This window comes from Anser cygnoides, chromosome 3 (genome assembly GCF_040182565.1).
Source record: "Anser cygnoides isolate HZ-2024a breed goose chromosome 3, Taihu_goose_T2T_genome, whole genome shotgun sequence".
Lineage (NCBI taxonomy): Eukaryota > Metazoa > Chordata > Aves > Anseriformes > Anatidae > Anser > Anser cygnoides.
In genome coordinates, this window is record NC_089875.1 from 48225531 (window position 1) to 49378963 (window position 1153433).

The 1153433-nt window shown below is 38.6% G+C and overlaps 3 protein-coding genes, 13 long non-coding RNA genes and 1 pseudogene across 46 annotated transcripts in view; 10 read left to right on the plus strand and 7 right to left on the minus strand.

Annotated features, from left to right (window-relative positions):
- Positions 1–18534: 18534 nt before the first annotated feature.
- Positions 18535–22152, minus strand: LOC136790425 (uncharacterized). Its single transcript, XR_010830309.1, has 3 exons — positions 21976–22152; positions 21359–21491; positions 18535–18971 (listed from the first exon to the last, which is right to left on the minus strand). It is a non-coding gene; the product is annotated as an uncharacterized lncRNA (long non-coding RNA).
- Positions 22153–79180: 57028 nt separating this feature from the next.
- LOC106039521 (uncharacterized) lies at positions 79181–125412 on the plus strand. Of its 3 annotated transcripts, XR_010830317.1 has the most exons (9): positions 79181–79546; positions 103840–103927; positions 106623–106697; positions 110375–110437; positions 113747–113845; positions 117396–117473; positions 118159–118244; positions 120111–121273; positions 122432–125412. It is a non-coding gene; the product is annotated as an uncharacterized lncRNA (long non-coding RNA). The 3 variants fall into 3 exon arrangements; XR_010830316.1 differs by having other exon boundaries at positions 120111–125412; XR_007164835.2 differs by lacking the exon at positions 120111–121273 and having other exon boundaries at positions 79182–79546.
- A 31-nt stretch (positions 125413–125443) lies between these two features.
- LOC136790426 (uncharacterized) lies at positions 125444–132877 on the plus strand. Its single transcript, XR_010830318.1, has 3 exons — positions 125444–126972; positions 128497–128615; positions 131890–132877. It is a non-coding gene; the product is annotated as an uncharacterized lncRNA (long non-coding RNA).
- A 12562-nt stretch (positions 132878–145439) lies between these two features.
- Positions 145440–227389, minus strand: LOC125183215 (uncharacterized). The gene is made up of 3 exons (XR_007164802.2): positions 226966–227389; positions 146440–146533; positions 145440–145721 (listed from the first exon to the last, which is right to left on the minus strand). It is a non-coding gene; the product is annotated as an uncharacterized lncRNA (long non-coding RNA).
- LOC106039517 (uncharacterized) lies at positions 147831–179662 on the plus strand. 6 transcript variants are annotated; one of them, XR_010830312.1, is made up of 10 exons: positions 147831–153151; positions 153742–153848; positions 154740–154844; positions 157062–157166; positions 157862–158084; positions 159153–159239; positions 159323–159429; positions 159615–159693; positions 160354–160755; positions 166116–179662. It is a non-coding gene; the product is annotated as an uncharacterized lncRNA (long non-coding RNA). The 6 variants fall into 6 exon arrangements; XR_010830314.1 differs by having other exon boundaries at positions 147833–153151; positions 159615–160569; positions 160691–160755; XR_010830313.1 differs by having other exon boundaries at positions 147833–152406; positions 153022–153151; positions 159615–160755.
- LOC106039520 (uncharacterized) lies at positions 185691–203641 on the plus strand. Its single transcript, XR_001209318.3, has 3 exons — positions 185691–185793; positions 200557–200674; positions 201918–203641. It is a non-coding gene; the product is annotated as an uncharacterized lncRNA (long non-coding RNA).
- A 5690-nt stretch (positions 227390–233079) lies between the features above and the next one.
- Positions 233080–509442, minus strand: LOC136790427 (uncharacterized). Its single transcript, XR_010830321.1, has 17 exons — positions 503076–509442; positions 496252–496416; positions 440550–440663; positions 427387–427486; positions 348233–348343; positions 319807–319922; positions 318269–318418; positions 312667–317615; positions 312430–312516; positions 308856–308931; positions 307934–308312; positions 302076–302157; positions 299347–299604; positions 286294–286394; positions 285243–285314; positions 283742–283892; positions 233080–237595 (listed from the first exon to the last, which is right to left on the minus strand). It is a non-coding gene; the product is annotated as an uncharacterized lncRNA (long non-coding RNA).
- On the plus strand, positions 261518–295095 carry LOC136790428 (uncharacterized). Its single transcript, XR_010830322.1, has 3 exons — positions 261518–261663; positions 287480–287586; positions 293689–295095. It is a non-coding gene; the product is annotated as an uncharacterized lncRNA (long non-coding RNA).
- On the plus strand, positions 370817–372723 carry LOC106039495 (cytoskeleton-associated protein 2-like; annotated as a pseudogene).
- LOC125183203 (uncharacterized) lies at positions 445293–493420 on the plus strand. Its single transcript, XR_010830323.1, has 3 exons — positions 445293–447295; positions 482558–482661; positions 492252–493420. It is a non-coding gene; the product is annotated as an uncharacterized lncRNA (long non-coding RNA).
- Positions 509443–521125: 11683 nt separating the features above from the next.
- QKI (QKI, KH domain containing RNA binding) lies at positions 521126–681531 on the minus strand. Of its 15 annotated transcripts, none has more exons than XR_010830320.1 (9): positions 680725–681530; positions 643951–644093; positions 620871–620987; positions 596439–596489; positions 576981–577124; positions 543049–543136; positions 540528–540824; positions 537808–538653; positions 521126–523970 (listed from the first exon to the last, which is right to left on the minus strand). XR_010830320.1 is itself a non-coding variant. In XM_066994140.1 (9 exons), the coding sequence occupies exons 1-9, from the start codon at positions 680864–680866 to the stop codon at positions 523960–523962; spliced, it is 1068 nt and encodes a 355-aa protein (XP_066850241.1). In that variant the 5' UTR covers positions 680867–681531; the 3' UTR covers positions 521126–523959. The 15 variants fall into 15 exon arrangements, 13 of the variants coding, with proteins under 13 accessions (XP_066850241.1, XP_066850242.1, XP_066850239.1 ...); XM_066994140.1 differs by having other exon boundaries at positions 537808–537882; positions 680725–681531; XR_010830319.1 differs by lacking the exon at positions 521126–523970 and adding an exon at positions 530025–533177.
- A 387-nt stretch (positions 681532–681918) lies between these two features.
- LOC125183212 (uncharacterized) lies at positions 681919–695107 on the plus strand. 3 transcript variants are annotated; one of them, XR_010830326.1, is made up of 3 exons: positions 682041–682386; positions 683808–683913; positions 684881–695107. It is a non-coding gene; the product is annotated as an uncharacterized lncRNA (long non-coding RNA). The 3 variants fall into 3 exon arrangements; XR_007164789.2 differs by adding an exon at positions 681919–682029 and having other exon boundaries at positions 682241–695107; XR_010830325.1 differs by lacking the exon at positions 682041–682386 and adding an exon at positions 681919–682029 and having other exon boundaries at positions 683808–695107.
- Positions 687526–701248, minus strand: LOC125183213 (uncharacterized). 2 transcript variants are annotated; one of them, XR_010830327.1, is made up of 6 exons: positions 700909–701248; positions 697895–697960; positions 690799–690943; positions 689942–690012; positions 688213–688366; positions 687526–687662 (listed from the first exon to the last, which is right to left on the minus strand). It is a non-coding gene; the product is annotated as an uncharacterized lncRNA (long non-coding RNA). The 2 variants fall into 2 exon arrangements; XR_007164790.2 differs by lacking the exon at positions 700909–701248 and having other exon boundaries at positions 697895–698676.
- Positions 701249–702154: 906 nt separating this feature from the next.
- On the minus strand, positions 702155–703945 carry LOC136790430 (uncharacterized). Its single transcript, XR_010830329.1, has 3 exons — positions 703811–703945; positions 703105–703171; positions 702155–702699 (listed from the first exon to the last, which is right to left on the minus strand). It is a non-coding gene; the product is annotated as an uncharacterized lncRNA (long non-coding RNA).
- A 22463-nt stretch (positions 703946–726408) lies between these two features.
- Positions 726409–948308, minus strand: PACRG (parkin coregulated). 4 transcript variants are annotated; one of them, XM_066994151.1, is made up of 6 exons: positions 948178–948308; positions 947834–948009; positions 894977–895111; positions 830875–830950; positions 819953–820102; positions 726409–726879 (listed from the first exon to the last, which is right to left on the minus strand). In XM_066994151.1, exons 2-6 carry the CDS (start codon positions 947978–947980, stop codon positions 726719–726721), a joined length of 669 nt encoding a protein of 222 aa, XP_066850252.1. In that variant the 5' UTR covers positions 947981–948009; positions 948178–948308; the 3' UTR covers positions 726409–726718. The 4 variants fall into 4 exon arrangements, with proteins under 4 accessions (XP_066850252.1, XP_047923832.1, XP_047923833.1 ...); XM_048067875.2 differs by having other exon boundaries at positions 830779–830950; XM_048067876.2 differs by having other exon boundaries at positions 830779–830950; positions 948140–948280.
- On the plus strand, positions 771557–786919 carry LOC106039544 (uncharacterized). 2 transcript variants are annotated; one of them, XR_007164832.2, is made up of 3 exons: positions 771557–772418; positions 782435–782603; positions 783353–786919. It is a non-coding gene; the product is annotated as an uncharacterized lncRNA (long non-coding RNA). The 2 variants fall into 2 exon arrangements; XR_010830328.1 differs by lacking the exon at positions 771557–772418 and adding an exon at positions 774119–776963.
- PRKN (parkin RBR E3 ubiquitin protein ligase) overlaps positions 948250–1153433 on the plus strand; it is a 758965-nt gene continuing 553781 nt past the window's right edge. The window contains exons 1-3 of one of the 3 annotated variants that reach the window (XM_048067874.2): positions 948250–948359; positions 948453–948571; positions 1097406–1097569. In XM_048067874.2, coding sequence (XP_047923831.1) covers positions 948565–948571; positions 1097406–1097569 — 171 coding nt within the window. In that variant the 5' untranslated portion in view covers positions 948250–948359; positions 948453–948564. Of the gene's footprint in view, positions 948360–948445; positions 948572–1086860; positions 1087015–1097405; positions 1097570–1153433 lie in introns of those variants that run through there. The other 2 variants (XM_066994150.1, XM_013186798.3) reach the window with 2 other exon arrangements.

Genomic DNA, 1153433 nt, shown 5'->3' on the forward strand with positions numbered 1-1153433 from the left:
TCGACAGGCTGGAGGGTTGGGCCAAGAGGAACTTCAGGAAGTTCAACAAGGGCAAGTGCAGGGTCCTGCACCTGGGGAGGAACAACCCCTAGGCATCAGTACAGACTGGGGGTTGACCTGTTGGAGAGCAGCTCTGTGGAGAGGGACCTGGAGATAGTGGTGGACAGCAGGTGACCATTGTGCCATTGTGGCCAAGAAGGTCAACAGTACCCTGGGCTGCATTTGGAAGATTGTTGCCAGCAGGTCAAGGGAGGTGATCCTCCCCCTCTACTCAGCCCTGGTGAGGCCACAGCTGGAGTACTGTGTCCAGTTGTGGGCTCACCAGTAGAAGGGGGACATAGAACTACTAGATTGAGTCCAGAGGAGGGCTACGAAGATGATTAGAGGACAGGAACACCTGTCATACAAGGACAGGCTGAGAGAGCTGGGCACGTTTAGCCTGGAAAAGAGAAGACTGAGGGTAGACCTCATTAATGTGTACAAATATCTGAGGGGAGGGTGTCAGGGTGATGGAGCCAGTCACATTTCTGTTGTGCCCAGTGACTGGACGAGAGGCAATGGGCACAACCTGAAGCACAAGAAGGTCCAGCTGAATATGAGGGGGCTTTTCTTTACTGTGAGGGTGACAGAGCACTGGAACAGGTTGCCCAGAGAGGTTGTGAAATCTCCTTTTTTAGAGCTATTCAAACCCCACCTGGATGCCATCCAGTGCAATGTGATCCTGCTTTTGGCAGGGGAGTTGGACTAGGTGATCTTCCAAGGTCCCTTCCAACCTTGGCCATTCTGTGATTCTGTGACTGTCTTGGAGCAAGGGTTGAGTTGGACAGTATCTTGAGGTCCCTTCCACTATCCGCTACTTTCTGTGATATATCCTTAGAATAAAGTATTAGCTGTTCTTGACTGGTCTGCAAGGCAGTGGTGTTTGTTTTGCTTGTGTGGTTTGTAATACAAAATAAAGTTTGAAAATCAAGAAAATCTACTGAGCATTCTTGTTCATGGTCTCTTAAATTTTGGAGTCAGAAAGCAAACCTGTAAAAGTGTCATAAAATTGATCCGAAGTGTCTTTTTCACTGTTTACTGCAGGAGACATGTCCCATCCTGATTTATATACTGCAGAATTGCATTAAAGCATATTCCATGCTCTGGAGCAAAGCCACTGAGACCGATTAAGTCCTCTGGATTAATGCTGGTACAACTAAGTGGAATTTGGCTCATTGACTTCTCTGGGGCTGCACGAATATGAATCAGGACAAGATTTGCTCATACAAGTGTAGTTGATTTGGATATTTAAATGCGCATGTAGGTGATTACAAAAATATTGTCAGAGCACTAGATACAGGTTATTTCTGTAGAATGACCTAAAAATTACCCCAACTGCGCCCACTATAGGGAGAAAACTCTCAGTAGGTTTGCTTGCTCTTCTTCCTGCAATATATAGTCTTAACTAAATGTTACTGAGTTCATCTTTGTCATGTCCTGCTCATTGTGCTCACCTACAATTCTGTGAAAGAAAAACCTGTATAAAAAAAAAAAAGGCATGGGTCCACAGCTCCTTTAGAGTAACAGTGAAAATGGGAGGGGAAAGGGAGGAGGGGAACAAAAGCAAACAAAACACAAAATAATCCCCAAAGGCAGATTGCTGCTAGTGGTCCAGTCAGGATTAATTAGGTTGGAGCGCTGGATATTGTCCTTAAACTGTAATACTGTGGTTTCTGTATTTGTTGACTATCATAAAGGGGAAGGTGTCAAAGCTTGGTTTGATACAGAAAGGCACATTTGTGACTTAAAGTGTGACACCCCAAAATTAGCAAATCTCCAGCATGGCATGTGGGTCATTAGAGGTCTGCTGTTGGTCTCTAATGCAGGAAAAACTTGTTTGTGACCATTGTAGCTGCTAGAAATTCATGCTAGTCTTTCGAGTTTCCTTGTTGAAAATGTTACGTTCAGGGAATTAATTAAAAATGAACTCATGTACACATATGTGAAAATAAGAGTTATGTGAGACTTTTAGTGTGCATGACTACTAACTTAAGTGTTTGTGTTGATGCAAGGTATGCTTCTGCTCAGTTCCCTGTCTTCTGTGTTGTAAGATCAAGCCTACAAAGAACACTCTAAAACCTTCAGGATCGATTTCTTAGAGATGAATACTTGAGATATGCTGGATATTATTGCCTCCCATTTTAATTGCCTATAAAAAGTAATGGAATTATTTAAAAGTGGATTCATTTTTCTCCTACAGTGGAATTCAAATAGCTAAAACTCTTCCCATCTCTCTCCATTCAGAATTGCCTTATATCTTTTCCCCATATTTTGCTGAGATATGGGCAAAGGCTGAAGCTTTCTTTTGTCGTTGTTGTTTTTTTGTTTGTTTTAAGCAACCTAATAAATTACAATCTCCCTAAGAGCTTATTTGCTGAATTAATTCCAAAGTTTGATATAACAAATAGTGATGCTATGATGGCAAATCCATCGTGGAGAGAAAGGAAATGGGAACTATGCAATCTGCAGTGTTAGCTGATTTCTGCTAGCAGAGATTGAAAGAAAGCAGTATTTAGATTTTGAAGCTGCTTTTCTGCAGTTGCAATGACATTCCTTTGGGTAGTGCAGTCCCTCTTTTTCCACAACACTCCAGTGTTTTGTGAATGGACAAGGTCATGCTCTAACTAGAAGGGTTTCACTTATGGCGTGTCATGCTTGAACAGACACAAGCCAACTGATGAAAATGCAGAATTTTGCATGCCAATCTTAGAGGCATGAGATTGCCTCCTAAATGGTATTTCTGTGATGTACAAGTTCATTTTCTGGTAAGTCCTTCCTTCCTACTCCCTGCTACTACTTTAGTTGTTAATATACCCTAACACTGATTGCAAATACTGTTGTGCTTCTCTCAGGACAGTTATTGTTCTGCCTTGTATTTCTGGGTAACGGTTATAATTGGAAGTGAGTGCAATGCTTTCCTTCTCAAGCAAACTGTATCTACTTCCAAAACTGTATTGTGTCTCTTACCTGGTTACAAAGGTTATGGTGTGGATAGGAAAGCGGACAGGAGTCTCAGAGGTTGAAGGAGGGTATAGATTTATTTCTCAGGTTATCCAGACAGTCTCCTGGCCAATGCAAGGTAGCCCTCTATTCATTTTCTCATATTGGTCCATCTAATTCTAGCAGCCCCCAAAAGATGGGACATCTGCCATTATTGTTATTATAGCAGGTTAATACATCTCACACTGAAGAAGTTTTTCATGATGTTCAGTGTAAATTATTTCACAGATGAAATACAACTCGCTGTCAGGGAGCAGCCTAAATTTTCACTTTCTTAATTTCATCCCATTACTCCTCGTTATATCCCTTGTACCAATCTAAATAATTCATCGCCCTTCTTAATGTTTATACCCTTCAAATATTTATAGGCAGTTATCACGTCTCCCTTTAGTCAGAGCTTAGCTGAGCTGTTCATATTTAGACCTTTTAATCTTTCTTCATAAGCAAATCCTTCTGCACAAGATTGAGAGCCTGATCCTCAAAGGTACGTAGGTGCCTGTCATTGACTTCAATGGAACTGTGGCCTAGATATTACTACTTTTAGGCAGTGCTTTCTTTTCTGCTCTCTGAATTACTAATTTGTCAGTATTTGATACTGAGGAGCACAGAACTGAATGCAATATTCCAGGAACATCTTGGCCCATTCTCTTCACCTTGCTCTGTTGTGTATCATTCTATCAGTCTATGGATTCCCCAAATCGTGGTGTATTACTTGCTAGCATACAACATTGAAAATTTATTCCTAAGGTATTGTTCACTGCTACCCCTACTTTGCCATCTGGACCTCTGTATTCTAGATTTTTTACTAGTGAATATTTGAAAGTAGCTTCCAGTTCAAGAGGTACCATCTGTTCTCAGTCTTTGGATCCTTTTTTAGTATTACACTGGAGTTTACAAGATCTCTCAGTTCATTACTCTGTGTGTGTGAGAGAAAGAATACCTATATTTCTTGTGTGTGTGTATAGGTTTATATATATATTTAAGTATACATATATATATATAGGTACTTATTGCCCATCCCCTGAACACATGAAAATTGAGGCTCTCCATTTCACTATATGGTTTTCCAGCTTCATACAACAACATAAATCATTACTCTTTGTTCACATTTTTTTCAGCCAATTTATTGTCCATGTAACTCTGCTCGTATCTAAGTCAATTTGAATTAAATTTGTAAGACAAAATCCCTATATCAAATGCTAGACTAAAATCCAGCTACAGTAAATCTACTTCTTCATTCTGAGTAGTCTGTTAAGCCCTTCAGGTACAAATTTTTGCTTGAATCTTTCATTTTTAGCTTTTACAGGTATGTGAAGTATCAATTATGGCTACTGATTATGGTTTCTAGAGTACTGCCATTGGAAACATTTTCTTGTTTCAGTCAGAAATGGAAAAAGTCATCCCAAGTTTGCGTTCAGGCTAGACTGAAATTTTATGAAATTGTGAATTTGTACCTTCTGAAGAAGTTTGTATGCACACGCCCAGGTCTGGAACTGGTCAGATCTGGACAGATCAGTCTACCAGTGATAATCACTGTGGGTTTTCTGATGTCATTTAGAAAGCTACTTTTTTTTTTTCTTAACGTAACAAAATAATTTGTAGCTGTCTAAATAATGAAACAGTTTTGTTTATAAAAGATTACTTAGAGGTTTTATTATTTTAGTCCCTTCTACCTACAATAAAGAAATTTTTGAGACAAACATTTTTTGAAATTAAAATCAAATACTGTGGAAATGTGTAGAAGAAACTCTTTTTTTGAGTGGATAACTAAAAATAATGACCAAATTTGAATGAACTTTGCAAAGACGTCTTGGCTACATCAAAGCTCTCTTTGAGTAAATAGCTTTTGCACAGCTCTACTTGCATTTCGCACCTGGCGAACGTGAAACCAAATCCTGGAACCTGATATTGCTATTTTAGATGGCACATTCCTGATGCAGAGTGATGCCACGTCACAGTCTGTATATCACCCACTAGCCTGCCAAACCAAACTGTCTCTCCTTTGCTTGTTTTTCTTTTGGTGTTTGGGTGCTAGATTGAGATTTTTGCTTGAAAGGTCTTGAAGTTTGTCAAGTCTGTAGGAAAACAATACAGACTTAAAATACTACATGATAGTAGTATCAAATATGAATCACTTTTCTAAGACTGACTTATCTCATTTGTGCTGTTTTGCTGTATGACCTTGTTTTATTGTAGGGAGCACATGTCCCTGTTGTGTTCTGGCATTCACTATGATGCATTTACCATCTTTCACGTTTCATGTTTGCTTATTCAAAATCTCATGATACAGATCGTGTTATCATGATACAGCAAAAAGTATTTCACTGAAGACTCATTTAGGTCTTCTATAGAGCTGCTGTGCATTATTTTGAATCTGTTTTGTCATTGCCTTCCAGGGGTACAGGATTTTATCTTCAGCCTTGCCCAACTGTGTTTGGTAGGGTGTTTTTTTTTTGTGTTTTTTGTGTTTATTTATTTTCTGGCATCACATGAATTCATTCTTTGTTCCCTTCATCTACTGCTCAAAAAGCTCTACACCTAAGTGATGCAACTGTGCATATATATTTATGCCCTACTAAAGATACCCATACTCTGCTTTGTGTTGGCAGAGCAGTGCAATGTGAGGAGCTATTTTAAGTCACATTATCAAAAGAAATCTTTTGATAGTATAAAACCCAGTCTTCCCTGGCCCATATAGCTCTGCTGGGAAATTCTTTTAAGTGTACACAAACCAATTCTGTGTGACCTTTAGCTGAATCAAGTGATGAACAATAGGGAAAGCAAAACTCAGATGTCTCTAGGAGAGAGTGAACACTTGGCTGGGTTGCATGCTGACTTGAAACCAAGCAGGATCATTCACATCTGGGGAATGAGGATTATTTAAAAAAAAAAAAAAAAAGTAAGGAAAATGAAAGAAACACCAGCTCCTAAAAATGGTGTACAACTACTTAACGTCTTTTTTCTATTGTAATTTTACATCTCTGCAAATGTGTTATGCTGGTGATTCAAGCCCATTCTCTTCCATGACAGCCTGTAATGAATTTAAAAAAAAAATAAAATTGCCAGTCTTTACCAACTGAGAAAAAGTGCTCAGGAGTTTAGGATATCACACTCCTATAACTGCAAAAAAAACACTAATATAAATATATTGCAAAAAAAAGCTTTTTTCAGTGCTGTAGTTTAAACTCTTTAAAATGTACCATAACTTTACAATATAACAGTAATCAAACGGTCATTTCTTTTCTATGTAGGAACAGAATGTTTCATCTTTTGATTTCATTGTTGTTCAATTTTTGTTGTTTTTTCTTTTACTGATTTGAGTTTGAAACTTCTAAGATTAATAAAATGGGAATGTCAGGAAGTTCATATTCTTTCTTTCTCTCTTACTCAAATAATAGTGCTAGTGTCTTTAGTTCTAGAAAATGAATGATGACACCAATTATTGGTCTTGTGACAGGTTAAGAATATTGTTATAATAATTCATACTAGTCAGCTTAACCTTTTATTGACTTGGCCTTTAGCTTCTTCAAGAAACAAAGTTATTTATTTTAATTTTCTGCTCTGCTATTGTTGACACTAACATGTTTTGGATTACAGTTTGTATATTATTAAAAAATAGGCTAATGATTTGATAGATTACTGTATTGGTAAAATAGGCAAATAGACAGATCTGAGACAGGCTTTGCTCAATAACCAACGAGATTGTTGCATTTTGGGGAGGGGAGTTTTTGTGTCCAGAAAAGAGGACCTGAAAGAAAGAATGAGTAAGCCAGCAGAAAACATAGGCCGACTTTATGTTGACTGAATTTCAGTTCCGTATTCCACTATGACTGAACATATTTGTTCTGCTTTCTTGTGGAAAAGGCTAGTCTTGCTTTGGAATTGTTGCAGCAAATCCTGCTAAACGGACAATTTAATAAAAATATGTTCTAAACAAAGAAATTCAGTCTGCAAATCATGGAGGATTATCTAGTGCAATCTCGAGTATTTTCTCGCAAAAGTGTACCTTACCCAGCAGTACCTGGCTTCCCTGCAGGATTTGTGGGAACACTGAAGTCTTTCTTCATCCTTCTGGTATATGATGAGATGGACATGAGGGGAAAGCAACACAGGGCAAGTGGGGCAAGTAGCACATCTGTCTGTTTAAACAGGAAAATGAAGAGGGTTATGCAAGTAAGCACCTGTCCTTGTAGTCAATGGTTTCTTGAGATCAGCTGAAGGTGTTTTTTAGTAAAGGAATACCTGTGAAACTGAAGTATGAAGTTTCTCCAAACAAGCCTTTCTGGTGCTTGGGAAAAAAAAAATGCTCGACTGTTTTCCATGATATATGTAGACTCTCTTCTACAATATTCAGAGCAGTCAGAAAAATAGTGCTAATGTTATTGTCCTCTAAACTTGATCTGTGTTAACAATGACAGACTATTTCTGCTATCAGCCTTTCATCTAAAACAGCAGAGGTTTGTGTGTCTGATATGAAGGTTACAACCCTACTGATGACCAGTCTGATGCCTTGGGATAAATTCTCTTTCTGAGTTTGCCCTCTTAAAAACCATGGCAACCACACATAGACACACCATCAAGCAAATAAGCTATAGCCAAGTGAAGAGATAAAGAAGTTGGAGGGAAAAAAAATCAACAAACCAAATGTGGAAAAAAAAAAAAAAAAGGAATAACAGAATTAATTCTTTTAAATTTGCATAGTGAACCAGAAAATTTCTCTTCCTGCAGCTGCCTATGGTTTCTTGTGTCATAGCTTTGAATGTCTCCCTGTAAAAGAGGTTTTTCTTCATTCTCGCTATGCGGTATTCCTGCTGGACAAGGGATTTCAAATCATTCTTTTCACAGCTGGTAAGGATTTTTTCTCCATTGTTTCCTGCATGCCATTAATGGTGTCTAAGGTTGGAACTCTTTCAGCTGTAACTGAATTTCTTGGAGCTGTGCTATGAACATAAGAGATGCTATGCAATACTGGGTACTCTGAGGGAAAAAAAATCAGTGTCCAATTCTGAAGTGTAAAGTCAGAGCAGTTTCAGACTTAGCATCTCTGTGCTTCTGATGTCCATCTGCAGAATGGAGAAAATGCTTCTGCCCCATTTACAGGCTGTGAATGTTAACTCCTGTTCAGGCACTGTCATGGAAGTTCTACAGAAAAGCCCAGGAGAAAAATAATCGTTCAGTTTTGAGATCAGTTTGAGTCATAAGTCTCAGACCGCATACTGTGAAGATACACCAGAGTAATGAACAACTGCTTAGCCAGTCCCCATGCTGACTAAAATGTGAATCTTGCAGGAGTTACAGCCCTCTGTCATTAAGAACTGTATCAGAAAAGTTAAGCAATAAGAAGCTGAACAAGGTTATATATAAACTTCTTCTTTTCCCATTTCATGTTTTCATGGTTTTCCTTGCAACCCTTCTACTCAGAATTTTTTTTATAGGTGATGGAGATGTAAACTTGGCAAATGTGTTTCATTCATGGCACATTACCAAAGGAAGAAAAGGCCAGATATAGGTGATTGTCTAAAGACATGACTTCTCCAGGGCTGCTTATAAGCTCTAATGGAGGCCTGAATAACTGGAAGTTTTCTGCTTCCTCCTAACAAATGGGATGCAGTGACAGTTAGAAAAATGAAGCATTATGGATTAGCAGAGCCTAGTTTCTGGGTACTCTGGAGGAATCATTGACGGCCTGCCTCTGTGCTACTTCAGCTAACAGAAGAAAAGCGTTTCATGGAAAGGTTCATTTTGGTATTCAGAGATGTTTTGCAGGCTTATTGTGAATGATGGATGGAAATAAAAGATTACATTTTTACTTCTCTTTTTTTTTAATTTTTTCTTTCTCACCTGCATAACAACAAATCAACCACTCAAATTATGTGACCAGCAAATGGAATTTTTGGAGCTGTGTGTGTAGCAGAGTTGAAGACCTCATAGTTTTCCATATGGCTTTGCATGTCTCTGAGCACCCTACAACTTGGTTATGTAGATTTGTCTGAGAGAAAAATTACCGTCATCCACCACAGCCAGGAGCATTCAGAATTTAATTAGTTCTCCTCCACGGTGAGAGATCTCAAACAGTCAAATTCCAGCCAGAAACAATTGGAATTCATTTCCTATGCAATGCCATTTTTTCCATACCTGTTCACTATGCTCTAAGATCTTCCAACTGTGACAGCTTATCAGCAGGAGTATCCACCAACCCCAGCTAATTAAACACTGTATGGGATATTTCAGCTGTGCTCAGCCTGTGGTGTCCTTACTCTCATGGAGCAACCTTTTACTCTGGAAGTGGTGCTACTGAGTTTGGTCGGCACCCTCAGGCTATGTAAGCTATTTCTGCTTTGGGTCAGCAGAAGTGCCACAGGCTGGGTCTATCCTGTTAAAGGCAAGAATGCTTACCAATCTTTCCCATTATTTCTATTCTGTGTTTTGTTGGCCTTTGGCATTATTTAAATAACAAAAAGAGGTGAGTAGTGCCTGTCTGCCTCAAACAGTGCTTTGTGACAGCATGTAAACTTGGCAAACGTGTTTCATTCATGCCACGTTACCAAAGGAAGAAAGAGCCAGAGATATAATAGCAAACCAATGCGGTAGTGTCTTTTGATGTGGGTTTATGTTCACTGGATATTCAGTGTTCTGGAAAAAGTGGACCTTCGAGAGGTTGGTAATTAGACAAAACAAATAGATTGAGATTTGTGTTTTTCAAATGATTTCAGTTTCTATTAATTGACGTTGGAAAAAGGAAAGGGCCAAAGATGGAGAGTTTATCCAGATCAAGTGCGTGATGATGAACTGTCACAGGAGTTCAGGATTTCTGCTGATACCAGTCAGGAGCAGGAGGAATAAGATCTTGGGTATCTTTGAACAGATACCACTGTAGCCAGGGAGTTATGACAGAATTTTCCTGAACTGTTCTTGGCTTTTGGTGTAAGGAGCAGAGCAATCTAAAAAGAATGGTAGTCAAGTAATGTAAAACAGTGTGTCCTATGGAAATATATAAGCAAACTTTTCATGTTGGGAATAAGCAGTGAGTATATACATCATGAGAGTGATGGAAGATAGATCTAATGCTGCGATTTGGTCAAGACAGCTCACTTTTAACAGAAAGTGGAAATGCCAAGTGACGAACAAGAAAAGAATGCCATCATATGGGACTATCCTAACTTCTGGAACTTATTGCATGGGAATTAGGCACAAAAGTAATGGGTTTGATATCTAGTGGGCTAGTGAGTTGTTTTCTGAAGTAATGAGACCCATGACTAATCTTTTTGAGCATTTCTGTCTCATGAAACATGATCAGTGATGCTGCTTTGATACATGACATTTGGGGGTTTTGATCTCTGTTCCCTCTTCCTTTTTCTTCCTCTCTGCACATCATCAGAAAAGAGTTGCTTTGCTGAACTTAAAAGCATGCTGAACTTTTGATCTGTTATCTAGTGTTGGTCCTCTGATTTCCAAAGAAGGGAATTCAATTTTTACATACTTGTTTCGGTGCTTTAGCCAGACAAAGCAATCATCAACAGTGGTGTGAATCTCTTTGGAAGTTTCCCGTGAATGTATCAGGACATACTTTCACAGGAAATGTAAATACATTACATCCACGTGTGTAAATCACTTAATCTGCAAGCCACTAACTCCCACGTTTACTTCTTGTGTCCCTTATGGTGGGATGCCTTGTAAACTAATTAGTGATTGTACGCAATCTTCAGTGCTGAAGGACTTTGTTTATGTTATTACTTGTGCTATGGTGAATAAGGGAGGATGCTCCTGGATGATAAAATGCACAGGAGCAGAAGAAACACTTGGCAAAAGAAGAAAGCTTCAGTAATGCTTAAACACCCTCTAGTCACATATATGCCTCAGGTCAACCCACAGCTGAATGGATTTGAGAAACAACTACCAGACAAACTTAACATATATATGTGTCTATGTGACATCTCTAACTGCCTCTGTGGGGCTTGGTGGAGTTTTTGAGTGCTCCTGGTACAGCTGTCCGCTGGCACTGAGCCTAAGTACTACAGTACATTGAAAAATGATACCTGCCATGTCTCAGTAATCTAGGTAATAAAATATCAATTGAACCTTTTCCTGAAAAAACACTCCTGAAAACACTAGGTACAGTTGCACAGATCTTTGTCATTTGTATGCCTTTCTCAAAACATATAAGCAAGGATTTAAAAAATAACTTGTCTCTCGTATGTTGGTTTTTCAAATCTATAATGCCTATTTTTCCACTGGGACCACGTTTTGCCTTTTTCTTTCTTTATATCTTATTGGTATTGCTTTTAGTTACATTGCTTTCATTTTGTAAGGTTTGTTTTCCCAGATGCTCCCTAGGCAGTGAAGTCTGGGAAAATACCCATTATTTCAGATCACAGTGCAAGAGGATTAAAGACAAGGACACCTGTTACCGAGTCTCTCCTCTGCACAGCCACAAAATTCTTTGGTGTGACTTGCCCACCGTCTGTACAAAGATTATTCACAAAGCATGCCTGCCTTTGCAAACTGAGACATAAGCACAGCTACTGCATTTTAACATTAGCCCTTGACTGCAGTTCCATCTTTCTTATACTCACTGAAAGATTTTCTGTTTTGATGGAATCTAAAATCCCCTTGGAAAAGGTGGCAGATCAGCAGCCTGGATAAGAATTTTCTTGTTTAAGTAAGAAATAAAAGTAGTGCAGGAAAAGTTGGAGCCACTCACCACCTGTATAACCTTATAACTTTTGTGAAAGAAACACTTACAACAGTGGAGAGGGAAGTTCAGTTCTCAGTTGCTGCTGGACAAAGGGTCTCCAAAACAATGTCCAGTGCAAGGAATTGCCTGAAATCCTCTCCTTGTTTGAGCGTCAATAAGTTAAATATAACATTTTTAAGCTGTAAGCACTGGGGTCTGGAAACAGACAAGTGACTCAAGTAGAATAAAAATCATAGAATAGTTTGGGTTGGAAGCGACCTTAAAGACTGTCTCATTCGAACCCCCCTGCCATGGGCAGGGACACTTCCCACTAGATCATGTTGTTCAAAGCCCCATCCACCATGCCCTTGAACGCTTCCAGGGATGGGGCATCCACAGCTTCTCTGAGCAATCTGTTCCAGTGCCTCACCGCCATCTGAGTGATCAATGTCTTCATAATAGCTAATCTAAACCTACCCTCTGTAGTTTAAAATCATTGCCACTTGTCCAGTCAAGGATCTGGATCCATTGCCAGATTCCTCAGATATTTGGTCTTCACTCTGTAAATCATTTTGTTTGTTTTTTCTCTGTATCAAGTGGTATTCTACCCCATTCCACTCCTCCCTGAGATCCACATGGTTGCCCTTCTGTATACCTCTGCATTCTGCTGAGGCTTCAATGTCTTTGCAAGCTGGTTGTTAAAAGATTTTTCTTGGAATTCAGCAGAGTAATAAAATATCACTTATGAATGGAGGAGGGGAAAGTGAGTTCCACAACACAGAGAGGTGTTTTAAAATGCAGAAATTAGAAATAAATTATTCAAAAGCAATAGTATTTGTATGGCACTATGACCTCTTTTCCTGCTGGGGCTTCGTAGAGAAGCCTGAAAATAACAAAAGGTGTGGGATACAAAAATAACAAAGGCCAGATAAAATGTTCACTAATGAGATGAAAAACTAGGCTTGGAGATTAACTTTCTCTCTGAAACCTCTTTCTTTTTGCAAAAATAACCAATAGCATGTGCTCAGTGGCCCTCACTCTTACTGGAACTGAATAAGTTAGAGCATATTGGGGAAGCATAGCAACATTCCAAGCGTACCCGTGTCAATACAAATTAGCCACTAATTAGTACAAAACTCTGACTTTCTATATCAAAGGACGTGTGGAAGTTTAGCTTACTCATGCCCCTTGTGTATGTAGTAATGGTGTCTCAATTACTCACGTGTATGTGTATCTGAGAGATACATGAACGCTCATTAATGTGCCTATGCACTTGTATTTATGTACAAACAGCATACATTTCTTCCAGTACTTGTTAGTTGTTCATTTATTAACTGGCCATTTTACCTATTCCTGTGCCAGGACTCAACTAATAGTCCATCAGGGGCCTACAGGGTGTTGTTCTGTCTTGGTTACAGATGTAAAGTCAATAGCCTGGAGATGTGAAATGCAATGGAATCCTTTGTGGTGCTAAAAGAAACAAGTAAGGACTGTAAGGAATGGTACTAACATAGGCTTGGTTCATGGCTATTAATTCACCTCTCTTTTTCTTGAGATCACCAGATGCTTTACATTATTTGCATTAGGAAGGCTCCAAAGCCCAGTGTTAAGGAGAATTTTAAGTGGAATGATTTCCCTCTCTACTGGCATGTTCTTTGGGTTGTCCTTGAATGAGGCAGTCACGGAGTATGTCCTCATCCTATTCACCTAGTGTAAAAGCCAGTTACAAGTTAAAAGGTGGCTATCTATTTGATAGGGAAAAGAAGTTATAATGGGAGTCCTCTGCTTCTCTTTCCTGCACCTCCAGTTCTGCTCCCAGCACAGGCCTGTGTCCAAAAGCACAGCCACTTCAGTCCAATTCCCACACCTCTGAAACTGATTTGCACCACAGTATGGGTTGGATTGTTTTCCCAGGCCCTGTCATGTTGTTGCATGTAGTTGAACATCTTCATGTTTCAAGACTAGCTGAAGTGGTTTATAGAGAGGATTTCTTAGTTCAAGTTAGAATAAGAAGCTGAGCAGACTAGCTGAAAATGGTGGGACTGCTGATGTTGAGTATGACCCTATATGCTCTCCTGGGTAAGGTGCTATGGGGCACTGTTTACTGTTTTCCCTGAGAACTAAAGACATGTTTTTGACTCTCTTATTGCATATTGAAAGAAAGAAAGAAAGAAAGAAAGAAAAAAAAATGTTGATGTCATTACTGAGAAAGTTACATAATCTGATCTTTTCCTGCAAAGGAAGTATAAAGATTCAGCAGGATGCTGTAGAAGGCCAAAGTTTGTGCTATGCATTAGACAAATCCTTGCTAAAATTACTGTGTCTTTATGGGTAAAAATTTGCTTGGGCTTAGTTGCAAAATCTGACATGGAGTCTGGATTGCTGAACAGCAACCATTTTTGAAATAATTAAAAAAAAAAACACTTATTGAATGGAAACTAACGGACACATGTCCAATTAGTTTCGTTTTCTCTAACTGCTATAGTGCCTGTAAAATTCTTCTAGTCCCATTTCATAGTACATGTGGGAGCAAAATAATTCTATGTGCAAAATAATTGTATTGTATTCTCTGAGTACACTTACTGTGAGAAATTAATTTTGTTTGTATATTATTATGAAATGTTTGGGTGTAGTAGTAAAATTAAGCATGAGTGAAGGAAGGCCCTAGTAAGTGGATTAGGAAGTCTCTGTGTTTTGTTCTTCCTCTAAAGTCTCTAAAATGCAGTTTCAAGTGACACCTGTACTTGCTCTGTTATTGTGTAAAGTTAGGAAATTATAAAAATCCTCCATATCCAGGTCCTTTAACATTTTTGGATAGTTTTTAATTAAAAATATATTCAAATAATTATTTTCAGATGAATGATTGTACAGTAACAGACAGCTAGGGGGTTCTGCACTTGTACTCCACTAAGACTGTGTGATTTGTAATTAGAAATGAGCTAATACCAAAGCTGATCTTCTCCAAAGTCTGAGTGTGTTCAGAGAGGAAGACTGTTTTAATTAAGCATAGACTGGCCAGTAGCAAAGTTCAGGTGTTCTACAAAGTGCAGTAGCATACAACTCAGCAAAACATAAAATATAGTTAAGTTGCTCCAGCTTGACCATAGTATTTTATATGACCTTTAGCAGTTTTTGAATTCAGTAGGTCTTAAATATATACTTAGAGTTTAAAAAATTAAAGATTTTTGCTGACTTTTGGCATTGGATTTACAATTTTGGTTGTACTTATTTGCATTTAACATAATTATAAATGGGGTAATGTTGAAACTTTTTACTATTTTTAATAGACTCTGGAATTCCTAGATGTTTTATTTATTATTATTGTTTTTTAAATGTGAATTACCTGATATATTTCCAGCAATGAATTTCATGGACTTTGAGCAGTAAATAAGGCATGAATCATAAGACTGACTTAGAACTTTAGTGATTTTGAGTGTCTATGTATAGTGAAAATGAAAGACACCCAAATCATTCTTATATCAAAAATTAGAATGAGAGTAGACGCTGTTAATATTAATAAACTTATTATGGTCTCCTGAATGCACACTTATTCCTGTATCTCTTCAGACAGATCCTAATATAATAACCCCTTTTGATTACAATCTCTCTTCCAATCCAGGAAGTATTTGAATGCATTCAGCATACAGTAGAGAGGGACATATTCATCTGTCATTGGAGTCTAGTCACCTCGGAGGTGAGACTTGGCAGCAGTTCTTACATTAAAGAACTGCTGATAGTCTGATCACTTTTTTTTTTTTTTTTTTTTTTTTAGCAGGGTGAAGCCTCACCATAAATCAAGAACTACCTTTTCCCTTTCTCTTTCCTCGTATGACTTCTTATACTGGAACCAAAGTAGTTCTCTGTCCTTTGTCAGTGCTTGTTTTTGAAAGAAGACTTTGAGTTAATGATGAACATGTTGTTCTGAACTTCAGCAAAGGGTCTCAGTCTGCCATTAATTTTGTGTTACCAGGAGACAGAAAGGGGGAGCAAAGATGCCAGACAGTCTAAAGCTTAATATGTTCCTCACGGCTGGAGGTGACATGACAGTCCTCTCGTCATTTGACAACGAATTTAAAAATATTTGTCTGGAGCCAAAAGCCACCACCATAAAGATTGCTCACTTTGCTGTGAGATTTAGGCCACTGAGGCTGTTATTTTATTAAGGTGTCTCTGAGAGAAACACTTTGTAAACAGCCCTTGTCTTTGGAAAAGACCTTTCCCTACTCCTATATATATATATATATTTTGTGCATTGATGACAGAGCAGGCATTAAATCTGGGCAGAGATAATGCCAGGTGATAAATTCTTTTACTCCTGACCTCATAAATCAATTTGCAGAACTGTACACTGCTTGGTGTAACAATGTGCCATTTTTAATTTGTTACTACTGCAGTGCAAACTAATTTTTGCACCTTAATGCTTGCTCTCTGCTGCAGTTTGCAAAGCAACTCTAGCTTAAAAACAATACGATAAGTAGCTGTATTTATTGGTCTTATACCAACAACTGACAACAAGAAAATCACAGCTGATACCAGTATTAGCGTTGCTGCATCTGGGTACTACTGAAAAACCCAGCTGCATTTTTATTATGATTTGTATCAATTCATAGAATGCTGTTAATGTCTGGTTCGATTGTCAGAAGGTCCTTGCAGATATTTAGGCAAGAGAGGCAGAAAAATCTAGTGTTTCAGTAAATCCCAGTTTGCCCAGGGCAAGGATATCTGATTTTCAGCCAGCATACTTGTAGATCAGGTTTACAGAGGTCTATATGACCAGCAAATCTCCAAATCACTGTCAGACAAGAATATTCAATCAGTTCCCTGGGTTGGGTGGGGGGTGGGGGGGAACTTACATGCATGAACTTGTGTAAATGGTTATATAGATAGTGTCACCTTTGTAACAGACATTAGTGCTCTTACGTTCTTATGGGTTGTGAATGTCTTCCTACAGGCTAATACTAAAACGACTTGTCCATGAAGCACATTCAGCTTTGTTAAGAAAATCTTGGAATAATGTCCCACTTCTGGCTTTTGGGATATCTTAATGATTACAGAAAATCAGGTTTTCAATACCACCTGCATGTGTACAGTTTTTTATGACTTTCTCAAGGGTTGTATGAAAATAAAAGTAATAATAATAATAAAGTGGCTTTATTAAGTATCCAAGTATTTAGCACTTGTAGGTGTTGTATGATGAGCTCTAGCTCTAGTGCAGTTGGTTTAAACTAAACCTGTGGCTACCCACTAGGGTCGCATGTGCAACTCAAGGACTTTTAACAAAAAGGCCACAGCCTCTTCCTTTGTTGATGACAGAATAAATCAGTCTTGAATCCTGCAATTGTTTGCACTTTGTTGTATGTCTCTCTCTGTAATATCTATCTGTAAAATAAGATGTCATAATATATTTGTCTATAACATATAGATATTTTAATATATCATTGCTATAATCTGCATGATCTCTATGGATTATCTATTTATATGGAATATATGTCAAGTGTGATATATATCTATATATCTGGGCATGGTCCTGAACAACCGGCTCTAGGTGACCCTGCTTGAGCAGCGTTGTTGGACCAGATGACCTCCAGAGTTCTCTCCCAACCTCAACTATTCTGTGATTGTGGGAAAACTTTGGTTTTTACTTTGTGGTAAAGCAATGCCCTGAAGGAAGGAGCTGAATGTCAGCTGAAGTGAAAAATCACGGGCTTTTAAAATATGTATTTTAAGAAGAGACAATTTTCCTCTTGCTTTGGCCCACCCCACTATTCATTTTTCCCCAGCTGGCGTATTTTTCCATATAAGCAATCCTCTTCTCTTCTAACTTCCCAGATGTGGGCTGAAGAAGAGAAATAGGAAACTGAGCAGTTAGCTGTAGCGTCAGGGTCAGTGGATCTGTTTTCTCTCCACGTCCCTTTTTTCAGGCTTCACATAAAGTGTTTTGTTGTGCTAGGGCTTGCTTACGAGAATGGACAAACTTCAGTTCCAACATTGGTCATCAGTATTTCAGGGAAAGTAGAATTGTGATGAGGTCATTTCCATGCCAGTGAACCAAATGCTCCATAATCATCTTTCCCAATTAATCCTTGTTCTTTAGGAACAATGAAGAATGGAGTGCCAAGAGCTTGTGTGTTCTTCTGCAGATTTTGCAAAAACTGTTGTTCTGTATTGTTGCTGTTTTAATACAAAATAAAATATCTGTATTTTGCTAGATTTTGTTCCTGTTAATGTACACCAAGTTTTTGGTTTTGACAAAAACGTAAACAGTATCTGACTTGTAAAATAGAGACTTGAGTCTGAAAAGCCACAGTCTGGCTCCGCTAGGTAAGCTCACAAGGCTCTTGAGTACAGGCAGTAGTGGAAATGGCTCTCCAGGAAAGAAAAGATGAGCGAATGGGGGTGGAATGAAAGAGTGCCATTGTTAGGTGAAGCACATGGTGTTTTTTGTGGTTTGGTTTAGTTTAGTTGTTTGGTGTTGTGGTTTTGTTTGTTTGCTTGCTTGTTTTTGTTTTGTTGTTTGTTTTGAAGTAGTTCAGAGGGGGAAATAACAGAGTGATGAACAAATTGAGGACTGAGCTAGTGGGTTGACCGGTGGCAGTGAAGCCTTGATAAACTCCAAAACTATACTAGTGAGGCTTAAATACATTTACTATTCTATGGTACAGGTGATGTCAAAGATTCTTTCCAATAGTTATGATCCAAACTAGATGCATGTCTCATAGATCTCCTTGTTCTTTATCTGTGATGGACCCTGAGTCAGCCTTGATGATGAAGGAAAAGATCTGTCCTTAGCCTCCCTGGCAAGAGGAAACAGGAGTACCCGGTAACAAGACTGCTAATATTTTATTCCAATACAAACTTGTTTTCATAAGGAATAGATAGGGCCTTCTGGGATGTTTTAGAGTGTCAATGTGTTGTGTTTTGTCAATTTACTTATGCATTCTCTGTTATTTTTAGTCTGCAATTTAAACTAAAATTCCAAAAGGTGTTGACACAGGGGAGCAAACAATGATGAGTGATTAATAGTCATTAACATAGGGTGACTTTGTCTTTGTGATTCCAGTTGTATTCTTGAAGTTATGGCTAAAGATCAGGAAATGCTTTTGTTTTCGACCTTGGACTTCAGATGGGTGACTTCAGATAGGTGGCGACTTGATTGGCTTCCTTGGGAACATTTTCCATCTGACATAGAGAGTTGTATAGGATAGAGGAGAGGAAATTCAGGAAAGACAAGGTTTGCCTGTGGTCACTTGGCCTGCAGCTGGAACAAGAAAACAGGACTTAGCATGCTGAAGGGAAGAATAGGGGAACAAAACCCCAGGAAATGAAGACAAATGCAAGAAAGGAAACATCTCATCCAGTACATTTTGTGCTTTACCTCACAAGTGCTTAAGCTCTGAAAACAAATTTAGGAGATGCTTCCTAGAAATGATACCAATTGTGGTGGTTTGCTGAAGCTGTGGATATGGTGTATTCTACCCCAAAGAGTCTAAGAGCACATGGATCTGCTGTACACTTTCCACATGGGGAATCACAGACTATACCAATACAAAATCACCAAATGATTTTTATGTAGTAATCTCTTTAATGGCAGCAATTTACCATTAATAGCAAGCAGGAACAAATTTGCAGATACTCTCCTAAAACTGGCTCTTGCAGATGACAGAGCTTCATATGCTAGAGCCATTGCAATTTGTATGAATATCTTCAAAATGTTTCCTAAGAATATCAGCATACACTGTAAGGTCTATTGCACACTTTCACAAGGCTCTTATAAAAGCATTTATCTACTCTAATCTTTACTCCTTTCCACAAATGATTCTAACTGTTAGCAGGTGAATACCTAGGGTTTTATCTCATTATCTCTGAGAGCTGACTTTGGAGAAAAAAAGGAGAAAAAAAAAAAAAGCCTACCCTCATCATTGAGTAGCCATAGGTATGTGCAACATCCTTGTTGGTGCATCAACGTTCCTGATTGCCAGCTTGTGATTTCTAATGCTAAGTCACTAAAAGAGGCCAGTGTGGGCCCTGATTCCACTGCTTATATTTCAACAGTGTAATTTGGCTTCAGTTTTTGGTCAAATAAGATGTGTATGGAGTTACATGAGAATACCATGCTCTATTTCCTTAGTGGAAAGGAATCCCACATAATCTACTGGGTAGATGACTATTTCTAAAATGGAGTTTAATACTTAACATTTCTATGTATCCTGTTAATAATTTAGTCCTCATCACCAATTGCTTGAAGAACACTTTTTGTTGGAAGATACAAATTCAAATAATTAGTTACTCATTACACTCTCTCAAGCAGAGAAACTTTAGAGCCAAATCTTTAAAAGAGCAACAGAACTCCAACAACTTAGAAACACTTTTTTTGGGCCTGAAAATTCTTTCAGTGCTTTATTTTTATTTTGATGTGGTGTATGTCAATAAATAACCACAGCTTTTTTCTTTTGTAGAAAAAAAGGCTCTTTCTGTTTTCCAGCCAAAGCTACTGTCACATTTATGGAGTGAGGAGTAGAGCTTCTCCTTACATTACGGACCAGTTAACTGGGAATCAATTCAGTTTCTGGCTCGCTATGAACTCCTCAATAAAGAGTTTAGTCCTTCAGCTAAGCTGCCTTACTGTTGATTCTTCACTCCTGGAGCACATGATTTAAAGAAAAGTTACAAGGTAGAAGCTGAGAATCTCTGCAGGTCAGAAGGTGGTTCACAACTTCACTGGTCTTCAAGGGGAATGTGGTCTGGACCACCTATTGTTTCAGGTTCTGAAGCTGTGAAGTCCAAAGAAAGCTAACACATACCATCACAATATGCTAGTAAGTGAAACATACTGAGGACACTGCTGGTACAGTGATCAAGAGAATAAAGCAAAGCTGCATCAATTAGGATTTAAATCCTTTGAAAACATCTTGTTTTCAAGGCCAGGGAACTGATAAATGGTTATATACACAATGAAAGAGAGGTAGCAAATATAACATGAGAGAGATCAACATTTATTTGGCCTTCTTGTTTTCAACTAGGGTAACTCTAGAAACCATATAGCTAGCCAATGCAAGCTTGAAATCAAAGGACAATGAATAAATAAGCACTGATTAGGCTAACAGTGAGTTCATTTTAATATAGGAAGGCGAAAATTTAAATTAGTTAGAAGAGGGCTGAAAATAGCAAATGGGATAAAATGTTTGTTTCATCTGAGGTCCCAAATCCTGCCAAATCACAGGAAGAATGAACCAGGAAGGAAGTTTATGTCATGTTCCTTTAAAGCAAGAGTAGAAAAGTTTACAAATGGCAGAAATAGAAGCTGCAGCTGTGAACATATTCTAAAGAGTGTTAGATAAGCACTTGAGGGGAAAAACACTACAGGGTACAAATGCTAGACTTAATTGGCTACATGCCTTCCTTCCATCCTGAAATGTCACTATGCAACCAATGTGAGCTTCTCCACTCATCTTCTCTCCAGGGGATAATAAACCCAGCTTTTGTACATGTCAAAATTGTGTTCCTTACCATTACTGTTCAGAATAAATCTGCCCATGCAGTTTCATTTTTCTTTCCCTCTTGTTTTTGTTTGGAAGGCTGAAGTTACCCCTAAGCCCTTGTGCAGCCATTCTGTTCCAAGGAAAAAAAAATAAATAAATAAATAACCTTAGTGCTGATGTTGCTCAGCTGTGTTTTTCAGACAGATCACGTGTAAAATAAGAGTGTGTTTTCAGGTGATGTGAACATGCCTCTTGAACTCTGTCACCTGTCTCCTCCTCCTGAAAAACACAAAGCCAAGCTGGAAAACACAAAGCCAGGGGCCTGTAGTTATTTCAGGTTCATGGCAAACACTTTCTTATTTGCAGTATATGAACACCACGAATCTTTGATGTACCAAAAGAAAACAAAAGACAGAAATCAGCGTAGCATCAGTGTAGTATGACTCAGTTCTGAGATTAAGCTGTTAACCTACGTACAGATGAGATTTTTATTTTTAAAATAATATTGGTAGCCATAATGGGTAATAATGTTGGAAATAAGCCCATGTTTTCTTAATGTGATTTTTAAGTATCCGGAAGTGAGTTGCATGTGCATTCATTTTATGAATGGTGCTAAACGTTCCAAGGACTGAGGAGCACTAGTTTACAGCCCCTCAGTAGCTCTCTTACCAACTTCATTTTTGATACCACATGAAACTTGACATATGAGGTATATAGTAAACTCTGGTCTTCACTTTGTTGCAGGAGTGGGAAGAACACAGATATTTACATAAACTCACTCACCCAGTGACAAGTTTCCAGGGAGAATCTTCTTATGTCCATGCAAGGGCTATTGGAGAGGTTTATTTCTTGACAAGAGTGTGACCACCTAGCGAAGAAGTTTGGGTTGATTGCCCAGTCGGCTGGAAATGCTTTTATCAGCAAGGAATAGCGTTATTGGGGTGACTGTAAGTGCTGCAGTTCCTTAGAGAAGCAGCTAAGCTCACGTGTTTTCATGACTATGAAATCATGCTTAGCATGGGCAGGGTTCACCTGAAAAGAATAATTTTCGGTATTACTGCTTCCTTCCTCCTCTCATGGTCTTGCTGGCACTTTGGTCTTCCTGCAAGGAGGGAAAAATGCAGGGTCTAAGAGGCAGGGAGGGAAGGTGGAAAAAGATGAAAAAATGGATCCTGGTGTAACTTTATGATTGTTTCAGAGAGGGGTAGGGGAAAAAAAGTGTTTATTTTTAAGACTGACATTGAGACCCAAGTTTTCTGCTGGTGTATATGGCTGAAAATGAATGCAGTCACTCACACCTAGGCATCTACACACAGCGGCTGGTCCTTAAATTTGGTCTGTAACAGTGTTGCAGATCTGACCAGTGGATCTTTTGCAAGGTTGACTTAATATTGCTCTCATCACGTTGACTTAATATTGCTCTCATATGGATATTTAATATTGCTCTCATATGGATACTTAAGATATTTGTGTTAGTCATTTATTGAACATCAAACTCTTATTACCATCAAACTCTCATTATCATAAAGGAACTTGCTGCTCTAAGGAACCTGCTTTGGCAGGGGGGTTGGACCCAATGATCTTTCGAGGTCCCTTCCAACCCCTACAATTCTGTGATTCTGTGATAAAGATATCACCAACAATTTTTCTTAAGTATTTAAGCAGCTGGCCATAAGACCTGTGATTGCTGTGGCTGCAGCTCCAGGCAGAATTTTCATTCTCCTCGAGGAAAAGGAGAGGACTTGTGAAGGATCCTCTGTACCTGGGCCTTCTCAGATCCAGCTGTCAGACTGGGAACGTGGTTATTAACAGCTGTATCAGAGGTAATAACATCTTTACAAAATCTTGGTTGCCTAATGCCCCAAATGCTAATAATGTGCATTCGAAAAACCCTCATCCACCACTTATTATTATGCATTGAACTTGATAGTAATGATAAGATGTGACCTCTCATCTTCAAAGAGCTGGGTAAATACTGAGGATTTAAAATACTGCTTATTGCTGGGCCATAGCAGGCATGACTAGGGAGCTGCCCTAACACCAGGGCTGCATAGTGGAGAGTGGGCATAAAAGCTAGAGTCGCTTCTCCAAATCAGCATGGAGGATTTGGGAGCACAGAGCTTCCTCTGCTCCAGTCATCTAATCTAATCTACACTTATGACTTGCCATTAACATTGAAGACCAATATATAAGCAATGAATTTTCCAAATCGAAGGATGATTGTTGCCCTTATTCTTCTGGAATAAAGGTTCTCTTTAAGACTCTTAGAAATACGGGGTAATTCAAGTCAGATGGAGAACTTATCATACCATAATAATTCAGAGTTAGGCTAAGCATGCATGGCTGTGATAGTCATAGCAGTATAACTCTGCAGTGATTGCTATGGAGATGACAATATAAGAGTCTGGCTTCAAGGTTGTATTTTTAATCCTCTTGGACCCTTGTCTACACAGCAGTTATTTAAACATAATTCTCATTACTTATTCGTGTCCTTAATCTATTATTACATTAATTATACAATTTTTATGGTTTATTTAAAAAAGAAAAAAGTCCTCTGTTAGGACATCTTAGTACATACTATTTCATTTACATGCATATTTCTGTATTCACAGCCTTTCATAGCTCTAACTGATCAGAAACAATAAAAAATTTATAAACTAAAAATACTCCCTTGGCCTTAATTTACACTACTTTTAATTCAATTTTAATTATTAATATTATAGTTGCTCTTTTCGTTTTTGCATTTTAAAGTGTGTGGGGGCCAGGCTCTTGGCCTTAGTTTTCTATCTCAGATCTAAATGTTTAGTATTTTCAGCCACTGTTTTATCTGTATTTCACTATTTCTCATTGTGCTTGACTAGGATTGTTGGTATTTCTTACAGATGTTGGTGTATTGTTACTATCTGTGATTGGGAAGTGGTGTTGAGGGCTCAAAAAAAAATGTAATTCAGGAATGAACCAGACAAAATCATAATGCCTGAGGGAGGTATTCTCTGTTGTAAATTCTTAAGATGCTTCCTGTATTTTTAAGCTGGAATTTCATGTGCAGTACAGGACATAGATAAGCCAAAGTTTTTTTTACCAGTCAGTCATTGCCTTACCAGTTCACTTGGGCGATGAGCAGGGCATGCCTTTTAGGATGCGATCATCATCTATTGCACCTTACTGATGAGCGGTCAAGGATCACATACTCATAATGCAAATGCCTCCCAGGGAGTACAGACAGTATTTTCAGTGGCTTAGGTGTCTGGATCTTTATTTGACACCCTCCCATTTTGAAATGAGCAGCCTTGCATACAGAAGGAGTGGAAAAAGAGAATAACAGATAACTATGAAAGATACAATACGTGGATTTGTATTTTCCGTAATAGTATGGTTTCTATTTTTGACTCTACTGTCTCCCTGTTCATTGCATATCCAAAAAAAAAATACTTAATTTCATTGAGTACTTCTCTTTGTCACTACATTTAATATATGTTCTTAGCACATTCCTTTTACTGCCTCTTGTTTGTGGAGATGTGTATGTACACACAAATGCACTCACTGTGCATTTGCTGAGCTTCTAGTTATACCTTTTATCACATTGCAGACAGATGCAGCAAGATGCCTGAGAAAGAGAAGCAGAATAAAAAGGAAGGAACGTGGAAGGTTAAAAAAAAATATAGTGTTGGTTGGTTGGTTGGTTGTTACGTTTGTTTTTAAGGCTACGAGTTGTCATTAGATCACCTTTGTTTCAGCTTCAAAGTGCAAGCCAAATAACTGCATTCATTTTCATTAGTATTGAGCCCAACAGCTCATGGAGTATGGACCAGAAATGCTAGCCTTCATGCATCTCACAGATTTTCTGTCCATTTCCTGGAGGAAATGGGGTGAGGACAGTTCTGTAATATCTTTCCCTGGAGTACATAAGTGCTGTCCAGATAGCTTAGGTCTGCATAAGTGGATCCTGCTAAATCTCATGGAGTCTTCTGCTTTTTTGCCTTTCTTCTGCAAGTATTTTTCTGTGTGGAATATGCTTTCCTTCTTTGATTAGAACCTGGTTGTTGTGAAAAGAACAATCAAAAATAGTGATTTTTACTAAAGACATTTGGGTGGGCTCAGGTGAGGAGTTGAGGATCTGACTTGTTTGATCTGTTCTTGGTTGCTGTCTGAAATGGTACCTCCCATGAAAAGCAGTGTCCTGCAGCAAATATTTAGATAACAGCTGAGTTTCACTCTGGCCCTTTGGCAAGCCAGTGGAATTATACTTTGATGTATCTTTTTTTGTAGTATGGAATAAGCTCACATGCACATAAATACAAAAAAGAACGAATGCAGTATGAAGTACTAATGTACCACAAACGGGGAAAAAAAGAAGAAAAAAAACAACAATTAGACACTGTATGTGTTTCCTACAGCACACTCTTGCTGAAATTTATGGCAGCCAGGGTTTTTCATGAGAGTTCAATAGCCAGCAGTCTAGCCTTTGAAATCTTCTATGTATTGTAGCCCAACTTTTTCCCTTGGGAAGGGGAGAGGATCCATGCAGTGAGACTCATCCTCTAAATGATTTAAAATGGCATCTTTTGTTATTTTTAAGACCTGCAAATAAACAGCAGTAAGTAATAAACACAATAAAAATAACCAATGATTGCTTCTGGTCCTCTAATCTCTCCTTGGTTGCTGATGGGCACCATAGTGAGTCCAGAGAATGGAGGGGATACAAAATACATGGATACTATTCATTTTTATGGTATTTTCTATTTATATTGACAACTGCTTCCTATTTGTGTTACTGTCTAACTAGAGAAAGCTTCCTTCTACCATATATTAAAATAATGTCCTACAGAAAGCTGAAATGTTACTATTACTCTAGATTTTTTTACATTAGTAGTAATGAACACATATATATTTTCTATTATGAAGCTGTAATTTGCAATTTCACTGCTTTCTTCTGCTGCGTCATTTCTACCCTGACCTCTGTCTGCTCTCTACTTAGAGCAAAAAGATCCTAACTGATTGCTGTCCACCAGCTTCCCTTTGTCACCATGAGGATACTCTGCTGAGCCTTCTTGAAGTTTAGTACTTCTCTGAGAACACTGACTACATGAAACAGCAGTTTTCTGAAAGGGAAGGTGATAGGAAAAGATCTGTGTGTTTTTGTTGGTTTTTTTTTTCCTTTTTTTTCTCGTTCTTTTTTTCCCCCAAAAAATGTTTGATGAATGAATAAATGAGGGCAAATGCACTCTCTTGGTTCTTACACTGTTTGCTGTTCACTCCCTGATGTGGAAGGGAGACTTTTTGTTGATTTCAGGTGGTTTGGGTGTGAGCTGATGGCTCCAAGCCCCAGAAGAGTTACAGGAACCAGAAACTGTTATTAGCACTACTAATGGCAATGTGTCACAAATATCCTTACTTGTGCTTAACTTTTCAGCTCCTTTTCTTTAAAAAAAGTTACAAATGTTGCTTGTCTTTGTGTGAGAAATGGTGTAATATGCAATTACTAGCTCCAACAACTGGTTGTTAAAAAGCTCTTAATTTTTATAGGCTTAAGGTAAATTCACAAATGCAGTTTAAAAAGAAAAAAAAATACAGGGGGGAGAGAGAAATAAAAGCTTTCTGCAATGTTAACTACCACTAAAAATGTATTATATATCACGTCCATCTTACCCAAGGCACATGAGGAGGCATTGACCCATTACCAATGAGATCATATGTACAGCATTCAAGCATCCATGATGGGAAATGTCTTTGTTCCCCTCACCCTGCTTTATTTCCCATTTTCTCCTTAAAAACAACAACCAAAAAAAAAAAAAATCAAAAAAAGCCTTCCTGCTTATATAGCTTTTCTTTCCTTTGTGACTCAGTCCTCTGTGGGAAGTAGCTCATTTTATTTATATTACCAGCCCTTTATTTTAATCCAGGGCTTGGCAGCACAAGTATCCCAAATGGCAAGCGAGTTGGAGCTGCTCTTCCCATGGCAGGTCAGGAGAGGTTTCTTGCAGGAGGCAGAACATCACCTGGAGGCTGCAAGCACCGTTGTTTCCCTCCTGCAAACCAGGCTGTTCTGGTGGCTGTTGTGCAGTGATAAGCCTAGCTCCTCCTTGCCTTGTTTGCTGTGATGTGTACTGCCAGGGCAATTAGCATTTAACTAATTAAAGTATTTTTAGTCCTCCACTCTGTGGCTCAATCCTGCTGTCATTCAGTGTTTGCTGAGAACAGGACTGGATCCCAGCACTTGATTCTGCTAAGTGCAGAGTGTCCTCATTTACTTCCGTGAAACATAGCCCCTCTCAGAGCAGACCCCAAAAAAGAGGCCCCCTGGAGAGCGTTCACAGTTTTCTAAGAGGAAGAGTTGTTTGTTTGTTTGTTTGTTTTACTAGGTCAAAAATGTTAAAATTATATAGCCATTTGGGCAAAATTTGGGCAAATAATGAAGTTAGGCAGTGGAAGTCCAAGGTGGGAATGGCACCAGACCCATACTGAAGCTTGTAGAACCAAAAATACTTGTAAAAGTTGTGTGTTCTGTGTCCTTCCTTTCTGTCAGCTTAAGACTTCCAAAGGCCATGAATTCACATGGAAAAATGAGAAGGAATAAATATTTAAAAAAAAAAAAAAAAGGAAGAAGAAAAAAAAAACATGTTTTTTTGCTGTAATATAAGTGATAGCTTAACGTATACCCAGTTGTTGTATGTGCCTTGAAGAAAATGTAGTCATTAAGAACCTGAGTTTTGCTGCACTATTTAGCTTTTTATTTAAGCAATGAAGAGTTCAAAAATAACTTGTTTGTAGTGGTTGATTTCTTTCTGAATTCTTCCATCCTTGTTCCTGCTGTACATAAAGTCTTGCTCCTTGAACATTTCATTCACTTAATTTGAATAGGTCAGTTCATCAAATAAGGTGTGAGGCACTGGCAAAGGGGTGCAGAAACTGGCTGCTGCGTTGAGGGTGCAGATAGACCTCTTCTACCATGCTGCTGTTTCTCCTTTGGCATGGGTCTCCACAGCCCCAGAGTTCTGACTTCACACCCATTCAATAAAGCAATGTTTTTCCTTGAGAAGGATATATTGCTAACAACTTGAAAAATCCAGTCAAAATCAAAAGGGGTCTACAAAGTGGTATAAGTAAATCCCTCAAACACCCAAATTAGTCAGCCTTTACTGTAGCTATTTCTTGTTGCTTTTATAAGAACTTCTTGAAAATTCAGTCTCATCTGTTTTTTGCTTATGTAGGTTTTTTTGATTTTGGTTTGTTTGGTTGGTTTGGTTTTGGTTTTATTTTGTATATAAAATTGTCTGTCCCTTTGGAATTCTGGGGTATGCATTTTATTTTTTTTCAATTGATTTTCACTTTTTAAGTTTTTATCACCAGTGTTTTGTGTGATCACATTAGCTCTCTTGGCTGCATTCTCTGGCAGTTTTACAAAATGCTCACTGCTTGTGTGGCGAGCACCTCCCATGGAAACTGACCTGTGCATGGCTGGAGCACTGAACCACCAGTTCAGTGGCACTGGTAAAGCAGATTGTATTCCTGACTGATTTGTGCGACGCCTACAGTGCTTCTTTATCAGTGCTCAGCCAGGGGCAATGGCATGTCCACTTCCCCCGGCCACCGATAGCCTCTGAAGGTAGCGTTGCTGCTCCTTCCTTTCCACTGCGCAGCAGATTTCGCTTTGTGTCTTGAGCTGTGTTTGCTGGCACTGACAGTAGCATCCTTAACTGTGGTCTGGCTGCATGCACCTGATGAGCCTCGATGGTGGTGAGACAGTGAGGGATGTTTCTGATGCCTGTGTCTGAGCAGTGGGGTGTTTTGTAAGTTCCTTGGGCTCACTAGTGGTATCTGCAGTATGCCTCCTCCTCCTCCTTGTTTGCACATTTCAGGACTTGCTGGGGTTTGCCTCATGGTTCCTCGCTTAGCTGTGAGACAGATTGCATTGCAAGAAAATAAGAAATAGGCCTAATGAAATGAATTGAACTTTCGCCAGACCAATTGTTAAGTGGGTAATAAATCAAATGCATATGGGGGCAACTGGCCATCCTTTAGTTGTGGTGAAAGGCTGTCTTTTAATTCCTCAGGTAAGGTACATATCAGAGGCTGGACAGGTGGGGAGGATGAGGGGACAGAAATGACCTTATCTTGAATTCTTTATTTAACACCTGAAGCTTGAATCTCACTTATCAAAGAGAGATGGCTGTGGCAAGATCTTTGCTAAGGTTTGCAATCATAGCATACAAGTGCTCCAAGCTACACACTCAGAAAACCTCAGCTTCATTGTGAGCTGGACAGAAAATAAAGCAGTAAAGCAGAGTTTTGAAACTACTTGCTGTTGCAGGAATAAAAAGAGTTACTGGCCATGTAGTACGTACACTTATGAGAACAGACCTGGCATCATCTCACCTCCAGTCTGTTACCCATTTGGTTAGTCCTTTCACTTCATTACAGGTCTAACTTCATTTCCAGCAGACAAAGCCAAACCATTTAGTAACTTGGGGACCAAAATGGAGACCTGTAATGAGCTCAAATATATGACCAAAGATGTGGAGAAGTGATATTTTATTTTTTTCTTGACTCAGAGTAAAGTCTTTCTACTCTGTTTGGCTGTAGCCTCCTGGTTTATGCTCAGAAAAAAAGTCATATGATATATTGGAGGGGTACATAAAAACAGTGACAAATTATAGCCAGATGAGCTAAATGCATGACCAGCTTGTGGCAATATAAACCCTGTTCTTTTGATTTTGCTTCAAAAGTTTTGATTTGCATAAACAGTCTCCAAAGGGAAGTTACAAATGTTCATAAGACAAGGATAATCAACCCTGCAATCACCTGATCCCTCGTTAAGCATGCTATCCTTTGACTGTTGGCTTCCTGTGGAGACCACTGTCATTTAAGGTTGAAAGATGAAGTTGAGCTTTATTGCTAGCTTTCTTTTAATTTTCTCAGAAAATATTCTTTTAAGCATGAAATTTCCCTACATCTGTTTAAACACACAGAAGACTCGTTTATTTATTTGTTTATTCTAAAGTACGTGCTTCAGAAAAGGAAAGTGTTTAGAATTATATATTGTTTGGGGAAGGAAGTATTAAGTGTTTTATCTTCTAACCTAAATGTGAGTTCGGTCTATGTTGCAGTAAGCTGTGTTTGAAGTAGAAGTGGATTTAAAGCAAAAGAAAAATTCATTCTTCTCTTTGTCTTTCCTTGAAGCTGGGGAAAGAACCAGTTCTTGAAGTCTGCTCACACAGTATCAACAAGCAAAAAGTATTTCTTGGTTAAAACTAAGTATATATACTGAGCTTGTGTCTCAGATTTTTTCTGTATTAGCTGATACCTAACACCTTTTCTCTGCATCAGTTTAGAAAGAGGTTCTGAATTGTTGGCTTTGTTTATCACACTTTTATTCTTCTGTGTGAAGAAGAGAATTTAAAAAGAATCCTGACCAAATGGCAATGCAAGGTAATACTTTCAAGTATCTCTCACAAGTCTTACAAATGTAATAACAGCTCTGCTACAGAATACAGTATATGCAAGAAGTTACAGAAAACAGTGCTTAATAAGGTAACCATTAGAAAAAGTAGGTAAAAGCTATTGTCATTGAATGGAGATTGTGCATTTTTGTGGCTAGGGAAAAAGTCTATGGGCTTGCTGTTTAAAAATATATTTTCATAGCTATTTGCAGAGGAAGCAAGAGTGGCAATGTTTGTACCTTATTTTAAACTTAGGACTCTCTGTCATATAGGTTAAATACTTTACTAGAGATATACTCTTGACCATCACTGAGTTGTGATGTGTGATTTCTTTCTTGGTTAGATTTGGTCTTTCTTTCATCTCTGTAAGAAACTATTGATACCTTGTTTTTCAATGCCTATTCTCCCAAACCTCTCTGTTTGCTTCTACCCTTATAGATATAAAGGAAGAAATGATAAGAGAAAAAAATAGCTGTAGAAATGTCTCTGAAAAAGAATCTTTTTCCAATGTAGTGAAGGTATCTGATGTTTCCTCTTCCTAGCCCAGGCACTGCTATAGTAGAACTCTATTTATCTTCTTGTATGGTCATTGCTGCCATTTCTCTTTTGACATCTTTATTTTGACATCTCTACTGACATTTCTTCATCTGCAAAGTGGCTGTGATGTCAATAGTTCATTGCACACAGTTTCTGAACTCTGGAAGTAGAGAATTTTTCTAGAAGGTAGGCCACCTGTTGATCCTCACGTTATCCTTCGTTTTTCTTGTTTTTAAACTGTTGTTTCCGTGATGTGGCCTTACATATACCTTAACATGACCCAGATTAGAGCTGGGGGGTGGAGGGGAAGAGGAAGTGAAGAAAAAAATAAAGAAAGTAAAAGGCTTTTTTGACTCATCTGAGATAGTTCAGACTCCTGTTTTTAAAAGCTTTCTGGATCTGATTTTCACAGGGGCCTGACATTACTTCTTTCATATGTTCTGCTTGGTTTTTCTTTGTGAGAAATGGTTGCATTTTCTTGAATTTGTTTTTGATTATTTGCTGTATCTCTCCCTTATGGTCAACTGTATATTGTACTACTAGAAATAATAATAATTGATGTTACAAGTGTTGGTGTTTTTGTCATATAATAGTAAATGTCACTGGAATGAAGAACAAGATGTGGAAGATCCTTTTCTTTCCTACTATTGCTAAATCCATGCAGCTTTGAAGGCACTAGTGAAGAGAGGTTTAGAAATTTTTCTTGAAAGCTGGCAGATGAGAAGCTAAAGCAGATATCAGATATCAGTCTTGTTTTAGGGAAGACATCTGTGGTCCTAAGGCCTCTGCAGTCTGGCACGTATCATGCAGTTCCCATCGGATGCTGCACGGATAAATGACCTTGCCATGGCTGTCCTCATCTGATGAACCTGGTAGGCTTGTTGCTCATTACATCCAGTTTACAGACCAGAAACAGAGCTTGAAACTGCTGTTTTGTGATGAATTAGCATGGGTTAATGTTGCAGTTGAGTTTGTGGGTAAGAATTTCCTGGGATGATAACAGCTAGATATGGATGCCTTTCTTACCTTCTTTTCTAATGCTAGTATAAAGTGTACAATGGAAAATAAAATAAATATATTGACTACTTCCTACTACCTATGCTTTGGTGGCCTGGGTGTTTCCAGGGTCAAGTGAGTGAGCTCCTGACAGAAATGATTATGAGTTGTTATGAGAGCCTATCATATTCTTCAAGAAGCAAATCTTTTATTACATTTTTTTTTCTTTTAAAGAAACAAATCTTTTATAAAGTACAGTGTAGCCGTTGTTTTGGTGGCCAGATGCTTTCTGATATGCAGTGAAATGGCAGCTAGGAAAAAAGACTTTGTTCAGAGGTCTCAGACTCGAAGCATCCTCTGACTTTGCCTTGGAATGTTTGCAGCCCAAGATTCAGTAACTAAGATGGAAGAACATCTCTGAGCTATTACTGTGAAGTTTTAAGTCAGTAAACAGACCAAGTATTCAGTTGTAGCATCTGTTTCATAAAGGATATGGTTATTATGGCATAAACAGGAAGGATGCATATACATCTTCAAGGTACTAATTGTCCTGTGTTGGAAGTCCAATCCAAAGACTAAATCTGTAGTATGGTCTGAGCAGTTGAAAGGTACATATTTATGCTGGAAAAAAAACTGGTTTCCAATGTGCAAGATGAAAGACAACTAGATATTGACAAGTGTTTATGTTCTATGGCTGAATGCAGACATGAGGTAGGAAAGTTTACCTTTGTTGCTCCATGAAAAGGACATTGTTTTGATTTGATATCCTTTTAGAGACACAAACCTGTGACTGTCTACTTCTTCCTCCACATGCATCTCCTTTAAAATAGAATTTCTTTATGCTGTTTTGTCATTAACTCACGAACAGTATAATTATGGAGTTATGTATGCTCAAGCCTGGAGCTTCATTAGAATAATGCCTTGTTTTAAAATCATGAAAAAATCACATTGCATGGTTACCAATGGAAAGCCAAAATGACAAGCCTGCTGAAAAAGTGTACTCAAGCTTATGGAACAAAAATGATGTGCAAGTTAAAAACAGGCATTTTTCCCCTCAAGTTCTGATCTCCTAGTTGAATTTGAAGTATCAATCTAATCTGAAGAGATGTATCACGTTATTTATATCCTTTTGATATACCACCAAAATAACCTTTGAAAATCAGATGGCTTGTGCCTTTAACAGCCTTCTGAGACTTTCCCTAAAAATAGTTTACAAAGCAACAGAGTCAAATTGTTGGGGAATTGCACTCAAATGCATTAGAGAGTCTATTCCTGTGGCACTTAAGCCCGCCAAAGTAATAAATATAAAATGGTAATTTTTCTCCATGAGCTGTGCTTGCTGCTCCCACACGATTTCATTCCCACCCCGGAGTAATATAACACTGCCTGCTCAAACAATCTCCTGGATTCATGGAATAAGGCAGCATGTGGCTGCTACTTTAAGGATGCTCAGAGAAGTTGACAATTACAAATAATCTGTCTTTTGCCTGAGAGCATCCCATCATGATTTCCATACCACAAGTGTATCTGGATTTTTAAATTGTAAGGAAATTTAGATCAATCTGTGGATTGAAAGAATACATAGATATATTAAACAAGAATTGAAAACATTGGAAAAATAGGATACATTTTTGTCCTTACCTGTGTATTTTTGACTGATAGCAAAATAAATGGGGTTATAATAAACAAAGTAAATATGGTAGTTAGATATTCAATAGTGTTGAAGTTTACTTCACATCTCTTTTGTCTGCTGAATTAAACACTTCTTCCCAATAATTGTCAACCCTGGGAAATTCTGTTACCTTTCAGATCTGCCACGTACTATTGAAATTCTGTGGACCTCACTCTACTTGCAGGAGATAGCCTGCCTCACTCAGCTTTTCCTTTGTCAAACAGATTTTGGTTTTGACTTGAAGGTCCAGAGGAGGGACACAAAGATGATTAGAGGGCTGGAGCACCTGTACTACGAAGACAGACTGAGAGAGCTTCTCTTCTAAAGAAGGTTCTAGGGAGACCTTGTAGCAGTTTTTCAGTATATAAAGGGGGCCTACAAAAAAGTTGGAGAGGGACGGTTTATCAGGGACCATAGTGACAGGACAAGAGGTAATGGCTTTAAAATAATAAAAGTCAGATTTACATCAGACATTAGGAAGAAATTCCTTACTTGGGGTAAAGAGAGGGTGTTGAGGCACTGGAACAGGTTGTCCAGAGAAGTTGTGCATGCCCTATCCCTGGAAGTGTTCAAAGCCCCATCGAACCTGGCCTTGAGCAATCTGATCTAGTGGGAGGTATCCCTGCCAGTAGCAGGGCGGTTGGAGCTGGATGGCCTTTAAGGTCCCTTCCAACCCAAACTATTCTATGATTCTATGAAGCTATGGTCCTCCTACTGGGGGGACCAAGTCATCAGTGTGGCAGCTGATGGATTGTCAGGGCTGTGGTTTTTTTGTTTGTTTGTATTTCTTCCATCTATATCAGAGGGACCTTGACTGGCTGGAGGGTCGGGCCAAGAAGAATCTCATGAAATTCAACAAGGGCAAGCGCAGGGTCCTGCACCTAGGGAGCAATAACCCCATGCACCAGTATAGGCTGGGGGCTGACCTGCTGGAGAGCAGCTCTGTAGAGAGGGACCTGGGGCTCAATATGAGGAGGCACTTCTTTACTGTGAGGGTGACAGAGCACTGGAACAGGTTACCCAGAGATTATGGAGTCTGGAGCTATTCAAAACCCACCTGAATGCCATCCTGCGCAACATGCTCTAGGTGATCCTGCTCAGCACGGGGGTTGGACTAGATGATCTTCAGAGGTCCCTTCCAACCCTGCCCATTCTGTGATGTGTTTCTGAGATCCAGCTTTTATTTTAAGGTATAATTCCCAAACTCTTGAGAATAGCTTGTAGCAGTCATTTCACTAGTTAATTATCAGCCTATTTTAAAGTATCTGATGATATTTGCTGGTATATGTAAAGTGCCTACGTTAGCAGGTTAATTTTTCTTTCAGGGTAATCACTCTCCAATCCTTTGAAGTCAGAGAGAACTGGAAATGATTATCATCTTTTTGTTAAGGGGCTTAACAGAGATCTTGGCAGCTCAGTCATCATGACTTACTCTTTTCATTCTTTATTTCCCTCATTCAACCAGACTATCTTTTCTGAAGCTTCTTCCATTGCAGTATATTGTAAGAGTCTCATAGCCAGCACCTCATGTGAAATGTAATACAGTCGGGAATACAGTAAGCATAAAAAAACAGAAGACATATACTATTCCATGGAATTAAATTAAGCATACATAGTGCAGTGTTGAAATTGAAGCATTTTTGACCGTAGATGAAAACAAAGGGAGAAATACAGGAAAGTGCTTGCGGACAGTAATTCTGGAGTTTGATACCTGTAGTATTTAATCAAATATCTTAGCCTGATGTCTTTTCAGTAAGTGCTTTTTAATTATTATTATTAGTTTGTTTGTTCTGTGTATGCTTTGTCAAAATCTACTTTGCAGGGTTTCTATTTTTGCCCCGCTTCTCAAATCACAGTAGAAAATCCAAAACACAGTGAGCCAGACATTTTTCCTTGCTTATCGTCTCTTTTGTGATTAAGGGTATGTCTGCCTTGCACAATGGAGTATAGTCCAAAAACCTGTTAATCAGCTGTCTGAATCCTTGAAGTGGTACACCATTTTTGGATTGTGCTGTGGAAAAATTAGTTAAGTACTTGAATGTTAAGACACCTGATCTATCCTGTCTCCCTGAGGAGATCTATTCTGTCTCCCTGTGTGGACAGGGAGTGTAGTACAGTTCCAAGACTAGTACAACTTCTTATGGTCACCCAAATTAGAGTCATGATTCATGTTTGGTGGTAGCTTTAACCACAACAGATAGTGCAGTTACAGTCAATGGATGGCTGCCCATACCATGTCTTCAGGAGCAGGAAAAGCTTAACACTACGTGTGTTAGCTCATGTGCCACACTGTTTTTCAGCTTGTCATGTGCAGGTTATGGTTGGTGATGGTTTATATCAATACAGCAGGCTGAAAATTTCAGCAGGACTTTTTAACCATCTCTGTTCAAGGGTGTTAACCTAAGAATTGGCTAGGCAAAGTCTTACAGAGTATAAACACTTCATCCAAACCATCTATTGAATATTTATCATCACTCTTTCTTTCACTGCCTGTGCCAAAGATGTATCACTTCCTTCCAAAGACAGCTGAGATAATAAGATAAATTGAAATTGTGGTTAGTGGATTTTTTTTCTTGGTTTTGGTGTTTGGGGGGAGGTGTGTTTGCTTTCTTGTGTTTGTTTGTTAGTTAGTTTGTCTGACTTCTTTTTTTCAGTCACTTTGATTCCATTGAAAATTCCAAGGTCTGAATCTTGTAGATGTGTAGTGGGTTTACATGGCAAGGTTTTGGTAGCAGGGGGCTGCAGGAGTGGCTTCTGTGAGAAGAAGCCAGAAGCTGCCCCATGTTAGATAAGGGCCAGTTTCAGCAGGCTCCAAAGGGACCCATCATTGCCCAGAGCTGAGACAATAAGAGATGTCACTTGAGCATCTGTGAGAGCATATTTAAGAAAGGGAAAAATACTGCTGCACCACAGCAGTTGGGAGAGAGTGGAGTGAGAGCCAGCCCTGCAGACCCCAAGGTCAGTGCAGCAGGAGGGCAGGAGATGCTCCAGGCACCACAGCAGAAGTACCTCTGCAGCCTGTGGAGAGGCCCCTGGTGGAGCAGGCTGTCCCCCTGCAGCCCATGGGTCCCACACGGAGCAGATCTCCACGCTGCAGCCCGTGGAGGAGCCCCCGGTGGAGCAGGTGGATGTGGCCTGGAGGAGGCTGCGGCCCATGGAGAGCCCCCGCAGGAGCAGGCCCCGGGCCGGAGCTGCAGCCCGTGGAGAGGAGCCCACGCAGGAGCAGGGGTCTGGGGGGAGCTGCCGCCCGTGGGGGACCCGTGCTGGAGCAGTTTGCTCCTGGGGGATGGACCCCGTGGTACGGAGCCGTGTGGGAGCAGTTCCTGAAGAGCTGCTGCCTGTGGGCAGCCCCTGCAGGATCAGTTCAGAGGACGACATCCTGTGGGAGGGACCCCATGTGGCGCAGGGGCAGACAGGGACCGACCGTGAAGGAGCAGCGGACATGAAGCGCTATAGACTGACTGCAACCCCCATTCCCCCTTTTCCCTGGGCTCCCTGGGGAAGAGGTGGAAGAGGGTGAATGGGGGAAGGTGTTTTTAGGTTGTTTTCTTTGTTTCTCACTTCTCTAGCTTGTTAGTAACAGGCAATAGATTTTACTAATCTCCCTACTCTGAGTCTGTTTTGCCCATCACAGTAATTGCTGGGTGATCTCGCTGTCCGTATTTCAACCCTTGAGCCTTTTTTTTTTTTTTTTTTTGGGGGGGGGGGGTGGGGGAGGAGGGGAATAAGAGAGCTATTTTCTCCCCCTTTCCTTTTGAGGAGGGGGAATGAGAGAGCAGTTGTGGTGGAGCTCAGCTTCCCACCTGGGTAAAACCACCATGGCAGATCTCCTTACTATGTGTGCATCATCAGGATAAGTTAGCAAGCTGCTTAAGGTAAACCATTTCTGTTTCCTGAGCTAGTTCATTTATCAGTGGCTCAGTTATCTTTGCATTCTGCAATGTACATCTGTCTTCAGTCATACGCAATACATGAGTTATTTCACCTAGAGTAGCTGGGAGAGATGAATTTAAAGAGTAACCCATTACACTGTGATTCTTCGTGGTATATATCATAAATGAGCCACCTGTATTTTCTGTGCTGCTTTCTGGACAGAAGGTTTTCCAAAGCACTTATGAAGGAGAACTACTGTTTAGAAGAGCAGCAAACTGGCGCTTTGTCACTGGGGACTTGGCATCACTTAGGGAGTCGCTGCCAAATCTTCAGGCATCACCTTTGTTGCTAAAATACATTTGCTGCTTTACTCTGCAACAAACTTTCTCTCAGCCTGCCGAGATCAGGGACTGCACCAAACAGCTGCGTTGTTACTTTGATGAAGGTGTCACCTCAAAGGGTCTCTGCATCACCTCAGGGGAACACCTTGAGCCACCCAGCTTACAGAACCCTTGTTAAAGACCTCCTCTCCTCCCTTAGGATGATGTTCCAGGTTGTTTTCTGTTCCTGTCACATCTTACTTTCCCACCCTAATCAGTACAGTCAAAGTGCCTGCAGATTTTATATGCCACAACTTGTTTATCTTTTTTTCAAAAGGTTTTTGCCCTGGGCATCAAGAGCTGTTTTTTCCCTTTGCCTATCAAATATGTGTGTCTGAGGGTTGCTGAGGTGATAATAGGCCATTCTGAGGAGCTCTGCAAGCTTTTCACCTGGCTTGTCACTTGGAGCTGCTGTTTTTCTTTGCTGGCTGGGCAAATAGGGAATAGCCTGAAGTCTTTCCTTGGTCTGTTCTGGTTGTGATCCTCCATGATGCTCTGAATTACACTTTTCTATGCATTTCTATATCTGTATGATTTGTATGATAAACATCTAGCAGTAAACTATCTGTTGCGTTTTCTTGATGAATGTAGAAAAACAAGCCACTCATGACAAATTTTTCTAGGGCTCTTCTTCATGTAATCACAGGACAGTTGATTAGAAGGAATAAACAAATGCCTGTTAAACCCTAAAGCATTGTTGTCATCCAAGAGATGTTGTGGCCTTAATTCACTGATGGTTAATTTTTAATTGTGTGCATTGACCTCAAACCCTTGTGGAATTTGCCTTGAGTGACTACGGTTTTTCCTGCAGTTGTCTAGTGGCAAAGCTGTTCCCCTTAAGATACTCCCTGGAACAAAGGTTAAATTATAATATAATCTCCCCCAAGAAAGGAGGGCTGTTTGTAAAGCATATGTGGGTTCAGTTTCATCTGTTCCTACCTGGACACAAATGAAACAATGGTTCTGGTCATTATCCAAGTGTGTGTGTGTGTCTGCTTGCGTATTTCTGGGAAGAGTAGCCTTGATAGGATGGCCTCCATGTCATCCACCAAACCACAGGGAGGGTTTAGTGCAGCCTTCCTAAGAAGGAAGTGAGAACTTTACATCTGCTTGGTTACCTGTGTGCTCTGTGAACATAAGGGCATGTACCAGTCCAGCTGAGTATTAACAAAAACTACTAATTTGTCTTACATTACAAAAATGGTTTACCTATAGGGGATGCTTGGAAATCCCCTAGGCAACTTTTCAGAAAAGAAAATGAACATCAAAGAAAGCTTTCAAAAGTGTCTGTGTTTGGGGTTCATGAAGTCCTTAATTTTCAAGGAGCCAGACTGGTAATTACTTTGTGTTTTCTGAAAAATTCTAGAAAGTTGTATGGAAAATTTTCCACAAATAGTTTAAGTTCTGTGGATAATTATGAATTATTTTATTTAGTAAGGTGTGTTTTTTTTTCTATGTGATACTTTCTAAAACTGACATGAATGGCCTAATAACTGAAAGCAAGCTCTTTAAAAATATGATGCTCCTTCTCAGCCATGCAAAAACAATAGTGCTTCAACAGCTAATGTATTCTAATGGTCTGATTTTGCAAGGAGGTTAAGGTCCTGTGCAGTTTGCATTGACTACTGCTGTGGTCAGTATCTCTGCTGGCCTGGTTTTCTCTGTCACTGGAGTGCTAAGAATTTTTATGTGAAGGGGAGATGTCTCCAGTTCTGGAGTCCCACTAAAATTTAACTTGTGCATAGGACTACGTGTCATTTGATTAAGTTAACAACAGAGCTTCTTCAGAAAACTGTTGGTTTTGAGACCTCTGCATGCTTCCTGTAGAGCGTGACAGTATTTCATTAAAAATTCTGTGTTGCTAGAAAGATAATTTAAAATAACAAAAAAAAAATCCAACCAATCAGCAAACAAAAACCTTCTTTATGCTTCAACATTTTTCTTATCCTTCTTTTCTAACTTTGATTTTAAATTCTGTTATTTGCTCGTAGAGACAGCTGATACCATCTGTAGAGATGGAAGAGATGTCAGCATTCTTGCCCTCAGGATACCCTCTGCATATTAACAAGCCCATAAAAAGTGTAAAAACTTTTGAGACATTCACTAACTTTTACCTGATGAGAAGATCTTAAGGAGAAAGGGCTTCTGTAAAACCAGTGTTTTCACCATTGTCACCAGAGCTTTCATCAAAGTGCTGATTTACAGTGGTACCATAAGCATAGTGTGTTCCAGGTTAAAAGTACATTGCTCAGGCACAATGCTCGGTTTTCAAATATTCCCAAATCCATTAATATCAATGATAATAACACACATTATGGCAGTCCTACTCAGAGAGGGCAATGCCAAAGTGAAGTACCGTACCAATCTGTAGCTGTGTTTTCCAGTTCATAGCTAGATACGAACTTGGTGCCAAGTCCTCTCTCCAGTTAATGTAATTGCTTTACTTCACAGTAATTCACTGCAACTGCTTTGCATCATTATAACCTTTGTGCTGTGCAAATAGTCAGTGTCCATAGGGAAATGAAGCCGTAGGAACACCTGCAAACTAGGAACACCAGACAAACTCTACTACTGAGTTTGTCTTTTTGACAACTTCCTATTTTCTTTTATCAAATATTTTATTCCATCCTTTGCTTAAGGATTACAAATTTTATCTTGGAGCCTTGCACTTGGATATGAATGGGTTGTGGATCTGCCTGGCTGGTAATACGCATCATACCAGGCTGCACTTCAAACTAGACTTTTGAAGAAAGAGTCACTTAATAAAAACTGTGTCCTTGATAATGGGTTTGTACATAGGAATTGCCAACATACTTTCTCTGTAGAGGTGTGTACTATTAAGAAAAGTCTGAAATGGATCTTTTGTAAATTTCAGTATATTCATTCAGCTTAAAACTTCAGTTATTTTTCCTTACCCTACCCAAACTGTGTCCACTGTGCTTGGTTTTTCATCTCAATTTTCTGTGCTTTTTGTGGTCAGGTATAAAAGTCCTCAGATTCAGTTTTGAGGACAAACACTGTGGAATCTGGTTTCTCATGATCACCTTTGCTCAGACAATGTCCTCTGTACCTTACTTGTATTATACAGTCCCTGGGTTTGTGTGTGTGTCATGAGAGTGTAAATATATACATCAATACCTGGGAGATATACCTTCTAAAATGGAAATCAACTGCATAGACATGAAGCGTCCATGCTCAAAAATAAGAAGGTGTGAATAGGTACATTCCTCCTTCCTCCCCTCTTTATAGTGCTTTCTTCAATAATACTCTTTCCAAGGAAGGTGACTAAGGCTAGGTTTTCATCAGCTTTATGCCATGGGAAAAATACATTCAACAGCATGCATCAAAACAAGCAGTGTTTGAGGGAAGAACAGTGGCTATACGCAGTTCTTATATTTTCTCAATCACTTCTACCTGTTGAAAGTAGAAATGCATCAAAACAAGCAGTGTTTGAGGGAAGAACAGTGGCTATACACAATTCTTATATTTTCTCAATCGCTTCTACCTGTTGAAAGTATTATCTGTTAGTAGCTTATTCATTTATTTATGTCTTTATAATAGGACTCTAAAATCATAATGAAAGGAAAAATTTCAGAGATGCATGCAAATATTCAAACGGCTTTCTGTATGTTGTTTGGAACTGCGCTGTTGATCTCTTGCACAGTGGGAGAGAAGAAGCCTCTTTGTGCAGGTTATTGCAAGTCTGTCTTCTGCTAATTTTCTTTTTTCCCCAAGGAATGTCCCGGAGTGAGTTGTCAGCTGGTACCCAGTGCTAAACACTGAGGGACGTGCTCTCTAAAATCTCTGCAAAGAAGCTGATACCATTCATATTGTTCTAAATGCAGGCTGATTTTTCTTGTTATTTATTTATTTTTAAAGAGAGGACAGCTATTTAAGGTGGGCCATAAAATTGTCATGAGTTATAAATCTCTGAAATTAGTACTGTAGAATACTTAATCTTCACAGCTAGCAATATCTGTAATGGGTATAGCCATATTCTATAAGCACCTGCACACACAATTATTTGTGGGACCAGCAGTCACTTACAGCATGGTTCAGGCAACAATTTACTTTGTAAAGACCACTCAATTTCACCTGAGTTCTTATACAAACAGAATCAATACCTTTATTGGAATTTAAATTAGAATGTAACCAGATGTGGGCCTGCAGGTACCTAAATGTATCAACTCAATCACAGTCAGAAATACCCACCCTGCATCTTTTGGAGTCAAATATGACTTTCTCTGTCAATTCCAATAATGTTGTTTTAGGGCCTGAGTTGTCATTTACTCTGTCATCATGCTGTATGGCATGAATAGCCAGAGGGGGAGAGAAATTGCTGCATTTCTTGAAGCTTACTGTTCATCCTTTCAGTCTAAAACAGTTTTTTTGTAGTGCAAAAACCATGATGCCTCACTCACGGTATTTAAGAGCATCTTTTTATTCTGAGTTGTGGGACAGCTGTAATGATGAGTGGGCTTTAACCATGAATCTACAAAAATCCTGGGCAAACAAACTGACAGTGATGATTGTGTACAAATGCATAATATAGATTATGAAAGGCCTTGGCTCTGGAAAAGCTCTCTCTGTGAAGTTACTGCTGCATCCTTAGTTGTGGTTTTTTTTGTTGTTGTTGTTGTTTGTTTGTTTTTTTCCTGCTTCCAACACTGTTGTCAATAAGTCTGAAATCAAGCACTTACATGTTGGCAGGATCATGGCTCTTTCTTTCTTTCTCAGACAGTTGTCACATTTCTCTTTAAATTTATCATTGTCACATTCTGAATGGACTGACATCATAAAATGACCCTGATATTTCTCTTGCCAATAACCCTGGTAGAAAAGCTGCCTGTTCAGACTGCCCTGGTACTTGAGAACAGAGATATTTTTTAAAACTCTATTTGCCCCTGTGGGAGAATTATAGATCAAGCTATAACATTAAACAGATCATAAAACCAGAAGAAAGCAGCAAATTAAAAAAAAAAAAAAAAACAACAAACAAAAAAAAAACACAGCAAATGCAATGGCATTTAGCAGGTTCCTCAGAAAGCCATGGAGGACGCAGCAGCAGCAGGGAAGGCAGTGGCATGGTGAATCCATAGATCAGTGCATGCTCCTAGGTGTTGGCACTGTGCGTCTCTGGCCTGCTGCACCACAAGACGGCTGCTACTAGAGGCTGAAGCTTGACAGGCCAGTCGCTTGAGCTAGTGTGGCAAATCCTATGTCACTGTGCCACAGCTAACATGAAAGTGCAGAATCACCTTACACTGGACTGGCTTCCACTGGGCTGAGTATTCGCTTCCTGCCGTTTACTTGCCATCTCCCACAAAGCGTCACAAGGTGCTAGTTTCAGACATTTTCTTCTCTACCCTTCTACTTTCCCCCACTGCAAAGGACTGAAAAAGAATCTTAAAATACTGTCAAGGCAAGGTTTCAAGACAGGAAGAGAGAGAGTGTTTCCATGTTTCAGACAGATTTTGTAAAGAAAAACCCTTTTGAGGACCCCTGAGTTTTCAGAAGCTAGACGCATCGTGAGAGACTAGGACTGATTCTTGATGATAAAAATCCCTGCTGTTACAGTTCCTGCAGTTGAAAAAGCTTCTTTGAAGAAAATGTACCACCTAAGTATGTATTGGCTGCTAAAATGAGAAAGCTAAACTTGTCCCATCTCTTCATTGGGGTATTCTTATAATTACAATGTCTTTTAAAGTATGAGAGAGAGAGGTGCAGATGTTGCTGCCATTGTGTAAAAGAAAAACAAAACAAAAACAAACAAACAAAAGCTTTGAATCCCAAAAGCAGGGAATTACTCTCAAAAGATCAGATGTTTCTTCCAAGACATTTTTTTTTTTTAATGAAATAAATAGCAGTCGACAGAGTGCACGTTTATTAGCCCATACATATAGCTGTCAAGTCAGAACTGTTATGGTCCATGGGGAATTTGCGATGTCTCCTAAGACAAGTTAATAACACATCTTTGCTGCTTGTAGGAAAGCTTGTGTTGTTTTCAAAACACAGTTTTGATTCTTTTTAACATTAAAACACTGATTCTAAGAAAAGCCAAAGAGTATTTTTACACACAGGGAAGGAATTTGTGTCCTGTACTTTGTAGTGTGGAAACACCACTGTAATGTTGTGATGTGGAAAACTGCAGTTCTTTAAACGGTTTAAGTTGAGCCAGAAGGGGATGGGTAGCACTAGACAAATTTAACTTTCTAACAGTGATGTATTTTACAGTAAATGCCTAAGTATTTTAGCTGAATTCCCTCCCGTGCAAAGTAAAAAAAAAAAAAAAAAAAAAAAAAAAAAAAAATTGAACTTCACTTTTGTTTCATATGGTGTTGCCTTGCTCTTTTGGTAGATGGATCTTCTCACCTTCTCTGTGTGTTGTTTTTTTGTGTTTTTGTTTTTTTTTTTTTTGTAATTCACAGTTTCAGGTATAACCTGTAGATAGGAGTTTGTAATAACAGTAAAGAGACCCATAGGAATGATTATTTCTTTCAATGATGTAGCATTTCATGTCTGATTTGCCCCACCAACATAACCAACACAAGGCAACAATCATACTCCTCAGTGTCTGCTGTAGGCTGATATGAAAAAGCTCCTATACATTTAGTGTACAATTGCATGCAGCTGAGCCCTGGTCTAGCTTTCTGTGCTTGTAAAAAGCATGCTATGGACTTCAGTTGTATGTCAGATAATATTCTTCTGCCTGGCTGGCCCTGTGTTGCCTTCAGAGGGGCTACACGTGTAAAATTGGAAGAGAATTTAGTATGCACTTTAAAAAAGTGGCAGAGGTCAAGAGAAATTAGAATGAGGATTTCCAGCAGTATCTTCTACTGCGTCAGTCTTGTATGTGAGGTTTGTTCTTGGCCTTGCTATTTTGTACTTTTACGTTCTTGTTTATGTCAGTATTTCAACCAAATGTAATTGTGCATCTTGCTTAAGAACTAGCCTCTCAAGGACAGGGAACAGGAAATGGATAATAGATTATTTTTCCATTAGGATAATGAAAAATGTTTTTTTTTTTTGTTGGTGTAGTTTTGGTTGTGTTTTTAATATAGTTTTTGTTGTGGGTTTTTTTTAATAACAAGATGTTTCACTTAGATTTGTAATGTTCCCTATAATTATATAGACATTAAAAGTCTGAACTGAGAAAAGAAAATTAAAAACATTATTTTTTTTAATCTGTGACTAAGAAAGAATGAAAAATAATCCATAATGCTTTTCTCACAAAGGAGGTCGACTTTGTCCTCCCATTTGGCTTTCTTCTTCTCTGCTACCTGATTATTTTCTCCCTGTATCTAACTTTCCTCTTTCATCCATTACTACTTCTAGTTCAAAATCATTTCGTTCAAATCTAAACATAGTACCAGCAAGGATGAAAAGCTTGCTATAATAACTCCATTTGTCCTGGAGGTGATTACAGCCAGCAACAAGGAAAGAAAGAGGAAAGGAGCAGAAAAGGTATACAGTTTGTGCCCACAGTATAAGGAATGATTGTGAAAGAGACTTAAATTAAAATGTTCCTCTAAATAAGATTCTATATTAATATGATTCCTGGAATCCTCATATCCTCATATCTCTTTTCCCCTTGCTCTTGGTGAATACCTAAAACAATGCTGTGAACTCCCTTTGGCAGAAAATAGGAGCCTCAGGCACACTTTCAAAATGCATCATAGTGGTAAATGGATACCGCTGCTTACAAACAGGAAGAAACTTATCCAAGCAGGTACACCAGTTCCTCTCCCTCCACTCAGATTAATGATCTACGTGAATCTCACATCTCTCTAGAGAATGGGATTTAAGCCTCCTACAGAATTACAGAAGAATGGTCCTATACCTTTTTCCCCGAGTTTCTTCAGTTTTTTTTTCCTGATACACAGACTTTCTACCTTTTATTTATTTATTTATTGTGTTTCTATCCTCTTGTCTTCCCGTTTCATGATCTTCCTAAACTATTTCTGCACAAACCTGGAAGTATTTCACATTTCTAGAACTGGCTTCCAACACCACTCTAAAGATTACAAGTAGTAATCTTTGCATTTTTACTTTGGTCTACTTTGCATGAGCTAAAACCAACAATCCCTTTTAACTTTCCCATCTTTTCATTGCTCTTTGCCTTGTTCAGAATATTGCACTATGTAGTGATTTGGTCGGTGTTCTGCAGTCCCACCAGGCAGGGGAATGTCAGCTGTAAAAACAGCTCCCATGTGCGAGGCCTGCATGTACATTTGGGTATTGGAAAGGAAAGCTCTAGCTAGTGGTATTGTATGTGTACTGTATATCAAATGTATGTGTGTATTCAGAAAATGTCATTTTTTAATCCCCTCCTGAAATACTCTTCTTCGCTTTGCTTTTAATTAGCACCTGAATAGCAATTACTGAAATAATAAATCTCAAAGTATATTTAGTTTTCCAGTTAGCAGCATTCACCTCTATTAAGACATATGAAAGGAATAACCTTGAAAACTGCTGCTTTATACAGTCAAACGTATCACAGGGATTTTTCTTGTACTTCATATGGTATCTAAATTATTAACTTTCTTGATGAGGTTCATGGAAATTCTTTTAATAAGTTGCTATGATATTAACCTTTTGTGTAATACAAAAATTTCATTTAATGATATAATTATGTTTAAATGAAACCATTTTTAATTTCTTTGGTTCTAATTTGATGTTGCTGTACTTCAGCTTTGGAATGTGGAAATGGTAAAATGTGTTTGTGAGCCATAGTCATGACTCTTCAAGAGTTGGACTAGATGATCCTTATGGGTCCCTTCCAACTCGGGATATTCTATGATTCAACAAAAACTGATAAACTCACCTTTTAAGAATTGAACTTGTCTTCCTCTTCCAGACCAGAGTTCCTTGCCCTCCTTTTCCTTCCAGAAAACTGAGTATGCTAACAGTCATCTGTGTGCATAGGAATTTCATATCCAAATGCCTCCCATGCAGGTCTCTGTATACATGTGCTTATAGGTTATCACTTATATCCATGTGAAGAAGTGGTAATTAATACAGTGCTCTGCCCATCACAATATCCCTGGCTTCTTGGCTTTGTGTTTAACTCAGAAAACAGCTGCTCAAACTCCTGGGAGAAAAGTCCATGCAGGAGTGTGGAAGGCAAAGATGCCACACTGCCTTGTAAGTCCCTGAGACCCAAATTACTGATGGGTAAGAGTCTATTCTGGGGATGAATTAGTATGCATCTATGGTATTTCCTAGGCTTAAGCTGCTGGCTGCTATTGGGAAGAGGCTAGTGGCCTAAACTGACCTTTGATATAACCCTGTGTGCTCCTTCTATTTAACGTAGCTTTTAGTACACAAGCCAACTCCTTCAAATAGCATCTTGGGTATTTCTGTATGGCACTTTGCCAGGTAAACAGGTGTTAAGTGGAGTGTTCAGCTTGCTGAAACGGGTCAAAGGAGGTTACAACAGGAGACACACGATAGCAAGAGACCTTTCATTGCTTGTAGGTCCACCTTTACTGAGATGGAAGAGAAATGCAATCTGTTCATGAAACTTGATCTTGAAAGAAAGAATTTGTCGTCTTTCTCCCATGCTGCTTGGTATCTGACACAATTCTTCTTAAGGTGCAGGTTTAGAAAGTAAAATAAATATTGAGGTTTACTATCATGATTTTTTGTGATTTTGCACATATTTTTTGTTTCCTTTGTTTCTTAGGTAATTGCCAATGATATCCATATTCTGTAGAGATGTGTGTGAACCAGCATATTAAAAGCTGTGTAACGTTTAGTATCTCTGTCATGTGGGAGACTGAAAACAAGGGAGGATGGATGATTTCCATGTTGCCTGGGGCATCCAGACTCCTTAGAGGCCAGCATGCTGTCCTAGTTCTTCATTTGCAATTTCTACTGACTTCTGCCTCAGAAGCCAAGAGAATATACAACCCAGGAAATGCAACATGAGGGACAGAAGGACTTTTTTGGTAAAATATTACAATACCAGGTATATATATCAATTTGTACTGAAATGGTTTGATTGTAGTTGCTAATATCAAGTGGATAACTGCTTTGTAGTACAAGTTATTATGATGGCAATTATGTCATAGGTATCTCTGCAACTTGATTTATTTAACATAGTTTCTTCAGATAAATGTGATATCTAGATATCAAAGGATTTGTGTATATTATATGTGGAACTTGCGGTAACAATTAGAAATTACATCACAGTTTTTATACTAGAACATGTTTGTCCATTGTTCACAAAATTGCCCAGCCTAGTAGACCTGGAATTTCCTTGGCTATTTCCACCAATTTTTATAGAAACCCTAAAAAAGAAAAGAAAAAAAAGAAGAAAAAAAAAAAGAAAATGAATGAATGGCAGAGGTTCAGTAAATTAAAATGAACATTAGTTTTTGTTGTTTTTGTTTTAGAACATAAACTTTAAAAAAATATATATATATTGTTCTGTGATGGGAGAAGGGGTGATTGGAAACAGTTTTGCAGTCATCTGAAGAGCTGAACAGAAGTCTTATCTTGCTTGAGACTCAAATGTTTTTCTTATGAAAATCTACCCACATCTGACAATCCAAAACAGAGGAGAATCATTGCTTCCTTGCAGTTGGTGGAAGACTCTGAAAGTCTGGATTTTTTTCTGCCTGCCAGACTGGAACTCTGCCTTTACCATAATTTTTTCCTTGCATCTGCTCCTTTTGCCTGGTAGAAGGATCTATGATCCTGGAAATGGGCCTGAGGAGAGTGCTTCTCCAGTGATCTTCTCAGTGCCCAGACAAGCAGTGAGGAAGCAATCTCATTTTAATAAGGAGAGAAGAAGTGCAGTTCTTTTGGGGCCAGTAATATTCTGGGAAAAAAAAAAAAAAAAAAAAGAGCAAAGTCAGATACACAGGATGAGAGCCACATTTTTGAGGGCAGACACAGAAGGTGGTAGTCTGGGAGAGACTTCAGGCATAGCCAATCACTTTCAATTTAAAATAGAAATGTGCTGAAGTTCTTTTTGAATGAATAGGGGAAGAATATTTACCTTGCTTACCTACGGTTATAGGAAGTCAAGTTATGTTTAGGATGAGTGAAAAGAGGAAGTATGTTTGTTGTTGAAGTTTTGTTTGGTTCCCAATCTGTGGCAGGATAAGGAATGAAAGTGGCAAGTTTTATCAACATCTTTCTTGGAAACTAACCACACTATGAGCCATGATACAGTCTGGGAGTTGGGATATGACTGGGAAGGAATGCTAGAAAGACCAAGAATTAATGGACTGAAACATCAGTATTGATGTCTCACTGTTTTCCCCAAGTTGGATGGTCTGTGTAGTGTTACATTATCGTTTATTTGCAAAGAGAACTACTGCTTAGCTCTGTCTTAAATGATTATAACTCCAAAATTTCCCTTTGTTTTGATGCTGCTAGTCCCTGAAAACATGTAAAACGAAACAAAAAACCCTCTGCCCCCCTAAGAAAGCTGTACTGCATATGCAGAATTAGAATGCCACAGGCACAGCTATCCTGCTAGTACGCACAATTGTTTACAGGTACTTGGGGGAAAAAAATGAGCCTGGAAGGTAAGTTAAAATTGCTTATGGAATAAACATCAAATCACTAGCACTGAAGTCTAACAGTGTTAAGTGTATATAACATTAAGTACTAGGATAAGGGGCTGATTATTCTCCACAGGTAGATAATAGTGTAAGACACAGGAGTTAATAAATGCATAGGGAAAATTCAAAGGACTGCTCTGCACTGAAGAAGTCAATGCACCATTCATTGTCCTTGTTTAGCCGTTAACACCCTACCATTGCCAATGAGAATAGACACAAAACAATTGCTTCCACGCATTGCTGAGTTGAAAGTGAGATGGAAAAGTAGATACCTTCTGTAGAACAAGGAGTTAATATACAGTATGTCTGAACAAAAAATGAGAAGTTAAAGTAAAAGAAGAGAAATTGTCTGGAGCCATTCATCCATTAATCAATGGCTGTCATGAGAACCCAGATAAATAATGTGTTTAGTTTCAGCCATTTCCCTAGGTTTGTTATCTGGTTTTCCTCCTTGTTTCAGGGCATGTGGTAAGGTGTCATGAAGGTCATGGAAACAGTGATTATGTGCAATGAAGTGGAAAGTCAGAGGTCTTTTGGGGGCCCTTCAAATGTTCCCAGTTGTTAGCAGGGCATCTGCCAATTTTATTTGGGGTGTAAAAGATTATAGAGAAGAAGCCAGTAGAACTGTCACAGGGAAGTGAAGATGCTGCAACAAGTTCTGCAATCCAGAATAAATGAAGTGAAAAATATTATTACACCTTGTATTAAACTATTGTTACTGTTAGATGTTCAGAAATGAATCGGTACTGTATAAAAAGATTAAGTTACTTCATGCATAAAGGAAGATTAAACTGCTTTATAAGGTTTTATGATACAAAGTTATTGCAATCATCTGAGTTGGGAAAGGGATGCTCTTGATACAATATGTAATTTTGCAGAGTCGCCAGCATGGTGTAAGGTTAATTCATTGTTCCTGTAACATAAAGCAGCTGATAACAGTCACATGTATAATTCCTTGCCTATTAATGCAAGATTAATATCTTCACTGCACAGTTGTTGATACTTAAAGATAACAGAGATCTCAATTTGTCTGCTCGGGAAAGAACAATAGGAATTCTGCTGTTTGAGTCTTGGAGTTGATTATGCACTATAATTTCCAATCCAATTGTTCAGTGCTGCTATTGATTGCAAAACAGAGGTTATTTTGTGTAGGAGTAAATCACTTTGACTGAAAAAGGAAAAAAAAAATGTTGCCTGTGACCATTATTGCCTACTAGCTTGGAGCAGAAATAATCACTATGCATACAATGTAACCAACCAAAAATACATATTAATGCACTATTGGAACCTTAAAAAATGGGTCAAGTTTTGAGACTTGTTGACTGACTAGCTGGACTTTCTGCTTTGTTGTTAATAAGGATCTGGCAGAAATATAGGTGTTCTATACTGCTATGAAGTTCTTAATCTGTAGTTTATAGCTCTTGATTAATTTACAGCCAATGATTTCTCTTCTGTTATTTTAATCTGAGGAATGTATCAAAAATGTTTGAGCAGAGTTTGCATATCTGCCCTCAGATTGTATATAGGGAGTAGTAATGGTGTTTCAAAATGCCAGCTGGTGAAGATCGAGATTAATTTGTTGTTATGGTCTAACTACTGCAAAAGACAAACATGGAGCTTATTTTCTGGAGCTGCACAATGTCCACAGCTCTTTCTTGAAAACTTCAGGAAAAAAAAATATTTTTGAGATCACAGCATATAAATTGGTGTCTGCCTGATTTGGCATCTAGCTTAAAATTTTCTCATTCCTTTATGTGGGATGTCAATTTTGAAATCAGCTATCTTGGAGAGACATAACTTTATTCCAACACTGGAAGGCGTGGAGTTGTGAAGAGCTCTTACTCCTATCATTCCAGCCATGCTGTATTAGGATGGTTGTGGTGGATGGAAAATGTGCAGGCTTCTTTGAGAGTGTTTGTGTTGATTCTATTCAGAGCCCTCAGAAAGAAATGATAGTGGTCTTCTTAGAAAGTGGGTAGTACAAGGAGGGGTATTTGCCTGTTTGAATAGTTGCAAGTGGCTATTCAGTAAGTTTAGAGGCAGAAATATCCCAATTCCCAAACAGCAAGGAGCTGCCATGTGCAGGAAAGGCATTGGGATTGTTTGTCTGGGTTGTGAGTTAACCTGACCCTACCTTCTGATCTAATTGTGCACTGTCCATGAGGTGAAAACTACAGATGCTTATAATTCAACCATGCCTAAAAGCCTGTTTTGTAGCTTCTGAAATTCTATTTCAATTCGAATCACTGAGTTTTGCATTGAATTAGATTTTTAATCCAGAAGATATTTTTCATACTCCAGTGTATTCACACCCTTTAATCTCCCAGCCTTGGCTAATGCTCTTCCAGTGGTAATCATTATCTTTGGTTGTATTTATCTTCTTTCTGCATTCTAATCCCTTCATGCTTTATTTTCCCTTTCTTTTTGTGACCTTTTTTCTTTGCTGAGTTTATTGCATGCTTTCCCCTGGCAGCCTTTGTAAATATGTGCATTACTATTAGTTTCATCTCAATGTGTATGGGATTTATGCCTATACAGCTTGCCCTCCACTTAATTTAATCACAGGTTAATTAGATCCTCCACTTAATTTGATCAAAACGTTTCTTGAGCCAAATCACTTACATTAAGAAGACTAGCAGTACTTTCTACCCTTTAGTTTGATCAATATTGATCGTTTTAAGTAGGTACTTTGGGGTAATTCAATCACTGGCTATGGATATTTTCCATTTAATTAATAATAAAGGACAACATCCTTAATGAGAGGAAAAAATAAAAGTAGTAAATATCTGTAGATACGTGAAAGCAACTAAATATATATATATATATTGAACAGTTTTACTTCAGTTTTCACCTTTGTCCTGAACCAGTGCTTATGGCAGCAAAATAATCAATTCTTCTGCCATGTGTATGTTATGATGGGCAGGTTTCTGGTACTGATGGCAATGTTCATGAATATGCCCAGAAATAACAGTAAAGAATTACAGTATGTTATTGATAATCTGAAAGTCAGGCTGATTAGACAACAGTCTTGTCTTAGTTTTGGATAGCAGAGACTGTGTTAAAGCTTCATACTTCAATATCTTAATTTTGAAGAATGGCATATTCATTGCTCAGTTTTACAACAGTAATTATTTACTGTTTCAAGTATAGCAGGGGACCATTGGGGATCCAAATATATTTTATTGGGTGATTACTAAAACCGTTAGTTCTAAAAAACAGGGAGCAGGAAGTCAGTATGATAATCCATAAACCTGTTATATGTGTAAGTGGGATAGGGAAATTGGTGTTGAGTGAAAGCACCGGTTGTTTTCTGTTTTTAAAAGCAAATTCTATGTTTAATTTCATTTCTTTAGAGTGGTCATTTAAATACCTTAAAATAACCATGGAAACTGAAGGAAGACTAAATGATTAACCTTGCCTTTTGAAAGGTTCTGATTGATAGGTGTCAGCCTTCATGTGTCACGTTGCAGATGACTTATTTTAGCTAAGGTTTGTTCACATTATTACTGCCACTGTTTCCAGGAAGAGTATACACATTATTTCATATGAGTTTATGCTGCCCAATCTGTCTCAGAAGAATATACTCAGATATGTATTATGAGATAGCCATGAAATCTCTCTAGTTGAGCTAGACTTCCAGAGGCTGTTTTTAGCAGGATAAACATGATCACTGAAGTACAAATTCTAGCTCTCCAAAAGAACAGTACATCCGCACTGTCCTCACCAGTGGACTAGACCCTTAATCCCTGGGTTTACTCCTGCAGTTCCATGAAGACTGTAGTACCTAAACCAACACTGCTAATTTCTGTGCTAGTGAAAGTAACACAAGCTTCACAGAAATTGCTCATCTGGCAAGAGAGTGAAGATCCTTACATATTAGTATTTGATATCCAGCTGGGGCAGAAAAATGTAAAAGAATTATTTTTACCTAACTTTATCCATCTGAAAATTAGGTGTCTAGTCATCTAGCCTCATCTAGAGGATGTTTCTTCTCAAGTGCATTTTATTCCAATTTATTTATGTAGGATTCTTTGTTGACTTTAAAGGGTAAAGGGAATTGTGAGATAGATGAAATCAGGTGAGGAGAATCCCCTTCTTCGTACTGGTTGTTGATGTCCAGAACCATTATGACCTGCATTCAAAGAGAAAAAAAAAAAAAAAAAAAAAAAGACTGGGAAGTAAAAGCCGTTTCTGATAAGATGCTGAGAGATAAATAAATATACAAGTGACTTATTTAACAGTATCAACCAGATTTTGCCCTCTTTTTCATCATACTTACCACAGGCTAAGTGCTTACTTTTTTTTTTCTTTTTTTCTAAAGAGGCTTGCAAATTCTTATGACATGATTTTGTTCAGGTGTTTTTGTCTTAAACCATCTGAAATATCATTTCAGATGCTGAAAATCTCCTTAATGGTAGATTGCTCTTTCTTATGTATATTTAAAAACACAAATAACGCTTGTGAGTCTTGTATTAGAGATCAGGAAATCAAAGCAAAGAGAAAAAAAGGAGCTTTAATCTTGATGTCAAGTTTTCGTGAATGTTTTTAGATATCTAGACTAAACTGGAGTAAATTGAAATTTCCACTTGTATTTAATTACCTGAAAGTTTATAAACTGATTTTTTAGGCTGCAAGATAAGTTGCTCACCCATTAGCCTCACTTGGCACTCTGAATTCAGCTATTTCTCAATATCAGGTCCAAAGTTCTGTAGATGAAAATAAAATTATTTCCAAGTTCAGAGAATTGGAGTGCCTGGTCTAGGTTCCTAAGGCCTTTAATCCACTATGCACACTGGATTATTTATTTATTTATTTTATTTGTTTTCATGTTGGGGTAAGCTTGTATGAGGTCTGACCCTTCTCACATAAGATTTTTAAGAGTGAAAAATCTTGCAGTCTTGCATGGAGGTTTAGATTCATCTCCTCTTTTTGATGGAGTCTCTGAATTAGGGATGTGTTTGTTCCATCCTCCTTTTATAGTCAGTAGACAGAGATGATCATGACCAAAGGCTAAGTTATTCCATTTAACTGCTGAACCGTGGAGATGCGCAGGTCTCTCTGTCTTGGGTATGACTGTGTAGCGATGTTGCAGTCTCACTGAGGTCACTGAGATGCCCAGAAGTACAAGGAACTCAGACTAGTGTATGGTTGTATGAGTACAAGTTTCTGTACATATTGGCTTCTTGATTGTGATATTTTATTTTTTTTTACTTGTATAAATGTAAGCTTCTTTTACCATGTCAGTTGAACCAAATAGCTTCTTCATAAAGACAGTACTTTTTCTGAAGCAAGAGCCCGTCACTGATAAATATCTGTTGACCTCATATGAGAGTACTTAAAAAGAGAGAAGGAATAAAAAACAACATGAAAATTGACTTGTGCTTTTGTTTGGGATGAAGGTGAGGTAGTTTGTAATAAGTAGTTTTACATCTTGAAGTGCTTTTGCTGTGATGTCTTCTTAGGTAACAATGTAAGAAATAGAGCACTGAGAGGAAACAATAGATTCAGATTATAAGGGATGTTAGCAGTGTCCTATAATGCTGACTCTTGTGTTGCTGTTGGTCAATGGCTAAACAATGGTCCTGAATCTCAAAAGATTTTGTCATCACTTCACTTCAATTTGCTTTAAAATGAAAACAGGTTTTCTCTGACGGCTGTATTTTTTTACATATATATGGAGAAATTGTGTCATTCCTATGTTAACAGCTCTGACACAAGTGTTTTGTGATTTTCTGGTTTCCATAGAAACATTAAAAACATTTGTAAATCTTTCATTTTCAGGTAAACATGTTCCATTTTATGACAAACCAAATGCTCAAACTGTTACAGCCTACCCCCCCCCCTTTTTTTTTTGTTATACAGTTTCAAAGATTATGAAAAATGGTGCTGGTGTATATACTGAAAAAAGAAATAAATGATGGTATTTTAGGCAGCACATTCAAACAGTTCATTTTGCATTTTTAGTTATGAAGTTATCTGCAAAATCCTAATACTATAAAAATGCCTGTGAATGTTAAGTGTAGGAGAGCACCTTAGGAGGAAATCATATCTCAGTGGATAAAGAACAGGCTTGGTATGTAGGAGACTTGGTGTCTATTACCAGTTCTACTATTAGCCTTTTGGTTTTGTTTAACTAACTCTTTCTTTCCTCCCTGTGGCATCTGAAACAGCGATCTCATGTGATGGCTACTGTTTTACCAAATGGCTACTTAGCCATTTTACCAAATGGATACTTAGGCATCTACAGATGAAAGTGTGATATGTAGCAGTCATGTGTTTAATTGTCATCATCATGCTGCCTAAGTGACCTTGTGCTGTTTTAGCACACGAGAAGATGCTCTCAGTAAGAGTACAGTCCTACTGCACTTTAGTCAGCGGAAAAATTCTTGCTCACCAGAGGGAACGATTAGGCTGATATGAGGTGTGTCCTCTTTCTTGTACTCGGCTTCTGGCAAGAAGCATATTGAAACCTCTGAAGAGGCAGGACGGCTGGATAGAGGAAGTCATTAGTAGGGATGCTGATGGGTCTCTCAGCAGTTGGTTCCATGGGAGGGCACAGACGATGTGCAATAAAGAAAGTGTAACTCAGATTGCACAACAGCTGAGATAAAACTTTATGCTTTGTTTCTTATTGTTTTCTTCACCATGATTGAGACTTTTTTCCCCTTCTACCTCAGCATGAGGAGGATAGAAGAAAAGGTGAGGTATCCCAGGAAATTTAGAGCTGTTAAAGTCAAAGTGCTGATGTGTGATGGAGAAATGCACAATAAGGGGTTTCTGTTGTGGCAAGAATGATCAGATGGTAGCTGTTGAGCTGCATTCAATTTCTGTAAGCTCCTGTGCCAATTTTAAGAGCAAGGCTGTGTCAGACCTGATGTTATTAATAGGATTAATGACCCTGAACAGCATCACTTGGGTGCCAGTTCGTGCGCTCTGTCCTCTTCTCCTCAGCCTGGGGCCATCACTCCTTCCTGAGCTTACGCTGTAGATGTGCCTGCACCAAGTCCTGCCTCTGGTCCTACCTCCTGGATGGACCTCTCAGACCTTTGTTGTAACCTTGTCTTCTGCTACTCCTGGCTGAATTCCCTGTACCTGGCTTGTTCCCTGGCTGTGCCTGGGGCTGTTGATTGACCCTGATACCAGCCCTGGCCCTGCCACCTGCATTCAGCCCCTGCAGGCCAGTACTCGTGAATGAGGGTGTGGCTTGTGTTGGGGTCTCCTCCCCTCCTGGCTTGCCTGCGCCCTGGGAGCAGATGGCCTTCACTTCAGCAAGATGGTCCTCTTGGTGACCACTGTGAGTCAAAAGCCTACCCATGAAAAGAGGTGAGCCAGTAAGAATAGCAGAGGTTCCTGCTGTCACCAGGGTACCTTGCAGCCCAGTGGTGAGCTCGCCCTGCCTTGGGTCCCAGTGGCATGTTGGGAACTCTCAGAAGATATAAAGTACTGTGCACATGAGCCAGCTCCTTCATGTTTGCTGCCCTGGTTCTCCTAGGCTCAGGTTTGTGTTGTCTGGATCCTATCAACAGGAAGACTTTCTGAGTTGGTAAGGTCAGGAAGTTGGGCCTCCTGTGCCATACAGCTTCTGATATCAGTGCTACTTACAGCTATGGTCCCTAAATGTTGCTTTTTTTTTTTTTTTCTTTTTCTTTCCTGTGCATTGAATCTGTCTTAGTACCAACAGAGGAATGAACTTGCTGAAGCAATTGCTTTCATAGCGTCGTGTGCTCTGGAGTTGTCGAGTTTTCTTTTACTAGTGAGCTCCTGATCAGGACTCAGGAACATCCTCCCATAGAGGGCTAGAAAAAGGACTTCTGTGCTCAGTGTCCGATCTGTACTGTTGAGGTGCTTGTTGTTCATGAAGGTCTTTGGCTAATGATTTTAGTCTTCTGCTTGATGGATGTCTGCAGAAATATCTGATTTTGGTGAAAGCAAGGCTGGTGCTTTTGCCCTGTATTAGTCTCCAGCCTGGCAGCAGGAGTCCCAGACTGGGATGGGACCTTTGAGCAAAGGCAGGTGACTTGAGTGGAAATTTAACATACTTGTGACACTGAGCTGGAGAAAAAATTAATAATAGGTTGGAGAAGCACAGAGAAGAAGGGAAAGGGAAGAAAATGAGTGAATGGAGGACGAGGTTGGAGAAAGATGGTTTTGTCTTTATTTCCTTTCCTGTTAAAAGGAAGGACTGTTTTCCTGACTAAAAGTCACTTGATAAATCAGAACATGGGCTGTTCTGTGGTTTTGGGGGGTGGGGTGAGGGGAAAGGGCAGAAAGACAGAAAAGGGAAAACAGAGCAAGGATGCACATGAGGTTCAATAGGTTGCATTTAAAAGAAAGTTGTTGCATAGAATTGTTTGACAATGTTACTGAAGAATCAAGTGTAATATAAACAAGCTATGGTAGTCCTTTTAAACTGCTGGCCCTGTTTTTGGGTGAATGTAGCCAGGGGAGAGATGGAGACACCTTCACGGATAACAGCTATTGGGCTCAGGCTGATACTTATTTCTGAGGTAGAGTCTATGGAAGTCTAGCAAGCCTTCTTGGTTCAGTAAGCTTTCCAATAAAGCCACTTAAATACAAATGTGTTTACCTTCCTTTTGCACTCATAGTTTTATGTCAATCACAGGTACTTCTTTTTTAACGAGGGCTGTCTCCCTCCTAGACCATCTTTTTCCAGCTATTAACATATATCATGCGATGCAGATATGGTGACATTGCAATCTCTTTCATTGTGCAAGTCATTAAGGGATGCAGATAGCAATTTGAAATTTGTAAATATTCTGACAAGTCAATTGCCCCCAGCCCATTTTATACCCATAATCTGCTAAGGTGGGCCTGCCACTACAGCTAACATTATCACTAACCCAGCATGTTCCATCATAGGGTGATGTCTAGCAGTATGTTAATAAAAGACCTGAAGAAAAACAACAAAAAAGCTGCTCAGAATGACAACTATAAACAACCTGCCAGTTGCAATAAAAAATGTTGCCCCTAGAAAATTAAAAATTGTACACCATGGTGTTCATAGCGTATGCCTGAGTACACCCATGCATAGCATAAACATGAGTATTTGACTTTTCTACATTTGAGACAGTCTGAGGTGTGACAGTCCTTTTTGGTTTTTCCTCAGACACTAATGCCTCTAGTAAAAGAAATGCAAATATGCAGTATTCTTGACAAGTGTTGTTTTCCTTATGTTGCATTATACATTTTCAAGTTTGCCTTGGAAGACTTCCCCTCTAATGAAATGTGCAGAAAGACTCTCAGATTCCAAAATACAGAGCGATAGTGTGATTATGCATATTCTTGGTGCTTTGGGTAAAGAGAAAACAGAGCAGATGCTGTTTCATGTAATCAAAACAAATTGCAATCTTAAAAGATCATAAACATACAGTGTATTTTGGTATTATTCAATGATCTCATTGTTGGAAAAGTATTTTAAATGAAATTTTGAATAGTTAACCTTTAAAGTACTTTGAATAATACAACCTTTGCTCTAGAATTCAGCATGAATGTTTACATGGTAACTAATGATTTTAAAAAACTCTTGGCGAGAGATGATGAGATCTTCTGTCCTGTTTTGTTAAGAGGGACACTTTTCTGTGGGCTAAAGCAGAGAAGAAGAGAAAAGGAAAAAGAATGCCCTTCCCTCATCCCAGTGAGCTCTCCCTGCTGGAGGCTCCTTTGCCTTCCCAAAAGCTCATTGGTATTTCATAAACTGGAGACATGGGCTGGGAACAGTGATCTGCTCTTTGATTATTTAGTCTCTACCTTTGTGGAAATTACATATGGAGACTCCAAGAGGTTTTTTTGGTTGGTTGGTAGTTTTGTTTTGTTTTGTTTTTAAATCCTGCTTAACTCTCCCGTTGCGTTCAATGCAATCCAGGCTGTGAAGAGGCCATGAGGAATACCTCCTTCCTGCAGGCCAGAACAGTAGTGATGTTACTTTTGCCTCCCAAAGACAGGTTAAAATCCTGCCAGCTTATTCACTGGCAAGAGATGGGCTCTCAGCCCTCCCAGTTTTGTTTTACTTGTTTTGAGGAGCTCATGTAGACCTTCTGCCCCTTTCTGTCCTGTATTTAGGGATGGACAGGGCTTTGGCTCCTGACGTGCTGGGGGATTGAAACCAGTCACTGGTTTGGTTGGTGAGATGTGGGCTCCCCTAGGCACCTGTAGGATGTGGACTAAATGCAGAAGCCCCAGGCTAAAACAGGCAAGAGGGAAATAATGCTGAAGTGGTACTTGTGCTCTGAAAGTGCCGGTGTTTCTAAGCCCTAGTACTTGAGAAATACTTCCTTCTCTTCAGATTTTTGAACAGTGCACAATCAACATACACAATGTGAACCTGTCAGGAACTTCAGCCCAGAAGCAGTACGCATCGTAGGTTTGTATCACTGAATGTGCTGGAATGCAATCTGTATTGCAATTCCCATGCTGCTTCACTCCAGCAGGCGGGCACTTCTAAAGCGACACCCACTGGCTGGGTCTTGTTCTTAAGACAGCGTTGTGAGGGATTTTCTGCTATAATGGAAATTCTGTGTTACTTGGATATCCCTGTCCAGATTGGCCAATTAAAACAGAAGTCCAGAGGTTGCTTTTCCTTCCAGAGGGATACAGCATGTATTTTGCTAGCAGTACAAGAGACTGAGGGGTTGAAAAACAAGGCATCTGTGACTGTGCTGGGTTACCTTCCAAATCAGTGAGTCCATAGCTTTGGTATACTGTGGAATTAGGTTTAAATACTTGACATCTTCCCTGTAACTCCCTTAAAAAGGACGGTCCTATGGATAAGGCAGTAGAACACACCTTAGCTGTGCTGGGAAGTTACTGAGAATTTAAGTTATCATGTGAATCAAAATCCCTGTAATTATAATGCAGATGTTGTTCTTTTGTGGGACTGGCTCCCCCCCCCCCCCCCCCCCCCCCCCCATTTAGCTTACCACTTTAGTTTGCCTTAAACCAATTTGAAGAAAAGTATTCTCTTTCTGGGGTAAATATTCATCCATAGAGCTACATCAATAACATTTCAACTTTTCCATTCTAATATATTTCTAGAAAAATTGCATGTGAATACAGGCCTTCTAGCTGAGGAGATCTGAACTAAATTCCCTATTCAACTCTGTGGGCTGACTTCTGAAAAACATAAGAAAATTGCTGTAGCTTGTCATCTCAAGTAACTGCACTAAAAACTGCAGTGAGGAACCCAGTGAATAATTAAAGGAAAAACAGGGGCTGCTTCATCTCCTCTTGCTTTTAGCAGTGATGTAGAGAAAGTGCAGGTTCCTAGCTTCCTAATTTATATAGATTTGTTAAGTGCTTCAGGTTAGGGGGGGAATATTTCGTATATTAATCCCTGTGCTTCAATTCCCCTTTATTTCTGCTTATCATATGTTCTGCTTTACGTATAGATACCGTAGGCACTGTCTCACTCTGTACAGTGCCTAGCATAGAGGGGCTTTTTTTCGATCTCAGTTGTCAAGAAACTGTGGTAATTATGAATACAAAATCAATACCATTTAGTAGTCAAATAATATTTCTTTCTAAACTTTTCATTTTTCTGCCTTGCTTTTGTTCATGCCACTAGAGGATTTCACTCTCCCTGTTTTTCACCTCCAAGCTCAAGGTGATGTGAGCTTTTAATCAGCAGGCTCCCCAACTGTAGCTCTTGAATTCTGTGGCCATCAATCAAGTGTCAGAAACTGTCTTAAAATGGAAAAGTTAAAATTTAAAATCTCTTCTGTTGTTTCCTGATTCTTTTTATGAACAGGTAGGAAGACTGTTGAAATGCCCTGTTAGTAAAGGGATAATTTGAAGCTTTCGTAGGTGTAAACATGGTGTGTTTGTTGCCAAAACTCATTGGTATGAATATAAATGGTAATTTTATTCAGAGTATTTAATTGCTTTTTTGAGTAGCCTTTTATGACTGTCACACCGCCAGGTATAATGAGTGACCTCTCTGCTATCACTGCAGAAGAAATTACAAGCAGGGAGTGTCTTACTTCATAACTGGTGAATAATCACCTCGGCTATTTGCCGAAGGACAATGGGGACCCAAGGTGTTGATGAAATCGATGCCTTTGTCAAAGGAAAGCAGTGCTGTTTCGGCAGCTGAAGCCATTAACCTCCCTACTGTTCCTCACAGCAGGAGTGTGTTGGAGGTGGCTGAAACACAAACGAGGACTGGAGGCTGGTGTTTTTCTTTTTTCTTCCCTCTCCCATTTACCACCTGAGAAACCTTGGGTAGGATGATTAATCTGGGTGCTCTGTGCCTCAGCTGACCAGTGCACTTGATGACATGATGGCATTTACTTCTCATGCTCTTCTATTATCTTCTTTTAGTTAGCGATTGTGAAATTCTGAGATCTTGGCAAGGAAGGCATTGTGTATATGCCTCATTACATAGTTTATCATTTTTTCAGTGTATGAAATAAAATCTTCCATGTTTCTAGTGTTCTCCATTTCTGGGCTTTATGATATCTTTAATATATATACATATATATATAAAATATTTTTAAAAGGTATAGTATTAAAGATTTTTGAGGAAAGCATCACCAGAAATTATTTGGAGGTCTCCAATTAACTGTGTTATAAGCTATTACATACAGGACAAAAATAAGAAAATTCCTCTTCCAAAGGAAGTTGAAAGTTCTGGTATTTGTTAATTCCTCTCACAGAGTGATGTCTGCTGTTTCTAGGCCAAAAATATACTTAGGTAAAGAGGGGGGAAAACAAGCTGCCCCTAGCATCAAGATTAATAACTGTCAAGAAAATACTGTTGATAGAATTATTGCCAGAAAAAAAAAAAAAATAGATTTCTGTGAATCCAAGTTTTGCTGAGGTTTGGTTTATACCACTGGTTATAAAAATAAAATAATAATAAAATGTAATAATAATAATAATAATGAAAGAAAGTTCACCAAATGAACACCAAAATAAATATTCTGATGGTGATGGTAGTTTATAATTTATTCTACCAAAACAGTGAATGTAGCTAAGAAGAGCAGCTGTGGTGGGTTTCAGGTTTATTGTAAAGATAATTAATTATATCTGGTCAAAAACTAGGCCAGTCTGTGTCCAGACAGAAATGATGTATTTATCCCTCCAGCTACAGGTACAGTAGTACATCATGATCCATCTTTCATCAGTGATGGGCTGATTTCTCTGAGACTACCTTTCATTTTGGAATATGTAATTGTATTTCTTATTCTGCCGATATGTAAAATGTGAAGATTTGCTTCTGTGTATGGCCAGGTATAGGCTCAATTGCATATGTTGCTGACCTGACCAAATTTAGCGTTTCTTTTGTGTGTGGGTGCACATATACACATTTATTTATTTATTTATTTATCCTCTGTTTCTAGCATTTTCACCTTTGTTGCAAGGGCTGTTTTCTTATTTAGCGTTTTACTTTTTCTGGCATTCACAGAGCAACCAGGAGTCCTGGCTATCTGTAATTTCTTAATGACTTATAGAGTCTTCTGTATGCACTGATGTAGTCATATATCCATTTATTTGACTTTGTGTGTGTGCGGGGGGTGTATTTATTGTATTTATTTTTATAAAAACATACAAGAAGCCACTTACAGCTGTTCTTCTGGGCAGAGAAATGTTGCTTATGTTCTCAGGGCTGGGAGCCCTGGGAACCTTGATTGCAGGACAGACAACAAAGTGAAACTGTCAAAGAGTTGGAGATTTGGAAGATTTGGGTTTCTTAAGGGAATCATGCAAGCTGGCTTGAAGCCTATCAGCCCTCTAGTGGAAATGTCCCAGAGTTTTAGCAGAACCTTTTGAAAACTGAGTTGTGGATACGTTTCCATGATTTGTACTTCTGATGGAAACCTGTTTTATCCTAAGATTCCTGATCAATTCAAATTGTGTACCCACTTCCAAATTTCTACTGCAATTAAAATCCATAGAGATTTAACTTGCTTATTTTACGACCTTATAGCTTCTATGTAGCAGCTTCTGTGTAGATGGTGTACAGAAAGAGGCCTTCCCTGTCCTGACTACTGAGTGATCTGAATTGCCAAAAACAGTTCTGATACCCGGTTTTAGATCCCTTGGTCATAAGTCTGTGCATTCTCATATGGAGAAATCCCAAGGGGCAGGGCTACAGCATGCGTGCAAGAGGCATTGGGAAATGTTCTAGAACTGCTCTTTTCCACAGCTGGAGCCTTGGACTACCATTAACAAGACAAGTGACTTGGCATGTAACAAATAACCATTCTGCGCTGTTAAATAGTGTTTCCATACCTTGCATATATGCACTTTTTTTTTTTTCCACAGAATGACCTATAACCCAATTATTTACTGCTGCTACTAGGGAAGTGTCTGCAGAACTTGGAATTGATTTCTGGAAGCCATGTGACAAGTACACTTGCATCGACACCCAGTGTCATGAATAGATTCTCTTAGTTCCATGGCACCTAATTAGCTCACCCAAATTTAGACAGACGTGACATTTACAGTGTGAGGTTTGCAGTCTAGCTCGATAGGTGAATCAGCTAGCTGAGCCATGACTAAGATTCTAATACAATGTTCTTTCTGAAATGATGCCTCTAAATTGCAGGAGGTCTCAGACTAAAGCATCTTTTTCTCCAGCAGTGTTGTCAGAAGTGAAGTGACAAACACATGTATTATTAAACATACCATACATCTGTTATCTGTTTAAAAAAAAATAAATCTCAAAGACAACAAACATCAACAAATGCATATTCTTTAACTGCTACTGTATCCTGTAGCCCCAGATACACATTTGAAATGGGATATTCTGATCACTTGATTAGCATCCTAGATCTCTGTATTGACTGGCAGTGGATTGAAATAGGCTTTTGTGTTTAGTCCTAGCTAAAGGTTAACTAACCTCTGTAAGATTTTTAGCTCACTCTGTTCTTCACACTTGAACTGATACTTTCTTAGATTTGGAAAAGTACTATTTCACATCTATTTGAGTAGTACTATTTAAAATCTCTGTTGGCGACATGGGCAGTGGGATTCAGTACAACCTCAGCAAGTTTGCAGTTGACATGCTGGGAGGAAGAGATGCCATCAAGAGAGACCTTGACATCCTCAAGACATGGGCCATCTAGTGGGAAGTGTCCCTGCCTATGGCAAGGGGGGTTGGAACGAGATGGTCTTCAAGGTCCCTTCCAACCCAAGCCCTTCTATGATTGTGTGAAAAGCTGCTTGTTTTAGCAACTAGGAAATAACGGTATACAGTGCCTTAAGAATGCTCTCCATTATGGAAATGCTTACATTTGCAATGCATAATGCCAGCATTAAAGAAATAGTAAAGTACCAAGATTGCTACAGAAATACAGTTATAATTTCACTGTCCACGCTAAGCCATCATCATCTATTAAAGAAAGAGACTCTCTTATCCAACCCAGTTCTCTCAAAATTTTTGTTATTATGAAGTTTTGCAGCCAGTTCTAATGTTCCCTGTATTCCTTCTCAGACTTGTATCTTCCCAAATTTAAAAGTCCTCTATTGTCCTGCCTTCCAACAGTACCTCCAAAGCATGCAAGGGAAAAATACCCATTCAAGACATTTTACTTTCTTTGCCACCTTATAGGCATATGGATTTGAAGGAACTTTAAGCATTCAGAATTCCATAATAGATTAAGTAATAATAAGGCAAAAATGAGAACAATGTATTTTATTTTCAGGAGCTGGCACATACAAATCTGAGGGTAAAATACAGAAGATTTTTTTGCACTGGGTCATTTAGAAGTAACTATAAATACATTTCTAATGGGGCAAAATATTTTAAGTTGGTAAAAATGCTTGAGCTGTGTATTCTGCAGTCAGAACCTCCCTTATTTAATAAAGACACACAGGTGGAGTCAGAGCTTTGTTTCATTACCGCTAAATAGCAGAAAAAAATATTTTTCCCTCTAAATCAGGTGTGTGGGAATTGAAGCACTAATGTGATAATTTAAAGCATCTAGCTTTGTTGCAGGAATGAGTCCAGCTGAAGGGAATAGGAAAGTGTAAGGCTGTTCACAGGGAAGCAAACTTTTGTATGGATACCTCAAAAATATTTATTTAGAAAACAAAAACAAACAAAATGCTTCATCTTTTGGGACAATATCTGCAATGTACTTGGAGAAGAACACAGTAAAAAGGTTTTCTTAGCTGGAAACTTATAAACATTTGTTTTTGTTCATACTTTCATTAGCAGAACTGCTCAAAGAGATTGATGTTTCTCTGCTGTTAGTTCCGGGCCAAAGCTGGCATCAGCTCTTCAACTGTTCCAATTTCTTTCCTTAGGAGAACCCTTCATGTTTTATGAACTGTTAAACTTCTGTGGATGAGAAATACAGTAGCCTTCAAATTAAATCAGTCCATGATTTTCACAAAGATGCTTATCATAATGTGGTGGCTACTGATAACTTGGAGAGGAAAGGTGATCTTGCAGTTAATGCTCAGGAGAGAAAATCTTGGTTCAATATGCACCACAGGTGAACTAATTTCAGGCAGGTTACTTAAGGCTACAGCTAAATTGGGGTGTATGGGAACACTTCTTTGGTCCAGATGTATGCTGTAGCCAAAAACTATTTCTCCCTTGATGAAAGTGTTATGCACCCACCATTGCCCCCTTATGTTCTTACTTCAAGAGAAGGAAAAAACAGGCATGCAAGCTAGCTGCTACACTCCATTAGGCTCTCATCAAAAGAGCTGAGGAATGAAGATTCAGGCTTGCATGCATCCATGGATCAGCCTAGAGCTTGTCACCATTTCTCAATGTTCCCCAACCAAGTAAAAATAAATCTTTTACAACGTTGAGTATTTCACTTCTGTAAGACAACAACTGTTCTGCTATACCTTTGTAATATCAGGCTGCAGATCCTTTCTTGTGTGAAGTGGTTTCGTGCAGCGATGTTTTTAGTTTCAGCTTTCTGCTCTGGACACAACTGCTCTGAATCAGTATTGCTTGCTCTGACATTTCTCTTTTTCCCTTGGCCCTTGGTGGGTGGGGATCTGCATGCTTTGGGGTGTTCAGCAGTTCCCAGGAGATGGTAGAGGACATGCACCAGCAGAAGGCCAAGAGCATGTGTGCAGCTTATAGGGTCCTCTGGTATCTCTCCCTCTGGCTGTCAATTTATCCTCCTCTGCTTAGTGTGTTTTTGCTAGCTCATTCAGAGATGCTTAAATGGAAGTAAATTTAATGAAAACTGGTGCAGCCAGGCCAGATTCAGACTGTGGTGTTAGTCATGTCCAATGGAAAAAATTGATTGTATATTATTTTTCTTCTGGTTATATGCAGCAGCAGGACTGGTGCCAACTCTTCCTTTTCTATTTGTTCAGGGGATACAAAGTGGAAATTCATTTCAGAGACTTAGGTCTAGAGCTCAAGCTTTCAGACATCTTGGTGCAATGCTTGGGGCAGAGATCCATGACCCTACATTGCCATCCTTTAAACACGACCTAGTGCAGAAATATGCAAATACAAGACCAGGCCCTCCCAAGCATATTCCCCTAAAACTGAGAAAGTCTGCACAGAGGTGATGTGTGATAAGCACTCCATTGCCAGCACCAGTCTCAGGGGAGTTGTAGCTAGTCTTAGTATGATGATATGAAGTATATATTATTTGTATCTGTGTGTGTCTCTGCATGCATATGTATGTATAGTATACAGTAGTATATACAGTTCATAGATCTAGAAATAGATATTTTGAAAAGGACTGGGGGAAATTCGTAGCATTTGAACTCTGATCCCTGCTAGGTATGTGTGAGCTTGGCAGTCCTTGCCTTGCCTTACTCCTCTCCTTGCCATACCTTACTCCTCTCCTTGCCAATGTCAGACTTTCCCAGAGAGAAATCTGTTCCCTCTATGACTTCTTGCCTTCCATAAGGTACTGGATGCCAAGCACAATCTAGCTGCTGGGTGTTTGAAAATCCTGGAGGTGACCATATGTAGCCAATGAGAATGACTGTGTACAGTCATGTACCTCATTCAGGTACATGAACATCTCTGCTCCGGGGAGGTGTTGCACTTCTTGTTTATAAAATAATGCAATGAGGAATGCCTAAGTGGGGGTGGTAGTTTTATAGCATGAGCAATCATACTGCCATTTATGTTGGTATACAGCAAATACATACATTGGTCAGCACAAAGTCAGTTATCTAATGACTTTTTAACTCTCAGATGAGGTATGTGATAAAATAACCTTACAGCTACCCTGAGCAAGTTCTGCGCTTGCATGCACACAACTCATTTGCTTACATGATGCCTTTGCAGATGGTGAAGGATGCCTACCCACCAAGGGAGCAATTTGTCTGCTCTCATTTGTGGTATTCCACCTATAATCAGAACTTTACTTATGTTCTGGGAAACTCCTACCTTGCTGCTGACAGTCCCTTAATGGGAAGTCTCCCTGTACATTTCTGCTTCCACAACTCAATAAAAAAATGAAATAGTCTGGGTCTCTCCAGCTACATATCCATCTCTACCTCTTTTGCATCTATGTAAAAGGTAGGATGACAAGAAAGGGAAAGGTGAGGAAGACAGCTATTCTCACCTCCTTGAATTTCAGTGGATGATATCCACTGACTATTGCCAGCTGTAGTGCTCAAAGTTACATTTGCATTGGCTGTAATTAATTACCTGTTTCCATGATTTGTGATGTTTGTGGTCTGCTAGAAAACATAGACTGGAAGAGATCAAAGTTTTACCAGTAATACTAATTTTGAATTTTAGGTATATATTTTTAATATTTTATAACTTTTTTCCCAGATAATTAAAGAAATAGAAACAAAGAGATAAGAAAGATCCACAGGAGCCAAATGAACACAAGAGGACAAACTTCCAAAGTTACTAATGTCTGTTTGCGTAAGAGGAACTTCCATAAAATAATAAAAAGCTGTAGAATTTCCCATGCAAACATGTTCATTTATAGCACACCTGCACAGCAGAATATTTGTAGCTGCACTAATGAAGCTACTCAGAAACAGAGGGCAAAATACCCTAAAAGCATGGCATGTTTACAACAGGTTTCAGCACACTCAGGAGGTGTCTGGCTCCAGCAGAACTCTGAACTTTGGCCCTGTCCTTTCTGTCCTGCTCCAGTAATTAAGTCAGATGATGACCTAGGTCTGACTTGTTCCCTCTCAGCAGTTGTTCTGCCCTGAGCTCAATGGAAACTGCTTTCTTACTGTGTGTATTACCAGTGATGGAGAAAATAACATTTGTTCTTATCTAGCTGTTTCCATAGCTAGGTGATGGGAAGGCAAACAGTATTTTGGAAGTTGCTAATCCCAGCTATTACTTTGTTATTGAATGAAGGACATCAAAGGATGATGGCTATTGTCCTTGTTTTCAATCATAAGAGCAGAAAAGTGGAGGAATTCAGATTATGGATATGAACAGAGGCTCCTGACTCATCTGCAGGAGGCATCCTAGGCTGGTATAAATTCTGCTTTTGAGATGTAAAAGAGAAAGAATGCATTTGCCGAGAGCCACATAATGTTCTTGCTTAAACCAAGCTGAAATAAATCCATTACTTAATGGTGCAGAATTGGAATAAAGTGTGACTGGAGTTCTTATTGTATCAAAAAAATTGCCTCAAATTAAAGAACAGTGGGTACAGATATACTTGGATCTGGTCCATCGAATAATTTATTTTTTCTGTATCAACTAAAATGAGGAGGATGTTAATTCTGTTGACTAAAATTGAAGTACATTATGTGTCTGTGAAGACTAAATGATTTTTTTTTTCTGAGGAGAATTCTATTTAGCGTGGCTGAATTAAGACTTGTTCTGCTTTGTTTATAATGTCTGATACCCCAATAGTTGATAGACTGAGAACCTCTTTATCTACACCAATCAATGAGGTTGTTTATTTGGCAGATGTTAGAATTATGATTCTCAGGGGATTTAGCTAACAGGAGAATTTGAGTGTGTGCATGTGTGTGTGACAGTTTGGTGCCAAAAGTATATTGGGTCTAGATACAATACCAAGTGAAGATAATATGATTTGAGAAGGAATATATTTAGTGTAAGATCTGTACAAATAGACAGATGAGGCAAATGTGTTCATCAAGTTCAACACTTCACTAGTGTTTGAAAGGTGGAGGTGGAATTGTTTGGCTGGGTGCATTCAGAGAGGCCTTTCCAAGTATGTGTGCCCAATTTATGGCATGGCAGGGGCCCTGAGGAATTTGATAATTAAAGCCAAAGCTGCCTCTGAGTTATCTAGTGTTAAAATAGATTTAAACATGGATAAACTGTCTTTGCCTGAGTGGAGGAGGCACAAGAGTGCTCTTTCTTGCTTTTGTTATTGTGGTTGGTTAGTTGTTTTTTCTCTTTTTTTTTTTTGTATGTTTGTATGTAATTGTTCTCTCATTTTCCTTCAGTATGATGAGCATAAGAAAAACAGATTAACACCTCATTTTCACCTGCTCAGAGTGAGGAGAGAAAGCAGACAGGCAATAAAATCAAAGGGCAGTAAATCTAGAGCTAATAAAAGGAAATACAATTTTTTGTCTAGTGGGTAGTCATTGTCTTACAGAAAGCAGAGACTTAGGAGGTCAGCCAGCCAAATCTTGTAGATGCATTTTGTAATGGTAGGATCATGAATAATTTTTGCAGCTATGCAAGCTGAAATAATGACTTGAAGCTTCAAGCTTCGTTGCATAAGGGAAATACCCATTGAAAGAGCATGAATTTTCTTATGCATATGCATATATATGCATATACTGTTTTCAGATACTAGTCAGTTTATTTATGGATCAGTTGTCTTCCTTTGAAAATTGTGAAGTGCAAAGGCCAAGTGAAGTAATGATCTCATCAAGTATGGCAACTCTGGTCTACCTATGAACTGTCTAGCTGTTTTTCTCAATCACATCTTACAGGAATCTTCTAAAAGTGAGGACTCCCTGCTCTGTGTCAGACATTGGTATCTCCAGACAGTTCCACACCAGCAGAAGCAGTGGAAATCCACACATTCCATTCCTTCAATTGCTCCCTACAACCTTTCTTGGTTCCCCCACCCACGTTTGTAGTAGTGCTAATATGACCATGAGAAGTGATGGATCAGAGAGCTGATCTAGAGGAAGAAAAAAAAAACATAACAGCAACACTTCCCTCCCCACACTCCAGAACAAATCACTGTATTTTATATTACAGCCATATTAATCCTTCAACTAACTGCTGATGGAAAGGGCTGTCCCTCTCCTCTTTTCTTCTTACTTGCAATGTCTCTGGCACTCACCTGTCTGGTGTGACAGTTTTGGTAGCTAAATGAGCAGAGAATGCCATTAAGATAATTTAGCTATGTCATAAAGCTGCACCCTGAATGGGCATTTCATGTTTCATCCTCACATTCGCTCATCTAATTGTCAAATTAAGGCATGTAAAGTGATGTAAGGCACACATCAGTATGTTAGTTTAGGGCCTTTCAACTTGCTAAGAGACACTTGATAGTTGTAGCAAGCATGAGAAAAAAAAAAAAAAAAAGAAGGTAAAGAATAAACAGGTGCAATGAAGAACAAATAATTTGTCTTTTTACCCAGTAATCTAGAGTAAGTCTTCACATGTCATCTTAGAGAACTGTGTCTCCAATTCCCAATATATAATATCATTGTCTTAGTTGAATACCTCCAATTTTGTTCTGAATGTGACTTATCAGTTTCAAGAAATGAAGCATTATGACTTCCTACAAGTATTGTTCCATTTCTTTTGTAAAAAGCCATCTCAACCTGCTTAGCTAAATTGTATTGTGAGTTCATTATGAAGTGTATATCTGACATCCTTCATAATTTTTGTTACATTTTTCTGCATTTTAGCTCAGATTCTCCTGTTATTAACCATAATTTTGCTAAGCATGGTCATCTTGATGCTCACCATTATTGAATTTAAATGATTCGTTTTTACTTTTCTTGAAATAATTTCTCAGATAATCTCCACAAAGGTCAGAACATCTGGAGTGTAGATTCTTAACCACATTCAAGCAACTTAAAAGAAAAAAAAATCAACATCTTCCCATGATAGTGTTTGAGCTCACTAGTAAAATATTGCAGTTGCTAATGAGATGCAATTAATAAAGAAGCTTTCTCATACAAATAATGGAACTGCAATTTATTGCTATTTTTGTGTAATTATTTATCCTAATGGAGTATTCATGACTGACAATCTCAGTCTTGTTGTCATTAAGACTGGATGTCCCATATACACTGCTGGTATATTCAGATTACATACTCTCTTCAGAACTACAGCGCTTCTGTTGGAGACACCGTAAACATTTGAGATGTTATTTGACATGAAGTGAAGTCTACTGGGAATAGCGTTAAACTATATCTTAAAACTCATTGTTTCTTATTACCTGTAAGACTTGATTCATATACTTTCCCAGAGCCCTCTGTTAGCTTTATTTCTATGAGGAGGCAAGTTTAAAACAGATTATGAGGAAAAGAATATTTAATCTTATTCATGCTTGCCATAATTAAAGCTTGTGCTGCCATCTGTACTGTTTGTAAACCAACAAATACGAGTGCTTTATAGCAGTGTGCTGATTGTAATGCTGTGAATTCTTCCTGATGCAGCCTGGATTACTGCACTTTATTCAACCTCATACTGCACAGCTCGTGTGGCATTTCTTACATGCAGGGGGAATTTGGAAGATGTTACATTGCACTAATCAATTCTGAATCTGTCTGAGCACTGTGATCATCAGAGCTTTAAACTAAGGATCAGGCATATAAATACAGATCAGCAAAACATTTATAGTTGTTATCTGCTAATATTGCTTAGAGAAGACAAATTATAAAGATACTTTTCAGAAGTCCTCAAACCACGGAAAATATAAAGATGGATAAATGTTTATAATATATTTATTTATTTAAAACTGAAAGAAGCTATTCTCTATGCAAAAGAAACAGCTCCATCTGCAACAGTTAATACTTATCCTGTAACCCACCACTGTGCCAGCTGGTAATTCCCAGCAGTCCTGAATCAATGCACGGCATCTATTCAGTAATATCACACTAGCAGCTCCAAAGAGTGTAGCACATGATGTATTACTCAAGAAATGATGTGTGAAGAAAAAAACCTGATGAACACAAAAAAACTGAGAGGTTCTGAAATTCTTATAATGGCAACTACCTTGCTTTTGAAAAGCAAACAAACTCAGAAACTTTCATACCAGTAGATGAAAATAGGTGATAAAGGGCTTGGCCTGGTCAAGCATGTTATTGGATACTGTCCACATTTTCTTTCTTTACATTAGACTTTGTATAGTCTGAACTAACAGCTTGCTTTGTAATGGTGTTTTCATAGCAGTGGTAGCGTTGCTATAGCTGTGGTAGAAGAAAGGCTAGTTTGTCCAAAACTTTGTTGTTTTTTTTTTCCAGTAAGGTTGGCCTTGAAAAGATACTTTTTTTTTTTTTTTCGTCTCCATACAAACCTTGTTTTCTGTATTGCTACAGCACTTTCCCTCTAAACTCTTCCCCAGTGGCTATGAGTCCAACTACACTGCTCTGTGAGGTGGGTGTCTACTAACCATATTTCAGAAGTCAGTAAAGCAGGGTTGTTGACCTGAATATTGCCCCTTGCAGTGCCTGTGGAAGAACTGAGGATGCATTTGCTAGTAACGTTCATGCTCTTTATTGTATGTTTGTTGTTGTTTTTTAAATCAGGTTTGGTAGAATAGTTCTGAGGCACAGAACAGAAAGCAGATACAGATGGAGAGGAAAGCAAACAGTCTGATCAGCTGACAGAAAACAACCTCGGCATATGTACAGTGAATGTTTCTGTGCTGCTTAATACATTCTTTTGCAAATGTGTCATCATTTTCTTTTGTCTTTAGTAGGACTTCTTATGTTCAAAAAGGAAAAGAGAGAGTTAAAGGATCTGTACTATAGGAAAAAATGTCCATTTATTGCTGTTTCCTCTTTCCTGGGGCTCTTCTGAAAACTACAAATTAGAGCCACCCCTACAAAATGTGTGTGGGCACACATATCTGGGGATAGTTTTCCTGTAATTGAAACATTAAAAACAATCATAAATTGTGTACAGTCCTGGTAAACCGAATTCAGCAAAGACAATGTTAATTTGGAGATTTTCTGATTCTGAAATATTTTCATTTAAATTTTATTCTTCTATTAACTGTGTGGTACATATGGAATCTACAATTAATGATACAGATATCAGAACAAAAGAAATCTCAGTATTTGCCTGACTCATCGGCAGGGGTGACAATGGCCAAGACCCGTGCTGACTGAGCTAGTCCAATGGGTGAGCTAGGCAGGGACAGCAGCTGGTTTCAGAGGGAGAGGACAGGCTTGGACACATTGGCACCCTTCCACACTCTGCAGAGGAGTGTGCTCTAATGGACAGAGATCCTCTTTCAGCCTGCTTCAGTCCCCTGCAGTCCCCTAGTACCTAATTTCATCTGCCCTGTCCACCAGTTGTGTTTCCTTTCCCAGCAGATACCACCTCCCTACCTATATCCATCCTTTTGACTGGAAAGTTTACGTACTCCTCAGGTGGTCTACATCCATTCCTGCATTTCTTTGACGTTCTCCTTTCCATTTTTCCAGGATATTTTATTTGCCTCTGCCTCTTGAACTTCCTCATTCTTCCTCAAGACTTGGTTCTTTATCCTCTGCTTCTCAGTACCAAACATTTAGCTCATCCAGGCCTGGTCTTCCAAGCAGATGTCTTATTCAGTATGTCACCCGTGCAGCACTGGATCCTATTTTTCAGTTGCCTCACTCAGATGGTCTCAGTCAGCTCCCAGGCCATGCTTGGTCTGAAATTTATAGAATCTATGTCTATTCCTCTAATTTGCCAGCCTTATTCAGCCAGTCCTCAAATCTCTCTGTCGTGTTCCAAGTTACTCCTTGGTCACTTCTTCCAGTTTCTGTCTCCTCCCCACCTTTATGTTTGTAACACTGGGTGTTCTCTCCAGTTCCCTGGGAACTGCTGGACTCCAGTGCTGGAGGGAGAAGTTCAGGTGTTTGCAGTTGCAGGAGAATCTCCACCTAGCCTAAGGCAGAACATCCCTTGTGGGTAAGGAATTTGAGTTTTGTTCTTATATAAAGGAGAAAGAGTGTTGTTTTTAAACGGTGAGATTCTACCATGTCAAGATATCATTGCAACCTGGGCTGGTTAAATTGGGAGTGGGGGGAGTGCATACATAGTCTGTGCAGGAGTGTTGATTCCTTTACTGTATCTTAGGGAATTGCCTTTCTCTAAGGATTCTCTGTTTGTTTCAGAGGTGGAGGTTGTTCAAATAAATGCACAAATTTAGGCTGTTAGATACCTTTTTGGTTCTGTGTAATTTCTTAACGTTGATGGTTCACCTTGGCTTATTCTATATAACCCTCTGCACCTGAGCCATCACACATACTAGCTTAACCCTGTCTTGCAGAAGAGGTATATCATTATTATAGTGATAGGCAACAAGCTTCATAAATTTAAGTGCAGACACAGTCACAGAGCAGAGAAGATCAGGAATGTGAACCACACATTTGCAGCTCAGGTGCACACCTGCTGATGAAGTTTTTCCACTATGCTTTTGTCCATTGTCGTTCTTATTATGATAGGGCTTATACAGTAATTCGAAGATTCTGTTGACAAGATCAGAATCTTCTGTTTTTCAGGAAAATTTGATTTCCCATCTGTTTCTGATGGATCTCTCTTCTCTGCACACTGAGGAATAGTCTTGTCATTGTTGATGCATGGGAAGTTACGAGCATAACTTTATGCCCTTTTAATGTTCATGGGTGTTATCTAAATAAATCACTGACATTAAAGTCTGTAACCCATTTTTGTCTGAAAATTGACATTTTCAGATCTTAAGATCCTCTGTCTGGCTAATGTTGCACTTGTGCCAGATGCCTGCAATGTCACTCATTTCAAAACCATTTGCACTGTGCCTTGAAATCTATAACATTTTTAAATGGAAGTAATTAGACTTATTCAGGGGCTGTCACTCTCCCTTTGCATGTTTCATCACTGTTACTAGTGGCATAAAAGGGCCAAGCAGATGGTGTTTTTGTTTGTTAGGTTTTGCTAGTTTCTTTCCAGATCCAAATGATCCTCCCTTAATCGTGTCCTAGAGGTTTAGGTGATGAAGTGCAGGTGGTCCAGACAGCACCCTGAATATCAGTGTGTGTCACCTCTGCTTTACTCAACCCTCATGAATTACTACCATAAAGGCTGACACTCTCTAATCAGTTCTTATGATTGTATTTGATTCTTCAATTTTCTCTCTCTCTCATCATTTTTTGAAACCAAAGAAGGGCAATGGGATTACTGGAAGTAGTTTATTATCTTTATTCTGTCCAATTTCTTAATGTTTTATACTCCACATTTATATCCTAAATTTGTGTCTCCCTCTACTCCTTTTCCCACAAATATGAATGGTACTTGCTGTAAGAATTAACCTACTAAATAAAGCATGTTCGTTCAAATTGATAAGTTTAAATGAGCTGAGAGAATCAGCCAAGTTAAGTGAACAAAATTCTTTGCTATTGATTCTTGTCAGAGCTGTCTATGAATATGATGAAGCACAATAGGAATCAAGTATCTTTGGGGGAATGGGCTTTGCAAATCCATGTGAGCTGCACTGATTGTATGCAATCATTAAGGTCTCTATAAATGGTCTTCAGAGCTTACTCATAGGGTACTTTCTCTTTTCCTATCTGATATTCCTTTTCATTATTATTATTAAAGCTGAAGATGTGTCTTAATGTGTGAGGATATGAATCCTAACCTCCAGAACAAAAACCCTGTTGTTATTGAGCAACACCATTTCTAAACATAAGCAAATGAAATCAAGCTGTTATGGGCCATGTAATTATCCTAGTGGGAGCTTAACTTATAGTACACGTTTTATTTTTCACTTCTTAGGAATATGGTCTATGTCTGCATCATTTTACCTTTTGGCTCAGTGTTTATCACCCATCTTGTTAATCAGATGTCTGTGTGCTTTCCTGGGATTTAAAGAATAGAAAAAAAAAAAAAAAAAGTGATTCAGAAGTTAGAATGTTAGTCTAGGGTTAGGGGAATCTGGATTTGGTTTCCTTTTATGCCAACCACCCAAAATGATTGTTAAAGTTTAGGACGCGGATAGGTTCCTAGATCTCATTGCAGTCAGTGAGACCTGAGCTCCTCCAGTTTGCTTAAACAGAAATTGATGATAAGAGCATTCAGCTTTTAAGAAAAAAATTAATCTGTGAAATATGAACAGCATCATTTCCAGAGGGATGTGAAGATAAAGATATTAAATATTTTGAGGCACTGAAGAGTTAAAGTAACAGGTGACACACCAGTTCTAAAAGAGAGGACTTATTTTCTCAGAATGAGAAGATGGAACTTCATTTTTCTGAGAAAAAAAAAAAAATCTACACACTAAGGTTGCCTTGTTCATTGAATTCCATAATATACAATATCATAAACAGAGTATATACTTTAACTGTACCGTCTTCTACTGATACGCTTTTTAGCATTTAAGTCAATATAATATTTCTCTCTCTTTTTACCACTCTCTTTCCTGTTGTACTGATACAATATCAAATACTTTCTTGAAATCCATATAAATTTCTGAACACTCATTTATTTTTATTGTGCAGTCATTCCAGGTTATATATTCCATGTAACCTAAACTCTTTTACTGGCAACATTTGATGCTTGGATGATGTAAGGAGCTCTGCACTGGGTGCAGTCAGATTAGTTGGCCATAGCACTGCTGAATTTATGATTTTCTAAACTGTTCTGTCACTCCTGTTTTCAATTAATGGTTCTAATTTCTGTTGTAGCATATTTCATGACAAAAATTTGGATAAATGTCAAATGTAAATAAAAAAGAAACCTCCAAAATTAATGTTTAGAAAAAGGTTCACAATTCTTGCTATTCCACAGCCCTTTGAGTTATTTGTTTATGTATTTAGTATTTTAGAGAAGCTTCTTCTTAAACTGCTTTTTTCTTTCTCTGCTCTTGTTCTGAGTAGGTCGTATTTTATAGATGCCATGCCCATGTTCTGTGCTCATCCAAAACACTCTTAGGCTTTGTTTTACTTTAGGAGGAAATCAACTCTGCAAAACTGAAGGAGAGATTATAGCAGGCATGATGCATGTACTAGCAACCTCAGGGAATACATGACATCTGTGTTGGATCGCTGCTCTACCAGGACAAGATTAGTCCTGTGCTAGCACCCTTTCACAGCTTTTACTGCCTGCGCTGTCCCAGGTACCTTGTCACTTGCTTCCATCACACTTTTCTTTTGTGATAGGTTTTTTCACCCTTGGTTGCAATGACAGAGCTTAAACCTGTTCAGAAAAATGTTACTGCTTAGAGCAAGAGCTGCACACCTATTTGAAAGCAGGACCTTGCATCATTTTTAATAGCTGCAGGAGCGAAAAGGAAAGACATGGGTTACAGTTTAAGAGTTAGTAGAAAGTGGGGTTGTGGTGGAAAATTCCTGGAATAGTATGTATTTATAACTGAAGGTTTGATCTGTAACAGTTAAAATAAGGCAAAAAGAGATGTGTTATTTTGGTAATCTGTTTTTTGGTGATATACTAAGGAAATATCCTTTGGATATGTACTGTACCCAGACAGCAAGATGGTTAAAGTAAATATTTCTAAAAGTCATCTTCCAGTGCATTTATGGTCTCTGCTTTGGACTTTTGTCCACTGTGCTATTTGTTGTTGGTCTCAGTGTTGTCCTGAATGAGCTCAAGCTGTGTCATCTTCACCATCCTTTCTAACCAAAATCATCTGTACTGTGTCTCCAGCATGGCATTAAGGTACCTCCTGAGCTTTGCTGTACTGCACTAAACAGTGCAATCACTCTGCAGGTGCCTTGTCTGCTTTCCCAAAGTTGCCTCTGCCTTTGGCTGGTAGAGAGTTCAGAAGTGTCAGAGGGGCCATGCAGACTGGAAGACAAAACAGGGAGTTGTGGGGTTGCTGCTTCCTGATTTCCCATGTTGGAGGCCTGCAGGAGGGTGAAAATACAGTTGACGGGGGAGGTTGGTGGTGAGGAAAACCAGGACTGACCTCAGACTTGAGGGCTACTGCAGAGCTTGCGGGTCTGAGTTGAGCTGATGTTAGGGATTGAGATGAGAGGGGTGCAGGAGACTGCAGGTTAGCTGGCAAATGGATACTTCTTTAGGAATGACTGTAACCTGAACCCCTGCTATGACTGTAGGCACCACACTGTAACCAAAAATCTCTCTTGGGATTGCTTAGACAAGATTTAACAAGACATTGCATATTGTTTTATATTATTATAGTTTTGTGGAAAACTATCACAGCATTTACTGGAGAATGTCTATAGGTCATATTCAGTAATTTTAATCAATAGAATTTTACAGTACAGCTATAGTTCTTTATTAATAACACAGGTTCATTAAAATTCTGCAAGAATCATATAATTCATTTTCAGAAGCCTCTTGAACTCCAAAGGAACCCTTTGTTTTCCTCCCTTATTATGCCTTACAGGCTTTTTTACAAGAACAATTTCTGTTTAGCCAGGCTTTGGTGCTGCTGTAGTAGTCTGGCTCTTTATGAGGCCAGGAATCTCAATAAGAGTCTCCATTTATTGTGGACCAGATCCAAAGTCCACTGTGTAGTCAATGAAAGTCTGCACTCGTTTGAATAAATGCTGGCTCAGGCCCTGTAATAGTGGCCAACTTCTTCTCTACCATAGCGGTCATGACAGTGATTTTAAAAAGTCTGTCTTTTTCTTTCTTGGTAAATGTACCATATGCCAGCATCATAATTAGTTTGGGAAACACTGGGTATACGTTCAAAGGGCACTGAGCAACTCTGTGCGTGGAGAGCTACCAGACGTAGGAGGATGTTTCTGCTGAGCCATTAGACACATGCTTACAGTTGGTATTGCTGCTTCTGCTCTCCACTTCCTGCTGTGGTGGTAAGTGCACAGATATATTAGTGTTTCAGTGCTGCTTTTTTAAAGTTGTTTCTCCTTTGGAGCTCAAAACTGCATATCTAAGATTATCTGTAGGAGATGCTGTTTCTGTATATAATTATTATTAATATATATATATATTGACTACCATCTTCATTATTTTTCCAGTCTTTCTTCTGAACACAGTTGTTTAGTCACTTCTGATAATTATATTTTATTTGTCATAAGGTAAATGTAGCAAAATTGGAATGTTCATAGTCTGATTAGGTGTGTGAAGGTGAAGGCTCGGAGTTTTTCTTTGCTCTCATGTGATCTTTACTCCTGTATATGAATTCATCCATTATTTTCTGTGTTTGCTTCTAGTCTGTGCAAAACATTCTGAAGTTAGTCCACCTGATGTTCACAGCCCTAATGTTTATGCAACTTAGGTAGCTTAATTACAGGATTTCTTCAGTAGTGTCCATCATACTAACTGCTAAAGCCATAAAAGTATTAATGTAACAATATATATACCAATCAGAAGAAAATGGCTTCAGTATTTGAACCTCATAAGTCTCTGTAGTCAGAATTTCCCATGTCTGCAAAGTTCAGACATGAATTTCAATACATTTCTCCTAACTACTCAAAGGTAGGACTGAGATGGCCCCAGGTGTATTTAAATAAATAAGGGTAAGACCATCTCTGTCATGAAACAGAACACCATCTGGCCTGGCAGTTTAAATATAAAAAGCTCCCTTATTTTTCCTCTGGTCCAGAATTTGGACAGGTTGATAATGCAAAATAACACTTAGGGTTAAATTAAGGATTTAGACCAGTTGGATCACAAAATATGATCAGATGGTTAAGGAAGCATGTGACTCATGTCTACCTGGATCTACGTTCTCATACAGTTGCGCCCATGCCCGTAGTTAATTAAATTGCTGTTTGCCTTATTATACCACCTGAGAGCTATAGAGAGCCTGCAATCCTGGTTCCTGACTCGGAGAACTTTATGACCTGTGTATAACACCCAAGTATGTAAAGAGAAGGGTAAAAGTAATAAGTGGAGCAAAAGAAAGAAGCAGTATTTGGTCAGTATGATCAGTGGGGTGATAATTTCTACATTCTCACAGTCACCAAAATTTTCCTGTAAACATCATGAGAATTTGAAAGGAGGATAGAGAGGTGTTTCTCCAGATGTACCGATCCCATATGATGTAAAAAGCTAGCTGTAATTAGCTATCCTGAGTCCCCAGAATATTAAGTCATGGTGGTGGTGGACTAATTCACCTTAACAAACCCTTAGTAGGGAATTTGTCCCAAACATTAAAGACCATCTGTGAAGTCCAAAAGTCTCAGTGACACAACTGCAATCCCAGATTAGGCGTTGTTTAATGGTAATGGCAGTCTGAAATACCCATTTGCAGATAGTGCCACCCAGCACATATTTCCTTTCTAAATACTAGAAGGAGACTGAATTAAAGGCAACTGAAGTTCATTCCCTAGCACCTGCCATGTACCACTCAAGTCATTGTAAATTTGAGTACTATAAGTTTGACTATTATATATATGAGCAAATACACAGATTTAAAACGTCTATCAGTGAAACACATCCGATAGAACATAATGTCTTATCACGGTAATATTATAAAATCAATGAATTAGAAGAATTTAAACACCTTACTTCCAAAGAAAGATTGAAATAAGAAGAAATATATGGTGCAGAGGAAGTTCCCCGCCCCTTTTTCTGAGTTAGATGGCAATAAGAATGGATACTGATACAAAATTAACTTCTGATTGATTGTGGTCTCAAACAGGCTATTCTGTTGGTCTGTTTCTTTCCTCTGTCTCACCATTTTAACCTCACAATAAAAGCTGGTATCTGCGAAAAAAATTCTGTATGTAGCATTCGTATCAAGAAAGCATTTAGATGGGCATTATGCTGAAATCATACTACTAACTCCCTGCTGTTACCAAAGGTTAGAAGGAAAAGGTTAGATGAGAATGTGTAAGTATTTACAATGCTCCCAGGCAGTGTTTCATATTAGAGTTTATTGCTCAAAATTAATATCATGGTTTTGGTCCAAGTTATTACTCATAAGTGTTCAGCTTCACTGTTTTACTATAAATGAAGGAAAAACAGTCATCTGAAGTGGAACGGTTTTTATCCCAGGCCACATTGATAGAGGCAATGTGATACTCTTTGCTCTTTCAAAGGTCTTGCTCTCCCTCCATCCTTTCACTTCTCTTCACTTCCAGCTTTTCCTCAAATATTAATGCATGACAATTCCCTGCCTGATGTGTCTAACTTCTTAGAGGTGCAGTCATCACACATAATGGCAGTAATCATAAGAGGAACTGTGTGAGGCTTCAAGCTAGGTGATAGTTGATGGCTGGGATTTGTGGGACAGCTCAGGAGTGCCAAATTCCCCAGTAAGTGCCATGTGCTGCAGTAGCAGTAAGGAAACTTCTCACTTTGGTGTAAACTGATTGCTGCAGAGGGGATTCAGCCCATGACCTCCCCCACTTTCACCCCCACACCCACCACGTATGCTTTGTTGTACCTTCAGAGAGATCTTTTCCAAGTGCTAGGAATTTGCGTCTCTTTCAGAAATCTCCAGTAGTGGTCTAGGAAAGCCCTGAGCTCACTGGTTTCAGTGATTTGATCTGATATGACAAGTACTGTGTACTCACTCCCGACAGCAGCTGAACAGAGAAAAACAAAACTGCTTGGAAGATGCCCTAAATTAAGTTGCATTCTTACGTTAGTAGAAAAAATGTGCCAAGGAAGTGTGCCTTTTGTCAGCACACAGTATGGGTCAATGCTGGCTATCAGCATCGAAGTTCTCTCTAAATTTGGCCCATTAAGCGTGAAATACAGGACCACTCTCTAGCATGAATGAATGTTTAGATTAAAGTTTTTTACTGACAGCTTTTACAAAAATAGATTTCTTTCCCCTTAAATTGAGCCAGAACAGCAATGGTGGGTGACACATTTTGCTCTCATCTGAAAGAGATTTTTAATGCATCTTGGAGCACTGGGGTGCAAAAGTTTGATAGTTTCTTTCCAATGAGTGCACAGAGGAGCAAGAAAACCACTTTTTATTTGCTCTGTTTATTTGCTCAAACTTTGGAGCTGAGGGTTTCACTGCAGCCTTTTCTCATATAATAGCTTACAGATTGCCCAGGCTCCACTCTGTTTAGTACCATGTCTCACTCAATACGATAAACGTGGTATTGCAATTCCAATACACAGTAAGTTATTCATTAATGATAATAAAGTGGTCCTGGAAAAAGAAACAAACAAAAAACCCACCCCCATCTTCTCCCACCCTCAAAATCTGCAATGTGTTCTAAAAGACTGAGCTATTATGAGGTTATAGGAGCACAATGGATGGTTCATATCAGGAAAATTGGAGAACGTAATGTTTGAGTTCACTCAAGTTTTATCTGGCTTGTTTTTTTGCCATCAAAATGTACTATATACTTCAGGAAGGTTTATTAAAGAAATTGTGGTATGATAAGAGCTCTTCTGCAGAATGGTGAGGAAAGGCTTCTAAACTCTTTCTGAATCTAAACTTTCCACACTCATTGTTTATATTGTCTCTTAATTTTATCCATACATTCTCTGCATGTATGCGTGTCCCCATCCTTCTTTTTGGTAATTGCATTGTGATGTAACAGTTTTAAAACCTCCTCTCTGTTGAAGCACCCCACGTGAAGAATGGTTTCAGAAATTTTGTTATATACCTAGTGTTTGTCCAAATTCTTTCATATTTGAAATCTTTTCTTTTTCCAGTACCACTACCCAAACCCGGTATATTTCTGTCAGCTTTACATTCAGCTTGTGTTACAAAATGAAGAAAGATTATTCAAGCATATATTTTCAGGAGTGGGGACAGAAGAGATGGTGACTCATTTTAGATTTAAATTCAGTTCAGGTTGAAGTGCATTGAAATCTTATAGGGTTTTTGTTCCAGTGGTGGCAGTAGTTGCATAAACAGTACTATGTTGAGATAAAAATTGTTTAAAGTATTTGGAAGTTGATTTTCAGTCCTTGCTAGCTTTGGAGAGAACAGTTCTGAACCACGATATTCAAAGGATTACAGGATTATATAGTTTTGTCATATTTGTTATTTACTGACCATGTAATACTGAAACTGACATTTGACTCCAAAAGACTCTGAATTTATAACTGTCTAAAAAAAAAAAAAGTGGTTATCCATTTGCAATTACATGATCATATTGTCTTATCTGTGTCTCATTTCTGACTCCTGTCCTAGTATTAGACTCACCAGCCTACAAAATCTCATGCTTAAAATGTTAACAGAACTTGGGTAGAATTTTTTTGGGCAGAATAAATGTATTTCAATATGTGTAAAAATAATTCTCTAAAGGAGACACAAGAAAACTCTTACTAATATTGTGATGTGAGAGTATTGAGGCCAAAACCAGATACAACCTGAGAGGAATTGGGAATAACAACATTCTACAGAAATGTTATAACTAATGCATTAAAAAAAAAAAAAAAATGCAGTTCTATGCTTAATTAAATCTCTCTAGCCCTTAAAGGGTAGAAAGGGACTTTCACTGGAAACATGTTAGCCTACAATTTCTTAATGAGCATTTTTGATAGGGGTGGTTAAACTAGAAGCAAACAAACATTTTTGACATTCTGAGAAGTAGTCTTGAAATATATATATATATATGCTTTGAAACTTCAGATAAAATGTTTGTCTAGTTTACAGTGTTTTGTGTGTGTGGTAATATATTGACTGTATATTACTTCATATCAAACTATCAAATTGTTTCCTAATACATAAGAAAACAAATTTTGTTGCAGAAAAGAAGATAAAATATTTCCATTTGTACTAAGTAGCTGGATGTAATGATTTTAATGTATTTATTTTGCATCTCCTTAATGCGTATCTGGTCCTACTTATGTATTGTATTACATTAATGCTGTAATTTAAAAATAAAATATTTTTGAAATTCCAAGTAAAATAATGTCCTTCTCTAAAATTGAGGAAAATTTTAGCAGAAAGTATATCTGAAATAAAGTTTTTATTTTGGAAGAATACTAACTGGCCTTATTCCGTGAAAAACTAGTTTTGACAACAACAGATAAATCTATTGGATGCTACCCTGCCCAGACATTATTGCTACCCTTTATTCCTAATGGAAGAGTATCTACTCAAAAATGTGGGCTACCAGTAGTTTCAGATAAAACTATAAGAACTTCTAAAACAGTGCTGAACATATGGATTCACTCTAACCAGTTCTTAGAAATCTATGACTGAAATTCTCCATGTGAGCATGAACACATATGCATTAGCACACACATCCACAGGCATGCAATTAGCCTCCTGCCATCAGACCAGCAGCGTGAAGCCTGGAAGGCCACATGTGTGATGGCTGACTTTATCGTGAGCTGAGCCTTGCAAGTGAAAGCTTCAGGCTGAAGTAATCATCCTTATTTTTAATAATAATGCAAAAGAGTGAGATAATATCAAGAGGAGGCCAAGACATCTATCCTTACCATGTGAACTCTGAGACTTGCAGCTTCATCACCCAAGATTAAATTTCATGTTTTGTTTTTGGTTGATTTTAGCTATCAGGTCACACATCCCTTTAATAGACTTTTAGCACAAGTGTATAATTGTAATTGATCTGCTTTTTTGCTAGATAGCCATAGGGGAGTATAACCAAGAGTAAAATTAATTGACTTGTATTCCAGATGTCATGGCATTCTTATGAAAATACAGCAGCAAGGCTGCTTTTCTGTGGTTATCAATTCAGTAGCCCTTAAAGACAAAATGTAGAACCATCAGTTGCAGGCATCTGCTTCACTATCAACCAGTAAATAAGATTTTTTTAATATTGATATGTCCTTGATCTGTCACAACATAACACTCTCCCTGTTAATTTCAGGTGGAGCTTGTATATGCCATGGCAGGGACAAGCGGCTGAGGGGGAAAGAGAAATATAGATAATTTCTCTAATGTTCTAGTTAAGATAATGAATTTGTTTTCTCAGGGGAAGTGATGGCAAGTTTCCTAAACAGTAAAAGGCAAACTGTGTTGCTATCTGCATATTTTTTGTAATATGTCTCATATGAAGAATTTGAATGTGAGTTACTACTTTTAGATTTTTATACATGTTGTCTGTGTAGATTCTTAGGTTCCATTTGCAATCCTAGGTAAAGACATGAGCATGGATGTAGGTGTTGAAGCGGTCCACATTTAACCTTGGATTGTGCTTACTTTTTAAAGTTCAATTTCAGACCTTTTAATACAGTTGGGCTGAGAGAGCAGTAAGGTGGTGTCGGGGATAATGGACAAATAGGTTGAGGCATGCAGAGAGATGAAAGGATGAAGGGAAGACTAAACCCATAGGAGAATCAAGCAAGCTCACTGATACCTGTGAGGAACTGAGAGAAAAACTTATGGTAGGAGAGAAAAATTATTTGGCCAAGGTTGAGATGTTTGTGTGAAAAGATGGAAAGATCTTTATGTGACTGTGTGGCACAGAGCCAGCCTGGGGCATTAAAATCTAACAGTTTATGTTTGTAAGTGACATGTGCTATTTTCTTTGGGATTTTTACTTCACTGGTGTGGGCCAGACTGGGGTGGACTTGCACTACTTCCTTAGTTCTTAAGTGTCTTTTGATAGATGTGAATAATATCTTTTATTGTCCCTGAATCAGTGAGAAAGTGGAAAGACAGGGGGAAATATAGGAACATAAATGAAATAGGACTTTTATGGAAGCATCAGCTCAAACCACTAAGAGAGATTTGTGTTACTGCATTTAATTTCCTCCAGATGTTCTTGCAAAGGGGGGGATTTGGATTAACCTAGGATGGTCAATGAAAAAGCATGGTTTCCTGCTTTAAAAACTAGGGAAAAGGACCCTTCCTGTTCTAGCTTGACAGTTTTACAACTATCAGAATACTCATTGATTTTACGTACAGTACTGTGCATGCAGAGCCCTCAGAGGAAGGGGGAAAGTTTTTGGAAGAGACACCACCATGACAGCTATTAAAATTCTAGGAACATGACTGCTATTCAGAGTCCCTGAAAAGCTGGGATGGAAGAGGGCCTCTATGTTAGCATTGGAGTAAGAGTGTTTACATTTAGTCTGGGTTTTATGTGACTAAATGTTGACACTGACTGACTAGAAGAAAGAGAGAAAGGAAGAACAACAGCAACAAAAAAAAATGCTATTGCCAGAAATAGCTTTAATTAGCATTCTGGTTGGCAACATCAGGAAAGGCTGAAGTACCTTATCACTCTTAATTGACTGTCTTGCCAAAAGGTTTGTTTTATGTGGAAAAATAGGTCGTGTTAGAAGATTGAGAAGTAGATGCTCTGGATTTAATATGAAGAATGTAGTAGAAAACCTAGATGGCTTACACGTGAAGTCATATGACCTAACATAATGTTAAACATAATTTTGTAGCCTGAGAACTAGGGACAAATTATATGTGTCAGTTGCTTGTCTGACTACTGAAGGTCGAATATATGGCTTTTTCCTATCTTTTGCTGGTTATGTAGTCCATACTTAATATTGGCTGATGATTCTTTTGCCCCTGGCAAGACCAAAGACCCAAAGGCTAATGACAGTACAGGGGGGCAGGAATGTATATAGCTGCTTTCCTGAGCCACCTACACTGAGACAACCTGAAATGTGAGAACACAGACCCAGCAGAACTCGTATGTAACAAAATTACCTTGAATGTCTCTATTATGACCCTTCTGGCCCTCCCTAGCCCTCCACCCAGAAAGCCCTTGAATGAAAATGAAAATAAATACTATATCATAATGAAGAGTTGTGCTGCTGGAAAATATAGGTCATCATGAAATCCTCAGAGGTGTGTGGCTTTCCTGTAAAAGGAGATACTCGTGAAGATTTAGATAATTTTTCAGTAATATTTTCCTCAGTGCAGTTAAGGGGCCAGGGTACAAACATGAAGGTTTACTCATGTTAGCCAATCTTTCCACCAGATTCCTCAACTACAGAGAAATAAGGTTGAAGACCCCATTTTTCTCCAACCTATAGTAGCCAAATTAGCCAGAACAGAGTTTTTCAGATCTCTGTTTGCATATCTGCTATTTTGTGGTCTTGACATGCTTCAGTAAAGGAGTTTACTTAGACAAATATGCATTGATGAAAATAGAAACTTATTTCCTTCTCCTTTAGTCCCCATCTTACACTATGAGAATAAAAATTATCCGTCATTGTTAAACCAAATGGGAAACTGTTTTCCCATGATAGTTTAATGAAGTTTTTATTTTCCCATTTATTTGCTCATGCTTTCAGTTCACACAGTTCTGTATTGCAAATAAGTAAACCCTAAGCTTTACTCATTTACTTTCTACTGCCGGTGGCTTTTCTTTTGCAGATAATATTGTGTTTTCTTGGCCATGTATTGTTTTTGCACCTGTGTCCAGTTGGGACTGGGACCACCTTTCTGAGTTTCATTCAGAAGCAAATAGTGTTGAATTTTTGGTATTCAGTGAAATTCACACTATATTATGTGTGAAAAATCTCAGTGTTTTCAGAAATGTTTATATATATATGTGTGTTTTCAGAAATTATTGAGCAAATAAATATGAAACAACTGTAGACCAAAGACCACTCATGAACAGGAGAAAAAAGCTAAATAAGACAAAAATTTATGTGCTTCAGTAGATGCAATTGAAACCTCTCTAATCTCTTTGGACTTCAGGGATGTTAGATTGGAGGAGCCTGGGGGAGAGGGGGCAGAGAGAGTTAGTAGGATTTGGCAGGCTTTCTGGCAGGTAAGATGGAGAACTGTCATCATATTTATCTCTGCAAGCCTAACTGCCATTGCCACAACATGATGCTGTCCGATTTGTGTTCCAACGTAAGCTGCTCCAAATAGCTTGTTTCAACATGTTTGATTTGTTTGTTTTAATTTTCTTTTGTACATAAAGGTGAACTTGAATGGTCTTTTTCTCAATATTATTCCAAGGTCCAAAACTGATTATCTTGTCACAATGGGCTAAAATGAGAGGCTTCCTACCACATGAATCCATCTGTGGTGGGAAAAGATATTTGAGATCATCCAACTCCCATCTGTGCACTGCAACCCATGCTCATTAGCACACCAGAGGATGTTTTATTCCTTCTGAATCATAACTGCTGTGTACTCCATAGCCTAACTTTTAAAGAGAAGATACTGTAAAAATAAAACAAACCAACTGTAGACATTTTTCCCTCATGAATCAGTCTCTATGTTAGTGCTCAGTGACTTCCGGTCCATCACCTCTTTTCCTCCAAGGATCTGCAATACCCTGAATAAAATGCTATCTTGGTAAGAAACTTAATTAATGCCCTCTGACATCATTATCAGCCCTTTACAGCCTTGCAAACTTGGTCTTTGTGTGGAACCTTCCATTACCAAACCATACTGAAAAAAATTTTCCCCTATGGAAACCTTTTATGTGTTGTGTGTGGCAACAGCTCCATGGAATGGCTTGAGTGGGTGTCTCTGTGGCAGACTAGGTAGGGAAGAGGTAGATAGGGGACAGGAAAATTGAGAAGAACAAAAGCAAAAAATTAAAAGCAAACCAAAGCATGAAGCCTGCTGTGTTGTGCAGAAACCGCATCAGGCTGATGTGAAATGGAGACAGCTGAGAGGTGGCAGGAAGCCTCGGGTTCATTGCTATTCTTTCATTCTTAAATTGCAGTTTTCCAGCAGGTGCCTTCCTGTTGCCTGCAACAGCAAATGATTGGTGATACACAGCTAAGTGTAGCATTTGTTTTTCCTCAGAGATGCTATGCCTTTTTGTGTAGTTGTTAAACTCCACAGTTGGCCATCAAGGGAAAAATGATGACACTTTTAGTTACTTGCTTTGGTTCTCATCAGCATAGGAGAGCATTATAATAACATAACGCAACAGCTTTGTCTTTAGCTGATGTTTTCCCATTAATTTACTTTCTGTTGTTTTCCTGGTAATGTCTTGGGTAGCAATAAGCAGACCATGGTCTCCCCTTTTCTTAACACTAATGTTCACTGAACCGCATTTAATTAAGAGAATGTATATTGACATGCATAACATAATCGGGTCAGGGACTTGAGCTGAAATTGATTGAGTGCAGCTCTCCTACACTTATTTCAATTTACAAATGTTCAGATGCAGATGGATGGTGAAAAGGTTTAATTTCCATTTGTGTTGTTAGCACAATCCTAATAATGTAAGCATTAATTGAACATGCTCTGTGTCGGTGTGGAGCAATCAAGCATGTCCATTTTTCATAAGCGGAGGTCAGAGGTCAATTTTTAACAGGTTCCAATCAGTCTAGTTATGGAAATGTATTTACATTTGGTCAACTATAGTGTTAAAGATTTTGGTCCTAGAAAGTCAGCATTAGACAAAAAACACAGCAAGTCTTTTGGAATAGCAACTCATATAAAAGTAGAAAGTGTCTTTATTTTTCTGAGTTATGGGGATGGAAATGGTTTCCTGCTACATATCACTGCAATCCTTTTATTTTGGTTATTTTGATCATGCATGTCGTTGTAAACCTGGGGCTTCAATTTTAGCATTCATTCATTAATTGTTTTCATAAAAATCTTAATGTACAAAGACATTTTGACGTGGCAGTCCCATGACAATGAGTCACATTGCTTTTGCAATGTAGAAGATGCTATACCTGCTGGTAATATTCTCTGCATCTTCAGTCACAGCAGTACAGGGGGTTGTAAAATCTGTATTTTCTTAGTGAAAATGTATTTTATCCATGTCATTTTTTTTCTTGCACTTTGCATCACGGACTTATGACACATTTTCTATCGTCCTTCTTTTCATTGTTTTCACATACTGATTTGCAAATGTTTAAAGCTTGAATAGAAAGATGCAAGTAACTTTGCATTTTGTCCACAATGATAGTGTGATTTATTTATTTATTCATTTGCTTACTGGGGGGACAGACCATTAAGATACACATCTCATTTCCAATTTAGATACCTCATAAATTCTGCTTGGTTGATAAATTAATGGAAAGGCCTAGGGATTTCAGTCTGGGAATTTCTGTCACATAAAACATTCTGTTTTCCCTTGAGATTTTATTGACCTAGAAAGGAAAATACAACCTCCTGTTTCTGGAAGCCTACCTTAGGAACTAAATGCCATAACTTAAAAGATATTTAGAGTAGTGCAACAGTGTACTATACACTGTACAATACAGTGAATAGTAGTTGATTTCTTAGTTCATCTGTCAAAAAAAAAAGGGCAATTTGTTATGCTTAAGTCAAATAGAAAAGTTTTCATTTTTTTCTTACAAAGACAAAATGTTACAAACTTTCATTTTCTGTCAAAGTCCTCAATTTCCCATGAATCAAAACATTTATTATATTTTTATATTCTTGTAAGGAATGCAGCAAAGGGCTTGAATTCGGTAGTTGCCATTGCCCTTTTACACCAAGAAATTGCTCATAATTGGAAGAAGACTTCTTGGTTCACCATTCCCTTTCTCCTGCAGGCTTTGAGTGTTCCTGAGAGAGTCTGTGGGGCATTCAGGGGACATTGCCCCTCTCTCATTCTGCCTTGCTGAGGCTCATCCTTCCTCCACTTGACAAAAAGAAACACCCCAAAATCAATGTTCTTACTTATGCAGTGAGCATACTAACCAAGCTGAGAGAGAGAATCATTCTTTCTCATATTGACACGTACATTTGATGTCTATCAGATAGGAGACTGAAAAATAATTCCATATCCACAGGTTATCTATCAGACAGCATACTCTCTTGGAAGGTGGAAGGTGAAGCTCAAACAGCTTCAATACACTGTGAAAGTTGAATCCAGATTTTCCATTAGGTGGGTGATCACCTAAGTGCTTTTCTGGGAGAGTTTGGTCACCCAGTTTTTTATTCCACTCCTGAAAAAATAATCAAGAGAAAAATATTTTGCCCAGTTTCTAATTTTTATGCTTTTAAGTGTGAAGAGAAAGCAGGTAGAGGATTTTTTTAATTCCCTGACTGCCAGTTCATTTTGATTCAGAAGATGTTTAGACAGAAGGTGTTTTTAAAGACCTAACAAATGCGTTTGCCATCTGCATAAATATATGTAGTTGTAAACCTTAAATACCACCCTGTAGTATTTGCTTCAAAATGGATTTTTGTGAGGGAGTGGAATGGAACCAGGATGTGAAATAATAACAGTTTCTCCTTGCTGGGGACACATTAAGGTAGAGACCAGGTGAGATTTGAACAGAAACCAAATCAGATATGCATCCGGCATACTTCTCAGTGTTGATCATAAATTTCGGTATCTCTTGGTGATACCTTGTTCCCACCTGTGCTCCATACTTGCATTTTGTGGGTATGTGATATGATCAGTGGAAGTAAAGAGTGCCCAATCTTCCTTTCACATGGCTTGTAGAAATGGAAATTAAAAATTCTTAAGCAAGTGGAGGACAAAAAAGTGAAGGGTCACCCAGCTCCTTCCATTTCCATCTGCCACTCAGTGTAGCTGCCTGGCTAACATGGAAAGATTTGTTTAACCCTGAAAATATGATGCCTCTCCTCTGCACAGTGGGAAGTCATGGCCCCTTATATGCAAAGTATCTTGTGCAGTTTATACATAACTGACAATTACTAATACTCAGTGTTTTTCCTTTGTATGTCCTTTGGTATGAAAGGTGCTATGCAAAATATTAGGGAGCATGCCTGATTCTTCCACAGAATCCCTTGGGCTAACACTGGCTTTTGGTGTTAAATTATTTGAAAGAGAAACAAAAGTTTACCCTATGGTTTAAAAGAAAACAAACATTTGAATGGAAGTGGCATGAAACTATACTTCTGTTGTATAATTGTTTGTGATTGCATCAGAGAGACTATAAATTGCCTTCTGGAGAGATGGCCCTCTGCACCAGGTTGATACTTATTTCTGATGTTTATTGACAAGTGATTATTACTTACCTTGCAGACCTTGTATTTGAAGCTGCTTTCAACCGAAGTCAGACTGACTGCTCAGACTTTCTGGGAAGTGTCTCTGTAAAAGGAATGGTCCCTACGAGAATTACTGAAATATTGTATGCTGCCCAGCTAGTGGTAGTTTCATTCAAGGCAGGTCAGGTAGATGTCTGGATAACCTATTGGATAAATATTCATAAATAAAATGTATTTTTCCTTATTTTTATTAATTTAAATTAAATGTTGCAATTAAATATATTGTGATTATCTCTAAAGCAGTGTTAAGCTTGCCAGATTGTTGATATATTTACAAATACTTAATATATTTTCTGAGGTGTTTCTTACCCAGAACCATTGCATGGAGTAGTAGGAAGCAATCCTTCACCGTGAAGTTCCCTAATGCACTCAGTCTTGGCAGGCTCAGCACTGTTTCATGAGCTGGGCTCTCCTGGGCAAGCAACCTGATAGAACTTTGTTTTTCTACAGGTTGAGAGCTTCCACAGCTTCTCAGTTATCCTAAAAAATGTAAGCTATAACATTTTACTGTCAAGCTCATGAAAAAGCATATCCTCAAATCAGGTACTTATATGGAACAACAGATGCTTCATTTCTCCATGGACTCATCAATATTCCCTTTCATATGAATACCAGGAAAACTACGATGGTCGAAAGATATACAGACATTTGTGTAACTCAGAAGTTGAAGAAAGCTTTTAGTAAATAACAACTACAATGCAGATCTTGTTGTACGAGCTGGCAAGATCAACAGATTGCCTAAGAAAACATTCAAGGCCTGTCACAGAGACAGGAAATTTATTGGAAATTTTTTGATGTAAGGACCATTTACCCTCACATATATCTATATGTGTCTATATCCTTCCTATTTGTAGGGAAAACATAATGATCGTAAGCTGCAACTGTGCTGGCTTAACAGTCTAAAAACAGGCCTCTCTACTGCTATTTAATTTCTAAACTGTGATAATGATGTTTTACAGTATTTTATTGGACTGAATATCACTAAAAGCTGGTTTGAATAATTTTATAATTAAAATATTTGAATTAGTGCAGTGGGCAGATGGGACAGTGCTGTTTATCTTAGAAGTAATAGCCCAAATAGGAAGCCCTACCTAAGGTAAAGAATACATACCCTAGATAACAGGCCTGCTGCTCTCAGGAGAAGCTATAACTCCACAGGCAGACAGATCATCACTGAATTGATGCCAGACAAAACTGTTCACTTAGGCTGGAAAAATAAAAATGTTTCAATTTTAGAAAGATCATAAATTTTGTTTCAATTTTCCTTTGTGAAAATGGAAGAAAAATGTTTTGGTCTGTTTGGCTTATCGTAAATCCCAGTGGGACTGAAATTTTCAAAGTGCTGTGTGTTCTATTTCTGTGTGTGAGGTGGAAAGTCTTGACAGGAAAAAATCCCAGCCTGCTTACAGGCTTTTTATTTTTATTTTATTTATTATTTTTTTCAAAAAGAAGTTAAGTAAATGTAATATGTTTTGTTAAAGAAGTCTGTGATGGGAAAGGTTGTTAGTCAGGCAGAAGCAATGAAGATGAAGGCTGCAGCAGATCTGTGTGCATCCGCTGTTCCAGTGCAGGGCAGGTAAAGGGGGAAATGCTGACAGACTGCTTAGAAACAGTCTTGTGAAGGCTTAAAGTTCAACAAGGCCCACTGACTTTCAGGAAAAGCTGGGCAGGAAAGAGAAGCAAAGCATGGTAATCTGGAAGAAATGGAAAAATTCTGCTAGCTAGCTGGGAGGGTTTTTGTTTTCTCATTAAAGTAAGCAGAAATGGCAGAAGACCAGTCTTGCAACTTGGGTTTTCTAGCCATGTACAAACATGAAAGCCCTCAGCTACTTTGGCTTCTGGCAGCTTTTAAAACACAGAAGATTTACACCAGGGTCTGAAGGAAAAAGTTATTTATAAAGAATACCGCAATGTTCTTAAGTGAAATCCCCAAACCCTGAAGTGTGCTTTCTGTAAGGATATATATGAAGCAATACAGGAAGTCTGACATGCAGAATACAAATTCCCAGGAATCCAGAGGTTTTTCTAGGTTTGTACTGTTTCTGCCCATTTGGGGTATGGGCAGATGGCACCTGAGTCCTACACAGCAGGAGAGGAGGGCTACATAATTAAAAGCTTAAACATGCTTTTCCTACAAATGGATTATCAACTTAAAGCTTTCATAGAACTAAATACTCCATCCTTCCTGCTTCATATTGATCCCCTTTGCAAGGTCTTGCTACAAACATTTCAAAGACTTTTTGAGACATGCACACACACATTATTTCTCTTCATATTGCATAGTCCATTTAGTTTTGATGTAAATATTGAAAAGCTCAAGCAGTATTTTTTTCCTTTTTCTTTTAGATCTCTCTATCATTAATCTTAATTATTTTACAACATTTACACATTTGATATATATCAGTTGGGGGATCTTTGTGTATGTGTAGCTGTGCCTCAAACTAAGACTCAGTATTGCTTCTGCTAAAGTTAGTTAAGAAATCTATGTTGATAGGAATGAGTTGGGGGATGCAGCAGGGCAGGGAAAAAATGGACAGTCAATCTATAGAGCTTGCTGAAGGTAGGGAAGGACAATGCTGGAAAATAATATTTCTACACTCTTCATGTATTTAATAAATATGACGTCTATGAGAACTGGAAGTGATCTTGAATCTTGAATAATGCATCATAAAAATCCAGGCAGTTTACTGAGGAAAAGTAAAAGCGCTTGCTTCAGGAAGATGAACTGTGACAGTTTTATCAAATTTTTAATTTGTGTTTTTAGGAGGTCTAGGTCATTTCAATCAGAAGGTTAAAATACCTACTTATATGCTTTATCATATCTAAGCTAATGCATTTGAACTTGTCCAAAATTATTTAGATTGGAAACTGAGATGGAAATTTCATGAGAATATAATGAGAGAAGCTTCCAGTAGCTCATGACTTGTCTATGTTAGAAAAAATCAGCAGAAAAGCCTTCTTCTAGTTCTAGGAAGCTCTAGGTGAGCTCTTCAAGAATAGTAAAATTCAAATAAAATACATACAAATAATCAACTTGTATAAACTTTCTGAGAAAATGAACAAAAAAATCAGCTTTATTTTAACGTAGTCAATTGATTTCCCCTTTGGTATTGATGTAGTGATTGATATAATCACAGAGGTCAGCTACCCTTTGGTCCGTTTTCCAATCTGTTCGTCTGAGAGATAAAGGCTTTGCTCTTAGTGGGCAAGAATTCGTGTCCTCTATAACTCTAGTGGAAGCTGCTGTATAAAAGCCAAGACAAAATACATAAGCTAAATCTTTAATCACAGACTACAATACAATGATGACAGTGTCTAAATTTAGAATAAAAATCCGATCTCACACTGGTATCTTCTGTTTCAGGAAGCAGAACTGCTAAAAACGTAGTTTAATGTAGTGTTTTGGTACCAGCTGATTTGCTGTGATGTATCAAAACTAACTAGAAGCTGATTAAAATACAGACCTTCAGTTAGATTTAGCAACTCAAGGACAGTGAACATGCACTCTATGTACAGAATTGCTCAAGATTGGTGAGGGTATTCTCACCAGATACATGAGGTTTGTGCGCTCCATTTCTGTTAACATTGTAATTGCTCAAAATGTACACAGAAATGGTAAAATGTAATAACATTTGAAAATTGTCCAGGAGAATTCTTACTGATGTTGTTCTCTCAGAACCTCTGTAGGGAGAAGAGGAGTACATGGATAAAATGCTCTGAAATTGCTTTGTCTTTAATTTTAGATTTTACACAGTGGTGGGACATGCTACCAGGATAAAAGATAAAACACTTTATGTCTAACAGTACAGTAATGATGTCATTACTGAAGTTATTTTTAAAAGGGAAATTAAAACTTCATGAGAAATAATTTTCAACATGGTATCTATAAGACTCCTTTTAAAAATCTATATACAGTTCTTTAAGATGCAAAAGCTTGATACAGAGAATGTAGTTTATCCTTCAGTTACCCAAGAAAGATTAAGAAGTGAACAAACTCAATCTTTTGAAGATGCTGGAAAATTGTTTTCAGCATTTTTCTGTCTTCCAGGAGGAAATAAAGGGGCAAAAAGTCAGTCCTTAGATCTTATGGTTAAGATTAGAAACTTTTTACTGGTTTGATTTTCTCATTACACTTATAGACTTGAGAGTGGAATTCTCCTAGCACTATTTCTGTGCCTTTAAAACCATTTGCTATGAGCAGCAGAATTTGATGAAACCTTTCTTCCTGTAATTTCAGTGATGAAACTTGAAGAGGTGACAAAAGGAATGAGTTGTGCAGGTCATGGTTCAACCTGAGTGTTTCTGGTTACTAACTTTTTCCCAGAAGTTTAAGCTGTCTCTTAAATTTAGAACATTTTTCCAAAGTCTGAAATTCTCAAAAATCATCAGCTTTCCATAACCTCCTGCTATTTAGCAACCTCATTAACTGCAGAAGCCCTGAAATGGCCAGCCAGTCAAAATGCAATAGGACAAACAAGGTCAGAAGCTGAAAGCATCGGGAAAGTTGACACCAGCCAGTGCCTACTGCTGTTCCATACCAAGTCAGTACTGCCTGTGGCCTCATTCATTATCACGTACAAAAATCCTAAGTCCATTGCTTTTGGTAAGGTTTTTAGATTTGATTGGGATCCCTGTAAATGATATCCAAATCTGCCTAATGTGAGTAATATGTGATTAAATCTGGTAATTTGCTCTTAATTGGGCAGATGAAAAAGATGGCATTAAGACAAGGCAAAGTTTCTCACAAAAGGTTATTAAGAAAATTGAGGATTAGAGAGTGAGAAATGGGTGATAACAACTTAGCAGGGAGGCAGAAAACTCATATCAGGAATAAATGATTACTCTTTTAAAATGGTACAAGATCAGAGGAATGATACCTTTCTTAGGATTCTTTCTTAGGACTAGTCCCTGTTCCTGGTGAGTGCATCTAATATCATGCATGAGATTTAGATCTTTTTCATCCAGATTTTGTTATAGAGATCTGGCACATTAGTATTCCCTTGATCAGACAGCCGTTTCAAAGTAAACAGGTAGTTTTCTGTGTAAATGGTTCCAATCCAGCAAAGCAAATGAGTATGGGTGAAATTGCAAACGTGTGAAAAGTTTCAGACAAATGTATTAAAATCGTTTCCACAGCCAGGAGCACACATCAGTGTCTTCTCAGATCTATACCAAGAAAAGTGATGTTTTATAGGATCATGTAAAAATATTGCGTAGGTAAAATGCAGCTACATCTAATCTTACTACTTTTCTGGCACTGGCCACCTTTTTAATAATGATGAACAAATGCTAAAGGGAACATTGTATTTATCTGTCTTTACTAGCCAGATCACTTATCCTTAGGGTACTCAACCTCCCAACCTGGAAGTCTGGGATAGGGAGCAGAAGAAACCCCCCATGTTTCAGGTGGAAACAGTTAGAGACTTGCTGCTCCACCTGGGCTGTCACAAGTCCATGGGGCCAGATGGGGTCCACCCGAGGGTGCTGAGGGAGCTGGTAGATGTGATTGCTGCGCTGCTCTCCATCATCTATCAGTGGTCATGTTCATCCAGAGAGGTCCCAGATGACTGGAGACTTGCTAACATGACGCCCATCTATAAGAAGCGTTGTAAGGAGGACCTTTGGAACGACATGCCTGTCAGCCTGACCTCGGTGCCAGGAAAGGTGATGGAACAGGTCATCTTGAATGCATTCACACAGCATGTGCGGGACAATGGGGGGATCAGGCCCAGTCATCATGGGTTCATGAAAAGCAAGTCCTGACTAACCAAACTCATCTCCTTCTATGACTGGGTGACCCACCTGGAGGATGAGGGAAAGGCTGTTGATGTAGTCTACCTAGACTTCAGCAGAGACTTTGACACAGTCTCCTGCAGTATTCTCCTGGAGAAGCTGGCAACCCATGGCTCAGACAGATACGCTCTTTGCTGGGTTCAAAACTGTCTGGATGGCCGGGCCTAGAGAGTAGTGTGAACGGAGTGAAATCCAGCTGGCTACCAGTCATGAGTGGTGTTCCCCAGGCGTTGGTGTTGAGGCCTCTCCTCTCAGATAACTAACAACAGTACAAGAGGGAATGGCCTCAAGTTGCGCCAGGGGAGTTTTAGGTTGGAAATTAGTAGACATTTCTTCTCAGAAAGATTAGTGAGGCATTGGAACGGGTTGCCCAAGGAGGTGGTGGCGTCACCATCCCTGGGGTGCTTAAGGAAAGGTTGGACCTGGTGCTTAGGGACATAATTTGGTGAGTGATATTGATGGTAGAGGGATGGTTGGACCAGATGATCATGGAGGTCTTTTCCAACCTTGATTCTATGATTCTGTATTTATATAGTTGGTTGCAGTAACTCTAAGATGAAATAATATCTCAGATGCCCTTCCCTTCCTTGTTTCCAATGTTATATTCAGCCTAATTATTGTCACAAAAAAGTTGGAAGTCCAGCTATATCATGTAATTGCACTTGACTTTGTTTTCCATTACAAACTCATGTTGCATAGAAGCAGCATAATTGACACATTCTGTGATGCCATAATACTTCGCAATATACTTACACTGTACACATTCAAGATTTTATTTTTTTTCAGAGAATAAAGTTACTCAGCTTTGTTAAATATATGCTTACACTTTATTAGAATTTTTAACTAACGCAGTGTACTTTGCAAAGATCTCTCAAGTTCCTTTAATTTTCACTATAATCTGTCCTAAGTATTTAATTGCATATTTTCAGCTTCAGTTATTAGTAATGATTTTTTTTTTCCGTTTTTGTTTTTAAGCTGGCAAGGACATGGAAAATATTGGAAAATATCTTTACCTTTCTCTACTCCAGCTCTTCTTTTAGACCATATCCTATATCCTCTATGGTCTAATAGTAGGTACTACAGCACGGCAGCTGACTATTTGGCATTACTAGCAACAAAAATTTGGAGACAACACATACAGATTGGCTCCTTTACATACAAATTGCCTCATGTGGCATGAGAACAGAATTAAGTCTTTGTATGTTCATGTTATTGTACATTAGTAATCAGCTGGATGCGAGACAAAAATGACTCCTAAAGCATTTAGTACTTTTTTATGATTGAGATTTTTTTCACTATGTATGTTCCTGAGTATTAAAAAATGAAGAACAGATAACATTCCGATGACAGGTTTTTCTTAGGAAGGTGGTATTTATATCAGTATGAAGCTATCGTTGCTTGATTAACTTCGATGGAATTATGTTGCACCTCTGCTACCCTAATGAGCAGAAGTTGGTCCCTGGTGTCTGTGTGAATTAATAAATATTTCTAGTGTAAAACACACTGAGAATGCACCAGTAGCGAACACAAAGAGAATATGGTTGCTTCTGATGCAGGAAAGGCTTTATTTTTATCTACATTGTTCCATAATCCACCATTACTTTGAATGAAGTCCTTGTGACCTTTGGACCTCACAGAAGCTTAATTCCTAACAGCCTGCTGCTTTATATGAAATGTTGGAAAATCTTCTCCAGAAGGGAAGGCACAATTCAGCCTTTCCCCATGGAATCTCCTTTTGATCCAAATACAAACAAATAAGGATCTCAACAATCTATCTGAAAGGAGAGAGCAGTTGGTACTCTAGCTAATGTCTGTTTTTTTTTTTCACTTACAACAGGTAAAAATATGTTGACAAGAGTAATTTATTAGTATTCTTGCCATATGTGTTTTTCAGTCTTGAGAAATAATTAAACTGTCCAAAATTCTAATTCAATGTTATTGATATCAGACTGTTTAACACTGTATTTCTTCTGCTTCAAGAGTAGTGCGTTATAACTGTTTCTCCGTCCAAACTCTTCCCTTTTCCTCTGTGTTCTGCAGGATGCCACAATGCCCCCATTGCTTGTGATGAGGCTTTTCATATGTAATATATAAACGTATCTATGTAATATATAGATATTTATGTATATATATTACACATGTATAGATAATATATGCTATATTATATATAACACATAATTATGTTTTTCAAGGTCAAACGTGCAATGTATGTACACCATTAACATTCAGTGTAAACTGTGGTGCGATGTGAAAAACAAAGTCCAAAGAACAAAAGAAGCACATGCCTACCCCAAAATCCTAATCTCTTCCTAGAGAACCTATTAACTGCCATATCTATTTTGGGTCTGGAGAGAGTAAAAGGAAAGAGAGAGCTTTTTGGAGGTCTGGAGTTTGAATCGCAGTTTCCACATCTTGCTGTCATATATGAACAAAGGCAATTAAACCTCTAAGACTTTTCTTTCCACTGAAAATTTTGCATATAGTATATATATAGTATAGGAAGGTTTTTTTCTAATTGTTTCTATAATTATACTTTACTTAAATATGAAATCTGTTGCCTTCATATAGATTTTTCTTCCTTTAAATAGGCTCAACTTTTAGCCCGTTAGTGTAAAGTTGCACAAACGGTCTTTGCTGCCAGCTTTCATTAGTGGTTTAGTTTAAAGGCAGAATTGTGAGTATGTATCATTTTATGATTTTCAAAGGAAAAAGATCAGTGGAGGTCTTTTGAGAGTTTAGGTCCTTTTTGCTTTTTAATGAAAATCTGTACATTGTTTTTCCTACATAACTGACACCTTTACACATACTTGCATCTAAACTGGTGTTCCATGTGTTGTATTTGAAGTAGATCACAGGACTTTTGGTGCCAGAGACCTTGACTTCTACTGTATTTTGTAAAGCATCATTTATGCTTACAGCATTCCCTAAATAATAAATAAAACAGGAAAAAAAAAACCTTTGCAAATCCTTCAAACAAATATAAAGCATATGAGATTTCAGTCCTATCAATATGACAGCACCTCCTGCAGAGGTGTGACTGCAATAAATTATTATTGTGAATAAATAGGGATCTTAGTGTGTCAAAACAGGCCTTCAAAAAACACTTAGAGTGGTATTTTGACAAACTATGGCCTCTAAGCCTTTGGTTGTCATCACTGCAGAAGATGAATGCTGTAAAACTAATGAAATTATAAAAGCCTTGTTAAGCAAGGCAGCACAACAATGTCTATCGTTTGAATGCAGTGGGCCATGAGTTGAAAGACAGATGATGGTTCCTGCTCTGTTTTTTTAAGAGTTACTGAGCGCATAAAGAGTCTGAGATGCTCCTCACTTGTTCTCTTGGGCTGGACCTGTGGTGGACCGCCCCAGGTTGTGCGGAGACGCCGTGGCAGGGTGAGGGACTGGTTAAGTTGCCTTAAGCTCCAGCTTAGCACCATTTCTCCAAAGCAAGATTGATATTGTAGATTACACCAGGGCACAAGAAGCAGCTATTTGTTGTGAACAGCAGCACTTTGAGGTGCTGACCAAGATCAAGGGTCTGTTGTGTTCCACATTGCACAGCAAGAGGTGGCTGCTTAGCTCACGTGAACCTGGGCAAGCAAAAAGCAGCAAGTGGGAGGAAAACCAGAGTCAAGGAGAAGGGAAGTGCTGTCTAAAGATCTCACAGCAAGTCATTGATAGATGTAGATGCACATTTCACACCAGCAGAAGCTGTTTTCCTGCTCTACTGTACCTGTGAATAATTGACCAGCTGAGTAAGATGTCTTTAAACAATTGCCAGCTTAGTCAGATCTTCAGCACACAAGTGGTCAAATGAACTCCAGCTGTGTGAGCTGAATATTGCATCTTATGCTGTGCAGAATTTCTGTATCTGTAGTGTAGAATAGGTGCTGGTTTTTTTGTGTTTTTTTTTTTTTTCTTTAGACTAACAGGATGAGAGAAGATAACTGTAGCAGCTGGTTATACAGAAATAATCAGTGCCTAAAGCTATTATAGCTTTAATTTCTACTAGGAAGCAGACTAATACTGTATTTTTTATTATTATTAAACAGTTAAAAAAAAAAAAGTGTGTTTTTGAATTAGTTAGTTTTGCCAAAAAGAAATCACCGTTACTTCTGCTTGCTTTGCTGGGGGAAAAATAATTACAAGAGAGGATGGCTTTCCCCTTCAAACAGATCTTACTCCCAGCCAGCCTCTTGCCTCAAGATTTCCTGGGTGCAGGCAGGTGATCAGCACAACATGACTCACAACAGCAGAAGACTTGGAGTCAGCAGCATCCTTCAAGAAGATTGGTGGGGGAAAAAATGAAAGGTAACAGGAGTGATATGTGTGGCGAGATTTCCATGTGGTTCTTCTACTTCCTCACATCTACTGCTGCTCTGCTGATGACACAACTCGCAAGTTATTAAAAATTTAATGTTATTCAGAACCATCTTTCCCTACACAATCCAAGCACTTTTCATTTCTCACACCTGTCCTCAAAAGCACTTTCATTCCTCAAGAACAGCAGGGAAATAAAATATATCTACAATGTATATTATGTTTAATATATGTCGACTGATCTTTACTATGTGTACATAAGTGTCACAACAGATCAATTGCTGAGTATTTTTTGTCTCTCTAAGGTACTTAGAGATTTTTTTCTGTTTCCAAAAAAAATTGTGTATGCTGTATGAACACAGAAGCTATGGGAATCTGCCATTTGAAAAAGGGAATGCGCACTGAGAATGTGAAAAATGCCTGCAGTCACACTATGCTGTCAGGACTACAGCAGCAGCTTCTTTCTTCTTCTGCTTACCCTGGGGAACAGTCTGGGAGCAGAGATGTTCGTGCAAGCATTTTGCACCACAGTTTGTGACTTGGCCATGTCTTTGGGTGAAGAATACCTTGCTGTGCAGGAGCCCTGAGATCACTCGCAACTCAAGCAAGGTGAAAGGAAAAATTGTGCAGATCCAATGTAAGCAACACAGTTCTAGAAGAAAGGGTAGAGGAACAATGTGTAAGTTGCCTCACCCAAGATTCAGTCAGAAGGGTCTGTCCCCACCATCCAGCCAACCCACTGTGGCTTTTCGTGGTGTACATACACCTCATTAGGGATCCTGGACTTGTTTGCATTTAACACCTTGGGTTGCATGCTGTAGAGGGAACCCCTTGGGGCATGTTAGTTTTTATAGTCCATCTTCTTTCTAAAGTCTTCCAGGAGGTACATATAGATTTAATCTTCCTGTCCACAATTTCTCCCTTGGCTGAACTAAACATCATTTCATTTCCTGAGAGGTGCCAGTTCTCTCTGTTAGCGTAAGTGCTAGTACTTGCCCCGTGAATTAACAACTCTCTGCTTTAAAAAGATAAAGGTCTCCATTTCACACACGTGCACAACCTTGTGAGCCTGAGACCTGCTTAGTGGTCACCGAGGTTGATCTAATTGAAACTGTCATCGCTCCTTGCTCTCCCTGGCCCTGTAGTCCTTCTGACTTCATTGTGAATGGATGGTTGCAGTTCAGGGAAAGGATCAGCTTGAAAAATCATCTTCTCTTTGTTTTGCAGGACTGTTTTTTTTGGCTGGCTTGGCTCACGGTGCTATTGAAGCAAGAAGATGAAGCAGCGTCCTGTGAAACAGCAGAGGTGGGAGCAGGTCTGTGATGACTTACCTTGCAGTGGAGCCTTTCGAGTTGTCATTTTTCACTAGCAAGTGTATCCTCCACTGAATCTTAGATTTTATGTCAGCGTGTACGTGAACAAATATTTTTCATCTAAGCTGCCAAATGGGATAGATGCATGTAGTGCATTATTAGCTCTTAACTTCTGCCACATACAACAGTAACCAGCCACTTTGAGTTGACAGTAGGATTGCAGTATTGACTCCCTCCTCCCAGTATTTTTCTCCATAGCACTCAGTGGGAGTTATCAAATTTGGAGTTACCCTTTTTCTAGAGCAAAGATGACCGTGAATCACAAGGCAGAGAGTCTTCAGTTACACTTTGTTAATCAAGTGCTTATGGGTAGTTTTGTATCGATATATTTTTTCCTTTAGAAAGCTCAGTTTCTGCAAGCTAAAGAGAAAGAATCAGGCCTTCCAAAAATTTGTTGGCTTTTTGTTTGTTTTGTTGGTTGGGTTTGATTATTTGTTTTCTATCAGGAAAAATGAAATAATTTAGTTTTGGTCATTTTGTATGATGAACAGCAATATTTTGGTTTCTCGAATCAAAGGAAAATAATGAATCAAACCAAAACCTTCACTTTTGAGTCACAGAAAATTTGCCAAGCTCTTGAAATTGCACTTTGGATATTTTATCACTTATGCTTTTCGTCTGCAGTTCAGCTGTGCCACATGCTGGCAGGACATGTGACACCAAAGTAAACAACAGGCTCGCGAAGGGAGGTAACAATGGGGAATAATTTACCCCAAGGATAATTATGGGTAAAGGAAGCATATGAAATTCAATGCTGAGTAGATCTGAAAATAAACATTTGAGTTAGATTCAACAAGCTAAAAGGCTTCTGTACAAAAACACTGGAGTGATTACTTTGTGAATCGTATAGTACAATATTTTGTCATGTTACCTTAGAAACTTCCTGGAACGTCAAAATCATGGAATAGGTAAGCATAAAAGGGACCCTTGGAGGCCTCTTGTCTGAAGCAGGTTTCAAGCTAGAGCTAAGCAGGTAGCTCAGGTTCATACCCGGTTAGGTTTTTAGTATATTTCTCATCAGGATGGGATTCCTGAATCTCTCTGGGTAACCTGTGCCAGTGTTTGACCACTCTCAGAGTATTTTTTTCCTTTTGCTTATGTTTAAGTAGTATTTCTTGTATGTAAGTTTGTGACAGTTGTCTCTTGTTCTCTCACTGGACACCACTGAGAAGATTCTGTCTCTCTCTGTCAGATTCTTTACTTCCATCCTGTCCCCTCACCAGGTATTATACGCAAGTATTGAGATACTGAAACATCCTATGGGAATAATACTCTAGTTTTCATTCAGATTTCTGTAAAATATAAGACTAAGGATAGGAAGGAGGATAGAGGAGGCAGAGGATGAAAGCAGAATTTTCTAGAGATGAAGTAGTTTGCATAAAAGATCTCCTGTCCTGAACTTTTTCTTAGGTTGTGTGACACATATAGCACCACATCGCATCAAAACCCTTTATATTCAGCATCATTTCTATTTCTTCCCTACTGAGACAGACAGATCACTGCAAAAGCCATTAATGTCTTTATTAGGCCCATCTAAATAGCTATGTAAAGGACACTTGGGGCTGCCTTTTAATTTACGACCCAGACAGAGCAGTAAGTTTATGTGGACAAAATTGTCTCTTTCCTTAACTCTAAGAATTAAATATGAGCAGCACAGACATGCAGAGATCATGCACTACTCTTTCCTTGAATTCAGATGCAAATTGTGGAGCAGTCTTTGGTTTGCTTGGCTTTGAAGTGTAGTTGCATATGGCCTAGAGGGCAAGATTATTTAAATGTTAATAATTTGTCCCAAATGATTAAAGCAGTTAATATCCAGAGTGTAATTTTCTCCCTTTTGCTCTAGTGAATTACATTTGAGTCCTTGTTGGAGAGGAACTGCCTCTTACAATGTATGAGATATGCCTGTACCTAGAACGTGTATGGTTGTAATTGAGGAAGAGTTTAAGTACGGATTGTGTACAGAAGGCACGGAAGGAGAGAAAACTCGTGACCGATGCTCTGATTTTCCCTCAGTGATGTCTACTGGCTGCTCTTCAACATGTGGTCGGTGTGAGACCCTCCTAACTGTTTGCTGGGAGCAATGGGAAAAATACTGAGGCACTTTGATATTGTATTCTCAAATGTTTTCCCCCAAATTAAGGCCTTGTCTTTTACTCTCTACTCTTGAGAGATGTCAAAATGCAAGTGTATCTCTAAGGCTGGCTAGCTATGGGAGAAATGAAATATGCCCATGGATCAGTAACAGATACAAGTTTGTCCTGCAGCACCCCTCTGAGTGCAGTGGCACTGAGGGCTGTGAGGCCCCTGTTTTGGACAGAGAATTAAGAGTAGCACAGCTCTGCTGCTTTTGGCCCCATGCTCCTTGCAGCTACCCGTGCTGTGCCAGGGAAATGGCGGGGCAAATGGGCAGGCAGTGTGTGGATCTGTGCATATTGTACATGTACCTTCCTCATTTGACATCCTCCTCTCCTTGCGCAGCAGAACTGTAGTCATTAACATGCTAATGGGTTTTATTTTAACCACGTGAAGCATGCTGAATTTGCTCCTTTTATATATTGTATTTGCTGTTATGTGCCTTTTGTATGAACACTCCTCGCCTTGCTGTATTTAATTGTATTTAATTCTGCCCTTCAGTGTCCTGAGGAAGGAAGCTGAAATGTGAATAGGCCTCTCATCCCATATAAATTGTCTCTTGGCAGGGCTGTGAAGGTAAGTTTGCATTTATGTTAACCCTGTTTTTCTTAGGTGGATTTATATGAGGCTACAGTCATTAGGGATGTCACTTCAGCCTTTAAATGGCAAGACTGTGGTTGTCTTTCACTTCTCAAGACCAAGGGGAAATAGAGGAAAGGGTGCGGAAGAGGTTCCCACACAGAGGTGACTTGGGGATACCTGAGATTAATAAATGTCTTCCAGAAAGTGCTATGCAAGTTACTATAATTTGTTCCATTAAAATTCCTCTATTTTATGAATGCATGCTAAGAAACTTGAATGACGGGCAGAACAATTCAGTGGCTCAAATGAAATTGGCAGCTTTCCATATGCTGTGGTATTTCTAAGCATCTGTATTGGTGAAAGAAATGTGAATAATATTACCGGATATTATGCTAACGTTACAAAGTGCACTCAGTGGTAATTAAGGAATTACGTACATGTAAATGATCTTAAAGCTGGCTTAAAATTAAGCTAAGAAGTCTACAGCAGAATGATGTCATGTTGGATTGGTGCCACTCCTAGGAGATGTTTCCCCAATAACTTCCAGTCTGAAGAATTTCTCCAACACAGTAAAAGGGTTCTTTGTGCTTAAGAAATTACCACATACAAAAATGATCACAAAAAAAGTGATTTTCTTTTCATATGTGATGTATTCTGCCACAGAAAAACAATTGCAGCTGTATTTCTAATAAAAAGCAGGAGTTGACCAGAGTAGAATGTTTGCCATTACCTTTTTAAATCATCACTTAAATCAGCAAAGAGGAAACAGTTTTAAAATATCAGTTTTAAACTTGTTTTGAAATTTTACTTTTTAGTTACTTTCCTAAAGGAATGCTGGACCTCCCTGATTAGTAACCACAGGAGCATGTTGATTTTCTACATTCAACCTTTATGCTAAATTTGGTACTTCTTTTTGTTCATCAGGTGAACATGTTCTATCTGTATATGCATCCATTTAGTCATTATGTAGTCTGATATAACTTTAGTCAGCTTATGACTAAAAAGTAATTTAGAAATTTGATGAACGATACATTCACTGTTTACCCTATTATGATTATCCTCTTGTTTGTGTCTCTTGTCAAGATGCAGTTGAGTGGAATTTGCAACTCAATTAAAAGCTCAAACTCAACATTATAAAATTGTTTGTTTTAGTTAAATTAAACCACATTAAGCAGCTGGTTACTTAGGGAAAGCATCCTTTTATTCAGTTGGGTTTTACAAATAATTGTTCACTAAATAAAAGAAGTATTGTCTATCACTAACAAATTGTATTAATAGTTTCTGATCATCATGTTTTTCATGATTTTAGAACTAGCAGATCTCATCCTGTTACACCTCATTTATATTTATGGATTGTAAGGGGATAATAAGCTATCCAGTTTTTCAGAAGCCAAAAATTTCTCCATTATGAATAAATTAGTCACTGAATTTAAGTAACTAAACAAACAAATGCGGAAAATATCATTCCTGAAGTTGCAGAAGAGGCTCTAGCTTTTTAACTATTTTGGTACATTCACAGGTTTAGATTTGGGACTCGTCATTTCTGAATTACCTGGCTCAGTGATCTGCCTTCAGCAGTTCACACATATTATGGGGTTATTAATTTTATGTAATATAAAAAATTTACTGAATTACAGTGAGGGCATGGGTATGAGTTGTCGGTATTTAAGTTTTAATTTTATGTAGGTTTACTAGATAAAGTACATGAAATTTAAATTAGGAATCTTGTTTGAACATAGGCTTCCACTCCAGGATCTATTTTACAGAGGTATGCAAAAAGTCAGAAACAGTTACCCACCAGACACTAGCTGTTGATCCAGATGTTAATCATCCGGTTGTTGATCCAGATGATTACAAACACCTAGGATGCAGGTAGACTATGAGAGCTACCTTAAGAAAATAATGATTGCATCGTGCTTCTAAGGTATGTTAGAGTTGCCACTGGATTAATACAGAAAAAAAATACTATTAAACGATGCTACATCCATGCGAGAGAGAGTGTCGGTTAGGCATGGAGGTGCAGAACTAGCCTGCTGATTCATCCTGACAGTCAGGTCAGGCAGGCTGGCTCATTAACTCAGAAGTATGAAATACTGAGCTTTTCTTTGAGGCAAGAGAGAGAAAAGAAGGGACAGGAGAGATCCTGCAGGCAGAAGCCATAAGAGCAGTCAGTTCAGGAGGGAGCTTGGAGACTAAAGCTTATGTTTATGAATGTATTTCTGCCTGCAGCCTTTTCCTTTACTGGAAATAGGAAGAAAGTTTATAGACAAACTCTGTGGGAGGGACAGGTATGTAGATGGGACTAAGCAGTCATCACAGCTGGAGAGCTCAGCTGCCCCTGGGCCAAAGTGTGTTTTGGTCAGTGTCAGCTTGGCATTCCTGCTGTCCTCTGCCATTCTTGCTGTCCTCTGCTGCTCTGGGCTGGGACTGGCCACCTCCTGGGGCTCAAATATGCTTGCAAGTCTTCCAAAAGTACAGGGGAGCTGAGGGCTGCACACCCACACCCCTTTAGCAATATAACTAGTGGTGATGCTGTCTTCCTGCAGTTGCGTCTTCAGTTGCCCGTGGCAAAGCATCGCTTTATGGGTTATAGTTGCAGATGCTGATAACTAGCCACACAGCATTTACAGGCTGCGTTCTGGCTTTTCCAGAAAAGGTATTTTTAAAGCATGTCAGATACAGTTGTGCAATGGCAACACAGTCGAGGTGTTCCTCCTCTCTCCCTCCAAAAAAGCAGTCTGGTTTCCTGTATGAAATAAGGAGTCATTTTTGAGAAAAGGCCATGAAAAACAGTGTACGGGATTTCCATTTTGAACCAGACACATTGGTTTCAGAAAGCAACGTGGTGTCTTTCAGCAACACGATCCATAGATAAGGGGCCAGTACAGATGGGGCTCTCTCCTTCAGGCTCGGAAAGGATAAATCCATTTTGATGAAATGCAGCTCTCTGAAAAACAGAGGCATCTAATGCAGTCTGTGGTGCTTTTATTCAAAAGTACTTTTACAATTCTTTGAAGGAGTTTTTAAGGTCCTAAACTAAACTGCCTCTTAGTTAGGAAATGTTTAGCCACTTTTAACTGAACGCTATGTGTCTGAGACAATAACAGAGAGAGACAGAGGATGCCACGCTTTCCTGATTTTAAGCCCTCGACAGTCATTGCTGTGGTATTAAGGAGAACTGGACTTCAAAAATTGCAGCTCTGGGTGCTGCTTCATGAGGCAACTCCATGTACCTAGGGGGTGAAAGGAAGAATGTTCTATCACAGACAATAAGCTGCACCCCAGAGGTATAGCGCAGCAAAGAAGCCGGGGCCACAGTCCTTGTGCTCCTTTGGTTTTTGCAGTCAGGTTTCAATCAATATCGATTGGGGACAGAACAAATGGATGGAAAGAATAAAGCTGCGTATGTCTGACTCATAGATCACACACTTCTCACAGAAATGTACCTTGTTGCTCTAACTCATTTAGGAGGGTATCAACTCCAGAATTGTTTTTAGGAACTTTTTTGTTGCTTCCTGGAAACAAAAATAGGATAAGAGAGATTTTGAAGTGTGTGCTGAGAGTTAAGAGCATTTCAGACCACAGAAGGCTGTTCCCCACTGTAGACTTACATTGATATCCGTAGACGCAGTACAAAAAAGGGATGAAACTATTGACTGTTTTTTTTCCAGACTTCAGCTCTCACCTCAGTCCTACAGCTTTGGAGCTGTCTGGCAGGATTAACAAGGCCCAAGGTATTGATGGATTGCATCTGACACACTGCAAAAGAGATTACTTGTAGTCCTTTTTCACAGTAGTGATCCTACGAGATACTGCCTCGTCCATGGAAGTAACGGGACACCTGATTTCCAAGAAAGATAAATCTTCTTTTAATTCACTGGATCACGAAAAACTCAGAACCAATCACTGTACCAACGTGGTGGTAATCAGTGTTACAATGTTGGTGAGCTGGGGTGCAGGAGCTAGAATTGAGTTGTAAAACCATTCTGGTATTTTATTCAGTGCGTGATCCAGGGCGGGGGGGGGGGGAAATCAAGCCTAACAGGAAAATAACAGAGGTAAGAGAGACCTGAAGAGAAAACAATAATAATAATAATAAAACAATCAAACAAACAAACAAAAAAAACCACAACTTTAAGGAACTGGGTTAGAACTCCAGGATACTGGCTTTTCAGGTAAGTCTTGGTCAACAGAACTTAACTGTGTCCTTTTATCTGATGATTCAATGAGACTAGCTGAATTCATCCAGGGGATTTACAAGCTGGTACATTTTGTTGGACAAGCCCTGTATTCTTATGTGATTTAGAAAACAACATGATTTTCATTCAAATTGACGCACAGCCACATATTGCATACTATATTATTCATTCTATTTTGCATGGAAAATGATTGTTTCAAAATTCTGAAGTAACTGTTAAATCATCCAGATATTTTTGTTAAATTTACTGGACCTTTTTCATTATTTTGTCTGAGCCAGAGAAATTATTTTTAAATGTTGTTCTTCTTTTACATCTCTTGTTTTGATTTTAATGTGCTATAAAATGTCAAATTTAGTATAACCCAGAGATTATTCATTACACATTTATGAGATAAAATAAATGCACAATAGCAAATGATGATTTATGAAAAACTATTAAAATAAATTAATTTTGGCATAGGTCAAATGAATACTAGTATCACAAACTATTCTCAAACCCGGTCATGCAAATTCAGCTTTTTATTTAATAAATGCATCTCAGAAGCCTCACAGGGACTCTGGAGACCTTTCCAATAGGGCATTGCATAGACTAAGCATGTGTTAGATCAAATATACATACCAAACTGAAGAAGAATAAATGATGCTGGATATACCACTGCCCATGTGGATAGAAAAGCAAATGAAAGGCTTTACAGGAGAAGAGCCTACTCAGGAGGAGCTTTTCTGACCTTGCTTGACTGATGGGAGTATTTTGGGTGTAGGTACTGCAAAAACTATAAGCAGAATGAACAAAATGCAGGGTAAAGTAGTTAAATAAATAATGAGAGACATTAAAATGCTTGAAAAAAAGGGATGAATTTGAAAAAAAAGCACATATTTCAGTGTAACAACTGGTCTCCACAGCAGTTCTCATAGCCGTATTGGCAAAGTTACTCCTTTTTCCCCATAGAGACACTGCAAGTAGAAGTGAAGCAAAAGGAGGTCTTGTTTTCTCCTGGCATCACTTCCCTGAATGACATCTTTTGTCTAGCAGGAGTTTTGCCAACATAGCAGAACTTCTGGGGAACATAACTGGTTTCATATTCATCCCTGGAAGCAAACTTTTGTTGTGTGGATTTGGCCTGGGACATTGTTTTTTTGTCATCTTGACAAGCTGGGCAAAAATAAGGCACTCATCCCAAATGCCTTACTCAGGCTTGAAGGCAGCTGGTGTCTTAAAATCTAAGCCTTTGTTATTCCCATAAACTTTCTTCCAAGAAAATTGACTGTAATTTTTGAACTAGAACCAGCATCAGAAACTGTAGTGATTTACAATTCTGTCAAGCCTCTCATCCAGAAGGACTGTTTATTGTAGACTGTTGTATCAGCTGATTTACCACTTACAGGTCAAACACTGAGGTTTTAGAACAAGGCTTCCATTGGTTAACAGGTAGATTTTGGCTGATATCAACACTGTGAGCTGAGCCATTCAGTGCTCATTCTGAACCCTACAGAAGAATACAGCCATGTGACTCAACATGTAGGTTATTTGTCCACCACTTACAACTCTTGCATATCATCTATTTAAGAACAACATTGTCCACAGTATCTGCCAAGGGGAAAACAGTACAAGATATATGTGAAACTGCAAAATGAGTTTTAGTACAGATTATGTAGTTGCCTGCACTAAACTGAATTGGAACACCAGACCTACCCATCTCTTCTTGTGGACAGTGCCACCTTCTCTGCTTTAGGAATAGCACACAGAAGTCCAGGGCCCCCATAAACTATAAAATCAGTGCAAAATGGACCAAATGAAATGACTATATAATCCATACAGAGAGCTCTAGATGTTTTTTGAAGTATCTTATTGCTGACCTTAAAAAAGCATGCAGTGGATGAAACAGATCAGTTGGGTTGGAGTGAGTCTGGGCTTGGAAGCTGGGAACAGCTGCAGCTTCCAGGAGAGCAGTGCTGTGCCCCTGGTGGTCACCTATGCTGGCTCTCCAGCATTCATTAAAGGAAAGGAAAATGTCACCATTAGTATGTATTCAAGTCTTCAAATGCATAAGGTGGCACCATTGACAAAGAAGTAGACATCTTTCTGCTAGAGAAAGTAAAAATTAAAGGGGATGTTTATTCTCTCTGACTATATTCCCCAAAGGGACTGTTGTAAAAAATGGTAGAAAAAGTTCAAATCTGTGTACTTACTGAATACTTTCTTGCATTCATATTTTTCCTCCTCAGGTCTATGGTAGGTGGAAAGGTTACAATGAGCTCTATACAGTGCTCAGGTGTAAATATCAATCATGTTGCCCACTGTAATGGTCAGAGCAAACAGGTAAGTTAGATCAACATTTACTTGGTGTGCAGTGTGGGACACAGTTAAACAGGGCGTAATTTAGGCATAGGCTTAAAACAGTGAAAAAATCTTCTGTTACTCTTCTCCCTAATAAGATGTGACCTTTTTTGTGATTTATAATGTCTCCGTGATCCCCAGTTCCACATCTGTCACAAAGGGGAGTCCTCTGCAGAGAACAGTGGCTGTCTACTGCTGCTTTGGAAGGAATGACTAACAGAAAAGTAGAGGTTCGTTACTCTGCAAAGGAGATGAACACTATCTAAGAAATTAGCTTAGGTAAAGGGCGTTTCTTACAGGTGTCTTTGCTGTCATCATTAATATCATTGGACTGAGGGATGGTGACTTGACCGTTTCCCTGGGCAACCCATTCCAATGCCTGCCTTCTTTCTGAGAAGAAATGTCTCCTAATTGTTTTAATTGTTGAAGAGTAGTGCTCTTTGTTCAATTCTTTGTTTTAATTGTTGAAGAGTTGGAGCATGACATTTCCCTTTTTCCACTCACCAGGGATATCACCCGACTGCCAGGACTTTTCAACTGTGATGGAGAGAAGCTTGGCAATTACATCTGCCAGTTCCCTCAGGACCCTGCGATCCATGTCATCAGGTCCCATAGACTTGTACCTGTTTAGATTCATCAGGTGGTCTCAAACCTGCTCTTCACTTATAGTGGGTGGGACTTTGATCCCCCATCCTCCATGTATGGGTTCAGGGAAATGAAAGACTTGGGAAGCCTGTCTACCAGTGTAGACATAGGCAAAGAAGTTGTTGAGTACCTCAGCCTTCTCTATGTCTGTCGTTACCAATTACTCAGATATAGAAACTCACTCCTAATATAAGAAATTAGCCACCTATAATCGCTTACGCACTACTATTTTCACCCCTCAGTCTATTTTCACAAATGTTAAATGCACATGGTGGCCCTTCGGGACTCCTCCTGTCACCCCAGCGCAGCAGCCCGAAGGAAGCTGGGTCCTCTCTTGTGCTCTTCCTCAAGGCTCTGTGCAGAAGGGATGCCACCACTCACACAAGGGCTAGGGGATGGGAAAGAAGCACTCACACAACCCCTGAAAATTGGCAACAGAGTTCTTTATTGCTGGGACATCTTGCAGGTAAGCCTGCAGGATGTCCATGGTGTTTGTCGGCTCCAAGCTAATGCTTGGGATGGAGCTTGCGCGACGAGTAGGGAGCTCACCGGGCACTCCCGCGATGCTGTTGGTGCACTCGGATGGCAGAGAGTGAAGACATGCCGGGGTAGATGCAGGTCTGATCTGGCTGAGGTGGATCCACTTCCATCCGTTCCTCCACATCTGCTGGTGGATCCACCTGCATGGGCTCCACGGTGTTAAGCAGGACAAGCCAGTCCTTGCCCGGGACTGCCCAAACAGGATGCCTTCCATCAGGAATGTTTTCAGGCCAGGGTGCCAAACCAGGGGGCCATCCACTTCCACCCCTAGGCCCCATGCCACTGTCCGGTTGATTTCCATCTGTGGGTTTGACACTGCCGTCTGCTTTACGGCCATGGCTGGGTCCCATGCTGTGTTCTGGACTACAGGCATGCCTCTGCTCCACCAGGCTGTCTGCCTGATGCTCCTGCCTTCACCCCACATCACCACTGCGCCACTGGGAAGGCCCAGGCCCCTTGTCGCTGTATGGCTGAGGGGGCGGCCTGTTCCCCACGTCGTTGCAGTGCCAATGGTACCACCTGTAGGTGTCTGTGGGCTGCACACCAGAGGTTCCCTGAGCACTGGTGTCTGTTGTGCCGCAGGTGCAATCCATCTGCCCATGACACGTTTCCTTCTTGTTAGGTGCCTTCCTTCTCGGTGCTTCCTTGGACTGCATCTCTGTCCTCTCACACTGAGGAGGCTTGCCATTCATATTACTGCTTCTGGACTTATTCCTGCCGCGCAAACTGGCTGTCAGAGGGCCTAGAAGCTCAGCGAGTGGTGGGCCAGCTGCAGGGGTCTTGTTTTATGTGGCCCGGAGCAAAGGCGGGGCAGCGGTGGACACTGACCTCAGCAAGTCTCTGTGATGCAGTGGCCCATGTGTGGCCAAAGGCAGCTGTGGCTCACCACTGGTCTACCCCAAAATTGAGACCATATGACTAAGTGCACAGTCCAAACGCTTCTTGAATTCTGACAGGCTTCGTTTCATGACTACGTCCCTGGGGAGCCTGTTACGGTGTGCAACAACCCTCTCAGTGAAGAACCTCTTCCTGATATCCAGCCTGAATCTCCCCTGTCGCAGCTTGACACCATTCCTACTGGTCTATCGCTGGTCACTAAAGAGAAAAGATCGGCCCCCTGCCCCTCCACTCCCCCTTGCGAGGAAGCTGTAGACCACGATGAGGTCTCCTCTCAGCCTCCTCTTTTCCAGGCTGAACAGGCCAAGTGACCTCAGCCGCTCCTCATACGTCTTCCCCTCTAGGCCCGCCGCCATCTTCATAGCCAAGGAAAGGTTGAACCTGGTGCGTAGGGACGTGGTTTAGTGGGTGACATTGGTAGTAGGGTGATGGTTGGACCAGATGATCTCAAAGGTCTTTTTCAAACTTAATGTTTCTATGATTCTATGACTGGACTGACAGCTGCTAAAGGCAAGTGTAGGTGGGAGACAAACAATGTATGTGCCTCAAAGCACATTAGTTAATAAAGCTTTTGTTACACCTTGATTCATTGTCTAGTTTGGAGTCAAGACTAGTTATTAAACATTTCAGAGAGAGAAAGGATTGCTATGACAACAAAGTATGAATAATTCATCTGGAGGGGGAAGGGGACATGTAATAACAGAACAATTGTTAAAATTTGTCTTAAAGGATTTGTGTGCATCAAAAAAGATAATAAAAAGGAAGAGTTTCAATCTATGCTATCTTGCTAACTGCAGCTTAAAAAACATTTGTCATCAGTGGTGGCTTGCAGAATACAAGTTAAAGTACAAAATCTGAAGTGTCTTAAGTCTTATAAATAGAGAGCAGGGGCACATAAGGACAGTCAGGAAGCATCTCCAGACATGGAAGTTTTGGGTGTCTGAATCTGGTTAAAATTTTGGATTTTTTTTCATCAAAAATGTTGAGGCACAGAAGTCACTGACATGACCCAGGATGATGTAAAATACTGTGAAACAATGTTCTTTTGATTGTAAGATCTGTTTCTCTGAGCAGTTTCTAGTCTGTCACAGAAGAATTTGGCCAAGAAGGCCAACGGCATCCTGGCCTGTATAAGAAGCAGTGTGGCCAGCAGGTCGAGGGAAGTGATTGTGCCCCTGTACTCGGCTCTGGTGAGGCCGCACCTCGAGTACTGTGTTCAGTTTTGGGCCCCTCGCTACAGGAAGGACATGGACGTGCTCGAGCGAGTCCAGAGAAGGGCGACCAAGCTGGTGAGGGGTCTGGAGAACAAGTCTTACGAGGAGCGGCTGAGGGAGCTGGGCTTGTTCAGCCTGGAGAAGAGGAGGCTCAGGGGCGACCTCATCGCTCTCTACAGTTACCTGAAAGGAGGCTGTAGAGAGGTGGGGGTTGGTCTATTCTCCCACGTGCCTAGTGACAGGACGAGGGGGAATGGGCTAAAGTTGCGACAGGGGAGTTTTAGGTTGGATGTTAGGAAGTACTTCTTTACCGAACGGGTTATTAAGCATTGGAACGGGCTGCCCAGGGAGGTGGTGGAGTCACCATCCCTGGAGGTCTTTAAAAGACGTTTAGATGTAGAACTTAGGGATATGGTTTAGTGGAGTACTTAGTGTTAGGTCGGAGGTTGGACTCGATGATCTTGAGGTCTCTTCCAACCTAGAGAAATCTGTGAATCTGTGAATCTGTGAATTTAAAGAAAGTGGGAAAAAAGTAGTTTTAATGCAAGAATGAAGGTGTGTTCCACATCTTCATTACTTTATTGTTTGTATCCTTGAAATCCCTTCCCAAAAAGGCTTTTGCCTTGCATTCATTTGGATTTTCTTTAACATTCGGTGTGTGCATTTTTTAACAAAGAATGACAAATCTTACTAATTAACTTTTTTAAAAAGCTGTTTTACTTTTTCTTTAAAGTAAATATAGCAATCCAAAAAGGAATTAAATACTAACCTTCCAAAATGCTACCATAGGCTAATGTGCAAAAGCAATCTGTGTAGACAGCAGCAACGGAAGCTTTTATGGCCTGCTTCTCTTCCTCCAGATCTGAACGTGCAGCTATTTTAGAGACTGATCACAATGTCACTTCAAGTCTTTGCAACTCTTCTGGCACCAGAGAGAGGTGTGTACCAGTTGTTACCATGTTTTCGCACACAGGGCAACATGAATGAGATCAGGATGATGTAAGAAACACTCTATAAGCTTGTAAAAGGACTATAGAAGGAATGGAAATTCATCTGCTGTTTTGAAGACAGCAGTATATGAAGGGGGTGGGATAGGATGATTTTTTTTCAGTAGAAACTAGCTCTAAAATATTAAACTATAAGCTTCCTCTATGTCTCTGATTAAATAAATAATTAAAATAGAACATTATAGATTAGAGACTTTAAAATTGCATTTGTATAGCTTGAAGTGGATTTGAGTGATAACACAAATGGGTGATTAGTTTAATAAATTTTGATATCTGGTAATGTTTTGAGAAAATTAATTAAGGTAGCCATTCTCATACAGTATAAAATCTGGTTACTGTGGCTGCATTGCTGTGTTATTATACTCATAAAAATGTCCTTAGGATTTTTAGCATGTGAATTAACTACACACTTCTAGCAGCAAAACTGATGAGAAAGAAGGTCAGAACTCCTTTATCTGCTAAATGATCCAGGCACTGACATAGATCTACACAATGGGCCTGAAAAATCAACTTTGTAGAAAGCCTTTAAGCTTATATTCATGACTTCTAATAGATCAGTGTTTCTCCCTCTCTCTTTTTTTTTCTTTTTTTTTTTTTTTCCAATGTGAACTCATAGAAGCTAATGTGACTCATTCCGGAGAAGCTCAAAATACTCCTATTTAAAAGTCAGATGCAGACTTACTACAGTGGTGCATTCCAGAAGTAAGTTAAGCTTTACCTACCTCAATGTGGCATTTTATGTACATTGTGTTTAACACATTGTTCCTTCACTTTTTTCCCCTCATATTTTGAAATAAGTTCAAAAAAAAAAAAAAGCATAGTCTTTTCCCATTCTCCTTTAACATTTCCACACATTACCTTTCCTTTATCCCTTGTACACTAGCTTTTATATGCTCTTGAATTCTCTAATGATGAATTCATCAGACAAAGTTAGGTTTCATTAAAGAATAAGAGAAAAAAAAAATCTGAGAGGTCTTTTCCACTTGCAAGGCAAGCCTGCCTGAGATCAGGAGTAAGCTGATGCCAGAGTGTCTGCCTGAGCCTGCAGTCACCGCAGGGGTGTGAAGCAAAGTATTTCGGATTGTGATGAGGCAGTCTAACAGGGTTATCTGGCCAGAGAATTGAGCTCCAGTTGGCTATGGAGTTCACAAAACTTCATTTATGATATGGGAGACTCAAGAATTGTTCACATAACAAGATCAGTGTCTGAGCTGCAATTTCTTCGCTCTTTTGTGGAGGCTCAGAGAAAGGTAAAATGTTATTACAGAAAGTAAGTGCATTTTTGCAGCAGCTGATGTAAGACAGAAGTCCCATCTGGGCACAGACTGAGGGAGGGTCACTGTATGGTTAGGTTCCTCTAGGATGGAATTGTAAACTACAATTAGACTATCTGTGTGCTTCAATAGCTACATTTGGCTATGTAGATATTACAGATAGTAGCAGAAATGTGAAACAGGATATCTTTTTTTTTTTTTTTTTCCCCCCCCTCTGCTTTGCCTGTGTGCTCTTAATGAGGAATTTGCTTGCTGGTGGAGTTACAATCACCTTCCTGATTCCAGCCTTCCTGAATCCCCAAAATGCCGATTACCTCTCTGGGAACATTTGTAACTACAGATCTACAATTCCTAGTTTCTGTTGGGAGCAGAAATGCAAGTGTCAAAATGTAAGAGAAAGCTCACTCTAGGGCTGTTTCTGAGCTCAAGGAAGGTGTAAAACTCACACATTTCAATAAGCTGTGAAGGAAAACAACCTATTTGCAAAATGACCAGAAACAGGGAAATGTGAAATTGCACAAGATGTGCTGACTTAATGATATTTCCAGCCCTTTCTTGCTGTCAAAATATTTTGATTGTTCAGTGCAGCATTAGAATGTCATCAGGGAATTTGAAACCAATATCAAATATCTTTGGTTTATTCACTGGTTCTCTGGAAGTGCTGTTGATCTATAGGATTGCTTTATGGGAAGAAATCAGGAAAAAAAAAGTGTCAATTCCCTTTTTGATGTGTTAACTCTAAATGATGTTAGTCAACATTGCATGTAATGCCATGTAATTTTGTAGAAGCCTGCTAAAAATGCCCTCTGAAACTTCAACCCTGAGTAACGCAATAATGAAAAAACAAGTGTCCTCTCTATTTTCTTCATATTCTCTTAAATACAGGGGAATCTTCTTACCTGTTGTGAAGTAGCTGTCTTTTTTTTTTTTTTTTTGCAAATATGGAATATTACAGACACCAGTATATTACAGTATATTTTCAGTTCACTTTTTTCAGTTCACTTTTTTTCTCTCTCTAAGTGGAGACTTCGACAAAGTTTGTCAAAAATAGATACCTATTAGGGTCCTAAATAAAAGGCTTAACTTTGCATCAATGTTAATCCAGCAACTTCTATTAATGTCCGTTAAACTAAGAGTATTCATCACTTAATTCATCATTTACTAATTTGGGTCAGTCTTATTTAGGAATACAGATCTACTCATGTATCCATTTCTTTATCTGAAGCACTGTTTAGAATTCTTGTTTCTGGTTGCTGGAGGTTTTTGTTTGTTTGTTTGTTTGTTTTTTCTTCAGAAGTGAATAAACTGCAAACTGAAGGAAAAATAAAAAAGCTTTTTCTAATTATGAAGGGGAAAACAAGAAGATGATGAGTACAGTGAACTTGATTAAAGGAACGGTAGAAAACCAGAAAGGTTGCAAGGTTTGTGAGTATAAGGGAAGGAAAGGATTAAAATAGGCAATGAGAACTCATGACCTCAGAACCTGTGGGGCCCTTATCAGTGTTCAGTCCTCTGGGGAGCAGAGATGCTCCCTGTGTAGGAAGAGCTCTCACTGTTCTGCTGAAGGTGCTCAGCCTTGTGCAGGACAGATACCTCAGACTACTTCTGTGGCTAGAGATCCACAGAGAACATAGCAGGTACTAAATATGAGGAACTGGAAAAATAAAATTGGACTAATATGTGGTAAACAGCCTATAAAGAGAGGTGGGAACAACTCAGAGTTGAATTTACATGGGAATTAAAAAAAAAAAAAAAAAAGTTTGATTGGAAGAAACTAATAATACCGTATAAATACATAAAGATTACTAATGCTAGGAAATGAATTATTTGGCCTCTGTTACACAACAACAACATAGAAAGCAATGAGCATATAAAAAGGGAAAATCAGATTTAAATTTTAGAAAGGTGCTAATGGTGGAAAAGGACAAATGGACTAGGAAGCATTTTGCCCAAAGTAGTATGAGGCATCATTTCTGGACCCCTGGGTTCTACCTAAGACAGCCATGGGTGGCCAGGGGCTAGAGATCTGGGTCAGCTACCAGGACACATGCTCCACGTGTCAGCACAGGCTCCATGTGTCAGCACAGGCTTTGCCACCTCGTTCTTTGAAAGAAACTCACAGCTATGTTGCATATCTGGAATAGAGAGAAATTCTCAAGATACATGCCTTAGTTCCTCAAAATAACAGAGACTTTGTTCAATGAAATTCAAAAATCTTCCAAACTTCTTCTGTTGGGAAGTCAAACAATTGCATAGCTAAGTCCTCTGAGGGGGAGATGGGGTAGGAGCAACTCCGGGCAAACTTACAGCAGCTCTTGACGTCCTGTGCAGTGTCAACAGGAAACTCATTTGCCATGAATTACGAGAAGCAGAACTGGAAGAAGAGCAAGGTGTTTTTCAAAATCATGCACTGACCAGAGAGGACCATAAGCAAACACGCTTCCCAACCATTGATTAGTAAGTGCTCAGTGAATGTCAGGATCAGTTTTTCTGTGAATATATTTTCACATTTAAGAGTAAATTCAGATTTAATGGCTTTGTTTGCAAGCCATTTGTGTCTAAATTTCACAATCATTTGAGTGCTTGAGGTCTTCTGTTACTGTGTAAGGCAAAAGTCAAGCTGAAATGCACAAACATTTACTGAGATAATACTTCATGTAGTGCAAAATTTCCTATTTAGATTTTGTGCTGGTTTGAATTACATAAATCATCCAGAAACAAAGAGGTTGACCTATGTAGCAAAGCAACAGAGCGTGAACTGCAGATGGGTAATCAGTGAAACAAACAGTTTGCAAGTGATGTGTAGGCCAAGAGCAAATTTGCTGATGGTATTCCTGTGTAATCTCAAACTATTTAATCTGAGATTTTCCTAGTCTGGGTGAGGACAGATTTCCAGTGAAGGGAATGAATGCACGTTTGGAAATACTTTTAGTGATTTATCTGTTAGCTCATGTCTGAAAGCATACAGGGTGACGTTCTACTGAAATATCCTACTAGATTGCAATAGTTGTCTACATCTTTGGAGATATTCAAAACTTCACTGAGAAAGGGCCTGGGAAACCTGCTCTAGCTGATCTGTTTGATCTGTAGTGGACTAGATGACCTTCAACATCAGCACTGTTACCTGTTCTTCAGTTCCTCCCTTTGTTGCCATGTTTAACTTTATTGTGTCAGATCCTTTGCTGATGAGAATCTGCACATCTTTGCTTCTGTGCAACAAAGGCAAGTCAGATCATGGACTGTATCTGCTGGGCCATTGCTAGCAGTCAGACATTTGGTCATCCCACTTTACTCAGTGCTTGTCAGGCTGTACCTGGAATACAGTGTCCAGTTCTGGTCACCACAATTCAAAAAAGAAGTGCACAGACTGGAATTGGCCACAAATAAGATCAAATTGGGGAAAGTCTGAAGGAGTTACAGCCTTTCATCCTGGGGAAGAGAAGGCTCAGGGGGTATCTCATCACAGTTTTCCAGTACTTATAGGATGGCTACAAACAGGATGGAGGCTCTCTCTTCACAAGTAGCTACATGGACAAGACAAGGGGCAGCAGGTACCAGTTGCACTGGGAAAGGTTTCAATGTGTTATGTGAAAGATATATTCTCATTTTTTGCAGAGAGAACAATCAATCACTGGAACATCCTCCCTATGGATGTGGTAGAATCCCCATCCCTGGAAGTTTTCGATATACTTGTGGATAGAGTGCTCGATAATCTCATCTAGGCACCCTTTTGCATGAAAGGTTCGACCAGGTGATCTTTTGAAGATCCTTCCAACCTGCACTGTTCTATGTTTCTATGATCTCTAATCAAATCTGGTAGAGCTACTGCAATGTTAAACCAGAGAAGAATTGTTGGCCTGAATGGAAACCCCTGAAAATAAAGTCTGTGGAGTCTGATCCAGCATTGACCATGATTTTGCATAGTCCCCTCTGTGAACCTAACACTGTATGTGCTGCCAGTTTAAACTGATGATGCTCCCATATTGCACAGGTGCAACGCTAATGACCAAGCACGGATGATAATGGTGGACCTGCCACTACAATGTCACATTCTCCTGCTGGGCAGAGGAGGGCAATGGAAGATTTAGCTGACTCTTTTTAGAGTAGCTCTAGCTAGTGCCCAAACAAGACTGGATTCTATCTATAGCACACATTCAGTTGAAATACACTTTACTTCAGGACATACAAACCTAGCCATTAATCTAGTCTTTCTAGTCATTTTTTACAGGCACAAGCTGAGTTCTTGTTATTTTAATTGTTGTTATTGCAGAAATCTCCTAAGTCATTTTGCCATTTGCCCACTTAAAAAAAGCCATAACCAGAGAGGGGAAATCAAACAAAATGACACATTAATCATGGCCACTCTTGTACGTTTTTAAATTGTGTTGCTATGTCATGCTTAACAAAGCATGCTGTAAGCTAATAAAGGAATACAAAAGAGCTACTTGAGTTAGTAGATCCTTAAAAAAAAAAAAAAAAAGGGCAAGATTTTTAAAGCGGAGAAAGAAAAAGAATTAGCTTTTTAATATCCTGCTTGCATTATGCTACGTGCATCTATCAAAAGAAGAGAGAGGCAACTTAAATCTCGGCAAGTAGAAGCAAAGTCATAGATGTCCTACTGTGATTTTAATTCAGTGTATAAATATCTAAGAGAGAGAAAAGAGAGCTTAGAGGTAATTTAGAGGTACCAAGCTATTGGTACTGTATTCAATGGTTAGCATTGTAGGAAATGATTAGAAGGTAAACCAAAGGAAAGTCAATAAAGAGGGGCAAAAATATTTTGTTTTACCAAATGGTGATATCTACATTCACGGTCTAAGTGCTATTCCAGATCTGTTTACAAAAATACAGCTGTTGGGACTGGAATACCAGACATGATTAAATGCTGTGCCAGATCACTGTTTAATCCACTGTTTCATACTCACCAGACCAAAGGTTTAATGAGCTGAATATGTAGAAGAGTGGGAATGGTAGCCTAAATGGTCAGGTAAGTAAGGTCAGGTAAGTAAGGTACTACTTTTCTCTTCCTTCCCAAGCAGAATTTCTCTGGCTAAAAGTTGCATCATCTCAGTGTGCCATTAAATAGACTACATTCCTGACTTTCTGTTTCAAGCAACCCAGTTTTAAATCCTGTGAAAATAATATTACTGGAAAAGCACCATTATAGTCAATATCTCTTCTAGTACAAAGCCTAGATCCAAGCTCCAGGGATCTCAAACAGTTGCTCCTATCAGACATCTCTTGGAGACTGAATTCTAATTCATCTGCTGCCGTGGATTCTGGGTCATCACTATTTAACTTCTGCTTGCAAAGAGCCTTTAAGATACTATGAGTGAGATATGTTGTATAAAACCAAAGCCTGCTTTTCTCTACTAAGATATCATGGGATTTGTAAGGTGAAAAGAGGTATATAATTTTGCTCTGCCGCCAGTATAGACAGCTTGGTGAAAAATCAGGACTGAGAATATAGTCAGGTTATACTAAGATTTCCCTATATTTCCCCAGAGCAGGACATTTATATCATAAAGATCTTTATAGAAGAGAAAAAAAAGGAAAAAAAGAAAAAAAGCCTGTAAGGTGAAAGCTTTGATCTCAGGTGGGGGCGTGTGTGCTGTTAATGACATCTACATTGTTCACAATAATAACTATGAGCACTCTGCACTCTACAGAAGGGAGCACTTTTCTGTAGTTATTTAAAGGATTGCTATCTTCTACCATTTGTTTTAATTGCAGTCTACAAAATCACAAGCCATTTTGGGCATATTAATGGACATTTATCTGAGCAAGGACCTTAGAAGGTGAGATTATCTGAAAACAAGTAAGAGAGAGAAAAGAAACAATAGAGACTTTGTTTTTTTGTTTTATTTTAATTTTTAACTTTGAAAGAAGGCAAAAATCTTTCAACATGTTTGAAGGGGGTACCCACACTAGAGAAGACACAACACAGGAGAAAAATAAAGTGCTAAGAACTAGTTGCGTTTCAATGGCAGGAACAGAAGAGAGCCACAATGATGAAAAATTATACTGCCAGCTTTTTCAGAGCATTCTCCAATTTCTAAACCAGGAAATTATGGGAAGATTAATAGTACCTTCCAAGCTGATCTTCAGGAAAACTCACAGCAGTTCAGCAGTGAACTATTCTTAGCTCACAGCTTGGTTATACGTGACTGTTAAGCAGGGCACAATGTGGTAATAGTCTCTCTCTAGTTCCCAGTGATCGGCTCCAGTCTGGTCAAATGCATATTATGTCAGTTTAGAGAGATCCTCCGAGAGGCGGAAATTCTGAGTGAGCACAGAAACCAAGCTGCCTTGACACAGCCTCAATATGCATTGCTGTGCTCCATCTCAAGGGTCTTCTATCAGAAGGTACAGGAAACAGTTGCTTCATACTCTTGTTTCGTTGATCCTGCCAAAACAGACTTGCCTGTTTCTTACCTGTAAATTGTTGTTAGTATGATTTCAAAATCCTGAAATGGAATCACCTATTTAAGCTCAAAGCAGTGTTTTTGTTTGTATGTAACTATTCATAATCATATCCAGTTTGTTCTGTACATGCACATATGGCAGTGCCCATTAAGAAGTCATTATCTCCCCATTCTTGCTACACAGTGATGATAGAAATAATACAGCAATTCCCTGCACTATGGGCAATAGGTAGTTGAAGGTTACTGTATAAATATTGACTTTTTTAAAAGGATCACTGTGTGCGTTTGCACATGCATACATGTGATAACCACACAGCTTCCCCTACAAGTCAGACAAAAAAAAAAAAAGTGCAAGAGGGTCATGCTTCTGCTCAGAGTTCCAGTTCCAGTGACCTGAGATGACTATGCTTATGGCATAAAAATTGCCTCTCTGAGAGAAAAGAGAGTGACAATTAGCAAGGTCCTAGACCTAAATTTTTGAAAATTTCCAAGGATGAGTCAGATTCATTCTAGTGAACAGTGTCGTTTGGTCACTGCCTACAAACAGATCCACAGTATGCATCCAGTAATTAGAGTTTCTTCCTAAGTGCCAACTGCAGTTATAGTACTACAACTGTAACATGGCTGTAGGGATGGAGCACCTTGCAATTCAAAACACACAAATTGTTTAGAGACAGCCGTGTGTAAAAGGAGCCTTAAGTCTTAACTAACTAACTTGGAAAGTTTCAAGCAGATTATGGCAATGAAAATGCAATGAATGACAAATGCTTAGGGCCAATCTCTCTGCTGTTATTTTAAGGAGAACTCTCCAAAGAGTTCATTCAAGGACCTACTGCAAAATTTATGGCACAATTGAAAAAAATGCCCCTAAAACAGCAACAAAAAGCAGACCCCCAAATAGCTTTGGGAAGGCTCAGAACCAGAAAAGGAAGTAAAAAATCTTTTTAACAAGTAGTTTGTTGTGGAACATCTGCACTATACCCTTTTGAGTGACTTTTTGTGAGACTGATTGGAAAAAGGCAGTTTGAGATAAATGGGAAATATTTGTCCAGGGGAATGAAGGAAGAAGAAAAGCAAATGCTGATGGATTTGTCTTTGGAAAAAAAAAAAAAAAGATTTCAAGGTGACTTAGAGAAACAGTTCAAAATGATAAAGGACTTGGTTAAAGCTGAAGAAGATAAACAATGTACACCAATGAGGAGTTCAAAACATGGCTTTACAATGGTGCTTGAATGAATTTTGTGTTATTTGGGCTTCAGCTAGGGAAACACGCTTCTCGACAGCAGGAGTGCTTATCAGTAATTAATTTCTAGGTTTAAAGGTGTGACCTACCTAGAAAATCTTTGCTGGTTTTTAATGAAAAAAGTTGTCGTTTGGAACACAGATGAAGGAACAAAGGTTTTTATTTATTTATTTAAATGATGGCCTTGAACAGAGAAATTAAACGCAGTAAGTAGAAATATTCTGCACAGATGTGAATGGATCTTGTATGTGTCTGTGCTGACTTAGGAATGGGCAAACTGGCTTGGATTAAATAGAAAAAAAACCTCTCTTTTATAATGTTCATGGGGAAACTAAAAAGGTATTTAAGAGCCTGGAATATTTTTCACTTTGGCACAATTTTGTGCTTTTGTATTCCAGTTATCACAATTCCTTCAGTAGTGAAAACTCTTGTTACCTGATAATAGTCTTGAAGAAATTTTGGACAGAGCAAGGAAGACCCAAAACCTGGTAAGCTAATTTTTTCATTGTGAAACTTCAAACGTTTGGAAAGTGGTAAAATTAAACATTGTTATAGTAGCCTCTGGCATCATTACAGGAACTTGGAAGATTGATATCCTCAGGACATTCTACAGTCCTCCTTAAACTTACCCTCCAGATATGCCTGTGGGCTGAGTGGGGAGAGTATAAGATTACCTGTATTACAAAGTATAGCAACATAACAGAAGCAAGTTCAGAAAGACAAATGGTTGGAAGTGCGACCTCTGAACAGCACACATTTTCAGAGGTGGGAGGTGGGGGAAGGATTATTTTGCAGTAGCTCTTGTCTAATCTCATGAACAGAATGCTGATCAGCAGCCTTTGATGGCCTCCTGGAGCACGTCTTCTGATTTCCTTTCCTCTGCAGGGGATTCAGGTTGTGCACACCAGAACAGTTCTGTGACATGAAGCAAAACATACTAAGTGGGGGTGGTCTGAAAATTCAATTCAGAAGTGCATCTTGCTCCAAACTAAAACTTTACAATAGACACCCCAGAAGTCACTCAGGACTGCAGCTGAGAAGAGGGTCCAGTATATATTTCTCGGATCATTAACTGGAACTTCTGCCTAGAGCTGAGGAGCATGAGGTCATCATTCAGCCTGATTTGGGTGACCTGGGATGTAGGAGGGAATGGATCCATGTGTGTGACATCTTAGTGGAGCAGGACAAAGCACAGTTTAACGTGAACCCCCACTCCCTTAATTAATTCAGTCTGTAGTGATTATAAAAGTACAAAGTACAGCAAAGTATAGAGGAAACGGGAAATTATCTGTTGTGCAGACTTCTGCACATTGAAACATTAACCATTAAAATAAAATAACTAAATATATCACTTTTATACAGAAAGTAATTATAGCTAGGTTTTACACTGTTTTTCTGTGCTATTGAAGTTGTCGGAAGTTATTGAAGTGCTCCACAAGAGCACTTGCTATGTCTAGCATTATAACAGTGGATTGAGGATGGAGGACTGCTAACTGCATTGAGTTGAACTCTGAGAAGCCGCTCAACAAGCTGGATTTTAAGCTCAACAAATGGATTTTAAGCTGTTATCCTTGAGCTGAAAATAAGAAGAAAATTGAATCAAAATCTCACCATTTATTTCACTGCGGATGCACGTGATTTTGCACAAGGAAATGTGGTTGTTACCTGCAGCTTGACTCCTCTTCCCACAGCAAAGCTCTTGATCTTCTTAAGCCTCATAGAGAGTTGGACTAAGTGACTAGCCCATAGCTGAAAATCCTTGTTTCTAGCTCTCAGCATATAATGGGGACTGACTCTCCCAAGATTTTCTGTTTTAGTCCTACTTCCCAAGGCTTCCTGTTCAGTGGTGACTTTGATCATCTGAGTCATGGATGCTGACAGAACTCTTTTCCAATTAGAAGTTCTCAAAATTCAACATTTTTGTAGTTGCTTATTTGTAATGTAAATAAACTTTATTGTTGTTCAGATTCTCTCTCTGTAAGACACTTAGAAATGTATGCTTTTCATTGCAGATGGAATCATTCTTTCTCCCCCATTTCAAAATTCCCTATGGACAGATCAGATGGTCAAGCTTCTGTGGCTCTTCCTGACTTTGAAGACAGTCACCATCCTTGACTGCTGACCTTTTGAGGTGAGTAGTAAGGCAGGATTATGTCTCAGCAGTGATTTTTGTTTGTTTTTCTCATACCAACAACACACTAATAATTAATGACTGCTCCACAGTTAGAAAGGGCATACCTGCTGTACCCAATGAATTTGATCCCATTGAACTCTCCCTTCATCTATTTATTCCTTATCGTAGATTCTGTGGAGTCAGATGGACCCCTTTCTGGTCAATTGCCAGGGGTTCCCCATTTGTTTTCTATTGATGACTCATTATCAGATTTGCTCAGTCTATGAGTAAAGGGATTATTTTTCTAAATGGGAATTCATCCTGGGCTCTGAAAGTCAAGCTGTGTTCCCTTCTGCTTCTCACATTATCACCACTAATAAAGAATCTGCAGCAGGGGACTCAGTTGACGACTTTGTCAATGATGCATGAAGCAGGCTAGAATCTAGTTGCTCTTCCACATCTGCAGGAGAGCTACAGTATGAACTGAAGGATGTTTTTTTTTGTCACTAAAACAAGCAGATGGGACAGGGTGACTCAACAGAAGCTGAGATATTGAAGCTATTTAAAATACCTTTATGGTGAGGTTTGGTTTCTAAATGCTCACTGCCTCATCTTGACTGTTCTCTTGTTCTACGTATCAAAAGGCATCTCCAACAGTTTTTCACTCCTATTTTTCCCCCACTTTGTAGTTGCTGTGAATGTAATTTAGGACTTCTAGGTTCTTCTCATTCCTCAGTCTGCATACCAATGATTGCTCTTCTCTCAAGTTTTCCAGAACTTCAGCAAAGATGTCTCCTTAAACCTAAAAATATGGCCACTTCCACTGGTCCCTGATGCTTTCTGAGACTTGCTGGGAGAGATTTTTAATTTTAATTTTACCAAACTAAAAAAAAAAAAAAAAGAGAGAGAGAGAGAAAGAGATACATTGTCCAATTGATCAATTTCTTACTTAAATTTGATATCTTTTTTTGCTTGGTGAAGTGGAAGATAAACTATTTGTTACATGAAAAAAGGTCAAAACCTTAGCTGTCAGAAATAATCGATTCTGCAGCTACTGTGACTAACACCATCTTGAGGAACAGTGGTAAAATATTTTGGGAACCCAGAAGTTCTTGTGAACAGACAGAAGATTTTTAGGTTTTGGGTTCTAAATTACCACTCAGATGGGAAAAGAATGGGAAGCTATCTGATGATTAATGTGAAAGTACTTGCTGGTTTTCATCTTACTCTTAATAAAAAAGCATATATCACCAAAAAGAAAACTGCAAACCAACCAACCCTGCATCACAATTGGTAGTGACTGCCATATAAGGAGATGGCATATAGGAGAGGAAAAACTCAACAAATTAGATAGTAAAATATCATCTTAATTTTATTAATATTGACAGTGAAATGTGTGAGTATTGTAGTGATTTTTTTTGTCTGTTTGTTTGTTTGTTTCATTTTTTGGTCATGCATTTTGGAAAGGTTTGACTTATCCTGGTCTTTTAATCCCATGATCCATGCAACTTCTGCAGAGAAAGCAAATAACAAAAATTATTGAGATAGAGGAAGTGTCATCAAGGGAACATTTACAATTTCTGCATTCTAGAATATGTGGAAAAATACAGTCCTAAAGATTGGCTCTTTTCTGACTTGGCCTTATCCAGAATGACATATTATTCTCAGAGGAGTCATCTCTGTTCTCCCATTGCTTTCCATCTTTCCATTCTATGAAGAGATCTCTTACTGCCTTTTCCTTTATAGCCTCAGATCTTTAACTCTGCACATCCAGAGACAATCAAAATTGTTATTCTCTATTTGTTTTAAACTTAACACCATCTAGAAAATCTAGAGAAGTTAATTGGCTTTTCATAGAGGCTCCTGATGGGCGCTGTAGAAGAGTATGTTCTTTGAGAGCTGTATACCTCCACGGTCAAAAGGGAGCAAGATTTGATCATTGGCATCACACAAATTCAAAGGGGAAAAAAATGAATAAAGAAAAATGTAGGGTAAAAATTGAAGAGTTGAGAAGAATAAAGTGAAAATAATTCAGAGTGGGTCTTTGTTCCTATTGTCAGAGGGATGGATCTGAACTCTTCTGGAAGGCCAATGAGGGCAAATGTTCAAGTCATGGAATGGCACAATGTGGCTCTGGCTACTTTCAAGAGAAAGAGCTTTTTCTGTACTGGGAGTTGGTGGAAAGAAGGCATGTAGGGTTTATACGTGCAAAAGGATAGATAAGATTATCTCTTTCCTTTAAGCACAGAACATTCTAGGAGCATTAGGAAGAAGTTGACTTCCACTGGGATCAGTAGGGCAGAAAGAAAAATTACCATGTTTATTTCTGGGCGCTCCCTCCAAGGCTTTGCAGGTGACAGATCCAGTGAAAGCATCCATCTCCACTCTGTGCTCAGTAAGCAGAAAATGAAACAGAAGAGTCAGTGTGACATTGAGTGATTTCAAGCCACTTGTAAAGGCACACATTCAACCTGAGGCCTTCAGCTCAGGGGTCCTCACAACAATAGGGGCAGTTTTTAATAAAACTGCAGCCACGAGAATCCAAAGGGATCTTGAACAAGACAAACAACAAACTCGAAGCTTTCTAAAATGCATGCTGCTCATCAAGGTACAAAAGTTCCCCCAAAGCACTTTGTCAGGATTTGAAGTTACTATAGGTATTCTTGACTGCTCTTACCCACCTTCAAACCACCTCAGCTCAAGAAATGCCTTCCAAAATCAGACTGCAGCAACAGATTACAAATGTTTCTCCTCTTTTTTTTTGTCTTGGGATATCTGGATTAACTGGACAATCCTTTCCCTGTGTCTGGGCTCCCTCTAACACTTTGCTTAAGACTGGACAAGGGAGAGTGACTTACATGAGCTTTACATAGCTTTGCATGATCCTGTTTCTTGGTGAAGGAGCAGTTAATTTTGTATACAACGTGAAAGAGCTGCAAAGGGAGACACTGACAGCGGCTGAATGAGGGAGTCAGATCCTCCAGTTGGCATAAAAGTGGCAGACTCGGAAAGCTGCTGTAAGCAGTCCATCCAGAGGCTGGGTCTTGTGTCTCTCAGGCGAAGGTTGTAAACTTCATCTGGTGGGATGATTTCTCTACTGTCTTTTACTCAGAAGAGAATAAGTTTGAAAGAAAAAAAATTCAGTCTGTTTTGAAAAAGGGAATTCTTGTTTTCCAGCCTGCTCTAATTTTCAACTTTTCTTTGAGTGTATGTGTGAGGATATGCATTCTCCTGTAATAGAGATTAATAGCAAGTGATATCTCTGAAGAGGGGAATTTGATGGATTTTGCAGGAAATCAGAGAAAACAAGACAGAAAACAAGACTATACAAGTGATTGCTTCCTGAGGGTGACCTCACATATTTGATCTTCCTAAGCAGTAGCTAGGTATGTATATCACAAACTAGTGAAGTATAAAGTAAATAGCATAACTTAGTTGATGTTTGTTGTGGTTTAAGCCGGTCAGCAGCTAAACATTACACAGCCGTTCACTCACCCTCCCCCCTCCCTCTCTGGGATGGGGGAGAGAAACAGGAAAGTGAAGCTGGTGAGTTGAGATAAAGACAGTTTATTAAGACAGGAAAATAATAATAATAATGATAATAGTACTACTACTAATAATGTGTACGAAACAAGTGATGCACAATGCAATTGCTCACCGGCCGCTGACCAATGCCCAGCCTATCCCCAAGCAACTGGCCCCCCACCCCGGCCAGCCACCCCTATATATTGTTTAGCATGACGTCAGATGGTATGGAATACCCCTTTGGCCAGTTTGGGTCAGCTGTCCTGGGTCTGTCCCCTCCCAGCTCCTGCTGCACCCCCAGCCTACCCGCTGGCAGGACAGAGCGAGAAGCTGAAAAGTCCTTGGCCTGGTGTAAGCACTGCTCTGCAACAATTAAAACATCAGCATGTTATCAGCGCTCTTCTCATCCTAATCCAAAACATAGCACCCTACCAGCTACTAGGAGGAAAATTAACTCTGTCCTAACTGAAACCAGGACAGTGTTGCACTACCAATGTATTCTGTAGTTTCTCTCTCCTGAATCCCTCCAAATATGTGTGTAAAGGGAACCAGGAATGCAATATACTTTGATATCATGGTCTATCTAATAAGCAGGCAAAACCTTCAATAAATCTTAAGGTATGCAAATGTACTGATGAGAGACTTGGTCCTTTGTGCATCCATTCCTCAGGAAACACTGCCAGTGGGCTCTTCTGAAGGATAAAGCCTCATGGCTGAGATACTGAAAAGTGACATTGTCCAAAAAATCTTGTCATCTTTTGGACATTATTTCTCAAGCAAAGACACGGTGAGAAGGTAGAGCAGGACAGTACCAACTGTGTGCAGCTTCTTGTAGTATATCTATTGCCTTTTTGAAGAAACTCATTTTGCTCATCTAAACCATGAGCCTTTTAGTAAATCTTTTAAGGAGGGGTTCTTCCCTTACAAATTTAGGAAAAGCTGACTGTCCGGTCTAAGCATATCATCACAGCTTCCTCTGTGACCAGTAGAGAGAGACAAGCACCTTTAGAAATCAATTTATCCTTTCTCTCTGGTAGAAATTTCTAAAGTAGGTGGGGTGCAATATCCACACTGTTGCTTCTCTGTCCCAATTGCCAGTAGGGGGAACATAGAAGGAGAATTTGGCGGGGCAGGATATTAGGCAGTCGTGTGAAAAAAGAATGGAAAATTCTCTCTTAATATGCAGACCTTGTTGTATTTCATTTAGAAATTAAGAGGTTTTACTTGCTCTCTGGTCTCTGCTGACTGTTTCTAACTATGCACGTTTTGTTTTTGTTTGTTTGTTTGTTTTTGTTTGTTTGTTTGTTAAATGTTGTAGGAAATGCGTGGTTTGGAACAAATTAACCTTTGAAAGAGTTAAGTTAATCAGGGAGGGAATATAATCAGAAAATGCAGGCCTTGTATCATACACAACAGTCATATAATTACATCCTTAGTACAGAAGGGTAAACTGTAGGTCTGTGGCTTAATTTGTTGACAGGTGCGTGTAAGAGTGTGTACATGTGTGTAGGGAGGGATATGCAGGTAATGGAAAGGTTTAGACTAGATTATAGGACAGTGACTTACCTGAAATAAAGACTCCTGTAAATTGTCTCATTATGCTCTAATCTAGAATGTACCTCAAGGTTATCAGTGCCTTTAGCATCCCCTCGGGTCGTGCAGAGAGTGTTCTGTGCCCTGAGGAGTTGTGGGGTCTTGTCTTAGTTTGCTTCAAAATTGGTCCATCTTTCAGGGAGTTCATGTACTAGCAAGATTTGAGGAAGACAACTCAAATAGATATAATGTACAGTCTTTTTGTTTAAAAAGTGTTTGTTTGTTTGTTTGTTTGTTTTCCAGCAAGTTACTGCCAAAGTTGTGATTTCTAGTGTGACTATCAATTAAGCCCCAAACACTGGTATTTAAGTTTAATGCTTAAATTCCTAAACACCCTAGAAATACATCTGCTTTTCAGTGAGGTTGAGCTAAAGTTACTATGAGAATGTAGATGTGTTCTTTTGTTTTGTTTTGTTTTCCTTTTTTTACTCTCCTCACTATTACATTATACCAATTAATTCTTTTGTATACCTAAGCCCAGTGGGTCAAATTTTCAGCCTGAAGCTACTTAGTGTAGCTCCCTTAGACACTAGCAGAGTGGTGTTATTTTACATTACAGAGGATGTCACCTGCTATGAAAATGCAAGGACTGCCATCTCAAAGCATTTAATAATGCCTAGCAACATGCCATAACAGCATATAAGCTGAAATGAAGAAAACAGCAGATCAGATCAACACCACAGGGGGAAGTAAATGTGGTGCAGTGTCATTGGTTTACCTAAATTGGAATTTGGGATAGCCTATGGCAATAATATATCTTTTACCACGTGGCTATCTTGTCTTGGTATGATCATTAACAAATGATTAAGTGATCAATAGTTCCTTATGTAAGTAAAGATGACTGGTGTAATTTGTGGCTTTTAATTTCAAGTGTTAGTGTATATTGCATTAACATCTATGTGCTATCTGTTCCTTTCAGCACAGCTCCAATTTCAAGTTCCAAGTATAAGAGAATGCAATTTAATATAATTGTGGTCATTTTAATTTCTTCAATAAAAGCAATCATTGCCTATAGCTGGTTTCAGAGTGTTGTGAGCAACTTGCAGCTGTTACTAAATATCTGTTGAAAGGAGTCTCTCAAAACTTGCAAATGTCATTGGAGAGGTTTTTGGTTTTTTTTTTTTGTTTTCTTTTTTTTTTTAATTATCACATTTAGTTTTAAGGTGGAAAAGCACAGACTGTACAGAACACCTGGCAGTAAAATGAGAGGGATTGTTTAGCAGAAATCTCAGGTGAGTGCAAAAAAATAGTCTCTGTTACTGAATCAGCTAAAACTGAGCATGTGCTTTAAGAGCTTGATCTTTATGATATTGAATTTAATGGCAAAACTCTCACTCACTTGAGTAGAAGCAGCAAAATCCAAGATGAAATTGCCCTCTGGATTGATCTGGAAGAACTGTTTCCTTCTAGTTTTTAACTAAGTTATTCTTAATGACAAGAATAATGCTTTGAGCAAAAGACTGGTAATCAGGAGTCCTGTATTCTGTTCCAGTGAACAGAAAGGCACATGGTCAAGTTTAAGGGCATATCTAATTGCCTTGCTGAACAGAGCTGCATTCTGTAGTTAAAATTTGTATTCTGGGCCCTGTCTCTGGGCCTTTGGTATGATCAGCTAGGACACTGCCCACCCACGTCACATACACTGTTTCCATTGGTGTCAGTTGTGCGTCATCTCGGCAACTCGTTACAAGGCCAAAGTCTTTGCAAATATCTTCATCCTTAAAACATGGATAATAACGCCAGGATGATCTGGTGCAGGTGGTGTGAAATTAGATCATTTCATATGGCCTGGGATGTCTGGAGATGAAGTGATACACATATGCAAGGTTTTGTTGTAACATTGACATGTCATTTCCATATGTGAAGGTCTTCTGGCTTGCTAGGGTTCCAGTACTCGTCTTGGATGTTGTTATTGAATTTCCATTGATCTGTTTGATCAAGTGCTAAGAACTTTCTATATGAGTCCCAAGTTTCTTCTTCTCAAGGTGGAGGACAGCTGGAGATTGTTCCAGTGTGATGTTTTACCAGCAGCGATTTCGCAAAGTGTTTAGCAGTCTCTGTCTAAAACTGAGGAGTAATGATACAAGGAGAGGATGATGATTAGTAGAGGAATATTTATGCACCTTAAAGTAAAATGAAAAGCTGGAGCAATTTGTAGACCTCTTGAATTTGCCAAGGTGTTGTAGCCTTGTTCACATTGCTTTTGCTTCCTCAGAGTTTGAAACGTGGTTTCAGTCAACTAGTTTCTTCCAAAGAGAAATAATAGTTCCTACTCTGAAGGAATGCCTTAATTCTGCACACTTGCTGTTGAAATATAGCACAACTTATAAGCTTCCTCAAAACAGCAGAAGTCCTGATTTATACCACCCTGATTCTGATCTCAACCTTTTTGGAAGTTTGCAGGCATGTAATTCAAGGTAAACAGAGCTCTAGACTCTTTTATTTTTAGCTTGGTTTTCTTGCATAAGGTGCTGGACTATGCTTGAAGTGCTCTGTCCGTTCCTTCTACCTAAACACAGTGCTCCTCTTGTATGTTTTCTCCTTTGTCCATCGTGGTTCTTGCATGGTCCTTGAATGAGAGCTGGTCGTAGAGGGGAATCCTTGGGTAGTTGCTGTACTGACTTCCCACTAAGATGTCCAGACAGTTTTCGCTGACTGTGATTCTGACCTTACATTGTAATAATGAAGCAGAGACCCAAATCATAAAGGAAAGTTATAGCATGAGTCTACAACTGGAGCCTGAGGTATCTCTTCTGTTACAATCCTTCAGCTTCAGCAAGGCTCATATATCACCCCAAGGGTTTAACATGGGGCACCAGAATTTGAAAATATTGCCAAAAATCAATTTATGAAAAGTGAGTCTATAATGTGGAACGGTACCTTAGTTTTAGATTCAGCAATGAGCTTGGAGAGCAGCCACAAGTCTGGAATGACCCTGATTTTGAAAGCAAGCAGATTCATATCTGGATCCAAACTCTGGGGCCTGCATGCATCATGACATTACACCTGCCTGATTGACCACTGGAACAGGAACTGACGAAGTTAATAAACTCCCTTATTTATTATTTATTTTTTGGTACTATTACCACATTTAATTTCTTTTCACTGTTTGCATTTACAACACATTTGAAAGTCTGGCATTCTACGAGAGTATAATAAGAGTTGTAATTAGAACATGCTGGAAGCATCCAAGCCAAAGTAAACAGTTACTTTTTTTTTTTTTGAAAGCAGAATCTTGTCAAGTTCAGCAGAGAAATTTTCTTCATTATTGTTTATTACAACAGTCATAAAAACGAGCTAGCAAAAAAAAAAAAAAGGAAAGAAAAAAAAAACTTGTGGCTTCCTTTCTAAAACTGATTTAGCAGGTTGAGAGAGATCAAACTTGAAGGGATTCTATTAACTTAACCCTCCCCCATTGGAAAATATCACTTCACATATGTCTAAAGTGCAAACAAAAACATTAAAATGAGATGATTGCAAATTAGGCTCTGTTCATGTAAAAGAAACTGCCTGATTGTGATTCACATCTCCATGGCTCTTCTGGCAGAAATGGGGCCTTGGGCAGTAACAGCTGTACTGCTCGAGTGTTCACATCCCGGAGCGGTGGGATACAATCAGCCATGGGAAACAGGTGGGCGAGTTATACCTGACAAAGGTGCTAGTCTAATAGATGGAGAACTTCTCAGAATGTTGAATCATGTTGCAAAGTGCTAACACCTAACAAGAAAGCTTATGGCCCTGCACTTCTGCAAACATTAATACAGGCTGTTGTTAGCCAAGGGAGATACTTTGTGAGGCTCATTACTTTAATTGGCCCCTGTCATCTAGTTAAAAGAGAGAGAAGAAGAAACACTCCTGACAAAAAAAAAAAAAAAAAAAAGGCTCTTGGAAAATGGTATCTTGTTGCTGTGGCTATTCAGCACGCTGGCTGGCTGGCATGCTCTCAGGTGGGGTGTGTGCATCCATCACAGCCTCATGCTCCCCTGGCAAATGGCAGTGGCAGGCAACAATACCCTGGCACAAGTATTTGACTAAAGCACTGCAGTTATAACCAGCTAGGATCTGTGTATACCACAGCGTCTATCGCACAGGCTGGAGTGCTGCCAGCCTGAACGCTACAGGCCTTGTCACTACAGGCAGCCAAGGGTTGTTCTCCTGAGCAAGAGCCCTGCCCGCACGTGTGGAGCAGTGGGGTTGAGCAAGGCAGTGCCTGGAGTCGGCCGATGAGCAGGGAATTTTTCCAATTCTCCCTGTTGGTTCCTCACTCTGTATCTAGCTCTTTTCTTCTTGGGGATTTCAAACTTCCAAGGCTAAGGGGCTCACAAAGCTGATAATTTCTAAAATCGCTGTAAGCACAGTTAGGTGGGAATTAAATTTCAGCAGGGACCATTCCTGGAGACTGGTGTGTAAGCGGGAATAAGTCATGGACTTCTACTTCCTTATCTGTGAAGTGAAGCTAATATTTTCTTAGGGCAATGCCTGTTGTGATGCAAATCTGTATGTCAGGAGACCCTTGTAGGAGGGAAAGGCACTGTGCAGGTGATTACTGGTGTCAGATCTCCAGGATTCTAGCTGTGACACTGGCGCCAGCTGGAGCACATAGCAGTGCTGGTCTGTGCTGGTCTAGGCTATTCCCTTCTAAACCCAGATAACAGAAGTTCAGTTGCACCATTAAGATTCATACATATCTATTCCTGCAGGTGTGTTGGTTTCTCATTCACAGCCCTGGCTGCTGCAGGATTTTACTGAAATTTCCTTCTGTTGCAGAGTCTAACTTGAGTCTATTAAGACAAAGTTTGTATTCTGCTTTCTAGATCATTTAAAACCTGTGGCAAAATTAATGATATTGTTTTGGTTAATTGTCCTCATCCAGGAAACATTGGCAGCTCCGCTGGGTCACTGCAGCAATTTCTTTTATGCTGTAAAACACTTTCTTCCCTAAAGTGAAAACGCGTAGGCTGTCATTATATGACTCTCCAGTTCCATACTGATAGAGCCTACCTGTGCATTCTTTTTTAAAAGCTGGTAAGAAACTGTCACACTTATGGAAACAGTTTCAGAAACTTATTCCTATATTTTTTTCACTGTTGTTTTTGATGTGATGTTACAAGATTGATAACAACATTTTTTTCTTTGTGAATCATGCCCCCAGACTGTGCTGGTTAGCCTCCCCTTTTCCACTGAAGAAGTCAGCCAAGCTAAGTCTTTATTTTTGATTCATGCAGGTTCTAAGGTCAGTTCTGGTGGGTATGATTTGCTAATGAATTCATGCTCCATTTCTCAGCTGGCTGGTTCTGCAAGTAGGCCCGAACAAATACACTGACATTTGAATTTAAAGGGACATTCAGAGTCTTAGTCAAGAAATGAGACTAGATTTAGAAGTCTGTACAGTGCAAATGAAATATGAAGTAGAATAAATAAATATACCAATATTAAGAACATTTATACATATATGTGTATATACATGCACATAAATATTTTTTATATATTACAAATTTTATAAAATTTCATATGTCACAATCACTCTGAGCACTCCTATGTACTCCAAAGAAACAAGAAAACTGAAGCACAAGGAAGACAAGGGAGAAGCATCACGTGGCCAGTGGCATTTCCAGTGCCTTCATTACCAATGCCATGGTAAGTGCTGCTGCAGAGGAAAGACAGAGAGACATGGGGCCAGTATTTCATGCTATTCCCTAGGCATACACAGAGGGTGGGATGGAGCATGAGCAGAACTGAGTACGCTGCCCCCCCTGAATGCACCAGCCACACAGGCTGGGTTGTAGCCAAGTGAAATCTAGTCTGGCTAGACTTTTCTACTCTTGAGACAGGGAAAGACCAGAATTTGAATCCTTGGTTGCAGTTTATCCTTTATTTTAGCACAACTGTGCCTGAAAATGAGAAGGGTTAGGAGAGGGCTCTGCCAGTCCTCTGTTTTTTACATGTTTTGTCTGAGCATCAGAAAAATCAGAGAATTTCTTTGGTTTAGAAAAGGTCAGTTCAACAGATGGGGCAAGGGCTAGGGGCTAAGGCACCACCAGGGACTTGAACATTGGATTCTTTTCCCAGTTTTGTCTTATAATTCCTGTGTGAATTTACTCAAGTTGTTTCATATACCTATGTCACCATCCACCCCCCTGTGAAAGGCAAGAGGCAATACCATTTCTTTTTTTTTTTTTTACCCCTACTCAGGAAAAAAGCTGTCTCTCATTATTTACTTTGGCAATTGGGTTGCCGTCCTTAGATAAATTTTGGTCCTCCACAGGGGTAATTAAAAATGATTCATGAACTAGTAACTTTTCAAAGAGTAGCAGCATTGTGTGATCCTCAATATGGAAAAGGCTCTGAGAGGTGGAAGGAAACTAGGGAACTCTATGGGGAAACTCCAAACTTCCCCTCAGCATCCTGAGTCGTTATAACCAGTAGATGATTTCAGAATTCATCTAGCTTTACCAACAGTATTGGCTCCCCCAAAATGCAAAATACAACTTTATTTTAATGGTGACAAGGTAGTGTCTCAGTGGAGAGTTGGCTTCGGTTCACTCCTTGATCAGAGGACATTCAAAACTACATTTGCCACCACTAAGGAAGGCATCCCAAATACCATGTACAAGTGAGAGGTACTCTCCATCTCTCATGTTTCTATTGTGAGAAAGAGAAATCAAGAATGTTTACTGGGACTGAAAGAGTGATAGGGTGAAAGGCAGAGAAAAAGGAATGTAACACTATATTTGAGAAACGGGACATGAGTAGAAGGGGAGAACAAACCTCAGGTATCAGTGTTTACCCTATAGGATGCTTGTGTATTTTACATTAAATGCAAAGTGAATATATGCTGCTGTCATCACCTCCACTGTTACATAATTCACCCTTTTCCTTTTACTAGGCCTTCAAAGGAAAGAAAGATAGAGCCCTGAATGGTTTTTGAGGAAGAAAACTACTGGCTTCTGCTTGAGGAACGTGTTCCAACTGGCCAGTCCCTCTTTCCTACTGGTGCATAGTGCCATGACAAGGGAGGATCCCGTTTTATTTAGACTAAAGCTTCTAGTGCCCCAAGCAGAGATAGGCTATAAGAATCTGGCACTAAAATGTAGATATTGTTGTCTCTAAATTCTAGCCACCAAGGTTAACTATAAACTCTTAATCCATACCATTGGATTAGAGACAAAAATCGGTGTTGTCTGGAAAATCTCCGATATAAAACTACCTTGGTTGTTTACCACATCCCACTTTAGTTATTTATCTTATATGTGAACACCCGACCAAACTGAATTTCCTGGAACAACTGGTAATTCATTTTCTTTGCAATAATCTGCATATAAATAGACATGCAAAATCTTAATTTCAGTTTCTCTAAAATCACAGTTTTCAGTATAGATGCATTAATGAGTTTCAGCAGAGCGTGTGATAAGCTCCAGAAATGTGAAGTCCTTTAGAGTGCCACATTTCTGCTATCACTCAACAGCTAATTCTATTTTTAATGATCTTGCCAAGATGTTCAAACTACATTAATTGTGTCAGATGTGTTGATCAGTATTTAAACTGTTTTCTCTCTGTCAAAAAGGTTGTCATTTTAGCTGCCCAAGTGTAAAATTGCAGAGGAGCTTGTGTGTGGTAGTAAGACACTAATCTTATCTGGCCATTCAATATAGATTCAGATTTCTGTGCCTGAGATTAGTATAATGACACACTCTTGCTTGGATTATGAAGGACTACTGCACCAAAGGAAAAAAAAAAAAAAAAAGCTATATATTGGGAGAGATTAATGTCAAAACTTCTTTTCATTTAGTGGATAATGTCTTGAAGAGAGGGGTCTTAGGTTCAGATTAAGGATAATTGCAATTAATTGAATGTAATTTAGAGAGCAAAGTCTTTTAGGAATGACCGTCAGTTAATGAGTAATCCAATACGTCTGGCAGAGGGGCTGTTCACTGCAGAACAATTAATTTGATATTTCAGTGTCATTTATCTCTGCTTCCTCAAAGCAAAGTGAATGCAGAACCTCAATGACACCCAATGTCAGGAAACAAGAAAGTGCAGGGATTTTTTGATGATTTTACCTTGCTCTGATTGGCTTCTTGAGGCAATTACTCTCAAGGTTTTATTTGCATACCTGCTGGCATTTAACCACAAGACCAAACCTCTTACAAGTAGTGTTCAAACAAGCTTGTTGCCAAAATGAAAAGGTACTTTTAAGCATAGAAATTGTGTATGCATTAATTATTCTGTTTAGCCAGTGCTCATTAACAATAGCCTGGGTGAAATTATCCCCAATATAGCTGCATTCAAGGTAAAGAGAGAAAACCTACTGAAGTTAAAACTGATTTTCTTCTCTTTATGTTGGATCAGCTTTTACTCAGATTCTCTCACTGATCCAGCTTTCTCTGTGGCAGCTTAAGCAGTCTTGCCAACACTTGGGAAATGCTGAAAGTAAGGAAAAAAGGCAAGGTACAGTGTCACTAGTTTCTGTGGTATTGCCATCCTTGTGTTTGCCATCCTTCTCTGTATACAAAATGAAGGTGGTCCAGCCCAGCATAGTCCAGGCTTGATGACAAGGAGTGTATTATTTTTTATGAGAACAAAAGGTTGAACCTGGGCTTCCTACAGCACAGTGGACTAGAGAGCAAGAGGATGAACTGAAACTGTAGAGTATGAGGTGACACAGACCTGTTCACTGTGGAGCTATATCTTTCTTTACAGACAACGTTATAAGCTATCAATAGCAGTTGACTGAGATAAACACTCAAAATAGCCACTAAATAGAAGGCTGGCAGCAATCAGCTGGCTTTGTTAAAAAATAATAGCTTTCTGACTTGCAAGGAGAAGGTGGATTACTTATTAAAGTATCAAACTTAAAAAAATTGGGGGAAATAAAAATTGAGATAGAATTACAAAGCCATAAAAATAGCTGCTTAAGCACTCATTTCCCTAGGGTGCCAACTCTACTGCAAAGAGTACATATCCAAGGAAACTTAGACTATCTCGCTAAAGGAGGTAGTTTTCCAAAGCTCACCCATAACAGAGCCTCTTAGCAATCTGACAAAACATAATCAGAGAGGAAACAGAATAACCCATCAGAAATCAGCTAGTTTCCTGCCTCTTTTTTCTTCCCTATCGTGCTGACCCTCAGGGCACTTTAAAGACTGATGAACAAGATTTCTGGGAGAGGTGAGAGCATGCAACCTTGGCAAGACAACCAAGCATACAAACTTGTGTTTTAGCTCAAGAGCAACAAGATGCTGAGATGTACTAGTAACATCTGACTTTCAGACTGCGTGTCGCTCTTCTCCAAATGGACTGTTCTTCCATTTGGTATGTAAGAATCAGGACATAGCATATTTTGCAGATCCCCAAAGCATTTCTTTTCCTAGTGCGGAGTCCCTCAAAGGTATCTTGACTGTTCCCAGTCAGTCAGGAGATCATTTACAGCCCTTTGATAAGAGAATATAATTGTCTTTGGAGCACAGTCTTTACAGCACCACTCAAATGATTGCAGCTTTTTACACATTCACAGGTGTCCATTTTTTGCTTTTTATGTTTGCTTCCCAGAAAGTACATTTAAGAAACTTTTGTTTGATAATTATTTTATTAACAATCCCAATTAAAAAGAAAAAAAAGAAAAAAAAAGTGCCATTTCCTCTTATACCAGTCAAACACCATATTGTTTACATTTTGTTTTGTTTTTGTTAAGAAAGAAAAAAAAACTGTGCTTTGTGCTGGGGGCTAGTGTTAATTAGTATTCAACAAACTCCACTATTTGGACTTTGTCACTAAGCTGAAATAGAAATATAGATGATCTGCTGTAATATATGTATAAACTAGTATTAATGTCAATTCCATACAAACAGTAAATCTAGACAAGAAATACTGTAAAGATAATTTAATTAATGTTGATGATCTATTTCAGTGTCACAGTACTGTGAGATGTCTCTCTGCGTACTGCCAGAAAGTTCTGCCCTGGGCTAGAAATTCAGTTTGAAATGATGGGTCAAGGATCATTTACCATCTGTACAGACCTGTCTGGAAGTACTCCTCTCTTTCTGCTCAAATCTCCTTTAGACACTAGCCAAGGCCCAAGAATCATGATGATTTGATATTCATTTATATTAGATTTTGGGGAACCTTACATTCTCAATGGGTCCTGAAGTGTATGACCTACTTCACTGGAAAATTTCTACATCCTGCTGAACTGTTTTTATAGAATAGTCTTGCACACAGGCTGATTGGAAAGTAAATTTGAGTAGGTTGGGCATGTTGCTGCTGTATTCTGGTAGGAGGTTGCATTACAATTTCAAATTAGGTTTCACTGAGTTTACAAACCCTCATCTCATTGTGAAAGCCTCACAAATTATGGACTGTTTTGCCCCAGCACAGAAGAAGATGGGGTGCAATCAGGACTGCAGCAACACGAGATCTATGAGGATTCTACAGGGCACAATCCACTGGAGGTTTAAGACCATAAACCATGGAGGCTGGTGGAGGCAGGAGGAGAAGGAGCAATGTGAGAGGGAAGAATTAGGGTCCAGTCTCCTGTTTGGTAAGTACAGGTGTCAGGTACCTTTGAGGTCCCAGACTGGGGAAATGTCATGGTTTTAGGTGGCCAGTGTGGGGGAGTGTCACCAGAAGAGGAGACATGAGCCCTGTTGGCCCCCACAAATATAAACTTTTCTAAATTCAAGTTAGTATATACCAGATGCTCTTTTAGCAAAGAGAAAAAACAATGGGGAAAAAGTCACAGGAAAACCTACCTGAAGATGAAAGTGTTTTGTTTGGTTTTCTTTCCGTTTCTTTTAGACTGGAGACCTGCAGGAATCCAGAGACAACATTAAACTTCCTTTTAGGAAAGGTAATTGAAAAGAAAAAGACAATCAAGGGATGAACAGACGAAGCCTTTTCTTACTTCTGTATGAATAAAAAATGTTATTAATAAGCCCTTTCATTTCAGGCTTCTACTCCGCAGTCACATTTGAATGTATAACCACACAGATGAAGGTTGTTACCTCGTAAGTCCTTCACTGCTCTACAGATGTTTTTGAAAATAGAGAAAGAAACCACAGAAAGCTGGACACAGTGATAGGGGACAGTGGGGATATAGATAATCAAAAACCCTTAAAAAATGTCTCTTTTCCTTCTGAATTTTCAGCGTTTATATTCCATAACCAATTCTTAACTAAGAATAGCTAGTGTCATTCTGCTGTTTTTATTGTATGCATATATAGAGAGAAACTCACACAAACAAACAAACAGATTCTCCATGGGCCAGCAAAACCAAACCATCCAATTAGAAACCTTCTGAGATTCTGCAGAAAGGGGAATAAGTAACACCTACTGCTGAGTGCAGGTCTTCAGACTCCCCAAGACAGGGCAGTTTGCAGGGGGCAGTTACAATACCAGTCTCTTTTGGGGAAATATGAGTCTCAGAGAGGTACTCCATCAGTAGTTCTCCTTCTGTCTCTTGTTGATGGGAGATGGATTCAATTGGAGGTGCATACTCACCTGCAAGAAGTTATCTAGAAGTGAAGGACATGATCCAGGGGGCTGTGAACATCTAAGAGCTGGTGGAAAGGCAAAATGGTTCATCAGTGGTGCTGAGGTCAGTAGGACATTGGAAACTAAAGGACCTAAGGACCTATTACCAGTAAGTTGCTGTTTGAGATTCTCCATTGAGATGTCAGGTGTGACCCTGAAGGACTGGACAACCCAGTTAGTATGGAAGGAGCAGAAACATAAAAGGGAGTTATGAAAGGGAGGATGGGACCCAATATTACATATACGGTTCGTCTGTGATAAGGAAAAAAAACTAGACCAGGTCCTGACTATATATATGTATATATATATATATATGTAGGTGGTTAAAAGGAAAATCTAAATTTTCACAGTTAATTTTCATAGCTAAATATGCAACTGTAATATGTAACTCATAAAGCTAACGAGCATATAAGGAAAGATCCAGTGGCAGGGAGAGCAGCATCTATGTACTGCTGTTTCATATCCAGCTGGAAAGACCTGGAAAAATAAGGATGAGAAAAGAAATAAATGTCCTATACAGTCCACATAATATAAATAAATAAATAAATAATATATATATATATGTCCTATACAGTCCACATAATATAAATAAATAAAATAAATGTCCACATGCAGTCTCACCCTGCCGAACCTTTCCCTCTTTAAGTGCTGTGGGGAAAACATTATTTATATATACATTCATTTTTTGTTATAAATCTAAAGTTAAGTTTTTGCAAGAATATTCTGTGCCTTTCAGGATGTGTTGGCAGTATGAGTTTTGGATAGTTGTAGTACTATTTAAAGATGTGTGTGTGGTGGCAGGGGGGTTCAAACATGATTTGTGTAATGTTCATTTAAGGAAATATTGAACTAATCTGTTTTCCCCTCTTCAGTACCCTCGGTGCAGTTAAAAGGATGCGTTTGAGTGTGTGGCATTGGCTGATGCTAGAATTAAGGTTTAAGAGGGCGGCAGGGTTTCCTCGGACCCCTGCTGGTCATAGTAAGGAAAAGCAAGTTCTGCAAATCCAATTGATTTAACACTACAGAGGGTTTATCGTTATTGTTAATTGTATTAACCTACAAAAGGATTGAAGGATTAATTAGAAGTAAGGGCCAGGAGATGAACTGAAGATTCTCAGGGGAGACACCATTATGTATTATCCTTGAACTGTATAATTATTTGATTTCTTACTATTTTAGAGAGTAGCACACTTACCTGAATGTAACCTTAATTGCCTCTTTTATTCTTAGCTTTGTATTTTTGAACAGCTTGCTAATCATATTCCAAACCTTAACCACCTACTGCAGACCTGCAGAAACAAAAGTGGAAGAATTCTGAGTGTCCTAATTTGAGAGCAGGTTATAGCACAATATCATTAAGATCAAACTGCTGCTTGCCTCAAATCAGGAAGAAAACCACTCTTCTTTGACTTCAGTCAGGTAGGATTCATTTCCTCAGTTGTACTCATGTTTTCCCTTTGGTTAAGCTTTAGTCAAAAGAGAAGTGGTGCCTGATTAAAAGGGTGAGATAAATGAGCTCAAGTGCTTTCTGAAGGGAAAAGGAGAACTCAGGGTGATCATTTTGATGTGTGACAGTAATACTGTACCATGTTGGGCTTGTCTTCCACGCTGGTAATAGAGACCTATCCTAGTCCAGAGCACTACTTGGCTCCCGTCAAAGACTACAATATGCGCCAGCTGGTTATAACCTGCAAGGTGCCAGGGAAAGGTTTGCCATGGAAAGATCAGCTTTCCATCCCTGTCATTTGCCATGGGCTTTTGAAAGCTTTCCTCCCAGTCTGTGGCTGCCTTTTTGTACCACTGTACCTCTAAGTAACATCCTTAGAAACTGATCATACTCCCTTTTAAAAAAAGATGTGTTAAACATAAAAGTAAAAAAAAATCTGAAATACATATTGATAAGCTAAAAAAAGAGAAGGCAGAAAAGTACCTTGCAGGCAGTGTTAAAAAAGCAGTAGAAGAAACATTTAGATCTGTTTCTTTCATCCAAGCTCCATTGAAATGACTGAGAAACCTTTCTCATTCATGTCAATGCAAATATGTGACTGTCATGTTTGAATATCGAACAGCTGGTATTTTTTTTTTCATGCCAACAAGAATCTGATGTATTTTACTACTTCTGAGAAGTACTGTTTGTACTGTATAGCTACAGAACAACAGGAAAATCAAATTCTGACACTAAACCTACGGGCCAGATTCCTCTGTCTAGTTTATATAGGTATCTCTTGAGTCTGGTTAATAGGAGAGAAAGACACTAGCTATCAAGAGCCATCTGGCCTGACAACATCAAACACCCAGTACTCTGTAAGAATCGTCCAGCCATCACTGGTAAGAAGCGTTTGTCAAGTCTGGTCTACTTCATGTTTTCTAAACATATAGAGGATGAAAATAAGTAATGTCCAAAAGCTATGAGGTTCTGCATCCTCTTTCTATTCAAGTGCACCTGCACACTGGAAATCTGGATATTTGAGACCCTGAGCCAACACTTATTTCTCCTTTCCTTATGCTGAGGTAGCATTTATGGCTCATAGGTGGTGACTATTAAGAAACCTGTGGTGGAGCTCCTGTGTGAGGAGAGGCTTTTATTGCAATGCCAGATAAGCAAACAAAATTACAGGAGGTGAGAGTACAATCATGCTTCCCTTGAGGCTATTGTAGCAGAAATGCTTCAGAGTTTGGGGGTTTGTGCGGTAGTAAGGGGCAGGGTGGGGGTGGATTCCAGACCAGTCTTTTACAGTGGACAAGCAAAGCTCTTCCCTTCCCAAGTACTGTGAGTGATCTGTGGGTCTTTTGGACCCCTGGCTTTGGCAATTTCGAAAACACTGGGTACTGAGTTAGGCTATGTGCTAGTCAGACTGCTCTTTGGATGATCAGCTGGCAAGAGGTATGACCTTTTTTTTTTTTTTTTTACTGAAAGCATATATCCAGGTAGCATTTCTGAGTTTTTTCCTACTTTGGCTTTTTGCTTTCATAGAATGATTTGGGGCAGATGAAATGCCACAGTGCACATGACTGAAATATGTGAAAACTTAATTAACAGAATAATTACACAGTAGAAATGTGATCTTCTCTCAGTGAAAATCTGGCAGGAAGCTTGAGCCCTATGGAGTATGAGTGCAAATATTTAGTCAGTGGAAAAGCCACAAAGAAGCTGCATCTGCTGGAAAGAGTTAATCAGGTTCCTAACTTCAAAGAACACAATATGCCTTAAAATACTCCTCTTCTGGCTTCTCAGGCATGCTATAAATGTATATGTGATTTTCTCACAGCTACCTAGGTAAATCTGCATAGCTCAATTAACTTCAGTTGATTTACATAAGTTACACCAACTGGACCTGGACAGAACCTAATAGCATCTATACATCTAATATCTCAGCACGGTGTATGAAAATTGGGCATTATTCTGCCTCAGACATCCCTTTGCAGCAAGAATGAATAGCAGGAGGATTTGTTATTTATTAAATGAATTCCTTTTCTACAGAGTTGAATCTACACCGTCTCCCATGAATTTCTATACTGGCAGATCTTGTGTTTTTTCTACACACCAATGTATTTTCTGTGAAAAATGTTAAGATAATCAGACAGTCGGTGGAATTTTCTTGATATCTGGTTAGAGACACATTGCTTAATCATTTTACTTTTATCAGTAAAAATTTGCATCTTGCTAGAAATTGATCACCTTGCTTTTTTCTTTCTAGCTTCTTAAATTATTTTTTAAATTATTCTAGCTTCTTAAATTATTTTTGTGCCTGTTGGACAAATTTAAATGCTAGGTAGTAATTTAAAAATAAACGAGTTTAGATATTAGCTGCAGTTCATTTTTAAAGAAGACTGTGGGATATAAATCTCTTTTTTTATATATTCCTCTTTCATTTTCCTTTTCATACAGGGCAATATTTAGGCCACTGTGTTGAAGAAAATCCTGCAGTGTGATTATCTCCTCATTGAAATGCTCTCTATTGTGCTTATTTGTTTGATGTGTTTTTCTGGTACATTGTATTTCTGATGGCATCTGGGTAAAATAATCATTATATGTCACCCATACTATCTCTTTTAATCTCTAGAAGATTAAGCATGTTTATTTAAAAAACCCTTTGATAGTGTCTTCACTAACTCAGCTATTTTATAAAATTGGAAATAATGAATCAGGGAGATGCAATTTTGATAATGCCATTTACACAACTCCTATGAGGCCAGCTAGCAAAAGAACTGGAAATATATAAGTATTTGACATACATAGAGTGAGAATGGGGAAAATATTGTAATTTCATGTAGGTTATGAAGTGCTTGGAAAAATACAGTCAGCAAAATTGCAGTTCAGTTAATGAGTCACATTCTTCAGGGAACGGTGGACTCAAGAGATGAGTAACGAGATCAGGAATGGCTTTTTTCTTCTCTAGGTCACCAGTTCAAATCCAATATGGCTAGGTAGCAATTAAAAGTCACTACTATTTGAGGGCTCTTGATCTGAAATGGAGCTGATGAACTCATGGACAGTGGGGAAAAGAAAAGAAAAAAAAAAAAAGAAAAAAAAAAAAAGACTATCTGGGAAAATCACTTGCTTCAGAGCCAGTATGGTGCTCACCAGCGCAGAGCAAAACTTCAAAGACTTTCTGGAACTCAATGTGAGCTAGCTGTAAATGCTGTCATGAGACTGATCAAGGCTCTGTGGTCTGAGGGCTAATGCAGCCCATTTCACCAGTCCAGAGTTGTAGGCCGCAAGAGAGGCCTACTGAGAGGCCCCAGTGCCCCTGTGGTTTGGGGTGTTGAAGTTATGCTGCTGGAGGGGTGCAGATGAGGCCAAATGAGTGAAAAAACACATGCAGGACATCATGGGCTGGTCAGCACCACAGCAGGCTACCAAGGGATGCAGTCTAGAAGGACAGTCTAAATAATGTACTCTGTGAGGCTGAAATATACTCAGACTGTATAGGTGAACTGCTTATACCTGGCACTCAGGAATTTCTATTTTCACTTCCTTTTTTTCTTTTCTGCCAGTGCAAGACCAGAGAGGGATCCTTCTGAGTGAGAGCCATAGGGCATACGGTCTGACTGCTTTCTTACAACTTTATGCTGTAAATCCAAATTCTTGAGAATTTGTATCAGACTAAGGAAGGAGCTTTCACAAAGCACAGAGATCTGTAGCAGACAAATCAAAGTGTGAAGAAATGAATCTATTTCAGCCATCTGAAACTGTGATTTGGCATATAGCGAGAACAGCTGAGACAGTTGGGGAAATTTTACGCAGATCTCGTCCTGATAGCTGTTAAAGCAACTCCATTTGCACTGTGCACTTTATTGTTTTCCTGGAAAATAATCTCATCAAGCTACCCAGATCAGCTGGTCTCAGAAAACTGAGGTTATCTTTAAGACAATAGATATTCACATGAAAAATAAGAAAAAGAAAAAATGACGCACAGAAGAGCAGACAAACAGGAATTAGGTGAACTATTTTTTAAATATCCCAGTCCTTGCCTTGATCCAAAAGCAAATCATCTGTCCACATAACAGGAAAAAAAAAATTGGCTTGTATTCAGATATGTGAAAAAAATGAAAATTCCAATAAGCAAGACATACATCGCTGGGCTTTGGGAAGGCTTTTCACAAATGACCTGCGTAATTAAAATCTTCATTGCCTTCTTGGCCCAAGAGAAGTTAATGGCAAAACAGCTACTAGCATCCAATAACTTTATTTAAATGTTGTTTATAGGGAAAGACTTAGGTGCCTTGTGGGCACTGAAAATTGAGATATAAATACATGTTAGCCATTATCAACTTGCATACTTTTAACAAACTGCCTTCAGGGATTGAAAGCTGCAGTCACATATATCAGGTGTCATTGATAAGCATATGTTTTAAAAGAACAGCCTATCACAGGAAAATTATTAGAGGGGATGCTTCTGCATTTATATAGGAAATAAAGAATGACCAAGATCTTGGGCATTTCAGTTTTGTTGCTTAAAACTTAAAAATAAATATAAAATTTTATTCACTTCAAGACATTCAAATGAACCTTTGAATTAGCTTTTTTCACAATCTCTTTTTTTTGTTTTGGAAATGAAGGATTTTAATTCTCTTTTTTTTTTTTTTTTTCTCCTAGAAATTTTACCTTTTTCCTAACCTGAAAAAGGGTGGGTTCCATAAGTCAAAGATTATTTTTTTCTAAGTCTGCTTTCAAAAACATTGCTTTTTTATTTAAAAAAAAAAAAGAAGTAAACATCAGTTACAGATCTTCTTGCACATTTTTTCCATTTGGAAACTTGTTCCTGAATGGGGTGAGTTTTGAAAAACTAAGAGCAGAGAAAGAAAGGAAACTGGAGAAAAGAGAATGTCATGTGTCTTTCAGTTTTTGTAATACAGTTAGGGATAGAAAGCAAAAAAAGTATGATGAAAAGGAGGAAAGCAGTTCTGTAAGCTGTAGATTTAGTGTGGTTGTTTTCCTATGGATTTTAATATGTTGTTGTTTAGAACTCTGAAGGAAAACCTCTAAATGTTGGAATATTTATAATGTCTGTTTCTCGTGTGAATGCTTTGAAATCTAATGGGGGAACTGGCACTGCTGCCTCTTCCCAGAAGAAGAGGCAGCACTCACTCTTTCTGCACAGCCACCCAGGGCTCTTCTGAAGATAGTCAAGAAATCTGTGCAGGCTTTGTTATTTCTGAGGACTCTTTATCTTCGTCAAATTTGGTTGAGCTCAGGCAAGAGATTCAAAAGGAAAGATGTAAGCAGACACAAAATGATATGGATGCAGCGTGATGCTATAAATCTTATTTCCTTAGGAAAAAAAGCTATAAGCATTTTTCAAAGACAAGTTTTCAATAGTAAAAATGAAAAGAAATTTCCATTTGAAATGACAGGTTAGGTTTCTTGTAAAAATGTAGCCAAAATATGTTTGAAGCCCAAGTGATTTGTTTGTTTGTTTGTTTGTTGGACAGGAATATTTTCCTCTCTCATCAAGTTCAGTCTGTGCTTCTTGCGAGACAGAGAAATGTTCCTCCCTCCTCCAGACCTAGTGCAGACCTCTTGTTTAGCCTTGCCTGAGGTGACTTGGCGTAGGTTAGTGGGAGATGTTGGATCAGTGCTCTCATTGGTGCCAATAAGAAGTCCTTCTTGTTGTTCACTGCAGAGATGAGCACGGCTCCCTGGACCTGGTGCTAGTCTGTAAGTACGGATCGGAATGAACGGCTTACTGCAAGGTAGCATCTAATATTGTTATATACTGAGTATTGTTTGCTCTTGCCTGTCACTGAGAAGAACTTTGTTCACCATTAATTCAATTGTATCTCGTAGCTCTCCTTTTTAGCATGCTGCTTCTCCATGGAATAGAAAAAATAAATACTTCCTCTGAGATGAATCCCTATGCCTGCCCTTTTACAAGTAAATGCTCTCCTTGCTCCTATCCTCTTGACAGCATCAAAAGTTGCTCTGCCAAGAGTGCAGAAAGTAGCAGACTTCACATGACAATCAGCCCACAGAGAAAGACAAAGCAAAGAGCTTTTTGACTTATTGGTGCTATCACCTCTTATGAAGCAGTAAATTGTTGCAGAGACAAGATGATAAGGAAGTGCATCTAAGACATAGGAAGAGGCCAAGTATAAAGGTCTTCTTGCTTGTCAAAGATCCAAGAAGGCCTGGCATCTGCTTCAGCATCTAAAGCAGAGGACTTCCTATGGACACAGATGTCAAGCAGTGGATCTTTGATAGTGTCTTGGTAGCTGGAGGCAATACACCTGTCTGCTGCCTTTAAGTTTCTGCTCTTGCTAATTTTCCTGTTAGCTGCAGCTCTGAAGTAAAGTAGCCTGGCTTGCCTGACACTCTTGGTACAAAATCTTCTCCAGCTGAGGCTCCTGCCAAGAGGAGGAGTCAGGAAGACAACTTGCACTAGAGGGAGTTTGCATGTGGACTGGTGAGAAGGAGAAAAGTGATTCCTCTCTTGGGTTGGCATGGGCTGCTTTGGGGTGGCTTCCTTAAACAGCAGAGGTGTTGGTGGGTGGGCTGGCATGTGCTCTTTGCTCTGGCAGACTGCGGTTATCCTCCTTATTGTTTTGACAGAGGCTGCCAATTTTTATTTCCTAAGTATACCAAGGAATAACATCATTAGCTAGGAAAGCAAAAAGGGTTGGGGTTTCCCTAAAATACCTTTTCCCTCAATATAAACTGTGGGTGAAACTGTCTAAATACAATGAGGATTTTATATCAATATGTCCATACAGGTACAAATTAAAAAATATGTATGCATGTATATATATAGAAAAATTACTTCAGGGTAAGCCTCTTCCACTTTGATCATGAGTTCTTGGCATATGGAAGTAACAAGCAGGTATTAGGTGGGCTGCAAAACACAAACAAACCTTTTAGCACAAGCATTTCCTTGCAAAAAGGAGGTCTCTTGGGCTGCAAGGCAGTGCCGGTCTCCCCCAGCCAGTTCAGTGCCCCGGTGCAGGAGGGTCCCTGCCAGCCCACTGGGACGGTCACATCTGTGCTTCTGCCTGACAGAAAGTGATCGGAAAGGAGGTGTGGGCTCTGACATCCAGCATGGCCAGACACCAGCCAAATCAAGCCAGAGGATAACATGGAAAGGAGAGAAACTCCAGATCTATACAGTAAGTAGCCTTTGCTGATCTAGGTATGCATGGTTATTGTGTCAATGTTAAGGAAGACAATGTGTGTTTTTTTTTTTTTAAAAAAAAGTTAAAGTTCATTCTCATATGCCAAATAAATATATCATGGTATTGCCTGTAGCTGTTGGTGAAAAACAACTCTCCATTAAAAATGTGCCTTCATTTAAATCAAAGTATTTTGCAGAAATTTGATTTTTGACTTTTTATGGTGAAAATTCAAAACAGTGTTTCCATAAAGATGGAGCATTTCATTTTGATGTGTTGCTTAAAGTATTGTAAATTAATACTATACATTATTTGTGTATTATTAGACATATCAAAGATGTACTATTGTAACACAGAATGTAAAACCAAAGTGAAATGATTCAGAGCAAAATATTTTTAAATGGTCCTCTACTGATTTATTTTTTTAAGAATTTGTAATTGCAGGAAATAGTTATTCCCCAAGTAGCTTTTATTCTAACTGGGAAGTAGAGTTATTGAAATGATGAATAGCCTGCAAACAAAAATTTCAGTTCCCAGCTGGCTCTGTCCACTGGTTTATCGACTTATTTTTGGACTCCAGTGAAACAATCCATGGCAAAGACAGTAGATAGCCCTAGGAATTTGTGCAGGCTATAGAGTCTTTGAGTCGTGGGCTGCTGGTTCAAATCCAGGGGGCCTGCATGGGAACAAAGAAAAGCTGATAGCATGACTTCAGCTGTGTGGTATGAGCTTACCTCCCTGGGTGTAGGTGACAGCAACAGAATTAGCATTAATTAGTCCACTTTGGCATCTTGGCCAAAGTTTGACACAACAAAGTGGGGAAGCCTACTGTGCTGCAGACTGAGCTGTGCTTGCTCTGTGGGTAAAAATATAGCTTTCATTTTCCAGGTCCAATCCAGGCACTTTTCATTAGCACTGTCGCCGTGATGCCAAAGGGAAAGCTAAGAGAGCTGCTTACTAACTAGCAAGAACAACAAGAAAGCATCAGACTTGGTAATTGGTTAGAGATAGTACCCTGGGAAGATGGGGACAAAAGGCAGTGAACTGTAACCAGCTACACACTCCAAGGTAACAGGCAGTCAGCACTGGATTAGCAACCAAGGCAACTTTAATAATTTAACTATAGCATTCACAGTAATTTAACCACACTATCCAGAACACAAAGCTAATGGTGATGTAGTGAATGATGCCAGAATAAAAGTAATATACAAAAAGTTTGTTGAATGCCAGCACAAAAAAGAGTCTCCATGGAGGGGGCTAATATTCAGATTTGGTTTTTGTTTTCTTTTTTCTCAGCTAAGTTGCAAAGCAAGCATTTCGTTTTCAGTAGTTATTTACTATCCAGTAAGTGAAGATGGGCTGTTTCAGAAGTTCTTATTGACAGCTGACTTACAGTGTGTAACAGACTGACACATTTTGCTGTCTGTGAAAACTGAATAACAAATGTTTTTGCTATTTACAAGTCAGAAATGAATCAGTGGATCTGAGTTACAGAGCACACTCCCAAAACATACGAATCCCTCTCTGCATGCACTGCTTGCAAATTCTGCATTCATCTAACTTAATATCAGCCAGTAACTCATCCTAATTTGTGGAGGTTGAAAAAAAAAAAGTATAAAGTGAGAACGCAGGAATGCCGTAGTTCAAAACAGGCTCTCAAAATTTATTTTATAGCTTGCCTACACAGAGAGTCATACCACTCTATTGCTGCGATTAAAATGGTAGAACCTCTCTCTAAGGATTACACCCACCACTTTATTGCTGAATATGCTATCCTGAATAAAATCCGTGATCGTCCTCTGTTGCATTCTCTAACTCTGGGAAGTCAAATTCTTTTCCAGAAGTGACAAGGTAAAATGGCTGCTTCTTTTACAACGGGTGCTTTGTGTACGTATTCATAGGCAGAGCTTTTACTTTAATGACAAAAAAATGGATTTTTACAATCCTTTACTCCCACTAGCATTGAGGAGTCCATACAGTTAGGAAAAAATGAATTAGATTCGATTGTGGCTCACATCTCCTGATTGAACCACTACTGCAAACTCCTGTTGCAGTAACAAATCCTGCTAATTGTATTGTGCAAACTAGCTACACAGCCTGAGCTGAAGGAAAATTTAAACTCCCAAAGAATACATTTATTTTTGAATACATACTGGGTGCTGCTCTCAACTTCAGATGGTAGTGGCCCACTAAATCAATTCTGGCACAGATTTGGAGACATCTGAGCTGGAAACTAGGCAGATCCCAAGTATCACCTCCTGCTGGGAATACTTTTTTTGAGCACTCCTCAATGCTAATGGGAGTAAAGGATTGTAAAAATCTATTTAGTACTTGGCTAACTGTAGTTCTAAGCACACACTAAAGAAACTGGTTTTCATTCCCATTGAGTGCTTGTCTTTGAAAAAACTCTGAAGCCCATTGGAGGCATTAGTGTGGTGGTGGTGGGTGGGGATAAGGGGGGTATTCAACTATAATGCTTAGTTTTTGCTCAGTTTATATGAAAAAAATATATATATATTGGGGCAGGTTCCCCTCTGTGGGAAACAGAAGAAAGGATGCAGAGAGAAAGAACATGTCTATGATAGTCCTCCTTCCAGGGACTTTTCTGTCTCAGAAGAGCCCACTGGAGGCAGAGGCTCACTGTCTTTGGACATCTTTGAGGACCTTTGCAGCTTTCATCATTCTTTGAGCACATAGCCATCAACTTGTCTTTAAAGGCTGATGTTTGCCATCGCACCTGTGTATTAGCTCTCTGACTGCCAGTGGCCACTTCAGGGAACTTGCACCTCGCACTACGCTACACAAGCACACCACAGTTGAGCTTCACAGCTGGATCTTAATGTTTTCCCTAGATCACTAAGTACACCGTGACAGCAGAAACAAGGGTATCCCCAAGTATCCTGGATCTAAAAGACCAAAAAAAAAAAAAAAAAAAAAATCAGTCCTATAAAAAGTCAGCCCTATAATGGGGCTTAAAGGAAGGCTAGTTATATCTTTGTTCCACAAAATGTAACATAAACTCCACCACTCATCTTTTTTGGCCTGAAGCTTTATCTACATGAGAATGCAGCCCTATCATTAGTAATAGCACTCCAGAGCATCTTTTATGAGTTAACAAAAATATTAGGCATGCTATTAATACCACCCATTGCACAGATTGACATGAGAAATGATTGTTAGTGCAATTTCATTTCTGTGTTATTTTCACAGACTCACAGAATGGCCAAGGCTGGCAGGGACCTCTGAAGATCATCTAGTCCAACCCCCCCTGCCAAGCAGGATCAGCCAGAGCACGTTGTGCAGGATGGCATCCAGGTGGATTTTGAATATCTGTGGAGAAGGAGACTCCACAGCCTCTCTCGGCAATCTGTTCCAGTGCTCTGTCACCCTCACAGTAAAGAAGTGCCCTCTCATATTTATCTGGAACTTCTTGTGCTTCAGTTTGTGCCCATTGCCTCTCGTCCTGTTGCTGGGCACAACTGAAAAGAGAACAGCTCTATTAAATAGCTACTAAAGTAGAGCTACCGGCTCTACTAAAAGAGACCTCCCCCTCACTGTTTTGGCCTGTGGCAAATTTCTGGCCTGAATTTTGTGCTCAGCGCTATATGGGTGCCCAGGAAGGAGTCTACAGGTGATCCCTGGCATCCTTTACCAGCTCATGGTAGACCACAGCCTCTGCTAGAGAGCCAGGTTGGAAGACAGTGAGCTAATTTGAAATTTAAGTTTCTGTAACTGAAAAAGCTACAGGGGAAAAAAGAAAAAAAAAAAAAAAAGCTGTGATTGCTCTATATCCATTCTGTCTACTTAATCTCTTAGGTATTTATACTGGGCCTACTGCAGTGATACACTAATTCAGGCTGCTCAGTCAGACTGTGCTCTTCACATCCTTCTTTTCTTCACATTTTCTCATCATTATCTATGACCTTCCCATGGATGTGCTTGGATGATTTTTTCCTTCTCATTCCAGTTTGTCTTATCCTTTCCTCTCACTACTTATCTTTGAGGAGCAGAAACCAGCCTTGGCTTGCTACTGAGAAAAACAGATACAAAGGGATGCCTTCGACATCTCCCTCTGAGGCCCTCATGTCACAGCCAGCAGAGGAGTTTGCGCTAAATTGCCGTAACTGAATATCTTCAGCCAAGAGTTCCATCCAGCCTCAATAGGCATTGATAGGCAAAGACATGCAATAGAAGAGGCCACTGAGGAAATCTCTGCAGAACTGATGTTGGCAGGTGACTAGGAAGCCCTAATCCCTTTGGATCGGGACAAAACCACGTGCTAAAAGACTCAATCTTTGGATTATGGAGAAAATTAAGATTCTTGCCAAGATCCCTTGATTGTTTCAGACAAATTGGGTTAGTCAGAAAGACTTCTTGTTACAGGTCACTTTTAGTCTTGAAGATTATCTTCTGAAAACAAGAGTAGTCTTTGCTATCAGTTTGATGCATGCAATTTTGTGGTGTGCATCCTTTCCCAACCAATTGAGTAGCTATGCTCAGTAATGTCAAACCCCCACTGGATTTCAAACACACTACAATACGTCTACCTCCAGGTATCTCAATGATAGAAACGATGGTGCCTGCAATTACTGCATTGTGATTAATTTAAAATGCATTTACTGATTTTGCAGGACCTTCAGGGTTTGTAGGAAGTTTTCAGAATGATTTAGGATCCTTAAAATAAGCCTACTACAAAAAGAAAATGTTACTTATACAAAACACTTCATGATGCCATGGAAAGACGAGCCAAATTCAGACCATTTATAATTGTGCACAGGTAGATTTACGATTCAACAGTGAGCAAGTTTAACTGCCTGTTAGTCAGATGTAATAGCCAGTACCAGCTGCACCAGAAGCTCTCTTCCTATATGTTTAATGGGCAGGGGTAAGGGCTATATTTAGATTCACCAGAAGCATCCAACATTGCAATATGTACTGATATCTTCATAGAGTATAAAGCTCATGTAGTAGTGAAGCTACTTTCTCTAATAATGTTATCATTTAGGCTGCAGAAAAAAAAAGGGGGGGGGAGGGGAGGAGGAGGATGTTCCCCAAATAAGAGAAAAGCAGTCTACCAATTTAAAACATCTGTTTTGGAGAGGGTACTTCTGTGGGTCTCCTTTTATTATTATTTTTTCTTAGCTTTTAATTAGTCTCTTCTTAACTGCTCCGCATGACAAAACATCACTCTTTCCAACCCAGGGGGAAAATACTGAGGTTCCTGTTTGACTATCCCAGTGCTTTTCTGACAGCTGAATGTACTGCTAACTTTGACTTTTTTTTTCTTTTTCCTCTTTGGAGCTCTTCTTCTCTGAAGCCCTTCAAGCCCTTCAATGACATGGCAGGGACATTGTTTTTCTTGGGCAACTGAGACATTGGTTGGAGCAGGTGAGGATGAGTTGGTGGTGTTGCAGCCAATAGCAACCTGTGTGTAGGACTAATTCCACCAACTTTGGGGGTCTTTCTGTCAGAGGATCTCCTTCATTGATACTTTAGAAAAGAGGACATGAAGCTGATGTCTGGAAGAGAAGTAAGGAAGAAGACTCCTGAGCTGGTGTTAAACCCCAGGAAAATCAAAGTGAGTGCCTAAGTGTCTCATCGTTGTCCTTTCCTGTCAGTTCTCAGTGCATAACGGGACAGCAGTCCTTCTGAGAGCCTCTAGGGGCTACTCCAGTTCAATAAATAACAGTAAATAAAATGCAAAACCATTCTTGAGTCTGATAAGGGCTGTATTAATTTCTGGTGTAATATCTTTGACTTCAGAGGAGTTACGTGGAATGGACTTTGTCCCACTGAGCCTTGCTGTCTGCTCTCACATTGCCGTGGAGGATAAGGGTTGACAGTGAGTACAGCGTATCCTCTTAGGACACAGTGTTTTGTCTTGTTTTCATGGGGGAGGAATTAGTCTTTCGGTGCTCTTTATTGCTTTGTTCCCTGCTTTCTGCTAATATTATAAAAGTAGCATCTTTAGCTCATGCTGAGATCTACACAGAACACACAAACTTGTGTAAATAACAGTTTTTTCACTCTTTGCTAACGCCTTTATGAAATCTGCTTTTATTCGTGTTAATAAGAATCAATGTTTTACTAAATTGTTCTTTAAAGATACCACACACCCTTGATAATTCTCTTCCACCACATGGGGTTTGGTTCACTGTGAAGTGTCGTACGCAATGTATGAAGCACAGAGAGAGAACACACATACAAGAGAATAGGCGACCGCACACCCTGTGAGTGCAGTGTATTTAAGAAACTCAGACTTTAGGAGAAAATCTCTACAGGATATCAAAGCAAATTTCAATCCAAGAAGGTTTCACTGTGTCAATAGATGTAGCACAAGGGCTGCCTGTTGTTTCACAAACAATGAATCTTCTCCAGCCTATAAATAATGTAAAGACAAGTCTCAGGATTTTTAAAAAATTCTGCTAGCTTGAGGCTACCTACCCAGCATGCCTCCTTGTTTACAACTTCCAGTACAAACATATATTCTGTTTGTTTTCAGACAAAACATCAGCTTTCCTGACTTCTGGAATTAACCTCTAATACATATTAGCAGCAGCCTTTCAAGTAGTTTTTGCATACACAGGCTTTCGGTAACGTGACCATGCAGGGGTGTGCTCTGACACCATCTAGAGGTGAGCTCCTTGGTGTTAGGTGTGCAGTGCTAACGAGATGTCACAAGCAGCTGCTCATCACTTGGAAAACATCTGCTGCTCAGGTAAGCACTCTAAAAGCCATTTACAAATATAAAATGAAACAGCACTGTGAGTAGATCTGGGGATGCAAAGGGGAGGTTGCACAAAGGGCTGGATTTGTGAAATTCAATTTTTTGTTCACAGGTAGCAGGTCTGTTGTCATCCTAGGCATGTGAGGGCCTGAATCCCCAGCATCTACAGAAGTGCAGGTGAGTGCCCTGACTACCTGAGCTCTCCTCCCATGACATTTGTCTCTCATCTAGTAGTTTTGATATTCTTTTTTTCAGTATAGATGCAGTAAGCCCAGCGGAGAGAGCCTCTGCTTAGTGTAGCTTGTCTTGCCAAGCTTAGGGCTCCCTTCCATAGTACAGACACATCAGTTTGAACCCTGGCAGGCTATAGAGGGCATAGCTCCCATGCCTGCCGCTTCCTAAAGGGCTGGGTCTCATACAAAACACAGTTGCCTGTCTCTGTTGTGTAGTGTCTGAACCTGTACCGCTGTCTGGGGTGTACTCTAAGACAAATATTCATCTGTGTAGGTTTTAGACTGATTAGGATGGAGATGCTCATGAAGACAGTGGTAAAGCATTGGAACGGGCTGTCCAGGGAGGTGGTGGAGTCCCTTTCCCTGGTGGTATTTAAGAGACGTGTACATGTGGCACTGAAGGATATGCTTTAGTGATGGGATTCTGTAGGTCAGGTTGATGGTTTGATTTGATGATCTTGAAGGTCTTTCCCAACCTAAATAATTCTGTGATTATGTGATTCTATGCTCAAACTAAAGGTGCTTTTATTTAGTCAGAGAAACAGAACCTTGGGTATCTCTAGAGCTTAAGGAAAGGAAAACAGAATGCCAGACACTGATGGAGTGTAGTCAGGAAGGGAGATTTTGATAGCAATTTTGGACTTTATCACTTAAAAGCACTTAAATCCATTTTCTTCCAATTTCAGGCACTTTCACTTTTTATTAGAAGTCTCCTGAAACACATCATTTCAAAACAGAGGGACATATGACAAAACAGAATTTGGATTGAGGACAATTTAGTCTATGGCTCTGTCTGCTACAGTTTACATGACAAAACTATAATGAGGAAAGGCTTCTGTCTAGGACCGAAATCTTGCCTACCTCTTAATGTCTTCAGAGCTTTATGTTTGGTATTAGCCTCTCTGTTTTTCTGGAGGTGTTTTTTTGTTTGTTTGTTTTTGTTTTTTTTGTTTGTTTGTTTTTTAATGTGCCTGAGGTTTTCAAAAGTGAATGCAAATTACTTAAAAGTACATTTTTGGGTTCAAGGAGGAACAAAAGGATGCCTCCAATACCACCTGAGAGACCAGGTGGCAGAGTATAATCAACACCAAAGAACTGGATTGAGTTGGGGCCAGTTGAGGAACAACTGCAAGTCATAAACATATGATAGGTTTCTGATGCTCTGTGGGAAGGAGTGTCCACCTAGGTCTTACCAACATTGAATCTTGGCTGACAGACACCCAGTTCTTGAAAGCAGCACAGTAAACTGCTCAGCCAAATTCAGCAACCAGGCACAGAGGGTAAATTCCCTGCTTCCTGCTGATTCATTCAGGAGATAGCAGCAGCAGTTTCTTGGATTATCTATGGTTGTAGCTGTTGTGCCAATGAAACCCATTTAGGAGCTTTCAGTCTGTCACTTGTATAATCAGGAAGTATGCTTGCTTGTAAGCGGAAAAAAGCTTGGAGTTGTCTGAATTTAAAAAAAGCAGCAAGGGGGAGGGAAGGGTCACAAAGTCAGCTGCTATTGCTACTGGTCCCCCAGAAGGTGATCTGTTTTTGGGCTTTCGTTAACTCTTGAAGGTTTTCCAGGTGCTCATCTAATCTCAAGGCCGTACATATCCAGCTGAAGTATTACTTCCTTGCTGCCCAAGTCAGCTTTTGTGTTCTACAAATGCTCTACAGGAATATCATTATAAATCCATAGCTGAAAGAGCCTGTGCATCTTAAGTGCTCTTTCGTTTGCCACCTCTGAATATACTGCCAGCAGAGATTTAGAACATTGGCTCTGTAAATGCTTTCATGTCAAGACTAAAGGCAACACTTGTTTAATTCATTCTTTGACCCAACAGTAGCTTTATCTTAGGTTATCACTTGTTAAGCTCTGCAGAATGTTTTAAACATGAAGGGGGCTGCTGCGTATATACATCCACTGTACTGTATTTTACTTGTACAAATTTGACAGTAGTGATTCATATACATCAAAACCATTTCCTTTCTGTGCTGCAAATAATGCTTTACTTTAGCTCCATTCACAGATTCACATACAGGACATGTAACTTGTTCTAGGGAAAAAAAAAGAGGAAAAAAAAAGGAAAAAAGAGAAAATTGCATTTATCCTCTATCCAATATCCTCTATCCAATTTTTAAATCTTTATTTTAGGTCACAAGAGCTCAAGGGTGTTTATACTCTTATATACTTGTGTGTATGAGAGAGAGTTTTTGTATATATAAATATACACATGTATATGTTTGAGCACACACATATTTATAAATAAAAATATGCACAAATATGAGGCCAGTTGCAGCAATGATATATGCTGTGGTATAAATGGAGGACTGGATTTATACATCAAATGGACTGCAACCTGATTAGAATAACAAGCAAAGGGGCAGAGTGGTTTGCTCTACATCATCCATTGGCAGTGCAAAACCGAAATAATTACACTATTCTGTGTAAACCCATCTGTTCTGCCAGCATGGGATTTATCCCTAAATTGTCAAACAACTGCAGTTGTATTTAGAATCAGCAGCTGACCGTGACCCCCAGAAGTGAGGTCAACAGAATCATTCTGGATTTGCATCGCAGAACAAGAGTCAGAAACTCAACAGTTTTGTGTTGTAAAGAGTTACAGGACTAGTTACCAGTCTGCGTTCACTCACAACAGTGATGGTGTCTACACCATAGGACAGACCATTCAAACATTGTTTCATCCAGACACTACAGCCTTGTGTTGTAGCCCGATGCCCCACTCCCATGACAAGATCTGAGTACCTGTTTTCTCATATTTTTGTTTTGAAACAAACAAAAAAAAACCACGTTTTGTTTTGGGTAGAGATAGGGAGCCACAACATCCTGTAATAAGTTCCCCAGTCCAGATAGACATGGGACCACGGACTGCAACGCAGACAGACAGAGCACCTCAGCCCTGCGCAGGGGGGTGGGTGCTATTTCAGATAGTTTCATCTCAATATCCGTCTAGTCTTCTTGTTACCTGCTGTGACATCCAGACCAAAATATTTATGAAGCATGCAATATACCAGAGTGAAACTACAAGCCTCAGTGTCAGCTCAGGGAACATACCACCATCAAGAGAGTTGATAATACTTAAAAAAAAAAATACCTGCATCAGTCCCTAGCATACCTAGTATAACAAGTCAGAGATCAGGGAGTCCTTGTCTGCCAGTGGCTGTTGGTGGCTGTGCTGTGTTGCAGAAGCTCACACAACTCTTATAACCCAGTGCCAGTCGGTTAGGACTCAGGCACTGACAGCAACAGACCTCTCTCCAATGCCTCGGCCCTGAGCAGTTTCTCAAAGAGATATGTTAACAGGAGTAACATGAAGAAAATACCCTGAGTAAAAGCATGGAAAAGCTAAAGCTGCATCAGGGAGGAGATGTGGAAGACAGCTAGACAAGGTTTAAGAGATCTTTGTTACGGCACGTAGTGGTTGCCAGCAGCAAGGGGGATATGTAGAAGATAGCTTTCTTTTTGGCACTTGCTTGTTTTAAAGCACTTGATATTTGTAATAGTTTTCAGTTAGTGCATGTAGCAATGGCTAACTATAAAAATGCAATACAGAACTTTAGAGAGCACATGCCACACACAGAATTAACTCTGACAACTTTATTTATTTATTTATTTATTTTAATGAAGAGTCGCAGATGCGGTTTTCTAAGGGTGAGGACATGGCTTCGGAGTTCTGGGGGCTGAGTTTCTCGTAAGAGTTTGCTGTGATTAGGGTCTGGGACTAAAAAAGATGGTGAGCAAGAACTGTATGCTGGAATGGCTTGGAAGTGTCCCCAACTAACAACAACAACCAACCAGAGACTGCTACCTAAAGTGGGATTCATCTCCTCTAGTCGCAGCTGTCAAAAAGTTGGATGTCTGGTCTGCAGTAATCTCTCAGGCTCCTGTGCAATGAGTCACCAGCAAAAAAGGCAGCTGCAGAGGTTAATGAATCCCAGCTACTTGGAAAACAGCTTAAAACAGAAAGATCTGCCCTCCTAAGGGAGGAAAACCAAATAGCATGGATGAGACATCCTTACTTTTTCCACAGCTCCAGTAACATGAAATGAATCTCACTTACTATACAGGCTGATGCTTGTGAAAAAAATAAAAAAAAAAAAAAAAAGTGCTCTAACACAATGGGCATGCTGGAACAGCCAAAATGCTCTGTTATTTGTGTGTGCTTGGGGCAAGAGGGAAAGTCAAAAAGAAAACACTTTTTTTTTGGGGGGGGGTGGGGTAAAATAACAACAGCAGTTGCTGTGGAAGGTGGACAGATAGTGCTAAATGTTTTGGTTAAGGCTCGAGTTCTGTGCCATTAAATCTAAGGGGGTTTAACCACTGTATTAAGTGGGAAAATTACTGAGCCTCAGACAAGTTGGACTGAGGTCACTGAAACACCTGAAACCAGAAAAATTTTCAATTGCTATAATTTATTTTCCTTTTCAGTGCAGAAGTGCTTCTATTTAAATTTGCTACCATAACCCATAACAAAGGAAATCCATAGCTCACACTGAACAACAGAACCACAGTCTCTCTCTTAAGAAACTGCACATATTTTTAGGAAGAGTAAACAGTTAGAAAGCCCTAAGGCCAACTGATGCTAATGCTTTCCTGTTCAATGCATGGAATTGTCTCAAATAAATAAATAAATGAGCTGTCAGTCCTGTGCTTAAAGTTGCATTAATGTCAAACCCATGAAAAGGGTAAGTATGTAACGTAGCATGCTCCACCAGCACTGAGGCAATGACATATTTTTTAGTGTGAGTAGAAGAAATTATTTCAACCATATATTTTGAATATCTGTTTGAAGCTATCACTTTGCAGTGAATAAAATGTGTTTTATCCTTGCTAAGTCTGCAATCAAGTCTAGCACTCTGCCTTAGTGGGCTAATGTTCTCGTCGCTTCAACTTTCCTGCTTGGCAGGGGATCAGCCTCTCTTTGCTGCTCATATTGAGCAGACAAACTTGCAGATTTCAATCCTGCTGGCATGTGTCTCCGAAATAGATGGGCTATAATGTACCTTTTGGCCTGACAAGGAGACTGTGAATCTGGGAGCATTCCCCTCAGCCAGTGTAGGACCTTTGAGAGGGGCTGATGTTCTGTCACCATCAATGTCATTACAAACAATGTGGTGCCTTAGCAAAATGCTTGAAACACATACAGAGAACTAAATTAACCATGGCAAGAACAACAACAAAACCCAGCCTACAACCCCTTACAAAAAAATAGTCAGATGAAAGCTGTCGGACTAAATAACTTGAACATGAATGGAATTATCTTTCTTTTTTCTTTCTTTCTTTCTATTTCTTTGCAGGTCATATAAGAAGGGAAAACAGTGCTGCACCTTTAATGTAGTTTTAATACATATTCAATGTCCCTTCAATTACTGCCTGAGTAATTAGTGTGGATGCAAATCAAATGTGGAACAACAGAATGATTTTTCGGGCTTCCTCAGGGGACTGGACTTTGGAAGTAGTAGCACTGTGTTGTATTTTATGCAACTTTGTAAAGAGAGGAAAGGAGAGAGCTGAGAATAGTAGGCAGTGGAAGCCTTCCAAACATGCTATATTGCTAGCTGTGCACGTAGGAGAATCTACATTAGCACTGCAACCTTCAACTGCTGTGATTTGCCAATCACAGTTTTGGAAGTGATACTTCCTTGCTCTTTGTGCCCTGAGGGAAGTCTCTGTGCATTACCCTGCTGCCTGCTTGAGTGAATCCTTTATAGCAGAATAAACCTGACCATGAGAAGCAACGAATGTTTTCAAGCCAAACACCCATAAAAAGACTTGTGTTTGTAGCGAGAGTTTCACTCCAGAGATCCCACGTTATTCTTCTTATACTTTTATCCAGAAGCTACCCTGTTGTGACCAGTCTTTTTCAGAGTACCCCAGAGACCGTCTTGTGATTGCCAAGCCACTCTCCTTCATATTTGAAAAGTTCTGGAGTCAGGTGAAGTTCCTGGTGACTGGAAAAAGGGAAACATCACTCCCATTTTTAAAAAGATAGAAAGGAGACCTGGGGAACTACAGACCAATGAGCCTCACCTCTGTGCCTGGCAAGATCATGGAACAGATCCTCCTGAAAGCAGTGTCAAGGCACGTGCAAGACAAGAAGGTGATCTGAGACAGCCAGCATGGCTTCACCAAGGCAAATAGTACCTGACCAATCTGGTGGCCTTCAATGTTGTAGTGACTGCATCAGTCAACAAGGGAGGCCCAACCAATGTCATCTACCTGGACGTCTGTAAAGCCTTGGAGACGGTCCCACGTGACATCCTTATCTCTAAATTGGAGAGAGATGGATCCAAAGGGTGGCCTGTTCGTTGCATAAGGAATTGACTGCATGGTTGCAGCCAGAGATTTGCAGTCAAAGATTCTATGTCCACGTGGAGGCCAGTGACATGTGTTGTCCCTCAGGGATCCATTCTGAGACCAGTGCCCATGTGAGCCTAATGAGGTTCAGGAAGTCTAAGTGCAAGGTGCTGCACATGAGTCAAGGCAATCCCATTAGTACAGACTGGGAGAAGAGCTCATTGAGAGCAGTCCTGCGGAGAAGGACTTGGGGATTCTGGTGGACAAAAAAAGCTCGACATGAGCCAGCAGTGTGCAATTGCAGCCCTGAAGGCCAACTGCATCAACAGAGGTGTGGCCAGCAGGTCGAGGCACGTGATTGTCCCCCTCTGCTCTGCCATTGTGAGGCCCCACCTGAAGTGCTGCATCCAGGTCTGGGGCCCCCAGCACAAGAAGGATGTCGATCTGCTAGAATAGGTACAGAGGAGGGCCACGAAGATGATCAAGGGTCTGGAGCACCACTCCTACAAAGAAAGGCAGAGAGAGAGCTGGGGCTGTTCAGCCTGGAGAAGTCTCTGGGGAGACTTCATTGCAGCCTTTCAGTACATAAAGGGAACTTATAGAAAATATGGAGAGTGACTTTGTACACAGGCAGATAGTGATAGGACAAGGGGGAACGGTTTTAAACTAAAAGGGAAAATTTAGGCTAGAAGTTGGAAGGAAATTCTTTACTCAAAGTGTGGTGAAGCACTGGAACATGTTGCCCAGAGAGGTTGTGGATCCCCCATCCCTGGAGGTGTTCAAGACCAGATTGGATGAAGCCCTGGGCAACCTGATCTAGTGGGTGGCATTCCTGCCCATGGCAGGGGGTTTGGAATTAGATGGTCTTTAAGGTCCCTTCCAAACCAAGGCATTCTTTGATTCTATGGTAACATACAATGTGGAGCTGTGCTGTCAGCCTCAGAGAATCAAGCAGCAATGACTCCAGCACCTTGCTGATACACAGTCATCTTCTGTGATGCCACCATTACTCAAAGAATCTGAAATGTGCTAGTAGAGTTTTTCTAAAACTTAAAAATGAGGAAAATGGTTTGAGTATTACTTGGCTCAGTCAAATTAGGTGAAAGACTGAGGACTGCTGGATGAGGGATGATTTCTGTGGAAATCAGAACATGGATGTCAAAGGTTCAGTTGTCTTTCTGTGTTTCAGGTTCCTGAACTCTGTGCTTCCCCTGCTCCTAACAGCATAAGTGAGGGCAGTCTCAGCTAGTGCTTCTTGGTATTCACATTTTCTGTTTGGAGGATGCAGCCCACATCAGTCAAAGCTTGTGAGTGACAGGGAAATTTGCATAGGAAACATTAGCCTTCTGTTCTGCTGTATCTGGTTAAAAAAGGCTCCCCTTCTGATTGTCATTCCAGAGGTCCACAGCTTTCTGGGTAGATAAGGGACTATATTTATTATCATTTGCCTTCTCCCGTGACTCAGCAGCAAGCAGGCTGAGGTTCACAAACAAAAGTAAAATGACATCAGCAGTTGTCAAATAGAAAAAGGCAAAGCTGACAAAGGCATTTTGCTTTAATGCTTCTAAGCGGATATTGCAAATCACAAGAGTGTACACACACAGACACCACACACGCAGTAGAATAGTCATCATGAAATTCTAAAACACTTGCCAGCATCTACATCTTTGAGAAGGAAAAGTCAGTGCCTGGCTCAATAGCAACTGGTATTTTAAGTTCAGGTGATCAAAGATAAGCACAGCTGCTGCAGCAGCAGCAGCAGCAGCTCAGCTAGTAAGCCCTCACTCTGGGATGAAGCCAACAGGTGGCAGCCAGGCAGGCAGCACTGACTTGTGGTCTCAGCATTGTAAAAGATCCCAACAGCCCATGGAGATGCTGTAGGCAATGCTGGTCATGCCAGGCACTTCTCTGCTGTCTCAGCTAGTTTCTGCATAGCTAGTACTGAGGGAACAGGAATGGATAAAAGCAGGATAGCCATGGATCTCTTACTGCACTGCCCTTCGTATGATCACTGAGCTCCTACCAATGAATGAGCCACCTACATTCCCACATTATCTGCACATATGTCCACTGATGTTAAGCTTGGAGGGGGACCATATGCCAAGCTTTTTTTGGAACAGCACTAGAAGCATTGTTGAGCATACTGCCCTGCAAACCACTGGGTACAGTCAAAAAAATTCGGTAAGTTCCTCACCAGTGACTGATAACTTTCTCTGTCTCTCTCCTCTTTTCTGTGTGACTTAGAGAATCAAGAGTCTAATCCTACCCACAGATCAGCTTTTTGCTATAATCTGGTACCTTGTTTGGCATTTCCTTATCTGATCAGCTCACCAATCATTTTCCCTTTTACAGAAGGATGAGTAAATGAGGGCCACTCAGAGGAGAATTGATCAGAGTTTGTTCCTCAAATAGAGCCTAATCAAACCTTTTCCTCAGGCTCAGTGGATGTCACTCAGCTGTAAAAGACAGGTGCTCAGATACCTCCGTCCTTTTCTGTCCTCTTTCCTCCAAGCTCTAACCAGAAAGAATATAGGCCTGAAACACAGCAAGAAAAGCTTTCACTACGGGCTTGTATTACTTCACCTCTTCTTCCTTTTCTGCTGTTCCTACATTCCCTTGATCAATAGTCTCTTGATCTTTTGGTTCTGAAAGTCATCTCACCAAGTTTCAAACATATCCAGTCATTCATAACTTCTCCCTTCGAGAAATGTGTCAAGTTCCTTTTGCATGTTTATTTCTGATCCTCTTTGCAGATATGTTTAAGAGCTTCCCTACATTAACATTCCTACCTTTCACCTTGCTTCAGAAGATTCCATTTTCTTTTCAAAAATAAATGCCAGATTTGTTTTTGATCTCAGGAGTAAAAGTATCTTTTTACCTCTGTTTTTGCATAGCTGGGAGTAAGCATTGTCAGTTTTGAAGCCTCCAGTTCACAATATTTTCTGCTTGAACAGAAGTTGAAGCAAAGCCCAAGCATGTATTTTTCACCTTAGATAATATGCCAGTTCTCTAAGGGCAAGAGGCTCAACAGGTAAATTGACATGGATTTTACAGAAATCAGCTATCTAAGTTACACCAGCTGAGACTCTAGCTGGAGAAATCAAAAGCAATCCTCTCTGGAAAGTAAGTACAGTCATCAGTTGTCTTTAAGTTGCTTCTCCTGTCAGTGCACACTTTCAGCTTGAGGATGTCAAAGACTGTTTTCCTGCATCTTCTCCATATTTTATGTGGTCCCCTTTGCACTTTTTGTGTGTAAACTCTTTTATCCAACGCTTTCATTTCTCTTGCACCCTGACTCTCAGACTCCGTGCTGAGGTGATCGCTGTATGAAAACTGGCTGACATATCCTATGGCTGTCACTGAGCAAGACCGAGTGGCCTCTTTTTCCACTCAATTGGTTTTCCATACTTCAACGGCTGTCCTGTTCATTTTTGGAGGGCCCTCTATCACCGCTTCATTGCCTACACAAAATAGCTTCTGCAGTTGACTAGGCTAAAAGGATCCATGCCCATTTCTCTTCCAGGTTGCCTGATACTCATGCTTTTTTCTTCCCTGTTCGTTCAACAATGACTAAATTAAGTGGTAGGAGATTGAAAGTCCCAACAAATAAACATAAAATGCTGACTCCTTGATTTCATTATGTCATCCATGATGAACAATGTTCTCCTCTTGTGCAGGTGGAAGGGTGTGCATCAGTGCTGCTGCCTGGCCAGAGCTTTGCTGGGAAATGCAGTTTGGTTGAGGGGCCAGGTCCCCGATTAAGAACAAAAACAAGAGAGACTTGAGACCTTTGGAGTGCTGTGATCGTCCTTCAGAATTGAAGCATTTTGTCTACTTTCTTGGTTTGACAGCTCAGTTTTTCAACAAAAAAAAATTGAAACATTCTGTGGAAAGCAGAAGCCTTTCATGAAAAATTCACTGCCATTGAAAGCTCCACTCTGTTGCAAAACAGTGTGATGTAAAATTTTTTCCATTGTTTCCCATTAGGAGAAATGTAGAGCTCCCTCTGTACTATGCCAGGGCTCAGAAGGCAAGCTAGCAGTTGTCCTACATCTTCAGTAGCAATTAATGTCTGATTGGCCTATGTCCTCAAGATACAGGTTTGAGAGGAGAGAAAACAAGGCCTAGTTTGCTGAAAGTCCCCTTGAATTCTCCTCAGAAATCTTAAAACTTGCTATTCTTTAGACCAAGGATGAAGCTTTTTCTTCTTGCTTGTTTCTTCCTTAACTGTTTATGTTGCACAAAGCCCTATGTTGTGTTCTCCCAATTTTTTGGAAAGTTTTCAGACTTATTTCCAATTCTGACCTTGCACGAGGCGTGTCACTTGTTTAAGTGATATTTTTCACTGAGATGTATTAAAGAATGCAAATGCCTTTAAGCTTATGTGTCTTTAAACAACAACAAAAAAAGTAATAATTAATGAGCAGATATGCCATAAAATAATAATAATCACCAGTCCCGTAAGAGGACTTTCTAAGAGAGAAAACTGAGGCTGCCAGTTGCTGCATGGACAGCCTCCATGAAACTTTGTTTCATCCGACCCTCAGTGTTCATTTTAAGCCTGATTTGGCTAGCTGGTTTGGGCAGTTTTAATTGCACATGCATTAGTCCTTCCTTCAGCAGAATATGTGCCTTTTAATCTCCAGGACTTCCAGACTCAGTGGGCACTTTATCCCTGCACATCTCCTCTGTTTTGTGCCTGATTACTGGAATATGGGCAACATTTGGTGGAGGTGGCACATAAACCCTGTGGCTGCTTTCATCATTCTGTCAAAGGGAGGGAAATAATCAAAGAGCTGCAGCAAGAAAACAAATGGCCAAATAGCTGTTGAAGCAGGAGGTTCCAGCTCGTTGGAGCTCAGCTTATTACAGGCCATATGCCTGAGTGGCTCCTCTCACTGAGTGCTGCACCCAGCTATGGAAACAAGCGTGCAAGCGCCTGCGGTTCATGAGGTCTGGTTTGCTATAGCTGTGTGTAACTGCTGAGAGCACAGAAAGTAAGAACCCAAAGAGGCTCTGGGGCTAATTGAAGAGAGAATTCTTTAGGAAATAAAAAATTAAAATATAAATTCCCAAAATATTTATGTAAAGATGTTAATGGGCAATAATAATTTGTTTTCCAAGCTCACAGCAGATGCTGTTCTTTTAGTACACAGACTATATTCATAAATGATGCAACTTAATATAAGTGGTGAAAAAAAATTGATACGCTTTTCTACTTTAAGTATCATGGGGTTGAATTAATAGTTACTCTCGACAGTTACCACTATCTCACACCCTTTCAGCTATGCCCAATGTTTTCAGGGCTGGCTCTGCCACATGATTCAGCTCCTGACTGATGGGTGTGTTAAAGAAGCTGAATGACAGAGCTGGAAGGAAACAGGAAGGGTGGAAGAAGTCTGTTTTCAACCTGGTGTTTCATTTCTCTTTACTCAACAGAGCTCCTCCCAAGAGCACTGAAGGCACAGGCCCCAGCCAACTACTTTATTTGGGTGTTAGGAAATTGGAATAATCTAGCAAAAGCAAGTGACCATCAGCAACCAAGAGACTGCTCTATAGCTGCCTTACTGCCCATCTTGTCTGCAAAGTTCTTTGTTTCTCACAGGGCTTAACTGCTTAAGGACTCATTCTAGAAGACATATTCCTGCTAAAGCAGCTTCACTAATTCAGAAAAAGTATTCCTAGTACAAAATATGAGACATGCACATTTAGTTATTCAGGAGGAGGTACTCCACTGTAAATTCATACTCTGTCCTTAATTCAAATGGATTTCCCTCAAGAAGCTAGTGCTTCTTCTCTCACCACTTCTGTATGTCTGTGGCCAGGCTACACAGATCCGTGGCCTTTTTCTCCGCCAGCCTGGGGTTATGTCATCTGTATAGTAGTACTTCTTTACACGCATAATTCACAACACTATACATAATTCAGTACAGCTGTGTCAGTACACCCACATTTCTTAAAAAGAATGATGACAAGTTCTGTTTCATTTTAGTTATGCTCCCCATCTATGTGACAGCCTCCTCTCCTACCTTTGAAACCTTTCACCTTTATTTTCCAATTTGGTTGCCTTTTGCCTCCTCTTTTATATTGCCCACTTGAAAGCTTTTTTACTTGGGTTGTGTGTCTTGCTTAACTTTCCTAGCAGCACATCAAGTAAGGATGTACTTTATAACTAAAATGAGCTGTGATGACAGCTCTGGTCTGTCTCTGTTTTGGTTTGAAATGCTGTTACATGAAATGCTAGGAAGGTGTCTAGACACAGTGCAGGGTAGGCACTGAATACACAGTTATCAGACACTACTAATGCCTCAATGTGAATTGCTGTTGTTTGTGTCCCCCCCTCCCCCCCCCCCGCCCCCTTCCCCATGTTAGTTCAGAGGAAAAATGTATTGTGTGACAGTGTTTTAGCCTGCACAGGATGGCTTTAACAGCCTTTCTCTTCTTGTAAGAATAAGCAAAACTAGACATGGAAAATCTGTTTCTTAAAATTTAAAAAACTCATCTTACCAATTTTATTAAAATTTGCCATTCTTTGCCTCTGTATCACATCAGGGTTCATTAATTATCCTGCTGTCTCTGAACATGGCTCCAAAGAACAGGGTGACCACTTTTTTAATAAAATTGCAGATTTACAATTTTCCAGCTCAGTGAATTGCTAGTGTTTAAATATATTGAGAGGCCAGTGCCAGGCTGCTTCGCCTCCCTGTGCGGCATTTTACTGAGAAGGGGATGGTAGAAGGGTGTGTGAGGACAGGAAGAAAAGCTGTAGAGAAGAAAAAACAGGGCAGACAGACATAATGCCGGAACAATCCTTCAAAAACAGAAGGCCTTAGAGTGCCTGGATGGTCCTGCAGTTCAGGGGTGGCCCAGATCACTTCCTCAACCCTCCTCTTGGTCCCAGGAGGGAGGAAAAAACAATACTTAGAGGGGACGAAGTGTGTCTCTCCTGTAAGGTATGGCCCTTTACTCCAGCAGTGAGGTGAGGATCGAGTTGATCTGTCGTCCTTCAGCCTCTACCCATTGACTTGCTGGGGGAACAGGAGAATAAGACACAAACTCTGCACTCTGTGTCTCAAATGCAGCTAGGGTTCACATTGGTATGCACAGGTGCAGGATCTGCTTGGTTGGGAAGGGGAAAGATGAGCCCACACAGGATTTTCCTGCTGTTGTCTGAAATTTATTTATTTATTTTTTCCATTCGCAGAATTGCAAGTTACTCTGGCAATGGGGAAAACAGGAGGAAAAGGAGTGAGAGACAGGGTAATGTGACTAAAAAAATAAAAATGTTGATAATCTAAATAAAAATATCAGAAGAAAGATGATGGGAGCTAGTGACAAAGGCAGAGCCAAGGGTTTACGTCTTTGTGCCTGTAGCAAAAGCTGGCATATAACTAAGCAACCTCTTGTGGTGGCCTTTCTTGAGCATGACAAACAGCCTTTCTTACAGACACAAAATAATAAAATATCCAGTTCCTAAAACTCAGCATCTTTTCTCAGTGCTTGCAGTAACACTCAGGATCCCTAGGGCATGTGGGGACCGCTGGCATGAGATACTGCTGACAGAGGGAGCAGCACTGCAATCTCCCACTAGCTGCTTCAGCAGAGACTAGGGAGACCAAGCTACACGTGAGAAAGGACTTCAGGTACATGTATCATCTGCTGAGAACGGTGCCAGCTTAGTGCCCTGTTTTACACGTGGGTGGACTGGTCCAGGCACATCCTACTTGCCTGGCCATGATGCTAGGGGTAGCAGGGCTACACCCAGCGCAAGCCCACTGCTGCAAACTCTCTCCTCCATTTTGTTAAAAGTCTTGCGGAGACAGAAGAGGCCCAAAAGCCTTTAAATATTAGCTTCCTGATTTCCCTCGGCTCTCTCTTTTTGAAACAACTGCAGTTGTTGCAAGAGCAGCCAGGAGCCCTTCAAGGGACCCACAGAGTCCCATTTATGTCTTTGCCAAGCAGTACTGCATGAGGACTGGTTTTGGTGGCAGCTTTTGTCTGGGACTCAGGAGACCAGGATACAAATCTCCCTTGGGATACAAACTTTCTGTAAGAGTTCAGCATGTAAGGCAGAAATTGTGTCCTCTCACCGTAAACGACTACAGTGTGCATCCAAGCTGGTCACTTCTGTCTCCCTTCAGAAGCAAGAAATGAAGAGAAATGGACACTTCAAAAGCGCAGTGCATCAGACCTACTTTGCTTCTAACTTAGGATGAGATAAATGTCTGCCAGAGGGCACTGCTTCTTTCTGTTGTCTGGAAAGAGAGCCCCAGGGTGGCCATGTTTGTACTGGGCGTCCATGGCACAGATGGATACTTCTATCTGAATAAATTGTGCTTGCAGCCTGCCCTCTGTTTTAGTTTGCTCTGTATAAAGCAAAGGTGGCACGGTGGTTTTCCTTTTGCAGAGATGCTGTGAAACTTAAATCCCATAATGCCTGTGTGGCATCCACATGCAGAGGTGACCAAGGCATGGGAGTGCCTGTCATACTGTGAACACAATGAGATGCTGTCCCAAAGGCTGCCAGGGAGGAGTTCCTCTGTCTGTGGCACCTGTATTCAATACCACGTTTGTGAGAAACACAGGGTCTCACCTCCATGGTCTCAACTACTTCCTGACTTGCTGGTAACATGCACATGTCGTGAAGAAGACAGTTTGCTGCAGCAGGGCAAAGGCGGCAGTGAAATCTCAGCATGTCCAGATGCTGAAGGTCCTCATCAGACGTCCCAGCCATACATTAGCAGAAAGTAAAGGTACTGGGAAGTCATTGGCAAGGGAGACAGTGGAAAGTGAACCTAATGAAAAATGTTGTTGTTGTTATCATCATTATTATTTTATTCCTTTTTATTGAAACTACCTCACTTTTGATTACATTCGTCTCTATTTCTATCACACACACCAAAAAAAAAAAAAAAAGCACTAGGCAATATTATATGTATTTTCAGTTTGTATTTTAAGTAAGCACTGTGCTTACTGAAAAGGAATTTTTAAAACATTTCTTGTCCTTATACAAGGAAACTGCGTTGAAATCTTTTCTTCTCTAACATGTTAGTAAGAAATGAATTTTGCTACTTGCTTTGGTGGGCTCAGAGGTTCATCTAAATAACTGATGGTTTCTCTTTGATTTTTTATACTTTATATTATTATTATTGTTATTTTATTATTGTTATTATATTATGTTTTATTTATATACATTATGTTTATTATTATACTTATGTATATATATTTGTATTTTGCTTTATAACCTTGTTCATGAAAGACATCCTAGTGACCATATTCTTCATTTTTAAGATCCTAACCTTATTTTTTCCTAATTTTTGCAATTTTTAATTAGTCACCGTTCCCTGTTCTCACATTCTTGTTTTAGACATGACACTAAATTGTTGTTTACGAGGCACAAAAATGTGTCATAAAAATTAACACAAGGCTGGGGCCGTGCTGATGTTGGCTTATATTACTCTGAAAGAATCTGCATGTTTATTTTAAAAACTCGCCTTCAGAAAAAGGTAACTGTTTGATACTTGCAAATACAACCCCAATTTTATTTCTTCAATTTATTTTAATATATTTGCCAAACGCACAAACAAGTGTGCTCTCCTGAATTGGTCAAGTGGATTTGAAATAATGTTTTCCCTCCCTCCTTCTTGCACAAGCACACACGCACAAGCACACACGCATTCACAGATGCACACATACACATACATAGATGGGCACATGCACACACATCTGTGCAAGTCCATGGAAATTCCATGAAACATTTTAATATTGGTGCCAGCATTCAGAGTTCAGTTTGGTTTTGTTTTTGTTTGTATGTATGTGTGTGTATAAGGAGATTAGGACTTTGACAAACTTCTTAGGGCATATGGAGAATGCAAGTACAATAAATTATGCTGAAGACTAGATACCAGACAAAAGTGTATGAGTAGCTAATTGCTATGTATGCCATACAGTTGCAAATGAAACACAGCAAGAGATGTCAACAGAGTCCACTACATGGGATTATAGTGATGTCTGAAAACAAAACTGGAAATTCTGACCTCCAAAAATACAACAACAAAAAGAACATTTGAAAGTCATATGGAGTTTTAAAACTTTTGCAGCTGGAAGACTGTTCCTATAATTCTTTCCCATGGCAGAGCTGGATCTCTAATTCTCCCTCAGGTTGTAAACAAAGACTCCTACCTGATCTCCCAACTCTAACTAGCAACAGCACTAAGTGTTTACTTCCTTCAGGGGCCTCCACATTTTTTCCTAGCCCCTGTGTGTCAGGAAAGTTCAAGGTGGAAGGAAGCAGGAGCTGGGCACTGGCATAGACCAGGGTATATGGCACAGAGAGGATCTTCACACTTTGTCCTCACAGCAGTCAAAATATGAGCTCCATCATGTTTCCCTATACGTACAGGATGCTCTCATCCACTCCTCACCAGGCAGCAGGGGAGGCAATGAAGCTGGAGCCCTTTGAGCTACCCACAGGATAGTTCTGCAGGACAGTCACCATCTTTCTTTCAGAGATGACTGCAGCTGGCCCTAAATCTCCTTCCCACCTCCCTGCAGTCTGTGGGAACCACTTCTCAAACCTCTGTGTATTTGGGCTCCATCCAGACAGTGGCTCCATCTTTCTCAGCTAAAGGAGATTTCTCATTTTATTTAAAATATGTGTAAGGTCCTGCTGCAATCTGATTTCTTGTGGAGGTGAGATGTATGTGTCCTTAGCTGAAGTGAAGAATATCACTTAACGATAATGTTAGTACACAAAGAAATGAAAGCAATACATACTGATTTCATAGAATCATAGAATGACTTGGGTTGGAAGGGATCATCTAGTTCCAATCCCCCCTGCCACAGGCAGGGATGCCACCCAGTAGATCAGGTCGCCCAGGGCCTCATCCAACCTGGTCTTGAACAATTCCGGGGATGGGGCATCCACAACCTCTCTGGGCAACCTGTGCCAGTGTCTCACTACCCAAATTTCCACACAGTGCAGGCAGTTCTGCATTGCACTTGTATAGCAGAGTGGGCCAAGTCTTCTCATGTGGGAGGACAGTAAAGAAGCTCTTCAAAGGATTTTCAAATAAATCACTCTTGTGTGACTTTCTGAGGATGATTAATGTTGAAGATGGATGGTTGTCAAAGAGAGATACATTTACTTTTTCATTTTTACTAGATATACAATTACAATAGTGCTAGTTTTTAGGTTTTGTTGTTGTTGTTTTTCCCATGGTTGATAAAAGTTATTTGTCAAAATGTGGCTATTTAAGCTGTTTCCAGTCCCTTGCAAATACAGTAAGACATACTGAGTTTCCAAACAGGAGAAATACCAAGCATCCTAAAAATAAGCTTTAGGTTATTTTGAAAAATCCAGGGGCCTGTTTGCCTGCAGTTTTATGAAGATATGTGTACTGTTTCTGGTATGTTGTACAGTATACAGTGCCTTGTTTAGAATTACAAACACCTTATAGATAAAGAATATCAGAGGAATAAGTAACTCTTCTGTTTGGAAGATTACTCTTGTATCGAAAATATTTTCAACCCCCACTAGAAATAAGAACTGAGGCTAATTGAACAAAACAAATTTTAAAACACACTCGAAAGTTAGCAGCATAAAACATAACCCATTTTTGCTTTGCCTCCTGTTGATGTTGGCACACTGCACAGCCCTTTCACAGTGCAGCCTCGTGTGGCCACAGCCCACAGACTTCCCTGGTTCAGACTCTGCAACCAGATTTTGAGCAAAAAGTACAGTCCTCTACCTGTGCTGGTTAGCACCCATAGTGGCTGGGTGCTCAGGTCCAAAACCCGCATTAGGATGAAATAATGCTGAATTTCTGCAAACACCGCTCCAGATCTTACAGGTGGTTGCTTTGCTGCAGGGAGGCTATTCACAGAGTTGCGATTCAAGGTAACTATGGGTGGCAGAACTGCCTGTAAGTACCAGCCAGTGAGCCACAAATTGATGTACACATAGTATAGAGCAGAAGGGACCAACAGGTGCTGTGAATTCCTCATATGGCTTTGGAATAGCTGATACTACCTTGGATACTACCTGTTTGGGGCAACTGGGATTTGAATCTGCATCCAATTTGGCAAGGAAGCAGCTGCTGGTTTCAGTCACAGTGGATGGAACTGGAGGGGTTTCTAAAGGAATCAGACAAAATTACCACTCATTTGTAACTAAAGGATTATATATATATATACATATGTATACATGTACACACATGTATTAAGTAATAAAGAGTTATAAATGTCATTTCCAAGCTCCTGTGGATATAATGCCAAAAGAATTTAAATGATGTGAACCAAAAATGTGAGCCTATTTTTTTGTGTGTGTGGTTTTGTTTTGTTTTGTTTTCCCAGTATGAATGTGACTCACTGTTTCTGGCCTCTCTGCAGGCAGCTTTTTGATGGCTACAAGTTAAATTTTGTGTCTCTCCGGAGTAAGAAGGCAATTTCATTGCAGTTGTATCTTGTGCAGACAGGGTGGCTGTAAAATTCGTCACTCATTCATGTTAGTCACAGAAGTTATAACTGCATTACTGGAAGACTGAACAGAAGCAGATTGCTGATGCTTTGGGTAATGTTATCTCCTCTTCATATTTATTGCTAATATCAGACAAGGTTTTATCAGTGTCACATAGAGATTTTCTAATAACATGCAAAAGGATTTTCTTTCTGAGAGATTCTGGGTTTAGATTATTTGGATTTCTGTTTTAGATTTCCTTTTTGTTGGAACTTATTAAATATTTCCCTGTAATTGTTAGCACATCTCATTCTAGGATATTGATTATTATCACTACTCCTTTTACCACACTGAACTTTTCAATATTTTTGAACTTCTTTGTGGAGTTTAATATTTCTCGTCTTTCACCAGGTGGGTTACAGCTATGCTTGCATTTTCTCTTTTTATTTTTATTCTTTTTTTTTTTTTTTTTTTTTTTCATTCTGATAAGCAAAGCCTGGAATTTGGATGATCTCCCACTCCATTTGCAGGAAGAGCTGAATGAGGGACCAGCATGACTGGTCTGTGAAGCTGAAAGGGATATCTTCCACAGGGATTCTCACACATTTTTTTATGCATACCCACCCTCATAAAATGGAGACGTGGTCAAAATGGAGATGAGGATGATGATAACCTTTGGAGGCAGTTCAAACATGTTTCATGGCAGTCCCTGGACAAAGATAGCAAGGCAAAGCCATGCCATGTCAAGACACCTAATATTTCTTACAAGTGGTTCTATCTTAGTATAGCAGTACTTATGTGCTTCTGTTTTGACCTGCTGGAGTAAGTATAATCGATGCAGGGGTTGGGAAAGTCACCTGACATCAGCATAAGGAAAACATTAAGCTGTCTCAGCTTCCAGCACATGATTTTTAAGACATTTTAATCCCCTCCTTTTCAAGTATGGATTTACTGGGGAGGTCAAGGGGGCATTAACACTTCCCCTACTCCACTGCCATTAACACTGGCCAGTCCAGCAAGGTGCTGCAATTTCTTTTATGCACACACTTGCATATATATATATATATATATACACATATATATGTGTTCCCTTTCAGACAAGTTTTCATCATCCCGTTTCTTTAACAGTACTTGAAGCTAATTTATAAAATTAATTTTCATCTAAATTTAGTCAGCCAAAACCCCAGTAAAAGACCTCACTGTTTCCAACCTGTATGATGGCTGTAGGGGAAAGAAAGAAAGAAAGAACACTTTCCCACTGTCACCTTGGTTCCTATGGCAAGAACCAAAGCCACAATGGAGAAGCTGTTTCACCCTGCTGTGGCAATTACTGCACATCACTCCGTGGGCACTAAAGAGCGGGGCAAGATGAGATGAAGTTAAATGGGAGAACTGGCACCATCTCAAACACGGTAAAACAAGGATGTTTCCTCTGCCTGTTGTACAGGCAGGGTAATACTCTGACTGCATAGCCCTCTTGGAAAGTCACTCAAGGCTGCACAGCTTTATAAAGCCAAATGCCCCTGTGTGTAAGTAACCTCATTTTGCCCATGTCATTTTATGGCTATGTGTAGGAAGGCAGACAGATATGATATGTTTTGCATGGCGCAAAAAAAAAAAAGATAGAAAAGAGCCTGAGCATGTCTCCCTTTTGGGCGTTCTTGTCTGCCTTCTTAAGGATGAGCTTGTTGGCCTTATAGATAGGATAAATGAGTTTCCAAGGCCTCCTGGGCATATTGGATCTCTTGCTCTCTAGAAAGAGAAAAAAAATAAAAGACACAACCCATATACACAGAATATATCAAGTCAGAAAAGAAGTGTCTCCTGTTAAGTACTTTAATGCAATAGAAGCTGAAATGTTGACCATCTGATGTGTAGTGAGTGCAGTGATACAGGAGAAAATGGCACATCACCGCAACATTAATTACTTAATGACACAAAGTTGCTGATATAAAAATTGCTGTAGGTGGTCAAAGTTGAGTATAGTCAGGATGGTGTAGCACTCTGAACTCCAAATATCTATTTGACATTCTGCCTCAAGTTAAATTCTTTTTTTCTCCCTTTCTGAGACTATCTGGTTTCTTTTTATTCTTATTTTTTGCTCCCTTCACAGTGTCTTGTTTTTCCCCATCTAGCTCTCCTGGGACAGACTAAGCTGGAAAAACTTCAGTTTGCTGCTATTTTACTCTGCTTTACTTAGCCTCATAAAGTTGCTTCAGAGACAGTCACGTTCTGTCGTATGAGGACAAGATGTCATGAGGCACATAGTAGAAGAACAAACCCAGGCTTTAATTGCCAGAAATTGGGATAGGGAAAGAGAAAAGGGGGGGGGGGGGGGGGGGGGGGGGTTAAAAATATATGTATACCAGGGTAAACAGAAGTGAAAGGTACCACAGTTCACAGAAAACACAATGATTAGGGTCAGATGAAACCTCCTAGAGCCTCCTCTAGAGAATGGGAGTCCCCCTCCCACCTTGACTCAGCTCTGGAAAATAGCTACCAGCCCTGTTTAGTGACACAGAGGCTAAACCTTTCTCTCTGATCATTATGTTCACTATAGCCAGGGTTAACTGACCTTCCATGTTGCTGCAGGCCACTGCCATATGGTCTCATCTCCATGATGAACTTGGTGAGAGTTGGGCTCTTCTGCTCCCCAAAAGCCCAGACCTTAGCAGTCGGTTTGGAGAAAAAGCTGCGGTAGCTGTGCAGGTCCCTGGCCATTTGTTGGGCTGTGCTGGATGCAGTTGGGGGGCCCAGCACTGCTCCTCACTCGTCTCTCAAAAGAGGACCACCAAAGTCCCTTATTCATGTAAAGGCAGTTGCTGGCAAGAATGTGCACGCTTTTCCTTTCTTTCTGTCTTTTAAATGTGACCTCTTGTTTCCTGCTCAGGCTTATTTATACACAGTGGCACATCAGAAAAGTGAGTGGCTACATTAAGTACCATGCTTTGGTTTTAGTGGTTTGTGTAGTGTCCAAAAAACATGAATAAAGGACATTAAAAATACTCTGGGAATTGACTTTACATTTATGTTGGTGCACATTGCAGTTGCCAAGAAAAGAGCAGTTTGGCTAAAGAATCCAACAAAATCTGCTTAGTGGGTCTTCCTTGGCGAGAGCCCACACAGCAGACTGCTTTCATACAGTGCTCCCTTAATCACTGCAAAGCGGTTTCAGAGAGATTAATAACAAGCAGAGCAGCATTACGCCCACGCAGAGTGACTCAGACGCACCAGCGAGGCCCAGGCAGTCTTTACCTGTGTGGGCCACACAGACACATGCCAATATTTAGTCCAATAAAGTTGTCTTTCCAGCAACATGAACGATAATCTCGAAGGCTGATGATGACAGTGCCTGTCACGCAGGCCCCGACACCAACACGCAGCCCAATAGATAACACCATGTCTCTACAGCCATGTTAAAACCTCACTTTCTCCTCTTCTCTCAGATACCTTTGCTGTTGACTGAAACTGAGAAATGTGTAGCCCCTGTGTCCCTCTGTGCTGCACCTAGAGAGGATCCTGAGAGTAACGAGCATCCATTTGGTGTAAATGGACTTTTGGGTGGCCTTTCCCAAGAACGCTGCTGAGGCAGTGGGCTGCTAACTAGATGCAATGCGGGCAGGAGGTGACAGGGCAGTGCTGGAGGAGTTGTGAGCCATCGCTGCTAACTCTGCTCATGATAAATTCAGGCCTGTGGACAGTGCTGGTGCTACTGCCATCCTGGTAGAAAGGTAGGTACCCAGCATCAGCCATCCATGGTTTGGGGTTTTTCAGCCTTTCACTTAGCTAATATTTTATGTTTTTTATGCCATCCCATTCCCCTCTTTCTGATGTAGAAGAGCAGCAATTGTCATTCTGTTAACCTCTCTGGGAAGGGGGGAGTGCACAGGAATACACTAGCCAAGAGTGTTTAGGCAGATACAGATTAGCAGAGAATAATAATGCAGTGGCTGTTACAGAGCAAGTTGCATCCAGCAATCAGAGTTGACTAATTATGGATTGCCTCCTGCTTCTAGCTCATTTGATGGCAAAACTCCTATTGACTTCAATGGCACAGGATCAAGCTCGATGTGCCCAGTGGACTGCGGAAGCCTTGGACTAGCATGCAGGGCAGAAGTGAGCCAACTGTAACATTATCTATGGAAATAAAAGCCTTCCAACAAGACAGCTAGAGCTAAATTGGGGACAATTAAGGAAGCATTTGAGCTCTTCTTCCTACCTGCAAGACAGCAGAAGGCCAGCCTCTGAACAAATTAATTTTGTGGCCAAAAAAAAGTAAGGCAAGAACATACTTTGGAGAGGAAGAGAAAAGCACAAGGAACTTCTCCTTTTCTGGCCTTCAAGGGCTCTTCCTGTGCAGAAAGGGCACGGAATTGACTAAAGTGAGGCAGCACCTATGTTGGCTGGCTTACTGAAAGTTTTCTTTGCAGGTTATTTCTCTACATACTGTGTGGCTTCACACAATGGGAATTGGACTAAACCATGCTGTTTAATGTTTTGGTCCTTTTTTTTTTCACCTGCAGAAAAGCACAACTACTTTCAATAGTCACAATAATTTTCAGAATGGAAGTTGAAAGATCAAACTCAAGATATCAAAGGAAACCACACCATTAAACTTGTGCTACCCATCCCAAGGTTGTATCGCTTGTGAGAGCAGTAGTCATTTTATAAGGTGTAGATAATAACAGAACTATTCATTAGCTGAATAAGGTCAGAGAAAACCTCCTAAAATGTTTATACATTATTGCATGTATTAGGGATATGGCAATGGAAATAGGAAAACCTTCTGCAAGTCAAATATTAGAAGGGTAATCAAAGAACATGTTGGAACAACCAGTAGGATTGGGGCATGAATAGCAGAGAGTGTGCACTGTTCAAGGAACCTATGAATTAATGTAAAGATGGCATAGTATAATAGTAATATGGGCATAGTATAATAGTAATATGGCAGTGTAACGGTAGCATGACAGAACAAGTTTAGCTTACAAGTCTGTTGAAAAAATGGAAAAGAAGCTTCACTAAAATGTCTGAAGGAAGGCAATTTTTATTTTTCCAGTACTGGCTGCTTTCATTTGTACCATTACTGTTTTTTAGTGAAAACTTCTGGTAAACACTAGGAAGAATAATTTTGAATCATCTATATTATGGAGACGTGAGTATTACACAGATGTATCATTTCCAGTAGAGCTGACTGACTAAGTTTCCAGAAAAAAATAAAAATAAATAAATATTAAATTCAAGTCTATTATTTCCTGTCCATGAATTTTCTTGAACAGTGTATGAAGTTACCTACTTTATTCTTTTTTTCGGCTTACTCTGAGAATAATTTCCAAAAACAATTTTATGACCGAGGCTTCTTTGTGAGCAGCTTGTTGTAGGTTTTCAACAACAAATATAAAAATCAAAGTGTTATGGATGTGATGTGTAAGTCACATGGTATTTCTTGCCTCAACTGGATAATTAGATCTCTGAGAATGAAGTGTTTGGTGCAAATTTTAGGGATTCCAAATCTGCTGTCAGTAAATACTTACAATATTGCCCATTTTGAAGCACATTCTTACCAGGAAATTTTTCTACCTGAATAGTCATAGGAAGAAAATATGAAATGGCTATTTAAAGCATATTCAAAGCATATTTATTAACCAAAAAGAAGAAAAGAAATCTTACTCGTTCTTTTCAGATAATTGCAATAGTTCATGATCTTCTTCAGCTAATTGGAGCAATATAATTATTCTAGATTTTTTTTGTTTGTTTGTTTTTTGTTTGTTTTCGGTGGGGGTAAGTTTTGGGGTTTTGTTTGTTTGTTTTTGAGGATATGAGGATATGAACTAAAGCTACATTCTAATTATCATTGTAAATCACTGTAGGACTTACTTTTTCTTTTTGAAATTTATCTCTGTGCACAGGAAGGTATAGAGGGCAATTTCCACCTAGCCACCTCACTTCCAAACCTAGCAGGGATTCACTGAGGATTTCAGTACCCAAGCCTTTATGTGCTCCCCTTCCCTTCCTGCCTTCACCAGAGGGATATAACCAGCTACTCCAGCTCCACCCCCCACCCGCCCTGCCAGCCCCCCCCATATGACATCATCATTCGGGATTACCTTATAATGAAGGGGGAGAACAGAGGTAAAATGGTCTTTTCAACACCTGTTGTGCCAGCTGAAAAGGCTGCTTCTCTTGATGGTCTCTTGATACTACAGCCCCTCCATGTACTGGAAGTAAGTGAGCCAAGTCTGCTACATGGCAAGTCTGGCTGACACTGACTCAGAAGGGTAACCCTGAGTAACTGGTACCCCCCGTACCAGTGCAGGTAATGCACTGAGGAAGCTGCCAGCACAACATCGTGTATGGTCTGTGAGAAGACACTGTCAGAATTTGTCGTAGCACTGTGATTTAGGCGGCAAGAGGCAAGGCACCAAACTGGCTGATGGTTCACATCAGTTAGCCTGGCTGAGTGTTTAACCCAGCGAATGAATGGGGCATCCGAGCTGAGGGAGCATAGACATCTGTAAACCTTCAAAATACACCACAGGGTGCAAACTTCAGGCTTGTCAGTCTGCACCAGTGTCCAATACCACAATGAATAAATCATGATGTTAGAAATTAAGCTCAGGTCTCGGTTTGCCCAAGACAGTGCCAGTCTGTGTCTGAAGCATGCCTGAGGGGACAGGAAGCCGCAAGATGGTGAACTGAGCAATCAGTGACAACCGGTGCGCTGCTCCCATGCTCAGTCACGCTAAGCAAGGCCAACAGTTCAGTATACGCTCAGGGACAAGACTAAGACAGAAAAATAGCCGAGGATACCTTTCTTGATGAGATTTTTTTTCTTTTTTTAATCGTCTTTTTCTTTTGTGTGTGTGTGTGTGTGTGTGTGTGTGTGTTTTGCTAGAATCATAAAATCATAGTATGCTTGAAATTGGAAGGGACCTTTAAAGATCTTCTAGTCCAAGTCCCCCTGCCATGGAGGGCTGAGACTTTCTTCCCACAGGCTCCTTAGGTTTTTGGGAATGTGATTTGGAGCACTGGTGGCAGGGAAAATGTCATAGGCCAGCTCATATTATTCAACATGTTTATCTGTGTTTGTTCATTTGCCCCTTCTCTACTTCTTTTGATCTAAGAGGCTCTTCTCCTGGCATCACCTTCTTTGACTCAGATGTTTTCTTTTTTATAACCTGAACAGCTTTCTTTTTTTTTTCTTTTTTTTCCTTTTTTTTTTTTTTTTTTTTTTTAAGAAGAGGGCAGGCCTATTACTTCACTGTGGCTAGCTTTTGAAGAGCTACTTTCAAAAGAAGGCAGTGCTGAACTTGCACACAGCAGAACTGAGATCCCAGAGCACGTGAGGGCATAACCTGGGCTTTTTAACTGTGAAAGCCCAGAGGAACAGTAAAGAAATCTTACGTTCGTAGTCAGCTAAATAAAGAAGCCAAGACTATTAGTGGCAGCCCGCCTGAGAGAGTATGCAAGCCAGTAAAAGTGCCACCTAAAAAGTCATTGTTAATAAAGCTCTAGAGGTTAACCAGTTGCCAAACGTCACTGAGGCCAAACATCCCTATTATTTGAAGCACAGCACCTGAAGAGACCAGCAAGCCCACTAAGCATATATCATGCAAAACCATATTGTTCCAGATGGTCTGTGTCCGCAAGCTCAGTCAATTGGGTGCTACTCTTTCTGTTACACAAAGCACACTTGCTGTAATACACTCATTGATATTATAGTTAAAAGTAAAATAAATAAACAAATAAATAAAGTAAAATAAATAAATCACTATAGCTTTATGTGTCGAGGTCTTTGGGCAAATTTGTCCATCAATTCTGCTAGTGTCACTGTTTGGAGTGACATGAGTTATTAGAACACCAAAGCTGACTGCAAATTTCAGCACCAAGGAAGCAACATGCGTTTGCTATTGTCACAGGCACAACCTCTGCCCCTCTTTCTGACACATGCACTGCTATTCAAAACAAACAAACAAACAAACAAACAAACAAACAAAAAAACTCAGCAGGCTCAGGAAATAATCTGACCTCAAATTTTCTTTCTTGTGACAGAATGGTAATTTGCTTATAAGCAAAATAAGCAAAATGGTGTTGACATACAACCTTTGCAACTTGTAAAAAGATGTTAAAGAAACAAGCAAACCACCTTCTCCTTACAGAAATGTGAATGTGTTGAAATTTTTGTTGTACTTTTTAAGCGTAAACCATAAAGAAAAACAAACTGATAAGGAATGCATTTGCTAGGCACTTTCAGGCTTTTGTTCTTTCTAGTCTACTAGTCTGCTACTCAGTAACTGGGACTTTTAGGGGACCCTTACTTTTAGGGACAGAATTTGCTATTTTGGTCTATTCCCCTAGTTGAAAGATATTTCTGTAGCAGCTATTCTTAGAAGCATTTATGGGAGAGAGGGAGTGTGCGAAACACCATTAGAAGAGTGACTCACCACAGTACTACTAATTGCCAGCAAAAAGTGTCTTTTGCTTTGCAGATTAGGGAATAAGCTGCAGAACAAAATCCTATATATTTTAGAACGAGACACTGCACATGATCTTCTGATATTAAAACCATACAGGATGGGTGTGCAACTGATAACCAGTGACAGACAGAAGTCTGAACTACTCCTTTCTAGGTCTGTATCTCTGCATCATTTGCTTGCCAACCCAATTTCCCATTGCTCTTGCCTCTTTCTTTATCACCCCTGCAACATCTGCTTGCCTTTAATTTTTTCTTTCCCTCTGCTGTTGTTCCATAGCTTGAAATGCATTAAGTAAAAGGTAGCTAAGGGGACTGGTAACAGCCTGCAAAACTCTGAATTTCCAGGTCTCTGGCTAGGATCCAGGCAGATTAGTGGCAACTGAAAGTTGTTACTACCTCGTGTCTGCTCAGTGACCTTGCTGACATTAATTGCTGGACTGGCCACAGCAGCAATCTCAGCAGAGACACCTCCCACTCTCTGTGCTGAAATCAGGCCATCCTCTCCCCTGCAGAGTGAAGGCTGTGGCAGTTTGCAATGCTGGGGCAGACATCTTCATCTTCCTCACCCCATTAACTATGTTAAACTGCCAAATTATTCTTATTTTCCAACCAACACCCAGGTAGCCTGAAAGCTGAGGTGGTGCTGTTATGTGTTTAAGTACTCTGCAAGTGACTTAGCAATAAGTATTGCTGCAATCGTATGCATATAAAGCACCATGCACTTCCAGTAACATAGCCCAGGGTTTATTGGAGTGACAAATGTTATCTTGCTGCCTAGATGAGCAGTTAGTTTGATACACCCAGGCAAAAAGAAAGTGAAGAAAAACTCTCAGTGGCTCATGCTGCAGCTTACCTGCAGACTGATCATAGCTGCTTCCAGGAAGTACCTCCTTCTTCACAGCTATTTTCACTTTTCTTGCTCTATTCTCTGATTTGTGACCTGCCCAGACCAGGAATTAGTTCATCCTCAAGTCACGTTTTTTCTCAATTCCTAAGATAGAAACAGCATAGTTTGCCTTTTTTGCTTATTTGTTGGTTTGTTTGGCTGTTCTTTCTTACTCTTCTTTTCCAGGGATGCTTGCAGCCTACCTCGACATTTTGCACTGCTTGGGAATGGCAATATAAGGTTATATCAGATTAACCAGGATTTAAACGTCTTTCTGTTTAAACCCACAAATCACAGTTTAGCTGAGTTTTATTCCCAGAATAATGTCATCTAAGTCATCTTGTTTAAATCTTTCATATTCCTTGTCTTAGGATGTTAAATTCTTATTAAAATTAAATTAATATACTTAGGAATGGTTCCTGTAAAAGACTGAGTCACCAATACTCAAATTTAGGTAACTAAAACTGAACTTTCAGTGCTGGAAACCCATGCCTCATTGATGTCTAGCCTTCATGAAGGGAGCCCAGACTCTTATTTAAAACTCCATCGGTTCACATCACTGGTGGAACATGCTTCTGAACTGGGTGTGTGAGCTGACACATTGGCTAGAGGCAAGAAACATTTAAGTCTCCATTCTGGGTGACAATCTGATGAATGGTGCTTCTGCAGCTTTGAGTCACAGGAAGAGACACAGGGCTCAGTCCCCATCTCATACTCCCCACCAGCAGGTCTAAAGTGGAGAAGGTAAGTACCTTACAAAGTGAAGGAACATCTCATGCTCCTGATTAAAATCTAGGATAAATCTTTTCCTCAGACTTTCACCAGGCTGTCAAGCCAAACTGAGCAGATCCATTCCTTTACCATAACATCTCTGCGTTCCTCAGTGCTCCCACAGTAGAGGCACGCTTTTAAACTTAAGTCATCAAATACAGGTGCCCAGATCCTCTTTGTATTTGCCAGGGGACAATTCAGAGTGCATGAATAAGGAACCTTTGTCTTTCCCTTGGATAAACAAAGCTCTTTAACTTGAACACAGATGTACTGGCATAGACCAAAGATTCAGCTAAGCTACCACTCTCTCTTTTATGTAGCCAACAGCAGATGTTTGGGGAAAAACAGAAGAGTACAGCATTTATAGCTAAATCTTCTTCATTAGTCACTTTTTCAGCTATCACTGATATGCATCCAAGGGTCTTCCTGATGTGTCTGTGGTTGGTAGAAATTCAGAGAGCCCACTAATTTGCCAGCCTTTGAACCCAGGTAAGCATTCAGCGTCCACAAAAACAGAGACCAAGATTAATAAAGTTTAACTATGATACATGAAGTATCACTTCATTTTGCCTCCTCTGAACTTGCCAGTTCTTCTGTTAGAATAGTCAGTGACTAACTAAATAACTAATATATAATTGCAATTAAATAGAAACAATTTGAATGTAGGCATATAGAACTTTTCATAAGGTCATTGAGGATTTATATCTCCAGAACTACATAACAGGTCTGAGCAGTTATCACCCAGCCATGAAAACAGGTTTAGCTATGGCCAAGTCCCTTTCTCCATTCATTATCTGTGCTTTGAGAACATGTTATGAGGTCATGCAGGCAGATCTGGGTTGGTCAGAGCATGATATCTATTAAATTATTCTTCTAGGAGGAAGATCTCCCCATAACCCTATGTAGTCCCTGATTTCAACATCTAAAGAGTACCCATGTTCAATGCCTTTCTGTGCTTGAAGGAATTAGTTTTTTTTCTGAGGTGAATGCTCTAGGCATAAGACTGTGGAGTGCTCAGAAGCCAGGTGCCACCTACCACTTCTTCTGAAACTGTGCCAGCGAACAGAAAAGGAATTGTGTGTAATTGGGGCCATGCAGAGTATGTGTGAAAGGAGTTTCCAAGTGATTCAACTACTCAGCTGGGAAAAGGAACTCCTCCCTCATTGTTCTTGTGCTTGGGCCTGGGCTGGTGTATCACAGCTAGAAATTGTACAAGAGAGATGCAGAAAAGAGAATCTATGATGCTAAGCACTGTGGTATATTCCTGTTTTCTTTATTTTTGCCATCCCTTCTCTCTCAGCTTCTTTTCTCCTTGCTCAGTAATTTCTGAATCTTTCTGTAATACTACTGAAGCTTGAATAGAAGGGATGGAAAACCTGCATCACAAACGTGTATATGCACACAGTGCACTGCACTGCTGCACTCCAAAACAAAGTTACAACAGATTATATCGTGGTAGCTGGGATACTTTCCTGGGAGGCAAAGGTGTTGGCTTAAACATGTCACCATCCAAGATGGGACATGTTTCTGTTTCATGATTTAATTTTTTCACTAGGAGCTTGTTCTATAGCTGGGAGGGTGGTTGATATTCCTGACTGGTCTTCAAAATTCACTTGTGCAGCATAGGATATCACTGCGAAACTGCCTGCACCCATGGGAACAAACTTGTAAACAGAGCTCAGTGTAAGTAGGATTTGTTTAGACCTTTTCCTAGTACTGAGATGCACTCCCATCATTTTGCTGCACGTGAGGCACGCTGAGAGCAATGTGAAAGCATCCCTGAAATAGAGGCCTATGACAAAGGTCCCAAGCTAATTAAAAGCATAGATCAGATATCACCTAAAGCCCATGAAGTCTTTGGATGGAATCAGCTTAAGGACTTTCTCATCATGGTCTTCATCAACAGACAAGACTAATTGTCAGGAATCTAGTCTAAGCAAGACTGGCTTCAGAGCTGCAGAGGGTCTAAGTGATGAAGAGGTTGGGCTAGAAACGTCATTCAATCACTAACAACATCCTGGTCAATTTGGCAGCACTCCATAAATTACACCCTTTTTTTTCTCCTTAGAATTGTAAGTACTCATGAGAAAAAAACTTCTCAAATGTGAACGTTAATAAGCTCAATTTGAGGGCACATCTGTCCAGTGATCACTTTTTATCAATTCTTTGCATTGCACAACAAATCTGAACTCAGCTTGCCACAGACTGTCAGCAACAAATTCAGTTTATTGCGGCACCTTCTGCTGTGACTGGGGTCACTGTATTATGCATGGACTCAGCATGAAGGGGGCTCATGTTATCTGCTGCAAAATCATTTTTCACAGATACAGTATAATGAGTTTGTGGAAAATATGATACCCAATTACAGGTTATAGAAAAGCTTGAGTAACCCTTTGAACCTTGCCAGGCTAAGCATTCACTCTAGTTACTCCAGTTTTTAAAAAGTGCCACTCCTTATAATAACTGTTTATATTTATTCTTCTGTTAAAAAAATGTTATGCAGTAATGAATTTTGAAGATCTTTGAGGCTGTAAACTCTGAAACTAGTCAAAAATTTGCAATAGGATGAGGGCTTCTGTGAGCTATGAAAAAAACATGCAGTAAGGAAGAAACAGCATCGGATGCGTAAGAATGTAGCCTGAATAGTCTGTAGAGTGGACTGGCTTGGACCATGGGCAGGGGAGGCAGCTGCTTAGGGTGGCAAACTGGTGGGATTTTGCCTGTGCCAACAAATCTTGTCTCCGCCAATACTGCCTGTGCCAGAGCTGTTGAAAGCTAGGCTGGCTGCTCCTGCTGAGGAAGAAGCTGGACTATGGGCTGTGGCTGCTGCATGGTGACCCTGAGCAGATTCACCCTGCCAAGGTGCAGCATTTATGTCCCAGCTCCAAGGCAGAAGCAGCTGAGGCAGCCTCAGCTTTCCTCAGCTTTCCAGCTTTCCTCAACAGCCTCAGCTTTCCAGAAGGTTGTGAGGCACTGGAACAGGTTGCCCAGAGAGGCTGTGGATGCCCCATCCCTGGAATTGTTCAAGACCAGGTTGGATGAGGCCCCCAAGCAACCTGATCTACTGGGTGGCACCCCTGCCTATGGCAGGGGGTTGGAACTAGATGATCTTTGAGGTCTCTTCCAACCCAATCCATTCTGTGATTCTATAATTTCCTAGGCTATTTCCCTGAGTCCTTGTCCCTCTTTTCCAGAATTTGTCCAGGCCTAGCCTGGTTTTGGCCATTCAGTTGTGAGGAGGATACTTCAAGTTTGCCCATGTGGTCCTGAGCTAACTCAGTAGCCTGTAGGCAGAAGCCAGCTGCAGTCTTTTAATTACTTCAAGGCTGTGATCTTGAACTGCATAATGAAAATTAAATACAGTGCATAAAGATTCAGGTGAACCTGAACATATCCAGACAAATATCATTGTCTTCTTTCTTCTTCTAGCTAGCTAGTTTCTGAGAAAACCCCTCCAGAATATCAAGGGCAAGCAAAAGCCATTTGAGTTATATTCAGTTTACATATTAAGTTGTTTTTAGCCTATTTTTCAGGCCCTTGTTTCTATCTGATTAGCTAATGTCACCCAAGAGCCATGCCATTTGTTTAACACTAACTGCTTCCAAAATGTTCCTATTGGTATCCTCTAGAAAAACTGTCAGCTCTATAATGAAACAAAGGGTTATTATCATTCACAGTGTTGTGTAACTACATTTAGTTTCATACTTGCTTATAGAAATGAAGCATCTTTCTTTCTAAATCAACACCTTAAGAAAAACTCAGTTCTAACTGTATTCAAATAATTAGTCAAATTTGTCTAGACTTGAGCCTTATCCCATAAATTTCAAGAAGGATCAATAAACAAACAATTCACAATAATTAACTGAATTTTTATAATAGTAGTATATATAATATATTATGTGTGCTGGGAAAGTGTGATTTGCTGTTTAAACCTGTCTGTAGGAAGTGCTACACATTCCTCCAGATATTTAAAAAATAATTCAGAAAGCTGTTAGTTAAAAACAGAAAAATAACTTGCCCTTTTTTCTTTTTTTTTCTTTTGTCAGACTCCCTGAGCAGTGGTCCCAGTACTGTTTCATTTTCTATTGTATCCTCATTTGATCTTGATTTGCTTGAGACTTCATAATGGAGTAAAACCTGGTTTAATCTGGACAGGCCTCCATAGAAGAGACTACATAGGTGTACTGCTCCAGAAGAAGACCAACAATAACATCTTGGCTTGCTATCCTGGTCTCCTGTTAGCATCAGCACCACCCCACCCTGGGTGCAAGGCAGCACCAACCTCTGCAGGGTACAGACCCTTTTCTCCTTGCAGGGCTATGTGGGGAGCTCAAGCCAACACTCAGACTGTGCTGTCTTCCCACCTTGACCTGCAAAACTGAGCACAGAAACAGTTCATTTGGGTAGGTCTCCCTGCCTGTGAGGATGTAACCCACACAAAAATACAAGTTCATAACAGTCCTGCCCAGCAAGAAAGCCCAGTCAGGGTATTTAAGATACACAATTGTATTTAAAGGGAGCTTTCAAGCATTAGCTCATTGACTTATGGAAGACTACTGACTGTTTTCTGCCTTCAAGTTTAGATTATAAACTCAAACTCCCAAATACATTTTAGCAGATAATATAGGCAAGTTTGAAGGGATATCAGCTAATTAATCTAGATTTAATGTTTTCTTTTTAAAACTGGGGTGAACATTCAACCTTATTCCCCCCAATTAAAATAGCTGTAGTGCACGAAGGCGTAATAACCTTAGAGAATTAATTGGATTTTGCAGCAGGCTGTGACAAGCTGTCCAACACATATTCATATAGTCCACTCTGCTTTTACAAGGTAAAGCCACATACTGCAATTTATTGCTGCTTCTTGAGATTGAAATTAGAAAGAGTATTAATGTTGGAAGGAAAATATATTAGCAGAAACACTTGCTGGAGCTGAGAGATCTGCCTTTTGGCTGAGATCAATAACCAGAAAGCCAAAGGCTGATCTTTATCAGAATATGGAACAAATGCCTAGGAGAACAGCTAATAAGTGCTGTCCAGAGACTTCATTCCCTACCTACAACCATGTGAAAAATGTCGCAACTGGGTCCCTACAAAATTATAGGCTTCATTTAGATGAAAACTTCAGTTTCCTTTTGTTTAACTAGCAATAAAATTTTGCAGCACTAAAAGCTGGAAACCACTGCTGTAGCTTTCAGTTGCAGATATAATGTGACTTGACATCAGTGAATGAGATCCTCATAGGGACTTTGTTTCCTAAGGTGCTTGCACAGCACCCTAACACCTTGCACTCAAAGGAGGTTCCCACACTCAGCTGAGGACAGGAGCTGCTTGTCCAGTGCACCAGTTAAGTAACCATAATTCACAATATCTGGAACATTAAAACTTCTGTATCTCATTGGAGCAACAAGCAAAGGTTGTGCATCCATGACCACATGGTTTCTTCAGTATTAGACTTGGATGAGCTGGATGAGCAGGTACATATTGACTCCCTTGCAAATGCGCTCAGTGAAAGGGAATTATTGCTTACTGGGTTTATTGCTGTGAGAGGCTAGAGGATGTAATTGAGGAAATGCTCCTTCTCCTTGTGGGCTGTGTCCTACTGAGCCCAAAATTATCACATCCTCATACACTGAGGGAAATGGGTTATGCATAGGCTGTAACATGTCCAGAAGGCATGAATTAGCAGTAGCTAGGCTTGGTGTGAATTTGCCTCCAAGGGCTAGGCATCACCATTGGGTCTTAGAGGCTGGGGATGAAATTCCACTGATTAAAGCACAAGAGGACACTGCATCTATTAAAAACCATGACAACTTATCTGATTAGGAAGTTCATCCTCACATACAACATTAGGTTTGCCATGTATTCATTCAGATGCATCTATATGACCAGCCAAAGAAAATAGGTCTGGACTAACTGGTGTCTGCATGTGTCTGAACAGAGAGACTTGCACTTGGAATTCCGATGAGGACGTTGCTAAAGCTACCTGTGTTTCTGCCAGCTAAAGACAGGCTTTTCATATGTTCTTTACTAAGTATATGTCTCACACTACAATGGTGAGCAAGACAAAATGTGCCAGCCCTTTTATTCACAGTATATCAGGTATATCTTCTGTGACTTCTGTCACCAACATCTGTGCTAGTTAAAAGGCATTCACATATAGAATATGGCAATATCTTGATCTTACACAGTGCTTTTAACCTGTAGGTTTAAAGGTGATTTACAAAGGAAGTCAGTCCAATTAGCTCCCTTCCCCACCTGAAGAAACTGAGGCATGAGGAGATACTGAGACTTGCCTTAAGTGACCCATTGGCTGACCCTGGAGTAGAAAAGTGTCCTCAACCTTTCTGATGTCCTGTCCACTAAGCCACACCACCAAGTTCAATCTTTTATTCTGTAGTGACTCAGGCAGCTTAGATTCAGACAACCATATCATCTGAGGGACTTGCATTAGTTATGACCCTTAAAATTGAGGGAACTTGCTAGACATGCATATTCAATAACAGGCCATTGACACCAACAGTTTATTTTTCAGTCATCCAGAAGTCTGAGTACATCTCAGACTGTACAGACTTTGCCACAGTTTCTAATACATAAAGCAAGAGCAACTGTAAAAGCATTCAGTAAACAAAGTGGGGATGCAGTCTTGACACAGTTAGAAAACCTTGCAGAGGGCATTCAGATACCGCAATTGATTTATTATGTACAACTTGTTTATATTTTGGCTTGGAATGTACACAGTGAGAAATAATAGATAAAGTTTTAGCAGGTCAAATAAAGAATGTGTATTCTGCCTGTCTACCTGTGCTCCTGGAGTGTTTAGATACAGTGAGTCAAAATTAGCAAGTGACAACATGAATAATCTGGGGTGGCTCAAATGATTAGGTAACATCCTAAAAGGAGCAGGCCACTCAGGATTCCATATACAAGTACTCAGCATTGTTCTCGCAGGCTATGAATAAGGATGATGGTGGGCATGCTGAGGTGTTGTTCCCCACCCCCGCCCCCCCCAAGTGGGAAAAAAAGGCTTGATTTAAGCACGCAGACAGATCTGTTAGTTGAGCTTACAGAAAACAGGCCCGATGATCTTGTAACCCCACACACCAAGTTCTCTTCTCAGAGACAGGTTAGCTATTGACATTCACATACCCTCCACAGTACAGTGGTATAAACGGGATCACACCAGAATTCCTGAGGAATTGGTTTTGTGAGCATAATAGATGACATGGCTGCTTTCTGGTGAGCATCTGATGAGCCACCACCACTGAGACCCAGGAGCTAAGCATGCCTTTACAATCTGTAAACCAAGGCCACCACACATCATCTCTCCAACTCAGCACTGAGGCTCACTTAGGAGACAATAAGGAGGAAGCTACATTTTCTGTAACTTATTAGGGATCAAAACCTTCAAGCTGAACAGCTCTAGCAAGCACCCAATTTAATTAAAAGGATATATCGGGTGAAATAAAAAATTGTGAAGAAAATCTGAGTCCAAACCCAGCTTGAGATTTAATGCCCTGAGAGTAGGAGATGATTTTGACCCTCTCTCTTCAATCACATTTGATTCTGCAGTCCACAAAAAAGGCCTATAAAAGTTAGGGTTTAATTGAATCCAAAACAGTTGTTTAAATGAATAATTAATTTATATGCCAACTGGTGGGTTGTGAGCTGCCTAGTGCCTGAAGGAGCTGAGCCCTTGCAAAGTACTGCGTTGTAGGTACTCCCAGCTTTCCAGGATTCAATTTAATCCTATCACCCTGTCATATATATAGGTACTGGAGACCACTGTTGTTTTTTTCATCTTCTCAATAACAAGTTGTAATGATGTATGAAGGAAAAATATCACTGCCTACAGAATGACTAGAGAGTTAGAAGTAGTGATCCACAGACTGATAGGTTGTGCTATTTCAGTATTATTTCCCTGAAACATTGTAAGCAGAGCCCAGAAAATCCAACCTAACAAACATGACAAAAACAGCAAGAAATTAGGGTACTTCTGGAAGGAACACGGCTACAAGAGAAACTAATAATTGCATTTATTATGAAATGCAAAATTAAAGTCACTTCAATAGAAATAAAAGGGACACCAAAAATGCATTACTAAGCTTCAAGTTATATTTCTTGTACATTTAATTGCTGGATTTTAGATCAAAGCTAATTGTTTCTGTGTTTTTTTTGTTTTTTTTTTTTTTTTAATATTTCAGTGCTTTTTAGTGGAAGTGCACTAACATTGATATTTTCTATAGTAGAGCTGAGTAGCACTGTTAAGTGGATAACAAATCCTTTGCTCTATATTAGAACCCCAAGTAGCTGTTAATTTATAGGCTCTCAGAAAAAAAAGTAGGGCAAAAATAAAAGGAATGAAGTTAATTCATTTTTTTTGCCACAGCGCAGTTTTAGTTTTCAACCCATCTGGGATTTTGCACTGTTTTGAACCAGAGCTCTACAAATCAATGTGAACTGTTTTATAACTTGTTAATTGTTCCATCTACCAATATACATGCATAACAGAGGAACAGAAATTGAATGATCAGTGTTTAATTATATCACAATTACACTTAACATGTTGTATGATTTAATCTTTTACAGCTATACTGATACTTATCAGGAAATTCATGTGCAGTTAGATAATTTTTCATGAAAAATTAACTGGATTATATTCTATAATTTTCCTATTCTAAGAATAACTAATTATTTCACAGAATTTATTAATAAGCCCTGAAGTTTTGGGAAAATACTAATTTGCAGCCATATTTAGCTGGGGAACATACAGCATTGGTTTTATCTTTTAGAACATTATAAGACAATTATTAAAATTTTGTGGAAAATATAATTTCCTTTAACTAATACAAAGTCAGCAATTGATAAGCACCGATGCCTTTTGATGTTGAAAGGTCTTGCTATCTCTAAGTCTTAATTTATATGCCTACCAAAAATGTCTTGAAAACAATGGATACAAATGCCTGTTGAAATTGGAAGGTATCCATGTTTGTTGATAGGTATTGAAGAATAGCCTATGGCTATCAACACCTAAAGGTAGGTTTCAAAACTGAGATTGAAAGTTATCCATGCCTACCATTAGTTGATACCTACAGATATCAATGTCTATCAATAGGCATCCAAAATGACAGGCAACGATGCCTATTGATACCAAAAGGTCTCAGTATTAGTAGGTTGTGATGTCTGCAGACATCAAAAAATGAGACAGTTGGATGTAAATGCTTACTGAGATCAAAAGGTATTAGGTATTAACACCTACCAGTAGGTACCGATATTGATGCCTACAGATAAGTGTTGACATTAGTAGGCATCAGTGCCTGTTGTTATCAAAACGTCTCAGTAGCTATCAATTGATGTCTACTGATATCAAGATTGGTCTTGAAATTTATAGGTATAGCCACCTATTGAAATCAAAAGGTATCTATGCCTATTAACCTCCATCAATATTTGCATCAAAGTGGATTATAATAAAACTAAATTGACTGCTAGTAAGTATGACTTAGTAACATCCTTTTTGAAATAGTTTGTCAGTGATGATTTGAAGATTACTTAAAAGGGCAAATTCAGATATATTACATGTGTTTGTATAGTTCATGTAGGTAATACAGACTTTGTAATGGTCCAAAAAGGGATTTGCCAACTGACTTGAGAAAGACCAACTAGACTTCTGAATGGCTGAAAATCTTCATAAATACAAGAGCATTCTGAAGTGCCAAAACCCACCTGTACATTGGAAAATTGCTTGATTTTATACATACTGCAGTCACATGTGAAATAGCCCATTCTAGTCTGCCTATTTGTTCCTACTTAGAAATTTACAGGTAATTGTACAGCCCATTTCCCTCAGAAGATTGAGAAGTTCTCTCTCCTGTGCCCAGCTGTACTGTTTTAAGAGGTCTTCACAGTTTCTGGTAATACAATGGCAAAATTTCATGTCATTAGCTGCAATGATTCTGGTATCCTAGGACTATATTTTTTCACTATTTCATACTGCATTCTGCAGTAGAGGTGTACCTTCAAAGTCAGAATGGCCAGTCAAAGATATTCTTACTTCCCTTATTTCTTTTACTCTTCCACAACTCATTTCTCACCACATACAAAACTGAAAACCTTAAAATACTTTCTAGTTAAATTAGAGCGCAAAACATTGTAGTCACACTTGAGATATTTTCTTCTTCCTTTGGCTTACCCTAAAATTAATAAATGCCTTATGTATTGTTTGGCACCAATTCAACTAAGTTAGTGCAAAATCATACCGTAAAGGCTCTAGACAAATAAGCAGTCAAAAAAATCACTTGAAGATCAACTGCATTAGGGATCAAGTTTACTTTGTCTATCCCACAGCACAGTTAGAAGAACCGCTTATATGAGCGGTTTTCCTCTAGCCAGTGCTGTCAAACCAGCAAGCTTTAAAGCAAACTGTTTGACTTTGCTTTGGAATGGTTGAGGAGCACTCACACAAGCCATGCAGTAAATGCCACCCTGGGAGCAGAAATATCTAGCAGAGACTTGGTTAACAGTCAGGTGACAGGAGGGCCAGTGGTAACACACAGAAATGGCACAACTATTTCTGAAACAGACCTCTAACCTCAGTCTCTGTTGCATAGTGCTTTTTTTTTTTTCCAGAGGCAACGAGCATGGAGGTGAACAGTTGCTGGAGCTCAGCTGATAAGCAGTTACTCCCTCTTCAATGGTAATTTATCATGAGGTTGGGTTCTTGGCAACAAGCTCGTGAAAATACTTACTGAAGACCAATCCTTTCATGTGGATCACGCTGAGGAAGGAATTTAATTGCTAAGAGACGTTTGAGACAGTACAGAGAAAAAAAAGTAAAAAGAACTATTCTTTCCACAGGCTTTTCACTTCTAGACCTTTCTAGGCACTCTGGTTGCTTCTGACATCCTTCCCCACCACCCTCTGCTTCCTTCCTTGGCAAAACCTCTGGAATAAGATATTCCTCTGACAATGTGTGGTGAGTGTACTTACATATGATGTACATAATCCCAATGATATCACCAACCTTTGGCCAGGGCCTTAATGCTTGCTCTTGGTGCTCTTACTTCAGACTCTGGGAATTGCAGGAGAATATTTGGAATATAGGGTGACAATCTTTAAGAAAAACATATATAACAGGTCAAGGATGGGCAACCAGCAGGCTATAGAGTAGCCAAAACATCAGTCATAAGAAGAAAGAATATTCAAAGGCAATTATAACAGATTTCTTTTAAAGGCTTCTAATTAGACATCATTTTCATGGGTTTGTCAAGAAAACTCTTGTAGAAGAGAACTCTTTACCTCTCTGCAGTCAAAGAGAGAGAGAAGAAAGAGTACGAAGGATCAGAGGGCTTTCCAAAGTAAGTGGCATCTGTGTAGCACCTGAAATTGGAAGAAAAAGCCATGCAGTACAATATGTTTGGAAAAAAACACACTTTGATGATTCAAGGCAAAAAGTAGCATAAAACAAAATGTATAGAACTAGAGAGTTATTTTTATATGTTTTATGCATGTCTGCTGTATGGAGTCAGCTTTTTCAGAAATAATGCATCAAAAACCCGGCAAATATTATTGCTGTTAAAGCAAGTTTTGTTATAACATTTAAAGAAAACTGGGAATTTTCCAAATATCCCCTAAATAGACAGGGTTATCTTTTTCCATTTCCTTTATTTTATTTTTTTCTGGTCAAAATTATACATGGATGAATACAGGGTTTTTTTTGTTTCTTGCCTTTTTTTTTTTTGTAAATCTGGAGAAACATGTTTCATTTGTTCATAAACCACTTGGCTTTTGGTTAAGGGCCCAGAGTGATAAGAATATTTTCTGAACCACAGATGACTAAAAAATTTAAATCAGGGGATTAATGCATTATTCTGAATTCTCAATGTGCCGGGGGAAAAAAATGACTCAATTGAATGTTGATGGCAAAAATCCACTGACCTCAATAGGCCAAGATTTCAGTCCTTGTTCTTTGACAATTTGCTGATATGAAAATCAAATATATGTATCTTTTGATACAAAGCCAGCCTCCAAACATCATGCATTTATGAACATCAAATACGAAAGGGGAACAATTATGTTTGTTAACTAAACATGCATTTAGAAATTTAATCAATGCTTGCGAACACTTCTCATAGCACTTTGCCAGTGTTGCCTTTCATTGTTAGCTAAAAGAAGTTTTCTTCTATTGCTCTCACTGTTTTTCTCTCCTGTTTCACCAGGACCGAAAATCCATGCTGATCCGTTCATCTGAGGGTGGTTGTCTCAGATCTGGTCAAGCTCAGCAGTGATTGAATATTGTCACCATGTGACGGCTGTTCGGGATCTGTGTGAAATGCTTGATGGGTTCAGTGGAGTCCCAGGGAGTTGCTGTCTATATTATGAAAAGTACAACCAGAAATGGCGTTAATTAACAACTCTGGGAGTTTCCAGGCAGCCAAGGACTGAGTAAGCAGCAGATGATTGAATTACTCTGGCACTTCTGGGGTAGTCCCTTCCAGTCAGAAAGGTGGCTCATTGGTGAATCCTGTGTGAAATCTTACACTGCACTGACACAAATCTGTGAAGGATTTTATTCTCCAAGGATGCAAGCCCAGTACCTTTCATCTCCACTAGAAATGCAGCCAGTTACAAACAAAAAAAAACAGAGGAGAATAATTTTTGTCCTAGAAGTTTGGCTGGGCATTATTTTACTTTACAATGTGGCAGCGGGTGTGAGCTATGAACTCTCAGCCCTGGGGGTAAATTAAGTGAAAAACTCATTTTAGGAAGTAGCACATTAAACTACGAGAATGCATTTGTAAATCTGTCCCCTGTGCTCTGAAGCAGTCTTCCTGGGGCCAGCACAGCCTCAGCAAAATGTATGAATGCACAGCTGCCTGACAAAAAAAATAAAGTAAAAAAAAAATCACAAGCTCACCCACAAGCACACTTGCAAGAGAGGAGAGGAGCCATGGACTGACCCAAAAGCTGCTGACACCATCTCTATAAATATGCAACTGAGTTTTCTCAGTTTTCTTTGTCGTCTCAAACAACTGTCGAATAATCTTTCAAGTAGATTTCACACCATTCTTCAGACAACTCATTCAGCTCATTTGACTTCATTTATTCATTCCTTGCTAACAAAAGTGGCAGAGATGAACTCAGTATGTATAGAGAAACAAACATATACAATGAACTCCTAAAGGAAAGGAAAAATTAAAAGCTGTAATTGCATTTCTTTGATTCCACTGGCAAATCCACGGAAGGTGGGCAGCCCTCCCTGTGGATGAGAGTTAAGAGAGGGATTCTCATGACATAGCAGGTTCTTCATTTCTGAAGCATGCTATTCACCTGCCTGTGCACACAGCTAATGGCATCAAGCACTTAAACACATTTAAACTCACCTACAGCTTTTATTTCATTCCCCATCAGAATCACCATTTTACTACCTGTAAAGTTCATACAACATTCAAATTTTCTGATTCATCTAAATTTCATATTCTAATAACCCTCCCTAGACACACTAGTATCACTAGATTAAAATATTTTACATATATATTTATCTCCAAGAGAGAATTAGTATATTCTAGTCAATGTAATTTAGACAAATCAGAGATAACTTCCAGTGTACAGTATTCACACTGCATATATCTGAAGCTAATAACAAATAAGTAGAGTTCATAGCTATTATATCCTAGAGGTAGATTACACTTTCTATTAACAAGAGTAATTAAAGATACACAGTCCTGGGGTTAGGCTTCAACATAAGGCAAGGGTACTTGCAAAATGCTACCCAGTTACCCACTGCAAGCAGGTAGCTCAGCTCTGATGCTGCGTATTGCAGTGTGTCAGATCTCTGCTCCAAGTGCTTCATCCCTGGGAAGTGGTGACTGCTGGGAATCCTTCATTTGTCCACTTCAAGGAAAAAGAGCCTATTGCTTAACCTAACAAAATCTGCTGTGGTTGTAACTAACACTTCCCACGTCCAGTGCACAGAAATACCCCAGCCTGTATCACGTCTTGCCTTGTGAGGCCAGGTGTGTCTTGGGTAGCTGAGTGTCTCTGTGCCTTAAAGGCAGGCTGCATACCACTGCTCAAGGACTGAGAGATTTCTAGGGATAGCATCACTTTCTGTTTTGCTGGAAGGACTGGTATAGCAATACACATACACTAAAACAAAAACAAAAGCAACAACCAACCAAAGCAAACAGAAACCAGCAATGCTATTAGAAAAAGTCTGGATGAGACTCAGAATAATTTCCATAAGGAATCCAGAATCCATCATCTTCGTTTTAGTTTCTCCTACTTTTCCCACAGCCTTCCTGCTGCTTTTGCTGTTCCTAAACCCCCCTCCTGGTTGTCTATTTGAATCTTCCTGTTACCCATGAAGGCAATGCTTTTCAGTCACTTGAATGCCATATTCACTTGCTCTTGCCCCTCAAAGCTGACACCCACTCCTCTAGGCCTAGGCTTGGAGTGCTGCTTCTACATTTCATACTTAACACAAGCAACAGGACCACATCAACTCAATCAACTTAAATCTTTTCTGAGTCATTTTAAAGCAAATGCTGCACTGGGGACACTTCAGACATGAAAAATAATTCTGTCAGTCCCATATGGCCCAGTTATTACAACCAAACTGTTTGGCCTCATCTCAGACAAGTCAGTGGCCTTGGTCTGATTCCCCAGGGACCTTTCATTATATGCCATGGATCAAAGGAAGCTCCTGGGGCCTCTAATGCAGAATAGAGACCCCCCAGAATCGCACTAAGTCTGTAAAACTCTTCAACAGCAGACATAAATCCAGTGCAACTACGGCATTTTTTTTAAAGTTTATTTTTACACCTCTGACTATAGAACAGGGTGGGGAGGAACAAGGGGAGGTCACAAGCTACTTTGAAGAGATTGGTCTGCAAAACCTAATTAAACAAATCTAAGTCTGTAACTTACCTATGGGAAAATTCTTAAAGCACTTACAGGTTTACAAATGCTGCAAAAGCAATGGTAGTGTTGGACTGTGTCTCTCTGGAGTCTAAAAGCATCATCTTATTTATTTGTAACTGTCAGCAAGTAACTCTGATTCTGTGAACAAAAAAGTCATAAGGAATAAATAATAAAATATTAGGTGGTCAAGGTGTACCACTTTGGGGAGTGAGGTTTGTATAGAGCCCCTGAGTACATGACCAATCCTTGCTTTACTTTGAAGGCCTCACTGATATCTTTCCTTCCTGTTTTTAGCTATTTTATTACTATCTTCCCAAGGAGGAGAAAAAAAAAAAACGAAACAACACACCACAAATTATCCAAGCACTTAGACATCTTTAGATGTTACAGTTCAATAGCAGTTTACTGCCATTTAGGTAAATTGTGCTCAGCAGTGAGCCACAATTAAATGAAATCTTCATTCTAAATGTCTCCAAGATAAGGGTGTAGATTTACTTTCCTCAGAATATATCTTTATTAAATGCACGTCATTACAACATAAAAAGATTGGTTCCTAAAGCAGACTCTGAAAGATGGCTACATTTATTTTGCTTGCTTCCTTAGATGACTACCAGAAATGCCTAGAGCAAGATTCTGTTCCTAGAAAATATTGGGCTATCTGGGAACTTTCTCCCTTTGTAGTTCTACCCCATTCACAGGCACTCAGCTTGCAGGCTTAGTTATGAGAGGAAAAAACAATAAATAAAACTTCACCAGAACTCTCCCTACCACACCACCCTGAAGAAATACTCTTGCTTCAAGCTGTATCCATAAAAGCCATAAGTACTCCATGCTTAAGTATCCAGGTTATTTCCAATGTGTCAGACACAGCACCATCATTTCAAAGAGATATGGACACTTGAGAGGAAAGAGCCAATCCTCCATCCCATGATAGTTTGACTATTTTGACTGTGGTGGAGAAGACAGGAGAAAGAAACCATAGAGCAGGTGGTCATCATTTTGCCTGCACTGTCTTGTGCAAGTAGGGAGTGCCGTAGAATAAATGTACCCCAGCCTCTGCTCCCAATTTTTTTTTTCTATGCTTGTCTGGGCAATAATTCCAGCATCAGCACACACAGCGTGTCCCAGAGACTACCAGCTGAGGTCAGAAGCTGTGCATTCCTCACTGCAAGGAAAGGCAGCCCCCCAGGAACTTGTCTTTAACATCCAGATGAGGTAAGCTCCATAAGGTGGGGGGCTGACCAGCAATACCTTTATATTGTAGCTGTATATTGTAGCTGTCTGTTCCTGGGGCATGCACAGCACAGACCTGGGGTCTACCTCTCCAACAAGCTTCCTAGCTCACAGCAGCTCAAAAAACTGTGGCTTCTTTTCCCATGAGGCTCTCCCAAAAGATCTGATCAGCTGTCTGTGCTCAGGGCATGGCAAAAAGTTCCATATGCATTTCCTAGTTACCTTTTGTGAGTGATATACATTGCACTGTTAAAAAAAATAATTAAAAACAGAATTGAATTTGTCCCATATGAAAATAACAGATTGACTGTGTAGTCTTACCAGATCCTGAATACCCTCTTCAATGTGCAGAGTACCTCCAACAACAAAGGGCAGCTTAGGAATGAGAGGGGCAGTATTTTTAACACCTCCCAGGGTAGGGCCCACCCTCACCTGCCACACATCACTGTTGCTATCATCATCCTCATCACTGCAGCCAGCTCAGTGCTTTGGAGGAGCTCAGGAGTTACAGCTGAGCAAGGCAATGCAGGCACCAATGTTTCAACACTGCTGGTTTGATATAATCTAATTACAGCTGTGACGAGCAACTGCTGGGCTGTGTGGTGTTCTGCTAAGTAAAGAGCTCCCGAAAAATAAGACATAATTTTCACACAAACCAGAAAAATGAGGAGTTGTCTTCCAGATAGCTCTAGCTGACTATAGGGAACACCAAAGTGAACAGCCTATTTATTATATTACATCTGACATTATGGGAGCCTGTGTAATGTAATTATCCATAAAAGTCCCAACAGTCTGCCAATTGTTCCTCACAGGTGTACTTGTTTTTAAGACAGCTTTCCTAGACATCCATTACTTACAGCCTCCTGCTTGCCTTTATCTGTTCTTTAAGCAGTATTAGGAGGAGTTCTTTTGCAACAAATAACTGAATGAAAAAAATTTGAAACAACACACAGGCTCTCAGTTTAAAAATATATTCTTATTGTGGGGTTTTATTTAAATCTCTATTTAAGTGGGATATTTGATGAATATATATATCTTGCTCATCAGCATGCTAGAATGGAAAAGTTCTTTTGCAGGCTGTGGGCCTTACAGTCACCTCAATAACTTTGCTGAGGAGTACAAAGAGCTCTAGCTTTGCAAAGAAGAGGAATCTTGCCCCATGAGATTTGGTGTTATGCTTGTTTACACTCCAAACTCTGCTTTGCAGAACAGGAACATTGCTGAGGAAAAAACAAGTACCAGGACAGGGGATTATGATAAGCAACAGAGACACTGAAGACTTAGAATGCAAGAATGCACACCCTTCCCCACACCACCCAACCCCAAATCAATGTCCTGCCAAGGAAATATATCAAAAACTCACTGAAGAAAGGATGGTCAGCTGTGTTTCTGGACAGCAGTAATTAGCCTCTAAGCTTTAGGATATCAGAGGGATGGTGAGGGGTAATACCAGGGGGAGAGAGGGCTGCTACTTTCATACATACAGTGAAATTACTTACATATCTAGTGAAGTACATTTGATTGGTTGCGCTTCTTTAGAAAGATAAGGTACAACAAGACCATATTTACTTGTGTGAATTATGCTGTAGGATTTGGAGTGTCCTACACCATCTCATAACCCTGGTGGTATCCGAAAAGAGTTTTCCACAGACTAATTTCCAGTCTTAATTCAGCTCTCCTATTCAAGAAATTAGTAGAGAAATATTGATTTGTAATCCCAGTTTCTTTATGATTGACAGATGGCTTCCTTGAAATGGACATTCTGTCAGGCTGCTTTAGTTCAGGTAGCTTTATCCTGTGCCTGATAACACCACCTGAAACATTTCACCCTCACTGCTGCCATGGATCGGTCCTCTTGAGAGTAGTTAGCTTTGTGTTGTAGATCATGGAAAACCTTTGGTCTGCATTCATAAAGAGATTTGGATAAGACTTAGGAGCCTAACACGCAGTTGTGCATGGCTCAGTCTAAACGTGAAATCCTTAAAACCTCAGTTAAGCTGACTAGAGGTGCCTAGGGAGGTTTCTCCAATCTTTACAACAAAGTTGCTGTAGCCCTGGATATACAGTTACGAGCTCGTTTGCCTTATTTTTTTCCGTTTGTGCAGTTGCATGTACATGCTCACAGGCAGGCAAGTATGCTCCATTGCTCTTGTATGCTTGGCCCAAGTCAGGAATCAGCCTTGCAGAGCTCCTAGCAGAGCTCCTGCCGCGTGCTGCCTCTCTCCACGCTGGACTACAACTCTGAGCCTTCTCCTGGAAGTCTGTGACTAAACACTGCGTCAGAAACCAAGAAACCATGCCTTTTTGTCAGAAATATGATGTGAAGACTGACTGGGTAGTGATGACTGATGGTTAACGTATTCTTCCAGGTTGGAGATTGGCTTCATTCTCTCCTCTGAGAAGATATGATTTTCCATATGGTAGTGGTTTGTGAGTACGCCTGTGACCTGTGGTCTCATGGATGCTCACTGTGACATTGCACTTTTCACAGGTGCAAAGGCTGGAAGTTAGATCATACCTGTGAAGAAGTAATAGCAAGCAGTTTTTCTCTGGCCCAGTGAATGTTAAGTTATTCCATGTGAAGCAGCAGAGCTAAAACAGGAAAGAATGAAATTACACCTAGCTCACTATATGCTGGTGGTTGGAGCTTTTCATGAGGAGAAAGGCACCACCATTGCCTCCTTTTCATCATTCCTGCCTTTTTTCTTATTGCCTGTCACAAGTTTTGCTCCCCACTTGGTATACTGCCTTTTCTGGATCTAATTCTTAGAGAATAGTTTCTTTATACTTCATAAGGAGCCTACCCATTTAACTCGGAAGCTGTGAATCTTTTCAGGCCTCTGGTAAAAATAAAATAAAAAATAATTAAAAAAAAAAAAAAGAAAAAGGTATTAGTAAAATTCCATTGCATTACAACAGTAAAGATTCCATACTGACAGTGGTAAAAATTCTAGCAGATGTCTAAAGTAATAGATGGAAAATCCTCATTGGAAACTCCTGCCTTCAAACCACAATGTTTGTGATGGGTGGAAAGAATTTCTAAGCGAGGATATTTTTAACTAGGTACATTTTTGAGAGGTATTATGACAGTATTTTAATTTTCCTATTTCAAAAGACTGGTGTAAGCATGGAAAGTGTGATGTTCATGTGAAATGAGCCTTAGTTTCTCTCTTGTTTGTAGTACAACATGCCCAGTGAAAGTTTTAGTGTCTCACCTAGTATTCCTTACAACACTGTCCATCCAATCCCAGAGAAACACTTGGGAACAAGAAAGGATTCATTTTCCAAAGGAAGACTATAGTCCTTGGAAAATTCACCAGGCTATTTGCTTAGCAGTAGAATGGGGAAGAAAGGGAATGTATGCAGCAGTATAAGACCTACCCAAACTTAATCAGATTGGATCCTCTGCTCTCCACTACCAGGTTGCTGTGTCATGATGGTGTGACATAATCAAGAAAGATGTTCAGTTAATGATGAACACCCTGGTTTAACATAATTAAAATATTACCTTTGCCCTGGTAACTCTCAATGTTTTTACATTGTTATATGAGTGAATCATCCCTCTGCCTAAGTGCAAGATCATTGGACAGTAGCAATTTAAATGTATTCGGCTATGGCAGAGAGAGATTTGACCAAGGTCGCTGGCACTTACAGTGGTCCTTGTGAAACCCACTGGGACAGGTGTGCTGTGCATCCATTCAGCTATGCCACATCTTAAACTGGATAGATTGTTCAGTTGTATGGTCCTTGGCACACACTAATTTAAACAGAGGGCAGTAATTGGTCTCCTTTGGATCCATGCTTTGCTTTCCAATTAATTATGTTTCTTCTTGTTAAAGATATATAAAAGGAATAAGCAAATGCTTTTTTGCTGCACATAGTGTCATGCCTGTGTATATGTGCAGTGCTTTCAGCCTGTAGGAGGACACAGGATAAGATTACTTTCTGAAAACAGTATTGGCACCAGCAAAGGTCCTCTTTCTACTGAAAGAAAACATAGAGAAACAAAAAGATATCAAGGGAGGAAATCTCCCAGCAGCAGCTGTGGGACCTAAAACATACTGTTATCTCAAAACATACACGCTTCTTCTGAGCCGTTAATCCTCACATGTATTCTATAAATGGAATTATAGTTAAACATGAGCAACTCCTAAGAATAACTCAACTGGTTCAGAATCTTACTATATTTATTAGCTAGATTTCAATCATATTCAAACACCATGCCAGAAACCACCCAATCTAAAGCTTCAGACAGCTTTGAAAAACATTTAAGAATACAAGAACATGGAAGATACAAAGCAAAAATTGACCTGAAAAGCAACATTTCATCCATCTGTTTTATCCCCAACTGTAGGAGAGGCAGTTCTGTCTAATCATAGGAAACAACAGACTGTGACTTGAGATCAGGGCTTGAATCAGCCACATTGCAGCTGCATAGTCCAAGGCAAATGACTCCACGTTTTTTTCTGTCCCACCCTTTTCCAGCCTCACCAACAAAGGATGACAAAATTCTGGAGCTGAAACTCTTTTCATATAGCTGCCCTCTGTCCATAGGCTCATTCCTAGACAAGTCTCAACCCTTAGTTCCTGTAAGTCTTCTTGACTCTCACAGCTTAAAAAAAAAAAAAAAAAAAAAAAAGGGTAATGTAAGACCAGGAGAAAAATGAGATCAAACAGGTGTTCAGTAGAATTACAAGGAGGGTAGGAACTAAGGCCAGGAACCTACAAGTTTATTGGAAATCCTTTTTTTTTTTTTTTTTTTTTTTCTCTCTCTGTGATATAGTATGCATAGAACAAAACCATAGAAGTTAGGATTTCTGGGAGGAGACAGGAAAATGGGAATGATCCTGCAAGGAGACCCACTGATGATGGCTAGAAAATGAAGGGAAGAGATGGGTGACAGAAAAAGAAACAAAAAGGAGAGGAGAAATCTATTTGCAGATCATACACCTGGATTGGGAAATTAGGAAACTGACTGCTTTTAAAGATATACTGTTTTGAGCAACCCACATATTTTATTTCACTAGGCTTTGTATTATCCAGGGTCTTTCAGGGAATGTCTGTTTGTTCATTTGCTTTGTATTCTGAGAAATTCCCCATGCTAGAAGCCCCCAGAGTTTATAATTGACCACATACTTGAAGATGGATGAAGCTGAAAGAAATGACATAGCCACAGAGAGAAAAATACTGAATTGAAGCCTATTAACAGGGAAATATGCTGCCACTCCAAATATTTGCTTGTATAACAGCAATTTTCAGCAAGGGATCTGTACCTGGTGTCCCCATAGGCTTTGCAGGTAAGCAGTCTGGAAAGCTAACCCAAAGGAGCAGCTCTATCTTCTGCCAAGGCCAGAAGATGCTGTAACAATATCCAGTATTCTTACTGTAATATTTATGAGGGGGCTGGGAAGATTGATTTGGCCACTGAGGATAGATTTGTGAGCATCTGCTGTAATGGTACTAAAAAGAATTAGACTCATCAGGAATAGTGATTCATAACGATACTAGCAATGTTTGCTCTTTGCATATTAAGGAAATCTACTAGGCCCTCAAATCTAAGAATAAGTTACACTTCTATATGCAAGAAAAGCCTCCGTTTTTACACAGCTAGAGTCACAGTCAGGAAAGGCCCCAAATGTGTTTGTGTGCCTGCACACAGGAGTGAGTGGATTAATTGAGGGATTTCCTTTGCTGATCTGCTACTACAGACAAGAGGAGACGCTACCATATTTTAAAGCCATGTTAGAAAAAGTTGCTGTCTGAAAGAGCACAGATGAAGAAATCTAATGTGCAGATCAGGAAAATAAAATGACTTCGCACCAATCTGACAATAGCATTTGCTAGACCCAAGCTAGACTTTGGGATCCCATGGAATGAGAAGAGATGAAGTAGGCAATGCATTCTCAACTCCATCTGGAACCTAGGAAGATGATACATGAATTTGTTTTCTTTTCATGTATCACATTAAGGACAAAGAAATGATGTTCATTAACTGCCTTCCATCCTTTCTGAAGTATGGCCAGAAAGTCATCCTAACATCCTGACCAGAGGTCACTCATAGTTGTGAAGAAGTCACTCAGACTGGGTGAACCCCTGCCCCCTCCACTTCTGCCCCTCAGGTGAACCAGCAACACAAGAATTTTTTAACTCAGACTCCCCATTCCTTTAGTTAATTCCTCCATATTTTCCAGAGATAAGGAGTCCTAAGGAAAAGTCCTATAGATCTTAATAGAGCTAAAATAAACATTGTGTTTTTAAAATTAGAACTCAAATTGATATTTAAAATGATGATCTGCATATCTAATTCTCCATAAAATTCTACAGAAGAGCTTGAAAAACAAAACAAAACAAAACAAACAAAAAAACCTGTGGAAAAGATTTCTTGTTTAATTACGGGGAAACTTGCCATAAATGGGTGCAATGTACATTAGGCTTTCTGGAGATACTAATCGAGCCCCCCCTCCCCTCCATTTTTGAGCCTGAATATTCTGTCCTTGAGCCCACATATGTAGCTGAAAGAACAGCTTCTTTAGTACCGTCCTGCTCTAAAAATGAGTCTCTGCAAAGTCATGTGCTCTGCTTGTAGCCATGTTTGCGACAAGTGTTGCATACGGGGTGTTTAAGAATATGGCTGCATAAGATTAGCATCAAACAGCTGCTTGCTTAAAATGAGACAGACATTGGAAACAAATGAAAACGCAAGAGTCTTCAAAGACCATTGAAAAACCTCCTCCTTCTAAGGAAGCTCTGCCCACATTATCAGTTCAAAGAAGTAAAACATACTTATTTTGGTCAGCACTGACAACCTTCCTCCATTGTGTAGCAGTTTTCTTCTCAAGGTACTGCTTGCAGAGCACAGTCCTATTCATTGGGAACAAAGCTGACAAAATCTGCCTCTCAGCTTGGCACTTTCAACAGATCACAGCGTTTATACAGTATATTTAGTGAGTCAAACATCCATACTGCCAAGACTCCATGCGTAAATGCAGGGCTACCCACGTTGGCACAGTGCAGCTGAAGAGGTTCCCAGTCTTATTTATTGGGAATGTATGTTTATTAAACAACTATGCTTCAATATACAACTGCCTTTTTCTTTCGTTTCCTCTTCTTTTTCCCCATGGCTTCCTATGATCTCTCTGGCACCAAAAATTCCATTGCAATTATAGCCAATGACATGAATTCGGCCTGAAGTCCAGATATAGACTTCACACCCCTCTGGAGCAATCATTCATAATTTCAAGGGTTTAAGGAATTTCAGGAATGTCTGCTAAGAGCTAAATCTTATAGAAGAATAGCTTGTTCACCACCTGAGACATAGGGACTGTACTTTCTATTTTAGCTCTCATAAAACATGTACAAGGGCTCAGACATTTTTGACACATAAATCTCAGATGCTGAAAGTTCACTCTTGTTCTGCTGCCCCTTAGAGTTATTTCAGGCAATATGCCACTCCCCACATTTCTGGAACTGTAATGTCACCCTTTCCCCCCACACCCATAAGACTGTTATTATGAAAACTTTGGAAGTTAAACTCATTTTGTAGTTTCTTTATTCTTTTCTGAAAAATGTGCTGCCTTGCTTGCCAGTCAGTCATACATCATACAAAAAACATCTCAAAGATGGAGGCACAATGTGTCCCAGGCACATAGATTGTGTCCATTTATCTTGTTTTCCTGCGAATGCTTATTTTAGAACAAGAGACAATGTGCATTCCTGGTGTGTATTCAGTATGAGCTAAATTGTCACAGGCATTGAAAAGGGTGAGTTGTGTGGCCAGGTGCCCCATCTGCAGACCATGAAACCAAACAGTCTGGTTTCTGGCTCCCAGCTACTCCTGGGAGAGAAAAAGACAAGGTGAGTCACTCTGTCTGATGGAGGTCACCAGCAGCCTTGCAACATTCCTATTCTGAGATGCCAGGAAGAGTTTTTGCCAAACTCTGATGTTTCTTTGCTCATAGGAAGCTGTATGAAAATGTGCAAGAGGAGTGTTCCTTCCCTCAACCTACAACAAGGTGGTTAACTTAAAACAATGAAAAAATATGGATCTAGCTTTTTATTTACCAGCAGCTTCAGAACATGACTTAGAAACAGTCCTTAATATTACTCTATTGGCTTTGGTAGATTTTCAACAGAGGTCATGCTGTGCCATTAAGAGCTGTAAAAAGACAAGATATGCTTATGCCTGCATTTAAAGAACATGCTTTTTCTACTTCACCAATTCTTCAGCAAAAACAAAGATAGAACTCAATATTCTTGATAGATCTTGGATAAAATGACAACAGAAAAGAAAAATGTTTCAGACTGGTTTTATGGGCTGGAAAGAAACGTGACTGGGGGCTTAATCTATAACAGAAAAATAGTACCCCCCAGATGATTTCCACATATTTTAATTCAGTAGGTGCTAACCAAAGAAAACACAACATGTGTTCAGACTGTTTCAAAAAAAAAAAAAATCTTCCTTTTACATTTTCTTAGATTTAATTGTCAAGGTACAATTTACTCAAGTACTTGTGGCGTATTAAGCACTGCCGTATCTGAACTCCTCCCAGAAGTGCATTGAATAGCATTATTAACATTTCCATATGCTGTTTGTTTTTTGTACTTTTCAGGATATGTACGTGGAAGAATGTCTTATTTACTCCTATATTTTTTTAAAAATACTTTGCACTTGGTAAATGAGTGGAGTGTCAGATGTGGTGGTGTAAATGAGCACAGCCTGGAGCCATTCCTATTGTACTCACCGAGAAGGGCCTGTCTGCTGGATGCTTCTGACTGCTTGAATAGATGTCCTGAGAAAGGAAATGTACTGCAGTCTCCTCTATTCTTCTTCCAAACTAGCATTAGTCAACAAAGATGTTTTACACTCTGACATATCAAATCCACAGACATACTGACCACGACAGTGTGACATTGCTATGGGTGATGTTTTCTGGTCCCTTTAAGCATGGAGTAAGAAGTCATTTAGAAATACTTTTCCAGAAGACGTCTTACAGAAGTTTTAAATTATTGAGGTTTTGTGTTGTTTCAGTCCCATTAGCTTCTCCCACCTACTGCCCAAAGTACCATCAGGAGTATTTTCTGGTCAGGTAGAGCCCTGTGTCTTTCCCAAATGTAGAGAGACAACCTTTGTCACACAGTTTGATCAATCCAGTAATACAACACAGTATATGTAATGGTTACCTGGCTCATGTGTACCATGTAAACTATTTCCTTGCTGAAGCAAACAACCAAATAACAAATGACAAAACACTGCAACTCCACTGACAATCATGCTGAAATCTGAGTTAGGTGGCATTGTGTGTGTCTACTGACATCTACATCAAAGTGGTAATGGGGAAGAAGGAAAAACTGTCTGTGGTTTAAACCCCTGAGGCAAAATGTAGCACAAATACTCCCTGAAGGCAACAGACTTTCATAAGTCATACATCTGTGCTGAATTTGCTTCCCAGTGTCCTGTTTCCTGGATTTCGTGGGGCAGGTGGTGGAAGTGAGCTCCCTCGGAAGCAGCATGCTCTCCACCCAGGAGGAGGGCCCTTATGTTTCACAGCCATGAACTGTCTGGTTGATTAATAAGCAATTTTGTTGGACTTGAGAGAGAGTTCAGATTTTCCTCCCTTGCCTGCAGAGCAGGGCTTTACTAGGGCAGGGGTGCTAAACAGGGACTGTCAGAGGCGTTAGGAGCAGATGGTGGAAGGGAACGGAGGGGTTGAGAAACAAAGAGGATGCTACATCCTGCTAAGTCACGGATGCTATCTGGCCTCTCCAGATAACAGCCCGTGATGCCTAGCAGAGAACCTGGCACAAAGTCTCGTTCTCTGAAAAGACTTCTTTCTTCCCCTGGATAAGGAAAATCTTTCTGCTCCTAAAGGAGACAAAAGCAGCCATTCAGTTCAGAGCTGGGGCTGTTTTCATGGCTTCTAGAAAACACACTGAACTCCAGTATCACTGATAAATGTCTTAAATGAGAGCACATTGCTTTCAGAGGACAAGTGGCTACTTTACCTAAATGTTGAATACCTGAATGTTAATCAAGAAAGATGTTCCGAACCAATTCCACTACAATAACATTTTTCTTTCCCCAGCCAGGCATTTATTTGCACAGGGTGCATGGAAGACAGTGCTATGATCTCAGTTACACTGCTAACTGTTTTTATCACTGCCCTTTAACTACATGTAAATGCCAGAGTCTGGGATACTCGTAGTTACAGATTTGCAACAGAAAACTCGGGATTCAGTGGCTGAATGTTACCTGACTCTAGCATAGTGGAGAACCAGGGAAACACCCCAAAATAACATTTCCACCTCAGAGGGATATTTCAAAGAGTGATAACTCAAGTAGCTCTGCAGCAGGACCCATTTTTGTTTTTCCTATGGAGAAGAGGGAAGTAAATAAGGAAGCCCTGTGGTGAGGCCAAGCAGTCCTTCCCACCCCATGGTGTCAGGTGGGGACAGGGACCACAGTCATTCATAGGAATATGTCAGCTGGGACAAGAGCTATGGTGAGGGCATTAAAAGGCCTCTAAGATAAAACCTAGGAGGTCCTTGTAAGTCAAATGTAGAACTGGGCTTTCAGGGGCTATGTGTTAATGGCAGAACGCTAAAAAAATTGATTTTTTATGGAATTAAATTTATTTTTGAATGGATTTTTTACTGAAGTCTGTGGATGAAAATGCAACCCCCTGTGAAATGAGCCCAGTGGGACCACTCCAGAAAACCTATGTGAAACCAACACAAGGTTTCTTAAGCCTGTAACTGGAAACTCTCCTTCCACAAAGTCTTAACTCAGCCCTGTCAGTATTTACAGGGTTATTTCTAATAAAATGCCTGCAGAATTCAAAGTATGACAAATGCTACAAAATGAGAAAAATTAATTTCTTGGTTATTTTGCAAGATGCTGGAAAGGTATTTTTAAAATAATAATAATAAAAATAGTCATATTAATTTGATATGCTTCAGAACATGAATGCAAAGGAGTTCTTTTTCAAATAGATTCATAATATTTATAATAACCCTTATGCTATGCTGCTTCTTGCCACCCACATGAAAGAGATGCCATACAATGTTTTCTGATATTATTTGCTTAGCTGCAGAAATTTTGGCATAGTATTGTGTAGAAAATGAGAGGAATCAGCTGTGTGCTCTTGATATATTACCTCCTCCTGTAGCTTTAAATGGTTACAGCTCTCCCATTGCACCCCAGAAGTGATTGCATTACAATAGGTGAATGCTTTCCTGTGTATTTGGATAGTGTGTAACAGATTCTTTGGATTTAAAGATATTTGATGGATTTCTAATAGGATTTTTAGTAGAGCTGGCTGGCACATTCAAGACAACTTTATTTAATGTATACCACTTCTTTGGGTAACTCTTCTGCCAAACCCTGACTGGCAGCAGCGAGGACCAGGTTCTGCATTCAGATGCCCTCTTTTAACATCATCTTGAGACATCATCCAAAACCAGGGAGAAACCAAATAAGACTGTCAGAACAGCTAGTGAGCAATATATCCCCTACTCACAAGCAGTGAATCAAACAGGCTTGTTGAAATGGCTTGTTATTTGGGAAAGGACAAAAAGAGAGAAGAGAAACAAGACAACATAAAGAAACAATCTCCAATAGGTTTCTTTCCTTTCTGCTGCACTCCCTTTTAACCAAAGTAGACAAGTAATCATTCAGATTGTTCTTCTCTTCGCATATTGATGCTTATTGCTTTTCCTAACCAAACCCATAATTTGCTGACCCCTACTGATGTTGAACTGTCTGAATTTGGCTGCCGGATAAGATCTTTTGAGGAAAATCACAGCTGACAGTAAAGGGGCCAACTCATCCACCCATGTCTTTCTCTGCTGTGATTTCTACTTCTCACCAGTAATAGAAACTGGAGCCCATAACACCCCACTTAAATAAAGGAGCTTCCTTAAAAGTAGGGTCCTTCATTGTCTCTCAAGTTTTTTTTAGCCCAATTCTTTGATCTGCAGCATTAGATCTGGGTGTCCACTCACACTCTGTAGCACTGGATAGGTTTCAATGAAAATGTCATAGGAAATGTCTTATGGCTCATGGTCAACAATCTCTCCCAAAAATGTACTAAGAAGTATGGTAGCAAGACCCAAAACTGGTTCTAATCTTCATTAATTGTCATTGCTCTCTGGAAAACTTTGCTTTTAGTGTATTCTGTAAATTCTAATTTTTTTTTCTGTGTCTGAATCTTCTCATTCTCCAGCTGGCAGTGTTCACTGTTGAGGGAACAATCTCACTGTTATGCACAGGATTTTCAGAATCACAATCCTCTCTTAATATTATTCATTGATTCCAGTCCACACACTGATTTTTTTTTGCAGAATATGCTATTTTAATCAGTAATAACCAGAGTTCTGTAGGTTTCTGTTTGCTTGTTTGTTTATCTTATAGGCAAGAATGCGGTAGAAATGTTAATATGATTGTCTACCTAATTTGTAATATTAAATCTGTAATTTTATCATCACTTTCCTGTGATACGTTGTCTCCTTATATTCCTTCATATATTTAACAGAATGGTTTGTTTACAGTCTGTAGGGCTAGGCTGAAAAACATGTATATATATTGTGGCTATATATTCTTTGAACATAAAACTAACATTAAAATGCATAGCGAAGATTGAGATGGATTATATATAAAAGGCAGGGATGGAAGCCATATCGTGCTGAAAACAAAGTAAGCTTTACCACTAATTTAATTTGAGGCAGGATATCACTCCAGTTGGGTACATGCCTTAGGCCTTCCTCACAGGAACACTTCTTTATGTATGCACCCTCTCACCCTACAGCTACTTTTCTTTCTTATCTTGGTTTTCCCATCAGCAAACTCCAGTATTTGGGGTACTGATGAGAGACCTCAGTGTCCATCAGTTCGAAAACAAGGACAGTCTGTTAGCTGACAAATAAGTACTTTTACTTTGTACTTTGTCAGAAGTTAGTTTCCTGCAGAAAACACTAGTATCCACATGGACTTGGAAGTCAAATCCCCAGTAGGATCAGAATTACTTCATTAAAGCTGAACAACCCTACACTTATATTAGCAGTTGATCTGACTGGTAGAGTCTCACCTTGCAATATTGCAAATGTGGGTGTGGAAAAAAAAAAAAAGAGTGTTTTCCAGCACTTAAGAAAGTATAGAAAATTTTAGTATTATAGGGATCATGGATGCCAAAGAGTGATCTTGTCTGTATATGAAGGTTACAGAACTTGTAACTACCTTTGCTGACAAAGCAGAGCAGTTGTAGGTTTCAAAGCCCATTAATTTGTACTGTGATATAGACCTGGATGAAAACTTTTCGCCAACCAAAGATCTCAAAACTGGAGAACTCACATACTTTGAATGAGAACATCATACAATCAGCTGGTCTACAACCGAACTGGCCAAGATGAAGCTTAAAAGAGGAACAAACCCTTTCCCAAAGAGGTCAACTATGACAATAATGATTCTGGGGCAGACAGGGATGCCTTTTCAGTACTTATGTACTCATTCCCTGAATGAGCACTTCTCAAATAAAATTCCTTTCTTTGAGAAATTCCCAGACCTCTGTACTTAGACCTTCAGGTGCAAAATACAGTAGCAGATACTGAGTCCTCTAAGATTTACTGGCTTCAGCTGTTTTGATGGCGCTTAGTGTTATGTGGGAGAGAGCTGATAGCTGTAAGATTTACACTGGGAAAGAAATTAATATCACAAAAAACAAGAAGACCTTGCTCTTGAAATGCTTCTTTCTTTTTAAATCAGAAGAAAACTCACCTATGTACCAGGATATTTAGAGGTTGTAGAATTTATTAGGCATAAGGAAATAACCTTGGCAAAACTTGCTTTTCTGTGTCAATACCTTGAGCAAGAGCAGATTCAGACAGATGTAAAAGGAAGTCCTGAAGGAGGGGAAAAAGATTTAAGTAGGCTGGGATGCTGTTGTCTTGTAATGCTGAGCTAATTCAATAGCCCATCAAACATCCTGGCACAAGCATACAGCTCTCTGTCACATCATCCAGACTGCAACCAGAAGCAAAACAAAATATTTCAATTAATGTACCAGTGCTGGTAACATGAAGTCCTTGTCTTGTCTGGATTTACCCTTTAGCAAATTATATACATAAATAAATAATGGCTGACATTCATAGTCTTAATGAAACTGTTGTGCTCACTATGGGCAGACCTTTCCTTTCACAATATTTTCTTCCTCCACCTTTATCAACTTACTAACACCATTATGTTTTCTCCATCACCCCAAATTTAATTCTATATTGTTTTCATGCTGGTGTAGATGATGAATCTCACCCCAAACCAGCTCCGGCACCTCAGCTTAGTTCTCATATTTATAGGGCTGTTTTTATGTATCACAGCCATCTCCCACAGATGGCATGTCACATCTTTAGTCCTCTTGAGACTACTCATTTCCTGATTCCCTTCCTTTCACAAGCCCCTAAGATTTCTGTCAGTCTTCAGTCTGGAACAAAAGTTTTGTTTCCCCCAGCTTTTCTGTCTCCATCAGAGTGCTGTAACCAGTCCCCTTCACTCTCCTTCCAAACCTTAATACTTTACCATTCGGTTCCTGGTTGCCCTATATGATTAATTTGCACCCAGGCTCCCTTAAAAATCTCACTCCTTTGTATGTCTCTAGTAGAATTTGCATTTTCTTTAAGAAAATTCCTGTGCTTTTATCTAGCTCTGTGCACTACAGAAAGCAGGGCAAGTTGTGAGCTAAAATAGGATGCTCTTTGGGGATGAGTGCTTTTCCCATCCATATTCCTGAGTCAGAGCAGTTCTAGTAGCCATCTCGAAGGTCACACAGAAGCAGAAACTGAATGGATAACAGTCAGTGAAATCCCCTGCATGCAGTATCAGTTGGAGCTCTTATCAGTTGGATTATGAAAGCAATCTCAGGAGTCTATTTTACTTTGCCTATTGTTTCTTTTGACAGGTTGATGCCTTGATGAAACAACTTATCCTGAAAACAAAGGAGTACATTTTCTATAATAGCCTGCCAGATTTAGGACGGACCAGCCATGGGTTCTGGTACTAGGGACAGTTCTTTGCCAGCTAGAATCACCATTCATACTGTTCCCAGGTCATATACTTCTTCCTTCCTCCTGTAAGGCTTGTTGTAGATCCAGTCTTTTAAAGGGAGTGATGTGTTCTCCAGAGAACTGTGCACTTCATTGCACCCTGCATGCTTCAGGAAGTGTCCAAAATGCTAACATCAGCAATATGCACTGCCAAGTGCTCCCTGTACTGTCTACCTATTTTATCCATCAGATAAGAGACAACTGTCGTATTCTAAAGATGTCTCCCAAAAGGTATAACCCTAAATTCAAAGCACTCTCATGAGATCCATGTAAGCAGAATTTGCTGATGTTCTTTTGTTATATCCAAAGCTAGATATAGATGGTTTGGCCTATTATTTCTGTTCCACTCCCCAGAGAATTCATCTTGCTTGTCTTGTCAAAGACTACATTGAACCTTACTTGGTGTGGGAGCCAGCACAATAGCAATGTCACTATCTACTGTATGATTTTTTTCACAGATTCTCACATTTTCTATCTTTTATTTTTTCCCTTGTTAAAGAAAAAAAGAAAAAAAAAAAAAGACCTTGTACCCTATTCCTTTTGCTTTATTAAAGGAGGGGCAAAATCATCTCTCTCTCTTGGCTATTCAAAGAAAACTGTTTTAAAATCATGAACTAGACTGGTGCCCATATGGCTTCAATATTTACGTGTTTTCCCAGTTAGAATTCATATAGCTCTTCCACTTTACGGCCTCTGCAAGATCACATGCTATGTTGCCTTTCTGACAACTGAGGTAAAGAAAGCAACCATAATATTATGAACAGTGAAACATTTCACCTGCTCTTTGCCGTGGTTCATAGTTTAATTCTGATTTGCAAGCATCAGGCTTGGAGTGCTACAAGCATAGCCCATGTCCATTAGCAGCACATTCAGAGAAGAAGATCAAGGGTCTCTCAAAGCCTTACTCAACTTCTAAAAGTCACTTGTCCAAGGGAGGAGGATCTCTCTCCCTCTCTGTTTTCTGGTGGGTTCTCATCATAGACGAAACAGTTTCTCTTTGCATTTCTGTTACTGGCTTCCTTCTAGCCAGTTATTCTCCTCACAGGATAGCCAGAATATCAGCTGTGCAATTAGTAACCTCCTGCCACCATACCTACAATGTATCTCAGTGTCTATCAGCATAGCAGAACTTAAGTAATGACTCTCAAGATGCAGAAGAACAGAGGGAGGTAGAAAACATAATGAGTTACTGAGGGATAATGCACTTATCCGTGCTATTGAGGAAATGAGCTATAAGGGGCATGGTTAAGTCTGGGGTTTTGTACAACTATATGTTACTCCACTCCATGTTCATTTTAGTCTAATTGAGCCCTTTCTTTAAAATATTACTTTCAATTTCCAGTCTTCAGGAAAAATCATTAAAATGGGTTACTTTTTCCCTTTGTCAGTAGGCTGTACACACATCAAATGTTTCATCATTCTCTAAACCCTAATTTCTGAAACACTCATAATTTCTGAGACTGCATGGGGAAAAAAAAATGTGCTTGAAATTGTAGTTTCATACACTGAGCTTATAAAAAAAAAAAAATCTGCATTTCCTACCACCTGCTATTGACATTCCAATTCAATGTGAGCAAAATGGTGAATTGATTCTCTCATATGGGTTAAAACAGAAAAAGTTTGAAAGTAGTTTCTTATTTATTTATCTACAATGGCTTCTATTTGATTCCTAGGTTACAAGTGTATAGTCTTCAAAATCATTTTATTGCTGCAGTTTAATGTGGTAGATCACCCTCAAACTCCCACTTAGGGGGCCCCTCGATACTTCAAACAACTTCCAGTTCTCAAGTAGCAGTGCTCTCAATATCATACTAGTCCTGGACAGTGAGTTTTCTGATAAATATCACATCTCCCTAAGTACTTTTCCACTTATCCTTAGCAGTTGCTCAGGTCTGATAATCATTTCTCACTCCAGGGAGTAAACAAGGACTTATAGGTCTACTGGCCCATAGACCATTGCTGATGGACTGATTTGTTCAGAGGCCACTCTACAGATGAGCACAGCTCTAATAGTCTCTTGAGCTGTTAGAGCCTGTGCCTTCTTCCCTTGCTTATGGAAGTAAGACACAGTAAGCCTCTTGCTTACCCTCCATTCTTGGCCCTCCAGTTTTAAACCTCCTTGATCTTATTCTGCAACAACTCTTCAAGCCCTGTCTGGCAGCTCCTTACACTTTGCTAACACCACTTTATAGCCTTTTCATTGGATCACAATGAAGTGTCCCCTGCAAGGTCTCCCCAGAGCTTCCACTTCCCATCCAGACTTGGCTTCTTAGTCCTTCCTGTCACTTCTTTAATCTTTCAAAAGGACAGATGGACATTGAGCAGTATTTGCTAAAGGTCCATGACCCATGTTGTCCATGTGAGGTTTACGATATCATCCCATTAGAATGAAATTGAGCAATAGAAATTAAGTATTTATTTACCGTCATTACCAGATGGTCTGCAAAAAAAAAAAAAAAAAAAGAAAGATCATTTTGTGATGGGCACTGCAAAATTGCTAACTTTTGCCATGGTTTGGCTCCTGTTTAAATTTACAGTAATATTCATCCAGAGTCTCAGAGGTAGAGAGTTTACTATGGATAGATGAGGAATGATTTTTAGAATGTCATCCATCTTGTCTAAAATAAAGTCTTTGTTACATTTCAGAGAATAAATGTAAATTAGCATTGTGTTTTTCAATCATTGTGAAAGGAATTCTGAAATTAGTCTTATGATTTCACCAGCCACTTTGTGCTTTATTATCCATCATGGGATTATTTGGATACAGCTATTTCTTTGGCTAATTATTTTTAGTATTTTTACATACACAGATTTGAAAGACTCTGTAAGAATATAATTGTTAAGACTGCATTTCTTCAGGAATGATGAATCACAATCATGTAACTATAAGAATGCATTGCGTAGAAAAGTAGAATATGGTCTCAGTTGTGGTTGCTATGTAATTTTTCTTTTCAAACTAATATTGAATTTTGTATATAAAAGAGAAACTGATTTCCAAAGGCTGAGAGAAAGCCTTAATTCAGAATTTCCTGTCGATTTGATCTCTGTTTATTTTGGGAAACTGCATTACATATTTTAACTAGCCTGATATTAAATATGATTTTTGTTTGAATGTAATTGAAGTTAACTTCAACCATAACTAGATAATACATTTTTAATGGCCACTGTCCATCTTCATTTATTATATACATGCATTTATATATCTCTATATCATATCAGATATGTAATAGCCCAATAGAAAAAAAAATATGGTGATATTTTGCATATTCAATTAAAATTTTATAGGAAGGCATTGCCACACAGAACGGTCTTGTCTGTGTGAGGACTAGAAATTGAATATACATGTAGGAAATTTTGCAAGAATTAAGATTAATAATTGCCTTTCTCCTCAATGTCCCTCCAACGTGCACCAAGTCTGATGGTTCAAACTGGAAGAGCTTCACTGAAACCAGTGGAGTTGCACCAATATCCTCTATCAGGGAATCTGGTCCTTAATGTTCTTTATCTCTGGAGGGCAATTGCCATTATCTGTGATAAAGGTATGATCTATTTCCAGAAATGGTCAGCTATCTCATCACCATCACTCAGAATAAAGTCTAACAAATTAATAGAAAGTTTACCTGAAGAGGTAATAAGGAATCAGCATTTACAAGAGTAAAGTTATACAGTAATTACTAAACCAGTGTGTTGCTGATGTGGTGTTATCATCAAACTCTCTGCAAGCTATCAGTAGGAGACACATGCTTTTCACTTCAGATCCCAAGACATGTCATTGCTCCAGAGCTACCAGGAGGTACAGGTGACTGCAGTGCAGCTAAGAGACAGTAGTTTGCTCTCCTGCAAGCCACAGTAGCATGATCATGACTGACTTTATGGTAGCACCTACTTGCCATGCACCCAAAGATTCCTGCTGTCCCAACCCCTCCAAACAGCCCAATAATGGCTGTGGCTCCTCGTGGCCTCTTGTTTTCACCCTTAGATCCAAAAAAAAAAAAAAAACAATTTTATGTTTTCCAGGAATGTTTGCACTGTCTTTGTGGAGAAATTTGGGGGGTACAGTGGATAACAACACGTGTCAGATGCCATTGTATAGGTGAAATCAAGCTGCCCCATCTGATGCTGTAATACTCCTTCAGGGCTGCAGAGAAGCTTATGTACAGGCCTACTGCTCTCCACTGCCCTCACTGTCCCTTAGGTAAGATAGCAGTGTCCAAGACAGTCATCCTGGCATCGATAAGGATGTAACTTCTTAACATGAGTCAGTAACAGTTCAAATGCCTGTGGAGATCTCAGCAGAATTTTTTTGTAGCAGATGTGTTTCTGTGACTGTGCACACATGCTTATGCACATAACTCAATGAAATTTTAAGGGGAGATTATCATACAGTAAGAACAATGTAGGGTGGTTATTATGTAGATAATACTAATACGAGTTACAAATATTTAATTGTTACACATTGAAAAAAAAAAAAGAAAAAAAAAAGTGGCCATTACCTTGAAAAGTCTGTTATTATTTTTTCCACCAAAAACACGGAACAAATATAAGACAATTCTAACAAGTTTTAGTATTATTTAAAAAAAAAAAATCTCTATGGATACTTCTTCCAATGAGTAATAAGTAATAGCTAACAACTTGTTATGCTGTCACTGCCTGTCACTTTTAGAACAGCAAGGTAATAAAGATTTTGGAGAGTTCTACAAAGTACTGATGGGGATAGACCCCGTATTACGAAGGTAAGAGTAATTCCTGCACATATCAGAGTCTTCTGTTTCCACTAGGTGTTGAATGCCCCTAGATTCCCAACAAAATCTAACACAAAATTTGCATAATGTAGTTAAGTATTTGTTATCACCTTGTTTGTCTGCTTCTGTTTACAAACATAATAGCTTTTTCTTATTTTAATTAAACATTTAAAACTTGTCATTACTACCCAGCAAGGACCCTAAAAATTTTACAACCTAATTCTAGACCTTACAAATGCATGGCTAATGTTGATATTGCTTCTCCTACTTTGTATACCGCTTGTTGCCAGCCAAACAAGAGGAATTAATGAGCCCGGTGACTACTTGAATCTTTACTGAAGACTCATCAGTTTGCAAGAGGACCCCTGAATAAAGCACACAGGAGACGGCTTCCATCTTTCACGCTTTATGCTCCTCCTTATCCAGTGTACATGATAATTGTGGAACTGTCTCTGGTCACTGGGTTTGGAGGACCTATCTACCTCTTTGTAACTAACCGAAAGTTTTGTGTCTCTGTTTCCACCATCCTGGCCATTGGAGATTTCTAACAGCAGAGGAATTCCCATATCACCACCTCAGATCTTGTCTTTGGATGGGAACAGAGTAGTGCCTAGGGACAGGTCTGTGATGCAGCTGATTTTAACCTGCTCAACTTTTGAGTCTGACTGGAGGCTTAGACAGACCCCTGCATGTTCCCCAAATATCAAAAATCTCAAGCAGAAGAGGCTTCTTTGTATTTCTGCTTCCTTCGCACCACATTGAAGCCAAAAAGAGCAATAAACAAAAACCAGACTCACTGATGCCAGACATCCCTGTTATATCTACAAACATTAGTGAAGACTGACACAAAGGGGGACTTTTTAATTTAATGCTGTAGACTACAAATTGAATTCTCAAACTTGAGAATTGCCAGCCTGACTTGAGGCTTGACAGTTCTTAATAGACCGGTTACAAATTAATAATTTTTATCTAGCTGAGTGCATAACATTTTGATAAATTGTCCATTTGCCTGTCTGCTTTATCCAGCTATGCCCTGTTTCCTTTTTAAACCCAAGGAAACTCTGCCCATAAGTTGATGGTGATGGAAAAAGCTATTTAAAATCCCAGATACCCCAAGGTTTTTCACATATTCTATTAGAAGAGGTGTTGCTGAGCCACATAATGAAAGTAATTATATGTATAGATAATTTCCTCCTTATTTATTTACTCCCTTTTCTCATGCCATTGAAGACTTCTAATTTTTATATATACTGCAACATTAACCTCAGTATCTTTAACTTACCAGTATTTTTCACTGTCATTCTTCAGCTCTTGTGGAGTATTTCAGTCCATCTCAGGTGTCCTAGAATCTCGTCCTTACTGTGTCAGTGACAACACAGACAAAAGAGCTCTCTTAGTGGCACACAACAGTCTTTCTAAAGCGAAGCTTTATCTTCTGGATAGAAGGTCTAGAATGTTTAGTAGTTTTGCGTTATACAAAGTGTAACCAAGTATCTCTCTCCAAATCTGACAAGTTGTTTGTTCTGAGCTTGCTGGATCACTTCTTGCCTGGACTGGAATACAGCATGCGTATTTGCCTCCTCTGTTTGCATTTCTTGGGCCACTCCAGCCCATTGTTTCTTTACAGACACCTCTCAAAAACCCTCCTCCTACTAATTTGGCTTCTTTTTTTGTCCCCAGTTCCCATGCCTGTCTGTAACAGCTTATTGTTCCCTTTGATATCTCTGCTGCTACTTATGTCTATAAATCTGTTTGTTCTGCTGGTGGGCATCCACCTAATCTGGTCCATTGTTTTCCTTACATTTAGTACAGGTTACAGCATAAAGTGGATTACACACGGCACCGTTGTCAGAGAGCTTCACGAAACCTATCTGCATTAATATTGCAATTTACATTCTATCACAAAAAATAAGAGTTTAAGATTACATTCATAAAAATTATGTGCATATTCTCTATTTGAACACAGATGGAAAAAGACTTTTTGGAGATGCTCAAGAACACTAAAAAATAAAAAATAAATTAGAAACCAAGTGTCATCTAAGATATAGGTTTTTATGCTTGAAATGCATACTGTGATCTTGGGACACTTTCTCATCTCAAAATATACTTGAAGAAAAAGAAACATTTAGAGGACCCACAGTGACTATCACATATACTGGCTACACTCAGTCTTGCCTGTGAAGGGAAAGTCTTTCTGACTCCTTTCCTCAAAGGGATCACATAATGGTCAGCAACAGCTCTCTGATAACTGTCGTGTATATTCCACGGTCTATCATAAGCTGTACTAGGTACAAGGAAACAAGGGATATCACGATGTCTCTCATTTCACTCCCCGGACCTGTGGGTTTAAGTAGGCCTAAATTGTTCCTAATAGATACTACACCCCTTCTTAATGATGTTTCTAGTCTCTCCAGGAAGTCTATTCCTATGTCATCTTTCCAGGTCAAAATTATTTTGATGCCTGGCCTAAAATTTTCTCCACTTACAAGTAAACTCATTACTTTGTCGGCAGTGAACACAAAAAAAAATCTGCACTTTCCTTTTCAGTAAACTTCTGGAGATGAGCATTATCTGCCTCTTCAAGTCTTTTCAGAAACTTGCAGCCCCCTTTTTTTTTTTTTTTTTAGTCTTCCCTTAAAAGCCTTCATTTCCAGATCACTGATCTTTTTAGTTCCTATTTGGACTTTCAGCAGACAAAGTGGGGTTTTGAAGATGGAAAGATTACCTAAACTAAAGTCTCACCAGAACAGACTAAAGTGACAGAACTACTTCACCTATCTTATCTGCAGTGATTGTGTTTCTACTTCCCAGTATAATGCTTTCTTTTTCTTCACAGTTAAGTTGCCTCATATTTAGTTGGCAGTCTACTACAAGGCCCAGATCCATTTCTGCAGAATGACTGCAGAGAAATTAATTTCCTATCTTGTATTTGTGTGGTTCATTATTTCTGTACAATACTGTAAATGTATTACTCCACACTTACTTTTACTGAATTAATTTATTTTTTTTTTCTTCCCTGGACCATTTCTCCAATTTGTCATGATAATCTTGAGCTTTCATCCTGTACTCCATTGTGTTACAGCCTCTCCTAGGCTGGTATCACCTCCATGTTTAATAAATTCACTCCATTCCATTACCCATCTCATTAATGAGATTACTGAATAGGAAACACCTTGGTGGCACCAGTGTAGAGTGCTTCAGTTAAGTTTGACAGCAAGCCTTTAATAATTACTTCCTTTCAATACCATCTTCGTGAAGGGTGGAGCTCCTGGTGCAATATGCAGCCTGAAGAAACATCTGCCCTCCATTAGCTACTGAACTTCCCACCCCCAGGGCTGGGAAGCTGTGTGCTGTGTAATAGGCAGTTTATTTTGTGCCAGTATTTTAACCCCTTTGGCCTTATGCTAAAGCCAGATTTGCCTGGGAATATACTAAATACTTAGCTAGCCATGTGTATGTGTGTATCTGCTTTTTGGTACACAAGTCCCACCTCCCAGCCTCAAAATGACAGGTGTCCCCTAGGCTGAGCAAACATGATTGGTGCTCCTATAGACAGCTGAGTAGTGTTGGCTTTTCATTAAAGCTGATAAGTTTGAGGGAGATCTTTTCCCTTGCTGATGTGCTGCTTTGCGGTGTTTCTCAAGCATGGCTTACGATGGAATAGGAAGCAGTCACAAGTGGGATGACTCACACTTGCAAGCTATTTTCATCTGGCTTATGTTGCTCTGCTAATAATGTTTTCCCTCTGTATTCAGAAGTCTTTGCCGAGAAAATGAGATCTGCTGGTGTGAATCTGCTGGTGCTGTCCCCAGCTGGCAGCATGTCTTCCCAGCTGAGTCACTCACCTTCTCTTTTCCTCAGTTTCTCCGCTGTGAATATGAAATTCACTTGAAAATGTGAAACATTCGTCAATTGTTTGTAAACAAAAATTATTTCCCATGTGTATTTTTATGGTGATTTTGTTCCTAACCTCCCATAGAGGAAAACCTGCGTCTTCTCATCCTCAGACCAGTATGGCATCCAATCACCTGCTGAGATCACCCTGCACCTCCGTGTGAAGTTGGAGTAAACTGATTTCATAACAACTCTCCATCCACTCTGTCACATTTTCCTTGCCTTTCATCTAAGTAGCAGCAATAGAAATTAATTTAGCAAGTACAAGACAATGGGCATTCCATCCATTTTTGGAGAGGTTAGGCCTGACAACTCAGTGAAAGAATTTAGCTGCAGCAACTGTGCCAAAGGCAATAGAAGATTTTTATTTTCTGCCTCCTAAACATTTCTGAAATGACATCCTGTGTAGGTGTGTGTCCATGAAGGTCCCCATGAACCTGCCCAAGTCAAGCATTTGTCTCCATTAAGTCATGTGCAAAGATAAGGGCATTTCAGTAGTCAACAAGACGGCACATTGTATTTTAAAATGAAGGATTTGCAGGGTTGGCAGCTCATTTGCATGCAAGCAATGTAAATGTAGCAGAGGAGGTGTTGTAAATCACCAAAGAGCTACTTGACAGTGCCACTCTGTGAGTCTGGTTCAGAATTATTAATTAGAGCAGGCTGAGGATGGTTTGTTTGCATATCAGTTGAGCTAAGCCATGTTGGAATCCCTGTAAATAATAAAACAGTCTGATTAGGCCTAGTCATTAATTAAGTGTCTTCACTGTGAATAAACAGTGAAATCTTTCCGTTTGCCAGGGACCCCTATGACACTGTGATAAATATGCAGTCGCAAAAGCTCCTATAACGTGGTTTGACATCTTCATCTATTAAATTGCAGCATTCTCCCCAGTGATGATGGGTTCAAATCCCACAGTGGATGATACATCTGCCTAGTTTTGTTCGTTAAAATATATTTCTTTGGAGCTCTCAGATAATCAGGGTTGAGAACCTGCTAGGGAAAAAGAAAGGGGGAAAAACTTGTTAAAACTCCAAACTGCAGTGTTCAGTCATCTGTATAGGTGGGGTTTTATTGGTATAACAATGCAGAGGATGATTTTTAAAATGGTTTTATTATTATATGGATGTAAAAAACAGTTATTATTTATTTGACTAAAATGCTGTACATTTAAAACCCAGTTACACTTGCCTCAGAGGTTGGTACTTGAATGGCTGTTTCTGGATTTAGCATCCACTGCCCATCAGTGTGCAGTAAGACAAAGAGATAATTTTTACAAATGCTATTTTTTCAAACTGAAGACAAAGTTAAAGGCAATTAAATCTCATGCTCCAAGACATGAATTGATCACTGTAGGTGATCAACAAGGAGATTTTCTCCTCTTATGCACTGCTGAAAAATTGGTGAGGGGCATTATGGGGATCTTTCATCTTCTGAAAATTTGAATATTGGCAACTTTTGCAGTCAGGATATTAGACTAGTAGGCAGATCAATGAGCTGAGCAGACAGTGACAAGTTCTATTTTCTTGTGTAACATTTAAGTACTGCAAGCAGCACATGAACATTGTCTCCTGGAAAATAAGGTAATTTTTATTGTTTCAATGACTTGACAGAGATCTACTCTGTTCCCATAAAAACTGATGGCCTTGTCCCCAAATATTCACTCTGCATCATTCTCCTTGTGCTCAGCCACAGCAGACAGGGCCAACACAGCCGTATTTACCCATCACTTTGGTGTTCTGATACTCAAAACAGACAATTTAAAGGTGCTGAGATAATTACAATGCTGAGCATGAGTATTTGAATAGGTGGGAGACAGATGACTCAGTGAGATCAATCTATTGATCTCAAGATATTCTAAGTATTTAAGTGCCATGCAACAATTAGAGGTATTTCTGAGTATGCAATAAATGACTTTATTCTGACAGGCTCTCTTGTTTCTTTTATACATAATAGAGACTGAGAATGCCACTGAACTTAGAATAGCTTTTAGGAAGACAGTGCTCAGCCGAGTTTGGTGCTGACAGTCCTGTGTACGGGTAAACAATCAGCCAGGTGGCAGGAGATCATTGCGATTATTGTTGCGGCAAGTAGCAGCCCCTTGAATCCTGAGATTTACTTGAATGTTGTCAAATAGATTATAGGCCTCAATATGAAATTAATAAAGAGATATATGTACATGTGCAACAGATGGATTAACTCCTGTTTAATACAGACAAAGAAACAGAATCCACATTGGTTCCTTGATGCCCATCAGAAAAGGACAGTAACGACCATGAGGCTTGATGACTTACTTGTGGAGACCACCATGGATGCCCAAAGTCCCTCCCTACAGTTGTCACTTTCATATTCCAAAGAGACCCTAACAGGCAGCTGTTGGCAGCATTCCTCTCTACTGCAGTGATTCCAGCGAAGTAGCATGGGAAAGGCTTATTATAGGTTTGCTGAGAGACCTGGCCTGTGCAGAGATTTGCAGCGATATTCAGTATGCTGATGTCACCCAGCTGGCACAAGAGAAGGGATTAACCAACGTCTAGACATGCTCAAGGCTTGCAGGGGACTGGCTATTTGCAAATGAGTCTGGAAGAGACTGAGACAACCTTGGTGGGCTGAGCAGAGAGGCAGGGAGAAGTCCTGCCAGAACTTCTGTCCCTGCTGCTCGCTGAGGGAACATGACTGCTGGTGGTGAGGCAGGTGGAGGATTTGTGTGTGTGTTGAGAGTCTGGGCTTCTCCTCCTGGACATTGTCCAAGGAAGCTGTGTTAGTCTGTGCATGAAGAGCGGAAGCAGCTCTTCTCGTTTCTGTTAGACTTTCCCATTACTATCTGCACCTCTATTGCCTGCAGATACGGCTGCCATAATTCTGTCTGATAACCTGCTGTGGACTCTGCTGTTGCTTTTTATCCCTGGTTTCAACAGCCTGAGGGATCACATGCCCTCAGTTATGATTAACTGATCCCTTTGGGCTGGAGCTCCTTTGCTATAAAAGCATGGAACTGTCGATGGAGTAGGCATCCCTGAGTTTGGCATTTATTCTCCTTTGAGGCCTTTGGGACTGCCTGAGTTTTAAGTTATTAAGCCTTTGGCCACATCACAAGCCATGTCTTTTTTTTTTTTTTTTTTTTTGGTTTTGCAGAACAAATAGCCTGGGAGCTGGAGAGGTTTGAGTTTATTTTATTGTCTCCTTATCTTGCCAACATGCTTTGTCAGGTGGGATGAGCTATCTTTGTGTGTGTGTGTTTCTGGAAATGTGCATTTCACCCAGAAAAGAGAATGACCCCCAAAGAACTTTTTGCAGAGCTAAAGAAATATGTAATTTAGAAAGCCTCTCCTTCCCCATAGAGCTCAGTTAAGGCACATTTCAGCTCTCATTAAAACTGATGGAAAGCCTCCTAGGTACTTCAGTAGCGTGGAATGAGGCCTATTAATTATTATACTTCTCACATTCTGGGGATACATACCCGTGCTGCACAGTCCTCACAAAATATACCACAGGCAGATGTGGGAGTTTATGATAACTTTATTTCAGTTGATGGAACAAAATGGCATTACAGAGAAATTTCAAGGTAAGTCTTGCACACTATCACAGCAATTAGCACTGGATCACTTCAGCTTGATCATCCTTCATACGCAATCAAGACCTTCCACTGGCATCTCTGAATTTAGTCCTGTCAGGTTACTCACACACTTGCCTTGTACACTGAAGAAATGGTTTGGAGTTTGCTTTTCATATACGGTCAGGTCTTCCAAGACAATAAGAAAGTGTCATACACTACAAGTAACTGCATGTGGGAAAGGAGAGCAAAGGGCCGTGTCCTGCTTTGTGTAGCAGACCACACATTTGGCACTCTAACAAAAGGAAAACATGCACTGAACTGCTGAAAACTCCACAGAAAAGTGCAGGATTTGTTTTGTTCTCTAGACCAGCTCCTCCTCCTTTTCCCAGCTCCATCTTTTTTAACAGAAAAGATTTCTAGCTGTGAGAATAGCCTTCCCAATGCAAATGACAAACAGTTTTGTTAAATTCACAACCAAGCAGACAGGGAAAAAAAAAGAAAAAAAAAAAAAGTCTGGAGAGCCAGATCCAAATGTCTCTCAAGTGACAGAGACTCCTATTAACTTCAGTGGTCTTTGGATCAAAAACTGAAAAAAGCTTTATTATCACATGATTGTCTTAATGGAGAATATTTTTTCTGATGCCTAACAATCATTTACACACCTCAAACCTCTGTAAAAAAGCACATAATGACATACTAATAATATCCCTCAAATGTGCCCATCTAGTGTGACTGGCACATCCCTTTAAATAGATATTGCATGGGAAATTGTTCCTGGAACACATGCTTATTCTAGCAGCAGTAAGGTCCATTAAATACCAAGCCAAGACATCAGTGTCTGATGGTGTTGCCTTTGTCTGAGAACTGGTAGAAAAAGAAATAGAAACTTTACAATTCTACAGAAGAAGCAATGAAGGCCAATGAAAACTTTCAGTCGTCTCTCTGCTTTACGGTATCTGTGCATTGGTTAATTCTGAGCAGACCTACAAGTTTACATTTTCCAAAAATGAATCTCATTTTTTCTCCTAGTCATGCTTCTAATCTCTAGGCTCTTCTGTAGTATTTATCTCCCCTCTCTGGTGCCTCCCAATTTATTACCACCTGCAAATTTTGTTAATGCATTTCATTTACCCTCTGTACTATCACATAAAAGAGGGCAATAAATTAGATGTTGTGGTGGTTTTACTCAGGTGGGCGGACAAACTTCACCACAACTGCTCTCTCACTCCCCCTCCTCAAAGAGGAATGGGGAGAAAAAATGATGAAAAGGGCTCAAGGGTTGAGATAAGTACAGGGAGATCATGCAGTAATTATTGTGACGGGCAAAACAGACTCAGCATAGGGAGATAGTAAGATTTATTACCTATTACTAACAAGCTAGAGAAGTGAGAAGCAAAGGAAAGAAACCAAAAGCACCTTCCCCCCCAACCAACCTCTTCCACCTCCTCCCCCCGAGCAGCGCGGGGGAATGGGGGTTATGGTCAGTCTGTAGCACTGCTTCTCCGCCGCTCCTTCTCGGTCACTCTCGTCCCCTGTGCTGTGGGGTCCCTCCCACGGGATGCAGTCCTTGGTGAACTGATCCGGCGTGGGCTGCCCACAGGCAGCAGCTCTTCAAGAACTGCTCCAGATATGGGTCCGTACCACGGGGTCCATCCCTCAGGAGCGAACTGCTCCAACCTGGATCCCCCACGGGCAGCAGCTCCTGCCAGGTCACCTGCTCCTGCATGGTCTCCTCTCCATGGGCTACAGGTCCGGCCCGGAATCTGCTCTGGCAGGGGTCTTCCACAGGCCGCAGCCTCCGTCGGTGCAGGTCCACCTGCTCCACCGTGGTCTCCTCCACAGGCTGCAGCGTGGAACCCTGCTCCACCGTGGTACTCCGTGGGCTGCAGGGGGACAGCCTGCTTCACCATGGTCCTCACCACAGGCCGCAGGGGACTTCTGCTCCGGCGCCTGGAGCACCTCTCCCCCTCCTTCTTCACTGACCTTGGTGCCTGCAAGGCTGTTCCTCACTCCTCTCACTCTCCCAGCTGCTGTGTGGGGCAGCATTTTTTTTTCCTGTCTTAAATATGCTCTCACAGAGGCGCAAAACAACATCGCTTATTGGCTCCGCTCTGGTCAGCAATGGCACCCTTACCAAACATGGGGCAGCTTCTAGATCCTTCTCACAGAAGCCACCCCTATGGCCCCCTGCTACCAAAACCTTGCCACGTAAACCCACTACAGGTGTTAACTCTGTAGAGGGTTGGGGTGTAAGATTGGCCCTAAAACATTCCTGCTGTTGTGCTTTAGTCATCTCCCTTCAGAGTGACCCTTCCAAATACAACTGTTTACTCTCGTCTGGATGCCTCAGTAGTTTTTCATCCACACGCCAATATTTCTCAACCACCAAACTGAACTCATTTTGAGGAGAGTGATGGGCTCCAGGCTGCTTAACTCCTACCTACTGTGGACAGTAGTCCCTAAAGACTATGAGGCCCCAAACAGGAATGGGCTTCTACGGCTTTTTTATGCTGTAGACACTTGAGACCATTAGGTGCCATTTAGACTGAAAGTTCCTGGTCTGCCTGATTTCCTTCCCATGCTCTGAGGTGTCCACTCTGGTGGGATGTTTCCCTCTCAAACATTTGTTATAGCCCAGGTTCAGGCCTGAAAATCATAACTCTTAACCTAGAAACCTAAACCGGCAGCCAGCACCAAGTCCCCAGTGCTAGCTCTCAACTTCATTAAAGAAAGCATTGTGTTCTTCAGCTTGGAGTTATTTCTGGGAGTGTGTTGACTTTTTAGTAAATTTTCTCCAAAATTTCTCTGAAAAAGATTTTAGCAACTCTAAATCAAAACACATAGTTTCAAAATCAAGACATTTATGTCAATATCTTTTTTTTTTTTTTGAATGAGAGACATTCAAAACAGAGAACACTTTTGTTTTTAATTCTGACTTGGATAAGGAATATTTTTCAGAAATCTCACCAGTTTCTGAAGGTTTTCTACCCACTTTCATGTTGATTAATTATTCCTTATGCTTTTGTTTAGGTTTTGAATCTCCATGAAAGGCCCTTTAATCCAGGCTCCCAAATACAGATTACATTCTTTGAAAGGTCTCTATTTGTGATCATCTATGTATATGACTGTATTTACAAGTGTGTGTGACTATGAATAACTGTATGCCTGGAGCCAGTGGCCTCAAAAACAATAGGAAGACACCATTACATTCAGAAAAAAATAAAGAAAAAATTCTCTGAAGTCACAGTGAGGGGGAGATGCAATCTGTTTTATAGTACACTTGCAAAAATATTTATGCCATAGCATAAATATCATAAAACAGTCTAGTATAAATATAACATTTTGCAAAAAGCCCAGTGAATTAAACAAAGCTCATTTTTGACTAACAGTTAGTAGTAAAATAAGATATGCATTCTGGGTGCTGGAAAAGGAAATTGAGCACTCCTGGAAAATCCAAGAGCAAGAAAGAAGTAATTACGTTTTTTCAAACAGGCTTTTCTCAGTCTCTGAGATCTGTTGACTCTACTAAAATGTGTATACTTAGAAGCTGGCCTTATGAAGGAAAACAAATTAAGATTTTCTGAAGCAAAGCAGAAGCCCAATGAATCTTGGAGGGGCAGGATGGCTGACTGTCTATGTGATATCCCAGACCAGTGCCAGGGTCACTCTGTGGCAACTAATGGAACATGTCTGATATGCCAGAGAGGGGAATCAGATCTGCTAGTGATGAAGGAAAAACAGAGAAAGAAAAGAAAGAAAGTGTTGTCATTGTTGAGACTAGAGATGGGCTAAATTACTGGAGAGAACAACAATAAACCAGTTCCCTGGCTGTCTGCATTAGAAGAATGTCCCCTACCAGCCCTTGATGAGACATGATGAGGATGAGATGGAGGCAGCAAGGATGAGGCATGATGAGATGAGCTGCAACCAGCAAAGCTGTCCAGCTGGTACTGGCACACCAATATCAAACTAACTATCCAGTCAGTACTACAGTGTGGGTTTCATGGTAGCAATAACAAAATTAAAATTTATATGGAATAAGGAAACAGCTGCAACATTATTTAGATACAAACAAAGAACCATATAATTTCATGGTTTAAAAACTAATCTATTTCTTCAGTACTGACTACAACGTATTTGCTAAGCAGGCTGCCGGACATGTGGAAGTTATTTGCATTATATAGATACCAACACACCAGAGAGGATTTTGCTATCAGGAAGCCAAATACACTATAGCAAGGTTTATCATTTTGTCTATGCTTCAACTGTTCTTCACTTGGAATAACATCATTTAAAATGATCGAAACAGTAAAATCCAGCCCCTCCACCCAAGAGTGCCTGAGCACATTCTTACCTTTACACAGAGTTACCTCTGAGAAGCTGCCAAGACTCTCAAAGAACTGGACAAACATCACAAGTTATGATCATGTCTCTGGAGAATGTGTAGACCACTCTTCTTCTCTGGAAAACACTTTACATCTTTAGAGCAGTAGATACCAAGGACTAGAATTTTAAAGACATTCAAACGTCAAACCCATTGATTTTCACATAAGTTAGTTGTCAAAGTGTCCTTAAATGTACACTGTGCAGATTTTATCTAGGAAAAGTCTCCATAGGTACAGAAATGGAGACAATTCTGAGGCCTGACAGCATTTATGCAGCTACTACAACATGCATCCCTTTGTGGCCTGTATGTTTTACTGAAAAAATTCCTATATTGTTGTTGACGCTGCATACAGCTTGAGTAACAACATTCAGGGATGCACTGTACTGTGCAGATGCCCTATCGGATGCTGTGGCATGTGACTGAGGAATATAGACAGAACTTTATACAGAAGACTCAATGGAGAATAATAATGCAATGCAAACTCCCTCACAGTGAGCTGTTTTAGATGAACACTTGCAGTCTACCACATATGATTAACAGTGAAAAGTCTTCCTGAGTCCTGAGAAAAACAATTTGTGTATATATACTGCGATGCTGTCTCCCCCAAAAGAGAAATGTCATCCTCATAAACCTCTGAGAAGTGCCCAGAGCACTTACTTTTTCACAATGTCAAATATAACACAGACAGATCTGAAGGCTGGTTATCTTTTTGCCTTCATGGTTTGGGAAGCTGGATGGAACCAGAAACCCTGCAAGGATAGTTTATTTATTACAAGCTAAAACATACTGCTTAAAGCCACATTCAAGTCCATTCCTCTGCAAACAGGAGGAGGAAAAGCAGTCAACCAAGGATGTGACCAACAGAACCAAACTCCTCCTTTACTGGCCACATCGACAAGACTTTAGTCATATGAAACTGTCAGAAGAATGTTTTCTAATGTGTGAGACATCTTCCACAAACTATGTGCTCTTGATCTTCTGTACTGTGAAAGAAAGTCTTACTATCAGCTCCCAGATTAAAATGTGTCTAGTATAAAGGGAATGTGAGAGGAAAGATTGCAAATCAGTGCAGAAACCTATTTTTAATAGTGGCTAAAGCCAGGGGAAGTATTTGTTCTCCTGCTACTAATATGCCACTTGCAATACACCAGTCTGATTCCAAGGAGAGACTCTATTCCACTGGCAAAGGTTGAGTTGGTACTGGTGACTACAAATGGGTACTGTTTTAATATGGTTAGGAGAATATATGCACAGTTTTCCTTACCAGAATGGAAATCAGTGACTATGTCAAGAACTGTGTTTATCAACCTTCTGGACTGAGAGTTTCTCATGTATTTCCATAATTTCCCTAGAGGAATCTACTGGTTAAGACAGCAAATGCTGTTTGTGTTTTCTTCCCAAATGACTCTCAAGTCTCTTGCAGGTGATCTCCAGAACATATTTACATGAGGAGTACAGATAACTCTGGGTCTCTCCCAGAGACCCAGGCTACCCAAGGCTGAGCTGACCTCCTGGGTATGTATCAGATGCAGTAATTAGTCCACCTGCAGTCCTGTACAACAGTTTGATGTATCTCAGAAGGCAACCTTGGAACGTTCTTTCTTCCTGACACAATAGTACAGCATAATGGTAGAAAAAGGCTTATCTTTGTAACATGGCATCTTATTGGGCTTTCAGCACAGAGCAAAACATTATGACAAATAAAAATGACAGGTAAGTTAAAAAGAAATAGCATTATCACAAAGGTCACTCTGCACCAATGATTTGCACGTGAACACAAGACTGTTACTAGGTCTTGGACATGATCCTGCAAGGTGTTATGCATGTCTTCCGAGATGTTTGACTCCTGTCCTCGTTGAAGAAACTCAGCACCTTGCATAAAGACATCTGTCTATAGTAAATGATAATGCAGCCAACAACAGCAGAGGTGACAAGTACAAACATTTTGAAAGGTGAAAAAGAGTTGCCATGAATCAGAAAATCAGAACCACTTTTGTCACTGGTTTCTAAAACACCAGTAAAGGTTTGGATTACTCCAGCTACAAACTCCGTTGTCAAAACAAACACGCTAAAAACTGCTTTCAATTTAGAGCTAGAAATATTTGCTGTGCTATTTGCATATGGCAAATCCTAATGTAACCTAATGGTAAAAGGGGGGGAAGGAGGTTTCTCAGGGTGTACAAGTGTGAAACTGATTAAAGAAACTGTGATCATATTTAGATGACTTTTAAGTATTGCACAAGACCTTCAGTTAGACACTTACCTTTGCATTTTATTAAATGTTACAAAATTATTATCTTTCAATAAAAGGAGAGACTTAGTGACACAATTTCTCTCTAAATTAATGGCAAATAAAGTCTTTCTACTTCTGTATAATAAATGTGATTACACAGCTCTAGCCTTTTACTCATAAAATTCATGACCATTGAGCAGCCAAAGAAGTGAAGGGATTGCAAAGAAAGATACAATTTTAAATATCATACAACTGAAAAATTTTAAACATCTTAGCCATCTGAAATGCTGTTTACATACTGTGTGATGCAGATATACTTGTTTTACTGACTATTTAACGTCACTGTAATCAGCAATAAAACATTAAAATTATGGCACAGGAGCTGGAGGGGGAAAAAAAAAAAAGGTTTTCTATCATTTTTATTACACTGATTTACATACCTACATAAATATTTGGAGATTCTGCAAAGAAAAGGTAGAAGCTGAGCAGCTAAAGCAAAAAAGCATAGCGTTATTGATGTCTACAACCACCTCACCTGTCTGACCTGCTATTAAGATCTGACCCATTCATCTGCATTAGAAATACAAATACAGATAATGAGAGCTTTCCACAGAAGGACCCAAAAGAAGTAAATTTCCTTCAAGATGTAATTTGAATTTAATGGCTTGTCCATGAAATAAACAAAGCATCATAAAAAGAGAAAGCTTAATGATGCACAGTGAATCAAGAAAATGTATGATGTGCCAAAGAACTCTTTAATCTTAACAGGCTCCTGTCTATATTTACTGCGACACGTTGTCAGAAAAGCTGAGCTCATCATGCTACTTTTTCGGTAACATCGTGATGCAGACTTTTAACTGGAACAATCAATTCTGATTGCTGTTCCCCATTGCTTCATACTGGAGGGTGAAATGTGTTTTGCTGGTGAAAATTACTTTGCAATTTTTCCTTCTGCTTTGCAGAGTGGTCTGTGTCTCTTCTCTTCTTACATGCTGAAAAGGAGTTCATCCTGCTTTTATTGGTTCACGTGTAAATCCATATTTCCCCAGAGCAATTAAAGAAAAGGAGAATTTGGCCTGACCTGAGGAAGATGAATATTTTTTGTCTTCTAATGCCAGTATTATGTAATCATACTAGCTTGGTTTAATACTAGACTCCAATGCTATCCTTAAAGTAAAAAGAAACCAATTTCTTCTTTCACCTCTGCACTATGTCACATCAATTTTCATAGTGCAATCTTTTTTTGTACTATGGAGGAGCGTAATTCAAACCTACTCAGATTTCTGACTTTGCTGTAAATTAATCTTGCCGATGCATGTCTGACACTTGAACTAGGCTGTATCTTCCACTTCTTCAGCAGCCTGCATGACATCAAAATGCTACTCATACTGTGCACTGCTGTTTCTTATCTAGATTATGATGATAAAACGAAGACCAGAGGAAAAGGTAAAATGCCAAAAAGACACTCTGTGGTGTTTTCATAGCTTGTTCCTATCATCCTCCAGTTCAAAAACCCATCTACCAGAGCTCTGAGCTGTCACAGGCTGTGAGGATGGGTGACAAGAAAATCTATTTGTCTTGGCTGTAATGACAGTTTAAAACTCCAGCTCTTTTATTATATGATTGCTCTTATGGATATAATGGATCTGATTTTCCTCTCGGTTACCTGAGTATAAATCAGGATTATCTCCTTGAAATTGCACCAATTTAGTGCAGAATCAGGCTCACTCCCAAACATGTTGCTCAAGTGAAAATGTCGTCCTTTGAAATTACATTTTCCAGAATTAAGATACTGTGGGTTAAATGGAGAACAGAACCATACTTCTATGGTGTCTGGTTTCTCTTACTACCAGGACTCTTAATACCTTGAAATTTTACCAATATATAAATTACAAGAGGCAATGGGCACAAACTGGCACACAAGATGTTCCATCCAAACATCAGGAAGCATGTCTTTACTGTGCGGGTGACGGAGCACTGGCACAGGTTGCCCAGAGGGGCTGTGGGATCTCCTCCTTGAAGATCTTCAAAAGCCACCTGGACATGGGCCTGGGCAACCTGCTCTAGGTGACCCTGCTTGAGCAGGGGGGTTGGACCAGATGGCTTCCAGAGGTCTCTTCAAATCTCAGCCATTCTATGATTGTGAGATTCTGTGAATTTCAAAGTGTGAACATGCCAGAAAATGGTTTCAGCATTAGCCTACTCTGAAGAAAAAGATTAGCCTCCATTTCTCTGCTAACTAAAAACAACATGTTAAGGTAAGTCTAAGGAAGATTCTACTAGAGTAAGAAAGTCCTCGGTGAGCATGCTACAGCTACAATAACCCCTAAACTCCCCCAGCAAAGGCTGTGGAGAAGATGTAGTCAGACAGGGGAACAGCTATGCATACCTGTGCCTCAGGGAACCCCAGCAGCCCCCAGATCTTCCTCAGCAAGCCCAGGCTGTCATCGGGGCTCTTGCCCTGTGTTTCACCGGTGAAGATTAAAGACATTTTCAATATGCTTTAGTCAGAGCCAAGGGAACTGGCAGAAGCAGACAAGGACTAGGGAAATGAAAGGGTTACTTAAAATAACCTTTGCATACATGTAACGTCTGAATCCTGCTGAGCATTTCTCTGTACTAACTTGGGACCTGTTCTATGGTATTCCTAGAAGAGAGTTGTTCCAGAGAGGGTATTTCCAGGAATTAAATTGTAGCCTATTTAGTTCCAAGGAATCCACTATAAGTAGGTAATGTCGTTAACAGAACACCAACAAAAATTTGTTGTAGGGCTGTGGGAAGAGAAAAGAGAGAGACGTCAGCATTAACTGACATTGGTGTTTTTCTTCTCTTTAATGCTTCCCAAGAAAGTTTCCCTTATGGTGAACCTTCCAGAGGAAAAGCTGGTTTTCTACTGCAGTGGGAGTTAAAATTGCTATTTATTTGTGCTCTTTTTTCCTGTAGATACAAATAACTATGAATGATGAGTCAAATGTCAGCCATGATGCTTGGAGCTATGGCTCTGCATTAATCTTTAGCCTGGCAATTTTTTCCCCTCCTTCCTTCAAATTTGTTTCATCGTAAGGGATATCCCCCTCAGCTGCTCAAGTGGGAGATCAGTTACACAGCATCAACTTCTCTGCTGTAATCCTTCTATTTAAAGGTGAGATAATCAGCTTTTGTTTGGTTGACTTGGATCTAAGACAATCTCTGGACAAAAATAACAAAGAAGAGCCTACACGGAGAGAATGCAGAGTCTCTGCTTGCCTGAAGAGAAAGGAGGTGGCCTTTTATTCTCTTTCCAACACTGAAAATTCTCATGCCCCGCAAACCCCAGTGGTATAACTTAGAGCATTACCCAAAGACAAATGCTCCTGTTAGTAAGTGAATATCGTCTGGACAGCAGGCTCAGGAGCATGCCAGAATACTTGGCATGAGTGATCATCCCAAGAGAGAGAAAGAACAAATACTTCGTTCATCAAGTGATGGCACACAAGGTTGCTGCTTGGGGAGCTACCTTTCAACTCCTGTTGGCTGTCTTTCAGGACTGTGTGTGCTTTGGAGGAGAGGCAGAATTCTTTCTCTCTCTCCTTCTATCCTTCTGTTTCTTTCCTACCTTTCTTCCTTCCTTCCTCCCTTCATTTCAGGAAAAATCACTGGACAGAAAACTGTTGAGAGAAAGTGTTTTATGTCTGCAGAAGTTGCACATCATACACAGGAGGCATGAAAGCCACCAGGCTGTATCAAAACATCTCAACAGTGGCCGGGCATTTCCACAGTGGATTGTATTCCTGTATCTCTTCTCCTTAGATCTTTCTTCAGAAGAGGCTCACATGAGTAGGTAATGGACACTGAGTTTGGGCTACTCCCCACTAGGAACTGAGATCCCTCAGGAGATGCATTCTAGCCAGAGATTCTCGGCCTCAGGAAACTAAAAAAACCCACAAGGTATCAGATCAAATTTCCACAAGGTGGTGAGTCTCTTCAGAAAAAGATAGTGGAGTGCTGAGCTAATACAAAATGAGCAGTTTTGTTATCTCCAACAGATGTTTCACTATGCAATTCTATTTCATGCCTTTGATATTTCAGGTATTCAGTTCTATTTGGGAGTAAGCAAACACTAACGCATCAGAATTTTATCAAGGCAGAAATTCACATTTTAGGGCTATGTTAAGATGAAGGGCCTGAAGAGAAAAGTTCTGTGCAGTGCTTTCCTCTAGGAAATTGCAGGTGTTAATGTTCAGGGAACAAATAAGTTTATTCGTGCCCCTATAGCAGGGTTCCTGGTTATGGTTGGGTTCAGTAGATGTTATCATACAAGAAACATACCGGCTCTTCACATCATAAAATATGATGCTTTGTATGTCTGTGGGAAGTTAAGGGAAAACACATCTGGAATAGCAAAAAAAAAAAAAAAAAAAAAAAAAGTAAGTGTTGCTAAACGCTTGGGTTCATGAACTAGTTGAACAAGGCAACACAGGATAGACCTGCCTGCAAGCTCCTATAGGTTCACCTGGAAATGTCAAGGGACCACAACAGCCCCTGAACAGTCACCCTGGCAGAAGAACAGTCCATTGTCTTCAGTGTCTCCGCACCCTGATGTGTGGACCTGCTGGTGGTGAGATGGAGCTTGGCAGGGAGTTGTGCAGGAAGGAATTCCTCCAAAGGGAGGGGTCAGAGGGATATGACCTTCCCCTGCCTTGCAATCTTATGATTGCACTATTACAGATTCAAACTTGGCAAATGCAAAAGTTAAGGTTCCTATGGCAACAGTTATCTCTACTGCAATTCATGCCTTGTATACTTATCATACACATTTAGTGTCAAAGAGGAATATATTACATGACACATTTAACAAAGACAGAACAGAAAATACTCCAGCTGTGGAATGCAGCCAAGTTAAAGATTACTAAAGAAACCTTGATTTTTGGACTGCTTGACCTTTTCTATTTTAACTGTAAAACTTTATGGTTACATTAACAAAGATTTGTACTTATTATCTGCCACCTCATCCTTCAGATGGTAAGGGCATTCTCCAAGCAGATGAAATGTTCTGTTCCCTAGATACACTCTATCTTCTACTAAAGTCAATGTTCATTGTCATTTTCCACTGGTGGGCTTAGCTTCACTTGTAGTCTTTCTGGGAGAGGAATTAATGAATGTATTTAAAAAAGAATACTGGTGAAAATTTCAGTGAGGCAATGTCAGTGCAGGTAGCTGTTTGCTTTAGTCAGTTTTGCTATTCCCTAATCTCTCGGAAATATAAGCAGAATTGGATGAAATTACATGATTTTTTGTCACAGTTTTGATGCAGAAATATGGGTTTATTTGTCCTTTCATCAAACATATAGGAATGGCCCTACCAGCTCAAACCAAAAATTCAGCTCTTTCAACATCTTGCTATCAACAGTGACTGACAATAGGTTTCTGAGGAAGAGTATAGGAACAAAGAAAGTTATGGAATGACTTTCTAGTTTTTCTCAGCCTTAAGCAAACTATGCCTCAGGAACCTCATGAAAAATATTATTATTTTTTTTAATTCCTGTTGTGAAACTGTCAACTGATTGGATTCATTTGATGTATAAGAAACAATGGGCTGTATTCAGCCCTGAAAGCAGTGGGTATCAATCTACCCATTTCAATGGAGTATTTCACAGACAAAATTGTGCTACTTGACCTACTGCCCACATGGTTTCCTTGCAAACACAATCAATTTCACTAAATCTGTGCAAAATGAGGATAAGTAAAAGAAGAATCCAGGTAGATGTTCCAGAATTTCCATCTCCGTGCACTTGTGTCCTTGTTGACAGCTGCTCAATGTCAGTAGAAGCCACTGTCAGATCAGATTGGCATTGCCTTGCTCATTAAGCCCACATTTCAGATGGTGCAACCTGTCACGGCACTGTCAATTGATGTGAACTGATTTGCTCTAACCAGAGCTTGGAGCAATTTGAGGGCAGTGCCTGGCATTACACAATGCGCAAGGCAATGACAAACAATAGCCACATAAGAGTGCTTCCAGTGGTCCTAGACTAGATGAGCCAAATCTATAGGTAACATAAAATGAAACAATTTCTTTGAAATCAGTGGGGTCCACATCATTTATATTAAATCAACATCTGACAAGCAACATAGAAACTTAAACAAAGAGATCTTTGCTGCCTTCAATAACAAACACAACTTTCTTCAAAAGGGGTAGCACCTCTGTAGCTGATACGAAACTGTGAAGCAGCTCTTATAAAACCCTACAGGGCCCGGACCTTCGTCCACAAGCTAGAATGGCAAAACTCTTTGTCTTGTGACCTAACAGAGGTGTATTGGTGGCATATTTATTATGGAGTGCACTTGTCTTGGGTAGAGCTGCTCTTTCAGAAGCTTCAGATTTGGCTCCAATTGATTTATTTGGATAACATATTTATTATCTCTGTGGGCATGATTTAAAAAAAAAAAAAAATCAGAATTTGAGGTGTTTTGTCTGGGGGGCTGGTTTGAAGAGAGCTGATTTTGAGAAACAACTAAAAATTAAATGATGGGAACAAAATAATCAATCCTAAAGGAAACAAACAAACTGTCCTTCCTCGAGGTGTTAGGCAACCTTAACTGCACCAATTTCACTAACTTTATCATCATGGTAAGAGTGGAAAAATAGATTTTTATAGCTATTATGACAGTTTTGTGCTGTGGTTTCTTGAGAGTTTCACTAATTTCACTTCTGCAAATCATTATTTCCCCACACGGGAGTCTCCCAGACAGACTACCCAATGCAGGTATGCAGTACCTTCCATGCCCTCTGGCACTCCCAGAAGATGCGCAGTGTGTATGCAGGTATGAGTGTATATGTATACAAGCTGTACCAAACTATGCAATGGTTTATTTACCTGTTCTTTACTCATGGCTTCCCTGGAAGTTAGATACATGTATTTGTTACACAAGAGCATTGCTCTTGTATCCACTTGGATAAAAGTAAAGTAAGATAACTTTTAAGTAAAGTAAGGTAAGTAAAAATTACATAATCATGCTAACTACCATGCCCCAAAATGGCTGTTATACAAGCAAAAGACTTTGAAATATAACCCTAAGCATCATCAAATTGTGAACAAATTCTTTGCATAGAGTTATGATCATTGTATGCAACAGTTATAGTGCAGTATATTTGAAAGATAGGTTTTGAAACAACATCTTGTTTAATGGGACTATAACATCTCTAAAGGAAAAATATTAGTTATTTAATATCAAAGAAACAACATAGATGCATACACATTGATACAAAGGTTGTCTTTGCCCTAAGGCTCTCATGGGCTGAGATTTGGAAGTGTCTGAAAAGGCTCACTCTTTAATTTCTGCAGATAACTCTTTCTACATGTGACCAGGTACGATTAGCTCTTGATACTCATCTCCATATACCTACACCAAAACAAGTTACCTAGATTTCTTGGATTGCCTAATTTAACATAAAAGAGAGCATCAATTCATAAAAGAGGATAATAAAGCTGCTTGAATGTGACTATTTGGGAAAATCTGACGTTTCAATTATAAAAAGTTGTTCCTTGTTGTAGTATTATAATCCTGGCCCACAGATTGGCCATTCTGGCCATCTGTTTCTTTTCTCTCACCCTCACAGACAAGAAATGTCTTTGCTGACGGTGGGTCAATATTAGTATTTAATTTGCTTGACATACACTTGAAAAATATCTGCCACCTCTGTCAAGTCTGAGGTATATACTACACTGATTCCTGCCATTATTGCAACTTCTAACTTAAGAAACAGTTTCTTCCTTGCAGACAAGCCCCCTTGCCAACCGACAAAATCTCAACAACATACTCCTGGCAATGACCTCCTGGTCATAAAGGCCTATGTACCAAGCTGTGCAATCTGTACTCAGATTAAATTGATTTTCTGATTAAAGAAAATACTTGAAAGCTATGGAGTGGGAGCATTGCCTGGCTCCATCTCTGTTTCCATAGCAAGTCTAAATAAGAATAACAGGAGCCACATGGGATTCAACTGGGTTGCAGTTTTCCACTGGGCAAAGATGGCAATTTATACCTAATCTTTTTCTTTCTTTTTTTTTTCCTAACCATGTATTACACCATGTGAGGGGCCCTCCCTTTTATCCCATGACTGATTAATTTCTTTAAGACCTTTTGGTGATGTGAATAGCTTTCTGAAAATCCAAGTCCACTATATCAGGCAGCACGCCCTCAGCCTGATTCTCATTAACTTCTTCAAAGGATGCTAATGGATTTGTGAGGCATGTTTTCTCTCTACAAAATGATGTGTTTACCAATTCTATTTTCTATGATCTGTACCAATTTGTCTGGTACAGAAATCAATTTTACTGGTCAGTAGTTTTTCAGCTCTGCTCTTTAAACTTTTTTTTTTTAATAGCATCACATTTGCCACTTTGTATTTCTCTGCTTTCAAGGCTGATTTCAGAAATTAGCAGTTCAGCAGTCTCATATTTTAGCTTCTTCAGAATGCTTGGTTGAATGCTACCTGGTCCTTGAGTTCTGCTACTGTTTGTTTTATTGAATTGCTCTGAAAATCTCTTCTGTGGACAATTTGATTTGAGACTGTTCTGGCTTGTCCCTGTAAAGACTGGTTCACATGTGGAAACCTCCATGACCCCTTCTGAAGAGAACATTGATGCAAATCATTCCTTTAGCTTTCTTGCCATGGGCCTAGCTTCCTGGAGTATCCCATTTACACCTTAATCATCTTCCAGGCCATTGACTTTCTAACAGGCTTCCTGTTTCTGAGGTATCTGAGAACATTCTTATTAGTCATTTCTGTGCCTTTAGGAGGTCACTTTTCAATTTTTTTTTATTTGGCTTGCCTCATTAGAGTTCTGCATTCAACAGGGTAAGTTTGCTTTCTTTTATTTTCCTCACTTGGACAGCATATGCACATTCAGATGGATGGCTGTTTTACTTTTAATAGCTTCCTTTGTTCTTTTATTTAAATACACTGGCTTTTTTTCAAATTCTTTTTAGTGTCTTGTTCTGTTTCTGTGTGTGCATGCATGTGGTTTTTTGTTGTTTTTTTTTTTTAGCGTTTTTTCCTTTTTCAGAATGTGTGATATACAGACTATACTATTCTACTAATCTAAACATTTACTTCTTTGTCCACTCCTTTTAACTATTTCTCTTAACTTTTACAGTTTTCCGTTTTTAGAAATTAAACATGATAAACCTTACCTTTTTCTTCATGTTTTCACTCCTGATATGATAATGTAAGTTAAGTATTATTGATCCAGCATCCACATACTGCTTCAGAGAACATAATATCTTTCGGGGGGTTCAGATTAGTTGCTCCAAGAAGTGGCTATTTATGTACCTCAGACTCTGAAGACCTTACTGCTACTAGAGATAAACTAAGAGAAAATTTCAAACTGAGATTTGAAATTTGCTGTGAACCATCCTTGGAAACACAATTACAGAATCACAGACTCATCTAGGTTGGAAGAGACCTCCAAGATCACCGAGTCCAACCTCTGACCTAACACTCACAAGGCCTCCATTAAGCCATATCCCTAAGCTCTACATCTAAACATCTTTTAAAGACCTCCAGGGATGGTGACTCAACCACTTCCCTGGGCAGCCCGTTCCAATGCCTAATAACCCTTTCAGTAAAGAAGTTCTTCCTAATATCCAACCTAAACCTCCCCTGGTGCAACTTTAGCCCATTCCCCCTCGTCCTGTCACCAGGCACGTGGGAGAACAGACCAACCCCCACCTCTTTACAGCCTCCTTTAAGGTACCTATAGAGCGCGATAAGGTTGCCCCTGAGCCTCCTCTCCTCTAGACTGAACAACCACAGCTCCCTCAGCTGCTCCTCGTAAGCCTTGTTCTCCAGACCCCTCACCAGCTTCGCTGCCCTTCTCTGGACTTGCTCGAGCACCTCCATGTCCTTCTTGTAGTGTGGGGCCCAAAACTGAACACAGTACTCGAGGTGCGGCCTCACCAGAGCCGAGTACAGGGGGACCATCACTTCCCTAGCCCTGCTGGCCACACTGTTTCTTATACAGGCCAGGATGCTGTTGGCCTTCTTGGCCACCTGAGCACACTGCTGGCTCATATTCAGCCGACTATCCACCAATAAACCCAGGTGCTTCTCTGCCAGGCAGCTTTCCAGCCACTCATCTCCCAGCCTGTAGCTCTGCTTGGGGTTGTTGCGCCCCAGATGCAGGACCCGGCACTTGGCCTTGTTGAACTTCATACAGTTGACCTCAGCCCATCAGTCCAGCCTATCCAGATCCTCCTGCAGAGCCTTCCCACCCTCAAGCAGATCGACACATGCACCTAACTTGGTGTCCTGCTCACACTCCCTCATAGCCCTTAACCTCTCCACCTCCTCCTCGAGCTCTGCCACCAGGCTGACTAGGCCATCCACCTGCTCACACCTCACACACACAGTGTCTTTGCCACCCTCAGATGGCAGCAACAGGCTCAGGTACTCCTTGCATCCAGAGACCTGAACTGCCACACTTTCGAGTGGGCACTCAGTCTGGGTCCCCACAGACTTTCTAGAAAGCTTCCTGCCTAGTGCAGGCCATGGCGGTTTAGCTATACGTAGACAGCCGGTAGGTGAGTTGTTCTTATGAGCCGGGAGGGCCGCCCGTCCCTGCCGCACCGCGCTCCCTAGGGCCGCTTCTGAAGGTCAGGGGAGGGGGCGCTGCTGGCTCCGCCCACGCCTCGTCAGCCTCCCTCAGGAGGGCTGCCGGGCCCTGGCGGCTCCCTCGGCTGCCTCGGCGCCGGAAAAAAGCCCTGCCCGCCTCGATCCCCGGATCCGCTGCACAACGCGTCTGCCCCGGAGCCGATCGCCTCGGGGAGTGGCTGCAAAATGGCGGCGACGCCCGACTTAAATGGCCCGAAGTCGCTTTTCTGTGTCTTTGATGGATGGAAAAAAGGGTTAAAAACATGGCACGATGCTGTAAATCAGGACCCACTTACTAATCTGAAAAAAATAAGAAAGACAGCAGTGTTACCTAATATCTGAAAAACTGATGGCCCTCATATCCTTAATCAGCTACCATTACCTGTGGTGGGAAACACATGAAGTATACTGAATCTTGAAAGATGATGTCACTCTTAGTAAGCCAATGCATTTAATGATTTCCCTTGTTTATCTCCTAGATTCAGAAAGGGCTGTGAGGTTTATGACGAACTATGAGGCAGCAAAATTGTGTATCACCTGAACTGGCCAAATTTCAGCTGGCCCAGCCCCTTTGCTGTTGTTTGCGGATAATGTCCACAAATCTGTGGCCTGCCAGGAGAAAGGAGGTGTCCAGCCACTGCTTCTGGCAGGAGGTCCTTGCTGCCAGCGCGGAGCCTGGGACTGAAGCCACAGGGCATCCCTTCCTCTTCACGCAGCTGGTCATACCAGCTTGCACCGTGCCGGCCACCCCCTCTGTTTTGTGGCCCTGATGCCAGGCCTGGGCTGGCAAGCTGAGCTGTGGATGCATCTGCAGATTTTTCAGGGCAAATTCAGATGCAAATAAGAGTGAGTACAAATGTGCCTAAGGGCAGCTGCTCACCTTGAAGCTTCGCAGCCTGACCCAGGCTATAGGATGCCTGTCAACATCAGCTAGGGAAGGGAATTTTCAACAAATACCCAGGACTGCTTCTCCTTGTGCGGCTTTCACAGGCTACTTTGAACCCTGAAACTGTCATGTTAGCAATACTCCCATCGACTGACTGCTCTAAATTTGGGGTGTTATCGCAGTTTCCTAGAGGGCCTTCTAAGTGCTCTGAAAAGTCTTGGCCTAATATGCATTTCTGCTGCTGTGGCTGCCTCAGAAAAGATGGTTGACCTTTCTCAGAGCTTAGAGACCTGATGTCGTAGTTTTTTAAGGACAGAAGAGATCAGCATGTTCATCCATCATCCTTAAACATCATCCCTCTATCACTAGGAACAGACATGACCCTGGCATTAAAGCTTATTTTAAGTTATTTTCACAGCTGCTTCTCTGCATTTGTTTGACCGAGAGGAAAAATTATCAAGCTGAAACTGCTTTTCTATTTCATATTATCTTATCAACATGTTTATCTTTTGGGGTGACGGGAAAAGTAACCCCAGTACTTCTGTTTGTGAATATTCACAGAGGTAAGGGGATTTAAGCAGTTAGTGAATGGTTTGAAGGAAAATTTAGATCCCCTTTACAAACATCATTATGTTGATGGAAATTCTCATTTTTATGCAAACCTTTTCCCTATAATAATTTACTTTAAAAACATCTTCCTTGTATTATTTCCAGCTATCAGAATTAATCAGCCAGGTATACGCTAAACTCTGATACAGGGCAATGGCAGTATATGGAGAAACAAGCATAAATTATGTCACTAGTGAGTCCAGAAAAGGATTGCAGTGATAAGGGAAGATGAGCTGAAACATTTATTTCACCTTATCTCCTACTCGTAATAAAATAAAAAAAGAATGAATAATAAATAATTCTTTTTATAAAGAACCAGCTTTGTTTGCCTTTCCCTGCTGTACCCATAAAAAGTTCTCACCAGCAAAGTGTAGCACTTGAGTTCACACGGTTTCATCCCAGGGACATTTGACTGTCTCTACATCGTGTGACTTTAGATCATACTCATTTTCTAAAGTTTAACTTTTTGTATCATGAAAGTCCCATGTGGTATGCAAGCATTTTCATTTAAGGCAATTAAGCTGTCTTCATGAACAAGACTTCTGGATCTGCAAAACCACAGTGTCAGTAGATAAGTCACGGTGTGAGCTAGCATGGGTATCTGGGAAGTCAATGTACTTGCCAGGCACTGCTGAGGCTGCAGCTGTGGCATTTGTGCCTCTACCTCTATTTTTTGCTCATTTTGTTGTCAGAGAACTTACCTCACTAGTCGTCCCTGCCACCCAAACTCTGTGAATCTAGCACAAGCATTTTAAGAAGGGAGGTTTAGTGCATCCATGTTTCTGTGGGCATGTTCACAAGGGCAGAACCGTGTTTTCAGCAGGAACAAACATATTTGCACTAGTACTAAGCAAACCAGCTTGGGCAGCAGCAGAAGCACACTGGGGCACTGGGAGCTCAGGATAAATTGGACAAATCTGCCCAGAAATGATGAGTACATGCTGAGGCAGCTGCTATGCACTAAGGTCCATACTGCAGAGCGTCGTTCTAGTGGTACCCAGCCACCAGAGGTGCCTTTGCCCTTGTTGCAATGACACCTCTGATTACAGTGTAGGTGTCTTTTTGCTGCTAGATACATCAGTGTGTTGAGACTGTTTTGTGCTGCTCTGGGAACATGAAGCAAAAGTAAATAAACATTTACCAGACAGTTGAAATGGCTGGTAATGGCTACTAATTATGTAAGTCAAATAAAATAACTGGTGTTTGAATGACTGACCTTTAATTTCTATAACTCAGAGAGCATCCATTTGCTACAACATTCAGACCTCAGCTATGGTTACGTGGCTAAACTTGCTTTATTATTCAGAAATTCCTCTTTCTGCCTGCCATAGCTTAGAGCCAAGAATTTTTCAACAAAGTTTATTACCACTTTCTCTGAATTTTAACCCCATGATGCAGGGTTTATAAGTGGGTGCTTTTGAGGAGTTTCTGCTTTCAGATTTTCCCATATGTTTGGTGTCTGAGAGATGAGTTTTTTCCTATAGGATGTTTTATAGAAGAACAAAAGTTACCATCAGAGTAATATAAAATGCTTTGATGAAATAAGACCATCTACAAACTGCTTCATGGAACTTGTGCAAATAATTGATTTAAAGCACTGTGACTGTCAGCAACTAAAACAATGCAGCTATTTTGCAGACCTGAATTGCCTGCTGAGTAACAACCGACACCAACAAATAAATTATATTTCAGAGCTGTTAACAAGCTTATCTATTAATTTATGTGTGCATTTAAAAACTACTAAATAGAAATTTATTCCTGAATAAATACTAATCTCATTTTCGGAGGCAAATTGTCATTCAATCTTGTTTATTACAACAATGCAGAGAAAACACATTGTTTAATGGAACATAAGCCCAGACAATAGTCTGATTAGAGCTAGGACATTGACAGGCAGAACTAGGAGTGACTTTGCATCTGTCACCTACATTAGTATAAACTCTTTAGACAGTATTTGTATCTATTAATGATCATATTATCTGCGCTCAGATTAACAGAATTTTTCAGATCCTATTCTGCATATCATTAATTTGAGTCATATTGACCAGAGAATGAAAGGCATATAGGAATAATCAAAAGTAGTCCACACTTCAGTTGCATATAACTTTGTTTTGATGGAGGGTTTCTTTTTGAGCTTACTACTCTTGGCTAAATCCCTTCGCTGATCCTGAACAAAGTATCCAGAAGTTGCTACCAAGATATACAGCTGTGGAGAATTGACAAGAAAATTGTTCTTAAGGTATAAGCACAGGCCAAGACTTGAAAGATCTGGTTTCAGGTCTCATCTGAAGACTCTCTGGAGGCTTTATCATACCAGGTAATGTGCTTTCCTTCTTGCTTGAGGTTTTGCCTTGAGGTTTTCAGACTGTTTTGCAGGCTCCTGGACACCCATAGGTGGCAACTTGTTAAGGAGTGGTGAGTAATGGCTAAGGGAAAACAAGCTTACTCTTAGTCGGCTGCTATTAGTGACAGTGGAGATGTTTTAAAAGGTCCACAAATAAAGAAAGCTTAAAAGTCTACACATTTAACTTTCAGTTATACTAGATGAGCTCTTTGCACTGTGGACACTTGATACAGAACTGTAATGCCGTTGGTATTGATGTAATACTGAAGTCTATCACTCCATTCCACGGGACCTCTAATAGAGATCTCCCACGCTGACCTCCCCTATGATGCCCTATTTCTGCCCATACAATATTGATAGCTACTCAGGAGAAACGTGTCATGTTTTCCATTTTTTCTAGCTTTCCTGGTTTTCAGTTGTTCATGGTAAACATTGCCAACCTTCTGACAAGGTCAGGAAGCCAATAAAGACCGCAAAATACAAAGGAGAGGTGGATACCAAAAATATGCAGTTCAGGCCGCTTTGGCAATTTTGTGGGATTTTTTCCACGTCTCAAGAGCATAAGCATCATAAAAGTGGGAGAACACAGCTTTGGGGAAAAAGGATATAAACCTTGTTTTAGTTGTCTGTGTAAATACAAACTTCATCCTCATGCACATAAATTTTATGTTTAGAGATAGTCTAACAACTGGAAGAATGCTCCTTTAAAGATTGGGCCATTAAAAGGAGATACATGACCTTAAAACTTAGCCAATTTAAAGACAGTGTCTTTCTATTTAATGAACAGATGCAGAGAAATATAGGCATTTTTTCTTTTCTTGGAGATGGATTTATAACTACTAATATTTTCATTCTGGTATTATCTTAGTGAATATGTTTTATGTTTTATGATGTACCACGGTTTTACATGGACATTTCATTCTTACTTACTTACTTGAAAATAATAATAATTAAAAAAAAAAAAAAAAAGCACCAGCAAATATGAAGAAGAAATGTGGAAAGCTATAATACTGGATTTACCTGAAATCCTAGCAATAATGTGTCAGAAGCTTTACCAAAAAAATAACAATAATAAAATGTAAACCTCTACTCTGAAACGACACTGACTGAATGTCATAAACTGCCTGAAAGCTGAACACTGAACTTGCATGCAATCATTCACTGGCGTGCTTACATCTTTCGGATGAATGCAAAGCTCTCGAATAGCATAAAAAATGAAAATATAATGGCCTCAGCATGCAAAGTAAAACCCTAGTGTAAGATTAAATATATTCCAATGACTACAATTAATTGCAAAGAAGAATAAATCACTACACAAATAATTTATGTGTTTTAAATATCATTAAAAAAGCCATTAACAATCAAACAGGAAACTGGCAGCTTGACAATTTTATGACACTAAGCAGGACTGCAATAGTGTGATTCTGACTTCATTTAAGACAATGACAAACCTTCTGTTGACTCACTTGGGGAGTACTGAAGTGTCAATAATTTTTCATTTAAAAAAATCTGTTTTTCTTCTGCATTGCAAAGGAAATCAAAAAGGCTCAGAAGTCTAGATAGACCAACATTTGTGCTGGTTTAAGTATGCTTTACTTACTTCTGTAAATTAGCAGAATATTTTGTTATAGTTAGGATTGCATTGTCAAATAACTCTTGCATTGCAGAATCCCCTTATGTTCTTTTGAAGTTTAACACTTACTTTTTTCCTCTGATCAGGAAAGACTGTAAAAAACCCTCATAGTCTTATTGGATGGTTTGAGCCTCTAAAGGTAACAAAAAAAGGTAGATGATTTAGGATAAGCCATTTTGTATTGTTAATACATCAAGTCTTGTATTTACAAAGAGCAAAAAGTAATCTCGATATTAGGGTAGTTGACATTTTTCATGTTTATATAATTTCCAAAGAAGTGTTAGAGTTTTGAAAATATTGTGCATAATAGAAGTATGAGTAATGCTGAGAGCAACAAACCAAACAAAGAAAGAGAAGAAAAGGTAAGTTCAAATTGCAGCCAGTGTCTGAGCTATTGGTACTTGGCAGACAGGCAGTGTGGGTAATCCTCTGCTTTGCACTTCAGCAGCAGGGTTAGAAAGCCCAGGGCCACTATGGAGGGGAAACCCATCGACTCCATTCCCACTGGAGGACAGAGCCACAGAGAACCTGAAAAAACAGGCAGGAGAGAGCTTCTGTCCTGATCAAAAGGCAGGAAGAGTCAGTACCTCTGCAAGACAAGCAGCCACACCTCCTGCCTGAGACCTTCTGCTCCTTTATCATGAGCTGGCATACTGGGATGAAGGTAGATATCCCACTTTAATCTGCTGTCTCCAGAAATAGTCGGAAGCTCTGCCATCTCCCCTTTCTCCCAGACATCTTTCTTTTTTCTTCTGACGCTGGTACTTCCAAGGGGAAAAGGGAAGGGGCACATTGTGGACTTCCCAGGGACCATCCACAGGAACATTCTCCATGCTGCTCTTGGCATGAAGCAGCTCACTGGGATGAAGGAGCCACAGTCTGCTCCTCCCTTCCTGCTTCTGCAAATCTCTCAGCTCAAAATACACCATCAGTGGTTCCTTGCTGGGTTCCACCTGCAGAGAGAGGGGCTACCAAGAGTCTGCTGAGGGACAGCAAGCGAGCAAGATGGGAGGGGATAATATTTTGGGGCTGAGAGTGGGGGGGAGGGAAGGGCACTTTATGAATTATAGTTATCTCCTATACTGAGTTTAATTTATCCCCTAGGACCTAGGTTGCCTGAGAATAACTACTCCACAGTGCTCTCTGCTTGCACGTGTCAAACACATGTCCCTTTCCCAACAAGGGCCCTGGGCAGAGGTTTATGAGACAGTTGTAGTGAGCTACTGTTGAGGCACTGCAGTATGCCAACAGATGGGCTGGGATGAACATCTTATGTTGGAGATTGCTCCCCAGAGGCTATTTCTGGCCTCTTGTGTTGCTGGAGGGCAATGGAGCTACAACATCACACAGAATTAGGCCTGCTAGGTCTGAATGAGGAAGGTGTTCCTAGCATTTGGGAAGCAAGTGCGAGTCAGCTATTTCAGTACTGAGACGATAATTGCCTTGCAATTTGAGTAATTACCATGTGTGGCAATATATGTGCACTGTGAAAGTGTTTCCTAATGCATCCATTAGTGAGCAGCTATGCCACACAGTAGCAAGACTTTGCCTCTTTCACAAACTTTTTAAAGTCTGTGAAAAAAGTTAAGTGCTTCCTTCAGAGTTGGGAGGAGATTAGTTACAGCCTTAACTTGAGGCTCACCTCCACGGAGGTGTATTTTTATTCTGTGGAGAAAAATAGTAGGGCTGCCTGCTGCTTTTATGCTTTTCAGTCCCTATATGTAGAAAGACTTCAAGGCACAGCCTTCCTTCTTTGCTAAAATGAAAATAAAATGAAGAGTAACTGTGTTAAGTGAGGGCAACGGGAAAAACATAGCTCCAGAAGCTAGGAGATATTTAGGCACCACATTCCCATTGAAACTGTCTCACTAAAATCATTCATTCACGTGGATAGTTTGTGCTTGGCCTTTGGTTATGTCAATATAATGCAGTTTCCAGAAATCTTTACCCGTTCTCAGTAGTTAATTACGACTATCTAAGCCAGTCAGGCTTGATAGGGCTGAATGAAAAAATGTGTGAATGTTTGAGTGCCCCTCAGTTCTGGGCTTTTAGACCTTTTTCCCATCTGAGGGAACTGCTGTCAAGCAGTACGGCCCCATGCTTTCTTCCTCTGCCTGCCCCAGTCAGTAAATGGCATCTCTTGTATAAGGAGAGTGAGATGCGTGATGGTGTTTTAACTCCAGGGCTCAGAGAGCAGCCCGCGGCTGAACACGATGCTCCAGATACCTTGAGCTGAAGGAATGGGCCCCGCTCCAGCCCCAGAGCTGCGTGAGGGCCCTCGTGGGCATGGGCCCTCGGGGCCTGGTTGCTCACAGTTCGTGACCAGGCCTCGCAGGCAGGCTGAGCGCTGGCACTCTGCAGCAGTTATGCAGCTAGTTACGGACTGGCAGGCAGGTTTCGGCATTTATTGGTGCCCTGTGACACCTAAATTATCGTAAGGTCAGAGAATTCATTGAACCCGAGCAGCAGTTAAGCAATTTCAGACTCATTTGTGGCCATTCAGACCCAACAAGTTTTTCAGAGGAAGACTATTGGCTCCCGGTAAAACATTAATGCAAAGAGCACCAGAAAAAAGCAAGGCTGTTTTAATAAGCTGTCTTGCTGCTGCGGCAGGGACGGGCAGGAGATTATTCTCAGCAAGTGGCCTGCTGTGCCAGCTAAAGGAGTCCCTGGGACGCCAACAGAGGATAATCAACAAGGAGACACCCACGCCACATCTTTTTCTGCTGGCTTTCCTGTCTTTACACCTACTGTGGGTATCTTACTGATCTCAGAGCACCAAGATTCAGCAACTCCCTTCTTAATGTTTAGTACCTTGAGCGAAACATGAGGCCGTCTTGTTAATAGCCTCACTTGCCTGCTCTAACACGTCCATTGCTGCTTTCGCTATCCTGGTAGCAGTGGGATGTCAGCAGGGGAAGGAAAAAAAAAAAAAGAAAAAGAAAAAAAAAAAAGGCAACAGCCTGATGTAGATGAGACCCAAGGAACATAAATCAGAACCTTCTGGAAGGCAATGCTGAAACCCAGGCTGCTACAGAGATCCTCCCAGGGTGGCAGGAGGAGGGCCTGGACCTGCTCCCTGAGAGAAGGCCAGATTCCCCCTTCTGCTTTGCCATGGGGCAGAGGGGACAGGGAGGGGACAGGGAGGTGGAGAGGAGGGAGGAGGACCCCAGGGGGACAGGCGGTGGAGGCTGCATCCCTTTCCTCTGAGTCAAGGGACAGCAGCTGTCAGTGCGAAGGTGGAGACATGTAAATGGCAGGCCAGGTTCGCTGCCTTCCCAGAGCAACAGCAGCTGAGTCAAAACAAGCACAGCCAGAAACATGAAGCCCTTAAACCACCCCCCCGCCACACTCACTCACATACATACACACATCATAATTCATGCTACATCAAAGCAGTGATTACCACAGCTTCCTGGCTGTCTATTTCTGTTTATTTATGGTGCATTACACATTTTAATGCTATTCTCAAGCCGCGACTCAGCTGCCACTGTTCTGTATTTGGGTGGGGAAAAAAAGGAAAAGGAAAAAAAAAAAAGGCTGTAATGTACAGCATGTTGTTCCCTGAGAACAAAGGACAAATGAATGCTCAGCACCTTCTGGGGAGCAGCAACTCAGAGTTATTCATAGCATGATGACCCATCCCCATTTCATTCTAGTTCATTGCCAATTCATTTGAGTAGGGGGAGGGTGACATGGGGTAGGGAGAGAAGGGCCAAAGCTGCTCCCCAAGTGACCTTTAAGCCTGGCTGGCTTCAGACAAATCTTACATCATCGTTCGTCTTTATGATCATGTCAAGCTCTGGGCTGCTTCAAGGCAGGGGCAAGGGTTTGATGTCAGCCTGAGCAGAAACACCAAACTCTTGGCTTGTTTGAAGCTGGATTCAAGCTAATGTCAAGAAAGCAGCTACTAGAAATGACACCCACTGTGAGGTTGCAGGCTGCTCCCTCTTCTGTCCCTCCCCATAAGGTTAGAGCATGTGGTTAGAGCACAATTTATTAATTTATTTAAGGAAACGACACTCAGCTCAGACCAAGCTGAGCATACAAGATTTATTTCTCTTTGCCGTCAACCTTAACACCATTCCCTCTTGAAGCCTGACTTCTCATTACCATTACTCTCCTTGCAAAATGCAAGTCATTTTGTTTATGCCATGGGAAAAATACATCATCTCTTTAAGTGCATCAACAATATCAACATACAACAAATAATACTGAACAGGCAGGAAAAGCAGAAGCCATTGTGCTGGCAATCCCTACTGTGAGTGACACACAGGCTGCCGCTGTGTACCTCCTGCTGTACCCTGGTGTGTAGGAGTGGCACTTCTGAAAGGCTCTTTTTAGACCCTTTAATATTCCAGCCATCCTTGGGGGTGCACTCCAGGCAACATGCTATCAGCTTCTGCTGTAATAAACTAATCTTAAAATGCCTAGCTATGGTGCCCATGAAACACACTACATGTATATCCAGGGTCCTGAAGCACTCCTTCCAAAGTATAGGAGTGGGGGACGTGTGGCTATGCCCATGGTGCTACACAAATCTACCTTGGCTCTGAACTAGGAGAAAGAAATAAAGAAAAAATCTCTCACCTACTCTATTCACAGCTATTTTTTCCAAGAGCAACCTCAGCTCATGCCAGAGGGGCCAGCACCTTCTCAGAGAGGTCTCTGTCCACTGGAGGTAAAAACACCAATATAAAACTGCTCTTGATGGCAGCAGCCTTCAGGCACTATTGCATGGTGTTACATCTGAACCAGAGATCCACGACTGAAGAGCTCCATACCTTATCACAAACTTTTAAGTCACCCAGTCTCTCCTGACACCTTGTTTACAGAAGCTGTTGCAATGTGAAAGGATAGCACAAAAGAGCTAAGCCCTGTAGTCCTTATTTTTTCAAGCTATTACAGTGACATTTGTGTTCTTCATTTCACAGAGTTGCTGAACTTCATTAATATGTATTTATATGGATATTTTTATACGGATATACAGGTGCAAACACAATGGCAAGGACAGACTCTAAGCCAAATGTTGATCTTATGAACAGATAAAAAAGGAAACTCTACTCATGCTGGTGAGAATGCACTGGATTTACAGTACAAGGAGTGACAGCCAAAGTGTCTGGACAGCATAGTCTACATGGAGTTACGTTTCCTACTCACTTATCCCCTGCTCGATCCACATACTGCTGGTGGGGGCCAAGCCCCATCCCATCACCAAGCCCCATCCCATCCCCTCAAGGATCTGAAAGACTTTCCAAAGGAAAGGAGGAGGAAAATCCTTACATGAAGGATGGGTCTGGGCAACAGCAATAAGCAGGAGAACAAAAACAGAGATCAAATGCCAGAGAGCATGAGGACAAAGTCACTGTGGGGACCTGGGGCAAGTGGGGTGGCACCAAACCCCACATTTGGACTGCGGCTGAAGCTGGGAAGCAAAGCAGATGCCTACCCCTCTGAGGGAGTAGCCCCCAGAGGAGGCACCTGAGAAGAGCCCTGCTGAGCCTCCCACCCACCCTCCGGGGGCTCTAGTTAAAGGCTGTGGCTGGGGGGCTCATGCTGCTCCCAGCAGGTCTCGGTTTCACAGACTGCTTAATCCCAGACGGCATGCGCTAGCCCAGGCAGGAACCGTAACTGAACCCCTGGGGAGGGATTTGGTATGCAGAAAGAAATGTTTCTGCCTGTGGTGGCGTGTGTGACAGGGGTATTTTTAGCCTCCCCGCTCAGTGCCCACGGGCAGTGGCCGCAGCACCGAGGGCAATGTGGGAAGAGCTGCAAGCAAGCTGCGTGCAAGGGGCAGCCAGGTCAGTGACGTGGGGCTTCAAAAACAAAATTAAAGGTCTTGGGACTGCACTTAGGTGAGAGATGACAACTGTTCGAAAGAGCTGGTAGCTCCTCTTGGCTCAGTAACCTAGCTGCAGCTGGCCAGTTCCAGCGCTGAGCATCAGCCGATTCTTTTTTTCACTAAGTGCTTTATGATCTGGGGCTGTAGGTCTCTTATCACCAAAAAGAATAGGGCTGAGAATGCTGTTGCTGTGTTTTTGCAACCAACCTGCTGTAAACCAACAGGCAAATTGGAAGAATTTTGGCAACTCTTCTGTCACTCAAGGTTTTGCTGTCACTGCAAATGAAACAAAAGGTGTTCACTTTATCCTTTCATGGGTTCAGCTTAAAGCCAAGGGGTACAAAAAGTGTATTTATTTTTTGTCTTGTGTTGACAAATCAGGGAAATATTATTTTTATTACAGCAAATAATTTTGTGAATTTATTATGTTCCTCAACAGGGTAATTCAGACTAAACTATTCAACCCAAAGTCTCCATTCTCCAGATGTTCAGTTCTCTTGTTGAACTATGCTTCCTTTTAGTTTGGGACACTTTTAAAATAAATTTAAAAAAAAAATCCATTTTGAAACAAAAGGTGAAAAAGTTTCATTTGGAAAATGTCAAAATAAATCATTTTTATGTTTTTTTTTTTTTTTGGAAACTATTTCAGTATTTCTGTAAAGACTGTTGAAACAAGAAGTTTCAAACTTTTTAAGATTTCCCCTTGTCCCTCATTTTTGACAGAAACTCCATTTTTGGACAATTTTATCTCCTAAAAAAAAAAAAGCTTCTAATACTATATAGGTTGGAAAACAAAGGAAAGTAGAAAACAGAAATTACAGGATCAGCCCACTTTAGCTCAGCTAAGCTGTGGTCTTTCTTGGCACATCAATGAACCCCTGAGAGCAAGGAATAGGGATTAGGTGTCCTTGAGAGACAACGTTTTTTGGTTTTTTTTTTGAGAAGGAGGAAAGTTCTCAAGAAGGAACAGGGAAAATGCAAGGGAAAAATACATGAGAATGGTCATACTGCTTTGCAGGGTGATACTGAAATGGGCAAAAAAGTGCTGGACCTAGAAATATTTCTGCCCTTTATCCCCATGACCAATTTGGGCTTTGCAAGCTGCCAATAGTTGTGTAGGCAATTGCACTCCTATCATAAGAAAGATGTTTCCATTGTAGCAGAGATTTGTTTGCTTTTTGAGACCCTGCAGCAACTTCTCAAAACCAGAGTTGCAGTGCTTTACTATAAACACCAAAGTAATCTTACAGTCCTGATTTGACCATCCATGTTCCCCACTCTGTTCACAAAATGTTTTGCTGTTTACAGCAGGAAAAATAAAAATAAAAATATAAAATATATATATATATATATAAAAAAAAAGGTATATGAACATTATCTATCTTGTAGCCAAAACCTTTCAGTGATTCCCAGAGAGGAAAATTCAGGATTAGAGATAATATTTAGTTTTCTACTGTTGGGTCCTTTCTCCTCTCCCTGCTCTGTCCCCACTTAACACACACACCAACAGTGATTAAATCAATGGGAATTAATCATATCCTGTGAAAGAAAAGTGGACCTGCAGTTTGCCTTTTCTAAGTGTTGGAATAATACAATCAACTTCAGGAATCATTTGTGATTGCTCTTGTCACAGCCTTTTGGCCAAATTAATCACTGTTACAGGCAGGCAAATCCGGAACCGTTCCCTCAATTTCATCTTCCAGCTCAGAAAGCATATGCAATACATTCTTTGTATGTGGTGCGTTTCACAAACAACACCAAGGAAAAGTCACAGCAATTTCTTCTTAGACTATTGCAAATTCCTTGCTGACCTCAAAATCTGAGTAAGGACCTGTAAGGACTCAGGAAATTTCACAGCTTGCAGGGGGAGGAAAGACATTCAAGAACAGCAGGAAACCATTTCCAAATTCTTCTGCAATGCAAAAATTGCACTGATCCAAAAATTCTCCCCCCTCCTGTACCACCCAGAGGTGCTTTCTTTCATTTCAACAAGATCTCTGGGAGAAAAGGGCAGTCAGACTTTCTTCCATCAGCCTCAGGGCAGCTGAGCACGCCCAGGCCCCCACCATTTCTCCTTGGTGCAGCAGCACCTGGCCAGTCCTTCCTCCCTCTCCAGTCACAGCCTGGGTATTCCTGCACCCAAGTAAATAAATGTCAAGAACTGGCCAAGAGGAAAATCCATTTTGTCATTAAAAGAAGCAAAAGACATTTTGAACACCTTACGCACGCAACAAATTAACACACCACTTGGCTAATTACTGGTTGCTGAGGGCTGGAGGCATGGGATGCCTGGCACCTGCAGCAGCAGAGAGGGCTCCTCACCAAGCTGACATCAGCTCCCTCTCCCCAGCCGCACGCCAGTAAGAAGCCCATCACATCTGGGCTGGGAGTCACCACAGCGCTACCTCTGGGTCACCCCCTGGATAAGTGAAACAGACTGACCTTGCTCCAGGGGTGGGCGGCCTCTTCATGAGACTGTGCCAGCACCCCCAGCAAGGCCTTGGGAAGCGCCCCTACAGCAGTCACCTTAGCCCTGCACCTCATCTCAGTGTGACCAATTAATTAACAACTTACAGCGCAGTGAAGCCAGCTACCTTTCTGCATCGGGTGGGATGTATGATCAGCTTGGGGGACTCCGGGGGCACTCAGCTCCTTGGCAGTCAGCCTGCTCTGGACTGCAAGAACAACAGGTCCATGTCTGTTTGCAACTCAACCAGCATGTGGTTCTCACTCTTACAGCCATCCCGATTGTTGTGACATCTTTGCCCTGCAGTTTGGCTAACTTTGTTAGGATTCATTGTCAAAAAGAAGAGGAAAAGCAGGAATTATAAAATAAAATAAAATAAAATAAAATAAAATAAAATAAAATAAAATAAAATAAAATAAAATAAAATAAAATAAAAAAATAAAATAAAATAAAATAAAATAAAAAATAAAATAAAATAAAATAATAAAATAAAATAAAATAAAATAAAATAAAATAAAATAAAGATCCCAAGAGCAAATGTGAAAGCTGATAACACAGAAGATGAGTTCCACTGGGATCCAAGAAGTAGGTACAAGTCAGAAATTAAACCCTTTATTTAAGAAAATTAATAAAATTCTTATTAAATATTAATGAACAAGGCTGGAGTCCATTGTTTCCCTGGTGAGTACTAAGCAAAATTAAATATGTCATTCTTCTCCCTTTAATCCGATTGATAGGGGTTAATTTTAAGGTTAATTTTTTTTGCCATTTGATGTGTGTATTTCGGAAGGTTTACATAGTATAATCACAACTGGCATTTCACCATGGTGACGAGTTCCTCACAGAGACTGCCCACGGAATTGTTCTTTTCCTTTCCTCGGAGAAACTGGGGAAAAGCGTGTCCTCTGGCTACAAGGCACTAGTGCTCAGACTGCCGGGGTGCAGTCATGCTTTGTTACCAATATACAGTGTGATCTTCAACAAGTCCTTTCGTTTTGCAAAATTTGCATAAAATTGCCTCCAGGATGTGAGCTTCTCCTCAAAAACAGGTGTGTATGTGGAGTCGTCAGTAAACTTCAAACCTTGTCTTCCCAGCAGAAAAGCAGACAATGCCAATCAAAAGGTGCATACTCGAAGAGAAGGACAAGAGGCACACCTCGTCCATAACCTTGCTAGGCACGTGTCAGTGCTGAACCACTCTCACAGCGATTTTTTTTCCCTACATCTAGTTAGAATTTCTCTTGCCGTGACTCTATGCAAATGGTGCAACTATCCTCTTCCTCTCATGCTGCAACAATTCTCAGAACGGCAGCGAAGCCCCAGACTGTTACTTTTGTTCCTGAATAATTTCCCTAGATGAGGAAAACACTGGACTGAAGCATCCTGTCTCTGCCGGACTGGATGGCCAACTGTGAGGAGGAAGCCTGGTCCTTCAGGGAGAAAAAAGCAGTCCCATCCTCTTAGATCAGTCCCATGAGCGCAGCCAAAGGCTCCTCTCCAACAAGGAGCCTGGGACAGCCAGACTCTGCCCTGGGGTACAACCAGCTTCCCCAGTCCCTGTGATAATCCATTGGGCTCCTTGCCTGAAAGGCTCTTGGGGAAGACAAAGCATTATTTCATTTTCAAGGAGCTTAAATAGTCTGCCTGCCTATGCCCTTTATCAGCCTCAACTTTTTTGTAGCCCTGCCATCTAAAGTTATTGCTCATTCACTGTAGCTAATTCCTTTTGATGAGTTTCACAGCAAATACAGCTTCTTGAAAACTTGTTATGGATGCTGGCTTTGCGCATAAGTGAAAAAAAAATAATACATGGATGGATGGTACATCCATCTTACAGTAAATTAAAAATGAGAGCTACTTGGTGGCTGCTTCAGACATGCATAGGCATTTCTGGGTTGTGTTTGTTTTGGCTGGCAAAGCAGGAAACCGTGAGCATCCTTAAGGTTAAGAGAATGCACATGGACAAGGCATGATATTTTGAAAAGTGTCTTGACCTGAACCTGTGATTAAACAAAAAGGAAATAGCATTTGGAAAACAAGTAAAGAATTACTAAAATATTCAGGGCCTTGGAGGGAGAAATCTGCTTTCACTTTTCCTGGCATTTTGCCTGTCAAATTATGAGCTTATTTGTGGTGCTAAATGCTTTGCTTGTGTCTCAGAAAGCTGCAGGAACTGCTGTTTTTTTTTTTTGTTGTTGTTGTTTTTTGTTTTTTTCCAGTGGAAGGGAGAAGTCATTAATGATCCCAAAGGTTAAGAAATTGGCACTGTCAGAAGCCAGGACTCATTATTTATTTATCAGCTGAACTCGTCGAGGGCCCCCAATGTGCAGGATTTCCCACCTGACTGCCTGCCATCCCCAAAGAATGCTCTACATTTGCCCATGTGTGCACACAGGTATCAACCTATATATAAAGAAGATTAGGTTTTCTCTCAGAGATGTACAAGAGATATACATAGACCAAACCTATTACATGGTTCAGCTATGGGAAGGGATCCCAATCCGAGTATCTTTGTTGGGTCTTTTCTTTGAGCTAAACCAAACTCTGAACTGCAATATACACTCCAAAGCTTTAGAGACAGTTTACATGTCTATACATCCTAGATACGTATAGAGGTGGTGTGTCCTGGGCCACTGAGCCCCACCAAGTATCCCTCTAGACTTAAGTAACTAATCCCTGCAGGATTGGCATGGGGGTGGAAGATAACCAGCCCAGTCCCATCTACAGAGGACCTCAGGGTCTGTAATGAATGTAGTAGTCTGTAACACAGTGTCCTGCTGGCACAGAGTTTCAGAAAGAGCTGTGAGAAACCCAAATTTAGGCACATCATTGTTTAGCGTTTTGCTGTCTGCAGAGCCCAGGGAGGCCCTAGGGTACATGGAGAGGCTCTTTCCAGCATCTTGTGAGCAGACCTGATGCTCCACTAAAAAAGGAGTTCACTTGCATTGACACGCCTAGGGTCTGGGGGATATGGGGAGGAAGAGAAGAAACACAGCTCTGTCTCCCTTTCTGCCCTGCCTTTAACATGCTGCTTCCAATGAGAAGCATTGAGACCACAGGAGGGGTCTCACTGAAGTGTTGACATGTGCCAGTGAGCCTGTGGAGGTGCATAGCCTCAGCCCTTCCACCCAAAATGAGGGGACCCTCTGGACCAGATCAACCTCTTATCTTTGGCCTTCAGAGACTTTATCAGAGAACAGGTGAGCGCATCAGCTTAGAAAATCTTATCCATTGAGATCAGAAAGCATTGCTTGCTTAGGCAATTGCTTAAGCAATTAAGTGTAGTGAATTCTCCCCTACAGTGGTATCCAGAGAAATCAAGAATCAGCTCTGCTCGACTTTCCACTCAAACTTCTCTCCAAGGAAACACAGGAGGGCAAAATAACAAGAAACTTTGGACTAAACATTGTAACCCTTGCCCCTGTCCTTCAGATTGCCCCTTGCCTTTTCTCTCTGTTTAATTTAAAATATTCATCTTTCAAGGGAAAAAGGGAACTTTAAAGGGAGATATAGAACAAACCTGTTAAAAATACAGGTGAAATTTCACTGCTTGTTTGTGGAGCTGAGTACAGAAAATCAAAAAGTGTTCTGGCAGAGGAAGAAATGCATTTATTGAGGTATCACGCTGTAGCAGTGCACTGAGGCCTCTAATGAGAGCATGTTCCAGTATGCTAAGTAGTCCTTATCTACATGGGAAGATGTGTTTCCTGACACCTTCTGAAATCTAAAGACACAGCGACAAAGCACGGTGGCTTCTTTTTTACCAGCAGGAAAAGTAATGCACTGAGAAATCAAGCCTCATACCTCAAAGCTCAGAGCGGAGCAGCTTTGAAGAGTGTGTGTAGTCTGATTTACCCCGGTGCCACAGAGCTGGAACCCCAGTGCCAATCTTCTCGGGGCAGGCCAACACCTAATTAGATGCCGGTTCACACGTCCTTTTGCATGTATCACCCATACACCATACACTGGGACTCGGAGCTTGCTATCTGAAAAGCCCCTAGCACTCAGTTCTAGCTAGATAAATAATAATGGCATTAAGAGACTAAAATATTAACATAAAAGACCAACTGTTGTAATTTCTTCTTTGTATGATTCAAGCTAACAGTGCCTCCTTTACTCAAAGGGAGACTGCTTTGAAAGGATCAAGAACAGCTCTGTGAAAGTGGGAGGAAGGGACATTTATATAACAATAAGCCTTTCCCCCCTTAATTTTCTCAGTTGGCTGCACAGTCTTCTCCTGTCTTTTGATGAGATCTCTTAATAAAAACATTAAAAGGATGAGCTTAGGCGGCTCCATTTCCAGTAATAGGATGGGTATGAGACCAATGAGAAACTTCATTTCATAAAACCTCCCTGCTGAAATCTACCCTACCTCAGCGTTTATCAGCTTCTCTGCTTTATTGTCTAGTTAAAATGGAAATAGCTCAGCTTTGGCTCTTACTCATCAAGGCATGTGGATGACAATGTCAACTGACACCAGTTTTCATAAGCTAAAAAAGCTGCTCTGGGATAAGCAGCAGTGAGACCAATCAGATTTAGTGATTAATATTTCCTGCTTCAGAAAATATAAAGACACACATGCAGTTAAAATTAGACTTCACTGGAAAAGATGACTTGAGAGAATAGTTGGGCAAAGATCAGGTTTCTGAATGAAGGACCAATGGCTTGATTTTTAAGTGGTATTTCTCAATGCATAAATGAAGTTTTCTGGTTGTTTTACACAGATAGATGACAGTTAAAAAATAAAGGAGTTGCCTCCTATTGCCCTATGTCCAAATTTATTCCCTGGGACATTAAAAAAAGAGGTCTGCTCTTGGTACTTGCACAGTAATCGCTGTCACCATCCCCAGCCAAAAAAAATTTTCCTCTCTCCTTTTGCCTTAGACATATTCTTTAGGATACCTGCTGCGTTCCCAGTGTGGCTCTGAGAAATATCACACTCTCTTATCCTGTTTTTTTTATTCACTTCACCCACCAGCAGCCTTCATTTTGCTTTGCTTGCCTGGCCACCTGAAGGAAATGCTTACAGTCTTTCAAAGTGGCCTCACAGAGTTTGACTGAGGTGCTACATCAGTGCTAGACCAATGCACCACCAAAATGGAACAATCCAGCTGATAAACAGGAAAACTCCAACCACTGGGTTCATGCCAGTGACTTTGGTATGCTAATGTGGGGTATAATAGAGGCTTGCATCAGATTCACTGTCTCTTCTGGAGTTTTATAATATTTAGTCTTCAAAGATGCAGAAAGAGGAAAGGCTTTTTTCTCCTCTCTCAACATTACTTTTGTAAAAGGAGTCTGTGCTGAGAACTGCCGTATGGTTGAAACATCCCTTTATGGACACACAGAGCTCTCTTACAGCTTTCACACTTGCCTTTCCTTGGCCCTTGCACAAGGAATAGAATGAAAAGTAATGCTTGTAGCCCTTAGGATCAGATACAGTTGGTAAAGCTACCCTGCAGTTTCTGGCTCGTCAGAGATCTCTCAAGTCAGATGCAGAAAACCCTGGATAATCTTTGCTGTCCAGTAGACAAAATGGGCCAGAGACCTTACAGTCTGATCTTATGGCTCGTATTCTCTGGTTTAATGTTGTCCCCAAGTCACAAATGGGGTGGAAAGCCATCAGATCTTCTCATGCAGGAGTTTCATGGCCTGTATGACACATTTGGAGCAAATCAAGCCTGTGCTATGAATATGGAGCATCTCTCAGCTCACTGTACCTAAGACAGAGGCTCTTAGGAGAAGAGCAGAACACTGAGCAGGCTGTATGCTGCTATGTGTTTGGTCTTCACAGTGTTTTGGATCACAAGGTAACTCTGAGAAGCTCTGGGGCTGTAGCATGCAGTTATCAGGAGCTAACGTGGTCCTTGACAGGATGATGAGGCTTTCTGAGTAAGAACTTTCTAATAAAAAAGAAACACGAGTCCAACAGGGAAGGCTTGGAAACAGAAAAAGAAGCCTTTGAAGGGGGAGAGAACAAGAAAAAGAAAGAGAGACAACCCAGGTGGCAGACGAGGAGAAAGAATCCCCCTAAATAATGAAAACTTGAGGAGTGAGAGACAGGTCTGCCAGAACAGAAAGAGAGACCAGGCTTTGAAATAGGAGGGGAAAAGAAAAATATATATATATATGGAAGTCACTAAAAGCAGAGGACAAAGCATTAAGAGCCAAAAGGGGCTGAGTAGGGCACTAAGATCAAAGGGACTGCTGTATGAACGTTGAAAGCACACAAGTAGAATATAAAAACCATGGAGATATTCCATTTCGGGTAACTCCAAAGATGAGGTTTGGGGATTTCACAACACAGGGTGAAAAATGTTTGACCTGGTTATCTAAAAAAGAAAAACATCTCAATCGCTGTCTTCTTCCAGAAGAAATCATGCCAATCAGTTTGAAACACAGGAGTGCTACTGTATTCTTTAAATCCTTTTTGATTTTAATTTATTTCACTGGCATCCTATTATGCCTTAATTAGATGGTGATTTCTCACTATCACACATTTAAGTCAGCAGATAGCCCAATGGAGTGAGAGAATGAAATCAGATATAGTTGAGGCATACAGTTTCTTGGAGTATTTGCAGTGCCCTGAGAGTGAGGAGATGACTAAAGAGAGACTGGATCATACAGATAGTTGTGGCAGAAGTATATATTAAGAAACAGATTTTAAGTCCACATCACAGGTCATGGCTTTCAAAAGAGCTTGGTCTGCATTTATGCATGTAAAAAAGTGGTCAGACTTTTTTACATGCACCAAAACATATCTCCAGAATGAAATGAAATGAAATGTTCATTTGAGGGTGGTAAAAGTTTATGGTCAAGCCTGAAGGTCACTGTAAATTAGAAAGCTGGATTCCTCTTCTCTCCATCACGTGCTCTTAGTCCCTCTAATTTATACTCCCTTCCCCCTGAAGGATTAGCAAATAAATTCATTTTATTTAAATTGGTTGTCAAAATATAATGCAGTCAGCTTCAACTCGTGTTTCAGCTCAAGAGCAGAAGCAGTCCATGCAGAGAGTGCTCTGAAAGTCACACTAGTAGCAGACCAGAGTTTTCAGTCAGGGCCACTGGGGTGGCTCTGATGACTTTACAGTTAGTTCATGATTAATAGATGTCTTTTGTAACACGGTTCTCCTGCATCTCTCCTCTCCCCTCTGCCTGATACCTGTGGGTTGTGCTGTTCTGATGTCTGATTCTGCTCTCACCCGGTTCATCTTGATTAGAGGAAAAGAGAGTATGCAGGGGGATGTATGCTTGCGCGTGTGTACAACAACGCATAGCCTGTGAGCTTCCATCCTCTGAAAGCAGCTTTTCATTCTTGTCAAGACAAACCCACAGCGAAGTTCAGAAGTCACTGCTGTTAGACAGGAAAAGGGCCAGTTCAAATCTGTCACTCCATCAGAGCATGGTATTCCCCCCTGGTAAAGGTCACTTTGAGAGAAGATATGAAAGTGATTCAATACTTGAACTTATACACAAAGCCAAGCAACTTATTTACTATGCAGTGACCCTGTAGTGACCTCATCCACAACATATGCAGCTCCCACTGGCATCGGTTGGTGTCGTGAGTACAGATCAAGAAAACAGTATTGCTGTTCTAGGGGAATACACTGAGTGCATCTGCGCTTTAGTTTTACAAATCCCGTATGCACCTTTCAATCACTTTTTATAAACATTAATAAAGTATTGAGTGGAACTTTGAAAGACGAGCTTTTATTTTCATCCAGGCATTTCTAATGCTGTTTCTGAAGGCACAGTGAGTAAGACACATACACCAAAGGCATGCAAGAGTTTTTCAAGCTGTGCCGTCTTTTACCTTGAACAAGAATGTTCACAGCGATGCTCTGAAATAAATTCCAGTCCAAGTGATCATTTGTTTAAAAGTGAGGAATAAGCAATTTCTTTTTCTTTTGAAAAACATTGGAGGCCAAGGGGATCATGTAGAACTTTTCTTGCACTGAACTTGATTTTATTAGTTCTCAGGGAAGCACCTAGTTCGGAAGGTAAAGAAGAAAACTGATGATCCCCATCTTTCAAAGGCACACCATGGTTACCAGCTTTGTGGGACTACCGTATGAATCACTGTTTTGTGTCACCGCTCATACACAGCTGTGCTGTCACTGTGCAGAATTTTTCTGAGCACCAACATCCAAATTCAAATTAAAAGGGAAACCCAAACAAATTCATCTACTTCTCTCATGATTCACCTGCTTCCTTGCCACCATCATGGATGCAATGCAGGGACAGAGAAGGAGAGCAAAAAATAAAAGCAGCAACCTCTAAATTTGAAAAGCTGAGGCTGTTTGTTTAACAGATAGAAAACATTTATAAGATCTCACTTTATTCTGAGGTTTCTAATGCAGGTTTTATTGTTGTTGTTGTTTTAAATTATGTTCCCTGGCTTCTCCCAAACCAAGTTTACAATTCTAGTATAAAACAGCAAATCTGTCTGCCTGATATAAAAAGCTATTTTCTCCCCCCTCCTTCCCTTTTTATTTCCCCTCCTCAATCGACAGCATTTGCCTCCGGTGCCTCAACACTAGCTATGACTGTGTCTTAATGAAAAAAGATGTATAAAATATTACCATAACCTCAGAGGCATGAGTAAAGCCCTTATTAGGATTCGGGACCTACAGCTGGAAGTGGGGCTCAGGCTGGGAGATAAAGTTAACTATTGTTAGCTCACAAGTGGCTCAGACTTCCTGGCAACTGAAGTGAATTACTCAGCCCTTTATGCAGGGTTTCAGAAACAGTTCACTGTTTCACAACAAAAAAGGCATTCAGGCAGGCATTCAGGCCGGGAGAGATGGTCTCCCCGGGCTCTAGAAAGCTAGCTTTAAGGCAGTGAATGGACACTGGAGCCTCATAAGTGAATGACCACTGTGGGAAAGGGTGATGATGTCAGCCTGAATGCATTTCCAATGGTTTTGTCCCACTTTTCATTGCTTTTGCGCTCTCCCTCACTCCCTTTCTCTGCTTCAGTCTGTCCCCTTCCTGTTCTTTTCAGGCCATTATTTTAAAAGTTGAGACCTCGCATCAACACCAAGGGCCCACTGCGACGTGGTTGCCATGGCGATGTTTCTCTGCACATTTGTTTGCATATAAAAAATATTTGGGGGTTGAAGGGGAATGGGGAGGGCTGAAAAGAAGATGAAAAAGTGAGAGGTGGAGGGAGAGGAGGAGTGTCAGCATCCTGCGGCTGGGAGCTGGGGCTCAGAGGCTAGGGGTGGGGGGAGGAAAAGGGGGGAACCAGGAGGGGAACTGATGAAAGCAGCAGGGATTTGGGGTCCTTTGAAAAACAAATTTGTAATCCTTCACACTGCACATGTTTGAAAGGATCGGCACTTTTGAAGGCCTAGGGAAGAATCAGAATAATGTTCTTAGTTAAGCCCTCGGAAAGAACAGAGTCATGCTTTGGAAAACATACCCAATTACATAAGTTTATCAAAAGCTTTCAAAGGCTCCTCTGTCCTCAACCAAAAAGAAAAAAAAAAAATAGCAGAGGGGTGAAAGAAGGAGAAGGTTCCTCAGTGCATTGCCTGCGGTAGCAGGCGCACTACAGCTAGGCCGACATCCCCCAGCCAGCACGGCCTGCCATTCCCGGCCTGCCTCCCCGTGCTACCAGCACCTCCTGGAAAGTATCTTTGCAAAAACTGTCTGGATACGCACACCACAAGGGAACGTGGAGCAAAGCACTTAACAGACAATATTTGCAGGTAAAACCATGCCGCTTCGACTCTCCTGGCCTGCAAGCCCACCTGGATTGCTTCCTACCCTTCATGAAATACTTGCTATTCATAGGGATAAATGTATGCAGGCTTAGCTAAGCTTGTCCTGAGGCAAAATTACAAGATGGCAGCGTTGTGCAGGCAGCAAGCATCACGTTATGGATTAGCCCCACTAGGCTCCTGGTGTGCTAGGGTTTGGAGCTAGTGTGCACAGGATTGCAGCTGCACCGGGATGTTTTAGCAGCAGTCCCCCTCGGGGAGTGCCCTCCCTCTGCCTTACTGCAACCCTGTCCTGCTGAGACCATCGTTGCATCTTTGCAGGCAAAATGGGTAGCTTCTGACAATGAATAATTAACACAAGTTTCCCATCCTGCTGTACAAAAAAAAAAAAAAAAGGCAAAAAAGCAAACACACAGCACATACTGGGGTAGCTTTATTGTGCTGTAAATGAAGGGGCTGTTGACTTCACCTGAACTGTCTTTCTGTTGGTGCTTTCCTTCACCCCCACAGACAGCCGATATGCTTTTGTAGCCAGAGGTAAAAGCTACACACAGGCAACGTGCTTTAGCGTTGCCATAAGGTAAATTCACAAAGATCTCCAGAAAAGCTTTGTGGAGTTCTTCTGAACTCCAGAAGAACTTCTGAAAGTTCCTGTCATATAAAGATGCTCTATTAAGGGTATTTCTAACCAGTGTTACGAGATAAAGCATGAAGACGTTTATTTTCCCAAGGTAGTTTTTCCTCTTCCTTCTTTTCCTTAAAAAGACTGTCAATACAGTATCTTGTTCTGTTTGGCTTTAGCAGGGCACCTACTGCCTCCGATCTTGTCCATTCAGGTAGAAACAAAGACCAAGGAAAGCATACAAGGCTGTGTTTTCAGATAGCGTTAGCCTAGTTTGAGATTAAGGCGCCACCCAAGGGACACTGCCTTCTGCCTTCAGCCCTTGACACACATTGTGCCCACACTATACTTGTTAACGGTGGGACAATCTCTGATGAACTCATGCTGCTGTGAAAACCCCTCTTAGCCATTTTTTCCTTCCCTGACTAGTGCAGACTTGTGTGAATAACGTTAATATGAATGCTTCAGTTCATTATAAATCAATTCACTGGCTTCAATAAACTCACCTAGTGCCAATAGGAAAGTTCCTTTACACAGACTTCAGCCAAAATAAAAACAGCAGGTCTTATAATTGATATAGGTGTTTCAGTATCATTAATCACATAAACATGTCTACTTGGAATGTATGCAATCCCTGTGTCTCCACAACTGCAGAGACTGAGGTGCTAACTCCTTGATACTGGTGCCATTTACCTAAATTGTTAATCCACTGAAGATGAATAGGTGTTAAGAAAAATACCAGAGTGCCTGCCTGAGGTGTTTTCCCAGTTTACCTCTGCTTAGGTCTTCTGACTTCACCATTTCATTAGTCCTCTTTATGTCCACAATAGACTTAAGTGACCAATGTAAACATAAAAATAAAGAATAAGTTAAGAGATGAAAATACTTTTCAGGCCTTCTTTATATATTGCCCCAAAAGAGTGAAAAGGGCACAATTCTCTTTTCCTGGTCACCTCTTTCTAGCCTTAAGCAAGTCTGGTCAGTCAGACATGTACAAGCACTGCAGAGCCCCAGAGGCCCTCATGTGAGGCTCTCCTATACTAACAAGCACTGGGTGAAGCAAACACAGTCATTGTGGAAGGACTACTGTGTCTTGTCTAGAAATGGCTCTGAGGCCAAGCTGCCCAGGAAAGATCCCCCCCCCCCCCCCCAAAAAAAAAATTCTTTCCACAAACCCCTGCAGAAAAACATTTTGCAGTGTTTAGACGGTTCTTATCTGCTTGAATAGCCCTGGGCCTCCACATAACTACTGTGATGCACCAACAATCCCCCACCAACATGCTTAGAAAACTGCTCCTCTGAAGTTGCATCTTATCTACAGCAGAAGTACTGCTGAGTGTCATGGGCTACTGTGGACTCAGTGTGCAATGGGCCAGAGGCCAGCCAGAGAGACTTGCTTACAGTAGCAGGTAATGATAGGCATCTGAAATGCAACCCTCATGAGACTTAGAGGGGATTCAAATCATTGTGAAAATAAATGTATGACTAAATGGAAGTTAATATTCTGAAATTTTACATTTAAAAAAAAAAAAAGGAAGAACATTACTGCTTCATGAAGTTTCAAACCCTTTTTTCCTTTTTTTTTTTTTTGGTCCTGATTCCAGATGAAAATCCACGTGTAACCGTTGCAAAGACTTGCAGGAGAGAAAGTCCAGTTTTCTGTTAGCTCTGTTTGAAGGTTGTCTGAAGGTTGGACTGTCTTGTCTGGCACCAGGCTCTTAGTAAGCATCCAGCATCACCATTTTCTTTCACTTATCACAGAAAAGCTCACACCATTAGGAAGTTCCAGTCATTTAAGATATTGCTCTAAGAAAGAAGGGATGTATCAGCTAAATTTGAAGCAGCTCAGTGGAACAGCCCCCAAAGTTTGAGTTGGATAAAAATCATAGGAAATAAACAGCTATGAAGGCAGAAGGCCAAAACAAGATTTAAAAGGCTTTTGAACTCTATCCAGACAAGATCAGGGGAAATTAAAATGATTTTCTAAGAGCTGGCTGCTGGCAGGTATATTTTAAAGTAGTCTCTCCTGAAACCTCCCTTTCTCTGCTTCGAACTCTCACAGCTTTGCTGTGAATATGGTTAATTAGATTTTGGAAAGAAAATCTTTAGGAATATAATGTGTTCTTTCCTTATATAACATTTCTATCATCTTATATCTAAGTTCCTCATGGACACTGGTAAGTTTATTATGTCTCCCTCCCTTTCTTTGCCCTTCAAGAGCTGCGGAGGTAAGCTTTCCCAATTTTCTAGTGGGAGCTGTGAAAATCTCACTCTTGCAAAAACTAGGTCTCTGTCTGCAGCCACCTTCACTTATAGAGGGCTTTCCTTCGGTCTCATTTCCTTCCTGGCACTGATCATGGTGGAAAATTTGGGCTTGCTCTCTAAGCCTTTTCTCCTTCCCTTTCCCATTCATTATTCTCTGCACAGCACTATAGTTGATGCTTTTTCCCTCCTCTATCCATATTGCCATCTCTTATCCCTCCAACACTTCCCCATTAGCCTTCCCCTCTAATTTTGTCTCTTTTCAACGTAATTTTTCATCTGAGACTTCAGCTTCAATATTGGTGACCTTCTTGATTTGCAGCTGCATGTGTTGTTCCCTTTTGTTTTCATTGCACTCAGAGATCCTTCGTAACTTCTCCCACTCCCTTTACTTCCTCTTAACCAAAGGCTAAGGACCACTTACTTCCTCTTAGCTCAACACAGCACATAGCCAAACACTCTAATGCTTCCCCTTCCCTTACAGCCTATCTACATTAATGGTTCACCTGCTCCTCCTGCTTTCCGCCTTGCCTTCTGTTCCCTTCCTTCCACTGACAACCTTTACTCAACAAGAGCAGGAACAGCGCGTTACCAAACGGAGACCAAGATCCACCAGTAGCTATCATTTCCACATCAACTAGCGTGGTATTCTTCAGATATTTAATGCTGCCACAGTGACTGCTACAGCTGGGAGAGACTTTATGAGTAGTAGGAGAAGATGATTCAACATGGGAACTCACTGTGGTTAAGCAGCATACAGGGACGATGGGGAAGGAGGAGAGGAAGGACTATTTTCCTACCTTTGCATTCCCAGTTTTCATTTCTACCTCTATACCTGATTTCGTCAATTTCTCTACAGAGAAAATTATCAATGTGTAGTTGGAATTTCATCTTCCTCTTTATTGATCTTCTCTTCCATCTTCCTTCCCCACAACTCTTTTCTCTCTTTTCAGCTGCTAACATTTCTTGTCTGATCTCCTCTGACCATAGCACATGCCCTAAGTCTTATCTTAGAGAAAAAAGGAAAAAAAAAATCATTAATCTGCTTCTCCAACCCCCCACTGTTGCATTTACCTCTCCTAGAAGACCACAGGGGAAAACAAATTAAAAAAAAAAAAAAAAAGGAATTCAGTGATCTCATCACTGTCAAAGATTTCAACCCTCTTGATCTCAAGTGACTTAAACACAGCTGAAATTATATTGTACTTTGGCTTAGGTCTCTCTTCTCTCTTCTATTCATTCTTTCCCCTTTTCTTTAGAAACCTCTCGCTTTTGAGACTTCAAATCTCTGAGAGTCTGCCCCAGACCACCTTCTTTCCTCCCTCTTCAAAGTATACCTGGATAATCCCATCCATATCCATTTTTGTGTCATTTTATGTCATTTTTAAAATCAGACTGACATGCAGATTTTTCCTAAAATTATGACTATTGTGTTGGTGCTTAATGGTGAGTTGAACTCATTTGATAATCCACATTCAGACTGCTTGCCTGTGGTCATGCAAGAAGGATATAACATATCCATATAATCTTGTTCTCTTCCTTTTTCCCTTCAAACTATTGTTCACAGAGACACTACTGTGGATGCACAGAATTCCTTCATTAACTCCAAAATACAGTTTATGGTCCTTTGCTTTCTGCATGCCTATTTTTCTTCCTTTCATGTGTCTCAGTCTCTGGAAATACCTCATTCCTTGTACAAATATCTCACTACCAGGTTAAGGTCTTGCTCCTCTTTGATCTTCCCATGGCACTAGAAGTACTCTTGAAATGCTTGGCAGTTAATAGCTGATCATTGATTTAAGTGGGAAGTGAGGAACCTGAATATTTTATTGGATCTGGGCCATGGTCCCCCCTTTAGGGAGCTTTTATCCACCTAAACTCAGAGCATCTGCCTAGCATGCAAAAGGCTCTGCTTGAGAGACCTACAATACAAGTACTGACAGACAATATCAAGTCTCATATAATATGAATAGACAGGGAGAAGCCAGGTCAATTCTGCTCCCTCAAGAGTTTTTCTTCATCTTTAGAGCAGAGCAAGCATCAGACTTCCTCCCTTGCCCCAAGTTAAGCATCTGTAGGGCACCAGAGAGTCACAGAGTGATGCAGGCCCTTTGGCTCTGGAAATACATTAATGAGTCAGCGCCATCACCCCTCCTACGGCCCCTGCTTTGGAGGTTCTGCTTGTGCCCAGAGCAAGGTGTACAGCCAGGAGCAGCCAGGGGCCTATTTCTCAGGTGTGCTGGAACTGAGTGCTAAGCTATTTACCCTGCGTGTGTTAGAAACCATGACAACACTAAATTCATCTGGAAATAAAGCATCTCCAGCAGTAAAAACTGCAGTTTGCACTATGGATGAGAGGTTGGAATATAAGGCTTCACTCTGCACTTTGCTGGAGAGCTCCCTGACTGCATGGCTGTAGCCTAGGTTCAATCATGTTGGTAGGAGAGGAAACAACGGTTCCTCCTTCCCATCCTTTCCCAATCTCAAGTTGCATCATTCTGCAGAAAGTAACTTCAATTACTTAAAACTTAAAGCTTTACTGATAAGTATAGATCCATGGAAAGAACAAGCAAGAAGGAACTAGATTTGGTAGTCCACTGGAAGTGTGGGAATTAAGGGGAAGAAAATTCTTGTTTCCTATGTAACGTCCTAAGAAAAAAAGTCCAAACAGAAACAGCTGTTCTTTTAGTCCTTCACGAGGGCTTAGACCTCTAAGAATGGGTCTATCAGATACTTCTAGTTAGAATAGTCAGGTTTTAAGAACTTTTCTGTCTGGGGAAGCTAAGCAATTTGCAGCACACTTTGAACCCAGTGATCACTTCTGTGAACGCACACCATAAGCTGAAAAAAAAATGTGGGAAGAGCAACTTTCTCTAATTTGAAGAACTAAGAACATGGAGCAGTCCCTGTGCAGGTCAAAGAGAGTACCAGTGGCCAATTTGCATTTGAAGTCCCTGCAAAATAAATGTTCCAGTGGACAAACTGTAATGGTCAAAACTGTGCAGACAAAACCTCATGAAGAACCAGTTAATGTAGGCAAGCAGCAGTTTTCAGCTACTGGCTGTTTTGTTTTTTTCCCTGTTTTTGTTTTATTTTACAGCTGGAGCCATCTTCCATAAAATCCCTTCTCACAACATACACCAGATTTCTAGCCTCCTATACATATGGTTAATTCTGGCCAAATATCAACTGGATTCTAGGGGTAATAATTCCGCATAAAAACAGAGAGAGTCATCCAATGTCTTAATATAATATTTATGATATTAATTATTCTGAGATTACTGTAACATTTCACCAGTTACAGTTTTCTATGTCATGCTTTCTCTTTCTTTTTCTTTCTTTAATTTCTGATTGTTATTTTGTAAGTTTTATCACTTCTTTATTGTGTAATAGAAGCATTTTATATTTCAATTTATACCAACATTCAACATTACTTATTTGTTATGGTCTTTTTTTTTTCTTTCTTTTTTTTTTTTTTTTACTGAAGTAATAAAAGGTTTAAACATTAAAGAATTTCAGGCAAACCCTTTTTTCTTGTTTCAGTGCTGAGAATAGATTTTGGTAGTGGTCAGCGTATTAGCAGCATATAGAGACAGCTTTTAGTTTCATTTTCTAGTATTTGAATTTCTGTAATTCTAGGTCATGTGGAGAAGCCTCACTAAGGACCTGGAATCACCAGGAGCCAAGGTTTCAAATGTGCATGTTTCTAGTTACACATTTCAGGCCTTCCTCAGTTGCCTATCTCGATTAGTTCAGTCCCCAGAGCATCAGAACTGCAAATGAATGCACTAAGAGCTTTTGATGATCAGCACCAATGAAATTCAGGCATCTTTTAGACTTCAAGTGTCAGCTTTGACTCTAATAGAAAATGAAGCACAGAAACAAAACCTGCGCACTCCTATGACAGCACCATATTCTTCCTCAAGGCGTCTTCCCAGACAAAGATTCAGAGGTCATAAAAAGCTGTTCCATGGGGGATGGATGAGGTCTCAAATTCCCTTTACATACACAGGGGAGAAACCACTTTACTCCTTTACCACACTATTCAAAAAATGGAGATTCCCTCTTCATCTGACAAAGTACAACCATCCTTCTCTTTCTCTCCATGTCCTTTGTACTCCAGCAAAAATCATTGAGAAGAAGTAGAGAGTGGAAAGAATTTCTCCTAGGAGGGGGACAGAAGGGTGGGAGGGAAGATTAGGTAGGTAGGTGTGACTTGTTTACCCTCTGGCATAGTAAACAGCTGCAAATTCAAGAAATCACAAACAAAGGAATATCTCTGGGGAAAAAAAAAAAAAAGTTACTGATATATTACCTCAGAAAGTAAATTTTGAACTGTTTTCAACAACCAGTACCATGAAATATGAAGTGCCTGGGACTCTCTTAGGTGTGGCAAAGGAGGTTAACCTCTATGCTCTACATTACAGCATAAAGGAGCATTGCTCATACAGATGACTGTGAAGAATCTTGAATTTATACTCTCCAAGTCAACGTGGCCAACGGAGAAAATGTTTTCAGCATTTAGCTTACTTAAACAAAAAATTAAAAGAAAAAAAAAGTGCCACCTTTTATTTATTCCTTCAAGAACACATAAAACCAGCTTCTGTTTAGAGGCAAGCCAAATACACTTAAGTAATGTATATAATCTAAAGCAAATAAATATAGCTCACTTCTCTGTTAATATAATTAACATTGCCTATTAACTAAGACAGTAATGTAATCAGGGAAAATATGAGGCAGAGTCTACTGTAAAACAGACAATAAATTGTGGAAAATAACCACAGGTGAGAAAGAAGAAAACAAAATGCAAAAAGCGAATATAATGTTATATGTCCAAATCCACATTTTAGAGAATCAGAAAGCCTCACGGCTATTAGTGTGAAAAGCTGAAGGAAGGCAATGGCAGCAAGATGGCAGGTGACTCTTCCACGCTGGGGTTTGTATGTTAATGCCTCAGAGCATATGCTTGCCCAAGACCTGAGGAATACATGCACTGGGAAGGGAGTGTTATGATGAAAGACAGGTAGACCAGTGATGGTTTATTAAGAAATGCTGGGAGCAGAAAAGCATCTAGTGGAGATGTGGAAAAGGCCTCCACTTTAAATCCTTCATACTCAATGGAGCAGAGAAACACTCCCTTGGCTGGTGACAGCAAAGCACTGGCAATGTTGAGAAAGTCAAGTAGCCATTCATCATTGTGGCATGGGGGAAGTTGCATAAAGAATCTGAAAAGCCCTCCGAAGCACCCTGAACCCGGTCAGTAATTATGTCAAGCGTTTGACCCACTGAAACTACTATTAACCTCTAACAGAGATGCGGTTGTACAGCCAAACATTCACAACGTTAGTCATGTTTAAAAAGCTTCCAGTAAAGATGGCACAGGCCTATGAGAGGAATTTGCACATTCCCCCTCTAATTGACAGGATTCATTCAACTCTTTGCAATCTTATCCCTTATTTTCCCTGGGAACTCAATAAATGAAGTATTGTCCCCACGGATTTATTCTTTCCTATTATAGGAAATCTTGTTTGGTAAGGGTGGGATGGCCTATGCTACAAATTTCCTAAATGGTTGATTTAAATTTGTATAATTACAATCATCTTGACCATAAGTCTTAGTTTAGAGTAGAAAGGAAACACTCTGTTCTCTCTTTTTCCTTTCAGGCGCATCAAGGACAAAGTAGCAAGTGTCATAGAAAACGCATCAGCAGTCCCAAAGGGTTTTCCAATACCCTGAAATTCCCATATCCCCATGTTTATGCTTGCCCATCTTTAATGCTGACACATGACCATCTCCAGCAGTTCTTTGTGTGACTCCGTGTTTACACTCAAGGGATGCTGGCAGAATAAAGTTGTCCTTGCCCACACAGGATGTGATCCTAGCAGGCCAGGCTCCTCTCTGGCTCTGAAACTGCCTAACGTCACTGAAATCGATAGAGTTATCCTCATTTGCAGCAGTGGGAGGCAGTGTCAGGTCCTTTCCTTCCTTGGCAGTCTGAAGCTCTGGCTCAAAGCCAGGAAGGAGAGGTCTTATCCTACAGGCAGTGAACTAGCACCCTGCTGTGGGACTAGTGAGCAGAGGGACCAGCTGGAACCCAGACAGGATGAAAAGAAATAATGAAACAGGAGGGATCCCCTCAAACACACACAAGAAAAGGTGACAACTCATTGTTGTCAATCTACTGATTTGGCCATCCTGATTCTTAAGAGTCATAACCATTGAAATGCACCATTAATAAATCAAAAAGGGGCCATAAGGATTATTACAAGATAAATTTCTGAAATCAATGCTCTATCATTCCAGAATAACTTCACTGTTTAACTGAAATCAGTAGAATTACCCTGACATAAAACAGAAGTAATCTGGTAGTGAATTTAGACTTTCAGCTACAAAAGACAAAAACAGGAGTGTAGCAGATGCCACATACACAGTTTAACAGGAGTTAACAGGGACAGAAATAAACACAGTCCTTCTAGTTTTCTAATAAATTAACACAGGTAAAGGCACAGTGATGACTGTTTCTACTGTTTCATTTCATATTTTGGTGTTCTCTAGCAAGATTAAACTCACTAAATGATTAATTAACTATGTTCCCAGAACTTTTGGAATTAAATTCTGTTTATAACCCTTATCTGAAAACTTTTCACGTATTTCAGATGACCTTAAATAAGTTGACCGTTTTTGCTCTTTCCCCTTTACAGACCTCAGCACTGTGCTTTTTTAGCAGCATCTTTTCATTTTCTTGTATGATTCAAGCAATACTACTCATAAAAGCATATTAGAAATTAGCCCCCTACACATATTTCAAAGAAACCAAGCTTTCTGTGTAACATCTGCCTCTCAGCTAGCCTCTCTTGGTCACCTGAATTGTGCCCTGGGTACCTACTAGTAATCAGAGACATATTTCTCCTCCAATTCTGCATTGTGATCAGAATAATCTTATCTCCAATTCCCCACTTACCTCTTTATGATGTTTTAATTCAATCCTGACACTGCAGCCATGATGCCTTTTGGAGGAGTTGTATAGTGCAGTCGAAAGAAGACTTATGAACATGGCACTGTGGGATCAGCAGCGCAAGCACATGAGCTGTACCTTGGAAGTCAAATATAGGCTGCAGGGAAAAAATATATGTGGAAAGGCTATCACATAAGAAATCCACTTTTACAATTACCATTCCTGTAGTGCAGCCATGGTAAGTGGCCTTCTCCTAAATGTTCTTCTGATTGTGACATTTTGATTTAACTATTATCAACCCAGACCCTGCCTCTGTCAGGGTCGGTTTCTGGATTCTTTGTTGAGAGATTTCCTCCAGCTTCTTTCATATAAGCTAGGCAGTACCAGTAAATATCTCATGAGTCAGGAAAAAAATTAAGCTCTTGGCCCCCCCGACTCCTTAATTCGATGCTTAACAAAAGGCTGAATACTTTCTTCTCCTTCTCTACTACCCATTTCCACTCTTTCTTTGCAACCATTGAGTATGTTACTGCAACAGACTGGCAGCAGTGAAGGCAGATACCATGCAGGCAGAACTAAACTAGCTTTAAACTAAATAGATCATACACCCTTAACAGGTAAAGTTGATGTAGCACGGTTCTGAGTATGGGCTTCTGCAGCACCTCCAGCCTAAGGTAAAGTTCATGACTTGCTGCATCTTACTGTAACTGCACCTAAGCTTGGTAGTATAAATCTAGTTTATCTATGCTACCTACAGTAGGAAGGTAAATGATTACTATATTGCACAGTAGCCACTGAAGCACAGGCCAGTCTTCACATTTCTCTACATGCCCTTTCTCATCACACACAACAAACCTATTGCTCAGTATGTCTTCTGATCCTGAAGCATCCTCAGCACCCTACCTGCCCTGGGAGGTATGGCATTCAGATGCAATGGCAGGCAGACAGCTAGAAGCTGATGAAAGATCTGGATTCAGCAACAGGGTCTTCAGAATGGGGAAAGCAAGTCCTGAAATCATGGGCTGGGAGTTTAGAGGAGGCCCCATGCAACTTAGGAAGGTTAAATTTGATTGTATCCTGTGAGAAAAGCACCAGCAGGGGAAGGACTTGGCAAAATGTCAAGCATAAGCAGAGACTTCATAAGGCTTCTTCTAGAAAATTAATCTGAAATAAGTTTGGGTTTCATTTCAGTGCTGAGAGAAGGTTAGGGTCAGTTTTTTCTTTCCTTCTGAAGTAGTGCCCTGATTCCTTCTTACATTTCTATAATAAGCTTCTATGAATTCCAATAAAATAATCACCTGCAGGATTCAGTTTTATTGCCCTAGACAAATACATCATCTTTACTCCAATTTAGGAAAAGCATCACAGCCATGTGTAATAGTCCAGATCCTCTAAAAAGTGGAACAGACATTTAATTTAACAGCAAGGCTTTTCTCAATCAAAAGGCTAGAGAAACAGGTTTTTCTTAATTACAGCATATGGCAGAAAAAAAAATAAATGTACTTACTTCTGTAGTTTGAAAGTAGTCATCTCCCTCTGGTTATATGTACCTCAATGAAAGAATGCTATATAAATAATTCTGGAATTAAAAGAAATTAAAACATTGTCACCCCTCAGAGAGCTAATTTAAAGGCATACTTCCTACCCAACCCAAGAAATGGGATACAGGTAAAGATCCTCTTTACCTAAAAGGGCTCAACCTTATAGCTTCGCATTCTGAGGAATGTCACTTAGCCATGTTATCTTATATTAAGTTTATGGGCAGGCCTATATTATGGGTGCCACCAGATTGTTGCTCAGACATAAGGTGCCTTTTGGTCTGAAGCTGTAGTCATGGACTCCACTATTAACACTGACACGAGCATCATATGTATCATCCTCATGAACTGAGTAGAAAAAAATACCAGGGAGAAAAATAAACGACGTTTAACTTTTACCTCTGCTGAACAGCTTTTCCTTCGATTTTGAATCACACACATCAAGATGATTTTCAAGGAAGAAACACAAAGTAATCAAGGTAATGTTTGTCCTCTCATAAGATGCTCTGTGTGAAGGTCCTGACTACCTCTAGGCCTGAATGATAAGGCCAGTGCCTGCAGTGCCTTTTTCACATCAGAAAAGCATACTGTCATACCAGTGCACTGATCCAGAGGCTTCTCCACTCTGGCACACAGAAATAATTCCCTGAGAGTGTCAGCACAGGCCCTACATGTTTGACAGCACCTAATAGGGCAGATCAAACACCTGATTCCCTTTAGCTCTGTTATTATTTGAAGTTGAGTGAAACAGCCAACAGGTGGTTGTGGAATCTCCTTCTCTGGGGATATTCAAGGCCCAACATGTGAAAGCCTCTTTGTCTTGTTTAAGCCCCCAAATACAATGAAGTGTGTTTAGCCAGTGGTCATTCAGTCAAAGCACACACCTCATATAATAACGGCCTAATGCATAAGGAGTGGATGAAGACTGAACCAACAACCTCCCTTCCACCGTGTGGAAACAGAATCTTACACTTCCCTATATTGATAATCTGAAGCGGTCCCAGAGCCCTGAGGACAAACCTTCAGATGTCTTCAGGAAGAAGATGGGCTGCCATCCCTTATACAGTTCCCTGATATTACTAAATCTTCAAGTAATGTTGCCAGTGCCACTGTAGAAATTCCTGTGGAGACAGAAAAGCCCACGTTGTATTGGCCACAAATAGCTAGCCTTCACTGGTAACTTTCAAGCTCTATCCACGTTTCCAGAACTGAATACACAGGCATAACGAACATATATATCATTCACTTTAAACCTTCATGAGGATGTTCTTTTCGTAGCTCTCCTGTTCAGTACAAATTTAGTGCTTTTAAAGTTGGGCATTAATTGTTTCTCAATAAGATATCATCATAAAACATGCAATTTAGTGCTTCGTTTCTTCCAATTTCCATATAGGAATCAGACTGTTCTAAATTCAAGCTTTAATCCCCTTGGCCCTTCTTGTAACTGGTGCTATAGACTATGAAGGGTTACCGACCCATAACAAATAAATTAATAAGCTTGTGTAATTATATTTGGGTCATTTTATTTCAATCCATGAAATCAAAGACTCTGTTCATATTAGTACAGGAATTGCTCTAACTGGCCATTGGGGCTCCCTTGATACACCATCTGCGAATGCAACAAACTGGCACATGTTGGATAGAAAGAATCCGTGTACATAGCTAGTTTACACGATTTTTTCCATTACCTTTGCTGGGCATAGGCTTCAATATCCTATTTATATCCAGTAATTCTGTTTATCCTATTCCTCTTGGCCTCCAGTACATTTTCTGGTAGAAGGACACGCTCTTTCTAACAGTTTGTCAGGTTCTTACTTGGCTCTCTTCTCAATGTAACACAACTCCCCATCTTCCCTCCCTACATCCACTGCCCTCATTTATTTCTTTTTTTTTTTCTCTCTCTTGGCTCCATTATACCTCATGATCAGCTTAAATTGGAGGTCTAGGGAAGGTCTGCATCTTGCATTGCTGCTGTCCCCAGAAATCTAACTGAGCTTGAAAAACATTTAAGTTTCAGACCTTGTAATGAGGTCACAAAAGAGAAGGCTTGTAGGACTGACTTCTAAGTTCCTACGGCCATTACTATAGCTACCTTGAAGTCTGTAATCCTACAACATGGAGCTACAGAGAGGGTTCTTCCTGTTCCTGCTACATGCTTGAAGGTACAAAACAGGACAGTCATTCCATCTGTTTCCCCACCTTACAGGCTCATGGAAGATTATTTTGAAAGCTAGAGACTTTCTGGACAGCCTGTCAATCAACTGACTATCTGGTGTCTCTTGAGAAGACAGCTGCACACAGCTACCTTGTGAGGTAGGTCAGATGGCACTTTCTGGGTGTGAATTGCTCATGCACCATGACAAGGAGGGAGAGGAGCAGGTGAGGATCTTAGCTCTGAAAGTAGAACTGGAAATGTCTCCAGAATGGAAGATTAGTTCACCATACCGCTTATGAAGTATTAGCCAAAACATGGTAGAGACAAGCATCTACAGCTGCATGGACTTTGTAAGGTTAGCAGGACTACATGTGAATATGCATCAGCAACATAGGAGCTTTTAGAGAGTGAATTGTTCCATCAGTGACTATAAATGTGACATCCCTTATGCAATCTCTATGTAACAACTCTTAAAAATAGTGGTCCTTGAGTGATGAGAGTATACACTAAAGGAAAGATCACGCTGAATGTGCCTTCTGCTTATAGATTTCTCCTAGCATCTGCGGGGTGCCCTGCCAGCCTGAGGATATTGAGCTAGATGGCCCTCTAGTCTAGGAGAAGAGCTCCTATGTCCTTCTAAAGAAGGATCTATGGGGAGTTAAGTTACTGTGGCAGAATAACGTCATATCTTTTCCAACTACTTTCCAGCAGAAATGCCTCAATTCTGCCCTCAGTTAGCTAGCTGGAGTTCTTACCTGCTGCAATGCAACCTATACTTGAGTAGTGGAGGGAAGAGTTTCTGGCATTCACAATTCCATATGCTTTACCTAAACTGAGAGTAGTTTACCTATCTGGAATTTTGTATGTAGTTGCTTCATGCAAGGGTGATTTTTACAAGGTGTATAGCCATCTTGTCCTTATAAAGTTAGCAACAATTTTGGCACTGGATGTTTTGTGTGCGAGAAAACCACTGAAAGAAAATATGAACCAGAAATGAAAGTAGCTGCCAGCTTCCAGCACAGCATCCCAGAAGTTAACTGCGTGGTCATAACCATTTTAGACTAAACCCATACAGAGTATGGAAGGAGAAGAAAAAAATCTAGCCACTTTATTTCAAACTTTTCCTTAAACTTCTTTTCCCTTTGTGCCCAGCCCTTGCAAATACTGCAAGGCACGGAGGACTCCAGGTCCATCGCAGACTGGGCAGATCAGCCAACAGGGGGCAGCCAGAGGACAGGGATTAGCATCAGAGCCCTGACACCCCTTCATTTCAGAGCCCAGAAAAGCAACAGTCAGCCAGCCTACCAGGAGCCTGTTGGTCTCTAGATTGATTCATTAGACAGACACCTCCCTCTCTGGCTCATCCTTTCGTTATGACACAGGAAGCTGTCAGCCTTTCATGGGACAAAAGGACATTCTTAGGAATGCAAAGGACTGAAATATCATCTCATACCCTGGAATACTTCCAGGACACCAAGGATGTGCAGTCTCCTTAATCACAAGTCCTTTTTTGGTCCTGCTGCATTTTAAGAGACTAGTCTGACTCAAAGACGATATCAGGTTCGCCGAAAGTAGTCTGAAGGATTTGCATTTGAAAGCCATCCAGCCCAAGCTTAACCAAACGAGCCTTCCCTAAATTAAAAACAAAAATAAGGGTTTTGCTCAACAGTACTCTCTTTCGCTTCTCAGCTTTGCCCTTGGGAGAGTACACTGCTGTCTGCCTCCAAGATAATATTTTTGGAAGGTACATTCCTTTTATTTGGGCCAGCACACTAGCAGACAACTAAAAGGACATGTGCAAGCTATTTCAGAAGGCTGTGTTTTTGCTCTGTGGTTGTAGTCACACCAGCGCACCTCTGCTTCACAGAACCAATCCTATGCTTAAAGCTGGTGTGCAGGGAAGACCAAATGAAACCAGGCAGCTCAGCCTTGTAACTGGGCCAGTTGCTGGGACCCGGGGAAGATTAGAATGCCATGGCATAGAGTTGTCACAGTATAATATTAGAGGCTTGACAAGTAGAGGGTTTCTCATAGGACTACTTGTGGCAGACTCTGGAGCCAAACATGACCAGCTCTCACTTCCATCTCACACGTGGGATAGTTACATTTTAAATATAAATAAATGACAGATTACCCTCCTCCTCCTCCCTGTGAAACAAGAGAAGGGGTGAGGAAAGGAGTATTACCCTATGAAATCACTAGGACCTAATCTTTTCAAAACACCGCTACTGAAGTCACCGTGCTGTCATTTTTCCTTTGTTGCCATGACTTTCCACAGCCCCTTTTCACTGATTTCTTATGCTTGAATTTTAGATTCATATTTTCTGCCCCTATTTATGAGATGCAACAATATTTTTCACACACCCATAGCACCTCTTTTCTTCAGCTGTTGCTTCTAATCCCATTGCTTCTTCCTAGGCACCTTATCTACCCACCTATTCTTTTCTACTTCTCTGTTATCAGTCGCAATCTTCATATTCTTTGGTGTTTCTAAGTAAAAAGACCTTTCCACATCTCTCCTGCCTTTAATTTTCTCAGATTCAATATCAAAATCTCATGCCTGCCCCATAGCACTCTCCACTACTGAACTTCACGTTTCCTGACTTCTACCTTGGTTATTTGCCAACACAAAGAAAGAGTAGGAACCACAGGCATATTCAGAAACATAGTACGTAGAAAATAAACTTTTAAGATCATGGTATTTCAGCATGGATGAAACTTCAGTTCTGTCCCTAACATTAACTGTAAAGAAGATCTTTTCTGAATTACTGTGTTTTCCAATTCTATAAAGGAAGCTTACCAAAAAGCTTAAGAGATTCAGGATACATGTCCTAGTCAAAAAGCAATCAAGACTCTTAAAAAATTGTTGATGTCCTAAGCACATTTGGAGGATGGTTTACTTTATTCACTTCTCAAACTGCTACATGGTAGCTGAGCCACATGATGAGGCGTCAGCTTCTTAGAAACATACTTTGTAAGCAAGTCCTATTACCTGCCTTAAAACTGTTCAGTCAGCCACGAAAGTCATTCCAGTTCCTTTCTATTTTCTGAGACATGGTTTGGCCTTTCATATGCTCTCTTAAACACCTCAGATTTATGTATACCTAAAGAGACAAGCTCACTAGATTCTAGAGGCATTTGTTAACGTTAAAAAATAGAAGAGAGATAACCAAGGTCCATCAACGTATATGAAAGACTGAGATGCCTCTAGCCCCAGAAGAGTGAAATGCATCTTTCTTTACACATTGTTGCTCCAAGACAGAACATTTATTGTCCATCAAAGTCAATGTCTGTCCATCCACCTCAGTGGGTACTGCACTGTGCCTCGAAACAATAGCACGTTTCAGAAATTCTCACGAGAAAGAGCAGGAGCATTAGCAAAGCAGCACATGAATTAAAGCAGGCTTGATCCGCTTTAATGTGCGTTCTGAGCCTGGGGCCCAGTAAGAACCTACTGATCACATAATCTGCCTATCTAGAGGATCTGTATATATACAATAAGATAATCCTGGTAATCAAGAGTGTAGATAATAGCATTATTATTTTATTTCCATAAATATTGAAAAGATAGATCTTCTTCATCAGTGCAATCTGATAGGTAAAATTCCCACACTTGTTGGAAAAGAAAAGACCTTCCAGAAAGCTATGGAAATGTAACAGCAATAAAAACAAGTTTAAAATGTCTCAGAAAGCAAAACATAGAAAGTAGAAACATTTTGTCCACGTGCATGTTTTCAAATCCTCATGTGTAATCAAAAATCACTGAGAAACAACATACAGCTAATAGTGTTTAGTGAGAAGTATCAGAAAAGCATAATTAAATTCACCAAGACCTTGACCACATACTGTAGATGTGCACCAGGAACCCTTGGACCGCGGTGGGTAGGGGCAGAGGCAAAAGGAGACTAGGGCATAGCAGAGGCAGAAGAGGACAACTCCTTTTGTCCAAGGGAAGGAGAGTTGAGAATATCAGAGCATCAGGGGACAGGACAGAAAGTGTGTAGCCAGAGAAGGGCAGTCCAGGTCTGGCATGCTGGTGAGTGATCACAGCAGTTGCAGTCCTATTCTGGTGTCCCTGTAGAAATGCAGTATCTGTTTAAGCCCTACTTAGCCCATTATGTCACTACTAAAGCCAAAGAAAAATGTTGACAACTCAAAGACAGGACTGAAGGATGGAGTGTTACCAATATAGTTCAACCGGTAAGAGCAGAAAGCCTGTCATCTCACATGGTATATCACAGCAAGAACAACTTCTGTCAATTGGGCAACCAGTTTCTCCCAGTTGTTGCTTTCCTAAAGAAATAGACCCTTCATCTTCCCTAAAGGGAAGGGAATTTCATTCAGATCCTAAGGGAACTTCAGCAAGGACAAGAGGTTATTGCTATCACATAGCCACTGAGCTTTGGGAATAACATGTATTGACAGACATCTATCCAGTGAGTGTCAGAATAATCCTCTAAGACATCAAGGGAAATTCAGGTCACCTTCCATTCCACACATTTCTGGTTTATTAATGGTCTGAATATGTTTGCTATTTCCATGTAAGTATAGTCTAGTTTAGTGAATTTGTTTTGCTATTGCTTTATAGTAAAATGAAATGATACAAGGAAGGAAGGAAGGGAGAAAACTTCTGTGGCATAACCATTTTCACAAGCTTCAGCAACCTTGGCCCACATGGCATAGTTGCAGGTTGGGAAGGAAGAAGGGAAGAACTTCTGTATATTCAGGCACTCCAGTTTCTCTACAGTTTTAAATTGCAGATTAGTACTGAAGAATTTACCAAAAAGCAATGGGATTTATTTCAAAATTAACGCTGGAAATTGGCTTCTGAAAGTTCCTGCCATCAGACTACAGCAAAACACTGTGACAAACCACAGAGCTACAGCTTGAAATTGGACTTAAAGAATCATCTACATCATATACCATCTGCAGAGCAAGAATTACTCACCAGGAGCTCTTGAGCAACAACAACAAAATAAATGTATAAGTTTCTGCCAGATGGATTGTGCCAAAAAGAGCAGGCTAACCAAGGAATATTTTTTGCTATGTGATATTTACACAACTCTTATAATTGCTGTAGTCCCCCAAGTGACTCAGTTTTGAATATCTTCTGGAAAAGCATTCAGAACACACAATATGAATCCTTACCCTTATTTCATTCACAGTGAACTGTTGTTTTTTTGTTTGTTTGTTTGTTTAGGTTATGGTTTTGCTTTGATCCACAATAAAGACAAGGAACCATTTGTAAAATTTGGATCAACTTCACTTTTCAAATTCTCATGACATTTAGTGAAAGCTTAATCCAGCACTATTGAAGTCAGTGGAAATTTTGCCAATGACTTCAGAAGGGAGTAAGAATTTAATTATGCACTACTGAGTGCTGTCAGTATTTGATTCCGGTACTTGTAAATACAAGATATGGGCCTAAACAGATTATAGTTGGTCCCTGAGTGGCAGTACTGTGGATTAAGCCCAGTTTGAGTGTCTTTTTCTCAGAGAAGAATTTGTTTCTAGAATCTAAACCCCACGATACTTGCCTTGTGTTTCTGAATCATTCCCTTGATCTATATGAGATTAATGCCATTGGTCCTTCTTCTATAGGAGCACTTTTCAGGAATATTTTTTTTCCTGTGAATCTAGATCACTGACATGACAGGAAGGAATAAAAAGTTGTTATTGTCCTTCTAGGTGGCTCCTCCAGTTCAGCTTTCAAAGCCTGGAATGCCCCCCTCGTGCACCATGGGGAGGATTGCTTTTATGCTGCTTTCGGAGTTGTCTTCCTTCCCCAGGGGGTCCCTGCAAGCATGATTCAGATATGCTAAGTTTTATTCAGTCTTTAATTTCATTAGGAGATCAAGCCTTTCATAAATGTCAAGAGATTGTTTGTTTTCCTGTATGTTTTTTGTTGCTCTAGATTTTATATATATATATACTTTTTTTTTTATTATTATTTTTTTCCCCAAGACAGGATGTTTACATTCCCAGCTTTCACCTAGTTTTCCAGGTTATCAAGATTTCTGTCAGGCAGGATATTACTTTTTTCTGTTCCCTGCTCTCCACACAATTATCTAAAGTGCTTTGTGTTTTCCCACATGGGGCCTGCTTCTGATCTCCTTCACACAGTTTCTAATCTGCTTGCTGTAATGGAGTTACTTCTGATTTAGTTCACTTTGGTAAGGATTCACGCCTCAAGCATCTGCAGATCTATAGCGGGCTTTGACTCCCTAATTGTGCTGCATAATGTTTTTATCTTTCTTAAGGACACTCCTGGCCCCAAATCCCCACTCTCAGTGGAAGTCCCAGAATCAGTCAGCCCTCACATCATGGCCTGGAACAGGGAGAAGAGCAAGAGCATCGGCTTCACAGGAACAGCATTACTTTGACACCTGAAAGGGAAATCAGAGTGTCAGGAGCTCCCCTATGCTGGCATCAAAGGCAACAAGGCATGGGGCAGAGTACCTTCCCAGCAGCTTTAAATCTACCTGAGGGGAGATGAACAACTACACATGACCATCTTTAGATGCTAGACCTACCACTACCTTTGGCCATAGAGGATACAGCACAGGCTGTTCTCATCTTCCCCATTTTCCTGTTGATGGTGGGTTTTCTCTGCTGGAAGAATAAGAAGACATCACCCAAGTTTGGAGCTAAATCCTTTCCTACCGTTGCTTTCATCAAGTTAAGAGATTTTAATCTGTCCTTTCCACTTTGCTCATCCCATCTTGATCTTTCACTGAAAGAAAATCTCACCTGTGCAGTAGGTATGCATTGGTTTGCTAGGGAAAAATCAAAGCTGGTAAAGAGATTGAAGAGTTGGTACCAGAGATGGATGAGATACATGGAACAGTTTCTTCTGTATGCATCAATCTTACATCTAATTACAGTGAATCAGCACTACAGTGAGCTTAATCCATTTCATGAACACGTGGACTGAGAGTTCATTTTTAGAGCCAAGAGCATTTTATTTCCAAAAGCTAACACCCTGCAAAAGACAATAACGCAAATGGAAGATACTGTGCAGGGAGTTAAATGTATGTCTGCTGTATTAAAGTTCTTGGAGAAGTTTTCTGTGTTTGCATTTTGTAGGCCTTAAGTTAGAATAAACGTTGTAGTTAAATAAATTAAAAATTAAACAGGAACACACTATTATTAAAATCTGTATGCTTAATATCTCAGACAACCACTAAGGCTTCTTCTCTCTGTTGATTTACAAGATATATGGTTAGTTTTACAATCTAGGAACAGTCTCTAAAACAATGTACACATTTTACTAGTACCATAAAATGTTCCTGATATTAGTATAATAAAATATTTTACTTGCAAATAAGCTTATAAATGTTTTTCTAAAGCAAGCAATATAATGTGGCTGTAAGTTGTAGTGCAACTTCAGCTGGAATTTCTCCACATAATCACTTCTTGTTCAATCCACCATCCAAGCAATGATTATATCTTATAGATGTATTTGGCAAAATAACAGCAAATGTTTTCAAAGGACAAAAAATCAGGATAATCTGTCTGAATATCCATTCAGATAACATATCAGAAGAAATATAGCAGAGTTACCTTTAAAAACACCTCAGTTAGGAAACACCACAGTTGCTATGTTTTTATTTATTAAAATCCTCAGTTTATTAAAATCTCAGTTAGGAAATGTTGCTGAAACTTCTTAATAAGAATTTAATAATGAAGGAGTTTGGAAGGCATTTGAGATAGGGTCCAGGAACAGAAATGTCCAGAACCCTCCTCAGTAGGGTAATTGTCTTTGTAGACAACTTCTGCTGTCTAGAAGACAGAGGTGGAGCGGTATGCGTGTTTTGATTCACAGGTCCTCCACAATGGACCGGAGTCGCCCAGGTGACCCTAGTGAACAACTTCACACAGAATAGCCAGGAGAAAGTCCAGCTTAACTGTCCCGCTGTACCAAGCAAAGTAAGAATCTTTTAGTGTAGCGCAGGCTTGAATCACTATCATCCATTATTGACTTTGTAGCTAACTAATGGCTTTGCACATTATTAGCATTACTAGTATGAGTATAGCTAATGGATATTAATATGATATGAAAAAGTGCTCATTAAAACACCGTAAAATGCGTTTGGTTAGTAATTAGCACTTTTGAAAGCATAACTTCTTAACTAATGCATTTATTTCACATATTTATAATTGCAAAATTATATGTACTCATTTTTATAAATTAGACTTTCAAAAGAAATGTGCTCAGTATGATTCCAATATACTTTTTCATCCTTCCTTTCTTTCCGTTTTGCACATTTACAGAAAGTGCAAAGGAGGAAAATTTCAGCAGGAATACAGCAATGGAAAACCAGAAGACGGAGTTCCTGCAAAAAGCTTTCCTGTGACAGGAAGGGCAGGATGAAATAGGGCAAAATGCCACATGGGAATGCAAAATTCCCAAGTGGATTCCAAGGTCAAGGTGCCTGATCCTGTCTGTCCCAAGTGCTCTCACTTGGAGCAACATTTGTTTCATTGGTATATTCAGGGTCTGCTGGATGAGTTTCAAACAGCTATAATGAGCTTCATTGAAAGTATAGAGAGCTTCAACACAAAAGCTTTCACTTCAAAGAAAAAGTGACCCCCCAGTTGCCAAACACAATCACAGTCAAGACACAGTCTCCTAATATAGACTGTCTGCTAGAAAGTGTATCCGTTTATCATATCCTGGAGAAAAAAAATAACAATAATAATAATAATCTGACAGACACAACCAGGAAAAACAGAGCTGAAGGAGTGCTGGAGAACTAGGAGTTGACATCGCTTTAACAAGGTCTTGACTGGGGAAAAAGGAAGAAAATTACAACAAAAAATTCCTACCCCTTTATATTTAGCTTTGATTCTGAGCAAACTAGAAATATATTTGCATTTTTTTGTCTTGTGAGTGGGACATGTGAAAGTGCTTGAGACCATGCTGTTGCCTGCAGGGACAGTCCTGCAGGCCACGAGAAGCAGAACTCCTGCAACTCCACTTCGGTTCTCTAAGCTACATGAGCTTTTGGTGAGGGGTAGTCTGTCCAGACAGCATAAGGCCTTGCAGTCGTAGCCCATGAATTCAACTTCTCCATAAACATGGGATTCAACAGGACTACCTGACTTTTCTAATCCTCCATCTCGGAACCACTGTGGTCTCTGAAACCACCTCCACCCTCGGCAGAGAGGGGCTGCTGTTGCACTGGCTGGGGAAGAGCACACTCCCAGGATGCTACGTGGCAGGCTGAGGCAGCTTATATTTGTATATCATTAGCACAGAGACCCTTAAGCAGGAGGCCTTCCCTTGTTTTTCACAGCATCCTTTAAGCAACTTTTCAGGTTCCTATGGAAAAAAAATCTCCTCAGTGCCTTACTGAGTTCATTTGAAATTCCAAAACTAATGAGGCTTTTGTCTCCCTCTTAACCCAGGAACTATTGTTACCTCTAAAAATAAAAGAGATAATCTGCTAAAGAGCTAAAAATACTGAACTCTGACAGCCTTTTCAGACTGATGATTGACACACTTGCACCTTTAATCTTCACAAAGAAAACGCTGAGGCAGGAGCTCCTATGCTCACCTCCCAGCAGCTCTTTCACCAGCTGCCTGCTGGTTGTTCTCCCACCGATAGGAGGGGACCAGCACCATCTGGTTGGGTCATTAGCGCTCAGAATGTGATATTCATCCGGAAGCTATAATTATCACCCAAGGGTGCTTGTGCAACACTGTTTTCAAGAAAAAGCTCTGCATTTCTTTCAGGAGGAAAATCAGGGAGTGCTTTTGGACAGGAGTGCCAAAAAGCCCAGCTATGTGCCCTCTGCCCCAGTCCCCAGGGCTCCAGAACAAACAAAAGCTCTCATACAACGTGGTTGGATCCAGGGTGCAGGCTGCATGAATGGGTACGTGCTTTGAATTGAACAGGAATATAAATTAAATGGACTTAGTTAAAAGGGCCAAAAGGTTTTCCAATTTATCATAAAGAATCTTTGCAGTCTCCGTGCAGTGAGCCAAAATACCTGTTTTTCCAAAGCTTACTGGTCAAAGCACACAGTCAAACATTTGCCTCACTTTATTGTTAGAAAAGTTGTGTTGGGCGTACATGGCAAGGTTTTGACAGTGGGGAGTGCTGCTGGGGTGGCTTCTGTGAAAAGAGACCAGGGGCTGCCCCATGCTGGACGCAGCCATCTCCAGTGGACCCACTACAGGACACAGCTGAGCCCACCTGCAATGCTGGTGGAATGTCTGTGAAAATGCATCTAAGAGAGAGTAAAAACACCAGAGAGAGAGGAGGAGGGAATAAAAAGGAGTGAGAAACGGTGGAGGGAATACCAAGGTCAGAGGAGGAGGTGGTGCTCCATGGCGGAGCAGATGTTCCTGAAGAAACTGGAGCGTGTGAGAAGAGCCCACACTGGAGCAGGGGAAAAGTATAAGAGAGACAGATCAGGAGAGAAAAAATTCTAAACTTCTATTCTCTGATCATAGCTGCCCCGTCCCCCCCATGGCACTCAGAGTAGGGTTAGTGGAAGATTCTGGAGTGAAGGAGTGAAGCTGGGCCTGGCAGAAGTGGAGGAAAGATGTTGTTTTAATTATCTTTGTGTTTCACTACCAGAATCTATTGGCAATAAATTAATTTTTCCCAAGTCAAATCTGTTTCACTTGCAACAGTAACTTGTAAGCAATGTCCTTGTCTTTATCTCAACCCATGAGCTTTGCCATCCTATTTGCTCACCTGCACTGCTGAGGAGGGGTTGTGAATGAGCAGCTGGGTGGGAGTTCTGTTTGCCGAGACAAACCCACCACAAAAGTGAAACAATCCCAATGTGTCAAGCATGCAAAGAACAAGGGCTTTCTCAGCCTGGAGCCTCTCAATCCAAGAAAATCCTGGAAGAGGTAAGGGCTATTTCAGAGAGTTCTACAGACATAAAAAAAAGTGATGATTCCCCAGGGGAAATACCACTTCCAACCTTTGCTGATTACTTGTAGGAAGAGGAGGCATCTGCATGTTCCCTGAAACTGCTGTCTTTCTGCTGTTCTTTTAGAAATCACTGGTGATGGAAGGAAAATTGAAGATTCTCTGGCAACAACACCTTATAGAAGCTCTTTTTTGGTTACTTGAGCATGGATTTAACAATACCCCATTTACTATAAGTTGTTCTCTCCACTGAAGTTGTAAATCTGCGTCTTGATTTCATTTCAACTATAGCACATATAGCATGCTTTCCTAGTTCTAATTACAATGGGATATTTTGTTCACTTTTCACAGCTGAAAAGGAATCCTGAACCCTCTTTCCATAGCCAGCTACTTAGTTATTTTTAGTCTAATATATTCTAAATGTAAACCCTTCTCTTTCTTGGTTCTTTTTATGCCACATGACATGTTCTCCAAGGCTTGTGGTAGACAGAGGGATATCCTTCACCTTCTCCAACCTCTTTGACAATAAAAAGTCTGCAACAGAGGGAACAATGAATCAAGACAGATTTCCACCCATAAACACTCATTCCAGGGAATGACGAGAGGCTAAGAGAGAATGTTTCTCTCATCCAACAGATTGTTCCTGCTGTAATGCCATTTCTAACATAAAGAATTCCCCAAGCCTTTACAAGCTACTATGAATTAGTCTCTAACTCATTTGTACTCTAGAATGTTTCTGTCCATTTAGGCTATCCAGGGATTTGCTATGGTTCTAATGTGTCGTTATAAAGTCCTTTAAAATATTTCTATCCTGCCTTAAATTTTAACTCCTCAAAGAACTTTAACTGTATGGTGTAAATTTATGACAACCATATGAAAAATGTCAAGCTCAAGATAAAATTCATAGACAAACCAGCAAAAAATATATAAAAAAACAATCATTAGAGTACAATTTACTCTCCAGTGTTCCTGCCTGTTTTCAGTATGCCTCCAGGACAAATCGCTGACAGAAGTGAGGTGACCTACCTCATGCACATTCTGAAGACGGTGGTCACTTCCATAAAATTCTGTGCAGGATTCATTTAAAGCCTTTCTGCTCCTCAGCATGACCTTGTGAAGTTTTGCAAGACACAGTGGGTTGGAGTTAGTGTTTGAACATCAGACCACCTTTGGAAAAGCAAGGTTGTTTCCACAGATCACGTTCCACCTGATGGAGCTCTGTCTTTTCAACTCACACTGAGTCAATGGCAACTCTTCTCTTAGGCTGGGCACCAGCTCTGTGACCTTTTGCAATAGAAATTAAAATCAAGTTTTAGTTGTTCACAGTTGACAAGAGACTGTGTGGCAGTAGTGCATGAATTGCATCATACCAGTCATAGCCTCCCATTTAAATCATTCTGTGTGGCTGTACTCTTGCCGTTCACACTTATTAACATCTCAAATGAACAAAATAAACCTGTAGATGTTCCTGTGGATTATCAAAAGAATTTTCAGGCCATTCCCGGCATGACTATGTGACATACATAAAGTGGAATATTTGTAAATGCTTCAGAGGTGCAGGACAGTGGTCAATAAATCATTATTTCTAAATTTTAATTTCAACATTATTCCTATTTTTATTACACTAGCAGAATTATAATACATATTAAATCATTTGTTAAAGTTTAACTTTATAAGCATTGTATCCTGGGCTTTGTAATTGAAACAAAAATTAATTCTGACTTAATTCTTACACCCTTTTTAATAAACCTTTGATGATTTTGGAAAACGACTTCCATTCCATAGAATGGGAGTGCATTTCCCCAAACCTGTTATATCTCCTCTAAATAAAATATTTGTTCTCATTCTTATAGATGAATCATGCAAAATCCTTTGTTTCCTGAGTTGTTTCTGTGGAATTCTCTCCATTATGGGAGATTAAATGAGACAGGCAGAAAATCTAGAGTACCTCTACAGCATGGTTATCTAAACAAGATTTCTCTCAACACCCTGTTAAAGAGCTTGCAGCCTTATAGGCGAAAGTCTTTTCTCCAGTTGTGCAGTTACTAACATTTCCATGGGCCTGTCCTTTAATCTCAGGGCTGTTGGACACGGATTGATATGTGTCCTGTAGTGTCACTCTTTACAGCTCTCCTGAGGCTTCTAGGACTTTCTCTGTTGGCCTTCAGTTCCTCTTTAGAGCAATTTGCAGGCTGACATCAGAGGAATGCTCTTCTTTCTCCCTCTCTCTCCAACTAATGATTTTTAAAGCCATCCATTTCACTTTGCATTTGACATGAAGGCAAGGAAGTACATTTTAAAAATCACCTATTGGGTAAGTAATAAAAGCTTTGAGCCATTAAATTCATACACGTTTTTCCTTAGCCTTTGCCAAGTTATGTGCAATAAAACAATTTGACTGTCCTTGACCACACTTGATTGTTGACTATCAGAGTAGCATAAGATATCCCTCAGACAGTCTGATTACATTATACAGCAAGATCATATTAAACGTGTCCTACATTTTTGGCTGGGACAGCAGCTAACCATGAAGATAGTGGAACCTTTGATTGTGAGGTGTTTCCTTTCTCTGTCCTATATAAGAGGAAGATCTTGTGCAAATTCTTCATAAGATCTTCTGACAGTTCACATTTATTGTTTTCCTTAGCTTATGGTTGTGTGCTGCATAAGCTGGCAAGCCTGCCCCACTATGACCCACGCTCCCAACAAAATTCACTTTAAACATCATGCTGCTGGCTGTGTGAAATAGAGTGATTTTAATAGGCTTGCTCAGTGACAAAAATCCATTTCAGATCTTCTCTGGCCCAGCCCTTTTTCATTTAATCAGTCAATAGAGTGCAAAGGGTTTATATGATGCACCCTCAGAAAAGGAATGCATGCTTATACCCTGTTAGACTTTTATTTTTTAAGATGCTTTATAAAACTAAGCCAATCCAGATATAATGAAAAGATCTTCCATTTGACATTCATCATTCACATTCATTTGTCATTAACTTACTGATATTGAAAGCAATCACGGGCTCAAAAATTAGAGTAAAACTAGTCTTAAAAAATATCTTCAGAACAACTGTAACCCTGCTGTAATACCTACATTTCTGTTTAACATAACGTGACCCAAGCTATAGAACACACACACACACACTTTCAATTTTTAAAGACAGAAAAAACAAAATCGTTCTCCCCTGCTGATGAAATACCCAGCTATTCTTTGTTTTTGAGCTATGACCTTCAGGGAATCTTCATTCATAACCAGCAAAAGACACATAGTGGTATTTTCTGTGCTGACATTTGTAAAGGCTGAGCCAAGTTCACCCTGGAGTTTTCTGAAGGTGTCCTCTGACAAAGGCCAACACAGTGGGAATTATGATGAAGAGGAGTTTATGAGAGCAAAAAGTAGCTCACCCCCATGCCACACACACCTCCTTCAAGTCCCATTTACAAACACACAAACAGGCCAGGGAAGTCTGAAAAGTGGGCAATATCTGCTGAAAATAGAGTGCCAAGGCAGGAACAACGCATACAGCCCAGACATCAGCTCTGCACATTCCTCCTGTAGGTTCTTCCCATGAAACCTGGGAAGACTGGGGTCTCTGACAGTTTTTCTATTGATCTCAGTGTGGTCCACGGGGCCTCCTATCTTCATTGAATCTTCCCCATTAATAAGTCTTGCAAGCCCAGTGTTATTTTCATTTTACCAAGGAATAAGTGAAAGTGAAGTTGAAGGATTTGCTGAAGGTCATGAAGACTTTCCTTACCAGAGCTGAATTTGGGGAGTTTGTGACTCTTCATCCTCAAATAGAAAGTGAAACTGTTTCTTCATCAGCATTTCTAAAATTGCTGCAACATTAAAAACAAAAAGATACCAGGAGACATCTGTATTTTTATAGTACTTAAGGTAACATCATCCACTTTAGCAATGGGTGTATTGCTAACCTCTTTATATAAAAAAATAAAAATAAAAATCCTTCTACGCAAATCCATCTCCAAAGTCTCTTTCTTGCTTTCTTGCCTGTTGTTCAACCATCATCATGAAAATTAGTACAAATTAAAATAAATATGTTCAACAAATCCAGCAATAACGGTTTCCTGGGTATACATATTGTTTCCCTGGATGTGGTCATTGGCTCATACCATAAAGTCTAATTCTGAGAATCAGTTGCAAAGATAGGGAAGATTTTCTGCCCACTGACATCTGACCTTGAAGTTTTGAATTGCTGAGTAGGAGCTGAAACCTGACTGTTCATACATTGCCAATGCCCAAATTATATAGAGAAGAATGGAGTTTGCAATAAGAGTGGGGTTGAGACAGGCAAATGTTAAGTGTCAAGCACTACATTGAAAGGGCAGGCATCTCATAAAATAACAGTCTGTTGATGAAGCATCAGACAACATTTTGTGTATCTGCTCTATTTTTAACATGCACATTTTAAATGAGTCTGTACCAGTTCGAACACTTTTTTTTTTTTCCTATCAAAGACTCATTATTACCATAATTTGTTCCACAGTAAAATCAAATATTCACTAATGTTTTTCATGTCAGAATGACAGGGGGGAATACTATTTTAGCACCACAGCAAATTCCATTAAATACAAGAAGAGTTTAAAGTCTTGTTGTGCATCTCAAGCTCCCGTTTTTAATTAGATCTCTTGTATCCTTATTTTCCACCGGGTGTGGGAATCCTTCAGAGCCAAACCCGTCTGGCAAAAGCACAAAACTTACTCACAGCCCATGGCTTTATTAGATTAATATGGAACTGTTACATATCATTGTGGACATAATGCAGCATCTGGAATGCTTTTCTCTCTCTCGCTCACTGTTCTTTCTCCCATTAGCATTAGTAAACAGTATTTTCTCTTTCACCTCTTCATCTAAAGAGTTGTGTATATCCACAAACCAACTTCTCACCCTCCCCGCAAAAGAGGCTGCTTTTGAACTGCAAACTCAGCACCCAGAAGTCTGCAGAAATTATTTTTAATTTTATTTTTGTTCCACTACTGACGGGGGCTGAATTTATTAAAGAAGCAACATACAAGAACACCTTGGTAGGATGATAGGATATCTCTTCTGATTGCAAAATAAAAAGGGGGTATTATTTTTGCCTTGTGGAAGAAGAGCAATAAGGCCAGCTATAGTAGTTATTGGGAGACTGCAGCGTTGCAGAAGCAGCGAAAGTCCTTGCTTTTAAGTAATGGCTTGAATCAGCAAAGTCTTTTGTTGCAAAGGCCAAGGTACTTAGCATGGCTTTACATTTGGCCATTCCACTATCAAGCACATCTTATTTTGAAATAGTGTTTTAAAGAGATATTTGAGTTTAATTAACTCTGCTGAGTAATTTCAAAACCAAACCAAAACAACAACAAAAAATAACCCACTTTCATCAGGCCTTTAATTCAAGCCATCATATGAAATCTGAAAAATCAGCTTGGCCTTTTGGAGAAGATGGTGCTATTGATAGAGTGACTAGGTCTTGCACAACACGGTGCTAACACTTCGCTGACCTCAGGACGCAAGCTAAGACAACACAGCACCGTGCTATATTGGAGAGTACCTGGCAGTACCTCCAGAATCACTGCATCATCCTCACAGCATGCAGCAAGCATGCTCCTGGATGTGGAGGCTATGGACAAGCACAAGCCAAGCAAGCAGCTGTCTAGATTAACAGGTCGCCAGAAACAGTCCTGCTTTGCCTACACCAGAGCCCTGGAAATTCATGGTGTTGGTTCAAGCAGAAAGGAAGGACAGAATGCGTGTGATGACGATGATTACTGTGTTGGCTGGGCAAGAAGAATCAACCTTTTTCTTTTGTTTCCTTCAGCCACTGCAGCAGCAGCACCAAACTTGCTTCAGGAAGGCTCCCTGGGTCTCTGTTCTTCCCCATTTCTCACCCTCAACCTCTCTCCTTACAACAGAAGAAGCTGGCCCAGGCCACACTCCTTATTCACCTCCTCTCTAGAAAACCTCAAGCAGCACACCACAGCTATCTAGCTCAGGTCACCACCTTTCAAGTAACACTTCTGTTGAGGTCAATAGTCCCTGCTTGATGAAAGCATCACATTCATTTCTCCTTCAGAGTGATCTCCCCAGGCCTGATCTGGCTGACAAAGTCACTGTCTTTCTGCATATTTTGCATAGCGGTCGGCTACTTGTTCTTATAGTTAAATAACAAAATTGCATCCAGTTTATTATTTGATTTTTTTTTCTGGCTTAAAGCTTCTTATCTTAGCTGTTGAAAATGAACCGATTTCCAAAAGTTGCCTAACTACAGCTTTCACAGTCTAAGAGGCAGTGTTTTTTTCATGTGTCTTGGCTACATGCTTATCTTTTCATTTCAGCATACCAGAGACACTTCTTTTCCTCCGATTCACCTCATGTTCCCTGCACACAGGTTTTTAGGGCTCTGACCTAAAGAGTTTTTTCTCTAACTGTATCAGACACTTTAAAGTCTAGATGAATTCAAAGGTGTACTGTGTGCAGACAGTTTTTCCAAACAAACTGGTCTTGAGTCAATGGGCTTGCTAAACGTTTGGGCTCACCATAAAAAGCCTTATGTGCCAAGGAAAACAGCTCCCAGAGCAGAGCAGAGCAGTGTCCTGGATGGATCTCAGGATGTACAGAACTGAGACATGAGACTGCTTTAGCTGATTACAGTTCACTGCCCTTCACAGAAAGGACACTGTCCTGTTCCTACCAGTGGACAGAGATATTCCTGCATCTGGTGGGCAGACTCACTTCCTATAGTAGTAAAAGTAGCAGAATCACAAGTAAAAGACTTGTGCCTATGAAGAGCCAGCATTCAGACCTCCTCTCTTGTGACCAGAGATGTGTTAAGGAGACTCATGTGGTCCTGCAGCCACTTAAGCCTCTCTGTGCTGTATATAGTTAAAAGCATATTTTATTTTTTTCCCCAATTTTATTTCATAGACTGGCTAAATGCTGTTTTGTATAATGATGAGAGCCAGGGGTCTAGCTAAGTCTGTACAGCTATTTCACTTACATTAAAAGAGCTAATGCCCTCAGTCTGCTGTATGTGAACTTAAAAACAACCCTCAGCTCAACTGCTCCAAATTACAATTTATTTTGCATTATCAAGGAACATGCTGAGGATCACCTGGAAAGAATAATAATTACCTCACTGTAAGCAGTGCTCTTGGAGCTCTCTACCATGTGCTTATTTTGTCTTATTCAGTATGTATCATTTTGATTTAAAATCATTTCTAAAAATTCAGTCATTGCCCTTGGCTTTCATTCTACTTAAGATACACATAATGCTGCACATGGACTGCTTTCTTTCATTATCCCAGGCCACCCCGAGTTCGACAGCATGCATTAATGCTGCACCCCCTATAGGGTAACACATCTAAGCCACGGACTGGAACATAGGGCTCAGTGTGCCAGTACGGGAGCCACATTTGCATTTATATGCTGGCGCACAGTGACACTGGGGGAAGAGGTAAGCTGAAGCAGTCACTTGACTCAATCTCTCTAAATAAATGAAAGGGGAAAAAGACTTGATAAATGCATGATAATCAACACAACTGTACACTGAAAGAATTATGGCAGAGAGGGTAAAGAGGAAACAGACATGTCTATTTGTAAAATGCCATCCTAACAAGGAGAGAGCAAGAGTTATAAGATCACTCACCTAAATACCTCCCAGGATGTCTTCTCTGATTAAGGATTTGTGAGAGTTATTGAGTTTTGAATTAGATGCACTTTAATAAAACAGTAGAATGTTCTTATCTGATTGCACCTGTATTGATTGTGTTAAAGAGGTCTATCCTCAGATCAAGGTCAATGATTTTACATAAACTGACTAGCTAGATGGAATCGCTGGCGGTATTTAGAACTCCCATAGTTTGTCCACCCTTTCAGCATATGATACTTAACCATAAAACTTGAAGAGAGAAATCCAATATTCATTCCATATTCTCTGTCTTCTAGCAACATATTACTTTAGTTAAAGTATAAAGTTATTTCCAAAAATACCATTCGTGTTACTAAACTCTCTAGTAGTGGTTCTTACCAGCTAGAAAAGAAATTTTGCAGCACATTTTTAAACAGCAACGTTTCACAGACTTAAAGAAACATTGCCCACTTTGAAATGCTGGACTTTATATAACCATCCTTCTTAACTTGATTAAATTGGGACGTTAATCTGATTCATTGTTCCATTAGCTTCAGTAGAGCTGATCCAGCTTTCTACTGTGGTATTAAAATCTGGATGCTTTCTGAGTGATCTATTCAAAGATTTCCTCAGTAGCTATACATATATATATTTAAAGCTTTGTACACACGTGTATATATAGACATACACATGTGTTTGCATAAAGCTTTATACATTTTTAGTCTTTTAGCTCTTTCTGCTTGGGCCCTTGTTCCCAAATCTCAGGAGCCCAGGAAGTAAAAGCTGCCAAACGATCCCCAGCTTTATTAAGGGGTGGATAACAAGCCCTTCAGAGCTCAATGAGATCAGGGAGCTACCACAACAAGTTAAAGTCCTAGCAGGCTGCTGAGGCTAGCACCAGCCTGCGTGTGTGTAGATGTAGATTGGGGGATAGATCCAGCCTCACCGTTAGCTGTGTGGAGAGATCAGCCCCTCACTTTCGGAGTTGTCTGGGAGTGGACCCAGCAGGATGGCCTCCTCCTAGTCACCCTCACTTGCTCCTGACCCCACAGAGGATGAAGCATAGGAAGAGAGTTGTTCAACAGACTGCTTGCTGCTGATGGAGACACAGAGCACATCAGAGCAGGTACTGAAGCTGAGGGTAAGAGCCTTTGGCATGGGCCCAGTGAGCCTGCACTGTGGCTGAGAAGGGAAGGAAGCAGCTATAAGCAGTCCCCTCAAAGCTCAGGCTGAAGAAACTCTTGGCTTGTGGGTTTTGCAGATGAGAAGTGATGATTTCTTACCAATAAGCAGGCTGGTGAGATGTACAGGTAAATCTGAGCCTCTGCAAACACTGCAGGAGCATTCCTCGCTTCATAGCAAGGGATGGAAACCAAGCATTAACTGCAAGTGGAGAAAGCTGCCATCACATTTATAGGTTGGGAAAAAGGACTGGCCAGGATCCACTAACCCGGCTGCTGTCGGAGAAGCTGCTGACAGGCTGAGGAAGAGAGCCTGGAGGGGACAGCTGCAGGGGAGCGATGGCTCGCTGCTGGGAGAGGCCAGGGAACATCAGTGGTGCAGGTGCTGAGCCTGCTGGAGGCCCAGATGGTGAGAGACTTCCCAAGTAATACTTCCAAATGTCACAACTGAAATGCTCAGAGGGGAGAAGGGTCCCAATACCCACCGAAAGTAAGTTTTGTGCATCATGACATGAAGTCTATCAGCAAGGCGAGGAAAACCTGCCACTGCAGCTCTGGATGGAAATGCATCCTGTCCATATAAAATATAGGTCAAGAGGCTGGTAAGGAACTGCTAGTCTTTTTGGTCAAAATTCAACCCTGCCCGTAGGACACAACAGGAAAGCAAGATTATGTGGAAGCGAAGTTTACACCAGGGGCATTTGGAGCTTTCCCTGGAAAGTCTCAATTTTTCACATCCCAGGTTTCAGAGATCACCTGGCCAAGACAACATACACCCAAAGGAGGGGAAAAAAGCAAAGCACTCACTAGTTAACTTTAAGCCAAGAAAAGTCACATTTGTTATCCACAGCAAAGAACACCAATAAGAATCCTGTCCCTTCTTCAGCTGGCATGTTTTCACAAAGGGTGGGATTTCATGTGGATGATGCATTGGCTTCCATCTGTTTGTCTTGTTGTCCTGGTGCTGCTAAGTGCTGGGGAGGAGTGAGTGTGTTCATTTGTGGGTTTTCTTCTCCCTATATTCTCACGCTGGAATAAGTGCAGGAAGGAATTAGAGGATGGTGCTTCTCAGCCAGAAGTACACCCAAATGGTTCAGATGAGACGGTGTCCACACAATACCTGGTCGCACAAGTTTCTCTGGTTTAGTTGTTATCACATTTGCCTCAGCAACTAAACGTTCTCTGTCTGCAAAAAAAAAAGTAAAAATCGTGATGAATTTTGCTCAAAACCAAAGCCAGAATAAAAGACTTATTTCTTATCAGTGATGAGTAGGATCCCTTTTCCTTGCAATTCCACTGAGCTACTAAGATATGAGATACCTAATCCTTTTCTTTCACGCATTTGCTGATTTTTTCAGTTCTCACTAATTAACTTAATGCAAGAAAGAATCTGTAGGCTTTTGAACAGGCTCAGTGACTTGTTTCTCTGCTGTAGCAGTTACAGGGCCTAATAAGCACAGAGCTCCTGATGCAATTCCAGGCAGCAACCTTGCTCTTTTGCTGCTGCTCAGCAAGGATTTTTATTTTCCCTCATTTTGCAGGAACGAGCAGAGGTCTCCTTCCAGCGTAGGGGGTAGCTTGCTTAGACAGGTCTATGTTCTGGGGGCTGGGAGGGAGGGAGAGAGAGGAACTATGAGCAAGCGAAGCAGTGGCTTCATAGAAATGTAAGCCATCAGATCAATTCGCTAAATGAAACATAGTAAGCACGTTACTTCAAAGAGATTTGTACCTTGGCAACCGCAGAACTTTCAGGCTTGAAGCGTGATGTTTGCCATTTCTCCTAGCCTTGTTTTTACTTCTACGAGCTGCAGGAATGAGGTACAAAATATAAAGAGTGTCTTCACATCCCAGGAAGGAAAGGCCTGCATTTGTAGGAGTCCTCTATGACTTTGAGAATCCAGCCATGCTTTCTTTAAGTGAGGATACAAGGGTATTGATAGCAGAGGTCCCCCAGAAGCTTAGGCCAGGTAAAACAGAGAGGCTGGAGGTAAATTCCTGGGCTACTAGCCTGTGCCAAGTGTCCTGCTGCAAGCCTTGCACTGCCGCTGTTACCCACTCTAGAGAGTTTTAATTTTGCCCGATTTTACCTGTACAAGCCATGGTCATTTTCAGGGCAGTCAAACCCAGCAGTGCCTTAAGGGAAGCCAGAGCAGTCCCAGTGCTTCAGGCAAGAGAGGCAATGCTGAAGGACTGGAACTGAGTCTTTGCTTCACTTCCTGTAGTAACAAAAGGCAAGCTCTTTTGTGCCAACAGATACCCATGTCCACCCTTTCTCTCTCCTCCATTTGGACAATTAGACACAATCAGGGCCTTTCTCTGCTAGGAACAATGTTTGGGCAGAGAAACTTTCAGGGATGCTGGAGCTCTAGAGATGCAAACAGAAACCAGCTATTTGGGCTACAGCCCAAGGAAACTATCCCAAAGGTATTGAACCCAGGGCTCAAGTAGACTTTGCCTGATTGGACACAAATAAGGAGAAGGTTGGGTGCCTTTTTGCTTTGGAACTGGCAAAGCTCTGAATTTGGATTGGTTATCCTTCAGTTTCTCTTCAGACATCCTCACTAGCTTAACACAGGCAGTGCCAAGCACTTGTTTTTCCACAGCCTTCCCAGCACACCTCTGGACACTAGGGTCGTGGGCGGCAAGGGCACGTCAGAGAAGGACAGAAGACAGGGTGAACAAATGACCACTTTTTAGAGCTCAGTGAAACTCTTTCAATCTTACCAAACAGTCTGCATTACATATTTGTTTCTGTCTTCACAAGTAGCAGAGCTGGAGACAAGCCTTTATTTCCTTTTTAAATGAAAGGGAAGACAAAGTTATCCCTCAGGATGTCTGTCTTCAATCAATAGAGATACAGCAGTAGGCACTGTGGCTGCAATAAGCCAGATCTAGAAATAACAAGCCAACTCAAATCAAGTATCTGTCAAGTCCCCATCATCTCCTATACTATGAATGCAAATGTCTCCAGTTTCTATAAGCACACATTGGAAGCAATCAGCATATGTGTTTAAAAAAAATAAAAATCTAAAGCCAGGCAAAGAAAGTTCAATGTATGCGCATAAAAGGAAACATCTCAGATCTCTCCTCAAAAAGCTTTCAGGTGTGAAAACATATGGAATACATTCAGCTCCGAAGCATTTGGTCCCCACTCCAAAAATAAGCATCATCCATGACATGCTCTTGGCGGCCCAGCCAAGGGGGCAAACGAACACGGAGGCTGAGGAGAGGAGGTGCTCCGTGCACCAACAGTGTCTCGGCTGGCATCCGACACTGCCACCCATGCTGCACCTGCTGTCTGTATCCTCCAAGTGCTCATCTCCAGGCAGCTGTTAAATAGGCTGGCACCTCTTGTCAGCAGCAACTTCAATATGGGGAGGGGAAAGGGGAAGCAGGAGTTAAAAAAAAAAAAAGTCAAAACATACTAAAAGAAAGTAGAAGAAATGGGAAAGCACATCAAGCCCAAACTAGAACAACAAACAAGAGAGAAGCCTGCGGTGGGAGAGGAAGAAATAGAAGATGAGGCATTGTATAGCAGCTGTTACTGGAGCTACTCACTGCAAACAGAAAATGCTTCCAGGGCTACCAGTCTTACCTTGTGAGGTGCCCACCCCTGCCATGGCAGGCTCACCCAAGCTTAGTTAACAAACCCAGACAATGCTGTAATTTATAATGCTCGTAAACAAGCATTATACAAAGAGTTGCATAGCTCATTATGCTTCTTCTTTGCTAGTACCTTTAAAATCTCCCTTTCCTACTTCAGGAGTTTGCATGTATTTCCAAATTAAAAAAAAAAAAAAGAATTAAAACTCAGGTCATCAGATTCAGACAAGGCAGAAACCTGTTGACCCTGCAGACTGGGGCCCGGTCTCCCAGCTGTTCTCCACCTCTGCAATCCTTGGGCATAACCTTATGCAGTGAGACACTTCTTCTTCCTCTCTCCTAATTCACCCCAGGAGTGGAGGGGGAAGAAGAGGAGGGTGCAGAGAGTACTTCCAAAGGTTGACCTAAGTCTGGTGAGGTTAATTTCTGTAGTTAGAAGACAGTGAGACAGGCATTATCTAAAGTACAACTTGGAAGGGGATCCTAACTTGGTTAACTGAAATCCCTTCTCTGTGATTCAGCCCTTATTCTTTTTCCTGTCATGTTGCCTGTGGGGGGAAGACTGCAACAAGAACGAGACCCCATGCCGGAGGCAAAGCTAGAGAACCAACAGCACCAGGAGCTGCTTCTGGAGCTTCTTTCACAGTTTTGACTGAGTTGTCAAGTTGTGCTGGTGTGCTCCATCCTCCAGGCTCCTGCACTGTTTTTTGCTGAGCTTCTGTCTTCCCCTGCTCCTCTTTCTCACTTCTTTTTCCCTCCTTTTCCATTTCAACTTTGCTTCTCCTAAGGAAGCCTCCCACATCCAGCCCTCCCCAAGCCTCAGCGCCATCACGCTGATTGCTGCTACCTCCCTGCTATCTCCAGATGTGTGCTTGATGTCTACCCACTGCTGTGCGTGGCCAGGCCAGGCACAACATGAGGGTTGCAGTGCAGAGGGCAGGACCTGCCTGCTGGCTTGCTTGCACAGTGTCTGGGAAGATGGAGCCTCTTCTTGGTAGATTTTTAGGCACAACCATAGCAAATGGGATCCCCTGAGAAACCCACACAACCATCCCCTCAAAAACAAAATTGTTCCAGGCATCAAGGTCATATAGAAATGCCTGGGGAGTGCTGGGAATGAGACATGAGCATTAAGCAGAACACCTTTGTGTGGTTTTGCTTTATAAATGTCCCGCACACGTACATAGACACTGATTGTTTTTTCGTGTGACTCAGATAAATATGAGGCAATGCTGCTTTATGTCAGCAAGAGTAAGCAAAAGTGATAACAAAAGCAACATGATAAGGAAGCTCGCATCAGCAAGATGAAAGCATTATTTTTCTACTTTCTGGAGCTTTTTCACTTTAAATGCCCGGTTTTCATTTTTCACGTGTGTTAATAATTACAAGCCAAGAAACCCAAGCCTAACACACAGTCTTTCTGCCAAGTTAGCTCCTTAAGGGTGCAAATTTAAAGTCAAGGTTATGGTACTGATACAACTAGGGAGGCACTGTGAGCTCCTCTACGTTTGTGGAAATGGGCTACATTGCCATAAACATCCTGCTCATAATACAACTGCATTGTACTAGGGCCTACATAGTGCTTTTAGTATACTAGTTTCAAGCCTATATTTAAAGCAGTTCAGAAACTGCATGTAGGCAAACCCTTGGGAATATGTTTTTGCTCTTCAAACAATTATAATCAAAGGAACAATACTGACCCCATTGCAGTCGGTGGGAGTTTCACTTCACATTGTTTTCAGAGTTTCTTTCAGCTCCTGGAGAAATTTCTGTTAAGTCAACAGGCTCTCATGGTGCAAACAGATTTTCGAGGTTAAAAGAAAAAAAAAAAAAAAAAGAGAGAGAGAGAAAGAAAGAACACCGACTGATCAAAGGCAAATCTATGACTGCATCGCCTACATACACATTAACACCTCATTAACACTACTTGTACCTACAGAAGAAATCAAGCTTGGGAACAGCTCTGGCACAGAGTAAACAAGTCCTAGGTAGAAATCCTGCTTTTTTCTTCCAAGAGTACCAGAAGTAGCAGGTCCTTGATTGCAGCAGCTTTGTTCTTCCCATTTACGAGAACAGAAATGAAAAATTTCACCATTCTGTGATAAAGAGATCCCACATGAGAACTCATAATGATCATGATAAAAACAACAACAGCAAATTGAAGGTAACAGGAGTTTGTTGTTGTTGTTTTTAACATAGCACCACGTTTGTAGTATGGCTAAAATATCAAAATAACCTTTTGAGAAGAAAAAACGTCAAAAGTTGGAAGTAAAGACACATGAAAGAATAACAGAATAAACATTTTGCAAATGTTTAGTAGCCCTGAAGGTGAGATAGCATTAGAGATGGGCCACATCTAAAACCCCTTTAATGATAACGCTCAGTTCCCAGGGCATTCCCATTTTAACAAGATAGTACCCCACCAAAAAGCAGAGCTCCTTCTTGCTCTCCACCTCCTGCCAACTCAGCCATCTTTGGGGACCTCTTTAAAACACCGGCCTAGTGGAAAACAAGGTCATTAAAAACACATGGAGCAAGACCATGCCGTGCTGCTGCCTCGGTGGCTGGGGGAGCTGCAGCCTGGGCAGGGCAGTCAGCCAGCCCCATGCTTGCACCTCGCTTGCTGTTTTACTGAGTTCTTCTCTACCTCGTCATTAGCAGGCGAAGGGAGAAAATCTTCCTTAGGCCCATGCTGAATTTACACCCATTTCAATTCTCTAAAACCAATTTTGTTAAACCAGATCAGATGTTCTTATGCCGACTTAGCTAAAATCAATTCCTAATTGATTAAAGCCAACTTGAAATAAAATTGTCTAGGCTATAATAAAGGGTGTCCGCGGCAATTTAACTGACTGGATTTAAAATAACCCCATCAATTAAGCAGCTGCAACTACCGAGCTTTTCATGGCTGGGTTTGGTTCCTCCTCTGTGCTCAGGAAGCATTAGGTGCAGTGGGGACCTAATCCCTACCCGTGTATCCAATTGATGTGCTGCTGCAGTAAGGAAGTAAGCAACCAGAGCGCAGCTCACCATGCAGGGTATCAGGATGGAGATCCAGGGTCTACTCCCAGCTTTCTGGTCAGCCCTGTGCATTCTGCAGCCACAATACCCTCCTTTCATGCAGGTTAAGTGTGGAGAAGGCAAATTCCTGGGGGCAGGAGCCGTCTCATACCTTGTGCTTGCAGGCTACTCTCATCGGGGGGATGCAACCTTGTCTGGGCCTCTGAAGTGCTAGCATTAACCAAATATCTGCCTTTTTAAAAGGATAAACACTGTACCTTTCCACTGTGGTCAATTATTTTTTTTATATAAGCTTTCACGTGTCCATGAGTGTGAGAGAAAATGAATCTGAAGGTTGTTTGTCTCCATTTCAGGCTTCTGTCATGCTCTAAAATCACATCCAGATGGAAGAAAAATAAATAAATCATGGCCACAAACCTGCTGATGAAAGTCAGATGCACTAGCTGGAGTGATTTTGGGCGCTAACTATACATTTGGGGACTTTTGTAGGGAGATTCTGAGGTGCAGCAGAGCATTAGCACCCACTCGCAGAGTATAGCAGAGGGTCTGGGGAGGTTTGAAATGCTTGGCTGCCACCGCAGTCCCTCCTGTATCAGCTACAGGCCCCCTCAAGCTGGAACCCACACTAGGTTCGGAGTGCTCTCAGTTTTCAGGTGACAGCTCTAATCTGTTTCTAAGCTACTCAAAACTTCTGCAGATATTTTGGAAGGGTAAAGGCGGCAGCGGAAGGGTTGGGTGCTTGAAGCACTGAACATTTTCTCCCCGTGAAAGGAGTACTCCAAAGGTGTTCTGCCTGGCATGCTGGTCAGCAATGGGAATGAGGCTGGCTTCACTTTACCACCTTTAGGGTAACATATAGACTAACAGAAGTTAAACAGATCACGTCGCTCAGTCCTCTGTGTTGCATATCTTTCCTCTGCCAGCCCACAGGGAACTGAAAAATACCCAAACTGCTTAAGTGCTTATTCAGAACAGAAGTGAGCCAAAGCTGGAATTGGTTATGCAAACAATCCTGAACACTGGATTTGCCGGTAAGACAGGATTCGCATCCAGGCCACCCAGTCTTTGTTACTGCAAAACCAAAAATCAGACAGTGATTTTCTCCAAAAGAACCAGAATGATTCTATGTCTACTTCATTTCCACATTTTGATTCCCTGCTTTGCCATACAGCCCACTCAACATCCTTCCCCTTCCAATCACAGCTTCACGCTTCCAACATTTAAATGATTTACATTGCATTAGCCACATAAGAAGGGTTCTCCTTTTTATTACATCCCTTTTCAAATCAAAATCTTGTCCTGAAATCCATACAGAACAATGGTAAGGGACTAATGGACAATTAAAAATCTTCTAGTAAATGAAACATATTTTCCCCCCAAAAAAATCAGTTGATTACTTTGATTTTTTCCATCAGTAACTTCTTTAGCTACTCAAGAAATTATTTTTAAACTTCTTTCCTTCAATTCTTTTTTATGAGAAGTACTCAACTCTGATGAAATTCTGGTGAAAGTGGAATAAGTCACTACTTTCAATACCATCCTGAAGTGAGAAAAAATACATTTGTATCAACATATGTGTGTGTGTGTGCACGCACTCTTTACACACTGAATTATCCTTATATTAGACATAGATTTGAGTCATACCTTTTGGTTTAGATCCAAATTTGAATCCTCTCAAGTTTTGGAGGTGTTTGAATCTAAATTTGTTGCTCAACCCAAAATAAAATATAAATAAATAAATAAAAAGGATCCTATTCAAAATTAAGAATCCATTTAAAGTTCAAACATTTCTCACCAGTAACCTTTCCCTAAGCGGCAATGACATTTGAGCTTTGCAAATGACACACAGTCACATGAAAAACATAGAAACATTATGTCTCTACTAAGGTACCATCACAGGATGGCATTCAAATAAGCAACTAGAACTTCTGCCAGCATAAATCACTATATTCCCCCTGAGATTCCTACCACATGAAAACCAATATACCATGTAAAGGGACACAACAATTTCAAACTCACATTTTTATCCTTCATTGTGAAAGGGAACGATACTAAGTCAATAAAGAAAAATGACAATACATTTGATTCACTTTCTTTAAGCATTTGATAGGATTTTTACTTCTTCCTCTGTGTAATCAATGAACCTCGTTTGTGTAGGTTTTTCAAACATTAACAAAGGACTGTGTAACAAGATTGTGTCTAAATTATCAGAAATAGTGGAGAAAAAGTCAGGAATAGGAAGAAAGGAGCTTAGAAACAAGTGCTATATAAGAAATGCTTTTTATTTTGCAGTTGACCACATTCCAAGCTGAATTTGCCCTTTTCTTAACAACTTCAGTATAGATTTCTCCTAGTTGTAGTTCTGACAATTTAACATAATAAATTATGATACTAACATGCTAGGATACAGTTGTACTTAATAGCCTATTGAAGGCAATTAAGTCCTTGTGAAGGCATGCAGAACAAATTCCTGAGAAAAATATGAAAACACAACCCTAATAAATGACTTTAATCCACACAAAACTTGAAGTTTAAATTTCGAGTGTGTGGAAGAGTTAGCCATAAAGCCACAGGCAGGCTGGACAGCCCTACCAACAAAACGTCGTGTAACTGCTGCAGTTAAGCTGGACCAGATGATACGTGTCTCCAAACCTTTGAAGGTGGAGCAGTATCTTTTGTTTTGGAGAAAGAGCATGAATACAGTCACTGGAGGCAACACTCGTCATGTGTCCAGCCTGAGGAACAGACATCTCCCCCCACGCCATTACCCGCAGGACAGAAACCCACCCCACAAACCTTCCTTGGGTTGTCCTCCTCAGTTGTAGGGGGTCAACATCAAGGGCTGCACCAAAATTCCTGGCTGCACCATCACCCCAAACAAGCAGTGGATAAATGGCACAAAGGCTCTGCTCTTGCGCACTGCACCTTGACTTTAATCGTTGTAAATTTGAAGCCCAAATTCTGAGTGTGTGAAGGAGTTAGGCATAAATATATACCCATTTCTTGCAAACGATATGTTACCAACACTCAAGAATGAAGATGACACCTGTGCAGTCAACAGCAGAAGCTGTTGCTTTGCCAAAATTAAGCACTTATAGCAGAGAGCTTGCTTAATTTAAGCATGGTGACTACCCGTGTCTACCAGCTGTAGCCAGGGCCTGGGCCTGGGCCTCAGGCAGGATGAATTGCTCCTCACAATCCCGTGCCGCAGTGCATCGGCAGCCACGATGCCTGCCTTTGCCTCTACAGCACTTGCTTTAAAGGCCAGCCTTCTGCCTCCATCAGTTTGATTTGCAGATTACCACAAAGAACTTCGTAAGTTTGCACTTGAATAATAAATACATAAATAAACTGGCATGAATAACACTCCTGGGAAATCAGCAATGAATTGCCAGGTGTATTTCTTACTCGGGGGGAAGAAAAAGAGAAAGAGAGAAGATGAATAACTGGGAGAGAATTATGCTCCAAACCTTCCCTGGTCATGGAGTATTGACAGAATAAGAACTGCTGAACTGTGGGCTATTTGGAAATGCATTTGTCAGTCAGTGCACAACCTCCCCAAAGTCTGAGCCTTATATTTGGTTAATGCTATTAGTGCTCAGAAAGACTATTAGGAAACTGACAGATGAAAATGATATCTCAAATTAGTATTTCTGGCTGTTTTTCCCTCCTCTGGGTTATTTCTACAAATCAGATGTTGTGAATTCTTATCTTGTTCCCAAATCGAATAACTCCAGTGAGCGGCACAGGCAGGTTTTGAAAGAGGAATCTCCAGTGGTCTGTGCCTCAGAGCTGTGGTTTATTCTCTCCCTCCTTGACTTTGAGGCAGCTTCATTAACTTGGACTTAGACTCTAGACTCAACTCCTGTTGTGGAGAGAAAAAAAAAAAAGGGCATGAAAGAAAACCTCAATGTGATCCAGACAGACCTTGAAAAATTAGATCCACAGCAAAAAGAATACAGTCGGAACTTGCAAAGACATTTTATTTTATTGGCCTTGTAATTTCCTCACTAAACACGCTTTTAGCAGCCTACCCCTCTCAGAATCTTAATCATCTAACGGTCCCTCATAATGGCCCCATTCATGGCTCTGCAGAGCAAAAGCACTGTGATATCGCAAACACAGGAACTCAGAAGATACAGCATGTTCCCGAGGAAGGGCTGCACACCCACAGATAGTTGGCAGAGGGAACTTGCTACTTGGAGAACATAAAATAATACAAATATGTGGATTTTCTTTCTTTCCTTCTTTCCTTCTTTCTTACTTCCTTTCTTTTTATTTTTTCTGAAGCAAGGAAGAAGAGATGCTGTGGCTGATCTGTGTGTAAAGAAAAAAAAACACACTGATATACAGTTCTGAATAAAGCTGAATATTATAGGCTCTCCATCTCTCTCCTCCACCATTTCCGACTGTTCATTGACTACTATAAATTAATATGACGTGATATATTGTACGGGCTGGAGACATTTTATGAGCTTTTGAAATCTTTTTCAACAGGAAATGTGAGGCATCACTTACTGTTCAGGCTTTTTTGGTTTTGTTTGTTTGGAAATGAACCATAGGCTGAAAATATTTCAGCTGGATCAGAACAAAGAATAATGAGTTGGTCAGCATCCTTGAGAACTGCACATTTTCAGTGATCCAAGTACATACTTCTGCAGATCTTTTCTATGATAGCAGAAAAAAAGAAAATACCATTGCATCAGGAGGTAAGTAACTGCAAAGTTTTCACAAGCTACTAGCCCTGAGATTCTGTTATCCCTGAAGCCCCCAATGATTTATGTTTTCTAGGTACTCTTTGCAATCATTTTTTTTTTCTTAAATTCAGACTGACTTGATCTAAAAAAAAAGGGGGGGGGAGGGGGGGAGAAGATTTTCCAAACAGAAGCTATAACACATGAAAAATATAGCCCCAGAAAATTATGTTTCTTCACTTATATTAAATAAAAACCCTTTCAGAAAAACCTGTAACTACTGAAATAAACAATACTACAGTTCAATTAAAAAATAAATAAATCACTGTTCAGAGGAAATATCAACTCCTTGGGATGATAGTTTAATTAATACACCTGATATTCTAATAGTCCCAGTTATTTCAGGATCTGTTCAGGTCCCCAGAACAGACAGGTCCCCAGTCTACTCATTTAATACTGACCAAGAGCATCTGGATAACTTTATGAAGCTCTACCAGTTTTTATTCCAGCAGGAAGCAGTGTGCTCCCTCCAGAACTGGTAGACTAGGCAAACACCATGATCTGTATTCCTAGCTACAATGGGAAAACTAAAGTAGTCCCCAAAACGATGGTAAGAATTATGCGGAAAAATTGAAAAAAAAAATAAAAATTAAAAAAAAAAATTATCTAGGACCCCCACAAGATCAAGGCAAAGTTTACGTTTGGTCCACATCCAACCAGCCTAGCATGTGCAGATGTGATCCAGATCAATTTCCATATTAGAAATATCTAGATTAAAAAAAAAAAAGGGGGGGGGGGTAAAGAAAGCAACAAGAACTATTGCAACTATTGTATAGCATACAGAGAGTACTACGTACCTAAAGATTTATGGATGCATCCACACTTGAAACTATGATGCAAGGTAAGAACCTAATCAAAATGGTTTTGTGGACAGGGCTTCTTTCCAGAGTCCTGCTTTTAATTACCAGAGAGGCCACCTCAGAGAGGACACTGTGGCTATCCAGCAGCCTGTGCATGAGCCTCGTTAGGAATCACCTTTGTGTTGGTTGTGCTCCAGGAAACTCATCATACAGGCATGTAAAGACCCACCACAACACTGGTACCTTGTAAGAAAAACAAAGGAGTCTAGGAGAAAGAAACAGCTTATTTCTGCCCTGTGAAAAATGTCTCCTCCAGAAGAGAGCAAGCAGATAGCTGTATGCGTGCCAGACTACCGAACCGCACCTGTCCTAGACTGATACAGCAGCATCACTCTCCACATTTCATGAATAATAAATGCGTGTGTTAAAGGAGGGGATTGCAAGAGAAGATAGGGTGAAGGAAAGCGTAAGTTAAACCGCAAGAAATGCATCTAATACTTGCCTTTACCAACTGAAGCCCAGAGTTTTGCATCACTAGGCAGAAGGAACAAATTGACCTCTTCACGGAAGTGGAGCACTGGAGATGTTTAATGAATTGCTTCAGAAACAGAATCAGTTCTACACCGAACACAGGTATCGCAGGGAGGAAAAAAAAAAAAAAGACACATAAAAGCACTGTGCAAACTGCTGACAGCACTAGCTATGTGAGAGACAATCAAGGTACTTAACGTTTTAAAACACATGCCTGACATAATAACCAACGCTGCAGAATCCTCATCCAGACACTGAATGAAGAGGAGCAATACTACACTAGGATCATAAAAGATATCCTTTAAGCCTCTTGCATAAATGCATGTGTTCTGAGCTGGAGAAATGTTAACTTACATCCTTCATGCACCTAGGGGCCGTTTTCCACCTCAGAAGCTGAGGGGAGCAGAAGGGGGCATCATGCTATTGATTTTCTACCAACATGTTTAACCTTCCACTGCTGCTGTCAGCACTTCCAGTGTTAATGCCAACAGCAAGTGAACTACCTGCTGGCGTGCAGAGGGATTGTTTCAGCTGTAAGATTTGGGAAATCAGAGGTCCCTCTCCCGGCCGAGGGTTAATTATTTCAATGTCCATACCTGAAAGGGTGTGGATGAAGGAGAGAAAGGGGAGGGGTGTCTGCAAGTTCAGACAGCGTTTCCTGCACGACTCACAAGCAGCCGCTCTGTGATTTCCCTGTGCCTTTGGTTCTGAGTCACACAGTAACACTCACCAACTAGAACATACACAGTTCTTCTAATGAATATTTCCTTTAACAAGTGCTGTGCTGTAGCACAGCAGCAGTGCTCAGGCTGTGGGTGGCGAGGAAGCAGCAGCCACCGTCCAGCTTTCAGGCCCTACAGGGGCTGCTGGAGCAGAGACAGGCGTTTTGCAAGAGTCAGTAGCTGGAAAGGCTGGTAACAGCTTGTGTAGCCCTGCATTTCTGGGTCACTAGGGCAGGTTCAGAAGCACAGAGGAGCCGGCTTCATCTCTCCAGCAGTCACCTGGTGCCCACACAAAGTGAGGCAGTTGCTTCAGTCCCGTTCCTCCCGAGCAGCTGCTTGTGCTCGCTGCGAACCCACGCTGGCTCCTTGATCACAGGCTCCTTAGAAAAGCACGGCAGCGAACCGATGTATAGCTTGAACTGCTCCCCAACGCCTGTGAAGCCTGATTTATATCAGGCAGCTGATGTGTCATCCTTACAGTAAATTACAATTGTCTTGAACTTTTGACCAACTTACCTCCACTCTGTCTACTAATGTAGCTCCGCTGAGTGTAATTCACACACTTCCCACTGTTGCAGCTGCTGTCTATAAAAGGAACCTCGGCAAGCAGGAAAACAAAGTCTCTCCTTGTCCCATACATACACAAGACCCGCACATGCACGATTCACAGCAAAGGAGAGCAATATTCAGTCCCAAAGCAACTGCAGGGCTGCACTGCAGTAACATGCAGACAGGCAAGGGCCGAGCACTTCCAGCAGCACCCGGGGGTGCCCCAGCACCCTGCCTCAGCACCCTGCCACAGTAATTGCTCCCCTCTAATGAGGCAGCAGGTACCAAGCCTTAGTACCACAGAGCTATGACGGAGTTTCCTAAAATGTACTCAATACAATTTTTGTTGTTGTTATTACCTCCTCCAACACAGTTTGGGCTTGCAACATTAAGACAGCTTGGGTTTGCATACAGAGGGAATACAAATAGCTTTCCTGCAAAATAAGTGGTGAAAACACACCATTCGCCGGTGCTGCGTGGCTTGCAGGATTTATCGTCTCCCGTTTGGGATGAACTGCGCAATTCTCTTGCGGCATTGCCATTATGAATAATGTGGCCACTCTAAACTCACACTAATAAAACCTGAATGTATCACCACATTGTTCGGCGCTATGTATAGGAGAGACCCATCCATTAGTGAGGCGGGCACTGAAAACTCTTTGTGACAGGAGCAGTGCAGGGACAGCTTCACAGCAGCTATTCAGAGCCACTTTACAACTTCCTGAGCACAGCCGAAGCTGGGCTGCCTGCCAGCACTTTGGGAAATGGTTGGCAGAGGAGGCTCTGGCCACTGATTTGTAGATCACATGAATCCCCAGGCAAAAGAAAAGGGGTAGTGAGAGTACCTGTTAGAGGGTACTTCTAGCATGCTCACGGCCCACCTTTAGCATTTGTTTCAGCCCACCCATGCCTTTTACAAGTCCCATGGCAAAATCAGATTACTAAGATTGTGCAAATTGGACAACCGCCCCATTACTTTAGCTACAGTTTTGCTATTGGTGACCACCGTAGCCTGCATGGACCATCAGAAACGTTCAAACCTGAGTGTGGTAGGCAGCCACGCCAATAACAGAGGGACAACCCAGGGGTTCCTGAAGCACCATGCTCTGAAGGAAGTTCCTCCAGCTCCTGGGGCTGCTAATGTGGTAGGGCAGGAGTAGAAGCACACCAGATTTTCTGCTGCTATTAGCCCTGTTACAGCAGCCGAGCATATGACCACATAAAGCACGTCTGCCTACTCAGAGCAGAGTCAAAACCAAAAGCAATGAATATCTATCAAGCAATACTATCTTCTCCCTAGCCAAAAGCCTTCAGACTTCTTCGCTAATGGCTCACACATGCTGCTTCCTGCATGCCCCATGACCAGGCTGGCTGGTCTCCATTTGTCCCGCTTCAAGACACTTTAATTTGATGAATGCTTTAACCCTAGAGAGCTACTCAGGAATGTACTCACACCATGTGTTACATTTCTTCTGCATGAAGATCCTAACAAATATCTTGCAGAGTTCAACTGCCTTCCTTTACAGAAAGCCACATCTTTGCTTCTGGATTGCCCTTTCCTCCAAGCAGCAGTATTTAGCCATGCAAAACAGTCCTGCGAATTCACCCGACTGCTGTGGCACAAAGACAGCCCTGACAAGAAAGTTTAAATTGAACATTTTTCAGTGGATGACAAATCTTGGCCTGCCTGAAGCCTCTGAAAGCCCAAAATGCGATGCAAATTAAAGTTCAAGGAGCCTAGAAGGAAACTATTTTAGCTTTAGGCTTTCAACCAAGAAAAAAAAAAGTTTAAAATTTTATTTAAAATAGCAGTTCAATCATTTACTTTCCCAATATTAATGAACGCCTTCTGTATGTTTCCCCAGATAAGGCTGTGATTCACGTCGCAGGCATACCCCAGAAACTCAAAAGGTCAGAAAGATGGCAACAAAGAGTTTTGTTAATATTACCTAGAATCCACTCTGTTCCTTCAGCTATTTTAGTATCAGTAAATAATTCTTTACGTTTTCTGACCTAAGCAGTTCCGTTTGAGAAGTTTCCCAGCCTGGATGTTTCTAAAATGTTACCAAATGATTAAACACAAATCCTCAAATGAAGAGAGCAGGTTTTATTAAATATCCCAGAGCAGTGCTGTCTGCCCACACTTATGCCCATGTCTGGCTGCTGGCTGATAAACGCCTTGGCTTTAAGATATTACTTATTAGCATGCCTGTATATTTCCACCTCACACAGCCACCCAAGGGTGATTGCTATCTGTTAATTGAATTCCGTGCCAGTAACTGTGTCTTTGTGTGCCTACCATTATAATTTCGAGGATTGTGACTTCATTTCTTATTTACAAGTTGCAGCGATAAAAAAGTATTTATTTATATATAAGTAAATATAACATTTTTTTGTAGCTATATGGGGGGTGGAAATCACATGTGAAATGCACAGGTGTCTCTGTTCTTTTGCATTCCTTTTTCTCTTTCGTTTTAAAGGCATTCTGATTCTCAACTGAAACAGAGCTTGTGTGGGGCAGTGAAGGGAGAAGGGGGTAGAGAAACAAAGAGAGGTGCTTACATTCAGAGCAGAGCAAGCTGAGGCTGTAGAAGTACTTAGGTCCTCACTTTCCCAGCACTGGACTCTGTGTTGCAGGCTTATTGGAGTAATGATTTACACATAGACTGCACTTTATTCAAGCATTTCAGAGCCGTTTACCGTCACTGCCTTCATAACAATGTTTTATGGAATACTTCTGCCATTATTCTAGATGAGAAAATGTGATGTGGACATTGATTGAGTCTCCCAAGACCACACTGTGAGACTGAGGTAGGACTAGGTGAGAGATCCAGCCGACGACACAGGACCACACTGACACCTGAATGGAGCCTGGCATGTCTGACCCTCAGGCCTGCATCTTGGCGACAAGAACCCATGCCTCAACTAGCTTGTGCTGGCCGCCAAAAGGAAGCTGAAGCTTTTGAAAAGACATTAGACCTTTTGAGTGGTAAGCACAGGAAACTCCTGAACCACCAACCACAGTTGGCTGCTACTGCGGGGAAAGCTTGTCTATAATCCCTTTCATAAATGCATGGGGATTCACTTTATAATACCTCCTGGCTTTCTTGCCCCCATTACGTCTGCAGGAAAGTTGTTCAAGAAGCTCAGTCCTTGAAGGATCAAAAGCTGATTTCTCTTATTAAGACCCACAACAAGCAGTTAGTAAGGAAGTGAATGTTAAAGAGCTTGGAAGGGGTTGTGGCCACCACAGATTAAGGGTCTATGGAAATGCAGGGTGATCTCTTCTATCCAGCCAATTAATATTTCACAAAAAAAGCAGTCAAGCCTACAGTCAAGCAAGCCCTTGTTACAGTGTCCTGTATGGAAACGGATTTCTTCCTACCCAGGTTACGCTTCTGAGCACGCCTGCTGTGAGAGCTCGTGTTCCCAAATGTCTGCAGAGGCAGCACCTGAGTAATGAATCAGTGCCTCCCTATCTGGATGTCAGGCACTCGCAAAACACTAGTTATTTAGTAGGAAACATTATGGAAGCCTTTCTTTTTAATAAGATTCCCAATATTTCCTGGAGCCTGTCTACATGAGAATCTCCTTCATCACTGATTTGCTTTACCTTTTTCCATAGCCAGAATGTGCTGATCTACAAGTGAATTAACATAAGCACCCCAGGAAGTTATAAAGTGTTTTGTGAACTGGAAATAAAAGGTTCAGGATCAGATTCATTTTAACAGCCTGGGAAATCTTTATCCAAATGATACTACTGTAGTCCAACCAGTCCCCAGTTTAAGAACACTTCTTGTCTTTAGTCTGGCTTTTATTAAAAAGCAGGATGCATATTGCTATAAATTAGCTCAAGAAAAAAATCTTTGCTTGAATTCTTTATATTCATCACTGATTCAGCTAACACTAAAAAATTGGCTTCAGCTACCCTCCCTTTGTCTTACAAGTCCTCTATAAATTGTATTATTTAGAAAATGAAATACAGTTACTGTTTTCAGGGAAAAAATACTTCCAAGGACAAATTGTTTGCAATATAATAGATGGAAGCAAGAATGCCATTTATTATTGAGATCACTCAACCTAATCTGTAAATTTATTTTGGCTGTTTAGAACTTAGGCAAACTTTATCCACTTGAACTATTTTATTTTTTTTTTTCAGATTGGGTGTCACCCTCACAGTAATTATATATTGTGCTGAATTTAAGTTCCTGGATTTTGCTTTCTTAAAATATAGGAAAGCATTGTGTGTGCAAAAGGGCCCTCAAAAAACATTCTTCTAATAAACCTTCCAATAATCTTGTTGGACGATGTCAGAATTAACAGGGTTGAAACATTTCAGGATGATTCTGCAGGTGATTTGATAATATTTAAAACCGGAATAGTAAAAATAAATAATATATGCTCTGAAACCAAAGGAAAACCACGGGTCCACAGTGAAACAACCAGCAGTGCGAACTACCTTCTTCAGAGTCTGAATTGCTTACATTTTTTTCTGTCAAAAATATCATCACAAACACAATGTTCCTACAAAACATTTCAATTCTGACAAAGCAGCATTTCCTGGTGGAAGATATTCTGGTCAAAAACCTTTCAACAAAATGTACTTCAGACTCAGGCTTTGATTATATGAGAACACAGTGCTCTTTCAAATGTCTCAAATGCAAAATTAGTCCTGCTCTGTGCATAGCTCAGGACTGAGAGGTAAATTAATGCAGGGTGTTCTCTTGCTGCAAGCTCTTGCTATTGGGATGGGAAAATCAGACACATGCTCGCTAAGCCAGGTCAGTTGCTTAGGTGACCAAATCCGGGGAAGAGTTCTCATCTGAGAAACATTGTGAATTTGGCCCTGGTCTGATCCCAAGGCTTGGCCAGAGACTGGGGCCTTGGCCAGCGGCACAGTCATGCACCCATCGCGGCTGAAGGCTCTTGGGAGACAAACAGAATCTGCTCCATAAAGGCCATCTTATAAGGCACACGTATATAACTGAGGACTGAATTTAGATTATACCTTAACTTGGATGTTCCGTAAATCTTAGTCCTTGGCTCTGCAATGTTAATATTTTTTGAATCTGTAATTCTTGTTGTATAATTGTATATAGTACATAATTACTCATAATTCATTACTGCACATGCGGCACTGCAGACAATGTTTAGACATTAAATCTCAGCTCAGTGATTGAATAGAGGGTACAGTAAAAATAAATATCCATGTATTTCATAAATATTTGCATAATGAGCTATTTAAATGCAAGAGATTCTAACATATGTAAACAATTGGAAATACTGTATGTGTGTAATTCTAAAGTGGATGCAAAAATATACACAACTCCTTCTAAAATCATATGATTTAGGAGTCAAACATAGCATTTTTTTTAAGGTTTTATGTATTCCAGTACTACAGACTGTAAATACCCATTGTATTAAAAACATGTTGCTCAGTACAATTAGTGAGTAAACTGTATGACTCAGACCCTTGGGCGACAAAGACAGTGGAATAAATGAGCCTTAGTTACTGTCCAGTTACGGTGAAATCTCTTTGCAGACTGAAGACATCCAAATGGCTACTGAACAAAGTCAGCACAATCGATCCTCATTCAACAAATACCAGAGGAAATAAGTTTTCCATAGTTACAATGCTCCCACAGAATACACTGTAGAACTTCTCCTGCAGAACTGCCTCACAACTCAACGTGCAGCAGTACATGCAATGGGAACTGAGAGGCTATCTCGACAAAAACACACCCCTTGCTTCTTATGGTCTTGATGCAATCTGAGGTTTCTGGACCTGTGCATCAAATGGCACCTTAGGCTCTACAACCCAGTTCCACAGATTAAGTGGTTCAGTTTGGTTTCTGCAGAGGAAATGTAATGGTAGAGGATGGAGGGAACAATAAGACTTTCAAAGTGAAAGCTTTTCTTTGTGTTAATAACCAGCCTGAGCTAGCTGTCAAGGAGAGAAACAATGAGCATTGTACTTAGTAGCTAGGCTGCCTACTGACTAATTACTGCCTTTGCAGAAAGCAGCTTCTGCGCTAAGGACCAAAGCAGTCGGATCATATCCACAGTCCCACCTCTGAGCTCACAACAGATTAGAGAAAATGAGCAGTGGACTGTTGCTCCCATCTCCCTCAAACTCCATGACTCCTGCATATCAGACGGACACTGCTGACAGGATGCATCCCACCTCCCTCGGAGCACTCCACATTTCCATGCCAGAGGGTTAGGGTTGGGAACAGGGCTCTGTAATGGCCAGAGGGTGTTCAACAATCCTCAGGGTCTTCAGTTGTTCTCCTGGTAGTGTCCTAGCTGACAGGGCACGAGTGGTGAAAACCAAGGTGGCCCAGGAGGAGGAGAACCCCAGCAGCACCCAGCACTCCCAGGAGGTGAACAGGAGTCTGGCATGACCAGAAGGAGATGGACAAGGGTCTTCTGTCTTCAGTGGGACTCAATCACTTTAGAGCACGTGTTTTTCCCTCATCCTCCCCAGATCATCTATGTGACAGGCCCATATCAGAGCAGCTGCCAGTAGCTCCCTGGCCAAATCATCCCGAGACCTCAGGGTGACAGGGACATCCCAGCAGCATCCCACTTCCCAGGTGATAACCTGCTGCCCCTGCCATGCTTCAGGCTGCAGAAAGTCTGCCTGTGTCCTAAACAATGTCTCTTGTAACAACCCAGGCCCTGGATCTTTGTGCATGTCAAACTCCTGGCACCTGAGCAGTTAATAAATGTTTGAGTCACTGGGGAGCTAATTTAAGATAGCCCACTATAACTGGGTGTAGCAAATAATTGGCAGACTGAAGAAATGGAAGATAATATGAGATGCCTTTGGCTGGGTGTGGGTGTTTATGTGAAGCATAGGGAGCAGTGTTTGACTCACAGGCTAAGTTAGTTAGGCCAGATTTAAGGCAATGGAAACTTCAGTATGAATTCTGGGGAGGGAAGAAATTAATGTCATTCTCTTCTATGGGCATTTAGTTTCAATATTAAGCTCAAACAGATTTTCATTAGTAATGCTCCCAGTCATCAGACAGCTCTAAATTTTCAAAGCCTCCCTTCCGAACTCCTACACTACATTTCAGACATGTTGTGTCCAATTCATGACAAGCCCTGCATCAAAAAAAATATTTTCTGCCCAGGCATTTCACATGCTCAGAGGCAAAAAAAAGGAGTCCTCTGAAATGCCACACAGGAGAAAGCCATTTGGGTTGTGGGGGAGAGTCACTCAGTGTGCAAACCACAATCACAGTCATATTTCTTGTACCTTCCAACAATCAACCCACAAAGCTAACACCACTCAGAAATGCTTTTAAGAGATTTCCTACTCACCTGTAATAAAGACAACATTTACACTGCTGCTCCTTGTTGAGCAGCTGTTCTTAAAACCAAGTGTTCTAGACTAACCTGTTTTCAAAAGAAGCTTGAGAAGTAAGAAAATATGCCTTCTGAAGATAGAGGAAAAAGGTCAATCAATTAGTATTCCACCCATTTCTCAAAGTCTCATAACATAAAATGCTATTATTTAGAATAATAGTATTAAAATAATATTTAATTAATACAGGGTAGTTTTGCACAGAAAGAAATCTCTCTTTCCTTTTTTCCACCCAAAAAATGAAGGCTCTGAAATTAAATTATTCTGGTAGTGGAAAGCATCTCCAGATCTTCAGCACAAACAAATGTGCAGGGAGTAAGCACTTTTGACAAAACTTATTTAACAAAAACGTCTCTATATATCACATACTTTTCCAGCCTTCTCTCACTGTCCTTACTTGCATGTCTAGTATCTGCTTCAGACCAATGCTCTTCTAAGAATAAAAGGTTAAGGTGGACCTAGCTCATGTCTGAACATCTGGATGTGCTGAGATGCACATGTCCTGAGAGGGGGCAGCTGGAGCTGGACACCTAAATCCATGGTACATTGCATAGGCTATCTTTAAACTCTGGATAAACAAAGTCTGCATTATCCCACAGGCTTCTTTCAAAGTGCAACTCTCCAGAAATACCTTTGAGAAATTAAACGCCAGACCATCACTTCTCAGCACACTCTCCAGAAGTGCAGGGCAGAGGAGGAATGGAGGACTTCAGCACAGGACCCATGGTGTATGGATGGCGTACATTCACAGACAGCACGGGCATAGGCAAAGACCCTCCTTCTATTTGCAAACATGCAAGCACCACACAGCCACTCAGATGTGCTCATGTCTCCCTCCCAGCAGACTGTCTGCTTTCATTACTGGAAGGCCTCTTACACCAGAAAATTTCTTCCGAACAGAGGCACCTCCTGCTCCCAGACCTGCCCCTGCCCGCTGCCTCTCCCAGCTTGCCAGGGACCTAAGCCATAGGGTCCTTCCTGGTGCCAGGTGCCAGGCATTGCCTTTCAGGCGCTGGCTGGGCAGAGGCAGGCAGCAAGTGGTGCAGGAAGTGGGGAGCAGCAGCTGCACCACCACGTGCTAACAGAAATAAGCAGGGCTTCTGTCAAGGGTCCTCTGTGCAGCTGCATGCTTTACATACCTTGGGACAGCTGTGCATTAAGGCCAATGCTAGTCTTTAATTGCAAATTGCTTTAAGCAGCTGTTTAAAAAGCAATCCACCTATCTTGACCTCCTCTTGCCATCTCAAGCAGCACTTTGGAAATTGTTACACAAAGGCCATCTCCAAACGGAGCAATGTCATCTCCATGGGGTGAGCGTGGCAAAATGTCCAAGTTTTGGGGAATGGGCTTCAAACATGTATGCACCCTGATATTTCTGAGAGCAAGGATAAAATAGACTAAAAGGAATCAGAAACAGAGATTTCTCTTTCAGCAGGCATAGACAGACAATCCACTTGTGGAAACTGAAGAAGGAAAGGTTGTGCATTTTGAAAAGCAGACGATCTGGATCTGCACCAACAGCTCTTTATAATCCAGTGGTGGAAGGTCTAATTGAGGCTGTACAATTACTTCCTCTCTATATAAAATGAAATGCGCACTCCCTTAGTGGTTATCATTGGTGAAAAAACAAAACAAAACAAAAAAAAAAAACAATGGGGAAAAGGGTTGAAATACACTGCAGGATCAATTTTAGTTGTAATGATTTTTAACATTTCATCTATACGTTTAACTGGCTGAAGCGGGTGGAAATAAATATTATGTTAGCAACTGTGTCATGGGATGAGGCTTTGCTTTTGATTAAAAAAATAAAGGGAAACAACCACCACCATTTTATAGATATTGTAATTTGTTCTACATACAGTTTTTCAATAGTGAGGTGTACTAAAATATTTAACTGGTAAATAAAAATGCCTGTAAACTTCTAAAGACATCTTCAGAGCACCTGGACAAAGACTGAAGAATGTCCTTTCATGCTGTGTTGTCTTGTAATATTTAACATAAGCCTATATAAAAAGATATGCACATGCATAGAGTATCACACACAATTATCACTTCATACATCACTTCCATATAATAAAATATACTAAGACTACTGTTTTTTCAAACCTTATTATGCATTGGTCTGTTTCTTTTTTTTAATGATATTAACAATTATTTGTCTCCACATCGTTTGTTTTATTAGCACACAGTGCAAACTGAAATCACAAACCGAGATACAAGTTCAAGCTCAGACACCAGTCCCAGATTCCCCCACTGCAGAGCAGTTTGGAGTTCATGTTTAAAGAACCAGAAACATAAAGCCTAATTAATGCATTTTTTCGTTATAAAATATGGAATATATGCACCAAGCTGGAGGCAAAAGACCACCAGCTATTACATGATATCACATAATTTGATCTCTTAAATCTCAGACATCAGTAATATTAGTGATGTAAATAAATAAATGAAACAAAATAAAACAAAAAAATCTGACATGTAACATGTCTAGGGGCCTCGGTTCAATTTTAAACATCTGAACCTTGGGTAACAATCCAGACTTTTCCACTGAAGTTTTTACCCAGTGGATGTTTATTTTTCTCCAGCGTAATTTGATGCTGCTGTTGGTTTTGGCATTAATACATTAAAAGTTAAATTTATGTCAGCACCAACAGATCAACTATCAGCTGTTGCTATTAACTTTGACATCAAAATCATTAAGAAATTGCCATCATGTAAATTAATTATCAGAATTGTATTGGCATGAATGCATAACGATATTACTCATGCAAATAATTAAAGAAAATGCACAGTGAAAAACACATTAGAATAATGGCACAAAATGTCATTATTCTGGCTTCTTGACAACAAGGCACTATTAGTTTTCAGCACAGTGAACTTTAAGGTTAACAGAAAGAGACAGGGAAGTCCAGTGCAGGGCTAAAGCTGCTCTTATTTGTGCCTGTATTTATTCAGCGTACGACACGGTAGGAATGAAAACCAACATTTTTAAACTCATCGGAGAAAGCTTTTTACATCACTCTGGGAGAAATTAAAAAAAAGGAACAAGAGAGCAGCAGAATGACTTATAGTGCTGTTGTCCAAAGATATATGTTCTTTTGTTGTTGCCAATTTCAAGTCTCAAAGGACCTCCAGCACAGAAGGGTTGCTGTTATTAAAATGCTGGCATATTTCTGAGCACAGGAGAGTAATAATTAACCTGAAAGTATTTAGGTTATCTCCTTCCACCCCCTACCCAAAAGGTAATTATTACTGATCAGTGCGCAGGGAGAGAGCGCGGTGATTACGGTACATGTGTGCGGTCTCTTAATTTAATGTGCAATGGGCTGAGGCAGCTTTTTCGTCAACAGCAAAAGACTGTCCACTCCAATAGAACAAACATTACTAACGAGTCCGTAGTGCACGCCAGCTTACTCACCAGCTGGACACATTTCTCTTAAATGTCTCTCCCCATTCCCTCCCAAGCCAACGGAAGAGGTGTTTCTCAGTCATGGTTTTGTACTTGAACCAGAAATTATACTATAGAAACAATGCAAAAAGGCAGTCATTTAGCAGGGTCTTGCCTTCCATCTCCCGTCTCCACTAGGCTAAGGAAAACCCATGCGTCCTCAAAATCAGGAGTTTACATCCTACAAACAAAATTTGATGTTTTAAAAGTTAAAGCATGGGGGACAGAGCCTTATGTGTCTTCCTGTAGAAAGCAACTCCTAATGACAATCAAAAGAAATGGAATATCTCCATGGTAAAGCAGAGGGCTGGGAAACAGGACATCTATGTCCTTGGCCCCATCCTTGTTATTCTGCATAATTTCAGGCAAGTCACTTAAATGGCTTGCTTTAAATTCTTTGCTGTTGCCAAAGTGAGAACAACAGTGCCTACCACACAGAGATGTGGTAAACACACTGCAATAAAAAACATAAATAAATCCATAAATTAAAACTAGTGAAAGTACCTAGGCATGCACAAATATCCTAGATGTTCCTGAAAAAATCCGTAAAAGATCCATTTCTGATCTAGCGCCCAAATTCTGCCACTGAGGCTGCCAGTACAGGCTCCTGCATGTCTGAGGAGTCACTTCTAAACCTCAGTTCAGACCCTCCTTGTCACGGCAATTTCTAGTCTTGACAGAATGAACCTCGGCACAGAAACGGGATGTACAGGCGGGCAAGCTAAGCCTCAGTGGTGTCCAAAGGTTCGGTTACTGTTTAGATCTCCTGGCAGTTCAGAGGTTATTTTCTAGTTTGCCAGGGGGGTGGGGAAATGCACAGAGCAAACTATTTTAGGGCAGCCAAGGTCTCTGGCAACAATTTGGATCATAATTAATATCAGGGCAGTGGCAAATGTAATTAAAAAAATATATAATTCTGGTTTTCTTTAAACTTTGTAACATGCCCCAGGGATGGCTAACTTTTCAGGTATGCTGTGACTTTTTATGGCGAAATGCAGACATTTTACTTGAAACAGTTTATTTAATGATGCCCTGAACCTCTTACTTCTGTTTAACAATCCATGCTTTGCTTCTAATCCATCAACAGATAGGTCAAACTTGTACCCATAATTTAAAGTTATGTTAATAAGATCTATGACATGTCTTGCAACATTTTATTGATAATATGTAATGTATTATAAGTATCATGAGCGTCCAGAGCTGCTGTCACTCAGGGATTGTGCACATAAGGTATTACATCTCAAAAGCATGCCGCTGCAGTGAAAAAAGGACTTTAAATAAATAGGCTGGCACAATTCTGCCTTCAAAGGGACAGTCTATAAATTCACAAACAAGATTTACTGTGTAATTCAAGCCTGAATCAACACAGGACATACACTGTGTAACTGAGAAGGGGCACACCACGTGGTAGGGTGTTTATAGTGTGGGCAATATTGTAATGCAGAGGTTGTTTTGCAGGCACATCTTTTCCTTTTCTAATTACACTGATTGCCACCTCCCATTTACAATCACATACCTTCACTGAGTTTAACTGCAGTAATTGCCGCATGATAAATTTATATAAGGAAAATATTGAGCGTCTGTTTAGTGCCTTATAATGTAATTTAGTTGCTGGAAAAAAAAAAAAAGAAAAAAAAAGATGGAAACTACAGCATCGTGTGACTTCAGGTCTCCATGGAACATGGCAAAAAAGCCTATGCACTACATTTCCAAGATCTCTGAGGTACGGTAGCTGCATCTGGGTTAGAATGAACATCTGTAAATGCACATGCTAATGTGTAGTTTACAGCCACATCTACTTATGTTAGTTTACTAAATTCTGCAGATAATATTTTCGGCTTCTCAGCTGATTGTCAATGGTACAAAACTAATTCTTGGGAAAGGGCAGATAGTGTGTTACTTTGGGAGCAATAAAACCCTGAAGTGATGGTCCCTGTGACATCACTCGAAGATGTAATTCACTCCAGGAGCTGCTGCTTCTCCACCCAAAAATTCAGCAACACAATCTACTAGGAATAAAATTGTGTTTTTTTCCTATTAAAGAAAAAATAGCTAAAATTACAACTAATACAGGATATCATTAGCCACTTAATTCCAAACATCACTCTAGCTTTATAGGGGTTAGGACCCAGTGCAATGTAGTGCCAGCTGGGAAAACAAGCACAGAATGAGCCCCCTCCACCGAGTTAAGCCCTGTCTGTGCTGCAGCACCCGCGTGTGTAGTTGTTACACGATGGGCAGAAGTCCTGGCTCAAGTTACCCACCCTCAGAGCTATCCCTGACTTTCAGAGGTCAAGATCATGTTACCTGTCATCTTCTCCTACACGAGCAAAGGAAACGCGTTCTCTCCGGCTGCTTTCATCTCTGCCTACAGAGTGGTTGCTTGACAAGTAAGTCTGTATTAAGGATATGATCTGGTAACCAAAGACACGGCAAAATCAAATGTTACACTCCACAAGCTGAACTGGAGTTGCAGCTAATCAATCCTGTCCGAAACCAGAACAGAACCACACGACCAAGTGTTCAGGAAGGTGGAAGAAAAAGGCGCACAGTTATGTCTGTCGCTCGGAAATATTTTCTGCAGTTTTAGCTGGTACTGGGAGATTTCTGACCGGGGTTGTTTTGGAGAGCAATACTCCACTCACTTTTCTAAGAGGCAATGTTATAAATTATCATCGGCTGCTAACTGAAAAGGAGGGATTACGGACAAGTGCTTGGAGTGGCGTACTGAGAGCTGCAGCTCCTCGGCTCCGTTCCCTGCTCAGCTCTGCATCTAAACACTCCGGGCAAATAACTTTAACCCTTCCACACCTTGGACGACAAACCTGTGAAGAAGTTGCTCCAGTCTGAGTGCTAGGTTTAAATATGTGATTTTTAAAGAGCTTTGAGATTCCCAGGCATGCCTCACTCGAGATGGGCAGACATTTTCTGAGCTGATTCACAGACTGTGAAGTACCCAGGAAAAGAGCAATTGCTGAAGAGCCAGTGAAGCCTGGCTGTGCTGGGAGCTCCTGCCATACAGTTTGTTCTTTAAGTTCACCTCTCCAAATACACGAAAGGTGTCACACACCCTCACAGCTGTTGCTGTGCTCTTGCTCTCCCAAAACAAACACTGATCTCAGTGAGCGCATGGCTGCCTCAGGGTGACCCAGACAGGCCGGTGGCAAGGGCCAAAGCTGTTACGATTTCTCCCAAAATTTTCATTCCTGCCCCTCCTGTAAATGAGGGTAGGAGCAGTCTGTAGGCCGTTAGGAGCAACGGAGCTCCTTGGGACTCAGTTTCTCACTGTGAACCATTTTTGTACCCCGAACTACTCTCCCTTGTCAATTCACCTTGCAGAAGCACTACTCTGCGCTGCCTTCGACCTGTTTTTAAGAAGGCGGTCGCTCCCCGTCCTGAACTGGGTGAGTCTGGCTGTGCTGCTGGGCAGAGCCCCCAGCCCCGTGGGTCCCCCAGCAGGCTGGGAGGGCTGGGCTGGGCGCAGGGCAGCGCAGGTCTCTCCATCTCAGACAGAAGGATCCTGATTTACACAATCACAGACAAAAGCACAATCAACCCCGCTCTGATTAATTGCACTGGAAATGGTAAGGAGCTATCAATGCAGCAGCCAAGAGAGCTTAAAACTAAATATAACTCGCAGGGCGGGGGAGAGAGGCTGAGTCTTTGGAAGCACTTTTGTAAGACAAAAGACGAATCTAGCAAAAGTTTTACTCTCCTCTCCCCACTCCCCCAGCCTGCACAGTGAAACTGGAGTTCCTGCCTTCCCTCTCCGAATAAAAGTGCCGCTCGCCTCCCTAGGATGAACAGCTGGGACCATCTTGCTATCACATCCCTCCTTCTCCTCACCACGTTAAAATTAGCACTGCCGCGACCAGGCGGCAGCGGAGGAAATGCTCACCCACCGCTTGCCGGAGTGGCGCTTGGAGCTGCTGGTGCCGCAGCACCTGCCTCCGAGAGCCGGGCAGCTCGCGACACCCGCACCTTCCGCAGGGCTGCTGCTCGCCCACCTGGCCAGGCAGAAGGGGCTCTGCAGAAATAGCAGAGCCCATCTGAGCTGAGGGAGATGATTCAACAAGGTATTTCAGTCACATTTTTACCAAGGCAGCCCGACTCTCCGGAGAAGGTATTTTTAGTGGGCTGAGCCCCACGGTGCTGATCCACAGGTACAGAAAGTGCCGGTGGAGGAAATCTGTGGAGTAAAACCACCCAGAGGGTGCAACCAGATGAGATGGCAAGTGCATGTTGGAGAAGAGCTTCCTGTGAATTCGGGGCTCCAGCAACTTTCCAGAGCACTTTTTCTCCAGCAAAACTCACAAGGGGTAGTCAGCAGCACAAAATGTCCGTTCAGCCCTTCTTGGCTCATCCTGACGAATGCCTCATTTCTGGTTTAACAGCAAGTAGAAATAGACTAAGCCAGTGCTGACACTGTCCTGCACGGTACAGAATCATAGAATCATAGACCGGTTTGGGTTGGAAGGGACCTTGAAGATAATCTAGTCCCAACCCCCCTGCTGCAGACAGGGAAAGGTCCCCAGAAACTAAATTAATTTGCGATAAATCCCGAGAAAGAGCAACACACACACACACACACGTTATTTAACATAGGTTCATCAGGGATGCATAAAACCTGAAATACTTTCATTAGGACTGGAAAAGAAAACACTATTAATCAGCTTCAGGCTTCTTATTACACAGTGGAAGAAAACTTCAGTAAGAAAAATTTTTAAACACACATAAACCCCAAAAATTATCCTTGGAAGAGTTAGCCATAAATATGAGGAAGTGGGAAAAAAGGCAAATGAAAGGGGTTGGGGGTTGGATTATTATTATTTTTTAATTTACATTCAACAGGAGAAAGATTTATGCATGAGATGCAAATTGCTATGCGTTATTTACACATCTGAAGAAAAACAAATCTTGAATGTAAATGCTTAAAGGGCATATTTTTAAATATGAAAGTGGTAAAATTATTATAATGTTTATAACTCCCACACTGCTAAAAAGACATTAAATTGGGGAAAAATGAGCCCTTTTATTTAAATTATAGAGTCCTTACCAAATATTAGGGCAGGAATCAAGTATAAACATCTGTGTGTTTCCATTCTTGAGAGTCTTTTAGAGCCATTTGTTCACCTTGAAGTAGGGCCTAGCCAGAACCTCCCAGTGGGTTACCAACCACAGAGGGCAACCACCAGTGACAACATTTCCATTTCCACTGTGAAATACATATGTCTTCAGCATACGAAGAGACAGAAATGCCCTGACAAAAACAAATCCATTCCATAAGCAGTCTAGCTTGGGTGGTGGGATATATACAACTTGCAGCTGATCGTGGCTAAGAAAGCCATGCAGTGAAGCACTGCAGCGAGAGAGCAAACCAAACTGAAAGACCAGGAAGAAAGGATTAAGAATGAGAACAAGATGAGATGAGAGCAAGAGATGTCTCCTAGAAGATTCAGCATTGCTTTGCTGATCCGTATCCACTCAACTGTGAATTTTCCAGTTCTCTCTGAAAAATTTAGCGGATCACTGTTATTCTAACGCTGCTCAGTCTTTCATGTATTCACTTCTGGAGGGGAAAAGCTATTGTTTCTGGTTTTACCAGGAGAAAATCAAGATAAAAAGACCTGGGTTATCTAACCCATTTACATGCTTGACTCCTGTCAGCTTCTAAAATCTTTGATTATCTGCACCTCAGATTCATTAAAAAGCAAAGGTACTTAGGTGTCTTCATGTCCTTGCCACTTTTGGAAAAAGCAACCTGCATCACTGCAGACATGAGGGGCTCAATAGCCATGAGACTAGACTCTATAAAATGAAAAATAATCATGGAATTAACACTTTAGCTTGCTTTTTCACATTGTCAGAATTGGATGCAGGGCTACTGTTTTCCTTCAAATGTCCTGTGTGGGAGGACCTTAGAGTCATTTTTCTTTCCTCACAATTCTTCTCCCCAGTGAGAATGCTACAACAAGACCTGAGTTCACCAAAACCACAATTCTCATAACTGAGGGACGAGACTGCCTACAGCAATTGCTTGTAAGTTCCTCAGCTCATGGCCCTGCATTCACACAGTATAAATTCAGTGGGAGTCCAGGCTGTGTCCAGGAGGAAAAGGAGCCTTATGAGCATACACTTCAGAACCAAAATCAAATATTCCACCTATAACACCAAAAAAAAAAAATGGTGGAGTGCCTAGAGAGGCAGTGAGAGACATTCCCTACCGATTTAATCAGGCCAGGGAATTTCTAGTCTGATTATGAGTGGTCAAAATGAAAGAAAAAACAGCCATTAGTCAAGACCACTTGTTTTTTAAATGTTAGTTCATAAGCACATTAAAAACAAGGGAGGAGGCATCCATTTTTCCAGCCAAAGACTCAGAGCAGGTTTTTTGTGGTTGTGGTTTTTATGGTTATCCACATGGTTAATTCACATCAAGTTTTTGTTGATCTTTTAATATTTATGTCCAGATGCCACTGTAAGCATCCAGATGTTTTTACACAGACATCAAAAATGTTTGCATAGCAATTACCAAAAGAAAGTTTGAGGCACTTTCAAATATCTGAGAATGACAAAAGATGAAGTGGTTTCTGTTGCTGGAAGCTTTCATTCCCTCTCTCCCTCCCCCCTTTTTATTATGCTTTTTGCATTACCTTGTAGATCATTGGTTAGCCTACTAAGAGGGAAACCCAGTGCACCTGCTTTGACTGCCCTGTTTAGGGAGTGCACTACCTTGGAAATTTTAGGTTTTGGATGCCAGATGATGCCTACATTTTCTAAAAAAAATGGAAATAAGGAGATATATTTGCAAGTCTCCAGAGGATGATCTATCCATATAACCTACGTCCTTTCTGTGACCACTGACCATATGAATGTCTAGGTAGTCCTGAGGTTTAAGCCACAAATATTCATCTGCTACTGAAAGCAGAGTGAAGGAATAGGAGCTGTTATGTGACTGGTGCCCTTGGGATCATTCCTGAAGCAGTGGGGCTCTGCCTTCTCACCTGGTGCCACAGCACAATCCCTCAGGAGACTCTGCAGACACCCTTGGGGAACGAGGCGGAGGCAAACTGTCTGTCCATCCTGACTTCAACTGCACCAGAGCTCTGCCTCAAAGACGAGTGCCTATTTCATCCCAGCAGTGGCTTCTAAGCATGGGTACACAACTCAAATGGAGCCGGGAGAGCACATTCAGGCTAATTAGGGAACGAGCTAACGTGTGAGGTGTCTGCAGGGAAAAGACTCCTGGGAAGTCAGTGGGCTGGACTGCAGATAGAGCTTACAGGTGAGATGGAACCAGTCTGAGAGGGAGTTAAGTGGACTTGAACTCATCACAAGTTATCCGTGCTCTGGCAATTAAGAGACCACCTCAAGCTTTCCTGTTTTGTTTTTTTTTTTATATATATATTCTTTTGGAAAACAAACAAACAAACAACACAACTGAAAACAAACATAATTTGCCAAGAATAGAAAAAAAAAGAAACAAAGCCTTTCTTAATTTTGATAATTATATCATACGCTCAGAACAACCCAGTGAAAAAATGAGATGTATTGGGTAAGAGTGAGAAGGTGACAGAGAGGTCATTTGCTTAGCACCAATGTTCCAAGTGACAGTCTGGCTGAGAACTCCAGTTCTTTCTGGGAGAGAAAAGAGGCACTGTCAATTTACCCAGAGTGTTTGCTACAATAAATATTTTGGCCCCATAAATAATTAGTGAGAGTTTCATCAGAGAGTTCAGTGGGGCCAAGATTTCCCTTTGGCTGGGCAAGGAGCAGCCATCCACATGCTCCTGTGAACGCAGTTTGCCTGTAGAGCTCTGCAGAAAGAGAGCTGGGCAGCAAACACGACTGTACAAGCAATATTTGTATTTAGTCAGCTACAAGTGAAATTACACTGTAATGTACTTAGGAAAGGATTTTCTTCTGGGAAACAAATATTAAAGCGCGAGAGAGTTTGTCAATATTTTCTGTTAATTGACTAAGGGTTGGAAGTGTGTATCTCCACTCCGGGCAGCAGTGTCAAGTAGAGATAGCCAACTGCTTTAAGCTGGCTTGGGTGCCAGAAGAAACATATCTACAGCAGTGCTACTTCAAACTACCACTCGGTTAAAACTGGCTCAGTCATCTCGCTCAGTTACTCTGTAACGTGCAGTATATTCTGAAGCTATGATCTGAAGAGAAATCACAGAGAGGCAACAGCTGGGAGAACATAAAATAAATTTAAAATAACTTATCAGAAAAATATATCAGAACTTGCCAGAGAAATTATTTCCTAGGCACATCTCAACTCAACTCTTTAGCAGAACAAATGTGTAAAAGAAGAAAAGAAGAAGAAAAAAATCATCTGATTAGCAACATGAAATCCATGTAGCCATTACTCAGCACTGTTACTGTCAAATGTCTTCAAGAGTCCATAAAATCAACCACAAAGATCCTCCAAATGCAATCTGCAACCAGTAACCACCTTGAAAAGAAAAACAAAACAAACCAACATCTGAAAACTGTAGGTGAGATCTTCTGGTGTTGCAAATCATTATGGTTTCCTTCTCTCCAGTGGGACACGGCTCACATATATCAGCTCAGAAAAAGCTATAGTGATTAGCACCAGTGATACCCACTGTAGCAAAGGAACCTCCTCAGCCCAGACCACGAACCCTTCTGAAAGTGGTGATTCTCAGGCAATCCAAGTATCTTACCCAAATTTATGGCCTGCATCTTGCAAACACAGCCATTCCCCTGGAAGCTGTGCTTACCGTAGCCACTGCCAACACTGTCCATCAAACTCCATTTTGTGATTCTCGGCAACAGAGCCACATAATTATGCCCTTCACCTTTTGTTGCTTGGCATTTGCTGATGATTAGTCCAGAGTCAAGATGATGATTTTTTTTCCCATTGCACCAGATCATATTTAGGTACATTTTTGTCTCTGTTTATTACAATTATTTTTTTTTATTATTCCTTGAAACGTCATCACTGTCAGGGACTGATTAATGAGCAAGATGGAATTTTCATGTCCTCTGAGAATGCAATCTATATAACTCCTTTTCTGTCCTCTGCTTGTATCCTACTTTAAGGGCCTGTTTCAATACTGGCCAAGAGATACGGTCCTAGAAATTTTTAGTTGTCATATGGGAAGGAAGGCAAATATTTACGTGGTCATATATGGCTCATTTGTCCACTTGTTCTCAACCTACCATGGCAAGCAGTGTTTGACAAAGGCTCAAAATGAAGAACATGTGCACATGCAGAAAGCTTACAAAATCATGGGAAGGCTTCATTTAGTAGAGCTCTCTTCCTTTAGTTTATTGTGTTCCTGAATGAACATTTTTTAGCAACAAAAAATAAGTATTGCTGGAGCACAACTTCACAACTCAAGTGGTTGGAGATGCCTTAAATAAAGGACACCAAAGAGGCACGGGCTCATCTGCCTTTCTGAATCAGGATTACCCTAACTCTTCCTCCCTTTTGACTTTTCCACTCCTAATAGGGTGTGTGATAATAAAAGAGAGAGAAGTACACATGGCATATAATGATAAAGCTGCCTGCAGCGTCACATGAAAGAGGGGGGTCACATCTCTAGGTTACAGCTGAGGTCTTCTTTGATCATAAAGTCCAATGGGAGGAATCAATCCCACCTGTTTCACAGCACCAGAGTCTCTCTTCTGTGCTGTGACCCTCAGGACAAATTCAGCTGTGTCTAGCACTTGGGGACACGGTGCAGGAGAGGGACCACAGTGCAGTCCTGTGCAAATGCCTGAGGTACAGACTGGGCCACAGCACATCAAGAGGAAAGGAACTGGAAAGGGACTGCACAGCTTTCTGTTCCAGTTCCACGTGCTTATTTTCTTACAGGTACCAGAAGACATTTAAAAGTTTTAAAACAGAAGAAAAAAAAAAAAGGATAAAAAATAACTTTAATTGCAGATAGTGGCATAAAACCTGGGGCACGCTATCAGCCTTTTTCTACCAGGTAGTAACTTAACTGGCTGTTTTTAAAACCTGCTGCCTTGCCCTGTTAGACTCAATACCTGCCACATGATTAATGTGCCCATGTCTTATTAACTGCTGTGTTACAGGAGCTGCCGTATTCTCAAACACACACACACACGCACACACTTCTCGTTCTGAAAACCCAGCTGAAATCACGCTTCTTTGACTGGAGGGTACTGCACCTTCTGACAAAACATCATAAAGAGTGAAGAATTACTGTTTCTCAGTGATCCAGCCCATAAATCAATCCTCTCATTTTGCTGCAAGGATGGTATGGGATTCCACAAGTGCTCCCTGAATTTGTATTCAAAAGACAGGTTGTGTCCTCACAAAAAAGGGAAGAGAAAGAGAAAGAGAAAGAGAAAGAGAGAGAGAGAGAGAGAGAGAGAGAAGGGAAGGAAAAAAAAAAAAAAGGAAAAGGAAAAGGAAAAGGAAAAGGAAAAGGAAAAGGAAAAGGAAAAGGAAAAGGAAAAGGAAAAGGAAAAGGAAAAGGAAAAGGAAAAGGAAAAGGAAAAGGAAAAGGAAAAGGAAAAGGAAAAGAAGAAAAAGAAAAAGAAAAAGAAAAAGAAAAAGAAAAAGAAAAAGAAAAAGAAAAAGAAAAAGAAAAAGAAAAAGAAAAAGAAAAAGAAAAAGAAAAAGAAAAAGAAAAAGAAAAAGAAAAAGAAAAAGAAAAAGAAAAAGAAAAAGAAAAAGAAAAAGAAAAAAAAAAAAAGAAAAAAGAAAAAAAGAAAAAAGAAAAAAGAAAAAAGAAAAAAGAAAAAAGAAAAAAGAAAAAAGAAAAAAGAAAAAAGAAAAAGACCAGGAATGGCTAAATCATTCCAGAGCCTGATTGATCTTATCTGGACCTCCCTTGCTGCAACAACAATTTGAGCCTGTAGAAAATTGCCACCTTATCTGATGGGTGGTCCTACTGACTGCTATGTTATCAGAGCCCAGCTGCACGAGGAAAACAGTATGTGGCATGACCTTGGTATGTCAGCGCCTGACCTCAGTATCTAATCAGTCAGATGTCTCACCAAGGCTGTCTCGGGATGCTGTACATGCCCCCTCTGGCATCAAGTCATTCAAAAGATGTTTGCTTCATGCTCATGTTAGCCCACCAGCACACACAGAGTACATCCCAGTGCATCACCACCCTGACTGCTAGTGCTGCGACACTTGAGGCTTAAGGTGCTTTTCTGCAAAGTTTTGATCAGCCTTTCTCCTAAAAGCTTGCTTTGCAGGACCGTAACCCAGCCAGCAACCAAATTTGGCCTCCAAATTCATTTAATTGGTTTCACATGTTTTATGTAGGCTATACAGCACGTCTGTCAGTGTAGCTAATGTACCTATAGAGCACCATAACATAGATATTGCCTCATATCCAGTAAAAGGAAGAACATGGGTGTTGCTGATGTAAACAATAGAAGGGTAAGGGTTTAATCTCAACTCTAATGCCTATTAGCTGTGTGACTGGGGAAAACCACTCCACTTCTCTGCTCATCTATGGACCAAGGGTTACACTTTCAAGACCTATACCACAGCAGTGTCACAGGGGCTCTGTTAGCCCCAGGGGGCTTCATGAGGGCTGCAGGGGAGAAACTTCTTCCCATCCATTGGAGCAGCAGGGCACCTGCAACCCTCCATCCAAGGATCAGTAAGCAAATCCCTGTATTGACCCTCTCTGTCCCTGCTCTTGCTTTTCTCCCTCATGCTGGGGCTGGAGGAGAGCCTGTGACGCTGCCATCCCCATCTCTCTTGCCTGCTTGATCCTTTACAGAGGTTGGGGCTGCACAAGAAAATTCCTTTTGGAAGAGCACAGTTATTTCTGTAGCTCTGTGCTGCCCAGTTCAACAAGTGTGGTACAAATAGCATGCTGAAAGAGAAGCCTAGGCTCAAACCACCTGATATCATTAGGCAAGCAAGAAAAAAGGTTGCAAGATGCAAAACCCGAAGCACAGAGAAATTAACCATCCAGGGAAGATCAGAGTGCTCTTGCGTGTCATCTCTGAAAGGAGGATGTAGATTTTCTGTTTCAATATTATGGCTTTTCATTCCTTTATATGGGTACATTTATCATACAGAATTTTTAGAGGGCTGAATTTAGAATTAGAATCAAAGGTTTTGATTCTGCTATGCAAAAAGCCTTTGATATGATTCCAATTTCCTTTTTTCTTTTTTTTTTCTTTTCTTTTTTCCTTCTGGAAATAACTACATCTTTGTTTGTTTATTCTGTTTAACAGAAAATCTTCTGCAACTTCAGAATTTCTCAGAAAGCAGCAACTTAATTTCCCAGCCAGCTCTGTCCATCACCCCTGCTGCATGTGGTGACTGTTAAAAGGGGTCTTTGACATGTAACCCACACTGTAACCAGGCACAAATTCTGGCATATCCATCCACAGGAAGTGTCAGAAAAGGATGGAAGTTCATTGCAGAAGATGACTCTCAAAAGGTCTCATCTGGGAGTGAATTTATCTGTGCAGTGAGTAGGGGCTATGGCAGGGGAGCTCATATGATGGCAATTATGAGGCAAACCAATGAAGCAGTGCATTCCTTGGGCAAGTCTTGGTTTGTTGTTGCTGTTCCAAGATGCCAAAACATTGAATTTCATGATGCCTGTGACAACGCTCTGACATTAAGAACTTGGAGACCTACATAAGTCTTCAATTTTAGTCCTTGAAGGAGTTGCAAAGTTTATTTTCAATGCTGGTTTTATTTCCCCACCCCTCACCCCTTAAGTAACAATAATCATAATAGGAAGAAGAAGAAGACAAAGAAGAATTTATATATTTTTGTTCCATTTTCATTCACAAGATGCTCTGCTTCCTCCTATTGAACTGCTGCTCAGAGTCAGCAGACTTGCTCTCTCCTAAAGCCAGTTCTAAACACTCTTAAAGGAAGGCAGATGCAAGGGAATCATTACCGTATTTATTTATTTTCCCAAATAAATAATATTTAATATGTGTATGTTTGGGCTCTGGCTGCCTACAAAAAGGAACCGGGTGTGACAATACATGTGGCTTGGAATAGCAAACCTGTTGAGGAGGATTGCCTGCTGCTGACCGCCTGCACACAGAGCCCACCCCTGGACGCATTCCTGCACTTGTGGGGACGTCGCAGCAAATTCCAATCCAAATAAAGCTGTGGAAGAGCAGATAAATAATTGCACCTCAACACGCACAGATGCATATACACAAAAATGTCCCCTTATCAAGGCCAAGATAATAAACATGAGAATGCAGCCAAGTACATCTTAGTTGTGTGACAATACATAACAGATTGCCTAGCTTATTATTTGGGAGAAGAAGAACATACAATTAAATAAAACTTGTTATTAAAAGCACCCCCCTGAAAATAGATGTCAAACCCTGACTAGACAAATGTGGTATTTCAGGTGGAAAATTGAATGGACTTAATAGGAGTAATACGAACGGTTGGTCTTGGAAGAGCTTATAAACTGTAAATATTGCTCACTGCAGATGCTAACACAATGATGAATACATCAAAATATTAGTATCAAAAGACTGCTGGAATATATTTGCAATGTTGCGTAAAGCGTGAAGGGAGGTAGCTGTCCTTCCCCTGGCTTTACATTAATCTCTGGGTACTGGCTGATAGCAGGGGCCACAAGCACTATAATTAGATTTTGGAAATGTATATAGGGAGTAGGAAATGGAATAATTAAGGTAAGCTATCAGATGCCTGTCCTCATCCTTTTTAAACAAGCCAGAAATATACCCTGCACTCGTTCAGCATGCAACCTTCAAGGGGAAAGGTGTCAGACACTATAATTGGTAGAACTTGAATGCTGCTATACTGGTGTCCCTTTTTTAAGGAAACCTATTTTCCACACCAAAATTGATCCGGCAAGGTTGTTATCTCATAATGCACACCTAGAGAGGCACTGCGAGGCCTCAGGGTAGAGAACAGCAAGGCACTTAACAGCCTTGGCTGTGCAGCCTGCAGTGCTGCACCCTGTCTTGGGGAACTTACCGCCAAGACACATGCTACATGGTAAAATACACGCATACGTATGTGGAGAGTTTGGCTTTTGCTTTAAAATACAGGGGTGAGGCAGTGAAAAGGTGCTAATGATACAGCATCCAGCCAAGTCTGACAGCCAACGGGATGTGCATTTGCTTCTCCCTCTGGGGGTGTTCACAGGCAGGACAGCCTCTGCCCTCCCACCAGCCTGACACCTCTGAAGGGCATAATGGCTTTCATTTAATTATCCTTTCCTCCTTAAGCAACACAGAAGAGCCAGAGAACTTAAACAAATATACACAAATTATATATATATTTTTGGTGTGGAAAATTATTTGACATTATTCTTAAATATTTAAAGGACACTGTCTGCTGGTTTGGAAATCCAGTGAATAATTTAGTACTGTTTGACAGAATCTCTTTGGGTCAATTATTCAGTAAGTGGATTAATACATTCTGACTAAAACAAAGCACATTGGGTTTTGGCGGGCATATCTCGTTACATCACATATTCCGTGTCACATTACATTGCAGAGAATGCCAGCACAATCAAATGGTGCAACTTGACTTAAACAATGCAATCAGAATAATTTCCAAATATTTTTCAAAAGCTTCCTGTTCCTGACTGTTTCTCTACCTGGTCTGTCTATATTTATCTGTCTAAAAAGGAAAATAACACAGCCAGAGATCTGATCAACTTCTAAAAAATATCCAGATAGAAACTGCCAGCAACTCTTGACCTCGTTATAACCCTAAGTATCTTATCTATACCAAACACTTTAATTTTAGAATAGCATCTCTAAAGCCCCAGGGGAAGAGAGAGAGCATCTCTTGATGCTTGACAGCAATTCTCTAACACTGACATGGTCCAAAAGAGATATTCTTATCAAATCCTTCTGAAGAAAGCAGCTGTAATATAGGATCTCAAGGGCAATGAGGATACAATACAGGTTAAAAAAGGAAGGATCCTTGGGATTTTAAGAGATATGTAGAAGCCTTCAGAGGCAGCAGCTGTCTCACACCAGGAGGAGTTTTACAGATAAAACTGGAATGGAGGTTCCTGCTAATGTTTCAGATCACCAACAGTCACACCTCCCTCTCCTGTCCTTCTACTTTCCATTCTTCCCCAACATGCTGTTAAGAAACAGGTGGGACTTCTTTCCAAAGCCCTGGACTGCAAGAGGGTGGTAGGATGTGGGGAAGAGAGGGGAAGGGGGAGGGGGGAGCTGTTATAATTTTAGTAAAACTAATTAAAAGTAGAAAATTCTATTTAGTTGAGAATTTTCAGATTGTACTTCCACTGGAACAGGATAAAAAAGTCAATAATCTCATAACTTTACTGTGAAAGAAAATATTCCGAAACCAATTCTATGTTTATGCATTTTTTATAATTATAGCATGAATATTGCAAGACAGTGTAAAACCCAAAATCATGCAGTGGAGGACAAATACTCAATTTTATGGGAGTGATCTGAGTATAACATGATATTTACATCATTAAAGTGAGATATTTCAGCAAAAAGTTTCCCTTCACTGCAGTCAGCATTTTCTGATCAAAATCTTTTACCAGCTCAAAATTATGAAGACAGATATGCAAATTGCATCTGAAGGCCTGAGCAAAATCAGAATAAAAAGCACAAGAAAAATGAAAGATGCCTCTTCCTCCACTCTCACAGCAGAGATACTAAGGCCTTTCTTATATGGTATAAAAGTGCAGATCGTCTGAAATGAAGAGAGTTGCACCCTTGTACCCTTGCTGCAAGCCAGAAGAGAATTTCATTCTCCAGCTGGGTTAAACAAAATTCTCCATGCAGCACTTCTAGGATGTCTTTGTCATCCTAGCATAGGCTTTGTCCAGGGGCTGCTTTAGCACAGCAAACAGCGCTTCTGGGAAGAAAAGGTGAGTTTTCTGAACACTTATTAAGGATGACTCAAAAGGAATTTTTGTTACTATATGTGTGAATGAGAGCAGGGACGAGGTCAGGATAAAGCCCCGGAGAAGCTTGTAAGATTAATCACGAGGAGTCCCAGGAGGCTTAGTTCAGACCAGCACAGAAAACTTCCCATGCTCACACACAGCTTTTCTAAGCTACCCAAACAGTTCCATTTCCCTTCCAGAGCTGCAGGAGGGTAAGACCACCTCATGTCTCCAACACAAGGCCTGCAGTCCTGTGGCCCAGAACCACCAAGGCCACAAGTACCTCGGCCTGCTCCTACCCTTCAGGACCAGAAGGAGGGTCAAATGCTACTAAAGAGGGGAAAACAAACAAACAAACAAACAAAAAATGACTGAAAAGCCTAGACAAGACAGGATATGAAAATGGGCAGGTTCTTACTTTTGTCAAATTTTCTTACCCTTTTTTTGTGCTTTGTGATAGGGATCACAGTACAGCCCACGGTGATACTTCACACTTGTCTTTCCAGGCATTCAAAGCAGTTTTCCCCAAGTTTTCCCCATTCTGTCGACTGGAAAATGGAAGCAAAAGGAAAGGGATTGATGTAAGAGCTTAGTGGCTAGCAGCACCAACCTGCGCAGTTGTGCACGTCAGCACTGTTGGGTCGCAGTGCCTCCACCAAACAAACTTCCACCTGCCAGAGCCCCCCGAGAGCTCCTTTGCAGTAAGGTAATAAGCAGCAAGCACTGATGAAAAGGTACAGCCCAAGTTCCCCTTTAAACCGTTCAGTAATAAATATTAATATTAAAAACCCTGTAACCACCTAAAAATGCATCACATCAAGGCCCCTATCCTTGACTTTTATGCACATAACTTTGCTCTGAGTCAGCCTCATTAAGCCTAGCTGAATAATTCGAATTCTCAAGTGTTTGGAGGGGTGAGGAATGAATAAACAAAGCAGGAAGCTCACAGATCCTCCTCACATTTTTAAAACATGTACTTCGAAAGAGATATTACAAAAAAATATATATATATATATTTTAAAGACAATAGTGCAATAGACTGAGATGAGAAAATCTACTCTACAAGAGCCTCCGGCTTGTGTTGCCAGCCACCTCGCTTGATATGGGGCTGCTGAAGTATAGGGAAATGCAGCTGGACAAATCAGTTTGAAATTTCCTAAATTCTGTCATGTCACACTGAAAGGAGATAGCAAGCCATTTTTCACAGAGGGTTAAATATATATACACATATAAATGTATATATACATGTATATACATATATATATTTGGAGCCTTCTACAGGCATAGCAAGAACACAGCCAAGCACCAGAGGAGCTGTGCCGGTCCCAGGGCAATGCCACCAGCAGGTGTCATTGCAAGGTAGCACCGAGGGCACAGGAGTGTGTTTTGTTCCCCTTAGCCCTGATGGAAGCAAACAGGCTGGGGGTGGGAGGTGAAGGGGAGAAAAGGGGACAGAGCCCAGGGGTTTTGTGCGAGGTCTGTGGTATTGTCCAGGGCTGTTTTCAGCAGGGCAAGGAGTAAACTGCATCACTAACTGCACCAAAAGAAAACCTAAAGAATTAATCTTGATATTGCCTCAGAGTGAATGCTTGTTGATGCAAGTTGATGTTTGGCCACAAGAAATAAAAAAAGGGGGGGGGGGGGGGGGGGGGGAGATGGAGCATTACCAAAAAAAAAACCACAAGAGCATGCATGTAAACATTATTCCAGGGTTTTTGAAAGCCCCACAGGTAATGATTTATCTGCCAGAAACACGGGCAGCCTCCTGCCATTTTACACACACAGCACTATCCCTTTGCAAGGATGGAAGAACCAAGGGATGAAAGATCAGAGTCAAAAATAAAAGTGGCCAGTTAGATGCCTAATTCAGGCTATGCTAAATGCCTGCCTTGACTAATAGCATTAGTTTTAAAACTATGTTTTTTAGACTTTATTACTTTAAAAGTGTCTGAATATCTAAGCTGGAAAGCACATCAATGAGCCCAACTGTTTTCATTTCACTGATGTAGGGAGAACTAGCAGAGACTATGCCCAACCTCTTGAACAGCAGTAGGAAATGGCCTCTCAATACTATGAGCTTCATGCTCTTATCTTCTGTTCCTAAGCTACAGGACATCAGTTAGAAAGATATCCAGTCCTGACAAAAGGCATTTCAATTCCACAGAAAATAAATAAGGATTTTTTTCCCCCTCGATATACCTGATTTTTTATCAAGACGTCGTCCTGTTAGTAAGTGTATGTTTTCTGCCTTCCTGATTCAGGAAAGTACTTGAGTGCTTTTTCAAATAAGGGGTGGATATGAAGCACACATTGAAGGTTTTTTTCACAAACAGGAATCTCATTTCTCAACAAGATGACAGGGAGCCCAACATCCTTTGAGTAGATGAGGTTCAGCCTAGCAGGATCTGCTAGGATCAGGGGAATCACTTCCATCTTTCACTGGTGCACAGGCAGAATTGGGGCTCCATGCTTAATGAAAGCAAAACAAACGCCGCTCTCTTTGGAAGTAAAGTTACACAGGAAAAACACTTAGGAAGAAACATTCCAATAAAAAATAACTGGGAAAGATCAAAGAAGCAGTCATGGCTTAACTGACACCTGTAACTTTATCTCTTTCTCTAGTTACAGAGGAAGGAGGATTACATGAATCGGGGCGTACTCCCAGCGGGAGGAAATGTGGCATTTGACAGGTGCAAGAAGCCAGTGAGTTATGGGATATGTAGAACAGAAGAACCATCTATTTTCTTACAAATTGTTCAAGGCTCAGTGTGTAGAAAATCAGAAAGAGATGATTAAGATTGAAGTGAAAGACATTTTTTTATTTTTTTTTTTTTTCAGGATGAGGGTAAAGAGGGAGAATCTCAGTAAGGATAAGAGCTGAGTTGGAACTGTAAATCCAAATTTGCATTCCAGTGCTATAAAAGCATGGTGGGACATTATGGCATCTCTTTAATCATGTAAATGAGCTCAAGGTTGAGTTCTACCCTTACAACCAGAAATGCCTGTAACATAACATCACGCATGTTCGGAACACCGCAGGCTGTCTCGTCTACTGGAGTCTGACTAAATAGACCAGTTTTCTTACTTCTCCTTAAATTTTATCATCTCTTCCATGGAGGAGGAAGAAATAGCCACCAATAAAAACACAGAATAGAAACAACTATACCGACAGCAACGTGAGGATCTAACACGATGCATAAATGTACGACAATACCTCATGTCTCCAAGAGCTGTGTTGAGGAGCCCTGGCCAGGCTGGGGGCTGCACTGAGTTTGCCCCTGCTCTTGGTTTGAATCTGGCTGGTCTGTACTTGTGCTTCTGTTGTTCAAGTGAGAGCTTGTGATGGTAAAAGCAGAAATATTTCATTATCTCTTCTGCCGTAGGCAACTGCAGCTGAGTGCAAGTGTATTCCCATTAAGTCATGTGCATTAACTGTGTGCTACTAGTAGTGAAGTAGGAAACTACTACACAATCTCCAAATAATTTTATTTCTTTCCTCCCATCCTCCCCTTACTAGGAATGGATTGAAAGGGCAGCCTTTTGGCTTTTTTCTGCTTTGAAAGGGGAAGGAAATGGCAGCTTGAAGCTGAGAGCAAGATTTCCCCACAATATAAAACCATACACTGCCTCTGATGTGAAAGGAACTACGCTGATTTATACCCACAAAGACTGCGTCTCTCATACTCCGTATCCTGTGCTAGTGCTGTACCAGGTACTCAGCTGAGGTATACAACAGCCTCATTTTCCAGTGCTCAGAGTACTGTGGGGAAATGTTTCTTTAAAAAACAATAGAAGCAGACATTGTAATTCCACTGTCTTTCATTATGTGGCTCTCACAGTGAAGACAAAAGTAACATTCTCATCAATATCAACAAGATCAGAATATGGCCCTCAGAGAATATTTCATATTGTTACACCTTTTCATGATTTCAACAAAATTTCATTCCTGGATAACAACCCCTGGTTTATGATAGGAAATAAGTGCTCTGTCACACCCCAATAATTAGAACATCCCAGGCAGAATGTAAAACCAGGCAGTAAAATGACACTAAGTTTCTGGCAGAACTTGGAGCCACATATAAACCATAAACAAGATGATACAGACAAGACATAGTTGTACTCCTTCTTTTCAGGGAGTCTGATAATAGAAAGGTCAATGCCTCAGGATAAAACAAAATACTAAAGATAAGCTCATGTTGGAAAGCAGTCACATTTCCCCGCTTCATATTCAGACTAAAAATTTCAGCACAAGGAGCTTTGGCCATATGCCTCTCTTAGTATATCAGGAACTACTTAAAACACACTGGGAGTTGAATAAATCTCAGTGAGGTGACTACCGCTGACCATATGTGATGAAGAAGGAAGAGTCTGCTGTGAAATGTGTTTTCTTTCCTTTTTTTTTTTTTTTAGAAACAGAGATGAGCATTACAGCTTCTTGCTAAGCTAGAGACAATTTCTTAAGCAGAATTCTAAGAAAGGGGAAGGAGGAAAAGCAGGAAATATACCATGAACCACCCAGAGCAGATTAATATTCAGACCCTGAGCAGCAATGGAAACTGAGGTTTCCACCCATTACAGCAGAAAATATGTTTCTCACATTGCACATCCATAAATCATTGTCTAGAAATAAAACTTTAAAAAAGTAAATTCAAAAACAATTTATGGCCTCCAGACAGGTTAAGTCAAAATGATACTCATACACTCAGGCAGAGAAGAGTGTGTAGGTTTTATAAAAGATTAAAAATATATATTTGGCCATGAAAATTAATGACTTGGTAATAAGATATGAACCCCACTGCGAACTGCTGTTTTGAGTGTAGGTCTGAAATGCTCAGAAGGCCAGGCAATGTCCAGCTCTGGATTAAATGCATGGGTGGTCTCCACCACTTTCTGGTGAGCAGGGGTCCACATCCCAAAATCACCAGTGGATAAGCTCAGAGAGTCAAATGAAGGACCAAAGAGGCTCTGACTCCCCCCTGCTCAGCACTCTGCTATGACCATTCACCCATACAGCCGCTGGGGGAAGGTTTGTTTGTTAACAGGACCCAGGAGAAAGTTTACAGCGAAAGCACGATAGGAGCAACACATCAGACTGTGCTTTGGCACACACAGCTTGCAGTGCCACCCTGCATTCCCCCATGGTAGCTCCAATTCAGGAGTTATTACTAATATTAACTTTTTAACCTAGTTTCTTAGGGAAATGAGGCTTAGGCAATCATTTTGGCTGGCTGGTTTCCCTAATAATTTTGAGCCTACTAACCGATTTCAGCCAAGTGGAATAGAGGGACAGAGCTCTCAAAGACAATAATGTTCCTACAAGTTTTGTAAAAACAGTTGTCGAGAGGGAAAAGGCAGAACAATGAAAATTTATTCCCTGCTAAGGGAAAGGTTGCAGTGTGAGGTCATCATTTATACAATCCACATGGAAAAAGTCTTCTACAGATGCTGTCTATACCAAAAGTTCAGCAGGCACTTACACTTTCAGAGACTCCAAAGTAAATTGGCCTGGAGATGCAAGCCTGCAGGAAACCTGCTTCATTAGTTTCAGAGCCTGCAGAAACTCATGTCCCGTCTAAGCACAAGTGTCATGCTGACTCACACTGGAAATTCCCCATACGATACCATTCCCTGTGATATTTCCTATTGTCAGAAACTGAACTGGGTCCTGAAACTCTTCTCACAAGAAGCCAGACACAAAGAATTTCTTTCAAACTACTGAGGCTGTGATCATTTTCCTTAATTACTGAAAGGTGGTTGTTAATTCTTCTGTTTTTCAGCCTACCTTCGGCTGTCTCTTTTTTATATCAGTCAATAGTTGCAACGCATTTCTAACACTGATACTATCAGCGACACCTTTGTAACATTCCCTTTGAATTCATTATCTACTTAGTGCAAGAATGATAATGACCCATATCTGCTATATCAAATGGATGGTGTGGGCCTCTGTGTATTCCTAGTGTACGTAACCCATTGCTATGCATCCACCAGCACCTAAAACTCAAAACAAAAATAAAAAAGCAGATCTGAAGACCTGTATCTGGATGATGCCATGATATATCTGGTGGATTCCACTGAGCTTGCTTACATTTTTCTCTTCTGAAGAGTTAAAATCCAACACGTGAGGGCAGACTTACAACACCAGTTTAGCAGCCCCCTTTTCCAGAAAAAAGTTTCATTTAAACAACAACAACAACAAAAGAGAAACAAAACCTCATCAACATCTTGACTAGCTCCTGTTGAAAAATACTTCTCTTTGAGAAATCCAGGACATTCCTCTTTGCATTAATTGCCAGCTTATTAGTGGAATGAATGTTGCCAGTCTTTTCTCAAGCTGCTTAGAGGTGAAGAGCCTCTTTCTTTCCCTTTACCAAAAACAACAACAAAACATCCCAAGAGAGAAGAAAAGAGAAAAAGGAAAGGGAGCTGCTGAGAGCCAGGCTACTTATTCATCTTCAAACATTGGTTTCCATGGGAATAAGTTCAGTTCTTTGTGGAGGCTGAACAGCCCCATGCATACTAGGTCTAATGCCTCCAACATTACATTTGTGTGGTCAACTTTCCCTTGGCCTCCTCTCATCCCCTTCTTCCTCATCCCTGCTCAGCAACAAGACTGGTATCACAAAAATAAAGAAATCATTCAATAAATTGGCTGAATTAGGTTTGCATCAAAGCCCACTGAAGCCTTTCTACTGCCACCAGTGAAACTTGGATGAAGCCCTCACAGAATAAAGCACAGTGACTTCCAGTGAGCTTGTCAAAATGGCTAATCCAGCCCTTGTCTGATTCAACTTTTCTATTTTGATGGTCTCTGTCTCACATTTGTCCTTTACCTCTAGATTTATTTTTTATTTTATTTTTTTATTTTTATGTCCCTTTAACAGATCTTCAGTGTTTCTCAGTTTTGCCTGATTGCGTAGAACTTCCAAATCTGGTCATGTTCCTGCTTAAAAGTGAATCCTTACCTGTACACCAGGAAGGGCACAGGTTCACCAGCAACTGTGAAAATGACTAAACAGATACTGAAAAATTGATTTTGGATGAAGCTTAACTTAAATAAAGAAACAAGATGTTACATTAAACTGCTTAGAGGTTCACCTGGATTAGTCTTTGATTTAAATCAGGCAGGTGAACAAATCAACATGCTATTCCTGTTAGAGTAGTAACTAGATGAAGACTGGATGACCTCAGGGTTTAGCGGAGGAAAACTCATGATCTGTGTACTTTGTTTGATCTGACTATGATAATTTGCTAGTCTTCTTTTAATCCATTTTGACATAAAATTTCAAAAAAAAAAAGGGGGAACTGTTTATAAATCCATTACTCAGAAGCTGCCATGCAATGCATTTTCATACATTAATCCTCATCATATTGCTGTCATGATTTTTTTCCTATTAAAGGGATAAAGTAAAAGCTGTTTTCAGAAATCACTAATAAAATATTTAGCACTTTCTATTGCTCAAGTTTCAAAACTCCTCCTTCTTAAAAGCTTCTAGGGTCCAAAGTTTTTTGAAAAAATGAACAAAAGAAAAATATATTAGAAAATCATGAAAGCCGTTCACAGGCTCTCAGGACTAGCCTTCTTTTGTAAGGATATTTTCTCCTTTCAGATTTGGAAATGTATTTTCTTTGCAAGACAGAGATGCTGATGGATTTTCAATTTTTAAATCTAAGATTAGGTCTAATTGCCTAATTTGCTTTACCCATACCTTAGAAAACTTATCTGGAACTGTAGCATTTTATACAGTAACTCAGGATTTGTGGCTTAAAAGAAGCTATTGAAGTGCAGAAAAATTGATCAATCATTTGATTGTCAATTCACACATCAGTGAATGACAGGCAGAGCCATTTTAGTCTTATCACTCCTATAAGAATGTTAGCAATTCAGGCCAATGAAAATCCATTGTGATAATGGAAGTAATAATGGGAGCTGCTGCTTAGACCATGTGCTAGCATTCATGGTGGTACATCATCTCCCCTTATTCACAATAAGATGAAATGAGAAGGTTATTAGAGACATACGAACAATAAAGTTACCATAAAAACTACTTTCTAGGGATACAGATTTCAATGGTGCAAGCATGTTTCTTTCTTTCTCCTTAATTTCAACTCATCTGAGGCCTTTTGCCATCTTCCCACTACATTTCACTCTAGGTCATAACAAAGCAACCAGCAAAACATGTTTTCTTAAGAAGTTATAGTTATGTTTTTCAGGAAATCAGATACACTGGATTATTTCTCCAAAGAAAGAGGGAAACACAAAGCCAATGTTTGGAATTTTCCAGATCTAACCAAAACAATTTCAGATATCTAGTAAGAAAGTAAAAGCGTTACTCAAAGTGCTGTGGATGCCTGAGGGCTGTGCACATGGAGCTAACTACAAAATTCCAGGAGATTCTCTTTAGCCCAAACTGAGCCAGCTGAAGCAATGCTTTGTAGGGTAGTCCAAATCCCTGCTGCAAAGCCCTCCTGGCATGGAATCATATGTAGCTATGTATTCTGTAAAACAGTGAGAAAACTTAGTTTTCATGAAATCATAGTGCTAAGACTAAGTGATTTGACATATTTGGCACTTTTAATCAGAAATTAATATAAGTGCAGAGGGTAAGCAGAAAACTGAAAGGCAGATCTCAGTTCTGTTATTCTTTGGCCTTCAACACATAATAATCCAAAATTGAGAAGCATGAAGATTTTGTAAAGAGAACTGCCATGAATCCATCAGCTTAAATTCAGCATGGACTCACTGGGAGGTAATAAGAGGGGTTAATATGGTGCACTGTGATAAAGCTACCATAACAAAAGCAATCCAGGACCCTCAGAGCATGATTTCTGATGACAAGTTGTCACTGAAGGCTGAAAGAAAGCTAGGAGACCACAGAGGACATTTATTGATAATTCACTGCTTTGGTTATAAGGTGACATGGGAATATAGTATATATGGTTTCTCATTTTATTTGTTGTGAAAATATCCAACCAAAACTGTTGAGGTTAAAGCTTCACTTACTTTTCAGACACTTTCAATGAAAACATGAGGTGCTCAGCACAGCTGGAGTCAGAGGATGATGTGTGCATGTGGCCTGCTTCAAAGGCTGCCCCTCAGTTCCCCATCATTGCCACCAGTCCAGGGGCACGGCTCACTCCCAGCTGCCACCCAAACTGCTCTGCCATTACTCCCTCACCTATCTTCTCCAAACTGAGGCAGGTTAGCCGTCTCAGTTAAAATAATACCTCTGTGCTAACCTGGCTGTTCTTGATGTAGAAGGGCCTGGGCATGATCAGGTGAGCAGTTCATTAGAAGATCTTGAGAGAATGCTAACATCCACTGAGGTTTATGAGGAGGTGGTGTGGTAACCTCCCAAAAGAACACAGATGGAACGAGGAGCAGAGAAGCATCCCTGGCTTTAGGCATAGGTACCCTTTCCAAAAACAGCAAGGAGGAGTAGGATGAGGTGCTACTTGTTCCTTGACTGTCGACTTAACAGTGCAAGGGGTGCTTCCCTGAAAGAGGAGACCTTCATGCAGCTCCTTCACCTGTACTAGTGGATGTCAACCAGCAGAAATAAGGGAGAGAAAAAAGTATACGATCATGCCTATACTTCTAAAACCTTGGGGTCAGGGTATTCCTCCAAAAGGTTGCATACCTGGGGTCTAGTCCATGGCTGGACCAAAATTTAGGCTAAATCCTGCTATTTCACCATGGCAAGTAGCCATTTTTGCAATGAATAAATGGAACTATCCACCCACAAGTTTGTTCAGCCTTAATTTTTCCAGTTTTTATAAATAATTCCAGTTCCTAATATATTGTGTCAGTATATTCCAGACATAAATTGGTGAGGACAGAATCTTACACTTATTTAACAAAAGGACAAACATTATCTCAAAGGATGTAAAATACAGAAGAAACTCTGTAATTGGAAACTTCTACTGCCTGTGCAAATTTATGTCACAGAGGAAAAGATCTAGACTCTTTCTACAATTTAGAGTTAAAATTTTAATACCTTGGGTTTTTACTTTGATGATTGTGTCTTGATTCATCATATTTTCTCTCTGTAAATAGCTTGTAAGCCAGAAATTTCTGCAAGGCTGTCAACTTTCTCAAATAAATCTTTTGCTTTTTTTTAATCTTATTGATTTGTTTTCCGGAAGTATTTTCCTTTCTTTCTAATGTTTTATTTATCTACCAGTGTTCACATTTTTATCCCTAGAAACCTTTTCATTTGTTTTTTTGTGTTTGTGTTTTTTTTCCTTGTGTGTTTGTCTGCAGAAAAAAACAACTTGCATTGCAATAGCGATACTTTATACAGCTGAACATCCCAAAGTGCTTTACATTTAATTACACACTCATAGTAAAGTGACTATATGACAAATGTGGCCTTCGGGATCTCCAGAAAGGGGAAGGCTTGCAAGTCTTTCAAAATCAGACCATTGTGCACACATATGCGGCACTTTTCTTACAAATGAGTAGCACTGCAGACTCTGTATGTGATGCACAGGAGAGAGCTGTAAGAAAATGAAAACAAGAATGAAAAAAATACTTTTTTTTTTTTTCTGAATTAAGAAAAAGCATCAGGCAGCTTCTGGAATTTGCTGTCTTATCTGAATTCATATGAAAAAATATAGACTACTTTTTTTTTTAAAACACAGAGCACTACAGAAGACGACATGTAATAAAAGACATGTAAAGTTACCTTGCATTTGTTTTGTCTAGTTTATGTGCTGTTTTATTTGTAAATAAATATATAATAATGTGATATAATATATATGTTCTATTGTATATATATATTTTACATTAGGATAATAACATCACATAAAACATAATATAAAATTGCATATTTACAAATAAATATATGTCATAAGTGTTATTTTCTTTTGTGACAGTTTGCAGAATGGTTTGCTGCTCATTAAATGATGAACAAGGAAGCAATCCATAAAACGTTTGCTGCAGAACAAATCAAAAGGGTATTTGGAAATCTAATCAGTTTTAATAATAAAATTGTCTCATTTTAGCCTCATATATCTTATTTAATGAACAAAATTAATGAGGAATGTATCTAAGATGCATCATTTTTATGACTGCTGCAGAAATTTTCAATGATTGTGAAGTCAGTAGGAGGTGTCCTTGGTCATACGATAACTTTAGCAGTTATTTAAGAATTTAAACAAATTATTTTAATTTCTCATCCTGAGACATTCAACTGTCTGGCAAGTGGCAGCCAATTCATTTTAGATGTCTACTATAGCAGCTTTCATTTGCTTTAGTCAGGTTTTCTTCATAGCTGTTTTTTGAAATAACCGGACAAGAGAAAGATTTAATCTGAAGCTGTTTTGTAAATACAAGTAATACTCATGTATTTGTTACAGACTGGTATTGTGGGATTATCTTTCTCATTTTACAGATTAGAAAGCCCTGGCAAAAGGATCTGTTTAATTTTCTTAACCAAATTAATGTAGAATGTCTATGACTATGCCTAGAATAAAATCCCAGTCCAGTGCTTTATCCATGACATTACCGTTTCTCAATGTTCTTGCAATGCTTAACGTCAAAAATGTTGCATCAGGCTAAATGAAATAAAATCTACTTTCCCCATTCCATTATGTTTAAAGGTCAGATATATACTAATAACTATTCAAAACATACACACGCCAAAATTTTGTACTTACTACAGGCATCCTTAGCAGTGCTTTTTGGTTTGGTTTTCATTCTTACTTTTATACAAAGCTAAGGCAGCAGGCACACAAAATTGATTTGAATGAGACTGAAAGTCATTAGTTTGAAAGTAACACCAAAAGACTGCACTAGGACCTAGCATTTCTTACTAAATATTTTGTTGACGAAGGCTGAGAAACACAGGCTCCTTTCGCAGATGCTCCAGACTAAACACAAACCCAAAGCATCCAACTTACCACATCCCTTAGCTACAGTACCATCGCACCGGCATACAATAACGCAGTCACCGTGCACAGCGAGGTGGTTGTGCCAGCAAGTCAGTCCTGCTCAACACTCCTCGGGGGCAGTTCTGCACATGTGCTATGGACACTGCAACACACAAAGCCCAGAGGCTGGCTCCACACCACAGGTGGCATCACTACACACGATGCCGCGGTGCCTGTCCCCTGCAAGCCCATGGCATCCTCCACACACAACAGTACGTTTGCCTGGTCCCTTGTACCAGCCGTATTATATTGGATGCTGACCATGCACAGCTCCTATATATTGTCAGACCCAAGTTTAGCTCTATTTCTCAACATTTCTCACAAACGTTTCTCCAGCCTCTGAAAGCTGAGCAAACAAAACACAAGAGGTAAAGTGTTACAAAAACAGTAAAGGCTATTTTCAAGCCACAGCAAAATGCTTTTTTTAATTCACAGCTGATCTCAAGTCTGTTCTCCAATTTTAATATCATACTCTGTTGCTTTATTTATTTTTTAATACAACAGGCTTTTCTTCCCACAGTCAATCCTCAAGCCTGATATGTGATGCCATATGCAACAGTTTTGCAGATGGGCTTCACTTTGGTTGATATTTCCCACCCTTGTAGCAACCTGCCAAAGTTGTTTTAAGAAAGTGAAAAGGGAAGGGTTTGCAAAAATAAAAGAGTAGGGGGCTAGTCTGTATCTTATCTAACTTTAAAAAGTTGTATTTTCACCACAAAGTATTGTATGAAAAATCAAATGTCACTTTCATGGGATAATACAGTTCTAAGTAAAGCTGACATTGTAATATCCAGGCAGATGTAAGCCAAGACGCTCACGGGTGATGGGTGTTTTGGAAGTCTCTGGCTCCATTCAGTGAATGACTGTTAATGCAAACACTGAAGTGATTATGGAGTCCATATTATTTGCCTTCAAGTTTAAAGCTGAATTTAGGCTTATACTTGCATTCAGTGTGAATGGTAACCCAACACTGAAGAACATTATCAAAGATATTTTGCATCTTGGGGCTCTTCTAAAACAAAACTAAGCTCCACTTTCATTCATGCCTTGTAACTACCAGCTTCCAGGGCACTGAGAGCCCAAAGCCAATGCTCTAAAATTTGGGAGCAAGGATTTTAGGGCAGCAGCTGGGAGCCACCTCCAAGTCGTAGAGGCCAATTGCAAACCTTTAACTCATGATCAGTAGTTAATCAGTGACTAACTGGAGATTTCCATGCCCTTTGGTCTCACCATCCAAATGAAGACACATTCTCACTTTTTCCCTGCCACCCTTTCTTGTTGCACCTCTCCGTCTGTTTCTTTCATACAAGCAGATCCTCTCCTCTCCCCTACAGCCCATATACATGGATTCAACATTTCCAGCTTCTGACTAATTTAACCCCATCGTTTGCTCCTCAGATGACTGTAATTCCTTCCTTTCTTTTTCTGCTGCATTTCATGTCCAGTTTATAGATCTTTTCTTCTTGCTATTTTCATCTACTGTCCAGTAACGAGCCTTATCTATTTACACCCTTGTACAAAGACACTTCAGAAGAAGTTATCCGATTTTCTTTACCCTTATGTGTTTTCTGATCAAGGCACAAAACCAAAATATTGCATCTAACTGAGCAATATTTCACTCAGCTTTTACTTTTATACTGGAAGTCAATGCAGAACAAAAATTGTTCTGCTAAATGAATGCAAGACAGACTTTTCCTGGCATATTCTAGTGTAAGGAAGCTGCAACGAAGAGAAGAAAGATTATACATTCCAAATCATCTCAGCTACCCTCTTTATCATTATTATTGCCTCCATTTTCTACTGCATTTTAGAGTATATTCTAAATGGAATATTAATATTAATTTCTTTCTTCTTCATGAGAGTTCAGATAATTTGGGATAATTAAGGGAGAGAGGATAGGAGAATCCATCGTGGGGTTATAAATCTCCAAGGAATGTGTTAGTTTTGCATTTTAGTTCTGCTGAAAAATGTAAATGCTTCAATTAGTGTAAAAATCAGAGTCTGCCTCTCTCATTAACAACAAGGCCTCTAACCTCTCACCTTGCCCGTACCAGAATCAGAGGATTCTGAAATGAGAAAGCTGGCCAATTTTCCTAAACACAGAAATCACTCCTTAAAAAAAAAAAAAAAAAAAAAGGCAATCAGAAAATCTTTTTTTTTCTTTTCTTTAAAGATGTAATTAGCTACCATAAAAGGCTTATCCAGAGAAGTTTGTGCCTGTTACAAGTGATGGGAAAGCTGGTGTGCTGGACAGTATTACAATAGGTTTGAAGTGAACATAATAGGGCTGGGTGTCAACAGTAGTGTAATGAATCTCCTTAATCTAAATATTCCAAGTTTCATAAAAATCTGTCAATAAGGGAGGTGAGGGAAGTTTCAGTGCTTCCCTACGCTATCCCACAGCTAACACAGCCTGAAACCTCCTAAAGGGTGATTGAAATCGATTCATACACAGGTGGAATGCTACAGATCTCTCTTCTCAGCCTTTATAAAGGGAGATTTAGTAGGAGATTTTTTATTTATTGAGAGATTCGTATTATACCAAGTTCAATACTCCTCCAGCCCACAGTTACCCAGAAAGTCACACTTAAACAAATGCCTGATGTATTTAGCGTGTATGGAAACAAATAAATCAGGGGAAAATAATATAGCTCCTACCATACACATCCATTCTGCACACATTCATTTCTAACCTAGGGGCTTGGGGGGCAAGGAGAAAATCACTGCCTAGGCTGACGATTACTTTTCCTCAGTGAATAAAACCCACATGTGCAAAATAGTAATGCAAAATTACCTGCTCCCTTTGCATAAAGATGGTTCATCTGCAATGATTGAATTAATTGAAGGATTAGCCTTCTGTTACCATTTTTGACCTAAGGTTTTTCTGCTAATTTTCCTCTTACTGGAGGATCTTCTATGCAATATGGCATACATAATCTCATGGCATTTCATAAATGTAGTATATTTTCAAGGCCATCAGTCCTATTCACAACTTCTAATCTTTAATTTCTATCATGTATTATTCAGGCTAACATTTTATAAAGTTTGAATCAGATTTTAATACATTAACTGTTTCAGACAGGGGTCCAGTTGTTCAAATGCATTCGGGACATTGGCCCACTTTGCACAGAGGAAAATTTGTTTGCATAACGGAATTAATATGGGGAAAGGCCATGTTATCTCCTCATGCAACACCCTGAAACTAGTAATATTTCTTGATTATCCTTCAAATCCATTCTAAGCACTGTTAACAGATCTATCTTCCCAATCCATCATTTTCTGTTCTGCTTGCTTTTGATACCACCTGCAGACACTTCATTGCACCATGTCCAGCTGACACCACGTCTGCTCCTCCAGTGATACTAGCCTCAGTCAATCCATCTCCACATTGCCCTCTTTCCTGGTCTGTGATAAATTCCAAAACAGTTTACTTCTTCAGAGTAACTTCTTAAACCTACCTCTACCATATTGCCTCCAAAACAATCTCATTAATACTGGTCCAAGTACCTGAGCTGCCTCTTTTTTTTTTTTTTTTTAACCCTAAATTACATTCATCTCAGGCTCTCAAAATATTTTGCATCATGGTACTAAAGACCATGTAGGTTCTGGCTCAAAATTCCACAGGAAAAGCAGTGACCATAATGTACTTAGATCCAGCATCCCCTCTGAAGCAGCAAAGAATAAAAATTCACCACAGTAGTGCTGAACTTTGAACAGTGGAAGTATGCAAAAATGAGGAAACTTCATAATAAAGAAGCTAAAAGAAGTAGCTAAGAGAATGAAATCCTTATGGGCAGCACTACCAAAACACATCCCACTGAAAGGAGGGCTTCAATGCATCCTGTCTGTTAGGAAAAGCTTGAAAAACAATAAAAAGAAACAGGTGTGGTGGAGCAGTGAGCTAAAGATTTGGGAAGTAAAAGAGGTTATTAGAATTGAGAAGGCATCGTTCAAAAAGCAGAAGCTGTATCCAAATGAAGAAAATAAAAAGGATCATAAACTCTGGCAGATTAAATGTAAAAATATAATTAGGCAGGCCAAAAAAGAGTTTGAGGAACAGTTGGCTGAAGCAATCAAAAGTAGTACTAAATTCCTGTTGCAGCACATCAGAGCAAAAAGCCTGCCAGGCAGTCTGTAGGGCGCACTGACAGCCAGGCTGAGTACTCAGAGAGGGGAAGGCTGTCGCAGAAGAGCAGAATGAATATTTGCATCACGGTGTGCTGTGGAAGAGACTGAAGAGATTTCCTCACTAGAAGCCTTTCTGGAAGTCATTGCTGCAGAGCGTCCATCTGAGATGTCAGTAACTGTGGAGAGGCTACCGTACAGTTCCCATAAGTGCTAACAAAACCTCTGGATTGGGCAGTATTTAGCCAGGCGCTCTGAGAAAACCCAAGGAGATCAAAGATGAACCACTAATGTGACCTCCCAGTTTAATTTTTGGGCACCATTAACACTAAATGCTAGCAAATGTAGTGCCAGGGAGGATTCAGAGAGCTACAGGCTTGCAAGCTGTTATCTCTAGTGCACAAATTTGTAAAAGCTACAACAAAGGACAGACTTTATCTAAGATGCCTGTCTAAATGCAGTCTACTTGGAAAAGCCAAGGTTGATTCTGTAAAGGGAATTTCTTCCTTGTAAAATCCATTAAAGTTTTTTGAAGTTGACAAGCATGTGGGTTGGGTGAGCTAGTCAAGCAAAGTACAGCTAGGTTTTCAAAGTGCTTTCGACAAAGTCTCTCGTTAATGGTTTCTAAAGAAACGTAGCAGCCATGGGATAAGAGGGAAGAACCTGGCAGGGACAGGTAACTGGCTGATAGATGTGAAATAGGTCTGTCCTTGCAACAGAACAAATATCCTTCACCGTGAAATTTTGCTCAGGTCTGTTCTGAAACCTGTGATGTTTAACATATTCCTGAATGACCTGGAAAGGTGGTTGACTAGGGCAGTATCAAAGTTTGCTGAGAATATGAAATTATTCAAAGTACTACTGTGAAGGACCACAGAAGACCTTACAAGTCTAAATGACTAGGAGATAAAGTGGCAGATGAAATTCAGTTTCAGGAAGTATAAAGTAATGTATGTGTCCAAGAACATTGTCAGCTTTACATATAACATGATGGACTCTGAGCTGACAATTACTATTTAGGAGTGAGAGCTTGAGGTTACAGCAGACAGCTCCATGAAAGCATCAGCTCAGAGCTCAGTAGCAGTCAAAAACAAACAAACAAAACGAACACACGCACAAAAATACAACTCAAAGGCAAACCAAAAATATAATGAGTCCGTTGATCTGCAGATTGATTTTTTTTTCAGTTTGGGTCCCCTTATCTCAAAAAAGGATACATTTGAGGTGGAAAAAGCTCAAAGATCAACTATGATAAACTATGGAATGGTTTATAGAGTTCTGAAATCTTATGAATACTGTGGAGCGAGTGGATAGAGACTGACTGTTTGCTGTCTATCCACTGCAAGAACTAGAGACTGTCAAATGAAGCTTATAGTAGCTAGATTTAAAGCAAACAAAAAGAGACAGCCCTCACACAAAGGTGGTTTGCCTGTGCAGCTCCTTGTCAAAGGAAGTTGTGCATACAAGAAAATGATGTGGGCTCAACAGGAAGTCAGACAAATTTTTGTAAGACACATCCACTTGTCTAAATACAGCTTCCAAGACACGTTGCTAAATAGAGCTCAAAAAGCTTAGGAAGTTCTTTGTGCTGAAAGTAGATAAAGGCCAGGAGAGCATTAAGGGGAAGTATTAGTCTTGCTCTGTTCTCACAGGACTCGTGCTCACAGATACTGCACGAGAGAGGATCCCAGGGGTCCTTGGTCTAACTCAATTTAGCCATTTTTGCTGATGGGCAATCCTCTTCTCTATCCATGTTCACATTCAATATCTAAACTGTCTGCTTTCAGGAGCAAGAACTTCATGTTGTCCTGCATCTGCTGATGCTGGTCCAGATTCACACCATGGATGTCACATCAAGGTTTACACTGACGCAGAATTCAGTCCTGGGAGCCAGTTCTGACTGTATGCACCCTCACTGCAAATTGGGCAATACCTGCGACTGTCAGGCAGTTTTCACTACATTTACATAGAAGCAAACGAGATCAAGACTAGGAGACAATTCCAGGCAGAAACTAAGTGAGGTACATAAGCAGAGGCTGATTTTATCTGCAAAACAATACACATCAGGTCTATTAGAGAAAAATTGATTTTTCTTTTGTAGTTCTTCTGGCGTGATGATGCAAAGTAGCACAACTAGACCTCATATATCTGAAAAAGCACAAAGACGATTTCCCAGCAATAGTGCTTTCCCAATGAGAAAGAAACACTTCAATGCCTACTGGTTCATATACATGCATTCATTAACACACAAAAATTGTATGTATATGGATTCCTCTCTCCCTTCTCTAACAATTCAGGTATACAAGCAAGATCAAAAGCTACAGTCTGACTGAAATGACCACACCATTTGTTTCTGGTGAATTTCCCATACAATAGTAGTGAAGACAAATTATTTTTCATTGTTTGAATAGAAAACAGTTTCACACCTTCAAATTTCCTTGGTGCCTGAGCTCCATATGAGCACAGGATTTGATTAAGATATTTCAGCTCACCACAGCCACTCCACTAAACAGAGTTGCACCATAAGAGTTTCCAGTTTACAAAGAAAAAGAAAATAGCAGGTGTTAACACCGAAGAAGAAAATTGGGACAGAAAATTAAGGTTATTAGGGAAGCTGAGAATTATAGAAGGGCCAACAGGGAGTGATTTAAGAAATCACAGTTTAGCAGCAGAGCAAATAAACAAAGAAGCCTGTGATTGAAGTCATCAAACTAGAAAATATTCTAGCAAGGTAAGAAAATGAAAGGCTCTGAGTGGAGCCTGGATACATAACCCCATGTTCTTTCCCTTTTTGCTTATGATACGCAGTCAACAGCAGCACCTCACAAGGCAGAGCCATGGACATACACATAGAAAGACAGCAATTACTCCAGATTTTTCAGTTCTCAGAACTGGATCGAGGCTTTGACACAAAATACATCTCTCTGGCAACACACTGCTGTGCAAGCTCTGAAGTGATATTGCAGCCTACTCATGGGCTTTTCTTTTACCTGAGGATGCAGTGACTGACAAAGTAATGTGAACCAGATCCTGCACCTAGCCCCAGTCCAGCATGAAGGTTGCCATGCCCACCTGCAGAACTGGGAAAGGAAATACCTTTGCTTACACCTTACAGACAGCTTACACTGCTGTCTGACACATTTGTAGACGTGGAACGTAATGACCCCCAAAAGACTGCTTTCCTCACTGCATATTTACTGCTGCAGAAGTAAGCGGTGCACAGACACCAGGATAGGGCAGGGACACTCTCAGGATCCACTTCTTGGAAGGGAAGCTTTCCCACAGACATGGTGTGCAAAGAACCATATCAGGTGTTCTTGGCCCACGGAGGCTGTGGCCACAGTAGAAGTGCCTGGCATTAAAAATGTTTAAAACAGAATGAAAACTACAGTAGTTTGTATGAATGCAGTGCATAAGATGAACTCTTCTGAGTGGCATAGATTACTGTCATAGGGAGTGGACAGCAGGAAGAGTCAACACCAATATTTCACAAAAAAAGCCAACCTTATATTACAGCCTCTAGGATATAAGTCAGCCCTGCTGAAGCAGAAAATGACAAAGATTTTAAGGTCAGCAAGAACCATTACAATAATCATGTAGCCAGATCTCCTGCATAACACATGCCATTGGAAGGAAGCAGTTCCTTCAGTGGTAACAACTTATTCTTCCCTGCTGCAGGGAGGCTCCTTACAACCCCATTTCAAATGAACACTCAAAAGGACTGAGGGGAATGGAGAGATGATAGGCAGAAAATTGTTTGTGTGCTGGTTCAAAAGGAGCAGCCAGGAATGCTGTTAATTGTTAGCGCAGGACTGCATCGCAGTGGGCATCAGGCAGTCAGGCGGAGCAGCAGAGCCAGGGCAGCAGCCACACCAGGCTGCAGCAGGACCACAGCTTTCATTCTTCACTGACATTCACGTTGCCTTGCTCTCACCCACTGAGTATTATCATCACAGAGGCTGGAGTCTGAATTTGTTTAATACTTTCTTAGCCACAGATCATTAGTAACCAATTCCACTTTCCACTAAGTCCCAATTGTTTTTATGCAATGCAGGACTCCTTTCTTTCTCTCCCCTCCTCTCTTCTTTCTTCCTCCCCTTTCCAATTTTCTTGTGGTAAAACAGTCCTGCCTGAAAGCAATAAGCTCCTTTCAGAATGTAAAACTTTAATAGAAGGCATTTGGAAGAAAGCTCTAAAGGCGCCATTATTCCTCACTTTGGCTTCACTGGTGGCTCACTGTCCACATGCATAATGCGGAGCTTATTTCCTACAAAAGTAGCAGTCCTCAGATAGACACGACTTCAAGCTTACCAGTCGATTTTATTTATTCCCGGAGGAAGCTAGCAAACTGACAACTCTCAGGACATTTAAGAGGCCACCATTAAGTCAGTGAGCACTCAGCTAGGTATGGGAGGAATATAAATGAAGCAAGGACTTAAGTAATTGTACCCACTAGGAACAGCTTTTCACGCCTTTTTTTGGATATTCCTGCTCCACGCTAATATCCTCCTTGCTTTCCCTACCAAAGCTTTTCTGGTTTAAAAGACCACTTTCCCACCTCTGCATCTCAGTGTTCCCATGAGGCCTAGAAACAAGATTGCAGCTGGGTCACCGCTTTTCACCTTTTTACAGGGCTATTTTATACAATACATAAAAAGTCAGGGATCCACTCCCATTGCTATTATTTGCTTTCTGTGCAAGCTCCAGCAGACCATCAGCTATGGGTTGGCAGCTGGGAAAAACTGGTCTGCACCCCTGGCAGTAAGCTGCTGGCTGGGTTAGACAGCATTCCTCTCAGCCAACTGCTGGAGAATGGAAGGATGTCACCCCTGAGGTGAAAGCTGATCCTGCCCTGGGCCTGCCCCGACCAGCAGGCCATCAGCTGTTGCCTGCAGGACACACACACACGGGAACATCCCCAGACAGAAACAAAGACTGGACTTGGGTCTCCCAACTGGCAGCAGGGGATCAGGTTACCCAGACGGGCAGCTCCACTTCCGTGATGTCCTGGAAAGAGTAAAAGGCAACCGCAGGGATCACCTGTCACTGGAGGGACAGGGCCCAGTAAGCGACTGGAGATCGGTGAGCCCTCAGGCTGTCCTTCCTGAGTGGAGGCAGGGCTCCACCATGGCCTTGCTGCTCAGACCAGGGGGCGCTTCAGGAGCAACCTCCTTCCTGAAGAAAGCCCCTGGGGTTGCCTGAGCAGGATAAGGAGACACTGCCTTCTTAGTACCAGCGAGTGCCACCCAGCCCCCTGCCCTGCCCTGCCAGGCCATCCCCGAGGCCACCGTTCAGCACGTTCGCCATAAATTGCAGTCTTTGGGCTCACCACGGCCTTTCAACAGCTGCCCCCGCATGGGGGCCTGGCCTGGCCTGGCGGAGGTGCTTGGTGGCAGGGCTGCCCCACTGGCTGTCAGCAAGATGGAGCCAGGGGAAGACATGAGCCCAGAGGTCTGACGGGCAGGGAGCACATATCCTGCCCACGTGGAGCACAAATTCTGCCCACCTGCCTGGGCACAAAGCCCCCTGCCACCCATCGCGGGCCGCATCAATCCCAGCCTCCCGGCAGGTATTTTTGTATCTCTACATCCGACCAAGGAGGTCTCACTGAGATATTTTCTTCAGTGGTGTGCTGAGTGTTTCTCCTGAAAGAGTCACGATTTAATTGCTGTTATTATCTTCATAAAACTGTCCAGAGTGTTTTTCCAGTAGTTATTTAAAGCTTATCTAAAAGATACTGATAGCAGTGCGACGCCTGCTCAAAACTGCAGTCCTGGTATGCCTGTAGCAGAGTGTGGTAGAAATAATAGGTCTCTTAAATCAATCATCATCTTTCTCTAATTTATCATATTGTTGAATTTGCAGACCCATGCATGGCATACGCAGCACATCATTACAAAAGAAATGCAGTCAGAAGATATATACACAGACAACAGCAAAACAAGTTACCGCCAGACTTCTGTGGAGAAAAAGATACCTTGGCAAACAATAAAAATCCCACTTTTTTAAAAAAATATCCACTGATGAGAAACCTTGGTGTAAAGAGCAATCTCTCCAAAACACATCCGTAAAAAGCCGTACACACTGATGATGAAAAATAGTTTAAAAATCTCTCACTCAGTAACAGCTTCAAAAATAACAGCATGGATAAAGTGAATGTTTGGTGGAAAGAAACAACTGTATAGGATATCATTAGGTGTATAGTCTATATATATATTTCCCAACTTAATTCAGTGTATAGAGAAAAGCTGGAAGTACAGAGGAAGTGATGAAATGGCTGTTTAAAAAAGATGGGAGATTTTTTTTCCATGCAAATCCCTTGTTTCATCGTATCGCCTGTGACTCATGCATGAAGGCTTAGAAATCCATAGAATCATAGAATATCCTGAGTTGGAAGGGACCCATAAGGTTCATCAAGTCCAACTCCTGGCACCGCACAGGTCTGCCCAAAAGTTCAGACCGTGTGACTAAGTGCACAGTGCAATTCTTCTTAAATTCAGACAGGCTCGGTGCAGTGACTACTTCACTGGGGAGCCTGTTCCAGTGTGCAACCACCCCCTCGGTGAAGAACCTCTTCCTGATGTCCAGCCTAAACCTCCCTTGCCTCAGATTAACACTGTTCCTGTGGGTCCTATCACTGGTGATAACAGAGAATAGGTCACCTGCCTCTCCACTCCCCCTCGTGAGGAAGTTGTAGACTGTGATGAGGTCTCCCCTCAGCCTCCTCTTCTCCAGGCTGAACAGGCCCAGTGACCTCAGCCACTCCTCATACATCTTCCCCTCTAGGCCCTTCACCATCTTCGTCGCCCTCCTCTGGACACTCTCCAACAGTTTAATGTCCTTTTTGTGCTGTGGTGCCCAGAACTGCACACAGTGCTCGAGGTGAGGCCGCACCAGCGCAGAGTAGAGCGGGAGCGGCCGGCAGTGAAAGGCTGTGGCCGGGTGCTGCAGGACAGGGTCCGGACATGGCGCAGGCGGCGGCTGAGGCTGAGCAGGACGAGCACAGGAGAAAACTCCAGGAGTACCTGGCAGCCACAGGAAAGATGAAACACCCGAGCACCAAGCCCTATTTAAATGACCGGATTAATCGCCTGGATCCACTCCTAAAACCAGTTTCTAAACAAGAACATGCTGACAGGAACAAGAGGGGATGCTCTCCCGGACGTGGCGAAGGACACTCAGAGGGACGGCAAGCTTGCCTCCAAACCCACACCGCTGGGTGGCCACGCTGCCCCACAGAAATCTTCAAGTACATCCTGGGGAGTAGCCGTGGTACATCCAGAGCAGCCAGGGAAGAGCTGCCCCCGGGGCTTGTCCCGGGTGTGAACCCTTCTACACAGCCCTGAAGGAGGCTCCCAGCTTCTGCCTCTGGTTCCCTAAACCCAGGAGGGACTGAGGAGACCACACATGGCCGCCCTGTTCCCAGGCCACCTTCGTCACTGAGCAAGGGCCTGCAGGAACATCTGGACTGCACCAAAGAGAACTTCTCAGCACAAGCACCTACAAACCTTGAGCAGAGCAGAGCTTTTCAGTCTGATGGAAGCAGTCTCAGGAACAAGAGAGCCTTGGCTCATAGGCAAACCTCAGGCACTGTGTCAAGTACCATCCAGGGCCCAAAGGACAGAATTAATAGCTGCCAGGCTAAGGAAATGCTGATTCAGGACAAATTCAGGAAGTCCCTGCCAAGCTCAAAGAGTGCATCTCAAAAATCAAGTGGCAAAACCCAACCATTGCAACCCCCTCAGTCGCTTGCTGTTTCTACTAATTTGCTACACAAAAAAAAACAGCAGTAAAACATGAAAAAATGAGTACAGCAGGGCAACCCGTAGGAAAGCCACTTGGCACGCTTCTGGAGGGAAGTCTTCAGCACCGCAGTAGGGCTCCCCAAGCGAAAAGATCTCCCCCAAAGCCTCCAGCAGGCCACAGGGGACCGCAAACCTAGGGTCCACGAGGAGCTCCAGCGTGAAGCTGGGTGCTGCGGTGACGGGGCGAAGGCCCGCGGTTAAAGGGGGGTCAGAGAGGAAGGACGTGAAGGCAGCGCTGCCCAGACACACGGCAACGTCCTGAGCCAGAGCCGCCATGGGCCAGTCTCACAGCCCCAAAGCTCGAGGGGCTGAGAGCAGGAGAGAGAGGCTGAACCCGGAGCCGCCGCAGGCATGCGGGGTGCACGCAGGGTGCATCCCCAAGACCCAGATGGCTGAGGATCGGAGGAGACAACTGGAGCAGTGGTTGGCATCCAAAGGCAAGTCCTACAAACGGCCACCTATGATGCTGTCCAAAAAAAAGCCAGTGAGAGAAAAGCTGCCGGCCTGGACCGCTGTCGAGGAGGAAGAGAAAGCAGAGAAGCCTGAGCAGCTCCACCTGGACAAAATCAACAACCTGCTAACTGAGTGCCTGAAGCTCATCAAGGAGGGTGTCCAGTCGGAGGAGCTCTCTGCAATTCTGTCCCGTGAGCCCCGAGCAGAGAAATGCGCCAAGTTCTGGATCTGCAAAGTGAAACTGCTCGCCCGGAGCAGCCCCCTTGACGTGATGGAGCTGTACAAAGCCGCAGTCTGCGCTGGTGCTGCCCCACTCCAGGAGCTCGGAGAAGTTGTCTGTGATATTCTGAAGACTGCAGACCAACCACCAGGAGGGGAGAAGGCTGAGCAGCCTGTGCCCTGGGAGCCCATGGGAGAAGATGAAACATCTCAGAAACAGAGATGAGCAAATAATTCGCTACAGAATGGTTGTTTTCTCTTTCAAACAACTTCACTTTTCCATTTAAAGATATTATCTGCAAACAGGTCATTATCACTTTGAATTTATTCTTGTGTTCCTAGGGATTGTTTGTAAAAACAAATTTTAAATAATTAATTTACAAATAGTTCATTCAAATGTTCAGTGACTTTAAGTTGTCAATTATTTGGCATTAAAAATCATATATATTATATTTCTATTTTGTAATTCATTGTCCTGTTTGCAAAGTCTAGGTCAAGTGCCGGGGGGGGGGGGGGGGGGGGGGGGGGGGGGGGGGCGGCGTGTGAATATCCAGCATAGTTTTGAATTTCTCAGAATCACTTTGGATAAAAATAAAGGATAAGAAAAGTTGAGGAATCAAATGGCACTTCATGTCTTCTCCTGCCTTCCTTCCACATGATTATTACAGCCCCTTGTCATTTAGCTAGTTACCAGATTCCTAAGTAGCTGCATTCCTTCATAACTCGTAGAGGAATAAGAGGGAGGTCAGATTTATGGACTAGTAGGATTTCTTTCTCTTTTCCCCTCACATTCTTCCCAGGCCATTTGTGTTGATGAGCACCTACTTGCCAAGGATGCAACTTAACTTTGGTTTGACTTATTTAATTAGCCCAGTTCCCATGCTGGAGCACCAGCAGAATGTTGGGAGACGTCCTTCTGAATCTGCAACACCGTGCAGCACCACAGACCATGTAACATTCATTTGTGAACAGCATGAACTGACCTCAGTGGTCTCCCTCCTCCACCATCTACTAGCAGTTTCCTTTAATAATCAGTTTTGTGATTGAGTTCTCTTTAACTCTGAAATCTGCTTGAGAAAAGAAGCAGTTGAACATAAGAAACTAGGCTACACAGAGCTTCTCCAAAAAAGGATGACTCTCTGGGCTGCAAGACTGCTATAGCTCTTTTTCCCCTTTTCTTCCTTTTTCTAAGCCAAGGAAAATCAGGTTTTCTCTTATTGCTACTACCAAGAAGGTGATGGTGTGTGGAGTGGCAATCACAGTTGACGGCAGTATTAGGGATCACCATTTCACCCCTGCAGTAGCATCTGAAGCTGGAATCCACACTTTCCAAAGCTCTTCCTCTTGTTGCCTGAGCCAAACCTATCCAGCTTAGCTCTAGCTTTTTTCATTAACCCTTAGCTTTTGCTGACTTGTCTCCACACCCCCCATTTAGCAATTCAATGTTTCCTATGCACCATTGAACTCTGCGAAAGAACTGGTGAAGGATGACTCAAATTCCTGAGGTGAAGTAAGTTGGATATGGTTACTCTAGTGAGAGACATCACTGTAGTATCTGGTACAGAGAAGCAAAGACATATCACAAACATTTTTTTCCTCTGTAGCCGGGAAAATGCCTGGACAACAAAACAATGAGGAACCTAGGAAAGCCTCAAATTTGTGCCAGTTAAAAGTTCTTTTCCCCCTTGCCACCTTACCCCAGCATCACTCTTCACTCAGGGTCCCCACACTTTGTCCTTGCAAAGGAGTATATGGTGGAAGTGAACTGGGAAGCAAAAGAAGAGATTAGATTAATTGTTAATTAAGAGCCCATGCACCACACTCCTTTGCAAAGGAAGGCAAACGTGTGCCACAGTAACATCAGAAAAAGGGTGGAAACACCACTGATCCCAGGCAGACCCCTGGCATCCCACCTTCTTGAAGAGAGACTGGGGATTTAACACCACCATTAGATCAAGAAAAGAGTTCTGCCTACTAAGAATTACATTTGTTTCCTAGTGCACTGAAACAATTAGGTAATTTCCTTCTCCTTCGCTACAAATTGAATCTCTCAATAGCTCAATTTTGGCAATTTCCATTGTTTTCTCAGACATGTCTAAAGTCGTTTTGCTGAGCCACCATGCTCTCTAAACACCAAAGCATCTCCAGCACCTGAACATTCAACTCTACTGTTCCTTCTTGAGCGCCAGGACATGTTTCAAGTTGACATTTTGGATTGCACAACTCCTGGCTCAGCAATTTGAAGATGTCTCCTCCCATTACATCAGAGGGTGACCCGTTGTGGCAAAGGCTATTACTTCCTTTGAGACTATCGGGTCCGTGCTGGCTCATCAAGTTATAAAGATCCCAAGGAGAGAAAAAGTATCTGCTGCGTGCTCCGGGCTCTGAACTTTGCATTTTCAGTACAACACATCTGGGGAGGCTTCATCTACATATGCAGCTCTAATGCCACATCTCCTTGGCGAACACTGCATGCATTGAATTCTACTAACATAGGATGACAGACAAGCAACAATAGGAGCTACGTTGCCTCAGTGCTTGTCTTATCCTAAGATAAAATACCGTGTGATGGACTAGCCACAGCTGCACTCTTACAAAGAGTGGTTTGTGACTTCTAAGCAAAGCAGCTGAGAAGTTTAAAAAAAAAAAAAACCACTCAGCTTCCCCTCCCGACTCATTTCCACATACACGTTAGATCTGATGCCAAACTCTGATGACTAAAGTAGGCATATAACTGAGAGCGATCTGATTTTCAGGAGGTACAGAGCACTTGCGTTGCCCATGGATTCTGCTTTTTCAGAACTGTGTTTCTTGGCAAACACAGAAGCTCAGTTCCTGTGAAAATTGGGCACATTTGAGTAGGTGCCTTAACATTATGGTTTTTAATGGCTCAATCCTTCAATTTGCTCTTCTGGAAATAGTTTAAGTATAGACAACTAAGCACTGGGGGAAAAAAAATCAATTAAAAAATCAAACATTATATGTCCAGTTTCTGTAGCATTAATCATGTTAAGTACTACTGGGGGGCTGGGTATTGCATGAAGCAGTATGGACCGGGGTAGTGGAAGGCTGGGCACTGACAGAAACACCGTCCTGTCAATGTCACACAGAGAATGTGCTACAACAGGCAGTAGTAGCAGGGAACACAAGGGATGACCGATCCCATTCAACTTCAATTATCCAGAAGCCCAGAAACACTAATGAACAAACCCCCAGTGGGTTCTGGATCAGCCTAAGGCAGAATGAGGGTGACACTGAACCCAAAGGGTGAATTGCAGTCATCTCCTGCCTTTTTTTTCCCCATCTTGATCTGCATCTTGTTTGTGGCTAAGGTGGTTGGAACAGACGAATGCTTTCCTTCAAGGGATTTGAAGAGAGGTCTTAACTGTTTAAAGAAAGCCTAAAAAATTGTACTTCTAAAGTGACTTTCCAAGGCTGATTGCCGAAGGTTACGCAGGGCTAGGCGCAAAGTTGTATAATCCTGTTTTTCAAATGTCAGCAGAAAAAAAAAGGTAAAATTCTCCTTTTGGCTGTCTCCAACCCTTGAGTAATCTGATGCAGCACAAATCAATAGATTCTTGAGACAGTGTTCCATAGAAAATGTAAATCGTGACGTTATCTGATACTTGGGTTGTACAAACTCAAGCAAATTGCAGAAACTATAATCCCAGGCTGTGAATCACTGCTGTGGATCTAATCAGTACCACTCTCTTCTGTCCATCAGCTCTGCCATTTGTGAAGCAGTGGAAGTATAGATTACAAGACTTGTACTTTTCTCCACTAACATGCCCTGATGGTAAGAAACCATAGTGTGACCAAACAGCTAATCAGAAACAAATCCTGTTAGCTAGTTTCTGCCTCGTGTGTGCAAATATCCTCACCTCTCCAGTGAGAGCAGGTTCAGGAGTTCACAGTCAGCACACATCCACCTCTGTTTTTTAAAATAAAAACTGTCACAAAGGAGCAGACTGCTTAGGAACTGTGATTAGAAGGAAGCTCACTAATGCAACAAATGTTTGAACAGACAACACAAATCAACAGATGCCAAATTATTTGAAGCCTGATACAGAACAAAAGGCCTGCCTCCTCAAATGAGGGCCAGGGCTGCAGAGCCCAGACAGAAGCACATACCAGCTTGCCAGCCATGCAGAATGAAATCCCCCAAAGACTGGTTTCATCATAAGCAGCAGCTGACCGATAGCGATTGACTGGACGGCTGACGGGACAGCTCATTCCTTGGGTTCCTCCATTCTTCTGCCTCCCAGAGACAGCAGCAGCAGTCTCAGCCGACACAAACCATGACTTTTGTCATGAGGGTCCATGGCACGTGCTTGTGTGATACGAACTCACATTCATGGTGAATCAGGCTTGTTTTTTTTTTTTAGCATAGTCCACCACGAGGCAGGAAGAAATTTTTGTATCAAGCGGAGAGAAATAGCGAAGTCAAAAGCCCTGCACCCCAAAATGTTCTCCGAGCAAGTCTTCAGTTCTTTAAGGAATGTGGATGGGTGTGTCCCCTTTTCAGGAGCACTCAGAAAAGTCAGCGAGAGGATAAACTGATTTACAAAAAGGTGCATAGAAAAGAGGGGTATTTCTGAGAAAGACACACGAGGAAGGGAGGGACCATCATCTGGAAAGCTCAATTCTGTATAACACTTCTAATAAAATGAAGAGTCACCCTGACTTGAGGCACTGACTACAGCTCCATGCTTACGTACAACCCATCCACTCCTTTCCTCAGAAGACCCACACATTTTAAATAGGTCTGTAATTATATTTCTTGGTAGCAGTAGACAGTTTTAAAAAGAATATCAGACAAGCCAAGAGAACAAACTCTTCCTGGACCATTTCCCATCCCTGTTATTTTCATTAAAAGACAAGGAGACTATTGGTGCACCGAGACTACGGCTGTTTGCACTATGTGCCTGACTCAGGAAACAAGCAGTTTGTTATTATGGTTATTTCTGGCAATTCAGGCCATTACTGCTCAGAAACATAAAGCAATTCCTATTTCACCTCAAGTACTAGTCTACAGATTCAAAATGTGTGTGCTAAGTCTTAATCTACAGGGTGTCCCACCTGACTGACTGCAAAATAAATCCGAACAGAGCACAGCAAAAAAATTACAATAAGTTGCCTGCATCACTTCAGGCCATATTCATCAAGCAATAGCTTGTGAGTGCTGCATACTGAAAACACATAGAAGCTGGATATTGTGTATTCTGCGCCACTGCCCACCACACGAAGTTCCTTAAAAAAAAAGGCCAGATCCTCGGCTGTCAATTAGCAGTCTCAATCAAGCTGATGCTGAATTAAACAGGCTAAAGACGTGCACCCTGACTCAAGCAGAACAGTGTCTCCTCCACAGTTACAGCTGAGCAGCTCATCTTTGTTTAAATATCCAGTTTTATAAATGTTTTTAAATCCACATGCTCATAAAAACTGCTTCGAAAAGTTGTGTCGGCCAGTGTAGGGTATGTACACCGGTTTTGGAGACGTTTACATAAGTGGCTCCTAAGATGAGTGTATAGTAAATGGTGTAGGGGTAGCAGGGGCCATAAGTTGTAGCCTTGGTTCTCCTCTCTCCCTCTGTATGTGATCACTTAACACACCCACAAGTTGATGTGTGCCATCCATGACTTTTTGGAGAAATAAAATGGGAAGCAGTATCCTTAAAATCAGCATTTTTAGAATATGGAGATAATCCCGTCCTACTGCCTCAGCACTGCTCCTTTGTGCAGCTCTCCATTTATCATTCATGCACCCAGCTTTCCCTGTTTGACTCCTTACAACCTTCTTTGCTTTCAGGCCAAAGTAGCAGCTTTAAGACAACAAAGGAAGCTGTGAAGAAAAATGTAAGGTGGGACTATGTTCCCGCATTTCAGCCTAGAACTCCACGATTTTTTGGAAACATAACAGGGAAGTAACTAACCCTATCCTTTACCACAGGATGCACAATTTCAGGTTGAAATATGGAAAACTCCACATTAAATGAGAAGTTTGTTAACCCTAGGAGTTCACCCATAAAGTGGATTGCTCTGTGCAGTCAAAGAGGTTTTCTAGACTACTCATTTTCACATAAGCTGGTAGCTCAGGGGGATGTTCAGATAGTGCTCAGTGCCTTTGAACCTGACCTACAACCAGACAATGTCAGTTCAAACCTGATCGTTGGCAGAAAAGAGAATAAATAAATAAATAATAATAAAAATAATAAAACAGAGGAGACAGGCATGTTGTCATGGTTTGCCTCTGTCAAAGGACTTTGTAGTTTGAGAGAAATCAAACCAGCAAAGCAGAAAGCTCAGATGGCACTGCAGCTAAATAAACAGCACGTGTGCAGAGGAGGGGAGAAAAGCTCAGAGCTGGGGAGGGACAGAGGAGGGCTGGGGAGGGACAGAGGAGGGCTGGGGAAGGGCAGTGGGGAAGGGAGGGTGATAGGAGGACTTGTACAGGCCTCGGAGGAGCACAGCCATGCTCACAGATGTTCCAAGTCAAGGGAATGAGCGTGTCCCTCTCCTGCCTGCCCACTTCCCATCCGCAACAGGACCTGGGAGATCCTTGCCCTGAGTGCCATCTATGGTGAGCAATGACTTTCTTAATTCTTCGTGAGAGGCAGTACTCGGGAACCCTTCCCAGCTTTCTGGGAACTTCTGCAAAACAGAGTGTGAGACTGAAAACAGACCTGGTTGGTGCTTATCATTGTCCTGAGTACTTGCAGCAGGCTGGGAAGGGAGGTACCATTGGCTGAGATGAATGCAGGAGTCCACACTCCTTAATTCTCCTGTTCCTATGTCTTTGCAGAGGGCATTTTCATTCAGCAGAGTACATCTCATGGAGATAAACAGGCTACTTCACACTTCAAAAAAACTCATTCTGCTTAAAGGCCAACAGTCCAAAATCTATGCACACAATTGCATTTCCTTGAAACCAATAGAGCAACATAAATTTGCCATCCAAATACATAAACTTGCCATCACCTGAGTGATTTACAAAACGCATCCTAAAAAAAATAAATTAAATAGTCTCCCTAGACATTGAAAGATTGTTGCTGGGGGCATTTCTTTGGAATCAAACTATGGCTCCAGCCAAAACACAAAGGAGCTCAGTCCCACTGCATCCATCACAGCTGCTCTTTGGTGCCTGTCACCTCCTGCGCGGGCAACGTGGAGCAGGCAGCTTGGCAAAGACTTGAACCCTACAAAGAAAAATGAATCTCATACTAGGATGTAGCAGCCCTAGCAGGGTGCCCACCCAGGCTGCTCTGTCTGCCTCCCCATGTCAGTTGGAGGCTGGGGCCTCGTTCACCTAAGCAGACTTGGCTGATTATCAGCCTCGGGATTTGGGGGAGCTAGCATATAGGAGTAATTCTTCACTCAAACTTCTGCACGTGACGGGGCCTGAGAAGGACCAGTCCTGCTCCCTGAGTTGGTCTGAGAGCCAGCAGGAGAAACAAAGCTGAAAACCACTGGAAGTCAGGCAGCACGCATTACAGACACCCCCTCCCTTGGTGGGGCAGGGAGCAGACAGGAGTGGGTAGCTGAGCTTGCCAGCTCAGCTGAAACCGGGATGGGGACTTCACAGAGGCAAGCAATGCAAGGTCTACTCACACATACGGTTAAATAACCGCGGAAACGTGCAGAACTCTAGCAACTGCCTGCCTTCAATGCATATATATCAGTAGGTGCCAGATGTCAAAGAGTTATTGGCTTCTAAAATACAGAGTAAGAAGACAGGAAAGGAGGTGCGCTAGAAGTCATAGCCAATTGTTGTACATGACAGGAGGTTGGAGAAGGAGGAAGATTCACTTGCCCTTGCTCACATTTAATGTGTTTTGTTGTTTTGATTTGAGGGGGGAGGGGGAGGGGGGTTTTTTGTTTTTTTTTTTTTTTGTTTTTTTGTTATATGGCTGTTGCATTAAGATTTATAGAGCCAGACCTGCTTCATGATTCCCCTTTCTCCACACCAGAGAGGAAAAGACCACAGGACTTATCTCACTGTAACCAAGTGCCCAACAGTGAGGAGGAAGCACACAGCCTTTCCCCCCCAACCATAGCCATATTTCAGCTGCTCCTATTGCTAAAGTAGCTCAAAAGAACTCACTTCCAATTAAAATATTTCTCTTTCATTAGAAGGCAAAGAAACCAGATGAAGACTGCTCACACACTGTATAGTTGTTTATAGCTAAGATGACCTTCCTATCATGTTTAACTTGGGTCAATTTGAAATAGCAATCTAAAAGTGAAACTTTCCATAACCTATTGCCAGTTACTTGAATCAGTGATTTCCAAAATGTGGGCCACAGACAGCTGGTTGGTCACATGTGGCTGGCACTCCTCCCTTCTCATTGCTACTTCAGCCTGAACACCGCTAAAAATATACCAAATGATTTCTTAATATTGCTTTCTCATGTGATCACTAGCTAGCGTTGAAATGAGGATGTAAGAAAACTGAAGAAGTGAGAGGTGGCAGAGTGGTGCTCTACACAGTGGGAGATGGTAAAAGGAAGCATGAATCACGCTGGGGAAATGCAAGGGGCAAAGCCAAACTCCTACTTCAGAAAGGAAACAGATCTGCAAAACAATGAAATATACTGTAAAAATATATCATTTCAGTTAAGGCTGTTGAGAAGTGTTTTTTTGTTTGTTTTTATTTCTGCCTGTATCTGTAGGCTCTTCTTATCCTGGGACTACATCAACTGTTTATAGCAGGGGCTCTCTTTTGCTTCAAGGTTTCTCTTCTGTTCACCTCACATAGTAAGGCCTGGGCCCCAGGGTGTGTTTTCAGACAGACAGAAGTAGAGAAGCAACTTCGGGGTATGCAGCTCCACACAGGCCAATTAAGAAATGCGTGCTATCTGATTAACACACTATTTTCCCTTTTGGGCACCTGAGGTTGCGCTCGGCAGCTGCAAAGCAATGCCGCATTTTGCTCGTACACAAAACTGTCCGACTGCCTTCCAACGCCCCAGAAATTGTTGCATGCCCCAAACATCTGACTCCTCCTGCCCACAGGCTATGCCGAGTATGCTGTGGGTGTGATGCAATGGGGTGCAGCCGTCTTGAGAAGCATTTGGATTAAGGCTGATCTCTAGATCCTTCATATCATCAAAAAATGAGAAAACAGTCCTGAAGAGTTTTCCTGACAGCAGAATTCACGGAGAGAGAGATTCAAAGGGGCGAGGTGGGAGGAGGGTGTGTATCTGTTAAGATAAATCTTAAAAAATAGGACATAAACCAACCAGAGCTCAGTTTATATCCCCCACGTGTCACTTACATTTGTTCCCCTTGACAAAATGTGGTGGTGCTGCTTTGAAGCCCCAGAGAGCCCACAGCCTTACTGGGGCAGTTTATTTGGAGCCGAAGGCTGAAATACGTGCTGTAATACCCAGCAGATCCCTGACCGCAGATTCCAGACAGGCCAGGATCCTTGGGAAGCCTGGGCAGTGATATCACCAACCTCCATGCCGGGAGGGATCTGAGAGCCGGTTCCAAGAAGATCTCAGGCTGCAGGCAGGACAAATAAAGCCCTCACATGCTTTTCAGCCAGGCAGCTGCATGTAGTTCAGCAGGAAGCTCTTTGTACTACGTGACCAGGTCACAGGCATAAACAAAAGGGCACTGAGAGACTGCGTCGGCAGCCTGGTTCTCATGTCCATCTGTGTCATATTCATGTCATTAAAAATCAAATGCTCACAAGAGGAACTTCACATCAAATGTGCATGCTGCAACATTTGCTATAAAGGGAACAGTAAAACATTCAGAGAAGTCATGGAGTTGCAAAAGTTTCACTGCTACTAAAACAATAGCTGAGGGGTAAGTTTTCAGCAAGAAGCAGACATGAATTTAACCATGATGCTTACACTAATCCCCCTGAAATTTCTTTTCAAAGTCATCCAGGAGTAGAAGGCTGAACTGGTCTGTTCCTTTTAAGAGAAATAAACCAGGGTAAAAGAGCAGCAACACTTGAACAGTCACCTGAGAGAAGTGAGGGGAAGCACACTGAGATCCTCCTGGACCACTTCTGGACTAAACCTCCCCCACCACACTGAATTTAGACATGCAATCAAATTCAACTTCTATTGAGAAATGTGGGTTACTGAATCCCCATAAGGGGTCTGATGAAGTTGGAAAGCAAGAAAAGTCACTGTAAAATGACAGCTGTGTGTTGCAGGGAGAAAGGGGAGTAGGCTTACGGAGACCAGTGCTCAGTGTTACTATTCACTCACCTTCACAGCACAACAATGAAGGGAAGGAAACAGACTGGAAGCACACAGCTTGGAAGAATTTGTTAAATGCATTATAAAATGCTCTGGTTTAAGGATTTTTTTTTTTTTTTTTTTACTCATTCAGTTTTGTACTTCATTCTTTCAGGAATCGTCTTTCCTCTATTAATGGATGTGTTGATACAAAAAAAAAAATTGACTCCAGTAACAGCGTCTTTTAAATAAATGATGGGACTCCTCTACCTTAAAACAGGACAGGAAATTGTATTGGGTCATGTCTTTGTTCCTCTCCTGATTTTGATGACACCCCTAACAGTAGGCAGCAGTTTCCCTAGTACGGGTCAATTTTTGCAGCTGCAGGAAGAAGAGTGCTGAGTCTTCCTCCCCTTCCTCCTCCACCACCAGTTGCTGTTGGAGGTCTGTACACCTTATTGAAGCTTCCCACGAAAATGAGGAAAAAAACATGATGGCAAGTTGGGCGGGCTCATTCAGTGGTGTCCTGCCTTTGAGCAAGCCTACACAGTGCTTTGGCACAAAGATAATAGAGTTTCTTTGTGGAGCATCCCTCTGGGGAGTGAGCTGCAGAGAGCATTCCTACAGCTGCACTTTCTTACAGGTGGAATCACAACTAATCCTTGGAATTGAATCACAGGGCTAAATGCTCACAGAAGCTCTGCTTCCATGGGAAAGGGCCTAAGCAAATCAGATAGGGTAAGCACCTGATTCTAGTCTTGCTGTTGGGCTCAGGCTGTGAAATCAGACCCACCCTCATAAATAGAAAATAATGAGCTGTTGCTTGTGACTGCAGAAAGGAAGTAGTCCAGGAATCAGGAGGAGCCAAAGCACCATTGCCTGGACCTTGTGGTGGGGAAAAAAGAAGGGGACAAGCTGCTCCAACAACTGACCTCCATATCCTGCTGTGGTCAGGTACCAACCAGGTTGGTTGCTTCCGCAGGGAAGATAACTGCAATGTTTTTCCTGCTTCTGTGGGAAATTGTCCTCTGAGCACAACAGCCAGCTCCCTGTAAATTATCTTGTGCTTTTCCTGGGGGTCCACAGTTTTTTGGCACATCTGTGATTTTCTTCTGTATGAAATGGCCAGTTGGATCACGGTATGACAGCTGTCTGTCGCAAGACAGCTGCAGAACCTGACCATCGTCAACAGAGGATCTGAAATTTAGGAAGAACTTCAAGTGACCTGCGGAAGGTTACTGACTGCCTTCGTGTCAGCACCAAGATTGCAATACCAGACTAGCTGGCCTCTAGTCAAAGGTTTGGCCCCACCTATCCTATATATAGAGATTATTGTATCATATGCTCCCCCTTATTGCTATGCAACTGGGTGTCAGAGCAAAAACACAATTAAACACTAGACTTTGGCCCCACCAAACCAGATGTTGGGAATGTTTTTCTCCATTGTGCTTGTCTAGAAGGTGGCCGAGTTCACTAATCGATGCTCAATCTGATTTTTCTGAAAAGGTTTTTGACCCTGATTTCTTAGGAAGAGAACTTGTTGCAACTTCTCCTTTGAAAAAGCTTAAATAATTCGATTACAGTAGGAGCTGACTAAGCCTTCCTGTATCAAAGCCAAGCATTGCCTCAAGCTGAGGAAGAGGCCCATAAACACTGTTTTTTCATAGCCAGTTCTTTCCCTGCTTGAGAACAGGCACCAGTTCTTGCCAGTGAAGCCTCAGCTCTGTGGCTTGTGCTACGATTACCTCAAAGCCAGCAATCCGTAAGGAATTCCCAAAGGCTTTTCTAGGCTTGGGATGAGGATGCCATTTCTATACCCGGTCTAATTGTCCTTACAGTTCCTCAAATAGGTGGTTAAGATCCCACTTCCACAGGTGTTACCTTTATCGATATTTCTGAAATTGCTGTCTATGACAGCATCTTGAAGGCACTGAAAGCTGTCTTTTTTTTTTTTTTGATGTACCCTAAGGCAACATACTGACTGTAGTAAATCAACAGAAATATACCATTGACTTTGCTCAGGCCACTTTTTCAGTTGTAGGGCTTTCGATCGTCCTGATGACAAATCAGGGGAAAATTTGCTCCAGGTCGGAGACTTGTTTTCCAGCCTGTCTCTCTCTTGCCTTATTATCTCCAGTGAGTAAAATAGAGATATACATTCACTCACTGAAGGGTTCTTCTTTCTCATGTTTTATGCTTTTGATCCATACAAGTACCTAAAGAAATTGTTTTCCAGCTATTGGTTTAGCTCAGCTTCTTGAGAAACACAATGGGAAATGCCACCACAACCACCTGTGAGGAAGCAGGGCCTGATGGTGCCATGCTACTTTCCTGTTGACATATTTTCCCCTCTGTAATTTTATATATATATACACACCTATTTTAACTGTATGTACACAAATACGGAATTTGTCTGCTTGGGACTTTACACTACTTTCATTACAAAATTGTGTAAAAAAGACAGCAAATCAATTTCATAGTCAGTGCTCACGCAGCAGGAGACAATTCATACTGACATCTGATACCTGCTGGCTGCTGCTTCCAATTATGCCAGATGCCGTAGAGCGGGGCTGTCGAAATAACAGTGTCGATGGTGCAATCAAACTAGTTAAGATTCTGGAAGTGTGTTGTGCTTGGTTCAGTGCATCGTCAAATTCCCACCATAAGCAAAATAGTGACACCTACTCCTTTTTTGTTAACTTCTTAACTGGCAAACAGATACACATTAATTCAATGTAAAGTTGCATCTTTGGATATATAGCTGAATCTGCCCCAAGGCTAAATATCAAAAGATTGGAAGGAATGAGAATGAAAAGTGAAACAAACATGATAAGGATTTATAATAATACATCCTTCCTAGATCCTACTACAAGGCTGCATTACAGCCCTCAAGGCAAGACCATGCACACTGCCTGCCCAGTGTCTTGCTGTGCGTTAGGGAATGCTGCGATCATCAGATCAGATTTGGTGCCTTCCTGAAATTGGCTTGCAGCTTGTTGAGCAGGAGAAGAAATAAAATAATAGAGCAGGTTGCTGCTGGGGCATTAAGTGGTCAGCAGAGGACTACTCTTTGTGCAAGGCAGAAAACAGAGGACAAGTTTGGCTGGAGTCGCAGAGTAGTACAGTCACCTGCTCTGTTCTTATCTCCCTAAAAGCTAAAAGAAGAAAAGCAGAAGACTATTGCACTGACAGAGCATATCCTCCTTCCTACTTACTGCCATCTTACAAAAAAGACGGCCAACTAAAAAAATTCCACGTGCTCTCACACGGAGAAGGGACACACATTGTCCCCACCCCTTCCATAACTGATCTTCCATGAAGAGCTCTCCTGGAGGAGATGCAGTCTTTCCCTTTCTTCGTTCCTTCTAGCTGACTTCAAACTAAGGTATCCCTCAGTGACAGCCACTCCTATGCAAGGTGGATCATCAACTACACTGACCAAAAAAATGAGAACAAGAGCACAAGATACCAATTTAGCACAGTCCACAAAAAGATTCCTCCAACAGCTCCAGTGGGCCTTAGCTTGTCAATTAGCATAGCCAGAGGCTTTCCCCAGCAGATTCTTCATAGAAAATTATGAGCTACACATCATTGATAGCTATCCCTAGGATTAATTATGTTCCTTCCTGTGCACAGAGGATGCTGCTCAGGCAGGGCAGTGGAGCACCCCAGGCTGACCTGCACCAAATCACAATGAAGCTATACCAACTTTCTGCATATGACCACTCCAGTCAAGTGATACAATCACTATGCATGTGCAAATATCCAAAAACCTCATAACTGGGGTGGCAGTAAGCCTAGTTTCCAGCCTCCAGAAAAGACTGAAATGTGTGTTTTGAAATATCTTTATTTTGTAAGGACGCATCACACAATATGCATGATCTTCACAGTCAGTGCACAGTTACCATTTGTTCACAGACCAGGGAAGTGATTGCACATCTCGAGTGGCAGCACCTACAAACAGTATTGAAAAGGCCACTGCTCAAACGACATACAAAATGCTCAATTGAGGTGGACAGAGAAAGAAAAAACATAACACCAGAAGCTTACTTTTCCAAAATGGATAACATCCACTAGATTTTAAAAAGATGGTCACATTAATGCTGCTAATACATTTACAGTAATTTTACATGTCAAATGATGCTTTCAAATGCTTTCATCTAAGATTTCTAAATCTACTATATCTGTGCTAATCCTCAATTAATATGTTTTTAATATGCAATGGGGCATTTATTAGCAGAACAAATAACTGTCGTATTAAATCTAAATTAAATGCATAGTTGGGACTCTCATTTAAAATGTTACTCTTAAATCTTTCAGACAACAAGACCCATGGCTAAATTAATCTCAAATACTACATGTCATTGGCAATAATTTTATAATGCACCAATGCCTCAGCCTCAATTACACTCCAGGGTACTTTAACTCAAAAATGGGAGGAGTTCAACAAAACTGCAGCCTCTTCACCCAAGCATCTCCACCTCCTTTAGAGAAAAATTCAAACACACAGGAGAATGCATTGCATCTTCAAATTATATCCAGTTCTGCTCATCGACTTAGATTGGATACTGTGCCAAAACTATTTAATTAATCGTGGATGTTAACCGCTGTATTAACGACATGAGACAGAGTAAATATATCTGTGGCAGAAGGTAATATATACATTCTGCAAACAATTCACTAAGATGAGATAAAGAACCATGTATTTAGTTTAAATACCTTGACTGAAAAATAAACTCACGCATAGTTCAATTAATTACCCAACTAACTACTATTGCTCCCATAACATACAATAACTTGCTCCACATTACTACATACTCAATTTTTAGACTCACTGCTAATAAAATCAGTATATATCTTAGATATAAGGAGAATTAATGAGTATCCATTAATGCACAGGAGATATTCAGCATTTACCAATATCTTATTTTTATAACTTTTATAGGTCCTCTGTTGCTTTCCTTTCCAAATTATCTATCATACTGTCTACACAATCCCAGACTATTTCATCAGGATATTTGTAATCCAAGTGTGAATTCATCAAAAATAGTAGAGAATGTGTAGAAAAGGAGATATTTTCTTGCATGAAAACTCTGCATTAAAAACTTTTGCAAGAAACTAAAATGAAGACAGACCGTGGTGTATTTTAACTGAAAACCCTGTTTACACTAAAAGAAAATTTTATTTCTAAAACACACAGGCAACAGAGGAAATGATACAAATTTTTATTTCATTCAGAAGCTCCATATAGCAGAAAATCATTTTTTTGTGAAAAACTGTTTCCTAACCAGATCCCAGTTCTGTCAACCACTTACATTTTCCAGTCAAAATTCTTGACCATTTTTAACAGACATAAAAAAAAGTGTTAAATGATTTTCTAACATGTTTACATCTGGTCCTTACACTACACCAACGTTCTTCTCTAGCATCTAGACACCACCATTCATGCTTTATGAAAAGAAAAAAAAGACAGAAGCATTTACTCCAACATGATTATGTTATGTCTAAAATTAAATTATAAAGAACAAGAGTAACTACCAATATTTGGATGTGCAGAAAAAAGCACAAGGGCTGCAGTAATAAGATCACGCAGCTAATTTCAGGCTCCAGTGCCTTACAGCTTCTGGGAGGCAGGACTTTGTCTGCAGATGGAGCGACCAGGGAAGAAAGATCTATGATTGGGCTGACATTTTTTTAAGAACAGTTTCTCTCAGTGTGACTTGTTATTTATGTTCAGCCCCTCTTACAACTATACTGTACAGGGAAGTGAAGATGAGGGAGAGGAAGCAAAAATCTTCAAAAAAGTTGATCTTTTTTCATACCTTGAAAGAAACAGAATTGCATTTTTTTCTTAGGACAGAGTGCACTGCATGATTCCTTCAGCAAGCTCAGGCATCCCTGGCTTTTATGTACATATTTTCAGGCCTCTAAAGCACCACTCTGATTAATTCTGATTAATTGTCCAAAGACAGAATCAATAATAAATGAGCTAATTGTGACCAGTTGTCCCGAAGGGACTGTCACAAGGCTGATAAAGATCAGCCAGTTGCAGGAACAGGCTATCACAGATTCTTACCCTTCCCTAAAGAACAATTTATGTTTACACTAAACCTCAAATTGCCACTGATGGATAACATGCTAAATGCATGTACCTTAATCTCTACAAGAATCATAAAATATTTAGCTCCATACTATCAGCCAAAGGACAGGCAGAGAGCCATAGAGGAGTGGTGCTTTTGCTTTTTGTTCTATACCATGTTAAAAATAGAGCATGTGAAATAGGATAAGTAGGGGTGATAGACCAACTTGGAAAGTTCAGCCTGCTTCAATCCACAGAAGACAGTGTCTCCTTTTGAAAAAAAAAAAGTATGATAAATATATAGGGAAAAAATAATTTTGAAATGTCATGTCCTGGTGTTCAGATCAGGGTATGATAGATGTATAGATTTTCATGTCTTGCACATTGTATTGCTAGTATAAATCATGACAGCAGTGAATTAAGACATAAAAGGGAAAGAAAGAGAGAGAGGATAGGAAAAAGGAAGGTGGTCTCCTGAGCCAGGGACAGTGGCACAAATTCACTGCTGCAGGAATGAAGTCACTAAAGAGAGCGAGTGCTTCTTTCAAAGGAGCTCTACCCACCTACAGCACAATTCAGCTTGGTCCATTGGCTCTTCCCATCTTAAAGCATTTCCTAAAAGCTGAACTGTCAGTATGTTCTGTGCCTCCAGGAAATATGAGAAGCATTAGTGGGAACGGCTTTTTGAAGCTTCTGATACATGTCAAGGTCACACATGCCTATATGACTGTTTGCAGTAAGGTACTGTTACTAACCAGCATCTTATCCTTTGCGGAAATGTTACAAGTGCTCCAGAGTTTTTAATGATGTGCTTTGACTGCGCTTCTCCTTAGATGAGAAAGGGGAGAAGTAACATGAAAGAACTCTTTCGGCAGTGAGAGCTGGAGGTTCAGCTCCACGGTGGAGCAGGAGCGTTGCCTGCAGAATACCTGCAGAGCCCCTAACGCATTGCCAGCCCTGGATATGTACAGAAACATTTGGAAACCTTTCCTTGCACATTTTCCATATGCATCTATTCTACTTTCAGCTCTTCCAGCTGAGAAACAATCATCCAGTGATAAAAGTTCAAGACTGAAGGCCATTCCAACTTTACTCACAAAACTGCTGTATGGCATTAAAAAGAAACTGGGAAAAAAAAAGTCATGTTTTGGCCTTAGGTTTCTCAACAGAAGCTTCATAACAATTGTTATGCAAATATAACCAAAATTTCAGAGATCTGCACATTGTGTTCACTTTTCATGATATTTCCTACAGTTTTGGAATGCCCATGAGAGTATGTTTAGGAAAATATTCTTTATTAGTAGTTTATAATGAATATTAGTTTATAATTAACAATAACTGAAAGAAAAATTACAATGAAAATTTATGAGCAATGACTTCTGAGGTCAGGCACCTAGTCATATTGATGAGTTACTTATGTATCTGATCAGCCTCATCAGTATAAATATCAAGAACTACTCAGCAATAATTCTTCATAAGAACCACCAAGAAAGTGGAGGAAGCACTGGCCAGAACACCTCACAAAGAGAAAAAGCTCAAATCTGTAAAAGGAATTATTCATGGCCATCTTATACAAGTTGGAAAAAACAGATACCTCACAAAATACAGTCAGAGTAAATCTAGTAAATTCATAAACACTTCAAGATCCTCAGTTGCCAGGTGCGACCACAATGCCAAATATTACTGTGATTCATTTGTTCTAATGGCACATGTGCACTAAGAATTTAAACGAGTGTTTTGTAATAAAAGTTTCCAAATGGCTATACATTCTGTATTTAACTGGCCCCTAACCAAGCATATATTCAGACTTCATGGTAATAAATTTGGTGTAAAAGTTCAGAAACATCATAAAAGGCAAAAATAGGAGGATTTACCTATGTTGTGCCAAATCCTAGCAGTTATACTTGTTCTTGGAGAGCAAACAGAAGCTAACATCTGACGCTGTTGTGCAAAGATCAGACATCCACTACACGGATCCCTCAATTTTTCCCTTGGAAAGGGGAGAAACTGGAATCTGTAAGACTTTTTTTTTTTTTTTTTTTTTTTTCAGACTAGGCATCCTTCCAGGCTTTTCTGGAAATATACATTTTCTTTTCCTCAAGCCAACGATGTGTCATCGAGGAGACAAAATCCCCTCCTCCCAGCCTGTTGGGTCACTGGGTCCTTTTCCACAGCAAGTGTCGTTCCTACAGGTGGAGGAGCCATTGATGTCCCATGTGTGGCTCTTCCACTGACAAGTGTGGAGCAAGCAGTGAGGAGTTTCCACAGCGCAGATCAGAGGGAGTGATTTCCTTCAGCTTGTTTAAGGATTTGAAGGCTTTTCCCCAGAGCCTAGTTATCGCGAAAAATAGCAAGAAACAAGAGATGCCACAAACACTTTGTCAACTTCAGATCTTTCTGGCTTAAAGATGTTAGAGAGAGCTGTTTCCAGCTATGTCAGGCCAGTGCAATGGATATAGTGATAGACTAAGGAGGAACAATCTGTTCCAATTCAAACGCATCGTGTTCCACAGAAAGCTGAGTTCTGCCCCCCAGAAAATCCTACACGGAAAAGTTCTAACAGCATTAAATAATGCCTCCTAAGTCAGAGTTACCAGAACATGTCGTATTTCCACAGAAGTAGAGACGTGTAACAGTTTGGATTGTTGATGTGACTGGTTATTAAGAACAACTCCAAACCTCTTCAAGATGTGTTTAGAAAGCACAGAAAGATCCATCTCCGGACACAGCTTTCTGAGACACACAGTTACTGCGGCGCAGATGGAGGGTAAGTTATCTCTGTGCCCTGGTTCAAGGAATGGAGATACAGTCTGTAATTCTGTTTTCGATCACCAACTTTCTGTACACTGAAACCCTCATGAATATCTGTTGTATCTGTATTTTTGGAGCAGTGGCTTACATCTGTCTCAGAATAGATTGCTCAGACACAACTATCAGCACCAGAATCAATCTTGACTAGGAGCAACAAAACTATAAAAAAAATAAAAATAAAGAAAATCTCCCAAGACTTTAAAGAATGGAGCAGGGCAAGGGAAAACAGGACATAAGAAGGCATTTGCTTGTACTGCAGGGCACCTATTTTTTCTAACAGAGTTGATTCTGGGAAACTGCAGATGCCAGGGAAAGAACAACTCCCTACTTCTAGGATCTCAGCTGAGAGCGCAATCCTAGAAAGACTCCATGCCACAAAAATGTTCCTAGAAACCCAGATTGGAGACAATCCCTGGACTCTGCCCAGATTAAGAAAGCTTGAAGACATGTGGCTCCAATTTGGGGGATACACCCACAGTGGGCTGGCGTGAATCCAAAAGGCAGAGGCTGAGCAGGCTCCGAGAGTGCATTATTAATAGCTGTTGCCTTGCAGCACCTGGTAATAACTGCTTTGAAGACACCGAATACTGAATGGTGCAGAGAGCTCCTGCAGTGGAGATCTAGACCTTTTCCTTTGTATTTTACTCATAAAATAATCTAACCTCTCCTAGGAAAACATCCCCCTATCTTTGTGGTACATGTGAGAAAGCACTCCAGTAAGAAAAAGCAATACTGCTGGAAAAATCCTCTCACAACAAAATATTGAAGCCTCTTGTTACTTCCTTATGCTTTCACAATTTGAATGAGTGCTAGCCGTACTCCATGCACCGCACAGATGTTTTTCCTCCTCGTGTATTTTTTGCCCATCAAATACAAAGAACTCATCTCAACATTTCCATCAGTTAGGGTGGTTTGTGATATCTTATTTGCGGTGGGTCAACAAACTTTTCATTTAAAAGGAAACAAAAACAAAACCCAAGCAAACCTTATCAAATGGGAATGCATATGGATGACTTCATGCCAAAAACCTCAGATTTTCTGTTTTCTTGCCATTTTTTTTGGCAAATAACTTGGAAAAGAGCAGCTAATGATCTGAAACTAGCTAGAAAGAAACAAACAAGCAAAAAAAAAAAAAAAACTGTTTCTGATGTAGTATCCAAAGAGACGAAGCAGCTAAAAACAGAAATGGGGACAGTTAGCAGATTATGGATATGTCTTTTCTCACGGGCTTCCCTGGAGCGGGAACTGCACAGAATCCAGCTGTCCCAGCTTCAGCACAGCATAAGGCCAGTCAGAAATACCCTCCTCACATCCAAAATCTTTCACTTGCTACTGAGTTGCTTACAAGGCTCATTTTAAGATCCTGTTGATTTTTAAAGCAGTGCTCGATTTAGGCTTCCGTGTAACTAAATGAGGTTTTGTTTCCCTGTTGCCCCAGTCATGTTCTGTACTTGGTAGATACTGGGCTCCAGCTTATACAGAACATGGTAGTGCTATAAATCATTAAGTGTCAGTCTTTTCATATTATGTCCAGCAGGCCTGGAACACATTGCTCACAGAGATTCAGGAAACATCAATCCTGTAAATACCGTCAAATCAAGGTTAAAAGCATATTTCAACAATATTTTTTTTTTTCTAATCCTCATAATATTAACTACTTTGGACTTCAATCATAATGCATCCTTTTATTTTCAATGCAGTTAGCACAGTTGTGAACACGTATGTGCTGCGGTCAAAGTGAAGCTGTGTGAACTAAAGGTAAAATTTTCCAAATAGCCTCTCACATGGAGTCATAGGAGACTTCACTTCTGAACTGAAAAGATTTCCAGGCATTCCCCTGGTCTGGATTGCATGAAACTCACAAGCAGTAGCGTTCATGGTGCTACAAGTGAAGAATCTGATATTCACACAGGCAAAAGCTCCCTTTGTCACTGCTCATTATGAATTCACATGCACTGCCTGAGACATCACATGAGCTCATAAAAACCCACAGCTATTAACTTATAGACAATAATTACTGAATCTGACCTGAACGTAGCATACAAAGTCTTAGGACTACAGATAATCAAATTAGACTTCTCTGTGAATGCAGAAGACAGATATTTCCGAAAACAAACCAAGGGTCAGGCCCATAGCACGTGGGAATGATGGAAAATGAAATTGATGGGAACCTAAAGAAAAAGGCATACCACTCCCACTCTCCCCCTTGCAGGCAGATGGCTTTTCCAGACATGGGAGCTCTGCCTCAGAGAGCTACAAAAATAAAACAAAACAAAGCAAAGCAAAACAAAAGGGGGTGGGGGTGATGAGCAAATGAGGGCACAGCTGAGTCAAAGTGATAACAGGACCAGTGAAATGTGCTGCGTATGATTTCATTCCATTCTTTAAGCAAGATGAGTATTTCTTTCCATAGGTTTTGGGTACAGAAGCAATCATAATTGCACATAGGGCATGGCTGTGTGGCACTAAGGCACATGGTTAGTGATTGGACTCATTAGGTCAGGCTGATGGTTGGCCTTAGTGACCTTGAAGGTCTTCTCCAACCTGGATGATGCTGTGATTCTCAAGCTGCGAGCCCTGTCTGTAGGCATGGTCCTCTGGGCAGCTCGTGGTGGCCAATTCAGACTTTATTCCACTCCCGGGTACCCTGGAACACAGGGTTGTTGTGACATTTCTTGTGGAGGCTTTTGAAAGAAAACCAGACCCCAAATTCAGTGGAAACACTTCAAAATGTTGCTAGAGCTATTTTTTTTTTTCCGTTAATTGAGGAAAATCATAGTATGTTATCTATTGGTCTCAGTCCAGTAATAACATATTGAGAGTTTCTCTCCGCTGGCCCTGGAGAAAACATATCAATGATGTCAATGATGTAAACATATTTCCCACTCAAAGGGCTGGAGATTCTGCCATGACAATGTTAAAAATAAAATTGTTCTGAAAAAAAATAAAAAAAGAAAAGGGTAGTACATATACACAGAAAACTAAGGAAAAAGATGTAGCACCCCTGCCACGCATAGGGTTTTCTAACTGAAACAGGAAAAAAAGGGAAAAAAAACAACCTTCTATATCTTAGCCACTTCTGAGAAATCATTTCCCTCTAATTGAAGCCAATCTTCTGAATCATACCTTATCCCCTCAAAGACCCTGAGGAAATGATGTGCCATGGGTGCCATGCACAAGTGACTCGCCTTCGCCCGTCCCGTCCCACTCAGCTTTGCCTTTGCTATTGACAAAAAGTCATTACAAAAAGGTCAAAATAACAAATGGCTGGAATATTAGATGAAGATATTTTCTAGTCAGGAGATCCATTTTCACTGCAACATAAACACTAACATATGCTACAACATACCCACAACAAGAAAGCTAAATGTTAGCTTCTACATAATAAAAATACAAATTTGCCAAAGGTCTGTGCGCACTTACATAAACCAACAGCACGTGAGCTGGGAGTCTCACACAAGTGCTAGAGCATATGGTGAACTGCAGTGGGAAGCAAAGCAGGCCATTAGGCCTTTAGATTAATTGTGATTATTTACACGCTTGCCTTCTATTCTTCCTCTCCCTTTTCATTCTCCATAACACGCTCCCAGGCTGCTGAAATTAAAGCACGTCGGTATCACTGTGCAGCACTGCCCTGTGGTGAGCTGGAAGGGGCCCTGAAGACCCAGCTCCGTGAATTCACACGCCAATGGTGGAGGCCAAAGGGGTGATGGATCGGCTGCAGTGCATTTTACGGGCCCCCTTGGTCTCCCTGCTTATCCCCAGGAGAAAGACAAGCTCTGGTAGGTCTGGCGGGCCACCTCCGCTGGGTATTGATCTACAGCCCCCAAGCAGAAGCAGCAGCACTGCTGGGGGACACGAACAAGCAGCAGCAGATGGGAGCAGCCCAAGCGCAGGTGCTGGAGCACCTGAGTGAGCCCCAGCTGTCACTGCAGAGCCCCCAGCCCTCTGCACCTTGCGGCAGGGATGTCACTGGCATCACCGTGGCCAGGCTAGGGAAAGCAGACAGATCGCAGCCAAGCTGACCAAAGGGAATTTTGCTTTTCAAAGCACACCGAGAGGATATCTGCAATGCAGCTCTAGCATGCCAATGTACTTAATGAACCAGCAGCACAGTGGTTTCTGTGTCACTTGTGCTAGCAAATTCTTTCCCCTGATTTTTTTTGTTTTAATCGCTCCAGAGGTCTGTGCGCAGGAGAGGTGCTCCTGGTTCTCGTGGCTGAGCCAGGGTGTGTGAGCTGGCTTCGGTCCGCCGCTGCAGCTTTCAAAACAAGGGAAAGGCACAACTGCGAGCAGTCCAGCAGCAGCAACCGGATCGGAGCAGCCCCAACTTGGCAGATATGGCTCAGCCTCCACCAGCTGCCCCAAGCATGAAAGGGGGCAGCCAGAGCCTACCCAGCGCTGCGCCGGGTGGCTCGGTGGGTAAACAAACCAACCTGGCTGAGCAGGCCCAGCTGTGCAAATGCAGGCAGCTGCTTTTCTCCATCCTGCTAGGCTTTCGGAGCTTGCTTCACAACACTGGCTGGCCGCAGCACCTGTCATCACACATTAAAGCCAGGAACATTTGGAGGATGGAGTGAAACCAAAGCCGCAACCCAAGCAGTGCCGCGCCGTCCCCCTGGGGTGCTGCTGAGCAGAGCCCGCTCCGTGTGGGGCTGGCCAGGCTGCTGCAAAATGGGCACTGCTCTTCCAGGTGTGCCCACGTGCCACCTCCGTGAGGTGGAGGAACAGCGCTGGGACCTCACCACAACCACCAGCAGATCTCAGCTCCTGCTCCTTCCACCCACACAGCCCCAGGGAGAGCATCAGCTCCAGCTCAACATCAGCCTGCTCGTGCAACTCCAGTTCTTACTCCCAAGTTCTTACTTCCCCTCTTCCTCCATGCATATACTCAGAGAGATACCTATACAGATATATGTTTCAAAAGCCTACTGATTTAGATGGATGCAGACTTAAAATCAATTCCTGAGCCTATGGTCTAACCACACCTTTGTTTGGCTTCTAATGGAAAAGTCAGCAGTAAAATTAAAAGTGTTGTTAACTTCCAAACGGCATTTTCTGTTGTTTTATGTTTGGCATAACTGACCAAATGGGACATGTTCACTTTTAATGGTGGTTTTATTTATTTTTCCTACAGTATTTCTTTAGTACTTTTTCCTTTTATATGACATATTAATACATAATTCAGTGGTTTTATGCCTCCCTGCACAGTCTGCATGATTTCTTGTGCTATTGAACAGTACTATTTATGACCAAATGGCCAAAATGTCTTTTTTTATTAATCTTTTTTGGTCATGGGTTTGCTTGTTTGTTCTTTTGTTTCCTTGCTATTTTCTGAGCCTGCCAAAGTGCTTAACTCCCCAGCTTCCTCACCCAGAACAGTGCACCCCAAAGGGTCAGAATTTGCAAGCGTACCGAGAAAAGTCAGGCAACTGACAGAGGTTGAAAATATAGCAGAGACGTCGATGTGCACAGAGCTGTTTTCAGTAAAAATTCTCCTGCATTGCTGTGACACATAAGGTGACACACAAGCACAAAAGCCATACACCCCCTTTAATTCTGGGGAAAAGTTTTAGCTCTGCATTCAGTGAAAGCACCACCCTAGTGTATTTGGAAGGAGATGGGACAAGTGCTTAACACCTCCCATGTGTCCTGCTCCTTTCAGGACATGCCTCTCCCACTGGCCTTCCTTAACACCCTGGGCACCCAACTCCTTTACCACTGGTCCACAGCACAGCTGCTCACTCACTGCCTAAGGCCAGAAGCTCCCCAAACACATCACCCCAGGCACCAGCCCCTTCGACCTTGCTAGGACACTGAAACCACAGTAATACCACAGGCTACAAGCCTGGAGGACAGGTAGCTGGACTCCATGCAGTAGCTTCAGCGCAAAGAAAACAAGCAGTATTTCCTTTGTAAACATTTGTTTCAAGCACGTCCCACTTACTTTTAAGTACCTAGGGTGCACTTTTTAATTGAGTAATTACTTTATCCATAGGTTAAGCACTCGCTGGATCCAATCATTATCGTCACCACACAGTCAGTAAGTACATGGTGTATACCCTTAAATGCCATTTCTGGGATATTTTCCATTTGTACATCCTCCTCAGGCAGTAACAGAGGACATGGAGACCTTCATTAGCTCTTTGATGGGCTACAGACATCCTGCTTGTTAGTCTATTATCTAACTGCTTATCAGTCACATTCTCAGGCTCTCATTATTTTACTTTCACACTGCCGTAATTAGCCTCTGTATTTTCTGGGCATTCGTAGCCCTGCTTCAGCCTACACGCACAGATTGTACAGGAAGGAAGTTCAAATACTGATGCCACAAATGCAAACCTTTTAAAGGTGACCTGTACAGGACTGCTTATAAAAGAAGCTGGGAAGTTTCTTTCATGTTTGTTTTCATTTCCTTAGGGTATAGGCTGCTTCTCCTCCAAGCTCTCTGAACATTGCCAGGGAACAAATCCTGCTCACCTACATGGTGCAAATCATTTCATTGATACAAGGTAGCTGCTCACAAAAGTTGAGCAGGTTTCAGAAAGATTCAGGTAAGGAAGACATTTACTTCCTTGTTTCATTCTTTACAGGCATCCTCCCTCTCTCATATTAAGGCATGGTCCCAAATGCTGCTCTTTGCTCCTCAGACCATACCCTCCAACCTAGAGACAACAAGAGGGATCAAATGGAAAAAAAATAGGATGAAATCTAGTCCATTGCTTCTTCTGAGGTCCAGGGTATCCCTGTTATAACCAAGCTGTTATGATAAGACATGCAATGGTGACAGCAAGAATGAACATCTGAGGAGGACTTCATTTATTGTCAATACACAAGAAGCTGTGGCTTTCTCATTTGACTCTGGCCACGAGCAATTCCCCTCCTCAGTTTCTTGTGGAACAACATCAAAGCTAACAAGCAAAATACACTGCTGCTAAGGAACAGGTTCATCAGCAGCACTGGAAAGTCACAGTAAAGAAGACGCCCAGCAAGTTAGAAGCAGCCATTTTTTTTCCACAGGTAGTGCTCCTCTAAGGAGGCTGGATCCTTACGACTTCTTAGTAGTCACATTGCCAGCATCTCACGACTTCCTTTTGGCTCTACTGACTTATTTTGAAGAAATTTCTGAGCTTTTCCCATATCTCACCCAATCCCAGGAATCTGTTCTCAAAGTAGCTTTCCTCCCTCAGTGCCAACCACCTGCATCTTTCCGTGCAACACACCTTCCCACACTTGAGCTCACCCCACTTCACACAATTTTATGAATTGGTATTTCTCTTATTTCTCTCTTTGTGAAATTGAAGCAACCTCTAGCTCATTTCACCAGCTATGTTCCACCTTATTCAGCAATAAGCATCTGCCAGCACAGACAATAAGGTGTGGAATATAGATAAAACCATGAGATTAATTCAGTTTTACTTCTCTGTATTTCAAGAAAACAAATCATATATAGTATTTCATTTATATATTGCATCCTCCCTACCATGCTCACAGCTATCTTGCTATTGTTAATACTATCAAAGCCAGTGACTTATATCTGGGCATTTCAGCTCTACTTTGCTCACATTTTAAATGCTTTTTATGAAAGCTTCATGCATATCTATAATTATGGTCTGCCAGGGAGGTCTCCATTAAAAATATTACTTCCAGGGGATTCATAACTCTGCCATAAAAGTTTGCCCCAGGCTGAACACAGCTGAAAGGTATTCCTTTTCTCACACCAATACTATGCAGGAACAGAGTATTAGCTTCAGTTTATCACCACTTCACCTTCAGTATATTGCTAGAGAGTATTAGCAGCAGCGCAGGCAGCAACCCTGCAGCGGGGTGCCCACTGCCTTCCCGTCTGCGACCGTGCTCTTAGACTCACATACCTTTGCCCCAGTTTTGCTGCTGAGGTTTAAGACTTTGGAGGTGAGTCGCCATGCCTTAGAGATTGAAATGCAATGTAAAGTTTTAGCAAAGGTGATGTCAGCTCTTTTCAAGAATGACAGAAGAGAAAACGGTTTTATTTTTGCTATTGATGGCAATAGCCTCTCCCTCTTGCATCCCTCCTTCCCAGGTGCAGGCCTGCTCTGCTGAGAGCCCTGAGCAGTGCTCCCTGTTCTACCACTGCAACCGGTTGGCTTGCCTGAAAGAAAAGAAAAGAATCACCCAGGAATAAGAGAGGTGCCTTTTGCTATTACCGTGAAAATCCACACACATTTGGCCAAGTTATAAACCACAGGTGGTCACTAACTGTGTATTCCTCATTTTCTGGATGCCTGACTTGAAACCCTGGGGGCTGATTTGCAAAGTGCTGAGTGCTGGAAGCTGTAATTGAAGTCTCTGGGAGCTGTGCTTTGAACATATATTGAGCCATAAAAACACTAAGTACTCAGAAACACCAAACCGGGACCCCAAAAATCAGTGGGTCCTTTGACCTTAATCTCCCTGTGACTCAGCTCCCCATCTGTAAAACGGGAATACTGTCACCCTCTTGTCTCACAGGGGTGCTGTGAATTCAGATCCGTGAGTGTCTATAAAGCACTCAAACGCTCTGGTAAGAGCATAGCTGAAACACCCAAGAGCAAACCAATAATTTTGTATTCCGTACACTGTTTGGATGGTGTGAGGTAAATAAGGCCTGGGCCACACTTTGAATGATACGGCCAGATGTCTCTGACCATCATGCAGCAGGAAAAAAAAAAAAAAAAAGTAACTCGTGTAATTAAAGACTGCCTTGTAATATGTTTACACAAGGGACCGGAGTTGCGGTTATGTGGGCAACTTTAGCTTTGGCATTTCCAGAGCAAGAAAAATAACATTGCTACTGAGGGATGGCGTACAGTGAATTGCTGACACTCAACACTGTGCAGGAGGTAGGTGAAAAGTGCAATGATAAATATATCTCACAAAACGTGCCAGTTAAAGAACATTATTCAGGTGGCAAAGCAGAGTTAAGACATGCTGGAATGAAGGATGCCTGCAGAGCCTTTACTCACTGCCTCTGCATTAGGATACCGCTCTTAATTACATAATTGTATATTTTGCCTGGGAAACCCTTGCCTCAGCACAGACCACATTTCTTCAATATTTTGTTTGTATTCTTCTATGTACTTGCCTTGCTCTCACCCTGCTGCACATTATTCAGTCCCTGCTATGAAGACAGAACTATTAACTTCTGTGTGAGTTCCTTATGGCTCCAGCACTAATTCACAGTTAATTTACTTCCACGGTACATAGAGGCAAGTCACGGGGATATTAAGTCAAAAGGAGCCACTAATTTGGGTCTCAATTTGATTTTTCAGAGGGGGTGGAAGGCTTTGCCAATCGATGTCTTGGCTATTTACTGATAGCAGACAAATCCTGAAATTCAAAGACCCGAGATGCTATTCCAGGTACTCAGGAGCATGGAGGAAGGCATTTGCTGTAATGAACACAGAGAGCTCCATATTTACTGACACAGCACGTGACCCTCCTGCTCATTTCTGCTCTAATCCATCCAGTCGTTCCGTCACAGGTGCCCTCTCTTCACTGAGGTACTTCCTTCCTCTGTTCCTCAGGCACTTAAGCACAAGCAATTAATTTCTGCTTGGCAAGCCCAGTCCCCAGCTTTATTCCCTCTGGATTCCCCCAGACCTGCCTGATCCTGCACGTGCTGGCTCAGCCTCCTTCCCAGCAGCTCCTTCTGAGCTCCTTCCCCCCCAGCTGTATTCCTTCCCTCCTTAGGACATCTTTCTGTCACCTGAGAAATATTTACTGAGCTTATACATGCTGCGCATTTTCAAAGGCATATGATTTTGGCTATTCTTGTCAAATCAGAGAAATTGAGAACATACCCCTCTAAAACCAAAGCAATTTCCCTGCCTGAAGTACTGTCTTTCAGTCCTGCTTGGTGATGGTAGGACTTGGCAAGAAAAAGTCACCAGAATTTAACACGTACTCTTACTGTAACCCCACTAAGATTTGCCTTTCTTGAGAGTGATGAACTTCACTCTACAGCAGACATCCAGCAGAGAAATTTTCAGCCCAAATCTATGTTTGGGGGATAAACTAACAAACAGAAACTTCTAATAAGGAGAGCCAGACACATCTTGCAGCCTTGCCAGTTATTTACGTGATGAAACTTTCCAAGTTCAAACTGTGCTGTAAAAAGCAGATTTTGGAACACACTTTATTTTGGAACAAATCATAAGTATAAGAAGTATCAGAAATAGCGTATTTCACCTTGTGAACAGATCCAGATTCTTTACTGAGCTTTAATACTTTACTACTACACAGTGTGCCTGGAGCATCCTATATATAACATGTTAAAAGGTGGAGCGAATTGTTGCCTCTCTCACTAAGTGGCTGCAAAAATAAAATAAAAAATTTCAAAAGTAGATTTTCGTCAGTAGCTTTGACGTAGCCAGACGACATGAACCAATGACTCTGGAGGGCAATACCAATGTTTTGCCCCATGCCAAACTGAACATACCTGAGCATTTCTGAATGAGTCTGTATGTTACAGATGCTGTAAGCTACACTGTGACTTTCCAGTCAGCTAAGAAAGAAAAAAAGCCTCATGTATTAACTCAACAATTTGTTCTCCAGATGTCATTGTGGTCCATATTCAGCTATTCTGACAGAGCACAAGTGCCATACTGGCAAAGTACTTGAGATGAGTTTTGAGAGAGGAAAAAAAAAGTCCAGGTCACTTTATTTTTGAGACAATGGGTAATTAGAACAATGCCAAACTCCAGGCTTAAACTTTTCACAAGTGTCAGTAAAACTTCCTGTTCTGTTTGGGTCCATGAGGAGAAGTCAGACATCATCTCATCCCTGTCTAAGCTTCTTTCTTAATTTCATGTTTTCTGTGGGAAAGATGACCTTCAGATCCCAAAGGGAAATTCCATCAAAACTGAGCCTGAAGGTAGCCCTTCGTGGCCTTCACACGTGGGTGGGGAGAGGCTCAGACCCAACCAGTCTCCATCTACAGCCACAAACTGGCCATAGAGACATTTGTTTGGCAGATCAAAGGGGTAAGAAATGCCTCAAACTCGGTCAGTTCCTGATACTTCCAGCCACGTTACAAATATTTTATACGATTCCGGTCTTCCCTACACCAAGCAATTACACCAAGTCTGGAAGCAGTGGCCAGGCAGCAGGGCCAGGTGTCTATTAACCCCACCCCTGGCTTTGCCCTGTCTTATTTGGTGTTCAAATGGGAAATGCAGGTGAGAGCCAGCAGGCACAGGGGGAACAGCTTGGTGCATCTGCACAATCTGAAGTGAGCTGATGGCAGAGCAATAAATAGTTAATGGCATAGCTGATCAGGAAGTCCAGCTTTCTGACTTTCTTCTATTTCCTTAGTTTCTGCTCTCAATAAATTGGCTACTTATCCCCATTATTGCTGCTTGCATGTTCTTACGGTTCAGTTCAAACCATGCCTTATCAGTCGCCTACTACTTATTCAAGTTACACAAGTCCCACCGCTCTGGGGCTTATTAGATAAGGACAAAAAGGAAAGAGGCCTCAAGACAAGTGCAATGCAAAATAAGCAGATGTTTTGATCAACCATTTCCTTGCTTTGTAGAAAATAGTTGCCCCTCTACCCTCCACCCCATGTCAGAATTTAACTTTGGAAATAAAGATTTCACAAAAGGAAAACATTTAAATAGTCAGCTGTTTTGATGTTTCGCATCTTCAGGATGGAGCTGCTGTTTTTGTTATACTTATTATACCACATCTGTCTTCTAAATCACAGGGCAATATTATGGCTTTTACCATAAATTATAAACAGCTAGAAGTAATTTTCCTGAATTTTACAAGTGAAAATGTCACAACCTCCTTATCTCAGTCTCTGGCACGTATACTGATGTATACATACAGAGAAAAAAAAAAGACACGAACAACCACTCGGTCATTGGAACAAAGATGAGCTGCTATTAACATTATTTTCAGACTAAGTAGAAGTTTGCGATATCAGATGCCTTTCCCTTTACTCCATCCCCTGCTCATACCATGTAGAGGTGGCATCAGTCTTGCAACAAAAAAAAAAAAGGGAGGAGGGCAGAAAACACCACATCCTTGAGACAAATTTTACAGCACTCTGAATGATATGTGTGCTTTTTATGTTTATGAAACCACCATCTAGCGAAAAATAGCAGCCTAATATTTTGACACGAAGGTCATTTGAAAGTTTTACTGCCTGCAAGCCTGATCCATTTTGTTGACAAAAGGCTCTCTCAGGGCTCTTTAAGGTGCCCCAGCCTGCTCGACTTTCTCTCTGTCTAGCATTTCTATTTCTCCTCCTCACCCCCCTCCCACCAGACTAATTACCAGCTCATTAAAGCTGTCCTAATGAATTATGTTACAGCATTAAGAAAGAGCTCGGAATAAATGCCCATTTAGGTCTGGGAGGAGGGACAGAGAGATTACTACTTTTGTCAACCTTGCCAGTTGAAGCTAACTTGATCTGACCACACAACACCCAGACCTCTAGCCTCCCCCCCAAAAATCATAAATATTTCAGCTGAAATGAATTTTAGATTGATATAAACATGCTCTTGGGAGGAATTGGCTTCCTAATGCCACGGAAAGAGAAATGCTCAGGAAGGTTATACCGTGCGTGCCAGAGCTTATGCTCCCTGAACTGCACTGTGAAGGGCTGAGGAGTGTCAGGGAGGTGGAGGCAGTTTCTGCCCTTGCTCAGCATGGTCAGACAGCAAGGCGAACGGACTCGGTGCCAGCCATTTATTAATTAAAAGCGCCTCTGTCATACTTTGGGTGACTTCTGACGCCAGGCAGGATGGCCTCCATTTAATGGTCCTCCTCAGCACACAGAGAAATCGTTGCTGTTCCTCACCGGGAGGAGCAGCGTGGGCTCACCAAGAGCCCCCGGCTCAGCACAGGGGTGCTCAGCGCCCAGGCCAGGGCTGGACTCAGCACACTGGTTGCTCAGACTTGAAGCTCTATGTATTGTCTCTTTTTGGAAAAGCAGATCTTGTATTTTATTAATGTCTCGTTATTCCTCTGTTAAACAGGTATATAGGGATACCTGGGTCTTTGGCTCTGGCTCTCCAGAGGGATTTTACTCTCTGGAATATGTTTGCTCTCCTCCTCATGGGGCCTTTTGATGGAAGTAGATGTACCTCACTGCAGAGCAAAAGCGTACACGATGGTGCAAAAAGTCTTTGCCTGAGACAGCGAGATCAAAAAAATATATGGTGCTATAAATTGGCCCAAATTTCCTCCGAATACACTACCCAGATTCATTTTCACTACATTCACGTGATGTTTTCAATTACAATCAAGGTAGCAGTTTGCACACATTTTGAAACTGGGTCTGTAACTGGTAAGTGTACGCTAAATATACAAACTAGCATAAGATAGCTGAACTTGAGACAGGGAAGAATTTATTCTATTCTCCTGGAATCATCTATTTTTTGAGAACTCTAATTACTTTCAGGTTTTGGTGAAGAATCATTAAAAGCAGATTAGTTAATACACAGTAACCTCTGTATTACTGTTTTTTTTTTTCCCAAATGCTTCTTCAGAAGAAGTCTAAGATCATATTTTCCCCACAGACAGCAGAAAATGCTCATTTTTAGGGAAATCTTTGAACTGTGCCATATTGCATTTTTAATGGATTCATTAGCACCAAGCAAGAGTAAATATACATGCAAGCCTGTGAGCTGACATTTCCATGCAGACCTCAAAACCTTTTTAGCAGCAAAGGCAATAATTTAAGCTGTCTCTTGAAATAAGAGGCCACACCAATCTAGAATTTTTGTACTTTAAAACCTGTCAATAACTGACTACTCTTTAGCAAGTGCTAAGCTGCCTCTAGGCAGCCTGCACACCTAAATGCAGCTACTTTCTGGACAGAAACAGCCTGCAAGGCCTTTTTTTTTTTTTTCCTCCACACATGCACACACACACACCAGGTTTTAAATGTTACAAGATAACCATTACTTTATGCCTATTCATCATCTTCTGCTCATAACATTTACTAATAATTGCACTCATACGTGTGTACAACTCCATGTGTTACATAGACACATGCATATCTGTTGTATATATAAACAGAAAATATTAGAGACATTTTCCACACTATGAGGGAACCTAGCAGCCAAGCAGTAGATTATTCTTATCATTCTTCTGCAGTAAAGCAGGAGAGAAGGCGAGAGCACAGAAGGCAATTTCTGCCAGAGCAGCAGATGACAGAGTTGTTGCAGGACAAACAAAAAGAATAAAAAAATAAAAATTTCCTTTACTCAACACATTCCTCCCTCATCCCACATTTCTTAATTTTTATTTATTTAACTTCAACATTTCTCGTCTTCTCTTTTTTTTCCCCTTCCTCCTCCTTTCAAAAGAACAAAGAAGCAGCTGATCGGGAAGGGGAGGAGTGGGGGCAGTTGTCCTCTCTCTCCCCTCCACGGGGTAGGCACAGGCATGCCAGTGGTGGAGCGACAGAGGCTGCCCGGCCCCTGACAGCAAGGCAAGCAGGTGAATTGGGCGGCAGCGGTATCGGCTGGGGCCATCGGCACGTCCCGCTGCCTATCAGTGCTGTGCCTGGCAGCTGGGGAGATACATTTAGATAAAGCAGCCAGCAATCGTTGATAACAAGTCCCTCAAATGTCAGGCAGCACAAAGGGCAGCATTGATTGCTGCTGTACAGCCCGCCTTTCCTTTTCTTTGGTGCTCTATTTTTCCCCTTCTTTTTAATATAGCAAAGACTCTGGCTGGGATAATCTGCCTGCAGAAAAGGCCATTGTGCTGCTACATGCATTGTGTTATTCACTAAATAGAATTTATCAATGTTTCTCAGATTCCTTTTCCTTTCTCTTCTCTTTCCCTCCATCCCCAAGCTGCTCCCCAGCCTCTTCTCATAGGTGGGCCCTATCCAGCAAAAGACAGACAGCGCGTCCTGGATCATACATATGGACTCTTTGAAACCTATGGTATAGATTTCCTCTTCTCTCCCCCGCAGCTTTGGATGGGTGCCTGAAACTAACACGTATCTCGGCTTTCATTTACTTCTGACATGGAACAGATAGAGCTGACATTTTGGAACCATTTCATCCCCAAAGTTGAGTCTGTCTGAAAATGCCAAGTATTTTGAATCTCAGGGGTTCAACACGTTCTCGCATTTGAGGTATCCAGGTCTAGCCCTGGCAACATGCAAAGCTCAAAGCCAGCTAACCCCAAGATGCATAACCACCTTTGGCAAAGGCTGCTGCCCTGGCCAGGAGCAGCCCAGGTCCTGCCCGAGACAGACACCAGACTTCGTGACGGGAAGCAGCTCCAGAAGACACGTAATGTAAAGGGAGAAACTGAGGGGGCACGTGAGAGTAAGGGTCTCCTGTGCTGCAGTTGTTGATGTGTCTAGTGGTTTTCTTCAATTTTTCATCCTCAGCCTTTTATTCCAGAAAATGGGGATGACATATTGTCCATTCACACAACCCAGCAGCCCCACCGAGCAGCAGAAATCACCAGCAGGCCCCTGGAAATTCAAGCAGGGACACATTGTCCAGGGCTGTCCCCTCACTCACCACAGGTGCCTTCTTCTCCACACCCAGTGGAGAAGGGGGAACCAGTCTGCAGCACAAGAAGGGGCCTCAGCACTCAGACACGCTCTCTGCATTCACATCAATGCTCCCCCTCTGGCTGTTTTTTAAACTGATGTGAATTTAAAGCCAAATCTTTGCTTCAGTAATGAACAGACTGTTCTCAGCTATAAAAAAAAAAAATCCCTGACACTTTATAATCATCATTTTAATTATTATAATTTTAGAACTCATACTTCACCAATAATAGGGCTCAAACAAAAAGTGTGGTGTCCCCAGAGAGATAAATGACAACGGGTTTTGTCTCGTATGCTTGCTATAATTATGACTATTTGATCTGATGCAGTTTTACGCTTTTATGGTTGCGGCAGTGGCATTTTGAATGCAAACCTCTCTAAGGGTCCTTCTGAGGCCTGGAGGACCAGGCCCGGCTCCCCACACAGAGCCATTTCTACTGCTGGAGCTCTCGGCCTGAGACATGGAGCTGGCCACAGAGATGGCCATGGGTGCAGTGGGCTTCCTTGGGCAGCAGCTGCTCTGCAGGGAGAGCGGGATGCTCCTAGGGAGGACGCTCAGCGCTGACAGCCTTATCAGCTCCCATAAGCTAACTGTGCAGGATGAGTCCTCCGGGGGACAGATCACGGGGCAGGGCGCAATGCCTTGTTCTGTGTTTACCAGGACAAGTCAACATGACACCTGTCCTCTGTCAAACCAAAGGTCTGCCTCTCCTGATAGCTGGCCCTACGCTGACAACAGCAGCAGCAGCTGCCTGGGGAAGAGCGCAGGAATTATGGCGTGGGTGGGAGTACAGGGGCAGGCACGGAGTCCTACCTCTGCACTGTCCCACTGTCCAGCCAGAGACTGTACTTGCAGCTCTTTTTAGGGCTGCTTAGCAGCAGTGCATGATGGATTTATTTTTTTCCTACCCTGGGTTTGCCCTAGCATTTTTGAAGACAGCTTTGCAGTACAAGTATAGTAAAGTGTTTCCCTTTTTAAAAATAAACACTAGTATTTTTGATATTAAAAGGGATTGTTGACAGAAAAGGGAAAAAAAGAAAAAAAAGGATTTTCTCCATGGAAATGGGGGTTGGCAGTTCCCGTGGCACAGCAATCTTTCATACTTTTTCCTTCAAGCCTGCAAGTGAAGGGGACAGGAGAGAGTTTGTCTTTTCAGAAGCAGCTCCTTTGATCAGAGTCATTCACTCTGGAGAATGGAATATTGAATTCCTTTTGCAGTCAGGCTGTGTTTAAGCGCTTTTGAGTCTGGCTGCAGTTTGTGGACTTTGTGAAACATGAGTATCCCTCCCGCCTCCCCTCTGCCTTTCTTCCCTGACATAGGGATTTTCAAAGGGCATCGCACTGCCTGACCTGAGAAACAGGGTGTTCTAAAACATCCTTGGACATTTATAACTCACACATCATTATGCAGGGAAAGCTGGTGGAAATACTGCAGTTCTCGATTTGGGGGACTGTATTGTCACCCCAAGCTTGTGGGCAGAAGGTGCAGGAGGGGGAAAGTAGATGTGTGGCTCAGGTTTGAATTCAAGAATAATCTCTGTCACTAAAGTGAAAGGAACAGAAAAAAAATCTGTTAAAAACTCTTATGATTCAATTTTTGGCAATGGCCAGTATTTTCAATTATCCTGAGTGTCTGTTAATGCTGATATAAAACTCTGCTGTTTTTTCCATTGCAAACCACAAATTTCAAGAGTGCATAAAACTCCACTTTGCAAATGCTTGGCCTGAAGTGAAACTTGGCAAATAAAGGTCTTATAACAATCTTTGTTTAAAATAAAGTTAATTAAATCTGGGTTTAAGAAGAGTTTTGACCATTTGCAAGTTACAGAATAATGCCAGGACTTAATTGCACTTCTTATCCAAAAATCCTCAAGTACCAAGGCATCACTTGAGCTGCAGAGCACATCTGCAAGGCTCATCCCCCCCCCCCCTTACACACCTCCCAGAGCAGGAAAGTGCTGGCCTGGGTCTCCCTCACACAAGGTGCTCACAGCCCTTCATGCTCCAGCAGAAACAGCAGACCCACATCACGGCCTGGGCACCACTAACCCCTCTGCTTCCCAACCCAGAGCACCCCTACAGCTCCAAGAGCCACCACATAGTCACTGTGTGCTGAACCTCTGCTCTGCACAGTTCTGTTTTTGCCCAGGTGAAACCAAGCGCACAGGGTTGATGATAAATCGAGGCCAGGGAGCTTAAATGCTTCAGTTAAATTGCACAGTAAATTAAAGACAGAAAAATCAGGAATACAGTTCTGTTGTGAGTTCCAGTCAACTTCCGTACAAGGGAGGGAGATATCGCTCCAGAGGCTCTCATTTTAAAGTGTATCTGTTCCCAAAGCTGAAAAATCTAATCAATTCATCCATACTGCAGACTAATTACTTTTGCTATTTTGTATTGCAGCGAGGACATGGAGGGAACAAAATATATTTGGTCTGCTCAAGAGTGGCTACTCTACTACATGCAACACAGAAAAATGACTGTATTTTATCTAGGCATGAAATTGCTTTAAGAAACAGAAATAAGAAAGAACAGTTAGTGCCAAGAGTGGAAAAATACTGCCATGACAAGATGCTTTTTAACTGCACTTAGAACCAAGTTTTATAAGGACAGATCCATCTTCTCCCTGTTTTATAGCTAAGAAAACTTGAGGAAGCGGTTTTGGCTTGTTTCAAGTCAGGGGCTTAAGAAGTGTAAATTTTAGTTCAAGCTGGCCCCCACCCCATCCCCTTGCGCACACCCAGCCCTCATGGGTTATCTGCCAGTGAGGCAAACAGCCTGCTGGACATTTTGCTCTGTAGGCAAGACTACAGCCATGAGAAAAGCCACAAGGATACAGCAGAGTTTTGCACATCGATGTTTCCTTATCAAAGAGAAGATAAACACAACACAAAAATTCAGGCAAGATACCAGCAGCCTCCCTGATAGTGCAGGAATACTCAGAAGCCTCGCTGTGGGTTGCGAGCCTTTCACAAGCACACTGCCCAACAAAAGCCTTTTGCAAGCACCACTCAGCAAACACTGGGTTATCTAGATTTTGTGTGCCTCCTTGTTTGTGTGCTTTACCCATGATTCAGCTTCCCTCACTGACAAGGTCTCACACGCAGGCCTCTGTGCCCAAGCTCCTTTCACAACACAGGCCTAAGCAAATTTGGGTTGGGCGGCCCTTTGCGAGCAGTTGATTTCTCCTTCCAGGAGTGGCATCTGCTGACATTCAAGAGGCACAAACAATAGTGCCTTGACCAGGAACTACCTGTGAGGAACAACTATTTCAGTCAGGGCTGTATAAATAATTTCAGTTTAGTTAACACTATGTAATTACAGCAGTGGAAATTCTTAGAAAAAAATCAATTCTCACGTAAGCTAAACCAGGGCAGGGCCTATTTCTTCACGTGAGTGGGGATCTGGGAGCGCCAACAATGGCTTGCACAGTGAGGAACTTGTTCCCGAGTTACACCTCCAGGCATAATATAATCAACACAAGTAATCCCTGGCCTACCCCTGCACCCCGGCCTCAGCAGCCTGTGGTGGGCACACAAAGGCACTGGTGGGATTCAGGGACCTGGGCTCATTCCTCTCTGGTCCTTTTTGCAACATCTCAAAAGTTCCTGTTGTGTTTACAATTAGCTTTTTTTTTTTAACCTGTGCCCTTTTCAACTGTTTACAGGCATTATTGCACAGCATGGAGGAGGGCCTGCTTGAGTATGGTCCTGACACCGTGGTATGAACAGGACTCTAGTTTACTGGGCTACTGGCAGAAGGATGGGAGGTTCTAGAAGACACCAGCCCCAAAGGCCCTGTTGATGATATGCAATGACAGCTAGAGGACTAAGAAGTTGTTCATGAGTTTTTGGGTGGATTTTTTTTTTTTTTTTTGAGTCCCTGTAGAGTCCTGCTGTCAGATCCTACCGAACAGCACCAGCTACAGGGATTGTACAGTGAGTTACTTTCCACAAATCCACTTCCTACTTATCAGTGCTGTAGGGTGCTCTCATCCAAGATCCACAACGTGAGGAAGTGCCCAACCACCTCTTCTCCCATTGCTCTCACTCTGGGAAAAACCAGGGGCATTTCTTCCCCAAAGGGGCATGGACTTACATGTTTGTTTTCGGCCTTGTGCTGTATGCAGCTAGGCAGGGGAAGCACGAGGGACACCGAGTGGCAAGTGAAACTGTACACAGTTTAGTTGAAGCCCAGCAAAAGCAGTTTTAAGACAGTTACTAGAGGCAGAGCTCACCTTTCCCATCACAGATCACCCTACATAAAACAAACCCTGAACAAATCCAGCACAACTTGTATAGCCTGAAGACATGGGGGAAAGTACCTGCTATGTGTAGATATCCAAGATACTCATATGCTGTGAGGCCACTTGCAGACTCGAAGTGTACACTCATGCTCAAAATGCCAATACAAAAGGAGAGGCAGGTATTTGGAAACACTCCATTGTGTCTTTGAGCACATAGTTATCTATATCCTGATATGGCTGTGAGAAGCAGTCAAGAGCACCATTGCTTATTAGCAGTTTCTGAAGAGGTGTATCAAAGTATTATTTATGGTCTAAAATTATATAGGGTCTAACAAGGAAGAGAGAGGAAAACTATACCTCTGCAGGTTATCACAGTTGGCAATTAGGTGAGTGGCAACAGGGGATTATGAAAGTTATGAAAGACTTGATTTGTGAGCTGGAGTGGAGCGCAGAAAACTTGATAGATTGACAGGGGGCAAACCATTTTTCTTCAGCTAGGAGAGCAAGAAAATAGGGGGAAGTAGCAAAGGGAGGAAAAAAGACAGGGAACTTGCCCACTAGGGAGACCTGGAGTCACTAGGAGGCTGAGATCTGTTTTCATTTTGATCCACATGCTTATTCAGGATTTTTTCCCAGGGTGGAGGGAACGCCAATATCATTTTACCTATTTTCTAGTACTTTACACTGCTCTGGTACATAAGGTTCCTACCACCACAGTGCCTTTGCAATAACAGCTGGCTTGGGTTTTCCCCTCACAGGCTTGCTCACTCCCTCTCTACCCCTCCACCATTTGAGGAGCTGTCACCCCCTTCCTCACTGCAAGGGAAGAAACTCCTTCCCAAATGAGCAGGGGTCTGACATTCTGTTTCTGTCTCTCCTCTGCAATACAAGGGCTAGGCATTGGAAACAAGGTGCTAAGATCAATTGTATCAAGAAGAGAAAGGAGAAAAAAAAATAAAACACCAGAAAATAAATATTCAGAAATACAAAAAAGCATAGGCAGCTTTAACAATGCCCTCCCCCCCCCCCCCCAAATGCAAAGAATGATACATTTTGCCTGACTTATTATAAGTTGGTAAAAATGCTAATGTTTGTAGACAGACTGTGCTTTCATAAATGTGTATTACAAAAGAAATTTTTTTTTCCATGTTTAATCAGGGTTGATTTAGAAAGCAGTCAGCACGCTTCTGTGTCTCCCAGCCTCTTCTTGAATCTGATACCTAATCCAAGTCTCAAACGCAGAGAGGTAGAATACCAATGATTCAGGTAAAAATGCAAAAAGCAGCAGTAGCTCTTGCCTCTGGCATTGTAGAAGTCGAAGCACTGTAGCAGATCCTACCACCTAATGAGTAGGAAGAAGGGGAGCTCTCACCTCCGAGATACAGACTTCCTTAAAAGATTTGGCATCAAGGCTGCAGCTCCCAGGCAAGAATCCGCTCTCGACCCCCCTCAAGCAACTGGATGAAGCCAAGCTTTGAATGTCAGGCCCTGTCATCGTAGACACAGCACAAATGCCCTGCAGTAATGCCACCACCAAGGCAGCACTCAGTTGTCAGAACACCAGCCGCACATTTCATAAGAAAACCAGTAAATATGACAGCACTTGAATATGAATCTGGAGACAAAGCAGAAACTGCAATCGATTGAGAACACGCAAGTCAAGACTGAGAAAAATAACAGTTTTCAGAGGGCTTTTTAGTACAGATGCAGTAACTCATTAGGTGTCATGAAGATGAAGGACTCGGCACAAGCTGCAGCAGGCCTTGCAAGGCTGGACTTCGAAGCAGCAGCTGAAGGACCAACAACACGGCCAGCACTGGTCTGTGAGTACTCCTGCCCAGACACCCTCCTCAACAGAGGCTTTTTGGTCACTATGGGCAAGACTCCCCTAAGTTAACTGACTATACAAAGGGTAAGCATGTAAATATAAGCAAGTCATCTAAAGCAAGCCACATTTGGGTGACAAACTATCCTGCCTATTTTACACATCCTTCTACAGAGTGCTGAGCTGTCCTCAGGAGGCACCTCTTTTGGCTATAGAGGGTGCCTAGACAGCTGGCTGAGACCTGATGACTAGATTTTAGATGGTAAAAAGCTATTTTAGAGGAAACTAAGACTAATTGTTGACCCTGTGTTCTGACTGAGTGGTTTCATTGGAATCCGACTCATGTGCCAGTTTCCCTTATACAAACATCCAGCAGAATACAAGAAAAACCTATAACCTTACTATAAAGTTAAATAGAGGTTCACCTTTCTGCTTTTTAGTGCTCTTCTGCATTGTTAAAGTTGGAGATTTGGCTATTATGTTCTATGCAATTTTTACTGCTCTGTGTGGAGCTAACTATCTCTGCACAGACATCTAACATATGTTGTTTATGTAACACTTTCAGCTGTGTTGCTACTCTCTCTGAACTGAATAGTTCCCAAAAATTTAGGATCTTGCAAATTGTTCTATCAGGAGGAAGAAATTGGCAGTGGATCCTGGTATCTCTTATAGAAATGCTGCTCCCTGTCAAGGAACACCAAGTCCCATTCGCTGGGTGTCACACAACAGATCATTTCTTCATTTGCATCTTCCTACCATCACACAACCTTAAAAAACCTCTATCTCCCCTAGCTGCAGTGTCACGCAAGTTAGATGTACTCAAACTTTTCCTCCATGTATTTCTCCTGTGTCATTTGTGAGTCCAAGTGGTTCTTCTGTGCTGTGGATATCTGAAGCATGGAGGACATTCCCTACAGCCCAGACACTAACATGCATCTAGACATCTGCCAGAAAAGCATCATGATGCCCCAAAGGGTTCAACCATTTCTACTGTTTCAGGGGAGGACTGCAAGTGTCCCTAAACTCAAAATAGTTATCACTATCTCATGTTGTAATCCGAGGCTGTAGTGATGGGAACTTTTTTTAGTGTGCGAATACACATGGTCATAGGTTGGGTCAAGCTAAACTGGAAACTCTGGATCACTAAAATGAACAAACTAGTAACTAATAATATTAGCAGGACCTTTCCACTTTGATGTCTGTTCATTCTAATACATATTTCCAAGAGAGATGCCAGAGTGATGTAGAATAGTTTGGGTTTTATTCAAACCGTATACATTTGGATTCATGTTTCATTGCCCTGCTGCATCTAGAATACGTAATGAGAAAACCACGTACACCACTATCTCCAGCTTCTTGTCAGTGTTACAAAGCACTCACAGGGTTACTCATGTCATTGTTATGAAGTTATTAAAACCCTGTGGTACACAGAGGCAGCCTGCAGACTGCTTCTATTTCTGGTACTGGCTTGACATCTTGGGGAAAACACCGTCCTCTAAGTGGTATGAGGCTCCCACAGAAACTACACTGTTATCTTGAACTCACCCTCTCTGAGTAGCGAGTCCCCAGTGGCCACTTGTGGAGGTCTCACAGGTACATTTTATGTCTTGTAAGAGCCTGCCTCAGTAAAACATGCCTTTGTTCTCAGGACTGTAGCTCTGAAAGCAAAATAAAGGATGATGTCCTGGATGGAGTGAGTCCAGAAAGGCACAGGAGAGCTCTGCTGCCCCTATCTGAATCACTCACATTCAGCACATGCTCCTCTGGAAAGAACATCCAGAAGAGTCTCTCACCCCAGCCAGAATAAGAGTGCTTCTTATCTACAAAACTGTCTTTAACTTCTAAAGCAAAACTATAAATAACGGAGAAAAGTGAACTGAAGGATAAAGAAGCAAGATCCTTCTACATTTCAAAACAGAACTGGAATCTTATTAACATTTAAATTAATTGACCATCTAGATTGTGGAATCCTCATGAACTGCTGTACTCTGGGCAGAAATGAATCTTGACTCTCGTTACTGAAAGGTGCCCTGCTTATGACAGGGTGCTTGCAAAGCCAGAGAAGCAGATGCCCTCTGGACCAACATGTCTTCTCTGGCCTGCAGTCAGGAGGAACTAAACTTGGTGAGCCAGGTGATTTTTGCTACTTTTATTGTCCTTAATAATAACATTAATATATTGGCAAAAGCAGCATTAAAAAAAAAAAAAGCAAGCCACCAGCACAGCAGTTAGCTGTGTAGGTCAGCACCCCGCAGTGAGCAGTTACCTATTTTGTACCTAAGGAAATAAGAAATATGCCAGCCTGAACAGCCACCACACACCTGCAGAAACACCCCCACCAAAAGAAGTGCTGTCACATGCATGGGGACCACCCTGCCAACAGCAGCACTTCTGCAGTCTCCGCTTGAGATCTGCAGCCTGGCTCTGCTCCTCCTTACCATGGCACAACAAGACCAAGCTCTGCACCCCAGTGGAGAGAAAAGACATGTCTCTTCCTCACTTCGGATAGGAAACTACAACAGGCAAGAGACACAGTAGGGGTGAGTATCTTCAGGAAGGGGAAGATAGTGAGGCAGTCTTGGAAGAGGTGAAGCATGGAAGAAAAACAGCAACCATGGCTTCTCAAAGCACTCAAAACTCCAAAGACCTTCAAATTCCCTGATATTTCACTCTACCCTCTCTCAAGAAGTCCCATTATCTATTCTGAACCCTTCATTGCTATAGAAACCAAACTGTTCAAACAGAAATTACTTCCAGCCCATTCCCATGGGCTGCATTATGCAGCAAATGAGTGCAGAGATCCCACAATGGCTTTCAGTTCCTTGTACAGAGACCCCCAAGTCTCGAACTTTATCTTCATAGAATGAGCTGTTGACCAGCAAAGACTCTTCAGAGTAATCCTCTAATACAGTAAAGTGGGACACTCTTCCAGGTACCAGCCCCCCACACTCTTCTAGTCTCCTGATGAGGCCTGTTGAATGGACGTGGCCGTACTTCTGTGGCACGGCCAACAGTTTTACCAGTCCACTAATCTTGTATTCTAATCGCATCTACAACTGAGGACTCACACAAGCATCTTTCATGTGATTACTTCCTTTCTAGTAAGTAGCTTTTAGGAAGAAGAGCTGAAAACATGAAATGAATACACATCAGACCAGGAAGCAGAGGAAAAAAGCTGACAGAAGTCATGACTCCTCAGCTCAGCATGTATTCTGACAGTGCAGGCTTTAGTTACAGTGATGCAAGACATGCCCAAAAATTAAGAAAAATTCATGTGTGCCAGTGATTGTAAGGGAACAGTAATTAGTCACAGGCAACGACAACAAAACTTCTAATGGAGCAACACTAGCATTTATGTCTTAATAAAGTTAAAAAAAAAAGCTATTATCAGCAAGAACTTGCTTGCTGATCCAGATACAAAGGCTGATTCAAGCTGAACCTAGTTATTGAAGATGACTTTCAGGTATCTCTGCTGATGCTCCTGCTGAGCACGAAGGCAGCCTCAATCTGCATTGTTCTGAGCAAGCTCTGATGAGCAGCTTGTCCATGAGAACTTGGCTGCTATTGAAAACAAAACAAAAAAATAAAACAAAAACAGCTTGTGTGTTACAGCATATTTAACTTACACAGGCCAGCTCAAACAGTACAAATGACTCATTTGCATAATCACACTTCAGAGTGGAATAGGAGCATCGCTGCAAGGCCACTAGCTCCAATTCCTCCCCTAGTCCTCCAGTGGGACCACAGAGAACAGCTCAGCTCATTAACAGCGGTGCTGGTAAGAGCCCCAGAAGTCTCAGCCTCATACATACTTGAGCAAGCACAGCACTGACATGGATGTAGCCACCTGAGCGTGATTTCAGTGCATCCTCAATCTCTTAAACTGTATTGACTTAATGTAAAGATATATTACCTCAGCTTTGCAGTAAAGGCACACCCTCAGCATTTATCCTCTGCTTCTTTTCCACAACACTTACTGATTTCACAGAGTGTAAATCCAGGGACAAGAACGTAATCTTAACTCAAAGTAATTCATGGAGGCATGCTTATTGAATGCCAGCAGACAGCACCCCCCCCCCCCAAAGTTTCAAAAATTCAAGTAATTCTGTGGAAAATTAGTGATCAAGAACTCCAATTTCATGTTAATTGATTTTTATTTAAAATATTTTTTTCCTCCCTAGCCTTATCTACAAAGGCTTATTGTACCAGCAAACTCATATCTGAATTCCCATCATCATATGCTGTAGCTTTGCAGCTGAATAATACTGTAAATCTTAGATCACCACCTGAATGGTCTTTTATAAGAAAAGAGTACAAAATATAAAGTAATAAAAAGTGATAGAAATTTTATTTTAAGGACGCACTATCCAATGGACAATAACCCTCTACATTCATTCTGCTATATGACAATAACCAGAGGATTTTACCTAACCGGAATCTAAAGAAATCAGCTCTGCCTGCTTCTCCCATGGGAGGCTCTCATGCAAGCCCTGAAGTTGCAAAGTCATCCAGTAGGTGATCACAGCAATCAAAAAGTTGGATGACTATAAATGGTGTGACTTTCTTAGCCAACCAAAAACCTGAACTTTCTGTTCTGGAGGAAAAGAACAGAAATAAGAGTCAGAAAGCAAGCAGGGGGAATATAAAATAATACAGACAACACATTGGAGCCTCAATAAGGACAAAAAGGAGCAATAAAGGATAAGAACCCAGAATTGGATTACCAAGTACAGTCTTTTGCTAGATTCCTGCTGTATATCCTGCTTTATATTGCATTTCACCAGAGGACAGAGTTTAGTATGAGCATGGGAAGGAGGGTTACACATGTGTGCGTGTATTGGTGAGAAATATTAATGAGAGAAGAAGTGAGAATTAAACATTTCTTGAATGATTGTTTCTTATTTCAGTCTCAGAAATACCATTAACTGTAACACTTTTCTTTTAAAAGTGTAGAGAGTGCTTTTCCTTTCTGCTGTTTTTCAGGGAGCAGGAAATAGGCATAAACTGATAACAGACCATTATCTAGGAGTGCCTTGAAGATGCTGAGACAGAATTGGACAAATCCATTAGGACCTCTTTTGGTGAGAAAGCTGGGACAAGAAGTCTTCGTACTCCAAAAGCTGCCTAACTTAAAAAAAAAAGTATATAAAAAAAATCAGTGCAAGGGTACATGATGTCAAGGCTCAGAAGTTTCACCTCAGTCTACTACTGGGAGTAGCTGTAAATTCACTGATTCCCAGGCCAGCAACATCAAGCAATGCATGTCATTTAAATGAAATTTTAAAGGACTAGACCAAGATCCCACTACTTCTGTTATATGTATCCAAGGATACATATAACAGAATATACATGTATATACATATATATATATAACATATATATATGTATATAACATATACATGCCATTACGTGCCACTTCTTCCCCAACCCTAGTGTTCATCTCCCTTCCTCTACCCCAAAAAATCTGCCTGCAGCTTGAGGCCTTGGTAAGAATCAGCTACTCTTTTAATGATGAATTAAGTGATTAATGAAATTAATCTATTATGCAGACTGAGCACACACTGTCTCCATTTGTACACGAGAGAAGTGGGAAAGCAAGCAACTTGCCTACCAAAGGAGAGACTCTTTGACCCCGCACTATCTATTCTCCTTTCTAGGACAGGCAGAGTAAATTAAATCTGAACTTTGAGTTTTGTTTTTCTCCTTTTTTTTTTTTGAATAAATAAAACTATTTGACTTCTACCACAAGTCCTATCAAGTCTGAGCCATAGCCCTCTCCCCTCAAAGGCTTAAGCATGGAATCACATACTGTATACAGGTTTGTTCACATTATTTAAGGGATTTTTTTCCTGAGAAATATGTTCATTGAGCTAAGCCTCAGCAATACAACTAGTTTTCCCTTGTGTGCTCTAATAATGATTTTTACCTAGCAGCAGCTGGGAACCAATAGATCTGATGTCTTTCTGGAGATGTTCCTGTTCGTAGGAAGGTCAATCATTGAATGGGATTCATTTTTCACCTGAGACAAGAGAGATGTGGAGGTCTTATAGATCTATATGGCGTTAAAGTTTCGCAAGTATGAGAGAACTGGCTTTCAGTAATTATCTCTCCTTTCAGGAGGAACTGCAAGACATCTTTGAGTACACTGTATTTATTACAGTGGTAAAAAGAAAATAGAGTGGAAAACAATGAGGCAATTAGTAGAAGCTCCTTTTTTAAAAAAGGCACAATACAACAGTAGTTTAGATATGTGTCTTCCATTTCTGTGGTTTGGGACATCATAATTATGAAAGGAAACATATCAACAAAATATTTTATTATTGCTGAAAAACATCTGTTTCCAGTGAATCAAAACATCTGTAGGAATGCAGCCATCTCAGACATTTACCAATGGAAGAGCGGGAACTTGCCAGATTCAGTGCCAAATTGCCCATGCAGAACCTGGGACAGAAAATTTAGTCGAATGCTCCTGAAGCAAAACAAGGTGTCTCCCAGGCTCCATGATGCAGAGCCATGAGGTCACAGACTGAGCCAGGAGTCCATAAAGGGGAGACAAGAAGTCCCAGGAGCTTTGGAATCCCATCCTGCCCACAGACCTTGGCTTGGACCTCCAAGTTTTGGAGTTGTATGCTATGCTGAAATTCTGTTTCCATTTTTTAGATCCAATTTTTCATTTTTTCCCCCCCTTACTACAGATATTTCAAGAAGTCTGCTTCAATCCAGAACAACTCCTACCCCCCTTCAAATGTCCCCAAGGATGGGAAAAATGCAGGTTTCATTTTATCTGTACACATAATGCAGACTTTGGATTTACTAATTTTCCACTATTTTGTGAGCCATCCTTAAGCAGCTTGCCCTAGAGGACAGTTGCTAGAGCAGAATCCTGCATCAGATTAGTCATACCCTCAGGATCCCTAATGATAGTGCTGGACAATACAAATCTAATGGCAGTGGGATGTAACATGAAGGCAACAATTCTTTGTTTATTGGTGACTTCTGAAGAGTAGGATGCCAGTACCCAAGCAAGAGAGAAATCCAGCATAATGAAGGCAGCTGTTTGGTAGCTTTTCCTGAGGGAATGGTGTAAAGAGAAGAAAGGCAGAGGCAGAACAAATTTCATCACTATGTTTAGGCCTTGAGCTGGAGAGCATGACTGGAAAGGGAAAGCAAACCTGATGCACTCCTTCCCACCACATACTGATGCCAAGAGAAGGAAGTGGGAAAACAAACCATGCCAGGACTTTTCTGGCTTGCTCACTGCAAGGAAAAGATCAAATAGTTACATGGAGGGCCAGAAAAGCTATTAATCTTCTTTGCACTTTAGACTTGTCTGGCAGGAGGGAAAAAAAAAAAAGGACAAGAGACATGACTATAGCATGAAACTGCCAAACTAAGAATCCCAAAGCAAGAGAAAAACAGCTATTTCAAGTTATGGACAACATTTGTAAAGCTTTCCAAGAACCTAGGCTGAATAGCATGTAATCTATTGTTTAGATAAAATTCATCTATTTCTGACAAATCTGAAGGCTAAAATAGGATCGTTGGTCAAACCTATGTGGTATTGACTTGTGGATGGGAAATCATGGCCAAGCACCAACAAAACAAAGGTTAGCGTATTAAGTAAGGATTTCCTTAAAAACTTGAGTATACTTCAGACAACTCTAAGATGTGAACTGAATGAGAGGATGAATTTAGCTGTAGTCTCCACCTACCCATTCACCAGATGATAGTTAGTCCCACCCCTTACATGATCCTATTCTGGGCACATAGTCAAGCAGTCCCCTCTCCCAGGCATTGGGTTTGTATGCTCACCATCTGAAATGATGCAACCAGACTAACAGCATTGCATAAATATCTGTGATACTACAAAAAAAATAATAATCTAGTTGTTTGAGCTTTCCAGATTTATGTTAGACACACAAACAGCTGTGCTGCCTGTGGGATCTCAAAGGTAATAGCAGGGGAGAAAGTGGAAAACTTAAATACATCAGGTATGTATGCATGTCCTGCCACGAAGTAAGTAAAGCTTTAAAAAGTTCATAAGCCCTTGTGAAATTATTAGAAACTGCATTAGCAAGACAGTGACTCATTTCTTCCCATCCTCCCTAGGAAAGGGCAGGGGGGAGAAATGTGGGGGAATGGAGGTGCAGATTTATAAAAAAAAATATTTTACAAATAACTATTAGGACTATTATTACCCAGAATAACTGAAAAGCACAGTAGGTTCTCATTATTCAACCAAATGAAGAGTCACAAGACGAAGGAATTAACAATGCTAAGTGACTTCCCTCTCATTAACCGGAGAATCAAACTGTTCAAGAGATAGGGAAAAAAGACAGTGGAATGTGCTGAATGAAGTTTTATTGAATTCAGAACTCTAAGAATCTAAGCACAGCATGTGGAAGAGCAATAGAGTATTTCCAGAGGTCAGCTGAAGCACAGGTGAAATGTTTATTTTAGTAGACTTTTTTCCATTGAACGAATATTGCTGTTTTACACCTGTAAAGAAATCCCTTCTTAGCCCATGACTCAATAACACCCTGATTCAGCTACAAAGCAGCCATCACATTACAACTCCGTAGGCATCATGAAAACAGATGACCAAAGACCACCATGTAAATAACCAAAGAGCAACCATTAGAATTATCTCTTTGTAGGCAACACTTACAGAATTGCCAAAGATTTGGGTTTCCCTACCCCATCCACATACCCCAACATTGTTTCAAGAGTAAGATGAATCTCTGGAAGCCACACTAACCAACAGACAAATCCTGTTCTGGCTTCCACCATATAACTGTTTCTTTCTGGAATCACTTATGTTCCCATAAAGTTCATTATTACAATGATGGGGGGGGGGGGGAACGCTTCCATTGAGATCTAACACAGCTTAAACTCCTTGTTAACTCTCCTCATTGACCCTTCAACTCAGAGGTAAGATCCAGTGCTGGCATTCACTTGTGCTGCAGCAGAGCATCAGCATAAAAACAGGAAAGCAGTTCCTCAAAGCTTGAGGAAAGGAAAACCCCACTTTAGACTTCATTAAGAGTAAAGATAACAAAACGATTAGACAGGCATTTGTCTATTCAGTCCTATATGTTATTAAATCTAGTGCAATACCTTCCAAGATATTGTGGATACAGCCTCATATTCCAATCCTACCACATTTATCTGCATGCAAAAGAACAAAATTATTCCTGCCAAGATAACTATGTTAGATGATACAGAAGGAAACTGTGCAAGAGACCTGCCTGTACTGGACCTTATGTAAAATGATTTCTTGTCTTCTCAGACGGTCAGAAAGCATGTACAGGCATACAACAGAGAAAGAAAGGATCATAGCAGTTACGCAGAATACTCATGTGGTGCCTGATAACGGCACATATAAAGGGGATTTGATGAGTAGTTTTGTAGTAAAGGACGCAACAATTCAGAAAGCATCTTCAAATGCCCTGTATAATGCATAATTGAATTTCTCAGAAGTTTTGTTTCTGTCCCCAGCTCAGTGTTAGTGTTCCTGGAAGCCAGCTTCATAAGCCAGTCACAGTGATTTTAATTAGAAGTGAATGCAGCTTACAGCATGCAAACATACTGTAGCAAGTACACCTAGAAGTTGGTTATCATCTTTTTCAGGATTGTGCAAAAGAAAAGTCAATCTTATTTTTATTTAAAAAAAAAAACAGGAGACAGACATCAAATGAAATGATTCACACAGATTTATTTTTTTTTTCAATGGACATTCTTTTTCCACTCTGCAAATTCCTTATATATACACACAGCATATTAAGATGTTATTATTCCAGCTGACCACTCTTTCTGCCAGAAGTTGTCCTCTCTGTAGGGGCCTATTGACAAGTCCATGTGTCTTTGCCTTCGCCACACCTCAAACTGGCATTTTTGCTTTTGTTCCAAGTGGTTTGCACGTGAACAGCTGAGGCAATGGTAAATTCTCCCCCCTTCACGGGTATGGGAAGGATAGCAAGGGACTCCAGAGCCTGTAGAGATGGCAAGAGCCATCATGCTGGTTTAACCTAGAGGTCTAGCTAGCCCTACATACTATCTCTGAGTGGTCGAGAGAGAAACAGAGAAAATGTGTGAAATTTAAATTTAAAATGTGTGAAATTTTCCTAAAGATATCTAATTCTACAACCTTCTTCAGCTCAACTACTTCCCTAAACTGCTATAGCAAGATCCAACCACACATCTCTGTCAAAACCCCAAGCTCTGTGCCATATTCTAACTTTAACTTGGTGCCAACCCATGGACAAATTCATTGGTATTTTTCATTGCAACTCTTCACTGATATTTTTTCTTGCAGTCCTAGGGTCTTACCCAGAAAAGAACAAAGTCTACCCAGGCAGAAGGGATCACAGTAAGTCAAATGGGTATCCAGCGTCACAGTACAAATGAAGGGAAGAGGCCAGGACAAAGTCTGTAGGACTGTCTTCTCAACTGTAACTCATATGTACTGTGGAATGCTAAGGAAATCATGTTCAGTGCCTCAGTTTTCATTCCTGTGATTCAAAGCTATTGCTACTGCTCAACACCATGAGGGTATGAGAGGTTTAGTGCAGCAGGCATATGAAACTACAGCTTTAAAATTGGAAAGCTGTATATAAGTGCAACCTATTAGAGTATTACCAAAACTGAACTCAAACATCAAGGGAATGTTTTAGTGGGAAAGAAATGAAAATCATTTCTCTTTGTTCTCTAGATTCCAAGATATGAGCAACACTGTCAAATACCTCTAGAAAATAACATTCAGCGAAGAATCAAAGGCTCCCTTTTGTGAAGGCTGTTTCATTATAAATTCATTTTATTCTGAGTCAGAAGACTCACAAGTCTTTCCTGGATTTTGTTTGCATGCTCTTAGAATTGTTTCCCTTGTTGTCATATTCTCTCGCGCCAACACAGTAAGAATAGAAATCCTAATGCTCTGGATTACAAACTACACAGCTTTATTAGGTCGCATAGACATTACCAGAGATTTAACCTATTAAAACCATTAGGTATTTACAATGTATGGAGCGATTATCATTTTCTAGAGCTAAAGAACAAACAAAAAACAGTGCTAAGATGTATAAATAAGACAAAGTATAAATTGGAATTCTTCAGGGCTTTTCAGGGGAATTTTATAGTAACCAAGCTTTTTTGTATCTCTCCTCCATCCCTTTGCACTTCCTGTCTCATTTTCTAGTCTCATGTTGTCTTTCTTTCCTTACTTCTGCCTCAGACAAGATTCAATTACAGAGAATAAAGAGAATTCTTGATTGAAGCCATCAGACTAACAGGTCTCCCTGGCTCTCAGGACTGAGGTCACTCTCTGCCACAAATGCACAGGGTGGGATGAGGATGTTTGGTTTTTATTGAAAGTTATATAAACAAATTGGTTTTCTAGCCATAAAATACACAGAGTTGTAGGTTTCACTAACAGACATGGTCAGCACTATTCTAGACCTTCATGATTTGACCTGGGCTAATTTACCTTCCAGTAAAACCAAAGCTCCTTGGTGCTTCCACTGCATAACACCATGGTACATGAGTTGTCCTATGTTAACAACTGTTTTCTTGTCACTGAAGACAAAGTCAAGTGTTCTGCCTAGTAATATCTCTAAATAACTCCTATCTAGCTAAGCTTTGTAAGTATAGGGCTTGCCTACAGGATGCCAAGTAGCCAAGGTGGATTGTCATTCAAGCTTTCCTAAAAGTGCACATCTAATCAGGGCAAGGCTCAAAAGCCAAAGGGAGAGAATTTTTCAACATTTAAAAATACATATAGCTCCACCAAAAAGCAGAATTAATACGCATCGTATTAAGTGAAAGAAAAACCTCACCAGAATCAGAGACACACATTCAGATAAACACAGACTACCTGCCATCCATAAGGAAGGAGCTCCTTAGGTAATGGACTCCCTCAGAAATATTGGCCCCATTGCAATAAATGTCAGAACTCACATTGACTTCAACAGAGTGGCAATTTTACCTTCCCTAAATTGCCAAAAATTACAAAATTGCAGTGAATATCCAAGAGAATAGACAGTCCAGAGATTTCAGGTATTTTTGTTTAGTCAAGCTATCAGTACCTCATAAAGATACCTGTCTATGGCTTATAAATACTTCTGCTTTAGGTAAAAAGGAACACACAGCCAGAGTGAAATGCTGTAGGCCTCTTACTAAAACATTCATGTTCCTGCAGTAATTTAAACAGTGATCAAGTGACTTACTGTATCTGGTCATGGACATTCTACCTTTAGGTGCCTCTTGTGCTGACAAATACACTTCTTTCCTCTTCTTTCTTCCCTTATCCCCCCCCCCTTCTGGACAAATTTTAAGTTTGACTTGGCTTAGGCCACTTTTCAGAAAGCTAAACTTAAAAATTTGCTACCATACAAGATCATTCTAAAAACAATGTTAAAAAGATGTGCTTTTACAGCTACCTAATTTTTCAAGACAAAGAGTTATCTCACCTTACTGTATGAACCAAAGAGGTTTCTGAGGGGTGAAACCATAGGAAGAAATACTGTTCTTACATGCAACACTTAATAACGATAGCCTCAAATGCATTATCTTTAAAAGCAGAGCTAGTAGACTGCACTAGAAGACAGGTTTGTTCTAGCTCAGAAATTCCTCTCCCCTTTGGCATAGCCCTCAGGAGCATAGATTACACTTTCTATTAGCTGATTTAATGTAGTCTAAACTTTTTTCACTTCAGTTTAAGGAAAAAAAAAAGGTGGGGGGTGTCAGATGAGGAAAGAATATCCATGTCCTAGAATTTACAGTTCATTAAAGTTTCCTTGAGTGAGGAAAACTTAACTACCATTGATCTTACTAGCAGCTGTTGGCAGTTACAAATGGATGACAACTGGTTTTTTGTTGTTGTTTTGTGTTTGTTTTTTTTTTTTTAATTGGCATTTATCATAAGGGGAACTTTTCATTTTAAATGGGGTGCCTTTTGGAATTACAAGTTACTTGGCCAGGTTTCAGGATTAATGAACACTCAGCTGTCAGGTTCAGTATGTCTATATATCGTGCAGTTTACAGAGACGATGCAATCATAGCTTCCACCCTTGAGTTCGGAATGACCCTTTAAGGACTTAAAAGAAGTTTTAGACAGAGAATTAAATTCACAGGTGTGCCTATAAAATTAAACTGCTGCTTTTTGATAGACCCATAACTTTTCTGAGACATTGGGTTTCTAAAGAAAGATTACAGCCTGACCCAAACAAAGCAGTAGCTGTAAAAATTGTTGAAGCTACTTCAAAACAGAAAAGACTGTTCTTATTTAAAAAGTAATATCTCAAGAAGATTGTATCTAATTGTACACAGGAAAAAAGGGTTATGGGATGTAGCACTCTGAAACATCCATGCATGAGAAGATACAGACTTCCTCCTCTTGGACATCTAAACAACAAAGTATTTGGTAAACTGGTCGTGATCTGAGTGGTAACTTTTCATGGGTTAATATTATCTCCTGAAATATTTAAAGCAAAGTAGCAGTAGCTGCTCAGCTGTTAGGACTTAGCTGCTTGCTTAACGCAGTGTACCCAACAGCTGAGGGACCATCAGACCTTGATGTCCTCCCACCCTGGGGCTCACCAAGCAACTTTGTGAGCTCCTGCACCTCAAGGTTACCCACGCCCTCAAACAGCACGAGTAGAGGCCTCAGATGCCCAGTTTAACTAGAGTCATGTAAGGAGCTTCCACCAAGTGAGTTGTGGGGATGGTTACTCTGACCAAGGGGCAGTTGAGAACAGTGGTGTCTCCTGCTAGCATAGATGGGCTCAGGATGAGGGACTTCCTCACAGCACTTTCTCTCCTACAGCAATAAATCCAGCTGCCAGCTCTGGGGACAGAAAGAAAGCCTGGTAGCAGTCTGCTCCCTCCTTCAGGGAATGCTAACAATACAACAGCTGAATAGGACACATAATCTTTACCAAGCTGTCCAAGTTCACAGACTAATTTGCCAGAGTCAACTGAAATTGGTACCAGCATTTGCTACCTCTGTCCTGGGTTGAAAATCAATGGTGCACAGAGAAGAACATGCCCTGTCTGCTCCTGAATAGAAAACAACATGCTCAAATTTTAAAAGACCCCAGGTACAAGAAAATCCTAAAGAAGATTAAGTAACAACATCATTGTATTCAGAGAAAACTGAAATAACATATGGATCAAATTCCTTCCTTTCTTAGCTCACTTATTGCAGAAACAGCCATACAAGGTTAAAACATTGTTTGCATGCTTACGTCCAGCCATTATGCCTCTACTGAAGTCCACAATGACGCAACAAAGCAAGCAAGATAAATTACAGAAGTTATTCTCCATCCCATCTTAGATGGGTTAACTTCACTCACCAGAGGAAACCATCCAAAGCGCTCCAGTCAACCCAAGGCAGGGGCACTGAGGGGCTCTCCCAGGCTCCTCTGTCAGCTCAGCTGCAGGTTTGGCCAAAGTCTGCCAAGGAATGGCAAGAAATGGAAAGATCACAAGCAGGCCCAGCTGTTTCCATAGTTGATAACTGAGTTACTGCAGGTGAGAGACCTGTTGCCACCTGCTGCTGCCTATACAGAAGGTGATGGGCTATCACTTACGTTTAAGGAGGCACAGCATGGCCAGGTGGGGCTGGCCCACCATGGAGGAGGGGAGGATAAGTAGCACCTCTGTGTGAGGCATCTTTATTTCGGTATGAACAAGTCTGTAGAATGCATTTTACTGGTTCACAAACACTGGTAAAAAAAAGTGTTGTTGGCTGAAACTGCTCGACTGTTAAGAGATGCAGTGTGTGTGACAGGTCCTTGGCTGTGCACGGATAAGGCTGCATGTTCCTTGTGCACTAATGGGAGGTTTTCTATGTCATGGTTGTTAGAGAGGAAAGACTGGGTGAATCCTACAGAAAGGGGCAGACATTCTTTCTTAGGAAAAAGAGAAAAAAAAAGGAAAAAAAAAAAAGAAAGAAAAAGAAAAACACTTTTTCTGAGCTGTTAAAAGCCCCCAGAAAGCCAAACAGCAAACTCTGAGGGCAGCTGTGGTGCTCTGACACAGCAGCGGTGGGGGTGACTGTGGGCTGTTTAGGGCAGGCCCACCTCAGCCTGTCCTGCAGCCCAGTGAGCACCTCCTCTCCTCCTCCAGCACAGCCCACGGCCCCGTGCGGGCCTGCTTCTGACAGACTACCATCACTGACAGCCCGACCCCACTCCTGACAGCACTCCGCTTAGAGGAAGGGGCCTCCCAACAGTTTTTTTATGCCATGGGATTAATAACCGTGGTGGGGCAGGTGTGGTGGTTTTTGGATGGTTGGGATGTTGACCCTTCGCTGCTGTGTTTGCTTACCCCAGCTGCCTTTCCCCCCACTTCAGAGGTGTCAGTGTTTTCTGAGCTTTCCTGGACAAGGCTTGTGCCAGCTTAAAATAGCTTTGTGCTACCTTACAAGAGCGGAGAGGTGTCATTTTAGACAGCAGATGTGTGCTAGCCATACCAGCCAGACGCCCATGGCACTGGTCTCTAAGCTGGCGGGGCTGGGATCTGGACCCCAAAGTTTGCCTCAAGGTGTTCGATTTGGGCAGAAGGCGACAGGGCAGTACAGGCCATGATTAGGAGACAGAAAGTCTTAACATACAATCACCACCCCCAAGTAAGTATTAACACCAGCAGTTACTCTCTCATTCCAGCCAGGCAAACTCTTTTTGCTCTTTACTTACAGCAGCACTTCTCCAGGCCTGTGGAGGTATTTCCCCTAAAGCGTGGGCTTGGGCTTGCCATGCCTTTCTCACACAGCCTTCTCATTATGTTTGGAAGGGTCTCTTTTGGCATTAGCATCAGCACCACAGTGAGCTTCCCATCATGGTCACACCTCTCACCAGTACTGCTGTACAGCAAAGCAGGCACTGATGCATCATCTGTGGCTTTTTTATTTTTATTTTTTAAATTATTTTATTTTTATTTAAGCAACAAGGAATGGTTAGGCTTTTGTGTGTGCTGGTCTAATTAAACACTGAAAATCTGGAAAAGCCACATGATGTAGGAGCTCGGATCTGGGACTGAATCCAGTGCTAGCTTTAGAGGACACAAGTCGTGAGGGATGTGTCATATTAGTAGCTTGCAGCTAATGGGCTGGCACAGCCTGGAAGCTGTGCTGGCTCATTGCCCAGGGCCAGGGAACTGCTCAGGTAACAGCCTCCAATGTCTTGGCCAGCAGACCTTGACGGTTTCTTCATCCAGAGGTAATTAGCTAAGGTTTCCACAGTGTACCGGTTTCATTCATAGGTACAGCCACCCCCCTCCCACCTCAGCTGTTTAACGTCTACCTTGGATCACAAAAATACCTGTGTCAGTGCCTTAGGTTAATGCCAATTGCGAATTTCTAAAGGATAGTGACTGTCTCTCTGCGTCTAAGCACTGGAAGAAAACAAGGCAGGTGTGAGAAGAGTGTCTGACTGTCCTTTGGGCAAAAGGATGCCAAATAATCTATTCACAAGGAAAACATCGTAAGAGTGGTGAATGACAGCTTGTCCCACCAGCTTATGTCAAACCCAAATCCAGCAGAAAGGCTGCAACACAGTGTCAAACAGGCATTCATTACAGTCTGACATTAGCAAGCAGGAAGCTCTGATTCCCTAACCAACTCAGGCCAGCAGGAGGTAGTGAAAAACTTACAACAGAAGGGAAAACTTGAGCAATTGCAGGAGATTCTGCTTGCTTTGCCCTAAGAAAAAGAGTAGCTCAGGAAACTAAGAAGAGCAGAGTCCTGAGAGCCTTCTGCAGCTGGCAAGAAAACAATGCTATTTCATGAAGCTGAGGTCAAAGACGTGGCCACACCAGGCTGCATTGTGCAATGGCTGACAGGCAAGGCAGCAGCAGGGCAGGCGAGGTGACAGCATGGTCTCTGGCCTTCTGGATCCCTAACTCACATGGCCAAGTACCATTTATAGCTGACCTGGCAGCTCTGCAGCCACTGCATCTAACACTGACATCAAACATCTGGATCCCACAAGAAACCGTAACACCTCTATCATCACAACCCTAGAAAAACAAAATAGTTTAAACATGGAAAAGAGGCAGCTGTAAGCATAAACCTCCTTATTCTGAAATATGTTCTTGATATTTAGGTAGTTCCTATCACTTAAGAGACCCAGCTACCTAGATGAGACTATTCAAATGAGAAAAACAGGGAAAATTTACAAATCATAGAAGAGAGGTGGCTTATAGGAGAGAAATGCATAGCCTCTCTTTCCCTGCACAGCTTGACTGGTCAGGATGTAACACTATCTTTATTTCATTAGTTTATCTTTTACCACCTCCAGCTCAAATATTTTGTACAGGTAAGTTGGTTACAATTCTCTTGAAGATACAGTGCTAAAATGTATTGTTAATTTGTTCATTAATGTTTTTGACATTGTGTGACAGCTATTCTTGATGCATTCAGAAACATTAATGTCTTCGTTTTCCCATGTCTCTGTTCTCAAAACAGCTTACAGAACTTGCCTGCATTTTCCATTCCAATCTCAATGAAAACAAACTGTTGCCTTGTACAGAAAATGTTTGTTGGTTCTTCCAGGAGGGAGAACCTGTAATTCACCTATAACAGGAGGTGATTTGCTGCATTTATCTTCTTAGCTGCAAGAAGCATTTGACAATAATGTGGGAAGCTTTTCAAGTTTAACTAGGGTGAAGAAGGCAAGAAAAAGCAGCACGGGTCACAAGCTGCCTCACAAATTATTATGCCCACACTTTTAATGGCTCTACTCGAACAAACATAATATGCCAGGAGTGAAAAAAATGCATTTTCCAAGGTGCTCAAAACTGATAAAATCATCCAAAAATTTGACAAGAATTTCTTACATATTCTCGTTGAGACTTTCTGTCCCCACTTTTCTCTTTCCATTTTTTCCACAGCTTCTGACTTGCCTACAGAGGGAAACTGCAAAACCTCTGCATTAAAACCATGATCAACTTTCACTATCTCTTCTTAAGCTGCAGAAGCTAGTTAGGCATGTGAAAGAAGTGAAAGCAAACCAAGAATCTGCTGTTGTGATTTGGCTGAGCAAAATATCCCCAAAGTCCAGAACAAACTATGGACAACTTGAAACATCCAAAGGACAATGAGATCTTCAGACTATGAATATTTTGGGGGAATCATTTCTAAGAGGTAGAAAACAGCACATTACAAATAACAGAAGTTTGCTTATATATATATATATATATAAATCAGTTTACTGTCATAGTATTTTTTTTCTATTTTTTTTATTAATATTTCTATTTTTTTATTATTATTATTTCTTACCAGGCATGAAACTGACAGATCCTACTTTGCAATTATTATTTAGGAGCTAAATTTTTTGCTGTCAATTGATTTACTGACATTGCCTTCATATATGTTACTGGGGTAAATAAACCAAAACAAATGATTCTTTACTACAGGAACTGAATTTCGTCCTAGCATCTACAGATTTTCTGTTCCTTGAGATTTTGGTGATGACTTCTCATTGCAAACCTAATGCTGACTTTGGGGCTGATATGGATTGGATCAAACGTCATATAGTCAATCAACAGTGCTGTTATCTTTTAGTATTTCTTGCTTGTTTAAGCAGATAAATGAGAACAGACACAAGTCAATACATCAGTGCTTTAGTTAAACAAACAATTAAAAGATAATCTCAGATATCTGGGATGCCCAAATAATAGGCTTGGAAAAAGATGTCGGTCTATGGGGCCAAAATGTCTTAGGAGCTGCAAGGAACATGTCAAATCAATGGGACTTATAGATCAAATTGCTCGGTACTTTGGACAAGAAATAAAGGAATGCATGAATAGCTTAAAAAAAGGTGGAGCCAGTAGTGCTAACCCAAGATTATGGAAAATGTGAATAATGAAGATGAAGTCTGTTTATTTGTCTGCTTTTAAAGAACACACTCTAAATGAGGGGAAAAAAAAAAAAGCAAGGATGGTAAAGCTGGAAACTCTCAGCGCACTGGGAGATGTTGCTGTGGGTGGTGTGCTTTCAAGTGCATTGAATGTTGTACATAAACTGATTGAGACCAGATGTAGTCTGTGCTTTTGATATGGTGTTACTGATTTGTTTTGTATACCAGGTTTAAATTAAATTGTGTTATTTTCCTTGATTTAAAAATATAAGATAGCAGGCCTTCTACATGAGCCACTTCTAGCAGGTTCAAAGAATAGTGGTTTTGTGTTAGAACAAGAAAGACATTGGCATACCTTGTTATTCATGCTTAATTTTTAAGGGTGATTCTATGATTCAAGGCAGTTCCAACATTAATTCTATAAACTCTCACCCTATTTAAAAAAAAATAAAATATCTCCTTTTGGAGACTTTTTTCTTTTAATAAGGTTATGAATCTCCCTCAAGCGTTGTTTAAGGTACAAGTCTCATAACAACTCAGACAGAGATGGGATTCTTGCTAATGAGTTGATATTGAGCTGACTTTATGAGCTGGCAATGTATCAACTGCTCATCATTAAATCATTCCCAAAATGAACATTAATGAACTTCACCTACTCCAACAATGCAAGGTAGCTTATACTCTTCCTGATTTCCAATTCACTGCAAAGTAACTTGAATTCATACTACTCTGCTGACTTCATTGAATTGCTGCATAACGAGCTGCCATAAAAACAAGGAGGTTTTGCATGCACATATTGGACGTTCTCATACATATTAATTTGGTCACACAATGTATTACAGCTACTCTGGTGAACTTCTGCGTGTAAATGAACAGTCCTAATAAGCTTCTTCGAACTGCCAGTTCCTTGCAGGAATAAAATACTTCTCTTTGCAAATCAAATAAAAATGTGTTTTCGATGCTCAATTTTTGTATTCTGTTAACTTTTTCCACCACAGAAGTGAAAACCAAAGTAAAACAAGTAGTTCAAATAGCCATAGCTTTGCCATTTACTTTTTGTTTCTCTGAGGTATTTAGCTGGGGTTTAAAATATCAAGGCTTCATTACCCCCAGTTTCTGGAGGAGTCTGGTATCAGGTCATACTTGCAGGATTGGGAACTTTATTTGGAAAGAAGCATCTGTGCGGAGGGTTCGTCTTTTTTCACTGAAGAGAGGTCTGTGCAGATTAACACAGCTTGCAGAATCATTATCCAAGTCTCCAAAACTGATTTGAGGTCTCAAATGCACATTTTACTGTGAAAGATTCAGAGGTCAGTCTATTCAAAGAGAAGGTTAGGAAGAGATTTGATCATAACTATGTGCATAGAGAGAAGTACCTCAGTCTGTAACATTAAAATATTGATATACAAGCTGCAGCAGATCAAACTATATGGCAGCAGGAAGAACCACCTCAGTCTTTGATTCTTGCAAGCTACTGCCCAGGATCAGTTTATGATGGTAAACTGCGACAGTTCAGGAGCCATTCAGCCATCCCTGCTCTGGAGGGCAGCTACCTCTGGGCAGGGGGTGGGTAAGAAGCAAGGGCAACAGTTGCTCCAAGCGGCTCATCTAAGGCTAATGCTAAATGCATATTAACATCTTTGGATAATGCAACATGAAACACAAGGGACCTGAAATTAGAAATATTCAAATGCAACATGAAATTTATGTTTTTGAGAGAGAAGAAATAACTATTTGAACAGTTTCCTGTAGGATACAATAGATTTCTCATTATTTGATGTGTTTAAAACAAAACTGGATGTCTACTAAAGCCTACGCTCAAAGTGAAGCTAGGGACTTTATGCAGACATCACTGGATTGAATTCAATGACTTGTTTTATTTAGGAGGTCACCAGAGGACTTTCTGGCCTCTAAATACAAGAACCTGAGAAGGCCTTGACAGAAGAACTTTGTGAAATTGATACACAAACTATACATTCACTACATTCGGACAAGGGAGAGCCTCAAACCATTGCCTTCCTACAGCAGCGTTTGGTCAGAAGAAGCATTGGGTTGAAAAGTCCTCTATTTGCTGGTGAGAAGTTGTCATAGTCCTTTCCACGAAGTATTTCAGATTTCATAAATCACTGCCTGCTTCTCCTCTCATAGAGGAGACTAAAGAGAAGACTTTAGACTAAAACTAACTTGAACCATCTTTTCTCTCTGCCACATTGAAAGCACCTTTCTTTCTTTGTGTTTCCAATGGGAGAGGAGAAGAACGGGGGTGGGAACATGATGTAGCTGAGATGTGTGCCTGCAGTGGAAGGATTTTGCTCCATGTTACAATTCTGAGAAAATTGCTTGGTCTGCTTTTGTTGTTGTAGTTGTTTTGAATATTTAAAACATGTCAAAGGTACCTTGAGTTTTATGTAAAGGCACTTTTAAAATGTGTGTGTGTGTGTGTGTGTGTGTGTGTGTGTGTATGTGTGTGTTTAAAAGAAGACTGTTTCCTTAAAAAAATAATAATGTGGCACAACAGAGATTTAAAAGACACTGTATACTCTTAGAAGAAGCAACAGAGTCAACCAGATGGATTATGGAAAGAGCTAAACATGCATGCATGCCCACAGTTGCACTCACACCTGAATTTGCTTAATAACTGATTATGATTAAGCACACTGTAATGGTCAAATGCAGAAGCTGGTGCACCATTCATATACCTCCATTTCCATTTACTGTGTTTCCTAATTTTAAGATACATAACTCACTTTAGATAGTTTTGCATACAACTGCATAATTAATTATAAACAGCAACAGTGCTGCTGTCCAGGACCCACATACCTAAAAAAGTTCTCAGATGAGTTTGCTCTGCCCATCCACTTAACACAGACATTTGTGGGTAGCTGACTGTTCCCTCTGCATGCTCTTTTTGTCACTACTCTGCACTGGTTTTTGGAATAGTCAGTGTCTCCAGTCCTTACAAAAGAATCCCAGAAAAACTGTCTGGTTAAATTGACCAGCTAACATGGATAATGTAAACAAAGGAAGTGCAGATAACTCTCCTCAAAAGCCTATGATCTAGTTTTTCATGAAAGGGGGATAGATTCACAAAGCATCCTCTGAGATGCCCTCAACTGTCTATTTTCCAAAATATGCTCTGTAACTCTTCTGAGAATTAAACCTCTAATTTTTTTTAATTTGAGCACCAAAAATTTCCAGTCACCTTTGACAACCTTAGCTTAAAACCACCACAAACGAAGCAGCCTTGCCAGTTTGAAACAGGAGACATTCTTTTATTTAGCCCTGAGACTAAAAACACACCTAAATGGAAATCAGTACTCCATTTATAAAACACTCACCTACAGCCAAATTTTATTTAAATTTGCTTTTCATAGAATCTCTTAGCACCAGGGGACAGCTAATGACATTCCTCAATACACGAAGCAGTGAGGCACTGCAACAGCCTTTCTGCACCTCCATTCAGACCCTGTCTCACGCTGTTTTAGCGCTGGGTAAAAACGGAGGTGGAAAACGCTGAGGCCTCAGGAGGAACCCGAACATGTTTAACAGGGTTTTCCATGCACTTCTAAATTTGCCCAGCTGCTAACATGTACTGTTATGGCTGTCTGAATGCTGATTTGGGCATGGGCTGTAGCTGAGGAGGTGGGCAAGTCGCAGCACATTGATCCTCAGAGGCCAACACGTCCAGGCAGTATCAGTGTGACAGAAGCAGAAGACAAAGATCTAAACTGGGACACACACAGCTGCACTCACAGCTGCATTGCAGAGTACAGTGGCCTTTGTGGCACTCCAGGGCACTAGCAGCAAAGGGAAGGAAGGCTACAGGACTATCGGCTCCCTTCTTCTCTCCTCACACATTCTTCACATATAGAAAAATACCATAACTCTTCTAGACTTTGTGGCCAAAGCAGCTGTGTTCCTGCATCAACAAAGAGAGGGTTTTGGCTGTGTGGCAGCAATTTCTTCCTAAAGAGGATTGTTTTTCATTATCCACCCAACTGGTTTGTCTTCATTCCAAAGATGAAATATATGAAAAAATCCTCTCATGAAGAACATTTGCAAAATACCTTGCTTGAAAATAGCTTTGGCTATTTTCCCCTAATTTTCCACCTATGCCAGCAGGTTTAAAAACTAGGCCCTCTTTGTTGGTAGCCAGCTTTACACATCTGAAGCTGCCCTACTTATAATTCAGAATGAAATCAGCAGACATCAGTGTTGCCCAGAGCTCTGAGCTGAAAGTCTCAAACAATGTACTTTTCCTTCAGACTTGGAGCAATCTCAGTTAAGAAAGAGACGAGTGATCCCCTACGTGTGACATGGTCAGGTCCTTGCAAAGATGATCTTCCCCTAGCAGCAGACTGCGCAGTTAGAAGTAAGCTGAAGTACTGCCTGGTCACTAATCACAGAATAACCTAAAAATTGGAAGGTTTAGAAGTAAATGATTCACACAAGAGGCACCTTCTCTGAGAGAAAACCATTACTTGTTTCTCACTTTGTTGGGACGTAGTCTTGGATCAATTTTTATATTTATAGACTAAAGTATTAAGTATATCTTTCTTGTCAGCCTGCAGTGGGTCGTTTAAAATAAATTTAACATTTACGGCACCTCAAATTTTGTCTTTACTGCAGTACTTCTTGTTCTCGCTATAGAAGATACTACAAATACCACAGTAAAGCTCAAATATCAGAGGGCACTAAAGCGCTGCTTTTTAACGGCAGTCACTAAACACAGAGCTCATAAAACTGCAGTTATCTTAGTACTAGTGGTACTCAGAAGTGAAAGACAATAAGATATTCATGTTCCAGTGATAAATCTACTGAAGTCGGTGGGATAAGAGATGGAATTAATTCACCCTTTGGACCAAAAAAAAAAAAAAAAAGCACGTGGGTCCTGGGTGGGAGTTGGGAGTTCAGGACAGGGTTTTCTAATTAATCAAGGAAACCCAGAGAAGAAGTGGAGGGGCACTGTTCCTGAAGGAATCCCTGAAGGTATTGTTTGGAGTGCTGCAAAAGCTGTTCTCGGCGAACAGTTCATTAACGTTGCCTGTGGAGCTGGAGGAAGGGGTACGAGATCTGTGAGCAGTTGCTAGGAGAACTGGTAGTCATCAGCCAACTGGCAGAAGTGAAATGGAAGAAGGGAAAAACTTGAGAAGGGGATCTGAATGTCCTTTTAACTGGCAGTGAAGAGCAAAAAGCAGGCAAGAAGTTTCTTCAGAAAGCTGTAAGACTTTAAAGAAAAATGTCCCGAGACAATAACTGTAATACGGCAGTGTTTGCCAGCATAAACCCCAGCTGACCTGGTTTGTCCTCACTTTCACTAACATGTAAAACCATGAAACTGCTTACAACTGATTAATCTCTCCACTGCTGCTCTAGAGAGACAAAGAAATGAAGAGGAACGGAGCTGAACTACCAGCCTCCTTCCTAGGCCTTGGCCGAGCTGACCAAAGAACTACATTAAAAATATGTATAAATCACATTGCAAACAGTGCCAGAGGGAGGTCAGCTCCCATCTTGATGATTTATAAACATGTCTTCCTGAACATCAATCTTGTGTCGGCAGTGACAGTGTCCTAGCTGCCCTTCCATGTTATAAATGATACCCAGTTTGGGAAGGGACTCCATCAACACTCCCCATAATAATTTTTCAAATTAGGCTGTACAAACTAGCAACTAATAATCATAAGATCCTAGGATCATACAGGTTGGAAGGATCATCAGAAGGTTTATGGTCCAAACTCCTATTCAAACCGAGGTCAGCTCTGAGATCAGATGAGGTTGCTCAGGGCTTCCTTCAGCTGGGTTTTGAAAACTTTCAAGGATGGAGGCTGCACAGCTTCTCTGGGCAATCTGTTCCATTGCTTGACTATATGCCGTCTAAACCTTTTATTTCAATTAATGCCTGTTTTCTTTTATCCACCCTGAACGCAACGCTGTAAGGAACCTAGCTCTGACTTGTTGATAACCTCCCTGTAGTTACTGGAAAATTAAAAGTAAAAGTAAAGAGAATGTTTATGTATACAAAGATTTATATGTTAATGTTTAATGTTCAGACAGATAAAAGAGCATGAATTCTAAAACATCATCAAATTTTAGCAAACATAGTCTGGCTACAATTTTCACAAATGCCTTGTTCTTCAACACGTGCCATCAAGAACCAGGTACAAAATGCACTCCCATCTGGCTTGTGATGTGTAATTAGGAACCTGATATAGAACTATTGTTTACAGCAGAAAAGCCTTTGATTTCATGTGTAACACATCTCATTCATATTGGAGTAAACCAGGAGTAGCCTCATTTAAAACTTGCCAAGTCACATGATTTCAGACTAGACTGTCACTAAACCCAAAAGAGCGTTAAAACCACCTTTCCATTAAAAAAAAAAAAAAGTAATAATTATAAAATTTTAAAAAAATAGCTTCTTCCTGAAGTTTTTTTGTTTTGTTTTGATTTTTAATCTGGCATCCTCTACCCCTCCTTTATCCATGTTCCTCTAATCAGTCTATATGGTACCACTTTTCTGCTGGCAAAGCAGTAAGGCAGCTGTGGTGCCAATATGCCTGAAGCTTGCCTCAGGCATCTCTCTGCCAGTTTGAAATTTTTACCATCTTCCCAAGTTAGACTATCTTTGCAGAAGTAGTGATCCAAAAATCATAACTTATGGACTAGCACCCTTGACAGAGAGAACTGTTAAAAAGCCTGAAATCCCCAAGTGTTCCCTGCAAGAGGAATATATATATTTGTATAATACATATATAAAAAGGCTTAAATGAAAATTGTTATATGCTTTAGTCATGAATTCACAGTCTCCCAGACAGAAATGGTTTCCATTTGTTATTCTTTTCAAACTAGCTCCCCAACAAATATTTCAAGCAATTTTGCTCTCTAAAATCCACTTTTCATCACTTAGGGAGTCATTTAATGTCACCAGGAGGTTTGCCCAACAAAGGCATGCTAAATCAAACCATAGAGTAGCATTTAATAATCAGACCCAGTTGAACATTTGCAGGACAGACCTGAGTCCAAGAACCATGAAAGGCTTTCAGCCATATAATTTGTGCTATTACAGCAGAGAAATTGAAGAAAACCAAATGGGTGCTGGTGGCACACTGACATCTTGTCAAGGGCACATTAGGCATGGTCAGATTTATCGGAGGGTATTTTTTTATTTTTTTATAGTCACCTTGGTTGATTTTGGTTCTTTGTAAAACAAACTATGGGGCACCCTCATGACTGAGGGGCAGTTTCTGATTGTTCTTATGTCTGTGAGGAAGGAGGGAACAAGGTGACTCATGACTTGACAGGACCAGGAAAAGATAAGTTGACATCTTAAGTTATAAGTTGAAAGAAGGTCACAAATAGCTCCTTTCTCACTCTCCTGGGGGTAGGTGGTGTCTCACATGGAAACCAAGAGCAAGTGGACCACATCTACCCTCCCTAGATATGAGTTAGCAGCATAGAGGATGTACCTTACTGGATGAGCTTCCCTTGTTTGCAAAGAAACCACGAGAATGTCTCCTGCCTTACAACAATGCCCTGCACCTGCCCCAGGGTGCATCCACCCCTCTTTCTTATTGCTCCTGCTGTTACCTCTCTGCTGGTTTGGGCCTGAGCCTGGAAGCAGCAGGAGGAAGGCTTTCAATCCCTATCCCAATGCCTTTCATTATTCAAGTTTTCCAGCCTTGAAGTTACAGGGGAGATCCCACATGACTGTGCACATAGCTAAAAGCAGTTGTCTCCAGCACTTTCTCAAAGAATACACAAGGTAGAGGAACTAAGTCAAAACTGTCAGATGGTACATGATTTACAGGGTGCTGGGGGGGAGCATCTGCACAGAATGGCTGCCAAGAGTCTCTTGGAACCAGGGAGAATTTACTGCACTTTTTACATGAAACTTAATCACCCTGATAGACATTTTTGTAGAAGAAGCACATTTAAGCCCAATCAATATGGAAAAGTCTTGAGGAATAAATAAGACATCTCACTAGCTCAAACCACTAATAACACAGAGACTTTTAGGTGTTGGTAGACAAGACCTTCCTCCAGAAATTTACTGTACAACCACCCCAACTATCCAATCTCTTACTCTCCTAAAAGTTTTCACATTGACACAAGAGGACAGAACACATGCCCATACCTAAGACGCATCAAAGCACGCTTCTTGCCTAAAGTAATTTAACCCAATGGTTTAAATCAAAACTCTCTTGTCTGCAAACAGCAGGGTTATCATTTCCTCTCCAATGAGCTAAATACTACTGCAATTACAGGAACCGTTCTTGGCAGCCTCAAGTACTGCCTTGCCTACCTGGTCTCCCTTTGAACTTGCCCTTTTAAAATCCTTCCTCACACAAAACATGATCTGGGGCAAGGAAGTTCGTGCTGCTCTTCACCTGCCCTGAGAGTCAGCCTCAGCTTAGTCAGAGCACAGGTAGCTGCCACTGAGGTGGTTTTAGCTTGGCCAGTTTGAAAAAAGCTGAAGTTTGTACACTGCACCTTCGGTGCTGTTGACAGTGACCCACTGTGAGGAAAGCCAGCTCAGGTAGACTGCTCAGATCACAGTCATCCCCGTGACTGCCATCACGCAGGCATCCCCAAAGGATGCTGAGGCCTTCCACAGGCATTAAATTTCCTTAATACTCATTTTGGCAGGAAAATACCTTGTGTCTAGAGGGTTCCAGTTGAGATATGTGTCCATCATCAAGATAAATCAGGTGTCTTCCAAAGGCCCGTGCAGTAATTTCATTTTCTGTCTTCCCCCATTAAGAGAATCCCTGCAATGGTGGAAAATGGAATTAGGAGAACTAGAGAAATTTTCCTACAAAAATCATGATCACAGCATTACATTGGATCCTTTGTGTGAGACTTTTCCCTGGATGGCTATGTCCTCCTCTTTCTCCACAGGACAGCAGTGAGCACACCACATAAATATACGAGGCAGAAAGAATAAAGTCACGTTGGGCTCATCAGCCACCTGTCCGCACTGCACTAGCCCTTTCTAGTCCTTTTGTATCATTTCCTGATCTGCAATATTTATCTTATTCCTTTTTCCGCCTTTAATAAAATTGTTTTATTTGCACTTTTCATCATCTATAAGCAATTCAAGAACTATTCAGTGTTCCTGGCACCCAGAATAACAGAAAAGTCAGTAGCCTTGGCATATAAGAATAGATATATAGTGTCTGAAGGGAATAAAACACAGATCCACATACAAAACTAGGAAATAAATTTCCTATCAGGGAGAATTTATTCCCACTTTTAATCGGGGTATACTAAATTATACAAGCTCCGAGTGCCCAGCAAGTGATAAAGTGATTAGTCCATCCTCTGCTACACCTCCGCATTTAGTCCCTGTGGAACATAATTAATGGGCAGTTTACACTTCTCTCACAAAACATTAATAAACACCATAAACAAGATCTAACACAACGCTGCCCAGCACCACCTCACTTGGGCACCTCCCAGGATTCAATATTTTGCTGCAAACCACCACAATTTATTCACACTCTCTCCATGCATAAGACAACATTTATACCCAAGCTACTAGGAAATAATTGTTCAGAATTAGAGGCATTGTATCAAATTCTTTAATAACAGACTGTATTTCAGTCATGCCACCATTACCGTTGGCTACAAATATGGTAATTTAAAAAATAATTTAAAAAACTCAATACATTATGTCAGAGATTATTTGATATATATTTATAAAGTTGTTATTGTTAATCAGCTGCCAGGTAACTGCAGATATTTTTCCCTTAACATTTGCTTCATTACTTTATTAATGAAAAATGGGCTTAACAAGTGCAGTTCCTATTACAGCTCCCCAGGCTTTCTTATTTTTACTTTTCATAATTTTCAAAAATTACAAAACATCACATCTACTTTCCAGTCTCTGCCTCAGATTTCTAGAATCACAGCAGTTATTTTCAACTATTCGAAAGGAGTTTACAAATTCATTGGCTAATTTAAAGTACATTGCAGGAAATCTATTAGGGCATCTTACCATGTAGTGCAGTTTCAAACAGTAATGATTCAGCATTGAACTGTAATAGCCAAAACCCTAAGAATCAAGTGGAGGAAGCATTACATATAATATAGCATATACTTAGATTAAATGTGAAATCTAATTTGTATTAAAGGAAGTATTAGTTACAAAAAAATTAACAATATAATTAACATTATGGAAAAAATAATGTCTTAAAATATAGTACTGCAACAGTAAACATAAGTTTATTCTTTCAGGTTTAGCCTTCCATTTCATTACTGTCTCACGACGATTTCTCAGTCCTAAATTTGTATTACAAATCAAAATTCAGGTCTGCAGGCAGTCTCTTCGGGTTTACTTTGAGTGTGTTTTTTTAAAGGAAAGTTGGATTTTTTTTCTTTTTAATATGAGATTAGGGATAACTACGAAGTAAAGTTTACTTTTCCTTCAGCACAGAACAATATGGATGCTGGAATTATTTAGGTTTGTATCTACCCATGAGAACCCAAGAAAATATATATCTTCAACTATAATTGGCAACTTTTGTATATAAAAAAAAGTTTGCTTATTTATTATTCTATCTACTTGGCTACTGAACTCTTTGAATCTTTTTGAATCTTCCATATTTGCCAGAATTTAGGTGACTCACATTCCTATTAACCTTTAATAATCACCATTCTTTCCTCATCAAATAAATCATTTTCTGACTAGGTATGATTGTTAAAGATCCTTCATCTCTCTGTGAGCTTTTCCTTCCTGTTTAGCAATGTGCTTACATCACGCCTTCTGTCTTGAAAAGTACTTATGAAATGGTACTGTGAGGTCCCAGGTTTACAGTCTTTTAATCTCAAACACCCTGTGTTCACAAGGAAAAATCTAATTCCTGGTCCTACCTGGCCTCTGACAATGAAACTATGTCCTTTCCATTGCAATTATTGTGAGAAACAAACTGCATCCCATCAAATAAATGAAGCTTTTGTCTATGCCTGTTCACATGCCCTGTTTTCATTGGACTAGTATAGTACAGGTGCAATTGATTTGAAATTACCAAGCCGCCCTTGTAAGGAGTGTTCAATACCTTAGTGAAGTCTCAGCTGCTGAGGCTTGTAATGCTCAACACTGAAAAATCTAGCTCGTTAGCTCTTAGCTATACCTGATGCTTAGCTATGTAGGCTCTGCAGGGCTAACAAGAGTAAAAAGCAGTCAAGACTTATTTCTGCCATAAAGTCGAAGATCTGACTGAATGTAGACAAGTAGCAGTCACGCTGAGGAAGAAGTTGCCATTATTACAAAGCCACTCTTCTGCATAGAGCTATGCTATAAAATACGTCTATCCATCTATCAGCCTTTAAGAGCTCGTTGAAATGGATGAGCTTGGGTTTGGCTTACATTTTGTTACGGAAATGAACAGCAAATGTTTAAATAATACCTTTGCACATGAAACAGATAAGAATTACCAAAAATAACTTAAAAACAACACTCGTTCCGGTTCTCCCAAACACAAAACCACGTGATTTGTTACGAAATTCAGCCTATGTATTAAGCAGCTTGAAACAGGACTGTTTTTTTGTCTACTTTAACTATTATGCTGCAGCTATTCACAGCAACTGAAAAGGCCACTTAGAGGAACCAGATCTAAAAATACACAGTGATCACTTTTTAGTCACAGCCGTACTTGATCTGCCGTGATTCTGCAAATGGCTTCGTGACCCCATTGCTCACGGCAAGGAGGAGGCAACTCCTCCGGCAGAGCGTGCGTTTCCCTTGCAGAGGCCGGCGGGCACACAGGAACTGCCTCTCATTGTTCTGCGCTGATGCCTCTTCCAGTCTTCCCTTCCGCAGAGGAAAAGCCACGGAGGGAAGTCCGTAGGAGACAATTTTCAATACGAACCGGTTGAAAGCTCCAGCGGTTTAGCACAGTAAATATTTTTTTCTCCCGCTTTCCTTAGTGGCAGAAATCAATACAGTTGACTAATAGCAAGTCTCTCTTTCTCCCAAATGTTCCGCCATAGGAATTTCAGGGAACTGAGGCAACCCTCAGGTTGCCACTTCTTTGCATTTCTTCTTTTTTATTTATCTTTACAAGAACTGAAGGCAGTTCATGTCACTGCTCTTGTTTTTATAAGGGATTGGCAACCTCCCCTCTTCTGCCTGCATGCCTTGGAAAAAAATGTAATCTGAAGTCATCGTAAGACCATTAGCAAATGTTTGTGTATTAGAAGAGCAACTCTCAAAAGAAATGCAGATGTGCACGTACAAAAATAAGAGGCTTGAAAGGCCACAAGTTCCCACAAAGCTGTTCAAAGTAACTGAAAAAAGGGCAAATCTCAAAACATACAGGTATTGACTTTTGGATCCTTCTCCTCATAAAAGTTGCAGACCAAATACAAAGTTCTGTTTTTCTTAGAAAAGAGCTTTTATATATATATATTTTTTTTTTCTAAACAGGCAGAGAGCCCGGCTTTAGCTGCTTGCTTTCTGAAATCCCTGTCGGTGTATGAAATGTAGGTGGTATACATTATCCTTTTTGCTAAAATGAAAATAAAAACTTCCCTGATTGGTGGCTGAAGCTAATGGGAATTGATAAATTACTTTCCATCCCAGTGGACATGAAATCTCTGAAGTTTTAGATTTCAATTGAATGAGAAATTACTTCTGCAACTCAGTCAGCAGGATCGAATATAACTGTGTTTTTTTAATCTTATCAGAGTGTGACAAAAATCAGAAAATTCATAGCTTTGCGACTGCAATATGTGAAGGCACAAGTTAGAGGCACCCTGTTTAGAGAAGTGTAATTTATGAATGCCACCTCCGCATTTTCAATGCTCACTTAAAATTTAGGGATTCTTGGGATGCTGAGAGGCAGCTCCTCCGCTCCCATTGACGGCACTGCCTTGAGGGCCAGGAGGGAGCACGCAGAAAGGGTTACTCCTGCCAAGCAAGACCTGCTTTCACACCTCCCCAGCACGCCTTACGCTCAAGGGCAATGTGAGCACTCAGACTCAGCAGTTGGTTAAAATACCCTTCTGAGCACGAAGCCATTGGCTAGAGCTGGGACTTCTCTCCTTCCTTTTTCTGTGTCTTTATTTGGCAACTTCAGCAATAAACACTTCCAAATAGTCTTTTAGAGAAATGTGTTGCTGATGTACTCGCTCTATGCCGGGATGCGGGGGGAGGATCGCTAGGGCTGGCGCACCACTGCGCTCTCACTTGGGCCCCAGCTTTAGCAGACAAATGAGGTCTTTTTATCAAAGGGTGAGTCCAGATCTGCCCCCAGCAGAGCTGAGACAAACTGCCCTCTCCACGGAAGGCATGTGCCCTTCAAACAGCTCAAGCTGGCTGCTCGTAGGCTCTGCGCTGTTACACTCCGTCTCCCCCAGCTATAAATAGCAGCGCCAGCCAGACGTGCCTTCGGCCAGCCAAGAGCTTGCACCCATTCCTCCCGAGCTGCAACCATCTGCACTTTTGTCACCTCCAGGCCGCACGCCACAACCCTTTGCTTGGGGAAGACACCACAATACTTGCGGTCAACGTGACAGACGGCAAATCCCGGCCAGTATGGTCAGCCGCAGGCTTCAGACCCGTGCTGTGCACCTCCTCCTCTCAGCTCTGCCCTCTCCCAGCTGTGAGGTGGCGGTGCTCACCAGGGACCTCGCCACGGACCCTGTGCCCGCAGACCCCGAGGAAGCCTTCGTCCCCAGCGGCGTGGCCTGGCGAGGTTTCTCCTGGAGCAAGGCTTGTGCCGGGAATGAGCTAATTTAGGACTGTGGCGGAGAGTTCAGATGCTTATCCAGAGTTTAAAGAGGAGATGAACTTTTTATCCTGCAAAATTTGGCTATGTTTCGCGGTCCTTATTCAGGCAAAACTACAGCTGGCTTTAATGGAAGCTTTGGCAGAGGGGGCGGGGGGGGGGACTTAACTGAAAGCTGTAAGATTTAACTTTTCCCTGGAATTCTCATGAGATATCTGGTTGGTTTTGTTCAGACTACAGGAGCAATTTCAACACTCATTCACCCTTCAGCTTCCAGTCACAACCTGGAGCCTCAAACACTGAACTAAGTGTCAGTGAAAAATAACTGAGAGAAACATGAAGTGATAAAGAAAACAGAAAAAGATCTCATGCACTGGACAAACACGACAAAAACTGATTTTATTCCTGGACTTGCAGGGGAGAACTAAAGCATGCTGTCTTATTCTTCCCTAAGACACGCATATTTTAAATACGGATGCTGTGTAAACATGACATGCATGTGCACCACCACACAGAAAGCGTGGCCTATAACTGTGTTTGGCCTGAAATATGAATGACCAGCAATGGCTCCTGGTGCTGTACATCCACCTAGACATGACAGAGAGGGAGTGCTGCCGCAGTGCACATGTCCTTTGTTATTTGTGGAGGCTCCGTATGAGAAAGCCGGTCATTTCCTCTCCTACAATAACAAGCTCGATAGCTATCTAATCGTGTATGGTAGGAGTGTAACTGCCTACTTCCCACTATAGCCACAAGATACCATTTTATTTCTGGCTCATCTAGCTGTTCAGTCTGTTGTGTCCCTGAGGATAATTAGTCCTGAACTCAGGGAAACTATTTATCTTACACCGGGGATATTCTATCAAATACCTCTTCACACAAAAACTCATTTAAAAGGATAAAAACCATTCCCTGAGGAACTGAATACATTTGCAGGCTTCTAGTCATTTCCAGCAGGTGACATATCTGAAATCACAGAGCCCCCCTTTCGGTGACTAGGTGGGAGCCAATTAGCATCATTTTGAACTGGGAAAGCTGCATCGCCACAGCCTCCAAGGAGCAAGTCCTACTTGTTGTAAACAAATCTGATTTGCTCAGTTTCGCCTCCTCACAAACATTGCACAACAGTCGCAGAGAAAGTTGTTTTACAGGGCAAGCCCCCATTGTCACTGAAAACAGGCAATGTTTTTTTCTCCCCAGGAGAGGAAAAATAGATGTGACAGTTCACAGCTACCACAGGTAATGGCTGCAAACTAGGCTCTCTCACCAGAATTTCTCCCAAAGGCTCCTTTAAATATTCCATGACTAGCTACGTCCAAATGTATTTCCCAAAGGATCAAAGTACATTTTTCTTCCACTTGACAGAAGTCACCGAGTTGTTGCTATCAGTTTGCCCTTACAGTCCTTTTGCATCACCCGCCTGCAGAAACAAACATTCCTCGAGATTTTTCCTGATGCAGTAACTGTCCATGCCACCAGGGCTTTATTTTGGCCAGAGTTGCCTGCGGTGTTTTTGCCGGAGCACAAGCATGTTGTTCAGACCCCATGAAAAGAGAAAGCTCGGCTCTTACGGAAGCTTGGCAAGTCTCTGACTGCAACTAGAGGTCCAGGAGAAAGAAAAATCCAAATTATTAGGACTTGGAATATGAAGCAGATGAAGCAATCTAGAGGTAAGTCCTGGTATGTCCTAAGGCTTAAATAGCAATGTGCACATGCCCTGATTTCCCCACTCAGAGAACTAAAGTACCTCTAAAACACTTTTAAAGTAAAGGAGTTAAAGAACCAGCACAACTACATCTGCCTGGGCCCTCTCCTGCATGCAGACACAGCCCTCGTGTACTGATGCCTGATGCATGTGAAATTTGAGCAAAGCCCCTTAGGGGTCGTAGTTGAAGACTATCCCCCCTGGAGCGTGCACAGGAGGCATGTGCTCTTTATGAGCAACACAAGGTAAATCTGAAAACCTTGCATAGTGTCACAGTTCAGCCTTTACTAAGGAAAAAATCCTTGTTTAAGGACTGAATAATGGTGTGGGGACAGGCCATGTTTTCACCAATCCATCAGGCTAACTGGCCATGATACACTGTCCGGATAATAAATGCCATTCAGTCCTCATTGCTGTGTCCTTTATTAAAAGCTATATGGGGAAGGCAGAAATAACAATTACAAGAAACTGTGCATCAAGCGGACTCCACACACTGACACCATGGTGGTATAGAGTGTGACATGCTTGCTCCATGGGAGCTTGCCTTTGCTTTGTTGGGGGAACCAGGATTTCCAAACTTAAGCAGCAAGTCAAGTGCAGGACCCCACATCACAGCCTGCTGAGCTGCTAAGCAGAAAGTTGTAACCAGCTAGAGAACAAAATGATTTTAGTATTCGTGTTGACCTAATATGGACAGATCTGCATTCATGCTGCCTAGGTTGAGAGCCTTCTGTTTTCTTCTATACTGAACTCCCATTAATCTCCACTGAAATTATTCCAAAATATGATTTCTTCACTGGCAAAACTGGTTAATAAGGTTCTTGCCCTCTCTTTGATCTCAAGCAATAATTCCTATTCCTCTCTGCCGCCTGTTTCTGAAGTCATGCTTTAAGGAGGTCACGGAAGAAATCCAGATTTAAAAAAAAAAAATAAATCACAGAAATTTGGAAAGGGATGCTTGTTTTGTTTAACCCTTACAAAACATTTCTTCATCTTAGGACAAAAGGTGGTCTTCTCCTCTAAATGCACAGAAAGGAGCACATGTTTCGTTTGAAAGGACTATCACCCTGTCACTGTGAACAAAGTCCTGGTTTTGCTTCCATCTTTAACAAGAAAAAATTCCCCTTTGGGGCGAGGACATATTCTCAGCAACACATTGCTTCTGACCTACTTTCAAGAAGGCCCCACAAACACCACAATTTATGTCACATGACTGAGGGGAAGGACAAACTGCAGGCAGAGCTGTGGAAGGCGACAAACTTTCAAATGGGTTTGCCCCTGGGGAAATCATAATACAAAACCAGGCTGCTAGGTACTTGAGCACCTGAGAAGATCTAGGCTTACTATCTCTGTACCTCAATTTCACCCTTTTCCAGTGTTGTAATGGGCCCTTCCTGCCTAAAAACAAATTCACAGGACTTCATTAACTGAGGCCCATGAAATGCTTTAAGGATGACAAATATCACAAAGTTGCCAAGTATACTTACACATGTGCAAAGCTACAGTGACCAAGACAGGGAGACTGGAAGATATTGCAGAAGTGTGCTGAACTTATGTTGTTGTAGGCCAAAGCGATGTAGACACCACACTCTGCAAGCCATGTCTCCATAGCAGCAAGAATAGGATTGCGTTAAATGTCATATTTATCTAGACTTCATTGTGAACTTAATCGCAGTGAAGGAGAAAGAGATCCACAAAGAAACAAAGTCTTGAACAATTATGATATATTAAATCCCTCAGCAATATTGAAACCTCTCATGCTAAAGTTTTTCTACATTTTATTTAATTCTCTTTATCCTCCTGGGGATCTGAGATCAGGAAAACAAAAAGTAAAAGCATCTGCCTTCTGCAGCATGCATGTGAATATAAGGAAAAATATTGTCAGATGCACTTGACAGCTGTAAAAATAACAGATTATCTTTAATCATTTCCCAGATAAGAAAAAGGTGTCAGCTATCCCTGGGTCACAGGCAAGGAAGAAGAGATGCTTTCAGAAATTCCTCTGAAATGAATTTTGGCAGATACTGCTTTCATAAGTGAGGTGAATTTTTCCATTTTCCACTGGAAATTGAGGACACGACAAAGCAAAAGAATAGACCTTAAAACAAAACATGTATACATAGGTATTAGCATCCTGCTGATGAAACACGGTGAAGGAAGAATAGGACTGGAGGAGCCTGGGGTTGATTTTGCAGATATGGCATATGTGTTTGGAGGTTGTCAGAAACAGGAGACACAGTCTCAGGAGTTTAGAAATGGAGACTGCCATATTTTATTTATTTTGTTTAAAAATACTCCAAAATAGTTGTCCAAGGCACTACATCAACTAAAGCCATCCCTTTCTGGGAGGCCAGTCGCACATAGTTATATATGATTATATATATACACACAGATATATATAAACACTGTTTTATATAAAGCACTTAAATACCTTATAGTACTTTAAGTACCTTAAAGACTTGTTTTTAAACATCTCTAGTCTAGCCATAACACTACTAAAATTTTTATACCGGCCTGTCCTAACCGAAGTACACACTTTTTTGAAGTGCATGCAATAAGATCACAGTAATGTAAAGTATTTTATCACATTTTCTTCTGGCTCCTTATCATTACCAGCAATGAGGACTTAGCAAAGATGAACAAGGTGAAAGCTCTGCTGATTACACACAGATAAAGAATTTGTAGCATATTTAATAATAGTTTTAAAAGAGCAAATAAATGCACTGCTATATCTTTGAGTGTGTGTGCCTAAAGCAAAGTACATTCAAGGAAAAGCTGTTGAATAGGAAAATGATGCTTTTCATATTTTGTTCTGACTTAATTAAAGCTTAAATTTCCCCTTCAATTTTCATGAGGAGAATATATTTTTAATTACTGTATGTGACCTTTTTATATTTCAGCTTGAGTATGAAACATCCAGATCAATGAAAAGTAATTTAAAGCAACCTGAACAAATACATGCTTGTCTGAAAGAGGAGGAATGTGAAACTTGCACTCAAATTTCAGCAGCTCTTGATCCTAGCATCTCACGTGGATGGTTCAGAGGGCTTAGGAGGCCTCAGGGGAGGATCTGAACTTGCACAACGAACAGGGTTGTACCCTGCTCTAACCAATAGCACCGCGTGTCATATACACGCTTTCTTCTGAAGGTTTTTTCCCTGCTCTACTTTCCCTTCCCCTTTCTTAAATTAAATTAATGCTTTTCATGGGGAGCTGAAGCCTGAGGCACGTGGGAAATGAGAGATTTGTATACCACTGGACCCTATACAGGAATTTCCACCAACTTTCATGAGAAAGAAGAAAGAAATTTTCTTTCTCCCTGTCCCAATCTGTACCCACTGCAATTAAAAAAAAAAAAGAGATTTAAAAAAAATCCTATTTGTCCCTTAGTAATCATTGGTGTGGACCCAGAGCTATTGCTGAGATACACAGGATCACATTTACAGGTGATACTAAATTAGAAGGATCTGTTGACTTCACGGAGGATAGACCTTCACAGAGGATAGAGAGGCCTTGCGTAGAGATCCTGATAGATTACAGTGCTGGGCAGTCACAAGTTGTGTGAAGTTCAACAAGGCCAAGTGCCAGATTTTGTACCTGAGACTGGGCAACCCTGGATATACATACAGGCTAGGGAAAGAGGGGCTGGAGCCCCATGGGAAGGGGTTTGGGGGCTTGGGTTGATGGTGAGTTGAACGTGAGCCAGCAGTGTGCCCTGGCAGCCAGAAGGGCCGACCATACCCTGGGGTGCACCAGGCATGTCACTGCTAGCCAGTTGAGGGAAGGGACTGTCCCGCTCTGCTCTTGTGCAGCCTCACCTCGCATGCTGTGTGCAGTTTGGGCAGCACAGTATAAGGAGGACATAAAACTATTAGTGACTGTCCAAAGGAGGGCTACCAAGACAGTGATGGGTCTAGAGGGGAAGTCATCTGGGGAGTGGCTGAGGTCCCTTGGTTTGTCCAGCCCAGCCCAGAGCAGGCTGAGGGGAGGCCTCATGGCGGCCTGCAGCTCCCTCACGAGGGGAGCGGAGGGGCAGGCGCTGAGCTCTGCTCTCTGGGGACAGCGACAGGACCCGAGGGAACGGCATGGAGCTGGGACAGGGGAGGGTCGGGCTAGGTGTCAGGGAAAGGTTCTGCACCCAGAGGGTGGTCGGGCACTGGGACAGGCTCCCCAGGGCAGTGGTCAAAGCACTGAGCCTGCTGCAGTTCAAGAAGTATTTGGACAGTGCTCTCAGACACAGGGTCTGGTTTTGGGGTGGTCCTGTGTGGAGACGGGAGTTGGACTCGATGATCCTCTCATGGGTCCCTTCCACCTCAGGATATTCTACGATTGTCAAGCATCTGTTCTCTTGCTTTTGTTAACCTCCAAAAGGCAATTAATAGGATCAAGAACATACAAGAAGGTAAAACAGCTTATCAGAAGTGTATCTCACCCTCCAGCCACAGCACAACCTCTTCACTCCTTTCATTCTGCACTGAAGAAGGAATGTAACCACCTGGTTACGATTACATGACCTTAGGTAATAAAAGTTTATCATAAAAGTGAAAAGCACATCTTAGATTAGTATTGTTGAAACAGATTAATTTACTGGAGAACTTTATTAAAAATAACAGCAAACCAGAACAAGGTAAACATTTTCCACCAAGAGTAGAAAATAAATTGTAGAATAGCAACTGCAGAAACAGCATAGAAATGTTCGAGGTAATACACAGTCAAACCCTTGTGTTTTAAAGAATGAGTCCTTAAAAATTTCATTGAGTATCATTATCAAGAATAATGCAGTTCTCATAGCATGATGGAGCAGAGGGTGGGGAAAGACATGATTACACCCAGCCACACAACCTCTATTTTTCAGGCATCACAGAATTTTTCAGAGTTAACACATTAGACAAATTAACTCTTTGTAATCAATATTGCATTGTAAATTTACGCCTTCTCTGGAGATTTAAAATTTAGTTAGAATTTTTTTTTTTTTTTAAATTGCTTCTGTCTGGCATGTTCAACTCATTAGTCTTATCTAGGACTTTAATCGTGACTTTGTAATCTATAAATGATAAAGCCTGAGTCATAGAAGCCATATGGAAGCATAAAGGTTACTTAAAATACAAAAAGAAAAAAAACACTATTTCCCAAATCTTGCTAGAGGAATCTCATTAAATAGAGGGAAAAATAGGTAATCCTATATCAGAAAATATTTAATTAGATGTTAACGTGTCTGCAGATTTCTGTTGAATGACGAAATGTTGTTGAAGGAAGACATACTGCTCTTATAAATGTGTCTATATATATATACACATATATGTACTTATATGTGCATATATACATGACAGTATTAAGATACTTTTAATAGGTATATAAAGGGGAAAAAATGTTGACACGCTGTGTTAGTTTAGACGGCTCAGGTGCCAAGACAGTCTCTCAGACTGCGCTGCCTACCAGTGACTAATGCTGCCCATAGTCTTCAGCAACTGTATCACTTAAATATGGAAACAAAACAGGAGACAACTGCTCTAATATATGTATTCACAAAGCTCCAGAATAAGGAATCTTTAATTGCTCTTTGAGTATGAAAGACCTTTCTTCAGTGACTGCCCCTCTCTGCCCCCAATCATGCTTCCTCCTGGTTCTTAGAAGGCACTGACAGAACTAAACTTGGCCAGGGATGCAAAGAATAACAAGAAGGGGTTCTGCAGGTACATTGGTCACAAAAAAAAAGACTAAGGAGAGCAAACTGCCTCTGACAAATGAAGATGGAGAGCTCATACAACAGACGTGAAGAAGGCAGTGGTACTTCTTTGTCTCAGTCTTAACTGGTGATCAGGCTCATCACATCTGGAGTCCCCAGACCTCTAGGCAGGGGCTGGGGGAGCAGAGTCCCTCCCACTATAAGTAAAGAGCAAGTTCAGGAGCTCCTGATACAACTTAACTACAAGTCTATAGGGCCTGATGACATGCATCCTAGGGTCCTGAGCGAATTGGCTGATGTAGTCACCAAGCCACTCTCCATCATATTTGAAAAGTCATGGCAGTCAAGTCAAGTCCCTAGTGACTGGAAAAAGGAAAGAACCACTCCCATTTTTTGAAAAGGGTAGAAAGGAGACCCAGGGAATTACAGACTGCTGAGCCTCACCTCTGTGCCTGGCAAAATCATGGAATGGATCCAGACAAGGGTGGTGCGCCTGGGTCAGGGCAATCCTGGACATGAGTACAGACTGGGAGAAGAACTCATTGAGAGCAGCCCTGTGGAAAGAGACTTGAGGGTTGTTCTAGTGAATGAAAGGCCTGACATGAGCCAGCAGTGTGCTCTTGCAGCCCAGAAGGCCAGCTGTATCCTGGGCTGCATCAAAAGAAGCACGGCCAGCAGGTGGAGGGAGGTGATTGAACCCCCTCTCCTCTCTCTCATGAGGCCCCACCTGGAGTGCTGCATCCAGGTTTGGGGCCCCCAGCACAAGAAAGATGTGGACCTGTTAGACAAAGTCCAGAGGAGGACGACAAAGATAATAAGAGGGCTGGAGCACCTCTCCTGTGAAGAAAGGCCGAGAGTGGTAGGCATGTTCAGCCTGGAGAAGAGAAGGCTCCAGACCTCATTGCAGCATTTCAGTACTTAAAGGGGTCTTATAAAAAGGATGGAGTGGGACTCATTACTCAGGTAGATAGTGATAGGACAAGGGGGTATGGTCTTAAACTAGAAGAGGATTGATTTAGATTAGACATTAGGAAGAAACATATATTCACTGTAAGAGTAGCAAGGCACTGGAACAGGTTGCCCAGAGAAGTTGTGGATGTCCCATCCCTGGAGCTGTTCAAGGCCAGACTGGGTGGGACCTTGGCCAACTTCATCTAGTGGGTGTCATCTCTGCCTATGGCAGGGGGGTTGGAACTACATGATCTTTAATGTCTCTTCCAACCCAAGACATCCTTTGATTCCTCTCCCACAAAACCCAGCTCAGTGTTGCTTGCACAGGTGGTTTTGTCAGGCCAGTTGCCAATCCAACAAAAATAGCTAGATTAACAGCAACGTGATTTTTAGCTGGAGTAGTCCCTTGGTTTCCCTGGCTGGTACCCACACAGAAGTGGGGGAATTAAAAGAGCTTAACTTCATACTGCTCTTAAAAAAATGCTTGTGAAATTGTGTCATGACACACAGCAGAAGGGGTGTCATAAACCATGGCTGCACATAAAGGTGTGAGCAACTTTGACATCATGGCAAGTAGACACGTGAGGTCAGTGTTCACCGAAACTTTTCCCTATTATCAGTTTAAAAACTTAGAATCACTAGGTTGCTATCACACATTCCCAAACCACTCATAGTACGCAAACACCTTATCTATCTATAACAATATCTACTGGACTGACATGAATCTAGCATGTAAAACCCATCTCACAGAGAATCTGAACCTAGTCAGATATCATATTACCTAAAATATCCTTAATCCCCAAATAACCTACCCACAGATAAAGGCTTCACTTGCATCCTGCACTAAGGACAGAAAGATCTTTTGACTCCAAAGGAAAAGTCCATGGCTGATAGGATACCACTTGTATTTTCCACACCTAGGGACAAGCTGCAATTCGGTTGAATTAAAACCTTCTTGACAAATAACTCATGGTCCAGGCACGTGGAAATATGGTAATTGAGGTGTGCTGGAGGAGAGGAATAAATAGGGTGGAATATTTAGAATGATACGTCAATATTCCAAATTAGAATGAACCTGAAAATGCAATGTGATGGATTTAGAGAAGCCGGGATTTTTTTTTTATTTTTAGTGAATAAATCTTGGTATTGGGATTCAGGTGATTGATCCTAATCCCATCACTGCTTCAGAATGAGAATATGGGCAAGTCATTTTACTAATTTTATTTTGCATTAGAGATGACAAATACTGCTCCCTTCAGCAGAAGGCTTAACAATGCCCAGAGGAAAGATACTAATATTTTTATTTACCTGTCTTATTTATTCATGTAGACTGTGATGCAATGGAAGATCAAAGGGATTTACCAAAGTTGACCTTTTGGGTCAGAGATAGCCTAGTGCAAAGGGGACAAATTATTTCAGAGGAAGTCTATTCTAGGTAGCCTCACAAGGCTATTAGTCACACTGATGACTCAGAAAAGGTAACTCTGATTAAAGCTATTGGCAACAAAACAATATATGAGTAAGGCCAGTTTCTGAGCACTTTAGAACGCAGCATTGCTAATAGCTTTTATTTTAAATTAAAAGCTACTAGTCAGTGAGATTGGAGCACTTGAAACAGTATCAGAAAGTCTTTTTAGCAATCACCAACCTAACAGTAATATTATGTTGCACGCATAATATCTAACATAGATTTAACTACCTCTCCTAATAGAGGAGATAACTCTCCCAATATCAAGCTAATACAAATGACATGGTGTAACTTGACAGGCCTGAACAATTGACAGGCTTACAGATTATAACTGTCAATGAGATATTTTTGGTTCAAGGTAATACAGCTGCTGTCTCAGCCAGTTCAGTCACAATCTGCAGAAAATCATGAAACTTGTTACCTGTATTCTCCAGGCAGCCTTGCCTAAGACCAGGTATTTCCTCCACTCTCTATTTCAGCCTGTTACCCATGTGCCAGAGCAACGCTGCTCCTGACTTTAAACCAAAAGGAAAGGGCAGCACACCTGTTATTGGTGTGTCTCATTAATACTAATTTCAAGAAAGAGAGGTTTATGTGCTTAGCTGAAGAAAGTCAGGTTATCAGGTGCCTTGCAAAAAGCCATTTCAATCACTTTGTCCTATCTTCTTCATCTATGTCTTGCTCTCTTTGGAGAAGGAATGGGATGGGGCTGAGGAGAGAGGGCTGGAATGAACAAGATGGAGATCGCAAGGCAGTACCAGTACAGAATTTTTCCAGAATTACCTCTAATCCTTGACATTAGGTTGCAGGCTCTGTTCTTGTGTAGGAATGAGATTGTTTCAGCTTGGTGACGTCCTGGCAATGGGACAGTAATAACAAGTCTACACATATTCTCTCAGATTTGTCAGAAATGATGAATATCATTCTACTAGAAAGGTCTGCTGACAACCAAGGGCTGTGGCAGAGCAGAGAAGTACTACCAAAGTGACTTACTGACTTTCTGGAGAGATGCACACTCCAACAGCGCAACAAGGAGTACTGAGCACAGCATACCCTCCACTGTGTGAGAGCAGAATGGAGCTGTTAGTCCTGAGGCGCTGGCCAGACAGAGGTAAAGAACACTGACAGCCAGAACCAGCTCATCTCTTTTCCCTGAAATTTTTTGAAAATGGAAACAAATGGCAAAGTTCTCTCATTCCTTGCAAGATTTCATTTCTGTTGCTTGCTTATTTAAAGGAGTAATCTTTTTGGATAAATCTTTTTGATGCCTTACTTTTATAAGCTGCAAAGTGTCAGACATCAGTGGGCAGGGAAGATCCAACCAGTGCAGAAAAGAAGGAAATATAGGTTCATGATATTGCCAACAGCATCATTAAGATCATTTAAATGCTGTTTCAATGCATTTTTAAAGCCACTGTGCATGAAGTGAAAAATTGACAAGCATATTGAAGTTATGTTGAAGAGTGAAATATGTCAGTACCCATCAATGAACTCCATTTCACGTGATATATTGGACACATGTCCAGGATGCGCGAGAACTGTGATCATAGTGCACTCCAGACAGGCAGGCCCAGAAAAAGTGCCTGAGAACTGACTGGAGGATAATCCCTAAAAGATGTCAGCACGGCAGTCTAGAGACATCAAACATGGTGGTTTTAACCACTGGACGAGCCTGAAAGTGGTGGAAATATTTAACTTTATGATGCAACGAGGGGTAGAACAAGCCTGTCTGAAATGGAAGCTATAACCTCACAGGTGAGCACATGGCAAGAGACGTAGGTCCCAAACACAGGCAACTGTAAGAAAAGCAAGTCACTGGCCATTACTTAGAAGCATGGCTTGTGGAAGAGAAGAAAGAAATTTTAGCTTGGAACACCACCCAGCTGCAAGAAAACTAAGATAGGGAGAGGGTAGGGCCTCCAATATCATTCAAGTGCCTTTAGTAATGAAGTGAATGTGGTCAGACAGATCTCTGCTCTGCCTGCGTTGTCCCCAAGCAGTCAAGCTAAAGCCCAAAGGTCTCTGAGTCCAGGTGTAAGCATTGTACCTGGCTGTTCGGCCCCTCTCCACAAAAAGGCCTAATTAATTCATTGGTGTAGGTGTGAAGTGCTGCCCTTAGGTAGGAGTCGGTGGCTGGGGGTGGCTGGCTGGGCCGCAGCTCTGCATGAAGGGCCGGGCACAGAGGTGAAGTAGCTCTGGTGTGTGGCTTCGGCCCACGACGCAGTGCTGCTATGGATAAAAGCCAAATGTTGTGGGATGAACAGACAGGCCGTGCTAGTAAAAAGTGAGAAACAGTCTATCTCCTCCTTGCATTACCACCCCCACGTTGTCCTCTCCAAAGAAACCCGTGGTCTGCTTCCAGGCACCGTGCCTCACTAAGGCCATGTACCTAGTCAAGGAAGCTGGAAGGAGGGCGGGGTGTATTGTCAAATGTCTAGACATGATGGCACATGAGAAGAAATACTGGCTGTTTAGTCCAGGGAACAGACAAGCAAGGGAGGACACAATAGCACCTTTTCTAAAAGGCTACGGCAAAGAACAAGCAACTAAACGTTCTTCATCTCCACTGAGGGCAGGATAAGAAGTAACGAGCTCAGGCTGCAGCAAGAGAGACGTAGTTTAGACAGTAGAAAAACTTTCTAGTGATAAGGGGAGCTAAGCACTGGAACAGGTTATCTAGACAGGCTGCATGCTCTGTCATGGGAGGATTTTTAAGGCCGGTTTGGACAAACAAATGACACAGGAATCCTGTCTCAGAAAGGGGGGTGAGACAGCTGATATTAACCGGCCTTTTCCAGACCTGCTTTTTGCTGATTCTCTATCTTAAACATAAAACCCAGCTGTGACTCTTTGGAGCAGCTTATGTGAAGTACAGAGTGGCTTAGATGTTTCCTAAATGAGTTTTCTAAAAACAAAACAAAACAAAATCTTTGTGTTGCAAGCTCTTATGGCTTTTTCTTCAGTCTCACCGTACTTGACCCATTTCTTAAAACTCTGGCTCCTGGAGTCAAGCAGATTCATGAAAGCTAAGCTTAAATAAGCAAAAAATGGTCTAAATTTATGGAGCAGGATAAAATGAAATAAAACAGATTACAAGCATGACAGAGAAGTACTTCCAGCAGTTATAAATCCACAAGAGAAGCAAAATATGTTATTTAGCTTCAAAATCAAAAAGCAGTTGATTAAAAAAAAGGTCTTATGATTGGGACTGACTCCATTTTTCAGGGTTCATATTTAGTGTTTAATGTTTTTAATGGTCATCTTCTACGATACGTTTAGGCCTGAAGTCAGCAAAAAAGGGAATTGTGTTGCTGAATGACTGATTCAGAAACCAAAGGTCCTTCACAGTGAGAGGCATAGAGGTAGGGACCTGGGTGTCCCCTTTCCAGCCCAAGAGAGAGGGCACCCAGTGAAACCAGCAGGGAACTTTTTAAAAAAAAAAAAAAAGGTGGGGTGGGTAGGGTGGGAAGAGCAAATGTGTTCTGTCATAAAAACACAGCTAAGAAAGTGGAACTTCTTGGCCCAGGATGCTTTGGATCCTACACGTGTTCCTGGGGATGCTCTGAGCATGCCTACATATGTCGGCCTCCAGATCAAGAACTATCTGAGCTCAAATGGTTGGTGTCTGGGGGAGTATCTGGGGAAGCACTGTCCTGCGTTTCCTCATCTTTCATGGTCTACTCCCAGGCAGCTGTTATGGGTCACTGTTGGAGATGGGATACCATGCCAGCTTCTCAGTCTGACCTCAGAAAGCCGCTCTCATGTTCTCCTTCTCATGCTGTGGTCCTGAAGAGCTTGAGGCGTACTGGCAGGGCCTCGTGAGGAAATTTTGTATCTGTTCTCTGAATATCAGACTTTTATTTCCAAGGCTGTCAATCACACCTTACCAATAAATTCCCTAAATAAAAACTTCTAAAATAAATAAAACCTACAAATAAAACTGATAGTGCAGAATTAGTTGAGTGCATGAATATAATGATACTTATCATAAAAATCTGTGCAGTGTGAGTTTTCATCTGACCCCATCATCACTCTGCAATCTTTTTCATTATCATAAATCAAAAAGCATTGTTTGCTTTAAATCGCTTGCTGCTAAAAGATGAATCACCTTTGATTTCCTGAGTTTTGCTTACGGCAAAAAGAAAAAAAAATAATAAAAGCTTTCAAAACTGCAACAGTAAAAATTCCTGGTCTTACTTTGCATATTAAAAAAAAAAAAAATCAGAGAGCTCTAAAATTTAATGTAGCAAGCAACATAAAAATGAAACAGAACTGTGATTTAGGAAAAAAAAATATTTCTCCATCTGTGGAGCTATTAATCTACAGTTTGGTCCAGAGAGTGCATATACAGCAGTCTGTGAAGAGGGACCCCAAGCTCTAATGGCTTGAAGAAGATAGGTCCTCAAATATTTAATCTAACTACAGGTGCATATCTAAGCTTCTCTGTAACATCTGTCCCTGTGGATAAGAAACCACTAAGCATCCTGCACCGGATTGTGCAGACACCAGCTATGTCGCTTAAAGCGTATCCTGTGTGCTGATGACTGATGTGCAAATCACCCAAGGCTCCTCAAGAGGCTTGTCCACCCAGCTCTTCCTATCCGGAGAAGCAGAGCCCTCCCCTCCCACAGACCTGACGTTGCACCCCGTGCCCATAAGTGCAATTAGATTCTTGCCACTTTTTCCGAAGTCAGGAAAAATCAGCCCATTTAAGAAGTCAGTTGAACAAACTGATGAGCCCAACGGGCTGGAACAGCAAAACAGATCACAACTTGGCGTAAGTCATCCCCAGGGGGGAAACACAGAAGAAATATGTTGCATGCAGTTGTATCTAGGTTTGTTCTGTGACAAAAACGCTCACAAAGAAAGAAACAAGCAAAAATAAAACAGGCTTCATTCTTTATGTCTCCCATTAGCTAGAACCCTCATGGCAATTCCCATCAATTTAACTTTTGGATGTCTGGATACTAGCCAGGGAGCACTCAGCTTCCATATGCTCGGCAAAGAGAGCAACAGCAACGATGCAATGCTGTTGTCAGGCGAGGCAGGTAAATCACTGCATATTTCTCCACAAGCCCAATTTTTCTGAAACTTGCCACCCAACTTTAGGAGTTAGCAGGGTTTGGTAAGGAGCCTTGGATGTCCCACGAGCAACTCTAAATCTCTTAACACACCTGATGGAGCTGGTTGTGTTTGTCCATTTAGCCGTATTTGTTGACCCTCTTTTATGCCTGTGAGGGAAAATGGTTTCCTGCATGGAGACTGATTATTCTTTGTCCCTGGGAGGCAGTATAATTTGAAAGTATAAGAGGGGGGCTGGAGTCGGGTGCATGTATGTTGTAATCTCAGTTCTGTTGCTAGCTGTTCACAGGGAACTCAGTTCATCTCAGCCTCACCTTCCCTTCTCCCTGGAAAACAGAGACCTTATGCACAACTGTGGGGAAAGTGTGCAATTTATTAAATGTATGAAGCAGTAAAAGAGCAATTCATCTTGCTAACTTTAGCTGTCTGTAAGTTAGTATCTGGTCTAACAAGGCTCCCTCTACAGCCCAGGGACAGGGAAAGGTTGGATAAATCACCTCCTTTTCCTCCACCGATTGTAGAAGGAAGCCAGACATCTGGCTTTTAAATGTCTGTGTTTAGGCAAAATTAATTCCATCTTAAATGTCCAGAGTCATAGTAAAGCCCAGGAATCTTCTGCTCTTGGCATGTCCCAGCCTCCTCTATTAGAAAGCTGAAGGATGTGCTCATGGTGAGCAGGCTCCTGCATTTTTCTTCCCAGAAACTGCACACGTTCAGCAGCATTCTTTTCCTTTACTTAGTCCTTGATTATTTATTTGAGACATTAGGAGAACATCACTCTCTGGCTTTGATCTACCACTGCTGCTAGGCTGCCAGCTTTCTCCCTTCTGGCAGCACACCAGCACCTATGAAGTACACAGGTAGGCTTTTGTATGTGAGCATCTCATCTCAAACACGAAATAAGATTATAGTGGTAACATGCCCACACGTGCCCAATATTAACAAATATTCCTGTCACTGTACAGGTAACCAATACAGACCCCACTCCTCACAATTTTTTAACCAAAAGCTACATTTGCCTTTTGGAAGAACAGTGAGGGAGAGGGAAAGAGCATGATGGGCTGTAGAAGCCCACTGTGTCTCTGTAGGACAGATGACCTCCAAATCCTGCACATCTACAACTATATTGCAGAACACCCTCGAATTTTATATATGCTGAGCAGACATCAAAGAAGAAGGGCTTGTGGTCACTACTGCCTGATATTGAATTCACATGCAAGTCACAAGGGGCTTGTACTAGGTTTTGAAGTCTGACCCGTGCAGTCACAGGATTGTATTCTTTGCTTCTCTCTTGGGTGGTATCTTTCCCTTACAGCTGAATGTTCTCTGTCTATGCATCTCTTCAGTGTATGGATTAATAGCCGGTACTTCAAAAACAGCTGCTGGTGAATCTGGGGTGCCTTTTGCCCTCCAAATCCCTTGGCTGAGCTAAAATTTTCTAATGTAATATGTTACTTCCATTAATGGTAATAAGCAAGCATTTCTAAAGCAATTTCCATAATCAAAGTTCTCCACTCAAGAGCTCCTCTGGAACTATCAGCTGACTTTGCAGGGAGAAAACCAAGGCAAAAGAATTATGCAAAATGCTCAAAGCCACAAAGTGAGTCAGACTCCAAGGCACAAAAAAAAAAAAAAAAAAAAAGAAGAAAAAAAAACACCCTTTAGTTCTCCTATCTGTGCTTACGCCCAAAGGCAATCCCTGTCTTTCACAGCCAGGGACTAATTCGGATACCAGTTGCACAAAGACAATTCCACTGACACTTTCAGAGTTAGCCCTGATTTACTGCACCATCTGTGAGATCAGCATGCGGCACAAGACACTCTTATGACTGGAAAATACTTTACTGACAAGGAAAATATATATACATATTCCTTCCTGCTCTCTATTGCTAATCTTTAATGGCCACCTTTCTACAAATACTTTCAGTCAAATTCTGACTGAATCAGGAATTTTTCAAATTTAAATAGCCTGGATAATTGGGTTGGGTGTGTTGCATCATACTGGGCACGCAGCTCTTCAGCATGCAGCTTGATCTTGTCAAAGAACTTGTCCTAGTACTTCTCTTCTGCACTTGATTGTATTCACTGCTTTTTGGTAATACAACCATCATCCAGATTTTGCCACTCGCATTATATTTTCCCTCTTCTCAGCAGTAAAAACTACCTACCTATTGAAAAAAGACAAAAACAACCTGCAAACAAAACCCTGTATCCTCTGTCTACTCGTTGATTACAGGAAAGCCCCGAATTTTACCTGGAGAATTTTAATGAAGCACTGATGCCTCACTGAATCGTTGAGGCTCCTGTGTTTATGCAGACATAAGGCTGAATGCACTGAGCCTGAAATAAAATGTTTACTAACACAAATAAACAGAATCAGTCTGCAACTATCACGTATTTCAAGTCCTTCTCCATCTTCATCCTGTCTTTATCAAGGTATACGTGCAAAGTCATTAAGAAAAAGACTACCTGATCCATATTAACAAATGTGAAACAAAAACACTGATATGAAATTACTGCAAGGGCTTGGTGAAAGATTCAGTTGTGCAGGGGAGTCTGCTCACTAAGTTTCAGTTTAGACAAATTCCCCATATCGCTGGCTGTCAAAGTTTCAGAGCCATTGCTGCTTCTTCCCCACTCTGGGCGGGTACCTGACTGGGAAGATGTCCCCATCTCTGATCTTTCCCATGTTACAGATTCTAATGTACATGGACAAAAAATAAAAAAAAAAAAAAAAAACTACCACCTGTTTTGTTGTAACAGGCTGTGTCTTTCCTCCCTCCTCCTCCCCCCCTGCTTTTCAGAGAACAAAGGGAGTAAAATATGATTGATTTCACTCGTGCTTTCCTTGAGTTTCTGAGGTAGCTTTGCAATGGAGAACAGTCTCTGTGTCCCGTTCAGGTTGCTGCCTGGGCCCCCAGCACAGGAAGACCAGATTTGTTTGCTCCTCCGAGGGCTGAGCAATGACAGCTGTTGTGCTGGGGCTGCCAGTGCTGCCAGTGGAGGCGGCACAGGTGCTGTCACCACAACCAAAACATCTGGGTCTGAGACCCAAAGCATCTGTGTTGTCTTCCTGGCTACCAACATCAGTATCTGAAATGTAAATTAAAAATATGTACCTATGGGTATTTGTAGGTGTAACACGTGTCATTTGTTCTCATGAGCATGTATCATATGGAACCCTTGAAAAAATGCTAATTCTCATTTCAGATTTTACCACTAAAAGGGCAGTGCTCTAAAATATTAATTTGGATAATAATTCCAGGGCAGTTGCTCAGACTTCTCTGCTGAGGAATTGGTAGTGAAAACTGGTTTCTAAAGAGTGCAATGCATTATGCTATACTAAGGATGTCTTTTTCCAGAGAAACTTCAGTTATGTTTTGCACTGCATCTCCTGTCTCAAACATGGCTTCAGTGGAACCAGGTTGGAAAACAATGTTCTTCTCTCAGCTTATTTGGGCAGTTGATCAATTCTTGATGATACCTGGATTTTTTTATTTTTTATTTTTTACTGAGTATGGAATTATCAGCAAAGGTATACCTGGTGTATAACAAAAGATTGAACTGTGTAGGGCTCCTTACCTTGAAAAAGGAGGTACATGATTGAAGAAAATCATGAAGGATGTCAAGAATGATTATCAGAAGTGCTTTTTAAAAACTCAGCGGGGAGTATTACTCACTATTCTTTGCAATGCAAAAGGTGAGGGTTGTCACAGAAATCATCAAGCTGCAGGATTAAAAAAAAGTGAAAGTAGAGAAAAGTAAAAGAAAATATACTTCGGTACATTTTTTACAGAACGCAAAGTTAAACCATGGAACTCATTGCCAATGGATCTTTGAAAGCACAATCAGATTCAGGTGCTAATTATTAAAAAAACATGGGAAAGAGTCACAAATTGAGGCTAAACATGAAGGTGTGGTCTAACCTTATGTTCAGGAAAGCTGTAAGTTTTCAGGTTGCTGGGAGGATATCCAGGGAGAAGGACAGGCATGGCCACCAAGCAGACATCCACTTACATCTGCTAACAGTGTCCTTGTAGAATCATAAAAACATTCAGGTTGGAAAAGACTTCCAAGATAATATAGTCCAACCTTCTCACGGCACATGGCTGGTGTGAACCGGTCAGGGCCAGAGACAGGCAGCAAAAGAGGAGAAGAGCCCTGACTGGATCTCATTTTAGCGCTGGGTGCATTAATGCTCATTCAGGTAAGCAAATAGAAACCTGAACTAATGATTAATTGGCAAAAATTCCCAATTCTAAATCTAAAGTGTGCTTTGGCAGCCTTGGCTAATCTCCCCACTGGGAAAACAAGAACTATAAAACTTTCATCTCAGACGTGTTTTGAGGGCTAACCACATCAGGCCCCTGAAGTGTTTCTAATTCGAGCAGCGGTATCACCAACCCACTTAACACTATTGTGCCACCTCTGGCCTCTGCCTTTGGAACAGCAACTATTAGCAGTAACTTCATAAACCACACGTGGCCACTCTTGGCCAGGATCACCATACACCCTTCTGCTTTATCAGCCCACAGATACAAGAGGTGCCAAGAGAGCTATTTCCATCAGCAATGTCCCATTTCGCATGAATGAAGGAAGTCAAATGTTGTCTTGGAATTAGGAAGGGGGGCAGGGGGAAAACAGATGACAACCACAAATGAAATGCACACCACACATATGAGAGGTGACCGTAGGTAGAAAAAGTATAAACTCTCTGGGGTTAATTATAAAGGAAATCTGTAACCCATATCAAAGCATTATCCCTAATTGCTGCCATTAGTTGAATCAAGCTGTGTCTTTGTCGGGGAGAACACAAGACAGAATGCTAGAAAGTTCATCTCCTACTTCCACCTCTTCTCTCTGCTGCCCACCACCCTGTCCTGGTCACATACGCAGACTGCAGGAAGTAACTGAGCTCGTCTCCCAGCTTACACAGCCCTGACAACCTTCTGCATCACAGCCGCAGACATACCAGTATCCTCTGTATATCTATGTGCCCCTCTGTGTAGACATAGTCCCTAGGCTGGTGTCACAGTTTCGTCAGAGGTCTGCAGCAGACAGCTCATTCACTGCTTAGGGAGAGGCCAGGAACACCCGCGTGCAAACATTTTTCCAGGAGTACCACCCCCCACACATGATCCCTACGCCCCAGGCCTGGTGTGAGCATCCTGGTCGTGGTGCTCCCCTTCGTTGGAGCACAGGAGAGGAAGGCAGCACCAGCTCCTCCAGGCAAATCCCTTGCAGCTGGGGCACTCATGTAACAGCTACTCTGCGCCCACAAACACTAACTCCCATTGCCCATTCCACACTGCCAGCCCCACCACGGGGAAAGAAAGGGAAGCCCCAAGGTCCAAGAGCTTTGAAACCCCTCGTGCGTCCCTGGCATCTCTCTGGTGCAGGTACTGGGAAGAATGGGGGGCACCAATGCATCCATCCACCACCAGTACGACTGCAGCATGTCCTTTTCCCTGCTGTTTTGCTGACTGCTTTGCATTTTGAGATAAGACTAATTCTTACTACAGACCTACATATAATGCTTAGCGACAGGACATAACTGTTGTACCTGAAGGTTCCTCTATATCAGTGGCTGTAAAACCAGGTCTTCTGTGTGCAACTCCACAAAAGAGAAAATACAGCTGTGCAAGGCATAATAGTAAAATTTAGATTGAGACTATTTTACGGACAATGTCTTTTTTATGCTAGATGCTGTATGAAAGGAGGTGAATGTCATCTGGACAAGGACAGTCACATCAGTTAAAAAAGGAATTTTTTGATCCAAGTTTACCACATCTCCATCAGGCTTACTGCTGTCCAGGTCAATATTGTTTCTCCACTTATGAACAAGTTTCCCCTTTTACAGACATGTAATTAAGAGACTGCATTGACCTAACCAGAGCAGATAAATCAAGAAGTATATTACAGTGCTCTGCCTGTCCCAAAATACTCTGACATGTCACACATGAGCTGACATTCACTTTCAACTTTAAAGTTGCTGGGACTTGATGGTACTCACAAATATTTTCTAGTAGGATCCAGCATCCTGCAATATGCCCACCCAGAGACCTGATCTGTTAGGAAGTGAGATCTGAGCACCCTTATGCTTTTCATTCAGCACAAGACAAAGGTGGGGTCCTTAGGACAGTCTCAATGCTTAAAGCCAGCAAAGAGGCAAGTCACCCTGTACATCTCCTGACTGCATTTTCCAATTTTCATTCTTCCCTTCTTTCAGTCATCCCATCAGGTTTACATCAGAGCTGGCACACAGCTGAGCTCCCCACTGTCCCAGACTGTGTCATTGTGCCCTCCAATGTACAAAAGTTTGGTGCATTTTCCACTTTTCAGTAAGAGGTGCAAGGGCTGGAAAAACAGGCAGCAGAACATGTATGCTCCCCTTACCCCAGCAATTCCCCATGTGACTGCATTTATTGTCTCACACGGACTCAGGATGTTAACTAAACTGACAAGGACTAGACAGCAGAGAGAGGAAGGAAGGAAAACATCTGCCTTTCCAATCCAGTGACTGCAAATAAAGTTCGTCTACTTTTAGGAGTCTCTCAAGCACAGCATACACAGGGCTTGGAGAAGCTGGGGACTCCTGATGAAAGTGCTGTGCTGTTATTTTCAGTGCCACAGCCAGGCTGGGATTGTGTTTGGTCTTCTGAGAACAGAGAGCTGGTTACCATGTCTACTTGTGCTCTTCCTTAAGACTCTTAGAGCAACTTTACCACAGAGAATCACTGAGCATTCACAAAGAGGGCTTTACAAAGGAGGACTGCTGCTGCCTAAAACAGTTTCCATCGCCTCCTGCACAATTCATCCATGCCAGACATAAAATCCCAAGCAGCACACATCCTATCCTTTCCAGTGCCAACCAACAGATAAAGATATTTTATTTAAACTGTAAAACCCGGTTCTTTGTTTAAAACTGTGAAAAGAGGCATGTAGCAGGGTCCTGCTGTTAGCATGACATACAGTAATGAATCAGTTAGCAAGGAGTCTGGTGGAAGGGCGGATTCATGACATGAAAAACAAGAACTGGGCCCTTTGCTGTACCTCCCTGATGTACCAGCATACCTGTCCTTTCCCAGCGCCTTTTGAAGCCGTTCCTGCAGAACTATTCATCCACCTCAGGCTTCAGGAGCAGGTTGAACACATCATCCCTTTGCAGATTGCAGGGGAGCTGCACACACAAGTGACTTTAGTTGCTGGTCAGAAGTCCCCTGAAATCGAAGGACTTGTGCTCAGGAAGAATTTGTTCCATATTTCTTCCTTCTCCCTGAAGGCTGGATGTGCAAATTCATCATGTCTCCACTTGACTCCACGCTGCGGAGACACACGCTGTGACACAGGGGTATTTTGGCAGTAGAAAAGAAAAAGCTTCAAAAACACTTCACTGAGCCCTGAAACATGCCAAAACACACCAGGCGCCAAGCACAAGAACCTGCCGAGGAGAAGCGTTTCTCCGTCAGAGGAGGCTGATTTCCCTGGAGAGGGCGAGGCGAGCTGCGCTCCGAGCACCCGCTCCCACCCTGCTCAGCAGAGCAGGCCACAAGCAGGCAGCAGAGGTCAGCCGGGGAAGAGCAGCAGGCTCTGCCGTCCCCTGGTCCCACCACCCAGCTCTCCTCCTGCCTGGTGGCCCAGTACCAGCGCCAGCGCAGCGTGCGGCCCTCAAGGCTGAGGCCCCGCAGAGCACTGCTGGTGCCATGCAGAGCTGAGGGGCAGCCAGCAGCCTCCGTGTAGGGTAGGAGAAGATCTTTGCCCTTTTTGTGTTAATGTACAGTCGTGGCAGGTTTGCTATCACACTGCCCCATCTCTGTGGATGGTTTTCATTATTCCTCTCTGTCGTGTCCCAAACCTGCCCTCTTCTATTCACCTAGAGGAAGGATTGAAGATTTTCACTGCACTCTTTACCTTGTCTATATGACTGCTCAGACAGCCTCCCAGACCTTGTCTCTATTTACTTCATTATCTTTTGCCCATTCCCTATGTCCTGGACACAGGTTGCATTTTTCCCAGTTTGTATACTAATGCTGGGGATATTTCTTGCACTACTTTAAGCCTATGTGTCCTGGCTTCCCAAAAACGCCAATCTGGTATTAAGACCATCTTCTGCTCTTTCAAATGTAAACTCATCCTTTAAAAAACATGACAGACACCCTACAATGTGCCAAAGCTGGGCCATGCTCTGGGGCTTGTGGATGGGCATGGAGCATATTGGAGCTGGGCACAGCTGCACATTGCCCGGCGCAATCCCTCCTCCCCTGAGGCTGTGGTGCAAACGGCCCCTCAGCGCATTTTGTAACCAAGCTCCAGCAAGGGCATGAAGCCACTGGGTTGGACTCCAGAGGACGTGGCAGGAAGCAGGACGGCAGCTACAGCTCCTCTGGGGAAGGCTGGGGAAGAACGGAGAAGGGAGGCCCTAATCTGGATGTGGCCCTGGGCAACCTGCTGTAGGTGGGCCTGCCTGAGCAGAGGGGTTGGACCAGATGACCTCCAGAGGTCCCTTCAACCTGAACCAGTCTGTGGTTCTGTGACCTGAATTGATGGGTCCAGTAGCCCCCCACGCCCAGAGCCACCACCCTGAGCACATGGCCTCAGGTACCTTCTGTAGGCCTTGGCCACCACCCCGCACATATGGCCTCAGGTACCTTCTGTAGGCCTTGGCACTTAAAGCAACTCTTCTACTGACAGTACTTCAAGCACTGCACCTTAAATAGTCTTTGGGCTAGAAGGGCAATTTAGATTAAGTAGGAAAGCCTTTATAGGTTAATTAAATACCAATTGCTAAAGCATAGCCTACCAGTCATTATCTGTGTTTTGATATGGACTTATTACATAATTGTTAAACTTGGTATTTAGCAGATAACTTCCTTATTAGAAAGATTAAACATCTACTTGTGAGACTTCATTTTTTAAATGTCACCATTTCGGTTTACTAGACTTCTTGCTGTGCTTAACACAAACACTGGGTATTTAAAGTAATAACAAATAAGCTGTCAGCTGGGAGCACTCAGCAGCAGGCAGGACCTGCCCCGTGACAGCCATTGCAGCTGCTGCTGGGGGGGATGTCCCAGGGAAGGTCATGGCCCCCCCAGATCTCCCCCACCTCACTCCAAATCTGGGGGCTGATGGGGAAAAATGTCAGCATGCCTTTCGAGAAGCAGCTTCCCAGCTCCAGCAGCACCAGCTTAATTCTTCCAAACCGTCTTTCTCCGTTCCCTGGCAGTGTTTTGTGGAGGGTGCAATGGAGCAGGAGCCACCAAATAGTGCGGCTACATCCTTGCCACCAGCCCCGTGGCTCCTGTGTGCCACGAACATCAACTGCTGTGGGATGAAATACGCACGTGCACAAAAACAGAGACCATGCCCAACTCCTTTTCAACCAGGCATCTGCAAAAGTTACCCAGGCAGAGGTGGAGTTGCTACTGCCCAATTTCTGCTTTTGTAATTCTCTTGTTAACAGATCAGAAACAATTAAACGACAACCTGTGCAACGACTGGTTTGGGTGAGGAGTGAAGAAGGGGAAAACCATGGGCAGCAGTCCACCCTGGGGTCAGAGGAGAGGATCTTGGTGGGAACATGCAATGGGATGCTTGCCAGTGCACAGGATGGGAAGCACCTGTGGTGTAGCTAACCCACCTGCAACAGGGACAGTAAAGCAACGACATGATGGAGGACAGCTGCAGGGGTGATGCAGGAGCTGGCTTTGAGCCACAAGTCCACTTTTCCTCTAGGTCTTGGATCCAATGCTAGTATCTCTGGAAAGCAACATTTCAAATCCAGGCTGAGTCTCCTGCTGTACACACACAGGGTGCATTGCTGGTACCAGAGTGCCACAGCCGTGGAGACTTATGGCCAAACTACATCCCCCTTCATTCAGTTTTTGGTAGAATTTCTGTTATCACTTTCAGAAAAAGGGATCTCCAGTGCCTCCAGCAAGCCCTCAGGAGTAGCAGCTGGGCCCGTGCTGGCCATCGCACTGGCAAGTGTTGGCTTGTGCCTTCAGCCAGAACCGGCAGTGAAGAGGTTAAGCACCAGTGAGCCGAAAAGGCTGCATTTTGAGGGGTGGGTTTGGGGTAACCTGAGCTAAGGAAGCGATGTTAACAATATAAGAAGAGGAAGTGCTGGCCGTTCGTTTGTTTGTTTATTGTTTCAGCAGTTTGTACTGTGTGTCTCGTGTGCTATCTTCATCCCTCAGTCTCCCAGCCGGTTCATTATACACGGGAAGCGGCGCTTCCTGCCAGCGACCTCCTGGGTCCCCTCCCATTGTTAGCAGAGCTGACACAGAGCGCTGGAGGCAGCAGAAAGGGCTGCTCGCTTGTGCGCCTGTGAGAAACGCTCCAGAGACCTCAGTTAGTTAATAAAACAGATGGTTTTATTGGCATAGGCAAATTTCAGCACTAGTGATGCGTTTAATAGGGTTCATCCAAAGAAAATCCCAATAAAAATAAAGCGAGGAGTTTGGATCATTGGGGCCAGGGGAATAAATATAGGAAAGACAAGAGGGTGATCCGTACCTCTGGCATCACCAGCAGCTCTGCCGTGTCTCCACAGCCTTTAGCAAAGAGGGTTGCTCAATGTCTCCTTCTCTACTAAGACTGATTAGTGAGAAAGAGAAAAGGTCCCTGCCTCCAACAGCTAGGCTCAGCTGGCCTAAATCTCTCCACAATCCCTGTGCCAAGCAAGTGCTTTAAGTTCCCTGACTTAGGGCACCTGGATGCTCCTCAAAGCCTCGGTGCTCTCCCTTCACCTGGTACGGGGACTTATGTGGAAATGAGTCTCACTCCAAGCCCCCTAACACCATGAAAACCTTATTTTCTGAAGTCTCAGTGCCCTCTGCACCCCCAAATTTTCCTTTCTGTGTTTCTGCAGTGATCAGTCTATAACACCTTGCAAAAGGAGTGTGCTTCCCTCAGATGCTGTAAGAACACTTCAGTATTTATTTATTTTTTAAAAACACTTTGTACAATCCCTAAGCGAGGCCTGAAGCAACGCAAACAATAACAAACAGCAACGGGCTCAAGCTGCAGAGCTGGGATCCAGATGTGCGCCTGAACTTCCCTAAAGTTTGAGGGTGTTTTGAGTCTGGTGTGGGTCAATCTCTGTGGAAAACTGAAGATGAAGTGGGAGAAAAGGAAAAAAAAATAAGTAGAACATAGTTAACAAAACATATGGGGGGTACGTCGGCATCTGTGTGCTTGGTAACTCCCGTCTCTTGAAGGTGTGTCCCCAGCCTCTGAAGAGCCAGGAGCTGTCATTAGCTGGGAATAAAAGGATTTTTGCTCACTGGCATCGGTAAAGGTAAAACAATCTGTTTTGAAGCACAGCTTTAAAGCACGTATCGCCACTTTGTTTATAAAGATCCTAGGGGAAAGTGGGCTTTGCTTTAAGTCACGTACTTTTTTTCACTTTCTTGCTGTATTTTTACTTTCACATGTCCTATGTAACTCCACCAAAAACACCTTAAAAATCTCCTTGGAAATTGTGTACCATTCATGCCACTTCCATGGCATCTAGAGGCCAAAATTCTCTTGTCTGGGGTTTTAGAGGAAAAACAAATTGCAGTTCCTGGGCTTTCTCTTCAGAGGGAGACGCCGTTTCCAGGGTAGGGCTGATGCCTCGCCTCTGGGACAGGAAGCGGCCAGAGGAGTGCTGTCATCGCTGAAAGTTTTCTTTCATGAGGAAATATTATTTACACATGCCACGTCCAAATGACAACAGCGGCAAGGAGGGCTGGCAATCGATCCTGCTTTAAATAACTATTTTCTAAGGCAGGGAGGAGCATTTTTGTGGCCATTTCCGTAACAAAATGTTCCACTCACTTCTGGCCTAGCTATGCAGCATCTTGCTCGTGCATTCCTAACAGCAGCTTTCCCTTCCCTTCCCTTCCCTGCCCGCCTTTTGTCAACAAATCTGTAAGAAAAGAATTTCACCATGTCAGGAATTTTATGCTTTTGAAATAGAGCTCACACACTTGACACGACCCAGCCCCAGGACAGAGCTGAGCTGTTGCCCAGATGGGAGGTCAGTCATGATTTTTTACAGATGTTTTGGAACAAATCATAGTGCTTAAAAGAAAATATATATTTATATCTCCAGACAGTTCAGAGCCATGATAAATAATTTAGAGAGTGATTAGACAAATCATGCGAAAGAGCTTTAAGACTGGATCTTTTGGCTCCCTGATGAGGATACATTTAAATTAAACAGCCAGTAAATAACAAGCCAAAGACTATCACGCCACTGGATAGCGAAAGTAGTTAAGGAGCTGGATTGAAATGATGAGTGGATATTGAGTGCCTGCTGTCATTTCCCTCTTCCGTCTTTTGGTGATGAGAAAATAAAAACAGTAAAGAATGAGCAGGGTCCCAGCATTGTTCATCTCCTCTTTCCTTGTGAAGAAGCTATCAGCGATGAAGAAACAGAGGGAAAGCAGAAATTATTCACTTCCTTCTCCTCCTCCCCCAGGAGAAAGAGGGAGTAAGACAGTCACACAGACAGGATGCAAGTCTCTGCTTTGGGGAATACAGAGCTGGTCCTGGACTGTTGGAGTAAAAACCTACAAGAGCAGAGGAACAGCAGAGGGATACCCCCCCATAAATGATGTATTTTGCCTTGTTTCTGTTAGCTTGCATTTTTAAATATTTTAAATAATTACAAAAAGCTGTGATACCAACTCTTCCAAATGTATTGTGGCAAGTGAATTACTTAAAGAGCTGTTTCTTCTCCAGAGTTCCTTTGGAAATTAATTGGAAATTAATTGGGGTAGAAATTAATTGGAAATTAATTTCTGCCCCAATTTTCAAATACTCCCCCCTTCCAAGTCAAAACTGGAGGGAGAAGAGGCCACCCACCTGCCAAAGGACTAAGGGAAATGGTGCACTAATTTAGGTAGAGCGAACTAAAAGCTCAAAGCAACCTGGACCTAACGGATGGTAAAGCTAATCGGCAAACACTCTGGATTCAATATCAGCTGGCAGAATTCCTACATTTCTACTCTGCACCATGAAGCAAGCCCACTGCTTAAATCAGTGCATCATTAAGGACGCTGGATTAGGCTCAACGTATCAGATGTTTCCAGCTGCCACTGCAAAGGTGAATGCACAACTGAGGCAATGCTCAATATCCAGGGAAAACTCTCTCTCTATAACTATATAAAAGCTACCAAGCGACGGCTGACTTACAAGGGCTTATGCTTGGGACACCAGCTGCGTCCTGGTGACTACAGCTAATTTCGGCAATGGGACAGGAGAGCAGAGTGTCTATGGAATTTGAGGCAGGATATAGATTGTAAATATTGTTTCCCTGAGATCTTGCTGTGCATTGCTCAAAATTGTTTTCAAAGGCAGCTCAAATTAACCCTCCACCCACCCTCCTCCGAGGCTGGATCCAGCAATGTTTAACATAAAAATAACAAAGTCTTCTCTGACTGGAGACCAGAGCCCATGCTCCCTCTCTCCCTTTCTCCAAGATATTTCCTTAACAATACAACTATGTTGGGGCCTTTTCCGAGCCAGAGTGTAATAACCGTCCTTTTATAATGCCCATTGGCTGTGTACGCGTGCCACACAGGACAGAGCCTGGTTAATTAAGAAATTCTCTCGGACTGCCTGCTACACCAGGTGAGCAGCCAGCCAATAAAGAAAAGCAATGTCCATTCAACCCCTGCCAGCCTACGTGCTCCCAACTTTGATTGCCTGTGATTGCTTTGGGGGCTAAGAAGGGAACATGTCAGATCTCTGCCAATAGCGAGCCTGAGTTATCTGTGGACAGAAAGCTGTGCTTTCTCGCCTTTGGTAACAAGTGGTAACAGCAGCCAGAACAGAAGCCGTCAAACCTTGTTTCCTACAACCTGTGTCTCTGGCTGAGCTCCCATGGGGGGCGTGGGGGGGGTCTCCAGCAAAGGGCAATCTTGAAGGCTCCTCCTCACTGGAAGCAGGAGGAAGAGCTCACACCAGAGATTCCCTCAGAGCTTGTAGGATTTCCTGTCCTCATGGGGACAGCTTGGAAGGGCCTGGCACACCTGCCCACACACATAGTAATTGGATGAGCCTCGTTTCACAGGAAACCTGGTCCACATTCAGATGACCTTCTTCTTGCTGAGGCTAATTTCAAGACTAGGGGATTCAAACCACAGGTTCTGGCAAGAACTACAGAGGCCAGAAAACCTCAGCACCTTTTCCTGTTTCATTAGCAGAAGTCCCCCCAGTGGTATTTCACTTCAGGAAATTACACTTGGTTTATGGACAGGGAAACTGAGGCACAGCCTTTCCAAGAGACTCATCAGAGGTCGGTCACAGCCCCAAATGAAACCACTGCAGGTGTGCTCCTGTCCCAGGGCATCGGGGCAGGCTGGCTGGGTGAAGGTGTCCCTTGCAGCCATTGCCGGAACCCAATGCATGGGGCCAGCAGCAGGAAGCCTTCTGCTTGGGTGGCCTCCCTCCCCTGCCCGTGTGAGCCATGCGGCATGTGTGATGCTGAAACAATTGTTTCTGTGGTGCCAGAGTTAGTTACGTCTGAAAGGGTACCGCTGCACGGAGCGAGGAGTGTCATTAGGCTGCCGGCTGGGCACTGGAAGATGGATGTGTTGTTCATTTTTGTGCAGGCAGTTAACAGCACAGCTATTTGGTTACATGAATTTACAAGCTTAGCTGCTGAATAAGGGAGACCACAGGTTAACAGCAAGGGGTGAAGGTGCTTGTACAGGTGCAAGCTGAGCCCTGAACCAAGGCGATTACAGCTCCCTGCGAGCTCCTGAAGCCCATTAGTGCCAGAGCAAGGAGCTGTCAAGATCCACAGATGAGCAGTTAAGTTTGCAAGCTCAGAGGTGACCGCATGCAGGGAAGGGAATTTGCTTTGCTCTCACATAGTCTCTCCCTTTTCTCTCTCCCTCACCAAACAGCCTCCTGCACATCAGCCCCAAGCCTCACCTGGCAGGGACGAGCCTCCCAGCCTGTCCTCCCCTCGAACGCCGCACTCCTACCTCCATCCCTGCAGCTCCCCAGCTCTGCAGGCAACGTCCCCATAGGTGCCAGCACCACCGTGAAGCACTCTCACCAGCAAGTGATGCTGCCCCCCGATCTGGACTGAGCCCCCCAGGCATGCAGAACCACTGCACGCTTTGGAAAGTCACAGAAAATAGTTTTCCCCAACAGGCATCTTATTTCCTCACTCTGTCCTCTCCCCCAAAATAAATAAAGGTACTTCAAGGTGTCAGACAAACAGTTGCACTTTAATTTCTCCCTTTGGCAAGCCCAGCCACTAATTCAGTCTTGTTATGGTTTTCCCACTAGGGACAAAATATATACTGAGCTTTGAAAACCTATTGTGTAGCAGCAATTGTTGCTGTAAGCCAGTGGCTGTTTTGCTTTGTTCAGCACTGTGTGCTTGTGTCTCCTGTGAGATATTGTTTTGTTAAGACCTGTTATTGATTAACAGGGAGAGGAATTGAATTCCAGATGGGAGCAGCTGAAACGCTCTAAAATGCTGCATAAAAAATGCGAACATTTAAAATCATCTTAAAGACAGCTACCTCTCCTAAACCAGATCCATATTTCCCTCGAGCTGTACCAACTGCAGCATCTCACCTAAGGGCAGTCTTGCAGTTCAGCTTCAGGATAAGGGCCTTATCTTCACACACAGCTTTGGGGCTGATGAACCTGTCATTGTGCAGTTCCAGGGGCTGATTCGCCCCTGACACATAAGTGCTGCAGCCAGGGGTGAGCATTAAGCTCCAGGGAACTCCATATGGAACAGCGCTGGGCATTTCTCCTGTCTCCTACTGCTGCCTCAGGGTCTCCACAGTCCTCAGTGTGGATGCAGTAATAGATAAATAGGCATAAAGTTGTCCTAGGTCCCTATGGCTTCCACTTCTACCCCATACAAAGAGACTGATTTCCCTGGTTGAGCATCAAATAGTTTATCTTCATCTACAGCAGAGGATTTTTGTTGCTATAACTGCAGAGCTCCATCAGAGTAGCACAACAGGGGCTGCTCCATCCGAGCTGCCAGCACCGAGCTGGTGCCCAAGCCATGGGTAACTGCCCCAAAGTGTCTTGACCCCTCTTGGTGGCACCAGCTGAACTCTGAGCTGCAGCACTGAGAGGCTTATGGTGTTTTTGCGGTCTCCTGCTCCAGGCATTTGTCCTTGCGTTATTTAAGCCATGTTGTGTAAAAACCCACAGGAATGAGGAGATGCTGTGACACTGCTTTTCATCTGTCTGAACTAAATTTATTTCACCAACCTTTAAAGTAATTTGTGGAAGGGAACTGAGGAGAGAAGGGGTTTCTAAATCCTCTTCAACCTGTTTTAGCATTTGCACTAGAATAATAATTGTAGGGTTGCAACATCCTTTGCGCAACCTGCTAGGGGCAGTGGATCTACCGCCTGGGAAAGCTTGGTGTCATCTAATAAAAGGGTAATGCAAGACTGTGCTGTAGGAGTTAGCCAGAGAGATTTAGATAGGGAATGGTATAATTCCTCTTCTGACCATCCCATGGAAATAATAAAGATCAGAACCCATATCAGGTTCACTGTAGGATTTAATAGAAAACAGAGACTATTATTACAGCTGACATGCAGTCTGCTGCTGACAGTCTTCAATCACAAAAAGCCCACTTGTGCCACTGTGCTGGAGGCTACTTATCAGAAGGCACAACTGCAGAGGCAGCGAGGAGGAACCAGCTCCTTCTTCCAGCCTGCTGCTGGAAGAATGGCCACAACCAACTGCAGCTGAGAAGCACAAGTAACCACAGCTTGCACCTCCACCACTGATTACGTTACCAATTAACATTTGCTATCAAGAGTTTCAAATCATTTTGTACATTGCCATGTCAACATGAGTGACAGTAGTAGTACATCTGAAAGGACTCAGACTTCTTGATATTCACTAAGCCCAGCAATAAAACTCCTATAGAAGAATAAGGAGCTAAAGTACTGCCCCAAAGCAGGTGGTGCAGAGGATGTGCTCCCATGGGTGGGATCCTGGCACTGCTCTTGCCATGAGCAGCACCTTCCCAAGTGAGCTGTGCTCATCTGTGGGGCTCTCCCAGAGCCACCACTCCTGAGAGACACGAGCTCTGTGCCCTAAGCAGCACCATTGCACGCGCGGTCTTACATTTCTATGTCAAATAGAAACGTGCCTGGCAAAAATAGAACAGTGGTTACAACATACAGGCCCACTTGTTTTAAATTTTGTTATTAGAGCTGTTTCTGGTAAAAGGAGCTGTGTTTAGAGGGGACGCTTCTGCGTTTCAGCTGGAGGAGCACCAGCAGCGATGCCCCCCGCTGCGATGCTCAGCAGTGTTTGTGGAAACGAGGGTACAGGGTGGATCCAGAGCCCCCACAGATGACAACAGCCTCCGCCCAGCATACATCCCTGGCCTGGGCCCAGGCTGCCACGTCACCATGCCCTGGACAGGGATCAAAGGGTTCAGCGTGAGCGCAGGAGGTCGCATGGGGAGGAGGGAGTGGTGATCTCCAGCCTCCAGCCTGCTCTTTGTTCAGTTCATCCTGAGTCTCCCAGTTATGTTTGAGCTCCCATCTCACTCCAGCCAGCGCAGCCACTGCCAGCGGTTTCAGGGAGAAGAGCATTCAACCTTGACTTCACATTAACTTCATCTGAATTACATTCGTGTTCTTTCCAGAAAAGCATTTGAAAGCTTTTTGTTCAAGAGAGGGTGTAGACAGGGGGAAAAAAGTGAAGAAGAGACTGCATACATGGGGGAGGGAATTAGATTTAAAAGAGCCTTTTGGAGTTATTTCAATTAATCTGGGTACCAGAGACCTCTGGAGAAAGGCTCCTCTTAGAGCTACTGAAGTAGAACAGAGCATTTCAGGGTCTCACTTTCACATTAAAATAGCAGCAGCACAGCAAAAGCGCTTTTCCTCCCAGTCCATTTATCTTCACAAACGCACAGCGCTGCACTCGATGCTGTGCAGCTCTCCACACACAGCAGCTCGCCCCCGGACAGCTCTGGAGAGGCGCCGCCATGCCCCGGCGGAGGGGACGCCATTTTGAGCCCTCAGGCGCAGGAAGCAGCACATGGGTGAGAGGCGGTGTGTGCTGGCAGAGCTTTCCTAAGGTGGTTTCTGGATGAAGGAAGCCCATTTACCATACTGCAGAAGCAGGTCTCGTTGTATCAGTGGCAGGAATAAGAGAATCCAACATAGGCAGGCTCGGCTGTAAATTTCCCAGGCTTTCGTCCATCTTTATAATGCCAGGAAGATCCCTAAAAGTCATCAGACCCAGAGAAACTCACTTAAGAAGACTGTTGTCATTTCTGTCTCAGGCAGTTCAATCATTTTTACAGGAGAAACTGATTGTGTACATTAGCCTAAGTATGTGCAGCAATATTTATTCACAAGAGAAACATGAAGCAGAGCAGTAAGAGGAGCAAGGCTGGTGGGGCTGCCCAGCATTTCACAGAGGAGGTCATAGAGGTAATTCTTCAAACGTGCCTGGGCCTATCTATTCTTTTGCAATCCAACAGACCAGGTTTCTCAAGCAGAAGCCCCTAATTGACAAGAGTATGTCCTGGAGGCTGGAGACAGATTGATGGCTGACACTGAATAAAAGCCTATTTCCTTTTGGCTCACAGGGGTTTGGCACTGTTGCTGATACCACAAATGTCTGAGCCCAGTATCAGTGAGAATGTAGCAGAGCGAATATTTGTTGGAAACAGAGCCTAAATTATTCATGGAAGGCTTTACAATCTTGAATCCGTTAATTCCTTCATGTCTTCAGTACCAAAGAAAACATCAGTGTTCCCTACTTACAGATTTTGTAAAGCAAAATTGGCCAGCAAACAGGTGAAACAAAAAAATAAAAATTTTAAAGTATCAGTTACTGTATCTCCCCTGCTAAAATTAATAGAGTCACTGCTTGAAACAAAAGCTAAGATAGAGTTCTCAGGAAAGCACTGGACATGTTTATTAGTAGGTCATTTATAATCATCCATTCCAGCAATATTTGCAACTTCCTCCAAATACTCAATGCTACTATAGACACGATTCAAGGCCAGATGGGCCACAGGTTGGATCTAGTTACTTGGCAATTCCCATCAATGCATGTTTGTTTTCCAGCTGTTCCTTCCAGAAAAGGAAATCTGGGAAAAATACTTTTTGCCACTAGAAAAAATAAAGGAAGATTTGAGTTCTCCAAACTGCTGTTCAGACTCCAAATCAAAATTAAAAAGCTTTACAATTACCAAATAAGCACAGATCCTGCGGCCCACGAGTTTTCAACAGGAGCTCTCAGAAATCATTAGCTGTTAGAATGAGCTTTCTCATGGGCAGGATAAATCACCAATGGGCTCCTGGAGTTATCCTTTACCTTCTCAAAGGGTACTGTGGGAGCTTTCAGCTGGACAGTATTGGCAAATGTAGGAGAGAAATATTAGTTAGGACAGAAATACCTTCCACCTGGAAACCCTTATCTCATCTTTCTTTAGAAGGCAAAGGGCTATGGGAGGAAAATATGTCCTTTGTCAAGAGCAACATCCATGGCTGAATCTTACTGCTGATTTTTACACGTTATTTCTCATTCCTCTGTTTAGAAGAGCGTCTCTAAGACCCCAAGGGGGAACTGACTGCCTGGTACAGTCAGGCTATGAAAATGCACTATATGAGATGTTACCCAGTACACAAAGTAAAACAAGGGAAGATGGAAAAATTTCTCCACTGACAAGAAATCTTGTGTGTTACTTATGACAATGGGGAACAAACAATATTCAGGCAGAAAGGTAATTTTTTTCAAGCTGACAGAACTGTTTTCAAGCTTGGTGCCTGGTCCAAGCACATTGTGAGTGCTTGTGAGGCCTTTTTACATGTAGCGAAACAGAGCAGACCAGACAGTCTGGCAGTCTCAGAAAGGTATAATGACCAGGAATACTCTCTCTCTCTCTGTATACACACACACACTACAATCTTTCACAGCAACATGCCAAAGCAAACACCAAATCGCCTGCAGTATTTCAGGGAGATGGCCAAAGCTCTCAGATACTTTCCATACTGCCCCCTGGAACAATTATGTGTTTTCATTAGCACAAAGGTGGAAATATGCATAGCGGAGAGAAAAGAGATTAGTTTCAGAAGGGAACATAAACAGAAACAGGTTTTGGTTTGGTCAGGATTCACTCTGATCCCAGCAGAATCAATGCCAAGGTTGAGCACTAGGGTGCCGGATCAGGCCCACCTCATGCAAGGCATCATGTTTTGTTTCCAGAAGTTAGGTGCCAGTTGCAACTCCTCAAAACCCTATCCTCTTCGGTACAGACAGATTTTCTTCAAAGTAGCTGATACATTCCCATCTTTCTGCTCAGATGCAATCTCTGGTTATAAAATAGCAACAAGGTTGAGACAATCAGACAGAGGACATCAACTGGGATGATCAGCTGTCTAAGTGCAGTTGATGTAAATCAGCAGCAGTGCCTGAAGAACTGCAAGGGCCCATCCAGAATGGCTCATGAAACACCAATCATCTTGTAGGCTTAAAATGAATCTCTGCACCCATGAACATTGTGAGACGGGGCCATTTAACAAATGGTTAGACTGCAACCCCAAAAAGGTCAAAAGAGCACAAGTGAAGTTGAGTGCATCAGAGTTCAGTTCAGCTTCCTTGCTATTTGCATGGGGCTCACGAAAATGGACTCCAAAGCTACAGCCTGAAAAGAACGTCTTTGAAGCCTGGCACCAGCTGAAGCACTCCCTGCTGTTTTTTCCGACTATTGCACTACACCGCAGTTGCACCCAGATAACCACAAGAGGAATCAAATTAAAACAGGTATAAACAAACAAACAAAAATAAGATTGCTTTCAACCTGAACAGGTCCTCCTAACAATTTGCTGTGTCGCCACACCAGGCTTTGCTGTCACCACTGAGGAAACAATGCAGGAGTGCAAGGCTATCACTGCTACAAGAGAAACACTCCTCAGATTGCATCCTAAGGAAAGCAAGGCTCTTGTCAGGGGACTGCTGTGGTGCACTTTCCACATGGGATGGGAAAACATCAATCAGCTCATTCTGTAGTTTCGGCCATCTAAGCAATTCAGCTCACTGAAACTAGTGATATTCAAGATAAGTCAAGGACTTGAGCATCTGGCTGCTGCTAGGTTCCCCTCCAGGCATGTCTTCTCCAAGCTGAACAAGCCCAGGTCCCTCAGCCTCCTCTCACAGGCCAAGTGCTCCAGCTCCAACAATCTGTGAAGGACCTCAAGATATCCCAATTAAAATTTTATTTACTGGTCTAAACTCTCACTTAAGAACGTGCATTCACAAGACTCTCATACTATTATAAAGTGAAAGTCAGGATAAGTTTCCCAGAAGACTTGTGATTCTCACATGAAACCACTACAAAGCAAATTTAATGGTTGTTTCAATAGGAATCTTAAGCAACAAAGATAACTGCACCAGGCTCAGCCTCCAGCTCAGCCTCCTAGGGTCATGGATGGGGTTTCACACGAAGGTCATGAGAAGCTTCAAACATTTTAAAGTTTAAAAAGAGATGCCAAAATAGACAAACAAAAGAAGGGATATCGTGCATTTGCCTGCTAACCTAAAGGAGTCTGAATTACATGTATGGGATTCATTCAGCAAAAGCAAAGCTTGCACAGCTTATCTTTGGAGGTCCCTCCACACAGCATGCACCACATTGAAGACGGGTGAAAGCAAGGGAAACTGGGAAACAGAAGAGGGTAGGATACCCTTCCACTCTTGCTTTCCCAAATTTATTTCAAGTGATTAACTCAAAAGAGTTTATCTCCACCAACAGCTGAAAATCTGGGCTGACTAGCAACCAGAGAGATTCAGTGCAAGTCACTTTCTCCCAAAAGGAAATAAAATATAGGATAGTGATATGAATTTAAAATTAATATAGGTAGAAAAGTGCATACTATACCCTGTTCGTGTCACTCAACTTTATCTGTGCCTAATTCATTTATCACTGTGTAGTCTCCATTTACTTCTGGTGTTTCTCCCCACTTGAATAATAAAGATCTGATGTGTCATTTAAGTTTCTCTTTTTACCTTCTGATTTTCAGAGAGAAATCAAATATGGCACACAGAAGTTTGTACTTCTCTATATTCAGTGGAGAAAGACTGCAGAAACTATTGAAAGGACTGACACTAGCCACCCATAGCAAAGGTAAGACTTCGCAAATGCTATCCTCTCCAGGCTTAAGTGCTGTAACTTCTTTGTTGTAAATACAGCAGGGAGAAGGTTTCTTTGCTTAATAAATTTGTCCATTAATTTATTTTCATATTACTTTTTTTTTTGAGGGGTGTGAGTGGGAGATACATTCTGTCTATAGAGTTTCCATTTTTATATTTAAAATGAAATGTAAGATAAATTTTAGACTTAAGATTCCTGCAGCTCCTTAGTTTTCAGAAATCCTTCTTATATCCATGCCTTCAGAATTACATGACACACATTGCTTATAAGCTACGTCATATGTACAGATCATTGAACACCTGAAAAAGGAAGAAGTGATAGACTCAGAAAAGCCTACACCTTAAAGTACTGTATGGAATTCTGGTCACTCCAAAAAGCACACAATAAAATGAGAAAGGAAACAGATACCAAGGTGGCAAGGGTGGCCAGGGAAATGGGTCAGCTTCAGGAAACGACAGACTAAATAAGCCTTGGAAAAGGACGAGACAGCAGAGCAGGATGAGGCAGAGATTTCTACATCTATGAAGCAGAAAAGGTGAACAGCTAACAATTATTCATTGCTTTTCTTAACACAAGAGCAAAAAAGGTGCTAAAAGAAATCACCAGGCAGAAAGTTTAAAAACAAGAACAAAAAAAGTACTATTCTACAAAGCCACATGACAGTCTTGTACAACACACCACCACGGGATGTTTTGAAGCCCAAGCCTGCCCAAAGGTTCAAGAAGTGATTAAACAAAATAATGGAAGAAAAGTGCCTTCAGGGCTGTTTGGTATAGAAAAGCACAAACATAGCCCACCTCTGAGAACATCCTGAAAGTGAAGATTGCAAGAAGCAGAGAGGGTTATAATTTGGCCAGCGTTATTGTACGTTTGCCCTGTTTCCTGTTCTCCTTCACAAAGTGCTTGCTGACGGCCATGGTTAGACACGGGAAAGAGAAGGTACGGGGGAGCTGAAAGGCCCTGCTCTTGCAGGCCTGACTTTTGCCTTTTCCCTTTAGGATTAGTCCGCTTGAGCTGGCAACGCTCTGTCATTTAGCCAGGCTTCAGAGGTGACAGCATCAAGCAGGCTGAGAAGAAGCACCACAACACCACAAAATGTTTCCAAGAAAAATGATCCCTCTTTCTTTCTTATGCTATAGTTTGTCATATAATAGCAATAATCACAATTGCTTTGTAATATGCTTGGAGCGGCTTTGGAGATTGATTAAACGCTTCAACTTCCCTTTAGCCTTAATCAAACCCAGCAGCTGTTTATCACTCAGAATACTTTAGATCAATAGAGCTTATGCCTTACATATGCCTTTAAAATCGCGTGCTCTATACCAGGTCCCTTGAAGCCGCAAGCAGCAATTACAATAAGTGATCATACTCTGTAGTGTTAAAAGTAAGTAGGTGTTATAAAAATGATAAAATCACCACAGCCAGTAGCATAAGGCACTTTTGAAAGGCAGACTTCCTACTGCAAATATGTCCCAAGTTCTTGATAAAGAACAGACTGGAAAGGCTGTGGGCATGATCTGCTCAGCCCTGGCATCAGCTTGAACATACAGACTACTAGACAGAGTAGGGCACCTGACCCATCAGCCATGGACCTCTCCTCCAAGAGCCCGGCAGCAGAGGAAAATCCAAGGACAAGGTCGCAGGAAATCCCAAACACAAATTAGAATACCTCAGCTTGGGTGGGAGCAGGTAATGACTTCAAGTATCTATTTTACTCATTCTGTGAGATACATTTATGTCTTGTGGCTGAGTTCAGACAGCAGTTTCAGAGATGTTACATCAATAAAACTGATATTGTACTTTGATTACATGAAAATAAGCAAAATCCCCCAGAAGACAGTATGAAAGCTTCTACTGATTTACATGAATCCAGGACTTCACTCACCATGTTAATCATGGTGAGTTAAGTGAATGAAAGTTGAACTCCAGGCTTAAAATCATCAAATGCAGATGAAACATACTGGAACAGTTCATTTCATCATTCTGCCAGACAAGACAAGACAAACTCTTGGCTGGTGCCTTGAAAAGACAAATATTTGGATAGGAAAAGAAAGAGCGGGTAAAGTCATTGCTTCTAAAATGATATGTTATGGAAAATCATTGCATCACTTTACTAGCAGTTCACAGCTACTCATTAATTTTGCGAAATTGCAGCAGCTCCTACTCTCTGAGGTCTTCTGGAGCAGCAGTTTCTTGTCTGCTCACAAGGGACAAAAAGCTATGCCCAAGAGCACCGCCACATGAAAAATTGTGTTTATGTGGAAGGTGACAAGATTTGCTTCATTCTATACACAGTTGGGACGTGAGTTTGAAAGATCTGACATTGAGACTGCTTTTTCCAGCCACACACCCACAAAAATGCAGGTCATCTTCCCCAGCAAGAAAGACTGCGTAAAGTAGTATTAATGTCATGTTGTGTCAACAAAGATAGAGCAGACAGCAGCCAACAGGATTTAGGAGCAATTTAGGTGGGCCAGCCTTCAAAACCTCACCTGATCCTGGCACTCGAAGGGAGAGTGAGGAAATTGGCACATCACTTACTGAAGTACTGCAGAAATGCCACATACCACATTTGCTCTGTTAGAGATTGAGGCACATTAAGGTAAAGATCGTTAAAACCCAGTTAAGAAGGGGGGAAGTGTGGGAGAATATTCTGGGTGCTCAGAAGACCCCAGCCTTTCAGTAGATCAGGAGAAGGAGAAAACGGATAATATGAGATCAAAGCAGACTGCTGCTGTCATTGCCATCCAGAAGAGGAGGAACGCTGGATAACGTAGAGCTTTTTCACTTTATTTTGTTTTGCTGCTTTTCTCAGACCTGTCTAGGACTTCAGCTGTTAAAAAAGGAGGGAGGTGAGGGAAGACAGGCTCTTCAAGTTGTTTTATGAGCCCAGCTAACGCTTCACACGTTTCAATTTCTGCCACTGTGTGTTCCTTTACACACTGCTAACCACTTGAAAGCATCTTGCAGGGGAAAAGCTACCAGACAAAATAGTTTTGGATGCTCCTTGTTTATTATATGCAGATCAAGCAGTTCTTATTAACTCAGTTTCAGTTCTTCCTTCATAGGTAGCAGTGCTGTGATATTATTTGCAAGCAGCCAAGGTAATTACCATCCAGCAGGGTCCAATTGTTTTCAATTAAAAGCTTGACTGAAGTCTTTAGTTTTTAATACCATTGTGACCATCTGCTTTCACTGAAGTTCATCAGCAAAGGCACAGGCCTCGTTCTAATGCTGCTTAATTATATGGAGGAAGGTGTTTTTTTGGTGTGGCTTTTTTTTTTTCGGTCAGAGATTCATTTTTCCCTGCTAAAGAAATGGGCAGCAAAGGGGCCACGTGGCTTCACTAATAGCCTGCAGCAAGACAGAGCATCCGGGAAGATCATTACCTTCCTGGGAGATCCAGCTGTTACCGCACTGACAAGAAGATCCAGGGGACCAACAGGAGAAAGCAGTTAACCTTCGCTGCCCTGCTCTCTATTCAGTCACTTGCCTCCTTTTTCTTCCAGAGAATCTGAAGAGAGCAGAAGGAAGAAGAGCTCATCCAAAACTACTCAGTACAACCCTCCCCTGCTGATCGCACTTTCGGACCGTGTCGTGGGCTGGGAACGCACATAGGCTCTCCCGTGCGGGCATGCGTGCACTCCCTCCTCCTTGCGCGTGTGGCTAATGTTTTGCAGTCCTGTATCATCTCAGATCTGAGGATCTTCAAATCCCTTACAGGCATTCATTAAGCCCTGCACAATCCCCAGGAGAAGTAAGTAAATATAATTTTCCAGATGGGGAAATCAGGACGGCAAGAGGTTAAGTGACTAGCCTGAGGCCAAACAATAAATAAGTGGCAGAATCAGCATGAGGATCTGCCAAGTCCCAAGTTTAACACAAGTCTCCTGAGTGTTCATCTCCAGAAAAGGAAAAACAACACCCTCACCCTCAAACCCTCAAAACACTTAACTGCAGTCCTGTGTCATACATGCCAGTGCTAATAAGAGTGGCTCTTCACATCACGGATTGTACAGTGCAGAGGAAGGCATTTTGTAGATTCAGTGCAGGAACCGCTGTCTCCATGCGGGCAGGGAAGCACGCAGGTCTTGCTCCACGCCATCAAACCAGGCAGGCACGCAGCTTCCTTACGGGCGCCTGCTGCCACTTATGCTACACACAGCTCTTTCCAAGGATCAGCCCCCTGAGATGCGAGTACTTTGCCAGGTGTCAGTTAAAGAGGAAGAATATGTGTGGTACTACACTGTAAGACCGCAGTCAGGGCTGGGGAGATGAACAACACTGCTTCGGTGGCAGTCTGAAGTGCTGAGGAAAAAGAAGCTCCTTTCCATCTTCTTGGCCAGCCATACAGGCACACCCTTCTCTCTGGTAAATCCCACAGCTGTTCATCCCAAACTTAAATCCCTGCTCCTTGCTAACTCTTGGGAAGACGAAGGTTGGGTTTTACCCTCACTCCCTGGGGAGCCTGTCGCCTTGGCACATGTCTTCATCTGTGTGTTTGACACACGTAATGCTCCCTCCCAGAGGCCAGCCACCCTGCTCTGAGTTGCTACATCTCACAGGAGCGCTAAATCTATGTCAAGGTTCTCCAAGCCACAGTCTGCTATGCTGTAGAGGTATTGAGACCTTTATAGCTCCTACACAGCAAAGGCATTGAAATGAGAATCTGAGGTTTGGGAGATAATTACTCCAGAAAATGGTCTAAATGACTTCAGTATTTTGAAAGGCGTCAGGTGCTGCTGTTCAACTACATTCAGGTATTGCAAATGTAATGCAATTTGTTTCCATACAGATTTCTTTTAAAGCTGCATGTAGTATGTGGCCTAAATACATAATTACACACCAGAGTATAATGGATCATTCAGGTTTAGTTTGTAACCAATATGCATTTTAAAAGCAAATTGTGAAGGAATATGCAACAAACACACAGCACACATTCCAGAAGATGGGTTTCTCACACTTCACTCTAAAGAAGCTCCCCAAGGTCTATTCCTGCCAGAGAAACAGACAAAAAGAAGTGGGAAGAAATAAACCCTTTCTTTAAGGATTACCTTCAGAGAAGCATAATGACCATGTTCAGAAAATAGTCCAGTAAACACATTTTTGGCATGAGCATCCTGTGAATTGGATGGCCTAGCAAATTGGTAGTAAGATTTTGCAGTTTTTCTTTCTGATTGAAACTAGTCTGTACTTATAGCAAGTCAGTACAGCAATTCCAAATAGTTTTTTCATCACCTATGCAAAATCACTCAGCAGTGTCCATTTGGGCAGCTCTTATTGTGTGTGCACTGCAAGAATTACAGAAAAACTTGTGTTATTTTCCAAAATACTCCCTATAATCCCCCAAGAAGCTGGTCTCTGGTAAAAAGTCCTACGATGACAGGAACAATAACACATCAGTGCATCCAGGTGAAAGATTTAAACAGCACTAGAACTGATGGGAGTCACCTCAGGTTGCTCTCAAAGAATATTTCAGACAGCCACTCTCACTTAAGCTATTAGCGAGGCACTGCTTTATTCACTAGTTCTAGCCAAAATATTCGGATTCTTCCTTCCTTTTTTATTCTATGAGTTGCTCTAACACAAGGAGCTGCCTTTTGATAGGCATAAATAACCAGCAGTGCCTTTCCTCACTTCTCCCCAGCAAGCTCCTGACCCCGTGCAGAACACTAGGCTCATCCTTCTTAACTGGAAGCATTTAAAATTGAGGTGCATCACCTGCATCAGGAAACAGGCACGTCCAAAGGGCACCAAAGACCTAAATCTCCCCTCAGAAGTGCTTCTCTTTCCCCATCAACTACAGAGGCAATTTAGCACAAACAGGCTCCTGATTCTGACACCTCAGTTAATCGCTTAAAGGAAAATACGAATTAATCAGTTATGCCTCTTTCAAACTGCCTATTTAGCTATACTTAAGCAGAGGCGCTACGGGTGTGAAAAGATCCCTGTTTTGAAGATGAAAGGGAGAGAAATGCCTTGCCTTTCTCCTTATGGCCACTGTGTGTTTGAGTAGGTGAGGCAAAGGAAGGTATTTGGGGAACTTCTGTTCTGAGATTTTAGATTTTAAAGGAAGCAATATTTTTATGGCCTTAATCACGAGCCTGGCCCCTGGTGAGCAAAGCCACTGGTGTAGTCTGTGGGAATCCAATTAGGTGAGGAGGTATGTCAAGACAAGAAACAGGGTCTTCATTGTGAAGGACAAACTCTTGGTCTGCTTTAGTGTCCGCCAATGGCTCTACGGCATCCTTTACAGCAATAAATAAGTTATCCCACACTACCATGCAGGGAGGTTTGGCCGTATTTGTAGGGGGACTGCAACAAGCATGCAGAAGGCAACCCAGATCTAGCAAAGGCAGGAGGAAAAGCCTGAAGTGCATTCTGGCCAAATATGAGACTGCACTACCAAACTTCAGTTGCCAAGTACACAGCTCATCCCAGTCACTCTCTTTTCATGGGACTATAGCCCATGCACCTGTACTGTGCAGAAATGTGGTTTCATGCCTGCATGGCAACCCCATGCACCATTGAGAAGACAAGGCCTGCATGTAGGTGTCCATGATGTACAGCAATAGATTTCTCAGTTTGTTCCTGGAATTGCAAGTAAGTCTGAGGACAGCTGACAAGGAAAGAGACAACAGTGTTTGGATCAAAAGTAAAAATTTCTTCCATATCAAGTGAGATAATCTTGTTTTCACTACTGTTTTTCAACCTAACGTAATTAAAGTCAAAACTCCAAATGCCAGTTTTCTGTCTCTTTGCTCTTTCAATAAGTTCAAGAAAAATACTAGAGCATTTCTAAGTGAAAGTATATGAAAAATTACTCATGGCTGTGGGATTTGTCCAGAAGGTCTGCAGCACCTCCCTGCTGGAGCTCCAAAACAAGGAAAGGTTTATTTATTTGCCTCTCTTTGGAAGTTTCACATCCACTGAATTCAGATGGGATCTCAATGTATATGCATTTGAGGTCAAAGAGCTGCAATATGAGCGTGTGGATTTTACCACACATTTTCAGACCTGAGAAAAAGATTTCCAAGAATACCTACATCACAATAACTCTGTTGTATCTTACAATCTATTCTCTGTTGGTCTAATATCCTTGCAGTTAAATTCAGAGGCAGCTGACCCTGATGAGATGGATCAGTGCAAAAGGACCCTTCGGCCTCTCCTCCTCATAGGAGGCCAGAGGCGTGCCCCAACAGTCAGTGCTAAGGTGAAGAAAGATTGCTCTTTTAGGTCTTTCCAGATGATCTCCATGTGCTGGTTTGCTGACTTCTTCTACCTCATCCCCCCAAGTCAGGCTCCCATAAACCCTTCTTTAGAAACACATGTAGCATTCAGATGCATGTACACTTCAGACTCGGCTGAGGGTGGAGGGGAAGACTCACACTTTGAACATTTTCTTCTTCATTAAAAAAAAAATAAATAAACTCCTTCCTTTATCCCTTCTTAAAGCACCGAGAAGCTTAAAGGCATAGACATAGAGTCTGAGTATCAAGAATCTATGAGAAAAACAATATTATCAGAGGATCACTCTGAAAAAGTGTGTTTCAGTGAGCTTTGTGCCATTTCCTGAATAACACCCTCAGATCTCATGTACTGTCTTATAATTACGAAAAATATAACTTGCTATAACATGCACTATGTCAGCTTTGATTATGCCAGCCGAGAGAGACATGGGATACAGAGAGAGAATAAAGGAAGAATGATGGCTGTCTACTGGCTTATCAATTTACATCTCTCTACACTAAATCTAAGTCTTTTGTGCTGTCAGTCACGCACTCCTATGCAGTGATTGCTGGAATATGAAAATCACAGCTTTGACATCCATTTGTACATTCACATATTTGTATAGTCTGTCTGGGTTTATTGCTTCAGTGGCTGCAGTGTCTCCCGTCAGCATGGGACCTGGCATTTGAGGCTCGGTGTTTTCCCTTACTACGCAGCTTGTGTGCAACAGTTCATACCAGCACTCTCTGAATCACCACCTCTCCAGTTCAAATTACTAAGGAAAATGGAAAAAACCCTCAGGAAACAGTAAAGGTAACAAATAGTCATGTGTTACATGGAATATTTCAGGCCTATAAATCCCAATAGCATCTTTTGATTATAGCTAAAAAAAAAACCACACCTCCTCATCAAATATTTACTGTGACATAAATAGCCATCTAGCCAACTTCATGCTTTTGGACACGTTAACAGTAACTGCGCATTTGCAGCTGAAATGACACACTGGAAATTAATGAAGGCAAGAAGACACGAACAAAACCCGTCTCCCTGCTGCAGTCGCCTCTGTAGCAACTGTCAGCAGCAAAGAGCAGCTTCCTGGAAATTTTGGAGGCGTGGCATTCAGAAAACAAAATCATACTTGTTACCAGCACAGCACATGGTTATGCTCACGCACGCAGCAGCCAGACTTCCTACGAGCTGAGCAGTAATTTAGGGCTTCGCCATCCCCTTCCCAACCTCTCTCCCAGCAGAATCCACAGCCAGGAGGGGGTCAGTGAGGATTCTTGCTATTGTAAAATACAAACAGTGATAAAATAGCATATAATTGCTTTTTTTTTTTTTCCTTTTTTTTTTTCTTCAAATTTTTGCACACTCATTGAGGGCAAACACTCCACCATGCAAAATTTCCCACAGGCAACCAGCAAAGAGAAAAAGAAGAACTGAAAACCTTCCTTGCCCTACGACCTGCCCTCAGCTGTTTCACTAACACAGCTAAACACTGAAATCCGCAGCACCGCACAACCCTCATCTAGATACTTGAGTACAATTTGCCTCTATTGAGTTAAGGATTGCAATGCAAGGAAAACAAAAGCCACCGGAAAATATGGCAGGATAATGAATTATTGCTGATTTCCTGAACTTACATAAGTTGATCAGAATCCCTCAGATAACTCCCAAACAATGTTTCCGTCTTAAAATTCTCTGCATTAAAAAACAAATAACTGTCATTTTCTTGCACTCAGCTTTTGAGCTGCATTCTGTAAGGCAAGTAAAATTCTTCCAGATCAGCAAATCTGTACAATATGGCAGTGTTTGGTTCCCACACTGAATAAAACAGTCTGTCCTATCCAATCCATTTATTAGACTCGCCATTATTTTCTCGCTATAAACATTCCTAATAGCTTTGGACCGTTTTCATCGTGAAGTAACAAGAAGAGCACGGATTTGCTAGTCTTTAAAATAAACACGTATGTTATACTTTGTTTTGTTTTTCCTTTACATGTTGAGACTGAAGTTTCCTAATGCTTTGTACTCTAAGTGGCTTCTACTGCAGAAGGTTACGTCCTTCTTGCTGTCTCTTAAAATCATAACAGTCCTGTACCTGGGACAAAAGGATATTATAAGCAAAGAAATGACAACGGAGACAGCAGAAGGCTACCATTTTCATAATTTTCCCTTAATTATTGCTGGAAAAGATATTTGAGTCCTGCAGTTTGATTTGAACCAGGAAGGATCATTACCTGAGCTACAGAAAGTTACCCACAAACACCACCATTTTATGGCATTTGTTATTAGCAATAAATAACCCCAAACAATATTTATTATTGTTGCAGCTCCTTAGACAGCCATGTTACCTCCACTTGAAGCCAGTCACCCACGTGGCAAGACCATCAGCTTCTGCACCATCTGGATTAATGTAAAGTCCATCAGAGCTGCTGCCTGTTACTGACAGCGGCCAGCTGAGGATGGCCAGGAAGTAGTAAAAGAGCAAAGAAAGCCCTCAGTGAGCCACGGTTACATTCTTGCATTTCCCTTCTATGTCCATTTGCTATTTGAACCTGCCTGAATTTTCATTTTAAGCTGCTGCTTGCTAAAATGGCCTTAGTGAGTCAAAAATGGAGCTCAGACCACAGGGCAGTGAATGCTGCCTTGTGCTTCAACCACCAGGTCCTGACAGCCTTGCCAAAAACCTGAAGATGTATCTGTGCCCATAACACCAGAGAATCCATTAAAATGTTATTCAGCCTTTCACCTACTCCCTGTTCTTTCACCTCTGAGACACGTTTTTGCATGAGAAGTACTTGGATGACAGCCCTAGCAGCAGCCTATCACACTAGAATAATAAAGGATTAATTACCTCCATCATCAGCACTCTATTATTATTTGTAGCATCAAGCGCTTGCTCTTTTCTTGCAAGCTACAAATGCCTGGGAACACAGAAAAGAAGACACTGTACATTAATTCAACAAGTCTTCCAGCCTGCACCTGCGTTTAATTAGTTACTCTCAAACCAGACCTGCAGAGCCAGAAGCTACAAGTGAGAGCACCGCTGACTGCTGGCCTGGCTGGGCTGCTGGCGTAATTAATTGCATTCTTACCGCAGCTCGGCTCTCTGCTCAAACAGAAGTTAATCATTTGCTGGGAAAGCCTGAGCTGATGCTTCTCTGCCATCCCAGCCAGGGCGCAGAACATTTCAGTGATGGCACTCCCCTCCCCGTTTGCTTCTTGCCTCCCAGAAATGCCGTGCTGACCACCTCAGCGCCACCAGAGGCACGGGGTGGGAAGGTGTAGCGAGAATAAGGAGGAGAAAATCTCAACTAGAGAAGTGCTGAAAACAGCAAACCGCCACACAGCAGCTGTCCCGAAAACAAAAGCTTGCTCGGGCAGAGGTTTGGCAAGGTGTCAGCTAATAACCTAGCTGTGTTGGTATTTCTCTAGCCCTCAACATTGCAGTAAGCTTCAAGCGATTCATGCATATTAATGACAGTAACCGTAAAACACTTTTTTAGAGAGAGGAAAGTGTCATTATTGCTATGTAATACACGACAAACATTGTGGCTAAGCCTGAAGTTTCCACAGAAATCAGCAGAAAAGCAAGGTCTGCTGCACCTTGGCATGGTGGCAGTGTTTCAGACCATCCCTCCTTGCTGGGAGCTCGAGGGACCACAGGCTACACCTCAGCGGGATGGCGCAGAGGCAGCGCAGAAACGGGGCACGGAGCTGGTGCATCTGCAAGGAGCCGTGCCCATGAAGCTCACGTGGGCATGGGGGTGAGCAGGAGCCTGCGAAGGGCTGGCTGGGTTACAGCTCACAGCCCCCAGCTTCTGCACCTTCCTGCAAGGAGGGTCAGCGCCGTGCCCGGGTGGTGTCAGCGGGGCTGGAGGGAGAGGGCTGGCTGGGCTCGGCGAGCCTGGGAATGAGGAGAAGTTTCCTTTCCCTGCGTGCTGGAATAACCCTCTGGGATGATGTGAACTTTCTTCCATATGGATAAACTGCAGATGGACTGTTTGCTTGTGAAAGGGAGAGAGGGACTCCTCTGACAACAGCCTTCAAAGTTTCTGGAATAAGCCGTTTAGAAATTATGGACTTTCTTCTTTAAATCTTTTTATTTCAGTTTCTGAGAGCAGCCTGGTATATCTCTTTTTAAAATTAATGGCATATACTTGATCAAAAATGCTAAAATGCTGGTTCCAGCAAATTACACAGATAATTAAGCCTAATTTCAATAATGCTCTGCAACACTACTAATAAATCTTGGGGCTCTTGCATTCCTTGAACATACACAAGCTACTTCAAGAGCACCAAATTCCACCCTCACAGCTCCTTCTCTATCGAGCTTTGGCAACCCCGAGCTAAATTCTGCTGTCAGCTATATCCCTGTAAGTCTGGAGCAATTCCTTGTCCTGGGTGGCATAACTCAAGATTACAGCTGTGTAAATGAGCACAGAATGCAGCTTGAAACGTTGTAAATCTGACCTTCAGCTCGCTTCCATGAAAGGGGAAAAGCCAGGAACTTGTTTTCACGTCCAGTAAGCCTCTTGAAAAACTACCCTGCATATTATTATTTCAGTCAGGGATATATATCCGTATTAAAATGGAGTTAAAACTTCCCAGTATCTAGGTCTACCGGGAGGGTGAGAGATGCTGAGTGCTGTATTTATGGGCTACCACAAGCAACACTTGCTTTTTAATCACAGACGTACACTCCAGCCCCCTGCCATAGCAGCACATCCAGACCTTCAGCTTTTTCTTAGTTAGTAGGTCTCTGTCCGGCCTCAAGATACTGCAGCATTGCCCTGCCACCAGTGCTTGTGTCTTGGTCCAACCTCCATAGGTGGGCTGGCTCTACTATTCTGGGGGTTCAGAGGGTGCATGCCTCCCAGGCCACTGTCTGGAGAGTGTGAGGTTTTTGATACCATCCTTACATGGTTGCCATTTGCAGTTGTGAAGGAGTATCTTAGTTATTACTTATATACAATTCTGAAGCATTAGCTAGATTCAGGCTAGGGAAAAAAAAAAATACACTCACCAAAATGCAGCACAAGAAGTACTCCCATACATATTGATTTTGATCATCAGACTATCCAAATCTCTTTGCCCTGTCCTCATATGTTTATGCAACATTCAGAAATCTGTACCAGGTTGCTAAGAATTATAAATAGCTGGCCTATACATTCAGTACTTTTATCAGCCCGAATAATAAAATGATTGCTCTATACTACTGCACACAGCTGGACAAAGCCGGACAAAGATGTGCATATCTGTGGCAGCAATGATATTTATCAACAGAAGAAAAGCTTGCAGAGGATATGCCAGCATTTTATTTGCTTTTAGACTACATTATCAATCACTGGCATTACCCAAAATTAAAAGGCGCTGCATTTATGCAAAATACTTTTAAACAAGCAGCATCTCTTGTCTTCATTTCTAACTTTTTAAAGCATAATTTGATTCATTACCATAAATGAATGAAAGAACCATGAAATCTCATCAAAATGCAAAGGGAGACTGGATCCAAGGGCGAAGGCCTGCAATTCACCTGCCATTGTGGGTCTGCTTTTAAAAAAATGAACCAAATTCCCTTTGTGCTGATTGCTATTGTAACCACTTTAAATATTTTAAAACAACATTTCCATTTTTCTTTCTGTATTAAGGAGTGAATGCACTTTCCATTTTAATTCTCAAACTGAAGAAGCAATAGAACGGTGTTGAAAGAAGCGATTTCACGTCAGCACATACATGTACATAGAGATAGAAGAGGGGGACCTTCACTACCACCACCACCAGAGCAACAGACCACTGGGAAGGTCTGTCAATGAAGGACCTACATCAACGACAAGAAATAGGAAGACTTTCTTTTTACTAAACAGTGAAAATAGCTTCCATAATAAAATCTTCCTAGTACTTGTTTTGTTTTGGAAATTCCGTGGAATCTGCAAATCCTTCTATTTGGCTATTTCTGCAGAATCAGAAGAAAATTACCCACAGCTATTTAAGCCACAAGCCATTAATAAAATTAACTAGACTTAATTTATTTTTACTTTTTTTTTTCTTTTTTTGCCTGCTTTCCACTAGCTTATCACTTCTCCAGAGTTTGTCTTCAGCTAAATGTCACTGCAAACTGATGTGCTGGGTGCAGAATAATAAATTTCATCCAAGACCTTTTGAGTTACGGGTCATTTAATATAGTAACTGTGGGCAAGCTGGGCCCCCATTGTGCTCCCACTGATGTCAATGAGTATTTCTTGCCAGCAAGTTCAGAAGTGGATACCATCCCTGGCTGTGACAGATTACTCCTAATCTAAATTTGTCACACACCGCCACTGGCCGTACCTCATTTTCTGGGTGCCCATCTTCAGGCGTCCAAAGATTAATTTGCAGAGTAGCCAGGTGGTGCAGGGAAGATGATCTCTGCTTTGAGCGCGGAGACTTCTGCCATTCGGATGCAGTCGCTGCCCTTCGCACAACCTTTGGGAAGGACTCAGCCCAGCTTCCATCCTAAACGCAAGCACATAAATGCAGGTGTAAAGCAGAAAGCTTATCTGGTTATTGCTTTGTGTCTGCAGCAGAATGGCGATAGTCCAGGGAAGGAAAAACAAAAACAAAAGCATAAAAACATAAAAAGGGGAAACAAAAACAGGGAATTTATGCCCAGCAAAGACAAAAAAAAAAAAAAAACACAGTGCTGGCAGAAATCTGGGTGCAAAGTCACTCGCTCTTTGACTCTGTCTGTGGTCAGGATTTGTATGTTTTTGTACATAAGCCTAACCTGCATTAAAAAAAAAAAAAAAAATCTCCTTTCAGTAAAAACTAACCATGATCTTTTGTATCTGGCTAACTTACCAGGTGGAAAAGATTAACATCGTGAAGCACCAAGCAATTTCAACAAAAACAAGGTCCTCAAGTTTCCTATAGGGACCTGCCCAGTTAGTTGACCCTCTTTTTGATTTTTCTCTCTACCAAGTTTTTCAGGAAACAAAAAGAATAAGAGCACTTCAGTGCACCCAGTCAGCTGTGAATATGCAGAGGATGAAGATGCTCTGCTGAGAATACCACAGGGAGAAAATGACTGATCCTCTGCAGAGAGTAGGAGGCCTGAAACCCCCTACTGAATAGTGAGAGTCAAAAATAAAGAGATAAAATGAACCCAAGCCAACCATGAAGGATATTTATTCCGTCAGCGAACACCATCCATCCATAGCCCAATATTTCACTTCACAATCCTGATATGTTTTAATACAGTTTTTATGAGATATATAATATATCATTCATTAGATACATGCATATATATTAGTCCTAAAAAATATGAACTTTTTCCCTTGCCAGCTTTTCCATATCAGATTTTCCCATGTTTATAATGTCTTTCTCTCTGTTGCTGAGAGATAGACCTATTCAAACACACACACACACACACAAAAAATCAATCCCTGCTCAGCTGCATGGGGAAACACTGACCCTGAGTAACCATCACGTGCAAGTGGTGTGGGTAGCCAGGATTTCACTCCTTTAACTTGTTCAGCTCCTGGAAAGTGAAAAACAGCTCAGTATTTTTGCAATAGGCCTTTGATTTTTCAACAGACTGTCTCCTGAGGTCTTCACATCACTATTGGAGGATAGGAGTTGTTGGCTGAACACAAGGAGAGCCCAGCACACAGCACGTCAGTAAAACAGGGACTCAGGTGTGCGTTTAAGCACACGAGGAGCAGGTGAAACCCTGGCCCAAATGACATCCATGGCAGTTTTGCTGTCAACATCAATGAGGACAAGATTTTATCCAGTGTGCTTAATTTATGAGATTAATGTAAAGGATCAGGGCCCAGATTGTTCTTTACTCACCAAAAATGAATAATATTAAGTTTGAAGTAATGCCAGCTAACCAAATTATATATGCAAATAAAACATGTTATGAAGGGCTGCAGCAGTGCAAGTGAAAACTATTATTCACCTTCCAGGAGAAAAGAAATAGTTTTTAAATGAACCTTTAATTTAATCCATCCCTTTAGAATATTAGCTTAAGAGAAAAACTTATTACCCTTTAGGAAATATACCCATAATGGAGGCTTACCAGGTAGCTCTCACGCAAACACTCAGAATAGATGTGGACGTACACTCTATGTTTCCATAAATGTCAGCATTTATTTCTGGGAAACGTTGTCCCTTGCTTTGTCTCTGTCAGTGGTATCCCCTCAGACCAATAAATCTCTGCTGGACTCCATGCCTTCTTATTACTCTCATTAGATTAGAAATGATTATAAGTGACCGCTACATAGATGCACTGGATAGAGTTCGACTGCTCCCCATGGGACTTCAGCCCCCCCGGGAGAGATTTCCCTGCTCTCAAGAGGTGCGGTCTCTCCAGGGGAATCAGGGAAATGCAGGCTCTGCCCCTAGTCTCCAGTCAAAGTGACCACTGAGCATTTGTTAATGAGGAGCTGTCACGTAGCCAGGAGGACCACCTTAACATCTTATGTGGCTTTGCTACATCTGCCCATCCAGTTTATGTGCATTGACCACACATAATAATCATAAAGATAGGAGGTCAGGATAACTTAACGTGTTTTTCTTCAGCATGCCCCTAGGAGGCATGGGAGAATCATCATGCCCATTTCTCAGGTGAGAAACAGTCTGCGTGTACCAATATGGGCATATAAGCAGGCCTTTAGCTACAAGTATGGCAAACGGTGACAAAAAGGTGGGATGATGGGAAGAAAATATTATGATAAAAAAAAAGAAGGGACTCAATTTAAATAGTGGACTGATGGTGATGATGGGAATGTACAAACTGCCTGTTCTTTCCCCAGGAGTGAGTTGTCGCTGGGTTGCACCAGGTATGAAGTCACCCTGGTTTAAGGTCCCTTTGAACCAAGGCTGAGGGCTGAAGGGGAGCAAGAGGCAGAGATGAAAACAGGAACAATTCAGCAGGAATGCAGAGAAGGGCCTTTAGCTAAAGGCAACAACAACAACAACAAGGGAACAGAACCCACTGGTCACGAACTCCAGTGCCCCTGAACGAAATCCCATCCCTACCTCAGGACCCTGAGAAATCCAGCTATGAAAAAGAAGCCGTGGCAACACGCAGCAGTCAGAGTCACTGAACTTTTCTTTCACTGACCACAAGCACAAAACACTCAAGGGAATCCAAGGAAAATGTATCTTGTGCTGCTGGTGAAAAATAAATAATTGTTCTATGGCAAAGAAGTAACCTGGAAACAAAGGAGAGACTTTTTAGCCACTGTGGTAACTGAGCCCAAACAGCAATTTCAGTGAAATGTCTGGGAACCCTGCCTCATTGCAAGTAACAATACGCTCAGTGCTCCTGAAGCTGTTCTCAAAACATGCTCTAACAATGATGCATTTGCACTCCTTCAAATTTGTGCTGAAGACAGTTAATTCATATAGATGGAGGAGGCTTGCCCTTGGAACTTGGCCTGGAAGGTATTCTTAGCCTCAGCAAGAAAAGCACTGTTCATTTTGCATAGCAAAGCCTAAGAGGGCATGAGAAACCCAGGGATGCACCAGTGACCTACTTGGGTTTTCTGTTCACTTAAGGCCACCTCAAACTTCAAATTGAGTCATTTCTCCTCTTCCAAGAAGTCATTCCCAAAGCCCCATAAGGGCATGAAACCCAACACACTACCTTTTCCAACGAGCCGCTGCACAAATCAAGAAGTCAGCAATGAAGGAACGAGCTTCAGGTCAAACCTTCCCAGGACCAGTGGTGACTAAGGCCAGGCCTTGCACAATGCGTGGCCTTCCACGGGGAAGTGGCCCTCCCACCCCAAGACCCTTTCACCTCCACTAAAGCTCAGAGGCAGAAAGAACCTGCCCCCAGAGCCAGCCAAACCGGCTCACTCCTTCCCACAGCGTGGAGCACTTCCCACAACACGGCTCGTGTGTCCGCAGACCAGTGGCTGGTTTGTCTTCTGAGCAGCAGGAGGTCTCTCTCACCTAGGTCGCTGCTACCCTGAGAGCTGGTGTTGACACAAATGTGGAAGACATCAATGGGCAGTGATCCCTCTCACCTTTCAACCTCTGTGGTGGCTTGCTCGGCTGAATAACCTGCTTCAGTCTGAGCTCAAGCATGAAGTGAGTCACCAAGTAGCTTCACTGCAGCTAGCTGCTTCTACATGCTGCCTTGAAACCCTTCTTAAGCACATAAAACCCCCCAGACATGAACTTTTTTTTTCTTTATAAGCAGTACTTTAAATGTTGGAGTGTGCCCCCGGGGTTGGCAGCCCACCTTGTATTACAGAGAGAGTTCAGGGTAAATCCCTAGCACTCTCTGATCCTGGATGCCAAAAGGAGGGCCAAACACTTCAAAGTGAAGTGGGAAATAGCCACAAGGCATCCCAGGGTACTGCAGCACAGAAATTGTCACGAGAAGCCCCAGCAGACTCTCAGGGGGTGCAGCACCATGGTTGTGGTGTGGCAGCTCTCACATGGGCCAGCCTCTGCTGCCAAGGCCCACCCCGTCCAAGGGCGGCACAGTCCTGTCTGCTGGGGACCCACCTCCGCACAGGACTGCTCCTGCTGTCTGCCAAGGCATGAGCAGTGGGCCCTACGCCTGTGGTGACTCCCAGAGGGCACAGACTTGATGCCTTAAGAAGAAAACCACCAGAAGTGGGAGCTCAGCTGACCTCATGTCCATCCCAAGCAAGAGCCCTGTGGCCTGCTCAGTAGTGACCGGAAAATGTGGGAACCTTCTCGTCCACCTTCCCCCACTCCAATCTAGCATGAATCATACCAAAAGGCAGAAGAAGTTGAAGCCAGTTAGCTTTTTCCCCCCCTCATTCACTCACCCACCCGTCCCTCTGCAGATGGGAAGCAGAGTCTCTGAAACGCCCAGAGTGCTGACACTCGGGTTGTCCAGCCTGGTTGGAAGATGAAGGTCCTGATGCAGGTGGCATGAAGTCTGCTCTTGTGAGAGCACATTTTGTAAGTGCGGAGAGCTCAAGACATGGTTTCAGTTTGGCAGCTCCCCTCCAAACTGCCTACTGTTTCTTTGGCACAACAGTGAGCTGGGACATGTCCCAGCTGGGGTCAGGGATCAGTTCTCCTCAACATGAGGCTCCGGAAACAAAGCGACAGAGACTGGAAGCTGCTTAAGGCCTCCTCCGAAAATCATTGAAAGTGTGGGGAAAAAAGCAAAACACAAAAAACAACCACCACACACCACAGCTCATTGAAAATAGAAAATACAAGCCAAAGTATGTTTCTTAGCATTTCCATACTCAGTACAGTGCAATACACTTTCTGCAAGTGCATTTTAACAACATCTCTGTTGTTCCTGCCTTGTGCCCACTCTATCTTGCATTTAACTTTCCACAGCAGCCCATACTCAGCTCCTGGCACAATAAAACAAATAGCTTTCTTGCGTTGCTTCCTTTTTATTTGTGCACATCGTTAAAATTAAACACATGATGTTGCAATGACAATGGAATTGATGGCTTAATGGGATGAATTTTAATTTAAGTAATATTTCCATTAATCTAAAAGCTCTCCCTTAAAAGTCTGTAGAATTTATTTATTGGAAAAATTCCAGCATAATTCTAGTGAAAATTCTCCTCTGAATGATATGTCAGACTTTTAAGGCTCTCTTTGGCAGGTTTTCTTTTTGCCTTTGAATGCTACTGACATAAGAATACATTTCTCACAAGTCTTCTGTGTAATGAAGGAAAAAAAGAAAAAAGGACTGCTGCAGAAACCACGGTAGGTACAAAATGCCACAGCCCCAGATCTGTCCCCTTGGCTGGAGAATCACATCCCAGATTTGTTACTGGTTTATTTTAGGTTATGGAAAATGCAGAGGATTAAAAAGGCAGAAGGAAGCAGATGCCGTGCAGACAGAGGCAGATAAAAGCCAATCTCCATCCGAGAGCACAGAGGCACTGCACCCAGCACAAGAATGTGTTTTGAGGCGAAGCTGAGCTGTGGCAGCTGGGGCAGGGAGGTGCAGCTGCCTCAGAGCAGGCGGCATTCCCACCCCCAGAAAACAGCAAAATCCACCGTGCAAACCAAATAAAAGCCAGCCCATGTTTGTGCTCACCGCCTGCAGAACAGATGGGTGGTCAGAAACCCACCACAGAAAGGGGACAGGGGCAGAGCTGTCACAAAACCCAGCCCCAGAGAAGGGCTGCTTTGAGGTTTGCCCCTCTCCAGCTCCACACAAAAGGCACATTTTGCCTCATCTAAGTGTGCATTCTCAAGGGCACATGCATGCATGCCTTCACATGTCTTTCTGTAAGAGGCAAAACCCAGACTCTCTGTCCAGACTGCTCCTTCTGGGGAGAAGAGGAAGGACCAGTGGTGTGTGATGGCTGGCATCACATCGCTTCATGCCTGCTGGAAGACACGCACAGTTCCCAGCAGTGACCACAGTGAAAAGCACACAGCAGCACTCCTGGGAGCACAGCCCCCTGGTTTGGATGCCACGGCTCAGTCCAGCCATACTTATCCAGCCTTCCCCAGCCTGGAAATGGGGCAGCTGCATGGACATGGGACTCTACAGGGGCATAAGGATGCTCCCCTCTCTCCTAAATGTCAGCAGGCTCCCTGCCAGACATCCAGAGCAGGCATCGTGCATCAGCACAGGCAAGGATGTCCTGCTCAGGCAGACCTGCTGGGCTGCCCTCCTCCCATGCCATCCCCCAAATCAGCCAGCCAGGAGGCACAGATGGGGCTTCACATGCCAGAAGAGAGGCGCAGCAGCCCAGCACCACGCCAGTGCAGCCACATATTCCACCCTGCTGCAGCTGCTCTAAGGAACTTGGATGCAAGCCAGGCACACAGAGGCGCCATCAAATCTGCACAGGTGGATGTCCCCAGGTCCTCGCCTCCCTGGGCTGCGAGGGGCTAGATCCACAGCAGCTCTGAGTGCCAGACAGGGCCCTGCAGACCCTGAAGGCATCCAAAGCAGGGCTGGCGGGCAGCACTGCTCTCCTTCTTCGCCACTGCAGACCACGAGTCAGGTCTGGTCCAGGACGCAGCACCTCGCTCCCTTCCTCTCACCACCCACCACCAAACCACCCTTATCGAACAACCCTGCACTGAACCTCAGCCCACAGCCTGCTCATCTTCATTTTGGATATTTTGTCAATAGGAGCTCAGAAATGAACCATGTGAAGCAGAAACACCCCAGCACTGCAGAAGCCACTTACATTTTGGAAGAGCTTCCATCCCACAAGAGCTGGTCTCCACACGTGGGTGGTACCTCAGAAATGGGCTTGCTTCTTGAGTATGGGAGGTGGACCTGCTCCAGCAGCTGGTTTCTGGCAGCCAGACTTCCCACCCTTTTCTCTGTCCCTACATGACTACCTGGCTCAGCAGTGGGAATGCAGCATCCCCAGCAATTCAGTATGGGGCCAAAGAAAATCCACTTCTCTTTGCCAACAGGAGATTTCTTCTGGAAGATGACACTGATCCCATAGTTTCATGGTGATCACACACAGGTGTGAGAGGAAGAGAATACATTTCCTTTGAACTGCAGCCCTTTCAAGGTTTGTCTTTCTCCACAATCGGGGAGAGACAAGAAGTGCAGCCTTTGTGTGTGGCCTGAGCCTGCTCAGCATCTCCCACTCCTCATCGCTCAGCTGTGCCTCAAGTCTGCAATGCCTCTAGCCATAGCTCTTTCTTTCTCCTCTTCCCCCACCCCGTTCCTCTTTGCATAGGCCAACTTTGTGATGCCTCCAAAGGAAAAGAGTAATTAATACATTAATATTAATTCCTGCCTGGACAATAAAAAATGCTCCCAGTGTGCTCCACCCAAAGGGCTAAGTAAATCAACTTACTTTCTCCTACACCCAGCATCCTAATGCCGAACACCTCTCTGCTGTCTTGAGCTGGGAGACACATCATTGAGATGCAGCCATGCCGAGTACCTGATAACGAATGCATTAAAGGAAGCTTATTCGTAATCTTTCACTTAGTGGTCACAAGGCCTCTGAAGACAGATGAGGATTTTGCTTTCATTTATCTTATTCTTCTCTTCCACACAGCTTCCTCTTCTCTTGCCTGCCCATGCCCACTCTTAGTTTCAGCCGTGGCCTGGTGGATTGGGCTCTGGGCTGATGGGCAGCTGTTACAAGTGAGGAGCCAATTCACGCTCCTGCATTGGGCCTGCTGGGAGGCTCAGCCTAGTCCAATGAAGCACTCAGCAGCTCGTTTTGCCCACCAGCAACATGGAGAGCAGATATGCTTATGTACTTTGGGAAAGACATTATTTTCACTTAATATACCTAAGAATTGCATGAGTATCATTAAACTGGAAATATAAAGTGAGACAGTATGCCCATGGAGTGCTTTGCACAACCACCCACAGCTCCAGGAGAGCCATCTAAGATCTGCATCTTCCGGGGCTGAACTAAAAAAAGCAGCATCAAGATGGCATCTGGAGGAGCCCATTCATCTCCTTCCCAGCGGGGCGTTAAGCAGATAGACTAACAGCACTTGACAGTGGGAGAGTTAATGGGTGCGTGCATTAACCTACATATGCATGTTTAAGGCAGGAGAGTTATGCAGAAATCAAATGGGTTAAATTTCCAGTCCTTCTGTTCCGGAGATCATAAAACCACCTCTAAGAGCTCCAGTTGTGTCTTGAGATGGCAATAAAGAAACTTCTTGATCACTTCTTTTTACTTCAGACCCATGAGTGCAAACCTGCACATGTGTCTGCACAGGCATGTGTCCGTGTATGCCACTTGAATCCCTTTTTTTTTTTAATTTCTCCCTACTACCTACATAGACATAAATCTATTAAACACATGATAATAGAGGTGTTTTGTTTTGTTTTGTTTTTACTTGAAAATTTTAAAATCTACAAGTACCCCTACTGTGTTCACTGGCCCAGGCAAGAGTCAGCAGGCTGGTCACCGTGGCTTGGCATGAGCCCAGCAACAGCCACCTAATAGATTTGTGCTGTAGCACCAAAGGGTTACGGTGGAATTTTATCTCCTCAGCACAAGCAATAGACACTCACGTTGGGCTTAGCAGCAGATGCAGAGCCTCAAAGTAAATATTTCATGCTAAACAAGAAAGCTGTGTAAACACTGAGTACAGATATATAATTGATGATGGATGCACTTGGGACCGGATCAAGATCTCGAGCACTTGGCTTTAGACACGGCAACCAAAGGAGCTACTTCTTCCTCCAGGTCTGACCTCCGACGCGTCCTCTAGGGCCTCCTTGTTCAGTTCAGATGTACCTAGGAGCACGAGCTGCCCTAGAAAGCTTGAGCCACGCAGGCTGGGAAGAGGGAGAGAAAACGGGAACAAAGCCAGGCTTGGTGAGTGGAAAATCTCTCCCATAAAAGCTTGCTGGACCTATAAGGATCATTGTAATGGCTTTTTGTTGTTGCAGTCACAGGGATCATTTTTTAAAACACAGAGATAACATTGGTTCATTTCTTTCATTTTGGAAAAGGGCAGTTCCTAAGCCCTTATCGTTAAGAAGTAAGAACAGTGTTACATGTTCAAACAATTTATGTCAGGATCCTGCCGTTTGTTATGGGAACAGAAAGTACAACAGCAAGTCCATTATCATCCCTCCCTGCCTATGCATGGACAGTGCAAGCAAGTGAGGAAGATTAGGGGTAAGAGCAATGGAGCCTGCAAAGTCAGTGACAAATACTCAGTACCTGGAACCCACTCTGAAGCTTCCCACACTGAAGTGAGACTTTGATTTGGTCAGTGGCCAGGCAAGGACCCACCGATCCATCTCCAGTTTACTCCAAGTCCCAACAAACAGCAGCCTCTGCTCATGCCCTGGCAGCTGAGGAGCGAGTGACCCAAGGCCGCCGCAGCGCTCTCCGGGTGCCCCAGTGAGCGATGGTGGCGGGGAGTGGGTGGCAGAACGGACACGGATAAGTTACCCGCGTTGGAGGGAGTTTCTGGACACTGGCCCACGTTAGAACCTGCCAGCTTTATCTGCCTTTATACTTAAGAAATAAAATAAAATGAAATCGCAGAGCAGCAGCATTACATTCTGATCCTGCTTCCAAGCCCACGCTTCCTCCGACCTCCACTCCCCCTGTCCTCACCTCCCGCCGGCGGCTCCTCTCTCCCCGCCTCCCCTCGCTCCTCTCCTCTTTCTGCAGACAACACGTCCGTGCTGCCGCGAGCCCGCTGCCGCCGACAGACCATTTCTCATCATCAAGCCCTCCTGGCTGCGCAGCCAGCCAGGCCCACCACGTGAGCAGCTGCGAGCTGAAGGGGTTTGAAGAGAAGGCACTTGGCACCAACGCTGCGCCGCGGCGCGTGCTTGTGACCTTGCCACCTCAGTGACCTGTCAGGGACATGTCCGGCAGGGCCTAGTTTTGGGGCGATTTCCAAGGGAAAGCACCCATAAGTGGGTTACCGTAGCTGTTTGGCCTAATTGTGACTGTGCTCTCCTCAGCAGCCCCAGCACCTACGGAGCCTTCCCCCGACTTTGAATGGGAAACAGATTCATGGCCTCTGCCGACATGATTCATTCTGCCGGAAATTTGAGAGCGAGCTGCTTGTAAAAGTCCGTGTAAAACAACAAAAGAAAAATGGCAGAGGGATAGGGCCGCTAGATATTGACAGTTACAGATGTCTTTATCTGCCTAAAACAGAAGAGCTGCATGAGATACTCAAGCCACCTGCAGCAGCAACAGGGAAAGAAAAAAAAAATTAAAAGAGGCAGAGCTGAAGGATGAATGGACCCCTAGGCTTGGAGAAACCTGTCTGTGCCTACACCTGAGCTGAACCAAGGCCTGCAAGTTCGTGCAGCCACCCCTAGGCTGAGCAGGCCTCTGGTGAGGGGCCAACGAGGACACAGCTCCAAGCCTGCAGTGCAGTGTGGACACCTTTGAAGAAATTAAGATGTGATAGAAAGTACCAAAGCTGTGGGAATGGCAACTTTGCTCCCTTCTGGCTCGTCTGTTGGAGCCTCAGATGTTTTGGACAGTGATCAATGGGGGGAAAAAAACAGCATTTTCCATCTGTATGTTCTGAACTGACACACTGGTATGAGCAGCTGTTTCAGCCAGGGCATCCCACTGGCATTTTCTGCCCATGAATCCATGGCTAGAGCACGATGACTCCTGCTACAGAGGCTTGGAAAATGCACCACTTTACGGAATAAAAGGTTTTGTATCAGTGAGAGAAGAATCTAAGCAATGTTCCCAGGAAACAGCGCGATTAGTATCAAAACTCTGGTGTCAGAGCACCAAGTGAAGGCTGCCAAAGAGCACAGCCAAATGCACTGAAGCAGTGAGACACCGAAGAGTTGGTGGCTGCACCTCCAGAACATTTCTGGCACCCTGACATGTAGCAGGATTCAAGGCCAGACTCCTGGAGGGTCCAAAAGCCCTAGCTCTTGGGGCTGAAAGGTACAAATCTCAAACTGAAGCTACCAAAGCTTTCTGTAACAAAAGAGACAATGCAGAAGAGGACAATAATCCCCTTATGGGAGCAAGAAGCAAATGAAGACTTTGAACCAGAGACAAAAATGTACACATGAGGACCTTGGGAATGGAGGTACTGTGAGATATGAGAACTCAGAAGAAGACACATGGTTGAACCACCTTTCCCAGATGGGTCCTGCAGAGCCACAACCCAGCAGCATGGACAGTACTAGCAACCCTGCAGATAAAGAAGAGCCTAACTTTAGCAGTGCTGAGCTCCTAGCAGGTTCCCACTGAAAATTCAGTCTGTATTTCAGTCCTCAATAAGTGCCTAAAATACTCATCTTAAGCAGATACTCATCTTAAGCAGCTCTTCCAAGCACAGTGGGCCCAGATAACTCCTTCTGAAGGAGGCCTTTATATTGGAGGCTGTGGCTTTAATTGCATGGCACAGCTTAGGAAGGGCCCTTGCTCTACCAGACAGCATGCCCCACTGCCCCCACACAGCCCTCTCAGTCACCATCCAAGGCCCATGTATTTCTACAGGTCCAAAGCATACAAAAGTGGAGCAGAAGAGAAAAACAGCAATGCTTTTTTTCTGCAGACCCAGAAAATTCTGGAGGGCTGGGGGTGGGAGGAGGGATTCACTGGTTCTGTGCTGTTAAAACACTTGCAGGCCTTTTGCTTTGCTCTCGTAATGTAAATCTATCTGTAAGGAACATGTTCATGAGAGGTCACACATTGCTGTCAGGAGCCATGTTAGCTCACCCCGACTATAAGCCAGGGCAGAGAGCACTCCTGCCCCAACAGGTATGAGAAGATGGCACCAGCCTGTCGTCACCTCAAGTGCTCACAGCTGATAGTCTCTGAACTGCCCCCTCAGGAGCTGCATCTCCAAGTCCATGTGCGGACACGTGCCCAGAGCCCATCCTCACGCTCAGCCTCTCCTAAGCCTGTAAGCACGGTCCCTGCACACAGCAGCCTCTCCTGTCACGTCTTTACTCCCCTTTACACTCTTTACTGCCCTGACACCGCAGGAATCACTCGGACACCGCTGAGGGCAGTGGGTGGCTGTGCCCTTTTTTCTCCCAGGTGCTACTCACACCAAAGATGGGGAATCCCTCCATGGCTCACTGTTCTGGCTCTCAACCCAGACCTCCTCTCCCTTTCTAGTTCACAGTCCCCATGGATGGCAGATCTCTGACCACAGGGACACAAACATATCAGCTAGTTCAGTGCCCTGACAGCACTGAGCAGCAAACACAGAAACTTTGGCACTGTTCCTGTGGACAAGAATGCAGTTCTCCTATATCTCTTAGCACCTTCTGACCCCAAATCCCTCATGCAGAACTTAATGTACATAATTCTAAATTCTGGAAAGGCAGATCAGCATACTTTGGCAGAAAGGTGTCAGAAGCATCATGAAGGTGCCTGTCTTACAATTCCCTGTAATTCCCCACTTGCTGTAACTGACTCCTGTAACTGAATGGATGGGAACATCGGCAGAATTTTCTATTGCTTGTGGCTATAGAAAACAAAATACTTAAAATTTAACCCGAGTGACTTCAGAGGATTCAAAAACGTAGAACCAATAAAATGCATGGCAGAGAACACATTTGTTTGGCATTTTCATGAACATTATTTCAGCTAGTCTTCCAGTGTAAGGGATGGTGAGATCTGACTCATGATTTTGAAACATTTGGGAATGGCAGCAAAAGATATCCCATGTGTGTTTGTACCTTGCTGCCTCTTTAATAACGCTCATCAAGAGGTGTGTCAGTGCTCTTGTGGATAAAGCACCTGGACAAGAGATGTACAATGGAGTTGTGGTGTGTACTATGTTTTGTAGAGTAGGATGCTGTTTCTCTGACGGGCAGACCTGAACAGGCAGGTTTGTCTCCTTTTGTCCTTGTAATTTCCTGAGATTCTGTGATGTCAGATGAAGTTTATGGATAAACACAAAGAAAATAATACAATATCCAGTATATTCTTGCATCCACCACACAGCAGAGCTGTAAATATGTGGGATTTATTTCTGCAAGGTTCACCTTCACCTCTCTGTTCTAGTCAGCAGCATCCTTTTGCACAGTTCGGGTCAATTTCCATACTGAGTGAGCGAGTTCACGAAATGAACAGATTATGATACAAGTTATTCTTCAAGTCACTAGAATCCCTACTTACTGTTCCTCTGTTTCCAAACAGTCATGGGACATGTAGACGGGCAAACCTACAACAGAAAAAACAAGAAAAAACTCATGCACATGTATTATAACAGCAAGACTGTCTATAAAATGAAAGCTTCCTCCTTGCTTTTCCTAAAACAAAGCAACAAACGTATTTGAAATCATGAGCACATAAAAAAGGGTTTGTATCTATTATCATAGCAAGCAGGATGCAGCACATACTACTGAAAGGTTCACAACTACTCAGCTCTACAGGGGTTTCTGTCAGAAACACTGCAAAAACAAACAGGGAGCTCTACAAATCCGGGGTGGTTTGCTGTGTCTCAGTCTTATTATCCAAGTTAATGATCCTGCCGTGTGACAGCTGCACCCCCATGCCAGCCGGCTCTCCAGCAGTGCTGCTGAGCACCCGTGGAGCTGAGTCAGGCTCCATGGGGCTGCGGCAGGCAGCGGGGCAGGTGCCCTTGCTTGCTTGGGGAGCTCTGGCTAGGGCAGAGAAGGTTTGTGAAGAAGGTTAGGTGTGAGGAGCACTGGGAAGGGCAGATCTTCCCTTTCGGCCCTTCCTGGCAGGAGCATCCCACCCTGTGTCTCCCCTACATCCCTTGACAGCTCTACCTGGCTTGGCTTTTCAGGGCTGTAGGATGGGCAAAGCAAATGATGAGGGCATCACCCATTTTCCCATCTCCTTCCTGGCTCCTGTGCCTGACAGCTGAGCGGGAGAGTCAAGACGAGCTCACAGCCGGAGCACAGGACCTGGGTGCAGCAGACGAGCTCAGGACAAGACGTGGCTTGCCACTGCTTTCAGTGTGTGCCCATGTTGCACAGGTTCAACAAAATCACAGCAGCATAAGGCTAGTGTCGTGCTGCAATGAATCAGACCACTGATACCCATGTGAAAGTTTCAGAGCATCTTGTACACATTTCTTCTCTGTAAGGGCTGCAGCTAAGAAAGGCTGTTCTGCATGAGATTCGGAGAGGCTCAGTCCTCTGATTCTCTAAAGAATACCCAAAAGCAGAAAGCGACACCAGGATTGCACTGGTATACTGGCTGATGGGTACAAAATCTTCTGACAAGTCGTTTGCTAGGCCCTGATTGGAAAATATCTTTAATTAAAACACCACATCAGAATCCTGAACCAATTTCATCCCAGCTCCGCTAAGTGCTTTGTACAAAACATTAACTCTAAAATCTCATTACACATTAGCAATCCCTGTGACAAACATAAATGATAATTTAGCTCTAATGCATTCTGGAGCAAGCCATTTTTAAGAGGCGCATGATATCAGCTTGCTAGGAGAAGAGCTGAATTTATCTGTCTCTTTATTTTTTAAACAAATGGCCGTAGCTGGTTCAGCAATGGGCTATACAAATCATTGCAGTGCGCAGCTTTGACAGTGCACAGCAGCTGTTTAGCCAGAACCTGACACTCCTGCCTGGGCTGGGTTTTGAAATCCCACCAGCAGCGCCGAGTTCCCAGGTCTTTAAGCAGTCAGGGAAGGGAAAAGGCAATAGGGAAGGTGGGGATGTTTGTTGATTTTACAGGACAGCGGGGAGGGAGAATTATCTGGAGGTCCCTGGTAATCTGAGCTTGCTGGAAACCACAGGCAGAGTCAGGGAGGGGGGGCCAGGCAGGGGGCTGACTGCCTACAGTCATTTCAGCTGGTTTCACAGGCAGAGAGAGCAGAAAAAAGGCAAGGTGTACAGCAGCGTGGGGATCCCTAACACTGGTGGAAATTCTGCCCTGCTCACCGCCGCAAAACCCAGCCAAGACATCAGAGGACACTGCAGAGGATAATATTTATGTTAAGAACAAGAAATGTCTTAACAGCACTTCTAGGCTGGCAGAACTAATATCATTTGCATTGTTTATTGTCAGAAAGATGTTAGATATCCCTTCTTCGATTAACAGCAACACCCTCAATCTCTCCCCACTCTTGAAGTGACCTTTCTAAACTCCACAGGCTTTCTGAATCCCAGCTGCACCTGGATCAATTTTTCTGTGCGTGCAAGAGGGCATATGGACATTTAACTTTGTGAAATGAGAAAATTATGGCTATTTAATATGGGATTACGAAGTACATATATGAAAAATATCACACGTGGATTTTAAGCCAGGCAAAACCCAACCAGCCAACCTTCCCACACATTTCCTCCAGTATCACCTGCTAGATTTGACCTTTGTCCTGAAATCTAGGGCTGGAACCAGGCTTTGTGCTGGCTAACGTGAAGTCACTGAAGTTTTCAGTGAAGGGGGGGGGTTTCCCTCCTCTGCTGTTTTCTGGCTGCACACGATATCAGCCAGAATATTTGTGGTCAAATTTTGTTTGGCGGAGGTGGGAAGAGAGACATTGCTTGCATTCATTTGACCTGAACGCTGAAACAGAAACATAGCCCTGTGGCTTTATGCACGTGGCAGCATTTCCAGGGGAGAGAGGGCCAAGACAGAGCCTTGCATCTGGACAGAATAAGGAAAAAAAAAAAAAAAGAGAGAGAAAAAAAAAAAACTTGACTATGCCAATACCCTTCTCTTTCCCATAGAAATGCTTGAACATATGTATGTTTGTTCCAGGAAGGAACAAGACTCCTTAAACTCAGCAGAACATGGGTGCAATCTTCACCAGCTCTCCTTTCAGCAGCCACGGTGCTTTAACTCCGCCGCACAGAACTCACGAGGTATTTACCACCGGCTTCAGTGGGGATCAAGGTAGGTTAGTTCCAACCGCTTTGAAACTCCTTTCTTTGTACTCCTTTCTTTGTATGTCACAAGAAGCAAAATTACTACGTTAGACTAAAAGAACGGCTTCATTTTTCCTTCCAGATGAAGTGCCCCAGAGCTCCGCAGCAGGTGGGAAGCCTGGAAGTCTCCATGTAGCGATCCACTAAGTACACATAGCTTTACTGACATCTCCGTTCCAAAACATCTAAAAACTATCACACAGACCAGATAATAAATCTCTTCTTGCGAATCAGGAAATAATGAGAAACCCCATGAGAGACTTTTGTGAAAAGGCAATGAACCTTTCTGTAGGGAGGCCAACTGCATTCACATGGCGGGGGGGATCTGGTTACCTCAAGCATAACAGTTCCTCAATTTTAACTGCTTGAGGGTGGCAGCTTGGGATGGCAACTCTCTCTCTCTCTTAGTCTGCAGTGAAGACCAATGTCCCCAAATCATTCAGCTTCATTCATCATTCTTCGGGGAGACCTTTCCTTCCAGGATTCTGCTTTTCTGCCCTGGCCACTCAATGGACCCACCAGTTCTCTCAAAAGCTTCTTTGACTCATATTTTCTGGTTATCTACTCTTACCTCTTCAACTGTTAGGTCTTGCAACATTCAAAGAGGGGAGGTGACTGACATTTTACTGCTGTAGTTAATTTTCCTTTCTCTTAGCTTTGCTCAGCTTGTATTCCTCTTTTCTGAAATAGATAGAAGATGGGCTTAAACAGGGTGTTGAACTTTGCCACTTTTATTATGTTGTGGTTTTTTTTCCTCCTCGCCTTGCTGCTTAGTGCTGCAAATGCATCCTCTGCTTTACATTCAGACCAGACCACTTGGAGCCTTTCTGGTGAACGCACAGATCTTCATTTCTTCACTTACAATAAAGCTTTTCTGAATTACTTGCTTTCTTCTGGAGGATTTGTCTTCCAAGCCACCCTGTCACGCTTCTGGATCTCAGCATAATTTCCCTTCCTCTCCCCTCACCACGCTTGCCTCAGATACTGAATACTTATATTGCATTCTTTAAAAAAAACTTATTTAGTACAATTTTCAGTAAGAAGCAGTATGACATGAAGGTAACTCTGCTGCCGTCCCTGCACCAATATTAGGCAGCTGCACTGTTTCTATCTTCTGAGTTGAGACCAGTGCATCACGTTTCAAACTCCGTTAAGGCAAAAACCACTACACGTTGCCCGTGCAAGGGGTGGGAGTAATTTGGGCTAATACTGTGCGTTCCTCCTCTGCAAATGGAGCTGTGCTTACATTCGTGTTTGGCAGTGAAGATCAGCATTATAGAGTCATGTCTCATTAGCAGGGTGAAGAACTGGACAATGCTGTTTTGTAATTTTACATCCTTCTGCCTCACTGCTGCTAATTTGTACCCTGACCTGGGTCCATGTAACTCCACTCATAACGTGATCCTTCTGTGGTATATCCGACAAAGAGTCACGAAGGCCTTTGAGCACACTTGGCCTGCTTCACATCTCTGCCCACATCACCACACCTGCCCGGCCCTAACCACCCTTGTGCAAAGGTTGCAACTCAGCCAAGTTAGCTTAACAAAAAATGGGGTTCAACTTGCACTGCTGCATAGTTCAGCTCGTCCCTGCAGAAAGTCAGTCGGTATACTTCATGCCAATTACATGTTCAAAAACTACTCTCTATCCACATCAAGAGGAATTCCCTTCTCAACACCACTCCATCAGAAAAAAATGAGCTTTGCTCTCCATGGAATACGCTGCATCGCTCCAAACATAGTCTGATACTTCTTCAGCTTGTTTAAGGAATATACAGCTACCTGCCGGAGAGAAACACTATATATACAGGTAGTAAGCATGCCAGAGCAAGGCAGGAGGCACACCAGTTCATAAAAGGCAACAGGGTGCAAAGCAGCAGCAGGAGGGGAAGGGGAAAATAGAGCAAGATGGGAAGCTTGGGGAATGGGAGGCAACGGCTGTGGTGAAGGACGAGAGCGTACGCTCTCAGACACCGTGGGTCAGATACTCCTGGATGTGAATCAGTCGGATGGGAGGGTCAAACACAAATAAGCCCACATTTGTGAGCGATGAGGTAAGTCTCCACTGACAGCGCTACTGCAAGGATTGCACAAGGACTATTTCAGACCTGCAGCTCTCCGTGCCGCTGGCTGTGGCTCACCTGCAGCCTCCTTGCAGCAGCAGAACGGCTCCCCAGGGCGCTTGCTGCCCTCTCCCAGCAAGGTCCCCGACGCCGTGTGGGTTGGCTTCCACAGACTTCTTCTCTGGCCGTGCCCACACCGGGGCCTGCTTCTCCACATCGCCCGTGTGGAAAACACCAGCCTTGGGATGTCTGCTCTTGGTTCTTCTGTCTGCCCCTTTGCTTGCTCAGATGCTGTTCCCTGCCAGCAACAATTCTGGAGGGATTTCCTGGTGGGACACCCACCAGAGCCTCTGGAAGTGGCTGGGAGGTGAGGAGCAGGAAGCAGTGGCACTGTATTTGCCCTTACACAGAGCAGTGCCCCGTTCAGGAGGGACCTGCTGGGGCCGTCTTCCAACCCTGCAGCCCCTGTGATTTCGGTGGCACCCCCTGCACAGCCTCCTGCTGCTGGCTCTGCTGTGGAGAAGAAACTCCCCGCCGCGTCCCACCGGCTGTGCCCAGGCTGCTCCCATCCCAAGGAGCGGCTGCCCCGGCTCGTGCGGGTGGTCAGGCTGCCCTCCTCCTGGGTGCCTGCAATCGCAGGGACCCGTGGCTGCCTGCAGAGCTGCCACCCGTGCCTGCTGGTGTCAGGGCTCCCCCAGGAAAGCCCCTTGCTGTGATGTGGACCCAGTCAGGGATGCTGGGATAAAGGCACCGCAGGCTTTGCTGCAGGCGAGGCCTCTCAGAGCACAAAGCAAGGCCCTACAGGAGAGGCTGGCCTGCAGGGGAGCAGCCGGGGTGGCCCAGAGGTCCTGTGGGCAAGTCCCACAAAGGGTCTTGCTTCAGTATCGCCCTACACAGCACATTAAGGCAGAGCCACGACCACCCGAACAAATGCAGCATGGCTGCATGGGCTGGGAGGATGACAAACACAAGGAGGAGGATCGGGGTGCTTAGCTGGTACTGGTGGGATCAGAAGCAGTGCTTCTTTCACATAGGTTTCGCTTAGCATAAAGGCTCCTCTGATGTTTCATGACCATCAAAGGCTTTGAAATTCACAGGAATTTCAAGGAAGGCAGAAGTTCATCTGAAATGAGAGAAAGATTATATTTTCCCTCCCACTGTATTTCCAGCTTCCCGAGAATTTTCCTTTGAAGGTTTCACTGCTCCCAGAAATGTCTTTATGATGTTTCTCAAGTTATTTCCCGTACAGGAACATCACTGCATAGCACAAGCAAACAGCAGAGGTTCAGAAAGCAAAGCATGGGGTTAAGAAGTGGAGCTGTTGGTGAGCTTTGGCTTCTAAAAAAAACACCAAAACATCCTGTGACATAGTAGCACAGTTAGGAGGCAAGCATACCAGATTTTTCATTTTGGAGAGATGATTTCCAAGGGGTGAGTTTGACAGAGCAGCATCTTACTGCCTTGTTGCTGACTAGAGGAAGAACACAGATATCTGCGCTAAGGGAGAAGTTCCAATTTTTCAAACGTTTTTCTCAAGTCTGGGTATGGGCAACTGCACCTGGGAAAGCAAGCACCAGCAGAGCTCCTGCAGTGGGGAGGAAGGGAGGGGGGTATCATGGCGAGGCATTCTGCTTTGCAGCCCGTGGAAAGGGGACTCCACGAACTGCTCTGCACTGACGTGTGGCCACCAGGGAGTAGATAAGCATGGGGCAGCCTGCAGAAACTGTGAGATGAAACTGCTCTTTTCCCTCTGATAAGAGGGAGCTGGTGTTGAACCTATTACTCAGATGATGGTGGATCTGAATTCGTTTCCCCTTGAGCAGCAGCTACAGAGACAGATTGGTTGGATTAAGTTTCATTTTCCTATGTAAAATGACTTAACTGGGTAGATAAAACTTAATATATTTGTGAAGCCTCATGTGTTTCCCTGAGACTTGATCACAATAATGTCTTATGAATGCCTTGCTGATTGTTTAACGAGTTATTTTTCTCCCTCTCAGACTGTTAATAATAAATTATAAGTATAAGGAATGTACAGACTGCTTGAAATGATTCCACTAATATGAGTTCAGCTGCACAACTCGCACTGTTTTGCCTCCTGCTACCTCCGAGCAAGTGCTTTTTCATGAGGATTTTGGGGCAGGGCAGTTCCCCCTGTTCTCGTAAGATAGGAAACCCACAGGCTCTGAAGGGCAGTGAGTATCAGGGGAGGTCAGCCTTACGAACACATGAGGTTTCAGTGGAAACCAGCTAGCTTTGTTGTTTATCAGTTTACACAGTTGTTTATCTTCCAGACTTCTGCTCATTAAAGCAGAGGCAGAAGGGGCAGAGAAGTTTCTGAGACAGCTGAGGAGGAATGGTCTCGTTTCAAGGCTATGGGACAGGTCTAGGACCTCGTTGACTACCTCGCCTGACACGAGCTTTGCGCAAGGTCCAGCATGAGTCGCCTTCCTCTCACACAGACTTTGCTGGCTCAAGGGCTTTTGTCCAGCCTAGCTAACTACACGGGGAGCCTGGGCGGGTAACAAAGAAGGGAGAATGGTGCCTCCCATTTGTCTTAGACATTTTGCCTGATCTAGAATGAGCTGCCCTTAGAGCTGCCCATGTCCTGCAGCTGACAAAGGAGGAAAGCTAGCCAAGAAGCCCAGACCAGGACTAGGGTCAGGCTCTCCACCTGTTATGCGTCTCTTTTGAAAGCTTTTAACTATAAGAGGCTTCGTGTGTGTGTATTTTTAATAGCTTTCAGCTATAAGAGCTCAAAGTTCCTAACACCTGAAACTATTTTCAATACAGCCCATAGTGGATGAAAGCACAGCTGGCTGTGGAGGCCTCATGGATCATCTCACTTGCAGGGTTAGAAGAGCAGCCTGTGCTGTAACTATAGGCATGTAAATGGATCAAACTCCACTTCCCCAGCTACTCAGCAGCATTATGCTTACAGGGGGAAACAGCAGAGAATTAAAAGAGAAAGAAGGAGAGAAAGGAGAGTAAATGAAGGATGGCAAGAAAGACACGAGGTGTTAGATGTCAGCTGCATTTATAAACTTCCATTATTAGCCTTCACTTTCATCCCCATCACATCCAAATCAAAGTGCTTTGTCTTTGGGTAGAGTGCCACGCATGCAGAGGAAGCAGCTGGAAGCACACAGCGGTGCAGCTTTCCACAAGCAGCCAGCCCAGCCCATGTCCTGCATTCAGACCAGAGGCAAACCACATTCATAACCCCGACATGCCGGTACCACGGATGGAGCATAAGGCCGGGCCAGGGCGTGGAGGACATGGCACTGAAGGGAGTGGGAGGGTGGCACACGGCCTGTGAGGTGGCAGATGAGCATTGTCGCACCTTGCAGCCCGGGCACGGGGCCCTACCTTGTGCCACCCACAGGAGTGCAAGGCCATGGGCTTCCCCGCAGGACATCCGTGCCCTCTGCCTGACTGCCACGTACCAGCCCAGCCAGGCCTGTGTGCACGGGAGGAAGTAAGAGAGGGACCTGCAGCTGAAGTCCTGGTGGTGAGGGGTAGGTAGGGTAAGAGAGGGTTATGCAAATAAAAACCAATTCTGCAGCTTTGGAGGAAAACACCAAGTATGCAAAAGAGAAATCATGGGGAACTTCCTGATTACTTGCGCTGCGTGTTTGTGGGTTCATACATACTGCACAAGGGGTTCACACATACTTCCATTAGCAAGACTTGCTTTAAAACTACTGTCCCAGAGTCCCCTCTGCCTACACCGTGGCACTGAGGCACACCAAGGCCGCAGGTTGACTTGGAGTCTCAAGTGAAGAAAGCAGGAGACGGCCAGGTCAGTGCTTTTGGTGTTGCTCTTTAGGCTGACTCACAGCTGGGTTACAAAGCCAGGTAGATGAGGATTACTCACTGCTTTTTTCAGCTGATCAGAGCTCAGCTTTTTCCAAAACCAGAGTTGGCAATTGTCATCTTTGCAAGCTAAGGAAGGGCTGCACCTGCAGGTGGACTCATTACCACTGTTCGGACACGTACAAGTCATCCTACGTGGTGAGACACCACTACGTGAGCCTGTGAGATACCACAGGCTGCAGGAGGGCCAGGAGAGATGTACTGGCTCTTCTGCTCTCATCATAGATATCTTTGTACCTTTAAAATTCAGGGTGTGCATTCCCCACATGTTGACACCCGGCTGTCAGAAATGATATGTGCTGAATGACAACTGGGTGGCAGAGGCTGAGAAAGGTTCTTCTGTTCCACTCCAAATATTACAAAGAGGGCACCTGGAGTTCCCTAGTGCCTCTTTCTCTGCTTTAATAATAGGTGCTTTAACCTTCGCTTGTCTCCTCCACCTCTCAAGTCTATACGGAACTGCCATTTTAAAAGGCACTGGTTTGGGCAGTGCATTGCTGACTTCTGCACTCGGGCAAAATTGCTCCAGAAATCAGAAACCACTGGCAGATCAATATTCAATAAACTCGTATTAAACTGTATGGTCACTATTGTCCTTGTGCCTCTCTATGTTCTTGGCAGTCACTACAAACTCTTTTAAAAATACCTACTCATGACTATACTTTCACCGCACTGACTTACTAAAATAGCTCCCATATGGCAAACACTTTCATGATTGCTTCCCTCTCTCCAGCCGCATTGCTCGTACAGCAGCTGCTCCTTTGGTTGTCAGACCATCACGGCACCACACCACTGCCCTCTCCTATGTCTGGCAGGACAATGGAAACATCATTATCTTTAGTATTTTGGATGTTAGAGAATAGGTAGAGAAAGGAAAGGAGATTTCTGCCAAAAATACATGCTACAGTTCTTAAAAAAACTTCATGCTTCAAGCATTAATTCAGCCTCTAATTATTAGGGAGAAGGGCAAGATAACCCTAGAAGTCATGGTCACTGCAGCTGCCAGATGGAAGAACTTTGGGCCTGCCTGCAACAAATCTCAGCAAAACCTCTGGTGGTTGGAAGTGTATCTTGTTTAAAAGGATGGCTTAAGCAAAACTAGTAGGAGAGGCAGAGAACGGGAGAAAACATCTGATCAGAAATTGTTCGTAATCTATGGAGGAGCAGCTGATGACTTAAGAGATCAAAGAATGCTGTTTTTCAAGTCATAAGAACACCAAACACAGCAGATCTGCATTCAGGCCACCAAAAGAGAAACCTTGTGAAGCAAGCAGGTGGGATTGATTTCAATGCAAGGATGACGTGTCTCTCTTAAGTTATCCACTTTCTTTTCAAAAAGACTCTTGCAGCAGGCAGGGATCAAGTAATTACTCTGCCCCTGTTCACAAGATATCTCAGAATAGTAACAGACCACACACCCAGGAGATGATTAAAGGAAGTCAGAGGTCAGGAACACAGAAAAGCTTGTGATATAGAAGAGAAGATTTGCATGGCCATTAATATTTCATGACTTAGCAGCCATGTTGCTCAGAACAACTATCTGCACAATAAAGGAGGATTGTCTACCATCAGGTTGCATATTTCAAGACATACCTGAGTCATAAAGGCATTATTTACGTGCCTCTACCCATGGGCGGAATGCAAAAGCCTCCTGGCTCTTGTACCTCTCTCTCCGAGGGCAACCTGGGAGCCCAGGCTGAGGGCTCAGCAGGGGTTGATGCGGGGCTCTGCCCCGTGCTACACCTCCACACAGGGTGAGCTTCAGCCTAAAGCCAAAGCATACGAGGTATTTTTCTGACTGCAGGCATATTAGACCCGATGCAAAGGAGGAGGTGCTGCGCTATTGGTACGTCTCTTCAGCCATTATCCCAACCCCTGAAACAAAAGTGCTATTTATATGCAAGTGTATAGGTAGCAGTACAAGCAGAAGACTTTGTATTTGCTGCCCATTATAGACACATCAAAGCTGGTAATTAAACCTGGAAAAAAAAAAAAAAAGAAAAGAAAAAAAGAAACCATAAATTACTACTTTTCTCTCAGTGAAAAGAGCAAGATGTGTCATGGATTAAAAACAGAAACATTTCATCCCAGTGTTTCAGCAATTATCCTTCATGAGATTTTATTCTGAGCAAACCGAGCCTGCAGTAGCAGCAAAGCAGGTCCTCTCCTCTCACAAAATCAAACAAAGCTAGGAATTTTCCCTGCCTGCACATGCTTGTATGTGGCTGGAATAAGCACAGGGAGCATGTGGTATGGCTGACTCACCGGCACAACCAGACTCTCCTGTTGCCGCCAGCCCCTGATGTAACTTTTTCCCTGCCTTTCTTTGCGAGTGGGTTCTCCCTTCCCAAACCTGCCAGCAGCAAGGCGACTTCGTGCAGAAGGAACTTTGGGAGCCAAAGACACGTTGCCAAGAGGTCCAAGGGGGTCCCTCAGAGGGACATGGCACATTCACATTGCTTGTCAGAGCTGCTGCTGCTTTAATTCTTGTAGTGTGTGTGTGTGTGTTGGGAGGAGGTGAAAAAAAAGGGTGACAGAAAACGAGGAGTTGTAGAAAGGCTAAAAAAAAAAAAAAATAATCACAGCACCAGAATTGCACCCTGTTGTTTTACTGACAAGATGTGTAAGTCCTTTCCCAGATAATTTAAAGGCGAAATGAGACTTAATTGTGCCAGTCCTGATGGCCCAGTCTGCGTGCATTGCAAATTACTCACATGAGCAGCCCCACTGACTCCACCTGAAGTATTCTCAGACGTGCACAGTCTGGCTCACAGTGACTAGTGACAGCAAACTGTAAGGGGAGAAGGGATGACAAGGGTGAAATTGCTCTGAGGCAACATTATTTACTACTTCCCTCTCTCCTGAAACATCAGAAGTTTAACTATTTCAATCACTGTTTTCACTGCTGTTTTAAACCAGACACTTGCTAGAGTGGCAATCATTTGTTTCAAAGTTTCCTCACACAGGGAAGTCAAGACGCCAAATCTAGAGTAGGAGAAAGTCCTACTTCATTGATTTATTATTATCACTGTGATGTACATGACAACTAACATAACACAGGTGTTTACTTCAAAAAGATAAAATCTTGAAAGACAACTGAGGAACTAAATCCCCACTTCTCACCTTCCACTGTACTGGGGCTGGCCAACAGAAAGCGTTTGGTTGCCAGCTGACTTGTGGTTGAGCATGACCAAGAATCAATCAGCTAATATTGGGCTTTGTTGGGACTAGTGGTATGACTGCTTATATGATTTTGATTTTGTTTTATACCTATGACCTGGTAACGAGAGCTCTTGCTTGAGAAATCCAAAGTCTTGTCTCTCATAAACAGCATTTACCTTTTTCTTTCAAAGGCAAAATTTCCTTCACTGCAAAACTGGCATCCCAAATGTAGCTGTTCACAGCTACAAGCCTGAGGCCACAAGCACTGTTGTTCTTACAGTAAATTTAATTATTTTAAGGCACTTCAGTTTCAAAAATCATACAATAGTCTGAGAACTGAACAGCCAGAACCTCAGGTGATGGCGTAAGAGACCTGGTGTTTTTATGCTGACTAGTTCCCAAGCACAGCCAAGGATGAGCGATACTGACAAAGTAAAAGGCAGCATCCAGCACACAGACAAGGATTTTTTAAAAAGTTAACGTGATTTTTAAGCTCAGATCTCAAATGGAGATGGTGTATTTCACAAGTATCATCTCCTACAACCAGCAACACTTGCGCACCTTCATTGAACAGAAATGCAGAACGCTGCCTCACTGCATCCTTTCCAGCCCCTTGAGTTTACCATGTATTTTAATAGATCTGTATTTGTAAAGGGCATCATGTATTAAACCATCACCGTGTTGTAACTGTATTGGGATAACTCTACTCTAGTTAGTCAAAAGCTCAAAACAGTGCAACCTGAGCGCACAAACATCACTGAGAGTATCCACGTGCTAGACTCTTCAGCACACTCTGTGAACACCGACGAAGACTCGGGGCAGCCATGCATTTTCCTGAAAAGCAGTAGAAAATGTAAGCAATCTTGGTATTTTGCCATCTGATGACAGTAACAATCCAACAAGTAAAATGTGATGCATTAGATACTCTTGTACTATTATCACGTCTGTCTTGTCTCCCACATCATACCAGCAAATTCCAACTCCCACCAATGCAATCCAACTTTGCCTATTCTGCAGGCCCTCACAAGCACAGTGCATATCCCCACTTTTACGTTCCGCTGGCTAAGAGACAAAGAAATGCTGCTGGTGCTTGTAGCTGCACCTGTGTCCCTTCAGCTCTCCTCAACCACTCTGGCTGTGGGAACCTGTAACGCAGCTCAGTCCAACCGCAGAGCCTGCGGCACGGAGAAAGCAATGAACATGGATCAAGCCAAAGCAAGCGACGGCCATCTCTGGTGCTGCTGATACACACCGAGCTGATTTGGTCTGAGAGTACGACTCGGCTGGTTGAGAAGATTGTGCGATCTTTTTATTCTGTGGGCTTGACTAAGTAAGAAGTCAAAGTTATTTTGTTTTGCTTATATCCTTTATTTTTAAGTACTTTCAAGATCGTAAGACACTTGGACACCATGCAAGAGAGCGCTCGGCTCTGTTCTGCCTGAGAATTTCAGTCTTGAATGCAGTTATCCACATCTGCTGCTGCTAGGGTGTTCCTACCAACCTCATTTCACAGACATGGAGCTGAGGTACACAGGTTCAGAACAAAAGCCACAAAGGCACTTGCGTGAAATAGCGCTGAGCTTCTGCATGGAGAGCTGGGAGAGGAGTTCAAGACTGAAGCTGAGCAAGGCCCACGGATGCTCTACCTGTGTAGTGTGACCAAGGACATACCCAAGCAGCTGAGCCACTGAAGGGGTGACTGTGGGTGTGCTGAGCAACTGGGACGTATTGACCAGCATGTCCTGCTCTGCTCTCGAGCAAGTATGTTGTCTGCATGGACCAGCAATTTTCTTTTCACTGTTGTTGATAAATGTGGACAAAAGAAGTTAAGATGATGCTGCTTTCTCTTATGGAACAATGTAACATGATTTTGCTATTGAAAACCCAGGTAATCACACTTTCCCTATTTCAATATCTGGACAATGCTTAATTCCTGCTCCAGGCGACTATGTTTTTCTGGATGTGGCTGCAAGGCTCCTGCCCAAAGTTGCACAAATCATCAGTGATGGAAGAAACATCTCAAACCCAGGTGCTCCAAGTGATCAATTTGTGTCCTTGTCACCAAGACATTGCTCTTCTTCTGCTTGGATTGAGTCATGCATATTTAAGCAGGCTTTCTAAAAAGTCTCACACTTTGTAAATTCTGATTTAGACCTGAAGTCTTTGTTGCAGTCTTTCTATAAGTGAACTGTACCACCTGGCCATCCTAATGAAGGTAAACTTGGCCTATGAAGCATAAGACAGCACAGGGGAGGCAGGGTAGAACCTCAGAAGAAAATAATGTGAAATTCAAATTAGGCTGAAGAAAGGAAATATTTCCAATAGAGAAATTAACAAGTTTGATTAAGATAACAGGGAGATATGGCAAATCAACTCTTCAAGGACTGAGGCAATTTCAATTTTCTTCACTTAAAATTAATCTATAGTCTCTGATGAACTTCTTGTCAACATAGTCTGGGCTTCTTGACAGTGCTGCTCTTCTTCACATTTGTCTTCTTCTCCTGGCTCACACAAAGTCCAAATTAACTTTATTAAATCTGTTCAGGACAGCATTCAAAGTTCTGACATGATTGTATTCTTTATCTTCTTTCAATCCACATAGGTATACATTTCCTATTTTCTCTCAGAAACAAAGCTGAATTCCACAGAAGATCTGCTTCATTCATTGCCTTTCAGGGAAAGAATCAAAATGGTCTCATCACTAAGGTTATACGAGAAACATCATCCAAGAGCATGCAAGTAACGGCCCCAAGGCCTCCTTTGCCTTGTAGTACTGGATCCACTCTACCAATGATCCAGAGATGTACTAGAGTAGTATGCATGTGAAGGTCTTCAGATTGCAACCATGTTAAAAATAAGACATGGATATTGCCATCCTAATTAACATATAATATCTCGGAATTGGTAAAAGATGTTTATACTTTTGGAGATTAACAGGTAGGCTAACAAAGAAACTAGGTTCCCTGCACCCCAGTTTTACCTCGTATTACACAATGATTGAGGCCAAGGCCTAAAACATTCCTTTTAAAAAGGCTGTGCTCCAGGAGGAGGCATATTCATAACTGATTTGCAGTATCTTGTCATTTCACAATCGGAGCTGTACACGTCTCAGGTACAGTCTCAGTCTCAGTCACATGAGAACTACCTTGTCCATTGCTACAAATTATCCAGCATCAGATTCTGGAAATCATAGTTCAAAGGGTGCACATAACTAATAAGATAAATACTACGCTAGTATTACGTTGTGCATTTCTACTGCACGCAATACTTTAAGACTCCAAAATAGCTATGCTAGTACCTTTATTACACAGTAATACATTTCCCATAATAGTTTTGCTTACTCAACCTGCCTTTTTACTGTACTTGCTTCAATTTAAAAAATACTCCTTTAAAACACTGCCCTGCAAAGTAGAGACTGATTGATTTTCAAAAGACTATGAAAGCAAACCAGAAGTAACACCAAGACAAAGTAATTGCTTCATTGACTGACCCATGGCAAGAGGACCTGGGACCTTCTAAGTTTCAGGTAGTAGAAGTACCACCTGTTTGAGAAAGACCACTCTCATTATACTGAAAGTCAACAGAATTCACTCAGAAAAGGTCCCAATAACAAAAGTCACTTCTCTGCTTAGCCTTTTGTCTGCAGTGATTGATAAATATATAAAATTTAGTTTTTTTATTGATTTGATTAGCATTTCATTTAGAAAATTTAATTTCATTTACTGATGAGCTGCTAAAATGCAATGTTGAGAGATGTGCCTGTATTTGGTATTTTTTCTTGAACCTCGCACCTCTGAGTTTATTCAGTTTACTATTCTAAGGAGTCAATCTTGCTGCTGGATAGAAACACTAAAAATGGAGTGGCAGAAATGCAAAATGGCTAATGTACTACTGTACTATTTTATAACAAAGACTTTAAAAGGTATTTGGGGAGTTACCCTTTTATCATGTTTAATTTTTAGGAGAGAGAAACTCAACGTGAACTAGCTGTCAGTTGCCTAGTTTTTGACTGCAAACTTGTTAGAGATACTAGGAAAGCAATTAGTTGATATCACTACTTTTACTGGTAGATCTGAACGGCAAAGTGAAAGGCATCATTTCAGACACTGCATTTTACACTCTTCAGCAATAAAATATACTCAGTATTTTGACGCTGCCAGTCATTAAGTTTGTATTTCCTCAATGAGACTACAGAAGCTGTAGTAAAAACATTCAGGAGAAATATAGCAGGGTTAGGCCATCAGCCACAAACATAACAAAACACTTATGCAGACAACATTGGTAGATGAACAATAAAGCCTGGTGGTATAAGTATTCTGGTCATTAAATTCCACATCTAACATGAATTTGTAGACCAATAAATACAATTGCTAGCACAAATATAGTCATAGATAGGTACTGATAGGTACTATTGACTAAATTCTCATTGTGCAAGAGACAAGGAATATCATCGTAATTCTGTTTTCTGTGGATCTGGATGGAGTAAGGATGGGTTTGCACAGTGCGCATGTGCTAGATAGCCAAAGGCAGCACAGAAAGTGAGGGCATGCCCACACTTCAGGAAGCCAGGACTGCGGTGCACAGGCAAACTTGGGTTTGCATCCAGATGTCGAGGGGTGCTTTACCTCCTCGAGCAGCGCACATCTCATGCTTTTACTGCAGTGAACTACCAGGATTAAAGCTAGTTCAGATCTAATTGTATGCCACCAGTATGTTGAGACTCATGATAGAAGAAATCTGTGAATGCTAACTCTGCCAAATTTTTCATCCCTCCTAGAACAGTGTGGGACAGGACACGAACCCAATTGTTGGTATTTAGCCTCCCCTGCCCTATTCTACCAGACTTCTACAGATGTCACATTTAGCTTTACCTATTGTAGGCGTACTTCTAAAACACACAAAATAAACAGCGTAAGGTAGGAGGATTTTTTTTTTTTTTAAAGCAAATAGCAGCTTTGGTAAATAAATTACCTCAAAATATAACCAGATATTATCACATACATATTAATGAAAATATTAAAACACAATTTCTTCTCCAGAGTGTTTCTCACTAGATCCATACTAGCTAGGATGGCAAGTTATTTTCCTAATTTTATATAGTAACCAGAATAAACTAAAAACTGTATGCTAGCTTTAATAAAAAGTACTTCTTCTCTTATTAGCTCTAACACTTGTTACAGTGGTGCTTCCAGAACTATAACATCATCACCATCACTTGGTCATCTCCAAGAAATCAATAAAATTGATGCATCCATAAATCTATCATGCAAATGTATATTGTGTTTATGGTAAATAATGCATACTTGCTTCATTTACAGTTACAGACAACACAGCATATCCATTAAGCAAATGTAAAGCAAAAAACAAACAAAAAAATCCTGTTAATCAGATGACCATGAAAATTTGTCTCTTCAACAAATAACACCTTTCATAACAGTGCTAAAAGCATTAATGAAAATTGAAGTGTGAAAAATGTACATTCTTTATTCTGCTGTTTAGATACAGAATAAAATTTAACTTTTTCAGAAAATAATACTATAGCTACAGCTTTGAGAGCTGTCAATTTGCTTGAGGATAAAGTACATGCACTTTTTTCCAGTTATTTTATTGCACATAATGTACAGTCATAATTGGTGTTTTATTTACATGTGTTTTGGCAATGTCCATGTTTTTTTTTCCCCTCAGAATACATTATTTTGCACAAACAAAACCTTAAATGTTTCACACAAACTGCCATAATACAAGTAGAAGCATATATGTATATATGTATTTCTTTTTAAATTAAATCTTCGAAGAGTTTCAGATCTCAGCTAATCTTTGCCTTGGGAGTCAAGATTCCTCCCAGTTAGCCTGTTGTCAGAGACGGACATCCGGACTGCTGGCATCGAGAAATGGGCGCTGCAAGGACCCACCCGCTGCGCCTCCCGCCCGCTCCTACGCAGAACCGTACCACCTGCAATTAGTGCGCAGGCACATAGAAGGAAGAGCACTGTACTTTTGTTAACCAGTTTGATTCAACATTGATCACCATGCGTTAACGTTATGGCTTGTGTTATTTGAACAGTTTTCCATTAACAGGGCTTTAGAAAAATATATTTAGTATATTAAAAACAAATTCCAGTAACAATTATGTACTTTCACTCTAGGAATGTGTTATTCAGATTTCACTCTGTACAACATGCTATTTATGATGACTGCAATTGTTACCCAGATACAAAGAACTAAGTTTCATATACTTGTGAGTATGTTTCTCCCAAGTTACAATGATTTCTTAATGGGCAGCAACACACTTCAATGCTTCCCTGCATTATCAGGGCAGAAAACTTTTTAGTGGTCCCCCTCGGAGAGTCCCTCTTGGAATAAACCGTTATGTGCAGATTTTTTTTTTTTTACATGCTTTTTAAAGATCTGTTCAAATAAAATATCAAAATCATCAGTATACACTCAGCATATGTTCATTAAAAATCTTTTGAAAGATATCCCTGAAGACTCTTTATGAAGTATTTTCTAGATTGGTAGCACAGAAAAAAAAAATATTGGAGAAGTAAAATTTGTTATAATTTAGTTCAACATTTCACTTAAGAAATCAATAGCATTGCTGAGATTTCATTTTAAAAGGTTCTGTGGTGTTTTTGTTTACATTCTGAGGTACTTAAAAAAAAATAAGAGGTTTATCCTAAGATTAAACCATTTTATTTGATGGACCAGCAACGCTCTACTTAACTTGAATGTATGATCTTTCAAATGTAAAGACAATTTAACCCCAGAAAAGAAACAAAAAAAACAACCTAGCTCCAGTGATGTAGCAATATTGAAACCATCCTCAAATTCAGTTCTAAAAATAGCCTGTGTCTTTCCTACAAGCAGGCAAAGTATAAAATAGTTAAATTTTCAGACAGGCACTTAGGTAAACTGAGAAATGCATTTGGTGGTCAACAGCAATTAGCATAAATTTTCGATTTTTTTTCTTTCCTTCAACTTTAAAGTACTTCAAAATTTAAGGCAATTTTCACTACTTTAAAGAATGAGATGAAAATGCACTGTGAACAAAGTATGACAGTAGTTCGTATCTAATAAAAACAGAAAACGTTAAAAATATTGCAGAAAAGTAGTAGTTGTAGAACTATTTTTCAATATAAGACATTATTACTTTGCCGTATTTGAATAGTTTCACTTACACCAGAGAATACTTCAGAGTTTAAATGCGTGCCTCTGATTAAATATTTTAATAATATAAACTAGCAGATCTGAAATGACACCTGTGCCATTACCTAATCAAAAGGTCTCAATGTTATCTGTTTTTTTTTTTCCACCATCTAACTGTGACTGACTTTTAGGATAACACTATATTCACCATCTGTTTATATTTCTGTACAAGTGAAACTATTCTAAATGCATTGATATTCTAGCTGTACCTAAACACTTTTGTAAAACAAACTAAAAAGTACACACTATTATAAAACGTCTTCATCATAGCTAACCTATTTTTCCTCCATAAAATAAAGATACATTCTATTTTAATTACTACATATAAGAACTTCTTAAAGTTTTCTATCACATAGATTTCAAGATGTGTAGTTTGAAACATCATAAATTAAAGGTTCAGAACAAATGCAAAGCCTCATTGCCTCATTGTCTGAATTTTTTACTATCTACATAAAAAAAATGGGGTTTCACAAGAACTGCAGGTATCTGAAGAGTGATCTACATCAACGATCTCCCTTGACATTAGCTATAACTGTCCTCTTAAGATTGCAAGTCCAGGCGGACTACCCAGGCTACGTAAAGGAGCCTCAGACAACAGAAGTTTTAAGAGAGAGAAATGTTTCTGTAAAAATAATCTGCATAGAGGTACAATCAAAACAGCATCTTCGCCATTTCAATTCCCTGCATTCGTGTTGCTACAGTCATCCACAGGGATAAAGATTACATAAAGGCAGCCTTGGAATTTGAAATGGCTCTTGCTCGGTAATTTAGTGAAAGGTGTGTTTTTGTACTTTCTGCAGTCATTACGAAATGATCCAGTCTGACCTTTGGCTTACAGAAATTGTACTCCCCTGAGCTATGCAATACTGATAGACTATTGCAGAAGTACAAAAAAATTACATAAAAATAGCATGGCATGAAGAAAATAAGGCACTTTTGGCAAGGAAAAAAAGAAGATTTTGTATTTCAATGCACGGTAATTGCATCTAGATGTATTTTGTGCTTGGAAACATCCCACAATGCAACAGGTGCCAAAACCAACACATCCCAAATTGCTATGAGATTAACTGCAACCTCTGAATGGTTCAACAAAGAATCAAACTGGTTTCTGTACACCATCATGATTTACCAATACATTGGCATCTTTGCTCTTTTGCTGTGAGCTGAGAGTAATTATTTTAGAGAAAGAAAAAGAAAGTGTGGAATTAGTAATGCAGATGCTGAAAGGCAAGTGGCAAGACTCTACAAGAAGAATGCCTCAAAAAAAAAAAAATGCTACTTTGTTCCCATATCTACTGGCACCTATTCCCCAAGGTAAAAGGCCAGGATGACCAAAGCCAACTTAATAGTAGTGTGCAGAATGTCAGCCGACAAACAACATAAAAACAAGTCACGTTGTGTTATCTGTGGTCACGTTCTTCAGGGTTAGTCCAGTAACTCAAGACTTTACATTCTTCCGTCTTTATTTGTTTACTTAATTAAACATGTAATGGTTAATAAACAGACATAGTCCAGAGTTAGTAGGTTGGTATTATAACATTTATTAAAATAATGCTATGGGTTAATAGAAACAGCAAAGAACCAAAGAATTAAAATGCAAGCTATGTAAAAACCCAACTAAAACCCAAATATGTCTAATGTATTCATCCAGTAGCTAACTAAAAGCCCAAGAAAGACAACACTCCCAATATAATAAAGTACTGCAAAACAATTGGCAATTTTTCAGTTATCAAAATTGTGGGTTTTGCATTTTGTATCCTTTTTTTTTTCTCAATCAGGAAAAAAATTCTTTTGAATGTTATATAACATACATATAAAACAAGATAGAAAAATACATTATAAACTTGTAACAATGGCTGTAAATACATTATCTTACATGTTTCTCATAGGCAATAGGTTGGTTATGGTACATACATAGCATGAAACTACTAAGATAATAAAGAATAGACAAATACATGTCATCTGTACGGTTACATACAAGCGACACTCCCATCTACCCACTCTAAAAAAAATTACATAATACTGTCAGAAAGAAGTCTTAAAACTACTTATTTTAATAAAGAAAAAGTCATTAAAGAATGATAATACTGAGAACCAAGGCATTCAGAGATTTCAAAAGTCATGCTTTTTAAGTTGATCCAAAATTTTGTCAACTAAGTTTTCAGAAGTTTGTTCAGAGCAAACATTACTTTCACATGTCACACATCTGTTTCATACACTTCCCCCCCATCCCCAATAAAAGACCTTTGATAAACATCTAAAAATGTCCAGGTTTTATCATAGTTGAGATGAAAGTGGATCAAATACTGGTATTGTTTTAGCAAATCTCTCTTCAAATGTTCGAGTGTCGCAAGTTTATTCAACCAACCAACCAAAAAAAAATCAAAATGGCACAGCATATACTGTAAGTAAAATCAACACAACTGTATGTGTAACAGGAAGACAAAGCCGGTGGCACAATAAACAAAAAGCTAGCTGAATACGAAAGGATGAATGTCTATTGCATAGTAAATAAACTGATAATTATTTCCAGGTGAGACAAGATGTTAGATGAGGTCACCATGCAGGTGCTTAAAATGTAAGCCCTCTTAGCTTACTATCGACCTTTCATTTGGAAGCTGTGAAGATTTGCAGGAGGAGAATAAGTTGACAAGAAGGGGAGTAAAGTTATCACCTGATATTTGCCAAGTTTAGTTCTGAGCCCCACACAAAGTAATACTTAATGTTTTTAGAATTAAATACTGTGCGTTCAACAGCTTCAACTCCTGTGATTGCCCAGCTACATAAATCTCATGTGGAAGCGAGGGTTAAAAACACAGTATAGCTGGGCTTCAAACAACTAACTGATGTCCCTCTCCTGCTTATCTTACAAAGGAAAGCCAGTAGGCAGATCTAACATTAATCAAAGAAAAGCTTAAAAATAAGTAACTTGCATACCATTCGACACTGCAGGAGCTGCTTACAAAAACTGGGGACATGCTCAGACCATAACCGAGGACTAGCTACGCACTTTCAATTTCATTACCTGCAGAACACCAGTTTTTCTGGATGACTCTGAAGTCTGCTATGTCTGATGCATATTTATTCCAACCAAAAATCAAGAAAACTCATCTCCACCCCTGAACAAAAATGAAATACTTCCAGCTCTACAAACATTTCTCAGCTAATAGTCTAATTTAGAATGAGACAGTCTGTAACACAGAACCCTTTGGTTTACATTGCACAAGTACTGTATTAGCTCTGATTTGAGCAGTAGAGTTGTGGAAATAATGATGGGCTGGATTGACAAAACCTTAGCAAATAGTTTCCATAACGCGTTTTTGGCAAAGTCACATCACACTAATATGGCAAAAATCAGGTAATTAATATGGTCAACTCATCATTTGTCTTTCCTCACAGCTTCTTTTCACATACTGGGCGACTGAGTGGCATGCAGTAACTTGTCTGAGGGAGAAGCTGATTATACAAGACATTTGACTAAATGACCATGAAGAAAATAAGGCACTTCCTTTTCTTTAGACTTATTCCAATACTTAAAAAATAAAAAAGAAAGACTAAAAGGCTCTTTTGGTCTTTTGTTTCTTGACAACCACCAGAAAAAATCATTTAATGAAATAAAGGGTTTCTTTGTTCTTTTTTTCTTTTTTTATAACACTTGAAAGTATAAAATGCTACATTTCCAAAAATATATTTTTTTCTGCACCAGCACCCTTGTATAGTAAAAGTATCTACTTTTTTTGTTCATTTTGTTTCAATGCACTACACTTTATCTACAATTTCGTTACATGTATACAGCAAATAGGCAAGCATGGCTTTTACATCCTTAATGAATTTTTTTTTCTATACAGGGAGGTTTAAAAAAAATATTTGAACAGTTTGCCCAGTAATGTGACACATAATGCATGTACCTTGTTCTCATGTAATCTTCTGAGGAGATTAAAGTATGGTTAAAATAATTTAAACTTGGATTCGCTTTCATAGTGTTGCTGTTTTGTTCTCTGCATTAACATAGTTCTGAAAATTCATTGTGATCTGTTATCTCATGGCACGTTTTCTTTTAAAACATCCAATTTGGCAGGCAATAGAAAAAAGGCTGCAACTTCGGCCCTTTGAGGGCACTGGTAGTGACTAAACAGCACGTCAAATTTTGAATACTTTTTGGAATCCCTTCACCAATGACATCCCTGACCAAAGGTTCATGCATGATGCATCATCACACAGTACATTCAGAGAGAGCTCGGACTTCTTTTTTGAGAAGAAAAATATTCCTAGAAGTCTCTCACAGTAACTGCCTCTGTCATCGGTAGTTAAGGGACATCTGTCTCCATCTCGCGCGAGGCCTCCTTACCGTTCGCTTGGGGCAGGACGCTAGAGGATGATCAGTGCGGAGGGATGAATTGGACCTTATTGCTTTACTACTATTCAGTGCAGGTTCTAGAACCACTTTCACCCAGACAGGAGAACACAAAAAAGCGGAGTTGGAGGACAACAATTTCTTTGTCTGTTTTGTTAGATGGTAAGACGAACGGACAAGTGCCCCAGCTCGCTGCACTGAAGACAGGCAAGCAAAGGCGATTACCAGTTAACTGATCAGCAGGCAGGCATGGTCAGGTCATCATTGGGTGAAGAGTTCAGAGGTCAGAAGGTCATAGGTTAGTTGCCGGTGGCGGCTGGGTGGTTAGGAACAAAAAAAAACAAAACAAAAAAAGAAAGAAAAGATAGAGAAGAGATTAGTTCCAGCTAGTGACGGCTTAATGACAACATGAAAACTAATCACAACTAATAAAAAACAAGCATGTTTAATTCTGACATACTGATCGACACCATCTACGGAATGCAATAAAATCATGACAGCCCTCCATCATGATTTGGACACGGGAAGGAGAAGCCCGCTCCCACAAAACCGGTTAACAGGAGAAATAGAGATAAAATACGACTAACGACTAATGGTTAGTAGCAGTCGATGAAGGAAATTGGAAAACAACGAACGATGAACAGTTTTGGAACTCGGTCGGAAGAATTTGGAAACAACAGTCAGTGCACGGCATCAGTATCTGACTGCTATTAAGCATTAGTACCTCCCCAGGTGCAAGCATTAAGCAACTATTAATGATGGATGTGATTATTAATAACTGGTTGTTAAGAGAAATGGATCTGAGGGGTTCTCAACTTACAGAAACAATTTGGTTCAACAAACTAGGGGCCAAACAAGGGTTTTTTGTTCAATAAATTTTTTATTGCCTTTCATTTATTCTATTTACAAACAACATGGAATTTCTTGGCCTCATGATACAAAGCAGTACTAAACTGTAGTCTAGCAACGTAGGCATCATCATGGGAACCAGGAAACGCTAAGCCTACTACTTTAGCCAGCATCTTCCCGTTCCAAATACTACTATTTTACACATATAGGACACTTATAAAATGCACTTGCATGTAAACACTGTAAAAGTCCTGCCATTTTAAATTCTATACTTAAAAAGCTCTAAGTACATCAAAAAATAGAGAAAATATCTAATCGATACTAATAAGGCATTTTAAAACTACAAACAGCTCTCTTTATTCATTTTCAAAGCTAATACTCTGCAAATACAATAAAATCTGACATTTCATATACATTCCTGCTTTATATTTTTATATTTTAAAAGAAGCCACCTGTAAATACTATTTTCTTTTGCAAAAAACAACAAAACAAAAACAAAAAAAAAACAAAACCCAAAAACACAAACAAATTACAGTAAAACATAAAAAAGTTCTCAAGTGGAAAGTTATCATTCCCAATGTTCTTGAGCTGTTCCTTCTTTAATCATTCTCTCACATTCTCCTTCACCAAACTTGGTCCACTTAACAGTAGTATGATTTTTTTTTTCATTTTTATTTTTTAAGACTCATTCAACAGCTTAACCATAGCTAATAAATTCTGAGGTTGATAAAGTTTTTGTACTGTTGCCATTTTGACTAAGGCAGAGGAGATGAAAGTGAGAAAGGTATTCAGTGCAAAGTCAGATTTGTGCCATTTCATAAAATGAAGTCCAGTAGGTGTAATATTCACAGATAGCATCGATTTAGCAATCTTTCTCGTGGGTTGATTTACCTTCACATAACAAAAATGGCCTATCATTTACGATACAGTTCATAAACACTAAAAAAAATTACTACTGTAACATAAATGAGACCACATGCTCCCTGATTTTTTTCAGAATCATGCTAGGTGGGATTTGTTTAAATTAAACGGCTGTTTCAAAAAATAAGCAAAAATAAAAATAAATATTCATGTGGCACAATCTCACCACTTTACAGGTATACTAGAAACAAAGACTCTTAAAGCATTTTGATACTGATTACAATTTTGATTAAATTGTATTAAAATTTATATATAAATTACGTGACAGTTGGTTTGGATAAAACATTCAAGAATATTCTCAGCATTATTATTTCTTGTGGAGTTTATAATCAAAGCAAGCTACCTTTTAAAAATACCAGTACACCTGTGATACATCCTCTGCCAAGTCTCTGGCCTTCTACAGTACACACAGGTTTGTCAACTGTGCAACACCATTTACAGTTTATTACAATTAAATCAGTCAGTCTCTCTGTTATATGCAAATTCAATTTTGTATTATTTATAAACTGGGGTTTTATTCTTAGTTAAAATGAGCTATATTTTTCAACCCTTCACCAATTCTAAATGCTTAGTTGTAAGAGAAAAACATTTACACGTTCGGGGATTCTTGCTTTAAATGCAGTGCTTATCTCTAGAAAAAGAACTATGCAAAGAATAAAAACCTACTTAAAAAGTGAATGCAGTAGTACTACAAAGTCATCTGAAAATCAATTTAGAATTGAAATAACCAACTTTAGACCCAATGAATGCAAATTTAATTTTAGCAACATTTAACTATATAAAAAAGTTTCTGCATTGAAAAAAAAAATATTTCGGTTTGCTGACATTGTTTTTTTCATGACTATAGCTATAGAAGTGTATCAGTGACAGAACAACCCAATAAGTGAAGATGGTAAATATTGATAGTAGATTAATTCTGCAAGATGATTTTAACGCATTAAAGAATCTGTTTTACTGCTGAATGATGCTCTTCAAATCCTTTTGTGAAATTTAAACCTGTGCAGCGATAACGTAGGATTTCAGATTCAAAATAAAATAAAGTACACTTGTAAAATTAACTTTGTGTAAGGTTCTCAGTACACCCGGGTATTATTTAGATGAGACTAAAATAATATTCACCTGAAATATCAGCATGGTTTTCATGCAGAAAGATAGAGGTATGCATGACTTATTCCATAGGAGATAAGCCATCTGTATTTATTTTTTAAATAGAATGGACTTTCAATATGGTTAAAGATGAACACTATATTATCAGAAAATGGCTATATTTTAAAACAAGGTGAAATGAAACCAATACTTTTTTTCAGTGACTTGTAAGTGGCAACCCCAGACAAAATATCTAGGCCCTTCACAATATATTTAAAATATGTTGACTAAATACTACAATTATCAAAGCAAAATAAAAAATGGTCTATGCTTCCCCCAATCTGTTCTTTACCAATGTGTCTACTAGTTGTCTCAGTCAAATATCTAACTAACCAATTAAGTAGTTTTTACTCTCACTGAAGCTACCACTGCAGATCAAGAATGACCTTTAGCAAAAACTGATTTTGAAACATCAAATTAAACTTTTAAAGAGAACTAAATCCTTAACACCCATCGCTCTTGTCAGAAGATAGGTTATAATCTCTCATTTTCTTTTTTTTTTTTTCTTTTTGTCAACAAGGGACATTATTCTGATTATGCCCTGTTGCCCATTGAGGAGTTTTCAAGAAATAAGAACGAGCCAATGGGCTGTAAATAGTGTGAGGTTCAAGAAGAAGCAATCTTCTGGAAAACTTTAGTAGTGTCTTGTTACAACAGCTTTACATTTTTTTGTAAAGCAATGATTCGTACATATGAAAGATAAAAGTGTTACATAAACATAACAAGTATCCAGGAGGGCCCTTTTCACTGTATTGACTGAAAGCTGTGTCGTTTCTTGTAGTCAATTTATAGGAGGTTGCAAGAAGTGAAGCGTAGTCAGTGTTAGATGTCAGATCTGTCACCTGCATTTGGCTTTTGAGTATTACAATGTCATGTAAGCCTGCACAGCACTGATTTTGATGAGAGCAGAATAATAATACTTGGCACATAACGCTTTGTGTCCTCAAAGCCCTGTACAAACAAGAACCCCCACAACACCCCTGTGAGGTAGGGAAGTATTATTATCCTTATTTTACAGATGGGAAAACATACACAGAGATTAAATGACTTGCTGAAACCCACACTGAGCCAGCATCAGGGATGGGATAAGAATTCAGGAGTTCCTGTGTTCAGCCCACACTGCTTCCTAGCCAATGTCAATAAACCGAAAATATCGCTTTTCTCAATAAGCTTAAATACTTCATTCAGGGGTCCAAAGGCATTGTGTTTGAGGAACAGGAGAAAAATGAAGATTTACTTTCCATTCAACAGTTAAAGAGAGATGCCCAAATATTGGATGTCATCTCACCAACAGGACTTCAAAAGTTGCTTCTCCTTCAGGTTACATGTTTTAGCAGCAAAAGGCAAATACCAGGAAATAGATTTTGGTAAAAAAAAAAAAAAAACCAAAACACCCTCCACTCCTCCACCCTTATTAATTCAAACTGAAACAACTTTTGAAGTATTATCTTCACAGCCCTTACCTTTCTGAATTCAGTTAGGTATCTGAGAACATGCATCCTCCTCATAATATACAGTACAGTGGCTCAAAAGTTTATTGGAAAGAAGGAATCTAAATCTTCAGATTTCTCCAGACACAGACAGGAGGCATTTATTCCTTTACTTCTTTCTCATTAAGCAACCATCCATTCATTTTATTTTGCAACACCAATCTGATATTTCCACACCAATTAAAAGAACAAATGGGGCAGGGGGGCTGGCACAAATTAATCACTGCAGCACTGAATTCATAGTGTTTCCTGATGCAGATGGATCTTTAAATAGTTTTAAAAAGGGAATCTGTTATAACATTTATATTAAATATATGACAAAGTTTACATATTTAATTGAGCTAGGAAAGCCAGGTTTACAACATTTTTAAAAAACCACAAGCATTCCCAAAGCTCTAAAATATTAACTATTCAGTTTTCTGAGGAAAAAAATAATGTCAAATGTCAAAATATGGTATTTGGTTAACCAGCTGTGGTGTTGCAAATCTCATGTACACTCAAAGCACTTCTTACGAACGAGAACTGCAGAACTAAACTAACCTCGGTCTGCGGTCACAATCCTTTGGTAAGGATGGACACGCATATCGTGCCTTCGAACTTTAGTAGCCACCGCACCTAGTTAAATTGCAATTACCAAGACAAAGTTAGAAAACATTCAAAGAAAACATTAACAGCAGGTTTATCAAAATGGATTTAAATGATCATTAACTACAAAAGTTCATTTTAAGAAAAGCAACAAGTTAAGGCACAGTAGTTTCAAATCTTAACCTTAAGAAGTTTATCTGTGCAGATTAATATTGCATTTATTTTAAACATCCTGGCCTTAACCTGTTTAATCCATTCATTTACAATCCCAAAATTACAGTATTTCATGAAATCTATTAGACCCAAGCACATTTAAGCTTTACTAGTCACATATTCACTGAAGTGCCTTTCTTGCAGCAGGACTATTTTAAATAATGCCATCTTTTAATACTGACAATTATTTGCTAACCTTAAGATCACTTCCAGTTCTACCACAAAAAGAAAAGTTTTAGAGCAATTCTTCAAGCCTACAGATTGTGATTTTAAACTTTAAGTCAATAAGTATGAACTGCAATGAATTAGGTGATTAGTAAAGCAAACACTATATAGAACACTTAGCAGTCAGTATACTACTATACACTCATAAATTACAGCTACTCTGTAATAATAGGGGCTAATCCAAATTAATAGCACTATTTTATTTTAAATCTATGTGCAAAAAAAGTGCAAGTAAGTCACTGACTGCTAGGCCAAGCTTTTTTCAAGGCTGCTGAAACTAAGCATTTGTTAAAATTCAGATCTGATGAAGGATCAGTTTAAGACCGTTCTTGAATTCTTAGCCTTTCGTTGGGAAAGCCATACCTAAAGATAAAAGGAAGGGAATTAAAAGTTAGTCACCAACTAAAATTTGATCCCCACATCAATATCCCCCAAACTACTAATAGGGACACATTTCTGTCATTTTTAACAGAACTATTTTAAGACATCTTAGAAGTCCACAAGAAAATGGACAAAATATAGCATATTGTTTATGAGCGTGAGTGTATTATAAGGCAGAACTCAACCAAAACCTCATTTAATTCAATTCTCTATGCAATTGCTCAGATTATAGAGCAGATGTATTAGTCATCGATTCTGTGCTACATAAACAGGGGTGCGGTGATTTTTTTCCTGTCTTTTCCCTTTTTTTAGGAAAGTTTATTTAGAGAGATCTGTTTTAGCTTTAGCTACCATTTCAGGAGTAATTCTCCCCTCCTCCCTTTTTATATAGAATTCTGTGAGAAATCAATGAAAGTTCCCTGCATCATATATTAATATATTACAATGGAATGATGTATTTCTTTACTTGATATTAACCAAATTCAAGAAAGGGCACTGCCACTAACTAACCAGCAACTGATAGCTACTGTGACGACGACGCCTGTAACTGCAACATTACTCCAGGAGATATTGCAAGTGCCAGTACGGACTCACAGATTGGGGGTGGGGAAGCTGGGGAGAGCATGTACATGCTTGTGGGAAATAAAAGAATGATGACGTTATCACATGGTCCGTAGATGTTGGCTATGGGATAATGGAAAACAGCTGTAAGTTGCTCAAAGACAGACCTACTACATACTTCTGCCCTACTAAAATTTTGTTAGTGGCTCACTAATTCTGAAAGGTAAAAGTCTGAAATACATTTTCTTTTTGACTGTACAATGCACACATACAGAAAACACAACTATTCACTGTTTAAGTGAAACACTGATTTTTTTTGTGATACTTTCAACAAAATATTGACTTTGAACCTTATTGTCCAGTGTTCATTAGAGATGTTTAGAATCTGCATAAATCAATAACTGCCACTGAACAAACTAAGATCAAAGTACTATAAAATCAACATCATGCAGCACCAAGGTCATATGCAGTTCAGAACAAACTAAAGAGAAAAGATTATTTATATTCTGCAGAGCGTAGGGAAAGAAGAAACTATTGGAACTGCTTGTTCCATATTGACCAGTTAACTAAATTGTCACGGCTGCTTTATCATTCTCTCCCTCATACAGCAAGCCAATGGCCTGAAATGTTAGGAATGACGGACATTTCAATCCAATGTATATAAAATAAGCCATCAGTAAAGTTGCTGATTGTACCATCCTTTGCTCAGAACTTAAGTTTCCTTTATATATTTATTCACTGAAATTATTTTCTGCTTACAAAATGATTAACAGCTTTCCAACACTGAGGAGAGATTGATCAGATGTGTTCTAAATGTAGAAGCAAAAACCTAAGCAAACTGAAAAAAACACCTTTCAATTCTCTCCACTTTGGCTACTAAAAAGATACAGCAAAATAGAAAGTTCTCTCTTCCAAAGATAACTGGAAATTAATTTATGCTGAAGACACCACAAGCAAGTCAGGTATTTACTGGAGAACAAATTACATACAATAGATGTCAATGTCTGTTGTTTTTTTTTTTTTCTTGTCTATGTATCCACCATCTAGTGTCACACAAACATTAAGATTTTGTTTTCAATAATCTTACTAATACACTAAACACGTTTCACAACGCAAAACATGTTAAAATGTTTGAGTTACACCATTGGAATAATTTTCCTAGGCAATTTTGATATCTCTGAGATAGGAATATAGCTTCTTTTTTTTTTTTCCTTTGAGACGCATGACCTCTATATGCAAATATCATGAAAGCATATGCAATGTATTCTCCAGTCATGTGCAGATAAGAGTCTTACCTAATACACCACTAGGTTCAATAGGATACTCAAGGATTGATGTAGCTGGTGCCAGCGTGTAGGGGTATTCGTACGGGGTGTAAATTAAACCAGCTTCAGGTCCTGGTGGCACTATTGCAGCGGTGGGATGAGGAGTTCCGTTTGGCATGACAGCGGTTTGTATTTGTCTGATCAAAGGCATTATGGTAGGGCCAGCTGGCGTAGGAGTACGCAGGGCAGCTGGTGGGAGAACAGGCGCAGGCCCAGTAATGATCCTTGGAGCCTGGGCTGTTGCTGCAAGAGAAAAGGCAAGGGCTGCTACAGTAAGCAAAGAAATTCAGAGGAAAGTATGGAGATAGCAGTACAAAACGTGGAAAGAATGGGAAAAAAGGGGAAAAGTAGGAAAGAAGAAAAATAAAAGGAAATCATTAGTACATGCGCTGATCACACAGTGCCAAAGCACACCATTCAAATGCAAACAGCTTTCCATTTTCCAGTGTGATTAAGTATGAACATGCAAAATAAAAAAGCCATTGTAAAACAGTGAGGTAGATTTCTCAAACAGGTTACACAGCACAAAAGCTCCATTTAGACCACATTTCTTCATTTATGCTATAAAGACTGCATGAGACTGAGATGCATGCAGGAGATACAAGGAAAATACTTCATAATCAAATACAGAGTACAAAATGTAGTGCAACTATAGAGTCCACAGATACTCAGTTATGCAGAGCTACTGTATGAGTTCTACAGTTTTGTATCTCTTATATTGTATTTAAACATATATACAATTCCAGTTTCCAGGATCAGTGAAGTTAAAGAGGATCTGGAAAAACAATGCATCTCCGCTCCTACTGTAGCATGAATGACATACTCTAAATGTTTTTCACATCAATTTTCCCCAAATATAACATGTTCTTTGTCACAGAAGATTACTACAGTCTTGCTTTTTTGTTTCGTCTTGCACAGTGCTTGCATATTTAATTATTTGAAGCCTGTCAGCATACTATAGGAACAACTTCTTAAACACTAACACAGATCAGCTGGTAAGAGTCGATGTTAAACTGTTTTATTCTATTGCTTAGAACAAAGATTTCTATGCACTACTGCTGATCTACATTGATTTAATTAACTTACAGGTGGTCTGAGAAGAGAAATGCATGGGAAAGATTTTCATATTTGAGAGGGTGGGTTTTGTGGATTTATTTCAAAAATGCTCAGGCAATGTAGAATTAAAAAAAAACACCAAAATTTTTGTTTGTTTTTATACTAAAATAAACCACTATGGATTTCACATCCTCCATTTTCAGTAAAGTCAAAAACACAAACAATGAAAATGTCTTATAACCAAAATGTGAATATTATTGTGGAAATCTCTAGTCAGAAAATGAAAAAAATCCATCATCCCACTTATACTGTTAAAATAGACTGATGGGAATAGATCAGACAAAGAAATCGCTCAGATTAATATAAAGATTTCTATGCAACAGTTTGCATCAATTTATTCTGAAAGCTATTTCACTCATAAATTTGCAATAGATTGGGGATTCAAATAGGTTTAAAACTGAGCTAGCTTTAGATATTATGATGTTCATTAGGGGTGAAGATTTACCACCACCATTGTGGTGGTAAAAGCCCTCGCTTACGTATCTTTTTGAATCAGAAAAATTACACTGGTGTAAGCACTCTCAAATTGGCCTAACCACATTCCAAGCTTTAAACATATTCAACACTGAAATGGAGTCTGTGTGGGGAAACAAATTTGCAAATATCAGTAGGCCCTTAGTGAAAAGACTGATTTATCCGTGCTTACATTTAGACATTTGGAACAGTATCAGAAACTACACTTGCAGAAGCAGAAATTAGATTTTAATCTAGAAAAATAATTTGTATCACACATAACAGGTATATGCTGTTTTTAGTAGGTGTATATAATTAATTTTCAAGTGTAAATCTGCACATACTTGCGTTTGCAAAAGCATCTCACACAAATCTAATGGAAGAAATTGTAAAAATGGCTCATTACATCACTGATCCCTGTGAACTCAGCAGTGAAATCAGTTGATGAATTGTTGGAAAAAACATAACACTAGGGGAACACATGCAAGGCAAGATGAAAGGAAGGAATATAATACAGAAAAACGTATTCACAGTATCCTGAACATCTGTAATACTTTCAAACTGAATCTCTAAAAACATAATTGAAAAGGAGTCCACTGCCCTTTATATTAAGGAAAAAAAATAATTGTAAAATAGAAAAATCTGGCTTAAGAGTTGAATTTTGTTTGAACTATGTATTTGTAAATATTTCAGCCCAGACATGTTGTTCTTAAAGAAACACATTAACAAAAAACAGAAACAACAACAACAAAACACAAAACACCAAAAGACTTGCAAAACTTATCTACAGAAGATCATCTGTAATGACTTCCTACTGTTTTCCTACACAGTTGTTACTGTCCATTTACCTGAAAGCAGCTTTAAGAATCAAAACCTTCAAATACTACTGTTGCACTGACCCTCAAGATTATAACATGCTTACGTGATTTGATGTTGGCATCTCTGTAGGTGCCATTCAGAATTGCAAGCTCCATCAGCTGCATCTTCTTAAGGCTGTCTTCTCCTTCTGCCTGTATATGAAAAGATGGAAAGAAAGTCAGGCTTATTAATTTACTAGTGCATAAGATCTAAGGGACGCAGAATAAACTGCCTGCAAGTTTTAGCCAAGGAAAGTATCTGCTTACCCATTACTGACAAAACCTTTATGTTTTGTTAATCTTTCCTTAAAATTAAGTACAAGTTGTCTGTTTCCTATCATTAACTGGTACTGATACATATCTTAGAGGGTTTTAGAAAAGTCTCATACCATAAACTGAAAAAAAAAATAGTAAAATAAAATAAAAAACTGGGTTAAATTTAAGTCAATGCTTGACAGAAATTATTTAGGTAAAAAATTCTCAAGCTTTAGTAAAAAATTTTACATACTATTAAACTGATCTTTAAAAAAGTCTACTATTGGACCAGAGGAAGAATAGAAACCCAAAGTTTTATGTAAATTTTGATTTATTGTAACATGTTCCACTGTACTTGAACCTAACTACTCCTGGAAAAAATAAAAATCTTTGAGCAGCTTTTCAAATATCAACAACTGCTATATTGCAGAATTCATAATTTTGGAACACATAGATGTTGTCTAATGAGGACATAACTACTGTTTATACAGTATACATTATCCTTAATTTTTTGTTTCAATATAGATGACTTGACTGAAGTTATCAATTCCTCTGGTGTCTTGCAATTTGCATAAATATGCAGTATTCAGTAAAAAAAGGCAAAAAAACCACCACCCACCACAGAAAAAAACACTAACTTTTTCTGTTACTAATAAAAAATATTATAATTAGTACAGTTCTGAAGACCAGACATTTTCTGATCTGTTTTTCCAGAAATACTACCATTTGTTTAGTCTACCTCATATCAACCAGAAAACAAGATAATGACATAGGAAATCCAGGAGAGACAGTTAGATACTTTAGTGCTGAGTTACCACCTTGCTTCTCACGTTGTCTACCATTGCTGAAAAGTCTCACTCTTGGGAAAAAGGGTGCAGCTGAAATGTGAGCTGCATTTCTTAAACTGGTTTCTTGATTTTTTAATTTTTATTTTAACCGATGTCTATTCACATAATAAATGTCTATTCACATAAAAATTCCAGATATTTGGAACAGGATTTTTAAATGTAATGACAACCTGGATCATAAGATACTGTGCCATTCACGGAAAATCTAACAAAGAGATTTCAGAGATAGTTGTTCACCTGTCTTAAACAACAACTCCAGCAGATGGTTTGAATTCCGACTTTCAAAAGGACTAGTGATTATGAAAAATACAATTAAAAAGCCACAAAAAATAGCGATCACCACCAACAACCTAAAAAGGCCTACTAAACTTTGTGTCCATTACAGCACTGCAATACTGAAACGTCTCCCAAACAAGTTATGAGTTGATAGGAATATCCACATGCAGTGGTTCCAAAGTGAACAGAAACATTTTCAAACTAGTTTAAAGCAAAATATTGTTATACATACTTAACTGCCAAAACATGGAGGAAGTAACTTACTAAATTGCAAAACAAAAAAAGAGAAAGTCTTAAAATTGCATTTAAGCAAATAAACTACTAATCAACACAGTAAGATGGGTCAAAACTACTTGGGTCAACACACTTCCAGATGCCAGAAATGAAAGTCCTAACCGTAATACTGAGGATTTACCTAAACACAAAAAAATTACAAACTAACAATTGACATTGTTGTTAAACATACAGAATATACTAGAAGAGTTAGACGTTACTTTATCTATTAAATACTGTATGACAGACCAAACTAACACTAATATTGAAAAAATAAATGCACATTCAATTAGCATTTTAACTACAAATTAACGTGCAGTTAAATACCGTACTATCCAGATACCTCAGATTCCACAATCATTAAAATTAGACTCTCTGGAATACAAAATGTACTGATTATAGCATGCTTAATATGACACTCTCAGAACAGACTTACAATTTACATGCAAAGGATTTATTTATTCATTTTAAAGAATTTCTTATTCCACTGCATCATCACTGGTAAATTATCTATACTGTGTTGTCAACCATGATGCAATAAAAGCAATTCCAAATCTATTTTTCTATCCAGAACTCAAAGACTTTCGTCATTCTGGATATAGCTTCATTTCTCCTAATTTATTTTGGCAATAAATTTTTTTAATACATTGATTCCCTTTTTCCCCTCCACCCATAATGGTTATTCTTTGCTATTGGCTTTTTGCTTGTGTTTATTTATTTAACAGAAAGTATGTAACAACAACAACAAAGCCCTACTCTCAATGTCACCTGCATCTCCCATATAGTTCCATCAGTGTTACTAAAATTGCATACTTCCTCCGAGTAAGAGTTCGGGTGATTGATCTGAGACACTATTAATGAGTCTCAGTAAATGCTGAATCTTACATTCCACTTGCTAGGATAATTTTAGTAACTCTGTTATCCCAGATTTCAGAGCATGGTAAATGTTTTCCAAATGTAATTATTTATAGGACAAAACTTTAAGACAGGAAACATTTTTTCCCTTCTGGCACCCCCAAAGGAAGGACTTACAGCAATTTAAAAGCAATAAAAGACAAAGTAATCATTCTTATAATTCTTATTTTGGATCTTTAATTTTCCTATAGGTCACTATGCTTTCTATGAGAAAACATGTGGCAATTATTTAGATTTTACAAAGTATGTTTACAAAAACAATAGCGGTCCTTACAATACAAAAAAGACTGAGCCCTTAACTTTAATTTTGGCGATTTAATTCTCTGCAGTACTGCTCAGCAGTTGATAAAATTTTTATTCTTTTGAACGGACTCCAAAGCATAGTTTACAACATTTCTTTTTGGACGGTATCAGTGATAGTTCACAGGTTCAAGATGTGGACTTGCACTGCCAGACATTAGCGCTGCCTTTCAACTTTTGGCATTTGGTTTTTCAAAGCACCTATTGCAGGGGGAAAGCAAACCACACACACACACACACACACGAAAACCCCCACCGCTTAAAAACTTGTTCATCGCTGACCACAGGGCATCTTGCCGACTCCTCCCAGAAGATGGCACTGTTTGTTGCTCGATGCCACCACCTCCAGCCATGGTGCTCAGCACCCTGCCGGCACCGCTCCTCCTCCTGCAGCCCCTCGCACCCCGAGGCCACCATCTCCCCTCAGGGCACTGGCCACAGAGGCGGTTAGGAGCCCTTCAGATACCTCGGCGTGGCCTTCGACCTCTCGTTAGGAGCCCTTCAGATACCAGGGCACGGCCTTCGACCTCTCGTGCCAAGTTCTCTACTTGATCGTCATCCACCCATAGTCAAAACCTCAAGTTTCCAAGAGATGGGATAGCGAAACGGGCCCGCGTTTCCCTGTGGCCTAGCCTCTCGTCACTGCTGGCAGATGATCAAATGAGGCCCGTCGATGCAATCCATCTTAGCTGCAGGCATTTCTGCAGGCACTCGCTGTTACAGCAAAGAGAGGTTGCAGCTGGGATACAAAGGCAATCTCTAAAGGGACAGTACATTACCTGTACAATAGCTACAACAAAGCTCAGCCATTTGTACCAAAAGGAAGCTACTTTGAGCAAACATCAATAAGGTCACTTAAAGCCAGATTTGCATTACTAAGTTGAAGCTCAAGTGATTGACTCAATCCTCTCATCCTCTTAAATCTTCAGTGCTTTCCTTGTATTTCTCATGTGCAATATAACATGCTGATTAAGAAAAAAAAGCTATCTTGAAACCCAATTCTTTAAATGCAAGCACTTGCAGCTGCTCTCTGAATACGCACACTGAAGAGATGCAGTAAATCCTAACAAAGCCAACTACGTGCAGACAAGGGTGGCTGCTGCTCTGTCAACACCGGGCCAGCACTCCTCTCCTCACAGCAGCTCGGCCCTACTTGCACTAGCAGTAAAAAGACCAAATGCCTGTGAGCACCATCATTTTGAGCACCTGGTTTCCTAATATTTATCAGAGTAGGACTAATGGTCACAAGGTTTAAAACGCTAGTAACTGCTAGTGTCACCTACACCAAGCCTCTCTGCTGTACTTATAATATTTACCTGGTATTAAAACCAATGGAAGTTTCTTTTTTTATTGGCACGGTTTACAATTACCATGTTGCTTTTTTCATTCCTACAAAAATACACAATGGAATATTAAAAACCATCTTGACTTTGCCCCCTTCTAGAAACACAAAGGGGTAGCGTCACCTCACTGAGGTGAAAAAGAGACAGCTGTACAGACAAACATCTACATCTGAAAGGAGGTTTGAGGCCCATGCTGGAGATCCCACAAGAACCTGTGGAACACTTCCCAAAACATAAGAATCCCCCCCAAAGATATGCAATGCTCACCATATTGATGCCCACCTAGAGCAACAATTCTCCTACATTGGGTAACACTGGCCGTTTAGAAGAAAATTGAGAAGCACCATTATGTAATAAAATGCTGTCAGTGAGAGCTTGTTTCACATCATGAAACAGAGAGTTGGGAGAGAACACTCTATTGCCTTCTTACTTTTTTAATGACTTCATTTTAATTTCAATGTCCAAGCTTTAGTTCAACCCTATTGAACCTCTGGTATCTCAAGATCCTCAGAGAAATTATTTTAACTAATACTTCTGAAATCATTACATTTTAGGCCCTTAAATCCCTCAGATTCTCATACGCATACAGTGCGTGCTTCGGAGTACCATACATTTTAACTTTTTATTCATACACAAAACATACAGACATTGATAGGGAGGCCCAGGATCATGCTGGAAGACAGACGAGCACACAGTGCATTCTCTGCACTGTATTTCAGCAGTATATTCCAATACACTGCTGAGCAGAGATCCACGAGGGGCACGCAGCAGAGTACCCACACTGAGCCACACGAAGCTCCTTCGGTGCCTGCAGCTGAATTAATTCACCAACCCAACAATCCACTCAGTGATAGCAGAGATTCCTCATCCTGATAGAGCTGCTTGAGCCTCACGGTTCTTACCAGCTAAGTCTCAAAACGTATCCTGATTCTCATTACTAATGCTGGCAAGGAAAGCTCTGAGCCTTTCTGTACAAAGGACACATGCACTTTCCCCTTAAAATGTGCATTTTCCTCTTAAAGTAACTATGTTGGAAAATACAAAAAATATTTTTTCCTACATTCATAATAATAGAAATATGCTTATTTAGGTGATGTTAGTGACTTTTGTGGACAGTCTGGCTTCCAAATGTCGCACATTTTGGAAGATGCTTCTGCATGCTGCAGAAGTGCATGCCTGCACTTCAGCTGGATTCTCAATGGAACTGAGCTCAACCCTAGTAAAGGTGTAGTCAGCACTGGCTTTGGTTAAGGCTGCAGGCCTTAATCAGTTGTTTCAGGGCCATCCGTTCAGGATCAGACAAAGAGCAGCAGGTAGGAAGTGATGGTGAAACAAAGTGATGTATAAATCAACTGCAGATGCAAAGACAAGACATCAGTCAATCTTCCCCAGCCAACTGCATTGGTGCCTGTCCCACCAGGCTGATGGAAAGAATAACCAAGCAGCCCCAGCGAGGCAAGAGCACCAAAGAGCAGCATTCACCTTTCAAGTGCCTCAGCAACTTCTTGCACAGACTATACCTTCCCTGCCTGCCCCATACCACCTCTGGTTAAGCAGAAATATTCAGGGGTGGTTTGGCACCTTTCCTGCTGCCCTCAGAGAGGGAGCAGCTATGTCTTCCAGCTGATACCTCTTGTCGAAGTCCCCGTGCTTCTCTCCACATCACTTCAGGTTAAGAGTTTTGCCAAAAGCACAGTGTATTTTTACGTACGCAGTTAAGTTGTTAAATAATTTTATACACACTCTAAACAGAATGGCAGAGAACTTGGCAGCTTTGAAAAGACACTATACTAATGAACAAGAATAGATATGTAAAACCCTTCCTCAAATAGAAAAGTCACTTACAGTTGGCACATACAGTAAACATCTTGTCTCCCACCGTACCTCCGGAAAGACACATACACTAAATATGAAGACTTGTATTAACCTGTGTATCTGTATCAGACAAACGACCTGCAACTCATTAATTTAATATGAATTTTGGGAAAAACACAGCAGCACCACTGAAGTATTTTCTGTCACCGATCGTGCCTCTCTCCCGGCGCAGGCGCTGGTGCCCCGCTGGGGTCTGTCACCCTGCCTTCCCACATCCCCAGCTGCTGGAGCAGGGTAGCAGCTGCGGCTTCCTCGCCAGCGCTCCGACACTCACTTTGACTCAACGCGCTGTGGAATGCTTTTATCTAGCTGACAAAGAAAAATGTTCCACTGCAATTCACTTGTAGATCAGTAAGTATTCCAAACATACCATGCGCCAGTCAAACAGCCTTTACACATGAATGTCTCCATTCAGGGACAAAAACCTTCCATTCATAATTGATAAACAAAAAACTCACAAACAATATACTACAAATTCCTAGACATACACGTATTAGAACAAAAAAACAGATATCAGGCATCAATATATTATAAAATACGTTATAAAAGACCACAGGGAAATGAATCGGAAACCCTGATCATCAACTGCTCAAACCCTGATCAAACTGCTCACCAATTACCTCTGTAAAACACCAGATTTCCCTTTTGTAAAAGGCTAACTTTTACTTCTGGCAAGTTACTCTGTTACTCAGAGTTAAGGAATAAACATCCTGTAATCCCTTCCCCTCTAGAAATTTGACAAAGGCTTCTAAGTTTCCCATGCCTAGAACATAAATATGGATAGTTAGAAGCTGTTGGTAAAGTTTCCCATTTAGACTCTCTCATCCTTGTTTGTATACTTCCGATGGTGACGGAGCAGAAGGCCTACAACATCGCTTCGTTGGTTCTACAGAGAATTTGCCAGAGCATTATTCTGGCATCACGCAGCAGCTACTCTTTTATCAGAGGAGGCTCCTCCACATACTTTGAGACAAAGTAAAATAAATCACTACTCTAAGACCACCCATATTTCTTAGAACCCTGTATGCCATTAATGATGCTGTGGCATTGAATAGGTGGCACGCTGTAGCTCAGTTATTTCTCTATTTCCTTTTCAACACTGATACACACTGCTGTGTCTATAAGGACAGGCAAAGATAAATTAGCATCATTATTTCTTCTGGGCAACACAGCCTGCTTATCTTCTTCAAAGCAAGCTCTCAGTTCAAATGATATGCAAAGAAGACCGTGCTGTTTCACTTGACAAATTCATTGGTCATAATGTTAAAAGATACACTAGGGGGAAAAGGCAGCATATCTTTTTACACTTCCCATCACCTTATCTGACATATCCATGTTTAATCATGATACTTGGCTTACCAGTTATATTTTTGAGAGTCCTTATGCCCCCCTCCCCCACTTTCCATTTCTGCAACAAGAAAATACAGATAAGGTACTGAAAAATCAGCATGAAGCACATTTTATAAGCCAGACTGAAATATAGTATCAGTGGAACCCTCGGGGCTTTTTTTCACCAAATATCTCCCAGGTACTAGTTGTTAATGTATTGAAAAAATTTACCTGAAGCATTCTGCTTGACCTTAACGGATTTTTATGTCTGTCAACATTTCTTGAAGACAGACATAGCAGGATTATATTTATATCACAGAGTCTGGGGGTTTCAAGGAAATAACATCCCTTGGATTAATTATACTGAATGCCCAACAGTAATTTAAGTCCAAAATTTGCTTTTTGTTTAGCTCTTATGGATTATTTGTCTTTTCCTCACACCCCAGCCTTTTAAGTGTTAATAAAGTCAGTGACAAGAACCTACATACACCACACAGAACAGCAATTCACAAAGCTCCAGAACAGAAACACCTTTCATGATATATATACACCAACCCACCCAAAATCCTAAAAGAAAATAACATTTATACAGTACTCTCTACAATGTTTCCAAAAAGACAGAATTGTACTGAAATACATTAAGATTTATTTATTAATATATGTATTAAGATTCAAATGAAAGAGCAATCAATAATGTGAACTACAGCATTAGATCTATTTTTAGCAATGTGAAAGCCCAGTTAAAAAACTTTCAGAGTTAAACACTATTTTTGGTATTTCTAATCTTGGACACCCAAAAGGTCCTCCTCGATGGTTAGTTTAATTGTGAAAAGAAGGAGCTAAACTACATGCACACTGAATGAAATGCTACCAGGTAAGCCTCCGGTATAAATTTTCCACACAGGACTCCACCAGCAACATCTTAAGTACCTCAAACATCGTAGGAATCAGAACAGAGCAGGCATCAAACACGACCCGTATCATCCAGGTCTTTATTCCAGCTACAGCTTTTGAAACAGACTAAACCATGCCAAAACACTTGGGAGACTGTGTTGATGCATTCCACTGACGCTGGGACAAATGTTTCAACCCACCCTATACATTAAGTATATGATAAAAATAATTTCACCAACTTATGCTTCACAACTACCTACAATCAAGGTGGCTATTCTGATAGGTATAGATGAGAGGCAGTTGCTAGAAAAATAAAATTGGAATAATTAAAATATGTTTATGTAAGTCTAGCCTGATCTGTGACATTTATTTTTCCTTTGTTATCCCAGGAGTTTTCTATTTGAGGTTTGAGTTTGTAAACTGAACAGCTCTAAATTTCCCATCAGTACAGCAAAGACACTGACTTCAGATATCATCTCCTCCACCCTCAAAAAGAGCCCATTATTTCAAAACTAGTATTTTGTTGCAAACTGTAGACTCAAATGCCAGCTAATTCTTTCCAGCTATGCTAATGTTTTAGTACATAAACAAAGCCTTTCATTCTCAAAATGGTACTGAAATATGACCCCATGTTTTCATATGTTAAACATGTCCATTATGTTTTTAATCTGTTCCCACACAGAAATAAAAAAAAAGAAAGCAAGAAAAATGACATTTCATTTCAGATCAGATTTACTAATCTAGGAAGAAAGTGACAAGTTCTCTCCCTTTACCGCAACAAAAGAAAAGGAACTGCTGGTGACAACAGTGAAAAGATTGCTGCTGTGAGTTAGGGTACATCTTTCAAGTGTACCTTCTCTTACAATAAGCACAGTATTCAGGGTCGCATGCTGTCACATGGAAATTCAAACTATGGTAGTAACTTTTGAGACATTTTTATCTTCAGCTTGAGATGTCCTGAAAAGGTAATACTGACCAATTAAAATAAACTCATCTATTAGGATACAGAGTAATAGCATGAATGTTTAGACTTATCCAGTTATAACACACAGGGAGTAGCAGCCATCCCCAGCAGCTTCTTGGACTACCACACTGCTATAGTCACATTTTCAACAAGAATCATCCCAACTAAGCGCGATGAGGAAACCAACTTAAATTGCTTCTGCATTTCACCTACCCTCCCTTTTGTAATAGGTCTACATTTTTTGGTTTCCAAAGGAACAGGATATGCAATGGCACGGTTCTGTTGACACTTGTTTTCTCTCTCTCGGGTGGAGTAGTCTAATGACAAATGACTATAATGTAGAACTCTGTATAAAACTACCATTTATATATACATATATATAAGATGCACAAAAATACAACTGACGTAAGTCTTAAATTTCTAGATCCCCTGAGGAAACAAAGTTGAAGGGACCTATGCACTCAGAATATATTCTTAAAGTAATTCTCAACAGCTGCTAAAATGTGAATGAGTACTAAAGTTCACAATTACTTCCAGCTGCTTACCAGTGTACGTGCAACCACAAATCTGTTGACTCTAAGGCATGCATGTCTTACATACATTTTTACTGCTATTCTAGTATAGATGTTACTCTAAAAATTGAAGTTAATACTTCCATAAGCACCACAGACGCCCGTCCTACTTTCCTCGCGCTCCGAGAGCTGACAAGGCCCATGACCAGGCAACAGGAGTGTTCCAGCTGGCTGGGCTCCCCTTGCTTACAGCTGGCTAAAACCTGCTTTCACACAGCTTAAAAATATAGAGAAGTGAAAAAAAGAATGGTGTGCGCTCTCTTTTGGGGACAAGTATGTCAATCACATGACCTTCCGTTTGAAGGCTCAAGCTGCTCGAGGCAGTGTGTTGCTAGGGAGAAGGCTTTCTTTGCTATTTATTGAGCTTTCTTTCCAGCTTTGAGACTGGCCAATGATGATTTTCCAGAGACAGCGGTGTGAGCTCAGTGCTGCCTGGCCGAGGCTGTCAACAAAGGGCCTTTGAGGAGCGCTTCCTCCCGAGCGCGTGATGTGACATGACACGACATGACCGCACGCCCATGCGACCGAGGGACCTCCTTCCCGTTCCCCCACGGCGATCCCGTCAGTGCTGACTGACCGCCCCTTCATGCCCAGGTCCTCCGGCACTGCGGCACCTCAGCGCACCAGCCAGCAAAGCGCCCATCAGCGAGCAGCTGCCGAGGGCAGCGGGGAATCCAGGTAACCCCCAGCGCCTGCTCACGCTGCCACGCGGCCAGGGCCAAGGCGAGGCCTGCAAGCTTCTGTCAGTTCGTACCGTTGTTTTTATGTTATTGCTACCTATGTTTAGCATTTTAAAAGCCTTGTAAGGCAAAGTCCCATATAGTTGGCCAAGAGACTTCTGAAGCATTCATCTTACAGAAAAATATGTACGGATTTTAGTTCTTCATTAATTCCATTAATTTTGGGCATCAGCACTTAATAGCTTCACTTACAAAAGATTAGTGTATTCTTAGTAAATCATGAAAAATCATGTCATATATTTCAGTTTCCTGTAACTATTCCACAGAAGTGATAATCATTTTACTTCTTCTATTAAGAAAAGCACGTTTCCAGTGTACTTCGTTCAGATTAATTGAAACATACGCAAGTCTTGTTTTAATTATTTTTTAATTACTCTTGAAGCTGGAGTAGGATGCATTGATTGTGTTAACGAAAGTAAAACCAGCTTCTTGCTTCAAGACATTCACCTTTTGGCTTTGGATGTTTATTACTTTAAAGGCCAGTATTTAGTGTCCAGATTTGGACAGATAAGAACCACCTATTTTTCATAATGTAATAGCTCAAATGCTCAACTTCACAGACAAAACTTTATTCTAAAATTTATAAATCCTTTAAATTAAAATTTGAAGACATTAACAATTATTTTCTTTATAAAGTATTACTAGAACTTTAAAAAAATACATTTTGAAAAAAGCATAATCAATTACAAGAAAAATACCTTTCCATTATGTTCCAATTTACACACACACACAAAAAGTATCTCGGCAATTTATGTAGAGAATAGTTAGAAAAGCTTTCCTAAAACTATTTTTCTTATTAAACAGCAGTTTCCATAAGAAATGCTCTCTGGAGACTGAGGTAACAGTCCTCCTCCCCCAGCTTTCAAATGCCTTGCACAAATAGCTGGATCTACCACTTCTGTACATGGGACGTGTCAGAACAGTATCTGCTGCAAGCAGAGAGAGACACATTTCACATACAGAAAAGAGACTACAGTATAACAAATAGAGTCTTCTATCCAGAAGAGGCTTGGGATCATGAGCTGAGCATCAATGACTCACCAAAACAGGTGACTGCTTAACCTACTGGAAAGTCCCCAGCCATATTACTGAGCAAAACATTTTCACCTCTTTTTCCAAATATGCTATGTTACCAGAATACAGCAGAGCAGGTGCAGAGATGGGTGGAGACCTCAGTCTGCTTACCTCTCAGAAAAGATCAGACAAAGCTCACCCTGCCACTAGGAAACCTGTGGGGCAATCAGCAGTATCAGACCAGCAATGGCCTCAAGAAACCATCCAAACATTTCTTACGTGGCAAGAAGCTCCCACAGTACATCTTACGATCCTGGGAAGGTTCTCAAGACTGAGATGACTAAACAACAGGCTTATGGAGATTCCCTGAAGACTAGCTGCAGGGTGAGAAATGGGATACTTGTGGAGAAAAGGGGAAAGAATACAGACGTGATTGTTCTAATCTTATTAAAACACAGGAGAAAAAAAAGCGGAAAATACTAATGTAATAAAGTAGACAAGAGTATTTGAAGTACCAGAATCATCACAGGCACGTAAAAAAAAAAATAGAAAAAGCAAGCAAGAAAAAACACGTAAGAGTACAGCCTGAAATAAATGAACAGGACAAAACCAAAACAAAGTTAAGCACCAGCTACTAGCTGACTTGGTTGGCCACAGTAACCTTGCCGGACTGGATGCTGACACCTGAAGAGGCAACTGCATTTTGCCCCTGCGCTCCCAGCTGCTGCAGCACCCTGCTGGCTCCCTGGGCTGCTCAGCTCACCGAGCCAGCAGCAGGTGGTCCCCTGCCCCTCCTCCTGCACACAAAAGGGTAACTCTGGACCTGGTGCTTGGGAGAGCAGGATCAGCTTTGGCATTGAGAGTAGGATCAGCCTTGGCAATGAGAGCAGGGAAAAATGGAAGAACAGGTACAACTACTTTATCCTTCTCTGACTTGCTTAAATACAACTTCACTGCATTTTTATCCAGTGAGTAGATGCTACCTGTGTATCCTTCCTTTTGAGGTTGCCTTTGTCCCTTAGCCAAGCACTTTGCAGGCTACGATAGTTTCTCAGCATCATCCTCTATAAAGTTATTTCAGAGGAGTCTGTGCACCAAGGTCTTCTCCAGAGAATGCCCCCTTCCCCATGGCCCTATCTCCTCTATTGGCTGAAGTTAATTGCTGTAAATAACACTTCTCTTCTTCCCAAAGTTGAATTTGAAGAAAGGTTTTCTGTGATGTAGGCACTAAATATCAAGAAGCACGACATATATAAAAATAAGAGTCCAGGGAGTCTCACGTTCCAAAAATGTAAAATATTGAAATACATTAAAATAAGGAATCAACTAACTAGTATCTGTTTTCTCAAATACAATTTAATGAACCTACATGATAAAACAATTAAGTTCTTTAAGTCCAATTTTCTGTCTTCGAATGAGAGAAGTATATATCAGGCCTATCTTAAATAATTAATTTCCCCATCCTTCCCTGCTACTCTACACACTAATTTAAAAACCTGCCTCCTCAGCAGAAAACACAGACACAACATTTAAGTAACCATTTAGCAGGACTCACACTAAAAATTTGATCAAATTTGAGTGCAAGTTAAAGTTTATACTGGAACAGAAATAATCGAGTCTTTATTACATCAAAATTTCATTTAACAGTTTTCCTTTTCTGATTTTAAAACAGCTGAGTACCTGAACTGTGGCTGAAACACACTGCAGTCACCAAGCCACCCTTGATCAATGCTGTCACCCCATGCTCAGGGAATTGTTTGTGATAAATTACCCTACGATATCTTTAAGGGGGAGCTTCCCCTGTAGCTTTCCAACTAACCTTAAATGCCAAATGCATATGGTATCAACTTTGTGGAGAACAGGCAAAATTCTAATATTAAAATATGAAATCCAACCTAATAACGTCAAGCTGTTCAAATGGTAACTTTTCTTCCCATACATTCACTTCCAGTGCCTGCACATCACCTCCTCCAAACTGAGTTTTCAGTTTCTTCTCAGACAGATTCTTACATCTTTGTCACAGAATTCAAAACTCTCCCATTTTCTTATTTCTAGATTTCATCCTTGATTTTCACTTTCTCCAAAAATCTGTTTTAATATTGTTCAGAGACTCCAGTTCTCTAAACACTTATTGTTCTAATGCAATCATTACGAGAATGCAACTCTTTCATATCCAAAATAAATTGTACAATGAAACTGTCTTTCAGAGACTGCAGAATTATCATTTCACATTCCAGCAGACAAGGTGCACACCTAGAAGTAAAAGCAGCTTAAAATGCATTCTCTGCAACAGGATAAATCACCTGAGCCCTTCTTAATCTCCTGAACTGTGGAATCTCATGAATATTGCAAAATAATATCCAAATTCACATATTCTCTAACTTTATGGATTATATACTTATACACAGTACCTTGCATTAAAAACCTCCTTCCATGTGTGTAAAAGTGATTTACAGAAATAGAAAATTACATGAAAAATGGAAAAAGAGCAATTAAAGCTTTCAGTTACAAAATGCAAACAAAAATCAGGTATCAACCTAAAAAAGAGATGCATGTTTTTGGACACTAAGAGTAAATGAAGAATATTCATTTTCTCCTCACTGATGGGAAGAGAGGAAAGTACTATTCCTTAAGTCAAAGAACACACAGATAGTAAAGGTCCAAAAGAATTGAAAAGCTAGGGCAATTCTGAAATGATTCCAATAAAAGTGAATGGATTTTTGTTTCTGAAATGCATAAAATTAAGCTGCGCAATTGAGTTCAGTAAGCTGAGACCTTAAAAAGCTGACACTGGAATGAGTATCGATCAGATGGAAAACTTACGGAGAATTACTTCATTGGAAACGAGTTCAGACAAGTCTACTAAAATACAACATGTGATGCTAGAACACAAAAAATCAAAATACTATCTTAAGACTTCTTCCTAGGCTATAAACTTCTGGGTGATTTGGCTGAGGCTTTATATTGCTGTCAAAGGAGTCAAATGGCTTAAAAGATGCAAAAAAAAAAACCACCTCTCAGCTGGCACCTCTGATGTACTTTCAGCCAAGACAACTCGTGGTGTTCACAACCCTACTCTTTCCTCTCTTTTGCCCTCCCGTATCCAACGCTTTATCCATACCTGAGCCATGTCAACTGGCTAAACTGGAAAGACTTTTTTGGGGAGGTGAGGTGAGTTGGGGGTTATGAATGGTTTTCTGTCAGATTACCATACTGAAAGAGCTCCCTGCAGGCTCAACTGTGCGTCAGCATCAGGGAGGAGAAACTGGGGGAGCTGAGACTTCCCCCGAATGGACCTGTCCATTGACTCAGCTCCGTGCAGAATTAGCCTTTGTCTTGGAATGAGGACCCTACAAAAGTCAATTAATTTACTGATATTGTTTTCATCTTTCTGTATTATATTCTTCTGTAGAACTATCTTGAGTGAGAAGTGTTGATTTCCATCAGCCAACAATTGCATGCATTATGACACATTTTGTTTCCGGGCTTCTGCACACAACGTTAATTTTTGCACACCACCATGTAAATGCCACTCTGCTATGGAGTTCGGATACCAGCAGCACGCGCACACAGCTTCAACTCCCAAAAGTTTACAAGATAGTGACTAAGTGAAAACAACTGCACAAAGAAACAAGCTGCAGGAATCTAAAGATCTGAGGTCAATATGGCAATGCCAAAATTAAATGAAAAATGGATAAAAATACTTTAAAAATTGTATCAGAAAAGGAGGGGGGGCATGCCCTGAGAAGAAACAGCTGCTACCCTACCGAATGCAGCAGAATGTAGCAGAATGCACATTTCTTTGATTCCGTGGATTCCTGCAACAGCAGGAGCCAAGAACCCCAGAAATGTAAGAAACTAAACACAGGGAATGAGTGCTTTTCACAGCTTTCCACTTTTTCCCACCTTTGATATCTATTTCCTGGATAGCCCTGTCTGCTCTGGTGCACAAAATATTGTGGGTTACTTCTCTACTGTTTAGCAAATAAAATCAGGTCATAGAAAGGCCTAAGAAGTGTTATTTTGTTATATCCATTCACAAAATAAGTAACTGAAGTCTGCAGTTGGGTTCAGCAGTGAAGCAGAAAGAGGATTTTACTTCTATATGTTGAACAGGCTGATCACATCTCATGAAAACAGCCCACAGTTGGAATCACAAATTCAGACCTCCGCAGGTCCAACTCAGTTTCGCCTAAGACAACATAATAGATAATTTGAGTCCTATACAGTTGTTTTTTTGTTTTTTTTTAATACTGTTCTTTTAGATGATAAAACCAAAGGGTTTCTCTCTGCGCTGCTAAAAATTTGTCATCTATTAGGTAACCTGACCGTTGCATATCCTTCTCCAGAATGGATGAAGACATTTCTGAGGTAAGTGATCGGTAATTTTCATGTTATCAAAGGCCCTCATTACAAAAAAAAAAAAAAATTAAGCAACATTTCTACTTTTTCCTCATTTTCTACTCAGGAAAGATTATGTGAGCTCTTAGCAAAACTAAGGTAGCACTATGAAGCCCAGATTTCAGTTATAAATAATCACCAGATGTCCCTGTCCCAATGTCTACACTGGGAAGAAAGAAAAAAAAAAAAGGCAAGCCCGTTTAAGCTGCTGCTGTGATCCCACTGTCACTTAGGTCCACCTTAGCTGTGCAAGTCTACCAGAGGGGATGAGAGGAAGAAGGCACAAGACTCAAACTGAGGTACAGCCCAAGAAAGCAGACCAACCTATGGAACCAAAATTCAAAAACACAAGAAAAATCACAGCGTATGTAATTTGCAAACTCTAGTACAGAGAAACACCAATGAGCCCTGTGATTTTTTCTGACTGGTTTCTTTACCAGCACCAGTTTGCAGAACTGCTGTATAGTATTTGTACTATGTACCTAAGTGATGCTTTGAGTTCAACCCAGCATCCTGTGAACTGTTCTCTGTAGCGCCACATTTCCTTCACTAACTTCAAAAATACACTGATGTCCTCTCATCGTTTAGTATCTCTCTCATGATACAGAGACTGTAACTATTCATAGTTTTAGTTTCAAAAGCCACTTCACAAACACTTTGGCAGTATCATTAGATTTTGCTGCTCCTCATCTACGAAAGAATGGTGAAATGAAGTCTGATGAAACCAATCTACTGGAAGTTTAAAGGACGTACAGTTTAGAAGACAACATTAATATGAGAAAGCGATACTTTTAAAAGTGACTTTAAACGAACAGCTAAAATTCTAAGTATCAGTAATAGTAAATGCTACTCTTGTCTTCATCTAATTTCTTTGGAGATAGTTCTGAAGTTTCACAGAAACAGTTCCCTGAGGCTACCAAGCAGAATTTCAGCTGCATCATTAGTAAAAGTTTAGGAATTTGTTAGAACTTAGCAGCTGTTCAGCTACTGAATCATCAGCACACATTTACTATTTTCCTTTGCTAATTTACAGGATTCCTACTAGTGATGTAAGATCCTATCAAGGAGTTCTAAGCATATTTTTACTGCTTTAAACAAAAGCCTAAATTACTGCCATTACAGCACTACTGCTGTCTTTTTAATTAGTTCATCCACAATATCTTAACACTGATGAGTTAAGATTTGAGATACATACTAAAAAGGACCATAAGGAAACAAATAATGAAGCCTAATTCTATATGCCCAATGTAAAAGCTATTTTTGAGAAAAACGTTGCATGCTATCCCAAGGATGTCATATCCTAGAATATAAATTTTAAAATATAATTCCAAGAATTCAAGAGCATATAAGCTTCCCTATTTCATTCTGTGAGTTAGCAAATCTACACGGCCAGGAGAACATTAATACGTGCTTTGAAACAAATAGTACAAAACCCTGGTCATCAGTTCTTACTACTACAGCTGACTTCTTGAGCACAACTGAAGGTTAAACAAGCATAAGTGATGCTCATCAGTTGAGGCATTTGTGAAAGCAGCAAGTCCATCTTCTCACATTTCAATAGCATTGGTGCTGACAAAGAAGTCAGCAGGTCAAAGCCCAACTCCCTTCAGAGAGAATGCAAGTCTTAGCTGGGAAAACATTTACATGTGACCTGAAAAAAAAACAGTCTGAAGGGCCACAGCGCCTTATTTGTTTTCAAAAAAAACCTTCACTGCCCTCCTCCCCTTCCAGAAGCAGATTTGACAAGTGTTGTAATAAATATTACATGCACAGAGGAAAGTTGAAATCAATAGCAGGTTAATGTTTATTGAAACAATACAGCGAACCATTTTTAATAGCATTACTTGAAAATAGATCTAATCTAGCAAAGGAAATTCAATTTATGTTTCGAGCAATCAGATTTTATTTTTTTACTCCAGGGATTTGTTGCAAACTCTGTCTCTGAAAATGTGCTTACTGTACTGTATTTAGCAGAAACAGTTTAGCCTTAATAAGCTGATAGTCTGCACAGGAGCATGGATCAACTTATTCTCATTAAGAATGTAAGCAGCTTTCTAACAGCCTTCTTTGCTGTTCAGCCTATGCCAGAGAAAGCAGGGATCTCTCCTCTAAAACCCGTAATTTATGAGTTTATTCAAACCCGCCAAATTGCTTTAAGTAAACGCCTCTTATATTTGAAAATTCCCATGGCAACTCATTTGGTTTGGCAGGAAGGCAGACCCAAATTCAATCCTTTTATCCTCCAGCTAAACCATTACAATGGTAATTCTGCTCTGACACTCTGAAGAGACTGCTAATTACTGTACTCTGGTCCCCAGACAGATTTCCCATTCAGATTAAAATGGCTGTGCAGCGCGGAGAAGAGTAGCAACACCTTTGTGTACACGAAGGGATGGATGTACTCTCGCATTACGGCTTTTTACAAGAGAGGTTCCGCCACTGCAAGGACAAAGCATCTTCCACTCAACCAAGTCTTGCAGAACAAAAAATAAGGAAGGCAAAGCCAAAGAGCAGAACAGCAGAGAGGACAATCCAACCACCAGCGTCGGCATTTGGGCTATTGAAGATACGTAGCCACCTCTCAAATGAAATCAATTTATCTTCTGTTACTGCTATAACATACCACATACAATCGTCTAAGCTACAGATCAAGGAACTATGTAAAGTGCTACTGAATACCGTACGTTGTATCATTATACGGATTGTGGAAGTACCCACTATCTCAATGTCACTCCAATGTCTCAATTTTTAAAAAGCCACCCCTGTCCTTTTACAGTGTTATTTTTTGAGAGTTCTTTTTTTGTGTGTCTGATAATGCTCTTTCTTCCCCCCACTGTCACTTTTAATCAAGAAAGTGAGAAGGAAACTAATGACTGCTCCCTTGCTCTTCTGCCCCAGCTGTTCCCACTTCCATGGAAATGCAAACGCAAGTTCAATATTGAACAGAATAAACATTTACTGTCTCTGGGCCAGTACTGGAAGAGCCTAAACCCTGGCCTAATTCTGTCTTTTAGAAAGAACAAGGATGGTGGTCTTTCTGTCCTCCCATAAAGTTTATTTGCTAAGTACTATGAAGAAGTAAAGGTAACTTTTTTTTAGTTTTGAAAAGGAATGGGAAAGCCTGGCTACTACAAATGTCTACAGTGGCTGGAAAAATCAACCAAGAGGAACAAATCCGTGAGATGGATCAAAGACCAACATCCTCCCTAGAGAGGTTACCAGCAACTTGCAACTCATTTGAAGAAATGCTCTTGGAAAAATCTTGTATTACGTCAGCATCTTTTTCAGTGATCATAAAAACAAGCACTAAATCTTCAGGCAAAAATTGTGTATGCTTTCCCATATATGTGACTTTCCCTCCTAAATGCAGCAAACTACCACAGCAGCTTAGCACGAATGCTGGGAACGAGAAGTTACCCCAAAAAAAGCTAGGAGGCGAGCGTGAATGCAATACATTGGTGGTTACCAACCCAAGAACCCTTAAATATTTTTCCAGTGGAGGCAACGACCTCTTCACCATGAGTTCTAGGCACATGAAAATAGATTAGTATATTTTTTTCTACCTTCAGGTCTTCCATGGGTCCTTTATAGGTAACCTATCATTCCCACTGTTATGGGATTAGCTCCTAAAAACATGTTTGAACTATCTACCCTAGTTAGCTACTGTGATAGACTCTATTAATGAGTCTGTGATTGGTTTTGATCAGCCTGCATTTCAGGTTCCAGTGATTTTTTTATTTTTTAGCTCCAGTGAAACAGTCAGCATAAGGCAAGATGTTTAAGTACTGCTAGACCATTTTGGTGTTGAATTTGAGGATTTCTCTGGCATTTAACTCTGAAGACAACATCCATGCCAGTGAACTGCATTTCAGAACACGTGTGGCTGCTTTGTACAAGGCTGTTCATCAGTGAAAGAAGTCACGGGAGTATGATTAACCAAGTGGTCATTTTAAAGAATCATATACTAAGTCAAATATAGCCATGGCTACAAAATTACCAGATAACCCTTTTCAGGAAGGTAAATACTGAGCTGAAAACGGGTTTACTGCAAATGACTTGGTGGTGGTTTCAGGAAAGCCCCTAGCCTTTCGAATGAGAACCAGGCTGAGACATTTTAAGGCTATGGGTACTAAATACTGACAGTGCTCCAGCAGGTCCTCAGTTCCGTGTAACAGCTAAGGCTGATAATGCTTTGGCTACAAACCCGACCTCCTTCCTTCTCAGTACTCGATTTAATGACTGACCTATCTTGAATTAATTTTCTTCACTTCCTTTCGCTTGCGTAACCTTAAGATTAGAGAAATTCTATTTCTAAACCTATATATAGATTCTACTTCCTCTTATGTTTGTAACCTACAGAAGAAACCCATTTATTGATAAGCCTTTAACTTCTGTAAAGCTACATATGAAAGTGAGTTCTTCACTTTTACCAAAAAAAGGTTGAGGCTGTTGTCATAATTTTGCTATATTGCCATAATTTAGCTAAATTGCTGTAATTTTGCTAGAAAATTTCTTTTTCTAAGGAACCACCAGGTTCAGAGACACAAATACCAATGCTCCAACCACATAATCCAGCAATACTCTACAGGTCTACAGATTAAGTAAGGATAGAAACTCGTTCATCGTAACACATATAAACTGCAGATTTAAGCTGCTCTTATGATGCAGCTGAAATGCACACACAGCATAAGATAAACATTTGGATGTTTATTTGGATTTTTATTTATATTTGAATGAAGACAAGTAACTTAGGAAGAGAATACAGACTGCTTCCTAAGCACAAGAATACTTTTTTATTTCAAGTCCAACATTGCTTCCACAGAATATATGCAAAATACAAGTGTACAAGAAACTATTTTTAAAATATTACTCTCTAAAGCTTCAAATTTTAACAGATAAAGAATATCATACTGCTAGGAAGACAACAAGATGCACTGGTACAACACTGACATAAAGCCTCTGAAATAAACAACCATGCATCATTCCATCACTTTATTTAAAAACAGCAGAAATATTCATAATGAGGCACACTGCTGTGCCTTTCATATGGTATAGCAAACCTTGCCCAATCCATTATCAGGATATTACAATCAGTTGGTTCATTTAGAAAGTAAACAGGTACAGTTAGGTGACCACTCTTATGAGATTTTTATCCCTTTTCCTGAATACTAAGTATCTACTACACTTAAGTGATTTATTTCAATGCTGTAATTGTCGTTTTTTTCAATGTACACTTGATTTTCTCATTTGCCTCACTTACATGTTTATTAAGCTAAGCATTTAAATGACATTTCTAAAAAACAGGTGTTGAAAACCACCTTTGGTAAGTTTTAAAACTTGCAAAGTTGATCTTCACCCGAATAGCTTTTGCTTCCAGTTGTAGTCCATATACTTTATTTTTCTCTTTATAAATTCAATTAACATTATGTATATATAAAATGAATGTGTACACATGAACAATATTTCAAATGGTTAGGATTAAAGCACCATCTTAACTTCTTATGGCTGCTGCAGACTTCTCACTGAGGTGGCCAATCTGTCATGCAAGATATCAGCATTTGCTCTCAAGTTTGACTGCCTCTTGCAATGCTCTTTACTAGAAATAGGTTTCAGACTTGTGATATGCATATAAAACTCCTACTAAGCTTTGTCTATTCAGTGCTATTTTTATATTTATCATCTCATTCCATTGAACTATTGCAGCTGAAAAAAATGTTTTGTCAGCTTCCATTCAGAGACCTCCATTTCTTGCTATGAGCAAAGAACATTGTTTCTGTTGTTTTTTTTTTTTAAACAATTCAAAGTGTTTTGATATTTTCACATCAGAAAGTATTGTAGTGAAATGAAATATTTTCATAACACAACTACTGTATTAACTTCTAAATTCTCAGGATGCATGTATACGGTTTTCTTTTTAAAAAAAAAGTGTTGCAAATTTGGAATGATGAGCCGAAATGAACTTTACATGCTGTTATAGAAGTATTAAATTTAGCTCTGAATGTGTAATTTCAATAGATAGCCTAATATGGCCAACATATTCTGGGCTGTATTACAGTAAAATGTATTGTTATGATCAGGTCTATTACAACGGGAACATGTTTGTGAGAAGCTTAAGAAAATGCAGAAGCTCTAGATCAAAACTATGTGAAAAGAGCAGCCGACCTGCCAATTAGAGAAGTCTACAACTTCTACAAACAGTAAAGCAAATAATAACCCTCGTACTGTTCCATCTGACCTGCAGATGCATAACTTGCTTTAGTTTTCATGATGAGAGTAGATTATTCGTTTGCTAGAAAAGTTCAAGTCAACTTTATTATCATTTGCACCTTTAGTTTTAACCCACCCAAAAGCTTTTATTTCAACAATTTAAGACTTACAAGGATAACCTGGAGAAAAGTGTAACTCCAAAAAGAACTTAAGTGTATGAAATATAATTAAACAATATAAATAAGAAAGATCTTCAAAGGGGGTAATTCAACAGTTTTCTTTGTCCTTTTTAGTTTGAACTTATTTATACTCACATACATGTAAGGTTTCTTGCAGCTTCTTCACTACTTACTTAAAAATACTGATTTCCTAGGATAGAAATACCTGCTATGAAGGAAGCCTTTTTGAAAGCAATTTTTTGATTCACAGGACAGTGCATTGACCTAAATCTCCATTGTATTACACATTACTAAATCATGTGCAAAATTGTACTATGTGACAGTAGCAATTACAGAAAGACCCCTTAGTCTATTCCCTACCACAAACTTTTTTGCATACTTTACAGTACAATACATTTGATCTCAAACTCTTGCCATATATACAAAGATTTCATATGGATTAGTAAGAATTTTTATGAAATCAAGAGTTTTGTTACAGAGAAGTAACAGTATTTGTATTTTAAGATAAATTAAGTATCCCTCCACAAGTTTAAGAGAGTCAGAATTCAAAGTGTGAAAACACCTCATGGTAAAGGTTAAGCAGTCATTTCTGGGAAAAGTTCCCCATGGAACCATCACTGTAAAAACAATATTTGGTAGAGACATTGCTCAAGAATCTGAATCTACTGACATTAAATATAAACTATTTTGGAAGGTTCTCCAACCCTAATACCACTGACCATCAATGGCTCTTTCTAGCTTCCAAATGTCTGTTGAGAAACTAACAGGATAGTCATAACAACTGGTTCAGACACATTGTCTGGATATTAAAAAGGATCTTCCACTATCTAATTACACCTGATGTAAAACCATCACTGCTGTGCTTCCCAGCATATATTGCTGCAGACACCTATGAACGTCCCCAGCTCCTGGATGTACAGCCTGTACTCATTTGCTATCTACAGACCTGTATCATTTGATCCTGAGTGAGGAGTGAGTTTCACCTATCAAAGGCAAAAATTATCCTTTGACCAAAGAGCATCCCTTTACAAGCATTGTCCAGGATTTGCAACAGATGTGACAACTTGGAAGGTTGTCTTTTCCTTCGTCAATCACTCCAAATCTGGCATCTGAGATCATCTACACACACAAGTGCCAAGAGACCCGGGTCTCAGAGTCACAACAGCTGCTAGTATTACTGAAAGATTCCATTTATGTTCAGTGTTAATCTGCCCTGAGAAAGAAGTAGCATAGCCACCAGTGATTCCACCACAGATCTGTGGATTCTGCATGTTATTTTTCTACATTTCATTCAGAAATTTAGTGGAGATATCATCCCTAAAGCAAGATCAACTATTTATTATCCTTACTAATACAACATATTTGAAAATAAAGTGAAGCTTTGAAAATACCTATGTAAATACATAAGAAAAAAAACAGCAGAAAACATACCATTTCCAACAATACACAAGAAAAATTAACTTGATAAAGCAATAAATATTTCTCGTTAGTCACTGTGTTCCAAGCAACGTGACTTTCCAGGAACACTTCATCTAAGCTTTCACTTTCCGGGACAGTTTACCAGTCCCAAGTTTAAGTTAAAGTAAGCTACTAATGACTCAGTCCGACATGACTTAAGCTATTTAAGATAGCTCCAATCTTGTATGTCATGGCCAACTATGTTTCTCCTGACACAGGCTCCAGAACATTCCCATATTAAAACCTTAGCCTATAAGCAACGTATTAAAGAAAATCTCATTAGTGCTCTACTGCATGCTCAAGCATTTCATTACTGTTTAAAAAGAGACACTCAAGTTTCCTATTGAATATGAGGTGGAAAACCCTGGCCATTTTTCCAAAGCTTAGAATTTTTTGTGTTCTGACGTCAAAATAGCATAATGAAGAGAAGCTTGATGACTATAAATCATCAGTCAGCATTAAACCACAGATGTCTGTATGACAAGCTTTATTTTTGTATAATTAGACATCTAGATTTCAAAACTAACACTGGCAATACAGCATGCTTTAAATAGCCTGAAAATGGAAGTGCTTACTGGTTACTTTACTGTTACTGCACACGAAAATCTTTCCTCCAGAAAGCACTGCCAAGACGACTTATACGTACAGTTATCTGACCTCTTTAATACATTCTGGTTAATATTTAGTATAAAAATGTGTTAAAAGTGCAGGGTGACAAATTTTTCCTCTTCATACTATGTCTCCTCAAGAACAATCCTACAAGTAGCATTTCTTCCACTTAGGTACAAGGCTGCAATTTCAAAAAAGAAAACCATCTGAACAAAAAATAGAACTTTTGGTACCCAAGATCAATACAATTCGACTGCAGTTAAGACATACATACAAAGTTGGGGAAAAAAAACCAACCAACCCTCCAAGCCTCACAGGAAGTTCACTAACAAGGAAAAGTACAGTTATTCTGAACAGGTTTCAAGGTCAACAATATGATGTAAAATAGGAATCTAAAAGACCAACTAACTAGAAATGAAGGGTAAGGAAAATAATGCATGGTTAATTCATTGCAGTTTTCTTGTCACCTTTCTCAATGCAGGCGGACAGGACAGAATCACGGCTTCGTAAGACACTCCTTGCACATGGGGAGAAATATTTCATCAAGATTTTAGATAGAGAATAGAATAGTTCAGATGGAACGGACCTGCAAGGATCATCTAATCCAACTGCCCAACCACTTTGTGGCTAACCAAAAGTTAAAGCTCATGATTAAGGGCATTGTCCAGATGTGTCTTGAACACTGATGGGCACAGGGCATCAACCACCTCACCAGGAAGCCTGTTGCAGTGCTTGACCACCCTCGCGGGAAAGAAACTTTTCCTTGTAACTAGTCTATCTCTGGCACAGCTCTGTGCTGTTCCCATGCATCCTGTCATCAGTGACCAGGGAGAAGAGACGGGTGCCTTCCTCTGCCCTTCCCCTCCTCAGGAAGTTGCAGAGAGCAACAAGGTTGCCTCTCAGCCATCTCTTCTTCAGACTGGACAACCCAGGCGTCCTCAGCCTCTCCTCATAGGATGTGCCCTCCAGCTTTGTTGTCCTCCTCTGGACTTTCAAGGACCTTGACAACCTCTTTATATCGTGAAGCCCAGAACTGCATGCAATATTCAAGGTGAGGCTGCACCAACACTAAAAAAATGTAGCGGGAAAATAATCTCTTTTGACTGTCTGGCTCTGCTGTGTTTAATGCACCCCAAAACGCATTTTGCCCTCTTGGCTGCAGGGCACACTGCTGGCTCATGTTGAGCCTGCTGTCAAGCAGCACCCCTAGATCTCCTGAGCTTTAACAAGCTTTTATATGAAGATCCCAGCTTACAAATTCTGTTCCAGGGCCATCAAAATAAAAAGGAACAAAGAAATGGAAGGGGGAAAAAAAACAGAGGAAGCACAGGAAGAATACTCAAAGAAAGAAAACAAGGAGGAAAAAAATGGGATGAAGAATGAAAAAAGTTATAGATACCACAAAATGAATTACCGGTATAGATCAATGTCATGTTTCTGTCCACAATGTCTATCAAAACCAAATAGATTACATACATTTTATGGACTATACAGAATAACCATGTAGAAGCTAATTAGCATCCCCAATCTATGTATAATTCTGCTTTGGCAGGGCATGTGTCTACTTAGTTTTACACAACAATTTCTTCACTTCTCTTTGGGAAGCCAATTTAATAAATTTACTAGGGTCTTTTTCAGAAATACCACTCTATTCTTTCTTACAGTTACACGTTGTAACAGCTTAAAAAAATGAATACAGAGGAGGGTGGCACACATCTCCAACGAATATTTTGAAAGAGAAGGAAGAGATGAAAAAGATAGGGTATTCAACGTAAGATGTAGGTAGGCACAATGATTTTCCTGGGTTCTATAAACTATCAAAGATGTCTGGGAAAAGTTTTAAAGTAACAGCTGGATTAAGATGCTTAGAAATAATTGTTGGAGAAGCTTCTTTCTCCTATTACTATAACAAAAGCCTAGAGAAGACAAGAATCAGTATATATTGTTACCCATGAGCCAATTAAACTAGATATATTTATGTCTCTCTCTCTCTCTCTCTCTCTCTCTGATTGGGACATATCCAAATCTGTAAAAATATACGATAAAATGTGCCTGCACGGATCATCATAAATTTGTGCTTACCTTTTAATTATTTTCCATCTTCTTAAAAACGGAGTGCAAACTTGTAATCATAATATAAAAAACAGGTTTTATATCCCCTTTCGGAAATTATTCTAATGAATAACATTAGTTTCTTCTTACTACTATGAAGATCACTTGAGAGGAGTGGAGAAATTTAACAGTTTAAACAAGATTTAATATAATTAAGTTGCAAATGACCTAAATTTCTTGCAGTAAATATGGTCTCAAAAAATCATTTCCATCAACAGACGTTCTTCTGTTGATAACGAACTACTGATCTAGAGAGTTTCAACCACTGTATATAATGGAGACAGCTGCTTCACACTTGCAGCTGGCCTGAACAACTTCTTTAATAGTCAATACTAGCCAAAGCTCAAAAATTTAATACTGCAGTAACGCATCAAGTAGAATACATGAACACTTCACACGTGAAATATTTTAAGAGATTCTTGTCCTCACTTTTAGAACTCAGACTTGTACAACAGTAAAAGCTTTCAGTGGAGTAAGAATGTTAAAGTGCATTCCAGAATTTACTTAAGGTCTGCTCAATTAAATCTTTTATTAACGTTGTTAAGCTATTGAAATTACCAATACGGGACTTTCCTCTTCTGTAGGATTTCTTGTTTTGTTTTCATCTGTTATATTCTGTTACACCACATTTTTGATTATCTTATCTGCAGGTGAACACACTTGGTCACAGTTCTGCGGAAGTTCAGATATATTTAAGGGTGGTCTACTGCAAGGCCTTTTTCCCTGGCTGTGTGTTCCCATTCTATCACTTCTGTCAGTGCTAAAACAGAACTGACCCCGCAGCAAGTCAGCTAATCCAAGGTTAAGCTGTCCACCAAATGGAGGCACTAAGCGGTCAGATGAAGGGCAGCACTTTCTGATGTAAAACAGGAAGCAGGAACAGCAAATCATTAAGGAATGGCAGGACTGCGGCAGCCCTTGGTTCAAACTGTCATGGAAAAACTAGGTCTGCTTCATACTACTAAAAATAATACGCTATCGCCTCTCCTCCACATCAAAAAGCCTACCACATGTTATTTAGCCATCACTCCCAAGAAGTTCAGCTGCTTCATTACCTTACGTACAGAGCTGCTTATTTACATGACGTGCACTGCAAGAGACTCGCTTCTGAACTAACAAAACAGATGTAATGCAGGAATTTCCCAAATGCTTTTAAAGACAGCAGTGTCCTTTTTATGCTACTATATTACTTACTCATAACTTTAATTGAAGAAGAAACACAATGGATTGCACAGCACAACCGACGTTTCAACGGGGAGACTATAGAAGGCAGCACTATATCCTCACTTGTGAAAGCGAAAATATAAAACCAGCATACCACGCAGGAGTGAGTTAGAAAGAGCTATTCAGGGAAGTCAAACCTGCATGAAGAATTTATTGTGGTTTTTCAGATGACTACGACAAATGAAATCTTCCTAGTATCACTCAAAATTTAAGCTTTTGCTCATTTTAGCTACAGAACAATAACGTACAGCATTACTACAAAATATTCCTCCCTTCCTCTCCTTTTTTTTTTTTTAATTTTACTAAAAAGCATGATTAAAACTCTTTCTATTGTATCTGGTTTTCACTATGACATTAGTTTTTGCTGTGGAATTCAGCACACAAGGACATCATGTTAAAAATGAAGACATCCTACAATTTGTTGTAGGAAGTTGAAAATAAACCACAACTAAAGTTCACAACAACACTTATAAGGGAGGTATTAGAAATCTGCCTTTTTTTTCCTTTATTAAAGATCCCCACTTTATCATACTTGTTGAAGACAGTCTTTGGGAAAGAAATGCTTTTAACTTATCCAACTGAAAGCAACAACACATTCTGTCCGTACTGTCGTCCCTTTGTTTTTTTCTCTCCTGTTATATAAATAAAATGAGTTTTATATATTTAGGAGTGACTAAAAATAGAAACATCAAAGGAACATCTCTGGTAATAAGGAGTAAACAAGGAGGACCGCCAGTACTTACATACCAAGCATGACTACAAAGGACATTCCAATTTGGTAAAAAAAAAAAAAAGTAAAATAAAAAGTGCAGTATACAACACATTAAACCATATGAAACACTGTAATGTCACTTTCTGCTGCTGCTCTGATAACGAGTACAGCTAACATTTGGAAGAAGTAAGTCTATACGTAAAATCATTTTATGTCGGAGCCAGACTAGTGTGGAGAAGACTCACTTCAGCAAAAACAAGCCATTCAGTGTAAAAAGGCTTGTCCTGCATTTCTCTAATGTTTCTTCACAAGGTAAAGCAATAGCCATCAAAGAAGAGACTATCCCATTTAACACAGATATTTTTGTTTAGCCACTGAGTCACCAATGTTTATTTTAGCTCTGTCTGCATTCAAACTTCATACAGCACTTTGCTGGTATTTTTGTTGGCATACTATGTTTCAAGACACTGAACGTAAGGAAGACTAGCATGCTCCCAAAGTCCATGATGCTTACTGGGAATAGTTCATTACTTCATTTTTTTATTCAATTACTTTTTCATCAAAGCAAAGAGATGGCTAACACTATCTTCGAGGTGAAAATCAAACCCTTCTTCCCCAGACTTACTTCCTCTATTTCCTTTACTCTTAATTCTTTTGCCTTCTATTATACAGAAAATAACACTGTTCACAGAACAAAGGATCGCTACCTGTTTTAATCTTTTCACTTAAGATTAATTCTTAAGGTTTTTCCCAGTCCTGTCCTTCACCGCAGCTTATATTGAGGACAGGCATCATCAGCATGAGCTTCCCCTGTTCTCCACAATAAAGAATTCAGTTGCAACGTTGTGAGGCCATTTGTATTGCAGCAAAATTAAAATGAAACACAAGCTCTTATACTGTTAAATTGCTTATTTTCCTCTGAAAGCAGCTCGTACTTCTTATAGTACTGTCCTGGTTAACACATCTTCTAAGAACTCTGTTTGCTGCTCCTACTCTCACTGTTCTGGCAGTACCTCGCACTTAACCTTACCAGCCCCTCAGGCCAAAATAAATTCACCCAATAGTAAAACCTTAACTCCAGAAGATTCAATCAATCACTTTCAGCAACTGCTTCAGCCTCTTGGGCAATTTTCAGGTACTTCCACAGCTGCTCTCATTCTGATTTTTTACTACTCTATTATTTGTTAAGCATAGCTATTTTTTCTGTCATTTATGAAAATGTTTAGAGGACAGAGCGTATGCTTTAATTCCCTTATTCCCCAGTTTCACTAATTCATATTTATTTACCTTTCAGAACAGCTTCCTGGAAATAAACTACAGTCATGTCAGTAACATGGTTAAATGGCAGTAACAACAATTAAATCCAATCCTCTTCAGTCCGGTTTGGTACTTCTACTTCAACATTTGAGGCTTTGCAGCTTTGCAAACTTTTTCTTGAAATTTGACCCAAAGACTGACAAAATTAATTTCTAACTTCAGCTCCTCTGTATGTTAAGAATTATTCAACCTTCCCACTACTAATTAATTAATTTGGAACTCTTCATGAATTTACACAGTCAACATTTGTGTGGTAATAGTGTTCTGGTAACTGCTTTATTTTGCATCATTTCCCTACTCCATTTTTAAATTCCTCAGCTACAGCACAAACATTTAGTACTGCACAGGATGAAATGCTGAATATACATAATGATACCTTTCCCCATACCATACAGCTAAATATAAAAGATACTCAAGACTGAAAAATTCTGAAATCACTATTACAGGCAAGAACCATAAGCACTGACAAAAGAATGCAATCTTCTACTGAAACATTCCTTCCCATTACAATATTAAAATACCGTTACCGGAGTGGCAAATAATATATTCAGTCTGACAGGGAGCATTCACAAACTATTTTGCAGTTGGCTTCAGACAAGTTGGAGACAGCAACTAAGTAAAACAACAGCTGCCCCTATCAGGGAAGAGCAATACAAAGGCTTCGAAACACACTGACCCCAGATCAAATTAGAATAGGTGAGTAGAAGCTGGATGTATGATCTCTCCCTCAAAAACGAACAATGTGGAGTCAATGGGAAAAGGGGTAAAAAGCACTTGCATGAAATTTTATGCCTGTTATAGATGCATCTACAGAAGAAATAGTTAGTACAAGAGGTTTATTACTAATGAGAGAGACCTGTACATCTGTATGATAAAAGGATTATCCAGAAAACACATTCAGCTAGAAGAGTTTTTTTCAACACTTCTTAGAACACACATTTCTAAAGTATAGGACCTTTGCCCTACCACTCTGTACCCAAAATAATAATTCCAAACCTGTAATAATTACCAGAGTTACCCTGATAAACTATAATATAAATTAAGTCCCCTTCCACACACTCTGCACTTTTTTGTATTTTCTGCAATGTACAAACCAGAACATCTTCTGTCTTTCCTTTGAAAGAGCTGCCCATCTTTACTGAACTCTTGCAAATAACAAATAAACTCTCAAAGCTCTAACAAGGAGGAGAGGAGAGATCAATAACCTGTGGGAATCACGTCAGAGAGAGCATAAGGACAGTACAGTTCAATGTGATCCCAGAAGCCTACTGAATGCTTTATTCTTCCTGTTTTTCTTTGGAGAAAAACATGAAAGAAACAGCACCATAAGATCTTGCAGGTGTAGATAATGACCAATATCTCACTGAATTACGGGAAGAGGAAAGAATTAGCTTTATAGAATTTGAAGTACAGCCAAAACAAGTTTTCTTACCAAAGAAATGTAAAATGAATAATAATCTAAAAGAAACAAAAATAAAACAAACACCATTTTGGACTTTCTCCTTAGGGAGAAAAATGCCATGTTTAGCTTGTCTGCTTCAAGCCATCCTTTTAATTTCTAAGGATACACTGTTTGACTGTATCTTGGTAAAACATCCAAGCCAAGTGAAAAGGGAAATTAATAAATTCACATCCACAAGGAAAAATACCGCTAGTGATCCAGATTTGTAAGATAAGATAGTAACACTCCTTACTACTGAAATAGCCCCTGTTCTCTCAAGTACCTTCAAATGTACATCTGTTTTTAGAAATATACCTATTTGTGCACTGTTAGTATAAAACATCTTTAGGCTTTTTAGGAACTTGAGTATGAGAAGAACCAATTGTGCCAAGAAATTCCTATCTCATTCCCATCTTTACCACAAACTTGCTTTTTTGAAATGTATCTTGGAAAATGAAAGCATTGTCACTACATGGCAAGGGTGAGATAGAATTTTATCTCCTACATAATCTCAAATTTTACTTAAGTTGGATAGAAATAAACAGAAATACACGCCTACCTTTTTATCAGTTTAAATCCTCTCATTTTTTTTGAAAACAGAATAGTTGCAGATATTCTGTTATGTGAAAGTGACTTTCCATTTATACTTCTTAAGGGTATCTATGGAATCTTCCAACGGCCAGAATTTCCCCCACCTTACAGTGAACTAGAATTCCCTTTTTTTTAAATTAAAACGCCTGTGTTTACCCTGATTACTTAAAGGTTTCTGGTTTCTTTCACGGAAAGATTAAAAGATGTGAACTTCAAACTAAAACAGAGCCTGGAATCTGGTCATGCAGCTGGTTATGATACTTACTGAACAGGCACAATAGGCAGTGGCAAAAAACAAGTTTGCCTATGTATCACTCCATTTGTTCATACTACACATGCCTGTTTCAATAAAACATATTTTTCAGAAATGAGTCAGACCTTCAATCTCTGTACTTGGGATAAGAACCACTCAAATATCTTATGCCCAAATAAAATATATAAGGAAATTAATGAACACATTCCTGCCAAAGCATTTTCCAACAGATATTATGTTTGGACGATAGTTAGCATCGATTTATTTTTTTTTCCTAAAGGGAAAAAAAGATTTCCTTTTAGAAAAATAATTTTTAAATCCTGCAGGAAGTACTACAGTGTTCCCCCAACTAAGATACTAAATAAGGCAGAGCATTTTCAAGACAAAGAGCTGGCTGACTATACCACAACATACACCAGTTCCAGAAATCAAGTGCAACGCAAACACTCAGAGTTTACACATTAGTACTTCATATTTGCTGTTTCTTTTTTTGTGATCTACCAGATCATTTTTAACATAACCCTTCAGCTATATATTCAGCAATAGGAGGTACGCAGTAAAAGGCTCGACAGAATTTTGACAAAATTAATTCTGTATCAAAGGGAAGATTTTTTAAAAACTTTATGTGCTACATAATAGTTAAAGAATGAACACAGGAGTTTCAGTTTTGCCAATATAAAGTCTTTTTCTTGTTACCATTTCTAACCTGATTATAAAGTCAGTCCTAACATGCTCTAGATCTCTTCAGTAAATGGATAAATTCTGAATGTCTTTCTCTAGTTGTCTTCTGCTCTCAGAAATTGAAAACGTGCAAAGTGAGGAGATCTACACTGTACCTTTTTCATACTTCCTAGTTAACATTCTACTATATTTTGTTAAATCAAAAAAAAAAATAAGACTTTCTCCTCATCTTTGGTAACTTCTACAAATGCGTTCTGAATAATTTTTCTTACATAGCTTGTGTCACCACAAGCTTCCTCACAGCCAGCCTTTATTAATATTCACCAAACACCCAAAATCACTAGGTCATTCTAATACTAACTACTACTTTCTTCCACTAGATAAACTCATTTTTTTCTCATAAGGACAAGATTTCCTCCAGTGAAAAAGATGCAATTTATTTTTATGATGCTAAAATGACACAAAAGTGGTGGAAAAAAACAGTACAAGGTGGAATTTACTTGCATGGAATGTACTACACTGCCATGCTGAGTCACTTGAGTGAGAATACAGAGCAGACCTAAGAGAAGGGCTTGCACAGGGTAATTCTGGTCCCTGCAAAAGTTAAAGCCTTAAAAGGCTTTGAACCTTCCTTTTTTTAAAAAAAAAAAAAGTTAAAGTCATCTAGCTGGCCACAAGGCAGTTTATATTATCAGGGAATAAGGAATACAACTCATTTTCTAGTTCTACTATATTTATTTTTCCCCAATAAGTGATGGCAAAGTTTTTTGATACTGCATTTCTGAAGGGTTTTGCTCTTTTTGGAAGGTGTCTAATAGAGTGAGAAATACCTGAGAAAACATGCCTTCTGTTCTGAAAGTATCAGAATCATCTTAAACAAACATAAAACCATGTTAAATTTCCCAAACTTTAAAGCAAAACATCCTTGTACTGAAAGAAGGTAAGAAAGCTAATGTTTGCAGCAGTTCAGCACTGCTTTTTAAAGGTGATGAGAACTTCCTATATGTATATCTGAAACAGGAATAAAGTTAACCAAAAAGAATTACTCTGTTCTGAGGAATAATTTGATCAGGGATGAAACCTTTAAAGATCATTACATTATTAACAACTAATTCCTGAACTTCCCTTTAGGATGCTGCTCCGCAGTAGTATTAATTATTTTTCAGAAGCAACTCCTGAAAATGTACATCAAAGACTTGCATACAAATACTTACTGCGGGTATCAGTAACTTTTTTACTTCTTCAACAGCCCTCTTCAGTTTTATTTCTGCTCTGTTTTGAGCATCCTCCACAGTGATAAGTACATGTAAATCTTCATTCAGGTGTTCCCAGTTGGGCTTGCCTCGGTTTTGTTCTTCCTGAAAAAGTAAAACATGCAGAGCATGAGCACTGCTACATTCTGTATAAAACAATCAAACAGTTGATAAACTCAGTTCTGTGAATGGTATCAACTGTATTTTCAGCAAAAGATGGGAAAACTCTTCTTGATACTGTGGAGACAGTTTTGTTTCACATAGTTATTTAACAAGAACTTAGGTTTAAAAATATCTTTTAGAAAATGTTTTGGAGGGGGGGCATTTTGTTTCTGTTCTGAAACTTTTTTTTTGGTTAAGGATAACTACAAAACAAGTGGGCTTTCTTAGACTACCTTTCCCAACCAAGTAAGTAAGAACACAAAGTACTACAGAAATACGGTTGCTACCAATATTCTTTGGAGCATTCTGTGGGTTAAACAGATAGAACATACTCGTGGTTAGGCAACCTCATGTTTTCAAAAAAAGTTAAAACAGACACGATACGCAGAAAGCCCAGCTGAATCTCTCCAAAGGATGTGAAGAATGTGATTCTTCAGTGGCAAGAGCTGCTTTTCAATAGTCATGCAGAAAAGGTTTCAAAAACAAACAGAACATCAAAAAGGAAATACATATACTGGATGAAGGGCAGAGACAAGGAGGAGATGGGACGGCTGCTTTAATACTGTCCGCAGAAGACCACAAAACAAGACAGTCACTATTACACAGGTCCTCTGTAACATCAACGGCATTAACAATCCCAAACATAAATCTTAGCAACAATATTAGAGGAAGCGAGGGCACGCTAAACAATTTTTTTAAAGAAATACTTTGAACAGCAGATATCAATATAATTAAGTTACATATTCGACTATCCATTCTTTCAGAAATAACGCAACCCACTAGAAGCTTTCCAACTCCATTTTTATTAAGCAGGTAATAGACCTAGCTAAATTTAAATACAGTATTTAAAATGTAATAAGATATGTAAAAACTTCGGGGAAAAAAACAAAACTTTAGAAAAAAGAGAAAGGTTTATTATGGCAACGTCTGAATCCAAATAAAGCCCCTTCTCCCCCCAGTAAACAGATTTATTTAAAACCAATGAATTAAAGTTAAAATACCAGGAATTAAAAAAAAGTATCCTGCTTCTAAGACAAATAAATATTTGTGGCTTAATGACAATTAACATCTAAAAAAATTAAAGGTAGTGATGTTAATTGTAAACGTGTCCTTTACCCTAAATGTCATTAAAATTCCTCCAGGAAATCAGAAAGATTTAATACCAGCAAATACATGAAGTACTTTATATTCATAAATACCTGAAGGAGCACTGTTCCTTAGAACGTTCTATCTTTAATTCATCTGCTTTAAGTCTGAAATGTTTTGTGGAATAGACAAGGATAAAAATGGAAAATCATGAGAGGAGTATGGAAAATTTATGTAAAAAATCAGTACTTCGGAGGAAATTTCTTTTCATTATTCTCCCTGTAACACGTGTACGTATACACAAGTTCCCTTTATCAGCCACTGTGATTTTTTTTATTTTAAGAACAGTCTTTTTGATTATCTTAGAAATGTTATCCCAAGTAACTTTCTAAACAATGGTAGCTATAAAATCTCTGAATTTCAGAAGCTGAAAAACGAAAAAGAGAAAAATAACCCTCATTTATAAAACAGACCCTGACACAAAGTGCAGGTGAGTTATAAGTTCCCTGCTGTAATTTAATTTCTGAAGGAACTATCTACAGCTAGGCATTCACAGCTTATTTCACTCAATCATGAACAAAACTCCACTATTACTAAACTACTCTTTTTTTTTTTTTAATCTGAAGCAGAAGTGAGTTATTTTAAAATTGTGACAAGCTATATTCATACGAGGTAGTGAAAAGTATTTTGTTAAAATTAAGATTAATTAGATAAGGTTCCTAAACCAGCAGAAGGCACAGCAAAGAACATTCTGCTCTCTTCTTGCACCGACAGCTAGTGAGCTGACACAAAGAGCGGGAAAGGTACAGGCTTACTAACGTAACAAATTCATGATCACCTGAACAACCGTAACACTTCCCAAAAATATCAGAGCAAGACGGACAAATGACAAGGAGAATTATCCCCACGTAAAACAGCCAGTTTTGTTCCTGAAAAAGAGGGGATATCTAAATGCAGTTTTGCTACCTGTGTCGTGACCAATGCAATACTTGTAGACAATGGGGCAAGAAAGGGGCCTGCTGCGCTCCAGTGAGTTCTTTTACAATTAAAATAGCACAATGCAAAGCCTCACTACCTGTCAGCAAAGAAAAATAAAACATATTGTTCCAGTGCATGTATGCCTGACTTACAACTTTTAGAATTAAAAAAAAAATAATATATAATAGGAAGTAGACTGCCTCTCTGTGATTCGGTATTGGAGAATTTCAGATTAACAACGGCTCAAATATTGATGCTATACTTCAAATTATTCTGTCATAGCATGAGGAGTTTTCTGTCATCGTAGTGTTGGGTTTGTTTAGTTTTTAAAAAGTTTTAAGATAATACACAGATTATACTGTAGGTCGTGTATTCACAAGACTTGCACACCCCATGGTTTATTCTTAGGTGTAACACACTGTTTTAGGTCAATAATCACATGCACTACCAGGTCAGACCTCACAACACAGTCACACAACTACTAGTAGGATGACAACTGAACCCGTGTATGACAGTTACTGCTCCTTTACTATGATCTTAAAGTGTTCTAATACACTAATAAAAGCCTTGCTGCTGTGGAGAGTACAGTTTCTTAAGTCAAATGGCGAGACTGAAAGAAAGTTTAAGGAGCATGGAAGTCCATACAATGTATTTCAAAAAAACAATTAGTCAAAAAAAAGGAACCGTCAGGAACAGGCTTCTAATTTCTTCTGTCTCAATACACTTGGGCTTAAGGTCCGTGTACTGCTCCAATTCTGTTCCACAAGTTGCTTTCCTAGTGGGTTAATTGTTTTGCAAATGTCTGTCATTTGCTTTGTTAGAAGTCTAGTGGAAAGTTACACAAATGGTTGGGGGGTTTCCTTGTATGTTTCTTTTTAAAAAACAACAACACCACAGGAAATTCAGATATACACTAAGTCATTCATTCCAACAGAAAGTCAGATCCAAAATGCATTGCAGGGCTAGGTTCACAGGAGGAGAGAGAACCTGCAGTTAAGAGCTGCAACATTTTATGCTACCTTATTCTCCTTTTAAACCCTGAAGAGATGTTGGGAAAATATATTTTCTCTGAAGTAAAACAATTACTTAAATTAAGCTAGTTGCCTTTATGCAACTTGTCTTAAAAACATTTTTTCCCAGTCCAGTAGAAGGCTGAACAGGTCAACTGAGTATTATCTGGAAGTCTGCTTGGAAGGTGTTTCTCTTAAGACTCATAAAATATGGTCTGAGACTTTAAGGGTTATTTTGAGTTTGATTCTGAAATTGTTTTGGGGGAGGTGATGAAACAGCAATCATGAGGAAATGGCTAGGAGATGCTCACTGTGAAGCTTTGTAGAAAGTGTCATGATTTTGGTTAAGATGTTTAATTTTCTTCATAGAGGAACAATACATTGCTGTGTTTTGGGTTTTTGATTAAAATAGCGGTGATAACACCCTGACATTTCAGCTGTTGCAGAGCCGTGCTCACACAGAGCCCAGGACTCTTCAGCTCCTGGTGCTGCCCTGCCAGCGAGGAGACCGGGGGTGCACCAGGAGCTGGGGGGGGACACAGCCAGGACAGCCTGGACTGGCCAGAGGGGTGTCCCATGTCATGGGGCACCATGCTCAGCTGGGGCAAAGGAGGAGGAAGGGGTGCAGTTGGGAGTGATGGCGTTTGTCCCCCTGAAGAGCCGCTCGGGTGTGCTGAGCCCTGCTGGCCTGGGTGCGGCTGAACCCCTGCCTGCTGATGGGAAGCAGCGAGGGGATCCCTTGCTTGGCTTTGCTTGTGAGCCCGACTATTGCTTTACCTGGTGAACTGTCCTCCTCTCAGCCCATGAGTTACTGCACTTTTACCTTTCCAATTCTCTCCCCCATCTCTTCTGTGGACAATGACCGTGGGCTGGGTAGTGCTGAGCTGCCTGACGAGGCTAAACCACAACAGAAAGAAATTGGAAATGGTGGCTATCTTGAATTGAATTGCAGCTAAGACAAACCCAATAACTTGAAGCATCAGAATGGCTGAGGTCAGAAAGGATGCCTGGCAATCACCCCGTCCAACACCCTGCTCAGGGCAGGGTCAACTAGAGCATGTTGCTGAGGGCCAGGTTTTGAGCATCTCCAAGGCTGGAGACTCCACAGCCTCTCCATACAACTTGTTCCAATGTTTGACCTCTAGTCATAATTTAAAAAAAAAAACAAAAAACTTTTTTTTCCCTTATGTTTAAATAGAACTTTTCTGTATTTCAGTCTGTGCCCATTGCCTCCCATCCTTCGGCAGCACTATCAAGTGATTCAGCCACATTGCCAGGTCTGCCCAGAGTAAAAAACCATAAGGAGTAACTGGAATTGCCTTGAGAGTTACTTTGGGCCAAAACACATTCGTCAGCACAGCAGGAAGGGTACATATACATACATAGAAGAAAGAAATAGCACCAAGAAAACCAGAAAACCTGAATAAAAGGCTGAGGGAAAATAAATTCAATTACATATATTCAAAACTGCATAATGTACACAAGAAGTAATTTACAGCATGAAGTTCTGCTGCATCCCTAAAATTGTTTATGTAAGAATTATACGGGAAAAATGGAGATAGAAAAGATGCAGGAAATTAGAGAATAAAATGATTTATGCCACAAGCTTGGGGAACAACAGTATTAGAAGAGCTTAATTACAACCAAACTATCTTGTCTGCTAAATTAAAGAACATTAAGAGTAATATAACTGGCAGATGAAATTTCACTGTGTTCCTTGTCTGGCAGAAATTTCAGTATCCTTAAATATGGCCTAATTCTGTAAACAGATTTTGTTTTCCTTCTGTTGCCTGTGAGTATACACTCATTATCCTCAGGGTACCTGTACACAATAATGGACTTAAAGAAACTGTTCAATATTTAACTTACTATTAAGGTCACTGGGTCAAGTAGTTGAAAAAAATTTCTTTCTACAACTCCTTGAAATTTCATTCCACAAAAATCATAAAAGAAAAAAGGTTAGAGGTTTTGTTCTGGTGGAGCAAAGGAGGATTTTGTTGTTGTTATGCTTTGATTTTTTGTTGTTGTTGTTAAGGAGATAAAAAGCAAGCAGAGGATGCATCTGATTTGCATCTAAACAGCCAAGCTTTAATATTAAAAATGAAGTCCTTCTCCCTGTTAATTTCCATCCTGTTTTCCATAAACCTCACCTTTACAACAGTTATTCCGAGTCATGCCCTTATTCCTCCCGGATCCCAATATGTCATTCAAGGTCATTTATACTCGTATCTTCATATCCCATCCCAAAGCTTCCTTCTTACTACCTCTGCTATTGACTTGACCAAAAAAAAAAGTGAACACAGATAACTAACTGTAAACTAAGCATACAGATGACTGAAAACTTGTCATATCCCTTCCCTCAACCAGGGTTATTAATTTAGGCCTCTCCTCTACCTAGCCAATAGTTTTCACAGAACTTTAAACCCAAAAGAAAGAAGTGTCTGTCAAGCCTGACTGAAATTATTCAAGAGATTCAAATGGTGAAAGGGGAAAATATGAGAAAGAAAGGGGAAAAATGAGAAAGAAGGCCCCGAATCACAGAATATTTTCATTAAGCACGTTTTAGAAACTCAAACTGTTTCTCACAACAAATGCCTGAAGTATTGCCCATCAACTAAAAAGAAGTTGACTAAAAAAAATAATCACACTAATGAAGTAGAATCCTGTCATTTCCAGCTGTTAAAATGGCATTAAAGAAAACTGAAAAACTGAAAACAAATACTTTTCCAGCATCTGTTTATAAACAGGCAGGGATATACTAAACAACAATGAAAGAATGCAATGTGATCTAAACAGAAAAAAAGTTTTCCACAAGGATTATTTTTCATTCGTTTTAGAAAGCTACGGCCCATAGCATTAAAAAAGTACAACTCCCATCCTGTGCACTTTTTCCAATGTAATTCATACAAATTCCAGCACTGTTGGTTATTAGAAAATCCAAACACAGCTCAGTAGCAGAGGCTTTTTAAATAAATAAAGCCACTGGCACAGGGGAATGTTGAGAATGTACCTCAGTATCCTCACTTATCCTGAAGCAATAGATTATTGGATGGTGAAAACAGAATTTAATTACAACAAGCTGCTCTCCCTACTGACTTACAAAAAAGAATATGGAAAAACTCAAGCACAATCGAAGAATGTTTGCAAGCAATGTCAAATTGAATGCTGAAATTAAAAGGCATCAAAATAGCATTATTCCTTTAAACCATGCAAGGTTTAATTCAGTGACATTCTAAGAAGTTTAATTACAATTATTCTAAGATGTAAGAATCAGTCCAATCACTCAGCCACTTCTCACAGTTGAGTAGAGGTGGTAAGATGTGGAGAGAAGTTTAGCTATCTAGTACAATTACCACAATGTATTTTGCGTAATAAATTGTGCGATGGGTACGTTACAACTGACAGTAGTTCTAGAGGAAGGTTTTTGTTCCATAATGAAAACTTTCACAAATAGATGTTTTAAAAGTAACTGGAAAAACAGAAAAAGAAACTGTGTGAACATACAAAAATGTTAACATGTTGATTTAAAGCAATTTTAAAACCAAAGTTAAATTAACGTAAAAGTGACGAATCAGTAAGCTCATTCATTCTAAGAGAATTCTAGTCTTGCTCTAGTTTTTGTATTTTAAGAGTTAATATGCATTATAGCCATGCAACAACGTTAGGTTTAAATTAATGAGTCATTCAGCAGAGTAACACAGCTCAACCACTCAGTACCGATCACGCGTTATTTAATGAGCTTTTGTCAACACAGTCAAACTGGTAAAACCAAGCCAGAGCAATCTAAGAAGAATTTTTTCCCTAACCTACTCATTACTCCCAACCCTTCACGGGCCACATGACTTGTTGATCTCATGTTGTCCAACACGGTAATAATTTTTTCTGCCAACCTCATATACAGCACTTCATTTTTGGAGGTTTTCTTGAAGAGATCATTGAAAACGAACATTCAGAAGACAGATGGTTTCTATAACATTATGCAAGGAATAAATATGTAGATGTGAAGAAGAATAAATACTTAGAAGCGTCAGATATAAAAGTCACTCCGTGTCAGCTGATACGTATTCATGAGAGCTCTAGCCCATGCAAAACAAAAATCATTTCTGTCATCTACTGTTGCCTTACATCCTTCTGTGACCAATCTAACATCTTCAAAAGGTTCACTCCCCTTACCAGGGGGTCTCTCTCTTGCTCCCTCCACTGGGGCTGGCCCCAGCACCATGCCAAAGAGCCAAGCCAACATGCTCCCACTCCCCCCCCATTTTCTGACAGACAAGTAAGTTGAGTAAGATCGTTAAGGACTAGGCTACTGAGTGTCAACACCAGGTTGGTGCTATAATTCAGGGAGGTGGAAGATGAGGGAGCACATTTTGAACACTTAAAGTGTAACTTGAAGACTGGCTCACCATTCTCATGAAACTATTCCATGTGAAAGCTCATTATGTGTAAGCCCACATAATACTCTTACCTTTACTATCTGACATGAAGCAACTTGTTCATATACGTAAAAGCAAGGTATTAAATGCTAGCATATAATAATAATTGTATTTACAAACATGGAGGTCCACCTAATAGCCTTTCTCTTTCTCCTCTGATTTTGTCAGTAAATTTAAGTTGATCTTGATAGGACTGGTGAACAAAAAATACCCTGAAAAAAAACAACACCCCACTCCAAACCTGTATAAACATGTGCATTTGTATGATATACTCCTGACATTAATATTTCAGTCAAGTTGTTACTTTAGAAGACGCCTGCATATGGAATCAGCACTTAGGTTTTCATCAGATGAAACTCCAAGCCAGCCCTGCAGAAAACCAGTTCAAAATGATGCACTAATTACAGTATCTGTTTGAACAACAGAAGTAATTTTTATAACATGAAGCATCGGAACACACTGATTGTCCTAACCCCTGCTGATAAACTGCTTTAATTGTGCAGTTACAGTCAGGCAAATTAACATAGACTTTTGCTCCTACTGAGTTTCTAATGATGGCAGTTCGAAAGCAGAAAGCTGCTGAAAAACATAATGTAACAAAAGAAATACTGAAGGAGGAACACCTGGCCAGGGAGAACGGTAACGTATTTCATGTCTAAAAATTCTGATGGGAGCTCTCTCATAGGGAAGCAAAAGATTATTTGCTTAAATGAATGCAGTCACATACTCACTGTTAACTTGAATGGCAGACAAGTTAGTATTATTATATCTTTACTTATCCATCATTCTTCTATAGTAGGCCCCCTTCAAGACAATTCTGGATTAAAAAGCGGTTATCTTCCATCTCATTAAACTAGCCAGTATCTGTCAAACACTGTTAAAGGCCATTACCTAAACAATATTCTAAGTACTTAAAAAATAGAATAATGGCATAAAACAACCTAATATTTAAATGCATAGAATAGGATTCTGTCCTAGGTCTCTCTGAGCCTCAATACAGACATGGTGCTCAGCAGAATTCAAACCAAGTGCACTCCCCAAGTCCATATCTGCCCTGCAGTCAAACTGGTTCCTACATGCATGAAATACCACATTGGATCTTTTTAAAGCTGTGGCTTCACGACACAACTGAGCTGCTCCAGTAACGACTGTCTGCTGAGCAGAGAGGAAGCCTGGATGACCAAGCCAGCACTCTCCAACCACTGCTGCTCTGCATCTTTCTAGCTGTACAAGAACTGCTCGAGCTAGCAGAAAACCACCTGTTCCAAAGGGTAACCTGCTGTGAAACAGGCAACAAGTGCACTCTTCAGTATATTCTTCCTGCATGTTTGGTCTCAAAAGCTGTGCTGCTGTGAAAAACAACAGCAAAGATCTGTGGAACGAGCTGTACCGTCGAGTGCAACAGAAACTCTTGATAGAAATTGAGCCTGTTATGATGTTAGGATTATTAATTTAATTATTAACATTAACTTGGGATACAGTTTTGCATGACAGCTTAGCCAATCTAAAATCAAGACACCAATGAAAAAAATAAGCATGAGCCAAAAAAAAGCATGATCCTTTTCCCTTTATTTCATAGATATGAAACCACCTCCTCCAACCATTCACTTATCTTAAGATGCTGAAATGATGGTGAGTGTCAGGCTGTAATGATACGGCCATTATAATCCAGGAAAAACATGAGGAAAAAGAAACAAACAGGTCCCCTTACAACCGACTTTTTGTTTTCTTTTCCTTACACTTGCCCAAGCTTTTATTTGTAGCCACTGTGAGATCGGTCACCTCCCTAGCCCATCGAACCGTGCAGCCTCACCAATACAGGCACTTACCAACAACAGAGCGGGTAGGTATATGAAACAAACCCACAGACATGTTACACACGGAATCAGTGTCAAAACAACAAACTCCAAAACCAGTGTTACAACTGGCACTTTGCACTTAAGATCTGTCTATGCCTTTGTATCCTAACTTTGACACCTCCCACATCTCTTGCAAGCAGGGTAACAAATTGGTAAAAGTAGCATATCAGATAGCTGTAGCTTATAAAACTGAAGCTTAAACACTCCTGTTCCTTATTCAGATACTATCAAGAATATATAATTCACTTAAAAGTTGGAAAAAATTGCAATGGAGGTGAGGATTCTACCTGGAAGCTGCAGCTAGTTTTTATACATTTAAGTAGTAGAGTTAGTGACTCACACAGTCCTGTCATTAGAGAGGAGTCACTTGGTTCTTCATTGTTTTACTGTCTAGTTTATAGGCCTCGAAGAACGTACATCACACAAACTGCAGTTTAAAATTCAAAGGAGTACAGTAAACATGCAAAGTTTCTCTGATCAGTAAGGGTTAGTATAGAGTGATACGCCTGTGTTTCTTTTTCATACACAAGTCATATGCGAAGGACCATTACCTCAGCAAACAACCCAACTGGATTATTATAAAGTAACACTGCAAACACCACCAAGCCCAACTTCCCCAAAAGGGGCTTACTTATGACCATAATCTTATTCTAGAAATATGGAATCTCCATGTGCGTCCTTACTCTGATTTTTACGACATTGCAGCTTTCAACCTAATGTGAAATAAGGCTGATAGACAACAACAGGCTAATAGCAATTTTAAATAGTGCTCATTGCACTTTTGTCTCCTCTGTACTGAGAAGATGAAAAAAAAAAAATTTCAGTTCCTTTACCCAAATCATTTATGACCTCTCATGTCAGGCTTTTTGTCCAATCTCTCCCCCCAACGGAAGACCATTCTATGTATGAGGAAAACAAGGGTGAACCCTTTCCACTTCAAAAGTGCGTGAAATAACCAAATATAAAAATTTTATTTCAACAATAATTTATTTGGGTAAGTAACATACATGTGCAACCTTCAATATTCAATGATTTTATTTTCCTTCCTAAGTCACTGATCTAAATTCCAAAACAAGGCATCTGCCATCAGGACTTCAAGGCACCAGCAGGTATTCTGTTCTCACAGAAGCATTCACTAGCTTTTATAGCTCAAATTTTATTTTTCTCCATAAAACGAGCTCTGTTGCATTAATAGAAGTTTTGTTTTTAGGTTTTGCCCTGATTTCAAACTACTATGTTTTCGTACTTTTGTCCAAAACAAGTAAGAGCTATATATAGAAGCATATATTTTAACTTAAGAATGGACACAGTTAACACTATCTTGAAATTGTGATCTTGAAAATAATCTGAATTATTTCACATTGATTTCTGTTTTGGGGGATGAAAGTAATAAGTTTGGTATGCACGCATATCCTCATGGATACTGAAGAATTTAGCAAGAATTTCACACACAAAATGCATATAGCATAAACACAATGCTTGCATGTATGTGTTAAAGAAAGGAATGCAGTTGTTGATACTAATATTTAAAATTACCATGAAGTAGCAAACTAAACCTAGTCAGAGGGGTGTTTTATTTTCCCAGTAATTGACAGAAAAAGACAATATATCCAAAAATACACCAGTTTTCACGAACTAGTTATTCCCCCCTACATCCCAAGAAGTTATTTCTTAAAGCAGTATCAACATATAATAATAAATATACTTTTAAAGTATATTAAGATTCTTACAAATCTCAATTTTTACTTATTCATTCCACTAGTTGTATTACATTTTAATCAATAATTATATTTCTGCTATGGAAGAAGACTAGCACACCAAGGCATACCCTTGCTATGGTGGATTTTCTGATTAGGGCTATTATTCAGTTTCTATCTTCATTTTTAAACATATAGTTTGGAGTACTATCGCCACTATGTTCCTGAAAAGACTCATTAGAAATCCTGTAAAAAATAAGTAAGTAAACAGTAAACTAATTTAGGTAGATTCAAGCATTAAACTACCACACTGACAAAAATTTCTGCTTAACTATAATTTCTGTCTCTGTATTCTACCAGAAAACTTACCAAGGTGCCTAAAACTCTGCTAAAGTGCCTACTGGAAAGCAGAATAGTCTTAATTAAACTGAAAGTCTGATACCTGTTTTCCACCTGGAGATCTCAAACCAGAAGAGTTGAAAATGTTAACACCCAAAAGGACCTAATCTGACATCACTTTTCAAAACTAACTCAAGGCATAGCAACCTTAAGAAAACTGCTTCAAGAAAGAAGCTGCAGCTCCACGAAAACATAATGTAACAGTGCAGTGGTTGGAACACTTGTCCAGGAAATGACAATCCAGATCTGGAGCTCCTCTTTTGCCAAAAAAAAAATACACGCTGCTGTTCCAGGAGTGCCCTAACCTCATACCAAAGATAGATTGATCAAGGCACTGTCCACTTGATCTGTTAGGAAGGAAGGCATATTGTTGCCCAAGAGATTTAAAAAACAGTAAAATACAGAGTGCTGGAGGCATCTCTAGCCCAGAGATCACGGAAGAGACCAGGAGATGGGTTCCCATTTTGTTTTAACCTAGAACCAGAGGCTTTTTGCAATTCTGAATGATTGGTTAAAATGCACTTTGGTTAAAAATGGTTAAAATAGCACTTTGAGAAGCTGGATGTCCAACTTCTGGGTGAGCTGCTTGGTTTTCTCTTATCCACTCATGTATCTTTCAATTCCATTTGTGCAATGACCACGAAGATGGAAAGTGTTTTCTAAGCCTATGGATTATCCATTGAGAATTTAGAGGAAATAGCAGAGCTATTCCATGTTTCTGAATAACTGTTCTATTGTTTAAACACAAGTGCTACCACTACCTCAGCTGGATAAAAAATACCCATTTGTTGCTTTCTCTCTGGCTTCCGATCTACACAATATAGTACTTCTGAATATTTCTTTAGAGATTGTTTTGGATAGTTAAGAAGAGGAAAGAAAACAACCCTTCTGTACTGCAATTTGGACTGCCATTTACAGCTAAATGTAGCTACAGCTACATTTACCTTCAATGATGCAATCAATGTAGCACTACTCACCAGCACCAGTAAAAGCAAAAATGATAAAAAATACACAAATGATATTTTTGTATTCAATGGAGAACATGATCAGCTCTTACATTGTCAGTATAATTTTACATTTTCAACATACGCCTTCCTCTTTTGAAGCACTATCGTGTAACTTTCATTAAAAATAACTACCACAGATAATTGTGGCATCTGTCTTTACTGAACTTCAACCATTTTTTTCTCTCTAATCCATGTTTTATTTCCTCTCTGTCTTGCTTAGCTTTGATTGCTGATTTGCATACCAAATCTGGTCAATGCATGAGCACTCACTCCCCTCCTCAATAATTTGAGCTCAGTGCTAAATTGATCAGTTTCTCCATTAAGCTCATCCTCACACAAACACCCTAGAGCTCCAGCTCTTTTGTGACAGCTCCACACAGAAACAATGTTGATCAAACCGTGAGGGTCAAGAAATAATAAAACAGAATTTTTGCTTTTCTTCAGGTGCTACTCCTAAATAGTTAAAGCAAGAATTCCATCGATTTTTCACTCATTTATGTCAAAAGACTAAGGAACAGTTGAAGCAACATGATGTTTTTTTTTTAAATTAGGAATGACTGATTTTCTTCTACTTTAAACCGAATTTACAGCACTGTTAAAGAAGGAGAAAGAAATATGGAAAGAAAAAATGTATTAGCAAATTGACCTTTTGAAGCTATGACAATAAATATAGCTGCTTACACCCAGCGTTTTAATGCTAACATACCTACATCTCTGCTTCCATAACCTCAATTTGTCTGTCACTTCCAGAGTCCAGTGACTCAGCCTCTGCTTGAAAAATCCAACCCTAAGTCCAACCCATTTGGCTATTTGGCTTCTACTGGCTCCTCAAAGATGAGACATAAAAGACATTAATTGAAAAACACTGAAAAATCTTATTCATCTCCTAATACCTACTTGTATCGCTAATATCAGTAGGGATTCCTCTGCATAAACCTTAGTGAAAGGCTTAAGGGATTATATTGTGAAGACAATGTTATAAAATGACAAGACAGTCATGTCAAACCCTCATTTACTTGAGTAACAAAATAATTATGCACTTCTAGAAAAGAGAACTACTCCTACCCACATTCTCATGCTGTTAACATTTACAATAATACCTGATTGCTAAACCTCCTTAACAACTTTCCAAGAACAACTTAACTTTCAGCAAGAAAAATAAAATCTTGTTCACTCCAGATCCTTGCAAAGGTACACAAGAATGTCGCTACAGAACATTTTTAACAGAAATTCAGACTGGGCATGTTAATTTAACCTCAGTGTGCCAAGAAAATTGAAAAGTACCACCTCTTAACCCTCAATATAATAGCAGAGTTTCAGATATGGTTATAAAATTGCACAGAACTACTTTCAGAACGGCCAAAAAATTTTTAAAAAATCAAAAGGAATTTTTTTCTCTTGACCTCTGTTCAAGACCATAAGAAAGTTACCTTATCTTTAAAATCAGAAGACTTATAATGAACAATTTTATACCAACACGTTGCCTGCTTTACTAATTTTAGGAGCCAAAACAAAACAGCTAGATATTAGTTTCCAACAGCTTTCTGAGCCATAAAGAAAACCTGTTCATACACTGTGAAGTTTAAAAAAGGCAAAAAGATGAAACAAACATTCCTTAATGAAAAATGGGGTACCAGTTTTGATATGATTACATCTATCATTTTTCTTATTTTAATTCTTGGGATGAATCTGCCTTGAAGAATTCCTCAAAGATGTGTAATGGAGCAGGTGGCTGTATCACTCCTGCTTCCAGCAGGGATGGCAAGAAGATTCTCAAGCATCTAGGCAGCTAAATTGTATCCTGAATAATTAGATTCAAATCACCTCTGATGCCAACAAGGAAATGTGGTGCTAACCATACGCCAAACACTTTCATAAGATGTTCCTTAAATGAATATTGCAAACTTCAGATGCAGTGTCTGTGCTTATGAACTTGAACACTGATCTTATGTAGTGAAGTTGAGAAAAACTTTTCTAAATCACAACTTGTAACTAATCTGATTTTTTTTTTAAATTTGTTTTGTTGTTTTCTTCTGTGGAAGGGTTTCTTCCCTCTTCTTTGTACTAGCAAAAGCTCTAAGCCCTTCCAGGGCCAGTTCAACACAGCAGCAAACTACTGCTGTCAGATTAAGTTTCTGCCTGCTTAGCAAGCTGAACTGGCTCAGTGACACATCCCAGAAGCAGCAGACTGAGAACAAAGGAGGGCACAGGAATATCCCCTTGTGGGAAGCTGCCAGCTGTCAGTCACACCTTCAGCAGAGGCACAGTCTGCCTGCAGCAGGAGGCAGCAAGCCACTTGCAGCAGGCAGGAGGATGAAGGAGCCCCATGCTCTCCCAGACATAATACTCTCTAGATGTACTGGGCTCAAGTATTGCTCAAATCAAATGCTATTTTACATACATTGCTACTTACATGCCAAGTAATCTGAAAACTCAGTTTCCATTCACCTCACCTTAGGCATACAAAGCTATCAAAATTTTCATTGACAAATATTGCATCTCATTTGCTCACCTGAAAAATTAACATCCCATTTATTTAAAAAACAAAAAACATTCATGGTATAGTGATGAACTTCAAGGAAAAGTTCATTTGTACAAAAAGATCATAATAAGCAACCTTAACTCTAGCATCTTCTAAATTGCATTTACAATTCCAACACTTCTTTAAAAATGCACACAGGGAACATCAGCTGGGTTTCACTATCCCCATTTCCTTATCCATCATACAGCAGCATTAATACTGCCCTATTATGTAAGACTTTTTTTTTAAAAAAAGCTTTTGTAATCACTTAGGAGTGCTTTGTACTAACAGAATGATAATAATTAACATGCCACTCAGTTATTCATGCTCTCTCATTTCTTCACACAGTGATTTCTTCTGCAGTACTAAGTTCTGGAATTTTCACATTTAAAGAAACATCACAAGAATGCCTTGCATTTTGGACTAGATAGGGGTGAGACCAGAAGTGATGCTCAGAGTTAACTCTGCACTCAGCTGCCCTCATGAAACGATTGCAGACAGGCTTTATCTTAATGACACGGTACTACTGAGCAGATTACTGGCCGTGATTCTCATCCTACTGCTTAAATAGTGGCTTGCTTTGAAGAAAGCCTGCCTTTTTCTTATGCTTCAGAAAAATTGGTCTTCTGGAGAATAAAAACAATCAAATTGGTTAACTGACATTACAAACTCATTTTTCATAGAATACTGCTGTTAAACAGACACTATGTTACATCCTGAATAAGTTCACGTGATGTTAACAAGTGTATTGTGCTGTCCAAGCAGGGTAGGAGGTTCGTTACAGTTAAAGTCAAGAGCTAAATTTCAGAGTCACTTTAACCCATTTATATACTAATTGATTTGCTCTGCATCTAGAAACTCACCCAATAATTAAAATGTTCTCAACAAAATTACTTTTACATTTAAGCTGTTTTTCTGAGTTTCTTGTTGTTTTTTAAGGAATGGGCTGTGTGAGCTTTGTATTGTCTACTTTAGATTTGTATTACGGTAATGCTGTTAAGCAGTGGATAAATACTGCATCATGCTGTTGTCCATAATTTATTCTACTTTTTCATCAAGAGGGACCCACAGTCAGTTCAGTATTACAGTGTTAAGTGGAACAAAGCACAAAGCATTTTATATAACATTTCTAAATGCTATATAAAGAGGTACTGTTCAGAAAAATTTTAACATACTTAATATTAACTCTAAATTTGCATTTTATCACTATTTTTTTTTGCAAAAAAATTTTTAAATTGGAAAATTTATTCTAGAAGTAAAATAATTTAATCTTAATGATTATACAAGTCTGTATTTAAATAACTTTGGTTCTTAAACATTTTACTCTCTCCTCCTGAGATAGTTCCATTCTTTTCATTAACAAATAAACAAATAACCAGGTCAAGACAATTGGAAAAAAGAAAACACTAATGCAAATTAAACAAATCACAGCTAATTGCTATTAGAACAATGAAATTTCAATGTGACAAAGAAAACAGAAGACTCCCCAAATTTGTCACCGAGCACAGAATTAACAGTGAGTATTAACTTAATGAATTAAAGTTGATTCCTTGAAATATATCAGAACTACTAGATCAGATGATCTCAACACACAAACACAGGAACCGGAAGGAGACAAGAACCACACAGAACATCATGACAGTACGAAGCCATAGAAATAAAAGCAAATCCTTGATGAGTTAACCAAGTGCAAAGGCACTTAAAGTGAAAAAATTTTAATAGATTCCAGAGCATCATCTGAAATGGGCACTAATTTATTACAAAAATAAAGTAACTGCTTCTACTCTTCTGAAGTTAAGTTTCAAATGTATCTTCTATTTTGTCAGAATACCCATTATACATGCTTACCCTCCCCCAAAGAAAAAAAAAAGCCCCAAAGTTTTATAGTTTAATATACTACCAAATGAAAAAAGCCTGTAATAAGACAAACACCAGAAAGAAAAGGACATTATGTACATGCTTTTTTTGTGTTCTACAAAGGTTTCATCCAATCTAGAAAATAACACAGTATAGCGTATGAATTGAGCACAAACATAACCACACACTTTGCTCTCATCCTAGAGAGTTAGAAGACAGGTGACTTCCCTCATTCTAAACATTTCCTCCTTATCAGGAAAGCACAAGCAAAATCTAAATGCAATTCAGCAACAGACAACGCAATCACAGATTTTCTGCCAACCGACAGGTGCTGACCTCCTACTTACTAACCGCACAGACACACCCTTTTCCCCTTCTCTCCTTTTTCAAACTGACACATATTAATTTGACCACACTTTTGGGTCAATACAGCTTATTAAGAAGTAAAAACTACTACTAATCATTATTAATCATTATTATTTCAGTCAATTTAGGAAGCCACAATAGCTAACCAAGGTGCTAGCTAAGCACTGAAGCAATGCAAGGAAGACTTGACTATCCACTCTCAGTGGCAGCAAGCTGTCAAACCAGGTTAGCTATCCCACTGAACCACACTCCCAGATTAGCAGAACAGATCTAGCTTTTCCTGTCCTCACTGTAGCCCTGTAACATGCAACAGCACATCCCGCCCCCCCCCCCCCTGCTTAAGACAAATTGAGCAAAACCGCCCCAAATAGACATAATCCCCTATTGTTATGAAACCATGCAAATTTTGCATTTTTGTTGACGAGTAAGGAAGAGGAAAGACCAAGAAATAACTAGATTCCTAAATTTGAAGGTTCTTTACAAAACATTCAGAGAAGTGAGGTAAAAATGAACAGTGTCAGCATGCTCCTTGTCATTAACATCCTCCACAAGACAATTGTATGCTGCCAACAAATTTAAAACATCCTTAAGTATTAGCTATTACATTTTGATCTTTGCACTGAATTATGACTGAAGAGTTCAGACATCACAAATGAACTACTTCCAAATAGGAAAAAGATGCTGAAAACATGGAAAATTTCCGGCCCTTCCCCCAGAACAGCTCTGGTATTTCAGAGAACTAAAACCCAAACATACAGCTCCACAACTTTGCCTCCCAGTTCTCAGTAAGCATCCATTTAGTATGATTCATGGTCAGAAAGTTCTGTTGTGTTTCAAATGTCTGCATTTTAAGTAAGAAAACTGAACCCTGCAAAACATTCATTAGTGGTGGACAGAATACATTTTAAGCCTGTATGTTCCATATTTTGGATGTCCAAAAAGTGATTTGGGTACCCCAGAACATGGATTATCCAAAGATATTAACAACAATGGCTACGCAACATTCCAAGATGCCAGAGTCACCCAACTCAACTAATTCAAAAGCAATCTGAATTTGAAGACTTTGCCTAGAAGCACGCAGCTCCTCAGCAGTTTAAGCTATTTTAAGTCAGTGCTGCTGGTCCCACCTTGACATACCCTAGTACTTGTGATCCAGTTCACAGCACTCAAAAACAACAGGAAAATTTCCCAGCTTTAGTATTCTGCTGGTTTAGCACCAAAGCATCTCATCATAGTCATTTACATCACCAGTTAACTGTCAGAAGGGAGAAAATATTCCTAGCCAGGGCTGTGTGAGCAGCACTGGACAGAAAGTATCGACTTAAAATTGTCGTAAGAGCAGTACTAGAACTGCAGCCTGATATACTTGAAGGAGTCAAATCTTCTGATGAGCACTAGCACTCAGAGGCTGACTGTTTTTTAATATGCCAGCAATACAGCTGCATAGTTCCTTCCTGAACCTCCAATACAACCTTCAGAAAAGAACAAAAAACCTGCTTTAAGAGCAAGAGCAATACCTTCAGGAGACACTCAACATAAGGTCTCAGAAATGTCCCCAGCATGGAAATAATTACAGGTTTAGACCAAGTGCATAAGAGGTTGTTGAATTTCTTTAAGTGAGAATTCTGAAGAGCTGATTTGAACACCAGCAGTTGGAGGTAGCAATATTAGCCACTGATTTTTTTTTTTCCTTTAAAGAAGAAAAATCACTGTGAGGAACCGCCCAAAACAATTCACACTTTGAAGATTGGTGAAGTTTTTTTTTTTTACTTTGGAACCTATTATAAAAAAAAAAAACCTTAGTAATACAAACTGGTATATTTTTACACCAGCTAGGTATTACAAAGCATGTAACTGAAGTGAAATCTGTCAATACGCAATAAAAGGTTAAATCTATTTTTCCTTGCACCAAGAATACAAAGCAAATTCATCATCTGGTGAAGGGAGGGTTGAGGTTCTTTTTCAACCAGGGTCTCCTCGAGTTGTAGTTGACTTGCACAAACTTATTGGAATGTTTACAGTAAGTAAAACATTTACTTGCCTCTACCTCCATAACTGCTGGATCATGGTTGTCTCTGCTCTTAAAGGAGACCTGAAAAGCAAAAAAAAATTGGGCATGTGCCCTATTTTGCTTCTTTAAGATGTTTAATAGAGGCATGAAGGGCTGGGATTAGCGTTTTTATTTTATCCTGTGAGGGATACATTTTATTCCTTCTTGTTTACACTTGAGACTGATATCCCAAGAAACCACAATAAGCCGTAAGACAACCTAGTTAAGCAAAAACAATGCAAAATTCAACAGAAGTTAAGTCACGGAAAAAAGAGCTTCAGTCTTCCCCCTTCCCACCCCTCCCAGTCCCTTGAAATCCTACTTCATCTGAGCAACCAGTAACTCTGGAAAGGGATTCCGTGTTAAATACTCCTGCACAGACACGGCTGGTGATTTGCACACTTTTTATAAACTAACATCACATATACTATGAAAAAATAAGTTACTCCCCCTAGAAATTCAACTGAGATACAGCTTAAATTCATAAGATAAAAAGCAATGTACAAAGTCATTTTCAGAGCCTCTTTATGTTGTGAAACAGCAAAATAAGCGCAAACACAATTTTTAGAAGTGCTTTGCAGAGAGAAAAAATCAGAAAGAATGAAAAAAACAAGCCATGAGCCAGCTAACCACTAAAAGTAGCCCAACACGTCTATCTCATCCACTATTAATATAGCTGTAAAATACAGTTTGTACATATGCTACGATATAGCTACCACAAAAGCTGCCATCATTTTTCTAAAAAATACTGAATTTCACCTGATAGCCAGATACTAATTTGTAAAATAATAATGATGATTAATGATGAATGAAGATCACATAAAGAGAGACAACACCACTGATTCCATTCAAAAAATGGTTTAAGCCCCTTCCATTCCTTCCATCCACTCCTCAGCTACATAATTTCAATGTATGAGAGGGGAAAGGCACAAAGTCCAATTTTTATTTAAATAGGGAAGGTAATAATGTTGCTCATGAAAAACACGTAATTATCAGGAAGGAAGCCTAAAAATATGAAACATAATACATCTAAGTACATTAAAATACATACTTAAAATCCAGTTATAAGTTATGCTGTCTTTAACCTATTTCAGTTTGATAAACTACCCTCAACCAATGTTGGGTTGTAGTCAATGTCTGAAGCTAAATCAAATCCATGAACTTGCTGAAGCTCCTCATCTTGATGTACATGGAATGCGATCTTGCTGAACTGCTTTAGAATTAGTCAGCCTCATCATCCTCCTCTGACAAAAGAGTATTTTGATATACTCAGATTAGAGCACCTGGTGACAGAAGATACAGTTCTATAAGCACTGCTTTCAGGAACAGCACTGATGCACACGATTTGCTAAGACAGCATGTGTTCCAAACAAGAGCTGGCCAAAGACCTGGGTGTCTTTACCCTAGGTCCGTTCTCCAACTTAACTCTGTGTAATAGCAAGAAAAAATTACAATTCTCCAGCTGCAACAAGCTGCAAGTCCCAACTGAAACAGTACGAGCGCTGAATGAAATCTCTACAGTGGAGAATTCAAAGTTTGTTTGGTTTTGTTTTTATTTTAACAGAAAGATGAACTATAAGCAGAAGATGGAATCAAAAAAAATCCACCTAAATTATAAATGCTATCTAGTAATTTATTTTCTGTTAAGCTGAAAGTGAGAAAATTAAGTTTGCCTCATATGAGTAACTCTTAGAGCTTTACAAAGTTTAAGATTCCAGAATAATACACACGATTCTTTTCTCAAAACTCGGAAGAAAAATATCCACAAAATTATACTGTTTCCACCTCTCCATTGAACAAGAATCCTCTTCATCTAAATCCTCCTAATTTATTGGGTGATTTAATGGTGAAATAAACTAGAAGTTAAAGTAAAATTTGTTTAATGTAGTCACTCACGTATCTCATGTCATGGAACCTGAGGGTGAAGTTTACCTCCTCAAGTAAGCTCATTACTTCACAATTAGCTCTCAATGAATAGCAGTCCTTACTCTGCTACTTCCCCTGCGCTGAGCCGCTGCTTAAACAACTGCTCAGAGAGGCAATTCGGAAACCAGTGAACTCAGCTGACTCTCAAGAATGTACATGAAACAGCAAGAACAAGAGTCTTAAGACTTTGAACGGGAACTGACCATCAAATCAATTCCAATGCCATACCACTCATAGAAGAACTGCAGTAATTTGTGATAGCAAGAATATCGTTTCCTTGACGACTAATAATATGAATAGCTCAGGAATTACTCTGCTTAAGAGTGTGTAACCCTCTTCAATTGTGTATTATTTGACAAAATTTAAGTAAAGATCATTTGAATTCAATTCTGATTCAAGGACTTATGTATTTCAAAATCTACTATGCAACCAACTTAGAAAAAAAGTATATTGTATTCTTTTTAAGATTACCAAACAAACCAGTGACATCAAAATATCCTACCTTTTTTAGTAATGTTTTTAATACCCCTTTTACTGTGCAACAGCTCCTACCCACGCAGCTGTTTATCTCAATAACCCCCTTAAGCAACTATTTCACACAAAGCATTAAACACAGAGGACCAAAAAAACTGAAAAGCTACAGGAGCTCTAAGGCTACTCCTGACCCATAAAATGTTCCCACAGCCAATTGATCCAAATGGAAGTCTAAGATCAGTTTCAATGCTCTACCTATACAGCTTTTCTCCACAGTGATCTAAAAGAAATTTCTCTTCTGCTATAACTTACAAACAATAGCTAGACCACATACTCAAAGTCTTGCTACAAAACCATACAGTCTCATACGGAAAAGAGCCTTTACTAAGAACATTCAGAAAAATCAGGAAAAAAGCAGACATTCTTCCTGTTAATAGAGTATGTTTTAACCATTTAATAAACTACAGTAACAGTCCACGAAAGTCAAAACAAAGTTTTAAGTACAAATCATGTGTTCAGCCACATGCATGTAAGTATTTCCTCCCTGTTCCACCCCCAATGCCTACCCTGCAGGAAGGGCTAAGATACCTTACTTTTGTAAACAGATCATCATCCTCTTCATGTGGATGAACAAGTCTGAGATGGCAATAAAATTTTAGCCACTAAACTGACTGTAGACAATATACAAATACTTAATACACCAGTATTCAAGCTCCAGAAAGAAAGGGATATAATGCAGTTGTAACGTATGCCACGTAAAAAGTAGGCACAGCACATTTTCTACAAAGAAGTTGAAAGAGATGTACAGGAAAAGATACACAGATAAATCAATGGATGAACAAAGAACCCACAAAAAATGCTGTCATCTTTAAGACATCTCAAAGCAAGATGAGAAATGTTTTATGAAATGGTTAAAGCGCAGTATCATGTCCAGTAAATATAAAATTGGATCATGTTTCTAATTTGGGAATGAAGGAAGAATCAAATCAGTTAAGCCACAGAACTATTGTCATGTTATTCGAATAGCTGAAAACCGACCCTGGATTACTGTCATATATACACACAAAAACTTACTGTGTAAAGGCCAACTCATGGTGTGGATTTGCAAATTGGCTGGAAAGGCTAAGAACACTTTCGTAACTCTTGCCAGCATGAACAAACCTTGGAGGTGAGCATGAACTTACAGGGTCAATCAATGCTGCTTGTTGAAGAATCACAACAGTCAGCCAAGCATGACTTACTTTTAACAAGCCTTGAAGAAAACAACAGAGAAAAGACTGTGTGTGTAAAAATACTGTCTAGATCTCTGTATCTCTTCAACAGTCATCTTAATATCCGAATTATAATTATGAGAGCACAGGAAATCCACTGGCTAGAAGAGTTGTGGCATCAATTCAAAATATTCAGATATACAAACAATAATTTATTGAAACAAAAAAGTGCAGAACAGAAAATACACTACTATCTTTTGATCTTTTCAAGCAAGTTGTTACATTGTAAAGTATAATTTATTGGTAAATTTGTTAAGTGATTATTTTTCTCTGCCTTTTCCTGTGAAAAGTGATTTCAGTTTTATAGTATTGAAGACTTCAGGCTGCATCTCTACTTTACTTGTGTCCACAGACGGTAAGAGAACACAAGTAGCTCATCTCACAAAGATTAATCATTAGCCATAAAATTAAGTTTTTATCTGGGCACTTAAAAATATATATATATATATATATATAAGCTGTTTTAACAACTTTCTCTAGCATAATACAACATGCAGGATAACTTACCTATTAGAGTTCTAAAACACTTCCCATTTTAGACAGGAGATGGTACCTTCAGAGTTAAGAATTGGAACAACAAACTAACTCTTGAATCTGATAAACAATTAGTACTTAAAAATTTTACTAAACACAGATTCAAAAACAGAGGCATGCAAACAGTTTTTCCCAATATACATACGTATAAGACACAGGAACACAATTTTAACAGCTTTTCCTCGAACTAAGAAAAGAAGTCTGCACTGTATATATTCCCTGAGAGTCCAAAGAGCAGCTGAAGTAACACTGAATAAGCACATCTGAAAGTCCAGGCACAGAAATAACTGGTACACAACTCTGTGTAAGCTTATTATTTGTACAATTCAAGTGCTTCCCTTGAGGAATAAGGAGATAAGCACTTCTGTGGTATGTAGACATAACCACACGGTCCTGTTCACTACAACATCCCAGGATACCGTAGATTTTGGAAGCTCTATGTGTCCTAACGTTCATCCTCACCTCCAAGTAATTACATAGCTCTAACCACTATAACTACTGTATCTTCTGATATGAAGACAGACTGAAGAGACTGGGAATTCAAAGAACTGGTAAAATATCTAGTTTGATACATATGAAAATGACTTTTCTCACTTGTGGAAAGCAAGAAACTTTATTATTACACAAAATGTATTCGTAAAAATCACATATAATCAGCATTTATTAATACATTTATGGGGAAAAAAATGCCTTCTGCTACCGCTGCCACTGTTTTGTGGAGACAACACATAGTTCTCACCTTATCTCTCAGGTCTGGTCTTATCTATCTGATCAAACTTGCTGCAGAATTTCATTCCTGATGGCTATTAGATTAGGCTTCCTTTTTGTCTTTAAAATCCATGAAGATGAATTTGTTGCACAGCTGAGTATATTTTTTTTCTTAAAACAATCAAAAACCTCCAAAAAACATGTTAAGCCTGCCTAAATTAAGAAATTTTTCTGAACTAAATTCTTAAGGCCAGTAACAAGATGTATAACAAAAGCCCAGTACTCAAATCGTTAAGGTTTGTTTTTGAATGGTGTTCTCAAATTCAGGCAATAGCAACTATAGAGGGCCTCATCCAGAATGTCCAAAGCAAGACAACTTAATATACGAATATTCTACTCAATTAAAATGTTGGGTTCTCTGAGAATACATGGAGTCAAACCACACTGGAGCCCCAAAATTTTAGGTTGATTCTCGCCAATAAACTGTTTTAATTTTAGCGTATCTGAATATATACATAAAGGGTGGGAAACTGTACGAAGCAAAGTGTAGGAAAAAAACAAATTGAACCTAACTGTAGAATTGTTATACATTTCAGTAGTATACGCTTCCTTGACATACAGGAAGACTAAAAGTCTTGGTGATTTATTAAAAAAATTGATAAATTAAGTGTTCTATTTGACTATTGAAATTTTATTCAGTACCTATTACAGTTATCATTTTTTTTTTTAACCTAATCTTAACTACAACTAAAATTTTTTCCAATTTCAAAGTCTTTGACTAGAAAGAATCATTAGGATGATCTCATCTGGCCTCCAATACATCATAGACCATTACTTTTCAACAGAAAAAGAATCGCTCTGACAGTAATCACTGCAAATTGGTTTAGAGCATTGCCAAGGTCATCATAACTTGACTCAGTTAATATATGTAATTAAAGTTTGTTTCTAGATGGATTCTTCACATTTTCTTGAAGGTAATTCCAAATCACCCAAAAGCCTATCTTAAAAAATCCTTAGGTTTGAGGCACAAACACTTTAATTGTAAATTCTTTTCATAAATTTTGAATTTTTACCCCTAAAGAACAACATTCTTGTCCTGACTGTCCAAATGGTTAAGAAAAGGGAAAGAGAACATTAATATCACCACTATGTTAAAATGTTACATAGTTGTGCCCAGAAAATCCTCAGCACAGAGATTAACTCAAATACAAGATGCATATGGGTACATTGTTATGTACCTAAAAGGTATGTGTACAAATGTGAGACACACTCCAACCGTAAATAAATTATTGCTCAGATTTTCAGTGTTTTCGTCATTGATTTTACATAGGCAGAATCCAAGCCCGCAGGAAACTACAATTCATTGGTACATTTACAATAAAAACAAGTTTTATGATGTGTTTTCAGCAGCACTGTTTTCATCAAGGAGGAAGAGGTATGTTTAATGGTTATATATTGCAAACAACAAGTACCATCAATTCAGGTTACGGCGGCAGGAGGAGACGAGAGGTCTGAATTTTCCTCATGTTGTACATAAATTCTGTGACCAGGATGCTTAACAAACAGTATTACTCTAGAGGGCTACTCAAAGAGGAAGCCATTTCACAACTTTTAGATTTTTCATGTCCTGAAACTTCTTAAGAAGAAATTTTAGTTTCTTCAAAGGTTACAGAGATTTTGCTACTCGAACACAGGATTTTTATCCAAGTTAAAAATGAAGTTCAGCAATATTCAATGGGGTGGGTACAGAAAATTATCTGTTCAATTTAGATGGCATTTTTCAAATGGAAAAAGAGTTAGTAGACTTCAAAATGAGAATTTCAATTCAGTCTTAGAAGCCTAGTGTCTGTTTCAGTTAATTCTAGGTTTAAAAGCCATTGACAGCCTTCTTTGTCCAATAATGGAAACATAATCCACTAAGTTTGCATAAGCAAAATTATTAGGATCCCAAACAGAAGCAGTGTGTATAACGGACTTATACTGACAGAGAAACTGCACTCTACGAAAATTAGATATACAGAAATTTCTCTCAAAAAAGACTGCAAACCCTAAAAAGAATGGGAAAGCACGCTCAGGCAAAAAGGGTCTAGGAAAGGCAATCGTTAAAGTCAAATAAGTTCCTTTACTTTCCCCCATTTTGAAACTACAAATAATTGCAACACAGTAATTTTCCTTTCTGCAAAAAGAGGTGGATGTAGGGATTACAAAATAATACAGTAGATTAATGCCTATTCAAAACTGAATATAGCAACATTACTTTGAAACTTCGAAGATTGAAATAGGAAATTTCACTAAAACACATGAAATACTTCCCCCCCAAAATAAAATTCGAATGTATAATCTTAACTCCAATATAAGGAAAATACACAGAAAACGCTGGCAAACTATTTTCAAGTGACCGAAGAAAATGAAATGTAATCTGAACAATTTAAACAGAAAGATCAGATAGGCCTATTTTCTTTAGAGCGAATAAAAACTACAATGTCCATTTAAGATGATTCATTCCGGAAGAACATACTCCTCAACTTTATCTGAAGTTAGGACTTGATACTACACACAGGAAAGTTTAAGGAAACCTTAAGAAACTAGCTTTGATATTAGAAAGACTATCTGTGACTGGACTGTGGGGGTTGCAACACTCACCTAAAAAGTGAAACTACCTTTCAACAAGCATATCTGATCATAGGAAGCTATCTAATCACTGCAGAACCTAATCCTACATGGATGAGCTCACTCACTCATATTGCTGCACCACAACACTAAGAAATAATTCCACTAATCTAAATGCATCTCAAATTCACATTCCACTTTTTTTTTAAACAGTGCAGAAAACGGAAATTGGAAAAACAGTTAATGAAATGGCCAGAGATCATTCCACTTCAAATGTCAGATTATAAAATACCTTATCATATTTTTCTTTAATGCTTATCACCCTTTACTTAGTATGAAAGTGGAGTTGGGTAGAGGAGGAAAGTCTACATTTATTCACCTTATGAATTACCTGAGGAAAGTACATTCCATAGTCATGTGAAAAGTTTTGCTGTTAATTAAATGCAATTAAATTATTTCATGGATTTCATGACTTAATATAGCCAGAAACAAGCATTTCCTTCAAAAGAAAAGCAGACTACTACAAAAACATGCTATTTCTGAGATGTCATCTAAGCAAGGCCTTCCACTGTTTTCTTTCTGTAAACCATGATGAAATCCCCCAATTAAAACCTCTTTTGTTACCCCCCCGCCCCCCCAATGACTTTTCACTGCAGTTTGACCATCAGATTACTGAATTCCAGTAACGAATAAAAGTTAGCTTTCTCCCCTTTAACCAGTGATTCTGTTTGGGTTTTCAAGGAAACAAGAAAAACTTTCAGTTTTCCATACTTAAAACAGCTTTTTAAGGTGGTGTTGTATCTGCAAATCATTTGTTGCCATTTAGTTCTAAAGTTGTATCTTGGACTATGTATCAGTACTGCTAACCATTAAGTATGTCTTCTCAACAAGCTTGGTTGCCTGCAATAATTGGGCACAACTAACGAATCTGATTTATTGCATGTTACCTTGATTCACCTAACAGTTCAAGCTCTGAAGTTCCAGTTAAATCATCATGTATTTCCATATTCATATTCACCAAGATCTTAAAAAAAAATTAGCGCACACACTTTGAGGCAATTACAGTAATTACTCCTTTTCACTTACTGTTTCACATTTTTGGCCAATTAGTCTAGCATCAGACATTCAGCCACTGACAAATTTTCCTTCCAGAACAGACCTGTTCAAGTTTATTTTGTTTGCTTATTTTTGTCTTTTGAAGAACACAGACATTTCCAAACTTCCTAAGTAAGGCAACCAAGTTGCTCCTTAATTACCCTGGATGAACAAAATAAATATTTAAGTGTTACTGTCAGAATTCTACAAATCAACAGCCATAAGAACAGGTATTTTGAACATTTTCAATTTTACAGGATTATTCACGGAGCATTACTACCAGAAGAAAACAAAGAACCACAAAGATTACAAGTCTCTTCTAGCTTAACTCCCTTGCCTTGTTCTTCTTTGGTATTTCTGCTTACATATGAAAAAAATACTGCTAATCAGAGAATTGTATCTAAGACTGAAGGGTTCCTATCCAAAATACTGTATTTGGTTTTGTCACGTACTTAAGAAATCTAAGAGAAAAATACTAATTTGCTACAAAATCATGCAAAAATCTGATCTGAGAATTTATTTTTTAATATAAAACACCAAATATTAACAGAAGCTGAGAAAACCAGTTATGTCAGAAAACATGTTCCAAACACCTGGAATAGAAAAGCTCAGACAAACTTAAGTTTCGTAAAGCACTCTCTGCCATTTGTAAGCAATATAGTAACATTTCAAAAAACAGTGAAATAAGGATCCATGACAACAGATCTTCACAAAGATGAATGACATGGAACAGGGTAGAGAAAGCATCTTCCAAATATATCTTCCAACTCGGGACATCAAAGTTGTTGTTTGTTTTAAAACTTGAACTATAGCCAGGATTAATGAATTGGGACATCTAAGAGTCAGAAAGAATCAAGACACTTTGTCTTCCTTTATAGTCACTAGATTCACGGCAGCGGAAAAAAACAACACGGAACAAAAACAAGAAATCGAAAAAAAAAATCCACAAAACAAAGCAGCCTCCAAACAGCTGAAAAAATCCTGTTAATTTTTTTCACCTCACGTCTTCCCCACCAGATAAACGAGGGCATTATCACTGTTTAATACAAGTTTTAATTGAGTACTGTCACTGGTGGGAAGAAAAGTGCGGAACCACTACTTTCCATATCAAACAAAGCAGGTAATTAACAGCTATTCTGGCACAATCCCTTATCACCAAAATACACAACACTGTTAAGTTCTCTCAATGCCAATGCTTTGCTGCAACAAAGGAAAGCTGATGTTTCAGGGTCACATTCACTCTTTTAATACACAGGCATAAATTTACTGCTCAGTCAGACACCTATAATTAAACACAAGAAGAATATAATTCTAATATTCAGACAGGCTTGCATATGAGTGGGATATTTCCCCCTGTAAAGATGATTGCCTTTCATTTTTTGGTTTCAAGTAGCTACAGTTCACTTAGTTTTGATTACATAGCAATTAGATATGCAAATACAAGAGATCTAAAAAAACGCTTTTTCATATGTCAGATTGTAAGCAATCAAGCTTATTCTTTTCTCCTATACACACAAGCTATTCATTAAATAGCTATTGTCTTAAAAACATTCCAACAGATTACATTTATCAGGGTTTTAGAGGCAAATATGGGAGCGCACAATACCCAGAATATAGCCCATCAGGGAACGAAAAAGATATTACAATTAATTTAATATATACACGATAGTGGTTAACTAAGTTAGAACTAAATGCAGCATTCTTTGCGTATTTTCTCACTATCACTATTATCAATATTTAAGCTCCCTGTATCTTGAAATTTTAAAAATCAGTTTGTACACCTAATGATACTGTAGGTAATAAATTTCAGAGTCCAAAATACAGAATTATTGAATATTATTAACATTTTTTCAACACATTGAAAGAGAGTCACCACGAAACCTCACAGGTAGCAATGTTTTGGTGAGATTTTGGCCTCTCACTATTATTACTATTTCTGTGTTCACGGATACATTCTGTGTGGAGTGCAGACTCTTACAATTTCATACATCTGGATCACAAAAATTAACTTGCTTTTTGCAAAACCTTTCACAGAGCCTTTAGAAGTGACCCACACTTTCGGAGATCTACTGATTAAAGGTTAAGGTAGTGGAAAATGAAGTCTAGAAGCACCTCTGAAGAACAGGGACTAGCAGAACTACTGCAGCATTCTGAGAAATTGTTACCTACAACTACGGTTTGCTATTGACAGTTGGCAATGCTTGCTCTTGCAAAACTCTAAAAAAGCAAGAACAGAATGGGATGGGGAACGGAAGGAGAGGTAGCTTGGTTAATTGTTTCTTAAAACAAACAAAAATCATCTCCAAGCCTTTTTTTTTTTTCTAAACAAGCCTGTGTTTTCAGTGACTCAGCTGTGAGGAAATGCGGACTAACAAAGGAAGCTAAAACACTCATCTTCCTAAAGGCTTGGCTTGGCTTTAAGATAACCTAAGTAAATAAAATGCCTTCCTAGTTGATTTCCATGATTGGCAACTACCCTTCAAGACGTGTCTCACAGGAACACAGATCCGTTCTCAAGGTCAGGAGATTAGCAAAAGTTACAATAGATGCCTAACTCAGAAGCTTCTTGAAAAACCTGGGAAAAAAACACCACAAACTTTGCAGCCCAGCACAAATACAGTGCTGTAGGCCCTGAAGTGTTCCAGAAACTCAGAGTTGTCCATGCAACATTTACATCCCCTCTGTTGCTTCTTCCCTAAGGGTCACTATAAACAACTGAGCAGCAAATGTGACCTGAATACTTGAACTCCTACCCAGTACAGGCTGACAAAGAACTGCACCACTGACAGGGGAACCCAAATATTCCCTCCCAGCAATGCCCCTGCAAACGCTCCTCCAACTCTTATGTGGTACTCCACACAAGACGCTGGAAAAACCCTGTATCTGCTACTGTGAAAGGCTACAGAAATTGTTCTATGGACAAAATCTTCTAGCATCCTTCGGTAAATAACACATAAAAGCCAGGACAGTTTGGTTCACAATTACATTGCCTATTTTAATTCTTTGAGGAATGAAAAGGGATTTCAGTATTTCCCAGAGATACCAATTAATCTTAACCTCTAATTTTTACCCATTCCTCACAGCACATGTACAAATTACCTAGAGAAACCTCTGTCCAAGTTGGAGGGCAACATCAGTATCTACTCTCCGACTCCTTCAGAGACTTCACATCTCTTCTGAAGTTCTTACATTCAGAGCTCATGTCACAGTAACATCAAGGCAAGTAAATGGCATGAATTCAACAACCATCTTAACTACTGGGACTTATTTATTTTGAATTCTTTTTGTTGGATTTTTTTTCCTTCACTTTCAGATGCTCTTCTGCATTTGAAACATTTTTATCTGTTCATTAGTTAGTGTCATGAAAAGTCTGCCATGAATTTCTTATGCCTCATCTCATCTTTCTTGCTTAACTCCAGTGCTTATATCATGCTCTACCTTTATGCAATTCTATGTTCCTAGAAACCAAAATTCAGTTTAATGCACTTACACAGCATCTCCTATTTTCAGAGAATAAATGAAACACCACGGAAATTAACCCTCCTTTTATTATAATGATTAATAAAGCATAAGACCAGTCAGAAGGAGGTCACCAGGGACCAAGGCTGAAAAATATAACCACAGAATATCTCCGTAGAGAACTAAGAAGAACTGCAAGTAAAAGCAAGGAAAATTAAAACAACTCATGAAACAAGAGAGAAGTTCATGAAATAAAAACAAAAAAAATATCGATCTAGTTCAAAACAAAAGGAACAGAAGCAGTAGGAGACATCTTCTTGAACCTACGAAGACTCGAGAAGAAAAATCTCATGTCGCTTTTGCTATTAAAATATAACTGTTCCATAAATTAGTCAGATTTCCATCTACACTACTGTGCATGTATGTTTGTTCCCCAGGGATATCAGTTCTTCATACAAGAAAATATCGCTTCCCATAAACCGGGTAGCAAATTCATTTTATTTTTGTACCAATTAGGCATCTCCTTCCCATACCAATTCCCCATCTATTCTCATCAAGTTTTCTGTGATTCTGTCACATGTTCTAGTGAAACCAAGAAGTTGATATTCCCCCCACTTTCTCATAGCTGAAGTCTTCCTATTACTTGAGCTGCCAACTATACTGTTAGGCAGATAAAACCTATTGACAACTGCCTGAATCAAGTCACTGTTTTGCAGATTCTACTTTCAACGATCTAAAATAGCCTGTTTTCTTAATTTTAGCTACTGAGGTTAGAGGACAAGATCTTGGTTGTCTTGCAGGCATACAGTACTGAACTGACTTATGATCCAAATTACATTCAAGCATTACTCATGGTAATGAACTCATCAAGCAAGCATGAATACTGTTCATTGTGTCTGTTCCATAACTAGTTTATGGCACTTAATAATTAAATCAGACAATTTACCCTGAATGTCAGACTCAATTAATTAAGTTAAATGGTCTTCAAGCAAGTTTAGTACTAGCCACTCTTAAGTCTTGTTGTATTCTACTTCTGCAAGAGTAACAAGTCTTTAAAGAGGATAACAGATTTGTGTACTCAGCCTTAAACCAAGTTTAACTGAGTAAGTTCTCATCCTTAAACACAGGTAGCCAACACTGAGTCCTTATGATTTTTAATCACATTTATATTGTTAAAGATACATCCATGGTGTGCATGCAATTCAGTGGGTCCTACACCCATCAAAACACTCCCGATTTACTGCCCACCAAAGCAAAGTGGAAAATGTGCAAAAATTAGCAGACAAAAATTGCTAACTACTCTCAGAAAAGTCTAATAAAAACATGCAACTGTCCATCAATAAAAACTAAACCACACTTTTCAGACAGAGGGGAAAGACCACCCATAAAGTCTTGCAGCTATAGCTGGAGAAACTGTACAGTAAGGACACTGTCCCTTTACACAACCATTACCACCTGCCCAGGTACCTGAACTTCATTCATATCCTTACTAAACTCTACTGTAGAGCATGTTTAGAAAAGGGGTAACCTGTGATTAATAACACCTGTTTTAACCCAAGCCTAGTCAAGACAAAGGCTAACACAGTATTAGCAGATGAAGTGAAGCTTGTTTTAAGATGGTGACAACTTTCAATAGCAAATCAACCAGGCATTTTAGGAATTACAATTGGTAGTTGTTATCACAGTCAATGATTTTTGAAGTTGGAAAGGAATTCAGTATATCTTGCCCCACTGAAACTTACAGATTACCTCCCTCTCTCTACCTGGGAAAAAAAGTAGCAGAAAGTCAAATATCTCTACCTTCTAAATGTTCCATTAGTAGTTCAAGTGTTTAGTTTCAGCAATAGCGGTATCTTATTTTGTGCTCACTCTTTTGCTATCTATCTCAATAAAATTGCTATATCTCACCCGAAGGAGCCATACCCAGGACAGTAAACAACCACCTGTATTCTAAGCCTGCAGCCCAGAAGAAAATACTGGGGACCAAGAGCTGTCAAGAACTAATACACACTTGGGAAATATACAGGCATGCTTTTTTCTTCCCAGAATCAACAGGTCCTACCTGCATACCTCTTCTTGGAGGACTAGGGAATTAACCCAAGCCTCAAACTAAGTGCAGTTTCTCCCAGACAAAGTCAAGCACAGTTTAATGATACTCAGAAAAAAAAAAAAAAAGGAAAAAAAAAACACCCACTCAAAACACAAGCCTAAATACAAATCATTTCCGGTAAGCAAGCTTATAATGTCACAATATAAATTCTTAAGCAAGTTAAAAAAGCAAGCCAAACATACCAAACGCAAAATCACCCACTAAAGTACAGCCCAATAGGTTACAGTTAAAACTTAACAAGTTAATCCAAGTAAGGAAAAAGTTTAGTGGTGCTAAAATGCTGCAAAACAACTTCTTCATGATGATCCGTGAGTTTATCACAAGAGCCAACTTCATTTTAGTTTTATTAGGTAACACTCAACACTACTGTCCCTACAAGAGAAAATTAATGTTTTATGAAATCATGTGATTCTACATGTAAGAATGCTCGTGCTCTGTTAAAATAGTCTCACCTAGTTCTCTCATCTTTTTTGTCATTGTTGAAAAAGTGTTTAGTCAGTAAATGCACTTTGTTCTGTGAAAGGAGAAACTACATGTCTCTCTTTGTACCAAAAAATACATAATGAATCCACTATCCAACCACGTTCTACAGCAAACAAGAAAAGCAATCTTTTTTAATACAATTGTGTAACTAAAACAGCAAAACACAGAAAAGTTATAAATACTTCTACTTCACATCTCAAATAAAGCTTAGATCTTTACAAATGTCTACTGATTTAGCATGTGTCCTTCCAAATCAAACATCTTTGCCTTTTTATTATTTTATTTTTTTTATTAAAAAGTCAACAACTTGCTATATGTAATATAGCCACACACCAAAAACACTCCAGTGCTAACTTCTGTCTACTGACTGGATTATTTTTTTTCTAAGAAAATAGTGGTGCAACTAAAACCCAACACACATACAAGATGGTCCAATATCATTTAACAAGTATGACTGAAACCTAGTCAGATTATTAACCACACGTAGCAAAACTATAGGTTGGGGGTCAGTGTTTTAAATAAAATATATTCATACGTACAGATGTACACATACAAATACATATATTTATATGTGTATTATTATATACATACACAATATATACACACATGCACATATGAAAGAAACAACTTATCTTTTGGCCATGGTTAATTAACTAATGTTACTGACATTCATGCCATTGACCTACCTGCAACACTTAAGAGCAATTTGAAAAGAAGTTATGTCACCAATGAAAAAGAATATGGCGAACCCTCTTAAAATGTTTTCTATAAATCTTGTGATATGGTAAAACTGTCAGGTTACAGTAAATTTTCATTATTTAAGCCATTCACCTATTTCAGTTAGAGTAAAAACATATATAGATGTTTGCAGATAATTTCCTTAATACCTCAAAACAATTCAGTATGAATTGTACTCCAAACCTTTCAAAACTTCTATTCAAATGCATGACATCAACAGCTGTGGGCTATAGCCTAGTCAACTTGTTATAACAGAATTAACACTTAGCACTTCCTACCTAACAAAAGCTTAGGAATAATTTTACAGACAGTTTCTACCATGGCACAGATGAAGATGAGTCAACTGCTGTTCGAAGATGCAGAATTTTGATCTATAAAACAGAGGATTCTTTATAGACAGATGTGCAGGCAACAGTTCAAGGTTCCTCTGATATATCTTGTTTCCCATTACGCATCATTCTGCTTTTCTCCAGATTTTAGAATAAGATCTCTTGCCTCTTCATCATAATGTTTTTGTTCACAAGGAACAGAGGAAAAACAAATGAGAGTGACACAAATGAGAGTGACATATAATAGGAGCTGGTTTCTGCTGGAGTGGCTTTTTACCATGCTTCTTTAACACCGTTAAGTCAGTTATTTCCATATCTAATTATTTCAATAACTGGACAGCTAACTATTTACCAGTTTAACTACTCTCAGAACAAAATGACGTATTATCAATTTTTGATATCAAAGTCAATTATAGTCAAATACTTTACCTACTTCTCAAATTCCACAGGAAAACATGCATCTTAATAGCGTTAAAATACACTCAAAGCTACAATTTCATATTAAGCATACTGCAGAAATACATCCAGTATATACTGGATATATTAAGTAGTCAATAAAAAGCAAAAGTATGTACAACATAAACCTATCTGAAAGATGCACTGCATCGGATACCTATCAGGGGTATTTCCTGAAAGACTAATATTACTTTGCAGTAATTCTTAGGGCCCTCAGGCACCTAAATTTCTGTCCTTCAAAATAAAAATCATTCTGTTCTTGAAAGTAAGAGCATTTTTCAGACTTAAGTAAAAAGACTTATGCAACAAATTGCCTCAAATAAGAAGCATCTGTCAAGCCTTATAGAAAACTTAAAGGAAACATTCTATTCTTGTAAAATTCACATTCCCGTAAGTAAACTAATTGTGCCTACATTGCATTCTTCACTACTGTCAATGACAACTGAACATTTTTGCTGAAAGTAAAGAGGTATGCAAGCAAGACTGCCAACAAAGATGATGCACTCTAAAGAAAATCTGGAGTACATTTAAGTCTTGTTATAGGGTTTTGGAGTCAGCCATCAGTTAGGGACAATTCAAGAAGTAATGTTTGTTACCTTCACCAATGCTTTCCTTTTGAATTTCCTGAGGGATGGTTTCTACTAGCCACCCTTCAGCATTCAATTATCTTATATAATCAAGTCAGTAACTTGCTAAGAGGATTTTTTTTTTTTTGGTACAATGACTTTTTTTTAAGAACACTATTATCAGTTAGTAGTGTACACTCTTACCTCTCCACAGATGGTCACCACTTCCAGACTACCATGGATATGATTCAAGACACATATGTTGTGTGGGTGGAAAAGGGAAAAAGGCCATGCTTCAGCAATTCTTAATACAAATAATTAAAAAAATCCAGCTTTACAACATTTTCCTGCATTGAAAGTAATTGGCTACAAATGCAATAAAGGTTCTAAAATTGGAATAGAAAAACCTATTTTCTGAAGCACTCACTATTGAAAAAAATACTAACTTACAAGCAACCAATATTATTTTCATTACAACTTATGTTTCACAATGAATCTCTCAGAAGGTAAAGTGGTATCGACAACCACACACCTTCTTAAACAGGTTTGGATTCTATGCTTGAGTATTCTTCTCCAGCACAGAGCTACACAAGTTTTCATAGAGCTTAATATGGTAGATTCGTCCCTGTATATTAAAATGGCAGTTTTGATATGCTGAATAGCTAAGTTCAGTAGTACCTTTATATATATAGATATATATATTTTAAGTTAGTTTAAGAATAGGTCAATTTTCACACAGGTCAAAAATGAAATATGAAGAGAGCCTCCCAAAGTTTGATAAATTAGGATAACTATGCAGATATGCATACTGATGAGAAAGAGGGTTTGTTTAGAAGAAATTTCACTGTAGGTGATGTTAGATACTGAAGTTATCAGTTAATTGTTTCCAAGGTGATACCTTCAAAACTGCATTCTGGATACCGTATGTCTTTTTCTATTCACAAGAAGCAAATAAGGTTTTCTACTTGAACACAGTAGATTCATGAACATGCTGTGTGAGCAAAATATCCAGCTTAACTGAACAGTCTGCTTGTACAATGAATTTTAGTGTAGAGCCACAAAAGTTGACAGTGGAGACAACTGAATGTACCCATCAGTTTGGTACTCTGCTATTGACAAGCTGCAGCCTTCATGTGCAACAAAAGTTAACAAAGCATGATCTACAAAATTCAATATGCTAGACTGCCAGTTGACACAGCCTTAGCCGGAGAGTTTCTAGTAAGCAGAAATCAGTTTATTTTAACAAAGAATACCCTCAACAACAAGTACCTAGGAGGGATTCAGTTCAAAAAGCAAGCATGACCTTCAGAAATCCCACTGAAATTGCCCGAAAATATTTATTTAAATAAGAGGACACTAATTTTAGTCTCATATACATGCTTGTTTTTCACTTTTATCACACACTAACATCACCAATCCTATGAAGCACTTAATTTCATTTTATTTCTTTTTATTCCTAGTGAATTTTGTTTTTATTACTTAGTATAGGTAAGTACCCAAAAAGCATCTTTTCAGCTAGTTACAGAGTGTTTGGGGTTTTGTTTGCATTTTTTAACTGCCATTTCAAACTATGACTGTGATTTCTTAACACAGATATATGAAACTGTCAAACAGCACCAGCATGCTTGTGTGTGAATTTTAGAAGCAAGAGGCCTGCACCACACAATTTATTCCCAGAAGACAGGAATAATGATTGCTGGTCAGCCTTTCATCCTGAAACACTGAACAACTACAATTTGCCACAATATGTTAACTATATTTCATTTCAACAAAAATGCCAGCACTTTTAGCTTTATTTGTACACGTAAGACTTTTCACAGAAGTTGAGCATCCTGTAACTAGGGTAGCACTAACAGGCTTTATTTAAGAAGACATACTCTAAGTATTTATTATTTAATGTTAGTAACTTTATTTTATAACCTAAACAGATCTTAAGACATTTGATTGGAAATCAAAGTGTATTTGATGGCATTTCAAAGACTGAAAGTAATTAAAATGTTACAAGCATGAAATACTTCAATTCTATAGGGCATGTCTATAGGGCATGTAAACGTAGTAAAATGTCCTCATTACAGGACAGGTTATTTTTTCAGCTTTAATCTTTTCCTTGCACTTTTGTATGGATACCTAAGATAATTTCTAATTCATATTTAGCCTTACCATAATAATAATAAAAAAAGCTGGAGAGTCCCAAGAAATTGACTTATCTATTTACTGTGACAATTCTTGCACCCATCAAAGGTGACCTGCCAAAGGTCAAGATTGGTAATAACCAAGAGCTTGTCTTTCCCGAAAGCTTACATAATTTCTGCTTGCAAGGTGAACAGAGATACGGGAAAGAATACACTGTAGGTCAAGAACAACAGATCAGTTCATGAAACAATCTTACTACAGAAGAACGAACAAGTGATTTGAAGCTGTTGCAACGGATAAAAAGCAATGAGCTCTTCAGAACTGGAACTGCATAACTGTTTGCCTTCTTCTAAGGGGAGACCTCATCACGGTCTACAACTTCCTCTTGAGGGGGAGTGGAGAGGCAGGAGCTGATCTCTTCCCTCTGGTGACCAGGAACAGGACCCAAGGGAACAGCTTGAAGCTGCAACAGAGGAGGGTTCAGGCTGAATGTTAGGAAAAGGTTCTTCACCCAGAGGCTGGTCGGGCACTGGGACAGGCTCCCCAGGGCAGTGGTCACAGCACCGAGCCTGACGGAGTTCAAGAAGCATTTGGACAACGTTCTCAGACATAGGGCCTGATTTTGGGTGGTCCTGTGTGGAGCCAGGAGCTGCAGCGTGTGATCCTTGTGGGTCCCTTCCAACTTGAATATTCTATGATTCTTTGAAACAACCAACTGTAAATAAATAATTCTGTGTATCATAACAAGACGTTTCTTGCTGAAGAAAAAAACAAATATGCTCTCATACAATGTTCTAGAGGAGATCTTTGACTAAACCTTTCAAGAAACAGGAAAAACAATGTAGTCAACCAAGGCTGTCACAACCCAGCAGCCTGTCACTGTAAGGCTTCGTATCCCCATCTAGGTGAGATAATGGCAGCCAGAGTGGTAAGAGAGCATAGAGCTGACTCCCTATGTGTGTGTCAGTGTATGTTTTATGGAATAAGTGTTATGATCACAGAGCATTAAAATCAGTGTTTTGCTTATCCATCAATAACCATTCTTCCCACATATTAAGCAGTATTCTTTGGTGTTAAAATTACTATTTTTCTCCACTACTAGTGTGAAAATTGGTGTTTTTCCTCACTAGTGAGAGGTGCATTTGGACTAAGCAAGAAAAATTCCTTGGTCTTAATAAAGTTACACATTCATTAGCTTTTGACGAATGAATGCAACCCCTCTCCCCTCCCCAATAATCTCTTTCATGTGCCTCCAGGCTTTAATCATAATATTCTCAGTAATTAAAGTTTTGATTTTATATTTGTCTAAAGCTGCCTAGAGTGATGTTCTGATTATCAACTGAGCCTTAGATACAAGTGATTTGAGGATTTCCCCTACTTTCTGGGGGAAATCTGTCAGCAAGTTTCAAGATCTGATGAAGTGAATTGGCCATGTGATGAAGATTTCTAATTCATTACTTCTGCTCACAGGCTCATACACTAGAATAAAATTTTCTACAGAGCAAATCAGGATGGCTTTTTTTCCAGCACTGGCTACCACTGTCTTTTCCTATTTTCCTCTTGGATTCTGCAGCCACTAGCAAGATAAGAAGAGAGAAGTAGATGGATAGTAATGAATTCCTTGCAACATCCAATAAGGCCTTTATAATAATTAGCACTGGGAAATCAGGTTTGTAGATATGAAATGTATATATAGGAAATATAAATACAAATTAACTTTTATCGTTAGTTTCCTACAAATCCCAAAACAATTCAGTCAAAACCTGAAAAAATCCTGTTTTTTTTTTTTTTTTTTTTTAAAAACACTGAGCCTAGATAAGCCCCTTGAGAAAATAAGGAAAGTGCAGTTAGCAATAAAAGGTATTAACTACCAAAGAATTTGGTCACCTCATGCTGCAAGTCTAAGGAGTTCACCTGTACACATAATTCATGAGGAAGAGAGGCAAGAACCAATAGCAAGAGGAGTACTTACTTGCCAAACCAATAAGTATCACTGTTTCTTACTTTATCCTGTTTGTGATCATGTCTTGAATTCCAATTCTTTATTTTTAGTAGAATAATCGTATTTGCAAACAAGATGCTTCACAAACTGCATCATCAATGATTAAGAAACAATTCCTATTGCAGCAACAACGGTAGGTCACACGACAGCAACAAAGTCCACTGCCTGAAAACGATAAACTACTAATACCAATCACCTCAGGACAGTAACACAGTTATAAAGAAGATCTGAAATGGGTGACATGAAAATAGATTTTGACAAACTTTTTGGTACTTAATACTGTTTGGCCTTCAACCGATATTATACTATTTGGTATTCAAATACTTTACATTATTTAATATTCAACGCTAACTGCAATATTATCTCATGTAATCATCAATGGTTAAGTATTCTGTGCTCCAAAAATATCAGACAAGGGACAAGTTACTGAAGGTAATGGGTTCCTGTTTTTTCCTGTCCAATTTGTAAATAATCACCTTAAGACACTGCCCCTTATATCTCATGAATGATTCATCAATCTGAAGTGGCTTAGCACATACCATACTATTTAATGGCTTATCGACATTAAAACACTGACTTCATCAGTTCATGGTTTTTCATGTGTATGAATTTCTAGCTGACCTGCCGAGTTCTACATAACTAGTCCTTGCTGAAGACTAGACCAGCTTTCGTTTTCTTATCAATCTTGAAAAAACAAACAAAAAAGAAAAACAGGTAAGAAGTAAAACTCATACTCAGAAGGTCCCAATTCCTCTAAAGCTTTTTCTCAAAAAACAAAATCCAAGTAGCTCATGCAACCTGTTCTATTCGGCACAGAAATTATATATATATATACATATGTGTGTATATATATATATATATATGGAAAGGGTAGGGGAAATCAGTCCAAAATCAGTCCAAAATCAGTCCAAAAATACCACTTCCCCAAACAGTAAAACTGCCCAAGCTATCTAGGGAAATGACTCCCTGCAGAAAAGGATTAGTTCTGAAGCCCAGAGGAAGGAGTGAGATCATGGACACTAAACATAACTCTCAGGAGATGGTCGTGGGCAACCAGTTCTAGGCAACACTGCTTGAGAAGGGAGGTTGGACAAGATCTCTGTAGCCTAGGACACAAAGAAATGGTCTCAAGTTGCACCAGGGAAAGCTTAGATTGGATATTCTGGAGAATTTCTTCAAGGAAAGGGTCAAGCATTAGAATGGGCTGGGCTGCACAGGGAAGCGGTTGGTTCCCATCCCTTGTGGTATTTAAGAGATGAATAGGCATGGCACTAAGTGTCATGGTTTAGTGATTGGACTCAGTATGTCAGATTGATGGTCTTGAAGGTCTTTTCTAACCTAGATGATTCTACAGTTCTGTATCAGAGCATCATTGTTAATATCTATCTTAAATATACATATGCTCACTAGTAACAGCAAGGCGTTAGACCATTAAAGTTTGGAGCCTCAATTTATCATTGCAAGCTTTCTGAAGAACAGATGCCTAAATGTTTTAGCTTACAACATTTATGAGCATAAATGAACTCAAAACAGCTTTTTTTTATTCAGAAAAAAATTACAAACAAATTCCTGATAAACTGGGGTAGTTTATAGACTTAAAATTTTCACTCCTACCACAAAGAAGGGGCATCAATAACACACATTCATTTGTGGGCAGAATTTAAGAACTGTACTATTGATAAATACATGATGCCTTTTAAAAACTATTTATAAATAGGAAAAAAATGAATGAACAAGTTAAGTACACGCTTTTCTGGATTACGTATCAGCATTTCTCTTTTAAGGCTGACAGCTTAGTGATTCACCCATTCGGAACTGTATTTTATTGTCTTCCGTATTTCGAAGATTTACTTTTTACATTCAGAAATCTTAACTTCTAATTAATCTCCCAGCTAAAATGCAGCAGCATTCAATACTCTTTTTCAAATAGTCTTCTCTTATGAAAACTAGGTGCAACTTGCAAACTGTAAAGAGAAGCAATATTTTCACTGAATCTCTTGCCCCAGGATACATGTACAGATAGATATATTTACAGTGTAATTGAATATGTAAAGAATTGGCTACTACTAATAGTCACAAAGTAAGTTATGGAAATAAGATTGTTCATATATAGGCAACCATATGCTTTGCTTCAAAATACAGCATCTACACCCATGCAATTTGGTATGTCAGCTGAAGCATGCTGAAATTTTAATACCGTAGAAATTTTAATGTCTCATACCGCCCTCCACTTATAGAAAATCATATTTCAAAATCCTTTACAAAAATAGAAATCCTACAAATTCTGCTTATCCATTTACAGTTTTAAACCCCGTAATAATAGGTCTAGTTTATACATTAAGTCTCCCCCCCAACCAAGAAGTAAAAGGAATTAAAGATGAGAACCAGAATGTTTAAATAAATAAAACCCCTTCATCAACTCCTTCATAAATCTACCGTCACTTAAGATGGTATCACCCTCTTACTTCTACAGAACCTAAACAACAAAAGTCTCTCTCAGATCAGAACAGACCTTTGCTCAAAAGCTGACAATCTAAGTACTTGAAATAGCTATAGGTGGAATAACAGAAAGGAAGATAAGAGTATTACAACAGATTATGAAAACAAGAGGCAACAAATGAAGTTTGAAAACAACACGGTCATACGCTTTGGGAAGTCTGAGATTTTTAACTCAGTATTTTAATTGGTTCTATTTTAATTGGTGTGTGCTACACATGTATCAGTAGAATGTATTATGTGACTAACCAGATAAGAAAAAAAAGATTTTCCAAAGAAAGGATCAAAATAAATAATACTTATTGGAACAAAGAGTATTACGAAGTGTACATAACAAAACTGAAGTGGTGATGCTAATGCAACTTCAGCAGTAATAACCAGAGAGGGGAAAATAGCTAGAAAATAAGACTGCAGAAAGACATAACTTCCAGGAGTTAACATCACAACAACTTAACATTCAGGATGACTATCCTTGAAAGTATATGCTCCCTACTCACATGGGCAGAACATACATATTACAGGTCAGGGCAAGAAACGGCCCTAATTATATCCCAACTCCACCTGAGCAAAAAAATTCAGGAACACAGTGCTTCTTGGTTCACTCCAACAATATTCACTGCTGGAAATACATTTAATGTATTTTCTGATCTCCTCTACTTGCACTAATCACTCCTCTGGTATTTCAATATAAGAATGCTCTTAATGACACCTGTAATATTAGCGGCCCTTTCTTGGAAAAATACATTTAACCTGAATTTTTACCTTTATATTGTGAAACACCTGACACAATTAGAAGTTAGTTATTACTGAAGAATATTTTATAATTGCTAGTTAGGCTCCCAGTTGCACCATTATGGAGCACGCATATTTAACTTCTTCAAGGTAGGTTGTGTTAATCACTAAGTCTGTAAAAAATAAATAACTAAATGAAGCATACAGTAAAAACACAACAAAGGAGAATAAAAGACGGCCTTATCCCATGTTAGGAAAGAAAACTATACATCTGAAACTACACTACCTTTCAAGATCTTACCTTCTTTTTGTCCCTCATTGAGCCCTTCCCTCGGACCATTATCTTGCATCCTGTTTCTGCCTCAAGCTGTTTAGCTGTTAGTCCTCTGGGCCCAAGGATTCTTCCAACAAAGTTAAACTGGAAAAAAAACAAACAGTATTTTTCTATAAAACATATAAAACAAAATGAACAAAATTAATTTAAAGGTTTATTTCTGTCTCTAAAACATCATCTTCTTTAAAATCAATTTAGAATACCGCACTAAATTCCTGAGGTAAAAGAACAAGGCAAGTATTGCTTTCATATATTAGATGCCTATGTGAGCTCTACCTTGGAAAATAAAAAACAATTTTGCCAGATATTAAACTTAAGTATTTCATGTGAGTCTAGGGCAGCAATACTCTTAACTCCAGAGCAAGTCAAATAAGCACTTACAGAAAATACAAACTATCAATCAAGATACTAATTAGTAGGCCAACAATGTGCATCACATCATGGAAACTGAATTTCTGGTTGCATGACCAGACACACGTACAACTTTCATATGGTAGGACTGATATGGTGCCAGGTGTAGGTCCAGTCTCATAATGACACCACAGTACCTTCAAGATAGGCCTCTAGGTCTACTCTTCATTTGCCCCCTGCCTACAGCTAAGGACCATCCAGAAAGCATTCTTTTTTTCCTTTTCCTATTTTTCTAGTGGGGTCTACCTGGCCAGCATGCTGCCAGTTGGCCACTCATCACCTACAGAAACACTTTGTAAAACAAACAAAAAACCAAACATTTCATAACGCTGCCTTCAGCAAAACAAGCAATTAAAAAAAAAAAAACACACCAAAAACCAACACACTTAAGTTGCTATATATTCAACTTCAGGTTTTGTGTAGAACATTGAGAAATACATCAAATTCAGTATTTCCAACGCGGTTAATACATATGTATGTATATATAAACCATGTCAGAATTCCATGTGACTGCAGTAAGTTGTATACTTTACTCAGTTGTGCATACATATGAAGTTTACCACGTTTAGATGGCTAACATCCATATAATGAGACAAACCCTTGCCTATACTTAGCATAGTAATACTGGCATTTAGCCATTACTAACATGCAATAATGATATATGTAACGCTATCTCACAGTTATTTTCCAGGTTCTTTTTCTTTCATCATTTTCAATCATAGACTCTGGAAACAATGAATTTATTTTTTTTAAAAAAGCACTGAGCAAAAGCAGCATTAAGAATACATGCCAGGACTCTGTGACAACTGCAGTGAGAAGATGTAGCACCAGGCTCAAGAGATACATAAACACAGACATTTCAGACTGAAGATTTAATTCAAGCACAGACATTAAAATAACAGAAACTAAACAGTAAGGACAGGAGTCTGATTATTTTAGAACCTTGCAAACAAAGCTGTTCAATGGAATTATGAAAAAGATGGCTTTCATTTCCTCAGCTAATTAAAATTGGTTTTGAGTACTATAACTCAACATATTTGAAATCCTTATAAAACTACAATGATCAAAAATAATTTAGGAGTGAACAGAAGTTATGAACACAAGCAAATTAAAGTTCTCCAACAAAAATATTCCTGTTTCACTGTGGCTAAACTGTTCAGAGAGAAGATATACTCCCAAAATAATTTAGTATTCCAAGCTCAAAACACAAAGAAATATCATGAAGCCTGTATCAACTGCAGGAAAAAGAACTAAAGATTAAAAAGCACTTGTGAATGCATACACAAACTGTGAACCATGGGAAATTCAGGAATATTCACTACAACTGGACAAGCGATGAGCCAGCTACAAGTGACAAAGTTGAGCCCTGAATTTTTACCACATTTAATGCTTCACATGTAAACAGCACCTAACTTACTTTCACCACTAACACACTTTCTGCACACTAGATAGATATGTATCCTATTCCACAGGAAAAGCAAAAATATCGTTGCAAACCTGCCCTTAAAGCACTTTTTACCAGCAGAAAGCGACGATCATTACATTCTCTATCTCCCAAGAGAGACAGCAGCCTCTAATATTTTATTAACTGCCAACTGTTATATTGATTGGATCATGATTAAAAGAATAATCAGATAATTTGAATAAAAAAGAAAACAGCATGATCATAAGTAAAAAAGCAGGATTTTATTTTTTTTTTTTAATTACTCTCAAGCTTGCAACTTTGTTTGTATTGTGAGGACACCCTTTAGAATCGTGGATTCTAGTTGAGGAGTTGCTGACTTAAACCACAAAGCTTTCTGTTCAGTGTTAAGCCAGTTTCTTCTCTGGCTACTCCCAGAACATTCTCTTCTTACAAAGAGCCTTTATAGATTGTTCCAAGTAGCTCAACCCTGTCGTTTCTTTCCAGACTGTATGTATTAGCACCTTGAACCTTTTTGGATAGGTAAGGTTTCTTCTGAAACTGTTCTCGTTACCTCTCTTGGACACACTGATTTTTCCATTTCTTAAAGCAGGATGCCTGGACAAGGCAATACTTCAACTGAGACCTCAACAAAGTTACTCAGACTTCAAAGTTGACACCTACTCAAAGTTACTCAACAAACCACATCCCTATTAACACATCCCGAGCTTCTCAATCCCTTCTCCACACCCAAATTTCAGTTCTTATACTTCGTTCGACGTTTGTTGATGCCAGATACCATTCTTCATCACCTTTGCCTTGCCAGCTTTCCTCAGTTTTGTATTCATATGCAACTTAGATGCTCCCCTCCAACACCACATCATTCTACACATTTGCCCAATGAACACCACATCATTGACATTAGGCATGCTAATTGTGAGGCAGTTTTGAATTTTAATTTTGCCTTCGAAAGTGTTTGGTATGACTTTCTTGTTTTCTAAGCGTACTTTCTATTCCACCAACAGATTATTCCCAAATACATCAGAGATCCGAGCTGAGGGAAACCACTCCAGGATTCCACCTGAGGTGGCATCTTGGTTGATTCTATAGTCACAAGTAATCATAGTTCATGCAAGCTGTTATTTTAACAAGTAATTCCCAAGCTCTCTGCCCCAATGGATCCCGTCAGCATTCAGTTTCCCAGACTGCCGTCTCAAAGCTTTAGCTAAGAACTCCACAGAGAGAAAAAACAAACAAACAAACAAAAAAACCACAAACATGACTCTCTTCTGAAGGGACTGGGTACAGGGGTAAGAGAGTCCATCCAGCACACTGCAATTCAGGAAACAGCACAGACTAAGCCTTTTAGTTGGACTGCGTCAGAAGTTTTACCAGAATCCAGTTGTCTCAGCACCCATTGCTTCTCTTACCCGCCTGCTGTGGTTTAACCCAGCAGGCAGCTCAGTGCCACACAACTGCTTGCTCACTCTGCCCACCCACCGTCTCCCCAGAAGCTGAATGGGGGAGAGAACTGGGGGAAAAAGGCAAAACTCATGGGCTTGAGATAGAGTTTAACAGGACAGAAAAGGAAAGGAATACAATAATGATAAAAGAATATATAAAGGAAGTGATGCACAAAGCAATCGCTCACCACCCACTGACCAATGCCCAGCACATCCCCAAGGACCAGCCCACTTTCTATTTACCAGCCACCCTGCTCAGCACAGTGCCCCATGGCGTGGGACATCCCATGGCATGACCCATCCCAAGCTTAGACTGTCCTGTCCTGGCCGTGCCCCCCCCAGCTCCTGGTGCACCCCTAGCCTCCTCGCTGGCAGGGCAGCACCAGGAGCAGAAGAGTCCTGGGCTCTGTGTGAGCACAGCTCTGCAACAGCTGAAACATCAGGGTGTTATCGCCACTATTTTCATCAAAAACCCGAAACACAGCACCATAACACTTACTAGGAAGAAAAACTCTATTCCACCCCAGCTAAAACCAGGACACTGCCAAGCCTAATGGTTCATCAACCTGGATTATTGGAAACAGATACGTCTGACAAATTTAAAGACCCTTTTAAAATCACATTTGAAGTCAAGATTTCTCTTTTTTCCTTTGTCCCATGATCTCACCCAACTGCACTCTTCTTCATCACCTTATGTTTCCCTACAAACACCACACCTGTGTCTAAGAACACTTTTTTTTTTCTATCATTGTATGTCGTCAAAGCTAGAAATACTTCTCCTTCATCTCCTACAGCTTCTTTCCGACTCAGGACTTGACTGGTTCTCCAGAATTCACCTTACCCCCAGTGATTTAGTAAGAAATAACCAACCATCAATGGTTCACAAAGTGCTCAGATCAATGTAAGATGATCTGACCGCATTACTTTGAATGTATCGAGCTCATACATGTTTGAATGAGAGATAGTTAAAAAGGGAAGCAGAAATGACCCACACTAAGATTAACTGCTTCTACATCAACAATACACAAGCAATCAAATGTGTTGCTCTCCTTCATGAAGTTACTCCCTCTGTTCTCAACAAGTAATGGATTTCTATATTGGACTTATTTTTATATGATTTATCGCTTTTACTCACAGTATTTTATAATCATTTCTCTGTGTGTTTTTTTTTCATGTTTGTTTTCAAAAGAAGAGCTCTATCATGTTCTCAAATCTTCCTATACAAACTCAACATTAGAACTCAAGCACGAAACTCCAGGAGAAACATGTTTGTGGCATGCATAAACACAAAAGCATCCTGTCTGTCACCTACATGCATATTTAAGCAGAACCAACCACATTACAAGAAGAGTAACAGCTGCTCTAAATCCTAAGGTTTGCACCTAACTCTGAGACCTTAACGACAACTGTGCAGCAACTGACACTCCTAAGAGCTGACAGAACTCCTATCTGGTGTCCTGCCTGACCAGTCGACTGCATCAGAAAACCTCTCATAAAAATGCCTTGTATTCCCTATGCATAGAGTAATTATTACCCAAGCAGACCGAGTGCTTTTGCAGTCCTCATATGCCTCACATGCCCCTACACCCAGTACAAAAGGAAAACAAGAATAAACTATGCTAAGACTCAAAGCTGCTGATTAACAAAAGGTTGCACGGAAGCATGTCCAATTTTTACAGTGTAGGAGAAATGCAACGTTTAAGAAACCTTCCATCCAAGTTAAAACCAAAGGAACTTGAGGGAATTCAGCAGTACTGTATTTCAGAGTGTTATTGTGCCTTTTGTATTTTGTGCTTTCCCTTGGCACCTGTGAGTAAGGTGTGGGAAGATCTAATTCATCTGATTAAAAAAAAAAATTGCCTTTATTGCTGGAGAAGAATTTGAAAAAAATGTTTTGATTAAAATATCCAAATCTAGAGAGAGCATAAGCACGTGCATTTGGTTAAACAATTATTTTGCTCAATTAAAAACTAATTTATTCTACAATCTTATTAGCAAGTGTTCCAATGATTTACTATACATTGAATTTGCAGAGCTAGTTACTTATAACTGGAAAAAAAGCCAAAATAAGCTACTCTTGAAGTCTATTTCAATTTTAAGCAAATTGAGAAATGCCTTAGAAGGCTTTTGTTCCACAGATGTAATGCGTATTTGAGTGTGAACATTTTATACACAGCCTGAACATATTTTAAGTAAAATCTCAGTAGTTCTTCATGATAACAAAAATGCTATATGTTGACTTTAACTTAGAATACTTAAAGTTATAGCTTAATTCTTCTTGAGTAGTTATTTTCATGTATGGTTTTACTGAAGAAAAGCAGATTACACATTTAATTGAAACATATTTATATGCAAATTTGTCTTCTACTGTACTATTTCCACTTTAAAAACTAGCTCTGTGCTGACAAAACCTGTCGTAAGTGGGAGAGAAAGTCTTTTCATCAGTCAGAAGATGATGCTCTAAATCCACTGACAGCTTGCACTGACCTACCAAAATTAGCATGTTTGGATTGTATTTTTTCCAATTGTTTTCTTTTTCAAGAATCATTCTTTCATGACACTGCTAACAGTTATTTCTGCATACATTTTTTCTGCATTAATCAAAGACAGCTTAAATTGCTTTAATTTGATTTTCATATAATCTTAAAAAATTAGAGGTTTTAAAAAAAATCTAATCAGCCACGTAATTTGAAACGAGAAAAAATGGTTTGAGGTACTAGAAAAATATAGTATGTTAGATCTGAAATAAGTAAGATTTTAAACTTTGAGTTCTTTATTAAACACCAAACTATATGAAACAAAACATCTAGCATAACTTGTAACTTTTAAATTTCTCAGAAAATCTTAAAACATTTTATAGGACAGTAGAAATAACTTTCATGTGCAATTTACTCTACCTCACACAATGTGCTTTCTAGTTATAACATTTTTCCAATGTTTATTCAATTAACGTATCATGAGCAAATACCCATTTTCACAACGACTTAGTTTTATTTAAAATAAAAATTGTGGTGATGTATGTTTATTTGAATATTTATACACAATTTGAAGAGAACATGTACACCTATAAAATTTCATCTCTATTTAAAATGACCATGAATAAATTCAGACACAGACTGTCAGTTCAGATATACGTCTCTCCCCCTTTTTTTTGCTTTCACTCAAAATATTCTACTGAAATACTTAAATACTTCAAGCTATAGACACTGTTTCATCCCATACAGATTATACCACTACATTTTTGATACGTGGTGATAAAGGAAATTGAAAGTCTCTTCTCTCATGCACAGAAGGCCTCAAACACATTTCATGCCTTACTAAGTATTTCTAGTGATTTAACACCACGCTCATCACTAAAGAAAACAGCTACACAACTCTGTGTTCAAAAGAAAGCAGTAACAAGAACTAGTACCATATTAAAAACAAGTCCATCATGTACACAGCTTACTCACTGATCACTCTGTAGATTAACTGAAAACAAAGACTAAAGAGTTTACATATACAGCTATGCCACTGGTTCACATTTGAGAAATCAAGTAGAAGTATGTTTGAAGAATATTTTTGAAATTGCAAAATCTTTCATTAATTGCATTAGCATGTATTTTGAGGATTAAATATGCTCCAGTGGAATTTGGCAAGTGTTTTGCATAGTTAAAAGAACCAGACTGTCTGATGAGATTTTACAGGGAGAGGAGGCTGACAAAGCAGATGGTATTAACATTGACAATACAGTGAAGGTAAATAATAGCAATAACATATAGAAGTTAATTTTTACATACAAACTAACTTCAGGTAGTTGTTAGAATGCTGGCAAAAACAGTGAAGTTGTTTCCTGAAATCTCTTCCGGAAATACCTACTGGTAATAGAAGACAGGCTCTGCAGACAACAATGAAACATTACCTTCATCCCTTTATAAAGCAACTTTTCTAAGCAATAACCACGTAAATGCCAAAGTACGTATGTAGTGAATACCAGTATGACATGTATAATCTGCTTATGTCAGATACATCCACTTATATCTGCTGGGTGTATCTGACATACGCCATTCTAGTACTATCATCAAAGCTAAATGCAAACTCATCTTGTTACAGGCAAGACAAAGTAAATATTGTGGGAGTAAGCCAAGCTTAGTCAAGTTCAAAAGTTTCTGTAAATTACACATTTGTTAATGCAAAAATAAAGCATATGAACATAACTGTTATATATCACTAAAATGTAATGATTTTGAAGAAGGAGAACAATGTTAACATTCTGTGATTTGAAGTCTGTTTTATATTACACAAAAATATCAGTAACCAGAGCCTTTTCTCTCTCAGACATCAGTAGCACAGGCTTTCATGTTTTTAAGGATGTATTATTATAATGAACATTTTGGTTCATCTTAAGAAAGGCTCATTTATTACGGCTTCTCATAAGTGAAATTCTGATGAAAACCTCAACAGGTGTCAGAATAAGCAAGACCTTTTAGAAATTTTAAATGCTAAGAAAAAACAGGATTTTCTTTTTAGTATTTAGATTTTCTTTTTTACTCAAAAAAGTAATTCTACTAGTCAAAAAAAAAATCACAAGGACCACATTCAGCAAAGGGTAACCCCAAGCCTCCCAGGGCTAACACAACTATGAAGTTCTCTAACCTTGTATCTCTATGCCTGAAACATAATATAATTTAACAAACTAAAAACTGATTCAAATTATGTTCTGGAATCTAGACCAAAGAAAGACAAAAATAAATAGCATATAGTGCAATTTTAGATAGAGAGCTGAGGTTGTTTTAATTGGGTGACGAACGTCAACAAGTGTATTGCTTACTATGATAAAAACAAAATTCTTTTTACAAAGTAGTAGAACGCAACTAAAACCTCAAGACAGCACAGCAACATTACAGAATATAACCGTCTTAAAATAAAAATATCAGTGTATTCCATTTGAAGACACCACAACTTTACAAGGTTAGTTTTATTGCTAGAATTGACCTGTCAATTACCAGATTATTTACATTAATTTCTAACCCAGCAGATTAACAGCCACTGTTGACCATTCAAAAAAGGCTCAGAACCTTTTTCTGATCACTGCAGCTGTAATCTAGACAAACCAGATTATCCCTGTGATTTCAACAAAATATAGTTTTTACTCAGCAGAAGGCATCTTAAATGCTTCACCAAAAAAAAAGCCTTTAAAAGTATAGCTGGGATTTAGAATGAATTACTAAATCCTACAAATCCACATTATTCACCTCTAATAACCTCCATGCTGAAGGCTTCAAGAGCTTATTTAACTGACAAACAGCTTTACAACCCCCCATGTAAATACAATGGATCGTTCGTTTAAAAAAAAACAGGTCAGAGTTTAATAATGGCAATAGACATTTCTCCATTACAGGAAAAATAATAATAAATTTTTTTTAAAAAAGAATCGCACAATACTGAAGTATGCAACTTTTTTCTCCACATTCATAACTGTCATTTGTAGAGAACCTATGAATAAACTATCAAGTATCCAGATTAGGCACTTGATGTTTCATTCATTCTTTGTTCAAAGGTTATTATACTAGCTAGAAATATACCAAAACAACGCTTAATTTTTAACACAAATTCTAATGCACGTGACACGAGAAACAAAGCAGTAGCTAATCCTAGTTAACTGCCTGTGTTATAACTAGGTCAAGTGGCCAACATAGTTTCCTTTGTTACCTGTTTGCAGCTTGGCATCTGTCAGGACATGTTACTGAAACGCTGCCATAAGAATTCAGAATGCAAATACGTAAGTCAAAATCTTCAAATCGGAACAATATTTATTTCAGTATCTAATGTAATTTTCATCCCCACTTTAATTACAAAATAGAAGAGAAAACCTTTTTTCAGCTCATCTGGGCAGCAGATATCCTCCTGGTTTTGTAAGGCAACATGTACAAGTTCCAAAAGTGTGCGTGAATGTGCGTGTATGTTTATAAATATATAAACACACATATAAAAGATGTTAACAGAAAGATGTTAAACTCAATTGCACTTCTTTGCTAGATTAGGAGCTAATATAATTTGTTCAAGAACTAGAATGACTTTCATATTAGCAAGATATCTAACCATATACAAAAATAAATTCCTAACTTACTAAATTTGAAAAATTACCCCCATCTAACCGATATTCAATTCAGTTTTCTAAGAACTAACCCAACACATTTATAGTAAGCAACTTACCATTAAGTGATTGCAACAGTTTTATTCCGTCCTAGGTTTACATGCAGATTTTTTTTTTTTTGGTAGAAAAATTATACCTGCATCATACATTGTTGGCATTAGGTAACACAACATACAGCAGAAAGCTAGAAGACAAACCATTTTCGTTAGCCAAAAAGGAAGAACTGTATTTTTGTGGAAATGAATGCTATACTGCTGCCATGAAAACCTTACATTATTTTGTCAACAACTCAAAAGTTCTAAAACACTGCAGAAGTTGTACTGCTAAAGCTGCTTTAAACAGAAGCGGCAGAGGTCAGATAAATGGACTGGGAAGTTTGGGAGAATTAATTAAAGAATAATTCTTAAATTGCAGACCTGTAACTCAAACAACAAAGAGTGCGTGCTTCTAGTTTTGCTGTGCAGAATTAAATGATCACAAAGAAAAAAGCTACTGCTACAAACAACCAATGCTTGGATTAGATAAATAGAAGGAATAAAGGTAATTTCATTAAATTAGTGACAAATTTGCTTTTTACACAAAAATATCCGCACAGATATATGTCAAATATGTCAAAACTTTGAATGCAAAACTGAGATCCAGAAGGGATGCTGTGCTAATTCAGAAGGCTATCAGCACTTCAAGAATGGTATCACATACTAATGCAAGAGAAGATTTTCAGATGACTACATAGCTCCATATCCATAAATCTCCCTGTATAGGGATATAGAAAAAAGTAAATCTGACTAAACACAGTACATCAAATTCCCTGAGCAAAGAAGCTCAAATCTCTCTAATCTCTTTTACACAAAGCCTGAAAACCCTATCTGGTACACCATGAAGGTATGGATAGTCAAGCTGAACTTTCACATAGCTATTTTAGGACTCCCTGCAGAAAACACAAGAAAAGACCACCTCAAATTAGTAGAGAACCACTCTGGTGGTACTATCGAAACAAGGAGAAGATGTTCCTACCATAAGGAAAAATAGCTCTTAACATTAAGACAAATGAGAGTCATCTGTCACAGCTCCAGCTGTCTGAAAGCTGCCACCAAGCCTATAGTGGCTACAACCCAGTCTCCAACAAGCTGTAAGGGGATGCACCAGCTCCTCCCAAGGGGATGCGATTTGGGATTTCCTGACCACTTCTTGTCCTGACAGACTGCACGGCTGGACAAGGAGCCAGTCCACACTGAAGAATAAAACAAAAAGATGGCTAGTAAAGCCCACCCCACAGAAGCAGAGCAATGCTTCACTCCGTTTAGCCTGCGTCTTCACAGACCGGCCAAGGTTGGCAGGGACCTCTAAAGATCACCTAGTCCAACCCCCCTACCGAGCAGGATCACCTAGAGCATGTTGCACAGGATGGCATCCAGGTGGGTTTTGAGCATCTCAAGAGAAGGAGACTCCACAGCCTCTCTGGGCAACCTGTCCCAGTGCTCTGTCACCCTCACAGTGAAAAAGTGCCCCCTCATATTCAGCCGGAACCTCCTGTGCTTCAGCTTGTGCCCGTTGCCTCTTGTCCTTTTGCAGGGCACAACTGCAAAGAGACTGCCTCTGTCCTCTCGACACCCTCCCCTCAGATATTGATATACGTTAATGAGGTCTCCCCTCAGTCTTCTCTTTTCCAGGCCAAACAGGCCCAGTTCTCTCGGCCTGTCCTCTCATCACCTTCGGGCAGAGGCCTGGCCTGCTCCCTGTCAGCAGTCCCACCCAGCAGAGGGATGCCCACCAACACTAGGACACGTCTGATAGGAAAGGGGACACAGAGGCCTGCGCATTTGTGCTTGAGCTGCTGAAGAGCCAAAAATGAGGTTTCGCTCGTCACTTCTTTGGGCCAGCTGTGCTGATAGCCATAAGCCAGGCAAAATGACCTAGTTCGGATTCAAGAACTGAACAAGTCCTCAACAAAGAACAGCAGAAACGTGAGCAAAAAGCAGCAGCAAGAGATACCACGCAGGATTAATCTTCCAACTTAAGTGTCAGCCATCTCCAGCTTACATTCTGACCATCTTTACTGTACGTAGAAGTAGTAGATGTACTTACAGTTTCATATCTTTTACGCAATTAAGTGCTAAAAATTTCCAAATGTTAGCTTTCATTTTGAAAATACATCATACAAAGAAACATTATGATACCTTTCTACATCACTAATAAGGGGAGGGGGGGGGAAATTAAGATACACAAAGTCTATACCACTGAAGAGCACTCATCTTTATACCTGTTACAAAAAGAAACAGTTTTTCTAAATTAAATATTAATCTGCAAGATATCAAGTATCTAAATGTTTCCACAGAGACCCATTAAGAAGCAAGGAAGCATCAGACGAATGTTACTGTAACATCTCCTAACAAACTGCCTAAATCCAAGTATTCATTTCTTTTTGCACTTGATGAGCCATGGAATGCTGAAAAGTTTTTAGATTCATTCCATAACATTATTTATATAAAAATAATAATTTATATTTTACGTAACTAATAAAAGCACTCTCAAAGTTTGTCCTTCCAAACTCTTTAACCTTCTCTGTCATTAGGACTGACTGATAAGCCACCAGCTGTTTTTTTTCTTCCTAGTGCTACAATGCATTCTCTTCCTTTTTAAGGCTAGTATACCCAAGCAGCAAACAGCAGGACTTAAGCCAGCTGCTAGAATGTCACAAACCTATATATTTAGCTCCCATCTCATTTATTGCCATCCCTCAGTGTCAACCACTTAATGTCCCTTTTGCTCCAGTCCACTGACATTCCTCACTGAGCTGACAACACTGCTGGCTGGATCAGCAGCTAGGAGTACAAGAACACACAACAACAAAGCAGAGACCTTATCAGTTATCAGAGACAAAAGCCATGCCACGTCAAACATACTCAAGGTGAAAAGATTTTCAACTCCTAATCTCAATTTGACTGTTTATAAATTGTGTAATCGTTTATATAAATATAGTATTTAGATAAACAGCAATTTATTATTTTAACATGTGTAATCATTATTAGTCTATCATCACCTAATAGGACAGAAACCCTTCCATGCTTGTATTATATTAGTTTGCACTATACGCTGCATTTCTGCTTTCTCAATGCTTTCCATACATACCAATACAAACTGTGCATTAATGTCACATTTGCTTTCCATTTAACATTGTCTTAAACATTAACCCTTCTCTTCATGCCACAAGCTTTTTAAAAGGAAAACACCTTAACAGTGTAGTTTCAATTTCATTTCAAGCAAGTATAAAATAATATTCCTCAAAATGAATTTTATGCTACATGTTCTGTTCATGTAAAAACACTAATCTAATTATTGTCATATTTTGGAAATAATTGGATTTTAAATTGCTTAGAATTATCAACATAAGTGAGAAAGCTGTAAAGATAGACAAATTAACAATTTCATGGTTTTAAAATAGAAATCTCTGTTATCATTAGAAGCCCATTTGCAATGATTTAAAGGCCCACAGTACAGTTTGGTAGTTCCCTCCTTTAAGTGGTCATAAAAACCTTTAAGCAGTAATTGAAAAATGGTTAACAGAAACTCTTTCAGGAAACCAGATCCCGTGAACAATCTAATAGTAGGCATGCTTAAGCAAGATAGTGAATAATCTGTTTCATCCTATTCACTAAAATGAGGTTTTGAGAACAGAGAGAAGACATCACTTTCAATAACACCAGAAGATGAGTAAAAATTGTTCAATTCCATGCTCTACTTGGGAATTGCGACATTTATCCAGAGAGCTAACAAGTTGTGCTGTGTGTAAATCGGTCTCCAAAACCTAATTGTAGGTTCCAGCAGTGCCCTCTTAGCCTCACAGTTTACATCATTAAGCTCATATTCCAATAACAAAGGATCCTCAGGATATACAGTCCAACAACTAATTTCCATAATAATACCTTTTAATTAGATGTGACTACATGTGACATTACCCAAGGCACTTAAGTTGGCAGTTTTGCTGTACACTACTTCCTATTCTCAGTAATTAGAAGTGAGAAAGATGTTTAAATTGGAGCACCAATGCAGATGTAATACTGTTGCTGTTGTTACAAATACTTTGCAGAGATAGAAATTCTTATACTTAAGGGTCACCCCCCCCCCCCTTTTAATTAAATCACTTTTTATTCCCCAGAAAAGAAGAGCTGACCAAGCAGAAACAGGTTTTGAAATTATACTTAAGTCAATGCTAAGGACAGGTGCTCAGTAACCACTTCATGTTATCTTATTAGTTATTGGCATTTTAGATGTGAAGCTTTAAATCAACTTCAGGCAACACAATATGTTAAATTATTCAATGTTTTAAAATTCTAAGTTTCAAAAAATAATTTTATTAGTCACCTTGAAAGGTGAAAGGAATCACACAATTACATGCTTCCTAATCAGAAGACCTTAACGCTTTATTATATAAATAGTAACTACTATATTTTTCTTAAAAATAGCCCTCTTTCCAGCAATCAACATTTTTTAAAAAAGAGGTTGAGCACCACACCAAGCAGCAGAGCAACCAAGCCCACGATTAAGATTTAAAGTATCGTTTTGTTGAGAAACTTAGGCATTACTAATGACAGCTGTCTTGAGTTTCCATATTCAACATAGATATCTGAAAAAAATGAATTTTATAACACAAAATTGTTTGCATTAGAAGGGACCTTAAAGATCATCTCATTCCAACCCCCCTCCCAGCCACATTTCTGAAGTGAGTGACAAATTAAAGTATTTAACCTTCCTGAACATAAACATGATTTCCATTCATGTGACTAATTTTAATTACCTAATTTAGCTAAATTGTAATTTATAATCACAGCCAATATTAGATAATTTTTGCTTTAATCTTTTACTTTTACACACATTACAGTACTAGTAACACATCTGCAATCTGGTTTGTAGAATTAAAGCTCTAATTTATATGAACTCACAGTAGGGAAAGAAAAAAAATCAGAATTCTTACATAGCTTGCGACAAAGTAACTACTGAAGTACCTATTTATATCTTTAATTATATTGAAAAGGCTCCAGGTATTTCAACAACCGTAACTACAAAAACTCCCAATGTAAATAGAGAATGGTAATGCTTAGCTACAGGAGCTTTGTACATCACCACTATCACATTCCAAGTACGTAGTTTACACTGCATTAGATATATTGGAGGTTGCTATACCAAACTAGGTTTAGTATTTCATGCCATGAAAATACAACACAAAGTAATTTCAAATTATTTAATCAAAATAACGATAAAAGCAAGCCCCCTCTCAAAAGATAAAACCAAAGAACAGTGAAGTTGTATAGTTAGTAGCCTTTGTGATTCTGCTACGGATTTGAACTTTATATATACTTTAACCAATGGTAGAAGAAAAGAGTCTCACAGCTTTTGATACCTGTTTGCTCTTTTCCAATTTGTACTCAAAAAACCCTCCCAGAATCAGTAACAGTTTTCAAAACCCACGCCAAGAGCTGCAGAAGTATAGGTCAGGAAAGCAGAACATCTCTCAAATTATAGGCGTCTGAGTATTTCTTTCAGCCCACCTTCTTTCCTCAAAATGGCTTCTGCTAAAAGCTGTTGTATTGCCAAACATCAACTCTTAGCTTTATGTGTAAGAAGGGAACACACATACAAAGGAGAGAAAAAGGGCCCGTAACACATTAAAAAGGCCAATCGATCAGGAGCATTTAAAGGTGCAAGTCTCACCACATCTACACCACAGAATCACATACATCAGCCAGCATCAAGCAGTACAGAGCAGCAGGTAAGGCTAGCATTACAGTTACAACAGCACCTCTGCATATCGTAATATTGAAACCATTATCCCAGACATTTGCTGCTACTGAAATAGCAGCACATCAACAACTGCTACATTTGGGATTCATTTTTAACTGGCTTTTGCCTTGTACCCAGGAGCTTTTAAAGTAAGGAGACAAAGGGATATTCTGTGATGATGCCCATCAGTCAAAGGAGACTGGTGAAGCTCATGTTCATGGCAAGAGGAACTAGCTCATATTTACCACAGGAGAAAAAGGGATAAGCAAGACTTACCGTAAAGCTCTGAGATGCATTTTAGGTTCACACACTAATTCAACTGCCTGCAGTACTGTGCATCTCTGTACTGTAAGTTGCCTTCCACACCTATTTATGCTACAAAGCCAGATTTACAGGTCTCTCTTATTTGACTTGTGCATCCACCATTTCCCTGAAAAAAATGGAAAACCTCCAGAAAGACTCACAAGCCACTGATTACAACCTTCCAGGTCTCAAGTACAACCACTTACAGTCATGGAAGGAAGGAAAAAATTAAAACCTTATTTTGGCCTATCTTCAAAAATCTCAGATCCACGCCCAAGAAACACTATTAGAGTATTTGTGCTGGGTGACAGTTTTTTGCTTTCCTTTTAATACAAGTGATGTAATCAAATCCAGTCAAATGATTTCCAACTACAAAATTCAAAAAAATTATGTTAAACTACATGACCCAGAAGTTTAATATGCTGATTTGAGTACAATATTCATTATCATCAGTACTCATTAAATGAAGACTGATTTGTCTTTTCCACTAATCACGATACTAAATTTGCTACACTAAGAGCCATTTCATGTGGCACTCACTTTCTCAGGTCAACTGCAATTTGGGGATTAGGGTGGGGGGAGACAACACAACTGAGAAACTGCTACATATTTAAGACAATTTTCAGTCAACTCTACTGATCATCTTTCCAGAGGAAGCAGTCCCTCTGCCACTAACAACAAGGTAAAACAAGGTAAAAAGGGTCCTTTGATACTACAGGTCATAACGCTCACACTCAGGACAAACTTGAATTTTCAGGTCAGTAAGTTTTGACTGTTTAAAAAACAAATACCTAAAATATACTGATCAAGTATATGTCAGCACCCTAAGGAAATAGAAGCCACTGGATAAAAAACAAAACATTCAAAAAAAGTCTGTCAACCAACCTCAACAACTTTAACCAAAATGTTGGGTGGATGACCAAAGACTACTGGATGGACATCCAGCCTTCCTGGATGGACAGGGGGTGTAATACTTTACAAATATGAGAATTAAAATGAATGTAAGCAAGGTGTGAAAAGAAATTTGTTGCCATCAAACAGCATTATTTTTTTTAAAATATTGCATGTGGAAGAAAAATAACAGACTTTTCAAGTAAGTTCAGGAAGTTTCAAAAGGAAATTGGAGCTTTCACAGAATTAGACTGTTACACTGTTCTTGGGGGAGGAAATGACTTGACAAAACAGAAAACATTAGTGTACACCAATGTTATGCCAAAGTAATTGAAACAACAAAGTCCAACTACTGGCTTTACAAACAGAAGAAAGTAAATAAATTGAGTAGATACATACACCAAGAGATGAATACCTACTAGACAAATAAACTCAGTCTCCCATGCAGGAATATCTATTGAGGTAGCATTTGTTTTTTATTGTAAAACCAAATGTTCAAAACTAAAGACAGTAAACAACAAAACAACAGTTCCTAGGATATAAAGCAAAACACAGAGGAAGAAAGCAAACACCTAAGTAGAAAGCTTACTCCTTAAGCTGGAATTTGTGTACCATCTTCCACTCAGTAAGAACCATGGAGAGAGGCCAACTGACCAACACTGATGAGATGCAAATACAGAAAAACACAATTGTGTCAAATTATGGATTGAATTCAAGTAAGAATGAATACTCTAAATGTAACTTTACACTAAGAATTTTCCTTGACTAGTAAAATATACTTTTAAAAGTACTACCTCTTAAAAAAAAAGAAAATAGTTCATGGTCTTGTTTAAATGACTTTTTAGTTAATATGCACCCCAAAGGCTTGTGGACTTATTCTAGGAATAAGCAACAGAATTGAGTGCATCTACTAGAGATTCTGCTGCCTAAAGAGTAAATCCACATATGTACTTTAAACACAGCTCTACCTTGTTCTTTAAAATTTGGTTTTAGCTCCTCTGAGTATTTCCATGTTTACTGCATTCCCCAATCCTAGTTAAAGCACACAAGATGTCAATTCACAAAATAACTACCAACAAGCTCTGCAGGTATACACAAGTGTACCTGACATTCACAAGAGCAAGCAAAAACATCATTCTGAAGCACTTCCTCCTCCCTGTATAAAACCTCTCTCTACTCTGATAACATCTGAAAGAACAGATTGAACAAAACCCAATGAAAAACAGTATCAATATTGCACAAATCTCCCTGGCACCATAATCCACCTTTCATTATGGTCTGAACTGTCTGAACTAAACTATTTGCACACAATTCATATTTTTAGTCTTGCAAGTGATACTAAATAAAAAATGTAGAAGTACTGAGGGAAAACAGTTCAGAAATAGGAACCATAGACAAACTAACAAAACAAGTTAAAAGCTGTAACAGATGACCAAATGAAGCAAAGCACCCAAATATTTTTGCAGTCCATGAAATAAAAATATTTATGCAGATGAAGCACAGAACTCTAGAACATTCAAACAAAAGAGGGTATTAAGATGACAGCTCTGATCAAATAAATTGCCCATTGAAAGCCTAACTCCATAGAGACAATTACAATTGAGAGACCAGCCATAATGAAAGGCACTGCGCAAGCTAAAACAAGCATGATAGAAGTTGACGGCTAGGTCTTAAGTTGTTCTTCAAAAAGTTCAGTTCGAAACATCCCTTGCAACCATCATAGTTACCCAATTTGAATGAGATTCATTTATTTTAACTAAATAACTATTTTGACTGAAGTCTAATTTTTGGCATTTATTCCACTGAAAAAACAGTATGTACAAAGACTTAAAGTTACCTTTCAACGGGGGGATCAAATTGTCAGTAATGGAAACATATCCAATAAAATATTAGGTACAGAGGGAGAAAAACCTTCATACAATTATTAAGGCAGATCTCCATTTCACTAACATCTAAACAAAGGGGACCTTCTCTCACTGAATCTATTCCTTATCGCTTGCAAGTAGAGACCATAAAACCTCTTATAAATATGCGAAGTTCCAACTCAAAAACAACTTTTTCCCCCCTTACTACTTGTAAAGAAATATTGTTCCAAATATCTCATTCGGAGTGGAAATCAGTAATCAAACTATTTTAGTTTCTTCAAATAAATTTGGTGGTTGTATCAGTAGTTGACCTTTTGCCAAATCTTCCTCAAGCCCTGCTGGTTACTTCTATAGACCAAATTTATTTAGAAAGAACAGTTATATTCCCTCTTTCCTTCCTATTGCACGGGTAAACAAGGCCAGCTTTTTTCGCCTCCTTCCCTGTTTATCATTAGGGAGTGAAGAGCTTAAGTAAAAGAATCAGAACAATAAATAAAGAGGATGTTATCATTTTCCTAATCCATTATTAAGGATGCTATTAAACTCCGATATTACCAAATTGAAAAAGGATTTAAATGTTTTGCCAGTAAGTTCCCCATAGTAAAATGAATCCCTGTGTTCATCATTCTGTTGTACTAATTAAACAGTTTTAACTAAAATGGTCAGAAAGTACGCACAAGCTGTTTATCACTGCTGGCCTTTGAGCTTCAGTATACTCAAAGGACATGCTACTTCAGATGCGATAATTACTGAGTTCTTACATTTATACTGAAGAGGCACAGAAGAGTTCCAACAGAGAATTTCACATTAATCAGAGCTAACAGGGCACTTACTAATAATAAAGCCATGATTATAATACAAAAAACATTTATTCAGTCCAATATTTGTGGGTACTAATTCCAAAAACTGTTTAAATTGATATCAGGCAAAGTTTAGTCTCAGCTCTTTAGGGAAATTCAAGAAAAGGAATCATTTATCTGAAGCGTAAGAAATACTGAAGACAGTATTAACTATTCACCCACAAACAAAATGGAAGCAGGATGGCGCTTATGCTAAGAGCTTGATAATTTTCCTAACATTTTTCTTCTTTAAAGTTCTGATGGAATATATTTTTCCATGAATTAGAAATGCCTTGAAACTATAACACCAAAGAGTTAAATTAAGATACAAACATTTAATTGTAGACAGAACACATTTCTAACTGAAGGGCAAATTATGGACAACTAACAGAATCTAATCTTCCAGGTGCATTGTACACAATTTCTCACACATTTCTGGAGCACACAAATGGTTCAGAAAAGCTACATAGCTCAAATCTCAGTTTTAAAACTAAAATTTCCATAAAGATCAAACACTTGCCAAGGATGCAAGAAAAAACAATATATACAAAATAATATATGCAGCTTCATTACTGTGGCATGCACTGAAAATAACAAGCCTGAAAGCAGATCACGCCAGTTACGCAACTCGGCTCTTATTATATCACGGAAAACTCCTCCTCATCAACATGACATACAAAAGAAAATTAGCTATTTTTAGTAAGGTTTTTGCATGTCCTTCAAGTACTAGTACAGAAGTAAAAATGCAGAGGCATTTAAAAAACGCTGGTTGTTTCAGACAACCATTTATTTTGGAAATTTTAACTTTGCATCAACTATGGTCTTAGACTGAAAGCTAGAATGAAAAATCCTCAAAAAATCAAATTATTAAGAGACTTTAGTGGATCATATACCTATTTTAGCTACATAATTCAAGTTTATGTAATGCTTCCTCTGCGTACATACTCAAACAGCTGTATAGCAGCATCAAAGTAATAGAGGCTATGAAAATTTGCTGTTTCATCTTTTACACATATATAGTTGTATGTTTATAGATATGAAATGCATATAACATATGCACATGTTTAAACTGATGGCAGACCATTACTTTTATGCAACATGGTTAATTTAGGATTGTGTGTACAAAATTACACTACAGCACTTATTCAGTATCCACTACAGACAACTAAACTAGATGCTTAAAATAAGTTAAAAGCATTTACCAGAATAGAGTTTTATTAGAGCACCACAAGAGTTTACTGATGTCTATTTTGGCCTCTGTTTAAAAAAAAAGATCACTCAATTACATCAGAAAACAGTTTCTCTTCACTCTTCTAATAACCTTTAGGGTTATCCATCTTTATGTCTTGATAAGGAATAAAAAAATCATCAATTGCAAGAGAATGATAGCACCAGAAAAAAATTAACTGGATTTAATCGGACAAACTCACTCTGATAGTCTGTACAGCATGTCTTTCCTGTATCCAATCACAACTAAAGCATTTGCTAGATATGAGTAAATTTTAAAGTAACACTGTGCTATTAGAATTGCCATCAGTGAAATTATCTTTACAAGTGAATTTCACATTCTTTAAGACAAGTTGGAATCATCATACTCCAGACCTTCTGAACATTACTAACCTGAATGCAAAGAAGGGTATTTTATTTCTAACTTGCAGAAAGGATGTTAGAAAGGGGTTAACAACTGTTCTTGTACATAGTGGCATATTCTAGTTGCTTAACTAATTTTTGAGGCTGCACAGATCCCATTCTGAGTAGCCAGAAACCAATATGGAAAACAGGTAGACAGGAACACAGAAAAAATGCTGGGCCTGACTCCCCACTCAAGTCCAAATTGCTGAGTACTACGACACTCAAAACCCACAAAAAAAAAAAAGCACATTCTACTCCTAAGAAGTGAAAGTGATAGGCTAACAGCCCCTAATGATACCTAGCATGGCTGGGGAGAGTTTTACTCATTGATGCCACCATGAGTGAAATAAGCAGTGCTTCGATGAACAAAGAATTTCTTTCTTCAAGCAGAGGATTGTCCAAAGGGTCAAAATAACCTTGACAGGTCTCTCTTCATAACCCAAAACTTACTGTTCTTTTCCTGGTTTAAAAGACAGTCAGAAACAAGCTCAAAAACATCAGAATATTTAAACTAGTTTAAATACTTTTAGAGTGACAAGCCAAAAAGTAGCGACAAAAGTTGCACATTTTCTACCAAACGTTTCACATTATCTCACAAGAGCCAACCACCTTTTTACTGCATGCCACATGTATATATAGCACTGACTTCTTAATTTGCAAGAAATTAATAAAATTGCGACAGCTTCAAGGACTTTCTTCTGAAGGCACACGAAGAGCTAGCAGTAGCTAGAATCAAGAAATCCTACACCCAACATTAGACAAGTGCTTTGACAGTAACTAAAAAACTCACTTTTCCCTCCTTATTTACATTATATTTGATAATTAACTGTCAGCCAAGTGCTGAGCTACTGCACCCTTGATTTCTGGAAGAGAAGCTTAATTATAGCTACAGGAAATAAAACCCAATTCTCTTCCTTCTACCTCATGATCCTAGTACAGAAAGCATCAAGTCCTGTAAAAACTGCAACTGATAACTAAGGTAGTTATTCACAACGGATGAATTGTGAAGTTATGTAACAACAAGATTTCAACAACTAAGCTATGTTTTAAAAAGCCAAAAAGTAATACAACTCTAAGACATATACAGTTATTTAAGTAAAAAGCTGGTCAGATTACTTTACAGAACAATCACATCACACAGTTCCTCTTAAAGATCTAGAATTCCAAGGAGTTCCAAAAGAACCAGTGTTTTTAGTATGGGTGGGGATATGCACATACACATATGTATATATTTAATATTGAGGAATAAAAAAGGGAAGGGAAGAAAGACTTCGCTCTGACAATGCAAATTCTTTGAACATTTTTCCTAGTACAGGTATTTGATCTCAAAGGCAACAGAACAACTTTGTGAAGACTGAAAAGGGAAAGGAGGTATTTATCTAAATGTTAGTTCTGAGTAGTGACCTGTACTTATTTTTCCTCAGTGAACTATGGCACGAGGTTTTACTTAAAGACTTGTAACATTCTAAGCAGCATTAAAATAATAACGGCCAATTTGAGGAGTTGAATCCAATAATCATACAAAGAAAAGCCACAGAAATATGCGTTACCTGCATTCTTTGCTGTTCTGTGCCTTCCTCGGCTTTATACAATTTCAATGTGCAAATGATTCATTTGAACCCTGCATTCCTCTATGATGGAGGAGTAACACGATTTCTTATCTTGTCAGTGATAAATGGAAATGGTTGGGGTACATTTTGATGGGACTGTTTTTCCAAACTGTTTTAAGAAATCAGACAGGAGAGTTCCAAATACTTCTTTCTAGTTAAACAAAACCATTCTCCCTCAAAATGGTACAGGTACAAAAGAGCACTTGACCCAGGGGAGGGAGTAACAGCTGAACGTAGGCAAGCAGTTTCACTTAAGGGGAGGGAAAGGGGGCACTGGGGGAGATAAAGAAACTTCTATATGCAATAGAGCTGGTTACATAGGTACGGAACAAATGGTAAGCACCATCTCTAAAAGACTTCATATGGGTCTCTAAGGCACTGCTACTACTGACTTTTAGAGACATACTAAGAGCAAAGTACACTGTCCCAAAAGCTACTTTCCTCATAAAACTCACTACAGTGTGTGTCACAACTGACTGTACTGAACAAACAAGGTAATTCAGACCTTAAATGTTGAATTATAACCCAGATAATCTTCAACCACTCACCTTGTTCTTTAATATGTATCAAGCCACCAAGAAGTACCTATACAGCTTCCTTAAGAGGTACCTCGTCAAAAGCAATACAGGGTGATCCAAGGGTGGCATCACAGGAAATTTACATTTAGAGACCACAAGGATCAAAACATAAGTTTAGGGACTAAAAAGATATACTTACATCTGGATATTCTTTTACAGGCACATATAGTTTCTCTTGTAACTGTACAATAGGTCCCACAGCATCTGGTAATTCTGCACTTCTCTTCTCCGTACTACCATTTAATGTGTCGTTATACATGTCTTTCCGTACTCTGCTAATTTCTGTGGGGGGAAAAACGTATATTATGTATTAAATACAGTAACAGTTTATAATCTAGCATGACAATCTTAAGATATGGGAAAAATTAGAAAGACAGTTTATTCTTTTCTTAATGAGCATGACTGTAACAAAAAAATCTATTTTTTATTGCAGCCGCCATCTTAAGTGTTTTATCCATGTCTGTAAATTTGCTGCCTATTCATCCCTGTTTATGAAATTCAGCTATTCAAGTAAAAGTCAACTGCAGCTCCTGAAAACTCTCAAAATTGTTCACAATTTTAGAAGTGTATAAAAATAGTGATTTGTATATTTGTTATTTTAAAGCCTCTAGTAAGAAAAAGGGGGGGGGGGAGAAAGGGGAGGAATGGGCAGAGAAAAATCTTTATCTGACAGTAAAAAAAATGCAGCTATACAGTAATACTTGCTAGCTCATCTATAGCATCTGGAAACGCAAGAGTGCACGTAAGCAATGAGGCATCCGCCAGTTCAAGGAAGCAGTTACTGAGCACACAGTGTGACAACAAACTAGCAAGTAGAACTACTGGCTGCCCTTGGTATGATGATGAAAAAGTGGAGAACAATGATATCAGAGAGCTGGGCCTATATAAGCAAACAAGTAAGGACATAAAAAAAATCCCATTTCTTCATTACAAAATAATTAAAAACTCCTCAGCGTCACTAGGGAATGTCAGAAACTGATTTCTAAGTACTGTTTCTACCAATTGCACCTGTATTACATACGCCTACAGATGTAGCGAAATACAGTTGAGTGGATATAAACAAGATTGTTAAAATAGATAATTTAGCTCAAACTCGGGTTAATTTCACTGAATTTTAACTTAATTTGAGAACAGACACAGTCTTCTCTTATTTAACCAAGTACATTTTACAACCTTAGATTTCATTTCTAGAGCTGTTAAAGTAGAATTTAAATCACTGCTCTAAGAATAAAACAAGGAATAGTTCATAACTAAATCACATTAGTATAAAAATTCTCATTTGGTTTATTCCAATATTACTGAAGAACTACTTTGAAGTGATGGACTACCCAAGTTCCAAACTGAAAGCTAACATTTAAACAGGCATTGCTTCAAAAGCAGTAAAATTAAAAAAAAAAGTAAAAAAAAGACATATGAAAGTGAGGGCTGTAAAGTAAAACCAGACATCAATAATTCCATTCTTTTAGTCAAAATTATTACAACTGCTTACAAAATGTTCAGAATTAAAATAAAACTGAAAAGAAAAAGAAATTTTGTTTTAATCTGATCACATGAAGCCACAGAAATGAGAAGGCACTTTAAACTCTAGCAGCAAACAAAAGATTAAAAGAATTTCTGTTTCATAATCAAGTTTTCCTGCCAAATGATTTATAGCTGAGATTCCACCACTTGAGGAGCCAGGAGAGGAGAGGCAGGGGGGCCTGAGAAATGACAAATGAATTTCTCATATGCCGCAGACCTAGCTTTCAACCAAATTATTCTGAATTAATTCTAACAAACGTACTCTGCATATTCAAGAAGAAGTTGTTTCTCCACTGGAAACTGACATACTCAATCATGTACACTGTATAATGATTTGGTGGTTAACACCTGTTTAGAATGGAGAACACAAATTTCATCATCACATAATCATAGCTCAAGGAAAAATCCACAGCTTCTTCTGCACTGACAATTTTGGCAACAGGCACAAAACCCTCAAAACTCCAAGCAGTATTTATACTGGCTTCAGTATATAAAGAAATTCTTTAGCACATCTCTTTGAACAAATATTATTATCTTTTGGCAGACTCAGTTTCCTTTCCATTCTCTTCAGATTTTCCATTAATTTACACTACACTGGAACGGGCTAGGCTGTCTGCCTAAGTTTTGAAGTGTAAGCAGCAACACGGTCGTTTTTATTTATATTTGGCAGCTACAGAGTAGTTGCACTGAATATTGGTTGATGAGAAGCTCCACATGAGCCAGCACTGTGTGCCTGCAGCACAGAAAGCCAACCATACCCTGGGCTACATCAAACGAAGTGTGGCCAGCATGGCAAGGGAAGTGATTGAACCCTCTGCTCAACTCTCGAGACCCCACCTGGAGCCCTGGCGTTCAGCTCTGGGGCCACCAGCACGAGATAGACATGGATGTATTAGAACAAATCCAGAGGAGGGCCACGAAGATGATCAAGGTTGGAGCACCTCACCTATGAAGAGGGGCTGAGGACATTGGGGTTGTTCAGCCTGGAGAAGAGAAGGCCCTGGGGAGATCTTACTGTAGCCTTCCAGTAGCTAAAGGGGGCCTACAGGAAAGCTGGGGAGGGACTCTTTGTCAGGATGTGTAGGGATAGGACAAGGGGGAATGGCTTTAATCTAAAAAAAAAAAGGCAGGTTTAGATTAGATATTAGGAGGAAGTTTTTCACTCAGAGGGTGGTGAGGCCCTGGCACAGGCTGCCCAGAGAAGCTGTGGGTGCCCCATCCCTGGAGGTGTTCAAGGCCAGGCTGGATAGGGCTTTGGGCAACCTGGTCTGGTGGGAGGTGTCCCTGTCCATGGCAGGGGGGTTGGAACTGATGGTCTTCAAGGTCCCTTCCAACCCAAACAATTCTGTGATTTTATGATTCTGTGATTTCATTTTAAATTGTATCATTCATATACAATATAAGCACTAACATTAGATATTCTCATTTGCATAAGAACATGTACTTTAATTTTTCCCATCACAGCTGTGGCAGACAAGATCCAGCCATTCAGAACACACCCAGGCAGTCTGACGAGCTGACCTGAGGACTACCACCAAACTCTGGCTTTTGTGAATCCCAACCCATCTATCATGCCTCATGTGTTACATACAGCTAATACACCTACCAGTGCAGGATTTTCTACTCCACTACAGGACCAGGCACCTGAAATTTTGTTTTCTTTGCATAGCTAGGTTTGTCTTCTTCCCCCACGTTCAAGCCATTGCAAATACTAACAAACACCAGGACAGGGATAGTCAGCTGCATCAATTCAGCATTGCCACCACAGGCTATGGTTTCCTCTCCTTGACATCTTGTCTTCACTCTTGCCTCAGATACTTTTACTAAGATTTCAGGAAAGATATTCAGGAGCAATAGGTAAAACAACATCAAATGTTTTCCACTTTTTCTTCAACTGCTGATCAGTTCTCTGAACTGCACTTTTGTGAGGCCGTTGTCTGGTAGCCTCCTTTCATTTATCTGGTATTTGGAAGAAACAAAGGACTACTGCTTAAATTATAAGCTCATGCTCACCCATTCTCTCTCATTCTGCTGATTTCCTTCACATCACTGGTTTTCACTATGAACAAAATGCAACCTATTTTCCACCTAACGTGTTAGTCCAGCCTATCACAAGCACTCTCACAAATACCCAGCGCTGGAAGTTATTTAGCTGCCCCACATTGCATGTGGGTTCTTCTAAACTCTGCTGAATCCTTTCACACATCTTTGAGACTTCCCCCTCTTTATGACTAACAGCAGACCTATCGTATACCTGCTTCTTGTTTAATCAAGCCTCTTACCCTAACAGCCTTCGCGCCCATTCTCAAAGTATAGAATTCTGATTATATGATCATCTTCTTCATTAAACCAAACAGAAGCTTTACATAGGCTTTTGACTCTCTTGCAACGTTGCCAGTCACTGTAAGCAGTTCTACTGCCCGCTTTACTCCTATATTTTCAGCACCTCCGACAAGAGTCTGTTGGAAGCACAGGAAGGTTCCACACCACTCATCGGCAGCACGTCAGAAACGCTCCAAGCTCCCCTTTTACCCCTATCTAGTATCAGTTTCACTCTGTTCTGAAATACTTAAAAATCTGAGGACAGGAAGACTACACAAGTAGGAAGGTCACATCCACACAGCACTACTTCTCATTTTTTATCAGTTCAACCACAAATCAAAGAAAAAATAAAAGGAACTCAAGTAAACAGCTTTTTATCTAGATTTCACGTCACTTCTTACACACTACCAAACAGAAATCTCATCTTCCCGTCTCAAAAGCTTCTTTGGCACGTGTCTCATGGCATCGCACTTCAGAAGTTTACATGCAAGGCTTTGGCTTCTCCATGTTTACAATTCTTTACAAATTCTTGCACCAGGGTATCTCACAGGAAGCCAACTGATTCAAAAATAAGGCAGGCTTTATTTTCAAAGTCAATATCTAAGCACAATTCTAACTACTTTATCTCTATCTTAAAACCATAGTGGTAATTATGTTCTATAACACTCTAGGGACTTAAGTGAGTTAGTAAGGAGAGATACTTAATTATAACAGTAGATATGGCTAAAAAAAAGCAGCTTCACCATACCTCCAGAAACCGTAAGCTCTACAAATGCAGAACTACGCCTCCCTTTGAAAAGATTTAAGTACCCATCTCTACTGCAAGCAAGACCTCTGATGAAGAATTGCAAAATCCACATTATTAACCTTTAACAACAGTCTTTTTTGTACTTTTGAAGTGACTTGAGTTCAGCAGTAAATGACAGATTTGTCTTGCTCACAGCAGGACAGTGGAGGAATAGGCTCAGAAAAAGAAACTGGTTTCAATATAATTACGTTGTTCCACCTTAATATGGCATGACATAGTCACCTATGGTGGCAATGACATGTTCTGACCCAGAAAAACATTTTTCCCTATGTCCCTGAAAACTACAAGCAATCTTTTCTCTCTCTGATTTACCAATAGCATTTTTCACTCTCTAATACCTAAGATGTGACCCAAGGCAGGACCCACTGTTTAAACCAACTCTATTTGTCTACAGGTGCATACTTGTTGGACTTCATGATACTTAATGACAAACGTTTCTTCCTGCTCTTGAGCACACCAAGGACTGCATTCAGCTGAATGTTTGTCATCACATTAAAAGCCACTGATAAGTTACTGCTTCTCAGCTGTCAATGATCATTCCCTTTGAGTAAAGGAGACCACACAGGTGTTTCAGACTGTTGCACTGCTAAGTAAAATTGGTTAACTTCAACCACTTAGCAAGCAGATTCCGAGAGAAAAACACTGAAAAGGTTCAGCTTCTTCTCACATCCATTTCTGAGTTTCAAACCACCCTTACCTGCAGTGCCTACAGCCATGGAATTTTCCATTATGAGGACTTCTTCTAAATTACAAAGCTTTATATTTTGAAAAAAAATCAGACCTACACTGTTCTTAAACAAATTCCTCACTGGAGTTTAAACTAGAATTTGAAGAACTGAAACAAATACTCTGAGGTTAACAATTCACTCAGTTCAGCTACAGCCATTTAGACAACTAAATCAATGCAGCTCTCAGCCTACCATCCTTTTTCTAAGTCTAACACAACATAAGCCTTTATTGCACACACAATTTAACATTTCTGTCATGGAAGAGTCACTTCTGTCATTCTCAATTTTTACAATGCAAAGCAAATGGGTGTGGAACAAACCACTAGCCACAGTCAACAGGAGATCCAGAAGTAATCAAAATATTCACCATCTACTGACTCAAATCACCATACATTCCTGAAGAACCAAAGCTCCACAGACTTGAAGATTCTCAATCATTAGCTATAGTTTCACATAAAACAAGATACGAGCAAATTTTAAGAAGTTAAATCTTTAAAAAGAACAGTGAGAAAAAAAGCTATGTTTATATGGCTAAAAATGTATAAGGTTCTTGGATCTTAGTGATGCGTAGAACGTTCAGTTTCAGGTTTGCATCTGCTCACAGAAATCAAGTTATGCCTAACATATCAATGCCACCAAACTTTGAAGCACAGCATAATTTTGTCGTTAGACAGGAAAATATCGTTCTTACAGCTAATTTGGTTCTTACAGACCACGACACTAAGAACAAAATGCAAACGATGCTTTCAGTATTTCCACAGTAATTTTTGTGAAAGATTAAAAATTCTGAAAGCTACCAGAGAGCACCTCAATAGTTCCCCCAAATTCATGTGCTGATCTGCATTCATTGAGCAGAGAGGTCAGGCTGGGAAAACAACTGATTCACATTCCTTCTCATTCTTTCCTACCAAAAATTAATTATTTTTTAACGTGAAAATCAGATGTGCGCAAAAAGTTAACGTTTTTGGAAAGTAGTTTTACTGCACCTAACTGCTGCTGGATCATCAGTTCAGAAATTGAAAAGGTATTTAAACAATACATTTTTCCAATTCTTTTTCAATCAGATAGGTCCCCAAAAGTGTTACAAACATTCAAACGTACAGATTAGCTTTTAGGAATATCCAAATTCAGTGAATTTGGATCCAGGGTTTATCATGGCAGACAACCCATTCCATAACGTTCCATTAAAGCTCTACCCATAAAATAGATGCAACTAGATGCCTTTATTTTTGAAACCAATTAACTTTCAATTAGCCCCCTAAAACAAACTGCTTATTTCAAGCAGTATCCAATAATACTGCAAACAAAGCACCTGAAATAGTTTAGCTAAAAACAGAGTATATAACTATCATATTCTGCTCTCACTGAAAATTTTCTAAAGACAGATGGACTTGAAAGTGTTCTGATGCTGCAAACTACAAGATGACAAGCGTGGTAATGTTCTCCACTCCTTTGCTGACACAGCACATAGCAAATGTAAGTACAACTTATTATGCAAAATTAGAAAAAGAGCCAAAAAAAAGGCGACACTATTCCATTTGCACACTAGGTTCACCAGCACCTCATCTCAAAGGAGCTGAAGAACAACCTGTAAATTCTGGGCATTGCCACTGAGAACATGGCATAGGACAGTCCTGCAGCAGTCTCTCTCTCACACACACACACACACACATTTGCATTTCAGATTTCAACTCATCCTTTAATGCCTTGTCAAAACTCTAATTTCTTCTCCTTTGTTCCTCTGAGCTCAATCTAGCAGTACTTTTTTGATGATTAAACTGTCACTCCAACAGTAAGTGGTCAGCACTTTCAACAATTTGTCAGTAGCCTCAGTATCAAAATTCACTCATTTCTTTTGCTAGAAGAACCTGCAAAACTCTGTTTTGGGCAGCTGTAAGGTTTGCATCAAACTGATTTCAAAAGCAAATAGAGCATGCTCATCTTTTCTCTTTGTATAAATGTCAAAAGAAAGCTTTTAAGTGCTTTATTATTGGTGGAACATCACAACTCGTGTTTTCTAATCTAGCAGCTTTAATACGCTTACTTGGCAAAGAAATAGTTGTTTTTATTCATCACAATTTTAACAGTCTTCACTGCTAGCAGTACTGCTGTTTGCTGCTACTGCTGATGTAGCAGAAACAGCAGCACTAGCAAAGAACCAAGTAATTTTTAATGTTGTGCCACATGGACCTGCACCCAACATGCATCATCAGTACAGAGACTAAAATGTTGGCACAAGCATTTACTCTACTCACCCACTGCTATTTATCAGAGAAATGCCTGAGCATTAGGGAAACAAGATTCTTGCCTTTCTTTCAGAAACTAATACAAAGGAAAACTGAAGATTTAGAGAAACATGATCAAGAAGCACCAAAGCTGAGAAAACAGACGCCTTTGCAGAAAACAGTCCACTTCTGACAAACTTTCATACATCAGCAGTTTTGTTTTAGAGCATGATGTTGGACACTGACATAAACTAGAAAATTTAGAACAGTCTTATGCACCTGTTGCCACTTCCTAAAATTTGCATGTATGTTATTCAACACAATACAAACTTTAGAAAATAAAATAAGACAGACCAAATTTAGTCTCCTCCTTTTCTTGGTAAACTCTAAAAGCTATATATTTGAGGTGAAGTCCTCTGTCTCCTCATGTACCACTACTGTGCTCCAAAAAATAAGTATCTTTAACAACATCAAATTTGATTTAAAAGTTCCTAACTGGAGAGTTAAGTGAGCCTTTTGGCAGACCGCTTGCCATCTTCAACTAACGTCGTCTATCAGCTGATGTACACTACCCACCCAACCAACGAGTACCTTTGCAGAACTGAAAGATTCTCAAAGATAGAAAATAGTACATCTAAAATAAACTTCTAAGAGTCAGAGAAATTCAGTCTTTCTTTCAAAAGTCAGCATTAAAAAAAAAATCAGGAAAATGAATCCAGAACACTCATCTTTTTGTTAAGCGTCAGCACTATTAGACCAAGCTTACACAGCACCTCAGAGTACGTGAGCATAGACCATTCTGCCTGTTGGGAAATTTCCTAACAACATGGGTTAGATTAGCATTGTCACCTTCCAAAATTTTTCCACAGGTAAAGTCCATCAGCACAGCACGACCTTTGAAGTGGATCTAGATGATCACATTAATATCAGGCTTAATTATTACAAAACACTACGCTAGTTCCCTTTACAGCAAGTTGCCCAAATAGTTAATTACAAGTAGCGTGGTTATGCATACACCACACTGCCACATTTATTCTGGTTTCCCCCTGCCCCTCCCAGCCATTAGTTGGAATCAAATGCTCACTAACCACAATTATTAACAACTCAGATGCCTCTGATGCAGGAGAATCAGCAGTAACACAATCTACTAATCATGAACAGAAGAAAGGAGCCATCCACACCATGGGATTTAAATAAGTGATATTTGTTGCCATTTAAAAAAAACAGCTAAACAATATCAGCTCAAATGGACATTTCCATGTTTTTAGTTCACCAGATAGGTATTTTCTAGACAACAAAAAATCTTTACCCTGGTTTACTGTTTTTGAAATCGCTCTTTGTGAGCAATACAGATTGAAAGGTCTACAATGGAGCTCCTCTTCCCTGAGACTGTCTAACAGAAGACACACTGCCCTTGAAACACTGTTCCACATCCTCTACATTCAAACCTTCCCATTCACAGCAAAACCAATTGCTGACCCATTTCTATAGATATCTTCAGCAAATTAAATAAATTGTATTTATCTTGAGTGACTACGGAATGGGATGCTCTCCAGGATAAAGACCTGTGCTCACTCAGAAAGCATACCAAGCACTTCAGAAAACAAAAGGCTAATCCTCATCGTAACCTGCTCTATGTATCAGCACAGAAATCCCACACACTAACCTATCCCATGAGTATGTGCAAGGAGTACCTGGAAGGCAAGATGCTATTTCACAACCTTAAAAGCTAAACGAACTAATTTAAATTAATTCCTGCTTTAGACCCTTAAAAATAATCAGTTTTGAATCCAGTGGAGAAGAACTAGGATTCTGATGGAGTTACTTAAATGCCAGTTTTGTTTGTACTTGAGCTGAGAGGAAGTCAAGCAATGAAAGCTACTAACAACAGCTATTGGAAAGAACTGGGTAGCAGCACCATTACATTCCTTCCTGCTTTCCAAAGTGCATCCTGACACTGACCGTTTTTCAGAGAACAGAAAGGCCATGTAGGTTATTCTGTCGATCTTTTGGCAAGCAACCACAACCACTTTCCACAACTACAAAAAAAAAAAACCACTCCAATTGCTAATGCATTCTTTGTCTTTTGTATGAAGGGGGTGAGTGTTTTTTTTTGTTTGTTTTTTACTTCTCTGACCACCCAAAACCAATCAACTCTTCTAACACTGTAAAGTCACAGGAATCTTCTTGTTTCACCAACTGTTTTATTAAAGCCAAAACTTCCCACATCCTCCACATACAAAGGCAATCCGACGGAACATAAAACACTGTCACTAATAGAAAGAATCGAAGAGTTGCTGGAAAACAAAGATGCAAATCCCATGTTAATTTTTCACAGAACTTTGTCTTCTCCTTGTCATAAAAGGTGATGTTCCACAATATATGCGCATAGTGACCACCTCATACATCAAGAGTTACCTACCTGGTCCATAATTCTTTATCAGCGAGTAAAAAAGCATAGTCAGCATTAGCTAATTAGTCGTGAAGAATTAATTATAATTATGCATTCTTTATAAAAAAAAGTTACACTACACTGCCATTAAGATGCCGATGAAGAGCTTTTATCACCATGGATTTTGGCACTAAGTTTTCGTACCTGTGATAACTAGAAACTGAGACCAATAGTTACTAAATGAGGAACCGACCTAACACTGCGATATGAAACACCAAGAAGTGAAAAAGCAAATGTCTAATGAGCAAATGACTCAGTTATAAAGTGAACATCTCTAATTCTAACCTGCTACCATATCAAAACAAAGCTTTTCCAGTATTTATAAATGCAATGTCTCTGCATATGCAAAGCGTTATTTCCTAAGAGGCTGCTGACCTGATGGCTTCTATCACTTCAACTGGAATCTGCCCCAATTGCATAGGCCAGACCAGTTCCTCATTCCATTTTTTTTTTAAACTGGTCATGTACAACAGTAACAATCTCGATTTTTAAACACGCTGCTCCCTATCACATGGTTTTGCCTTGCACTGCCCTATGCTGACATGAAAACGTGGCTCTTAATCATGAGATAAAAAGAAAGGAAAAAATTCTGGTTGACAAGTGCTAACACTGACATCAACAAGTTAGTCATCTACCACATTAAATACATTAACTATTGCACTGCTCTGATATTAAAGACATTATCAAGATACATGATGTAACTTCAAACAAACTTTTGAGAATTGGAAGACTTCCCAGAGTTAGGCAGTACATAAACAAAAATCTCCACTTAATCACAGGAAGACTTTATTAACTAAATACATAAGCAACAATGCAACTTAAAGAAATTTGATGCCTCAGCTGACCAATCTACAGCTCTAAATCAAGTATTTCCCATCTGTGGTAGAAGATTATATACGCCCAACATATCTTGTACTATTTATTAAGTTACAAAGCTTAATTTGCAGACATCAACTCTTAGTATAGCAGCAGCCAAGTATTCTTTTGTGACAAACTGAATGGTTCTTGAAAAACTTGATTGGTAAGTCTAAGTTGTTAAAAATTTGGCTTTAGTACGTAGAAAAGACTTCAAAGGAGACTGCCATCAAATCAAGTTATAAACCTTGAACAAACAGAAGATCCACAAATTTTGTTTAAACTTAGATTTCAAAACAGCTGACGTGGATGAGGTAACAGAGCTTGTTAGCAAAATCTGAATGGAAGAGGTCAAAGATAAATGTTGGAAAGGGAGCAAAAACTGGAAACCAAGTTGGAATTACAATAAGCTAAGTTCATGCAGGAAAAGGCTCCAAAGTTTAGTTCAAGAATATTCCAGTCAGAGACGTTAGTCTCTGCCAGATTTCAGATAATGCTGAAAAATTTGAAGTATCAGAGCAAAAGTCTAAAGCATAATAGAAGTTTACCAAAGTTAGTTTGTTAGTCTAGCACAGTCTGTAGGAGAGAGTACTGAAGAAAACAGAGCAGTGCTAATTTGAGTTTCATATGCAACACTGCACGGAATTTAGCTAAATTGCTGGAAAGGCTCTTGAAGGCACAACCTAAAATAAAGTGACAACAGCTGTGCTAAAAGTAGAACTACATAAAAGGAGGTTGACCAAAGCTGAAAGAAAATGTCATAAAGGATGAAGTAAATAATCTCTAAAAATGAATTAGTGAAAGTGGAATCTCACTCTGAGTAACAATACCATTGTGAAAAAAAAAAAAAACACAATGTCCCCCCCAGTAAAGAACGTTGTTTGAAACTGACAGGAGGAAAACATGAATCAATCGCAAACCAGCCAGGAGACACCAATGACAGCAGCAGAACACAAAGCACCTTAACTGATGTAGCTCTGTGTGGTGTTTTCAAACAGAATGGAAGAATTACATGAACAACTCCATTAAAATGCCCTATACAATTCTGGTATAAAACAATATGGAAGATATGGAAGGGTATTAGCGTAAAAATACAAGGAAAAAGAAAAGAGGCTGGCTTGAAAAAAAACACAAATGAACAGGAGAGGATTTCTCATTGCCATACATTGATAGCTGTCACCAGTATGGAAGTTTAAAGAGCAACATCTGCTATAAAATTACACAATTTAAACTGTCCACAGGTTAAGCTTATCAATGAAAAAATACTCTGAATTTGAGAGATGTGATTCTGGAACGACCCACTGTTATGAGTAACGGTGTATGGGAAAAATATACTGAAAATGGTCACGTTCTGGTTTAACAATATATGATGAATAGCCTGGGGAAGGAATTCCTTGCACAGTCTAAATTACACCAAAACAGACAGGTTGCACACCAAGAAGAAAATAATTCTGTATCAAACTGTTGTGACCCACTCTTATCATATGTAAGCTTATGCTACTGAACATCTTTTTATTTTAAGCACCAGTGTTAAAAACGAATCCATTAAAAACACTATGTATGCTAATAGGTAAAGTTTTACCTTACTGCAAATTATAGTTAATTATCCAAGCACAATCAGTGACAGAACTTCATATGAGAAGTATAACAAGTGAAAAATGTTAGTATTATTATGGCAAGACTAAATACTTTAACCAAGATATTAAAAGGATGAGAAAAAGGCTTGTATTTATGCTAGGTAGTATATAAAGAAACTAGTACTACTAAAAAAATGTCACTGAGTTCCCCTATTACAACTGTTGAACATCTTCAATTTCACATTGAAGAAGTGATTAAGATAACCAGTCAGCTTTGAAAAGCTGCTCATTTTTCATCAACCTAAAAGGGGGGGGGGGGGGGGTGTTTGTGTTCACTGCAAATGCATACACCTGAATAATCTTCTACAAGACAAATATACCTATGTAAACACGGCTCTCCAGGGAACTGAAACCTGTCAACAACCAAACTAAATCTTACATGAACCGAGGCCTAACTTCAAGGTTAAAAAACAAATAAAAATAGGCCAATGTTTGCAATTGTCATTTTTACTAAACCTGAGTATTTTTCCAGACTCAAACATGAGTTAAAACGAAGAGACATATGAGTATACTAATCTTACTGTTATCCATCCTTTTGTCCTGTGCATTAGTTCAGCCATCTGACTTGACACAATACCAGCAGGCACGAAATCAGCAAGGCAACTAACTTTTTCTAACCATGCACAGCCAGCAAAACTTTAATGAAGAGAATCAACTACCACTAAAGCATCAACCTCCCACAAAGTGAAAAACACAAAAATTGCTACTTAAGTTTCTCTTACTGCACTGAAACTTACTAGTTATTTGCCCTATAAAGATACTATAAAAATATTTTTATTCCACATAGCAAATGGAATGTTCAACACAAACCGCGGTTGGGTATATCAAAACATACTTACCCCATCTTTTAAAATTTGATTCAAGAGAAAGTGACGCTCAACTACAAAAGAAACCTCCCTTAAGAGCAGCATTTTTTATGCTATCACAAGCTCCCATTGACTATCATAGGTACAGATAGATTCAGAATCTTTCTGCTCCTTTTTTGTGATCAACAGATGCTCCTCGCTTTTCAAAAACTCCATTACCTGCTCTATTATTATTAGGTGGATTCTCCTTTCAATAGACTGAGCCATGCTCACTGCCTTCAATCGTAAAAGAGCTTTCGTTAATAACGATGCTACACATGGCTTGACTACTCTGTGAACAGTAATAAGCATTTGGTTAGTGATATTACTTTTAATTCCATATTACTATTCAGAATAAAGTAGACTAGACTGCACCTACTGAGCATCCTTCTTTTCTGCCTTACGTACAGTACCTGATTGGCATGCAACACCAGGCCCACATTAGGCAGATGAGCAAACTGAAATCCTGCCTTGGTAGATGAGATAGCCCCAATCCAAGCCACTCTCTGTATTTTGGCCAGTACAAGTCAGAACTACCCTGACGATATTTTCATAAAGTGCACCACTTCACAGCTGCATCGTGTCCTTTGCCACAAGATTCTAGGTGGTGTAGTCGTGTAGTTACGTAGGCTGTTACAACAGCAATCAGCTAAAACCGAGCTAAACAAAACCCACAATCTTTCCTCAAAGGCATTAACTGCACTCTCTCCAGAGAAGTGAAGAATATTTCTTGACAAATTACCGTTGACTTTTTAGAATAATTTATCTGTCCTGAGACCTATGACAATATTCTCATATAATCCTGACTCAAAAAAAAATTGGAAAAAATGCCGTCAATTTATTGAAATCATTCTTCAGAATTCAAAACCACGATTGTTACTATTAACGATTATTTTAATTATCAGATATTTAGGCCCTGCCTTAAGACACATCAATAAGATATAGTCTTCAAGAATAAGCACAATTCTTCTTTTCACATCAATAAATATACACTACCTTGGTCTATAGTTTACCTCTTAAATAAATATTCCCTTTTCCAACACCAAGAGATATTTTATGAGGAATATTAAAGAATCACTTTTCTGGGAAGTAGACCTTTCAACCATCTTATGAAGCACCATAAACAGATCAAGAAGAGTGCTTACAAACTGGCTTTTTCCCCCCTTAATATACTCCAGACAACTAACACATACCCTAAGCTTGACAATTTGTTAAAAAAATCCAGTGTACGTTTACATTTGAAGTTGAAAACTGCAAATGCTTACAGCACGCTTTGGTATGCTTTACCTAAAAAAAGCAATATACAACAACAAAGCAATTAAGAGCATGAGAGCATGTTCAATATGCATTCAGACCCTTCATGAAATAAAACTTCTCTACATAAAGGATTTTGTTGTTTTGGCTGGTTTTTGTTTTTACAGAAAGTTTACTTTGAGAGACAACAAGCTCTTGCTTAATATGCACACACAGCATAACAAACACTTGGTTAAGCAATGTATTTTTGATAATTGACAAGTTTTCAGGTAATTGTGACTATTATTCATGAAGCAAAAACATGATCATTTTTCTTTTTCCTTACTTACTTGATTTCCTTAATAAGCTCATCATTGTTCTACAAGTCACTTGTAATAGTCACACAAATCCAATAGCATGGTGGTAAGATACCAGTTCTTCCACAGAAAGAGATCTCGTCCTTACTCTCAACTACTTTTTATTCCTTTTTTTTTTTTTTTCCAGAGAACCATTGTCTGATCCCAGTATCAGAAATATTACTCTTCATGTGAGGTAAAAACGAGCATGCCTGGAAGTCCTCATCTGTGCACATCTTAGGGATCAGTTTTACTACCACAAAACAACTGTGCTCCTATCTGGCAACTTGCTAAATTCAACCAGTCAGCTAGCTAGCATCTTTAGATTCAAAGGCTTCTGCCACATGAAATAAGGTATTAACTGACAGGAGCAGAAGATACTGTCCAGCAGCAGAGAAGGAATGAGATAATTTGCCTCTGGGTTTCACAGATATTTCCTGACAGCAAAGACATGGCAAGACTCCAAAACTTTAGGTTTACTCCAGGATCTGGAATGCAGTTTCCTCTCAGACATATGCTTTTGCCTGTTTATCTCCTCTCAAACCCTCTCCTACCCTCTAAATATCTTTTTTTCCACATTCAAGTCCCTTCTTTCTTCATTCCTTCAGTTTTTCAGAAAGTTCTAGTTCCCATCCAACTTTCCCTTACACCTCCAAACGCGTCTATAGCGCCAGACTTCTTTGTACAACAGCATCTTCCTGACTTTTTCTGTAATACAAAAATTAAAAGATGGCCTTAAAGCAAGAATTTCAGAAGAAAACAAAGCAACTGCACATAACAAGTGAGACTGCTCTCTCAAGTCCATTCCCCAGATGCACAGGAATTGACAGCTGAAACTATATGGCCTTCTCAGGTGAGTCAAGCACATGAAACCGTGACGTGATAGCTCACTGCTAGGAACTGGATGGAGGTGCAGCACGCATTCAGCAGAGTAGACTTCTTGGATGTTTCAGTGCTCAGACACACTTAAATGAACTAATCTGTCTCATTCAACTCTAGGCAGATTTCTAAAACAAAATTATTAAAGCACTTACATTAACAACCTCTCAGAACAAATTCTTAAAAAGTTACTTGCATTTTTTGTTTTAAAATACCGAGACTTTCCCTGTTTTCATCCTTTAAAATTTTTTAACGTTTTGGTTGAAGCTTTCAGTATAGTTCAGCCTAAGCCATACACTTGGCATGAGAAGTTTTAGGTAACTCTGCAAAGTTGCATACAACACACAAGGTCATTTAATGAGATACATTATGCAACCTTAATCGTAAGTCGTATCGAGAGCTACTTAAAAGCCTGTATAGTAAGACTTCTGCCATACTGCTTAGCTTACTGTACAGTACATTCCCAGCCCCCACAACAGAAAAAGCAACCTAAATGGGCAGATATGGAAAAAAGCTATGACAATGTGGCACATTTCAGACATCACACTGCAGCTTTGACTGAAGTTACCCAATTCACGTGCTCGTAAGAAACATGTTTTTTTCTGGATTACTGAAATAAGATTTCAATTTGCACATTAAAAATAGTACAATCACTGGTATCATATAAAAGTATTCTTCTTTTCAGTGTGACAGTATTCAGTACCAAATACTACGGTGAAATTTAACATCAGATTTGCTAGCTTTCTGAAAAAGTCACTACCTGAACTTTGTCTCATGGTTTGTCTCAGGCAATTCAGAGAAATAAACTAAGAAGAAAACTGCCACCACTATGCTAAGATGCAGCCAACTTTTAATATGGGCATCAAAATGGAACCAAGATGAGGCCTCAACTATGCACCAACTTACACTACCAATTCCAGCTTTAATTGTCCAAAACAATGCTCTGCCTGCATAGATGAACCACTGCACATTAAACCGCAGCCATGTACTACTCCTAATGGCATATGGCCGAGACTACATTACCAGAAGTGGAATAAAATTTTAACACCTACTATGTTGAATGGAAATAGGCAAGTTTAATTTTCTTCTCCCATTTAACATTCAAGACTTGTTTTTATAAGCTTTGAGTACAAAAGCAGTCAAAATCTAAAATAGCATTTCAGGTTTATGTTCTCTGCTAGTCTCCCTCTCCTCCCCTTTAACTCTTCTTTTTCATCACCTGTTCCCACGTACTGGCTGCAGGGGGGAAACAATTCTCTTTTGAAATCGTCTTTGAAGGATAAAGAAAAAAGCATAGGCAAATAGTCAATACCATCCTGCCACTAGACCTGCAGAGCATCTGCTAAGAGCTTGACTGCTTTCAATTACACTGGGGGAGAAAAGGAGCAGAAAAAAAAAAAAAAAAACTTCACAGAACAGATGAGTAGAAGAGTGGTTTGGGGGTCCTCTCTCCATTACCAATATTCTAAAAACGCATTAACTCATTACAGCATGATTTTCTTATTGAAAATGAAACCAGACCATCACACCATAAGATGTTCTTGAAAGTACCAACAAGCACTCTAGGTAAAGTTTATAGAGCTCCCCACAGTGTAGCAAGGAACTAGAAATACAACCAGTAACACAAGTTATAATTACCATTCAAAAAAGCCTGGTTGCGTGCTGAATACGTTTGAGCCTGCCAGGAAATGCTTACGTAAATTCTCTTAAGCTTTCCTCATTAATGTCATGAGTACTGAATGAAAAGATCTAAGCTGGCATATTTTTTTTGAGCTTTGAAAGTCAACCTTTGTCAGGGCTCCTCTAATAAAAAAAAATCCAAATAAAACCACAGTGAACTGTGAAGTTCTTCAACTGTAGCTGTGTACTTCAAACAGGAACACAAAACTGGAAGGTCTGCACCCCATCTATGTAAGACGCTGGAATGAACCCCCAACTCCTCGAGGAGTAAGTTCAAGAAAGCATTTTTGGGAACCACCCCTGTTTCCTGCAACGTATCCTCTTTAGGTCAGTCATGAAACTGAAGAGAAGCATAGAGATATTGCTCATTACATGATAAGAGAGGAAAAAATCTTTACTTATCTGGACACCTCTTGAGAATTTCCAATACCAGGAAGATATCCTAAATACATGTTCAGTTGCTGCCACTATAGGAGCATATTCTGCAGCAAGATCAACAGAGCACAGTGTAATTAAACAGATTTCTCTAACACTTCATGAAATTATTTCAAGATTGTAAATCACATAGATTGTGTTTGAGAAACTTGATAAGATTTCCTTTTTTTTTTCCTCCTGGATGTTAATAAACTGAGTTTTACCTACTTACAGAAGTAGCAGCAATCAGTACAACTTGGAAGTAAACTGTTTCCCATCTCCTTCCCTCAATCTTCCATTCTTGCAAGAAAAAATAACCAAAAGGCAAATCTAATTCCACAGATTCACACACAGCCACTTCAATGTTTTCGTTCATTCCCTGACTTAAGTAAACAATACTAAATAAACAACCTCCTCTTTCTGAAAGAATTTACTGCTAACACAGCTTTCACATTTGGTTAAGAACATAGAAGATAAGTTTAACACTGTTTTTAATGTTCTGTTGAGTTTTAAAAAAACTACATTTTTTTCTTAAAGTTTTTCATAAAATTTCTCAGAATAGAATACTTCTCAAAATTTAACATATTTTGGTCCAGAAGCTGATTCTCAGATCAATTTCTGAACTTGAGAACGATTAGAGGCCCTATTTCAAAGTATATGTATTTACCACAGACAAATTGAAAATGGAGTTTTACAAATTCAGGCAACAAAGCAGAACAGAAGCTAAACTATGAATGAAAGGTAATGCTGCAGAGAACAATGCTTTAGAAAGTTATGAAATGTTAGAATAGATTTGTGACTCTTTGTGAGCACTGGAACCCAGAATGTAGCAGACTAAATTCAATGCTACATGCAAAGTAAATTGCATGAAACAAATGATGAGCCCTCAGACGTAATATTAAGGTTGAACAGAACCAAATCAGAAAAAAGGTGCGCATCATTCTGAGGAGCATAGCAAGCATTAAAAAGTTGTTGAATTTTAAGGAAAGTCCAGAAGAAATCAGAAACCTGGACTATCAAAAGAGCATTACTCCAAAAAGTCAGCGTTGCCATACTAATTCTCCGTTCTTTGAAGGAGCACACTGCTGCTGAAAAAAATGCAGGCATCACCATCATTCACCCTACTCACAGCTACATAGCTGCTTAACATCCGCACCAGCTCTGCTTTAGTGAGCCAATTCAACTCACTAATCGAGCAGAAGACTATTCCTATGTTTTCTCTGTTTACTTGATTCACTTTCTTTCACATTAATCAGCTCAAACAGGCCATGTAAGAATCCACTGAATGCCAGAATCAGCAGAAAGGAAATAGCAGGGACAATTTCCCCAACAAGAACCTCTTTTCGGCATCACCAAGCCACTACACCAAAACCGTAACTTCTCTCCAAGGCTTTCCAGTCATTTTTACCTAACAAACAGGTCCTATAGTTATTTTTCAGTAAACAGATTGTTCAATCTCTTTTTCTGCTAACATATGCATTCTGGTTTCAACTCTAAAACTGTATTTAGTTTTCCCGGATTGCATGGGCACCTTCGAATGCTTGCAATTCAGAAGACAATAAAAAGCATAGGACCTGCCTAAAATCTACCAGCTAACTCTGAATATCTGTAAACATCAGAAATTATTTACCGGGAGGGAAATAAGAATTCTAAGGAAATGTTGGTCCCACTTCCAATAAATCCTGGAAATAATGTGTTCATTAGAATCTACTGCTGTCTCAGAAGATTAGCTTTACTTAATATGAGTTACAAATCCTATAGAGGAGTTATGAGTTATAAATCCTATTGCCCATTTCTCAAGCAATTTAGGCCATGATTTTCCTGGGACATCGGATTTCAAAATAAAAATAATCCAAAATGGTGAAACACATTTAAGAACTTGTCAACCATTCATTTTATCTTGCTTTAAGTGTATACTTGAAGCCAAAGAATATGGACAAGCCACGGACAAGAAACAGTGAAGGGCAGACTTCTGACAACCATCAGTAATTAGGCTGAACTGCTTTCCCCACACAATTGTTCAATAATCCTAATGTCTACTAGCAATAAAGGGTACTGCCTCTTAGAAAGCTTTTCATTTAAAAAAAAAAACTAAGTCTACAAGGATTGCTAACAGTTGATTTTCTGGAGGGCAGAAAAAAGTTAAAATGGGAACAAGAAAGGAGAAGACCCTGTAAAACAGAAATCAGGCAACGTTTTACCTTTAGGAATGTAGGAAAATTTTGTGAGGGTTGGTGAAGGCTTTCTAGACTTCTTATTCACAACTGAGGATTACTACTTTGTCAGCATATTTAGGGAACATATAACCAAGAAAATCATTCTGGCACAGACTACCATTCTTCTGATTTTTCTGATTTCATTTAAGAGGAGAAACTGAATCAATGAAATCTTTGAAAAATACACTTAGCAGATTCTTCCAAATTCCACATCTGATGTTTTACTGTTAGATGTTCCTATTCACCATGAAGACCGAAAAACTCCAAAGCTATTCATTCTTAATTCTGCTTGAAGATGGTCACTTCTCAAAGCACTCAAAAGCACTGCAGTGAAAAGGCTCAGTTAGGTGCCCGAAGTACCTATTTCTAAATGAATCTATTTGCAGTTAGTTCTCTGTACAGATGATATTTATATCATCTTTCATTAAGTTCCCTAATTAAAAAAAGTCAAAACATTCCTTAACATAGTACTTTCCATAAATAGGAATTTTATTTGTAAATTCAGTTCCTAATTACCATATATGAAGAACATCAACACTGAGTACTATTAAAAACTAAAGAGCATTTAGGAGTTGCTGAATTGTATCAGTATCAACAACTTTGAAAAATGCTGTCCCTCTACCACAAACTATGCTGCATCATATTACAGGAAGCATCCTACTTCCACAGCTACTAATGGGACGACTTCAAGACCAGTTAAATCACTTATGACGTTGCTTCTCACATCAGTGTAACGCTGCAAACAGCCTTCAAATACATGCATATGCTTTTTTTTCAAAATCTCAAATGACACTAGGGTTAAATCTGATATATATGGCTAAGTTGGTAATTTCTGTTCATTATTCATATTAGGTCCTACTTTATAACAGGAGCAAGTTTCAAGAAAATAAGGGAATAGGTTTTTCCAAAAGCCTTAACATGTAAAGTTTAAGCAACAAGGTCATTCTTTTTAACAAACTGTATCTAGTTCTTAAATAAAGGAAGACTGAAGCATCATCCATCTGAACTAAACAGGCCAAGCAAAATACCCTGCAATTCCTATGTTCTCCTCAATGTCGAAATGGGTGGATAAATTTAAAGCCTGCTCTCTCCGGAGTTGCTTTATAGGCAATTTTCTCCCAGTATCAAGGTCTGCAATTTCCATTTGGCTGCCAGTTTGCGATTAAATTCATCACCTTTATTATAAAAATGTGCTGCACTCCACGGCCTGCTGCACAAGAATCGTAAGGAAGACATTTTTCATTGCTAACAGCAGCATCGTTCTGAGGCAGCCATCACATCCATCCAGACATTAGCGTCTCCAATGCAATGCAAGGACCTATCACTCACGTGAAAAAGCCCTAACCACGGGTATACCTCAGAGGAAGTTCTTCACAGGTGGTACCTTTAGTTCAACTTTTTCAGTAAAACCACCATTACGTCCTATTATAAGTGCTTTTAGAAGTCAATAGTTTGCAAACAAATATCTTGGCATTAAACTTGTCTACTTCCATCAATAAAAATATTCCTGGAACCAAAATCAGTCCCTCATATTGACTACACCTTCACACGTCTTGCACTCCTTTCTAAAAAAAAACACGACACCAGAAATTGAGACAATTTCATGTGTTTTATTAAACGCTCTACAGAATTCTTCTAATGTACATTTTCTGTTCATATTAAGGGGTTCTTTCCCTATGACTCTTTTTTGATTTCAAATTTCTACTGATGTTTCCTCATGCAAAGTCATATACTTTTTCTTCAAAGTTTTTGGGCAGGCCTAGAAAGTCATCTGGAAGAAAATACTGAATCTTGCTCTCTCTTCTTACTGAATCGATAGGAGCCAATGCAATTCAAGCAAACTATACAATGTGTTTTAACGTCCTTTTTTCACCAAAGAATTAGAACAAATGCCCTGTCTTCATTTTGCTTCTTTTCATACAACGCTACCTGAGGTAAACAGCACAAAATATACAAGTTGTACTTAAAAGCAAAAATCTACTACCGGAAACACAGACTGGGAACTCTGTTATTTCGAAGCAGCAAAATGATAGCTATCAACATGAATATGAGCTAAAAGCCACATGCCAAATCTTTATGAACCGTGGCAGTTAAATTCTTATTGCTTTGTGCTTCATGGGATGCAAAACTTTAAATTACACTAAAGCGATGAAGACAATATGAAGTCAGAATAAAAATTTAATCTTAGTATTCTCGTTAAAAAAGCGCAAGAATGCAATTATAGCATGTCAAATAATTAACTGTACTAGTCAAACTGAGAGGTAATCAACTTGTATTAAGAGGTGAGCAAACTATAAGCACTATGCACCGTATGACTTAATTTCCCACGTTAGCTTATTTAACTACTACCCAGTTGTACAACCAATGCTGCATCTCAAAAGATGCGTTTCTCTCATATTGCTATTCAAAAATACTGTGATATCCGAAGAGCAACTCATATCTAGTAAAAGCTACTGCGTCTCAACAGCCAGCCTCTCCAGTGATGTCATCTCAACCTAATTCACTTACGCGACCATGTAAGCGAAGATATCAACACTGGAAATACTAATGCTGCTCTGGTCAATTCTAACACGACTTTTTGAGACATAAATTGTTACACCATAAATCTCTGTTCTTTAACTGGTAGACCTTCAAAAATCAAGTAAATCATAGGCACATATCAGAACTTATTAAATCTTGCATGATCAAGATGTTGTACACCAAATCAATGGCACTCCCATTTCATTTCATGTGACACATTTAGACCTCAGTGACTAACAATACTGACGTATTACATGGCATTAGCATCAGTGCAAATTAGAGAAATAATCTGAGAAACGATTTCATGAATATGAATTCTAAAAAACAAAGTTAACCAAAGGCTCTTTAGCCTATAAGGCTATAAAATTAAATTTAAATTTCAAGGAAAACTGCTAAACATTCGTTAATATTACAGAATAATATTGGAAAGTTTCTCTTGGTAGAAAAAAGGCATCATGTCACACTAATTAATTGCTTTCTACTGCAATGCAGCACAAAAAGCTGATTTCAACTTAACTTTATTGAATACAATAGCTTGGTATTTGCTAGCTTAAGTCCCGATTACAGCCCAGCGCATTTAACAATTGGCACACCAACTTCCGGGACTTTTGAATGAAATTATCAACTAAATAAGATAATGCAACATCAGTGTTTACCTCTTGCCACTACAGCAAAAGCTGAGATTGGAGCTTTTCTAACAGTAACTATGATGAGAGAACAATTACTGCTTTGTCAGGATCTACAGATTTAACCAAAATACGGTTTATTACAAAAGAAATTTAAATTTAAAACCTGGTATTTCTAAGCTGCATGAAAGTATTCTTCATTCAATACCAGAACATTTCAGCTGAAGTGCAGCCCACCAACACCACAGTAAGAACAGCAAATACTGCTGCATTAAAACCCGCTGGATACGTGGGGTCTGCAGAGGACTCCCCCTCCCCTTCCCCTATGAAGCTTCACAGCTATACCAATCCCCTGTATACTTTATAATTATACCAGAAATAAAACGACCCCTAATCCTACTAGATCTCATCCCCACAGACGACGTTCACAGCAGAGTAACCTCCCCGGTGCTGACGGAAGGATGCCGCCTCCCTACTGCAGGAGGAGGGGGAGGACAGCACGAGTACATGCGCAGCCTAGGAACAGGCAGAGCGCATTAACACAAAACTAATATTTATTCTACCCGTCTGGTAGCCAAGATCTCTGCCACCTACAGAATTAAAATGCTTAAGGTACTCTTAAAGAGAAAACTACTGCATAAAAACTTAAGTGACAAATTCCAGTTAGTTTCAGAACAGCCTCTTTTAGGAACAAACTATTAAGTGGAAAGAGTGCAAACCACCATACAAGTTAAGCGTTCAGTAATTAAACCGAATGCTAGCTGTAAATCACATGTACTTTTCCAAACACGATTTTATAACCTTCAAATGCAATGCAGATTTCAATTACAGTAGTTCTGATTATTTCCTAGAACCACCAGAAAGAACCTTATGAATTAAGACTACATACTCGGCGTCGATTTAAAGAACGGATTGATTATGTAGGCAAGATCCATACATGGACCAACACATATTAAACATAATGTGAGAGGTATTTGTCAACTCCTTTATGTTTTGTTCCAGCTGGTTCATCACTAGGGCCAAACAGCAAGTCACGTCAGCTCGCAGAACTCTCCCGTCAGGGGAAAAGAAGTTTGGAAGAAAATTCTCCTGAAATATTTACAGCTACAAGTACCTGAACATCTGGAATTTCCTTTAATATTCCTGTTTACGAATGACATCAGTGTGACTATTTTAATGGAATTATAATTGAAAGCTACAGATGCCCTTAAATACAGCCTAGTACTGAAAGTATTCTGTAATAGCAGACCAAACAGAATTCGGTACGCTATGTCTCTTATACCCACTCTTGGCAATTAACACCTGCAAAACCATGCATTTTCAAGTTCCAGTACCGCAAACTGGACTCTATCTCACTACACTTTTGAAAATATAATTAGATTCTTTACATGTCATCCAGGGCAACCTACTCACGTTCTGTAAATACATAATAGCAGTAAGTCCTAAGAAAGAATAAATGCAGATAGGCAAAACAAGCTCCACTGTACATAACGATGAATGCCAATTGTTCTCATGACCTCCTTGGAGTTTCTTGTTTCATAATTTTACTTCTGCCCACAAACAAGGACAACTGCTATAATGAAAATTTCTTTAAGTCAGTGGTCTTCAACCTTTTCCATTTACAGACCAACAAAAAGTTCCCAAACAAGGTGAAGGCTCAGTGCAGCCAATTTAAATCTCCCAACAACAGACTTCCTTCTTCTTTGTTATCTTCTGCAACTCTTTCTATGCAGTGCGTCTGCAAACCATAGGTTGAAAAACACCACCCTGGTAACTCACGTTGCTTTTCACATGGCTCCATTAACTTCGCAAAAGAAAAAGATGCTGTCTACTTCGGAGAGAACATGATCCTGGAGGTCTCATATCAAACAGTATTTTCATGCGACAGCAGGATACAAACCTTTAAGAGTTAGGTCTAGAGAAAAAAAACTTTTGATGTTACCTTTTGTGTAAGAGACTGCAGAGTTTCGCGGAAGATACTATAGTATGAAATATATCTGCTTTGTAATTCTTTGCTATGTCAGAAAAGGTTAGGTACAGGAGTGAGAAGAGTAGCTTGGCGTAAAAAAAGAGGAAAAATACCACAGATTATGTTGGAAAAACAGTCAGTACACATAAAGGAACCTTGAAAAGATTGTAAAAACATGAACTTCACTCAAAAATACCTCCATTTTTACTACCCTAAGAAAGGGTTCTGCCAGACAGATGACCTGCAACAAGCTGCTGCCTCACACTGCTGCTGGAGAATCTCAGGAAAACTAACTGGAAACTGACTGGTCTAGCTCCATTCCTGACAGTAAACAAACTAGAAGTAAACTATGGAGAGAGCTCACTAAATTGACTTAATAAAGTTAATGAAGTCATTAATGTTCAACCTGCAGTATTTTAAACTACTTAATGTCAAAACACTGCCAGGAGACACAGCACTTCAATGGCTTATGCATAAGAAACACATCTTATGTTCTGGGGTTTTGTTTTTTTAAAGAAAGAAAGATAAAAGCTATGAGACAAGACATTTTAAAAGATCAGTTCCGCCACCCCTAAACAAGATTGCCAAGTATCTGAACTATTGAAAAACCACATGACAAGCTACTTCAAATCTCTCACACTGCGACAGTCACTGATACCTTTATACCTCAGCGCTATCTTACTTTCCTAAATCTTGACAGCAAAACAGAATATAATCTCATAATGTTTGAAGGCTAACTTAAACTGTTACTCTCTCTTTGCGAACTGGGAACGTTTTCTGAGCAAGAAGACGTTTCAGTTCAAAACACCAGTACAAGAAGGTATTTTGATCTCTGTTTCTTTCACATAATGACTTCACAGTTTCAACATCAATGTATAATACATTTTTTGTAGCTACTTACACAGTGACATGCTTAAAAAATGTACTATGTCATTAATGCTATTTTTTTGTGATACCACTACTGATAGGTGCATAGTATTTGTATCCATATTTATGGCATCGTGTTGCACCAATTTGCTTAACAGCCTGGAAATTATCCTTGTTTCATTACTAGCTGTATTCACTCCTTCACCTTCCGAAGAAAAAAAACACAACAGAAAAACAACTGTTAATAACAGTTCATGCTGCCTTTCAACTACATGCATTGCGTACTATGAGAAACTACTAATCCCTCTAACTATGCTAGGAAAAAAAAAAGTCTTTAAATGTTAGCAATTTATTAGCATTTTGCCTCGGTATTTAGAATTTAATAAGAGCATGCAACAAATGCTTGAAGAAATACAGAAGTTAACACAGCATCTTCCGGTTTATTCTGGAGCTCAGTTATGAACAAACGCTTTAAGATTTCAGCAGCGAAACTGCTTTATCCAGAAGAGAAAAATGTACCACAGATCTAGTTTATCTGTACAGCAATTTATACTCTAACAATATTCTTATACCATACCATTATGGCTACTGTACATACTGACTGAAATGCTTATCTTCACTGATTTCTGTATTGAATTCTGCTGAAGACTGAGAAACCCTGTACATAGAGAACAGAACCTACAGTAACTACGCAGAAGAAAATCCATATGAACAGCCTCCCACAAACTAAAGAACTTTACTTGTTACTTGAAACAGTTCTCTACATATCAAGTGTTCAACAACTTGATACAAGTCATAAAAAACAATTCTAGCACAAACCACACTGAATGGGATTACAGACTGTGCACATGAGAAAAATGACTTAGTTTTGCTAGCGCATTGATGGGTACAAAAAAAAGGTAATTGTGTTTCTCACTTAACCTCCTCAGATTCACAACTATTCCCTTTACCCTGCAAAAAAAGTAATGAGATTTTAAAATGAAAGTAACCACAGTTGTAAGAACTAAGAAAGCTGAGTGCAAAACTTCAAGCAAAATTAAGTTCAGAATAAACCAAGTTTACTTCAGATTTAATTATTGATTTTTTTTTTGATTGCCAAATAAGGTTGCTAAGATTGCAAACGTCAAGGGAAGTTCAGGAGTCTGTCTCGAAAACAATTCACATTTATCAGTCCTACAGATTGACGTAAATGTTTTTCATAAAATATAATCCAGTTGTCCATCTGCCATTTTCAGGCGTCAAATTTAGCAACTGTCTTGAGCTGTACAAGGGACGGTTTCTTTTCTACTCAGCCAAGCAAGGGAGCGCCGCTCCTCCTCGCTCAATTATCCAGCACACACCTAAATACCAACTGCCACCCCTCAAAACTCCAGCAGTAGCTGCAGTGGCTATCTACCGCAGCATCCATTTCTCCCCAATTCATCATCGTCAGCTTTCTTGCTGACACTCTTCTGAGCTGCCTAGCTGATGAATTGCTCTGCTATTCATCCCATGTTAATCTGAGGCTGACGCAAGAGTAGCTTTTTGAAGGCACTTAACAGTATTAAAACTCAGCACTACCAAGCGCCCTCGGTGTGCATTAAACCTCCCATTTGGAACCAACAAGTTTCCTCATGAATAGGTAAGAATAAAATACAGTCACTAAATCAACAGGCACTACGTTTATGTACCCCGTTACCTATAGACAGGCTTCCTTGGAAGCTACCCATAATTTTTTTAGAAACCGGCAATACTTTGATCTGTACAGATTTTAACCTCAATAAAGCCTCTATTAAGTCGATATATGGAGGATTTTTTTCCTCCAGCTCCTGAAACGATCATCAAGCATTTCCTAAACGTCACAGGTCTCTACAAGAAGATCTTTGCATTCTACAAGCTTAATAGGCCTATTTCAAGAAAGCCAGTTGTCCATTTCTCAGTTTCTTCCATGGCAAGTTTGAATTTTAGATGTTTTTTTCCCAGATATTTTCCCCCAAAGGATTATGTTAGTCTTATCACAAAAATAAAAAATTATCCACAGAGAACGAACATGAGAACACCACCAACTCCAAAACCCGAGATTCAAGTCTGCATAAACATGTTATCACAACAGCTAAATACACTTCTCTCTAAAAGCAGCAGCAGTCACTAATTTTATAGCTATGAGATACTGAAATATCATTCTTGCTCTCTGGATGTTTTACTATATATAGAATCGGTCAGTCTTCTTGATGCAACCTTGGTCAGAATTCATTTCTAATACCTACAGTATCATCTGTGCCCTGATTTTGCTTGACTAATGAATAGGCTTGAACAAAAAGTTGTCAGAGCTATGTGAAAAGTGGGAACAAAGAGAATCCACATGGAGAGTCTCATTCACTCCAGGCTGATTCAGAGGCAGTATCAGATTTCCATAAAAGCTTCAAGTAATTTAAAGAAATAGCAATTGCCTTGTAAACTCACTGGATATGAGCCTCTGTGACTATATTTATCTTTATGATATGATACTTAAGCAATTAAAGAACTGCCAACAACTTGCCTCCACCATCACCTCGCACGCGCCGTTCTCTCCCTGCAGACAGCCTTCAGAGCAGGAACACCGTCCTTTAAACAGGACAGCTGGGCCTACGGCAGCATTTGGGCTTAAACGCACACACCAGCTACCACAGACTCTCGTCACGTCGTATTTATGCAAAGTTAGTTTGGGAGTTGGTTGCGGGGAGAGGGAGAGAAGGTGACGGTTTGAGAGCTTCTTGAAAAAAGGTTGATGTTCATTTTTGATGGATGGGTGCAGCTCATCCTTCAAAATGAGACTAACAAAAGGTAACTAAAAGCAGTACACAAAGATGAGTAACGCTGCTCAAAAGCAAACATCACAGGGTCACAGGAGTTTTGTGTCCTCCTCCTTCCCCCCTTTGCTGCAACAAAACTAGAGGTATTCCACAGCAAACAGAAGTGGATTTGGCTTATTTGACACCTAAACACTGAAAACTATTCATTAACTTTTGACATAATTAAACACAGGTTATTAGATTATACTGCATTAAGAATATTAATTTATCTGCTACTGCTTCAAAGTCTGATAAATAAATGGAAGCTTTCAGTGACATCAGCTGAATGGTTTAGTTGAGTTGCCAATTAAATACATAAACCAGAAGATTAAGTTTTTAGTGACACCTGTGCTGGATGAATCTGACGCTTGCTTTTTAAAATTTTAGGCATATCCTGTCTCCTAGGTACTAACGAAGAAAATACACCCCGATCAGGATAGGACATTTCCACCAGCTAGAAGTCAGCTATTTGTAAAGCAGTTCTTTAATCTGAATTAAACAATCAAAACAATAACGTTTGTTATTTCAATCGTTGAAGGATTTAAACAATTCAGCAAAGTCTGGCTTCCATCTAGCGTCAGCTAGTCTGAAAATAGTCATCTCCTTAAAACTTTGAATGGACCAGATGCACAATCGGTTGACGTCCAGTTAGGACTTTCTGACTTTAAAGTAAATGTTTAAACAAACGTACTTCTCTCCCCAAGCCTCTGCTCTGTATCTTCGGCCCTGAACCACCCCAGCCATTGTGCCAACGCAACTATTCTGAGATCCCATATGGTGAGCTCAATCATAGCTCCAATCCCTCGGAAAAGCAAGCCAGCAACATACGAAAACAAACTCAAAAAGCCCCGACCAGTCCAGGGTAACAACTGACCTTTTAAGCCAGGCACCACTCCACCAGATAAGGGTACACAATGCCGCGTTATCTTCCTCTGCCTCCCCTCCCACATCAGCCGCCCTCCTGATGCATTACCCCTCAAAACCGTCTCAGTGTAACTTCCCAGAGAAGCAACAAGGCTTTAACGTTTGTCAGGTTCGATCTCCTCCTTTTCGAATCCAGCCTTAAATAAAGTGTTAACATTTCTGAGGCTATATACCATTAAAAGCATTAACTGTCCCCCTGTTAATATCCTCAAATGTCTGTCAGGCATTACACAAATAGCTTCATGGCTTATTCCCTTTCAAAACTGCTATCTTGAGGATGCTTCCAGCCCATGCACTTCCTGCAGCACCGCAATGAAGTCAGAAGTATCAAAGCACTTCTGCGTACACCCTTGTGCTGGGAACACACAACCTCTTATCTAATTTGCTGCAATAGGGAGTAAAAATAGGTGCAGCTGCAAAGCAGTCAGGAGTATTTGGAAAAGTGAATTGTCACAAAAATCAGTTCTCAAATGAAATGTCATCGAAGTAGTTATCAATTGTTGCTCAGTATTTTAAAATTTGAGAACTAAAAAACCCACCCCCACACCTGTTTGCATAACCACAGCGATTCCGAGCACTAAGAGGTGCCCGTGAAACCGGCAGTGTATCTGTCAGTGCTCGGCCATACAGCTGCCTGGACAGAAGAGCTGTAACTTGCACCAGCTCCTTGCTCTCCTTGGACACCCAGCCGATGAGCCATGGACAAGTTTCTAGTGGAAACACGAGTAATACAGTCGAGGGGCAAGCTCTGCTAACGAAGCTGGGTATTTCTTCTTTTCAAGGCTGTCCTGGCAGCTTTGCCTGTTCGAGTATCAATTGTCTCAAAAATCTAAGTTCGGCTACTGAAAAACTAACTTTGCGTGTATTAATACCCTCCAAGAAAAACAGCCAAAAAAATCCACCCAAACCCTAATATTACTTTAACTGCCCTGCACACGGTGTCTCTGTGTATTTTCTCAAGTCAAAAGCAGAGAAAATAACATTGCTTAACTTTCAGCCACGCCACTCTTTGCCTCGTCGGAGCAAAGGGATCTGATTCAGCTTACAGACATTACAGCTGTCTGTTTCGAAACCCAAGGAGCAGCTCCAACGTGCCTCGCAGACCGAGATCCTCCTGCTACAAAACCGCAGACACGTCTTGTACGGCGCTTCCACCGACCGACCTAACCCATTACATTAGGCACATCGAGGCTAAAAACACCAGCACCTTCACTGCTGCGACCAGCCTCGTGTTACTGAAGTTGCAAGAAAACATCATAAGCAAAAGAAAGTTTTCCTAATATGCACTTTGACTAAAATCAGTACAGAAAAATCCAGGCAACCTGCACGAGAAGTTGCGAGTAGGGTTTTAATAACGCTGTGGGCCAGCAGGCGAGGGCATTTCGTTACCGCACCGCGTCCCACCCCCACCCCCCGGGGCTGCGGCCCTGCTGTGGTCCTGGGGCAGCCCAGCAGCAGGGGCCTGGGCGCCCCAACAGCACCCACGGGCACACGGCCGGGCGGGTGCCCCCACACGCCTGCTCCGGAAAGGACGGCACTTGAAGGTTACAGGCGCTGGTTACAGACAACTCAGGGGACTCGCTTTTCTAGCAAATTCTACAGAACTCGGAGCGTTTCAGGCAGCATCCCACTCCTGACGTGTCGTTATGTAGTGTACTCGGGGGAGAAACGTTTCAATTTAAGGCAGGCTGAAAGAGCCCAGCCGGCCAAAGGCAGTCACTGAGCTATGGAAGGAGCTCTTCGTTTCGTACCTGGCCTCCCCTCCATGCACACAGCGTTCACCAAACCCTGGCCACATCTTTTTGGCTTGTGCGTTTCTCTTCTGACGCACATGAACCTAATTTTCATAATTAAGACATTCTGAGTGCTTTTTTCACTTTAAGTACTTCTCAGTTGTTTTCTTGCACTTTGCCATAACATTAACCAGCACATCTTCACTTTTTCTTCAAGAGGTACAAAACCAACGTGTACCAGTCCCTAACACAACCTGCACTCATCAGTTGTTTCTAACTGTAATTGGAAGGTTTTTAATTACACTAGTTACTCTGGAAAATATCACCTACTATTTAAGATGAGGAAAGTACCAACTCAATTCCAACCTTAAGGAATGAGTAACAATAAACAAAAATGATGAAAAGAATTCATACAGGTTTCTCCTGTTTTAAAGGCAAATTCATCAGCAGCTCCTGAGCAGTACTGTAAGTCTACTGAGGTTTCTCTTACTTAAAAAATAGTAATAATGAAATTTTAGTCATCTAGTAAGCAACGGTGAACAAACTGCTTGCAAACTGTGAGCTTTAAAACAATTGCTTTATTAAACTTCAAACTTTTATCAGTCAAAACAACATCCATCATCTTTTTAAGAGAAGTTACACACCAGGTGACAGCAATCGTGTAAATGCTACAGATACATCTCCAAAAATAACTTAAAAAAATTGTACTGAGGGGCAGCGATAAGGGGGGAAAAAAAAGCTCCGAACATTTTTTTCCAAGCTAAAAAAATAAGTTTCCCTAAGTGCAATGCAGCTTTGGTTTTGACATTGTAAGAGACTGACAAAGAATGACAAGAAAAAGCAAAAAAACAAACAAAAAAAACAACACGCCCTAGAACAACTCTTCTGAGGCTTTGGAAAAACAAGTTCTGGAAGTTTTATAAGCATGCTATGAGACGATCATAAATTTGAAAGTAAGATTTAAAGATGACTAAAGAACCAGATTCAAAAAACAATGTTGATAAGCAGCACAAAAAACAATACTTATCTCATCTCATTCTTGTTTTAGTGCAATGTTAACGCTATGATTAAAAGTTTAGAAATCAGCCTGAAACTCTCTGGGCAAAAGCCTATCATAAGGTCTTTATACCAACAATGCTCGTCTCTTGACTATGTGTTAAAGGCATGGTTTGTACAGAAATCATGTTTCTTTCCTTTTTTATTGCACAATTTTATACAAAGGAAAAAAAAAAGTCATGCTAATGTACCCAGTGCCCCTTCTGCAAACCTGAAGCGTCAGCAAAACCCTAGCTAAACACAGGCTGCATTTACATAATCACAAACAATACAGTCATGCACAGAAGTAACTAGATAACTTCCAGGGGAGAACTTATTTACAGCACTCAAAGCCAGTTCTTCAGTCCTTACTCGCGCAGACATTTTAGGTAAGACAATGAGGCTGACACGAAATCGCCGCATTAGGCGCTGGGCTGTGCGAGCCCACATGCATTTTTCTCAGCAAGCAGAGCACCGAGAACTGAGAGCGGCATCCAAGAAAAAGTTATCCTCCTTAACCCCTACCTGGATGTTTCCTTGGAACTGCCATTTGAGAACAGGCCACTTATCTGCCATTAAATCAGATCCATCCCCAAGAGCTAGATGCACGGATTAACTCGCGTTCAAAGGAAGGCAACTTTTGAGTCGCCTTCAGTGCGGGTCTGACAGGAACGCAGAAGTTTTTGAGGTGCCATTTAAAGAGCCTTTATCAGGAACTCAGCCTCCTTTGTCAAAACCTTTTGTTAAAAAAGCCAGGGCCACAGACTCAGTCTGTGTCTGTCCCAACCAAGTACAACATTCTGACCAGCTGTAGGTTCGAGAAAACCAGGCACTTAAACATGAGTACTACACTCCCCGGGTCTCATTTCGTAATTTAGGCATATTTGTTCGAAGTCTGCTGAAAGAATAAAGCCAAAGTAACACACTAATTACAATAGGTCAGAATGCAATTAGAGTTCAAAACATCTTACTTATTTTTAAAAACTCAGCGTATGAAAAAATGATACAATGGATTCATTTTCCACAGTGGGGACCACTGATCTATATAAGTTGGCAAAAAAAAAATCTAAGTTAGAATCATTAAAGGTAGTATCTAAGAAGCTGAAGCACAAATAAAATCATGTCACACTTGATGGTGCAAACAATTACAGGAAATACAGCCTATTCCACATTCAGGAAAAGCGCTCTCTTCCCACAGGTTTGCACTAGTCTGATAAAAACAATCCAGCTTCCTAGTTATTATGATGTGCACTTTAAACATCCTTGTTAATCCACAAAAGCCTTATTTACACATAAGAAGTTGAAAGCACACATATGCAAAAATATCTATAACCTAAACAGAACTGTGACTTTCATATTTTATTCTCAAGTAGTTCATTAAAAAAGTTTCCTCCATGTACCTCTCACATTTAAGCTGATCTTCAAAACAAATGCTGAAAGGCAGAGACCATCTACTAAATTAAGCACCACGATTTTCAAAGATCAAACATTAGGACAGAGTTCAGAAAGGAAAACGTGTTTTGGGTAACACAGAGAGCACAGGAACCAGCCAAAAATGAGATACACTTTCTGAGGTCTAACCAGATTAGATGTGAAGTTCTTCCTTAAATTGCCGGGTCCGTTTCTATTTCTTGTTGCGTACAACGACAAGAAGTAACCAATGCAGAAGCCCATTTGATTTTTGTTTTTAAACGTGGGCATGTAAAATAAATGAATAAATTCTAAAACCTCTGGCTCCTGTAGAGAAACTACATTTGCCTGAATTCCTAGGGTTGTGACATTATTTCTTCAGTTAGACCAGTAGAAAATGGAATACCAAGGCTCGCAGTCTGACAGTTATCTAGAAATATTACACTTCTCAAGCACAAACAGAATCTCCAGGAAGATGGCCACACAGTGAGTAAAAAGAAAGAAAAACACCCAAAGGCACAAGACGTTGCACAAGAAGCAGCAAAAACCAGACTGGGGGCAAGGGGAACGCGAGCACTAACTTTTTACACGCATACAACCAACGCACACAGACACCTGTCCCTAATATTGTGTGTTCTCAGGAGCGCCATGACACCCACTGATGAAAATACTGAATGTCACACTTCTACGTCAGTGCTCTGAACCACGCCACAGAACTCTTCTGGAGAACGTCAACGCAGCATCGAGCTGAGGGTATTTAACGCGGTGCCCCCCTGGCAGCCCGGATAGGTGTTTCGCACAACAGTTGCTCTGACTTCCCAGTTGTTCATCCCTGCTGACTACCCCACCTACGTAACGCGACCTATATGCATCCGAGAGACACAAGCCCGTGCAAACAGAAATCCGCACGAGTCCACAGATATTTGTCGCTCTTTGGAGCCTGCTGCCAGGCGAGTTGATTTCACTACTCCAGCTCGCAGTGGTGCGCAGAGGCCGGCCTCGTGCCTCAGAAAAAAATAACTGCCGCCCCCTAGTGCCCAAACCCCGCAGTCCTGGAGCAATTGACCAGATTTGCATGAAACATTTTTTTTTTTTCAACATTCCAAAAAGTTTTCTGCCTCCACAATACTTCCACCCCACTGCCAACGTAAACAGGAAAAGCAAAGAAGCTTAAAGGGATAGCAGAATTCCTCCTGAGGCTATTTAGGAACGTAGTTTTTGGTTTCTTTTTCAAGAAGAGCGTGAAGAGGAGCTTCAACGCAACCCTTAAACAACTTTTTCAACAGGAGTCTCCACGGCCCTCATTTCGGAATTCTACTACTTCACAAAACAGGTTTCCAGAGCTTTCGGTATTAAAAAAAAAAAATAACCTCAACAGATGCAAGGATTTCAGACATTCCTTTTTCAGTGTCCTTTTCGTATGGGAAATGTTTTTCTCTCTTTTGTTCTCTGACAAAAAAAGTTTCGGGCCTCCTCTGGTCAAATATACAAAGCTGAAGAGACTGAGGAATTCAAAAATCCAGCATCAAGCCCCTGAAATGTTCGTTTGGGGGGGGAGGGGGGGGAAGAAGTCTTCTCAGCCAACTTTCATATTGATATTTACTATAATTCTAATTATTCTGAAGGAATCGTTTTCTATGGAGACCAAGAACACAATTCTTAAGTTGTTTTACTTTTCACATCCGTATTTGCTCAGCTACAGATTCACACCTACCAAAATTCTCAAAAAAAAAATCTCCCATTGTATCACTTCCCAGAATCCATTTTTCGTAATTCTTCACTGCTTTGTTGCTTGGCTTGTTTTTTGTACTCCTCTATCATTTATTTCAGAAGGTAGCAGCTTCTCGATACGCTATTTTTTGTTGTACTACAGCCACTATCTCGCTTTTACAGTCTTGGGAGAGGGCGGGGAGTCGCTCTCCCAAATATAACCAGCTCTTCCATCTTCCGAGGTCAACAACTTCCCAAACTTCTTTTTACCGAGGAGGAGGAATATGTCTGCGGACAGCAACCCTGACTCGAGATCTCGAAGTTCAGCCTTTCACGCTGAGGACCTCGAGAAGTTGGAGCTGTATAAATACTTTCTGGCTTTGGTGTATTTTGCGAGACTACCAGAGGTGGTTAAACACGTCTAACTCTCCAGAAAGCCTACGTTTAAGGTGGGAAGAAAGGGGAAGGCGTTTAACAAAAAAGAGCAGACCACAAGGCAAACTTGGAATAACTAAGCCCGAACGCAGAGCCTAATTCCGACACGGCAGGTCGGCTGCCGCGCTGGGAGGCCCTGCGGGACACAGGGCGAGCCTACAGAGCCCCCACCCCCCGTCCCCAAAAAGCAGGGCCTGGCAGGAGGGGGCGGGGGCCTTTTCGCAACTCGGCGTGCCCCGAAATTAAAAAAGGAGTCCCACGTAGGAGCCTTCCGAGTTAAGTTTCCGTACGAAGTGAGGCCGGGAGGGGATCCGCCGGCGACGTGAGCCAACTACAACTACTTCTCGGCCGCCCGGGGTGGGGTGGCGCTGGGGATGGGGGGAGGGGGGGGACGGGGCCTGGGGGCCTTCCTCCTCCTCCTCCTCCCCCCCCCCCCCCCCCGCGCATTCCTCAGCGCCTCTCCTCGCTCCCTCCCCTCCACGCGGCGGTCACCCTTCCCCTGGCGGGAGGCCGGAGGGAAAAAAATAAATAAAATAAAAGGAAAAATAAAACGTGTTTTTTCAACAAGAACAGCCGCGGGGCGCGCCGAGGGCGGGCAGAGCCGCACTTCCCCTTTGTTTTGGGCTCCCGGCAGGCAGGGAGGCAGCGAGCGGGGCGGCGGCGGGGGGCGCGGGCAGGGGGCGCGGGCCGGCGGGGGCTTTACCTTCGTCCAGCAGCCGCTCGAGGTGGTTGAAGATCCCGCAGAAGTTGGGGAGGCTGCTCATCAGCTTCTTGTCGTTCATCAGCTGCATCAGGTAATCGGGGCTCGGCTTCGGCTTCTCCTTGGTTTCCATTTCCCCAACCATATTCCACGGCGGCCGGCGCCCGCAGCAGCTCCGCCGAGCGAGGCGGCGGCGGCGGCACGGGGCGCCCGGCGGGGTGCGGGCGGGCCGGCAGGGAGCGCGGGGGAGGGGAGGGGGCGGGCAGGGGAGCTCCCGCGAGGAAGGAGGAGGAGGAGGAGGAGGAGGACGGCTCGCCGCCGGGGGCCGACGCTCAGCCGCCGCCGCGGGGGGAGAGCGGAGAAAAAAAGAGGAAACTCGCTGGGAAGCCCGCCGCGGGCTGCGCGCTCCTCCCCGGGCGCGGGGCCCCGCCGCCGCCGCCGCCTCTTCCCGCTGCTGCTGCTGCTGCCGCCGCTGTCGGTGCCGCCGCTCCGTGCGCCCTCGGCCGGCGCGGCCCGGGCTGCGTCCCCCCCTCCTCCTCCTCCTCCTCCTCCTCCTCCTCCTGCCGCTCCGCCCGGCTCCGCTCCTCGGCGCTGCCCCCCGGCTCCGCGGCGGGGGAGGGCGGGAGGAGGGAGGGAGGGGACGAGCGGGGCGGGCTGCCGCGGCCGCCGCTTCCCAGGAGGAGCCGCCGCCGCCGCCGGGGTCTCTCCGCTGCTGCCGCCGCCGCCGGGCGAGCCCTCTTCGTCGTCGTCCTCCCCGCCCTCCCGCCGCCGCCGCCGCCTGTGGCTGGTGCGCGTCAGCCCCGCCGCCGCCTCCTCACTTCTCCCCAGTTCGCTCCCGAGTTCGCTTCAGTTCAGGCTGCGCTGGCAGCGGCGGCAGCAGGAGGGGAGGGAGCGGAGGGGGCGGGGGCACGGCGCGGGGGGCGCGGCCGGCGCGGGGAGGGGGCGTGGCCGCGGCGGCCGTTAGGCGGCGGCGGCAGCGCCGCTTGGCGGAGCCAACCGTCGGCTGCCGGGGCGGGAATGGGGCCCCCCGGCCGCGCCCCCTTTCGGGACCGCGCGCGCGCCCCTCTTCTAAACAAAGTCTCCGCGCGGCGGGGCGCGCTCCGCGGGGTCACGTGCGCGGCCCCCGAGGAGGGAGGGGGGGAGGGCGGGGAGAGCCCCCGGCAGCGCGCGTGCGCTGGGGTGGGGGGGGGGGGGGGAACCGGGAGGGGAGGGGGGAGGAAAGAAAAGTGGCTGCGCCGCGCATGCGCCGCCGCCGTGTAACCCTTAAAGCGGCCGCGCGGCGCGAGCGGGGAGCGGCGCGGGGCTCAGGTACCGGGGGGGGGGGGGAGCGGCCGTTTAACGGACGCCGCGCGCGGGCGGTGCGGCCGTTGCTCGGGCTGTGGGGTGAGGCCGCCCTCGGGTCGCTGGGAGCTGCCGGTGCGGGGACGGGGAGGCGGTGCCCGGAGGCGCTGGGAGCTTTCGGTCAGGCAGGGTGCGAGGCTGTACCGGGTGTCGTCGAGCTCCGGTATCCGTTTGTCAGGGGCATGCGGTGACAAAAACGCAGCGTAGTGCGCGAAGCGGCAGAAATGCCTCGGATGGTTGCATTCCTCCTGCTGTCGGCCGGATCCTTCCCTTTAACTCTTTATTTGGACAAGATAACGTGTTTAATTTCAGGGTTTGGTTTACGTAAGTAAAATTTAACGGTTTATGTAAGATAAGTCATGTTTACGGCATCCATCACCTTTTTTAAAACTGCATTCAGGAAAAAAATATCAAAAAGCATACCAATGCTACAAACATGTTTTTTATTTTTATTTTTTTTACCATAGATTGTTTTTCCCTCAATAGCATGCCCAAAGCACGCTGCAGCATGGCTACAGATGATGAAGCAATACCGTTCCTATTTAATAACGATATTATATTTCCTCAATTCCTCTCTTGTTTTAAAATGGTGATGCACAAAACCACACTTTTCATGCATAACAAAACTGTCATCCTTTTATGTTTATCATCAATCAGTCTGGAAGTTGTTGCATTTTTTTTTGTAGCCATTTATCAGCTTATTTTTGACCAGTGACTGAAAGCTCTTCTTAAACACGGAGAAAACATGTTACTGAATCCTTTGATTAAGGACTGAATTTGATTAAGGACATCAGTCAGACAGCAGGCTTTCGTCTTAAAATTAGATGAACTTAGATAATGTCAGAATAATTGTTCTGGAGTGCCAATTCTCACAGTAAAAATAGCATATGGAGACTTTTTTCAGCAGATTTGGTGCAGCTGTTCCCATACCGCTTCATTATTGCCTCCTGCACATAAAGTGCTTCCACTGCTTGGATACGAGCAGATAAAACAAGCACACGATATAAGGTAAGAAATACCAGCACAAGTTACTGTGCAGTAACTACCAATTGACCTACCAGCTAAAGAGAACAGTATAGCTTATGGTAAGCTATTTTGCATTTATGTACTGGAGAATAGGATGTTGGACACCAGCAGCACTGGCAATATTGCATTCATGCATTGCAGTGCGGGATTCAAGCTGTTTTGCTATGTGTTAACCTGAATTGTTTACCTAGTCTGGAGAGTACAAAAATTGAGGTAAAATAACGTGTTGAAGCTGCCTGTGTAATAAAGCATAAACTACCTAGGAAAAAATCTCATCCTTCATTTTTCCACGGATACTTCAAGTCTGAACTTAAAGCATTGGAAAGATGCTATTGGAAAAGCTGAATGCTGTGACAACATGTAGATAAAGCACTGTTAGTTTTAAATAAAGAAAAAATCACAGACTTCTTTCTTCATCAAGTATATCGTAAAATCAACAAAAAAACCTACCTAAAAACCCCCTCTGCATGCCTTGTGTTCTTTTCTCTTCCTTCACCTTCCCACACTTCTGTGTCCCAGGAAAGGGGGCTTTAAGAGCGAATGGGAGATGAAAGTTGAATTGATTCTGGCTAAAGAGCTGTGAGAAGGTGTAGCTCCCATCAAGACTGGCAACGGGAAGTAGAAATTCCCTTGCACTGTATTGAACTTTGGAGCTTTCCCATGGAGGAAAGAACAGGGGGGAGGGGATTTTGTTACTGTTTTGGTTTATTTATTTCAAGGTAAACGGGTCCTGTGGCCACTGATGGTTCCTGAGGTAACTACCCAACACCTTAACTTCGGTCTGAACACAAGCAGAAGTCCTTATCTCTAACTCCCTTTATCTAGGTAGCCCTTCTTGTATCTCATAAACTGTAGTATTCTCCAACAGGTTTTTTTTTTTAAAGGTGAAGGTTTATTGCATTAATCTAATCTTGAAATAAGAAAAAATATGATAATGCCAGCAGCAGGATCTGTATATGGCAGTAAAGGCCTTGCACTGATCGTAAAAAGCAAATTTAATTACTGCTATAATGTTCATATCTGATAGCAGCTGGGGAAATAGGAGACCTGAAGGCTGATGGCTACTGAGAAACATTCTTTTAGTTAAAGCATTCACAATTGCTTCCAGCATCCCTGTTGACTTAATCATAGGCACATACACTTGGACGTCACCAGCCTTCTGAAACTGCCTACAACAGGAGGGTAACAATGTGCCATACTACCCTTCTTTAGGGAAAGAAGAGATTATTCACTTACCCATTTACAGTCACCTGAGGAAAAATACTGCTTCAGGACTGTTTGTGATTCATGCATGGTGGACAAGACTGTAGCTGCTGTAACTGTGATGCAGCAGACGTGGCCACTAGATGAACACCTGAAATTCATTCATCTCTAGAAGGTGAATGACACATGAACACGGTATGGTCTAGATTCAGACCAAAAACTTCCAGGAACATCAACAATATTTGAGTTCTGTGATGCCTGACAACTCTTTAAAACCAGTTTCCTTTGACATTAAGCCAAACTGACAGATAACTTTCCAACAGAAATCACAGTAGAGCTTCAAAGTAATAAGTAGTAAGCATAGTATTCATAGTCAAACAAAAAAAAAGGGGGGGGGGAGAATATTTAAAGAAAAAAATTGTTCCAATGACCACCTCACGTTCTTTAAGTACTAATGCTAAATCTTACCTGTCTACTCTGCATGCCAGGTGTATCCTGTCTGTATAATTGGATGCTTCGTTCTAGCTTGAATGTTTTCCTGACACAGCAGTGAGTTGAAAAGATGTCTTGAATTGTGTTTAAATCCTAGGACAGACTTCAACCATTAAACGTCATCAGATCAGAACACAGGCACTTCTGTTTCTGATTGCTGTACATAACCTCAGAAGAGATAATGCCTAATTTTTGTTCACTATCGACACTGACTGATTGCTGAAGAAGTGGAAGATAGGGGTTTTAAGCATACCTTATTCTGGAAGGAGTTGCTTTTGTGTCTTCTAGGTTTAATGTACATCAGGCAGCACAGCAGCCGTGTGAGAAGGGTGAGTCAACCCACAGCATCTCTCCTCTTGGAACTGGCCATTCCTCAGGATGGAATAAAGGAGCCAGGAGGAGAGAGATTTGTGATTACTGCACTTATGCAAGAGTAGGAAGAGCTACATTCTCTGTGTTCCTGTACTTGTTTATTAATTATGCAGTCATTAAGTTGGGGAGAACTGAACATGCTAAAGCTATCAACAATTTTAAAAAAAGTTATTTTCCACCTTTGACCTAAATCTGGTCAGTTTTTTTAGTAAGGTGTATTCCATGTGCCTTGAATTAGTGCTCTTCTTGCAGGTAGGATGGATGGGCCTAAATCCTGTTTCATAAAGTATTAAGTATTTTAACTCTTAGTGAAGGCATATATAAATCATCATATTGTAGGATGTATTGCAACAGTGTTCCATAGATCAATTACCATAGATGATCTATTATATTTTTAAGTAGATGATTTCCATTGATCTGTAATGCCTGTACATGCTGTTTCTTTATGTAATGCTACGTGGACTTTTCTTCTGAAAATGTAGCGTTCTAGTGATGACCAAATGTGTCTGTTGTACCAAGGGCAGGTGGTAGCTCTGCTAGGCACCCGAGCAATCTCCATGCATTGAAACCAGGGTTTAGATGGGTTTCATTTCACAGTCTTCAGTATGAGATGAAAATAGTGTCTCATAGGCCACTCTTAGTGTAATGTGGCTGAAAAAGGCCGAAAACATTGAGAAGGAGGGAAAGAAAGAAAAGCAATCTCAGAAAACATAGAAAAGAAAAAATGGCCAGCAATTAGGGAGAGAAAACTAAATTGAGATATTATAAATAAAATTTAACTACTTTGTCCTAGTACTTATTTCCCTACTTTGTCTCATGCTCATACTGTTACTTAAATTTAAAAGCCATTGGGGGAAAAAGACAATTTTTCACAGAACATATTTGAATCATGCACAGTCAGAAGGTATGTTTTTACCTCTAAGCTCATAAACTTCCCTACATCTACTAATTTACAACTGCTTGTACTGTTGTGCATTTTGCTCTTGGATCATGGGTAATCAATACTCTTACTAGTTCACTAAAAGGAGTCAAAACCTCTTGCAATTCAGCATGCATGCTTCTAATGGTTCCAGTCCCATGGTCCTATAGGTTCAGATAGGATGTTTTCCATTTGTATGGTCACAAAATTCCTACCTTAGCTAAACAGCCCTGGGTTTGTATAGGTGAGAACTTCACCTGGCCTCCGGTCTGTCCCTGCTGGAGAAGTCAGGTGCGGACACACTGGGGCTGTCAGCCAGTGCCACAGATTGCAGGGGTGGGAGTAGCACCGAGCACGTGCTGCCTGAGCCTGTGGAGGCACTGAATTGACCACTGCTAAATGTGTGTCATCTGAGTCAACATGTGCTGTAAAAAAGACTACGATATGAGGATATCCAGAAACTAAGAATATTAAGAGATATTAGCCACTGTTTACTTCAGATGTACCTGTTTGTCTTCTACCATCTGATTTACACTATCTACCTTTAACCTATCCAGGATAGCATTCTGCATTTTAACCAAGTGATGCGGTCAACTACTACGGTAGTGCCATCAGCAGCTTTTTTATTTGCTATGTGTAACTAAAAATACAATGCTGAAAGACATATTTCTGCACAAGATATATATAGTTAAACATATTTTTATTTTTCACTGTAATGAGAAATATTTCCACATTCACTATAGAATTAAAAAAATGTGCAGATGTATTTTGACAACAACAGTAGCGAAGAGCTGTCAACTAAATAAACTGAGAAGTCTTTCTCAGGTGCACCATGTTTTGGTAAAATGCCATAGTATATCGGGTTTTGTTGAATATAAATGAAATGCTTTCAGCCTTAACTTTGTAAATAGATTTAAATTATCCATTCATCTCAATTACTAGTAAAAGCAAGTAGAGCTTAAAATGCAATTGATACATTAAGTTAATTTTTCCTTTTAACATGTCTGAAATATGAATGTATATGTGTATTGACTTACACTGAAGGATTGCCGCTTATACGTTGCTTATGCTTCTTAATGTTCAGTACATGAAGAGCAGCAGTGCTTAGCCAAGGAGCTTATACTTAACTGGACAGAAAACATCCACATGAAGTATAATAAAATGTTGCATTTTCAAACCTTCTGGTAACAAGCAAGAATCATTTGTATTGGCTGAGCAATCTAATAAAATATAATCAATCAATTGGACAGATCCAGAATCTTACATATGACTAAAAATCTTTTTTCCACTCAATTCCTTTATATATTCCAAATCTTTATTTTTCCTAAGTTCTTTGTTACATCTAATGGTGTCAAAAATAAGAGAAGCATCTGGAGTTATAAAGCCGTGTGGAAGGAAGGGGACTAAGAATTATAAACCTGAGAAGCGTCTGGAGATGAGGGACTTGTTCAGCAGCATTCCTCCAAAGCAAAGGACAGGGCACAGTGATCATCAATTTCCGACACAAAGACCACTTTGCTTCCATGCTACAGTATATTCAGAAGCTTGTTGTCTGCTTTATCTACTCATGGGTATTAGTGCCTTTTCTCTAGAAGGAAACAGCGAGATGGTGTTCAGTCTCACAACATTTTATATGGTCTTTTTACACTGTTGGAAGCCTAAACTGTGTTTTGTTTGCAGATGGCATTCTCTCCCATTTGTTCCTCCTACCCATTGTCTTTCTCCTGAGCATGGGAGGTCTCTCCTGGAATACAGTAGCTAGCTGTAGTTACAGCATACCCCCATTTCACTGTTTTCTACCCTTCAGAAGCTGTGAAACACTGTAGTAAAGTACTTTGAGATGCAAGGATGAAAGCCTGCTATAGCAGTGCCACTATGACTTGGGTGGATTTGGCATCTCCTCACAGAAACAGGAGGCATCCTAAGGCTCGTGCTGTCTTCTTTGGCAGCTGTAGAATGGTACATCGTAAGTCCTTGTTTGACTGTCACTGGAGCCCATTTGGAGCTACAGTCACACACAATTGTACAATCTTACTTAGCTAATACTAGTAATCTCATTATTATTTGAGTTTACTGCTGAATTACAGTAATTCTTTGTTAGGGGAGTATAAACACTATAAAGGGTAGGATTCACTTGCCTTCTGGTATCCCGTTTGGTACCTGCTCAAATCTCCAGGTCACTTTTCTCAGAGTTCCTGCATCACATCAGCCCACTCTGTCTGGATGTCTCTGGCACCTTAAAGGGCATTTGAAACAGCTGCTGCAAGCTCTTGTATAGACATCTGAATCTCACTGCAAGCAGGCAGAAACATTTTTCTGTTAACAACTTCTCAAATAGTCTGAGCAGGAGCCTGGGTTCAGGATTTTGACAAGAACTAAATTACTCTGTAATGCAGTCGTTCCCTACTTCTGGCTTTCAGAAGTGTATTAGTATTTTACATTCGAAAAATTCATTGTGTAGGACAGACCACAGAGTAAGGGGGCAAGGAAGTAAGCTGAAAAATTCATTAATGGTGTAGAGGCAAAGTAGATGTTATACAAAATTGAGTAATTGTCCATATTTAGACATTGTGGTCTGATTAAGGAAACAACAGTTATTGAAGATAACTTTGATACATTTGGAAATTATATTTTAACCATTCTAACCATCTCTCAGATTCTTATATTTTTTATCATTTTTAGTTTGAAATGTTTTGTGTTTGCTCTCTGATTATAACTGAAGTATGAGAAAACATAACATTCTCTGTGTATATTCAGATGACTTGAGCAGATCTAGTTCACATGTAGATATTCCTGTTCAACTAGAACATGAGGAATTTCCATGTACATACATGACAACTTTTCTTGTAACTTAGAAAAGTTAAGGCCACTTTCTCTAACGGGCAGTTGCAAGTTATGGAATTTATTGTATAATTTGTAAATAAGGTGTTAACTGAAATGTTAACATTATCTTTTATGGTACTGTATTGGTTAAAATGTATTTGAAAGTTTCACAGGCAGCTTTCTTCACCTTTTGGGTGTTTACATAATCTGTTGAACTAGGAAAGAAAGGTTTTTACAGTTATTATAGTGATTTCAGCGTTTTGTTTTTACAGAACAGGTGTGATAATTCTCTCAGGTTTTTAGCCCTCCCCTCTACATCCTGATCACGCAAAAGGTAGGTATCCCAGAGAACATACTCCACTATCCAGTTTGTGTAACAATACTGTTTTATGTATTAACAAATATTTGGTCTTGTGTAACAATATGCTTAAAAGACAACAGGTTGTGTCAGGGACTATAAAGAAAACACTGCTCAAGGCAAGGCAGGAAAAAGTTATCTTGAATTTTCATAATTTTTTCATAATTTTCTTTTGATTAAAGAAAGTCAGCATGAAACCAGGTGTTAGGTGATCCAAAATAGGCAGCCTTCCTTGTACCCACCCCAGCAAGGTCTGGAAAGTCCCTGTTACTTGGGAAGCTTGCAGACCACTTGCTTCTCTTTTAGAGGAGAAGAGGAGGCACTACTGGACTTAAAGAATTTCCCCATCTCCAGAAATTTTCTACTTGCTTTACATGGCCAAATTTAATGCCAGAAAAAAAGGTTTTAGCGAGCCAATTCAAATGTGTACATCTCCACTTTGGTTTTCCTCCCATGTAGTCTATTTATAGTCATCCATCTGATTTTAATTAGGGGTGTAGCTGATCTTTTGTCCTCTTTTGAAGTTTGTACACACCTGTCTTACAGGTTAGTGAAGTCACTTATCCCTCTGGCTACAGACAGATCTTGGTACCACTGGAGATGTTTGTCAGAGTAAGTAGAGCTCTGTCAGATTGACAGCGGGTGATTAGTAAGGGAGTCCTGGCACTGTACGCTCAGGCTCGTACCTGAGATGTTATGTAGATATGCTCACAATTTTGCTCCAGTAACAGGGTTCTGGGAAGGTCTGTTAAAACCCCTTCAAAAAAGAAAAAAAAAAAGCAAGCTGAGAACTTCATTTAATTAGGAGACTGAAATATAAAGATTAATTTGATAACTAGTTATTGCACATACAAAATAGTAGATAGTAGTGTAGTAAGATAAGTGAACTTCACTAATATATTATGACTAAAATGACCAGTTTTGCATACAGTATTGATGTAATTCTCTTGTTTTATCTTCAGACACTAGATGTAGAAAACTGATGAAAGTTACTTACATTATTTCATACTTTTTCCTCACAACAGCCAAGAAACTGCTGTCATTTGGCTGTTTATGATCAAGAATTTTGTTACGCATGAAATTGTTATTCATGTCTTATTACAGACTTCAGTTATCCTTGCTTCATTTTAGCTGAAAAGGACATCTATGCACAACAGTTGCGGGTCATCAATGATCATATGTAGTAAGTGGTAATCTCAATTTTATCTCATTTCATGAAATAATTTTTAAATATTCCCTCGTTTTTGAAACGTAAAATTCTAAAATAATTACTGAATTCCCTGTGTGGGGTTGGACTAGGTGATTTCAAGAGGTGCCTTCCAACCTAAACACTTAGGTCACTGTACAATTACAAAAAGTTTTTTTTTTTTTTTTAACATCTGTAATTTTGACCTTTTTGATGGTGTTGTTTATTAGTGGAATTTCATATATAAATGTCCACAACATTAAGTCCAAACTGTACAACTGTGTAGTTCGATATGCAAATATAATACACCTTAAACTAGAATGTGATCTCATTGCTTGTCATTAATAGTCAACTTACCTAAAATTGCTTTTCATATGACATACCTATCCCTTTACTTAAGAAAAGGGAAGTTTCTGTGTCAGTGTGGAGCACAAACAAGTAGAGAAGCATTTGGAGAGATTTCTCCAGCTTCTTCCGAAACATGAAGTATTTTGCTTCTCCTCTGGAAAAATGACACGATAGAACAAAATTAGGAAGAAGGCTCTCACATCCTCTGCAACATTGCCTCAGAAAAGCCAGCCTGTTGGGCCATGCGCAGAAAACAGCCAAGCAGTAAGACTGAGATTGTATTGACAAGAACAAGATGAATGGCCCCCTGGAGACTACAGGGTTTGTATGCTAGTTTCCACCACCTTTTCATCCTTTTGTACCCCCTTTCAGTTCATATGCAGATTAACTCAAACCAAGTCCTCACTAAATACTCTTTCTCACTTTAGTTTTGGAAAGTAGATGGAGGATCTAAATATTTATGAGGCTTTTTTCCTCTGGTTTATGATGCACTCTTGTTGAATGTTGAGGAATTACGTTAATGAATGCATGCCTGCACACACAGACACAGAAACCAGGCAAAAGGAAAAAAACACACAAAGCGTTGTCAGCCCTAATGTCAGCACTTACTAAACAGTTCCCATGAAAAAAAAAAAAAGCAAAGAGATTTAAAATCTGTTGCCAGGAGAAAAATAAATTGTACAGCTGAGCACAAAAGAAAAGAACAAAGTTTCATCTTTGCTTTCCTCAGCTGCAAATGTAACTCATTTCATCTGAGAATAAATTTGAAATAAAACATGTTAATTGAAAAATGAAAGCTTGTCAAAAAAACTTAACTGGATTTGTGTTTCCAGTAATGAAAAGGCAAAGCTTCAGTGCCATACAGAGTTTCCTTTAACATCACGAGCAATAAACATGCCTTTTTTTTTTTTTTTGTATGATACAAGGTGCAGGTAAGTAATCAGGGTTACAAGTCAAATGATTAAATGAAGCTTTCTGCTATGGTTTTGATGATTTTAGTTGATTTATTTAGGAGGAGGTTTAGATATTGTGAGACGGGGGGGGGGGGCTGGAAACTACACTATATATTTTTAAATTAAATATAGGGTATACTGAGGCTATGGCAAGATATACTACAATATTATTTTATTTTTAACATAGCTCAAAATTGTAAATTAAACTTGTTTTTGTATAGATGAAAGAATATATTGCATTAAAATGCTAGAACTGAAATAGACATAGTTCTTCTAATATCACACCTTCAAGAGTCTTATTTTCAACCCTTAATCATCTCTGCCCTTCTGTTAGCCCCTTTTTCCCCTTCTGATGCATGCTTAGCCATGGTACACAAGGCCCTGCTGTAGAAGTGAGACAGCAATTCTACAATTTCCTTTCACAATCATGAACCAGAACGTGAGGATTTTAAAATGTGCTTTTGTGCTATCATTTAAAAAACTTACTGAAGCAACTGCAGAATGTTAACTCTTAGTTCTAAGTGCAGTAGTAGTTCACTGTCTAGTCTGGTTTTGATTTTTATAATAAGCCTATCTAAATTTGATAAAACATCGCCCTAATAAATATGTTCAGATTTTTATTGTACTTTGGTTTTGGGTTGTTCAATTTTATATGTAATTAAATCCAATAAAGCATCTACATTTCATTTATTCTAAAGTTATTGTTTATGTGGGCTTCAAATATTAACTTTGCTATTTTCATTGCCTTTGCCTGTAATATCCAAGGGTTGAGTGAAACAAAAATTTCGCACGGGAAAATGAAGAATTTGCAAAGGTAACTTAAGCCCAAAGTAGACATTGTACACACTCATCCATCAGCTGAATGCCAGTCCAGCACTTTGACATTTAAGACAAGCCTGTCAGGAAATTATTTAGAAAGAGACTGGTGTGAGGAGCCAGAAAGTCTTGTCTAGACCAACAGGAATTGAGGCCTACATATTAGCTAGTTCACATTCTTTATACAGAAGACAGGTCAGAAACTAGGTACCTGTTTTCTTCCTCTGAAACTCATTTGCATCCACAGATTTCTGACTGACTAAGAGTAACCTTTGCTTTCAGAAGATGAAAGTGCACAAAAGCAATCGCACAAATAGCCCAGTAACGCTTTCAGTGGATTCTTAAGGGCAAGACATTGCCCTTGTGACATTTTCCTTCAAGAATAAACAAGGACAGAGTACATTATTACTCACTTCTCTGAATCAGAGAATCCTACAATGGATTCAGAATTTAGGTCCCAATGCAAAATCCTAATTCTTAAGAAAAAAAGTAGGTCATTGAGTTGGTTGTGTCTAAGGACCAAACACAGTGCCGTCAGGATTGCCAGACTGGTTAAGATTTAGAGCAGTAGAAATTCCCCCTGAATTGTTTGCTAGGTGAAGAATTAACTTCACACCTCTGCATGTTTTTCATTGTCCAAGGAATTTCAATCAAATTCAGAAATTACAATATACTTAAGGATGAAAAAAAGTGCGGGAAACTGCAGGTAAGCTCTCTCAACATTCATCCTGCATGACAAACACTAAAAATGAGCAATCTTCCTTTTTTCCTAAGGCTGACTCTGAAGTGTTGCCACATTTTATCTGAAGGCAGTGGGGTGCAGCCATGTGTTTTCAAGAAAGTACTTTCTGGAGTCTGCTGAATCTTTAGGCTGGGATTTTTCCAAATGGATTCTTGCATAAATTTACCTTTTTTTCCTTTCCAAAAGATATTTTCTACAGCTGAATCACAGCACTTAAATGGGAATCTGGCACTCCACCTCAACTGTGAGAAGTCTAGCTGTTTCCATACCAATGTAACAGAATCATCCCACGGACTGGAAGCTATTACCTCCATGGATGGCACAGAACTGAAAAGGATTTTTCTTTTTTGATTTTGATGTACATCCTTAGAGTATTCATCCTTGGTGCCTAAACTAAAGATTTAGGTGTATAAAGTGAGATTTGGCAGATTTTTTTTTGTACTCAAAACGCTTAAATTTCTGCTGATGATAGATGGACCTAGAGCTCCTAGCAAACATAATGCCTAAAAAGTGATGAAGTCACGACTAGCAAAGTGCTTAGAGGTCTAGCATAAGATGTAGTAAGACAAGTTTCTCTAAAGACATTTTCTCCTAACGTTAAAAAGAGATGGGTGGATTTGTTCATCACTTTTGATATTATCAGCATAACAGGTCTGCAAGTTTTCTCAAGTTACCATAGATGATGTGTGCTTTTCCCCCTCGTCTTCAAGTAGTACATAATCAGTGTTTCCAGATTCGTAGCTCATGCTCACAGGCATGGTTCTGTTAGCACACCCTGCAAATCTAATTTCTAGAAATGTTATTCGGACACCTAACCTTCATGAGTTAATTGATGAAGGAACCTGAGCCACCTTCAGCCGTGAAGATGCATTAGTTTTGGTACAGAGCTCCTCTAAGGAGTGAGTGTTGTAACACCACAGCTGCAGGATGCTGGTGGAACAACACAGATCAGTCCTCCCTTTTACACAAATCAACTCCAGATTTCTTCACAAGTCCTCAAGAGCAGTTTCTCTTCTGGTCAAACAGCTTCCAATATCAACAGTGCCTGCTTAGCAAAGCGACCGTGAATTTAGGAGAGTTTTCCTCCCCAAGCACAACATTTTTCTTACCCCATTTTCTCCTATTTCTCTATGTAAAGGGGGCAGGGCAGAAGAACAGACTTCTGTTTGATAATTATTTTCTTTACCTGTTATTTTTGTCAGCAGAATCTGCAAACTTTATGAATACAAAATGATTATTTGAAAGGTGAAAGAAAATGAAGACAAAACATGGAGGTTTATGTGAAGAAAAATGCAAAACCAACTAATATCGGGCCTCTACTATTATTTCAAGAATATATATTCCCTATATCAAAACATAATAATTTGCCACCATTCTATTTCTGCCATTTTTATGCAATTACCATGGATAATTTGTTGGTCAGGGATATTCTATGGTAATTTTTGAGAGTTCTTGTTTTTAAAACTATTGAATATCAGGAATTAGACCTATGAAGGAAGCTTACGTAAACCTCAAGCATCGTTCCTTCCTAAAGATCATTTAGTGTTTCTAAACCACATGAACTGAATTTGTTTGCATAAATGTATTGCCACCAAATGTCAATGCTCATAAGTTGAGTACTAATTACATGATCTAATTTAAGAGCTTTTAACAAGTATTTCTGAATCAGTTATCTTTTGCTTTCTGTAATTTATCTTCTTCGGCTTTTACAAAATATTAAAACCATCCTCAAAGCTGAAAACAGAAGAAATAGCTTAACATTTTGTGACGTTTACATGAAGAAAATAAAGAGGGTTGTTTGCTTTGTGCTGTTTTGTTTTTAAACATTTAGTTGTTTTACCAGGGTGATTTTAAGAATAATGTCATAAAAGAGGGAAATGATCCAGGAAAGGCACTGGAATGAGACAAAAGGTATCTGTACTCAATGGCAACTTTTGATACAGACTTTCTGGCTGCATCTATTCTAAGAAACGAAACAAACAGGACCAGGATCCAAGCACAAAAGCAAGGCCAACCACCCTGGGCTAGCCACGTTCACACTGCTGAGCTTTCACCCAACACGGTGTGGGCACTACCGAACTGTGCCTAGCGAGTCTTTGGGGAAGCACTGGTTGGCCTGGGGGAAAAACTGTCTGAAGGGCTGCTCCAGCACTTGAACAGCACGGACACCTGGACACACTCCCTGGCGCTGCTTAATTTCTTAGCACGGATGTAATCCTGTGCCAATTTCAGTAAGTGTGGAATTGTTCTAAGTCCCCCATTAGTGAGGAATAAGTATTTTTTCTTTCTTCCTCTTCTTATCTATGTCTACTTGGGTTATATGATGTCACTGGTAAAAATAATCTCTTTATGTTATATGAGAACTATTACAGCATCAGGACTTCACTTTAAAGTTATTATACAGTATACTAATTAGAAAGTAGCAAAAAAATTGCCAAAGTTTAGAAAAGCCTCATAAAAGAGAAGAAACTCTTCAGCCCCCCACACAGTGACACAAATATATAGCATATTTACACATTCACATTAATATACAGTAGTATACTAAAATATAGTCTGCAAAAGAATTCTGCATTACTGTGTTATCTTAATTCTGTCAGCAGAATGACAAGCTATTACACAGCTATTTGACAGAAATGTTATAGTTCATTAGAAAAACTTGTTCTTGCATCATAAATTACTGTTCTAAAAATCTGGATGCACTTCCACATAGGCATATAGGGCACGTCACTCAAAACTGACAGCATTTTGTAATGAAAATACTAGTAGCTAGTCTCTTTCTGTCACTCTTAAATTATCCTTTAAGATCGGGTTGCATACTGTATCATTTAAATTATAGCATGGAAAAATATTTATGAAGGATGAAGCTAATCACCAAGCTGAGGAACAGCACAAGAAAAGCAGAACCCAAGCACAGGACAGGTGCTTTAATGACTGCATACTTGAGATTGAATTTCCTTCTAACAGCAGTAACTGTACACAAAGTAGGAAAGACAGTAACAAAAAATGGTAAAGGACAACAATAACTGCACAGAGAGAGAGCTTGCATACTGATAACATCAAAAAGCAAGGTTGTAAATTAAAAGCTTTAAACCAGGAATTCAGAAACCTATAAATCTTTTTTCTTTCCTTCTAGTAATTATTGTTCCAAGTAAAATTGGGTGAGAGACCCAAGAAATAGCTGAAATAACTGCCTATCACACTTCAGAACTGGAGTCTACAAATACTCCAGACTTCCTCTGGGTTTACCAGTGCCTCCATCCTAAGTGTCCATTTAGTACCAGCTGTCAACATTTTCAGGAACAAATGAATAAGAAACAGTTTGTGTCAGAACTCCTTCAAGCAATGGTAAATTATGCAACTCTGCAAACTGAAAGTGTATATCTTCCCTTGGTCAAGGGAAAATTAAAAAAAAAAAAAAGAGGCAAACACTTATTAAGGCCCTTCAGACCTGATTAAAGTCAAATTGCAGGAAATGTTTACTTTAATATAAAATATGCACAGTAACACAACCTTAATTAGACACACACAACTCTCAAGATATCAATAAATGTTTCCTTTTTGATAAGTCTGATTTAATAGACTGTAATAACAGGGGAACGTTTCTGAAACATAATTTAGGGAAGCGGGAGAAATAAACAAGCTCAAATGTTTAAACCTCAACACCAATTAGCAGACTATTCTTTTCAAAGAAATAGCTGAATTTCAAGTTTGTTTAGCTTCAGCCAAACAGAATAAAGGCTTAGTTTTTAGAATAATTGGTTTTGAAACTTGAGAAGCAGCTTCTGGGTGTTGGTATGTTAGTTTACAGAAGGCTACACAAGCAGGAAAATGTGTTAGATGCTTTAGCTCTCACCAGTGAGTTAGAAAATAAATTTGAAGATGGGCCTCAATATCTGAAGGGCTGTTTTTTTGTTGTTGTTGTTTTTGATCTACCTTTGCATGAAGCAGAAACCGAGAGGTCAAAAATGGGATCCTTTATCTCACGTAGCTCTCTGGTCATAGCATGGTGCTCTGCTTAACTGTGAGAGCTCTCAGCTGGGTTGCCACCTTATGAAACCACAAAACAAACAATACATAGCGTACGTTCTTAAAACTTCCAAGTAAGGCTCGTGCACTTATTCACAGAAGTATTTGCACTCCCTTTTTTTGCTATTGACACCACCAAAAAATAATCCACCACTTTAGCGGTTTGCTTGAAACTGCCAAAAACAAATTTCCAGTGTCCCTTCCCAGACAGGTCTCTATTCTAATTTAGACACAGAGCATTTGATTTGTGCACTGAACAATGGCTGGCTGATTATATTTTGGAAGCAATGACAAGGAAAAACTATCACAAACAAAGAGGTGCTGGATGAGAGGACTCAACATGTCCTCAGACACAGGAAGGCCTAGTGGGGAGGGTTTGTGTCTAGAGCCAGCAATGGGTGTAAAATTAAGTAGCAACCTGATCCTTAAAGCTCACCTCGAGCGATAATTGCTCAGGGAACAAGCCTCAGGATGTCAAACAAGATCCCTTCCCCCCTAGATTACGTTCTTGCCAACCAGGAACAGGAGAATGTGTACTCCTACAAGCTCAACCTGTGCCAGCGCTTACCTGGATCTGTACCATTCCTGTTCCATGTTGTCCATTTTCCCAAGCATTGGTGGGCTCTGATTTTTCCTGCGTGAAAGTGAAAAGCCTCAGTTATTCTCCTGTCACAGGATGTCAAGCAAATCACTACAGTTGTCCAGTTTCTTGTAAGTCTGGAGCAAGAACACAAGTGTGAAGTCAGCAGTGGGTTTACACCGCAGTCGGTTCATAAAACCAGGTAACACCATTTTCTGTACTAGAGGGAAGGGTCAAGCCCACCTGACATCAATGGGCATTTTGATTAACTGATGCAAGGATTTCCTCCCTCATTTTCCAGAATAATAATTAAGATATATTTTAGGTTTCTTTACAAGACATAACTTTTAATTCCAATGTCAGTATTTGAAAGGCTTCAAAATTGTCTCATATAAATGGTGGCTGACAGGCATTTTATTTGTAGTAATTTTTCTGTTGCATCATATATTTAAACATAGTGAAATAAAAGAGTCCATGATAAACAGCAATGGGAAACACAGAACTGGAAACACAAGAAAACTTCACAATATCATTAACTGCAAATAAACAGGCTCAAGCTCAGCATTTTGTACTTCTTCATGACATGACTAGCTGTTTAAAGAAACAAAATCAAAAGCACAAAATCACTTTAAAAAGCACATGCACATGCATATAGAAACTGGGACACTCAAACTTACTGTGAAAGAAGAAAATTGAAATTTTTGTATATTGCTGCATTACTAAACCACACAGAAACTGCCCTGCAACAAAACTTTGGCTACAGCACAAGCAGTGGCACTCCCCAGGCTGTCTCTGTACGTGTGGTAGAGGAGGATGAATGTCACATTACATCCTACTGGGAAACACCTTTGAAATAATTTGGATGCAGTGCTGGACTGCACACACATTTCCCTTCAATCCACTAGGACGCAGGAGTGGTCAATGCAGAAAGGCCTTTGGTGAAGGTAGGCAGACAAAGAGAGGAGCTGCAACTTAGGTACTGCTCACTGCTGGTCTGTCCTTCAAAAATATTGGAGGAAGAAGGAGGCACTGCTGGTTGACGCTTTTATTTCTCAAAGCTAAATGAAAAATAACATGAACAGAGAACATAACCCAGGATCAGAATGCAGAGGTTTCTCCTCCTCCCCACCAGACTAGTGAGCTCTTCCAAAATTTGAAAAACACTGAGGTTTTACCACCTTTCAGAGAAAGTCTCAGTCTCAGCAGATGGGAAGTAGGCCTTTTTTTTCCTTGCTGCCAGAAAACACAACTATTCATCAGAAGCTGTGACGCATCTAAGAAAAAGGAGGGTGAATTGCAAGAAGCAGACAGCAAGAAAGCAGCAAGCTGCTCCACGGGCACCAGAGCACCTGCAGGAGAAAGCTCTCCCTGAAACAAGGAGGCAGATGTTCATCTGTGTGTATAGGGCAGGAGCTCAGGAGAGGAGGAAGGCATTTAATATACAGCTTTAAGGGCACCCCAGACTCAACAGCAGCAAAAATGTAGTATGGGAGTAGAGAAATTTAAAGAACTCAAGTAAGTAACAAACTGAACCCAAGAGGAATTCAGAGGGTGGTGGCGAAGGATGCTGAGCGTGAATGGGACAGAGTAGCTACAGCAAGCAGGCGATAAACAGAATGCCAGGGGCATGACAGCATGTGCTGTGGAAAAGAAAGTTTGTAACTTAAGATATTTTAAGAATGCATTCATTCACTGAAAACAGCGCAAAGCTCAGGATGTCCAGGGCTTCAGGGAATCATTTGTCCCTGAAGAAGTTAACTCACTTTTTCCCTAAAAGTTACTTTTTTGGTGTTAGGCCATACACTGGTACACTCCCCAAGTCTTTTCTCTGTTTTGCCCCTAGTGTGCTGACTGTACCAGGCCAGCAGCTTTCCAGTTGAACACTTCTCTTGTACTACCATTCACTAGCAAGTTCTTAAATAAACTCTATTGCATACTGTACGTAGATCAGGATATAATATTAGAGGAAACAGTAGCCCTCTATTCTCTGCTACTCCTCTGTATGATACATTGGGCAGACAATCTACAGTATCCCACGTTCCCAGCTCTCTCACCTACAAGGAACACTTTCCCTCCATCCTTTAATGCTACTGTTCCTCCCCATCCCACAGCACACATCTCAATCTTCAAGTTCTCTTTTTTCCATGCCCTCATCCTCCCCTCACTCCACTGCCTTCCCACAGCCAGACTTGCCTCTAGAACAGGTACAGCTCACCCTTAGCTTTCCCCACCTGTATTTTGCTTCCTCCCCCTTCACAGCTCACCACCTCTGGCCTCCAAGTGATCCCTATAAAGCCTCTCAGACTGCTATGTCCTCCTTATTCCTTTCACCTGTTACTCAACTGCACACATGTCATTCAAACAATCAAATCTACTCATTTTGTTGGTCTGCTCTGTCTCCTTTAATTTATCTCAGAGCTCCTGGCTTTCCAAGCTTCCTGCATATTTTCTTTCCTCCCAAATTACCCAGACTTCTCCTTTTGAGCCGTACCCCCTAAGCTATGCTGCCCTAACCAGCCTCCTTTTTCCAGATATCTCCTTGTCTCACAGTAATATCCACCTTTTTCTCCTGGCTGATGCTCTTGTAATGTGTATTTTGACCTGAGCAACGTCACAGTATTTCCATTGCTGCGGCTCTCCATTTTGCTGTGTTGTGCAGGCACAAGAATACAGAGGTTTCAATTAGCGTGTAAGCTTGCCAGGGCAAGAATCGTTCTTGCCTGAACTGTAAAGGACCTTTTAAGCACATAGCAATAAATGCAGAGATTTCGACACCATCTTATTTCCAGAGGCCTTGTTTTGTGGAAAGTAGAGCTCAGTGCTTCCTCTCCTCCCGTCTTTTTTTCCCATTCCTTGGATCCATTCAGATGTTGTGGCACACGCATGACTTCTCCAGGGCTGTTCTGCAAGTCTACAAAATTGCATCAGGCCCAGAGAAATGTAGAGTTTTCTAGGGTGCATCACAGACCAGAAGAACAAATAACGTAAGATGTGTCAATCACCTACGTAACAGCTCCTAAGACTCTGCATCTCATCGCACTGTTCAGCAAGGTCTGTATCCTTGCTCTGCTGAGTACAGGGAGAAACATTTCAGTGAAACATCTGCATAGGTGTAGTTTGTATAATCAAATTACACAGTACTGTAAAATGGAAGCATCATTTTAAAAGCTTAATTTTCTCTTTTCCAAGGCATACATTAAAGGATCAATTTCTTCTGATAATATTTTTGCAGAAAGCTGAATGCTCTCCAGTTATTGCAGCCCCCTCTGTGCACCAAAAGGGATTCTGATACCATATTCGGTTCTTCTGTTTTTCCAATAACACCGCTCACATATCCCTTTAAGTTTTCCTCCCAACTACATATATACTGCTCCATAAGAACAGATGGAGTTTACGCACAACTGGCTTTTTTTTTTTTTCAATAGCCAATCAAAACGAGCATCCAGACAAGAGAGAAATTTGCTGAAATTCTCAATTCTTTTGGTAGGTTTAAAGATTTTATGTTACCATTCGCTGATCATGCAACACCCATGGTCACAAGCATCTGTTGGCTGCATATGGGAGTCAGACAAACTCCTTTCTTACACTACTGCACAAAAGCAGGCATAAGCACAGAACGAAGTCAGCCCAAGGAGCACCAGGGCAGCCCTGTGTGCAGGATGAGCTCCCTGCCCCCTCCCAGCAGGGCAGGAGTCTGTAGTAGGGGACGTCCTGTACCATGCACCCCCAGTGCTCAGGGACAGATAGGACAAAACCAAGATTTCCCAGCTGGGCATAAACAAAGGGGAGCTGTGGCCGAGATTCAGCTCTGGCAACTTACAGGAAGATTGTGAACGGTTCCTAATAAGCAGAAGTCTCTCTGGCAGTTGTGTCATATGTGTATGCAGATAATCCGGCCATTTGGAAAAACTGCAGAACAGGTATATTTAAGGCTCCTGAAACTCATGGATTTATTCCTAATCATCAGAAGACATGCTTATACATTGCGCAGCTTCATTATTATAGCTCCACTTTTCAGATTTCTACCTTAAATCTCAGCTGCTTGTTTCAGTCCATCCAGTTCTATAAACACTGGAAAAGATTAATAAATCCTACCTTATACTCTTCACCATTCCTGACTATCAAAAATTCAAACCTAACCATAACAAACACAACATTTACTTAATTGCAAGCTTTATTAAGGAGCACTGCTCAGTCCTTCTGAACATGCCAGGAATCCCAGAAAACAACTTAAAAAAAATAGGAAAATTACTCTTTCTAGCTCATGCAGTCTGTTGCCTTTTTTCTACCCTTATGAAGTACTGAGCTGTAAGAAGGAGGGCTCCCAGGGAGCACTCAGGAATTCATGTCACTGCTGAGTCTGAATTACAGATATCACTATGCTGGGCTATTTTATTTTTCCCAGGCTCAGGATTACCAGTTTTTTAGGTAGGTTGCTTTTCTTAAAGGTGGAAGAGAGGAACATAGTAAAGAAATAATAGCAGAGTCAACAAAGTATCTATCTATCACTGGGAGAAGAAAAGGGAAAGGAAAAAGAAAAAACAAAACAAAACAAAACAAAAAACAGCAGAGACAGCAGTGAATTTCAATCAGAAAAGAAGTTGGGTTGACTCATCTTGACTCTTCCTGGATTTTCTCTTCTTAGCTGAGATCAAGTTCCTTCAGTTCAAAACTCTGCAGGTTTCCTTTCCTATTCCACTTTCTCTCACACATTCATCTCTCTTCTCCTGTCTACCTTCTTTGTCTCAGCTCTGTCCCGGCTTTGAACTTTCTTTCAAGGTATCACAACTTTACTTTAAAAAAAAAAAAGAAAAAGATTTTCTTCTATCAATCTCAAGCCATCTGAGTGATTAACACAATACAGTTCAACAACTATAGATTGGTTTTCAACCAGTACTTAACCCAGAGCTCACTATTTCTGATTCAGACCTGAAATCCAAAAACATTTTTTCAAAAACATCGATCAGTCAAGGAAAAGAGGCTCCTTTGTGAATGCTACTACCAGTGTGCTCTTAGTCCAGGTTTTGTGTATTGCTGTCCTGTGTTGTATATTGTTTTTCTCTGATCTACTTTGTAAATTACTCAAAACCAACAACTTCCCTATGTAAAGGATTTTATCAAGGATGTTCTACAAATAATACTGTAGGGGAGCAGCTTAGTCATTTCTTTGCTAAAGTTCAGCACAGCATTTTACTTACTCATTTCATAATAGTGACTTCTTTAGGATTAGACTGATCCAAAAGCCACATTCTTCAAAGTTCATATCTAGATTTTAGGGAAAAAAAAAAAAAAAGAAAAAAAAATTCAAGGCAAACTCCAATCTCTGGATGTGGATTTGTAGTTTTACAACAGCCTCTAACACATTGTAGTTCGTGCATTGTATTATGCAAGAATTAATGGTTCAGTTTCTAGCCAATTTATTTTCTGTTTTTATCTGGCTTTGCTTTATACTTTCACAACCCAGTGGTTCTGTTGACACTGCAAGACAGGAGTCAGTCCCATTCAGAATGTGACGTTTAGATGCCGCAATACGTTGCAGAATACAGACAGACAGAAATAGAAAATGGCAAAGCATGTACAAAAGTCATCTCATAAACTCTGTCAGGGCATTCTGGGCTTTTCTTGAGCTGGGCAGTATTTTATTCAAACTCTTGAAGAGTGCACATCAATATTTTTTGTTTTACATAATGAAGAGAGTCTGCTTAAAATCATGTTCGTCCTTCAGTACAAACATACCACAGCAGATATACATCCTATATTTAATCCGTTATAGTAAATTAGGGGGGAAGGGAAGAAAAGAGACATTGCAGAAAATCAGGAAATTGCCGATCTTCAACTTCTTGACTTCAAGAACTGTTGGTCTTTTACAAACCAAAGTAAAAAAAAAAAAAAAAGTCTCTGTACCTTTGTATCTGGAATCTTCTGGGTGCTAATTTGACATGGCAATGAGATGAAAGTTGGATTCATGCTAGTTTCAACATTAGAGGATTGGAATGCGGCCTGCTTAGCATAGAAGTCAAACAATTCACTGGCAATAGATTGCTTTCCACTTCTAGATCTGCTAAATAAATAGAAAACTAATTAACAGTGTAGTATGGCAGATGTAGCAGGTTTGAATTTCATTAGAGCACTGGCCAAGAACTGAAAGAATCAAGAAGTCATTATATATCCCAGAGTCTAATGAATCTTTCATGCTGTCTTTTCCGTGGGACAGATAAAGTACTATTTATGTGCCCTCTGTGTATGAATTTCCTGATATATTTCCACTTAAAATAAGAATGAAAGTGTGAGTGCATGAAATTATTGCAAGTATTCTTTTCATTTTCCATAAAATTGCTTTGGTTTTGAAACAGCAGGACTGTGTTTCTTTGCCTTGTACATTTCTGTTCAGCTATTTAAAGCTTTATTAAATATGGTTTTCATGGGGCATTTTTATGTTTCATTATCTGTATTTCTTTCTCTCTGATGAATAGTGATAACAGGTTGTATCACATATTTTCCTGTAGTAGTTAAGAACAGAGATCACACAAAGGAATATCTATACTCACATTCTGAAAGAAAAATAATTAAAAAAAAGGTATTTAAGGCATTTATTTTTACACCTTTTCCCCCTAAACACACATTATACTGAGCTTCCTATATCCAGAATTGCATAACCAGATTTGGCAGTATTAATTAACAATAAAAGTAGTGTTTTGCCCCATAAGAATCAATAAGATAATTATGTTACTTAGGAAATGGTAGTCATATGATTTTGCTTTCAGTGCATAATGAACAACATTAAGTTCTGTGCAACAAAAAGGTTTTACAAAACAACCCAAGCCACAGAACCTGTCTGAAATTCGTCCAGGAAAGCTCAGTTGAAGTCCTGCAGCAACTACCTAATTTCACTAACTCTTGTGTGAATGTCTATATGCTTACAAACACATACACATTTAATCAAGAAGTACATAAATTCTTAAACCATATGTTCCCAGAAGGCAGTTTTGGCTGGTGTGCAGGAAATACCAGGATCATTTTTGTAGTTTAATATCAGGACCTTGGAACATTTTTGTCACACTCCACATAGCTTGGTTCCTAAGCAAAGAAGAATTAAATGTCTTTCAAGTGGCCATTATCAAGCTAAGTGCTGTACATAAATATGCATGAGAGGTCATTATTGCCAAGAGATGATGCTTAAAAGGTTCGAGTGTCTTTTCCTAAGATTTTTCTACTTGCTCTGTAACAGCAGAGCAAGTACTTCAAATGTGCAGTTCCATCTCCAGAAAACAATTTCTATCTTTTGGCATTTACCTCTTCTATTTTGCTGTGGAGACTCGCGTTAACTCCCAGGTATCCCAAGCTATGGCCTGCCAAGACCATCCACTGGAAAGCATCCTTGTAGGCAGCAGTACTGCCTTAGGGATTATGTGTACTAGATCCTTCTCAGTCCCTGGGAAATGGTCAACACCACTGCAGGAACATAGCTGCCTTAGTCATGATTAGCTTTTTGAGAACAACTTGAATGTGTTATGCTATGAGCAAGACATTTAAATTAAAAGAGCAATTGTGGGTGTGATAGCAGGGCAGAGGAATGCAAACACACACTCCCAGTGACTATGGATCGCATTCTTCTCTGACAAAGGAAAGACCCTCAAAAAGTCACGAAATGAGTGTATTCAGACTACAAGCCTATAGCCTGCTGGGTGTTTCCCAGCAAAGCTAGGCAGTTACATCTCCCAGTGATTACTGTGGGAGCTGCATGCAGTCAGCAGCTCCCTCCAAAACTGGGGTAAGGACTTACGCAGCACTGCTTTCAGTGCTTCTATCATGCATAGGATACCTATGGCATTAACAGCTACACTTGCCACGTGCCCAATTTACTGTGTGTTTCTCCGTCTATTTTTTTCCCCTCAGTTCTTCCAGTGAGGGTTTTAATTCCCACATGTGCATGTTAGCTTCGTGTGATGTCATTCTCCCAACTGCACGAACCTTTCCAAAAGGCTTGTCAAACCTAGTACTTCTTTTTTTTCCTTTCCTTTCTAAAAACATGTGAGTAGAAGGATGAAACACGCCTTCTCAGCCCTTACTCAGCTGCAACAGGAAAGCTCTCTCTCCTTGACACAGTGCCGCCCGGGGACGGCGGCGAGGCGGTCCCTGGCTGATGGTGCTCCTTTTCCGCCGGTCAGTTAGTCACATCCTCTGTCACAGCTGGATAACTGTGAGGAGAAAACGGGTCCTTCACTCCTGATTATAAAGCTAATTTGTTCCTGTGCCCTCCCCCCTCCCTGGTTTCTGCCGTGATTAAAATGAAACCCTGTAATTATTTTATGTTTCATTTTTTTGCTTATGATTTCAATCATTCTTAGTAACATGGTCTGTGCCCCTTCAGCATCGCTAATTCCAGAGCCATGGTTAAACGTGGGAGCATATTGGTTCTTACTCTCTGGTTAATGCATCCCTTTCTTGAGTTATTGTCCCTGCATTGATCTCTATTGATTCAGTTAACAGAGATGTTATCCTCGTTCCCATTTCTGAGAGAGCGATGTGCTTGCATTATGGGACCTTGAATGGGAAGGTTATCTCTACGCCATAGCCTTCATCTGTAACGCGCTTTACCGATTATTTTTTATAACTAATCCTCAGATCCTCAGCACAGAGGCTGCTCAAGAGATGGCACAGTCAGTGTGTCTGACTCTGTTTGGCATTTTGTGCTTAGCTAATGAACACACCCAAGCAGCAAGGGTCACTGCTGGCTTGAGCCTGCCTACTCTTCATCAGTAAGGAAAGTCATCGTCAAACCAGTAAATCTATCCGGGGCATAGAAGGAACAAAACTGTGTGTGTTAACCCAGCAAAATTAAATCTGAAGCAAAGACTTGGTAAGAAGAGGCCAGAGGAACGGCTGGCAGAAGTTTCCCTCTCCCTTGCAGCCAGCTGTTCAGTGAGAACAGCGGAGGTGGTGCGCCCAGACAAAAAGCTGCTCGGACACAGAGGAAATGACATGGCCGTCAGGAGGTTCACTTCCTCCGCACACAGGCAGTCTGGTTTCCATAAAAAACCTTTGCTAAAGAAAATGTTGCAAATGCAGCAAAAGCAGCAACAGATCTTTTTTTTTTTTTTTTTTTTTTGGTGCTAGCTCAGCAAAAGAAAAGGGGAAAAAAAAAAGGTGAGGGGGATTTGTTTTTCCTCCCTCCTCAGCTAGTGTCACCTGCATCGGTGCAACGAGAGCGTGGTGTTGGCCTGGCAGGCAGTGCCTGCCCGCCGCAGCAGAGGCCAGACCTCGGTGGCCGCGGCTCCGTCGCCAGCCGGAGCTGGGACCAGCCCGGGAGCTCGTGTCTGCACTCTCACTGCGCTTTAGGGAAACGAAATTCTGACTCCCAAAAATAAAAAATAAAAAGGAGAAATGAATCTGACCAGCTTTACAATGATTTAGTTTTCTGCTGGTCTGTGGGATGTTTCAAACACCGGCTCAGCTGCCCTCTAAAAAGAAAACAGGAGCTGGGGCGAAATGGTGCTTCAGCAGGCTGGGTTTGCCTGATGGATACCGGTTGGACACAAACGCCTCCAAGAGCCTCAAAGTCGAAAGTAATCTCTGTATTTGTAAGCTTTTTCTTTCCTCAACACCTTCTAGCCCTAGACTAACAATTAATTTTAACACAATATGCCCCTAATCCCATCACCACTGTGTACAGTCACCAGATCACCAGACAAGAGAGATCCTCGCGGGAAAACCCCTGTCCCTGCATTGTCAGTAATGAAGGGAAATTATTTCATGCCTCACAATGCCCTTGAGGCGAGTCATACCAATTAACATAGCTGGTCTTTTCTTATTACATGATTTAAATTAATGAGGAAAAAAAGAAAAAGAAAAAAAGAAAAAGGACAACAGTATGGAGTGGTATTTTGTAATGCATTTTGATCAATAAGTTGAGATGCATAATATATTAGCAAATCCCAGCCCCTCAGAGATAAAAATTGCCTCAGTGCTGAAGAATGTGGGCTCTTTTTGTCCATGTAAGTCCATCAAGACTAAACCCTATTTCAAAATAAGGTTTGTGTAACATTTAAATGTAGGACTGGCCTTCTGTTTACACCTGATGTTACTTCCAGCTTTCACTGTGGCTAAAGGTCTCCTACAAGAGAAGTCCACGACTGCAGATAGAAGCACAAGGCCACGAATGTAAATGGCTAGAGTGCAAAGAAAAGTTTAACACTCATGAGTGTTAGCGTAACAAGGGCTATATTGCAACTCTTGCATACCTTTATTTCTCCCTATCTACACACAAACATGCAAAAATAATTGCTTTGATGAGAGGTAAATGCCAGCAGCAGTTAGATTAGAAGTTAGGATCCCTTATTGGCCTTGTCCATAGGTGTGAGTTAGTAAAGATTTTGACAAATTTTGGGGTCTAGATTCATGAAAACATGCATGAGGATTACTGACATGACAGTTGACATCTCATGGTTTCCTTTTTGTGCCTTGGCCTACAAGTCATTTTCAGTAAGAGTTCAACAAAACCAATCGGAAGTACACAGGGACACTGATACAGCAAAATTCATTCATTAAGGGAAGAATTTCTTCCTAGGCAAAGCAAACTATTCACAGCAGCACACAGTAAGCACCTAACTTCAGTGTGCAGTTGGGGTCACGAGGCTGCCCCCACAGACACCAAAGCATCCAGTGGTCAGCACAGGGTGCCGGGGCATCAGCTGTCCCTTCCCATTGGCACCGTGACTGCAGAAAATGTCATCATTACGTCCTTCTGGTACATGGGGTCCTAAAGATGGTTCCTGAGACCCCCATCGCTAACTGCTCTCCATTACCTCCCTTTTCAAGTGTACTCACTGCCCTTTCCCTATTAGCTAAATCTGTATCTATCTCACAGTTCCCCTTTTGAGCCTCAGGCCCTCCAACTTCACCAATCACCTGCATTTTCTAACCAGGAAAACTAAGCATGTCCTTTATCTAGGACATAATTACATTTTACCTGAGAAAGATATCAGTTGAATTGACATAACCGACGTCAGTGAGCTCAAATGTACATTCTCTTCCAATTTCTCCCCGCACCTGAGCAGCAGGCAGGAGTGGCACCTGGGCCAGGCGGGATGGTCTTGCCAGGCCACAGCCTCCTCAGCTCTCATCCTCCCCGTGGACCAATTACAGTAGATACAAATTAGGATATCTTTCCTCGGGAGGAATCCGAAAAGCCTAATCCGAGAAGGCATTACACAGGAGAGCTGCAGGCTGAAATACCTTCAGGAAGAGAGATGTTTGGACTCAATTTTTTTTCCATCTCAGCATCACGCTCAAATTACCCTCATAATGGGAGGCGGTGAGAAGGCTTCTGAAGGGAGTGCTACAGCCAGCTCCGCTCTCACAGCGCGGGATGCCATGTAGGATCAGGCACCGAGCCCGTCGTGTCACCGGGTACCGGGTCCCTCAGAGGGGCTGGGCCGGAGCCAGTCCCTCTTCTCAGCTCTCCTCGTAGGCTGACCGCCCGCTGAGCATGAAAGGAGCTTTGCGCCCCTTTCCTGGGTAGCCGTGCCTCCTTGTGCATTGTAAATGCACATGTTAAGGCTATGAACTCCATCAGAGTATGTAAGAATGAGATGTTGCGATGTTCACACCAACTTCTTTCACTCTCTGAACCTTAAAATTGGAGCACAAATAGGAACTCAGTATTACCTCCTCAGGTATTTTTCTGGCGCTGACTTACCCCAGCTATCTCCATAAGGCACCTTCACCTTCACATGCTTTTTCCCAGCTTTGCATTTTTTCAGGTTAAATTTCATACACCGGTGCAAATATCCTCTCTTTCCAAAAGCCTTCCTCCTCTTTGCTATCGGTTGTACTTCTTTCTTTGATGTCCTCGCTTCCTTGTGCTCCTTCTTCCCAGTGACAGCTGTACACTGCTAGGGGAGCTCAGTACAGCAGCGCGTCACTCCGTTACCCAGCCCTATCCTAAACAATCTCTCTGTGTTTTTTTTTTATCACCACCTGGCTTCTGTAATCAAGCCAGGCATTTACAGACTCAATCCCATACCTCTCATTTTACACAGTAATGTCTCATCATGCACCGAAATCTCTGTACTTTTGAAATCTGAGAATGCTAATTTTTTTTTTCCACTTAACTCCTCCCTTTTTTTTTTTTTTTTTTAATGAAGTAAAACAATTGGTTTCGAAGGATAACTGTCTTTCTGTTAAGGCTAATCAGCTGTCTCATGTGCTCCGCAGAGCTCACAGACACTTCTTTGCCCTTATTCTCCTTTAGAAGTTCAGGATGCAATGATGCCTCCTCTTAATTTCCCAAGTACCTCTCGCATAGCCAGCTGAAGTTTCCCTGCTGATTTCATTCCTTTGGCATCTATTTTTAGAAATGAATTTGGGGGTTGAGCAACCCTCTTTTTGAGTAATTCTTTATTTTGGTGTGTTTGGTCAATTACTTGATTCCCAGGTAGCCTTTACAGTTAATGATTGTTTATTTACTATGACAGACTTTCCACCTCTCCCTGCTGAATACTGAGGCATGGGCAGTAATTCACTTTCCCAGCAATAGCCCCTTTTAGTCAAGGTAGCCTCCTCTTGCTCAGGAAGGTGATGGCTGTCTCCCTGAGTGACCTTTGGCTTCCTATACACCAAATTTATAAAATCTTTTATTGTGTTCACATCTTTTCCCATCTTCTTTTCCTCACTCATTTTTGGATCATTTTCTTGCATTCTTCTTTCACAATAGGCTCTTGTACCTATTCCTGCAGTGCTGACCCTGCTGATTTATAGGTCTCATATTCTTCTCTCTTTATTGCTCTTTGTATTTCCCTGGTCATCCACAGTGGTCATTTCTAGTCCAATTAGATGTATTTCTCAATGGTATACAGATTTCTTGAACTCTGTGGACTATACCTTAGAGTATTTCCCCTCTTCGCCGTCTTTTGCTGTATGTTAAGCACACATCTGCCTCCCTCCGTGTTTTCTGTGAGTTCAAAGATTTTCCATTTCCAGTTCTGGGGAGTCTCAAGTTCCTGATTTGAGAACACATTAAATTTTGGACTGCATTTTCATATCCTACTCTGTTATCCCTTCTGCATGATGCATCGCATATCTGGGCAGATGCCAAGTGCCACAGCGCAAGCCCACAGCTTTAGTTATATATTCATAATCTTTGCCGTAGTTCCCATATAGCATGCAAGTGCTTCCCAGACATGAATGAGCTTGTTTTTGCACTACCCTGTGAGCAAATAAAGTGTTATTATTTGCATTTTATGGAGAGGGAAACCAAGGGAGGAAAGTAAGATCCACATTTGTAAAGTCACTTAAGTGCCTAACTGCAATTCAGCTAAAAACAAAAAATGTTTTCTGATTCTTTAAGTTTTTTTTTTTTCTTTTTTCTTTTTTTTCCCTTCTTCTTCTCGGAAGCCTGGCTGCTTTCTTCTAAGAAGCTTCCCATTTTCCAGCCCCCTTGTCCCACATGTGGATCCTGCCTCCAACAGCACCATTTGCTCACTCCTCATTCCCACATAATTTCCTCCCATCCTCCCCTTTGCTCTTGCACAGAGGCTTAATTTATATGTACTTAATTAACATGGCTGATGGCTTGGCCAGCCTGCAGCCAGCATCACTCCCTGCAAGGCAGCCTCTGGACTGGCAGCAGGTGTTTTCCACCCTCCTTGTTTTCTCACATCACCCAAAGAACGGCGGACATAGAGGACATGGATGTGACCTGTTTGCTTTGTAGTGGTTTACAGTATTTAATTCCCCAGTGGCTGGAACTTGCTTCCTACACAGAAGCTAAAACCAAGAAGATGAACTCCCTAAACCCACAGTCCCCAGTGGACACTGGGGGCAACTGCTGTTCTAAGTCTTGAAGTCCCCAGCTCCTTGCTTCATTGCCAGCTAATCCTGGGAGAACATAAGCAGATCCTAGTACTCTCACTGCTCAAAGCCCACAGAGACATTCCTGGCCAGAGGCAGACACAAAACCCCTGCAGGTGCTGAGATGTCTGGTTATGACAACAAGGACCCCCCATGCCAGAGCCTTCACTCTCCTGCCCAGCCCCTGGGCGTGGATGCCAAGGGGAAGCCACTTCTTCAGGTGCCACCCATGGCTGACCAAAACCCCTAGATTAGGAAAAGCCTGATCCTGATGTCTTTCTCATCCAGAGCTCCATGAGGGGTTTATCTGACAACGTACAGGAAAACGTGCAATAAGGGCGCTCCAGACGGAATTTCTCTCAATCTTTGCTGTTAAAGCTTTTCCACACCGTAACATTTTGGCATGCATTTGACCAGGAACCTGGAAACCAGGGTATGCAGTCCCCTTTTAGTTAGAGAAGATCAGTCCCTGTAGCAAATGGAGTCCAGAAATTTACCCCATCCTAATAATGGGACATCCCATGTGCATGGCTGATGCACTGCGTCCATCTCCAACCCCAGCCACGTCTCCCAGCCCAGCAGGAATCTCCTCGGGCTGTGGGATTTTTCTTGATGTCTCTCAAGCTTACTGGCACTGGTGACATCCGAGTGTCACCTACAGATGCTCCTGGGGCAGCGCAGAAATATGGCTGTGCTCAGGGTATGGGAAGCCCGGGACACGGGAGAGACAGCAATGCTCAGTCCAAAGACAGAGGGACGCAGGTAAAGGGGCAGTAACAGGGAGAGCAGCAGCAAGGCAGCCCGGGGTGGTGCCACTGCCCTGCCTTCAGCTGCACCCCCAGCTGGCTGCAGATGACCCTGTGTTATCAGGCGCTCTGCAATCAGGCGGTGCCGGGCAGTTTATGGCACCGGAGGGTTTGCTGTCACACTACCATGCTAACATTTTGAACAGCCAGGGACTCGCCACAACAAAATAAAGCTGAGCACTCTAGTCCTGCTTAACAAGCCTGCTAATGCACTATTGAAATCAATGGCACATTTGAACACTAAGAGTTGCCCTGGAGCTTTTTAAAGCATCCTGCCTGTGTTTTTCATTTCGGGAGCACAAGTGCTCCTTCCAGGAGGGCGCGGTCTGTGGGAAAGGCAGCTGGACCGAAGTGCAAAGGAAAGGACACAAATTGTTTGGTTACACGTGCCAGTAAACAGCTGCCAGCGAGTCGCTTCATCCTTCCCTGCCTCAGTTTCTTCAGCTTACAGACAGCCGGACAGAAAACCAGGACTGGTCTTCTGCAGTGCTTGAGCCCTCTGTGACTCCTGGGTGAATGGAAATGCAGTATTAAAGGTTACAGAGAATTATTCCTAAGTGGGCTCAAGGGATGTTTGTTTACACAAGGCAAAACGATAGCTAAAACATACATCATCAATGTTTAAGCAAGAGCATCTGTCACAACCTAGATGTGGACTTCTGAGAGAGGAAAGAAAGAGAAAACGGGAAATGCACAATCATGGGCAGAAAAGGACAATGGAGAAATAATGACAAATCAAATATAGCAAATTTTCTCTCTCTCAAATGACATTTCCCATCAGCTAGCTTATGTCAAAGGGAAAAAAAAAAAAAAAAAGAAAAGAAAAGATCTCCTGTGACTTTTATCTATTAGATTTTGCTCTGAATGCCTGCCACGCTCTGGAGCTGCGGCTGCAGGAAGGCCCAGCTCTGCCACTCTCAGCTAATAGGTCTGATTGTTCTCTCTGAAATTATACTCACAGATACTGACCTGCAAGTCAGCCTGACACTCAGCCTCGCACCGGGAAGGAAGGCCCCCAAGCAGGGAGGCACGTGAGTGACTGGTGCAGCCTGGCCACCTGCAGCCGAGCTCTGCTGCTGCATCTCCGCTTGCAGAAGTTAAGTTGTCGACGGTGAGATAAGTCATTGCAATCCACAAAGTGCTGGTGTTTAGTACACAGTATTTATATTTTATGAATGTTAACAAGCAAGAAGCCCTGCACAACTGAGCAGTTACGAGCTCAGAAGGCTTTGTGAGATATTTTCTCTAAGGGCTCATTAATGTGGTCTTTTAATGGAGTACTTGCATATCTGAATCTTTAACTGTAGCTATAAATAGGGTTTATAAGCACTTGACAGTGTGTGGCAAAGCTGTGTTAGCAGTGCTTGCCCTGCTTTTCCTTTTTTTTCCTTTTTCTTTTTTTGCAAGTTGCACTGGCAAAGGATATTTAAGAGGTGGAATTAAAATGTTTGCTAAAATGCAAACACGTATACATCCTAATGATGCTGCACTCTGAATACCGTTTTCACTGGGTGTAGTGCATTTGGCATGTTCCCTCAATTAACCGAGCATCACAACACCACAACAAAACAGCTAGCATTCCCATGCTATTCAAGGGAAAATTAGGGCATAAGGAGGTCAAGCTACAGCCCAAATGTCCCACAGCAAGTCAATAGCAGAGCAGGGGTGGGAACCAACGAGCTCTAATTACCTGCCCTAATCATTAAACCGTAGAGACACAGTCTGCTTTTATTTTCCCTGGTGCTGAAGCAGTCATGTCCAGTGTGTAAACCTTCTCACTTTGCACTGAGCAGTGCAGCGGATGGCTGGATTTTCCCTTCAACCCCGGGTTCCCCACACCTTGTGAGATGTCCACGCTGTTTCCCCCTCTTGACGATCTGTGGCAACATTTTCAGCTCACCAGCCAACAGGATGCAACCTTAAATAAACTTTTGCCAGCCCCAGCAAGGAACCAGCAGCTTAATGCACTACACAGGAGTGCTGTTTTATGATATAGTAAAAGCTGCAGGAGGAGCACAGCCTTTAATAAATCACCATATTGTATCATCTACCAGATTGCCATTCCTATGTGCTGCAGAACATGTGACAGCTCTCTCATTGCCTGCCCCTGGGGGTACCCACAGACACCCCAGCAGCACTTCGGTGCCCTGTGAAGACATCACCACACGTCAAGAGTGACGAATCTGAAGGGCTTGCTCCCAAGATGCTGGGGACTTGCAGCTTCTACCACAGCCTAAGGAGTCTGCGAGGTGTAAATAGGCCTTTCTTGATTCTTTTTTTTTTTTTTAACAGGGACCTCTACATTATTTCATTTTTCCCCTGTTTAAAGGCACCCTGGAAGCTTTGATGGCCTCAGGAGAGGAACACAGAGAGACACAACAACCTTCCTCTGACTTTCCACCGTACTTTGCCTACACAGTAGATGGATTGGCATACCTCTCCAGCAACAAAATGGGGACTGCGGCCCAGGTGTGTCCTGTAGGCTTTCCTATCTAGCTTCAGCACTCGGTCACGTAGCATATCTGCCCAGCCAGAAGTACATGTATTTGCTGGGGCAGGGGTCCTGAGCACATTGACAAGGCCCCTTTAAAATGACTGCAGGGAATGTGTTGTCCTCTCTGGCTGATATCTATTATAGGTCATTATTTGGATTTTACGCTAGTAATTCTGAGTGCTTCCATTTTTGGTTCATCTCTGATGTGACTGCAATCGAGTTTTCCGCATGCATACATCCTGAATTTATTTTAACTGTGCTCATTGTTTGGAAGGTAAGTGAGGATGCTATTAGCTACCAGTCTGCGTCTATGAATGATCACTTATTACTTTCTCAGTGGTTTGGTTCAGACGTGTGAAAGAATATGTTAGCCTGTAATGAGACTATCATGGGCTGAGTTGTTTGAGGGAGCCTGTTGTCAAATGGTTACTTTTATCTAAAAGGGGAAAGAAAAAATCAACCAGAATAATGTATAGCTTTAAAACGCTGATTTTTTGTGAGCATGTATTAGATGTTTTAACACCATTAAACTATTGTAAACCAAAACATGATTAAATATTTAAGCAGTATTCTCTCTTTCCTATTCAGGGATAAGTATCTATTTGTCTTGTATCATGATTTTTATGCACTTAATGTTTTTCAGCACTGTGCCGTCCTAGAGCACGAGCGCAGGCTTGTTGTCTCCTGGAGGAGCAGCTCTGAGCAGATCCCCCGAGCAGATCTCGCAGCCCCGTCCCCCCTGTTAGAGCAGAGAAAGCCCAGGAGGAGTTTTGCCTCCCTTCAGTCACCTGTGCCCACCTACCACAGGCATAAGCATTTTCCTTTGCTCCTTAGTTAATTGGCATTTTCCTCCCACTTCCCCACCACCGACCTCCCTTGCCTTGACCCTCTTCCCACTGCTGTTCTTCTCCCACTGTACACTGCTGGTCTCTTCCTTCTTCTCCCAGAATATTTCCACCTTTTCTCACTAGCTTTTTTTCCACCTTCCTCTTACAGAGCACAGCCTTTCTGTCCTTCAGCCCTTTGATGTTGAGTGCTTCCTCCTGCAGTCCCGTATCACCTCTGCAGCTCTTACCTGCAGGCCTCCATTTCGGAGGCACTCAGCTCCCCTCTTCCTGCTCCCTCTTGGTGCTTCCAAGAAGGTGCTGGTGTGGGCTGAGCACCACGGGGAGAAGAGGAGGAGACTGCCTGTGGCTGGGTGGCCGCATCCAAGTGGCACGTGCCAGGAGAGCACTTCGTTCCTCCGGCCGCTCAATGTCCTGGCAGGAAGACTGCTCGCTGAGAAATGATTAGCTGTGGGTCAGCTCAGCTCTGTCCCCTTGGGACAGCTCCTGGGGGCCAGACCAGCCTCCAGGAGCCAGCCCAGGGCCGTGCCTTGATGCTGTTTCATTTCCTAACGCAGCGGCAGCCCTTGCCTGGTTTGTGGCCTGCAGGGCATGGGGCAAGCCAGCGGCAGGAGAGCATGGGGCCTGCAAGCAGGGACCAACCCTGCTCCCAGCTCAGCAGCAAAGCCGGCGAGCACGCCGTTTCAGGTCCCTGTATGGGATTTCTGATCCAGGTTTTCAGCTGTTGGTCTTCTTCAAGAGAGACTGCTCTTCCAGCGAGGGCTTGGTCAGACACAGGGGCTGCTGGGGCTCCTCGCCCTGCTCCGGGGCAGCCACCACATCCCCTCACTGAGGCCTCCTGCCAGTGCTCCTACTGACACAGGTGTGAGTTTACAGCTGGTCTAACAGGCAAGGTATTTTCAGCTGTAATTTATCTTTTTTTTTTTTCCCCTTCTCATTTCTGGTATTTGATTTGGGTTTTACATGGGAAAAAGAGTAAAGCATAAAAATACAGTTTAATGTTCCCCTTTAAAATTTGATTTAAAGTGTTATTACCTATTTCTGTACCAGCAGCTGCTAACACAAGCTTTGCTTTTCCTCCCCCCTGCTAATTTAGTTCCCTTACCAAATCCCACGTTCACCTGTGACCCTGAGCGGGTATTATTTCCCTCCTCCGTGTGAGCAGGGCACCGGGGTGCGCTTGGCATCGCTGGCTTCAGATGAGGGGCTCTCTGGGTGCCGGCCGGGAGGTGGGGTGACACCTGTGCCAGCAGCCCCAGTCCCTCGCCACCCGTGCACATGTGCATTTATGGCAGTTCTTTTTTTTTTTTTTTGTTCTGGATTTGGTGCTTTTATTGGGAGCTTACTGGAGTAAGTGGAGTAAAGTTCACAGTAAAAATGAAATGTCACTCATAGCAAATATCATGATTCTTATTATTGGGCAGTAGCAGCAGTTTTGTATAAATTCCTAAACAAACAGATCATATCACTGATTTTTAACCTTGGCTGATCTCTAAAGCTAAGTGTATGCTACTTCTGTATCAAATCACAAAGTGATGTAAGATACGGAGCTCTCCAGCCTCCTGACATTTTCTGTAGAAAGTCATTTAGATACAAAAAGGCAAGTGAAGAACCAGGGTGGGAGATATCCTGGGAGATACTCATTCAAGTAAAATGGATTAGAAGAAGACCACACAGCACTGAGATGAAGATACAGCTAAAACGCAAATACGGTCCATCTAAAGCACTGCTAGAGGTAGAAAAATAAATTACCCAGGGGAAAAAAAAATGCCACAAGAATGTATGCGTAAGACAAAGCCAGGGGCCAGTTCCTGCTCTCCTTTCTCATATGAGCAGTGCCTTTGACTTCATTGAGCCCAGCAGCCACATCTGGCTCTGCCTGAGCTGAACTGAAACCAGGGCAGTCACGCGGTGCCGCTTCCTCGTTTCGCTCTCGTGGGGAGCAGGCGCTGAGGAGGAGGAGGCTGGGCACCGGGGCAGCATCAGCAGCCGCTAGGGCGACAGGCCGGGATTCATCCTCTGTGCTCACACACATCTTCTGTGTCCCCAGTTTGCTCAGCCAAAAGCAGGAGCAGCAACACAGGGGGCTGCAGCTGGCCAACCCTGTGCTGCCCGCTGTGCTCCACCTCATCCATACGTGGAGCAAACGGCCTGAGGGAACGGCATGGGGCTGGGACAGGGGAGGGCCAGGCTGGGTTTTAGGGAAAGGTTCTGCACCCAGAGGGTGGTCGGGCACTGGGACAGGCTCCCCAGGGCAGTGGTCACAGCACCGAGCCTGCTGGAGTTCAAGAAGCATTTGGACAACGCTCTCAGACACATGGTCTGGTTTTTGAGGGTCCCTGCATTGAGCAAGTAGGTGGACCAAATGATCCTTGTGGGTCCCTCCCAGCTGGGGATATTTGGTAAAGGACCAAGTGGGCGTTTGCAGGGCGTGGAAGCGAGTGGTCACAGCTCTCGCCCAGCCCTTTTCCAGGCAAGTGGTGTCCTGGCAGGCCCTGTACTCCCATGGCTGGACCAGGAACCTCCAGCCCCGGCCTGTGCCCCATCCGTGCTACCAGGCCTTCCCACGCGGCCGGGCCCACGCACGCAGCTCGGGGCACCCATGGAGGGCCACGGCGGCACAGGAGGGTGGGCCTGAGGCTTGGCTGGAGGGAAGGAGACAGACATCATGGGATGTCACAGGCAAAGCAAATGAAACCGCGCCACATAACACAAGGAAAACATGGAAATTTTCACGAGAAACTTGAAACCAAGAACTGGAAATTAAAAACTACTCTTTGTACAAATGCCTGCTATTGATCACATTGTAGAGACCAGCCGCGAGCGAGGGTTGTGGGGAAACAAAGCATACGCTCAGCACACCATCCATCTCTACTCCCCAAACATAATTATAACAGTATGGGAGACATGAAAAGGCAGTGCAACACCATGCTCTGCAAATAAAAAGCTGGAAATACTTGTGGGTGCGAAAGGAAACTGGTGAGCAGAGGCAATGCAAACATCTTCTTGGGGAGCTGAAAAATGCTCGAGGAATAAAAGCTTAAAAAAAAAAAAAGAAAACAGAACAGAGGAATACTATTTTTCTTTCTTTAAGGAGAAAAACAACCATTAAAGTATGTATGAAGGAACACTGCAGGGTTTGCAACTGCCCAATTTTCCTACAGCACGTGGCACCAAATTGTCTTATAATTAAAAGCTGCTATAGTACAGACCACAAAAAAACAATCCTGTACTATGCCAGTGGCAAAATTATTGATAGAAAAGGGTCCTACTGAGTTTATTTTGGTCCTGTTACTGTCATCACTGACTTTAAGTAGCAGGATCCATCCCTGAAGGAAAGCCAGAGCATAGTAAGACAGAGGTTTTTTGTTTTTATTATTATTTATGCATAGCATTGTAGGATTTAAAAGCAAAGAGTCAGAATTTAGTAGCTTAAATTTCTTTTCTGTGATGAAGATTTGTTTTTTCCTTCTACTGATAAGGGAGAAACCTTATTAACGAGGCCTCAGTGGTAGTTACACTGTTACTGCTGCACTGGAAGAGATGTACACATTTTTTTCCCAAGGAGGGTTTAACTGCTTTGTAGACCCATAAAGATATTTCACAGAGAAAGCTTTATTCAATTGGAGCTCTTAAACCTCCTTTGTGAAATGTTGTGGTATTTCGTGAGATATGTGGCCTTTGCTACGCACGTGATGCTGGTAGGTTTCTAGGCATGCAAGTTCAAGAGCTTTATTTTCCAGATATTTTTCAATCAATTAAGCTTGATGGTAATGCTGTATGCACTGTAGAAAGGAAGAAAAATAAAAATAGCGGCTGACTGTCTCTGTCTCCTGCAGAACTAGCTTGATTTGCTGCTGTTGTCTTTGCCTTGCTGCCGGCAGCGCGGCTCCAATGCTGGTTTCGGCGGTTTGCAGGTTTGTGGCCCTGGAATGTTTCTGGTGGGTTTTTGGCTTCATCAGAAACATTCCTGTGATGTGGGGGATTCCTATCAAAACGATCATCACCCTCACAGCACCAATTGCTTCTCTGCTTTTGCATACAGACTACTGCTGAGCTACAGAAAACACAGCTCTGTGTCTACAGGGTTCTTCATGGAGGTTTTTTCCTTAATGTTGCATTTCTGCACGCTTGTACAGCCAGCCCCTATGGGGGAGCAAACAAAAGGCCTTTTAGAGGCAATCTTTCAGAATGCTCCTATTGTGCCCTTAATTGCATCAAAGTACACGTGGGCTCAGCTGTATGCGGACATAGTTTTAGCTGTAGGTTGATTTTAAGCAAGCCACACATTTTATACCAAACCAATGCATAAAAGCAGGCACAAGAAAGAAGCTTTAATTTAGTCACATTACTCCAGTAAGTAAGAATGCATAGCAAGCAATAATTGGATGCAAGAAGTTTAGAGCAGATGTTCCCTTTACTTTGATTCTTGAGGCAGTGCAGTGGCAATTTCTTCCTTTGTAACAGACATAAATGATTCAGTGTTAATAAAAAAAAGTTTCAGGCATAGAGTTCTTCAAGAGCACAGGCAAGGAATAAAACACACACTGCAAAATGGGGTGCTGAGCAAGGAGGCACTCTCCTCCCCCACACCGATAACATTTTGAAAGAGATCGGGGTTTTATCCTCTATATTTGTCCTGCTTTATTATTACAGTAACTGATTTAAAACACTTTCTGCTAGGTGTTATTCATTATTCCCGCCCCCCCCCGAAGGAATTCAGTTGTTTTCCAGAGAGGAGTGGAAACACAGCATGCTGTTTGTCCCGACGGCAGTCACCAGCCTGCCCAGCAAGGTGCCGGCGCTGCCCTCGTGGGCACATGGCAATGTCCCAGCTACGAGTGTTGCCACATCCAGCCAACCAAAACGGGAGGCTGCAGCGGGCAGGTTTGGGCAGGGGAGGGAGCAAGGAGAAGGCAACTGTAGAAAAAGGGGCTCCCCCCAGCAGCTGCCACCTCACTGTCTTCCTCCACACCTTGAAAATCCCATGGGAAGCATGGGGGAGGCTCCAGGCTACCCCACTTCGCAGTGCTGGGGTGCCCACCTGGCCCTTCACATCAACAGAAAACCCCACAACATCCCAGCCACACAAAATTCCCAGGATGGACAAATGGTGGCCCAGGGAAGCTGGGTTTGGCGTGCACAGCCACAAGTCCCCAAGAAGCAGGAGAAATGCAGCCTTACATCCCATGCGCCAGACGAGCTCTCTGCCATTTGCTTTCTCTCCTGCCCCCACCCTCAGCAGCACAGCTATTTTTCTCCCAGTGCACTGCAGCATTACTCAAGGGGAAAAAGGAGGAAGATTTATTCCAGAAATGTTTTGCCTCAGCTACCACCAAGGGAGTGCTCTGGGATGAAGCAGATGCAACTTCCCCAAAATTCACATTTTCCCAAAATGTAAACTGTAAAGGAAGAGCTTTTGCTGGAATAACCATTCCCTGATGGCTCCATCATCAGCTGCCCCTCTGCCCACTCCGCTCACGCAGCTTCTCCATCAGCACCACAGGGACACAGGAGGAGCAGGAAGCGTGAGCTCTCACAAATGAAGTAATGGGACTAATGCACGAGATGGACACGGCAAGATGCAAGGAGACCACTCACGACTTCTAGATCTGGAGTTAGGCAAGTAGTAGTGCTTTTAGGCAATTGTTCCATTGGGGAGGGCTTAGAAATTACACCCAGAAAACAGAAATTGGAAGCTGATAGAGCTGGATGGACCACACATTTCAAGGCAGGCCACTCCCAGTTAATGCAACAGTGTGCAACAGAAGGTGGCTGCTCTATGGTGGACATAAGTTTCCTCTGGCCCACACCCGGTGGGCCTCCGCATCCAACACTATGTTGTACACTTTGGGATAAGACATGATACTTTGTAGAGTTTTTGGATGATTTCTGAGGAATTTGTCCTTTTTTTTTTTTTTTTTTTTGGATCTCTGCACCTCTATCCGAAGGCAATATGATTTTATGCAAGGCTACTGTGGTCCCACAGACGGGACAGAGCTACACTGTTTATGGATGCTAGTAGTGTCAACACTCACAACTGTACGTGAGCACACTGTATGCCACCACAAGCACCAGTACATTTATCTGCACTCACATTAAATACAGTGCATCAGTTCACCTCTACCAAGTTGCATATTAGACAGCCAGAGAGGTGGAAGAGGTGCAGAAATGAGACCCCAAACCAGTACATTCCCACCATACCGCAGAGTAGGCTGAGGCAGCAGGCTGGCTCGCTCCTGCTTCTCTTCTGCCCTCCAGCCTTTGCAGAGCTGGAGCTCTGGTTCCCATTTCATCCCACACCAGCCAGGCCAGGGGACGCCACAGTGGCAGAGCCTCTCAGGCTCCTGCACACATGGGCCAGGGCAGCCGGCAGGGTGCAGTCCCAAGAACCTCCTGGCCACGGGCAGACCACCATGTGCATCCTCCCCTGGGACAGTGCTGGCTCCCCTGTAGCTTCTGTCCCATGCGGGTGTCTGTTCACAGCCCCTCCCCTCCGCCCCTCCCCGTGGAGCCAGGCCTGCACACACTGCGGCCGGGTGGCCAAGGCCCGGTGCTCCTGCCCTCAGGAGGGGGAGGCTCGCAGCAGGGACCCCCGGGACTGCACAGGCCACGGCCACGTTTGCTGGGCAAGAGCAAGCACAGCCAGGGTTTGCCTGGCACAGACGCTCCCCTCCCCTTCCCTCGTGTGCCAGAAGGATCGTGGGGCTGGGGCAAGGAACATCTCGTCCTGCCAGGGCATGAGCCATCCTCCCCCGGTCTCCAGGAGGCACAAAGAGACCTCGAGCAGTCTCAGGCAGACAGGCTTTGTGCTGAGTTCCTGCAAGCATCGCTGCTTTTATTTAAAGCAAAAAACACAGGATGTTACAGATGAGTGGAGAAACGCCGACCGCCCCGCTGCCTGCAGAGCCCCTCAGACTGGAGAATGTTTTTCTGGAAGTCGGAGGGTCTCCAGACAGGATTAGGAAAGCACACAGTGTCTGCTTTAGCTTTCTTTTCTCCTTTTGGGCCCAGCTTGGCTGCGGCTACGCCTCACCCCCGCAAGGCCTCCTCAGGAGCTCCCGCAAGGCAAGTGGCCAGGCTCTGATGCCCTGCCACCGGCGTGGGCTTGGCCAGTCCCCAGCAGCCCAGTGTGGCCCTGGCTGGGCCTGTGGCAGGGCACTGGAGCCCCCAAATCGTGCTCAGCTTTAGGCAGTCAAGCTGCAGCCACCAGCAACTTGCGCCGCCACTGCTTCATGGCACCCACAAGATGCCAGCTTCCCAAGTATATGACACCTGATAAAGAGTTACCTTACTCTGCTTTGGGGAAGAATCTTCACCACCCCCACCCCCCCCTTTATCCCTGTATTGAGGATTAGCAAAGAGAAAGAAAGGCACAGCTAGATTTTATTTTATTTTTTTTTTAAATGTAAGCTTGTGCTTTTTATTCTTCCAGCTAAAAAACCACCAGCCAGCCTGAAGCACCTAACATGTTTATCAAGATAAACTGAATCCACCTCAGACACTGGCTTCAGAAAACCAGCCAATAACTTATTTATCTGTCCACAGGGTCCTTTCCCAATGTCACTTACCTTGTGGTGGCACAAGAGCTAGAAAGTAACAGGAGACCTCATATTAAGGCACAGGCCACTTCTAGTCTACATGGCTTTAATGGAGCTACGCTTAATTTATACTCCCTGAAAAACCTGGCCCAAGGTGCCTTTTAATTGATCACAATTAGAAACTCATGATTGACTGCCCACAGTATTGGTGACCACAATGACATGGTCTGGGGGAGAGGCAGTTACTATTTTGAAACTACAGTTCCATTTTTTGAGCATAGCAAAATAGCTCGGCAGTGTATTGAATGACATAATATTACTCATATGCTTAAGCACCTGGGTCCTTGATCTTGTGCTTTATAAAGTGCTTTGAGCTGTGCTGTAATTGCCTATAAATATGCTGCTGATCATGCTTAAAGGGACACTGGCAAGGTTGGCAGGCGTACAGTTTGACTTCATAAGATGACATCCTAAAATAGTTTTATTTTCAGTCTTTCTAAATTACTGGACTGCACTTTCTATCAAGCTTCTTTTTATCAGTCCAGCTCCTATGATTAATGATGTTACCCTCTTGAGCATGCAAGTAAAAACACTTAGCTGTAAAACTTTTCCCTTGATGTGAATGGGGACGACCTCTCTTGCCCTTACGGTTTGCAGTAAGGTCACCCCGTGTTGAAGCAACCTCTTGCGAAAGACATCTTCAAACAGAGAACAGGGCTGCAGGGATCAGGTCTGGGCAAGCCTGGAGCTGCACAAGGTGTCCATTTTCCAGTGTCTAGCCTGTGTTTGTCAGTCATTAGTCTTGTCCTAGCCGAGCTGAAGGGGAGGGGATGCAAAAATTGCAACGAAGAGCCAGGGAACAGAGTTCGAAGTTGGCGATGCGGCTTCAGCTTCACCAGCTCCTCAGCAGTGCTGCCGCGATGCAAAGGGTGGTGGGATGGGGAAGCCGCAGGGATGAGAGCCCTGTCCCCTGCTGTCACCTCTGCGAGTGGCTCTGTAGTGGGAGCCCAGTGGGGTGGGAGCTGCAGCTGGCTGCTGAGAGGCTTTTTGATCTCGGGCACAAGTGTGGGGCTGGGCTTTCTCGTCAGGACAGAACATAAATAGCTAATAAATGAAAGGTGACCTGCGATTTTTCATTTTATGAAGGGCCTGATTTGTTTCAGAGCTGAGTAACTCAGCTCCCTTCATGCAGCAGTCCTCCAGCACGCTGTGTGCTCATGGTGGAAACATGCATGTCCCCATAGCCAAACCCACCGGTGCCACTAACGTGGGAGCAGGGGACGGTGCCCAGGGCAGGCAGGGGCTGCTGTTTAAGCAGAGGGAGAAACTGTAAGTGAAGGCTGTGTTGCTGGTGCCAGGGTGGATATGTAGAAGGGCATATTTGGAAGAGAAGATGTGCTCAGCCTCCCTGATGTATCCTGCTAGACTCTGCTCTGCGAGTTTTGAAGACGAAGCTGTTGATTTTCCCAAGTCACAGGCCTGCAGCCAGGCTTCACATTCCTTTCTGCCAGGGAGGTGAAAGATTTACAGACGCTCTGGATGCAAGGCAGCACATTTGCTGTGCTCGTCCATCACAGGTGTGCGTTAGTCACAGGACAGGCGCTGCCTGAACTCTAGGGACCGGAGAGAAACCCTGGCAATGTGTGAAAGAAAATTCAGAAGTAACTGAAAAACAAACAGAAAAGGAAGGTCTCCGGAGCCTGGGAAGCAGGCGCACCTGCAGCAGTCATGCTTGAAACTAGGGCTGGGGAGCGCTGGTGGCCAGTGGCATCCCTCAGTGCAGCAACTCCTCTTCCTCCCAACTTGTTCTTCAGTTACAGGAAAAAGTAAAAGAAAAAAGAAAAATGTCTCAGGCTGAAGAGCCTACAGATCAGACATAGGAAAAGCTAATGCCAGCCTGATGTCAGACCCAGCACAGCATTTCAGGGGTCAGGAAGGTGCACCCACAGCAAGGGAACAGGGCGGCACAGGAGCCGTGCCTCTCGCACAAGCTGTCCTTGTCGTGTGCGCATGCAGAGGCAGGAGAGCACTCGGAGGAAGCCTTATGCTTCTAACAAAAAGAATGTATTTTGAGTCCTACTAATTACAGAGAAATACTTGAAAGTGCAACTTGGATATATTTTAAGAGCTTCCAGAAATGAGAATAAACACAAAATGAGCCCAAAGTCTGTACTTTTATAACCTCAGGCTTTTTAGACAAAGTTTGTATCTCCTGATTTGTTTTGAGCTGACCTGATAATTTTAAATGATTGTCCTTGAGAACTGTAAAACTTGCTTTATTTTTTCTAGGTTTATTCCACAGAAATGCTTACAAAGCAATAAAGCCAATCATAAAGCTACGATTATGTCAATTCCGTGTTGTGGGTATGCAGGGAGAAACTAACTGAGAAGGAATTCTAGGGGATTACTGTGACCATAGTTATACTGTTTATACTTATATACTATAGTAATAACAGAAATGCAACAGCAACTGTGCAGCTACAGAAAATATCCAGCACCCTTTAAAATATATGTATATATACTGTATTTACCTAGATTAACAGGGACCTTAGGAACTGACATATTATGTATACTCCATCTTCTGTCTGATTTATTCAAGTTCTATCTGATCATGGTTTTTTTCCCATCAAAACTGTGGTCGTGCCTGATGTTCACTGACAGGAACCCAAGGTCCAGAGCAAGGTAAACACCTGGAAGCTTAGACCATGAGTGTGTAAGGGACATTAATTTTCTGACAGTGGTTTATAATGGACCACATATATTTTCCCACTATAATTGGTATATACATTCAACAGTTTTATTGTATGTTGGTGCACATTATTCGGCACAGCTGCTAGAGAGACATTGCTGAACTGGTGTTTCTCTTCCATGACAAACACCTATTAAGCAGTCAGCATAAACTCTTCTTGTTACAGCCTCTGACATCACCCTCAGGGCAAGCGGACACAGAACAGCAAGTGCTGAATTGCGTATGAAAATTATAGTTTTATTGTCTATACAACTGAAGGTTTAACTCTGATTCCTGCTCGAGTCAGCTCTGTTATAAAGAAGCAATTCTTTCACGGAACAAACAAGCACAGTACACCATTGTAATCAAAGGAACAGGCACTGTTTATGTATTGGAAAGACTTGTTCACAATAGTGCTAACACTCTAATGCCCCAGAAGCCACTATTTTAGCAGCTGTAGAGAAAAAAAGCATGACTAACAAGATGCCACACAGAGTCAGACACAGTTTTTTTAGAACACAAATGGAATCATCCCATTTGATACAGCTCAGTTTAATATGCACGACTGGTAAGTAGGGATCATGTATTTAATGTTTATATAAGCAGTTTCTCCACCGCAGCGTTCAAAGGCTTCCAGTGTCTCTTGAATCAGATCTCCAATATTTTCACGCTTCTGCTGGCTGTAGTCTATCCCATCGCCTGAATTAACTGTTTAATAAAACAAAAAGAAAAAAAAAATATATATTAAATTTGGTGGTACACTTTGAAATAATGACATAGAAAATTGGAATTGCTCATCAGTCACTGTCCCTCTATTAGAAATTTTGCTCTGTGACACAAAACAGCTGAATTTGAAAACAGGATGTTTTTGGTTTCTCTTTAAGGCTCCGTCAGGCTCCCCCTTCGTATGCCTTCAAAAGCTGTTCATGTATGCATTGCTTTAGTATCTAAGTAAAAATCCAAAGAAAACACGTGCTATTATAAGATATGGATAGACTCTCTGTTACAGAGTTAATCTCTTAAGACCACTACTACTTTATTTCGTAACATTGCTTATTTAGGACAAAATTCTACTGCCAGACGCATAAATGCTTATCTACAGAATGTGACTTAGGTTAGACTTGTTATGCTTTGAAATCTTCAATAGCTATTGCTTTGGGATTGTTCCATGTTAGACATCATATTCACAGACTTATGTCGTTTCTGGTTGAGGGGATGTCATTTGGCCTAAAAGAGATATTTGGAGTATAACATGGCACTCATTCAATTTCTGCTCCCTGAAAAATGTGTAAAATTAAGTCAGTGTCAAAAGGACAAATTATTGCTGCCCCTACACGCTGTAACATTCACTCCTGCTTTCTCTAATATGGATTAGCAAGGGTGGCACACACTCACACACACAGAGCATAATCATTCAAAAAAATTCACAGTGTAAATAACTGTGAGAACACAAAATACACAAGTAGGAAATAAATCCACCTGCAACGATGCGAAGACATTTAAAAGAGGAAAATATGTTCCATTTTGTTTAAAAACAGTATACTGAAAACTGCCTTAATATGGGTATATTTTAAGACATATCAAAAATAATTTGGTAAGAGCATAATGTACGCTGACCAGGTGCAGTGCAGTGGCCAGGTGGAGCGGCCGTTGCACCGCCGTGGGGAGTCCACATGCAGTCAGTCAGTGGTCTTGCTCCAGGCTGTGGTGGCAATGTGCCCATGTCACACATTTAACATCTCAAATAACGCTGCTTACTTATTACAGTCTCAGCCAGCCGGCTAAGGACACATTTGTCATGACAACGCAACCAACTTTTTGTGTAGTGCCTGCCTTTCACATCAGAAATGCAGTGCCCACAAGGGTGAGGGTAGGTTTTGCTCCCGGTGCTGCCTCCACATCACAAGTCCTGTGGGGTGTAGACATACAGCTGCACCCCACCCTTACATCCTTTCCTTGATCTAAGCCCAAAGATATGAATTTTAAGCTTGCGACCCTTTACCACTAAACCTGAAGAACCGTGCTCTTGAAGAAAAAGACAAACACTGAGGTAAAAATTGCCTTTTTCCTGAATATCCATGTAATATATCTGATTGCATTCCAAGTCAATTATGTATATAAATTTTTTTTGAATGTTTACACAAATGCAGATGTCACATACAAGAACTGGGCTTCAGAGTAGACAGGCATTAAATGCTTTGCGATGATTACTCCTAAAGACACAAACACTTTCCTATAAATTAACTGTTTATTTCATGGGTGTGAGAATACAGGGTTGTGATATCAACATTGACTACAATGAATTGACTGTAATGTTAGAAATAATAGATTCTGAGAGTGCATAGAAAACAAGAGCTATTAAATAAAATGGGATTAGCTTATACAAAATACATTATGCAAAAAGTAAAGCACATTAAAATTGAGTGCAATTTAGACTAGACATGGTTTGCTCTTGCAGAAGACACCTGAGATCAACTGTGCCTCCTCACCTGTGTGTGTTGCATGTGCACTGCCAGCACTCCCCAAAACACCTGGAGATGTTTCTGATTTCACCGGTTTGAGCAAAGGAAACCCTGAACCTTGACCCAAGTCTTGGCAAATACGTAAAGGAATTACTGACTTTCCAACCATTTGTCTATTATCTGTAATTTTAAGCCTACACACATGCTCTGTTAATGAGCTTACACAGCTTTCATCATTCTTTCAAAGAAGTAGTAAAAAAATCTACTCTCTGGAAGTAATGGTGATACAATGCATAATGGAGAACTAAGCAAGTTTGGAGGAGGCCAACAAGATGCAGTGATAATGCTGGTAGCAAAGGCATCTTCCAGAATCCCGTGTTGTAGTCTTTTTTATTAGAGCATAGTCTGTACAATAAATGGTGCCTTAGAAGCTTGATTAAAAGGTGCCCATAAGAACGAGGCAATGGTAAAGGAAATAGTCTGCAAGGGAAGACAATGTGTGATGTACAGACCTTCATTAACATTTTTTTCCTACAGACCATCTGTGCTACATGAAGGTTTGTATCCTCAAGGCAGCCATAATTCACATTAAGGTCATGACACAAGTTACAACCAACAATACCAGAAAGGTTGTGTCAGCACTGAGGTCACCTGGTAAGTACCAAAATAGCTATCCCATGCAGTTATAGGAATTAAAAAATCTTTCAGACAAAAAGATAATGATTAACCCAACAGGACAACATCCACTAAACGGATGAGTCAGAATGATCTGCTCAATGCACCTAAGGGTAAATATCTAGTCATAATAATGATGATTAGTTGGAAAAAATAGCTACTGAAGTGTAGCGATCTCGGCATGCCCTTCTCCGATTTGACTTCAATTCCAAGTTAGTTTGCATGAGGAGCCAACTTTGTCAGCCACAAAAATGTTGCATATGTAAAGTGTGAACATGGATCTGATTCAAGCTCTTTATGAAGTTGTCCTTTGTGAGGGAGAATAAATCAACATGAAAATGCGAGAAAGCACATTTGTCATATCTTGGTCTCAAAGTGAAATGTCTGGCAAATTCATCGTGCATCAAGAACTCTTTTCAGAGCAAATGTTGTTATTGCATTTAGAAGAAACTCACTGAAGCAGTGCTTGCAGATCTAGAGGATTACAATCAGGAAAATATTTCATTTTCTCTTTCTGGATCAAAAAGTTAGTTCCCAGTCTCCTAAATCCTGCACCAAGGGTTCCATGGCCCTGGAAAGCGAGGTGGAAGGCTCTGCACCTGTCAAGACCTGTGCTGGCTGATGAAACCAGCCAGCACACCAAGGCGAGCAGCGGCACTCCCTGCTCTGCCATAAGCACTCACGATGCCAGCCGCTGTAGCCGAGGAAACCCTGCTCAGACCTGCAGGGACTGAACTCAGCATTTGGCAGGGAACGGAGGAGGATTTGAGTTGTGCCATAAAACGTGGTTTGCATTTGAGTCTAGACATGCTTCTATTTGTGATTCAGGACATTAAAGAAAATCTAGTGTTATATGTATTGCATTTCATTTCATTTTTAAAAAATGTACTATGGTAATACTACAAATTTAAAATTGTATTGCATTAAAGAAGGACAGGCAAGTTTTTCTCAAAGCATTAAGAGCTTCAGAGGGCAGTTTTTAAGTCCTAGGGTGGACAAGAAAAGAAAAGTTAAAGCCCAGGCAGACCTATTCCTACCTCTAGATATTTGTTAGCATCTGAAAGTGGCCTAGACATTCTTTCAGATTATTAGATTTCACTTCGAGGCAGGCCAGATCTCAAATAGGGTTTTCTCAAATAAGTCAAAGTACCTCTCTGTAAGTCACAGATTATAGATCTTGCTCCTGATGGTGGCTCTGTTTCATGGAAAGCACAGATTCAAACTGGAGTTTTCATTTATATACACCTATTGTAAAGACATATTGAATACACCTATTGGTGTAGGAACATCGTAGATCTTGGGATATTGGAATTTCCCCAGATGCTAAATATCTGAGGAATGCCTAGTGTTGGAGCACAGAACAATACTTAAAAGAGATTTCTGAAGACACTGGGAAGAAAGCCCCATGTCCCCAGGTTAAACTATTTATTTATTTATTTATTTGTAATAAAATTGTAATTCAAAGGCCATTCCTTTATTCTTAACCAATGAACTTATAAATGCATATATACCCACAAAGATTTAAAATTGTCTTGGAACAAGAGGGTTTGTCTTGGAACAAGAGGCAGAAATTTTTGAACTACTATTAGTTAATAAATAATAGGGAGATGGATATGTTTGGTTGGCTGCTGTTTTGTTGTTGGTGGTGGTTTTTTTTTGGATACAAATCATTACAGCTACTAGGAAAGATAGGCATCATCCCTCCCGTTTTGAATCTTGAGAAACAGAGATACTGAAAGGTAAAGTGACTTGCTCCAAGTCATGGAAAATATTAGACACAAATCATGCATTCTAACTTTTTGTTATAGACAATGAAAGTACTACTAATGGTGAAATTTAACTATAGTAAAAACTACTTTTGAACTGCTACCTCAGTTCATCCTAGTCAAACCAACAGGCCATTTCATCAATTAAAATGATTACAGTAATCCAACATGCTAACCACTAACTGCATAAGACTTTTGCTTCAAAAAACAACAATGAAGGTATTGCAGTGTGCAGATGTATTACTCAGTATGGAAACACATTTCTACAAAAAAGCCTATCATAGAACAACATACAGTTAAGCAGTACAAACTAGCATTAAAATATTTTGTGCCAAATTTCAGGACTTTATCCCTTCCAGGAGCTGGCAACAAAACATAAATGAAAGCTCACTGACATGATATACTGATTGGCATGTGTGTATGTCAGGGTTCACATCTCATAACTTCACTGCTCAGGTAGAGTTCAGAGCTTAATAAATTTCTCAAAGTCCTCTTGTTAGGATTAGTTTAATTGCCATAAAAGATGTTGGCTTCCTGACTGGAGCGGAAAGTGAAAGCCCCGATGAGTCAGTGCAGCAGGAGGCAGGACTCCTTTGCACCACTCCTGCCACTCTGACTCATAGTTCTGCTTTGAAATTGCCAGCTCCAGGAAGGATGAGGTAGCTTGGTCTCCTTGCTCATTTAATTGCAAGTCTGTGAAAAGTTACAGGATGCCAAGAAACGGAGGGTCAGTGGCTAAGAAACAGAGGGTTCATTTCACTCAAGTAAAGGACGAGGCACACGGAGATTACGACTTTGAGTCATTACCAACCCAGACGTAAAATTCTGTCTTCCATTCCCAAAGGCTCACGGCAACATGGACACCAATTTTAGATGTTTCTTAGGATGTGTCTAGATTATGTGCACACAGAAGCACAAACTGGCCTCACACAGGCTGGTCCCAAAGCTCAAACACTGGAAAGAAGAGACCATAGAGTAATTTAGGTTGGAACAAACCTTGGAGTCATCTGGTCCAAACACCCTGCTCAGAGTCAGCTCCATTTTCACAGTTAGATCAGGTTGCTCAGGGTCAAATACCTGAAGTTGCTCAGTGCACAGTAATCCTAGAACCAGAAATGGTGCAGAGGTCCTTGAGCTGGCAGGGCTCTTCACCAGCCATTTAAAATGTGATGAAGGGAAGTGTTCTTTAAATATTAAAACATATTTGGTGAAGGTGGATTTGCTGAAGTTGCTTCATGGGGAGAATTATTGTCTGTTTTGATACAAAGCAAAACCAAGCTTTTGGCATGGAAACAGACGCTATCCTGCTTATATAACATTGTTTTTGGAAGCTTAATCGTATACCAAAGAAAGAAGCACAGATTTGGATGAAAAATTAATAAAAATTTGTTAACACTCTTGATACTATGAAAACATCATTAAAAAAAACAACAACACAACAAAAAACACGTATCTTTCAAAACACTTTAAAACATTAAAGCTTGAAGTACTAATAAACTTTAAGGAGGGCAAATCTTTGGATATGCACAAACCTGTTTTTTTGACACTATCAACATTTAGAGTTCTTTGTCTCTTGCTTTACTTGGCTCCCCATTCTATTTTTCATCGCTAGTGCTGAATGTTTATCACTTCACAATGCTACAGTACTGCAAAGATTGCAGAAGAAAATTTCAATCCAAGGAGAAATCATGTACACTTGGAATTAAGAAAGGATACTAATATAGAGAACTTTCTGCTCATCATAAGTTTTATAAAACAAAAACAAAAAACAACCAACAAAACACTTTATACATTTGATATAAATTTGCTGGGTATCGTCTGTCCAAATAAGATGCTTACAAGATTTTTAAAATTCTCATTAGAGGCATTGAATTTTAACATAAAATATAGATTCTTTCTACTGTTATCTTCCGTATGCAGCTAGCTTTTAGCTTATTTCATAAATTAGCATTTATTTTAGAATGCAAGTGTTGTTACTGTAAATACTATTCAGAAAGTCAACAATTCAGTAAGAGGAAGCACTCAGATTGGAAAGGAAACATTCGACTGACTTACAATGTTTTACTAATGACGCAAGCCTACTGTAGATAGCTGTAACTACTTGTAGATTGCTGCAGTACAAAAAAAAACCCCACACCATCAAAAGCAAAAAAAAAAAACAAACAAAAAAAATTTTAAAAAAATCCACCAAAAAACAACTGAAAATGAGCCAAGACAGCAGCTGTTATCACAGTTTTCCATTTCCAGGAAATGTTAGCAACATCAGATGTAATCCATTCTAAGTCTAGACTTTTTTTTTAAAGTTGAACTAAAAAATGTAGAAATCACAGATTCTGTAACAAATGATATTAGCAAATACGTTTGACCAATGAGGTAAAAAAGAAGAAAAGATTATTCTACATTTTTCCTCTATAAGCATTTAAACTTCTCCAATGAATTTTGACTTTGAAGTTTGTCTGTGTTTGTGCTAGTGATCAATATCAAACAAAGTAGTGTTAAATAATCTTAGATAAACAGCATGCACAACAGGGGAACTGAAACTGGAGTCTGAGATCTCTGTGGCCTTGGTACGCTGTTTACTGTTGCAAAATTAGGCCACAAATCATGCTTAAAGTGCAACAAGAGTTGCACCACTTATGTGAATCTGATGTTCTTCAAATCATATGTAAACTAGTACAAAGCAAATATTTTTTTTTTAATGGAAAACATGTTTGTGAGTGCAAAATTTGCATAGCTTTGCTGCTCTGATGTGAAATACATCTGCTTGTCACACTAGCTTCTCATCCAACTATGGCACAATTAATGCAAAAGGAATTAAAACTATGGGAAATAAATGTGTGTTTATGTGTGTGTAATAAACATAATTTATTTTTAAAAGTAATTAAAAGTGACAAAGCTGAAAGTCCCAAAATGCTTTCAGGATCACTGATTTCAGTATAAAATGTAATGCTATAACAGCCAATTTTTATCGAGTTCATTCATACTTAAAATCATGATGCTTGACAACCTGTCCTCCTTCCGCTCTTCTTCCCCTCTTGGAATATTTTTATTTATGTAACCAAAATTATTTTATGTAACCAAAACTATTTTGAGGGAAAGTATTTTTATTTTTTCCTTACAGCAAAAAGCTCAGTAGTAATTCATTACTCTGTGTTAATAGATATTTTTGTACATCTGTGATATACTAATGGAATTTGTTGTATCTAAAAATGCTACTCAAAACTGTTATCATTTAAGGACCCCATTTGGTATAGCTGGCCCATCAAAAATTTAATTGTCAACTAAATGACCTCGATGACAGCTTTTGTAACCTTGTAATGGAATGGTGAGCTCTTTATTGCCACTGGAAAGCAACCATATAAAAATGGGTCACTATATTAAAAATTTCCCATCAGAATTATGGGAGCAAGCTGCTAGATATGCCTGAAGTTGCCAGTTTTCTAGTTTTCCTCTTCCCTAGTTAAGTGAAATAAGCAAGAACCCAAAGTCAATTGGTGGTGTTTTAGCAGTGATTTGAGAAGGGACAAGGAGATGTAAGCTATGAATGACTGTGTAGATGGGTGAAGATTTATTTCATCGCTGTGGGACAAGGGCAGAATTTATTCAGTTTAAAGGACAGATAGCTCTGTAACTAGAAAGTAGTGACTTGTCCTGAAACCAGACAGAGAAAGTAATATCCCATAATCGGTAATCTGATTACTGTTTCTTTCTGTGATTTTCCAATTGGATCAATGCATATGACAAATAAAAAATAATGACCGTACCAAGACATGAATTTGCATATTTTAATGAACAACAGAAGGACATAAAATAAATTCTTATGAAAACTAGTTGACAGCTATTTATTTTTCATTAAGAAAAGCTTACATTTGAATTTATAAAGCTTTTCAAACAAACAAAAAAAAGTAATTTTTTGATACAACTAAAATGTAATATATATATATTTTTTATTCCTTACCTACAAGAATGCAAGGCAGATAAAAGAGAAGGAAAATCCTGTCCCCTAGGTGTGGTGTTTCTGCAGGTTCACAGCTTTTGACCCGTGAAAGCTGAAGCTTTTAGAAAGCAATATAAGAACTTCATATACATCATATACAGACTGCTTTTTAATTCTCTCAAAAAACTGTCTTATTTATGTTTTTCAAAATTTTCAATGCATTAAATGTGAAGAAAGATAAGTGAAGAGGGAGAACTATTTCATTAATGACTCTAACTGGAAAGCACTCATCCTTCTTTACCTTACACATGTAACCTTGTGTTGCCTGACCTGTAATTCAAAAGGGTGCCAGGTATGAAGAAAGCAAATGGCCCAGCAGCATCCAGCACAATGAGCTGAATGCCTGAGATCTTCTTACATCACAGACAGATTTATAAGAAAAGCCATAATGCTTGGAGACATGAAGTTACATGCAAAAACAGCAAGTATCTAAAGTCATAGGGAACTTACTCCTGTTGTACAGCAGTTCAGTCTTGTAAAGTGATGCTTAAGGAGACTCTATCCTGATATGCCAACAAGGCACTCCTGTATCCTGGGGCACACAGTCAGGTGAGGACACGCTACCACTATCAGCCTACAGCTGAACAGAAAGAAAACAGCAGACAGCTGTCCCAAACAATCTTTGCATCTTGTTGTGTCTTTTTGAATTATGAAGTAGTAATCTGAAGAAGAGCAACTTGAGGAATGTGGGGTATGAAAGCTCTCCTGTATAGCTTGCTGCATTCTTTCCATCTTGTTCTGAGCAAAGCTTCTTTTGAAAATGTTATTTTAAATATTGGCACTTAGATATCTTCCTTTAAAGAACTCTTCAGCACTTTTTACTGATGTTAAATGACATCATTATCATTTGATAATTTCTCTGGATCATATATTTCTCTGAACATGTGTTTCTCCTGAGATAAATCAATGACAGGAAGGTTGTTTGCTGGCATGCTGTGAAACTACATAACCTGTCTTGATAATTGCTAAAAGTCAACTATCACAGGTACAACTGCTTATTGTCCAGCTTGCTATCAGAACGGCAGGGACTCGAATAGTGATGCATGCTGATACTGCGAGCTCCCGAACTGCCTGACATTTTCATTCATCCGAGAACCACTTTGCTCAATTTCAAGAAACTGAAGGAAGCTGAACTGCAATAGCAGTTAACAGGAAAAAATGCCATTGATAACATCAGTGGGTTTCTAGAAAGACAGAAGTTACTTACACGTGTTTTTTCCAGTAACCTGTCCCACTACTAAGACCACCTACTGAGATTTGGGACAGATGCACTCTTGCAATAGACAGAAAGAGTCTTTTTTTGCCCTCTTATGCAACTTCCATAAGATTACTCCCTTTACTATCAGTATAGAATCTACTTACTACACCATTTATGTAATAGGTATCATAGCTTCCAGACTGTGTTTTTTAAAATCTAATCCTATTTTTTCCACAAAGTGATTGCAGTGTAAAGTTATTAAAATACAAGCATTTTTATGATGCCTAAATAAAATTGTTCATAATAAAGAAAAAACTGCAAACAGCAGGTGTGTGTAAAAACAATAGGATGGGAAATAGCTAGTGTTTTTTTTTTTAGATAAAATTATTATTCATATATATTACAATATTTTAACAGGAAATTATTTTTAATATATAAGTATATGCTTTTCTTTTACTAAGTTTTATTATTCTTGTTCATTATTTTAAGAAAATTGTGTTGTTCCAATAAAACTTGTTAATGCAGAACCTTTTCCCCTTTCCATACAGTATTTTTCTGAAAAAATAAAAAGGAATCATAAGTCGTACCTAGAGGAGAAAGAATTAAGACTGTTTTTCTGATTTACAGTGTCCATGATAAAAATTTACTGCTGGCATGTATGAGTATATGGAAAAAAAATGCTGCTATTTCTTACATTGCTTACACACAAATAATTACAATTATCCATAAGCACATAATCTCTTAAGCCTATACTTGATTTTCCACATTTACTGAAATAGACCTTGAAACTTATCTATTCTGGGACTAGGCATGGAAGTAAAAATGTCTTTTCTGTGTGCAAACAGGATACATGACATGCTCAGCGGGGTAAGTTCCACCTCCGTTCACACTGGTAATACCTTTCTCATATCTTATATGTGTGCCTTTGTGTACAAAACATCCAGCTGCTAACAATGCAGCACTTCTAGCTCAGTTTGTGACACATTTTAAAATACATTCACTTCACTACAGAAGCAGTGAACCTGACCAACAATAAGGATTGATAAAGAATCTTTGCCTCTCAGCCGAATTAATATTTTGCTCTCTTTGTCCTAAACTGCTGCAAAAATCATATATCTATAAGCTGATGGAGGTGTACTAGTCACAGTAAGTTCATCTCCCTTGCATTGGTCATTTGGGGGTTTACACTGTCATGCTGCTGTGCCAGAGCCTTAAGGCCAAGGGTCGGATATTTTGTAATTTGTTAATATCCAGCTAATCCTGGCATAATAAGGAAAATATGACCATTTACATTCTCCAATATGCAGGTAAAGCATGCTACATTTTGCAATTGCAATCTTTTTTTTTTTTTTCATCATTCACTTATCTTACAGCCCTTCTATCCCTGGTCCCAGACAAGCCTGCATCTGTTCAAATTCAAAAGGAAAACAGCTCATACACACAAACGCGTCAGGACAGGGAGGAAGAGACAAAAGAAGCAGTCAGTGATATGGCTGAATGCTCTTGGTCAACTCAGACTAGCCTAGAGGTTTCTTACAGCCAAGAAAACAGGTAAATAGCACTGCAGAGCACAATATGCTTTTATTGAGTATTTGCCGGCTTGCATTCTCATGTATTCCAATGAAGAACAAGAGCAAAAAGCTGTCAAGGAAAATCTTCCCTGGTTACTGAAATATGCTGTTTTGCACATGGATGATCTGAGAGTAATACTCACACTTACATTATAACTAGCTTTAATGAAATGGTCATTGCTATGAAAGAAAGTCACGAGGTTTTTTCTTTTGTTTTAAATAAATTTGGGACACATTGAAAAGATAACCTGGAATACAGCTTGACTAATATCTAAGTGAGAGATACTTCACGAGTAATATTATCTCACAATTTTCCTGGAATGCTTATTGCTTTGTGGATAGGGTCATCCTTCAGAGGAAAGAGAAAAGTAACACCTCACAAAATTCCTTTATCACCTTTCTCCAGCAGGTCACAGATAGCTGTTCCACCTCCTACACTGCCTAATGCTAATGGTTGCAGTGAGTATAAAGGTCTCTGATGCAACTCTGCAGCTGCAGTGCTGAACTGGTGCCCATGGAAGCTCTGGCTCAGGAGTAACAGAAAATGCTGCTTCAGAAAAGTATTATTGAGCATTTTTGGATAACAGCAGCTAATGCAGAATGATGACTTTTGAAGGAAAATATCGAATGTTATTTTAAGGGAAAGGAATCACCTATACTAGTCTATAAATTAATGTCAGCAACATTCTTGAGGAGTCACGAAGAAATTTCATCACTGAATGGTGATATCTGGAATGTGCTTCCTGAATTATTTGTCCTAGCACAGATAAAGTTTATTGGGCACTTGACTGATAAGTAAAATAGACAATTCTTGCCCGAAGGACAAGAATGTGAACATGGGAGGAATACAAGACAAAGAAAAACAAAGGCTGAAAAAGAAGGAAAGGAAGCCAAGAACATTCATTTGGCTAATTAATTTTCTTAAGCATGCTCCAGAAATGTTCCAATTTATATGAATACGTACATTATGGATTAGCATAGTTATTCCATAGTGTAAGTTATTCCACAGTGTAATTTCATGTATGTACTGATGGTTACCAGTTGGTATGTTATATCCGAGCCTATTGATTTTCCACTGTCATTTAGTAGCAAAACATGATGAAAAGTTATATAGGCTTATCTGCACTTCTGTAGCAGGCATCCAATATCTTTGCTTTACAGTTCTGAGCAAGAATCTCACCTACTTATAAGTATATTTTGGGAAATGATTAGAAGTGAAGGCCAACCTTATTGATGTAAGAATAGGGATCCTACAGAATGTATGCTATCAGCATAAGTATTCTCTGTTTTAAGATGGAGGAGGTGGACTGAAGCTGTTGATTAGTATATGAGAAGAGAGGTACCAGTAACCTGCAAGTGTTTTAGACCTCTCTTTTTCTATTTTCTTCCTTACTTTTAATTATATGGATCAAAAAAAAGAGTCATCCAGACATCTCTTGCTGGTTTGGTAATATCCTCATTATAGAGAAGCATAAGCTTTCCTCTCTGCTTAATATCAAAAAATGCTGAAGAATCAATAAGTCATTTTAGGCTTATTTGTTATCAGAACTATTGCCTCAGCCATCTGCCTCAACAGCTCCCCAAACTGCTGATAGTTGTCTGGCAGTGAGACTATAGCTACTGCCTCCAGATCCTCAGGAGTTGTTCAGAAAGGAAGGCTGGTATCAGTTTATTCACATATCCTCACTATTGTAGTATATCCATATCTAGCAGCAGGAGTTATGATTCTAGCTCCGTAGGGGAAGTGGTACTATAAGATAAGAACTCGGTTTTACAGGATAGGAACAATAATAACGCTCATAATTTTCAGCTAACAGATTGACTTGATTTCACATACGCATCGAAGACAACTGTGAGAACAGCCAGGCAGAATTAGAAACATAGTGAGGGAGACAACATCACAGCACAAATCTCTTATAAACAGAATTGACATTTCAGACCAAATCAAGTCTTTTGCAACACTTAGAATCTGTCATGTGAGCTCTGCAGGAGAATCAATAGACTTGCGCTAGACTTACCTCACTGCATAAAGCAGGTGCTACATTCCCAAAAGAGTGCCCAAGTGAGTAAAAGGCTGAGTGTGGAATCTCCCAGAGGCAGCCAGTGGGAAACAGCAAGCAGAACCAACTGTCTAAAATCTTGCTTTTCCCTCAAGACTCAGGTTTTTGCATCCATCCTGGAGCTACAGCCCAGAACTTTTCCTTAAGATATCTATCTTCCTGATAGATATCCATTCCTTTTCCTTCTGGGTGACACTGACTACTTTCTTTAAAGCAAGTTGTGCCTCAGGACAATAGTGATACCTGTTTCCCACAAATGCGTGTTCTTTCAGTGCTACGCCCTTTTACAATAATAATGTAAGTTTTCTACAAGTTCTACCAGCTGAAAGATAGTATAAGCTAAGGCCTGTTCTGACACCTTGTATGTGCTGTACACTTGCAATATGTAACAACTGAGTTGTGCCAATATTTCTCTCACTATGGGCACATATTTGGATCTCTCCCCTCTACCCAGATGCTTACTTTGTGAGAAACTCTACCACTTCTCCAGTCTGACTGAAACAAGACAGTTAAGTTAGAGTATTATAGGAGTTGAGGAGGTCAAAGACTTACAGCAAAGAATAATATTGTGCCCCCATAAGCCTTGTATTCTTAGGAAGGCAGGCAAAGAAAGATGGGTTAGGGCAGTAATGGCTGCTTTAGTTTTTATTTTATGAAAATCTAGTGGTGGAGGACCCCAGTCAGGAAGCCGGAAACATATACAGCCCGTTCAGCCCGTGTGGTTTCAAATCTGAATCTTTCATGATCCAGGAGATTTCACCTAATTATCAAATTAGTTACTCACAGAGAGAGTCTCTTTTGACCTTTCTGCATATGAGTTAGCAATAAAGAAGCTGTAAGACAGACCTTTTGTTAGATTATGAACTCGTGCCAATGTTTTCGAACAGAGACACCCAAAGTTTAGCACCTGAATCCAATTTTAGGCAGCTACCTGAGCAGTCTGATCCTGAGCCCTTACCAGTTCCCAAATGAAGGCTGCAGTGAAACAGAACATCTGTACGTGAGGCTAGTTACTTAAATACAGATTTACATGAATACAGCTACAGTGCCAAGTTTTAAGTGTTTTGACTTGAACTAACTTCCTAACAGATGGTTATTCTGCATTTATCTTCATTTATTTATGGCTGTTTATGTTTGCACAGAAGTAATAACTGATCTAAAAGTGATACAAGCTTATTCCTTGTCTTTTTATTAATTTATATTGCAATAACACTTAAAGTTATGATTATAATGTGCAATCTAAAGAAATTACATAAGTATGGTCTCTCTGTATAATACTCATAAAAGAGCCCTCCAAATATTTAAGAAAAAATGATACAACTATAACGCAAAGTGAACAAAGATAAATTAGCATAATCTAATTTGTAACATTGCTCAAGCTTAAGCTATATATTAACAACAACAAAAACACAAGACAAAAAAGAACAACAACAAAACAGACAAAAAAAATCCTAAAAAAAAACCTCTGAAAAAAAAGGAGAAAATAAAGAGAAAATACGTAAGTATATATATCAGAAGCTTCAGAAGATGAATTCAACAAAATTCATACAACATTTCTCAATAACATAAATCCCATGTGATATAAAATGCAGTTCTTGGTGTCATGAGCAGATATGTGTCTAATTCAGGAAACCATCGTGTAAGTGTATAAGTGATTACAAAATCAGGAGTAAAGTGTGTTTATTTATACCAAAACATTTCATAACTAAAGGAGAAGCAAGCAACCCAGACATCTACAAAGTATTAAGAAATGAAGGGCCTGATGCTGCTTTCAGCTATATTTATACCTCACCATGTAAATCAATGAGTTTCAGAACCATAAATGAGGGAGTTAGCTTCTGTATGTTCACCACACTGATCAATTAGCTTATTTGCAATATGAAAAGTACTAACTACATTGTTATCTCACAGTTTTTCTCACCGTACCAAAAGTGCAAGAAAATCACAGCCATCCATTATCCTTCTAACCGGAGAAGGCACATGTGACTATCAGACTTTGGCGATAAATACCATGAGAAAGAAAACTTTTCAGCTTTGAAGTTGTAGCTATTGATATGTAAGTTGTAATATCCAAGGAAAACAAACTTTGCTGTGTTCATTTCCTTACATTATTGCAACATGCATTTTTAATGCATCGCTTTACTACAACCACCTGAAGAAGATTCAGAAGATCATTACAGTTGCCACCATTTAGTATACACCTGTATGTGCACTGAAACACCACTTCATTTGTACTGAGAGATCAGATCTAGAAGGAAAGACAAAGAAATTTTCCCACTGAACAATAATGATCGTTTGTTTCCATAAGCCAAATAAATTTTTCAGGAAAGATTAACTCAAAAAATTATTGACGTAGAACAATTTTCATCGCATCAGCTGTAGAAATCCACTGGGGAAAACAGAAAGGAGAAACCCTTAGGCCACATTTTGTATGACCTAATTCTTTCAAGGGTACGTTTCTGCAAATTTTTAGGAAGTGACAATGCAAATGAACTACAGTTCCCGCTGTGATACTTTCATGGAATCTCTGCATGACCTCCAAACAGCATACTTTGCACCAAGACAACAAGTACATAGCTGTGTTGTATAGTTTAATTACTTTGGGATGTAAGCAAACAGAAAAACAATGATCACACATTCAGCAGAAGCTACACTTCTATAAATTTCGGGTACTCTAGTACTGAGATTCTCAATTTCCAGTCTATACACTGCTGCCAGTTAATGATTAGCCTACTACTATTTTGGTGAAATTGCACTCCAGTCAAGGGAAATGAAGTTAAAAAAAAAAAAAGGAAAAAAAATAAACTAAAATTGTTAAAGTTTAATTAGAGCATCAGCTGGACTCAGCTGCGATGAGGTCATCTTTCTATTAAATGCAATACACTTAATTCACTAAGATCAAACTCTGTGATTTTATTTTCATGGGTGAAGTTTAACAGAAATGTGCATTAACTTTTTCCTCACATTGTTAAATTGTTTTTATATTACCGTAAAGCAGAATACAAACATTCTTCTCTCTGAGAGTATTTCTAGGATCTGCCCATTTACTTCCAGTAGGATTACTGCCGTGCACTTTATTTTGAGGGAAACCCTGTTTCTTTAAGAAAGAAAAATATTCACTCTTTTGACTTTATCAGCATGGCTTTCAATGTCAGACAAACGTTTCTTATAAGATTTTAAATCATGCTGGCTTGTTTCTAAATGAGTAATTGCAGTTCATATGAGTGTGCAATTTAAGTTTTTCATTTAACAACTGAAAAGCACATTTTAGCTATAGCTGATAAAAACACGATAATTAAAAATAATGCTTTAAGAATGTCACAGGATTTTATCTCAAATAATAATATATATGCATAACCTGATATTAAACTCTGTATTTCTCCTGTAGAACATTTAAGTATCATTATATTTCATGTTTGACTCCCCTCACTACCCCTTCTTCTCACTCCCTCCACCCCCAATTATTAATGGGCATTCACAACAGCTTTACTAGCTATGTATATTGCAATGTTTCTGGGTTCACGACAAATGAGCTCACACTTGGTACAAAAAGTATTGATAAAACCTGAGTGCCCATAAACATATATTGCACTGAAATATTACGTATGAAGCTTTTCATCCCTCCACCTATTATTTAATAAAGAAAGGTCAAAAATAATTTAGATAAGGCAGAATAGCATTTTAAATGAAAAAGGTCAGATGCAAATAATACACATTTTTCACTTTAAATTGTACACAAAGTTTATTTGCAGACCTTTGAAGTGGATGGGAAACTTGAGTGTTTACTCAGCTGGAACTTTAGGTATTTCATATATAATGCATACGTTCCCGTAAATAGTCTAAATTGACTACTACAAGCATAGTGGGATGTTGTATGCACATCTCAAATGTTCCATAAAACAGATCAAAAATGTAATCTGGGCATCAATTGTTTAATGCTTCACAGTGACTATTCACCAGTAGGTACATTGATAAAATTTTGTATTTAATTTTCTAAGAGAACCATAACCTCCTATTCCTTAATTAGTCCATAAATACAAGGAAATATATAGGGAATACATATACTGTCTCTATATTTTTTTCCTTTTAATTCTGGATTTCCTCAAAAATTATTTTCATAATCGTCCTTAATGTACACTTCTATACTCACAGGAATATTTTCATTGAGGAAAAACTGTTAAAGTCCATGATCTTGGCTGTCAATAGTTCCATCATGCCATTTCTTCATCTCTAATGTGTGTAACATTCTCAGCTTTCACCTTACCCAATGTCTCACAGAAATCAGCTCTTAGGATAGAGCAGTTGTGCAAATTAAGATTTCATCAAGATAGAAAATGATACAAGTGAGAAGAGAATATTCTGTTGAATTTTGCTAAAGCTAAATCTCCCAGCCTATCACTTTACTCTGAGATATTCTCATGATAACCAGACCATCAAAGCAATCCATTTCTATTACTTGGCATTGTAGAGTGACTGAATAGTTTAAAATTTTGAAAAAGGCCTTTTTCCACCTGAGTGACTAGAAGGCTGTATCCAAGCCTTCTGTATAATGATTAGGCCCCGGCTTGCTCATTGAAAACTGTTGGAATGAATTACTGAAATTCATATTTGACACAAGTACAACAAACTTTGATTATTGGTATCCTTTAAAATTGCTAAGCCAAAGGTGTGGTCTCCATCCTAAATGTCAAAGTCCTTTAAGAAATGTTTTACCCACACATTTCAGACTATATTTCTCCATGAGGAGACTGTTGTCCTCAGTTGCTCTCTTTTGCATTAATCATGATCTATCAATCTGAAAAACAAAGCTCATGGGAGCAGAATATAGGCTAATTCAATAAACAGAACAAAAGATTTCAGATTCCCTGTCAGAGGATATTAGATTGACCACAGCTCTCTGAGCTTTCTGAACAAAGCTGAAAATTCACTTCAAATTAGTATCCTCATAGCCACTATACAAAGCAGCTATGAAGAAGAAAATAGGACATGGATCAGGGTGGAAAAGGTGAGAGGTTAAGTGTAAATTAGATTGCTGAGCTATTGTGATTCTAATTAGTTTTTGGAAACTACTCAAATCCTATGATAGGTAACATTAAAATATTTATATGAGAAGGTGAGAAATACTTTGCTCTGCAGAAGTATTTAATGCTGGGAAATGTTTTAACAGAAAACAAGATAGCATTTTTTTTTTAAATTTACATTTAAATAATCACGTTAAGTAATAAATGTTTTGTGGCTGTTATCATAATCACAATTGATTGCTTAGTTGCAATAGTTTCTAAAAAGAAAAATGGTTTAAAAGTTAAGAAAACGTGCTATTTAAAATGCATGTGTATAGTACCTTGTATTTGTAACAAGATATGGATCATAACTGTGTAATTGACTGGCATTCAATTAAAAAGCTTGAAATTAAGTAAAGATGCCTGTGTATTGAACTGTTGCATTTTAGTGCACTTCTGCTGGCAATTCAACAGATCACTCTTGAACTGTATCATCAAGGGTGTAGAATTGTAAGTTGAAGAGCAGAGTCTCTAATCAACACGCTTATCTGTCCTTCAGAGCTGTTATCGTGGGCAATGCACATTTTGTCTCCATCTTTTGAACTAAGCAGAGCATTAGAAAATATTAGAACAAAATTAGAAAAAAAAAGGAAAAAATACTTTTTTTTTTTTCAGAAAGTTGAATTACAACTAGCATAAGATAACTTATTTGGAGTGATAAGCACTTAATATGGGCTGAAGATGTGGCCAATTCTATTTCTGTTAATTAAAAAAGAGGAAGAGTTTTTTTTTTTTCCCCAAAGATTAATTTATTATTTTCTGAAACAACAACAAAAATCACGTTACCACCTTAAAAGCATCTAGCAAAGCATACTTGGAATATTTGGGTCCCTTAAAAATAATTTATGATGTGGCATTAAAAGTTCAATAAATGTTTATTGACCTGGTAGGAAATATACGTTATTTGAATCTTAAAATTGCTTGCACATAGTGTGCAGTTTGGTTCCAGGAAGAAGAATAAGTGTTATGATTCTTAAGATTGAAGGGAAAACAAACAGACAAACAAAAGATAACTTCTTAAGCCTCTAGGTCTTCACCTGAACAAGTGTTGTGGGAAAGAGCCCACTATTCGATATTATGAGCCTTCAGTGCTGGGGATCATTCCCTGGAGCTGTTTCATGAGACCTGATTCACCACAGCCCATGTGAACAAGGAAATGGAAAGGCTGTAGTCTTTAGGGAGGTCTATAAATAATAAAAAGATGCATCCACTTTTGTTCAGGAAACTGAAGTAAATGACTAAGGAAGAGATGTTTCCTAGTCCTGTATCTAAGGTCAAATTCACTTAATGAATATATGCATGTCTCCTATTGTAATTAATGAAGGTGCCAATAGGTCTGCAAACAGTATCTAAGATAAGGCAGCTACTATTCTGAGCAACAATAACAAGAGCATAATGTAATGCTAAATATCTGGTAAATTGACCTCAGTGGCATTTATAAATTTGGATCTAAATACAAAATGCAGCTTTTTGAATGTTAAATCACCATTAGTGATTTAGATACTCCAGCTATATGTTATCATCATCCCTTTGCATAATTTTAACAGAATTTAGTAGTTATACTATATCTTACTGATTAAAATACACCAATAATCTTTGGTTTATTTTTCAGAGAAATATGTATTTTCTTAGCAAAGAAGAAATGACCATTCCAAATTATTCTACTGTACAGAAAACGTTATCAACTGTGGCATGTACTTTAAATGTTCCTGAAGGATTGGATGATTTTTTTTTTCAATATGCTTCCCATCATTGCTTTATATTGAACAATTAAACTTGTTAAATACTTTGTCTCTCTGTGAGTGAGGAAATGAAAAGCATCCTGTCAGCATGCTTGTTAGATGTAATTGAATTTAATACGTGTGCTAGAAATGAAAACTTATTTCTTTTTCTAAATTTGTAGATCATAAGTTACATTAACTAGAGCCTAACTGCCACACAACGTTTGGATTTTGTACCACTACATCCAAATAACTTCTACTTCCAATTTCACAATTATAGCATATCCTCCAACATTTAAATATATTATTGTAATGAATACTATCTTTTAAACATATTATTTCATATCTTCCATATTTCTGAATCTCAAGTTTAATTAGAATATCTATTTGAACAAATAGAATATTTTGTTGGCCCCAAACAACCAACCAAATAAAAACATAGAAAAGATGAAAAAACATAAACCCATGTATAAGACAGTGAACATTGGTTGCCTACCTCACTTCTAAAATGGGCTCCAGTAAGGCCCCAAATCCCTCTGTGACTCTTTCTGATAAATACATTGACTAGCATTCTATGCTTCACTTACAAATAGGACAATATTTGTAATGTAATCTTTCTTTAGAGGAGAACATCTCTTCCAGATGTGTAGTTAATAGTTAGTATACTCTGATACTTATGTCAATGTTTTCTTACTTTAGGGCTTGCTAGTTATAACAACGTTGGATTTTTTTTCCATTTATGTGGCTACTAGCATGTACACAAGCTGTTCAGTGAGCTACATGACATTGGAAATATAGTTCACGATGTGCTTTCAAATCACAAACTTGTAATCAACATTTAATATAACAAAAGTGGGCATGGCTATAGGGCATGGAGTCAGTCATTTAGAATTTTGGGAGGCTTTAATATTTGGAATCTAATTAGCTGGGCTGTAAATCTTGATCATCGCACTTATTAACTCTTACAGTCTGTAGTAATATTAATAACAGGATTCTTCCAATTCTTCTGTAATGCTTCTGTTGGCAATCGCATAAACATAAACAAGGTTCTCAACAAACAAACAAACTCCTCCAAACAAGAAGTCAAATAAGGTACAGGATCTTCTCTAAAATCAGTCATCCCAAGAAAAGAATAATCTTTAAGCATTCTTCTCTTTCCACACAAGCTCTGGAGGTTAATAAAGCACACAAAATTGAGTCAGTAGCAAGATTGCTCAACTAACCCTGAAGTTTTCCAAAAGACACAAGATAAAAATCATCTAAGCTTATTCTGCAACCACAGTCACCCACATGATAGAATCAGTGGCCTGTACAAAAGGTAAATCAGCTTCTGGATGAAGGAAGATCATGTTTCAACAATATTTTCAGGTAACATTTAGACCTAAATTGGTACAAAGACAAAGAGGAGAAATACAGGGACCATGGCAAGCTGACACACTAACTAGCTTTGCACCTTGCAGCAGATGAGAGTTAGAAGTCAAAGTAGAAACGAAATGTTTTTCTGATGTTGTTCTTGTCCATTTGTTCACTACAAAAAATCACCATTTAATTTTACTTTATTAATTGTGATTGAGCAGCTGCATTCAAATACTCTGGAACTATACTAAAAGTGTATAAGGTGTGAAAACTGCAAAGTCCTTGTAGAAAGGTGAGGTTTCATGATTCTTTTATGTTTATCCTTTTTCCATGGTAAATGGTTTTATTTTTCCAAGAACTGAAATCACATACAAAACAAGAAATTTAAATAATGAAGGCAAACAAACAGTTCCTCCTTCCCCTCAAATAACAGTAAAATGAATGAGTAGAAAGAAGACTGGGAGGAAATGGTGTGTAACAGGTCTGCAAGTTTTCAGAGAGAGAATATTATATACATTTAAGAGAAAACAAACAAAGAAACACAGATTTCATTTAAACACAACTGATTTAAATTTCAGCTAATTGAGATTATTATATAATGACATCTCTTGAAATCTCTTCTTTAGATGCTTGTAGTGCCCTTCTGTCACTATTAACTTCACTCTCACTTTATTTCTTGCAGGAAACCAGTAAACCCAGGTTTATGCATATAGACTCAAGGATGTGGGCTGATAGGAACTACCTTTTTGATGTCTTATTTTGATGTCTGATTTGCAGATTGCAAATACATTAGTTTCTGACAACAATGATTCAGTTTTGAGAATTAATCTTGTCCATAGGAAGAACCTGAATTGTACAAGGCACAAATTTGTAGTCTAGGAAAAAAAAATCACTGCCTGAGGCTTCTTCCCACAAAAAGGCTAAACAGATGTAAAATGAGGTAGGTAAAACAAGCAGTTAATTTCTGGGGACAGCATAAATTCTGTGTTTTCCCCTTAGGGTATACTTGCACGTAGTTTATCATTCAATTCCTGGTGTCTTTCTATTCAGGACAGAAATAACAGAGCAAAATGCAAAGAATTTAGTCAGTCCAGAATATTAGCGTGTCATAAGAAAGGCTCCTCTGTTGGCTTTTCTGATCCATTCTCAATCTGCTAATCTCTCTGGAACTTCATTTGAATTCCTTCCTACTTTTCTGTCACTGCTGGAAAATTTGCTACCAAAACCTCAGAAATATGGTGCCACATTGAAAATAAAATATACATGGTTTTAATATTCTTCTTCATTCAGGATCATGCGTGGTAGTTTTTGTATGCTTATTTTCTGTCATATACAAATACACATTCATAGTGGGGTCTGAAATGGTGAATGGCATGAAATGGAATGAAATTATATGAATAAGATGAAGTTCATTCTGTATGGTAATTTCTTCCGTGGGCAACAACGCTGCGCTCAGTTATCACACGTGGGTAACGTGCCACATTCTTCTCATGCCACAGCACTGCATTCCTTCCTGGCCTGGATTGTAATCTGATTTGCAATCTGACTAGGTCACAGCAAACATGACTTGAAGGATAGCTCAGCAGTAAAGTTACATGATCCTTGCTGAGGAATAAAACCTCTGGGAGATATCTGGTTAGGATAATTGATTACGCAAGAATCTTTTGGATCAACTATGCCACCGGTCTCCTGACTAACAGAAACATAAGCATTAAAGGTCACTTATCCTCTTATTTTCTCCTTTTGCTCTGAGGCGTCTGAAACATTTTTGTATTACCTGGAAGATCCACATTAACATAATTAAAAAACCTTAGAAACTATTGTAGCTCCAAATCTTGGATTCATCTCTGATTTAAAAAAGGGAAATACAAATCTAAGCAGTCCTTCCCATTCTTTGAAGAAATTCAGATTCAGATTCTGTCTATTGCTCATGCTTGGAGATACGTAGGGAAATTAGAAAGAAATTTTTGCATTAGCAGAGTTAATTTTAAACTTAAAATTTAAAATTAAACTTAAAATTTAAACTTAAAATTGTTTCTTGAATTGAAAAGAAGTATTAAAGATGATCATAAAACCAACAGTAAGTTAGAAAACAGACACTTTGGTGCTTCTGTCTGGCACTAGAAAGTTTTGCTTCTTGGAAGATATTCTTTTAAACAGATTTATGTTTTTACTAGTAAGGAGAGACCCAAGTCTGACTTCACATACTTTACAAAACAAGTGATTCTACTGAGTTAGATGTAACATAATCTATGAATAATTATTTAGGTAATTACATATGTTAATTTTGTACAAATCAGTACTTTAACCTAAGGCTAATAAATCACAGAATTTCATTTAAAACAAAAGAACATAAAGTTGAAAAGTATCAATTTTTCAATAATGAAGTTTGCACACACAGTGATGTGTGAATCAATTTTCATAGACCTTGATACTTCACTGTTCTTCTGACAAGTGAAAATATGATTTAAAATTCACAATAAACTTCACACAAAACTTACATGAAAACTACGGAATAGAAAAGAGGAATTTATCTCACAGTCCTTTTGAGTCCTCACTTTTGTGTTCACAACTTAGATATTTTCATATGGACTTCTGCAAAAGCTCAGAAATCTCTAGCTGATTTTGGAATCCCAGGCACAGATATTCTATTTAGAGTTAGATTGTGTCTACATTTTAAATATTCATAGCATCTTCAGCACATTACTCTATGAAATGATTCATTACTTTCCTGATACTGAGTCAAGGAAACAGGTTGTTTCATATTTATAGAATATGTTCTGTAAAGAAAGGAAATGTAAGGAAAGCTGAACATACAAAATAAACATAGTACTTAAAATTCTGGTGTAAAAGTTAATGTCTGGAGTCCTCTATAAGAATTATTGCTGGGGGTTACTTGATTTGTAATTAAAGTTCAGGAAGTCTCTACAATCACATAATCTTCCTATTTTATGGCTTCCTTAAACATCTTAGACTAATAAAAAGTTAAAAAAATATATATATATTTTAAATTCCATGCCATACAGAGTATGAAAATGACATTTTTGCTATGAATATATAGCATTTTTGGATCTTTACTTGATACAGTGGAATGATGCCAATTTAGCAACAATGGAAACATGTCAGTTGACATAAGAAGATTTGGCCCACATTAAGGAAGAATCACTTATTCAGTAATTATAAAAGAGTATTATGACCAAAATGCTACTTATGGCTGAACAATGTTGTGGTAAAACAGAAGTAGTAGAAGGATTTTTTGAATAAATGATACCTTTTCTGGAGGCTATTTTTCATATATTAAATAAATAACAAATAGAAATTTAATAAAAATTGACTGTTCAGAAAATTTTTAGTGTAAACAAACTTGGAAGTTTCTGTTATTGAATCTTATTTTTTTATTTCAATCAAAAATGGAAAACTAGAAAAAGTTAGAAAAGTTTCAGTGACTATGCAACTCCTTCCCTCAGAAGATATTCTTAAGTCAGAAAAATGGTGGGTTTTGTGTGTGTGTGTTTAAGTTTAGTGCTGAGTGCATTTCTAAGCTCTGGTTTTCAAACATCTGTATATACATATATATATGTATATATATAAAACTGTATACAATGAGTCCTGCTGAAAAGCAATGAACTATTCACAAAGGTAAGCTTATGTACATAAGTGCTTGGAGACTGAAGGAGTTACTTTAGATCATGGTCATACAGTGATTATAAATGAATGCAGATATTAAAATATCGTTATTAAAATTTTAATATAGTATGTGGCATGGACCAGAATAGATGTGCTATAAATGATGCAAAGCAGATAAATCCTACCTGAAAGTTTTCCTATTTTTGAGAGAAAAAAAAAAAAGATATCTCTTCCTTGTGAGTAGGCTGTTACAAGAAAAATAGGGAAAGCTAAATCTGAGGTGACATACTATAATCTACAAGTTCTTGAACCATGGCAGAACATATTACTGCCATTTTTTTCTTTTCTTTAGAAATCATAATGGAAGAGGAAAAAGGCTTTAACCTTACCTTCAAAGATACCTTTAGCATTTTGCTTTCTGTTTTATTTTCATTTCTGTACTGTCAGAAATGCCAATGGATTTCCTTCTCCTGTCTGTTAAGCTCCCTTAGAAATATCTCTTTGTAAAATACTAGCATATAAGTTTTCCCTGCAACATTCACACACACACACACAAATTTATGTTTTATTTTAGAGTTTCAGCTTTAGTATTAAGTGTTCATTTACTTAATGGTAAGCATGTGTTGAAGGTTTTGTCCCATCATAGTTAAATAATACATTTGCAGGGTAGAGATTTCTAAATAAAACAAAAACAAAACTATAATCAGACATAGTTGTTAACACTGATCTTAGGAACTCTTGAGATGTCTACAGGTCACAGATAACAGAGCATGATACTCATTTTGAGCTAGATATATCTGGACACTCAGTTTTGGGGGAAGAATATTTAAAACTCACCCAGATCTGAATTCCATCATGAGATCTCACAGAAGTGAAGTGGAAGGTTTTAAAAACGTGCAGAGAGAGATTAAGTTTGAATTCTGGTTTTATTTTAATTTATTTATTTATTTTACTTTGGATAACAGTTTGTACGCATGCTGCTTAATTTCTGGCTAAGTTGGAGCCTGCTGAATTGTTAGACAAACATAATCACAGGATTACCAGGAGACATAATATCATTGCAGAAAGCCCTACTATATAATAATGTAAGCAAAGCCATTGTAAGTCAATACAATTAAAGTAAAAAAAAGACACAAATCCTCACGTGAGAAGAATAGTACAATTTTAGAAAATTAGAATATAAAATGGAAAAAAAAAATGGAGATTTCAGGTCAAACCCATCCCTAGAATAAACAGATGTAACTTCAAACATTTCAATATCTACTGCCTGAAATTGTCTCTTCTGTCTTCCACTAGCTCGTAAGTAATCCATGCCAACACACTCAATTTTCTTCTACCACATACAGTCTTTTTCTGCAGTTTTCTCAGGTTTCTGAATCATTTTCTGAAATCTGGAATCTGTTCTTGAATCTACCGAAGCTAAATTTTGCACCGAATTATAATAATTTTTAGCATTTTCACTTATCAGAATTTGACTTGCACATTGCTGAAGCTAGTGCCTACCAGGCAACCACAAAGACTAACAGTAGCCCTTAGCTTTCTCAGCCTGCTTTAGAGCACATGGAGAGATTAGCTTCCTCCTGAGGTGAATCAAACTACCTAAAACTAGGTTCTCGTTTGGAACTGACTTCTAGAGAAACTTTTTTTCTCACAGATGGTAGAGATGAATTCTATAGAAATGACCCTCCTTAGAATAACTGGTAACATTTTGACACTCTTTGATTCCTCTTCCTCCCCCTTCCCCTTTTGAAATCATCTCCTATTCTGGGTGCATTTTAATTTCACATTAGGCAATTTTTTTTTCTTCTGTATATGCACAGTGCTAAAAATGTCAGATTTTCTTGTACTTAAATGTTCTATATTTTGAGGCCCTAGATTTGGCTGAACATGTGCTGCTTTACTTCCACAGGTCCCAGACACATTTCCTCCTGCCACCTCTCTACTCATCTCAGATGTCTGTAGGCTGAGTCAGCTCACGAACCTAGCAGAAACACTAACCATTCTTTTTTGTTGCTAGATTCATTTTCTACCAAAATTCTAAATTGAATCGGCTCTCTTAGGGGCAAGCTTAATGAAGTAGCAGGACTCCATAGCCAGGAGGGAACGGGAGATAGAGACTGCCTTTTTCAGTAGCAGCTAAATCAGAAGATCTAGAGTCAGATGATCTATTCCAGCTGCTGGAATAGACTCTGTGACTTTGGCTAAGAAGTTACCATGTCAAATTATCAACGTTGGAGACTTGTCATTGCTCCATTGATTCTCTCAGACACTCTAGATTTCCTTTGATCACTCCATGTGTAAGTTTGGTAAGATAAGAAAAAAACTTCCTGGGAGAAGCTATTGATCTGAAATATTTTTATAGTTCGGCAAATAATATTTATGTGCTGAAAGACAGTAGTGATTCAGCTAGAACATCACAAATTCTGTGACAGACAGCACCTACAGTCACCAACATAATGAGTGTTTTTTAAAAGTGAAATGCTGTTTTACAGCATGGATTGAATCACTGGTAGCTCCAGCTTCAACCTGTTCTTTCTTTCTCTCCCTCCCAGTCATCTAGGTACTGGCACCAAGGTTGACCTCAGGCTATGAGAATTAATAAGAATAGTCCCTGATGCAGGACAATACTCCTTTTGTTCATACCAAAAGCTAGCACATACTATTAATGGATCTTAAAAAAATATTAGTACAAAAAATAAGTGTATCTGTGGTGTGAATAAAACATTCAAAGTTGCTGCTGTGCCACTTTGCCCTGAGGGCATTTATTGGTTCATATGTATAGAAGTGGCTATAGTCTCTCTTGTACCTCCCCCAAAATCTGCCTTAATTAAAATTAATGGGTGTTCTGGTAATTAAATTAATGCAAGTGAGCAACGCATGATATTCCTGAATGCACATGCTTTACAGACTTCCCTGTTTCAAGACACTACAAGAGCAACTGTCTGTTGTTGTGAATTGAAAGAATGGGGTATACAACAGAAGCAAAGAATACGTACATTTAATTGCTGTGCATAAGAAGTTACAGTAAAACAAGAATTTATAGAAGAATAAACAGGTTTGCCTTTTAATCATTCTTGTCAAACACATTCTATTCTGAGTACTTTCGTCATAGCCTCTTGTTTTCCTTGAGTCCCCCCCACCCCCGAGTTTCTATTCAGGAAACCTGCAGTTTGGTTAAGACAGGATTAACACATAAATTTCATCTATAGTCAAAGAACAGATATGTATTGTACTCTGTCTAACTGCATTCAAAAAAATCCTTTATGAATTCTAAAACCAATTGATTCTCTATTGGAAATATCTTAATACAAATTGCTAAAACATGAACTTTTTTTTTCCTCCTTCAAATGTGTGGACAGAATAAATAAAATGTCATATTTACACGTACAGAGTACAGAAGTATTTATTAAATATAGAGACATTAAGCAATTAGACTATCAATTAATAACTAACAAACTATTATAAACTTCCTTACAAAGCCAACAGTATGCTCCCCAGCCCATTTTAAATGATTGACTATAAACTGGTTTAAAAGTCAATGCATTTAAGATATGTTTGGTAATGTCAATAAGTGGGTATTCTCCTGCCTTGTTCTATTGCTGTCTTAATTCACCGCAATTGTGCTGGGTTTCATTAGCTTCCATTTTATTATATAAGAAGATGAAATTTATCATGAGCACACATTAAATTGCGTGACTTTAGCTTCCTGTGATGGACAAAGTAATGATTAAAAAATGTGTCTGCAACCTTATGGCCAGTTGGAAGGATGCCGTTAATATTTCAAACATAATGGTCTTGGGCAATATTTTAGTGTGATGGGGGTGGGGTCAGGCATTTATTCCCTGTGGTAGAAATTACATATGGGGAAGGAAAGAAAGTGTCATATGATTGGCATTTGTAAGTCTAACTTGTCTCATATTAACCAATTGATTTTACTTCTCCTTCAAGAGAAAAAAATATGTTTTTTTGGTCGAAGTGAAATTTATTTATCTAAGCAAGAAGCCCAGACTCTAAGTCCTCTATGTGAATTCATTAGGACTGAATTTGCCATAAAGAAGAGTGTGGTTATAAGACCAAAAATAAGTTATTCTAACAGTACTTCACTTTCCATTTTAATCTGCCTTTCACAAAAATAAATAATGTAATGAATAAAATACTGTGCTTGGAGTTTATTAATATGTGTAGTTTTACATCCAATCTTTGATGCTGACACCACTCAAATTCATATCATATTTCCAAGACAGCAAAGGAGAGTTATTAATAAAAGATGTAAGTTGCATTGTCACACAGATAATGAAAATAAAAATATTAGTGTAAAAGTTCTTATTTGAGATTTCCACATTAGAACTCTACATCAGGGTCTCTTCACATTGGAATTCTGTACATGAAAGAACAGAAAATTGTCTGAGCTACCGTTTACTCAAAACATCTGAAAGAATAAGTCTGTACAGTATATTCACTGAATAAATAGCAATTTCAGCACACAAGTTAGTATTAGCTTTGAAGTTCACATTTCTCTGCAGTACAGTCAAGAGGAGAATATAGTGTAGGGTTCACCTTCATAAGTTAAATGTATGAACAATGAACCAAAATAAAAAACAAAGTGCATTTGACAGAAGAGTAGAGCAATATAAAACATAAATGTTTTGAGCTGATAAAAATACAACAGGCATATTATTTTTTGAAAGTACATGTTCGCCTCCAGATGAAAATGAATTGAACTGATTAGGAATGCTTAATCAAAACACCAAACAACGCACCACCCTCACCATCTCCCCAGTTAATTTACTGTAATCATTTTACTGTCTTCTTCCACAGAAATCATGCATACACTTAACAAGAGATCACATATCATATCTTATTTAAGAGCATTACAGAAACTAATTAATACTAGTAGTTACATTGGTTTTGAAATGGATTTAGATTTCATTAGAAATTGGTCTTTTCAGAGGCTAATGGAGCAGGAAAAGCAGCAATCGTAATGGTAGGTCCTCATTCTCATAAACTATTACATATATGTGGAAAATAAAAGAGTTCATTGTTTGTAAACATGTAAGAAAACAGATTTACCATGTTGTACTTCTACTATATTTTAAAAACAGCAACAAGAAAGGAAATAGAGTGAAAAACTTGTAGAAGAGACACACAGGCAGTAAAAATGAGAGTGGATACACCGTATAAAACAAAATTTAGAAAGGAAGGAAGCAAGACCAGTAAAATCAATGTTATTGCTCCAAAACTTCTTAACATGGTTTGGTTTTCTGCTTACAGACTAACAGAATTGCAACAAACCAATCTCATTATAATCTTCTGTCTTTAGAACAATCCTTTCTGGCCAGGAGATCAGTTCTGGTCTCCTTGACAGAAATTATCCCTTCTTGAATTCAACTCAAAACACGGCTACTATCATCTTCCTAGCCTGGGGCTTTGATATAAACAATCAAACCCTCTGAACACTTTTCTGGCTTAATGTTTTCCATTGTTTCAGAGTTCTAGTTCCATAATACTCCCTCTTCTTCTCACCCCCTCACCTACTCTAATTTCCGTACTATTTACCCTGTCAGCCTTGAACATGTTTTATCCAGTGTTCTTTAAAACCACCTTAGTATCTAATTGAACATACCATCAAAGTTCTTAGAAAGAGTAATCCCAGAGAGGACAGAGGAGGAGTACTCAAAATTCTCTCTAGTATGAGCTGGAGAAAATGTCTTATCAACACCTGCAGCAGTTCTGGCTGCTCAGCTTCACTATAGCAGCTGCTAAACTAAATGTAGAAAGTACTGATTTGTGTCAGCTGTCTTTAACTACCTGTGAGAATCTGAGCCAAAGAATTTTGCCTAAAAGATAATTCATTCTGAGTCTAGTAGGGTGTTCCTGCAAGAAGCAGCAGCTAAAAATTCTCAAAATGACCTAGTGGGAGATATGTATGCAAAGCCATCTTCACCCTTCCCAGTTTTCCTTCACATGAGACGACTTCTTTGTATCTGTCTGAGAGACAGAAAAGGGATTTTCTTACTTCCATTAAACCTGGAAAGGGGAGAGTTTTTATGAACCTAGAGCTGCAGTCACAGAGGAGATCACCAGTTTCTTCACTGGAAACGAAATTGCTGTAATTTTTATATTGTTACCTTCTATGTCCATCTGTAGTCATATCTTCTCATTCCATGAATATAATGTAGGAATACTGGAGGAAATGAGTAGGGAGCAGCACAGAAGATCTCAAACCCACAGAGAAGTGAACACTACCTTTTCCATTAAAGAAGGGTGCTCCTGTTTCCCCACCTGCAGTCATTGCTCAAAAAACTCTGTGAATGGTTCTATAATTGCATACAAGTCCTGGGAGAATTTTGCAATGCACAAAATACATAAATAAATAAGTAAATGCTCAAATACATGAAAGTCACCGGTTTAAATGTAAAAATTCCTACAGATTCACACCTCCTTTCGGACAAAGGGAAAAACTATGGAGGGGAATGTAGAACCCACAGGAAAGCAATTTCTTTCCTAATATAGGTAAACATAACCTCCTTAGTAAATGGAGACTCAGAGAAATGTCAAATGGAGAAGTTAGTTTTAACGTTTCTTAAATTCAGCAGCATTTCAGAGTGTTGAGAAGCAGTTTGACTAAATACTTTAAAATAGTTAACCAAAGCTCAGATGCTGATTTCTTACAGAGTTATATTGTGTTCTTTTGAAAAATGGCTTTAATTTTAGCTGTTCATTTTTTGATCAAATGATTGCATCAAAAATGGGGATCAGTTTGGGTTCAGCTGGGGTGTAGGGCAGAGTAAAGTTTGCATATGCTAGTTACATAGCTACCAGGAGGGCAGGAGGCTATCTTAAGCTCTTTAACTATCAACCAATTCTACTTACTCAGCTTTAAATTTTAGTACTTATGGTTTAGTTTATGCCGATGATGACCTTTACAGTCAAAGAAATCAGATGACAATGGTTGTTAAATGTGCAAGCATTTACACAATATCTGAATCAGTGAAAATATTTATATTAAAACAACAGCAGAAAAACTGCAAATGAGACCTATTAATCATAATGCTTTCATCCTAGGTGGTCAAAACACTTAAAGAGTAGTTAGTTACTATAAATGCTTACATATATCACAGATAAATAGAAGATTTACCCAGGTAATGCAAAAATCTATTTCTTTTGAATACCCATACAGTTTAGGTTTGCTTATTTTCAGGACTGCCCTGACAGGAAATAATGTGTCACCAGTTTCATTTTATGGACAAGAAACCAGAGCTCAGGAAGGTTTGGTGTAGCAGAGTTAAAAACTGTTCAGGATCCTGAACTGACCCTAACTACACTCATATAGAAACCTCTTACGTTAAATACACTGACAGACATTTGAAGAGGAAATAGGATTTACATCAAGACAATTGTTGGGCCAGTTGTGAGAGGCAGTTTATCATATCTAAAAAGAGAACACAGAGATGTTCAACAATGTACTACAAGGAAATTGCATGCTGACACAACAGAACTTTAAAAATAAAGTAGCGTTTCCTCAGTAGACAGTGGTTAAATTTCTCCCAGCAAGGCAACCATAAATTCAAGAAGACTGAAAATATGCAAACCAAGTAATTTCATTGCTCTTAATAGTTCCACTTTAAGGGTAGCATTTTCCCCTGTTAGATTATCTCTTTCCCTTTCCTATGGTAAACCAGTGCAGGCTGTCAATTAGGTTAATAAATAATCTCATCCCAGAACTTCTGCTATTCAGTTAGGCTAATGACTTCATTGCAGGCAGCCTAAACCTCAAGTGGTTGTTGCCTTCTGCAATCCTGACAAAGGCTTCAGGAGTTCCTGATTATGTTAAATAAAAATTTAACACACTGCTTACCAGAGATCAGTTGGGGTTTTAAACACTGCAGTATATATGACAGTGTAGCAGATTACTAGTATGCTTTCTGTTTGCTTTTTTTCCATTTGTAGTATTACAGTATTACTGTGAAACCCTGAATTCACACTGAAAGCCTCCAATAAATTAGCTTTTCCAAGACCAAAACAGAAACGTTAACACAGATTATTAAAATACTGTATTTAATAGAATGGGGTGTTAGTTTGAATGATCAATATTAACTCCGTAACTGATATATAAAATGGAATAAAGATCTTATTACAATAGAAGAAAGCATTTTGTTATTGCTTACAAGTTTTTCATGAGTATTACTGGGCAGATACATCTTTGTTTATGCTGAGAATGAAATAAATAAATTTCACACATGCAAGCACATAAAAACAGACGTTAACCTCTTTAAACAGCAGGTAAGCAAAGAGTCTTTCAAGAGGTATATATTTTTAATCTGGAAAAAAATAACAAACCTGCTTAGCTTGCTAGCTTTTGTTATTAAATGTGAAAAACTTTTTATATCAAAGGCATTATAAATATTGCTCATGCAAAGTCTCAATACCATTACACTTGTTCTAGTGATTCCATGTGTGGTGTAAACACAAGTTTGCATCAAATTTATATTGATTGCTGCTATTGATTCTATCACTTCTTACTAACTTCTACATGCTATAGCTAATGTCTTTGCTTTAGGTGAAGTGCACTTGTTCTGCTCAGTGTTCCTCTTTTAACATCTCATATTTCTAATTTCTTCACCTTAAGAATCAGCTTGTCTGAGCTGGACATGGGTGATTGTTAAACAGTGGCCAAAGTAAAAACATAATCTGTACAAACATATATTCTTAAAATGGAAAAAAAAAAAAAAGAATTATACTCCAGTATACATAGTATTTATGTGAAAGAGACAACAGGTGTTGACTGAACTATCATCTAGTTTGTACTATATAGTAATGAGTACTATATAGTACTCATTTAGTACTATATAGTACTCATTTCAGCTGCAATTTGCAATTTATGACTGAGTTCCCTTTAAATGTTAGTTTGGGTCTGAAGTCATTTGAATATCAAAAGACACCGTTCCCTGTAATATTTGGACAACTCATTGTTTTTGAGGAGTAAATGAAAAAATGATGTGTCAACATGAAAACCTGACATCTAATGACATGTTGGCAACAGATTATAAATGTTAAAAGTGCCAGTTTATACATATTTTTTAGATATACCTTATTAAATAAATCTTTTGAGACTGAATACTATTTCATCAGCAATAATTATTTTCTGTGTTTATCATCTTTAACTGCAGGAAAATGCAGCATTACCTTTTTAATGATAAAATGCAGCCTTAACTGACTTGGACTGAACAAAAATTTCACAACCAAGGAGAGATAATTAGAACTGGAAAGTCATGAATAAATGCCACAGCGATTGTACCTTCTAGTTCCCTCACAGTATTTCCCCTAATATATTGGAAATACTTTCACAGGGGTGCTCACTGAGTTGCTAAGCACAATTCCAATTTGTAAACATTCGCATACGGTAATTTGCATTAGTTGCACATAATGTACATCAGCATTAATTAATAGAGTGGATAGCATCTGTACATCTGTTAGCTATTAGTCTTTATTCTAATTCATTAGATCTTTATCATTTACCTGAGCAGGAGAAGAAGACCTTGGCTCATGTCATTTGTAGAATAGGACAGCTTGGAATATTAAATTCTTTTGTGTATGTCCAGCTAATTATACGAACAATGATCTCAAAATTTTTGCTGCAGGACTTTGAAATTTTTCTGTTTTTGTGAATTAAAAAACAAACAAACAAACAAACAAAAAAACATTATATATATATATATTTAGGCCTAATTTGTGCAAATGCTGTGGAACTATGGTAAAAGCCTTTAGACTCAATTTAATTTAGCATGCACTCAGGACCTGTCTTATATAACTGTTTTTCTCTGATTAGCATAATATGTCATAACTTTAAGTTTAACTGATATGGTTCCTTCTGGTTCAACATCACACTTGATTATGTATCCACCTCTGAGGTAATGAAATTTGAATAGGGTGTAAAAACTTTCTCCTGATTTGAAAACATGCTGAAAAAAGCGGTATTTTAAAAACAGTACAAAAAATTGCACTCTCTATTGCCCTGTATATTGCATATATTAATTTCAACATACCTCTCCATGCTCCAGAGTTGATGGGTACCACTGACAAATAATTTCACTGTTCATATGAGCAGTGAGGGAATCAGAGGCACTTTTCAATTTGTGTCAGTATTATTTTGGGATGAATGCTACTTATCTTCGTGGAAAGACTCTGAGTCTTGTTAGAATCCCACTGGCTTGAAAGATGTCCCTATACTGTGCTCTCTTAGACTGGAGAAATTTCAGGATTGTCACTTCATATCTTATTAAAACAAGTAGTGATTTTGGGAATAGGTTTTCAACAACAACAACAACAAAAAATGGATATAATTAGTGGACCAAAAAATGAATGATTAGTCATTCATAGGACTTCAGAGCTCAGTCTATGCCTATACTGATATATCTAGTAAGGAGCCACACAACTTTGGTATGTCTCTTGGCTAAAGACATGAAAGAGAGATCCAGGTGGCCTAATACCACAATATTCTGAAGTGATACAGAATGATAAAGAAATGGCTTATACTCTTCACAGTTTCAAAAAATGAGCAGATACCTATGCAAACATGACTCTTTCTAAAAGTGATGCTACCTATGACTTACCTACTTGGGCAGGCTTTACTCCACAGCCATGCAGTGCTAAGCAGTTGGTGGTACGTAGTAGCCACATGCAAACAAATAGTGTAATTTAATTCATGATGAATAATTTCTTGAAGGCACAGAGGAACTTCTTCAGGACTATACTCTAAATTGGGATATATCTCATCACTCTATCACTGGCCCCTCTGGGAGGGATTTTGCCTCTTATTATGGAAACTTTATGAAAATTACAATTCCGCATTATGATTACAATTCAAAAAATGCAATGAATTATCTCCTAGTTCAACTTTTTATGTTTGTAAGCTATGTGAACAAAGTAATAGTCTATGCTACAAAGTTCATAGAATCATCAAATATCCCAAGTGGGAAGAGACCCATAAGGATCATCAAGTCCAACTCCTATCTCCACACAGGACCACCCAAAAATCAGACCATATGACTGAGAGCATTGTCCAAATGCTTCTTGAACTCCAGCAGGCTTGGTGCTGTGACCACTGCCCTGGGGAGCTGGGACTCCCACTGGCCACTGGGACAGCCAGTGCCCGACCACCCTCTCAGTGCAGAACCTTTTCCTAACACCCAGCCTGACCCTCCCCTGTCCCAGCTCAATGCCATTCCCTCAGGTCCAGTCGCTGTCCCCAGAGAGCAGAGCTCAGCGCCTGCCCCTCCGCTCCCCTCGTGAGGGAGCTGCAGGCCGCCATGAGGCCTCCCCTCAGCCTCCTCTGCTCTGGGCTGAACAAAACAAGGGACCCCAACTGCTTCTCATAGGTCTTGCCCTCTAGACCCTTCACCATATTTGTAGCCCTCATTTGGGCAGTCTATAATAGTCTCATGTCTTTATACTGTGGTCCCCAAAACTGCACACAATACTTGAGATGAGGCCACACCAGCACAGAGCAGAGTGGGACAATCCCTTCCCTCATCCAGCTAGCAATGACATGCCTGGTGTACCCCAGGCTATGGTTGGTCCTTTTGGCTGCCGGGGCACACTGTTGACTCATGTTCAACTTGCCGTCAACCTGAACACCCAGATCCCTTTCCGTGGGTCTGCTCTCCAGCCTCTTGTCCCCCAGACTGTATGTAGAGCCAGGGTTGTCCCATCCCAGGTGCAGGATCTAGCATTTGCTCTTGTTAAACTTCGCATGGCTGGTGATTGCCCAGCCTTCTAACTTGCCAAGAAGAACAAAAAGAAAAGGGCATGGAAGGTTGGCTATCACAAGATAGTGATAGCGAAAATACATTCTCTTTCTGAAAAGGAAAAACTGTTCAGGACCGGGAAGCAATGAACTTCAATAGTTCATGTGCTAGCTCATACTTCGGTGATTTTCCCCATAGTGATGCAGCCTCAACGTTTTAGAGACTCAAAGGCTAGCTGGCAGTAAAGATGAGACACAGTCCATTTCAGACAGATCTTGGTTGATATTATACATTGGATACTATACATTGCAAAAGTCTCTCTGACTACCGAGCTATTGTCAGTCCTGAAGTCTGTGCTTTTTTTAAACTCTGCAGTGGCTTTCAAATGAAAGTGCAGGTTAATGCTTATGCCTTGTGGCAAAACCCTATTCAGTCCTTCATAGTTTAGAGGTCTGATCATTGTTCTTGGACTTCCTGTGATTCATTTTCATACTTTGGTTTTAATGTGGTATTGCAACTGCACTTTGAGTTACAATCAGGTTTAGCTGTGTCTTTATCATGTCTAGACAATATCTCTGTGGTAATATCCTAACTTCAGGGCTTCTGGAATATTTTACTCTTCTGAAAGGACAAATAAATTTAGGAGTTCTGTATAGGTCAGCTGAAAAGATATCAAAGCATAGTATAGGACTAGAATAAACTCACAGTTACAGTGACTCCAGGCACAAGTAAGAGTAAATATGCCAAGCCTTGCTGCCAACTTTAAAAAAAAGGAGGGTGACATTCAGTTAGCTTCAGTCCCAGCAAATCCAGACCACTCATAAAGAGAGTAAACACACCATAGCACACTAATAAGCCTCTTGCTATGGATAAGAAGTAGTATGACAGAAAAAGCCAAGATTTGACAGATTTATAGATAATACTGTAATCCTTGGAAAAAAACACGAGGGGACTAAAGTCTTAATAGTGTAAGTAGTGCTACTTCTTTTACTGGAGCTTCAGTTATGAATCAGGATCTCCACTGTGTCAAAGAGTACAGTAGATATGGTAGTGGACAGAAAATAAAAGGCTAATCATTCACCACTGATTTACATCATTTAAATAAGAAAATAATTTCTGACAGCAGAGATTATGCTGATTCCTATCACTATATTACTTTAGGTTGAATTTCTATTAATTTTTATACAGATCAAAGCCAGTTTTTGCAAATTCTCATCACTATACAATATCTTTCGGCTTTGGATCTTAATTTCATTCTGCATCTTAAGTTTTGTTGATACAGTCTGGTCACAATGGAAGTGCTGAATTGTAAAATCAAGTTTATTCTAAATTACTGCAATATCCTTAAAAGCTTTCCCAGAGTCTACTGGAACATTTGTTTTTTGTTCCATTTGCTATTATTTTTAATTGTTTTGCATTATTGAGAGTCAGCTGCAGTAGCAAAACTCTTTGATGCCGATAGGTGCTAAGCTCCTACTGATGTCAGCAGGAGATGCCCAGGATCAGCGCTGCTCAGGTTTCACTGCACAGTCTTTATTGGGTTGACAAATATAGCCAAAGACTGTGGGAGAAGGAACCCTCAGCAAATCTCAGTTGTCTTAAGAGCTATAACAATGACAGTCTTTAGAAATTACAGAGCTAACTTCTCTAAAGATCAAAATGAAAACCGTGGTTTTGTTATAAGCTGCATGAAGTTCAATTAAAATCTATCATAGTATAAAAACTAACTGCTACTACCGGCCTACAATATTAATGGAAATTATCTTTATAGCATAGCATAGCATAGCATAGCATAGCATAGCATAGCACAGAACAGAATAGAATGGAACAGAACGGAACAATACGGAACAGAACGGAACAGAACAGAACAGAACAGAATAGAATGGAATAGAATAGTTCTGTTGGAAGGGACCTTCAAAGATAATCTGACCACTTTAGGATTAACCAAAAGTTAAAGCTCCTGATTAAGGACACTGTCTAAACGTGTCTTGAACACTGATGGGCACGGGGCATCAACCACCTCACCAGGAAGCCTGTTGCAGTGCTTGACCACCCTCACGGGAAAGAAATTTTTCCTTGTAACTACTCTGTATCTCTGGCACAGCTCTGTGATGTTCCCATGCATCCTGTCATCAGTGACCAGGGAGAAGAGACGGGTGCCTTCCTCTAGCCTTCACCTCCTCAGGAAGTTGCAGAGAGCAACAAGGTTGCCTCTCAGCCATCTCTTCTTCAGACTGGACAACCCAGGTTTCCTCAGCCTCTCCTCATAAGACATGCCCTCCAGCCCTTTTACCAGCTTTGTTGCCCTCCTCTGGATACTTTCAAGGACCTTAACAACCTTTAAATAATGTGGAGACTAGAACTTCATGTAATATTTAAGGTGATGCCACACCAATGCTAAATATAGTGGAAGAATCACTTCTTTCACAGGCTGGCTCTGCTATGTTTAATGCATCCCCAAAAATGTGGTTTGTCCTCCATCAATCAACCGAGAAATTTTATCAAAATATAATATAAAAGATGTGTGAACGCTACCTTCTACAGCCATTTAGGGTATTTTTTTTCATCTTATCGATCATCTGGAGCTAAAAAGAAAAGTAAATATAAAATCTATTTGCCTTTAAAGAAGACAATGAACAAATGTTTGCAATGTGATATGATGTTCTAGGATCCTGTACAATGATGCTCAGGTTCTTGAGATTTGACTGACCACCACACCATGAAGCATTACTAAAAATGTATTCCTCTCCATTCATAGGCATAGGCTTAAAAACATTCTCCCTTCCTGGGGATTTTCTGGTAACAAAAACAATTCTCAGCCAAACATTTAAACTTTCCTTTAAAACATACTTGCTGCTATGCTCCCTGCTAATACAATTTATAATAATAGATAATTTAAAGATCATATTGGGTTGTTGAATGGGAAAACTTCCCCTTTTAGTACCTAAATAAGCAATTTCATATAAAAAAATATAATAATAGGAGCAAGGAAGGGGCTGTTCATTTGTTCAAATGTCCTCACTAAGGAGATTTGAAAATGGTTCTTTTCTGTATTTCAAAGTTTATCTTGTCTAGTTTTGGAAGTCTTAAGTGACTCATATCTCTTCCCTCGAGAGATTTTTCTGCAAATTGCAATATCAGAACATCAGGGAGTATTCCCTAATTTCAGTCTAATGCATCCTTTTTAAAATTTCATCCTTTTACTCATGATTGTAATCCCCTGGTATCAATCTACATTTTTATTTTTCCTTGATGCATATAGAATTCAAATATTTGTAAGTCCTGTCTTTTCAAAAGAATCCACATAAACTTTCTTCATATATCAGTTCCTCCAGCTTTTAAGAATTGTTATTGCTGTCTTTAAATGGCCTGCATTCAGGAAAAATAAAAATAAAAATCAGGTAACCTGAATTTCAGAGCCATCCCAGAAATAGTGACACCAGATCCATACATCAGGGACCATGACTTTCTTAGCTTTTCAGAAGTTTTGTCTACACAAGTTAAATCAGCAGTTTTTGTGCTCTACAGTACACTGGAAATTTATTTATTGTCCACAATCACCCCAGTTTGTTTTCATCATTACTGTGTTTTAGGCTATTCCCCACTGTTGCTAACTGCAGAAAGGCAGCTGGATAGAAATGAAAACGTGTAAAACTGCAACGACTTTCCTTCTGTTACCAAGTCTGAGGGGTGCTACTAGAGCTGAAAAATTATTGGTACCAATGTGGGACAGTTTGTGAACAGAGTACCAAAAGATACATCATTCCAGTGAAATTCCATAGCTGCTTCTATTGGCCAGTGTTTTACCAAGTCCCAGCTACAGTTTTTGCTGCCTTTCCCAAGATGTGTGCAGAGGCATAACAGCAGATAAGCCAACTGCTCTTTCTCTGAAATTTCACCTTTTTATTACTGTCATGGTACAGTGGCTGCTGGCAGTGCAGCAAAACAAAATTTGCACTCTGTGCTGGTTGGGGTAACTTGGCCTGATATGCACTGCAAACCTTAATTGAAAATGAGTATCTTATGTCCTGAATTTCACGTCATGTAACACCCAGCATTGAATAAATGGTGTCTTCAGAGTGACTGGTCACAACGGACTACTTTTATGACTAAGGATTACCAATATAAAAAAAGATTATTGGCTTAGGTCTATTGTACTTGTGTCAGAGTTAGTCATTCAAAGCCTAAATATGTAAAGAACAAAATGCAGAGGCAGAAATGGAGATACAGAATCACATATCCGGAGAACTAGATCTGCATCTGATCAACTATGTGCTCTACAGGGCTGTGTAGAATATGGTATTTAGCTATGAAAAGAAATCAAATTGAACAATGCAGCTGTGTTTTTTGCTTTTTGAGACATGGGCTTCCTTCCAGTAAAATATCAAGATGTTAATTTAAGTGCGATGAATCTTTAAAAATGGCAACATAAAATAGTCAATGGTACACACTGAAGGGGCGGATCTTCAGCAGCAGGAGACAATGCCAAGAAACTTTATGAGAAGCACAGATCAAAGATAGGAAGAGACATTAGAACAGGTAAAGGAAACCTATAAAAATATTTTCAAAATAGTTGCTAAATACTGGACTTAGGAAAGCTGTAGATGCTGAAAGGACTCCTTAATTATGAATAATAGAATAAAACTATTTCAAAGCTAGCAATTAGACTTCTAATACTAACTGCAACTTTCAGTTCCTGACACTGTAATAATTTCATTAGCTGAACAGGGTGATGAAGGCAGGCTAGTTTCTGGTTTTGACAGTACATTCGACTTAAAAAACTCCATCTTGGTGAGCACACAAAACAAGTTGCATATTTGTACTGAATCTACTGAACAGATTCAGATGAAACACTTCAGTACAGCGTAACAGCCAGGTGAAAGTGATGCCTCCTTTTTTCAAACTAGCTCAGTAGCTAGGGCACCCTTTCCCACAACATAGAAAGCAACTTTCAGTTCTCAATGAACAGTCAGTGAATCATCTGCAAATTAACACAGACTGCCTTTGAATTATTTTTGAGGAGAAGCTCAGAATACAGTATTTAAGTCATCTGCCTGGATCTGCTACTAACTCATCAGTGAAGAGATTGCAGAATAAACTGAAAGCAGCACACCCTTCAGGTAACATGTAAGGTTAGATCATCTTCCTTTTCTACAAAACATACAGGCTCAGACTAAAAGAGAACTGCACCCAAGTTCTCATGACATAATGAGCAGCAACTGTTAGAAAACAGTTTGGAAATGATATCAATTCCTTGCATCCCCCAGTCTGGCAAGGATGCTTAGAAGAAGTCCATAGCTTCCATTACTTTTTTTTTTTTTTTTTTGTACTATTGTACATTGAAATAAACCATGTTGAACTGCTTAAACCAGTCATAGTTAATTAATTCTCAAATAATCGTTCTTCCATTTTTTGGTTTATGTATTGAGTCAAAAGTCAATCTTTTGTACTTCTACATTCTACTGAAGTCATTACTAAAGTAATGCTGTAGCTGTGTTGGGTCTAGGCATTCACCATTTATTTGCCAATTAGTACAAAAATTCCTAGCAAAACTAAACACTAATCTCATAGGGATTTTAGCATATATTTGAAAGCAGCACTTTAAATGTACTCAGTTGTTCTCCAGAACAATAGTATTTCCTCTCTAAAAATCAGAAGCCAGGGATCATGGCTGAGCAATTATTCACTGCACCAAAACAAGACCATATCTGATGGCCATTATCCCAAAAGTGCTGTTTTGTTTAAGTGAATGGATCCTATGTCTTCAACTTAAGCTTGTTTACAAATTTTTGGAAAACACTCTTTAAAAACTCATTTTCATGAGCTATTATGTCCATGACAGCTAAGATAGGAGTTTATTACTAGGATAACTTACATTTTCAAACAATTTCATTCCAAATTATAGATTTTTTTTTTTAATCTGGGGAAGAGAAGGACTATTGCCCTCTGCAGAGGAAGCTCCTAATCTAGTATAGAAAATGCCCACAGTGGTACCTCTCATCAATATAGCTATCCAAGTCAAATTACTTCATTTTTTTCCTATAGTGAGCAAAAAATTTGCGAGACTTTATAATCAAGAATCTTTACAGAAATATAATCTATTCATATGTGAAAAAAAAGATCATGCACACAAGGAACAAATCCTGAAATTCCTCCTTAGTACATGAAACTTAAACCAAGAGAACTGTTAGCTATAATCCCAGCCTTTGCTTTGGTCTGAGTTCCCTCATGTCCTCAAGAGCTGGCACTTGGAATGTTGTTGGAATGGATAGCTGGTGTCTGGGACAGAGGGCAGGCAATGGTAAAGGACTTCCCAGTTTGGAAGCAGCCCATATCTCTGCTAGACATCAGCTACTGTGACACTGCAAGTCTATTTATAAAATCTACAAAACTAGCCCATAAAATCCTTCTGGAGCTGACCTTATCACTCCTGGGTACGGCACAGAGTCATTGCTTCTGTACAAGAAGAAACGTGTGATGCTATAGGATTTCTGAAGGAAGAAACAGAATGCAAGTTTGACTCTGTGAGACAGATAAAGGAAAACGGTAGTACTTTACAGTGGTATTAAAACTGCAAGTGACAGGGATGAGGAATTCAAACTGAGGCTAATGTTTTTCAAAGCTTTTTTTGGTGCTCTGACAAAAGATACTGTAAAACCAGGTTATCCCATAATATTGAAACTTCTGAGAATGACAGCAGAAGCTGTAATTTGAGAGGTCTTTGCTTTACTGAAGGAATAAAAGGGAATGATATTTGTGAAAATCTCTTTTTGCTATTAAAATATATTTTAGATTTTTTAAAAATATCATTTTCTGACAAAGACAATGGAAAGATGCCTACAATGCTTTGACAGCCCTCTGGATAAACAAGGCCTAGGTTGACCACTTTTCAAAATATGACACACAAAAAAAGCCTTGAGAAATTCTGATTAAAATTATGACTTGGTTTGGTTTGTTTTCTTTCTTTCTTTTTTTTTTCCCAGAAACAGGATGCTCTGTTTTTATGGCAGAATTTCACCTGAGGAACTCAAATGCAGAAATACAAACTACGATATTATGCTAATTTGGCAAAACACTTTTTTTTTTCTTTTTTTTCTTTCTTTTTTTTTTTTGATTAAATTGCACAGACATTCATGTGCTGACCCTGCAACCACATGAACACAAATGTGTAAGATTGCACAGTAAATATTGTAACTATCCCCAGTGAAATATGCTTGAATATAAAGTTAGCCCCATATGTAACCATGTAAGGGTAGGGATTTTATGGAAAGTCATTAGCAATGTCTGCAGTGGCAAAACCAACCAACCAACCAACCAACCAACCAAAAAACAGGTACTGTACACAGGTCAGGGGAACCCAACTGAGAGAGCTCCAAGTCAGCAGCCAGCGATGCAATCCAAATTACTGCTCTGCTTCTCCCTGAATTGTGTTGCCATCCCATCTTGCCTGCTCCCGACTAAAGCATCTCAATGTGCCTGCAGTGAAGACACTTACCCGTTATTCATCAGAAGGAAGCATGCAACTCTGGGGCCAGCTGCTGTGATACTGGTATTGATTGTGGAGACCACGACTGGCAAACACTAATCTGTAGGTGCCTGAGTTACCCTGTCATTCCTATCTGCACACACATTTCTGTTCAGCTTATAAAGAAAGAGGCTAATAACATTATACTGAGATTATGTGAAGATAGACATTTCTATTGAGATAAATATAAGAAGGCTATTTTAGTCTGAATCAGTGTTACTAAATTGCTGAATTTGCTCTTTTAAAATATTTAATCATCTTTTGTTCAACTGAACAAACAAAAGCTTTTTTATTTTCTTTTTTTCATTATGAGACAGAGGACTATAATAAATGGCAGAATTTTATATTTATTTATTTGGTGTGTCTAGTACATTTGTTTTTCATATAACTATGAAAATAAAGTGAAAAATAATGACAAAAATGTCACAGTATATAAGCTATGTTCACTTTAACTGTTGGCTATCTTGACAGCTTAAATTCCTTGGGTCAAATTTACTTCAGAATGAGTGGAAACAATTCCCTTTGAAAATCAGTAGGTATTACGTACTCCTTCTTTAGGTATAAATTTACTCTTTTTATCAAAACACTTTTGTCAATGAAGAATACACAATGTCCTACTTATATGCCAAATAAGCCTCACTTAAATAAATTCAGTTTTATGTTACATGAACAGAACAAAATCTGACACTAACATGGGAAAATACTGAGGTTAAAAAAACAACAACTCTAATGTAAAATGATAAAGCCAATACACTGACATTCCCATAATCAAAAGCATGTAATAAGATATTTTGTGAGATCAATCAAAGCTTGAGAGGTGATTTTTTGCAAACCTGTTTTGGAACATTTTTGCAGTCAGTAAAGAGATACGTTAAAATGTACACTGAAGCTTCATGCCTAGCCCAGAACTATGAAGTATTGAAACAAATAATTTTCTGCATTTTATTGTAAATATGCATATTTTATTTCTCCTAGTACCAACAAGAAAACAATTTATCACAACAATAATCAACTGAGGAAAAAGATTCGTTTTCTCCAGTGACATAAAAACCATATGCCATGAAAAAGTATTATTAGGAATATCTTGTCTGGTAAGAAGGAAATGAAAATAGTATGGAAACAATAAGGAGATGGCAGTGAAAGGCAGAGACTCTCTTGCTTTAGAGACAGACTGTGGATTGGCTCCTGAAAGCCTGAGTTAATATTTACTAACCCTAAGCACATTCAACAGCTTCAGATTTTCTTCTTTTAGTGGGGCCACTGCTCCTTTTGTTTGAAGACAGAGCAAAGCTGTGAATAATGCCTAAGAGCAAAACTAAACCAGAAATAAATGACTTTTTTTTTAATGTGAGACCTTCAACCTCAATTCCAGTTCCCCAGAGGCCAGCTTTGAGTCCTTGTCACATAATGCTCTCACAGATTTCAACTGGGGATAAAGATAGTTCTGTAAAGAAACTGATGAAGAAACTGCTACTGAGAAAGGTGAGCTTACAAGTCTCTTTTGACAGTGGTGAAGAGAAGTTAGGGCAATGTCATTCAGAACAGCGAATTAAAATAAATGGACTGCAGGAGGTTAACAGTGACTAGAGATAGCAAAGGCAAATTACACAGCTCTTCAGTGAGTCAATGAAGGCTACTGCTTAGCTGAAGTGCTCAAAATTAATTAATTTGGGGTGTGATGCAAGATGTGCTGAACTGATCAGAATGTATTTGTTTCAAATACAGATTACTGAGCCCTTTAGAAGAATTGTTCTGACCCAGTCAGAAAAAAAAAAAAAGGCAACAAAAATAGAATAATACACATGCAATAGATATTAAAGAAGAGCTATTTTACATGGAAAAATTACGGTTCCTGTCTGCATTTTAAGGGAATCAGGGGGCAAAGGAAAAAAAAATAGACTTTTTATTGTCTTAGTGACTGATGAAAGCAGTGCAAGTGTTAAGGTTGCCAAGAGTTAAGGAGGAATGTCCCAGGAAAGGAATGAAATTAACCACTTCTCTGATATGGACTGAATATTTGAGCAGAATTTTGACTAACATTTCATTCCTCTTCTGAAGTAAGATTTCCACTTCTTTGAATGAGCTTTATTTTTTTTTCTTTTTGTAATTGAAACTTGTTTAACATCCATTGTGATATTTCATAGAAACACAAACGCTTCGCATGAGTTTATAATATACATAGTCATTTTTCAAGTGTTTTATACTTAACACTGCACTACTTTCTTGAATGCCCATACCCCCTCAAAAGTTAGAACTCAACTTTTCTATTTCATAGCTAAATACGAATTTGAAAATGTACATTTATTGATATAGTATATATTTTATTAGTTTACTGTGTCAGTTTACATCTTTGTATCTATGTTGTTCTTTGTACATATCAGCATTCATACTTTTGAGAGATCATCTCATTGGTGACTTTGAAAATGCAGTGCTTCACTGTTTCCATTCTGACTGCTAACATTAAGTTGTTTTGTCTTTTGGTCATGAAAGAGTCAACAAAGCTGTGATAGGTTTGGTTAATGACACTTGAATACAGCATGTACAAAGAAAAATAAAAAATACTGGGGATATCATGTCTTATTAGAGCAGTTATTAGATATTTTGCTGGTTTACCTTCCATTATGGAAGATAACTGAATGGATGGAGCTTTCATAATTTATCAAGATTTAGAGTAGATCTTTCTCAGCAAAACACAAACACATCCTTGCACACCACTCATTTGTCAAGGCAAAAACTACATACAAATGAAATGTAAAGTATAAAGGTATAATTATTTGTTTAACTCTTTACTCTACAAAAAGATTTGTATTTTACAAGCTTGTAGCAGTCTTACGTATATTAATAGTGTTTAAAGCTGATCTGTCACTTTTCCATGAAAAAGTATTTTTCTACTGCTTTAAAATATAACATTAATATTATTTAAAGTCACAGAAATTTATTTGCTAGAATCTAACAGAAAATTCTTACCTAAAACAGTTAATAATTACAAATCTTATGAATTGCTCTATTAAAGGCTTCATATTTCATTATTTACTACTTGCATTAAATTCACCAAGACTATTTTTATAAGTGAAGGATGTCAGAAGAGTTTATACAATATTTATCCCACTGCCTTATCAAGTAAATTAACTTGCAAAGTGCTTGTGTACGGATTAGGTAAGACTCATGTTTCTATTAGCAGCACAAAAATGAGCCTGCCTTTCTTATTTTTTTTTCTCCTCAATCAACAAACAAAAACACAAAAAGAGTCTTATGTCAACTAATATTGATTGTCGGTATATACTTTAAATCCTCTCATGAAAAAATATACCTCTTTAAACTAGAAAGGTAACATTTCTCTCTTTTCTCATCCTCTTGCAGCACAAAACACTAAAATATGCTAGTTCAAGCGGTTTGAAATTAACTTTATCAATGAAATAAAAATCAAATGATATTTTCCCATATGTTTAAAAGTAATATTGGAAATATTGGATTTTTTCCTCAAAAATCTGAGATTCACGGCATAATAGGGAATACTATAGTAGAGAAGCCTTTTGCCTTTGTACATATTTATCTCTGTAGAGATTTACACTAGTTCAGGAAGCACCTACAGAGCCCAACATGACATTAAATATAGCATAGCATATAGGATTTTATTATACTGTGTAAATGTCTTTGTCATCATATTTATTTATTTGGCATACTAATATTTTATACGAAATAACATTCAGCAGCTTCTTGCCTCAATTTCAAAAATAATTTTCTTTCTTCCCTCATCAGGATAGGGAAGAAACTTCTACAGGATAGTAGAAGTGGAATCCAGGAAATCTTTCACTGATCTGTGCATGTATAAAAGTTTAATTCACATTCAGCTGTACATGACAAAAGAGATTCTAGGCTAAAATAACAATCTCATAACTACAGAATAAATTTAAGTTATATCTGGATCTTCAGTAAACAGTAGATTCAAGACAATACTAGTTCTAGAGGAAAGTTAGATTGCTAACACAAGTTAAAACAGTTTGTCAGAAATTCCTACTGCCTTTTAAATTGTGCTCATATTTAAAGCCATGATGTCAGGAAAAAATGCAGGAGGCAAAGGAAAAATTGTTGTAAGAACATTCATCAAAAAAAAAAAAAGTTACTCCCATATGTCATTACAAAGCTAGCAGCTGTGTTGATGAAATCACAATTCCTTTTGGTGACATCCATATGGAATGCAGAGCTTTGACATTCCCCTTCAGTAAAAGCCATGGTCTGATTTTCTACACCTAGCTGCATTAGGCAATTGTCAATTCTACTTGCTGTTTTATTCCAAAATAAAAATGTTATGGGGTGTATATCTACATGAAATCCAGAATTACATTTGGTATGAAATATGTTGCAGTGGGCTTTGTTCCTGATACAAAGAAAATTCTCTGTGTCACAAAAAACATGGAATATAGCATCACAGAGTGATTAAAGTTGGAAGGGACTTGAGGAGGTTTCTTGTCCCCCTTCCTGCTCAGAGAAGGGCCAGCTATGAGATTGGACCAGACTGCTCAGGTCTTTATCCAGCTGGGTCTTGAAAACCTCCGAGAAAGAAGACTGTACAGTCTCTTTGGGCAATCTGCTCCAGTGCTTGGCTGTCTAAAGGATGGATTCATATAGAAGTTGATAATAGAATTTAGGTGTCTCAAATTGACTTACATTTTTTCTACGCTATCCGGAATGTTTTAATTTTTATTTCTATACTCCCCATGGGGTTTTGTTTGTTGTTGTTTTGAGGGAAAAGTCATGACAACTTTGGGAGAGTCCTGCTTGCTTTATATTTCTCATGGATCTTGTGATCTCTTAAGAGATCTTTTAAGAACTCCACTTGTTGATTCTTCAGGTCTGAAAATGGCCTTTTTGCATTGCACAAAAAGAAATTTGAAATTATGAAACTCCCTATTGCACAGAAAATATGATATAGAAAATTCTTATAGTCAAGGTGCAAAAATAAATTACTACACAAGTCATACTAGACAGCCACAATCATTGTTTCTGACTTAATTAATCTATAGATTGGTATATGACAAAGTCAGTGTAAACAATAAGTGGAAATAAAGTCAGAGGTGATGCTTCTGCCCTAAGAATGCCTACAGCATTTTGAAATACTAAGAAAAATCAAGGAAAAAAATAATGAGGGAACTGGGAGAAAGAGAAAATACTAAGGAAAAGCTACAGACAATTTTAATACAGGGCTTATATAGGGGACGTCATGTGTATCAAAACAGAATCACATATGGACCAGGTTGCTACACAGGTTTTCAAATTTTGTGCCTATCTACACTAGCTATTTTTTACTGTCATTTATATGGAAACAAGGTGAGTACATGCCCTTTATATTTAAGCTGTATAGTTTATGTGATATCATAAAATGGTACAGTGAACAAATAGATATTAAAGTAGAAGAAATAAATGGCGACAGGCTGTACCTATTACGTAGCCTACCAGCTTTCCTTAATTGCCCAACTGCCCAATTTTGCCATTGCAAAAGAAGTAAGATTGCTAGAATTTCCATTTTAAATTAAATTAGGCTAATGAAGGCAATTGGAAGCACCTGTCAGTAGTGACAAATACTAATGTACCAACAGTAAAGGCAATAGGATTTTTAAAAGTATATTATTCTTCACATTTTCTGTTTCATGATATATGCAAGTCACCTCAGCAAGGACTGAGATTGCCATGGCTGTAGGTGTGCTAATAGGCTATAGCTGCCCTGAACATCCTCACCAGGGGCCTCCACCCACACCCCTGCCCAGGGCTTGGGGGGCCATTTAAGCTCAGGATGGGGCTATGGAGCCTTGTTACTGGGTGGAGTTGCTGGGTAGCCCTCAGGAATGGCTTGCTGCTGCTAAGAGACCTTGTTGGCAGCTCTGCCTGCTATGTTTGGATCTTTGTGGGGCTGAGCCCCACTGCTGAAGGTTACAGGCCTGTGCTGGGGAGCTGCTTGGCTGTTGGCTTGTCCCACTTGTGGAGCTGTATTGCTCTTGCTGCTCCCTGGCAGATGAAGTTTTAAAATCTGTAAGTATCACTGGCAGAGCCTTCCAGGCTGCAGATGGAAGGGTGGAGAAGCCAGCACTCTAGGGAAGTGTGCAAATGGGCTGGAGCCTTATAGCTCTTATCCTAAGCAGCAATGTCAGCTTCAGCATGACTTGGAATAGAGTGGGTTCACTGAATTCTAGAATAAAAGATAATTGCTCGAAGCATCTTCTGACACCTATTTTTTTCAGTGAAAACTAAAATATTTGAGGCTTTTACTTACTAGTAAAAGTAGTATTCAGTAGTGTAAAATAAATAAAAAGCTAGGAAGTATCTACTTGCAGAATACCCAGACAACTAAGTGTTTGTCATACCCCAGTTCCACCTACCTTAACTAAATCAACCAGCAAGGTTTGAATTCCCTGATAAGAGAGCATTCAAGCCTTGACTACATAGCTCTTTCATAAGACCTGCCACTGTTGCTCTGTCAATCCCACATCGTGGTGGGAAGCTTAGTGCAGGAAGGTTGCAAGAACTTTTGTCATGTATCTCCTCTGGCTTTGGTCTCGGGAGACTGAGACAACATAGCAGCAGGAATGCCAAGAGCCAGCATATGCAAACATTCCCTTCATCGTTAACATTGTTGGACCAGCACTGTGTGATAGTAGTGAATGTTAAGAGACTATAAGTATGTCAAGAATTCACAGAGCAGACAGGCTAGAAGCTGCCTTAGGATTTGGACAACCATATAGATGTTATTGGGAAGGCTTGAAAATTAAAGCAACAGCTGATTTTTCATAGAAGAACTAAGCAATAGCAGTCAAAATTTATTTCATAGCTTGCTTCAGAGTACCTACTGATTGAATGGCAAAATTGGCTTTTTTCATAAAAGCAGAAATAAAATCAACTATTTTTGTAGTAGTAGCATAGTTCTACTGGTTAAGAATATTTATGTAAATAGAAATCTTCTGCATTTATGCTTAGGCTTGTTGCTTTGTCAATAACACCTACCTCTTCCTAGTACTTAGTATATATGGCAGTAATGACTTGGTACCCTAAAGCACCATGTGGAGATGCCATCTTGTAGAGAGAATGGGTATGGCATTTTGGCTAAGATTGTCTCAGTCTTCAACAGAGATAGCTTCCTGCAGGAAGCCTACTTGGCTGTACTGCTCCCTCAGCTAGGTTGCGCAGAAATAGCTTACTGGTTTGTGTAATAAAGACGCTTATTGCCTGTCAGCTACTGGAAATCAAGACACTTGCCAAGCGTTTTGATACGTGCATACCATGTCTAACGATTGTGTAGGATACATATTACACTTAAAATTAAAATCTATTTCTAAATGAAAATATTCAAAATACCTGTGATGTAGTTTTACCCATTCATTTGTTCACATTATAAACAAAATTGTGGGATTTTAGTCTTACACCATTTTATTCCCTTTTTTTTCAATATGGTGCAAATCATTCCACTGAATGGATTTCATTCAGGGAACTGAATGGATTCCCTGATGACTGTGTTTTAGAAGCCTTTATTGACTGTTTTATATAGTGAAGAAAACAACGTACAATCAGTGTTAAATCATGATATAAAAACACCTATAAAATTGACTGCTGTGTTTTTCAAATGACACTTAAATCCTGATTTATTTCCATGAATGAAACCCGGCTGGGATTCAGACTGAGACAGGTGTCTAATTACAACTGTAGTTATTTAACTACACAAACTTGCACCTACGCTTGCCCAATGAAGTCCCAGTTTCAGAGCCCAAATGTTGCTTGGCAGTCACAAAAATTGACAAATTTCACCATGCCTGTTAGATACCAGGGCTAACATAAGGAGAGATTTATGGAAGCTTAAAAGCTAATATACATTCTCACACAATTATTTCACTCATACTGTAAGAAAAAAAGCAAAGTAGGAAAAAAAATGCTGGCATTCAAAATGGGAAGTAATACATATTTATGGCAATGTGTAGGTTACAAATGTCTCCTAAAGCCTTAATATTGATGTTCCAAATGAATTAAAAATCTCCCATTTGCATCTATGGTAGCAGTAACATGTGCCATCTTAGGTGCTGTGAAAGAACAAATTTACAAACAAGAAATCCTCTTACCAACAACATGATCTCTGCAGTAGTTGTGTTAATTTACAGGCAGGAAATCCATATTAACTGGAATTAAAACAGAGAGTATATTTCTCTAATGTAAGCACCAAAAACATTTTTGGGGATGTAGCAATTGTCTTAAGTACTAAGATCACAGGAAGTTTAAAGATGAGCTCATATATATGGAAAACCCCAATGCTTTGAGCAATGAAGTGTTTAACGTAGCTGATGAAAGTAATGTTTTCTTTATAGTGATGGTATGTACTCAGTATAGGCCCATCATTGGGCATTATTATCAGATAGAGGGGTATTTTGTAGTTCTTAAAATTGAACAATCTAGATGTTAATTACCAATGTTTCTTCCATGGTATATTTTTTTCTAAATTATTGTGATAAATTCTGAATTTGTTTGTGTGCAAACAATTTCATTTCAGGTAGTCAAGGCTTGTTTTAAAGTAATGGGATACTTATGCCATTAAAAACATTGCCCACATTAGCATGTTTAATACTACTGATTTTTTCAAGATGCTTTTCACCTCTGTTTATTCTGTCTATTGTAAAATGATCTGGCTTAAAGTAAAGATTGCTTGCTTAGTATGAGCCACAGACTTCTGGTAAGTTATTAGTGCCTATAAGATATTAAGATAATCATTAGCAAGTCAAAAACAGTGACTTACTATCCTAGTGAAAGACAGAAAAAGTCAAAGATCAAGAGGACAAAGAAAAAGAAAACAAACTAAAACGATAAACATTTATACTGGCAAGACATAGCATGTTACTTTATTGAAATTCCATATTTTTCCTGCAAGAACTGTATATGGTTCAGTTCTTACAAGTTAATTTCACAGAAATAAGAATTGCATCTTGTTCTTACTTTTTTGGTTTGAGAAATCTACACTGGTGAATGGCACTTTCTGCTGAGCCCAGGTTCATATCAGCGGATCTTGCATAGTACACATGCAATGCAGTTCTTTGGTACCAGACACTGAGGTGCTGTTACAAAAGCATGCATGAATTCACAAACATTTGATACATGAACATAGTTTAGCTTGTGGTCTTGCCATCTGTAGTTCAAGGTTAATACCTTTTTATTTTGAAGCTCATAATGGAACTGAGTGTCAATTAGCTGTAATGATATCATAGATATGACATTCATGTGAGAAATAATTGAAAACTATGTGGCTTTACTTATGTAGAGACTGTCTTCAAATTTAGTCAGTCCAAGGTTTAAAAAACAAACCTCACCGTGGAGCAGAGTGTCACAAAAAGTTTTAACAAGCCTTTTTTGCTGTGTTCTTGCCCTCACTGTTATTCCCCCCCACAGTCTACTGTACTCTTTTGTGTCTTCTGCACTCTACTTGTATTCTATGCAGCAGGTTCAGACTGTCCAGGCTGCTTCTTGTCCCCATTTAAATCAATAACAAAACTCCACTTTGAGGCTTGGGATGTTTTCCTAGTTTTAATATTTTTTTTTAGCCCTTCTAGTTATAAAACAATTAAAAGATCTATTGAAACAGCAAAATAATCTTTTAGTATGGTAATGAACAGATATGCCTAGCTCTTAAATGTGAGAAATTCCACAAGAGACCCCAGTTACCATACAGCATATTTTCTTAATAGAAAGCAGGCTCTGAGACTGTCTGTGGCAAGGCCAACTGATTTAAGCTCAGAGATCAGACATACTCTTTAAAGCTTTTCCTCTTCAGTGTACCTAAGAAGAGCTACTTGAAAGGATGAGTGAGTTCTGTTCTCATCTCTATGAACTACTATGGCTAAAATCTTGGTTTATGGAAAACAAGTATAACATTATGTTCCCAGCTGCAGTAGCACAGCATTAGTTACCTGTTCTTCTGATGTCATTATGTGAAAGCTCTTAAGTTATGGAAGTGACTGTGAAAAACAATGTCTAAAGATAGCTGGATTTTTAAAAATAAATACAATATATCTATAGTTCTTTTCTTTTTCTTTCAAATGAGCACAAAAACATATAGGCATACTATTGAACCTATTGGCAAATACCTAGATAATCAGTTGTTAAGGAGAGTTCTGCCATACGCTCACTTTTCTGACAACCCACAAATAATTGCTTAGATGACAATTTTCCAAAAAATTTGACAAGAGCTTTTGTACGCTATTAGAAAAAGCAACAATTTCCGCTACTGTAGCAAACAGTAACCTGACAAAAATACTACAAATGGAGTCAGCAAAAGTGAGGATTGCTGTCATAGAACAACAAATGTTTTTTTTTTTCTTTTTTTTTTTTCTTTTCCCCAAGGCACTAATAAAGTCAGAATGTAGTCTTCAACTATGCAATAAAATGCTCTAAAGTCTATGAATATACCTAAAGAAATGGAAGTAGAGCTTTATCTGATAATCAGAAACTGCATACATTGTTTCACTCTGCTTCTGCATTAAAACACTGATAGGTATTGATGTAGATGGCCATTAAACAAAATATCAGGAGAGGAGAACATGAGTTACGTTATTTCATCTATCTGACCTTTGCCAAGTTAGAATGATTCATTCAAAGGTAAGCCTTCAACTGTTTGCATAGCAATACATTTTCAGAAGGGGGGGGAGGGGGAACAACTTGCCAAAATACAAGCCAAATTAATATATATATATGTTTCCATTCATATCTTGAATTTTTGTACATGTGCTTGAGCTAGAGAGTAGTGGGTAGTCTAGCAGAGTCAGTAAACTAGAGCTAAGTTTGGGATCTTGTGACAGCCATGAGCTTTATAAAGCTGCAGATGTCTTCACCTGTACAAAGCTTGACGAAGTGTTTTAACAAAACAGACCCTGAGAACTTAGAGATTCTCCATCTCCACAAACTTGTTTCAGTAAGTCCAGAAAAAAGGAAAAAGTGGTGGGCATCTCACATCAATATAAGGCATGAAAAAAATATAGTCCAATGTTTTTGAAACAGAACGGGGTAATAGAGACAACATACATGAAATTAGTTTAAAGGCAGAAATTTGGTTAGTAAATCACAAAGAAGCTTTAATAAATAAGGAATGTGGTTTATTGTGTCTGACAAACCAGAAAGAGAAATGCAGCCTATCCCTTAGTCCCACATTTTAAACTATGCATGTTATGATTACAGTCGTAAACAATGGATGCTGTGTCTGTACATAGGAAAACAAATAATAGTTCATTTTTTTAGGAACTATCTGTAGGAAGAACATACAATTTAGTCAACGAGGGAGCTGGAATAACCTCTTGTATTTCCCAATGACTATACTTTAGTATTTAGCAGAAGGAATGCTTTTGTTCTTTGTGTGTTTTTTCTCTTCTATATTCTCTTTTTTTTCTTAAGCGCGGAACGTTTCTGTTCTTGCACCTGGCCATACAAACAGTACCCCACTATTTTTACGTGCTCTAACCCATGGCACTTTGTTTCAGGCAGCTGCAATCGCTATGTTCTCTGACCAAGAAGACAAGCTTCTGACCTCTGCCACTAATGCCAATAGGCAATCAGACTAATAATGGTGCAAGTAACAATTTATTCTACTGCCTATAATGAAAAATCGTACAGCAATCCCATCCTGAAATTCAGCCCACTGACTTCATCGTAAGTATGAGATGGTTACTGAATTAATGTGGGAACCTGTATTATGTTTTTTCTTTCCGAAAACCTCAACCTATTAGCAGAACAGCCAACGTATGTAAAAATATTAGATGGCTTTTGAACTTTTCTGAAATTTTCACTGGTTAACTACAGAAAAGATTTCCTTAGAGTAAGTTCCATCATCATCACAAATATTTTTCCTGCTCTACAGAAGATAAACATTTTGAAAGAAGGAAAAGATGGAATAAGAATTTGTGTGTCTAGGGCCCGAATGTCTTTATGTATTCTGATAATTCCTATTCAGTTTACAGACAGGTTCAGAGGTGAAAACAATTGCTCAGTACTGAAAAGCTGGAAAAAATAAATTTTCCAAATTAAAATATTATCCAAATTGAGTATTGACATTGACATTGATTAAGTCACCTGCTTTAAAGAAAATTTTCAGATCTTCAAGTTTTATGAAAGTACTGGTATTCTAGCAGGATCAACACCTTAGGGGTATGTTGGGTCCCTCTCTGCCTGAATATACTGTTATGCCTAAGTAAACTATTATGTTTAAGTGTCCTCTTTATATACCATCAAGTTAAGGTTGTTATAGACATCTTATGCTTCCCAGTTTCAAAACTGGACTACACTAAGACGGAAAAAGTAGAGGGAGGAACAAATTGGAATGATGTTTGATGGGAAGTTGTTTTTTGTTGATAATGGCCTAAGAATACACTCTCATAAGAATCCCTTTTTTGTGTTTCCAGAATCCTGTTGTGCTCCTGCCTAAATACAAGTACGTAGTGGCCTAATGTTCTTCTGTTATTGAAACACAACACAGCACTGAAAGTGTGTTGATGTAATCTCTGAAGTCTGGAAAAACAGAGGAAAAAGCTTTTAGATCGTTCTCTCATTCTGCTATACTGGAAGACACCAGAATGACATTGCTAAATATCTTGATCCAGTAGACCAAGATTTTGTCTTGTCTCTAATATATCTAAACATTACATCTACCTGATTGTTCTAAAGAAATATGTATTTTTTAAGGTAACTACACTATTATTCTGATGTTGCACTACTTGGGATATTTATTTCTCTTCAAAGTATAGCAGACAAAAATTATCTATGAACCACTGCCTGTGCTATGCTTCTTTCTGTTTTTGTCTTGACCTCAGTAGTACTTAGTAGTCAGATATCAACTAATTTCACTGTGAGCTCTGGTTATTCAGGCCTCCAGAAAATCACATTTCATGTTATTTTTATTGAGGACATTCATAGAACTTCCGGATGTTGATGCACAGGTAACAACTTTGCAGGGCAAAATATAGAATTTCTGATGTTCAGATGTTCATCTGGTGGCAAGATTTAGCTTTGGAAGTAAGCGCTTCACATTACAAGGTATAATTACTAAACTGCCAACCTATCTACTTATTAGAATGACAATTAGCGTGCTACCTTTTGTACTACTGGTTGTGTTTAGCACTGGAAGGAATATAGGGTCTATGCTGACCACATGAATACTAAGATGTGAGTTAGACTCTCCATTTAGTTCCATTTAGTGTTTTTGATACTACAACAATTACACACAGGAAAAATAAAACTTCCTTGCAGAAATCTTAATATACAGTGCTGCAGTATGAAAAATAGAGGAGAATAATATTCTGAAACTGTCATTAAGAACTGAACCCAACTGAAAAGAAATTCTGGTTCAGTATAACAGCATACTGAATAATCACTTCTTCAAATATCCAAGTGATCAACTTTTATTCTTCTGTATTCTTCTTTATTTGTTCCTGTTCTCTACAAGACAACCCACTTTTTACACATAACACAATGTCTGTTTATGGATTTACATGGCATTAAGAAAAGGGAAGTAATTATCTACTGTCATATGCCCCATCAAAATTAGTCAGTTCATTTGGTTGGTTTTAGCTATACAACATTGCAGAGAAATAGGAAATCAATTGATTAATATGTTTTGATCTAATATGTGTTTTGATTAAACTGGGGTAACATACTGTAATTCAATCTGTAGATTTCATTAAAAAAATAAAGAAGCCACCTTTCTAAACTGTGGCTTCCATTTGAGATGTTGCGGTATAAATCCTTTAAGTAGGGAAGACCAAAATCAACTGTAATTCAGTTTTCAGATAAAACAAATACTTACATTTTTGTCTGAAAAGATAGATTAGCATATTCATTTTTCCTGTCATTTATCTTAAACATTGTCATTCTGTTTATCTTACTAGACATTCTGTCATTGCAAATAACTGTAAGACTTTCAGACTTCACGCACTACAAAAGAGATGTTTCTGCGGTAAATTGCAAACAATACCTAAAAGCACAGGATGTACTAATTCAGGCTACTATGAAATAAAATTACTCCATATTGTACCTGTTGCTTTTAGGAGAAATTTAGGGTGGTATTTGTAATAGCAACAGAATAATTTAGTGGTTGGAGTACATAAAAGACGTATTCTTGGCACTGTCAGTTAGGTGGGTATATTTATCTCAGACTCATTTCCTTCATACAAGTCTTGAAGTAGATCAATATTACCTTTTAAAAACAGTTAGAGATCATCCACTAGTAACTTCAGATGATTATATTACAATCATCACAAGTTCACGGTAAGAAGTGATAAAACAGCTCTGATATCCATTATTAAGAAAAAAAAAGCTATAAAGGCTGTAAATAACAAATATTAATGCTATCAATCATCTTCAGAACTAAAGTTTGGCCAAGCATTTGAGCTGAACAGTGAACTAGCTGAACTGCTAGACAGCTGTTTTCTTTACTTCCATTTTTCATACTGAACAGTGCTGTTTCACCGCTTTCTTCTCCTTCCTCTATTCTTCTGTGTTCTTCCACCTGCTAATGGTAGAATTAAACTTTAGACTGTGAGGTCTTTTGGGCAGTGAGCGTGCCTTTCTAATGTTTGCCCTGTAGGGCCAAAGGAGTCTATGGATCTCAAACCCTCAATAAAAGAGTATTTATCTTCCTGGAACAGAGGGCTTGGGTATGGGATTTTCTTTCCACCAGGATTGAAAGAACCTGCAGGAAGGAGTCAACCTGAACAAAATCAAATCAGCGGCCTCTAGTCACTGATTACATCAGATTATTTGCTATTGTTCTGATGGACTCTCCTTGGCCTCTTCTGATCTACTGTTTATTCCAGCCTTTTTTTGTTTCATTTCGCACTATCTAAATTTCAGTTTCATCTACATCTTTTTCCTATTTTCTTCTCTGCTTTATTTTCTCTTTCTACTCATTCTCCTATATGGATTTCTCTTTTCTTTTTTTCTTTTTTCTTTTTTTCTTTTAATGAAATATTACATAAAAATACTTAAATTCAAAGTAAAGCTTTGTACCTTTGGCTTCATGGGCAATGTAGTTCCCCACTGCAAAGATGCTGGTACTTATTTATGGAGTATCAAAAAGTGCAGTGAGAGAAATAGAATATTTGTGTTGATTTTGTCTTGCTAGAAAAAAATGTTGAAAAATTGGCAGAGGTACAACAAAGAATCCCAAGGCATGAAGGCCTAAGAAAACACCATACAATATGAAACTTCAGAAGTTCAACATGTTTTATCTGTTTAGAAAGAAAACTGAAAAGTATGCGTTACAGTGCATAAATATCTTTGTGGGAAGGAAATACAATCTACTAAAAAGTTCTTTGATCTTACAAAGAGGGATGTCACTAGAACAAGATGCTGAGCACCAAATTCAAATTGCAAGCTCATGCAATTTCAACAGTAAGAACATTTGATCACTACAGGAAACGCAAGCCAAACAGAGGCTTCAAATATGGCATGGATGCCTTTGTTGAAGCAAAAATTCAGCCAACATTTGAGCTTTCTCATTTTCAATAAGAAATGCATTTTATTCAAACACAAATTAGCCTACAACAGAGTTGATGGTTTGCTTATCTCTTTGGCTTTGAAATCTATGAATCTTATGATATTCAGCAACTCACTGTCATCAATTCTACCAAACTTGCCTGTACATTCTTCTCCTGATTGCATAGTTAGTAACAGAAGAGTCTTTTGAAGTACTGAATTAACATATCAGTAACTCTTCTGAAATCTCAAAACCTGCTTCTAAATTTGTGGCATAGTAGAAAGATTATCTACTTTATATTGCTTAGTAACTATAGAACTTACAAGGACTTATTAGTTTATAAAGTTTGTTGCTTTTTAAGGTTTTGGGGTCTAGGACTATTCAACTGTTAGCAAAGTGATCTTTTATTTCACCTCATATGCATAATTACAAATTTTGTTGTGCAATTCAACAAAACTGGGAGATACTGATCAAGATGTTTTCTGGCTATTTGGTGCATCTCTCCCACAGCAAACAAACAAAACCAACCAACAAAAAATCAGTCTACAGCTGTACTAATGTACAATCAGGGCTGAAGCATAGGCCAAACACTGCTCTAGTACTGCCCATACTGTTTAATTGTTAGCATGCATCCAGGCACAAATGCTGAGCCACCAGAGAACCAGCTCTGGATATTTTATCTGCTAATACGGATATAAGTATAGAATTTAAGGTTATTCATATAAGTTAATTCTCCCCCCTAAGAACTGGATTTAAAAGTCTAGTGGATCTATCTAGTCCTACCTTAAAGACTATTGTGAAGTTTTTAACAGGATACATATATTGTTCAAGGACATAATAATTACACTTGCAACTAGAGTTTAATGCAATTCAAGCTTAAAGCTAACACCTTTTATCTTTGGAAACAGTAGTGTGTTTCTGTTGGCAAAATTAAGAGCTATTAAGAGTTGCTATATATATATATTTTTTTTAAATTTTTGGTCATGAGTAGCTATCTTTGTCAAATGATTAAGTTTTCTTTCAACAACTTGCACAGTATACAAATGACTGAACTGAAGCCTCTAAGCTTCAAGTTTGAGAGCATCTTTTCTCATACTAGAACACTCCAAAATCTTTGCAATACTTCACATTCTTCTTGAAGTGTGAATATCAGATTTGAGCACAGCACAGTCACAACAGTTTATAGTGATATGTGCACAGACATCATCTATTTCTACTTGATAGTCTTCTTCTTGTAAACATTGTATTATCTCATTTAACTGTAACACTGCACTACGAATTCCTGTTCAGGCAGTTATCTTCAATGACCTTGTGTTCTTTACAAGTCACTGTTTTCAAAGACAATCTCTATTATGTAGTAAGTACAAAGTGTATACTCAGTTTCCGGGTTTACTATTTTGCACCTAGCTATCTTAAAACAAATATATTTCCCTATGATCTGTTGATTAGGGTAATTTTGACTAACATTACCAGACATTGTGATCGGCAAAGGTTTTATAACACTACTTGTATCATCAATCTAAACATTGACTAAAATCTAGTCAGGAACTGATTCCCTGAGAGATCCTTCTGTTTGTATCTTGCCACACATATCTGCATTTTGACACGACAGTGACCAGTCCTTAATACATCTAGTATATGTCTGATTTATTCCATATATTGTGCTTTTAACCTAAGTGCCATATATTGCCAAAACAAATCAATTTAAAGATCCATATATAATATGTCAATATGCCTCATTAAATAGCCTGTTCACAAAGGAAATGCTGTGGATATTTAATACCAGTTTAGCAGTTTTAAATTAATTGGGACAGTTTCACTTTCCTGTTTATTTCATTTCATATTTGTCAAAATAATATACCCATGGAATTAGATATTATACATAGTAATTAGTATTACTGTGGATATGCTAGTTATAAATTCATAGTTACAGCTGCATTGTAGATGTGCTTAAAATTAATTCTGTTGATTTTGATTTTTTGTTATACATATTCTGTCCAAACTCAAAGTCAATTATTATTAGACTGAATATTTGTGAATGTTTTCTGCGATTCAAATGAAAGATTCATAATTAGATGTGTTTTTAAATGTCTGAACGATATAACAGTGACATCATGTTTTTTTGGGTTTCTCTAGTTTTAAACTCTTATAACTTAATAAATGCATTACTTTCAATATCTGTAAGCATTGACTTAAAATCTCCAGGATAGGCTGTGTGTTTAATTAATGGTGTAAGGTATTTCACTTTTTATCTGTATTTTTTCTCCTCATTTTAAAACATGTGAGAAGACTTACAGATTTACACATCCTGCATTTGCAGCCAAAGCCCATGCTATATCTTTAATCCCAGTAGCTTCACACATTCCAGCCCCCTTAGCTACTTCTCTTGCTCTTTTGCCCTTAGTCTGGTCCCTAGTTCTTAAAGGTGCCATAAGCTAGGAGATGTATAGAGAATGATACATATACACACCTGTATACATATACTTGCAATCACAATAAGCATTCTTTGTAAATTTGGATTTCTTACTTGAACTCATACATGCTAATATAAGAATGACTTTTGTGTTAAAAATTAATGATAGCTAAGTTGGTGAATAGATCATAGCTCAGGATGCTCTGTTTTTTTAATGCTTGTGTTTAGAAATTGATAGAAGCAGCCTCAGCCACATATTAACACATCTTCTGTAGTTGTAGCAACCATAAAATAAACTAGAATGCAAATTTGGTCATTGATTTTGTCTTTTGCCTAATGTTTGCAGTAAAATTCAAAGGATGGAGAGATGATCCTACTCTCTAGTGGCTAAAGTTCAATAAAAATGTAATAAAACATTGTTATAGCAAATTTTTCATAGTGAAATTTCTCGTAAAGTCTCATTTTATTCAATATGTTCTAATACAGCCAAGGCAATGTTAGAGAGAATTAAGCTCTCATAATATTAAAGGATTGTAAGAGTACACCATATTTGTTACATTTTAATTTAAATGAAGACATCATCTTCTATTTTGTACTGATTTAAGCATATACACTTGAAACATATCATCCTTAAATCAATAATGAACAGCATGTGATCACCTACACTTGTATTCTGATAAATTCATCTGCAATGTGTGTGTGGAATGGAAACTAAGAGAAAGTGTTGTGACATACTGAGCTGATGGAATGATGTTTTTATTTGATAGTGCACCATTCTTTTCAGTGCAAGATTTCGGTAAATTTTCTTGAGTGGCCAGGGAGCCCTGAAGGTATATCAGCTAACACAAAGTTTTAAACCTGTAATTCAGCAGGTAGAACTGGTTTTCCAGCTCTGGGTGCCAAATCAAAACATCTCAGTTTCTCTAATAGCTTTTCAAAGTAGTTTCTTAATAGTAGTAGAATACTGTTGTCCAAGTCTTGTGTTTGCAACTTATTTTCCACAGAACACAGCTCTGCAAAAGGTAAACAAGTTTAAGCTCCAAAAATATTTATTGTCCTCAATAATATGTCATAATTTTCACATACATATACTCTTCAGTTGCCTGTTATGTTAACAAGTGTTAGAAAATTCTTTATAGAGGGCAATAAATCCATTCTCTACACACGTTTTGTTCACATGAAAATGTGAAGAGTTTTTTCCCTATACCATTCAGACATTCTTGTTGTTTCAATAACAAAAAAAAAAAATAACTAAAGACAACACAATAATTGCAGAAGGCCAGCTCCTAACAATAGCAAATGTCAACCGTATGTCTCACAAATTTGGCAAAGAGACGTGTAGAGAGAAAACTGAGTTTCACTGAAGTAAACAGCAAACTCCCTGCTAAGTTCAATAGTCAGGAGTTTGTATTGAATATTTAAAGGTAAAGTTAATGAGCATATATAATTTAAACTGAAATGGGGCAAGCTGATTTTTTGAGGGAATAAAAGGAACAGACTTGCCCCAAAAACTGCAACAGAAAATGAGATTTTTTATTAATTTTGTTACACTGTCAAGTACAGTTTTCCATAGAATCCCATTTACACTTTTGCTATATGGTTTCTGAAAATCTATCAAACCGGTATCTGCTAAAAATCTCTGCACTAAGGTAAGCCTGAAGAGGACATGTTCAGAATCTTGCAAATGAGATGACTAATATGTATGAAACCATTGGACTCAGTATCCTGAGGCATGAGCAAACTGTCACCACTGACTGGTGACTCAGAAGTGCAAATGCTTCTTTCAATCTAAAAAACATTAATGTGGGAGAAACACAGATGTTAGTAAAGAATACAGGACTGACTCTGTAAGGCTGAAGATTAATTTCTCTTCCTAAGACTAATCAGCAGTACAGAAAAAAAAAAAAGACATAAATGGTTCTGATTAAGTATATTTATGTTTGTTATTCCTATTGTATATGATTTGTATTACTGTAAACAATCTTTTCTATACTGTTATAGAGCTAAGAGTAGAATTAAAATCCTATCCAATAGCTGTCTGGATATGTACAGTACTTACCTAGAGACTGAAGCAATGAAATTCTTTCACCACTAGAAACGCGTTTAACTAAATGTATACTTTCTGTATCTAGCCTACAATACTTTAATCTGTCTTATCTGTAACCTATCATCAATTTTTCACCAGATATTTATTTACTCCAACATTAATAAAGCATGTTTGATCTTCAGGGGCTCTTAGTACAACTGCTAAATAAAGTAATATAAGATAATTGTGTAAAGCTCTTTAAGATTAAAATATACATATTGGCCAATATTTCTGTTCTTTTGATATATGATGTGCATTTTCAATTTTCATCACTTATACCAAGCTTACTGTTTATTTGTATCCTTGTTCAAAGAAAATTGCTGACTGAGATCTACCAGGAGTTTATCTTGTTGCTACTGATTTTATCTTCCGATTGCCTTTTTCACAATTAGTACTGTGTATTTTAATATTAAATCTGTCTGGAATATGCTCTATTCTATTGATCAATCTGCCAGCAACAAAGAACAGTCACACAGCATTGTCACCACCTGGAATGTGGTAGGCTGATAATTCTGCTAATAGCAGGACACAGAAGGATGCAGAAGAAACATGACTTATTTTCGTGAAATGAGCTAAGTATAAAGAATCAAAAGGAGATCTTAAGGCTATTGCCGAGGGGCAGATTGGCTACATAGAAAAACTGTTTACACAGAAGCTGTGTTGCAAAACAGCATGCACAGAAGTGTTTCTTGGGAAGAAGAAACATTTAATGGTCATCCTGACAACAATCTTTATGAAACAGTGATTGTGAAAGCCTCTCTGAAACTTCAAGCCAGATGTAATTTAGCAAATCATACCAGAACAACAAATACATTTTCAAAAATTTCAGAGGATATTATAGTCTGACATGAACTTGCAATTGGAGTTTGAGTATCAGAAAATATTCCCTTTCTCCAATATTACCAACTACTTAACAAAAGAGATTTCTCTACAAACAATGCCTTTAACAATTTTTTACAATTTTATTCAACACTAATAATAAAGTCATTTTGCCAACTCATCAGCTCATTCTACCAGATGAAACTGTTCATAATACATTTTAAAATGTTCTTGTTGAGAAATTCGCACATATATTATACATAGTATACTGTATAGGTATTTGCTGAAAGTCCAGCACTGAGATTAAATTACAGAGCTACTAAGGACCCCAAACTTCTTCTAGACTGATTTAACCAAAAAGAAAATGAAGGAAACTAATATTTTATTTATAAATTTAATTACAGTGGAAATTGGCAATAATTAATGTATTCTGCTTTTTCTTCTCAGGAAACTGAATACTTCTTAATGTCCAAGATTTTGCTTCCCAAATATTTCAGACTTGAATGTCCTCTAAGGAGACATTGGCAATTAGCATTGATAATTAGCATTTTGGAACAGGAGATAAGTGCTTAATCCCATAACAAGAAAATAGTATTTCTTAACAATCAAAATGCATATGTTTTTCCTATGATACACAGTAGCTTTTTGACTCTTTACTATGGCTTTGTGGAAATCGTTACATCATTTCTTATGTTATACAACATATGTTACACAAGAAAAGTATTAAGACTAAAATAATAGTGCTTAAGCAAAAATAATATCTAATTAATAAAAGAAAACTATTGTACAGTAAAATGGGGTAGGTCAGAAAAGAATCCCCAGCAACTAAGGGGATAGTCTTCCAGGTCATGCTAGGACTCTCCACACGTAGGATGACAAAATCAGATTCTGTTAAGGAGACTCATCCTCTGTCCTCTGCAGCATTAGCTTACACTGAGGATGGGCCTTTGTGAGTTAGGGAGCTTCAAACTACTTCTTAGCAGGTCTTTTTTCATAAGTTTAAAAGCTCTACTTGGATGAAATAGAGAATGAAGACCATTTTGATATGCAATTTTTGTTGTTGTTATGAAACCATTTCTTAAATGCTAACAAGGTAAGAAAAAAATACAGACATTAGCAATTATTGTAATTTCATTGGTAATAATTGCACGTAACAAGTCTCAAATACACACTAGCCTTGTTTGAGAGAGTGACTTGAAAGATGCAATTTACACAACATGTGCAGACTGAAACAATATATTCTTTGATTCTGCAGATCACTTATGGAGAGCTGGTATACAATGATTATCAGTTATATGCAACTAGAAGCTAAGACTGTTCACAGTTACCCAATGCTTTACATACAGTCCCTGGGACTGTATGTATTATAGTATTTTCCTGAAATTAAATTTGCTTATTATTTTAAAAACAAATATTAAAAATTTTATAACAGTCTCTTTTAGGAACACTAATATTTCACTTAAGTACTGTTAACCTGTGTTATTCAGCATTTACCACATAAAAAAATCTAATCACTACTGTACATAAACAAAGCTTTGTACTAACATTTTATTTATATAAAGCTATGAATGACAGCATAACAAACAAGCTCCATCTCCCAAAGATAAAACAATGCTCGAGGTGCAGATGAAAGTGAACCAAGTATCGATGGCTGTCTGTTTTTGTAGATCACTCTATTTAGGTGCTTATTGCTATAAGCTGACTGTGTGGAACTCAAAAAGGAATATTCCACATTGAAATGCATTGTAAATGCATCCCCAACCAGCACAGATGGCATAAAATGCTTAGTGTTGTTTTCAGACGACATGTCATGCTGTGGGAAGATATGGCTGGAATAAATACATTTTATTTTGCCTTCTGACATTTTTCCATATGATTTAATTATTCAGAAAACAGTCTAAAAGAGACCTTCAGTACAAGTGGGATCTATTATATGTTCATAAGTGAATTCAATACTTTGTCAAATATGTTTTAGAAAATAAATTTGCATACAATGTAAATAATAAAGCATTTGGTTGTAGTTCATTTAGATTATGCACTTTGCCCAAGGGAACAGGTGATTTTGAGTTTACTTTCCCTTCATGTATATATTATGAATAGCTTACATAATTAGCAATTATTCAGACATCAGCGTATAAATTCACAAAATAATTCTTTCATTTCCAGAAAAACAAAAGATTAATTCTGATCTTTTTTTTTCGCTATGTCTTTTAATGGTAAGAGAAAGAAACAGACGAAAGTTAAATGCAGAAGTAGAAAGGAAAAAAGGACAGATTCTGTGTCAGCTCTGTGCAGATGCAGAAGAATCAAGTACAATAACCTTTTACATGCATTAGTCAAGAAATGGCACTGCACAGATAGGTTTTTTTCCTATTGCAGAACAAAGAGCCTGAGTTCATGCATCACTGAATGTGAGGCATCAGCTTCCCATCAGGGACTGGCTCTTGGGGAGCCCACAGGCAAAACAATGCAAACTGTAATTAGAATACTTTTCTCTCCCATTCTGGGAATAAACAATCTTTTCATTGTTCATGTTTACACAAATAACAAAATGTTCAGCTGCATTGTAGTAACTCTATATGATACAGTAGCAGTGTTGTTATAAATAATATATATGCCAATGTAATTTAGGTTCTCTAATAAATGTAGACATTTTTTAAACATTTTCAACCTCATGAATCGCTCAAGCGTGCTTTTTCTGCACAGTATGTGACTCAGATTCTGTAAGGTCTTTTCTGCTTAAATATTTTCAGTTGAATGATAGTAAGTAGAATCTAAAAATTATTTAACTTTTTATATATATATTTTTTCAAAGCTTTTGAACTTTACACTAGCTAAAATCTGAGTGAGTCGTACAAAATAAATATATCTCATCATGTACCCTTGAGTACACAATTTTTCTCAACTTTATTTGGTCTAATAAAAAATAGCAGTAGCATATTTTATTCCCTGCAATTATAATTACTTTATGGTCACGGACGTCTTCTCATTCTATGCTAGACCTCTGCAGCTGTTTTTCTTTCTTAACGGCCCTATCTACCTCTGAACTCATTTTTTACTCTAAGAAACAAAACACATGGGAAAATTTAATATCTAGTATCATTGCATAGCCTATTTATAAATGGATGTTTTATTTCAGAAGTGAAAATCAAAGCTATTAATATTTTATTACTACTTTTGATTATGCCTCTAACATACTGTAGAGAGCATACCTTCACTAACAGAGGATGGGCTGGGAGATGTAATACACTTTTTCTGATTTTTATCATTACCTTTATGTTATTGCATTTGGAATGCATGCTATCATAATATTAAAAAGTAATATCATGTTGACTAACACCATCTCATATTAGATGACTAAAATAAACCCAAACTAATAGCAATTAAATGACATGGTCTGAATGGTGTTAAAGAAATATGAATTCACTACTAGGATTTTGAGTGGGTAAGAAGCGTACCCCTTCCATGGAGTAAGCAAAGGAAGACAATAAAGAGAGGGCTGTTGCAACCATGATGAGGAAAGTTTAAGTTTAAAGAAAGTTCTAGACAAAGGGAATTTTTGTTGGTCCAGACCAAGTTACCAAATTTTACAGACAGAATGGAGAAAAACACAAAAATTTGCATGTGGCTTGATGAGGTGTACCAGAAGAGAAATAGAAGAAAATTACTGCCTTGTAGAACTGACTAACACAGGAGATAGTGACTTGCTTAACCTGGATATTTACAAATACAAGCACAAGAGAAGGTCTTATCCATAAATCTTTTAAAGTGAAAGAAAACATGCTTTTTTTCAATGTATTGTTTCACAGCTATAAAATATTTGACCAGAGGATTACATTTGGCCCAAAACATTTGACATCACAGCAAAACCAATGAAAATACATTAATGAGGCTTGACAACTAAAATAAAACTCATGTTGTGTGATATTATTATGTAAGCTATGACAAATGTAGTGCAAAGGTAATCCTTCTCACCCTTGTGAGGTCAATAAAGGGTAAGCAATTCTTGCCAGTGCTTACTTTTGTATTACTGTGGTCCCTTAAAGAGCCACTAATTTTCCAATATCTCAAAGACAGGTTGATTTGGGTTGTATTTATCACCACATTTGAAATGATGGGGTTCAATGTGCTCTTAAAATCTATACCACATATGACAAAGCAAAATAATGATTCATATAAAGGCAAAAATTTTAGTAAGTTTGGTTACCTTCAGGTTACCTGCATGAGAAGCCTGCCATCCATTGCTATTAGTTTACTTTCTAATAAAAATATTATCTGGACTTTAGAATACACCTGACAAAATAGCTTATGTCATCAAAAGGGCACAGAATGGAGTCTTGCTAGAACAAAATGAGTCAGCCTTGAATGAATTGTTACTCTTTGTTACCATATATCCTTACAACAAATACTATAATAATAAAGGCAGGGGTATCTTTGCTAGAGCTTCCTGAAAAAAATCTGACTTTGCCAGAATTCTGAGAACTTTTGAATCCATTAACCCCTACTTTGGCTGTTTTAGATGATAAGTCGCCTCAGAACATGAAAAAAAAAATAAAGAACTGGACCTTCTCAGCCCTAATATTTATTCTTATTTTGTTTTACAAGCAAAATAAAACCTGTAGATTTCATGTGGTTAAACCAGGAGTACAAAATTTTACAAAAAGACTCTGTCTTTCTGGCCAAAGTTGATAGACTTCAGGGACCTACAATCACATGTCTAAGCCTATGTTTCAGTATCTAAAAATAGAACTTGATTGTCTAAGATTGGAAACAACTCCTGGAGCAAATGAGGCCTGTGGCTTACTTTCTGAGGTTCTTTTAGTCAATCCAAGGCTTGAAAGCAAGCCAGATAGATAGATATCGGAGAAATAGTGTTTTAGTACACAACTGTGAAATTTATGCAGAAGCCAAGGCAAGTTACTGTGACCATATGCAAAGATGTTTATCTGGCTCCTGAAATAGCCCATAGGAAGTTGAGCATAAATCTGGCTTCAAGCCTCCCTGATACACATATTAAAATCTCAACCTGGCATGACCAGTGAGAGTTACATAGTTTTTAATATGTAGATTTTTAACATAGCAGCAAAAAGAAAGTATATATATTCTGTGCACATAGCCATATGAATAATAATACATGTATGAATAAGTTTAGACAATGTTGCAAAGTAGAACAAAAATTAGATTATGTAAAACTTTAAATTGCTTTAAAGCTGCAAGAAAAATTGCTCTTAATTTCCAAAAACTATACAAAAAATACAAATCACCTTCCATTTCACCTTTTCCTCAAAAAACACACCTAGCTACTCTTAAAAAAAAAAAAAAAGTCACTACAATAAAAAATGGGAAAACTATTGTTTCTATCTTAGATGTTTTAAGCATGTTTAAGGTAAAAAATAAAACTAAGGCTTAGGCCATTCAAAAATTTGGAAAGAGGTGGTGGCAGCTTCTTTTGTACCTAGTGAAAGGGTAGAGAATCACCCAGGATACTGAAATATTCATGTTTTTCTCTCAGATCGAAAAGACTTATATCTGCATTTCCTGCTTCCCTGTGAAGCTGCTCTGACCATCATGTTACACATTAGTCTGTGTTTTATGCATTAGTTTGTCTTTTCTCAGCCAGTCCTGTTAAATCTGTTCTGGTTTGCATGGGATATTTAAATGTTCACTGACACGGATAAAATATGGGGCATTCATTCCTAAATAAAAAATACAGAATATTGAAACTCAATTATTTGTGCCAAGAAATATTTAAGTATATTGCACTTAGTGGAATAACATCTAGAGGAAAAACATACACACAAAACACATTCTGAGAAGATATACAGCACACTAAAGTCCAGATCTACTTTCTAGTTACAGATAGAAACTCAAACCCACACCTGCCAGGTTTTAGTAAATGTTTTAATAAATACACTTTGGGGTGAAAGAGGATCAGTTTCTTACTGATTTTGTAATTAAGTCCTTGTTTATCAATTCTTTTCTTTTCTACTAACACTATTGAGCAAACTAAAGTTTGCAAATAGCTTACAAGTGACAAAAGCAGTTTTTTTTTTTTAAAGATGTTTCCAGTCTGTGAGCAACATTGCTTCATAAGATTAACAAAATTTAACAATATATTCATACTGTCTTTTATGCTCTAGGCTCAATTCCTTTCTCCCTAGACTCAATGGAGGTCACTGATTTTAGTAGATAAAAAATACTGATTTCAGCTTGTATTAAAAATTTACAGCATTTAGTACAAAACCGTCTGTTTATATTATATTGCTTCAAACAGCGTTATTTATTCACCTTAGATTTTGTGCATTACAAAGCACTTGAGGTATTTTGCAAATCAGCACAAAACCTACATAAACCTCAAAAGACTTTTGTTTCGTCTTTAATTCCAGATGTGGAAAAGCTAATTATTTCAATTTTGATATTTGCTGATATTTGTTTGCATGCAAAACTCACACTGTAACTCTCAGGAGGAAAGACTACCTGCAAATAGAAACTAATAATAACAACAAGAATAATTATTTTTTAACATTTATTTTAATAATTGAATAATAATTGAATTAGTATTACTAATGTTATTCTAGTTATAACAATTGTTATAAAGCAGCTGAATCGAATTGCTAAGAATGAAAAGCACTATCTTTTCCTAACTAATGCAATGGAAAAGAATATATGATTTATAAATCTAGCATACTTTGAATTAGTGGACTCAGTCTCAAAGAACCACCAAAGAATTTCAAGACTTTAGTTCTTAGAGTACAAAAACTAAATGATAAAGCATAATAGCCAGCCAGCAGCTTCATATGCTTATTAAACTCCAGCACACAGTGGGCTACAGTATTGAATCAAGATTTATTTCTTATTCAAGTTCTTGGAATCTTCCATTTTCTTACGGAGTAAATAAAGCTCCAGTCTTTAATATGTTGTCCAAGTACAGAGCAAACTGCATGCAGTTTCTTTTTCTTGAAAAAAGTGCAGGATCAATCATTTCACTATTGAATCTGTGGTTCTTTGCAGTCTGGCAAAAAAGATTATTTTCTTTTTTTAAACAGTCATTGATTTGGAGAATGGCTCAGATTACACTCAGATAAAATGAATTATATACTCTAATAGCACATGTAGACCTTTAGTTAAGAAGACATGAACCACCAATTGTATGCATAGTCCTTTGACTCTGTTGTGATGACTAACTTGGCCACTTTAGTTAATTAAAAGGCAAAACCAATTGTCCATTTTATGGGCTGATCTAACTCTCATTTAAGTCAACGGGAATCCTTCCTTATTAAGAACTGGATCAGACTGATATTTGTTCTCCAATGCTGAGTTTGGAAGGATATTAAGACCTAAGTTTAAGAAAATGTTAAGACTCTAAGAGATGCAGAGCAAAGCCATGAGAACGTTGACTGAAGAAATCTAGTAAAATCAAGTACTAAAGAGTACAGTTAATAATGCAGCCATTGTCTCTGGTTGTTAATATCTGAAGTAGCCTTATGCCTTCTCTCTCTTGTCCTCCTGTAAAGGAAGTCCACAAAGTCCACTAACATTGCAGTTACAACCAGCAGAAAATAATTCTCTAGACTGCAGTGCCACCCTGAGCAGGCACCAAGAGCAGGAATGGAAAAGGGTCAATAAAATTGTCTACTGGTAACAGAAACGTGTGTTTTAAATACATTGCCTTCTTAATAGATGTAGGCTCTGAAGAGTTCTTTGTGCAGTTAATTTTCTGGTTTGTGGCATCCATAAAGGCTCAGTTAAGTTAAAAGAGCTTTGGGTAATTAGTGGAGAGGAAGAAACAGTCCAGTTATCCTCCCACCAAAAAAGAGATAATTTTCTATGATAATCCATAAACGTACTTTTCCACCATGAATGTACTACCTTTAATAATCCATAAAAGTAAATGTTTAAGAAAAACTCCATTTGCAACTTTTAAGAAGTTGAAGTTTTGTCTAGTTATTGCTCCCAGTTTACAAATGGAAGTTCAGTTATTTGAATTTGAGCAATATAAAATAACTGGACTTTTATTTTTTGAGGAGGCACTTTCAGGTTACATATTCCATAAGTTGTTACAATGCACACTGATAAGGTACAACAGTGTACGTGCTGGAAAGATTATTGCTTCAAAGTCTACAAATTTATGCACTATTGCCAACTTCTATACTTGCTGATATTTTGTGTATGAAGTAGTGTACACAAATACATTTTTTATTAAAGAAATCCTTAAAAGTCTTTTTTTTCTTTCTTTTTTTTTTTTCCCTCCAAATTACGATGATAGAGTTAAAATAAATTTCTAACTGCACTTAAGTGTCAATAAATAGTCTCTTTCTTAAGTGGAAATAAGATTTAATCCTTAATTTTTGTTAAAATCAAAAATGTTGCAAATGGTCCACTAACTCTGGTCTACATCAGCACTAGCGTACTTCCATGAAGTACATGGCTGTAGGTATACTGTTGCATGTCTCATTTAAAATCTTTTCTTTGCATTCTAATCAGAGAGAAACAGGGTCCAATTCCCAATTTCAAAAATAAACACATTAAAGAAAATTAGCTTAGGCATCATTACAGTGTACATACATGGGTGTCTACATTTTTTTTAATGGACACTTTCTAAATAGCATTTAAGTACAAACCATAATTTCTCTGTGTGGCTAATATGACCACACATATTGCAAACTGTATTCATTTTCCTTTATTGTCCTCTAATGATCTCATCAAGAGTATATAATTAGTGCAGTTAACTGCATAACACAGGCTCTGCCCTAAAGCAGCCAAGCATAGTTCTTGACTAGCTCCCTCTCCCACTGGAACCTGGTGCTGGTAATGGACCATGATCAGTAGGAAGTATATCAAGGAATATGCTCTTGTTAAAATAGCTTGTGATCTCTGGCTTGAAGCAACAGTTCTGGGGCTATCGCCATCTGTACTGAAACACACATGAAAGTTGTTCTGTATCTCTTTAATGAAGCTACCAAGGTCAGTTACTAATGGCTTTGGGTACCTGAAAGACACTGTAAGACTGAGCAGCTGGATTCTGTGGCAATTTCTCCTTATGAATAAAACTTAATATCTCTTCAGTAGGCAATCTCAGAATTACCTGCTAAAATCCACATCTAATGGTAGATAAGAGTTTCTAAAGATATGATTTATCAAAGTAAGAAAACAATACAGACATAAGAAATGCACATACACAGAAATATAAATATCATAAAAAAGTCAGCTAGACTCAAGGTGTGCCATGGAGGACTTTGGACTTGAAAGGTATTCTTTCTTTCCAATGCCATTTGAATAAGCATTTAAAATCTCAAATAAATATAAAAAACTGTGCAGAAAAAAAATCCTTTACTTAAGGCTAAAGTACAATTATCATTTATCTTTCAGTGCTACTGCAGCAGATGTTTAAATTTCACACACAACAATTAAAAGTTTTGGAAAAAGAAAAATTAACAGTTTAAGAATATAGAAATACTAATAATCTTAGGATTTGCTTGCATGTGTTTAGATTTTTTTGTAAATAAACAAATATAAGCATACAAACGATAAAGATTCTTAAATATATTTTTGCTCAACATAAATAAAAATTTCCTACATTTATTTTGATATGCTGCATAAACATTTGCAAATAAAGTAGTAGATATATAAAGCAAAATCAACAGATGTACAAATGAGAAACTGTTTATTACACAGCAGTAGAGAATTGTTACATTCTTTCCCAGATGACATTGCAAGCGGCACTAGATTTTAAACAGTAACTCAAAGATTAATGAATTAAAAAAAAAAAAACCCTAAACTAAAAGTAATGTATTATTTTACTCTGAAACAAAGTTGCTATTTAAATAGGCAAGCCAAAGAGGTCCTGAAACTAAGTTTCAGTAAGTGGAATTCTATAATATTCATGAAACTACAGTGCTTATTGAAACAGCATGATGAGAAATGATTTTTCAAGTTTTAATGAAGGTTTATAAAATGCCTCAGGTTTTTTATGTCCTTTGAAGTCTAAAGCAGGAAATCTGAATTTTGTAATGTTTTCCTGTCAGAAGGAAGGTGAAAAAGTCCACACTGAACTATTATTTCAGGATATAGCTGCAAGTCCTCAGGATTGATAGAGCATAAATACATACAAAAACAAAGTGAAAGCATAGAAAACATTGAAATTAAACTAAATTTATATACTTCCAGGTCAAACATACCTACATTAAATCCAACTAGAGAAAAAATGAAATTTCATTCTTCATTGCTACCAATCTGTTCTTTTCTTGAGAGCACAGTAACCTATTAGAAATGTTTAAAAAAAATCTGAAAAAAAGATGGACATGAAATGAAACTCCTACTTTTGAAAAAGGAGACTCTGCTATTGAAAAAAAGCTTTTATTTTCTTCACTGCAACTTAAATATCATTATTTATCCAATATAGTAGTTTCTTCAATATGCTTACTGAAGTGCTAAGCACTGCATCTCTATCACTAAAGATATGACAGATTTTAAAAGAGTTCCCAGCTTCTGCCTGTACTTGAGACTTTGTCAACCCACAATGGGAACTCAAAAATGTGGAAGAGATGGGGCTACTCTTATGTAGAAAGAAGAGCAAAGAACTAATCCAGTTGTAAAAGACGCAAAATACAGGCATCCTCTCTAATTTCTGAGACCAGACAGTAATTTAGGGAAAGAGCTGAAGCCATTGAAGGACTTGTCTACCATTTTACAAGAATTCACAAAATTCTACTTTTGCTCAGATTAAAAAACACACCCAGTCCTACTGTGGAAGACACACAGTTATATATTAATGATATAATTATCATATAGCAGCAGCTAAATGGGTTTTCTGCCCAGTAAAGTACAGAAGAAAAGGTAAAATCTGCTCATTACATAAAAATGTAAGTAATAAAAATCAAAAGAGTGTTGTATACTCACAACCACTTTCAAATGTGAAAATAATTTTATATAAAAAGAAACAGTAGAATATAATTTGTGTTCAGTTAAATGAATCTATGGCATAGTGACTATCACTGCAGCTGGAAACATGGGCTTCTGCATTTAAATACTTCCACTTCTGTTAGTATTAAATTCTGCTCTTGCTAAGATTTTGAACAGGCCTTTACTTTATGAAATGGCCTAGCTCCCCCAGGCAATTTGTTTCCTTGGGATCAACAACTGTAAAAAGTACTGCCTCAGTGTGGATGACAGTATGAAAACCAGACCCATGGCCTCTAAATGGCTCTTTTACATAAACGTATCACATGCTAATCTAACGTCACAAAATAATGCAACAAAGGGGACCTTTTTCTCACAATGTTGGTGAACAATTGTATTGTACAAAACATGTTAAATATTAAGCATAGAAGAGTAAACGTGTGCAGAAGAATGCACTATGTATCTCTGATGGCACAGAAGAACTCATGAGCAGAACAAATTTATTTCTCTCTGCAGTAATGAGGACTACTTATGTTAGATCAAAAGAAAAAAAAAATATATATAAAAATATAAACATAGAACATGGTAAATTAACTGACCACTGTTCTTCATAGTTATCTATTACAAAAAAAAAGACTTGATATCAATTGTTTTTCATAGCAGTATCCAGGTTTGTGATTGAAATACAGTAGTCTTTACTATTAAAAAAAATATACCCAAAAAAAGAATGTCCCTGAGTTGATCATTTCTCCCATTTTATTTGCCAGGCAGAGAAGGAAAACCTACAATTTAACATGCAGCTTTTAAAATCATATTTGCTAAGTCTGAACTTCTCTTTCTAATTAATGCAAACACATAAACAGAACAAATCAGTGAAGAATCTGCATATATTCCAGCCATCTAACAAACATTTTTAACTGCAATAGAGTATGCAGACAGTTTAAAGATAGGATGACATTTGAGGACCATTGCTTGTTTAAACACTCAGACTGTCAGGGAATTTTGATTTCTTTTACCAGTCTGTAGCAGTGTGGGATTTGCAAAGTAACAGAAAAACTACCTGGGTTACAAACCCCAGAGAAACCCTATGAGTGCCAGGAATCTCTGCTAGTATAAAGGTAGCAGAAATAACACAGTAATCTTCAGTGCCAATTTTTACCTACACTTCCATATCCTATCCTATTCTACCATACCCTACCACATCTGGTTTTGGTAGAAGGCAGCTGTGGAATTGTTTCATTTGTAGGGAAGGGACAAAGCAAGGATGTGGTATGCTGGAACTCCACTGTCTTCCCTACTGCAAGTTGATGCCAATCCCTCAGGGACAAAACTTCAGTGGTATGATAGCTGGTTTAGCATATTGTGTTGCCATGTCACCATGGACTAGGTAGCTGCAATAAGCTGCCTGTCACTGCTAAATTCACAGAAAAAGGACTGAATTATTCACTCAGTAGTGTATTAATACTTGCAAAGCATGAAACCATCCCAAAATCATTTCCTACTTCATTAAAACAAATTAAACCTATCCTGGAAGTAACAGAAGTAACTAGTTCAGTTACTGAAGGAATAAATTGTTGGACTATGTATATTCTCCTGGGGACATATGGCAAAGGTGTTTTGCATAGCACTTGGCATTGTCTTCTGGACCTGAGGTGACATCCCTCTGACTCTCAGAAAAACATAGTTATAGTTTCAGTATTCTCTTCAGTTCAAAATATCTGAAATAGTGAGATGGCTCTAATGCGGCCCTTCAGAGTAGCATTTACATAGCATGCAAACTGGGAATGGAAGAAGGATGGGACTGAGAGTGGTGCCAAACATGCTGGAATGGTAATGAAATCTTTGTGGGAAGGAGGTACCCAAGTCACCAATGTTCTATCCACACTATCTTCAAGAGAAATGATCCTGTGTGTGCTTTATAAACAGAAGAATGTGGCAAAACACACAAAAAAATGTGCCTCAGTTGTGCTGGTTGGCACAGACCAAGTCCATGCCAGACCATGCTGACAGTTAAGTGGCACAGATGATCAAGGATCCAATGCTTGATCTCAATACCTATCTTTGTTTTATTTAGCAGTAAGGTTATTTTACCTTATAATAATACACCTTATTGACTAATACGTTATTGACTCCCATGAAGCCTGAGACTAAATGCAGCAGAAAAGAGAAAAAAAAAGTCACTACTTGATTTTTAGTGTAGAAGCTAAGCAATTAAAAACAAGCCAGTAATGGGTAATGCTGCCTAACATCATGCAGTGTATGAAGAATATCTGTTAATTTTTTATGATATAGTAAGAAGACTTACTTCAACACTTTCAAAGGTCAAAAATTAAGTTTCCAATTTTATGAGTAAAAGAGACTGAAGAACATGGCTTTATGAAGGTAGTGGAGAAGATATCAAAGTGTCAGAACAGGAAAAAGGGGACTGTCAAGATTCTCTCAACTATCAGCACTTCAGATCTGTAAATCAGTATCCCAGGAAATACAGTTCCAGAATCCTTGAATTATTACTTAAATTCACTTTTATTTATCTATCAAATAATTTATATCATTAAACCTTGCCTTGCTTTCTAAAATAATCCTACCCTAAATACAGGTGTTTAATTTATCTATCTTTGGGAACAATAATGTCTCTTTTACAGAACTGTACAATTGCTTTCATAAGCACATGCGATAATGGTGGTGATAGCACCCCAAATCTTTCTTCGTAGTTTTGCATCAGATTAAAAGCATCTTTGTTCTAATTCCTTAATCGGAATTCATCAGACCTTTAACTACTTACTCATTCCCAGGCTGTCATATCATGGACTTTTTTGTGGATTCTGGCTCTGTGCGCTTATTTGGTGCTGCGCACCGGGTACAAATCTACAGACAACAAGTTATAATACCAAGATTTTACAATTATATATATACTTTTTTTTTTTCAGAGGAAATGAATTAAAGTGTGTCTAGTTTTTTGTGATTTTTTTTAATCACTAATAACTTTATGAAAAATATTCTGTAGGAAAACACAAAATCATCCTTGCAAAAACAAAACAAACAAACAAACAAAAAACCAAAAACATCTAAGAGATGACGGGATAGATGTGATATTCAGTTTATATTTCAGATCGACTCTATTCTAGTCAAACTTTTCATTTAAGGTACTATAGATAAAATAATATGCAGTATATTGTGTTGATAGGTTTTGCTGTGCCTGTATTGCAATATATTGGCACAAAATTCATACAATAATAGATATGCTGTGGTACACAGGCAAGACGTAGATTAGGGTATTTCTGTCCTACTAGCTTTGCACATAACTTAACATGTACATTTTAGATACCTTACATTACAGAGCCATCATGATGTCAGAAACATGGCTTTTTACATTTTGAGTAATTAATCTTACTTGCATTAAAGAAATTTAATCCGTACTAAAAGTAATCTATTCTTAATCTTGTCTTCTATTAAAAGTGTCACTTGAAGATAGTCCTGGAGAGATATATTTTTAAAAACTGTTAAATATTAGTAAACTACTGATTACACATAAAACTTACATACCGTGTTTGTGGAATACATGAAATGCTTATGCAAACTTATGGAGCTAAAATATGTATTCAGTAATTTAAAAAAAAAAAAAGAAAAGATTTAAATAAGTAATAATATTTGAGATAATTCAAGAACAGATACAGCCAGAGTGCATAAGAGCAAACTAAAAATAAACTTTAGCTATAAACAATAAATGCCTTAAACTAATATGTTAATTGATCACTTACACTAATTTTGTAAATGATCAAACAGTATATATTCAGGACAAAAATAAAAATAAAAGTTAGAGTTCACTTCTAACTAAGAACACTGAAGTGAGTTCATGTATTGTAGGTTTATGAAGTAAACAAAAACCAAAATTAATATCTAAAGTGTTATTATTTTTGTTAAATAAAATCCGACCAAGAGAAGTATATTACTTTTCATCTCATGACATTAAAAAAGTAATATTGTGCGTATGTATCATATATTACTCCTTAAAGTTACTTTTATCTAAGAAGTGGGCACATCTTGTATAGCAATTGGGACTGTACTTCTACATTATTTGTTTTGAGAGTTTTGTTAATTATAGTTCCCAAAAAATCTTTGCTCCCCTTAAGAAATAATATGAAGAGCTAAGTAGAGACAGACCACAGCTGCCAAATATGCTGTTTAACTTGAAAGGAATATGACTTGAAATAATAGAAAAATTCTCATAGGATTCAGTGATGCCAACTTTTTAACTTGAGAGTTTAACACTCCTGCAATTTCACATTACCCAATTCTGAGTAAGCTCTCCAGAGCTTAGTATCTGCCCAGTGACTGTAGATTGGAGCCCTTAGACCATATTATTCACATTCATTATATGCATATACCCAGAGATATCCCAAAGATCTAGACCATGACCAGAGTTATAGTCCCAAAAAAGAAGAATGAAAATTCTGAAACTATACAGTTGTTTCAGAGGGCAAAATCTAAAACAAATAGACAACCTGTATTTTTTATCTGTCTTGGAATTAAGAATAATATTATAATGTAAATATAAAAAGATTCTTTTGTTGTTGTTCATTTAATTATTTTCCAAATAGAAAAGCCTTTGGGAAGAAGAAAAAGGCTCAGAATACTCTTCTTATATGAACACATACACTGTGAGACATATTTCAATTGCAATATGCCTATATTATAAATTCTGTTCAAGTTATATAATATTTTGAAATCTAGTTATCAAAGGTTTTTGTTTGTTTGTTTGTTTTTCCGTAAGTCCTACATCAAATTATTATTCTCCAGTTAGCCTCCACAAACAAGTATCTGCTCCTATCTTGAGTTTCATAGGTTTCTTTGGGATCCCATACAGGAAATACTGACTCTTCAGTACCTGCTAATTTCAGCCAGAGAAGTAAGTATACTTTCTACAGGACAGTTAAGCAGTTCTGTAGAAGAGGACCATATAGATTTGGATTTATTCTCTGTTCCTTACCTCTTTGTTTCCATCCCTAAATTCAGTTGTTTTTGACTCATTGTCTAGACTCCATGAAAAAGGTTATGTATCAAGAAATCAGTTTTCAAGAAGATAGGAAAGGATCTCAAAAGAACCTTGAATTGCTAAAATTGCAGAAATAACTTGATAAAGATCTTCATTATATATCTACCTTCATTACAAAAGAAAATAAATATATTTTATGGTTCTATCCTTATATATGCAATGTTCCAGATGGTAGATTCTCACGTTTTCTGCTCATAAACAAGTATGCGTATGCCAGTCACTTCTGATAATTTAAATTTACTGTATGTCTCTCTTTCTTGTGGGGTTTGTGACACAGTGATCAATAGTCTCCTTATAACAAGTATTTCTTTACACAAATTCAAGGAACATTAGAAAAAGTATTTCAAAGCAACAAAATCTGCATTCATATCTAGCGTCATCAAAGTGTTTGTATTACTAGCAGGTGGTTAAGTAAGGTGTGGGGGAGTTCATTTTACAGGAAAAGAACACAACCAATTTAAAATCTTTCAAGAACAGATTCTGGGGCCATCAAGCATGTCTTCTATGCCTCAGGGAAACTGTCTTTTCATAATGTCTGCTGTAACTATTTGTGCTGCTGCTCATTTAGCACACAATACTCTTTTTATTGCAGAACCTGCAATTCAACGTATCCTTTTGTTTTATATTGATTTTACTTAATATGTAGACCTGGACATCTGTGAGGATTTACTTGTTATGACCAGTGCACTGTTTGGCCTTGATTTGCAACTGACAGCCTTGTGGTAATACAGGGATCTAGAGACAGTCTGTTTTTCTCTGAAATCTAGCACATTGGCAGTTTATTCACCAAAGCCAACTTTGCTTTGCAACTAGTAATGCTAATCTCTCCAGGCTTTCTCTGCAGTCAGTGTAGACAGATAGGTTTCTCCAAAGATGAAACTTAGTTTCACATATCCAGCTGAATTTCTGAATACCTTCTATCTTTATTCAGGAAAAGGATATATAAACTACATTTTAAAGTACATATCAGCATTTAACATTGCACTTTTATATTTGCCAGTAAAGCTTTTAGTCAGTGTAGGGTTCTTGTTAATCCAAAATAAAGCCACCTAAAGATATTCAAGTATGTTTGCATATAACTTGGTTCTTTTCATTCCTCTGGTGCTCACTCACAAAAGCAAACAAGGCTGAAAATTACCTGTATCAAATCTGAACAGATATGGAAGGACACCTTGCGTGAAAATTACAAGAGGAGATGGAAATTTCTGAGTACTAAGCTGACAGCAAAGGGACAAGTCAAAAACAAGCACAACAGTAGGAGAAAATCCATCCCCAGATGAAACTACAGAAATCTCAGCTACTTTTCAGGAACTGTCTCTACAATGAAAAGGTTGAATACATGTTTTTTCTAAGTTTCAAAACAGATTTCTACCACTTTCTTGCATAAAACTTCCCATACTTGGAAGTTTAGCTTTATTAAACACGTAGTTTAAGACTGTTATACGGCCCTGTAGTATAAGCAATGTACAGAAAAGATTTTATTGTTTGTAAGGACACTTGGTCATTCACCATTCAAATTGGTTGAAGTCTGTAATACAAGGGGAAAAATATACATTACACAACCATAAAGTAAGCCAATAAAATATAAAAACCTCATTAATCCTTAAAACAGGCCTGATATATTTTCCATGAACTTGGATGTAAAATAAATGAATAAAGAAATAGATGTTGTTAGCTTCAAAGCTAAAACTCAGACATGAACTTTGGTCATATGTTAAAGTAACAAACTGGATAAACCGTTCCTCAATTACTGGTATTTATTACTTCTCATAACAAACATTGCCACTATAGTCAGATGGCACAGAAATTTCTAATTTGATCTAGGTAATAAGTATCCAGGACAGAAAGCTCTTCTAATTCTCTCATTCTGTGATGCGAAGACCACTGATCTTCTATAATTACCTATATTTATGTATAATTAACTATGATAGATAAATACATATATATATATATAAAATGCACAGATTTTTATACACACAAACTAATTAACATACAAAATACGGAGAAATTAAAGACCTACATAAGCTTTCAAACACTAGCCTAAATGCAGTTGATGGAAAGTTACTGAGACAAACACACTAAGATGAGTTGTGGACTTCTTCAAAAAGGTTAAATGACTCTTGGATTTCTTTCAAGTAAGTTTTCTTTCCAACACCTTAAAAAGACTGAGAAACATCAATCTAGTAAGAATCCTCATGCATTAGTTGTAATGACAACTAATACTTTTAAATAGAATTACTTGTAAAATATTTTTATCATGGAGGTTTTGACCCTAAAATTCTGCCAAAGTTTCCCACAAAAAAAATATTTTCAGTGAAAAATTATCAGCAAATGTTTTGTTATTTGAAGTTTCACCTGCGTAAAAGGAAAAAGTTGATGTGGAAATTCAGTACAGTGACTTATTTATGTTATAGTGTAGCTTATTCAAACACCTTTAATTTTGTTTACAACATTCATGAAGCACCCATTCACTAAGCAGTGACCAAGTGTCAGTCCTGGATGAGGAGTACAGTGGGGAATATAATGTGGTAACAATGGAGAATAAGAGCGGGAGGCATCAAAATTAAACTTGAACTGCAGCAGAAAATGCAGACAAATCTCTTCTGGTGCCAACTGACAATTTATTTTGTTTGCTTTTCAGTCCAAGACCATAAAGTTTGCAGTGTTCTATTTGAGAAATAGGAAGTCTACACTTCTTGTAAAAAAAAAATAATAAATGTGTATTTGATAACTTCAGAAGTTCTGGTAAGATTCCTCCTTACCAGACTTTAACTTCATAGGGGGCAGCAGATAGATAAGCATTATTCAATTATTAAAGAAACTTTCATATCTTTTCTAATAAGGAGAAGTGTTTAATATCATGTTGTCCTCAGTGTGGCCACTTTCCCCTTAAATCCCCCTACTTGGCTTGAACATATCCATCTTTTGTGGAGAGAATAAATTTTAAATTTATTCCAAATGATTTCTCAGGTGGCCTTTTGTAAATATGTTCTGATAAATACCAAATGCAATGTGGCCTAAAAATTTCATAAGCCATTGGCCAACAAATTGTAGTAAAGAAATGTTGTTAAATAGTAAAAAGATATTTAGATGTATACTGCAGAGAGAAAATGAATACCAAAACTGTGTAGCATCAGCACAACAAGGAAAACCACTTTGCAGTAAAAAGAAATTGGGGTTTTGAACATTTATCCCAGGTTGTGAAGAATTGTACAAAATATTTTTGTTAAGTTATAAACAGTAAGTAAACAGTTGTTTAGAAGCTGTATGGAAATACATAAAGTCAAGCAAGAAGAAATGAAGTTGAATGTTAACTTTGGCATTTCTTACCTTTTTCTGAGTGCTTATTTTCACTTTCAAAGCAAAAATAACAGGGAACCTAATTTGGTATAAAAATGATAAATCCTAACACAAAACCAGTATTGTTTCCTAAAACATAACTTTTGGTTGAAGCATGAATTTCTGGATGAGATGCAGACACCAGTGTTCAAATACTCTGATCATAAATGTCTAATGTAGTTCATCTAATTCTCAAATCAGAAAAATCAAAAAGCTACTACTCAGCTAGAACAGTCCTGCAAAAGAAACCGAGATTGTCATGTGCTAATTGCATCAGCATGTTGGACAGCCAGAGGATATTATAACAAGAATAAGAGTTTCTGTTGGTGTGCCTAAAAAGGAGAATGATGGATGTGCAATATAGAAAAAGGAATCAATAGTTCACAGTTATAGGCCTCAGAAAATCAGCTTTGTTGCCTAGAGTGTTCAAAATCTAAGAAAAAAGCAATGTCTTGAAATGAGATGAAATGATATAATAGAATAATAACTGAAGAACCTGAAGCACTTTAATCACCTGAGTATTGCGGTAGTTTAATCACAGTGCAATATTTAAGCACCTACTTGTATCATTCCATTACATGGGGCTTTAATCTGTTTTCCTTGAGGGGAAGAGAAAGATGCCACAAGGAAAACTCTCATCCAGACAGGGAGTTCCCTCTCCCTCCAAAGCTCCTCTCTCGCTATTACCTGCTTCTAGATTTGATATAAAAACAGAAAGCTAGGTACAGAGCCAATTTCTGTGATTTTGGCAACTTCAAACTGACTTTCACAGAAATATTCTTCTCAGAAAAGAAATCCTAACTGAGCACACAAATTAAAAATATCTGCAATAAATAAACATAATCCACTTAGAATTGTTAAATGAACACATATTTCAGATGTATATTTAAAATAAAAAGTTACCTTAATAAATGCGACAAATTGAAACCATATGTCCCCTCAAACGTAAGCACATTTGTTTACAAACATACATGAAAAGAGAAGAATTACGCAGAAAAATATTTTCTCAGAATTATTTAACATGTACTATGAAAGTAGTTCTAATTGAAGAGTGTAGTGCCAGTCCAACTGAAGAGATCATCTCTCAGTCTCACTATATGCAATCCAACTATGTGAAAAAGGTAGAAACAAATTACCAAGAAGGAAGAAATAAATCCTAACTGGAAGGGTAGCAGACAAATTTTTAGCACTCTAGCTTCCTTGTAAGGGGCAGATCCAAAGAAAGCCTTAACATCTAGACAACAAATACAGGTGTCTCTACCCTTTGCAAACCAAATCAGAAGCCTCAGCAGGGTGACAAGGAAGTCCCAGAGGGAGCTGTTTACAGCAAATTGATTGAAAATAAGAAGCGCAGACACAGGTCTGAAATTCTACTCCTCCAAAGATTCTGGGCTTTAATCAAAATTGCAGAATGACAGGTGTACTTCTGATCTACCTGGGACAGCTGTGAACCTATAGAGCTGTAATCCTGCCATGTGGACATGGGCTGAACTAGCTGATCTGTGGGAAATAGTCTTCTACATGAAGAGATGCTAATCTGCACCATCCTTCATTACTGAAGCTTGGTTGGGTTCATCAGAGGATCCAGAAATCATCCCCAAAGAAGAAACTATAGATGAAGCAAGTATGTGCCTAGACTTTACACAGTCAAAGAGCAGTAGAGAACTGTGAGTTCCAGTTCTGCTCGCACATCTGTACATGCTTTTTATTGTTGAAAACAAAAAATGACAAAACAACAACCCTCTCCTTGTCTCTCTCCCAGCAATAAATCTACAAGCAAAATACCTGAAAATGACAGTTCCTACTGTGTTTTAGATAGAGCTTAATATTGCAGGTATGCATTAGATTTGCTCAAAGCATGCCAATGAGATGGTATTCTTTGGTAACTTAAACACCTCCTTGTCTCATTTTGAGATCAGGTACTTACATGCTTATCTTAGAATCATAGAATGGTTTGGGTTGGAAGGAACTGTAAAGTTCATCTAGTTCCAATGTCCCTGCCATGGGCCAGGACACCTTCAATGAGATCACTAGATCAGGCTTCCCAAAGCCCCATCCAACCTGGCCTGATTAAGACAGGTATAATCATGCAGAAAAGGCAGACTTACAGATGCCATTGAAATGCTGCATAAATCTGGTTCTGGACGTCTAAATCTTCCTCTAATATTTGACTTCCAAAGGTAATTATTTCCCACAGGAACAGAAATCACACAAAAGTGTTAAAGCAAAGCATTATATTAACTCCTAATTTTGTGAAAATGGTACTTCACTGACATATGTACTCACACTCCTGGAACTTTGTAAAAGTTCTGAAAAGAAAATGTTGATTGAGGCCTACAAGCCCTTTGAGGTTATATCCATTTTACAGATGTATACACTAAGGCATGGGAAGAATTTGACCTTTTCATTATTTGACTTGCCCACAAATTTCCTGTGAATTCAGAAGTCCTAACTCTCACCTCTGTCTATTCACCCAATAGACAACCCTCCTTTCCTTGGGTCAACATACTAAAAATATTAAAACTGGTAAAAGGAAAAAGTAAAAAATGGATGATATGTACATCCTTCAACATGGGGAGCTTTTAATTTTTCTTTTATCAAGAATTCAAGATGCTGAATTAATTAGCTATTAAAACATTAAAAGTAAGTGCTAAATGTTAATAACACCAATTTAATCACTGCTGAGTCAGTTTTATTTTACACAGGCTGATGCAGTATTTTCAACTAAAAAATTAGATAGTAATTAGAAATTACCTAGCAATTATGATCTAAGTCTTATAATTCTCTAAATGTGTTATAAAGTACCTGACAGGGTTTTGATTATACATGAAAAGTTCACTGTATCATCAGCTAAAGATCACGTGCTTTCTATTGCACGATATTAAAGCATCAAAGGGACTAATACAGGTGGGTCTTGGTAACTTCTAATTTCAGCACTTCAGAATTCCAGTGGGTTTTCTGTCACTCAGTATGCAGGACTGGTGACTGAGACAAGTAGGGATTGGCCAGTGTGCAAGAAAACACGTGAGACAACAGCTGTTAACTGTTGAATATTACTTCTCTGTTATTCCATATTTAATTACTCTATTAAAATTGTTTTGGGAGAATTTCACTTCCAAGACAAGGTTTTTGACAAAAAAAAAAAAAGCATTTTTGAAAAAATAACTTTTAAAAGACCATCAGCTGATTTCATAGAAGAAAAATGTTTCAAGGTTCTTAAAAACATTCAAGGGTATTTGTTAAATAAATATTACTAGATCTGTAACTCATAGGAAGCCTGTTAAAATAATATTATTAATTACACTTAGTAATGACAAAAATACATTTTGTTTCTCACCAGAACGGTATTAATTTTTTGGAGTGCAATCAATTTGTCTTTATCTGCTTAATAAAGTGATTTGCTGGCACAAGAGACTCCATTTTGGGGAAAACCACAATATTTTTCAGTAAATGTTGATGAATCAGAACATTTTGAATCCTCTTGTGCTGAAAGTGTATTTTAAAAAACTACAAATATAACAAAAATAAATTCTTCAGTCAGATCTATGTTGCCAAGGTGGTCTTCCTTTGAAGTGTATACCCTTGAAGCCATTTCAGAATCTTTGCTTTTAAATTTCAGAAATCTTGAGTTGCCTGAGAATAATCTGAAAGCTCAAAGTTCAGAAAACACATGAAGAGAACCTCAAATATTGCTTATTGCTTTGGAAAAGCTGATGCTTAAACCACTTTTTTTTTTTTTTTAAATTCCTCCTTTCGAATCTGAAACGTGATTTCTGAACACAGAGTTGGTAAACTATAAAGTATTTTAGAACAAGATTGACATTCTTTGTGAAAGCACTTCTGGAGTTCCCAGAGGAGGGAGCAGACAGTTGAAATGTTCTGGGCAAGAGATTTTCTTTAGAGCATATTTAATCACATTAAAATATAATTGCTGCTTCTCAGTAATAACCACGAACTACTCTGAGGAGCATCACTGCCTCTGGAATACACAAGCACTTCTGAAAACACTCCAGCTCCAATATAGGGGACACTGCTACCTGTAGGAACAGTCTCTTCCTTCTGCAATTAAATACTTCTGCTTCTTCCTTTAGAGTCTGTGAAGTACTACTGTATTTTGAAAAAAGAGTTCTCCAAATTATGTGAAGTACCTCTCAGACAAGAGAATGTTTTTTCCTAAGTGAAGTTCGGGTGCTGTAAAGCATGCAGCATAATTCTGTTTTGTGGTTTAACACTTCATTGAATGCTGCAATTCAGCTACATTGGGTATTCTCAGCCACATCTCTAAAATTTTATTTTAAAGTACTGACTAGATAGGTAGAGATTGACAGAAGTTTATATTAGCTTTAAATTGCTGCTAGTGTCAGAACATTTTTACTGCAGACAGAAGATACTTGGGCTTCAGTCTGCCCTGTTACTGCTGTTTGCCTTATGGTGACTGAAACAAGTCATAGAAGAAATTATCATTCTGGAGAGATACCTTCAGTGCAGTGCCACCCCATACTTCTCTATCTGAGGCATTTAAATAATAATAATATTTTGTTTTCATCATTCTACATTATTCTAGCTGCAATTTTCTTAAAAGCTGCTCTTGATCACTAGTGAATAATATAAACTGATGACATGAAAATATATCTGTGTGCATGAACTGATGTAGTACAGCTGTTAAGATTGCTTAGATTTGACAGCATAAAATAGTTGTTAAACTAAATCAATGAAATTTTGTTTCACCAGTCAGGTAAATTAAATGAGAAATTTGCTGTTTATAACTGTCTAATCTTTTTAATAAATAGGTTTCTGTTTCAGACAATATTCTGAACATAACCTAATAGCATACTTCAGGCACTGAAGACTACTTTTTTGTTCCTTTTATTTTTATTTTTTCTGCCTGCTGTCACAAAAGAACAAACTTATTCTATTTGTTCTTAAGTTGTATTTACCTCAGACATCTCACAGACTTATGAAAAGTGGCTTAGAAAATGACACCCAAAAGAAAATATTTTTGATGTAAAAAAAGACATATTTCCATTTGATTCTATAAATATTTTTTTCCCTCTTTGCAAGATTAAAATGAGTTTCATAACAGTATGTTTAACTTATAAATTTAAATGAACGCTTAAGTGGCATTACAGGGTTCATAATAGACCCACCAAGCATTATCATGACTCTTTTGTTTCTCATATTACGTATTAGTAGTATATATGCACAATAGTTCATATGTTGGAGAGCTTGCTCAGAAGGTGCTAGTCTCTTCTCAGTCTGCAGAGATTACACAAATAGCTTCTGTGTCTCAGGATTATTCCCTAATCACTGGGACGAAGACACGTCCCCTTCTGCTTGCTCTCCTGGTCTTTTTCACAGAACAAAGTTTTAACAGAGAGTTTCACTGCTTTTTCAGAGTATGCTATGGCCAGCTGGTGGTGGTGCTCTCACTTTCTCCACAAACAGACACCAGCAGCTGCACCACCACCACGGGCAGAACCTTTCTCTTTTAGGTCTTATTGTTCTGCCACAGAGCATTTGGGAACCCAAGTGAAAGAGAAATGTCTCATGTGAGTCATGGGTTTAAGCTCCAGCGAGGGCACAAATTCAGATATACCAAACATGTTTTGTGCACCAAAAAGCCCCTTGCTCATTACACAGACTCTTCTGAATATCATTGCGATTCCTCCCCTGGATTTCAAAAAGATAAGGTACCTACCTTAAGAGACTTGGATCTTTCCCCTGGCATTTGTAATTTAGGTCATACTGATTTATTTTTACCTGTATCTTATGACTCAGAAGGGTAAACATGTTTTAGGTGTTTTCAGTAATTAAAACTTTCAATTCATTTCAACTTAATACTTTTTTTTTTCTCCAATTTACAAAAATTCTTAATAGTAAAGTCACCTGTACAGAAGATATAAGAATGGTTAGAAAATGGCAGAATTTGTCGATATACAATGAACACACTTTCACTTATATCATTCAGAATATAGGCCTGACAATCTCTTATCTATAGCCCCAAGAAATCAAATAATAAAATGTATTTGCCATACTTCAATTTGTTGATCGACAGCAATTCCATTTACACTGCGTGTTATCATAGAAATTGCAGAAAATTCAGAAAAAAAAAATCTTTGGTATATGAAATTACAAGAGAAATGCACTTCACTAAAAGGCATTATACAGAAGAAATCAATAGATACTGTGCAGTGTTGACTAAAAATATTGTAATAAATATTTCTAGTATGAATGTTAAAAAATTTAATGAAATACCTAGATTATCTCCCGTTCCAAAAAGTCAATAGTCCTCTACTGTTTTTGCCGGAATTATATAGTTATCAAGACAACATAATCATTATGAAGACACTCATTTTTAGAGACAAGCATGTTTGGGGGACATAGTAAGATATGAAAAGACTTCGATATCAGAACTTGCTAATTTGCAAAAAGGACTATGTGTATAATAGAATGGCAGGATGATTTGGAAGCAGCAGATGGGAAAAGAAAAAAGTGGAAATGTCAAAAGTACAAGAAAAAAGTGAAGTAATATATGAAAAATTCTGTGTTTATGTGAATAATCAACATTTTGTATATAATTTACAGGAGTTTATTAATAACTCTGCATAAAGGAACATTTAAGAAGCAGTTGGCCAGCAGGCTGAATAGGAGCAAAGAGATATAATCTTTAAGCACCACAGGCTTCAGAACCAGAAAAGAGGATTTACATAGTTCATAGCATCCCTGGCTAATCCAGTAAAAATCTGCAGTGGGAATCACAGTCAGCTACACCAACTGGCTGCCTAGAGGGAGAGTCATCAAGGCTACTTCCTTTTTTTATCACAGAATGCCCTTAGAAGGCAATGGCAACTAAGCAGTACTGTTGCTGACTGTGAAACTGTAGCCTCAGTGTTGGGAAACAGATGGGAAGTTGGAAAGAATTGCTTCAAGTAAACTGGGACAGGACTGACAGCTTCTCAAACTATCGTTATATTCTGAGCTCAGGTAACACCTGGAACTCTGAACTGATTCACCAATGTTGTTGGCTGAAGAAAAACACAAGAGATAAACATCCGTCAAGTTGAAGTTAAGGCTACATTTTGTATTTGTTTTATTAAATGCTTGTTTCTGATCTCCAAAATTTAAGACCTTACCAATACAAGCTCTTTACTTGCAGTTTTTTTTTTCTTTTCCCTCCCTTCCCCCCTACTTTATAGCCTGTCTAATATTGTGGAGCGAATCGTGATTCAGACACGTCAGAGACATTTACTGTGAATAAAATTTCTGAGGTACCATTCAGAACATGTTTAAACTTACTGGGACTTGCATATTTTCTGCAAGTGTGCTAAGGACCAGTATAAGAAGGCCATAAGTACAGAAGCTTTAGATAACAGCAAATGCCTCTCTATTCCACGGCTGTCATGCAAAAGTGCTGAAAATATGTTTTATTTTGATCACAATACAATCAAAACTCAGGACATGTTTAGAACATATCTAAATACTTTTGTTAAGCTATGTACCTAGCACACATGAGCTTCCCGTATTATTAATCTAAATTCACTGGAAAAAGAGTCTGGCTGAGAGAATTTATGGGCTACTTCAGGCTGAAATTCGGAAAAAGTATGCATTGTGTATTCATTAATCAATGACAGTCCTTTTTATGGTATTGTTTTGTGCAGGATATTGAATTGGATCTGTAAAGGACGAATCTTCTAATTCACAAGGAGTCCTACTGAAACTGCTTAAGCTCAACCTCAGATAACCTTTCATCCCACGAGTTCTTGAAAGCCACAGTTGTCATCTGAACCACGTTGCATTTATGGAATTCCACACATTATTGCAAGTTTCTCACTAACTACAACAGTCACAGACATTTATGTATTTAAAGGGAACTAAAACCTAAATCTTATTTGATTCTCCAAGTCAGTCTTTGGACAGGCATTTTTCAATCCAAGGTATTAAAAGAGTGAGAGCAAGATAGTACATTCAGTAGCAACACAAACAGTAAGCAGTCCTGTAGATAACTATTAAAATGCCATGAATTTCATGAAAAACCTGTCAGTACTGTTTCTGCAAGACTGTGAGGAATTAAGCTCTTTTGACCTGTCAGGCTGCATGTGAACAACATAAATTTTAAAGTCAATAACTTGGTAGATAATTGAACAGATAATACAGACAAATTTACTACAGAAAAATATTTTAAAGAGTAGCTTGGAGAAAGCAAGATACAACATGTTGATTTTACCTGGTGACTATGGTGTAAATGCATTCACAGTATATGGTACTCACTCTGCTCTCAGTACCATAGTTATTAAAGAGTGAGACTGGCAAGAGAGATTTGCACTACAAAGAAGATAGCATACTCAACTGTAGATACAAAGTAGTTCCAAATTTCTCTATTGTAAAACCTGCTAAGTGATCAATAACTTCAAACTTCACTATTTTGCTAGATATCATGTGACCTGAAAGTTTTCTACAAAAAGGAGTTCTCTTGACCCTCAAATTAATTAGTTTGATTGTTACTTTTACTTTTATTCCTTCCTAAGCCTGCTGGGGGTGGTGAATTTCTTGTGAAGACAGAACTGAACAAAATGACTGAACTGAACTAAAATGTTGGAGGGAGCAAAAAACCTTTGTAATTTATTAATGTATTCAAACGGCTTTTACAAAACTTTACAATTTAATTATTGAAGATTACAGAAGTGCTTCAGTGCTTCTGTACTGTGTTAAATAAACTGTACGTGCAAGGAGTAATAAATGAAATTGTTAATTTCAGTGCATCCTTAGGGAATAGTAAAGGGGGGGGTACATTATTTAGAGCTCCAAATGGATTTGAGTTTATACACAATAATAAATCTTAACTACATTGTTAATTAACCCTGCCTCAAGCCCCTTTTTACCTTAAGGGTTGAAAGACACAGTGTCTGTAAGGATAACTCACCATTCATATTCTTAAAGATGTTTAGGACTGGGAGGATTTGCCGATAATAGGGCACCAAGGCCTCTCCCACCATGTCAGCTGACACCACCAGGTGCTGGAGGACTTTCAGCGTGATGCAGAGGACCTGTCGGTTACGAAGGCTCAGTGCATCTGTGATGTAGGAAGAACAACAGGCAGAAAGCAGAATTAATTTTTAAAATGTAGAGGGAGGGGGAGGAGTACTTTATTGGACAAATTTAATTAAACTGTACTCTGCTGGGGATTGTAAGTGGGCCTTTATTAGCCCAGCTTTGAAAGATCCCAAAGATGGATTGCAGTCCTGATGTTATAAAACACTGCCTTGTCTGATTGTTATTTGTTCCCACAATTTGTGCTGACTCTTCAGTAACCCAAAGAATGCAGTCCATTATTCCTTTATGCTGCCTGTGTAATACTGGCGTGGTCCAAACAAATAAAAAATAAATGTTCAATAAGTACCATTTGGGGCCAATGAAACTGTACAACTGCAAGACAACCTGCAAAGGTTGACAACAGATACATTCTACTACAACAATTAGCCTGTTTGTATGTTTGTACCCATTTATTTCATGATCTTTTTATTCATTCAGCTAACAATTCCTACTATTCTGAGAATCAGTACAATGAAGCAAATGTTTACAGGAAGAAAACACACACACACAAAAAAAAACCAACAAAAAACCTTGTAGGCTTTTTTAAAGACAAACATTCCAAAAAAATAAAAAATAAAAAAAGATTTTGTCCTGCCTACTTAGATTATTCTCTTAGCTTTCAGTGTCACTCTTTTAATGTTAAGACACTGAGACATTTCATAAATACTTTTTGTTTCTCTTCACTTTTGAGTTTACTAAAAGCAAGTACTTCGCCCCCTCTTTTGTAATTAAAAATGAGTTCTGCTTGAGAAATATACATATAAATATACACTTTTTATTTTTATTTTTATTTTCCAAAATCCCACTAGTTATAAAACCTCCTCTGAAATTACGCAGCTGGAAATTGTTGTCAAATTTGATGTGCTATTATAAGTTGATCTAATTTTTCAGTGTTCTGCCCACTTACACAGACATTCATATAATTGTAGTGGGAAAAAAAATGTGAAAGAGAATCTCAGTCAATACTACATGTTTACAACCGCAGAAGTATATAAATACGTGAATCAATGTAACAAAAGTATAAGCAACTGGGAAACAAATACAGTGTAAAGAATACACTGAGATTGTAAGAGGATTTACTCACTAACTACTTTTTCAAGAACTGCCTGTTCACATTCAAGTAATGGGATTCAGTACTTCTGGCACTAAATGTTGGCAGTGCACAGGAATGCTGTTCCATACGGAATTGGGTAGTATTCTCATGCAAGCGTAATGTCAGTTTTCCCACCTCTTTAAGAAAAGAGATGTCTCACCCCCTTCTGCTCTTTATCTTATGCCTGCTAAGTGTTAAAAAATCAGAGCTAGAGCTCTGAAGCAAGGTTAAAGAAGACTGGCTGTGTGAATGTGTAGAAACAACCTTTGAAAATCAGCTAGTAAGTAACCTCTCTTCATGCCTCTTCATGTGCTTATGAAGAACATAACTAAAATCACTGTTAGACTGAGTTAAGGAGCCCAAGGTCTAACAGTCCTGTAGGGCATCATAGGGCGATTCCAAGTTAAAGAAGTGCTGTTAAATGAAAATGTACACCAAGTTCCATAATTTCTTATTTGCCAGTCCCTACTGTAGTCAACAGGCTACATATAATTCTATGTTGTTTCTGAGCTTATCAATGTGTGGACAGAAAGTCCATCAATATAGCATATTTACACTGAGTCCCAGAAAAGAGGTAGGCTATTCCAAATTTTGCTTTGATGGGCATGTGTTTTAAGGTTGTTTTAGCAAAGAGGGACTCCCAGATACATTCTAAAGATTAGATCCAACTCCCAGACAAATAAATATTCCCTCACAGAAGAACAGGCGTTTTTCATTTTCTTAAAGGAGTGACTGGAAAAGGAAACTCTGGGGTTACAGCATATATGTTTATTCATGACTTAACTGTCATACCCAGAAATAGTAACTAACTGAACTAATAGGAAAATTATCATTAATACTTATATTTTTCAGTACAATAATTATTGTAAAACTCAAGAGACATAAAATGTAACGATTACAGAAATCAGAAATTCTTAATTCTTAACCAACAAACCAATTGTACCTAATTCCATGAATCACTCTTCCTGTCTGTAGAAGCTGACCTAGAGGATGAGGGCTCTTATTTTTAGGCAGGCAGGAGGTTCCATCTAAGTGGAAATGGTTGTCCAACCACTCCCAGGAAGAGTGTTATCTTTAAAACCTTTATCTGCAGATGGTGGCTCCCAAAGGTTCTCACAGTTTCCTGTTTTCAGGGTTCTGTCTTGTGTGAAGACAGTTGTGCTTTGAGGGGAAGCCAGGATTATCCTGGTAAAAATCAATCCCTTAATAAAGTCAAGAGTATGAAGGAGTCTCATGGCTGAAAAGGAGTCCCAATGATTACAGCAAACCAAACACATACTGAATCCAAAAGAACATTTTCACATAACCTATTCTTCCCTAAATTAGAGTTGTGCTATAGGGGTGCTTACTGGTACTTTAAATAGCAATACTGGCACTTCTTTCATCTGCATTCTAGAAAATCAGTCGGATACTTGTCCCACCTCCCTCAGTACAGGGTTATCCCATCCCTCCTGTGACACAAACAACGAAAAAGCAGAATTTGGATCAAGATTTTGAGTGCCAAAGTGGTGGATATGGTAGAATCAGACAGACTGCAGAATTTAGCCTGAAGCCCTTCAAATTGCATAAATCTGCAGTATGTGTTAGGAAAACACTTATAATGATCAAAAGTAAGATCAAATTGACTGCAGAACTGTTATTATTAAATATTTGGACCATGGCATACATAACAGTCAACCAGCTCCTGGCTTCATTATATTAGACACTGTATAAACATTTAATTAGAGACAGTCCCTGCCCCAAGGATACATCAATTTCAAACATATGCTTATTTTAAAAAATCTGGTAATTATTTTCTGTGTACTACCATCACTGCAGACCATTCTCCCACATGAATAAAAGGATGAACATTTTAATCCTGTATAAGAAATAAGTACATTTCAACATTTTGAATAATGTCAGTGATATCTGGAGGTTACCAAAAAGGTATGAAAGTGCTAGTATCCCTACAGAAGAACACAGCAGGACATTTTAAAACTCTTAGTCTGGGACAGCCACCTATCCCTAAAGAAGAAAACATGTATAACATCCAAGGCATTCCAATCTGGAACCACACTAGGCTATCGCCTCTTGAACTAGAAGTCTCCTGCAAGACATGGATCTTGACAATTAGAGCAAAGCAAATGACCTGTTTGTTTCTCAGTTAAAGATACTTTTCAATTCCTTGAAGGGTTTTTAGAGGATTTCCCTCTGTCAGTGGTATATATTTCCTTTCTGGTCATACAGCCCATATTTTGTGAATTGTAGAACTCTTGAAAGCAGCAACTTTGAAACAACAAACAAAACAATAAACTTATTCTTCTGCTTGGTAATTACGTTTTCTTCTTTAATGGCATGTCAGCTCGACAATTTTACTTGTGATGAAGCTATACATTTTTCCAGCAGAACCTCCAGCTTGAGTAATTGGTTAATGCAAGAATATAATGAAGTATGTACTTTATAAATTTGTACTGCTACATTTTTTTTTTCAAATATTCACTGAAGTTCTCCATAACTTTTTCTTAATTAAAAGACAATTTAAAAATGTTAATAAGTTGAATTTAAAAATGTAAAAGCTGGTGTAAAAGCTCAGTATCTGAGTCAACTCTGTGTTTCTACCATTCAAAGCCACAATAACAGGTAATCATAAAATTTGGAAGTATATTTGAAACTGCACATTTTGGGAAGGGAGGTTTTTCACAGTGCTGTTAACTAAAGCTTGCTAGCAATGAGCCAATATATAATACCAATTCATTGATAGCTTCAGTGATTTTTTTTTCATTAAATTTTATTGGCAATGTATGCAAATTAAAATTCTTCTTTTGTTAGTTTAAGAGTTAAGACTGTTCTTATATGCTACTTGCTTGTTTATGCATTTAGATAGAAGTAGTTCATATATGCAGCAATAGAATTGACTTTTTAAAAATTTAAGTCTTTTTCTTGAGTAATACTTCTAACATCTTAAAGAAAAAGACCTAGAAGCTACATAAGTAGATATTTCTTATTTTATTTTTTACTTTTCTTTGGCAGTTTGGTGAATCCTATCTCGGTCTCAATGTTGCCTCCAATAGAAGCCACAGTTGTCATCTTTGGGATTAGTACATTTTATAAGCCAGGAAACACGACAGCATTTCTCCCAATATACCGCGGATCTTTTCCATAAGACAATGTATTTTCACTGAAGAGGTAAGGTCAGAACATTCTTCTTCAGACAGAACATAGAAAGCCTAGACTGTACTTAATCAAACCAGATCCTCCAAACTTCCATCACTTCCCTAAAAACTAAAAATTAAATTGTGGTAGTTCTATTTAAAGTTATATTGTTAATTTAATTCTGTTTAATTGGAACAGCCCTTTAATTATCTTCAACCCCTTTTCTAAAAACAACCGTGAATCTATGTTTAGAAATGCACTGACAGTTTCCATTCTCTACTTAGGACTCAAAACCAAAGATTAAAACCAATTTAGTTTGCATTCATATATTCCCCCCAGTTGGCAAATGAGGCACCTGTTTTAGAAAATTCTTTACTTGAAGCAGAACAAGATACATAGAGCAGGACTCCTGCAGAGGTACAAGCACTGAGTAAAGGTGCTTCTATTGTTGTGGCCTACTTAATCTTATTGGTCAAGGTTTCTTTACTTAATTTCACAGAATCAGGTTTACAGAATGACTAATATGAATTGTTCACAAAATGCAACTGATTAAAGCTTCTCTTTAAGAGAATTTTGTCCAAAACATTCAAAATGCATAATACCCTGAAATGATTTATTATGCTGATTTTACAGAATAGTAACTAAGGCTGTTACAAAGTGTTTCAATCAAGTCAGTGAAAACCAGAATAACAATTTTGTGCTCTTTTTTGAAGTCAGGTAAGATACTGATCCAATTTACAATATTGCTGTACAGACATTTCTTCCAGTAAAACAGAAGGATTGGTGTGTTGCAGCGAGGTGATGGGAAGGAGGAATACAGGGCAAGGCATGAAAACCTTAGGCTAATTCTGGCATCAAAGACTTTGTCCATAAAACTAAAGCCTAAGGCACATAAAAGGCCAAGATCCAGAACTGAATCATTGATATTTGTAAGAAATATGATCTAGTAGAACACAAGAGAAAGTCAGTGGTTTTTTTACAGCTTTAGTTGTGCTTGTAACTGATCAGCAACTGCAAAACTTTAATTCTATTAACATTTGCAGGCTCTGTTAAATTAAAGAATATAAAGAATACAGTAAGAGTAGAGTCCCATAAAGCTTCTCAGTGGTAATGCGAGTTTACAGTGTTCCCCTCTATCCCTTGATGTATTCCACCCCCTGTGCTGTCTCAGGATACTAAACTGCACTGAGTACCCTCTCAACGAAACCAGCTTTGTTATCAGTGAAATGTGATACAATTTTTAAGAAGGATTTCAGGAAAGATCTGTAGAACAGAAGACCAGTAATATTGGCATCTGTACTGCAGAAATTAATAGAAAGTGTTCTAACCATATTGTAGATCCTTGAATAAGAATGTGGACAAGAAAAGCCAAACAATACAGTTTTCTGAGACGTTCAAAAAGTATTTGATAAGGTCCGTCATTGATGACTCTCGAATCATTCAGTTTTGCCATATTTTTCATATAAATCATATGAATATCCTAGAGATAGGAAATGAGGGTAACAATAAATGGCCACAGAGGATGAAGATCACTAGTAGAGCATTGAAGAAATCTGTGCTGAAGTTCGCACCTTCCAGCTAAGTCACAGGTGATTTGGAAGAGATTGTCACTAATGAGTGACAAAGTTTTCTGATGATAATGAAGTTATTCCAGATATCAAAGGGCTGCAGAAGGACTTATAGGACTTAAATGGCAGGCGAAATTCAGTCTTAATAAATACGATGTTCCAGGAGAGAATAGCTCTAACTCCAACTTAGAAAGTGAAAGAAGCTAATTGCAAAGTTCACTTTCCAAACATTGATGAGATTTATTTCTACTGAAAGAGAAACAGAGTTTCTCCTCAAAGACAGTAGTAAAGACGAGCAACAAGGAATCCAGTTTGTGTGATTTGAAACCACCTGAGGTGACCAGTTTTGACTTTCAGAATCTAACATAAACCTAATTACAATCACTTGCAGTGAATGACAGAGACTACAGGAGAGGAACATGGAAAAAAACTCAGAAAGAAAAACTTCAATGTCCTTTAGGACAGAGATTGATCTTTTTGGACTAAATCAGAAATGCTGGTCTGCACTGTGTAGGAACAATACTTCCATAGAAACAATACTTCTAAGTAACATTTCATGTGCAAAGATGTGAGCTTTATTGGCTTCTAGGCTTAAATTCAGACTTTCTTAGGATTCACTGCACAGAACAGAAAAGATTCTGACAACTTGGTGATCCAAGATTCCTAATTGTCTAATTTCACATGATTTTCTTCATTGGCAAAGATTTATCAAGATGTTCCTACTAATCATCTCTACTTATTTATTCCAACTTCTGTGTTATTGTCCACTGTTCCTTCATTTTTGATGGTGCAGCTATAAACTAGAACACTGAAATCATCGAAGTTTAAAAGTAACTTCACTCTGAAAAACAATTACATTAGCAAAAGGCAATTGCAAGGAACTGGAGTGGGAGGTGGAACAATTGGTTGCTTTGTGTGAAGGGGTTGGAAGCTCTTACAACTATGTGCCAACAAAGAAAAAGTAAATGCTTGCTGCTGATGAAGAGAAATGGGTGTCTCTGAAAGGAAATCAGGTGCTTCCATACACTGTGTTGGATGTCCCTGATGTTGCTCACAGAAATACAAGACAAAGGGGCAGCAACTTCCTGACCCCCTCGGTGTGTTTTTGCCTGTGTGTCTCATGTCAAACCTGGTGAATTCTTCAGTCAGGAACCTCAGAGATCCAGTAACCTAATGATAGCAAACGAAAGGAATTATGGCCTTTCTGATCTGGCATCTGTCATGGCAAATGTAATATTAAAAGAAATTTGTCTCCAAAAAAAAGGGTCAAAAATAATTTTACATTCTCCTTATGACTGCACAGAATATACAACTGAATTATTTAATTGGTAAGCAAATAGTGTTCTTTTTTCTCTCACCCCCACACCCTTTTTTCCTGGCTATTCTTGGCTGTCTATAGGTAAGTTTAGGCCACAAGTCAGTTTTAAGATAAATCAATGCGTTATTGAAAGACTTAGTGGGGGCCACTTTCTGTGCCCTAAAAATAAGGGAACAAAGTAAGTCTTACAGGCAGTTCTGCTTGCCACTCCAGAGATATGCATCTGGGTTCTATTCTGCCTTCTGCCAGAGATGCAGTTTTTGATGTGGGGCAAAATTAGCCTCCTTCCTTCTCCTTCCTTGTCTACAATATAAAAAGCACAGTATGGATCTTCTTGGCAAGGGAGAAGGTACTGTGTGTTATGCATCAGAACTTTTAGAATACCTCTACATCTCTTCGGTATTTGCAGAATATCTCAAATTAGGGAACTCTGTTCTGGTTTAAATAACTCATACAATAGATTTGCCAATGCTAGCTCTGAAAGAGAATTAAAAGTCTTAACATCTTGACCTATTTACATTTTCTAATTTTGCATTTTTTATTTTTCAGTTGGTTTCCTTACAGGCCTGACATTACAGGTAATTTGTTTTTCCTATTTTTATGTCATACAATGACTGTGTTTGTAGGCTATTGTATCATGCTTTGCCATTGCAAAGTAAAATCAAAGTAAAATATATTTTCAATTTTTATTTTGAGAAACCAAAATATATTTTAAATATTTTTCTTTTTGAGAAATCAGTATTTCTGAGTTTTTCTTCCTCTGTGTTAAAAAAAAAAAGTCTTTCCATGTGACAAAAATAAGCAATTGTTTCAACTAAATAGCATTCATGCCAATTATTTTAATCGTATTTTGTGTGTTTTTTAGAAAAGAAGTTTTATTTGTTAATTTCAATTATCTCTTTTTTGTTAGTCATTGTCTCTTTGCATAACTAGAAGAAAATCTGTAGAAACAATTAGCTTACAGTAACCCCCAGATTCATTAAATAATTTTATTTTAATCTTTAAGATATAGTTTTCGAAAACTCTGAACTTTAAGCAAAAGCAAGTGTCTTGGGCAGGAGGGCAGATTTCTCCATAAATCACTAAAATATAAAAAAGAATTCTAATATTTAATTTAGAATGTTTTCAAGAGCAGCCCTTTACTAATGTTTCTCTTTGACGCACATGCAGGAGAAAAAAAAACTTTTAAAAGCATTCCATTTGCAGAGTTATTTTTCTGTCTTTCTTTTATCCCTTTCCTCTCCATCATATATATTACGATGCCTAACAATCAACTGATTTGATCTTTCACAGTAGAAATATGGTAGTGGTCTAAAAGAAGACTGGTTAATAAGATATAACTCACCCAGAGGGACACTTCAGTAACAGTAATATGTGTAAAACATAGCTGAGCTTATTGTGGATGCAGCTGAGTCACAAAAATATACAGCTCTGACTACATTGCTATATTACATGGGCATAGTGAATTTAAAACACTCTTAGAGGTACACACTTTCAGATTCCTTAGGTGGTGGTGTCTTTTTAAAATATTAATATGCATTTAGTTAGGAAGAAGCCTTTGTCATTGATAATATTTAGACTCTTCACTTATTAAAGCCAATACAGATTATTTTTTTTAATAAAAAATAAGTGGTGTACAATAAAATAAAACGGCGCCAACAACTAAATTTAGCTAGCAGATTCTTGAATAGGTTTCAGCAGATTTCTTGAATAGGTTTCAGCATCTTAAATTCTGATTCAATTTAAAAGTCTATATATCAAACCCATATAAATATTCTTACCTAGCAGTCTTTTTCTAATGCTAAAAGCTGTGTAACAGCTAAAGCTTCTAGGTAATTATTTTGAAGCTAGATTCTAGTCTCAGCAAGACTTTTAAATCCTAAGTGTGGAGCTGCTGTCATAAACCTGCAGTTTTTTACTGAAGAAACTATTTCAGCTTTCAAAAAGAGTGATACTGTTATAAATAAATTTGGATGGTGTTGAAAATACGGATTTAAAGAAATGCCATGATTCCTCTCTTTATATATTCCCATTTTTGAGAGAAAAAACTTGTAATGTTCTTTTCATAACCTTTCACAAGTGTCACTTACAGAGTAACCATTACTAAATATTACATGCACCTTTTGACATTTTCAAAAATCTACAGTAAGATACAGATAATGACATCTCTGATATTTTTAAAAGGATAATAAAGCGAACGAAACAAACAACAGTAATTCTGATTTTCCAATAATACACTGGTATCATAAGGCTCCAAACTATATTCCCTTTCCCCTTTTCCAAAATTGTGTTTGACTATTCATTCTGTATCACAAACACAATGACTCCATTTTGTTCTGTATTAGCATGGATGCTGAATCATCCCCAGAAAACAGGCCAAAGGACAGCAATGATATCATTACTGATCAACCACAAAATATAAGCCAAGTTTAATAAATATGGGATTTTTAGGACTGGATTATATGGTTTACAATTGAAAAATTAAATGGAAGCCAGCTGGCACAGATTAACATTAGTTGACCTATTAAACTTCCATAATCTCCCCCCTTAAAAAAAGAAAAAGGTGGCTGCATCAAAACTGCCTATTGGGAATGGTCCTGGCCTACGTCCAAGAATTTTTCAGGAGAGGGCAAATTAGCATGAATTGAAACTCCATTTCTAAGAAATTAACTAATTTCTAAGAAATTAACACTATCATGTTCCCACTCCCAGGACACTGCACCACGACACTGTTTAATTTACTAATATAAGACTTAAGATTCATAAAACCAAACTAGAGAAGGATGATGGTTCAGAATATCTACTGAAGGAACTAAGTTAAAGAAAGAGGAAAGGAAAGAATAGGTATTTCAATAAAATAAATTTTAGCCTTAGTAGTATTACACCTGTACTTACAAAATTGATCATCTTTCACATAAGCTTTCAACAAAAAAGGCTTGAATATATAAAAACTTGAAAAATAATATTTAATTAATTAATAATATAATTAATATTGAATGCCAAAATTTTACCTACAGCATTCATGAGTCAGACAGAACTCTCAGTTTATATATAAATATATATATATATGTACATGGGAAGTAATGATGATGATAGAAAAGAGATCTAGAGAATAAATATAATAATAATACCATTGTAGAATAAACAAAAAGAATAAAGAAACATAATCCTCTAAGTTTCATCTGGTGATTTCTCCTGTCATTTCAGACAAACTGTTTTATACAGTAATGGATTTGTATAATAAATATATAGAAATTAGGTAAGAAAATGTCACTTCAAATTTCAGAAGATAAAGAGCCATACTGCAATAAGAAAAAGACTCACCAGGCAGTCTAATTTTCTGGAGCACTGCACCTACCAGGTGATTGAAGGCATAAGCCTTCTGGCCTTATACCTTACAATTTACTCAGGTTTGCATTGTATGTATGGCCTGTCATGTTTTATTGCTTAATTAGCAACTTGTCAAAAATCTACAATGTATAAGTGCAATTTTAGTTGCTTATTTTTGTTTTGTTTGTTTTTATTTTCCACACATCTTCACCTACTTTTTATTGGGATAATGAGCTGAGGAATGACAGGAAGAATCTTGTTTCCACCATGTTCCAGCATGTCATGGATTCCTTGACGTGCAAAAAACTCACACGGAAATGTCATTTCACAAAGCCCATCAAAAAACAAAGGCAGATAATAATGATAGTCCAGCTTCTCAATCTCTACCTGAAAATATAAAATAAATAGTCAAATAAATACAGTTATACAAAACTAATGTGACATGATCAGCCTGATAGATAATTACTGCCATCTACACAAGTATGTTTAGATAATAATGAGTTTGTATCACTGCAGAATAACATTAAGTCTCCAATATGGTTTATCATCAGATAAATGAAATACAGAAATATTAGACCTAAAGATCAGAATGAAAATTAATATGCTCCAACATATTTTCTGAATAGCTGACACTCAAATCATTTGTTTAGATGAAACCAGAGGTTCACATATCTGAAATTAGAAATTGAAGGCTTTCTGGTAAGTCAGTACCAGACTCTGATATTCTCGCTTATACCTTACTTTGTAAGTCACCCACACAAATTAATGCAGCTATTTTAAGAATAACATTCTATTTACTTCAGAAATATCTGATCTTTATGTTTTCACTTGGACATTTATAAGAACAAATAAGAAAGAATCCTGTAACCAAAAAATATCCAGCATCGCACAAGTATCCGTATTTATACTGAATCTGCAACTTCGTAGGATATTTGTAGGATATCTGCAACTTCGTAGGATTATTTACCTAAACTTATTTACTATTGATTTCAGGAACAGAATTCTAAAGAAATTCCATGGGTCTCTACTGTGAAAACAGGTAAAGAAAAATTGAATAAAACCTATGCTTAATAGGAACCTCCCTCCATTCCTAAAATAGAAAGTGTGCTAACCATACCATGATAATGAATTTGTAAGGGATTTCACACTCTATCCAAGTATTCTTCCCCGTTCTTTCTTCTACATACCATCAACCTGATGTTACATACACTCAGGAAAGCCAGAAGGAACCAGAAGTTGCTTGCTTTCAGTCTCTTAGAGCTCTGAGTATAGCTAAGCTTGGCTCGACAGCCAGCCACTTTCTCTGAACACAGTAAGATCCTCAAAATCACTGAGAGACCAATCCACCACTTCAGGCAACCGCTTCCTTGAAACACTACTTAGCCCCTACCCTATTTTTCCAGTGATATTATATTTTGAAATTTGGTAGGTGCTTCTTCCTTCACACTCAACAAGCTTTGTCACAGACTATGTTGAAGCTCAAAAAATCCTAAAGAAAAGTTAGTCAGGTTAAGCAAACCAATCCCCAGCCCTCGATTCCTGAATATCTTTTGGGAATAGAATTCTCACTTGAATTGTGGAAGTCAAGCAAGTAGCAGACATACATTCTCTGCCGCTGTCATTCATTTTCCTCCCTGCTTGACTCTGAGCAGACCTGAATATCTTGCATATCTTAGCTACTGACTGGACCACTTCAGTCTTTTAAGTTGAAACTGATTCATCTATGATAAATGAAAATTAATCATAGAATAACCCAAGTTGGTAGGGAACAACATCATTGAGTCCAACTCCTGGGTCCATGCAGGACCACCCAAAAATCAAACCGTATGTCTAAGCATTGTCCAAACACTTGATTTCTGACAGGCTTGATGCCATTACAACTTCCCTGGGGAGCCTGTTCCAGCCTCTTCATCCTCTCAAAGAACCTTTCCTAACACCCAGCCTGACCCTCCCCTGTCCCAGCCCCATGCTGTTCCCTCGGGTCCTGTCGCTGTCCCCAGAGAGCAGAGCTCAGCGCCTGCCCCTCCGCTCCCCTCGTGAGGGAGCTGCAGGCCGCCATGAGGCCTCCCCTCAGCCTGCTCTGGGCTGGGCTGAACAAACCAAGGGACCTCAGCTGCTCCTTGTACATTTAAAGGGAAGAGGTACTTGAAAATAACACTGATTTTTAACCTCTAACAACAGACTAAAAAGAATGAATGCATTATACCTATTTACCTACAAATGTGAATGAAATCAAGTCCTTGTAGTGAACCATACAGAGGAAGGAACAAAAAAAAATAATTAAACATTCCTACAGGAGAACCCAAAACACCACATATTATGGCTTCTCTGTGTGTTTTGCTTGTTGGCTTTTTGTTTAAGAACGGAAAACACCTTCATCAGATGCTTTTAGGGTCAATATTCCATGGTCAATTCATGTGAAAGTTCAAAAATAACTATACCAAGCAAGCACATATGAAGATCTTTACAAAACACTTAATAATAAGATATCTAAATTCTCGATACTAATTTTTTGGGGGGTATTTCTTGAGTATACAGCATGCTACGGACAATGCTTGTGAACTGGTAAAATAAGTGAGCCCACACAGTGACTGAGAACAGAAGATCTAGCAACTACAAACTTCTGGTAAAAAGCCTAATTCAGAAACCAAATTATTCACTACAGAGAGAAGCCTGTATCATGTAAGAAATGGCCAGGTGGTCAAAAAAGCTTTGATGAAGAAGTAGGACCATGAAGACCCAATTTTTTCTTGTCCTTTGTCAATAGGAAAATAAGATGTCCTTCAATATTTCTCTTTTTAACTTCTCTATAGTTTACATAATTATTTGATTGCATTTCAATTATTGAATGTTCCACTTTCAGAAAAATTAAAACCAAACATAAAATGTTTACTTGTATCTGGGGAAAAGCTTTAGGCATGAAAATGAAGATACACAATTAGTACAATGAAAAATGCCTTTATCAGATTTTTTTTTTTTTTTAATCCATTCCTTATATGCACTTTGGACAACTCTTTCAAAATTACAAACTATTTCCATGGAAATACACACCTTTGTTACGTTACTGAATCAAGATTTGCAACTATTTTGCTCAAATCACATGTAATAGAATCCCTTATGTTTTTTCTTCCTCTCTCTACTAATATCTCATCTATTCTGTACAGTTGTTATCTTTTTTTTCTCAAAGAGGTTCTCATAGTCTGAGCAATTTTTCTTACCTTTTCTTTCCCCTTGAAATATGCTTTTTGCATTCCAGACACGAGGAAAGATTATGTGTTCAAAAGCTTGTTCAGTGGGTTTTTTTGTTTATTTGTTTGTTTGTTTTCCAGTGACAATAACTGGTCAATAAAAGATATCACCTTTGATATTACCTTTAGCTACCAACATTGTCTTACAGTTATACATTTTTTATACATAGGATGACACATTAACTTTAAGGACAACATGATTTCTGGTTTTAAAAATACTTTTTTTTTTTTTTACATGACACAAATGCTTGATTTTGAAACAAAATTTCTACACAACACAGGTATTTCAAGCATTACATAATAAAGCATTTGTGTATACTCCTTACCTTTCAGTTGGTTCCAAAGCCATCAGTGGATGGCTACTGGCATGGCTCTGAAAAGGACTCTGATTTCTATCTCATTTCTTGAAGTGTCAGCTGTCCAAGCATACAACTAATTTTTACTTAGCATTTTGTGCCCTATAATAACTCCCACAATATGGAAGCCAGAAATATTTTGTCTTACATTCTATGTTGTGAAACCTTTTCCTTCTGTATTTACTATTTAGCTTTTAAAAGTGGCTATTATACAGCTGTACAGAGAAAAATGTGATTTTTCTGCTTACTCCCACAAAATTCTTCTGTTGTTCACATCCACCCACAAATAATGCTGATTAAAGCTCAAATTCTTGGCAAAACTTGTCCACATCTGACAACAATGCTGCAGCTACAGATTTTAATAAGTCTCAAAATAAGTATTATGAACTTCTATACTTTTTTAATAGGGTTGTAAGTTGTGAGAATCCAGAATCTGAATTTCAGCAATTAGGCCAACTAAAAAAAAATAAATTATTATAAAATATGATCAGATGATGAAAACCACTGTATTAGCATCAGTAAAATCTGTTTCATTAAATTTCTATGCTACCTATGCATATTACAAGCTGTCTAGGTGAAAAAGAAACAATATACAGTTTATAGTTTTATCAATATGTATAACACACCAATGCACAACAAGATGCAAGGAAACTAATGGCAGTATCACAATTAGAGATAATTTGTTCTGCAGAAAATCTGTTCCTATGAAGCAGCTAATAGTGAGAGGAAAGTCTGCTGAGAAAATGAAAAGCCAGATGAAGAGTTTACATTGTAAATAGGAAAAATAGTTCCTTGGCTTATCTTCCTGATAAATGAAGAGAGAACTTATTTGAGAGAACTTAAAGTATAGAAGTTTGTCAGTTGGTATGCCATTGGCCTTTCCTAAACAGTCATATTTAAAGCAATCTGATAATCTAAAAACTGGAAAACAACAGATTATCTGACTTAAGGGAAACAGAAAATGGCAAGAGAGTAACTAGATATGAACTCTAACGGAAAACTTTTAATTTAATGAAACTGAATTTAGAACCTTTTAGAAAAGGTAGATATTTAACTCTGCAGATATTTAACTTCTCACAATAATTTAAATAACAAACTTATTAATTGTACTGCCTAGATTTTGACTTTACACACTTTGCTGATGTTATAGACAAGGCAGATCTTGCCAATATCAAGGAGGGTCACCTAAAAGGAAAACAGAATGACCAAAAATGGTTGAGATATAGGTCATTACAGTATCCCATGCAATGTCAAAGTGACAGACAAGCAAGAATTTCTGCTACAGTACAGGAGTTCATCAACATGATGTAGTAAAACAGCAAAAAGAGTTGAGTAGACCAATTAATCATTATGAACCACCAACACAATGCAGATATGAAAAGGGCAACTATTATTTAAAATGTATCAGATATTTCTAGTACAGATAGGAAAGCATTACTATTATTATACAGGGAACTAGTGAGATTGCACCTGTTATTATTATCAATTTACCCTATATATTTACATTTATCCTACTACAAAACAACCAGATTATATTCCCATGAATTCCTCATGGTAAGTAACAGGGACAAGCTGGCACATAAGAATACATCAAACTGGGGAAAAAAACAAAGTAAAAAGGAAAACAAATGTTTTTTAACTTTTTATTGTCTATCTGAACTCTAATCACATTAGATTATCAGAATCAAGTGGTTTCTAGAAAAGCATGAAAAATATGTTATCCTAATACACCCGAGTGTTCCATTGTTTTCCTTACACAGTTTTATTAATATGTTGTAAAAGTTCCACAAGCACACTAAACGTTAAACTTTAGAGTAAGACAGAAAGAGATATATTGTTTCTCTACATTTTACTCATCTCTTTTATTTGCAATTGCCTAATATAAGCATTACATGATGTGCAAAGATAATTTGCATTCATAGGAGCCATGCAGTTATAAGAATCATGCAATTTACAATTTTGCAAGCATTTAATTAGACACCAGTGGACACCTTTCTGAAAAGGAAAACAAAGAGGATAACACTGTCCCAGAAGAAGAAAAGGCTAAGTGGAGATAAATCCCTCCCACCTCGAAGGCAGAGGCTGAAGGTAGAAGAACAATAAGGAGGTTGCTGGAAGACTCTGGCTACCTTTTGGAGGCATATGTATTGATCTTCGCTTATCTACTCTGTGCAACGTGCAGTTCATTTTAAACCATACTTGAAGAACAGTGGGTGACTTTGACCATCCCAGCAAGACACATACAATGTATTGTGTCAGTACAGAATCATTTAAAATTAACTTATATACCCTCATTTCTTGCTCAAAGAATATTTGCTACCACTTTAATAGGATGAAACTTAACATTCTTACTTTAATTTTTAAGAATGAATTATGAAGAATGAATTATAAATCAAGAAAGAAAGTCAACTGATTCTATCTCATTCAGAAGGAGTGGCCAAGCAATTGTTTTCTCATTTGTTGGCATTAATTTCCTTTCTCTTTGACAATTATTCATGCAAAGCTATCTTTCAAATTAACTTAAAATTCTTTGGCATTTATGCAAATAACACAAAAATAGAAAAAAAGCAGATAAGCAGGAAGACTGGGATAAAACCACACAGCAAAAAATGTCTGTGGCCAAAATTAAAATCAACTATCCAAAGATTTATTTTGTTTTAATAATTCAGACATGGCATAAAATAGCGGGAAACCTTCCACAATGTATGTAATGCACAACTAAAATCATCCATCTATTGAATTTTGTCGTAAGTTTCAGACATAATGAAAAATTGATCATTTTGTGGCTGTAGAAATTGTGAAAACTTTTAAAACATCATTATGCATTAATATTTGCATTTTCATACACAATATATATTGTAAAATATAATAAAAATGCAGAAACCAAACGGCTGAAAGGCAAATTAGAATAGTGATTTCTCATGATAAGAGTGTTCTGTGAGACTGTTCCTACCACCTTCTCTTGACAATTATCTCTAGGTGGGAAAGTGGGCAGAAAACCTCTAATATAGAGAATAAAATAGCAGTACTCTGTTCACTTTGTTAACTAGAAAAATAAGAAGACATATTTCCTCAAATGCTCTAAGGTGAGTCTACATTAGTGTATTTCTTTGGAGCAGTTGTGCAATTTCAAAGTTAACCCTAAAGGGAACAGGTGCATCTTGTGTGCAGGAAATGTGGTTCTGTATATAGATGTGATCAATTTATTTCTTATTTAAGCCTTTGCCATTATTCCTTTATTCTGAGCACACTAAAGGGGTTACGTATGGCTCTCTACAGCAACAGAGAAGTTATACTCTCACTCACAAATTGCAAAAACACATTGTGATGGGGGAATTCTGAGCACTGTCAGAGAAAAAAAAAAATCAAACCCAAAAAAACTACACCTATCATGCACCTATTACAATCAGCATGTTTTTAGGTTTTATTCCTATCCTACCAACAAAGAAAGAGTTTTTACATCACATAAATCTCCAAAGATGTAACTGCATATTTTTGGATAGCATTATTATTAAGCATGGAAAATTGTACAAAACAGGAAGGAAGACACAGTCCTCTCAGTAAATTCACAGTCTATTCACTCATTTCTTATCATGCAGTTAATCTTATTGATTTCACATGACATTTGCAAAATTCTCTTAATGAGAACAACCTACTTTTGGGGTTGATTTTTTTTTTTAAAAGAATCTATAGTTCCAAGAAGTATAATCAGAATCCTAAATGTACAAGAGCCCACTGACTCAATTAGTTGTCTCATAACTTTAGTAAGAACTGAGAAGCTGTTTTCTGACACATACTGACAGGTTTTATATGTCTCTTGCTCTTATGAAACAGGCTTGCTAGACACAGAACAGAAATCTGTAGACTGTACTCTGGAGATTCAGCTTATTAAAAGCAATCTAAGGGACAGTTTTAAGAGTTAAAATAATAGACAAATGATATCTGGTTCTAGATATTGAATTAGGATTTCAAAAAGCTTTCAATAGAGTCCTTTTCAGGATATTATTAAGTTAACTTAGTAGCCACAGGAGGCAAAATGAAGTCCTTTCATGAATTAAAAGCTGGTTACAGTACAAGAAACAAAAACATTAATGGTGGAGTGCCCTGGGGATTCGTAGAAATAATGCTGCTTAGTATATTATCACAGGCCACAATTTAAAATTAAAAATATTACTCAGAATGATAGAAATGATGGAGTATTGCAAACAATTGAAATTGACTGACAAAATGAAATGATTTACCAATGTGATAAAGATAGAATGTAAGATAGAAAAGTAAAAACTGTAAATTATTTTTACAATTTGTAATGCTGCAGCTTCTGGTAATTGCATTTATCAATATTAAGGCCCATTCATGTTTGTAACTATGAATACTTTTTAAAATTTTATTATTCTAATTGTCTTTTCTAATTGCTACCATCTTGAATCTTCTGAAAGCCATAAAAATTTCTGACCTCTGGAATGCGATTTTGAAAGAAGACTGAAAGGGATACATGCAGCACCAGCCAAGGAAGGATGATAAATTTTTTTATGAACTCCAGTAAAGTAATCTTCTCATAGCGCTTCAGGGGAAAAGTTCATTAAGTTCACGTAAAAAATGAGGGTTATCTGGGAGGAAAGTGAGAACAGTGAAAACAGTTCTCTGCCTCTAGGCCCGCAGCTCCCCTTGTGAGTCTTGCTCTCTGCCTGCTCTGTGAGCAGATGAGTCCTAAGTTCTAAGTTCTCCTCTCTGAGAGGAGTATTCCAGGAGGAAGACGTTTACCATGGAAGGTCAGGTCATCCTCTGGTGACTCATTATTGTTCTATTAATGCCACATTGGTACTGGAAAGACCTAGTTAAAAATTATTGACTGGAGCTGAATAAAAGTTTGTGCTATCTGACCAGAATTATCTGAGATGTCACAATGAGGGAAACTCTTCATAAAAGGTTGGTAGCCAACTTCAGCTAATTTTGAATGAATTTAAGTTTACTATCTTTGGTTATACCTCTTCCACCATTAAAACATGCAGGAACCGAGATCTACTGTATATTAAATACATACAATGAAATCTAAATGATTTATAGTATGGATTCAGATGAGGGAATAATCTGTCACAGCAAACTGCATTATACAAAAGATGGTAAAGCAAGCTGTTACTGTCAGCACATTTGCTGAACTAATTTCTGAAAGGAAATAAACACACAATTATCAGTTTAAAAATCAAAACACTGACATTTAGTCAATCTCTTGCCAGACCTAGACTATCCCATTTTAAAAATCAAGTAACAAATGTAAGCAAGATGCACAGACTCCTGGACATTCCTCCATTTCCCGGAAGCCCTGGCACAGGGCTCCTAACTGGACTTTATTTCCATACTGATCAAGCTTATTTGAAAAACAAATATGTTTAAAGGTGACCCAATTACTCAGGACCTCTAATGGTAAATCTCTAAAATTTACTGAGACCTATTGGTATCACTAATGTAACTAAGTAACAAATCAAATTTCAATAGAGTTCAAGAAACTGGTCAGTTTGTACCAGGCACATTTTGGTCACTATAATAAAATAATATTTTAAATAATATTATATATATATATATACATGTGTATATATACATGAATATGATATTTTAATAGCATATCATGTAAAAAGGTATCATAGTAATATTTAATACTAGTTAGGATATTATATATGTTGTTAGGATATTATATATGTTGTTGTTCCCCACAACATTCTCCTCAAGAAACTGGCTGCTCGTGGCTTGGACTGGCGTACGCTTCGCTGGGTTAGAAACTGGCTGGATGGCCGGGCCCAGAGAGTTGTGGTGAATGGAGTCAAATCTGGTTGGAGGCCGGTCACTAGTGGAGTCCCCCAGGGCTCGGTACTGGGGCCGGTCCTCTTTAATATCTTTATCGATGATCTGGATGAGGGCGTCCAGTGCACCCTCAGTAAGTTTGCAGATGACACCAAGCTAAGTACGTGTGTCGATCTGCTCGAGGGCAGGAAGGCTCTGCAGGAGGATCTGGATAGGCTGGAGCGATGGGCTGAGGTCAACTGCATGAAGTTCAACAAGGCCAAGTGCCGGGTCCTGCACCTGGGCTGCAACAACCCCAAGCAGAGCTACAGGCTGGGAGATGAGTGGCTGGAAAGCTGCCTGGCCGAGAAGGACCTGGGAGTATTGGTGGATAGTCGGCTGAATATGAGCCAGCAGTGTGCTCAGGTGGCCAAGAAGGCCAACAGCATCCTGGCCTGTATAAGAAGCAGTGTGGCCAGCAGGTCGAGGGAAGTGATTGTGCCCCTGTACTCGGCTCTGGTGAGGCCGCACCTCGAGTACTGTGTTCAGTTTTGGGCCCCTCGCTACAGGAAGGACATGGACGTGCTCGAGCGAGTCCAGAGAAGGGCGACCAAGCTGGTGAGGGGTCTGGAGAACAAGTCTTACGAGGAGCGGCTGAGGGAGCTGGGCTTGTTCAGCCTGGAGAAGAGGAGGCTCAGGGGCGACCTCATCGCTCTCTACAGTTACCTGAAAGGAGGCTGTAGAGAGGTGGGGGTTGGTCTATTCTCCCACGTGCCTAGTGACAGGACGAGGGGGAATGGGCTAAAGTTGCGACAGGGGAGTTTTAGGTTGGATGTTAGGAAGTACTTCTTTACCGAAAGGGTTATTAAGCATTGGAACAGGCTGCCCAGGGAGGTGGTGGAGTCACCATCCCTGGAGGTCTTTAAAAGACGTTTAGATGTAGAGCTTAGGGATATGGTTTAGTGGAGTACTTAGTGTTAGGTCGGAGGTTGGACTCGATGATCTTGAGGTCTCTTCCAACCTAGAGAAATCTGTGAATCTGTGAATCTGTGAATATGGTAAAATGTATAAAAAACCTTTGTTTTCAGAAGGGTGGATAAGTTTACTCCAGTAACTTGAATACTTTAAGGTGTGTATGCCTCTCTAATATCTGGAATACTTTACTCTCCTGGAATAGGTTATAGACAGAAAAAACATACTTCCAGCAAGGTGAAGAAAAGAATAGGTAAAAAATGTCTGACCGATATGGTAGCTGCCCCATAGTCACAAGAACTATATTCATCTCTATACTGTTTAACAGGATCTCTTAAGGGTGGAAACTTCAGTTAAGTCCTTATTGATGCTGAAGACCAAAGGCTGATAGAAGACCAAGGGATTTTAAGAGAGTGCCAAGAAGCTTTAAGTGTTCTCTGGCATACACTGACAAAGCAATTGCATTAACTGATGGTTTTTTGACTCACAACTCCTGAAAGTCATCCCCCAACTTTCAAAGTTATTTAGTGGTATATCCATTTGGGAATCTGCTCCATTGGTCCAATAGGCTCATTTGTTCCAATTTCCCATGTTATAATGATGATGCTCCTCCCCAGGAAAGAGCAATGGCTGAACATTTCAAGAGAACTATCCAGAATCCAGAAAGAAACGTAATAAAATTTATTGCGACAGTTACCATGAAAGCTGTACATCTAGGTCAGTTCTGCACTCACAAGTTCCTGAAAAATGTTGGAGTAAGCAGGACCACAATGTATGAATCTTCACAGACTTCAAGAAGAATACTAAAGGAGGAAAACCAAAGTAGTCTCGTTGTTTGTAAGTATGTCTGAGAAGGAGCATGGACCAAAAGAAGTTTTGAAGCAGAATACTGTCTAAAAAGAAGAGGTCAACCACCAGAAATCCTTTGCCCATGGCCTCCAAGAGTCCTGAAAGACAGCTCTGAATTTATCTCACACTTTTCAGTCATGGTGTGGTGGAATGAGACAATATGCTATGCAATGTTGGAAGGTCCCCAGAGGTACACTGCAGATAGATGAATCAAATACAAAGTGAACCAATTCTAGACATTGATAGAGCCTCAGAAATGGAAGGGAATACTACACCATCTGCTGGCTGATACCAAACATTGTGATGGCATTGTCTATTTTAATAGTGAACTATGGAAAGAGATATCCAGGAGATTATTGTAAATTTCAAGGCCAAATTTGGGAACAAACAGATCAGACTGACATAGAGAAGTTAAAAGCCTCTCTTTGTGAAAATCGGTGTCATTCCAAATAAGTCAGAACTCAAGACTGGCTCATAATTTTCAGAATTTATAATCTACAATGTGACGAAAAGACGTTTCCATGAGGTATATCTATACATATAACCAGAACAGGGCAGGAGTCATTATCTGACACTGAAAAAACTCTGTCCGAGACTGTGCTAGCTGTGTACTGAACAGTGTCTATGCTCAAGGACATTACATAGTCCCACTACCTTACTAGGATAAATGTGGAGGTTGGCATGAATTGCACAAACTGAGATGAAGAACACAAATACATTTAAAAAAATAATAAAAGTTTGCTTGCACAGCTTTTAAATATTCTATTAAATACATCAAACATATCTGAACAAAATGTTTGGTGCAGATGTATCACTTGAATATTAAGTTGAGCTGATTAGACAATATTACTGTCATGAAGTTAAAAATAAACCTTGCTTTAGAAGAGTACAGTCCCTTGTGGCATCTGACATGGCTGTCTGTGAAATGAGTCACTGAATACAACTCTTACATTAATGGTGTCACTGAAGATGACATTTCATAGGTGAAAAGAAGATACCAAACAGATGACTCAGTAGTCCTTTCTGAGTTTGGTACCTACAACAAATCTGCTCAGGTGTATACAGATATGGCCCTTCAAAGGGGCCAACTGTTGATCAAACAAACGCTGACTTAAGACGTTGAATTTAGAACCCCTCCGCCATGTAAATGTTTGCTTTATTAACCATTCATCTGCTCTTTCAGGAAAAAAACTCTTTCCAAACTGTATTAATTTCAGTAAGATATTCTTTACTAAATATATGTATTTAAGGTCTGAACATACTGCATATGTTCTTGTAGTGGTTGCCAATATAAAAACCTAACATACAGACATGAACAGACAACAAATTGAAGATAATACTATATTATTTTTAATATATAATAATTACAACAGTATTTTGAATTTGTATAAAAACCTTAAAAATTGATCCTAATCAACTTTCAAAAGCAGAAGGCAATAGGAAATCAGTTAAAACTTAAAGATTTAACTTGCATTAAAGATTTATTCTTGCACTCTTAGCTCAAAATTTGACTTCTCCCCATAGAAAACGGGGATCTTGTTTACTAAGTTTATTTAGTATGTATTATCCTTGCACAGAAATACTTTAAATTTGAACCATCCACCATACTGACTAAAGAAGTTTTTTGAGGCTAGATGAATATGTTCTGAAAACTATTGAAAAGGAAAAGCTACCGTGGAGGCTCAGATAAATAACATTAATAGACTATGGCAATGAAGGTTCTGGCTGATCCTTGATTTTCTTTGAAAGCAATAAAATGTGTAAACCAAAGACAAATTTGAAGAAAGTAAACTAATCTTAAGTAAAATAACTAACAGTAAAATGGTTGCTAGTCCTATGCTTTATTATCTCTGCAGTTTTCTTTATTATCTCTCCAGTTTTCACTAGATGAAATGAGCTCAGATCATTGGATTTTTAAACTGTCCTTGAAACAAATACAGTGAGGAGGTCAACATGTCATGGTGTATCTGTCTATAAGTTATATTACTGATATGCATTCTACATATGTATCCTTATACATTTACTTAATAAAATTTTTTATAGACACTTTTGAGAGTTTTGTATACTGTAGATTCACTAGGACTGCTCTTCTATTTTCACATTGACCAGATGAATAAATGGCAAGAAATTTCATGAGAAGGAAACTTAAGAACTCACTCTTACGCATGTGATTTTTTTTTCTTTTGAAACAATTTGCTGGCCATAGCTATATTCATTCACATTTAAGTAGCATAGATAAGTAAGCAATATTAGTAAGACATAGTCAGACAAAAAATAAATGGACTAAAACCAATATCAAGTATAAAAGTAAGATTATCAGTTAAAAAACCTTTCTACTTGGTTCCCAGGTCACCACATGAAATAAAACTACACAGCTGGGGGAGAAAGGAAATTAATATAGGAAAAATGAGCCTTTGGTTTGGTTTGCATTGTTTTGTGTGTCAGTCATTGAGTAGTTTGTCATGTCAGTGCTCACATGTGGTTTATGTGGACATATGGCTTTATGGTCATGTTTTACGGTCATATTCTTAATAAGCTGGTCCTATGATTTTTGTTACTATTTGGGTTGTAGAGGCTGGATTGACTTGCATTAGTATGCAGCCAACCCTACGCACTCACCAAAAGGAAAAGAAAATAGCTTTGAAAATCAGAGACTGACAGATAAATTCTGGTCATTACCCATTTAAATAATTTTGTGCAGCGAAAAGGGTTATTTTCACAGTAAAGCCTAGTAAGACATGCTGCTAAATTATAAGTAGGCTTCACTAACACAATGGGAATCTCTAACTATAGAAGCCTAAGTAGACAGTGATCATGCAATGAAGAAGTTCCTCACGTTTTTTCTTCCCCACACCTATGGTATTAGCTATCACTATCACATGGTGTGTTTGCCATGAAGTACAGTGTAACCTTAGCAATCTTACTAGGAATTCTTCACTCATTCTGGAGAAAAAGAGAATAAAAAAACAGAAAGGGTACCCTGGACTGAATCCCAAAGCAGTAGCACTACACTAGGCTTTAATTACTCAAGTTATCCCACTGTCTAACTACTAAAATAGTGCTATGTAATGCAGGAAAATATAAATGATGATCTGTTTTTTTAACCACTGCACAAAATTTTCAATATTGGTATATTTCATTAAACACTGAATACAAATTTTGTACTGCTGTGTCAATTTTTCCATTGTTGTAATGCTATTTCAGTAATTTAAATTCACTGTCTGGAAGATGCAGTGAAATTATTAGGTGTGTCAGCGACAAATTTTTCTATACAAACCTCTCTTTGGACTAAGCTGAGGCATTTGTGTAAAAGAGTACATAGCACTATTTGTATTGTTTTAGCATTGAGGCAGAAAGTTAATTTTGCTGTGTAACAAGCTACAAATAAAAAGCTTGTCATTTTTTTTTTTCCTTTGGGAACGTGTTTTGTGTCAATGCATTATATGCCAATGCATCATGTGCCAGCCTACTCCCACAGTGGACTATTGTAAGCCCAGCTGAGATTGAAATGTACTATAAAGGCTAATATAGACATACATTTATGTTAAATGTAATATAAATCAAAAAAGTGGAATAATAAGAATGAGTGGAACCTGAGAATGTTTTATATTAATAGCTGTCAAATGGATTGTGGAAAGTAAACTTGAAAACAGGGAGAATTTCTGGAAGACTATACAAAATTTATGACAATATTCTTTTCACTATTTACTATAACATCATTCTTAGGTTATCAGTTATGTCTAACAATACCTCAGTAGCCACACAATTATCCATATTTCTGCAGGAATCAAATAGTTTTAAGCAGGTAATTATTCAAAATCCTCTTAATTTTTAAAAAGAATAACAAATGTTTTAATTATTTGAATAATCCAAATTATATTTGATAGACCATTCAGTGGCTGCTACAGTGCTCACAGTTTTATTCCTATAATATGAAACTCAGTAAGATCAATTAAATCTTACAACAATTTCATCTAATCACACCAGACAAGCATTCAAGATGAATATCATCATAGAATAATGAACACTAAAAATAATTAAACATATTGGGATATAAGTGATCATAATCAAATTTCAGACTTAATACTCTGTTAAGATTGATGTTTCTGTTTTTATCTCCGTTGGCATTATCAGCATAACAAAAGATGCCTTCTTGAGAATATCTAGAGAGACCAAAGTAAGATTTCTTGTATTTAGATATCAACAGTTTTAGTGTAAAAAACATTTTATTCTGTTTTACTAATAAAAAATGATCTCATATTGTGTGCAAAATCTGGAATGTCAATGGAGAATTAGGGGACATGACGTTAGGGTAATTCTTTGTGGGTACTGGAGACAAAAGATTAAATATTTTATAACTGAGCCACTAGTTCAAGCTTCAATAGCCATCTATGCAAATTCAATTGATGTTGCTAGTTCTTCATCAGAGGTAAAGTGAACTTGTCTAGCAGTCTGGAGGATGATAAGTATTGACCTACAATTTCAGAGAATGAATTTACCTTCTAAACTCAGATTCCTTGTCACCTTTTCAGATAAAAGTAGAAAGGTTAGATAGTTTAGCACACACTACAACCCCCAACAGTGTTACTTATGCACATGAACACTGAGAAGAGGAAGGAGACTGTGGAAAAAGTGGAAAAGGATAAAGGGATACTAGCAAGTAGGTTCCAAAATGAGAAATCTGCTATTCTGAGTCAGAGCAGCAATTTACAAGAGAGAAAGTTCAGACTTGTGACAAAAGAGAAACACGAAATCCTCCAGTTTCTAATCACCAACCAAACTTAAGTTCTGAGATCTGTTCAGTAACTACAGAGGCTGTGACCAAGGTAGGGTTTAAATTACATGTGAAACAAGAACAGGATATCCTGTGCACAGGATAATTCTAAGCTACTTCCAGACACCACATTAGGGAGAGAGTATGAGGACATGTACCACTTCCTCTTTCAACTTCCATCCTCTTTCAAAGGAAAGGACACCTGAACAGGAAGGCTGGAAAGCAGCCCCTGTAAAGTGAGGTTCCGTCTTGTCCCAGGATGTGGTGTGGCAAACAGCTATTTCACAGTTCAGAAATAACCTAAGATTATACCACTATATTCATGACCAGTGAAGCCTATGGAAATCCTTGTTGATAGGTCAGACCCTAAGTATTCAGCTTATTCTAAAGCCTCATTAACTACACTAATTCTGAAATAATGGATTATTGTCATGTATTATCAAACTGATGAAATATCCTGATATAGCAATTTCATGGTACAAAGGAGACAATTTTACACGAGCACTAGCCCTGTGATGGTTCAATCCAGGATCTTTAACTGGAAATGGGTATGGTGTCTAATAAATTTCATTTTGAGACCTCCTGCACTTTTTGTGATACCAGAACAATAACAAGCCACATTCCCTCTTCCTCTGTGCATAGCAAAACTGCCTGAGTATGACTAGCTTTCTCAGAACTAGTCTTTGAGGTCATTTAGCTAGGTCTGTGTTTCAGGTATAAAGTTTAAGGCCTGTTTTTTAATTAAACTCTGAATGGTTGATACCACATTGAAAATTATTTTTCTCATTTGCATAGGGAGAGAAAATTCTAATTCTAATGCTTCTGAAGATAATGTGTGAGAGCATTGAGATTGGGGCTCTTTGTATTATTCCATGTTTTCATCACTTACACTTTCCTTGACTTACGTTTCTGCTCTACATTCTCAGAATGACAATTCTAAATCTTTAAAAATAGCTCTTTCCATGTCACAGTACCTTCAGCTCCCAGCAGTATTACTTTATCATGCCACTTTATTAAGGGTATCAAAAATACCTAACTACCATATTTAGGAAGAAAAAAAAAAAAAGAAAAAAGGAAAAAATAAGTCAAAAAAAAAAAAAGGTACATCCTTCACTCAGGTACATCCTAAATAACCTCTATCAAAAGAAACAACCAACCCCTTCATTTCTTCATTACATTATAAGCTCAAGTACAAGAGTATCATTAACTTACAAAATGTATTTAGCATTTTAGGAAAAAATCTTTCTTCCATGCCAAACGTATTCAGGGCTATCAAACTGACTTCAGTTTTGAATTCAGACTTCCTTCAGTGTGCAAAAGCATCACTGTTTAGCTTTAACACACAATAAAGAAGGTATCTACCAAAACAAACAACAACAGAAAACAGAAAAGGGGAATTAACCAACTATCTGTTTGGTGGTAGGGTAGATTTTCTATTACAGACAAATAGCAAACAAAGCCATACTTAATCCATCATTTTGCAAATAAAAGATAACCATATCATCTATCTATCTATGCTGAAGTGTAAGTTATCAAAAAAAGCTTCTCATTAGTTGTCATCTCAGAGTAACTTCAAAAGCAGTCCCTGAGCATCCAATAATATCTTTCTGACAACCTCCTTATCTCCTACAAGCTGTTGTGAGAGATGAATCAAACCAGCATGTTATGAAAACTGCTTCATAACAGTGTAAATCAAAGGAATCAAATACTCCCGATCAGTTAACTACTCCTTTTCAGATCATCACATGTTAAACTTAAAACATGAAAAATGTACAGACAATCTACTTCTGGCACCTGAACCCATGTTTGTTTGTTTTTTTTTAAGTATGACAAACAACATGGATATATGGTATATTAAAGATGATGTAAATATACAATTCAAAAATTCAAACCCTTCTAACTGAAATGTGATTTTACATTTCCACATTGAAACATTACATTTTGAAAGTACAGTTAAGAAATTATCATGGACTAAGCTTTCACTTTCCAGATCTTTCATGTGACATACTATTATTATCTACATTCACATCTGCTTTGTAAACATATTTGCATTGACAGCTTCCTGAACACATTGCCTCAACACAAATTCAGTCTGCAAAGGATGAAATCACTTAAATATTTGTCGTAGAACACTTCAGTGCTCAAGATAGAAAGAACACTTCAGAACTCAAGATAAATATATTTGTATTTAAATATTTTTACTTGTAGAAAAGTAGGTGGTATGTAAAAGTTTCATTTTATACATTATTTGTAGCTTTTTAATTTACCTGAACATGCAAAACATTATTATTTTTTTTTAATTCTTTGCTCATACAGAGAAAAATAATAAGGCATAGGATATTAGATAAAATCTCCATGTAGGCCAAAAGCAATAAGTATGACAAATTCCATACTACATACAAAACAAGACAATTACACTATGGAGCCCATAAAAGCCCTTGTATATAAGTATACAGATGCTTGTGTACATTCCTTCTTTATTTTATTTTATTTTATTTTATTTTATTTTACTGTGCACAAAAGAAGAAGGCAAGGAAAGGAATTTCATCAAGACTTCCAATAATGGTATAAAATACTTGCCAAATGGCAGAGAGAGTAGGAAACCTCTGATGTAAGCAAAATGGAAGAAAACAATTTGTTGAAATTTCATATCCTCAACCATGTAATCTCCAGAAAATCTTTATCAGTGATGATACAGTTCTAGAGCTACAGTTCTAGAGCTGCGCATAGCAAGATCCTCCAGGTTTTATTCAGCCTGAACCAAACACCTATGATTTCCAAAAGATTTATTTTGAATTCATCTTCTGCCACAGAGGGACCATATCAAAGTAATGATATTAACCGACAGAGGAAAGATCTAGATCTGGTATTAGACACCTAGCTGACCAAATCATTAAAATTTTTCCTGATGTACAAGAACAGACTGATTCAACAAATATTCCACACATTGAGGATGTAAACATTAGATGACAGGCATCTGTTCACCACTACTGAGAGTTGATATCATCAGCTTTACTTCTCATGCTTTCGAAATTCAAGAGATGTTACAGAAAGGTGCCAACTCCAATGTTATCAGTAGAAATGATTTCATACATTTTGAGTCTCCTGTATTTTTTCCTTTAATTCACTTACATTTGCAGTTTTTACAGCCTCATAATTATATTCTTCCAAAACTAGTAGGATGCTTACAGTGAATGTGACAAGACAAGAATTAAATTATGGAATTAATAAACTTCCAAATATCTGAAACTTGAATGTCTGAAATTGATCTGAAAATGTGACCACTTGAAATAAACAGATTTGTAAATGGGATCGCCATATCAAGTGAACAACACTGTTGACGTTAAATGAGAAGTTTCAGCACATCATAAGATTTCTATACCTTCTATATGCATTTGACATTGAGCCTTTAAAGATCACAACAGCTAAAATAAAATATAAAGTTTTTCTTTTAAATAGTGTTAAAAAGCTTGGAAGATACTTCATTCACAGAAGAATCAGTATTTAAGTAATGTAGTGAGGCTTTGTGACAGATAGGAAAACAAATTTGTATAATATGATCAGTTTGATCTTAAAGGTCAAAATGAGAAAAAAAAAATCCATTCAAAGCTAAGAGTAACTTTTGCAATTTTAATATTCTATACCTGCAGCTGCACTGTGTCCTACAATGACAAGTCCTGGGAAATAAACCTAAAGGGTTTAAAAGAATCAAGACAAAGACGCAATATATACAAAAAGGTTGGGGGGCTATTTTATAAGAGAAATTAAATAAACAAAGACGTTCTTTCATATTTTTGTACACCGTTAATTTTGATGAAAATCTAAAGTAATAATATTTGGACTCAGTATCCTTCATATATAATAAGTAACACTTTGATGTCAGCTGCCCTATTTATGCACAAGTCCAAAATACAGGGTTTATTTCTAATTATCTGTTATTAAAACAATGGCTTTTTAAAATTACTGATATGGCAATTAAAATGCAGTATTTGATACTAAAATAGGCTACAAAGCTCCCCAGCCTGCTGGAAATAGCATTAACTTAGTTATTAACTTTAGTTTCACTTACATAGTTTTTCTTTAGAATTTCATATTTATAAGTAAAAGCCCTTATTTTACTCTTTTATTTTGTGTTTTGAATTTTACATCATGTTGTCTTCGTACTGACCACAAACCTCATTCATAAAGAGTATGGATATTTTTGCTTTTACTCCACATGCAATTTTCTTCACTTTATATTATGTTTATTATGTTCAATAACATTAATCATTTTTTCAACTCACAGTGAGGTTAAAGATGTGGTGATAGGTGGGATCACACCTTGGCAAAACTCTTAATTTAAGTTACTTCCTTCTGAGAAACTGTATGATCTCTCTGAAAGTAAGAATTTTACTGAGTATTGTTTTGGGCAGAGCAGTTTTGTGTTTGCGTGGAAAGGAGGCAGGTCAATTTTGAAAGGAGATAATCGACTTCTAGAAAAAAGGAAAAAGCTTTTGGGTATATGTTCTAGGAAAAAGATTGAAATTAGACTTTTAGTGCAGAGTGAAGGCTAAAAAAGCAGGTGTTTTGTGTAGAAGCTTCTTCTAGTTATTGAATTTCCTTATGTTCAAGAAAGCAAGACTTTATAATTTCTTGTAAATAAATAAATAAATCAAAATGCATTGAAAACATGGTCCCTATTAAATGTTTTACCTCCTAACTGCAAAGACGGACGAAATCTCCAGTTAATCACTTTGGTCAGAAGAGATAACAATAGCAAACCAGAAATGTGTCTAACTGAAAGACAAATATATTATACATAACATTTAAATATACTTGAAGAGGAATACAGTAAGGATATTCATAAAGAAATAAAGTAGTATAGTAGCTATTTTCACATTCACATAAGACTGTACTGTCATGCAACAGACTTATCAAAGGATTCCTGTAATTTCAAGCTGAATAAATACAATAAGTCTTAGAGTAAGCACAGCCAAAATGTTAGAAGAAGAGCCTTAGATTATGCACTATCCCTCGGTTAGTCAGTTATGCTCTGTACAGAAAATGCTTTTCTTGTCTAAGTACCCCTGTGAAGTCTTCCTTTTAAAAATAAATAAACAAACAAACAAACAAACAAACAAACAAACAAATTACATTTCTTGGGCTTGTTTAATGCAAAACCCTACCCACTAACTCAAAAGAAACAACAGCATAGCTTCATTTGGATCACTGCAATACCACAGAACAAATAACATCTGGGAAAGATGGACAGAAATAGGAGGTTTCTTCCAGACAGTTTGAGTGAACACCTCTAGTCATTCTATAGAAATGATTCCCCAACACAGACTTATCTAGACCAAGGTCTAAATGTTCCTATGTGCAGGGTTTGTCTGTTCGTTTCTTGTGTGGTCAGACAGCAACTGGAGTGAACCCGGACACCCTTGAAATCTAGCAAGTCAAGGAAAGAAAAGATCTTGACTAGAAGAGGACCAGTGGAGGTCTGTCCCCTGGGTATAGTCAGATATCAGCAAAAATTCTCCAAATATATGGGCATTCGACTAGTTTATTGACAGTGAGCTGGATTTGGATATGCATATACAGAGGGCTATAGAACTGGATATGGAACTGAGATCATTCCTTGTGATAAACTGAGCAGGACAAAAAGGAAATATGAATGTTTATTGCTCTTTATACAAACTACTCTGTTACAAGTCTGATGGAAAATGTGACACTGTTACAGGTTATCTGAATACTTAGAAAAGCAATATATTTGGTTTGCAAAGAAAATTAACAATGGGAATCTAGCTATTGAATATATACTACGATTTACTAAATAGACAAAAACAGATACTGCTAGAAATATAATAGATTTCCCATCATCCATATTAAAATGCAATTTCCAAAACTGTTCTGGTATGGAGAAACATCTACCAAAAATTCATAAAAATGATTTTGAAAACTGGATCTCTGGAATAAAAGCAATGGATTTAAACAGACAAGAAAGTTTGGTGACTATTTCTTCACCCCTCTATTTTACTTCTGCAGGAAACAATGCACTAAATCCAGGGTTTATTTTGGTTTCTTTACTAAAGTTTTGGGTCAATAGAAGGACAGTTTGTAATGAAAAACAGTATGGTTAAAATACATATGTATTTGGTGTTCGAACGTATAAAAGAGCTGAATACTTTGTTAAAACTGCTTGGATAGCATAGTGGAGATCACGTTATCTTAATAACAGCAGCTAAGACCAAAAATCTACAAGAAATTTTAGAGGAAACAAGCTTTAAACTGATAATTTCACAGAGCACAGGTCTACAAAGCATCCTATATTAACAAGCTGTTAAAGCATAATGACAAACAGAAGTTGATTTTTTTAAGAAAATAAAGCCTTTGTTTTTTTTTTTTTTCCCCTCTAAACATAAAATACGGTTGTTTCTTCAAAGACATGTAAAATTCACTGCCTTTCAAGCTTTCCCTGAATAACTAAAAATTACATTAACTTTAATTTTCCTTTGACTTATGAGATAGTGTCCATGTTTTCCCAAGGAAATACAATTCTCTAATGCAGTTGTATGGCTTACTTCTGAATAATACAGAAATATGCACTAGAGAATGAAAGATGTTTACGCAATTACATCTTAGTTAGAAGGTGTCACGTCTTCCCATTTAAACTTAAATAACTTATGTTAATTGGTAGGGCAACAGAACAGAAAACACGAGAGAAAGCAAGCAAAAACGTACAGTTCTAGACAGGCATTGAGAAAAACAACTGATATGTAAGGCTAAATGCCACTCACCAAAAATTCTCCTGGTGACTCAAAGCTTAGTACTCTTGATCATTGCCTACAATTTCACAAGATTAAAGGTTTAGGTGGAACAGCAGACCTTGATAATTCACTAACTGCCGAGAAATTTTTAATATCACTGAGATCATCCCACTGCCAAAATTCTCTTTCATTTTTTTAAAAGAGATTTTAAATCATTACTGTGTTGATCTTCCTGTTAAACAAAGAACTTTAGGGATGGGACACAAATTCTTATACTGAAGTCATTATTTGAAACTCCCATTTCTTTAGCATGCAGGAACACAGTATTAGGAGCAAATGTAGTAATTTTAGTTCACAAACATATTTCTACCTTCAATATCTTGAGCTGGAAAAAAAAGAAAATCTGAGTATCAAATATCTAACAGGCATTAATTGATAGAAGACTTAAGAACTGTTGGAAGGTCCAGAATAGTAGAAAAGAGCAGAATGAAGAAAAAAAATCAACTTCTAATCACAGTGGGATTTTTTGATTTTTTTTCTCTTTGTGATAGCACTCCTTCAGTACTGCTTAATAATACCAAATGTAACAGTTTTTATTATTCTCATAAAGTGGAATAAAAGTAGTTCTATGATACTGTTTTGAGACAAATTGTGCTGAAATTTTGTTTCCAAAACTTCTTTTCTCACTAAGATGTAGCAATATTACTGAAGGCTGGTATCTACAAATGAATTAAAATCCATTTGTTTTATTTGCTTTTTTTATCCTTTTAAATAAAGAATGCTTTCATTGACTGAGATGATTTCACATGAACCATTCTTCAGAAAGGCTTAAAGTGAGGTCTTCAACTTACCCACTATAAAGTTGGAAATTCATCAAATACTTTTTTTTTTTAGTTAAAAAGTTTTCTGACAAAGTAATTATAGAAGAGACTAATGAGTGATTGCTAGTGACTTGAGTTTCTAAATGAAGATATTATTTTTTTTCCCATCAATACAGAAGTCTTTATTTAAAATTCTCAATGTAATTTTAACTTTGAACTTATTTTTAGAAGATCTTTTGGCTGTATTTGTTTTCTTATCTAGTGAGAAGACAAATGTTCTCTCTCAATCCACTAATAGTATATATGACCACCTGGCCGAATTAGGCAAGCAAAATGGGAGCCAGGGGCTGTTGATCTGTTATGTACACCAGAAGGTCTTTGGTACACGATACATGCCTCTCATTCATAAGTAGTCTTCATGGAGCTCAGTGCCAAAAATTTCCACAGTATCACACTTAAGGATTTCAAGAAAGTATGCTTCAAGAAAGACAGAAGCATAAAGGTGAATTCAGTGAAAGACATGGAGTACTCTTAAATATACATAAAGTTTCGGGTGTAAAAACTAACTGAAAGTTTTAAACTTTAAATCAGAAACTTTCCCTCTGCTTTCAGGACATAAAAGGTATAATGGTAAATATACCTGGATTGTAAAGTTCTACCATCCATAAAACACAGAGCAGCTTTTATTGTGCTTGATCACATTACAATGCAGGTGTGTTCCACTTCAAAAAGAAATAAATGAATTTAAAATGAAGTTGTTTGCTTAAACCAGCTTAGTCTCCGTTTTAATTGTTTTGGTAATAAAAATAAATTGTTATAAACACAAACAAATATCATGCTTTGTAGTACTGGCACAAATCAATTGCACTTGCTAAAAGGTATTTCAGATGCTCTTCCTACAACCCTTATTATCACCAAACATATTTCAGAAATGGAAAAGTGTTCTCTTGGGAATCTATTTAGATATAGATCAGTCACGCTGCCCCTTAAAACGCAAATAGATCCAGGAAAAGTAGAGAAGTGGTGGATCATAGAAGAATTTCTTCACTTGAGAGGAAGTGGCAGACAAATGAAAGTTAAAAGGCTATAATCACTCTCATGAAGAGGAAAAGGAAGTGTGGGACTCATTGCCTGTTAGGGAATGACAGGAACCATATAAATTTCACCAAACTTTTCTGGAAACACTGGGCAGTTGCTGCCACGAGCTCAACTATGCCATGGATTTTGCAATCACCAAAGGTAAGAAAGATATAAGTAATTTCAAGTTTCATCAGCAATGGATGGTGTTTCCTAACATGCCTTAAAAGTTTCAGAATAAAAGAATGTTTGACAAAAGTAATGGGAGGGGATTTGTGAGTTATATTTTAAATCATTTCATTCTTGTATTGCTTTTGGGGTCATACAGTGCTTTTGTAAACATAATATCTGTAGCATATGTCCTGTTAGTGAAATGCTTCATTATATTGCCATTAAAAATTCTTTTTTAGGTTATAGCATTATTTATAAAGATAGTTACAGTGGAAAATTCTACAACAAAGAGAATATAAAATTGTAGCGCATGAAGTAACAACTTTGGAAAAAAACACCCATGACTTCACCTTTGTATTTATAAGTTGTTTAACTATATACTAAACTGCAAATTATTAGTAAACTATGGTTCCTAAGTCATATGATAGAACTACTTTTAATTTTGATATGGCTTCAAAACTCTTTCTGCATCATTCTGAGCCCATTAGTAGGTTCACTGACAAGTGCAGAGAGTCTGAAATGCTTTTATTCCTTTTTACAGCTCTCCCTCAGTTCTCCTGTCTAGACGGTTATCATGCTGTCAAATAATTGGTTCCAAATACTTCGGCACTGCAAAGGTGATAAACTCTCTGAATTTAAGTTATGGCTGATCAGTACTCTGAGAACTGGGTTATTTAGAAGCACTTTGTAAGTGCAGACCTTTGGTCTGATCTTCTAACTTCTAACTTCTAACAGCATTCTAAGGAAATCGTGCTTCACCCCTGCAAAGGTACCAGTACCACCAGTACTGCAGTGCGGATCTTGAGTACATTCTCCCCAAGACCCAGTTTTGTGCCTAATTGTCATTTTCCAGTCAATGAAGGAAAAAATATTTAGTCTTTACCAAATAACTTTATGTGCATTGATTTTTATTGAAGACTGCACAGATCAAAACAAAACAAGAAATAACCATAGTAAAATATTTCCTTCCTATTGAAAGGCCATTTTTTTAAAACCCGACATCGCTTAACTACCATAACGTTCCAAGACCCATCAGACAATACTGGCAGTGTCAGAGGTTCTGTGTAATGGAATGCAGTTTTAGTGGAATCAAATCGGTCATCATATCACAGAATCACAGAATGGTTTGCGTTGGAAGGGACCTTAAAGACCACCCAGTTCCAACTCCATTGCCACAGGCAGGGACACCTCCCACCAGACCAGGTTGCTCAAAACCCCATACAACCTGGCCTCGAACACTTCCAAGGATGGGGCATTCACATTTTTCTGGGCAGCCTGTTTCAGTCTCTCCATTCTCATAATATTCTGTCCTCTAAGAATATCAGATGGGGCACAGTTTCTATACTTTTATGGTAGCTGCTCACTTTTCCAGTCATCCAGAAAAATAGCTCCAATCCATATGCAAATAACTTGCTTGTGAAAAGTACCTATAACACCAAAGTCCATAGTGAGAGCCAGGTACAGTCAGGCTGTGTATAAAAAGAATGGAGTAGCCAGATTATAGCAGACCTCAAGAAACACGCATTAGTGCCTGCAAAATCTTTGAAATGGATTCACTCATCTCTTCTCTACACTTACACAGATTAAGCTTCTCCCTCTCCCCAGCCTGACAGAGCACCCATTTTCTCTACAAGGACCTGATAATTCCTGTTATTCTCATTCTGTGATTCTTCATGCTCAGTGTGTTCAAGTGAGGCTACTTTCAGAGTTTGTTCAAAGTTTTTGTCAGGTCCTCGGAACCTCAACAAGATATTGCAATTGTTACATGGAAACACACTTGGTTCAGCTGTTGATGATCTTTGCTGTATTACTTCTGATATGGAAATGTGTTCCATTTTCTCCCATAAAAATGGAAACTTTAATCCAGATTGGAGATCATACTAAGAAAATAGTTAAAGAAATAAAACAATTTAGAAATTTGCACAAAGGTATTCTCAAAAATGTCATACTCTTCTTGAGTAATTATTTCTCTTTTTCCTGGATTATAAGGTTTATCAGTGGAAGAAAGTGATCTGGAGCATGAATGTCATCAGTTTTCATACCTCATCAATCATCACCCCCCCAAAATTCAGACATTTTAAGACATATGATGACTTCAGTTATTCAATCTTTTTATCTCTTTGTAGATCCCTGTTGCTATAACTGAAGCTAGGTAACCGAATTAAAAATATTTTTGTCACTAGTGTCAGATATGACTCAAATGCCACAATAGAAATAGATCTACCAAATAAGGAGTTGACATTTTTATATAATCACTTCTCAGAGTAGATGTTTATTTTGATGCTGGTAAGAGGTATTTCTAATTTATATGAAAGATGTTTTGACACAAGAAAACTATATAGCCTAGATACTGAGTTGGAAAATGATAAAATGAAATATATTTATATTTCTAAATATATATATATATACAAACATTTATTATGCACATATGTATATGTATATAAAAGTATGTTCTCTTCCTTTGGCAAAGTAATGTCTCATATGAGGAGACAATTTTCTCAATAGTCACTAGCTTTGTATAAACATATTGCATCTTCATAACTCCCCAACAATTTCAAAGATTAATTAAAAAATAAAACCAGTATCATTTCAATAAAAAAAAAGACTTCCTGCAGCATCAAACAGATATTTTTGTAATTTATTTGAGAAACTCAATGAGATTCAGTGTAAACACTTCAATGCAGTTTCTTTCATCGAGCATTCTACTGTTAAGAATAACGTCATATAGCGATGAGAATATAACTTGTGTACATTGACATTGGCTAACAGAAAAAGAGTAAGTTCTTGCTTGGAAATACAGTTTAAATTTAATAATAGTTTCTCTTTTTTCTTCTACTACGCTGTATTAAACCTATGCCTATTCTGCTTATGTATTAGAATACAAGATTTACAGGCCTAAGACAAGAGCCGAGGTCATCCCCACACCTGTACCTAGAAGTACTTTACCTTCATCCTCAGCAGTTAGAAGGGCTTTTGCCTGGAATCTATTTCCTCTTTCTATTTCTTTTTCTTTCTTTCCCCCTTTTTTTTCTTTACTACCTTTTAAAATGAAGTTCTAAATTTATTTTCTACAAAACTTTTTTTTTTTTAATTTCCGCTAACCCATTTTTACACTCCCTGCTCTTTCCTGTACAGTTCTTGCAGTCTTCTCTCCTTCCTAAATGTTTGCCTCAACTGTTTTTACGTTCTGTATTCAGATCACATCAGCTTTCTAAAAGACTGAGAAAGTAAAATGCAGTAACACAAAGCAATATGCATTGTTATATGACTTCTAGCCTCATAAACCATTACACCTTCTTAATCCTAGTCAACCCTGTTGCAGCTTCATATCTAAAAATTAATTAATGTACTTCATGCAAAACATCCTAAAGAAAGAAGTATATCAGTCAATTCTTTTGTTACCCGTTACTCTATTAATTTCCTTCACTTGCATTTCAATCTATTTCATACTTTTTCTCCTTTCAGAAATTATTTTACAAACTTTATTTTCTACCTTTGTGAGGATAGAAACTGACAGAGTTTCTGAACTTTCCAGAAGTTCACAAATAAATTATGTTACATACATTTTCCTACCACAATCTTTTTTTAAAGGCTACTCATAGAAAACTCATGGAATATCAGCAGGATGTTCAATAGGATTTTCATGTTACATTGTATCAGTTATATAAGGTAGAAGAAATTGCACCCTTTGATTAAATCCAGCTGATTACATATTAATTTCATGGTGATTCCTTTTTAATGGTAAAAGATTAACAGAAGGATAAATGCTTTAGAGTCAAAAGGCAAAATAAGTTTTCTTTTAGTGCTTTTTTATTTATTTATTTGCATTTGAACCGAGGTGATCCAATTTCTGCCTACCTACCATAGCTAAATTTGCCTAGTGAATGTATTTACAAGAAAGTCTCTCATGTCTTTTGGTAGTCTAGCAATGTGAGGTAATACACAAATCGTTAAACATCTTCAGTGATCTGTCTAACTTCTATCTAGTTCTGTCTTCTAGTGAAACACTGTGAAATACTTACTCAGATATTAATCTTCCTGACTTCAGCAAAAAATGTTTATTTTTAGGAAGTCATGAGTTCGATCTAAGTTTTTTTTGGCCATTACCCCACAGAGAACATACGTATTACTAAAGAGAAAGAGGTTGAGAAGAGACATATAACTGGAAGTTTGGTATCTTGGATTTAGATACAGAATTAAGGAACACCAGAAATTTACATTTCAAAAAAAAGAAAAAAAAAAAAAAAGGTAATATAATCTCAATTTTCTATTGATTCTATTGATATTGGGAGTTTATGACAATTCTTCCCCACAGTAAAATATATTTTAATCTTCTAATTTAGTTGGGTGTCTGAGCAATACTGCCTACTAATTTCTTTCCTAAATGTTTGCCAATTTTCAAATATGTCCTGATGTCTCCTAAATAGGTTTTATTTCTTTTATTTGGGGCCATAGCATTACTTGTCACTGTTGTTTATTACTGTAGATTGATCTCTGAAAGAAAATACACAAAATTATATCAGCATTAATGGTGTTTCACCATATTTTACAGATAAGGTTAATTTTAATATTTGATATAACAAACATAAACACAAACTCCAAACATCTTAAAAGAAACTTTTAAATAGAAAGTAATCAGAACATAAAAAGTCCTATCAGTTTATTAGGTAGATAGTGATTTAAACAGTGACTGCAAGCCAAATATACATTTTTAATAAAAAGTGTATTTCAGCCTGGATAGCTTTGTCTCTTCTTCAAATTCAATATGCAATTATAAGAAAGAAAACAGCCATTCATAATTGTTTGATCACAGGCCACAAAAGAATTCATCAGTCTATTTTGACTTAAAAATATTATTGGAGAGTTTTTCTCTGACAAAGCTGATTTAAATAGTAAACAATAGTCTGCATTCATTCCTGCACAAAAGATGTCTATGATATATAGGTTAAAAACTAATAAATCACATATTTATTGCTTTGCAGCAGCTAAGAATAATATGAGTCTGTAGACTTGTAGTTTTACTACTGGCATGTTTCAAGTCTATCTCAGAAACAAAACCTCAAAATCCACAAATTCACATACACCATAAAACATATGTTGTATGTGTTGCAAAACATATTCCAAATGACCAAAAATTCTAGACATGCTCTGATATTGATTCTATGAATAATAATAAAGATGTAATAAAAAATAGGTGTTAAAAACTTATTACTTTAGAAAGATTACAAAAAGTTACATCAAACTGAAAATTACGGCATGCATTGTGTAAAGATGTGTTTTCCAGCATGAACTTTTTCTTTCTCTATAAAGTACTATTTCAGTTTGCTAGAAAACAGACTTTTAGTTGCAGCAGCTCCATCAGTCTAATCTGCTCATCTCATTATTTAAAAAAAAAAAAAAAGTTAATCTTTTTCTGAACAGCTATGCAAGTTCTATATGGTTGTCACCCATAACAATATAGCTTTTCATTGGAAAATATGATCATTTATAATATCAGCAGCAAATATAAAAAAGAAAAAGTAAACAAAGCCAATCATTGTTTGGGAATGAACTTTAATAGCAATTATGGATAATACTCCATCTTATGCTGCTAAAGACCAATATTTTTCTTTGATTATGTGTCATTTATCAATTGTGTCCTCCCTTGAAGAAAGGTTCAGGTTTTACCTCCTTTCCACTATAGTCCTGAAGGATATAAAAGTAGAATACCTTGATTATTTGAAATATAGACTACCAGTCAAGAGCTGAACTGAAAGGGTGAAAGTGGAAGGGTTTATATATTTTAAACAACTATTCAATGAACTGCAGCAAGCAACACTGAACTACGATGAACAGTCCATTACTAGAAAAAGAAACAAACAAAAAGACACGCAACCAGAAAAAGAAAAACACTATTCTTAAAAGGCTTGATATTAGGAACTGTGAAAAACCAAACTCAATGCTAAAAAAATACACACTAATGACAATGTGGCAGTAAAACAATTTTTAGAGTAAAAATAAAATCTTAAATTAGATTTCATCTGCCTGGCAGTCAGTGATAGAAGGGGTACTGTTTTAAGATTTTTAGTTTTATTATAGTCAAACACAATTCACATAAAGATGGGCTACTACACTTTAACAGTAACTGAAAGTACTACCTATCAACACATATTTTAGGGGGAGTCTCTCATCTTTTCATTCTTGCAATACAGTTAGAATTATCAGTAGCTTTCAGAAAGTGTGATTTTCATTGGACTCTCTTCTACTGTTATACGAAAATATACTGCCCATTAATCTATGTGATTTGGAATAGTTTTAAAGTTAGTATCTGTTTTAAATTTTCCATTTTTCTCCTCAAAATTTGGATTATCCTTTAGAGTTTAGAGATTTGCAACTAAAGTTTTGCTTACAATGTATTTTTCATTTACAAGCTGATAGTTTACCTTTATGGTAGACTATTTCTGAGCAGATGTGTTAATGTATTTTGAAAGGATCTGTGTGTTGTCACACATGGATCAACTACTTTAATAAGAATACAGAAGAATGAATTTAAGAGCAGTCCCATTTCCTAAATATTTGTCTTACATTCATCATCATCATCATCAAGATTTGCTCAGTTTACTTCTGTCACTATCCTCCCAGCTAGAAAAGGGTGATAATATGATAGATTAATTTAATTATTGATAAATTTGAAGTAATATATATGAGGGAAAACAATCAAATAACCATAATTTTACCAGTGTATTACTCAAGAAGATTTTGAATCCCTGAAAATGTAGTCATGTTGTTTGGTGACAGTCAACAAGGCTAACAAAATGATTGCAAATATTGCTAAACATTAAACACTCATCATAAAACTTCATTATGTCAGATGGTAAATCCACAATGCTTGATTACTGCAGAAATTTCTAGCCATACAACATTAAAGAGTGTGTAAAAGAAGTTGAGAAGATAAAGAAGGAAGCATCGATTACCAGAGGCACATATTTTTATTTTTTTAAAGTGGAGAGAATAGTAGAATAGAATTGTTCTGTTTAGCAAAAGAGATGACTCAGCAGGATACATCAGAAAGCATGAATACAATAGGTGGAGTGAATAAATAAAAATACTTCAACTTTTTCCATAATAAAAGAGAAAAATAAACAATCAAACAAACTGAAAATGAAAGAAAGCATTTTATTTTCATACAACGCACAATGAAATTGCAGATTTTATTGACAAAGTATATTGTGGAGATCAAACTAATAAGTTTAAAAGAATTATAGAAGGTCCATGCAGTCTTCTTAAATGCAAAAAGTTGAATTTAACATATTCAGATTTAACAGATTAGGAGGCTGCTAAACTGCTGATTTCTGGAAACTGCAAGGGTATGCTAGGGGAATACAGCAGAAATATTTACCTCATTGATGATATTTTCCCTACCTATTTCAACACATTCACTGATAAAATAAGACAAACAGACCTTTGAATTAGTATGAAAGCATATAGTTCTTATGGATAATAAGATATAACATTTTAGAGAGCTCTGAACTGAAAAAAAAAGAACACAATCATTGTAATTTGAAATTCACTTTGGGTAACAAAACAATGAATCTACATTTTCAGTATTCACTGAATTCAAGTGCAATCTGTTTTGTTCTCATGTAGGACTGGTATTCTTACTAAAATGAATGGGCGAGTTTTTATCAACTTCAGTAACATTATAGCAGGCCCAAAATTCAGTTTGAAGTACAATGTATAACTGTCAGTCAAATATATGAACTGAATAACAAAAAAATTAAAAAGAGAAGGTCCATTAAAAGGGAACCTACAAAAAAGCCGGAAGATAAGACTCTTTATCAGGGAATGTACTGATAGGATAAGAGGTAATGGCTTTACACTAAAAGAGGGCAGATTTAGACTAGATATAAGGAAGAAATTCTTTACTCAGAGGGTGTTGAGGCACTGGAACAGGATGCCCAGAGAAGCTGTGGATGCCCCATCCCTGGGAGTGTTCAAGGCCAGGCTGGATGGGGCTTTGAGCAACCTGGTCTGGTAGGAGGTGTCCCTGCCCATGGCAGGGGGGTTGAAACTCGGTGGTCTGTAAAGTCCCTTCCAACCCAAACCATTCTATAATAATTCTTTCCTCATGTAACTCAGTAGCAGAAATAAAACGGTCACTACCCATGCAACCAAGCAAATTGTAATTTGACTATCTACATGTCAAAGGAACTTTAAAAGATGTACTATGCCAAAAAGCGAATGTAGAAAGAGACTAGAAGAGACTAGCCAAGGAACTTATTTAATCTTCTCCCTACCAGAATACACAAGCATTACTTCATTATCATGTGCAGAAACTGATATATTTAATTGCAAAATAAAGGAAATTAATATTTCAGAGGTAGAATTATGTTTGGCAGCTATTTTAACCATTAAGAATACTCCGACTTTAAGATAAATAAAGCTTATTTTATAAATGTAACAAGACTTTTCAAAATACAGTGTGACATTGCTTAAGGGAAAAATTCAGGTATGCCACTAGTATCTCTCTCAACTGATATTGAACGTGGTATTCATTATGTGTTTACTCACTGCAGTATGAAGTAAGTCTTGTTTTACACAGCTATGTTTATCACAGATGTATGATATAAACTTATCACAGGCATTAGAAACATCCCTTCAATTCATTTTCTCATTTCAAGAGATGTTTTGCATTGCTACTTTATAATATCAGTGTGTTATCAGCATTATTCTAAACCTAAATCCCAAACACAGCACCATACCAGCTACTAGGAAGAAAATTAACTCCATCCCCGCTGAAACCAAGACACTTTCTAAAGGAAGTAAATGGATTTGTGGATTATGAAGAGTGGGCAGTGCTGACTTCCTCCAACTACTCATTTCTGCAGCCTAGCGCTTTTTTGAAATACTTTATCCTGTCAGATATGTATCCCTTGACTGTTTTAAATCTCATTAAAAACATTCTAGCCTCCCGGGTTTTCATTAAACAGCACACATTTTAAAGTGAATTATATATGTGTTATTTTAAAGTGTCTCTATTTAGAGATTGTCTTAGAATCATATTATTCTTCATGTTATGACCATAACTATTATGAAAATATATCTTTATTAATTTAATATCTGAACAGACTCAGACTTGTACTATAAACTTGGCTTTTTCCAAGTTGCATGGGAAGTGTTTTGAATTGAAGGAACTTATAGTTACTTCTTGAAAACAACAATTTAAATAGTAAGACGCAAAAATATTTTCCAAGTGTAGTTCTGCTTTCTTTTTCTCATTCAGCCAGTCAACTAGACTAGTTTCCATTAAAAAAGTTAATTCTTATGGTAGGATTTTCTCAGCAGTTTCAGGAAGAAATGAATAGATATAGAGCAGGATTGAGAAAAACAGCAAGAACAACAACATGAAATCAAAGTACTAAACCACTTCTGTGATTTAAAATTAATTAAAATGTTCTGAAGAAAGTCATATACAGTTCTGTGTTTGACTGTAACTTTGAGCTTGAAATTATACTGCACTATGTACTATTTTAGTATTTATTGTCATATGACAGTCCTAGCTACTCACTAAAAATATTTTAAAACTGTCAAAAACAGCCAATGAAGCCTTCTCTGTGTACTTTTACATGGCAGTGTTGTTTCCAGCAACAGATCTGGCATGACTTGTTACTTTACATCATACTTTACATCAATTAAACAGTATTATGATAAAATTTTAATAAAATCAAAGGAATCAAAAATATGTTTTGAAAAACTCTCAACAAAACTAAGCTATTTTTCCTACTACTTTCTTCTAATTCTTGATGTGGTCCTAAATATCCCTGCCCAGGGGAATGCTTGCCGTAAGATATTCTTACTGGAGCAGCTGTAGGTTACCCAGCAACCAGTTCATGTCAATTCCTGTTGGGTTGGTAAAAAACGCTCTGTCAAGAGCAAGAAATCAGTTATTTGTCTTTCTTTCTTCCTTTTCTTTTACACTCTTCCGAAGGGAATACTGTTGTTCCACAATTATAATTTGGAAGCTATGGAAAGGATGCCTGAGGTTCTAAACAGATCAATTGACAAAAGATTGTCTAATTACAAATAAACAAATATTTAAATACTTTCTGCCTGAAGATGGCAAGAATGTTTTCTATTAAAAAATTCCACAGTATATGTTCTTAACAACTTTGAAATAGTTGCTTGCAATGTTCGTACATAAAGTATGAACAAATTTCATATTTAGCAAAAAGATACAATTAAGCTGTTCTATTTTGAGTCATTTATACACTAACTTGGATTGTTTATGGCATTTTAACACACACTTTATTACAAACTAATGGGATGCTCATCAAGCGCTAACATTGACAAGATAATCAAATAAACACTTGTCAAAGTATTTGGAGAGCTTATTTTTCCTACTTCATTCCTGTCACAATGCCAATTTATGCAGGGATATATTTGTAATTGATAGGCTACTTAAATTAAAAAAATGTTCATCATTCCAAAATGAAATTCAATCTTAGTAAATGATATTCCATTTTGTAGCTCTTACCTCTGCAGTAAAACATAACTTTTCCCATTTTTACTGTGGCCAGTAAAGTGATAAGTAAATTCTAAAACAAAACTGTGGGGAAGAATAGATGTTAATTAATTAATTAATTAAGGCTATAATTAACACATCTGAGCTGCTATCAAATGCAATACTTTTATATCAATAAATAGTTACTGACAAATGTCTGTCCTGGAATCTTCTGGAAATTATCATTTACAACATAGATATATTGTCACACAAAAACAAGCAATGGAAGTTTACATCCAGTAAATACTAGATACTTCCTCTGACTGTTCTGCGTTTTTTAAAAATTATGTCAACAGAAAGAAGACTCATGATAAGAACTTTTTCTGCAACCACCATATTACTATGCTATTCATTCCTTAAATCAGACTTAAGAATTTTACTCCAAAACCTGTATAAACTGCAATAAACTACACATCTAAATAAATAAATAAATAAATAAACTATCACTATACTGATAAAGATTTTTTGGAACCACTCAAGACAGGGGTAACAACGGGAGATGGTGTGTTAGTACTCCAGCAGTAACTACTCTGCAATAACTCAACAAAAAGGAATCAATTACAAAGTATATGTCCCAGAAAAAAAAATAGAAAATGACATTAATATTGTGATTAGATTGAAATGAAAAGTAAAAATAATGTTACAGTAATAATGAGAAAATAATTATGAAAGAAATAGTTGGCAAGATCAAAGTTGTAATGATTATTTGTTTTAATTACTTGTAGAACGTCTTTCACATGTTGCAGTAGTAGTATGTTGTAGTATAGGCATAATACGCACTTAACCTACACAGGTATGAGAGTCCCTAATGCCTCCTATGCTAAGCATCAACGAGATAGGCAAGAGTAGTATAGATAGCAAACAGATATAACATCCTGATCCATAAATAACACTGGACAGTAACACTGGATCCATCTAACACTGGACAACACAGGGTACTGTTCTATCCTCACTATATTATCAGGCATACTTAGTCAATTAAATGCCTCCGGTTGTAAAACTGAAATATCCAAGCTGATGCCTGTGGGAATAAATTGTCAGAGATGCCATTAGAGTATCTGTATTTCCTATACCCCAAAAGTTTCTGACAAGCAGAATAAATTAAATAAATTGTAGGTTTTTAAGCATCATTACTTTTGCTGTTTTTCTTTTTAATTTCTAGGAATGGATCTAGTTTATATCCGAAGTAACTTCATAAGGCAGTTTATACTTCAATTTTTTTTTTATTTTATTTTTTTGCCAGAACTCAATTAGGAATACCAAAAGTCCCTGGACAGCTATTTATTAGAAAAGCTCTCTACTCAGATTTCATGGAGTATATGTATGTAAATGCAGGAAGACAACAAGCTGAAATCTGTAACATTCTGTAACATACTACTAATAGAAATAAAATCAGATTTTCTTTCCCCATACTTCAAATAACATCTTACATAAGCCTATTTGGTAACTTTATTTCTTGATCAGATAAAGAGCTATTTAGGCTGCCCTTCTACAGTTCCATATTGTTACAATGAAAAAACCTTATGCTGAGAAAACAAAGGTTTCATAGGCAATAAGTCGGTCATCTAGAAATGAATACCAATTACACCTTTATATTGTACTATACCACTATGTATTCCATAAATGTTTCATATTTTAAAGAAATTCTAACTTACAGCTTTGTAATACAAATATAGAAGTCTTAGTTTTGTCTTCTCTCCAATTATAATATTACCTTAGGACTAAAATTGCAACTAATGATATCTTAAAAAAACTAAAGTAATGATCTGCCAAAAACTAAAGCAAATACATTTAAAAGATTTTTTTCATGTATGTTTTTAATATAATTTTCACAATACAGCAAGGCTTAAATATACCTCAATCCATTGGAACAGAGAAGATAGCTATGGCTAACTAATAGCAGAAAACTCTTATTCCTACTTGCCTTAAAGAGCAAAGCATTGTTGGACTTCTCTGATACAGGAATTACTATTTCCTATTTTGGTTTTCACATCAGTGAGGGAGATAGATTCCTTTCTTTGAGAGAAAAGGTGGAAGTACTCCTCTTACTCCTTTAAATTGAGAATAATACCTTATTACTTAAAACGCATATAAAGACAGACACAGATAGCTTTCTGAGGATGAACAGAAATATGTTGGAAACCTTAATATGAAGAGCTATTATTATTTAATAACAATTGTAAACAATGATTGTTCTTAAAAGTTCAAAACCTAAAGGGCTTCTCTCAAAGGGCATTTCAAGGAAAGGTTTCATTGAAGTCAAATACCCAGGTTATCTCTTCACACCAAGTGAATCTGCAAGAATAGTTCCCAAAATGTTCCCTAATGTACCAAAGTCAGGTTATGGGTTACTTACGTTATTATCCTCAGTATAGTGACTACATACAGACAATCTAATCTGAGGATTTTTTGTAAGAAAATATTGGCTCACATAACGGAATGTTTAAAATAACATTTGGAATTTGTATTAATGCATCAAACAAAAACTCTCAGTTTCATTGCCAAAAGGTTAGACAATATTTGACTTTATATATATTTCTTTATCCAAAAACAAGGAAAAAAAATCAAAATTCAAAATATGAGTATTTAATAATTTATTTATATTAACCTGAATACAACGGTTTTTTAAGGCAAATTTCAATCTGCTGTCTTTGGAGGCAATGTCAAAATTCCCATTAAATAAGGTTTGGGAATGAGGTCAATAATTTAACATAACTTCATCGTTTTTCTCAAAGTAGATAATAACGCTGCTAGCAAGGCACATAGCAGCATGTTTATTTTTCTACCATTCTGTCTGCTTGTCTGAAAAATCAGGTTGCAACATCATTGTCACAAAGGGAAAGTCAGAATATTTTGAAACACTTGCATTTTATCCAGTGAAAGTATGAGCAAAAAGGAAGCATTCTTGCTCCTTAGACTAAGTCTATTAAAAGAATGCTAAATAGAACAGAGCATGCAGATCATCTGGAGAATTCAGAACTTAAAGTGATTAATTAGACCTTATTTTGTCTCGAGCAGATTTACTAAGCTTTTTTCAACTTAGCCCCATTGTTTGTAATTACCCAAATCACACCTCCATTGGCTAGTCTTAGTTGCTTCATGCATGAACAGCAATCTGATTGAGCACTCTTGTTAGGATTTCATTCGTCATTGTAATTAGCCATAATCATAGCCTTCCTGGGTGCATGAGAATGTGCAAACGACCGATTCACAACCCCAACCTATTTGAATATGAATCTTCTCAGTAAGTAGCAATAAAATAGTGGAAACAAAGCAGTTTCTCTAGGGAATTTTGTAAAGCATCCCTGTCTCTAATTCTCCCCCCTTAAAAATGTTCCCTTTTTAGTATCAGAATTCTGTTTGCTAAAACAAGGCTTGCTTAATGAAGACAATGGCTTATTATTTCTTTAAGTGGCACAGCAGGGCCCAAGTATTACAGGCCCAGTTCTTTCAGCCTCTGCCAAGGACACAAGGAACAAAGGGGCAGGCAGTAACGGGAGGCAAATAGACCTCTCCTTACACTGCAGTTTGTGAACACTTTCCTTAGAGCAAGACCCAGGTCTCGGCTATTCTGGAACTCAAAGACAGGGCCTTTTTCTCCTTATTCCTGTAAATGACTCACACATTGCAGAAAAGCTCCAGCGGCAGGCAGCCCCAGACACGGAGCGCCAGGCGCGGTGGAGGAGGGGTGGGCACAGCCGGGGCCGCCCCAAACGCATTCCTAGTGAGCCACCTAACGGTGGCACATCGCTCTCGCCTTTCCCTTCTTCCTCCCAAGTGCCTGGGGGGAGACAGCCTTGCAAATAGGCGCTGGATGACGTCCAAATTCCTGCTCTGCCAAAGCAGAGAATTAGGTGGGAAAGCAGGAATTTTGACGACCACAGCCCTGGCACGATGATCCAGTTAATTTTTTATCATGTTTAGCAGCGTTGCTAGGAAGATGAAGTCTCAGAGGCACATGTAATGTCAAATAGAAAGAGTGATTTTTAAGCTGCCGTGCACCTCTGGGCTGAAATGAAGTTGTCTGATCCTAAAAATATCCATTGTTGAATAATGGAAAATAATTGACATTTTTATTTATTTATTGAGGAAACAATATGTAAATACAGCCTTGAGTATCTTGCATACAGGCTTCCAGTTTTGCTAATGCATTTGCTTTTGAAATTATATTACGTTTATTTAATGCAATATGTTACATTAGTTTCTTTCTTGCTACAATTTCTTGCTTCCAGATTCTCCATCTCAATAGCAAAAGCATATATTTCGTTCACACAAATATTGTATTCAGCTAACAGTATTATTAATAAGTAATGTTAATTAAATTAATAAACTAACAACTAAGTAAAAATTTAAGCTGAAGGAGTCCTTTTAAATGAGCATGAAACTAAATCCACTGTGTTACACTTCAATAGAATATAAAGACGTTAAAGATGTTTGTATATAGATCTCTACAGCAGAAATAGAAGGTTCAAGTATTTCACCTGTAGAGTCTTAAGTCAGCAATGGTTAATTTTTCTATTTAATATAACACTTTTTCACCCTCATAAAAATAAACCTAACACATTCTTGAAAAAAGCATGGAAAGTTCACAGTTTAGTGAAGCTAATAAATGTGAAATACAAATTCACTTGAGCAATTTTAACAACCGATACTCACTTGGAACTCTTTACTTATTGTAATTTTAAATAAAAGTTGTGTATTATCTTTTCATAGAAAATTTGAAAATATAAATAGACAATACATGCACAAAATTTCTTTCTAGTTTGTCATTTGTCATTTTCTATACATTTTATATTGTGTATATTTTGACCTATATGACACGAAACATGGATTTGCAGGTGAGAGAAGTTTTCTCATATTCTGAGACTGTTTTGTCTGAATGGTACACAATTAAGGCTTGGATGAAAAGCCTATAAATTTCATTCTCTGTTTATAAAAGTATCAAGGACTAGGAAAAGAATTTCTTTAATCAGATAGCTGAGAAATGCCAACCTCGGTTTCTTGAAATAATGCTAGGAGCTTGCCTACTAGTCAACTACTAGATGAAACATCACATAATTTCATAGATTGATTTTCATTACTTTTAGAAATCTTCCTAAAGGGGGGTGGGGACATAGACATTTGGATCATTTCTGAGGAAACAACTGTTATCAGTGCTGTGCTATGCTTTCTGGGTGACTACTGGTGAAATCTATGGCCACATCATCCTGAAGAAATTGCAGCATGGAAGAGATGCAAATTAAATCCTGCTACATGTTGTTGTGCCACACTAGCCCAGGAAATAGTTCCATAGCAACCATTTCCCTGTCAACCCTTACAGTCCATGCTGAAGAATCTTTCCCAGATGCTAAAAAAACTGTACTGTTTTAATTAGAATAGCAAATACTTTTCAACTAACAATGTTCAGCAAGCCATCACATAAAGGCACTTAGTAATGTAGAAGGTTATGTCCTCTCAGTCTTCATTATCTGAGAAAAAAAACCACAGAAATCAGGAAAACAAATAGGACAGATTTTAAGTTTTGTGGTAGTAGCTGTTGTAGTTGCTCTCCTGTTTCAACCCTTTCGGTACAACTCAGTATGTTGCCTAATGCTGCAAACCCTCTATAAGGCTGCATTCTAAAGGCATCATTAGAAACCTAACCAGATTGCAAGATCACCTCCTGCCCTTTAGTAAACAGCCATGCTGACTAATCCACTTACCTTAATATGCAAAACAATAATAGACAGACCACTCAAAGAAGAGTTGCTACTTTCTTTAGGTTCAGTACTGTTAGCTGAAGCAAACAAAAGAGTTTCCGACACTTCCACAGCATGCTTCTTCACTAACTTTTTATAAAGGAAAAAGGTGAAAGAAATCCTTCTCTATTCAATGAGATTTATTTCACTCTTTACTATTTAATTTAGGTTTTAGGACTTCATCCTCCATAGTTGACTGATACCTTGGGTAATTACTAAGAAAAAAAAAATAAATAAAGCAAACATTCCAAAGAAACTGAAAACGTAGTAAGTGGAAGAGCATCTTTTAGCTCAATACAGAAAATGTAAGTGACTCGATTGCAGCAACTTCATTCTTTTTTGAACTTGTTGTATATGCTAACTTTTATGACATATAATGCAATCATTTTATTATAACCTTCTCAATATACATTTATAATGACAATATTTCACCAAATATTTCAACAAATATTTTAACACTTTCCTGCAATGAAACTCCTCAAAACATTAAGAATAACATTCACCTCTTCTATGCAATCTAAACAAAAGGTTTGTAGGGTGAGATTTGAATATTCATTTCAAATAAGATTACAGTAAAAAGAGTATCTTAAAGTTATTTCTCTTTCTGTGAAGAATCACACAGAATCACAGAATTGTAGGGGTGGGAAGGGACCTCAAGAAATCATCGGGTCCAACCCCCCTGCCAAAGCAGGTTCTCTAGAGCAGGTTGCCCAGTTAGGTGTCCAGACGGGCCTTGAATATCTCCAGAGAAGGAGATACACAACTTCCCTGGGCAGCCTGTTCCAGTGCTCCGTCACCCTCACCATGAAGTTCTTTTGCATGTTGGTGCAGAACTTCCTGTGCTCCATTTTTTGGCCATTGCCCCTTGTCCTGTCCCCACAAACCACTGAAAACAGGTTGGCCAAATCCCTCTGTCTCCCACACTTCAGCTATTTATAAACATTGATAAGATGTTTACATCTTAGTCTCTCAGTCTTCTCTTCTCAAGGCTGAACAGTCTCAGGTCTATCAGTTTTTCCTCCTGGGGAAGATGCTTCATGTTCCATATTAATTAATAATAAGAAGAAGTTAATAATAGCTTCCTATGCTCCACCCTTAACTTAGCTCAGAACAATGAAACAGTTGTGAGTGATATTTCACATCACTTTCTCCATAAATATTGAGATTTTGCTGCAATGGATGTCATCTTGTTAAGAAACAGTTTCCACTGTCTCAGTATATTTTTCTGTGACATGTAGGATAGATTCTCTTCTACTGTACTGCTGTTTTTCCCATCATTGTGTCGATACTAAAAATTTATGAAATTTAATGCATCAGCTGCTATTTAAAGGCTTTCTGTAAAGTTTACTAACAAAGACTAATTTAACATGAAATTTAGATAACTTCGTTATTCTGTCATATTTTTTATAGAAGTAAAGCCAAATGAGAGCATTCAGGCTTCTCTGGAAAACAGAAGAGATGATATTCTGAACTACCTTAAAGTACATGTATTTTTATATACTTATATATATATTTACATAAATACAGGAATAAATATATATAATTACATAAGTATAAGTATGTACATGTATGCTTAATTATTTGTGTCTCCACAATTGTAACTATTCCAGTTTTACTGTTATTCTCTCAGACCAGAGGATTCCATGGGATTCTCGTAACCACCTAAACCTTTGGGTATCCCTTTGGTTGCACAAACACAATGCCGCAGTTCACTTTGTACTCTGAGATCCATGAGATCTTGTATCAATTTTATTTTTTGTTGTACATTATTCCTAGACTTTAAGTTGCTCATTTTCCGTGGGGTTTCTATACTGGTTGAGCTTAGCTTGGTGTCATACACAGCTAAATTTATATATAAAGCAGAATATTTGATTTTAAGTTGGCCGTCTCCACCATAGTTCAAGATTGCAGTCAGATACCTAGCATGCTTCATTTTCATAATAAAATGTATCAAATTGAGAATAATACAGTCATCAACACATTGGTTCTTGAGTCTATTCAAGTAAAAAGCAAAATATTCATACTGATATCATGGAAGTAAGATTAGACTTCAAATTGTTACAAGGCGTGGGTAGTAGCTGCTTATCAAAAGGTTTTTTATTCAATATATGTTGATGCATAGGGTTTCACAGCTCTATGGAAAATTTAAGATATATCATCTAGTCTTTCTATAGGGAGATGGAAACATTTTATTTTGCTTTTTGAGTTTTTTCTTAAATAAGATGTAAGCTTTTTTTTTTTTTCCTTTTTTTTTTTTCTCTTCAAAATCTATCTAGTAAATTCAGTGTGCTCCAGTTATGTTACAAATGTATGGAATATAACATTACAATAGAAAGTGGTTTAAACCTTAATTCTGGAATACAGTATGTGTCTACAATGAGCACTGTAGGACAGACAAATACAATATATTTATTTTTAGGATAAAGATAGGATAAATACGGGAAGAATATCTGGACAAATGTTGTAGTAAAACATCACATTACTGGTTACTTCTAAAGTTACAGCACTGAGCACTGTAACCTTGTGAAAAGCAACTGTTACAGCTGCTGCACAATCCGAAATGTTATCTTTGGATTTTACAACCATGTGATGAAGTTTTTAATTACAGAATCAAGCTTCATCCCCCCAATAGGATTGGTTTATGTATTCTTTAGAAGGATCCTACACAGAGAAGAAACATGGGGCAAGTTTATTAGCAGTTTATCTATGGAACCTTTAATTCTTTGGCTAAAAAAACTGGAAGGTGCGTTCTAAGAAAGAAAGAAAAATTTCCAGAAAAAATGGAATTGGTGCAATTGAACAATGCCCACAGGGCCCAGTATACCCCCATTACTTTAGAATTTTCCCATGTTGTTCTCGTCTGTCCACTCCTTGTTTTCCAGGTACTGTATTTTGGAGTCCTGGATCTGATTTGCAGAATTGCCAGGTAGAAAAATAAACAAGTAAGCAGATTTTTGCTTGTTTGTTTGTTTGTTTTAAGGAAAAAATTGTTTCATGCGTGGTTGGAAAGTACGTTTTGCAAGTTTTAAACAGAAACATTTGTTTCATTTGACTGAAATAGTATGCTTTGATTCTAAACAATTTAAAAATATTTCATTCAAATTTTTGAGTAATAATTTCTAAACTCCTTCAGTTACAGCCTTCATAAAAATTGTATAAGTCAGCAGGGGCTGCATTTCAAATAGAGAAAATAAACAAGAATAAGTAATCTGAACAGTCAGGACTCAAAATAAAATTACTAACTTCGAATTAATCATTAAATTATTAAATTATTAAAATTATTACCAGGGTTAAGTTAGAGTTAGAAATTTAATGCACAGACTCCTTCTGCCACCTTTTCTGCAAGACAGGCTTAACACTGTAAACTCTGTGAAGTAAACTGACAAAAAATTATGAAGTGATCTGATATTACACTGATAGCACTGTAATAAAGCACAGGAAAAAATATGTAATTCAACATATAATTCAAGCAACGTTTCTAGGAACCACTGATTTGATATTTTAGCTTTTTAAGTTTTATCTATGTGTAGAATGAATTTAAGACATCTTCTCTCCCTTCTGTTTCTTCCTACTCTACTGCTGTGGCTCACTGCCCTTTCAGTTGCAACACTGCAAGAATCTGTGAGGCTGCACTACATCCCATGTTACTGTTGATCTAAATTACATGTTACCTGATCCAAAATAAAACAAACAGAAAAGCAAACAAACAAAACCAACCAGCCAACTAAAACTACAGACATATTTTTAACTAGTTTTAAAATCTATCATTTCAGTGATCTGATTCATAGAGTGAAACCTAAGCGCAACCAAGGGAGCACTAAACTATGGCACAGGACATGAACAAACAGATGGAACTTTTAAATCTGGTTCTGATGCAACCGAAAGTGTTCATGTAGCTCTATCTCAAGTGAGCTATCCATCCTGCATAGTAGATGAAGTGAGGCCCTGAGGGAAAAATATATGATTCTGTAATTAAAGAGTATAATAATGAATCAAAATATAGTTTTTGTAGTATGTGATATACATAGATTTCTAGATTAAAAAAAAAAAAAAAAGAAGTAAAATTTTAAGAAGACTTATGTTGTAGCACATCAACACTAAAAACATTTATCTGCAGGGTGGAAATAAAACCTAAAACTGGGACTGTTTCTACATTGATAATAAGGTTTTTGGTCACCATCTTTGGGCATGGAGGAACAGAACAGTATCTGTACACAAGAATTACCCCAGAAATCTGGTCACATCCGAAGAACAGAGAGACTCAAAAATCCTGAGTAATCCTGAACTTTATAACTCCCCCCTCCCATTTCTAGGCAAGTATCTCCATTTGAAACAGTCTGTTTAAAAACAAACAAACAAACAAACAAAACCAACGAACCACCATCACCACCACCAACAACAAAAAAAAAACCCGCCACCAACAAAAACTTATCCTTGAGAATAACAGTACAGATGAGGAAAAAGGGCCGAAATGTCCAGGTATTATTCTAAAAGGGCAGTTGGATTTGTCACTTATTTTAGTCTAGCCTCAGTAAAGGAACAAATTGCAGCCAAAGGAGTGCAACAGACCCAAGAACCTCCAAGAATATTTGGATCCTATGTGTTAGATGTTGGCTGCTTGTCTCAGCACCACATCTGTCAGATATTTCTATATTCAGTTAGTTTCTACAGTTCATGCTTGAAAACTCATCTTTACATCAATCACTCTAATTTACCAAAATGAACCAAATGTTAATATGAGGAAAGAAAACAGATACTTAAGCAATCATAGACATTAGAACAGCAAGATTAATATCTCAGTAAATGAACAATTATGACCAACTGATTACGCACAGTCTATAGCAGCCTATACTTAAGCTGTTTATAAAGTTCATACAACCTGTAAACACTTCTTAAATCTGGAATCACATATGCAACAAGATCTGTTTCACTGTTCAATTGTGCTAATAGTCATGACCTAATCTTAAGACATTGCATGGATGGATAAATATCTAACTAGGCATAGAAATAAAATATTATTTTATATATTGCCTCTAGGTGCTGGTATTCCAACAGCTTTATAGGAGAATTGTGGGATATTTTATATTTTTTCCTCATTTTTCATAAATTCAAAAGGGAAGACAAACCTATCTATTTGGATCACATTTAGAAACTAATACTACATGATAAGTACTGTTGAAATTCTTCTGCTATCATTTAAATCACATAAAATCTAGAGGCACAAAGCACTTTGTACAATGTTAATGTACTAATCGTACTAATTTTGAATGTTTCTGGCTTTCTTGACTCAAGAAGGTATATTTCCCTGTAATACACATCAATCTCAAAGAAGAGATCTTAAAGTCTTCTTCAGGAAGAATCAGACTGATGCAAGTTTAGAAAGCTGCATGCATTGACTGTAGGATCTAAAGCTGGAGGTGTTTTTACATTTAGCATTTACTTACGCTAAACTGAACACAAAACACAAATCTCAAACATAATATGAATGCAATTGCAAGTTTACCAGATACAGGTAGAAAATGACAACAATTATGTACGAAAGAAGTGTATATGTATGTATCAATCCAGCATGTGGAAGAAATGTGGTCTTAAAAGAATGTCAAGAATAAAATGGAACAAATCAAGTTCATTAACAGCATTTAAAATTGCGCCATTTTTTGTGTCTTGCTTTATTTACCTGCGAAACATCTATGTTTCAGAAGCACTGGGAAGTTAAATATTAGGGTCATCCACCTAATGATACTAATTTCAGAGAATCACTGAACAATTTACTTTGGAAGAGTCCTGCGAAGATCATCTTGTTCAACTCCCTGCCAAAAAATGGAAATCTTTTTCTCATACCCACTTGGAACTTCCCTTATAGCAAATAGCAACTGTTGCCTCCTGCACTTTTGTTGTGCACCACTGAGAAGTTCGTGGCTTTGTCTCCTCTATAACATGACTTTTGGCAGTGGAAGTCTGCAATTAGATCGCCCTTAGCCTTCTCTTGCCCAGGCTAGCTAGCCCAACTCAATTCCTTCACTCTCTCTTCATATGTCATGTGCTACAGCCTCTTAATCATCTTGGTGGCTGGACTCTCTTCAGTTTCTTCATATCTTCTAAGTCATCTATTTTTTGGGCCCAAAACTGGACACAGAATTCCAGATGCAGCCTTGACTACAAATAGAAAGTAAAGGAAATAACGCTTTACTTCAGCTCCCTGACTTTATATTGCTAATGTCTCCGAGTATGTGGATAGCCTTCATTGCTGCCATGAATAGCCCAGCTGAGTCATGCTGACCTTGCTGTCCACCAGGACCCACAGGTTATTTTTTGTAGTATTGCTACTAACCAGCCAGTCATTCTTCAACAGCTCATTTCACTTCAAAAACAAGAAATCTGTCAAACTTTCGACTTCAAAAATGAATCATTCTTGGTATCAAGAAGTGTAAATTATTGTAAGATATATGTAAAAAAAAAAAAAAAGAAAGAAAGAAAGAAAGAAAGAAAGAAAAGGACTAATACCTAATACCTAAATGTATAGAACAAAACAATAAGAAATACTATAAAATGCTGAGTATGACATACGACAAAAAAAAATGTGGAAAATCAAAATGATCCAGGATCTAAAGCAACAGCATAGAAAGGCAAGGACTTTGATGAGAAAGTAAATACCATCCTTGTTACAGTATTGAATATCAAACATGAAAGCAAGATACAAACACAGAATCTTGTTGCAATGAGATAGGCACTAACATCTGTAAATGATATGTCAAGAGAAAAAGGGGGGGGGAGGAAGATATGATTCTGAAATAAACAAACTCACAAACTAAAGCAGATGGTGGCAGTTTGAAAGGAGTGCAGAGTGATTAATGTGCTAGAAATCATTTGTACTGTGATTAACAGCAACAACTGGACAAAAGATCTGATAAAAAGGAAATGCAATGACTTTCCTCCAGAAACTATAGAATGATAGTCACCCCAACTTGGTAAAAATGTTGGAATGTACAAAAATTAATAAGTACTTAGATGAACATTTCATATATAGTGGTAATACTTTTTGCTAAGGAAGACTGAAGTTCAATAAAGTTGTAGGCAACTGAGAAACACTTGATATAGGCTATACTTTAGTTAGGAGGTCTTTCTTTGCAAAGTCATTAAAATGGTTTTATCATGGTTCTTCATAGAAAAAATAGCATGCATTGGAGTACAATTTAAACATTATACATGAGCTTTTTTCTCATAGTGTATTATAAATAAATAGGAGTAAAATGTCAAATTTTCACTACACATAGTAGAAAGTATTTGGCTCGCTAAATCTATGATTTAGAAAGATTGATTTCAATGAGAATTTGTGAACACATACATAACCTGATTTTAAACAATTTTACCAAATATTTCAATGTACTTCAGATCCCAAGTATTTCAAAATACTGACCAAACAATGAGATTCAACCACTATGTTTTGCTGAATAGCTGTAAAGAACCCCAAATAGCTCTATGATATGTCTTGGTAGTTCTACTGGTTTAGTCCACCTCAATTTTTATGGTAGGACAAGGAAGACCCAAATCAAATCTCTTTTTATATATATATATATATATTTTTTTTTTTTTTTCTGGTAAATCAGATCAGACACAACTACTTTTTAAAACTCTCAGAAAACAAAAGGTACTAGGTTTCATCTAGATAGTATTTTAGAGGCTTAGCATGTTATGCCACCACATCAGTGAAGACATTTCTTAGTTGATAGGAAAATTAGAACAACCTTTCTAATGTGCTTATATCTTTCCATGCAGAAAGAGTGGTTTTGATTTCCTTACAGAAGTAACAGTGGTATAAAAGGTTGCTTTGTGATGAAATATACATAGGTATAGAATTAATTGTTAAAGCAGAGAAAACATACTTTACTCTTAGGGAGAACTCATTTTTACATTACTTTCTCAGGTTTATCAGTAAACCTGTTTGATAAAATAACAGATTAAGAGGAACAGCACAGTTTTAGCAGTACCAACATGTAATTACTGCCTTTGGATTTTAATCAAACAACCCAATACCCACCAACAACAGGAAGCATGGATATCTGGTGCATATCTAAAAATTAAACCACTTTTGCGGGGATTATTTTAATCTGGTAGTCACTGTATTAGGTGATTGTCATCACATTATAATATTTCTGAAAACTAAGTGAATGATCTAGGATCTTATATGCCTCAATAAACTATTACTTGGGAAAAAGGTACAGGGCTGAAGTTCCTGCTGTCAGTGATCGTTATTACTTCTTACCTAATGGCTACTAGCTGTGTCTAACTAATGTATCATGTGAGCATTCCAAATCAACTTCATGCAAAGTCAGTCATGTAGTTTAAATCACCTCTGAGGTGGTAAATCTATGACAGTTTGTCTTTCTATGCCCTTGAGAGCAAATAAATTTATTGTCATAATTATCTGCAACTCTTTACACAAGAAAGCATACATATTACCTTGTTGTCTGTAATCAGAAATGTCTGCAGACAAGAGATCTCTGACAGACTGATGACAAGAGTTCTTTATTAAAAAGCTATGTGAACAGGAAGTTATATTCACTTCATCTTTTCACATAGTTATTATATATAGTAAGAGGACTCCTATTGTAGATGGACTGGTAGAATTTTATGGCCTTTGATTATGTCACAAAAATAAATACATGAAAATTATTACAACTGATGATAAACATATTGCAAATATTTTGTTATGCAATCCTGGTATCATTTATAAATGAATGATTTGAATAAGTTCAGATTTAAAAATGAATAAAAATCTATGCATAAATTCAATAAGGATCAATGGTTTTCCTTATCAGATAGTTTTTAATCTAAAAAACTATATAATATTTTCTCATTTTGGGCAGGGGTTATGAGGACTATGGCTATACGCTGTTTATATTTTGTCAGGAAAGAATAAGGCAATTTCAGTAATGCTACTGAACAGTTTTAGCTGGCTATTTTTCTCATCTTTTCAGATGAGCCTCAAAACACAGAAAGAAAGAAAAATAATACAGCAGAAACAAGCAATAAAATATATGTTTAATTTTACATAAAAAAAAAACAACAAAGAAATGTAGCTCTTCTTGTCTTTAGCTTAAACTAGAAATTTCCAGCTAAATTGCAAACTTGAAAACTACTATTTGAACTCAGAGTGAATCAACCTCTCAGAATTGTATATTGTCAAGAATTTTACACAGGCAAGTGTACTCTGTGAAAGGAGTAAAATATTCATAATATCTGTGACAGGCCCAAATTAATAAACTTATGTATACTATGACATTTTGTACCAAATGATAGCTGTTCATGTTGCCACACAAACTGCTGCCTGAGAACAGAAGGTTAGACCAGCACAAACATAAAAGAGCTGCCATTTTCATTGTTTTCACCTGGTTAATATGGTTTTTTTTTCTTTTTTTTTTTTTTCTGCAAGTACATAAACTGATCTGTGAATATATTAAGCAAAAAAAAAAATCATACTAAGATCAGATAATAATGCACATTGTCTTTCAGAGCAATAATGCACACCATAAGTGACAACTCAAAGGAAATTGAAATTCACCTGAAATTGACGCCCTAGCTTGGGTTTTATTAAAAGGAATGTTTCTGACACAGTCATAGGTTTTATTCCAGGGCCCCCAGTCGATCAACCTAGGAATAAGAGTAGCAAGTCTCCAGTGTTGTTATTAAATGGCAAGGCAAAGCAGGTCTCTCACATGTGAACAGGAATTTTTAAGGGTCTGAAAAGACAAGATAAGAAGCACAGAGTGGGACATCACTTACACATACAGGTATTTATGATTTGTTAAGCACATGATCACCATCTTCTGACCCTCAATGCAATTTCTTTGGATATGAATAGAACACACCAACACAGGTCAGTAACTCATAATCCTCTGAAAGCGATGGACATTGCACAGCCTCAGAATCAAAATGCATTTTTTCCTGATTTTGAACTTTGACATTACTTTAGAAAAGGAAGAAATAATAGAAACAATAGGGAAATACACCAAGAATTAATGCCTGAATTGGTAAAATGGAAACTACATTTTGGTGATTGAAAACGACTTTGAGCTCTTCAAGGCAATTGCTATTACTATTTAATATAGACAAGAAATCTGAAATTCTACTAAGAGCATTGAAGGTTATTTACATGCTTTCAAAAACAAGTTTTTAGAAAAAAAATATGAAATATAATGAGTTGTCAGCAAGAAGAAGTTAAAAATGAAAATAGCAGCTATAAATGTTTGTCATTTGACAGCTGGAACAACACTGGAAAGGGTCAACCAAAAGAATCTCTGTCTCAACCACCATTAATGCAACTTGGCTACATACTTGGCATTTTAGTTAGGTGGCAGTTTAGACATAGTGATGTATAAATCAACCTTTTTGTACAGCGAATGTTCCTCTTGTTTGCATTTTTCATGCTTTATTTTTTTCTTTAGTCAAGGACATTAAGAGATAAAAATAAATGCTCTGTTTAATTGGGAGGGTTGAAAGGCACAAAAAAAATTAAAAATATAAGTCTATCTAGAAGACAATGAAACACAATAAAGACAACCCCCACATTTTTGCTTGACTGCGTTACTTTTTTGAGCAGAACAGCACTTCAGTGCACTTAGTCTTCATTATGATATTCACTATATTACAATACAACCCATGTTCCTAGAGAGATACGTATTTAGACTGAAGTTTAAATTAAGCTGGAAGCAACACCTTTTTTTTTTGCTTCATTCTAGCCTGAGGAAATTTTCATCTAAATATTCATATCTCTTTAAAGATCATTACTCGTGATCTTCTGAGGTAGTATTTATCCATTTTTTGTAATAACTTTCTAAATAAGGCATGCATTTGCCTGAACATATGAACAAAATATTAATTTTAAAACATGGAAAATCAGTTCCAATGCCTGAAACTTAAATTAATTATTTGAAAGTATAATATGCCAGTTAGTTTTATTTGCATTTTATCTCTGATATTATAAATATAGACTTCTATAATGTCCTGCAGCACTTAAATTGGTTCATTATACAGAGACAACTTAGCAGGTATTCCTTTAAAACCAAAGCAAGATATATTATTTTTTGTCTGATATTGAAGGAAGTCACAGGAAAGAAAACTAGCAACCCACAGATTCTGTCACTTAGTACTGCAGTATTTATAATTCCCTAAAATTCCCTGTTTCCTGAGCATTAATGTGCAAAAGCTGAAAGCCAAGGGGAACGATCTCATTTAAATATTTAAGATAATTTATTTTGGCCCCAATAACCTACCACATGCTACAACTACTGTCACACAGACATACTGCTATTTGAAACGTAAATATAGACTCAAGTCTTCAAAGATAAAGAAACATGTTTTTGAAAAAAAAATCACAAATTAACTACCACAATGGAATTTTTATCAGACACATTTAAATGGGTTTTATTTTTAAAGGTCTTGGCAATTACAGTCTTACGGATACAGTAACATTTATTTGAAGTTAGCACTTATTAAGAAAGTTCCATAGTTAAGACTGAGAACAAACAAATATCTGCTCACATTTTAGATTTTGGCAGATCATCTCACTAACACCACTGTTACACAGTATCAGCAAAAGTATTGCAAGAATAGAGCTTTTGCGGGCCATATTGGATAGTTATTTTATTGAACGGGGTTGTCAACAAGTTTCAAAGGAAGAGAAAATTAATAAAAAAAAAGTTAAAATTTAGAGCTTGCTGTTTTAGGAAGTTCTCAAGAATCTTAATCTGAGTGATTTCTATTCAAGGACATATTTACACCATAATCAAACTAGTAAAATTACACCTTATTTGCGTAAAAAGCTTAAACCAGTTCCTGCCGAGTTGTCCTCATGAATAACTTCATATAAAGATGAACTCCTCACAGATAGGCAAGAACAAATACAGATTAAAGGACAAACAGGGAAGAAAGTAAAAGGACAATAAAACTTGGAGTTAAGCAAAGAAATACTATTAATTGGCAGAATACCAATGTGAGGAATGAGAGCAGTGTTGAGCCAAGATCAGAATTCTGCAGAAGAGTAGATGCGAATTTGATGTGAAGGGTTCACAGAGGTTAGTGAAGAGAATATGACACTAAAATGACAATAAATTAATTAATGCATTGGAAGCAGTATACAACAATGAAATTGACTGAGGGAGATAAACTTGTTACATGCACATGTTTAATATAGTGTACACCAAAAGTAAAACAATTGAAGGGTAACAGTACATAATAGTGTTTATCACAAAACTGATGAGAACAGACATCCAGTATAACACATTTCTGAAGTAGAGCCATTGGTTAAATATGTTTTTAGAATATATGTCTTCAGTGATAGTAAACTTTTTTTCTATTAATTTGTATGTTTTCTATTAATTTGAAGTTTACTTAAACATGTCACATTCTACTTTACACAGTGTACCATTTTATAAAGACATTTTATAACTACATATTTAACACCTTTTCAGCATTATGAAATGTTTACAATTTGTATTTGATTGTAGAAGCTTATTAGCTCTATATTTTCATCATTTTTAGTCAGTCAAAAGCATATGCATTACATGAATTTTAATTCTATATTGCTGGATACTGATTTAAGTGTTAGAGATTTCATTTATACAATAGACATAATTCATAATAGTAATCTAGTTAATCTGCCTGCTTTTCTTTATTGGGATATGTAATGTTCAGAATGTGTATTTGCCTATGGGAGTCAGGCCAGGATATTCATAGTCTTTTTTTTTTTTTTTCCTTAGGGATGCTACAGATATCTCAGTATGTAACAAGCTCATGCTTGTAGAGGATGATTCTCTGCTGTTCACCTGTACTTTTTATACTAGGTCTCTGTGTTTTTCAACGCAAAATCTGCCCTTCAGTTTTGACATTAAAAGGCTCTGTATGCACCATTTCTACATTACCTTTTTATATTAAATAGGTGCTTAAATATATGCAAATTTTTAACTGAAATTAAACAAACAAACAAAAAAATCAGACTTGATAAAGACTGTCAGTTGTTGATGCTTCTGAGCCTCAAAGTAGAAGAGCCACAGTATTTTACAACCATAAATGAAAACATCAAACACACATTGATTTTTATGTTGTCAATTCAATTGGTTTTGTCACTTGCCAGAGAACTCGGTAGTATTTGGGTAAAAGGAAGAAGGCTGACAACAAATGGACAGAGAACAGACCATCCATTAATAGGGATAAGGGATCAGAATTCACCTTCAGAGTAGATACAGAAAATTCATCAAAGTTGTGTGTGTACTACCGAACAGAACTTTCTGACAAAAAAACAATAAGTACTTTTTATGACAGATGTTTCTGCTTGCATTTTAAAATGGAACAAGTCTTGGCACTTCTGGATGGCAACCCTTGTAGCTAGGAAAAATTATTCTGTCTGAAACACAATATAACAAGATATCTTGGCTATAATACCTACAATACCTTCTAAAAATTTTTAATCTTTAGGAATAGAGGGGTAGCTGTTTAACTCATGGAGGAGGAGTAATTTGTTTTTGTCCTACATGTCAATCTACCAATTTTTGAAGCTTACAACATCACTTGTGTCCTCCTGGGTCCATAGTAATGTGAATTGTCTTTATCCAAGTGCCTAGCAAATCATTGTCACATAGCAGCATTCGACCTTTCTTTTCAATCTATGCACTTTTCAGGAGTTATAAATCAGTTGACTTTCAAGCTCAATGAGATGGCATATGCCCTGGTTTGAAGAACAGATGGAGGCTTGGGGGAAAATTGTTTCTGCAGGCTTGCTACAAGCAGCACTGCTCCATAAAAGTGAACCATTCGCACTAATTTCTCACATAAATTATACAGGCAGGGAGCACCAGCCCATTCAGCAGAAAATCTTTCATCTAGCTTTCAGAGGTCATTTAGCAAATTTAAATTAAAGTTATTTCTGATACATGGTTGGGTTTTCATTCCATACGCTTTCAAGAGATGGCAATTTACATCAAATAAAGGGATGGCTTTAATTGTGTATGCAGGGAAAAAGGAACAGTAAATTAACTGCCACAGTATTACTGTTTTCTAGAATCCTGGGATAAGATGCAGCTATTAATTAGTCACAGAGGAATTAATAATTGAAATGTGGCAGCTCTGTACTATAGGAACCAGGTAAACTGTCACTACTATTTGTAAAGCTTGTTTTAGACTCCAGCTGAACGCTAGTATCTAAGTTCGGCATTGGTGTTAAGAGAAACGAGATCTGAGTCGCGTCCAATAAAACATTCTTTACTTTTTAAGGGAAACATTATTTTACTGTTAAGCAAATGTACGTCATATTTTCAATTAAGTATTGATATTGATTGAGTATATATTTTTTCAAAAAATAGGGTACTTTACCTAAGCATGGAGAAAAAAGACATTTCTTTAGATTTTTAAATTATAAATATAAAAGGAATGGAAAAGACCAGAGAATTGTAAAAAACCTAACTCTAGAACGAATTAGCTTTCTGTGATCCACAAGTGGTATGAAGGGAGAGATGGCACTAAATAACCTTTGACACATAATTTCTGTTTCATAGAAAATAGTAGCTTAAATGTACAAACTGAAAACGACCTATGAGAACACTGATAAGTATTGAAACAGTTACTTTGAATTTTATGGTATTTCATAAAAACATAGTGATCTGATGAAGTGTTTTGAAACAGCATTTTGATAAGATTCTTTTTGAATTGCTAACACCGCAAATGTCTTCTAAGACCTGTAAAGATGGCTCCTTTTCAAACATGAAAGAGAACTGGAGAGAAAAGAGTAATGTCATGAATTATTTGCAGATTAGTATTAGGAAGTAATGAGTCAATAGAAAAATGCATATCATATAGCCATTGATTTATCTGAATCTATGACATGTTTTAAGCATTTAATTAAATGATGCACTGCTATTAATAACAGCTTTTCATTTGAAAATTAATTCTACTATATTGCTTTGGAAAAGCAAGATTTGAACAGATTCCATTTATTTGAAATTAATGTTACTTAGTGCTGGCTTCTAATCAACAAAGAAATTTCAGAATTGAGAAACCCATAGTTCCATCACTTTCTATGACTATGTATATCATGGGATGAAAACTGGATACATCCAGAATTACTCAACAACTTTAAAAATATTGCCTTAATTAAAGGACATCAACTTTATATTCTATTTTAGCCTGTAAACTAAAGATAGTAAGTTTTTGCTAACTCACATGAGTGCTAGAGTCAATATAGCTAGAGCCAATATAATTAGCAACTTAAGAAAAAAAAAAACAAACAACAAACTAAACAAACTACATACTTGCTAAATATAAACATAAAATTAACACACTTAAATATAAATGAAATTAGATAAAAACTAACACTTCTTAAACAAAATAGAGTGATTTAAGTCTGATGTTATCAAAAAAATGTTCATAACTTCTGTAACTTTGATAACTTGAGGCATTATATGTTGTAGCTGATCAGAAATGGATTGAACAGAGCATCATCAAGGATGAAAAATATAAAATGTCAGTAGAAAAAGTTAGAATACCATAGGAAGAAAAAGGGAAAGGAGAATGGATATTATTCACCTAGAGCAACACAGATCCCATTCTAATTCATCAATAGGAATTTGGTTTATTTGATAGAAAGGATATAGTATTTATTCTCAAGCTCTTTTGTATATTTCAGGCCATAGAGTGGGTATAAGCATAGTATATACATGATATTCCCTAAGAGATATAAAGGTGTTTTCTTTTAAACGAGAATCATGTTACAGACATTAGGACATAACTATTTTTTAATGCTACATATTTTAAAAAAGGAAACAAGAGGAATACAAATGTGTTTACAGTTTATAACAATCTCTAAGAAAAAGTCACATGCACATCAGCCAAGACAGCACTTTCATAGTAATTAGTTGGGCGGTAGTATAACACTCACAAAGAATTAGGAATGAGATTTGTCCAAACACACGTTTATGAATGCCATTTACTTGTGTTTGCTTCAGTAAGCCATAGTAAGAAATTACTAATAATTTCAGTTAAGATGACGCAACAGACCTATTGCTGCATTTTTAGTTTAAAACTGAATAATTCTAGCTTGTGACCATTTCACATCTCAGAAAACCGAGTTCTTTACTATTTAATTTTCTAATTATTTTCTAAACTATTCCTTTACATTATATCTGTTAATAATTTTTATTTTATTTTTTAGAGGCAGCATTTAGAATTTGTTTCTCCGAGACTTTTTTTTTCTTTGCTTCAAATCATATTCCTGATTTCTTTAAATTATTATGTAATATTTCTGGATTAAGAAATTCCTGCTTCCAATTGCTCTCTCTTGAATCCACACTGCAATTTTCTGCTATACCAACAAAATTGTATTGGAGACAGGCTTAAACAGGATCACTGAAATGATTAAAAAAAGGAGTCCTCTGGGGATGATAAACAGACATCTATTGCAGAACAAAACACTGAACTACGTCCTAAAACATTAATGAAGACATTAAATAAAATAGAAAGTAGCATCCACTGTGGCTAAACATGATATGTGATCACCCTTCTTTGTATACAATCTTGCAAAAATCTTTATTCTGCATGACAGTGTTTAAGAGGGATTTACAGGTTTTTTTTTCAAGATGACAGTGTCCTTGCAAAATCTTTTATTAAGAAGGGATTAAATACTTTAACAGAGAACAGAAGCATAAATAAATAAATAAATAAAACTATATATATGAAAATAAATTCAAAAGAAAAACATTGTTTTACATAGACAATTTGTTCTTTCTGCTTTCAGATATATGAGGTTGCAATTCCACAAGTAGCTAAACTAATCCAGTGGTTCATTGCTGTTGAAAGAAAAAAAGTTTTAAGACCCTTCAGCTCTCTCCCATTCTTCACTACTGTTTTACTCTCCTTCATCAACACACAGCTTTAGCACTCATGGACCTCTTTGTAATCAAAGTTTGAAGGACTGTGAGTGTGTTGTTAATCGAAAAAAAACATATCCAATTTTTTTTTCCTGTGTTAGTGAGATAAATTTACTCCCAGGGGCTCTGATTAGTGTCAGTGCCTGTATCAAGTATGCTATAGGAACAGTGACCAGAAGAAGTAAAGAAAAGTCAGACCTTCCCCTTTTGATGATGATAAGCTATTAAATCCATCCAACTTCTGGAATCACATTTTACTTCTACAAATAGCAAGACATTAGTAAAATAATGAGATCATTCTTTAGGGTAACTGAGCTCCCTACAACTAATTGTTATTGTTTTGGGGATTTGAACTTTGGGAAATCTTTCCTAAGCTTACTTAATACTACATAGGAACAGTATATGGTGTTTATTCATGTGGATTAATGGCAAAATGACTCCATAAAATTAAAAAATACTGAGAGATACTACTTTTGCACCTGAAAACGTCTCCTTCCTTTCTAACTATAGTGGTTACTACAATAAACTATATTACCTCTCACTGAAAACTTAACCCTCAACAAAAAAAGGTTGTACTTGCAGAAAAAGAAAACAAAATAAAACAGATGAACAAAAACCAAACAAAAAATACAACACCTATTTTATTAAAAAAAAAATAATAAAAAAAATCATGGTGCTGGGTATAGGTGTCAGTTTAATCATAGCTGAGAATTTTATAAACATTAACATAAAACAGGCAGATAAGATCATGAGGGATCAGAGGTGCTAACAAAAATTGCAGTTCCACGGCATGTTCAGATAACTTGTAGTCCCTGTTCCCAAAAGCAACCTTCAATAAACTGCACAAGAAAAAACTGTATGCGCAATCCAAACGCATGACATTAAGGGCAGGAGAACACTGTCTTCTACCACTGCATCTAATTTCTACAACTAAGAATTAGTTTTGATATCAAAGCTTACATGAGTCCCTGAAAAAAAAAATATATGGGGAAGAGAGGATGAAGAAAAATTAAAATGGTAAAAGTCACACCCTTAATGAATATAGCTATGCTGGCAAAAAAAATAAAAAAATCCAAAAGATGAAAATCATATTCATTTTGATATTTGTGCTTGATAGAGAAGTTTGTGGTTTTGAACTTGAACTTGGTTTTCATTTCTTTGAAAGTGCTAACATCATTTTGAAGAACAGCAGCATTTTTTTTCAAAGTATAACAACTTTTGTAATGAGCCCGACTCCCTAAACAACTGATTTTTCAAACATTCTGACGACAGATACAGAGAGACTGCATATAAAATATATTCTTAATAATTCAGAAATACTTCCTTGGTTTTATCAACTTTCTTAGTAAAAGGTTTAATTGCGTTCTGACCTTTTAAAATGCGGTAATGCGCATTTAAAAGTGGAAGTTCTTTTCAAGACCTGAGCCATGAGCTTTTATTATTCATAGCTTAGTATGAAATTGTGCAAAAGAATATATTACTACATTTTTAAATAAAATTATGATATACATAGCTAAAAGAGAACTTAAGGATCCCAAGTAAGTAGTCAAAGGACTTAGGAAATAAATATTCTAACTCACTCTTTTTCTAAAAAGATTACTGTCCACTACTATCTAACTCTAAATTAACAACAATTTATATCCTAAAATTTTACATTTCACCCACATCAGAGACACAGTTTTCAACCACACGATTATTAACTACTCTCTGTTTCTGGACAAAATCGAATGCTTCAAATTTGGAAAGATCCTTGAACATTCATTAATCATTCAATTTAAGAAGTTTATTTTTAGATCTCAAAAGCTATTGCTTTATCCAAATATGAGTATTGTGTATTTGCATCAATTGTAAGGTACTAATATTTACACAGCTCTAATGACCATACAGGAAGCATGAAAACAAAGGATTTAAATTAGATATTCAAGTGTTATACTGAATGTACACAATTTAGCAAAGAAATTCACTGACTGTTAGTACATTCTCCGAATGGGGTAAATGTCCTGAATTCCCTTCATATGGATTCTTTCACTTTAATTGTATTCAAAACCAGATATTTTTCTGGCAAATTATGGAGATGGTGAGTTTTCTTTTCACAGGTCAAAACAGGTTTATTTGAACTTGCAATAACACTAAAAAAGAGGGGAATGCAGAAACTATGTAGTGTGACAATGGCAACTTACCAACCATTATGTCAATATTATGGGAGTATTCAGAGAGATGCCTTTCTAAGCCTAAAGACTTCAGGCTGAGAATTCACTTAGAAGACAGATCATGCTATAATGACCTTGTAAGTGAGATCTAATTTGCTTTGGGTCTGTTTTTAAGAAAAGCTGCCTACGTAAACACCATGGTTTCCCTGCACAGTTTAATCTTGTCTAAATTTAGGATAAATTTGGAGTAGGAATGCCTTAGTCCAATGGAATGTAGTCCATTTTGGAAGTAATCCTCCCAAACGTATTGTGAGAAACAATCTGCAACACAGGCTCAGGCAAGAATCTCAGTGACGCAGCTTTTTTATTCACGATTGCAATGGCGGGCATCTTGCAAGCAGGAGCACACAGTAGAAGTGTATCATAACCTTTTATCTCCTATTACCCGACACTTGATTCCTCCTCTATTTCCTTATTGGCTGAGAACTACCGGTTCACAACCTACTCGACGCTTGTTACTATACCATATATGTACAATTTTATTTGACCAACCTTTAATTTCTCCTTTTCCCCCTTTTTTCTTCTTCTCTCGTGACTGGAGGGGACTTTGATTTTGATTTTTTCTTTTTTTTTGATGATTCCACAACTGCTTGTCTTGTTTTTCTTAGGTATCCTCCTCATTTGGGGACAGTGGGATCTTCCACTGTCCCCTTATCTGGTTAACATACCCCCACTGTTATGCCACCATTATGCCTGCACAATCACTTTTGAATATGCAAGTTTAGTGGAATTTTCCACTGCAGAAACACAACTTTAATTCTCACAGTATTACTATTTCAGAATCAGAGGGTCAATACATGCAGTTATTCAGAAGTAGTTCTGATTAGTTCTTGAACTTAAAATTTATATCCTGTCTGGGTCATATGTAGCTCGCCCTTACAGGAAATTAGTCATGGGTTTAAAATAAGAGATAACCAGAACTGTTATGAACTCAAGGGTCATTTGTGCATGTTAGTCAAAGATTTTTGTCCCCGTTAACACAATTCATGGATGTTACAAGATTTCAGATTCTTTTAGCTAAAAATGTCTGTTGTGTTCACAGAATTACAATATTGCGATTATTTCAAAAAAAAAAAAAAAGTCTGATAATTCTGGTTATTTTGTTTGTTTCAGTAATTACCAAAGCCCTACCCAACCAACCAAATAAAAACACTGCATATCTTTCAGGAACGAACAAAATCCTATAGTATTTTCATTTGTCAGAATAAATCATGTTTGTGAGACCCCCTTGCATTTTCTCTCACGCACCACTGGGTAGACAAACTAACAAGAGTGAAATGAACCATGATGAACATCACATAAATAAAGAAAAAAAATTCCTCACAATCAAACAATGATACTGTGCAATGATAGCAGAATTAAAATAACAGTTATTATTTATTCTTTTTATCCCTTCACTAGACCTATCTGATTCATGCAAATAAATACAGTTCAGCTGAAATTTTTTTTAGAACATTTTCCTTGACATATTTCATTAGTAAAAGTATTTTTTTTTCCATTTTCATAAATTGAAGCAGTATTGAGTAAATTATATTACTAAAATGATTACTTATTTATTCAGGGTTACAAATGAATATGATAAACAGACGAAAACGAGCCATTAGACATATTGTGGCTATTTTGACTATTTATTTGTCCTTAAAACAAGTAAAAAATACAGACCTTTAAATTATCTGCACCTCTAAATAATAATTAATGCTGAACAACCTTCACAGCCTCTAGCAGCAGCAGACAGTCTCTAAGATATTAGAAGCTATCTAATGTAAAGTTTGAACTAGAAAACTCCTATTTGCCTTTTTCATCTACTTAAACTGCACAATAATCAATGATGGTTGTGTGCCAAATTAAACAACAGCCTGAAGTAATTCTACTATCTCAGTATTGTTTTCTTGAGTGCCTGCCACAAAACTCAGCCTAGATTGATTTGTGAGTAAATCAAGTGGATTGAAATAAGGGAAATAAGCTTGGACCCTGCCATGCTGATGATATACGAATAGAATAGTGTGCTATTATGTTCCCTTTTTGGATGTATACTGAAGTAGTGATAATTTGTTTTGAAAGAGAGGTTGAACAACAATAGCAAAGAGAACTGTTGCATGACATCATAGCCCTATTCCTCACTAGCTACAATGCCAATGTTTTGACATTGCTAGGTGGATATTAGGGAGACATTGGAGTGATAAGATTGCAATTTGCAATAAGAAAAAATATCTGCTGGGTCTTTGACCAGAAACTCTGATATTAAGATTGTTTTAAGGTAATATATCTTCAAACAATTCAAACTGACAGACACAGTGAACAAATGCTTATTTTAGAGGATCAGCTTTTGTTAGAAGGCTTGTAGAAAGCAATGTAGCAAGAAGTTAACCAAGCAGCCAGTAGCATCATCTGGTGGAATACTAATCCTTATAATCATAGAATCATTTAGGTCGGAAAAGACCTCTAAGATCATCTGGTCCAACCTTTAAACTAGTATTGCCAAGTCCACCATTAAACCATGTCACTAAGCACTACATTCACAAGTTTTTTGAAGACCTCCAGGGATGGTAACTCAACTACTTCACTGAGCAGCCTGTTTCAATATTTCACAATGCTTTCAGCAATTTTCCCTAATATCCAACCTAAACCTCCCCTGGCACAACTTAAGGCCATTTCCTCTTCTCTTATCACTTGGTGCTTAGGAGAAGAGACCAATCCCCACCTCGCTATATAACTGAAGTATGTACATCAAAAAGCAGCTAAAATTAGGTAAATTGTATCTCTCAATCTGATTTTGAGAAATTAGAAGTTATAATGCTTCAGGATTAAAACTAAATTCTAATAGATTTTTGCATATGTTTGCAAGTCATCTATGGGTCTTGCCTGGTGATGAAAGATTAGAGGGCAGACTTAAATTGTAAACCCGTGATTTTTAATCCAGTAAGGTCATAACTAAGGTTGCCTAAAGAACAGCTGCAATGGAATCTCATTGTGATCATGGGTAAGGTGTTGGATAGAGCTTCCCTTTATTGAAAGAACTATTCATAATTACTTGAGCTGATCTATCATTGCTATTGGTAAGAAACTAGTACTTTCTCACAGCACAAATCCGTCTTCTGTAATTAAATAGGCAAAAAAGCTATCTTAAAACCTAGTTACAAACAAATTATACAGTGCTACTTACCAATGTATAGTTCTAACCCTGTTGGCATCATTAGCAGTAGAATCAGTTATCAGTTATAAGATTGAAAATCTTTTTTTTTCATTAATTCATTAATATAACTATGTATTTAAAATTGTTATAACTTTCTTGACATGAAAAATTTAAAACATTCTACAAATCTAACATACTTTGCTCATTCATATCATGTTCGTTTTCTGTAACTATCACTGCTTCCAGCAAAATCTTATTGTAGTCCAATAAATAACACAAAGGAAAAAAAATCATGAAAACCAAAATAATTAAATAGTAGGGGTAGGTTAAAGATCAGCATTCATTTTTCAAATTAAATTTAAAAGTCTGCAGTGGTTACTTAGAAGATTGGCAAGTTTTACAAATAACATCACCAAGCCTTTTAGGGAGAAACACAGCCGCATTAGAATGGAGTCATTAGGCAATACATTTATTTTGAAGCCAATTAACCTTTTGTCAGAGAAATGTCGTAGCTGTAATGGTTTCAGCAGTGGAGGTCAGCCTCTAACAGGGGCACGTATGACAGCGATTACGCTGTCTGACATATGCTGTAGACTGAGAGTACAGCTGTGGAATGAGAATCTGCCTTCGTTTGTATTCTGCTCTGCATTTTCAGGGAGCAGCCAATCTTGACCTATCCATTTAGGTAATTAAAGCTTCTATTTGGAAGTGTCCTGCAGGAAGGTGAAATTTGGGGTAGATAAATGGCTGCTGCTCACTGTAACCAGCCACTTCCATTATTTGATGGACTGCCTGAAATAGGCTGCATTGCCAGGTCCTCATAAAAATAGAGATGAATTGGGCAGGAGGCAATTCTCTAAAGGCAAAGCAACTCTGTCATCTTCCTTTTTGCAGCATATAATTTAATTGTTAGCCAAGGTAGACAGCTGACTCAGGGACGTCTCTGTAACATCTCTCCCACCATCTTCCATTTGCTATGAAATTGCTTCAGTTTATTTACTTATAAGCCAACTTTGTTTGACAATGAGAGGTGTCACTTCAAGAAGCTCACAGCTGTGAAGGCGGTCACAGCTGTGCCATGACTTACCTTCCAGGCTATTTTGTTTCCTTTTGTATCATGCTCAAGGGCAATTGGGAAGTCTCCTCGCTCGTAAAATTTGCGAAATGCTGTGGGCTTCGTTGGTCTCTCTTTAAATGCTCCTGCAAGTGGAGGCCCTCTTACCTTAAACAAAAATAAAAACAAAAAAACACACCATAATTCACTGGTAATTCATTTTTAGAAAAAAATTAATTTATATGGCTTAAAATAGAAACAAATTAGAAAGTCATTGATCTTTGAAATTATAGTTTGCTTTCTTCTCTATATTATACTTCACTTCTTGGAAAGTACACTTTGGCAATCTACAGGTTTTATTAATTGCTTTTTTTGTTGTTGTTGTTAGTACTTTCAGACTCTCCCATATAAACTGTTTATATTTGTAAGTGGCTACCTCAGTTCCCACTGCATTTTTAAGAATAAAACATAAAGAACATATCTACATTATATAGTCGAAGTTCTTGCACAAGTAAGCATTTTGCATTGAGAAATATTTTTTCTATTTGTTTCTTTATAGAAGTCATTTGGCTTGGTTTCCATCTAATGTAACTGTGCTGTCTTTCCATTGTCTTTCCCTGGCCAGTTCCTACTTCACCAGATCCATTCCTCAATTCCTATGGATATGGCTTTCATAGGACTTCCAGCCCCTCAGTATAGATGGCTGAAGTACTGAAAGAAATGCAAGAAAGTCTCTTCTCAAACCACTCCTCCCTGTGTTGCCTTGCAGGAAGAAATTTGATTCAGCTCTACTTGGTACCTTAGCTGAGTTATGTTTGGTCAGAGTATCATGTAGTCTGAGTGCCAGAATGACAATCCAGTTCCAGAATGTCCACACAGAATTTATTTATTTATTTATTTTTAGACAAACCTAGTAGTAACAGCAAGTAAAACCTGGCACAAAGATAACAGAATTTCAAGTACTTACAAGAAATCTAGTGTTTGAGCTAATTAGCAAAGCTAATCTTAAACGTTAGAAGAGACTAAGAGAGCTAAACTAATCTCAAATGCCCTTGACAAATGATTATTCCTTGAGAAATTCTTGCCCGTTTTTCCTTTTTTTTATAGCCATACATCTGAGATAAGAACTTCCTACAATTCTCTCCTTATCTCTTTCATCAAAAATGCCATTATGACTTGCTAGCTTTTACAATACAGAAAGTGTCATTTTCAAAAAAAGGTGAGAGCTTCAAGGATCATAAATCATACCAAGTATTTTGTATTGTTCTAATTGTCTCATTACGTTTCCCTGTCTTTAAATGACCTTGACGTTAGTTTCTAGCAGTATACTCAGCTTTTCATTGAAGAGAATACAAGCATCTAACATCTTTTGCTTCACTTCTTCTATTCTGTAATTTAACTGTGGTAACTACAGATCGAAAGTGACTTTGCACTTTTTTTCCTCCAGAGTATTCTGAAATTTTTCACTACCTGTAAGAATGAGGTAGTAGGGTCAACTAATGATATGCTTACACTGAACTTTATTGCAAATCATTTAAACTGGGGTTTCTAAACTGTGACCTATTGCTACATAGTATTATCACAGATAGACCATGTCTAGTGAAAATAGATTTGATATGCATAGCTGTAATTTTGCTTAGTAAACGCATCTGCAGCAATTGAGCATAACACTTCAAGAAAAGCATTTCAAACCAATGCGAATAAACCTACACTTATTGTTCTGCAGAGGCACAACTCGTTCTGTGCCACCAGTATAAGTACTTTCACTTGCCTTTAGATTTATCTTTTTTTATTTTATTTTATTATTTTATTTTATTTTTTGCATTTGAGGCAAGTCTGTAAGTCACTGATCATTTGAGGCCACTAGAAAAGCCTCTATGTCCTTTTTGTACATTTTTCAGTACTGGTATGACCTGCACACATCCTTTAAAATATGTGTTTCCATAAAATATTAGGAATCACTGTTCTATTAAATTTTAACTTAAATTATGATAAAGATTATGTTGTCTTGCTTACACAAGCTACAATCTTAATTATTTGTGGCAGACTATCATCATTAGAGGCAACTAATGCAATCCCAAACTACATCTTATCTGCAAATAACCATTATTCTTCCCAAGTCATGTTAGTAGTTTTGATATGAACTTTTTTCCTATGGCACTTTTGCAGATTTTCTGGAAAACAAGTTTGTGTTAACTCAACTTCTTGCAGGAAAAAGTTGCATTCCTTGCATTTCCTTGCATTCTTCATGCAAGAACAGAAAAAGTAGAAGGAATAAAGTTATCAATTCCTCTATTATTTCTTTAATGTCCTTCTATTACATATAAAAAGTGTTTCAAAAATTGATCATAAATCCAATTATCTGTCCCTTTACTGCTGAAAGGCTGTTGTACATTATTCTTATTTCAATGGTTAGAAAACACATTTTAAATAGTATGTCAACTCTGATCTGCCACCTCTAAAAAAGATACGGTAGAATTAGAAAAGTTTCAGAGGAGGACTATCAATGAAGTTACGGAATAGCTTTTATATAAAAATAATAATAAACCAGGAAAATGATTGCTAAGGAGGAATAAAATAAAGACCTATAAAATCATCGCTTCATGGAGAGGACGGATAAGGACTCATTTTCCCACCATCTCCTTCAGCCTTCAGGGCATGACAACAAGCTAGTAAGTCACAAATTTGGAACAAAGAGAAGTAGTTATGTATTCACGTAGCAAGTCGTGGTTTTATGGAATTCCCTGTCAAAAGACCACGTTGTGACTTTTAGAAATTTCTGTGCATTCAGTGTGTGACTGGTAAAGATGATGAAAGAGAAGTAAATTCAGGTTTACCAAATCCACATTATCAGTGATCAGAAATACAACTATTATTATCCTTTTTCATGAGATAGATACAGTCTTTCTGGTAGACCTCCTAGCACTACATTTACTCTCTCGTTAGGCCACATTACACAGGTAACTCATAGTTATCCTTTGATTAACTGCTATAGCAACTAGTTTTTGCTGTAGACGAGCTCTGTTAATAACAGAATTTCTTGTCATTAGTTTTAAGTGCATTACCTTGTACTTTGTACTATTATATTTAATTCCATTTCTATTACACCAATTCTGAAGGGCTTCCACTTCCATCTGTGTGACATTCTGATCTTCATCTATTTTAATATCTACTCCAAACATCACGTCAACTGTAAATTTTGTTATACAATCCTATTTTTTTTTGGTCTAGGTCACTAATTAAAATATTAAATAAGATTAGCCCTAAACCAATTCTTAAGAAGTTCCATTATGATATTTCTCACTTTGACATTATTTGCTGTTAATGTCTCCACTTCAATATGGAGTTTCTTACAATCTGATGCATATCATAAATCTTGTACTCCATATCAAATACTCGGCAGTAGTCTAGAGAGAGAGCTGTTGTTTTTTCCTTTGTCTTAAAGACGTTTTGCTTGTCAGTTTGCTCTGTAATAGACATACAGCTCTATAAATACCAGGAAGGGCATCTGACTCCAAAGAGATAAAACTATCTAAGCAGAAATGAGCCTAAGGTCTGCCTAAACCAAAGAAATATCACAGATCAGGAAGACAGTGGAACTGTCCCTGCGTTGAGGAAATGGTACCTTGCATGTCTGAAGAGTTGTTGCTCAGCTTTAAGATCATTACACGGGGGCAACTTATTTCTTGTGTTTGCATCTGATCAAAGCAGATTATGAGACATTCCCTGGAATGGCTCCACTGGGCAAATACTGCTTACCTTTAGTTCCCTTTCCTCCCTGTCCTTATTACTAGGGAGACCATCACTATCATACACTGTTTGGAACACTGTTCTCAATAGAGATTCTCTTGGGCCATTCTAGCCGTATATTTGCAAGTTTGCCCGAGGGAAGAAAAATAAATGCATATAATTTGCTTTTTTTTTTTTTATTTAAATAATTCCTGATCTATCTGCATTTATTTTATATTTTTCTGTAGTGCTTTTTGAGACCAGACTTCTTTTTGTTCTCTATTTGCAGATCATCACAATGCTGTAATAGTTTCTGAGGACACATATGGCCCATAATTTTAGGGGAAAATATAGAATCATTGGGATACTTCCTACTGATCCTGGTGACAGTTCAAATAATCTTCTTTGACAAGCTGCTTGCATACATCATGCTTTACAAAACCTTACAGGAATGTTATGGCTTTAACTTTCAGGGGAAGACTGATACGCTTTAACTGGCTTATGGGCAACTGGTCACAAATGGAGTTCCTAAGGATTACTGTTGGATCTGATGCTGTTTGAGTTTTTATAGAGGATCTGGATGCCAGGACTGAATGCTCACTACCAAGCCTGTGAATGACACCAAACTGTGAGGAGAGGTATTGTACACCAGAAGGAATAGCTACTGTACAGAGAGACCTTCACAAACTAGGACAAACAAGATATGCACGATTATAATTTTGCACATGAGACTGATAATCCCAAACAGCAGTACAAGCTGTGTGGCGTCTGACTAGTTAGGGTGAAGCTTTGCTGAGAAGGACCTGGGGGGTTCTTATGGACAGCACTAAACTTGAGTCAGCAGTGCCTTTGCAGCAACAAAGGCAAAGTGAGCACCAGCTTGCATTGGTAGGGGTATAGGCAGCAGATCCAGGAGTTCCACTCGACTTGACAATTGCTGACACGTGGTATATTGTGTGCAGTTCTGGTCCTTACAGTTCATGAAAAAAAACATTAAAAAATGGAGTGGGTCTACCAGAGGACCACGAAGATGATTAGATCTTGACAGAAGATTCAATAAACTGGATGTATGCAGCTGAGAAAAGAGGAGGCTTAGGGTATGATTTAATCACAGTCTTCCAATCTCTAAAAGGCAGTTATAAAGATGGTGGTGTTCTCTTCCAAAAGCTGCACAGGATAAGAGGAAACAGGTGCAAGTTGAATCAAGGGAAGTTCTGCCTGGATACAAGAAAAAGTTCTTCACCATGAGAAAAATTAATCATTGAAATAGGTTGCCCAGAAATGGTGAAATCTCCCTGAAAATGTTCAAGATTTGGCTTGAGAGGGACCTGAAAAAGCTAATCTAAAGCCCAGCTTTCAACAGAAGGTTGGGCCAGATAATCTCTAGAGCTCCCACACAACTGAGGCTTCTCTGTGATTTTTTATTTCTAAGTAAAATAGACAAAAAAGGTATCAGATCGTGTTTACTTTTCATAATGACATTTATCTTCCTGCATTTTATATTATTAAAATTGCTGACTAAAAAGGTCATTCTGAAAGTATTCAATTTATCAGAAAAAGCAGTCATATATACTGTCTTTGGCAACCTAACAAAGATATTTCATTGCAACATAGTTAGAAAGACTAAGATTAGAGTTCCAGTTAATTAAAGGCTAATATTCATGATGGCAAAGTATATGAAGCAATAAACAGCTTCTGAGGTTCGTTAAATGCCAAAGAGAAGTTGAACAGTTTGATAATTGCAAAACTAATTTATTGTAATTCTATGCCAATGATCTATGTGACAAGATAAAAAATACAAACCATTAAGCGAGGAAGGAGAAAGACCATATTTTTTTTATTGACTCATGGGCATTTTAAACCATTCTATCGGGCTGCTTTCTTAGATGTCAGTAATGGCACATTAAGAAAATACTGAGACAAATTATTTGAAATCAGACTTAAATAGTAAATAAGTATTTGAAGACTGAATTTGCCAATTTTTCCAACTGAGTGTCAAGCTACGCATCCTCAGGGACCTAAGTATGTACCTTCATAGGACGACTGGTGATTTTCTTAAAAACTAACACAGTAGTTTCATGGGCACTTTAAGCAAGACAAAAATTGTCACTGACATTGAAATAAGTGGTCTTGCCCCCCTCAAGCATGCTACTGGATACTATCACAAGGTACAGCGTTCCGTTACAAACACAAGCTTTCGTGTGGGTATTCAGAAGACCAGATCAGAAACAAAGAGTTTTTTACAGTTTTTGTTTTTGTTAGTTTAAGTTGTGAAATATTTTTCCAGGTTTACTGGAAAGATGTGTGAACAATTAAGCTGGCACAAGAGAGGGAGCAGCATGGAGCGTGACAGGAAGAAACAGGTGACTGATTCTTCAAGGAGTGGTGCTGAATTTATATTGAGCATCAAGAATTAATTGGACACAGTTTCTCATCTGCCAATGCAGACATAGGCCTTTGTGTTCCAATCAGAAGTCAATAATTGTTCAAGAGTTGTGTGAAAAATAAAAAATATAGTTATATATGTTATATATTTAGTACTAGGATAGTAAGATATTAAGAGACCAATGTTTTTACTTCCTAAAAGTAGAATAGATTGATATCCTGCTGTTCTTATTTAACAATTCATATATTTTTTTAAAAAATATTACCTTTAATTTGTAATCAAATTTAATGGTTAATGACATACGAGCCAGCAGTGTGGTCAGGTGGCCAAGAAGGCCAAGAGCATCCTGGCTTGCATAAGAAACAGTGTGGCCAGCAGGGCTAGGGAAGTGATTGTCCCCCTGTACTCGGCTCTGGTGAGGCCGCACCTCGACTATTGTGTTCAGTTTTGGGCCCCTCACTACAAGAAGGACATGGAGGTGCTCGAGCGAGTCCAGAGAAGGGCAACGAAGCTTGTGAGGGATCTGGAGAACAAGGCTTATGAGGAGCAGCTGAGGGAGCTGGGATTGTTCAGCCTGGAGAAGAGGAGGCTCAGGGGTGACCTTACCGCACTCTACAGGTACCTTAAAGGAGGCTGTAGCGAGGTGGGTATTGGTCTATTCTCCCATGTGCCTGGTAACAGGATGAGGGGGACTAAAGTTGCGCAGGGGAGATTTAGGTTGGATATTAGGAAGAACTTCTTTACCGAAAGGGTTGTTAGGCATTGGAATGGGCTGCCCAGGGAAGTGGTTAAGTCACCAATCCCTGGAGGTCTTTAAAAGACATTTAGATGTAGAGCTTAGTGATATGGTTTAGTGGAAGACTTGTTAGTGTTAGGTCAGAGGTTGGACTAGATGATCTTGGAGGTCTCTTCCAACCTAGATGATGCTGTGATTCCATGATATCTTTATTTAATTAACACAAGTTAATGCATTTAGATGACAACTGGGGAAAAAAAATTAAAAATCCAGTTTTCAGTCAGCTGAGTTCCTTACAGGAAAACTGTAATTTAAACAGATCTTTTTTGCAGTTTTCATTCCCACAAAAATATTTTATAATACTTATCTTTGAAGCTATAGAGATTGGAAGTCACATGACCACTCAACTCTCTTGCCTAAAAAATGTTTGCAGTCTTCCCTGAAAATGTAATACCACATTATCAACTAGAAGACTGATATTTCTTCAAAAATAGAATAATAAATTGTATCTCTTTGTATCCGAGCTGAAAAATGAATTTGTATGAAATTGCACTGTACCACAGAATGGAGTCTACCACCACAAGCTAGTGTCTTAGGTCAACAGCATGTAAAGGCAATAGCATCCTGAAAATATTTGTGTAACCACTGACAGAGTCTTAGTCCCATCCTTCTCTTGTACTGGTATCAAACTACCACCTCACTTGGCTAATCCACTATAGTCTCGCTGGCAGTTCACTGACTTCCCTACAGGAAGTGTCACCATTCTTTTGCTTGTGTACTGAAGCCAGAAGCTGCTGAGTATAATGCAAGATATATTACATAAATCAAACAAATTGCACCATGTAATGAAATACTCAAGCTATCAGGAATAAAGGCTAAATAATATACCTAGTCTTATGCAGTGCCATGTTAACATACAAAGCTTTACTAGAATCATCAGCTGCAAGGTCCTCATCCATATAGTGTGATAGAGCTCTTAATGTGTCCAGCAAGGCAGCTGCACAACACTGCTTAATTACAATTTGTGCCCAGGGAGCAAACCGAGATGCAAAAGCCATGAACTCGAGTTGATGGTTCTGGAGTTAGCATGCACATATGTATCTTACTTGTTTCTGTACTTGTAGCACAGACAAGCCCATCATCATAAGCAGCATGCATGAGAAAACTAACATTTTGGCAGTTATTTACCAACACAACAAAACAATTGCATGATTATAGTATTTTGTGACATATCTACAACTTTTTCTAATAAATATAAGTAATAGTAATAGTGTAGACTTGGAAACACAAATCTTAGCAAGCGTTAACAATCAGAATCTGTAGATAGGCATCCCCAAGAGAGTCTACTCTTACTGGCAAAAAGCAGCAAAACCTGTATACATCTTCATTTATTGGTCATAATTTGATTAAACTAACATAGGTGGCTGTTACATGCTACCATCATGTTTTGATTTTGCTATGCAGACATATCCAAAATCGAATGAGAAACTTCAAATGATTGCAGAGGCATAGGAAAATGTCCCAATGGATACTCTTAGTTCCACATTAATTCCTTTTATTTAATATCAGTATCACAAGCATTCAATATCAAAAAAGCACAATCCATCAATGTGTATCAGACAAAAGTGTTTTATATCCAAAAAGAAACTTGGGAGATCTTTCCTCACATGTACCACTCTTGATATGCTTTAAATGGTGCCACTTCTAATGAAGTGAAATCTACTTCTGGGGCTATTGCACAAATCTGGACAACAGATCAAAGCTCATCTCATAACTTCAAAAGTCAAAATGTGAGAAAACAATTTTAAGACCCCAAGATGAAACTTCTGATAGAGGTCAGCAAACATTACAAAAGCTTCTAAAGCACCAGAACTTGAAAGAAAAATCAGATGTGATTTTGTACAAAGATATTGTATCTCATTATTGCCTTGAGACACAACTGAAAGGAAGTCGTAAGCTGCATACAGAATTACTCTATTTCATCACCTCAGTAATGTTATTTTTGATTGGAGAAAAGATAAGCTGTTTAGATAAACCAGATGCGTCTATGTTACAAATTGCTGTAGAGCACTCTGTCCTCAGAAGGTCCTCCATCTCTTATTCTATGCTGGAGTATAGTGTAACTATTTTATGTAATTTCAATTTCTCTGCTTATGCTTGCTAATCAATTTCCTTTAATGTAAAGGAAGACAGATGAGTGACTACTAATGTATTTCTTCCTCTCCTTCTTTCAGTCTACAGATGAATACAGTTGTTTTTCCTCTTTCTTTCTTTTTTCTTTCTCTTTCTCATTCTCTTTACCTTTCTCTCTCTTTTTTTTTCCTTTCTCTTTTCCTTGCTCTATCATTTTCACAAGGATTTCCACTGCATCAATTCCACTAAATCTGAGAGCCTTTTAAATGGTTTCCTGATAGTGGAGATTCTTCCATCCACATTCTAATGTTTAGAAAAATATATATACACTGCAAGAATACTTGCATTCATGTTTCAGCTGGGATCATGAGTGTGCTTTGAAATGAGCCTCACAATCATCCCCAATTATGGTGCTCTGGTTCACTTAATGAAGCAGTTTCTAAGTGAATGAACTGGAATCCTTTCAGACAACAGTCAGTCAGAATGAAGGAAATCCCTGTAACGTGTAAAACATCATATGCTCAGCATCATCACTTTTCCTTCAGTTATCCTTTCTATTGGTTTGCACTGCTCAGTGATATAAAAGCAGCCACAACACTCTTTATGGATACATATGTATTTTTGGATGCCAGATCAACATGCTGCAGGTCTACATACAGCAAGTTATAAGAATGCTGTTGGCTTGGAAACGAAATGTGAATTTTATTTTTTATTTAAATTATAAAATTTATTTACAATTTACTTTTTCTGATTTCTGTAATGTTTAGTTTTTTAAATTGCTCATAAACATTATCATGGAATATCTGTGTACATTTCTAAGTAAAGAGTTGGTAAAACTGTAAAATATTAGGAGAGTTATTTTCAGCCTATTTTGCACTTCCATCACACATATATATGAAGGTTTGTGCTGGAATGCACCTACCATCCTAACTTATTATTGTGACCCTAACAGAGGATATCTAGGAAAGAGAATAAAAGCAAGACCATAATACAGCGATCCTGCTTCTTGTCATTCTAAATTTCCAAAGACCTGCCCTCCCTTCCAGGTGAATCTATGCCATTTCTCCTTTTGGAAACATTGATTTTGCTGTTTGCCTGATTCTGCATCAATTCATTTTAATGCTCTGAACTGCCAGGATACTATTTATTTTCTTAAAATTGTTTGTCTAAAACCATCTGTGTTTTTTTAAGACAGAACAGGGCCCCCATCAGGTCAGTTAGCCTTTGAATCATTGGTTTATCAGCCCAAAGACAACCCAGGTGAATCACTTATCTGAAGGCACTGACTTCAGATAAGGCTGGCCTGACCTGTGAGCAAGCAAGAACCTTGCTTGGGTCGTGACAGAACACTTTAGTATGCCTGAAGAATACTGCATCTTTACTCTAATGTCAGTGTTACAAGAACATTCCAACTCTGTATTTGCATTCTCACTTCCTAAATCCTACCTTGTACTTCAGTTGTATGCTTCAGTTACTCCTTTCCCGTCACAAAGTTTTACATTACGGTGCACCATTACATAGTTGCTATGTTAGTGATGGGTGAAGTAATTCCTGTTTGTACAGTTCTTACAACGCTGTTATTTATAATATGTGTTATAACTAAAATATGTTTACTTTGTTCAGAATAAAATCTACTGAAGAACTAATACTGAAATGTAACATTCAAAATTAGTTTTATTTAGTGAGCTTTTATATTCAGGTTAACCGTTAGCAGATAGCAAATTATGTCAGGTCCTGTAGTCCTATTTTTAGAGGAGGAGAAATCACTGGATTTTGTGGACTGTCCTAAATTATTGGCCAATACTTTGTTTAGAAGAGAAAAGACCACTTAGACTAAACAGAGCTGGACTTTGAAAACTGAATGCTCTATACTAGTTGCTATATCCCAATGCCTGGAAGTGTAGAGATTTCAGAAGTTAAAATATTTAGCTAGCCTGCTTCCTCTGCAAAACAGTTAACCAGTATAGGCAAATGCTTGATGTGACCATCTTGCCACGATTATTTTCTAAGGACCATGGGCTCAGATCCACAAAAGTACTAAATGAGAGTGCTGGATTCTATTTTAGAAGCAAAGTACCTTAATGTTACAACTTTCTCTCTACTATCCCTACATTCCATGTGAATATAACTTTTAGGTCATAGTTTTCCTAATCACTTCTTTCAGAAGCAGTGTCAGATGAAGTAGCCTATGCTTAAACCTTTAAAAACTGTCTCTGCATCTTATTCATACCTCCATACTAGGTCAGTCTCTCCTATGCAATTTCATGTAGGACTTTGCAAAGAAGCGAACCATCCTATGTTGGAGTTATTTTCAACACATATGAAGAGCTTGATCTAGATGTGCACTGCATAACTCTGAAGTTGACAGAGTAGTTTACAAACTGGGAGAAAGAAAGAAGCCTATGCCAAAGTTTATGCACCCAGCAAAAAGGGTGTTCAGAAGGGCTTTTTTCTCAGTACCTTGTTCAGTCACAAGCAGATGGTTGCCAAGAAAAAAACAAACAAACAAACAAACAAAAAAAAACACAAAAAGTATTTCAAAAATTTTTTTTGAGAATTATCTTTGTTTAAAAGATAAATGTTGAGAATTATCTTTGTTTAAAGGATTAAATACTGGACTGAGAAGATAAAATCACTGCATTCTAATTCTGGGAGAGACTCCTGCGTTTTTGGTGAAACAACACTTTGGCATTAGTTTCTCATTTGTAGAACTGGGGTAGAACTTACCAATCTCATAAAAGTTCAGAAAGTCAAATGAGGTTGTGATGAGCTAGCTATCACCTTTCTTGAAATCATGCTTCAGCTCTCTATAGAATGCATCTGGAAACTTCCCAAGGCTAGATGCTTCGGCTAGCAAAGCAGTTCCTACACAGCCCTCACCATGCTTCCACAATTGAAAAAATGCAAAAACTCCCATTCCATGGCTGTCTTCAATAGAAATTTACTTAACTGCATCTGAAGAGATGGAATAGGAACACTAAAAACCAAACCTAAAGAGGAAGGGAGAGGAATGGGGGATTGCCTTTCATTTATACCACACTGAGTAAACAGCCCACTTCGGTGTACAGACCCTGCATGTCCTACAGCTCTATATATGTTTGCCCACAAGTTGAAGAACTGAATATTAATATATAATATTATTATAATACTAATATAATATATTAATATTAATATAATATAATTATAATTATTATAATATATGAAAAGCCATTATCTACAAAAAAAATATTAAAGTGAAATTACAACCCCCTGAAATAGGTTACAACTTGCTAAACATTTTATTCACTTTATTATCACTTATTTATTAAAAAAACCAACAAAGTGAACCTGAACTCAGGAAGAATAAAACTTTGTATCTAAACAGCCAAAGCAGTTTCATTTTCTTTCCAACTTCAAGTGTGATATGCTTCAAAAAAAATTTGATCTGAAAACTAGATGTAAAATTATCCCCCCAACTTTATCTCTTCCAAACACAAAGGAAATGAAATGTTTTTAATTGCCAACTTCTTTTTTTTTTTCTTTTCCTACATCAGTTGAGAAAGTAAATCTACCCAAAGTTCTTCAGTTTGACAGTACAATAGTCTAAATCAATCTACTGTATTTGGGCATGGAGGATTTTGTGGTCTCTGTGGGATGGGGATGATACGGGGGACCCTTGTGTTAACTTTACAAAAAAATCTTTAAATGAGTTATCTTCATCCTTGTTAATTCGGCAATCATATGTTGATATCTGTAAATCTTCAGTGATATGTTTAAAATCATGTTCCATGTTTTATTTTTCTTTCATATGTTTGTACGGTGACAAGAAATGGCTTTAAATCTATTTAATCACTCTTTGCCTTAAGTCCTTTTCTGAAGCCTCCTCTCTTTAGCTAAAATTGGTGAATATTTTTGGAAGTTTTTAAAGTTAATGAACTGTGAGTTCTACCTTCATCTTTTAAAAGACTATTTGGGTAGGAGTTAATATTAACTGTTTGTTATCATGATGTCACGTGTATTTAGTGAAATAGAACTAGATTAACTTTTATACTCAGTGTCAAAGGCCACTTTTTTTTTTTTTAAATCTTGGTATTGTTTTTGTGATCCAAAGTTTATGTGATTTTAGAAAAAAAAGTCTTGAAATATTGCAAATCTCTCTATTCTCATTTAATTGATTACTTTTTGACTGAAAAGTACTGACTTCCAGAAAAGTGTTTTTGTTTCATTCACTGACATACACTGTCCAACAGCTTCAGTTGTAATTTCCTTAGTTTCTTTCTCCATAAGATAATTAGGACTTAAAGTGTCATTTCATCTGTTTGCTAGCCTTCCTTTCTTATATATTTACATGATTATACACTCAGCTAGGTATCATTTTTTCAGTATTGTATACATCTTCTAATCCATCTAGACTTGAAATAACACAGAAGACTGACTTATTTTTTTCTATAGTTGATAGAAATTTTCTTGGAGATATTTTTTTTCTGTATGGGAAGACATCCATCTAACACATTTTTTTTGCAGATTTCTAGAGCTCATTTATTTCCTTTCAGTCCAAGAATGCCTGTGACAGAATTAGAAATTTTTCCTTTTTCATTCAGAAAATATTACCTAGCTTCTATTTTCCTTTCTTCATCTTGATTATTTCTTCTTACAATCCTTACCATCTCAGAAGCTATTCTGCTAGGGTATTGATGGAAACAGAAACTTGACCTCCCTCAATTTTGAGTTAAGCAGGAGGCATAAAATGTATGAAGTGAAAATCAACGGTAAGCAAAAAAAGTATCATCAGTGGCATGAACAATAGTTCATACAAATTTCAACAGTTTCAACATCCACTACAACCCACTGTGCTTCTAGAATACTTAACATTTAACAATATTGAGTCGATTAAATAAGGATTTTCATACACCAAAGACATGTTCCAATACTATAACTCTGTGAAAATCTAAGGTTTCCAAATCAGAGATGACTGTCTTGACCTCCAGAATATAACAATAAAACAGCATTTCTTGAAAAATGTATACATGAACTTTATCAATAAACTAAACAAACAAACAAACAAACAAACAAAAACAATAACAAATAAGCTGGAACTGAGAACACACTGCTCCATGTTGCATATAGAAAAAAGTGCTAAAGGTACTAATAAAACTCCCAGCTGGATAATTACCTCAAAAACTGCAAAAATAAATCAAAAGGAAAGATTACTGGTGATACATGTTGGTCAAAATTATTTGTTCCAAAACCAAATAAACTATACAGCTACTCCATGCATATAAAAGTATCGATTATGGACTACAGAGACAAATAGGTTGATTACTAATTGTTTATGATGTCATATTGGAAACTTTCAGTGGCCATTTTTATTTAGTCCTAATTCCATAATACAGCTAACAACAGACCAGAGCACATCAGAAAATCTGGTACCACGACCAAAAATCTGTTACAATTTTTTTTGCACCATGCAATTTAAAACATCTTGTTTCACCAAACTTCTCAAAAAGTAGGCACAGTCTCATGGAATCAGTTTCTTTCTACACTTAGGGTGGGCAGATTGTTTTGACTCTTGTCAAAACAAAAAGCATGCTTGTACTTGCTGGTTACAACCCTATGAGAAGCCAAGGGATCCTGTCAGTGATGGGGTGTGTGAAATGTTTATGGCAATCCAGACACTCTTTTGGACAGTGGAGTCACCTATGGGCATGAGATGAGCAGAAGGACTTCTAGAAGCAATTTTTTTACCCTAAGAAGCCACCAGAATCCAAATAAATTCAATTACAGAATCATTATCAACACTTCATAAGGACAATAAAAAAACAATAATAATAATAATAAAAAAATAAATCGATGGTTAGCTTATTTTTAACCTGGTATTCTAAGTAAAGAAAATAATCATCCTCCTCTAAAGCTCTATACTCCCCCTTCTATAACTTTTAAGTACAGTGGTCAGTTGCAATAAAATTTCAGAGCTTTAAAGGGATACAGTAAAAAATGAGTCCTAGAAGATTCATGAAAATCTGCAGCTTAATAAAGAAGGGAGACTTACTTGTTTACAATACTGGATGTTTATCTCAAATTTTCTATCCGCACTTTCAAACTGAATTCTCTGGAAACTTATATGGAAATGTTTTCTAAGCAAAAGGTGGATGGACTACATTTAAATTTAGAGGTAATTTTCTGAGAAGAATGTAGTCCAATAAACTCTAGTCCAATGAAAAATCATTTGTTACGTAGCTGACTTAAAACAGATCTTGTGGCGAATTTATGCGGTTATTGAAATCAATAGAAATGTTCAGCTGATCAAAGAGGAAATCTTGCATTTTATATGCCAAAGTACTTGCAATCTCATATTTTACAGCCCAGTATGAAACAGTCAGAGCCTGAAGTTCCTCTTTGTAGTGTTGACTACTGTGCTATTCTCTATGGTACTTTCTTTCTGAAAAGAAGAGATGGCCTTCCACTAGTTGTTGACTCAGATGGATTAAAAAACTTCCCCCTATTTTAAAGGCTTACCTAACTGAAACTGTGTTTTACTACAAAACCAAATATTCAAATGAATAATTCATTGCCAAGTTGCTGAAAATATCTACACAATAAATAAGTATAATAAATAAGATTGAGGGAATTCAGATTTTCACAAACACTTAGAGAACAGTACATTGTTGAACTTGAAATTGTTCATTTAAACTTATTGAGAAACTTACATGCTATTATTTCCTCCATTCCTGAAAGAAAGAAGGCCACAAAATCTTAGATTTATGTAATCATTCACCTCTTTTATTATATTTATCAAAAACACTTCTAACTAGTAATAACACAAGGCAGAAAGTAATCGTGTCTGGTGAGATCACATCTTAATAAGTTAGCAAAAGATGCTGCAGAAGATTCAGTGTTGCACTCTAAGAAACTGTAAAGATATACAGGCAGAGAACACAATCAGTTAGAAAAACTAATTTCCCAAATGAATCCAGATTGTAACTGATATAATAAAAACACTGGTGTCAGAGGCTGGAGTATTCAATAATAAAAAGACTAAACAAGGATTAAAGAGGATATAAGAGATTATCAGCCTAATCACAACTGATATTGGCACAAACCAGAGGCCATATTGTATAACCTTTTGAAGTATTTTCTTTGGAAATATCAAGTCCTAGTCTTTCTCTTAAAAAACACACACACACACACACAAAAAAAAAGAAAAACATATATTCATAATAAAGAACAGTATTTTGAAAGCCTAGTAATTTTGATGTCTGCTTGTTTGTGCAATAAGTGAACATACTGAGTATCTCCAAATATTTACGTTCACTGTTGACATACAGAAATTAATTTGCAATACTGCTATAGGAACGAGAATATCATTCAAAATAGAAAACTTATGTTAGCAGTTTATATGCACTAGAACAAATTCTCCATTATTTTTTGAAGATTAGACTTTTAAAAGACATTTTTGTGTGAACAAGAAAACAGCACAGGAAATAAAAATGATGTAAGATGATACACATTTCAGAACAGAGCTTCCATGGAATTCTGACTTAAATTCTCCATCTAGTGTTTAGCAATAAGTAACATAACAGGAAGGAAAATCTCTGCGTCTTATAGGGATTCCATCTGCCTGAATAGTTCTTTGAGTATTTCTGACAGTTGGCACATTGCATTTTAAAAAAGGATCAGCTTAAAGTAAACCAGAACACAAACTTGTAAAGATGTAAAGCTGTCATTATAAGAGCAAGTGTCTTGAAAAAGCAGTACATGATTAAGCGGAGGCACTTTTGCTGTGTTAGGATATATGACATAAAATGCTTAAAAAACAGAAGGTACCTATATTTTAGGAAGATTTTTTTAACAAACTGATATAATTTCTAACACTACAGATCTCAGGCAAAGAAGAACAAAGAGGAGCAACTTGTCTACTGTTTTGCTAACTACATTGAAGTTAAACACGAGTTGAAATGTAGATGTAGAATCTGGTTTCCAACATTACAAATGAGTCTGGAGGATCTGGCGACTAAACCTATGTCCCTACTAAAATGATCATATTTAAAAAAGTTTCTCAAATCCCACCTTCAAAAATTTTGGAAAGTGTAGTGGCAGTGCTTTTGTAACAGGGGTACAATGTTGATTGCTCATATACAAGACTAATAAGGGAATAAATAAAACACATCTGTGTAAAATCTCATGCCTTACATAAGATTAGATCTTAAACAAAACAACAACAACAAAAATCCAGAGGCTAGCAATTTTCATATCAACTATTCAGACAAAACAGTGCATAATACGTTACAGACAAGAATGAAAAACAAAAAAAAAAAACTAAAGTAAAATCAAAAATAATCCACATACTATAAAAACTAGAAAAGACAGAAATGAAAAATATTATGATCTTAGAATAAATAATTAAATAAAATAAGTGATCTAAGAAGTGATCTAAGAACAAATGAGTATGAATAGTGGAAATTTTGCAAAGGTAAAATAAATCTTTCAATGCCTTCGGTGATTGTTGTTAACTTTATAGTTAAGAAAAATGGTTGCCTTTATATTTAATGATGTTACTTTTGTTATTTATACCAGTGGTAAAGAAGAATCAGACACATTCTGAGATGGCTAAATTTCATATTTCAGTGATAAAAGAACAAATCCCTTGGACTTGAAGAAAAAATACAGATTTAAAATTTGAAGACAGTAAGATTTCATTGTTCCTGAATAAATCTAGCACTTAAAGTAGCTACAGAGACCATAAGCTGACCAAAGATGACTTTATAAGAAACAAAGAAGCATTTGTTACTTGTTAAATTATTAAGTTAAACTGTACCTTCTCAAATGTAAAATTCTTAAGTTATTTCCTCATAAGGGACAGCACAGACAAGTAATTCAAGATTTTAACATTATTCAACATTTAGATAGAATAACAAATGTAGTAAGATCCAATGCGTAGGGCTGATTTGTGGAAAATTCCCTGCATTCACAATAGTTAGACAGTAGAAATAGAATAATCTGTGGCACCAAATCACACTGATTCTTGTATAGTAAACAGTTCTTTCATAAAATATTGCTAGACTTTGGTTGCATGTTCTGTGCTGAATGTTGATGTCTGCACTATCAGGATGCGCTGAACCACATTGTAGGCAGGCAAAGCTGATCATTTTTCCAACTCAATATGGATACCTCATTTTCTTTCTTACATCCTTTTTTGGTATGCATCTACATTTGGCCAGATGAACATATTGGCAGTCTTTTGGAAGGCTGTGTTTGAGGAGTTAGTCATCTTGAGAAAACGATGTGTGGCCAATCAGGCCTTGTACTTAAGGCTTGAGAAGCCTGTAAGCATTAAGCCATTGTAAAGGAATCGGTTTGAGAGGCCCATGCTGTCCTGTGCTGCATGCATTAGAGATAGCATTCCAGCCTGTCAGAAGATATATGATTTTGTTTGTTACACAAAATAAAAGGCACCACAGCACAGGAGGGAGGAGGAACCTCTCCAAAGATACCATGTGCACAGCATACCATGGGAAAGTCCACCTGCGGGTCTGTCCAAGGCTGCACAAAAGCCAACATCTGAAGGGATGAAAGATTTGCTTGTTACCTAAATTCCTGTTTTAACTCTGTCTTATTATATAGTGTTTTTTTTTTTCTTACAGTGTTTTTTTGCCAGGCCATTCTTCTAGAGATCCAGAGAGAACCCTACACCATCTCTCTCTGTCTCCCTCTCTCTCCGCCCAGCCCTCTGTTCCTACCCTGGTGCAGAACGATAAATCCCATCCTACGGGTTATTAGCAGACAACTGAATTATCAAAACCAAGAGTGCCTATGTAAAACAAACAAACAAAGAAACAAATTTTCACCAATTTTCTTTAGATCACCAACAAACAGAATCTACTAGCTAAAGTAGAGTTTGGAATAAATTTCCAAATACGTTTTTGTGTATTAAAACAAACAAACAAACAAACAACAACAAAAAAAAACAAAACAACAAAGTAGGTACAGGTAGCCAAAAGGTAGCCAATAGGATTGTTCCAGTGCCAAAGGATATTTTTCCATGCACATTTTTTATGTGATTTTACTAGTTGCAGCAGATTGCAGGTACCAACACAACGTTTCAAGAAAAATCAAAGAGAATGCACTCAAAAACCTATAGGTTCTGTATAGATCAAAACCATATTGAGTAAATCATGCAAATTCAAAATTAGTCTGCTGACAGAGTCAGATGAGAGGTAAAATATTTTCAAAACTGGAAAATCTAAAATCTTAATAATAACTTAAGCTCTTGGACAAAATAGCTTAAATTTTGGTCAAATAATGATTCAGGTTGCTTAAAAGTGTTGTACAGAGAAATTATTCCTAATTAACTTTAATAATAATAATATTTTCACATTTTTTCCCCTCTAGTTTCTTTTTCTTCCAGCCCTGGAAGAGAAAGAAATTATCTGACTTGTCAGTATGTGAACTGAATTAGGCACAGTAAAACTGCAGGCCAATGGAATGAGAGTAACGTAATCTTGCATAAGGACAAAGACTAAATGCCATTTTCACTAATGTAAAACAAGAATCTTAAGTAAAATGTTAGCAATATTAGAGAGAGAGGGGAAAAAAAATGCTGTCCTATTGAGGAAGAGATATTTTGCTAATACAAAAAGCTAAAACATGTTTTAATAATTTATCCACACACACACACACACACAAAAAAGTGAGTATGGCAAAGAGGTACAAAATAAATGAAAATCATGTCCACACAATACTTTTTCCTGCTCTTAATTAATGACCTTAAAAATACCGCACAGTGTTCAATCCTGTGGTTTATTTACTCCAGAGCACTGTGTATGCATAAAAGAGAATGTATTTAACTAAGTAATGAAAACTATGGATAGCAAATAATAGAGCTCAGGTATATTATATACAGTATAAATTATATGGTAAAATATATCGCCAAAGAAATGCAAAGACGATGCTTTTTCTGCTGTGTTAGCAAACTGAACCAGCTTACAGTAGTGTCAGATGAATGGGAGAGACTACACAAGAAGACAGGCTGCACATTGAGGATCAGAGAAGACGAAACTGAGAAACAGACTTTTAGGCAATAGCAGCAAGGTATTAGATGTGCTCATGGAGCCACACCTGCCGAGGGGAGGATTTACTGCTGCTTTTGGAGGAAGCTGTCAGAAGTGGTTGCTGCAATGCACGTGTGTTAATGAGCAAATCTCCTATCACTTCAGGGTAAGACAACTACCAAGAAATGTGATCAATATAACACTTCTACAGCTCAACAAATCATATGAATATCCCATTAAATACAACTAGAAGTTGTATATTGCCTTTAGTATAACTGCTACAGTAAATATTAAAATCTGGCTCTGTAGTTCTGAAAGAAATTTCACCAAGGAAAGGGGAGTTAAACCCAGTGGGCTCTGGACAACTGTTTGCAGGGTACATAACTAACAATCACTTATATTTGGAATATTTCCAAAATATTAAATGTGCAATAATTAGTCTAGAACAATTGTTTCACATAAGTGAACTCCATATGGAAACGATCCTACAAGAAGAGTATGTGCATAGAGATAATTATTCCAGAACATTTATACTTTGGAAAAATCTAAAATGCACATAAAAATGGGTAAATATTCCCTTTACATATGACTTACAGAACAAAAGAGTTAATTGTAATGCAAGAAATTATCATGACCTATCCCCAACTACTGATACATATATATATATTTAATATATACATATTGAATATATATAAATATTCAATATATATAGAATCTTCTTTGAATCCTGAAAGTTCTTGGCTAGTTTTGGAAATCTGGCTGCATTTTGCACCAAATGCATGGAGCTGAGGTTCCATTTTGCTCGGAGAATCGGAGTACGAATGGCCAAAAAGCAACATGAAACCACTGGCCCAACATGAGATCAAATCACTGTTCATGACTTTGGTGCTATTGAACATTTTTTGAAAGAGCTACAGATCCAGGGAAAATAATCTCCAGATGAGAAAGATGCGCAAAATAAGGAAGATTTCCTGGAATTAGCAGAAGAGACTAATTAAAGCAATAGCTTTTCCCTCTCAGGGACCATTTACTTGCTAAGATAGTACAAACACTATTCTATGAAAGATTTTGAGCAGCTTTCCTCTTCAGCTGGTTAAGTTTTAACACAATTTAAAACCTGACAGCTTTAGGAGACATAGAAAAAAAAAGGGGGGGGGGAGGGAGGAGTGGAGGGGGGAAGGCTTTTTTAAAGAAACAAGAGGACAAGCCTTGCTGTTGCTAACACAAGCTTCAAAGTAGAAGTAAAGTATTCCCAAGTCAGCTCAGAGGAGACTAAGGTGATCTGGACATCCTTCAAGAGTTTATAACACTTGCGCTTTATGCAGAAATGGCAGAGCAGATGTGTGCACCTATGGATTCTTAACAAGCCTAAAAGAATCTGGTTTGAAAACCTGACCAAAGCCACACATTGAGCTTTCAACCTGTCTGTCTCCAGAACTCTTTTCCTTGCCCTTTTACCATCCAAACTCAGCTTAAGCAACACAGAGGTCTTCTAACAAAGGTGGTCATCTGATCCTAGATGGTCAGAGAAGGTACTCAGTGGATAGCAAGTGGATAGCAAGCTGGCCTCCTTTTACTGAGCAGCTACGTTGCTACTTTTGCAATACTTTATAAATCATATGACGAGAAGAAATATTCAGTGTGGATGCATCTTACCAAAGCAATCACCCCTAGTTCATCTTCATATCTTTATAGAAACATCAACTGAAATACTAAAATACAGATTAAAAACTGTTATATTAGACAAGTGCTTTTACACCTTCCCATTACCTTTCTATTATAAACACATTTTCTGATTGTTACACCATATTATTACAGCAAAATACTGGCATGGAATTCATACATCGTTGTCAATAAACTTTAAGGATAAAAACTTACACATAAAAACTATGGTTAATTGGAACTGAAATGGAGTATTTATGAGCAATTTAGAATTTAAAATGCCATTACGTATATAATCTATTTATTCTTGGGTTGATACAATGGTAGAAAGATCAATATAATTAAAACACATTTTTTTTCTTAAATCTGAATCTCTATGATTTATAAAGCATATGACCGACTTGTAACATTTTACTTCATATTAGTCTCCCACATGCTTACCCATAATTCTAAATAGTTTTTGTCTATGGACTAAACACTAGAATTATTGCATACACAATGTAAGTATAAATCCCATGATACCTATTAACTACAGTAAGGTGTGGTTTGGGGGACTTGTAAACTAAAATAACGTTCACTGTCAGTAAAGCGTGGTTATTACTTCAAAAAATGTCTAATTACATAGGTCTGCTTCCTGTTAGCTAAATTCAGGTGCAAGTACAAGTCTTTCCCTTTTTAAAGAAGCTTTATTTATGTTTCCAAGAAAGCAGTGGTCTTTCAAAGAAAACAGTGAACCCGACAGTACATGTTTTGTAAAAAAATCTATATGGCCGTTGCTTTCAATGCCCACATGAAGACTGATGCAGTTACACATATTATAAATTGAAGAACAATCTAACCAAGTAGTGAACAGACTACACAGCTCAAAGTGTTTCTCTTATTTTACTTAAATTATAAACATTCTTAACTTTGTTGATATAGAAAATAAAATTAGATAATATCTCACTGTTTTCAAGAAACAAGGAAATGTTTAGTGTTTTACAGACTATAACAGCAAACACATAGCAAGTGAAAAATAAACAAACCCAACAACAAAAAACAGATTTTGCATCAATTCACTGAAATCATATTTATTTTGTGCTTTTATAAATCGCTCTGTATGAAGACCTCCTGAGACCTTAGAAATATGTATTAAATTTATTTCAACTTGTAAAACTTGATTACTATCATTCATCATGTCTCAAGCCTCAAGACAAAGTAACAGAGCACACAGGTCAGAGCACAGATTAATGATTTTTAAATGTTTACCAGTAGAAGTAAAAGTAAAACAAAACATGGACAAGAATTAAGATCCCTTCTGAAATTCACACGCCTACTAGTTTAAAGAAATGCATATCTGTTACATGCATTCCAGACAAATTCTTGAAAAAAAAATAAAAATTAGAAGCACATAAACAACATGAAAACAACAATAATTTACCTGAGTAATGTTTAAGGTTAAAAACTGCATTTTATTTAGTAAGATTATGCATAATCCTGCAGAACTGAAGGTTATATAGTAAGCCCCTAACTCTTTAACTAGCAATGAAAGGAAAAAAAAAAAAAAAAAAGAAAAAAGACAGGAGATATGATCAAATATGGTCACTAGTTAAAACAGACATTAAAAAAAGTCACAAGTAAGATGACACTGGAAACTATTCTAAAGGGTGCTTTGATATTAGAAATCTATAATTTTATTTTACCATCAGCCTTGGTGAACATTTCCATAATATAATCACTGCTTTTCTGCTTCTATTTTAGAATATCCATTTAAATCCATTAAGGTCATTGACTAAAAAGTTTTAACGTGCCCTTTTTTTTTTTTTTTCCCCTTTTTGCTGCCAATTCAGTAATGCCTTAATTTTTCCATTTTGAAGAACTGAAACTGTATTAAGTAGAAGAGTCTATAAATCCACTTCACACAGGAAACATAAGAAGTTTATTGTATTCCAGATTGCAAATGGAGATGAAGTTTGAACACAATGAAAGGAAAAATGTGGCTTGTTGGTGGTGTGGTTTGTTTGTTTTTCTAATTAGGATCAAAAAGATTGGACACATCAGTTTACCTAAAAACACCCACACTTCCACAAACCTCTTCAACTCCTGTAAGGAATAACCTAATACAATGTATGGTGAACCCAAATGATAATGTAATACAAGTAGAAGTTCAACCGATGAAAACTCCTAACTTTCTGGAAGAAAAAAAAAAAAAACACAGATGAATATTAACATTCACTGTAATTTTAATCAGTAATATGCAAAAAAGGTTGTGACTTTCTGATATGAAATAGTCCTTGACTTTCATAATTCTTAAGCACTTTATCATTTTGCTGATGTATGTTCTATTTTAAAACCAGAAGGATAATGGATGTGCTTCTTAAACAGTAAATTGGGTTTTATATCAGAGACCTGTCAGCACCACGACAGGTTGACCTGACAGTGGTCTTCCATTTGCAGCTCTCCTTCATGACTGCTTTTCAAGGTGATAGGTCAGTCTTAAGAAAAGTGTGGAAGATTGCTTGATCCCTCGGGAAACATCTTAGAATCGTAACATTCATTGCTTTCATGTTCTTCATAACAGATTAAAGCTATACTTTGTTGTCACATTTATTATTCATCAAGGACTTTTAAGATTTGGGTAGATAATGTAAATTGAAATAAATTAGATTTTTCTACTGCCTATAGGACAAGCATCAAAATTCAGGAGAAACGTGTTATCTTCCAATGTTATGGAAGAATGCAACAAAAGAAAAAATTAAACCACATTTGTTTTTACTGAGTGACTTCTATTTCACTTGTTTTTAAATGAGGAGTTCAGTAATACAGCATCTTAGCATAACCACTAAGTTTAAGACTTTACTCTTATTTTGGTTGTGAAATTTCAATTAAATAATGAAAATCAGTGCTTGCAAGATAAATGGCTAATGGCAACACCAGTTCTTACAAGGTACCAGACCACCCTGAACTTCCATCTTTGTTCAACAATTGCTGATGTGCCACAGTACTTCATAGTACATATTCAGATTTCCATCATCAAATTATTTGCTATGGTGATTACTCCAACCCTAATAATACTGTTTTTTAAACAAAGTGATAATGTTTTTTAAATCTAAAAACATCGTAGAAAGACTACTTTGTAGGTATTATTAAATGTAATGATTGATCATATCCTTGAAGACTACTGCTATCAGCTCTATAACACAACACATAAAATTACTCACAAAATCAAGAGCTAATTATTACAGGTTATACTTTCTAGTGTATATTGTTTTTCAGACTCCCATTTTTGGCTTATATAGCCCTAGTACTATTTAGAATCTACTTTATATACCGTATATTATTTGGGATGTTAGAGAACTTTTCTGTTTCTTTCTATGTTACTAAAAAGAACAGATGCAAGCATCTAAAATCAGCTTTTGAGAGATTACCGTATTTATTCACTAATTCTAATGTGTACACTGGAAATCAGCTCTTATTACTGTATGACCATTATATAGTGCTATATTTACCAAATTTCTATTTATAAGAATGAAACCTAAATGTACCTGAATCAAAATTTAGAACACAAGAACTTGACCAAAAAGCAGAGATGATGACGCAGTCTGTGTAAATGTATATCACATTTCAGGATGTGTATATATATATATATAGAGAGAGAGATAGATATAGATAACAAAAGGAATTATGATTCTTTTAGCATCATGTCTGCATGTTTCTACTTCAATAATATTTTATAAGCACTTTATAATACGTGCTGGAAAATCATAAAAATAAATGACGTCTGTAAAGAGGACACAAACTGTAGACATATAGTAAGAACTTGTACAAATCCATGCAAAAATTAAAAAAAAAGAAAAAAGTAGTTTGTTTTTCACTCAGATTTCCTGTTACATTTTTCATCCCTGCTATGATTTTAGGAAAAAACAACAACAACAACAACACAGTAAATATTTTTCAGAATTATATGAACAACTGTAACTCACTTTATTTCTCCAGTTGGATTTGTTGTAACTGTTTTTGAATATGATAACATGTTTTCACAACTGTGAGGGTAACCTGAAACTCTTAACCTTCAAATAATTTTTTTCTTTATGCTCTGAACACTACAGACAGCCTGTCATGACTTTAAATGGAATAAAGGATACAGAAAATCACCACCATGGCTCAGTAACACTTGAAAGACAGATCATTTTGCAAAGTTTTATGTCCATGCTTGTTATGCTACTAGATGTCATATTTATGACATCTATATACATATGACATATTTATTTCCTATTTAGGAAAATTAAGTCATAATGAACTGCTCTCTTTTTTATTTTTTTTAACACCAATTCAGTCTAGACTTTGACTGTTTCATTCAAGTATAAGAAATACCAATTTTAAAACTACCTACAATATGATCCCTTAGATAGAATCTGCTGAAGTATAGAATCATAAAATCAGAGAATATCCTGAGTTCAAAGGGATGCGCAAGTATGGAGTACAACTCCTTGCTCCACATTTTGGGACTACCCAAAGATCAAGGCACATGTCTGAGAGCATTGTTCAACCACGTCTTGAACTTTGACAGGCTCAGTGTTGTGACCACTTCCCAGGGGAGCTTTCCAGTGAGTAGTCCAAAGACTGCTCAAAAAATATACTGTACTACAAAATGTTCACTCCTACCCTAACTCATTTTAGGTAACAACTCAATCTACCTTAATGAGCTACTCAAGTAAGAAGTGCAGAGACTTACTCAGATTGGAGTACCACTTGTATACCACAACATCTCACAGAAATTGTAAATAGAACAGGCTCAGATTTTAAAGATGCTGTAATATATAAATTTTCCAAATGATACTTGCAAAAGCTTGTAAATTTCTAATATCTGCCTGCTCTACACAAAACCAAAGTAGCTGGATGTAAAGACATTGGTTTTACAAATCTAATGCAAATTCAGAAGAGAAGTCACTGCTGACTCCTGATCTAACATGAATGTTTCCAACACAGTTCCACCAGGGCACACGTTCTCAATTACATTTCTGTTGACGATCAATAGAAAACAGCATCATATTTTATTTTAATAAACTGCTAATGTAAATAATCACAATTAACTGTGCTGTCCATGAGAACTATTTATCAGTGTATTTTCAAGTCAAAATCAAGAAAAATGGATACTGTACTTAAATTACGTTTTGAAGTTCTGTCTTGCACTGCTAGACATCTAACAAAGTGAATATCATGCAGTCACAGAATCACAGAATCTCTCAGGTTGGAAAAGACCTCCAAGATCATTAAATCCAACTGTTAACCTAGTGCTGCCAAGTCTACCACATGACCATGTCCCTAAGCACCGCATCTACACATCTGAATACCTCCAGAGATGCTTACTCTACTACTTCCCTGAGCAGCCTGTCCCAGTGCCTTACAACTCTTTCAGTGAAGAAATTTTTCCTAATATTCAGCCTAAACCTCCCCTGGCACTGCTTGAACCATTTTTTCTTGTCCTATCACTTGGTGCCTGGGAGAAGAGACCAACCCCCAACATAATGAAATATTGTTATTTGGTGTTGAAAATAATGTAGTAAACATACAATATAAATTTGGTCTTGTTTGCCAAGTTGTTTTAAGTTTACATTTCACTGAATGGCAAATGAATGCTAATCCTGTTTTGAGATGAAATAAAATATTTTAACTAGAATCTTGATGATGACTCAAGTAACATCCTATGTATATTTTTTAGTATCTACTCTAGGATGTCTCTAAGAATAGAAAGGAGAATCAAACATTTTTACTGCAGCAATTTAATTATCTAGTCACTTTTTCTATTATTATTTTTTAAAGATATTCATATTTGTATTCCTAGATTCGTATTTTAATTACATCCAGTATTTTTATCTCTTCTTCTTCAGTTGTAATCACAGTTAATTTTACTTAACCCTAAAAAAAATGTGAATTATTGCTGAAAATGTAGATAGAAACACTGTTATAAAAGCCTTGTCCTTGGCACAATATTCCCTTTTCCTATCTTGCCTTAGATCTGGCCACGCTAAGCTGTTTCAGTGCACTAAGTGATCAGAAAACTAGATTCATTTTTAAGGATGAGTAGGGGTTGTTTTTCTGCCATTTTAGCATGCAAAAACAGCTCCTCCTAAATGTAAAAGCTGAAATCTTCTCATTTGGGATGCCTTTCTGATAGACATGAGTATCAAAAAGCAACAGGAAAGGCTGAGGATATATACATACATATAGACTGTATTGTGAGAAGTGGACTTGAATCTCTTCAGGCTAAGAGAATCAAATCTAGACTTTCCACTTGTTAGCCAAAATCTCTAACCATTAGTTTTCTATAAATTATTTCCATATAGTCTACGTATTCTTATCTAGAAAATAGCAACTGTAGTAAGTGATACAGGGAGCAAGTCCTGATCTCATATGTTGAAAGAATTCTGTTAGCTGTTTATTCTCTGAAAAACAATTCCATCTTTTGATTAGAAGAGAGTGAGGGTACCTCCCTGCACTTTAAGCAAGAGATGATAAATCCAAGATGATGTGATACCATACGACACCATATGTTTCACATTCCCTATTGAATAGGCACAGGAGGCATCACTTCAGAACAGAAGTTTTGTGGACTATGTTTTTATGGCACTTATCCCCAAGACGTTACATAGGGAGCTCAGTTACTAAACTGCAGATTCCATATTCCTCCTTGGAGATCAAGAGCCTAAAATTAAGGATTATATTCTACACCCCTTATTGGGGTGCAATGACTCTTGATTGCAGTGCATAATCAAACAGCTGGTACCTGGTTAAGAGGTAAAACAACACCAGTTTTTGAAAGAGCTGTAAAATCATCATCACAAAATAAAACAGACTCAAGACAAGGACTTAACTATTGGCAAAGTGCCAACCAGTTATATTTCTCCTGTGACTGGATCAGAAGAGATAAATCCCAATAACATATGATTACAATGACATTTTATATTTAAGATTAAGTCAGTTATGCCATATCAAATTAATACGAAATGTTATAGTGAACTGTGTGAGCTATGGCGGCTTCCCAAATACAAAAACCTATAGGAATCAGAATTAATCTTTCATAGGTTTGCATAAATCTCTACCACAGTTATTCCAGTTATGTTAATCATAGAACATAAAACTATTTTGAAATAGGAAGTTAACTGTGGTAGGAAAACAAACCAAACAAAAAATACCTTTCTTGCCTTTTTTTTTTTTTTTTTTTTTCCAATTTTCTAGCTCTGCTAAACTTAATAACTGTGTACTGGTTTACCATTATTTCATCAACATAACACCGATCTCATTAGAGCATATACAATTAGCCTTCCTGAAGCTTTCAAGAATACGTTTGGATGACTACTATTTGCAGAAATCCTATAAAACAGCAAGTTTAAATCAGATCTACAGAGTAACTGAAGTTTATTCTTTTGCATAGACAGTAAAATGCATAACTTAATGATTACTGCATCTAAATACTAGAAGAAGAATTCACAACGAAGGAAATAATCAGTTTGTTTTTTCCTGACTGACCACCTAGGAATGTCCTATCAAAATCAATCATTTAGCACCCTGAAAATACCAATATGTTCATAAATATGAAAAATATTAATTTAACAATGTTTGCAGGCAGATTTATTCTGAATGGTTTAGAGACATTGCAATAGCAGAAAACTATTTCAGTTTTAAAATATATTTTTATTATTATTTGACAAGGTAATTGTATGAACAAGACAGTGAACCAAAATCAGAGCCAGTCATGTCTCAATCCTTAAGTATGCACTATTTTTATTGCCTATTTTGTTAACTTCTGTAACCTTTATATAGTAAGGCAATAGTATGGGTTCAAAGAAAGCATTGTATGCTTTCCTTCTCCTGGGAAAATTAGGTATAGAAATAATTGGTAGTCTTATTATAGAAACATTATCTTAACTTGCAAAGTACAGAAATATATAATCAGCTAGGTTATATTCCTTTATGATGGCAATTAGGATGGTAATATCCTAATGTAAAGAAATGACTCAAAAATTAGGGATAGGTACAGATATATAATAAATAATTAAAGAACGAGGGCAGAAATTAAACCAACATTGTTCATATACAAAAAAAAAATAAAATCTTTTTTCCAAGAACACATGAGCCAATTTAATGCTTTTTTCACATGACAGCTGGTCTTGAAACCTTCCAATTCTGATCAATTCTAAACAAAGAAATTCAATTTAATATTGGCGTACTTGTGAGATTTTTCTTAGCATAATAATCCTTCCTAAACACACTTACATATAGATGTAAAACAATTTTTTAAAGCTGAACTAAGCAGAGTTATTAACTAATCTTGAAACACTAGGTTAAAACATTTTTTTTTCCCCCTAATGAAACATCAGATGTGCCTGATGGGGGAAAAAATAAGTTGAAATTAAAATTCTCGAAGGAAAATGATCCAAGATGGAAATAATTTATAATATAATAAAGCTATAGCTAATTAAAGATTAGTCAAAGATCAGGTTCTTAAAAAGTAAGATGTCTTTTCTAAGAAGAAATGTTATTGTTTACTCTTCATTTCAGTTGTCTTTATATAGAATTAATATTCCTAGAGAAAGTTTATTTAATCACTTATTTGGCAATTCAGTCAATCAAAGGTTTATGTAAGAATTTTTCATAACTATTAAGACTCCAGTAAAATACATTTTAGATAGTACCATATTCTTAGCATATATAATCATATATCAAGTTTAAAAAAAAAAAATCAAAATTTACAAAACAGTTATAATTTAATTCTGTAAGCTAAGGTTTCAACAACAGCTCTTTTTTTTTTTTTATTTAAGCTGTAATATAAATATGCACCGAATAGTTTTCTGATTACAGAGAATCAGTGACAGAAGAAGGAAAAACTGACTGCAAAGATAATTACTGATTGCCTCTTGATAGCTAGAAAAACAGTAAATATTCACACAGAATCCAGTGTGAATTACGTGTATATCTTCGAAAAACAATAAACGCATTTTAAAATAATTAAATGTAGTTTGGCCTTTAATGTCATCCACACTTGGTGGGAAATCATACAACTTTGTACTTTAACTCCCAGGCTCCAGAAGAAGCATTGGCACCTCAGTTTTCCTATTTAGTTGGACCCTGGAATGTTAAATTGTTCTATAAGGGCGAGCTTCAACACTTCTACAGAGACAATATAGAAAAACAAATTGTTCTAAGAATAGGGAGACTAGGAAGTTCGAGTTTCCTACTAGTTCGTATTCTTCTCCATAGTATCCAATGCTCCATGTCTTATGATCTTAAACGTGTTACGACCTTGCCTTTCTCACCATATCTCCACCTTTCTCTCTCCCACTTTCAAAACTAGGCTTGAAACACAGAAACCATTACTGTAGAAAAAAGGATGGATCAATAAAAAATCATTTGGAAGCACATTTTAGACAGCATATGCAAGAAAAGCATGCTATGTTCTTTAAATATACATTGAAGGTAGCCCCTTAGGCAGAAAGACAAAGAGTAAGATTTAAGTTGAACATCTAGCATGTTGAGGGGGCAGAAGGAAAAGCCTGTAATATTAAAAAATATCAGAAGGGCTTGAAAAGGACAGAAAATTTGAAGAAGCTTTGCTCAAAATTTACCTCTTGAGAATCACTGAAAATGGAACAAGATCTGTAAACAGCATTAGCCAGGAGAATTTACAATGTAAATAGTGTGAATCATGAAGATAATCAGAATAAATGAAAAAAAATCTCCATGCTATGAAGAAGTCTGCAAGCTTCACTGAAACAAATGTGCAAAATTCATAAGTAGTATGATATGATAAATATATCTGTAATCTGCGTACAGCAAAGGGGACAAATATAAGGGCAGTTATCACAATGAGTTTGTTATGACATATGACATATTTATAAAAAAGGAACTCAACAACCAAACAAAAAAACGTGGTAGTTGTTTATAATGCTGAACAACTTAGTATTTAACAACTAGAAATTCTTGTTTTCATTGGACACAACAACAGTAAATAGTCAAATAATATATATTTTATTAATTATTATCATCAGTATCTTATGATTAAATCAATTTTAGCATTCCTGAAGAATAATTTTCCCAAATTATTGAATCAAAATGTATCTGACATACATACATTTCTAAACTATTAATTTCCCAAATACTTGCCTACTAGATTGTCAACAGTTGTCTTCAGTGATTGAGCAAAAGATTTTAAATTCACTTTTATTGAATTATTTAAAAGCATTAACGTTGCAAAATAAAGTAATAATATAAAAATAGCAGATTTAATGTTGTACATGCAACCTTATTTTTGACCTTTCTCCATTTATCTTGAGGACCAAGTAATAAAAAAATTAACAATATTACTGTCACGTTATTAAAAATTACAGTATACTATACACACAAAAAGAAGTAGAGCATGAGCACCCTGAAATCTGGCATATCCTAATTTTGGTGTGCTTTACAACTAGAATAGTATTTGCTCATATGTAATCCCCTGGGCCCTTTTAAAGGAAAAAGTGAACAAGCAAACAGTTCCACCTTTGGCAAAAGAAAAAATTTACTCCACTGTCTTTTTCTCCCCCACCTCTCATTTCTCTCAGTTTGTATGTTAAGATACCTTCATGATCATATGGTGATTGTGTCTGAGGCAAAGGAGGAGTGAGGAAAAAAGATTAGAAGCTGTATGGAGGAAGAAAATGCTCTGGATATGGAGAAACATATACTGGAATTGAGAACCTTTACTTCTTCTGCACAGTTTTGTCAGAGGTGGGGCAAAGCCCAGTTCTAAAGACAGGGAAGCTTGAAGCTTGACTGTTTCATCTCCTGTCCCACCCATCCCAGTATAGAGCTCCCCTAAGAGCTCTCAAGCATTCACTTTGGTAGAGGGCCTGCTGGGCCTCCTGATTTTGATGCAGTATTGTTCTGGTACTTTGCCACAGTTTTGTTGTAAAACGCAAGTAAGAAAGCAAATGTCAACATTCAACAGTTTATATTCAGCTAAAGCTGAAGAGAATTTCATATTACAAAAAGCACACCACAGCCTGAAGGGATTATTTACACCAAATTAAAGATCTGCTGCAAACACTGTAAATATGACAGCTACTCAAAGAAGAGAGTGTAAGAATCTATTAAAATGGAAAAGGTTACACCGTCTAAGTATTAGGATTGCTAGCAATGCCCCTATTAGCTGTGAAGCTATGCTATGAAGACTACAAAAGGAGAAAGCACAAGAAATACTGTCATTATGAATCCTTACTTTTAAAAATTTGTCACTAGGAAAAGCAATCTTTGGACTAATTTTCTCATACTAGTTCTATGCTAAATGGTTAAGCTCTTTAAAAATACCTAATAATGATCTCTCCACTTCCATATAACTTAATTAGTAATTAGATATCTGAGCACGGTAACAAATAATGATAAAGTGGCTTTCAGAATGCATACACATTTTTTGATCCATGTATCTGAAAATGCATTAGTTTGCTTTAAATTAACACATGGCCAAAATGTATAAAAATGGAATTTGGGAAATAGATCAAAGTAAACTAACTGTAAATATAATTAGCATAGTCAACAACAACAACAAATTCTGTGTAAAAGGAAGAACACACATTTATATTTGTACAGAAACCTGTACTTGTATGCAAGTAGCTGTGTAACTACATCTATTTACTCTTCACTAACATATTCGCTCTATAAAATATGTACACATGCATCATATTAAACATAACAAGGCACATATTAAAAATCTGATGGACCTGTGTTGGAAAGGTAATCCATTGTGTCAGGAAGGGTTATCACAGAACATGTAAGCATATTCTGCACCAGCTTTAGTTGAACTGACACAGATACCAAAGGTAGTGGAAATGTAAGTAGAATTTCTAGAATTTCCAGTACAAAACTGTTCATCCAGATTTTTCAGTTCTTACTTTAGTAGCTACCCTATAGTGAAAATCATGCCACAGCAACATAAAGTTGTATGTTCTTGCTCATGTTGAAATCAAACATGACAGGATTACAGACAAAACAGATAAATCCCTAGTATCATGACCAGTTGTTAATTTAGACCAAAATCTTTGATGATCTGTGTTCAAATGGATACTTATGCTTGTATATGGCTTATCCAACTTCTACAAGGAAAATGAAAATCTGCATGGGAAGCCCAGAGATACGTAGATCAAACAAATGTGGTCTTTAATATTAAAATATAAAAGCATTCTGAGAGATATGGATGGCATTTAGCATACAGAAAAGCATTAAAGGTGTAATTGATTTAATGTGGTTTTCTTAATCTAGATTCTTTTGGGAAAAAATAGTATTAACGAAGCCAGGGTAAATATCAGGTTCCATGTACCTTCTTCCTTTCTTTTTTATGCAATACTTATGTAAAAGCTTTACAAAGCAAATGTCAATGCAACTTTATATCCACCACTTAAATCCTGTAAAAGCAGTTAGTGCTCAAGCAAATGTTACAGTAAGAGCATTTAAGTAAATATAATATTTATTTATAGGCTACATTAAGTATAATTAAAATAAACATTCTGCTGAACAGGAAATATTTTTGTTTAATGTGATTTAAAAATATATATAAACTCATAATACTATTTTGTATGATTTGTAGAAAAAAAAAGTTAATTCCTCAGCAACACTGGAGAAAATCCAGATGCCCTGACATCCTAATATTTTACAATAGAATATTAAGCTTTTTTACCCTGAGTTACATTTTATCTTATCCACAACAGTGAAAAAAAGTTGTGTATATATGATTACTGCTTGCTGAGTTAGGTTGGCGGTTCTATTTATTTCTGAGTTCCTACACAAACCATCATTATAACTGGCCTTTTTATTAACAGACAAGCTAAAGACTGAATGAGGCAGAAAAACTAACTTCCGTTTTTACCCGAAATGGGATTATTCTCAAGTGCCTGGATAAATATGGTGGTAAAACGCAATACATTTCCAGGACAAATAAAACACTTCCGTCAGTCTAAGATGCTTGAAATGTTCTGTTTTCCCTTAAATAATTACATGTTTTTAGAGTTAATTTTTATAAATTAGCCTATCATACAGTACAATGAATCGCTAGTTATACATCCGGTTAAATTCGACCATATTCTATAATAGAAACTACATTTTAAATCATTATTGTTTTACTTATTTCTATATAAGGTTCAAAATGCATTAGAAATTTGAGGCAGAATAATAAATTCTTTTAAAAAATATGATGTTTTGGAGAGATGATAAAAGTGAAAATAGCACATCATTGGCTTTTCCCTTTAATAAATAACCTAATTTTTTACTTTCTGGTAGCCATGCAACTTCAGAGACCTGTAAAAGGTGTTCCATTTTGCACATGCAGAAAAGTTGCTTTATGATTAAAATTTTCTTTTAAACATGATTTCAAATGAAATTAAAATATGATTTTCCTCTAAATTCTGCCTGATTCAACCACATACACATTTTGTTTATACAATGTGAACTAATTACCAATGTGAATCACACACTGTGAAAAATGTTATTCAGCATTGCATAGCACACACTCAACTCTGCAAGAACTTAGTAACAGAGGAACATCTTCAGGATGTGGTATATGATGATGTAATAACTCATAGAAATAGTAATTTGCTATAATTTAGTTTACTAACTAGGTCTGTGGAAACAAGACCCTTCAGACCCTGATGTCTCAAAACTGAATTGTCCGATGATACTGGTTAATTTATTCAACTACTTTTTTTCTAGCCTAACACCACAATATATTCAGCCCACATTTATTCTGATCTTCATCAAAAATAATTACAGTAACATAGCTAAGTAGCAGCTAGCCATCTGTCTTTCTCCACACAGAAAAGTGAGTCGTTAACAAACTCTTTCAACTTATATCCTGGTGTTCTAAGTGAAAAATATCTAGCATTCACATGGTGCAAAACTCAGCTCTCCCCAGAAGCCTTCCCCAAAGCCTTGCAGCTCTTCACAAAGCTCTTCTAACTGTGGATTATTTCAGGCAAGAGAAGGTGAATTGCAAAGTCTGGACACCTGTACAGAGAAGGCTCAATAGCGCAGCGAGAGTACATCAGACTGAATTGTTCCACTGATCTCAACAACTTTGGGAAGTGCAACATAAACTCTCAATACCATAGGTTTGAGCTACTTTTGTTTAAACTGTAAACCTCTCACAACCTAAACTCTATTCCAAAATGAACACATAGGCATTACAGATTTCAATTTACTTATGCTTATTTACCATCCCATTATTTTCAAAATTACATGTGCCAGTTACTTTTTAAATCAGCTTTTCTGTCACATATAGAATTCTGTCAGTCCAAATAACATTGAACCTGGTAGGAAAACAAGACAGCATTTCAAACACTTCATTGTAATATTAAGAAAAGCCTTAATATGGTGAAATTTTACTTATATTACATAAACAGAAATATGTATTTGAGTATAAAATAAATATATATAAATAGAGAAAGACAACTGGGAGATTTCTAAGCAAGTTCAAATAGTTCAATATATATTAGAAAAATCTAGGAATGTAATTTGCGCAGCCCCGTTAACACTAATGAAATCACCGCTCCTTCTGTATTACACATCGGGGAAGTAGAATTAAATAATTTTTTTAATTGAAATTTTGTATAATTAATACTGAAGACCCACACACTGTCAGGAGGAATAATAGATGTAAGATACACTGATTATGGAGCAGTAATAATAACATAAAAGGAAATTTATAGATTTTATATTCATCACGCTGGGATAGGACGTGCTGTTTAGCTCTTCACAAAATGGTGGATAATAAGATTTTAAAATTATAGAGTAAGAGAAAAGTATGTCAGTTGATTCTTATTCTCAGGGAGCAGGGGGTTGATGTAGAAATAAATTAATGCATGGACCCATAATCTTAATGAGATGGATAGAGACATTGCTAAACTTATAGTGTGGCATGTAATGTCATTTAGCAGTCTGCATCCCATACACTTCAAGTGAGTTAAAGAGACTTTTTTTGTGTGTGTGTGTGAATATGGAATAAAAGAGTAGAATCATAGAATCATAGAAACATTAAGGTTGGAAAATACTTTCAAGATCATGTGGTCCAACCATCACCCTACTAAACCGAAGTAGCAGGTAAATTTTTCTAGTAAGACAACTGAATTACCTCTTTGGAATGTCTGAAAAGATTGTTTATTGAAACAAATGTGTGGACTTTCCCAGCTTCACAAAGAGGTCTCAGCAAGTGATTTCATAATTAACCGCATATCATCCACCAGATACATATATACAGATTGCCATATATATACAGAAAAAGGATTTTTAAAAACAAATTTGTAATTTGTGATCACAATGTCCACAAAGCCCCTGATGGCATCTGTTCTGATAGGACAATAAAATCAAGGTGGGGTAGAAGAATCTGGTTGTCCAGGTCTGACTGAAAATTGGAGATTGGCATGTAGATTCTAGCAGGGAAGTACCTAGTGCTGCAGTTTTTCCTGACTGCCTGAATTAAAAGCAACCAACCATTTTTACATATCACTACAGAAGGATAGTCTAACAAGACATAAAAGATTAGAAGGTACGTATTTGATTTTTGGGTCTTATCCATTCTCTTACTTTATCTTTTCTCCTTGTGCCTCCACTGGAGATAGGAATACTTCCCTACTTTACTCATATGATATATTTACTTATATGAGTATATATATTTATATATACTCATATATTTACTCATACTTGAGTCCTAGTTACTGCACTGAATGAGGAAATTTTAATTAAGCACAGAAAACTGTAAAATCTTCTGAAACAAAAACAACAACAGTATTAATTGTAGTGATATGGGAAGATCCTTTGCTGGTTACCAATACAATCATATGAATGAAGGAATATTATCCACGAATCATGATGGTTATGTAAAAGCCCAGATCAAATTTTTTTTCTTACTCAAGAGAAAACTGTATGTAGTCTTCTTGGTGTAAATGATTATACTCATCTGAACAGGCCTTTATTGTATATATTACTTCTAATACTTCCAGACCTGGGGACTAAAAAAAAAATTACTCTCTTTTACATGTAGAGCTGCCAAATAAAGAGAACTAATAAAAGGCTTAGCCACGTTTTGTGACTCTCTTCTCTGAGTTCCTTAATTTGCAAATCTGAGCACAAGGCAAGTGGAAAACTGGTAGACTGCTGGCCTAAAGAATAGCAGTTACCAGACCAACCTGTATTGGGTTGAAATATGAGGAGAGACTGAATAGTTTGTTCAGCATTAAGAAGAGGAAGCATAAATGGAATCTTACTGCTGTCTTCAGTCACCCAGCATAAGGGAATAGTAGAGATGAGCGAAGCTCTTCCACAAGATGCACAACAAAATGACCAAAGGCAGTGGTTCCAAATTGCAATAAAGGAAATTAGAAAACAGTAGGAAAAAGAAAAATAACTTTTTTTTTTTTTTCACAATTAAGGTAGTCACTGGAACAGGTTATCCACACGTGATGTAGAATTTCCATCCTTGAAGACAATCAAAGCCCAGCTCAAGAAAAGGCCAAGCAGCCTAGCATAATTTGAGGTAGGCCCTGCTCTGAGTTCATGCCTGTAAAGGAGTTGGACCAGATGATCTCCAGAGGTCATTTTAAATTCTATCATTAACACATACTACCACACATAAGCACATTTTTCAAACCAACATGAAAGATAAAGTGTTAATGTGTGGACTGAAAAACTCCTTTTAGCCTGAATGTTCTCCTCAGTTACTACATAATATAGCCTTTTATTCTTGGCAAAATTATCATAAAAATAATAATAAAAACACCCCATTTTCTCCCCCTCCCCCCATAAAAAACACAGACAGAAAGCTAACATATTCTTCCACAGAATTCAAATTCTCTGCCAGTGACCTAAATCTGGGCAGCTGGGCTTTCAGACTTGGTAACAGCTTTCAGAGTGCATTAGTCCTGCTGGTAAACTATTTCGTCTCTGGCACCGCTAAGAGGAAGATATCCATGCTTACTTCATTAAACCTATCAGCAGTGTTTGACACTGAAGGTCAGAACATGCCACTGACTTGCCTGGGAGACTGGCAGAAATGAATCAGTCACCCTGAACTGGATAGGTCAATTCCTATCAGTCAGCTTGAAGACAATTCAGAAGGGTGGTTTCTTTCCAGCCATGAAAGCTTTTATATGTGTAATGCTATGAGGATTGGTTCTACCTCTGTTTAACATGGAACTTTATGAGACAGAGACTTCTGTGCCAACAGAAACTAGCAGATTCCTTCTTTTGTTTACTCCAGCAAACACAGATGGACTGCTGTCATAAGGCCCTTGTGAAAAACCTAGATGTATTGTTAAAAACTCCTGGAATGAGAGAAAAAAAAAATAGTGTGGTACTGGGGAAAAAAAAAAAAAAGACCATTAGAAGATACTCATGACTGCTGTGAGGCTTGATTAGGTGCATGTATATTTTTTGTGTGGCTCTGCTGGAAAGGAGATTATTTACCCGGAAGACTAGCATGCTCTGAATGCCATAAGCAAGACCGAAGAGCTTGTCAAAATTAAGTTACTTAGACCCTTCTGGCTCTTCACTGAGCATCAACACATAAACAGCACCACCAGTCACATATATACACGTACCCTCTCCATCTTTCCTTTCATATTTTCCAGTTGTACATTGATGTCATTATCTACATATTCACTTTCAAACTGGAATGTTGAAAACACTGTAGCTGAGGATGACAAGAATGACTCAAAAAAAATCAGTTAGTTATATCATTCTCAAGCACTTTATATTGTACTTAAAAAAAAAAAAAAGAGTTTAAAGGATAACATGCATATTTTCATTTCAGATAACTAAATACAAGGCCTTCCAAAGTAACCACCTAGAATTCTGCTTAGCAGGTTCATTTAAAACTATAAAACTCATTTAAGTGAAAATAGAAAGGTTTTGTCATTTTTTACATTCCATCAAGGTTCTTGTACACAAATTCTGAAAATATCAAGACTTAAAGTCAAATCTCTAGTAAAAACATCTTTACATCTTTTTTTTTTTTTTCCCCCCAGGTTAAGGAAACTTCTATATCTTTATTGACAAATTTTCTCCAAGCATGGAGACAGTAAATAATACTGTCCTGAGAAAATAAACACCATAAATAGAAGTCTCATTGCAGCAAATAGACTTCTTGCTGATATTTGTTCTGTACTCTGTACTCTTCTTCATAGTCAAAACCCTCAGCTATCAGTTACACTTCCTGTGGACTACCAAAAATTGAATCTAATCATTAAAAAGTAAGATTTTAACATAGGATGTGAATCTGTTTTGAACACTAAAGAAAAACAGTAATATACGCTGAGAAAATTAAATTAAGTATCCAATACAAATTCCTATACCAGGAGTAAAATCCTGGCTTCTTGAAAACTATAGAAATTACCATAGCCTTCATCATGACATTTCATTTAGTACCTCAGAATAAATCAAAGTTATCGCTAAACATTTATGTTCCACGTTAAGTGAACTCAAAGCTCACTGAATAAATGTTTTTAAAAAAATGCAAAATGTTTTTTATCAATGTGGTAAGAATTTATTATCTCATTATACCATCCTACCGTTATCACTTACACCCTTTTATCTCTAAAACAAAGTAAACTTTCTAATGGTACTTTTCCATAAAATCCCTATTCTTGGAATAATTCCTTTTATTACTCTAAAAGATACAGTGTGGTACATAAAAGCCGGGAAATTAAGTGGTACTTCCATGTTATGAATTGTTCTTTCCTTACATAAATAGCAAAACCACCCTCATTTCACAGGTTTACTCACATAGATTACACAAATTTCAAAACAATGTTTTACATTAATGAATACTGATAAAACTGGTTTTGTCTTAATTGGTTTATACACAAAGCAATTGTTTCATCCCTTCATGCCCTTTAATTTTATCTACCACTTAATTCTGTTGTGTTTATAAGATCTTATTGTTGTAAGGCAGGTTTTCATTAATAATACATAAATGTTTTATACAATAGTCTGTTTAATATACATCTGAATGTTTAGTCTTCCTAGTAGCTTTGCAGTTGCAGTCCCATGACTGCTTTTTTGTGAAAGTGTTATGATTACTAGCTTTCTATGTTTACAAATGTATGTTATCAGAAGACATTTAATAACTTTTGAGAACTGTTTCTTAAATATGTCATACATTCTCATTAAATTTAATTTCCATTAGATTAAAATCAGAAGGTTAAACAATAGGACCCAAAAAAGAACAATACACTTACTGGTAAATTACATGACTTAATATTGCATTCTTTAACCTGGTTAAACTTTTGCTTCCCAGCTGCATATCATGATAATCAAAATACAAAACTATCCTTTTCTGGGTCCAATAGACCCAGAGCACAAGAGTGAAGTCTTTAGAAGAACTACTGACAAAAGGGAGACTACCTTCAATCCACGGGGAAGGGCATTCAGTTAAGAGTCAGCTGATGTGTATTAAGCCTGTCCAAAGTATGTATTCTAACCTGTGATTTCAAGAAGATGTCAAATATGCATCTTAGCTGGAGCTACTTTTAAAGGAGCTGTTTTGGCAATCAGAACATTTTGCTTGTATTTTACAAGCTGAGAAATGCTTAGTTATGTTCTCTGTCTAAGTGACCTCTTCTGTTATCTGTGTTAAAACAGTATTTACTTAAAACTCGTAAAAATGAAAAATACTTAGTATTGTAAAAAAACAAGAGCTCATAGCATTCCACTTGCTAGAAGAAGAATAAATAGGATAAAGTATGGAAAAAAGTGATCTAAATGGAGTCCAATTATGACCTTATAAAGAACAACTTATGGAATACCAAACTGAAAATAAAATCTGCAGTTTATTGATTAATTAATGGCAGTCTAGACTATGCAAATTTATTTTAATATATGCCCCAAATACACCTCTTGCTATTACTCACTAATAAAAAATTGAACAATGGAGGAAGAATTGCTCTCTTGCTATTAAAGGGTCATTTGTTTTCTCACTTAAGCAGAAAAAAGATTCAATTCCATCTGGTAAGAGAGAGATGGAAAAATGATAATCCAAACTGAAACAACACTTAAACCCAGTAATTTCCTCAACAAAATTTATATCCAAAGATCTGAATGTTGTTTAATATTAGTAGGCATGGTATTGTTTGCACACAGTTTAAATTTCTGTAATAATGGTTCCTTTTGCCAGATAATGACAGAAGAGTTTGTGAAACATCTCTCAAGCTTAAATGTGTAACTGACTGATTTCTACTAATACAACTGCACTTTGTAATTCAGTTGCTTTTTCACATTAGCATGCATTAACAATTGTATAACACATACAGTTTTAGCACAGTGCCTGAATTCTTCATGATGACCAAAAGCCTCCAGGTAGTATCAAATAAAATATTAAAACAGGATTGTTGTCCTGAATAAAAATATTGCAATAAAGGTTAAATATGTCCATACTAGAAGCTCATAATCTAATCATGACTTAAATGGGTTCTAACTCGAACCCATTTAATGAAGTATTCAAAAATATTTTTGTGGACTTTTAAAGGTAGTATCTCTCTGTATGTGGATGTCTAACTATAAAATACTTAGTGAAATTTGACTATTCTGTGGTAATTATATATTGGCATGAAATGCAAATTTCTAACAGTGATGCTGGTTTAGTTAAGCATTGGCATAATTTACAGATATAATGGACTCTCTAATACCCTATTACCTTACGGTTGTATAACGTTCTAAAAAAATGTATCCTCTAGCTCAAGTAGAAGTTACACAATTAGTGCAGAAATCACTTTTTGAGTTTGACAGGCTATATTACGTGGGAGTTGTCTTAACTGTTCCTTTGACCTTAAACTATAAATCTAAAACCTGTCAAAATAAATGAAGGATACACAAATTAGAAGGGCATGAGATGAGATAGTAAAACACAGCATAAAAGATGTAAAAATTCAGCTAACACATGTACACTTCCTGTGAAAAATATTTTTTTTTCAGTCATACCTTACAAAGCTTCAACACAAAAGTATAATGAGCTCATTTCTTAGAGATTTTTTTACAGGAAAAAAAAAAAAAAAAGATTATCTAGGGTATTCTAATAAGGTCTGGGTAGAAGTTTTATAAGTACATCCTCTAACTCCAAAAGGTTTCTAGCCACATGGAACTACTCTGCTCCCACTCCCACTCCTCCTTCCTCCCCTCCCCCCCCCCCCCCCAAAAAAAAAAGATGAATAAAAACCCCTGTTGAACATGACTGTAAAAGAAACCCACTAGTATGAAATAATTATGTCTGGAGGACAAGTAAAGGAAGTCACTGAAAAAGTGAGAATTCAGTAGAAGATAACTGCAGAAAGAGGTCAATAGATTTGCTCTGGGAAGTAATAATGCATATTTTCAGGTTCTGTGAAAAACAAAAGCTTTGGTTGGTCAAAATCTGGCTGCCAATGTCAGTAAAGTATACATGCACCTTTGCCTGGATAGTTTTAGCTACTAAGATATCCAATAGCACTAATGTCAGGTTAAATCAATAGGGATAGCACAGTAAGAAAAGTGGGGCATAATTTATTTTTTCTACAGGTTTAAATATGAACCACCATCATTTTCTAAATAAGTTCACAATGATCAATCTTGAAATAGTAAACTTGGATCATAAAGTATCTTCTCTATTTTTATGCAATTAAGACTCGCAACGAAAGGAAACATTCAAAGCTTTTGGATTTTTTAGAATGCTTCTAAAACATTATTATAAAATATATATATTATAAAAAACAAGTAGGAATTTTAATTTAATTCCATAAACCATGAAGATTTTCAAGAACAAATGGGTAAGTCCAAGCAACATATGCAGAAGTAGTTCTTCTTTTCATGTAACAATAACAAGATGCACATTGAGAAAACCATTACAATAAAAATGTTCATGTCACAATGGAGAAACTAAGAAATATCTTAAGCACACAGAACAGACAAGCAAGAAAATACTGCACCCTTTGATTTGGATTTACATCAACTTTTGTGCAGAATACTATGAGCTGTCTACAAACAACACCAAAACTTCAGTAATATGCTCATGACTAATGAAACAGGCATCAAAACAGAATTTTAAAGAACTATTCTTCCTCCAGATAGTTCTTACACGGGAACTCAACAGTATGCCATGCTTGCTTCGAGGCATTCAAGAGTTGCACATTCATATCTATAGTGTATTTTATAATACGTTTGAATTTTTAAATTTTACATTTTGAAGAACTTTTGTACTTACTGCAGAATACAAAATCTTCTATCACAAAAAAATAAAAATAAAAATCTGTTAGTCTGCTTCTAAACAGGCTAATGATAGTAGTTTTCATTTAAGTCGTGATGCTATTCACATACTTCTGTTATTAAACTGAAAACAAATCTGTGTTCATTTTGCTATCAAGGTCTTAACATCACCCTTTACAAAAACAAGGATGCAGAGTAAATTTGCTTCTTTTAATAAGAATCTTATTTTCCGACAGACAAGCATACAAACTATTACATACACATTAACAAATACCATCACAAGCACATGAAAAGCTAAATTATGTCTGTACTGCCCTATTATAATTCAGGCTGCTGTTATTATCTAAACAAGGTGATACCTTACTGTCAGGTAAGAGGCCTGACTGAAGTTCTATTGAAGGTCTATTCTGACTCTAAAGTTACACTACTCTAAGGGCAATCCTTTTACATACATCCAGAGACAAAAAAAAAAAAAAAGAAAAAAAAAAAAAGAGCAACTATAATAGACATGATATTTGTAATGTACTGACTGAGTCAGAATGTAACTATTAAACAAAAGACTTTAGTACAGAAGCCTTGAGCACATTGTGTCAACAGGCTGGGCCTTTACAACAAAGTACATCTTACCTGACATGTTTTGTCTAAGAAAGGCAGTTATCAGAGAGCAGTAAATTTTCCAGAAAAAATTATGTAACAACATCAGCAAAATGAAAAGCTACGCTAACCTGTTTGCGTGAATGTCAAACATACCAAGGAATCAACTGCTGCTAGGAGGAACCACTCAGTCTTTCACTGCATATTTCTACTACACGGTCTAGATGTTGATGAACATACTAACACAGAATTGTTTGCTACTATTTTTTGGCTTTGGAGTAACCGGCATTTCAAAATAGTTAAGAAAACTTCATGTGAAACAAAACAAAACAAAACAAAACAAAACAAAACAAAACATGCCCCCTTCAAAGCTTTACCAGATTGTTTCTGTTAAACATAGACTTTATATAAATATTAACTGGAAGTGTCAGAAGGGAAAAAGTAAAAAAATAAAAATAAAAAATAAAAACACCTTCAATTTGCCTGGTATGGACTCCAGCTCTCCCTACCTGCAACAAGGTGAAAACTGGCTTCTGCTCATCTCTGGAGAAGTTTGTGGAGAACAGTCATAGCAGAAATCATATTGGATTAGTGGCCATCTACATCTCCCCTTTGGAGAATGGCATTTAATTCCTTTCCTGTTTCCTCAGTGTTCTTCCACTACTTTCTCTAGTGCAAATGCCAATATGCTACTTCTCCTGTCTTCTTCACTCACTTAATTTCCCAATGTCATTTAAGATACAGCAGTGACAAGAGGAGACTGTGAGACAAGGGACAGCATCCCGAGGTAGACAGCTACAAACACTGCCTGATGCCTTGATTCCTCTCAGCATTTGCTGCATACTTGGCAGCAGTAGTTGCTGCATATTAGTTAGAGCAGAATGTCTCAGAATTAGCGGCAGCACGAATCTCAGCTGATAAGCACCTGTTGCTGCTACCCAAGCAGGATGCAGTCTTACTGATATTCCAGTGCTACAAAGTCTCCAGTTTAGTATCTATTTACTGCAAGCGCTTTCTCTTACCCTCTTATCTGTGTTTCATATGCCTTCTGCACTATGGCTTTCCCCAGTTACGGCTTTCCCTGTCCTGTTCTTGCTCCAGCCACAATTTTTCAGCCTTCCCTTCAAGAGGCTTCGCACCACCAGTACAGCTTTCCAAGCATAAATGTGAGACCCTTTCCTCTTCCAAGCAGCATATCCTTGCCTACCTGCTGTTGTGTTGCACACCCCCATAGGCCATTCTTCTACTTACAATTAATTCAATACCATTACTGAATAGTATTTGCTTCTGAAGTTATTTCATAAGTTGCTGAACACTGCTGTCTAATTCGGCAATAGAATTAAGCACAGATGCATTTTTAGAAGTATTTTTAAAATTCAAGAGAAAAGGTCATACAGAAATGCAACATGTAAGGTCAATTCAGGTGATATTTAATCCATTCTGAAGAATTCCTGTGTTAAAGTGCTGACTCTAGAAGGACCTAAATACCCCAGATGCTTCTGGGTGAGTGAAGCTGTAGGCATACACAGAACTGTTCTGTAAGATCACTTGACTGTGATACACATCACGGCACCTGGAGTCTTAGCAACTTAGCATCTCAGCCTAAGCAGAATCAAGATCCAGATAACAGGACTCAAATTACCAATTTCAAACCTAAGTCCCGTTATATTCACAATTGCTCTCTCCTTGCAAAGCAGCAAACCTGTACAAAGAATTTAAGACTCCCTGGCTAAGAGAACAGAAATGAGCCTTGGTTGCTTCATGATTGCACAGAGAAAGTAGTTGGAGAGGAGAAGATGTGGTTTCTGCTTCCATAATGGCTTCTAAATATTAAAGTAAACAGCCACCCAATAGAGAGCTCAAGTTTTCTCTTTTGCAGTCAGGCTAAGTCTTCGATACCCTTTGTGTCTCCTCTATGTAAGGTTTTTGCTCCACAGAACTGTTTCAGAAAAGAGGCAGAGGTGCCATTATTTCTCCTTTCCTACCTCCATTGCTTGTACTGTAGGATTAAGACATTCTGCATAAGTAGCAGTCTCCCACATAGAGAGAATTGACCCAGCTACCTTTTCTTTCATGTAAAATGGAAGAAAAAAAAAAGATATCAAGTTATCGAGCTTTCTGAAACAAAGAATACAAATGCACGTTCTATGGAAACTTCTGAAGCCTGGGTGGTGAGAAAGCTGTATGGCAGATGCTTTCTAACTTGTCTTTCACATTTTTCTATTGGCTAGCTCTAGAGACATATACAGCTGCATGTGGGAAATGATGACATTGGATAATTCCCCAGGACTCAAGTTTAGTGCTTAGAATCTTGTTCTGAGACTACTGTTAACTATTTTCAAAAATTTTATTCTGACACTTAGAGTCAAGCATCTGAAAACTAAGTGCCCACTTCATTCAGTGAAACACAAGACTAAGGTACCCACATACTCAAACCACTACAGAATTTTAACTTGTATGGAATCTGTAAACATGTAAGAGCTTTTCTTTCATAAACTCACAAGAATTTAATCAGATGTTTGCTGTTTCGTATTAGTTCTCAGTTGCAAAGTTTAAAATAGTTTAATTCCAATGCCAGAATTGACAGAATTTGACAATTGTCTCTGTAACTGTCTCCAGTTAGAATACTTTATTCATTAGCTCATAAAAATCTGATTAGCGGAGGACTCTTGAAATACCACTGTCATCATGCTTTAAAATCAATTTACATTTACGTCCTCTAGCTATGAAATTTAAAATCATTCAAGGTCTTCTCTTACTTAAAATATTGTGAATCAGGTGAAGCGTCAATCAGATGAAATGTCAATCAAAAACATGAAATGGATTCTAACTCATAATCTGCTTACTATTTTAAGTCTTATTATATTTTAATTCAATATGACTGAATTATTAAAAAAGGATTTACTGGAGAATTAAGTGTGTAACAGATTTCATAAATGAAACAGCATGATTTCTTCATGCTTGAGGATATTAAAACAAATCTTACCTCATCACTGTAACTGAAAAATATCAACCTTCGCCCACATTTGCAAACAATTAAGCACTGATTTTGAAGTCTTAAGGTATTTTAAAATATCAAGAGCAGTGTGATTAAGCCTCATAAGTTACAGCTGGAAAACATAATACAAAATACAGGTTCTTAGAAGACATTATGGTCTTATGTATTAGTGCTTCTCCTGTGCTTTAACATTATACAAACACGGTCTCTACACTATACTAACATGGGCATTAAACAGTAAAAACAGTCATGGAATTGGAAAGGAACATGAGTTTCCAGAAATAAGAACAATGTATTGAGGCTTTTCACATTTGGATCTAATGCAAGTAAAGTGCCTCACTGATTCAGATGCATGAGTATGAGTAGTGTCACAGAGGAGGCAGGAATATGCAGCGGAAGCAGGCAGGGCTGTAGCAGCCACAGATTTGCTAGCTTATACTGTTACAGACTGTATGTCAGGTTTGCACTGCTGGGAAAACAAAGTGGCGCTTTTAATCTAGGTTTAACCAGGACCCCAGTTTAGTTCACTGCATGGCCATAAGAATAGTTATATTGCATAAAGGAAGAATAAATGCCCAGGGATGAAAACCACGTTTTGCAAATGTAGCACAAATTTATGCTGCTGTGCTTGTGAAAATACTCTGCTAAAACTTGGTTTCATAATTGGTTTTAAATGAATTAAGACTGTGACGTTGCAGACAGGGGCATTCCCACCCACTCAGCTTCTGCTCGCAACACATTCCCGTTTCTCCTCCAGTACCAGCTGTTAGAGCTGGGGCTTCCTGTGTAGTTGCAAGAAACACCAATGTAAATGCAAAAGGGGAGACAGAAGCAAATAGTCAGGACAGGGAGGAAGGAGGGCAGGAACGAGGAGCTTTGTAGCTGTAGGAGCTTTGCTCACCTCAGCCCCGAAGCCCACAGTTCAATACTTAGCTTGAACAGGATGCATTGTTTTTCATCAGGATCAGTTCCCTGTTCTGCCAACACTGCACAAATGTGGGCACAGTAAGGGGCAGTAGTAACAAGCAGCCTGAAACAGGAAGAATATAAGACTGCCTTCCAGAGCAATGAGAGTTTAAACTGACTTACAGTGTTCACTACATATACTTGTAGATTGTACAAAATTGCTGAAATGGAGCAGTTCCCCCCAAATAGATATGCTACTGTTCAAAAAACACAGTTGTTAAAATATGCCTTTAATTTGACATCTACTTGCCCCCATACTGTTTTTTTTCCAATAAATTAACTATTATAGGAGAAAGTTAAAACTTTCTTCTTGCAAACAGCACTTTCCTATAGCCTTAAAATCAGATTAGACACTGTTAATGCTACAACGTAAACAATGAAAGTAGTTTTAGTTATACAGTGTGGATGAATATGAATAGAATATGAAATCACAAGTTTCACAATGTAAATGAATCACATTATCTCCACAGTTAAATGAAACTCTTGTTCTGAGTTATTCTCAAAATGCTGTTAATTGTTTCAAAGAAGAGTTTAAACCTTGAAAACTGAGACCTCATTCCAATACAAACTCCTAAATAAGGAACAGAGGGATAAATATACAGAACTGCAATCTAAATAACCTTTTTTCTACTTACAAGCAATTACATTCCTTTAGGAAATGGAGGGTGTGTTTCTACACATCACAAAGAATCTCCCAGGTTGAATACGTTGATTTGGTTCTTTAATCCAGGACTCAATCAAACAATTCTCAGCATCGCCCTCCTTTCAGGTCAATTTAGTAGACATTCCAACTTCATGCCTCACACACAGGCTAGATGTGGCCCCTTATTAACAGCAGCTACTGACTGCTTTCATGAGACATGGATGGATGCAATAGTGGTATCTGCTACATAAAACCTACTGGTTTACACACAAAGCCAAGAAGAAGATCTGAATTCAGTATTCTGGCCAGAGGAGTTCAAATTGATATGCTGCAGAATACTTCCACTTACCTGGCAACCATGTCACTAAAGGAGAACCCATAGAGGAAAGATAACTCCGATTTTTCTGAGGCACCTCTGGCATTTCATATTAAGGAATTCAAGGTTCATAAAACATAGCAAAAACAAGGACAATTATGTCGTTGCTTTATTGGCTCAGCACTCATGAGGGGGTGTCTTAAGTTCCAGTTCTATTTGAAAAACATCAGATCCATTCTAATAAGTAATGATGGACACAAAGTACCCAAGCTTCCAAAACTGCATGACTGATCTATGCACTACACTATGTAGTGAGTTTCCTACCTCTTTCTAGCACTATGAATCCTAACTTTTTGCAGCACAGTAACAGAACTTCAAAAAGACACATATACACTTTTTCCTCTGCCATCTTTTTCACCTCAGTAATCTTGTAGTTTGTTGGCTAAGAATCTTTTAAAAGTTGGGAGATAGACTGGAATTCACTTTCTACAGTTCCCTTTAAATAATAAATTTTCTCCCTGCAAAAGTGCTTTTACCACTAGTTTATTAAAGAAAATGGGGCACTAACACTCTTGTACACTTACCGAAAACAGGAAAAATTAGCAACTGTCCAGTGGGAATCAGAAGTGAATAGAGATATCTTCCTGCTGTCCACATTCATGTACAGGTATTTTTGTACTTGCTACCCTGTATATGATTTTTCAATTATAATCCTAATTCTACCCCTGCAGTACATTCAAAGTGTGAGCATGTAATATGGCATTCTTGAGTCCATTTGGAGGACAAAATGAGTAAAACGTAAATGTCATGGTATCTAGCTTGTTAGTATAGAAGACCTTTATTGGATCTCGCTCTTAATCTCAACTGCTATAAAAAATTCTAATTTCGGAAGGCAGTAACATACAACACATCTTTCAGTTCAGGAACAATTTTCTTGGTGAATATTTATTAAGTAAGGTATTTTGATTAGTAAATTTTAGATATAATATGCCAAAGCTGAGAAATGTCTTGAATATCCTATGAAAGTCGCCAGAGGCCTGTGTTCCTGTACTCACTACTGGCTATGAAAGCAGACCTTTGGAGAAAACTTTATCCAGCAACTTTCACTTAAAATGGCTTAGTAAGACACCCCTTACACAAGCAGTATCAGAGAATTCTAGAACCTTTACTGATATATTTACAGTCATGTATGCATAATGGTAAACCATTAGACTCTATGCTCTTCTCACTGCATGCTTGCAGCAAAGGTTATTAATCCGTACCACATAGCCTGACCTGGAGATGCTGAACGTGTCACTGACAACACTGTGTCTTGTCATGCTGTTAAAAAGAATTACCATGCTTTAACTATATTAGCCTGCTCTGCTTTTAACCCTCCAATCAACTCCTAAGCCTTCCATGACAACTTCATCTATGATGCCCACCTCTGACAAGTGAGTACATAATAAAACTGACACTCCATTTCATCAGCTGTTGGGAAAGAGAAGAGAAACACCCAATTCTGCACAGCCAGGGTGGCAGTAAGAAAATCCTTTCTTTATTTTGACTTCTTGCACATTGACCTCAGGGAAATAATTCCAGTGGCTGCCTGTCCTTGCTCAGAACTTTTGGAAAAAACAGCCCTGGCAGGATGAATCTTTCAGGACCTCCAACAGTTTCACTGCTTCCTAGGGATGCATGACCAGAACCTGTGGAATGGCTCAGGACTCAGTTAACCCTACCTCTGACAGGGTGCCACAGGGGCAGGCAGGCAGGGCAGCAATCAAACAGGTTCCCAGACAGATCAGGGAATCGCTGCTGTGGGAGAGTTCCACAGCTTAGCCAGGGGAACCTATGACTGATCTGATCTTCTGCTAGGGACATTCCCACCTCCAGTGGGATACTGAACCACATGACCTCCTGAGGTCCATTCCAAACAACATGAAACATTATTCAGTGAGTGGCTCCAAAGGCAGTAGATCTGCCTTTTTGCTGTTGCTTGACAACAGTACCATGATTACCATGATTCTGCTAATATTTAGCAAGTTAGAATCGTGACCATAAAAGTTAAAATTCTATAAATATTTAAAAGAAAACTTAAATTCTAATTAAAGTGATAGCTAGTTATGTTCATAAGTAAAGGCTCCTTTTTTAAAAATCAAACACATACATTTTTCAAACCCTGATGAAACTGCTGAATCTTCCAGACTATATCATGTATCTTTTACATATCAAGATACGAATATATAGAAATGTTCATGACTTGAATTTTGTCCAGTGAAATGTCTTTCAAAATTAATCCTTAAACTCACTAAGTGTTATAGTCTACTCCACACATCTCTAGAGTTAAAAACAAGATAATCTTTAAAACACACCTTGCGTTGTTTTTGCATTGTATTCTTTCCATTAAGATAAAATGTTTTGTCTTTACTAATATGAAGAAAGCTGCTTATGCATACAATTTCTATTCTATTTAAAGTTTGTTTTAAGATGGACTTTTTTTTTTAAGAGGGTGCTCTGACAGATAACAAGTCCAGTGACTGCAAGAGGAAGACTGCTACAGCAAAACAAGGGAAATGATGTATTTCATATCTGCAATCAGAAGGATATATAGAATAATAAATAAAATCAAACACAAAAAGGTGAGAATGCAAGACTTTGTTAACACTTTGATTTGTGTGGAAAAAAAAGTCCAATACAGAAGTTTGAGGATACATGTGTGCTCATATTAGTTTATCCACTTACACATTGACCATTTGTATTTTGTGCTAGTTAAAACTTTTATTTCTGTTCTTTAAATCTAATAAAAGTAGATAAATAAAACAATATAAAGCATTTTGAAAGGCCCTGATCCTAGTATTTTCACTCATGTACCTCCAAACTTATTAGAAATGGGGTTTGTTAATGAAAATGAAGCTTGCTGGATCAACTCCTCTTTGTTTTTGAACTATCAGCTGGAAAATTAGTTTGTTTCCTATCTAGTATTCTACTAATTGTATGTGAAAACATTTTGCTGTATTTCAAGATTATTTTGAGAATTAATATTTTTTCCACATCTTTGCCATCCTGCGTGATGCTTACATCAAATTCATCCCACACTGTGACAGCACTAGAACACTTTCAAAAAATACTTTTAAAAAAAATATCATTTGACAGTGTTTTGCTACGTGTGAGGTAGCAAGCCAAGTAATTCCATGGGCTGACAGTTTAAAACAGGGTGGGTTGCCAATACAGAAAACTTGTAGCACCAAAGCAATACACTTGAAGGTACGGCACCACCCTTTCCACAGGCACAGGCTGTTACCTCATGATAGTAATTCTGTAAAGCCCGAAGGTGAGTTTAGCCACCAGCAAACTCCAGGTGAAGTTTTAGCACCCCCGCCCCCCCCAGCCCCCTGACAGGCTCCGCACCCCCAGTTTCACCCCGCTATGCTTCCCGGCGGCGTGAGGGTGCGTTAAGCGACCCCCCCGTATGCCAGCAGCGCACGTACCACGGTGTTTTTCATGAGGGCCTTAACGGTGAAGCCGTCGGTCACCTGCTGCCTGCTCTTCTTCGCGAGCCCCAGCGGCTCGTGCTTCTGAGGGCGCCGGTCGCCTAGGGGCGCCGGGGGGTTCGCGGCCGCTTTCTCCACTACCATCCCGCGGCGGGCGAGAGCCGACGGACAGACTGCAAGGGCAGACAGACAGACAGACAGACAACGGCACCGCACCGCAGCGAGTCAGAAAACGCGCCGAGCCCGCCTGTGCCCCCCCTTCCCCGCCGGCCGCACCCCGCTTCTGCCACCCCCAGCCCGTACCCTCCTGCCCCCGTCCCCCGTCCCCAGCCCCGCCTCACCCCGCGGCGGGGGCGCTCGGGGGCGGTTGGGGACCGCTGGGGGGCTGGCACCCCTCGGAGCCGGCGCTCGCGCCCGTCACTAAGCAACGCGTCAACAACCCGCCGCCATGACGGGGGGGGGGACGGGGTGGGGGGGGAGCGGCCACGCTCACAGGAGAAACCTCAGAGTGGAATAAAACAAAGTAAGGAGCCCCACGCAGCGGGCGCGCGGGAGGCGCTAAGCCAGCCGGCAGAAATTAGCAGAAATTAATTAAAACGTGTGTGTGTGTGTGCAGGGGGAGAGAAGCCGGAGGTCACGTGAGGTGCGAGGACGTCGGGACTACATTACCCAGAGGGCCCCGCGCCCCCCCCCGTGGCCCTCCTGCAGCTCGCCCCCTCGCCGCCGCCATGATAGGTGAGTGAGCGCGCCCGTGGTGGTGGAGCCCGGATGCGGAGCCTCCTGCGGGGTCCGCGCCTCCGCTGCCCCGCCGGGCGTCCCGGTCCCCCGTGTCCCCCAGCCCTGCTATTGCTGCTTCCTCCTGCCCCCGGGGGAAGCGCTGGGGGGTCAGGGTCCCCTATTCTCTCCTTTTTTTTCCCTCCGATGGGGGATAAGCCAGCAGCAGCCAGTCCCGGGCTCGTCACCAAGGTCACCTCTTGTTGGTTTTAACTCCTGTGCCCACGGCAATGCTGTGGGGCAAGGGCTGTGGGCTTCACGCACCTTTTTGGCCTTCGGGTGTTCTTGGTCTGACATAGCGCTTGCTGGATGTGGTGTAAAAAATAGAAGTCACGTAATCCTCATGGGAGAGGGGAGTGTGGCTGTTCGGACTTCGAGGTGGCTTTCTGGTGCAACACCCGGGGTGGGTTTTTCAGCTGATGTTTTTCTGCTGGTATTTCAGAGGTGAATCCATGGCTGTCGAGTCCCACAAATTACAGGGCTAATCACATCCTACCTGCCTCCTATTCCATATTTCATCCTCACTTCTTGAATTTTGTGGGCCATCTGAATTTAAAGCTGTAAAAATCAAACCATTATTTGTCTTCCTCAAGCTTCTTGTTTCATCTTTAGTGTAGGTAACGTTGTTACATGCCTATATAATACATGACCTACTGAAAAGCATGCGGTTTCTGATCAAAACATCTGTATTTTTAAAAATTAAACATCTCAGGAACGTCTTTGCAAATTATTCCAAGATTCTTGTGGATCTTTCAACAAGATTAACTTTTTTGGAAGCAATATATGAATTTGATTATTTGTGTAATTTTTTTTTTCCTTCAGCTTTGCAAATGCTTAAAACAAAGTTAAAATATTTATGTGGCCTTTTCAGTCTGTATACGTATTATGCAGGTAGTCTCTACCCCTGGAACCTTTTTAAATGCATTTTGTTGGTTTGGGGCTCCCCCCCTTCCCCCCAAGATATGAGAGAGTATTTTAAATAAACGGCTTGGCTTAAGGAAAACACAGGAGGTCAGGTATTCCACTATATCATCTTGCAATGTTATCGCTTCTGCTGATTTGATGCCTTATAGTATGTAAAACGTGTGTTTATAGAACTACTTTCTTTGTTTGTATTTGAGTGCTTTAACAATGCTTTAAAAAGGTAAGTTGAGTGTACATAAGGGACTGCCCATATGGTTACAAGGCCTCATACCTCTAGCCTTCATAACCTTCATGATAATGTTTACTCACTGTGTGTGTACAGGTAACATATTTATATGACTGAGGAATTGTTATTTTACTTTCACAGCGGCAGACAAATGTTTGTGAGTATTTTTTATGAACTGTACTTCCCAATTAGTTGCAAATTCATAAACACAGCCTTACGTGCCCTGCTGCCTTAATTGACTTAACCAGCAATCTTTTATTTTAATGAAGTGAAAAAAAAACACGCAAAAACACACACAAAAAAACTAAAAAAGTGTGTAAATATAAGAGTTGTTTTCACAGTACACGATGTAGTGACCTAGTCTAATAGTCTGCTTTCTGAAAAATTTCTTCTAAACAGTTAAGAACTAGGAATATAGTGGCAAAAATGGGGGCAGGAAGGGAAGACGGAAATAATGTTCAATCTGTGCCAACTCTCCTTTGATCTGAGTGTTTAAAGAATTGTGCTATGAGGTACATGATGTATTTTCCAAAACGTGTTACAGTCACGTCTCTGGAAATGTTTGATGTCCTCTATGAGTTCTTGTGGCAAGAAATTCTACAAGACAATTCTGCAGCATAGGGCAATTAATTCCTTTAATTGATTTTTAATTTCCTATCTCTTGCTTTCATTTAATGCTTCTTAGTGCTTGTGCTATGAGATAGAGCAAACCTGATTACCATGTTACCATTACTATTTTATATTTTTATCATATTTTTTATTCTTTTTTTTTTTTTGACTGGTGAAATAGGTGAACATTTTTACTCTGTCTTTCTCTAAGTGTTTGACCATGCTCACACTTGTCTTTCAACTTTTTCAATTTTTTTTTTAACTGAGGAAGTTTTTTTTCCTCTATAGCATGTATCATTCCAGAAGAGGCTAGACCATTGACTTACATAACTGGTTTTTAATATTCTTCATATGATTTCTCATCCTGCTTGTCATTACATTTTCCCATCTTATTTGTTGACTGAAAAGAGATTTGCAAAGAAAGATTTGCCAATAGATAGATTTCTCAGTGCTAATATTTTACTTGGGAAAAAAATACACACTAAAAAGAAATGTATGCTTATTTTCAATAGGAGGTTATTCCTTGAGGGAGGCTTTCAAAATATGCGAATGTCTTTTTCATTTGTGTGACATCTGCATTTAGAATACCATATCAGCAAGTTAATTATGTAACAGTCCATTTGCGTAGAAAGTCCAGGGACAAATTTATCTGGTAAGGGCATGGCAGCTGACCCATGCATGGCACCGCACTGAAGTCATGAGTGTTTTTGGAATTGTAATTCTTCAGAACGTCTTTAAAAGTATTTGTCAAGATAAATGCCAAAGGCAGCTCTTGCCTTTATAGATGCTTTTAGACAATTGTTTATTCTGTAATGTTCTTCACTTCTTAAGTGAAGTTGCAAGAATGATTCCGCAACTGTCCTTTAACTTATGCATATATTACTTATTTAAAGTTACAGTCTATTTATACTACTTGCTGATGGGTCATTCAGTTAAGAACTCTAGAAAATTTTTATATGGATGTGATTAATCATTTTTACTCACAAAAAAGATTCAATTATATAAATGAGAAACACTAAATCAAGCATTCAGTTTGAATTGAGAGTACTGTATGTGTATTTGTGGTGGTTTTACCTTGCTGGGCATTTGAACTCCACCATAACCACTCTCACTTCCCCTCCTCAGAAGAAGAGGGGAAGAAGAAAATATGCTGGAAAAAAGAAAAGAAAAAAAAAAAGCTCACGGTTAAGATAGGGATATTTTTTTTAAAAAGAAAAGGAAGAGGGGGGAAAAAACAAGCAAAGGCCGTGTGGAAGCACAGAGAGAGAGAAAAAAATATTCTGTACTTCCCATCAATGAGCGATGTTCAGTCACGTCCCAGGAAGCAGGGCCTCAATATGCCTAGCGGTTGTTTGGGAGACAAAACCAAGAGACAAGTAAGTACTTGAGTAAGAGACTTGGTAAGTACTTGATCAACATTTGGGAGATCTGGATTCTGGTCTTTGCCTGACAAATAATTCTGGGCAAGCGTTTGCCTCTCTCTAAAAATGAACATCTCAGTTGTAAAACAGGAGGCGTCATAGGAGATGAAGATCATAGTTGTAGGTTTGTAGCTTTATTCATCTCATGGATGACTTGAAAATTAGTGGTCAATTTTTTTCTTATTGTTTTCATGAGAAAGGATGATTGTTTATCAGCATTTGGCCAGAACTGAGGGAAATGAATTGAAGTGATCTTGGTCAAGGCAAACTAAGTGCCTAAGTGTTCTCTCCTTTTGTTCAGCATTTGAAGACAGAGAATCCAAATGTTTCTTTCTCCTTTGTACTACTCCACAGGAATCGCACAACAAAGTAATTTCCTTCTAAAGCTTATCTGTTAATCACCTATTAAATGTAAATGAAGTAATTTAAAAAAATAACCTAAGTTGGTATATCTTTCTGGCACCAGTCAGCAAGCAGATTATATGTGTTCTGAGCTTTTGGTGCTCATGATTTGGAGCTTATTTTTACCATTCTACAGGTGGTTCATTTCGTCAATAATTCTAGATGGAATTATAAGCAAAAAGCTGGAAAAACAATTGTTTTCTCAGCCATTTGTTCAGAAGTTTTCAGAAATTTGTTTCACAGGTTCTTAAAGTTTTTACCTATTTCAGTGTTTGAAAGATTCCATTCTTTTTCGTAACTTTGATACATGTAACATTGGTAAAATACTGGATTTCATTTTTCCAGCTTGGTCAGAGCAGAAAAAAAACATTTATAATGAAGATCTCAATCTTAAGTCATCGTTTATTTTTTCTTACAGGATTATCTATTTGACAGAGTTACACAATTTGAGTCAGATTTTTTTTTAACTAGGTGAACTCTGTAAGGTTTGATAAATAAAATCAGTAGACGCATTGCACTGCTTGTCTGTTATCGCTAGTGTCATGCTGCTTTACAATGAGCTGTTCGTAGTGCTCTGTCAAAATGTTAGAGAGCTTTAGTGAGGACACAAAGAATATGCAATAGGGCCTTAAGTATTTATGAAACGTATTTTGCAATGAGTTTGCTGTTAGTTTACATGCAAGTCTTGTTTTTTCAGAATGATTATTGATAATAATTTTAAGGTCAAATTTTTTCTACCACTAAAATGAGAGAGAAAATACTGTTAGCTAATGATGTAATTATGGAGTAATAGTCATGATGAAATGGTGAGAGGGTTGTATTTAAATATGGTTGTAGAAACGAAAACCCTGATTGTTCTTGTAAGCCATAAACTAATGGAACATGTTTCATTATTACGATTTTACATGTGAAATATTTCTTGGTTGACTTAATTAGCCATTCATTGACTAATTCTAATTAACATTTCTTAATCATTTTCTGTAACTGCTAAAGAGAGGTCATTTGCTTTGGAAAGAAAATGTAAGTGGTAGAGTATCAGTAGGTCTTGTGGATGATGTTGTTTACTATTTGCTTTTTGCTTTAAAGAATAATAAAGATGGCCACAAAAATATGAGGATATTATCAAGTTGAGGGCTGTTTTTTTTAAATTAGCAATGAACATCAGATTGGTCAGAAAGTAAATACATTAGTGTTATTTTGAAAGATGATAAAAGATATTTTTTGTGGGTTGACAAGACCTGGACAAAAACTTCCCATAGGCATGTGCACCTAAGTTAATTTGATAAGAGAAATTTTTCAGGTCGCAAAATTCCCAGCAGTGTAATTTGATGCACCATTGCTAATCTGTGTCCTGTGGTGAAGAAGGCTAAAACTGTAGCAGGAAATGTGACAACAAATGCTAATCATAGGCTATCATAAACAGCAAGTGAAGTAACCCGTTTCTCAGCTCTTTAGCAGCATACAGCTTTTATGTTGCTATCTTGTCACAATAATGTCACCTTTTAACAAATAAGTATTATCAAATCTTCTGCTTCACTGTTTGCTGTGTCAAGCAAATACAGTGGAATCAGTAAATATTTGTGTTAAAATTTGAAAAAATATACAAAGCTAATAATGTTATTTGGTGTTTTATACTACTACTAGTTTCTTACCGTGGGAAGCTAGCAGTTCTGTAAATTTATCAGTTTTCCGATTTATTTTTATTTAGATGGCAGGGTTATATAGGCTTCTTAAAGGGTTACTTAAAAGTCAAAATAAATCGTGGAAATTTAGTTTATAGTTAGGTCCTCAACTTCACCAAAAAAAACCCAACAACTTCAGGTTTGGACTCTTGAAATATATTTTCAAATAGGGAAAACAACAACTTTGCTCAGCCAAGTACACTTGATAAACAGCTCCTTGAGATACTTCTATTTTATGCATTAGCAATAACAACAACAACAAACTAAACAAATGTTGTATTTGTAGCACCACAGTCTGAGAGTTCCCTAAATACAGACAAAAAAAAGACCAAACAACAACAAAAAAAACAAACAGCAGTGCTATGTGCTAAATAGCATAGGTATAACACAGGATACAAATGAGATTTAACACACGGACTTAAAACCCAGGTTAGTGTGAGGCTTTGTTTTAATGTTACAAATTAGGCTACAGCAGTGCTGTCTCTGGGTATTGCTGTTTCTCTTGCTGTACATTGCTCATTCCTGCCCTTACTACAAGGAACGAATCTTTCAGTTGCAGCAGAGCATTGGTCTCTTCAGGCACACTGCGAAGTCGAAAAATAATCCAGAAGCTGATCCTTTTTAAAAAGGGTCAGTTCCTGGAGTTAGTTCATTGTGTGGTGGCCCCAAAGTTATACGGCTGTAATAAAGGGACAACCCTTAACCCTATTTTATTGCTTGGCCCTTTATATTGTCAAGTCATGTACGAACGGTGGTGGTGTGTGATGCTGCAGATTGCCACCTAAGGAGAAAATTTTGTTGCCCTGCCTTCCCCCTTACTACCCAACTGTGTGTTCCTTGTGCTGATACTGGTATTCAGTTGGCCCCAGACTGAGCTAGTTAAGTGACCTGGGTTATCAAAATAACACTTTGGGGGTGGGGGAGTTCTATTCTTTTTTCATTTTATACCCTATATCTGCATATCGTATCAGGCAAGCACCAGTGTTGGTGCTAGAGAACTGATAGCCCACAGTTAGATTGGCTAAGTTACTCCTTAGCCAACAACGTTGGCAATATTATGTTCCTGAAAAGGCCATCCGCAAGCTTTCTATAGGCATTATAGGAAAAAATAAAAAAAAGAAAGAAAGATTTAAACTAAATTTGCAGGAAAATATGGGGGCGGCTTCATGGAATTTATCAGGACATATCTCTCAGAGAATAAAAAAAAAAAAGGGAGAGCCTCAAACCATTAAAAAAAAAATGTAGCAGATGACCTCTAGATAGCATTGTCAGGTCAGCATTTCTGTAGAGAACGGGAGATGAAGATGATAGTAGGGACGGGTTGTGAAGGGCTTTGACAGTGAAATATGGTTCATACAGCAGTAATCAAGTCAGGGGAGAATGGGAACTGGGGTGAAAGTTTTAGCTATCTGGATGACTGAACATACCCCTCTGTGTTGTGCTCTTTTTCATAGCGTTGGTAACCTCTGCTTTGTGCATGAGTATTTCTGTTTCTCATTGTTATGAAAATAACTCTGAAGAATGAAAATGGGAGTGAACTCTTTCATTATTTCCCTGAATAAGTTCAGACTAGGAAAAAAAAAAAGGTAGAGTTCTGCAGCATTCTGTTCATCTAGTTGTTGGTTCTGAAAGGAAACTGTAACTTCCTAAATGTTAGTATTACTTTGTCACACACCATGTACTGTGATCCCTTAGGTTATTAAAGCTCTTCTGTCACCAGTACAGTTTCCAAAATCAGGTGCTTCTACCCATAGAAGTCCACCAGTCATCATGCTCAGTCCCACCTCCTATAAACATTTTGAACTAAAGTAAAAAAAAAAAAAAAAAATCTTGAATTTAAAAGAAGGGTTCCCATTAAGGAAATCCTTAATGGCAAACTGAGATTATTCCTACCAAGTTTTTGAACTTGTAGTTTACTGAAGTATTTTATGCAAATTTAACATCCAGATCAGCTTTCACTGGAAGAGGGTAACTACACAAAAGAGGTGATACGGCATCTGCTGCTGCTGTGGGTGTTGGAGGGAGGAGATGAAGAGTCAGCTATATGTTTGTGTATTTCTAGGATGCACTATGCCTGGCTTTTTCAAAGATTTACTAGGTTCTAAAGCATGAAATTCAACATCTTGTGCTTGATCTCACTCTCTGAGCTCTATGAAGAGTTTTTGCAACAAATTAAAATAGTGGACATCAAAGACAGGTGGCCTGCAGGCTGATAAACACTGGTGTTTAGTTAAGTGTTAAGAAGTGTACTGCTTCCTAACAGAGGACTTAGAAATCAGTAATGTGGCATAGCTGACTTGTTGGAATGTATAATTTTAATATCCCCCGTGCCTTGTTAAAGGCCAAAGCTCTTCGAAATATTTGTCTATTTTGAGGAAAACAATATTCAATCATTTTATTTCTCAGATTCACTCCAGATTAGTGCCTTTGAAATCACATGCCGTATTTTGAGCATGTGGGAATTACTTGAAAGCAGTGCATATTTTTAAAATGACAGAGTTTTACATCAGAGAGTATAACGTTTTCTTTTACCCTATGCCTCTCATGCAAAGTGGCCTAAGAAAAGAAGTTTTCTTCTCCTTAGAAAAATGCACAGCATAGGTCATTGGTGTTAGTGGTGCCACAGGACAGGGCTCTGAATGGCAGGGGGCAAAGCTGCCCTCGGGGACGTGGGAGGGGAACCCCAGGCCCTGCGTCCCCCCCCCTCCCCCGAGATCCCAGTAAGGGACCTTCCAGAGAGGCTGGGCAGTGCCAGGCAGCATCAGCCTCCTCTCCCTTCCCATGGCAGCCTCTCCTGCTGCGGGCTGAGCTTCAAGGAAAGGTTGGACATGGTGCTTAGGGGCATGGAGGATGTTTCCAACCTTAGTGATTTTATGATTCGGTTCTATGGTTCTGCTGCCATAGGAGATTAGCGATGGAAAACTGCAGTCCCACAAGTTGCGCTGGACCAATTCTGACTCCTGAAATGGGGTGTAACTGTCATATTTGCATTTCCTACTGTGGTTGCCATACTCCTTGAAAGATAATAATTGTTTACAGTTCCCATAAAATGCATAAGGAAACATAATGCAAGGCAATCTTATTTGGAAGTTGCTATCAAGTCCCAGTGGCAGGCTTGGGGATGCACAGGTTGGTGCCAGCTTACCAACCAAAGGAAAAGTGTTTGGGGAGTTGTCTAATTAGAGGGTTGGTTGGTTGGTTAGTCATCTTGATATTCTATTTTGTTTAATATAACACCCTGGATGTTTCTACCACAATACATACTTTTCACTGGAATAATGGTATTTTTGAATTGTAGATCACTAAGACACTTCAGGAATGTGTGGAATAATCTTTCTGATGTTTAATTTGATTAAATATAAAATGAAATCTGAATATAAAAGAGTACTTGCATTTTGTACGCATGACGTGTTTCAAGCCTTTTTGTTCTGCAAGTGTAATTGTATTGTAAGATGTACAGAACTGCATCAGGAGACAGCATTTGTTTTACTGGATATGTATTTTGTTGATTCTTTTCCTACAAAATGTTTTGTTATGACTTTATCAGTAAGGTTTTAGAAAGTTAATATCATACAAAATTGGTTATTTTTAAAAGACTTTTGGATTCTGTTAGATATATGTGGGCATTTTGGATTTGTTTCCTGGAAGAGGAAGAGTCCTACCCTTTTCTCTGTTGTCTGGTTAGTAGTGGTATATCTGAAAATGGGATGGTGAGTGGATAGGATAAATATGTGTGTAAGATCTGCTTCTGTATTGTGCTAAATACTTGTGGTAGTAGAGTTGTGTAAGTCAATTCAGATGTAGATTAATCAGTCATGAAAAGGTACTGTTCCTATTTCTTCTTCCCTTCCTTCTCCCCCACATTCTCTGCTGCCATCTGTGCATCATGCCTCATTCCTCTCACTGACCATATTACTAATTTGACTGTTGAACTAATTAAATTTACTATTGTAGTAAAAAACCTGCCCATTTTTGCTGGATATCATCCTCATGGAAGGGCCCAGTGAACATCAATGTCTGCTCAAGATAAGTGGGAAGTGCAGAAGGAGAGAGCAAAAATAAGACAAAACAATTTTAGCAGGATGCATTTTGATCTGTGTAGTCCTTCCTGTGTATGTTCACCCTCAATTACTGTGGCATATGCTCAGCTTCTACTGATGTCAGGAACACATCCAGAGCGACCAAGGATTTCACAGTCCTTTGGACCAAAGGAAGAGGATTATGTATGAATTCCTCTCTCAGTTTTTCAAAATGACGAAGATAAACTGAAAACAGCATTTGTAGCAGGAAAGAAATTCTTGCATAATGAATGTGTGACTATAGTATCTATTTTTATCTGTGAAAATATTTGTTCCAGCCTATCTGAGATAAGAACAAAACTAAGAATTCCAAATTCCACTGCTAACTGGAAGTAATTAGAAAAAGGCCTATTCTAACAAAATATGCAAACTTATATGATATTTTGTAGTGAATAACAGCAAATGCTACTGCTTAAGAGACCTTGCCAAAGTAATGCATGTGATTTTTGTAGGTGCATTGACAGCTGAAGCCATTATTGGATTCTGTTTTGATAGTGTTGCCTCAAGAAGTGGAGTAGCTTTCCTAATTAGAAACATACATCCCCATTTACTCAAATGGATTTATAGAACTAACATATGCTGTACCATGAGACTGTCTGTTGTGTAAGTGGTCAAGCTACAGAAGCAGACAACAATACTGAGAATGGTGCAGGATTTTCAAGTCACTGTATTTAGTAGAAGCCCAAGGGAAAGTACAGCCACTAGTGGAAACTGTTACTTTGCAAAGTAGTTTTATGTAAAAGAGATACAGTTCATTCTCTTCAATCAATTCCATTATTTATTGATTGTGTGTGTGTGTGTATGTGATGCATTGTACATAAGTATTGTACTGAAAATCAACACAAAATGTAGCCAGTGATGTATGGAGTTTTCCGTTAAAAGAAGAAAAAAATGGAAATGTTAGAAATATACAGCACTACACCCAGAATTCACAGAATGCAACTGTCAAGTTCAGTTTGAAGATTATTAGCAGGCAGGCTTTAATTATATAATTGTCTTATTTCATAATACATTATTTCTACCTTCTGAACTACAGTGTGTTGTATCTTGCAAGTGTTTACATTTTAGTAGGGCTTATTTCATAAGTAGCTAAATTTTAATATAGTAAATTATGATCTTTAAAAACTGTATTGTAACATTTTTTTCAGTTTCCAAATATTGTACTGTAGGCCTCCCCCAGTCCCTTTGTATTTTGTCAGTGTAAAAAGAGTGGAAAGATGGATGACCTTACACAGCAATTCAAGAATCTATTGGAAACCTCTCATTTGTTTTCTTCCTGAGGTTGGACAAGATGGAGAAAATCAGATCACTGCTCTACACTTTTTGAGGCAGAGTGAGGCCTGCCTCATTATATTGCCCAAAAGATGGTTTAGTAGCTTTTATATTGCATCAGTTTATAAACGTTTTCACATCTACATTTGCAATGTTAATGTTTGACCTAGGAAAAAATCTAGCACAAAAGTTATTCTTTTAAGGGTTATGAAAATAACTGTGAGAGATTTGCCACACACAGATTATAAAATCTGTATTAAAATGATGAGACGAGGAATCATTCAATTTTTTCCAGACATTTGTCAAAATTAAATTTGAGTTCAACAATCTTAAGGGTAGAAATTATTGATCAATTAATTGTAAGGCTGCCTCTTACTTAATGTCCAGACATTTCTACTGTGGTAGCTGGTCCTTGTACCGGTAAACATGCATCTCTCAAATCAATCTGTTCAATTAATGAGTTCTCATGAATTCAGTCAGAACATTTCAGTAATAATTTGTCACAATTATGATGCACTAAATACATATTACCTTTATGTAGGACATAGTGATGTCTTCTGTTTTACAATGGCTATATGCCTATCTTGTGTAAGCCACAGCATCTTCAGCAATTCCTTCTAAATATCTGATAGTGCTTTCCAAAAGAAGTGGCTTTGTAAATTAAGTGCTTCAGATAAATTAATCATGTTTTCCTGCTTTTTTTAATCTCTGACGTATTCTAGGCAGTGAGGGTAACTTTTTTTTTTCAAAAGCTCTTTTGGACTTTGGAATCATTTCAGGCCATCTGCAGAAATTAATACCTCTGTTCATGCTAACGTTTTGAATGGAGAAAAGTTTTTAAACTCTGACTATAAAAACCTCAGGCTCTTCTCTAATGACCTCTGTATTTATGATATCATAGAATCACAGAGTGGTTTGGGTTGGAAGGGACCTTAAAGACCATCCAGTTCCAAATCCCCTGCCATGGGCAGGGACACCTCCCACCAGACCAGGTTGCCCAAAGCCCCATCCAACCTGGCCTTGAACACCTCCAGGGATGGGGCACCTCCAGGGATGGGACATCCACAGCTTCTCTGGGCAGCCTGTTCCAGTGCCTCACCTGCACTGAAGTGCTTTCTTCAGTAAAGAATTTCTTCCTAATATCTGATCTAAACCTTCCCTCTTATCACTCCACTCCCTGACAAAGAGTTCCTCCTCAGCTTTCCTGCAGCCCCCTGTAGATACTGGAAGGGTGCAAAAAGGTCTGCCCGGGGCCTTCTCTTCTCCAGGCTGAACAACCCCAACAGCCTCAGCCTGTCTGCAGAAGAGAGGTGCTCCAGCCTCTGATCATCCTTGTGGCCCTCCTCTGGACTCACTCTAATAGGTCCATCTCCTCCATGTGCTGGGGGCCCCAGAGTTAAATGCAGCACTCCAGATGGGGTCTCCAGAAGAAATTATTGGGATCCTGAAGACAGTTTTTAAACCATACCTGTGAGCTTGACTTCCAGTTATGATTTCTAAGGAAGACTGAAGATTTCCTGTAGTTAGCTGGTTTGAGCTAAGCCGAATGATAAAAGACGGTTGGCTATCAAATGAACATTTTGAAAGAGTGACTTGACATTAATGCTTTCCATTTTTGACCATGCATTTGGAAATGTAAGATTCCAGTATGATTTATTTATTCTCTGTATACATCAAAAGTTCTTTTGCTATGTGTTATTTGTCCTTGTAGCATAGATCTTTTGGTAAGAAAAAAAAATTCAAAAAATCATTTTTTTACTTGCCTTGTGTTCTGTGATTTTATAAGGTCTTTTATGGTCACAGTCTATGCCTTTAACCTCTAAGCTTAAACCCGTTGTCTGAGAGTGTATGCAATCTTGAACTGAGTATATTAAAGAAAAGCATTTAGAAGTTGATTTGATTTATTGTTTAAGAGCAGCAGAAGCTGGTAAAGATGAATGAAGATACTAATTGAGGAAAGAGCCTGTCATTCCATAGTAGTTTAAAGGACAGCAAGGTTATAATATATTAATGTTCAGGAAATTAAAGAACAGCTTTTTAGAGCATTTGCCATCAGAAAGTGTTGGTTGTGCCATATTATTTGTGGAGGTGCTGTGAACAATACATTTACTATCACTCAGGCACCCTTGTTCACTTTTCTTTATCTGCGAAATCTGATGTCATTACAGAATTCTTGAATTTTACTGGTGTACTATATAAAAGAGTAGGATTATTATATACTAAGCTTGCTTGTGATGATATAGATGAGCACTGAAACAAATCCATTTGCGTTGTTAAATTGTTATTAAAAACAAACCTTGTTTTTTCCACTAACAAGATATGCTTGGCTTTGTTCATCACTGTTTTTCTCAGTAAATGTAAAGCTTTTCTGCACGATGCCATGGTTTCACTAGTTTCATTTCTTTTTCCTGTATTTTTCTACTATTTGTGATGTTCTTTTCTACATCTTTTGTGTAAGATTTCTAAATGTTTTGCTCAATGGTGAATTTGCCCTCATAGTTCATTGATTTGTTTTTCTTCTTCTGGTAAATTTAGACAATAGAACTGTCTTGTGTCAGATCTAATATATCAGATTTAATAACTTCTAGTGTATAGAGCTAAGGATATTTAGTTAACTTCAAAAGAGCGTGAATCACAAGAAGCTGAAATATTTGGGCTTTTCAAGACGGTGTGAGACATTTCTCTAAGGCACCCTTTCCATCAGTGGAAACATTAGCACTGACTGAATTTTCCCTTCAGAATTCAAGGAACAGTGTTCAGTTGCCTTCTACCTTAGTAATTTTTGTGTAGGTTTTCCTTTCTTTTAAATATGTTAATCCTGTACATTTCTGGTGATATTCTTTGAGGTCACGGAAAAAGTATTTTCTGCTTTCCTCATTGGTGTTAAATAAAGGAATTGTGGATGATGGAAGTGAAAGAGGTTCATATTGGACATCATATTATGTCTATGGCATATGGTTCTCCTTTCAATTTTACTTTTTGTGATGAGCTGACATATTTTTGGTACATTTATCTTTGCATTTCTTCCCTTTTCTGATACTGTGTCCTCTGTGGAATACTTTCAGTGGAAACATATGTTCAGAACTTCAAAGTAATTACACTATTACTAAAAGCTTCGTAATCAGATTACTGAAACTAAATGTTGAAAAAATTTGATTTTCTTTTATCCAATCATATCAATTTCATTCCAGTCTGCTCTGCAGCTGATTGAAGGAACATGGCAGGACAAAGTCAAAGGCTGTTTATAAAGAACACCTAAGTCTGCTGTAGACCAGTTCCTCATGAACAAAAGTGAGCTTAGAGCAGTTTTTGGTCTGAGAGAGCAGGATTAATTTATGTATGTATTGCCCATTATAACAGTAAATTTTTAGTTGTAGTTACCTCTACTTGCCAAACTGTATAACTTGCCAAACTTGTCACAAATGAAGCATGACCCTGTCTCCGTATGCTTATTGACCCACTTTTGTAGAAGCATTAGGCTCAGTAGGTATCTGAACTACTTTGTTTACAACACAGTGCATTTATGACCGTTTTTCTTCTTGTAAGGATAAATTTGTTGTGATCACATGGTTGCAGCCAAAGCTGTTTACTGCCAGGAACAGTTTTTTGATCTAAAAAAGAGAAACAACAACAACAAAAAAACACTTGTCATTTTGCTCTAGCAGAGTCAGGGCATAATTCTTAGGCTTACGAGAAGATGTCAAGAACAGAAGGTATATGTAATGTAATTCCTTCTTTAGTCTTTTGTAGCTCATCTGGAAAATGTGGGGTTCTCCTAAGAACTTGAGATGTTGACTTAATGATCTTTAACTAAAAGGTTGCTGTCTATTACAGTCTTACTGGGCCCTGGGTGTAGCAGTCTGTTGACATGCTTTGTATTTTTTCTCCAATCTATATGAATCTGCAGGCTCACTGTCAAGTCAAGTATTTTGGATTATTGACTTTACATAATCTTAAAGTATTTTGTTGATATTAACTCTGCACTTGCATTTGACCTAGCTTTAGCCTGATGTGTCCTTTATGTAAACAGATGGAGCTCTGAGGCAGATAAATCTGAAAACTGTCTGATGTTTCGATTTTTAAAATTTTGTTTTTTCGTATTCTACTTTTTCTGATGGCCCTCATTGTACGCAATAAAATAGCAGATGAAGCTGAAAAGTTTATTTTACAGTACTTTTAGCAATTTCCATTAGAATTATCTTGTTGGAAGCAAATGTCCCATCTGGTTTACTCTTTAACACAGCAAAACTCCGTAGTGAGCTGTGTGGCGGAGCCTGGCTGAATTCCACACAGTGCAGCTCTTGGCCCTAAGCAAGATGAGCACAATCTGTTTCCCATATTTCTAATAAAGGAAACAAAGAGTTTCTTCATTTGCTTCTTTATTTCAATATGTTTACATTTTATGCCTTCCTTTCTTAGAATAGCTGGTTTCCTGCTGTTTTCCATTCTTCTTTTTCCCCATACAGGTAAAACGAAAATGCATTACAGCCTTATAAAAGTACTGAACACTGCTCTGAAATAACATTAAAACTCACTATTTTAAAGTACAGCATGGGGATTTGGCCACATCAGTTTTGCTAAACATTTGAAGCTTGGTGGAGGCACTTCAGGAGCCATTTCTTGTGGCTTACTTGTTCTGTGGACAAACACAGGACTACGAATAACCTGTCCTAAAATCAACAGGAGTAATGCAGCTGATCCCTGAAGTGCTCTGAAAGTTCACCTGTGCTGTCTGAATTCAGCTGGCTGATACTTCAATCCATAAATTTCCTTTCTCATTCGTACTTGAGAACTATTGAGAGTTATAGGTACTTAACATGGGTAGTTTTTTTGTTTTTGCATACTGTGTTTTGTGTGCAGGTCTGCTTAGGTGTTATAGAAATGCATCTCTGAATTATTTTTTTCTTATTAATATGAAGAGAAAAATAATTACGCATTTAACAAGCATCAGATACTTTAATATTGCATGTAATGCTATATAGCTAATCCAACAGTGTATCAAATCAGTGAACAGATGCTGTATGTTAATATGCTTACCTTTTGCTGAGATTTTGGTTTCTTAGCCAGGTAACTTCCTGACCAAGTCAGGTAACTTGCACTAAAGTGATCAGGCTGTTTTGCGAGTTCAGCTTTGTGATGTTCCATCACAAATACGTTAAGGATTTGATTCCTTTATTCTCACTTTTGTAGTGTTTTCCATTAAAATACCATCTAACCTTCAAATAGTACTACGTAACTCTTGCATATATTATTACATATATTCAATGACAGGATTTAAAATGTTTCTCATAGTGCATTACACTTCTGAAGGTGTGGCATTTCCTACTTTCATCTGACACTGACAGTAGTTTAAAAATATTTTCCATTCCTGATTTTTCAATATTAAGCAATCAACTTTCTCTTCAATAGAAGTAAAACTGAAAATATAAGGAATCTCCACGGGCAGTAGAGGGACAATTGATATAATTCTGTTAAGGAGCTGAGAAGTCCTTGCATGTCACTATGTGAAATAAGTATGCAGTATTAACTCTCATTTCTTTTCAAATGTGTTATTTTAGAACTGTTCATCTAATCAGTTTCCTGAGCTAAGAGAAAGCAGACAGCCTGCTGTAAACCAATTTAGGATGCAATTGCCACACGCAAAAAATCAGTTGATTTCGTGTGAATACAGCTTTTGAAATCTTACTTCATTTTGAGACATGAATATGATTAGGCAGCCCTTTGAGGACAAAGGACTGTGTGCACAGGCAGAGTCTTAATTTACTTTGCCATTTGTGCAAACAGAGGGGGGTTAAGATACAAGATCAAGAAATGTTTGTTTTCTTTGTTCATTTTATCTAAATGAAATTGTTATGCATATCTTCTTGCTGCATATCTTCTTGCTGCATATCTTTACTAGAGAATTAGGCTCTGTTTATTTAGCAGTGAAGACATTGTGAAATAATGTAGATTTCTTTAGATGGAAAGTTTGGGTCACTTTTATTGCCTCCCAGCTTCCCAGATTTAGATGTCAACTATCTTAAGAGAAATAAGTGACTTTTTGAGAAGTCGTAACAGCTGTTTTTACTGTAAGGCAGTAATGCAATTCTGTTTGTCATTGGGGTTTATGTCAGGAAAAACAACCTTCCTGGGCTAATACATTGCTGAGTAGGGAGTGAATGTGAAACACCAGGGAACAGGTATTGTACTCAGCGTAAAGAGTCAGTATCTAAAAGCCTGACTGTCCTTGTTTTTGCAACATAATCAGAAATGATTCCTCTAAAATTTGTCTTTACAATTATGTAGATAATATATCTACAGAATGATGATACAGACAATAAAGACAGTCGTCTTTTTCCTCCAAAATATGTCCAAAGTGTAGTAGTAAAATTCTTTAGTCTTATATACCTCAGAGGCTTTGCCCTTTTGTCATTTATCTGTGCTGGATGCTGAGTGCAATTTACAGCAAGTGGTTCATTAGTACCTTATTTCTTAATAGAAATAAGATTTTCAGGTATTGTACCTACTTCTCCAAAGAAGTCAGACCCAAGTATCCTGAAAATTACAATGAGGAAGGGTGAAGCAACTGGCCAGAACATAGCCCATGTAAGCTTAGAGGTGGGGATGAGTTGAAATATCTCGCTGAAGGTGAAAAGCAGAAGGGAAGGATTTTATTCTCTTAAGTACTACTACTAAAAAGGCAGAGCTTCTTTATCCATACTTATGTATTATGGAATACACAGAATTTGGAAAGGAGAGTTCTACTCTTGTCTGGGGGTGACCTGTTTTCCTTTCTGGTTCTTTCCAGGTTTCTCCATCCTCACAACCATACATACTGCTTTGAAAGTGATAGTTATATTTCAGGAAAAAACAACCCTTCCCATTCCTGCTTTTTCCTACTTCCAGCTGCTTCCATAAGTATTGTAGCCATTGTGACTGTTCTTTCTCCTTATTTATATAAGGTGGTGATGATTTGGATGAGTTTGAGTTTCATGTGGAGGCTTACCTGGAAGATCTGACTTTTAACTTAAAATTAACAGTGCTAAGCATTTTGAGGTCTTGGAGGTTTTTATCTACCAGATTTTTATTTAAGCAATTAATCTGCCATCCTTTCATGGCAGCATGGGAGTATAATTTCTTACAAGAGTAACCTCATATGAGGATATTAATCAGTAATATTTCCTGCATGGGAGGCAGGTCTTAGATTTTCTTTAGAATTTCATATTGTTTGGAGTTCTGCATTTTCCTATCTGCAAAGTCCAACTTTTTTCTAAATATTTTTGTTAAATTTTTAAAAAGATTTCTGGAGCTCAAATAGGTTATCTAGAAATTGCTTTTTCCTGAGCTGCAATATTAATGACATTAATATAATAATATATTATTATATTATAATATATAGTTATATAATTATATATTATTATTATTATATTATAATAATATAATAAGTCCCCATACTTGGGATTTTTGTCTGTTCCTTGAACTATCCCAGGTAAAAATTCTAAATAAATATTTATGGAATATATTCTTCAGTTGCTTTGAGTAATTAGCTGTCAGTTTTAAAGTATCTACTTTTCCTTTATTCTTTAGTTTAAGGCTTTTCTTGTTTTCATCCTTCCTTGGAGAATTAAATTGTCCAAATGTGTGCGAGTACAATACGAGAATTGACAAGCAATATTGATTGTCTCCTCAGTCCTTCAAGCAGAACATACGTTTTTCTTTGCTTTTTTTCCCCTGCATTCCTATCTACAGGTGTGGACTAGATAGGATTGTATTGACCATTATAAGTGTTTGACTTCAAAACCCAGGAGATAAGCTGTGTACCAGAACAACAAGAACAAATCAAATCTCAATGAAGAATATTTGTATTAAACAATTTCCACTCCCATCCCATAAATATGAGCAAAAATAGATGTGGATTGTAATGAGGCTGAACATACATATACTATTCTTTTCACACTCGGGATTAGTTTTTGTCCTTCTTAACACCAGTGTACAAGAAGACCTAAAGCATACATTAAGTAACATTATTCTTCATAGAAGTTAAATCTAAAGGTAATACAGTAGCAGATTAAAAAAAAAAATATATATATATATATTTAGTGGAAGTTAACTAACACTTAACAGTGCTTTTTATTGTTAATTAAAAGAATCTAAGTTGGAATTCTGATTTTCATATGACTAGAAAATCTTAATGCATAAGTTATCATTTTACTCAGCAGACTAAGCGTTTGAAATGGACTTGCTTTCCTTTCAAACCAGAAGTAATTAATTTTATAAATAAAAATCTTTCTTTTTTTTCCTGTTTCATTTTTTTTCCCAATGCTATTGTACTGATACCTCAATACTAATTTTGCTCCATTAGGTAAATTGCACAAATACAGTTTGGGTCTCTAATCCCTTCCTTAATACGCTTATGTGGAATGCCTTTTTTTTGAATGTGTCTATTTAATTGTTGTCATGCGCGTTTTAGTCAAATACGTGAGTAATATGTGACGTAATTCTGTATGAGCCATCTCTTCCGTGACCATGAAGAACAAAGTCACACATTATTTATGTATACTAATTGGTGTTTATTGTAACTGACTTAGTTTGTTTTACTACATTGAAAAGTGTTATAATTTCAAGTCAAATTATTTTGCATCATAATTACATTTTGTGGGATGTGCCTTGTTTAATCCATAATTGAAGTAAATATTGAAGAATACATAAATTGAATAAAAATTGAAGTAAATGGGTCTCAGAATAATGAGAGCATGAATACATTCACAGTATACCTAGATGTGCAGAAATCCGACTCTTCAAATTTGCAGATAAGCCAAATCTTGGTAGATAGAAGAAATTTTGTAGTTTTTACTGATCTATTGTTAATATCAAGTTTTAGAAGGGAGTGTAGAACGCTGAATTTAGCCTGGAAATTATAAAAAATGGAGGTCTGTAGAGCTTTCAGTTTTCCAGAGTTCATGACGGTAGGCTTATTCTCATTTTAATGGTAACACTGTTTATCTGACTTTTCCTGTTAAGCTGTTTCAATAAGAATGATGCCCTAAGAGTGATGCCCCTGTAGTGAACTACGGAAGGTGCAATGAATTATTAATAACAAGCAGAGTTTAATGTGGTTTTATAGCCCCTAAAGGAGTTGGAATAGCGTTCTCTGTAAAACCATTCAGTTCACCTGATCTTGACAAATTGGGAGCATCAAAAACACACTCCTCCTTGTTAACACCAAAGGGGGGGAAAAGGTGACTTGGGAATGCATCAATATTTAGCCTTCTTGTAGAATCCGAAAAGGATAATGGTGAACAGCGGTCCATAAATAACTGTCTCCTGTCTTTGTGCTTTAATGCGGTAGGCTGATACTTTTTCTGTGAAGTTAACCTTTATGGCTCTATTTCTGTTTCAGTGAAAAAGAAAATAAGTTTGTGATATTGCATTGATCATTTGTACTGATTATATGAGTTAAAAATGTGCTGTGTAGCAATCCAGTATGTAACAAAACAAATATAATTATCTTAAACAGTATTGTTTTAATAGATCAACCTAGCTAAAATTGCTTGTAAGTGAACTATAAATTCTGGAATTGGTGAAATAGACAAAATTTGTTACTGACATTTTAAAGATCTAATAATGAATACTTGTCCCAAGAGTAGTTGAAAGGACTGTTCAAAATGAGATTAATCATATCTTTATTAATATTTGGCAATATGTCCATCTTTCTCAATTATGTTTATTCTTACTCATCACTTATCCAGTTAATTTCCAAATGTTATACCTTAACTGAATTTGTTTAGTTCACCACTGGGTCATGAAAAAATGTAACTGAAAAATTGGTGCATTCGGTAGTGTCTTTCTTTTAGTACACACAGCATCACCTACAGTGGAGATGAAACCAGGCAGTAATCAGCACAAGTTTGTACCAATTCTGTTCAGCTTCCTCCAAGCAGAATGTTTCAGTTCATGTGCTTTAGTCAAAGTTACGTGTAGCGGCTGCTGACTGTAAATTATCATTCTTACGTTTATGCTGGGAATCAAATTGTGGTTTTACTACAGCACCTCTTTTGTTATGCTACTAAAATTTTTATAATTTAAGGCAGAGTAGTTTATCCCTCTTCTCAGAGTAGGCAGTTACTTCATCTGCCTTGCTGGAATTTCTATTTATTAAAATAATGCAGCTTCTGGTTCTCAAAAGCTATATTAATTTCCTGTTGAGTCTGAAGCACTCCTCTATTTACAAACATGATGAAATGCATCCATTAAAATAAAATAAAATGTCCATTAGTTGTAACACACCAAAGTGTTTCCACCTTGGACACTTCTTAGGCTTTTCTTTTTCCTGTACTAAACTTTTCTTTCAGTGAAGTGGTACACGAAATGTTTCTGTACAACGGCACTTGTACTTTCAACATGTGCATTCATTCTTTTTATAAGTTGCTCTTTGGGTTATTTGCTAGTGGTTAGGTAAGTAGATTCTAATGTAACTCATTTATTATTACAAGGTGTTCACTTGCAAAACAGCTGTAGCGTGACTCCCTAACTTCCATTACTGTCGATTTGTCTAATTGTAACTAACTGCATGCTAGGTCATTTCAGTACAAAATAAAATAGGCTTACTTTTTTCTCCAGCTGGGGTTTTAGACTCCTTTCCAGGCTCTGACAGATGAGATCTAGCCAGCCTTATTGTGGCAGTTAAGACATGACTTCAGCCAGAGGCTGCTGCCCTCAAGCAGAGTCAACAGAAGCAGCGGCAGCACACTGAGAGGCTGTCCCCAGCTGCTGCAGTCCACCAGGTATCACCTGGGAGATTCTCTCCCTGAGTTCAAGAGTGGCCCACCCCAGTGTGCAGGAAATCAAGCAGATGTGGTATGGGTTAGCAAGGAGTTCCTGAAAAAACTCAGAACTGTAAAGGAAGCATGCAAGAGCTGGAATCAAGGGCAGGTGACCCTGGAGGAACACTGTCCAAATGTGCAGGGATGGTGTTAAGGAAAAAGAAGTCCAGCTGGAGTTGCATCTGGCCAGGGATGTGAAGGACAAAAGGAAGGACTTGTGTGGGATTATCAGCTGCAAAAGGAACTCTAGGGAAAAGGAGGGAATAAAAATGCATCCACTGTGCCAAACATTGTGGGGTGATGACTTTCAGCAAAGAGAGGGTAACAAAACAGCTGCAGGAAAGTAGTGTCTTAAACTGTAGCTGTTAGCTTTGTAAATGCAAATCATATCTCTTAGCAACAGCAGCTAATTTTATATTGCTTTGCACCAAAAAGAACTATCTTAGAAATGGTCACTTCATTGATTTATTCCTCTGCTTTCCCCTCTTCCGCTCTGTCCTCCTCACACTGCATCTATTGAGAGCAGTGGAGCTGTAGTGTAGATTTAGAAACTTTTTTCTTTGAAAAATGGTTTTGATGAAAAGTTATGATGAAAAACTGGGATCTAACAGCTTGGTGAAGTTCAGAACATACTGAATGCATTTCCGTCTGTTTAAGGTTAGAAAACTTTACATCTTTCTTTTATGCAGTGTTGTTGTCTTCTGCCCTTTGCTATAGAGAAGGGAGGACAGTTTTGCAGTGGCTAATTAGCGTTAAATAGTTTTTTTTAATGCTTTATGGCCCATTATGCAAACATTTTTGCAAATAAAAAATGCCTCTGGAGATGAATTGTTCTACTGAACTCAGTAAGATAATTTGTAATTATAAAATTAAACAAAGAGTTTTTACATACATCTATTTGTGACATGTAGGGATATTTCAGGTTAACCTGCTGTTACTTATAAGACTGATTGCCTGGAGTAAAGCTTTTTATTGCATTTTTATGTGATGGGAATATTATCCTAGTAAAGGCTGTTTTGATAATTTAGGCTTCATATAAATAAATCCAATTCAGCAACTGGCAGCTAACTGGAAACAACATTAGCTGTGTTTAACCTAGTAGTACTAGTTGTTAGATAAGAGTATGAAGTTTAAGGAACCTAATGCACGATAAGAATTATTTCCCTGTTATAGCAGACAACCAGCTCCAGCTGTTAAAGTCCTTGGAAATTCAGAGAGTCTGAGCTTTCAGTTAAAATGATGAAAGTTGGTTTGGAGATACGTTAGACTGAATGCAGCAGTTGTAGAGCTGGCAGGCGGTCATCTCTGCTGCCCTCCTAAGGAGGCAGGTAGCTTTTGGCCAAAGCTGGGGCCTACAGAGACAGGCACTACTATCTTAACTCTCCTGTTTGGTTGTTAGGGAAATAATCTTAAAAATATTTATCTGAAATGGTGGCAGGAGAGAAGGAGTCATCCAGCTAAAGAATCCATTGGATTTTGTTTCCTTCTTCCACTTTTAAGTATTATTTTAAGAGTAAAGCTTTACTTGGTTAAGCTTAATTTCATTATATGGTTTTCTGTGTGTGCAGAATAACATGCTTGTTTTGTGTCATAGTTTTCATTGTTAGTCAATAGATTTAAGGAAGAATATTTGAATGAGATACATGTTTGTTTATGCCAGCAGGCTGAAAAAGATTGACATACCTGCCTGTTGTTCTTTAATAGTTACATTGACTTCAGTGAGGGAAATGCTAGAAATATCCAAATATGAAATACTGTAAAGGGTTCAAAAATGGTAAAATGTTGAAATTTATCATTTAGTTGCAATAAAATTTGGTATAAAAATATACCAAATACAAATAGGGGATTAAATTAAATATGGCTATAGGTTAATATTTGTTTAACTCAGCAATTTTGTAAAATAGCAGTGTTAAATAGTGAATTTAACGTTTACTTTTTAAGAAAAGTCATTGTTCATATCAAATCATAGGTTTCTACTCAAAAAAAAAAGCCTTTATAAATGTTGTGTCATTGTAAAGAAGGAATTATATGCCTGTTTTGATCAATAACATTCACTACATAAAGTGAATTAAATCACAACTTTATCTTGCTGGAATGAACTCATTATAAACTCAGAGTATGGTCCCAGAGACTAGAATGCAAAATAAAAGGTAAAGACATTGGTGTACTCCAGGAAACAAAATCAGTCGTCTGTAACATTCATATTATGTCAGTTAAATACAGTCTGCTTATTTGGGGGGGGGAAAAAAGTCTATTAATTTAAAATTGATTGGGGCATCTTCAAGAAATGGAGGTAAATAAAGAAAACCAAATGGATCAGCAGTACAAAATATATCCTAGTGTGAGGTGCAGAACATGTTACAAAAGATGATACTTTCTCTTTAGATGATGTGGTGCACATAGATAAATCTCTTTAATTACATTTGCTTATTTATGTTCGTAACACTGTCTCTAACTGTGAATTAAATAGGTACTCACTTTTTCGATGGAGGTTTGTATTGTTTCAGCAGTTAACTGCTTTTTCGTAAGTGTTCAATCATGATGGCAAAGTAAGCAAAGAAAACCTTTAGTTTAGATGTATTCACATTTGTTTATAATAATGCTAAGATAGATTTCAAAATAGATTTTAAATTTTTGGTCTTGCTTTTACTCATTAAAATAACAGGTAGATGCTAGGTGTTCCATGTCTTTAAAATCATTGAATAAATTGTTACTTTGAGTTTTAGATATTTCATATTAAGTAAACTCTTCAATAGTACTTAACTGTGAGATCATTTCCCTAATCTACTTCTTGTCTACTTTGAAATGTTTCTAAGCTTTTTGTGAGAATTAGATTATTGTTTCAGCATCTATACTCTTTCCAAAAATGCTGTTCTATCAGAAATGTTCTTATTCATATATATATATTTTTTTTCTGATATTAGGGTAAGTTTTTTCTAATTTTGGTCATCTTTAATAAAGATATTTGTAACATTACATATTCTCAAATGCAGACCAAGTGATTCTTATTACAGTATTGAGATGAAGCATTTCAGAAATAATGCAGTACTGGAATTAAGGTCTGCTGTACACTGTCTGTGTTTACTTTGATTGTTATATTTAATTTTATGTAATGAGTATAAGAAGTTAGCATATGCACAGAAGCATTATAGCTGTACTAGCATGTTTTATGCAGAATAAATAGCACCCATCACTGTGCATGAAATGTTACTAGAGTTAGGAAAGTATGCAAGTTCAGTTAATGGTGCTTTGTCTGAATGGAATAGCACCATGTTGGGGATACGCCCATGTGTTTCTACAGAGCTTCTTTCTCGTTCTGTGCACATTCACTGAGCCACTCTAGTTTCTCCTTATTCAATACCTTGACCTTTGCCTCACTTTTATGCCCTGTTGAAATCAGATTTGAAATCTGGATTATCTATTTATTATCTTGCCTTTAATGATAATCATGGCATTGGGAGGTAACACTAATGCATTCCATTGCTCCTTGAAACGCATTTTTTTTCATATTCCTTTAATGGAAATTTTGTTTCTGGATATTTAAGTTTCAGTAAAGAAACAAGGAATTGACTCAAGGTCTTACAATAGGAATCAACAAGTAATTTAAATAATGAACTCTGTTGTAAATCTTGCTTCTAATATGCAGTCACTGCTTATTTTCAGCCATAAGCTACAAAACTTTATCTGTCCTGAAAGTACCCTTTTAACGTTATGCAAAGAGATGTGTGAGAAGTTGAGTTTGATGGTACACTTTCTTTTTTAGCTTCCAGCATTTGAGAAAGGGAAAATATATATATATATATATATATATTTTCTTTAAGAATTCTGGTTGGGAATTTAAGTTACTTGAGCTTTTTTGGAGCTCTGTGTTAAACTTCAGGAGAAAAATATTTAAAAAATATTAGGAGCGAATTGGGAACTCAGAGTCTAAAGTGCTGTTTAGAAAGACATAAGCTAACAGTAGAGGAGACCTCATTTGGAAGTGAGACTTATTTTTGTAATATCAACTTTCATTAATATTGCCACACTTGTTTCAAGTTACTTTAGTTAACATACTCTGTTACAAAAACTTAGAGAACTACATACCTTACTCTAGCTTTTAGTGCATTGTGTTTTTAAGTCTAATTGCATGCCCAGATTTTTTATATCTTCCCTTGATAATTTTATCCTATATTTTCAGAACTCCTGGTTATGTAATGTTCTCGCATGCACCCACACTCTTATAAGATCATGTTTAGAAGTTCATATACCAAGATTTAAAGGAAAGAATTGGAAAGGACAGGAAGCAAACATTGCTACCCTATGCAGTCAATTTCAGTTTAATTATAGCACGCAGTGGTGTCCTTTTAAAATTTTTTTGGCTTTAGATTGCAAATGTCAATCAGGTCTCAACTGATTAGCAATCAAAATTAGTTATCTGAGAGATGTAAAGTAAGTTAACAATTTGTATTTACATCCTAAAGAAAAATGTCCGCATTAGCATCTTAGCAGTAACCTTATTGGCAATATTGGCGAAGTGGTGATTAGAATGAATCACCTTCTTAATTCTTAGTTTGTTTAGGGTAGCTATTAGTAGTTGGAGTAATTAGTGGAGATTTGGTTAGAAGGGAGGATTTGATTCATTACAAACATAGTAAATAATCTTGTTAACTCTCATCAGTTCCTTATAAACAGTAGGTTTTAGACTGGGGCTCACCCAGCCTCATAATGACAGAAAATCCTGATGGAACATACATGGAATGAGAACACTTACATCAGTAAGACCCCAAATCATCCTTTTTCAGAGAATTTTGGAGAGAGGATAATAGTTTAATAATTAGACATATACACATACAAACACTGGAGTAGATAAGACTCTATGAAAGGATCAGAAGACAGACAAATGCCACAATGTTTCTAGAAAATTGGCTGGTTAGGGGACTTGATTTTGCAAGTTGTATTGACAGGGACTAACCTCTTGAAAATGGCAGTACAGGGGTGCAGATCTATAGGCTTATTTGACTTCTCAGTCTTTGAATTTATTCTTGAAGAAAATATTTTTAAGATTTTGAAATGGTGAATTTGTCATACTGAAATAAAAAAAAAGACAATCTTTTCTTTCTTCCCTCTTGGTTTTTATTGATCTCTACTTCCTCACTTCTTCTATTTCCTATGATTCTGCAGCAAGGAGGGGAAATGGCCAGCAGATGAAATAAGTATGGCAAAATATTAAACCAATATTGCCTCAGTCATATTTATTCCACACACCCAATGTTAATTTATTCCTACATTCCAAATTTATGATTAGATCAGGAAATGGGTGAATAAATTATTTAATATAACAAATCTTTTACTGGACAGGTAGGTGAAATTAAACGTACTCAGCAATTTTAATTTAAGACTTCTTATAAAGAGAAATTTTGGCAAGATGGTAACATTTATACAGTGTGTTCTCATTCTTCTGGAAGTATAAGGAGTAGCACTTGGATTTCGGCTTATTTTGGATATTGCAATATATTTTTAAAAGCACCAAACTAAATATTTATTTATGTTATTCTTAATTACACAAAACTTATTTAAACTCATTTAGTAATGCAGAGTTCCCTTAAAATGAGCATAAATATATTTACTTTTGCTGTGGAAAAAAATGGAAATCAGGTAGCAGTTTATAATGTGTTGTGTCACCATGGTACTGGTTAGCGTAATTTTTAAATCTCTCTTGTGTTTTTAATTAAAAGTTAGTTGGCACATGTTAACTTAACCCTTTCGTAATAAAGACAAAGAAATGTCTTTCATTTAGCAGTGTCAATAGCTGATGTATTAGGATGACTGAGCACTCATATTAGTTGCTTTGGCCCTCCATACAGTCAGGTTGCAGCTTCACAGTATAGTTCATTTGTTAATATTGGATAGGCCAAACCAAAAAAATCCTAAGTCATCTTTTTCCCAACCCCTTCCATATGGCAGTACTGTCACTTGCATCTCACTGAACTGGGCTCAACTTCTTTTAACAGTGGAGTACGTACTCACTGATGGTCCTCTCAGTAGAGTACTATACTTAGACTTCAGATTTGTCCTTTCTGGGGTTTGGGAGAAATAAATAAACCCATGTCCTCTGCTTCCCAGGAGATATCTCGAAGTATAGAGCTGTAATGCATTTTGGTGGGTATACCCTCCTCTTCTGCTAAATGCTTGCAGCTTTGCAGGCAGCTATGAAGAATGATGGGGTAGAAAAGCAAGAATTGATCTGAACTGTCTTAATTAAAGAATAAAAAGGCCCAGATTTAAAGTCTTGTTTCCAGTTTTGGCACCTGAGAACTTTAAGGAGCAGACAAGAAGTAACTAATTTAGTTGAGTGCTGATTGGAGTGACTTTTTGAAGGTAGTTTTAGACATTTTGATCTTCTTCACTTGCATAAGTACTTTGAAGCTTGCTTAGCAACTTCTAAAAGCCCTGTATGTTATCACAGCCATGTTAAGATGTATTAGGGTATGCCTGTTTATGTATTAACCCATCTTGTCTTTGTGATCTGACGATGCTCATTGAAGCCAATGGCAAAATACCAGCTGGCTTTCCAAGAGTGTGAATGAGTCACTTAGCCAGAGCATGGAGCTATCACTCTTGGACACTTCTGTGATTAATATATAAGCAGATTTGGATTCCAGATGTTTTGTAAACTTGGTTCTGAAGAAGACTTTGTGCATAAATTCTTTATGGGATATTGGCTTAAGTTCTCAGTATTTTGCAGGTATTGGACTAACAGGATTAGCCAGAAACTGTGGTACACATTGATCTGATGTTCACTGCTCAGTGCCATCTATACCTAAAGACCTATTGAATCTCAGAGCTCCAGTGCGTTCCCATAGAGCTCTTTAAGCACAATAGAACTATTCTTGAAAGTGTTAAAGCTTATCTCACTTGTCAGAGCTTTACTGGGAGATACTTCAAAGCCCCAGAAGAATTTCTGGAATGATTTAAGCCTGTCTCAAACATATCTGCTTTGTGTTCCCAGTACTAAATGTAGTTAACACTGCATTCACTGGTATTTACAGAGAATAGGGGATGTAAAATTAGTAAGTCATAAATTAAATGAAAAATACTTCTTGAGGGAAACAAATGGAACAGTAGAAAATCACTCCTGATTTTTACTGTTGCTTTGTTGATGATATACTGTTTAATTTCATATGAGATTTTATCTGTTTTCTTTTATCTTTTGAGATTTTTATGAGGGGCTAGTAAGAGCCTGCATAGGATTGATTATGAGAGTTCAGTGTAGGTTCTGACCAGACAGTTAGTCAAACACCAGCAGCCTGATTTCATTTGCCTCTGTGCTTATTAAATATTCATTAAAATTTCTGTACAGATTTCAGATTTAAATAACTGAATAATAATCTATTGTTTAGGCATTATTTGCTCCATACCGCTTGTTGGTTCTTGGAATAGCCGACTTCCTGTTCTTTGTGGCTGACTTTTTTGCTTTAAGAGGAACTTCTCTGGCTTAATTTCCAGCTCCATTTCTACCTTCTTTCCAGACATTTATTTATCCAAATCTCCTTGTGGATTATGTGAATAGCATACAAGAATAAAATCTCTATGGTCTTCCTGCCTTTTCATTCAGTTTACAACTCAAAGTAAAATTCAGTTTCTTTTGTTGTTTTTCTTTCACTTGAGTGGTTATTAGGTTTTACCACCTTTTCCGCCTGAATTCTAAAATAGTAAATATATTAATCTTCTAATGTTTTAAAAAAGCTTCTTATTAACATTCATTCAAAATGCCCTTTGATCAGGCAACTAAGTGTATATATCGTGTGAATAGTCTTAGTATATCCTCATTTGTTCTCAATTAGTTGTTAAAATTCACTCAGATCTTTCATTTTTTAAAGATACTTGCCTAAAATTCTTTTGAATTTCCAATTTTCTTTACTAGTTATGCCATATTGAAAAAAATATATATATCACAATTGCAACCTGGCTGGTAATGAGAATTCTTACGAGATCCATTAAATTTAGAGATTTTTATTGTGCTTTTAAGTGCCAGCAATTTATCATTTCAGAGTGAGAAATTACTTCATGGAATTACTGAGGAATAGAAAGTAAATTTTCTTCTCTCAACCGTACAGTCCCTGCTTTGTATTCAGCTTGTGTCCTGTCTTGTGCTCATTGGTACAAACTGACATGGAGAAATGGCAGACTCCTTTAAGTCAGGACTTGATGCCAATGTGAATTAGCAGCACACCATGGACTTGATATATATGAATCCATGGAAATCAGTATTTCTAAAAAGAATCAGAATTCTTGTCTGGAGATGGGGGGGGCAGGGGCAGAGGGTGTGGAAGAGAATTATCTGCTGTGCAGGCTTACCATAGCATCCACTAGTAAAGACACGTATGCAAAGATAAAAGCACAAGTATATAGTGTTCCCTGAAAAGAGTCCATTTCACATGCATACGGAAGGTCACCAGTTGTTAACTGAGCCTATCTTCTTATCTAGCAGTTTGAATGTTTGAAAAGCCGTAGAAGTTCTTCTGATGTTATCATGCTTGGTGCTTGGTATAAACAGTTGAAGGCGACCAACTGGCATATGATGGAAAATGATATGGCGGAATGATGGCATATGATAGAAATAGATTTCTTAATACCGGTTGCAAACTGTGATGCTTTTAAGAAAATCTTTCTGAATATTCTGACATATGCTGAGTATATTAGGTAGTTTTGTAAGGAGTGTGAAATTTATAGCCTTTGATAGTCATTTTTAAGGTAAGAATTTCAGAAATACCTTGACATGGTGCAAGAATTTGAATAACTTGTCTTTCAACTTCTTTCTCTTTGTTTTTCCCTTTTACTGTGTGGGAAAACAAATTTCTAATATTGCTTATTTTTGCTCCAATAAATTCAGCTTCGGTGAAACTGAAGTAAGATGCCAAGCCTTTCTCTGAACTCAGCCTCAACGCTCTGGCTGGCTGGAACATGCAAGAAGAGCTTGACCCCTTTGCGTTGCTGTCTTGTGCATTTGTCCCTTATGAAAGCCAATATAATCAGCAACGCCAGCATAGATGAAGAGCTCTAGAGGGCTGTCGTATAGTAGCAAGACCATTTTGTGACCATGTTCTGAAGGCAGACTGGAGGTGACAGTATTATTTACTTTTGTTGCTTGGGGTCCAAAGAGAGAATAAATTGCTATTGATTTTTGAGACATTACAGTGAAGTGTCTGAATGCCTGCAGAATAGCTGGGTGGTAGGATATTCAGAGTCTGCTTGGAGACTGCTTTTTTTTTTTAACTAGTTTCTAGAAAAATTTGTTGTGTGTGCCGTGTTTATTATAAATCTATTTTCTCTCTCCAAAGAATAGCATTCAACAGCCATTTTCTAACAACGTAAAATAGATGGATAGAGTTTGGTATGTGGCCATCTGTGTACATTACTTATGAAGGGAATGCTGAGTCTTTGCATTAAATTAACCACTGCATTAAAGACATCTCTTCAGAGGTATAACAATATATAAGAAGAAAATGAGCTGCATGAAAGTAGAAATGATGTACAACTAATGCAGTTTCCCCTTCAGCTTTCTCACAAGGCTGATTCCTACTGATAATTCAGGTTTGAGATAATTAGTGTATAGGTTATCTTTTTTTTTTTCCTTTTGGCATTTGGAGGTAAGTAAAGAAGTTTTTTTATATTTGTTCCTTTAAGATTTTATAGGAATGCTACATAGTAGTGACACCTGCTGGGAGAGATCAAAATGAAACATCAGAAATTATGGCTGCTGCCTGTCAGTTCTTTTTCTTGAGTCACCAGCGTATGCCCGTGTGGCAGCCCGGGATGAGTCATGTTTTCTAGCTCCCCTGGAGGGCACCTGCTGTCATTCCTTTCTCAGGAGCCTGACTCCCATGCCAGATTTAGTGAACCTCAGAAACTCACTAGAATGTCATTATAAATTTGGGTCTCCCAGCTGGGACTTGAATTCACAGCACCAAGGAGCCTAGGTGGACGTGTAAAACAGTGATGGAAGCTGTTCATAGCAGCGCATAGCAGGAATTAATTTCCCCCACTAAGGGAGGAGGGGGCTGTATATAAAAACAAAGTTTCTCAGTGTTATAATTGATTCATGTTTGTGTATTTACTGCTTTGCCACGAAGTGATCTGATAATTCATGACTAGTTTCATACCTGTTTGGCTGCTTACCATGGAAAGGAGATTTTCTTGCATGCTGAAGCTTCCAAGGGCCAACTTCCAAGTGTAAACAAACACAAGCTGATAGACTCTGTAGTTGAATTAACGTAAGGGGAGCTACAGCTTCCTCCCACCCCCAACCTCAATTGAGTGAAATTTCCAAGACTGCTACCAAGCTGTAACTTTCAGTTTTCATATCCTGTGGACAACTGTGAAAGTGACAAGTGGTTTTTGACAAAAGTGAGAAGCAGTGGTATCATATGCTTTTTCCTGGGCTTCTATACTTCTTTTTTTGCTTACATGCAATGTAGTTCTCTGACTTGTAAATTTGATGTGTTCGTCTTGCGATTTGTCTCAAAATAAGCTGGATACTTAATCATGAGAACTAACTAAAAATACTGTGATAGTTATACTGGATACAGCCTCTCTCAGAGACTTTGTGAAGAATTACGTAAAGCAGTTCCCTGGACGAGGTTACAAGGCTTTTGTCTGTTCTTAAAGCTACAGAACTGTTTTTTCTTTTTTTCTATGCAAATTCTCTGCAATTATTTCTCTGTTCAATAATATGTTTTCAGAAGTGACACCAAAACTCCAAGGGCTTCAGTCACCTGCGTTTTTTTCCTTTCTCCTTGCTCTGAAGATTATGTGCTGTGTCTTTGTGCAAGGTGATGATTCAGGGCACAGTAATATTCCTACTGATACCAGAGGTGCCAGAATTTTACTCCCTGTATCTACGTATTCTTATTATCACCCATAAAAGCCATGTGATGTTCTGTATCTTAGCACTTTAACCAGGATTTAGTTAATTGCCATAGACAAAGAAAATACATTTGATGGCTTCTTAGCAGTACAGCTCTGGAAAAGATGAAAGACCCAGAAATTATGTCCCTTTATCTTTCCTAAGTAAGGACTACTTTCATTTCCCACAGTGACAGACATTAAGCTAGCATCCTCTTGGTAACAGTGAAGCCATGTAACAATGAGGCTGTGCCAGGAAAGATCAATAAATGCCACTTAGTGGAGGGGTAGCAGTCTACTCCTACCTGGACCAGTAACTTACCCATGACAAGTAATCCCTAAAGTTAATCAGATCACAATACTTGATTTAATTTACTTTCTACAGCAGGAGTGGACCACAAAACCCTCTCGTTTAGCATGTCTTTGTATATATTTGTTCATTCATCTTAATCTTATATATCTTATTATTACATTTTTTCTTATATCTAAAGTTTCTTGTCATATAGTATTGAAAATCCTGTTTTTATGTAAAAATAGTCCATGCGTAACTCACTAGCATGGTAAGCACAAGCTCCCAAAGAGAGAAAACTCAGAATAAGTTCTGATGGTGGTATTTAACGTTATCTGATGAGAATCTGGTAGTGGTCTGTCTGTCCCCTTTCTGCTCCTGCTGGCATACTCTTCCATCCAAGAAATCTTTTAAAGTTAACTTTCAGTGGATGCTACAGGAATGCCTTACTCTCTGTTTTCCTGAGAGCTAAGAGAAGGCTCAAAAGTGAAATCTGTAGGAGCTGGGCTAGCCTGTCTGTTGTGCTGATATCCTGTTGCCAGCCTTTGATTCTTCATTGTTGGATAGTAGTCTTCTAAACTTGTGTAATGATGCTTACTTTTTTATGCTTGTATTTATTTACCTAAGGAACATTTTACTTTTAAATATTTGACCTGTAAAACAGCATAATGGACTTTATTTATCTTTCATTAAGTATCATATTATCATTGTTTGGCTATATAGCCAACATAGTCGCCCCTTCCAACATAGCACCTGGCATCTCACGAGTTAATGCTGTTGGTCTGCACAGAAACTATTTTCATGATAAAAATAAAATTACTTTGAAAAATGTAGTTTAATTGAAATCCCATTTAAAGGGCAAAATTATGTTATTGATTATGATCAAAATGTCCCAGACGCTGATGAATTCATCAATTCCTGTTTTAGACGTGTTATAAATCTTTTAGGGGAGGCAGGGGAATGTGAATGAGATGAATACTTTCAAATTATAGTGGTGCATTACTTTTTATATAGAAGTTTTTTTTTTTGTTCTCTGCAATGTACCTTTGAATGGAAACAGCTTTTTAAGAGCTGCTATAGAAAAATAACACACAGTGAAACCTACATTATAAATCAAACTGAAATCAAACTGGTTTATGCCAATAAAATGTATGTTTAAAAAATCGTGACAAACTGTTCGAAGTTAGCTGAAAAATGATTTCGGTAGTTACACTGCTAGAGGAAAAACATGTAGCAAATAAGTGTAAGAGATTTAGCTTTCAAATACAGTGAGGAATTAGACCAATATTTTTTAAGTACTGCAAGCTGCAACATCTTTCATTCAAGTGTCCAGGCCAAGATTCAATATTTATATTTATTTTCTGTGTTAATTTGAAGATCGTCTATATTATAGACCTAAAGCATCATTATTTACGGCTATGGGAAAGTCTGAAGAATAGAAACTACTAATCAGTAGTCCTATTTTCCAAGGAATACAGCACATTACTGTATGTGGGAAATCTTCATTTTTCTGTATAGAGGAGGTAGATTGTAAACTGAACACATCTTGGCAGGTACCTGAGTCCCTGGTATAACTGGGCTTCTTGGGCAGGGTCTGAGCATTGCTAGTTCATTTTGATAGCCTCAGTTCGAATCCAAAGCACATCTTGTGGTAGCAACCTTCTACACAGAGGCTGGGTAGTTAGCGCTGCAGAAACCCATCAGTAGAGAAACCGCATGTGCAATTCCCTGCTTCCGTGAAAGTATTCCAAGCTCCTAGGCAAGCTAGGACAGGGTGACTGTCTGACCCTACAGGTGAAGCTGGGACCTTTTATACCAACACAAGATTCATGAGACAACAGGGATGCTTCTGTAAGTGTCACAGCTGATTTGGTTTGTAGGCTGTGATCCTGCTGTGTATACCATGACCCAGCTGCAGTGGGGGAATGGAAGATCCCCCTCTTGGTCCTCTCTACTGCCTAGAACATTTTACTGGAGAGAAGTTGTGGCTTTAGGCTGATTGGGGCCTAGAAATCAGCACTCCTGCTTTCATGTGAGTGCTCTCGTCACTAAAGTATTGTGTAAAGGAGGGCTTTTACTCTAACTGAACTAACACCTATTAAAGCATCAGTGTGCTGTTAGCACAGTTTTGCAGGGACGTCATTTACGCTCATGAGCATTTTTGTTCTCGGTATTGCTGTCAAGATTCTGCTGAGCTGTGTATTGCTCTGAGGCTGTAGGTGGCAAGCTTCTTTTTCCAACACATTGAGGATTATTTCTTACTGAAAAGAAGAAAAAGGGCTGAGACTCCCTGGGCTGTGACCACAATGGAAAGTCAGCAGGGGAAGTACTTGCTTAAGCTACTGATGTTGTTCCTTGTGCAGCCCCACGATGCTCTGCACTGCTCTATTGTAAGAGTTTTATGACTGCACCATATAAACTGCTTTGAGGAACCAATGCCATTTTTTGAGAAGTGTTTGTTGACTAGGGCATTTTCTTGCTTTATTTATTTATTTATTTTAATTGGCTCAATCAGTTCCTCAGGTCACAACCAAGAAGACAGTCTCCTGCTGCAGCAGTGGGGAGACTGGCAACCTCATAATGATGTATATTGATCAGAGTTTGTAGCGTGAAGCTACGGATGGACTGGTTTTCACGATGAGGTCCTCTATTATAGCTTGTCTGCAACACTGAAAATAAGCTTGCTACTTCGCTTTCAAGAGAACAAATATTTAGTACCCTTGAGTACAGCTAAGTGTAGTGAAGGATGGAAGAAACACTGGTTTGTTTCTTTGATTTGCTATTTAAGGAGAAGCCTGACTATCCAGAGGAGGGATGTACCTTCTTCATTGCCAGGACACAGAATGAAAAAAGAAGCAGAAAGAAAGAAAGATTTTTTTTTTCCTATGATACTTAAGGCAGATAAAGCGTGTTTTTTTCCCCCTATATTTATCCATGGCCATTGTAAAGTTTTTTAAGTGATGTGCAATTCTTATAATAAATTGTAAAAAGGAAGATTCCAGGGAAGGGAGGGGGGAAAGCGTTATAATTGTTTTAATCTGCTTGAAAAAATGAATCACACTCCAAATTAAAGGGTTGTTTATAAAATACAGTAGCTTAAGGAATGTTCATGGGTAATAGATGTTCTAGATATGTTGAAGGTGCCAATAATGTGACTTGTAGATGTTCTATTATCATAGCTTATGAGCATGTTAGGTTCCTTAATCAGTTAATTAATCATTTAGTGCAGTAATTTTTGTAGCCTGTTATGAAATATTTATAAAGCCAGTCTTCAAGTCTGTATGGAGATGTGGGCTCCTCAAGATTGAAGAGACTAGTGCAACAATGTTGTAATTGTCAAAGAGACAATTCAGCAGAGTTGGAGAAGAACACTGAGTTACCCAAACCGCTCTGGGATTCCCAAAGAGGCCAATAATCCATTCAGTTCTATGTATTAGAGCTCTTCCAGATTTTTGAGTTTCAGACTGAAGAATTAAATTCCAATTATGTAAAAAGTAATCTCCCAGCACATTTCTGTTCCCCATGGATCTTCTGAACATGCAAATCCATGTCTGCAGCTTCTAGTTCCTGCAGAAAATTTGTTTGCATGTGGCTGTTCACATCAGTCTGCTTAGGTATGATAATGTTAGTAATGAATATTAGTATATAATATAGATCTGATGCTAACAGACTGCGAGCCTTTGTGTCCACTTATGTCCCAGTTGATGACTTTTAAAGGTTAAATTAGAAGTGGAGTTGAATCAATGAGGAAAATTAATATTGGTTTCCTGAACATAACTGGAAACAAAGTTTATGCCTTGGAAAATGGGGTACATTTTAGTTTAAAAAATAAATAAAATAATAATAAAAAATGGGTGCCACTACCCAATAAGTGACTTCACATATGTATGTACATGATGATTTAAGTGGCAGCAGTATCAGAAGTACTGTCCAGACTTCACTTTCACAGTCAATATCTGTTAACTTTTATCTGACAAAAGCAGAGTTTGTGGTCTAGTTAAAGCAATTATAACTTTCAAAGATGTAAAAATGCCTGAAGAAAGACTTTCCACATTTCTCGGGAAATGTTATGCAATAGGTTAAAGGCAGTAAGAGTGTATGTCCACAGAAGCTATCCTTTGGAGCAAGCTTTCAGGATTTATTGTAGAGGTTTGGAAGTCTTAGAGGCAGTGAGCATCATTTCACTCATCTGTCAGTGAAATAGTGAGAGGGAAGAAAGCATGACTAACACGTTTTTGTACTAAAAAAACATTCTGGGTACATTCTGGCTATTATAGCCCTAGAGGGTACCATGCCAAAGAGAAATTTTGTTGTCACTTGTCTCCATTAATACAGGTTTTCTTCTATGGAGATAAGTCTGCATTTTTCATGATTTCTTCTTCATTAGAGGTTACTGACTCATGCTAGTATTATGATTATTTTAGGTTTTATGCTATTCTATTAAAGCATTACTGATCATTTTTATGGAAGTATAAGAATATCTATGTGTATTTGTGAAAAAGCGGGGGTTTTGAAAAGCTTAATTAGCTCTGCTGTCCCTGGAAAGACTGAAATCCTAGAAGTCTAATTTGTATAGATCTCAGAGGAAGAAAGTTACAGTAAAGGAACGATCACCGTAACACATAATTATTGTAGAAATTGTGTGTAGATAGAAATGTGTTAAAAAAAATTTCTTAATATTAAATTAAAATATAATTAATGTTCTATAACCAGATAAAGTTCTAGGAGTGCCATTCAATTTGGGTGTCTTATTTTCTGCATGTCTTGAAAGAGGTATATGTAACTATCGTATGCAGATGTTCTCATGCTAAAAGTATACCAGCTACAAGTCCTAGTGCAACCAATTCCATTACAATTAATGTCTGCAAATGCTTTAAGATGTTGTCTTTAGAGTAACTGAATTTCTATAAAACCAATATTTATTATTGGTTTATTACTATTATTTTATTATTATTATTATTTATTGGTGGGAGGAAGAACTTTTAATATACTTCAGAACCCCAACTGGTAGATGACCTCATGCTGTGAGCGATTGATTTATATGTTCCATTGCTAAGAAGCTCTTAACTTGGCCCTCTTCTTTGCCAGGGCACCCTGCTGGCTCATGCTGAGCCTGCTGTTGACCAGCACCCCCAGATTCCTTTCTGCAGAGCCACTCAGCAGTCACTCATCTCCTAAGCTGTAATGCCCAGCATTACTCCGTCTCAAGTGCAAAATCTAGTAACAGTGTGAAATTTAACAGTAAATGCTAATCTCCCACTGTTCCAGTCTGCCTAGATCCTTCTGCAAGGCCTTGCATCCCTCCAAAGTCAACAGTACCTCCCAGTTTAGTATCATCAACAAATTTACTAGAGATGCATTCAACGCCTGCATCCAGATCATTGATAAAAATATTGAACAGAACTGGCTCCAAGATGGAGCCCTGGGGAATGCTGCTAGTGACTGGCTTCCAGCTGGATGTACTCTCACTCATTGCAGCTCTATCTGAGCCATTGAGCTGCTGCACTTCTGGCCAAATCAGCTGCCTTTGCTTAGCTGTTAGGTTGAAATGAAAATGAACTGTAATCACTGATGAAAAACTGTGCTTAACACCAGTTAATGTTTTCAAAAAGTTGGATTATCCCCCTTTTGATTTGGTTTCAACAGAGAAACATGTCTTTGTGATGTTTTGGCTTCTTTTTTCTTTTAAAGAGAGAAACAAAAAAAAAGCCACTCAAAGTTCATATATTTTTTTAGTGTTTATGGTCCTGCCTAAAAGAAGAAATACTATACATAATTTGGGGGGGGAGGGGGGGGTTGATATATACATTGCATTTTATTTACAGATTGTCATTTTTGAAACTGTTTTCAAAAGTAACTTGGCTGTTTGGGTCTCCTAACCTATTGAAAGGATGAGAACAATATTTTTAAGAAGAAGTGACTGTAGACTGTAATCCCAGGTGGCACAAAGGTGACATTAGAAGTATTGGAAAGTTCATCGAGCTTTATTCAGGGATTGGAAAAAAAAAAAAGTTCTGAGGTTATAAAGCAGTAAACGTGGAGTTTAAAATCAGTTTCTTTACTAACACAACAGTAACAACTGTCATCATTGACTTACACCGTGTTTATAGCAGTGACCTAGAGGTGAAAGGCTCCACATCTCATTTCCAACCCTCTGGGCCATGTAGTCCTCCATAATTTAATTTGATGCAAAGCATTTATGAGCCAATTGGTTTTCACTGATTGTGCTGTAGGACAGAAACATTCCTGTTGCAGCAGACAAGAATTTCTTCTGGGACAGCTTTCTACCAGTATCCAGAATATGCAGAGAAACATCTGGAGCTATCCAACTGTAGCTCTGAGTGATGTTAGACATCAGTAGATTGTGTATTTCTTACTTTACCTTTTGTATCAGCATACTGCTTCTGACCTTTCCTAAGAAGCTCTTTTTCTTTTGATCTCTTATTTTTGCATTCTTTTTAATGCCTGCCTTTCTCCCCCGTTTCTTGAATGTTTTCTCTCCTCCTTGCCCCACCTCCAATCTTTTCAATTCATGACTGTTTCAGTCTTTCTCTTACAAGCATCCTTCATCTCTCTTTATTCATTTTGGCCTTATTTTCTGAACCTGGATCCCTGTTTTCTAGTCTTATCTTATGCTTTTCTACATCTCTCTTGCTACTACTTTGGTGATTTATTTCTCTGCTTCCAAATGAGTTCATTGTCATTAACTATCCATCTCAGTTTAAACTGTTCCAGGAGGTTCATCTGTTTGGTCTCTTAAAAGTTTATCTTCAGAGTTTAAAATCTGAGTTTATCTTCTGACTACCATCTCTGTGTTCTTTTCCTTTGGAATTATGTTTTATTTTTGGTTTTGTTTTTATATGCTTAGGAATGTCTGTTATTTCTCTCATCCCCTTCCAACACTTTCCCACTTTTTTTTCCCCCAACTTCAAACTCCATAGAATCAGTCTCTCTTTTTTTCGTTGAAATGACAGAATGAAATATAACTTATTCTAGATTTGCCACCTTTTCCTCCTGATCTTGGTGAAGGACTGTCTCTGTCCTTATTAATGTCCTGTGAGTTTATCTTGACTATTTCAACGCTTATAAGTCATAAGTTTTTCAATTGACTGCTGATTCTTCTTCTGCCCCTTCACTGGTGCAGTAAAGCTGTGGATTTCATCTTCCATGCAAGTGATTCCTTTCTGGAGCTCCCTTCCTCTCGGAGTTCTTACACCATTCCTTTTTTTTTTTAAATTTCCCCTTTCTTTGTATTTCTTTTGTTTTGTCACTTAAGTCTTGTAAACAGGACAGCTGACCTTATCTTTCATCTCTTGTCAAGCCTAAATTTTCTTCCAGTTTGTTTCTTCACTCTGCTGATTCCTTCTAATGTCTTTATCCTTGCCATGAATTGTCATTCTTATCTCTTCCCCTGTTTTTGTAACCTTCTTTTGGGTGGCGATGGAGGCATGCCTTTGATATTGTCACCTTTGATATGTTCTCCTTTCTTCTTTCAGCTCAGTTCTTGGCTACCAATTTTTTCTCTCCTCCCCCTTCTATTCCCTCCCCTTCCTTTCCCTTCTCTTCCCTCCTCTCCCTCTTCCTCTTGCTCTTCTCCAGCTCTATATTCCTAGTCTGCAGCTCCTTCATAGTGCTGTTTACTGCTCTATTCTCATTTGAGATTCTCATAATGTTGATGTATTTACCAGTGACATTGTGTTTAGGACATTGTCCAGGAAAGCATCTTAGAAGCCTGAAATGGGATTTAACTGCAACCTAGGGAACTGAAATAAAATACTATAGCCAACATTTCTTTGGGTTTGCAAAGACTATTTTAATAGATTTTAATTTCATTTTGGGTAAGAGATATATTTACATACTGCTATTAGTTCATGTGTGCATGTGAATATTTTTGAAAGCTTGGCAGCAAATGTACATTTGCTTGCAGATGAACCTACAGTTGTAAATCATTATACATGCTGTTTCCTGTGGTTTGTTTTGAATCCACTAGTGATGAGGCAATTTCTCCCTATATCTAGCAGGTAATAGCTAAATGATTTTACCCAGGGAATAATATAGTGAATTTTGTTGTATATGAAAGAAAGTAAGTTAATTTAAAGGAACTGGCCATGAATATATATGAATATATAGTACTACGTAAAGGTGTTAGAAAATGTTAACATCAATTGTGTGTAGTACACATATTAGAAAGTGAGGTTAACTGGGTATTGTTGAGAGAGATCAAAATATTTTTTTCCCTAATGTCTTCTTCAATTCATATACAGCTCACGTAATCATATAATTTATAAATGTTTATGAATGTATAAACATATTTTCTAAGTGTAAATCTGTCTTTCTGTTCTGCAGTAAAAAGTGAAAAATAAAATGTAGCCCCAGTTCAGGTTTCAGTTACATCAGTGTAAATCGACGGTAAAGGTATGTTTCAATAAATATACCTAATCATTGATTTAGATTGGACTGGATCTCTGAAGATCTCCTAGTTCAACCTAAATCTAGATCAGGTTGCTCAGGTGTTTGTCTCTTCCTCGCTTGCTTACCATACTGTAAAACTGGTAAAAATGAGCGCCTTTGAAGGTAACCAAAATTTTGATCTTAAACATTTTTTTGGATAGTGTATTGCATGAGAATTAATTAGTTATGAAAAGACTCAACTTGAACAATCTTAGTCTGAACTGTAGCTAACAATATGATGTTTATAATATTGTAAGGCATTGGGAAATGAAAGTTTACATGCATTATGTGCATCCTGGAAATGGTGTACTGACTGTCAATTCGTGAGACAGGATGTTTCAGTGTCTGGGTGCTTTCAGCAAGTGTTGTCTCAGATGGTACTAACAATTCAACTCCTTTGTATGCCTGCACTGCACCTGTAGAACTCTTCTTTAGAAAACTGCTGTGATCAGTATACCATTTAACCCATCTGCATAGTTGCTTTATAGTGTGCGTACTCCATTTATCTGCATTGAATTGAGAGTTATTCAGGTTGTTTCAGATACAAAAAATTTTATGGCTCGGTTGCGTATCTTTTGTGACTAACTGATTAAGAACAAGAATATACAACACAGATTTCAATTCTGGGATATAATTTCTGACAGTCTTAGTATTATGTATAGAGATTAATGTAATATAAATTTAAAAGAGTTTCAAAAAATTAATTGTTAAGAGTTGTGAATGATTCTATACATCTAGAAGCACGTTTATAAAGTATTCATCTAGTTTTGCACTTACTGTAGGCACTGTTGTACCTTTTTGGAATGTAATCATTCTGCATTGCTAGATAATCTTCATTTAAGATGCTTTTACATACATTTTTATATGCTTATATTGTTCTACTCGCGTGTAATTTAATTACACAAGGCCAAAAACTAAGTTGAAAATGCTTCGCAATTACTCATAAAATTAAAACAAAATGCTGAAAATACTTAACATATTAAACCATTCATAAGTGACCTATTATAAATACAGATTTTTAAAAAGAAGCAGTTAACTATTAAATGCTGAGTGTTGAAAATATCTTGTGCATTAAGCTGCCAGCTCCTGACCTGCAATGGTTGGTGGCACTACAAATTTCTAAAATGGAAGGGGAAATTGGTAGTAATTTAGGGGCGTTTCCAAAATCCTATGAAATCAGCAGGAGCCTGTCCATTGGCATTAGTGCATGTTGAAGCAGGTCCATAAATGGCATAAATTTCATACACATGAAATTGCATAGTACTCTGTTACTAGAATTAGAATTAAAAGACAAATATTGGTGGAGCTTTTGCAGGGGTTCAAGAAAGCTGTGCTTGTTTACATCTGCAAAGCATTGGACTAAACCATTTTTTTTCCTAAATACTTACTCTATGTGACTTATTTTTAACTTTTCGTATGAATCAATATACTCTGAACTGATCAGGTTACTCCAGCAGCTCAATCACTTCTCATGGAAATAATCCCATTGGGAGCTGATAATCAGAACTGCTTTTTATTGTAGATGTAGGACAAAGAATTTCAAGAATAGCATAAGGATACGAGTCCTGATGGCTGGGAAAAAACATTAGGGAAAGATCGGAGAGGACCGCCAGCATTTCAGGATCCATGAAAGGTTTTTAAGAGGATGTCCTATGAAAAGTTTATATTCTGAGTAATTGTCTTGGTCTATAGATAGCTCTTTGATAAGCTCTTTCACTGTCAATGAAGGCAGTTAGTTTCGTGGTTGCTCTCTGATATAGTCAACTGTGAGAAATACGTCATTGTTTTCAGTAGTAGAAGACTGGGTTGCTTACAGGAACTGATAATGGTTTTGGAAGATCTTTTGGAAATCTTTCCACTAAAACAGTATTTGTTGATGCAATGGTTAGGAGGATTCTGCTTAAAGCATTTCCCTGATCATATCTGTAGATTAATTCCTTGTTATTCAAAGTGGATTATTAAGCATGGCTAAAATGTGCTCTAAAAAGGTGCTGGCCAAATCATGTCATAGGCTTGACGAAGTTCATATTTTTGGCAAACAGATATTTGAACATTTTTGTAGTTGTCCTTTTAAATGAGATATGAAGACTAATAAAGCCATCTTAGCCTTTTTTTGAAGGATACTAAAAAAAATATTATCCATCGGTCATTTTGTCTTTTTATTTACAAATTGAAATAACTCACATGGTAAAAATCCAGAAAGTGGCATTGCCTTATAGACATTCACAATATTCTTCTAACTTACAGAAGTGGTTTTCATTGATAAAGTTTCTATGTATTAAACAAGGCTACATAAAATCCTGTTAGAGCAGTTTGGAGAAATGTTCTCTAAGTAGTTTGGAATTTTAGTGAGAGAGGGAGGAAAAAAGAGGAGAAAAACACTGAAGGAGTTTAGTAAGTTTCTTGACTTGCAGAAATGGACAGATTTCAGTCCTCCTTTTCCGTAGGGTGCTTCAGCTAAAGGAGCTTTAGCAGTTTTATCTGTTCTTGTTTTTCTTATCGAATGTTTTAATCTAGGGTAATATGGAGTTAATAAGGAGAGTTTTGTTGTTTTGTCTCTGTCCTGGGCATGCTTTTTTTTTTCTTCTCCCTTTTTTTTCCTCTCTGTTACTTAATTTACCTTAATGTAAGCAGCAATTTTTTCCTCTTCCACTTCCCTCTTAACCTTTGAAGGAAGGGCTAAAGGTATTTCAGGTCCGTAAAACACTGAGTGTTTGTTTTTCATGTACCTCTGTAATGACTATTTCATACTTCATTCATCTGATTAACTCAGATTGGAAGGGACCTCAGATGGCCATCTAGACTCCAACCCCCTGCTCCCTGTCAATTCAGACTAGGTAGGTAAGGGCCTTGCTTGATCAGGTCTTGATAATCTCCAAGAATGGAGATTCCACAACTTCTTAGGCCAGTCTCTTCAGATGTTGGATTGTCAGCACTTAAGAAATGTATGAAAAGAGAAAGGGTTGGATGTGAAGCCAAAAGTTTCTATGTTCTCTACCCACCCAGGTAGAAAGTTCAATTATGGCTTGTAAGACCATTTATTATTTGACAGAGATGACATAGGCCATGGATCTAATGGCATATGTGTGTTCATACCATCCTCCTTGTTTGGCTCTCGTAAAATAACTAATAGGAAATATACTGAGAATATAACACCAGCCAAATTTTCCAGTGTTCTGTCTGATATGTTTGATAAGATCTTCAGAAGTCAATGAACAAAGTTGATGGTATTCTTCCCATTCTAGTCCCCATTTTTTTTTTAATCCCCTCTAGTTATGTTGTCAGTTCTGCCCCTTGTCTATTTCTAAGAGCATATCATGTTTTCAGGACAGACTGCAGCTGATTCTTACTGTGGAGTCCAGCCAGAACAACAGTTTGAGAGGATGTAAGGACAAGGCAAACATCCAGTGATATATTCCTCAGTCTTTCCTTGCAGTTTAGGAATTTTCTGAGCTAGAGTTTGAAGCTGCACCTTTGTCTACTAAGCACGGATAGATCTTTTTCCTTGTACTTTATCTAATTGCCTTTTGAACCTATGTGTAGATAAGGAAAGAATTGATTGACTGGGGGAGACTGGTCATCTGAAATACGAGGTGAAGGCTGTTTGCTGTAACTAGGGGTAACAGGGCAGAGGTAAGGAAGGCTTGATAGCAAGAATAGAAATGAAAAGAGGTAACGAAACTGTGGAGGTAATGAAAAGAGATTTTAAGCAGAAGTATAGAATTTTTAAATAGAAATTGTAAATATGACTGGATTTTAAACAATTTAACAGTTTATGCTCAAGAAACTGAACACTGGGTACAAACTATAGGAGAGAAAGACAGAGCATCCCATAGCTGATGATTCTGAACTCCATAATGAAACCTTGGGAAATTAGTCTGTATTACATGTCTCAGTAAAGGTTAATGCATAACAAGTATAATACTGTTTTTTATGTGATTCCTATTTCTGTTCAACAACACAACCAGCTAGTTAAAATCACTTTTCAGGTATTTGAGCCTGGGCATTCTTAATTGTTTTTCTGTGAAGCATGAGAGTGTAATATTGGAAAGAGTGGGAATGACTGTTTTACTACCTAACAATCAAGAAGGTATAAGGAGTTTTAGAATATTTATATACTTACAAAGGCAAAGGTGACAGTTGTTTTGTAAATTAAATAGGGGAAAAATAGAGATGGATGAAACTTAGTGAAACAGTAATAAAATTAAACCTATTAAAATAATCTTCTTCAACTGAATAAATAGAGAAATGAAAACAAGTGGCTGTTAGCAATTAGCATTGGGAACATTTATTTGATTAGCATCAGTTCATGAAAACAACAGTGTTTGTCACTGCAAATTTTATTTTTTTCCAATTTAACTTTACTTCAACTTGCAAAACTTAGGATTTTTGACCTCTTAGTTACTGCAGGTAGACCTAGCCATGCTACATCATATGAAATACTCAGCATCATCAGTTCCCTTTGAATATATTGCTTCCAAAGCTCAGAGGGATAATTTATCACAGTACAGAATTAAAATCCTATTCAGTTGTCCTGATAATGTGTTCTATTAGGAGTTTTTTTAAAAAAAAAAAAAAGGAAAAGAAATAATAATAATAATCTTAGTGATTACAGCAGAACATAAAAAAGGATTTGGTATCTGCCACCCAGCATGTTCTTACTACTGAGCTCTTTTAAGTAGAGCAAGGAATTACAGCTACCTCATTTAATGCAGCACATAGATTTTAAAAAAAAAATCAGCAGTTGACAAAGCCTACGATTTTAGAAAAAAAATATTAAAACACTGTCACCAAAGGAAAAGAACATGATATGGATCAAATGTTTTGCATTATATATTATTTTTCTAGTTTATTAGCATTCTTTTGTCCAGAGGCTTATGTCTAGGGAATCTTCAAGATGCTTTCATTAAGTTAGATGTCTTAAAATTCTATACTAGGAGTCCTAAATAGTAGCATGTGCAATGAAGAACTTAATTTGAAATCATTTGGGGGCAGGATGAAAGATCAATGACAGTATCAGTTAAGTGTATAAGAGAGAAATCAATTTATAACAGATAAGTCACTAGTTGTTAATGGATTAATTAAATAGCTTTAAGTAATACCTTGAATGATTTATAGAAAATGATGCATCAATTGACAGTACAGTGATGTTCTTTGATTTATTGTTCCTTTTTCTCTTTGAAAAAGATATTTGAAGTAGAAGATTCATATATAAGGAGTTGGAAATTACCGATTTTGTTGGTAGTTTACTGGTCAATGAAGTTCACAAGATGATTTCAAGTATTACACGCTAAATCATAGAAATGAAATGCCAACATTATTCTCATCAAATAAGTTTTCATTTTTCAGACATCAAATCATAGTCATTGCACAAGTAGTTCAGAGTCCGTAATCTTCCTGTATTAACATAATGCATGCTAATTCATATATCTGTGGACTTCTTACTCTTTGCAGTATTATACTGGTCAGACATGTTTCGGAGCAGTAATTATGATGGCCTCAGGTGCTTAGGGCTAATTTTCACACTACACACATATGCATAAGGATCTGAATAACTAAGAAATTAGAATTATTAGTTTAGCTATAACAAGCAGGACCATGAAAATAAATAATAGAACATTTAGGATAGTGAAAACTTTAACTCAAAAAAAAAAAAAAGGAAAGAAAAAAAGGTTTTCCCTTGGTATTGGCCTTGTAGTCCATATTTTGTGTGAAAATTAATATTGGAATTCCCTGAAATGAGGGAAAAAAAAAAAAAAGAAAAGGAACACCAAAAAAAATAAAATAGAAGCAATCCAGAAAAAATATCTTTGTGCTATCTAGCTACTGTCGTCCAACTTCACTTTATGTTTATCACTTAGAAAAATTACCTGGAGATGTAAGTATGAAAAGCAATTTAAGATACCACAGGTACTCCAGCAATAAACAGAGTTCTGTGTCACACAAAGTAGTATTTAAAAAGGAATGATCAGTAGTTTGATATTAGTAGTTTATATGTAAGTCTTATTCAAGGTAATGTTAAAGGCTGTCATCTTGAGTTCTGAGGCCTCCCAGAAAGATAAACTGATTTGGATTGCAACGTAGGTTGAATGTCCAACTGTAATGTCCAACCTCAAATGAAACAGTTCATGCTACAATACTGTTTTCAAAATGTTTCTAATCCATTTTGTCACATTCTTACTGTTTTGTATGATACTAGCAATTTACATAAATATTTGAAAGAAGTGGCTGCCTGTTAATAATTCACTTTCACTTTTTCATTCCTATGCCAAATAGACATTTTGGAAGATATGTACATAAACAACTTCATGTGGCTCATATTTGCATAGTACTCATGTTTGCACAGTACTCGTATTTGCATTAGGAGTAACTGACTGAAATTAATAGAGCAATAGTGGTATAAGATGGTGAGTCAGGTTCATTTCATGAAAGTGTAGATAATATTAAATATATTTTCATCACAGTATTTTACTATAGATTTATTAACCTTTACTGAATTAAAATGCATTTTAAGCACTGTTATTTGCATATTTGCTCTGTAATAATATATTGTCATTAGGGATCTTACATAAATAGACATACTCAGAAACTATAATTTTTCTGAAAGTTCAATTTTGTCACTGAACATGAGGCAGACACTGCAAATATTACTGTGGTTAACATTTGCTTCTATTCAATTAATTAATAATTATGGGAGAGCTTACTTTCCTTAAGTGCAGTTATCTCCTCATGTTTTTAGCAGTTTGCAGTTCATTATGTTTCTAAATGAATAATAATACAAGCTAAGGAATAAGTGCCATTGGGGATTACAGTTGATGATGACCCCCAGTCTGGCTCATCATTTCCAATATTTCTGTCTTGTGGTTCTAAAGATTTTCAAAGTAATTGAATCTTTCCTTCTTGTGACTGAACTCCAAAGGGGCTTCTTTAATTCCCCTGTTTTCTATTATAACCATAAAATTAAATTTTTTATCCCAGGGCCTCTATGTTAGTAAAATTTCCTTAGACACAAATTAAATATGCAAGCATTCTAACTAGGAAGAGAAGAGATTTAGCTTCACTTTACTAATTGGGTCTGATCAAAAAAAAAAAATAAAAAATGTGTGGATTTGACACTTAGAAAAATAATAATAAAAGTCTACTACAGCTCAAGCTATGGAAAACCCTACCAACTATACTCTGTATATTTGCAATTCTTAAAATTAGGTGTCATTTAAAGGTCCTCAAAATTTTATAGAATTGTGCAACTGGTTCACCCTTTGAGACTCTTAAGGTTGCCTCAAAGGCAACTCTGTTCTGAATTGGAAATTCACGAGTCATAGTCTATGCAACTTTTAAAGTCATAGTGTGGTCTAGCCCTGTCTGTCATGAACGGGAAAGAACACCACATTTCTCGAGTTTCACAGTGAATACTTCCCATTCAGATACCTTGTGTAACTGTGCAGAACTGCAGTCTGCCTGCTCAACACAAGTCAATGTGAGGAATCAATTGACAAAAATGAATTTGATAAAATAGGAGTCCTTCAGAGCAAATATTAACGTATCATTTATTGGTACTAGGAAGCAATATATAAAAATTTGAAATAAAGGAGAAAAACCTTTTGTTATCTTTGAAAATTATTCTTGATGGGCATTTAGTAGACATAAATTGGCTATTGAGACCTTGTTAACCTTGCATCCATAAGAATAGAATATGCAAAGTAGTACTCATTTAATAGAAATTCAGTTTACTGAGACAATTGTGAAACACAAACTAAATTTTGATCTCTTTCTTCAGCTGGATTGAATTAACCTTTGGGTTTTTTTAATAGTTACTGTACAATTTTTTCAAAACCAAGAGCCATTTTTCTGCAGAGTGAAGTGAAACACATGGCATTGCTGTGACCTTGTGACAAAATTATCTAACAAGGCCATGTAGACTACCTGAAATCCGTTTGTTTTGGATTTGGTTTTATTTTAGTGCCCCATCAAGTAGTGGAATATTTAATTATTTTGGAATATATCTGAGAATAATAAAAATAATTGTATTGTAGCAATGGATGACTTAATGATGTAATATGAGTAATAAATTAAACAACAAACATTATTATTACGGGGTGTAAAGTACTGTATTTTTAGGGGGGTAAAGTAGTGTAGAAATCTCAAATTATTCATATGAGGAAAATCCCTATGCTCTGTAATAGGTAAAAATATTGTTTTTTTGTGTGTTTTTTTTTCTTCACCCTTTGAAATATTACTAACACAATCTGTTGCTTAGTAAAATAAAATACCTTTTATGGAAACTATACTCAGTTGGAAAAAATCTCAGAGCATGAGCTTTGCTGCCAATGACTGCCAGGTCTGTTGTTGCCCCAGAGCAGTGCACACATTTTCTTGTAACAAAGTTATGGATATTAATACTTGGAGAGGGAGGATATTAATACTTCCTGAAAGTAAATTTTCAGGTGTGCATGATAGATGTTTTTTATTTCTGCCCACATCAAATTAAAGTGATTTTGGGGGGGTACCATATCAACTGTAGGTTTCTATTCCCCTTACTTTTGAAATGCAGCTTCTTGTAATGTTATTAAGCATTTAAATATTTCTGCTGCGTGCAACGGAACTGACAATTTAATTGGGTGAAATGTTACATGTTTATAATCATATCTTAACGTTTGTTGCATGTTTTGGAAATTGTGAATGAAATAGTATTTTTCAGAGTAAATATTTAATAGCCTATCAGTGATGAGAATGTGTATGAGTTTCTCCTTACTTGTCATTATGTACTATATTTTTAATTTTAAAATGATTATAATAAAAGTGTTTTATTTTGAGTAGCTGAGGTGGGCTGGTGAATGCACTCAGTTCAGATTCACAATTTTTCATTTATACATTTTGAGTCTTGGATTTTTCTCAGACTTTTAAAATTGTATTGCAGAAAAGTACTGCATCAAAATAAAACCTTAAATCATATGATGAACACCTGCCTCTCCCCAATTTAATGTAGAAACCACTTTTAGCTCAAATTTTAATATAACACTTTTAAAATATAAAAAGGAACATAGGATGTCAGTCTTGGGATATTATAACTAAGATATTAGGACTGATTCAGAGCAATAACTTGTCATGTCTGTTTTTTCATATATATACTGTGTCTAGTCAGTGTGATTTTGTACAAAGCAGACACAGCAAGACTATTGTAGAAATGAGTGAAATGAAGTATGCATCTTCTGAATGGCTCAACGTTATAGTTGGAGTACAGCTATCACTGTCAAGGTGTCTACGTAGGCAGCATACGCTAGGATGGAAGCTCATAGGCAGCACTAAGCTGATTCTCGGATTCAGCGTGCTCAGCTGAAGAAGCTGAATGATGAGTGGGAGCTGTCTCACCTCTGCTGGGGTGGATCCATCCCAGTACATGGAACTTGTATCAGATTTGTTTCTACAGATGAAAGTTGTATGAGTCTAGGGAAATCATTTTAGAATTACTTTCGATTAATACAGTGGAACAATCTTGTGTTGGTTTCTAAATTGATTACTCTGGAAAAGTATGTCTTCTGTGTGTTGGAAGGTTGGGGCCGGGGGAAGTATTTTAAGACAAAGAAACAGGTCTTGCACCACAAAAGCTGTAATCATCACATTCTCAAAAGCAACTGGGATCTAGTGCTTTTAAAGTTTTCAAATACTTATCTATAACAGCAAAATACTTGGCTTGGAGTGCTCTGTCACATGAATTTTTTGAAGTCAAAAGGCTACTCATGCTATTGAGCACCATACTCTAGAAAATGTAAGACTTTGTTTTTATGAGTACAGTCTTCATAAATACAGACTTAATAATTTAAGTATGAAAGAATTCCCCTAGAGGGGTGATGACTTTAACCAGTAGCTGCTGTGTGTGTACTATGTGAGGAGCACAGTAGGAATGCAGCCTGCTTATAACCCCTTGTCAGCAGCTGTTCAAACGTTGTTTCTTTGCTTCCGTCCCTGCGGAGAATCTGGTTCACAAATGGAAACACTTAAGTTGGTATGTTATTGCTAAAAATAATAACTGCTGGTAAGTAATATGATGTACAAATCTTTTCAAACCGATTAACGTAAAGTTTTCAGGGAGGCAATTGACAAACAAATGCTACCTTGATCATTCATATTGTGGCTGGTACCAGATGGGAGTAGACCTTGAAATCTTCTGTCACAATATTATTTTGCAGTATTGTAAATTGGATTGTAGATTGTTGCTAAGTTATTTTGATTAATATTTTTTCAAATCTGCAGATCTCTTAGTTCAGTTTTATTTTTTCCCAATGATTGTTTGCATTCTAGGTAATGAATAATAAATATGGTAAAAGAAAGCTTGCTTATTTCATTTGTTGTGTATCTTCTCACCAAACTCTTCAGAGACTGCTCTAGACATTCCAAGTTGCTGTTTCTTTGAATCGTACATCATACAGTCATGAAAATTGTATTTTTAATAGTAGAACAGAGCCACAGGTTATTGTACTTGAAGGAAAAAAGGTGTGTGTGTGGGGGATAGGATTCAGAGAATCTCCCCAGATACATTGTGGTACAGTTGGAGACTGGAAAGAATAGCCAAAGTACCCATATCTTAGTAAGACAGAAAACAACTGTATTGGAGGGAGCCCTGAAATACTACAAGTCTTACAATATTATTTTTTACAGTGAACATGATCTTCAATTTACTGGAAGTACAGCTCCAAGGAACTCTTGAAAGCTCATTGTGAAAGTTTCAGATAGAATAATACAGTAGCCTAATGCTTTGTCCAATGTGTCTGCTGGACACATTTATCTCCAGTGATGGATAAATGGACGTGGATAAGAGTTTCAGACTTACCTGCATCTTCTCTTTTTCTTTGAGTTACTGGGGTTACCTCTCAATTCACAGAAACTACCTAATGTCAAGAAAATATTTAAGTGTACGTTAACATCCTGTCTTCAGTAGAGATGTTCTTGTTAAACAAAATGTACAAGCAGTGTAATTCAGTCTAGACGTCTGTGAAATGCTTGGCTGGAGTGAGAAGTGCTGTATTTCTGAGGACAACAGTTATACTAAAAATTGAGTTGAAATGAACTTCTAACACTTAAATCACTAGAGTGAATTAATCAGTAATTGAATTTATTCAGTACAAAGGTGCACTACATTCTTAACTTTTATCTAAACCTGGAAAACAACAACAAAACAAACAAAAAAACATATTCATGCTCCAAAAAATTCATTTGCTCTTTGTATTTATCTGCAGGAGCATGAAAATCTAAACCTTAAAAGCTAGCATCTACCTTGAGATACATTTAACATTGCATAACTATTATTTACGTACATGTTGTACTGCACTAGTTGTTTTTCCACTAGAAATTGCTTTGGTTTGGGGTGGGCATGTAGAGCTGCAAACATGAAGAGCAAAAAATATACGTAAGTTTGAAGACAACGTAAGACTGCTGAGGTGTCGCTTTAAACAAGTGATAATATTTTAGCAATGAAAAGGCTTTATAGATTAATTATCTAAAGAAAATCAAGGAAACAAGCAATGAAAAGCATATTTTAGACATACGTGGCCATCAACACATAATTAAACTTTACACTGAAAACATTCAGAGGTCAGACTATTTGGAGTTATAGGTCTGGCTTACAGACAAAGCAACTGCCCAGAATATTATAGTATGCTCTTTAAAAAATGAACGCAAGTGTTATCAACAGTTCAAATACTCTGCAGTGTGTCAGGTCCTCTGAAATAATATATTTGCAATCATAAGGTAAGGGTAGCATTTGAATGAATGAATGAATATTGAATATTTCTAAGCTAGCTCTCAAACTATGTGGAGTATCTTAGAAAAAAAAGGAAAAAGGGAAATCAATTTTTAATTTTTTTTCCACCTTACAGTGTGGATTTCCCTAAAGTTTATATGTAACTTTTCATAAAATTGTATCGCAAGATCCTTTAGAGTACGACAAATTACAAGCCATAAGATAGTCTGTGCTATAAATCATGGCAAAGACTTGTGCAAATGTACTGAATGGTTGAGAAATTAAATCACTCATTGCGCATGGTCAATAACATTCTCATATATTAATCAGTTATTGTGTTTATTTCTGTACCACTAAAGCCTGCCATGAGTGTATTGCTTTTAACAATGAAAGGGGACAGCAAATCTGCTTCTGTAAAATAATTAGCGCACACATCAGGGCATATTAAGCAATTGCAACTTATTTTTTCATGTAGAGGATTTTATTTTCAGTAGTACAACTGAGAATCAGCAAACTCATAAATCACAAAGACAGCAGAATGCACTGAGTGCCAGCCAAATAGGAGCTAAACCTTTCCACAGAAGAGTGAAGAAAACAAATAGTATTTTGTTAAGTAAAATAGAGAAACATTAATAATAAAATAAAAGCATAATAGAAGGCAGTATTGCCCAAAAGTGTTTGATATATAACATAAACATGACATTGCTGCTGGCCAAGAATCATCCATAAACTCACAATGTTAGTCCTGTAGTCCCCTGTATGCCTCTTTCAAGAAATGCATTTGTAATTGTACTGATCGGTTTATCCCTAGAGGGCCAATATTACTACACTTGATTTAAGTCTTATGAAGTCTAATTTTCCTCCTCACAGAATAAGAAAATGAGAAGAAAGGACATGGCAGGGGGAGGACAGACACATGACACAACAAAACAGGGAGCAATATAACAAAATCTTTATTGAAACTGTAAAACTCAAGGTTTCCCAATGAAAAAAAAAAATAGCTCCTGTTTTAAGTTACAGCCTGATTTTTTTGTTTAGGAAGAATAATTTAGGTTGGAAGGGACCTTTTGGAGATCACCTAGTCAACTCAGTCCTCAAAACAGTCAGGTTGCTCAGAGAGATACCCAGTCAGGGTTTGAATCTCTCCAAGAGTAGAAACTGCACAGCCCCTCTTGGCAACCATGTTCCACTGTTTGAGCACCTTCATGGTGTAAATATTTTCCCTGTATCTAATTAGAACTTTCAGTCTTCCAACTTGTTGCCTCTTTTCCCATCAATCGATGGCAAGAGTCTGGCTGCATTGTCTCTCTGCTCTTCCATTGGGAAGTTGAACAGAGTATAATGTTTTTTCCTCAGGCACTTCTAAAGCCGGTCGGAGCTAGTGCTCTCAGCTTCAGCTTGTATGTAGTGTCTTCTGCTGGGCTTGCTCTTGTATGTCAAGTCTTTCCTGGACTGGGAAGTTCAAAACTGGTCATGGGACTCTGATGCGTTCTCACAAGTGCTGAAGACAGGGAAATAATCACCTTTCCACCTGCTGGCTAGAGTTGCTGTTGCAGGCCACTAGACCAGTAGGTCTGGGCTGCAAGAGCATACTGCTGCTTTATGTTCAATTTACTGTGCACTAGAACCCCCAGATCCTTGCTAGCCAGTTTGCTCACAGCCCTTACTATAATTGTGTTTTTCCAACCCAGATGCAGCTTTTTTCTTGAACTTTGTGAGATTCTTGTAAGACCATTTCACCAACTTCACAAGGTCCAGCAGCCTGGCCATACAGCATATTGAGTGCTTGCTGCCACTTCATCTCAGCTGTGCCATGCCATCTCAACAGTCACTTGTTGATGGCAACACCACATCCTCATCTTCTCAGCCTATCTTTCCTGAGGAAGCTGTATCCATCCACTTCAGTACTCCAGTCATATGAGCTATTCCTGCACATCTCTCTAAACATCTCTCTAATCCTGATGGGATCCTAACTCTACAACCGTGCACAGGTTTCTCATCCCTCTTGTTTTTTCCCTGGGCTGCATGTATTTATTCACATACAGGCACTTGAGATGGACCCTCAGTCATGCTGCTTTCAAAAGTGGAAGTATGAGAACCTCCCTAATCATGTTATCCCCTGGTCTCTTCCTCACTGCCCCTGTAACACTGTTTTACATGTTGATAAGCTTTCTCCAGCATACCTACTTTAAAGCCTTTCTCAACAGGTCGTTAAGGCTGTTTGTACTCTTTAGGCAGATCCTTAAATAATATAAAATGACACAGGCATGCTGACATGAAGGGGCTTCTGCTGTTTTACAGCACATAAGAAAATGACATTTTCATTTCCAAGGCTAGTATTCACTGTATTATTAACTGAGGATGTAATTCAGCAACTGCAGCCATCTGAATGTATTCCATGTCTAAAATTCAGAGCTCAGGATTAGTGATGCCTTAAATAGGAGTTTCAGTACTGTTGGTAGAGATCGGAAGACAATAGCTGCTTAGTGCTTCTAATACAATTTGTGCAGCGTGTCATTTGATGGTGACTGCTCTCCCCTGAGCTAGGTTAACTCAGGAAGTGAAAGCTCTCATGGAAATTATTTCAGATAGCTGTAGTGAAACTGCATGTTTAGTCTTTTTTAATCTACTCATGCAATATTTTCATCTTCCCGGGTAGGTGGCTGATCTTGCTTTACTTCCATTTTTAAAATAGCTTTTATCATGCACGTAAATCTTAGAAAAATATAACCATATTATGAATACATCTCTTTCAACCAAAAATAAATAAATAAATTAAATAGTGTAAATGTATTCGATCTACATTACCATTTATTCATTGATTTATATATAAATGTAATACAAAAAGACTGATTCAAGTTTACTAGCTCTTTGAAAGAGAATTTATTTGAAAACTTAAATCTGGATTGTGATTTTCTAATTTTTATTAATAGTTCCATACCTTATAATGAGGCCAGCCCCAAACTGTTAATCTAAATGAAGTGGTTTTATTTCCCCCAGCACACTGCTAATTAACCTAATTTTGGTCATGCTGTGGGAAAGAAGTAAAACAGATATGAGAAAGATAATGCTTCCTCATTAATTGGCTTATGCCACAGAAGGCCTTGTTTCAATGAAGTCAGACTTGACCATTTTGAACTGGCATTTCTGAACTCTCCTAAGACACTAAAACAATAAGTGAAAAAAAAAGGGCGTAAAAGAAGAAAGCTGTAACTGATCTTAAGGCTAGGATCCTGGGAGTAGAAATGTATTATCTGGATTCTTTGCTCTGCTCATCCACAGATATATGACTTTAATCGGTAAAAGTCTTTACCTGCACCCCATCATATGTTCTTATTCTTAAGGATTTTCCCAGCACCTCAACTGGAAGTCGATGGGGAAAAGGTACCTAATATTTTACTACCCCATATTTTGTTGATGGGAGCCATGTAAATACCTGAAATAAGATAGATGTCAGGAAGGTATTCTAAGTTCATAAGCACATTTTGTCAGGTTACAATTTTTCACAGGTTTGTGAAAAATTAGCTGGAACAAAATCTTCCCTTCACTGACGTTAAGGAAAGGGAATCTGTATAGAAAAAGGGACCAAAACACTAAGGAGACTGCAATATGGGAGAAGAAAAGAGGACTAGGGAACAGCTGGTTGGGAATATTCTGTGTAGATGTCTTTTTGTCAGAAATCATTTGCTAGTTGAATTTGAATATCACTTTCATCAAAATAGATCTTCCTAAGCTCTTCTGGAATTTATGTCAAAATGTGAAGGGAAACGATTGCCCTACCCCAGAATGACCATTAACCTAATATTTCCTTTTTTACCTCTTGCACACTGCAAACTTAAATATTGTTAGAATTTCCTATACCAAATGCATGTGTAAACTGTCGGGTAGTTGCTTGTGTTTCTTTTCTACTTCACTATTTGTCCAGTCTGAAAATCTGGAGCAGAATACTTTTGGAAATCTTAGAGTTCTTAGAGAATCTCAGAGTTCTGTGAGATAAAAAAATCTGTCTCCTGTTCAGCTCTGTTAAACAGTAGGCATTAGAGACAGTAGAAAAATAAGCCAGAATAGCTGAAAAGAAGGTGAGCTCTGTCTTTAAGAAGATTGTAAAGTAAAATAACTCAATGTGAAAGGTGACGTGAGGTGATGTGAAGTTTGTGGAAGTGATGATATTTGGAGAGCTGTGACAGAGATACAATTGTACTTGCAGAAGCTTAGATTATCACAGAATCACAGAACGGTTGAGGTTAGAAGAGACCTCTGGAGATCATCTGGTCCAACCCCCTACTCAGGCATGGACACCTAGAGCAGGTTGCCCAGGACCTTGTCCGGAAGACAAGATCCTTTTGAAGATCTCCAAGGAGGAGACTCCACAGCCTCTGTGGGTAACCTGTGACAGTGTTCAGTCACCTGCACAGTAAAAACATTTTTCCTGAGTTCAAATGGAACACCATGTTTCAATTCATGCCCATTACCTATCATCCTTTCACAGGATGTGACCAATAAGAGTCTGCCTCTGTCTTCTTTACATCTTCTTGTCAAGTATTTGGGCACATTGATGAGAACTCCCCAAAGGGTTCTCTTCTCTAGGCTGAACATTCCCAGTTGTCTCAGCCTCTCCTCACATGAGAGATGCTCCAGTCCATTAATCATCTTTGTTATCATTTGCTGGATTATCCCCAGCATGTACTGGTGTCTGGGGTTATTGTCTATGCACTATGCACTTCCCAAGGTTGAACTTCATGAGTTTCGTGTCTTACTTTATATCCAGCCTGTCCAGGTCCTTCCGGATGGTACCAAAACTGTCCGGTGTATCATCTACTCCTTTCAACTTTGTGTTACCAGCAAAATGCTTGAAGATACACTCTGTCCCATCATCCAGATCAAAAATAGGATTGGAACCAGTGTTGAACCCTGGTGTACACCACTGGTACTGGCCTCCAACTGGATTTTGAATGACTGATCACTACCCCCTAGGCCTGGCCATTCAGGCAGTTTTCAGTCCATGTCTCTGTCTGTTCATCCAGCCAGTACTTCATCAGCTACCCTATGAGAATCTGTGAGAGACATTGTCAAAAGCCTTACTGAAACCAAGTATGATATTTGACTGAAGTATCTTCATAGTGAACATAAGATGGAGAAGAAAACATAAAATCCACTACTCACTGTGATGAGTAGGTAGAAGTATAATTTGTAGTTCAGTCATGGTAATTTGCATTCCTTACTTAACCCTAGCATTTATTTGTTTATCTATACAAAGATGAACATCATCAGACAATTGTTATGAGTGTACTGATAGCTTAAAATGACTAAAGACAAGAAAAAATTATGCATAACATTGCTGATATTTAATTTATTTGTAACTTTCCAATTAGTACATTTAATAAAAATGAGGAAAAGTTAAATTAAATGATTATATATTTTTTTCTGGAAGCCGAGTGTTTTCATAATAAAGATGCATTAGTTATACTTTTATATGTGAAGTATCTTACAGTAGAGAAACATTCTGATCTATGCATATGTCTAAAAGAAAAGAATAAGACATTTATCTTTTTAGACATGTACATTTAGTGTAAAGTATGGAAATTGTCTTCTAGTTAGCACTTTTGGCAAGCTAAACCTGGAAATCCAACTGATGAACATTTGTTTAACAGTACATCAAAGCCGTTTCTGGGCTTTTTAGTGCTAGAAAAGAGAGAAGAAGGAAGGTTTTTTGTTTGTTTGTTTGGTTTCAGGTTTTCTTCTTTTATTGTGATGATATTTACAGGGCTGCTACTAAAGGAATATCTGAATAATTATTGATTTTGGAAAATTGATTTGTTTCCTGAACAATATAAACATACGAAGGAGAAAAGTAAAGTATATGTGTGATATAAATAAGCCCAGCAAAGTCATTTATTCTTAGCTATTGGAATTGTAGACCTGAATTTGCATAATTAGTTGTAAATCAAAGAGTGGAACTTCAAGAATCTTCTGGGCTGCAGGGTGGTTTAAAGAGGATTTTACTTATTCTTTTAGTTTTGTCTGCTTGGCAGGAATGTCTCAGCTGTATTCTGCAAGTGATTGTAGTTTCCATAATTGATAGTTATGTTAGTGTTCTTATATTGCAAAAGCAATAATTAAGATTTAAACTCTAATACGTGGATGGTGAAGTATTGTTAGAAGCAGATGCCCTAAATTAGACATGGCTTCTACAGAATAGATCATTAAAAAATGCTAATTACTTTCTATATCAAAAGTCATTATTGCATCATTTTAATGCTTGTCAGAGTATATGCCCAGGGCTACGTTATTTTTACGCAGCACAAGAAAATTCTAATGCAAATATGTCTGTTTTCAAGAATTTCAGCTTCCAGTTTTAAAGCACCACAATGTATATGACTATAGCTTTTGTTCAACCCTCTTTTTGTTTGAGATGTGTCTCTTCTTTACAGAATTTGATTGTAGTTATCATTTGTAGTTCAGCCCATTAAACATCATGAATGCTAAAAGCATTTTCTGTGGTGAAATTAAAAAGATGTGAAAAAGAGGAACAATCCTCAGGAGAAAACATACTCCAGTTAAAAATAACCAGCAGCAGTAAAATTGGTACAGAGATTTGTAGGTAATTAGTCAACAGGACGAAAAGACCATATGGTCAGGCATTATGCATTATTTACTTTTCTGCCAAAAAGTTGTTACAGACTAGTTCTTTCATCTAATTAAGTTAGTATTATGATTTTATTTATGCCGTGTATTTGATACTGAACTAAAAGGTAATTTAAAAATTAGTGTAAATATGACAACATGCTTTGGTTATTTTTTGGCTATATTTTCTCTTCCACACAGAAAAGATGGTGTAATTTCATTCCTGCATCTGATTTTATATAGCAGGAGACCTGACGAAGTCCAATATTAGGCTTGTTTCTAGTATGTTGTCATTTACTAGCGATAAAAATCTGCATATTGCAGCTATCATTTCAAGATTTGAATTATAAAATAACCTTTGCACAATTTTAGAATCAAATTCTAGAATTTTAGGTGATTGTGATATCTGCTGATTGTTACTAAATGGGAATACCGAAGTGTAATGTCAGAAATATATTTATGCTTTCATTGGAGATAATAAATATACAAGCATAGATCATTGTCAGAAGACTTCATTACAATAAGGGCAATAAGAAACAAGAGATACTGTGGAAGCTACTCTTCTGCTTTGCGAATCCCATACCTGTGCAGTAGCTGTAAAGTAATACTGACTGAAAAATAATTTAAAACATTTGTCATGATAGAAATACATGTTGAGAAAAATCTTCATACTTTGTTTCGAAAAGGCCCTAAGCAGTTGCACAGCTTCCAGGTGGTCATTAGATTCTGTTAGAAGTCTGAAGGATTTGCTACTTGACACTGGATGAAAAATGTAATAAAATAAAAAGCTATATTTATGAAATGAAATATTTGATGTTTCAAAATTAATCTACTAAACAGTTTTGTTTAAAAACCACAAGTTCTAATTTAGAGGCCACATGATCATTTATTATAAGAAATGTAAACATGCTATGAGAAAAAAAATCTAAAATATTGCAACTGTTGGGGTTTCTTTATATAGCCTTTCTGAATACCACAAATATATGGAAATACATCTGACTATTATCCTTTTTCTCAAGAGAATATAACTAATTTATCAGGTCTTGGGTAATAAAATGTGTGACATAGTGGAATGTTTTTATGGGTAGTAAGATTATTGTAAATAAAAAAGCAACTTGCATAAAGTATAATTTCTTAGACATTGAGTAAAGCTTACAATTTACTTGATAAGTGTTACTGTAGAGTTGCAAATGTGAAAATCAGCCCAATCAACCCTCAGTTTTCTATGCAAGAAAACCTCCTGAAAATTTGGAGACACACACTGAAATTAAATTGCACTGTGTTGATAGTACCTACAGTCGTATAAAATGGATAATGAATGAATATGGAAACACTTGGTACTGGTTTGAGCCATACATTTCATTTTATTTCAAAGTTTATATTCTGGACATTTTCAGTTAAACCTCTTGATTCTGAAAGAAGAAGCAAGAATCACTTTTTTTGTGTGTGATTTACTGAGTGTGGAATTAAATAATTTCTACAACTTTTCTATTAATAGCAGAACACAGACAATACTGACATGAAGATATATGGTCCAGAATGTTTATTTGCACAACAAATATCTGCACGCTTGTAGTGTTTACACATATACATATAATTATGTATGTGGTGATGAGGTGAATGTATGAATGAAGAGTGACAAAGATAGAATTAAAGTCTTGTCCCAAAAACATAGGAGGTACTCCAACAAAAAAGTTAGATTTTCTTTATAATAAATATATCTGTCTGGTAGAGGAAAAAAAATGGAAAAATGAATTATTTTTCCTTTACAAAGAGAGATTGCATACTGGAGAAGGGAAGAAGCCAAGAGTGAGAAACACAAGAATATGTCTGAAGAAAATCAAAAGATGGTTTAGTTTTCTCTGTTTCTGGGAATATGGCTGAGAAGAGCATTTTAAAATTTGTTTTATATATAACTTCTATTTGAAGAAGACTTGTTTATTTATTTATTTATTTGTTAAACATTTTGCTCTTGTTAGCTGACCTACAGTGCAGCATATTTGCTTTCTCCGTTATCATTACTCTTACTGCTGTTCCTGCTAATAATGCATTTATTTGCATTAGGGAGAACCAAAACTGGAATTAATTTTGTGCCTGACTGTGGGTAAACTATGATGAGAGAGGTGGGGGAGAGGGAGAGAGCACCAATCTCTCTTTGCCATCTGCAGGTCAAAAGGACACACCAGGTGGAAGTAAGCTAGAAAAGGAATGCAGGAGTGTTTGATAAACAAATGGAAATATAGCTATGTTAAAACTGAGGATCAACACTTCAGCTCCATGTCTATTCAGCCAATGACAGGCACCAGTCCTTTGTAAGGGATTGTTGTAATGAAAAGGTTTAAAGGGAAATTTAACAGAGCATAAAACTTTGTGGTTTCCAGCCACAATGGTTTTCCAGACATGAGAAGGCACAGGAGAAAGCCTAACAGTGGCCAAAAGGAGCAGGCATTCAATGTTGTTATTGTTAGCAGAATTAGGGTAGGTGTTTGTGACTTTTTATAGGGGGGATTAAATAATGAAAGTCTTAAAATGAGAACAAGCTCTTTAGCTACAGATATCTTAGATATCTTTAGAGATTTAGGTACAAATATGTCTCATCTATGTTTATAGCGTGCTTCGTTCTGTAAATTCCTTTGCCCATCTCTGTGATTAGTTTTGCCTAATGTGCCGATGCATCAGGAGTGTGAATACTTCTGACTGGACATAATAGTCATAAAACAACTAAAATACTTGAGAATTTCAAATGATTGAAATGCTAAATATAAAATAGTGATTGCAGCCTGAGATTTACTCTTCTTTAGCTGAGAAATAGAAGCTAACTAAATCTATTTTGGGCCAATTAACATTATACTGATGTCCTTTCATTCTTCTAACCAGGAAATATATATATATATATATATATATAGAATATATATTTGGTAATAAATAAACCAGTTCTAATTCAAATACAGTTATAGAAATAGTTTTTGCAATGTGATATTTTTTTCTTGGAAAAGACCTCTTGATTTTCATTGTGTTAGGGAACATGTTACTTTTCTAAGAGAGAATATCTGTAAATCTTGTTGCCTGTAGAAGCATCCTGATTTTGCTGTTGCCTTGTGGTAGACAAAGAGGTTGCACTTCTGGGTGAGGATGATACAGAATAGCATACCCATCAGTTGCTGTCCAAAAGAGTTTACAGTCTAAAAAACCTACTTGTCAAGTACTTATATGCAAGCAATAGACCTGTTTATAGGCTTTGGTTACAGCCACAACTGTCTTAACTTCCTCTCTGATTGTAGTCTAAAAAATCAGAGAAAATAGACTGATATTATTTTAATACTCAGAGAAAATAGACTGATATTATTTTAATACTGTAATTGAAAACATGAATCAAAAAAGTCTGTACCAACAGAAATTATTCATTTATGACATTCAAATGAGATATCCACATCTGAGATAATTTGTTTTACTGACTCTATGTATAATTAAATGTTTTACTTAAAACTCTTGATAGCATGTATTTGTCAGTTATGATTACAAACAAACCAAATTCATCTGCATTTGGTGAGAGAAGTACAAATATTATGAGCTATTGAATATAGAGCTAGATGCCAGCATATTTTCAATATACTTTTAATAAAATGAAACTGCAGCAAATTGGCCAAATGTTATCTAAAATCTCCAAATTCTGAAGACAGACCCAACCAAGAATGATACTTATGCAACAAAGAATGCAAATTGTAGGTTACAGTGCAATGTTGTAAATAATAGTTAGAGAAGTGAATATTCAGTTTTTCTGAAAGACTAAGATGAACTCCTCTGGCTTTGTTCTGGTCTTACAGAACAAAGAATTCAGATCACATTGATTTAAATTCATATATTTTGTGTAGTATGTGAATATTTCTTCAAGTTTGAGCCTGGATCAAAAGGAGGCATTCTGCAATGCTGTCCTAGACTGACAAATATTTAAAAAGCAGTATAGATATGCTTTCTAATCAGCATTCTAACCTCAGAGAAGGAAAAAGTTTCAAAATCTTAAAAAAAAATAAATAAATAAATAAATAAAAATAAAAGTTATTACAGAATTTAGGAATTTGGGAGATGTACACAACATAATAAACGTAATAAAAAGAGGTAAAGTTAGTATTTTGATCAGTAGTTGTGTAGGGATTTTAAGGAAGTACTGCAGATTCCTCATAACAAAATGTAATCTGTAAGGAAATACAGCAAGACAACTATAAGAAAAGCTATAAGTAAACTTTATCTAGAGCAAGTTACATCACAACTGCAGAAACTACTTCTAGGTCTCTGGAGGCACTGTCTCCCTTCATTAATCAGAGATCACAGGGAAGGGTGATAATTAATTACACTGTTCGCTTTTCTTTCTCAGATAATTTCAAAAAAGTTTGATATCGTACTGCAACACATTGTACACCTCCAGATGACAGTGAACAGTTCACATAGCAAATATACTTGCACTCTTACATTGAAGTTAATGATAGGATACTTTTATGATGATCAGAACATACTCTATTAAAAATAATGTAGCAGGATAGAAATAGCAGATTCTATATGGTAAATGATATTGAAATGAGACAGCTTTCTATAAAGTGACATTAACTGTATAAATACATGTAGGTAAAAGATGTGCAGCTCTTCATTCTCTCAAATGTATATATATTAAAATACAGGTTTGTGGTTATGTCCATTTGAATAATACAATTAAGGTAATAGTACTGTTATCTGAATGTGATATTCCTTTAGGTATGAGCAAAGAAAGAATTCATATGGAATTTATTTAAAAAAAAAAGTACTTTATAACTAGAAACTTTTAAAATATATTGTGGAATCCTTTATATAGGAAGTACCATGAAGTCCTTCCCTGAAAAAAGTGCTTAAGATTTCATTTCATTCTTTAAGCTAGATGAGGATTTCTTTAAGTAAATTTTGGGTACAAGAGGCAATCATAATGCCTAAGAGCATGGTTTTGTGGAACAAAGGGACATGGTTTAGTGATGAGATTTGGTAAGTTAAGTTGCACTTAGTGATCTTGATGGTCTTTTTCAATCTAGATGATTCTATGATTCTGTGATAATGGTTTCAGAGTCCAAATCAGATAGATAGCATTATATGGCTTTATCAAATGTCTTGTGAAAAGTATTAGGGATGATACTACATGAGGAATACTTCCGCAAATAGGCAGTAGAGAGGAGTCGGTCAAACATAACAGCATTGTGTTAGGATGTTGACTAGGATGCCATGTTCATGCCTGAAATTCTTCACATCCTCATGAAGTCTTCAATGTAGAACCAGTATTTTTATCTGAGATTTTTGGAATTCTGGATACAAGCGGTCTATTGAACATTTAATAAAGCCTAATGAAATAAATGAAATTAAATTCTGTTAAAATAAAATTCCCTAAGTTATATATAAGTAATACTTCATCTGTTCTTCAAAACCTTTTCCTGATTTGATGTTTCAATGTAGTATTGTCAAATGCAAAGAACATTGATTTAAATATGGCAGCTAATATATTGGAACTGCCAAAACAATGAATTGGTATTCTGTAGGGTTTGTAAGTATTGAAATATCTCAGAAGTGATGTACTCCCTTATTCTGAAAGCATGTTGAATTTTTTTTGTTGCTGTTCTTTTTTTTTTTTTTATAGTACACATTTCACCTTCAAATCTAATCAATTATTTGAATTGCTCTGAAAGGAAGTAAAAGTAGATATGTATTCTCAGAATACAAAAAGCATTGAAAATGGAAAAATACATTCTGACTTGCCTATGTTTAAACTCTGAAAATGCTCTCAGTGAAAAGTGGAATCATTGTCACGCAAAAACGCATGCTGAAGTTATATACCACATTTCGTTCAGCGGAGCAGATAACCGAAATAAGTGGTAAGGTGGAAATGCCACTGTTGAATTGGTGCTCCTGCTTTATTCAGTATTATTCTCAAAATTAAATCTTGGCAAATTATAGACAGGCAATAGTTTATAAAAGTTGTCACTTTCAGTCTATTGCTTATAGTTTAGTTTAGATTAGGAGTAGACAAAGTTACAATCCACTGAATCAATCTCTGATTTAAAGGCTTCATTCTGCTCAGTGGCACTAGTAGCAAAGCATTCATGGTTTAAGTGATACAGACCTTTAATAGGTAACTTTCTCTATTAAACGTGAAAAATCATGGCTGCCATCCGATTGACAAGACCAATAGAATAGTAGAAGAATCCAAATGGAGACAAAAGCATGAGATAGCTGCTGCTTTTTGGGAAAGATTCCTGAGAATCTGTACCAACTGCTGAAGATTTGTAGGAACTTGCTTCCGAATAGCTCCAGCTGTAGAAGATGAATAAGCTATCACATGATAATGTTAGTACAGCTGTGAGCCCAAAGTGCTCAGTTCTGTCTCTCAGTTTAGCGCTACAACAGATGCATTCAAATGTCTTGTAGACTTTTTTCCCCCATCCTTTATGTTAAGACTCAGCAGGGATCATTAAGTGCTGCAATTAGAAGTCACCTTTGACTAACTCTTTAAAAAAATGTCATGAATATGTGTAAGACCATGAGGCAAGCAGAATGCATCTGCTCAGTGCAGTGCTCCTGAGTCTTGTGCTTTATCTCCTGCCCTATTTTTTTATTTTTTTTTTTTTTAAGTTCCTGCTCTAGCTTTGTCTTCCCTATACTTTCAACTGTATCTGGCTTTTCTAGACTTTCAGCACAGAATCTATGTCCTTCATACATCTGTACCTTTTTGGAGGACTCTGGCACAGCCTTTGCTGGCTTCTGAGTACAGCACACTTTGTGGCTTTTCCCGCTTTAGATTGCTGGCTTAGAACAGAAACAGTTATGTTTATGAGCGTAGTAGTGCGAGGAAATTTGATTTGAGAGTTATGCCTCCCTGATTGGATGGATGAAAGGATAAGATTCTTCAGCCATGGAGATCTGGCCTTTCTTACATGGTAGGTTTAATAACATACCCATGCTTGTAAATGACACTGAGCTGTCTGTTCACTAAGTTGGACTTCTGAGTCAGGTTATATCACTGCTGCTGCACCAGCTTTAATTAAAGCTATGTTGGTTTACACTGGTTTTGGATGATGTGTTTAGTGACTGAAGATCCAGAAAGGAGTTGTGCAGGAAATTGGTAATTACACTTCTTGAAGTGGACGAATGAAATCAAGAATAATCTTTCCTGTCATTTTTAAATAAGTTCAGATAGATGATGGGCTACAGTTTTATCCAAAAACACTTAGCATTTATTGTATCTGAGTAAAGCAGATGCTTTTAGGGTTTCCGATTAAAAAAACAAACAAACAAAAAAACAACAAACACATCCTTTACAGGTAACACCACCTGATTACACTGCCTTGGTGACAGTCTGAATGAAAAGCAGAGAGATATAAATAAGGATGGAGTGTGAATTACTGTCATGCTGAGTAAGCTGTTCTTCAGATTTTTAACAGGCAGACTGGTATAAAGAAGTCTGTTCTGCCAGTTCTGAATCTGTTTACAGGCATGGAGGAGTCTCCAGATTTCTCAATTTAATATCCTTCATATCAAACTATAAGAATAAAAAAACATAGAAAGTTATGTAATCGGTAGACAAGATTTATTTTTAATTTGGTAGACCACAGCCACTAAGATACTTTGAGTATTGTGCAGTTCAGGGAGCAATATGTTATTATTTTCACAGCAACTGTGTTCTCCTGCATAAAAAAATGAAAAAGACATTTGAACAACTTGAGGCAACAAGGAAAGCACATAGAACAGCAACAACAGAAGTAAAACTTGGAGTAACTCTACTCAGTTTCTAAGTATGATAGTATGCAGTGTTTATTATTAGACTGTTTTGCTTGTTGTGTTTCAGAATTCAAAATTTACCTACTTTTTCCAACATATCTTTCTAAAAAGGATAAATACTAGGCATATATAATCATCACTGCAATACTGTTTACAGTTTGAAAGGTCATTTGACATTAAAGACTCGTAAGGGCAAACACAAGATATTTCAGTTATGGGAGCAGTTTTTGAAATATGCTTTTTAGTGCTCTCAGTGACTATGTGCTGAAAAGTTATTATATAAACTTCAGATGTTTAGTAATTAGATAATATTCATCACAATTCATTGTGATCAACTGATTTTTCACATTCGTCATTTCATTGTGATTGCAAATTTGATTTCAAACTTTTTTCTTTGGGAGTAGAAGACTGTGTCCAGTCTTTTTCAATGATGAATGCCAACCTTCATTCCATACTAGATATTTGAAGACATATTTCCTTATCTTTTGAGTAGTTGGCTCCTGTCAGTATTTTGGTGAATTTATGATAACACGAATTCTTCAGTGAAATTGTTTGTATGTTAATACAGCGCATGGCTTCAAAGGGGTTGCAATCACACCAAAAAACGATTTCTGCTTTAAAAATAAAAAAGTGATTTTTTTTGTCCTACCCATGAGGAATTTTTTAAAAACCTTATTTTTAATTTTATAAGGATGCCAGTAGGTTTGATACAGAACACAGCATGCATCTCAACCTGTGCTGATCAGCAGAGGTAGCCCAGGAACAATCTGACATAATGTCATTCAAGTCTTAGGTATCTAAAAACAAAACAAACAAACAAACAAAAAAACACAAATAGAAAAACATTTGTAGGAAAACCTGTCCACCACTTTCTGCAGAAATTTTTTTGAAGAAGCCTAGTGAAATGACAGTCTACTAAGGCTGGACACTGTTTCTTCTACTTTTCTTAAAAGGAGAAAAGTTTGCTCATATTCTTAAACCTACATCTCTTTTCCTAAAAATAGAATCCACATTCTGTATTTCTGTTTATTGCAATATTTTCTGAATATTTCAATTCATAATATTGCAATATTCCACAATATTTCACCTCCATTTAGGTGGTAGAACGGAATATGTATCTATTTCATATATATCCAGTGTGCCTAATTGTCATATTGGATTCAAGAGGTCTCTTATTCTGAAAGTAACACAAAGCTCTGATTATGCTATAGATCAATAAAAAATATCAAGAGCTGTACTGTAATGAAAAAAAATTTAAGTGGTTTTATCTTGCTCTGTGTTGTGACTCAGTGTTGAGGCTGGTAAATGAAGATCATTCATCCAGATTTTGTGATGAAACACAGTGCTATGAAAATTTAACCGAGCATTCATTTAGTGCAAACAAATGAACAGGAACAATAAACAGGTGAAAAAATGAAATAAATTGGTGCAGTAGAACTATGCAGAAATTCAAAATGGCCAACAGTCCAAACGCAGACATATCCTGGATGTGTTCAACTTTTCTCTCTCCATTGTCATCAAACCATATATGGCTTATACTAAAAGCAATATATATGATCTAAGTTGGTCTAAGACCAGGATGCTTGAGAAAGCGACGATCTGGTACTTTGTAACACCTCTGGCTATGTGCTTCCTCTCCTTGTCATTCATTAGTGATAGTCTTCATTCTACTTTAGGGTGAATCAGATAAGGCCATAAGACCCCAGTGAAACCTAATCTTGTAAAAGTGGAAAAAAAAAAAGGACTTTATTTTTCCCTGGATCAACTTATGTTGCCCATTAAACCCAAAGAAAAAATGAGCTCTTTAGATTTCAGTGAAGCCACTTTGCTTTTAAAGTTAATAGCTTTAAATGTGAATTTAGAAGTGCTGCAATATTACTTTTTTTTTTTTTAATCCCCATTTACACTGCATGTAAGTTCTGATATTTAAAGATAATGGCAATCAGACTGCATAGTTTACGATTGTTTGTCCCTGAATCATAGTTAAAAGAAATTCCACAGCTCTTGTTTGCTCTTGAGTTTTATTCCATTTATTTCTGTAATGTAGTTAAGTATTAAATCGCTCTTCATTTTCAATATCGTATCTACAATTGTCAGTGGCTTGTATTTTTTTTCCATAAGTATATTCTGTTTATTTAGAAAAATAGAAAAATAAACAAGTATGCCAGGTCATGTAAATAATTTTTATGGCTCTGACATGCTTAGAATTAGCATTGGTGTTTAGGATTTAATGCTAGCAAGTAGATTAACAGAAGGGAGCTAGGCAGAAAATAGTATGTGTTTTATGATTAGCTTGATCTATTAGGGAGGAAAGCATACATGGGTCTGTCAGATTCTAGTCCTGATGAACACACTGCGGGTAATAAATTACTGTAGCCTTTTAAAATAATAATAATAAAACAGCCTTTATTTCATTTTAATGTGCTATATTTCTTTTAAGCCTGCCTTAACTTTCATAAATTTACAAGCTCAGGGAGAAATCTTATTTGTGGTCAAAAAGTTCTAGAGTATATGTTTTGTAAGATCTAGTACTGTGATGGCTCTGTTACTAATCCAGCATACGTCATTATAGCTTTTAAGACATCAGCAGTGCTTTCTGGAAACAAACAAACAAACAAATCTCTGCATAAACACAAAAAGCAAGGTTTTGTTTTGTTTTGTTTTGCTTTTTCCTTAAGCATTAGGCATAAGGGATGCTTTGATTATGCATATATTAGATATGAAATGCTGAGAGGATTACTAACACTTTGCTAATAAAGGAGACACCTTTACCAGAAACAGCTGGTTCGCTGCTCGTGCGTATCAAGCAGTTTGTTGACCTCAGGATGGACTGTGCCATCTGACACCATGAAAGAGATGTTACAAATTTTGTCTAGTTCCCAAGTCTCTAAAAGCTTTCTTAAGTCAAGGGGGAGAAAGTACTTTTTCATGCCTTGAGTATTCCAGATCTGTATGGTTTCCATATATTTCTGTCTCATTGGATATTGGTTCAGGTGCATATGTTTCTCACTGAGGCATGGATGAAAGTGTGACTCTTCAGGTGACTCATTCTCAAATTTCAAGTAGGCAAACCAGCAGTGGACGAATCAAGTCTGTCTGTTAGGATGTGTCTCTAACACTGGGGGAGCTTTTCAAAAGCACTAATAGCATCTCACATCTACTGACTTTCATCTGCTCTTCTCCCCATGCCTAGAACTTGAGTTGTCACACAGCTGTTTTAACGTCTGGTTAAAAGAGTAGCCAAGGAGTAGCAGTAAGAAAGTGGTATGAAATCAGGATATGGAGGTCTTTGTGTTTACATACAGACCTCCGAATCTTTAAACTTTTACTAAGCATTTGACATGAGCTATACTCAAAACAGAATGTACAGTGTGTAATAATGACAGTGTGAAATAACAGACACTATAGCCTACCATATATTCTTAATATTCTGCTACCATATATTCTTAATATTCTTAATATTCTACTTACCTTTCTGAGTGAAGTTCATGTTTTTATTTATAAAGTGGAATGATCTGGGACTTTTCAGACTGACAGTATTCCATCTTCTGCTGGAAGCCTTTAGCTGAGGTCAGGAGGGATGTTAAAGTGAGAATCTCAGGGCATATATAATACTGTAGCAAGCAATGTTTTTCCTGAAAAACTATTAATATTAATTTTTGTATTCCTATCTATATCTGAAATTATTCACATCCACTGGCCTGTTACATATGCCATTAAGCTTACCTGACTAAAAGAATAAGATAACACACATTTTCTAGTCCTTCTAATCTTATATTTCATTCTTGACCAACAAATAAAACCATTTCCTGGTATTGGTCTGTCTTTATCCCCTTGAGATGCCTACCAAGTTAATTCAGGCCACTTTCAAGAGTTGTGGAGAAATTATGATACCATTGCTTCAAGTGAACATGGGATGTTCAACATTCTGTATTTCTTTGCATTTTAGAATATAGTAGTCACAGATCATAAAAAAGAATATATATATATATATCTTACTGATAGACAAGTAATTAATTTTTCTTTGAAGGGAGAATATGGTAAATAGCAACAAAATAGACCTGTTAAGATTTTGGAAATATGTATGTTTTAAAAATTGACAGGCAAACATTGTAGCCTTGCTTCTGTGATGCCAAAGACATACATTGGCACTTTTGTTATAAAAAAAATATGTAAATCTGCTCTAAAATTCCCTCCAGAATGATTTTATTTATTTATTTTAATTTGGTTTCATAATGCTTGGGGAACACCTATATAATATAGGAGAAATAAATTTTGATTTCTTGTATCTTATTTCAAATATTTCACATTTGTGTAAGGTCTTTTAATTATTATCACATATACACAGTTTTCAGTACATAAAATGCAGATGCTGCTTATGTAACAGAGAGAGGGCAATAAATTCTTAGAGCAGGAGGGGAGATGTTTTGACTGGGCCACTGGGTCCTTTGTCTTTTTATTTAGGGGATATGCATATCTAGTATTTCTGTAGAATAGTTTCTGAGGTCACTTCTGAAAAAGTGGTGTGAATTGTGAATTTGTTCACTGAAACATTGGGTTATGGCCTGTATGCGGCCATAAAAAGTGATAATTTGATAGCTTTCCTGTTGAATTCTGTTTTGAAAGACCCAATTTATATTTTATGTCCCTTTCATTTGTGGTTTAGTACTACTAAGCTGCCTCTTAATGTTGCAATTGTGTATAAGCATACAATATATTGTCTGCATAACATTTGAATCTGCAGTGTACATAGTAGAGCTAAGAGATTGTATGCTTTTCTCTTCCATTGGAAACAGTAGGTTAAGTTTATCTGTGTGGCTAATTAAACTGATTTTCTAGAAGTGTGGCTTGTTCAGCATCACTGTTGACTGACAGCTGATATTTGTCAGTCCTCCCTGTTTACTCCCCATATTCTCACTTCCCAAGAGATTTGAATGTCCTGTCTGTGAAGTCTTCTGGTAATTTCTGGGGATAATTTCTTGATACAATACTGGGTGGGCCAAGCAGGAGTGATACATAGCTGAATCCTGCTATTCACTAAAAAGATAAAGAAGTAATGACCATGAAATAGAGTTTAAGATCCTGAGGGAAGTGAGGACAGAGAGCAGCAGAGTGCAGAACCTGAAGTCCAATAAGGCAGACCTCACCATACTATGGAAACTGTAGGTGGGGTCCCATGGGAAGCAGCTCTGAAGGGTAAATGAACTCAGGAAACTGGCAGGACACCATCCTTCAGGCATAAGAATGGTGCCTCCTGTCCCTGCTTGGGAAGACAAGTAAATGTATCAGGAGACTAGCTGACTCATGATGTAAATGTAAAAATAGAGGTGAGGTGGAAGCAAGAACAGGATACAAAGGAAGAATTTAGCAATATTTGCCTAGGCATTTAGGTATGGTGTCAGGAAAGCTAAAGTTCAGCTGATTTTGAGACTTGCAAGGGGTATCAAAGGCAATAAGAAGACCTCCTAGTGCTGTATTAATAAGATGCTGAACAAGGAAAAATGTGGGCCCATTGCTGAATGGCACAAGTGTAACAGCAGAGAGAGAGAGAAGACCATGGTACTCAATGCATTCTTTGCCACAAATCTTTACTAGCAAGAACTCCCAGGCCTGTATACTTAGTGATATATTTTGATAGATATGTAGAAACTTTTTGCTGAGGAATATGGCATATAGAATCAGTTACAAAACAGACTCTTATGTCAGATACAACTGAACTAACTAATTTTAATCAGTTATTCTTTAGTCAACATCTCCACATACTTAAAGCTTCTGTATTTTAGCCACTCATATTTTCCTAAAATTTTGCATGCAGTTTCAGTATTGTTCGGTAATGTGGTTCTCAAAATGAAAGGAAAAAAATTGGAAATCATTATATGAAAATTGTAATTATGTCATCTGCTTTTGCATATCCACTGGTTTGTGCTCTATTTAGAAAGGCAATATGAAATGTTTCCATGAGACCAGCAGTGTATTTTTTTTCCCACAGGCTTCTTAAGTTCAAATGGATCACATCTCATTGTGTGCAGAATGCCTTTGTATTGGGCGTGCAGAAAGCCTTGTCTTCCTGCATACAATATGCAGGAAGATGCTGAGCATGTGCGTGCAGGATATCCAATTCTTTAGATTTTTTGCAGTGTTCTTTCTGTATCTGTTTATCCAAGTGTAAATAACACACAGTTTAATGCAGTGTTTCATGTGCTAGTTTGAGGGTTTCGTTGCTCCCCTAAATATTTCTTACTCTGGTTCAGTACAGATCCTCTGCCTAGAGCCTTCTTTTTCACTTGTATAACATTTTCGACTACAGATTTCAGGATGGACTAAATAATTTAGTAAACAATTATAGAGTCATCCCACTGAGATTATTGCTTTTTTGTTTGTTTTTTTAAATAACTAAAATATCATAAAGCAACGGAGTTAGGGATATGGATAATAGATACTAAAAAAAATTAGTCTAAGTTATATACAAAACTGGCAGATAATTTTTAAAGCATTTAATTAAAGGTCAAACAGAGTTTGTATTAATTCTCAGCTTTTCTAAAATCTAGGAATTTTGTCTGTTCTGCTGTATATTTAGGTAGCATTAATTCAAATGGAACTTTGCATTTTATAGGGATGTGAATTCATAGATGAATCACATGATTCATCATAGATGAATCACATGCTCTCATAGATGACGGTTTAAACAGCGTATATTTTCCCCTGTTAATTTACCTCAGTTGCCTTTGGAGTTTGTTTTAAACCTGTTACATTTTTCCTCCATGAAGTGACACCTACGTATGAAGTAATTGAGTCCATTTAGGTCTTGGAGATGGTCACCTGTTTTCTTCAGGGACACTGAAATTAACATCACAGAAGTCTTCAGACTGGCAAAATTAAATTAAGCTGAATCAACCAAAGTCTGACAAATTATAGGCTTCTGCTCAATTCGGATAGGTACCTATGTAACTTTGGAAATGTTGTCCTTCAAGCTTAATATTTTCAGAAATTGTTTCTGTGTAAGCACTGGTTTTGAAATATTTTTGAAACCTCTGATGTACCAGTTACCAGGTTAAAAGTTGTACAAAGTTGAAGTTTGAGTATAACCTTATTTGCAGTGCTTCCTTTAAATGCTAGACATCATGAAGCACAGATCAATAAAATAATAAGTAGCAATACACCCTAAAAAAAAATAATAGCAAAACAACATCCATAAATAGTTCTAAAATTAGGCCCACATTTAATAGTGTCAGTGTTTTAACATGAGGAATATGTGTATCTTGGATAATTTAAAACAATGTAATTGAAATTTGAAGACTTCATAGTTAGCCACAAATAACGTATTAAATTAGTATATTAAATATTGCTGGTGTTTCCTTGAGTCCATATTAATATTTTGCAACAACTGAACATTTTGGCTTTTTAATCACCTCGTTAAGCCATAATGATCTTCTTGCACTGTCATACCAGATAGCCTGTTAATGGGCTGGAATACAACAAAAAGCCATCAGGGATGTATCTTAGGGTTGATCAAGCGCTGTGTTGGCTTCAGTTTTACTCTAGCATAACTCCACTGAAAGCAATTGAAAAACACAGGTATTGTAATACAGTGGTGAGTTGAATCTCTTATCTATGTTTTGCTTATTGAAAAGAGAAGTGCTTGCAGTAAGGAAAGTGCTTCAGAGTGGTGAATTCTGAGAATTTTCTATGTGATCAGCACCGTACTTGAGAGAGCTGATTTGAGAAATAAACAGGCTTAGTAGAACTTCTCCAGCATTTGATCTAAGTTTGACTCTCACAGTTGAATTACCTATTGTACACTGAACATTTAGCCTCTGTAGATATGTGGATATTAATTTTTAAAAAAGTAATCTGAAAGACATGTATGGAAATATTTCTAGAAGAAATATGTGAAAAGATGGAGGTCATCCTCCATCTTTCATTCATCTTGTTCTTTAGAACAATAAAATGTTCTAAAGAAAAGTAATGGCATGAAAGAAGATGAGTGCATAAAAAACAAACAAAAAAACAAGCAAACATAAAACAACAGAAGAGGAGATTGAGGAAGAAACTGTAGAGGAAAGAGAAAGTTCGTATGGAATGGTAAATGTCAGAAGGCAAGACTTTCATCATGGTGAGGACAATGTACATTCACTTGTTAAACACTAATATGTTTGCTGTTTTTTTCTGATTTATAAAGGACACTGTCTTTAGGTGTTCTTTAAAAAAAATAAAGAAAGAAAATCAGGAACATGGCAGTATGAGGGAGAGGGCAGTTTTCAAGGAAAGGCTTTTGTTTCCTGAAAACTGGAGCAGAACTGCTCTAAACACAGGCAGAAAAGAAGTTTTGCTGAGAGGAGTGTACCACAGGAAACTGAGAGGAGGAGGGCTGAGCATCACCTGCTGTAAATAGCACTGTGCTGTCAAATGTCCCTATCCCCACCTGGAGGGATATTTTTTAGTCCATTAAATAAACAGGGGTAACAGAAGCCAAATGTGTTTTTTTTTTTTTTTTTTTTTTTAACCCCATTCACTGCAGGTCTGTTGTAGAAACAGACTTTGAAGAACAGCCTCTCCTCCTGCTGCTGGACCTACCTATGTCATGCGGTACAGCACTGTGTAGATACTCTGCCTGCTCCAGCGCAGCTTTGAATACAGATATTCTGGTTCATATTCTGGAAATGACACACCTTCAGGAGCTCAGCTGAAGACTTAGGCCAGTTAACCCTGCACTTTTCAGGACTATTCAGTTCTGGTGAGCTGACATGCTGACGCAGCTTCTTTTGGTTTTAAGGATAGATCATTTGTTGGTACCTCCTATGTCTACGTGGCATTGCATTACACAAGGACAACACACTTCTTGTGTCTAGCTCAGGTGGATTTTTGCTTTGCATCCTGTTTGTTGTGATTCCTGTTTTCAGGCCCTAGGCTCTCCTTATTTAGGTCACTTGTATGCCTGCCTTAGACTGTAAATTTCATTTTGAGATCACATCCCTTAAAGGTAGATACAATGATACTCTCTGTCACCACATCTAGCGGGATCAGGGCTTGCAGTATTGATAGGGAAGTGAAAGAAAATAAATGTGGGAGAGGTGAAACAGATCACAAAGAAGAACTGTGGCAAAGTTAAGTGTAGGATCCATATATCCCAAATCAAGTTCAAGGTCTCGATCAGTAAGTTGCATCATGATTTGAAAATATACCTGCCTGTAGACACAGGTACAGCAAATATATGTGAGCATTGAAGGCAGCTCTTTACTCATTAACTAAGGACTCAGTTTCAGCCTTCAGCTATCCCCTGTAAACCTGAGGAAGGAATTTGACCCTAACTCAAATTAAGCTATACGGGCATTGTGGGTCTCTGATAATTTCTTAACTGACACATTTTCCTTGGCTAATGGGATTTGTTTAAATTTGATATGTAGCTGTAAGATCACATTTATCTGTGTAGTGTTTCTCTATATCTCTATTAGAAATAAGTAGACAGACTAATGAGTCAAGAATTATAGTGGGAAATAATTGCCTAATGTGATAAAAAGTAACCAACAGTAGCCTATTATGCCCAAAGTAAAAGGCTAGCACGCTAGTCATAACTGTGTAAATCAGTGGAATTGTTTCCTTAGAGGTTTTGTTACTAAGAATCTACTATATAAAAATAATAATGCCATTTTTATCCAATACTTTCCCAATAATCAGGGCATTTTGGCAATAGCTCTTTGCTGATACACTCAAGACAGAGTAAGACAGTTAAAATGCACTATCCAAAGCAAAACCAGCTATACAAAATACTCATATTTTATTTTTAACAGAAATAATAGTGCATTTTTAATAGTTTGATGAAGTGTTATAACCTGCTTTCCAGAGTATACCTCAAAAATGAGATGCTACAATGTTTAATATGAATCCAATCATTTTGCATAAATGTATAAGACTTTATTTCGTATTAGTTATAGATCTGATGTATAATTTTTCACTACTAGAAAGAAAATCTTTTTAAATATGATTTTGCTTTCATTGATATAAATGAATTTCCATGAACTCTGAAAACATTTTTTTTTCATTTCTCTATGGAGAAGTCAAAATAATTCATGAGTAACACAAAGGGTTATTAGGAATTTTGATTTCTATTGATCATACTTGAAATAAGTGCTTGTGCATTCAACACAGATCATAAAAAATTGTGATCTTCTGTCTTGCTGAGTGCTTTGCTGTTCTAAATATGAGTAAGTGCTCTAGGCCGCACATGCTGCACATGTTTCTGGTAGAAGAGAATTTTGTGAACAGTATGGCTTCCTTTTTGCTTCTGTTTTGAGATTAATAGTGCAAATGCAAAACTAAAATGGAAGGTGGAAAGCCCAAAACTAAAAGGATTGTTAATGTTTTGCCAAATATAATTTTCTTTGTATGTTGTTAGGGAGATAGAAGTAATTTAAATAATAATAATAATAATAATAATAATAATAATAATAATAAAAGATAAAGAAAAATAATGGTAATATAAAAGAAAAATATGATAATGCCAAGAAATTTACCGGGTTGGTTAATAGTAGGAAATTTTATCTTACCTGAGCATACCTATGAAATGATTTCATTGCTGAATAGTTCAAAAATTTTATTATGTAGAGTGTTTGCTGTTTTCCCAAGATCAGTATCAATCTTAATAGAAGATTATAAAAAGTACATGCACATAGTGGATTTGAGTCTCTGCATATCTTTACAGTTCTTCTAGGAGTGCCAGTAATTTACTTGGGTAAATTTGTCTTTTTTTTTTTCTTGTGGAAGAGGTACATTGTTTTTATAAAAAGAGTGAAAAGCAGCGATATAAGGCACCAGGTTCACCTCTGGCAACTGAAGACAACTGCAGTGGTCATGTTGCTCCTTTACTGGTACATCTGCAAAGTTACGTCCTCCAACTAGAATTAAAGTTAGAAGGTAGAAGATTAATTATACTAGTTACCCTTCTCAGGACAGTTATCAAAACACACCTATAATAATCTGGTAATTGTTCAGAATTACTTTTATTGCAGTCCTGAGTGAAAATAGCAATTCTTCTTCTCTCAGCAAACAAAATTTAGCTGACACTTTGAAACATAATTTTAGACCTTCTGTTTTAAAATCTTGAATCAATTCAGCATTGGCTTTGTAAGAGTCATGTATATATGCATGTAAGACTTACAGATGTGCTTCTTAATAAAACTGATAAGCCTGTTTCACTAATTTTTTAACTATAAAGTAAAACTATTAACCCTACTGAAAAATAAACCAAAACAAACCAAACCTTTCCATGTAAAATTACCACTTTTAGTGTCTTAACTTGAAATATAAAACAAAGGTATTTTGAAATCTCTGCCATATGCCTTAACAGGTTGATAAGCATAGCATGCAGAGTGGAGTCCAACACTAAGATTTAGGAGTCTCTGAGTTTTGGAGTTGTATGAGACAGTTTTTTACCTTGAGTAAAACAACGAAAGTTTTTTTACATTTACCCACTTGTAAAATTAAGTTAATATTTAACTACTTCACTATCTTAAAGACTAATTAGATGATATATTGAAACTGGTTCAAACATTAAATCTCTCACAAAAAAAATGGTAAATATTCTACCTTGAATGATCAAAATTATATATTGGTTTATTTTAATTATTTCAGCAAGCTGTTGAGACAGGTCTTTGTTCTCAGAACAGATTAAACACTAGTCTCCTAGAAGGACCTCCTGGGTCTTGGCAATAGATTTTAAATTGGCTATATGAAATTGAAACACATGAATTTAGTATCCGCTTTAGAAATAGCCTAAATTATTTAATCTTAGATTTTCATGGATATTTCATTTCCTAAATCTTATTGTAACAATTTTCAGTTGGCAGTTCTAATGAAATTCAAAACATTCAAATTCTGCCTTCTAGGACTTTGCAGACCCGATAAAACTTTCAAATCTTAGTCACAAATAGCTGTTTTTCTATGATAAAAGAAGTGAGGAAAAAGTCAGTGTTGCTTAATTTAACTACTCATTATGTATATATATTATATTTATATATAATATAAATATATATAATATTATATATAATATATATAACATATAATATATATATTATATTTATATTAACCATATGTTAATGTTATTAGAAATTACTTTAAATTTCTTTACACTTTGTATGTGTTTATGTATTGTAAATTAAACTGTAATTTTTATTTGTTTGGAGCTTATGCTGTACGTTAGATTAAGCTTTACCACAAACTTGGTCCTGTACTTTCAGGCCTGCATTAAAATATATTAAAATACAAGTTAAGTCATGTCATAATAAGCTAACAGTGTTATTGTAGTCTTGAATAAATAAAAGAATGCAATAAAAACCACTTAAGTGTGGCTTTTAAAAGAGATACTTAATGTGCATTTCTCATACCATTATACCATACTAATAGATTTTGAGATACAGATGAGATTCAAAAATGTCAGACGTCATTGTAATGCTATAGTCTTAGCACCAGCAACCATTCAGCAGTAGTGCAAAAACTAATTACACTGTAGTGTTCTCACTCCAGTTATTTTTCAAGAGAACTTGATAATGCAACTAATTGCATTGTTTATCTGATATTGATATTCCACATACACGAGGAACAGAAAAGCTGTGTATTAAGGGAGACCACAGTATTGTGATTTCCAGCAGCAGAATAAGAATGGATTTGGGAGGAGAAGAAATATTTCCTGACTCCTAGTACTTTAGCTGCAGGCTGATAAATAGTGTGGTTTGGAATCAATTTCAGCATTGATCTGAAAGATAATCCTCTTCACAACAACCACGTCCTGGGGTTTTTACTGTCAGGTGTGAAAATGAATGGCAGGTTCTAAATAAATAAAAAAGAAAGAAACACAAAACAGTGTGAGGCCTGCAGGGAGAGGGGTAGTTATTTGTCTGTCACACATGAGCTAATACACTGCGGACATTTACCTAGAAAAAGGCGAGCTGTATGCGGAAAGAGTATTTATTTTCTTAATTGCCAAAACGATGCTCTGAAATTGAAGAATCAATCATGTTTATTGTTATTTGTGGGAAATTAAAAATATACAGTATACAGTAATTTAACTTGCAGTGCAAGGAATCCATAGCATACTTCTAATCGATATTCTGTACTTCATGCTAGCTTGGTCATGTAGGGCACCGGGAAGGGAAGAAAAAGCTATAGATATACACTCAGCTGTTCAACTTGGGAAGCTTTTATTCTATAAATGCTCTGCAACAAATAAGGATTACAAGAGGTACCTGAGAGAATGTGTGTTAGCGTTTGGAGTTGGAATGTGTTTAAAGTGGTGTCAAAGAATTTGTGTGAATCAAAAAAGAATAGTTCTAACTTTCCTGCTAAAATATGCTGGAGGAAAGAAAGAAAAGATTTTACTGTCCTGACAAAAGATGAAAAGCTTACACTATCCTATAGGTCATAGCTAACTGGAGTTAAGGCACTCAATTTCTGTCAAAAGCCCTATCATTAATTTGTCACATCATCATACTTGACTGAAACACAAGAGGGTTTCTGAGTGAGACCCTAGTGAATTGCACTTCCAACAAGCTGAGGAAATGTACAGTTGTGCCCATATGCCAGCCTTCAAATCCTGTTTGGACATATATTTATCATCATAAATCATTAGCTGAGATGAGAATTCAGAGAAATCTGACTCATAATTGAAGTTTTACTCCCCTTATCTAAAGTTTCCCAAGTTTTTGGAATATTATGCCTCCTAATACAAACAATTTTATTTCTTTCCCATTTAATTTGGCTGTAAGCAAGAAATATTCATCATCTATATACCTTCCATATAAAATCAGATAAAAAGCTGCTGTTTAATAGTGGTATCTGAAGCAAGCAGTTGTTTTCCGTGAATATACAAGTAAATGCTCTGTTTATTAATTCATACTTTTCATCCCTGTTGGAAAGAGCTGACTTTCGTTGATGAGTGGAGTAGTTCATAAATGCCAAATTTTACTAATCCCACATAAGCCTCTATGCAAACATCACTAAATCAAAATATACATTGGCATAAATAAAATAATCTCACTTCAGTAGTTACTTTTAGGGTGAATTATATTGAAAACAATTTTATTGTTACAAATATTAATTGATGGGAAGCTATTGTGCATTTGATTTCCAGTTCCCTTGACTATAATAGTGAAAAAGCACACAAAAGGAAACCAAACGTGATTGTAGTTCAAATCATCTAGGAGTAGTTCTGGCAAAAAAACATTTTATTACCTACTTAACTTTTATCTAGGCTTGGATGATGATATTGCCTTTTAGATACAGATGCAAGTCTGAATTAATATTGCTGGTTTTGATTGATTTTATTAGTCATGTGAACCTTTTCCATTAATGTTTTTTATTGGCTGAATCAATACAAATTATAATAGTTCTTCAGATCATGAATATCAGTTCTGGTAGGCCTTTTGCTAGCAATTGAACTTCAGGGTTTATTTAGAGGAAATGAGTCGTACTTCTTCAGATTTTTAGAAACTTTGCTTCTGTAAAGGAAATTATTTCATTATTCAATAATTTCTTTCTGTGAAGGGAATAATTTCTGAGTGTAATACTCTCAGGCTACTATTACAGATAAGAAAATCTAATTTCTTTTTGGGGGGGGGGTTCATCTAATTAAATTTGCATTTGCATTTTAATAATATTTTGAAGAGTTAAAAAAAAAAGAGGTGTGGAGGAATGAAAACATAAGTAAGGAAATAAGAATAACAAGACCAATTGGAAGTGATTTTTTTTTATTATTTTTATTATTTTTTAAGTGCCTTGTAAGGTCCTTAACCTGGAAGTTCAATGAAAAATGCATGTTAATATATTTTCGTGGACACTCATGTTGCATTGTTGATCCTTCTGGATCTTTGCCAGTTGCTTGATAAAGATATCAGTGAGTGACTGTGAGCTATGGAGGTGAAATGAAAATCAAATTTAGACATGAATATTTAATACAGACATAATAAAATTAGACTAGAAATAGTGTTTTAAAGTAGAGTAATTTATGACGAGTTCTGAAAAGTTGCTCACCTAAATAAAAATTCCTGAACTCCTTTGTGCCTGTGATTCACAGTGCCTCTGGAAGGCTTTACAAATGATAGCTTGCGGTAAAAAGGGTGCAACAGATTCCTACATTATTCACGAGTTTGTTCATTGTCTGTGGTAACTTTTCAAGAGGAGCATGAGCAGACTCTCCAGGACTCCCTCCTTTTTGCTATGAGGTTTTAAAAAAGCATATTGGAGGCTAGCATTCACATGCTCTATACAGTGCTTGCACACTTACTCACTTTATCTGTAAGATAATAGGAATAATAGCAATGTAAATAAAATTGAACTGTATATTTTCTGCTGCACAGGTATACTATTATAAAGGTGATTTGTAAAAGAAAAATTTTTTGAGTCATTAAAATGATAAGGGTTCTTCCTCTTTGGTCCTTGAACTAAGTATTTGTAAGAGAGCTCCTTCTGCGGCACTACTGAATGCCTATGAGACAATCAGTCCATGACTCTCATTCTTTCTTTAATAGTTATTTTGTTGTGAGTCTTGGGCAGAACTGTATTGTACAACAGCCTGAGTTACATGACTCTGCTCCTGAGTGGAGCCTTATTTTGTAGAAATGTAAATATAAACTCAGAAGCTAATCTAGTCAGCTGAAATTATTTTTTTTCAGAGCCAATTGTGAAATCACTCCTTTCGCACCTTGCTAGTACAAAATTCAATGTTTGGCAGAATTGCCTTAAAGAAGAGAAGCAAAATACAAAACACCAACCAGCGTTAGCCATTAAAAAACCCATCACTTCCTTCAAATGAGGGTTTTTAACTCTGAGATGTCAAATTCGATCTGTATCTGTTAGTGAACATCTCTTCAAGAATAAATTGTGACTTGGCGTACACAAGTCAATAATGCCCTTAAAACCTTTTCTCTGTCATGTGACAGCGTAGTGTCAGCTTTTCTCTGAAGAGTGGTTTCCAGCCCAGGGGTCTTCATAGCTTTTCTAGGAGAAAGCAGCTGTATTCCCTCTAACATAGCCTAACAAACCACCCATGTGGCAGAGGAAGAGCAAGGTGTATCCTGAAAAGACTGTATATGTTTACATGAGGTCAGACTGGATGACTTCCAAGAGCCTCTTCCCTTCTCATTTGTTCTATGGTTAAATTAATTGAGCTGTCGTGGCAGGTCATTATGGTAATTTTAGCAGATGTATATCATCTTGTGTGTATAGTAATAACTATGGTTATCACAGCCTTGCTTCTTAAACTGATAACTCATCTTGGTTAAAAGGATGATTTCTCAATACGAAAATATTGAGAGGAAAGAGGAAACAAGGGGCATAACCCATAAAAACAAAACAAACAAGCAAGCAAAACAAACAAAAAAAACCATAAATTCTTTTATTAGCTATGCTACTTCAGTTTCTTAAGTCAGCAGAGTCAGAATGAGGGCTTGCTGGAATAAGTTCACAGAATGTTTACCTATCTCCTGCTGCCTTTCGTCTGGAGGAGATACAGAATAATTGCTTGAGAAATCCTAAAATAGCTGACCAGTTCATTCAGCATATTGCTGGATGAGAGCTTGTAGCTGCTGCCGTGTTATAACACCCAAATACTGCTGCTGCCTCTGTGGTGACCTGCTGGGAAATTCACGCACTGGGATCCAGCCCATGCGGCTGTCAGATTAAACCCATTTGCAGGTTACCATGATGGCAGCATAACTTTTGGCAATATTAGAAAAAATGAGTATGGTAAACACAGAGGATTTTTAACAAGCTTTCAATATATTGAGTAGATAATTATAAGATTCTAGACTGTTTCAGATTTACAGGTGAAAGTTCTGGCTTCACAGTTTTTAATTACTGTCAGCTTCCCAACTGTCTTTGGTCTTGATATTACAGCAATACATTGAGTAGAAGAGGAGCAAAAAAGCAATGCGCACTTGATGCTACTCGGAAATATCATTGACTTTTCCCATATTGGCAGCTGGCATCCTGGATAGGATTCACAGCTTATGAATATGCCAAGACTGATTTCACACTTCATATGGCTTACTATTTTATTACAACAGAGCAAATAACCTTGGATATTTCTGTGCAAAAATAAAATGTTCCATATAACTGATAAAACTGCTCAGCTATCAACAGGTGCAAGTGGGTTTTCATTTAGACCTAATACACTTGAACACATTTTTGCAAGACCCAGCAACATATTGTACAACTTACAGTATTTCCTCCTCCTGTTCCATAATATCAAATCTAGTGTAAAAACTGCCCTTAACGTTGCTCTTACTCTTGCTGTTACATATAATAGTTGCATCATTTTTTCAACTTTCTTTTCAACTGAAAACAATTTTTTAAAGGAGCAGTTTATACAAAATAGGACACAGTAGGTGGAAACAATAATGTTCATCTTATATATAGGTATATGATTTTTATTGGAGTTTAATGCATCTTTAACAGCGATATTATCAATGTTCTAAAACAACCTAGGATTGTTCTGTGTAGCTATCACAGAATATTGAAAAAATAAAGAATTATATTTTAGCTTGTAGAATTAACATCAAACATGTGCTTCAAGTTAGTTTGGAGAATTCGTTGTTTCCACAGTTGTACTTTACCTCCTGGGAATTCTTGTTTGAGATCCCATAGCCCCCAGTCTCCTCTTCAGCATGGGTCTCCCTGGCTGCAGTGTATTTCCCCTTAACTACTCAGAATTATATGACTCCATGGATCATCAAACAGATCCTGATCAGAAAAAAAAAAATCATCTAATATCATGCATCATGTAAGACTTGTTCTTTCAACAAGCTTAACGTGTGCTCATGGATAAAGGAACAAAATACATTCCCTTACAGAATGTTTCAGCTGAGTCAAATGAAACAAAATCTTTGGTTTGGAAGGAGCTGTTCCAGTCCCAAAGATTTCATTTTGACTTTCCCAATAGAAAAAACACATTCTCCCATCAAACCTTACCTTGTGGTAAGGTTTAAGATGCTTGCACTTTCAAATAAGTAGGACTTCATGTTTCCAGCTAGTTCTGCCCCTCTTTGTGCCAGCGTACCAGATGCTGGCACCCTGAGTAGGGCTGGGATAGATTTATACCAAGCTTCAGGTTCTGTAAAATCCTGTTTGGTTGATAAACTCATGACAAACTCTTTCATAGCATCTGAGGATTTTGTTCATTGTTTATATTTATTTAAAGAAGTTAACTTTGCAATTTTCCTATCCTCCTTCCATAGCTTGATAATGTTGACAATGTAGAGTAGGCATACAGTTCTACAGTTTAGCTTGATAATATTAATCAACCATAGAAATCTGTGACACCGTCATATAAATTAAGTGATCTGAGATACAAATATGTTTTCTTTTATCCTTGTATTTAGAAAATAGAGAATGATGCAGGACAGCTTGTAGTTCTGTGGTGTTATATCTCTTTTTATTTTTGAGTCCAGATGCACTTCAGAAGAGCTTGTGTATTCACTTTATATTCATGAGTTGCTTCCTCTTATGGTAAGAGCATCTTAATCTGAAGTAGATGGAATACTGCTGAGATGAAAGCTGTACCTAACATACTTACCTGGTGTACGAAAATTTAAGGAAAGAAAAAATATAACATAGCATTCCTATTAAAAATATGTGAGCTTGCTACCACTGCAGCCTGTGATTTGGAAATGCATTGAAAATAAAATCTATGCCCAATTTGAATTCTAGATTAGGGACAACAACATTTTATTTCTCTTTTTAATAGTTTTGTCATTGTGGTATCATCGTGAATTGTGCATGAACTGAAAAACATCCTTTTGTATTGTGGAAAAAGAAAACAGCAGGCAGTGTTGCAATGCAGAAAATACTTAACTAGACTCTGAGTTAAAAATCCCATCAAAATAGAGGGACTAGCTTATACATTTTATCCCACAAAACACAATATAGCATTTCAGTGATGGTTTCTGTTAGAACTAACAACACTAGCAGCTTTGTAATCTCTTTGTTACTTGGAGCAGCACTAGTTTGTGTCTGCACCATCAAAATCTCTTTGGCGTTCATTGGAGTGTAGGCAGCCTGCCCCTCCATGCCCCGTGTGGTACAGAGGGTTCAGTGGGATGATAGACGTGCCATGGCCTCTTGCACCTCCTGTTCCAGAGGCTGCAGGCACGTGGCAGGTCATTCACCATGCCCTATAGATAGCACGATGTGCTCTATCCCCACCCCTGGCCACTGCTGTGGCTTTCTGAATAAACACACTTTTGAGCTGCCTTGTGCTGTTCCAGAGGCAGGGCGGCCGAAAGCTGCTGCAAAGGTGTCCTGCAGGGGAGGGCCATCCACTGTGTCAAGGATGTCAAGGCATTCTTGAGCAACTAAACGCTTCAAGATTTGCAAGGAATGGAGATGCCTGCGTGGGATATTTTCCAATCCCTTCTCTTTCAGGAAGCTGCTCCTGCGCTACGGCTGTAGTCCAGGGCAGTCAGACTCACAGTAGGGAAGTTTGGGGCCCATCAGGGCCAGGACGCCCTCCTCATGGGCATTCAGGCCTCCTGAGAGCTGCAGCTTCATTGCTAGGTGGAGTCTGGCGACCCCAGACTCATACCATTGTGTTGTCTTTAAGTCAGACTGAAGGGAGGTGTGCTCTTTCTTCCATAGTCTTTTTTTTTTTTTTTTGTAACAAAGGACAGTATTTGTCTTTTTGCAAGTTAGAGCTTACATTGAAACTAAGATACATGTGTGTGTACAAGATCTTAGAGTAATGCAGAGTGCTATCTTGTCTGTAATCAATTCTTTGTGTAAGATCAAGATTCTGGTCTCAGTTTTGGGATTGAGAAGGGGTATATTTCTCATAAAATGTTTTGCTAGAATTTCCCATCTTGGTTTGGTTGCACAGAAACAAAAGATCTAACTTTTTTTTTTTTTTTTTTCCTCTCACACATGGGGCTGGTTTGAATATTCTGCTTTTAGTTTCTCTGATGTTGGTTTCAACCAATCTGTACTCTTACTAAATGAACTGTGGGATATGTCTGCCTCATTATTGTATTTGAAAACTTGTCTATCTGTTTTTCATATGAATCTATTTTATTATTTTATCGATGCAGTTATATGCTGTTTGGGGCAAGAATTTTGCGTGTTAGTTATTCACTTGTACAACAAGTGAGGAGTAAAAGTGAGGAGTGAGCAATACAGGAGGGCTGGGACCACTAAGGAAGTCTAAGGCACCATCACTACTAACTATTGTTCTGCTAATAGCAGCAAGGAGTATTATTTACATTGCAGTCACTGAGAAGCATTTGTGAAAAGCTGATTGTTCTTCACCTGCTTCTAGATGGTGCATTTCTTACCAGAAACCAGAAATATGGTGTTTGTTTTGCTTGCTGACAGAGGTGGAAGTGGCCATTGACAACAGAAATGCATAATGAAAGGACAAAACAGAATGAGGCCTGGGATGAAGTAAATCCTTTTATCATCTTTTCCTCTCTCACCTGTAATAGATTCTCCTTGTTTCCATGGATTCACCAATAATAAGGTCTTACCCACCTCCTGGTCTGATTTACAGGTCAGACTTGAATCTGACCTTAGAGGTCTGAAAGCTTATGGAAGAGTCCTGATAGGGAAAACTATACCTTCATTCAAGCTCGGGTGTTTCTAGGGTTTGTCCACTGCAATTGTAGAATCTAGTTACTATTTACACACCATAGGTATCTCATGCAGTTACTATTTGCAAGAGTTGAACACAAAAAGCAAAAACAGGGTAAGAAACAAATGGCTGGATAGCCAAGTATATTTCCCTTTACCAGCTCAATTTTAGTTATGGTCAGAATGTCAAAGCCTTTCTTCATTTACAGAGACATTTGTCAGAAATATGGTATAAAACACCTACTAGATATTTTCAATAAGCCATTGGTCCCCTTCTGTCAGTCTTGATGAATGAACCTGAGCTAATTCATTTTTGCAATTGCATTAAATGCAAGGGAGGAAGATAGCTTGTTTCCTCAAACTGACATCTTTAATTTTCCTGACTATAAATAGTACCAAAGAATGTCATATTAATTTTTAAAGTACTCTTTTCTCATCACAGCATTTTAATATTTTCAACATTCATGCCATAGTAGGTGGCTTCCCTAAAAATTAATCATAGAATGTAAACTTTGATTCAGGTTTATTTTCTACCTATCTAAGTCTCTGAAAGGCTGGAGGTGCAGCAGAACAGAGAACGTTGGGTGAATAGCTCTTACAAAGTATTTATCACTAACAGCAAATTCTGACAAGTATTTGTGAACAAGAATTATGTTAATTCTTTGACTAGCATAAGGATATGCCTTACTGCTTAAAAAGCTGAAAGGTTTGTGACAGACTGTCTTCTAACACATCCATAGTGACCAAAGACTATTTCATGTTACAGCTGTGATACAGCATCAATTCTTAAAATAGAAATGCCAGATTTCAAGACTTTGCTGGCATTGCTTTTACATTGTCTTGAGATTTCATGTTTTGTTGTTTCTTTCCTTTTTTTTTTTTTTGGTGAGCTTTCAAAATATTAATTCATCTTATTACTGATTGCATACCTGTAATTTTAATCAGTTTGCAGAAGCATAGCACTCTTGCTTTATCTCAGTCAGTTCAACTCTATGCTTATTTGCAAAAGATGAGAGAAATCCATCTTTTCCCACTTACTAGATCTTAATAATTAATCACATTGCAGAGTTTTGTGAGCTTCCTCCTTTCATCCAATACTTATCTATTACTACCTTTCTCCAAATAGACTGTACAGCTCGAGGAAGCTCTATAGTATGCCCGTCTCATATACCCTAGGCTCTGTCCTTTAAAGATGTTTATCTTCATTGGGTCTCTTGGTCAAAATAGTAAGCACACAAGACTGTAACTGCCTTTCATTAACCAGGCAAGTCTACTCTGAACATAAAAGAAAATGAAAAAGCAGCATGTATTAGTATTATAGTCAGTATGTCTACTCTGATTCCCAGATCAAAGACACAAAGTTTTTCTTTTGACATTGTATGTGTTTTGTAATATCATGACAGCGAAGATAAAAAAGGTCTATTCTCCCCAAGAGGGAATCAATCATGACCCAGGATCTTCTCAAGCAGAAAATACTAACTTAAATGAAAATAACTACAGATTAGAAAAGAAAAGAAGGTGTCAGTTCTCCTTTCCCAAAATCTAGTATTTGGGGTTTGGAATCATAAAGGCCTAGTGATATATATCTTAGTCTTTTATTTATTTATTTATTTATTTTCATTTTTTTCTCTTTTGTCATGGAAAAAAAACGGTCATTTTAATTACCTTTTTACATTCAGTTTCTGGTTTGAATGTGTGGCATGCACCCAGTTGTTTTGTTTTGCTTTTTACAAAAAGGCAGCATTTGCTCTCTGATGTTTTTTTCTGGTGTGTTACGCAATCCTGCACACACTAGTGAACAGGTGTTTGTAACAGTTACCTAGGAAAGCCAGCACAGGAACCTTTGAAAACTGAAATAACCATGATGAAAAGCAGCAGCAGCAGCAGCAACAACAGAGTTGTAAAAAATGAAGAACTTTCTTCTTACAACACACACTTAGTTGAAAGTACTCATATGAAGAAAAGCATTTGTGTATTTGTAAGATTAAGAACTAAACATGAAAAAAGAGATTAGAAAAAGTTGATTAGAAATCTTTAAAGTCCCTTCCAACCCAGACCACTCTGTGATTCTATGACATTTTTCCTTCTTGAAAAATTTCTAAATTGTCATAGAATCACAGAAAGTTTTGGGTTGGAAGGGACCTTAAAGATCATCCAGTTCCAACCCCCCTGCCATGGGCAGAGACACCTCCCATTAGACCAGTCTAAGAAGAAGTTAGAGTCTAGTAAGAAGTGTCAGTCTAGTAAGTAACTCATTAGGTGGGGAAAATTTTGGAAACCCATCTGCTCTCCCAATATTCAAGGTCATGTTACCAAACTTGAGGCAATTGCGCCATTTTTATTTTTCATGATTTGAAACATTTAGAAACAGCGAGATTGAAAAATAAAACTGTTAAATGCAGGACTTCTATACTGAATCATTAAGCTGCCTACATCAGATTTCCTTATGGGAATGCTTCTGAGCTTTGAGTGCACTGTGAGTCATCTTCTCATGGGTCAGGATTCTTCTCCAAGAGTAATACTTTCAGAGAGCAATTAGAGATGATCCCTTGTTATACTGTGTTTCTCTGTCATTTGGGCATGCCATTTTGTCTGGATTTTTTTTTTTTTTTAACATACTTCAGCATCCTCTGGATAGAGATAATTAGGTGATATATTAAAGTGGTCTGTAAAAAACAAACCCTCATGAAACTAGCCTGGTTAAATTTTGAGGTGATTTTTTTAAAAATGCTTAGCGTTACATATAGTGTCATATGCATTTAAAGCACAGCTTCTATTGAATTCAGTTGCAGCTGTGATTGTTCCTATATTTTATTTTCTTAAATCAGATTCTGGGATCTAAATCAAGCACTAAAAAAATGAGGAATGCACAATTGCAAACCACTTCATAAAGTGTTGTTGAAGTGATTTAGCTTGCCACACCAAACTCTAAAACAAGCCAGGTTAAAGGAGATAACAGATATGGAATATGTAAGCCTATGGATTTAAAAGTTTAGCAAAGCATTAAGAAGAGAAACAGGACAGTAAAAAAGAAAGTGTTGAGCACCCCCTAGGACAGGTGCAGTTACTCTGTTTTCTCTCTTTTAACCCATACTGGGGCTGATTTAACAGCTTAAGTGAAATTCTGTTTGAACGCAGGAGGCTGCTGCCCACTGCACCCTCCTCATCATACCAGCGTTTGGCATGTTATGTCAAACATCCCACAGTTCAGTAGATTTGAAAGACTCTGGGTCACATGTTCATTAATTTTGGTTTTCTCTCTGGAACCCATAGTGTAATTAGAAATCTACTTAATGTGATGGCAACTATTAAAGTCAAGCCATTTGATCACTTCGCTCTTGTTATAAAATTGTTACAATTCTAAACTGTGCATGCAGAACACTCAAAATTCCTATTAAATTAATTTAATTAAAATTTAATTTATGCTTGCAACAGTTTCTAGAGCCTGAAAGCTAAAAGCACAGTTTATATTTAAAATAATCCCAAAGTAGAAGTGTTGTATTTTCTTACTAGAAAAAATGCAGATTATGTTACATAAAATACGATAATATTTTTATATGTTAGGAAATACAAGAATGAATTAGCCAAAATCATTTTAAAAATGTTTACATTTGAAGCAGCTCTGAATAGCAGACTGCCATCCATCGTTTTTGAGCATGGTGTGCAAGAAAACATTGCTGGATGGTTGGGAGGCAGGTGTTTTGTGACCTCTTGGCTGTAACGCTGACCTATCCTGTTGTATAGTTGACCTATCTTGTAGCATAGCTCCTCTGTGCTTCTGCATCAGTAGAATGGGCAAACCTACACTAGATAAGTGTTTGCAATATTTTTGGCATGATTTGTGATCTCAATACAGAACTGTCCGTTGAAGATATACTTGATATGTTTGGAAGCCAGGCCTATTCAATTACATACTAAATGGCAGATGTCTTTCTTTGAAAAGCAGACATTATTTTTGAATTCCAAGAGCTTCTATAAATTGGATCTAAAATTAGTAATGTACTATGTGCATTGTATATAGAAGTAATATGAGTTGCTAGGTATACTAAAAAGTCATGGTAGGAAAATAACTGCATTATTTGAGAAGCAGCATGTAAGCATGCAGTTCATTAGTGAGTGTGTACCAGTCTCTTTCATCCCATACTAGGAAGCCCTTTCACGTAAAATCTTTTCCTTAGAAGATGTGAGGAATATGTGAATTTATTTTGTGAACAGAATTTTGCACAGCACCAAAAAAATATGTTCTAAGGCCTTAAGCATTTAAATGCCAAACTGCTATTGCTTCACATGGAAATTTTAGTGTGGAGTATATATAAAATGAAAGATTTTAGATTTTTTTTTTCCCCAGAATAGTAGGTAATATTAAAATAAGGAGTAAATTTTTTGATTTTTTTTCTTCTTTGGTCAAGCACCTGAGTTTCCTTTATGTCGAAGTGAAAATATGTACATTATACTATTTCACCCACTTTGCAACACCACTGAAAATTAATGTTATATTTTACTGTATTTAATTTCCTTGATTCTCAGTTGATAGTATGTTTGTCTTTCAAAGACTTGCCTTGGTATTGTTTTTTATGTATCTTGAAAATGAGGCAATTTAATTGGTTATCATTAATACAATTTAATCTTTACATTAAAGAAATGATTCTCTTTGACCTTGATACATGTTTCATTGGATTTTGAGATGTCTGCAAAGAACATAAAGTGTTCCGAGATCTTGTGTTTCCCATTGCCTTGTTTCCATTTCAGTTTGTATAATTCTGCAATTTTTGATAAAGTCCCTATTCATTCTGCAAATAGAACAATTGCAGGATCAGCCTCAGCCCTGATGGCTTCTTTTCCAAAGATTTCTTTTTAAGGTGCCTAAAGCAAAAGATTACTTCATTTTTTTAATCTTGATTTGGACCGAGTGTACATAGAAATTACAAGTGGAAAGACTATCAGCAAGATCAGCAAATGCTTTGAAAATTGTTTTTTCTAGTCACAAGTCTTTCAGTTGCCATAGCATATTTTCACAATTAGGAAAATGGTAGCCTTATGGACATTGAAAAAATTTGAAATAAGTACTTGATTTTTGTTTGCTCTTTCTCTTTACGATAACATGCCAATCTAAGTTTTGAGTTAAGGATATTTCATAAAAATAAACTGGACTTGCAAGAGAACTGACAAAGAAAGCACATTTTGCATGAGGTGGCAATAACATTTTTTTTTTTTAATTCTTTCTGATAATGATTGCCCTATAGAAGGCTTAAAATAACAACTGAAGAAAATTAATATCTGAAATAAAAGACCACATTCCTTGCCATTTTTTGATAATCAAAAGCCTTGTAAGTTTTCCTTTTCAAAGGGAAAAAGCACTTGCTGCTGTTTCCAGTATTTCAATTACGTCTGTTTAATATTCGTTTGGAGTTTGGGTAACAATAAGCTCCCTAAAAAGTGATACTTTGCATCATAATGACAGACATCTCAATTAAAATATATTGGCTTTGCCATATGGACTTCCTCAATGCAAATTAATTTAAGCAGACTTTCTAGAAGTTGGCTAGGATAGTGTCAGCTTGACCTGAAATGCTATGTGGAAATGTTCCTTCATGCTATTTAAAGGCTGTCTTTTTCTTAAAGAGAAAACTGTTACATTTCAGAATGAACAATAGAGTGGTTTCCATTCTGATTAACAAGGTGCAATTCTTATTCCTCAGAAGAAATTCCATTATTACAAAATGGGTGATAAAAGACAATGAAGAACACAAGGAGCCAGAGAAAGATATAAAACAGATAACAAACTGCATATTAATTTCATTATATTGATTCTATGGTATCCACAGTTAAGAATGAATAAAAGAAAACTAAAGAAAGCACCAAGGAAGCAAGTAAAATTTATACAAGCTTTTTCAAAGAAGACACATGTGGGACCAAAAAAAGCTAAATTAAAATAGTCTAGCAGAGAGTAGAGCATATAAAAATCTAAAAAGATAATTATTCATTTTCTAAAGTCAAGCAGTAGCCTGAAGCTAAGAAATGATAGTTTAGATGAGTTATTAAAAGTAGGCACTTAAATATTTGAGCAGTAGAATAGCCTGCTGAGAGGAATGGTTCTACTATATAAATGTAGATATTTAATAACAAGCCAGGAGAAGACAGTATGTGACAGATATTGCTGATCCAGGACCTGATCCAGTGCTTAGTGCAGTCATCATCTCTTCAGATGCTGGATTAAATCAGTAGTTATCCAAGGTGCACTGTATCAGAGCATATAAAGTACTTCTTTCTACTGTGATTAAATAATATATACAGGGTGGTTAAAATTTCATTATTTTTTTTAATCTTCTGTAATTCAGATGTAAAACAGAGACTCAGGCGAACATTGCTCAACAACAGGTCATCATAGGCCTGAGCCCTGTGAAAGTCAAACGCATTCAAAATAAATACCAGCTTAAATGCATACTTAATTTGGGTCTTAACTTTTCCTGCTTCAAAATTCCATCTGTGTAACTCTCTCTGCTATCAGCCATGAGTGTATGTATTATATCATGTAATATCAGGTAATATATGTAATTATACATATATTATATGTACAGAAGTATTTGGCTCCCAGCAGATAGTTTTTTTTTTTTTTTTAATTAATTTTACAAGGATACTTTTTCTATTTTTAAAAAGGATTCCTTTTAGTGTTATTCAGAGACTATTTGGTATACAGTGATGCAAATCCATTCATTTCAGTGGAATTTCACTGCTTGTGTTTAATTCTCTGGAGTATTTTGTTGTCCTCAATGTTTCTCTATATGATGGTACCCAAACACAGCTTTACGGACAAGACAGAAGACAGTTCTCAGTACCACTGGTAGTTAACTTTTAAGTTGTCAATTGGAGAAGGTAGTTTTGTTTCCTGGAAATCAGCATTCTTTTCAAAGGAGTTAAGTATTATTTTGTATTCTGAGTGATAGCAAGAAGATTAATGTCAGTGCTAATAGAACTGAGTTGGATATCATTAGCTGGAATCATGCACATACTACGCACTCATTATACCTACAATAAGTTTTTCCAAATGCCTCCCTGAGGGCTTGTTGGTATAGGAATATTACTTCAGAGAAACTTTAATGCATTTAACTTGTATTACCTGGCAACCACTCACATCTTTTTAAAAAGTGAGTTATTTTGTGCCCTAGCAAGTAATCTTTGGAATAGCATGCCTCCTACCATGAGTTTGTGTCCTTACAGTTTGCTGGCAGACTCCCACAAATCTTGCTTTGCACCATGACAGGGATGTCAGTGTGTCTATGTGTACTGGGGACAGCTTGACCAGATGTTACTTCATTCAAATACTGGCATTCATGCAAGCATCTATTTTTCAGTACTAGTAAATTCATATTCCTCTTATAACAACTGGAGCTTCAGTGAAATCCTTTTTGGATCTCTGCACAGCTTGAGAACTGGGTTGTCATTTTGGAAAACAGCTGGTAAAATAGGAGGTACATTTTTTGCCTGAAGAAGAATCACTGGAATGTGAACACCCAGAATAGAAGCTAGTACCCAGGGAAGAGCAGCTGGTCCTAGAACTGGAAAAAATCCTAACTCAAAGTGAAGGAATGTAATTACAAAGAATGCTGATTTATTTGTCTACCTGCTAGGGGATTAGCCTGGTGATGTTTTCCAGTAGATCTTCCAGGCAACACGGTTAAACATCCAGAGCACTGGTAAAAAATTATTTTGCCCAAGTACACTCTCTTTGGAGATCAAGCTGAGTGGATTGTTTGTGTGGCCAAGCAATATGTAACTTATGAAACTACTCAAACTTTGCAAATTATACACAAAATATTTATTCAAAGAGTCAAGGCGAAACCACAATGAAGGAAAACTGCATTCATATTATTATGCTAAAAAAGCTATAAAAAAGAAAATAATAGAAAAGTCAATAGTATGGATTTGCATAAGCAGTTTTAATAGCTTCTTCCCCCTGGCCCCCCTAAACCATTTAATTTTGACTGAAATGGTCAATGAAACACCCAGTCAGCTGTTGGATGGGAGGTCAGAGGGGACTGCTGGGATGTCCCCTCTGACAGATGCAGCCATGGAACCCCTGGGGTGGACTGAGAAAAAAAAATAATTACTTCTTCAGTACACTCAGGAAAAGGAATAATCTCCCTTTCTGAGTCACCCTATGCTGCATGACAGCACAGAAACTAATTATGTTAGCTGCAGAGAGAAAAGAAATTGCAGTGGGGGTTGTAAGGCACTGGAATGGGTTTCTCAGAGAGGCAGTGCAATCTGCATCCTTGGAGATTCCCAGAACCTAGCTGGACAAAGCCCTGAGCAACCTGCTCTGACTTTGAAGTTAGCTCTGCTTTCAGGTGGGGGTTTTGCTACGTGACCTCCGGAGGTCACTCCCAAAATAAGTTATTCGGTGGGTCAATGACTCTGTATTGCCAGGGTCAGTTTCTAAGAGGCAGAGTTTCCCTCATAGAACTGATTGGAAGGCAAATGGGAGCAATAAAAGGACTGAGTGGCCAGGGCTGGGGAAATTGGATTCCTGCTCGTAGACAGGTTAGCGGTGAGCAAGTGGAATACCACTACTGAAATCTGTTCATGATACATTCTGCTGTCCTTAGTTTCAGGGAGAAAAATTTATCTCTACCCTCCTGCAGTAAATTAAACAGTTCCATATAAATGAGTAGAAGTCAGTAATTGTTTTGTGTTGTATAATTCATGGACTGTATTATGATACTAAACCAATTAACTTTTCTGTATGTGTGCCATTTAAAGGAAGCTTCCTTGCAGAGCTACTGACTTCCCCTACCACCCATTGTGAGTTGTGGTTACACCTTGTGGTCTTGTGATCTAAGGTTTTTATAGTAGTAGTACTGAAGGTGAGACTTTAACAAGGAAAGTATTTATCTTTTCACTAGGGAAACTATACATGGAAAAAACAACGTGTATGGAGGTAAGAATATGCCACTTTGTCCCTTGTTCCAACACAAACCAACTGTGAAAAGACATTAGCAGAAGTATGCCACGTTAAGTAAGGATTTTTGTTTGGTCAGTATACACTTTTTTTGTTTGTTTTTTTTTTCCCTTAAAGTTATTTTTTTCTGACCATTGAAAAATGTCTCTTAATTCTAGCCAAGGACAACTATCAGGACTGGAACTTGTAAGCATCACACAAATGCAATGGATAAAAGTGCAGTTTCCAGGAAGGGAAAAAAGATCCTAGCAAATCAGTGCCTTAGTAGTTATTAGTATTTGACAACTACATTAACTCTGTTTCAGTTAGACAGAAATCGTGCTAGTGTTCACAGCAATATATTTCATTTCAGATATTGATATGGTGTCACATTACAACACTTAAAGGCTAACCGACTGACTGCAGTGAGTCAGTGAGCAACTTAATGCTTACTGATTACAGTGTAAAAGAAACCTGAGGTAGTATTTTATCAGGTGTCTAGATATTTGAATTACCATATTAAGCACACATTTTGTTCCTGCATTAAAAAACATGCTATTTCTCAAAGAATTTATTTTGATGTGTTTGGTCCCATGGAGCTATTTTGAAGACGGGACTGTTCACCATAGTGTACAAGAGAGCCAATAAAATTTAATGATAGTTCCACAGAAACTAAATTTCAGGAACTTAGGTATGCAATATTAGAGTCATCGTGAGTTATTCAACTGATATGAATTATAGTGTGATTCTGTAAATAAAGAGCTTATCTAGCCTGTAAATAAAATACATAAGTAGATACAGCTGAAAACATGTATGTAAGATTCGACTACAGCATTTCCCATCTGAATGTTTAATGATGTGTCCTTAACGTTACAGGGACACCTGCTGTGTTCATGCAGGAAGGGCTCTGCTGCTCTCAGCCACTGGGATGTATGTGCTGGCCCTGTGCCTGAGCACACGCTGGGGTGGTTTAGCTGGAGGCAGGACCAGGGGAGGCAGACTAGCAATACAGGAAACTGCAGGCAGCTCCCTTGGTTTTGCTTAGAAATCTGCTTCTCTTTTCTCTGTCTAAAATCTTTTCTTCCTTTAAAAAAAAAATAAAAAAAAATAAAAGAATAGTAAATTCACAATCCAGATTTTTTAGTCCATGAACATTTTTTAGTCCACGAACAAATAGCAGACAGATTTTGTGACTGTGTTTAGAGCCCACTAGAATCCCCCCTGAGCTGAGATTAAAAACCATCTGTGGGAGAGTACTCCTGACCTACACGGGCAGGAGCTATGGACCTCGCCAGGTACTTCAGATGGATGCTCTCGTAGCTCCTATATAGCTTAGAAAGCAGAAGGCAGTCCTCAATGCGTGCACATGTATGTTCTGCTGATGGCACAATGTGTGAAACATTTTTTTAAGCTTAAGTGGTTTTAGAAGTTGCCCTGGTGACTTAATTACTGGATCAGCATAAGTTGCATACTGTGAAAAATGTATCTCGAGTTTTCCTTGACAAAAGAAATTGGAATTCTTTTAAAGAAAAAGGACTTTGTGATAAGTGAGAGCTATAAGGTAGTCTTAAGAGAAGAGTAATCACTCTGAAACTTGAGATACATTAGAAAAAGTGGTAATGTGGAGAACCATTTAAAAATGCATAGATTTTAATAGCCGCATAGGACCATTAACAGTCATCAGGTTTGTCCTATTGAGCAGAGGTCAAAGAAAGCTGTTTACTAGTTTCTAGTTTATGCCCAAAGCTTCTGTCTGGGCTATAGCATATTTCTGAGAAAGTTGTCTAGTCATAATTTAAGGGTTTCAAATAATAGAGTATCCCTTCTGTATATGGGTAAATCACTTTGGTGGTTAATTATCCTTAGCAGGAAAAAAACATATATGTATATATACCTTAATTCTAGTCACCGTTTATCGGCAGTTAAGTCAATTGTAACCTCTTCACAGATTTAAAACATAGATTGCAGTTTTGTTGTCTAATTATAATGTAGGTTATTTCTAATTTTTAATCATTCACATAGTTCATTTTCTCCATCTTTTCTCAGTATCCTTTCTAAAGCAATGACAGTAGAAATGATTACAATACCTCAGCATTGATCTTTCTTATTTTATATACTGCAGTTATAAAGTGGAAATAGAGGGAGTTATATTCCCCTGCTTATATGTTCAAGATAGAAATATTAATTCCACACGTTGACAGGCTGGCTTGAAACTGAACAATTACTTGGAGCTACAGTTGGCTGAATGGTATTTTGCCTCCAGTTTCTTATGCAATACTAAATGGCCCTGTAACAAAGAATACTCCAGGGTATGATGATTCCTGATTCTAAGCCATCGGTTAACCAGTTTTATACATATTGTATAAAATCATAATTTTCTTTTGAATACTCTGTATTGTTAAGATAGATTTATGCCAGATAAATACATTTTCATAATGGTGTGTTAAAAAATGGAAAATTGAGTACCAACTGACAGTGCTTAGCATTAGATTCTCCTGTGCTTATTTTCAGATTTTTATAGCAATATTATTCATTTTAAATCTCTGTTCTGTTAAAGATGAACCATTCTCCCTAATGAATCAAAGATGTTAAAGCTCTCATAGTATTATCTTTTTTGCCTTTTTACTATTTCTGAGTCTCAATAGAAAATTTGTTTCATTCCTTTTTTTTTTTTTTTTTTGGTCATGAGTCTACTTCAGAGTCTAGCAAAGGGTATCTTTAAGAGCTGATTTATTGTGCGTTTTCTTAATAGTCATAATGTAGCAGGCTGCAAAATAATGGGTCTAATTTTCATTTTGCTTCAGTGCAAATCTCTTGAACTGTATAGTTTCCCATTTCTGTAACTGTCTGAATTTTAATTAATTGCAAAATTCTGTAAAATAGAAATCTAAAATAGTGTCATGTATAACCATCATTATGCAATAATTCCAGGATTAGAACCTGAAAAGTTTGTTCTATGTTTAACATTACTGAATTGTATCAGTTTCTAGGTGCTCAGTTGTAATTTGGCAGACACTAAGTATGGTGGTGAGGGCTGTAGGATCCTAGGTATATGTCTCATTCAATATAATGCCATTTTGCACTACGAAATAATGATTAAACTCTAATTTTGCACCAGTTCTGGAGCATCAGCCTTAACTACTTTTGTCAGAATTGGATCAATTGCTTTCAGACTTCCTCTGATCACAGATCAGACCACACCATACACAGCTGATGAATTTATCCTGCAGAGTACTAAGCTCTTGGTCTCCTTCATCAAAACTCATGTTTCCCACAGTGGTTCTAGACACCTGAAATAGATCCTGCAATTCAGAGGATGCATCCCATTATTAATAAAACTGGTAGTATGAAAAGACTTACAGAATGCATTTATCTTTTTTTTTTTTTTTCTTTTTCATTGCCTGTTATAGTAAGAGAATTAAAACCGTAAACCAGTTTTAAGTGGCTTTAATCTACCAACCCCAGTGCTATCCATTTTACTCCTGGATTGGGGAAGGTAAATTATCCATGGAACAATGAATACCAGGGGAGAAGCTTAGGTATGAAGGGCAACATAGTTTTTTTGTTTGTTTGTTTGTTTTTTTGTAATCAATTGAAGGTCAAGGGGGGAAAACGGTACTACATTAATGTGATTGTATCTGAAATTTTATTAGATGTCTTCTTAGTATACTGTCCTGTGATATTCCTAGGCCTTTGCTGTAAAACCTGACATTTGGAAATGTACATTTCAAAGGCATTAACATACAGGTTATATCAGTGGAACTGCTGTGTTTTTTATTTGCATCTGATTTGTACAACTGTATGTTGATTTCCTCTTTTATGCTCTATGTAGGAAGAAACCATATAAATAAAAACTGCAGTGTAGGCCAAAGATACACTTTTAAGTAATTGGATGTTGCATTAAAATGTCCCTGGGTTTCTATTTTACTGATGCTTCTGTTTAGAATTGAGCCAATCTGTCTTCATATTTCCTCTTCTGTACCATTATAATTGATCTGGCAGTTCTCCACACTTAGACCCAGACAGTAATCGCTTGGCATAGAGGATATTCTGCCTCTCTAATTTGACTGACAGAATAAATCCTGTTTTTAAATTGCTGTCATGTGGTTTTTATCAGTAAATAACACACATTTTACTATGGCACTTGTACATTGAGATAGACAGCTATGTCTTTTTAATGTGCCTACTGTGCAGCAGAGGAGGAGTCGGGAAAAGTAATCATGTTTTCATCTGCTCTACTGTAAGGGCACAAACCTTGAAAGTGATTCTTCAGGAAAAACAAACAAACAAAAAAAAAACAAACAAGCAAACAAACAAACCAAACCTAAAGCTTGAATGCATCTGTTAAGTTTCCTTTTAGATGAAGTTGTACGTATGTTATACAGACTAACAAGCTAAGGAAAGTGGACATTACACATACAGGATATTTTCCTATATAAAATATTATATATATTTTTAATGTATATATTCCATACTGTAATGCGTATGTGAGCACTGAAAAACACTACTACTTTTGAGAAACGTGTCTGTGCATGTATAAATTTAGCTGTTAGTAGTGGTAAAACTAATGAAAATATTGTGCTCTGTTCAAGCCACACTCAGTTGCAGTTTGCCTGGGAAAGGACAAACTATTTGAGTGGCTTGTGTACTGTTTTCAGCTGTGTTCAAAGAAATAATGCATTTGGTAATGAATAACCTACTGTCAATAAACAATAACATCCCCACTGCCAACAGCATTGTGCTAAGCATAATCTCTGTATGCACAAAGATCTAGAAGCTCAAACTCAATGTCCTCAACATTGTTTGGGAATTAGTACTTCAAAAAATCAAACAAAGGCAAAGCAGTTGTTATATGATTGCATACGAAACCATCTTATCAGCATCATTTTTGCTTTAAAACAAACAGAAATAAGTCATCACAGTAGTAGAAAGAAAAATGTTCCAGAAAACAGCGCATGACTAAAATGCATGCATTTTTCACTGAATATGAAAGATTTGGGTTTGCCAGGAGTAAAATATGAAATCAATCCCATCCTTCAAGGCATTTAAAAAAGAGACTGCTGAGCTTATTGAAGTCACAGGGGGCTACTGAATTTACAGAATATCTTTTGTGATGCCTTAAAGCTAGGCTTTAGTCTTAGTTATGTTTTTTAACCTAAATGTCATGTTATTATTATGCCTTAAATTTGTGGTATGTTTATCAATGGGGACTGGGCCCAAAACATTATTAAGAGTGGTTTCTTTGTGTTGCAGACTTGCAGGTTCATTACTCTGCGGTGGTTCTGTCTTCTGTACACAGACATGTTAAGCCTGTTGGTACAGGGCATGTAGTTTTGTCGTCTGTGTCTCCTATGGGTCGTGAACCTACTCAGAGGTATTTTACATACCCAGGCAGATTGCCATAGGAATTTTGAATATCTGAAGGGATGATATGCTCTTTCTGTACTAAATAAAGAACTAATATAAAAAAACTAGACTGTGGGGAATAGAAGGGAGAGGGAAGTGAGACATGTTCGCAGTGATTGTATCGCTAAGTAATTGATATGACTCATTTTATACCAGTTGGATTTTTCCTAGGAAGCACAACATTTTTATTCTCTCTCTCTCTCTCTCTCTTTCTCTCTCTCTAATGAACAAAAAATTGCAGTATCTGAGCTTGGAGATTTTGAACATTTGGGCACAGTACACTGATTTTTGAGTGAGAAGTGAGAAAGGACAGTTTAAGACAGGTTGAGATGAAAAATGGCTGGTCTTCATACTGTGTTTTCCAGGGAGGAAAACCTTTTATCTGAGGCAGGAAGTTCAGGCTGTAAGACTATAGTAGCAGCCTGAAGGTTTATGCTTGCAGTAGCTGGGGGAATATTACAAACAAAATATTACTTGTCCCACTCCTGGCAAATGCCAAAGACTAGTTTTGCTAATCTTCATCTAGATGTCGATCTCGACTTTGAGAACACTGGGAGATGAAGCTGTAGAAAGAGACTGATAGAAAGAGACTTTGAGACTTGCTAGAAAATCAGGCCATGTAGTTTTACCATCTTTACCAATAGCTTCATATAATTATTGAATAATATCCCATTGTTCTGATACTGGTATGTAGCACCTCAGCAGTCATAGTGCAGCTTGCTCTCTGAAAATCCTTCTGAAATTATCAGTGAACAAAAGATGATAAAACAGGATTTCCAGTATGAGGCCTTTAGGAGGTCCCTAATGGGATTATCTTCTCAATAATCAAAGATTATCAAACTGTTGGGCAAATACCAGGCTTCCCTTTCCAGAGGGAAACAATAAACCAAGATATATCTGCATTTAGCCACGACCCCCTCCAGTATACTATGAAACAAAGGTTTAGTCTGAGACTAATCGAGTCGTATTTTCCCCTCATTTACTTCTGTCCATTTCTTCTCACAGGTAAGGTGAGATGGATTGCTAACATATGATTTAAATACCTTACAGTGCTATATAAAAGAGGTCTGGAGCAAACACCAGAAGGTAATCAACTGCATTCCCTTACCTAAAGCCAGAATCAGTTATACCTAATCATCACAACAGCCTATAGATACAAATTTGACAGTCTCCTGCAGCTTTGGTCCAGCAATCCAAACTCAAATATGATGTTTGTTAGATTTTGTATAATTTGAATGTCTAGAAATTCAGCTACATACACACACATGGTTTAGTCGAGAGAAGACAAGAGACATTCACTTTTTTTTTTTTTAATAACTTGACATTTGTAGAGTTTTTTCTAAGGAACCTGAGAATAATTAAATTTCTAAAAATGCCAAATCTCCAAAATATTATTTAGTAATGATTTTGTAAAATATGACCTTAGCTTTTTGGAGTGTAGGTCATTACACAGGATAGATACAATGATGATATGCGTGGTGAGGCAAATGTCATAGCTGTACAGCCATATTGTCACAAAGAAAGGCTCTGCTTTCACAGCTGCACTGAGTACTACTGGAAGTACCTAAGTCCTCTAGGAAACCTCTGTGTTCAATTCTTCTGCTATTCTTTCGTACAGTAGTTTTAAATAACTAAAAGAAAAACAGCAAAAGAGCCACCACCAACAAAATAGCTCTTAATGTGCTTATTTCTTCTGTATTGATCACTAGTTACACTACTGAATTTGAATAGCGTAGTTTGAAAGTTACGCTAAGTTTGAATACTAGTGGTAAGCATCCATATAATGCGCATTGTTGTACATAGTAAGCAACCATGGATTTAAAAACAAAACAAAACATCAACAAACTTTCTCAAAAAGAAAAGCTATTAAATTATTATTCTCTCAATTTACAATGATAAAGCTAAACATTTTGGCTTTACTCAGAAGTTATTTCTGTCTCTCGTTGAATGAAAATATTTGAGACAATTTCTCAGTTTTACGTAATTTTCTTTTAAGGCAAAAACCATTGAATTGATTTATTAATCACTTCAAGGTTTGACATTTATCAAATCCTTAATATTTAATCTGAAAAACTATGTTACTATGAGAAAATGTTCAAAGTTTCAAGGTTAACTTTTCAGGCATTCAGCTTAGATGATAACTGAGAGCATCATAATATGAGATTTTTCTTGAGTGCCTTCTGTGTGGATGATTGTATTTACTATCCTATGGAAAAATGATGTGATGTTACACGCTATTGTGTGTCTTTCTTTGCCCTGAAGAGACACATAATTTATAGTAAAAATTACAAAAAAAACGTTTCAGAAGCTTTCTAGCTAGAGCTATTCCTTTTGTATCACATCTAATGTGTTTTCCACTGTGAATTATTGTAGCAGGTCATATTTCCACTTTCTTTTCAGATTTCTGTTTAATGTAATGACATATAAAAGAAAGCTGGCTGCAAAAGGCATCTATGCGTATACATATTTTTAAAACAGCAAATAATAGGAAAAAGTTAACCTTTTTTCAAGGTGATTTGCACAAAATATATTACTTTAATCAAAATAAGCCTTCATTTTAAAAGCTGGATAAAATAAGTATATTTTGTTTAGTAGAGACTAGCTCGCATGTTTTAGTTTCTTATGCTATGGTACAATTAAAGGTAGTTGATAATGAACACAGAGGAGTCATTTGTTACTGATAACAGAGCTACTTATGATATGAAACAAAAAGCACATTGACTTAACCATGTTAAAAATGGCACAATGATCTGCTGCTGTAGTAGCCACTAGTATTGAATGAGTAATATCTTAATACAAGAATATCTGAACCCAAGGATGTTCCTAAATCTCTTTCCTATTGTAGGTTAGAAGAATATCAATATCTCTGATGAATACCTTTGACCAGAAAATGTTATTTAGCTTCTGAAAGTTTGGGAAGTGATATTAATAGTACAATCTGTTTGCTACTGCCTTGTTTAAAGTAAGGCTAAAAAGATACCCATTTCTGTCTAGAGTACAGTGTGCTGGAAATTGCATTACCATTTTACTCAAGCCAGAAAGAAAATTTCCTTTACTAGCAAACTATCCTAAATACCACAAAACAATACATTCAAATTAATATAAATATCGAAATTCAATACATTCTAATCATTGAAAGAGCTACTAATAACCTCTAAAAAGAATACACACTTTTACTTTAAAAGCATTTTGTTGTTAAATGTTAGGTTCTAAAAATCTAAATGACTTTTTCTCTGTCCTGACAAGAGGTGTAAAGCTTGTGTTTTTTCAGAAACTGTACACTTTTGAAAATATATTTGAGTATATATTGAACTACTTCGTATTTAAAAATAACCTGCCTGTGGATTTTTCCTGTGACCTAATAAGTTTTGAACATGCAGCTGTCAGATGTATGTGCAAAGAAGTGACTTGTCCTAGCTGTCTGTTAACTGCTTTACAGATGGATTAAATATAGACTAAATAAATAAATAAATAAACTCATGAATCACAAATGCATGAGTATTCATTAAATACGTGAGTCCTCACATGAGTTAAAACCTTTCATAGCAGAGGATGCAGTATGCATTCCACAATATTGAAGAGGCCTTTCCCCCATTTTCACTTGAATTTGCCTTTGTGCTCAAAGTTGCTGAGCTGGTAGTTTTTCAGTCTAGCATAGTTAGCCTATGAAGCCATTTGAAAGCACCAGAGAAGCAGATGGTTGGACTTCTGTCATAAAAGTTGGGTCAGTAATCCTGGCTGCTCGTGCCATCTGGACAGTGGAGGGGGAGGTCTGAGTGACCATTCACACTCCGTATGTACTCTATGCCATTAACAAAGGTTTCCAGTTTTCAAAAGGCTGGAGAACTTCTCATGAAAACCCCTACAGCTAATGAAATAAAAAATATTTCAAAAATTGCTGAGGTAGTGCTGGGAAGACAGTTTGGGGTGTGAATGGCAGTGCTTCACAGAGGTATGGCCACGGGCAGAGCCCAGGCGAGGCCAGGCCCAGCAATGTGGCTGCCAGGCTAGCAGGCCCCTGAGGGCAGGCAGCCAAAGGCCCCAGTGGGCCTCTTGCACAGCTCAGTCTGGTCTTCTGTGTTGCTGCCCCTTACATTTTGCATGGTAACCTGGAGCTCCAGGTTTCCTTTCACTGTCGCCTGCAGCATAGAGAACCGTGTGTGCCCTACTTATCTGCAGTGTTGTCAGTGCGGCCCGTTGGCAGCCCTGCTTTCAAACAGGCTGCCATGTGGTCACAGGTACCATAATGTGAGCAAAGGCTCACTGAGACATGAAAACATGCAGTTGTTCTAGACAAGGGTTTCCTTCTTTTCCTTCTTTTCTGACAGATACAGAACTACCTGTAATTATTTACAGATAGTACATCTTGAGTGGGCTACTCCATTGCTATGCTGTTAATCCACTCTTAGTATTGATAGGAAATGTGTCTTCAGCACTTAAGAGATGTCCAATATATCACTTTCCAAACATCTGAAGATAATTTCTGGTCCATTATTTGTGAAGTACTGACTTGATCCATCAGCTAGGTTGGTAAATGATTTTCTTTTGGAATATTACATCTGTTTGAGATGGTAGGAGTACAGTAATTTCAACTGTACAGAAAGATGCGGAGTATGTCTGAAGGAGGAGTTCAGGAAATTATGGTGTGTTTCAGGCAAAAAAATCCAGACACAGAATAATCCCCCATTGGAGATCTGGCTAAGATACGCCTTGCTCAGTTTTTAGGTAAAGCAGGTTACACTGTTATTTCTATTAAACCTTTTGGTGGTGGTGGTGGTGGTGGTGTTTTTTTCTTTTTCTTTTTCCCTTTTCCTTTTCTTTTCCTCTCTTTTTTTTTCTTTTTTTTCCTGTTTTATTTATTACTCTGTTAGAGTAAACAATACTTTGCTTTCAGATTTGTGATGGTTCACAAAGAAAGGAACTGCAGGTCCCAAACCTAGTAGGATGTATGAAGTGAGGAAGATTGTATGCAGACTGTTTTAGCCCTTCAAATGCAATTGTGGGATACAGGATGTGCGTCTTGAATTGCAAACACCAAAAGGTTGACAGCAGTGAATACCCAAGAGTCAGGAGGCAGCCAGCTGTGAAAGGCAAGAAGTGCCAGATATCACCTAGGCTTATGCATCCTTGTCTGCTCAGTAGTTCACTATTGATAGATAGGTTAAAAATTGAAAAATATTTGCCATCGTCTGCTTCTGCAATCCACAGTGTCAATAATCCTAATATTTTTCCTGATTGTAAGGAAAAATAAGGCTTATTTCTTTGAGCCTCATAGAATAAATTAACTCAATTTCATTAACATATAATCTTTAAAATTACAGTCAAATACAGATGTCTGTGTACAATCATTCACTAGATTTTAGTCTAATCCAAGTAAGAAAGTGATAGTGTATCTGACTGTCCAGAATGTGCCAAGTGATGGAGTTCAGTGTCTGATGGAGTCAGTAAAGTTCATGTGGTTTTCTTGGCAGAATCTGAATATATAATGAAGGAAAGCTTCAGATGTGTTCTGTTTGATCTTGTCCATTTTCTATAACTTATGGTAAGATTTCTCATCTAGATATAAAACTTGATTCTTCCATTTATAACGTCTATATTTGTTTAAGCAACTTATGTATACATTTGTTTTTAGAAAGCAGGTGAACTAGGCAAATAGTGTATTATTAATCAACGTTGGAGTATAATATTTTCCTTTTTGGATCTCTTTGGCCATCTCCCAGGAATTCCTGACCCAGGAGACCGGGGAGAAAGTCTGAAGAAAGGAAGACTCTCCCTTGGTTGAGGAGGATTGGGTTAGAGATCATTTAGGCAAACTTGACAAATCCATGGTCCTGATGGGATACATGAGTGCTGATGGAGCTGGCAGATATCCTTGCAAGGCTACTCACAATCATCTTTGAAAGGACATGGCAATCAAGAGAGGCACCTGAGGACTGGAAGAAAGCAAATATCACTCCAGTCTTCTAAAAGGGCAACAAGGATGACCTAGGGAACTACAGGTCAACCAGCCTCACCTGAATCCTGGGAAAGGTGATAGACCAGCTAACTCATCCGGCAGGCCATCTCTAAGCATGTGGAGGACAGGAGGGTGGTCAGTAGTCAGTCTGGATTCACCAAAGGGAAATCATGCTTAACCAACCTAATTGCCTTCTATGAAAGAACAACTGGCTGGATAGATGAGGGGAGAGCAGTGGATGTTGTTCACCTTGATTTCTGCAAGGCTTTTGATACTGTCTCCCGTGATACCATAGGCAAACTCAGGAAGTGTGGGATGGATGAGTGGATGGTGAAGTGAACTGAGAACAGGCTCAATGGCAGGGCTCAGAGGTTTGTGATCAGTGGCACAGTCTAGTTGGAGGCCTGTAGCTAGCATTGTCCCCCAGGGGTCAATACCAGCTCCAGTCTTTATCTTATTCATCAATGATTTGGATAAAGGGATAGAGTGCCTCCTCAGCAAGTTTGCTGATGATACAAAACTGGGAGGAGTTGGTTGATACTCCAGAGTGCTGTGCTGCCATTCAGAAGGATCTCAACAGGGTGGATAGGTGGGCAGAGAGGAATCTCTTGAAATTCAACAAAGGTAAGCGCAGGGTCCTGCACCTAGGGAGGAATAACTCCATGCACCAGTACAGGCTGGGGGCTGACATACTGGAAGCTCTGTGGAGAGGGACCTGGTTGTCCTGGTGGACAAGAAGTTGACCATGAGCCAGCAATGTGCCCTTGTGGCCAAGAAGATCAATGGTATCTTGGGCTGCATTACAAAGAGTGTTGCCAGCAGGTCAAGGAATATAAACCTCCTTCTCTACTCAGCCCTGGTGAGGCCTCACCTGGAGTATTGCATCCTGTTCTGGGCTCCTCAGTACAAGAGGGACATGGAGCTCTGGGAGCAAGTCCAGAAAAGGGCTACTAAAATGATTAGGGGACTGGAGTATCTCTTGTATGAGGAAACGCTGAGGCAACTGTGCCTGTTCAGCCTGGAGAAGAGAAGGCTCAGGGCGGATCTGATCCATGTGTATAAGTATCTGAAAGGAGGGTGCCAAGATGAAGGGGCCAGACTCTTCCAGTGGTGCCCAGCAACAGGACAAGAGGCAACAGGCACTAACTGAAACAGCAGAAGTTCCCTCTGAATATGAGGAATAACTTACTGTGAGGATGACTGAGCACCGGAACGGGTTGCCAAGAGATGTTATAGTTTCCTCCGCTGGAGATATTCAAAAGTCACAATCCTGGGTAATGTGCTCTAGGGGACTCTCCCTGAGCAGGGAGGTTGACCAGATGATCTCCAGAGGTCCCTTCCAGTCTCCACCGTTCTGTAATTCTGTGAATGTATTTACATACATAGAGCACTACCTGTGTTTCTGTTACCACGAATATGGATATTTTTATGAATATTTGGATATCAGTCTCCATATCTAGATGAGTTATCAGCAAATTTCAATCATCATAGCCTCTTTTTCCCAAAGGAAGACAGCAAACCAAGACAGTATGACTGCTTGCTCATTACCTAACCATTGCCTGCTCCTAAGTAAGAATCAAAAGATCACAAATCATAAAAAAATAAGGCTGAAAGAGACTTCAACGTGCCATTTATTTCCCTTTGCCCCTCCTCTGTCTCTCTTAAATTAACTGTACAAATCTGTTTCTTCACTGATGTTTCTTTAATCTGTCAATGGAGATTCCACAGTCACCTGAGATTAGCCATTCCAGTGATTCTCTACCCCTACCATTTCTGCAAGTTTTACCCAGCATCTAATCTGAATCTTTCTTGTTGCAATTAAGCTCCTTTATACCTTCTCTTATACCCCATGGATATGGAAAACAGATTAATTGTCTCTCTTTGCAGCAGCCTTTCACATACTGCCAAACTCAGTACAGTGCTCAACGATGAACAGAAACTCAAGAGCAGTGCTCTCTTATGTTAGGTTTCTCCCGTGAAGCAGATCTGTGCTGAGAGGCAAAGCAAAGGACTCATTGGATGCAGGAGTTTACTGTCTAGTTCGCTGGTATAGAAGCATAATCCATTTCCTGCTGAAGAAGGAACAGCTTGTACAGCCTGTTATCACTTATTTTTTCCAATTTTCCAGGTTGAGAGCTTATTGCCTCAGCTAGGGGGGAGGCCCTGCTGTGGCTTCTTAACAGTTGTTTGGGGCGGCCTCTGGTGAAGCTTCTCCTTGTCTTTTCTTGAGTAGCTCCAAGGCAGGAGAGGCTTATCAGCCAGCTCTCTCTTATCAGATGTCTGGCCTTGAGCGCAGGGACTACACTTGGTGTTCCCAAGATAGAAATTAGCTTTTAAAATCCTAATTTCTCACTGCTTCCAAAGTAGACTTAATGAGTTTGAATGCAACTCCAGCTTGACAAAGAGCATCTGTATATATCTGAGTTTAAAGTTTGGCCCTACTTAATCTGTAGATTCTGTTTTTGTGAAAAGTATAGGAAAAAATGAGGTAGTTATAAGCAACTCTATTCTGTGAGTATCTAAACTTTACTGTGCTACTAATACATAGTTTTGTTATCTGAGAGTATAAATATTCATGCTACTATACCAGAGCTGAAACCACAACTGGAGCTGAGACTATGAGCTTTGATAATGGTGCTTCATGGCGCAAATCAGCCTTAATGCTAATAATGTGAATGTGGTGCTTGACTCCTGAACCTTTTTTTTTTTTTTTTTTTTTTTCCAGGGAGTTGATGTGTGACCTCTGGAAATAGTGCTTCAGGACATGAATCTGTCCTGAGGATGGTTATATGAATCCTGATGAGGAAGCACTGAGCAAAATTGTAGTGCATTATAGTCATTTCTAGTCTCTTAATACAAGTTGGAATTTTGATTTAACTATTTTCCCCCCAATTCCTTGCAAAATGTTAAAAGATTAAAGAAAATAAATTCAATAGGAAACATATATAGTCTTTGTAACACATTCTGTGGGGCAAGGGTTAGTTGTGGTTTGTTTGTTTTTCTTGTATTTTCCAGCCCATTTCTATTTTTGGGAGGGCTACAAAGGGAGGCATTACCCTTTTCTTATATTGTATGTGCTTATATTGTATGTGCTATTTTTTGCTCCATTTTAAAATATATTTTTAAAAAATCTATATGATTATAATAAAGGATTTAAAATTTAGGAATCTCCTTTACCACTGTAAATATCAGAGATACCTCAAGTTCCAGGCTTAAAAACTGCACGTTGTTGCTCCATTAACTACATTATTCTCAATACAGTTGGCAGGACTGTTAACGGCATTAGTGGCATAGAAATATACTAAAAAGAACATAGGAAATTACAGATCGAATGTTATGGTTATGTACTTTCAATTCTATCTAATTCATACACAATGAATTCACACTTTGCGTGCTCTATTTATATGTAATCAATTCCTATCCTAAGCAACTGTCTAGTCAGAGGAATGGTAATATAGAGAATAAAAGAGTTTAAGATGAGGAAAGCAAATTCAAACTGGCATACATTTCTCGGTAATGCTCCCTTTATGAGTGACAACTCTGAAGGTTAATTCAAGTCAAGTGAACAGCATGCCCCAGATAAGATTTTCCTAATCACCACCTGTGCAGCTAAGCAAAGCTCCCAGTGACCCTGGCTGTGTTACACGGGCAGTAATTTCTTCAGGATGCATTGTTGCCGGGCAGAGGCAATGATTTATTCGTAACCTCAGGCGCACAGGATTGTTTGTTCACCTTCAGAAAACTGCCCACAATAGCTCACCCTGCTTCTCAGAGATGTGCTGTGTAGATGGTGATGCATTACGCCATCTGGCCCCGATGCTCATGTCCATTTCAGAAGTGAGCTATGCCTTAGTAAGAAAGGCAGGTCCTCAGATTTCCTAGAACAGACTATGCCTTCTTTCTTAAGAATTATAGCAAAATGGAATAGCCTTTTTTTTTTTTCTTTTTTTTTTTTTTTCTGGAACAACTGCTTAACATGTGGTTTAAATTGATTAGAGGTTTATTGATTTATTAACAACTTGTAATTAACTGGCAGTCAGTGAACTATACTTGCAGGATCAATGTCAGCAATACAACAGATAAACCACAATATGAGACAGTTTAGAGACTTTAAATACATTCTCACAAGTGTCTCAACAACCTTCTGCAGTTATTCCCAGGAAGTTGTGGTCTCACCACAAACAAACCCTTCACACAGCTAGATGTGTGCAACCTGCTGTCCCAGACCGCGTGGGTTACAAGCACCTCCTTTTTTGTGAGTGCCAGTTCCTCTACTTACATGCCCCCCGGCCCACACCGCTCCCTATACACTCCTAATCAACACTCCAGTGAGAAACCACCCCAGGAGTTCATGTCCCCACACCTGAGGTCCAAGTTGCTAGTTGTTGCAGCCCATGCTGTCAGTTCTCTCGGAGAGCAGGCTTCGGGCAGCATCTGACGGGGACGATGCTCTGTCAGGCATAGGTGGGTGTTGCAATGCCACTGGGGCAAATTCTGGGAATACCAAACCCTGCTTGACTGCTGTTGATACCAAAATCTCCCCCCAGTCAGAAGTTTGTGTGCTTTTTTAATGCTTCCTTTCAAACTCACAACTTTTCTCAAAAGTCTCTTGGTAAACCTTGGCTACTGCTTAATCCAGCTGATAGTCATTTGAAGCCAGATTTCATTTTTAAATTTCCATTTAGCATCATCAGTGTTTGGGTAAACATCCTCTGAGCACAGGAGGTTTTGGAAAATGTTCACAGACTGGTTATGCTCACAGTGCTTATCGTATCACCTGCTGTTACCCAGATAATGCTAATAGGAGAAGACTAGACTATGCAGATTCCCCCATACTATTTCCTAAAGATGGTGCAAAACTGTGCTTTCTTTCACAGAAATAAATCTGGAAAAAAAAAAAATCTCTGTAGAATCAGGCAGTGGACAAATAATCTCTATAAAAATATGGGATTGGCAAACTTGGGTTGAAAGGAATACAATAAGCATTCCCAGATTTTAATACTGGCTTCTTGGCTACACAAAAATACTTCTTGCAGCAGCTGTGTTTATTAATACCTTCTCCTGGTTTCAAAGTATGTATGTAACTGATACTTCTTCAGCCTGATGCATGTTTGTTTTAATGAGCTTTTGGATTTTGATCTTTTTGAATGATGAAGATAGATTTCCTCCCTCACAGCATGTAACTGTAGGCACAAGAAGATGCCCCATAGTTTTTCATGTGAGAATGTCCAATGATGAATGAGGATGTGTAGAGTCATGAGGCTGCAGAACTGGGAGTATTTTCTTTACTCTTACATTAAATCAGCCTGGCTACTAGATACATCTTTAATGAATCTAAGCAATTTACTGACAAGTTATGAATGGTTCAGTTACCCTATTCCACTAAATGGATGTTCCCATTTCAGGCTTCAGGTTTTACTGTGCTGTCTTGTCAAGGCTTAGTGACCGTGTGTATCAATGCACTGCTGAAAGATTCGGTGCTTCCTCTTAATGAACACTTTGGACAATAAACAAAAAATGGAAAAGTTAAAACCTACCTAATGATCAGTAAGCAGTAGGTTCTCTCCTGTGATTCCTGTAGACAAGCTGACTGTTACAGTATTAGGGTACAGGTATACGGAGATTGTCACTAGAAATAAAAAATAAGGAGCTATTCAGTTTTTGCATTAGAGTATTTCAGTGTGTTGTGTGGAAATAAAGGGTAATGTTGAAATTTCTCCTTAGGCTTCCTCCTTAGTATCAACCTAATTGAAATCACAAAGGACATTTAGAGCTTTTACTGGACTGTAACTAACTCATCACGGTAATGAACATAATTATTGTGGCTTTTTATTTTTTTTAACCTGCAGCAAATTGTGATCATTGAGCTTTGTCTCACATTATTCATCTGTATTAATAGCATGTACAGAACTATATGTGCAGGAGTAGAGAAAGAAAAAAACATTTGTCACTTTTTTCAAATTCAGATATAGGGACCTTTTAGATATTTATTCTTATTTTTGCATCATTTATTAAATTTACAATTATAATATCATGATTTGATGCTATAGACTTTATTTTGCTTGGAAGGACAATTTTGCTGTATTCCAATGAAACCTAATGGCATGCACAGACTCTCCAGATTATCTGTTTTCCTATTTTATGTTCTGTTGAGTTTAGATTGTGAACTCTTTACAGCAGCAGAGGCTGTCTATATTTCCTTCTATGTTTATACAGTGCTTCACATAATGGAAATCCAGTCCTAACTAGAGACATCTAGGGAAAGTACCATTCTTGAAGTGTTACGTAATTTATGACATGCCCTTTTCTCATCTTACAATGGTAAGGTTTGAGATAAGCAGAATTAATACTGTTTGCTTAATAAAGGCAAGAGAACTATATTTCCAAGGATATCTTACCTTACGACTTTGGATTTGAAAAATGATAGAGGTAATGTAGGACCTTTTTATTGCCTACCTAATACGTTCAACATAAAACTGTAATTGAGCATAAAAACATAAATTCTCCAAGCACAAAACATTTCTTATTAAGATAAACCTGTCAGTACGATGATACAAGCAATAACCTTGGATTACAAGAATGTGGGCTAGAAATCTTTATAAGTAATCTCACAAAAGTCCTCCCTTATTGACTTACATTTTAAGAATCAATTGCTTCAGATTTTCATTGGATTGAGAAAATGGTTGAGAAAGCCAGAATAAAATGCATATAAAATACTGGTATCCTTATTTCTTCTTTCTCAATACTTCAGTCATGCATTTTTAGCACAGGAATGAGAACTATGATTTGCCTTTTTTTTTTTTTTCTTCTTCATATCACTCATGTGCATCCAAGTGCACTTAGAAAGAAACAGAAAAAAATAGGGCTCATCCCAACTGCAGGTTTACATCTGAAATCCTGCATTTGTGAACACAGTACTTTTTACTGTTTTTGCACTGGTAGTTTATAGTTTAGAATATTAACACCATACATTTAAAATTAAATACCTGGTGTTGTCATAATACACTCATCGTTTATTTTTTCACATGAAACCAGAATGGGTTCATTATTTTTTATATATCCTTTATTACAGGTAGACAAGGGGAATAATGTGCTCAAAGTTCTTTGTAACAGCACTCCTGTATAACGTAGCAAGACGGAGATGCTCTGTTTGTTGGACCATACTTTTGTGTTACCATATGTGTGCTTCTTTTGCATTGCCTACTTCTTGAAAGCAAAAATATAATTTTTTTTTTTTTTGCAAAATATCAAAAACGGTAGCAGTTATAGTATAAAAACTGCAAAGAAATACTTTAAAGTTTCAAATTGTTACTGAAACATTTCAATTAATAGGTGATTTCTTGAAAGCTGAATTTTTAAGTACCTAAATTTATAGCTGGATTTGATTTTGTCCCTTAGTGAAGTAAAAGTCATCAATCAGAAAGTATGTCACACAACATCACAGAGTTTGCAGCACTTTTAATTGGAAAGATTAAATATGTATTATAGACAATGTTTGGACTCTCAGTCTTTTTTGTAGTAAGTTTGATTGGTTGAAAATATTTCAGCATGTATGTAGATCTGATTAATGTAATCTAATAAGAAAAATGCAAATCCTAATCATTCAGATATACTAAAAGAGAATTCTACATTTTCTTTTGACCTACAATACATACGTGTAGACAGCTATAAATTCATATATCTTTTTTTTTGTTGTTGAGAACGTAATCTCTAGGTTTAGTTCTGTCTTGTTGAGTCCTCTGTCTTCCAATACTTTTGACAGCAAATAAAGTTCCTCAAGGCTGTCCCTCAAATGCACCTCATCCTTGTTCTAAATACCAGCTCCAAACCTATGGAACCTTTGATTTCTCTGTATGCCAGTTTTTTCACTAATACTAGGTAGATCTGTTGGTGTTGAGGTAAACAAATGCTTATTAAGAAGAGAGCTGTCATTTTGTGCATCTTCACTATATGAAATATTAGTAGTTCATTTCATTAACTGGGATTCTACTGCAAGTAACAAGACTGAACAAAGCTCTACACTCATTTTCTTTCTCAGTGTAATACAGAAATATTTTAATAGCTCTGTGTACCCAGTATTCTACATGTAACATTGGTTTTCCAAACATCACCACTTCAGTTTTGTACTGAAAACACATGGCACATTTAATTCAAAAATAATGCTTGAACCTTGCATCAGAAATCATATTGAAAACAACAAGAAGAAGAAAAATAAAATAATAATAATAACAAGTTTCTCCCTGTAAGGATAAATTGGAATTTCTGTGTCTTATATAAAATTTCTTTAACTAAACAGAAAAGCATATCTGTATATATAGTTCTCAATAAACTGAAGTGTAGAGCAAGTAAATATCAGGACATTCCTTTGCTCCTTTTCTTTGTTTAACCTGGCTGTGAGGAAATAAACAGTGTAACATGGGAATGTCCTGCAACTCGGTGCAAAAATAATAATCATCATGGGATACAATTCTGATACACAGCAGAAATGCATTATGGTAAATTTTATTCCACTTCTAATCTATGGTGTTTTTCTTCCTATTATGTGATAGTTTTTGTGTGATGTTGCCCTGAGGCAGTTGCCTCTACTTTTTAATCTGAGAGTTGTCTGACTTGTAGTCATGTAGCCATGGCCATTATGTTCCAGTGCAGCTTTTACTGCTAGTCTCAATATATTGAATTCATATATACAGAATTAATTAGCATGAGGTTACCAATAGTTTAATTCCCCATCCAGCAATTCAGTGTGAGTAGCAATTTAAATCAAGGAAAGAAAAAAATTCTATGTTAGTTTGTAGGGAAGGACTTGTAATAGGTAATGAATGGATAATTAGATCGCAGATTCTTCTGGATAGCAACTGTTCCTTACATTTGTGTTTAGTGTGAAACACAACAGGTCCCTGTTCATGCAACAAAAGTAATGGAGTACAACTAAAATCATCTTCAACCCTATATCTGTTAAAGTCAATGGTCATTTCACAGCTAATGACAGTTATGACAAGAATAAATCTGCACTTGTATGACACAAGCCACTAATGTTTATGAATGATTCTATAAAAGTTGTTCATTTTTTTGTTTAAAGTAATATAGAGGTAATGAAAGAGAAGGAATCTAATTGAATAGAGAAGAAATTCTGACAGGATAGACAGTCATAAAGATAACAAAACCAAAGTTTCTTACAGTCTTACATCGTAGAATCACAGAATGGTTTGGGTCAGAAGTGACATCTAAAGATTGTCCAGTTCCATGGGCAGGGACACCACCCACCGGACCAGGTTGCCCAAAGCCCCATCCAGCCTGGCCTTGAACACCTCCAGGGATGGGGCATCCACAGCTTCTCTGGGCAGCCTGTGCCAGTGCCTCACCACCCTCTGAGTGAAGAATTTCTCCCTTATATCTAATTTAAATCTACCCTTGTTCAGTTTAAAGCCATCATCCCTTGTCCTATCACTACATGCCCTTGTAAAAAGTCTCTATCTTTCTTATAAGTTCCCTTTAATTGTTAGAAGATTAAAATAAGGTCTCATTGGAGCCTTCTCTTTTTCAGGCTAAACAGCCCCAACTTTCTCAGACCTTGATCATTTTTGTGTCCCCAAAGCTGAACACAGCACTCCGGGTGGGGTCTCACAAGGGTGGAGCAGAGGGGTAGAATCACCTCCCTCGATGTGCTGGTCGTGTTTCTTCTGATGCAGCCCAGGAGCTGCATCAGAAGCTGCTGGCTTTCTGGTTTGCAAGCATGCACTGCCTGTTCATGTCCCATTTTTCATCCACCAGTACCCCCAAGTCACTGTCCACAGGCCTGCTCTCAATTCATTCATCTCCCAGTCTGTACTATCTTTGGGGTTGCTCCGACCCAGGTGCAGCACCTTGCAATTGGCCTTGTTGAACTTTATGAGGTTCATGTGGGTCCACCTCTCAAGCCTGTCCAGGTCCCTCTGGATGGCATCCCTTCTTTCTATCACTTCAGCTGCACCACTCAGCTTAGTGTCATCTGCAGGCTTGCTGAGGGTGCTCTCAATCCCACAGTCTATGTCATTAATAAAGATATTAGACACCACTGGTCCCAATATGGACCCTCAAAGGAATTTAGAGACATCATTCACTACATCTTTCTCAAGTGGAAATGACCTTTCCAAAAACAGTTAAAAATAAAAGAAAGTTTTGCCCTAGATTTTTCTACTGGTGTGTCACTGTTTACATTATAAGCTGAAAATAGTTTTCTAAGTAGTCAGAATTTAAGAGCAATTTAGATTAAACGTTTTAATGCTCATTTGTGCAATGCCTCTGGTATTTTAGCAGTATAAAAAGATTTTCTTGGCTTCAAACCATTGGATCAGGATGAATTTGACATCCTTAATCTCTCTTTAAGAGCATTAGATTTTTTTTATTTAAAAATCAGAGTGGTAAAAGGTAGAGAGAAGTAATTTTCTAGAAATAGTGCTTTTTAAAAAGTTATGTCAGCAAACACTGGGGGTAAAAGAAATGATTGAATTCTAAGCTAATGGTGCCAAAGATAGTACAGAAATACAGAATTTGCAAGGTCTAAGGATATGATTTTGAATAAAATAATGTATAGCCTTGAGGGGACTGTTCTACATGCTCGCATATGTGCAAGGAATTCAGCCCCAAGCGAAGAATCCTCATTTCAAGGAAAAGCGATTCCAGGAGAAGACACAGTCTTTAGAGGTCTGCAGCATGTTAGCTCACAATTAAAAACAAAGTCTACTAAGTAGTACTGCCTGTTCCTCGTGCACAAATACTGCTGCCAGTGTGAGAATTGTTCTTCAGTTGTGTGATGCTTTAGGCCAGTGACACATATGTTAATGAGTTAGTTATTAGTATGTATTCCATTGAATAAATGAGCGATCATCTGGGATTTTTAGCAAGAGTTAAAGGTGCTCTCAGTTCCACTATAAAGCTATTGGTAGCACTCAGCAGTACTCTAGATTACCCTTTAGTGATGATGAGAGATAAAAGGCCAGTTTATAAAATCGTCAAACACTGACATTGGTGATGGGAAACAATATTAGTTACATAGTTATAGTAGATCAGTTCCATAAAGTGATCTGAATTTTACATTAAAATTGTCTGATCTGGCCAGGATGTGTTTAAATAAAAATTAATGCAAGGTCACATCTCCATGAAATGAAGATTGTGGCACTTTTACAGGATGGTCATTTGTAAAACAGTCAAAGAACCTAAGGGTCATAAAAGATGCTGTTCAATTGAACATGAGCTCCAGTGTGATGTGCTGGCTAATAGAGCAAATGTAATTCCTGTACACAAGCAGAGGATCATTAGCTGTAATTGCATCAGCATATGACATTAATAGGAGCGTTATTTGGTGGCTCTGTCCATTTCTGATGTCGATCTTTTGAGAAAAATAGTGATGATTTGGAAATAACTGTACGAGCAATGTAAGATCCGGGAAATCTGTCCTACAGTGGTAGACAAAGACAACAAATGGTACTATTTTGTCAGATAGACAATTACTTGATCATAATCTGTAAGTACTAACATGGGAAGAAGTTACCTTATTATAGAGGGTTTTTAAATCTAACAGGCATACAAGATGGAATGCATGGAGTCTAAGGCTGGGCAGATTAAATCTATATAAATTCAGGTTAAAACAAAGGTATGTATGTTTTACAATGTAGTTAACAAACTGCTGGGGCAGCTTAAAAGTATGATGAATTTTGAACTGTGCAGAAATTGGCTGTCTTTCTATAGCATGTTATAGCTCAACATAAGGTCATCAGGAGTGTATAGAAATCATTTGGCCAAATTGTATTGCGTATGTCTAACAAAAGGAGGAAAATTACTAATAACACAAAAACAATAACTCCATGCCTTAAATCTGTAAGTAAAAGTGTTACAGCATGGAACACAGTGGGGACGGGATTTTACTTACGAATCAGTGAGAAAAATTCCATGATAGGCCTATGAGAAAATCTAGATGCTCTCCAAGGGTTTGTCAGTCCTGCATTTGAAGGCACTACATGGATATGTCAACACATGAAGCATCAGAAGTAACTATACTTGAGAAGATTAAACTATCTCACGTGAGAACTAGTGTGGATATTTCCACATGAGTTGTGCAGAATATATATATCTTAAAACGTGTTGCTAGTAAAACCCTCATTTTTAACAGACTAATATCTTGGAGCCACCAAAATGACATGATGATGACATCTCTGTCTATAATGGAATAGCTCATTGGATAAGCTGTAGGATATCATTGCCTTTCTGTGATTAATAACTGCAGGAATTTTTGCTATATCTGCGCAGTAAGCCAACAGTTTATAGCAGAATCTTCTACTATTCCTTATACTGCAGAATTTTATCTTCTATTGTGTCAAATCTTTGCTCATTCAGCTCTTCTTTAATCCCATGTTATACTGATGGTACCTTCCAAGTACAAACACATTTCACAAGAATCAAAAGAGTTATTAATCCCAAAGCCAATCCTTATGGAACTCTAAAAGTAAAATTATTCTAATATAACTCATTGTTTTCTCCCCTTTAGTTTTTAATATCTTACATTAGAGAGAGTAGTACAAGTTCTAGTCTTTTCATTGCCACGCGCCAGCTTCACTCAACTTCATACCAATTAAATCTTCATTTTCCAATCTTAAAAAAAAAACAACCAAACGACAACAGCAATGAGTTTTCGTAGAAAGAGACATATTTAGCTTGGCACAGAGCTTTACAACTTTGTAAACTTATATTGTCTTTTATCTCATTTTTCATTTACCTTTATGAGTTTAATTATACTTCCCTTCAAAATTTCTTCTCAAGCCTTTCAGCTATTAAGGTAAGATTAATGAGCCTGTAATTGCCAAATCACTTTTCTCAGTTGCTCAAATATACACATGGCACTTGCTACTCTTCAGTTATATGCTGTTTTCCTGGTTTTGCTAGATTTATTAGCAATACTTGTTCTTAGGTTTATGTTTTCATGTTCAAGTTTTCCAGAGATTGGAGATGTTCCAGTCATACTGTGATATTAAATTCTTTGGATTGTATTTCATGCTGATATGTTTTATATTCTACACACTCGTTCCCATTAGCCTCCTGCATTTGCTTGCATGTTTTTGATTAGTATTTTTACTGATGTATCAGATAATGTAATCCAGAAGACCAAACGAAAGCTTGTCCATTATAACAAATGCTGGTAAATACTCATCTGTAGTATAGATATCATTCTGGTAATTCAAATACAAGAAAGTTTAATGGAAAATGAAGCAAGAAATGAAAGCCTTTTTGGCATTTCTGGGCTGCTAACTCTAAGGGGAAGATTGAGGCAGACACAATTCAGCTCTCTGGCAATTTTGGGAAGATTCAAACACCTAAATTAGGATGTGTATATTTAGGTGCCTGCAGGAGTGCTTGGCTGTCTGTGCTCCCATTCCTATCACCAGACACAGTCTTTACAGACAGTGCAGGATTGAGGGTTGGGAAGTGCAGAGAGGAGATAGGGACTTTTACCCCAACCGTGTGCACTTAGAACATGATTCTGTTTCCTACACACAGGCATGCTGTGCCATTCAAGATCCTCTCCTGTTTCTTACCTGGCCTCCAGGTGCCACCGCAGAAATGAGGGTTTTCCCCTCATTTCAATGAGGAGTTCTGCACCTGATCTGCAAGCCCCGTGTGCATGTCTTGGATATCATGGCGCATCTCAAATGACACAGGGTACCTACTGGGTAGGCAACTACATGGTGCCCCTTGTGGCTGCCCAGCTGAATAGTTCTCTGGGTTCCACTGATTCTTCTGACTGGAAAGCAACTGACTGTTAGGTAAGAGTGGATATCCAGCAGAAGAGTAGACTTCTCCATGTAGACCCCTGCATTCAGGCATCTTAATTTCAGACTGACTTGTGCCCAGATTCTCATTAGGCCACTGGAATGATCAGAAGAATGGGGAGACCATCCTGCAGATGGTATTTGAGATATGTCCTCATAGTTCATTAGAAAATGTTACCGGGATTTTTATGAGTTAGCTCCGAAGTTGAAAGCTGTCATTGCAGCAGAGTCTTGTGCCATAGCCCAGTAATCCTAGCAGAGATACAATTCATTGGCATGGGTACAGAGTCCCACTACTGTAGGTAAACTCACAGTTACTATCTCCACACAGTTTTGTGAGATCTGGTATTTTGAGGCATCTGCACACAATACGCAGATACACAAGCCTACTTGGTTAGGTTGAGAATTTTTCTACAGTACTCTAGGTGCCAACATAGAGAGACTAGTAGGCTTTTTCAGTCTAGCAAAAGTGTAGTATGTGAATGCATACTATAAATACATCAGGAATATAAACATGAGGATAGAAAAGTGATTTAAGCTAATGTATGAGAAGTGATACAGGATACATGTATTTCTATCTCTGGTTAATATTATTAGTAGCCCAGCTTTCACGATCTGGGCCCATGGATCTATTCCAGCTGTGTCAGTGATTGTTCCCAAGTGTAGATATCTTTCAGACAGTCTGTAAGATCTGCAGAAATACATTTTTATTAGATGATATTACGAGATGTCTGTCTGTGGCCTGTCTGCAGACTACAAACTTCATGACTTGGGCATCTCTATTCTTTGAAGATCTTCAAAATTAGGTTGTATATTTGATACAAAACTGTGCATTTGGTTAGCATGTTAGGGTAGTTCTTAAGCTTCCCCAGCTATAACTGAGAACTGAGACTGAATGTCTACTGTAGTTATAAGATTTTTGTCAGTCTAAACAGCAAAAAGAAGGGAAGGACAGGGCTAAATTCTTTCTTATGACTGGAGAAGGTGATTGTGAAAGAGAATACCAGACTAATATTTTCAGGATTCTTTTTTAGTAGCTATATTCTTTACATATTAGACACATTAATTAATTCTCACTATTTTTGTTTTCCCAATAATTGATTAATTCCGTAATTGATTCATTGCATATTAATATTATATAATGTTATATAATGAACCATAACTGGTTCACAATATTACTGATTATCTATGTTATTGATTCATATTACTTTATTTCTCTCCATGTTTACTTCATACAGTACTTGATTCATCATATAATTACTTCACAGCTTAATTGAATCCTTGCACTATTGAGCAATTCCACAGTAATTGCTTTAAAGTAATTGATTACTTGTCAGTGTGGCCAATCGTGACTCACCTGTCATTCTTTACAGTCCACTTTGTAGTTATTCTTTCCTCCTTCATCTCAAAACTGTCTTTTCATCCTCCTCTTTCTGTGGTTCCCATTAACTCTACATATACCTTTTTCAGGATTCATGAATTAGTTCTCCATCTCTTTCCCACTTGATTAGTTATGTCCTTGAACATGTGCTTGATTTCCTATTTTGCCACTCCAGCTATGTCACCTGCAGTCTGGCATTTGCTCTTTCCAGCTCACTGATCATAGCATAATGCTAGAATCTCAAAAGAGTATGTCTTGGTCATTTCTCATGGCCTCCAAGTTGCTCTCCTTACCCTGCCTAACCTTACCTAAGGGAACTTCTCCCTTACCTTACCTTCTCCCTCACCTAAGGGAACTTCTATATGTCCTAATCCTGTTGGTATGTTGTGTTTCACATCGATGATGTGAAATACCCTCTTGTTGGAAAGATCATGCCCATTTTATATGCTAGGGTTGAATTCTTACGCTCTAATCTGTGTTCTCCAGAGCCCAGTTGTGCATGCACATGAAGTCAGGCTGATATAGCACAGTACCCTGAGGTTAAACAAGGGCTGCACCTTCAGAGAAGAATCATCCTCAAAGTACCAGTGCAGGTTCATAGTTGAGCACTTGCCAAACTTTAATCAGAAAAATCATTTCATTTTGTCACGCTGTCACCATTAATGCATGCTTCAGTAGGATTTTTTTTTTTCTTTTTAAATATAACTGATGGTCCAGTGCATGAAGCTCTGAACTGGGACCCAGAAGTTCTGTGTTCACATTTCGTTCAGACAGGCTTCCTGAAGGACCATTGATAACTCATTGTTCTGTGCCTCACTTCTTTCTCTACAACATGGAGTTGGCATTTATACTGTGAAAAATATCGCTGTGGTTTGGGAGATACTTACATTTGGTGGAAATAAAGATTGCTGATAGCTAAGGGCTACACTTAAAACATAGGCTATACTGGAATGAATCAAAGAGGGATACTTTTAGGAAAAATATAACCATACTTTTTTTTTATTTTTCTTTTATTTTTATTTTTTTTTCCCTCAAATATCATTTAGTTCACTCCATCTAGTAGTAAAATGTTTATGCTAACACTGTAAGTCTTCTCATGAGAAAGTGTAGAAATTTCAGCAAGTGTCTTCAATTTATTTATTGACATGGTGATAATTGAGGCTTAGTAAAGGGTTATTTTTCTACTGAACCATGGTTTATAAATATATTGTATTTTATATTGAAGTGTAGGAAAGTAGTATGAAATCAATTTAGATATTTTTATTATTAAAATTAGTTTTTAGACTGGGAACAATATCTCTCTAGGTAGACTGGAGATAGACAGTGGCAATATATGCAGTGATCCCAACCTACAGTGGTTAGCATGAACATACACAGTGAGGTACCACAAACCCTAGCATTGTGGTTTATACATTGGAGTGTTAAGATGAATGAGACCCTGCTCACAAAGATAATTGCTAGAATGTGTCACATAATCTGAAGATGCTTTGTGTAAATAATTCTTAGCAATCTTTCAAATATCCCTTTCCTGTGTGGATGGGTACGAGGTATCTGTGGTTAAGTTTAATAGGTTAATTGGTATGAATCAGATGGGGCAATAGGTATGCGGTATTTCAGGAAACCTTACCAAGGACAAGACTGATATAAACCCAGTTTTTCAAATTGAAAAGAAAAAAAAGAAAAAAAAAAGAGTCACATTGAAAGAGTCATTCATCTTAACAGTTTATCTTCACTGACTACAGATGTAGCCTGGGTGGCTAGTGCTTTTGGGCTGTGGTAGTTTAAATGCATCAATGCATCAGTTGATGTCTCTGATCTCTGATGGATAAATGATTAAAGTTTTATATGACTAAAACTAATTAACTACTTAGGACCTCATCAGCTGTCCTTTTCCACAGCTAATACAATTTACTGTAATGTGCACCTGTATCTTTTAGGTTTTCCAAAGTCATCAAAATAAGGTCATTGTTGTCAACTTCTCTCTGACTTTGAAGACTGCTATTTTTATTTCATACCTGAGGGAGAGCTTCTGTGCCTTAAAGCTTGTCTCCACTTTATGTATCTTTAGCAGTCTATAGGCATCATGTCTCCTTAAAATTGTGCCAGGATTGTACCTTTAGACTATCTCAGTACAACAGGATTTTTGTCTAGGTTCCTTCTGTAGCTAGGGGACTGATGCTGTGAAGGTGCTAAGCTCTCTGTTGATCTGAGAGAGAATCCAGAGGACTAATTTGAGTTAGATGCTTTACTTTTAGGTAGGTAAAGTTAAGTCATAAAAATACAGTCACAAAGTACTGTATATTTAGTACTAAACTTGCTATCTACATTATTTGAGGATAGTAATTTTCAAGACAGTATGAGCATACTTGTTGATTTTAGAGCACCCAAAAAATGTCTGTTAAATTAGAAGCTCCCCTCAGTTTAACTGTGGTGTAGTTCCACTAATTCCAACTCGTAAAATATGCAGTATTTACCTGCAGGAGCCATCTCACATAAAAAACAGCTGCATCCTGTATGTAAACACTAGTCATCTCAAAATATGCATTATTTCTCTACTCAGATGTTTGTTACGCATATTCTTTTTTTTTATTATATGCATTATTTATAAGAAAACAAATAAGAGCTTGCCAATTGGGTAAATTTATACTGTCACATGCATGATAATTTTTAAAACCTACATTATTTACTGGATAGATCTACTAGACTTCTGCACTGAATAAACAGAAATCTTGGCACAGTCAACAATTTTGTAAATGCATGCTATTTACCTAATCTTTTTCACAAAAGTATGCACAATATTTTCAAGATCTGTTTGTGAACAGCATTAATTACAAAGGCAATTTATCTTCTAATTAACCCTAAGAGTGATTGTGTTGTTCAGTTCCTCAGTTGTTCTTTCTTTGTTCACAGGTTATGGCTGAAGAGAATTTTGGGTGTATGTCTTTTGTCAGTGTAGATATAGTGCTAGAAGTCCATGCATGTTCTTGTCTAGGGGGTTAAATCCAGTTTTCCCTCATTGAAAGATCTATATTATACTAATTTGAATATAAAAGAAATTTTGATTTGCACATGTTGTGAAAATGTTTGGAAGTGGTACTCCTCCGTTATTGCTACTTTTCTCTGAGTTATTTCAATGATCAACGTGGATGTTAAGTCTCATACTTCTGGAGAAGTTTCATCTTGAGTTATGCATCTCAAAATACAGATTTATGTACTTGAACTGCTTATTAATGAAGCTATGATACTTGTAACTACAGTCAGGTTCTTTGATATCATGATTTGGATGAAACTCAACAGTATGTTGAGTTGGGTTTTATTTGGGCTTTATTTTTACTTCTTCATGATGCAGTCTTTGTTCTGCCTTTCATCACAGTGATTAAAGTCTACTTTAAATTACTGAAAAATCCACTTATTGTATTTATTTAATATAAAGAACATACAATATATTTTCAAGGTTGGACAGGTTTTATTTTCCATTCAAAAGATAGAAAAAGAAAGAGAAGGAATGGAGGAGAGAAGGAAAGGAAAGAAATAAGGGGATTTGCTCGTGCCCCTCTATTTGGATCTGGTTTGAGAACTTGCTTTCATGGTTCTGTTTTTGCCTTGCTTTCAGAATGACGGTTAAGCATGCTCCCTAGTAAGAGTCTGTAGATATTGAGGAGGGAGGCCTGAACAAGTTGTCTGTACATTTATGCAGATTGCCTAAGGAAAAATGCTTAGTGATTGCTGTCACCCTGTTGTTATCGGAGAGAATAATCATTCTGACGGAGACAATTGCTGCCCCAACATTTCTGTTAACATAAGGATTGATTTTGCCCTTAGGCATGATTTTGAGGTCTCAGTGGAACTCCTGAAGCTTTTTGTTTTCCCTTGTAGATAATTGCTTTGCTTCTTTCATGCTTGGCATTAGTAAACATATTTCAAAACACAGGAATTAAAATTGTAGACAAAGCATGCTGTGAGACACTGTATTTCTTCAGATTGACCTTAATTGGAGACCAGTATGTGGATATATTTACAGAGACGGACTACAGATAATAAATATTAATGATGGCTTTCAAGTACGATCTGGTGTTGAAATATTGTTACCATCATGGTAGATTATTATTAGAGGGACGACGTATTTTTAGTTGGGGAAGATTCTAGAGCAGTTGCAGGATATTCTTTGTTACGTCCTAGGATATACATTAGTCCACAGATAATCAGATAGCTCGGAATGATGTGGCGTGACAGCTGAAGAAAACATCCGTAATCCCTTCTGACAACCCAGGTTATTTAGTATTTTTAAAGTTAATTTGATATTTGCAATGATAAGCAACTTCAGAAATTCCTAGAACAAAACAAATCAATTCTTGAAGAATTTTGTAGTAGCTTATTATTTGTTATACTTAACTTCTCCATAATGGGAGTTTTATGTTTTTGTAAAAGAAGCTGGATATTAGTGCCATCGGCCAGCAGATAATGAGATAACTTACTCCACAACTAGTAGGAACTATTATAAAAATAATTTTTAAGACATCTAATGTACTGTGTATGCAGATAAAATTAAGAAAAAGATAGGTGCTTGTCATTTCCCCAACATTAGTTTTATATTGCAATGATTTATTTCTGCAAACAGCAGCTGCTTGGAAATACCACAGTTACTCCCTCCGTTGTGACAATGACTGAGAGCTGGTTGAGCATCTACTTGCTTGAGTAGGCCTATTTTGTCACAAAATGCATGCTTCCATTATCTGCAAACAAAATGTAAGACAGTAAAATTTATTCAAGCAGGAAATACAAATTTACCTCTCTCTGATCAGGATTCCCAACAATTCATCATTTTAATGTATGCTCTTTGCCTCAGCATAAAAACCTACTTACAGGGCTTTAACTTTCTGTGATATGATGTGTTGAACAAAGTAACACTGCTTAGAGAGCAAGACCTGTTGCAGTTACCACCACAATTAACTTGATCAATTCTTATACTGAAAATAATTTACTGAAAATGACCTGTCACAGCATCACCTATTCAATGACAAGGCAGGGGAGACTGAAATCTCATGGTACAACTGCAGAACCAAAACAAAGGTCACAGAGTCACATTTCAATACTGAGCTTGTTTTCACTGGTGTTCTTTGTAGTCGATGAACTTCTGACTTTGTTATTTAGTATGTTTGAAATATCGATTAGTAAAGGTTTTGTTAGCTCATAGCACTGGAATAGCACAGTAAGGCTAGAAACAAGCACCTCTTTTATCTTATTTTCTGTATTAAAAAATGATCCTTTAGGTACAATTCATCGTTTGTCCTTCCTTCCTGAAAGGAAGTCTTCTAAGTATTCAGACTTCATCCAGTATGGGTAAATAAATGAGCATATTATGTAAAGGACAGGAAACTTTTCATTTTGTTGGAGCCCAATACTTCCAATATTTTCTTACCATATTCTTTAAGATATTCTGCAAGTGGGAGGTATGATATTTAATACCATTTTTTTATTTTATTTAAAACTGTGTGACATTACATGGAATTTTGTATTAGCAGAGCAATGTTACAATACATTTAAGTAACAATAGCAAGAGAAATTACGTTTTGCAGAGTATAGCAGTTTCAATATTTCAGTTGAATCACAACATGACTGTGATTCCCATTACTTGTCTGTATAATATACTTGCTGTCATCATGCTGGGTATCCCCAGTGGCTAGGAAGAAATACATGGATTGAGTGTCAGCTCAAGCCCATTGCTATCTTCAAAGGACTTTTTGTTCATTGTTCCATTTTTTATAATCTTTATTTGGCTGAGGTGCATGTATACTCCCCTCCCTGGTCTGGGGCATGCAGCAGGACATCTGTGCTCTTTCAATTTAGTCAGGGATGAACAGTTACACTGCTGGTTGATTCACTCCATTGAAATAACTGTTTGATCCACTGAACTGATGCAGCTGGCTGATCCAGCTGATATACCCATTTATTTAGACCAAAGACCATCCTCTGGGCCTCTGTATTGAGCTAAGTTCAGCCTTCTTTGCAGCAGCTGTCGCCAGTCACTCCCTACATCCTTCCCTCAGCTTGGGGAGCACATTGCCCTTGGCCACCTCCCCTGAGCCTTCTTCCATCATAGGGGTTCAGTGATTTAAAATTGCTTTAAAATTGATATTTATCTCCCATCTTGTGAAAGTCTCAGTGACAGCTTTGCAAGAAATCTTTCCTTCTGCACCTAAATCAAGCCTAGTGCTGACAATGGTCCTCTGCACACATGAACGCAACGGGGTGTCTCACTGCGATGAATTGCAGTGATTGTTCACTGCCTTACAAACTCCTCAGACAAGCTAGTCCTAATTGTCAGGATGACAGCAGTCACTCTAAATGCTGATGTGAACTGTGGTGCAGATCAGACTAAAAAGAAACGGTGAATTGTTTTCAGTAATTATCATATTCAAGGAAATAAACAAATTAATAACATAGTAATTGAATAAAAAGCTATGCAGCTGTAATTCGGAAGCCATTCTTGAATTCAGATCAGTCTGCCTGATTGTTTTCTTAGAGGGTTTTCCTGCAAGGTGTATGAAATGAACAAGGAAGGAGGTTCACATCTCCTTTTTATCTAAAAACACATAGGAAACTTATTCAAGATATAGAAGTTTATATTTCCAAATTTGATTTAATCATTTGCTTGGTTCATATTTGGACTGACAACACCTGTATGAAATGATATAGGTTAATCTAGGTTTTCATCTTAATTTCATCACACTTTTGGTTGAGAGTTGAATAAAAAAATAGCATCTTTGGACATTTTTTTCTAATATACTTCCATATTTTTTGGAGTACAACCTAGAAGAAAAAAATTCTATATCCCAGGTCAATATTACAAGCACCCAGACAACATTTGAACATGAGCTCTTTAAAATTTTGGTTCAATGACTGGCAAAATTCCCCAGTAAGATAGAGTGTATCCCTTCCAGACTACTCAATAGAATGATGAATAGAGATCCTTAACAGTCCCGAAGTCTGTATCTTCTCATATCCTCGAGTAATTTCCTACCTGAGCACTGACAAGCAGGCTATTTCACCATTTTTTTAAAAACAGTACCTGAATCTATCATTTTACTTCCATTTCTTTGCTTTTATAAATAGCAGCAGGAGAAAAGCAATGTTCTTTGGGTGCAATAAAATTATGGTCACATGTAGTTCTCTTATTCTGCACCACATTTTGGTTTGGAAGGTAAGGCTTTTGGGGTTTATTTCTTATGTAATTCAAGTTGGTATATCTGTATCATATCTGTTCAGGAAATGTGTTTTCCATCCTGGAAAGAAAAAAAATCACAATTACAGGCAGAAGGAACTAATTCTGGATTGGGATGCAAAACTACTGTTTTGAGTTCTTGTGTTAAATTTTGAAAGGTAAAACTATTTTGAAAGAATAAAATAAAATTATTGGGGAAAAAAAAATCAGAATGTCGCATACAGCTTTCCTGAAATAGAATATCAAGTCTTAATGCATAGAAGTTTTCTAAAATATTTTCATGGGAAAATTAATCAGTTTGCCAAAATGCTTATTCTTTTCACAGTCCCATAATATGTTCTGTCTTTATATTAAATACTATTCTAATACTTAAATTATTTACTATATTCTATCTGATATTCATAAGAATGATGGTATCTGTAATATTCTGTAAGGTTTTATATTCTGTTTCTTTAACAAGTACCCATGGGTATGCACTTCAAAAATACATGTTGTTATCAAACCCAGAGCTTAGTATAGTCTGTTTTAATATGTTGACATTTTTGTGAATCCATATGAACCTGTCACAGACTTAGGTAGATACTAGAATATTATACCAAAAGTTCCCAGAAGTGATTATTCTCAATGACTTAATGAACTAACAATCCTTTCTGAAAAAAAAAGAAAAAAAAAAAAGAAAATAAAAGTTATGATTTCATGTTCATAATTATTTATAATCTGTGAGCCAAATATTTATATGATAAATTCTAAAATATTCAAAGTTCTGTACTCTCAACCAGATGGCAATAATATATTAATAAATAAATAATAAATATAATTTTTCCTTGGATAAGAATAATTTACAGTTTTGGATAGCTTGTGAGCCAGCAAGAACTGGAGAGGCTGGCCATAACTATCTACGGATCCATTTATACATCCTAGTCTGTCCTTCAGTGGAGAGGTAGGGATCCCCAGAAAGCCACTGTAATTTTTTGCCTCTCGATTGTAGCACCCAAAGAGCAGCCTCCATGTCTCCAGCATGTCTGGAATGAACCTTGTGGGTCTTGATTGGCAGATATTTCTGGAATACAGTTCATGAGGTCAGGATATTTGATACTGTAGCAACTGTATACTTCTGGATCCATTTTTAAAATAATGCTTTATTGCATAATTATTCTCTGATGCATTGGTTCTTAAAGTGTGTAATTAAATAGAAAGAGATTTAATGGAAATATCAAAATTATTAAAACACTTTTAGTATTGTTTAGTGACACAGAACATATAGTACCATTAATCTAGCGAACTGAATATGGGGCTAGATTGATCTGGTTCCTTTCCATATCACCCAAAAATCTTCAGAAAAGAATCCACAGTATTTGGAAGTTAGTATTGTGTTTCACCTTGCACTTGATTATGTTTCTCATAACAGTGGAAAGTCCTTTAACTAACAACTAGGACTAGTTTTGATGGAGTCAGACTGAGTGATGTTAAAAACGAGTGCCAAGGCCTGCTTCAGTACCATCAGTGTAGAACAGGAAGCTAATCCCCTTCTTTAGTATGATGAGCTTTGTAGCTGAGTTATGGATGGAAAGCTTTCTAAATCCAGAAATTAAGACGCATTTCAGCTTTTAGCCTTTCTCATAATTATACAGACTCTTGAAGTTTTGCTATTAAGCTGATACTCTCCCTCCAAAGCTGCAATATATATATAATTATTTGTGTATACATGCATACACACTGTATGTATAACAGGTGTATCTCTTTGTAGTGCTTTCATACATAGAGGTAGAGTGTGCAAATTGGTAATATGTATGATGAGTGGATTCTAAAAGAACTACCAGATAATTTTTCCACCGTATGCCAGCATTTCTAATGTGTTTCATATAAGCTTATTTGTTTTCAGGAGGATTGTTGGAGCAGCTTTGATGTTGCCAGAGAGCAGAGATCATGATGTGGCCAGCTCTGCTCTCAGGCCCAAACTGCTTCTTGGCTGTATCAAAGCTTGCACTGGCATAGGTGGTGAGTCAGTACCCAAAGCACGTGTGGTCATTAAAGTCAAGGCAGCTGTCTTTTTCAAAAGAGGTTGCTTTTCGTATTTTTATGCAGTCTCCTGAGTCTTTTCTTCTTAATGACCTTCAGAAAATCATTGCAATAACAGTGCACAATCTCAGTTTGCACATTAATGCAGATCTATTAAAATAGGTTTGTCAAAATGCTCTTGCCTTTACGTAAGCTGTTTTCCATTTTTGTTTTTTTAAGTTACCTTATCTTTTTTTTTTTTTTGTGTGTGTGTGTTTGGGACAATTTTTAGATCTAGGCTTACTTCAGAACTTTGGTGCAGTTAGTATTTGAAAGGAAGCTGAACATATATATATACATTTCTGTATGTTTGTAATTTACTCTTCCAGATAAAATTAATGTAAGAGGGAGACTCTTTCAGAGTAGAAAATTACACTCCCACAGCAGTATTAGAAGAATCCAAGTTGGGTTATATTGAGCCTACCTCCTCTTAATAGCACCTGCAACAGAGCAATACAGAGCAGCATTCTATTCTGTTGAGGCATTATATATTATGCAAGCATTACTTTTAAAATTTTTTTAAAGGTATTAAATGAGTTGAACTGCAGAATTCTAGGTTCCTGGTTTATTTAGGCAGCAAAAAGACCCAGAGTTTATTTACTATATTTTTTCAAGTAATCTTTTATGAGTCACTCAAAGCAGTTATTCTGTGAATGTTTTCTGGATACAGGCCTCAGGCTTCTGAGGTCTCGTGGGTCTTCCTGCCATTTCCAGCTAAGGATTATCACTTTGTTAAATCAGGATGTTCGCCGCTCCCTTCTGTTTTACAGGGCATCCATTTCTACATGAGTCGTGGTTATTTTTAAGATGAAAGGGCTTAACATTATTTCATGGATAGGCCTGAGCCACACTATTGAAGATGTCCACCAGTTTCCTAGATTTAGCTCCAGGCTCCTATAATTTCATGTGAAAGCCAGAAACTTCTAGGATTTTAGAAATTCTTCCTACCTCTCACTAGGCAAGTGAGACTCAAAGTGAAAAGCACAAAAAAATGCCAACTTCAAAAAGGCTGGATTCTGGGGAAGGTAACATTCCCTTTTTAACCTGATTTAATACATTGGGTTTCTCCGCTTGTTTTGAGTAATATCCTCATAGAAGTCGTTTATCACGGCAATGAAGCAGTTTCACTAACATAATATAACTGTTTAATTGCTGTTGCTGTTTCAATTACATTAATCATGAATAAAATAAAATAAAAATAACTGTGTTATGGCAAATTTAAAAAAGAACTCCCCTCCCCTATTAAAGTGACTTATGTTAATTATCTGAAAATCATGAGACATGTGGTAGGTCTTCTGGATTTTTTTTTCAAGAAGCAAAAGGAGCGTTTCATCTATCTGATGATAAATGTTTGCAATTTTGCAATTACCTCCATATGTACTATCATAAATAAGCAATGTCTCAAATTCTTCTGCATGTATTAGTTTTTGTTCAGAATTCTTATTCTTCTGGAACTAATTTAATTTTACTGGTAAGTTTCTCTAAATACATTTCTAAACATCTAACCAAATTACCTGTTTCTGTAATTTTTTTTTGCCCTTTAGATTTCCATAGTAGCTCAGTTTAAATGTCTGTCATTGTTCAGAGCTCACACATGCCTTTACAAAGGTGTGGTTTTAGCTGGGTGATTGGCTTAACATTTTTATGGCTTTATTTAAATATGTCTTGATCTGATTTTATTCTAGTTTCACATATATCAATTGCCTAAGTTGATACAGTTCAGTTTCTCTACATTCATAAGTAATTGGGTTCATACAATGTTAAAAAATATGTCACTAATATGGATGTATTAAAATTATTGTTCTATATATGTCAGAATCATTTTATCCCTAAACCTTGTAAAATCTTCCGAGTCTCACTGAGCTCAATAAACGTATTTGTATGCAGAATTATTCATATGCGTAACTTCACATATTGAGAGAACCTCTGTATAGACCATATGCTACAGAAAAAATAGCTATTTATGTGTATAAAATTGCTGATGTCAAGACCTCTCTAAATAGGGTGGGAGGAAGAATTTTTATCAGGAGAACTTGGCAAACTTCCACTATATCTGAAAACACCATACAGTTTGTAATGTCAGTACACAGCAAAGGAGCACTATGTGTTAAAATCCTTCCTTTTTATTTCTAGAAACCTCGTATAAAGTATACTATAGTCAGTATTTCTGATCTACTGGTGTCTTGCTTTCACCATCTGCTTTTATGAAACTATTTTTACCTTAACAAGTATTGGTGGCTGCCATTGAGTGGCCCTTTGATGTACAGTCAATCACAGACCAGAATAAAATTGCATAATAGACCATAATTTCCTGACTGATCATAAACTAAGCCTTATGTGCTAGGAAATTTCCTTACAACTAATTGACAAATGCGCTGGCACAGGGAGTGATTGGTTGCAGCTGTGTGCCTGTTTTTATCATAAAGAAAGGAAATCTTGAGAAGTATTGAGGTGTTCATGAAATTGAGATGGATCTTCTTATAGGGATATTCAGAGTTAGAATAAAAAAATGCCTTCAGCAAAAAGGACTGCCTGTTATTTCAGGCCCCAAAATAGTGTTTGAAAATGTACAAATCCTATAGAAGACTACATTGCTCTTTTAGCCTCATTTCTCCTGACAACAGGAACAATGGAAACAAAACATACAGTCCAAAATAATAACTTAATATTAGCCTACACCATTTTCTTTAGAGAGTTAAAAGACTCTCAGAACAATCTGTTTAAAATCAAACAAAATTAAGATAGATTCTCTTGTTTCAAACTGTATTTTGCCTCATATGCCCCACACTAATGGTGGTGCATTTCTGTCTTCCACTTATGGAAGCGAGGCATGCAGAACAAGATTTTTGCAAGAGAATTTGTGGAACTGTACAATGCAGATGCATGCTGGTAGCACTGTTACATATTTTCAAAGGCTAGATGAAGCCTGTGCTTACTGCCTCCCTTCTAAGCTTCAGCTTTTCCAATGTATGGCAGAAAACAGCTCAAAGAATCACACATTATCAAATGTAGATTTAGAGTTCTGCTTGTTCAAAAAATTAAACTTCATTATTAAGAGGAAAAAAAAAATGTGCTTTTTTTGGGGGGAGGGGAGGCTAAAATGTGATCTAAGAAAAAAATGGAAGTGATATTCTAACTTAAAAATTGTTTTAAATAACGTTTCATTTCAGCAAGGAGAAACTGATTGATCCTATTATTATCAACTCAGCTGTTACGTCAAATTTTAATTTGTGCAGATCTTGCCTTTGTCAAAGCAAATCTTTTAAATCATTTTCTCTATCTAGTGCTCATTAAATCATACATACCAACAAAACTTTTGGCTTTGGTACACTGCATTTGCCAATAGAAATGTACTTTTCCAGAGGAGTTATGGCCTGAGCTAGATACAGTAGTCTATTCTTATATATCAGGTCTTTTGATCTATCATGGCAATAAGCTAAAACTTCAGATTGAGGCCTCCTTTTTAATGATGAAATTACTTTATATAGTCATCCTAGATTTTAATATCAAAACCTATAGCTTCCTAGCTTTCTAGTAAAATATATCTTGAAATTATAGGTCTGCAGGTCTTGAACTATCGAATTTCATATCTGCTATTGACCTGTATCTGACACAGAAAGGCAGAAAACATCTTCCTCAAAGTCATTGATGTGTGGAATATTACAAGTAAATCCAGCAAAAGAGATTGGCAGAGGTAAAGTGCCAGGAAACGCCCTAAAGTTGTGGCACAGCACAGCTTCACATGATCTTCACTATTTGGTGTGCATATCTGTAATATATATATATACACACAATGTGCTTTAGCTGTGCTTAGTGGTGATTCAAAAAAAAACAAAAAAAAAAAAAAAGAGAAAGAAAGAAAGAAAATAGAAGCCTTTCTTTTACAGTATCTGCAATGTTTTGCCATTTTTTATTCCATTGTATTCAGTTGATGTACTATATACATCACCATTTATTAATCTGAGGCCTTCTGTATTTTGGCATTTCTGTATGATTTGGAGTAATTCATTTTTCATATTTGTAATAGTATATGATTCATCTGCCCAGTAAGCATTTTTTTGTTTTTTGTTAGCTGAGTACTGTAGTTCCTACTCTCATCCTACTCAGCAAGTTCATGTCTAAGTCTTCTCAGTGAATAAGGATTTCACTTTGTACAAAAGTGACAACATTCTGAAATGGGGATTTTATACATATATATACGTATATATATATACACACCTACTTTTATACATCTAATATAATGAAGAGGTGATTATAAATGACAGTACACAGTATATTTTGAATAGGTGCAATTAATTTCTTTATGCTCAGAGAACATGCTGAATTCATACAATTTTGGTATAACACTGGGATATTTGAAATGTGTTTCTTTTTTCCAGCTAACTAGCAGTTTTACAGTAGGAATGACAGACTATTTTTGGCAGTCAATTCAGGCCACGTGTTTATGCCTGACAACAGTGGCTGCTGCATATTTTCTTGTGTCAGGGACTTAGAATCTACTCTAAGACGTATTTAATGTAGGAATATTTAAGTGAGAGCTAGATAGCAAAAGTAAATGTTAAAAAAAAAAAAAGAAGAAGAATTTTTTTTTTTGGTAAACTAATTTGAAAGAGAAAATAGATGCACATTTGTATTCTACAATTAGATTTTTTTTGTTTGATCCATAATTTTATAGGTCTCTAAAGTTAAAGGGTTATTTCTTACTGTCATAGCAGCAATTATGTAAGATATTTTTTGCTAAAGCTAGAGTAATTACATGGGATTTTTAACTAGAAATTGGGGGTATAATTCTGACTAGAGAATTTAACTTAGACCTGTCAGAGAATAAAAGTAACCATGAGGGTGAATTTCAGGCTGCTACAAAAGTGATGTACGTTCTGGAACAAAACATATTTTTCAAATGTTAATAGGATCAAAACCATTACCAGTTCACCATTCTGCAAACTCTTCAGTCACAGCAGGCTGCGGGGAGCTGCAGCAGCCATCGTGGTCTGTCCATGCCAGGGATGCAGGCAGTGGGTGGCCCTGCAAAACGCAGCACAGGTGGGAAGCCAAGTGCTGTGGAACCAGAGGTTGTGTCTCACACAGTGGTGGAGCATCTGGGGTTTTGGAGAGCCCTATGCTTGGCTACACAGCAGGGAGGCAGCCCAGGCCTGCTGCCTATGGGCAGTCCTGCTGCTGGAAGCCACTGGGAGTCCAGGAGAGACATCGTGGCATTTTCAGGAGGGTCTCCAGCAGAGCAGGTATCATTTTGCTGAGCAGTCTGTCACACTGATGCGTTTCATCCTGTTCTCAATGTTTCACATGACAGCAATTTTGGAAATCACACCAGAAGACCTCAAATGGAGAGCAGTGGGCACTACGGTTAGGCTGCACGTCATGGCCACCAGCCTTGGGCAGTCAGCAGGGACCTTTTTTTGCACTGAGGCCCTAGGCTGTGGGCTGCCCAGCAGCCGACCAGCTCCAGCAGGGCCTGAGAGTTGAGATTTAACCAGGTCTCCTGTCACACCATCACTTCCCATCCCTACCAAGGCAGCAGAAGAGCTCAGCTGTGCCATTACCAGCAAGGGCAGCATGTCCCTTGTGCCAACCTGGGCTCGCCCACACCCACCTGGTCCCCGTTACATCTTGATTAAAAAACAGGAGCCAGCTGCCACCAGCAGTGCTCTCAGTCTCTCTCCACATAGGTGAGGTCTTAGAGCTTGTTTTGAGGTTCCTACTTCTTCTGTGACTGAAGAGTTTTTGTGTTTTATTACTGTGTGGCTTTTTGTAGGAGTAGCCCCAGTATGGCTGCTCCATGGGAGCAGAGCAGCCCCAGGCAGGAGCATGGTCCCACAGTGGGTGAGTGAGGCTGTGTGTGTGGTGGGGGGCAGGCTGGGGGTGGGCTTGGTGGCAGGACAGGTCCTGTCCATCTGGAAGCCCAGGTGGGAACAGCAAGAGCCTTGTCTGGGCAGGGGCACTGCCACCATCTCTGATAGCTCTAGGGACTGGCGGCTCTAGGGGTGGGATGGCTCCAGAGGTCCTGGTCATGGGCGGTGTGAGAGAGGCCATGGGGGAAGCCAGGCAGGAACAGTTGGGACTAGTGGTGCCTCCAGGGTCCTGACAGTGTCTTCCCAAGCTGTTTTGCAGAGCAATCATCCTTGTAGGTCATCTGCTGCTGCAGTAATTCTGTGGTTGGGAAGACTGGTCTGGGGTGGGGAGAGAGAGCGGGTTTTTGCCTATGGTTTGAAAGGAAAGAAGTGCATGAGGAAATACAGTGGGGTCGCCATTTAAAGGTGATGAGCAGGGCTATGACCGTATTGAAGCTTACTTTTCTACTTGGAGGGATAACTATTTTTTAGTAAAACAGGTTAATCGTGAAGATGCTTAAGAAGAGGGCTATAAAAAGTAGCTTTAAAATTGAGTGCTCAGTGATTGAACTGTAATGTCACTTGTGTATCTTCTAAAACAAATGAAAAAGTGATTTTAATGGTACTGGAATACCCACAAATGGAATGAGTAAAAGCAAAGAAAATTAGACATGGGAAAAAAAAATCAATGTTGGACACGTAAATGCTGGAGGAATAAGCACTATTCTGTTTCTTTTCTCTGGAGTATCTGGCTTCATCCCCTTCCTTCAATGCAAGACACTTGGCTATATCACATATAACCATGTATTGGGATAACCATGGCCTGCACTGTGACAACTTTTATTCCCTTGAGTTTTGACTTTATTTGTAGTAGCTCTTGTAGAAGTTAAACAAAGTGAACATAAGGAGTTTCATATAGGTAGGTGGGTAGGTATATATGTTTTCTCTTGGATTTCTGGTCTTTTTTTATGTATGGAACGAATCTGTTTTTATGTATCCATTCCATGTTATATATCTGTGCAATTTTTGTCCATATTTTAATATTTGTAATATGAATGCTGATGCTCCTTTGTCCTGCACTGAACAGCTAACAAACTTCATGAGATTGGAAAGCTCCTTTCTTAGTGAAGTATGACAGCTGCCACATTTAGCATACATCGTGTTAGTGGATCTTCAGCTGTCAAGTAATGCTTCTAGTATCTAACAGAATGTAGACACTATAAGACAAATGTGTTAAATTTCCTGGGGAACTGCAAATGAGCATAACTGTTAAAAGAGTGAAATCTCATTATTGCAGTTGCCACCCTGCAGTCCCTCTTACAGCCTTAAAGCTATTGCAATATATTACAAGTCCGACTTTCCTACTTACGTTTTTCTGACCCTCTTATGACTTTCATTGAACTCATGCAGTCTTTGCAAAAATATAGGTCCATCCTTCCACAGGACAGGGGTAATTTAAAAGCTGCAAGAGTATACACTTTATTTTTAAATGTAATACTTCTTATTAATACAGACAGCTGTAGCATATAGCTGGAAATATGTAGAGTTTAAAGACTCTTACCCATATCCAAGCGCATTAAAGAACAGTATGCGTCTATTTAAAATGAAACATGAATGTAGGTTGATTTTTGTATCAAGGAAGTTCATGGCAGCTTTGTGCTGATATAAGCACCCAGTAAATCAGGACAAAATAGCTAGGAAAATAGCATTTTTAAGAGACTTTTTAAGGAAATACTATCATAATTGTAGTTTTGAGTTAGCTATGCATTTCTCAAACTTTAAAGAGAATTTGGGTACAGTAAAACTAGTGAATTATTCACAGGAAATAATTCACTGGACAAATTTACCTTGTCTCTTGGATTAAGAGACCTAATTCCTAGAACAAAATTAGGTTACTGTGAGAATTGCTGTGTTTAAATTTTTTCTCACTGCAATATAAGAAAGCAATAACATGTGCACGTGTAGTTCTAGCAGAAAGGAAGGTAGTAGTGGGTTCTCTTTTTGAATTGTGTCTGTACTGGGTTTGGATTACTCAGTAGTGTGGAAGAGATGGGAGACTGTTAACCTGACTACTTGCTGGATTTCACTCATTGTTACATTCTATGGACGACGTGTCTGGAAATGCAAGTCCGTGACATCTACAGAAGAGCTGCCAGAGTACACCAGAGTCTGTTTAACCCAATGCATTGTTGTATCTGACAGTGACCATAAGCAGACGCCTCAAGAAAGAGAGTAGGGAAAGTGATAGGGATAGGTGATATGTCTCCCTGATATTCTCACAGCTCACCACTATTTTTAACTTAAATGACAGAAGCTTTAAAAAGTATTTTCCTGAAAACAGGTGTGGTGTTGGGGGAAGACTTGTACTGGTATTTGTTTATTTTACTGGCCTTGCAGTGGTAAGTTCCTCTTTGGCTCAGCACATGACTTGAAGACCTGGCCCTTCAAGCTAGAAGCATACATGTGAACTATTTCTTACTAGTATATGCTATCCTGTCCTTTTCAGTAGAGAGTTTACTGAGAGTTTATTCATATAGAATATGTCAGTCAGTTTCTTTTCTCCCTTTGAGCCCAAGCTATGCATTTTGCATCTACTACTACTCTGGTGCAGAGAGCTCCAGAGGGTCCGTTCCTTGTAGCATTGTCTGTTTTGAACCTAGTTCCTACCAGCTCAGCTTGATGCCATCTAAATCTTGCAACAGAATTGACTGCCCAATCCCTAATCACCCTTTCCATGCTGTTAGTGATTTTGTAGAAAACAGCCATGAGGTATGAATATAGCAGTTATGAATACTGCTATGTTGCTTTCCATGATAAATAGTTGTTTGAATAAAAGTCAATCATGATTTTTATTTAAAAAGGATATAAAACAGAAATCTAATCTAAAACATTGAGTTACTAATCAAGGAACATTTTTTTTATGATATTCATTTAGTGCTAGCTCGAAGTAAAGATGTTTCTATGAGACAGTTTATCATTTACTAAGGAGAGGAATAACCTCACTAAGGATGGGGTTTTATAGATATTGTTTATATTAGATTACTGCATTGCTCTATGTGCGACTACATCATAAAATCATTTGTTAGGTGAAGGTAATTTAGAAATGATCAGAAGCAACCAAATTACTTTAGCTTAATGAGTTGCTCCTTATTGCCTGTGTAGGCTCTTTTTCTGCTGTGGCTGTGAAGTTGGCTTACATTAATGTGTTTTATTTTACAGTTGCAATGATCGAAGAGGCCTAATGTAGCCAGTTATCATGGCTCAGCAATGAATGTTAACTCATTAAGTTGTGGCTAACTTTGTTGCATATACCTGTCAGTCTGCAGTTACCTGACCTGGTGCAAAATACACAGCAGGGCATTTTGCCAGAAAATCATCATAGCAATTCATCAATATCTGCAATATTGGCAACCTGCTGGTCTCAGGACAGGTGCTGATATTCAGCCACAGATGAAATATGTGAAATCACTAAGATACTGTCTCACTCCTCGTGTAGACAGTAGAGGTTCTCTAGCTAGATTTCCCTCTTTACAGAGGGGAATCACTGGCAGTATGATCAGTGGAAGGGCATCGAGTACCTGGATCTTACTTAAGTTTGCTCCAATTTGTGAGAATTTTGGCAACTTTTTGATGAAAAGACACCTGTTTGAGAGTTTTCTTGGAGAGAAATGAAGGTATTTTTGCTAACTGATGAAAGGTATCTGTGACTAGACAAATTCCTAAGGGACTGGTTACTCTAATGATGAGATTTAATTTTATTATATAGATATGTTAAGAACAAAATTAGGAAAGCCAGGTAGCCTGAGCTTTATGGAAGTGACAGCAGACTTCAGAGCAGGATTTGATGTAGTGGATGTAGGGCATAAATTTAAAATGGCTGTGAGTGAACCTCCCTGCTCCCTAGTGTTCCTGGGAACAGCAAGTGCTGGGAAGGTCTCCTGTTCTGACGCAGAACCAACACATCTATGAAGAAGGCTGCAAGCAGTTCCAGGCTGCTGGAGATGCTGCAAAAAGACTCTTCAAAGATCTTTGAACAGAATTGTTTAACCATTTATGTGGACTTTCAGTAACAGGTGCTGACTGGCTGTTTAATAAAAGCCTGTCACAAGTCAGCTTTTCCATCACAGTCCTGACCTCAGCTTGCACAGTCTCCCCAACTCCTCTCTTTTTCTTTTTTGCTCCTCTTTAATCTTTTCCTTTACTTATTTCCCTTTTTGCAATTCCCCTGGCATGCTGAAAACCAGGAAATAATAAAAAGTTGTGGAAAAAGATTTACTGCCATCACATTATATTGTGTTCTGCTGCTAGTTTCTCACACTACATCTATCCTATGGTAGGATTTCCATAATTCAGACTGTAGAAATCTGAAGCAGCAGTTGATATTAACTCTGGGTTTATAAGGTGCCTTCAAAAACATCTTATTTTCTTTAAATATAAATATTAAAATAATAAAACAGCATCTTGCCATTTGTTTGAGGATGCAAGAGCCCCAAGCATCTGAAAAAAAAAGAAGTTTCTATTTTATATAATGAAATAGAAAGGTACAGCTGCCTTCAGCCTGTTCCTTGAGAGGTAATTCCCAGTTGTACTGTAGCAGAGGGGCTGGCAGCAGGGACTACTCTAACAGGTGGTGAGGATTTTACATTATCCTCATTTCTACCTTCTCTTCTGTTATTTACCTGCTCTGTGCATCCTGTTTTTTATCTGCACTAAGCTGGTTAGTTGTAATGAATAAACTACTAATCCCAGTTTATGAGAATAATTTAATATCTATACTGAAAAGGAAGGGCTCATATATTCTCATGTGAGATAGTCTACATGTAGGTTTTGAGCTAAGAAGGGCCATGTTCTCAAGTCATGTGCTGAGCCAAAAAGGAACTGATCACCACAGACAGATGATGTCACAAGACACTTTTTTCATTCTTAGGAAAATACGTTTTAAAGGTCTTGTCATCTGACTTTAGTAGGGAAAGGGCTCTGGAAAAAAATAGCTTCACATATTTCATGTTGTCCTTGGGTTAAACCTTGGTTATACACTTCTTGCCCCTAGAAGGAAGGCAGAACAAGGAATATTTGGAGCTGTCATAACTGTCATGGACTCAGTGTCATTGCTCAGCAATAAGTACTAAGACCTTAAAGTTTAAATGAGTACGTTCTGTTGCTTCAGCTCATCCCTTGTAGATTACAGCTTGTTTGGCGTGTGGGAAAAGCAGGATTGTTGATTAAGGCAGAAAAGGAATTGGCTATTTTATGTCAAAATTGAAAATTATGCTTTGCATTTGTCAGTGTAAAAACATTGACAACCTGTTCCACTCTTGGCACACAGTTCAGTTTCTTTGGTTCTGTATATTGGGACTGCCTTCACAGTTGGGAGGCACCTGGGACTCTGCTTGTGAGAAGCGTGCAATATTTATCTTTTTGATTCAGCACTGGAAAATCTGTAGAACTGATGACAGTGGTTTTTAAAGCCTGGCACTTTTGGTATGACTTGCCAAAAAGAAAGGCTGCAGAATGGCAGGGCTCTGAGCAATGCCCTGCTGTGGTCCTGGCAGGGGTGTCAGCCCACCAGCTTGCTTGCAGGCTTCGCAAGGCATCCTGCGGATCCCCAGCACCTCCTCCCCACTGTGTGCTTGTGTCTGAGCTTATCCAGTTTGCATCTGTGCATTTACTTGAATTTCCCATTGAATTTGTACTAAGATGCTGAATTGTAAACAGGCACAGCTGGGATGCAGGTGCACATTTCTTTTGGTATCTCGGTTGGATGCATAAGGCATGGCCAGGTGGCCTGGAGCGGTGCTGTCTTCAGCTGCACAAGATTTTGTCACAATCTTGTTTACTTGCTTATGTTGCCTTCACTAACAATTATTTAGCTTGGAAATGCTATTTAACATATTGTATCCGAAGTGACTGAATTTTGTTGCTGACCCTGTTTTGGTAGTGGGTGAAGTGATAGATCAGACTGTTTTTGAAACGCGAGGTCTTTGGGATAGAAATACTGTGTTTGAGAACTAGTGAATTTCTGTGTTGTATTTATATGAATGAAGCGTCTCGTTACATTGAATTTATTAATATAAGTCACTGCGGAGGTGATAATGCTATTAATTGCTTTAAATAATTAAAATTTAAATTAAAAAATATTTTTAGCTTTAAAACTTCTGTTTACTACAGCCAGCTGAATACAAATCAAATAAATGCTAAGCAGCTGAGTTCTTTGGGAACATTCTTTCAAGCTAAGTGGTGGGCAGTTACTAGCACGGTACCTTATAAATTCCTCTGGTCCATAGTACCCCATGTCTTTCTGAGATTAATGCTGGTGCTACGTTCTGAGGGAAATAACCTAAACAGAGAGCAGTCAGCAGGAAGAACAAAGAAATACTTACTTCCATGAAGTGCTGCAGAATGAAAATATTTTAACATATATTACTTCTTGTTCAGCAAGAAGAACACAAATTGTTACACAAATGTTCAAATACGTTGAATTCTTTTATCCAAGATGAAAGCAAGTCTAAAAGTGCTAAAAATTCTCCAAACTGGTAACTGAGATTTTTATTCTACTCAATATTTATGTCTGTATGCCTCCACTTTCTGTCCAGTTTGTGCATGTATATATATGTTGTGGTGTAGCATTTTCACTTCCAGCTTCTGTTTCCATGAATTACTAGCCTCTGCCTGCAAAAACTTGTTCTATTCTGATTAAGCAGTTTTAACCTGCTGCTGCATGCTAGACCATTGTTTCTCTATATATGATCCTGAACGTCTTGTTCACACCTGAATGTGTTTCACTTACCCTGCAACCCTGTATATTCTGATTTTGTCGTATCAGTTTCCTAGGGGAAAGACACTGCTCAGTGCAAATGCACTTTCTGCCCTTGTCCCCAGAGCCAAGAGTGTTCCCTCTGACAAAAAGTTTCTTGCTGTGTAGGCACATGCTTGAAAAATGTGTGTTATATAAGACATGGGAAATGATGTGAGAAACATTTAAAAGTTACTTTCTCTAAAACGTTCCACTTATGTATTAGTTGCTGATCTTTCCAAACAGATTAATGCCATCAAACGTGTTAAATGTAAGACTGAAGTTGTTGCATGAAGATGTAAACCTTAGATATCTGAAAGTTGTAGTGAAATATTTATGCATTTCTATTTTACTCACTCTTTCAGTGCTACCATTTTCCTGCATTCAGCACTATGCTTAAAATGTGTGCATATAAAGTGGAAATATTTAAGAGAGAGATACTAAGGGACATTTACAAAAGCACCCAGGTATCTCTCGATCCTTCTAGGAATCAGATCTGTGCGATTCTCTCTGTTAACATGACGGCCAAGTCTCACTTTTCCTTTTATGAGACCAGTTTTATGGTTTGTCACCTCTTACAGATGTGGGAGGAGGAGAGCTGACCCAAGCAGAGCCTCCTTTCTTCAGCTGGGCTAGACTACTTGCTAATGTAAATAATTTGATGGCTTTCTTCTGGATTTCCATCAGAAGTTTAGGATTGAGGTAGATTCTCTAATCTTCTGTGAAGCCAATATTTATTTAGCTTCCAGTAGACATACTTTAAATTCAAGCTCTTTCCAAAGACTGTGCACTTCGGAAGGGGTGTCGGAGGTTTGTGTAACTTCAGCTGAGATCTCGAGTAATATGCGCTGTCCGGAGTATCAGCTTGATAGCAATGATTTAATATTGAGCTGAAATTCCAGGAATAAAATAACTTTTTTTTTTTTTCTAAAGAGGCAGCTTGGAACATAGTGGTGAAATTCTGTTTTTATTCAGCAGATTAAAGTTTTGTATTTAGTTTTCTTTATGCTCTGTGCAGGTAAGCAAAGATCCCATCAGTGCTTTTGCATTGAAAAGAGTTGATGGATGGAGAGTTGGTGGACAGCAGACTTTTTGATAGAATTAATGTGTAATGGTAATTAACTGTTTGTGGACTGGAACCTTCCAGCAAGGAAAGCTTGGCATTCCTGCATTTTTCTGAGTCAGCACTTCAGGCTTGTAGGAGAATAGTTCTCATCTTTGTTGTTGGGTGCAAAATGTTAATGCTGCTTCCCTCCCTTCCCCTTTGCTCATGTTACAACTGTGGGATGGACGCTTCTACCTCCTTGTACACGCTGGGATTGAGAGATTGTACCTGTTGGTGATGAATAAAAATACACTTCTGTGGGGGAAGGGGTGGCAGCTGTTGGTGGTGGACATGAATTATGCTTGCAGTAAGTGCTTTGGATTTCTGTTGTCTTTGGAAAATGAGTAGTGCTTTAAAATTCACTTAAATGCTCCTTTGCCTGTTTATGTTTCTTTTATCAAGCACTTTCCTCTTACCAACACATTTGATTTGCAGAATCAATGCATTTGCTAACTTTTTATTTCATTTCCAAAACCAACAGCACTGACTTTCATAAGACTAAAGAAAAAGAGTTAAGAAGTCCTTGCAGATGCACATGTATGCACATTATGTGTTTATGTGAGCATGTCTATATAAATCTATATGTGTGTATACATATGTACATAGTTAGAGTTTAGCGTATAAAAGAAGCATATTTCCCATTGGTTTAACTATATATTTTGCTATCAGCCAAGACAATGTTATTTATAGTTGAACATTGTGAGTGTTCCTGAAGAGATGGGACATGTTTAGTAATTGGAACTACGTTTTGTCCTATAATTCATCCTTTAGTCTCTAAACCACAATCAAAATAAAATTCAAAATCCACGGATTTTTCTGAATGATCTGAATATAAAGGTTGCACAGTTCAGTTATTTCCAGAACATCTTTAAATAGAAATCAAAACCAGTAACAAGATGTAATACAGGAAGCTGTGACACATCGCAGGGCATAGGCACTGCACTTTGCTGACACAGCATTATGCAATCCTGCCCTGTATTTTAGTACATCAAGAGGGTACTTTTAAGTTTTAAGTACTTTTAAGTACAACACTTAAAATTTTGTGGAAATATTTACTGGTATATGGCCTTGTCCCTTAAAGATTATCCAGGAATATCAAAATCTGTATTAAAGATGTGAAATTGTATATTTACAACATTCATTGCTCAGCAAAACAGCGGCAGCATTCTCAGCTATATTCAAATATAGTGTATATACACTTTAAAAGTGAATATTCTTACGTATAGTAAATATACTCTTATAATAAGTACTCAAAGTACTTGACAACTTTTGGAGTGGTCAGGTACAACTTTGTTTTTGAAAAACCGTAGATCACGTTTTCAGTTTAAAAATTGTTATTTCTTCAAACTGTGTGAAATTTGTGCTTCTGTCAGTCATCAAAAATTCCAGGGAATAACGTCTTCAGCTAAAGCATTGCAGTGGGAATTGAAAATAAATCTTTAAGAAGAATGGTGCTGCGGTCAATACCCAAACAGTTCAGGTTTCAGGTATCCACTGTCTAATTGGGGATATATATATATATATAATTGGGGATATATATTCCTAATTCCTTTGCTTTCTGGCTGTGGAGCTATTGGTTGAAGCAGTCCACTGGGTTCAGGTGTACTGTTCATACAGTCCCAGTGATTGATATGGATGTAGGGAGGCTTTTCCTCTTTCATAGCTCTTGTAGTCATTTTCCTGATCATGGGCCCAATGAGCACATTCAGCATCCTTATGAAAAACAGCTCTGCCAGCTGAATGGCAGTAAGCTCAAGAGTTTATTTTCCAGACTTCTCTGGATGCATAAACCAGTTGCTGCAGCTCTAAAAATGATATGGCTAGTGCAGTAGTGATTTTCTGCACTGAAGGTGTATGCCGGCAGGAGTTATGTACTGCAGATGCTTTAGTGAACTCTGAAAACACCACAGTGTAATGCTACGCTCCCAGACATTTCTGCTGGCGTGTGATTTTTCTCTCCATCATTATCTTCCATAGAGTTATACCTATGGGAAACCAGTTTATGTGATCGTGCTTTACTGTGTGACAATGAATTGTTTTTCCTAGTATTATTTAATGCATCATAGCTCTAAAACTCAGTTTCTTGCATATATTTATTCCATGCAGTGGGGAAGAGCACAAGGGGCACAGAAAGTGTGTGTGCCCCATGCCTGCTAAGGGTAGGGCTGAATCGAAAATCTGTTGTGCCAATTAGTGATTGCTTGGCCTGCTGCCCAGCTGGGTCCCTTTTGGTTCTGTCTGTTCTCTGCAATTTATAACTCTGCCGGGCGAAACACACTGCTTTTGCTTATTGGTCACTAAGTATTCTGCGATGGGAAATCCCATACAGTTTGTCTTTTCAAAATGATACGCTGCAGTATTAATAGCTTTTCTTTTAAACTTGTGAATGCTTTCTGAAGCTAAAGAATAAGCCTCTCGCAGTCACACTAGGACAGGTACGTGGTAAGATGCTCACTTTAAAAGGTATTTTGTGTTTTTTTTTCAGTGTTTGTCAGGTTCAACTCCAGCCATGGCTTCCCGGTGGAGCTCAGGTCGGATGCCAGCATCCTCCAGCTGAAGGAGGTGGTTGCACAGCGACTGGCGGTTCCAGCTGACCAGCTGCGGGTGATTTTTGCAGGGAAGGAACTCAGCAACGACTTGACGCTGCAGGTAAGCCTCCCGTGGTAGCTTCACTCCTGGACTGCTGCCAGCTCTACTGCCTCTGCCTCTAATGCTGCCAATCTGACATTCATGCCTGAGATCTAATAGAATAAATAGTGCCTGGGGATTCCTTGAACTTTACTCCACACTGCTTCATTAATTCTGACCTTCTTAATTATGCATTAAAACAGCAAGCAGGAAGGGTAGGGGAAGAGAGAGAATATGAGAGAGAGTATGAGAGCGAGCTGTGCCTGGTGAATAAATGTTTACTGACTACAGAAGCAAGCCACAATTTCTGTATCTGTTCAATTTCTATCTTACTTATTCCATTCAAATCTTAATGAAGAAGGACGTGAATAAATTGCTCCAAACCAGGCTGCACAGTCAGCACATTTTATAGAATTTGTAACCCAATTGTGACCCCTGGAGGATAGCTACAGGGCTGCTGCTGCTGTGTGCGCTGCTGCACGCGTGCGCAGGTGAACATGCTGCTGGAGGGGTGGTTGCAGATCAAAAAGCCCACAGAGGTATACTCCAAAACACTGAATTCATAAATGTGTGAAGCTAAGAGCAGCAAGGAGCATGGATGAATGGCTGTAAGTGGGTATTTGAATTTCATCTCCTGATGGTTAGCTGGCTGTTCTGCTCAATAAATGCAGAGAGCTGCTCATCCATGGTGAGCCCTAGTAAGCATGGAAAGATAGGTTCAACTTTCTATTCCTTGTTGTCCTTACTGCTGTTACCAGTGCTGCCAAAGATGCTTTGTCAATATTTTTGTTTATCTTGTGAGTAGCGTATGTGGATTTCAGAGCACACTCAGTCTGGAGTTAGCGTAAGATCACACGTTTAAGACATTGGGGGAATTTGGGGAAACCAACTGGCCTTTCAAGAGAGTGCGAATACTGACAATGAAACTGAAGTTGTAACTCTGAAGTTGTAACAAAAGTACAGATACAGTCTCCAGTAGTACAGGTAATTACATAAAAGGTCCCTCACAGGCAGAAATATTTCAGATTAATTGGTGTAAATTGGATTAATTCATGTTTCAGAAGTATTGCTGTACTTAGAGTTGCTGCTAAGTCTGGGTAAAGAAAGCCTCTACGGTATTGATGACCTATCACTATTTCTCTGTGGTCATATTTATTGCTTTGCAAAACATTTTAGGGTGTTCCAGCACACAAAAGAAAGTAAGGAAATGTGAATTGTCAGTCTGCAATGCATCACTCGTGAATAGTGTTGATGCATATATTCATGGCATAAACTGAAATACGTTTCAGTTGTGTGTGGAAAAAATATGTATGAAAATAGAAGAATAAAAAAAAAGTTGAAGTCAGACGTCAGTTGCTAGATTTAGGTGTCTGTGTTATTCTGTCAGAAGATTGTGAGCCACCTGGCATTTCCTGGGAAGCTGTAGTTATTGGTGTCACTGCCATTTTATGTCACACACATTGGGCCCAGCTTTTCACTTTTAACCAGATTTGTTATCAGCTACTATGTACAATCTTTTGCCATAGTAAATCAAAAATTGCTTTTCAGATATATTGGCCTGCTGATTATTTGCTTAATTTCGAGAATTAATACACGTAGCCAAGACTTTTTATTAATAAACTGGGCCTAGAATTATTGCTTTGATTTTTGGTTTCTAAAGCAGATAGAAAGTTTAAAAAATGTTTCAGATGGTATAATCCATGCTTGTGTATTGAAGTGCCTTAAATAACCCAATGATTAACATCATCAGCAAAGTATCAACTACATTTTTGTTCTTGATATTTAATTATTTTACTCTGCTTTGTATTTGGATTTTTTTTCCTGCCATTTATTTGTGTATTTGTATCTATTCACTGTAGAAATTGTCAACACAAGAAGAGCAATAGATGGTTTGAAGTATTTGAGTTCCTACAGAAGGCAGTTTGGGGGTTTTTGCATAAGCAGCTGAATGCTAGTAAAATGTGTGCTAGTGAAATACTAACTGCTGGCATTTATGTTGCGTCTGTAATTCCAGAGTTAACATCACATACAAGAAAATTAAATAGCTCTTGTTTTCTAGACCTACTGATTTGCATGCAGGCTAAGAAAAATACAACATAGGTTTGTACTCAAATGGAACTTTTCAGTTATTTTATTTTACAGTAGCTTGGAATTTCTAGGTAGACCATTTTATATGGCATTTTTAATGTGAGATAATTGCAGAAGTATGGGGCAGGGATCTAGGAAATACTCCAGGATAGCAAACTTTATTGGTTTCACAGCTCACAGAACAACTAGATTTGGCTTGACAGCTACTTTAGGATCTTAGGCAGCTGATACAAGACATAACTGAGAATGTGAAAGCTGTGTTTGTGTACCTGTTTGGAGAGAGAGGAAAAATCTTTCATGGTAGTTGAATGCCATGAAAAAGAAATGAAGCTTGGCTGGACAAACATTAAAGGGAACTAATTATAAGGAAGAAAGTGCCAAGTTGAGATCTTTATGTGAGTAATTTGATATCAACAACAGTTTAAAAATATGGGAAGGATAGAAGTGAAATATATTTGGAGACATTTAATCTGGTACTTCAGATGAGTAGACTATGATTCAACCATGTACAGGGGAGATGAGTACCTTTGCTAGTGTCTGAGGAGCAAGTAGAGAAGTTAGAGTCATACTAAGAGAAGATTGGTAATGACTGGATGAAGAATGAGAACGCAAAACTTTGGATCTTAAAAGAAGGAGTTAGAGCAATAAGCTGCTTCATAACAGCAAAGCAAATGGTGTCATTTTAAGGGTGCTAAATATTCTGAAGAATGATGAAGAGCTCCTGGCTGATTACAGTTCACTTTGGAATGAATAGAAGTAATTAATTAACATAGACTCAAAATAAGAATTCTTTCAGAAGGCTATCATGGGTATATGAGAGCAATGCTAAGATATTTTTTTTTTAATGTCAATCATAAGAGCAAAAGAAAAACACATTCATAGCAGATTCACCAAAGGAAATACCAGAAGGTGGCTGGGTATGAGGAACATTGAAAGGTAACGAGAGATTACTGCTGCTTACAAAAATATTGTCCTTGTCCAAGAATGGCAAAGTTAGTTAACAAGCCTTCTGGAGGCAAAATATGCAATATATATTGATACCCAATTTTGCTTCATACAAATTATTTGAAATTTACTAATATTAATAATAGAAACAGATGCCAATATATATTAGCGTAGGCTTGCCGCTTCTGGGAGAGTTCAAAATTGGCTTGTGTGGAGAAACTCTTTGCAAACAGTCTGTAAGAGAGCTTCCCTGCTTTGCAAAGCTTATAGTGTAAATGAATAAGGCAGAGAAATGATGTGATGGGAATCAGTAACTGGCTTATTCAAAGTCAGTGGCAAAGGAGAGACAGAATTAAGTCTTCTGTTTCCCAGTTCAGTGCCACTTTTAGACCGTGTCAGGTAAACGTTGAAAATAGTTTTTGGAGACGGAAGACAAAGGATATGATTAGTGGCAGGACTTGTTAGCCTTTGCACAGTACTTCATTGAGAAGGCTTCTAAATGGCTAGCATTTTTCTAGAACACAGGCTTGAGCCTTGGATCATAGGCTTCATGTGAATTTGGCTTTGACTGCATCCGTCCATATAGGTGCTTTCCTGAAATTATTTATACATACATTTAAGAAACAAACAATCATGACAAGGTCGTGCAAGCTGGTGAGCATAGCTGAAAGTGAATAAAAGGGAATGGCAACATAGATGATCACCTCTTCAGAGCAGAGAAAAAGAAGTGGAAGTGGAAATAATGTTATATATATAATGCTATAAATAATGTTAGCGTGCTGCAGTTTGACAGCGGTTTGGAAAGAGTATGCTTTGTAGTGGAACGATTTCTGAATGGTAAGCATTAGAGGTCAGTACAGAGAGCAACTGGTTCTGCTGAAAGCACTACCCAGTGCTATTGTGTGAAAAACTTAAGGCCAGGCAGAGCACCTTGTGACAATAGACCTCAGCTGATATCTTTCACACTTGAAATATTTATGAAAATATGACTCCGTTACTACTGTTGCTCTCAGTGGACAACTTGTTTAGCAGAAACAGGTATTTGAACTATTACATATTTAGGAAGGGCCTTGTGTACATAAACGTATGGCAGCCTTATTCTCAAAGGACAGCTCAATATAATAGAGCTTCCTGCATTTTTTATATTTTTCTTTTCAGTTTACTGAAGGCACAAAGGAAAAAGTTAGTGTTACACAACTGTAAAATGTGTCAAAAAAAAAACCACAAAATAGCAAAAAAAATGTGCTTGACTTTAGTTGTAAACTCAAACACTAAGAATAGAATTGATATTTTGAAATACACAATAAGTAGTGTCATTTGTTACATCCTACAGTTCTGTATTTGGGATGCAGAATCATTCAGAGAAAGCCCTCTATATTAGGCAGTCTTGGGGGTTACAGAATACAGTCGAGCCACTGTTTGCATACATAAATGCTTTTTAGAGAGATTTGCTCAGAGACATCCTGTCTGAGTCAGTCATCCTATGTGAAATTCAAAGAGAAAATGATTTTGTGTATGTGCGTTTAAATCAGTATTTTCAGTCAATATTTGATCGACCTTTGGATCTGTTCTTACTTGTAAAGCTGAAAGATGTCTTGTAGTTCTAAACCAGAAAATGCTAACTGAAAAATTCTTAGGAATATTATAGTAATAAAAGGAAATCTAGAGATGCCATGTGTTTCCAGGTGATACGGACTTTGCTAAATGTGTAGGTAACAGTAATCATCGCTTGTGTTCTTTTGACAGCTGCAAACTCGCTGTATGTGAGAACAAACTTACTCTGTGTTGAGTAAGTTTTGCTAAGACTTGTGGTGCACCACGTATAATTTATATACCTTACTCTTGCCCTTAATGAATGTAGAAAATACCACGTAGCCATGTGCATTTTGAAATTAAGTCAGGTCCAGCTCAGGTCTACAGATTTTCCATGTCTGTTTAAGAGGTTCCGTTGCTTTGTAACTGTTCCAGCAGATCAGGCTCTAAATGCATTAATATAATAACCTTTAATGCATTAATTAACAATGCATTATAAAATAAATAAATTAATAATGCATTAATATAATAACCTTTGAGCCTCGTAGCGCATTTCCATTCTGTAGGGTGGCCTTGAACTTTGCTGGTACCTCCTGGATTCTTCTGACATATGTTTTCGTTGGTCTGCTGATTGTAGTGGAAGTGTGACAGGGTTTTCTTTGCAAACTTTCTCATGACTGTGCTCTGTACAAGTTTGTATTCAATTTCTAGAACTACTTGGGTTTGGGTACCTAGATGAATACTTTGTTGCCCGCTAAACATGGTTCATGCTTCCCTGGAATAAGGTTGCTGGTACCATCATTCTCACAGGAGATTTACCAACTCATGGTACTTCTGGTACTACATGGCCCATTTAGAATCACTTCCAAATTTCTGAATGTTTCTTTTATTTTCTACTTTGCTAAGAGTTTCAATGCACTGGGAGTCTAAGGAATTAATTTCCATTCAGTCTATGATTGTTACTATTTTCTTATATGTGAGAACGGTTTCAGGCAGCAGATTTATTTATTTATTTCCATTTCATTTCTGTTAGGCAGTTAAAATGTGGAACATGAAGGCCATTAAGTAAATTCTATGAAATCCGTTTCTGAAAGAGCAGTTGCTTTGTGTGGCACTGATAGAGAAACTGCAATACCAGTTGCACCAAATACAATATGTTGATAAGAAACTTCCCTGGCAAACCACTGTGGTTCTTCTTAAGACATATAGTGTTTCAAAATGAAATTAGCTTGAAAATTGCACTAATATCAAATGTGCTTTTGTTTGCTGCCCGGATACTCACATTACGCAGCCACTTGTTGAATCTTTCTCTCATCATGGCTATAATACAGCTTGTATAGTTACAGTGCTGTGTATTTTCTGCTTCTGATCCTGCTTTAGATTGCAGGAGTAAAAATTTTGAGAAATAAAAACTTCAGGAACCTGGAATTATTGGAGTGATGACAGTGAGTAATAACTTTTATGAGTTTGTAAATCATGACAGTAAAAGAAAGGTCAACCCACTTTTTTATTTCATCACCTTTCCAAACTACTTTGTTGAAAAACTATTTAGCAAATTACACATCATTTCCAAAAACTATAGTTGAATTAGAATAACTTCAAGGGTAGGAGGGACATCTCCTTTCTTCTTCCTCCATTTTCCTCAAAAGAAAAAAGCATGTTATTGATTATGCTGATAGACCACATTAAAAGGAAAGACCCAAAGAGGCTATGCACTAATTAATAACTAAAATGGAAAAATAATTCACAAATACTTGAATTGTGTTTAAAAACAGGCAAAAATGGGATTTGTTTAACACTACACAGTAAAAATACAGGATTAAAAAATAAGAAATTGGGACTGAGCATCTCTGAATTACTTAAAAAAAAAAAAAAAACTTGTCTAGAAAACAGAACCATAAAGAAAGGAACAGATGGAGACTTCAGTGTTGGAAATACCTTTTAAAATAGTAGGTAACGTACAAATAGAAATATGTTTCCTCAATAGAGAGGTGGAAACTAGTCCCTTGTTGTTATAATTTCTTTGCTTTAGTCTTAATTTTAGTTCAGTTCTTACAGCTCTGATGTCTCAAATGTCATCTGTAATAAATTCATATTTGTAATTATCAAGGTCACACAGCTGTTTAGTGAAAGGTTCTTTTTTCCTTTTTTTTTTTGATTTTCAAGCTTTCTCACTCATTTTAATTGAAAATGTAGGAGGGAAACTTAAATGTTTAAATGTGTCATAGCTGATTAGAGTTTCCATCATGGATGAATCTTCTCACTCTTTCTACTAGGAGTGACTTTGATTTTAAAAAAAAAAAAAAAGGCAAGGCAGAAAAGTTTTGTTGCATTATGACCCCAAATGTCCTATTAAAGTAAATAACATTGGTCATTCTGAAAAAAAAATAATACTGAGGCAGGTTTGAAGAGAAAAAAGGCAATTACTTTATAAGTTATTGAAGCTAAAGAAGGTATATAATTTCTTACATATTATTTGATTAGAGTAACTCTACATAAATTTACAATTTATATAAGCTTTCTTATGAACTTTTAAAGCCTATTGAAGAAATGAATGTCAACTGTTTAAAAAAAAAATCAGTTATGAGCAGAACAATAGAACACAATTTTCTTTTCTCAATTAGACTAAATAAAAAGCACCAGGGTTACCTGTCTCAGAAATGAAATAATTTTCACTTTCTTCATATCCAGTGCAGGTTGTTATTTCTTTTTATCACATAAAACATTGGCTCCATTGATTTGGTGAAAGTTCTACTGTTGACTTTGCTGGAGACAGCATATTCACTCTCTCCTTCTCCCCCCAGCCAAAATCCTTACTGTAATGGGGAGACTCCTCAACTAGTGTAAAATGCTGTACATTCAGCTGTAAAAGTACAAATGTGATTCCCATTCCTGCTCAGTCCAATTTCCAGTGCTGTCCCAGAATGAATTGATCGGTGTTTTCCTCATTTCTCCTGGTTTTGTTCTCATTAGTTTCTCATGGTTCAAATAATTTTTCCTGTTTCCATTTTTGCCTCTCCCAATCAATTCCAGTTCTTTCAAATCTTGTTTCCATCCAATATCTGTTGACCATTGAGGTGTTAAACCAGCTTACAAAACTAATTATTCTTTATAATATTTTTTTCCCCATTCCTAGTCTAGAAATAAAAGGGGGGAAGAGAATGAGAAAAGTTGTCTTGCGGATCTGCTAATGAGCTGACATTTCAGTTTCTGACTCATATTGGATGATGTGTTTCTGTACTAACTGTTGACCTCCTTGTTTTCTGATCTTCTTGTAAACAAGAAGCTGACAGATCTGCAGGAGGCTATAGAGCTCCAGGATATTCTGCAGGTAGTTTGGTGTGTGTCTTGTGCGATTGTCTCGTTTCAGACAGCTCTGTTCATGTCAGGAAAACAGGCAGCTGCTCTTGTGAAATAATGGACTTCATGCATATCAGCGTATCGGTTTATAAATGTATCCATGATAATGTTTAAAAGGTTATCACCTGATTTTGGGTAGTTCTGAAAGGGCATGTAAGTGTTGGCAGTTTTTTGGTTGATGAGGTTATATGTTTCATGAAGAGATGTCTACATGATATTGCAGATGTGATGTTAAAAAAAAAGATACCAATAAGGAAACATCTTTAAACTTCAAAAATGTTTCTAGTACAGTTTTTCCCTATTAACTATTTGACATAAAACAGCATGATGGAAACATATAAAAGTTTTATTGTCATATATTTGGTATGCATGATATACCAAAGCTCTGACTTTTTGATTTGTTTCTTATACAGCTTACCCCAAATTATCCAATAAAATATTTTTACTGTATTGCCTTAGCGTCTTTAACATATCAGTCTGTTCATTTTTCTTTCACAGTACGCGGCATAATGTCAGTACAAAACTGATAAATGTATGCAAGTATATTTAAGTACAAAAAAAAATAGCTGTTTTCTTTTTCACTTATCATCAGATAACCTTTATGCCTGCATTATTTTCACTACCCTAGACAGTGATTTTGGGTCTTTGTTTACCATCTCTATTATAGCAGTGTGTTTATTACTACAGCTTAAACATATGTAATTTAAAGTGTCTGAGCTTCAGGAGAGAAAAAATCAATCCAATTTTAAAACGTTTCAATGTTATTACTGTCAGAATTTTACAGTAAAAATGTCTTAATGACAATAAAGAACAATAAGTAAACTAAAATGGCCAATTGGATATATATCATTGGAAATCTTATTCTTTGTGAAGTGTTCCTTTTTTCTTTATTAACTGTGAAAACTGTAGTGCATTTCTTCTGAGAGTATTCAGATGCTCACACTTGTAATACTGGATTTTTTTTTATTGTAATATCTTACACAATTTGTGTTTCTGGGCTAATGCAAACTTGTCTTAGTTTCCTCTTTTCCTCAATCAAAACTATTTATTTATTTATTTATTTTGTGCTAAGAAGATTAACAATACATTCCACTCTGACAAGCACAAAAAGAGAAGAAGTGATGCAGAAAACCAGCAGAATAATGGGGGTGAAGAATGGATTCGAAGAAAGGGTTCGGGTAGACCTGAAATGTTTGACAGAGAGGGTTATGATTGATTATATGGCATTTATTAAATGTGAGGGAGATTAGGTGATCAACAACAGAAAAATCTATGGTACAGCAGGGTTCATGAAATAGCTGAGATTGTCCTACTAGGCAGGAAAGCCAGAGTTAAGATGGAAGAGTTAAGATGGAAGATTATGATATATTAGAGATGACTGCAAAATCAAGAAAACCCAAGGAAGTGGGTTGTGAAAGCGTATGAACTGACAGCAACTACTGGTAATCATGTTTAAAGCCAACATTTTAAAAAATTATACTAAGTAGTGAAATTGGAAATTTTCGGTGTGTTAAAGTAACTTTAAAGAATAGGGAAAACAAATTAAAAAAAAAACTCTGAAAAGCAGTAATCCATGCAAGTGTGTTTTCTGGGAAACTGGTTTAGGAAATGCTCTAGCTCCTTTACTTGACTTGAGCTAGGCTGTGAATGCATCACCTAGAACAAATTTAAATGACAAACTAAACCTAAACTTGCTCAGAATACTCAGTGTTACTATTTATAATGAGGGCAAATAATGGTAATTACTGTTGTATAATCCAGCAAGGCAACTGAAGAATTATGCAGTGCATAACTGAATGCAGTTCTAAAACCCTGATAGAAAACAATGTTTGATGAAGTTGAACTGGCAAACATTGGTTGGTGAGACAGATTTACAACCAGAAATGTTGGCCATATGAGCACTATTGAGCCAGGTAGGCACTTAGACTTATTAGGAATTAGAACTATAGTGCTAATTTGCATTTCAAAAGAGTGGAAAAACTGGATGCCGTACCACATTACTGTATTAGTACCTACACTACGTGCCTGCAATGATTTGTGAGCTTGATTTTTCAGAAGACTATTCAGTATATACCATCCTTTATCACTGCAGAGGTAATAAAAGCAGCATCCCCAGAAGTGTTCATTTCTGATAGAATTCATTGCTGATCTCATCTATTTAAGTGAATGCAAAGGAAAGTTCACTCTCCTCTTTCTCTGAAGGATTGATGCCTTTCTGACTGGTGAGCACTGCATGGTGTCAGTCTCCAGAAACAAATGGAGGAAGATTGACACAGAATGGGTTCATACCTCAAGTAGCCACTGGATTTAAACTCCTCGCGTCTCTCTTAGTGTATCTGTGTCAGTTGTAAAGTAGTCTGTGAACTACTTATCTCCTGACATAATTCAAATCTCTTGGAAACATTATTTTTCTATTAAAAAGAAGGATTGGCTTTGCAAGGTGCCTTTGGGCTACAGAAAATATTGGAAAAAAATGCTATCGATAAATAAATGAAATATGCAACTTGAGAGGGAGTTCACTTCGTGTTTATGAAAACTTCCCTGTGTTCTGCTGTTTCAGTATGCTAGGAGAGATGCTACCACCACTGTAAGGTAAATTAGTCCACTGTATTGTGTATTTATAGTTAAAGCTAAAAACTGAGCTTTTCTAGCAGCAGAGAGCAGTGATAGCCCTGCAGGACATACAGTAGCTTACAGTAAGGCCAACATCCGCGGTTTTAAAGTTGTACTGTACCAGAGACTATCAGTCACTACTGGGGTATACTAGTGATGCTTTGCTGTGGTTTAACTCTGCAGGCAACTCAGCACTGCACAGCCCTTCGCTCACTCCCCCACAGTGGGATGGGTGCGAGAAGCGGGCTGAGATAAAGACAGCACAATAGGACAGAATAGGAATTGGGAAAAAGAAAAAAAAAAAAAAAAGGAATATACAAAACAAGTGGTGCACAGTGCAGCTGCTCACCACCCTCTGGCTGATGCCCAGCCGGACCCTAAGCAAATTTATTGCTGAGAACAGTCCCCTGTGGCATGGGACACCCCTCTGGCCAGTCCGAGCCAGCTGTCCTGGCTGTGCCCCCTCCCAGATCCTTGTACACCCCCAGTCTGGTGGTGTTATCACCACTATTTTCATCAAAAACCCGAAACACAGTACCATACCAGCTACTGGGAAGAAAATTAACTTTATCCCAGCTGAAAGCAGGACATGCTTATATGAGAACACTCTCACTGGAGTTTAGAAAAGAGAGGATATGAGAGAGAAATGACCTTTCCTAAAATGTGAGAAATGAGGTTTGCTTTTGGGGCTTGTTTTTTCACTGGCCACTTCAAAATCATTTTATGGTAGCTTTGTTCAGTCCTTTCTGAAATGGTGTTGGCGTGCTGACATTTCAAAAGGTGCCTACCAGGAACAGCATGCGAGGTCTTGTGGCTGAAGAACTGCGTGTTGTGTCCTGACTTCGTTACCCTATAGGGAATTGCCTTGAATATTTGTTTTAATGTACATACAACATAGAAATCCCCACAGGACTGTAACTTTGTTGCTTTGAAGAAGACAACTTCCATTTTCTTGACTAAAGTGGAACTTAAAGAAATGACCTATTTAGTTATGTCAAGCTGTTAATTTGTTTGTCAGGTGAAGTTTTAATTTTTTTCATTGTAATAGTAAGTTACATTCATGTAATTTGATTATATCAGTGTATATTGATTCACTTCCAGCATTTCATCCTGCAATGTTTGAGCTGCAAGAAGCACCGCAGCCTGTTGTTATGATCCCAAATTAACATGTACAGCACAATCTGCCAGTGGTGCTGCTTTTGTATGTTAGTCTATCATTATGCCTTTATTACCATTGTCACAAAACAGGTCTTACGACGGCATTATTGTAAGGGCTGTTTCTTATGTAGTTAAGATATATTGATTGTGTTAGGAAAAAGTACTCAGACTGATGATCTGAGGTCTGAGTGACCAGGCTTTTGGGGACTTCCTACCTGGGGTTGAATGAATATCTAGGTACTTGTATTCTTTTTTGTCAAACTTCCATTTGGAATTGTGGGCTATAACATTTCTGTTTATTCTGTACTTCAACTCTTCTGCAATTTATTACACTTTAATGAGGAGAAAAATAGTCCAAATACTGCATGTAAAACCATGTTAATATTTTAAACTGAATGTTCTGCAGAAGAACTGAGGTGCTACGTTCTTCCCTCCTGCCTCCAGGGGAGTTCCCTTGTGGTTTTATGAGAAGATTTGTATTTTGTCATGCATTATCTCTGGGGGATTGTGCCTAAAGCTTAATCTTGGTTTATTTTCATCAATTAGTTTCAAAAAAAAATAAAACAGGAAAGCAAAAGCATACATCATCGATGACCATATATGTTAAGATGGCTGCTCTAGGCAGTAAAGCTGGCCAGATAACACTGCTAAGAGTGGAAACTTTCTATGCCCTTGACTTCCATACTTTCCACAGAGCTAATTACCAAAGTCCTCTTTTAACTGGATTTTGATTCATCTCTATGATTAGGATATTTTGGAGATTGAAAGAAATGGATCACAAAGGTAATTGAATTTCATGAAGAAGGAGCTCGAACTCATTGGACCCCCTGATTCAGTTTGGTATAGAGCAATCAATCACCATACCAAAAATTTCATTTGCATCTCTAGCTACTCGGCACCACAGTGGAACACTGCTGATTTCCTGCTGTCTCTCAGGGATGTCCTGCTGATGCTGACATTGGTCGCTCAGGATAGTTGGGAAAAGAATGTAAAGAGCTAGTAGTCCATGTTCTGTGAATTTCAGAGCCAGAACACTCCACTAGATTAGTAGAGTATACAAATTGGGTATAAAGTGACAGTGGACACAGAAATAAGGTTTCTTCCAACTATCAGCCTATGTAGATCAGGATACTATAGGCAGAAGGTTCATGACAATAGTATTTTAGCTTGGATAAGGTGTGCACTTGTTTTTATTTGATGTGCAGTGCAGTCTTGGAATGAATGAAAACAGATATGTATATATATATATGTTTGAAAAAGGAGATGAACTCTAGCTGTTGCTAGCATTCAGTCCATGTCTCTGACTGAAGCTAGCTAGAAATAGAAACCTGTCTGCAATGCCCATTTTATGGATGTTGCATCCTCACAATCAGTTATTTTGCTCTGCAGGCTTGCTCATGCTGGGCAGTGCAACTCACAGATGCAGCCATTCCTTAGTGAGAGCTGCTTGTGCGAAGAGGCACTGCTTGCCATCTTCAAACTTACTTTTCTCAAAAGTTTATGGACAGCTTTGAAGACAGATAATTTTAATACAATATATTCTATAGTAAAAGGTAATCTTCAAGACAGGTTTGGTCTTTTGCTATATGTTTCAATGGTTTTGTCTTTCACTTGTATTCAAGACGTGTTGAATCAATATTTACCAGCTTCTAAAGAAAATGAAATAATAAATCAGTCTGTACTTAGGAATGCAGTAATATATCTCTTTTCTCCCTCATACTGTAATTTAATTGTGGTAGGTGTTAATTGTGTGTGTATCAGTAGAATCTGTACATTCACTCTTTCCTGTGGTTACTGTACTGCTGTGCCCTAAGCCTCCTCCAGCGCTTTGATGTAATCAGTATTAACGAAGATGGGCATTTTAATGTCTGATGGCAGACTTTGTTTCCATATCTTTTGACTCTTCTGCCAGACATATATGATATAAATAATATGTTAACAATAATTTGATTTTTGAATGGAAGTTCTGCAAACTTCTCTCATATTGGAAAATGAGGAAAAACAGGTCTGCAAAATATATAAGGCTTAGACTAATGTTCCAGATGATATTTATTGTAGGGAGTGGTTAGATGACTGATTAAATGTTCAGTTACTGGTTTTAGAAAGGGATTTCCTAAATAAAGTTTTAAACAACTGCATGTAAAATGTAAAAGCTGCTGGAATTTTTTACATGGGTGTGACCTATTTCAAAACAGCATGAGCTGCATTTGTGAAACTGAATATGATTATAAAAGCTGAACAACTAAAAATCTGACCCTTAAAAAGCCAAACACCTTTTACTGCCTTTTCAAAAAATAAAAAATCACTCTTGTTAGTTTTAGAATTCAAAGTTACATTTGGACTGTCATCTTTTATAGTTCATTGTACTCATCTCAGTTCAGTATTTCCCGCCTGCCCTAACTCATGAATACGAAAGGCTTGCACAGAGGAATAACTGTCAGTTTGTTACTTATACAATAATAAGAAAATATCTGAAAATATGCTATTATAAAATGTTGTAGAAAAATATACTGAGTCATAATTGTATGATAGTGATTTAATTGCAACTGCAAATGTAATTGGTTTCAATTTCACATAATTTCACGTAAGTGGTGGTAACTTTCATTTAAAGTTTTCTTTAGAGGATGCCATTCTTTCAAAATGGTGCATGTGTGTTTCTAGATAGCATATAGGACATAGTTTTCTGAGCATCGTAGTGTGTAGTTCATTTTGGTTTTGGGTTTCAAGGCAATTTAATAAGCTTCATTATCATCAGCAGGTTTTACATCCTGTGTAGCCTGCACCTGTTGATTGTACAATATATGGAAGACTTCATTGCTTTTCTAGCTCCCAGTAGTAAGTTCCCCCCAGTTGCTCCCAAAGCAACTGTTTCATTTGTCCTATTGTAGGTATTTGAAAGATTTGAGCAGGGAATTTGCATTGCAAGTTACTAATGTTTAGTGAGGTTTTTATTCAGTGTTTATCTTAACTATATCTCTTAGGTATTTTTCAAATTTTGAATAATTTTTGATTGAACATGTTCCTGTACTTTGCTATAGAGTTTGTGTAAAATTGGGAAAAAGCTATAATCTATGGGGAGGCATCTGGATGACATGTTGAATCACTTGGAATCACAGTGACTATAGAAAAAAGAAAATAAGCAGGGTAGAAATTGCTGTCTGTTAATGAATGAACTGGGCTTGACACTTGCAGAAGCTGAAGGAGAGAGTAAACAATAATAATGAGCATGTTTAAGCAAAAATGCAAGAAAAGTGATACTCTAAGTTTATTGGCAAGTCTGACATAAAAGACCCTTTTGCCAAACCAAAAAATATGGATTAAGAACAGTTTTCAGTCAGCATTCCTTAGGGTAACTGTTTTTGTGTGGTCTTCATGGAAGTATTAACATAAGGTTAAAAAAAAAAAAAAGTAGGACATTTCTTATTATTATTCATAAAATGTACCATTTTTGTTTTAAGGCTTCCAATCTATAACAGGTTCTAATAAAATCAAGCTTAGTTGTTTCAATTTGGATTCTTTTCATGTTTCAGAAACTAATAGTGTTCAAATTCTTTGTGAGCAGGACAAACAAAGCTTTTATGCAGGAGTTGCATTGCTTGAAATTGGAAGCAATCATTTCCCCAACATTCTCTTTTACGCTGATTTTCAATTACTAATGGTTTTCAAGAGAAGACGACATGAAATCAAACCTCAGAATGTAACGCGTTGTATTATTCTAAGGTTTGTCAGATAGCTAAGTATCTAAATGGACAAGATTTCTGTATTCTTCTGACTTAACTAACATGAAATTATCTGCGAGCAGCAATATTTGCCCAGATATTTCTTTGAAAAATGGCTTTAGCAGAAGAGAGCAGTTGTTCAGAATAAGATACAGAACAATTGAGGAATATCTGGAAATCCAAGTCCTTAATTCCTGAGCCAGCAGGCATCTCATAATTCTGTCGTATTGGAACAGCTGCAGAAAGGCAGCATGGCACACTGGCATGTCCCGGTCTCATGCCTTGTGAAGACTAGGAACCTCTAAGAAATTTACCTGCTAGACGTGCAGAGAGAAAAAAACAAACAAAACCGTGCTATGATTTATCCCATTGTTATTGATAAGAATGCGTTGCCTTTGCAATGTGAAATGTGTAATAGCTGATAGTATATTTTGCCTCCTAACTGCAAGCATAAAATTAAAAATAATTTTTAATTTAATGAATTTTAAATAGCTTTAAATAGAATTAATCAGGCAAAAATGTGTGCATGATTAGCTTGAAAGGTCATTTTTTTTCCAAATAAGACTCCAAATCAGTTGACAATTTCTGGGAAAAAAAAAAAAAAAAAAAAAAAAAACACTTCTATTTTAGGGTACTACGAGTTAATGATATTTTAGTATGTTTTGCTGCAAATTTCTAATGCATAAGAACACAGACTTTGTAAATGCCAGGAAAAGACTATTTTAGAAAATAGTGAAATTTATGAAATATAGATGAGATCTGTATGTCTCTATTAAAAACAAACAAGGTATAATTTGTTGCTGCATGTTTGCTAACTCTTTCCTGTACTAATAAATGTCAGCTAAATTGCTTGCTCCATAATTTGACTGCCCTCCACCTGAAGAAACTCTTAAATTGCTCATACAATTTCCTGTCTTACATGTATTGATGTATTGCTTTTTGGTTAGTAACTAATTCATGTAACTTGTTAATTTCAGGAAAACATTATCTCAGTTCCATGTTGGCAGAATATTTTCATCATTTACACTATTATACATCTATAACTTCTCAAGATGCTGTTTTGGAATTTTGGGTATCTTATTTTCCTCAGTTCATTGACAGGAAAAAGTATGAAGAACATACAGACTGTAGGAAACCTTTGAAGAACCTATAAAATAATCTGGTTAACTCTGAGCGCTATTGCAAAAGCATGTTTTGAGGCAATATACATACCATAGGTCTTATCTGGATGTCATTTTTTTCAGACAAAGGCATATCATTTCTTGTGACAATTTTGTTATTTATCTTCAGGTTAGTAGACAGGAAACTTCATGTCAATATATTCAAGTGTGATTTTGGAAACAGTTGAAAAATCCTGCTCATTCCTTCTCAACATTTGTTTTGTTTTTATTTTTCAAGCCTTCACCTAGTCACTGAACACAAGGTACTGTCCCTGTTGGGTGCATCTCTGCAGAAAGAAAAATATCGTACTTTTTAAATCTCGCTGCTACACTTGGACAGTTAAGCATATCAACGAAAGAAACATACACTTAGAAATTAATTTATACTTGGTTTTGATGTTAAATCCCTTGGATGTGATGTTAAATCAATAGGATTTAACAGGAGCACATCCATTGCTGCCATGTGTTAAGTGGATAGTCTTCTTCCAGTATAAGAAAGTATTGTCTAGTTGTTCCTCGCATCACTTTTGAGATGGTTGAACTAAACTGGAAATGTGTAGGAGCTTGAATATCAAGTACCATGTGGAATTTTACTTGCTATTGTTTTATTTGGTAGATTCTTTTCTGTATAGACTAGTGCTTAAGACAGTATTGTCAAAATTTGAATCCTCAGAGCAAAATAGTAAAGCTCAGGATCTGCTGGGAAGACCAAACTAAGCCTTGTATTAAAAGTGGTAGGGAAGGTTGAAGACAGAAAACTAATTTGTGTTCCTGTGTGATCCCATGTAGGCCCTTCTTTATTAAACCCAAGCATAAATAAATAAATAAATATGTGCTGCAGCATTTCTTAAGGTCAAAGTAGATTCTGCTTACATCAAGACACTTATATGGCGTATAGCGATCATTCTGAAAATATACCCTTTGCTAATTAAAAACATCTAAAGTATTTTATGTTGGTATTCATTTACAGAATGCATTATTCACTTTCGCTGCCATTAAAATCTTCCAAAGTAACTTCTCTTCAGTGCTTGTTCCCTTTTCAATCAATAGAAGAAACCACAATCAAAAAAACCAAAACCATGTTATTTCTTAAACCAAACACTGCAGTTTATTTCAAAATAAACATGGGCATGTGTATCAAGAAATATTCATCAGACCTCAATCGCCAGGCCTTGCAAGTCAAAATGGGAGTTAAGAGGTTTTAGAAAGCTAACAAGTGCTCTTTTTTTTTTTTTTCAAGTAAATGCCTAAATCTAAGAGATAGAAAGAGATTAAGATGAGGCTATACCAGGGGCCCTTTGGTCCAGTCCAGTTCAGTAGAATTAGCTCTTAAAAATTCTCCTGCTAAGCACTGAATGCGTATTTCCCAGACCTGCCTCAGCTGATTATTTTCATTATCTCATGTCCCTCTTCCCACTTTAACCTGCCCAGTCCTAAAATATTTACTTGCTTTCTTATACTCTCACTGTTCTCTTTACCACATAGTGTGCAGATTTTCGGCAAATATTTTACCAGTTTGTCACAATAGATGTGTTTAAGTAATTATGAAGTTGTGTGTTTCATAATTCAGAATAAGCTATTTCTCATTAAGCAATGATTAGAAAGTTTACAGAAAAAAATGTATTTTTTTTTCCGAAGTGCTAAATGTCTCTCTGTAATCATGTGGGCTGTTGTCTATATGGCATAATGGTGTTATTTAGCTTGTGATTTCTAATAAGCAGGCATTAATACTGATTAGTATCAATTACTTAGATATTAGCAAACGTCAGGGAATAGAAATGTATGCCCTAGTGTTCCCCAGTAAAACAAATACTAATGCATGCAAAAATATGGTTACACAAGGCATTTACAGTATCTGAATATGTTTTAAGCAAAAAGCTTTTTGACAGTTTATCAGTTTATTTTCATGACTTTCCCTTTCCATGCGAGATTCTGGCATTACATACTAAATTCTACAGTTTAATAGACACTCATTAGTTTGCAGCTCAGCACACACTGGTATTTTGCTGATTTCAAGGACTAGCACTCTTTGTTTACAGTATGACTTTAATACACAGTGTATTGGAGCCTTGGCACCTTCACATGTTGAGAACAGAGGACAGCCTCCTACTTTTTCCAGATCAGTTAGGATCTTTTCAGCAAACAAACAGCTCGACGATCTCTGCAGCTACCAGCTGAGTGTTCTATGTTAGGTGAGAGGATAAAGATAACTGTGTCCATACCCAAGGTACTACTGCAGGTATGAACTGTGGGAAGGCTGCTGATCAATAAAACTGCGGTTTTAGAAATGGAGGATGAAGAAACAGCCACTGAAACTGCCACAGTCTCTTTTCCGGAGTATTCTAACTCAAACCGTCCTGCTTTGTTCTCTGCCTTTATTCTGTAGTACAGAGTGTTCCATCTAGAGTCTACCACTTCCTTCCTTGAGCCAAAGAAAGTCAAGCTGCACATGATCAAGCATGTGAGTTGCAAGGGTCTCCTCTAGATTTTAAGTACAGGCATTAGTAATGCAGTCTTTTGTTTTTCCTTTCCCAATTGTCTCACATGAACTTAAACTTGAAAAGAAATATTCATTGCTTGCAAAGCTGTTCTAAAACAATCTTATTTGTTTGTTTGTTTTCCACGAAGAATTTTGCTAAGGTAGGATGATACTCAGCCACTTGCAGAGCCACCTGCTTGACAGAATTATCTCGGTAAAAAGAAGTTTCTCCTCAAGTCTACAATATTTATTTTCTTACATTATTTCTTTTGTAAGTACTATTTCATTATTTTAGGATATTATTGTATGGTTTTATGAATATGGAGATAGTATTTTGTTTTGCTTCACTGAGAGCTTAAGTTCCCAATAGTTCACTTTTTCTGTTTCTTTCATTAAGATAATTGTACCATTTTTAATATGCTCAAAGCTGCTCTAGCACAGCACAAATTCCAATTTTCTATTATAATATTAAAAAATGTTACCGTATTGATAGGCCTGTCATTACGGCTTTTTGTTATTACCAAGGAGGCATGACTTTGATTCTCATTCCTGTCTTGTTCCCTGAAGTAGTAAATTCTAGGAACCCTGGAACCTTAATACTGAGGAGAAGAATAAAAGAGAAGCCCTTTTCCTCACTCCCCATTGATTCTGTAGTCTCCCAGGAAGACATATAAATGAATTCTTAAAAAAGGGATTCAATAATCATCATCTTCATGGAAGAAAGTTTGCTTTGGATGTAAACTGTAGAAGAAAAGTCTATATGAAAAGTTCCTTCTCACTCCCGACCTTCCACATGAAAGCCTTTCATAGGGCTAGATCTTGCAGAGGACAAACCCCTGGGACTATAATTCTCTTTTATTAGTAAGGAATCCCTTTTTTTGCCTCTACTGCTATTCTTTCCCATGCAAATTAGCTGCATCATCTGCTGTGACATTTCAGGCATAAACTGACTTTGAAATTCTCACATATCACTAGCATTTGCCTACACTGACCATGCAGCCTTTTAAACAATTTAAACACCCAAGTTAACCCCCCTCTTCTTCATTAACATCTTTACACTGCTGACCTGTTGGGATCAGCTGTTGCATTGCTATCTTAACACTGCAATCATCTAATTAAATAGGGCTCAGTATAGTTATTCTGTCTAACTTCCATGCATCGACCATCACCTTTCCTGACTCCTTCCAGGAGATCTTTCTCCTGAGAACTGGCTTTATTGGCAGATGTTACTGGAGTTGTTCCTTCTGTGAGTAGCTCCTAAAAAGATGCTACTCAACAGCTACTGCTGAAAGAAGGAAATGTGAATAGAGCCCCGTTAAAAGAATGTGTCCAATTGTTTGGACGTTTACAGATGCTGATGCTGTCCATCAAGAAGACCCAGAAGGATTTGTTTGGAGCCTCCTGTGTGTTTCTTCCCCTGAGGCTGTTAATGAAAGTCCCAGCTCTGCAGTGGGACATAAATATCTTTACATCATTAATGTGGCAGCTCTTTGGATCTATGGTCATGACTTTGAGCAAGGTGGTAGAAAGCCATTCCACCCAATTGATCTTTCACATAATTCTTTTTTATTTATTCATTTATTTGCTTTTTAGGACAGGTTCTCTACTGCAATCCCCTTTAGAACCCCGTGGTCTTGTTTGATTTTCAGTTAAGTCTGGAAATTAACTACCAATATTTTTCCCTAAGCTCCAGAATTGAGGAGTCCTCTCATGTTTGAGGCGTCAGGAAAGCTCTCTTCCATTGACAGAAGAATCCCTTCCAGAAGACTCTCTTTCTGTTCACATCTGTAATCCAGAAAGCAGAAAAATATGCACTATTACCACAGCTGATATCTCCCGAAGTGTCTAAAAAAAATAGTTACAAAGATTGTTCTAGACCAGTTCCATGAAGTTTAAGCAAAGGACTATTTTGGCAATATATCACTCTCCCTGAGAGCTGCAGTTCTGGTTCTGGAGACTTTAGACTCAAGAAAGTCTGAAGCACAGAACAGTTGCAGCATATGCTCTCATTTTATTTCACTGAAAACTGCACACAGAAGGGGAGACTGAGAAAGCATTGTTAAAGAAGACGACATATGTAGTAAATGAGCATACACTCCAAATTAAATACATATGCATACAACAGAAGTAAAAACAAACTTCCTTTATTCTTTTTCTCATTACAGGAAAAGATCCAACCCTACTTTACCTTAAAGCTAAGCCAAATCTTCTCTTGTTTGGAAGTCACATTAATTTTGTTGTTCTTTGGCTTTGGTGGATTTCCTTAGGAGAGAAGCTTGAAATTACACAGTCTGTTATTCTCAACGAGGAATTTTCCATTCAAATGAACGGTGTCAATTTTTTTCTTATGCTAAATATTGTTTTAAAACTACCTCCTAAAGAGTTTCAGCATTGAAAGTAAATCATATGTGACTTTCAAAGAAAGAATGAACAGGTTAAAAAGACTCTACAACTGCAAAAAAGAAGTATCAGTGGCATTTGAGTCATTTCCAAAGGAATCAATCAATCTCCATCAGAAATAATAGTAAAACAAAACAAAAAACCTAGGTATTCTTTGCAAGTCATTTCTGTAGGAGAAATAAGAAATGGGATTTTTTTTCACTTATAAGTATGTATTCACACAGCTAAAAAATAAGAGATGTTAAAAGTAGTTGTTCAGAAAAAAAATGGCTGGATCATGCAGTAATCTTATTTTCATTGATAATGTATTTTGTTAGATGTGCTGGCTCAATGAAAGCTGCTCAATTGAGAAGTTGTTTTCAGTTGTGAAAATAAAATTAGTTTATTTCTTCTTTTATAGTTGCATAATGCATACACCTTGTAAAAAGAAAATTTAGCTGTGCTTTCTTGCTCTCCCTGATCTGAACTGTACACATGAAGTCCTTGATTTTGCTCGGGATGGATTAGTTTAGAAACTTCCTGTTTTGCCAAATGTGAACTATATGTCTTTATTGGTTGATTGCATTACAAATACATTGATTGGAGTAAATTTTAGCAAAAACAATTAAGCATACATTTGGCTGCAGTACAGCTGTATGCATTGTCAAATGGCAAGAAATTGTGTATTACTGTCTGTTTGTAAACTCTTAGGATGCTGGAACTAGATCTGCAAGGTCAAGGACTTTTAAGATTACACAAAAGGATGTTCTTGATAAAGCCTCTGGTCTACAAACCTATGTATTGCAACTTCCTATCTTTCCTTACGCCTCTGGTGCTTTGGCCTTTCTTTCTAAACAGGTATTCAATATTGTGTCACATTTTGTGTAATAAGGTTTGTTGCATTGTTATGTGTAGACTAATAAATCACTCATCCATCCATGCATCCGTTTCATCGTGAGACAAAATATGTTCTGTATTCGATCACTGTCTGAAGTGGCTTCTGGCTGCCATACTGCAGGAAGGACAAAGGAGGGAGCATTTTAAACACACAAGAAAGAACCTTCCAGCTAAAGGGAACAGAATTAGAGAAACATAGAATTACAGAATGATTTGGGTTGGAAGTGACCTTGAAGATCATCCAGTTCCAACCCCCCTGCCATGGGCAGTGACACCTCCCGCCAGACCAGGTTGCCCAAAGCCCCATCCAACCTGGCCTTGAACACTTCCAGGGATGGAGCATCCACAGCTTCTTTGGGCAGCCTGTTCCAGTGCCTCCCTACCCCTTATGGTGAATAATTTCTTCCTTGTATCTAATCTAATCTACCCTCTTTTAGTTTAAAGAGGGTAGATTACGCCTTGTCCTGTCACTGTGCTCTCTGGAAAAGAGCCTCTACCCAGCTTTTGTGTAGTCCCCTTTATGGATTTGGAGGCTGCAGTAAGGTCACCCCAGAGCCTGTTCTTTTCCAGGCTGAACAACCCCAAGTCCCTCAGCTTGTCTTCATAGGAGAGGTTCTCCAGCCCTCTGATCATCCTTGTGGCCCTCCTCTGTACTTGCTCCAACAGGTCCACACCCTTCATAGCTGAGGGCCCCAGAAGTGAACACAGTGCTCCAGGTCAGTTCCTAGGAGGGTGGTGCAGAGGGGAAGAATCATTCCCCTCGACCTGCTGGCCACGTTTCTTTTGATGAAGCCCAGGATATGGTTGGCTCGTCTTTTAAATTCTAAAGTAGTATTTGTCTGAATTACATGTACTGTGCCCTACATAGGATTGTTCAAGAGTCTTGTATTGTGGGTTCTTCAAGAGTTGTTTTGGTTAATCTGTTTCAGACTGCCATTATTGCTTTTAGAAGAGTTTCAGCTGCAGTTTGCAAATTCCTGTAAATCACATTAAGACTAAGAGAAAACTTAATTATAATCTTAGGAGGAATGTTTAGAAGTTGCTTTTCTAAACCCACTTTATTATTATTTAAGACACAGTTTGTTCTTTGTTGTTGTTGTTATTGTTGGCATTTAACATTACAGGAACTTACTTTTGGCCTGAAGGGCAGGAAAGTATTTTATGCTCTTGATCTGGGTGGAAAACTGCAAGAGACTCATAAATTGCTGTTCCTGGCAATGTGCTTTGCCTGCTCTTCTCCGTGCTAAGAATGGTAAAAGCAGGTCCAGTCCAGAACTGAAATGCTGACAGCAAGCAACATAGTTGATTAGAGGCACGCCATCTGATTGTTCCAAATAAAGAGGTTCCTGTAACTCTGTGTGCAAAAGGGTTTCTGTGCTCTCCTCAGTCTCTAGGTGCGTTAGCAGGAGCACCTTGTTCTGTACTTCACCAATGTTTTACCTTTCCAAGGGCTGGTCAAAATGGTGTATGGCCAGCTGGAGGCAGGGCCTGCGTGAGGGAGGGCCCAGCCACAGGCCGCCCCTGGTAGGTAAGGATGGGGGAGTGACGCCCAGAGCCGCCTCTGCCTCACTCGTCAGAGCACTGACGCAGCCACGCTGAATCCGGTGGTGAATGCGCTGCACATTTGTTTTGAGAAGATGTGTAGCAATCTTCGGCTGAAACATCTGCTATAATGAACTTGACATTTGCACTAATGACAGCATCAGTTTACTTAATGTCCTGCGTTAAATTTGCTTCCCAGAAGAGTTGTCCTCTTTCAAAGGGGAGGGTGAATTTGCTATTTGTGGTTTTGGAAGCAACAGAAGCAGCAGCTTTGTAACTGTGTGCCTGACGGTTGGCAGAGGGGCTGAACTTTGGAAAGTGGAACAGGAGGCAGTGGGGCTGGCTGAGGACAATGTTCTGGATTTGGTGCTGACATGGCAAAGGAATGAATCCAGAGATCAGCAGTGCGTGAAAGCAATTAATGAAGGCCAAATCCAGTGTTCAGCGTTTTGAACTGTTTTATGATGCTTGGAAGATGAGAGAGAGAGAGAGAATGACTGTGATGTAAGACTTTTTATATAATTAGTACTATTTTAATAAGAAATAAAATAATAAAAAGAAGGCCCTATCTGCTTGTCTAGATATTCCTGCTGGCTTTGTATAGATTGTTAAAAGATTTCCTTCAGAGCAGCAAGCTAGAAGGAAAAGAAAGACAGTTCAGTTTTAGAAGAGAAGCAAAGAATGGAGTTCTTATTTCACTTCCTTATACCTTTAGATATCTTATTGATGAATATTTATTCATAATCATCTTATTTGTATGTGATAGAACCTCTGAGATTAAAATTATCCATAGTAAGTAAGAGCAAAAATATATTTTGGTTACTGAGATCCATCCTCTGTCTGAAGGGAAATGTTCAGAGTGGAATTCAGCACTACATATAAACAACGAAACAGGACAACAGTGAGGATTTGTTTCCAAATGTGAGCCTTTTTATTTACATCTCCATAATGTTTTTGTGCAACTATCACGACATGATGCATCATAGCAAGACGTTATGTAACAAAAAGAACTACACCTGTGATGTGACATCAGTTTTATGGCTTTGAATATGGAAGAAACCTGTGAATTGGACGAAACATTAGATTCGCTTCTTTGTATAAATAAGCAACTACCATTTTAAGAACTTATTTAATCTGAAAAAACAGTTTTAGCTTGACAGTGATTGTTTTAGCCATAGCTGTTTTTTTTTCCTTTTTTTTTTTTTTTTTTCGCTAAGAAAAGCATGTAAATGTAAACTAAATATAGCCTCAGTTTTCTGGATGACTGAATAGCCATAGGGTTGGAGCTTTTGACATTAGTGCCTTTTGGTGCCAATTTCAGTTCATTTTCAGTTAAATATTTTCCTAGCAGCATAACCCCCTTGCATCTTAGAAAGACATCCACTTCCCTGTTACAAAAGAACAGTTATTTTTCCCTTTCAGAAATGCTAAATTTGAAGAACAAAGAGGACATTTTGGTGCTTATACGATTTTTCTTTTTGGTCTCATTATCTTTGTTATACTGTAGTTTCTGCAGATTATCTTGGAAGGTCTAAGGTCACAAGTAATAATGCTATGGGTTTGTGAAATGTTTTGAAATATCTAAATTATGATGATGACTTGGTGTTTGCAAAGTATCTTCAACCATGTAGATATTAACACCTCCTGCTATTCTTATTAATTGCATTGATGCCAGCCATATATAAATAATTCATCTCCCCTGTGCTCCATTATTCCCTCAAATCTATGTATGTTTGTATAATTCAAATTTTGTTCACATTTGTGTCAAAGGAATGTAACTTTGGTTGCAAAGTCAAGCACTTGCAAATTGAAAACGGCATTTTTATGGCTGTCAGAACAACGTTAATTCAGCCCCCAGTTGCATTCATCTGATGGGCTGAATGATGTCCTGTGGAAAAAACAGTGTCCAGTGGGCTAATTAAAATTTATATCACAATGCATAGATATGAATGTAGCGAGAGGAGAATTAAATTTATGGAGGCAGACGGGTAAGTCTGGCATTTCCCAGCTTGCAAGTGCTTGACTTTGCAACCAGAGTGTGCTTATAAAGTAGGCTGTTGCAGACAACTCTTAATTTCTTTTAAGAAAGAAAAGAAGGAAGCTGTGACTGAGTGTATTACCATGACCCCCTCGTCCCACAGCATCTTTAGGGATGTTGGAGACTTGAAATCTTTAACTAGTCAGCTGGATCCTGAGCTACAAGGCTCTCTGTATTTAGTTTGCTGCTAACCCCAATGGATGCAAGAGTGTGTTGATACAGATTTATTGTTGACTAATCAGACTAATCCTGTGTCCAGAGGTATGGATTTTGGCTGTGTTGGAGGGCTGGGCTGCTGGAGCTAAGTGCTGAGTTACAATCAAGTGAAAATGGGATCATCTGACTGGCAGGCTTAACTAGGTTGTATTTCCATTTACAGAGTATGTGGTAGGAATATTTCAGTGCATAAAGGCACTTCTCCAGAAAACATACAAACAAGCAAAACAGACAAACAAACAAACAACAACAACAACAACAACAAAACAGAATTCAGATTCTATCTGTCAGTATACAGGGAGTTAAGAGGTAGTTTTAGGCACAAAACAAAGAAACACTGAAGTGTGTTTCACCCAACTGAAGTGAAAAAGAGGTGTATAAAAAATACATAGTGACACTGGGGTTTGGATGTACAAGTTAGCTCTTCCCAAAGTTCATTTAAAGTTTCATGTCCCTTTTAAACTTAGCTGATAATATGGAAAAGTCACTCACTTCTTGCATACTATGAATTTTATGATATTTTCTCTTTTTATCAGCTTCATTGTATGAGGAAGGGTTAATTGCTGGCTTATAGGTATGAGAAATTAACAAAGAACATTAAGTTCCATCTGCCTAATAAGAAAAAAGTTAGTATTGCTACTGTTGCATGACAAGTTACTGTCATTGCAGTTACTCATTTCTGAAGTTTAAAATAAGAAATGAAGTTGGAGCTTTCTGAGGGAAAGTATGACTTCTGCATCAATACTAACTGTTGGTATATTTACATTCACGTAAAAAATGGAAATATATATTTTATTCTAAGAAAAAAACAGAAAGATGTGTACATCATGTAAGCCAGTGCTGACTGATGTGGATATCTAACGAGGCTGACTGGCAGTGATTCAGAAATATTTTGGAATAACTATCTCTGTTGTCATTTTCCCTTACACCATCTCATACAGTATTCACTTGACCCAGTGTTTTCTTTTGAATTCTCCTTTTTTTTTCTTCTCTTCCCATTTTGTGTTCTTTTGAGGCTAGTGCACAGAATAGTTGTCCAATACACACATATGGAGGCTAGCTCTTCTTTTAGAAAGTTGCAGGTTTATCATTGTGGGTTAAGATGTGGATAAATGTGACTTGTGTTGTCACTCTTCACTTCAGTGTCACTCCCCTCACTTCTAGGGTCTGTGTCTATATACTTTGTTTCTTCAGTATTAGTTTCTTTCCTTTTCATCTGTAGGCCACTGGTTGTGTCTCTCCGTTGTATATTTTCTGATGTGTTAGCAGATCAAATAGAATCAAAGACCAAGCATTGGAAAAAAAAAATATCCTCCTTTTTACAGTTGAAATTCCCCGAGGTGTTTTCCATCTGCACACACTCAAACATCCATATCACTGAATACTTTCATCCAACTTGTATGCACCTTTTCCACTGCTGGCTTCTTCAAACCTAGTATTGTTTGAAATTTGTCAGAATATTTTCTTGTGTCCTTTTTCAAAGGAATTGAAATTAGGTGAGGTTTTGCAGGTAGTCTAAAGTGAGAAAGAATTCAAGGCAAGACATGAATCTGAGTCTTCCTTGTTGTAGCTGACTGACCTAATGACTGTGCTGCAGAAAACACCAGAACGTCTTCAGCTGTTACATTAAGCCATCAGGTACTGGGTGCAAGGTGCCCCCCTGCATCAGGAGGCAGCAGGCTGGGAGCCGCATCCAGGCTCACCTTCTGGGTCAGGCAGTGGTGTGAGTGCCGTAGCATCCAGTGTGGTCTGGGGATGGATCTCACTTTGCCAGAATTTTAATTCTTGACCAGGAGGAAACCTTTCCCTGAAAAAAAATCACTGAAACTAGTATGCCTTTGCAGTTTTAACTTTCATAAATCGACATTCTCTGATACAAATGCATGGCTGAAAAATATCTGGGAAGCCCCATGTAGAACCCTTCTTTCCTGTTTGGCAGACAGTGGATACTTGACATAATGTTCTGGTTTTGCAACTAACACTGGTTTATGTCTACTCTTTAAAGAAAACCAACCAAATAATAATAATTTAGTGATGCTGAATCTTATTATTAACAGCTGGCTTACATATATGAAGAAAAGACAATAAACCTTGCATTTTATTCCAAATTTTAATAAAATAGTAATTGGTTTACATCAGCATCAATGAATTTGGACCTTTATATTTCAAACTGAGATTAAAAATATGTATATGATTTTTAATATGCCTTTTTTAATTTTCTTCCACTGATTTTTATTATAAATTAATTAGTTTTTCTTTTTAAGAACATATTTGCAATTTAATTTTTCCAGCTATCAAGCATTAGACAGTTGATTAGCTTAAACTAAGAGGATTCAAGAAAAATCTTCATGCATGATTTTCAGCTTCAAGTGAGATGTAATAGAATAAAACAGATATTAATTAAATACCTCTTGTGCTGGATGGCACTACCACATTATACAAAATACTTCCAATACTTCTTCCCCAAAATTATTATCTAGGGCACTGCCCTGCAAGATTTAATTTTCCTTTAATCTTTGTGCCCACCCTTGCAAAATTTTGTACCCTTGAAATTTTGGCACATAAGGATGTAAGTTTCTGCATGAAAAACCATATTCAAGCAGTTACAAATACGGTAAGTACAACTACAGGTAAAGGCCCAGAAATGCAATACTCTTGGTCATCTACAGGTAGCAGTTACGTTTCTTTCAGGCAAAAGAATCCTAAGGGTCAGAATATGAAAGCTCGTCTTACTGACCTCAAGGCTCCCAGAATTGTGGGTTGCTTGGAGGGGGACCATCTGTAAGTGATCCTACTATTCTGATGGGTTTAGAAACAAATCTCAACAATCAGAAGAGTCTGCTACACTGATGCACTGAAATAGGATGGGAGAGTAGAGGCACATGGAGAGACCACATCCATCCTTTAAGAACCGTGGGGAAGCTGCTTCCTGGACAGGTCTCCTGAGCATGTCTTTCTTCACTGTTTCAGTAGCCTCAGTTGAAAGTAAGGTATAAACATGGACCCATTCCCTAAAATGTACTTGTTTAGATGAAGCAGGGCAGGGATGTCTCCCTGCTCATACTCAATTGAGCTTCCTGGGAAGGGCAGTTGAGTAAGATGAGATGGGGCTCCAAAAAGCTGCCCATGTGGCTCAATCCTCTTTTATCTTTCTGTTTCTCTGATTATCAAGACATCAATTTGTTCAGCCATTCTTTTGGAGGGCAATATTCCATGGGCTCAAAGTGATTTGATTTGCCTGTGGCTGTGGTGTTCAAGGGAATTTGGATACTGTGATCATCTCAGGGATACCATCAGGTCTTGGCACGGTCAGCTTCTTTCCCTTTTGGTTTCTGTTCCTTAGTGCTGCTTCTCACAGATGTTGAGCATGTAGATGTGGTCAGACTACACCTGACCATCACCGAGGAGAATGAAAGCCTTGTGTGCTCACTTCCCTTCTTTTCATTAGTACAGCTAAATATCCTATAACATCATGATTTTACAAGTAACATATGTAACAGTGTTTTTACATTGCTACTGTGGTTTAGGATTTGTTTTCAACTTTCGATTCATGATGCACATTGATAGCCATGCAAGAGTATATATGGCCCCTCAGTAGCTCCTTGCTGAATTTTGTAAGTGAATGTATTTAGTTGAATTATGTCCTGGAGAAAAACAAAAGGGCAAAGCTGCAAATCTGCCACTTTGCTGGCTTTCCTATTAAACCTTGGGGGCGAGTATCTGCTGCACAATGGTACCTTTACAGTCAGATCCCAGGAGTTAGCTGCCTCTGGCATTTGTCACTGATGAACAGACAGCCATAGAAAGTTGGCTGTGTCAGCAACATGAAACATTGGCCAGAAGCCTACTAGTGTGACCCTTTGGCTGGTTGAGAGAAATACTTGCACTGGAAGGATTTACTGATCACTCAGTTTAATTGGTTTGCACAAAGAGAGCAGCGGTGGCATTATATAAACATGAGGCAGAAGAGAGTAGTTTCCATTTGCTTACTTGCATTTCAACTTGTATAGAGCTCTAATTCAGTGTAGGCTCCTGACAAAACTAAGCTTGTTGGATTGCATGAGATATTGTATTTTGTGAGTATGCCAGTATTTTAGAAGAACAACAGAATTAACTTGATTTTACTGCATTGACTTCAAATACTAGATAATATGATACGCCACTTCTTAAAAATACTTTTGACTGTAAACTGGGAAGTGTTTTTAACTTTTCATTCAGATATTTTCATAATCAGCTAGAAGTCTAGATTTCTTAAAGTTTTTCCATGCATGGAAATTTTCTAGAGGATATTTCTGACAGATGATGATCCATATAGCACTCTCTCTCTCTCCTCCCTAGGTCTGCCCGGGCCCTTTTTTCTTTAGGTCTTTGGTATTTGCCTTTGTATAAGATAACATAATTTCAAGTCAAAAAATTGGTTTCATTAACAAGCATGAACGTACTGTGAAAGTGAAGGTGATATCTTAATGTTACTCTGAAGCTGCACAGCACAGACGTGCCATAACATGTTTCTACAGTTTTATGCAAGCTGTTAGATAAGAAGAGCATTTAGAAAGTAATTATTAAGCATGACATTTCTTTTTTTCTTGTTCTTTTTTTTTTTTTAACAGATAAATATGGAGCACCTATTGATTGACATCTGCATATAATCCTGCTTATCGGATTTAACTAAATCTCTCTTTGAAGTGTTGTTAGACTGAACTAGGATGTTTTCAAGAAATTTCATATTAGATCATAATGGATTTATCTAATTTGTCATCTATTGAATAAAATATATAAATGGAAACTCTTTAAAATGTAGATAGAAAAGGGGAAAAAAATCATTTTCTGAAACTTGCTCTGTGTTTAAATCATTCTGTGCATGTTCTGAGAGTTACTCCTTTATTTTAGTTCCTTACAGCGTATACTTTCTAAAGGGCAATGCATCAGAACACTCTTGTGAGCAAATATTGACAAAATTAGAGTTTAATCAGTGTACTGGGTTGGGTTTATAGATTTTGGCTAGTCTTTCTATCTTTTTTGCATGTGTTAACATTTTTTTCACTTTTCATAGTATTTTCTAGGTTTGCATGTTATTTTTTATTTTATTTTCAATTGATTAAATGAATAACTCCATTGGCACCATCTTTTCAGTACATTTCTAATTCATGATTTGTTTATTTCTTCTCTTTTGCATAAAATTTTGCCTTCATGGTGTTTGCATATCATGTATAATTGTATATATGGATTTCACTTGATAAGACATTCAGTCATCATCACTTTATGTGCATTCTGTGTCAGTTGAATTAATATCTGAAGTCATCATTTCATCTAGCATAGCTGGCTTTTAGTTTTGTGTATTTATTTTGCTTCTCTGTGATTCATTGTCATTTTTAGCCCTGCAGTTTTTATCACCTAGTTTGATAATTGAGTCAAAATAAGACCACAGCTACTGAACTGAAAATATACCCCAAAATATCTCCAAACTTTATGGATTTATGTTTCCCTTTATGAAACATTTAATTGACCTGGCATTTCAAATTAGACACGTCAGCTCCTTCTACTGGCACGCTATTTGGATGGTATATTGAGTTGGAAATGCAGTACATTAGCTAATGGCTTTATTGTGGTAGCTTTTTTTGACGCTCCAGTATAAAGAGATAATGGGTATGTTTACACGTTATTTGGGTTACTTTGCTAGTAGCATCTGGAGACCTGTCCTGCACCTGGCTAGTGCGAGTGATAGCTGCAAGGTCAGTTCTGTGTGGGCAGAGGCTGCAGTATGGACTGAAGAAGCTTGCCTGAGGGAACAGGCTGTACTAAGTTATATGCCTGTGTGTTTCTGTTGTGGTTCTTACCTGAGGTTTGAGGTATGCCTACACACGTTGCACTTTTCTGTCTGTAAATTTGAAATTCCCAAAGGCACTGAAGTGGGTAAAGACTGAGTAGTGTGAAACAGCCAGAGAAATAGAACCAAGGAATAAGCATTTTCAAAAAATAGTCCGTGGGATTGCCTATTTGGCAGAGGTCTTTAAGAAGGCTTTAGATGAGGAAAGCAGAGACTTCATGAATGCGCTAAAGAGCGTAGTGGGTATTGAAACAGTACGTGTAATTGCACAAGTAGGTAATAAATTTGCACGTATCATGACAGCAGCAAAGCAAAATAAGAGATGGCTTTTGCCCTTAGTGTTACTCAAAGAACAGCTGGTTGAAAACATGAAGTGCTAGGAGAAAAAAGGTAATGAAAACGAGAAGCAAGGAACTAAAACACAATAAATCCAAGTATCAACGTTTAACAGGATAAAGATAGGGAGAGTAAAAGGCTTGGAATGAATGAATTCTCCTGACAATTACTTCAGATGAATTGAAATCACTTTTGCAAAAAGAGAAAATAATTTGAGAGGAAAAGAAGTCCAGTGGTAAATGCAGTGAGGAGTTGGACTGCTGAATGCTTCTGCTTTCTTCCCGAGGGCCACATCTCCCGTGGGGTTCAGGGAGAGACCTTGTTTTAAATGCTCCTTTAGATAACAATCGTGTCTTGCTGCTCTTTTCAGCAGAAACAGCTTCTCTGTGTGTTGATCCTCTTTGTGTCCCTGGTGTTGCAAAGGGAATACTTTCTTATTTCTCGTTGCGTTGTTACGGATAACTCCTAAAGATTATAGTACTGCCTGCCTTTCCCCACCTGCACAGGTGAAGGTTAAACTAACAAATGCAGTTTCTTGTCTCAGTGCCTCTCCAGCTGGATCCAGCTGTGGGAGCAGAGGCCCCAGAGGGCTGGAGGCAAACCCTCCTCACTTTTACCTGTGTTGGGAACCCACCGGCGTAGCCACAGGTGCTTGGTGCCGACCACCCGTACTGCGTATCTATCTATCTATCTGTCTATCTATGCGCTGCTGGCACTGCTCGTCTGCCTTATCAGGTCATTAAGCACAGTAAATCTTAATGAGTTTATAAGTGTCAGGATTTTTTATTTCAGGAGACTTTGGCCTGAGACATCCCAGGGTGCGATTTGCACCTCCGAAAGGAAGCATTTAGCCTTTGTTACACGAGGTTTGATTAATTCACTCTCTCAGGCTGTATCTCAGTACCCTCTGCACCGTGTGTTTTTATGAGGCAGATAACACAGGCCAGCTAACACACCGGCAAGTTGCTGCCCAGCCGTGCGACATGCCAAGTACCAGGGGCACCAGGGGCCAGGCTCAACACACCGGGCACGTCCCAGCAGCGGGGCAGGTCGAGGTTCAGCCAGGAAGGTGTGTCAGAGACCGGGAGGCACGTGGCCAGGCATGGGCAGGGCCACAGCCCTCAGGCATGAACCAAGAGCCAGGGCTGCAGGTGATGGGCCCACGGGTACATTGCACCCACAGGTGCAGAGGGTCAGATGCTGACTGCTCAGCCTGGCCTTCCCGGGCCCTTCTGACTGCCTGGGGATTTTCCAGCTGTGAGGAGCTATGACTGCTGCCTCATGGGAAGAGCTTTGTTAGCAGAAGGGGATATAAAATTCACTGTACCAGCAATAAAGATTGAAAAGGGTACGGTGTTTTTGCTCTGCTTCCCCATGTGTGCCTCCACTGTCTCCATGTCTTCAAGCTCTCACTGTCATAGACAAGTTGCAAAATTTTCTGATCCTTGCTGCAAATTGGCCCTGAAGTGCCACAGCATCCCAGGAGCTTTATTTATATCTCACCGGTCAAAAATAAATAGGCCTCATACATCTAGTTACTTTGAACAGAGATGAAATGCAGTAAATAAATGTCACCCTTGATGCTAGTAGAAGTAATACAAGAATATTTTATAGGCAACTACTGTATATTCTGAAATGCTACCTAAATTTAAAATAGCTGAAAATGCAAAATATTGCATAGGGATTTTTATGTTAAATATATGAGTGAAGTAATTCCAAGAAGGGAAATGGAAAACTTACAGTATTGTTTGAGTGCTACCATTGCTTGACTAACAACATCCAGAATATCCTTAGTTCAGATTTTCTTAGTATGAGATTTGATTTCAGCCCAGATTCAGGAATATGCTTGTGTGGTTTCTTTAGACTTCTGTGGCTCTTATCTACATTAAAAATAATCGTGTAGGATAGGAAGGGGTTGTTAGGTCAACCATTTTGTGCTGATTCACAGACATCCATAGTACATCCAGTTCAAGGATTTTACTTTGGGCTAGATTTAGGCAGGTCCACGGACTGACATGGGCAATGCCACATTTATGTACTTCAAAGCTTTCCAAGGGACCACTCCCCTGAAGTGCCTTTTGTGCACAACTGGTTCACATTTCTTCATGAGGAGCTTCGCTAATGTGCATCAAAACTGCTCTGGAAACTTGACCCATGTGCTATCAGAGGGAACAGCGGGGTGATTCATTTTAAAACTATGTTGGTACCCTGAACCAAAATGCTAATGTAACTACAGCTTATGTGTTTTGTGTGACTAAATGTTTGAAAACTAATAAGACTCAACTTCTATAACGTAATAAGACCTGTGATTAATGATAGTACTTTATTAGTGGTAGAAACTGTGAGACTGCTTTCAAATAACATATTATCCAAATGCAAGTCTAATTTTATTCCTCAGGATGTAATTGATGCATGTTTTAATGTTTATTTTTATCTCTGTGCTCAGTATCCAGAGGGGATTGGAAACAACTGGGCTAGCTGCTTGCTTTAATTAAAAGACATTAGAAATAAAAATTATCTGGTTACATGTTAATCATGCCTTTTTTTTTTTTTTTTAAAGGGAATGAGTTATTTTGAGTTTAGTGAGTTCTGGGTAGTTGGTCTGTGTATGGACCGTGTGACAATCTCAAGTAATTTTAGTGTTCCTGGCTAGGGTGGTGGAATAGCAAAAAGTAGTATGTCAGAAATAAAAGGAGAAATTGTGCTTTGGAAGTTGTCAATAGAAATTGACATTGAGAGGAAGGTAATACATCTTTAGTATCCTTAAATAGAATATTTTTTTTCCTTAATTCTCTAGAACAGTTGAAGATTTCCACATCTGTTGAGGATTCAGTAAGAATAGTAATACATAAATGGATGATAGCTAGATGTTTGCAGCGTAAGAAATGTTTTAGTTTTGTAAAAAGGCAGACAAACCGGCAGACAGATCTTCACTGTACTCCCCACCTGTGCTTGATAAATAGAGGATAACAACAGTCATTGCTTTTAAATATGTCTTTTAAATCTTTGTCGTTTTCTTTAAAATTCTTTTGGTTGCCAGATAGAACAGGATATTTTGGGGAGGAGAACAAAGAAGATATTCTAAAGAATCTGGCTGTTCATATTGGTAAAATGAGAAAATTAATGGAAAAAAAAAAGAAAAGATTTAGGAGCTGAAAGCTGTGTTCTCTCCTAGTTGATGGAGGGAGAGTTTTGTTCCATACTGCAAGTTGGCAGTCAGCTATCATAGTTCTGGCCTTTGAAAGTCAAATGGCTTTAAATCAGAGCTTCAGCTTATGCTGGGAGACATTTAAGGCTTTTTCTTTGCCTTTTTTTTTTTTTTCCCCAACATAAACGTCACTCATGCAGCCATTTTCTATTACAAATTCGAGAACACTTCAGAGAGGGACTGATTTCCCTCAATATTACGGTAATCCTGTAAAGGTCACCCTCTAACCAATGTGAGCTTCCAAGATAAGGTACTAAGAGTGAGTATTTTTTATTATATGATCGGATATTTTAGAGCTTTGAAGTTTGAAATTTCTTTGCCTGCTGGTCCCCAGTTTGCCAAACATGGCTTGATAACATGTAGCTGGTAACTTATGAATGCATGCTAATTACAGAGACGGTGGAACAAACCTACTAAGCTTGCTGATGGTTGGTCCGACATTAGCCTAAGATCTGAGAGGAAAGTTAATTGTTTTGAATGTTTCAGGTCCAGCTGACAAGTGGGCTGCTGCTCTTTATGTTTTCTAATAGGCCAGTGGAGTTACATGGCTTTGCTGGGATTTACATTCTCCCGTAGCACTTAAGACTGTAAGCCAATAATGGTGTGGATTTGGCTTTGTTACATTGCTTTCATGAAATGAGTCAGGATAAAGAACATGAATTATGTTGATTTCTCATTTCGTAAGCGAACAGCAAGCTTCCTGTTGGTGCTTTTTACTTAAATTGCCACAGAGACTATTAGCTGCTCAAAGGTAGTTTGTTACCCGTAACTGACAGTGTTAAGGGACAATTTTGACTTACTTGGCTGCAAGCAGTGTTGCAAGGATTTGTATTGCTTTTTACTTTTGCAACATGCCTTTTTAAGTTCTTACAAATCTTATTCTAAGGAGTTAGTTTAAGAAAGGAAAAACAAAAACAACAACAAAAACTACTCTGGTCACCCTTCAAAACAGACAGTTCTTTAAATTGGAAGGGTCTGGAAGATCCCTGGAGAAGGATCTCCAATGATATTCTTATGCTTTTCATGTTGCCTTCATCTGTTTGCTCTTAGCGCATCTAGAGGAAGGAAACCAGCTTGACCTCACTGCTGGGCTGGCTGATAGACTCAGCTGAAGCACCATCAACACTTCCCATGAGAGCTAGACGCAAGACCCTGCATTCCATAGCTCCTAGATAGATTTCATGCAAACAACCAGTATAGAGGATGGTAGTAAGAACCGTTGGCCACTGTCAGCACACTGCACTTCGGATGACTGCTCTGGCTGAAACATTCTGTGTTACATTTCTGATCCCCTGAGCTACCCAGTCATCCCTCCCTCCCTCTCTCTCCCCAGAGCTTATTCCTTGGCAGGGAATTATGAAGAAAATCTCCTTACACCTATTCTTTCACTGCTAATAAGTGGTTCTGCAATAGAAGAGAAACCTCATTAAATCTGTAAGAGTTTGAGGAAAGAAATAACAATGAACAATTAAGGAATCTCATAGAAATTCAGCATAACTGCCATAAACTCCTAGAATAAAGCAAAATAGGACTACTTAACGTCTGCTCCCTGAGTGAGAATTAGTTTCAGTTTCCATTTGGTAATAATATTGAAGATTAAAAAGTTTTTCTCCAGGGTTTTTTGATGAATCTGACTAACCACCAATGCTGTGTTATTTATCTGTTTCAAAAAGAACTGTGTGTTCAGACAGACAGACCTACAAACATATGTCTAAGTGAAACATATGTTCGCTAGCTGCTATTAAGGTGTTAGATTATATTACGTTACCAGTCCAAACTGCTTTTTATAGTTGAAGACTTTGTCAACAAAGGAAAGAATCTCAGAGAGAAAACCTCTAGTCACCTTCAAGAATGCAACAAATTAGCTCAGGGATCTTACACTGATTCGACTGAATTAACTTCATTTAAATTAAGAGTTTTCAAAACACATTAATATAGCCATTGAAGATAGTGATAAAGAAGTGATAAAAGAGGGGACTGCTGGAAATGGTGATATCAGATCCACCACCATGCTGCAAGGTGGTAGCTAAGTCTTCAGAGCTACAACATGCTCAAAAGAGGAGCAAGAAGACCCAATGATTTTACCAGCTGACAAAGCAAACAAACCTGTTGAGGCTCAGCACCTGTGGAAAGTTGCAGTAAACTATGGCTGGACTTAGGTGATTCCTTTGTGTTTCCCTGTAATTTATTTGAACAGCTGGCGTATTTTCTCACTGTTTTTGATTTATGTACAAGGGAGATTCAGAAGGAAAGGATACTTAGTGCTTTAAAATGTTTTTCTTTGTGTTTCATTCCCAACTTTAATTTATAGGCAATTGGCACTGTGTCTATTGATCCTTGACAATTGTATTAACTTTTTAGTACATTGCCCTGTGGATTCTGCATGTTGTCCCTACCTGTCTATTCATTACCCATTTCTTAATAGTGGAAGAAAGAGAAACTTTGCTTATCAAATTGATTTTGACATCAATTCCCTGGTCAAAAAACAGTCTAGAATATCTTTAAAGAGCTGTGGACAGCAAACCACCTGCCACAGTAACAGCAAAAACTGCTGTAGACCATACCACAACTCTATGCACATATTTTGAAGGTGAACAGGTTGATTTTTGTCTTCCAAGTTCTATTGTATCCTACAATCACTAAATGCACCTTCAAGATTTTTTTTTCCTGCAGATGTATGCAAAAAATTGTTTTCTGTGTTTCAAAGAACCCGACGCTGTAAATATTCATGTAAAATGGACTTTTGGGTAGGCAAGGATGTGCAAGACAATATTCCTTATTGGCTCTACTACTGACTGCTGAATATTGAAAGAAAAAAAAAAGATTTTGATTTGGTTGTAAATGAAAATTTCCTTCCTGCATGTTTTCTTGATCTGACTGAGCAACTTTATTTCATGTTCTCTGTTCTTTGTCAGTATGAAATTAAAATTCATCCAGTGGTGGCATCACAGTCTTCTTGAAAGAAATGTAAGAAATTACTGCAAGAGGGAACATATTTTTAATGAAGTTTTAAAATAGTGATACAATAATTGAAATAAAAAATATTTTTAAACAGTTTTAAAAGATTGCTTGTAAAAATAAAGGTTTTTACTAGTACTGATATTGTACCCCAGGGTTACCTATTACTGTTGAAGACATAAAATGACAGATATATATTTTAAGAAATGATAGATTATCTACAAAAGCTAATGTAGTTTTTGATGGTCTTCTCTGGAACACTTCATGTTTTATTTGGGATTTTTTGTTTTAAGCCTTTACTGTTTTCATAGAGTACTACAAAATTAGCTCTGGATGTGATCTCATAAATTCTTTTGGTAATATGTTTTCTGTATAAAAATGGTACTTGAACCCTAATTTGATATCGGTTCTCATTTCAACTCCTTTTTATGTGCTTACATTCCTTTTGCCTTGAAAGTGTGACTTTGATATTTAACCTTATCTACTCACATAGACATGAAGTGCAGAAGAAAATAGTAGATTTTGGTATAATAGCCTTAATCTATACACATTTTTTCCAAAATTTAATGGGAGACATTTGACTGATAGCTCCACAAATAATCAATGTATGTCATCATTTCATCACAACTGGCTAAAGGGTTAGCTCTGAATTAAAGAAAGAATGTTCTTTAATATCTATAAACAAGTTAAGCACAGTTTTTTCATTCTAGATGTAGTAAGTGCAAAGCCAACATATATAGTAAAAATGCAGGCATTTCAAATTGACTGATGTTTACAACCAATGGTTTCACCACTCTTTGAAGGGCATTCCTATCCAGCTAATAAGATGGATTGTCTTGTTTTACAGCCAACTTCAAAGGTAGTGGATGAGATGCCAAAGTTTCTGATGAAAATATTTCAGTTGTGATAAAAGGCTCTTTTAAAATGTTGGACTTTTTTTTCCCCTTCTAATTTTCACTGAAGCTCAAAGCTGTCGAACTATTTCATTCTAAAAGTCAGCATTTGTCAACTTTCTCATGAACACTAACTTCCATTCATAGGAGAAAAAGTTTTCTAAAAAAATCAGTAGAATGGCTTGTGATTGGGAAGAGGAAGGATAAAAGAGCTATTAATGATTAGAATCAGGATATATGTCCTGCTGGGCTGGTTTCATATTTTGACAGTTACCTTTGATTAATTTTCATAAGCAAAGGTTAAAAAAAAATAAAGTTGGACAGCTAAAGAAAAAGTTTTAGATTTTCATGGTTTGATTTCTTTTCCTGCAGTGTGTTTTACTCTAGTGCCTCCTGAGATCTCTCTTAATTTTCATGGCATCACAGCTTTCTCACTGATCTAAATGGATGTTGACATTTGAAGTTTGTTGATTTACAAAATGTCAGATAATTATAGGGGGGAAATGAATTACATCCTCCTCTCTCCAAATGAATGTTAGTATCATGTACTAACCTGGGATTATGAAAAAGTTAGTTATAACTAATGCAGTATAAAACAGTATTTCTCTGTGCTCCCATGAGTCTTCCTGTAGTCTGATAGAGAAAGTTACAATTATATATTTTTTTTCTTTTGCTCTTGGTAAATACATCTACTGGTCATTTTTTTTTTCATGAACCTTTCTCACAATGCCTCAAAGTGTCTAGTTTTGGAAACGGTTATGGTAGTCTTTCTAAAGAAAATTTTCTAAAGCTTAAGGAAATTAGTATGGTTGCAGTGGTAGACTTAAAACTATACAGAAGTGAAAGAGAATGCTTTTATCTTCCTCTTCTGTTACACATGCTGAAAATACTTCTGCAAACGGTGACCTATCTTCTCTTACTCATTTTCAGATACATTTCATAACACTCTTTTTCTCAGTATACTTGAAGTTGGGATATCTGGAAACATCTTTTTTATTTTTGGTAAAATGTTTCAATGTTAGCCTATTACATAGAAAGTCTTTACAAAAGGACTGTATATCACCCACATCACTTCCTCTGAAGCGTTGATGAGCTATTAAATGCTAACAGCAAACAGCAAAATCAGTTAAAGATAGATTTAAAGAGTAAAAGGTTAGTTTTTTTGTTTGTTTGTTTGTTTCATTTATTAAGCATCAGAAAAGAGATGGCATTTTTGGTTATTTCTTTAACTGATGCATAAAATATTGTCTTCGAAGCATCATTTCCAAAAGCATGGCCCTTCTCAGAGAACAAAACCTTAAGCTAAATACTTGAACGTGAGTTAATTTTCCCAGCCTCTCTTGGTGGGAAACCTATGGTAGCGTAGCAATCAAGTGGCTTTTGACCAACTAGAATTACATGCTGTATTGCTCGATCAGGAAAAAACAGAATGTTTTTGTTCATTTCATTCTGGGAAATTTAATGAGACATTAGATGACAGCAGTATCTCAGTGTTTCACTACTGAACATTTTTTTCAGAATATGAGGTGACATTAACCAATATTCATCTGACATAATTAGGTACTGAGTGCTTTAGGAAGGCTCTGCTTTTGCTCCTAGCATTATTTTCTTCAGTTAGTAGATTTTATTTTAGTAATCACTCCTTAAAAACTTCAGAAAATACCTCAGTGATAAAACATTGACCTGAAATTTATTTTTTTTTTCATTTGTATGTAAGAACAGACTTGAAAAATTATACCTTTTTAAATTTTTCAAAACATATTAAGAAAATGCAGGTATTTCAAAGGTGATGGCAAAACTGCATTTTCTATACCTCTGCACAGAAATGAAGAGATAGAAAAGAAAATGAAGTATGAATAGTTCTTTAGAAGCAAGTTTGAGCTATAAATTTTGTATTTCAGATGAAGACAGATTTAAGGTAAATTATTAATTTTGTCATTGAATGAAGGGAGGATAGTGGCAAATCGGATATATAGTTGTTTATAAGTAATGTAACACATTGATTTAAAAGTACTAGTTGACAAACTTCTTTGACAATTAGTATGGTGATTCATTTGGCATTTAAAACAGACTAGTTCTCTACTATATATACAGATAATATATTGCTTTTTCTCCGTATTTTTATTCCTTTCTGTACAGCATTTTACTTACTAACTCATTGTACTTGTTTATCACTTTGAAAAATTTTATGGAGTTCTGTGAGATGAATACCCATGTGTGCTATGAAGAGATAATACTTCATTGAAAATTGAAACAGTGAGAATGTGGAGAAATGAAACACATAAAATATAATGCACCTTAATCATTAAATACAAGAAAAATTGTGGAAGAATTCAGAATGGTTGTAGCAAAGTGTATTCTATGCATTTTGATTCTTCACCCAGAAAGTGATATCTTGAAATACTTTCTGAGATTCTTCTGACATTTTCCTTCATGCTGAAAATTTTACTAACAACAGCAACAAAAAAAACTTTCATACTAATAGAAGGCTAATTTGTCCTCTGGTTAAACTATCAAATTATTCTGTCTTTCTGAGATTTGTTTCTCATGTGTTTGTCTGTCTTCCCTTAATCTCATGTAACCAATTACATATCTAGTTATTCTTTGTCCTTTTGATAGTGCTTATGTATTTGCTGTTAGCATAGATACAACCTGGAGGGCATGTCCCCCAGATTTCATGTTTGAAGATCCTTCTTTTTAGCCAAATGTATAGAAGAATATGTCTGCCTGTAACTGAGCAGGAAAATTGTATTTTTTATAACTTTCTTTCAATAGCAAATTTCTCCCCTTCTTTTGTAAATAGCAGATTCAGTTTTGAATAGAGGATTATCTTCAGAGAGTATAACAAACAACTGGTAATCCTTGATGTTTTTTATTTTTTATTTCTATAATAGGCAATTTCTAATCAGAGCATTTTGATGTCAGCTCAATGTCTTCTGAATTAGATATACTGTCATTTCATAAAATGTAGCATCTTTAATCAGAAAAAAAAATTAATATAATTTAATGCAAGCAGCAATCTTTTGGGGGAAATGACATCAAAGACAATATAGACAAGTGTACCCTTTTTCTATAAAATCAAAGATGAAGGTCAAACGCAACAATCTGATTTGAAGCAATAAAATGATGGTGCACTCATTTTAAACGGAAGGAAAAGGAGTGAGATACCAAATGGCTGTTGATGGCTTTCACTATTACAGTTATTCCTGGTAGTCCTGATAATTACAATAAATGGTTTGATTTTTACTTTATGAACTCTGAAGAAAACATTATGTTGGTCATGCTACTTTGCTTCCTATTTTTTCTCAGTTCTTGTTGAAAAATTAGTGGAAAGGAGAGTGATCCTGAGAAATATAAATAATATAATTGGTACAAATGAATCTTTGTTCTGCATGCTGTAGTCTTGAAAATTCCCTTTCATTCTTACGGGTTTAGTGGTTGGCTTCACAGGCTACTGAAATATAGCTATAGGTATGATTTTTGATATTGCAGTCTTTCAAGTTTTGTCATTTCATTCAGTTTTTGTAGAGCTGTTTCATATTCAGTAACTGCTTAACCACTTAGCTTTCTGGTTTTAAAACAGTTTTTGAATATATATATATTTTTTTCTGGTAGTAAGAGTCATAAAAATAAAATGTCTTGTATACAGATGGTATGGCTTATTAAATGGTTAGTATATAAAGACAAGCTTTCTTTGTTTTTCTGTGGCAGGATTTGCACTTGTACTCCTTTTTGATGCTATCTTGGTGATGTTCACAATACTCCCATTCCAATCTAATAAAGTCAGATTATTCATCCAACATACATTAATCTATTTCTCACTCTTTTTGTACATAATAGTACCCTCTCTGGCCCTCCAAAGCCCTTGTGTTCTATATTGGTTAAGATTGTCATGTACCTGACAGACCTGACATAATTGTTCAAACTTCTTTCTGAGAAAAGATTAATCCAACACTGACTGATGTATAAGGAGGTGTTTTGTTGTTGTTGTTGTTGTTTTAATAATATAAAAATAGGCTTTTATTTCTACCTTTTCTTCTTCTAAACAATGCTGGAATGTATATACACACTTGAGAGGAAATTTTCAAAGGCGTTCAATCTATTTGCCTATTGCCTGCTTCCAGTGAAGGTCAGAGTAAAAGTTAATGAGAACAATATTCAACTAAAAGCAGCGAATTCCATGTATGACCTAAATGTATGTATTTTGCAGGAAGAAAAGGAGATGTTAAGTTGCAGAGTTTAAGTTCCTAAATGTCAGCTTAGAATTGTTTTAGCGATTTGAGAAAGAATGAATTTAGGACTGTGTATTGCCAGGTTATGTTCAAAGCACTCTCATCCAAATTATCCTCACTCCTTTTCAAAGACAGATTGAAAATAGCATCATTTTTTATTGGACCTGTGAGTGTTTGGAGAAGAAATCTGTTAACTTTTATTTGAAGAAATACCTGCATTGATACTATTACTAATAATGCTGTTTGATATTATGCTGGGAAGTCAAACTCTACTAAACAGCATAGTTCCTGTAAGAACTTAGTTCTTTCTTTTCCAGATAACATAATCAGCAATATTCTACCACATTTCTGTGATAAGGAATCAATTAGAAAAGAGAATTAGGTGATAAAAAGAGTGAGTGCAGTCACTGGAAATATATCCTGGCACATCTTCAGTTCTGGCTCCACTCTGTGCATGCCTAGACCATAAAATAGTACCTGCGACTGGAGAGCTATTTTCTTAAATGTAGTTTTTAAAAGTGGGGGAACAAATAGTCCAAAGACATTATTAAAAATGTAAGCTCTAAAAGACAATGCCTTAAAAATGGTTTAGAAGTGAAATATGGGCAGAAACAGTGTCACAAAATCCTTATGAATTGTCTGTTGAGTCTGCACTGATTATAATTATCATGCTGGGGAATCCATACAGGAGTTGACATTTCAAGAATGAAGCCAGTGGGACAGATCATTTTATTTTTATTTTATTTTACTATTTTGTTACAAGTCTTAACAAGATAATAGGGACTTCTGTGTAGGTTAATGGCCGTGAGCTTTTGCCTAAAAAAACTTTCAGTGCTGATAGTTGTCTGAGTAGTTGCTGAGTACTTTCCTGGTTAAAAATTAAATGTTATTATACTAATATGTTATTATACTAAGTGATTATACTGGAAAGAGTAAGGCAAGTAAACAGGTGAGAAATGGTGATATATATGTGGGCTATATGTCCCTTAATGATGCAGAACTATACATTCAGTATCTGTAAAATCTTTGCCATTTTTTTTCCAGCACATACATGATTTCATTTGCATGCAAAACTCATGTTAAAATTATGCTAGCCTTCCCAGTAGAACTTGAGGATTCTCGCTGTCTTGTGATAAAAATTGGAGAAACATGATCAATACATTATTCACAATGAAGCCAAGAAAATCAGAGACACTACAGAACATCTCCAAAAGGCAGATGTGGTAGTAGTTTGAATAAAGGTACTGAATGTGTCAAGGAAGTTTCCTGAGAATAAAAGCATTTTATTACTGAAACAGGCCAAAGTCAAACTGTTTCACTGATTGAAGATGATACGTGTGTAGAAATTTTAAAAGTAAATAGAAGAAATGATTCAGATCTCATTGTCTCATTCTACCATGTGATTTGAAATTGAGGATTTCAGTTGAATAAACTCACAGCATCGAATATCCCCTCTGAAGGAAATCGTTTCAAACCACCTCCACTATTTAGTGAATAGATAGATCATAAGTTTTAACAGGTCTGTTACATAAGTGACGCAACTGAAATGAGCAGGGTAGAAATACCTTTATGTGTCTGTGTTTTAGATACTGTGTCATTGTTTGAATAGGGAAAGCTTCATCACTACAACTCAGACGCTAGTGCTAACATGTATGGCAAGAATTAGGAAGCCTAAAAACCATTTAGAACAGCAGTTGCATCCACCTGTAGTGAAATCCTGGAAGCTCTCAAAGTAGTGTCACAATTCCCACAGAATTGATTTTCATCGTTTGCCTGTGTTTCCACTAGTGTTTTAGGGTCTGAAACAACTTTTGCTTGCCTGCGTAACCTTGTCAAGTTAGATCTGACCTAAAATAGTAATGTAAAGTTCTAAGACATTGAATGCCACAGATCCGAGAAAAAGAGAAATGCAGGCCAAAATACTTTATGCAGCATTTGGTGAAGAAACTTGCTAGTAGGCCTTTTGTTGCCAGCTCCTAGAATCATGTGTATTGATGGGATCCTCAGGTTTACATCTTAAAGCATGATCAGTATCTTTTACCAATCTCTGTCTCTGACCTAATATCCGCATGAGCTTCACAGTCATCCTAAGTATGTTCACCTATCCTTCCTGAAAGCATAAAAGGACTGAAATACATAAATAAATAAATAAATTTAATCTCCTCCTTTCTATGCATGGAAAAATGAGATAGAGCTATGGCAATTTTACTGATTTTTTTTTTTTTATAGTATCTGTATTAAATAGTAGCTGACACCTCAGCTTCGTTCCATTTTGTATATCACCATAAGTTTCAATGCATTTATTTAGAAATGTTTCTGTAAGTTTGCATTCCTTTGTGGAGTTTGTTCTCCTTTGTGGAGCTTTGCATGACTAGCTCTGAAGCTATTGGGTGGAAGTGGTCTCTGAATTAGGAAGCTGCTGTATCAGTAAATTAAGGCTGTATTATGAGTGTGATACCTTTTTTTCAAGTTGTACACATCTAAAAATTCGGTGTCTAACCTGAGCTAATTGTCTAGGTTCTGTTTCTAATCAATGGAGAGTGTTAGGTACCTCCAAAGGAGGATTTAACTTGCCCATTGTAGAAGGCTATCTCGGTGGTTTTCCATGCTCTTTACTACAGCAGTATCTGGATGTAACATTGGAGTTTACTCTGACTTAGTGCTGCAGTTTCAGTCACCTTACAGTATGTGAAGGTGTGGTGGTTTTACTCAGGTGGGCGGCCAAGCTCCACCACAACTGCTCTCTCACTCACCCTCCTCAAAGAGGAATGGGGAGAAAATATGATGAAAAGGGCTCAAGGGTTGAGATAAGGATGAGGAGATCGCGCAGTAATTATCGTGATGGGCAAAACAGACTCAGCATAGGGAGATAGTAAGATTTATTACCTATTACTAACGAGCTAGAGAAGTGAGAAGCAAAGGAAATAAACCAAAAGCACCTTCCCCCCCATCCACCCTCTTCTACCTCCTCCCCCCGAGCAGCGCAGGGGAACGGGGGAATGGGGGTTATGGTCAGTCTGTAGCGCTGCTTCTCCGCTGCTCCTTCTCGGTCACTCTCGTCCCCTGTGCTGTGGGGTCCCTCCCACGGGACGCAGTCCTTGCTGAACTGATCCGGCGTGGGCTGCCCACAGGCAGCAGCTCTTCAAGAACTGCTCCAGATATGGGTCCGTACCACGGGGTCCATCCCCCAGGAGCAAACTGCTCCAGCACGGGTCCCCCACGGGCGGCAGCTCCCCCCAGACCCCCTGCTCCTGCGTGGGCTCCTCTCCACGGGCTGCAGCTCCGGCCCGGGGCCTGCTCCTGCGGGGGCTCTCCATGGGCCGCAGCCTCCGTTGGTGCAGGTCCACCTGCTCCACCGTGGTCTCCTCCACAGGCTGCAGCGTGGAACCCTGCTCCACCGTGGTACTCCATGGGCTGCAGGGGGACAGCCTGCTTCACCATGGTCCTCACCACAGGCCGCAGGGGACTTCTGCTCCGGTGCCTGGAGCACCTCTCCCCCTCCTTCTTCACTGACCTTGGTGCCTGCAAGGCTGTTCCTCACTCCTCTCACTCTCCCAGCTGCTGTGTGGGGCAGCATTTTTTTTCCCCCGTCTTTAATATGCTGTCACAGAGGCGCAAAACAACATCGCTTATTGGCTCGGCTCTGGTCAGCAGTGGGGCCCTTACCAAACATGGGGCAGCTTCTAGATCCTTCTCACAGAAGCCACGCCTATGGCCCCCTGCTACCAAAACCTTGCCACGTAAACCCACTACAGAAAGACATAACAGAAAATACAAGTGCACTGAGGTACACACAAGTGCACATACAACAACAGTTTTTTACAATCTCATTTACTTAACCCAGTTATATAATAATAATATTCCACCATAATGAAGTTTTGTAATTATCAAATGAAAAAAAGCAATGAACTTTTTCTGTCAAAGGTGGAGAGAAGGAATACACCTTGCTGCCGTGTAAGTTGCAGCATTGATCAGGCACAGCATCCTTAACCAAGGAGACAGTAGTGTAGCAATTTTTCTCTTTCAGTGCATTCTTTTTTTTTTTTTTTTTTTGTTGTGGTTGCGACTGTCTTATAACTCCTGTTATGTCCTTTGTGTTCTCAAAGTGTGTGGCATAATTTGTGTATGTTGGATAGATGCTCTTTTGGTCTCTTTCTTAGGCATTAAGACCTGGGGACTGTAATTTGCCATTTGTACTTTAATCTTTCCAGCTTCTGATACTATCCCATGCTTGCACTTTCAAGGCATGTGCAGTAATCCTGCATGTATTCTTGGAGACTTCTGCTACAGGAAAAACTTGTTTGAAGTATACTCTCAAGAGTATAGTTCATAGAAATGAAATTAGATTTTTGATGCAGAATTAGGTGAGTTGAATACCAGATAAATGTCTTTTTTTCTGAGGATATTCCACATCCTTAGTTAATGTTTTACCAGTAAAGCTTTCTAAGAGAAATTAGAAGAGAAAATCTTGCTTCCAGTTTGCTTTCTTGTGTTGATTTTTGTTTGGTTGGTTGGTTGATTAGTTGTTTTGTTTTGTAGGATTATATACTGGAATCAGCTTCAAATCTAACTTCAGCAATTCCCTGGTTCATGTTCTAGCTGGGATGTTACCTATCAAGCTCAGCTGCATTACTTTTGACTGCTAATATGTATAGTTTCTGTGCCATAGCTGTATAAGGCTGTACAACTTAAACCCTCCTTTGAAAAGTAGCACTTCTCTTGACATGTGAAAACAGGGACCCCAGCTAGTGCTTCTATAAAAAGAGGTCAAATTCATGCCAAGAAATACTTTTCTAACATCTCGTCAGTCTGACTGATACTGCAGCTGAGTCCTGCTGAGCCTTGTAAAAGCACATGCATTATAGAAGGCATACAAAGATCATGTTGCGTGTTAGAAAAGCACAGACATTTGTGCTACTGCTGTTTTCAGTAAGACAATTTTAGTGCATTGGTATTGGTAACCTAGCTTGCATATTTACAAGTAAACAAACTAGGACCATGGTTAAGGGTTCAAGCACTGCTAAGCAGTCATCCATGCATTTTTGCTGACATACTCTCTGGCATAGGTTTGGTTTGCTCCAACCTTGCAAGCTCTCAGACAGTTCTCAGGAATGACTGGAGTCACAAGCATATGCTCGGATCTGTTCCCAACAGGCACATTAGGCTACTGTACTATTTTGAAGATGAAAATAATTCTGGCTTGTGAATAAAAACTGTGCTGTGCTGCCAGCCTCAGAACCAGAGATAAGTACCTAGCCCATTTTATTTACTCTTTGCCTTCAGTAGACCAGTGTCAATCTTAAAAGTACCAGGTATTTTTGTGGCAGTGATACAGTCTATCTGTGTTTTTGTTTGTTTGTATGAGTCTGGTAGCTGTGTGATACATACACTACAGTACTCCCACACTTGTTTGTTCTAGCTTTTTGAGACTATCTAGTGCCCCAGTATGCCTCACAAGTTGCTCTTTAGGCCAGCCAGTGTTCCTTATCCCAACAGGACATGCACTGAGCAGAGGTCCTTTACTGAGAGAATTCTCATGTTAACGTTTGTATAAAGTGGAAGTTGTCTTGAAATTTAGGTCCTTTTAGGTCTTGTAGAAGTTTTGAGAGCAAACATATAACCTTAGAATACCTATCTTAAAAATATGCCTGTGAGTCCCATTGGAGCTCCAAAACTTTTGCATCTTCCACATCCTTGTGAAGAGTCCTCCTTCTTGAGATCCAGCTCCTGTTCAAGAACCTGAAATATTACAAGCTCTGAAGATTTTAAAAACTTGGCTCTCAACCCTTGACTGAAAACAAGCTCAAGGAGATGTGAAAATATCAGGCCATTCAAACAGAGATGCTTAAAAGGCAGCAGAAAGCTGTGTATGCATATTAGTAGGTGCTAAAAAATGTCATCACTGTAGCAAAATGTGCTCCATCTGATAAGCTTGATCTCATTAATGCTATAAAAAGTAACAATGTACAACACATACACCACTATGAGGATTATCAGTATAGATCTGCAGATACGACAGGGTTATAAAAAACTTAAGGATGCATATGTCTAATTGTGATAATGCAAAGAATAAAGTTTCTCATCCTCTGCAATGTGTCCTAATGAAGAGCACTACTGAGGAGTATGTCCACAGCTGAACAAGGGATTTGGCAGCAAATGTAACAGGTAAGGCAGCACATAAACTGGGGCAGTCAAACTGCCTAAAATGATTGATCCAAAATCTGTAAAGACATTGAATTTTTAACAGATGAAAAGAAAACGAAACTGCTTGCCTGAAACCAAAGTAGTCCCCAAGCAAAGAATAAATAAATAAATAAATAAATAAATAAATAAATAAAATGTTGGCTGTACTGTGAATTTTATAAGAAATGGCTTTCTGGAGAGCTCACAAAATAATATTGCTGAAGATAGGCAGTATGAGTTTTGTTTCAAAGACTTGGCTTCATAGCAAAAGCTGGAATGAGAACTTTCTGTAATTGCCATTTCTAAATCTTGCAAGGCAAGAGAGTTTAGTCATTTTCCCCATGAAATTGCACATTGCTAATCAACCCCTTGGGGAAATTCAAAGTTAAAAAGGGTGGTAAACAAGGCAAAGAAAAACAGAAACAGTAATATCAAAGCAAAATGAATAGCTAACTGAACTTAAACAGAAGAAAATGAAAGTTAGACAAAGATGGAATAAGATAATCCCTTCAATTAGTGTTAAACTGTCAAAACTTTTTCATCTTGTGAGATCAATTATTAATAGAAGGTGGAAGTGCAAAAACATACATGTGCTCATAATTTAGAAAGTGTTTCTGAAATGACGGGAAATTTACAAAAAATAAAAATAAAAAATGCACTTCAAGAGTTAACAAACATCTTGCTTTTGAGTTGCTTCTAATCTGAATCTTGTCCCTGCAATAATTGCATATGCCTTTCTCAGCTCCTGACTTCTGCCCGTAACGTCCTGAAGAAGACCTTCATCTCTAGTAATATGTTAACATACAGTTATGAATTTTAAATGCACCATGGTTGTTCAAGTGGTCAGTCATCAGGTAGAGGAAAATGAAATGACAGAAGAGAAACATGCAAACTGCTGTAGCTGTGGTGCTTCATTAAGGTTCCTGAAATGAAAACGTTCATGAGAACTTGACTTTGAAGTCATTATCCATAAAGCTGTTTTTCAGAAGTAATGCCAAGAGGAGCTGATCTAGTGAGACAAGCTTTTTTAATACATGGTGAATTATATGTAGTAGCTTTCTTGCAGCTGTGTCAGCTTCCATAGGAGTTAACAGGGGGTTATGTAAACAGGATGTAGACACAGGCTGGCATCAGTGTGGATTTCCTTATCAGCCTTGTCATGTGCACTATTACTTAGACTCATCAAAACAAACAAGCAACAGTTTTGTAGAGGAGAAATGTAAAAGCACTATTGGTTTTATATCAGGATAGCAGCTGCAAATCAAACAAAGGTGATGTGCTTAATACACAACAGGATTTAAGTGTTATATCAGTACCACTATGGTTGAGAGGCATTTTTGTTATAAGCATCTCTCTACAGACACACATAGCTTTCTGAAAAATTCTTTTGGCTGAAAACTGTCACATTTATTTTCAGCAGAAAGGTGATTTTTTTTCAAGTTTGTAAAAACTGTGATTTGATACTTGTGAGTTGTGAGCTTAAAAAGGATACTTCATCCGATGAGACCTATTTCATTTTTTTTAAATCCAAAGTATGTGAGAAAAGACTGTTCTAAGAATTATTATTATTATTTTTTTTAATGCTACCGGCATATACAAAAAGTATGTTTTCCATATAGTGGAATATTTTCATTCAAATGCACCAGCAGCATATAGTTAGTTAGTGTGGAACAAATAAGGATGTTGGTCTGTTGTATAGAGAGGATAACTAGTAACATTTGTTTGTAGAAAAATTAGGTCTAAAATCCACTGGGGAGAATAAGCAGAATTATTTATTTTAATCTCCTGGTATGAGGGGAGAAAAAAAAAAAAAAAAAGGAAATCATGTAGAAAAGCAGGAAAGTAAGAAGTCATTCTTGAAAATTTAAAATCCAAAAGATAAATTCCTCCCAAAAGTAATAATAATTTTAAAAGTACATTAACTGTATAAGAAATTCTTTGAAGCTTTAAACTGTGCTTCTGCTTTCCATCTGTTCTCCTTCAAATTTGTATTTGAAATGTTTCAGTTTACAAGGAAATTGCAATTGCCATCTCTGAAGACACAGCCTGAGGCGGAGCTTTAAGCTAAAATGTTACTTTCTATATGTTAGCATTCAGAATGGTGGGGAGAAAAAAATTCCCATCTTCAAGTGTACATTCAATGACACGTGTGCAATTCTGTTGATATCCACTGGTTTGTATACCATTATTTTACTGGCAAGTAATTAATCAAAATCATACTGCAGAAAGAAAGATGAAATCTTTTTTACTCTCTTGTACCTGTGCTGGAATTAAGCAGATTAAAAACACTGAAAACATGTAAAAGCACTTTTACAACTTTATTCGGTAAGATGAACAAGTAGAACTTACAGATGTGGGCATGCATCAAATCTACTGAGTAAAAAACATTTTTTTTCCTTTTTTTTTTTTTTTTTCCCCTGGAAGATATTCTAAATATACTCCTTACTAGTGCTGCCTGTTCTGTAAAGTTCACATACTTTGTTTTCCACTAATATCTTAAAATGCTGCACAACTTACTGCTGTTGAAGCATATTCCTATATCAATTACACAAAAATCTCATTCATTAAATGTTTGAGAAAAGCTTAATGAGGTTGGCTATTAATAGCCAACTTTTATCTAGCAAATAATGTATGCTTTATTACCAAATTTGTAGTATTTCTTTAGTAAGATGTATTGCTTCTTAATTTGGGCTCAAACAATTTCAGATAGTGGTCACCTTGTATTTTCTTCCTTGTGTCAGTGATTACTAACATTCTGAAACAGGGATACCTTTGTTCCTCCTGGTCATGAAGGAATGAGGAACATCAGTGGTGGCAGTTCTACAGGCTAGGGAATTGCTGATGTTTATAAAACTAGCTGGATTCATCTCATACACCATTTCATAAATTTCACGAGGCCTAACGATACTATGAAAATGAAAATGTACTAACATGCACCAGTATTTTTTATTCTGCTTTAATCAGCATAAATGTGTTGTACAGACACTTTCTTTCTTGTCTTGTAAACTTCCTGCTCATTTTTTTTTTTAAATGAAGTTCTTGGGAACTGTAGAAACAATGTTAATATGATTATAGTCTGTCAGATATTTATTTTTAGGCATGGAGGGAGGATTCAACATTGTATTTTAGTCTGTAAAATGGTGGTAATTAAGTGACAAGGATACAGGGGAAAGTTTATGTTTGTATCTCTACTTTCTTCCTTTTGCATATAGCAGATAATTAAAATATATAGCCTAATTATATACAATTGAAAAAAAAATTAGGCTTTCTGCACTCCAAATAGAAGTGGAAATATCAATAACTCATTTTATATAGCTGAAGTATTAAACACAACTTACACAGCATTAAAATAAAACACTTCACACTCTTGCTGTGTTTCTTAGTCAAAACGTGGCATTCTGCATTGTTGATTAATAGGCTGGGACTCAATTTTACAACTCTATTTTTCTTTCCTAAAGAAAGAAATCCAACTTTTTTTTTTTTTTTTTTGGGGGGGGGGAGAGAATAAACAACAAACACTAAACAAAAAGTCATAATAAATTGAGGGGAAGGCGTAGGTCTAACACAAATGTATAGAGCCTAGGATGCTAGTTCTGTGCGATTTACTTGGTTCCAGTCCCCTTTCTTTTTGCACTTTTCTCTTTATGTTTTATTCCAAATAGTACTTCCCCCCCATGATCATTACTCTGTCTGTGTAGGACAAGTACACTGCTTTACATTGCCATCTCCCCTGAAAGGCTTCACTCCTTTTTTTAATGTGTTTTGTATCATTCTGTTACCTAAGTTGCCAGGGTCACAGTTTTGACAGTGAGGGGAACATTTGCAGTGGTGTAGATTCTCCACCAGATCAAGTGTAAACCAAGAAAAATGTCTTAAAGAAGAAATTTGCCTCACACATTAGATAGGTTTCATGCAGAAATTACCCTGTAAAGTTGTGTGGCCAGTGCCAAATCTAGAGCCAGTCCTGATAATTGTAATAGTTCCCAGTAACAGTAAAAGCTGTGAATTTCTTATAATACAAGTCATGGAGATATCTTGATCGTTTCTGACCTACCTTAAATCTTAACTCATAACCTGGAAGTAAAGATGCTATTATCAGAAAAACATATCCATAACTGTTCAATGACTTGATATGAAATTAGATATTTCACTTCAATTGTTACATGATGCATATAAAACATTTATGCATATAAAAATGTATGTTTTCCAAACATGCCCCGGGGAGTGTAAGAATAATCAAGTATAAACTACTTTTAACTTGAAATACCAATAATAACAAAAAGGTATAATACAAATTTTAATGACAACTAGAAACTGTGGTAATTAAAACTGACTTGACCTAAATCTCACCATAAAAATATATTAAATTCACTGTGTTTTATAATTTATACAGTTGTGCCAAGGAAATAAAACATCTGCTAGAGAATAGTCCCACTTGTCCCCTCTTTAATGCTACGATTATGAGAAATGTTATATTGAGAAATGTTTAAGAAAACTGTGGCAAATGGGATTCTGTATTTAATGTGCACCTGCACATATCCTATTGTATGATACTTCACCAGCATTGCTTTAAGTACAGAAATTTGGCTTCACTCTTATTTGACACTAAGACATGGTCATATCTTGGAAGTCACAAATATTCAGAAGAGATTAATAAATTTGTCACTATTGTGAAACAGACTAAGATAACATGGGAACATACCATAATGAGAATGGTGTTGTCACTAGCTTCATTTGATCTGAAGCAGTTAAGTTACCACATGCCTTTCTTTATGATACAGTTTTACCAAGATAAATACTGTCAGTTTAGAATGAATTGTGCAGAAATTTAAATACATCGATCTTTATTTTGAAATGAAATTACTGCTGCTGGTAACAACAGAATAAGGTATCTTGTGCTTTCTTGTCAAAAACTAAGTAGAGAGTAGGAGAATAATGTTCAAGTAAATTAATCATAGCTGGTGGAGTAATTTTCCCACAGAAAATGCGAATTTTAATATAATGGAAATGTTCCTCAAGACCGTATCAGTTCTGTCAAAATTGTCAATGGAAATCATGTAGTCAATAGTAATAGCTGGAAAATGGAAACTCCATTTCACCAAAAATAAAAATAAAAATATTGAGGTTTGGACATCTGACTCCCTTCCACATCAGTGTGGTACGGATAACATTCAAACATTTTCATGAGAAAACAGCACAGTATTTGAGAGACAGATTTACATCTTTATAATACTTGATGTGGTGCCAGAAACAGTCTTACATATTCTTAATGGGTGCTCTAATAGTGACTGCTGGCTCAGCTGAAGAAAGTGTGACTTAATCTTTGTCCTCTTACATCACCTTCTAAAGGTTTGGAGGATTAAACCTATTAAACCTCTTTTTTTTTTTTTTTCCTTTCTTTTTCTCTGTCTTAAAAAACATGTAGGTTGGTTGTCACGTTATGATGATCCTGATGCATTGCTTCTTGGATTAACCACTGCCTATTCCGAGATTCAACTTTCTCTCTCGTCTCTGTTATGGGCTGCAGGAATGCACTTAAATTCCAGTCTCCAGTTTAATATCACAACCCAGTTCTTAATTTTTTATAATTTGAAAAATATATATATATATTTTTATATCAGACTTTTCTAATCCAAGGCAAAATTTTACTTTTCATGTGCACATATTTTAATAGCATTATTCCGTCATAAGAAGAAATCCCTACTTATACCGGACTCAAAGAAGTTCTAATTTCCCAGTAAAAGCATTGCTTTTATATTTTTCTTCCTCCTTCTTCCTGAAAATTTCATCATTAATCTGATACCTTCCCTGACAAGTTCAGTGGATTATATATTTTTAACAGAATTTTCTTACCAGAAGCCTTACCATTCAGTGATTATCACTGTCTGTAATGTAACTATCAGACCTGTGGTGCTCTGGCTGTGTTCTAATTTATAAAATTGAAGTGGCCACTGTTCACTAATTTTCTATGTAAGAAATAAACTTGTTAGATGTAGATGTGATAAATACTAGCAAATAATGGATTACATTGTATAAACCAAACAATAATTGCATTATGGTAGCTACTAAAATGTTTTTTAAGCCTATCCCTAAGATAAAAGTTAAAACGATTAATACTTTT

Coding starts and splice junctions, on each gene's coding strand:
- QKI (XM_066994137.1), bottom strand. CDS start 680,866: ATGGTTGGGGAAATGGAAACCAAGGAGAAGCCGAAGCCGAGCCCCGAT. Junction 596,490..620,870: donor CAATGAGGGACAAAAAGAAG/GTAAGATCTTGA, acceptor TTTGCTTTTCAG/GTCTCCTTTAAGAGCAGAGA. Junction 540,825..543,048: donor AGATGCCAACATCAAATCAC/GTAAGCATGTTA, acceptor TGCTTACTGTAG/CAGCCCTTGCCTTTTCTCTT.
- PACRG (XM_048067875.2), bottom strand. CDS start 947,980: ATGGTAGTGGAGAAAGCGGCCGCGAACCCCCCGGCGCCCCTAGGCGAC. Junction 830,951..894,976: donor GAAACAAAATAGCCTGGAAG/GTAAGTCATGGC, acceptor TTATATTTTCAG/GTAGAGATTGAGAAGCTGGA. Junction 820,103..830,778: donor GCTCATTATCCCAATAAAAA/GTAGGTGAAGAT, acceptor CCTACATCACAG/ATGCACTGAGCCTTCGTAAC.